Raw genomic sequence first — 1,100,405 nt, forward strand, 5'->3', positions numbered from 1 at the left:
ATATATTTTACACGTATTATATATATCAACATTTCTCTTGAAACATTCTATTTATTAAAAAAATACATCGAAATCCGTTGCGTAGTTTTAAAGATCTAAGGATACACAGGGACAGAGAGACATAGGGTAGGAATATATAGAAGCGACATTCTTTTATACTATGTAAAATAATAAATATGAATCTATGATTAAAGTATTTGCTCAAATAACTCATAAGAGTAAATTATATTCATATGTATTATTCGGTCTTTTGTGCATAAACATTAACATGACCTTTAGTTAAAACAATGGTCCAATTCCCATCACACACACAAAATATCTCAAAAGTCTTAAAATAAAATTCAAATCGAAATCTCCTTGTTGTAGGTAAATACATGATCAAAAATACACAGATAGTATATTGACATAATATCTTAAAGCGAATTAGTTATTTAGTAAGAGTTATAACAAAAACGAAAGGTAATAAAAATCACATCTTGAAAGATCCTTTTTTGAAAGCTCATAAGAAATATTGTGTTATAATAATTTGAACTTATACTTTTTTACAACATTCTATAAATGTATTTAAAAATCAGCTACATCTCTTAATTTGAATTTTAAAATGAACATATGTACATATCGACAGGACTATAACGATATTGTAAATAAACCGATTGGTCATACTCGTAGATAGATATTTTGCATGGCTTTCAAATCTATTGTACTGCAAATTTCTTTACTGTGTCGCTTTTCAGCAGTTGGATATCACAATTGTGAGCATATTTTATTTAGTTTTACTTTTATTTAACGTATTTACATGTGCAATTTATCTGTAAGCAGCGCTTTCACTGCACGTACAAGATTTTAGTAAAATAATATTTTATAATACTCTTTTAATGTTAATATAACAGTATTTGAATAGTACGTTTATATTATTTAGTAACATAGTAGTTACTGCTGAGGTTCTTGATGGGTTTTCTCGGTAAAATCTACACTATTATTTAAAATAATATATATATAATATTAATTTTAAGTTACAACACTCAATAAAATTCACTACTTAATGTATTACAAATTTTTATTTAAGTTCAGCCTTTTTGCTGTGTCAATATTGCAACTGAAATATAAAGGAGTTCTCGTCGATAGAGTTTAAATAACGCACACACTTGCTTGTGACATTACAACGTATATATATGTTGACACCATTATGTATATACATATACTACTATATACTACATTACTATATGTATAGCAAATTTTAATTAAATAAAAACGTTATATATTTTTCGTGTAAATATGTATATTTGTACAAATATATTGGAGCAACACCTATCGAAACCGGCCATATCTGATATTTTGCCAAATTTTCAGAAGCTCGTAACTTGGCAACTTGTACAAGAATATCATATTAAGGTAATGATTTGCTTTAATACATCTGTTTCTTATTATTTCGGGGAAGTAATAAATAAAGCTTTAATAATATAAATATATACATACAAATAATATTTTTAAAATATTAAAAAAGGCAATTAATATCGTGTAATTTTAAAATATTCATTCTTTTCAAATTTCGATTTTTTTATGCAATATTATATACTTATATAATATGCCAATAAAAATTTAAAAATATCAATTTGAACTAGATAACTAGGTAATTTTGCAACTAGATCTGGCTGGCTGGCACTTTTAGATCATAGCTTATAAGAAACATTAGTATATAAGTATTATAAACTTCAGATGTCCGTCTACGGCTGGAATATATAAGAATATAATTAATATTCGAAAGATTTAAAAAAAGTAACATTATAAATATAATTTTACTAGAAAAGATTTTGAGTTTCCATCAATTTTATTTTTCGCATAAATTACGCATGTTACATTCATTTATATACATATATTATTATATAAATTACTTTATGATAGGCCAAATATAAAAAAAACAGCTAACGTACAAATTAAAGATGAAAAAATCCATCTTCGCTTATCGCTAAAATCAAAATCAAAAATCTTTATTCAATATAGAAGTGTTTACACTTGCTTATTGATTGTCAAAAATCTACCACCGGTTCGGAATTTAGCACCTCGGACCTGAGAAGAACCGGCGAAAGAAACTCAGCGGGATATTTTTTTTTTTTTTTTTTCATTTTGCATGTACAATAATTATTATATTTTAGTTATTTGAAACAGCCTGGAGGCGATCATTTCATTCCCAAGGTGTGCAGTCAACTAAAAAGTCATTAGTGTTGTAATATCCTTTAGCACACAAACGCTCTTTAACGATTCTTTTGAATTTTATAATTGAATAATTTTGAACGTTTTCTGGGATCCTGTTGTAAAAACGTATACATTGCCCCAAAAAAGAGAAATTTTATATTATTTTATAGTCGCAACTATGTTAACTTAATGTCAATAAAACTGTGACATTTTTAAAACGATGTAGAAGAAAATATGATCTATTAAGAAACGTAATAGAATACTAAAATTTAATGTTACTGTTGAAACTCCTGTAATCATTTAATAAAAAACGCTACGAAACTATTATTAGAAAAACTTTATAAATTACTGTACCAAATTTAACTAATGTATTGGCCTTACTATAATAAAAATATCTCAATAAAAAAAAAGTTTTAATTAATCTCAATTTAATTCAGTTTGTCTATTTTAAAGACGAAATTTCAAATGTTATTGATAAAGTTATACAGCAAATTATAGATTTTATGTTTATTACCAGAATATGCTTTGCAAACTCGCAAACTTGTTTACATAGAATTCTGATCGGGTTTTAGTTAGAATTATACATTCGTGGAAGTTGCCAAACGAATACTGTAGCACGTTGTCTAGGAAGTATCGTAGTTTGGATCCTAATTTTTGTCCCGCTCCAACAAGTTAATAATACGTTTACACAAAAATATACAATAACGTTGTTTCGAGGAAATTCTTATATTTAATAGCAAAGTTCGGGAGCAATTTACATAATTTTATGCTTTTGTTTTTATGGTATAAAATTATGGTTTAATTATGGTATAAAATTGGAATACTTTTATCCGCTATAATAATGTATATCATATAAAAACTAAAATTTATAATTGTATTAGAATGTTTTATTGAAATAAACTTAGACCTGAATAAAAACATCGCAAGCAGGGTCGAGGGTCCGGGAGGGAAGTGTGGCCAAGCTGACCGTCCGCACTCGTAAATCTCCCCGGCAATATGAGACGCCGCAACATCACAATAATCCCTTCCCGCTGCGATGCCATCGCTTCACATTGCACTACGATTTATTGGAATTATTACGATAAATTACCGAAGCAATTCAAGATATATACAAGCTTTCGTTAGATATACACGCTATTGCTATATTCCAATCTTAAAATGAGTTGAATACTAAAATCATTGTAAATCTGGTTCTTTAAAAGAGCAATTTTGCGAGTTTCTTGCAGTTTTTTCTCGCTTTTCGAAACGGTAGTAGAGATATTGACGATTCAAAAATGCTTTATTGTTAAGTTGAATAAAATACATCTTATTTAATATGAAAAGTTACACTGATAAGTTCTAGAAGATTATTATACACATATTAGAAGATATTTTTGACCCTTTCGTCCGTTAATAGTTTCATTTGTTATAGCGATGTTTTACATTCGAGTAAGCTTCGTAGATTTGTTGACGGATGATAGTTATAGTTATGTGCTGAGGCTGCGTAGGGGAAGGGGCGAACACGTTCTCATTATTCAAATGCATCGAAGCAAATTATGTTAATCTGGGAAACCTGTTCTGTTTCAGTAATAATAATATACAAACTTCCATAATTCGATTCGGTGTAGTTTTGATCAATCAGTATTGTTGTCTATTATTTCATCTTTGTAATTTATAAAGATTTGGTGTTTTAAAAAAAATACTTGGATTTCCTTAAAATAAAAAGTTTTTTTTTTTCTATTTTATGATAAATGTATTTTTTTATGTTGTAATTATATTTTTTAATGGACTTATATTTTGCTACTATCCACTGTGACAATTTAAAAATCAGTTACATAAATATTCATGAAAGCGTATACTATTGATTTATATATAGGGTAAGAAGACAACTATTCTTGTACTACTCTTGTGTCTCTCAGCTAATGTTGTTAGTTATAAGAGATATAGTATATATTTTCATAAATACACGTAATAATAAATAGATAATCTTAAATTTTAATAATACCACGTTGAATAAATTTATGCGCAAAGGTGCAGCTGTCAGAAATAATATAAAGGAAATCTATTTCCTCATGTCACGTCAGTTCGTAGATATATTATTTATCAGAATGCGGTGCTTAAACGAATATTTGCCTTCGACTCGATTCGTCGAATTCAAAATACGTCGATATCAATTATAATATATATACTTGTGTATCTAGTTTTATTGATATTCAATAAATGTTATATTTGTATATACTTTTATTTATTATAATTAATTGGAAATTTCGTACAAAACAAATACATGAATGTACGTATAGGAAATTCTCATTAGAGTGCGTACTTGTGACGAAAGTTGAAGTCCACCCTTCGACAGCACTTCCATAGTGAAGGGTCGTAGTTTTATGGCAGATGTGTTCATTACTCTATTTAGAATATTCTGTATGTTTTACACATATTCCAGAAGAAAAATCCAATTCTTAATTTTATAATAGTAACATCATATGGAATAAGTTGCTAAAAAATCACAGTTTTAAACACGTCCTATTTTTATTCTATATCATTTCTACGCGACGGAAATTTAATGCGGCTAAAGTAATTTTCCGCGAGCACAGAGCGGAAATTACCACATAGTAAAATGACGTGTTCGACAAACGTCACGTAGCCGGATCCGAGCGCGCAGATCCTTATATCCAATTTCCGGGCGTTTTTGTTGGAAATGAGAATTAGCTGACGTGACGCGGCGGAAGGCTAAATATCAATGTTGATTCTATCAGGTGCCGACCACGATCGCCGCGGGGGGAGACACAGTCAGGCTGTGAGTGAAATGCATTACAACGATAGACACATTAATGACGCTTGCCAAACCCTTCAGAGATTTAGTATATTCTGCAAATTAAGTCAAATTACAACACTGTAGTCAGTACGCTTTTAAATCATTAATTTAATTGTTAAAAAAGCAAAATAAAATCTGAAATGTCGTTACCTCTCAAATGGCTCCAACGTTCCTGATGATAGGCACTACCTATCATTATAATGATATTCTGCCCTCTTGAACTCGTTGAGAAAAGTTGAAAAAGGTGTATTTTTTTTTATTTAATACATTTTGCGGGTGAGATTTGGTCGTTGAGAGATTCGCCGGTGTCACTCGCGAAATCAGCGGAGCGGACGTAACGAACTCGCTGTCTGCGCCTCCACGCTCCGCGCCGAGGGCCGCTCTTGGCTGATAGATTTTTTGCATTATTTTGTAAAAAAATATTCACTTTTAAATCAATAACGACCATATTATATATTTTATTTGATACTACCTAATAGCCGCCCGCTTCACTGAGCCTGAGTAATTAACGAGTATGTTTAACAGGAATTAAATCCGTGGACAGTGTCGAAGTTAACATAAAATTTGTTAAATTAATATATAGATTTCATTTGTTTTAAAAAAACAAATATTATTATATTAAACAACAGTGTTACTGTGTATATCAGGACTTAGTTAAACAATAGATTTTTTTTTACTTTTGACCACCATTTGGAAGTCAAATATAACTTGTTTTTGATAAATTACTACTGAAATAATTATGTCTGCCAACGTTTGAATTTATAGTACTTGTCTAGTGACTAGTTTCGGTCGTTTGCCTTATACCGGTCCCGAGGTTTTGTATCCCATGTCTGTATGAAATTAAATCAAATTAAATCAAATCAAATCAAAATATACGTTATTCAAGTAGGCTTTTACAAGCACTTTTGAAACGTCATTTAACAAACTATATTAAGGAAAGCTACCACCGGTTCGGAATTTAGATACTACCGAGAAGAACCGGCAATAAATTCAGTAGTTACTCTTTTTCAACATTTAAAAATACAGTCAGTTGTGTTAGTTAAATACAATTATATATGTATGTTATGTCTCCTGCCTGGAAGTCAACAAGCCATCAAGTCATTAAGTCCTCTCTTTTTTATCATCTATATAATCTTGTATCGAATAATATGCCTTCTTTACCAATATATTTTTTACAAATGACTTGAATCTATGAAACGGCAAAGTTAAAAATGTCTGCGGAGATAAAAAAATCTTAGTTGGAAAATTGTTAGTATTATGCTATCGTGTATCGAGAAGCCAGTGAACGTATTGGTTCTGTGCCTAATCCTTCAGGTCATTCCGGACTCGCCCATTAGTACACGGAATAGTTTACATTTGCGCATATATTTATGTACGAAAATATTTTCTGCGTAGTTGGCTAGTCATTGAAATCTCAATCGGTTAATTGACCGTACTCTAAATTCAGTCAGGCTAAACATATTTAATATTAAAAATTGTAATTCCTATATTTAAAGTAATAATAAACTTCAATTATACGATTTATGTGTCTATCCTCTCTCACATCTGACCTCTTCATTCCTTTAAGATCTGATCTTCATGGATTTACTCAAATTGACCCCCTTAGTACCTAGACTGATATCTCAAATTTTAAGTATATCTGACTTCGAAACATAAAAAAGTCTACAGTTTTGTCTCTATTTTGTTTCCTGCTTAACGAGCATCGATATCTAGTCTTGTCGTTGTTGGCGGACTGCACCTATTATTAATAAAAATAAATATTACGCTATGGCTAAAACAGTCTGAGTGTGGTTGCGTTTGTGTTGACGCTAGATTCACAGCTTGCGAATGTTTTGATGCACAAACATAGACTCGAAACGAAGGACAAGGCGCGGACATGAAAAACATCCGCATTTGCGTTCATGGTGTCTCACCCTTGGTATTGGCGCAAAAACTTAGAATATATATAATAGGTAACTTCCTAGTATAGTAAAAGTTTCCGTTAAACAAATTAAAATGTTTAATGCTTTGAAATACGGTTCCAGTATCTAATGAAACGAACTACATATGTGTAAGTAAATTTTTTAACCAATTTTTGAGCAGGTTGAGAGCATAAGATTTTAAATAATTACGATTTTTTTACCTGTATCAAGACTATAACCAGATTTACAATGTTTTTGAATATGTCTAAAATTAATTGTTTGGAAATAATAATTATTATACGTATTTTTTGTATAGTTATACATATTATCGGATAAAACAAAAGATTATAAAAATCTATATATTAATTAAAATTCAAGTAATTTTGTTTATTATTTGAAAGGTATTTAAGTTTCTATTGACATTTAATATACATGAATTTGTTGGTCATATAGTGCAGCCCAATCCTACATCATTTCGAATCGTATGACAACCATTGCAATCTGTAGAGGTATTCCGTAAGAAGAAATTCGAAACTTGCCGCCGAACAAGAGCGCGAAATGTTAGAATGTGATATGCGGCATTAACTTTAATTATTATAAAATTTATAGAATATCATCATCATAAGTCGGTTGTCAATATTTCACAAGTGAAATACGAAGTTAATTCTTACAGAATCGCACTGCTGTTGTTTAAGTAATTTTTTGATTATTTATATTATGGCTGTGATCAGAAGCGAAGAGATTTTAATGAATTCAAGTCTCTTTGCTTCATATAACCTATTTTTATCTTAATGTTACAGAGCAGTATTTCGATTTTATTTATTTGTATAGATTCGTACTAGTCAAAACAATTTATCATACGGAATGTGGTATTTCTTTAGACATATTATTGAATGTAAGGATTACATTCCGTTATCCATTATAAGCGTAAGTACTTTACTTCTGAGCGTACCTTCCTTAATATTATATCTGTCGAACGAAAAATGTTTATAATATTGACCCACATTAATGTTCATTATGATGATCCCGCCATTTTTGAATTTCTATTAAAAAAAAATGTGCTGAAATGTGCCCAGAATGTGCTATGATGTGCCGCTTGAAAAAAAAAATTTACTCAAAAAATATCATTTTTATGAGGAGGTCCTTTTTTTCAAGTCCGGTTAGCACTGCTACTTTACTTTATCGAATTTATTAAAATTATGCCGTAATGTGCTCGACATGTGCTGCCATGTGCAAATGTTGAATAAAAAACAGTTTTTACAATATCACAAAGAAAAAACAAAATTGACTGTTTTTTTTTAAGTCAACATTTTGTAATTTTTTTTTTTCAAGCGGCACATCATACATACCATATACTGAGCACATTTTAGCACATCTATTTTTTTTTTTTATTTTTTGATTTTATTTTCGAAATTTTGTTTTTTATTTGTAAAATTGCAAATTTTTTTTTTTTTACTTCTGCACATGACAGCACAAGTCGAGCACATTACGTCATAATTTTAATAAATTCGATAAAGTAAAGTAGCGGTGCTAACCGGACATGAAAAAAAGGACCTCCTCATAAAAATGATATTTTTTTTTTCAAGCGGCACATCATACCACATACTGGGCACATTTCAGCACATTTTTTTTTAATAGAAATTCAAAAATGGCGGTGTCATCATAATGGACATCCCACATTAATAGATCGCTTGCAATTTAAAAATAGAATTGATATAAAATATGATACGAAATGTATGTCGGATGTTTGAACTTAGCTTGCAATACTTTAAATATTACCAAATAGCTATTTATTAAAAAAGTATACCCCGACTTCCGAAGCTTAACAAATACCGCACATACACGTACAAGTTACCTTGTTTCTGTTATGGCTTAAGTAGTGCTCAGCGGTGCTGCTCTTAAAGATCTCACTCGTAAAACGTTGAAAAACGACTTACAGAGATACAATATTTTGATGCACGTATTCTTTAAACATTAGAATGATTATAGTCAACGTCACATATTATTTTGTAATATCACGATTTTCTTTGAATTTGAACTTATAGAATATTTCTACTGACCGACTATTTTTTTTCATTTATATGGACCCAAAGCTACTTGTCCCAGCTTCACACGAGTACAATAAAGGTTTATATACAATTTTTAGATTGAAGACCAATATAAGAAGAAAAATTCTTAATTGTTTTAAGAATTTTTCCGGCATAGAAAGTTGAAATCCTAGGCTTTTCTCTAATATAACATGCATGTATTCTACAACTTCCCCTTGAATTATTCTTATTGGTGAAAACAGTATTAGAATCCGTAGTTGCGTAGTTGAAAAGTAGATTTAAACTACACAACTACGTACAGTCAGGAAGGAGTTGATTTATACTAGGTACAGATTATACTCGATCTCAAATAATATAAACAAAAGGTATACCTTTTGTTTTTTATGTTCAGAAACTAAAGTAATTTGAAAAAACATTTCATTAGGTTTACTAATTTTTGAAAGCAAACAAATTTTATATACGTATATAGCAAGCTGAAGCGTGTGGGTATAAGGCTAGTTGACATTATGCGACGGCCCACAGGAAAAGAAGGAAGATTATGGGAATCATGGAAATCGCGCAGAGAAGCTAGTCTCTTTATAATATACATGTGAACTCGTATGATACACTTGTATACATAAAATAAAATATTTTTAATTTAAAAACTAATAAAAAACAAAATTAAACTCTTTTAAACATATGTAACCTTATTGTAGGAATTTTATTTATCAAAATGAGAAAATTCTTTAATAGTAGATTTCGTAAAGTTGAATCTCGTTGGTTAAATTCGGAATTGGTTGGTTAATGTGCTAAGGAGTAGGAAAAGTTTCAGGTAAGCGTCTTCTTTCGTGAGACGTGAGCCGCCTACTTATCGAAGTACTTCCTCCATCCTTCTGAAGCTTGGTTAGTTAGTCCACATTGCAGATAAAGATTCCTATTCGGTTGAACAAATTGTATAAAATACAAATATATAAAATGTACTTAAACTGACATACAACTTTCACACTGTACACAGACTTATAAAAAGTAATATAAACTCTTGTATTATATGTGTATTATGTTTTAAATAAACTAAATTGTACCATAACGACAAAAAGTCTATCTAAATTGTACCAAATTTTAAAATTACTTTAAAATAAATATAATAAAATTATTCAAATCAATGATCAAAATTAAATACGATGAAAAAAAAATCGAAGACGCATTTCGTTAGAATATTACCAACGCGCCACAACTCCCAGTCGTGGGACCGTCTGAAGATGAAAATATAATAATTGAGGCGCATCAAACGTGATGTTATTAAGGAGTTCCGTGACCGGAGTTAAGATCGCGAGCGAACGAGCGCGGCGCGCACGCACCACGCGTGGCGAATGTCTATTCACATGCAAAATCATCTGCTTACCGAATTCTGTGCGACATTTCGTAAAAACGTTGCCAATATTTCTCACGCTTTCGTCTCCTTTGTGTATATTAAACTTTTGCTATGGACTATAAATATATTTAACTAAACAGTTTGCATAAAATTCAAAACATACATTTGACGGCGTTAACATACTTGCAGAATAAATTAGTTAATAGTTTAATTTTAAATGTTCGTTTAGGAACCATCAATAAGATAGAACGATCTATATTTATCTATAACAGGCGAACTACAGTGTAACTAAAACTAAACGTGTAAAGTTTCCCGGAAAGTTACATTTCTTTTCAATCCACCATGATTTCTTCAGTTGCCCGTAAAGAGAAAAATACTTTTATTTGTTGTAGAGAAGAAGCAACGCCCGTCGGCGCCTAATCAAGGAGTTGGCCGGGAGTCGCGCCGCTAACGAACAGGTGTACCTATAAATACTTTCCGGGGCGATTGCTTCAGGCTTTAATCAGCGCCGCGGCACCACTTTACCGCTTTTCATTGACTCCCGACTGACCTGCCAGCTCCGATTGGAAACCTACACTCCAGGGAAATACCGAAGAAAAATCTACGCGTATTTCCGAAGCTTTGCGACTTTATGTAACAAGATAAATTAATTTTTATTAATCCCTAAACGTACTTGACGACCTATTGTTGAAAATGTTACAGTGGACTCTTAGAAATTTTCATTTAATAGTTAAAATATCGTTCTACGTCAAACAAAATAATTATTTTTTAATGCCCATTTAACTTCAATCATTATCATTCTGACGTTGTTACTAATCGGATCATTCTCACTAAATACAAATAAAAGTACTACGAGATTATGGAAAAATGTTTTCGGCCGTATTTTGTCATATAATCCAGCGTATTATTAAAAAACTGCAATGAAATATTATCGACATACATAGTTACTTTAAATATCACTTTCAATATTCGATTTATAAATAACGTACTTTCTTTCAATTATGAAATCTTCATAACTTGTTATTTTTAGTTCAAACAAGGCGGTACAGCGTATCGCGATACGATACGCTTATTCAAACCTCATTTAACATTTTCTTTATAACACATATTTAATATTTCTAAAATTTAAATTAATCATACTGTCTGGAAATAAAAATATGCAGACATAAAAAACGTAAAGCAAAACCATATAATTAATGCACGTGTGTGAAGGTATCGTTATTTAAGAAAAAAAAGGACGGTAATTGTGATACGCCGTGTTTTAATTTATATTTTGAGAAAATACAAAATTTTGAAGCGCATGTATGAATATGTGCAAAAAAGACAAACCTTATGCGATCGCAAGGTTATACTCAAACGTTACGATGTAAGCGTTGCAGTCAAATTTGATGACTTGGTGAATATTTGTATTAAGGGGTAACAATTAAATCAAAATAAACTATACAAAAAATATTTCATTTTCAAAATATTATATTTTAATTAAAAAAATATAGTCTGACTTCGTTATAAACTTCTATATATAATATTCAAATAATACGTATAGCACATAAAGTCTCACGTAGTGTTGCGCTTGCTTTTTTTTATTTGAAAACAGTTACTGTGAATTACGCATTCAGCTTAGTTGAGATCGCTCTAAAGAAAGCAGATACGATATACACTCGCAGAGTACATGTTATTCTACAAAATATTTTAATAATCTTTTCATTAACGGTAATTTGGATCGAAAACCAAGAAACGTGTATTAATGTAGTCGTTTAAAACTGATTTTCATTAAGAAACATTAATGCGCAACTGAGTAAGATTCGTCCCAAATAAAGTACTAATGCGACTATTCCCAGCACGTCGCAAGCGCACGCGTTTTGTGCCAAACTTTGACTGGATAGAATTAAAAATGAATGGTATGTGCGGCAAGCAAAAATAGGGCTGAAATCTTCGAAAAAAAAAACGCCGTAATTATTTTACACCGGTGCAGTGGCGCTGATTTGTATTTTTTTTTTATAATTTGACATCAATTCAAACATATATAATAAACATATGACTATTTACAAGTAATTCCACAGATTCAATGATCAGATTATATAACAATTATTCATAAAACCAAATTGTTCAGTATTTACATAATAATATCTATAATAATTATTATTATACAAATAGTTATGATATTGATTTGATATGTATTAAAAAATATACACAAAATAATACGAAGAAGAATTAAATAGACTGTATGTAACTCTATTTCTTAATTTTAATTTTCCAAACCACGTAGTAAATTGTCAACCCTGAAGATATATGGTGCTAGTGTGCCACGAACGAAGTGCACTTTGCGACATTTCAATACGTTGTAGACTCCGTTGCTTTTAATTGGGTTCGCACCGCTTCTCACAGTTTGTCTCGTGATTTCGTAACAAAAATGAACAACCCCACGATATAATACTATACCCCGACTATGCGAATGAATAAAATGATATGGATGCCTTTATTGGTATTGGAATAATTTACGACGTAAATCTTTATATGAAATAAACTCTATTCAGTTGTGTCAGTTACGCTATCATGACTAAACTACTGAACCGAATTTGATGAATATTGGTATAAGCAAGCTTGGACTCCAAGGAAGAAAGGTACTTTAAACCTACGACCACCAAGAACAAAAATTTAAACTCCTTAGGATCAAAGGTAGGAAACCATCTAACGAACATACTTATATATAACTTACAGTTAAATTATTATTTATTAAGTATTAATTTGAAAGCTTGTAAAACGTGTTATCCTAATATATCAAAAATATAACCCTATGTTTCAGAGTATAACTTATGCATATATTTGATACCGTAGCGTATGTTAAAGAACAGGCCGGCAACTTGAGGGTAATGTTAGTGTCAAGCTTATAAGCTGTACTAAAACGGGAACGACAGCAAGCAACAGCGGTTGTATAAAACGAACATAATATTTAAATACGTTATTTAAAAAAATGTTTATCTTTGATGAAAAAAATAACTCTAAAATATCGTAATTTATTCTAGATAGAAAAGCACACTGTAAATCATGTATATTTATGCAATACTGATGGAGAGTCTATCTATATGGAAAGCGAATCCCTATCGAATGACCGTAACCACAAAACTCGCTGAACGTATCGTCGAAATGAATACTAATAAATCAAAAGAAGCAATACTAAACTTTTGAAGTAAATTAATATAAAGTTGTGCAATCTTACGTGCATTGGTATTCAGAGACTACGTTCATATAACAGAGAAACGAAAGATTTTAATGAAAGCCTGCCATCTTGAGATTTTTATAGAGTTGATATTACCACTTCGTTGCTTTAAGTCAACTTTTTTTTTAAATACTAACCTCCATTTATAAAAAATTATAACTTCAATTTCTAAGTTTCAGTAAATATTAACGTTAAGAAGATCCCAGATTTAGAATTTATGATTTAATACTACGAACATACAGTCTATTCCAATCGAAGAAGCAATGTAGATAAACCAACTGTAGATTTACGTATTCCAAGCGATTTGCTAATAGCTCAGCTGTATTGTGCAATACTAAAAGTTCTTGATTAATGAATTGAATAACTTTTACTATTTGTCTACGCTTTACTGTTTATATCACCAAGTTCAGATAACTGTTTCATCGACGTTGAAATCGTAATTTTTTCACAAATCCATAGTTAATATCGTAGATTAATCAAGCTATCGACCAATGATATCGCGTCAATCCGATGTCAAATGTTTTTTATATGACTTTTGTTCTGTTGTGAAATAGACTATAAATATATATGTGTGGGTATAATAGTGTATAAGAATGACAATCGGACGCATTTTAGCATAATCTATACTGATATTATAAATGCGAAAGTAACTCTGTCAATTTTCTTTTCAGGTTTAAATCGGTTTAGATAACATTTGGTATGGAGATAGTTTGCGTCCCGCAGAAGATCATAGACTACTTTTTTTAATACAACGCTCGAGGGGGAAAGTTGGGTGTGACAGTTAGTGTGCTACAGGTAAAGTTTTATAAATTTCGCTTGGGTAAAGCAGTTTCAGCTAGTGAACAATAAAATCTAAGATGTCATGAAATTTGATTCAACATAATTAATATCTATAAAAAAATTACTTAAAAGTTTAGCTAAGCATTATTTTTAAAGTTATATATGTAATATTTAGGGGTTAAATTATGTAAATTATTAAAGTTAGAAAAGTAATGGTTGTAACAGCTCTATATAATCAGAATCTCGGAATATCATATCCTTGAACTCGCAGCAGTCGCAACAGCTGTTCCTTTAAGCGTTCCTCCCGCGGCTGACCACCTCCTCTTTCCATCTCCTAATTATTTGCTCTTTCATTATTTCATAACAAAACGCCTATCGTAGTTCGACAATAGAAACGTCATATAAATTTGTTTATATTTCGCATAGTGTGATATAATTTTTGTCCAAGTACAATAACAATTTCTCACAGCTGGGCTAAAGCTTTATTTACAAAGTTTTGGAATTTCTTCTACCACGTTGCTCTAATATGAGGGGATGGTGGATACACATGTGCTGGTTTTGGACATTTATACTGGTTTCCTAACGATCTTGTCCTGCAGCGCCGAGCACGAAATGAATTATAAACACGACATGAGCACCATCTCATTTCTAAGTAATTAATATAGAAGATGTTAATAATTTAACTTCCTCGTACGTGGTAGTGGCTGTCTAAGGCAGTGGATCTCGAAGTGTCGGTTTTGGATTCTGCATGTGCCCAATTAAAATATTAGGTTTTGTATAACTATTCAGTCATATGGGGTCGCTGTCTTATCGGAATTAGAGGAAATAAGGTGCACAGAAGTTTGCACACACACACTCGTGATTTATATATCACAGCAAGAAGGCTAGTTATTAAAATTAGCCGCTGTGGACGAAACTTGGTTAAAACTAAGAGCGTTTATCCTTTTTTTTTGTTTTCGCTTTCATTAAAAATGTGTTAAAAATGTAATATTATTTAAAAGTGAACTTTTATTTTGTTAATAACTTTCCTTAAATAAATATATGTATTTAATCATTACGAAGCTGTATAATAATGCTACAGTTTCATTTTTATAAAATAACTTCACCGAATGACCATAACATCGTTACAAATTATAAAATATAAGTTTAAATTTATAACATCAAACAACAGACAAAAAATCAAAACACTGTCTTCACCCCCTAACTGTTAACAAACACGACAATATTACAATTTTATTATATAATAACGAGCTAATAATAAATATTTATTAAACCGACTTATTTATAAAATATAGCAAAACAAAAATCCAACGAGCAAAGCTAATGTACACACACACGCACACACTCAGTATTTTGGTCTCATTAATTCTTGCTATTTGTTTAGGATCAAAACTTCAAACGCATCAGCTTTACAGCGGCGTCATAATAGATTATGCGTTTTAAATATTTAAGGTGTTTTGACCAGCTGTGATATTCACGAAAGTTGTTTGAATAAAACACATTCTTTTTTACTTTTCATTCAAATCGGTAAGAAAAACAGATATCAAACATTATTTCCCGCAAATACGACCTATTTTTTAAACCACCAATAAGTATTTTTAAAAGCATATTCAATTCCGTCCTCTTTGTAAGAAAAATAAGGAAAATAATTTGAAATTATAAACGCATTGATATGCCGCTCGTTAATATTAACCAATCAAAAGGCAGATGTCAGTTCACAGTTGCAATGCACGTTGACTAAGGAAATTTTCATTGCAAATTCTGTCATCGTGCTACATGCGGAGGAGCTGCTATACAAACAGCGCGTTATGGATGTCAAACTTAAACGAACCGAAATCGACCCCGTGCTTTAGAACTGAAGCCACTTTTAATACGACAGGGCTGCCTACGATATATGATTTTTCGGCACAAAGTGTAATAATTGCGAACGATAAATAAAAATGCCTTCAATTAAGCTTAGTATATACAAATAACAGCGTTAATACAAATAAGGATCAAATTGAACTTTAAATAAAATAAATACGACATATTTAATCGTAAAAATTCGCTAGGTAATTTTTGGCATTCAAGTCTGCTTCAAAGATTTGAATTAACGACAGAGAATTAATATATTTTTAACGACAGGGATGTTAAACGTTTCGACAGCCCTAAATTCGAATCCAGAGCGCCGTAACGAACCACACTGAACACGTGTGTTCTTAGTAAGGAACTGTTGATCCATGCTTAGCTTACGAAAACATACGACATGTCCACGTCGCTTAAAAAATTGATTTAATTCAAAGTTAGGTTTAGTTAGAGGTTAGCTTATTAACTAAAATAAACTATTTAATAAAATGTAGCGCTAATTTAGACAGTTTAAAAATTGATATTATATAACTAAATATATCAAAAATGTTTTAGTCTTTTTTGAATAAATTATAACATTTATGGCATTATGAATAAACAAAACAGTAAACGTTTTTAAGATTATTATGAATTAATTTAATGATTAATGTTACTCATATATTCAATGCCAATTGAAACGTAGCGACGTACGGTAATAATATAGACAGATAAAATATAAAGCATAATATCATAAGATAGATACGTCATATTGATCGAGTCATCGATGCGACAACAATTTGCCGGTCTGCTCGTTTCCAGTGGCGCTATGCAAATGGCCGCGCTCCATTTTCCGCTGGGCCGATGGCTGCGGCAAAGAGCTTTGCGGGGCTAGGGCGAGGGGCCTTGCATACCGAATGTTCCGCTGTCGTCGCAGGAAATTGAGAACGCTGCATAAATCCTCATCCTACAAACCAAATTTGATTCGCCCTAATCCGGATATTGATATGAAACCAACACCGCGGGCAAATATTTTAATCATTTAACCAGAGATTTCTTTGAAAGTTTTATAATCATAATATTAGAAAACATCCGTTCAATTTCCGTACATAAATGTATTTTTACAAATTCTTGTGGGGACCAAGTATAGCGCGTCGAATGTCAGTAGGGTGAAATATTGTCGGGAAAATTGAATACGTGCAGGTATTCACAGCCACTTCAGTGTCCTTTGGATATTTCACTACCAACACTTTCTATATACTGTACTACTACAGACACACGCGTGCGTATCGTCGCGTTAAAATCTAGTTTTATAGGGATGAGAATAGTAATATGTAGGTAGAGATCAAATTTTCTGTAACTTAGCAAGTAATTATCCCACGTCCTGGCTATAATAAGTTTATTTAAGCACGTTCCTCTAACGCGGATTGGTGGTTATACAAATTCAAGTTTTTACACCACCTCACACCAGAAGAATTATAAAATTATCTACTTACATGACGTAAATTCAGTGATGCTTGCCCGAGTTTGACCCTGTAATCTTCAGTTAACATTGAAGTGTTCAAAACAAATCACCGCATCAGCTCCTTAAAAAAATAAAATATTTACTCCATTATAATTTATTAAAAAAAAAAGGAGATAAAATGTGATTTATTTATACAAGAATCAGTATTTGATCATAAATTTAAACACGTAAATTGCTCAGTAGCATCTTTCACCTGTTCCTGTGATTAAACAGATTTACCCATAAACAGTCTTAAAGACGCGACGCGACGTAAAATGTAAATGTTGGTATAAGGAAACCTTTTGCGGCAGACCGAAAGAAAAATTTACACGTTCACGGTATTCGATGTTTACTTCCCACGGTAATGAATAAACACGGATCACTGTGATTCTAACATTAGTATTTTATACAATTTTTTTAATAATGTACATTCAATGGGAGTAAGTTAATTTCAAAAACAATTGTAATTTACACTTTAGGTTACATTTATTTCAAATAAAAAGAAAAAAAACAATCGGTATCCATATTTATTTTTTCATTACAGTCGTGTATAGACTAATTAATTTACATCACGTAAACTTTTCTCTGTATTTTTATAATCTATATTATTATTTTTATAAATTACAAGTCGATGAAATTACTATCGACACAAGATTAAAAAACAGTTCTTGTAAATATATACTATCTATGTAGGTATGGCAGCATCCTGCCGAATTAAACAGATTAAATTTTAATCAGTGTCGGTATGGTGATACCCTTATTCAATCAATTCAATAATAGTATACGTAGTAGGGTTATTGTCAAAGTCATGACATTATAATTATAACTAGTGCCACAATATTTGTGCAGAACTTTGTTTTTCTTTCAATTCAGTACACATTATGTGGAAATATAAATAAGCCTCGTTCAATTAATTGTGATGTCGTCCTGACCGATTTCGGCTACAACAGAGTAACTGCCATCGGTTTAAGGGAGACCAGCACAGGACATACATATACAGGGTTATTGGTAATTCGACGTATTCCCGTTAGGAGGTGATAGGGGTGACTATTTGCGATAATTTTAACCCCCATATGTATCATGCAAAAGTGAACCATTTTTGAGTTACCCCTTTTTTTAGATTTTTTAAAAATAAGTCAAAAATGCAACTTCAAAAATTTATTAAAAAAAAGTATCAATTAAAATCTATTTTTTTTCTTCTCATTTATGAAAACGATTAAACACTGGATATTTTTCAATATTTAAACAATAATTATCGGTCCAAATGTAAAAATGCGAGACGGAAAACGATATTATATCAATATTCTTCTTAATTTATCCGTCCATTATGCCTGAAAAACAAAAAAAAACATTATGAAACTTGTTCTGCAGATTATTTTAAAAACATAATTGTTTACTTAGCATTCCGAAAATGTATAAAAACTAGGAATTTATTTCAAAGCAACCGAAATAAAATGATCAGAAAGGACGCTGGTGGAAATTCGTATTCGAACATGACCGAATTCGTACTAAAGGTCGCTCTTTAAAATTCCCACAAAATTGATTTATAATAATAACCAATGTAAAAAAACTTACATATTTACTTAACTTACTTACTTAATACAAATTTAAAATAAAATTTAGATACATAAATAGTTCAGGAGCTAAGTTACAATAAAGATATTTTGTATTATCATTTTAATCCTGTGCACGTTATTTACGAAGAGGATGCTGAAAGAAGAGTTGCTTTCTGTAGATTCATGCTTAATGAGGATTTAGAAGATGCATCTTTTTTGAAAAAAAATGGTATTACTAACTACCACAATAAGTATTATTGGAGTGAAAAAGTGGACAAAAATCCTAATAAAAAGAGGCCAAAAGGGTCACAATACCGTTTTTCGGTCAATGTCTGGATGGCAATATTTGACGACAATTTAATCGGACCATATTTTTTACCAAGCAATCTAAATACTGCAGCTTACGAAGATTTTTTGGCAAATAAAATATTTGGGCTCCTCGAAGACGTACCTTTGGCAACTAGGCAAAATATGATATACCAGCAAGACGGATGTCCTGCATTTTGGTATCAATGCTAGGCGATGGCTTGATAGCCATTTTCCTAATCGTTGGATAGGCCGAAATCGACCCATCCCGTGGCCCACGAGGAGTCCGGACTTAACGCCGGTTGATTTCTATATTTGGGGTCACATGAAATCCCTAGTTTATGACGTCTCGCCTGTGTCATCCGCGGAAGAAATCAAAATAAGAATTATGAACGCTTCAAATACAATGCGGAATAATTTGACTAGTTCGGTAGTTAAGTCTAAACTTAAAAAAAGAATGCGACTTTGCGTTCGCAATAGGGGAAGTCACTTCGAGCAAGAACTAGGCTAAATTACAAAATATCTTAATTGTAACTTAGCTACTGAACTGTTTATGTATCTAAATTTTATTTTAAATTTGTATTAAGTAAGTAAGTTAAGTAAATATGTAAGTTTTTTTACATTGGTTATTATTTTAAATCAATTTTGTGGGAATTTTAAAGAGCGACCTTTAGTACGAATTCGATCATGTTCGAATACGAATTTCCACCAGCGTCCTTTCTGATCATTTTATTTCGGTTGCTTTGAAATAAATTCCTAGTTTTTATACATTTTCGGAAAGCTAAGTAAACAATTATGTTTTTAAAATAATCTGCAGAACAAGTTTCATAATGTTTTTTTTTGTTTTTCAGGCATATTTGAGGGAAAAAATAAGAAGAATTTTGAAATAATATCGTTTTCTGTCTCGCATTTTTAAATTTGGACCGATAATTATTGTTAAAATATTGAAAAATATCCAGTGTTTAATCTTTTTCATAAATGAAAAGAAAAAAATAGATTTTAATTGATACTTTTTTTTAAATATATTTTTGAAGTTGCATTTTTGACTTATTTTGAAAAAATCTAAAAACACGCGATAACTCAAAAATGGTTTACTTTTGTATAATGCATATGGGGGTTAAAATTATTGCAAATAGTCACTCCTATTACCTCCTAACGGGAATACGTCGAATTACCAATAACCCTGTATATACATTATAATACAATGTATAGTTATTGTTCATAACATTTAATACGTAGGTACGTAAATTCCTATAATTATTTTCCAGTGGCGGACGCTACAGAATTTTGTCCTGGATAGAAAAAAAAATTATACAGAAAAAAAATCAAATGAAATATTATTACTGTGCATCGGTAGTTTTTGTTTTATCTACCATGTTCCAAACACATTGCTGTGTTTCCCTTCAGCATGAAGCGCGAGATGCAAATACAAATTACACACGAATAGTAAGGTGTGCTTGGATTTGAACCCCGTAAAATTTTAACGCTCAATAATCAATCACATACTAAAATTTTTGTTAAGTCATTAGCACCGCCAAAGTGCAAGTGCGAGCGTGAGACGGAGCGAACGGTGCGGAGACACAGGTGCACTTAATATTTGTCTCTCTCTTATAATCTGATGGGACAGGAAATCCGACACGACCGGAAAGAGTTCAGGTGCAAGACCAACGGCTTTAAGTGCTATATGAGGCACGGTATTGTACACACACGACCTGGGGTTTGACCCAGGACCTCGGGAATTGCAGCCATATATCTACCAACTCCCTCAAGACCAACGAGGCAGTCCAGTTCTAGTTTAATGACCAATAGTAGTTCTCTCTTTCATTGTTACATTGAATTATGCATGAGAATAAATTTGCGAGATTAGTAAAATGTAAATATATTGAAGTAGTCCTCCAAATCGAATACTAGTCAATTTAAAAGCCGCCTGTGCAAATGATATTACAGTGCAGAAGTATGTGCGACGAAACAGAACCTCTCTCATAAACTAATTAGTAAGAATTAAAGCAATCCGACCCGACGAAAAAAAAAGCAGGTAGAGTACCAACACCAATTTTTGAAATTCGAATCGTTTTCGAGTCTTCGAATTTTTGGTCTGAGTCTGATCCGATAAAAGATCCCATGATCATGTACATGGTATTTATATAAACTGTGTTTATTAGTATAAACTATCATAATTCACTTAAGACAAAGTTATTTGTACACAAACAATTTATACTTCGAGAATGTTTATTACTTGCATTAGATATTAACGACTACAGCGAAGTCTAACTGCTCCAAGTGATTTTATCGACACGGAATAGAACTAGCTACGAGCTAGGGGTACATTAAATTCAATAACACGAGTTAGGGAGTTCGGCGCTCGCTCCGACCGTCCTCAAATAAGTAAAGAAGAAAACTTTCGAAAAACTCCGCTCAACTTGTACTGTTATATGTATAAATTTTTGCAAGGCAAACTAAAATAAGTATGTATTGTATCAATGGAACGACGAACCTATTTATAAAGTTCCTCGCCTGCTCCTCAGATGCATTCCAAAATTCCCAAACAATGTGATCTTTCTGTTCGATGTTTTATTTTGTTTATTACTGAGACAGGTTGTTTATTACAGGGACATGTCGCGAGACTTAAAGATAAGAGGTGGACCCAAAAGACGACATTCTGGAAAGGTCCCTGATATTGGGTTCCCGCAGATAATACTTAGTGTAAAATTGAGATAGTTAATTATATATAAAAAAAAATTAATAATAAACTAGTATAATCTAAAAAATAAAAATAAAATAATAATATTAAGTAAACAGTCAATTTAGCTAAGTATATTAATATAGTCAAACTGTAACTTGATATAATGTATGTATGGGAAATGAAGGGTTTTTTATTTTTTTTATTTTGTTTATTTGTTACTAAGAAATGATTAAATGTATCCGGTTTCAAACTTAAAAGTTTTCTATCTATTAACTTTCTCTTTAGTTTAATTACGATAAGTTTATAAATAAATCGTTTAAATCTCCATACTAATTGTTTTTTTTTATGTAATAGTTAGGTGGACGGGCAGATGATCCAGTAGATGTTGAAGATGTAAATGTAGACATTGTCGCCGTACAAGAAAAACCATTCCATACATCGCCAACGCGCCGTCGACCTTGAGAACTGAGATGTTATATCCGTTGTGCCAGCTACACGTGTTCACTCAACACATGAGGCTTGCTGCAACCTAGCTGCCTGGCGGTAGAATATATGAGTGGGTGGTCTAGTCGGACTTGCATAAAGCCCTACTATCAAAATTTTTCGGGATTATAAATGTTATAAAAAATATATAGGACTTTGAAAATATAAAGTTGGCTTTAACGTTGTATTGGAATTGGTAGATGGTAGATGTTGTGTGTTAGTTTCACCGTAGTAATAACAAGATCAACCGGAACTACGAAGTACATAAGTACCTAAGTGGTTTTTTGGATTGTGACTAGTCTTAAGTGTACAAGTATTCATTTTCATAGCATTATATTGAAATTGCTTAAGATACACGAAAGACGAATATATAAAATATATATGTATATATATATATCAAAATGAAGAACATTTAGCCTTTTCTATTACTTAAAATTACGGATTGTTAGTTTTAGATACAAGATACTTATATTACAAGATTTTTGATAAGAAAGCATGCATGATATTTTGTAAACTGTGTTGGGATGTAAATGGGGAAACACTAGGCGCTATATTTACTTCATTATATTAAATTTAATATAATATAATTCATATTATAATTAAATGTAATAAAATTTTATTATAATTAAAAAGAAATATAATAAAACCTTAACCTTATTTAAAGTCAGATCAAACAGTATAACATAACTTTCTTTAATAGAAAAGGTTGATGAAAGTCAAAGGAATGATCTTTTCGACTTCATTCATGGTTTAGCTGCACAGTAAACGGAGCGTTTATTGAGTAGAAAATTATATGCAAAATCACGACTGTAGTCACGGCATACCACAGAGGCGAGGGAGAAATAATTAATGTTGTAGCCGCGGAAACTCTCAGAAATTCAGTTTTTATAAAATGAGGCAAACTTTTTCGAAATAGAATATTCTAATTTTATGAAACAATATTGTAGTAGGGGATTAATTTGGATCGTGGGTCATGCGCTATGGAAAGCCGTTTTAAAAACATGGCGCCGCCATAATGATTGCTTGATGAGCGTCATGTTGCACCATCCAGCTCAACCGACTCGTACTATATTATAACATAGATAGGATTCCACTTTATATTAAGCTGTTATGCGTTGACTTTAATTAATTATCTAATTTATCGATTTTTTTATTCATGCTACTACAAAAATCTATATCTAAATAAGTAAGTAATAATACGAACTACTGATCGCCTCCGGGCCGTTTCAAAAATAAATTTTATGGTTGTAAATACGAATATTTGACCTAAAAAAAATATCCCGCTGAGTTTGTTCCCCGATTCGTCTCAGTTTTGAGGCATTACTCTCCGAATCAGTGGTAGAATTTTGACAATCAATAAGAAAGTGTAATATATTATATATTTAATAAATATATTTATTATATAATAAGTTGTCATTAAAATTATTTACATAATTTTATTCAAAAAGAAAATTACGTTACAATATTCACACAACAAAATAAACTAACAATATTAAAACGTCAAAATGATCTAACAGTATTCCAATGAATATTTTAATAACAAACACATGATCTAACTAACAACTTAAACTTTAGTTAATTCGATACTCGACGACTAACTCGGTTGTGTGTGCTAACGTGTGCGAGCGAAAATTAGAGAGTAAACTAACGAATACTTACTAGTTTAGTCATAGGCACTAGAGTGGAGACGAGTTGAGAATGTCCTAACAAGTAAACTGCCCGGACCCGCGGCGAATAATAATGCACAAAACGCGGCGACAGCGACGGCCTTTACTGCAAACCATAACGACTCTCGGAACTTCTACAGATATCTTTGAGTACTTTGTATGCTTGTAATACGATAGAATTTAAAGTGACTGCACTGCACAATACTGCAATTTATTCTATATTTGAATAAGTGTTATTTTTTTTTACTTTTAAGAGTTTTCATTGAGGCCAGTTGTTGTGGAAATATTGTGTTTTAACAAAATATCAAGAGATACGTACAAATGTTTGTTATTTTTTTTTTTCTTTAAAGTTTTAAAGATAGTTTTACTAGAATAAAATAAAGATATAGGTCAATATCTACGAAATACAGGTAAGATTTTTTAATGACGTCAAAATATACGTTATTAAATAATAATTTAGATGCTTCACTCACCAACTACGTTTTTTTTTAAACTCATAAGATTAAAATTCCTTAACAAACGTACTGCATATAATCTACGTTAATTTTAAAACTAGCCAAAAAGTAAAGCGACAAAAATTTAATTGTATGCTCTACATTATTTACTTCAAGGTGTTTGACCTATTTTCATTAATTCTATTTTTTCATACAAATCACTTGCAAAAACTGACTGGAATTATTCTCAAGGGCTAAACTTTTTTAACAGAGAAGTGTTTTTATAGACCTCAACTTAAGTAGTATTATTCTTTCAGCCAGTTTACTCAATTTCCATTTCGAATGCTCATTTGACGTCATTATAACGTCGTCGAATAAATCATATTGAAATATTTGGCAACATTTTAATAGAGCTGAATCGAATTTGGAAATATTTCAATCAGTTTATTATCTATCCATAAATAGTCTAGCAAGATTATATAAATCCACGAGACTCTCTCCATTTTTTATAAAGTTCTTTTAAACCGTAACTAATATCTTATAAACTACTGACCCAATTTAAGAGTTAAATTTAATCTGTGGTAAAAGTTTACTTATTTCCATTACTTAAAAGTTAAAAATAATTGGTATAAGTTATGCATCCTAACAGATGCTATAATTTTGTACAGAACTGTATGGGTGGGTACCATCTTGTCCATAGTTATTGAACCGTCATACAAAGCATTGCGTATTCGGTTTGAAAGGTGAGTGAGCTTGTGTAATTATAACTATCGAAGATTCTTAAGAAAGCCTGAGGCATATAATTCCTTGTGGTGTGCTGTGGAATTGGTTGAAAGAGGACAATGATTGTTAAAGGTTAACCAATAGAGTTATAAATAGTAGGAATTAAACGTTTTATGTTGTCCTTGTTCTAGCCGTGCGAATCCGGGACGGGTAGCTAGTACATTATGAAACAAAATTGTTATTAACCACATATTCAGCCTATAGGAATTCAAAAACTATAAACTATGATTTATTATCAATTGTACAAAAAAGTAAATAATTTCAATCAAATTGTTAGGTTAGGTTAGATGGATGTTGATATATTACCAACAAATATTAAACAACGAAAATAAAATAATATGATTATGAGTAAAGAAACAGTTAGGTGCCCCAGCTGAGCACAGAAGCTAAAAGAATATGCTGGAAATGCTGCTCTATGACAATTGGTGGATGTAAATGAATAAAAACACTCTTAAAACACAAGTCGTTGCTATCAGAGTCATTATATTAAATACATAACATCATATTATTTCGCGTTTCTATAACGATGCACGTTTTTTTTTTATAAAATGACGCGATACCACGAAGTTTCTATTTTAGGTCTATCTAATAAGCTTAGAAAAATATTTCTAACGAAAAAAAAAAAAAAACAAAACTCTCATTAAACAAAGATATTTATTATTAAATTATACAACTTTAATTTAAAATAATTATGAATGTTTTGTTTGTCTGTATACACAATGCCTTAAGTACAATGAAAAGCGAGAGAGGTAATATTCTCTTATCTCATTTAAAGTGCAGCGCCGCCTTACCCTCTCGTTGCGGGCTGTAATAAAACCGCAAATTTACTTGCAAGTCACGGACTAGATTACCGCGAGCGTCGCGGCCTCCCGATCGGTCCACAGAACAGATGCTCAATTGCTTATCTCCTTTTCATATCTTACTTTAAATCATAACTTGCATTTATAAAACGTGTAGTTTGTGAATTATACGTTTGTAAGCCTTAGTAGCACAGCAAGCCTGTCTAGTGATTTAAAAGTTTTCCGTGGACAAGAGTAATTTAAAAAATATAAATCATTTGTACCAAGCATGCGCCGCCGATTGGTATCTAAGAACCTATGTCACATTAACAGCCTGTAAATTTCCCACTGCTGGGCTAAAGCCTCCTCACCCTATGAGGAGAAGGTTTAGAGCATATTCCACCACGGGTAGGTGGATACATATGTGGCAGAATTTCGTTGAAATTAGATATATGCAGGTTTCCTCATGATGTTTTCCTACACCGCCGAGCACGAGATGAATTATAAACACAAATTAAGCACATGAAAATTCAGTGGTGCCTGGACTTAAACCCACAATCATCGGTTAAGATACACGTATTCTAACCACTGGTCCGTCTCGGCTCATAACCTATGTCATATGTGCTTGTAATCTACTAGCTTACTAATTGTTTAAACCTCTCTTTGGTAACACAAACTTTAAGATTAATAGAAGACATTTGTAATATTATTAATTTAATACATTTAATAAACAGATATAAATGCTATTGTTGTATTAAGAAATCATACAAAACCAAAATATACTTTATTCAAAAAGGTATTAAAGGTATTAAATGTAAAATCACCTCACCGGTTCGGTATGATGATTATGCCTAGAAGATCCGGCAAGAAACTCGGTAATATATATTATATATTTATATATATGCTCAAACATTTGCATATTTTTATAATTACTATTATTTTATAGACCTACATTTAATTAAAGCCCTTTATCTCAGAGAAAAGAAATTGGGCCAAAAAAGTAGGCTCCATCAATGAATAAGTGCTGGTGGAGTTAGCAAATTGAATTGAATAAAACACACAAGTCCGCTAAAGAGCCGGTGTTTACCCAAGTGGACACTAATTGGCTTAGCCGGTGGTCGCCATCGCATTCAAAACAAAACAATCTGAGCTCAGCGCTCGAATGGATATGGTATTTTCCCTATTTTTTTCACACTTCCGTTTGAAATATTTGCAAGCCGGCTTTGATCACCTTTATTGTGAGGATTCGTTGTCTACTTTCGAGTTTCGATAAACTTCGTTTTTGTAGACAAACCACATTAATAATTAATTGTTATTTATTTATATTAATTGTAAGACGTTTTTTATAAATTTTCGAAAGTAACTATTCTAAATATCAATGATATAACTAAAGCATATTATATTCATTGTCGATTTACGGCAAGAATTCGTTAAAAATTAAACTGCAGATTAATACATTTTGTTTTTATTTAATACATTTATTGCAATATTTTATTATATGTCAGTACAATATTCATAACATTGTTGTTATTATAGCATTATGGTTTATACTCTTTTCCACTCATTCTTACATAAGATATTTATATATAAAAATGTTGGTGTATTTTTGTGCGTTCAAAGTTTACAATTTAGTTTAAAGTTTGTACTGTTTTTCTGTCATAGGACTTTCAACGTACGATAGATGTCGCAGCGCATCGGAAAATTGTTTACAAACAAAAAATACAATGCTGAACAACGCGATTACATTGCTTTATATATGTAAAACTATAAATAATTCGCCTTTGTTATGAAGTAATACTTATTATACTTATTTTGCAGTTTACGAACACTTCACACATGAAAAAAAAACTACAATACAATTATTATATTACCTCATCTGCCATGAATTTGTGTGATTTAATTGTAAGAACAAAGTTTATATAAAATATTAAAGTAGGTTTTTTTATACTAATTAAGCCTTAATCATTAAGCATTATTATTAATAAATATGTAATACAATTACTATAAAACTGTCATTAATTTACGTTTAACGGTTTGCAATATGTACCCGTAGCTTACGGGATTATTTAACAATGTTTATAATAATGCAAACGGATAGACGCGTTATATTTATACATACGTATACATCTGCTAATTCTTTGCAAACTCATAAGCAAATGGCTATATAGTATAAATCAAAATAATATAATAATACCATATCCAATTAATTTAAAAACTAGTTTGATTTGTCATTTGGGGTGAATCTTGAACGAAAATACAATCACTGTAACAAGACGCTCAACTTATTTAAGACTTTAATTACTTTGCAATTATATGAATGACTTCAATCTATAACCACGGCTTTCGTATTTTTTTCGGGATAAAAAGTAACTTCCCTAATCTCACTCTCCGGCCGATAAACTATTTCGATGAAAAAACATACTACGTCGAATCGTTACTCCGTCACTGAGTGAAATGTTTAAAAGATCTTGCTTTCAGAAAATAGAGACACAGTATAGAACTAAATTATATATTTTACAAAAAATTAATGGTAAAACATTTTATAATTGATAAGCATAAAATGTGATCATTATTTTTTTTTAAACTATAAAACTGCTTGCAAGATGCAAATCTTATTTTTTATTTGTAAGCAAAGGAAGTCAGCAAGCAGCCATAACATGTGTAGCGGTACGCCTAACATTTTTTTTTAATTTTTTAGCACTGCAAAATTAAATTGTAAAAAATATGGGCTCAGCACATTTCAAAAGGATAGGTAACGAAATCCTTCATGTCTGCAAAATGCATCTACATCAATGATATAGCAACAATATACTTTATATTTATTGATATGTTTTTATATCTTATTAGGATTTGTTGGGTATCATAAGCAAAGTAACCAAAATATAACATTCTAATAAGAACCAGGTAATTTCGGAGATGCCGTGAGGCAGTCGCTAACTTAGGTACACACCTCAAGCGAAAACAGTAAAGGAAAATTTAAATAAACACACTTAAGTTTACTGCGGTGAAATGAGCTCGAAATAAAAGTAAACATTCCTCTTCGCATTCAAGTCTGCAAGTACGAAAGAAATATTAATTGTATTAGCCTAATTTATAATGTCTTCTAAACCAGAATGTTTTGAATAATTTGAATGTAATTATGCAATTATATAAAGCGGGCAAGGTATTTTGAGACTTGCAGGTTATCACGGGTAACGTTAGTAATATATATTATTATTTGAACTGTGAAGAAATGTTAACACTAATTGTACATTATGGGCATGGTATCCGTACAATAATAATAATACGCGCTGGTTTTTTTTAATAATGGTTAGGCTTAATATGTGGAAGTATGGGTGGAATATATGGATGCGTATGGTTTGGTCACCACCCATTAGTCGTGTCATTCGATCACTATGATCGAGAGTATTACCACGAGGAATTGACTAACCTACAAACATAAGCTTTGACGACCTCCGTGGTCGAGTAGTGTGTACACCGGTTTTCATGGGTACTCCACTCCGAGGTCCCGGGTTCGATTCCTGGCCGAGTCGATGTAGAAAAAGTTAATTTGTTTTCTATATTGTCTTGGGTCTGGGTGTTTGTGGTACCGTCGTTACTTCTGATTTACATAACACAAGTGCTTTAGCTACTTACATTAGGATCAGAGTAATGTATGTGATGTTGTCCAATATTTATTTATTTATAAGCTATTATATCACGAAAACAAAAAAAAATCAGAGACCCTTAAAGTGTATTTCTAAGAGCTATTTATAGACGATCGATTTAAGATTGAATCCTCTTCTCTCGTAGGAGTATAGTTCATATTCACGTGGAAGATTGAACCAGATCAACCGTCATTGACGATAGAAACATTATGAAATATATTCGATTGAGTTTTATATCTCTATGTGTTTAGAGATTTGTTGAATTTCATCGGACAAAAATCATCTTTCGGTCTTTTTAAAATACATGTCAAATGTCTGTCTTTTAATTTTTTCATTAAAATAAAGTCATTATTTATTGCAGTCATTGCGCTGTTTGTTGCAATCGGACGTCACCTGTACACACCGCTTCATAGAGCTTCGGTGATATCTATAAAATTCACCAAATTTATTCCTGAAATCTTGAATTAACGACAATAACATTAAATAGCAATAGTGATAAATCATCTCTGATTACTTTAAAGTAATCAAAATATACTATATTCTTTTTTTTATGGCATTGGTTGGCGAACGAGCACATGGGCCACCTGATGGTAAGTGGTCACCACCGCCCATAGACAAAGGCGCTGTAAGGAGTATTAACCATTCCTTACATCACCTATGCGCCACGAACCTTGGGAACTAAGATGTTATGTCCCTTGTGCCTGTGATTACACTGGCTCACTCGCCCTTCTAACCGGAACACAATAATAAAGAGTACTGTTATTTGGCGGTAGAATATCCGATGAGTGGATGGTACCTACCAAGTATTCAACCATCTTTTAATCTCTTTTTTACTAGATTAACTAAACGTAAAGCTTTTATCAATTCAAGTCAATTATTCCGACAAGGAATTCAGTTTATTAATCTTTTATATTTTATTTAGAGTTAAATTTTGTATAATCAAATTAAAACCTAGAAATATTAAGTCCACACCTTTTTGTCTTTTTGTTTTATTGTAGAATCAAATACCCTATATTTACCCCGGAATAGAATTAATGCAAAGTTGGTGAATTAAATCAACCGAATAGCTGAAAAGGTACTAAACCTTAAACTATCTTTTGTAATAGACGTTGAAATTCCATCAATTAGCATCATATTATTGGATATGCTACTCGAATTACAAGTTTTTACATAAAACTTTAAAAACTAAATAAACACTATTTACAACATTCATATGGACTCTAGCCGTATCTATCAAAACCTAAAACGTGTACAATCCGAGTTGGTGCAAATAGTATTCAGATCGCGAAAGTAATTTTAGAAGTGTTAATACAAGGCGGTGCGTCTCAGTGGGTTCTCATGCCGCGCTTACGTCACACCCGGCGCGCGCCTCGGCATATCACTGGCTTGTATCTTGTGTTCAATTTGCATATAAATTGTGTCTTGCGGTCAGACAGCCCCACAAGATGACACACGTCTATGATGTCCCCAACCAAAAGTTTATCATATCACCCAAATTGCATAGAAGATAGTATTATGTAATCCTGTAATTTAAACTCTCTCGACTTGAATTATGATATAATCATAATACATTTATATAGGTAGACAAATCAACTTGCTAATGTATAATTTTAATAGATATAATAATTTAATGGCGGTCATTAAATCATCTTTTATCGTTACTAAGTTAAATTAACGCCTGTATTAGTCTTCATCACCCTCGGCTTCTAACGCAGCAATAATACGATGAAAGAACGTAATTTTTCAGCAAATCATCTCCGGACGCCATGAAGTCATCAATATTCATTTTGCGGCGCGCCTCCAAAACAAACACCTTTCCGAAGTAGCATAACGCGGTTCCTTTGAAGGCAACTATGACGCGGGTGACGGCTCGCCGGCGCAGGGGGCTAACTCAATTTATTTGGATAATTGACTTGTTTCACAAGCGCGTTGTATACCAATAAATTGTTTCACTTTACTGAATAGATTATAACGATATCGTCATTACTTTAATGTGTGCTATATAGCGTACAATATATTTGTACTCTACTAAAGTTGCCTTAATTAGTATTTAATATTTATTAGATATAAAAGTAAAGTAAAACGATGTTCCTCTGTTGGGCTAAGACGGCCTCAGCTTTATAGGAGAATATGTTGGAGATTGAGGATAGATATGAGATATTATGGGTTGTTATCTATACTAATATTGTAAAGAAGTAAAATTTGTTTGTTTGTATGTAGCGGGTAATCTCGGGAAATAATGATCATATTCTAAAAAAAATTACTGGGGCATTATTCCTGAGTGCAATAATATTTGTGTTATATTATTTTCTTTTTTAATAAACTTCACCCTTACAGAGCAGAGACTAGTTTGACATATGCTTAAAAAATAATAATTTGTTTGTGTAAAAATTAAATGAGAGTTTAACAAATGTCACAAACGATTATATAACTACAGAGTGTGTATATATATCATCATATAAAAAACAATATATTTTATAAGTGGGTACAGACATAAGAAACCCTTTTTTATTTTATTTCCGGCATTTTAGACAGTTAGAGCAAATTGTTATTATTACTCTAAAAGATTATATTCCGATTTCCAAAATCTATATCCAATAAATTGAATCAGAGTATTATAGTGTATAATTTAAGGAAGGTCCAGTGGATAGGGCGATACCGGAGTACTCTCCGTCGCTTCCGCAACACCCCTTACATTTGCATATAAATTATGTCCCACATATTGAGAAAGGAAACTTTGAATGTCGTAAACTCATATTATGATGACGTATTATATGAATGACATTTATCGAAAAAATAAATATTCGTAATCTTTATACTTTTTTTTTTGATTATCGTAATAGGCTATTTGACAATGCGAAAAATAAAGTGTCAATTATTGTAATCAGTAGGTATATATTATGAGTTTAAAAATGGTTATTTATTAACGAAAGGTGAAAATAATAATTAATTTATTCAAAAATCCATAAATAAAAATGCATTTTTTTAAACGTTTGTCACGTGACACAAAACGCTCCTGATTGGTAGGGCTTATGATGACGTCATTTGCTTGTTAACCTCGTTTGCCTACTGTATGTGGATTATATGTGCCATAGATTACAATACAAGCAAGTGACGTCACCGACCCCATTGCAGCGCCATATTGTCAAAGTAGCGTTTTCGCGCGCTATTTAAATATGGAATTTTTAATTTGATATTTTTCAGCAAATATGTACTAGAATTAAAAAAAACAACTTTTATTGGGTTCCTTAACTTCTACAAAATAATTTAAAATGGATTTTAAAAACCAGTCAAATAGCATATTGTTATGATCTTCAACGTTTGGAATTAGATACATAGATAGACGTTACAATTTCTAAGCAATATTTATTGTCTCAATAAAAATCTGTACTAATTAATGAGTTGACGTTTTTTTTGTTATGTTTAATTGCAAAAAATAATAGTTAAACAATATGCATAAAACTTATACTAAAATATGCGGTGCGTTTCAGAGAAGGTTAATATATGAAAATATTACATATAACTAGCCACGCTTCGCGGGTTTACTCGGCTTAAATTTAGACTATCAACGTGACAACCGTGAATTTTATATTCTTGTGTATTTTACACCTTATGTAACTCAAAGTGTAAATTATATATAAAATAAAGCTAAAATAGAGCTCTTAAAAAGTATATACTAAATAAACGGAATCAAAAGAACGCTGGCACAGCTCTATTGATAAAATGATTATTGAAACGAAGGCACCGGTGGATTGGTTTAGCCGGCGCACGTACGGCCGCGGCGCTCGGCGTCCAGCCATCATTACGGCGGCTCCGCGCCAAATTGCGACATCCGCAGCCTTTAACCGTTGCACTGGCTGCACTGCCCTCACACTGACCGACCGACCAATTTGACCCATTTCATCATTATAATAAATATTATTTCTGGTACTGAATTTCAAAATATTTTACCTAATAGATTCTAATTCTCGAAGATACTCAGTTTTTTTAAAAATAACAATCTAATAACGCGCAGAATAAATTTACTTGGTTGTGTTATTATCAATAATATTATTTACTTTATTTTATTTTTTGGTTGGTATGACAATATGGAATATTCATATATTAAAATAAGCTAAATAATTATTTCATACATGACCGCGTAAAATTATGAAAATATTTCTTATTTACAGAAAATTAATTCTCTTAAACTGAAAAAATAAATGTCAAAAGCTTTCAAATTACGAAGAAAGGAGTCACTGCAGTCGCTGCTTATTACGGAAGAAATGTCTGATTCAGAATAATTTCTTTCATCATAATCTTCCAGAATTCAAAGGAAAGAGTTTTATGGTAGATATTTGTTGTGCCAACCGCCGTCAACCCTGGCCCGTCCCGCGGCGTACGCTACTCTGTCCACAGTAACAAGCTACTGCTGTTTATTTTACCGCAATGAATTTCCTAGAAATATTTTCTTCGTTTTTTAATTTTGAATACATTTGAGTACAATTCTCTGTGGCGGTGGCGCGCCCCCGGCAATCTCCAAATTGCCTCTTTATGTACAGACGTTCCGACCCTCGGTTTTTCCGTCTTTTGAATGTCGTTTTGCTGTTAAATAACGGTACTCTATTATTGTAATTTGGATCATGTAAGTTTTATATCTGTTTAGGTACTTATGACTGATTGCACGCATATTTTTTTTGAATTTTTATTTGCTTTGAATTTACGACTAAAACGAAATTGTACAAAGGAAAATACGTGAAAATTCTAATGGACACAATATTTTCATCAATTCTCGTCAAGTTTTGTAACTTTACAACCGTGAAAAAGATGAGAGAAATACAATTTACAATTAAAGAAAATTGTATAAAAATAAGCTTTCCTTTAAATCTATTTACAATTTAACATCATTTGCTTATGACTTAAGTACTTCTTTTTATGAAAAACTCCGTTTTCAAAATTAGCTTTTTGCGAAAGAATTCCTTTGAATTTCAATCCACTAAAGATCACAATTACACTTTTTACAAGATTCGAACTCATTTATTTTTCCTTAAAGAAATTATTTCTCGTGAAGCAAATTAATTCCTTGGCATTATACTTCTTTCAAAATCTGAATAAACTTGGAAAAGATTTCATAAAAAATAGACGAGACCGAGAGCCTGCGGCTAACGCCAAATTACGCCGTTATTTACAAGTATTTTCTTCTTACCGGAAACGACGGATAATATCAGCACGCGGAATCACACGGGATTCATTGAACGGTAAATACGAATGTTTACATCAATTTATTTAATTTACTAAATGAATATTGTTATTGAGATTTCTTCTTCAATAATATAGACGGTTGATTTTGATTTTACAAACAATTTCAATGATATAACTCATAGATCGTTATATTTTGAGTGACATATGTATACTTGTATGTTTATACTTTATTGCACAAAACACAAAGACAAGATCATACCAGGGTAACAGAAAATTAAGGCAGTCTGCTCCCTCATAGCGTTCTCTCACAGACAATATTTAGTAAAAGAAGTTTAGTATACGATTTACTCGAAATATAAGTAAATTCCAGCATCTCAAATCGACAGAATCATACCCTTATGATAACTTTTCTTAAAATATAATATTCTAGTATATTTTTTTTATAATATATAATGTTTTTAAATTAATTCTTATATCATTCTATTCTCTTCTCTTATAATAAATATCCTGGACATTGACGTAGGGCATTATAAATAAAAATAAAACATTTATTCATCTCTAATTTTATGTTATATATTAGTGTATTAAATTAATTGCTTCTCCAATAGTCAGCTAGCCTTAGGATTTAAAATAAGAAATAAAACTGAAACAGAAAAAATATATATTCATAATTTATCCTTAATAGCTGTTTCATATTAAAACATTATAAATGAAATGAAATTATTTAATACTTATTCATTTTTTATTTTTATCAAATGATAATTAAACTTACTTTAGGATCTTGGGAGTAAGAACATTTGTGGACATCGAATGCTCTCTGACATTTATCTTTATCAGGCGTATCTAAATAAAAGAAATCATTATTTTATATTAATATCCTGTTTATAATTTACCAAGCAAAATCTATGATGACTTTCCACCTAGTGGACCTTTTGCATCATTGCCTATCAAATAAAAATAAAAAAAAAAAAACAATAACACATAATTCTTTAGTAGTTGTTTTTTTTATAGTCCGATATAAGACGCACGTAGTTTCCCTTCACTGGAATCAAAAATAATTATAAACACAAATTAATCAAATGAAAATTCAGTGGTTCTTACGGGGGTTTGAGCTCACAATCTTCGACTAAGATACACGTGTTAAACCACTAGGCTATCGTATCTTAGCATTTATTTGAAGGGAGACGTTGAATCCCTATCATCTTCGACTGCATCCAATCGAACCGTTTAATGTGTTAATGTGCTTACCACACCAAGATAAATAAATATATGTAGTTACGACGTTTTCAAAATGTCGCGCTATAAATGGACTAAAACATATTTTTAACTTATCGCAGGCAAAGGTGCGTGGGGTAATGCCAGTAATATAATATAAAAATATATATTTTTTATACAATCATACTTTTTTTTTTTAATTTGAGAGAGACTAATTAAACTCACCGAGACCTTTACAGGCATTTATCATTTTCTCGACTCGATCCGTGTACTTATCAGGGATTAAACTGACCATCATGTCATAATCAACGTTACCATCGTCGTCGACCTAAGAATGAAAGCGATCGAAATGAAAATAATATTAATATAATTAAAAAATATAGTGTCAGTCTAATAAAACCGTAATGCTATGAATAAATGAACAAAAAAGGATAAGTAATAACTTACAAGACTCCCTTCCTCCAGTAAGCAGAACATGTAGCACTTCAATTTGACGTCTTCCTTAAATATGCCGTTTTCGCAATTCGCTATGTCCTCTGGGGCCAAGTAAAAATAAAGACTTTCGAAACATACATATATTGCATTTATATTCTCTGATTACGATAAAAGTTAAACATAGATGCACACTGTTATAACATTTACACATACATACACACAAACACGTCCACACTCGTATATTAAGTGGATCTTTTTTCCTAAGTTAAGAACTTTTATTTTTCACCACAACCACTATTTTTAGTAAAAACAATAATATTTAAGTAGTATAAATATAAACTTTACAGTTGTTTATTAAAAAAAATATATAATTTGTATGTGAAATAAATATGATAAGCTTTGACGATGGCCCAACGAAAATACGCTATATGCAAGCGCCTTTGGGTGGGTTGGTGACTTTCTAGTTATACTACCGCTAAAAAGATTTGAAGGTCGATTGACTAAGTGTTAATACAGGCACAAGGACATAACATCTTAGAACCTATGGTTGGCGGTGAATCTAAAGTCTATGGGCGAAGGAGATCGACCTTAGCATAAAATGTATGAACTCTATGGTTGAAGATAAAGGTATAATCTATACTAATATTCGACGACCTCCGTGGTCGAGTAGTGTGTACACCGGTTTTCATGGGTACGCCACTCCGAGGTCCCGGGTTCAATTCTCGGCCGAGTCGATGTAGAAAAAGTTCATTAGTTTTCTATATTGTCTTGGGTCTGGGTGTATGTGGTACCGTCGTTACTTCTGATTTTCCATAACACAAGTGCTTTTTACCTACTTACATTGGGATCAGAGTAATGTATATGATGTTCAATATTTAATATTAGGAATGCGAAAGTATGTTATATGTCCACGCATACACCGCTCAACCGATTTAGATGAAATTTGGTATGGAGGTAGATTTAGTCCCAGGGTAAAGGGTAGTCATATGTACTGTTACAACCCTCGAGGGGATAAAATGGTGGAGACAGTTTGTGTACTACAAGTAAAGTTTCTTTATCTAAAATATAAATTGAAAATTTCATAACACTATTTTCTCGTCGTTTACTTCAATTAAAAAATATATAATGTTTTTTAATTAGCTTAAAATTTATAGTTATTTCTGGTACACCTTAAAAATCATTCAAATAAAGTGGTAAAATATTTATAAAAATTAGATGCCAGTTCTGTTATTATATATGACGATGTGAAAAGCTTAGTTACGAATATATCACGTCATATACAAGCGAATCAAGAACAAAGTTAACGGAAATAACGTTTTCTTTCACTCACCCTCCGCCACCCCGGTCTTGCCGACGCACTCGTTATGAACATGTTGTATTATTTCTTTGATTTCCTCACTAAGTTCCTAAAAATACAATTTGTTTACGTGAAATCATTTTTCAATCGCTTTTCCGGATCTCTATTGGTTACAAAAATATTTCAAAGACAAACAAGGGATTTGTTATTGAGACGATAACAAGCTTCATATTGATGTAAATTTAATCTGTTATATCGTAGAATTGGAATATTTCAAAGGCAAAACGTTTTTAAATATTTGTCATAAAGTTATATCTGTGTATGCAATTAGGAAACTATGAATTGTTTGTTGGGTATCACTTACAACACTTAAAAATACTGGGCTGATTTTAATGAAACATTTTTTTTAAAACCCTACAATAGGCTATTTTATAATGCGAAAAATAATGTGTCAATTATTGTAATCAGTAGGTATATATTATGAGTTTAAAAATGGTTATTTATTAACGAAAGTTGAAAACAATAATTTATTTATTCAAAAATCCATAAATAAAAATGCATTTTTTTAAACGTTTGTCACGTGACACAAAACGCTCCTGATTGGTAGGGCTTATGATGACGTCACTTGCTTGTTAACCTCGTTTGCCTACTGTATGTGGATTATATGTGCCACAGATTACAATACAGCAAGTCACGTCACCGACCCCATTGCAGCGCCATATTGTCAAAGTAGCGTTTTCGCGCGCTATTTAAATATTGAATTTTTAATTTGATATTTTTCAGCAAATATGTTCTAGAATTAAAAAACACAACTTTTACTTCCTTAACCTCTACTAAATAATATAAAATGGATTTTAAAAACTAGTCAAATAGCCTATTAGTCATACAAACTGATATCGCTATAAAAATAGGAGCCGATCTAATAATAATAGAACCACTTATGCAAAGTCCTCGACGGATTTGTAATGAGGACTCCTTAATAAACTTAAATATACATAAATATTTTTTATAGCATGGTTAGTCGGACGGACAAATGGTCCACCTGATGGTAAGTGATTGTTGAACACCTACCATCAGGTGGCCTCGAAAGTCTACACATATTAACCATTCCTTAGATCGGTTGCACATGCACCGCCAACCAAGGATAGGAACTAAGATGTTATGTCCCTTGAGCCTGTAGTTAAACTGGCTCACTTACTCTTCAAACCAGAACAAAAACAAAATTAAGTATTACTGTGTGGCGGTTGAATCTGTGATGTATGGGTTGTTCCTACCCAGATGGGCCCTGTCTCGTCGGTATATGCCGCTGTAATTGTGGCGCGAAGTGGACTTAGATTACGTACGAATATACAACGTTCTTAAATTTAAAATGTATAAAACAATACACAACTGTCCGTATCCATACAAGTATATTTAGGTTATTTATGTGGTTGGAGAGAAATTCAGCTTGATGCTCAAGAGAAAGAAAATAAATTATAATACGAGATTATAAATCATAACTTTGAGTAGCAATTTTAAGGAAAATAATATTCAAATCAAGGCGACGGAATCATTACCGAAATTACATTTTATTACGTAGGTTTTTTTTCTACTTTTATATACTTTTAATTAGATAGTTATTTAAATTTTATTAAAATAGTTTTCAAATTAGGTTAAGATGTTGATTGTTTTCTTTTTATGCATGCTGTGTTCTTCTTTAAGTAATTGTGACACTTAGAATATAATTTTACTTTGTTATATTATATTATTATAATCAGTGTACACATTGTTGAAGAACCAAATAAAATAAAAAATAAAAAATAAATTGATATATTATATATAGTTGCATGCTTCGAATATTTTTTAAGCTCTTATTTCCAATTTTTTTATAGATAACATAACTAACTAGCAGAGGAAAAAAGATACTGAAATATTTTGCTTATTTGTGTATAGATATAAAAACGATTTTCATTAAGAAACTTTTTTATCGGTAAAGTCTTATAAAAAGTACTAATCCACGTTATAATACATACATTACATACATTAACAGCCTGTAAATTTCCTACTGCTGGGCTAAGGCCTCCTCTTGAGGAGAAGGTTTGGAGCATATTCCACTACGCTGCTCCAATGCGGGTTGGTGGATACACATGTGGCAGAATTTCGTTGAAATTAGACACATGCAGGTTTGCTCACGATGTTTTCCTTCACCGCCGAGCACGAGATGAATTATAAACACAAATTACATGAAAATTCAGCGGTGCTTGCCTGGATTTGAACCCGCAATCATCGGTTAAGATGAACGCGTTTTAACCACGGGCCCTCTCGGCTCCATTATAATAACACACACACAAATACATTTTATACATAGTATGTGCAATGCATATATTTTTTATAATAATCCTCAGTTTTATCATTTACATATATTTATTTGAATTTGTTACGCATATACGAGTACATAAACCAATAAACTTATATTTACGCATTTTTACTTAATGTAGTGTCATTATACAGTCCCTTAGTATATTTGTTCTACATAAGATCCCTTTGTGAACTCAGCGAGGCAAAGAAGTCACTACAATATTAAAAATGACATAACATTCTCAAAGAAAATTATTAAGCTGAGATTCCACAGGGACCAACCCTATGCACGTCAACTTGTATGATAACGTTAAATATTCATTTAGACAACTAAGGATCGTTTCCACTATATTTTCAAACATAATGTATCGTAAAAACAAATATAGTAACATATTCTATAGGTTAATTCACATATTTCTTTGAATACATGCTTATTTTTGTTTGTATTATATGAGTGGTCACGCATCGCTCATTTGATTGGCTTTGTACATTTATTGTTGTAACTTGCATAAGCGTTTCTGCATAGTACAATCACTGTACAGAAGATGGCGCGCGATTCGTACCGGATAATTGCTTACAAAAAAACTGAAGACGATTTAAAACGCAGGGCAGATATTAGATAGTAGTTTGTATGCGTTTTAAGAACAATTTTATTATTTAAACATACCACCTTTAAATAATAATTAAGGTGGTAGGGGCTGTGGTCTAGTCTTATACAAGATGACCGAGATCTCATTTAATTCCAAACAATAACACAACGATTCAAATGTGCGTGTATAAGCCTTCTTGAATAAAGAATATTTTGAATTTGGTTTAGGCTTCTGGCTAGCTACTAACCTAACCAAAAACCTAAACCAAATTCAACAGATATCCAATTTAAATAATGAGTTTTTAATGTTTACAGATATTCCCAATAACAGACCTGTGTAAGGAAGTTGATACTAGTACATTTATATACCTCGGAAAGCACGTAAATCTAAGTTTCCTGCGTCTGTTCTCTCTCCAGTCGAGTCGGAATTCCGTTCCACCGGACTATGAACGTGCATCTGTATACGCAACTCTGAGAATCTTATCTCTGAGGTTGATCGCCGTGGCGAAAAACATATTTAAGTGATCATTAATATTTTTGACTAGTTACATTTTTTTGCGCAAAGTATAAGTCTCAGGATACACAATGATCCACTGTTTGTTGAAGGCATAATGACGATTATTTGCCATAATCCAATGTGATCTCTAGCTTACTATTCAATGCAGGAATTTGCGGTCTACTCGCGGCCCCGGTGCGGCTGCAATGCGGTTTTATATATAACCTAATACTGCGGTCCAGTGCCGGTGCGACGGCGGCACCATGTAAACGGTTCCTCATTGTAAATGTACCACACAGATAAACAAAAATTTGATGTTACAAATAAAAATAATAATGAAATAAATAAATACTAAATAGTTCATATTCATAACATGGATACATACCATTTTTATCACTGGTGGTCGAGACTTGTTACCATTCTGTTGTCCTACGGGTACATTTCAATTCAAAGGCACAAGAGACATCTTATAGTATTTATATTTATTGCAGTGGTAGACAACACACTTATCATATAAAGTATGCCTAGCTCGACTGACTCCATAATTATTATTTTTAAATTATGAATAAATTGAAAAGTAATGGATGAAAGTTGTAAAGGAGTCTTTTTCGTATCAGCATAACATATTCGCAGACGACGCGAGACGTTGAGCAATAGTGTCGCGTGCATTCCCGCACCGTCACTCATCCATCAACTCCGATCTTCTCTACGTTTCATAAACTACAAGACACGTCACAGATAGTGAAAAATTGACTTTGTGAAACTACTCCGGAATACTCAGGGGACGCTTCGCAAGTATCATCTGTCTCTTGCAATTACTAAAAATGTTTTCGTTCTAATTTCCGAATTACGAGTCATCGTCCTTGTAATATTCATTGTCCAGAATTTAAGAAATTTGTACCACTTTTTTAAATAAAGTTTGGTAGCAAATAATTTAATTTTAGTATTACTTATTTCTGAATGCATAAATAATAATAAAAGTTTTAATTATCTATTATATTTAGTTAAATAAAACTTAGTATATACAAATTTTATTAGAATTTTCGTAATGTTAAACTTACCGGTTTGTCCTTTTCTCCGTGTCCAAACGTTATGAGAAGGATGACAAGCAGCGCCGGTAGCATGGCGTTTCGCTGTCTTTGCTCCAAAGATAGACTAACGGCTAGTCGTTTTTATACTGAATAAGATCGCCTTTCTAGACTTAAATTATAACGTGTAAAGCTGTAGTTATCTAGTCACTAATTAGCACGATACCAGCATTAAATTTTTATTGAAAGGTGTAATCTAAAGGCGTGAATTTTAGCTTTATGAATGAATAAGCAAGTAACTTTGCGATGCATAACTTGGAGTTAAAAATCTATGGTGATTTATTATGAATATAATTATTTCTATACTCTCATCATCAGCTTAAAATAAATAATAGTAGAAAAAATTGCATATCAAATAAGTATGAATAATTATGTCACCAGTACAAAATTCATTTATTAGAAGATATGCAGGAATAGATATACGAGTACATTACAGTACATAGCCTGCTGAAATCATAAACACACCATTTGACTTCCCGTCGCCGGAAAAAAGTTAATAAAACATATAAAATTTAATTTCACCCGCATCACCTAGATGTCTGAAAATCCACAACAGCGCGATTTTTAAGAATTTTTCCGCGGCGCCGGTTTTTCCGAATCGATGTGACTTGGGAACCTTCAAGAAAAGAGCGTATTCCTTCCTTAAAGGCCGGCAACGCACCTGCAAGCCCCCTGGTGTTGCAGATGGTCATGGGCGGTGGTACTTTCCATCAGATGAGACTCCTGCTCGTTTGCCACCTATCACATAAATATATATATATATATATATAGTAAAATGATAAAAGTAAATAAAAATGTAAGCTTTTTTATTTATTATTTATTAATTGAATGAATATAATTATTATTTTGACGGAAACCTAATGAGAAACTAATATATTTCGGTGAGAAAGGTCTCTATTGTGCTCTGAGCGATAATTATAAAATTAATGTCAAAATATACGGCGTTCAGCCCGTCGTCGACCACAATAAGCCGAAAGGATATCAGTCCTAATGATTATTAATGTTCTGAAGACAGCTTGTAAAATCACGCGGCGCTCACATTGAACTCTACTCCGCTATTTTGTGTTATAAAGTGTTAGCAAATTGCTTTCCTTGTTTTAAAACTCATATTACACTTATAAAGTTGCTGTTCTATAAATGTTTGTATTATTTTTTTTATTATTTTACTAAAATTTAGCAGCAGTACGACTGTGTGCAGCCAGCTTAGCAAGGTACAACTAATCGTTTTACCACTAATTATTATTATTTCACAATTTTGTACTGGATTCTGTACTCAGACTTGAAAGTTGAATGAGCCAGAATTATGTTCAATAGTTGATGGAAAATTAATAAAAAGGTATTTTCTAATCTGTCAAATAGCTATTTTATTTGAAGCCACTTTCGGCTAGGCTGGTTGTAAAAAAAACTTTATAAAATAATATTAATAGTTACGAAACTTGAATTCAGAAATAAAATACAATTTGAATTTCAAATGAACAATTTACTCGAAAGTTAATAGAAAGAATAAAAAGTTAACTCATAGTAGCCTTCAAAAATGGTTAGGAAAATATTTCTATAGGAGCCTTTTGATAATCTCGTACGCACACTTATGCAGAATGCAATCGACATGAAAAATCCATTAAGGCCGTTTGCGTCGGTACCGTCCCAGCATAGGCGGCGCCAGTGACCGTGCTAAGCGGATTTGTTGCGTCCCTGTCGGCTGCATCCGCATCCATTCTCTATGCAGATGAACACGCACATGCATCATCGCATGCTTTATGTACTGGCAACAATATTATAGCCATGAACCGATTAGACTCTGTGCTTGCCAATGATTGTTATTTTTCAAATATTCATGAATATGTTCGATTCACGCACACAAACACAAGCGACATAATAAGATTAACGAGTTTTTTAAACATTATCAGTGAAGTATTTTGTAAGAAGGAACTTATACGACATTCAATAATCATTATAAAATTTATTGGATACGATTATCAAAATTGAGTATCACAGTAAGTCAGGGGTCAAGGTTTCACGTGTGAGATACGAATATAATTCTTACTATGGTTAGGCCTGTGGCTCTATAATAATCATGAACAGAAATATTTTTGAGCGCTTGAGCTCGAACAGCGGGAAGTTTCAGATGGCCTCAGGGTCAACCAGTTTTCAATTTTTTATTCCTCTATAAGTATGCATGAATCTTTACATGTTATGAGGTAGCAACCTGTTACCTCATTACGCATTAATGCTTATTATTAACTAACTAATATACGCTAATTATGATTATTACCGCTGGACTGCGCAGGCTAGGGCCGAGCTGGTGAACGTCAGTCTGACACTGAACTCTATAATTTTCATATGCTGTGCATCTTTGATTTTGTTAGAAATTATATTATAATATGAAAACACACACACTATTTCATTTTTACAAATTATTATTTATACAGTGTGTTCAGTTCCCATTGATTTATATAAGAGAGTCAAGTGCGGCACATGTGTTATTTTGTTTCTCAATTATTGCTAATATCGTGAAATATTATGTTTCCCATAAAACATAGCTAAAAAATAATAACTTTTTTTTTAATGTTGTTAGGGCGGATATTTGCCCACCAAATGGTAATGGTGACGGCTAAGGCCTCTCCATAATGAGGAATCAATTTACAGCTTATTCCACCACGCTGCTGCAATTCTGGTGGATGAATCTGCCCAAGATTTCATTCTGATGTATTTTTTCACCGCCGAGCCCGAAATTAATTGTAAAAACAAAAAGTTAGTGGTTCTTATCTCGGTGTGAATCCGCAGTCATCGGTTAAGATTCACCTGTTCTATAGACTTGGCCATCTTACTACTATACTGAATTACTTGAGTATATCTCATAAAGTACAGACAACTTAAACATACTATACATATCCCATCTTATCTATCAACAAAATGAGTGTAGATTATTGCCAGTTTTTTATATTTTCCTTTCGTTGTGTGGTTAAGTTTGTGTCGGTTTTTATAACGACGGCTGGGCGTTGGAGTGATGGCGATATAAAATTACCTACTATTATTATTTTTTAACATTAGGCATAGTAGTTTGGCTCCATAAGCCATTCGCGTACTGCTGTGCTGGCCTCGTGGAAACAACATAGTCAGAAATAGTAACACATCAGCGTTCCAACCAACCACCAGCAACCACACATGTGACAGTACTGTGTATGTAGGAGAATGTACATTAGCTGAGTACTGGGTGGTCAGAACCTGGCCCCGTCAAAACCATGCTTTTCACGAGAATAATTATGATATAAATTGGCGCACTTTGGAGGTAAGACCGACTCGTATGCCGTGACGGCAACCGGTATGACGCTCTCTAATGCGTCATGCATCACCATCTTCACTCTCTACTCCCTTGTGTGTGTAACATGTGCGCTATGCGTGTATAGACTAACTTAGATTCATTTTATAAATTTAACAGTATATCCTTATAAGTTTTACATCATTTTTTATTGATTTTCTTTAAATAATAATTTCAATATTCGATGATTCACATCAACAGCGTCATGCGTTATTTAAATTGTTACGAGTTAAATTACGATCGATCTACGAATATTGAATTTGTTAATAATCTACCCTACGTCTAATCTAATATCTCTTAACAATGCAAAGAGATGTATAATAGGTATGCGAGCAGAATTATAATGCGGAATTTGTATTGATTTTAGAAGCTGTACGGAAAATAAAATATTCGACTTTTTCGTAAAACTTCATTTTGGGTGCGGGTAACAACGTAAATTAAGTAAGTAAATCTGATAGAGCCGATTATCTCGATGCTCAGTCGATCAGAATGAAGACAGTTGTCTTCAATTGTTGTCGTAAATAACGACAATTTTTATTTTGTGATTTGTAACAAAACGAACGTAAACTGTTTTATATATAAAAATCGGACTTCAATCGTCCACCCAAATATACACTTCAAATAAAACCTTAACAACGTCCAATACCAAAATGACCAAATGTCCCACCACTTTGGAGTTATACTGAACCCATCGCAGAAATCGGCCAAATCAGTTTACACGAATAAAAAAGTTCTACTTTTGGATATATTTGGAATTGGTATATATATGGAATTGGGCATATCCTTTTTTTAAAGTCGGTTAAAAAAATCTTTTCATCGTCGACTTTGGTTAATTAAAAGTAAATTCTCACCTGGCCTGATATACTTGTAGAGTAAAGAAAATCTTATTAAAATATTCTCGACACTGCAATTGTATGACAGGTATTCAGAAGCGTTGCACCGGCGATGTTATTAGACGTACTCACGGGTACGCAACGAGTGGGCTACAGTGCCATATGTTGCCGCTCTAGCAATTTCATGTTATAAATTTTTATTGACAAAAAGTCCCTTAATTAAAAAGATGCATCAATTTGTAAAGAAATAATTTAAAGATAGTGAAGAGAAGCGAGTCGAGTTGGAACGGGAGAGACGTCATTACCGCAATCAAAGCATGAACCCGCAGCATGCACCCCGTGCCCGCTAACGATGAGTGCTCTCGATAAAAATTAAAAACACGTGCAAGCCCAGTCTGAGGAAAGTTTTAATGAGACTACACGGTTTGCGCTCCACCAAAAGATACGAGTATTAAATATACATACTTGTATATCCGTGCCGTTTATTGTACGAATAGGTAACCGCAATTTAAAGTGGTCATTTAATGTTTTAGTTTGAGCAGTTTGTCTTACGTAACATTTATGTATGATTGAGTTTAAAGTACTTAACATATTATATGTTTAAAATATTTTAATAATATTCTGTTTTGTCTGGACACATTTTTACTCTCTGAGATGTTGAATGATATTGAAAATTAGTGAAAATTCTTATTCGTCGTTTGTTAATGTGGAAGTTTACTAATATAAGAATTTAAAAATTTACTGGATATTAGTTTTCTTTTAGCATAACAAATAAACACATAGGAATTGAGGGAAATTTAATATGTATGTCTTCTTACAACTACAACTACAAATTAAGCGCATGAAAATTCAGTGGTGCTTGCCTGGGTTTGAACCCGAAATCATCGGTTAAGATGCACACGTTCCAACCACTGGGCCATCTCGGCTCTCTATATATGCTTAGATTTTTATGCGTTTTTTTTTAATAGATCGAGTGATTCGAGAGTAAGGTTTGTGTATATAATACATGGACAATATAGTATAGAAACACTGATCATTTTAAAAGTTTGTATTGTCTAATAACTGAAAAACTGTGAAAGTTGTGAGACTTTCTGTAGTATTATATATTTAGTATCAGCATTGCTCCCGTGCGAAGCCTGGGCGGGTCGCTAGTCAGCAATAAATAATATAGGAAGGCAGATCAGCTAATGACCACGTGATAATAAACAAGAAATATAAATCATTTATTACACCAGCAATGCAATGTCAACCGCGATTAGATACCTTCAACCTGTTATTACTGCTCATCGAATGTGCATCGAGTGTAAATTTACAAGTTTTGATCATTCCAAAATCATATAATACGTTATACTCGACTGTTTATAAAGAAATGCTGTTAAAATAAGTTCTTCTTAATTAAGTACTCTTTATATACAATTAATAATTATAAGTATACCTTTTATTCTTATATAATTTAATGAAGATGTGGCGTTAATAAACTTTCCGAAGGTATATTTTATAGAAGTAAAAAGCACTACAGTTATCATCCGGACGAAATCCAGTAAGTGTTTTCGAAACACATGAAATCCATTAGAATTTTTGTAGTAGGTATTGCATTGTGCTACCGTTTCATTGCACAAACAGAGGTGGCGCGTAGAAGCGAGGTTTGTGCTCATTGACCGTGTATAAACGGATTTATAGCGGACTATAAGCAATCAACATCAACAAACTAGCCGTCATACGGCATAACATCTGGTATCAAGTTAAATGTTTAATATAAATGAAAAACTACTATATATATTTTTTTTTATTTTATTTTCAATTATATCAACAAAACAGATAAACTTAACTACTCAAATATGCTTTTTTTTTATTTACTCTGCCTGTACTATTTTTGAGGCTAAGGTAGATACTACATAACTATCTTATGTCATTCCTGTGAGTCGTAACCTATTTTAAATCGTATCAAGGTCAATATATAAATATAATCAGGTTCCCTTTTTAGTTTATAGCAAGTTTCATTATAAAACTTTAATTTTAATGTTAAAATCATTTAAACTTTAATGTTTAAACAGTAAATAAAAATGCGTAAGTACAAAATTGCTGGAAAATAAATAATTACATTTAGACATAAATCCTTAACATTTAATTTCACAGAACAAATAACACTAATTCATCCGGAGAGAACAAAGGCTTTTCATTTCAACCTAACCGAAAAGATGCTTTATTGTTCTCAATAGCTTTCTCCGCCGCGATGCAGTCTGAAAAAAATAGGAATAAATTGTGAGGATCTTTGCAAAACAATAGTTGGAAATGGTCTACGCGAGAAAAAGCCGGATGCAAATGCCATTCATATTAATTAGCAAAGCGAGACGGGGCTTTTACGAAATTAGACCGTGATTTCAGCGAAGATTTATTGTTGTGTTTCAAATAGTTTTCGGAGCAAAGGTAGCCATTTAGACACTGGGAAATTGATGTTGTCAGATTGTTATTTAGATTGAATTGACTAAAGTTTCTTGTTTACATATCAGCTGTAGGTAAATTTAATTAAAAAAATCAATTTGGCAGCAATTTTGCTAGAATTGTAAGGTCATATTTCAAATTAAAATACAAACTTATGGACTAGTAACCTATCATCAAAATTTTAAAGAAAGTTGTTGCTTTCTAACCGTGTTTGTTTGGAAACATATACGAATTAGTCAGTCAAAATAGTTTATAACTATAACATAACCATTTGCAATATTCGTACAGATTAAGCACGGTAAGTAGGTACACACATAAATATTTATCTTAGATATTTTTGTCATAGCAAATTTATTTATAGTTAATATATAAAAAAAAAACTTATTTATAAATAGAGAATGCTACTTTTCTATAACTCAGAAATTATGAAATATTTGAAAGTATCGCTATTTGATGAATGAAAATTTTCCCTATTGTTCATAGTATTCAGCATTAATATGGGTTGCCCGCCTGAATAAAGTGAAAGCAATTTATTTATCACGATAGTCAATTCAAATTTGTACTTGCTTGTAATCATTTCAATAAAACAATGAATTGCGTAGCACGCGGTCACTCTTTTATCGACTTGTCCGTTAGCTGGACTTTGCGGAAGTGCGCGTATTTGAAATTTGTTTCTGTATTAATATAATTTAAGTACAAAAAATGAATCGAGATGGCCCAGTGGTTAGAACGCGTGCATCTTAACCGATGATTTCGGGTTCAAACCCAGGCAAGCACCACTGAATTTTCATGTGCTTAATTTGTGTTTATAATTCATCTGGTGCTCGGCGGTGAAGGAAAACATCGTGAGAAAACCTGCATGTGTCTAATTTCAACGAAATTCTGCCACATGTGTATTCCACCAACCCGCATTGGAGCAGCGTGGTGGAATATGCTCCAAACCTTTTCCTCAAAGGGAGAGGAGGCCTTAGCCCAGCAGTGGGAAATTTACAGGCTGCTTATGTATGTATGTATGTACAAAAAATGATTTAACAAACAGATAACGCACATACAGACAAGATTTAGTATTTTTCTTTAGTATACATGCACTTGCTCCATCCCGTCAACATCACGAAATCATCCAATCATGTTTAATGTGTTCTAGCTCCCGAATAAAAAGACAATGATTATTTACGTTTTTTAAAAATGTGTGTGCGCCAATACACACTACTAACGTCATCATACTCATTTAATTGGCTCGTCAAGGTGTTGGATTGTCATGAAAGCTTGCCGATGTAGATAAATACATTTTGTCTACGGCGGACCAGCCACAAGCCACAATTAATCCATTTAGGACGTTGACGAAAATTATAACTAAGTAGAGCAAATACTAGTAGCGAACTGTGGGAACGTATCGTGTGGTTGCAAATAAAATTCGTCAAAAGCATAGCTAAACTACGAAGATAATGACTTTTGAAATGTCGAAAAATATATTCAATTTGAATAATTTTATCTCCAAAAACCAATTTACCTATATTATATAGTGTAGTACGATACGGAATGGCAACTAAAATAAAGAACACAAAGAAAATCATATCATGTAATTTAAAACAATTAAAGTATTTTACCACACACCACCACCACCAGAAGACCATAACCATTGAAGTTACACGCCACAAAATTGAAACAATGAAATAAATAATAATACATCATAATGTACCATTATGCTATTCATCAAAAATGATTTCATAATAATTATTGAATAAGTAATAATGATAAACATTGTATATGTCTAGTGAAAACAGAGAAAACAATTTATTCCATTATGAGAATGCCGGCACCCCGGCATTCATTCTTGAAATTGGTGATGACTTTGCCTTCAATTCACGAACGCACTATATATTTCTCCAACGCATATATGAATAGATCGAGTAAGTCACACCTACTACGACTTAATACTATATATAAAACGTTTTAGAATACCTGTCGTCTTAAATTCAAATTTATTTTTTATTTATGGACTTTTTTTTTCTGGCTTTTTTTTTAATGTGATAGGTGGCAAACGAGCAGTAGGCTCACCTGATGGAAAGTGACTACCACCGCCTGGACATTTACCCCAACACCTGGGGCAGGTGCGTTGCCGGCCTTTAAGGAAGGAGTACGCTCTTTGAAGGTTCCCAAGTCGTATCGGTTCGGTAAAAACGCCGACGAAAGCTGGTTCCACAGAGTGGTTGTGCGAGGCAGAAAATGTCTTGAAAACTGCGCTGCAGTGGATTTTCGGACATCTAGGTGGTACGGGGGAAACTTGAAATTTTGACGAGATGACCGAAGGTGAAATTCAGCAGCCGGGATTAATCTAAACAATTCCTCGGAATATTCTGAAAAAATCGGTAGAAGATGCAGAGTGATCTAACATCTCTACGCAAAGCCAAAGAATCAAGCAGATCGGAAAGGGCTTGATCGTCGATAATTCGAGCTGCTCTACGTTGGATACGGTCGAATGGCGTCTTTTATTAATTGCTGACATTAATATTACATATATTTTACCACAGATATATGAAATAAAACACTTAATAGGAAAAATTGTATATTTGTCAACACATTAACTTATGTGAACCTTTGTTAAAAATATATATAAAATGGAATTAAATATGAATCACGACTTTCAAGCCTTGGTCAACTTAATCTAACGACAGTTGTATCTTAAAAAAAAACATAATTAAAATTTAAAACAACATTCTGATTTAGTTTATTTAGAGTACAAGAAGTATTTTAAATTTATATTAGTACAAACATTAATTAAATAGTAGTGAATGAGGTCTATCGTTTCTGGAGGCATCAGTTGGCGAGTAAGCTTTCGTTGAAAAACTATTTGTTAATGTCTAAAAAATAATTTACTTTTAAATAATTGATTGTAAGCAAATAAATATAAGAGGATGCCTGTGTTTCGCAGGTCCGTTTTGACCCGAAAATAAGGACATACTTTTCTTAAAACTGTGGTTGCTAACGATTCGACACAACGATCATGAATAATTAGTGAATAACCGCGATGAAAAATGGCTAACAGTAAATGTTCATTCAGTGTTCATTCAATTCGTTCAGTGACATTTAACATTTCTAGAAACCTCACTCTGTGTTTTAGCCCTCATTGCATTAATCTCAAATAACTTGATAGAATTTAATTTATAAACTTTTGCTTAGTAATCAATATTGTTTATAATATAATAATTGTACCTCATATATATATTTATTATTATTATATTGAAAATCATATATATTATAAAGTTTAAAAACAGTATTTTTTTATCCCAGTTACTTTATGATATCCCTCTAAATCGCAATTCGCAATAACAAATAAATTGACACACTAAAAAATAAATGCAAAAGACACAACCAATGTAATAAAAACAACGAATTTTATAATTATTTTTAAATTAATTTTATCTTTGTATAAAGTAAAATCGTATAAAACATTAAAAATTAAAATTAAAAATTACTAAAATACTTTTAAAATTTAAGGAACATTTTCTTTATCAAATTAGGTAATCGAATAATACTTTTCAATATTTTAATAATCACTAACATTGCAAAATAAAACATTTTCTATATAGTATCTAATTTGTGACATTTAAATATAAATTTGTCTTTCATAATAATTGAGTTACTTTGTCATTTTAATAAAAATGGCATTGTTATAAAAAAAATTGGTAAACGCAATAAAATTATAAAAGCTATTAATAACTTATTCAAAAGTAAAGATAATGGCATATTTAATATTACGGTATAAAAACCAAGTACTTGTACCTGAAAAATTTAACAGGAAATACGAAGTGTGAAAATGTTGCTACATATTATTTGTGCTATACATACATATGATGTGCTTCATTTAAAAAATGTAAAGTTATCCACTAAAAAAGAAATTTTACTTTAATTTAAGATCAAAATTGATTCTTAAAAAAAAATATATCCAAACACATAAAGAAATATACATCATCCTCCTCCAATTTTGTTGTTTAATAAAAGGATATGTCTTAATTGACTTACAAAGACCCAAGTGAGTGTATATACTCTCAGGTTTACAAACTTTTACAAACTTTACTGTACTGTACTTCCACTCAAAAACAGTAAGAAAAAAAAATATATATTTATGTTTTGTGCATTAAATATATATATATATATATAAAAAGGTATTTTGTGATCACTACAGTATCTGGTTCTTATTTCGCAATATAATCTACAGCAATGAGCCAAAGTCTGAGCAAATTTAGTTAAGTATATTCTTCTAATTATTACATAATAGGTTTTGGTTTGAAGAGTAAAATATGTTTAATTTTCTGTTTTGAATGTCACAAGCATGGTGGAGGTAATGGCATATTAATCAATTTACACACTTCTAAAAGAAAATTCTTCAAGATAGGTATTTGATTATCTTTTGATCCGTTTAATGTAATTGTAGGAATAAATGTTGGTTTTAATATATTTGTGTCATCACCATGTTTCTTCAGCAAAGCTGATCCATGTGCGTGGACTGCACAGTTAGTAATCGGATCTGGATCAATTTTCATAACTTTTGCACACTGAAATAAAAGAAAAAAATATTATGATTTTTTTTATAATAACATGGCATTTTAAATGTTGACATTATTGTTATTGCAGCTTTGGATTAAATACTGAAATAATAAATAAAGATATATTAATAAAAAAATGTCAGAGGCATACAATCTAGTTAATCAGAGCTATTAGCAAATTGCATGGATTAAGTCAAGATAAGATTAATCTAAGGTTTGTTCATTTTTATTCCTTCTTCAAAATGATAGGCTATAAATTTAAATGTAACATTTTAGCTCAACCTGTGAGTTGAACTGGTTTGAAATTCAATATGAAAATGTGACTTATGCATACTAACAAGTGTAATTAAATAAAAACTCTTAATTAATGTTACAATAATTTATAATTTTAGAGTAAAAATATTGATTTAGTTTATGCAGAAAGCAATCTATGTAGATTTTGCAGAGAAATATTTATGGCCTAAAAAATAACATAAGCTACTAAATATCAAAAATATACAATAAGACAAAGTCCTATTTGAAATTAAGTTGCTTAGGAAAAAAATAATGTTTAATAAATTAATTGAAGTTGAAAATGAATAATGCTGACAGCTAAATCTTCTGTTCACAATGTCCTGACCAATTTGACAGGTATGAGCATATTGCTACCGTTTTTTCCCTTCTGGATTTAAAAAAATAATAACATATGTAGAATTATCAGCATCAAAATTCTAGAAAACAAACACTATGAGTTATTCAATACATATTATCTTATATTGTTCTGATTTGCATTTATAGACATTAAATCATTTTAGAAGGAAATAATAGTTACCCGTGATAGAGCCTCATCTGCATCCATATTGTCTAATATCATACACTCTGTCATCTGAACGGAGGTTGTCATGTTGTTCAAGGAATCAATAGTGCATGCATGTATTTTATTTGCGTAACATTCTTCCTCTCCATGTTGACACCTAAAATAGAATTGGCCATTTTCTTCTTTGGTCTGTGTTAAAAATAAAAATTATATAATTAATTTTGTTTTCTTACAATTTAGTTATATATGCATAAAAATATAGAAACATTTTAATGTAAAATATTATATACAGATACTCACACTAGCTTTCCCGTAAGGAACCAAAGTTACATCTATAAATTCAGATAGCTTCTCTGTGACAGGCAGTAGGTGCTTTTTAAAAAAATGCTTAGAATCAGGACAAAGTGCTTCATAGTAAACTCTTATTTTAACTTTATCTTGCTTATGTTTGTTGTACTTATCATCTTCTAGTTCTACTATACTACTCTGCAATTACAATAATTAATTTTCATTAGCCTATATGATTTTGTGTATAGGTATTATTAATACCTTCATATACCTATGAATATAAACTGATATAAACTAGATCTTACCTCTAATAACTGGTTGCTGGGTTTTTCTGATGGCAGTAAACGAAAGCACTGCCATATTATCAGCGCTAACATTATCAAAACTAACAATCTATATCGATTACACGAGTAAAAAGCCATCTTATGGGATCTATATAAAGATTTTGATTTGGAGTTGAAAACACAATTTATATTACCATAATAATATCAACACTAATTCTTTAATGAATAATGATTAATGCACCATCAACTCTTTTATTTACACTTCAAAAATAGTTTTATTTTAATTCTATTACTGATACAATTATTCCGAGAGTCATGTCAAATATGACATTGTCAATGTTGTCATATATTGTCATGACACATAACAATATCAAATTAAGCGCTCAAGAGTAAAGACAAATTCTATCCAATGCTTAATAGTCGTGTAAAATTATCATTTTATTAAATAGTCAGTCGGATAAAATATCTAATAATTCGAAATTTAGGGTTATATTTTGAACCAAGTCTATTTGTATTTTATGTAATATAAAACCCGCTGATAATAGTTAAAAAAAACCTACATAACTCATGACATACTTTGTTGTCACGCTAATTTCATATGCAAATAAATAGTTAAATAATATTTAGAATGGTAAACAAAATAAATTTAAGCCTAGTATGATCACAAACAAAAAAATAGCTTAACACAATATGGTGATTTCTCGTTTAGTCTTGATCAGAAAAAATAAATGTTAGAATCTATCTACATTTAATTATTCATCAGCATTTACATAATATCAAAGCCTGCAGAAATCCTTTAGCAACGGTTAATACTTATTGATTTTCTAATAAATGCAATAATTTTAATTTATTTAACTGGGGTCCAAAAAAGAATTGTCTCGAGTCCTGCATTTTATGTTGCTTTTTTCTTAAAAACAGTTCTTTAGTTTTTTTTTGTATTAGTTAATTTTGCTCTTTTATATTTTATTCACTTTTTTTTACTATTCTGTGAAGGTAAACGAGGATTTTTCTAGATTTATCTTTCTTTTATGCTACCGATTCTACTAAATAGCACCCTTGCTTGGTCTGGCATCAGCTGATAACTGTAGGGCGTAGGCATTTATGAACTATTTTGGAGCCTTTGTTAAAGTAATTTAAATATCAGGCAGGAGTAAAGCGCGAGAGAGCAGTGAAAGTCACTACTAGTGTTGGATTGTCAGGAAGTGTCCTGGATTTCGGCAGCCTATTGTTTTATTAACGGTATGGAAATTACTCTCCTGTATAAGTAATATAAGAAAAGCAATAATATAGTAAAGGCTGGCCCTGCGACCATTGTATCCACCCCTCATGAATGACTATACATATGTCTATATTCGTCTCGCTTTCGCTTGCCTACCGAGAATTTTAAGTACAAAACTGGTTTAGACAAATTGTGCCTGCTCTAGGTTGCCTTTAAAATGTGCGATTGTTACAATCCTTAATCGCACCACTTCTCAGGTTTATTTTGCAAATTTAATTTTTCACATCGCTACGTAATATCAATGCCGGACCGTAAGTTTAGGGGGCCCTGAGCTAATACTACCTAGGGGCCCATCTTAGAGGTATCTAAACGTAGACTTTAATTAAATTAATTGAATGGGTTTTATTAATTACAGGACGCGCAGAGCTGCAAACCATACGACCTATTTAATTTAATAAAGTTATGGATTCTTTCGCATTATCCTCTATTTTTGACTTTCGACTTGACTTAGCCGGGGGCTTGATGGGCTAGCCCTTGAACTCACAGGGCTCTGGGCTCTCTGATCTCTAAAAAGCCATATGGTAGATCCGGGCCTTCTGTGCGACATGCAAGGCAGTCGAGTCAAGTCAAGAGAGCGTTACATAATTCATACTGTTTTGAGTACAGTGTTTTGAGCCGTTGTGTTAAGGGTATATTTATATTCTGCTATTTCAGACTATTCAATATTCTATCTATTTTTGCGTTCATTAAACATTGTGGATTTCATATTTAAATGTTTTCAATTACAGTGATATATCTTCACAAACATATTATAATATTTATGTAAGACGACAAAACCGGGATAATAAATTTTATAATGGTCGAATTTTAGTATTCGATTTTTTTTCTTAATGTTTCGGTGTCTCTCTGAGTAGCGAAATTCGGCACTCAGTTTCATATATTCCTCCCTATTCCTTGCGAGATATAACTCCTCGGCGGCGCCGCAATTTCAGTCCACTCCCTAAGGTTGCGTAGCCAAGAATTTCTCGTAAGACCTACTTTTCCCATCATGGTGAATTGCAGGAGTTTTTATATCATGCCTAAACACGTATTCAAAGTATGCAACTTCTATCTTGATGGAATGCAAGTATCTGTTACTCGTTGATCGCTTTGTGAGCAATCGTGAATTCTAATAGTTCACGCCTCGCAACCATATAGAAGTATGAGACAGATGTAAAAACGTAGAAGTCGAGTGCTAAAAGAGTAGCTCTTCAGTTCTAATACAGGTTTCGGATGAAACGTGCTATAATTATTAGTCATGATATACTCGATCAAAATATTTCTCGTAGTCACTGACGTAGAGGAAAATATCTTGTTCCATATCTCTGCAATTTTGAACCAGGAAATCAAAGTATTCCAAAAACCCTTTTTTGGGCTTAGTCCTGTTCGGAAACCAAATTGGCTTTCTGCTATATACATATATATTTATTAAAAATGTATAAATAGTATAAAACAAAGTTCACCATCACCAACAACATCAACGTCGACATCTAAGAAATGTGTAAGAGACATATATCGGAAAATAAATAATACAGTAATATTTTTTTCTTAGTTATATATTGATTAATTATATTTTATTCGGTTAATTGTAATGTACCAAATTTTTCTATGTCATAAAAGCCAGCCTTCACTTGTCGCCCACCGAAAAATCTTCCATTTAAATCTACAACTGCTTTAATTGCACTTTCAATTCTTTTAAACTCAACGAAAATTCGAACAGCCTCATCATGTGGAACATTTGGCATCTCGAATATCAGTACCTTCACCACTTCACCATATTTTGTATTACACTCATCTTTTACTTCTGGCTCCAGTTCTTCGTCAACATCTCCTGGACCCACCATATTCTGAAAGAATGTATATAAAATGAGATTTACAATTTTTATTATAACTATCCATAATAAATTAAATAGCCAAATATTGCTCTCATTCTTATGTGAAGTTAGTAGCAGCTCTAGACATTACGGAAGAGCAAGATCGTGTATCGCTGCTTCTAGGTACCTATCATATGAGCTATATTATTAGAGCTTCGACTCCTGTGTTTTTGTGCATTAGCACGGGAGTTGACACTCTAAGAACGGGGAGAAGACGTCTGCGCGATGCGCATCTTTTTTTGTAAGCGTCGCAGGGACTATGGGGGGTTCTCTGTACTCCAAGACCCCTCTGGATTGGAGGCCCACATAGGCGGACCAACAGTCGGGGCGTCACAGTTGTATGCATAAATGATCCCATGGCACCCATCGAAGGAACAGCCAATCACTCGGTTGTCGGCGAGTCCAACATAAGCGTAAATGCGTTTTTCCAGCAAATTAAAAAAAAAGAAAAGAATAAAGGTGTTGATGCTCTAAAAAAAACTAAGTTGCACAACTTGATCATATTTTTTTTACACTTAATCTTGAAATAAACTTTTAAGATTCTGACTATTGGATTGGATCTTAAAAGATATTGACAGCACATTTTTTTTAGTTTGAGTAGTAATTAGCATTTTAGTGAATTTTATTGGGCTAGTTTATATAAAAATCATAATAAGTAGTGTTTCCAGCAACATATTTCACACAATTTATATTATAAATACTTACCCTCAACAGAACTACTTTGCTAGGTGACTTCATAATTTCTGTAATTGAAGGCTCTTGTTTAAGAAGTTGTGAACTTGAATTGGGTGAATCTGTGAATAAAAGATACGAATACTTTGAAGCACTTTTAACCAATATAACAATTTAACATTATATGACATTTTTTATAAAAGTAAATCATATTCGGTGTTTTAAAAAATACATATGTCATATGAAAATGATGAAACAATTAGGTATGTATAATTATATGCATCAGAATCACTGTGGCAGAAACATCTAGTTGGGTTTAAAGTAATAATTTGTTATAAATACAGCACACTAACCTGATCCAGGAAGTGATGTTAGAAGAAAACTAGGAGGTGGCATAGCGCTGTTGTCTCTTTCATGAATAATGCGACCACCTCTTTTAGAGGTCTTCTCCACTTGTAATGCTACAGACATGCCCTGTTCTTTTTTACCTAAACCTTGACCTTCCTGTATTAAAAAAAAATATGTAAAAAAATTATGGCAAAATCAAAGTGTTATAAATGTTAGGAGATTCTAATTCCATAGTATTAAGTTTTAAACATTACATGGTGCCTGTAAGTTTTGATATACCTTAAAACCATATTTTGCCATAATTTTTGCTGCAACTGAACTGGCGCCGTATCCACCAATTGAAAAACCTTGACTAGCGGCAGGAATAGGAACAATCGATGGGGGTGGTGAAAGAGATTCCATCGTAAGAGACGGTGGCGGTGCAATGGCAACCCCAGTAGCTCTCTTCGATATTTCCTCTGCCTCTTCTTCTTCAGGTTGCTACAATATTATTTATGAATTAATAATATGTTTAATAAATGACAAATAATTAATTATAAAATTTAATAATAAATGTTTTAATTTCATTAATATAAACAAAAGTTATCAACCTTGCAAGTAAAAATGTTATTTAAATTGATTTGTTTTTTTAAATATAATATCATTAAATAGTAAATTACCATAGGTACAAGAGTTTTTTCTGGAACAATATCTTCATCATCACCAAACCTTGATTTACGTTTCCTCTCTAATCTATCACTTCTTTCACTTCCATCAAGATTTAACCTTTTAGCTTGCATTTCTAAAATATAGAGAGCAATTAATTTAATGAAAAAGTTTTTAATCTTATCTTTTTTTAATCTTACCTTTGGCAACTTTTTCATAATCATTTGGCCACATAGGATCATACTCATTAGCAACATTCCAATCAAAGTCTCGAACATTTAACGAAGCTGATATTGTTTTTGAATGAGTTTTTGGGCTGTTTGAATTAATGTCATCATCATCTTTTTGTTTACTTTTCAAATCAATAACAGGTGTTAAAACCTTAAAAAAATATAGATAAATCAACTTTACCTTATTGACATTACATTAGATTCTTAATTATTTTACATATTTATAGCAAACAAATAAAATACCTGATTCGATCTACGCAATGCTTCCCTCTTTGGTTGAGTTACTGCAGCTTTCTTAAGTTGCAATTGAGACTGTAAAAGTTTAATTCCCGAAGACCATTCTGCTACTTTCTCAGTAGTTCGAGCTTTAATTGTATCAAGATCGTCATATAAAGACATCTTACTGATTTAAATATACCAAGGCATATAAAATATTGTCACTATAAGCTGCTATTTGAATTATTTTAAATTGGAAATTTAATAATATGAATATTCAGTTTCTGAAATTCTCTATACTCAATAGTTTTTTATTGAAACGATATTATAAAATAATAATTCAAAGATTTTCTTCGAAAGCTAAATAAAACACTTTAGTCTTTTATGACAATGACAGTTATAATATAATATTGCTAGCACACAAATCATTTTACCCATTTTTTTTAGAAAGATCTTGATTTAACGAACGATTTATTAACAAATATGTACATTATTGAATGTGAACGTATAATTATTAGGGTAGAGCACAAAAACATGAATTTTAAGTCAATAATTTCATCAATAATGTATCCTGACTTCCTCGTAAATGACACTACATAAAAACTTTATATACAATTAAAGAGTACATATTTATTTTATACTTTTTATATAGTTCTTAAGTTAAAAAAAAATATCCGAAATTTTTTGTCCGTAAAGTAAATTGTAATGTTTATGGTATATAGCCAGACAAAACTGAAGACCGATAGTTATAATATTCTTGGAATATAAAAGTATGTCAAGCTGCCTGTGCTTATATTATTTCTTTCGTAATAGGTATATTCTTATTACAAAAACGTAAAAAATCCTGAAAAGCGTTTTAATTTTTTTAATAGAGGTTACATTGATAAAATATATAGAGGTCGACAGGGAAACGGTCTTAAAAGAAAAGAAAGAAAAAGCTGAATCGAACATATAATGCAAATATTCGGCTCTTATTAAAAGTATAATACCTCGCCTTATTATCTCTGCTGGTGACAGTGATCAGAAATGCTACTAATATTATTGCCACCATCCGGTCATCATTTGTATAGTAACTGTTTTTAGATTTATTTGTGTATAATTAAGGCCTTCACGTAAATAATTCCTTTTTTAATATTTATTTTAATTAAAGCATTTTGCGACTGAAATAAAAAAACACTTAAATTTGTTTTACGATTTTAGATATAATGAGTGATTTTTAATTGACACAACAATATAAAAGCTTTTTGATAACTCAAATACAAAAGTAAATCTATTAAAACAAATTGAATGTAACACACGAAGCCTATTAGACCTACATTCTAAATTTAAAGTAAGGGTACAAAATAAAAATGATGTAAGAAGAAATTAAGCAGGTATTAGTAATTTTACAATTAAATCTCTATTATAAATAAAAATTTGACATTAGTGTCATTTTTAAAATAAATTTGACTTATTATGTGAAATATATTTAAAAGTTATATTAGACTCCGCATAATGCCAGAAACAAAAAATAGTTATTGATTTGAAAATGGGCACAATTATAAGCAAAGATACGAGACGTATTAGTTTTGATAATACTATATCTATGAACCCAGTACTGATACAATCTGTTAATGATAGCGATGACCTAATTTTTGATGGTTTTAATGAGGTTTGTGTTCATAATATTATTATGTGTATGTGTTTTAATTAAGTAAGTACCTACTAGCTAGCTGTAGTAGCTGTCCTGCCTTCGTAATATACTCTATGCTATTTTTCAATATTCAAACAAATTAAAAGTAAAAAAATGCTTTTAGATACAGCCTAGTGAATTAAATTTAAAAAAAAGGACTAATTGCATTAGAATGCATGACGAAGAACAAGATTACTGGGAACAGAGGATAGACCACTTGAAGAATGAACATCAATTGATCAATAAGATTATTGAAGATGAATATAAAACAGCAATCGAAAAAAATTACAAATTATTTAAAACACAAAATATGACACAAGATAAAATTCAGAAATTAAAACCATGTCTTGATTGGAGCTCTAAGGTAATGTTTACAGCTCTTTTACAATATTATTTATAAAAGTATATTTAAGCTTGGTATTATTGTGTAAGCAGAGTTTATATAATTATTTGCAGATTATGCGATGCTATGAAGATAATCTCCGTCAACCGTTATTATGTTCAGCTGTTGTCCAAGCATTCAACGATTGCGTTACTACAACTCGACTTGGAGATTAAATTATTTTATAATATTTAAACAATAATACACTCACAAGATTGTTTACAAAAGTAGTACATTTTTGTTTTGAAATGTTTAGTATAAAATTCGAGGAATTTACAAAAACAATAAATGAAATAATTAGTTAGTTTAGTTCGTTTAATTATACATTAAACAAATACCTATAATTTAACATAAATAAATTAAAAAATATATAGAGTCTAAGCAAAACTCGAAGCGGCAAAAAATCCGTTTTATGAACCTTTTAAAATTAATTTTTATAGAATTTACTAAAAGTAATATTAATTAATAGTAATTTCTTTACATTAAAATTGGAGCTAATTGCCTTTTTTTAAAAGGCCTTATATTCTCAGGCATGTTTACCTTAATTTGTGTGGGTGTGTAGAAAACTTATGAATATACTCTTAGTATTGCTGATTAATTGGCAGCACCATTGTTACGGTCAAATCACAAATGTCAAAGTGTTTTTAAATTCGCTAACTGTCTGTAGTGTTGTGCGAGATTAAACATTGTTGTCTGTGTATGTTGTAAGTCTTAAAATCTTCAATCTTTAGATTCGTTAAATTAAAAATGAATTTGGATACCTAAAACTACAAAATTCGACAACCTTCATCACATGATAAGATCGTGTAAAACAGTTCATCATGACTTCTAACGATTCAGAGTTAGATGATCAAATATCTCGCCATACCATCTTAGAGAAGATTAATGCCTGCAATCAAGATGTTACCGCGAATAAGGTTTAAAATATGTTATTACACATAGTATAATATAGTTGTTTAATTATTATCCTTAAGCATGTATCTTCAATTTGATTCATATTATAACTAATAAATTAAATTTATTTCAGGCTCCTGATATAAATGACTTTACCATCGTGAAACCGATTAGTCGCGGTGCTTTCGGAAAAGTTTTTCTCGCTCACAAGAAGAACAATAAAGAACAATTATATGCTATCAAAGTGATGAAGAAATCTGATATGATTAATAAAAATATGGTAACTCAAGTCGTCACCGAGAGAAACGCTTTGGCACTATCCAGAAGTCCATTCTGTGTTCATTTGTTTTATTCGCTTCAGTCAGCATCATCTGTATATTTGGTAAAATGTTCTATTATTCATATTATTTTTGATCTTATGTAATTCGTAAAAATTCATAGCAAATTAAATGGTTTATTATTTTTTTCTTCTGGTTAATAGAATGATTTACGATACTTTTAAGGTGATGGAGTACATGGTTGGGGGTGATATGAAGTCATTGCTTGGTGTTTATGGGTTTTTAGAAGAAGCCATGGCAGTATTCTATGTGGCAGAAGTAATATTGGCCTTGGAGTATTTGCACAAACACAATATTGTCCATAGAGACTTAAAGCCTGATAATATGTTAATATCCAGAAGTGGCCATGTCAAACTTACTGACTTTGGTTTATCAAAGATTGAAATACATCGAGGTATGTTTGTTTGTGCATACATATCAGGGTAAGCAGCACCCATTCATATATTCTACTGCCAAACAGCAATATTTAGTAGTTCTGGTGTAAAGGTTGAGAGATCCGGTTTAACTACAAGCGCAAGGATCATAAAATCTTAACTCCCAAGCTATATGACATGTTGGTAAAATGAGGATTACTTCAAATTTTGTATGGTGCTAATGTCTGGCTACTGATGACTCTTAGGTTCAGTTGCCTGTTTGCAAACCTATTTTTATTTTATTGTATTGTTGTATTTTTACCTAGACAGAAATTAGTTGAAATAACTGAATCTACAAAAAGAAATAACACAAAATTCTTGTCTGTTTCAGATTTGGAGATTTCAGATTTTATCAATTGTACACCAAGTTTGAACATGCGTACACCAGGGCAGCTTTTGTCTCTCACTTCTCATCTCTCTTTTGGCTCTGGAGGTGGAGACAGTACACATACCCCTGCCACTGAAACTTGTGAGAATCTTCTTGATGAACTTAAGGAGACTAGTATGACGTTACTATAAAATTAATTGTGACTAATAACTTGTATTTAATTTTCTGAATGTTTTTATATTTTTCAGCTAGAATAAAGAGTGTTTTTCAAGGTATTGATACACTTGAGAATTCACCTTTACTAGACCATTCACAACTATCAGGAATTCATCCTTTTATGAGTGCAGAAAGTATAAACTTGGATGATATTGCTGCAAGTATTTAATATAGTATTATTATTAAACTGTAGCTAAGTACAGGAAAATAAATATAAGTGCTCATTTCTTTTTTTAGAGTCAAGATTCAGGCTCCGAATCATTAAGTTCTTATCACACTTGTGAGAGTTCTAAAAACAGTACAAACTCGAAAAGCAATAAGTCAACGGATGTCAGCAGCACCAATGGCTCTTCCCTTGAGTCTAATATATTCACTGATTCTCAACATGATCAGTCCACCTCACCACTGTGTAGAGGTCAGTCTTTAAAGAGAATACCAAGGTCAGTTTATTTTATATTTAAGATTATTAAAAAGCTCCTTATTTGCGAAACGAATTATTAAATATTTAAAAAATAAAAATAATATATTATAACATTTTCCAAACTAATCTATACTAGCTTTCGTGCCAAGAAGAGGAAAAGAATTTTAGAATGTGACGGAGACACACCAACAGGTGTGACAAGTCTTGCAGAATCAAAGGAAAATCATAGTGGCCTAACTCAAGAAATAATGGCTTTAGAACTGGAAGTTAGTCAAAATACACCAAAGAGGATGTCAATACACCCTACGCCCGACAGACGTAAAAATCCACTCAAAGGAGTATTGAAAAAGAGGTTAGTAAAATGATTTCTGAACTGATAATTCAAAATGTTTAAATCAAACGAAGTTTGTTTTCAGGACCACACTTGATTATTTACAAAATTAATTAAATGTATAGTGACCATCATTTTAGAATCTAGATTCAATTCAACTACAAGAACAGAATGGAATCAATTTTTAAATACTGATTATCTTACATATATCTTATTTATTTACAAATGTTTTGTTTTTGTCTATCTTTAGATGGGTTTCGCAAAACGACAGTCACCATTTCAACGTAGGAGTAATATTCTCAACCCCAGTAGCTAACAAGTCACCAGAAACAAAGAAGAAAGCAACTAGATTCAATCTTCCTGTCAATGAAATAAATACAAGCATAAAAGAAAAATCATTCACATTTGGCAAACATATCTCGACAAGCTTAGAGATATTTCCAACGAGAAGACTGAGCAAGGTAACATTTGAAACTATTTAAGTTATTTATTCGAAATAATTACTACAAGTTTCAGAAACATTTATCTAGTACTGTCTTTTTAACATTATATCCTACATATATAATAGCCGAGAGATTTTATAAGGTTTTTTTCTAAGGTCTGTAAGCTTTTATAAAAATTAGAAAATATTAAGAATTTCCTAAATAAATATGGACATATCTTCGAAAAACCTAAATTAGTTTGCAGTGTGAATACATTAAATTATTGTTACTTACTTCTTAATTTGTATATTGTATATCTATTATATTTCAATCCATATAAAAATAGCTGAGTATGGAGTTTCTTCAAAAAGAAGAGCACAGCCGCGCTTTTAATTAGTTTTTAATGAATGTAATTCATATTTTTTAATAAAATTTCTTATTCAGGGCGAAGATAGTAAATCCCCTACGGACTTATGTAAAACACCAATAGCTGCCGCACATACGCCATACAGAACACCAAAAAGTGTGCGGCGAGGAAACCAAGTCTCAGATCAAAGGATTCTTGGTACGCCGGACTACCTCGCGCCAGAATTATTACTAAAGTAAATATACATGTTTTTTTTTTAACTTTATAAGCACTTAGCATCTAAATAAATGTTGAAGGAAAAAAATATTAAATATGAAAATTGTATGTAATACTAGATGTGCTCTGTGGTACTTTATTACAAGTTGAATATATATGCTTCTTTTAAATATGCGATGGAGACATAACTAGCTCTTACCTTCGTATCTTTTTAACTAAATATTCATTTCATTTTGCCAAGTTTATAGTCAGTTTACTACTTAGCCTACAAATGTCCTTAATAATGGGCTATCTAATGTACAAACATTTTTTGAATCCCGAGTAGTAGTTCTTAAGATAACAGTTAAAAAACAAATATATTTTAGTTAAAAAGTTTTTTTTTTTTTATTTCAGACAAGGGCACGGACCTCCCGTCGACTGGTGGGCACTAGGCGTTTGCCTTTACGAGTTCATGACCGGGGTGCCGCCTTTCAACGACGAAACTCCGCAAGCTGTCTTCAAAAACATACTTTCTAGAAGTGAGGAAATATTGTATAACAAAAATTAAACCTATAATGCGCATGTTGCATTAATTATATTAATTCCAATAGATACTTATCATAATGCCATGGCAAACTGACAAACTAAAATTAAAAACGTATAATTAAATAAGCCCGACCAATCAGGAGCGTTTTGTGTCACGTGACAAACGTTAAAAAAAATGCATTTTTATTTATGGATTTTTGAATAAATTAATTATTATTTTCAACTTTCGTTTTGTAAATAACCATTTTTAAACTCATTATATATACTGATTACAATAATTGACATTTTATCTGCCGCACTCTGCCCGCAGACATCGAGTGGCCGGAGGACGAGGAGGCGCTGTCGGCGGCGGCGGTGGGCGCGGTCGAGGCGCTGCTGACGGCGGACCCGGCGGCGCGGCCGGCCGCGCGCGCCGTGCGCCGCTTGCCGCTGTTCGCGCGCGTCGACTGGGACAACCAGCTGCACGCCGAGCCGCCCTTCGTGCCCACGCTCGACGACGTCTTCGATACGGGCTACTTCCAAGGTATACCTTGCGCTCCAATGTGTACGTTCAAGTGGAAAGCGTTTACTATACGCTCGTTGGTTAAGCTCGTTGCTTAAGGGAAGGTATTGTGACCAAAGTCGATCTGACAATGTGTATTGGGTTCATCGTACGTATGAAACTAGCATGTTAAATTCTAAATCAATTCAGGAGAGACCACGACGCATACTTATTAACTTATTAAGTTCAGACCGTAAATGTTTGTATAGTTGTATAGTTCAGTAAAGAACGTGCGCGAGATGAATAACATGCTAACAAATTAATTTTACTGCTTAAACCAGTATTCATGCACACTACACTGCATGACTGGTCATGAAGTCTTTTTTGTTGTAGTAATATTTATTTTATGTCTTTACATTCATTTTGCAAATAAAATGTTTCAACAGGTCAGTTTATTTCTAGAAGTTTTCAAAAGCAATCTTTAATTATTGTTGTTTTCTATTTCAGCTCGTAACATTTTGCAGCACCTCAATGTGTCCAACTTTGATATGTAAGTTTATATAAGTGTTAGTCAATCGCTAGACGTGTGATATTTTGTTATTAATATATTTAGCTTAAATTAAATAAATATTTTTAACACTATCCACATTATTACATTCCTATAACAGTCCGATGCATTCGATACCGCTCTCAATAACGAATTATATAATTAAAATGCTGTAAAAATATATTCGTAAAGACTAATTTATTGTAAGAATCGTTATTTGTAATTATTAATATAATAAAATTTTAGGATTAATTTCGGTTTCATTATTAATAAAATAAACAACATATCAAGGTATTCGTTTGTTTATTTATTTATAGTTCTTAAACTATATTGGCACAATTTAATGGCATTATATCCGCAATCATTGAAAATAAAAATAACAATTTATTAAGAAAGACAAGAATACATTTAAGTTGCCTTTCTCAAGATAATTGATTTATTGTCTGAGCCATAAAGAATATATATGTCATGGTGAAATTTAAAGTGACAATCTGGTGAGATTGCAATTTGTTTCTTTTTTTTTAACAATGTAAAAAATTTAATTTTCTAGCCAGTAACTATTTAAAAAGTTAAAAACTATTATATTACATAATAGTTGACATTACTAGACAGATGTAAGACGCCAGCAAAGATGTATTTTTTAATTGGTTCATCAACAATATTCTTCTATAGTGGCTTCAGCTTATACATAAAACCTACATATCGAAATCCTTGAATAGTTATCCTTATATGTTGCTTTTACTTGGAATTCTTCTGTATCCAAGGTAAGAAGGATGTGACGCGCGTGTAGACGCCAGGGTACTGCCCCTTGCCACAGCCGATACCCCAGGAAACGATACCCACTTGAGTCCAACGACCACCCTCATTCAACATGAGTGGTCCTCCACTGTCTCCCTGTAGAAAGTTATTAATTGATATTTATTTGTATGTATAAAAAATATCATTATGAAAACATAGCGAACAGATAGATGAAATAAAATAGATTGTTGTTATGAAGTTAATAAAGTAACAGGATTTTTTAAAATTATTTATAAAGTAGATGGACGTTCACCGTCACTCGTAGACATTTACGCCGTAAGAAGAATTAACAATTTCTTACAACACCAAGGCGTCGCCAACCTTGTATACCAAAATGTTATTTCCCTTGTCTGTAGTAAAATAGACTCCCTACCCACCAAAAGGGATCACAACAATGTGTATTGCTCTTTGGCGGTAGAATGTAATAAGATGAGTGGTTGGTGCCTACCCAGACGGGCTTGCACAAAGCAAAAACATGTTGAAAAATGATTACTACAGTACTTACGCTGCAGGAGTCCATGCTGGCTTTACCAGCGCATATCATGCTGTCGATAATACCGCCAGGTGCTGCAGAGCCGTACTTTAGTCGACATTCTGCATTAGTCCAGATTGGAATAGATACCTCTTGTAAAATGGAGGGTTGAGGGCCACCTACAGGAAAAATTGTAATAGGAGATTGTAGAAAATTGTCTAAGAAGTTTTACAGAATAAACCTCTAGAGGAGGGGCCTCTTGTCGTGACCCTTCTGACACCTATGTATTTTTACCTTTTGATTGCTGATTACAATTTACAGATAATAAACGTTACATATGGAAACGGTGTTATCGAATTCGACCTTTTTATTTAGGGCTAGGGTAATGAGGGTCGATAAGGGTGTATATACTACTTTTTAATTGGAGGACAGACATAAATAGAAAAATACTTGTTTTTTTATCTAGGAAATTATTAAATTGTCGCTTTTTCTCTTCTGTAAAATGAGTCACTCTATTTATTGATAAAAACCACAATAAAATTAGTTATGAACTTTAAAAGATCTAAGCGTACAGGCGGCGGGAAGCGACTTTTTAAACTATGTACAGATAACTTACTCTCTCGTAAACTTCCCCATCCAATAACAGTTGCGACCATCCCGGAGTACGCTCGGCTTCCGCCAGGCAAACATACCGGGCGGATATGCTTTGTAAATGTTACAGGTTGGTCCAAAGTCAGAATTGCAACGTCGTTGTACTGGAAAAGTATTTTAATAAAATATTAGATATTCATTTTTATTTCAGATAAATAGGCATTGCTGAATATGTCGCTACAATCTTATTAATTATCTAATTTATTGATATAGGTAACAACATCGGATTATTCGCAAAATAAACATTTAAATTTGTAGTAGAGATACCTATTCATTTATGTATATTATATAAGAAAAATAAAAGCTAATTCAGACGAGCCATAGACTAATATTTCTGGTGGAATAACATCGTCTTAACGATTAGACGGTCCATACCAAAGTACGCATGTCGAAACCTCGATGTCTGACCACCCGTTTGATTTTTCTTTCTACGTGCTGAGTTTCGGTGCTCGTGCGTATGTTGTGGTCACCGAGTCTTGCCGTCAGCCGTGCGACGTCCCATGATGTCATGCTGTATTGTATTTATAAAATTAAAATTAAAAACTACTGTTTCTTCTCAAACTAATTTATTGATCATATAACATGTGATACAACAATAACATTTTCATTGACATTTGACTAATGTTGACAAACGTACGAATTAGCTCGAAAACAAATGGAGAGAAGACCTTAACCCAGCAGTAGGACGTTTACAAACTGTTACTTGAATTTTACTTTATGAAAAATGTAGATGATAGGATTGATATGTGTGGTAACACCAAACGGGAGCCATTTTAAAATGAACGGTATTTTTTTTAGTCCTTCTATTACGGTAAAAACTCCGAATTTATTCGAACATTATTTAATATAAATATTAAATATTAATAAAGTACTAGTTATCACCCGCACGTTGTAGGGGTAAGTTATTAGGTGTTATGCGTAAGGAAGTTTGCTCCTTACCAAATTTCATTAAATTCGGTTCTGTGGTTTGGCGTGAAAGATCAACTGACAGACTGACAGAGTTACTTTTGTATAACAATATAGTTAGATACATACTGTGCAACGCAATGTGCAGCTGAAATCACGTGTGAGTCATCAATGAGCGACCCGCCACAGAACTGCCGACCGTTGTTGAACAGCGCCACAATCCATGGCCATTCATTCAGCTCCGCGTTGTGTCCGCCCACTATACGCTCCTCGTCTAGAGACTCGTAAGTGCTGCCATAAGTCTGCAGTAACAAATGAACATATCATTAATTTTACCGCTTCATCTGCGTCAATACTATTGGTATGCTCATCAGATTTAAAATAATAATGCGTTAAATTGTAAGGAGTATTTTAGGTTTTACAATCTTAAGACAGTTTAAAATTTCACGAGACAGGTTATAATCTAACGGTATTGACAATTTTATGGCGACATACCTGTGGTCCATTCTTTATGCCACATGATGAATCAGTGCTGGGCTGTAATGTAGGCTTGGTCGGATGAGTGGGATACGCTGGAGGCCAAGTCTAAAGAAAAAATAATCTATGAGATGAAATCAATTTCGATATAGGAGAAACTTAGGAAAATTTGGTGAGACAAAGAAATATGTTTCGTTATGTATTCATGGGTTATTAATATATAGTTGCCAGTACTAGATTTTATCGTTAAAAATATATTTAATATATTTTTATATAGATATGTACCTGTTTAGTTGTACTCGCTGGAGGTTTTGTGCCCCAAGTCGTTGTTGGAGGCGTATTGGATGGAACTGTTGGTTTTGTTGTAACTCCTGCAACTTTATTTTAATTTATTTTGTTTATTATTTATTTACACACAAGTTTTATTTACAATTTCAATACCAGCCCTGAATTCCAGACTAGCTTTCGCTGCGTTTTGGAAGTCAGTGGAACCTAAAGAAACAAAAGTGACTGGATACCCTCATCAACTGTTATTAGAAACATTAATAAAATGTTTCAAGATTGGAAGATAATATTTAAATCCCATTACAATTATTTTATTATTTCTAAAAATATTTACCAGTCGATGGAGGGTGCGTGGGCGCTGAGTGATCTGGCGGATGCGTCGGTAGCGGAGGTATTGTTGGCGGCCATTGTGAAATTTGACTGTAGTAATTAAACGGCCATTGTGCAGAAAGAGGCGCTGGCATGAGGCTACTATAATAAAAGACATCCGTAGGTCATTAACTTGTCCCATATAGTAGAACTTTAATCCCGTTGAGATTTTCAATCTAAACAAATTAGGCTTAATTTATCGTAATTATTCACAAACCCGCTTTATATCTCAATTGGGAAGTGTTGAAAATGGACTTATGATGCTACGCTATTTTGATGCATATATCCTTTAGTGTATATCGCAATACTCTCTTATATAAAACCGAAAAATTAAATCAACTAAAATTTGTTTATGTACGATTCTCATGAGACCAACTACGCAGGGTGTATAGCAGTGCAAACGTGTGTGCGCGACCGTACATTCTCGAATCCGATACGACCGGAAAGAGTTCCGAGGCGCGGGAGTGTACATACCTCTAACTTCCAGTCTCCATGCTATTACTGAGAAAACACAAGTTTTTATCGGCTCGACCTAGGGTTTAAGCCCAGGACCTCGGGATTTTTGGCCTTATATCGAGTCAGTACACCAACGAGGCAGTAAAAAATCGTTACTTAGAAACAGTAAGTACTATAACCTCGGTTATTTTTGTTGATATTATAGCTGGCATACTTTATCGTAAATAAAATAAAATGCAATAACATTTCATCAAAACATTCGTAATTGAGGCGTGCAATGAAATAAAATAATAATTTAATATTATTGATTGTCTATGGTAAATTATTTACATTTAATTCAGTTATAATATTCATACATAGATACCTATTGTTACTACGAATGGATCCTCTCTTGCCATTATTAGTAAGTTATAATTGCAAGTAATATATTTTACAAGAAGAATAAATGATTCAGCGTGCTATATAAAACTTATTGTGCTACTAACTTGGATAATGATGAAGAACGCGCTGGAGGCAATAACCCGAAGCGCTGTAAGTCTGGTTCCTGTTGCGGTGGTGTTCCTACGGGCTCCGTGCAACACACGCCGAACATCTATGATTATGTTAAAATAAAAAGGTTAACAAAATATTTTTTCTTATTAATAATGACGATTTTGAAATAAACTAACGAAAAGAAGTAAGGCCCGAGACACAGGTCACTACTTAGAGTTTATTTACCGAAAAACTCGAGAAAATTTTATTGCCATAATACGGGATTTGAGCGCATGACATCCCTAAGCTACTAAACAACGATGGAGTCAATTCAAAGAAAAAATATAACTATCATTACCCCTAGATATTTACGATTGTAATTTATATGTCGTGTATATAATTAGGTATGCTTTGGTATAAGAAAAAATGATTCATAATATCCAAACCAGTTCTCGTAGAACATTAAATGAATAATAACAAGTGCAATTTTAGTGGTGTGTACTCGTAGATCCCAAAAATAACAGGTATACAATTTAAGATGGGCGTTGCACGATTCAGAATCCTGGCAAGGCAAACGAGTTACGAGTCAAGAATACAATCAATACATACATTTTTATTACGACTACAAGTCATGTAAACCTTATACAGTTGTTAAAGATTCTTTAGAGTATTTTGCATATATGTTATATGCAAAACAAAATAATAAAGAATCTTTAAATTTGAAAAGACAATCGGAACTCTCCATGTGACGGAAGTGAAGCTTTTTTGTGTTAACACTAAAACGATATTAACGTTGTACTTTAAATTATTGTACTCGAACAAGCTTAACATAAACATTATAAGAAAATCAATACAATTATTATTGAACAAGAATATGAATTGAACGAAACTTAACTTTTCACATCAAAAAACATAATTGAAAGCGAATTAAACAGATAGAGAGAAAGCTCAACTTCTTTTGCAATAGTAGGTACTTGTTTATGTACTCTCCATCTTCTGTTATCAGGTGTTAGGTATATTGGTTAATTAGTATTCTTAATAGGTATACATTTTATGTAAGTATTTGTATTAAATAACTGCTTTTGTTGGAACCTTAGATAGTTGTAGATTCATAGTTAGGAACTTGCCTCTGTGTTGTCATTCGTTTTGTAACTGCAAGTATCGTAGTGGCCCATTATCCATCCGTTGTCGGAGATATCGGCCACTTTGAAAAGCGGGTAGCAATCACGGAAGCTCTTACATGCGCCCCTCTTCCCGAAAGTCGTCTCGCATGTAAAACCATACGCATCGTTTGATGTCTATTAAAAGAAGTGTTAAAATATTTATCGCTTAATTTAATATTTATATATTATTTTAATAATAAAATGATATAACAATACCGTTTATTATTGAACTATTAAAATTAATAATATAAAAAAGTAAGCATACAAATCGAATTATATCAAACGTGAAATGTGATTTATCAGCAATCACTAACGGGATTTTTATAAAATTTATTGTGTACAAAAAATAAGATCACTTGTTTTTAATAGATAGAATAATATCTAAAAATTATTATAATGGTATAATTATGTCCAGTGGGAAATTCGCCATTCACTTTATTGATTAAAAATGTATTTCTCGTTATTGAATAAAAATTCACATGGTTTAATTTTACTTATGCGAAAGACTAGCTCGATTCTTTAAAGTATAGGTCGGATAAGAAATATGACTGAACCTTTAGAGACAAAAATAAACTTACCTGTCTGGGTCGTAATAATAATAGTTGTTTTCCATCTCGCGTGTGGTTTGAATCGCGCTTCACTCTCTCGACAGCTACTGGAATTAAAGTGACATTTTGAAAAAGAGCCGACACGACCCATTTGTTAGAACAGTGAATCTTAATTAAAGTTTACGCGTTCAAAGCCGCGCAAGTCATTAAATTTGTAAAACTATAAATATTCTAATATTTATAGGCGTTTTGTGATTTTGATTTGTTTTACTTTGCTTCAATTTTGATGTGCCGGTAGTTTGTATTTCCAGATACATATATTACCTATATAGCTATAATTTTTTTTTATTATACTCTAATCTTATAACTTTTCTTTTTGTACTTTAATTTTATTAATGATGTTGCGCACGACGCAAAAACCTGTATGTGTCTAAAGAAAACCTGCCACATGTGAACGCATCAACCCTCCTTGGAGCAGCATGGTGGAATACGTTTGAAAGGTAATACGCAACCGCTATGTGTTTTCATACACATTATTGGTTTTAAGCTACGTCACACTTCACACACTCATTTGTTCTAGTTCATTCCTTATTTCTATGGTTTTTATCGTAGGTACTTGCTAGTATTAAGACTGGTAACTTCCAAACTTCGGGTTCCTACCGCGATTTGTTTGTCAGAAAAAAATATAATAGCAAAATAGGGTGACGATAAAGTCAAATGACACAAATCTTTTCTGATGATAGAAGAAAACATTTATCTATTAGGTCATGAAAAAAATACAATTCTTATTCTTTATATATTTAATATATATACTTAAGTTATGATAGTATTTATTTCACTAATAACATATATGGACATGTTAGGCATACGCCACACGCATGCCTAGCAACCTAGCCATCAAACGAAATAAAGGTCAAGTGCACTGGCTATCCTAGCTAGTCGTATTTAATAATCCATATTAAGAATAATCAGCCCTCTCCCCTAAGAGATAAGGCGTCGAAAGACACCAGAAATATTGTCTAAGTAAATATGAAATATTGTAAATAACATTTACATAAAGTTAGCCAAGCAATTTAAGAACTTACAATTAAATAGTGAAATGTTGTTCTGTGTATTTATGTGTGGTCGAATGCACTTGTGTGTGTGCGTGTGTCAATTGAGATAAGATAATTAACGATGTATTTTTTGCTGTTTCATCATTCATTTAGCAGGAATGCAAAAACTATAATAAAACTACCCGAACTAGTAAGACAATGTGAGCGTTGAAGGACAGGGTTTTAATAGTATTTTAATAATATTTATGCTCTTGTAATACGATATGACAAATTTTGAACTTGTAGTATTAAGACGTTGTTTATTACAAATTACGACACTATTACAATATATAACACGATATTAATATTGCGAGATAAAAAAAATTACTATCCCCGAAGGACGGTCTGGCAACACTGCTATAAAACTGTACTGAACTGGTATGAGGGCGTAGACAAAGACCACTTACTTTCAAAATGTAGTATTTTTTAATTAAAAGTAGTTTTAATGATTATTAGTAACCTTTAATTTAACTTGATAGGTATTATATGTTCATTCTGTGTAGTTCACATTTTAAATAGTTAATAAATATAGACTAATCCAACCACAGAAGAAGTAAAGACAAATAAAAATCTTTGACAGTTAATTGATGCGATATAATTGGTCGATATCTTGACTTATCATACTTGAACTTATTATACTTGACCCCAGGGGTCCACGGGAGACTTGCTGGGGTCTACGTAGGCGTGAATAAAAAATGGGGGTCCATAAGATGTTAATGGGGGTCCACGAAAATTTATCTGCTTTTGATAGTAAAGAGCAAAAATGTAAGCATAGTTTTTATAAGGGCCCACCTACATTGTTTTAAGTACCTACCTTTTTTTTGTTATAGTACTTAAGTATTTTGTTTATGTGTACTAGTCGGTTGATCATAACTGCTTGTATAGATAGGTAATTTAGTAACTTACAGATATTTTAATTGTCCTCTTTCGATTTGAAGACAAACACAGCACTCATATTCAATTGTTTTTTCACGAGAGAAGCACTACCTCTATAAAAAGGCCGAATAAGCAATATTGCAGAGCAATTAATTTTGTAATTTTTCTTGCAAATAACTGTTAATTTTATAAAACAGTAATTTCATAATCATTTTAAATTGATTTTGAAGTAACTATTTTATCAAAACTATTCCTTTTCGGAAAGAGCGAGCGGTGCGCGGGCGACGGGAAAAGAGCGGGGCTTGAGCTTGTTTGTCACGTTTTAACAATGAAGACGCATACAAAAAATACGCAAATACACGGAGCGCGTGAACTCATTGATTTGATGAAATGTTAGTTTTCGTTTTTATGGACAATTTTGGGATTTCGACTTTTATTTTTTCCTACACAAATATGATCAGTATTCGATACTGAGTACACCAATTTTTATTTGTACTATTAAATTTTAGTAGTAAATTAGGTACTTTAAAATTGATACCGTTTTGTGAAAACGTCTGTAATTGTCTTAGCGGTTTATTAGTTGGTCCCTTTACAAGCCGTAATTCTATTTCCGCGTGCTGACAAAGGCTGCGGTGTGATACCTATATTCAGAAAAATACTTGTTTACCAAAACATTTTTTTTACGAAAAATGGCTACAGCAAAAAATATCAACAATATAGATGAATATTAAAATAATAAAAATGGCTAAAGAAAAAATGTCGACAATATAGTGTCGATTATTTGAAATATGGTTTTGTTCCATCAGAGGCAGACAAACAATTGCCCATGTGCCTATTATGCAACAAAGTTTTGAACAATGACTCTATGAAACCATCAAAGCTCGAAGATCATCTAAAAAGGTGTCATACTGATAAAATAGGTAAAGATTTAAAATATTTTCAAACATTGAAGGAAAAATATGAAAAGAGACCCACCATGCATAGTATGTTCGCTTCAACATCTCAAAGTAACGATGATGGCTTGCGGGCATCTTACAATATCTCATTACTTTTAGCAAAATCTGGAAAACCGCACACTATCGGAGAACAATTAATTTTACCCGTTGTTGAAGAGGTTTTAAAAACTGTTTTGCACAAATCTCCATTTGACGTACTAAAAAGAATTCCATAAAGTAACAATACTGTACAAAGACGCATTGATGAAATGAGCTCTGATATCGAAAGTTTTTTGTGCATTCATCTGCAAAAAACTCATATTTCTATACAACTGGACGAGTCAACGTTACGCGGTAGTGAAGCATTATTATTGGCATATGTCCTATTTATTATGGCGGAAGAAATTCACGAAGAATTGCTATTTGCCAGAACTTTGGAGACTGACACTAAAGGCGAATCAATATTTAATGTCCCGAGTAATTTTTGTACGGAAAAATCGATTTCATTTACAAACATTATTTCAGTGGCAACAGACGGACTTCCTGCAATGGTCGGGCGATATCGTTGGTTTATAAGTCATCTCAAACGAATTATACCAGGACTTACAGCTATTCATTGCGTAATCCACCGACAACATCTTGTGGCAAAACATTTAAGTGACAGGTTGAACCAATCTCTTCATTTTGTAATAAAAGCTTTCAACAAAATCAGAAGCAATGCATTGAATACGCGTTTATTTGCTCAATTGTGCGACGAAAATGATGAAGACTTCCAACGACTGCTCTTACATACTGAAGTACGCTGGTTGTCGAAAGGTGCATGCTTAACGAGATTTTACTCTGTTTTCGTATCGTATTAGAGTTCCTAGAAAGTAGAGATCAAGATTTAAAAGAAAACTTGATCAAATTCAAAGCAGACATTGCGTATTTGACAGATTTTAGAATTTAATAAAAACAAAGGGGATAATTTCGGATTTTCTTGGGAAATTGAAATTAATGAAGCAAAACATTAGTCGGCGCGAATTCTCTCAATTTCCAAACTTGTCGCAGGTAAAATGTATTGATGAGGATATCCATATCTACAGTCAACATTTAGTGCCCTGCATGATGACTTCAAAACCAGGTTTGAAGATATGCTGACGATGGATATACCACCATGGATCATAAATCCATTTGATGAAACGGAAGTGGCCAATGTTGTATTACAAGAGGATCTGCTCGAGCTAAGCACCAATGAGGAGCTGAAGGTGAAATTTAGAAAAGGATACCAAACATTTTGGCTGCAAGCAGAAATACCCGAAAAATATCCTGGACTGTGGGAAATCGCAAGGAAATTTTTAATAGCTTTTCCCTCGTCACACCTTGTCGAAAGGAGTTTTAGTGCCGTTACAAACATCTTAACAAAAAAAAGGAGCAAATTAAACATCACAGAGGGGGGGATTTGCGGTTATTGCTCACAAAAATAAAGCCAAACATTGATCGTTTGCTGACACTCCATCAAATACATCCTTCCCATTAATTAAAATTATGACCTGAACCTATATTACCGTATTAATTTTATCTTGTAATTCTATTCTTTTAATGAATAGTGTTATAAAATGTACCATTTTTCGTTTTTATTTTACCTATCGGAATATAGGGACGGAACTCAGAAGCGACACAATTTTTATTTTTTGGCGACTTTAAGAATGTGGTAGAAATGTAGCAGCAGGGGGTCCACCGAAACCAGTAAAATTTTGAAAGTAGTCCACGAGAAAAATAAGTTTGGGAACTAGTGCTCTATATCAAAATATATATTAATCAAGTATGTACGAGTATATGCATAATATAGCACACTGCAGCTTACATATAAGGAAATCGCATGAAACGTTAATGTTAATCCAAAATTTGTTTATCTTTACTCGGTACTCGATTGGTATAGGCTCAGATTATAGAACAAAAGGCAGATGGAACACGCGGAACATTAGAAAGAACCAATAAAAGCGAATACCAATTCCCGGTTTGTGCATAATTTTCCGCGCGCTCCATCTGGAGGCTTTATCTAAGTACATGTTTATACAAATTATCCATAATCATTATCACAATTTATTGCTATATTTATAAAAATATTATTAATTAATAATTGTATTATTTTATTGTTTATTAATTAATAATTGCAAAATGTGACTTTGGAAAATGAAAATGTCAACACACAGAAAATAGGATAATTATTTACCAGTTTGAGGATCAGTCATTGGTATATTGATATGGTAGCCATCGTCACCTTTCCAATGCAATATTGGGCATTGTAATGCATCATAACTACGATGAAGTTCCGAAACACGTTGCAATTCCTCATTTCTGCGATGAAGTACAATATCACGGGATTGAAATTGATCACCAACAATTACAATTGCAACCTCATCAATTGTCGGTGCATTGAAACGCCTGGCATGCTCTCCAAAAGGTGTTCTATCAGCCCGTATTACGATTTTGTGATTATCAGATGGCATACGATCGAGAGCAATTTTAAACAATTGAACTAATGCGTTATGCTGATTTATGAAAATGAAATTACCTCTAATAATTTTAGTAGCACCAAAAGAAGTCATTTGAAATGCCGAATTGTATTGTTGAATATGACTCAAAAAATGCTTCGATGTTTGAGATGTCCCAAATAGTAATGAATATAATGGTTCGGGTGGAATTTCTAATGCTGGCAATCTAACTTTGCCATTAGGACAACACCTGCCGGGTGTTTCACCTGAAAATGTTGCCACATCACAATTACGTCCATCATTCCAATGTATCCGTACATACTATAATCAATCTGACTGTTGTAATTAAAAGCAGCACACATCGTTTCAGTCAAAGTAGCACGACGTATTCGTGATCGCCGTGGAAGATTCAGTACAGGCACAGGGTCAGCAGATCTATTTAATGCACTACGTTCACGTTGCGATGCATTAGCTTGTGTGCGTTCATCTGCAGTCTGTGATCGTCTTTGTGATGTCACATAATTTGTATTACGCGTTCGCCGACCTATATTTGCTCGTCTGGCTCGTGGTATTGATCCTTCATCCTTCATATACAAAAGAAAAAATGAAATTGAAAACAAATTGCTACATTAATAGTGGTGTATCAGTATTTATACATGTGTGTCGGGAAAATACAAAAGGAGTAGGTATTGACAACTAAATCAATTCTTTGCGGGAAAACAACCAACAAAATTTCATCCTGTACCTATATAACTGCATTTGTTGTCAATTTTAAAAAAAAAGTCAATAAAATAATCCATTACAAAATAATAAAATACACAGCAGTATGTTTTTTTTCAAATTAAGAAACATACATACATGTAATCACTTCAACAGTTCAAAATTTACCGTTTGTGTAAATGCGTTTGACAATTTAATTCAAATAAAGCCTGCTAACTACATGAAACACCGACAGCGCACTAAAAAACTGAGTAAAATTTAAAAATTAAAGATACACGCTACTTTTAAATCGACAAACGTAAATAAATATTTATATGGTTTTAGTTTTTAAATAATTAGCAATTAAGTAATATATTTTTTAAATAAATGAATCGATGTTCTAACTGATTTTTGTATTATTTCTAATGACAGCTCAATCATTTTTAAAATAAGAAATTGTGTTACATGCCAGTATTTAATGCTATGCCATGGGTTATTTGGAAATAATAAATTTAATTAAGACGTACTACCTATTGAAACTGGTGGATGAGTGTACTCATTTTTAATTGATACTTACTTTTAATTTGACAGACAATTCCCCGTCTAAAAAATCTCCATTATCAAAATGACCCACCATTTATTAAAATCATTTGTTACAAAAAATGTGATAAATGAAGAACCACTCGACCGATTTTGTGCAATCTTCACATAAACCATCTACTAAATAGTCCGAACAAACCCTGAAAATTTGGTTTGGATAAATGAGCCCGTTCTTGACAACGAAAAATGCCATTTATTTTTATTTTTTTTATTTAATTGAAATCGCATGTCAGCGACAAAAGTTTTGACGACCTCCGTGGTCGAGTAGTGTGTACACCGGTTTTCATGGGTACGCTACTCCGAGGTCGATTGCCGGCCGAGTCGATGTAGAAAAAGTTCATTAGTTTTCTACGTTGTCTTGGGTCTGGGTGTATGTGGTACCGTCGTTACTTCTGATTTTCCATAACACAAGTGCTTTAGCTACTTACATTGGGATCAGAGTAATGTATGTGATGTTGTCCAATATTCATATATTATTTGTATTTATAAGTTATCGTCATTTAAAGAAACAGGGGCGAGCACTATCTATCATAAATATAAGATAAGAAAAATAAGAAAATCAGTATACTTCGGCCGTAGCAAAAGATTTGAAAACGTCGTGTTAAATCTTATGGTTCACTTTGATAAAAACACTTACTATTTTTCATAATGAATTATTCGTCTTTTCTATGTTGCGGGAGAACTTTTGCTGAAATTACACTTTTTAGACATATATATAATGCAAAGGAGAATGCTATTGGTGTATTCTATGATTTATTTAAAGCATTTGATTGTGTAGATCAAGAAACGCTTTTGTACAAGTTAAAACTAAGGCATCAACGATGTAATTGCTTCATAATTACATATACTTCGTACAAGTCAAAGAATTCAACGAGAGTCTAATAAGTAAATAAAGTCTTCTTGATCTCTACTAAGACCGGGTGTTCCACGAGGATCAATTTTGGGTCCTTTTTTATTTTATTTCATATATATAAATGATATTCGTTTTTATGTTCAAGTGATCTATGTTTTTGATTAAAGTTGATAGAAAGAAAGTTAATTATGAATAGGAATCAATTTGAGTTTGAGTTTATTTTTATTCTGCAAAGAGCGGTCCTTTTTTTATAATCTAAGAGCTCGAGACTTCCTTCGGGTGATTTTTAATAAAGTGAGTGGTATCCTTACAGTTGCTTCACAATAATATTATGTATATTCTCAATAATAAACATATATTTGAAAGAAGGTAAACTTATAACATGTACTTTCCCACTTCACAAGCCAATACTTCCTTCCTGGGGCACGGTATTCGTTTCTATAATAAGTATCAACAGTTATTTTTAACTTGGCCTAGTAATAAATTTAAGTTTCACGAGGAAAAAGAAAACAAAGTAAAATAAGGGATATTACTCAAAACATTATTATATTGATGATAATAAATCCTCAACTTTGATTTAGTATTTGTTGATTTCTTAGCAGGACGTAAATAAATTTAATTGTAATATATCGACATACACTGTAATTAAAATGGTGGAAAAGAGAAACTACTGAATTTCTTGCCGGTTATTCTTGGTATCGACTAATCTACTTTCCCGATAGATGGTAGCATTATCTTTAATTCAATACTGTAACGTGACGATTCAAATGTGCTTTCTGAGCCTACTCGATAAACAAATATTTTAATTCATATTTGATAATAATGTTTATTTTTTTTAACGTTATAATATTTTTGAACTAATAATGCTACTGCATATTATAACTAATTTAAAGTACAATTTGAATAGCGTAAATAGTTTATTACGACTGTAAGCAGTTAGTATAAAGTACTTATGTTATAGATATAGAGCTATAAGGATATATTATAAAAAAGTTATGTTCGTGATAGAAATATATGCGAATGTAAATAACGTTACGTTTATTAACTTTATAAAAGTAACGTTAAAACATTAAACAATAACATAAAAAATAACGCAGTATGATTATCCACCATCAAGTTATTTACAATTTTAATTGATGTCGTATCGAGAGAGGTATTGTTCACAAAAAAATAACACATTAAGGTCGTAAAAAACAAAATAATATAAATGTATTTTGTATCTTGCCTCTTGGTCTCATATAAAATTTAAAGGAGCTTTCAAAACATAAACGTATTATTATTAGGTATTCAAATAGAATACATATGAAAAGATATAAAATTTAATTTTTGCCCGCGAATACTCCTCCGTTTGAAAAGGGAGAGGGGTGTGAGATGTCAGGTGTTTCAGGTACCCTTTGTCTATTTCCGGACCCCTGTTGAGTACTTAAGACGTGTCTTAACCAACAAAGAAACTTATTGTTACATTTATAATATTACATAGTATTCTGTTTTTAACGTATTATCCTCATTATATTTATATGCTGCGTCAGTTTCAGCTTCAATATACTTAATCTGATGCCAGGCTACCTTTATGTCGAATTTAATTAAGATCGGTTGAATGGTTTAGTCGTCATGAAGTAACAAACAAGCAGACATAATTATGTTTGCATTTATAATAAAAGTCTGATCACCTGATGCTTAAGCATTTGTAAATATATACCTTATGAGACAAGGTGATTAAGTAGTAGAAAGAATTTAGCCGAATAAATCCGGTTCAAATTCAGGCAAAATAAGCGAATTATCGCATGCTTAATTTGTGTTTATGTTAGACACACACACAACAACTAATCCACAGCATGTCAGAATAAGCGCCGCGTCTTCTCTAACTATAAAGATCTGTCGCAGCTGTTGTGTGGAACATTAACAGTTAAATACTGTAATAATAATATGTTAAAGAAATAATCAATAGTTTAATATTTTATTTCTATTTTCGGCTGGTGATGGGCGCAATGAGCAATAAGTGGTCACTAATTTGATATTCAGTGAGCGTCGAAAAAGCTTCGGTCCCAACGTGCAAACATGTTATTTTATGTCGACATAACGGTGTTCGATTACTATCAGCGTACTGGAATCCAATTTTAATTTAATAGCTTGAACATTGAACTTGAATATTAATATAAGTATACGTAATTATTTTATCAATTATGAATCTGTAACTGGTTGTTTCTAATGAAATGAATGATGATTAAGATGTACAGAATTTAACATAGTTGGTTGATATATAATAATATTATTGAACAATCATTCTAAAACTATTCATTGTTACTACTTATGTTATTTTTTTTTACTTTTATTATATTTATTTTGTTTTATTAGTTTTTTTCTTTTTGCACAGATGCAGAAGTTTTTTTTATTTCTATTTTCAATTATAATTATTTCGTATAAATTAATTGTATGTGAGCTATATTAATGAAAAAAAAAGTTTATTTATCGTTTATATAAATAAAAACACATTCCGACGTCTTGCGAATTGCGTACATTTCTTAGTAGCTTATTTTTAGTTGCCTTTTTGATTTTAATCCTGTAATTTAAAGTTCAAGAAAATCTTTAACGTTTCATTTTATGATAGTTATAACAAATAGCGAATGATTAATGAGTATTTATTTAAATGTTTACAATATCTTTTCACGCACACTATCGGCCATTAGTCATTATTGTAATTTGAGTGAGTTAGAATAATTTAATTACACGAAGGACTTGTAAGATCAGTATTGATATTGGCTCACATTTTTGTAGTGCCAATGCTCATGGGGAGTGATCTCCTTCTACCATATTAGGCAGCTGTTCATCTGCCTTTCTTATTAAGAATTAAGAAAAAAAACTTGGCACGTGAAACATTTCATCGAAGGTAATATCGTTACATTTTTATGTACATTTTAAGTTCTAGGAAGACAATAAAATTTCTGAACTTTTTATATTTCGGTTACCACATTTTTTTTGCTTAATTATTTTAATAAAAAACTACTATTAAGTAAATGTTTCAAGAAATGCGTGTTGCGATACTAATAATTCATTTGTCCGAATAAAAATAAATGGAAAAAATAAGTGAAGTTTATGAAAATGGTCCGAGTAACAACCGACCTTGGAGATGTCAACAGGCCTATAACAAAAACAACTTGCGACCGAAACATCTCGGTGATTAAGTCTGATTTTCTGCGACATTAATGGTTGTATACAAGCATTAAAGATTCCTTGAACTAGAAATATGTGGCATATTTATTTCTTACGCCTGGATAAAGTATGTTACAGAAGGAGATGCATTTTATTTCGGATAACAATAAGAGGAGTACCTATATAGTCATTTTAAATGTTAGTTAGTTACAACTAGTTACCCGACCCGACTTCACTCGGGTTGATTAAGAGTCTTTATAAAATATCTATATGGTAATACATATTAAAGCCTAATCGGCATGATTTTTCCAACGTCTAAACAATCATTGTCAGTCATATTTCATCCAATTTATACAAAACTATAATAAAATTTACACCTAAGCCTTCCTCATGCATTGCATCCCGTTTTTGAATGTATCGCGTTCATACAGACAGACAGGGGCGACAAAGACGATTTTGATTCATTACATTAAATGGTGTGAATATATATTATAAGAAAACATGTTTTTTTTTATAATATAGGTAGGCAAATGGGCCACCTGATGGTAAGTGGTCACCACCGCCCATAGATATTGGCACTGTAAGAAATATTAACCATTCCTTATTTCGCCAATGCGCCACCAACGGTGTGAGAGCTAAGATGTTGTATCCCTTGTGCCCGTAGTTACACTGGCTCACTCAAAATTCAAACCAGAACAGAACAATACTCAGCATTGCTGTTTGTCAGTATAATATCTAATGAGTTGGTGATCCCTATACCTATGACTTACCACCAATTAAACAAATATTCTCTTTACTTCTTTTAAAAATAGACATACATAGACGATCCTTACAATTGACCATACGCAAATATAGACTCTTACTATACATACATAAAATATTTAATATTATTAGTTAGCATTTTTATATAAATAGACTTTATTTAGTAATAATATATATGAAAATGAACAGCCGTGTCCTGCGGTTTCAGCAGCATTAAATTTGAATTAAACATGCCAGTTTTGTGCAGTTGACGTTTATGTTATTGCTTCGCTTCTTAGTGTCGTAGCGTGCAATTAAATATCCCTAAGTAAACGACCTACCTAACGCAAAAAATAATATTCACATCGAACTAAATCATGACACATTTATTTGTGATTATTTTGAGACAAATCTATCGTACTTATTTGATTCAATTTAATACTAATTATACCTACTGACCTTTGAAATAGGTTGTTTTTCGTTATTAAATGCAATGCGATTTGACAACTACTGGCAACGTTATTGTTGGCTTAGCATTTTTAAATGTCGTTGTTGAGCGTAATAAATAAGCAACAAGAACAATTTATTATCACAGGGATTCCGGGTTCAGCAGCCCAATACTAGAAAATGTCATCATCGTCACAAGGTTCTTTAATAGATTTAATTAATGCTCTCGCTGTGCGCCGCAAAAAATGTAACAAGCGGCCGTCCATAGAAGTTACGGACAGAGGACAATGAGTGATTGATGTTGTCTCGGAAGATGTGGGTGTGACAATTTGCATTGAATCGATACCACGGCATCTTTCGAATGACTCGCGTGTTTCGAGTCCAGTTACGATTTCAATTACCATTTTTATATACACGGAAAATCGTTAAATTATTCTTATACACGTTACTATAATTATATATATTACAATATGAAAAATTTAATTCGATTTAGAAAAGAAAAGTTTATATTAATAGTTTTTAATCGCACTGTCTCCATTCCACTCCATTGCCGGACTGCGGACATCGTTAAAGCAAATTTTAACTTTCTCTAGCCTCAAAACCTCATACAAATGTCATTGTTTTGAATCTACGTCATAAGAATACTGAATCAACTTACTCTCTTCATTTGAAATCGAAATGTAAACAAATAATTACTTCATTGATTATAAAATAAAAAACTTATTTAATTTAATTCGGAAAAGAAAAAACACTTTATTTTTAAAAACAAAAACTAAACAATAATAAACAAATAATTTATATTTTACATAAACGTGCAATTAAAATTACAATAATACATTTAAAACTCACCATTAATTAATACAGCATCATCGGTATAAAAAGCTCCTGTTTCTGCGGAAAATTCGCCCACATTTTCATCGAGAACGCTACTCCTTGAGACTACAGTTAATAAACTTAGAATAAAAAAATGGGCATTTAATCTTATCAACATTTTTATGTTATAAATGCATTCACTTGGTATCAATATACTTGATATGATAATTCGTGCGCGTCGCGAGGATGTGCGGCCCACAAGGAGTCACTTCGCAAAATGCTTTGGCTACGCGATCTCTCGCCTTTATAATATTTTTACACTGACGCTCTACATTAGGTTGAAAGATAACAGAGCTTTTTCTCCTTTTGTTATTGAGCTGACATTTGTCGGTCTCCAAGATGATCTTTAAGATGTCAAAACTTTTGATAAAATGTATCCAAAAGGCTTTATGTGACCGTATTAATCGGTACGTCGTTCCCACGCATCACATCAAAACACAGGATAATTTGAGTTCGAATATTAACCGATCGATGAACCATAATTTAATCACAATCATACGACGTTTAAAATTTACTGCGAGATATTAAATTGTGATCCTTAAGGAATTCGTTTAAGTTTTTCAATGTGTTACTTTGTTTAAAAATAAATATTGGTAATGAGAAAATAAAATATATAAATTGCATGATTTTAACGAACCGTGTGTTCATAACTTCATAGCTACGATATTAAATTAGTTCAACCTGTTTAAATATTCACAGATTGAAAATATTCAGAGAAAATAGATATTATTTATGGATTGTATATTTAAAAGTACAAAATGTCGGGACCTTTTTTGTAATTACTTATTTTAGGAACACAGACTAGCAAATTGGTGAGTCAAGTCGATAGGGATCGAGATTGACCATTTCTTACATAGGTAATGTGTTGCAGATCAGGAATATAGAATATTTTAATCACAAGCAAGTATCTCTTTTATAGATAAGAATAGTTGAAAGCGTATTTATTCTATTTTATTTCTTATAGGAAGCCCGACGGCTCGTTTTCCCACCCGCCTGCATATTTCATATAAAAAAGTCGAGGAAATAGTCTAACACATGTCAAGTGGTGGTTAGCACCCGTAGATATTATCAATGTAAAAAATAACATTTTGATTGATTAATAGATGTCCCATGAGTCTGTTTATACTGGCTCACTCATTCTTAGAAATTTTAGAACAGCTACGTAATAAAGCCTAGTATTCGAGTTTGGTAATACAATAGTGGATTGGAGCAACGGAATTGCCAACCAATATTTATGTTAAAAAAAACATTTTAATCACTTAATCATTAACATAGACACACATTTAAAGCGAAATGTTTAGTTAATCCATAAAAAGCGTACCGTTGTAAATTATAATGTCAACAAAGTCGCGGGTAAGAGTATAATTTGAAAATAATGTTTGTTTTTTGTCTCATGTTTGACGGTTCTTAGAATTACTCTAAGCTGCATTTACGTTTTGATATCAATCAAGCTTAAATCGATTTGGTGATTTTATGTTGGTATGACGGTCAGTTGAATGCGAATTGGTATCTCGATAAAATGTTTTTCCTTTTAAATTTGTTGTTGTTTTGTATTTTATGGAGATAAGATCTGTATCAAACGTAAAAGTCATTTTGAGCTTTTATGATTTCAGAGTTGTGTATAAATTGAAAGTATTATATGGATCGATACATCTTTCCTGAGACATGATATATAAGATTTCGCAGCTATTTTATTTAACTTAGATAAAGTTAAAACCTCGTACTCGGAGGAGCAGATCATGGTCCACGTGACCTCGCGCTGCCAGCAATCGTGTCGGTGAAGCTCCGCACGGAATCGGCCTGGACGGCTGTAGGCCCTTTCTGTGACACCGCTATGGTCTAGAAGGAGGCGGCAGAGCGGCAACGGGAAAAAGCCGAGCCCCTAGGCGGAGATGACGAAGGCGTCGTCTCGATCCAGCACTGGTCATGCCATATCTTTGAAACACCGGTCGGTGTCGATGACCCTGGGGGTATGGACGCGTGAGGTGGAGGTTTTGCGTGTTTTGTTTAGATGGCTCTGAGTACGGCAGGTAGGCTGGTCTCACGCTGCCCTACATACTAGCAAGGAGTGTGAGGCCCGAGATTACCCATGCTCCCTGCAGTAGATTTCGTCAAGACACGAGCGGAACACAACAAGGGGAAGATGGTCATCGAGTATAATAAAAAATAACAAAAATATTGATAAATAAAGCTTATTATATTCTTATAATTCTTGAATTAGTAATCGATGCTTTTTCCTGCAGGATAAATAATAATGCGATGTATTAAATTGACATGGTAAGTAGGTAGTTAACATAATTGGTAGAAAATTATTTACTACTGTGTTTTTTGTCGGTTCTTCTCGGTAGAAGCCACATTCCGAACCGTTGGTAGCTTTACTTAAAATAGTTTGTTGAATGACGATTCAAAAGTGCTTGTAAAAGCCTACTTGAATAAAGTACATTTTGATTTGATTTGATTTGATTTGAATTGTTTCAGTAATTTATTATGATTCGTATGTAATTTTATTTTCTATACAATGGTAAACAAAAAAGAAAATATAAAGGAATTTAATAATATAATAGCATCACGGTGCTTTACATCGATTGGCTTGATTATAGTAGTTGTGTTTATACATACGCAGTTACACGCACACAAGCTTAAAACTGTCAGAAAGCGGCAATTGAAATAAACGCTCTTAAGGTAAACATTTTACAGAGACTTATAAAAATATTTAATATAACAAGGTGAAATATTAAAAATTAATGTTGATTATATTGATTACATATAATGCAAATACTCGTCGTCGGTGACTCGTGTATGATTATACACAAGCCACCGATGAAGATTAAATATATAATACAGACTAAGATATATACGTCACGGGCTTTATTGCTAAGACTGCGATCTCTTCCTGACCTCCTTAAGGTATAGGATGAAGGAATGATAGGGATAAATGTCACATTAGAAAAATAAAAAATATTTAAAAAAAACAATTAATGTAATTAATTTAAACCTCAATGTATATATTGTTAGTTGCTGATTTGAGAATTTTATAATTTCAAGGACTCGTTAACCGCTAAACAAAAATCTTATATTAGTGGTATAATTTGAATTGTTTAATTTAAATCATTTGCTATTGATTTTAAATGAATGTCAACTATTCGACGCCATTAATCTTAGAGCTCGAGACTCTCTTCTGGATGTTTTTAATAAAATGTGTGTACTTGTACTACAGTTTCTTCACAATATGTTTAAGACAATATTATGTATATTCACAATTATATTATGGCCGGTTGTTCTCGGTAGAATCTACTTTCCGAAACGGTGGTAGTTTTACATTTAATCCAACACTGTAATATGACGATTCAAGAGTGATTTAATGAGCCTACTTGAATAAAGAATATTTTGATTTTGATTACAGTCCCGGTTATAAGATTTTTTAAGTTAAAACCTTAAATTAATAATTTAAAAAAATAGTCATAAATATTACGCAATAGCATATTATACCTATAGACAAAATGTTATATTTTAAACTGACTTAATAAAAGATTTTGTTTTTCACGACATAAATCTGTCATTTATGAAATGATTTAAAAAAAATGAGATTTTTTTATCTTATTTAAATTTGAAGAATAATAATGTAGCCTTTTTTTAAAAAAAAAATTGTTAATATTTTTAATTATTTTAAATAAAAATACGTCATATTACAAGAAGAGGTGAACATTCATATCAGTGAAATAGTACATTGGATTAAAGTCCATTACGCGTTATAGAAACAAAATAATCCCCCGGCCATTCATAGTCTCTAATCCCTAATGGAGACTTAATTTCAATGGAGTAAAGTGTAGAAATGATTTCCACAGCATTCGCTAGCGATGTTTGCTGATAAAGATACGGCTCGTCTGGTATAATTTAGTTTCGTCCATAGGATAAAGATAAACCGATATCAATACGATCTTTATTCCGCAGAAAATCTTGTATTTTCGCAATTTATAAACAAGGACGAGCGACTATTTAGATAATAACCTTCGGAAATAAACGAACAAATATATTGTTATCCATTTTATTCATACTAATATTATAAATGCGAAAGTAACTCTATCTGTCTGTTACGGAGAAAACTCAAACACAAAGAAAGGACATAGGTTATTTTTTATCACTCATCCTTTAAGGGGGAAAAATTTAAGGTTTGTATGGTTTTGTTGTTCTATAATTTTTTGCAAAGCAATAACGTGAAAAATAACGTATCATTATTTATTTATTTGTAAAAAAAAGAATAACGTGGAATGAGTATTAAAAATTTAGAAGTAACTGTATTTTATTCATCGTAATCTGAGATTCAAATGATTCCATAGATAATTAAACCTCACTCATCTGGCACTCTGTTATCCAGTCATTACAGTGGAGTAAGATTATTTCTCTAATGTTGCGAACAATGTAAGTTGAGGGAAATTATATATACATATCCAAGAGCTGAGATGGCCCAGTGGTAAGAACCAGTATATCTTAAGTAATTTGTTGTATTTAATTTGTGTTTACATTTTACATTTTTTCAGAAATAAATGTCACTTATATATTTCGTGACCTTTGTAATGTTTTTAATTTTATCTGAAAAGATTTTCAACTGTTATGTTAGTGTACGTAGATTAAACGTATTTTTAATAATATTCTTATACGATTATCAAGCTTATATGTATATGAGAAGGAAAAACGTTCAAAATCGATCCAAACATCCGTAACACACTTTGCCTAAAGTAAAAAAAAATCTATGTACTTATGTAGTGCACTGTGATAGCTAAAAAATATAAATTAAAAGGACTAATAAAAAAGTATTAGTTTTCAAGCTATTTAGATGCTTAACATCGTACCTTAACATAAAAACACATACAACACATTAAAAACAGTCCAAACAAAAATAAAACACCAAAGATCTGAGTCTGAAAATGAAAAAACCTACCAAATTCAATCAAATAATAGAAAAATACATCAAAATCACGGAAAACACGTCTGATTTGGAGATTAGAACAATTGAATAAATAAAAAACAAAAATAACCTAAAAATTGCTATATTATAAATATTGAGATATAAACGACGTTAATCTAGTTATAATTATTTTTATGTTACATAATAAAAAAGTGTATCAACCATGTAAGTACCTGTAAGTAAATATTTAAGAGCAAAATATAACATATTGACAAAGTACCGTAACGGCAGTCGCAAAACACCTATAGCATAACCACAAAAGCCATCGTATTTGATGTCAATGACCTGTTGAAATAACGACTCTCATTAATCTTACCTTAGTCTACTGACATGTGATTGATCCATATTTAAATTAGCGAACGTTTAGTACATAGTATTATTGACTAAAGTGACTTGCAGACCTACGTGGCTGTTAGGAGTATATCTAACTATCAATCTAGAATATATTTAATTGTCTATGGGATCATCTTTATGTCTTTCGTTCATAATAGTGTCCATATTATTAGACAGTAAACCAGGCTATGGGTAACATATATGCCGAGCCTAACAGTAATGAATAGGTACATAGTTTATTAAGAGGTAAACAAGAAAAAAGGTAAATACTAATATACATTGATATGTTAAGAAGCACTCGCTGCACTATTAACTAGTTACACTTTTAATATTGTCCTTAACATTTAAAACTTTAAAATGCTACATGATTTATTTAAGTGCATTCAACGCTCTGCGTTTTAATTAAAATGTACACTTTATTGTTTATGGAATTCGGTCTTAAAAATTAGAAGTAGTCGTGCTATTGACAGGACCTTGGAATGCTTTGTAATGTCAAACATTTGATTGACATTGACGTAAATATCTATATCATTTTTAATATGGCAAATTATCAGGAAGATTTGAAGAATTACTTATAGTGACCACACGTGTGCGGTCAAATACTTATGAAAAGCAAATCGATTAATACAATTAACGCTATGTGCTTTTCATTGAAAAGTACGTACGGTATCTCACGTATGTAATTTAAAGGATAATCAAAATATTTGACTCTGGAATAACTTATCCCAAATGCACACATTCGTGACAGTCTCAGGATCTATTTTAAAAGTTTCTGCCATCAAATTCTCTGATACATAACTAATAGAAACTTTTTTAAAATATATATAAGTATTTCTCTATAGCTGGATGACGAAATATTATTTCAGAGATTAACTATAAATACAATAAATAAATAAAATTATTTAATTATTAATAGTAGTGTTTCGATTGATCGAATAAAAATAATACCACCGTGCATCACTCAAATGGTACCAATGTAAAATTTGGGTATGAAAGTTCCCAAAAATCAGGAAGATAAACACAGAAAACTTTGTATTTGAAAAAAAAACAGTAAATATAACGGGAGTTCAAATATAGTGTCACACAAAATACATACTTATGCATATATTTATTACAAGCGTTTTTACTAAATTAATAATGTCTACGAGTATAATAAGATATTTAAATAAGTAGAAGAAAAAAGACAAGGTAGAAATCTGTATGTATCGCCAGAACACGGACTAATTGGTAGCTTGACTCTTTACTGTTCTGTTATATTATTTACATCTCATACAGGATGAGTGAACCGCTATTGTTATTCTGTGACGCTTTTAGACCACAAATTTTATTTATTTTATTAGAAATGTGCAATAAATCTAGATAAATCAAATTATCTAATCCGTGTGATTTGACGTATTTATCATTATCAGTAGTAATTGTTCGTTTCTATTTCCTTTATTTTTTATTTTTCCATACGAAAGCTATAGAGCTGAAAATTATCTTCCCGTTGTTCTTGATCGTCGAGGATTTTCTTCGTTTAGAGCAATTTTGGGTGTAGAATCAGATCACATTACCATAAAAATGCATTGTCACCGAAACTGGACCAACATGTTGAATAACATGGAAAGTCTGTGTATGACTCTCGGCTTGGCTACTTAAAGTATACGTACTGAATTTAGCAATTTTTATATTTTTTTTTCATAAAATTATAATAAACTAACTGAAGCTACGGCTATACTCGCAAGAAATTAATAAAACCTTACCACACAAACCGGTACACAAATTTTTCGAAAGGTGAATTAAAAAAAGTAGCCGATATCCTTCCCCGGGACTCAAACTCTCTCCATACCAACATTTTATCTAAATCGGTTCAGCAGTTGAAGAAGTAACAGACAAAGTAACTTTCGCATTTATAATATAAGCATAGATATAAGTTTAATAGTCCAAACAATTCGCGATTTTTTTAATATTTAATAAATTTTTTTTAAAAAACCCATCCTTTCTGTAACAGTAATGCATCAAGTACAAGCACTTTCAGTATTAACTTATTGATTTCACGTCTTATATGACCACATAAATGAAAACATTTCAATCCGTTATTTAAAAGAAATAATAATTAATATGAACGCGACAAAAAATGATTAGCATAGTTATTTTAATTGATATTTTTGTTATAACATATATTCAATATGTCGCTTCGGTCTATAAATTCTTAAATAAAATATTATTTAAGCTAATATTATGTTTCAATTGTTGCTTGTTTAGTAACGTTCCATACGTTTGCCAAAAATAGCGAACGTTTAAACATACTGGAAAAAAAACTATTATGGCTAAAGCATGTAATATTCTAAAGTCAAACCAAAAAATAAAGTGTACAAAATTTTTAATTATATTTTTAACTATCTACGAACTAATTTTTGGTAATGTACAATGGACATATTACATTAAGTACTAGGCAGAAACTAACATGTCATTACAACAGTATGTGGTTCCAAATCAGCTTGCAAGATTTCACCTAAATAAACTAACAAACATTGCAAGTTAAATAAAATAAATGCATGTATGTGAATATCGCGCTGCGGGGATAAGGCCTCTTCTCCCTTTTGATAAGACATTTTGAGCCTACTCCACCACGCTACTCCAGTGCGGGTTGGTGGATGCACATGTGGGAAAATTTCATTGAAATTAGACACATGCAGGCTTCCTCAAGATGTTTTCCTTCACCGAGCACGAGATGAACTATAAACACAAATTAAGCTTGCCTGGGTTTGAACCCGCACTGGGCCATCTCCGCTCTTAAATAAAAGTTTGGAATAATAAACTTTCTTGTTATTTTTATAATAAACATTAATAAAACCTTAATAAGTGTACTACAGCCAGCTAACAAATAATTAAAGTGACTATTGTAGTGCAAAGATTACACGAACTATGTACCTACTTGTATTGTGTTTATACAAGTAGGTACATACATAGTTCGATATACCCTTGGATACGAAATATCCAAATGTTCCATCATGATTATCTTGAAAATATATAAGAGCATTATTTATTTAAATAGTGTCTGAACTTTAAAGTGGACATACCACATTTTTTTTTATTTCGGAGCTCTACGTGCTAATGCAACTAGCAATCAGGAGTGTAGTTTAAATTAGTTTACATTTTACAAATAGATATACATTATAGCTGAACTCGTAGTCTGTCCGCATAAATGTCAGAAATATTTCGTCATATTAAATTTAGATATGGTTATTTATATACGATTTTTTACATAGACGCAGAATTTAGTTAGATAAGTCATTAGCTCTCTTCTATTTTCAAAAATTCGATCTGAAAAAAGAGGTGTTACCTATAGAGAGTTTCAGTAAATTTCTAATATAGGGTAGGCGTGTAATGGCCAACATCAGTCTGCCTAGCATGTTATCAATTAAATAACTACCTATATTTTCTTACTAGTAATTTACTTATATCTCTGAAACTACTTGACCGATTTTGATGAAACTTACACTGTTCCCTAAGTTAAAGTGTTCCTAACTTTAAAAATGATCATCTCGATACGACTTTTTGTTTTCGTGGATAAACATACAGACATACATACAAACATATACTTACGTGCTTGGAAGCCTAAATGGATCATCATACTCAAATATTATTCAATTTTACACAACAATTTACAAACAATTTTACAATGTTACATACATACATGTCGAACTGATAATCTCCTTTTTTGAAGTCGGTTAAAATAACATTTGCTTGTCATTATTTGGATTAGGTGGTCCCAACGGTTTTCTTATGTTACTCAGACATATTTTATTGGTTTAACAAGCGCCTGATTAACATGTTGTACTAAAAGCATAAAATATGACATTGCTAATAAATTACAGTAGAGACCTTATTATTTCACTTCAACAAAACACTTATTATTTAAAGAAAAACTGTATTTCATTATAATTTTATTACCATACGGAATCAAAATGAAACAATAGAAGTTTTGAAGATTTTATTGTTTAAGTAAATATTTACAATGGTCATAAGTAAATGATATCATTGAAACTCAGAAGGATTTTCCTGTAATGCTTAAATTTATTTAGCCAACACACGTACTGTGCTCCGAGTATTTTATTAGAAAATGATATACACACACATTGATATAAAAACAAATAAAGATATCCTCTAGTTTATTTTAAACAATCAATTGCATTTAATTAGCACCGTTAGTGGATTTTCAACATATTTATATTTTTAGTGTCTTGCTAATGAAGTCGTCTGTTTCTTATATTTATAGATACTCTAAAGTCTCTAAAATACTCTGTATACATCATATTTATTTTAAAATACCCTGGGTAGAAATAATACATATACCATACTTATATATAACCTTTTGATATCCCATAGACAAACATTACTTTTTAACTAGTTTGATATATTCCTAATAGAAAGAATTACGTTCTATTTTGCAGTATGGTTAGCATAACGTGAATAGGCATTTAATAGGTTTGCTTGCTCCATTGTCCTCATCTTGACCTGACAGCCCAAAACTAAACATATCTAAGGGAATAAATAAAAAATAATGTCCCCTAACAATAAACGATTGAAAAAGTTGTTCCTATTTACGTTCTTAAAGTTTACTTTTATGAGTAAGAGTTGGGAAATATTGGTTCAATTAAACGTGAGAGAAGACGTGCTCTGGTGTTGAGACCACGCCTTGGCAAACATAGCGTAGGACATATATAGGGTTATTCGAGTTAGAAAATTATCAGAATTTGATATGTATTATAGTCAAATTGACTATAATCATTATATATTTTTAGGATACATGTATCAAAATGGCGTATCAACGTTAGTCGGTTGTCAACATTACACGAATGAGACGCGAAGTGAATTCTTAAAGAATCGCACGGCAGATCTGTGAAGAATAAAAGACGCATTAAATAAAAATTATATTACCTTTTTATTATAATTTAATACAAACACTGTTGCCGATCTTGTGACGGACGATTAAATAGTTATTGGGTTTTTCTGACAAGAAATTCCTTGACCCCCAAGTTTATAAGTTAACAATAAGTGTTAAGTGTTAGCAATGCTGCTTTGGAGACTAAATAAAGCCGTTGATCCTGTTCCTGAACTTGCCATTTAATTTACAATTGAAATGTGTGTGGTACGAAGTTTTTTTGATGTTTTATTCGTCGAACTTGTCCATAATATATCACATAATACCTTTTTTTTTTATATCGGTAGGCGGGCGAGCAAATGGGCCACCTGATGGTGAGTGGTCACCACCGGCCATAGCATTGTAAGAAATATTAACCATTCCTTACATCACCAATGCGCCACCAACCTTGGGAACTAAGATGTTACGTCCCTTGTGCCTGTAGATAGTAGTAGGCTCACTCACCCTTCAAACCGGAACACAACAATACTGAGTACTGTTGTTTGGTGGTAGATTATCTGATGAGTGGGTGGTACCTTCCCAGACGGGCTTGCACCAAGCCCTACCACCAAGTACGTTTTGCAGATTCGATATTTAAACCCGCCTTTATGAAGATTTATTTTAGTGGAATTAAAACAAAAAGGTTTAATTTGATTTTTGAGTGAGCAACCTCACTTTTAATACTATTTCTTTTGTTGTTATGTTTTATTACGTCGTCGTATGTATGTTATATTTACGTATGATTTATTTACGATGCGATGCTCATGTTCGTGTGCTGTCCTTCAGACTCGACTCTAGACGTAAAACCTGTACCTATCGCAGCTTATAAAATATATTAAAATTATTTATACATCCTCCAAGGTTATTATTCTTTAGCATGAAAATAAATAAAAACAGTACAGTATCTTAAGCGGACATTTCAAATGTAATAATTCGTTGTTAAATTTAATTCATATCAATTAACTTCATATTAAATTCAAAAAAGTACAAATGGTCAATTTTTTTTTAAATAAATTTAAATTATCGGTAAATCTAAATGAAGGTATAAGTAAACATTTGTACATCCTTAAAACTTGACCTAAAATCATATTAAGATTACTTTATCTAGTATTCTACGTGATCCCGATGGACTGACGCTGGTTTCCCGGAAAAGGGAAAGAGTCCTTTCCAAATTAGTTTTATAAAATATATAGCCCCCGTCTTATCGCCCCCACCGGTAACGTGGTAACTGCTTGCTTAATGCTGTTACCAAGCGGCCATTAATTTTATAAATCATCCTACGTTTACCTATATTTAATTTCAATTTGTATACACATATTTAAGTCCTTAATGTAAATAATTCTTATGTAATTATAAAATGTAATATTGGTAAGGTTAGTTTAGAGCTTAAAAGTTGAGTTTAGTCTAAAGTGTTAAAAGACAAACTTTAAATTTCAAACCATTGCATCGATCTAAGTTAAACATTTGCGAATTGAATATTTGACAATCTTTATTTTCTGTGTTTGTCAATCACGTGTAAGTTAATGAACTATTTATCGGTATAACACTTGACGCGAAATCGTCAGTAAGTATTGTTATTGATTTTTGTAATTCCGTTGATCCATCCCCTCCTTTTTGACCAGCAAAGCGGGCGGGTAACAGCTAGTACCTACTCGTTATCTAAGTAAATAATAATTTATTTAAAAACAACAAATGTTTATCTAGGCGATAGATCTTTATTTCATCTCAAAAATCAAATTGAACATTAAAATATTTTTCAATCAATTAGGCACGAAATAATTTTGAATCGTAATTTTATAGTTTTGAGTTAAATATAAAGCTACCACCGGTTCGGAAAGTATATTCTACTGAGCAGAAACTCAATAGTTACTCTTAACCACTATTATTTTAATTACAGAGTTTATGTCTATAAAGTACAATTCAATTTATATGTATATGTCCTGCCCGGAAATCAACTAATTTTGTTGATTACCAGGCATAGTATTAATACTAAGTCTACGCTTTTTTATCAATAATAATAATATTATGTATTGAGTAATATACCTTATTTATCTATTTATTTTTTTGACATGACATATATGCAAATTATTGATCATCATTTTAATCATATTTATTATTAATTGCCAAGTCAAAAATAGCCCCAGGATGGGTGTATTGACTCTGCGAAGTCGGAAACTAGGTGTTATTACCTTTCCTCCTTTATATCTATACAATTTCTATCTCCGTTTCTTTCGGAATAGTCTATATTATTGGTAATATACATAATATTGTTGTTAACATACTGTGCAGCAACTATAAGCATACCCACTTTATTAAAAACATCCCGAAGGGAGTCTCGAGCTCCAAGATTATAATTACGGACAGCAATATCTTCTGAGTTAGCCCAAGGTAATATGCCGTAAGACGTAATACTGTGATAATAATCAAAGTATACTAAACGAGCTTTATCAACATCAGTTAGTTGTCCAAATTTTTTAACCGCGTATGCTGAAGAGCTGAGTCTTGAATGTTGCTTCCTTATGTTAAGTAAGGCAAACAGTATGATTTTGTCATTTAGCAATAAATAATTTGTTCGATCGATCTCTTTCGCCTCGCAAAGAACAAGAAGGATTATTCAAAGCTGACTGCCAACCTTCGCTAGTCGGAGTGGCACTCGAAGAAGAATTTGTTGTAAACCAACTTTACATCAGTGATAATACATTCCTTACATAGTCATAATAAACTTGTTTCCTGCCAACTATAAAAAGTAATGAGGTATCATCAGCAAAAAATACAATATCATGAATATCTTGAACAATATACATAGCTAAACACGGAAATCTATTTTAGTGATAGTGTTTGAGGTCAAGTTAATAATTACTAGATAATTAAACTGAAGGCCTAGGAAGAAGTAAGGTGAACTTCAATTCTTAGTATTGTTAAGGTTTGCTGTAAAGTAAGTGTATCTATAGTAAATTCCAACCTCAAGAGAAGGGCTTGAATATTCTATGATATTCGTTACGGATCCGGGGAAATATGGCGTTTCGAATGTCGGTGAACTTATTATCGGAACTTTAGAAGTGAAATTAAAGTTAAAGTCTAAATAAGTAGTAAAATGGAATAGTTATGTATTATATATTAATATCGCAGAACTGTATACAAGCAAATTGCATGGAATATGTAAATCAAAGTTTTATCTTTATTCTTTGGTGTATTAAATATATATAGTTCTCTGTTGTTTATCAATCGATTTTTTTTTCTCTTTTTGTTTGAAAACTGATGACGAGCTTTAGAATCAATGAGTAATTTAGCAATTGAAAATGTTTTAAAGATAAGAGTAATATGTTATGCTCAAATTTTCAATAATAATTATGGTCGGATTTAGAACAATGAACGACCACTTGTAATAATAATAACCCATAATCCTTTAATTTTTATCTACACAACATCGTGACGTCACAAATAAGAGCTCAGCTTATTTGGCAACTCAAAAGCCAAAAACAAACTCACAATCACATTCACACCGGCAATTAACTTAGAGGTTACTTTTTTGTCAATTATATCACATATTTTAATTATAACTAATTAAGTTTCTTATATCGTGCATGAAAATCAACAAAGTGTGACTCCAGGCGTTTTTATCATCAAAAATAAAAATAAAAAGTCTCGGATATTAGAGTAAAGAATTAAATTGACGTTTAGTTTTAATAATATAAAAAAATATATATAATCAATGCGTTTTAAATTTAAATGAAAATGCATTAATGCAGATGATATTTAAATAATAGGTTAAATATTTTTATGCGCTCTATTATTTGTAAGTATCTTTTTTTGATGACGACATTTTTTTATTTGTGCCGCTTTGGGTGGAAGTAATTGAACCTCGGTCACGAATACCTGTCGTTGTGTTGAAAGAGAAGATTAATATTTCGGAAATGGCTATTGAATCAACGATGAGTTTGAAAATTTTTAATACCTGGATCATTACATTTTTTTAACCTTACCTCACTTTGATTTGGTCAACATCAAAATGGCAGGACGGCCATCTTCTAAGTTAAGGTCTAATTATTTAAAATCAATTATAATTATTATGAATTTGTTGCGTTGGATCTATATCCACGTTTATGCTGTCGCCTATGCGACAGCATAAACGTTGTCTTGACCCAAACTGACCTGATTTATACTTAACAATTTTGCCAGTAATAAACGTGGAATTTAAAAAATGCTTGGTCGAGAATCTGTAACTACAAACCCAAACAACGCTTCAATTCCTACGTGATTATGTAAAATAATACTATTATAAGCTTTTACCTAATCGATGTTATGTTATTTATATGATAATTGTAATATTTAAATTGTTGTTGATATTAACTAATATATTCCGTGGTACAAGTGGATGACATTGAGAACACTGAGAAGCTGTTGCAATCTCAGTTGCCAGCAATATCATACGTAACTCTGACGAAGGTTGTGTTGTAGATCGCAAACCTCCTTTAACAGCGCAACGTGAAACACACGTTGCTTTATAATTTAATAATAAAACAAATTAAAAATGGTTTTGCGTTCGGTCGGTTTTTTATTTAGTATAGTCGTCGCTTGTTCTGGATCAATTGACATAGGTGAGTTATTAAAATTAAGAGTGTCTTCAAAACATAAAACAAAATTATTCCAAATTTAAATTTATAATTAAAAAACAATTTGTCTGTTTTTTTTATTTCAATCAGACAACTAAAATAATGCACTAATATATATAATATATTATAAAGTTTTAATGTTATTATTTTAATATGTCACGAATATGACTAAGTTATTCTGAGCGATTCAAATAATTTGGAATAAGGAACGTCTTGAATACATCGAAATCAACTTTTAGATGTTGCCATAAATCGCCATACTTTCAATAATGAAGACATTATGTACTGTGATATGATACGGAAAATGTAATGTATATTGTATTTGAATCCTAATTGTAAATCTCTGCACGAACACTTGTTTCGGAAACGTTTTAATATTTGTGTCGCGTAATACCTTAACCAAAAACTAAGGAATTTAATATTAAGATGTTTTTCAAATTTTGATCGTTCCTTAACACCTGTTTATAATTATAAATATCAACTTAATAATTGTATTAAGTTGATATTTAAACAAATATTAATTAATAATCAATATTAAAATTAACATATATTGATATGTTTCTATCCAAAAATATACATGTGAAACAAAATAGGCGATTTTTTAAAACAAATCAAAATATCTTGATCATCTTTATAAGTGCTTGAGGAACTCAGAATCACTGAACAGAATTTGATCAAATTTAGTAGGAAGTAAGCTTAAACCTGAGGGTAGGACATTCTTTGATGCCTTACACCTGACGAACAAACCCTGACTCGCGAGTTAAGCAGCAGGCGATAACTAACTTAATATAAGTGCAACCATTTTAAGTTATAAATATATTATTTCAAAATTGGAATCTGCCCCCAATAGTGTAATATCATACAAACATGCTTATTATGATCGGCGATTATGACTCTTATAATTGATGGTTTTGTTATATAGAACAAGAAGTAATCCGCCATTGCAAATACGTATTTAATATCATGTTTTTATAATATCACGTCACATTGATGTTCATCGGACCATATGTTATCCATACCATATGTTTATATCTATTATTCTAAAAACTTGTTTTTTTTTTGTTCCTAATATTGTACGTAGAAAAACATTCTGAATCATGGTTTCGGATAGTTCGCCGAAAGTTATAAATTGTCTCGCCATTTCGAATACGAACAGGATTCTGAACATGGCCCGATGTTCTCTCTTGTAAGACGATAGGTAGGACGGTAGGTATATTAGGTGGTAGTGCTGGCATCTGAATAATTACGGTGGTACTCGTTTGATATAAGGAATTAGTTAATATTTCTTACAGTGTCAATATTTATGGGCGATGTGACCACTTGCCATCAGGTGGCTCATTTGTCCGTGCACATACCTATATCATAAAAAAAACTCCAGCAATCAACTTTTTCGTGAAGAAATTGTTAAAAACATTATGTACTACATTATACCGTCGAGTGAAAAGATCCAGGCTAGTGACGTCTAGCCAACCGGACGTCACGAAGCTTTATCAATTATTAAAGAGCTTATATTGTTTATTTAAAAATAGCAGAAGACTTTACTGCGATCTTAGAAGCGATCTCACAGGATGGAATCCGATATGACCTTAATTTTAAGGCCGAGTCTAGTATTAGCCAGTATTATGTACATTGATCCATTTTAAACATGATCGAGTATATTTCTTGCTCGAAGAAAAAAAATACTAATATTAATAACATTTGTTTATAATGTATGCGATTCAAAAAAAAAACAAATCAAGTGAAAAATTGAGAAATTTTGGCAGTGTAATTTACGTACCTACGTACTACGTAGATGGTATTAAAACATTACTGTAAAAGCTATTTTATTTCCAGAAAAATACTTGAAAACATGTAACAGAAACTCTCCAGATGTGAACGATTGCCTCGTAGACGCTATTCAGAATGGTATCACTGCAATGGCTGGAGGTATTAAGGATATTGGAGTGCCGCCCGTCGACCCCTATCACCAGAAAGAACAAAAAATTGAATACAAAAATAATCAAGTAAGAAGTTTATTTAATCTTCTATGAATTTGCATCACAGTTTAATAAAAACAAAGCAATGGACTAAAGAAGAACTAATAATAATTGCCATATCATTTTGTTTCCTGTATCAAATGTATCGTAATTATAATGTATTATAAGATCCAAGTTAAGTCGTTATAAGTTTGGAATCATATCAATATTTATAAATACCATAATAATAAAAAGTTAAAAAACAGGTAATCATACCGGAGTCACGATACAAACGTGGTTTTATCAATGTATTAATGCGATGGTACATGAAATAGTTGTGTACTTATCATAAACATGTATTTGACAGTTTTGATAACATCATAGATTCGTAATCACAGCGATGGAAATGTTACAGAAAAATATTATAGCATAAAATGTACGTAACGCTTTTATCGTCTGCATAATACTGTAACTTCTAAACTATTAACTTATTGAAATCAAAGACTTATAACAAAGACTTATACGATAATTTTTTTCTAATTCTGACCTCTCAAGGTCTAGACCGTTACAGGCACTTCCTTATTGCTAGCATAGCATTCGGTCTTTGTTTTTTTCCTTATAACTCAGAGCCTTATTCTGCACCAAAATGTGAGCTTCAAAGGATATTTTCGGGCGATAAGTAATTTCCAATTAGCGTATTTATTCAGTCCAGACGGCTCGTATTGTTGTTTTGTTAAATATCATATTCGGTCATATTGTAGTTGTCCATTGAAAAGCATAGACTATGCATTAAGCAACGATCCAAGAAGGCAGAGTAACGTTAAACGCATTCAAAATCACGCAGATCAGAAAATAGTTAAAATTGTTACAAATGCAAGTTACCAAACATCGGACGGTCACAATAGTCTCCTTACTCTTGTGAAATATAGATTTTATTGAGCTACAATTTCCCTATTTCACAAAACGAATACTTGCACGACAATAGAAGAAATAATAATGTTCAGTTACTGTTTTTTAATTACTCTATACTATTTAAACGATTATTCATTAAAAATAAGTTATATTTGTATCTTAAATACATTACACTCACCAATAATGTCAAGATCTATAAATTCGCCTACGTTTATAGTTCATTTGTTGCGATTCATTGGAATCTGTCCTAGAGATAGTTATCGTGGTAGGTTGTATTGACATATGTATATGTATGTATGCTACTGTTGGGTAACATTATCAAAACTGTAATGAATACCCGTGCCAAATATTAGTCATTTTACATTTAGATAAAAATATATATAACATTTAAAAATATATATAATTTCTATTTTGTTGCTGTCTTTAGTCTGAGTCTCACGCACACACTAAGACATATTGTAAGCACATATTAATTCACGTTGATAAAGATTTAACGGGTGTGTCTTCGTTATCGAATATACTACAGTTTATTTGCTTATTTTGTGCAATTTTCCAGTTTGTGTCGGAGGATTTGTGCAGGCTCTATTCGTCAGCTATAGCTAAACATTTTGTACTGTTGTTTTTCGGTTTGTAGAAAACCTTTCAACCAGTTGACCTAAAAAAATAGAAATGGTAATAGATTCACATATAGTTAATTGTAGTCCATTAAATAAGAGAATAAGTAAGCGGATTTCCTCAAAATGGGCGTTCAGTAAAATGTTTTTCATTTTATTGTACAGCCTTAACGAGTTAAGGAAAATATATAATAGTTCCGCGCTCGGCTAGGACAACAAGATAGTCAGGTACAAATTTTTTAATTAGAATGATTATTGTGCAATAGCCGTGTACCTGATGGAACTTCATATTGACAGCATCTCGGGAATCATATAACTTTTCTAGAATATTCTAAAACGTACTTTGCCTATATTTTTACCTATTGTTCGCGGTGATAAGGCAGTTCTGTGTAAAACGCATAAAAACCACGGCACATTCACGTTTCTACTTAAGTAACTTATGAACTTCAATGATGCACAGACAAAAAATTGGGTAATAATGTTTTAAATTAATTCTTAATTAAATTGTTCTAGCCAAATATTTCTCATATTGGAGTAGGATTACAATATTACAGGATTACTATATCATATACAGTAAAATATTATAAAAACAAATAATATATGGTTGAAACAAAATAGAAAAATATTAGGAGGTAAACTGGTCCCGATAAAGTGTAGAAAACTCCGTAAAAGGAGTGACGTCATCAAGTGTCATAATCATTATGACATCATATGAGTGTTAGTCCAGTCATTACATATGTATGCAAATGAACCGAGAAAGCCAAATTTTGGATATTACTTATTATTGGGGGCCTAGAAAAGCATAGCTTTAAATTAAAAAAAAATGCATTTCTCACCCGTTTTTCCCGACGTAATGACTGGACTATGTTAGTATTTCATGTTGAATGCATCGAGTCATATCTTAAATTAATTTATTACGTAAAGGCATAATAGAAAAGATGACAATAAAAAAAATAATTTCAGAAGTTAAAAGGAAATCAGCTTACACAAAATATGTACAGCTTCACTTCACACTTTGTCGTACATACACAAACACTGAATAAACAAAACCAAATGAGAGGAACAAAGACTAAGAATGAAGCAACAATAACGACTTAAATAGTTTGTTAAATATGAGACTAGATACGAATAGAGGCGCCTATCCAAAACGACTATGCCCGCTCTAACCCCTTATCGCACACGTGTATACACGTTGAACTAATATTTACATAGTCAAATATTCATAATATAGAACACATAAAATGCTATAGTATACACTAAAACAAATATCAAACTATACATTTTGGCTGAAACAACAAAAATATGTATTTACGAGTTTTGACGTTAAAATTATGTTGTTTTTATGCTTTTCGTGATATAATCAAACTTTATACAACAAAGAAAATCCTTGATTTTTTTTTGTTTTAAATTAATCTTTAAGTCCATTAAAACATAAAAATACAACCGAGGAATAAAAATATAAAGGAAGTATAGTAATTATTATGTAGAATAAATTAAATTAAAATATATATTAATAAATATAATATATTTTAATTATTATAATATATATAATATATATATATATTAATATAATATATTTTAATTATATTTATTAATTGTAGCTGCGTACGCGTTGAAATATTTGCAAATGGTCTAGTAATATTTTTTAAATAGTGTAAAGCTTATTTGTCAATTTTACACATATTGACTTTGAGCAAGTCCAGTCATATATTCTACCGCCAAACAGCAATACTTATTTAGTATTTTTGTGTTCCGGTTTGAAGGGACATGGTATTCGCAATGTGAGGGATAGTTAAAATTTCTTACCACGTCTAGCGTCTTTGGGGTCGAAAAATTAGTCGAATTCGCCGAATACCAAATACTCCTTGCAACTGTACTTCTTAGGCTTATGAGATACTGTGACAGCAAATTTAAAAATATTCACGAATACTATAAGCAAATTATATAGGATAATCTTATATTTATATTATTTTAGATTCAAGCCAAGATGGTTACCAAAGACATACTAGTACTCGGCTTAAAAGAGTCCACCGTTCGAGATGCAAGGTATGCTTTCGATCCTATAATAATAATCATGGATTGTGAACAAGTGGATTAAAATATAATAAAACATTCCAGACTACGAGTAGATGATGACAGTTTTCATCTAGAAGTTGACATGTTCAGCCCTGCGGTGTCATTGAGCGGTCGATACGAAGGCAGCGGCAGTTACAATGATTTAAATGTCGTCGCTCACGGAACCTTTGTTACAAATATGAGTAAGTCCAAGAGAATACACTATGCTATCTGTAACGTTAATAGTGTCTCGTATTGTTCTATAGATTATAGTTATTAGTCGCCTTCATCCTTTTTGGTTTTGGGTAGGTGCAGTGTGTTTTATAATATTGTAAAAATTATAATTAAACACAGAGGCAATTAGCTTTTCCAACCCTCCTTGGCTTTTGGTTGTTTATTACTCTCCGTTAGGATTGTGGAGACGTATTTAATAATAAGAAAAATCAGTCTGCTCATTTCGAATCTCGCTCTAGTCAATGTAAAGATTGGTCAATTTTCGTAAAAAAAATAATAATAAATAGGATAGAAGAATTCGTCGGACAGACCTCAGACTATTTTTTTTCCTTACTTAAGTAATTATCAAGTTTGGTTCGGCACGTGAAAGGCCGTCAGACATTCCTAATTCCAGTCACAAGCTTCATTGATAGTCGTGACAAGGACAAAAATAATTTGAGAAACGAGCACTTTACGTTGCGACGTCCGTTTAGATTTTTTGCAATGGATTTTGAAACCATTAATCGATTATTAACCTTCAGTTTTTTGTACCGCGCTATTTCATTTGAGATATTTTTTTTCTTTAACAAAGCTAAAACGTTAACTCTAGTTTCTTGCATTAGTAAAAATTATAAATCAGTTTTTTTTTTAACTTTTATAGCTGACCTTGTATACACGTGGAAGCTAGATGGAAAACCTGAGACAATTAATAATGAAGTATATATGAAGATCAAGTCATTCTACATGAGACCAGATGTTAGTAACATGCAGGTTTATCTTACTAATGAATCGCCGGAAACCAAAGAATTGAGTAAGTACATCAATATAAAATATACGTCGTAACAAATTATGGATTCTTAACAAATGACATTTTGAATGTTGGCTATATAGTACTTATAATATATATAATATTAAAATGTGGCTATAAGTAGTTAAATGAAATAGTTCTGTCTTAAAAAAAATGTTATTAATCAAGAACGTATTTATTATTTTATGGAGGAGGTATTAGCAAATCGCAAGAAATACGTAAAAGTAAGGTTTGATTATCTTAACTCTTTCTGTCATTTGAATTGGTTGTGCTAATTCAAAAAGTGCCCCATATTTTGCCTCAAATATCAAAATAATAAGTATAATGAAATAAATATTTAAAATAATAATATATAAGGCTATTACTAATATTATTGTATAAATTATGACAATTATACCAATTAGTGTTGTCTTTTCAAACGATGTCGAAAACGGCAGCCAATCGCAATTGAAAGTAGTCTGTGCAGGAGATAATAATATCGACCAGTGTTCGACAACATACATACATCACGTGCACTCTGATTCTCGACTTTATAAAAGGATCAGAAACCATACTATTAATATTTAATGGTTAGTTAGTCATTCGCTCGCCCTCGATTCATTTATTTGGAGAAGGCGTAAAACATAAATTGTGTGAAAAAATTATGTGTTGCAGGTTATTATTTAAGAGCGCATTTGCTGTTAGATAGGTTATGTCGCCTAGGTACTCAAGGTGCAGCCGTTGAGGCGTCACGGTAGAAGAAAAGTTACTTTTGACGCTTTCATACGTCTTCAATAAATAAATGCACTAATCAGAGATATCTTTACCTATATATATGTATGTATTGTCTTCTCTGTAAGAAACACTCGGCAACAACACTAGCCTAGTAATTTTATTTGATTCATAATAGTAGACATAAGCTGAAATTGTAATGTATGTTAAAAGCAATTAATTTGCAAGGCCATGGTCGTATTTAATTTTTGCACAGTGTACGAGTGATTTGTAATTACTCATAAAACAACAGTAGAATTATCCAATTATATTTTAAGAAAAAAAAAAACGGACTTGTAAAGTTTTCCTGAAGATATCCTATGACTTAAATTCTTATTTTAAATGAATTTAGTTGTACATTGTATTTTATTTTCCAGTAATGATTAAATTATTTAGTTTTTCTATAGTTATTAACTGTAAACCATTAAAAAGTTGTTGCAAAGGAATTGAAGTTGTTAATTAATAAATAAACTTATAAAACGACTTAATAAACTTAAAAACGGTAACAATATATTTTTTTAAATTCATCTCCTTTGGGTGATGAAACTTTGTTTATAAATTCGACATTACAGATTACAGAGAGATAAAAATCTTTATTTAGGCTTACGTTATTGATTTATAAGTAGACAGACAGACAGTTATAGACATTTCTTGAAAATTCCTCACTTAAAGGGTGAAATTGGGCTTGCAAGTTTCTACATCAGTTTTCGATTTTTGAAGAAATTAGGTTTTCCCGTGGGAATCCCCGTGGGACGGATAAATGAATGGTTATAAATACTTTTTTTTAAAAGCGGTTTTTTTAAAAACGAATAAAGTTTATTTTAAGTAAATAAATAAATATTGGACAACATCACACACATTACTCTGATCCCAATGTAAGTAGCTAAAGCACTTGTGTTATGGAAATCAGAAGTAACGACGGTACCACAGTTAGTATGTTTACAAATGTATTACCTAAATAAAGTAAAGTCTGTGTAGTATAATAATAATTAGGGACATATTAAATACTATACATGAGTGATGTCGAGAACTTTAAAATAGGTCTAAGTATATTTATAATATGTGGTACTGAAATGTTTTAGTGAAATAAATGTATATTACCCGAAAATCGTAGCTTCAAAATCGCCTCAGCACTTCTGAAATTTATATATAATAAGAGTAATATATTAATTGTTCTTTTTCAGCCGCCCTTGGAGTGAAAATAGTCAATGAAAACTGGAGACTGTTGTATAAGGAACTGTTGCCAATAGTACAAGCTAACTGGGATAAAATTGGCGTTAGAGTAGCTAACAAGATCTTCCTGAAAACCCCATTTAATCGTTTGTTCCCTAACACGTCGTAAATATCCGATTAATACATTCAAGTAAAAGAGCATGATAAGTAGTTGTTATGTAATACTATTGTTTTTGAATAGGTTATATAAATTTTTATAGTAAAGAATATGAACATTGGTTCAATCTTGCAATATAAAATAAAATGGTGACATCGGGATTATATACTCGTACATATTATTGTATGCGCACATGTGATAAGATTATACATTCTTAATGCAAAGATTAAATATGTTAATATAATATAAATATTCGAATTAAATTAAGAAGAAAGTATCTGATATTGAAGTTTTTATTTTCAATTCAAATCTTAGACAAATAAATAAAATTAATTTACATTTAATTTAGAACCTAAATTCAAAATAAAATTATTACAATAAATTTGTCTGTCATTTTCTGTGAATGCTATCTACGCCGATTGTGTATTGTGCGTCCCGAGGCGCGGGTGTATAATACGCCCATAGCATAGCCAACTACTAAACTTCGGGTTGCTACTAATTCTTGATAAAAATCCAATGATATTGTCCTAATTGATTTAATTGATTTTTGACCATCCTCAAGCTAGACCAGCCATCCGCGCGGGGCATAACATATAGGACGGGAAATCGAACAGGTACGGAAAAATAGACACCAAACCAAAGGCTTAACGTGATTTCCGAGGCACGGGAGTGTCAATACTGCCAACTTCTAGACTCCGACGTGCTTCTCAGACTGTGAGCGTTTTATACGCAACTATTAAGCGCAAAATATTCTGGAACTGTAATAGGAGAGACAATTACTACACATGATATAAATATTTTTTAAAGATTCGAGTATATTTTATATTCATTATTGCACGACTTATGTATAATGCATATACATCAGAGAGTGCTTTCCAATCGAAGTAATACGTTTGCCTCATTACGACAACTATTTTTACTATTATACTCTTGTTAGTTCGGAATCAAGATAGTTTGCATACCGTTGTAAAGTTAAAAATTGATTAAAATTGATAGAAAAGTAAAAAACATAAAAACATTCCATTTCCTTAAATGCTTTTTTTTCTCGTGGAAAAACTTAAAAATATTCATTTGTTTGCTTAACTACAATTACGGTAATTGAGTGGCTGGACGACTTAATATCATTGCATTTTCACTATGAAACAAGTGTATAAGAAGAAACAATATTAGTTTATGTTATCGTCTACAACAATTTCAATGAAGTAATCAACTGTCCTTTGCACTTTGCAGAATTAGGATTATTTTCGTCACAAGAAGGCGGTGCAGTAATACTTTCATTATAATTGCTATGCACATTTAAGATATTACTATAATTAAGTATCATATAAAAAACAAAAATCACTGCAGAAAAAAATCCTTAGAATTTAAACAAATTAATGTTTTAATATCCTATACTATTTTGATATACAATTGGCTAGAAATATATATATATTTCATTTAGTTTTTTACTCTTTTCATTACCTCTATAACGGGAACAGCGCTATTTTTGAGAAGTGTACGACCTTTGTTTGATGAATATTTATCGGTAGTTTTGAAATGATTGCTACAAATTCTACTACTTTTTGAAGGCGTCCAACTGCATTCACTTCTTTGTTTACGAACAATTGCGATCCATTCTTGAAGCCGAATCTCAGAAGTTGGAAACCTACGAAGAAAAGACGGTAAATAGTCAAACTCGCTGTTGTCACACAGTAAGGTAATGTAAATGATTTATTTCTTTGTTTACGAACAATAGCGATCCACTCTTGAAGCCTGATTTCAGTGGCAGCTTTATTTTAACGTATTATGTTAATGATAAACTATTTATATTTTCTTTTCTTATATTCGACAAGTTTAATTTATAATTAAGTGTATCAAACAAAATTATAAAAAGGTTATTAAAAGAAAAAGAGAACTCTGGAGTAAAGATGACTTTACTGCCTAATATTCGCATCTGTACTTTTATTCTATGTCCGAAACGCACGCATCCTTGTCGTTCTTACAAAATATCAGAATATTAGAAAAATAAATGAAATATATTAATAAATCAAAGTATATTGCTTACTTACATGTGGTATGAGATCCCTTGTGTTTTATTAACTTTGGTATCGTAATTGGTACACTTTCTAAATACACACAATGGCATTTTGGATAGTTATTACGAGGAGCGCGAAACGTATTACTCGTTTTCGTGCGCGACACAGACTAAAGACAATACGTCCCAATTAGGACGTTTTCTAGTCTTCACCTTTCGCGCGTTTATAACATATCTGTTTACTAGAACATCATTGATTTAGGGTATTAATGCTGGGAGTTTTTTACAGAAACGGTTTTAAGAACTAGTTATTTTATAAAGAACGAACGAACTGTTTCTTGATTATAGGACATATAACTTTAAAACGAACGAGACGACACTCGGCACTGGCGGCCGTCATTTTGGTACTGCTTCGCGAAACGTTTTCGATCACGTGTAACTGACTAAACACTCTATTTTGATCGCCGTAAGGACTATTATTATATTTATATTAAACCAGTTATAAGAAACTACTTTGGATTTGAAGTAACGAATATGCTACAATGATTCTTATTCCTAAAGAAATACAATACAAATTTGCTTGTAGAAGAATCAATAAAAATTACGAGACAAAAAAAAAAGTTTTCGTAGGCTCCTTATACTCATGATTTTTTTATTACAGATTTACTATTGACTGCTTATTAATATTATTAATCGGGTAATCCTCAGCCGTAATAGTTGAAATTACAAATAATTTAAAAATATTTCTTAAATTTTTTTTTGTTAATGCAAATTTTTTAAAGCACGGAGCGTAACGGAGGATTAATCCAAATAAATTATAAAGTCGACCATTTTCAAAATTATATGACTCCAGCGTTGAATATACATTATTTCAGTAAAGTATCGTAAGTATAGTAAGTTCTAGAACCTATGAAAACAAACCGTTTTTTTTATAACCGTTTCAAAGAACTGTTTAGTAAATGTAAAAAACTGGTTCGTTTCGTTTTACGTAAAATCAGGAATGACCCAGCACTATAGGGTATGTCTTAACTACACTCGTAGTATTTTAAATTTTTAATCGATTAATCGTATGGCTTTGACGTTTACAGTATTTTATATTAACCGAACATGTGGCATTTAAATTTTTAGCAAATAGCGATAAATACTTTAAAAACCTAATGGGCTTAACTGCTTATTTTAAAATACTGTTATATTAAATGATCATCGTCCCCATCTCTAGTTGCTCTTATAAAATATGTTAACACCGAGCGATAGACATTTGAGCTTTGACACATTCGTTTTGTCATAACTCTGTCAGTTTCAATTTTACTGATGTATTTTTCAGTACACACAATTTGAAAACCATAAAATGGAGCTGCTTGATTGATCTGGAACTGTTATTTATCATAGAAATTATTTATATCCAATGGCTTTAATGCGGAAATATTTTGTAGCCGGCATAGTGAGATATTGGCTTATTCATACAGACTATTGGCAGACAATTGCTAATAGAGTTGAAATAGCAACGCCTCTGAACTCATGGAAGAGGTTAATTGAAGGAGTATATTTGTACGATCATGGGATAGATCCTTATGAAGGGGACTCGTTTCACGAGTCTCCTATAATGCTTCTGTTTTTTCATTTTATATTAAAAAAAGTACCTTATCTATTACCACTTATATTCACTTTTATGGACATTCTAACTGCACATATTCTATACAAAACTTCGAAGGCGTTTGTTCGACTTTTTGAAGAGACCCAAGAAAAGAACAAACAACATGTAGCTGAGGAATCCAAAACAATGCTTTTGAACAAATCTCAGTTAAATGAAGCACCAGACTATGTTTTGTCAGTTTATTTATTCAATCCTTATTCTGTATTGAACTGTGTCGGAATGACCAGTACTGTCACTCAAAATTTATTAATAAGCATGTCTTTGTGGGGAGCTGCAAGTGGACAAAAATTGCTTGCTTGTATATTTATTGCGTTGGCTACTCACCAAGCTCTGTACCCCATTCTTCTGGTTGTACCAATATCAATTTTATTAGCAGATGTGAATAAGGGATGTAATAAGTGTTCTTATATTAGAACACTTCTTGCCTTTGTTTTGTGTTGGGGTTTTTTGATTTACATCTCTGCATATATTATGGACGGCTCCTACAGATATGTTTATAATACTTATGGTTTTATGTAAGTAAATAATTTTTGTATTGTGTTTCTATATTAAGTGTTTTAGTTTTGCATTACAGATTAAAATCATAAAAAATTCAATCTTGTTTTTTCAGACTAACAGTACCGGATTTAAAACCTAATATTGGCCTATTCTGGTACTTCTTCACAGAGATGTTTGAACACTTTAGACTGTTGTTTGTCTGTGCATTCCAAATAAATGCACTGGCACTATATGTAGTTCCTTTAACACTAAGGTTTCATAAAGAACCAGTGTTATTAGCTACAGTGCTAATAGCTCTTTCTACAATATTCAGATCTTATCCTTGTGTGGGCGATGTTGGGTTTTATTTAGCCCTTTTGCCTCTGTGGAAACATCTCTTTACATGTATGTATTTTTGCAAATTGTTTTATATAAAGAATTTTTAAATATTAAATAATTTTGTATATGGTGTATTTTTTAAAACTAATATTGTCACTATTATTTCAGTTATGCAACAAAAATTCATTGTCGGATGCGCATTTATCATCACATCTGTACTTGGACCCACCGTTTGGCATCTATGGATCTACTCTGGTTCCGCCAATGCCAATTTCTTCTTTGGAGTTACACTATCATTTGCAACAGCCCAAATTTTTCTGATAACCGACCTTCTATTTGCCTATATCAAGAGAGAGTTTACACTTAAACATGGTTCATCTCGTAGAATTGACGATAAGCCAGCTAAATTAGTTCTTCAATAATTCCATTTTTTGATAAAATATTCAAAAATAATAATATTATTTAACATGCATTTAATTTACAAAGCAAATAGTTTACAAGCTATTTTATGTAGTTATAGGAATTTTCTTATTTTTATATTATTCAACATTCACTTCAAAATATTATTTGTCCATAAAGGATTGGTTGTGACGTCACAAATATGGAGTATTAGGAAGTCGTTTATTAAGTCAGTAGGATTAAAAAACGAATTACATGTTAATAACACTACAGATATATTCTATTTGATGTAATTATATTATGTTTGTATGTTATCAAATTTAATAGGCACAGCTAATAGTAGGCGGATATTTTGAGTGGATGAATTACATATTACAATAGACCTGTTAATGTTTCAACTAATTTAATTGTTAAAATATAGTTTAGTGCCTGAGAAAACAATAAATAATTGAATATGTTACAATATTAGAACACAAAAATGTAAAAATATTATTAGATTACAAATTTTAATAGTCACATATAGCATACCCGTAAATTTTACAACTATTGTATATAATTTCTTTAACTTTACATATGAGAGATTGACTGTTTGTTAATAAAGGCTAGTTTATACGATAATAAACTTATTCATGAACTAATATCAATAAAGTGGTTTATTTTTAAAATTCCCTTTCATTTCTATTCATGTGCATGTATATCTTTTTAATTAATCCGTTTTATAGCAACGCCCCACTTACCCAATGAACGATTATCTTATCTCTACCAATCTGTGCCTATATCACACACACACACCCTGACATTAAAGAACGAGTGATAGTGTCATTATGTTTATTTCTGTGTTAATGTAACCTAACATTTTGAAATATGAAAAAAGTATTGTTTGTGCTTTTTTGTGCTATATTTACATGTAAGTATAATTTTAGGTACATCAATCCTAATTCATTCATAAAAAATTGAAGAGAATTGAGGCATAAATGTCTTTCTTTTCTATTTGTTTTCAAGTACCTATGTTTATAATTAACAATATTTTATAAATTATTTTTCTGGGCTAATTGCTTACTGTATTTTTAGAAAAATATAGAAGTAAGTATAATATAAAGAACAAATATTGACAATTTAGTATATTGAGCATAAATTAATTGTTTATTTAATATTAATAGTAATAAACGTATGAAAGAATTTTATTAAAATATAGGTTCGGAAGAGGTTGTACAGTCAAGCATACCGTCACATTTGTTGGAATGCTATCGAGGCGAAACTCCTTTTCTTGGAGCTCCGAAGAGACTTGACGTGTTTCTTTCGCTCCTTAGGCGATTGGAACTGAATACAAAACTTGATATGAGATTGTTTAGTGCGGCATTGCTAAGAAGGTATTTTCAGGCACTTATATATTATAACCATTGACTTGATATGCATTATAAGGCTAAACAATGTATCGGTTTTGTTGTTGTTGAATTTAAATTGGTCAAATTAAAATCAATGGTGAATTTAAGTTTAATTTTGCTCTAGGCCTAAATAAATATGGCGCATATTTGATATTCTAAGTCGTAACAAAAGATGTTTTATTTATATAATTAAATTTAAAAAATTTCAGTCTTCGGCTTGACGGTATCGAATTGTTTCCTAACCTGATAGAGACAGAATTCGTCTTACCATACCGAGCATCTGCATTTCAATTTCATAGATACAAGTTACTGATGGAATTATTTTTACCGAGTCAAAGTGATCTTATAAATGTGGACGAAAGTCTTAATAGTATAGAGAAATGTCTCCTCCACAAAATGATCAGTTCAACGGTACAGCCATGGGAACGGGGTGACGAAAATGTTGTTTGCCCATTATCCGTGCAGCATCGACATATGCAACAAAGCGCAAACAGGTAACGAATAACGAAGGTCAATAAATGCCTATACCTATTATAGTTATTGAAGTTGAGTATGTTTATTAATTGGAATAAACATGAAATGACCTAATTTCGTAAGTAAAATTTGATACTTTAACATGTTTCGATTGCCATTATAGCATTTTATTGCGGTGCAGTTTGTAAGTTGATTAGCAAAAGGAAAAGTTCTGGCTGAATTTGACGGCATGACGCAAAAAAATAAGACAGATTAATTAGATATATGTCGACCTCCGTGGTCGAGTAGTGTGTACGCCGGTTTTCATGGGTACTCCACTCCGAGGTCCCGGGTTCGATTCCCGGCCGAGTCGATGTAGAAAAAGTTCATTAGTTTTCTATGTTGTCTTGGTGTTTGTGGTACCGTCGTTACTTCTGATTTCCATAACACAAGTGCTTTAGCTACTTAAATTGGGATCAGAGTAATGTATGTGATGTTGTCCAATATTTAAAAAAAAAATTTTAAAGATTACTGCCAGAGGTTAAAATAATATTGTTAAGATTCCATTTCACATATTTCCATGAATAACTACAATTAAAAGCCATATCATGAAGTTAGTAAAAAGTAGAAAAAAAATCTGTGTCTAAATCTCATTGTCTTTGATTACGTACGCCTGAAGGCTATATTAGAGTAAGGTCTATTCCGGAGAACTCTGTAACAGTAATTAGTAAATTGTAGTTAAACAAGACTTTATAGTCGAATCCCTTATCATCATCATTACATAGTATAAAACAAACTCGCTTACCGCTGTCTGTCCCTATGTATGCTTAGATCTTTAAAATTACACAACGGATATTGATGGGTTTTTTTTTTAATATATAGATTGATTTAAGAGAAAGGTTTATATGTACAATACATGCACAATATCTTAGAGAAATACTGATAATTTTAGAGGTTTCTGAAGTGATGTCGTAAATAAACACATTTTTTGCACTTACATTGCAAACGCTGGCTGAACCCTACGAGATAGATCAAAATAATGTACTACAGTATTGTACACCTTAAAACAGTCTTCAAAAGTGCGCAATGGTATATGACTATCTCTTAGGGATAGCCCACAGCAACCATTTTTTATCCTTTACTTTACGAGAAATATGGCTTATTTTCGAAGCGATTTTAAGCAATACATCATTAATCCTTATCTAATAAAGTACCTTAAATACATTGCGCATTTAATATAGATCAATATAACCCCATACAACATGTAATTTAAATGAATATTTTCGAAGATATTACAGATTTAAAACGCAGGGACATAGCGGTTTGTGTTGTCTAAGGACTGTAAAACTGTGAACGTTGTAATACATTCTGTAGTATATTTAGTATCAGCATTGCACCCGTGCGAAGCCGGGGCGGGTCGCTAGTACCAGTATAAAGTTGTCTTTATGCTAGTATTAAAATAAAAACCTGTCAAGTATACCGTACCTCACGTTAATTTCGTTTTCTTCATTTTCGTTTCATTTCCGTTAAAATGTGTAGTTATAATTAATTCGACTTACAATATGAATAAAATATGTTTATGCATAACATCAACTTTCGTATATTAACAGGTTGTATAGCAGATGCCCAATTGAGGATGGTGTAATCCAGACTGAATGGGGTACTGTATCCCCAGGTACCATAATAGCAGCGATTGCTTCCTCCTTACAAATACAACGTGTGTCAATTAAGGATATTTTAAACGCAAATATATTCCGAACAGAAATATCACAATCATTACTAGATTCAGCTATGGAAGATTGGAATACGAAAACTGAAGCATTTGAAGTAGATGATATGGACGCTGAAACAAATATCGATATTAGTAACATATGGGCCGCAACTCTGGCAGGTACCCAAAAATTCAGTAAATTAGAAACGTAAATTCCATTGGGTACGATTTTCTTTGGAATTAGATAGACACCTGGGGTGTGGTCACCACTGTCCACAGATGTTGGCACTGAAGATTACTAACCGTCCCTTACATCGCCAATGCATAACCAAACTAAGATGGTATGTCCTTCATACAAATTAGTTACATTACCTCGCTAACCCTTGAAACGGGAACACTAAGTATTTCTGTTTGACGGTAAAAATGATGGGTGCTAGCGACCCAGAAGGGCTTGTAAGGCGGCTAAGTTAAGAGTTTTCTTTTTTAAGGTGATTTAGCAGAGGTTGTTGTAAATCAAGGTCCGAGAGTCGGAGCATCATCACATAATATAATAATAGGTAGCAGTAATCGATGGAACGACACTATTCTCCCAAGGGACTATCACCTCTTCCCCCAGAATGGAACGTCACGTATTTGGCATTTCACAGATGCGGAAATTTTAGCTGGTATTGACGGTTGGTATGACAAAAAAAAAACTATTACTGCGATAAAATAATGCTTAAAGCAATGTTATACCCATCTTTGGCATCCTCTCCACTTCTGAAGAGAATGTTTAGAGCCTATTGTACCAGATTGCTCAAACCTTCCATTTCATCACGGTGTTTTCTATCACCACCGAACATTAGATGAATTATAAACTAAGTAAATACAAATATACAAAATAAATGCACAAAAATCTCTGGTTTAAATTCACGTATTCTAGGCACTACTCCATCTCGGCATTAAAAATACTGAAATAAAGACGAATTATGTCATAACTTCTTATTTTATTTATTTAAATTTATAAAATGAGTTAGATGATTGAAAAATTAAGAGCCGAGATGGCCCAGTGGTTAGAACGCGTGCATCTTAACCGATGATTTCGGGTTCAAACCCAGGCAGGCACCACTGAATTTACATGTGCTTAATTTGTTTATAATTCATCTCGTGCTCGGCGGTGAAGGAAAACATCGTGAGGAAACCTGCATGTGTCTAATTTCAACGAAATTCTGCCACATGTGTATTCCACCAACCCGCATTGGAGCAGCGTGGTGGAATATGCTCCATACCTTCTCCACAACGGGAGAGGAGGCCTTAGCCCAGCAGTGGGAAATTTACAGGCTGATTATGATTGAAAAATTTATGTTGTCTTAGATTTCGTTTAAAAATTATATAATTTCATATTTTTAATCATTTTTATTGTTTTACAAAAACAATAGAAATGATTAAGACTAGATATTCAAAGATTTTAAATAGATTCAAACTTAAATTTTCCAGGACTTATATTAGCCAATTATTTACCGACATGGGTCAGCCAACGACGAAGCTTGCGGTTATCGCAAGTAATAGAGATGTATTATTCAAATGAAGGAGTATCTTTTGAACCGTCTGTCCGCGCTTGTAACAGGCTAGCGTTGTTTTCGAAGATCAACAGCTCACAGTTGTTTACTGAAGCTTCTAGATTCGCACAGATTTTATCTCTGCAACAGATAACTGTCTATATTAATAAGGATGTAATGGAGAGAATAACGGAGGCAGCGGTCACGGCTTTCATGAGTTATGTTCGTAAGTATTTAATGCTATTTTTGTTAGTTATTTTAACTACTATAGAGGTATCCCGGTAATCCTACTCATACATACCCTGTTGCTAAAAAACTAATCAACGATATTAAGATGATCCTATAGACAATTACTTTTTTTAACTAATTAGAAATATTCCAAAAATACAAAAAACAAAGTAAGAGCATCTTAACTTACCTAGTATAGATTTTATTTAGATAAAGCAGTACCTAACTAAACGCAGTAAGAAATCATTTGTAGGATCTACTTACTTAAATAAATATAAGCAAACATATTAACGATTGAGATTTATTAAGTATTAGTATAATATATATATAATGACTTACACGAGGCAAGGTATCCGTTTCTATATTAAAATTCCGCAGATATTTTTAACTTTGCCGATTCATAAATTCAAATTATTTGTAAGAAATACATCGGTAAAGAAGGCATATTATTCAATACAATATTATATAGATGATAAAAAAGCGTGGAGCTAATACTAAATGTATTTTTTAAATGTTTGTAAATATAGTTGTAATTTCGCTTAATATAGTTTGTTAATTGACGATTCAAAAGTGCTCGTAAAAGCCTACTCGAATAAAGTATATTTTGATTTTGACTAACTTATTAGTACCTAACGTTACCAAATACCTCAAACATTTTAGGAAAACGGTAGGATATGTGATATAAAAAGCCTTCCCCTTTCACAGTAAATATGTGGGTTGTTTATTTAACTTTAAAAACTTTAATAGCAACAGTAGTGAGGCAGAATCACAAGGAATGTAAAAAGTCTTTCAGCGTTCCAACCATCGACCTGATCGTGGCGACCGACTCAAGTTGGAAGGGTTATGAAGTAGAGCAGTTTATGTCGTAAGTATTAGTAGCTAAATTTAAACATTGTAAAATGCAAGATTAACGTCTTGCTCCCGTGTCAGCAATCATTACTTATTGTTATAAGTAGGTATTGGTTAATTAGTCCAGAATAACGAGGCATAGCAAATTATGCTCATGCTGGGCAGGTTTGGCTACATGAAAATTTTGTCATCAACATATGTATTCTCAAGGAAGGTTGACTTTATTCAGGTTATTGGCCGTATACCAAATGCGCAGTGTATTAACTTTATGGAATACCATACAGTTTACACAGTGCGCCTGTGCGTTTATTTACAAATGAGATGGAGGGAATGGTGGTGACGATGTTTTGTTAAGGTGGATAGGAGGCGCTTTGGAATTGGAGTCACAGCGCAGTACAATAGCACTGGTGCACGGCAACACCGGCCAGTGGATCGTGCCGCCCGCCGACAACTTGACGTGCTTTTACAGTACTATCGCGAATAATACAATACAATGTAAGATTTATTTAATCCCATGCCTGATATATATATAACATAAGATAAATTCATGAACAAAATTAGTTTATAAATGTTATAAACAAAGCTAACTTAGTACAAATAACTTTACTCGTAAAATAAATCCCGGTAGGTAGTTATAGATTTTTCAAAATATTCTGACAACAGCTAAGAACAACCTTTTTTTATATTACTGTTTTGTTAACATTATAGAGTTATCGGTCTTGATTGACTACTAAATTTTTTATGGTATTATATGTAGGACTAAATATAGGAAGAAATATTAAACAATCCTTACATCGCCAATGCGCCATCAACCTTGAGAACTAAGATGATATGTCAATTGTGCCTGTAGTTACACTGACTGACTCATCCTTCGAACCGGAGCACGACAACACTGAGTACCGCAGTTTGGCGGTAGAATATCTGATGAGTGGGTGCCACCCAGACGGGCTTGTACTTGACTTACCAGGCTACCACTAAGTAGTAGTTACATACATATTGATTAATTATTATTATTATTAGTCCCTAACAATTTTTGTACTTATACTTACAAGCACATAACCAATAGCGTTCTGGAGTACTGTCAAACGTAGATACTTAAGACAATGAGATTTAGATATAGACAGTTACTACTTTTAACCAATTTAATTTAAGTATTTGTGTAGGGCCAAATCGTCTAAATCTACCGAATGTTATATCAAGAATCATCCAACACAGTCGGAACCAGACGTTACAAGGTATATCAGACAGGATAAGCGCTGGACGCAGCACCGTAGTTCTCGTCATAAGCCCTACGGATCGACAAGCGACTGACGAGATAGAACGTTCGAGAACACTGATGGCTTCCTTGCGAAGGAGCTTCTTTGACACCTACTTCGCTTATGTGGCGCAGGATATAAGAGATTTTCAAAATATTAACAATGAGTACCTTGATTATTCAGAATTGTTTTTGACGGTAGGTATTAAAATAACCTATTTATGGTACCTGCTACTAAAATCGAGCCATTAATACAGATTATTTAAAATGCAAATGCATTTTTCTTATTGATTTATTATCGGTAGGTAAACTCTAAAACGGACTCCATTGAATGTAAATGGTCACCACCTCCCAACGATATTGCCACTGTAAGAAATCATAGTCACCAACCTTGAAAACTAAGATGCTATGTCCACTGTGACTTGCTCAACATTGGTTTTTTGTTATTGATGATTGCTTTTGATTAAGTGAAAGAAAGTTTTGTGTGTGTTGTCAAATACCTAATTGTTTTTGTTGTGCTAATGCGTTGTTAATATGATAATAATAATAATTACATTCCTCAATTCAAAGTACTTACTCCAAATAACAGTTGATCCTTGTAATTGTGCCAATTATAATTTACAATCTAATTATCGACTATCTTTATAATACTTTTTTTTCGTAGGTTGATTCAATATCAATTCTGCACGTCATTAGCAAAGTGGATAGCGATCTTGTAAAAAGTAATATTCCATCTAAAATAGTCGGAGCTCAATGTCAAGTTAATGGCACCGAATTTTACCAAACTGCCTACGAAGATTACGTGTTGCCAGGCCGTGAACAGTCGTACCGTATTCATCCGTTTTACTTACAGAAACAATCCGACATTCATGTTCAGGTAAGTGAGACTTTGTGCCAATAGGGCAAAGATTATTTCGATAGATGTTAGGAATATGTGTGTTGTCTATGTAATCATTATATTATAATACCTCAAAGGATTTTTGTTTATAATAAACGTTGGCGGTCGGGAATATGGGTAAAGATGGCCCATAGACATTGGCGCTCTAAGAAATATTAACCATTTCTGACATTGTCAATGCGCCACCACTAAATATTGCTGTTTGGAAGTAAAATAACTGATGAGTGGGTGGTGCCTGCCAACCTGGGCTTCCACAAAGAACTGCCAGTCCGTACATTTACTGCATGAGTTTACATTCGAGATGTTAAAGCCAAAATACTATACTTATCAAACGTATCGAAAATTAATTTGCTAAATCAAATATAAATCCTGTACGAAATTTTTTAATTTAAAATAAATTAATTGTATTCAGAGGATTTAATTAAATTGTAATAAAAATAATAACTTATTAGAATTATTAATAGCAATTATATTGATTTAAATTTATTAAAATTAGAATTACATAATTTTTAATTATTAAACTAACAACGCCATCTATGTTTCGTTTTGAATACAAGTAATCATGTTATCTTTCTAACAGTGCCATCTGTATTTTCTTTTTAAAATATATTACCATAACAAATCCAAACTATTTTTTTTAAATTATATTTTTGTGTAATACTTTTTCTAAAATTACGATTATATACAGGTATTTTAAAGAATACTATTATGCAACTATCGAGTTCATCATTTTATTATCAAGTTAATTTAAATTGTTGTGGTATTTTCACCAGCACTAATTAATGTGTGTGCGCAGTTTAAACTCCACTGGTTGGGTCCAATACTGATTTGTTAACCTCAATACTGTTAGTAGGTACCACCCACTCATCAAATATTCTACCGCCAAATAACAGTACTCTGTATTGTTGTGTTCCGGTTAGAAGGGTGTGTGAGCCAGTGTAATCACAGGCACAAGGGACATAACATCTTAGTTGCCAAGATTGGTGGCGCATAGGTGATGCAAGGAATGGTTAATATTTCTTACAGCGCCTTTGTCTATAGACGGTGTTGACCACTTACCATCAGGTGGCCCATATGCTCGTCCACCAACCAACGCCATAAAAAAAACTTTTTTTTTTATTATACAAATTATTCCATTTATTATATTTAACTTGTATTTAATTATAACAGTTTTAATTTTACTTCTAAAATTCCGATAGTCACTTCGCCGACATTCAAAACATTACTTCACAAATCAAAATGATAGACTATTCAAGATCGTCAACAATTATATCAAGTCATTTCAATGTCAAAGTTGTTTATATTCTTCTTCGATTGGAATAGCCTATAAAATTATATCTACATTGTTTCTTTGTTTATTGAATGTGTCACGGTACACATCAAAGCTGCATTAAAAAGATTATAATGTAATTTGTAAAAATTTTCTACGTAGTTCCGAAACGATGGCCAAGGAAAGATATTGGTCTGCCAATGGCGCGGTGCTGATGATTCCCACTTGTGTCACACCATAAACGAGCGTGAAGTCTACACTTTTAACATAACAAACCCATGCCCTTCACCGGAGTTCTGTCTTCCGGCTCATTTCGCCGTCTCAGCGCTAACAACTCAAAATTTGTGTGCACGTAAGAACAGTATTAAAAATACATTTTTGATAATATAAAATATGTATCGTAAAAAAAAACAGAATTAAAAAAAATGTTTATCCACCAAGGCCCCGGGGGGATTCGAACCCCCGATCTCCTGTTTACTAGACAGGCGCTTTAACCAACTAAGCCACGGCGCCGATATGTGTAGTGTCGAAAATTGTTTACATATTCTTGCGATTCATACATATCTATATATTAAATTTTTGAATCTACATAATTTTACTTACTGTTGATCTGCTAAATTTTAATAAAATTTCTACTTTTTATTAAATTATCTCTTTTAATAAAAAAATATTTTATTACTCCTTATAGTTTACGAGGTTTTTTTTATTGTGTATTGATTATTGTATTTATTTAGTTTTTGATCATGTTCCAGATAACGAGTGCCGCCTGCCTCACCAAGTAGGTTACTACATACAACATTCTGGTTTCCGGTGCTTGTCTCTGCTGGGCTCCGCGAAAAAAATGTCGCCGCTTTGGAAAGTACATCTGGCACTTTCTCTTGTGATCTCATTATCATATTATGTTTAATAAAAATTTAAGAAATTTAAATATTTTGTTTTTTTACCGCAATATGCTCAGGTTTAATTTTAATATGTAACGGAGTATTGTACTCATGTTTTTTCTACTCATATACGGAGTATGCTACACAAATTCCGGAGTTGAATATACAACATTGTAAATAAAAAAAATGTGATTGGTTAAAAAAATACTTATCAAATTCAAAATTATAACTCGTTTATAATGTTTACCCCTGGTGGGACTCGAACCCACAATCCCCGGCTTAGGAGGCCGATGCCTTATCCATTAGGCCACAGGGGCTTGTGATGAGAGTATTCAATTTAGCTAACACAAATGAACATAATATAGTATTTTTAAAGTATAATTTTAATATATAAAAAGGGAAAAATACGAGAAAACATTTGTTTAAGGTAGTCGGAAAAAAAGACTAGGAACTTAATATCTTGCAAAATCTTTTAGTGTTAAAATAAATTCGTCAGTAAAGCATCAATTGTGTTTTTGATTATTATTATTATTTTTACAAATTTTCATGTAACTTTATAATAAGAAACAATTATGTAACCTAACACCTGGGAAGGAACTGACCTCTAAAACACAGCGAAAGCTAGTTTGGAATTCAGGGCTGATATTAAAAAAATGTAAAAAAAACTTGTGTGTAAAATGAATAAATAAATGCTTCGCATCATAAGGCCGAAGAGTATACAATAACATTTCTAATTATAATTATTCCTCAATTACTGCTTCCTTATATCTATGTTAATATTTACGATTCCTCAGTGCTTATAAACCGCCATCTAACCTCTAAATTTAATATTTTGTATCAAAAGCATGCTAGCTGTAAATACCTAGATAAGGAAATGAAAAGAGGCCGTGGAAAATCGAGTCATACCTACAATAATAGTATTGCGAAAAAGTTCTCAACTTCGACGATAGAGTGCGCTGTAATTAAAATTATTTATAAACTCATGATATTATTGAAGCGTATTTTAATATTTTTGAATATTTTTTTAATAACTAAGAAAACTTACAAAATAAATATAATTTAGAGAAAATACTATTACTATTTTGATTATAAAGCATATTTTTGCATCAACGTGTAACGACTCCGTGGCGCAACGGTAGCGCGTCTGACTCCAGATCAGAAGGTTGCGTGTTCAAATCACGTCGGGGTCAAACTGTTTTAATTTTTAACCGATTTTTTGTACTATGCGGACAATATAAAAAAAATATATATTTCAAAAAATTATATGAAATTGAAATAAGAATTAATGTACAAATCTTGCAAGCCCAAATCCCTTGGTCGTTTATATACCGTTTATTTGGATTCGACAAATACATTTTATTTTCTTATTTTACTTCCTTTAAAATCAATTTATGGATCCCTCTCACTATAAGCGGGAGGGCTTTGTAAAACTACTGGCCGAGTGCCAGTCGACAGACTACCCACTAAAATCACGCGGTACCCTCGCCGTCATTGAAGATCGTCACAGAATCGCTTACGCGCCACACGCGTGATTCATATATATTCCTAGTCATATTATGTTTTGATTAAATAAATATACTTAATAGATATAAAACTGCTGTCAGATTGCAGGATAGTGGTTTTAGTTTAGTCATAATTTAGGTTTACTTATAAATACAACTACTTCGCGGCCCAGATTAAAATAACAATTTAAAGTCATTTTTCAATTTTAAGTTCATTATTTTGTCATAAGCTAGTGCAGGGAGTGCAAAAGCCCGAAGACAGTGCGTTGGGGGCACATTGGCAAATAGCCCATAAAATGTTACAAGATGTCCAAGTATTTCAATTTACTAAAAACATAGTGACATATATGATTAATATTAATGGCGTTTATTGTTTTAACGGTGATACAAAATATCTTTATCGATATTATGTCAGCAATTGAGTTGTCATTCAGTGCACGTCAAAACTGTTGTTGTAACAGCAGTTTTAGAAAATTCATTTTTTAATTATCTAGGTAAAAATTTTTTTTTATACTCAGAAAAAAAATAAACATAAGAAATCGAATATCAAGTGTAAAACTTCATTTCAATTCGGAAATAAGATAGGAAATTATTTTTTGAAGCACTTGCTGCATCTTTGTGCACCATATTATTACCGCCAGAGTTGTCACCTCAACGTAAAATGCATAGATACTTATTGTATTTTTATCTTCAAGAAATACATTGATACATACATACGTTTTCTTGACTTGTATATTTACTTATAACTGGATAAAAATAGTTTTAATAATAACTTTTCAATAAGAGTCAGGTCTGTAGGACGGGCATTAAAGTTGTACTTACAGTAGTTCCGTTTATAATATTTAATTGCATAATACTTCATTGATCTTCAATAATTCTATGGATAAGCTATTGGGGAAAACGCCTATTTCATTTAGATACATTTAGAGCTACTGATATATTTTCGTATAATATTATTTTCTTTGTGTCTATTTGCTGTCAATTTCTTATGTAGCTCTCAAAGTAAGTAGAAATAACAGTATTCATCAAATTAATTGGTGTTTTCTTTGTAATGTGCTGTTAAATGTTTTAATTTCCCATATTTATCGTTTTTTTTTAAATAACAATCAAGATAAGAGGTACATAAGACGATGTTAACGAATAGAAAAAATCATATCAGTAAGAATTGATCATGACGAAATTCATGTTAGTGTGTGTGTATGTTTAATTCGTTACCAGCGCGTCAAAATCAATTGATGGTATCTATGGGTAAATCGAAACCCCTTTCATATTTCTAAACGTATGTCTGTTAAGATTATTTCTACTAAATTCTACTAAACTCCAACGATGTACCATAATATAGAAAGAAACAAACATTTTCGTCAGAGAATATCATTCTTTCAATCATAAAATATCATTGATCACAGGTTTTGATATTGTTGCTTTAAAATTGTGTGTAAGTTTATATTAAGATTACTATTATTTTATAAATAATGTCTGTCAAACTGAAATAAATATTTAATAATAATATTTTACTATATATACACATAAAGATATTGTGTTGAAAAAATGGTCTCAATTTTTCTTTTGATACTGATGCTCCTGGCCTCTTGTTGTTCATGCAGGGCTTTCATAACCAGTATACTTTTGATACAACTTTGGGACCAAAGATGTCTCATGTCCTTTGCTGTTACACCGGGTAACTGACCCTCCAAAGCGGAACGCAATAATAATAAGTATTGCTGTTAATGGAAGAATATCTGATAAATACATTTTGAACCGGTGGCAGCTTAACATTTCATTAAATATCGTAACCTGTTTAAATAAAGAATATTTTGATTGTCAAATGTTAGGTTCATATTTACTTTAGCTGCGCCCGCAGACCGCCGTTTCATCCATGTGGTTGTACCAACATAAAGACAGTTATATGAAAAAATATGATTGTCAAAATGAAAGACCTATAAATAACCTAACCATGATTACTTAGGGATATTATATCTTTTATTCTATAGGTAAATGATTTTTAGAATCGATTCATTATCTCCTTGCATATAAACCAAAAATCTACCGCATTAAAAGTCCATAAGGTGATGACTGTTGGTACATAGTTTATTTCATCATCCTCCTGCCCTTATCCCAATTTACTTGGCGCAGCATGTCTTCTTCTTCTTTCTTCCATACTTCCCTATCTGTCGTCATCTCACAAGTAACATTCTTTCCAGCCATATCATATTTTAATAGTTTATTTATATATTTATTGTTTATAGCTTTTCCGATAAATGGGCTATCTAACATTTTTTACAAAGAGAAATGATTTAGATCAGCCTGAGCGTTTTTAAATAAACCAACTCTACAACTGTATAATATGAATATAGACTTTAGTATTTAGTACGTACAGATAGGTGTCGATTGGCATTCCTCGGAACTAGTTTCAAATTTTTAAACATATATTTATATTGTCAATATTCTAGTTTATAATGACAAGGACATTTCATAACTACATTACTTGTTAATATTATAAATTACATTGGATTATAGATCTTATTTCCTCTGTAATAGGAATCATCTTTAATACGAGACAATTTTAGTATCATCACGTTTTTTCAGGGCCGGATTTAGGGGGCCCCGAATGCCCATTCGGGCCATATCCCTGAGGCCACCGCAAGAAACAATAAATATTCTAAAAGAGAATTATAATTGTGTAAAAATAAAAAAAAATACAGTCACATTGGTGTAGACTTAGAGAAATTCAACTATTTAATGCGATATTTTTAAAGTTTTTTGTGTTAAAAATTACAGATATGCAATGAAAAAAGGTACCATGTAAATAAATTGTTGTAATACCCAACTGCCTGAAATAAACGGCCACGTCTTTGTTGCAACAGGTCCTCCTCCCCTTTCTTGTCTCAGGGCATCCATATCTCTAAAACCGGCCCTGCGTTTTGTTACACAATATATACTAAATAATATGTAAACAGTTTATTAAAACTGGTGTGTCGTTAAATCATCACTGCTTCTAGCCGGATAACTTTAGTGACTTATACTAATACACAGGTATAATTTACATTTAAGTACCATACCACGAAATAATTACAACTGAAATTCTTACTCGATATTTTTCGGAATTTCAAATGATTATACTGGGTATTGTATTGTTGAATCTATTATTTTATTGTTTCTTTGAAATAATGCTTTAATTTTATCAAAGTAATCTTGTTTTTTTTTCAATATAATATACGTAATTAATAGTAGTTTGATTCTTAAATAAATTAAATATTTATCGTTTATGGCAACCTAATTAAAATTATTTCTCAAGTTAAACAATTTTGTACTTAAAGTATTTAATTTTCATTAACTCATTCGCAAGTTTATATTTAAGTACATCTAAGAATAGTTAGTAAGTATGTACAAGTAAAAATAATAAAAAGCATCATAAATAACTAACTTTAAAAATAACTTCTCACTTTAATGTGCTGTTGACGGTTATCTGTTTTTATAAAAACAACTTTTCAATTAAAATAATGTCGTGATCGCAAGACTACTTTACAAATCTTAAGTGGTAAATCATCATTTCTAACTAAGACCTAGTATACTAATGTGAGAAAAGCTGATTCAGTGACAATATCCATGCTATTTAGCCACATTAAAGCTCATTTTCGACTGAAGCATGTTTTAGTAAAGGCATTTTGGATCTAAGAAGCTTGGAGTCGAGACGATCAGGTGACTGGCATACGTGTCTGCTGGCGCCTTTGTAAACGAATCGCATTCTTGAGGCAATGTAATACATGCACAAAATACCTTTGTGTGGTTTTCTGCGTAATTACAAACAGTTACGTGCATGTATACGAACACGCCTCCGTATTTATATGTTTGCGTTAGACTCGTTTGTGTTCTCTCTGGTCTCTGGAGGTCGTACAGTGATCGAGACATAACTATAAACATTTTTTATGAAGTATTCGTGCATGTTCGTTTATTTAACACTTATTGAAACGGTTAGGGAGTTAGCACGTGATTGTTAAACATATTTTATTTCAAGAGATGTGGTCATGGCAAAGTCCACACTGTGGTCATCTCAAAATTTCCATATTCAGAAAACTTACGGAAATTTTACTCGAAATAAATGTTCAATAAATGATTCCACGTTTATCTAGCAACCGCAATTTTGTTCTAATACAAAATTTTTTGATAATTTAAATTAATCATGTTAGTTTAATTACACATTGTAATACAGACTGCATTTAACAGATATGTTACAATATACTTACTTAGTTTTGCAAATTAATGAAATAATTTATTTTAACCTTGATAAGCAATACTCCATCAATCATTTGTAAATCAATGACGTCAGGAACAGTTGACGCAGATCGTCTAATGTCCGCCAATAACTCTTTATTATTGTCAATTAAGTTTTTGTGAACTTTTCGGTCCACTTGACCCTCGTTCAGGATGGTGTGCGTGAGCGCGGTCACGCCCAACACGAAAACAACTTCATTTGTGTACTTAGTACAAATATATTTCCGCATACATATAGATAGATGAACCACACCTTCCAACGGCAGGAGGACTATGTATGAATAAACAACTTTAATCATGAATTGCCATGAAATTGTTCATGGCCTTGTGAAGAAATAGCGTTTTGAATGTCGTTGAAGTTGTTGTCGAAACTTAGAACCGTAAAATTATAGTGTATCGATATAGTTACGTGAAATATTGTTGTATTATAAATATAATATAGATTGTCATAATACCCTTTCCAGAAGATGGTCAATAAAATCTAGAGCGCACATACCCTATTAACAGATCACATAGGACTTTAATAGCCTTGGCTAAGCCTTTCTCAACTAATGATCCGAAATCCTAATGAAGATGAGTATAAGAGTTTATTATACAAGGCCACTTCCCGGTTACGCCTGGATGCATCGAAAGCAAATACTGGGTGTTACAGCGAAATATAGGTGGCGAGGAGCTGAGCAGGCAATAAAAATCACCAATAAAAGTGTAACAGCTGGTCGCTGTGAGTTGAATGACTCACAAAATAGAAGCTACAGCTGATCCATTGGGTGATGAGGCAAATGCTCTAATTTTTATGTACCTTCGACTCGCCGTCAGCATATGACTCAAGCCGAACATGAAAAGGGACTCCTATATGATTAACGAAATTTCAGCGACACTTTCACCATGAAATTAAATGAATTGATAAAACATTTCAAAATATCAAGTCAAGTCAAGATTAAAGAAATGATTCGAGTATTTTTGAAGAGCACGGTGTATAGCACAACTACCACGGGCGGATGAGATTAGATATATGACTAGTGACCACAAAAAAAGATATACATACAACCCTTTTTATTGCTTTGAGGGGGCAGGTTAAGCAAATTGCGTAAGAAAGGTAGTATACCTTTTTGGACAGTTAAAAAGATGTATTTTTTTTTTGTGATTTTAGGAAAAAAAAAATTTAGTATTTTTCGAAAAAATCTTTAAGATGAATTTGTAAAATATTTAACTTTCTGAAAGCGCATTATAGGGTCAAATATATGAGTACAATAACAACTTGAACAATAACGCACTTCATTGTCTAGGGTTTCTGTTTCTTTTACCTAAAACTAAATAATTACAACTATAATTTTTTTCTTTATTTGAGGAATATGTTAATCTATTCAGTACTACGATGTAATATTTCTTTTTTCTTAATTCTGTTTAGTCAATATTTAATGTACTTGGTGTGGTCTCCTTTATTTGAAGGAGCACTAATATACAAATTCTAAAATGTGTTTATCTTCGCTCCTCTGCCATTTGATTATAGTAGATATATGCGTGTATCTACAGAACCATATGCTTATTTAGCACTTAACTGAAGTGAGTGAAACTCGGCAAGATTTTAGAAATCAGTATAATGTGCTTATAACAACATTATAATGTATAGTCATCAAATTCAACTGTTAATTCCACTAAAAGCTTACATTGAATTATGTGTATACGTATACATTTAAACTAGCTGAACCTGCGGTTTTATCCACGTGAAATTTATAAAACTTTACCTATAGCACATAAACTGTGTTTTACACCCTCGAGGGGGTGAATAAAAGAAAAAAAATCCTATGTCCTCCGAAGTACAGGACAGGACCTATCGAAGCTTATGGACTCAAACTATTTCCACACCAAATTTCATCTAAATCGGTTCAGCGATTTAAGCGTGAAGAGGTAACAGACAGACTTACCTTCACATTTATAACATTAGTATAGATACCACACAGGTACAAAGATTCCGTTTATAGAATATAGAGTTATCGATGTTTCAAATTTTTACAGCATTTCGATCAATTTATTAACATTCGATTACAATTTATAACAATTTATGTATAAAAGTATGACTTTTTAATTTATTTATTTTTAAATAACAAGGTTTCATAGACATATTTTTTTATGTATTAAATCATTTAGAGTATATTCATGTAGGCACCAATGTATCTGTTTATAGTTTATATAATGTGCACCTGTTGCATATTTAAATTGGTTTAGGTATATACAAGATACAGGTGATGATGATGATTTCTTGACGGATTTCGCCCACGGCGGCTATTCTCAATGTATTATCGGGCGCCAATGTGGGTTTAAACACTGTATAACTTTCATTTACGTCCTTATACCTAGAGCTTTTCACGACAGTGCATCCTGCTACTTTTTTATCGGGATTTATTATTGAGAGTGAGGCTGTTCCTTACAAAATATCTCGGTGTGCGTGAGACGACTAAGGTTAAAGGCACCAAAAAAATACGAAGTATATTTGTTAAAATTATTCAATAAAAAAAAAAAAAATTAACATAGGGGGTACGGTGCTTTGTGACTGTATAGATCTATACTTTCATGTTTCATTCGATCGGATTACACGACAGAAGAAAGATCAGGCGGATATGGCGCAATACTAATACGTTTACGTCCTTGCCGAGGTATGGCAGTGTACACTGACAGCTTCCAAACGCTGAGGAGCTACTAAGTATTCTTGTCAAAAAACGTCAATAACATTTCATTACTAGCTATTAGACCAGTTGAAAAGACGACGTGATACTTTAGAATGTGATATTGATAATATAAATATAAAAAACATTATTCTCACAAGTGAAATACAAAGTGAAGTCTTGAAAAAAGTATACTGAATGGAACCATACGCGAACAACGGTTCCTTTATACTCAAATCATTGTTAGGTAATATTTTGTATTACTATAAAACGCCATACCTACGCAGATCCTCCGTAGATGCCACCTCGTACCTATTTCTTGAAGGCTAAATGCTCACGTGCTGTTATAGTACTCACTACTCTTATCTACAAACTATTTGCACATGACTTATCAATTGCTGCCATTTATCACTAACATTTATTAGCTATATTTGATTCATATTCATAATTTAAAAATATTTTTGTATTGAAAGATTTAAAATAATCGTTATGTTTATTAGTTATAATTAATAATTAAAAAATAAAATTAAATTATATTTGTATGTAAATATTATGTTTTATACTAATTTCTGTATGGAGACAATTTTCAATAATTTTATTTAAATTTAAATATAACCTATTTCTATCCGACGGTTTTTATAAAAAGTCACGTAATCATGAACTCATATATTTCAAGGCTATCGCTTGCAACGAAGTAATTAATCAAAAATGTTATTTGCAATTACAATATCATGTAGGTATTATTATTTTTAATAATAACAATAGTCAGCTGAATAAATAATTTATTTTTAAGTTTTTGTCACGAATTATTGTGGCAATAAATTGTAATAGCCAACTTGTACATGATATCGTATGACGTCTGGGGGCTTGGTGGTTCAAGCCAATCAGCGCCCACTACAACTCGAATGCGTCACGAACGGAAAATAGTGTAATTGTTATGTAACGTTAAACATATTCCATCCCAATAATATAATTAATATGATTATTGGGAATGCCAGAACAGATGGCACGCAATACTTGTTTGTGCGGTTTCAAAATAAGTAATTACCCAAAGAACTTATTAAATCTACGCAAATTACTAATTATTTTTCATGGTATATATTTAGTGTCTTAGATGTAAATAACATCTCAAAACACACGAATGGTTTTCGTCAGGCTGATGCAATATGTAGCATCAATGTCAGCTGTGTTTGAGCTAAGCCGTGCATATCGGAACGTCGTATTTTGATAGTAGCGCCTGCCGTGCCGCCTAGTATGCGTACATTACACAGCTGACAACGGCCACACCTCCAATCTACACACACATAGAACAAAACACTTTCTAAACGCTGACATCACTGACCTCCACATCTGGAGGGTATGATGCTTATAAAGATCTTATAGATAGATCGATATGTACTGTAATTTATAGCATGTTTTTTTTTTTAATTTCTTATTATCTGTGGTATGTACTCTAAACTCTTAAAAAAAACAGCTTAATTTTTGAAGGTGAACGAGTTTTGGTCTGTTGTCTTATTTCCTTTTTATTTTAATTTATAGCTGTGTGCGAAAATGAAATAACTTTGAATATATTTAAATTGACTTTGTATTATTTTAGAGCCCAAAGCTAATGCTACTATTGATTGACCTTTAGATTTTGTGAAAGTCGTCTTCCTGATTTAAGGCGAAACAAATATTTGTCCGAACCTTACAAACACGCACAGCGTTTAAGATTGACATAACATTGTTTAATTGCGGGTTGCTAACTTTACATCGTAAAACGATTTTCTAAGCAATTTATTGTCCAGATTACAGTTTTTATCACGTACAGAAAATAAACGGGCGGAAATAAATTAAATAATACCTTGCATATTATTTACTTTTATTACGACATTTATTGTATTGAATGTCTGAATATTATATTGAAACTTCTATTTGGAGAATGGTGGCTTTGTGCAAGCCAACCTGAATAAGAACCATCCACTCATTGTATATTTTGCCGCTAAACACCAATAGATAATATATTTGTGTTCCGGTTTGAAGGGTGAGCCAGTCTAACTTCAGGCACAAGAGGCGCATCATCTTAGTTATTTTTTCTTATTGTACCCAATGTCTATTATGGCCTATCTATTAAAAAAACCTTAGATAGCTTTAAAGTTTGGTAGTTTTTTATGATGTATGGTAGGCGGACGAGCAACTGGACTACCTGAAAGAAATATTAACCATTCCCTACATTGTGAATACGCCATCAACCTTGGGAACTAAGATGTTATGTCCCTTGTTGTAGTTATTGTAGTTACACCGGTTCTATCGCCCTTCAAACCGGAACACAACAATACTGAGTATTGCTGTTTTGCGGTAGAATATCTGACGAGTGGGTAGTACCTACCCAGACGGCCCTGCCACCAAGAAATCCTATTCTATAATAATATACATTGTTTCAGTATTTGTAATTAATTTATCAATTAAACGTATCTCTGTTTTTAAGCTTAGCGTTTAAGTACTTTCATTACCCACTTGATATTATCAGTTTAGTCATGAGACTATCATCTATATCCCTACAAAACTGTTATATAATTATTATAATAAACGGCCTGTTATTCTTTCCGTTATTACTCATTTTAGTTATTAATGTGTCAAACTAGTTAAATTGTATTAAATCATTATTATTATTATTAATACCTTTGTTATTTGGCAGAAGCCACTAGCCAATACGTCAGACTATGTTTGTGTAGGGTCTATGCCGGACACTTCTATATTGCATATAATATATATACGAATAAAGACTTATGGTGATGTTAGCACAATTGTTGTGTGTGTGTATACAATTTTTTAACCTAACATCTACCAAAGGCGCCAGTGCCTGGCGCATGTAACCAGCTGTATTGGTGTAATTGTCACTGATTAAAAGCGGAATTTTCCTATCGCTTTCAAACTGGAACGAATTAATGTTATGGATGTATTCAATGTACCGGTACATAAATTAATGTTACTATTATTCTTATTGTTTATTTGAAATGAATGTCAACTAGATTCCATGTTAATTAGACAGTGTAATACTAACAGGTACTACGTATAGGGTTTAATCTAAAGCTGTGTTTTGTTTACTAAAACATTTAATTTGTTTATTATTGTTGTATATCATCGTGGTAATAATAACATCAAATAATTATGTATCGACAGTGCGGAAGATTTCAATTTGTGTAATTCAATTGAAGCTTGTATAATTTATAATTAAGATCACGATTAAAAAAACTCTAATAAGCTAGTCAAGTAAAATATATGTTATAAATGTAATTTATGTAAATAATTTAATTTATTAAACAATTATATTTATTTGAAATAAATAATTATAGTAATTTATTTTTATATATAAATATATTGAATTTATTTTTGATTTAAAATTTAATGTTGATTTAAAATAAATAAATAATAATAATAAATAAATACCTATTTATATAAATATATATCCTTGACCCGAAACGAAATAGTCATTTATATATGAGAAATCTAGTGTTATCTCTGGATAACATGCTTGCTCTCAACCAAGATCATGACGCCATACACACATAGAGTTATTTTACTGCTATATTTTTTTTATAGAATGTGTGCAAACGTGCAAATGGGTCACTGGATAATAAGTGGTCACCACTTGCCATAGACACTGTCACGGCATATATATTTTTTATTTCTTACTTCGCCAATGCGCCACCGACCTTGTGAACTGAGATGTTATGTGTCAGTAGTTACTCTAGCACACCGTTCAAACCGGAAAACAACAATACTGAGTATTTCTGCTTCGCGATAGAATATATTATGAGTTTATATACCAAGTAAACCACCAATAACTGTTACTGTAAAAGCTCTTTATGTAATTTTAACTATAATTAATCGTTTCTATTAAAAAACATCCGTGGGATGTGATACGTACCTAATTCGCGATTGCGCAGATAAAATACCTACACATTATAAATTGTAATCCATAGCTTAATCATAGTGCATACAAATTAGCTAATCTGTATGACTAATGAACATTATTGACTTTTGTAATGTTATGAACATTTTAAACTCTATCATAATATCATCAAAGAATAAAACAGGGTATGGGATTCATAAAAAAAAAATGAGTCAAAATTCCAAATTCCAATCCAAACTTCTTCTCCGAGTGAGATCCCAAGTCAATGTTCGTTACATTTCAAACGCCCTTTTTACGTATTTAGAAGAAATTTTGCCACCTATTCCACAACGCTACTCCAACGTGCGGTTTGTGGATCTAAATTTGGCAGGTTTTCATTCGACACTAGTTTCCTTCGTGATACAATTCAAGCTAAAACAAAGCTTGTAACAGAATTACAGTTACATAACCATATTTTTTTGTCGTTGTTGTGTTGCTTGTGTTTATTTGTGTGTTTTGTGGTTTAAGAAGTGAGAGAGACTTTAACAACAGACACAAGGAACATCTTAGTATCCGAGGTTGGCGGTGCATTATTGGTGTCAGGATTTGTTAATATTTCTTACAGCGTCGATATTTACGGGCGGTGTTACTTACCATCAGGTGGCCCATTTTCTCTACCTATTATTAAAGAGGTGGTAAAATAAACAGCTTCCCCAGAGCTATACTCTCTATCATAGTTAAACAAAATGAACACGAACATTTTTGAAACATTGATCAAATAACAAAACATCAAAGTTTCCTTCCAACTGAAGATGTTTAATATATATAAACTAATAATTTTATGATATATTATAGTATCTGTCAATTAAGCATCTATCTATCTCTCTATCTCTCTAATGCATTTATCATGTTAACGATTACTAACAAATACTTATAAAATTAATCCTCCACAATAACGCTCCATTTAGTATGAAAGATGTATCAACATAATTATAATAAATTATAATACTTATAAGCAACGTGAATAATAAATAAGTTATTTATTATTTTTAATAAAATTGGTTATGTACAGTACAACTAACCTAGAAATCGGTTTACACATACGGTATACGCACAAACAAACAAACTTCTAAAATATATAATAACATAATTTAATAACAGATTGTCGTATTTTTTTAAATTAGAAAGAAGAATTTAAAAGATAGACAGTGTTAATATACATTAAGATCATTTCCTAGCTTTAACTACTTTTAATTTTGTTTCCAAACGATTATAAATAAAGGGAACGTTGTATCATTATAAAATGATAAATAAAAACTAGAGATATTCGTTTCGTGTAAATAAATTTATTTCATAAACATTAGATTTAAGATCATGATCTCAGTCTTGCTTTAGCAACACGCACCAGCTAGCGCTGATTGAGGTTACTGAATGATTGATATGAAGAAGAAATTAACAGCTTTAATTACGTGGTGGTCGCCATTTGTGCATGTGTGTGTCCCACCCAGTCATCAATTACTTTAGCGCCAACTACCATACTATAGTTTGGATGTGTGTGAGCATGTGATTGGGTGCACACAGCACGTAGAGTGATTCCAATCCTATGGTATGGTATGGTATGGGTATGATATGGTGTCATATTTCCATGGAATGTTTTCTCAAATAAAATAGTTGTATTTTCAGGTACGGTTTCAAAGGTATTTTATATCATGTAAGTATTTCTTCTATGACAAAGAGATTAATTTGCTTTTCTCTTCACGTAATACTGAAAATTAATGACTTCAAGATTAGACATTAGTATTAAAAATAACTTTTCCATGTATGTATGACACGATACACATATACTGCGAAAGATTTAAATGTTCCAAAAACAATTATATGTGTTGATACATACAATATAAAAGATATTTCTGTAATTATGAAGTAAATAGAAATGCTGAAAGAACTCGACTCAACACAACAACTCTTCTCAGATTGCATTCACGCATCCTGTGTGTACGCGAAGTGTACGGTTCCATAAACATTGGCTCATTGTGCAGCGATCGAGTGGAAAATTACCGCAGGCGAATAAGTGAAACCGACTCTGAAAATAAACACGAATTAATTATACGAAACAATTAAAACGTGCAAATTGAACTATTTTTTAAACTCTACTTATACAATTCATAATTAGTATTTTACTAAATAATTCGAATAAACGTTGAATGATGATACAGTTCCGAAGACAATACATTTTTATAGTAAGCATGACCTGATTGTCCACCAGCAATGATGAACGAACTCCTCTACGTTCACAGCATAGACAAAATATGTTGTATAATATGTAATTAAAATTGTTTTTCGACTCGTCTTTATAACAACGCAACAGATTTTAATTCAGTTTTCATCAACGAATAGAGTGATTCAAGAGGAAGGTAGGCATATAGTAGAGAAAAATCGTCTCTGAACTTTAATCTAAAAATTGTATATAGATCCGTATTTTACCTGAGACGGGTAGCATTAGTTCATATATAAAATAAATATTTTAGCATCCGTTTGACATTCATCGACTTCAATATTTATCAACATTGTTTCAACATGGTTTCAACAAAAATACATAATATCAACTTGTAGCAGATTGAACATATTATAATTAGGCATTTTTTCATGGATCCCATTTTTATTCTATTTTTGTAAGTCACTCATAGATGGTGCTGCAGTATTTTACACTATTCAACCAATCAAACAATGAGCATTGGTATTAGTAAGCATATTTGAACGCAGAGAATATATTCATGCAAGTCGTATCGGGTTACAGTTTACAAACAAAATAAAGAGGCCTTGCAACGCATATTTGCCATTCTAGAATAATATACATATTATTATGAAATAGTACAGAAGTCGATGTATAATGATCACTATTGAGTTATTAATCTTGTTTAGTTGCTATTTACACTATATATTCATTATAACTAAAGAATCCTCCGTCATAGATCCTACTCTAACATAGTCTATTGGCGTACTGTCGAATATATACGAAACCGGCCAAATGCGAGTCGGACTCGCGCACGAAGGGCTCCGTACCCTTATTTATAAAAACGGCAAAAAATCACGTCTATTGAATTAAATATTTATTTTATTATGTTTGAAACCTTAACAAGACAACGAAATTTAGTACAAAATTACTAATATGATATATTCCGAAGTATTTCCAACAGAAGATTAAGAAAAATTTGTGTACGTACTACGGTTGAAACTATTGACATTGCATAATTATTGCTCTATACTATATTGTTCAAATGCACGAAAAGAACCGAGTAATCGTATCGAGTAAAGTCATATCATAAACGTTTTACTATCGTTTAAGTATGCATTTAATACTTGAAATAAATATATTACACAATTTATATCCTGCAATATAAATAATATATTATGCAACGCAAATAGCGAATTATTAAACATAGTGCCTATGTATTCATTGCTGTATTCTAAAACATAGACTGATTGTGTTCGAATCGTTAAAAACAATGATTAACTAACCATGAAGGTTGAATACAAAGCCTTTCAAAACAGAAATATCTTCTAACAAAAAATTTACTAGATACATTTACAGTCTAGTTCAAACTCGAAACGAAAGTATGAAATAATTTGAAATTAATTTAAATGTTGTGTTGATTATAAATTATCATACATAATACAATAATAATAATAATATTTATGAAGGAATGTAAGCATAATATTTAATGTCTATATGCTGACGTAACACAATTTCATTCCAAGGCTGACCGAAGTCTAATGCATTGAAAGTACAGACTGATTACAGGTTGTTGTGTAGGCCTCTGATTGGTCGATCGAGGAGGCCTGGCCGGGTGTGGCGAAACGAGTCAACGTTCATATTGCTCGAAATACCACTTGTGTTTCAAGATATAAGGATACAAAAAGTATAAAACGAATACTAGGAAAACGAGCTCCGTTCAAATGCCAAACGTTTTAGAAGTCAAGTTTGTGTGTATTTAGGAATTTACCCTTCAGGGGTTATTCATAAATTAATATACCTGAGTGTTTTTAAATAAACGCTTTATTTAATGAAAATAATTAGAAGATAATATCGAATGAATCGCCAAGGCTGTTTGTTGAATTGCAGTTAATTAGCGACTTGTCCTTTTGTAAGTTAACTTGAAGAATAATTGTACAATTAAATTAATTATAAAGAGATTTACATAGTACAACTAATAAGATGAGTACTCATTCTCAATATTAATAATTAATTTCATTTTTGTTGAAGGTGTGTGTTTTTGTACAATAGCAATTTTAATCGTAATTTTATCAAGATATTCGCATCAAAAGCCATACGGTATCTCTTGGTGATCAAGATACTAAAGTAGTGTTTTATTATAGATAAACAAACATACAATGGATTTTTTGGGAGTAGTATCACGTGTACTAACTATATACTGCATACAAATAATTTATTTTATTATTATCTATTTGTTGTTTTAAATTAACAAATTCAGTACCATCATAGTTTACATCAACATTAAATAGGGAAATGTTGCTAGAATTCCTGCAGCTTGAAGCCTTGAACAGCAATACACTTTTTATTCCGTCTTATTTTTAGTAAATAATTATACCAGAATAGAATAAATATAATATACGTTGAAACAAAAAACAATATAACTCAGATATATAATTTAGGAAACTAATGTAATGTTACTAACACTAATGACTGGAAAATTATAATTTCGGCGAATAAATGATTAAATCATGAATTTATCTGAAACAAATAAGGATAATTGTATCTATAACAAGCAACTAATAATCTCAAACATTTATTTTCGTAAAAATGATTCACACAGATAAGATTGTAACTGTTTTATTGACTTACCTACTTATTAATCAACGATGTATGACACAATGATTTGTCTTCTTCTTTCGAATGTAAAATTACTCGTGACAGAAAGAGAGAATCGATGTGTCTATACCTTCGCCGTTTAGGCTTAATTAATTAGGCTCGTAGTTTATTTGAGTCATATATATATTTATTGTAAAATGATATCTGCGAAACAGAATGTTATCGCTTGGAGGTGTGAACTTACGTTACACAATATTGCGTCAGTTGAACAATGCATTATTGCGTTGAACTTATTACAGTATTAAAACTAAAAAGAATGTCTTATTGTTACATATTGGTATTTGAACTAAAAACTATCTTTCAGATTGTCTAAGTCTATATGTAATATAAGGTAAGATGTATGATTCTGATAAGATAGAAGTAGAGAAGCTTTCGTTACAAAGACTGGCACATTTATACGAGTTACATATTTTATGGTCTGATCTGAAATGATAAATAGTCACCATAAATACAAATATTAAAATATGTAAGAAATATTAAAATATTTTAAATTTAAAGTAAGTAAAGTCTAGTAATGTTTATTTTTTTAATAACTAGATAAAAAAAAACAATTGTCTCTGTTTAGCATGATTTAATCGAACACAATAATAAATAAAAAAGAAACAAATAGTAAGTCGTTACACAATTCAGTTATGACGTTCGGATAATTAGATCTATAACTGCTCTTATTTTATGCGCAGTATATTTACACTACAGTGTGCACTATTTAGGTAGTAACACATTGTAGTATCACGCTACTTTGTCGTTCTTGTAAATTAATGAAGTGAAAAATATGCAGGTCATTTTTGTGTGTCGTATAAAACAATATTTGTTATTAATTTAAAAATTATGTTGCTATTAATCAGAATTTATTTTATTTCAGGTATAACCTATCACTCTATGGCTTTTATTGAATGTATAATTATAATAATAACTAATTTATAAAATGTCTATTTAATTATACTTAGTGCTGGAATATGCGTAATAAACATAAGTTTTAAAATATTTTGTATTTCATTTTTGTTTTATAAATAAATGACATTAATTTCAAGAGGAAGTTGAATAAATAGTTTTCAAACTCTCTATAACAAATAGGTAGAAATATTTAATGGATAGAAAAATAAATAAATAATATTTCTTACAGCGTCATATAAGACATATTAATCATTCCTTAAATATCCAAATTTCCACCATTCCTGGAAACAAAGATTTTATCATCATCAGATCATCCTTCACATCGGAACGCATCAAAACTAAGTATTGCTGTTCGGCAGTACCCAGACGGTTTGCACAAAGCCCTGCAATGTAAAATTCTTCATTGATAGCCACCGTGACCGAAATTGATATTCTCGTCATTATAATTATATATAATAAGTATTGTTTTGAATATTTAAATGCACGATTAAAATAGAACTTTCTTTACCGATATTTATCGTCGCCACAAAATCACCGCTGTGTTTTATTAGCCTTGTCTCCTCACATCCTACGTGACTTGCTAATTACGTCAATGATTTAATTAGAATTATAATTCCTGTGTTAAACTTCCCTACGCAATTCACCATATCTGTTAATGTGTTTAAATTAACATCTAATACAGTAGTGACGACTTTGTATTTGTTATTTTATTGTGGTGACAAAGATCACGTTGAAATATTAGTTAAATGTGCATATTATATTAAGTTCTCTTATTAAATATGTTAATATTGTAAACCTACGCACTTGTTGCACAATAATTTGTTTTTAGTTTAACGTTCGTGTCAATTAATAAATTCCGAGAATATTTTTTTCTTTTATTTCAACTGCAATTATATTTTTTCTTTTATTCCCGCCGAATGTCGACGATTCTTCGAAACTCTGCAGCTGTTTTATTTTGGTTAATCGCATTGCGTTGTTATAACTCTATTTTAGGTATTCGAACACGAGGTTCGCTTACCTATTTACATACATTTGAATATTTAGAGAGATAACTTTTAGGCAAGTGTTACATACAGATGTCAGAACAGATGCCCGATATTCTAATATAATGTAAAAGTTTGAAGCTAGCTCCGTGGTGTTCTCTCAGTGATCGAAATTCGATCATCGGTAATAATTATTGAAATAGATTAATTATATGAATATAAATTATTCTTATTTAAATATACATATATATAAAAGTACCAACAAATTATCGGAAATGTCTAACAGCGGAGAAAATGCCACTGAACTGTTTTGCGCCTGTTTATTTTATTATTACATTTTCTATTTGGATATTATATTAACGTTAAAGCGAAGCCGTCAAAATCGATACGTGTCCGTGTTTACATTTCATAGTTTGTATGTTATCGTTTCCATCGCTCTGTATAAATTGTATTCATTCCAGTCGATTTTAGTCGATTAACTGAATATATAAGGTTTGGAATATGCTCCAAACTTTCTCCTCAAAGAGGAGGCCTTAGCCCAGCAGTAGGAAATTTCCAGGCTGCTAATGTAATGTAAAAAAACTGATAAATTGACAACGTTCTGAAAGTCAAAAGCTAACTTGAAAAAATTTACTCATTTCCAATTTTTGTTCACTTTCAATATTTTATGGATCAACAAATATTGCTGATTTGTGTTCGTTTGAGTAATAAATGTGTTTATCAAATTTCGTATACTCGTTATAGAAAATAATCTTTTCTTCGCTTCGAAATGAATTCATTTTTGACCTGATCTCATTTCATACTTTACATAAGGATGCAACTAGAGATGAGATCAGTTTGTAACTTACAGAAGTTACTTGACACACTTTAAATTAGAATTATTTGAATTAGAAACTTATTTCAGCGTTACCTTTTTAGTGATAATTAATTAAATATTAGTTGTTATTAATCGTATTTAAAAACATATGTATTCACGTGCCGTGTATGACGATGGCGCATGTTAGCTAGGATGTGCGTAGTTTGTCTAGAAAAGTAGAGCCATGATTGATGGCTATGTGTACAAATACGATCATGATAGATTCATGCACATTTCAAGTTTATAATTAATACATTGTGTGCTTTGTTGGGAACCTCAATAAATAAATAATGTGTTATTTACAATATACAAGAATGATACGGTCTTATTTTATTTTTAACAATTTTTTAGTTTTGTTACAATGTTCCACAAATAATACGTGAAAGACTTTATTGTTTGATATTTTATATATTCAATTTCATTTTAATGATAAATACATTTATTTAAGCCTTTTTAATAATGATGTTGTTACATGTAATGTTATCAAGACGTATAGTTCGTGCGCAAGTCGCGTGCACAAGGTAATAAAATGTACGTACACTTAAGATTTCTTCACGAATACAATGGGGCTTCAAATCCGGAACTGGACCGAACCGAATGAAAATAAACTAGCCACTAGACCACCAATTCCGGGTTTTGGACTGGCATAAAAAAAAAAACGAAATACGAATAATAAAGTAAGGTAATAAGAAGTATCAAAGAGTAACATGATTTAGTCGCGTTATTTCTGTCGATCAATATCTATATCACAACTGTCAATCAAAAAGTCAATGTCAAGTCAACATTCGATACAAGTATAGAAAAATATATTACACTTGCAAAACCACGCGGACTCGCTCTGACGTAGCACTTTTTTTTAATTTGACTTCTGAGATAAGCACTTTGAATCCAACGATCAAACTTTTAACCTTAACACAACCGTATAGATTAATATTATGTCATAATTCTATTATCAGAGGTGCAACGCACTGAATTTTGACAATCTTTGATTATTATCTGTTCATCTTATCAAATCGAATCAAAGTATACTTTATTCAAGTGGGGTTTTGCGTTTGCGTTGCGTTAAATTAAATTTAAAACTACCTCCGTATCGGATTATAGATCCTATCGAGAAGATCCGGTAATAAATCGCATGGAAATCAACGAATACTAACTCCACAGACTTTTTTAACATCTACTTAATCCTTTATCGAATAATACGTCTTATTAATCAAAGTGCTTTCGACATCCGATTGAAATGTATTAATTGACAAATCTAAATGTATTTGAGGAATTTTATTATAGAAGCGAGCACCTTGCCCAAGGAAAGATGAATTGACTTCGCGGAGACGGAAACCAGGTGTTACAAGTTTTTCTTGCGTTTATACCATTTTTGTCACCGCTTCTAACAAAATAATCAATATTATTGTGATTACATTGTTTGTGCTCTGTTTAAACCGCCTCGAACTTCGTTATTTATTTAGTATTCTCCCTATTCTTGCCACCTCACACATACCTATTGGTATGTACAATATATTATATCAATAATGTTAAAACCCAAGGATTATTATTAATGTATTGTTTGAAAACACGGCCTAATCTTGTATTAAGGAAAACAAATTAAATATTTCAACCATTTTGACGGTATATTGTAACTGTCAACGTTTTGATAAAAGTATTCTTATAATAAGTCTTCATTAGCTTGACCTGTATGTGTATAATGACCGATAGAGATACCGTAAATTAATAATTGTGTCCTAGCGTCTTGACCAGGATCGCAGGGAGAATAAAATAAAAATGACTTTTATTATAGATAGACTTTTGCGTGGTTTATAAACTACCTACTATAATAAATATTTACATTTTGATAGAATCAATTAAATAAAAGTATGCCATGAATATTTTATGTATAAAAAGGTGTGCGTGTTTTTGTAATTATTTTCTTATTGTACATAGTAAATAGTACATAGTACATAGTCACCGGCCGGGCCCGGTACGTGGCGCTGTATGCCTTATCCCGATTTTTATTTGATCCAAAATTTTCAACCTTCTATATTTATATTGATTTTTTAATCTCTCTGGTAAATAATCTGGGATAAAATCTTTATTTTACTCAAAAGAAGTTGGTGTTGTTTATATATATATAACATATTAAATGAAAAAAAAAATCCAAAACATTTGCTACTCGGGGAATATTATATAGATTAGTTTATGTCTAATACGGCATAGCCTATTCCGATAACAGAAGTAGAGGTAACTAAACAACGTTGAATTATAGGTCAGATTCTAGAAAAAACTGTAGTAATCAATATGAATTTGTGAAGAAATGGCTTTTTTAGAACTTTGGAAGTAAAATGTAATCAAATCACTATTTTTAAGCAAATCATATGGAATATGTGAATAGAAAACTTGTTTATACAAAATTAAAGAGACCTGGGCGAGTACATCATATTAATTTAAAAGATCATCAATTCAAACGACATACACCTAAGTCAAGTAAATCAGGTGAAAAGCAGCACTCAGATGTAAATAAATTAGCAGGACCCAGTAGAAGTTACTCTGTGTATAAACACACAACAATTTCTACATTACACAGATAACACAACTTATACTAATTGTCATGGCTGTAAAGTTTGTGTGTTGCATCTAACTATCGGCAAAACAATTTAAATGCGCCACGCTTCCAAGTAAATTGCCACACTAATTTAGGAGACAGAGGTTCCTTATCGGACTGAAGATCATAATCGGTAGTGTCGAAGCGTATTAAACTCAAAATTAATCACGCAAAATTCACAAGCAAACTTCTGAAATGAAATTGAGCTTCTCGACAATTTTTTTCATCAATATTTTTAACCTATACGTATCGTTTAATACTCCAACTTCAATAACTCTTTATTATGCAAAATCAAGAGAAACTCCGATCTCGCTGATTTTCCGCTCCTTTGTCGACACGTTTGCCATGTATTCAATTATGTGAATATAAACTTTGTAGACGAGCAATATTTATCCCACAGCAATCATGATGTATTGCTGTTTGTGAACTTCCATTATCAATAAGTCATAACTTATAAGCATAGTGCGACTTAATATAGTGAAACCTGCAGTACTGGTTTGACGCTCTTGTTAGTCCAGTGGCTAGCTTATTAGGCCACATATCTCAAGGTCCGAGGTTTTATCCATAAAGTTATAAGATTTTTACATCGGAGATTTATCAGTAACTGCTGGAAGTCTACAAGCTAACAGTGTTTACAATCTCGTAACTCGAAGAATACATTAGTGCATTGCAGTGTAGTCTCCATTGAGAAATGCCGCCACCTTCAAAATCTACAGGATCTCATCATTGATTTGCTAAAAAATGACTGACTTGACTTCAATTTTAAAACAGCTTACCACTTCCTATTCAGTTTCCGAACACACAGACATATAAAAGAAGTTGCCCCATTTAACAAATGATTTCACTAAGGTAATGTTCCATTGCTGGCCTAAGACCTCCTCTCTTTTTAAGAATATTTGGAAAACTCCAAACTACAGCGTGTAGACAGAAATATTCCACAACGCTGCTCCAATACGGAATGGAAGGTTTATTCACCAGAGTGGTCGAAATTCTTCATATTCATTTATGTAATTTTATTCTGATTATAAATTTAAAATTACATAACAACTTACCGTATAAAATCTGTTAATCTATTTCGTATTTTAATGTTACTTGCCATAAGGTTACTTTTTGAATATTGTAAATCTTATCAAATATTCTTGAATAACCAATATTTGACATTTCCAAATAGTCTTTCACCGCGTCACAATCTGTCGCTATTTTTAAAGAAATGGATAGCATGCAAAACAATGTTATCTTCAGATCATAACACTTTAAAAAATGACGAATTATTATTAATTGTCTTACATATTTTTAAAATAAACGACCGGTACATCCCGGTTAAACTAGCTAGCAGTCTTAGTTCTTAGATAAGGAGTATAATAAAATTAATCCAAATAGAAGAACTATTGGTGGTAGGGCTTTGTACAAGCTCGCTTGGGTAAGTCCACTAATCAGATTCTATCGCCAAACAGCAGTACTTAGTATTGTTGTGTTCCGGTTAAAGGGTGAGCTAGTGGAACTACAGGCACAAGGAACATTACATCTTACTTTCCAAGGTTGGTGGCGCATTGATAATTTAGGAATTGTTAATATATCTATCAGCGCCAATGTCTGGTGATCATTTACCATTAGATGGTGCACTTGTTCTTTCGCTTACCTTTATCATAAAAAAGATCCCCAAAATGAATCTGTTTGAAATTCAACACCATAAATGTAGGTAATAAAACAATATTTTTACGCAAAATATAGATGACCCGTAGCTCGACGTAGAAAGTTATTCAAAGACTACTTTAACTGGTGTATATATTTTTTATAATATTTCCATCCAATATGACTAGAAGTAACTTATATATACGCCTTACTCGTGTTTTTAGTAAATATTCATATAATCATATCATAAATAGATTTACGATCATAATTTTACGATCATAATTTGTTTAATTTATCGTGATCTAATAGGAATGTATGTCTTGTAGTCATTATATTGTTATCGAGTAACATAGTTTAACTAACCGTCGTCAGCAGATTGATGATGTACGTACCACGTGTAATGCAGAACCCTGCTATTTTTAGTACCACATAAGTGAGTAACCTCGGTCCTCATCTACAAGCAAGGTTTTTCTAGACTTCGCGAGTGTAAATACTTGTCTATTTTAAACATTAAGTCATTCTACTGCCTCAATAAAAAAACATTACTTTTAAATATAGTGGTTTATTGATCAGTTAATTTGTAATACAAAAAAAATATTTACAATGTACGAGACAAATTAATATGGAGCATGCTTATAATTGGAGATTATTTGTTTTGTCACAATGGACAATTTTTATTTGCCCATCCGTTGAATGGACCACTCCTGCTGACACAATGGACAACGGTTATTTTGCTTTACCCAGAGCGACATGCAGCAAAAGTGGAAGCTGTGGTTACACTCGCCCCAGACAACCACGCAATCTTGCTTGCCGTACGAGTCCTTTTTGCTCTCGCCCTGGCATCTTAGACAGGCGTCTGTGAACAAAATTATAAGAATAGTAATATTTATATTTAACGTCACAATGCGCTTTTTTTTAAGAGTTTATATGTAATATATGGGTATCATAAATATGAGACACTTTTTAAAATTTTGAGCAAATTGTTATAAAAAGTGGATCAAATCAATACTTATAAAATACTTGTAATATAATGATTGTGATCTGATTATTGCGTTATTTCACGAGAACTTCAGGTGAAATTTCAGATGAACAAATTTATTCAGGTATTGAAAATTACCAAATTGAAATTTAGAAGCAAGCCAAGACTAAGAAATTGTTCATTGGTCTTTCATATTACTTGTAATCCAACGAAAGGTTTGCCAAGGTTTGCGTCTTTATGTATTTTCTAAATCATAAATTAATTAAACGACCTCAAAAAGACAAGGGAAAAATCTTCAAAACGAAAATATTTGAAATTGATTACGTTTTATTCAAATTTTATATTATATATTTTACTACAAAGTCAGAGGATTCGATGTCTTTTTTTCTTAGTTTTAAAACGGACTCATAAGGACGCGCTACACTCACGATCTACCAGTCTAAATTGAGAAGAATATCTTGCATTCTATAAAACAATCCTGTGATCATATATTTAATATTAATATTATTTAATTATTAAACAGAAACATAGATTATGGAGCAAATATTCATACAGGCTTTATTTGTTTGCATTTAGAATACAATAATTGAAGCTACTATATATTTATTATATATAAATACATAAAATGCAAATATGACATTTGCGTCGAATTATTCTGAAATAGACAATGCGATATCAGTCACGAAAGACAAGACAGCGTTGCGTTATAAAATTTCCACTTTAATAGCTAAATTACGCGATAACTAACACTCATATTATATTCTATTGCGTATTATTTAAACGATAATTTAATTCCTAATTAAAAACTTTACTTAAGATTGCTGTAAACATCGTTAAGTTGTTTAAATGTGCATTATGCATTTCGTAAACAGTATTGTTAATGCAGAAATGCAATACGAACATGTCGATATGACAATTATGTGTATTCTACAATTATATGTGTATATATATTATACAGTGTTTAAATAGCCACATAATTATATATAATGCGAAACTTAATTGAAAATCATTTTTATTAAATATATTATTTGTCTTACAATAATGATAATCTAAGTAATTTTATTATTTATATTTTATATTTATTTTATCGATAAGTAACTTTCACATTAAAACAGGCTGTAAGAAAGGAAATTAAGCTTGCGTTATATTTATTGGTGTGCTGTTTATTTTTCGACTAAAACTGTAATATGGGGAAGACAGATTTGTACGGGTTTCTGATTAAAAAGTCCCTAGCTGACAACGTTGTGGAAATCTCCAGTGTGTCGAACAGGGTAGCGTACCGCATTGTAAAGCTCACGAGAGGTACAGCCTCAAGGTGGTGCAAGCGTACGCACCGACCTCGACACACTCGGACGATGAAGTGGAGGAAATGTTCGATGACATATCGAGGGTCCTCCACACCACGAAAACCCACTACAACGTTGTCATGGGGGACTTCAACGCTAAAGTGGGAGTACAGAATTGTAGCGAATCGGTAGTAGGACCCCATGGATTTGGAAGCAGAAATCATAGGGGGCAAATGCTTGTCAACTTCCTCGAACGGGAAGGGCTCTTTTTGATGAACTCCTTCTTCAAGAAGCAGCCCCAAAGGAAGTACAAAGCCCCGACACTATGACCAAAAATGAGATCGACTTCATCATGACGGACAAAAGGCACATATTCAGAGACGTCTCAGTGCTCAACAGGTTCAATACCGGTAGTGATCACCGACTTGTCCGAGGCTTTCTGAATATCAATTTTAAGGCCGAGCGCGTCCGTCTGATGAAGTCTACACTCCGACCAACCCTGCTCCAAACCATTACGGGATCTGAAACGTTCCAGTCAAATCTGGAAAACCGATTCGCTGCAGTGAAAACCACAACAGACGTTAACCAGAACCTCGATAATGTAGTTCGAATTCTCAGGGAAGAAGGCACGAGATTTTGTAGCCTGCAGCGTAAGGGCAGAAAGTCCAAACTTTCGGAAGAGACTTTAGGGCTAATGAAGAAACGACGTGAAAACCCACCTGTCACTTCGTCAGAGAAACGGCAACTAAATCAAGATTCATTGATCAGCAAGCGCGTACGACACGACCTCGAGTGCTCCAATAATCGTACGATTGAAAGAGCCATCGAGCAGAATCGGGAGTCTAAGGTGTTCGTACAATCTCTTGGAAGGAGCCACCTGACGAAGTTGACCACAGCAAGTGGAGAAGTCGTTTCTTCCAAGCCGGCAGTTCTTTCGGAAGTAGAGGACTTCTAGGGCCGGTTATACGCATCGCATGCATCTCAACCTGATCCCGAAAATGAAGATCCTAGAGCTACATTAACACGCCATTTCACCGAAGACCTGCCAGAAGTCAGTATTGGCGAAATCGAGACTGCTCTTAAACAGCTTAAAAATGGAAAAGCCCAGAAAAACAGAGTTATTGAAAGCAGGAAGTAAACCGGTACTGAGGGAGCTCCAGAAGCTTTTTAACTTTGTCCTCTTCGAAGGGAGAACTCCGGAGGCGTGGAGCAGAAGTGTGGTCGTCCTGTTCTTCAAAAAGGGAGACAAGACCCTGCTGAAGAACTATCGACCCATAACCCTACTGAGCCACGTCTATAAGCTGTTTTCAAGAGTGATCACGAACCGTCTTGCCCGAAGATTCGATGAATTCCAACCCCCAGAACAGTATATACACAACAATAATAATTAAGTATTCTATGCTGAATATCTATCTATTTTATATATATTATTATTATTTGGTTATAAGGGAACGAATAAGTAACGTTTCTTTAAGTTTATCTTAAGTCAGAAAGTAAAAACTAAAAACGGTAATAAGCGGTTTAATTTAACGCCCGTGACCCAGAGACAGTACTTGTGTACAACAACTAAGGGCGACGACCTTCAAAAGCCGCCGTAATTACTATCGCCTGCATCAATTCTACAATTATTTTTGTAATAGGGGTATGAATTAAAAATATCTTCGAGTCGAGGAAAAACAGGTGATTTAAATAACATTTTCATTTTATTTATAGATTCACAGCGATATTGAATTACTTATGAGATGTTCTATGCAAGTTTTCGAATTGTTACACAGCTAACGCTGAATTAACCTTAGGAGTCTTAAAAAATATATTCAAAACCATTATGTTATTTGCGAAGCATATTCTCCAATTAATAATTAATCCTTATTTAGGCAAACATGTTAGTTCTGCGACACGTTGTCTGATAACTGGCTGTATCAATAAAATGTTGACTTTGGCAGTTACAATTTTATCTATGTATCACAATAAAATTTCTATTCATATTTCTCATTTATAGCATATCTATTTAAAATAATAAATAAATAAATAAAACTTATAAAACAAATAAGTATTTTTTGCTAGTGATAGACCAATGATCGTGTGGAGCTGCCATTAAATATTTTCTTGCTAAGCGCAATTCTCATTTTCTTTATAAATAAATTATACTCGTGCGAAGCCGGGGCGGATCGCTTGTTTTGTATATTTTTCATCATAATATAATTATTCTTTGTTCAACTGGTATTATGTCTTTGCATAAATTGTGCAAGTAAATAATAATACATATAGCCTATTCCAATGGAAGGAAAAAAGATAAACAAACCATATATATATATATGTATTTCATGCGATTCGCTAATAACTAAGCTTTATTGTGCTAAGAGTTTATGATTAGTATATCTTTATTTTTAATACAACACTATTACACTTAACTGCTTATTTCCACTTAAATTTTACTTCCAAAATTCTGATAAAAGTTTCGTCGAAGTTTAAAACGCCATTTTTTTTTTGCAAATCCATAGTGAATATCATAGTTTAGTCAAGCTCCCGACCAATGATAATTGATATCGCGTCAATTTGCTGTCAAATGTTTATTTGGCTTTTATCCTGTTATGGTTGGAATAGAGTGTAAAGTTTACCAGTCCTTAGAGTATTTTTAGAAGTACTCTTTTTAGACACTGAGTTTATTGGAATATGTTCTTAAAAGTCCATTAAACCCCCCCCTTCCCCCATATCTTAAATTCAGCTACTGATATTATATATTTTTAAATAATAAAATTTAGAACTAGCTTAGTAAACTGAACGGACAAAATGTTATAATGTATTTGATTAAGCCAAATATAGAGTATATAATTGAAAAAAAAAATGAACTAAAACTACTACTGATTCTGAAAAAACTAAGTGAGTAATTTAATTTTTACAATTATTGTTCACTTACATTATTATTTGAAACGGTCTGAAAAAAGTCCCATTTTAAGGTGAAGAATCTAGAAATGTTCTTTAAGATTGTTTTGCCCATTTTAAACATTTTCAACGCTTATTGGAGTTCAGGTGCAGGAGTTGTATTATACCGCGTACAGTTAGTAAACATAAATAACACAAAAACAATTTTATGTTTTTTCCTGCTATAAATGCGTACGACACTTTGCTTGAATAATTTTAGATATAGCTATATAAAGTTGAGAAGCGACAATTCTAAATAATATTTCCTTAAATCGACCCCTTAGTAAAAGGTTAGGTCGAAGGTTATAAGCCCTTTTATGCAAAACAAAGATCGTATCGATATCTGTTGCATTATATTCAACTGTACAATACCATACGACATTTTACTGAGGAAGTAAATAAAATATATCAAGTGAGCCCGGTCTACGTCGGTTAATCTTCTTATTTTGTTAACCGCAAATGCTACTGTCTTATGACAAATAGATACTAAGGAAAATTAAGGAGTAGACTATATCATTTTAATAACCTAAAATATAAGCCAAGTCATTTATAAAAATGAGGAATAGAAATGGCCCAAGAATTAACCCTGAGCGACTCCTAATTTACAGGAGACTTGGAATATCTTACTTTATACATTAACATTCTGAATTGAGCTACTGATTCCTAATAACAAAGACAAAATATTTCAGAAACTTTACTTCCATACCTACTGTCGTTTCCTGACAAAATAAAACGAAATATCATTTCGACAATAAGATTTTTTTCTGTTTATTGTACGTTCGTTTGGTAAAAAAGACATTTTAAAAAAATATACGATAATTGTAAAAAATATCAATAAAATGTTTATAAAATTATATAGCAACAAAGAATATAGCATACGTGTCCCTTGTTCAACAACAGGTACAAGGGAGCGGTGGCATAAGAGAGCCTCATGGGATATGCCGTCACGGCATACGAGTCGAAATTATACCAATAAATGTTTAAATGTTTTACATCAACAATATTGAAAGCAGAAGATAAAAAAGACAGTTATTTAAGCATATTACTAACATTGAACACGTCGCTAAATGAACCTATGCATCGTCATACCGAATACGTTTATTTTGAGGTATCCGAAAACACCGTCCGGTGTTTTATGATTGGCGCAAAACATTCATCAAACATTTTTTGTTTGTTTTTGAACGCAGGAAATAGTCTAGATATATCATACATTAACTTTTTTATGGATCAAATATGTATTTATTTTAAATAAGCTATTGCAAGAGAAAATGCGAAAAATAACAGAGAATCAAATCAAAATATACTTTATTCAAGTAGGCTTTTACAAGCACTTTTGAATCGTCATTTAACAAACTATATTAAGTGAAGCTACCATCGGTTCGGAATGTAGATTCTACCGAGAAGAACCGGCATAAAACTCAGTAGTTACTCTTTTTCAACATTTAAAAATACAGTCACGTTAGTTAAATACAATTATATATGTATGTAATATATCCTGCCTGGAAGTCAACAAGCACTAACTCTACACTTTATAAAAAGGCACCTTCATAATTAAAAAAATATCGTATCAACTGCATTTGATATTTGTAAATCTATATCGAAAAATCTAAATAAACTCATCGAAAACCTTATAGACATATAATATGTCAATAGATATATTTACATATGTCAACAAAGTGCTTTTTACGCTTAGAAAGCGAAAGTAAACCACAAGATATGTTTTTGTAAATCTTGAAGATTACGTAGTTTTCTATTTCTAATGATTGTACATAATATGAACACCAGTAGCTTCAATATTCTACATTTAATGTACAGGTTTAACAAACACTAATATATATTTCATTGAAGTTACATATACTTCTTTCGGCGCGTTATTAAAAGGACACAAAAACTACACGATGAAGTTGAACTACCAAGTAATGTGTCGAGTCGCTCTACATACATAACTTCACAACTTTTACAATTTATATATATACAAATTTAAATTATAAATGTATGTACTTAATATTCATTATTATTTTAATGCAATTTATTATTTGCATTAAAACCTATTTTTATTACGCCGTAGATGTACACGCCTCTTTTTCGTTTATACAGAACACTTTAAAAAATACTATGAAATTATCTAAGCCAAGGAAAATTAAAAAAAGAAAGGCAGTAACAACAAATGCCTGCTTTCAAGCTTTTACTAATATTCTCTTCCATTGAGGTTTGTGTAGGAGTAGAGACAACAATCGCCCAAGGGGTCAGGAATCAGGACCGACATTACTTTCACATCGCTGTCTTTGAATTTCTGATTCTGAATATATATAGTAGCCGACGAGGATGCACGTTTTAACAAATATGTTGTCACAAAAAATTTGCCGTATCAGAGTTTTTTTCGTTTTGTTTTTACGAAATCTATTGAACCTTCTAAGTGTATTTTCAAATATTTACGCACAATACCAATAACGAGTATATTCTAAGTAATTGACGTCATTCTAAAACTACAATTTGCTCTTTAAACAACATTAGATTGTTTTATTATATTACTATTAATATACCGAGAAATGTAAGTGTGTATGTACGACGCTGTGTGTATGTGTGACGGTGAGTTTATGGCTGTGTGATTTTAACTATGTACTTAAATAATTTCCAGACTGTTAATACCATCAAAAAAATGATGTGGCCGTGACTAGACCCCGTCTGTTGTGTAATATCGAAATTTATGATTTTTGTAAGAATTACTTTATTCAATCTAATCAATAAATACGAATTAAAATAAATAGCAGAACAGATTTTTCGTAAATAGAATAAATATATAATACATGGAAAAGGCAGTGAGTGGCGAAGGTGGCGAAGGGAGGGGGGGCATAACAGCATAAGAGTGTCATGCCGTTTACCGTCAAGGCATACGAGTCATGCCCCCAATACCCAATAATAAAGGAAATTTCACATAAAAAAACACATTGTATTTTTATGGGTAAAAAGGGAATATAACAAACTAGTTATATTACAGTCAACCAATGCAGGCGATGATGAAAATAATTTCGTAAATGTGAAATATTTGAATTAGTTAAGCATTACAGTTTTGCTGAAGCATCCGTCGGCCGCACGTCGGCAAATATTTAACTAAATACGGACGGTAAAGTGCGAGGAAGACAGAACGATCCTGCGGTCAGTGATTGTCTATTTCTAGACTTATGATTTTATCCACGTGACAGGCTTTCGTCTTGGGTCACTATAGAACAGTAGCTTTGTCTCTTTCTAGAAAATGTTTGATTTTGTAAGGCCACGGCTGAGTCCAATCTTTATGTCTATGGCCCGTCTTGAATGCAAGCACAAGGTGATTGATCTAGAACGTTTATTAATAGAATAAAATATTATACCGGGCCGTCACCATGTATTTATTTTTATAGCGAGTGAATGCACCAGACTATTGTGTAGAATATGTCAAAAATGTTACTTGTATTTTATAGTTCTTTTTTTTTTTAATTTTCCATTTATAAATGGAATTTTATCATCTTGAGATAGGCCATTTTAGGCGTGTATCAAAATAATGTTCTACAAAAATTAATAAGCTGGTTGAATTGCTCTAGATTTAAACGAAGTCATTATGCAAATGTTAGTCATAGTAAGCTTGTTTGGATTAAATTATTAATGTCACAAATGAAATTGTTTTTGCCTTGTACACGCATTGAGACAATTTGATTCGAGTAAATTAAATATCGAAGGAACCACAATTTATACTTTCACACAAGAACATGCACCTAAATACATATACACGCAACATGTGTGTGTGCACTGTACACACTGTAAAATGTTGTAATTGTGTGAGGAATACATGTTTGTGTTTGAGAATTATTCAGGCTCGTCAGTTGTATCAAACCTTACTGAAAACATAAACAATGATACTCGATTATTTTTACAGATAACTATGATTACATCCACTCCTAAATTTGTATTCATCACACACTATTGTTAACACACGTTGAAATTATTTGAATAAATTTCAGCTAACAAAGAGAAGGAACAATATTTTTCAATAATACGTTATGTTTGGATTATTAATTTTCATGGAAATAATATTGAAACACAAAGATTATATTGGAAAAAAATGTTTTCAATCGGTTATACGTTTAATAATACCAGAAAATGTTGGTGACAGCTGCAGCTTCGCCACACCGTTGGTTTGTGCACATTTCAACCAGTACTTTTCCATTAAAACCTTGGCGCATCCATAATTCTAAGTTTATGAATCGAATTAAAGGGACAAGCATGTACGTCTCTTGCGTGTACACAAAAATGTTTTATGAACGTATGTAGCAGTTTCTTTTTTTTTAAATTGCTCTTAAATAAAAAAAAATGCCTTTGTTTGTATGCGTGTCTTCTCTGCATTGTGGTGTTTACAAATAAAGATCTATTCTAAATAATTTAAAGAAACGAACTCCTTAATCTATTTCCACGTTAAAAGTTTATAAGATATATAATTCGTTGTTGTATTAAATTGAAAAAACTATTTATTCTTGTAATTGCACGTCCCATATTGTGCATGATTGTGGGGCACGTTGTATGCGTGTGTGTGCGACAGAATTTTCAATAAGGTATTCCATGTCGCCCGTATATAGCATTTGTAATTTGAAGAATGCCATTAAGCTGATGTATTGAAAATTGATCATGTAATGTTTAATTTATATTAAAGATATATAATAGGATGAATGTAGAAACAAAACAAATAAAACTAACGACCTTACTTATAAATAATTATTTGGCTCATTCTGACATCATTGGTTTGACATTCGAAAGAAAAAGACAGCGTTGCTTGTGACTTAAACCGAATTTATAGGCGAACCGTATAGATATCAGATCACGAAAGCATCACTTTTAATTATCGATGTGCTTAAACAAATATAATATTAATCTCACGAACATTGATATATCTAATACATAAGAATAGCTGAAATTAAAAATATGACGAATATATGTATATTTTGGGTAATTAAGAATGCATTATATTACAGATGACGTAGGTTTGAATATAAATTATTTAAAAACGAACTACTTTACTTATAATACGTGATTAGTAAAGTAATGCTGTGTCCCACTTTCCAATGTCATATCAAATAATGTCAGAAAGAGATAAAAACAGTTTTTAACTTAACACCCGATATGCATCGATTATAAGTCAGACCGAAAGTTCTTAAGCAAAACGTAAAAAAAAAAGATGAAATAATTACTTATACATCCTGTTAATATAGTTGAATTATTTTAGTATTATGTATTACTAATATTATAAATGCGAATGTAACTCTGCCTGTTACCTCACTTCTCGCTTCACGCTTAAAGCGCTGAAATGATTTACATGAAATTTGGTATGAAGTAGAGTCCCGGGGAAAGACTTTTCTTTATTTTTATTTTATAGGTGCCAAGTGCAGGAGGTTCACCTGATGGAAAGTGACTACCGCCGCCCATGGACATCTGCAACACCAGGGAGCTTGCGGGTGGTACATAGGTTACTTTTTTAATTCATCCCACGAGGGGGTACAATGGGGGTGACGGTTTGTGTGCTATAGGTAAAGATTTATAAATTACGCGCGGACAAAGCCGCAGATCAGCTAGTTTAATACAAGTCTCAGATATAAAAACAGCGTCATAGTAGAATTACTAAATATAAAATGTTTCAGAAATAACTTAACCGCTTCCGTGTCATATTACCGTTTACAGCGAAGCGCATCGCGTCAATATCATTTGAAGGCTTTAAAATATTTCAATGAACATCAAATTTGTGTTTAATTATTAACTGATAATGATAACAGTTTGCATTTCATTGCGTCGAGCAATAACAAAATCGGTCAAAAAATATTTACGATCGTAAAAAACGCTATCACAAAAATAATTCGATAATATTGATTCAATTTATCGTGTTTTATCGATAATTTTAAAAAGAGTATTCAGACCTAATTTCATACGAGCGAATATGTAAAAAAGTTGAGAAAGAATTGAATGATAAACATAAATTTAACTATGCTTTCATTTCTTACTAGTTCTCCGCCGCGAATTTACCCGCGTGTAAAGGGGAGGGGACGCTTGTGACAGGTGTTAAGTACCCTATGTCTTTCTCCGCACCTAAGACATGCCCTGTGTGCAAAATTTAATGCTGATCGGTTGAGCATTTAAGACTTGAAACAAACTCATGTTCGCAATTGTAATATCAGTTAGGATTTATGAACGGATAATATAAAATGTACCGTTAAATAGTTAGCAAATAAACATTCGAAAGCTGGACTCCTCGTTTTAAGGAGATCGTTTGAAGCTTATAGATTATAGACACATGTGTCAGAATTTCATTTGAAACATGCAGGTTTTCTAACGACATTAACTTCGAGCACGATATTAATTGTAAACAAATTCATCGCTAATTTGTTATTGCGCGTTATTAAATCCGCGATATTCGTTTAGGATTCACGAATTGAAGCCACAGGCCACATCGTTTCTAGAGAATGAACATTTAAAAAACGCGTTATAATTTCATGGTCAAGCAGTGCAATACCAATTACGAGTTTTGTTAAATGATGCTGTTTGACCTTCCAGCTTATGTAAGCGTACCTAAGAATATGTAAGGACGGACATTGACACCTGAGAATCTACAGCCAACTCTACCTGGCGTCATATACCTACATTATGGACGTTACCGAAATATTTTATAACAAGAATACTTATTAAGCATTTCTTTTATTATACACTGGAGACGAACTATTTAAATCAAAGAAAATTATTCTGCTACTCAGTGGTTACTGTAAAAATCGATATTATTAGTCATGTCTGTCTTTGTCTTAGCCAGGAGAAGGGGATACAAAGAAGACTCGGGCAAAGCAACTCCGTAAATGCATTGGGCGCTTCACCGATAATGGTCAAATGGTGCTTTAGAAGGGCTCTTAGAAATCTCTTTTGCGGCGGCGCTTTAAATACATAAGACGGCCGATATTGCAGTTACCTATAAATGTTGTTCAGAATGGTTAATAAATAATGCTGTCCTCACATTCCGAACCACAAAACAGTGCTTAGAGATAAATCAGTATTCAAATAAACACCGCTTGAACACTTTTATAAGAAAGACCGTATGTAACTTGCTTTCCAGAAATGTTATGGTCGGGAATAAAATTTGGGATGTATATAATACAAGTTTCCGTCCGCGGCTTCGATCGTTAATCTCATTCAGATCAGCCTTTCAGCCGTTCTGGCGTGATTGAGTAACAAACATCCGGTTCATCCAAACTATCGCATATTTAATTTTATTAATAAGATGTTTAAAATACAACATTCTGCGGTGAACTTTGAAATGCAAATCAATATATACCTAATCTCACACATACTTCAATCGTCCTTTTAATAATTGCGGCACATTCAGCGCCGGCGAGCCCGACATACCCCTCCTGACCTTAATGACCTTTATTATACCTCACATTTAATTTTATTTGCTTAATTTCTCTGTTTTCCCTGCCCGTGTCCCAATCTATTTGGTGTCGGTGCGGCCTGCCTTTCCCTTCCAGTCTCCTCTAATATTCGTCATCTTATCTTTCACATCCATCCATCTGATATCCCTCCACACACACTCAGGTGTAAATATACATAATAAAATTACTAATGATATACTTTCCGGTTTTAAACGGATGATTTCGAATACAAAGTACTAGTTATATTTGAATGACTGTTTACATTTGTAACTATGTATAACTAAACATTTACCTAGGTGTTATTTATATACGAAATCAATTTCATACAAAAATACCTTGACCGACTCTCGGGCCATACATCGTCTTGGCTAGTTTGAGACGTACAAATTTACGTTCTATGTGTCATATATATGAAGACCATCGAGACGTTTTGATCCACTCGTTAGAACCTTAACAGAATATTGCAGGTTCAAACAAGGGCACTTACTTAATATTCATCGTGCATATATCAGATGAAAATCGGTCACATTTTTATAACAATACGCTGGAAAATCATTGTAGATTAAGCTCCTCAAAAAAAGCCTAGCAATAACATTTACTGGCCCTTATATATTTTTAAAGGGTCAAAATGTACGCATAATTTTCATGACAGACACTTAGAAAACTGTTAAGTGGTGTTCAGTGGAAGTATCATTTTAATTCGTTGTGAGTTGAGGTTCAGTCATAAAATTTGGTAGTTCTCCCTCAGGTGGCAATCGCTGTAAACAGTTTTTACAAAATTCAATACCCAATGGAGGTCGCCTTCTTTGGGTTTTGAATTTGAGTTTTGGATGGATTGAGGATAGTAAAATTATTCTCTATTAATCTTACAGAAACGATTCTACCGATGCAGGTGTACGCTTGCTGACACAAGAGATAAAGAATTCTAAAACTGGCAGACGGGATTTAGGTGAAAAATAAAAAAAAAACCCTATAACCTCGCAATATAAAAATAAAAAAAAATTAATACAATATTTTGATTTGGTTTTGATATTGAGTGTTCTTTTTAACTTAATTTTGAACGTTACACTGCAAAAATATTTGAATTTTTAAAATATAATATTTTTATTAAAGGAAAATAAACCTGAAAAAAACATGTTCTTTCAAAAATCAAAAACCCAAATAATTTTAAACAAATAATAACTTTTTACTTTACATTTTTTTACACAATCGGAGGTATATTTATTGTACGATTTCTCCAATAGCTTTGAATATTTTCAATAGCACTGTTTTGATTTTTTTCACCAGCTTTATATTTCATTTATACTTACGAATATTTTTGGTCTTTTTTTTTAAAGCTGTTATTAGAATAATCAAGCAAAAACCGTACTTATACATTGTTCATAGAGTACGTAACGGTAGTGTGGTGTGTTGTAATTTTTATTTCCTCTCAAGTGGAAATTTTTAATCAGTATTTTATCTGCATTCATTGATAAGATAAGACACTCCTGTTTAAGTGAGACGCGTGACACATAAGCATCTGCACATTAATATGATAATAAATTATCTTTTATCGCAGCGTCTCGGAAATAAACCAAAACTGTGACGTTATTATTTACGAAATTATAAATTATATGCAAAAATATTCCCCTATAAAAGAGCATCGAATGGTTTTAAAATTATCTATCTACCCGCGTGTGGGAGGGGGTGGGGAGCTCGTGTATGGTTATTTGCATTTTTCCGGGTTAAAGTTACCTACGTTCTATTACAAACTATAGTATATCCCTATGCCAAACTGAATTCAGATCCGTTTAGCTGTTCCAAACTTTCGCATTAATAATATTAAGTAAGATATAAATTAATGTGCCGTAAAAATAGCTAGTAACGTTGTACAGCTGGTGTTTAATTAAACAATTATTTATCTACTAACAGTAAAAAAAAAAAAGTATTTATCTCTTTCTATCTCATTGATTTAAAGTTATGATAGAAGAAGAAACAACATTGTTTAACCAATCACCCCCTTAACAACAATTAGAAAAGGCGTATTTGTCTCAAATAAACAAATACCTTACCAATCATTTTGCCGAAAACATATATGAAAAATTCTGTAAAAAAATTAACGTTTGTCAAAAACGATAATGAATCGTTAAGACAAATCTCAAGACAGATTAGTTGATGGATAACGTCGAAGATAATACAATAATAATGATTAATGTTACAGATATGATCATTTGACAATGCAGCGGCTTATTACGGCGGCGACACACGAGGAACTGCACATTTCGTCAAAGAACTTTCGAGAACTCCGTCGGGACTCGCCTACTGGCGATAGTAATATTCCACTGGTTTTTTACTTTTGGAGTTTACGCATGTGTGAGTCAGTGAATGTATGTTGTGTCGACGTCTTTACCAGCACCGAGCATTAATGACGTAACATAATTTTTGAAATAAAAACCATTGTCTTGGGAGATAAAATTAAATAACTGAATATGAAAATAGTCTACCTTCCATTTTCTCGTGTAGCTGAGCTAATTGTAGACCTGGCCGCTTCTTATCAGAATTTAAACCGTAATTATTCTCTTAATTGTGAAATTGATCCAAAACTTTGTTAAACGACGCTTATATGAGGATAGAAAATTATAATAAATAAAAGTGATGTAATTGTAACAGCTAAAGCATCCTCTTCTATAATTTAATGTTATATACAAATACAGGAACAGGACAATAGTACAGGAAAAACAGATTTATATTTTAAAGTTTAGAGTCGATTTGAGTCGTCTATGACGCACTAACGTTTGACGTGACCAACGCAATGTTCCTTGTTTGAATGTGTGCATTACGAGTTCGGAGGCGGGGCAGGCGAACGGAGCTTTTGGCATGGCACGTCTCTATTTCCAACGTGTCGTGCGCGCGTGACGATGAACACGCAGTACACGCGCATCAGCCTTGCACTCGACACGCTTAATCAAGATCAACAATGTGGTCAAAAATTTTTAATAAGTTCTAAACACACGACACAAAACGACATTGACACAAAGAATTTCATGATTTCCGTATTATTATACACGTCATGAGACGCAATCAAGATTTCATTTAGAGTAGGAAGATATCTGTACGCGTTTCGTCTTAAAGAATTGCATTTAATTATTACTATTACGTTTTCTTCCTGATCGTGACGTCAGAATTCCACTAAAGTTACCTAGTGACTGTTTATCAGTCGTTATCATGAAACAACGCTTATTCCTTATGTCGAGATGTGTCCTAATCAAACAGCGTCGACTGATTCGTTGAATGTAGTTTCGAAAATATAGGGTTGTAAATGAAATGTTGCTAGGTGCAAAAAAAAGCATAAATACAGTTTCATTTGGTCATATTAGCATAAATGTTTTTCAAAGTTAATTGATATAAGATCGAATATTTCTATTTTCGTTTCGTTTAATCAGACAACTATTAAATGCTTATTTTACGTTATTAATTTGATTTTTTTTTAAATTATTGTTTTTGTAATAATTATATTTATGACAGTATTCCCAACTATCAGCAGCAGCCCTAGGCAAGGACACACTTAAGGAGTGAACGCAGATTGTTTAACAGGTCTGGCGAGTGTCGCGGTCGTTGTGACGTAGGCCCGACCCGCCCACATTTTTATACTATCTTTATATCATAAAACCGCAGATAGAAATCACACAGATAGATATTTCCAGTAATTCAAATACTTAAAGGCTGATTAAAGTATTTAAAAAACTGCTAAACTAATTGATTTTACCTTTTAAGTACAAGTTAATCTTTACAAAACAAAATAACTATGATGACACTGTAAAATATGGGTCTGTCTTGTCTGAAAATTACAATATAAATAATAATAACATATAAACTTACAATTAAGACTAATTAGAATATCATTAACTCTATTAGAGTGTTTTTAAAGTCTAAATATTCAGAATATCTTAGTCAGAAATACAGCAAAACAACTTTGTAGTGTAATTGTACTTAAATTTAAAAATGTTGAGTTTTATAATTGCTTTCAATGTAACAAAATAAAGCAAAGCAAACAAAACTACGCGTAAATAAAATAAATATAATTCAGAGAACATTATGGAAATACTAACCATTTTTTTTAAATGGTGACCTAATCTGGCTATTTTAATAACTTTTAAATTGCATATAATTAAAATTAAAATATAATAAAAAGGGAAAGACCCAAGCTAATATCACTTTGAAATCTTTATATAGAGAAGAATCAAATAACACTAAAGAGTATTTAAAGAGACAGATTAAATAAAAAAACGGACGAATTTAAGAATCTCAAGACGTAAACGTATTTAGTCACTGGACCAATCGCACATATTCAAATCGAATGCAAATATTTTAAAAACGAATGTAAAAACTACGCTTTGACGAATCAGTTTTTTTATTATATATATTATATAAGTATTATAATTGCAAATTGGTTAACGTTTTCGATCCCTGCTTCGTTTTTAGATTCGAAACCTTGATAGGTATCCATTCATTTCATGAGTAAAATTATAGGTATCCTATAATTTTACTCATGAAACAACTAACGCTAAGTTTTATTCAATTCGTTTAAGTTTATCGTTCAAGAAAACTGTTCAAACTTATATGTTACATAAAACATAGTATGATCATATGTAAACGTACGAAAAAAATCTAGCTGAAACATATTCTTATCTAACAAAAAGGAACGATCTGCCGTATACTATACTGAAGGCCAGGCAAGGTTATCGAGTCAGGATAATACATTTTTATTAAAAGAATAAATAATAGGAAATAGTAATAACAAAAATGTTCTATCTATTTATATCTATTATATTATTTATGTAATATCGAATAGAAATTATCTGAGCTGTACTTTAAATAGTTCTTAATTTTAATACATAGCGCTAACATAACTATGTTGTTATTAAGACTACTTCAGTTAAACACGAGTTGCTTTTCCTTATGTAATGCACTTAAATATTATAACTAGTGTCCTGTTATTATTTATAATTCCCATTTATTACCTATGTATATAATTTGGATTAAATTATATGATAAAATAACAAATTGCGTGATAGTATTCAACGATAGAGTCAATTTATATTAATAAATTATTCATAAATATTAAATGCACAATCACGCGCTATATGAAAGATCCCCAAAACCGAACTATAGTTGAACTGTTAACAGAACTGAATATATAAAACATTCAATTCAGGTGCAGTCTTGATAGTTTTCGTGTGTGTGCACTCACACTGAAAAAGGTTCACCCACATGGAAAAGCAATATAACGATAAGGGGGGCGAAGGGGGCGCGAGCGGGACGGGGGAGGCGGCAGTCGCACCGAGCGTTGCCAACCTTCTATAAAACTCTGCGCTGCCATCTGCAAGTTTCAATAGATAACTTGAGTTCTAAAGAATACGGTACGCGCTGCCAACATTTACGTTTGTAGTTGTTCAACTTTGAAAAAAAAAACTGAATGTTGTTCAACCTTGCAAAATTGTGGCGCGAAATACATTTATTTTAAATGATTGCGATTACTTTATCGAATAAAGTGTACGAGCACAACAAACTCGCGTTATTTTCTGGTGGTTCGTTAACTGTGTCAAATCGAACCTAATAGACGTTCTCGTATGCTCGCAAGAAGCCAGTAACGAAACGACTTGAATCAAATTAATGAACTTAGTGGTATGTGTATGTGACTTTAATAAGTGAAGTTAACGGACTTGTGACGTAAAAAACGTTTATTTCACAAATTGACTTTAAAGTGTTTTGATATAAGCACTTGATCAAGATGAGCTTCAATAAGAATAACCCCAACCCAATGGGGAAAATAATGGGATATCTCAAGCAGCTCTCCACCGAAATGGTAAGTGTATATTTCTATAAAGCGTCCGATCGCAAATCATTCGCAGTATATTTTATATGAATAATTAAAAAAATATATTATGAAGTACATTTTATTTTTGAATCAATAACATCTGGTCTTATATGGAAAAATATTTTCAGAAGTATAATTATATGAAAAATTTGTAGTAGTTTCCAGAAAGCTCTGGAAATTAATGTGCGGTATTTACGGTGGTGTGCCGGTCAGAACTGCGGCGAACGTTTAAAGCCGTTGCCCGGCAACCATTATCATCAACAATATACATTAAATCAATACTGAATAAGGATGTTAAATTCGCTGTTAATGTTGCAATTCTATATCTCTGCATTAATAAAATAATATCGAAAATAGTTTTATTTTTTTTAGTTTTTGTTATGAATGGCGGGAAATAGAAAGAAAAATGTTTGTCAAATTTCGTCAAATCGCTTTTGACATTTATAATATTGAATTTTATATACTATTAAGAAGTATAATTAATTAGGAATAACTTTGCCGATTTATACGGATAATAGAATGTCATAGCTGTAACGACCTTGTAAGGTCGGCATTCATTAAAACTTAAGTCCAGTCACACACCGACTCTTTTTTTTGAGACCTGTTGCAATTTAATTTACAAAAAAAAGCGCTAAAATACTTGAAGTTATTATAATTAAATTTGATATAAGCACATTGTAATGAGGATCATCAAATTAAAAAAAAACATATTTTTAGGCTGATTGAATTAAATTACAAAGTACGCTTAATACTGAAATCTAAGTTATTTTAACTTAACATATAAAATTAAATAGTGGCGCTATCTTGCGGAAACACACACATTTAACAAAGACTCGATATATCGTAGTAAACCAACCAGAATCATTTGTTTCACAAGGATTTCGCTAGATGGCATTAGTTGTTGCTCTGCCAGACAGCCCTAAGTGTAATAAAGAATATATTATGTATATATCCTATTAGTAAATAAGTAATGTAATAAATTTTTCAAAATGCAAAAATTATTTATTTAACTTTATATCCAATTCTCAAATGCCTAGCATGCATTGCAAAATTTAATTCCATATGACTGGCGCGCCAACAGTTCTACGTTGTTGGTATATGAGAGAATTTTTCGTTCCAGAAATGCATACGGCACAGAGAAATAGCTATTTATGTATATTGGATTTTACAGACGCTAATTTGGAACTAAGTTAATTCCTTTTATATTATTACTGTCTCTATAAGAGTAAAATTTAAAGCAAAAAATGTTTATAATAAAATTGTATACGCCACTGAATAAATAATCAGCGATTTAAAAGATTATGTTTATGTTATGTTATGATATAAAAGAGATAATTAATATGTCGGACTTTCCTTATATAAGTGTGTTAAAAATAAACTTACTCCGTCTAATGGAACAAAACTAGACCATAAAACGGTCCCGCTGCACGGTTATGGTCAAGGCATGGCGTCCTCGGTCCTACCCTACGATACTGATATATAACAAGATCAAGGGCAGCCATTGATATTATTAGAAAAGCTATTTGAGAAAAAAAACGTAACATATGTATTGTATAAAACAAATTATGCATTGTGTAGCATTTATGTATAAAAAAGATTAATAAAATTAAATGCACAGTAAAAACTCCTTGAATCTCTTGAATGTAGGTATTTATTGTGTGATGCGGACTAGGCAGTACGCACGTGTTACTTTTCTTGACCCTTACAAGTGAAGGTTTAATATCGATAAGGAGACAATTATTCTTATTCCTCATAAACTATAATTACGTAAAAGATCTAGAAAAATGTAAAATAAATAAACAAATGAACCAGAGCGTTTAATGTGTTAAGTAAATAATGCACTAATTAAACAATCACTAATATTGTATGCATATTAAACAATTGTTTCCCAAATAAATAAATACATGATAGATATGTGACCTCTTTATTGAAATGACATTAGGCAAATACTCATTTGGCATCCTTTATTTTTTTTATCTGTGGCATATTATGTATTGAAAATTATGGTTGATTTTTTTAAGGTGAACTATTAAACGAATACGGAACAGTGGCCAATAATAATTATAACACTTTTGATCATGATTTACAGGTAATAAGATTGTTGATCTTTACATGTCAGTAGAGATCAACAACCTAAAAATAATACTGCGATTAAAAAATTTAAACATATCTCGTCTCATATGTACGGTATGGACATTTCATAAATTAAAAAACACTTTCTTGAACGTTGTTTATACGGACGTTAAAGGCGAACCTCATTATAATGGTACGACAACTATCCGATAACATCAACAATCGAACGAATAAAATATAACAATACGAACCACATCGAGAGAGTTTTATTTGAATTGACCATTGTCAGTTGAGCTAATATTATGAATGAAGTTATAGTTTTCGATGTCGTCGTGTCTATAACAAGGCGATGGAGTTAAATTTTTCTCGAAATGTATCATTAGGTTATCGAGAACATGCTTTAGTCATATGGACACTTTAAGTGGTCAATAAGCAATGTTTTCTCTATCTGACCCCAGACTCCTTAGGGTTACAATTCTTATCGTTATGACTGTCTTACGTACATAAGATAATGGGTTATAATAAATGGGACTTGTTTGCGGATGTTTTATTCAGTATCGAATGTTTAGTGAACTTATTTGACCATTTGTTATTGACCGAGTTGTATAAGTGAGTTCTAATAAATTTGCAGGCGATCCAATTATTATTTATATTATTAGACGAGTATCGTATGTTCTTAATATTAAAATTGGATTAATTGTTTTGTTACAGGGAGCCAGCGAACAAAGCCGTCGTGGGCAGCAGGACGAGGAACGATTGTATCGTTCCCGCGGCCCGAAATACGCAAGAGTTCCATCAAAGCCCACGCTTTCTGCATCTACGACTTGCACATCTCTAGCAACGTCCTGCGGCTCTCAAGGGACACTTGTTCCTAACTACGCCACTATTCCAGAGATTGTATCAACGGAAAGCAGTAGTGAGGACGAACAAGATTCTTTCGAAAAAACACGTCGTCATTTCCAACAGCTTCGCCAAATCAGTCTAGGGAACGAATTCAAATATAAAATGGAGATGGAAATTAAAAGCGCTAAGGAAGAAAATTTACGCAATTCTATACCTTTTGTGAAACAACTAAGTACAGAGAGTAATAGAGTTAAAACTGATTACACAATCAATGGAGACACCCAACCCTATGGACCAACAACGCAGCGACTCTACCTATGGACCCAGGTTAGTTTCTTTATTGAGACATTAATTTTGGTATAGTTTAACAAAACACAAATATCCACATTTCTAAAATAATAATTATTTCCATTTTGAAAAGACAAGTAATATAAAAAATGCTCAATGCATTTATTTACTACTTCAATAATCCTCATTTAGTTATCAAGCTTTTAATTTTCTAGTTAAAATATTTCCTAAAGGAATGTGGGCGGAGAAACTCTTGTAACTCGATGTAGGTACAATAATGTTTGTATAACTAGGGATAGGTTAAGCTACGGACATAAAAATACTTATGTACACGCCGTGTAAGCCTTTATAAAAGTTCGAATCGCCCACTGAACTTCAGAACTTTCCGGTTTAAGTTAACGTTGCTACGTTTTGTTCCGGAAAGAGAATTAAATATATAATAGTATCAAGTATATATAAATAATGTCGAAAAATGAAATATTTGAGGTGATGCGTTTGTTTAAAATAGTATTTATATTTTTTATGAAGATTAATTATTATTATTTTTACGTTATTGTTACAGATTTTCGCAGCATTTGCTGTATCAATGGGCTCTCTAATTGTGGGCTTCTCATCTGGCTACACTTCACCAGCACTTCCTAGTATGAACAGGACACTCACTATTACAAATGAAGAGGTAAATTAACAATTAAATATTAACGTTGATTTAATGATTTTTTCAATAAAAATACCTGTGAACTCTTTTAGATTAATGAAAATAATAATATTTAATTTTGTTTACAGAATAGTTGGATTGGAGGACTAATGCCGCTGGCTGCACTGGTGGGCGGCATTGCTGGCGGTCCCCTGATTGAATACATAGGAAGACGATTGACGATTATGTGTACGGCATTGCCATTCTTCTTGGGTTGGATGCTTATTGCGAATGCCATGAACGTTTATATGGTATTAGCTGGAAGAGCTCTTTGTGGTGTATGCGTTGGCATAGGAAGTCTTGCATTCCCTGTCTATCTCGGCGAAACAATTCAACCGGAAGTCCGCGGAGCTTTAGGACTTTTACCTACCGCTTTTGGTAATACAGGTATACTTCTAGCATTTTTTGCTGGAACATACTTAAATTGGTCACATCTAGCATTCCTTGGCGCTGCTTTACCAGTTCCATTCTTTTTATTGATGATTTTAACTCCTGAGACCCCGAGATGGTATGTCACAAAAGGGCGAGCGGAAGATGCAAGAAAAGCCCTGCAATGGTTGAGAGGAAAGAATATAAATATCGATAAGGAAATGAGAGATTTGACGCGTTCTCAAGCTGAATCTGATCTTACGTCCACTGGTAACGCTTTCGGACAGCTATTTTCAAGAAAATACCTTCCGGCCGTTTTAATTTCTCTTGGTTTGATGCTGTTTCAACAATTAAGTGGAATCAATGCAGTCATTTTCTACGCATCGACAATATTTCAAATGGCCGGTAGCAGTCTCGATGAAAACTTATGCAGTATCATTATAGGTATTGTAAACTTCATATCAACGTTCATCGCGACGGCCATTATCGATCGTCTCGGCAGAAAAATGCTACTCTACATTTCATCTGTATCAATGATCGTCACCTTAGTAGCTCTGGGATCATACTTTTATGTAAGAGAAGTTGGAACAGATGTCAGTAGCTACGGGTGGTTACCTCTGGCTTGTCTTGTAATCTATGTCTTGGGATTCTCCATCGGTTTCGGTCCCATTCCATGGTTGATGTTGGGAGAAATCTTACCATCAAGAATACGCGGTACAGCTGCTTCAATGGCAACTGGCTTCAACTGGACATGCACATTTATCGTGACTAAATCCTTCCACAACATTATAGCCGCAATCAACATGTACGGCACAGTCTGGTTATTTGCCGTATTGTGTGTGATTGGATTATTTTTCGTCATTTTCTTCGTACCCGAGACTCGGGGTAAGAGTTTGGAAGAGATCGAGAAGAAACTTACTGGTGGTTCAAGAAGAGTACGTAATTTGAACAGCAACAAGTCAAATCAAAATGGTTGTTAATTTATAAATTATTCATAGTAAAAAACAGCGTCTATAAACGCGTCATACATTCCTGAGTGCAGAGAGTGTCTGTGTTGTCCGCTATATAGATAATATTAGTAGATGCAAAAGGGGGGGTTGATTTGTGTGGCTGAATGAACTGGTAACGTGATATTTCGTTGACTGATTGAAATTGTTGTTCGAATCAATGTTGAAAGACTGATTTGGATTTTATTCAATACGTGTAGTTTGTAAATATGAGCATTGTGTAAGTAAGAGATAGTTCCTTTTATATTTACAAGTAAACTAGCGTTTAGAAGATAATAATTATAAAATAATATAATTATTTATATTCAATCGGCCCAGTACTTTTTAAGGTACATAATTATGTTTACTCATTAACGCAATAGGTTAGTCTAGTTATATAAATTATTTTTGTAGCAAATGATCTGTAGCTAATACATTAACGTTGATCATGACAAGATATATTTAAAACCAAATTATAAATAATACATATTTTTGTGATGTAGAAAGTAAACTACGATATTACTATGTAGTAAATTCTTAGCTTAAGAATTCACTTTAGTGCGTTTTCGTATATTACGGAGGCCATATTTATTTTAAAATAAAATACAAAACTAACTAATGTTTTTTAAAACATCTTTTTATTAAAATAGCCCTAACCTTTCTTATCCTTTACAACCAAAATATCTTGAGTAGTATTTTTGAAAACAGATTCTAATATTAACCAGTAATATCTTAAGTCTTAAGTTTATTTATGAATCATTTAAGTACAAGTATTTAACTAATATTAAAATAACGAGTAACGATACTATTTGTAGGCGATTTCATAAATCTATAATAATAAATGAGAAATCACTTTGTGTTCCCTAACTGCAAAATCGTCTAAACCTATCCAGAAAACTCAACGAGTTTCCGAGACGGTTTAAAATAAGTACATGAAACAAAATGTCTGCCGACGGTTTTTTTTTGTTAATTAATATTTTGAATCAGTTTTATTTGGACATAATGAAGATTAATTACTAGATCTTAATTAAAGTCAATGACAAAAAACCCCTATTTAATATAGAGAAGCATAAACATAGGTTCACGTGAACACAAACGAAACACTTCAGACTGCAGACTTAAGGTGAACCGGCAAAAGAAATATAATATGAAAAATGTTATACTAGAATAATTAATCACGTGGTTTTACTTCTTTATATATAGAACTAGAACAATTCAATGGAGCAAAAATTTTAATGTTTGGATCTCCTTGAACGGTCCCATACTGTATAAAATAAAAAAGTCGATGATGTCAATGGACGCACTTAGCGTACATTTTTAATTAATTATAATATTATGTATATTTTAGATCAACTTTATTTTGACATGACTTACTTCCTTGAAGTATGTCTGATAATATTTAATGATTATATTAGTAAGAAAAATGTTTATCAGTAAAACAATTAGCGAATAACATGTGATGTGTGTGTGTGTGTGGCTGATAAAGGTGTCGGATAGGTCGTTTTAATGGCTAAAGGCAGTAACACAAAAACTAACTACAGAAAAACATAACAAAAGTCTGCTACTAATTTGTCTCCTAGAAAAGCACAGAATCTATAGATTTAAAATTTAGCATATTTGTTAGTAGGTAATAGAAGACTAATTCGAAAAAAAAAAGGAATGAACTAGCATTTAAAATCTTTCGCAGATACAAATTACCTTATTACATTTTATCGGCCTATTAGGAGAAAGAAAGTTTTAAAAAAGCGCTTCAATCAGTCGGCAGCTGCAGTACGGCATACTAATGAAGCCGGGATCAATGCAATCGCCAATGCCGTTTCGTATATTAAAGTATTCTGTTCTAAATGGAGTTGAGCGCCATCTATCGAAAAATTGTATCACTAAGTCTCAGCGAGCACTATAGCGCTCCTAGCGCCATCTTTGACAGGAACTCAAAGCTTTTCTAAGTTTTCAGGAGTTTGGTTGACAACTTTTTTCATGACGAGACATTTAGAATAATAAATAATATACATATAATATCATATATTTGTTTATATGTATATATATTATTAATAACAGTATATTAATCAAATCATTAGACGACTTTAATAAATTTCCTTTATATAACATTTTAGTATCTTAAATATGTATTAGTGTATAATAGAGATATACAGGTGTCCCGGAATGCGACGTCAAGCCAGTACCGGGTGATAGGCCAGGTCATAACATTTATCAGAAAAATCCAAAAAAAAATGTCATGTATTTTAAAAATTATGACCTTTTAAAAAAAAACGAAAAATAAACAGCCTGTGATGCATATTCACTTCCCGTTTCTACAAATTTTCACTTTATTTTTATTTTTTTATTTTTTTGTAACCCTGAGTAATGCTCCTGTAGCTAGTAGTCTAAAATTTTAACCCAACTGTACCGGTTTGACGTCGCATTCCGGGACACCCTGTATATTATATATACATATGTATATATGTAGTAAGTATAAGTATTAGTGTGTAAATATTTGTATGTAAGTTTATGACTGCACCGCCTACGCCGATGGTTTTAAAAATTCTCTCTCAGATTGGGTTGTCTGGAAGAGATGGCTAATTAGCCATAAGTCCGCCCATTGTACAACACTCGTAATCAACATTAATTTTTTATTTTTTCGTTTTTGTATTTAATAATTTTGTTTTACTTTTTTTTTCTGTGTGTTTCGTGTTGTTTGTGGTGTACAATAAAGTATATTTCAAATCAAATAAGGTTTTTATGTGCGCTGTAAAAATAAGAAGCCGCCGTGTGAAGAAACTATTATAATCAGATGTGTCAATTGTTTATGTTAAAAACATTCATTGCGTCCATAAATTGTGTTTACCGGCAGCCCGTTACTCTATACAAACAACATATGCGTTAATTTCTGTAATGACCGTTACGATTACAACGTCATCCCGAGAATCAATTTTCTAAATACATATTTACTGCATCTTGTTCTCTATTACAAGTCAGAGTAGCCTGTTTTCTGTAGTGTTTAATTACAAAAGGGCATAATAATACAGTAGACTTGTATACAGTCCCGTCTTAAGCACAGCAGGCGCTCGGGTGCACAAAATCGAATGGTCTAAGACTTGATCACATCGGCCCCCAAAAACCAAGACTGTTTGTACAGATAACACATATTATTAAGTTAGCCAAAAAAATTAAACAATCTTGTCGGTTGTATTTCGAATATATGTTACAGGTAACTGTCTTTTAATGTCCCATTGCTGGGCTGGGAGTAAATTTGGAGTTTATTCCATCACGCTGCTTAAGTGCGGGTTGGTGGAAAATTTACCAAGCCAAACCAATAAATAATATTAAAATAATTAAAATTTCTTTTAACAATAACAATCCTATATTATTTTACAATTGTTATCCAAAGTTCAGCGAAACACTAGGATTGTAATTACGTGTCTTGTTTGATTGTTTTAAAATTATTAGTTATCGATTTAATATAATAGGGCCCAAGAACAGGAATGGCTAGAAATATAAAATAAAAAACCTTTTTTTTACATAAGACTATGTGAATTATTTTTGGTTTTGGTCACAAAATTTAGCAAAGATAGATAATAATATTACCAACGTTTCATAAGTTCTTAGTTGTAGGTTTATAAGGTGTTGCCATGATTGTCGCATTAAATATATTAAAAAAAAACATACACGAATTTGCATATTTTTCATTATTATAACCCGCCCGTTCCACTAGGCATTAAAAAAACGGGGGCGAAAGATCAACGGAAATCAAAAGAAAAGCTTACAATCTACAAACGACTCTGAGTTTATCAGTCATAGTCTTATACCGATACGTTCAGTAATTTTCATGTTAAAAACATTATTTTATACATAGACATAAGACATTCAATAATATCAATTATCAAATCAATATAAGATTTTATGTCTCAAGTGAATATTGTATGTACTGTAATTTTAGAGAACAAAAATTTCAGTAAGATTTTTTACGTACTATAAGTATATATGTATGTAATAAAATAATATAGCTAAATAATATGCGATGTTAAGGTGGAAACCTTTTGAGTAACGCAACCTCGAAAGCCAATCAGTTTTGTCAATCAATTTGTTCTCATATAAATCCCTAAGAACGCGCGAGCAGTGCTCATTTCTTCGATGCTCCATGCACGTTTAACATTAGAATTGATGTATACAAAAAGTATTTAGTCAATTTTTTTTTTCAACGATATATAATAACAAGAAACAACAATGAAAATGTTAATGAGAGCGGACACGCACTATAGTATAGTTGTGAGTGGTAGTGATTATGAAAAACCGAAATACACCTTTTCACAGGTACGTACAGTTCACATTTTATAATTTGAACAATATATCTTAAAATTATAAGACCAATAAAACATCGAAAAATCCTTTCGCAATTCGTAAACAAAAAAAATGTGTATCAAATTGTATCAATATTTCTTTTCAGATTGCATGTAGTTGACGAATTTTTAAAGATTATTTAATGAAATAAATTGCATGTAGATATATTGTATATGTAACGACCACGAGGCAATCAATTTGACATAATGCACAAATAACCTTTAAAATAAATGCATATGTTACTGTAAAAGCTCGAACTAAGGTAAATCTTAAGATTTTCCAGTAAAACCTAAGATTTACCGACATGAGTTGATAAATGTAAGTATTTATTATAAAGGGACGACTTTTTCGGACTTTTACCATTCCAACCTAACCTACTTACATGTAAATCCTAAGATTTACCAAGTGGATGATGGTAAAAGTTCGAATCCCAAAGTTTTATGGACATTTACCATTCATAATCGATCTTTTATAGTAACACATACACAAAATGATAATAATATCGATCACAAGATGTGATTAAATAATGGCTCTCGTGTAAGTGGAGACAATGATTGTTGATGATTGCTTAAATTGATCGTAGGCGGTTCGTACACACCTCCCAGCAATCACGTCATCCTGAATACACTCAGCGTAAACATAAATCATTACATTCCCATTTTTTCAGAATATGCAAATATACTGGCTGAACCTGCGGCTTTACTCGTTCAAAATTTATAAAACTTTACCTACATCCTAATTTTATCCCCTCGATGGGTAAAATAAATTAATGGAATATATAATATTATTTTGTAAAATAAAGGATAAAATTAACTATGATACTATATAAAAGAACATTTAGGTATATATTATATGCTAGTATACTATATGCTAGGTATATGGTATATGCTAATAATCAAATGTCACAAAAAGACGACTTGCGTTCTTACAATTTTTAGAGTGTTTTTGTGATTTTTTGTGCAGATATGTGATTTTTTCGACGTTGTTGCGCTCTGTTAGCACAGTCTAAAAAACCATACAGTCGTCCAACGAAGACGTTTAGACAGGGCAATCGTGCGTGGTGTGAGGGGCGAGAGGCGGGAATGCCGAGCCCGAACTGCAAACAAAACAATGTTAGTAGTTCGGGACACATCCTTCAGGGCTAACGCGTGTCTGTTTTTTTATTTTTTCACTTTGTATCAAAAATGTAGGGTGTATTCCGTAATGTACATGCTGATTTATATTACTATATTATATCAGTATATTAGCCAGTGATAATTACGTCATAAACCAGACGCCATATTGTACCGATGAGATGATACAAATCACATCGATTTTTTGATTCGAAATTGTTATCATTGTTATATTCAATTATAATATTGTTTTAATTATAATATTGCTGACGATGTTGATTTGCAATAATAAACATTTTATAAATATTGTTTACTTGTGACAACCCTGGCATCCTAACGCCGTCTAGAAGTTGTTAGCATTTTCCAAGAGAACAAAGGCGTCGTCCTACTGTATTATTTTTTATATTGTGCTGTTAGTTACAAATTTGAGAATATTATTTAAATAACTGTATTCCAATTCACATTATATGTATCTGCGTCTACGTTCTAAGTATAATAATTTGATCTGATATAGATTTTTTTTTTTATATTATATATGATTCTGTGATAAAGTCAAAATTTCCGCGCTGAAGTTACACTGCTGTTCACTCATAAATCAGTACTTATTCCTAGCTGTTTTAACGAGAATTGGATAAGCACTGGTTCAGAAAAAGAAAATCGAAATTAATCAGAAAAAAAAAATTAAAAAAACAAAAACCTATTTGTTTAGGGACTAATAATAAAGTAAAAATAATTATCAGCCACAACCTTCTTTATTAGAATAGGTTATTTGACTGGTTTTTAAAATCCATTTTTTATAAAATTTAGTAGAGCTTAAGGAACCCAGTAAACCCGACCAATCAGGAACGTTTTGTGTCACGTAACAAACGTTTAAAAAAATGTATTTTTATTTATGGATTTTTGAATAAATTAATAAATAACCATTTTTAAACTCATAATATATATTGATTACAATAATTGACACTTTATTTTTCGCATTGTCAAATAGCCTGTTCTGTGACTTAAAAGGATACATCTATGTACCAACACACCTATGTAGGCATGTATGTATAATTGTATATGTGTATTACATCAACAGCCTGTAAATTTCCCACTGCTGGGCTAAGGCCTCCTCTCCCTTTTGAGGAGAAGGTTTTGTGCATATTCCACCAAGCTGCTCCAATGCGGGCTGGTGGAATACACATGTGGTAGAATTTATATATATATGTGTATACAATTATTGATTATGTATGACAATAAAAATAAACGGAATATTAACATGTGTAATTATTGTAACTTCAAACTGAATGAACTTTGTAACAAGTATTACGATTTTATGTAAGCTAAATCGAGGAAGCGAATTTGTATATTACGGTGACTATGGAACCATAAGAAATTATTCGATTAATAAACGACTGCCGGGCGGTTAATAATTTTTGGCCTGTTTGAAAATAAGCACGTGACTAACGGATTGAAGATTATCGCTTGTATAAACTCGCGTACAACAAATAGTTAATCGCCATATATATATTGATGAATACTTTGCGAATATGATGTAATAATTAACGAAGTAAATTAATTTATTTATATTTGATTAGACAAATATTTTGTTCTTTATTTAAAAATAAAATATAAATAGCCTTTTCTTTACAGTGACCAAGCAATTAAGACTTTTATCAGTCGTTCATTAACATTACGGAATATTATTATTATTTATTAAAGTTTTGACGTCACTAAGTTAAAGGCGTAATTGCTAATAAAATATCGCCATTCTACGAATTCACTAACTGGGATCTAAACTATAAATCGTCGTTGCGCCTGCAAAAGTCGCTGTGTTTTTTTCTTATTTTTAGTTTTTTATGCCGTTTTAATCGTTATTTCAAATTATGTAGCTTTCGATGTATGAACGTCACATAGCTAAATTTTAAAACTTTTAAATTATTGAGGTTATCACAAAACTGTTTTCACAGTACGAGCGTATTGAAATAACGATTATAACGGCATAACAATCTAAAAATACGAAAAAAAACACATAGCCGCTTTTGCAGGCGCAACGACGAAATGTTAAATATAAGTAGTTATATTTAATAGATAAACATCAGGCCGGTTTCAATTCAGGGTGCAGGCCGGCAAATATCCCGAGCGCCTTGCTTTTTGGTTTAGCCAATGATGGTCAAGTCTTAGACCATCAGTGAGGAGTCATAGATTATATAGATAGTTTTCTTTTGAAAGGGGGGTCGATCGAAAGAACTCTGCATACACCTGGGCGCTTGTGATAGTTAAGACTGATAAAAAATTATGATAATACTTAATTAAGACCTCATACATAATATAGAAGAAACAGACATTAAATAATTCATAAGTTTTCAGATACTGGCTGCCGTTGCTGTTTCGATGGGATCAATGATTATTGGGTTTTCGTCAGCTTACACGTCACCAGCTTTAGTGAAAATGGAAAATAGTACAAGAATATCTATTTCTGAAGAAGAAGTATGTACTAAGAATTGTATTTTTTTTGTCTAAGATCCACGAATCACATTGAAATTTTAGTAACTGGTGTTACTAAAATTTCAAAACTATTACCAGTTGTTAAAACCTTCGGCTTCAGCATCAGCCAACTTCAGCATAACGTTCGACTCCTGAGTCGCGTCAAAACAAAACAAGTTCGTTTATGAACAAAATAAAATCAATAAAATTTTTGAGAACAAAATAGCATGTTGCAAGCTTCACTTAATGTGATCTAATGATAAGTAAAATAATCGTAACATGTAATAACAAGTTATATAGTAATTTAGTTTCACTTTTAAACCTTTAATAAATACGCGAAAAAAAAAAACAATTTGTGATTGTTAAATTAGTTTTAAAGAAACCAATACTATAACTGGCGATATTTAGAAAAAAGTTTAAAAGATACAAATAGATTTTAATTATTTGATGTTTATATAGTCAACCTAAACTTTTAGCCAAACTTGAACTAAAATTCAACTTCGGCTTCGGCCCGCCGAGGCTGTGGCAATAGTCAATTTCGGCAGAAATCGATTTTTGGTCGAACACTAATGTATAATAATGATCAAGGCGAACGATTAAACTTTATAGAAGTTGATGTACTGCACCGCTATCGATAAATTAAAACATAAACATATGTGCCTAACCTCTTCCTGATCAATCAACCGATGTTGAAGTCTATATATCCCAAAATGATATATCAATATCAATTTTGATATATTCTATACATCAGAACTGCTATTGCACGTTCAAGATCATTATTTTGCAACTTGCAACAATGTATCTAACATTAACATTCCGTATCACGTTGTTCTGTTTCAGGCAAGTTGGGTTGGAGGCCTCATGCCTTTAGCTGCATTAGCGGGAGGAATATTAGGAGGACCTTTGGTAGATTACATCGGTCGACGCAAAACAATACTCATGACAGCAATTCCTTTCTTCATTGGATGGATGTTAATAGCCACAGCTAAAATTGTTCACTTAGTATTAGCTGGTCGAGCTATATGCGGACTGTGTGTCGGTATCGGATCATTAGCTTTCCCAGTCTATCTCGGCGAAACAATCCAACCTGAGGTCCGTGGGACCTTAGGGCTGTTTCCGACTGCTATTGGAAATATTGGTATACTTATTTGTTACGTAGCTGGAAAATATCTTGATTGGTTTGAACTTGCATACTTAGGATCAGCTCTTCCCATTCCTTTCTTGTTACTTATGTTTATGATCCCTGAAACGCCTCGTTGGTACATATCTCGCGGTCGAACTGAAGAAGCGCGTAAAGCATTACAATGGCTTCGAGGTGCCAATACTAAAATTGACAATGAAATGCGTGATATAGCTTTATGCGATGCAGAAGTAAAAAATGACTCTTCATTTAAGGATATTTTGAGCATGAAGTATATGAAAGCAATATTTATATGCTTAGGACTTATGCTTTTTCAACAATTATCGGGTATAAACGCTGTAATATTTTATACGGCTAAAATATTTCAAATGTCTGGGAGTTCTGTTGATAAACATTTGTCTACAATCATTGTTGGATTGGTCAATTTCATTTCGACATTTCTCGCTACAGCTCTTATTGACAGAACTGGTCGTAAAATATTACTGTATATATCATCTGTAACCATGACTGTTACATTAATAATTTTAGGAACATTTCTTTACATCCGTGACAATTTACACGTAGACGTGTCTAAATTAGGTTGGCTGCCTTTAACTAGCATCATGGTCTATTTACTCGGTTTTTCTTTAGCTTTTGGACCAATACCATGGCTAATGATGGGTGAAATTTTACCCGCAAAAATAAGAGGAGGAGCTGCGTCAATATGCACCGCTTTTAATTGGCTATGCACATTTATAGTAACAAAGACATTCTATAATATTTTAGTGGCCATTGGCCCAGCAGGGACATTTTGGTTGTTTGGTTGTATTTGCTTTGTTGGTTTATTTTTTGTCGTGGTATGTGTTCCAGAAACTCGAGGAAAAAGTCTTGAGCAAATTGAAAATAAAATGACTGGAAGAAAAGCGAGATCTCGTCGGATGAGTTCTATTGTAAATATAAAGCCACTTCCAAGTGGCTGCTAAATATTATCTATATTTTATGTATGTGTACTAGTAAAAATTGCATAATTCATTCTTAAGAGAGTAATGTAACATGAGAATAGTTTACATTTTGAAAAGGTAACATGTAATTACCTACTTATCTACAATTTAATAAGTAACAGTTAAAAAGTGGGCCATATTAAATTAGCTTTAATCATAGCAGTTTTATTATATAGTACTGTTAATATGTTAATCAAAGAACATCGCATGGCCAGGATTTTATTCTTGGGTAAACCATGAAAACCCCCAGAAGGATATTAACTAAAAAGGTATTTTTTCTTAAAATATTATTTCAAATAAAAAAGACAAATAAATGGTCTACTACACATACAGAGTATCCATGTTGAGTTGTTGATATACCTAGGAAGAGTAATTTTTTTTACAATATTCACTTATTTTCGGTAAATGTCATTATTTTTCTATCTATTTATGTATATTAGAAAAATTGATTTCTTTATTAAAGTGTTAGTGTATTAAGTACTTAAAAGTAGTCAATCTGTGTTCATGATTTGGCACTGGCATTTCGTGGGGGACAGATTCTATCCACCTTACCTGGCTATAAATATCCTATCAATAAATATAATTTTCATGAATAAGAGTTTTCTATAATCACAGATTTTTTTGAGCGAAACTAATCATATTGCCAGCTCAATCCATCCTTGGGATCTAAATTGTTATTTTTTTTATACATCTGATCTCTCAACACTGGTTTTGTGACTGTATAAATGACTAACAGGTAGCATCTATCCAAATACATAAGTTTTGAATCTTACTAAAAGTAATATAAGTAGTTTTCGTGATAATATGCTTGTCTGTTTTCTAGGTTTAAAACTAGCTACAAAGTAACTACAAAGAGGGATCTTTGTATAAAATCTGCATAATCAAACAAATATTGTTAATTGGAAAAATATCTATCTGCTTAATACTTCATCAGAAAACATAGAACTAATTGTAACAAAATTCAACATAGAGGTAACCTGACAGAAATTGTGGAATCTGTGTATTACAGGAGATGTTGCAGGAAATTCTTATATTATTAATAATACTAAAGCTTGTCATAGAATATCGTAAACTTCTTAATAGTAAAAATATGGTGAATTACTGAATTTTGAAGAAAATATAGAACTATTAGCATATTACTATATAAATAATACAACAACTATTTTTGTCTCATTGTGAAGAAATTCTGTCTTGAAATAGTTTTGCATTAAGATATGATCTTATTTTCTTTAGATGTACTTACTGGTTAAATTTTTTAGAACTTGTTTATGTATATGATTCTCTTTTCACATGAAACTTAAGGAATAATAAACAAGGATCTGTTAGAATCTCTAAAATTATGAGGCCATAGGAGATTGAATACAAATAATTGTTTTGAATATACTCGATATATATCTATTATTATATTTATTTAGTATATATTATATTATATATATTTATTTAGTAGTCGTATATTTGGTTTTTAAAAATTTAACATGAGCAATAATTTCAAGATTTTTGAATGAACATGATTTATTTTGTTTTTGAGACATAAATAGTCCGTTTTATGCAAAAACTAGCAACCCACGAAAGCTCTAATACACACTATTAACATTTATTACCAGTGAGAAAACCAGTGTTATGAAATGCAAAATAATATAATTTAATGTCTTTCAAATAATATGCATAACATTATTGTTATTTATTTAACCATCACTATAGAATTCTTGTATTTTTAATCTGAACATATATTATCAGTGCTTCTATGGGTTGGTGTATTTCTGCATAATAAAGTCTAAAAATAATATTGTTAATTTTATTTTAACTACATAAAATAGTAAATTGTGTATATTATAGGAAATTGTAATTTAGCATTATTGGATTTAAATTTATTTTAGAACGTTTAATGTATTTAAGTAGTGTTTATAGAATAGAAAATTATAAATTTTATACATTACCATTGTATTATTTAAATAAATATGAAATGTTGACAGTGAGTTTTCTTCAGTGGATTTGTTATATTACTTGTTATTGAACGAGAATTTTACTGTAAGGAGTAAGATATACTAATAAAGGCAATAAAATTCAATAGTTATTGATAGTATTAATAGATCTTAGTATTGTAAACAAACTCACCCATGACTTGAACGCGGCAAATTGCACAAGTATCGCATTCGACATCCCAGCTCCACATTGCCACTGCGTTCCACTTTTTTAATGTAAACATTTTATCGGGCTTCTGCCCATCAGCATCCCCTCGATCGAAGGACTCGCAATCTTCTCCAGACATTTATTTTAATAATTATTTTCTCCTAAATCATGAAACTCTGAATGACTTGATAAATGTCAATTATACTTTGACTTTGACAGTGACATTTGAATTGATAGAAGTCATCTGTTTTGGGAGGCTATTAGAATAACTCAGAACGTTAGTATAGTTAGTTAAATTGCATTTGATTCGTACTCTAAGCACAATCGATTAAAATAAAATTATGATTGAATTTAAAACGAAGCATGTAGTTTGGATTTAATTTTGGATATGATATTTTACATCTAACAAAACACATTGTAAAATCATTGATTCTGGGTAAGTTATTATCAGCGTAGCTTATAATATTAATACAAGCATTTGTCATTTGAAAGAAAAATTTGAAATGTGTTTTAAATTATTCTAGGAAAGGCTAATACGTGCATTTTAGTTTCTTTATCTGAAGTCACTTTCAAAGTTTTTGTGTGTAAACTAACAACAAGCACCCAAGAAGGCATTCATTTAATGTTAAATAAATAAATTTAATAAATTTTGTTGTTAAGGTTTACAAGATAAATAATATTTTAACTTTTGTTATAGATTCTATCAACACCCGATTATGACGAAATGTTAGAAACAAGGCGTCATTTTATTTTAGTAATACAGATCCAACATATTTTGTTACCCACCTTGATAGTACCCTATTGAGTTTGGTCATATCGCCGTTAGAAAAGCCTAATGAGTGTCTACCCTCTTTAATTTTATTAGGTCTGAGCTAATACTGTTTGACTTGTTCAATAATTAGGCGATTTAAGCCTGCGTGCGTCCTACGTTTCCTAGTTCCTATAACAAATCTTTAAAATAGTCATTAGAGTCAGTACATTGATATATTAGACATAATCAATCGTTTTTGAGTTACAAGTAACAAATATGTAAAGACATTTCTGAAAGCTTTTACGTCACGATTATATTAAATGACTGAAACTAACAAAACAATTTTACTATCTGTAAGGAAAACAAATCGTTTGATAATATTCACTGGGCATTAATAAAATACTTATTGTACGAATTGTATTTTATTGTAAAAAATGTAAAATCATCTTCAACCTGTAAATTATACAAAATTGTAAAATAAAACAAATGAAAATAGACATTTACGGTATATTGATACTAAGACATGCTATGTATATTTGAAGCTTGATTTAAATTGTAACATTATTATAATTAAAAACCAAAGATTTAAACAATGAACAAACGATTATGATAAATGTTACCAGCTTAAAATAATTATTAATAAAACTAGATAAGTATTAATCAATTACTTTTGATTTGGTAACAGACTAGAAAACAATTAGTGTCAATTATTATTATTTCTCAATATTTTATGTGTCGGTTATAAAAACGGTGGGATGTTGGTAATATTTTTGCACTGGCTATACGATATATATATATATATATATATATAACTTATGGGTATCTTATGGTTATCATAATGTAATGTTTATATATCAAAATATTATGATACCCAATATTTACAATGCGTTTTTTTATGGCTGTGGTTGTTAAACTCCTAACTTATATGTTTTTTTATTTATATTTGTTTTGATATGATAAATCTCAAACAGACAACACTTTTTTTTTCTTATAAATTATGTGTAAACTTTTACAATAATATAAAACTCCACAGATACTTATTTTATAAAAATATGCAATTTTTAATAATTAGGTTCCTAACTAAATTATTAAGCCTACATTAATATTACGTAAATTTCAATAGAAATTGTGCAAAGTAGAATGTGTTCAAAAATTAATTACCCCTTGAACCAGTAAATAAGGTAATTTTGTCAAATAAATAAACTTGCTTTATAATAAGGTATTCTTAATTACATAACATCGTAACTGTGATATTTTTATAGCGGAAAATTTAAGAGCTCAGTGCTTTTTACTAATCAATAACACTTTTATCATTATCATTTTATAACATAATATAATTACAAATTAAAACAAAATTAAATTCGGTAGGAATGTTACGTAGAATAAATTTTATAGGTATACATCTTTAAAAATAATTTAGAAGATAAGTGAAAATTAAAAGGACAATACTAAATCCAACTCTGCCACAACCGCTGTAACATCCGAAGTCATTAATTTGAACTTGATACCTTATATTGTATGGGAATCTGCAAGCATTATCTGAAATAAACAATAAATATATTTATAAAACTTTACATTATTATTATCGATACAAAAAATTAAATCATAACGTGTGTCTGTACATGACGAAAATAAAAAATAATAAGTAACACCCGATGTTAGCGAAGATTTATAACTAATTTTAAATTAAATCGATGTTTTAACCATGAAAAGTATAAGAAATTATTAAGAAAAGAAAAAAGTGAGTTAATAAAGAGTGCATAAGTATGTGTCCACTATATCCTAGATGACTTATAGCTCATGAGATTGGCAGGCCGTTGCCGAAATCGGCAATTAAAAAAAAAAGATAATAAGTATTTAAACACCTGTACAAATTGAAGTAAAAGTTGTTGTTGTTGCAGGCACAAGTGACGATACAGATATGTAAAAGAATGGACAAGAGCCGACTGTCCAAAGACCGTCACAAGGATTCTGCAGATCGATCTCAACGTTTCCAGTGCTCGCCAACGTTTGACATATCACATCACTTTCACCTTGACCAGTAGTAGTTGAGTTTTGACTAGAAAATAAATTAGTTTCATTGACATCGTGTTATCATAAATCATATCGATACGTTTCAATATTATTATAATTTGATCGCGTAATAATTAAACACAACTGAAATTTCAAATATTATTGTCATGGCAAATCAAACTGATTGTTCAAACCAGTGAATTTCATCAGCAGTAGAAATAAAATCTTAAAATCAAGAACTCACCTCGGTTGCGTTACGAAACGTGAGTAACAAACTACGAGACTTCCCATTCCTGCATTAGTCCTTACAATCCGAACTCTCCTGTTACCGTTCCCTCCATAAAAATAATTGGGACTGATGGAATAATAATTTACGGAGCCCGGTTCTACATAATCATCGAACTGCCTTGTGCCCGATATCGATTCAGAATTATAAGTTGATCCACACAGGGGGTTCACTATTCTTCGTCCAACTACAAGATATCATTGTATTTTATATTATGTATTTATTGATTGGATTTCTATGTTCTTTAGGATTATACAGCAGGTAATAGTTTAAGCAAATTGCATTTCTCATGTGACTTATATTTTTCTAATAAACGAATTTCCATAGTTTATTATCATATTGTGTTCATTATTAATAATACGTTGCTGTTCAGCCGTAAACAATGATTGAAGGAGATAATGTTTTATAAACAAATGGTCTCGTGTTAACTCTTATTTTATCAGAGAAAAGAGAATGTAATGTAAAATAAAAAAAAAAATTACGTTCCAAATTATTTGGCCACGACTGGCATACTAATGTGAAAATCGTCGAGTAAAATTAAAGCGTATCTTTTCAAACTGTTTTTACCTTGTTCGATACTTGCAAGTACAGGATTCATCGCAGTCGCTGCATTATTGCCATCTGAATTTAAAGATATCGTCCGAATATCATTGTGTACATCTCGTACTAAAGTCCAGAGATTATCGTACTGGTTCGTTGCTGTAGCATACAACATCCTTAAATCTGAAAAAAGTAGTTATTTTTTTAAAAATAAAATTTAAAAGTGTAAAGTTAATTAATTATAAGCGGTTAATCAACATCTCAACAAGAGACTATGATTACATTACACAAAAACAGTAGAATTATTATTGATTCGACTTATACATAATAAATACAGTAAGTATTTAGGTATATTTTATGATAGCTACTTTTCTATACAGATCATAGATAATACATATTTTTTTCTCTAAGTCCTCGAGACAGATTATTATGATATTACCTGGTACAGTTTCATTTAAAATTCTCGCTTGTTCCCAAGTCAATTGAGTATTTTGAACACTGGAGCTGAGTAAAAACAGAATGACTGTAGAGTTCCCGCCAACATAGTTTGCTGTTCGTTCATTTTCTAGTTCACTTTGCATCATAATTCGAATATTTGTTAATGCTGTTTCCAGATTCACACCGCCGAGTACTAAAAAAAAATCATACTATATTTAATACTACTTAACTATAAGACCATGGTGATTGGTCAAGCCTTTTCGAAACAGTTTTGAAGTAATGAAATGAATCTGAAAATGCTATTATACCAATATCCAATTTAATATTGAATTTAATTTTAGAACCGGCGTAATGTTAAAAAAAAAAACACAATAACTCTTGTATCTCCGAATATGTTACTTGGTATGTAAATGTAGGGCTTTGTGCAAGCCCGTCAGGGTAGGTACCACCCACTCATCAGATATTCTACCTTCAAACAGTAACAATCAGTATTGCTGTGTTCCGGTTTGAAAGGTAAGTGAAAAATGATTTATTGTTTAAAAGAGTTTAAAAAAATATATGGACACCAGCTATTCACAATAAGATAAGTTTAACCATTCACTTCTAATGACTTCGTATAGAGAGAGAGAGAAAGAGAGAGAGAGAAAAATAGAAATAGAGAGAAAGAGAGACAGAGAAAGAGAAATAGAGAGAAAGAGAGAGAGAGAAAGAGAAATAGAGAGAAAGAAAGAGAGAGAGACTAGTCGAACTTCAAAGCTACACATTATTGGACACCTGGACCGTGGGACTAGGTAATCTATAATAAAATAATGCAAAATCTATACTAATTAATAAGTTTAAAGCTTGTTTCAAACAAATTATAATAAATAAACAAGACAAATTAGTAAAAGTATATAAGAATGCATACATTACAAAAATACTTCGTTTTTCCATGCAAGATGAATAAATGGATATATATTTGATGTATATAAATATTACGTTTTATAAATCATGTAAAATTACGATTAATAATTTTTTTAACAACCTAAATACTTTCATGAAGTATATTTACATTTAAAATTCAATTTCGGATTTATAGGTAATTTATTGATCATTAGTCTGATAGTTATTTATATGTTTAATGATGTGATAGATTGCATAGTATTGTGTTATCTTAAGTGTTTCCAAATACCTTGCAGTATTCCACTCAGAATGTCTTATCAAGTGGGTATTTGTGTTTTTCCTTGTAAACACATATTTTTATACATTTTTAAACATGATTTAAAAATTTGAACTAATGAGAAAAGTTCATTTTACGTAAGTGCGTAAATGAAATTTTTAAGAATGTAATCCAATTATTGGATTTGATTAAATGAGCTTAACTCCTACAGCAAGGGCCATCACATTCATCCACGAAGACCATTCTCAGTACTATGACTTCGAAGTGAAAGATCACAGCAAAAGGTCTGAAATCACTTTCAATCGACTAGACGATTGATCAAGAGAGAAAGACAAGTAGCCTCAGAAAAATTACTTCTTAGAACGAGCAGTACAAAAGCTTTACTATACACAGCGGGCACACCGACAAGCATCGCTCTATACGAACTCTAATGAAAGGTCTTATTTAATAGCTCAGGAGTTATAAATAAAACAATTGCATGACGATCAGCCATTCATTAGATGAAAATTGTTGATATGTGATATTATCGTGTAAAAAGATGAACATTCTCAAGAAGTATTTTGAATATCAAGAAAAAGTGTCACGTGTAAAAAAATAAGCGCCAGGGAATCCAATCAGCCTAATAAGATCCAAGTAGTTGCAAAAACATGTCCAGTCAAATAGAGTAGCACTCCAATTAATACAAAAAAAAAGAACAATTAAATACAATTACATTATCCATATATTATCCTCTGTTAATGTACACCAAAGAAAAAATAAAAACAGAAGTACTTGTAACATATCATAATAATATAATAAACGTTACAATAACTTATATTAGTCTTATCATTTAAAAGTGATCTGTGTCTTTATTCGAATATTTAAGAAGAAAAGAAGATTTCTTTCTACTTTACTTTGCTTTTCTGCACTTGATTTAATATTTAATTAGATTTTTGTGTAGTAGAATTTTAATACAGAAAATAAAACGAAATTCAATACGAAATTAGTCAATTCAAATTCAGTAGGGTGTTGCTCTGCTCTACTATGTAAACAACTTTACTTATAAGAATAAAACTCATAGTACGCTATTCACAAAATGCATTCAACATGTACCTACGTCAATAAATATAAACAGAAAGTGCACTTTTGTGTGATCACACACGTGAAATATAATATCTCTTGGGGTGTTTTGACTATTTTTTGGGGTAAAAACATATAAAAAAGAAAGTCAACTTACATGATTGATGTCTCGCCATTGTATATTCTATGTGAAAATCGGCCAGAGAAAAGGTTTTATTTATTATAACATTTCCGTCGAAAGCACTCAGTAAAGTAACACTTGATCCAAACTTTCCAACTTCTATGTTATCGAGAATGAAGGAGATGGCTGGATATATGGTCTGATACTGCCAGGACGAATCGACCACCAGGTAAAGATTTGTCTTGAGTCTGTAGTTATTTGAACTTATATCAGTAGAGAAACAGCTCAAATCGTTTAGATTGTTGCCTGAAAATATTGAAAATTGTTTATTTCGGTAATATTTTTACAATCAAAATTATACAATAGAATAGATTCATTCACATGTATTGTAATTTCATTTGCGTTATTTATCATATATATTTTCTATATAAAAGCTTAAGAACCCATCATCGTCGACGACTCTTTTCGTTGCGTCACATTGACGACTCTTTTCGTCGCGTTTGATTCCCGTCGACAACTCTTTTCCTCGATAAATAACCCAAGTGAATCATTTAATAATAATGAAAATATTAGTTTTCGTCATAACCTGATACTTACTTACGTAACTTTGGAAATTGGTAACAGCACTGTTAACTGGTTGTTCTAACCCTCCGATAATTGTTCCACGTAGGGGTATATTTGTGTCTAGAGCGGCAGCAAACGCGTAGGTTTCAGCAACTAAATTAGTATTTGTTACGAGTTCTTGAATTAAATTTCTTCGATTACAAGCTCTGCGAGTTGAATCGAACACTCCATTCTGTAAACACAACAAAGATCTATAAGCTAATAGATATTTTGAATAATTATAGTTAATTGGTTATATCGTATGCACTTATAATATTAAATCTGTATAAACTATTCATACATAGTCCAAACGAGAGATTTAGTGTGATAGTAATACATATTTTTATAATAAATAAAGTAACCTTATCATATGCTACAATTATAGTCTGTCCTTTTTCTAAAAAAAAAAACACTTGATTCTCAAACCTATTGATGCAGAGTATGTATTATTTTTATAAGTAAAATTGTTCACATAAGAAGTGACCAAAATTGCATTGATATTATAGACTATCTTTATCAGGACCGACTATTCTATTACTGTTTAATGATGAGTAAAAAACCTAAGAATATTTTACGAAAACTTTTTCAAAGATATCTGGTGCCAAAAAAATTTATAAAACTAACCCTTGCAGAGTAATACATATCAAGAAGCTGTGACAGTTTTAATGATGATCCCTGTAATGCAGAATTCACAAGGTTGCCTAATATGAATCCATCCATGCCACCACGTATTTCAGGATCAGAAATTTCAATATTAGTTCGACTGCTAAGCATATAGTATCTCTGCGCTTGCGTTGAGTTCCAATTACCAGCTGCACCGATCGATATAGAGGTACTACCTCTTTCTATATTTTGAATAAGAACAGCTTCAGCTAAATCTCCTGAAATACGAGAAATGTTAAGTCATTTTTTTTAATAATGAATAATAATATGTGTAACAGTAATGAAATAATAATAATTTTACCTGCTAACGTGGTTGGATAAGTAGATGTAACAAATTGTTGGATATTCGGATCGTCAATTATAGAACCCTTAGCTAGTTCCAAAATTGGTATCGTTTGGAATTGTGCTCCACCAGCTATACCCGCCAGGACATTACCAGCAGACACGGCACCCCATGGTGTGTTAACGACCCCACCAAGAATTGGACATTGACTCTCTCCTAGTAACTGACGTTCAGATTTTACCCCATTTAGATCTGTATATTCGATATCGTCTTTCGGATTAAATTGTCTCATTTGACCGTTTTTATCTGCGGAATTTCTAAAACAATAAATATGTTAGTCAACTTCTTTGATTTCTTACAATTTATGTTACTAATTTCTACATATCTAGTAGGTACTTACAATTTAGAGAGATCCAAAATTTCAACATCATCTTTCATAGCATGACGTGAAACATCACGAATAGTCCTTAAGTCGCGATACTGCGCTAATGTATTACAGGTATTTTCATTTCCACGAATGCGAGCATCGATTGTGGTTGATATCATATTATGTAGAGCGCACTACAAAGCAATATTCAATAATTATAATGTTTTAAATATCGCTAAATTATATTGAAATTAAATAGATCAATTACACTTGTGAAATTAAATATATTTACAAATTAACCAAAAAAAACAGTTATATTTCTAGTAAATTCAGGGATTTATAAAGGACTCTAAAATAATCCGGAAAAAACCGACCGGAAGGAATCAGGCACCATAATGTAAGATATAAATAAAACGACACCAAATTATTTACCACACATGCAGGTGTGGTAATTTCGGAAAAACAAATGTTTTTAAAAAATATATATATTATGTTTTACCTTTAAAGTAGAATTTATAGTATTATTGGACAAAACTTGCAAATTGCCTGGAATAATTTTCGTAAGAAGCAACTTGTTACGATAAAATGAATGGGAAGTAGGTGCGAATGGCAACACGGACGATGACACTATGTTGGCTCCTGGTTGATGGTATTCAATACCATCTTGTCTGTATCTGTAAAATTTAAATCTAAATTGAGAACCCATTCCTTTTTTAAAACATGGATACGTTATTTAACACATAATGTCTTCGAGCTTATTAAAGCTAGTTGAGGTACTTTGGTAGCAAAATTCTTAAGTCTACACGTCTAAACTGCAGGTAAAGAAAATAGATAAACACAGAGAAAATGGTAGAGAAGTACAAACGTTGCTTGTGTTACAACGGCCGGCTTTATCGCAATAGCAGCGGTCATTTAGGCACAATATAAATTATAAAATTTGTAGGAAATTCACAAAATCTTGAAATAACTTACGTTTGAAGTAATATAACAACCAATTGCCTCAAATCCATGTTAACATTGGGGTTGTCCTCAATTTTAGTGATTATATCTATTAAAACAGACATTGATGTTGGTGGTAGGTTGTTTCTGTTTATTAACATTGTGTCTGTGTAACATTCTCTGAGGTCGGGAGCTACACTCGTCTGAGCCGTCAACTGTGCATGCACACAGCTCGTGGCAGCTGACATTAACATCACCAACCAGAACATGGTGACGGTCTGCAACAAAAGAACGAAAATTAAATAAACTTGTTCTTCGCCGGCTCGAGTGAGTCTTGTTTTAGAATTCATAAAGAATTCATAATTATGGATTATCTCTGGTATCGAATTCGTTTCACTTGGATGTCGGCATATTACGCGTCAGATCGTTATCTCCAACAAACCGAGATGGCAAAGTAGATATCCTCGTAATACGTCAAGACGTCTAGAATACGTTGTTCTGTTAAGTCAAATACGCACTCAGCAATACTCAGTGGGGCAGCGTTGTGAAAAAAATATAAAGATTCTCCTTAAATTAAAAGAAGGCTTATACCCAACAGTGGGAGTTTTACATGCTGTTTCTATATAAGAAATAAACTAAAATATAAATAAATAATAATAGTCATTATTTGACTGAATTTGTATTACAATCTATGTTTGTTTAAAGCAAATCATACATACATCCGGTTCTCTACCCAGAAACAAGGACCCATAATAATTAAATTCAAAGTATCGTTATGGGATCTATTATAAGTATGCGAGAAAAAATAACTAAAAGAAAGTAATATTTCGCGCCATTTCACGCAAACGATCACAGAAAAGAATAACTTTTTTTTTTATTTTTTTTTTTTGTGGAACGGCATATGTAATCTGATTATCATTTGTCACTAATAGAATCACTAGTAGTCAGAAAATAATTATATCACTTACTTCAATTGTTTTACACTTTCTATAAACAAGAACTACATAATTTATTAAGGTTCGGTGGAAGAACACCTTATGCGTGTGCCTTTGCCAGGCCCTAAAACCAGCCTTTACTTTATAAATAAAAAATTGAAATTCAATTGAAAATGTATTTTAAAAAACAATCAAAAACTTTAATACCTTTATTCTAAAATGGAATTCAATTAAGGTTATGTACATATTTGAAATACATTTATTACAAATAACCAAATCTCCACCAAGAACCAAAAGGAAATAACTCAATATACATTTTCAATAAACTTTAGACCGTCTCCGAACTGTTTCAGGTATTTTATCTGATTGATAAAGATGGCTGGTGTTTTTCTACACACTATCTTGTCGATAGTGTTGATGCATCGTTATATTGTATTGTATTTTCACCAAGAATACGCATGCTATGATATAAATAATAATGACGAATGAGCTCAGGCATTCCGATTCTTTGTATATGTAACTTATCATACTTGAAGGTATTATGATTATCAAAAGAAAAATTAAGGAGCGACTAAAAATTAACGAATGATTGATTTAACTGTAAGCAATAATAAATCTAGTTATTACGTTTTTTTTATGACTTCGGTGAACAATTTAGCTACCTGATAGTGGTCAGTGCTGTTCATAGACATTGGCGCCGTATAAAATTTTAACCATTTCTTACATAACCTTTGGAATTGAGATATTATGTCGCGTATGCCACTAGTTACATTCACTCACTCACTCTTAAAACTGTAACACAAAAATACAAAGTATTATTACTTGGCGGTACAATACATGATGAGTGGGTAGGTATTAACGCAGACTTACTGACGAAGACAGGACAAGAGAAAGACCTTCATCAAGCTTAATACAATTATTTGCTATTATATTTGAAGATTTTTAGCAAATTTTCTTTACGTAGCTTTAATAATCTAAAATAAAAATACGCCTTATTTATTCTAATATAAACACTTTTGAACAAAAATATGAAAAGAAGTATTTTTCTGATGGGTATCGTAAAGGTACATACATTTTACATACATTAACAGCCTGGAAATTTCCCACTGCTGGGCCTTAGCCCAGACCTTAGCCTTCTCTCCTTTTTGAGAAGGTTTGGACTATATTCCACCACGTTGCTCCAATGCGGGTTGGTGGATACACATGTGGCAGAATTTCGTTGAAATTAGACACATGCAGGTTTCCTCACGATGTTTAACTTCACCGCCGAGCACGAGATGAATTATAAACACAAATTAAGCACATGAAAATTCAGTGGTGCCAGCCTGGGTTTAAATAATTTAAAATAATATTGCCTAATGACAATTTTAATGTAGGTACCAACTTGTTAGCATTATACGAATATATTGATTGCGTATGATGATTAAGACCCTATGAGGCTTATAATTATAACAGCATTCATAATTGGTTATAAATAAAAATATATTAGATTTTAACACGTGAACTTGAAAGCATTGTTAAATACACGTGTTACGTATAGTTCTCCTAAAACGGTTTGTGTACATATTTACAAGAATACACAATGTAACAGGCTATCTTCGTCCAGCAACTTCACCCACGTGGAAAAATATATCCTTTTCCTAACTAACCTCTTTATTATCATTGATAGTGTAAATTATTCATAGTGAACAAATAAATTAAAATGGATTCCGTATTTCCAGTGCAGGAAGAGGTTATCTACAAATAGCCATTTTTTCTTTACAATGTTGATTCCTGCCAAGATGATTCAGAAAGGTGTGCATATCTAGCCACTTTAACTTCTGCCACTAGGTAGGTACTACGTAATTAATTTCAATGAGTGAATCATCGTTAGTATCTATCTGTATCTACAGAGATTTCCTGTAATGAACTGTTTTTTTAAACCAAATCAAAAATAGGTCTTATTAAACTGAGAAGCATTAAACATTTGTTGGTAGAACTTTGTGCAAACTTGGTTGGTTCTGCCCACTCATTAGATATTCTACCGCGACATAATACTTAGTATTATTGTGTTTCGGTTTGAAGGGTGTGTGAGTCAGTGTTACCACAAACACAACGAGCATATTATCTCCCAAGGTTGGAGGCGCATGTGAGGATTTTTATTTCTTTCAGCGCTTATGTGTATGGACGGTATTGATCGCTAACCATCAGGATCATCTATCATTTGCCAGTCCACCTAGCTAATTAATAACCTTAATATTAAAAAGTTATGTTTGACTCATTACCATTTTAACTATTCATATAAATACTTTAGGTAAAATTATATGTGTATTATATGATGAACACCTTTGTTTTTTGTATATGCGTGATTTTTAATATACAAATAACACAATCTATGATGACCTTGAGATTTCATAGCTATTGTAAATATCGCGAGTCATTATCATAAAACACATAACCTAATTTAAGTACTAAGTATTTTAAGGTCGTACTTATTTAATGTTATACTCCTGAAATTCGTATTGCAACATGCATGACTACTGAAACGATAAATAAAAGCAATCACATTTGCATAATTATTATTGATAACATTAAAATTTAGCGCGTGATGTTGCTACATGTAAAAATCTTATATACAAAGCGCCTATTGAGAAAGTAGTCCTACCCTTTAATGCAAATAATCATAGCTAATTATGAAAAAAAAACTTCCATATATGCCATGTAATGTTCGTCTTTGCTTAGCTATAATTAAAAATGAAATATTCCTTTGTTTTCATTGATTACTTTAAAGAGTAAAGTATGGGCTAACAACACTATCAACGTTATAATAAGGACTAAATGATCATTGTAGAGATTATTATATACTTAATTAAATACTACCTTGAGTGAATATAGTCACAATTAAACAAATAAAAGTAATATACTTACAATGCACTTATTACAATGTAAACTTTATACAATGATTGTAGTTAGTCTTTCTTCTCTTTGCACAACACTATGACATAACACTCAATATAACATATTGGTCACTTATAGCTCAGGTTTATTAATTGTTCTTCCTTCTGGCACACCCAACGCATGCCTAACGTATGCTTATAAAATAAAGGGCAGTATTACACGATAAGATAATAAAAGCAGGTCTAGATAAATTCGTGATAGCCACATTGTGCGTCCTTATCGAGGTATATCTGTTTTTTGCTAGCGATTACGGCGATAACATTGATTATGGTGAAACCTGTTACTTCGTTACAATAAATATTTTTCGAAACGCACGTCGGATTCGTTTTTAAGTGTTTGATATCATTAATTAAATAAAATGTTACAAATAATACCTTTGACCGAATTTGAAATCTTTTTGACCGAATTTTGACAACGGTTACCTATCATTACCGTCTTTACATTAAGGGCACACGGGGCACGTGCCCAGGGCCCCCGCTCTAAGGGGACCCTGAAGAACGAACTCTTAAAAATGTACTCTCAAAAAATTCTCTCACACGTTGACTGCTACGTATATTTTTAAAATTGCCATATTTGTAAGAAACATTTTTTTTTGTAAACTTATTTATCAAAAGGCTAGTGACGATAGTCGACATTAAAAGTTGAAATCTATAGACGTGCTCTTCATGATAGAAATAGAAATGCTATGGCCATAAGATTGACCCACTAATAAGATTTCAAGAATTAACGAAAATTACCGCACCGTTTATTTGAAATTAAACAAAAATTATTAAAATTAAAAATAAATTGTTTCATTGTTATTTTGTTCAATATTTTGCTACATATTTTATTTTAGTATATATCTAGCAAAAGGGCCCTCCGACCAAACATAAGGAATAGGCCTATTGCTTAAGATAGATACACGTTACGTATTTGCCCTACCTCACAATCTAGAATACCACAAATTTGTGGGTCTGATTGAGATCCGACGCAGGACCGAAAGCTTTACCGATAGTTTTTTTATATGAAACTTTTATATGAAACTGTCTTTCTTAAAGAATAATATTTAATACAATAAACATAAGCAACATTTTTTTATAATTTTGTCTTGAAAGTGAAATTTGCGACAATTTTAATTATCATGTTCGTGCTCAGCGAGTCAAAATACGTACGTAATAAACGAAATTTGAAGGAAACTTCGTTACTTCATGCGCTTTCTCTAAACTTTTTTCAAACCTATTACACATTACAGTTGTATCATTACAGTCGTCTCGAAATAAGTCATATTATAATTATAAACAAGTAAATATATTTTGAATACAAATTAACAAAAACTTATCGACGAGGATGGGATTCGAACCCACGCGTGCAGAGCACATTGGATTAGCAGTCCAACGCCTTAACCACTCGGCCACCTCGTCGCTTGTGAGCAGACGCAAATATTATAATTACATATAAAGATATATTCAACGTTCAATGTATTTTTAATAATAACATAAAACTTTAAATGTTTTTAATTTATTATAAGACGTCTTCCCGTATTCATAACATTACAGCAGACAATAACATTAGCATTGAGCAGTATATATATTTATATTTGGAATATATATATTAAATTGATACTATAATTAGTTTTGCAAGTAATATATTTTTACTTACAGTTTTATTATTTAATAATCAAAATTAAAATACATATATATGAAAGAAAAGCACATGATTTATCGAAGTACGAAAATAACAGTATTATTGTTTGTTAAGGAACATTCATGGTGCCATCTATTGGAAGTTCTCAATACTACGTGCAGTAAATTAGGTTTTAACTTATTTGTCTTTTTTAAATTATTTTTTTAGATTTATTTAAAACGAATAGTTTTATAATAACATTTTTAAGCGTCATTCAATATAAATGCTTAGTTTAAAATCTTCTTCACTATTATTCGTACAGTGACATTTCTAAATGTAATATTAGAACAGCGACATCTATGTTAAATATTGAGAACCTGCTTGTTCCAATACTTAGTTCTTAAATTTCTCACCAGTTGTTGAATTAAAAGTTTCTTTTTATTTTTTTTTTGATCAGTAATCTATCTTTTCCACCCCATTTTCTATGCTAAAATATATTAAACAAACTGTGCTTTTTCGCATTTACCTATCGTTGTCAGTGTCTGATTATCCCAAAATATGAACCTGATATTTTTTTCCAACTTGCTACATACAATATTCATTTTTAAATAATACTAGTTAAAAAAATAGCGAAGGCGCCAAAGCAATAAAATATTATTTTATTTAGAATTTTATTTTATTTTAAATTTAGAGTATGAGCTAAGTAAAAAAATTGCATATAATATATAAAATAGGATAATATTTTTATTATATTTATAATTAGGTTATTTCCTATTGGCGACTGAGGTTTTTCTTTTTATAATGATGTGTATAATAGCACTCTACTTACTTAACTATTAATCTTAACATAAAAATAAAGTTAATGACAAGCTTCATTTTGTGGTAGCTACAGAACACTATTCAGAATTACACCAAGACATTGCCGCGGAACAAAAACAAATAGAAAAACGAACAAAGGAACTGGTTTACTTGGAAAAAAAAGGCGCGTTAATTAAAACATCAAGAAGTCTATTAAAGTTATAAAGCTACATAAGTTAATTGCAATCCATTTGATAATATTAATTAAACTGCTATCAGAAGCAGGCTGACTCGTCGGAGTCTAGACGAGGCTTCTCATTGGAATTGCTTTGGTACACATTACATTGATTTGTGCGACCGACCGTCTCGAGCTCAGCGCTGAGAACGTGGGTATGTGGAAACAAAGGATTTATAACCACGTTTATTTTCTTTGTAAAACCCACAAACGACTATATACGCTTGCAGTGAAACAATGTTAGAGCGTATACTGTGTTTTACTACCTTTAAAAAAAGCTTTGAATGATTAAGGTCCGTTAGCCAAGAAGCAATGTAATTAATAAGATTAATATTGTAAGAATTATGTTTTGTAATCCGATAGATGTGGAACTTTCTTAATTCCTTACTGAATTGTACTGTTATTTTATTGCATATTTTCAGAGGTCTAGTTTAATATACGAATTCGGAGAAAGTTTCGTTTTCAAAGCAAAGCAGCAAAAACGAATTTTTAATTTGATAGATCTTCTTTAAAAAAAATCTTTAGAAAATTCATCGAATGCATGTCATATCTGTTATACGTACGAAGTCGGGTCGGGTAGCTAGTGTCCCACAAGTCGGTACACGTTCAATAGGCATTAGTACCTAATTGTTTTAAAGAAAAGTAGAATCATATCTGTGTTACAGCGAAGCCTCAAAAGTGCACAGACTTAGCTTGCAAACAGTATTGGCGGGTAAAACATCGTCGGAAGGTCTTCGCACTCGGTAAATTTTACAGGATTAAGAAAACATCTCACATTACATTCGATTTACGGTTTCTTTGACTGACTGAATGGCATTCGGTTATCTTGTTCTTTTTTCAAGAATTATTTATTTTACGTTATTTTATTAGTGTTACATGCGTTTACATTTTAAAAAAAATACTGAATAATATTATTCTTCCCTAAATATTAAATGCTTAGAAGGATGTGTTGCATAATTTTGGTTTATATTTTAATCCAAAATTTACATAAAGTATTGAAATTCATCATCAAAATAAATATAGTTACGAAGAAATGGTCGTTTTAGAATTTTATAAAAGGCAAGTTTTATTTTATTAACACTTATCACGCAATTTTCTTAACTTCGAGAAAAATCCTGACAAAGGAGCAACTACATCTTATAATATCCTGTGGAATATCGATGAGGAAGTCTGCCTAAGAGATTATCCTCTCACGAGATTGAGTCCCCACTTCCGAGCTTCCAGACGTGAAATATAATAGTCTACAGCTTGTAGATTACCAGACCGACTAAAAATCTTTCATTTTTAAAGTCTACGTTCAAAATAATGTTTTGCATTATCAAATTCGTATTGAAATAATTTATCTACAATATTGACAACGTAATAATTATACTAAATACGCGTTGACACTTTATTAACTCCATATATTTCATACGATTAGAAATTTGACAAATGCGTTTATCTTGTTTTTGATAGTCAAATGTTTCATTTTATTTCGGAATTTCGACTAGGTTAATATCAACTAAAGTTGACATCCAAAAGGTCATATATACCTCTTTATTCGACGGCTATTGTTACATTTAACATTGAAACTATTTAATTACCATTTATTTCTCGTTACATAATATGTCATGGCAATATAAAATTATTATGCATATTGTTCATCTGTTTTAACGTTTCCATTCGTATTTGAAATGTTTAAAATTCTACACGCGAACATAGAGAAGCTATTGAGCCTTCAATAAATTCACATTGGCATTAGTGGTTCAATATGGATGCAGGAAAATCGTCTGCAGGACGGAAATGTGCGGCCAACCGCGGTATGGTAAGTGAAAACGGATTACTGCGACAACTACCTACATATTATATTATGAACTGTTTTAATGTGTTATGCTATATATATGAAATCAAATATATACAATTTTTCTAAGATTAAAAATAATTTCATAATCACTTTTGAATCAATCGATCATTTTTAAAACCGAAATGAATTTGGAAGGTCTACTCGATTAAAGTATATTTTAATTTGGACACTTGTATATCTAACATACGGTTCGGTACGGAGTTTAAAACTGCTAAGAAAAGCGGACAAAGCCTCTAAATTTACTATTATTTCTTAAATCGCTAATCGCTGTAGCCCAAAGTTGAACGAATAGATCGATGATTGAATGAAGCAGGAAAAGGAAATACGTACCAATAAGCTGTAATATCAATCATTAACCAGGTAAGTATTTCATTATCTCTGATTGCTGTATATGATATACCCAAGTTATAAACATCTAGCTGGCGTGATTCAGAAACGTAAATAATTTAATTAGCGCCATCTATTGGTACCAGATTGCACAATTATATAGTTATATACTCTTTGAATTCAAAATCATCGGCTTAAATTCGTGGCTTATACCACTTGCGCCATTGCGGCTTTTGACCCTGGCCTTTCAGGTTAAAAGGACTGTGGTGAGGAAATACCCGGTTACGGAGGTAGTCCTCGAGGACCCAGAGTGGCTTTTAGGTCAGTCAGGAAGAACCGTACTAGTAAAATTTTTTCTTTAGTATATGTTTAATATAATGAATACTTTTACTCGCAAGTTTCATCAACTGAGACTAGTCTAGTATGTATTACAGTTCAGTGGCTCGGCGCTGAGATTGAAAGCAGTGACATGAAATATTATATTTTGTCGTGAATTTAATAAAAATGTGAATCAACTGGTGCATTACCCGCCAGCTTCGCTAGGCCTCTATAAACATATAACAATTTGTCTTTTATTTTAATAAATAATAATCATTGTAACGATGTCCAATTCCAATGTACATTCGACTTATATTGCATTTTTATAATTAAGTTCAGACTTTCGAGCGGTATTAAGTAACAAACATCCAAACACTAATGAATGAGTAGGATAAACGAGAATTTTATTAAATAAAAATCTATTTTTTCCGGAATAGTGTTGCCACTGTCTAAAATTCAAAAATCTGAGTCAGCATTAAATTTATGCTGGACGCTATTTTGCCCACGGCTTTCAATTAGCTAGTACGCCTAAAAGTCCAGATTATTTAAAGCCAGACTTTTTAAAAGCTACATGCTCATTTTTTAAACTGAACATACGTTTTTTGAATATGGAATTGACTATTGCCAGGCTCATCTGTCGACTACGTCATACTCAGTGTATTATACTGACAAAAAGCCTAACAAAGCAAAGGCACACAGATCGGACACGGAAATATTTGTCTAGACACGGTTGACAGACGTTTACACACATCTCAAAGTTAAAAAAAGCCTTAGCATATAATTTCAAAATTTTAATTAATTAATTTCATTATCTGAACTGATGTTCCTTGTGCAAGTAACTCAAACGTGTTTTTTTTTTATCTAACAACGACTATGTTGTTTTTAAAAAGTTGAATATTGTTTTGTAATTCATTCAGCCAATAATGAATCACATTATTTATTTTAAGTTTATCGTGGTCCTAAAAATGACCGATGTTCCAGTCCTTACTACTTCAATTTCTTATTCATAATCACAGTAACGAGGATCATATAATTGCAAGCTAGGACGAAGGGGGCGGTGGCTCCGGCAAGGGCTGTAAGCCAGCATCACGCGGTCGATGTCCACGCTCATCCCATACTCTCCATTACCACGAGCCGCATTTCAACACGTACAATACACTGACATTTTTCAATTAAGCAGCTGGTCGACACGGTAGTTTCGAAATGTTTCATTAATTACATAAAATTAATATTTAAAAAATAATAATATTAACAATATTTTCCTTATAATAGCATCCGTACCCTTGTGCTATTTGATCAGTCATTTTTATTATAATCACGAAGATTCGTACGTTTTAGTGTTGCATACTCAAAAGGTGAAGATAATTGTCTTCTATTAAACCGAATTCAGAACAAAAAATCTTCCAAATTTAAAATTAAAAACAAATGCAATTAAAATAAACTATTTAGGAAATTGTACATGAGTATCGTTAAAAAGAGACGAACATGAAGAGTATGTTCACCTATGTGTTATGTAAAATATAACAAGAAATACGTGCAGTGCGATTTAGTTCATCAGACTAATTATTTCAGTTGAACAGGACGAGTGTATATCGATATTGTGCAGTCGGGATATCGATTGCACTTCAATCCCCGGCGGTCGGTCATTCTTTCACCCGTGTATTGCAGCGGTGACTATGAAATCAACAACGCGGGTTTTCCGGATATGTTTACCGAATACACAACGTAAATTAATTGGAGTATAGATCGCACACAATTACGGCTAGCAGATGGGTAACTGAGAATTTATTCCTGCGTGAACTAAACGGACGGGTAGTTTGTTTTACAAAAACTTATCACAAATGATCATATAAATTTTTACATGATAATTAATTGTGATAAGGTTTAATTGTATTATAAATAATAAACTAAGCAATATAAGCATTACATCAATTTCTTGTCAAATAGATTATTTATAGAACTAGTAGTTTATAAGCAAACGTAGTGTAGGACGCCCTGTGGCGAGGTGGACTGACGATTTAAATTTTAAAAGGTGCCAAATACGGGATGGATGCGGGCTGCCTAGGATCGGGTTGGCTTTCGTCTAGCAGTGGACGGCAAAATTAAAAAATAATATATTTAAAAATGAAAAAAATAGAATAATTTTTTTTAAAAACTGTTTGTAAAATTCTGGTTTATTATTTGTTTATTATTACGTGACAGGAGCTCGGATTCACGGTTCCTATGTTTTCCTCTTCCTCTTACTTGAAGTTTACTCGAGATCGAGTTAAGAAATCTCTTTGCAAAGTCTGTCTAAGTTGAAGTGGTTGTGACTTAAAGGCTAAGAGTTGTATTCTCAGTTCTTTTGCCCGAGACTCAAAGATCTATCGATTTAATGCAGGAAACTGAAATTCACGGAACGGAGCCATTTATTTGCAATTTTCTGTCGTTGATATGCTCGTTGGAAAGTTTGAATTGAAAAGCATATTACTGCATACAACTTTTACCGTCTACCGTATGTAAAATTGCTATGAATACGAACGTCTGTCGCACAAAATAACAAACGAGTTTATAGCGTTCGCTCTGAGGGTTTCGTAGCAAACAAAGAACCCTTTAGGCTTATTCTTTTGACTCGCGTTAAAACTATTCTTTAAAGCCATACTGTACATAAACATTTGAAATGCGTAATATATAAAGATTCAATAAATTTTCTTCCTTTATCTTACTCATTCAAGAATGTTTTCGTATATACTTGTGTCTTGTATATTGTGCCGCTCAGTAAATAAATAAATGTTATATACGATTCATTTCTAATAGGAATAAAATATCATAAATGTGCTTAAAAATATTATTCGCTCAGGATAAACTACAAACTTCTTTCATTTTCCCCCCTTAATGTGGAAATGTAGTGGCGCTGCTTATAATTCAGATTTCAGATCCTAGCGTTGCTGAACGGTGGGCATTCATTTAATCCACAGATTCGAATGTCACCCTTATCATCAATACATTAAGGTCTAAAAACTTTTAAAATAAATGTGTCGTTTTTCTTGTAAGAGCATAATCTTGTGAAATAATTACCACTGTTTTGAGAGGTTCGTCTATAACTAAATATACGCAACGAAATGAACGAGCTGAATATTCCGTCCTTTTTCCGTTACTATAAATTTTTATATTAACAACAACAAAAAAACTATAGCGAAAAAATCAATAACGTTATTCATTTTAATTTTTAATTGTAAATAATAATTTAATGATCAAAAATTAATACCTCGAAAAAACAATATGAAATGAATATACCTATTTATAAATAAAATAACCAAAATAAAAATAATATATTATACGATGTTAAATTTACTTGACCCTGAAAATAGTTATACATCGCAGTCTCAGCAAAAAAAACACGATAAAACTGGCCAAAAATAATTTGCTGCAGCGAAAATTAAAATGAGAGATTGTCGAGAATAGCGTTCCGGTTGTATTTAGCGGAAAATGAAATGCTGAAAGATAGTTAGGCGGAAGAGGCGAGGGGCGGCTTGGCGCAGTACGGTCTGCTAGACGGCTACATCTACACTGCTCGATATAGTGGCAATGCATTACAGGTTTTATGTTTCATATGATAAGATCTATAAACGCTTACCTCAAAATAAATATTGACTGTCGACAACAAAAGTACTTTTGATACAATTTTACTGTAACCAGAAATTGAACTATAACTAAATAAATTAAACACGACCATTTCTAGATTGATTACTACTAAAAATACAGAGAGTACCGTGATTCTTAAGAAAATATGACATCGATAGTACAAAAGCCGTTGGAATAATATACATTTAAAACCCGTTAATATATAAACTAAAGAATAAAGTCTTCTATGGAAGTTCGATAATTTCAAATAATTGTTGTTATCAAACTATTAACCAATACTATTGATATTGAGGAACTTAGTTATTCACTTATCTTTTTAACTATACCGTCTCAGTCAAGAATTGCACGGCAAGGTAAGGTCTATTGAGTACATAATATAAATTAAAATGTCATATAGCTCAAATATAAATGTTTTTAGGAAAAAGTAAAAACTTATTTTGCTGTCTGTATTCAATTAAAACGCATCATCAGGTTTAATTTATTTGTACACGCTTTATTAGTATTTGATTAACAAAATCTCTGTGGAAACAAATCTAACAAGTTCATTTTAGTTTCTCATATTTCTAATTATCGTATGAATTTGAAAGTTATATAAGTACCAAATTTCAAATGAAATAATAGATATTCAAATTTTGAATGAGAATACAATATTGAAGTACTAAAAGTCAAAGTCATAGGTCAATATTTTTACTTACTGATAAATAACTTATTGATTCTAAAGAAAAACGCTCACAATTTGATCTCAAACCTAGAAGAACCGGCGTAAGAAAATCAGCGGCTGTTTTTTTTATTTTTTTTATATATATTTTTTGAACAATTGTATTTACAATGCATTTTTTCATACTTATCTTTGAAACGTCTTTGAAACGGTCGTTTCATTTCCAAGGTGAGTTATAGAAAACTAATGTCAGCTTTATAAATGAATCAATAATGAATGGCTGTTTGAAAAGATATTTAAGATACAGACATTCCTTGTTCATTATATACGTACCTTCCTTATATATTCGTATACATTGCCCCACAAAAGAATTATATTCGGGTAACATTCATAACTAGCTTATCCTTGTTTTTAATATAAATGAGGCAGAGAAATGAACACAGAATAGATCCTTGAAGGAACCATACTTATCGGAACCCCAAGAAATTTCTTACAATTAACATCAAGCCTTGAATACGATTGCTGTAGGAAGCCTTTATGCCGTAGTGACGTACCTTCCTGGCCATTGTTTCACGTTGCGCATAGTCGAAGGCCTTAGATAAATTACGAAATATCCCTAAGGCCATCAGACCTAAAAAATGCTTTTTGATGAGTTCGACACCAGCGTCGGCTGTGGAGTGACACCTTATCAAACTAATTTGTTTATTGTACAGGTTTTTTTTTTAAATTGTACTAACATTTGATTTCAAATTTTTTAAAGTATCCAGTTAAGAGAGATAGAGCTAGGAGAGTATTGAGTTGGGTCTATAATTATAAGGATTAAAATGCGAGCGCGAATATTTAAAACAAAAAAAAAGTATTATTACTATTTCCAAGGTTTTTTTTATTCGTTATAATTGTTTATTTCAGGTCAGTGCCTTTACTCTTCAGTGAGACAATGGACCAATTTTTTTTTGTTATGATTTATTCGTTTTATTAATAAAAATGAAAGCCGGCCAAGTGCGAGCCAAACTCGCGCACGAAAGGTACCTATCGTACCATCATCTATAGAAACGGCAAAGAAATCATGTCTTTTTTATGGCAGCTGTTAAAAATATTTATTTTATTCCGTTTTTAGTGTTTGTTGTTATAGCGGCAACAGAAACACATCATCTGTGAAAATTTCAACTGTCTAACTATCACGGTTCATGAGATACAGCCTGGTGACAGAAGGACGGACGGCGGAGTCTTAGTAATAGGGTCCCGTTTACCCTTTAGGTACGGAACCCTAAAAATAGGAATTACTGAAGCAAATAAATGATCAAAACATGCAAATTCATAATTTTAATCTTAAATTTGAATTATTATTAAAATTTCAGAATTTCAACTCCTGGTACAATATATATAATAAATTGATATGATACATATAAAGTCATCATTAGTATTATTATAAACATTTACAAACAAACATTAATATAATATACTTCATAGAATGTCCCTCATCTGCCAGTGGTTCTTTGTGCAGGGCAGGTACCAAACCACTCAACAATGACTCTACCGCCAAACGGTTATATCGTATTACTGGGTTTCGTTTTTATGGTTTATGGTGATCTTCGCCCCACGATTCAGGGAACATAATTTAAGAAATCGAATATTCTTATCGGATTGTATATTTTTGGTGACTTATATTTGCATGCAAAAATATTCAGCTTACTAAATCAAAATAAATGGATTTTATGAAAGTGTGTGTTATGGCTTAAATAGAAAATAATATACGCGCCATTTGCGTGTCTCACGCACAACTGAGCAAGTACTTGTATATTAATTTATTTTATTTTCTAAATTATTCGTGCCTTAATAATGCTATTTAAATCTAAATTAAACATCGCACCTATTTTAAATCTTACGTTAAACGAATACTCCTTTAAGGCTCTAAATACATTTTATTTATTTTAAATTTTATTATTATTAAAAAGTTATGATCAATATTGTATGTAACCTAATTATTCTTTTAAAAGCATTGATCAGTTCATATTATAGATTTAACAAAGAATAACTGGCAAGAATATACTTATATATTAACTAGTATCATAATTCCTGGCCTTTTATTTTTTCTCAAGTCATTTCTTTGTTTGAATTATATGACGGCAACGAGGAACCAAAATGAGAGGCGACTGTTGGTGTCATACCATCTAGTGCTATTGGAAAAAACTGCAAAAAAAATCGAATTGTTTGGCCATCATTGTTCACTATTTGTTGCATTATGTATATCCAAAATACTGTGGACGACTTAGGACTATTTTATTAGCAAACAGCATGCACCAATCGAATCCAGCATGTAACCCGACCCAGCTGTATCGTCTGTACTTTGCTCGAGATATAATTAAAAAGGTTTTTTTATTCACGCAAAAATCTCCGATTCATATGTACATATATTTTAATATAATGTTGAAGCTATTTTGAACAGATCCTTCGTCTAAAATATTTAATTGCGATCACGTAATAAATTGAATAAGTACATAATAATGTGATTTACATATATTTTCGCTTTTCTTTAAGCAAATTCTACAATCGCTGTGACTGTGACTGTGTTCATAATTCAATGTTTTTTTTTTTTAAAAAAAAAAAGAATGGCAACAGTAACAAATATTAAAAATTTTATTTTTATTTTCACTTGATATTAATCCTCATTAACAATAATCAACGTCAAAATGTTGTCGCTTTCTGTAAATTAAAATTGTCGTTTACTTAGCGACATGGACGCGTTAAAAAAAAAAAAGATGTGTGGCGTGCGATAAGATGGATTAGCACAGTACGGCTGCTACTGATTTTATAATATTTGTTTATACATGCGACATTAGTCAATACATAATATTTTATTGGCTAAGACCTAAGCTTGTGCGAAATTCGGAGCTAAATAATTGTACATATACTGTGCGTGAGGTACTTAATAGTTAATTCTAGCTACTCTGCGTGGTTTCACACGTGTTAACTGTTCTTGCTCCTCCTCCTCAATCGTAATGTTAAATACTCCCTAAAGGGAATCAAACAGTCCAACTCTTCAAAAATATTTTCTAAAATTCGATTAGTGATTAGAATATCACGTTAAAGCAACAATATTCTGACTTTATGTTCCTCTAATCTCGCAACCAATGATGAAAAACCCCATAAATAGCCATAGTTTAGTCGAAATAAATCTGTAGTATGTTAAAAGAGGCAATTCATTATAAATTGCTAATGGAAAACGGACATTAGGAACCATCTATTTTTGTTGGATTATACTTCATAGCTTCAATACGTCAGTATCTTCGTACAGAATATATTTTCTAAATGACTACATCTTAACACGTGGCAGACACTGCATTAAAATTTCAAAGACGGCAAGCAGCACTTGACCCCGGTTTCAAAATAGCTTCAAGTCTTACATAGTGACGTCTTTCAATGCAAAATATTAAAACTTATTTAGTTGTGTTGATATATTTAATAGGAAGTACGTGTGTGTTGCGTTTTTATTTGAATATTATATAATAATATTTTATTTCACCAACACCGGCGACGTTTAAATCGTATATGTTAAGTTTCAAAGTTCATGTTATCCGTTTCTTTAAATATAATAAAATCATTAAATAGGTAATATAAATGGAAAAGAGAGAACTAATCTCTCGCGTTTGATTTATTATTATGTAGTAGTTATATTCCTAAGTATTTTTACCCTAAAGAAAAATTGTGTAACAAAGAAAAGATTGTCTCTATAAGAGATTTCTTCCAGCCACACTACATTTTGAGTGATATAAATACATTACAGTACTAGATAAATACAAGCAAAATAATAAACTATTAAATACTGGTTAAACATTCGGCTTTATCCACGCAAACTGTCACTTTACCAATTTACCCCCTCGAGGGGTGAATTAAAAAATTTAGTATTAAATGTACTTTCGTTACTCGTGGTACTTAAATTATCTCCGTACAAAATGTAATCTTAATCGGTTCAGCGTTTTAAGCGTGAAGGGGTAGCAGACAGTTACTTTCGCATTTATAATTACTATAGAAGCATTGCATTTAAATGAATTTTAAGCATAAGAATAAAATTAAACTAACTTAAACCCAATATACTTACAAATTCTATGATAATGAAATGATAACAACTTATGTATGTAAGTATATAACAAACTCATTTGTAATATCGAAAAATATTAAATGCAAGTAAATCGTAGACTTGAGATGAGAGTAACGCTCCAGACTAGAAAGGTCAGTTGCAAAGGTAAGCGACCTGGCGATAGCCCGAGCTCGTGACACTGTCTGATGCGAACTGGGGTAACCCTTTGTTCAACTACTCACGTCGGTTGCACTTTATTCGTGAAATTAGGAAAATAAAACGTTGAATAAAACCTCTTTTATTCGATACACCAAACATGTATATCTTATGACACAATATACAAACTACTGAACGTACAGCTCATTGGTCAAAATTCGACCATAATCGATTTTATATATATTAGTAAAATATATTAGTTTTATTATATTATTTACATTTATTTTTATTGATAACATTAAACCTTTTCAGTACCTACCAAACAAAGAAGTAGGTACTACAGAAAAAATAATCGGTTGACAAATCATACCAAGCCGTTTTGTGTTTATTACGCCAGTAAAGAAAAAAAAACCGGTTTTGTGTTCTCCTATTTACGTGTCCGTGTATATTTATAAAACATATATAGTATGTGCATTATAATTTTTGGTATTTTGTTTGTACAAGACCGGTATTAGTGAAACATGGTCGCCTTTGTAGACAAATTTAAAAAAACGTGTTGTTCGTCGTCAAAAAATATCATTTATTGTAATAATTATTATCGTGTTTTAATTTTATTCCTAGAGTTAAGATATTTATTTTTTTCATATATGTTAAACCTGTGATAGTGGTAATTGCAACGCGTCATATTATGTGCACGTGAAGTACGTGACAATTTTAATTGAAGGCAAGTACATTTTTCATATATTTACAAACATAAATGCGACATTTTTTATGCATAACGAAGTTACAAGCTAACTACTCTTTGCCATGAGATGGTCAATTACTTGTTTATTTATCAAAATTCATACAAAGCATACGAACTTTAAATTAAATTTATAATTCCGTTAATGACACCACAAATTTCTCCAATGTGTTCAAAAGTTTTCTGATAAAATATTATTTTAACACAAAATGATGATTAAATAAAAACGTTTTAATAAAATACAACAATTAAAAAAAATTGATGATGTTTTTAATTACCCTTTTCCCACTCAGAATGATTAATAATGATTCTAATTTAAATTATGTTAGTTTTGAAGGACGTCAAACCTGAAAATATATGTTTAGTTTCCTCATTTGTCAACTAACCTGTAGCTTAGATAAGCTTGCCAATTGACCTAAAAATATTTTCGGTTTATTTATCAAGAAACTCGTGCATTCTGGAGTTAGGAATTTGGCAGTACCTTTTGGACCTCTAAAGCACATAAAGGGCCTGCGCCCAATCTGTTTACATAAAAGCCTTTTCTTCTGCTTATAAGAGTCCAGAGAATAGAGACTGCATCTTTGTCTATCCTGTGCACTTCGCTACATTGACTACTGTGGGCGAAATTTACCCGGAAGAATATATATTAAAATCATATATGTATGTGTATGTGTTTGTTATTTGTAAATCACGTACCTAAATATAATACACACACTTTTATAGTACTTGTAACATTGAAATAGCTTATAACATTGTATTCGTTTTTTTTTTGTAAAAAGTAATTAAAAACATCTTTAATGTTCGTATATCTATAATATTTATATTGCATATAGTACATATACTTTCAAAAATAATAAAATACACAACACACCATGTAACCGGTGTACGCATATTTCGAGTCGAAAATACAAAATAAATTTTCCGCCTTATCATAGCGACACGTTCAAAAAAACGACGGTAGGTTTATGCCTCTGTCAGTTCATGAAAAATTCAAGTTATCTAGCGAGGCCCAAACACACCTTTGAATGTATAATGCATGATTTATTACAGTTCGAACTAAGAGTAACAGTTTTAACACGATTTATGAAGTTAAAGAGTCGCAACCCCATCATGTTTTATTCACTGAATTCGTTAAAATTCTCGCAAATCTCTTGTTTAACTTGTAACTCTTCTATTAATCCTACACTCCTGAATTTATGTATGTATTACTTAAAATTTAAATAAACCGATAAAATTTATTCAGTCTTGAATGACTCTAATGACTGTTAATCTTTACTTCTATGCTAATGTTATAAATACGAAAGTAACTGTCTGTCTGTCTGATGTTCATTCACGGCCAAACTGCACTGAATTTAAAATTTGGCATGAAGCAAGCTTAAACTGTAAGCGAGGAGTTATATCCTATGCCTTCTTTCTGGTTCGAAAATTTTTATTTCTCATTAAGAATAGTTATTCACTTACATGAGACATAACCACAACGTACATAAGTACGTACAAGTTACATTTAAATTTTTATTTATAACATGTCTCTTTGTCCCTAACATCTGAAGACAACGCGAGCGAATATATTTATTGACTTGATGATATTAAAAAGCTAGCAATCAATTTAGAATAACTTATTTGACAAGTAAAAAAAATATTATCTTCGGTGTAATAATGACAAAGGTATAAGATTTCTTATTAACAAAAGGGGGCTTAAAAGTAACAACTTGTTAATATCCAACAACTGGACTTAGGCCTCCTCTCTTTTAGAGGTTCAGTGCTTTTTCACCATGTTGCTCCAATACGGGTTAATGGATCTCTTATCCGTTAACTCGACCATGACCAATTATTTTCCTATGTCGAACGTTTGTAACTATTTTTAATATTATATTAGTAGCTAATTTATTTATTCTAAGGTTGACCAACATATCAAAGAGAGGACTCATATGGGAATAGAACGGTTTTTAATATGCAAAAGTATTTTTCTAAATTATTAAATACAATTAACCCAGGACACATTACAAGTCCCCCGGTGTTGCAAATGTCCGTGGGCGGTGGTAATCCCATTCTATTAGGTGAGCCTCATGCTCGTTCGCCACATATTCCGTAAGCTTCAAACTTGCATCTTAAGGGCCTTAACCAATACTGGGATCTTTAAATGTTGAGACCTTTTTATAATTTTATAGCTTGTCTACGTGACGCTTTCATATCAAACGCTCAGACGCCGCCAGACGCCTCGAACACGTGTAGACAAGCACCGCCAGGAGAAAACAATTCCGCCTAGATTGTCAGCCAGTACCAGTTCGTGTCTTGTCTCGTCTGCTTCGTTACGAGACGAACACGTTACAAGCTTGTAGATATCAATTGACCTTTGATCGCTCAGACGTTAATAATTATTTTCTGTCAGTTACCACAGACTACTTGACTAGCGTGAAATTTAACCGATTTAATATATTTAGAGATTAAAAGTACACACTTTTATTATTATTTTTTCAACCATTTTTTCAAAATAATTAATAAAGAGATAGAGATAGAGAGAGAGACTGAAGTTACACTCGGTTATTAGGAATAACATCGTGACTTCTTTGTGTGAATGTGAATTGTTATCTAATAAATAACAAATCCTAAAATGTATCGCCTGCCATCCACCCATGACCTCTCAAATTAAAGCCGAACTCCTAAACCTGACTTTGACCAGCGTTTCAGAAATTCGAAACGAGTCTTATAGTTTAAGCTTCGTTGATTGTCGTCAGCTATTGGCGTCTATACGATCATAATATATACAAATATATAAACGAGCATATGTTAAGATATTTCGGTGAAATCGTGTATTTAACGAAACAATTTTATTTTTAATATTATCAATTTATATTGAAAACGTACAACTGTCATTTTGTTTATAAATCAAATTGATATAGATGTATGATATTGCAATCTCAGAACCTTTCATAGATAGTGCAAAGTTATTGCCTTCATATATCCACCGAGCTCCGTAAATTGACGGGAAACGCTCGTGATCCCCGGCGCTGAATAAGGCAATACATATTTCATGAACTTTCACATAAACACTTATTTTTATACGATTATGTATTATACGTTGAGTTACATTTTGCTTACTTATCGACGACGTATTTTTATAGTATACCTATACTGTAACTATGTCTGTCGAATATAATAAACACATCGAACCTTATCAAATCAGCCATTAATCTGACATTGATGAAATATTTTCAATATTTACTCGTATGTCTTTCTGTAATCTTATATAACAAAAAATATGTTGAAATATATCTGTTTGAAATTAGTATACCATGATAGCTGGCATATATGTATGTTTACTTTTTGAAAAACATTTCATACTATTTACTTTGTTATAACTCACCAATAGATGGATCCGCAACACATCAACTGTTATTTAGGTATTTGATTGGTGCATTCATGCGTGATCACTTCCTGACTGATTTCGGTGACGTCGGTCTATCTCAAGAGAGACTACCCAACTCAGGGCATATTATAATACACAAGTGTGTCAACCAACACAGGTGCACTCTTTTAATCCGTTATCCTCATAGTTCAGACGCAGAACCTACTACATTACGTCCTATGTACGGGAGTGTGTACACTACACACTTCCAGACTCCAAGCTGTTACTGAGATTTTTTATGATAGAAAACCTCATGTTTTTTATAGGCCTGACCTGGGGTCTGAACAAAATTCCTCGAGCCAACGAGGCAGTCTTCAGGCCTGTAGACATATACACAAAGAGGACATTCGCCAGTTTTTGCTGGTATTTATATAAAATTAATATTTCTTTGTATTTCTCATGCGATCCTAAACCATTCATTCGTTTGAGATGAAACTTTCTACGGTTGTTGTTGACACTTGCGTGAAGATTTCTGAAAGAGGATCATCGACAGTAATTAGGAAACATTTCGAGTAACTGTTTATACAACATTTTAAAGAGATATAATTCATGTTGAGTTTGTTAGATAATGCGCGTAAATCTCGACGCAAAAACCCTGTTGCTTAATGATTGCGGAACGAGTTGTTATGATGAAAATAGCTGTGAACATTTTGATCCGCAAACACATGGCATAGGTGGTGTTAGGTCTGCGCGGGGCATATTTATTGCTAACGCACCATCGAACGAGTTTAACAGCGTATCTTCTATATCACTATCCCATTTGGCACAATTCGACATAAATTTACTCCACTTATTTTGATATTCCCTTCGAACGATTATACAGTAATGTGGTTTTAGGATTTTTTTAATGATGGTATTAATTCCTAATATCAAAGAATAAGTATTTTTTTATTACAATCCGATTTAATTGTGTTAGGAATGGAGACAACCATCCAAATCAGAACCTGCGTTTTTTCATCGCAATATGATGCAAATACCATTCCAGTAAAATTGATAGAATCGTTAACTTCATTGTAAATATCAAAATTTATTATTAAATTTTAATATTAACTGACGATGAACATAACGATGACGTAAATAAGACTTGATGTAAATTATGTAATTAAGGCTCAAGGATCGCAGCGACGATCGGAAGCGGGATCAAATTGAAATTAAATCGCATTACTGCGAAGAAGCTTCCAGATGCGGTTTACAAGGTCCGCTATACACTGCACTAAAGATCCTCTTCATTATATATAATTATATAATATATTTTCTGAAATACAAATATAATTATATATATATATGAGAAAATTCAGATTTTGATGCTGCCTAGCCATAAAATAAAGGCGCATTAAAATAACATAATTAAAATTATAAATAAAATGATATAACAACGGTCAGGATAACACATATGTGGAGAAATTATACTAAACACACACACACACACACACACTCACACACACTCACGCACATATAATTATATACGAGTATATTTTCAAATAAAAATTTGGAAATAATCAATCAGGAACAAGGTTTTGATTTGTTGTTATAAAATATAGTAATAGTATTTAGTATTCTTTACATACCTTTAAAGTTTATAAACATTATTTAGTGCTGATTTTCATAAATAGCATTTAAAAAAAAACATTCTTAACTAATAAGCATAATTCATAGATCGAGATACGCTGAAGAAGATCTAAACATCTAAATATTTATACATATATTGTTATAAAATTAGCTGGCGCTGGCGCCATAGTGGTTTCCCCCATTAGACAATGATGCCATAAGAAATTTTAACCATTCCTTAGATCGCCAACGTCAACCTTGGGAACTTAGAAGTCGTGTCCCTTGAGCCTATACTTACACTGATTCATTAACGCTTCAAACTGGAACCCGACATTACTAACTTTTTTTAAGCTGTTTGGCGGTAGAATATTTAAAGAATGGGTGTTACCTCCCACGGGCTCCCACGAAACCCTACCAACACGTAAAATTTGATATTTTTATAAAATACTAACTTAACTATACGAAGCCAATCAATTTAACAACTATCATTGTCTAGCGTGGTTGCAATTGGAGTGTTTTGAAACAATGAACAAACTGATTCGCTATCAGAATGTCGTAATATCCCGTATGCAATAGATAAGGGCTATAAATGAAGCTCGATCGATCTCGCTGAACAAAGCTGTGTATTTGACCCGCGTCTGACACGCCACGCGGTTGTAACTGTATCGGTTCATTTCCTATACCTCAAAATACTTATTAAGAAAAAAAAATCAACCACGAATTCTAGTGCATAAGTAAGTTATGACATTTTTGTTAATGATATTTGCCGATTTTTCGTTCCGATCCGATTCCGATGCCGATTCGTTCTCAAGGAAGACTAATCAATTACGCAGAATATATTTTAGTTTGGGCCCGAACAAGTGTTTGCGGAATCACAGGTACAGTCACTTTTCCCGCAGTCTTTTAATCCGATGTGTGAACATCGGATACGACCGGAAAGAGTTCAAGCGCTGCGTTGATCCAGCACGGAAGTGTCCACTTCCAACTTTCAGAGCTCATCAGAATTATTCGAGACAAAACTCCAATAGCCTATTCATGGACCCGACCAGGGCTTCAACCTAGGACCTCGGCATCCGCAGCTTTATAATATAGGCTTTATAACATCGTGAAGACACCTGCATGTGTTGGATGGAAATCTGACTGATGTGTTGGATACCAATCCAAAAAACAGCGTGGTGAAATAAACTCCTGAACTTCTCCTCGGAGGAAGACGAGCCTTAGTTCAGTATAGTTATTGGCTGTTAATACTTATTATTTTCAAGTAAGCTTTTACAAACATTTTGGATGGTAATCTTTCAAGACTATATTATATATAAAACTAGCTGAACCTGCGGCTTTACCCGTTTTATAGGGAGTTTTATATTTAGGATAGTTTTATTATTTTTTTAGGGGTGGTGTTTCGTAAAAACCGGATCCGGAAAATTCTTAGTAGACGTCTACACCCTATAAAAAACCTACCTGCCAAATTTCAAATTTGTAGGTAGTTTCTGGGATTTCGTGATTAATCAGTGAGTGGTATTTCGTTTTTATATATATAGATAAACAAGTATTTATTGATGGGGTGGAAAAGTGATGAGTAGCTTGAACCTGCAGAAGACGGGTTTTCACTAAGTACTTACATGAAAACTAACTAGTGCTTAGATTTTAATGCTCACATTTCGATAACAATCTACGTATTTAGTCCCTGGACATGTCGGTTTTATAAATATATTTTATCTTCAATCGATTAACTGATTAAAATAATAATACAATTAAAAATATTTTATATTAATTATATATAGGTATATACATATATTAGTGAAAATGTCATGTGATATTGTTTATTTTTACATATTAATAATTAATCTTATTAAAATTATTTTTGTTTAGTAATTACTTACTAAACGAAAATCTTCATATGTCCATAAACATTAGTAAAAAATGTTAAAAACATCGATACAAGCGGCAGCTGTCATCGAAAGCTGGTATCGACAATGCTTGAGCCCGTGAGCCGATATCAAATTAATATTTAACGGGAATTGGGCAACCCTCGCTACGAGGAATTAATACGTGGATAGCGTGAGAGTTTGCACCTGTTGTAAGAAACATGACCAGATAATACGAGGGTATTTTTAGTTCTCAACTTTGCCATGGCTAGTTGCTTGTTTGTTTTAATTTTGATGTCATTTTTAACCAATTATAAAAAGGTATTTGTATGTAGGGGTAATCTCTGGAACTATTGATCTAATTTTACCGTAGAGGCACGCGCCTTCCCATGAATAGAACTGTAAATGATAGGTGAATTTAATGAATTCTTACAACATTTTTGAAAGTCACTAATTGCGTTATTCGAGGCTACTTATTCCAATGCCTACTGATACATACGTATAAAAATACGACATCTACCGGAATTAGAATAGTCACCCCAACTCGCTGTAGGATGTCGTATAAGCGACTAAGGAATATATCCGAGGAGACAACACTATAATTGGAGCAGAACATCCAGCACTACAGGGTTCCTTCAAACAATAGCATTCCCGATGAGATTTGTTAAGGTAGACTAATTATAAAATGATGCCTTATATTTAAGAAGACTAATTAAAGAAGGGGAAGAAGATATACTGCACCGGGTCCGAGTAAATGAGTAAGTAAGAGCAAACGATGATGATACGAAAAAACGACGTACATACAACACACATATACCGACTTACTCAAACACATTTCCGATCGCATAATGGATATGAAAACTGAACGATTTTCCTCGTAATAACCAGCATCCGTGAAAACCAACAAAACGCGAAATCCGTAACTGAAAAAACCTGTAATCTGTGCACAGAATAAGGATTTACATAAAACACTACGCTTCGTGAAGCGGAATTGAGTTCAATTTTTCATTTTGCTTGTACAAATAGAGACCTTCCATCGTTCTATACGCAGACCACCTGACTGACGAGGTTTTACTCTTTTAAAGTTTTTAGCGAATCGATCCTGACAATTGGTTTGTATGTGATATGATATCGTTATCCAGATTTTTTTATGTATCAAAGAAAAATATGAAATTGATAAACTTATCAATCATAATATAAAAATACCACTTGTATACTTTTGTGGAAGTCGAAGTTACTTAAATCAAATACACCTTTACTTTCTCGTACTTCTCTTCAATTGACTTAACATAGCTTCTGCTAGTTACGCTAGTTAACTTAGCTGGCTAGCGCTAGCGTAACCTGTACCTGTAGCTGATAAAATATATGATAATAAATTAATCCACCTGCAAAGATCATAAGGAGGATTGGCATCAGACAAGCAATTGAACTTTTAATCTGCCAAATCATCTATCTTCCAATTTTATAAAATAATGTATTCAACCTCCAAAGGGTAGGGCTTTGAGTAAACCGTCTAACCTACCTACTCTTTATATATTTTCCCCCAAACGGTAATTCTTAGTACTGTTGTGTTCCCGCTTAAACGATGAGCGAGTAACTACAGACACAAAGAACATAACATCTTGGCACACGAAGTTTGTGGCGCATCGGCGATGTAAGAATGGTTAATGTTTCTTACAATGCCAACCTGTGGTCGTTGGTGACCCTCCCACTGACTTACCATCAAGTGGCCCATTTGCTCCCTTTTTTTTTCGCTGGAAAAACGCTTTACGCGTTTCCCCCACGTGGAAGTGGGGGGGTATGTGCGACTCGCCGTTGCCCAAGATGTGGGCGGCACATCGGAATACCCACTAAAGAACCAGCGGGGTACCCTCTCCGTCTCATCGGTGAGCGCCACGGTATCGCTTTCGCATGCTACCGTGACGCCCTGACGGTCAGCCCGCCTATGCGGGCCTCCAATCCTAGGGGGGATTCCCGGGGTACTGAGAACCCTCCTAGCCCCTAAAAAAACAATATTGATAATTAAAATTGTCTATTCTTAACACTCTACAACATAACAAATACGTCAAAATATAAATACATTATTATTTTATTATTTCTCGTTTCTGACACTTTAATTCGGCAAATTGGACTTAAGATAAAAGAAACGTTGCCGTGGGATGTAGTCATAGATGGCCTGATCAAATTAGACGATAGATCACGTTTCGAATTGAGTTTTCAGTTCAACTTGCTCATGAAATAACCGAGCACTATGAATAAGCCTCTGTCTGCATTTGACATCTACTTTCATTCTAGTACCATTCAATTTATTTCTTCATGAATTGATCTAAAAGCGTCTCTCGCAAACAAGAGTTATCAATGTCGTAAACCCGAATGTTTTTGTATAAATAATAACATATTCTTGGAAATATATTTCTATGTTACTTTAAATTTCCTACGCAGAGATTTTGTCTAAACAGGAAGTGTTTGATATGTAAATTGAAATGATAAAATGATAGTTTAAAAATATTATAAGGAACATGATGTGATGAAGGAAAAAAGTAGGTAAAAATGGATAAACTCTCGTTTTGTTCTACACATTTATAAACTACCGTTTGCTAACTTCTAAATAATGATAGATTACATTTTTACCGATATTCTTCCATTTCATGTTCGACACCGAAGATGTATCAGTTTATGAGTGATATATTTATTGTGAAAATAAATATGTGTGGATGAATGGTTAGAAACAGTAATTGACATAGAAGTTATAGATGTTTACGAATCTTCAATGTACTATCGCCAGCACTGACCAGTTTTTGACATTGAGCTTAAAGACACTCAGAGTATTATTCAGTCAGTTATCTGCAACAAGAAAGGAAAACATATTTCCCTTTGTCTGATAATGTCATGTTCCAAAGAACAAATGTCAATTACCCTACTTTTTTTATAATATTGATAGACAGACAAGCAAGTGGACATAGACAATGGCTATAATAAATATCAACCATTTCTTACATCTTCCGCCCGCTTTGCCTTGTGCCCGTAGTTACTCTGGTTCACTTACCTTTCAAACCGAAACACAACAATACTAAATACTGCTGTTTGGTGGTGAAATATCTGATCTGTGGGAGTTACCTACCCAGGTGGACTTGCATAAAGCACAACCAAGTAATAAACAAAAATAGCAGTAAATAAAACAATTCAAGTTTGATAAAAAATACTACCAAGTTTATCACCGAGTTTTTATAATAATAAATCAACAAACGAGCTTAAAATATAACACAACATCCTTTCAAAACGTTAGCGTTAAGTTTTTTTCATTGCTATATTACTGTATTCCCATTTCACATTTAAATCTTTCACACTATTCAAAAAGCAGATAAAAATATCCCTGAATTTTAAACGAAAAGTCGTTTTTAGTCAATAAAAGCGTCGAAGTATACACCTCTGTGTATGTCCGAACGGACACAAAAAAAACAGGCGGACAGATAAATTCACGCAGTAAAAATTTTAACTTTACTTTTTTCTGGAATATATATAAAAAAAATATATAAACTATTCGGTTTACATTGTCAATTAAAAGTTAGCCGTAAACTCTGAACGTTGAAGTTAGTTAGTGTTAAACTGTTTCTAGAAAATATTCCCATAAATCATTCCGTATCTTTGTAGTTGTAAAGTTATACAACTGCAAGTCTGGTAGACACGGTTGCTTACGATGCGACGTGTCTATTTCATCCATTCAAAAGCAGACGGTAGCATTGTAATACAATTTTCTTCAGAGATGAGGAAAGTAATATGGGGAGATACGTAACTCGACAATAAACGGAGACTCCATTGTGAGACCAGTCTGTGGCCACACTCGTGTTCAGTATACGTTGCGTGCTATATTACATTATATTTATAAACATTTAATATCCAAAAATGGCACTTCGCTTAGTTGAATATGTTCTTGTAGCAATATATTTTTATTTGACAAAAAATTTGATATATTCGCTAATACTATTTATAAGAAAAATATTTCTTTATTGTAAAAACAATGAGCGTAAAAACAGTGCAATGGTACTGAGAGCAAATATTTGTTTTGAATCCTTGATGTGTATCTTAAAACATACGTTTTATTTGTTATTCTTGTTCAAATTAGACAAATATAATCAAATAAATCCTCTACCCTGCCGTGTTAGGCCATTAGCCTAAATATGCAAACATACCATGTCTATTATAGTGCTGGTATCGGAATTTTACGAAAAATTACTTTATTTATCATCTCTACCCCTCTTTCTTTGTCTTTCTCTGTCTCTGAATTTGTTACTGAATAAAAAATACATAAAAATAATTAAATATTATTAAACGTTTAATTATTTTTATGTATATTTACCGATCAATTAACACACGCTGTGTAAATGTATTATATAACGTAATCTTCAAATATAACTTCTATAATATCCGTAAAATATATTTGATTTTTTATTTAATTATAATTTCAAGTCACCAATGTAGTAGTTACTTAGGCGAGATGTTCAAACCCAGGCAGGCACCACTGAATTTTCATGTGCTTAATTTGTGTTTATAATTCGTCTAGTGCTCGGCGGTGAAGGAAAACATTTTGAGGAAACCTGCATGTGTCTGATTTCAACGTAATTCTGCCACATGTGTATTCCACCAACCCGCATTGAAGCAGCGTGGTTGAATATGCTCCAAAATTTCTCCTCAAAGGGAGAGGAGGTCTTAGCCCAGCAGTGGAAAATTTACAGGCTGCTAATGTAATGTAGTAGTTGAAGCTATATGAGTGGCTTATTATAGTCTTCCAATTGAAACTTAGTCAATATATAAATTTTTATAGATCTAACTTAACATTTACTATGTTTTCCAGATACAAAAAAACTCTTTTCACGAACTAAAAACACTGCTATCCGTCCTTCATCAAGAGCCCTTGTGTAAAGTCCGCCTGACCTAGCTCTGCAAACTCCCAATTAATTGTGAAAAAAGGTTTTAGTTCCAACGTTATTCGTTTGTTGCGTTAGTACGTGAACAAAAAAATCATCAAGTCACAATTAAGACTTTTCTTTTGAAAACTAAGTGTTTGCGAGCATTTTTCTGTCGATGGTACATCTGTATGACGAGTTAACACTTGGTAATACACTGTATCTTATTTCGTAGCGTCAACAATGTAATTGTATTATAGAACTCTTTATTTGGTGGGCTTTGTGTGAGTCCAGTCATCAGATATTCTACTGCTTCAAAAATACTTAGTACTGTTGTGTTCTGCTTTTAAATGTGAGTGAGAGCTAATGTAACCACAGGTCCAGAGGACATAACATCTTAGCTCCCAAGATTGGTGCTGGGCAATATAATGAATGGTTAACATTTCTGGCAGCGCCTATGTGTAAGTATATATAAAAAAAAAACTATCTTATAACCCTATGGCTATATATTTAGCTCGATGTTACCATATGTAAATACTTTTTATTAAAAAAAAATATTTGCATACGAATAAAATAAAATACGAATAACGAAAAAAGATATGCATTTTATAGCTTCAATAAATAACAGGTATGTGAAAATGCGTCGACATTACTTTACGGTATTATCGGAATTATAAATATTTTTTTAAATAGCAATCCTTATTGTAAACAAGGGGACACACTCAAACGTATAAAAATAATCGTTTTAATGACGCGTTTGAAACGTGTAATCAACCGATTTAGCAATAGTCGAGGTATTTTATAAGAATAAATTCGAATCTCACCTCACAATACGAGCATAAAAAGTCAGAGTAATATGTGACCTTAACTATAACACTGATAAAATTTAAAGGATACGCGTATCAAAATGGCGTATGTAGTATGTCGTTTGACAACATATCACGAGTGAGATACAGAATGATATTTTTACAGAATCGCACTACAGAAGTCAGAATACATTATATAGGTACATATAGCATTACATAGTATAAAACAAAGTCGTTTACCGCTGTCTGTCTGTCACTGTGTATGCTTAGATCTTTTAAATTACACAACGGATTTTGATGCGGTTTTTGTAATAGATATATTGATTCCAGAAGAATTAGGATTAGAGGTTTATTTGTATAATACATGCACAATATAGTAGAGAAACACTTATAATTTTAGAGGTTTCTAAAGTGATGTCGTAAATAAACACATTTGTTTGCGCTAACATTACAAACGCTGGCTGATCCCTACGAGACAGATCAAAATAATGTACTACAGTATTATACACCTTAAAGAGGTCTTCAAAAAAGTCTGCAATGGTATTATCTCTTTATCTCTTAGGGATAACGCACAATAACCATTTTTTATCCTTTACTTTTTACAAGAAATAATGGCTTATTTTCGAAGCGATTTTAAGCAATACAGTAGAAGTAGTTAAAGTTTTGTTTAGTTAACATATATTATAACTAAATAAATATATGCATAATATTCTTTATCAAATGATTTTTAAGGATTTTGTAGGTAGCCCGAAAATTCCTCGCTCCCAGAAAAAGGACCTTCTTATGTCTTAAATAGGGTCTAAGCTTATCCGAGCAGGCTGTTCCACTTCTGGTTAGTGAATACTGTATATACTTGAGGCAGGATATCATCCAACATGTGTAAGCTTCCTCGAAAAGTTTTCTTTAACCGCGAAGCACAAAGTCAACACAAGTTGAGCAGATAAAAACTCAATAGTACTCTACTATTGAATTGAATCTACTATTTTCGACTAAGTCCTAAGTATTATATCCACTGATCCAGAGGCTCTTTATATAATATCATAATTACTAATAGTATTGTATGAAAAATTAATTGAAAATAACATTAAGTATGATTATTCTTAAACATTCATTTTACGTATAAGGAAGTACTATTTACTGTTATTATTTTAACATTGTTTGAATATTTATCTAAACAACAACATATAGGGATAAAAACCACCATATTGATTATGAATATTAATTAACCTATTTAAGTATACGACAAATAATTATTTTCGTCATATATATATTACATGGATTGTTTTTTAAATTTTTTTTTTACTTTACTTTGTACTTTGGAAATACTTATTAATATTTTAAATGCGAAAAAAATTATTGGTTGGTTCTCCTTCACAAGTAAAAGTGAAACATTCATGAAATTTACCAGAGGTGACTCTCTATTCAGTGGCGTAGCTAACGTAGAGCCAGGTGGTGCAGTGCACCAGGGCCCCGGAGCTCAGGAGGCAATCTATCCTAAGCTTTGAAAAAAACGGGTAGCCAACTCGCCAGCTCCTGAAGCTAAACAACCTCGACCCTGCTCACAAGAATTATTTTTTTCCTATTTATAATTTTGAAAGGCAATATAAGTTAAAGAGGGGGTGGAAATAGAGGGTGAGGACCCGATTCTTTTCTTTTCCTATGTACCGGGGCCCTTACGGGGATCTCAAACGTACGTAGTTAAAAATATAATAATATTAATCTATTAAATAAATGTCTATTATTACGGGCAGTGTGCACGGTTCTTTAAGGTTATTAACTGAAGCGGATATGTATAATAACAAGTACGAGCAGTCTTACAGTATCGGCGAAAACAATCGGTCACAAAATGGTTGTATTCAATTATATTTCATTCATCTTATTTATTTTATTTACATTGACAACAGCTCGATTTCAAATAGGTAAGTCTATTATGTTCAATTATTTTAGTATAAAATATATTAAATCCATTTTATTTATTTAAATAACGATACAATTTATTTCTCAGGTGACGAGTCTAACGCATTGGACGGAACCAACAATGCAGTACATTTGTCAAAAAATGACTTATATTTTTTGAATTATAAGGTAAGCTATTTAATTAGAACGTTTTTTTATGTGAAAAATGTTAGTTTAATTTGTATCAGTTTCAATAGAATTCTAAAACGCATGAGTCCTTCTTATAACTTGTATTTTTATATTTTTTTATTGTCTGTCTATTTCCACTTTCCTGGAAATTACTTCAATCGATATTTCGCAAACTCAACTTAGTAAATTAGCTGCGAAAGGTTAAGTAGATAGAAAGAGAGATGTAGTTTTTATTTAATAATAAAATCTAATATATCTAGGTTCTAAAACCGTCTAATAAGCCCATCCTAATTTTATAAAATAATTTACATTGTTTTATTGGTTCTGCATATCATTCTTTTTCGTAATTCGTTGATGGGATGGATTTTAAAAACATGAAATCAATTATATAAAGCATATCAGAAATTTATAGCTCACTGAAGCAGTTAACGTGACATATTTACCATAAAATATTATAACAATTAGAGAAGCAGAAGCAGAAATAATTAGCAGAAATAATTACGTATTATAATATTCAGCTGTAGATTTTTTTTTTGTAATTATCAATGTATAGTTGATACATAAAAAAAAAAAAAAATTAGCCGCGTCAATATTCAATATCTAGAGTAACTAATGAGTTTCCTAACGATTCCGCTCGATAAAATCTACATACCGAATTATAAATCAATTTATTATTATCACTCAACCGATATACTATTTCGGAGAAAGCATTATTTATTTTATAGTATCTTTAATTAGCGTCATGTTACCAATAACGATAATTAAGTGTCATTAGCAAACATCACTATCTAATATTTGTTTCCGACAAGATAAGATTGGTCATTAATACGAATAAGGAAGAGGAATGACCTAAGAATTGATCCTTGTGAGACCCCTATATTTATTGGAGCTCCGGCACAGATTTCGTTATTTACGTCGTTTCTCTGAATTCAGTTGTTAAATTGTATTTATTTTATATGAACCTATTTATTTGACTTATAAAATATGATCTCGAAACAATACAAGCCGAGTAAAATTAAATTAAATGTTCAATAGATTGTATTTTATAATAAAGTTAATCATTCGTTTTAGATTTTTAATTTAGATATGTTAATATTCTTTTGTTTTACGCCTCGCGTATAAATTAAATACAGAAGTACTTATCATATCAATAAATATGCTACAAATATTATATAACGCGACGGTATTATCGCTTAGCAAATATTTCTTCTAGACAAGCTTAGGATTAGAAGTTTGTTATAATAGAAATGGAAAAGTAGTGCATTAAAAATACTTAATGCTATATAAAATACTTATTTTTTCTTAAATAAATAATCCGTTTGAATATCTTTTGTAAATACATGCAAATAACTATTTTATACGTTTACATAATGGGTAGATAATTAACGAGCTACTCCTAAAATAAAGTTTATTTATTATTGAATTTTTAATATTTCATTATTCTGTTAAATACTTTTGTGAAATAATACACTTAATGAGTACTCTATTTTAATTTTTATTTTATTGTATTTATACGAGAAATACAGATTACGGGAATGTATTATAAACATTATTATTAAAAATTTAAGATTACTGCCTGTCATGCAACGGACATCTTCATCGGTGGATCTAGGGGACGTATTTTTGCATAGGAATTCCTTAATATATGTAGATGAGCACTAGGATTTTTCTACATTCATTTTGGAAGGGTGTTAAATGACGGACTAAAAAGTTTTTTATAACATTTATGAAAACGGACTTGCTAATAAACTCATAGACATTGGCACTGTAAGAAATTTTAACCATTCCTTACATTGCCAAAGCATCACCAACCCGGGGAGCTAATGTATTATGTGCCTTGTGCCTTTAGTAGCACTGGTTTACTCATAATTTAAGCCGAAACACAACAATACTATAATGGTGTTGGGTGGTAGAATGTGTGGTGGGTTGTACTGAACTGCTTGCACAAAGCCCTAAAGTGTATGAGAATTCCTCATTTCTGATGTTTGAAATATAAAAATTGGTATTTAGGATTATTTTATTTGTTGATAGACGGAAACGAAATATTTTTAAATATTCTAATCACCTAAGAAGATGAAACTTAAGGTGAAAGTTTGCATGGAAATTTGTTAAACAGGTTAAAGAGAACTGTAGGAGTAAAACACAGGTGTTAAAGCGTTTCCGATTCATCCTATAAGAGAGTTTGCATGGAAGTTCATCATTTTTAAATGCCAATTATGGTAATTCATTTATAGGCAACTTAGGTTACCAAAAAAATCTACTTAAGTTCTTCTCGGTGGGTTCGCGGCTAGTGATATATAATATATAGTAAAAACATATAAAATTCTTACTACAAAACAATTAAAAAAAATACACTAAAATCGCTACAACAGACAGCACACACGCGTACAATGTATCTGACGGTCCATTATTTGTATCCAATATTTATATCTTGTTCGAAACTTTGTTTTATTACAGTATGAAAATTATCAAGATGCTAAGGTGGACGTGAAGCTATATTACGAATGTCTTTGTCAAGGCTGTATACAGTTTGACAAGAATCAATTCAACCCCGTTGTACAGAAACTGAATCAGTACTTAAACATAAATTTATATCCATATGGAAACGCAAAGGTAAGATGTTTTAGGTTGCAGAGGGATAAAATAAAATTAAATAACTTTTAAATGAATGCCTAAACAATATCTGAAAAAATTAAAAACATATCAGCTATGTTTTTCATAATGTTATGAATACTTAAATCTTATTTTAAATTACTGCTTTTACTGAAAATCGTTTCATATCAGTTGCATCGGAACACAATTTTTTGTCTTCTTTCGATTAACAAATTGCTTATGACAGAAATAAAGATTTCGATGAGTGATGATATCATATTTATCGAATAAAATTCTGTTACATGAATAAGCTCCAAAACTTCCCCTTAAGAAGATTTGCCTGACAGTGTTAAACACAGCTGTTGCTGTAAGTTATAATTTTCTCGACATTTTAACAGACTATCGAACACGACGGACAATACGAGTTCAAGTGCCAGCACGGACCACCTGAATGTTACGGTAACAAGCTCCATGCGTGCGCCATCGATTATTTACAAAATATCACGAAGGCGGTGCAGTTTAACGCCTGTATGATGGATTATAAGTCAAACGACGACGCTGCTGATAGGGTAAAAATCTTTCTTGTTTATTTATCTCTCATAAAAACAATAACAGCCTTATTTGTAATCTAATAATAGTTAAACACAGATTTTTCTGTATGTTTAAACATTGATTTGACATTTGAAAGACGGAAACATAGCATTGTTTATGTAACACCTCTCCCTTAAGGAGTCTGTGCACTACACTATACCATACCATGATCGTGCTATGGACGTATCAGGCGGAAACAAACATGACACGGAATACTTTGGTCACTAGAACGCATCAAATCATCTCGGTGACATTTCATAAATAATATAAAAAATATCCTTTGTATTGAGAAGTTTGATACTATGGTCGTAACGACAGTGGCAAGAATATTTTGCACATAGGATATTTGGACGGTGTCGGTCGGTCTAGTGCATAATCTCATACTTCGTTTACGTTAACATTCCAAGCACGTTCATGGCATAAGACGTTACAGTTGACATACCCATTAAAGCTATTTTTTATAATATGTATTTTATTAACACATGTTCCATACATAAGTCCATGGATTTAGGTTTTATAAGGTAATTTTAAACGCAGTGTAAATAATTAAATAAATTTATTTTTATTTTTCAGTGTGCAAAATCAATGTCTCTGGACTCAAGTCCAATAAAGACGTGTGCTAAAAATGAACGGGGAACACAGCTCCTTAAATATTACGGTGATGAAAGTAAAAAAGCTAATTTCTCATTTGTTCCGTATATTCTTATTAACGGCAAGCTGAACAGCGGTGACAACTTCATGGAAGATGTTTGCGCAGAGTTCTCTGTGCCACCGCCCCCATGCGTGGATTTGTACAGCTCCCCCGAATACTTTCATGAAAATGAATAAGGCAATTTTATAAATCATTCCATTCCTAATAATATAAACATGTATCGATATCTCTATTTGTAGTTTTACTTTTTCACAAATTTATTTTATTGTTCAATAAAAACAACAGGAAGCTAATTAAATAAGAAATACATATAAAAACAGATTCTAGAATACTGTAACTTAAAGTAAAAGTCTCTGAAAGTAATAGCCAAGTACTAAGTAAAGTAAAATCTTGTAAATATCTTACTGGTAATTTTTTACTCGTACGGCGTTCGTACGAAAAGGTCGCGTACAACAGTTTCTTAGCACCGCGCGCCGTGCGAGTGTTTGGTTTATTTGTTTGAGTTATCGACGGCGGTCGAGCTACTCTCGGTCGCCTATTGCGTTGTTACTTTATCCCCATTTTAAATCGTTTATATTATGTCGAGTATTGCATCCATAAGTGATAACGAGATGGCGGAGGAACAACAAATTGAGACAGATGCACAGGAAAAGGCACAGAAAAGAAATAGAGAGGACAGCGAAGGTGAGTGGATAACAGTGCGACAGAGAAAGGATAAAAAACTGAAGGAGACCGAGAAAATAGAAATGTATATCTCAAGTAATGAAAAGTTACCGAAACAGTTTACTTTGGCGCGCATTTTTAAAGAAAAGAATATTTCAAATATAATTCGAGTAAAGTATTTAAATGCCTACAAAGTAAGAATAGATTTAATTAACGAGTTAAGTGCAGAGAAGTTAGAGACATGCATAGAATTTAAAAATAAGAACTGGCGTATTCAAGTCAAGAAGAAGAAAAAAAAGAAGAGATAAGTGACTTGGATATGCCTAGCGAGCCAGAAAACAGAGATACTTTAACTTACGCAGATATTACAAAAAATAAAACTATATCGGACAAAAAATCTAAATATTCGAAAAAACAACTAAAATCTCACTCACACACCCAGTATAAAGACGTACAATTAAAGGATATAAATATGGAGGGCATATATTCCAACATCAATAAGCATCCAGCAGAGAAGGAGAAAAAGGAAGATTCAGAGAAAGACTTAAATTTTAACGAATTATTGAGAAAACTGAAAGAAATAGTATTCCTAAAAGAAATTACATAACAGTCAAAAATTTTAGCAACGTTCACGTGCGCCATGGAATGGTTTATCCTGACGTGTATCGATATTAATAGATCCGACTGGCCGATTTTAAATGTATTGCTTGATTTCCTTAAAAACAGCAATGTCCAAAGATAAATTAATCAAAATTAACCTAATGCAATGGAATTGTCAGAGCCTTAAGCCTAAATTAATTTTATTAGAAAATCTTTTATATCAAGAAAAAATCCATGTTGCTTTGCTATGTGAAACCTGGTTAGAACCCGACAGTGAACTAAGACTTAACAACTACAAGATATACCGAAAGGACAGATATGAATCCTATAGGGGTGTTGCTATACTTACGCACAAGTTAATAAAATTACAGGTATTTAATTTTCCTACTCGTAATTCAAGTATAGAAGTTAAACTGTTAAATATTATATCTTTATATTGTGATTGGGAACATATATTCGCTTTCTCAAACAAAAAAACGTTGTTATGTGGCGACTTCAATGGCCACCACTCAAACTGGTCTAATAAAATTGACTCTAGAGGGAATCAAATTTTAAACGCATTAATGTCAGACAATAATTTCATTACACTCAATAATGGTCAGGCAACTAGGATTAAAATGGTGAATGACGTACTTCAACAATCCGCACCGGATATTTCGTTCGCATCTTCGGATATAGCTCTCAAATTTAATTGGAAAGTATTAAACGAAACGTTAGGTAGTGATCACTGTATTATTAAGATTGACGCAAACGTTAACATACAATCTAAAAATATAGTTCGTAGAAATTTTAAAAAAGCTGATTGGATTTCTTATACGAAACTACTAGACAACTTATACAACGATGTCAATTTATCTAATGATTTGCAATACGATTTTAATAAATTTATAGACTATATGAATATGGCTGCAGACATTCACATCCCATTCACTAAAATTTGCAAAAACCCTAGTAATAATTTTATACCACGACCCTATTGGAAACAAACGCTTTCCAAATGTGTAGCTGAGCGTCGCCTAGCACTTTCACAATTTCGCCGCAACCCAACGCCTGATAATCTAAATCTTTTACAGAAAAAAATAGGGATTTCCCAAAATTTAATACGGAAGGCACGTCACAGTCTTGGCAGAATCTATGCTCTTCCTTCGATCAATCGTCATCCCAAAGTGAGTTGTGGAACAAAATGAAATGGTTAAAAGGTTATAAGCCTTAAATAAATTATATTCACGAGAATACAGCTTGCGAATTGTTAAGAAACCTAACACCAGACTACGCACCAACTCAAAAGCAATATTTTACATCCAGAAATGATAAATTAGAATCAAAAATAACTTTACATGAATTACAAAAACGTATTAAGTCAAAGGACACCTCACCTGGAATGGATAATATGTCTTACACAATGATCAAAAATCTACCACAAAATGGCAAAGTTTTATTATCTGCACTCTTTAATAAGTTCTTATCAAATTCTTTCGTACCGCGGCAATGGCGAGATATTATTATTGTGCCAATTCCCAAACCTGGACGTGATCTTCAACACACTTCGACTCATCGACCAATTTCAATGATTTCGTGCTTGTGCAAGGTTTTCCATAACATTCTATTAAATAGAATAGAATGGTTTATTGAAAAAATCATATTCTGCCCGAGTTTGTTACAGGTTTTAGAAAAGGTCATTCCAGTCAGCACAACCTTTCAACTTTAGTTTCCAGGATTCAATTTGGGTTTGCCAATAAACGTAGCACAGTATGTTGCTTCGTTGACATAGATAATGCATATAATAACGTTGATATCAATTATCTACTACGCACGTTAGATGAATTAGGAGTTGGATCAAGAATTTGTAAATATTTAGAAAACTTTCTAACGGACAGGTTTTTAACAATACGTACGGAAACCTTTGAAATTGGTAGACGCACAAGTCGTGGACTAGCGCAAGGAGACCCGTTATCAGCATTGTTATTTAATATTTTAACAGCAAACATATATAAAAGCATAACTAATGTATATATTTCACAATACGCGGACGACTTCGTGCTTTATTCTACTTGCGACTTCATTAGCCAAACTGTCGATAAGCTACAAGTAGCGCTTAACCTCTTATCATTAATTCTGTCAAAAATATATCAAACCCTAAAAGTAAAGTTATGATTTTTAAAAATAATTTTAGGCAAGATTCTATTGATTTAAAACTTAATGGAGTACCTTTAGAAATAGTGGAACATTTCAAATATTTAGGATTGTGGTTAGATCGATCATTAAGATGGACCAAACATTTAAATGAATTAAAGAACAAAATTTTAATCTTTACAAATATTTTAAAAATAAAACGTTAAAACGTCTCTATATATCTATTGTCAGAAGTAAAATGGATTGGCTGGCAATTTAGCTGTTTTCTATAAGACAATAGCGCTCAGACTCATTTAACAAAAATTGATGTTATCCAAAATCAGTGTTTACGAATTATTGGCGATTTGATTAAAAGCACAGCAGTCCATTTGATGGAATCTGAGCTGCACATTGAGCCACTGTCAATGCGGAGGCATTATTTGGCAGGAAAGTTTTGGCTAAAATGTAAGTCGCATACTTTTTGTGAGATCACTTCTATAATAGAGGAGTTAAAATCGGCCTATCATAACGCTTTTTTAAGAAAAAAGAAAAAGTCTCTGCTAGTATTAGTTCACGAGTCGCTTAAGCAAATACCTATAAAAACTAGTGATAACCAAGCTATGTTCAATCTGGACACCTGGATAAGCAGTGTGGATTTATCCTCGACAATTAGAACTAATTTAGATACAGTATTGAAAGCTAAAAAATTGTACAAACCACAAACCCTCAATAAGATATGTAATGATTTTATAAAACTAAGATTTCCTAACGAGGATTATCTGTTTACGGATGGGTCAAAATGTCGGGAGAATGTTGGATCTGCATTCTTTGATCCACAAAATGCAAATTATGTTAAACTGAAAATAGAAGCCAAAATATCGATTTAATCGAATTAATAGCAATCTTAGAAGCTACATCTTATATAAATCATATAAATTATAGTAATTTTTACAGACTCAAGGAGTGCACTTCAACATCTATCCCGATGCACCAACCGTCAATAAATTAGCTAAAGAAGCGGCACGGGACGGTATTCCATTTAGCTGCCTTCCAATTTATTCAGAACTGTTATATATTGTTAAAGCTAATGTCATACGACTTTGGAGCGAGCACTTTGATGAAGGTCATTAACTAAAGGAATCTGGTACAAAACTATACAACCAAGTTTGTACCAAAAACCGTGGTTTGTCTTTACCAATATGAGCAAAAACGAAGTGATTACAGTGTTTAGGCTTCGTTCCGGACATATACCACTTAACAGTTTTGCAGCAATGATGGGCAAAGTCTCCTCACCTTCTTGCATTCAATGCAACGTAGTTGAGGATGTTACTCATATAATGGCGAAGTGCGCCCGGAATGAGGTTGAACGCCTTGATTTTTTTTTCAAAAAGGATTTATTGACTTTGTGGAGTCGGAAACTTGGCGTTATAAGCGCATCCTTACGTCTCGTGTACCTACAATATACAATAATTATCACTGATTCTATCAGAGTGATCAATTTTACTCTAAATATATTGTTACGCGACTGTATGTATTCCCACTTTGTTAAAAACATCTCAAGGGGAGTCTAGCTCCAAGAATACAAATAGACCAGACAGCTCTCTTTTCTAAAATAAAAACAGATTTGATAGATGAACCGAAACAAAGGTATGTATTATGTATTTGTAACCAACGACCAAGAATATTTAGCTAATACAAAGCTGTGGTACATTTTTGGTTGAATTTTACGAAAAATTGTAGTCTCGTCGCGACAGTCGGCTAGACGTCGGGTACTTGTATCATGTATGCTAGCTTCTAACCGGTCATGGTATTGTGCCAAAACAACTGTTCTGTCATCTGTGAGCAGATATTGTAAGTTTATATATTTATAAATATTAATAAATTATTTTTCCTTAGTAGTAAGAAACGGCCCCCCCCCTCATCGCATATTCTACCGCCAAAAAGCAACACTTATTATCTGAAGGTTGTTGGCGATGTCGAAATGGCAATGTTAGGGATACTTAATATTTTAATAATACTTATGGGCGGTCTGCCCACTTACTATCAGGTGGACAATTTGCTACTCGACCTACCCACTTAAAATAAAAATTATAACAGTGTCTAATTCGACAAAATGTTTCCGGTTGGAAGAATGAGAGGACCAGTGTAATTACAGGCATAAAAGGACCATAGACCCCATTCGTACTTTTGTTTAATTTTTTTTAAATACAAAACAATTAAGAAAGAGAACTAATTGAAAGAAGACATGCTTTCCCTTTCCCTTCAGAGATTTCTTCAATAAGAGTTTAATAACGTAACAAAATATAAAACCATATTATATTAATGGATTTTAATATTCTATTTATGAAATAATAAATTAAATAGTCGCAACCCACTCGGAGTTGCATGATTTGATTTGATGTTTCAAATTCTTCCTGAATAACAAAACGAAAAAATAATCAGCGAAATGTAAAAAAATATTTTTTATTAATAACAAGTGAAAGTAAATAAAGCTCATCCAAGTTGTCCATTTACTAAAATTAATAAAAAATAAATACATTTTATTTCCATTGTTTTTTTTTTTATTTCAATTGAAATTTTTAATTCAATAACCCGTTAAATGATAATAGAATTAAGACATTATTATTATCATTTGTACTATTTTAGTGTAAGGTAACTCCTGCAACAGCCCCACTGCTAGGGCTGTTAAACTTTTAAATAACTTCCTACTTTGTTGTCGAGATGTAGACATATTTTGTGATCCCTTTTATACGATATTCAAACAATTCTATATATTCCAGAATTTTAAAGATGTTTTGTAGTTCCTAAATAGATTTAAGCTTATTTTTGTTTACTTTTTTTTTATAAATTTTATTTTTACTAAATTTTATCTCTTTTGTTAAGTAATTAGTGTAGATAAAAGCGACTTGGTGTAATTACTGTAATGCTTTTATTTTTCAAATAAAGATTTATTATTATTATTAATTATTATTTATTTACACTCATGCATAATATATTTTTAAATATAAAATACAAAATATATAAAATATATTTAAAAATATAAAATACAGAGGCCAACCAGTGGCGGGAACAAGGTCCAAGCCACCAGTGGTCAGGGCCCCAGAGAGAGGAACTTCCTCACAATACGCGCCGTGCTGAGGAGTACTGCCTTCTGCATCAGGCCCTTGACCCAGCTGCCTAACGAGAGCCTCTTAAGGTGTTGGTCGAGGCTCTTGGCCATTAGGCCATTCGCTGAAACGACTATCGGCACAATAACTGCTGTATCCACATCCCACATGTCGACAACCTCGTGAGCTAAGTCAAGATATTTTATTTGTTTATCCTTCTCAGCCTTCACGAGATTCTCGTCATGAGGGATGGTGACGTCAACAATTATCGTGCGGCGCTCTGACCGATCTATCACCACTATATCAGGCTTGTTGGCGACAACAGTCCTGTCAGTGATTATAGATCGGTCCCAGTACAGTGTGATACAACCATTCTCGAGAACTGGGTCGGGCACATACCTGTAGTAGGGTACCTCTGATACCACAAGACCGTATCGAAGTGCAAGTTGTTGATGGATAATCTTGGCCACTTGATTATTTATTATTATTATTATTATTACAGAATAGCACTGCTGTTAGAGCAATGTTAATATCAAATAAGTGTTTTGCAGAAATTGCCCATAAAGTTTTAGCAGGCGTAAAATTATTTTTACATCACAACTGCAAAATTATATTGTATTAGATTACAAAAAATAATTAAATTAATTACGATAATTCTTTGTTAGATTACTATTCTTTAAAACTTTCATTGTCTACCGAATCCTTTACATAGAAACGATAACATATTTATAAAATGACTTCTACATATTCCAGCAATGAATCACACGAAAACCATTTCAGATATTCGTTTCTTATGAGTAACGCAGACCATTGTAGTGAGACTGCTGGCCGTAAAACATTATGCATGAACAATAAAAGTCTCGATGGAATATAGTACTGTATCATCATCATTAGACATTCCTTCATAAAATATTTTGAATGTCTTTAAATTTAAGGACTTTGCCATATTTAAAAATTGGGTATACATATATATATTTACTTAACATAATATAAAACTTGACTTACGTTTGTTTGATTGCGCTAATCTGCAGATCTAATTATCCGTTTTAAAATGTTTTTATTTTTATTTTAGGTTATCATTTGTCATCGTCATTTAACGCGGGTGAAGCAACCATTATTTTGTAAAAAGATACCCAACATATATAGGATTGATACTATCTGACTTGGTCATAAATGACTCGTCTTTTAAATTATAAAACAGTAAGTTGCCTTAAGTCCCGGGAAAGTTTGTAGCCGAGGTTTAATTATCCTCTATAAATTACGAAAATCTAGTTAAACAGTTTATTCTTTCATTTAATACGGGTGTCTGCAATCTTAATTATTATACAGCTAAGAGGATTTTATTGTCTCATTTCTGAGTTGTTGTTCCTTTGTTGTTTGTTTTTTTGTGTGTCACTATGCATGACAAGCTTTTATGAATGTGGAAAAATCAATATTTAAAATATACTTTTTAATATTGACGTAGACACGATACAAATGTAAACCGACAAAATAAAAAATATGCGTATACAGTTATATGTTATAGGAAGAGAGTAGATGAGAGTAGTCGGATAAACAATGGCTAATTTCGATTTTATAATATTCTTTCTAGTGACTACAGAAATGAGTGGCTTTTCCACGCCAATCTTTAAGCCGTTGTTTGAAAACGAAAAAAAAACCACCAAAATATGAATTACATACTTAATTACAAAATCAAACATCGCATATTATTATAGCTACTGTATAATTATTCGAAATAAAATAATATTCGTTACACGGCAAAGATAAATAGCTCGTAATGAATATTGTAATGATAAGATGGCGGCTCGTTATGAGCATACCACAAGATCAAGGTCTACATCAGTTGTCTAATTTACTCATGTATGTATACATATAAATAGAGTTAACCTTAATCAGTCAGTTAATATGACAGCGATCCGAGGTCGCTCCGATATTTCTAAATTAAACTAAAGCGTTGTCATATGTTTGCTAATATCACCAATCTTATATATCAATCTTATATATAAGTAGATTTATGAAATATTCTATTCTATCTAAATAACAAGGCTATGACATATATATGTATGTATATAATTTTATGATTTTTCCTTGATAAACAAATTATATATATTACTGGTATAATTATATTGCATTGTTTTACCTGCTGTAGGACTATGAGCGAGAGCATCTGGTTGGAAACGACCCACTCATCGTTTATTTAATATCCAAACTTTATATCATTGCATTTCAATTTAAGTGTGCATCATGTTCCAAAATTGAAATCAACGTATAACAATCGCCGATTCGAAATGTAGCTGATACCGAGAATAAACGACAAGAAACTTTGACACCTGAAAGTACTATTATTACATACTACAATTTTTATTCCATATTCATCATCTTTATTATAATATTGTAGTAAGTAATATACCTTCTCTATAATTTATATTTTTTTTATATATTTAAAAAAATAAAGACATATTCATCAAAGGCGAAATTTTTAGGACATAGAAGGAACCAATAGTAAAAACAAAATGAAACACGAGGTTCTAAAAAGTTATGATTTATTGGTAACAAAAAAACGAGTTGACTCTTATTGTATACTATTAAACTTCTTAAAATTATAACTATATTACAACTTATAAACTATAATACTTTAATACTTGAAAAGATTGTGTTTATATTATACGTAAATGAAAAATGAAAGTTAAATGAATCGAGATTTTTATTTCCTGGCAGTAATAGAAAACTAACTCGCCGCTCCGCGTTCGAAGTTTACAAAATACTTATAACTAAATCTAATATTTAGCGAATAATTGTATTTTTATGTACAAAACCAATTAACAGTCAATTTTATCCAATAATGTCAATGTGATTTACCTTACGAAATAAGGAAGAGTAGTATTAACATACATTTTGATAAGTTATAGGAGTTTGTTGTGGTGAAATGTAGATACGATTTTTCATTAAGGTCCTAATCAATTATATTGTTTTTAATACAGAGAAAGAAATAAGACAATTATCCATTTATATACTACATTTCGTTTAAATATAAATATCGATGTTGTTAAGTTGTTTGAAATTCATATACTTCGAGAGCGAAACTGTTTGACCGATAACCATGAACGTTTACAGAGATATAAATGTATTGTTTATGGAAAGGGGTTTTATAGTATTTGTTATTACACTTTGTTGTAACTCGTCGCTAGATTGCGCTGCAGCACATAAACTTCAATACCGTTCAACTGATCACTGTGACGATTGTTATACGTATAACATAACTACGTCTGCCAGGTTTCGCTAGTACTCTGACACTCAATGATACTAGAGTCGCAAACAAAACATTGCAAATATTTTAATTTTTGAGAGAACTAAAGTTGAACAAAGAAACGAGACTCTTACTTTCTTTTCTATATAACAGAGGGGGGGCTAGATGTGGGGGACGTACGACCCATTCCCGGTCAGTCGAAGCGTCGCCATTCATCCGAGGGATTATGCAGTCGCATATCAGCTATCCTTGTCTATTTTAATATATCTGAGAGTGACACTACAATCGACATTGAACGAAAACAAATCAGTTGGTACAGAATATGTAGTGGCGTTTTAGTCTCCCGTTGACTTGGCACATCGCCCAATGACGCGTGCCAACCGAAAGCCACGTGCAGCTGGGAAGTATCAGTCTGCGATAAAAAAAAATACTTTATTCAATCAATAATTTTATTCAGCGCGTGAAAAATAAAAAAATATCATCTTTAATTAATAAAATGTATATGACTCAACAACATCCGCGTAAAATGAACAAGAAAGAGTTATTCATTCGTGTAGCTGACATGTTTCTCGATATTAAATTCCTAATAAGGAATAACCGAATATTTTACCGATTATGATATATTTAATTTATTCGATTTTATGTGTAGGTTTTATACAAACCTACGCATTCGTTTCAACTTTCTTAACAGAAACGACGGACAGGTTGCAACTAGCCCGTAGATCCTGTCTTAACAGAATTACAGGGAGTAAACGAGAATTATAGAGCGAAAATAGCATTGATTATTATTTTAAAAGCATTCGAGTCGAAAACTCGTTTATCCGATAGGAGCGTTCGGTTTTGCACGTTTTTAAAATCACTGTTATTTTAAGAACGGATTGTTTTGTTTTGCATTTATGTTTATTCAGATTCTTAAGATATTTCGACCTTGATGTCTATGTAGTAGTAGCTCGTAAATATCCCATTGCTAGGCATTTGTTTCTTTTCAGAAGAATGCTTGGGGCTTATTCCATCACGCTGATATAGTACGGAGTAATAAATTCATTTGTGTCAGAACTTCATCCGACACGAGATTACCCATTAAGATCTACGTGTCTGATCCATCAAAATACAAAATGCCTGGCTCAGTCATCTTATATTTTATTAATATTTTGTTTCAATATTTAGCTACATCTATAATTTACAATTATTTCTGTTTTTTTCTCAAAATCGACTCTGACTTCCCATATTACAACAATATCTTAACTGCCACAAAACATTGAGGAAAACTATTTATCTAATTAACATCTAGGTCGGAAGCAGAGAGGTCAATGCTCATTAACACTATTACCATTCCTATGATTTCAATTCAAGGTTTTAAGAAATTCTGCTAATTCTTCCAAACTCGATCAATTAAACAGACATAGACATACTATACAATATAAAATATTCTACAACTATACTAAAAATTGCCTGGAATATACACTTAAAATAAATTAAGAAGGTATCTGTATCCTTACTGAATCTAACGCAAAAAAAAATCAAAATCATTCTATAAACAAAAAAAAAAAACTGAACATAAAAAATATATACATATCAGCGAAATGAGAGCTTAATTTTTAGAAGTCGATAAATAAAATATTATATTTCTTAGTACGCAAAATAAGTGAATAATACCGAGACAATGATGCAAGGAAAAACGGGCGCGCCAATTCGATGACGTTACAACGCATTGAATCATTGTAAAATCGGAACAGTGTGTCTGGTGACTGCGCAGACATACTCGGCAAATTAAAACTCAATCACTTAATACGAACAACTGTAAATAATAACTTATAGTAAAGTAATATTAAAGTAAAAAAAAGAAGTAAAATAACAGCATTTTAATGAGCTACAGCTGACCTAAGCCGACACAGCTAAGCTGATACCACGCTGCTCCAGTAAGGGCTAATGGATACACATATGGAAGATTTTCTTCCAATATATGCAGGTTTCTTAACGAGATTCTTCTTCACCGCGGACCATGAAATGTTATTATAAATGTTATAAATACAAACTAAGCACATGAAAATTCAGTGGTGCTTGTCCGGGATGAAGTTGAAGGAATGTTCGTGTAATATTCACCTATTTTACCCAATGACGTATCATGGCAATTAGTCAAATTATAATATTATAAATTTCGGGTTCAAACCCAGGCAGGCACCACTGAATTTTCATGTGCTTAATTTGTGTTTATAATTCATCTCGTGCTCGGCGGTGAAGGAAAACATCGTGAGGAAACCTGCATGTGTCTAATTTCAACGAAATTCTGCCACATGTGTATTCCACCAACTCGCATTGGAGCAGCGTGGTGGAATATGCTCCATACCTTCTCCTCAACGGGAGAGGAGGCCTTAGGCCAGCAGTGGGAAATTTACAGGCTGATTATGTATTTTTATATAATATTATAAATTTACAACGATATTATCTTTATTACTTCTTGATTTAAGTAATTTTAATACAACTATGGATATAAGTTCTGAGACGGCCTTCGTTACTTATAATATTAGACTCGCTAAGTCTCGAAGACTCTCGCTTCGGAATAACGAACAATAACATGATCAAATTAATGAACCGGTGCACGTCTGTGAAGGCGCGCGGAGCGGTAGCGGAATGACTATCCGGCGCGCATATTTCACGAGTTTCGTTATGTTATCTGCTCAACTACAAAAGTTTACTAAGTACTTGGTGGTACTTACTTACTTTGGTAAGTACTTACTTGGTGGTAGGGCTTTGTGCAAGCCCGTCTGGGTAGGTACCACCCACTCATCAGATATTCTACCGCCAAATAACAGTACTCTGTATTGTTGTGTTCCGGTTAGAAGGGTGAGTGAGCCAGTGTAATCACAGGCACAAGGGACATATCATCTTAGTTCCCAATGTTGGTGGCGCATAGGTGATGTAAGGAATGGTTAATATTTCTTACAGCGCCTTTGTCTATGGGCGGTGGTGACCACTTACCATCAGGTGGCCCATATGCTCGTCCGCCAATCAATGCCATAAAAAAAAGTACTTTATGCCAATTTATAATCGGTGCCAATATACCTGTAGGTTTGGATATATGTCTGTTAAAAATCAACGATCAAAGTGTTTGATTGTTTTTTTTTTGTATAATAGAAATGTGGACGAGCATTTGGGACGCATGATGGTCACCAACGCCTAAAGACATTTGTGCCAATACACCACTTTGGAAGCTAAGATGTTATGTCCCCTGTGCCTGTAATTACACTGTCTCAATCACCCTTCAAACTAATACTACGTACTGCTGTTTCGCGATAGAATATCTGATGAGTTGGTGGCACTTACCCAGACGAGCTTGAACAAAACTCTACTACCAAGTACATAATTTAAAGTGTATTTATAATAATTCATATACCGCTCAGCGATTACGAAAGACATTGTGAGAATACCTGCTTCGGATGAAACTCTGCCACATGTGTATCCCCTACCCAAAGTGGAGCTAAGTAGTGCAATAAGCTATTTTTGATTTTAAACATATATTAAGTTTACATTTATGATATTCATACAACTGTTTATAGTTCAAATATACAATACTAGCTGAACCTGCTGGTTCACCCGCTCGAAATTTATTAAATGTTACCTATAGCACACAAACCGTAACCGACAATTTTATCGAGGGTTGAATTAAAAAAAGCCTATGTGGAAAGGGACTCAAACTATCACCACAGCAAAATTTCATCTAAATCGGATCAGAGATTTAAATGCGAAGAGGTAACAAAGAGAGTTACTTTCGCATTTATAATATTAGTATTTATTCCCAAACGATACCTTTTCGTTACCATTTGAGGTATAATTACATTAATATACATTTCAAGTGATGTCATAATTGGGTCTTACATACAACAGAATAAAATAAAAATCCTTAACAAAATCTTTCCGTGTATTTCGACAAAGTTTCAAAAGCTTTTATATCCGCTGAAAGGCAATTTAAATAAACCCTAATGCATAATAATATATTACCTATTATTGACGTCTGCGAGCTGAGCAGTCCTCAACAAACCAAAATTATCCACTTCGAGGATCAATGAGCCTAACGTTACATTGTTCATTAAGCAAACGCTTTTAAGTTTGGTAAATATATAACTTTTCCGAAAGATATATTATATATCTTGATATTATATGTTTATTTTTTTTACTTTAATTTATCTTAATTATTTGAGTGTGCATGGAATAATTTGCGTATGGTTAACTTAAAATGTATGAGTACATATTTTTGTATTTTCATAATAAAGAAATCTGCACCGGCTTGCTTAAAGAGATATTTTTATTTTAATTGTGTTTTGTAGTTAGTTGTAGTTTTTAGTTCCATTAATTGTTAAAATGCTATCTAATACATTATAAAATGTTCCCCTCTAGTACTACAAATCAAATCAAATTATTATTCTTATATTTCGAATTTACTTCGCGTAGTTAAATTACAGGAGCAGATCCAGCACCGCAGTAAGATTAAATTAAGCAACGCAACTCTCGGCTCCAGTCAGCTGCTCGAAAACCACGACGTCTTGGTTAAAATGTATTTACACATATACATACATATATAATCATCATTCACCCTTATCTGACTCGTTTGGGGTCGGTGCAGTGAAGTTACTCCCTCCCTTCATCCCTAGTTAGTCTTACATATGTCACCCTGCACTATCCATTTAATTTTCGTACATTTCTCTTGGCTTACAGAGTTACAGCCCTCCACATTCGTGACGCTGCGATTATACTAAAATAGAAGGTGTCGTTGATTGAAATTTAAGAAGTTTTTTAGATAATTTGTGTTTATAATTCATCTCGTGCTCGGCGGTGAAGGAAAACATTTTGAGGAAACCTGTATGTATCTAATTTCAACGAAATTCTGCCACGTGTATATTCCACCAACCCGCATTGGAGCAGCGTGGTGGAATATGCTCCAAACCATCTCCTCAAAGGGAGAGGAGGCCTTAGCCCAGCAGTGGGAAATTTACAGGCTGCTAATGTTGACGGTACAAAAATTACCGATTTCTTTGTTGTCAATATTTCTTGTCTGGTCGCAACTTAACATTCTTCTTAGTCATCCGCGTTACTTATCCATACCGTGATGATCGGTGTTTCTTCAAGTTTCTACAACAGAAGCCAGTATTTCAAGTAGAGACAAACTTCCTGTAACACACTTATTTTTAGTTTCAGAAGTCAGACGAGAAATTGGCCCAGGTTGGCACCTGCGACGCTGCCATTATAAAGGATATACACAACTTTCTACGTCAATAAGCGTACTACCTGGGGAACTCATATTTCTTACATGAAGACGGTTAATTCAATGCTCATTTCAGGTTGTTTGAACACGCGTCCATCTTTATACCTAAATGAAACAATAAACGTCTTTAAAACATAAATCAAAAATTGATAAGCTCCTCAATGGTGCAAATGTTATTTACGTAAATCAGTACTTTGTTGTCATTACAATTGTGGACAATATATCAATCAGAATAGCTTTTATGTGCGTATGATAAATAAATCATTATTTTAATGAAATCAGTAACTCATTTTCAACTTTCAATCTTTATGTCACGATTATTGCAACAACCAACACACACACACAGGCGACACACATTCACGATTTATTTTTTAATTGCAATAAAATTAAAATTATGATTCGCTTACTTTTATAAAACAAGTACATTGCTATGACGTTTTAATTAATTACGTTTGAGTCATAAGTGTGTTAAATTTAAGAGTGTATGGGCACAATGTTTATGTTTATAACAATAAATAAATATACGAGATAAAAATCACAAACATACCGAGTGCGAAATGTCGTAATATAAGCGACGATATTTCATCGACGACTTTTTCTCATCTACAACATTTATTGCGATTTTCCAAGACGTTTCGATGTTCAGCGGAGTAATAAATTAAATTGCCATGAGTAAAAATTCGTCTCTCATTCTAGTACTAAAATAATTTTGTAATATAATGCCTTCCTTGTTGGACTTAGCGGGTGTTTATGCGGTTGGAGATCCCGAGTTTCTGGTTTTAAATTCTAGATTGGACTGATAAAAGTTTTTGGGTTATTCTATGCGGAAATTATCAATAGTAGCCCGCGATTAGGAAATCCGCAGATACTAGGTGGTAGGGCTTTATGCCATGCCGTCTATTTACCCAGATAAACCCAACCACTCATTATATATTCTACCACCAAGGTTGAAGTTTGAAGGGTGAGTGAGCCAGTTTAACTACAGACACGAGGGTTAATACATCTTAGTTTCCGAGGGTGGTGGCGCATTAGCGAAGTAGGGAATAGTTAATATTTCTTATAACGCCAATGTATATGAACGTGGGTGGTGAACAAAACAAAAAAAAAAGTAGGTTGATTGGCATTTGTTTTTTGGAACATGACATTATCATACAAAAGGAGATATGTTTTTCTTAGTTATTTCATAGAGCAATACATATAAATTGACTGTATAATGCTCAGAGTATCTTTTATAGCAATTGCATATTTGTCCGTGCATAAACTAACGGACTATAATATAATTGATGTTCTAGAACCTTATTATGAATACAAATATTATCATATTTAAAGTATGAGACGATTTTAAATAATCGATTTAAAGAATTCATACAACGGTAAAATCGGGCCACGTGTTGCGTACAGAGTAGGGGTGAAGAACCTATGGTCGGGACAGGCGATAAGCAGACGCCATGTTTACTGAATGATCATTATAAATCATAGACGTAAACGTTACAGCCTTTGACCCATTGATAAATAGAGTACAGACGGATGCTCCTGTCTCGTTCGCGTATATTTCGATCCGGTAAATAAAAATAAACTTCAGCGCCATTCAGTCAGCGATTTTTATAGCATGAAACGAATATAGTCTACAGTTACATAATACATTAAAATCAACTAGATTCATCTTAACGATACGAATATATCTGATAATAAAGGTACTAAAACGATCTAGAGTAACATCGTTGTGTATTATTTTGTATCTGTGTAACAATTGTTAGGCTATAGTATAAAATATACATCCTAAAATTAATTTATATCATCAAAAGAAAGACTATTGCTATTAATGTCATTCGTATATTATTATACGAATAAACGCTATAAACAATGATTTATCTTGTTTAAATGCAATAACATTGTTATCGCGTTGGAATGGTGTTTGTTAATATGTATAATAGCTGCGGGCCAGTGGCTTGACCACTATTTCCTGTGATACAGCAGCAGTCGCTCGCTTCACCGATAAACGTCCCGACCGACTTCCGTCACACGCAACCCATCTACATCTCACTACATCTATTTTTTTTACACTTTAAATAAATAGTAACAAGATATTAACACGCCTCATTTTTAGAGAATTCTTGTCTAATATTGATCTATATAAATAAAAATGACTGATTTGTATGTTTGTCCTACATGCGTTCCTAAACTATAGATCCGATTATAATGTCACATAAGGTAAGTTGCTCCGTGTACGATCGGAAAGGTTCCATCCAGGTCCAAAAATAATGAAGATGTTTTCTTTGTCTCTTTCCTACACTATAACTTGAACTTTTTCTACCCGTGCGAAGCCAGGACGGGTAGCTAGCATTCTTATATAGCAAACACATATGTATAGGAATGTTTGTTTTTGTTCTTAGTCTAGCGTCCAAGTATATTCAATATATTTAAAACTTTGTACTGTTATTGTTGGCAGTTGCGTGAAGGTTCTGGCATAGTGCCATTAATGTACAATAGATGGCGCGCGGATCGTATCAAATAGTCCTTTTCAATAAAATTACAGAACAAGATATGCCAGTTATTTACAAGTCGAACTACTGTAATTATCTAAATAAATTTGGATCGAAACGAATTTATGACGGTTTGTAGGCAACGAAAATAACGATCGATAATTCGATGTAATCAAATATTTTAAGGTCAATTGCCGACACGATGTTGAGTTACTGATAACAATATTGATATAACATATTAACGTATGTCGCTTAAATCAAATAAGCAAATCGAAAATACCAAACACGATCGATTTCACCGGTTCCTAAATCAAATCAGAATATACACTCTGTTTAATTTAATCGTAGCACAGATTAAATTAAACGTACCTGTACCGCAAAAATTTTGTTATTGTGTGTGTGTTTATATCAATACTAATGTCATAAATGCGAAAGTAATAATGTCCGTCAGTCTTTCACGGCCAAACTACCGAACCGAATTCGATGAATTTTCATATAAAGCAATCATGATGTCCACGGAAGGACATAGACTAGTTTTTGTGACTAACATCTAACGAACAACCCCTAAAAAGAGAGCCAAGCCGCAGATGACAACTAGTCTTAAATAAAACAGAACAAAAACAAAATTACTACGCATTAGTTACTAGTTAGCTTCTTTGTATACAAAGTGTCGTATGACAGGTTCTTTGTATTTCTATGATCCGGTTTCGATAGTGTTTGAGGCAGTGTAATTATGGGGAAAGGGGCATAACATCGTCGATCCCGACATTAGCGACGCATTGGTGTTGTTTAGACATCGAACTGTCTATGGACGAAGGTCACATCACCATCAAAAGGACCAAACTTCCTCGTATATAAGGGGATCCCTCTCCTGGTCATCTCATTATCATACTTAAACATTAATAGGTAATTGAAGGATCAACAATATATACTAAGCAAAATAATAATCCTTTACCATAACTTGTCTTATTATGATGTTAAAATATCATACAAATGGGACCCATATCGTGGACGTCGTAAAACGAATTCTTTATAATACGGTCTACTCTTAATCACGGCACCACATCGCACTTCCTGCTTGAAACTCACAAATCAAGGTGTCAAGCAACACGTTAGAGTCGAAATTGGGATTTTTGTCTCATTTATTGATAAATACTTTCTCTTTTTACTTTAAACGACGCAGTCGACTTGGATTTTTTATTTCTTTATTTCCTAATTTGTTATTTATAAAACGAGTATCATTTCAAGAGATATTTAATTATAAATTTATTTCTTTAGTTATTTACAACAACGTAATTATAGTAATATATGATACGATTAAATTCTTATCCTAGATAAGTACGTACAATTATTTTTCGAACCGTTTTTTATATAACGAGCTCATGGCCGTGGCTTCGCTTGCGTAGCAAATCTTGTTAACTACTACTTATTTACATAAGTCATTTTGTTGTTATATCACCGATTCCTGTCATCGTAACGAAATAAAATGCGCGTTAAAATCGATTTTGTACTTTTTGCATGGCGCTTGAACTAATATATTTTTATAGCAAATGCTGGCAAATGATTCACCTGATGATAAGTCGGCACCAATGTACAGACATTGGTGCCGTAATTTTTTTTAAACCATTACTTACTTACCAATGCTCCCCCCACCTTGGGAACTGAGAAGTTAAGTCCCTTGTGCCTGTAGTCATACGTGCTCACCATCGGATGACAACAATACTAAGTATAGGTTTTTGGCGGTAGAATAGATGATGAATATGTGTTACATACCCAAAAGGCCTGCACAAAGCATAACTACCAAGTACAAGTAAACCATACATAATAATATAAAACCAGTAAATAAAAGTAATTGAATAAAAATGTATATGTGCATTATTTTGTCGTTGGATAAGATTTTATTGACAGCGCATTTTTATAACGAAATGGAAAGGATTGCGAGGTAATCCATCATAGGTGTCGCGGATATGGCGCCAAGTGGAGCTGATGTCACGGTCACGCGTGGTTGCGTCACAGCATGGCCACCGGCTGCAACACTGAGCACGACCTTACGCCCGCGCTCGCTATTTCAATGACCACTGATCCATCTAACGAATGTAGGTTAACAGTTTTTCCACCAAGACTTCTTGTTCGATATTGAAAATGTAGAAACGTTAATGTTTAATCTGTAGTCTATAAAATTTGTTAATATTTCTAGTATTTGTAATTATATACATACAAAATTCTGTAGTTCATTAAAGATGATTTTTGTACGACAAAGGCAGATAAATTTATTTTGTACAGAACTGGGATTTTAGTATTGTCAATAGTTAAATTGAATTATTAATGTATTTATACTCGAACATACGTATTCAATATATTTATAGTATTTACCTTATTGGAAGTGTTCAAGTCGTTTAATGATCGAGTAAACACCACCCATAGACACTGTAGGAAATTTAAATGTACAATGTGGACTTACCGGGAGTTGTTTCCTCTAACAGCATATGTTCAAAAAAGGATATATTTATTCTGTATTTCCGATGATGATTAATTACATTCAACTCAATTATTACGCGGTTCATTGTTCGACCGGATACTTGTCATTTTACATTAACAGGTGAGCGTAGAGATTAAAGCGGCGCACGGCGGCTCTGCTTCGAGACCTATTATTTAAATCCCGTTGGACGCGAGTTCTATTATCGTCCACCAGTCGCCATGTAAGTGAACCCGACTAGCCTCCAAATCCTATTAGCGTCAGAGAAGAGACGTGCACATATATGCAAATTACAATGGTCATTCGTATCCTATTTAGTTATATTGTAGTTGTTATTTTATAATCTTACTAAATAATGCTATTTAACATCTGTACGTAACTACTCAACACGACAGCTGTTCCATTTTTTCTGTTGACGTTACATGGAACTACAAATCTCTTATACATTGTTTTACTTCTTCTGATGTTTTGGAAGAAAAATATGGGAGTGATAAACGAACTACATATATAGCCAATGTAGAAACTGATAAATAGGTGATTTTAACGGTAATTTACAATATGATGAAATAAACTTGGTGGTAGGGCTTTGTGCAAGCCTGTCTAGGTAGTTATCGGTACCCATTATATATTCTACCGACAAAAAACAATAATTATTATTGTTGTCTTTCGGTTTGAAGAGAGTGTGTGCCAGTGTAACTAAAGGCAGAAGGGATAAATCATCTTATTTCCTAAGATTGAGGACGCTTTGGTGATGTAAGGTTCATATTATATGTAAATGTTTTAAATTTATACTAGCGACCCGTTCCGACTTCGCACGGGTGCAATTCTGCCATTGCCATTTCAAGCCATTATTTCTCGTAAAAAATAAAGGATAAAAAATGGTTATTGTGGGTTACCTCTAAAAGATAGACACATACCATCGCGGACTTTTTTTGGTGTACATTATTTTGATCTATCTGTTAGAGTTCAGCCAGCTAGCACTTTAGAAACCTATAAAATTATCAGTGTTTCTCTACTATATTGTGTATTTATTATACATATAAACTTTGCTCTTGAATCAAACTATCTTTTAAAAAAAAATTGCATCAAAATCCGTTGCGTAATTTTAAAGATTTAAGCCTACACAGGGACAGTCAGAAAGCGGTAAGCGACTTTGTTTTATACTATGTAACGAAGCAGTAATGACCACTTACCATCAGGGTGGCTCTTTGCCGGTCTATCTATACTATTAAGATATAATATTTAATTAAAAAATTACTTTATTTCCCGTTTTATTTATGGTCGTATAAAACGAAATAACACAAATTACTAAAAGTTATTAAAAGCGACGTAATGGTATTATGAACAACAAGTTTTCTATTTAATATCGTATTGATATTTTCGTAATCTGGGGGATTTTGGAGAAAAGTTTGCTAAGCTCATTACAATTTCTTGAAGTTAGTTGGCTTCAAAAATAACAATGAAACAGTTCAGAGCGCAGATGACGTCCCCACAACTTAATTACAATTTCTGTTTCGAAGTTAGAAAACAAATTTCTAATAAACTTAACTTCAAAATTACTTCACAGATATTATCTATATTTACAAACGTTATAATACTAAGATAAACATAATTATTCCATAATGACTGTCCAGACGTCTTTGTTTTGTGTTATCACCTAAACTAAATTCCAAAGAATACATGGTGTTCTAAACAAAAGTCTACCTCTGAAACACCATGAAATCGCCCCCGAAGAACCTTATACATGTTCCTCCATACACAAACACTACCAGGGGTCATTTCTGTAAATATTTGATCTCGACCCTGAAAGGGATAGAAGCTTGTCACGACTTACACAACATCATTCTTTAAACTGCATAGACTTTGAAAAAAGTTAAACGAAAGCAGTGAAGTACTTTCATTTTACTCCTATAATGTTGCCAACTAATTTACATACTAGATAGGCAAAGGCATCATTTTAAAATATTTATAAATTAGTAGATATATTTTTATGCGATCGAACGGATATTGAAAATGATAAATAATATTCGAGTGATAAAAGTATCTTGGTTTTTATTTTATAAATAATTGTTTGAATAGACATATTAAGTACATTCGAGCACATGAAGACATGGAGCCAGCTGGTCGGTCGAAGGGCAGGCGAAGCGTAGGTAGATGTCGCAGCGAGCAGCGACAGTAATTATCGCCTGAGTCGACGACTCCGGACCGAACGTTCACCCCGAGGGTCGGGCACAATACGCAACTGTCAGGATTGCAGCCAGCCTATCACAAACCTAAAACAAATTATATGCAAACGCAATTATAACAATAATTTGTGACTAACTCATTTCAATGCTAAGATTTTAACGTCTCCAACAATTCACTTAAATTCAATTCTTATATTGTACATATTAATCTCTGTTATTAATGAATTATTGAATAAGCACGTAATATTTATACTTATAATATATAATTTTATATAATATAATTAATATTGCAATTGTTTTAACTTCGCAGACATATATTCATACTTTCTGCGGCTTTCTTATTCGAAGCGATGCAAGATATAAAACTGCTGTTAATTGAAAGCGAAAATAACGTACAGTCTGGTACGAATATAGTACTCGTAATTATTGAAGTGTAATGTGAAATTCATAATAGCTTATTATTTAGGTAGTGTCGCAATGGTGGGGCGAGGCCTAGCCAACCGGGCCAGTCGACGGCTCACGGTCGCCCGCCACCCACTCGCCGGTTAAGTCCATATAAAGCATATGGGCGCTCCACGCCTCAATAATAACCATATTTTATATGAGTTATTTAAAGAAGCAAACGCTGATTAACTAACAAATTAACTGCACTACAGCTGGTACCTGTAGTCTTTTGTTTATACCCTCGAGCGAAGTCTAGCAAACGCTCAAGATCTTTGAAAGTGCAGTTTGAAAGCGTCGACCGTCAAAGGATTATTGACACTTCGACAAGTGGCGCTATTGTTCTTTTTATGAAAGTGCAGACAGATACACGCACTATATATAAATATAAATACATATTCATGTAACAAAAATGACGTACCAATTTTATTTGAATCGTAACAATCGTTCGGCACAACAATATCAACAAAAAAGACAACATTTAAATATTCTACTGTTTCTTTTTTACTAAGCTAACTCTTTATTAAAAGACTTTAACTTTTAATATCGTAATAAAAATGACCATACATGGAGCCATTATAATTACAGGTACACGGGATGCAACACCTCAGATAACATTGACACCGCATTGATGGTGTAAGGAGAAATTGATTCAGGTTTATACGCTCGTTTGCCTGCACAAATTAAAAAAATAAGGTTATGATACTGAGTATATATTTGATAATAACACTCAACAACTTAAAACGACTACAACTATTAGATTATATTTGACAAATCCAGATCTTTTCAGAAACATGTTAAGCTGTATATCAAATATACTAAATTCAATGTTTTATATTTGCAAACATATTATCCTAATTTTGCGGTAAATATTATAACTTTGCCAGTTACTAATTACGTAGTACGTACCTATTATATTTAGTTGAAATTTCAGATAATAACCGACGAAAACACGAAGTTACATTACGAAATTAAAATATTTAATTAAAACAAGTGATCATTATTCAAAACAGAATACTATCAGCATTTGCCTTTTTTAAATGATAAGTCATTTGTCACAAAGTGTATAAAAAATGCTTTAATAGAAATATCAACAAAATGAAAGGCTGATTAAATGTCAGACGAGACTTCCGAGATGCGGTAGAAGCGATCCTTCTCATTAAAAGGCAGATTGTGTTGAACAACAATGCGTCATTACCTTTCCTAGTCTAGCGGATTCTCGCGATCCCCGCAAACTTTATACAAATAATTACCATCACTTGCTAGTGAAAGCTTCCTAGTACTTGGTAGCAACTGTTAATAATATTACCCGTGAAAATAAACACTATGTTCATATTCGAGAACAACTAGAACAAGTGTGCACTCGTCTTAATTAATTGTTGTTGTAATGTTATTTACGTTAACGCTCTCAGTTATACAGTGGATTTTAGTTTGAATATTCATCGAATAAAAATCATGTGAAAAATTTACCTTTTATAGAATATTAGGCTTAGCTAGTTATGTCGCCTACACACAAATCTCGTACGAACCGTTCTATATTATACGCACTCGTATGTTGTACTTCAATAAACTTTGCTAATTAACATATAGTTAAATTAGAATCAATTTATTACTGAAATGGTAAAGCAAACCTAAATATAATACATGTTTTTACGGCGATTGAAACGGACGACATATGCAGATATTCGCACACAACATGGGCTCCGCCGATTCCAAAAATAACGTATTATGTAGGGTAAATATACAATTATTATTTATGTTTTTTTTAGTTTAAATGCAAATTGCAAAAAATGCGGAAAAGTTTGTGAGTTTTTTTTTTTTTTTATAAATATGAGCTGGCCCTTCTTATCGCACTACCCAAATTAGATTGTGACATACTCGGTATATAAAAAAAACTATTTTAAACTAAACGTAGTGGATTTTTTCTTTATGAATTGTACCTTCAAGTAATTTAATAAAAAAGAATCATTAAAATCGGTTCACACTATGCCTAGTATCAAGTAATATAAACCGAACAAGTGAAAAATTCACATTCTCTACCTTTATTCCAAACTTAAAGGTAACTTTTTTGAAATTAAAATAAGTTTGAGATTACGCTAGAGGCGCATCGAATACAAAAATATCATAAAAAAATATTCAACAACAACAAAGCTCTCTAGGAGTAAAAAAAAATCCGAATTGATAATCTCCTTCTGTTTCAAGTTGGCTAAAAGGCACAGACGCAAATTATAAAGAGATACAAATAATTATTCCCTAAAGTTATTGCCGTTTTATTCATTTCTCTCTGTTATTATCGTTCCCTTTCGTTTACCATATTACTGTTAGACGTTCTTTGTTTTGGAGGTGATTGAACTTGTTATCAATGAGTGCTGTAATAGTCTAATAGACTACTTAAATTACGAAACGGAGAGTCTGTTGTCAATTTCAAAAATGAAGTTCATTACCTTTTATATTATTAGTAATGTCATACATTTCTTGAAGCTGCTGATAGGTAATTGTGTAAACAATTTATTTAGTTTAAATTATAAGGTGGAGTTTCACTTCCTTTTTTATGGGTAATATTTAAAATACACAAAAGCCGGTTAAAAAATATAGATTACATTCTATGATCTGAAGTCTATACTTAATATTATAAATTTAAAAGTAAACCTGTCTGCTACCTATTCACGCTTAAACGGCTGAACCGATATAGATGAAATTGGGTGTGGAGAGAGTTTCAGTTTCGGGGAAGGACATAGGCTACTTTTTTAATTCACCCCTTGAAGGTGTAAAAAGGGGGGGGACATGGTTTGTGGACGTAGTTTTATAAATTTTGCGGGTTCATCTAGTAGGGTGTATTATAAATTATATTTATGTGTTCTATATATAACTACAGTGGGCGATTAATTTATATTCCGTTAATTAATATACCTATAGCTTCTTTATAATATTTCATAATAAAAATTAGACTTAATTTGTAATAAAATGATATAAAAGATCTTTTTCTTTTAGGCATTGGTTGGGATCATTTATCTTTAATAATAATAAATAAGCAATGAATACTAACATGATTCCCATAACGAAACGCTGATAATTTCCACGCATATTCCTTTCTAAACTTTTGCTTAAATTATGACCTGGATAGGATCCTCGACTAAAACTAGATAACTGTTGAAATAAATATTATAATGCAAAAATGTTTTCTTAAACAATTATTCCCTCACTCTCATAATCTATAAATCCAAAACGAAAGAAAAAAATCGGATCAACAACTAAACTTTGTTTCTTAGTCACGGGAGTTACAACTTACATTGGGAATCTTGACAATAAATTACATGAACTTTTATAATCCAAACCTGAGATTAGAGTACCGATTATTATATGCCGCCTTATATACTAGCCACGATACCATTCGGGTGTGGTTACGTCCTGATCACCGTACCATCGTATATACTCGCTCGTTGATTCACGGACCTTATTTATACATTCATACAAATATATAATCGACAATTATAATTACATGGAACTCATACCAAAACAATAATGAAATAAATAGATAACCATTTCCATATTCACTTAGGAATAATTGTACAAGTCCTTATCAATAAGATAAAATAAAATGTAAAGTCATCTCTGTTAATCCTGTTAATGTTCCTCTGTTGGGCTTCAGCCTCCTCTTTCCCTTTTAGTTGGAGCTAACTCCACCACGCTGCTCCGTTGCTAGTTGGTGGATAAACATGTGGCCGAATTTCATTGAAATAAGACACACAACTTTCTATAAACATTTCAACCCGTTTAAACAAGTTTTGACCACTGTTCAAAAAACATTATTTTTGGTTAATAACTAATTTTGCACTAAACAAAATAGGTTGAAATTTTAATATAAGGTAAGTTATAATTATTTACACCTTCTGTTCAATTTTCAACCATCTAACAATTTTTTTCACAAAGTTATAAGCAAAAACGCTTTTCACCCTCTCAACCCCCTAGCGTTCACCTCAGAGGGTTAAAAATTTTAATTTGTTATTATTTTAACGTCCGAAACCATATCATATCATATCATATCATAATGATACTAATTACTTGACCTTCACGGGCTTTATTGACTGGCCTATTCATATTTGTCAGTTTAGTACGACGAGTTGTCAACTCGACACGTTAATAATTAAAACGTCGTAAATGAAATAATTAATCCCAGTTAACTATCCCCTTACACCAACACTATCAGCGACCTAGCAATTCAACGAGATAATTAGTTAGACTATTTGGGGGGCATATTTTAGTGTTCGAACATACGACTCGGCGCAATGCTTAAAATAACTTTGTCAATATTATGTGGATACAGAGTTTACGCTTGGAACGATTTGTTTTTCTGTTCCCATACATTTATGGTATCATCACATGTATTGAAATGCAACAATTCCTTGAACTGCTTTTACGTATAACAAATCAACAGATCTGTGACCAAATTAGTTGGTCTCGGGTAGTTGAACAAGGGAGGGCGGTGTTGAGAGCGGGTGGGGCAGGACGCAAATAGCGCCGTGACCCGGCCATTGACTCGGTTTATCCTAAACCGTCCCACTACTCTAGTTAAGCCGGCAAGACGCGAGAAGCCGAGCCAATCTGCCGTGGCTATCGACGAGTGTTCCACACATTTAGGGTATCGTCGTGACCCAATTTTGCCAAATGTAATTTTATTTGAATATATTATAAAAGCGTTTCGAACAGCAAAGTTTAATTTCAACGCTGTGATGAACTGTACATTTAATTCTACATAAAAAAAACTCGTTCATTAAATAAACAAGATACCCGTTAGTCATCTCGATATCTAATGTAATCATATATTTGTTTCTTTTTTAATTGCCTTACTATGACCCAAACCTAAAAATTCAATTCCAAGCATAATACAAATTAATTTGTTTTAATTACTTTAAAAATACATTCATTACTCTGAATCATTATTAAATGATAAAATATATCTATAAATAAATAATATAATTAATATAACCAAGTAAATAAGGTACAAAATATTTTATAAAACATTTACAAAAGATACATACGTTGAAAGTGACACGTTTTGTTTTGTAGAACAAAATATTGAGTTACAGGTTCATTAAAAAGATTTCACTCTTGAATACATTATATAACAAAAATAATTATTATTCAATAATACCAACAAATTGAGATGAAACAACGGATGAACATTTTCCCCAAAAACAAAAACAGATGCAAAAATATGTAAAGCGGTAGGGGGATGAAAATAAATATTTCAATATGGTTCTAGACAAACAAACTTCCTCGACCTTTATCATTTGGAATCATTTTACTCAGAACATATTAGAACAACTAAGGTCCTATCCATCGATTTATTATATCTTCATAAATGACTCAACATTTGTTAAGGAAAGATATTTAATGCATACGACATAATTAGACTCATCCTTTTTATAAGTCTTTCCTCATTAGTCAGTACAAAAGACGAGGAAGGAACTACGTAATAAGGCATGGCTCATGCGTGCAATCTTTTTCAATACAGGCATACCATAACTCCTGATTATGCTAATGTAGCCATGATTCTGTCGGTATCTTCCATAAATGAAGCTTGTGCTACCATTAAAAGTGGATTATGAATACGCGACTGCGGTACGGGCTTAAACATTTCGCTTTTGAATATGTCAGTAATGACGTAAGAAATTTTAAGTACATTAAAGTATGAGTATTTTTAACATTTCCAAGCTGTAAATTGTATACTTTTTTCAGTTCTTTTTTTTTTAACACTGTATGTAATTGCATACCTACATGCATACATGAGAAGTAATGATAGTCTTGTAACACCTAGTTTCCGTCTACACAAAATATTTTTGTAAAATAATCGATTCTATAAAATAATCACGCAAATAGTTTAACTTTTGCCTATGAATAAAAAAAAAAAAAAAAATCACAAACAACGCAGCGCTAGTGACAAAGCCATTGTTATTACTAACACGCACTAACATCGCTCGGATTCTCGACCTTCAGTTAGAAGCGATGAACGTAATGCAACAGCGAGAAACATTCAATCGCTCATGCATACAACGCTTTACATCGTTACACAATTTGCTTTTATATTTCATGAAATAGTAAAATGAAAAAATAACGCAACGATTTTTATTACATACACAAATTGTCATTCATTTTTAACGTAGCAATAATAGCTGATGGTAGGTACCAACAAGTTAAACAACAAGTTACCAAGGAGCATAACTTCTCAGTTGAAAGTTGTGAACGTGGTTAAGTTTGTTATATTAAATAAAAAAATATATAGCGGAAGCATTTGTAAATAAAATTTTCGATATCGATACATAAAAAATGTGAAAAAAACGTGTAATCAAAATAGATGTTAACCAACGATGTATTTTTAGCATTGTCCTGACTTACAATGATGATGTTATCCCAACTGATTTCGGCTACATATTATAAGGCACAAGTGTATACAAAAACAAGATCAATGTCTATTCCTTTAGTCTCATAATCCGATGAGACGGCAAATCAGAGTTCAGGCCGGAAAGAGGTGCAGGACCAACGGTTTTTCGTGTTTTATCAAGAATATTTTGTCATTAAAACTCTATTAATTTTGTACGGTCCTGTGGATCAGCGGCCTTATATCGGGATATTTTGTCTTGAATTGTTAACTTATCATCGTAATTTGCTCTATTTACTAGTACTGTGTCTATACAGAAAGAAAAGTACTAAGCAGATGTTACGGCTGACTATTGTAACATCAATTCTCATTAGGAATGATTTCACTGGTGGATTGGTGATGTTACCATACTGGTGGTTGAGAGTAACTTCAATTATTATATGTGATTAATAAAAAATATCATAGACGACGGGGCGCATAGACAGTGCAAAAAAAATAGTCTGGCTTAAATGATAAAAATAAATTTACAGCGTCTGCGAATACTATCGACATTATTGAATGAAATGAAATACGATCGTACATGAAAGTTAATTAGACGTAAACTGTTACAACTCATTGTGTATAATATGCAGTTATCTGACGCAGACTTTATTTTATCCTGTCACCAAACGCACACTTTCAGCTTTGGGTTCACATGCTTTGTTCAAATACAATGAATCTCTATGTTCTTTTTGTTTTCATTCAGACGACCTTTGTTGATAATAAGCAATATCGCCACTTATATAAAAGAAATCAAGCGCCGTGAGATTTTTAACATTTATCATCAGTAAACGCATTCTTACTCATTTATACATACTTGGAACTCGACGATGGTCTCGTGTTCTGAGCCTCTGTTGACTCAATACATGCGGTTTCTATTCATTGACTTCAGTTGACTTTGAATTTATTTTAATTGGCTCCGAAATTGTGTAATAGCTTCTTAATGCACCGTAAAACTATTTGCCGGCAGATACGAGAATTTTGTGGCGCTTCCCACGTCCGTTGAATTGGTTTACGTCAATGCGGCCATCAGTTCGAAAATATCCATCCAACACGCGAGCCCTAACCGCTTAAAAAGCATGTCAATCAATTTACATTAGGCTAGCTGGCTTCATAAAATACGAGCTACCCGGCGTGACTTTGCGTGGATAATATCGTAGTTTTACCCCTGTGTATTCATTTTATGAAAATGTATAAACAAATTTTGTGGTACCGTCGTTACTTCTGATTTTCCATAGCACAAGTGCTTTAGCTACTTACATTGGGATCAGAGTAATGTATGTGATGTTGTCCAATATTTACTTTACTTTACTTTATATTATAATAAAACCATTATCGAGATGAGCGATATATCCATCCGTATTGTGCTAATGCATCCGCAATATCTATAAAACCGACGCGACGAACGAAATTGCAAAATATAAATGGCAACTTAATTAAAAGAAAACGCTTAAAATAAATGTGTTATTTATTTGATTCAGATACATGTCGTTTAAGGATTCAAATTATTTACATAAACAGTTTAAAAAAAAAGAAACCGTCGCAGAATTTTCACTTTGAAGACTGTTGGAGGTCCACATGTATTTCATACCAAGTTTTTTTTAATCTGATCTGAACCATTCTGATGTTTATGGAGTTAAGGATTCTCACTGAATCCTCACGTAGATTCTTAATTTCTCGATTCAATGTTCTCAGCTGATTTACTGACTAAAGATCCGAAGCGGTGACGAAGTCAAGGCCAGTACAACAGCAATGCACAATTCGGAGAAAAAAAACTGTTATTGGCAATGATCACGTGAAAATCGCTCGAACAGATGTTTTTTTGTCGGTCAGCATAGATATGATATCACTTTAAAAATACTAAATTAAATAAATGTAATTTATTAGGCAAAGCATTTCGTCATTTTACATGGTACAGTTAAAAGGCTATGACACAAGAATATGTAACAAATGTATATTATAAACAAAATAATAAAAAGTTTTATTTAAAACTGGAAAATCATAGACAACTGCTCTTACTTTACATTACAAGTAGATCTAAGTACCTTTCTTTGAATTTTGGGTGTGATAAGGTTTTAAGTTTTAGTCATAAAAATTTATAAATAAAATTGGTAACCTTTTCCTCGTTAAAAAGCCACTTTTAGTGTGCCTTTGCCAATATATTGAAAACTATAAAAAAAAATATAAACATTGCTTATAATTATTTGCCATGAGCGAGATATTGAATATAAGTGTTCCCAATTTCATTATAACATTTAAAATGAGGGTATTTATTACTTCATTGTTGCGCCAGCATTATGTAACTGAACGTTATGGACACTGCGCTTGACATTTACAGTAGGGGAACGAATCGAGAACCATCTTTGACTGACACAAATTTACTTATAGTATCATTAAATGGAACTTCATTTTACATAAATCACTCAACAAATATGTAATCATTACAAAAAAAAAACTGTCAAGCAACATTATTATTAAACCGTTACTTATGCATAACAATGTATTTATTTAAAACATATTTACATACATATGTGTGCCTGATTGTTAGTGTTGGCTTTCAATCACTCCTTACATCATCAATGCGCCATCAACCACAGTATCTCAAAAATCCCTTATGCCTTTATATCAGCTCAGTCACACTTCAAACCGGAACACAACAATTCCAAATATGGATTTTTACCGGTTGAATAAATCACAAATCCCACTCACGAACATATCACTGGTAAAATATTTTTACATATGTATCATTTTGTAAAGCTTGTACAACTATACCTTCACGAGACCGTTGTCTCGGCCCCTGTTCCTGGTCGCCTAGAGGAGATCGCTCTTTAGCGATAAGGTTGAACCAGCATTCTTTTCACTATAACTGTTTCATCTCGGTGTACAATGAAGTGTATTATAATTAGCAATTTCGGCAATCGTTATGAAATACAATAAATCATTATTGCACCAACAATCCCGGCACACAAATAGACAACGTTAAGATTCGTTAGTAACAAGTACCGACACGATTCCTTTCCTAACCATTCCTCATTAGTATTGTAAACGTGTATGGGCTTACACTCTAGACAAACCACTCGGTAATACAGCCTATCATCATGTTATGAAAACCAAGACCGGTTACGAAAATATATCAATCGTAAGCACTCGTCGGCGCATATGTTTAATATTATTGTACAGATCAATGCGTCGCCTCGCTTACAACACCTTCTGACGATTTTAAATGCAAGAGCAAAAGATCATATCTACGTATTATAAAAAAATTATTAAGAAATTATTGTTAATTCACCAAAGTTAACCGCCTGACCTATAAACGTTTACTCGGTATTTTGTTGCGTGGTTGTGTAGCAAAATGTTCGTCGTACTTTTCCTTACGTCAGTTATTTACTGTATATACTATGTACAATCTCATCTTAGTATATAATATTGTAATGTTTAGAGTAATTTCAATAAATGATTTAAATAAAATTAAGTCTCCTGATCGATTTCGGTGACAGTGGCTTTTGTCATTGTAGATTAGCCAACTGCGCAGGATATGTTCTAGAAGGCATATGTGCATAAGATGCACTCTGTACTCCCTCATTCTGTCAAGAGCTTTCCGACAAATACACTTCCAAATTGTTAATATACTTTATTGCACACCACGAACGTAAACAACAGCTGTACAAATAAAAATACTAGTACGCCATCTGAGGTTTTCCTCTGAACCATCACCTGTTCACGCGCACATTCCGTGTAAAAATCGAATTACCGTTAGACATGTGTCATCGTGTCCTCGATACAACTGGCAATCGGCTGGCTCTACAACAACTTGTTTTTCACGTATAATAAATTCACAGAATACAACCTCATTTCATTAAAACTTAAGAACAATACGTCATATCCAATACTCGGCAACGTAGGATTTAATCCAACCTCAAGACGCCTAACGAAACTAGGATCAGAAAAATACTTACTAAAGTAACGTAATTATCAAAGTAGTATCTTGTAGATCTCCTCTTCATCCTGAGGAGACAGCTTGGAGCTCAATCCACCATGCTTCTCCATCTTCACCATTGCGGGTTACATGATTTTCATTCAAAACATGCAAGTTTCCTCAGAACGTTTTGTAAAATAAATTATAAACACATATTAAATTAAAATTCAGAATTTCTTGCCCCTGGTTTGAATCCTCAATCTTTGATTAAGATTTACATTTAAAAACGACTAACCCATCTCAGTTCAATTCAGAAGTACTATTTAATTTTAAAGGTTTAAAAATGGCGGCCCTCTATTCCTAGATAATTCCAAAAATATTTTGATAATTTTAACTATTACGTTTCGCGACAGATGTGTTTCTCATGTGTCTTATTAAAGAATGGCTGAACAGAAAGCAGATGTAGCCATTGCCAACAAAATAGCTGGCTATAGCGTTATTTATTATCACGAAAGTTGGACGTGTGAATTAGTCCACCGTTACCAAATAATATTATAAAGAAAAACTAAGATTGCTCATTCGTATTTTTTTTACTTCGTGTAATGGTGAATTGGCATAATTAATTATCAGTATTCTCTTATTTCTTTATTTATTTAATAAAATCTGACAGTAAGTTTTTTTTTCTTTTTTATGGTACTAGTAGTACGTTCAGGCAAATAGGTCACCCCCACCGATAGACATTTTCCGGTAAGAAATATTAACATTTCCTTCCATCGCCAATGTGCCATCAACCGTAAGAACTATGATGTTGTCGCTTATGCCTGTAGTTACACCGGCTCACTCACGCTTCAAACCGGAATACAGGTAGAATATCTGATGAGGTACCCAGACGGGCAAGCACAAAGCCTTACTACCACTGGGCAATAGCTTCCTCTTGAAAAGAAAGTTTTTCGAACTTATTCCACCACGCTGCTCCAATCCGAGTTACATAACTTCCTTAAGATGTTTTACTTCATCACCGAACACAAGATGACTTATAAACAACAATTAAGGACATGAAAATTTCTTTGATTGATGCTGCATTCTTTGGTTGAGCCAATCGCTCCGATATCATCTATATTAATATTATAGGTGCTAATGTAACTCTGTCTGTTACGCTTTCACGGTCAAAGCACTAAGCCGAATTCGATGAAATTTTGTATGAAACAATCTTAAACCCCAAGGAAGGATATAATTTGTACATAATACTTGACGACCAACCTCTACAACGCGAGAAAATCCGCCGACAACTAGTTACTTATAATTATTTTATTTATAGATTTTTAATTTTATAAACAAACAGATAAAAACCAGACGGAGTAACTTTATACTTACAATTTAAATAAATACCTACGTAAATATTTTTTTCTTTTTTTCCAAACTTGGCCTTTGATTTATGCTCGTGGATTTTATCATTTGTCTTGACAATATTTTTTTTTAAAAATAATTTTAATACAAATACCTATTAACGAATCTAACTGTAAACAAAATATTATTTTTATATCTCGAATTCTATTCGAAACGTATTTTTAATTCCTCAATAGTGACGTGAACTTCAGCAATTAACAAAATAAGCAATTTTAAATGCATATTGTGATTTTATAAGAAATAACTATAAAATCTTATCAAACAATTCCAGCGACATTTATATATATAGATTATTTATATTTTATTATATAGATTCAACATCACTTGTTTGTTCTAGAAAAATGCATATCAAGTCGTTATCGTGAAATATGAAGCGATAAGTTTTTATTTCTATATCTATCAGTCGCATCCGTTAATCTCTGTCAACAGTATGTTTTCCTAGTCTTATCAACAAATGACCAGACGACATAAATTGATAATATTGGGGCAAATACAACCCAAAAATGTATTCCTTCCTTATTTCACCCACACGTAGAACCTACGTAATCAAAACTAGAAATATATTCGACAAAAATCATCTCTTAAAAGCAATTAGAATCTACATTTTCACAGATTATGTACAAATAAATGTAAAAGTACACGTTCGTAATGTTCTACCGAGAAGGACAAGCGAGAAATTCATTAGAAATATAACGTATTTATATTTCTATCACACAATCCATTGTTTTAGATATGAATGTATGAACAACATTAGAGTATTTGAGATAACACTTGTATTATGAATATAAGCGTTATCAAATATTCAATTAGTCATATTTGTTAAACAATTGACTCGTTCAGAAATTCATACAACTCATTATAATCACGTATGATTTAACTCAGCAGGCATTATTTTCGTTTAGCGAGATCACATAGTGGTCGGAACACTGGAATCTAACCTAAGCAAGTAGCACTAAATTTATTCTTTTTTGTTTCTGCATGTGAAAATCTACCCAATCTAATGTACTTGTGAATCCACCAACTCGCATTTTACTAGCATGTTGGAATAAGCTCCAAATCTTCTTCTCAAGCAGAGAAGGCCTTAACCCAGCCGTGGGATATTTACGAGGTGTAACTTTACTTTGCGTAATTTTATGTTAATTTTTAAACTCACACGAACTCCTGGAGGAACTTGTTAATTGTCGTCATTATTACTTACGAATTAAACATCGAGGTCATATTATTAACGGCATTTCTTATAAACGTAGTAACGACTAAATGGTAACGCATCGATTCCTCTCTTTCTGTCATAAATAATTTGACATTTGAAAGCAGAAGACAAAGCACCGTGTAAGTGTACAACAGTTACATGAAGTTTATTAGTAAAGGGTTAATGTTTAAACAATTTCCTTCAGTACTGCTGTTTATTTTAAATATTTTACTAAGAATCATTTCTGAGAAATATGTCTGTTAAATGCAATGCATATCGTCAAACTAGCCGATGATTCAACATGGATGACGCTGGATACGTAATGTAGGCACTTCCAAGATAGGTAAACAGACAGTCATCAGTACGTATGTATATCAGTAGAATAAACATTATTTTTTCTCGGTATCTGTTGTGTAACTTAACAATTATAATATTGTATTGTATATCAAATAATTTCTACAATATTTATAATTTCTTCTTTTACGTCTTTGATTTAAGCAAACACATATAAAAATTATATTTCATTTGTTTTTGTTCGTTTAAATTAACTGTTTCTAAACTTAAATATACAAATATATTTATTATTTTAACTTACCTATATACTGATATTGATTAATTACCGAACAATTTGCTATTGTCTTAGTACTTAATGTTTATGACGTGATCTCCTGGCTGATCTCACGGAGACCATTCTCGCGAGAGAATTGTCAACTGCGCAATAAATATTACGAACTTAAGTACAAACAAACGTGTAATCCTTCATTTTCACTATCCAATGAGACCGCAAATCTGACTCGAGCATAAAGAATTGAAGCGCAGGCCGAGTTAATGTGAATTTTTTCGACCCAGGACCCCGTGATCAATAATTAACAGCTTTATGAGGGAGCCATTAGACCAACGAGGTAACCGTTACTTATATCTCATAAACACATTTCAATAGACTAAAGGCGTAAATTCCACTGCAATTAGCTTAAATAATCCAAATTACTCGCATGGTAACTCCTATTGTACTTTTAAACGATGACAGCGTTTAATATTTAAATAGAGATGGACTAAGCAGAATCAATAAATATGTATATTTGCACATGTGTGTGACGCGTTTAAGAAAGGAACTCTATTCTTGTACATTTATCATATATTTTTGTCCAGCAGGATAATGTGTATGTGTTGTTGTGTAACACATGATTTGTGTGATGTGATGTACGTTGTGTGAAGCGCTTATCGCTCGGCAGGAAGTGGTTTGGTTTATTATTCGTGTCGTGCATCACACGGCTGCGTGCGCGAGCGCAAGCGACCGAGCTTCAGGAGAATTTCTAAGCGCTATCCAGATATGACACTAACGGGACAATGATATTATCTTTAATTAACCACACTTGTACATATCAAACTCTGTACTCATCAGGAATGCTGTGACTAGCCATGCCGCCTATTTTCTTAATTGTTTAATAACATTGTAAAGGCCGCGCACGTAATAACTGTAAAATAACTACATTCGAAATAAATAAAACATACAATTACATTAACACACACAATTACATTGTAACATTTTCAAAATTAACAATATAATACTACAAGCTTTGTAGAATAAGTATATTATTATCATTGCTATTAATAAACTTCTTTCGATAAGAGCCCAAATAGCCCAGTGGCAAGACACGAATCTCAATTGAAATGCTTGAATTCAATTTCGAGCCAGCACAACAACTTTTCCTGTGATTTAGTTGTGATTAAGCATCATGTAGAAACCTCTATAATGTTCATGTATAGCCCCCAATTTCACCGGAACAGCGTCGTCGAATAAACTTCAAATCATCTCCTTAAGGGTAAGGGGAGGTATTTGTCCAACAGTGGGTAATTTACTGTTGTTACATTACTAACAATGAAATCATTAAAGTAATGGTTACTGATAAGTAGTAATTTGTGTGCCTAAGTTTTATCTCTAAGAATTTCTTGAAAGTCATTGCTAACGATAAAACTGTGATAATTTTTGGGCCTTTCTCTTTATGTAGAAAATATAACAATCATATATTTGTATTAGCAGGCTATTAGAAAAAGAAGGTTATCAATTCAGCCTTATTTTTTGTATGAAATAACGTCTATCGTCTCACCAATTGTGTATCGATTTTATTTTAATAATTTTAAAAAACTACGTCTAAGTATGCGTTATATAGGAAACTAATAGATTGTTACTTGGTCTGTGTTTGTTAGTCGATATCATCGTATCATTCAAATAAGAAGAAAATATCACCAAACTCAAATATATGTCTCTTGTCAGCGCGTTTAAATTGGCGTATTTCAAAATAAAATGCATTTTAATAAAAAATAAGAATCAACTCCAAAAATTTGACTGTATGTCGGTTCTAATCCAAAAAATAACTGTCTGGATATGAAAACTCAAAAAGAAATTGATTAGGTAGGGGTGTTTAAATATTTAAATAGACTATGTAAGTATACATGCAGACGATTTTTTTTATTTTTATTAATTTAAAATATTAATTTTCAAAGTGAAATATAAAAAAGTCATACGTAAAAGATTATCTTAACATTTCTGTTCCAGTGTAAACATTTTTCGTCCTTGTCGCTTCATAGAACAGGTTTGGCGACAGCCATTGCAGGTCACCTCGCATTACTGTGCCAAACACCCGCTGATCCGTGAAAATTCACCGCCTACATGCTTAACTCCTTGATTTTTATCAACAACACGCTCACTACCTGAAATTATGACTATGGCTCACCGTTCTCGCATGTAGGCAATAATACTGCCCACGGAGCACTCTCACGAACAGCTCATGCTGTTATTAAAACCTAGTTTTTATTTTAACTTATTGAAATATTACCTATTCCCCGCGCCTTCTGTGTCTTATTTATTTTTCCCGTATAGCCTGTAATTTATATTCATATGCCATTAACCAGGTCCAGGGTACTAATTTGTAACATTTCATTGCGATCACTTAAGTTGTTTAGTCATAATGAAGCCGAAGACCGACAGAGTTACTTTCGCTCCGACGTCCGAAGTCCGACATCATTATACGAACGACGATGTATAATTAATTAGATGTAAGTATCCGAATGATATTGTCAATGAGAATTCTGGTATACAACGAATTTTACCGTTTTCAAATCAAGCAGATACACGAATCATACGTTGGAACAAATGAAAAAAAATTAACATACATGCAAAGGTTGTCTTGATTAACGTGTGGAGCGAGAATGTGATGCAACGTTTAACTCTGTGGTTTAAACTCTTCCACTGATTTTATAGAAAAGATAAAAACTCGGTATAATGTAAAGTGCGCATTACTTCCTTTTGATACAGTCGACTTTTAAAAGCTTTGAGGCTTAAATGTAGTATATAATATAACCGCCTGTTACCGAGCCTTTATCATATTTTAATACTTGTATAGTTTTTAACTCAAAAAGGCTTTTTAACGTTAAAATGTAAAGCTTAATCTACTTCTATGGTTCAATAAAAACGGTTTCTGATTACTTCATCTCTGATTGTAATCATTAGTTCCTTTTAGACGCGGATCAATAGCAGATACTGAAATAAACAAGCAGTTGAGTGTATAAAACATCTCTGTAAACGAGACGAAAACCATTTGCATTTGCACTTAGCAGGGAAGCGAGCGGCAAAAAATAAAAATAAATAAAAAGCAGTTAGTCTGACCGTAACCCGAGAATTCACGATGTGCCGGCGCAAGTCTAACAATATTTTTATCATAAAAAAAGAAAAACATTCGTTTCATACACAGATACTACACAAAACCTTATTGTTGCATACTTTAAAGTATACATTTAAAAGATACATCATTTTATAGGAAATAAATAAAAAAAAAAATATGCGTAAACAAAAAACTCGACTTCACAAAAAATGTGGAATTTACAATAGTAATTTTGACTATAATAGGGCTAGTCAAAGAGTTAAAGATGTCTGTCTACAAGAGAACCGGATGAACCAATCAGCACTCGGTGACTCACAGCAAAGGACCACGCACGCGCTATCGTCCTATAATTGAGCCCCTATTCTTGAACGTGGATGTTTATCCGTAGTGGATGTGCTCTGATCTCTCATTCGCACTTCAGACCGAATGCACATAAAAGTGGCGACAGGATGAGATCAACAGCGCGATACGGAGTAAACCGATGTGGGCTACGTCATCGTTATAATATCTCGTTTCATTAGATATGCGTTAATATTATGATGCGTTGCAACTGACTATTATTATATTTCAACCTAAATTTACCTAAAATGAAACAACAATAAACGAAACTTGAAACTTGTTAAAACTTACATTTAATTCAAACAATTTGTATACGAATTTATTAATAATATCCCTTTGTTGCTTTGTATATTCGTTACAAAATATTTTATTCATTATTTTGAATTTACTAAATTCATTTATATTTAATGTAATTGTCATAAAATTGAAATAATAATGGACAAGTACATAATTAGATAATCATAATGTTCAGAGTAAAAAAAGTCTTAATACTAAGTAATTTATTTTCAATACGAACCGAAATGACCGAATTAAATTTACGAAATACTAATTAATAAAGTATAATTCGCTTCGTTTTGTTCTTAAACAAGAATCAATTTACGTATTACCTTGAATAATTTAAGCATCATACTAATTATTTTAAACCGTAAATTTAAATTATCAAAAGAATTGCAAGCGCGTATATTTAATTTTGTTAATCGTATTCAAGTTACTCCTCGAAGTGATATTGCGCAAATCGTTCTTTGAAGCGCTTTCTACGTTGGCGTCACGTCCCTGCCCTGATAAGCCGACTTATCTTACGTAAATCCCTCACTGCACATACCAGCTGTGCAATTTTTGAATTACCATCATTTTTACAAGTGTATAAACTTGGTAGTATGGATTATAGATTGCGATTATACGCATTTATAAAATACCAGCCGTTACCCGTCTACTTCACCCGACTTAGATTCATATTAAATAGTAGTTGTATACGTAATTAATGTACATATTTCAACTTATAAATACTAGATGGCGTTATGTCAAATTGTAGATAATTCTAAATCGCGATGGCAAGATTCGCTAATTGTTTGCATATAGCATTTGGGAATTTTTTGAATAAATATGGTTACCAGTGGCACCTAATAGTTTTATTAGTAAAACGTTAGTAAAGTGGAGCATCCTTGGGATTGACTGAGCTAGTTGTTCATGGTCCTTCGAGCCGGATAGTGTCTCATCAGACATAACCAGGAGGAAAGTGCAAGTCTTCGGTTACGGAGCAAGGTGGATCGCCGCTACAACCGCAAGTGTGACGGCTGAACCTTTGCTGCTGCTGGCGAGTACCTAGGAGCGGTACTGTCAAGAATACATCGACGTAGTTGCCCAGGACCTTACTGAGACCCAGTGAAGTCAACGCGCTACGAGCTACCGGGAGTGAGTGGTGGTCATCGGAGCCCTACTACTCCAAAGGGAAGCAGGAAGTTTGGAATTCACACCAATATATTGTGGATGAGTGAAGTAAATATAAAAAGTGAAACTGTGAGTACATTTAAAATTACATTAATTTGGAAAAAGAAGATATAAACTCAGAAATATTTTATGAATTTACTTAGTATTCTTAGTATTTAATAAATTTAGAAAAAATTGTATATTTTACTTAGAATAATTTTACAAAAATATATAGTACTAGGAATCCATGTTCGATTTCAGTTTGAGATATTGTAATACTAAAACACTTAGAAATAATTTATTTTTAGTTTATTAAAATGGAATCTCTAATCAACTTTCAATATGATTTATGTTCGCGTATGTGTAAATCAAGGTTGAATTTTAAGAAAAGCCCTAAAGACCGGTTAACAAAGGCTTATATAGAAGGAAAGTTAGAGGCTATTGATCAATTGTGGCTTGAATTCTTATGTGGTCATAAGGATTTAATGAGAAATTACGAACCTAAAATTTTAAATTCTTCAAATTATGTAACGTCTGATAAATATAATGAAACTGAGGAAATTTATTTGGAATACAAATGTGAATTAAAGTCTAAGTTGGTAGAATTTAATATGACACAATGTGGAAGTGGAGCTGACAATGTAAGCACAAGAGCTGCTCAGGTGAAATTACCCAAAATTAATATTCCTACCTTTTCAGGAGTTTACTCAGAATGGGCCTCTTTTAAAGATCTTTTCAAATCATTAATAACTCAAAATGTATCCTTAGATAATGTACAAAAGTTACATTATTTGAAGGGACATCTTGCGGGTGAAGCGGAGCAACTCTTGAGGCATATGCCAATTCAAGAGTCTAATTTTGAAAGGTGCTGGCAGTTACTAGAGGAAAGGTATAACAATAAAAAATATATCTGCCACCATGTTTTGAAACGACTCTTTAGCCAAAAGAATTTGTCATTCGAGTCGGCGAATGCATTAAAAGATTTAGTTAACACCACTAATGATTGCCTAGTTACTCTCAAAAATCTGGGCATAAATGTAAATAGCTGGGATGTTTTAATAATTCATATCCTTACTTTGAAATTGGACCCAGAGTCTCGACGTCAGTGGGAGTTTAGTGTATCATCAAATATTTCGTCAGACGAACTTCCCACTTATACCCAATTTAAAGAATTTTTAACAAATAGATTTCGCGCTATCGAGTTTTTGGGCCCGGTTTCAAAACCAGAAAACAAATTTCAAAATAATTGTAAAGTAAAAACACTTCATGTTGCAAGTTCTGTAACATGTCCGTTCTGTTCGGAAGGTCATAAATTAAGTAAATGTAAAATGTTCCATAAAGAAACTGTTGAATCTCGTCGAAAATTTGTTTATGACAATAATGTTTGCTTCAATTGTTTGGGAAGCAATCACTCTGCCAAGGAGTGTCGGACACCTGTTAGGTGTAGTATTTGCAAGCGGACTCATCATTCGCTATTGCATCCTAAGGGTGCTAATTCATCTGAGATAAACAGGACTGAGTGTGTTGTTAATTCTTCAGAAGGTACCACAACCTCATCTTCGAATGCCTCTCCATCATCCTTTATGGTGTCTTGTGTTGCAGCCGGTAAGAAACAACAACAAGTGCTACTTGCCACGGCTTTAGTCAAGGCTATTTGTAGGAATGGTAATGAGTACAGCATTCGGGCGCTCCTAGACCAGGGGTCGCAGGCTTCATTTGTAACCGAATCTACGGTACAATATTTGGGTTTAAAGAAAACTGTTTTCACCAGTCAGATAGCAGGGCTGGGAGGAAATAAGGCAATAGTTTCTAAGACTATGGTCACAATGGAAATAAAGTCTCGGTACAAACCAGATTTTAAAATTTTAATAAAAGCACACGTGTTAAAGAATATAACCTCTCTCTTGTCAACTAGAAGAGTGGAAGCCAAAGAATGGCAGGAACTTGAAGGTTTAATGCTAGCTGATCCGGAATACTTTAACTCAAATCATATCGATCTTCTCTTGGGTGCGGACGTATATGGGGTAATTCTGCAGGAGGGTATGAAGAAAAATCCTGAAGGAACGCTGATAGCACAAGCAACCAGTCTCGGCTGGATTCTGTCCGGTACTGTAAGCTGCAACATCAAGCCCTCATCTCGTATAAGTGTAATGCATTGCTGCGAAAGTGAGGATTTATTGAAGAAATTTTGGGAACTTGAATCAGATGTTCCGAAACAAAAATCCAGCATGTTTACAGAGGAAGAAAGGCTTTGCGAACAACTTTTCACTCAGACCACCAAAAGAGATCCCAATGGGCGGTATATAGTTCGGCTGCCTTTCAAAAATGGTTATCCCGAAGTCACAGGATCTAGAGACATAGCCGAAAAACGTCTTAAATCGCTAGAAGTCAAGTTCAGCAAGGACCCGATTCTGAAAACAAAATATCAGGAGGTAATAAGTGAATATCTTAAGCTGGATCACATGGAAGAAGTACCACCAGAAGATATAAATAATCCTAAGGCTATATACTTACCACATCACGCCGTTATCAGAAATGATAAAGAAACTACGAAGGTCAGAATTGTTTATGATGCCTCCTGCAAAGGAAAAAACAACCTATCACTCAATGATCAGTTGTTGGTTGGACCTACCTTACAGCCAGAGTTGCGGCATATAATCATGCAGTGGAGGTGTTCACCAATTTGTATGTCAGCTGACATCGTAAAGATGTATCGGCAGGTTAAAGTGGAAAGGCAAGATGCAGATTGTCAGAGAATACTGTGGAGAAATAATAAAAACGAGCCTATAAAATATTATAGGCATACTCGAGTTACTTTTGGCACATCTTCTGCTCCATATCTAGCAGTAAAGGCTCTTCAACAAGTTGCTCGTGATCATAGTACTGATTATCCATTGGCAGTTGAAAGAGTGTTCAACAATTTTTATGTAGATGATTTTATGACAGGAGTTCAAACCTGCGAAGAAGGTAAACAAGTATTTGTGGAAATGAACGAACTATTGGGAAAAGCAGGGTTTTCATTACAAAAGTGGAATAGCAATGATGATAGCCTAGTAATGGAGATGAATCAAAAGGAAAATAGGGAAAAGGATATAAAGGAAGAAATAAAAATAAAAGAAAATGAAATAACAAAAATTTTGGGACTTACTTGGAACCGCAGTGATGACATCTTCCGCTACGCAGTAAGCCTTCCTCATTTGCAGCAACCTGTAACGAAAAGAAAAATTATATCTGATATTTCACGACTCTACGATCCACTTGGGTGGGTAGGGCCAAGCATTATCATAGCAAAGGTAATGATACAAAAGCTGTGGTTGGCAGGATTGGATTGGGATGAGGAAATTCCAGAAAATTTATTACAAGAATGGTTAACTTACCGTGAAGAACAGATTTTATTAGGCAATATTCGCTTACCAAGATGGGTGGGGATAAAGTCAAATGATAATCTAGTTGAATTACACGGATTTTGCGACGCATCCAAAACAGCATATGCAGCAGCAGTGTATATCCGTGTAATTGACTCTGAAGGAAAGGTCAACACGTCTTTGGTTACTGCTAAAACAAAGGTGGCACCAGTAAAGCAGGTCTCAATACCTCGTTTAGAATTATGTGGAGCTGTTTTGCTTACAAGGTTGATAATCGAAGTTGCAAGAGTCATGAAAATTGAAAAACACAATCTTCATGCGTGGACTGACTCCACAATTGTACTTGCGTGGCTAAATAGTCACCCAAGCAGATGGAATGTTTTTGTAGCAAATCGAGTGTCGGAAATATTAAGTAGCTTAGATCCGCAGACGTGGTGTCATGTGACTTCGAAGGAAAATCCAGCTGATTATGCATCTCGAGGAATTAAACCATCTGATCTGGTGAATAATGAGTTATGGTTTCATGGGCCGAAATTCATTTCTTGTGAACCCATTATTTATCATAAACCAAAAGATTTTGAAACTGAATTAGAAACTGTAAAAGTGCATCATGCTACTGAAGAGAACTTGGGCTGGACTAAGTTTTCGTCCCTTACCAGAACAATCAGAGTAGTCGCTTATTGTAGGCGATTTATAAATAACTCCAAGGCATCAAATTATAAATTAAATACGTCATATCTGACAGCTAAAGAACTAAAAGAAGCTTTAAAAATATGCATTATAACATGTCAAATCAGCAATTTTAATAAAGAAATAAGCATTATAAGAGAGAAAAAGAACTTACCTAAGAACTGCAAAATCCGAATGTTGAACCCATTTCTGGACAACGAGGGCATATTAAGAGTGGGAGGAAGGCTGAAATTTTCGTCGTTAACTTTCGACAGGAAACACCCTATCTTAATTCCAAAGGAGTCTCATTTGGCGCAACTTATAATAGCAGACGCTCATAGACAGACGCTGCATGGTGGGCCACAAATAACATTAAGTTATATACAGTCAAAATACTGGATATTAGGAGTCAAACAGCTTGTAAAATCGTATTATCGCAAATGTGTAATATGTGTTAAAAACTCAGCCGTTACCAAACAGCCTTTAATGGGTCAGGTACCAGCAGCGCGAGTAACACCAACTCGACCTTTCAAAAATTGCGGCGTAGATTACGCAGGTCCGATCCTAATAAGAACGAACAAGGGTAGAGGTCATAAATCGCGCAAAGGATATATTTGTTTATTCGTTTGTATGGCAACACGGGCTATACATTTAGAGTTAGTAAGTGATCTTACATCCGAAGCGTTTCTACAAGCATTCAAGAGATTCGTGGCAAGACGTGGCCAGTGTACGCATCTATGGAGTGATAACGGAACGAACTTTACTGGAGCGTCAATCGAGTTAAAGAAATGTGGCATATTTGAGAAAAAACATATGGGAGAAGTCGCTGAATCATTAGCACACAATAACTGCGAATGGCATTTTATACCGCCTCACTCACCTAACTTTGGAGGACTGTGGGAGGCCGGTATTAAATCGGTAAAATATCACCTAAAACGAGTTATTGGGAACTCAACATTAACTTTTGAAGAAATGATAACAGTGTTAACACAAGTGGAGGCGTGTCTTAATTCTCGACCAATGTCAAGTATCAGCGACGATGTTAATGATTTTGAAGTGCTAACACCTGGACATTTTCTAATCGGAGAACCTTTATTGACTGCACCGGATTACAATTTCGAAGAACTATCTATAAGCAGTCTGAGAAGATGGCAACACACTCAAAGAATGTTGCAAACCTTTTGGCGAAAGTGGTCAAAAGAGTATTTAAATCGGTTCTTACAACGCTATAAATGGGCTGTTAATAACAATCCTCAAACTAATATCGGGGACATCGTTATAATAAAGGAGGATAATTTACCTCCATGTCGCTGGCTCTATGGTAGAGTCATAGCTACTCATTCTGGTGCAGACAATATTGTCAGAGTAGTTAGGCTTAAAACTAAAAATGGAATATTAAAAAGACCAATATCTAAGTTGTGTTTCTTGCCTGTAACAAAGAACTAAAATTCTAACATTATCATTTTTATTAGTTCTGTTTGTTTTATTATTAAATATTATTATTAATATATGTTATGTTAAAGGACAAAGTTGCACTTTGCCCTTGGGGGGCGATGTATGTATACGTAATTAATGTACATATTTCAACTTATAAATACTAGATGGCGTTATGTCAAATTGTAGATAATTCTAAATCGCGATGGCAAGATTCGCTAATTGTTTGCATATAGCATTTGGGAATTTTTTGAATAAATATGGTTACCAGTGGCACCTAATAGTTTTATTAGTAAAACGTTAGTAAAGTGGAGCATCCTTGGGATTGACTGAGCTAGTTGTTCAGTAGTAATCTTTGTAAGCAATTAGAAACGGTTTCTAATAAAGATTATAGAGCGACGTAGCCCTGCTTTGTATACTTTATTGTTATATATTCCAAGAAATAATATACTTTATGCCTCGTTAAAATATTTCAAGGCGTTAAAGCGTGATTGACTAAAAGCATCCACATACAAACTTTCGCATTAATAATTGGGGGGGGGGGGGGGGGGTTAATCTTGTCATGTATTAATTTTGTTTATGCATATATAGCCAAGCCAGGCGGTTCTACCCGCATTTAATTAGATAATACATGTTTAGGAAGTACAGCCGAGTTGCTAAAAGATTTGAGTCTTAAAGATTGCGCTGACAAACCTGAGCAAGCATCACTGAGTTATTCAGTGAATCTTGTTCTGTGTGGGCCGAAGATATCATAAGGAAACATGTACGTTTTGGCTGAAATTCTGCGACACGTGTATCGATAACTAATTTAATAAAATAACTCAACTAATCAACTAGATTTCCTTTTTTGACATCAAACCAATTATATACAAGTTTAAATTAATAAGTGTTGTTAAAATTGATTACATCTTCTATCGAAATCGGGCATAACTTAGAACTGTATTGTCAAAACAGACTTATTCTGCGAATCCAATCTTTTTTTTTTTTTTCGCCCTGAAAAAACGCATTACGCGCTTCCCCCACGTGATGGAAAGTGGGGGGTGTGTGGGACTCCCCGGAGCCCTGGACGCCGAATGCGCCCAGGTACGCCGGGTTTACCCACTAAAAAACCAGAGGTACCCACTCCGTCTCTCGGCGGGCGCCGCGGGATCGCTTGCGCATGCTACCGTGACGCTGCGAATCAAATCGGTCAACCCCGAAGATACACGATCATTGACAGATGTATCTTTATATAGGTACATAAAATATATAGAAGACCTATTCGTGCTAACAGTTTTATACTATACGTAATATTATATGAAATGTTTATAATATGCTTGACCCGACCTCGCACTTGACCTACATTACGAAAACGTAGTAAAAAAAAAACAAATCGAATACCATACATATTTAAATATGCTTATTATAACAATAATACGGCCTTACTCAACGAAAATTTTTCTATTCCTCGTAAATTAGTTTTAACTGCCTATTATTTTTTCAAATATTGACAAATATCTACGTTACGAGGTCATACCTAACTTGATTGTGTGCCTTTGAATTGTCTTAGTTTTAACGTATGTTTGCCCTTATCTTTAGCATTAACTTGAGAAGAAATTAGGATACCGACTCCAAAACAATTTATCCTACTGATAAGTCAATTAAATTTGCTTCACCGATGTTTTAGTCCTAGTCTGATGTCTTTATTGGTATTTAATAGAACCGCGTGACGAAATAATAACAAGGACAACTTTAATTTTGATATATAACTACATATATCGAAATGGCAATATTTGGCAATCGTCACGGTATCATGCGAAAGTGAACCGAGAGGGTACCGCTGGTTTTTTAGAAGGTATTCCGGTGTACCAGGGTACGTGAATCGTCCTGAGCACCGGTGAGTCCCACATAACTCTCATCTCATGTAAACGCGTAACGAAAAGGTTGGCAAAGCAAAGTATGTTTCTATTTCTTTAATAACGATTATTTGATGCGACTCGTGCGTCGTCAATTGCCCGTAAACTTTACCAGAAAACATCTCGCAAGTGCCAATAACACATGTTAAAGTTTTATCTCAATCAGTTGAACGCTGCGTAATCGCAATAAATACAAACAAATACATACAAACAAGCATTCATTTCATGCACAAGGTTCAGCTTGATGTTTTAACAAACTCCTGTTTAAATATTTATTTTAATACAATAATTGAGTTACTACATTAAGTAAAATAATAATTAATACATTTCAACTTTCAACCCCTTTAACATAACAACGATGTCCAGTTAAATGACGTCAAGACAGCAAAGTCTGTACAGGCTCCCACGTTCACTTTCTATGGGCGATCTCGGAGAACGTAATCAACCTGTAATACAAAATTCTTTGCTTTATTTTACTAGCAAACTAACACGAACTGCCACGACTTCGCTTAAGAAAGGAAAAAAATATAAATAGTTTTTCAGCACAACATGTTACTCTAATCACAAAACGTGTATGGAAATCTTTATTTGTCTGATTATGGTAAATGGAATGTTACTTTAAACTGCAAGAAATTAAATTTCCGTCAAGCCCCATCTTACCAGACCTCTACATTACTTCAATAAGACTTCTTTTTCCATATTTGAAATCACTGCCTTATATTTTAAGTTGTGCATAGTCAGACAAGATAGCCTTCCGTTTATATTAAGTTTGTACTTGTTACCTTTTGCATCTTTAAAAAAAAAAAGGAAAAATGTCAAAATGTTTGTGATAGCTATTCTATAGTTTGCACAAATAAATGTCGATATTTTATTTATCTTTAGTAAGTGTATTAAGTTATCAATCATTAATAGAATGCGAATTTAAGCGAGTACGTTTATCTATTTTTATCTTTATAATTTATAGATTAGGTTATTAAAATAATACTAGTAACAATAAAAACTTCAATATCTGTAGAAATAATGTCCAATAATTAGTTAATACGCAAACAATGAAAACGAAATAATAATTCTGCAGACTAAGTATACGAATTACAAACAAACACAATACTTCCTCTCTGACCTGATTTATTTCCCGTAATTGTATGTATATTCTTTCCAACAATTAGTCATTTACAACCGCTGGCAACATTGGCTATTTGCCACCATCACGATGAACGTGAGTCAGGCCTATAAGCACGTCTGATTCTTGTTCGATTTCAACTGGCTCGCAGCGCATATTTCAATACAATTAGCAACTTGTAGTAGAATATCGCTAGTTTTTGTGAGCCGCCTGTGAACACGCGATTTCACCGGGAAGCTCTGTATGATGATACCTTTCGCTTGATTCAACGCCGGATAAAGACAAGAAAAAAGTTGCTCTACTTCCCAATGACATTTGTTACAACGCTCCTAGGAAGCAGTCGTTTCTACAATTAAGGTTCTTCGATTCTATTGATTCTTATCAAATGAACACAGTTTTATTGTAATTCTATTATTAAATCTGTTTTCGTAATAAATCTGTTGTGGTGAGTCTCGCCATGGCATTCAATTAAAATAGGACATAATTTTGATTTTTGATAGTTTTATTGACTATTACTACTAATATACATTTACAAACATGGGTATAAAATAGATGTCTTATATATCTACACATATATTTAAAACAACCTCACAGCGATTATTATTTAAAGTTAATTTATTTAGTTATAATTGGTGTTGGTATTTTTTACCAGATAATGTGCTACTTTAAAACATTCTTATTACGCTTTAAGTCCGTAAAACGATATGAGAAGAGACTCTTGATTCATTCCTAACTCACCTAGTATTTTTTGTGCCCAGCCCTGACTCTGAATTATATTACATTTCAGAATTACATTGCAAAATATTGCTAGGGATAAAAACTATTATACCAGGCTAAGGAGTAATTTTAGAAACCTTTCTTCTAACAAATCAACTTACCCACTTTTAATTTAATACGTTTACAAATAACTTTTCAAGCGTAAACCTTTCGTAAACATGCATTATAATAAATAAAACAACATTAATATTTTTCCATTTATTTAAGCAAAACGTATGCTATCCTTCGAGTAAACTTTACAAAACATATTTACGTCGGCATTGAACTTTAGGCTAAACATTAAGGGGTAGAGATGACATACGTTTGGCACCGCACCAACCGCTGAACCTCAATAAACAGTAAACAAAGTTCATATTTAGACACATAAAGCACTAATATCGCCACAATATCCGTTTCAAATTAGATTATGCTTTGGAAATATATTTAATAGCAGCCAGTAATTCAAATAATGATCAGATTTTACGTAGGTATATTTACCGCGTGAACATTGAATTATGTCCTACAGTTTCTTAGTATTCATTATTAAAAATAGTGAAACTGTGAAATTAAACTTATATATCAAGCGCTTTGCCATAGATGTGTACCAAAATAGCATTTGCTAAAATGCGTACAAAAAAAATAATTCGAACACATTCAGTACTGTTACAATGGTGAATCTTATTTTTATATTATTTATTCAATGTATTGCGAAACACTCCTGTAATATATTTAGTGATTTGACTCTCTTGTTGTTCTAGTTGCTAGCTTACACAGATCACAGAACAGAACCCCAGGTCTGACCATCCAAATTTATTGGGATATTCTGATAAAAAATACTCAGTCGTAGACCAGTTTTGCAGTTGGTAGTTCTTAAAATTCTATGCCGCGGGAAGCATGTGAAGCCGTTGGTACTTTCCGGTCGTGTCCGATTTGCCATTCCATCGGTTTAAAAAAGTGAGGAAATAAAGAATACATTTGCTTGCACACTACATTGATAAATATACGTCTTACTTAACTGTTATTGACAATATACGTAATTATCATATATGTAGACCCCATGCATACATATTTTTCTGGAATACTATAAACTACAAAGAAGTCTAGTCAGAGACAATCAGATATAGACATAGTCAATTACAACTTTTTACTAATTTGACATATTTCTGACACCTTGTTTACTTTAACATGTGCCATGCTGTTGGCTATTCTCTCGGTAGCCGTAATCGGTCAAGACAATGTCCTCATCATTACCATTATCAGTATATAATATAGCAGATTCCTTCAGATAAAATCAATAACACGGTTAGTCGTGGACTTTGTAAATAATTAATTAACCTCGACTTTAGATGCGAAATGATTGCTAGTCGTTTACATCACTCTTTACCTAAAAGTTATTACGACGTACAAAATAATTTTATACCTATATCACGTAGTTTCAAATTCAAGAATATATTTTGAAAAACGTGTTATTCACATGTTCGAAAATTTAGGCAATTATAATGATTATTTACAACTTATCACGTTTTAAAGAACGGCATATAGATATTTATATCTTTTTAATTTATTAGTTTATAGAATTTAAATAAACCGTTTCGCAATACCTATTATATTACAACCATTCACTATTACGTATCACTCAAAGAATGTCATCGCGCTATTAGACATTTCAGTTTCTAGTAAAGTCACTTTAGTTAGAGTGTGTCCCACATGTCCTACAAAACTGGACAAAGACGAATTCTCTCGGGTAAAAGGTAATTCTATCACGCTGCTCCAATGGACGTCGTGGATGAATGTGCAGGTTTTCTCACAATGTTTTCCTTCACGACCGAACTCGAGATGAATAAATTCTAATTGAGAACATGAACATGAAGTGGTGCTTAATCCCGCATTCGCATTCAATTATGTGATCAGTGGCGTGGCTATCAAAGGGCACGATGCGATGCACCAGAGCCTCTAAGGTGAGGGGATGGGGGGCTCTAGGTAAAACATTTTAAAAATAATTAATAAAATTATCAAACTAGATTATATTTTGATACAAGCAATACAAAGTTTTTAGTTTTGTTTACAAATTGTTTTTTTTATAAATAAGTAATTATATATGCAGCGGCCTCTTTTTTTTCAATGAATGCCTCACTAGTATCTTCGTCCGTCTATTTACTACACAGTGGGCATATGATTTAATCACTGGGACATCTCGGCACAACGATAAAAATATAACAAAAAAGATGTCATAATTCTCTTAAGTTTGCATCAATGTAACAGATTCATTTCTCAAATACGATGTGGGACAGACCATTGGTAAAGTTAAGTCAAATGTTAATCAGCGATGGCTTATCTAATGTGAACATATGACTCAACCCAATTGTATTGAAAGAACAATAGATTATTATCTTGTAATATTACAATTTGACGTGCCGAAGAGTAGGTTCTGTGCCCGTAACGTATCATTTACGTACTTGACCAATTTTTATTGTATTTTTTTTTTTATAATTACCTCACTCGAAGATCCAAAAAGTAATATCCCACTGCTGGTCACGAGACACAACACTATCTTCGTACAGGTTAGTTAAAAAACACGTGGCAAAAGATCATTTGACACATGTAGGTTTCCTCGGGATATTTTTCTTCAATTCTGAGCACGAAATTAATTAAAAAAGCGAACGTAAAAATTAAGCAGGAACTACCCCAGGATCGCCGTGTTCGATACACAAAGCTAATTCGGCCTCTCGAAGAATCGTAATAAATCTTGCAGTTAACGAACATTCTTCCGTTCTTTCTCTTCATATCGAGTTATGTGTGCGAGTATAATACAACATTTTTTTTCATTCTCAGAATAAAATGTTACAATGCTGTGAGTCACAAACAAAACATTGTATTTTTATTCAAATCATGTGACCTCTAACATAAATAACGGAGTGGTATTATTGTAAATGACGATGAAGAACGTGATATCAGTATTTTCTGGGCAGAGCGACTTAGCAACCAAGTCTTTTCGCTTCGTTCACTTAAGCTACTAGTTTAGTAACTTGTTCGCTAAATCTGGTAGAGCTCTGTGCAATGATAAACTGTGCTGGTAAGCAAGCCCATCTAGGTAGGTACCACCAGCTCATCATATATTCTACTGCCGAACAGCAATATTTAGTATTGTTTTGTTCCGGTTTGAAAGGTAAGTGAGCCAGTGTTACTACAGGCATAAGCGACATAACGTCTTAGTTCCCAAGGTTGGTGGCGCATTGCCGACGTGAGGAATGGTTAATATTACTTACAGCATCATTGTCTATTTCCTCAGGTGGTTAGATGACTGAACCAGCGCATTAAAGATATGAGGAATGATTAATATTTGTTACAGTACCTATTTCTGTGACCAGTGGTGACGACTTGCCCCATCAAGTGGCTCAATTGCCAGTTGGATACTGATATGACAGAAAAAATTAAAATGATATAAATGAAAAATTAAACTAACAACTTGTAAATGTTTCAAAGCTGGATTAAAGCCTCCTCTTCAAAGAGCAGATTAGTTAACTAATTCCACCACGCAGCTCCAATGCGGATTGGATACACAGATTTACATATATCCCGCACGTGCAGCTTTCCTCTGAATATTTTTCGGGATGTTTTCCATAAGCATCACGTACAAGGTAAATTTTAATCACAAATTAAGAAAATCAAAATAAAATAATCAATAATACATTTACATTCGATTAAGAATCACGTGTTCCAACCGCTGAGCTATCTCAATTATCAACCCATATAGAGTTATTGCATTTATTAGAAGCGACGTATAATTGCACTTGTATAAATGTACTACTAACAAGTATCTCGCCAAGATATCTGACGTCATAATTTCATGATCACAAAATAATGTCACGTTAATTAATTGCGTAAATTATTAAGTCGCAAAACACAATAAACGTCAGCGAGCGAATTAGTGAAAATCGTATCGACCACATTCTTAATTTCACTTTCTGGCACGACTGCTACGTACATAGTTATTATTACCAGCTAACAATCGGTACCTACCGTACTCCGATTCGACATTGCATGTTACAAACGCTACCGAACACACGCACGTACAACTTATAATCACTAAATGTTAACAAAAGTTTCGTGATCGACTATTCGATATAGTTTCACTTCTAATGATCAGTAATACTGTTCTAGATAGTTACACAGATGTGTCACGGATCGTTGAACTTAAGTATGCGTACTTATTTAGAATTTCTAACGTGCATAATTAAATTCATACTATAGTTAAATAAAAATTTTTTATTCATTATTCGAAAATATATAAAATTATTTTACATACTCAATTCAAAAAAGTTACCGATTTCTTTTTATTAACAAGCTCATTGAATACCTAAATTAAAAGGAATAAAACGGGCGCGGTCAAAGAGCAATGCGAACGGAAGTTGACTCGATGCGTCTGTGACCATAAAGTTAACAAAAACGATTGTTGAATTGGTCTTAAATATTTATTTTGAACTACATGCATACCTTTGATTAGCATACGTGTTAAATATATTCAACTATAAATATACAATAATAGCATAAAGTATTACGTGATATTGATATGACACATACTAAATCTATTTTTTTGTTTCAAATCGTTTCTTTTAAATAATTTATTCTTCTAACCTAATTTAAATCATCTGTACGTGTCTTTTATCAGGAGAAAAAGATGTTATTAAATCATGTACTTAGTAAAGTGTAAAGTTATCCTAAATCGAAACCTGTTCACCACGTGGCTGCATTTTATGCGGAGAGCCATCTCACACAATGCACGTCTTTCATTTTGTTATTGTGTCGCTCCTCAGAAGGCGCACGTGTTCTGTTGCTCATCTCACCCGACCCCAAAAAGCCACTGATCAATAGTATGTCTTAACATCATGTACTTAGACACATTATGACGGCAACATTGATACGTATTGTCAGATTATGGAAATTAAAAAAAAATCTCGTCCGACAATGTCTTACTTTGAGGAATGTTTTATTGACATCTATATTCGAGGATAATACCAGGAATTATTTATATTATCTACTATAGGTAGTTACTTGGACTATAAATATAATTTACAGGAAGGAATAATTTGCTGTTTAATGCTTATGAGTTCGATTTTTTTTTTTGATAACTTAGCTCTAAAACTTTTCAAGAATAATAACTATCAATTTATGTTTGTGTGTTTAAGGTACAACTAATTTTTATAATGCATAGTATTATTAACAAACCTTGATACTCAAAATATCGTCGTTGGTTTAATTTTTAAAATAAAAAAAAGTTTACATCGCCGCTTCCGCTCAGTTCCGAGGCGTTTCTTTCCAAGCCGGTGGACTGGTGAGCCAGTGTAATTTAATGTTGAATTAGGATTTTCAATCACTGGTGGCAGGACGTAATGCGGTGTGCAAGCCCGTCTGGGTACCACCCACTCAACAATTATTCTACCGCCAAATATGAATACTTTATATTGCCATGTTCTTCTTTGTAGGTTCACTGAGTCACTGTCAATACAGGATATAACATTTTATATTCTATGTTAGGACTAGTTTAAAATCTTTTATCTGCCGTTATCTATAGTTAAAGCAAACCACTTGGATGTCCCATTTGCTGCATTGTCTGACATCCTATTGTCCTTCTGTCTGTCTCCCGTGTCGAAGACTAGCTAGCTCCTAGATCGATGAGGTATGTATAAACCATGTTAAACAAACCCAACCCAAATAATGATAAGAAAAATGTTTTATTATTAAACAAATAACCAATGGCATAATATCCAATCAAGACGCAAAAAAAGCAAAACGTGCCATCATATTAAGTAGATACAGGTATACGTAGTGCGTTATAATTATGTTTAAAATGAGCTTGCCAAGTTGGGTGCAAGTAATACAAGTCAAGGTAGGCGTTTGCGCAACTCGCCAAGGACTCGCTGCAGGAGTGTACCCGCAACCTACAGCTGACAACTGGATTCGGTCTTTAGAATTATGCCGACAAATATTCGCTAATGCAAGAACAATGTTATCAGAGTTTTGCTCTGATTTACTTTATCATATTCAGAGCTGAATATTTGTAGTTATTATCAGCTTATTAATTTGTTACTTCGACGAAGCGTTAGTTCCTTTAACTGCAATAGCATTATTTTAAACGTAAATAAAACTCGGATATTGACAATCATATATTACGCAACAAAAAATTTTAAGAATGATTAAACTTTACATGAAATATTTCTTTTAAAGATCAGTGTCGAAAAGTGTGTCAACCAATTGCTGGTATTCTTAAGTTATGTTGTTTATATTGTTTTAATAATTTAAGTTCTTTATTATTTTATATAGCAATAATAATTGCATATTGGGTCATATTCACTATACGAACGGAATAAAACTTATTATATCGTTCGTTTTAAAGTTGCTTATTGATTAATATTGTGAATAAACGTCTTATAAACTGTGGTTATCCTGCTAAATGTAATTGCAATTTTTTTGTAACGATTTTTCTTTGAACGGGTATATTACCGTTTGATAAATAATTAAATCATATACTTGCACAAATAAAAATTTAATTTGATCGTAATATATTCTATTCTTGTTGAATATAGAATTAAATTTGTTATATTTAAGTATTTTAAATGTACGCAGATACATATCGTTTTAGTAAAGTGTGTTTACGGAATTATAGTAGAAATATAGATAGTTAGTTATCGCCCGCGGCTTGTATTATAAGGGTTGGTCTTCGGCTGTTAAGTATAAAAAATATATGTCTATTTGGTGGGGGTGGTTTGGTAGTGAAAAAGCATTTATAAGATTAGTGTATAGAAAAATGTAGGTAGAGGAAAAAACAACGTCAGTGGACTGGCGCACGAAGCTTCCAATCAGCTCATAACCACTACAAAAGTAATAGCGATGACTGAAAATAGATAAAATAAACAAAGGTAAAATAAAAGTAAAATCATTATGGGTATTAAATATGTGTGTGGGAAGTAAAATTACAAATAGAGAATATTTAATCTGCACGTGAAATAAGTAACACACTCTTACATATCCATGATTTAAAATACCATAGCAACTATTATACAACTACGTAACAAATAAACCAAATCAAAAACAAAAATTGTACAACCAACAAATGAAAAACAGAAAAATGGTCGTTAGTTGTTTTCCTAGTTTACCTACGGGAAAAGTCTGGATTAACGAACAGAAATAATGTTTTCACGTCAAAAATAATGACTTCGTACGAAAACTCTAACTGCAAATCGAATTAAGTATTAGTTTTCACTTGTTTTTTTGGTATAGAATATATTATAACTGACTAGTTATCTGCCCCGGCTTCGGTGCTATTTATTAAAACAAAATGAGCAAAGCGGTTGACGTATTGAATACGGATTTTTAATTCATTTGGTCTACTTACATAATATTTTGATCAATAATAAAATTGTTCATTTTATATTCTATTTTATTATATATTATATTATATTTAATTCATAAACGAACACATTGCGGTACGTGGTTATGCTACGTATTTTACGTTTGAAACAATGAAAATTAATTAAAAACATAATATCAAATGTTTCTATTTTACATTTAAAACAGTTTGACAATATTTTAAAAGAAATTTCAAAGGCAAATTTTGACCTATCCTTTCATACTTTTTTAACGACTTCCCGTAAACTGAACATAAACTAAATACACCCATGGCCGTGGAAGTATTTAATAGAAACAAGACACCAGCACCCGCATTCATTGTTCCCTGAGAACATTCGAATCATGAGAACGGAGGGCTATCAAAAGCATTCGTGTTCATGCTAGCTGAATAAATAACAAATATTAGTTACTCACACGTGCATAATATTGACCAATGAGTTTAATTATTTTACTCGCTATAGAAAATAAAAATAAAAAATCCAATTAATTTAAAGTTATTGTTTTAACATTGCGTCAAAATAATATCTATTTTGTTATTGCTCGATGTTACAATATCATTACAACGCCAAAGGAGTGAGTATTTTTATTGTTATGAAAGCATTTAGAATAATATTACCTAACAGATAGGTGAAGTATGAAACGAATGCAGAGCGTACGTTATATTTATTAATAGCCGTCTACGCCCCACACGCAGCAGAGTGGCGAGTAGAGTAGCGCGGGAGATGCTGCTGTTCGCTGCTATCCTTGCCCAGCTGTACGACGTGTAATTATGCTTCCAACTCATTACTCACTCCGAATTAATAAACTACTCTATTACTTCGATGCAGCCATACTTACTTTTTAACCGGCTATAAAAATGGTGCTCTGTTGCAATCGTGTTTTTTTTATAGACAATTTGTATAGACTTTCATGGGTCATCTATATATAGTCAGAGGCGGGTTATAGTATATAAAATGTTAAGTTACCATTAACGTAATAAATTAAGAATTTTGAGACGAATTTAAAACTATTTATAATATGTTATATAATTATTTAAATATATACTGAGTATCAACTACTTAAAGCCTCGCCTTATAGTCTATTCTAATTACAGGAGTAAAGAAAATAACTTAAACATTGAATTAAGATGGTATCATTGGGCAATAAATCTTAAAAAATTTTTGATATTTATTATAAAATCGTGAAAAAATGGCGTCATGAAAGTCGACGAAGTTGTTATTGGGATTCTTAATTTGAAATAGTGTTGTATTATAAATAAAGATATATTAGTCAAGAACTGTTTGTCATGATACAGTAGAGCTATTAGCAGATCGCATGGAATATGTAAATCTAAGGTTTGTTTATCTCTACTACTTCTTAGATTGGAATAGGCTATAGACAGTTTACATCGAACAGTCCTGTAATCATCCTAATGATATTTTCGAATTTATTTCACTCAAATTACGCACATGAAATTGACAATTAATTATATTCTTGTTTATTGTAAACATCTAAAGTATAATTAAAACTTGTGTAAATAATTCAATTTGAAATCGATAAGATATCATTATGAAATAATGACGTCATAAGCCTATCGCGTAATACATTTTAGCTGGCGTCGGTTTCTCCGAATTGTAAATAAAAAGAAATATCCGTTGACTCATTATTATCTTTTTCAAAGACATTAGTGATATAAAAATGAAAATATAAACGTCATTTAACGTAACGTATTTGTATCCTATATTCAAGTAAAATCTATATGAATTTTAAATGTATTGTTGTAGTATTCTAAACACATCATTTTTTCTTGCATAAATCGTAATATATTCTCATTCAGATCTAATTTCGCCTACAGCAGAATATACTAAGAAATCACCATAACACACACGCAAGAAGGTACTATAATAAATCTCGAATCTCAAGATCCGCCATGATCTAGCCACCAGAACATCAAGTCAATTATAGATTTGATTAAAACAGCAACATTAAAAAAAACTCGACGGTTCAATGCAATCAAATAATTACAAAATATACAATTTAAATTTAATGTATATTCAAATAATCAGAAAAATAATTACATAAACAATTCAAATTTAATGGATATTTATTCGCAATGTAAAGCACCAAAATGAACTCATTGAAATTTCAAATGACCGGTTTTTGGCAAGCGATTTATTAACGTTGCAGTACCTTCGACATCTAGATTCTATAATAATCAATGAATATCTGCATTTAGCAATATGCCGATGTAATTAAATCGTATTAATAAAGTAATATTCCATTTCGTCATTTGTAAATTAATTAACAATAATTGATTGCTTGCGGAAACATATGACCTGTATAGATAATTTTTATTTTCTTCCTTGTATAAATAGGTATTAAATATATATGTAGTAGGTACATACAATAGTATATTAATATGATAAAAACATTTAAGGAAACACAATTTAATAAACTAATTTATTGTATATTTTAGAAGCATAGTTTTTATTATTTTCAAATAAAAAAAATATTGTTAAAAATTTCATATGAAAATGTTGTATTGTCATTGCGTCTACGCGTACAAAGTGAAGTAGGTGAAAATTTTATTACAAACATTTGTACTGATAAAATATTGATGACCACAGACTATCAAGCATCAACATTGACAGTTTTCTTTACCTTCATTATCCTTTATTAATGGTAGATTATTTTCCGGTCGTGACGAACATTCGCAAGTCACTGTTATACCTAATTTTCTGACTCTGCTTCTTCCAACGTCGACGGCGACCCGATGATTCTCGATTTGGAAAACATTATACGTAGTCATAAATTTTATATTTACCTAAGCTGCCAGCCACTTACGTAGGGATAAGGCTTTGTAAAATATGGCCTAGGTATCACACAGAGTACAGTATTTTCGATATTTCGAGTGCCATATAACAATACTATAAATTGCTGTATAACGGTTTGATACGTAACTGAGCCAGTGTAACAAGCCCGAGGAATGGAACATCTGACATCCCATGGCCGGCACTGCATTTCTAGTGCAAGTTAATAATAGTTGATGTTTTTATTTACTGTTACTGTTAATATATATTTGTCTGTCGTCCTATACAAATAATATAAAATCAAGAAGTTGCTAACAATGCTAGCTTAAGAGAAAAGATCTTTACCTATTTGAAACAATTTTAAGTGTAACTAGTTTATAGAAAATATACGTACATTCAATTTAAATTTGCAACTTGTAAACTGCAAAACTGAAACATCTTTCTAAATTCACAATATTACTTAACATCGAAATATTCGATTTTAACCCTATATAGGGCCTATTATTAATTGTTAATTTAGTTTACTTACAAAAAGCTTTAAGCTAGAATTTAATTTTTTTAGAACGTTTTATTTTTTTTTAAATGAGTCATCAATAAAATCACTGGTCTAAAAAAACATCTATTCATATTTACCTACCCACGTTACGCTTTCACATTTGAGTGTTACCAGTGTTAATATTACTTTATAATAATAATAATGTGGTTTGGTACGAACATATAATTAAAATAATAAAAACAGCCACTTATCGGCTTTAAACCGCTGAAAGGGTGGAAAGGACGAACAGCTGAATACTAATGTAAAGGTACAATGAAACTCGATTACATCTGAATGAATAACAAGTTACGAACTCAAGTGCATCTTATTATTATGCATATAAGAACGTCCTCTGTATATTCTCGCTAAGAAATAATTCGTGTTTTGATGTGTTATTCATATGAAAATAAAATTGCAATAGAATAATGTAAGCTGAATCACTCGGCGAACAGGACACGGCATTGATTATAACTACTTATCTTATCTCTAAGGTCGTTATTATTTCTTTTACAATTGTCAAGATAAAATATTGTTTTCTAACGAAGATATTACCAGATTTTCTTGTATTTTTCGCACTCAATAAAAATCAAGTTTTTTTTTTTAAATATACCTACAATATCAGTATTCATTACCTAAAAACTCGTTATTAAATCGACATTTAACCTAATTTTATTGAAGACAAAATTAACGTAATAGCTTCAAGCAATTTTAGCAAATCAAATATCGTTAGCTCCGCAGTCCGCTTCGTAAAAAGGCCTTGAAACTTCATAATAGAACTATATTTTCTCTTTCTCTGATAACAATTTTTTCTCCACGTATATGAAATATTTTAAAAGATCAAAGGTTTGAAATAAATATACAACGCGGTATTTGCTGTGAGCGCTGGTAAATTGGCTTTATCTGGGCCGGTAACGGAACCTAAACAGTAGTAGAGCTCAAAATGACTGAGTAACTAAACCATGACCTTCACTTTATGTGCTCTTTAACAAGTGATTCTGAAGCTTAACATAGACCAGTTAATAAGTGTGTTAAGTGCATTGCGTTTTCACATATCTATATGATATTTGCATTAAGTACAAAAATATATCAAACATAAGATAAAAAACACTACAAGAAATATTTTGAAATTTTCTACTAGGCAAAAAAAATATGTTTTAAAAAAGACACGTTACACGAACAATTCGTTCCACGCCTTATGCTGAAGGGAAAATCTAATAATACTTTATAATATGGTCTGTTAATTTACAGCAATAACGAACCAGTTAAGTATTGTATGGGCAAAGATGGTTGCGTACATCGTTACGGTCCAACAGACGCTTCACGCTACCATTTACGAGTATGCGTTTCCATCATTCGTACTAGCCCGCGTTAACTTTACACAGCGAATCCCGTTATAACCATGAAATCGTCAGCACATAACAACTAAATCGAAAAATCATATTTCTGTTGTTTTATTTGATAAATAGAAAGGCAACAGCTTCCCTGTCCCTCATAGTCAGACAAGAAATATTAATCAGAAAATTAATATGTTATATTCCTTGTGCCTGTAATGCTTAAACATTGCTATTTGGCGTTAGAATATTTTGTAATAGATACCTGTTTATATCCATGCAAGTTTGCATTACACAAAAAATAAGTCTATTGCTATATTTTTCGAAAAATCTAATTCACTCTTTGTTGTGGGTTTTTTATCAAGTAGAATGTTCCATCATCACTCATGATTGTGAAAACCAAATGGACATGTCAAACAGTAAAATACACATGACTCATTTAAGGAGGAAATGTTGTTTATAACTTGTATTTAGTAATTATACATAAATGGCCAAAAAGAGGATTGATACAAATTTAATTAATATAAAAAAAAATTAAAATACCTAATTCCTATTCAAAACAAATTATTAATTTGATTCTTTTCATATATTCTGCCATAAAGAATTAACTTATATTTGTATATATTTGTTTTTAATTATTTATTTAACAATGATCATTGTTAATATTTATTGCCATATGGCAGATCTACTTATCATTTTATAAATGATAAGTAGATCTGCCAATAAATAATTTTTTTAAACCTTGAAATCACTTGGTTATCACTTTAGATAATAAATATAAAATATTATTGCAAGGATTGTAGTTATATATATATTTCAAACTAGATATGTTTTAAAAAAACAATATTAACAGGCTGTAAGCAGTAATCTATTCACTGGGATTAAATTTGATATAAGTAATTATTGTCTACATTTAGCAAATTAAATATGTAATTGATATGTTCAGCAAAAGCAGTTATAGAACAGTAAAAAAATTTAAATATGGAACATATATGTAATGGAATTTTGCCTAATTTAATAATATTGTATGCATCTCGAAATACTTACACATACATACAAGATCATCACAAACTCTGTAGATATCATTTATAAAAAAGGATTATAATTTTATATATTATTTATAAATTTAAAAATCTGAACTACTTTGTATGAGTGTGAATTGTCCTTTCATTGTCTCAGCAATATCAAATGTATGACAAAATATCTTCCTGTTATGAAATGTGTGTACATTGTTGTGGCCAAATATAGTTTATGTGATGGAATATTTATGTTATTTGTAAAAGACAAATTCAAAACTAATTTACATATGATTTTAAAGGATGTAAGCTTTAAATAGTTTATAAAATTAATAAAATAAACAAAGATATCAAATACATAATGCAACTCAAAATGAAGCATTACGAGGCCACATATTGTAAATATATTACAATATTCGGTTGAAAGTAAACAAATTGGTTACCTTAAGTCTGAAGAATAAAACTTCACTAGTCAATCTCCCACTTAAAACTTTTATTATAGATACTTTGTTATATGTATTATCACAAATCCTGGTAGACTTTAAAACACAATCACGCAACTGACAAATCATTGTCTGCATTTTCTTGATTACTGATTTCTCATATAAACATAATTTACACAATACACAATTTGCAATATGACTTAGTGTAAAATCTTACTCAGCGCACTTCACTCTACACAATCATATAAGATTATTGCATATTTGGATGGCTTTTTTATTCTCTAAAACCGTCCTTGTCCTTCCACATCATTAATCTCATGAAATTATATACAAAGTTGACTAATATTACTTTACATTACAATTGTTACAGCTGCTTAGAAATTCAATACAGCTTTCGATTCCACCTTTGATTTTGAAGACCAATATAAAATTAACCATGATCTTTTAATGAAGCTAAAATACAATGTTCCAATCAGAACATAGAAATTAACATTTTGTTTATTTTGTATGATAATGGTTACCGCGGGAGTATCTACCAGTACTAAAGTATGAAAATATAAGATAAAGCACCTCGATTGGACAATGGTATGTATCAAAGATATTAACAACGTGATATGACGCGCATCGCGACCGCCGAGAGTCCAGCGATCAGGGCCGGCGCGCCGCCGCCCAGGCCCCGCTGGAGATTTGCGGCCGTCAGCCGAGGTGGGCTCACTCCCTCCTCGCCCTTGCAGTCTTACGAGAAATAAATGCCACATTACACACTAAATATTAAAGCACTGTACAACAACAATAAGTTTTCTTTTCCTTTTCAGGACTAACGTTCATTTCACGCACTATTTCGGCGAACATTTCGTTGACGTTGGTACGGCTTTTCGCCGATGCTTCCACGAATGGGCAGCCCCACATTTGCGCGAGGGCCGAGCCCTCTGCCTGCGATACTTCGCGTTGGTGTTCCAAATCGGCCTTGTTGCCCACTAGCAGTATGGGCACACGTTCCGATCCCTTAACGCGCGTTATCAATTCCTTCATTGGCTTGATATCTTGGAAAGTCTGATGATTTGTTAATGAATATACAACTACAAATCCTTGGCCATTCTTTATATACAAATCTCGCATAGACGCGAATTGTTCTGTGCCGGCGGTATCCAATATTTCTAAAACACATGGAGAGTTATCTACTTCGATTTCTTTCCTATAGAAATCTTCTATGGTGGGGTCGTATTTTTCCATGAAACATCCAGACACGAACTGTACGGTCAAAGCACTCTTCCCGACCCCACCCGAGCCTAGCACGACGACTTTGAATTCGCGCATTATTGTGTTGTATAAATCACACTTGCCAGTCTTCTACAAACGTTTCAGAAACGTATTCTCACTTTGTGCTATAAAAATGTCATTGCTATGTTGGTTAATGACTCACTCGGATGCGATCACTAAGAAACGAACACATAAAGAATGTTAACTAAATGATAAACAGGGACGCCATTTTAGTTAGATGAGTGGCAAAACAACTTTGATTGCATCGCGGTACTCTTCTATTCACTTTACACTCGATAGTACAAACACGGAAGCAACATCTAACCAACTGACTCGCTCTTTGCTAGAATTGGCACCAGCAGCAGGTTGGTCAATGCACTCTATTGCAATGAAACGGTTTGATTGGTGAATGGGAATATTGTCAACCGGATGCTAGTGTTGCCACTATTATGAAGTTTTTTATAATTGTAAGGAGAAATTTAACAGTAAGCATTATCTTAACAGAATAATATTTAAAATTTTATCGCGTTAATAAACGGTAATTATATAAAACATGGAACATTTAAAATAAAACTGTTGATTATTCAATTTATTGCAGAAAATTTATTGATTCATTATTTTTAAAATTTTCAATAATTTGTACAACAGTAACACTTCAATATCTTTTTAATTTATTTAGTTTATATTTGTTTTTATTCTGGTCTGAACTTTTATAAGCTTATTATTACAAATATTTATATTTTCCATCTGATAAGGAAAAATAAATGTTCAAGCAACACTTTACAGGAAGCTCATATATTATGTTGTCTATACTGAATTTCGTTTAGAAATAATTTTAATTCTTTTGAGAGTAATTAAGCTGTTATTATAAAATATTTTATGGATATAGTTTTTTGTATATAAATTAATTATTGCTTATTTTATGTTCAAAAACCACAACACATTTTGAAACAGATAATAAAACTTGTAAAGTTTAGATTACTACCGAATAGAATAAATTTAGACCAATAACTTTATTAATTGTATTCGGTGTATTGAGAATATAAATACAAATTGTTAATACATAAATATAAATTTAAAAAATACAAGAAATGTTATATAATAATAAAAAAGAGCATTGGAATTTAAATTGAAAAAATATTTGGTAGGTGTTTTGTCTTTGGTCCGGCATTTTTTATTTTGAGGTTTTTCTGTCCTAAGTTTTCTATTTATATTTACGTCATACGTAATGTTAGGTCATAATTCGTCGTTTCGCCGGTGGATAGTTGTAGATTCTAGATCTATTTTAGAAAAAAAGCTTAGACAATCTTAGTTTTAAAGACAGTCTTAGTTTGTATTCTTATTAAATTCATCAATATAGATCTCAATTTAATCTTATTTCAATAAGTGAGTGTTCTGCGGGATTGCAAATGTTCTTGGTCTATACTGTTTCAAATCGCTTTTTGTTGTACCAATTCTCCACCTAAACTGTAAGTATTAATACAACTTTTGATTTATGTGAATATAATATAAACGTCGTAATGTTATATACTTTACATAATTACTAGAGACCCAGTTTCGCTATTTAATATAGTTAATTTGCGTGAAGATAATTGTGTTGATAAAGTGGAATAATTATAATTATTAAAATATTCTAAACATTCTAAAATTTCTAAACATTTATAATGTGCACTATTTTTTTATTTAGAAAAAATATGACTATAAACAAATGTTTATACTAATTATTATTTAAATTTTCCAGTCGCCGAATAGTAGGTTTAATATTATATTGTAAGTTACAAATTAAATAAAGTTTAAAAAAACTTTACTTGGTTAATATTAAAATTCATACATATTTTTAGTTGATATAAAGTAACAATATACAATAGTTAAATGAACACTTAAGAAATCAGTTTTCTGCTTTAATATATATAGAAGGAATAAGAAAATAAACCAACGGTGTCAGTTTAAAAAATAATGTCAGTTTAATTTTAATTGAAATTTTCAAATTTATTATTATTTTAAACAAGCATAGCTTATAATAACTATTAAGCTAGACCTTTGCCTACTAGAGTTGACTAGAAGTACATTTAGAACTTTAATTTTTAACACAAATACTTTAATTTATCTTAATTTCATAATATTGTACATTGTACTGTAGCAGAGTTGTGTATCTATGTATAATGAAATTGGTGAATCAGGGTTTAATGTGACTAAGCATTACAATAAAAAACACATTGTAATATTCAAAAGCTTGAAATAATATATGTATATATAAATCACACTATATAATTATTCTTAAAAATGTTATGTAAACAAATAAAAAAAAAATGATAAGTACTAAGGTTTTTATTGTTAATCATGTAATGTGACCTAGTGTAATTACAAAGCACATAACTTAAAAAGTGGTCAGAATCAAATGGGTGACTTTCAATATCACTATAAACTGTGGTGAACTTGCAATTCGTCATTGTGACTGCAAAAGTCGCTATGTGTTTTTTTGTTATTTTTAGATTGTTATGCCATTTTAATCGATACTTCAATATGCACATTCTGTAAAAACAGTTTTGTGATAACTTCAATAATTTAAAAGTTTTAAAATTTAGTTAAGTGACGTTCATACATCGAAAGCTAGATAAATTGAAATAACGATTAAAATAGCATAAGAATCTAAAAATAAGAAAAAAACACATAGCGACTTATGCAGGCACAACAACGAATTGCAATCTGTAATTAGAACTGCAGAGAAGCAAAGTTATAATGTTTCTAAATCTATAATTCAATGTATAGATATAATTTATATCTTTTCTTGTAGAGCACATTACACATACTACTTAATATGGCCGAAGGAGCAATGATTTATTCTCATTTTCAATTGTTTTTACAAATATACATTGTACTTGACTTCATTTGTAATCTTTTCTACTTCTAATATTTGTATCTAGGAGATAACAATGAGTTTCTACGTTTATTAGTTATCAATTGTCTTACTGTTAATTGTAATTAAGATTGTAACCATATTATTAACTAAATATATTTTATGTTGCTTTTCAGAAATCATGTCACACAAGCCAACCCCGTACAGTCCAAACTTCCCTCAGAGTCAAGGCTATGGTCCTCCACCGGAGGTTGTAAAGAGCAATGAAAATTATCCAATGCAACCACAGGGAGGTTATCCCGGTCCTCCGCCTGGACCAATGCTCCCACCAGGAGCTCAGCCCCTACCTGGAATGCAGACAGGATTTCAACCTGGATTTCAGCCGGGGTTTCAGCCTGGATTTCAGCCCGGCTTTCAGTCTGGCTTCCAACCTGCATATGCGTCTGGCTATCCTCATCCTCAGCCTGGCTATCCACCACCAGTGATGCAACAGCCTGCTCCACAAGGCCCAGGTAATAACATGACTACAGACTACATTATATACATATATTAACTTTTTTCTTGTGTTAACTACTAATCAGCCAACACGAGGATATTGATATAGGTGCCTTATTTCTAATCCACCAAAAAGCTGCAAGCATTCACAGAGACTAATAAAAAATAGTATTCCTCACTTGAATAGTAAATCCAAGTCAGTTTCGTCACCAAATACAGTATTATAAGTAGGTTAATAGGAGTAATCAGGTTATAAAAAATTGAATATTCACACTGATATGAGCTGTTGACGGTTGAGTAGTCTTTTAAGTCAGTTTCATTAGTATGTCAACAGATTTATTAGTAAGGCAAAGCAAACAATAGTAATAATGTTATTGTGAATTAATGTACCTTCAAAGTTAGGAAGTGTTTAATAATTTTGAAGATACAATAATTAATTGTCCAATCAATCATGGACCTGCCACAATCTTATTTTCTCAGCGGCCAGACATTAACAGGGCCTCATAAATACATGCTAGTTTTGTACACAAGACAAGAATGTAACCAAGTGCATCTCATCCAAATATTATGTAACACTAGTCGGATTAGTCGACAGAGACAGAGACAGACAGAGAAAATAGGCTAGGTATCACATAAACAGTGTAGTTTAAAATCTATGTATATAAAAGCGAAGTACCACTCACTGATTTATCACGAAATCCCAGAAACTATAATACCTACAAACTTGAAACTTAGCATATAGGTTAGGTATAGGGTGTAGATATCCGCTAAGAACGGATTTTACGAAACTAAGGGGTAAAACGGGGTTGAAAGTGTGTTTATTAAATTTCGCGCGTGTAAAGCCGTAAGTTTAGCTAGTAACAGTATTAAAAATCACCAGCTCGTAATATATATTCAAGAAAAATTTATAGTAATACGAGTGATTTCGTGAAAAGGAACGGAAGTGTGTAACAGGAAGCCGGGTAAGCGCGCGCTATTTGATTTGACCAATGAGCGCGAGCGGTGCTAGAGTTGGCCGTTATATAGTACCAACCCACTTTCCGAGACGATATATATGTTAATATTTCATATTACGCTCACTTTTAAAAATATACATTATTTTTTTTTTTATAATCTTTGCTAAACTTCATAAGTGTTATAACTCTACCTACGATGAGTGTCGTGACGTCCATTCAAAATGATATGTCTACATAATAACCCCATTATTTATAGAATTTTAAGAAAATCTGATAACTGTACCAAAAGTACAGTCGGAGTAAGAAAAGGTTCGTCACCTTAAGATCTATTTTCGTGTGCTCAGTATGAGCGATAATCTGCTTTACCGATTGAGAATGACATATTGGTCGGTGACGTCACTTGACTGTATTGTAATCTGTGGTACATATAATCCACATACAGTAGGCATACGAGGTTAACAAGCAAGGGACGTCATCATAAGCCCGACCAATCAGGAGCGTTTTGTGTCACGTGACAAACTTTTAAAAAAACGCATTTTTATTTATGGATTTTTGAATAAATTAATTATTATTTTCGTTTCGTTAATAAATAACCATTTTTAAACTCATTATATATACTGATTACAATAATTGACACTTTAATTTTCGCATTGTCAAATAGCCTATTCTAATTATTTTAAAAAATAATTAGAATTATAACAAAACACTGCAGCCGCGTTCGATTTCTTGACATTCTTTTTCTTACCGGCCAGTATCAGACATTCGGCCAGTATTCATGAAAAATTAAAATATTATATTACAACATATTCTAAAAATAGTCAATCGACATATTATTAATTAAATTATTCTAATAAGTTATAGTTATACAATGTGTAAAAAATTACTAACAGTATGGACCTGGCTGATTTCTCTGAGGTGTGGATGGATGTTTGTTACTCTTTCACGTAAAAATACTGAACGGATTTGGATAAAATTTTGCAAACAGATAGAATATGTACTGGAATAACATATTGGACACTTTTTATCCCGGGAAAACATAAAATCTTTCGGGAACGCGTGTGAAACCGCAGGACGGAAGTAGTAAATAAAATAGTAAAAATAAATAGTAATTTTTAATTTGTTAAAAACAAGTATATCCGGCATTCGTATCAATCACAGCTTGTAGTCGCTGTCGCATTGATCCAACAAGGCGGGAGTATATGTCGATTCCTCTGAAGCCCTCCCAGACACTTCGGCAATGTTCTAAGACAGCTGCTTTGGTTCTATCGTTATTATTTATCGCAGGCCAAGGAATCACCACCACTTTCCGGTGCCGATGAAACCAGTCATCACACGTCACGTCATTACATTTATATAGACAATTTAAATCTTCTAATGACTAATTAGGCCATAAAAAAAGGTTTCATGTTGATACGACACTAGACGTAGTCCAAAGATGTTACACTATTTTGAACCAAGTTAACATACTATGTTAGTTTAATTTTATATGCAGTTGTCTGTTTAGTGCTTTAGATTCAAAAGGTACTAAGAGTTTACGACTTGATAAAGGAATGAATTTGAAAACTGACGAAGGTTTTCTTACTCTGCCTACATCATTTCAAATAAACATATTAACTATCGGTTAAAAAAAAAAACGCGTCGTATGTTATGTTTACTTCATAACGTATTTTCTTGGATTTGTCTCGATATTGTCTTTCGAATCATTTAATTGTAACGACTACGAGATAAAGATGTTTACTTTGAAAACACTTTAAGACCAGTATCGTCGATAGGTAAGGTAATTGCATTACTGTTGTCTTGTCAGTTTATCGTGTGTATTTATTCACTCCTTAATAAAAGTTTTATAATTGTATTTAAAAATCTATAATATATATATTTATATATATAATGCAAAATATAAAAAACAATGTCAATAATAATTTCGATATATTGAACGAAGAGATATCATCAAATGAAACAAAATTAACTTCTGACAAATCAAATAAAATTACAAGATATTTAAAAAAGAAGTGTTCGAAAATTTTCGTTTTGAAAAATAAGAGTGTTTATTTCGAAACGTTAACAGTGGCCAGCGCCAAAAGGACGGTTCATAGATTTTATAGAAAAATTTTTGAAAATCGTTCGGGACGATATGAAATATTATTGACGGACGAAGAAAGGAGGTTGAATAACGTTTTCGATTATATAAGTGTGGTGGAGGGAATCTAATTGTTGTTTTGTATCGGTAATGTTTACATTAACGCATAATATCTAGGTTAAGTCGCTTAATAACAAGTATGGTTGTTATGTACTATACATGTAATTAATATGTTTATTTATCACAAGGAAAATTAGATGTTTAATTTATGAAATGTATATCACAACAGTGTAATTCAAAACTATGATATCATTGAAACATAATGCCACAGACACTATTCAATGAATAATATAAATTAAAAAAAATAAATGCGTGCAATTAAAGACCTAAGTGAAACTTTTTGCATTGTGAGCTTGCGGGCATTTCCCCGGAACTTTGGGTCTCTTCACATGTGTAAACCTCTCATCCATAACGTTCCGTTCACGCCAAGGCGTATGATGTACTAAAGTACACTACGTCCCTCCCAATCACAACGGCGTCTTAAGTCGAGGTTCGGCCTCACAGGAGCAGCGCTTAGGATGCTCAAAAAGAAATCATATAACTCAAACGCAGTACCACCAACCGGGGTCAATTGTAGACCAGCCATACAAACAAATAAAATATTCAAAACAAAAATAAATTCGTTCCAGCCGTTTAATGACATACAAACGTTCAGAAGAATTATATTTTATAAATATAATGTAAATTCAATAAATTTTATACAGCTTTTTTATTTTCTATTAAAATAACTTTCAGGTGGATGGATGACTATTCCGCAAGGGCTCTCGAACTGTCCGCCAGGCTTGGAATACCTATCTATGATTGATCAACTCGTCGTTCACCAGAAGGTGGAGCTGCTGGAAGCTTTTGTCGGCTTCGAGACGAACAACAAGTATACGGTTAAAAACTCCATCGGCCAAAAAGTGTACTATGCCGTTGAAGACAACGATTGTTGTACCAGAAACTGTTGCGGACCAATGCGTCCCTTTGACATGAAGATTATGGATAATTTCCGTAACGAGGTATTTAATTTATCAATTTGATCTTAACAACAATTTGTTGTGTTTACAAAAAATCAGGTATTTTAAACAAGAAATGCACCGTACGAGTTGCGTATCCGTGAGTCCAAACGTCAGGCAAAAAATATTTGTTATCCCGGTAGTGCATAAATTAGAAAAACTCTCCGATCGTGTCGGATTATGAGAATGAGGAAATAGAGAGTGCATCTGTGTTAGCGCACACACTTGTGCACTATTATGTGTTCTGTGTAGTTGGCTTGTCTTCCTTGACGTTCAGTTGAGGACGATCTCAGCAGTAATTATTATTTAATCTGTCATTATTATATACATAATATTTTATATAAACCTGTAAATAGTAACATCTTTATAAAATATTATAAAAAATGGGTTTAGTATTAAAAAAAATGTCCTTGTGTCCTTGGCTTTTGTATTTACTAAGTGGAGTTTATTACAGGTGATCCACTTACACCGGCCACTGGCGTGCGACTCCTGCTGGTGCCCGTGCTGGCTGCAGAGCATGGAGGTGTCTTCGCCCCCGGGCTCCGTCATCGGATCCATAGAGCAGGAGTGGTCGATATGTAAGCCCTGCTATGCGATCAAGAACGCAGCCGGCGACGTAGTGTTGCGGATCAAGGGACCAGTTTGCACCTTCTCCATATGCGGCGATGTAGAATTTCATGTACGTACCGAACTATCATATATTTATTATATAATTTATTTATTGACTAACTAAAACCGTGACAATACCCATCTGAATCATAACTCAAGATTGTAGGTCCAAACCCGCAGCGTTAAGTTTTAATGTGCTTATTTTGGATAGTTAATCTCATGCTGGGGTGAATGGAAGCATTGTTATATTTTCATAAAACTATCGGATAAACATTGCCTGTATTTGGATTCACAGACTCGCATCGAAGCAGCATGATGAAACCCCAAACCTAAACGGTTTTGGGAGCCAATTACAGACGTAAATGCATGAATCGTACTCGTATCATAAAGGTTTTTTATAGCAAATAACTAATGCAATAACAATTATTTAAATCCGGACTTCTTTTTAAGATTTGCGCGTTCGACCGAACAAATTCTTAACTTTATTATATAAACCAAACAGGGTGCAAATTCTAGTAACAAATTGTCACTTTATCGCATTCGAAATGAATCGTAATCGTTGCCGTTCAGCTGTTCCTACTAACGCAAATATCCAGGTGCGGTTCGGTCGAAGGTAGATCGAAATGTAATAGGGATCGTATCGCAACCGATATAAATATGAGGAATTACTTCTCAATTACGAAGTTGAAGTTAATTTTGTGTCGAAGTTTCATTGGAATTGGATTATAATCGGGAACGTATCTAAACCGTTATATGTTAGTAGAATTAGTCCCCAGGTCACTTGCGAGAAACAGATAAAATAACACACTTCCATAAAATCAAAAATATGTTTAAATTAAACTTAATCAGGCTCCTGCTCGTTTGACATCTATCACATTAAAAAAAAAATCTTTGTTTATTGGTATTTAGAAAAACGGTAATTAAAAAAGTTTTTCGCTCGCCTTTGCAAGAAGAAATTACTGAAAATGAACGATATTTGTGTTGATCTTGAATTATTTATTAAGTTTATTAGCATGTGAATGACCCTTATTGTGTAGATGTTGCACATGTGACCATGTAACTAGTTCAGAGGTCGGTACAAGATAAGCGCGCCCAAATGTTATTTATATTCGATTACTAATTAAATTAAAATAATATTTTTCCTTTAATATAATTAGAATATCGAAATTATGTTATGTTTATATTGATTGTCACGTTATTCCTGCTGCATATATAATATATTAATAGCGTGAGCCGATTTTTGTCCCCGTGTTTATGGGACGATAGCTGCACATAAAAAATCGGTTATGGTCTCCTTTTGAAGAGCTCCAGCCGTAGATGTGCAGAAAACTAAAGAGGAATCTTGATTGCAATTTACTAAATAGTTACGATTTAACAAATCATCAATTTTAGAGAGCGGAAATTGTCACTGGCCGGGTGGAGGGCGGCGTTATGGCCGTATAACAAAATACAAATGTAAAACGTGCGTACTGTAAAACCTGTCATAGAGTTCGAAATTCTTAAAAAAGCTGTTGAATAAACGCAATGTTTCGCGGGCAACCCACTAGTATATTATTAATATACTTAAATATATAATACAAAAAAAAATATGGACTAAAAATTTGATTTATTGTACAATAGGCGGACTTATGGTGAATTTAGTGTCGTTCGCGTTTTAGGGGCCGGTCGGCAGGTGTAAAATAAGAAAGTAGTCTATGTCCATGGATGTCCTTGAAGTTCGAGCATGCTTCATAGCAAATTTCATCTTCCTAATTCATATATAAAAAATAATATACAGGAATTACACTTTTCAACTGGACGTGGATGGCCAAGTTCGAAACCAAGAGGAATAGTGAAATCAAACCAAAATATTTTTTATTCTTGTAGGCTCATAAGACCTTTTGAATCGTCATGTAACAGTGTTTAAATAAATGTAAAGCTACCACCGGTTCGGAAAGTAGATTCTACCGGGAAGAACCGGCAAGAAACTCACTAGTTACTCTTTTCTACCATTTTAATTACAAAGTATGTCAATAAATTATTATATATCATGCCTAGATTTAAAAAAAATCCTAATTCCACGCTTTTTTTTATCTTTATTATAATTCTATATTGAGCAATATGCATTATTTGTTGATGTTTTTTTCGACATGAACTTTAAATTTTTTAATAGGTCAAGGTTTAATAGAAGCGAATACCGCGCCCCAGGAAGGATGTATTAACTCTGAGAAGTCGGAAACTAGGTGTTATTAGTTTATCTTTCCTCCTTGTATCTATCTATACAAAGATTGACGCCGTTTCTTTAATATCTACATAAATATATCTCTATTGTTGTAAATATATATCACGGTTCGCATATGCTTTTACATTTAAAACTTACTAACTTCTTTTAAAGTAAGTACTGTGCATTTTAATAAATCAGGAAAAGAAGCCGTTTCCAAACACTTGTTAAAAATTAAGGCTATATAAGGAGCGATATCATAAATATTACTATTGATTATGTCCACGGAAAGACCCCTAGGTCATAAGTCCTTTTAATGTTAAGACTTTTAAACACTTTTATAATATCTAATGCTGTAACTCGTTCAAATGTAAATTCAAGATAATCTTTGCGACCATTATTCGTTAGCAATTTATTGGCGTCCAAGTATTTTATCGGTAAAAGTTTCATTAATGTCCATATCTATTTCCAAAGGTTAATTCAAAAAAATACAATTGTTACATTCTTCCTATAGCTTCGCTAATAAGCATCGAATTCTGGGAAGTAATGATATACGGAACATTTGAGGAAAATGTAGAATTTTAATGTATCATTGTCTTTGATTCATAAACTGCCCGTACCTCGCCCGAAATGATGCACAATTGTTCTAGAGTATTCTTCACTACATTATGTTTTAATTTCAAATTTTAATTTCTCTTCGAGTTTAAAGGCAACACGAAAAAAAGCTAAATGATCTCATCGGTCTTTGCCGACCATCATGTAAATAGTCATTGCTTTTGTAATGTCTTTAAGCACACAACGACTGTTTTTAATTTTACAATTTTGATGTTTTTCTGTTGTAATGTTCGCTCGTTCTTGTGACGTCTAACTGATAGGATGTTTTTTTTTTCAGGTTTATTCCAAAGATGGTGATACGAAGGTCGGTAAAATAACAAAGAACTGGTCCGGCTTGGCGCGCGAAGTGTTCACAGACAGTGACTATTTCGGCATCACCTTCCCGATGGATTTGGATGTCAGGATAAAAGCTGTTCTGCTCGGAGCGTGTTTCTTGATCGTAAGTACATTCATTGGAATAAACGTTTACGATTTTTTTCACTATGACACCTGTCGCTCAGTGTATTTGTGTTCCAGTGGGAGAATCATAATGTAATCACATATACAAGGGATATTATAGACCCAAAGTTAAGAATTTCTTACAGGGCCTATGTCATATATAGTTGCGACCACTTCTCACCAGTTGCCTCATTAGGAAAACTGCCTTCCTGAAAAAAAAAAATGTTATTGAGTCAAAAGTAATTTAATTGTCTCAGATTATTTAATGCTCTATTGTAAATAAATGTCTAGTCAATATTTTGAGTTGGAACACATTTCCTGTGCTAACAAATTATCTTTGTAAGTCAAATGCGGCTGGTTCGTAAAACGAAAACAGCACTGTTATATATTTATTTATTTATAAATTGCGTGTTCTTTATTTGAAGAAAAAGTAATGGTTTTGTTTATATTTTATTACGACGAAGGTACCGAAATATTCGAGGTTTCTTATATAGGAAAAAGGGTATGGTGGAAAGAGAGAAGAGAGGCATTTGGCCAACACTGGGCAAAGTCGGGCTGATGATAATCATTTGTATTTATTTTTTCAGGATTTTATGTTCTTCGAAAAGTCTGGAAACCAAGAGAGCGATCGTCCTGGAATGCTATAAGTTTGAAATATGTTAACCTACCTACTCACTTAATCTAAAGGTTATAAGTAATACTTGTTTATGAATCTCTAAAAGAATTACTGTAGTGTAAAGTCGCTCAACACTATATACATGAAGTGGACTTGTAATGAAGCATTAGATTAAGGCATATATACACAAATGGGGTTGTTTACTCTAAGCACAAAGTTTTTGATAAATATACTGTATAGCTTTAATCGTGCTATTGCCTTAATTATTATATTTTGCATTTTATTAGACGTAAGCCTCTACTATACGCGTGTAACTTTATAACTTATATTTAAGAAAAAATATCCTTGTAAACTTTCTATATAACAATATATTGACATGGTCGAAATTATTCTGTCTGTATATGTAATTGCCAATATATGTGCCAAGATGACGTTGAAAAATCACGAATTTATATAACAACGTCTCATCACATACTGCTAAATTCATATTGTTTCTGTTTTATCTTTTCCTTAATCGGAAATATATGGTATAGAACGTTTTTTGCTAACGGTACTTCGATCGAAGACCGTTATTTTCTATTTACTTTGACAAAGTTTAATTTAATTCTAAACATATTTGCGGATTATAACAAGTAATATCGTATATACATTATTTCGTTACATAGGAAGTTTAGAAGGTATTTCTTTCTGGTGCGTAGTTTTCTTATGATGCTTGAATGTGAAAAATATATTTAAACTTTTTTTGTTATTTAAATATGAAATAACAACTTTTCTTATTACAATAATTATGAATATTACCATAAATACTATATTTTTACGCTTTCATACAAAGGCTCTAAATTAAAAATATATATGTTACTGTAATTGTAAGTTGTAGTATTATACTCAAAAAAATAATTATAAGACATAAAGATATATGCAAAAAACCTTATAAACAATTAAACCACATACCGAAACATATGCAGCCTCACAAATAAACTTCGTTTAGCGTTGTGTAGTTAAAAACTAATTTCTCACAAACTATATAGGTAAAATTAGTGTTTAGCGATCGTTACGGCCAATCTATTTTATATATCGTAAATTAAATAAACGAAATATGCTTATTGAATATATAAATACGATAATTGTAAAGCGGGTGAAATTGCGACGCGACTATATATAATATTATGTACTGAAATCTTTTCCGAAACGTGCTGCATCTCCGTATAAGTTTTACGTATTCGTTTAATTACAGATTAAAAAAATATTTTAATACAAGTTTTTAGAATTGATTACTTGACTTAGTACAGTTCTGGTATATTATAATTGAATAGCATTTATTTCTAAATCTAAAATGTTCCTAAAACATTCATCTATTAAATTAAAATAATTATAATTTTAATTAATATTGTTTACTGTTTTTTTTCTTGGTTATCCATCCACTAGTCAGATGTATAATCTTTATATTTAAAGTTACAAATTTTACTTTTACTTATTTATCGATAAATCTAGCAAAATCATCTAGCTGAAGTATAATGTCCATAAAATAATTCTATTTTTCTTATGAGAGCACAAATATGTTCTAAAATAACTTTTTTTTTAATATTTAAATCAAAAGCATTTCAGCGTTGTGTTGAAATCGATGTTAATTTTCTTCTGTAGTATCTATTGTATTAGTGGTTATGATATTTGTATATTATTACTTTATTAAAACATATTCTGTCACGTTGTTTTGATACTAATATTATACTATGTAAAAAAATATAAAAGAAGTTCGTATAAATTATGTGCGTTTTATTTTTGTATTTCCTCAAGGCCTGTTTATATGTATTAATTTTATTAAAAAAATATATTTAAATTTACTGTTAATTGATTTTTATTCTTATCTTTATTTCACTGATTTCCGCTGAATTGCAACTGTTATAGTTCTTCCGAAACCGTAATGGTATCGATTTTTTTCCTCAACTTGTTATTTATAGAAACCTTACTTGGTAATAGGACTTCGTGAAATTCTGTCTGTGTGTCCCACAATATATCGTTTTCCGTCTCGCATTTTTAAATTTGGACCGATAATTATTGTTTAAATAATGAAAAATATCCAGTGTTTAATCATTTTTATAAATTAGAAGAAAAAAATAATTTTAAATGATACCTTTTTATAATAAGTTTTTGAAGTTGCATTTTTGACTTATTTTGAAAAAATCTAAAAAAACGCGATAACTAAAAATGGTTCACTTTTGCATCATGCATATGGGGGTTAAAATTATCGCAAATAGTCACCCCTATCACCTCCTAACGGGAATACGTCGAATTACCAATAACACTGTATATAATTGGGGGAACACGAAATAGCGATGCTGCAATGCAAAAAAATGGCAACGCCAGGAAAAAACAAAAATAATAATAAAAAAAACGATTTCTCGTATATGATATACATATAGATACTCCCAAGTTGTATTTGCTCCTCCAAACATGGGAGGGATAGGACTATACGATAATACAGTGCTGCAAGCTGCTACCACTGATTAGGCCAATAAGAGGGCCTTAATTATTGGCCTAAACAACAAAAAAACGGTTTTGTTTTTTTGTTGTTTCAATTTCTCCCGATAATTATGTGACTAATTATATATATCAACTATCATTGTTTAATAGTGTTTATGTATGGTAGTCTTATGTGGTAGGTTTAATGTTGTGGGCTCACTCGTATGTATGGATATTTGATATTTTATTAAGTATTAAACAATCATTCAGTCATGTTAACCGTTAAGTAAATGACATTTATTGAAGTATTTTTTTCTTGCAGTGACATGTCATATCATAGAGCAAAAAAAAATTAAATGGGCATTGCAATCCAATCAATTCCAGGCTTCAGCTAGGACAAAAATAAAAACATACAACTAGTTAATAATATATATAAACACATTTTTTTTATATATTTATATCCACCTTTATATTATTATATTATATGCCTTTCGGTTATATTGAAAATACATCATTTGAAATACTATTTTTATTAGTCAAAATTCAATATAATAAAGTCAGACTTATAAGGGCTTATTTACAGCAGATTTTTGAGTACACACAGACAAATCCGCTTGGTGTAGTGTTAGGTCGGCGAAGCTGTCTTCTTGATGTGATAACAGAGACTTTTTCACTGCATTCATTTCTCTATGATCATGTTTAATTATGACAGGTTTTGGTAACGAAGAAGCTACTCTTTTAGCCCATGGACTCTCTGGCAACTTCTCTTTGTCAGGTATTGTTATCTAAAACATCATAAAACACATAACTTTAAAGACTATGTATGATTTAATATTATGCAAATATGATTTACGTAAAACTACCAGCTATTATATCCAACTTATGTGCAACAAAATAACTTCTCCATATTTTAAGAAATTTTTAATGTAGAATTACTTATTTATTAAGACAAACCAATCTCCTAACGGGCTGCTTCTATTACATGCAATTTAAAAAAGTACTAATAACATAAGCAAAATTCTTCAGTCTGATTTTGAGCCAACCATTAAAAAATATATAATGAAAAGAAATTGTCTAGTGTGTCCTAGCTTTCAAACATCACTTGACTCCTAAATACTAATTTATCTGTGTAGATTATTAAAAAATATATTTACCACTTTCGTTTTTTTGGCACTTCTATAAGCAAGCGAGGGTAGCAAGACATTTTCTTTATTGCCTAATTTAATATCACTTGTGCTTTTTACAAACTTAGGAATAGATGATAAACCAGGTAAGGGTTTTTTTGGATGTACATCCCTCAACAGTGGAACTTGTGGACCATTCTTGATATATGATGCTACAGGACTAGTAATATGTTGATAGGCATTAATTTTACCAGGTGTTCTCTTTGTAGACGACAGTTGATACTTTTTCGATGATAAGGGATTCTTTGGTGTTTTAAATATTTCCTTAGAACATTTTGTTTCAACAAATGGTGTTGATATACCTTCAGTCTTTACACTTTGAACATGTTTCTGCGAGTTACAGGATTTTAAAGGTGTTTCATATAATTTTTCTACTTGTACATCAGTTATTGTTTTAGATTCAATATTTTTATTTCCATGTTCTTTTACATTCTTTTCACTTAAATTTTCTTTTTTTATTTCTATATCATTATTACCGTTTATTGTACTTGTAAATATTTCTGGAATGTTACTTTTAGTTTCTTTTTCTGTTTGACTAATATTGCCCTCAGCTTTTTTATTTTCGTTATCATTCAAATGAGCATTATTCAAAATATATTCGACGACTTCTAAAGTATTATCTAATACATTATTCACATTTGTCTTTGGGGATGTATACATTTCAGTTACCATTTCTTCTAGTTTTAAAAAACTATCATCTGTAGATTTAACATCCCAGTCTGAAGGAGCCCTTGGAATAGAGTTAGCATTTGAATAACGATCTAAGACCGCGTTGGCGTTTCTACCGGAATATATATCGGGCTCCGAATGCGTCTCGATGACACTAATACTTTCGTCGTTTACAAATTTATCGTTATCAGTAGAACACCTTAAATAAAGTTATAATTCGAATATATTAAACAGTTTTCATCCAATCAATATATATATTACTTTACATTTAGAACTACAAATGATATCGTGGTAAGAAAGTAATACTTACGAAAAAGTTTGCCGAAAATTATTGCATAAAATACGTTTCTTTACTTCTTTTAAAGATAACTTTCCAAAATATACTTCGTCATCACTAAGATTTTCATCTGCTGAGTACATGGCCATTGTTGTAATGATATTGTTACATTAATATACTAGGAACTACACTCAAGATCGTTTTAATTATTTTGTTGAATGTACAACGAACTTTATTTTCATAATTCAAAATTTGAAGTTCTTGTTATGTCAAATGTCAACGTTATTCTGTATTGTCTAATATCTTCCTTCTCGAATAAGACTAAAGCAAGACATTATACAGCTTATTCTAAAATTCTTAAAACCGCTATAGAATTATAATGCCTTTATAATCACGTGAAGGTTGATTTTAAGAACACTGCAGAATATGAGTTTTATTGTTGTTTTTTTTCTAAATAGTTTGACATTAAATCATTTAATATAATTTTTATAGCCATTAATAATTAATATTATCGTCTTCAGGTCATTATTATATTATATATTGAATAACATAATTGTCCTGTATAAGTTATATATCCGAAAAATTATATAAATTTTAATTCTGATCCAATGATGTTCTAGTAAACAGATATGTTATAAACGCGCAAAAGGTGAAGACTAGAAAACGTCCTAATTGGGACGTATTGTATTTAGTCTGTGTCGCGCACGACAACGAGTAATACGTTTCGCGCTCCTCGTAATAACTATCCAAAATGCCATCGTGTGTATTTAGAAAGTGTACCAATTACGATACCAAAGTTAATAAAACACAAGGGATCTCATACCACATGTAAGTAAGCAATATACTTTGATTTATTAATATATTTCATTTTTTTAATATTCTGATATTTGGAGGTTAGAAAAAAGAAAGAGATGGAAAATACATTTTTTGTCGTAAGAACGACAAGGATGCGTTCCGGACATAGAATAAAAGTACAGATGCGAATATTAGGCAGTAAAGTCATATTTATTCCACAGTTCTCTTTTTCTTTTAATAACCTTTTTATAATTTTGTTTGATACACTTAATTATAAATTAAACTTGTCGAATATAAGATAAGAAAATATAAATAGTTTGTCATTAACATAATATGTTAAAATAAAGCTACCACTGAAATCAGGCTTCAAGAGTGGATCGCTATTGTTCGTAAAAAAGAAATAAAACGTTTATATTACCTTACTGTGTGACAACAGCGAGTTTGACTATTTACCGTCTTTTCTTCGTAGGTTTCCAACTTCTGAGATTCGGCTTCAAGAATGGATCGCAATTGTTCGTAAACAAAGAAGTGAATGCAGTTGGACGCCTTCAAAAAGTAGTAGAATTTGTAGCAATCATTTCAAAACTACCGATAAATATTCATCAAACAAAGGTCGTACACTTCTCAAAAATAGCGCTGTTCCCGTTATAGAGGTAATAAAAAGAGTAAAAAACTAAATGAAATATTTATATAAGAAGAATATATATTTCTAGCCTACCTCAATAGTGACGAGATATATTTTACTTATATGTATTGTTTTATTTCCCAGGAAGACATTAATATAAATATTGAAAACTCCCCGACAAGTCTCGACAATGTCAGCATACTGGATATGGTAGATATTGTTGAAACACCCAGAAAAGCAGCACTTAAAAAACGCGTACGTGAATTAACATGCAAGACAAAACTGTTGCAGAAAAAAAACAAAGTACTCGTTCAACAAAATAAAAGACTGAAGAAACGTGTTGCCAACATAGCCATGATATTGAAAGATTTAAAGAAAAAAGATTACATTTCGAAAGAACAGCTTACTCAACTAAATTTATTCCGCTCATAAAAATTATCCCGAAATTAAAATGCTCTCTAAGAGACAGAAAAGAAATAAATTGAATCTTTTCGAAGGTGTATGATTGTTTTTATAATATGTATATTTCTTTCTTTTTAAAACGTCTTAAATTTTTCACCTACCTTTTGTACAATTTATTTGTTATACAGGCATAAATCCCGGCTACAAATTCTATACACATGGTTTGTACCTTCTGCCTAATGAATTTGTTAGTCTATGATGGCAACGTGCGGTGATTGGTGGCCCGAATAATATTTGTTTACATTCACACTAGTGTTGCATATCGATAGTCCACTATCGATAGACTATCGATATCCTGAATAGTTTTCGAGGTCAACTATCGATAGTTCTGCAATGCTGATTCACACGCAATTAAAACATCTTGTTGTCTCTTTTATTCTTATTGTTTTTATCAAGCATTCCTTTTTATTTGTAGCGAAATGTAAAATAAACGCCCCCCGGCGCGGTACACTTTTTTCTGTTGTTTAGTAAGTGTATAACATATTTATTTAGATATAGATATTAGAATGTCATTGTTCTGATCAGTATTATTATTGTACTCTGGTTCCATTTAAATTACTCATTTTTTTAAGTTTTATTTTTGTAGTTAATTTATAGTCAAGAAAGTATGTACTGAGTCATTGAATAGCTCTTAAATAAATTTAATTCGTTTTGGTGAAAAGATAAACCTATTTTTTTGTTACTTTTAAAATATTGTGTGATTTGCCCCATTTGTTATAATTACCTTGGTCTAGAAATAATTTATATATAAAAACCAGTTATTCAATAGAAACAATGCAATAAAGAAAGATTGAAATTAATATTATTTAAATTTCTTTAATAACTCTGCAGCTTCCTTATTAGCGCGATGATCATCATCAGACTTGGCAGGGTAACTTGCAGCTAACTTGAGATAATATTTAGCTTGATCTTCTTTTTTAAGTTTCAAATAACAACAACCAAGTCTAAGAAGATTAATACTGTAAAATCTTGGCTGCGCAGCCTCAGCTCTCAAATAGTACTCCAGAGCATCTTCATATGTAGAATAAGGTAATGGTGCAAAAACTGCATCAGCAGTTTTTCTTTGATGCCATGGTAGTTCACTTATTTGAAAACACCATTCACCTAGCATATGCAAGAGACTTGCATCATTTGGATTTAAAGTGACAGCAAGCTGTAACAATAATCATATATTGCTTTAAATGTATTATGAAAACATTACAGATTACAAAACAAAAATTACATATTAAAGAGAGGGGGACAATTTTACTAACAAAATATCATTTTATAGCAACTGCATCTATACATAATTGTTACTTATTCTACTAAATTAACTATACATTTGTGGTTCAGTTAAAGTTGGATCGAAAATAGAATCGCGAATGTAATATAACCCTGGTAAACTATTAGAATTGGTTACAATTCAACTCAGCTCCCTGGTGGTATTATTTTTTTATAGTATAGGTGGGCGTATGAGCATATGGGCCACCTGATGTTAAGTGGTAACTACCGTCCATAGACAATAGTGCTGTAAGAAATATTAACCATTCCTTACATCGCCCATGCACCACCAACCTTGGGAACTAAGATGTTATGTCTCTTGTGCCTGTAATTACACTGGCTCACTCACCCTTCAAACTGGAACACAACAATACTGACTACCATTGTTAAGCAGTAGAGTATCTGATGAGCAGGTGGTACCTACACAGACGTGCTTGCTTAAAACCATCAAGTAAAACCCAGAAAGTATATATCCAGTAAGGTCACACTACAGTGTGGCCACTGAATGTGCCAGTTCTTCTTAGTAGAATCTACTTTCCAAATTGTCGGTAGCTTTACATTTTGTTCAATATTGTATAATTCAAAGAGTTTTTATATTTATATATTTTATAGCCTACTTGAATCAAGAATATTATTTTGATTTCGTAGAAATAGAACTCACACTCTGGCAGTTGATATACCATTCTTCTACTGTAGTATTTGAAATAAGAATAACGCATGTCAGCAAGGATCAAACTATCTACAGTTATTAAATATTTGCTTATAACATCTACTTAAAACTCATGCCTTATAAATATATAGTAACTCACATCCATATGTTTTTTTACATTTTCAAGTTGTTCTATCTTTTTTTGGATACCTTCGTTTGAACTTTTGGCATCTAATATCAGAGCATACCATTTTTGAACAGCAAAATTGTCTGGATTTGTTTCTAATTCTTCGGCAACCACATTATAGGCTTGTAAAATTAATTCTTTTTTCATTTTTTTGTTGTATTTAGATTCTTTAGCCATATTGTATAATGCACGACAAACACGCCATTTGATTTCAACATCATTTTGAATCTGTAGCAGATGAAAACTAAAATATAATCTTTATATAATTCATACAATTAAAAAATACTTTCACTATAAGAACAAATGATTAAAACTATCTATACACAACTTAAATGCCTTGTTGTTCTAATAGCTATCTTACTAGGGAGCAAAAGGAATAAAATTTTAATTCCTGGGTTTGTACTTTAAGTCAGGCCTATAAGTAATTAGGATTTCTCTCAAGAAATTCTTAGCAGCTTGGAATTTGGCAGTGATTATGTTTTGGTTCTTAGAAAGCACTAAAATCTGTTGATCTTGGGCCTGTATGATTTCCGGATGTGTCAGTATTGGTGATCCTTCAGATTATGAGATTTAGCTACATCATATTTACAATTTATTATCATCAAAAATAATATACAATAATAATTATATATACATGATCCTCTTTTACTTGCAGAACACTAGTAAATGGAACAAACAAAATAACTTTATATTTTTAAGTAATAAGTTGAACATTGTACCTTATATTTTATAAGCATGTTGTAACATTCTTCATATTTCCCTGTTTCAAACATTTTGTCAGCTATTTCTGTTACCGATGGAACTAAGGTTACTTCTTTAATAGCATTTATATTGTTCTTGCTTACACTCGTAGGCCATAAGAACCAGAAACCAGAGAATATTTGAGTTGCTTTAACAGTCTTATCAAATAGTTTAATCTGAAATTGTATTAAAAATGAGTGTATATACAAAAAAATATAGTATTAACTAATTGATTTAATTTTAAAATAAATGTTTTTTTTTAAATTAATGCTTGTTAATAATAATTACCTGCGACAATTTGTTTATTTTCTTTTTAAACTCCCTGAAAATGTATACCCTGTGTTGGAAAACTTTATTGTAAATGTTATTACATGTATAGATATTCATCTGTGTAGTTGGAGCAAAAAGTAAATTATTAATATAACGTTCTATTGCAATTCACGTTCATTCACATGAAAATTTGAACAAAATTGTGATTTTTTGCTTTTAAGCTGGGGTCTTACGTTCTGAATATAAACTTTAAATTAATAGACAGATATTTACAAAATAATTAAAGATTTTGTTAACTTCCATCCACAGAAAGTGGATTTTGTTTTGAATCAAGGAGTTTTAAATATAAGATGATATACAACCTCTACATTTATTACTTTGTTTAATATTTTCATTTGAAGTTTGAAATGCACCGCTAAACATATGTTAAATAAACAGTATAGTTATTTTATTTAATGCACTATTCTTAATACATAATCTGTATTCTCATATTCAGTAAATTTTATCTGTGATGCCGGGAAAGAATTAACGATTGCCGCGTGATTCAAAATTATGTGTAGCGCATTATTTCAAGAATTTTTTTTGAGATGCTTAGATACTCGATATTATTTAATGTAGTATACACACAAACTGATAACATTTTTTTAAAATTGATGTAATGTATTTCAATTCCAGATTACAGATTATATTCCGATTTATAAATTGTATTATAATTATCTCAATAGCATATTTGTTGCATATCTCTTGTACTTATGTCAACGATCAATGATGTTGGAAGAAAATTATAGACCCAGTCATTTATCAATAAAACGCTGCTCAAACTTATAATCAAAACATTAAAACGTTTCAGAGATATTGCAGATCTTTCTATCATTTAGAGAAAAGTGCACAATAATAATTACATTACATTAGCAGCCTGTAAATTTCCCACTGCAGGGCTAAGGCACAATAATAATACATTACAATAACTATATTTTAAAGATATGTAATAAAATTTACTATTTCTTTATAACTCTTCACGTGGGATTTATATCTATTAAAATGAACAACAAATTGATTGGAAGCTATTTTGAAGGTAAGTATTCCGAAGACAATTCATAACAATTCTTAGAAATAAATATAGGTGTTTTTTAAGTACATTCTTAACTGTAAAATTGATAATGTATTTACACATATAATTAAATCGTTTTATTGTATTGTATATATATTTTATTTATATATATATATATTTTTAAAGCTCATACTTAGAGCATTAGATTTAAAACATAAAAACAAATAATCACTGGCATTGCAAGTCTACACGTGAATGGTATGTCGCTTTATTTTACATAATGGCAATAATATTCAAAAATCAATTTTTACCCGGTCCAAGGGCGGGTGTAACTGTTGACAGTTCAGTACAGTGAAGTGTAGTTGAATTTGGTGTAAGACATGTTTTTAATCTAAATAATATCTTCAGTATTGTTATCATTATGCAGAGATCAGGTAATTACGAATTCATAAATATAAATTATGTATCCGAAATCTATACATCTCTATAATGATTCGCGCCAATTACTTTTATGCATTTTAAGTTCAAATGTATAATTTCGTTATAGAAGTTTTTTTTTATTATCATAATGGGGAAATTAATTTTATCGAAAAGTGTTAATTTGTTATTACAAAATCAAAGATTATACTGAGTTTATAAGCTATCATATAAGATAAACTTCTTTAAATATAGAAATATGTACAAAACAAGAATTTGTTATGGGTAAAGTATAATTAAAATTTCTGTATTTTAATTAATTTATTAAATTGGTCTCTATCTTATGTTAGGAGTATAGTTTTGTATATGCTTATGTAATATTAATAATTCTGTTAATGTTAACATATTAGTTTCATAATATTTATAATGTTGGTCTTTTTTTGTAATTTAACTTAATGTATGTAAAAAAATATAAAAAGCTGACCTAAAATATGCTTATGAAAACCTTTATATGACTTTGCTTTATAACCTTAAGGCTATTAATTTCTTATAGCTCATTATTTTGTGTCTAATTTTGTCAAAATATAGATGTCTTAATAACCTAAACTTAATATAATTTATAGTATTTTGAAATATTGGACATCATATTCATAGTTTGACTTATAATATAAGTTTAAATATAAGGATTCATATAGATTTCCATTATTCACTATGGCCAAATTTATTTAACTTCAAGAAAATTAATTATTACTGATATGATTAGAGCTCATTTTATTACAGGTAAAATATTTATTGAATATCAATCAAAATAAAATCTATTTTACTCCCAATGTCAAGTCACAACACTGTTTGATTTAAACAAAATGTTTGATTCAATTAATATTGCAAATTGCACATGCAGCATTTGTATTAACCCTTCTAACACTAATTTGTTTCAATTGTTTTAAAGAACTGCATCCTTTAAATTACATTGTATTTTTTAATGACCTACATATAAAAATATGTGTACACTAAAAGACATTCATATGATCTAGAGAATAGATACTAAAATAGCCTCACTTCCTATAAAAACATACCCTGACTGTAATACTCTTTTCTTGGGTTCATATCACACATTCATCACAGATTCTATTCCCGAACAGCAATAGAATATGTGATGTACAGGCAGGCACCTTCAGGTACATGGGACATAATATCCTAGCTTCCTGGGTTGTTGGTGATGTAAGAGATGTTTAATATTTCTTACATTGCTAATGTGTAATGCACAGTGGTTATCAGATCGACGATTTGCCAAACATTTACCTAATTTAAGTATAATATTTAAAAAAAAACTTTTTTATACCACATAAATGATAATTAATTATTGGGAGAAATTTATTCAAATTATGCCAGATGCAGTTTTGGAATAAAGATCACACACTAAGCCATTAAACTAGGAAGTGAACAATCACAAAACAAAGAAACTAATTGATTTAAGTTTTTTAATTCATAGAGTGGTTCTTAATGTAGAAAACAATATTTAAAAAGAAACCTTGATATTACATAATACTATATAGGTAGTAAGAACCACGGTATGCTAATTGAACAAAACTGTACTTAAAACTTAATTATGAGAGCATAATATCCCATAAAGATTGTCATGTAATAATAATAGGTGTAAGAACTAAATATATAAATTTCATAGTGTCATTGGCAGTGTAAGAAATGTTTGCATCTCACAGTGCCAATGAGTGTGTGTGTATACAATTAACAGGTGCAATTTACAAGTCTCCTTTCATATTGTGAAATTAAGTTAATTTGTATTTTTGCAACATATACCCACAAACCAATTTAACTTAAATTGTTTTATATCATAATAAAAATGTATTTTTTTTAATCAAATATTGAACAACACTGATGTAGCACACTTCTCAGTGTATTTAAAAGACTACTGAGTCTTTGTGTAGAGCCTGTCTTCATATTATTTATTATTTACGAAAAAAAGAGGAGTTTTGTTTGAAGATAATTTAAACAACAAAAAGTATTTCTTAATTATAATCTCAAACAATTGGAAACAGAGTTGTATTGTCTTTAAATGTAATTGATTCAATGTGGAACTGATTAAAGCGGTATCCTCATAATACTTCGATTAAATCATTGTACATTTTTATATTCTTAACACTTTAAGTCGTAACTAATACTAATAACTATAGTATATCTTTACAAGAAATCGTTTTGCACGACAACTATCGCTTTAATAGAGATGAGAGATTACGTAAGATGAAATCTTACGTACGTTTGAAACAAAAAAGAACTTATTCTTAAATAAAAAAATGGAAAATGTGGACTTAAAGTAAGTAAACCTTTTGTTTAGGGTAAAGTTTGGTACTATGTATCATTGTTTTGTGATCATAGACCGTACAGCGTCGTACTCTACAACTAAAGCGGGTCTCTCTTGCGGAACCCGACAGTCATAACACGCCACAAACGTCCTGTCACTGTAATCGACACCTATCCTTACCGTTATAACTTCACGTTACATGAAGCGATGTTTTTAAGGGATTTAAGGTAATGTTTTTGATTTTTCCTCGACAGCGATGCACGTGAGCACGCTTACCTTTCGATACTTATCTCTGTTAAATAATTAACAATATATGTTTCGGAATTCGTCATGTTTATCATTAATTTTATCTTAAACCGTTTAAAAATACTAGCCCACAATATCGATCACGTTAATTATTCTGTTTGAAAGATAGAAAACACCTTAACTTTAACATATTTTTTAAAAACAAGCCTAACGTAGGGTTTTCGTTTATTGTATATCTACAGTTTTGTAAGAAATAACTATAAATATTGACATACTCGTATATGATTTTTTCTAGTGTTTTCTCTATCTATCTCGATTTTATTATTACTGTGACACTGAGACGGAGTGTAACTCCGGATTTTTCAATTTTAATCTCATATTATCCATATATTATATTATTTGATATATTTGTTTTGTATTTTTTCCTATCTAATTACATGTATAAACGTACATCTGATTAAAAACTCAATATCGCTAGCTCAACATTTAGAGGCAGCATAACAATCGAGAGGGTGTCTTCACCCCAAAATATGGGGATATGACCCTTCACGAGTATAACTTATTGAATGAAAAAGTGTTTGGTATGAGAAGTTTTGATACTAAATTTATTTGAAGTGTCGCGAGAATATCAACGTATTCTATATTAATATAGTCCTTGTTTACAAGTAGCAGTATGGGTTCGAAGTCCGCATTAAATTAATACATCAGTTTACGATCATGTTATCATGCATTTAAGGTACTTTAAGACAATTAACTTTTATTGCATTGTTTTGCAAAAAAGGATTGATATATGACTCAAAACATTAAAAAATTCAAGGAATATAAATCTAAAACACCGTATTACTTTTTTTTTATTTTTAAAAAGAGGTAATTTGGGCAGATTTATTATTAGGGATGTTATGGAGCTCCGTTCCCTGTAACCGAAACGATCGGATATCCGAAATAAATATCTATCCCTAAACGAAACCGATAATTTTCGTTTTTTGTGTTTATATAGTATTATACTTTAAGAGTAGGTAATTGTATTATAAAGAAATTAGCTACTTTTTTCTGTGATTATACCTAATTCTAAATAAATAGCTTACAAATAAAGTTAAATTAATATCTTGTAATTTTTTTCTTTAACAATTTCTAAATAATCTAATATCCGTAACCGAAACTTTCCGAAACAATCGGATAATCTGAAATCATTTCGTATCCGTAACCGTATCTAAAACCGGTAAAATATTATTCATATATGCGTATCCATATCCGAAATGACATATCCATAACATCCTTGTTTAATATCCACGTATATATGTAAATATTGTTTTCTTTTCTGAAAATAAATATATTGTCTTTAATTTCAATGAATTCGAATTCGGGTGGTCGGGTTGCTCTCCTGCCAATGCTACTGTGACGTTTCGGAATCTTTCAAGTTGCAAATTCTCTACGCGTATTGAAATAACTTTGAGTGCAAATGCATGTGCGGCCGGCGCGGGCGTCACTCATTGCTTAGTTCCTGTGGACGTGTGCGCATACGTGTGTCTCTCCGACGTACACCGTGTATTTGTCTTGCACACGTAAACACATTATAGTGATGGTTTAGCGCGGCTCATCCTAATATTCTAACACTCGCCTATAGTAAACAATCGACTGTTGTATTGAGGACGAGAGATAATTTGTTTACTAATCCGAAACGCCGAATGAGTTTTTAGTGACAGTTGTAGTCGTGTGTATGTGTATTGTATTATTGTAATATGATCAAATGGTTTGTTCTCAATGCTTGAATAATACTGGAAAATAACTGCAATTATGGAAACATTGGAAAACCATCTGTGCTCACGTAAGAAAAATACATTACAAATACTTTTACCACTTAATTTTATAGAAACAAACGAAAAAAAAATTAAAAAAATCTTTAATCTTTAACGCTGACTGCGTTACCAATGATTCGAATGGGTGTAAACAAATAATGGATATAAACAAATTATAGAGAAGAACCGGTGAGAAATTCATTAGTTAGTCTTGATAAATATAATCGCATGAATTTGTCAAATAACAGCAGTTATATTATTAAATAAAAGTTGAAGCGATATTAATTATGAAAGTTGGGAAGCAATTGAACGCCGATTCCAAATTTAAAAATATCTTTACCGAGCTCTCGTCATTTGTTTTGTTTTGGTATCAAATGTTTACAACATAATCAACAATGAAAGAATCTGAATTTGAAAACAATGGTAGCATAGACGTCTCATTGACTCACAGAACCTTGCCTGGACTTTCTGTGTCAAGTGTTCGCTGGTAATATGCTGCCATTCCATAATTTATAATGTAGGAGTAAGCTGTGTTAGTAATCAATCGTTAATGGAAGAAAGATATATGAGCACAGATAGTCTCGAAGACGTAGGTATTTGTTGTCTTCCCTGCATAGGTAGGTTCTAGTAGAATGGAATATCAAGTGCCAACGATCATATCATTGTGAAATATCTTATAGATTTTCGTTTTTGTTTCATGTGCTGTCTATCCAACGCGACAAATAGCGGTAAGTATTTTTTTTTAAATAACAGTACTATACACGTAGCTTACATTCAAAAAAAAAGGTTATGGTAACGGAATAGTTTGGCGGTGCAAGCAAAAAGTTTTTAATTTGAATATGCAATAAAATGATATCGAAAAGGAATTAATAGGTCGACGAGACCGTTTGTCCGTTCCACACGTATCGAGTGCCTTGCACGCGTCGTTTGAATTACGAGTAGGAATTCGCGACCGCTATTCGGCCGAATATGTTCGTCAGACGTCGGGCGCATCAGGCACCGTGACACAAATATCATTCCCCATGGTCATCCATTGCTGTAAGTTCGAACGATGCGTGTATATACAAAACCAATAGTGACGAATGTGTTGATATCAGCGACGCCTATTGTTCCAGTACGCGAAATTGTAATCGCTGAGTGGACGCTGTTTTGTAAAATTACTATTAAGAATTATATTTTATTAGTAAAATGCGTGGTTATTATTGTAATTTTTGATATTTAATCTATTTTCGTATGAGATGTTTAGTGTTTCTATTGTTCACATGAGTTCAGTGAAACAGCGATACGATTTTAGCCTGAAAAGGGGCAGTAAACGGTAAAGCGTTCAGAATGTTATATTCGTATCGAGTCCCTATTTAAGGTTCATAATTAGAACGTGGATTGCGATACGTGTGTGTATGTAGGTATATACTTAGCACGGTTCTATGCAATTAGTGAGTCAGATAGTTGTTTGTGTTAAAAACACCATTAAATTGTTATCAGTGCTTGCTTTAAGCCGAGTGGTACTTGGCGTTGATTCACCCGACTTCATTCGACTCTCCTCCGGATGTGATTTGTCGACGGAAAAATGTGGTATCATATTTGTTAGTAGCGCAGTGCTGTGGTCGTAACAGTTTGTTTCCTTCGTATGTAGTTAGCGGATGGGTTATGTAAATTGTTATTCGCATATATTCTCTTCGATAAAGGCAGAAGATTTTAAGTATTTTAGTGATAGTGATTACGATGGCATCTGTGTCGGAATCGCCTCTGACTAGGTCAAGAAATAGGCCAGTGCTGTCTCGATACAGGCCCGTCAATGAGAGTACAGATCAGGTAAGCGTTTGTTATTTATATTAATATAACTCCGATAAATTATAATAATTATTTAATAAATATGACGGCACTATTTCTATATATGACTTATCTTATCGCTAAGCTAATAACTGGGTACAGTGTATTTAACATATTTGTTATTACTAGCAATAACTAATGAGGTGTGCCCGATAGCCTTTAGAATTGTGGATTTTGGATTATCGTGTATATTTTTAAGCAGGTTTCTATGAACATAAAAAATACATTTATATTAGAATATTTTGTAACTAGAACAGTATGTTTAAAATTTCTGTCAGTATTGACTATTTATTCCTGGTTACTGTTATGTGTGTCAAGTTAAGAAATTATAATGATGACGTCGATGACGTCCTGGCCTGGATTTTAGTCACGGTGACCAGTCTCTAGGGAGCCCAACCAACTGCGCACAACAGAAGTGTTCTCTTCACTTCTTCACTTTATAAACTCGATGTAACGGCAATTCGGACACGATCGGAAAGATTTAGGCGCAATACCCATACGTGCTCTCCGAGCGACCGAAGTGTAAATACTGTCAACTTAAAAAAAACGATTAGATATTCTTCCGGAAGTACGTATATACCCAGCAGTACTTAGTATTTTTGTGTTCCAATTTGAAGGGTCAGTGAACCAGTAATTGCAGGCACAAGGGACGTAACATAATTGCTTCCAAGGTTGGTGGCGCACTAGCAAAGGTTGGTTAATATTTCTAAAAGTGCCAATCAATATGCTATATAATCGCAATCTCTATGGTAACCACTTAGCCCATTTCTCCATCCTCCTACTTATATTATTAAAACGTGACCTGGGTATTGAATCCAAAACCTCAATATCCACAACATAATAAACTTAGCCGCTAGACCAACGAAACCAATAATTACACAACATTGTATTGTTATTAGGACCAAAATTATGAGCTAAATCTTAGCTTAATGCATCTTACCTCACGTATTCTCGAGTGATTACACAAAAGTTTGTAATTGATTTGAATTTGTGACGTGTTAACGCCCACTATGATTTTATACAAAGCGTGGATGTTAAATATAATGAATGGTGGGTAACAGGTTACAACAATAGAGAACATTTTTTTCTAACAGCTGATTGAAAGATATAAATGATATGTAATTTTTTAATTGGCCCATTTAGGCAACATAAAAAACTACATGTATTTGAAATTTAAAAATTGTATTTTATAAATAATTTCATGTTGTAATTATGTTTGGTAAACGATCAAGAGTTTATTCATTTCCAACGTTGTTTTGTTTTGGTATCGAAGTCTGTTAGTTTGATGGCACGTGCCTTTTGCCCAAACAACGTCTGATGTATGAACGGGGATTTCGTGGTTTACAATTGATAAATCACGAACTATTCCTAAAATTCCGTGGAATGCGTTGCTAATTTTAAAAATATAATATAAATAACTATATTTAAATGCACTTAAAATATTTTTTCTTCTAATATTAATTATATAAGTTATTGAATAATAAAAAAGTTTTGTAATAAGTACCAAATGAACAAAAATGTAAATCAGTTGACATACGGAAGAGAAAAAAAAGGTACTGAACAGTTTGTTTTCTTTTTGCCTATTTATATGTTACTGGCTGCACCGGCGACTTCGCCCTTTTTTCCCTTCCAATTGTCGTAGGTTTGTAACGAAAATGCTTCAAGAACTTGTTAACAGTACATTATTTCCAACATTGGTGTAAAGGTTGAAAAAGTAACCTATGTTCGTCCTTGGGGTTCAAGCTTCCTTCGTACCAAATTCCATAAAAATCGTTTTAGTAGTTTAGTCGTGAAAACGTAACACACAGAAAGTGAGAGTTACTTTCCTATTTATAATTTTAGTTAACGTCTATAATGTATTGATTTGAATAAATACATATTTATTCAAATCAATACACACAATGAACGAAATTCTATAAATTTTATAATGAAACGTCTTATTTATGAAAATGGATGTTTGTTTATCTGTTCAACTCGCCGCTAGATAGCGTTTCAGTACATCGAAAGTCTATGCCGTTCAACCGATCGCAACGTCCATTGGTAGAAACATATACAGGACAAGACGAGAAGTTGTCTTGATTTTGCTATATAAGTATTTCGACGATCCCTATGTATAGGAAAAAAATATATTTTATAGATTTTGTTTTCGATATGCTGACAATAATTATTTGATAATTGTCAAAATTTATTGTTATTCGGGCATCTGGCGTTAATTTTGTTTCAATGCTTTTGCTGTTGGGTTATTTCCCGGTCACCATAAGGGTGGTTGAGGCGTTACGTGCTCTATTGGATGCGCCAACTAAAAATCCATTCCATTGATCGGGTCCTACCATACCCGCTGGTTGAGATGGGGTTGCTCTGCTACATATTATTTACATATATATTTTAAATAAAACCTTTTTTGTTGGATTTACGTGTTTAAGAAACGTTACGATAGTTGCTTTCAATATAAACTTAACTCAATTTATCATCTAGCTTTTCTAAAGAAATAAATACTAATGATGCGCTGTAACTTATATACCTAAACTCTCTAAATATTATATTTTATAACAAAAACTCTAATGTTACATAATTTTGAATAATTTATTTTTAATTAATTTGAATAAAGTAAGTCACGCTTTCCTGTAGATATTGTCTTCTTCTTGCAAATGTCAAATTACTGATGACAGAAAGAGAGATAGTAGTGTTTCAAGTCCTTTTATGTGTATTGATTGGATATGTCGCATTGCACGTCGATTTACCATTATCCTCTTCAGTTCATTTGTCGTCGGTATAACCAATTAATTGTATTGAGTTATAATGAAGCATGTAATACATAACTGCAACAGGCTTTTTTGACCTAACTATAATTGTTAATATCGTAAATAATTGTACTTTGGAGTTAAAAAAGGAATTAATATTTCAAATAAATATCTAAAATTGTGCAGCTATATCATATATTTTTTTCCTTATTTGATTTTGATTATTTGAACTTAAATTGTCGTTATTTGCCCATTATATGTTGAACTGAACAAAATGATAATTAGCAACTTTTATATCGTCAATATATATATTGGTAACATAAATGTATGTTTATTACTTCTATAAAATTAAGTAACGCAGTGAACTTGAATCATAAATGATTGATATTTTAGTTACGAAAAAATGAAATAGTATATCTATAGAGTATTCTTACTGTTGGTCGTCTCTGTGTGATTGATCAACTAGACTTTTGAATACGGCTTGGACAAAATGAAAAAAAAAGCGTTCGCAATTTCCTCTAGAATTTGCCAACCTTTTTATTGCTTCATTGCGTAATTCATAAAACTAATTTAAAACCCAAGTTGGATGCGTAAAAATTGTCTACTCATAACAAATAATAATACCAATAATCCATTGAATCCATTTTGTTTTGCTGGCGGAAAAAACTTTAACAAGCTTAATCGCTAGAATTTTTAAATCGTGCTTAAATTTTAAGTATGCACTTAGAGTTTGCTTAAACCAATATCGTAGAACAATTCCGATGGAAAAACTTCGAAGGTGAATTGTGTTTAGCATTTTACTCAAACGAGCTATTTTTTTAAATAGGAAAAGTTTATATTGTTTTTGTTCAGACTTTAGTCTTAAACTATTTACCCTACCTGTAAAAATAAAACTTATTTAATTAGAAAATGGTAAGTCGACAAGAGTAAGAAATTGGTCACCATACATTTAACTTAAAATTCTGCTAAACGTAAACCTCATAAAGCTACTATTTAAATCTTCAGCTGGGATATAACGTAGCACTGTTTGAGTTAACGTGCCGTTACGAACCATCACTAGGCACGTGCAGGTTCACATTTTTATACAATCTTTCAACGTGTTTACAGTTCAACAAACTCGAAGGTGATTAAAGATTTACTTGATGTAACAATTTTAAAATTGTAACATATCTAAATGATCCATTTAACATGGCTTCGTAACACGAGCATATACGTTTATGTCTAGTAGATAGGGATAGTGACTTTCAAGAGGGAGAATCTTGAAACTGTGTCACGAATCTCAGTAGATTGAAACAGCGTGCTCGTAGTATTTTTTCCCACCCTCCCAACCTGTACACCCCCAAAGGGAGCTATGTAGTATTTAGATTCTAGACATAGCATAAAAGACAGAGATTGGAACAGTCAAAATGGTTTTTAATTGTCCGTATTCTATGATTTTAATTTTCAAGCAGTTGTACATCAACATTGGTCTTAATAAAGTTTTTTATTTAAAGTAAAATCGGTTAATGTAGCTGATCAATAGAACAAAGACGCTTGGAACAATATTTTCTCATGATTATATTTCAATGTACGTTTAGAAAGTTGAGGTGCAAAAAGGTTGTATTATATTGCAGTTTGTGCAGTTAGTGGATGTCTTTAATATTACAATGCATTTATATTCCCTTTAATTAACCTGTACTAATTTTGCAATAAATTTTCGTTGTTATGATATCCAGCCATTATTAAGTGTATTCGCTCGTTTGATTTTATTTTTTAAATCTACCGAAGTATGACCTTAGGTCTCTGTCTATCTCTCTTTACTAAAAACATGCCAACAAAATCATTTAATAAAAACCTGAAGTTACTTAACGAAATTATTTCATCGCGTTTTTCGAATGTTGTTGTATTTCATAACGTTCAAACATGTCAGTTTTACTAGACGTTTGTTATGGAAGATGTTTTTTGAATCAGTTATGTATATTTTAGAACATTTTTCTTCATAAATTTCCTTTAATTGGCATTACATTTTTACAAAAAAGTCAAAGTATTGGGTAGGTTTTGCCAACTATTGAGGGGTAATTTAAAGTTAGCGAATAAGACGTTTCTAAAGCATACTCAACGCTTTTGTGATTAAGTGTGCAAAGCAGTTCGTTATTATATGCTTATTATTTTAAGTGTGGTTTAAATAGAAAACGTCCCTTGAGTTGAAAACTAACAAGAACATTTTAAACATATTTCTACATGGGTCGTGTTTATGTTACGTCGCAGTTTCATCTCATGTCTAATGAAGTATGTCACTTATTGTGATTTCGCTTTCGTCTGATGTAAATTGATAGGTTCGTCAATAAGGTATAGCATTACAGTCTCATATAACAGACGTTGGCACATTTGAATACATACTAGTTTCTAATTTGAGATGATATATCTTCATTTTAGATAATTTACGTTTTATTGCATTTAAAGTATGTTCTAAATAAACAGTCTTTTATTTGTAATAGACCGGCAGGCAAAGGGGATACCGCCCATAGACTCCACTGTAAGAAATATCAAACATTCCTAACGACGTCAATGCGACGGGAACCATAGGAACGAAGTTATAGCTCTTGTGACGAAATTACACTGACTTGCTCATCCTTTCTCACCCCTTTCAAATCGTGAGAACATAGCAATAAGTTTAAAGTTTTGCGTTTCGACATAATAGAATAGTTACCTTACTGATGTGTGGATGATGTGTTTGTAAGTATACACTTTAATACATATACAAGCGAAAAGTCAAGCAGGAAAAATCAATTGTAATAGCTGTGATTTACCAGTTAGTAGTTAATAGGTACACGTTATGAAAATGTTTACCGAGCGTAACACTAATTCTTTTTATAATATATTTAATGGATTCAATTCATTAATAGGTTTTAATACGAGCTCGAGGTAGCTTGCAGTTTTTATAGTAGATATCGATTTTATATCACTAAATACTAAAACCTCCAAAACGCGATGTATCTTTTGCTATAAGTTTTATGTATATTGGTTTAGTAGTTTTTATCAGATATTCATGCGAAAGTAACTTCTTGTCGTTTATTAGTATATATTAGTAATTTTTTTTATTACTTTAATTAATTATGTATACAAAAACAGCTTAATAACGCCATCTATCGTGCGATTCTCGAATCAAAATGACGTTTGTCACTTTATACTGTTCAGAGTGAATAGCATACATTAGAACTAGATGGCGCTGGATTCGTAGGAAGCCGTTTTTTAAATGTATTATAGTTTGTATGTAGGTCTACAAACTCTTATGGTAAAGTTTTTACGCCTATTCGTCTGTGACTTCCTAACCTAATAAATCTTGTGTTCTTCGTTTGTAAAGGTCAAATGTAGGTACTATAAAAAACAGCATACATTTTTTAAAAGCCTGTATTTATTACAAGCATCAGTGTTTGCAAGATCTATCATTATAATAAGAGATAATTATCTCTTCTCGGTAACTCTTTTATATATATAAATTTTATATGAATACTTGACAGTAATTGGTCGTGTACTTTTTGTATTCAACTATTTTTTTTACTGTACAATTATGGATTGAAAGAAAAGTGAAATTAACATACGGATATAACATATTTTTTTACCTCTAATTGAATTAATAAGATGGAATTTGTTAATTTTTGGAACTGACTCCTTCAATTTGACTTCGATTGGTTTTGACTGACTTATTTTCTATTTACTCAATTGCTGACTAATTGACTGCTTGACTGATAATCTCGATTCGCATTTGACTGATCTACCTTACTTTTTACAATAAAACAAGATTAGATAGAGAAAGGGCCTTTCTAAGATGGACGGCTATTTAGCGGTGTAACGTCGAACCCCAAAAAAATGCCATGTCGAAAATAAATTAGCAATGTAAGGCCAATTAAGACATCACTTGATTCAAAATACTAAGTCCTTCAAACTGTTGAAATTACAAGGGTAAAATAACTAAGTGCACTTGTGCAAGCTTTTGTTTAGGTTGGTACAATATGTAGACATGAGATAAATATGTTTATAGCTCATTGTAATGGTATTTTACTTGGTGGTAGGGCTTTGTGCAAGTCCGTTTGAGTAGGTACCACCCACTTATCATATATTGCCGCCAAATTTTGTTGTGTTCCAGTTTGAAGTGAGACAGTGTAATTACAAGCACAAGAGACGTGACATATTACTTTCCAAGCTAGGTAGCCCATTGACAATGTAATGGTTACAATTTCTTTCAGCTCTAATGTCTACGAGAAGTGGTGTCAACATATTAATATACCATTAGATGACCCACTTGTCCGGCCGCCTAAAACAGCCAAATAAACAACCTTGATCTTGAATTAACATGACGTCATCGGTTGGGAAAAAATAAATAATTTATGGCGTATTAAATGTCGACAACGGTTTGTCTGAACTTTGGAAGGAAATTTAAAGTGGATATATGTATTTAGTGTGGAATAGTGTTGTTATTATGCATAAAGGTATATTAATCAAGAACTGTTTGTAGTGTATAGTATGACATATTAATAAGCACTTCGTATCAAATATGTGACCAAGGTTTGTTTATACTCCTCCCTTTGGAATAGGCTATACGTTTTTAATCAACCAATGGTACTTAAAGCTACCTGTATACATTTTGACGTATATAATTAAACGATAGTCGCCTGTAATTGTTTACATTTTAAAAACTTTAGGTTAAGTAAATTAGTATATAATAATAAAAAAATTACAATGTTTCGATGAAAATTTCGATAAAAAACGAAACTGTTACTTTTTCAGCATTTACTCTCAGAATATTAAAGGAATAGCCTATAAATTTGAATGCCTATAGAATCAACCCACGCCTCATTACTGTAGATACATTCAAGTTTTTCAAGACGTTTGAGCACGAGTCTTACATCAGTATGGCTAAGCGGGAATTAATATTCATAAAATTCATGATCACTCACTGGAAGTTGTCCAGATTTGATCCCGGGTTCTTCAGTCAATAGTCGTGGACTACACTATCGGCTTCCCATACCTATATGAAATACTAGCCGTGTGCCCCATCGACTGTCACATCGGAAGCATAACATATAAACCAAACGATTTTCCTTGAGTGTTCCATAAAATAAAAATCAAAATTTCGTCATAAATAGTAGATCAATTATTTTATGAAATAGTTTTATGAAATAAAGGTAAATATTAATTTATTTCACTTTATTGTCTATTAACAATTGTTTAGTACATAAGGCCTTACGCCATCAAGGCGTTCTCTAACAGACAACCTAAGGCTATGTATGATATTGACATACTCGTACATAGCATTTTAAGAATATATTGGAGCTCAAGTTTGCTTTATACCAAATTTCGTCAAATTCGGTTCATTGGCTTGGCAGTGAAAGAGCGACAGACAGACAGACACAGTTACTTGCACATTTATAATAGTAGTATATAAGTATAGATTAGATTCAATAACAGTATTTTTTGTCATTTAAAAATGTTCCCACAAGCACAATCTTGCGAATTATTACTCTTAACTAAAATAAATAACACTTCATATATTTTGTTACTGTTTGTTGAAATGTCTCGATAGACATACGAGTTGATTAATTATGAAACAATGTTACATGTTGAAGTTTAATTAGACATTATTTATTAATGTTTATTATCCTTAAGACATTGAAATTTAAAATAATAAATCTCACCAGGTAACGTAAACAAACATAAATTTCGATCGTATAAGATCAAAGTGCAGTAGGGTTGTGCGGATGAAATATAGGCCTGGGGGGTCTGAACTCTGACGACGCGCATGCGCTATGGGGTACTCGGTCGATCAGGGTGACCGTGACCACACCACGCGAAGACCACGTGGTTCATGAATTGCATATAAATTCTACCGTCTAGACTTGTAGATCATATTATATTATATTACCTTCGTTTATAATTTAATATCATATTATATATGATTCGAGTCTGTATGTTTGTTACTGAACGTCGCTCAAATGATTGGATAATTTAAATACTTAAATTTAGTATAGAAGTTAGATATCGTGGCTCGAAACGTGAGATATATTTTTTAATTTATTTTAATTAATATATGTATAGCGAATAGGGAGGTAGGAACGTGTTTAGCTATGAAATGAGAGGTCGATGACATTTAAAAATACATTTTTTTATATGATAAATAATCTAGAGGTGACTGTATGTTATATTATATAAGAAAGAAAGTTGAGAATAATATCCAATTAACTTATTAGATAGTTCCTATGTATTTTAAACTTTTATAAATTTATAAGTTTTTAATAAATAATCACACGTATGTTTTGTTCGCATTTTGATATGAATGAATGTGGAAAATGTTCATTCTCTTGTAATAGTTGGCCTAATTGCAACTTTCAGTATCAATAATACCGTAGACGTCTTGAGTCTTGACTCAATCGGGCCGTTGAACCAAATAACGTCATTTCCTTCTTTCACCAATTGGAAACCATTCATGAAACGAATTTACGAATATTTAGCTAAAACTTGTCGTGTACTTATGATACTTAATTGTTATCATATTGTGTTTATTTTTTTTATGTTTGATAATTTACTAAACCTTTTAAAAAAAATTGCGTTCGTTGTTAAATTATCTTTGTAGTAGTAAATCCCATATAATTATGTAAGTTATCAGTGAGCTGAGGTTTCGATCGAATTTTTGAATGTATGTTAAAAATATACGGTTAATCTAATCCAGAAATAATTATTTCGAATGCAACTGGTAGCTTTTGAGATTAGCGCGTTCCACAAAAATACTCTCCAGCTGAATAAAATAGTAATAATACAAATAATCGTAATATTTGTTTCACTTAAAGTTATTCTCGTTATCGTAAAGTACTAAGAAAAATCTCTTAATTCAATATATAATGGACATGCATTAATTAGTTTTAAGAATCATATTTGCAAAATATATTCCTGAAATAAACTAATTAAATGCTTCACAAAGTCCTCGAACTCGATCTAAATACAGTCAAGCAATATGTAGAATTCGCGAAGAATTCATGTGCTGACCTTGGCAGAGATGCAGCAATGCATTTTCAACCCTCTAGTCGGGCAGTCGTGTGGCAATAATCCTGGGCTTCACTGGGGTCGGCGGCAGTGGCGAATGGCGACGGCGTCGAGTGCGGGGCGCCGCTGTGAGCGTCCGCCCGCGCGCCTCGTCTGCAACGCGCGAGCTGTCAAACCGCCTCCGACGGGCACCCGGCTCGAACGCTCCTACATATCGCACGATATCGCGACCGTTTGATTGTTCACGGCTAGTGACAGTGTGTGATTTGTTATACTCGCATGACGGACATCAATTTAAGGAGATGAACGGCAGCATGACGACGGTGAATGGTGGTGCCGTCAATGGTGGCAATGGAGCGCTCAATGGAATCGGAGCTGCACCACGTACCGCAACCCTTGGAACACCTAACAGTTATGCATATACGTCCAGTGGTTCGTTACTCGGTCGTGGTGGTTCCGCTAGACCAGTTCCGCCGCCGACACTCCCGAAATATAGCGGATCATTTAGTGCAGGGAGCAGTCTCAGTGCAACAGGGCTCCGAGAGCGGGACAGGGAAGGAGCAGGTGGATCTCATAGATTGGCTAGTCTCGAGAGACTGGCTCTCCGACAGCGTATTATTGAACAAAACGCAAACAATCAGGTGGCAAGTTTGACGGCTAACAATACCACTGGTCCCACCTCAGCTACCGTCACCCTTACCGACACAGCAACGGTAAGTCCCTGTGCTGCACATCTCGATCACCCTCTAACAGTTCCCCTAATCGAAATTAACGCACTAGGGGTGCGTTAAAGGGAGGTGCATTATTTTAGTTCAACTTACCCTCCTGTAGTGTACATCACGGGCTTTACCATTTTTATAGTTCTACCGATGTCAAGAAAGCAACAATAATTCGCCCTGTTAATTTTATTATGATAATTACTTTATTATTAGTATAAGTAATATATTGAAACAATAAATTAAATTAAAATTTGAAGCCATTACAAATATATTCGGTTTATCCACACTACGATTTGCTTTTATTTACGTTCGTATTAGAAATAAACGATAGATACACACATAGAAACATAAGCTCATTACAAAAACATGCAGAAGACTTGCATGTTAAACAACGCAATTTCTTTAAAAAAAAATGATGTTATGATTTCTAAATGGAAATTTCTAATAGCTTGTTTACATTGAATTACTTGTTACATTCTAATATGAAAAGCATGTCCTTATATCTAAAAACAATTATTTATAAAACGTTCTACGTTCACACGAAAACATTAATTAAAGTCACACGCTCTATAGAACCCTTTATTATTTCAAGTGATCTAGAACTCTATTTTTTTTTAATTAAGAAAGTTCTCGTTATATGGAATAATAGTTTAGTATATTGTGTAAAGCTTATTACTCAATTGATAATACTTTAGTTATGTATTGGTATTAGCGTCATCGTATACCACGTAAGGAACATCTGTTTTCCTTTATTTCCCTAAGGATGTGCCTTGTGTATTCCCACGTAAGTTCCTCATGTGATACGACTGGTCCGTGCCGCTGGAGGAGTAAGCGGGTGACTGACCCCATGTATACAGGGTTAAAAATAACCATGAAACGGCGGCCATTCTGCTCGCATGTGTCGAATTCACTAAACAGGCATTAACTGTTTCATGGTCGAACCCTGACCTGATAATTCGGGGTATCCTAATAAAAATACACCTTAAATTAACTTCTCGGTACTGTCAAGATATCCTGTAAGAATGAACTCGAAACTCACCTCAGAACATGATCGTGAAACGTCAGAAAGCGATATGAGATATTGATTATAATAATAATTAAAGGACATAAAGATAGCGTATAGGCGTAATATACGTAAGGCGTTTGAACATTTTTGAGCGAGATACGAAGTGAGTTCTTGCAATGCTGATCGAATACAATATTTTTGTCTTTGTAAGTAATGGATTATTAAATGTAAATATTCAATTGTTGACCTTTTTTTGATAAGTCGTTAACAAGATGTTTGTATACAAACGAATAAACGATTGTAAATATAACAAATGACTGAGTAGTCTGAAGGATTCTTATTGTGAACAGTTTTCTAGGAATTTATATTATCTGTTGCATTTTATCACATGTCATTTTGAGAATGTCTGGAAGATAACGCAGGAAGCGAGACTCGTTTCTGTATTCAAATTGTACATTGATTCTATAAATAATAATTTTGCAGATGATTCGTTTTCGGAAATGCGTTTTATATGCGAAATACTTTTCCAATAAACTTTGCGCAACTGAATCGACTTAAGTTTTAATTTTTTCACGAACCAGCAAAAGCGGTTAGGGCACGTTCTCCTTTTGCTTAATAACTTTAAAAAGTCTTAAAAATAAATACGTTGACGATCAATTATCAACTTTCATGCTTTTATATTAAGATTCAAATTGCTTATAACTTGATATGTATGTTATCTTCTTTTCACCAATCTGTCCTTGCTTTTGTGTTGCCTGCTGGGTATAAGTGTGACGGGCTCGGGATCCTTTTACGTCTATACGTAGTTATAGACATAATTAACTTGTACCTGAGTTAACACCAGTTTAAACACACGTGTCGATTTCTAAAATATGAAAACAGTACTGCCCTCTGCGTAAAATTAAAAAATATATTAGATATAATAGTACCTAGTAGTACCTACATTCGTCTTTGTGAAGTTATTTAAAAAGTTCATTCGAAAAAAAAAACATTCAATTCGAAATTGGAAACGTAAACAAATGAAGACAAGAATGATATGAGTGATTCGAATGAATAATATAAATAAGTGCTGTTGTTTATAAAACGTAAATGGTTAAGTTATTGTATGATTCCCTCTTGGCTTCAAAGTAAACGTGCATTAACATCTGTGGGCTTTTTTTTCGCCCCGTGTATCGGGACCTCGGTGGGGCGCTTGTGTGCCCAGCTAGCCAACAGCCGGTAGTGCCGGTAACTTAACCTCAAACTGATACAGACGTGAGTGTGCTTCACATTAATACAGTCTATTTGTTTGAAACACCGTACGTTTTATCGCTAAAAGAGCATTTTATTCGAAATGTGATCAAAGTAAACTAAGCAATCAAGTGTTAAATTTTCGTTATATTAAGTAGTACTACTTAAACATATATAAATCTATAGATTAACTTATTTATATGAAAAAAAGTAGCACGAACCGAAGATAATCAAGTTCAAATAATCGAGTAAATTATATGAATAAAAAAATATATCGTGAAAGTGATGTCGGTGCGAGACGTTAAAGTATATGTTTAAAGTTTAGCTCTTAGCGTCGTCTGTGTTTCGTCACAGTTTGAATGTGCTTAGAATGGCAAATCGAGCAGTCGCAAACAATACGACACAACAAACCAAACTAAATAGGTGTGCCAGCAGTGTCGGTGACAGTGGAATTGATAGAACGAAAGTTGGATGGACAAGTCCTCGAGAAATATGGAGGAACTTGTCGTTACGTAGAAAGGCAGAGGTAAATATAATTTATGATACGATTATAAATATAATAATGCTTAAGTTGTTGCCTTTGTGAAACGTATCGTTCGACATTTAGCTATCAACAGGGCGCGACGCGTTAGCGTCTGTCCGACTCCATCGGCGCCTAGATTCTCTGTAACTTTAAATCAATCCTTAAAAGGCGATAAATACGATACTGTATGCTCGCTCTCACTCGCTTGTGTAATTAAAATGATATATTTGAAATTATTATTTAGTTAAACATGTAATTGTACTAACATTGAATTTTAGTATAGACGTAAAACAAAAAATCTGAATTTATAATCTTTGAGATACAATTTTAGACGTTATAAGTTCAAAAGCTATATATTTCATTAAATTGAAATATGTTCTCGTAACTGTGATATTTCTGTGCGTAATTTACTTCTCTTACGTCCTTTAGTTTAATAAATCAATGCGTATCCATTTTCTATCCTCAGTGACTGGGTCGTTGACTTGTTCTTGTAATAAGTCACAAACGCATTTCGTGTCTCAGTTTGCGGCTTTATCTACAAGTAAATGTGTCTCACGATGTCATTTTATAGAATCTTACTTACGAGCAAATAATGAACAATAGTTAGTTCATCATAGCGTTTCTTTTTACGCTTTCGTAGGAAGTTTATTATCGTTATTGTCATTGATATACGAAAAGGTTTTGTGTAATATTCAGTTCCAATTTTAAATATGAAAAAATCTACCCTATCTCAGATTAATATATAATTTACTTTATCAATAAATAAATGCGATATAGGATTTACGTGATTTATTAAATAGATATGTGAAAAATAAAGAATATTGTCTGTTTTATGTTACATTCCGAGGTTTTGTATACACAATATGTGAAAGTTAAACTAATAAATGTCATGCATATTCCAAACGTATATTTAAAAAGGAATGCGGTAGACAATCTAAAATTTACTTTTACGGAGTGACGAAGACTTAAATAGTTCCATCTACAAATATAATCTGGCGTCGGATTGTCTGTAATATTTTCAACGTTCATTTGGTCCGCTAAGTAGTTTCTTTGATTTTATGTAACCATTGATGTCGCACATAATATGTAACATATCGAGGTAATTTGTACTAAACTTTGTGGTACCGGCAAAGGAGCAGACACTATCTCAACTAGTAGACGTCGTATGAGCTTAGGTGTTTTTTCAACCGCACCGTGGCGGTTAAGTAAACCCATCATCAAAAGCATTATCAAGTTTTGTTGGCGCCTAGGAGTCGAATAGCTGTAGATACGTGATAAGGGCAATCCAATTATGTTTTTAAAACGTCGTTTTATACTTTTAATTATTTCATTTTGCAATGACCTTACGTTTTGTCCATGCTGCAAGTTAGAACTACTGATGTGTCATAATTAATTTAACCCCAATTAAACAGTTCACGGTATATACGTCAGTTAATTACGTTGAATTTGTAGTAAACAATGAATTTACTAAACAAGCTTTTGCATAATAATTCTCCAAACTAGGTTACTAAAATCGACTTCAAAAGAGGAAGAGGTGTTTCTCCTGTATTTTCATATGTAGGTGATTTTTCAGAAACGTACAGGATGTACTTCTAACAGGTTGTTACTTTATCGCAATCGAAATGAAACGTAATCGTTGCCGTTCAACCGTTTATATATTCTTCAAACGCAACGATCTAGTTGCGGTAGTGTTTAATTTGAACATCAATAAGAAAGTGTAATGCTTCTATGTTGAATAAAGGAATTTGAGTTTGAGTTTGCGGTTCGGTCGAAGTTGGATCGTAATATAACCGGGGTGGTATCATAACTTAAATAAATCATTAAAATTGGCTCTCTGTTACATTCAAGCTGAGGTTGATTTTTGTTAGAAATAGTCGAAGTTGGATCGCAACAGTAGATTACCCATTATGACTTAGTAGAATTGAATATTACACGACCGATTTGTGTAGTTATAAGAAAGGTTCAAGCGTAAGAAATATTATGGTACCGTTCTTAATGCATCGTGTGTACGTCTGTATTAGGCAGGACGCTAAAACCGACTTTAAAAAATTATCCAATATTTTTTTTAAACCAAATAAATAATATTGACTCAACTGATCATGATGGAATTTTACGACTTACGGTACCTATCCCTTGCTCACATGCGGTAAAAGTTGCGGGCGGTAACAGTCTTGTTACAATTTCTCCACAATAAATGTCGTCAACATATGATAAGAAAAACACCTATCTAATGTAGTCTAGGGCAGACATTTATTTGCTACAAGTGTTTGTCAAGTCCCCCGACTATTGTTACTCTGTGATCGTTTCACATATCAACCGATTGGATGAATAATGCAATAGCAGTTGTGCATGTACCATATTGCATTGGAGAGCTATCTGATTGAGCGACATGAAATTTAAACCGAACGTTAAGAAATCGTAGCTTTAGTTTCAAATGCAAATACAAGTCTGCTTTCGTAGTATTCGTTTAGCTACCGATACGAGGTTCAATACGAGTACGAGGAAAATATTCTGCATCAAAAATATTTTACTTAAATGTTAAATTTAATTCGTTACTGTAATATGACGATTCAAACGTTTTTATGAGCCTATTTGAATAAAGAATTTTTTGATTTTCATATTGATATATTAATTTTGCACTCAAAATCTATTTAAATAATTTATTGCATATTTGCTTAATCACATAATAGTTTTAAGTTAATATCGCTTCAAGAAAATAAACGGTCTTATATTATACGCAAGGCTCAGTGCATTTATGTTATCAAAACATAATTTATTCGGAAATGTTAAATCCGACAATAGACTATTCACAATAAAAATGCTCAAATGTACTAATATTTCTTTAAAAGTAACATCTATCGACAAAGATGGAGACTATTGTCGCGTTTGGGCGTCATCGCGTTTATCTTCTGTGATCTTATTATTATCTTATTCTTACCCGTTTTATTCACTGAAACTCCGGTCTACCTACGCCGTAACATCTTTCACCCACACGATAAGTGCAATCAATGTAAACAGAGGTCGATCAGATATTACCTTTTGTCAATTCGTTCGTCATAATTGTAATCAAAGTATATAAAAACCAATTATGTACGTGTTAGGTTGATTACTCGACATAGTAAACAAAGACGCTATGTAATTTCGATTTTACAAACTCGATAAAAATAATATTATTGTAGATGTAAATGATGGCGTTTGTATTTGTTGTTTTTAATTTAAGCTAAACAATAAAGTCAAAATTCAAAAGTGTTATACTTGCTTATTGTTTGTCAAAGATCTACCACTGGTTCGGTAATAAACATCGGACCTGAGAAGTACCGGCGAAAGAAATTCAGCAGGATTTTTTTTTAAATTGTTTGTTACCTTTTACAATGATTGTTTTCATACAATACAATTCAATATATTTTCGATATTTGAAATAAAAATGTAATTTAATTGATGACTGAGTTTATTGTTGGTGCTTGCTAAAATAGTCTATTTAAATGAAAAAAAAAAAAAAAACAAAAGATTTTATGTGTTACCGGATAATTGTAAGCATCTTTAGTTTGTAATAAATCAGGTCATATAATAATTTATCAAATTTTATGCGTTTTTAAAATTAATGCTCCGTTTACAATTTATAGACAGCTTACAACCTGTCTAGACATATTGTAACGGTCTTTGGAAATTTACGGTGATATGTATGATTTAATTAATTAATAATTCGAAGCAATATTTCGTTATTACTTATCGGAAATTATAACAAAACGTAAGAAATTGAGTATATGAGAGAACGGTTACCAACAATCGTGCGGAGAAAGTAATGTTAAATGAACCGGCGTCGAACAAAATAACAGTTATCGTCTTTATACAAGCAGTGAAACTAATGTAGTAAAACGATTTCAACATTATTGTGTAATTAACTGTTTAAGGAACTTTGTATAATAGTTTTGTTCATTTTTGTGTAGGTTCTTCCGTATGCCCCTTTCAATCGGATATTCCATCACTATACATTCATACTAGTTTAAATGAGTATTATATAATACAACAAAATATACAATCTGGATCAATTTTGGCGCATCGATTGTATAAGATATAATTTACATTTATATAGTCCTTAAGTCTAGGTATCCTATCCTTAAGTATAGAAACCGCCCGCCTTCCCTATGAAGAATTGGAGAACAAAAATAAAATTTAACTCCGACCGCGCCTGTATTCACTTGTCTAAATAACATAAGTAAATTATTATGTGTTGCATGGTAACATACCAAAGGGATGCAATGTAATTTCAATCACACCACCAATTCACGTTGTAAGTCGGTCGGTATGATATATCTAAGCCACGAGCGGCTACGTAGTTAAGGTTTTTAGGAGCAAAAGCGGCAATAAATTAGCTTACTTACGCGAATGTGGTTACAGTTATGTAAATTTATTGTCGTTATTTTTATTGTATTACAACGTCTCGGAGCTCCGCTAACTTCATGTCAGTCAATTTATATTGATGATTTATGTTTTTAGACATCGGTTTGCTGCCGTTGTTAGTAAATAAAACCTAACGATTCCCTGAGTCTTTGAAAAAAAGTTTTTAAATCAAAATTAAATATGTATTTTTTATTATTACATCTATATAATTTGTGTTTCCGCGATTGAAGAAACCAACCAAACCAGCCAAATTTTCCTATGACTTATAATATAAGTTCTTCAATAACAAATACCTATAAAAGATAAAATGTCTAAATTGTTTTCTAGAAAATTCGAGAAAGGGAACAGTCATTATCTATTCTTACTTTATCTCTTTAAACAGAATGTCTTATTGTTTGTTATTTACTCAGATAATGTTATTACGAAGTCGTCTATATTTCTTTGTACATGCTAATCGCTTGTTTTGAATCGTTCGCGGTAATATTTTCTTTGTGATTCTCTTTATGAATTGATTTTAAATGAGGATTTTATAAACAAAGAATAGATTTCTTAAATATACATATGTAAATGTCTACGACTCAATCGTAGTAATCTCCTTTGAAATGATATATTATCTGTTATCAGTTGTTAGCAAATAATATCCCGCGCAGATTCATTACACTGCTCGTCATACGTAAATTTTTTAAAGTGTTCTTTTAAACAACACTATCTTCGAAATTGCTTCTGGCGGAGTTGATGCTTAAACGACATTCTTTATTTAAAATATCCCATTATGATAAAGTTAAACATTAGTTACGAATAAATCAAGCTTAATGTGGTTATGTGCCATGATAGCTCCCGGACGGACAATTTCTCTTCGACTTCGAGCACGCAATCGGCTGTATCATGTATCCTAGCACCCATTAACAAATCGTGTTTCATACTTAAATATTAATCGATTACGTCATTATGTCCGATAAAGATCTAAAATTATACCTTAATGCTTTTTCGGAGATGAACTATTATTCTTTACTTACGTAGATTGCCACTGTAACTAACAGCGTTTATTGCCCTATTTTGAACATGAATTTGGAGCAAAGAGGTTTTGAAGTTCATCCTAACCCTGTTCTAGTGCTATGGATACATATGTGAAAGATTGTCATGCAGGATAAATGCATGTCATTACTTTTACCACCACGTATACATACAAATAAAGCATATAAAACGAGTTCTATCTACATGACCATCTAAGGAGGTTGTAATTAAAAGGACGTTAAACTTTAATTTTATTTATATAATTAACCTACAACACGACAGTATAAAACACTAATGCACGTTCCTTTACCTGTTAAATTTACGTCACTCGACCACTGTCTTTATTTTCGACACTATCGTCGGTATTAGATATACACTTGACGGATATCCGTTCAATGAAATCACGATGTATAATATCATGTACCGTCGTAAGGAGAGGGTATGTAAAACAAGTAAGATCTACAGGATGTGTCAGAATGAAAAGTGAGGATGATTCAGAATGATGTAGTCGATCGCGTCTTACTCGCTAAGGACGGTAAGTCATGTTTCCGCCAGTGCCATTAATTCTATTTTTTTTTCAGACGACGTAGAAGACTATAAAAATGTTGCCAACTAGCGTTTCTATTTTAAACGGACTCGCCATTACCTTTTTAAGATTTAGCAAAACGCTCTGATCAAATAGATAATTGTTTAATGACTGTCTGAAAAACTAAACCCTGTTGTGGTTAGTTCTACTTTAAAATCTGGTTAGATCTACTTTAAAACAGTACATTTTTACAAGTCATAACTATAATTACATAGACACATATGCAAATATTAACCCGATAAGTAGGTTCAGTGAACAAACCACAATTCTAGGTTAGTACTTCATAACGCAATCGAAGCCAGTGATATTATTGCAAACATCATTTCTAATATTACTTTGATATTCAAACCGTAGCTTCTCCTATTGGATTCAAAGAGGATTGACAACCAACCGGAAGTTCGTGAAATGTTTCTTTATTCGTTATAAAGTTTATGGAAGCCATACGTATACAAAGAGCAGAGACTGGTTCAGTGGCTAGAACACGTTAAACGAAGATTGCGCAAATCCGAGCAAGTACTACTGAGTTTTATGTGCTTAATTTTTGTTTATTATTTTTCGTTTTTGATGATGAAGGGAAACATCGTGAGGAAATCTGCACGTATCAGATATGATTCTAACACGTGTATTCACCAACCCTGCTGGATTGCGGCATTGTGGAGGAGGCTTTACGCCCAGCCGTGGGACTTTTATGAGCTTATTATGTTCTTAACATTTTGTGGATACATTTTTGTCTTAAATTTTAACACGTAGTGTTATAGTATCGGAGAGGTCTCGGGGTTATTTATTATACAATGAGTGATTCATGTTGTTACGCAATATGTTCTGAACCGCTAATCGACAGGTGCACTGACACAATGAACTTAGGTGCCGTGAATGTTAAATATGTCTAAAATGTTATATTTATTTAATATGTATAATAAATATCTGGAAGGCCAAATGTATATCAATATATAAACAGACAGACAAAACAGTCCAATCGTCTTCGTATATTTGTTTGTATAGTATGTTTTTGTTGTAAAGATTTTGGTCTGTTTAAATATGTTTGTTAGTTACGGATTAATAGACTAACACTCTTGACCAATCGTCATATGAGTTGATATATGATAAAAAAACCATTGTAAACCAACTGTACGTAGACCATGCGATTTGCTTATAGTCCTGCTATTATACACTACAAACGGTTCTTATCAAAAATCTAAAATTTATATCATTTCATTTAAAACACATGACTATTCCACTTAACTACCTTCTTACTTAATACTTATATCCACTTTAATTTCACTTCTGATAACCGCGCCGATTACTTCCGATTTACGCCGATATATAAATACGTGAAAGGAATGTCATAAATGATTTAAAATTTCGAACGATGACATGACAACGATGACGTCATTTCAATGTCGAAGTTGCTTTTTTAGATTTGCTCCTTTTATGATCGGAATAGTTACCAAGTAAATATACTTTTATACTTTTAACCGATCGCTATGACAATTGGTGGCATATGTATGCTGAGTTCAGTTCCGTCTTGAGCACGATAAACAGTGTTCTGTAACATTGCTTGAACCTACACCCAGAATAGCTTTTTTTAAGAGACCTGGCGCATCTCACCGACTGAGTGAGTGAGTTTCGCCTGGGTGAGTTAGCCAGTGTATAGGTAAAATGGACGTAGTATCCCATTCTTGGTGTCGCACTGACTGTGTTTCAAGTAATTTGTATTTTTGTAGTAACATTGACTATAGGTGCAGTTTTTAAATTAAATAAAGGTTTATGTATATTTTTTAGAGAGATGACTTTAATAAGTAATTGTTATGTAGTTAATGTTAGTATTGTTTGTGATACCTTATAAAAGTTTTTTTTTAATACAGCTTGTTATTTATTTGTTGATTATAAAACATAAACAATAATTTAATTTACATTCTTGTCTTTGTCTTGCCAGTTTATAATCAGAAAGTTAAAATGAACACCGAAGTATAGACAGTATTTAACAACAAAGCGGTTGTAGTAATTCAACATCGAAGCCGTGTCCCCTGCAATATTGTTAATTCTTGCGTGAAGCAAACTAATGTTGCGCGTCGTACACTTCCATGCTCCAACACATTTTGACACTAGCGATGTTCATCCTGCTGAATAGAAATGTATACTTTAACATACGATATATTTTTTAATTTTTTATTTGCACATATCATGCAAAGGTAGGCCTCGATAATGTCGAAAGGATTTCCTTCTAGTCAACTCTTAAGTTAGACTGAGAACAGGTATATAGTTTTGAATAAAACGAATAATCTAACTAACGGTAGCAACAATAAGCAAATACTCTTACAATAAACTTGAAAGTAAAATTTAATAAGAGTGAACTCAAACCAACCAAGAGGAGAAAAAAAGTAAATGGACTCAAAGATCTATATATTTATTTACTTTTTACATTTCTCAACTATTCAATATTGCAAATATTTTATATATAAAACCAGTCTAATTAATAGACTTGTATTACGCGTTTAAATGATATATAAAAATGATTAGTTAATGAGTTTTACTTTTATCGATTACGATTTTAACGTTTTAAATTTAGTAAACACAGTAATGATTTAATGAAGTCATATTGCGTTAATTATTAAGCATCATAAGTCAAGGTCAGTCTAACAATGAGTTTACCTAGTTTCCTCTATAGGGCCATATCAACCACATTAGTGATTTATTTTTCCTCAACGGTTGACGTTTGACAGAGTTAATATATAAACTTATATCGACATGACGATTTAATTGACCGAATCGAAATGTTTAAGAACATTAAACATTTGTTTCGTATCAAGGATAAAGAAGTTAAACGAAGTCGTTCTGATCGTAGCAATGTAAGTTTTTTTTTGCTAAATTAAAAATAACCTTTATTTGTTGTTACGTAGAGTTCGTTTCTTTGTTTTCACTTAAGCATCTGTTTTGAGTCATTGTAGTATAAGAAAGTAGGCTGTTTATACATGCATACCATGAAAACAAACAAATGCCTTTCCGATGTTGAATGCCATTGAATTTATTTACGTTTTGCAGTCCGATGTTCTTGCTCTGGTAAACACCGGATGACGTTGAGAGCGGCAATAACGATCATTCATCAAATAGACCTCGTCTTGTCGTTTTAGAGACAGAATATTAAAGCGAGATTGTAAGAATAGTGATATCAATGAATCATACGCAAATGTTTAAAAATAACAAAAATTTAAAATGTGTTATCTGTGTAATGAGGCGTGTATCCATATTGCATATGCTTCGAGATCATAATCGTAGGCTGAGCGATAGTTCCTTTGCCTGTTCTACTTGGTTCGCTCTCGAAAAAGAAATGGTAATCTTATAATATTATTTTAAATTTAAACATTTTAATCATTACATGTTTTTCGCTCCTTTTTGTCTTTTTTTTTTTAATAAATGTAATTGGTAATTGGATTGTTATGATTTACTGATGTATGGAGATTAATTATCATATAAATATAAAGTTAGGACTTATAATTTACATGGCAATAAATGTGTGTAATATTTAATTTTTATTCTATATAAATATTATCTATGGTATTCTATTTTATGTAAATACTACATTTTTTGGGATGTTTTTGTATTTCATTTTTTATTAACATTATTAGATTTTTTAATTTAAGTGATTTTTCAAGCATACCAGATGTCATACCAGTTTCAATTTAGTGATTTCAAAAGTAAAAAAAAAAAACAAGGAATTCTGTATTTAAGTGCGTTGGGGTAAGATCGTTCCGTTCGAATTTTTGACTGTTTCGAGCTCCGTTATGTTTACAAACCGTCAACTTTGTTTTATCATGATTTTTTTTTAATTTATTTTAAAAATCGAATTAGAAATTATCATAAAATGTTCATACAGAGATATCGAGTCGACTTGAAACAATGAAGACCTATCGTCTCATATATATATAATGAAATATATGTAAAATAAACAATGGAATTAAAACAATGATTGAATAATGCACATTGCGACCACGTTGGAGATATGACGAATATTTTTAGAATAATGATCAACCGACGCAAACAGTCGCTTCGCTTTTCGCAATTTCTGTGATGACTATTCAACAAGACTTGTTATATAAAATATATAAACTTAAATAATTTAATACGTAAGTACAGTCAGCTCTCTAAATAATATTTTGTTGAGCTTCTGAATTTAAATATATTATTAAAGATAAAAGTTAACGATCTTTACACATATGTAAACTATTACATATGTATATTATTATTAAGAAAATTCGTTTTTATTTTTTTGATAATTATTTTACTTACTTACTTTATACTTTTATTGTACACCATACAGTGAAAATAAATAAATACAACATAGATCCAACCTTAATAAAAGACGCGTACAATTTTGGCGACCTTATCGCTACATAGCGATCTCTTCCAGGCAACTAATGCTGTAGGTTAGGGTAAGTCATATGAATATGAGTTGGGTGGTGCTGTAATTATTAATAAAATAACGTTAATCTAATTAATATGGGATTTATTAATTAATTTCCACCAACCCGCATTGGAGCAGCGTGGTGGAATATGCTCCAAACCTTCTCCTCAAAGAAAGAGGAGGCCTTAGCCCAGCAGTGGGAAATTTACAGGCTGCTAATGTATATATGTAATTAATATGTACTGTACCGCATAATTCGGGTAACTTTTAGAAAATCTTAAAAAACCGATAAATATGTAAAGTCTTCACCCTGGGAATGAGATCTATTACGTCGAGTCGGATGTAATTATGGGGGCTAGGAGTGCCGCCTTATTGTCACGTGTTTGCGTAGATTACACTTGAGTTATTATCTCATGCGAAGTTGATTATTCTCTGTTAGGATTGGCTGACGCGGTCGTTATCTGTCAGGCAATCAATGCATATCTTTCTGAAAGTGAGAATCTTAACATTGGTTGAGAGCTTCGACTCAAACGTATACTTTAATTATTAATTTTAAAAAATATTTCGTAGTCAGACTCCAAGCCTTATATTCTACATATTATATATATTATCTTTTACATATAATAAAATTGGAGTATCTGTTTGTAATATTCAAATAGCTTTTTACTAAATGCATATGTAACGACTGTACCGATTTTGACGGAACTTTCACTGGCAGATAAATTATGTAATAAGGAGTAACTTAGGCTACAACAATACCTTTTTTGTTTAATTCGAACGCGCACGAAGTCGCGGGCTCATCTAGTATTATAAAAGGTTTGGAGAATTAAAGTAATGGTTTGGTTCAGTTTGGTATAACTGAGTCCTTTAATCCATAACTTTATATTACTAGTGAAATAGGGCAAGTGATTTGGACTGCCTACGCTATAAATAAACTTACTATTTGGCCCTTTTATAGGGAATATTGAGCAAAATACGACAAGCATCTTAAAAAAAATACTCATTTGAATTCGCTTTTACACATAATCCGGTGTTAGTCATGCTTCAACGCGCCGAATGATTTGGAAACGATACTATAATTTGTTCCCATAATATGAATAGCTAAAGATTCGGTTACTAACGTATCACGTTATACGCGTACATACATATATCCGCTAGTATTTATCGTAACTTCGAGTTCTATTCCAGAATTTAAAAAACAGTAAAACACGAAACATTACTGCACTTTACTGTAAAACTTTGGAAGACGGTTTTCTACTTATATTGTAAGCTACTTTTATTGTAAGCGTAGAAGTGTTATGTTTAGTGGTGTGGGCTAAGGAAATTGCTTTACTTGTAATATAATCGAAGAGCAGTTTACTATCGTACTATTTTTTGTTAACTCGTTAGTTGAGTTTATTTCATGGCATATTATATCCAATCACCATTTAATAGAACGAAAATATTTAACAGGAGCATTTGATAATTATCAATCCGTCTGTAACGCCTGTGCTAATACGACTTACTTCTGTATATTAAAAATACCGACACGTATATAATTATATGGATATGTGTTTATTCAATATGAAATTTATAATGGCGTCTTTTTTTAAACTCGTTTTTAAAAGATCGTGTTCGATCGTGATCGAAAGCACTTGCCCAAATTATAAACTGAAAATGTAACGGAAAGTTTGCAGAAAACGTGTTAAATGAATGTTATGCTAATAATTTTTATATACACCTATTGGTTGTAAAATAATTTTAAAATAGAATCTAGTTACGAAACAAGTTTCGATAAAAAAATGAATTGGTCATATCTTTTTACTAGTCTACTACCAAGTTAAAGTTCAAAACATCCAAATCTAAGCTGTTATTGAGTAATCGATACAAATACGTAACATATAAAACAATATATTTTAGCCAAACCCATAACCTACAGTTTTTGAAAGTCTAAAGAAAGTGGACGAGTTGCGCTTTTGATATAATTTAAAATGTTTTATTAATTGATTGTCATTCGAAAAGGAAAGTTTAAAGGAAAAATAAACTTGTCTTAATAATTTACTTAATTCGGTGCAAACGGTACCTTGCGGTGGTGCCGTCGATCGATCGCTGGCACTGGTGTGGTGCATCGAGGCATTTAAACACTGACCGTTCAAAACGCTCAACTGTGAATCACAGTACAGTTACGGGTATAGCCTTTGCTTTCGTCGTATCACGTGAATCATCGTTATACGTTATATTTATAATGTCTTGCGCAAAGACAAGATTTTTTTTTTTTTATTATGCATTCGTCATAGATTCAGATTTTAGACTGTATTTTTTTTTTAATTACATAAGTGATTCTTATCTTCTATCTCGTTTTACTAGTATTAACAGTGTTATATTATTATTTGTATATAAGTAGATATTTATACAAATTACTTCTAGTATACATATTTGTAAGTGTGTATCTAAAGACTGTTGTTTAAATATATATATAACTGTATAAGTTCGTTTTCAACATTAAATAGCTGTGATAATTGTAAGTAGGTATTGTTACATACTTGCCTTGGGTTCGGTGAGTCATCAGACGCCGGGCTCGGAGCCGGCTGTGTACTTAACAAAGCACATGTATAGGTCGGCTAGCGCCGCTATATAACTCCCTCGTATTTTTGCAATGAATACGCCTGTTTATAGACCGTTGTTTATAGACTAAAAATTATTTCGACATTTATACGTACGTAGAAATTGTTAGGGATTCTATATCATATTAGGAATATGTAATGGTACGTGTGTTTATTTGAATGTTTAATTCGACGTTATGTTAATATGAAAGTCACGCCATAAGTTTTATATTTGCTTAACCTTAAACATGTAATTATGTATATTTGTTTTGTACACGTATATTTCGTTTTAGGAATATCTAAATGTTTTTAAGGTTATTGTAAAGGAATTCGTTTAATATTATTACAATGTCAGACAGTTAATTATTAATATTATCTGGGCCGGATGATTTTATCAAATTATTTTTAACTGAGTATGAAATGTTTATTTAGTAGTTAATTAATCGTTTTTAATTACAGTTGCAGAGTAAGCGCGAGCTGTTCTTCAAATCGGATACTGTCAGCGGCGGCGGGGTGAGCGCCACGGGTCTGCCAAATGCTGCGCCACCCGTGCCGCCGATGGCTCCTTCGGCGCTCAAAGACGCTCTCGCTAAGCGCTCCGCCACACTCCCAGATCCGACAGAGAGTAGTCACCACGAGCCTAACGGCACCGCTGCAGTGAAGCTCAGCAACAGCGTATCTGTGGACGTAGGGAAGACATCGTCAATGCCTCCACAAATGCAAGCGCCCCCAGTACCTACAACTGCACCGCCACCCGTCAATGCTCCGCTCAGGAGTACAGAGAATATAATGAAGGTAACTTGAGGAGCTGCTGTGTAATTACAGCTTTTTAATGGTTCATTAATAATAAAAAATCTTGATAAATTGTTGCAGAAATCTGATCACCCACCAGTTGCACCAAAACCAGATCTACCTAAGATAGAGAAACCAAAAACCAAAGAATTAGATGGATACGTTGGCTTCGCGAATCTACCAAACCAAGTGTACAGGAAAGCGGTCAAGAAAGGCTTTGAATTCACGTTAATGGTTGTAGGTGAGGTATTGTTTTGTGCTCTATACATTTTCACGTTTTAAACCGCCGGTATCTGTTCGCGTAGCTCATGAATGATAATAATTGTCCCCGTGGAACAATGGCTTGCGACTTATTATTTTACCGCGAATTCTTAACGTAACATTTGTACATAATACGTTGCACATGAATTTTAATGTTAAAAATCGTCAATATATTTCTTGAAGCATAATGTATAATATGTTAAAATATCATGTCTTATATTTTCAATTTCAGGTGAGACGGGCTTGGGCAAATCGACGTTAATAAACTCCTTGTTCCTGACGGACGTGTACGATAAAGACAAGCATCCAGGACCATCGCTACGCGTTAAAAAGACGGTGGGCGTGGAAACGAGCGTGGTCATTCTAAAAGAGAATGGAGTCAATCTCACTCTCACGATTGTCGACACGCCGGGCTTCGGTGATGCAGTCGACAATAGTAATTGGTATGTCATTTATTTCATTTCATTTCATTTCATAGTGATACTTTTAAACTGACAACTGAAGCGTGTCTCATATTAAGTAAAATTGCTTTTGTGAACTTACTAACCAATTTAGGTATTAAGATTAATTAATTTATTTTTATTAACACTATATGGATCTATGTAAATTATGGTCTGAAATAAATGATTATTATTATATTATTAAATATTAGACACTAGAGGTCGCCCGCGGCTTTGCTCGCGTTTTGAGAGATAGTTGTCAGGCGTTAGGCATAAAAAAATTAGCCCGTGTTCTTCCTTGCAGTTCAAGCTCGCTTCATACGAACAGACAGACAGACAGATACTTTCGCATGTATATTATTAGTATAGATAAGAATTTATTTTAAAAATAATAATTGGGCATGTAATTTTTGTTTGTGATCCCAAAAATACGTTTATTATTAAAAAAAAACTAATTTATAATATAAAGTTCTACAATTCTAGTTTATTTCACTCCTATCAATGTTAAATTCAACATAGTAACCTCATTTTTTGTGGTTAATGATATAAAACCAGTTTGCTAGATAAATATCCCAATTTGTGGTCATAAGTACGAAACTAGGTTTAAGTTGCTGTTTTTTAAGCCATTACTTAAATTTATTTGACTTTTCATAATAATCTAGTGCTTTTGTGTTTTTTTGTTAAATATAAACTCTTTGCATTAATTATATCTATCGGTCAAGGTCATTTTTTATTTAACAACCATGTATTTCGTTTGAAACATTAATGATATTTTTTTTATAGCTGGCAACCGATAATCGATTTCGTTGAATCGAAATATGAAGAATTCCTGAACGCAGAGTCACGGGTGACTCGTAAAGCCGCTCCGCCTGATACGCGAGTCCATTGCTGCCTGTACTTCATAGCTCCAAGCGGGCATGGACTCAAACCGCTCGATGTAGAGTTCATGCAGCGACTCGGCGATAAAGTCAACATCATACCCGTTATCGCCAAGGCCGATACGATGACGCCCGAGGAATGCAAGGATTTCAAGGAACAAGTAATTAATGCTGTTTTTACTTTTAAATACTAATAAAAATACTGCTAATGGAAGCAACCTTCGGTTCGGTACCATCGACGTAGACCGAGAGATAGGTTGCAGAAAATTACAAGTCATTTGTTACGAGTATGGCGACGCTTGAGAGATCGAATTACGTAATTAATGAAACGAAAATAATGGTTATAACGTTGCTCACCGGGGCGTAATCGGAATTGTTCTAGTCGGATAAACTATGAGCTTTTCACGAAAATCATACACTAGCATCGTAAAGATTTTTTAGTTTATTTATTTAAATGCAAAAATGTTCTTAATCTACTGCCATTTGTTTATTTTGAACTATTTGGAATAACTTCGGATGGATATAAATTTTATTAATCAGTCGGCGGCGTTCAGTGCTCACTAAAACTGATCACTTTTAATTCTGCTATATGTTATATTATCCTATAGTTTCCTTTTATTTCTGGTACCGATCGCTGTGATTTAGACAAGAATGTAAAAAAATAAATCAGTAGGTCGATGGTACGTCGCTCGTAAAGAAATAGTAATCAATGATCGGATGACGGTAGGGACCGATCGGCTACGGTAGGGAGTTAAAATCTATGATGTATTAAAAAGATGCATAAATAGAAATAAAAAATGATTCAGCGAGCAGTCGTCAGTAAGGTCGGCGTGGGTTTCAGATCCTGAAGGAGATCGCGCAGCACAAGATCAAGATCTACGAGTTCCCCGAGGGCGCGGCCGACGAGGGCGACGCGGCGCCGCGCGCGCTGCGGGCGCGCGTGCCCTTCGCCGTCGTCGGCGCCAACGCCGTCATCGAGCTCGACGGGCGCCGCGTGCGCGGCCGCAAGTACCCCTGGGGCGTCGCCGAAGGTAACGCCCCAACGGCGGGCTCTATTTAATGTTACATGAGCTCTGGGTACATCGAGGAGATCGTGGTGATCGGGTCGATTGGTCATGCCGGTCGCGTTATGATCACCCGATCTGTCTTACTCATTTGTGTCTCGTACTCATTCATTAATAAATTTACATTTATTTACTGTTAAATGCCTTGCTGAATTATTTATGATAATACTTTTGTTATTAAAACGAAAGACGCAAGTGATTGCATCAATTTATATGCTAACTTATCTAACTATTCCGATATCACTATTATCAGATGTCGATTATCGCATCGATTAAAAAAAACATGTAATCGTATTTCCATGGAATATGTCTATGCTAAATAAAAAATAATTTTATAAATGAAGTCTTAAACATTACTCGTTACAAACATAACTCAGCTTTATTGTGATGAAACATCGCTCAACTCGATAGAATCCTCTTCACGGCGCTGTTTTTGTTTCGCTGTAAGCAAACGATCTTCAGTTAATATTTGAGCACTTTGAGAAACGCTTACCATGACTTCCAGCCGGCGCGCTGCTTGTAATTCAATACAATTTTGTGGATTTTATTTACCGTTTCTGGTGCGGTCACCTCGTTTGTTCTCTGCCACCTAATATTTTATTGTTGTAAATGAAGGTGTAGATTACTCTAGTGTAGAATCTTGTTCGGCTTTGATTTAAGTTCGGCTGGACTAAGTCCTATCAAATGTAAGTATTATGTCATAAACTAAGAGTAAGATTTCAATTATAGTCGTCTCTATTTATAAAGCAAGCTTTATGCTTATTTGTTGGAAAAAAATAGTCATCCTAAAATAAACAGGCATTTGTTATATTCAATGAAGCATAAAAAATAAACATACGATATATAAAATTCCAGTTGAAAATTTGGAGCACTGCGACTTCTTGGCGCTCCGCAACATGGTGATCAGAACGCATCTTCAGGACCTGAAGGACGTGACCAGCTCCGTGCACTACGAGAACTACCGCTGCCGCAAGCTGGCCGGCCTCTCGCACGACGGGAAACCGCACAGGATCAACTCCAACAAGTACGTCGCCTCCGTAATGCCTTCGCTAGAAACATCTCTTCCTTCTCTACGAGGGTACTTGACGGTATCGGTCAAATACGCGTAGTCTGTGACGTCATATATAATATGCCCTAACTGGTATATATACCTTAATTGGTGCCAGCAATACGTCAACTACCCTACGTCAAAGTATCGTACGATACATCTATCCTTTGATTGTTCGTGATGATTTTAAAATCACTTTATAATTTTAATGATTTCTGTTAGTTAATTAACAGAATAGATGATTGATTTTATCATTCGAAGGCATGGACTAACAACCTGAGTAGACAGGGTTGGTATGATTCAGTAATAACTTTGATGTATTTATAAGACTGACGTCGCCGTTCAAAGGTGACCAGACTTCTTATTTATATATTGAATATTTTATCTTTCTAATATTAACATTAACGAAATTATAAAATTTGAAATAAAATTAAACTGTTCACTTTCATTGCTGCATGTCTGGTCATCTTGAAGTCGGTGTATTTTTTTAATTTTAAATATTCGCAGTTCTAAGCTAACGATATTTAATTATTTTTTTCCACACTTTTAGCGCAATAGTTGCATACTACATTCTACATTTTTTGAATGTTTTGTGCTTGGGCATGCAGAAATGAAGTACTTTATCTCTTCAACATGGATTATTTTAAATATATGTTAATATATAAATCACATCGTTTACGTTATGCTTAATATATTGGCGTCGTCAATGAATTTTTAGAATATCCATGACTGAATATCATTTATCATAATAACTGTGCGATCCATGCGCTTCTTCAGTGGCATTAATAACAATTTATCGACCATCATTTACATTATGTGTTGCGAGGATGCCAATTCGTGTTTCACAATGCAGTGGTATTATCGTTCGGACGGACAATTGATACAAAGAGTTACACTCATATCCGTCTCGAGTCGGTCCGATTGCAAACTGAGCCGTATTCCGTGGCCACAAGGCCGACAGTCGCTCGCGCAGATGGCCATTAGCGCCAGTCCGTGTGCCCGTTGCTAATGCCACTGTAGCGCGCGTGAGCCGCGTGTACGTTAACGAGCGTTGTGTTGGTGTTCAGTTTCTGCCCGCAAGGACTGATGAACAGTTTCATGACCGTGTGGTAAGTTCGACCGCACACAGTCGCGTCGTTGTGTGTATCATTTCATTACGGCACGTGGGTTTTCATAACTGTTTCAACGTAGCACAATTATTTACGAATATTTTGTGATTGGGTTTTTGAATGAAACATATTCGATATTTTATGATTTTCCATTTTAGTATTATGTCGTAAAAAAATATAAATTTAAATTAGTTATAATAAATAATATAATGTTTAAAAATATATAAAAGTTGCAATGCATGTTTATGACGTCATAATGTTAGTATACTTATGACGCAGAGAACGTCAGTAAATTAATATTCAACGAGCTCATCACTTGTCAATTACGTACAAGCTAATTCTATATTTTAATTAACTATTAAAATAATACATTTCGTACTTAAAATAGTTTTAATATAGAACTCTGCATGATCTTTGACTTATGATAGTTTTATTTTCAAAAACCCAGTTGTTATTTTTTTAATACCTCTCGGTGTAGTGTAGCGAGTGATTGTGGTTCATCGAGGTGTATTTATTTGGCACTGCTTGAATGATTTCCTTGCTATATTGCTTCCACGACGTACTTGATGTTAGTTGATGTCGGTGTATATTTTACACATTTTATATACTCTATTTCCTATTTGTAATATAATTAAAAAAAAAAAACAAACAATTTTTCTATAATGCAACGCACAAGAAAACAGGAAATATTATTATGTAACTCGTTAATGTAATGATTAATTCCCTTATATTTTTTACTAAAGTGAATTTATTTTAAAAGTAAATTAATGCTAATTTTGTAAAATATTGATTTCGTTTTTGTCTATCGATTGCATGTTTCGTTATTTTAATTTCAAATTAATTGAATAAAATAAAAATTGCAGTTTTAATGTTGTTCGTTATTGTAAAGAATATATTTGATACGTAAATAGCACCTATAGTATGTGATTAAACAGACATATATGTTGATTAAATATTGAAATTGTTCCCAGGAATCCATTGGCTCAGATGGAAGAAGAGAAGAGAGAACATGATCTTAAAATGAAGAAGATGGAAAGCGACATGGAACAGGTCACTACATATTACATTTATGTATTTCATTCTACTCGTTGCGCGTCGGCCGAACCTCAGAACTGATTTTTATCAGTCCGTCGGGCCCATTGATGCGGATATATACTGTTTTGCATTGTCTTTCTAGAAAAAAAATATAACATTTTAAAAATGCATCACCCGTCCTGCATCGCCGCCAGGTGTTCGAGCTGAAGGTGCGCGAGAAGCGCGCCAAGCTGAAGGAGTCGGAGACGGAGCTGGCGCGGCGGCACGAGGCCACGCGGCGCGCGCTGGAGGCGCAGGCGCGCGAGCTGGACGAGCGCCAGCGCGCGCTGCTGGCCGAGCAGGCCGCCTGGGAGCGCGACACCGGCCTCTCGCTCGACGACCTGCGCCGCCGCTCGCTCGAGGCCAACAGCAAGGAGTCAGTCCGACCGTGTTGCTTTCCTTTGCGTTACGTTCCTCCGCGAGATGTTAGCTCGGGATGATGGGAAATATGTAGCCCCCTCGATCGCCCAGTGTGATTACAGACCTGACTGGCGAATACCGATCGTTATAAATTAATTGCAACTAGTAGTAGTTGCTATAAAATTAAGTATTTGCAATATAATTTAAGGAGTAGTTGAATAATAAATAATAGTTAATTTTCTTTTAAAATTACAAATTAAACATCTGGGATAAATATTAGATAGGTATTTTTATATAAAACCCTGACATCTATGCACCGATGTCGATCGGTTTTCTGTTAACAAGCCAAAGAGACGACCCAGTATCTATCTCTTTCGTATAATAATATGTCCTTGGATGTAATGACTGAAAATGTAACATGTTGAGTATAACCATACATCAGACTGTTCATATATCCGACTCCCAGCGATTTGATCCAGCTATGTATATATGAATGTACTTTGTAATAAATATCAACGACCCCTGGCATCGTCAACGCGCCTACAACCTTTATAAATAACATATAAAACATACATAATCAGCCTGTAAATTTCCCACTGCTGGGCTAAGGCCTCCTCTCCCGTTTGAGGAGAAGGTATGGAGCATATTCCACCACGCTGCTCCAATGCGGGTTGGTGGAATACACATGTGGCAGAATTTCGTTGAAATTAGACACATGCAGGTTTCCTCACGATGTTTTCCTTCACCGCCGAGCACGAGATGAATTATAAACACAAATTAAGCACATGAAAATTCAGTGGTGCCTGCCTGGGTTTGAACCCGAAATCATCGGTTAAGATGCACGCGTTCTAACCACTGGGAAACACAGTTTCGACAAAAATGATATTATAAATGAATTGAAATTATTTTATCTAAATAAATACCCTTTGTTTCCAGGACGGTCGACGGCAAGGATAAAAAGGATAAGAAAAAGAAAGGTTTGTTTTAAACTCGCGTTTATTCGCGTCGGCTTCGCACCCACCGTAAATGTTGCGTGACTAACATCGAGTTCGACCGTGTTACCTACAGTACATGCTTCTCTCAGCGAACATTCGAGAGAGTTCTCCGACTAACTATTAGCCATCACTGTTATCATTCCATTGTCTCAAACTGTACAGTGTGACGACTGAAGCGGAGCATGTATAATGCTTCCACATTAAAATGGCTATAGCAATATTTGGTTAATATTTCTGTATATCGTACGGATTTTAATGAAATTATATTTATACTTTCAAGGTATTTACTCTACATATCGTAATGTTTTGAAGAAACGTACATTGTAAACATTCCGATGGACAATGGCCATACGGTTGAGATTTCACGAGATTTTATGTTAAATTAATTTTGTTTAAATTAGTGCCATTCCTGTATGATTATTAATTACGTCTGTCTCTCTCGTAACCTTCTAATTGTTATCTTTTTAATCTTCGAATCATATTAACATGGGCTTTGGTTTGTGTAATTGTTGTAAATTTTGGAATTGCTATTTTACAAAACATAATTATCGATTTTTGGTGTAAATAAATCAATGTAAAACTCAAATAGGATATAATAATGTATATTTATTATATTCTATTTGTGACGATTACCATTCGGTTCGATAGTATTAAAACTGCTTCAAGCTATCTATTCGTATGTCGGATAAATTTGCTAATAATTAAAATTTTGCACACTTCAATCCATCATTCCTGTAATTTTCTTAAAATAATAATATCGAACAATTATTTATTCATGCAATAAATATATGATTTTGTTTAATTTATTAAGCGTTTAAACCATGTGGTGAATGTTTGTTGTAAATTTCAGATTGGTCATTTAAGAATGTCACATCGGGAATGTATACGTAAAGTAAGAAGATCTAACTATTTATTAACATGTTAAACTATTTACTATAGACCTGTGGTTTGTAAACTCTGAAACAACGATACTAAAAGACTAATATAATATTATATCAAACATTCGGTACCAACTTATACATTACGTTATTTTATCTGTATTTACTATTTACATGAGAATATTTCCATGACAAAGCATTTATTTTTATAAGTGGGGCCTAATTTTTGTACGTTTTTTTTTTTTATTTCGAAATTTTTGACATATTTTGATTGACTTCGAAATTTGTGAAGTTTGACGTAAACAGCACAATCGATTCGGCTAGTGACGTGTCATATTCGTCCACGAAGTTGCCAAAGTAGCTTGTAATAACAATCTGCTTTAAACGTAAATCTCTTTAACGTTTCGTCTTTATAATCGCTAATTCTGACATCTCTGTCGTCGTACGTTTGTGACGAACGACGAACGACGAATAACGCTCAAAAACTGTGTGAATTAAGTATAGGCACTATTCTCATTATCGATAACCGTAGCATACTTTACTAATGCTAGCGAACAATATTCCGTTTAAATTTTTAATGATAGATGTTACGCATTGTAGTTTTACGAGATATTAGAAACACCACTACATTTAAACGACGATTAGATATTTTTTACTTCTTTATAACGTTATGGTGTTCGAGTTGGGCTTGCTCGCGTGGCCGCCCGAGCGCTTAGTGATATCCGTATGCTCATAGCGAGTGTGAGTTAGCTAGGCGTTAGCTAGGCGTTAGCTAGGCGTTAGCTAGGCGTTAGTCTTCTGATATCTAAGGGAGTGACGGTTGGACATCGCTGGCAGGGACGCTGCCTTTTCTACTCATTGATTATACGTAGTTTGTATGTAAATTAATTTAATCTGACTCCTATCCTGTTATGACTCGATTACGTTACTGAATATTAATCACTTGAAATATATATCCAGCACATATGTATGACCTGTAAATAATTTCGTTTTAGTCATTATCCTATATAAATATATTTGATGAAGTCACTGTACTAATCGATAGTTCGTTATACACGTTAAATGCATAATCTTATTTTTAATCAAGATGCCATGGTTAAATTTGTATTATTTCCTTACACCGCAGTATTGACTTTCGAGTTGAAATTAGGTATTTAGTGTTAAGTGTATGCTTAATTTTGTATTTTCTGTCGAACTGCGAGTCGCGACCGACATTACCGAGCGATCACCTGTCCCGCGAAGGATGGTGTCGGAGGGCAAGGTTGAAACGATGTAATATATTGTACCTTTGAATAAATATAAATAAATACGTAATATATAGGATATATTGTTTTTTTTTTTAATTTGAATTCCCTTTCAATGCTAATGTGTCGTCTCAGATATCAAATTGTTACAATGATTAACATTGACGAGCTTTTCTGCAATAAACTTGAAACTATCTAGGACTCGACGGTGGATTGTAAGTGATATGCGATAATTGCAACAATTATTATATAAGAATTAACAAAAGAAAACACAGCAATATACAGTATAACCGTAAGATGGTTTTCGAATTTTTTAGGTCTTGTCATCGAGCCAATATTGTTACTACAGAAAAGGGTGCTTGGGTATTAAAGCCACTGCAACAAAAAAAAAAAGAAATGTTCTTTAGATTAGGTTTTATTTTATTTATTTTAATTTTTTGATATATAATAAATAAAATCTAATCTAACTTGTATCGGCGCATTTGCAGTTTTTTTTTTAATTTTTAATATTCGATTTGGCAGTCTTAAAGTCATTAATATTTTAAGTTACTAGTTTATTTATTTATTTATTTAAATACTTTATTGACCACCACAAAGTAAATGGGACAAAAGGCGGACCTAATGACTGAAGGCATTCTCTGCCAGTCAACCTTAAGGTCAAACAGAAAACCACGAAGGCGGTAATAAAAATGAATTAACAATATATAACAATATATGCACATACTATTAGATTATATTATTATACACCCTGTCCCACGCCCAGTCTTGAACACAATAAGCGCCCGGGTGCAAGTAGAGTTCTGGCGTCTTCCTCTCCACCCAAAAATTTAAGAGAATTCTCGGTTTTTTCCACTCTCTGCACCCTGGACTAAGACGGGTCTGCATGAACTCTGATTAACAACTTGATGGATTAAGCTGCAAACCTGCATAAGATAATAGAAGGCCTCCAGTGCATATAACAATTTGTAGACAATAATATTATTAAAATGAATATATTGTGATATATTAATTTTAATCTTGCAGCAGATATGATTTTGATCATATTGTTTAAGAGGGAGATATGCTTTGAAATGAAACCAATGAAATCGTTTCATACAATATTTTTATTTGGTATTCGACCATGACCACGCCACATACTACAACATCATCTGTGTACAATCACTATAACTTTAATTTCTTTCATTGCATTTTAGAGGTACTTCCACAAATAGATTCGACAATCGCATAAAATTAATTTACATTCCATTCATTTTTTTATTCTAGACACGCTATCACAATTGTAAAACAATTGATACGTTTTGTATAGCTTATTTTTAAATAATTAAAAAATACTTTTAATTTATTTATCTGTTCCAAACAAAATAGTTTAAATATAAATATTGTGATAAATGATTGTGATTTAAGGTTCATTCAGTGATACCATGTCTAAAAATAAAATATAATTTCTACATTCACGTGACACATCGATATATTCCACAAATCCATTTACAACCTCAAAATATTTTTTTACGTAAACAACATGACTACATCTATTTATAAATCTTTGGCAGCTCTATGGAAAATATACCTCTAATTTACTTTAATGAAAATGCAACGTTGAATATATTTATTATAACAATCACAACAGTTTTTTGACGGTACTATCTTATATATTCGCCCTTATCATAGTAACATTAGGTTGATTCGATTTTATTATTACGTACGCGTAAATTAAGATCACTTATTTGATTTCATTAAAAATATGAATATTTACAACATTACTCTTCGGGGGTTTACTCCTTCATGCTTATAATAATTATACGTAGAAAGAGAAGAATAAAAATTTATTTTACATAACTAATATTTTCTTTAAGATTAAGCAATTGTTAAGGCTATTTTTTGTATTGGTACCTTTTAATTCCATCGCAATAATCCAGTGCCCTAATATGTTTTTGAAAAAATAAATTATAAGGATTTAAAAAATATATTCTTAGAATTAATGTGAAACGAAATATATTATTTGTTTGTTATTAAATTATTATTTATAAATGTATAAAATCAACAAATAATGACAGCTTGTAGATTCTGCAGGCATCCATCTTTGTCTCCAACCTCCCGAACTACGTATTGTTTATAAATATAAAACTATTTATTAATTATTAATAACTATTATTGGTGTTCTCTTTTGCCCTAATAAGATCTCTACGTTTAAAACTTTGAAATTATTGAGGACATTGTACTAATTCTCAAAAGTATTTTTTAATATCACAAATCTCTGTATATCTAGTCTCTATACTAATCAGTAAAATAATATTATCGTAAATGCGATGGATGTTGAATACGTTTTATAATGTTTTATATGTCTGATTAAGTGGTTTTACGTAAGTAGATTAGTAATATTAAAAGCCTTATAACAATAATATGATTATAGTTATTTTCTCATTAGGAATGACGTTTAACGTTATTAGACGATCTACGAGAAATTTAAAAAATATTCTTATCTTTAAAAACAGTGAACGTGTATGTGCGATTATTGCCTTTGGGATTCATCGATTTGCGAATATCGATTTATTTTAATTACTATGTAAAAGAGGCACGACGGCTGCTACTGCGTATTTGACAAAGTTATCGTTATAGTGGATTATAATATTAGTTCGATAATAATATTAAAAAAACGCAAACCTACTAATTCTATTCGATGCTATTCGACTCATTAAATTGAACAATTTTATAAAGCTCGCCGAATTACGATGAAGTAATAACGCGGTAAGAATACTAGGCATTATATATGTGACCTTTATTTAATAATTTGGTGTCAATTTCATTTATATATTTTTATTAACCTGTTTGATCTTTTGAAATTCTTTAATGTGAAATAATTTATAATAACCAAAATTTTTATTAATCAATCTTGTTTGTATAACAAGTTAATATTTCTAAAGATCTTTCACGATCACTTTGAATAAAACTATTTTAGCGTTAATTGCTTTTTCATCCGCCTAAAATAATTATATTGAAAAAAATTCCATTTAATAATTTGTTGTGTTTTTTGTTAAGATTAAAAAAGAAACGTAAACATACATATAGTTATACTAACAATGGTAACATAAGATTTTTTAGACAGATCAATAATATTTATGTTTACTTTTATGATTACTAACAGATTTAATATAATCTGTTACTAATACATAACAGTTTAATTTATAATAAATATAATGTGCATCAAAATTTTCACACGAATGTCAATCTATCTTTTTATCATTTGTATAACTATTAATTTATAATGAACATGATTTAAACATAGATTCTAATATTAAATAGCACATTTCATTATAAATCTAGGTTAATGATGAACTAAAATTACATTAAAAAAATAACAAAAACATATAACATTTCTTTCGATACATTTGTTGAAAATTATAAAGTAAATATAAATATAATAGAATCATACACTTAAAAATTTCAACATTGTTAAGCGGTAATCATAATTATAATAAAAAATAAAATCATTGAAAAGCCGCTTGCGAAAATGATTTACAAATATTTTTATAATACTTATTTATGTTCGTGAGCGGTATATTATAATATTTCGAGTCTAACGTTACGTGGCCACTAGTTCGATTCACAACTCTTATATAAAGCTTTATCAAGCTCTTTTAAAAAATCGAAATATTTTTAAATCGTAACTATGGTAAGCCTTATTTAATTATTTTTTATATAAATCGAAATTTAATTATTATTAATAACAAAATAATAAAAATTAGATTATCTTATCAATAATATAAAATTAGATTGTTATTAACATTATATAACAACGACACTTAGACCATAGTAGTGACTACAAAGTAATAAAGGTTACGGAAACAGAAAGTGTTATATAGACCATAGATAGCGGACATCGAGCACAAACTACAATACATAACACGTCAATATAATTAAATCTAATTAAACATGAACTGATGCTAGCGATTTACTCTAACTCATTATCCGATTATGAGGTAGCGTTAGCGCAGATACTTTGATCGAATTCATATATGTTTAATAAAATAAACGTTATAACAAAGTACGTAACACAAACAATTATCGAATCGATAGTTATCGATGCCCGAATCGATTTGAATCGATAACATCAAAACTCTTTTAGTTTTAACTCTACTATTATTCTAGTTATATATTTGACATCGTTCGTATTATTCAAAAAATAATCATGAATGTCGAAAAATATAATCCCGTTTTTTTTTTGTATAGCTAAATATGTACTTAAACTGGTGCAATTCATTCTAATAGGCACGTTCGTCGGTATATGTATAATATTTATATTTATTATCGAGTGATTTATTCTTAAATACTAAATAACGATTCGTCATTTCTGACAAACAGAAATGATATTATCTACAACGTTTGATATGTTTTTTATTGCCGTGACGATTTATCATTTGTTTTAAATTGCTGTTATAAATGGCTGTCATGCCTAGCGATGTTTTCGTAGCAGAGCGTTGCAGCCGCAGACACACAGTAGCATGCAAGTTATGAGTGCAATGTCGTGTCCATATACACAAGTCCATACCTTCATTCGATTCTTGCAAATGTCTAATGTCAAATCCATTTTAATTCACATTGACAAATCAGATAGAGAAGCATTGCAAGTGTTGCAAGTTGCAAGCCTGAGTAGTTGGACAGATATATAGCAGAAGTGAACTATTTTTGCGTCTGAAATGTTGCATGTAGTAATGGTGTACTCCAATTTGACCTTGAAATTTGACTACGAACGCGCTCAGACGCGCTTTCTTTTGGGGTCTGAACGCAGAAGCGTTTCATGTTGTAACGTTGTCAAATTTGATATTTACTCTCACCGCACCGAAACGAGTTTCATTTGAACAATTATTCCATTTGACATTCCACATTTCGCAATATTTTCCTTTTAGAGTCATCGTTTGCGCTTTGATTCCATCGGGTCTATATAACACTGAGCGTTTCATGGGCAAATTGGGAGCACAGTCAGCCACCAGAGTCAAATTCCCCCATCTTAATACTAAACATCCTCCCGTCGGAAAGATGAAGTACGACATCAAATACGATTATAACGTACACACATGCAACACACATCTACACATTTTTTTTTCATTTCACAATCATGCAATGACTGACCATCGCGCCACTGGCAATTAGAGCATTTTGATATTGTGTCTAAAATACACGTACAAATCTTTACAACATTGATAAGTATGCGAAAACATCAAATGAAGAGTTATTATGTATATAATATGTATGAAAGTATAAAGTTAGTGACGTAACATGTATGGTATATCTAAACACATAAATGCCAAACAAAAAACAAGGAAGCCGCGTGCGTTTAGCGAAAATATAGTGCGACAGGACCACGGAAAGTGCGGGGTGCATAAGAGATCTTATAGATAAATTATCATAGTATGGATATAACATATGTACATATATACATGTACTTGTTAACATTGGAAGTAATTTACAAGCTAGAAAAGGGATAACATAAAAATAGGCTCGACTGTGTGATGTTTACGTATTTATGTAAAAGGTGTAACGTTATTATAGTGTTAACAAATATTCGTAATTATTATTGTACGATTTCACTCTTTCATTACGTTTATTACAATATGTTTCAACGAGAATAAATCGAACATGAGTCTCGGTAGTTATTAGCGATTGTATTTATTTATTCTAAATATATTGAATAGCGAAAATGTACGACGCGTGTAACAAATTATTTTCTTATAAAACTATTACATGGCAATACAATGATTACGTTAGAACCACAGCCAAATGCGTCGTGTCCGCGCGATTGTGTTCCTTGTATACTATACATAATCTTATTTTAAATATTTCGCTTTTGTGTGTCGCAAGTGGTCTAATTAAATTATAACTATATCGTACTGTTCATCTTAAATTTAAATTAGTTGTAATACATTAAATAATCGCAAACGTTTGCGGGTTATTCAACACATTAACAACTCTATAAGTCGGTTTCGGCGCCACTCGAAAAGAAATACATCAAAAATAACACACTGTTCTTATTTCCATATCGACGTAACGATATGGGTTTTAATATATTTTCAGCGTATTTTTTATCACTTATTTTGTGAAACAATAAATATAAACTCGATATATGTGGCGCCTAGGACAAACACTGGACGTGGCAGATACTTACGTGTTTACGTTTTGATGGCATAAAATCATTTTTTTTATAGCAATCTATTATAATTCAATTTTATCAACGTAGTATACGTACCTATAATACGTAGACATTTCTTATTTGTTTGCGGCTCTGCTTCTTAAAATTTTCAACATCTTTGAAATTAAGTAATATATGTGTTAATAAAATATAATAAAATAAATAAATATAAAATGTTAATAAAATAAATAAATTGAACCCAAGAGCACGGTAAAAAGGTAACATAGAAAGCATCTATCACTCCACTGCTTGTCCAGCCGACAGAGGCGACGAGTTTGTTTTAAGACGTTGTTCTTAAAACAAGAGGAAGCTGACCCTGGTCCGGCGCGCATCGCCCTTGCCGCGCCGGCCCATGCCGTACTGTCACATGGCCGTGTCGGACGAGCTCCCTCCCGGCTTGGCGTCGCCGCCGCCGCCGCCCGCCGCCTCCTCGTCTCGGGAACTTCCCCGGCCGGCGCCGGCGGCCGAGAGGCCCGTGAAGTCCAGTTTGTACTGCATACAAAATTAAATTTGAGCACGTCGTCGTTATACGTTTAAGTTGGAGGCTTTACGGCTCGATAATAAAACGCTCGAATGCCCATGAAAAAGAATTTTGTAATATGTTCTTCACCTTTTATTTTACTAAATTAAAATGTGCCAGGAGATGCATAGATGTTTATATTATAGGTCTGATAGGTCGACGGGAGATCTCAGGTTGTTTACTTAATAATAAAGTATTATTCAATAAAATCCTTTTATGTATTGTTTGCGTTTTATTAAAGATACCGGAGCCGAAACCGATGCCTACGACACCGCTACGGCACCCATTGAAATGACAATAAACACCATGCACGCGTATATTTCTTTTTATTAACAACTATATTTTATAACCAATAAGACTGAAACACAATTTTCAATGGCAGCGCCCATTTAAGAGCTGGTATTACTAGCGGTTAACTTCATAAAATATATAGCGTATGACTTAAAGTTATAAAATGTCTTATTGGCACTTTATAAACTTTAAGATTAATGATTAGACACACAGATTCTAAACTAATATAGTAAGTTATTATTTGCAACATCACATAAACAACATCCAGTATTAACTATCATATACACCATCAAACATTTCTACACTAAACTCCAATAAATACCACGACTTTAATATACCTATTCATGTTAAAGTAAGTTGATTAAAAACTTTGTTAAACGCCAAAGCCAACAACTTCAATCCACACAAATACATACATTATCCATTTAAAACACTATTTTCACTCTTAAATGTGGATGTTTTTCGCAAATTTGGCTTCCAATGCATAGGAACTCTCTCGGGCATACAGAGGGAGTACTGAAATTACCAAAATAAAAATAAACATAAAAGGGACCAGAAATAAAAAGCAAAGCTTAATGTGGTAGCAGTCTGTGAAACGTGTCTCGTCGTCGTGGATATTATTTACCCTTTCTTTGGATATTATTCCATCATTATGAGATTTAAATTAATTTTGAAAATCGTTCTAGCTCTCTAGCGTACTTTTGTTCATGATTATAACCAGAAAAATTACAAAGAAACATTTTCTAAAAACAATATCTTTTACTATACGAAATTCTCAAGAATAATTACACAATGCATGCTTAAGTGACTACATACACAGGTACACACAGAGTTACATGAATATTGGTGTTTTTGATAGTGCAAGACTGAGACAGACCGAATCGCCCCCTGTAATTGTTGAGGTTTTGTTTATCGCTTTGTCCAACGGTATAAGACCCTGAGCGTTGGAAACCACCCAGAGTAAGGCGATAGGAAAACAGAAACAAAAAATCAATATAACATACAATTAAATAAAATGGGATTTCAATAAATTTCAAGAGTTCTATTACTATACCAATCTAAGTAAACTAATTGCTAAGAAGATTTATTCTTGTTTATAATTTTAATAAAATAGTTCATCAATAAATGAGAGACATTTTTGTATAGATTATCTTTTTATTTACGACAAGAATAAATCTGTGGTCGGTTAATACACTTTTGACCCCCGCAAGTCTAACAGTCACGAACGAAATATAATCTTTAAAGTACTTAACGGGTGCAACACTCTGGTGCCTTTTAATCACTCCCACACTCTTCTCCCACGGCAAAGGTACCTAAGGAACATTACGTTCCGATGCACTAAAATCTTTAAATTTCCTATATAATTGTCTATACTTATAATATGTGCCATGTGTTGTTCGAAAAGTTTGATTTTATTCACACAAGAACAAAGGGTATTATAGATCACCTTATTCGCACAGTCGAAGCACGTAGTGACGACTTTGCTTATAACATTCATAAGATGCTTGGTCTCTTGGATGACGTTGTCGACTTTGCTAAATGTAGCGGCTCTGCCTACCGTCGGCTCCTTCACCGTAAACTGAAGTTGCTGTACGTATGTTGGGACTTTATCTAAATGTTCTAGCAGCTCTTTTTTTATTGTCCCAGCGGGTACCTTCATAACAAAAATCATATAAGAATTAGAAGTAATGCTACTATTATAAATCAGAAGATTAAATTACCTGATAGGAAAATTGACGAATGATTTTGTACAATCTATTAGCTTCTTCCGCAAAGTATTCGGCTTGTGTGAAGAGGTCTTGTGTAGTGTTGAGACGACCTTCACCTTTAGTGAACTGGTACATAGCGAAGGCCATGGAAGACATATTCTTTGCCCTAAATAAAAACAATAACTTCGATAGAATAATAACGAAGTATAAAAAGTATAGTGATGCAATAGTAGGGTATGTGGATATTATGACATTATTAATGACAAATTAAAACGTTAGAAAATAAATAGTATTTAGTCAACCTCTTCACAATGTCGTTGTTTTCGTCAGCACCTTGCCATTTCTCAGTCTCGGCGTCCATTTCAGAAGACATCATTTTCATTTCTAAGCCTGATTTGGCAATCTTCGCTTGTTCGTCGGAATCTAATCGCACGGCTTTTAAAGGTTTACTTGTCGTTCCATGTTTCTGTGTAAATATATTAGAAAAATACTATATGTTTTCTTGTAATGTTTTTTTTTTTAAACCGTTTATAAAATCGAATCGTTTTTCGTTGAAAGTACCAGATTTAAATAGTTACTTACTCCAGGCCTCGGCAGGCTACTATACTGTTGTTTGTCGGGTCTTTCGTCTGTCAAGTCGAGCAGCTCCTTCGCGAGGCGCGCTGCGTCAGCGAGCAGCCACGCCCACATGTCTACAAACACATCAAGATTCTCGCGCGCCGCCGCACTGCTCGGGTGCGCCGCCAACGTCCGCGCCGCCGTCACTACTTGTGGCCCATATATCCGCAAATTTATTTCAGCAAACTTTGCGCTCACTTGTAACGTTTCCGACATCGCTATATGTCTGAGTAATTTGCAAACCTGTTGATGATTTCACTTTTAATACGACAATATATTCGAAGGCACTCTTAATAAAAGGTAACCTGCCTCAATTATGTGATCTAATTGCTCGTGCAACTGGCTCGCTATATTGTGCAGTCTCTCTGATTCTCTCTCACCACAGGAACTAGCTGAAATTCAACAGATATAACACATATTTTTTATATATGACTAAAAACTTTTCATAATTCCATAATAATATAAAAGTAATATTGAGGGTTACCTATATGTGCAAGGTCGGAGGCAAGTTTCCTCGCGTCGTCTGCGAGTGATGACAAGTCTCGGGCCTGTTCTCTTGCAGCAGACACCAAGGCACGCTCGAGTTCGGAAGCTGCACTCGTAGCTCCCGTACACGCGCTCTCTAGAGCAGCTCCACTACCACCTTGTTCTTCCTAATATTTTTGAAATTATTTAAAGCAGGATCAGATATATGATAGTAAATATCAGAAGCAAAACAAGAAAGCAGGTACAAGCATGTAGTTATTTGTAGATGCCTCCTTTGTCAAGTCGCGAGCTTATAAGACTGTAGATCCTGGGTTCAAGCCCCGGGTGGTACCAATAAAAAAATTATGTTCTTGGGCCGAGAAAGTCTCAGTAGCCGAGTCTAAACGTTGCCTTGGAAAGCGTATAAAGCCGTTGATCCTGCGATTGAACTATTTCTGTCGTTTGTAATTTGCGGTCCCACCGGATTATGAGGGTTGGGGACACAAGTGTACAGAAAATACACCGGTATTTGCGTACACGCTTGTGGCTAAAATCGATTAAGTCAAAATCATCATCGCCAACTTATATTAAGCCAAAAAACAAAATATCCTCACTAATGACACAGCGACAGCAACAAGTCTCTCGAGCTCATAGGCTATTCTTTCGGCGAGTGCGAGTATCCTTTGCCTGTGCTCGTGTGAGGTATATGCAGAGTCAGTGAAGTCGTGCGTCCGTTCGACGAGAGCTCTAAGTGTAGCTGCGAGCGCTCTCCTCCTTCCAGCGTCGGCGCCACCCCGGGCTCTTGCTGTCCGAACTTGCGTCGATAGACCACGTAGCGCGCCTAACGCCGTACCCGCCTCCCATTGCGCAGCCTGGCGATCGGTTCAAACATTTCTAATGCAACCATTATAATTTACCTTCTTGATAATTTCATAAGGTCTTAAAATAAATATAGAATATAGCATTGATTTAATAAAATACATGTGTTATTCTGAATGATCATACAAACCCTTAGTATTTGTGTAGCAGCCCTACAGAAAACGAGTTATTATTTTAAATATTAGTTTGTGAGTGATTTATATAAATAGTGATGTTTAAATATAAAAAAGTTTATAACGCTAATTATAAAGAACGTGTTAATTAGCTGCTGAATAAGCTCGTTACATACTCTGTCGTTACTCGACATTAGTTTATTTTTAACGCAAAACTAATTTTAAGCAAATCTACTTCGTCCTAGGCGATTTTAGCGTGATTCTTACCGTAATTGTTGCATTATGTAGAAATTGTTATAATTTTAATTCGTTGATGTTATGTAATGTTAAATATTTGTAAGCTTTATAAGTGCTGGAATTATGCTTTTATAGTTATCCTTTCTCATACTGTTTATTAAATATATTCTTTTGACAAATTCGTTGAATAAAATATACGAAATGTTTACTTGGAGCATGAGAAAGGATATTGAAAACAAAACTATAATGCTTAAGAAGTTATCTTTAAAGAAGCGTTACTCAAGAGCTATTAATTGCATTTTATGTACGTATGTAAGTATATGCTTTAAAAGGAAAAGGCACTCGTCTACCTACATTTAAATTATGTACCTGCTCGTGACTATCCGAAAAAGGTTGCAACTACAAGAGAAATAAAAATCGTGTTTAAGTTCAGAAAGTTTAAATAGAGAAGGGATGAGAGAAAAGCAAAGTTTAGGATTGGAGGAGAGGTCGTTACGAGAATTGAGAAATCTTTTATCGGCATACTTACGTTAAAAAATCCCTTCTTTCCTTATACATTGTTCGTAGAGTCGTTTATAAAAGAAATTGAAAATTTATACAAAGTTACGATAAGCAAGAAGTTTATGAGGGAAATATATTTTTTTAATGTTTTTTAATAAGATAATTTTGAATTAATTAAAAAAAGATGTTAGATTAAATTATAAGTTTGAAGAATAGTTGGTATAAATCTGTGATAGATTAAAATAATAATGATAAGCATCGGTCTAAGATCGCAGTAGGCTTGTCTGGGGCTGCCCATCGCGATAGTGGAGAGATTTTAATCATATCTCAGGAGCAGGAAATTATATCGACTTATTAGTTTTATAATTTAAAATATAAAATACGTTAGGCAAAGGTAATTTGTTTAAATCACTGCGTTACAATGACCGTTCAGAGAAAATAGAAAAGTGCGAAGTAAAAGATTATTGCAACATGAATATTTTTCTAATTATTAAATAATGTGTTGTATCTTGCGTAATTAAAACCGTATGAATTCTTATAAAAAAACTTATACGATATAATTTATTATAATATTATGGCAATACTATAAACTCTTCATCGTACGGTAATCTTACTTAAGTGAAATAACATACATATATAATTTTCTGTAATAAAGGCTATATTACAATGTTACACGAGTTACAAACTAATTTTGTCAAGATAAGGTACAAGAGCGCATCACATGCTCATCACTGCGTTTAATTTTTGCGGCTAATCTATACCGGCCTGAAACGCAATTATACGATTCTCTCGTATGAAGTGGGTATATGCGACGCATCGCTCTACGTCTCTACGGGGGCAACCAAGGGATCGCTTGCGCATGCTACCGCGCTCATTCTACGGACTAGCCCAGTAAGTCATGCCACAGATGTTTTTATAGTGAAAATTTTAAATTGCGAACGCGTCTACATACACACGACTAGTGTTACAGCAGTGAAAACCGCGCGGAATATTTTCGCATTGCAGGCTTTCCCTTAAGTTCGCAGCATGATATTAATTAGACGTACAAACCGCATAAATAAAAATAAATCAATGTGAGTTCGCAGTGCAGACTCAGTCTGAAACGCACGAATTTACCCTTAACATGAGAAAGAGACGTCTATTTAAAAAATATCTGTCTGTCTCACGCTATGTCCAGCTTATGGATGGTACGACAGAACAAACAGAATTAAATATTAACGCAATCTCAAGCTCGATGCTCGACCGCGGGCTTCCTACGTTTACACTATATCGGCGTTTCCGGCGATAGTCACGGAAGTTCATTGATGTAGCAAAGTAATATATAGAATTTATCCCACAATTGTTATATTAATATAAAATAAAAATAGAATATCTCCTACAATGACATAATTACGTTTTTGATTTAATTATTTTATACTGAAACTAAATTATACGAGAGGAACGTAAGAAGTCACTCAATAAGGTAACAATGCTTTTAATTATAAAATTAAATATAAAATAAAAGAACGAAATTTTCTAGTGGTGAGTACACGTGAATGTTGGTCTCAACCGAAGATTGCGGGTTCAAATCGGGTCAACCACCTCATGAGTTTTCATATTCTTAATTTATATTTTTTTTTTCTTTTACTCGGTGGTAGGTGGTGGTAGGGCTTTGTGCAAGCCCGTCTGGGTAGGTACCACCCACTCATCAGATATTCTACAACCAAACAGCAGTACTCAGTATTGTTTTGTTCCGGTTTGAAGGGTGAGTGAGCCAGTGTAACTACAGGCACAAGTACAGGCATTAGTTCCCAAGGTTGATGGCGTATTGGCGATGTAAGGAATGGTTAATATTTCTTACAGCGCCATGGCGATGCGACCATTGTCTATGGGCGATGGTGACCACTTACCAATCAGGTGGCCCATTTGCTCGTCTACCAACGTATATCAAAAAAATATATATATATATTTCGTGCTCTGCGGTGAAGGAACACATCGTGAAGAAATCTAATACCTACCACTAATATAGGTACCAACCCCGTATTGGATCATCATGTTGTAATTCTTCTTCTTTATATAAATTCATAAATTTAAGGCGATCGTTACTGTGAAGTGCAGCTTCTATTCTGTATTCTAAAACGTTCTCCGAAACGCGCTTAATTTTTCTATAAAATTTACATAAAAACTTTTTGGTTCATCCGTTTTTTTTTTCAGTCAGACTACAACATAAATATTATTAGTATAGATTATGTATAGCTATGTTTGTGTTTCTATGTGCTATACTTTTTTACATATAACGGTGTAATTAAGTTAGCGTGTACGTAATGTTGGCATAATCATTAAGCCAATGAACCTTATTGTTGGGGAATATTTAAAGCTATATTTAAGGGAGAATTTTTGTTTATTAATTTAAAAAATATATAAAGTAATAATTTCGTCAATATCTATCTACCTTCTGCTCATATCTTAAGAAAGTTTTGGAGTTCATATGAACCACATGTGTCAGAATTTCATGCTAAACCTAAATTCCCTATACTGCCGAGCATTATTTGAATTACGGATACAAATTAAACACTAGTATTAGTATTTTTTTTTTTTATTCTCTAGTTAATTCTAGTGTAGCTATAAGTCAATTGTATATGTATTCTAAGTACGAGATGCAAAGTCGTAATTCGGTTAAGATTCGTGTTTTGTCCATCGGATTACCATCGCCTTTGCTCATTGGGTAAAGTAAAAAAGATATACACCAATTTGTCTCATTCTAACTTCAGTTATTTGACATTCGAAAGGATAAAATAAAGCATTTTATAACACTTGGATCTTGGAGTAGTGCAAAAAGGTTCATTAACAGTATAACAACTCGCTTTATTGCATCCACTGGTGACAGGATAACTGGTTCGTGTTTTGCCCAACACTGCATGCATGCTGCTAGCAATCTCGCCCCCATTCCATGCGGTTAAGATTTATACAGTAACTATTTTTAATGAATATCTGTATTTATTTAAGGACTTAATGTTAACGACAAATGTAAATATAATATTTATAACTATATAATATCACAGCATTTATTATTTATACAAATTTTGTTACTAAGGGAATCAATTGGGTAAACAAATGTTATCCTTAAGACATATACTATTGTGGACTTTTTTTAAGACCTTTGTAACGTGTACAAAACTGAAGTGCATTATTTTGATCTATCTTGTAGGGTTCAGCCAGCGTTTGCAATGTAAGCGTTATGAAATCCGTTGTGTAATTTTAACACTCGCGGTAAGCGACTTTATTTTATACTATATAATGAACTGTATATTTTTTTCTTATGAATTTTGGAAATTCATTTCATTTATTAGTACGAATGTAGTTGAATTTTGTTTGTTATTAGTCATTAAATAACATATCATATATCCCTATAAGTTCGTTTCAAATTAAACAATAATTAAAGTCTTGACAGGTTTTTAAAAAGTACTTGTACAAAAACAAATCGTTCATTGATTTATTAATGGAATGGATATCATCGGATCTAAGAAGTGACGTCCCTTCTGGCTGTATTACACTGGTTCACTCAACATTCAAACCGCAAGAAAACTAAATATTTCTGTTTGAGTTTAGAGTGACTGATGAATGGTACCAACTAAGACGGTTCTCGATACTGTGTTTGTAAAAAGCAAGTACGAGAGTAAAGATACAATCATTATTGCGTACCAAACATTAATGCATGAGAATCCGTACCAATCACGGCTGTTGCTTAATTATAATCACTAATACAATAACATTACGTATATTTTAAAATATACCACTTATAAATATAAGGTATATATTAAAATACACGTAACATTGTTCGTATTCTGTGTCACGTATCGTTTATCCGATTCAGTTAAAACTTTGTTGTTAGCACGTGTGACATAGTAACTACTCGTACTTTCCATGTACAATACTCGTATCGGATAATAAATAAAAAAAAGTTTTAAAAGAGGCATTCAATACATGACGGTTACTAGGTTGTTTTAATACTTCGAGTTTATAAATATATATATATATATATATTTTGGACTGGTATCGTAAACAACATAAAAAAAACATGACAAAAACAAAAGCATTAGGTAGTCATTATTTAGCAAGAATTTTATTAAGTACACTTTAATGTTTATTTTAAAAACATTGTATTAAATCCTTTTTGAATAAAAATAAAGTTTGTATTATCTCTGACCGCATAAATTCAAGCTTCAAATGCTAGTCCTTTGTATCTGAGTACGACCCATTTGCATTTGTCGTGAATGCTACAATTGTATTAGTAAGGCTGCGGTTCGTTGATATCTTAAATCCACCTATGAGTAGTATAATCCGAAATATATTCCATAAATTATGGAAATAAATATAAATTTATTACATTGGCTTGCCGCCAATGCCAAATTTAAAGCCGATATTTAAAATAACGTATTACCAGAACACCTCGTGTAATTTATGTTGAGAGAAATTATTACGTTAGTTTATAAATTAAAATTATTGATACACAAAATCATTGCCATAAAAAATTAAACTGCAACTCAAAACGTAATTACAGATAATAATATACTTTTCAATAAAAAAAATTGTTATCGTGTGGGCATAATATATCTTCTGTTGTACTATATTATGTAGTATTGTTTAAATATGTAGAATAGAAGCTATTTTAATTTAAATAATAATTTAATATACAAAAAAATAACCTATAAATCTTAACTGTCATATATTTATAAGTGACATTGGCAGATTATTTTGTGCTTAACTACCGAAGATGCACGGCAGAAAAAGAAAAAAAAGTCATCCAATCCATTCATTCATTCGAGTCAGTCAATTCATCTTAATTATGATATGTTAAAATATACTTAAATGAATATATATATTGTTGTATAAAATCAAATTGAAGTCGGACCTCGTGGGAATGCTCCTCGTGACCCGGCAGCCCGTCTCGCACGACGTAATGAATGAGGTCCATCGCTCGCCTCATCTGACAGAAGACCGTGTCGCGGTTTTCCCGCGCGGATGCACTGCCCGGATGCCGCAAGCAAGTCTGAACCAACAATGTTCTATTTTAATGCCGTTTCTTTGTGTAATATGTATTATGGTGATTAATTACTTAAACATGCTACACTAGTGTTCATATTTTATACAAATTTTAATATAAAAATATGTTAAGATACGATTTAAATGTATATAATAATTCAAGGACGGAATTGATACGTAAAAAGGCAGTTTTTATTGTATCTTTCTTCATAGACGTGACGTGTCGATTTAATTATTTTTAAGTTCAAAATAGTACAATGTTATCTTGAAATGACATCGGTAATTTATACAATTTAAATACATGAATTAAAAGGCTTAATGACATTCGTGCAGTCTTTCCAAAATATGAAAACAAATTGTTTCGTGTTAGGTTATGTTAGTAAGGTTTTATTAATCTGTAACATGGTTAAAAAGGTAACGTTTCACTTGAAAGTTTGAAATAACATTGAACGAATAAAAAACGATTAAATATGCGGCAGTCGTAGAAAATCCCCACGCTACGGGAATAGCTTTATCGGTTTGCAATAGGAAAATACGTATTACGTAAGCTGGGGCTGTGACAAAGATACTTGTGGATACAATAAATTTGTTTTGTATATTTCATAACACGAATACAGACGAACTTAACACGAGGAGGCGAAAATACATAACACTGATATTTGTTAAACTATTTATGTATACAAGAAGTTTTGTGAAATTATATAATGATATATTTTATTTGCTTAAAAAGGGTATTCGTATTATTATTATTTTTTTAATTTCATGATTTGTTGTACAAAAACAATAAAAATCTTTGGCTGTGCTGCTGATTCCCTAGCCAGATTGTTGTGTAATCTGTATTAAGGAGAAGTTAAACACAGTGAGGCATGATGGTAGTGTTTCGTTGCGCTCATTCCTGGATTTAATATGACATAATAGCAGCCACATATGTATGCATAAAAAAAAACAATTATTTGAAATATTACAATTGAGTTATCACTTTATCTTTTAGATTTTTCCTCGTCAATTGGTCATCCAATATAGAAAAGCTAATTATTGTTTGTATAGTTATTGTAATAAAAGTTTAAATCAATAAGTATTTTGTATATAATCATGCTCAATATATAAAATTCTAGTAATGAAGCTCATAACGAAATGAGCGGTCTTCGTGTTTCGAATAAATATAAGGGAGGTATAAGATTTATTGCCTTTATATATACGGACCCATTAATGAGATTACTTTGTAAAATGTGACCTGATTTTATAATATTTTAAAATAATGCTTTCACGTTCAGAAATAATTCAATTCTTTTGTCTAAATCTGGCGTGGACACGTAAATAACTGATTGAAATAACATTAATTGTATTCTATTGACATAAACTCTGCAATTAAAAATGGCGTAATTCTTCTCGGTAGAATCTAATTTCCGAACCGATTGTAGATTTTAAATTTGATTTAATGCTGTGTCATGATTCAATAGTATTTTTATGAGTCTACTTGAATTTTAAATATTCTGATTTTATTTGATTTGATTTGAAATATTATTGTCATGTGCGTATGTTTTTTTATGTTTCTTCTATGCCCCATCCATACGTAGACAAAGCTGTGACGGAAACTATTTTATTTAAAAATTCGGTTATAGACAAACCCTGAGATGTTTAACGGTTTCATAGTCTAAATGTCAAGAAGTTCCACCAGTCAGTTAATAGTTCATTAGCGATCCTAAATGATAATCATTAAAGCAAAGTATAGTTTTGTAATAAAAGTATATACTAGTGTTGTAGATACTACTTTATTTAGTTCGGAACAATGATCTAATGTAATAGAATTTATCGTCTATTCCTTATTGTATTTATATGTATATAAATTTATCTATTTTGTGGTTATATAATGTTTACATATATGTTTGTTCGTGTATGTATTAGTAGGTACTATTAGATATTTTTTATATATATTTACGTAAATGAAAATCAAATTCCTTAAATCAATATAATTTACACATTGATTGTTAAATTAAACACTACTATCGGTTTGGAAAACATAAAACCTTGACCTGAGAAGAACCGGCGAAAGAAACTCAACGGTAATTTTTTCTACATAAATTCAATATCACAGAGAAATAGCCAGTACATACCCTAACTTATACACTGTTGAGGCTAGAGAATGCACTAGCTTTAAGTAAACTTTTGTACAACCCAATATGGTTGTGCAATAAAATAAATAAATAAATAAACATATAGTATTATTTATATTGAAACCGAAATATACAAACATCCACTGGTATGTAATCCAGTTTTGCCTATAAAACCGAATGAGTAATAGCGAGCTATAAACCGCGTCACAAACAAAGTGCTGTGCGGAATTGGCGCAAAACCTGCATAATAGATCGACAAGGCTAACCTAAGACGGGCCTAATTTTCTCTCACACTGATACAAAATTTATGTTTAGCCATTCGTGTAAATAACGGTCGCCGGATATTGATTAAGCGACGTAAGCCGTCGCCAGCCAATCGTACTTTAAACGAGGACCAAAGAGATTTTATTGATAAAATAATTCATATTTAAATACTGCATTTGTGGTTCTTTTTTGTTTTTTCGTTTTAAATAACGTAAATTTCATATATTAATAATAGTAAACGATATATAACATCTTCTTTATATCGTGCCTTTCATTAGTTAATAGATGTTTCAACGTTTGGGAAGGAACTGGTCGATATGGCCTATTTCAGTGGTTTATGTAATAGTACTTAGGTTTTAGAAATAAAATGTATATTTGTATATTTTAAATATAATATCTAAATTATTTCTCTATCATAAAAGTATGATATATGTTTAATACATACTATATATGCGGTTCAAGATATATATTTTTTTATTTACCACCAATACCTTAGACGAGGTGAGAAGCATGAGGGTTGACCTTTCTAGGACATTTCTCGCAGCGGCTACTTGAGCCTTTCTTCTTTCATCACGAAGGTCTGCTCTCCTTTCTGCTGTTAGTCTTGCCAGTTCCACCATCCCCCCTCCGAATTCCGTGAAAGCGCGCACGAACTCCGCAAAGTTAGATACGGACTCTAAGCGATCTAACGACCGCGCCACCTGCCCGCATAAAATACAATTTAATAAGTTAAAAGCAAAGTTTGATAGCTCGTTAGATTAAATTGCCTCCCCTCTACTTCGAAATGGAATGTGTGATTTATACAGCTATACATAATAATGAAATTACATCTACACTCGCTGCTTAGCGCGGTTTCACATCCGGTATACTTTATTGCTCCGCTTCCGTATTTCGTAGCGTCATGTTGTATAGAAATAACCTTTCTCACTAAATGGATTCCGTTACACGGAAAGATTTTCAATTCAAACTGGTATATTCTGCAGTTAGCGCGTTACAACAAACTCTATATATAATAAGTATATGTTCATGTATATTACATATTATAAAGATGGAAATGTTTAATAAATCGCCATTCTGCCTATGTTGTTTTCTTGCATGAAAATCTGTAAACATTTATTTTGACACGACAAGTAAATTTTATATAATATTGTTTTTTTTTTATATGATAATATTTTTAAACTATGCCACGCGTTTTCATTTGTTTTAAATTCGTTTGACGTTTGTGGTCACTGCTCCATTCCGCTAGGTTCGTAGCGTAAAGCTATGTCAATGCATATACAGTAGTTGTAGTTATAACTGCACGCTAGCAGCATTAGTAGAATTCTTGATTCCATTCGATGGACATATCGATATACGACGGGTTTGTATTGTTGAACGCACTAATTAAGAACTGCCAACGATTTAATACGATTTGTAATATTATTTTTACTTCAGAGAGATTATTTTAAGACGAAGGAAGATAAACTTTATCTATAAAAAAAGAAAACTAATATAATATTATCTAACTTGTTAGTCGTCTCCTATTTGACTAAACTGTTGAAATATTTAAATAAAATACATATACTATAAAACTAGGCCCTCTTTTAGATGCCACACTAATAAAATGTATGCAATCGAGAAATGAACAAGAGTAATAAAAGTTCATAAGTTTCACGGCCATCGTTCTGTTTACAACGAAAAGAGATTATGTCCATACCTTAAGGTATACACATAATCTCTTTTCGTTTGTATTCTATACGTTCACGGATCGTTCTCATTCGTATACATTTTAATAGAACACGTGTAAAGTTCTTGTTTGTCTTTCGTGTGAAGCATTTCCTGAAAGGCTGAATCTGTTCTGGCCCATTACCGACGTGAAGGCTTGCCCCTTTATCCGGGCACTTGGTGTTTCCTTATAAGTCATTAGTTTTTACCCCAAATATCTGGACTTAATATAAGGCTAAGAGGTCGTTTTAATCGGGTTGTAAATAAAATATAATAGGCAGTTCGTTGGAGATTTCTGGCTTAGTACAGTAACAGTCAATTAGGGAGATATAGGTAAGTTGGAATTTACGTTGTGTTCGGTTGTTTTACCTTATCCTTAGCGAGGAGGAGTTGTCGCACGACGACCATGTCTGCTAATAAGAGTACTCTTGTGACGGAAGCGAGCAAAGCGCGCGCCGCCGACACCATACCTGCGCCATCAGCACCTGCGCACACACGCTCTATGGCACGACCTGCAGAGCAAACATTATTTTAATTAAATAAAAGAAAAACTTGCCGCGTGGTTTTCGACTGTGAGCATAGAGTCCCATTTTTAAGATCATGGTTGTCGTAGGAAAAAAAAAATTTCTTTGTTTATAGCGATTGGTGGAAAACTAACCCGACAAATAAATTCCTAAATAGAATTTGCCAGGCAGACTTACTTGGCCCATAACCAATATTTTTATTAGTTATAATATGACGTAAACAATATATAGAAAACGGATACGCAGAATGAAATATTAAGAAAATATTTTTTAAACTTAAATTTAAAAAAATATATATTTAGCAACCAACGTAAGAAATCACTGTAGGGATGTTTCAGAATATTTAAATAGAAGTCGTCTGTTCAACAGAGATAAATTAATTTTGAAGCTTAATTAATATACATTTGCCCGGAGGATAGGTTCGCCAATTTAATTAATGAAATAATACCCTTGTAATTTATTGCAATGTCTTGGCAACAAAGACGGTGAAATACATTTTCGTTATTAAATTCCGGCGAATATCACGTGTGTTTGTAAATTAGGGTCGCCTTTGTAATTCTTGGGTTGAGTCTACAATGGTTCTACGACGCCAGTTAGTCGAAGTGACAATAAATCTTAATAATAACGACGCGAAACTTTTCCAATTTTTCTTGTTCCTTTAAAATGAAATAAAGAAATTGAATGAAGTTCGTTGAAGTTTATGCTCCTTACTTTCCGGGCATTTAGCCAGTCACCCAAAGTTCTGGAAATAAACTTTAAAATAAACGATTGGTTTTTATCTGTCTCAAGTCTGAAGTTTTTTTTTTTAAATTACAGTTGATTGAGAGATTTCAATGTAAGTTTTCTTAATGACATTTGTGTCAATAAAGTTTTAACAATTTAATAAAAACAACATTACGTCTTGCGAACAATTTTATTATGTGATTTGATGGCTACGTAATTGGACTGAACACCGCGCACGTATTAGTTGAAAGGATCTGTTTGTTTGTGGTGAGATATTACCCAATCAAATCCATATATGTATTAGTTCATCGTTTTGTGATTGTACGGGTTCATTTAGCCCCTCTTATCCATATTGTATGGCTAACAAGGCTATTGGCTTTGATAAGGATCTAAATAAGAGCGTCGTTTTGTTATATATTCTTTATGGTGAGTGTTTTGTATGTTAAAAATGGCGTTGATATGTATAAGTTTAGCTACTGTAGCGGCATTAGCCGTGTACCTATGTGTGCTAAGGTAGTTATCGTTGGAGCTGATATCACATTATTAATACAGTTTTAGAGACTTAAAATCATTGAAGTAAAAATCGTTTGCTTGTCGCTAAAACGTTTCCAGTTGATTGGAGCAGCAATCGCGCTTAAACGAGATTAATAAAGGAGCCCGAAATGTGGTTTCATAAGATTTACGTCGGTACCCCTATAAAATGAGGATGTCGACACTTGCCGTTTTGATCCGTGCTAAATCCAATTTAGCTTCGACTATTCGTTGAATGAATTCAAAGCTAGGGAAAAATGTAGCAAATAGCAATTTGCGGCTTAAACTGAAGTATTTTGTTTAAATATTTCATAAAATTATTTCAAACAAACATATTACTGAAATAATATTGTTGCTTGAATACATGTTTAAAAATAATGAAATAATCATACAAAAATAATAACACTGTTTTAGAAATAACAAAATTGGAATGTAAGTTATATTTTTAAATAGTATGGATTATTATTCATATAAATAAAATTATATGTCTTGTCTGATTGATATTTACCTAGGATATGCCTTGAAGACCTTAAAGCTCGAATTATTTACATTGCTCGAAAATTATGCAAAAACATTTTTACTGATAGTAACCACCGATTAAAGACATATCGTCAAAGCGCCGCCAACCTTGGGAGCTAAGATTCTATGTCCCTTGTGCCTCGCTCTCGCTCATTCAACCTTTAAATCGCAACAAAACAATACTAAATATTGAATTTTTAAAATGTAACAATCCTATTCGCCTTCATATCCACTCTGTTAGAAGTAGTAAGTGGAAGTCTGGTTAGGTTTTGCCTAAGAGAATCGGTATTACGATTCAACGGGGAAAACCTACTAACTTTCTTGCCATCCTGCGGTCATGATTTCTACAGGAGTTATTGATAACTATGATTTGTAATACATACATACATATTTAGTTCCTTATTTAAAATAATATTGCCAGTGACATTGTCTTTGACACTCATACGTCTAACAGAGCATCCAATTCAGGGGACTTCATAAATTGGCGACCTGTGAAAATTTTAACTTTTGTCCTTTTCATTTAGGGTTGCTCGTTTAATTACAAACCGTAATTTCAAAGTAAGATAACAAGCACGACTAGACATTAACCCCCTTACTAAATAATAACCATAGTTTATCATTAATATACAAACAAAGCTTTGTCTCTTTCTTTTGAATGTAAAATTACTGTTGCTAAAAAGAGATATATTGTGATGTATCTATTTACCCAATACACAATGTTTTATAAAGGCCGCTAGTAACTCAGGAATGTTGGCTTTGAAAGCGACACGTCATCGTTTGGTTTCAATTTGGTGTTTTACTGCAACGAAAATCGCTCAGCGTTTCGTTTAACCACTATTTAGTAAAACCGTCCGGGCTTAAACTGAACACTTTAATTTAAATGTACTCGTATCTTTTCCAACAGACTATTCTTAATATAAAATGTTAGAAGGATATATCACTTTATATTATAAAAATTAACATATTACTTGAGAGTAGTGTAATAAAGGTTTCAATAATTTATTTTAGAGTTAAAAATCATTTTTTGATTTTTCGTTAATTTGTTGGTGTTTATGTATGTGTATTGTGCATGAACGATTTTGTTTTGCATTTATGCTGTATGAGATAATTTTATTAAGTTATCAGTTACTACAAGAAAAATGCAGGGCTGCTTAAAACTTTTTGGACCGTTTGGGAATGGATTTTTTTTATTAACATACCAAGTAATTGTTCGCAAGTACCAAGCACGAAGCGATAATTCGAATTTCGAATTGATATGAATTTATTACCAGTAGGTTGAAATCGATTTCGCACTCTGTTTACGTATGGATATACAATTCAATTTATTAAATATATTTAAAAATCAGCAACAACAGCATTGCATTGCAGCATCAGCAGCAACAAATCAGCGACAGTTCAGAAATGTAAATATTGAAATCGTAGTAGTGGCTCTGTTTCAATATTTCGACTTGCTTTCAAATAATTTAACTTCTTAACAATGAGTCACAAAAAAAAATACAATATATCATTGGTACTAATTCTTCAGCCTTTGGGTATCACCAAATACTTTTTTTTATTTGCACTTTTTTAGATCGTTTTAATGTTGTTTTTATGTTACGATTTCAGTGTGTAATCTTAGCTTTGATCCAATTTTGTTAGTGTAATCTTAAAAATAGAATACTTTTACTCAATGAAAATAATTCTACTAATCTAACAAAAATCTGTCCATTGTAATATGAATATTGTCGGATAAATTGACCATACGTGTATCCAAACACTTCCATTGGAAAAACATTTTGGAATCAGTCCCAAGCCTGCATTTGCCCAACAGTAGGAAACTCACAAGATGTTACGATTAAATATTTATTATCCAGATCTATTATAAATGTAACCTATTGCTGAGATATAATAACAAAGTTATTTTATGATATATCGTTTAAACGACCTTGTTGTAATTCTAAGACGCGAGACTCTCTGACTTTTGCTAACGATAAGTTCATGAACTTCTGAAATGTTAACGACACTCGACTTCATTTAAGCTGAGATAAGCGTTGAGAAGATCTTATCATGCCGCTTTTGCGAATTTTTAACTCGAACTATTCGTATTGTTAAAACATTTCGATTATACAGTAGTTAGAATATTGATAGATATTTAAAAACCTAATAAATACGATGTTTATGGTTGACTATCGATAAGCAATGAAGCTGCAACTTCTATATTTAAAAAAAAGATTTCGAATTTGAATTTAGAATGTGTTCAATGATGTACAATATCTAAAGGTTATATATAAAAGTTATTCCTTGCTTTTGTTCGTGTTATATGAGTTCACGCTTCGTTTATCCGATTTGAGGTGAAACTTGTGAAAGTTATCGTTGGAACTTGGGTTAAGATGTCTGGCGTTGTACCATAAATTAAAGAAGCAAGGGAGAATATAATTGTTTAGAAAAAAGGATCTATATAAAAGGTACGTTGTAGTGGTACTCAGGTCAAAAAGGTTTAACAAAGTACTAGTACTCGATTGATTTCAATGATATTTAGAAAATTGATGATTACATTTCTGTTCCGACATTATGCTCTGCATTTTGGAAGTTTATGGACTTCGTGCTACTAAGCTTTGAAAACGTACTTAATGAATTGTCTATACTAATCTTTTAAAAGCGAAAGTAACCGTGTCTGTATGTTTGGCGGTCCTTATGTTTTCCGTTGCGTTTTTACGGCCAACAGACTCAACCGAATTTCATGAAATTTGATATGAAGAAAGGTTAAACCCGAAGTAAGGACTTTTTATGTCTAAAACCTGCCGACCAACTCCTGAAACGCGAGCTACGCCGCGGGCGACAATTAGCCGTTTATATATTTAATGATTAAGGCACTCTTTGTTTGGCTAATAAATGTAGGCCTTTACATGGCATTAGGGCATCGTGCCAACTCATCAGATATTCTAACGCCAAAAAGTAATATTTAGTATTGTTGTATTCCGTTTTGAAGGGTAGGTGAGCCATTGCAAGTACAGGCACAAGGGATATAACATCTTTGCTCCCAAGGTTGGTGGCGCATTGGTGATGTAAGAAATGATAAGTATTTCTTACAGCACTAATGTCTATGGGCAGTGGTGACCATTTACATCAGGTGGTCACCTGATGTAACCACCACCTTTGCTCTTCCGCCTTCCTATAATATAAAGAAAATATAAAGACTCCTTTTTAAGATTACGTTTGGAGCTAATTTCACTACGCTGCTTCAATCCTGGATCAGGAGGTGGGATATACCTGCATGTGGCATTTTTTTATACATGAAGTTTAACCACGAAGTTTGTATTCAAAATAAAAAATCAGTGTTACTCCTGTTAAACCGCATTCTAAGTATTGTGAGTTACGTGTTCCGACCTCTAGTCCCTATCAGTTCAATGCAGTCACATAATTCATAAACATTCCATGACCAAATATTCTTGAAAAAAAAAAAAAAATGTCATAGACAAATCTTTCGCCCCTTGATCAGTGGGTGGCACCGCCAGACAAATTTCAACTGGTAAAATAAAACCTTTTTTCAAAATATTACTTGAAAATGTCGTATCAAACAATTAAATCTATTTTTCGTGTTAAACGACAGTTCGCGTGCTCTTTTATCGGGCGATTTAAACGTTATTATTACATTAGTTTTCACATAATTTATTTAACAGTTAGTTCAATAGTACTTATCTAAAAAAATGTATTTTACAATAGTGTAACTATAATAATTATAATTAAAACCATTTATTTCAAGCTATCGAGCCTATATAATAAATTAAAATTATAGATTTAGTTTATGTGTGTACAATACTCTATGGTAAAGTGTTAGTTTATGGTGGGTTCCAAATTTAGATCAAATAACAAAAATATATTAATAGATTTTTTTTTAAATTATTTTAGATACTGTATAAATCAAGGTGGCAAGAATGCTAGCAGCATTTACCCGTTGAATCGCAATTTCGATCCTCTGGGCAAAAAACGAACCAGCCTGTCACCAGTGGAGGTAATAAGACCAGGTGTTATACTTTTAATGATGCTTTTTGCACCCGTACTCAAAGATCCAAAAGTTTCAACGCCATTGGGACAAAAAAATTTGGAAGAATTAAAAACAATCAATTAATAGAAACATTTAATATTTAATAAACTTGTATTTAATTAAAACACGGCGTTGGAAGAGTTAGGAATTAAATCTTGCATTCTCAGTCATCCAAATGTGTATGCGATAGAAATATGTTTTCTATCTATCTTTACTAAGATTGTAAATTTGAAAGTAACTCTGTCTGACTCTCTGTTTGTTACTCTTCCGCGGCCACGCCATTGGATCAAATTTGATTGAATTTGGTCTAAAACAAGCTTGAACCCAAGGACGGACGTAGGCTTTTTTATGACTTTTTTATGGGTGTCGACTAATCTCTAAAAAGCGAACAAATCCGCGGGCGATTAGCTATCGTTCTTGTTTGTGGTATCGTTAATCAAATAAGTTGTGTGTGTATATTATTCATTGATCGAATCAAGTTCGGATTTTATTAATTTAATCCTATAATACCACATTTTCATTATTTAAAAGGAGATACTTTTAATATTTTTAAAGTTATAAAATTGTTTACTTTACTGATTTTTTATCTATTTTAATAAAGTTGCCATATGAAAAATGAAATTTATATATCAACATGATTATTGAAGTAAAAATTAAATAAATAAGTTATAATCATGTCAAATCCTTATAAATGAAAAGGAAATAATTATTAAATAATAATAGTAATTCAAGTGTTAATTTAGCAATAAGTAGAAAACTAAGAAAATGTATATAATTTATCAATATATATATTAAAATAAAATACGGTAAACTGATAATTTATTACTTATTGACTTCAAGGCAAATATATTTACTAGTGTGCAGTTAGTTAAACGAAATAAAATAAAAACACACAAACAAACAAACAGAATAACTTTAAAATCGCTTAAATATTTCATATCTCAGAAAAAGACAAAACAATCATTACAATAGACTACTATTTCGATTCGTCCACGCTACTATTATTTTAATTACACTAAACGATTTAATATAATCGTTTGATTACATGGCATTTGAACCAATGAACATTTCGAGGTTAAATGGACCGAATACCAAACCATGATTGTGAAATGTATGCATTAATGAGATTTTCAATTTAAGCAACAAACATCACTGATTGATTGTTTGCGTAAACTATTCACGGCGAGGGTTCACGCTCAATTGCTTTGTATTTAACTAAGGTGTTCTATTGTGCCGCAGTCTACGTCACTGTTTACTGCTGCATTGCGCTGCAGATAGCCATTACAAAATGGGATACCGTTGATACAACTTTGTTTACTACAAGAAATAAACTTTCGATACTTATCTTTAAAATGTTTTATGTAAATCCTGAATCGTTTCAAAGAAATTTATTTAGATAATATTCAAGGATCCGCAGTGAATTTCGGATGTTGATATATTATATATTTGTGTATCATTGCACTAGTTAAGTGCTGAGGAGAACCTTAAACATATAATATACAACCAACTATAAGAGTTAAATACAAATTTATAATATATACCTTTTGGTATAGATATACATATTATTATTAACTATTTAATGTTTCCTTGAGTTTCTCTGTATAAAATATTCAAATAATTTTAATATTCGCACAAATATGAATTAGTTTATATCTATACTATATATATATATATATATGTGTATAATATACTATATATTCTATCTATATTATAAAAGCGAAAGTATCTTTGTCCTTCTGTCTGTTGCTTTTTCACGGTCGAATCACTGGGTTCAGAGACTCAATTCGGCTGAATTTGATGAATTTTGGTGTAAATTGGATATATATGTATATATATACAAGGTTATTGGTAATTCGACCTATTCCCGTTAGGAGGTAATGGGGGTCACTATTTGCTATAATTTTAACCCCCCATATGCATTATGCAAAAGTTAACCATTTTTGAGTTATCACGTTTTTTAGATTTTTTCAAAATAAGTCAAATACGCAACTTAAAAAAATATTTAAAAAAAGTATCAATTAAAATCTATTTTTTTCTTTTGATTTGTAAAAACGATTAAACACTGGTTATTTGTCAATATTAAAATAGTAATTATCCGTCCAAATTTAAAAATGCGAGACGGAAAAAGATATGATTACTTCAATGTTTTTTTTTCACAAAAATGCCTTAAAAACTAAAAAAATCGTTATGAAACTTGTCCTGCTGATTAATTTAAAAACATAACCGTTTTCTTAGCTTTCCAAAAATGTATAACAACTAGGATCTTATTTCAAAACAATCGAAATAAAATGACCACAAAGGACGCTGGTGGAAATGCAAACGCTGGTAGAAAAAATCTAAAAAACGTGATAACTCGAAAATGGTTAACTCGAAAAAGGTTAATTAATGCATATGGGGGTTAAAATTATAGCAAATAGTCACCCCTATCACCTCCTAACGGGAATACGTCGAATTACCAATAACCCTGTATATTCTATGTTTTAGCATCTAAGCTCTTTCAGCTCAATTTACTACCTCGGATATAAAATTTAAGTGTAATCTAGAGAGTGTTTCAGAAACTCGTAAATTACGCGATTTGAACGAATCGGATTACAAACTTTATTCATTGTTACATTATAAGTTCGTGACTAGAAATCTAAGCATCGTCTTCTATTAAATTAAAGCTTCATGTGTAGACACGTCACGCATACAAGTCAGCTTACCTTAAGTTAAGCACGTACCTTAATATAACACTGTACAGGAATATATGTATATATACTTTTATTTATGTGTACTTTTGTTACAGCAATTTCTGTTTCAATTTCTTAAATATGAGCAATGTATAAAAAATGATAGCTCATTTCTTTTTTGCGTATTACATTTTTTATATAATCTTGTAACAGCCTGAAGCGAGGTTAACGCTGCATCACTTTGATATTCATATGAAGTTAATTACGAAAAGTAAAATCATTTTAAGCGGCCTCCGTGATCGAGTAGTGTGTACACCGGTTTTCATGGGTACACCACTCCGAGGTCCGGGTTCGATTCCCGGCTGTCTATGTTGCCTTGGGTCTGGGTGTTTGTGGTACCGTCGTTACTTCTGATTTTCCATTACACAAGTGCTTTAGTTACTTACATTGGGATCAGAGTAATGTATGTGATGTTGTCCAATATTTATTTATTTCAAATAAATCGTCTTCGTTTGTACGTTTTGATCCAGTTCTGTACATTTCAAGTAGTGAATAGTGAATGGGCTGAAAATAATGAACTGTTTGCTTAGATTTTCATTACGCCTTGTATCATGCACTCTTGTATCATCGGCTCGGACACGACTCTCTCATCAACGGTGTAATCAATACGTTTCAACATTCATTAGTGTATATTTTGTACGAAATGAAATGCAATCCATGTTTATCACTTTAAATGATTCTTCGAAATTAATATTACATTGCTAAGTTAAATGAGGCTTGTATTCTATTCTTGAACCAACTTTATTACGTGGCTGGTTCGCAGGTATTTGAATGCAATCGGAATCTAAATCAAGTATTATATTATGAAAAAATTGTAGAACTTTGTTTGGTTATAACTAACCAAGTAATGTTCTACAATTACTAAATAATTTTTACATTACATATATTAACAGCCTGTAAATTTCCCACTGCTGGGCTAAGGCCTCTTCTCCCTTTGAAGAGAAGGTTTGCAGCATATTCCACCACGCTGCTCCAATGCGCGTTGGTGGAATATACATGCAGGTTTTCTCACGATGTTTTCCTTCACCGCCGATCACGAGATGAATTATAAGCACAAATTAAGCACATGAAAATTCAGTGGTGCTTGCTGGGTTTGAACCCACAATCATCGGTTAAGATGCACGCATTCTAACCACAGGGCTATCTCGGCTCTTAATACTAAATAATTTAGATGATAGTTATATCTTTTAATACGCTAGGGCTTTGTGCAAGTCCGTCTGGGTAGGCACCATACACTCATATTATACTCAACCGCCAAGCAGCAATACTCACTATTGATGAGCTCCAGTGAGTGAACGACTACAAGCATTTCTCTACCATACGATCATCGCTAATATATCGGTTTGTTTGTATGTGTGTGTGTTTGTGTGAGAGGAAGTTTTTGTGGGTGTATGTATGAGTGCGACTCTGTTGGAGTCAGTATATGCAGGAAGAAAACAATTTGGTGAATATTCCAGCACGGTGCTCCTCTTGAAATCGATACACGTGTTTTCAATTTCTTTCATCGATCAAAGGTTTTGTTACGACAGTATGAGATGAATGAAACAAAAACGAAGCACGTGAAATCTCAGTCTTCTTCGAGTATCAATTCGGCCATCAAAAATTTTCATCGACCTATCTCTTCACAAGAGCCGAGGCATAGCCAATCAACGGTATATTCACGGATAAACTTCACAAGGTAAATTATATATTCACTATGGTTTTAGTATAGTGATTGTTATCTTTAACAAAATATCAAGATTAAATTGCTCCGATATTTCATACAATGAGGATCAATTCAATACATTGCCAAACAATAATCTAAGCTGAATCACTAAATTGCGAATTTCATTGGAACATTTTCCGTATGTCACTTAAACAACATGTGTCTAATATGCCCAGTTAAATATAGAAATTATTGCAAATCAAATCAAATGTAAATGTACCTTATACTAACAGACACAAAGTATGTTTTAATTAAGCAACATTTTTACATCGTAATATTAAAAGATTAAACTATCACCATCGCAAGAAATTAAGTTATTATTTTCCGATTAAATTACTATGTATGTTAAATATATATAAATCAATTTGTCATTCATCAGAACTAACGAATGATAATTCGATTATTTTTATCATCTATATCAATATTTATCAAATATAATCATTTAAAAATTCGTCTTATCGATGTTTTTTTTAACGTGTGATTTAATATTTTTTATGGCAACACCAAAAAGAAACAGATATTATTGAATTGAATTGAATACGAAATCGTAATATATCAAGAAGTTCTACAGAAATAAAACAAGTAGTCACCAGTCGTGTATTTATAGTCTGGAGGGAAAAGCCATAATCGTAAATTTATTCATACATCATTAATATCTCATAACGTTAATATAACGTCACTGTGTTAGAGGCAAAGTGATAAATGAATATAATATTTTTACGTCGTCTAAAATTATACGAGTAAAAAATACCGTCTTACAAGTTTTCTTTTTTCTTTAATCTAATTACAGAACTTTTCGTATCTATAAATTGGCTCATAGTCTTGTGAAATAAAAAACACAACGTGCCATTTTCCAAGTGGGCGTGTAAAGTCAATTTCAAAATATCAAGGAAAATAGCTTAAGAGACTTTGGGGGCAATTTTGAGGAAAACCAAAAGTTATATATTCATGCACTAGTTAAGTGCTAACAAGGAGAAAACTTTAAAGATTTGATATACAACCAACTATGAGAGCTCATATTTAATGTTTCCTTTGAGAATTATGTCCCTTTAAAATATTTGTATAAAAATATTGAAATAATTTTTAGATTCTATACTAATACTATAAATGCGACTGTAAGTTCGTCCGTTTGTCTGTCTGTTGCTCTATCACGGTCCAACCACTGGACCGAATTTGATGAAATTTGGTCTAAATCAAATTGGAACTCCCAGTCGACCAATCACTAAAACTCGAGCAAAGCCATGGGCAAAAACTAGTATATATAAATATTCCTTATCCTAGTTGATTTCTAGCGTCACATAATACTCAGACGTACCTGCCATTGTTAAAAGGTTTTATCCCCAGCTATAAATAAGTTTTTTCTTAAACATTCTTTATATAAATACGAAGATTATATGTGTACATATATAATCTGTATTTGCTATAATAGTAGTCGAGCAGATTCCGTCGGAACTTAGACAACGGTTATCTCTTTAAATACTTTGATATTTAGATATACATGTATATAAACATATATACAATATAAATTATATTTATATATATAATAATATATTTCCGTGAATCTAAGACATCAATCGAATCATATATCTTTGTGAATATTGATATACGAGTAAAGTTACCCTTAAATGGTCCATCACTGGGCAAAGAGACGGTTTCTCTTAGGGCTTAGATTTTATTCCACTACGCTAGTTAAGTGCGAGGTTATTTATTATGTACGTATCAGTAATTATTGACACAAATTAAACATCAAAGCACAAATTATCCATTACGACATCTCGGTTAAGTATAAAAAAGCACATACAGTTAGTTCTTGTAATGATTATATAACATAATATTATCTGCACCTAAATATCTTCATATTATCGTAAAATAATTTTAAAATAATAGACATCTTAATAAACGGCAAACTTTTCGCAGTCATTAAGCATTTACTTTACGTACCCTAAAGCGGCTGCTCGTCGCACCTGTGGCCCGGTTGGCCTGGCGTAAATCCTCACATTTCATACATTTGTATAGAATTGAAGGTCGCTTGTTTCACGTAGGCAGAGAACTTTAAGAACATCTTGTTTCATTCGCTTTATTATCATTGAATACTCGGAAAGCGATTCAAAAGAATATTTTAAGAATAAAAAAAGGTCGAATCGCTCTCTGTTCTATGTTTTATACAAATATACGATAGATTACGATCTCACGGCCTCGTTGATCTTGGGACTAGCTCATAGAGCTGCAGTTCGATTACCAGATCAGATTAGTAAAATATCATTAATCTCGAATCGCTTTGTCATTGGATTATGCGAGTAAACGAATAAAAAGATGCTCATCATTATGCAACAGTGTGCAACCACACTTGTGAAATACAATATCTTTGGAAAGATAACTAAGTTCACCACCTCGGCAATTTAGTCAGTATGATCATTTACTTAGGCATAAATCACTCGATACATCTTTTTTTATTTCACGAAGGTAGAGCAACAGGTAGAGCAACAACTTAACATCAAACTCTATTACTTCAGATTAAATTTCTAAAGTTTCAATTAAGGTTAAATTGAAGCTACATTTCCGTTGCGGGTGAGGTTAAACACGAAGAGTGTAGCTTCTACACGGCAGACTGAGTGAACTTGATTTTTATTGGAATCGCGTGTAGATCCACATTGCTTCTTTGCTCATTACTCTTCTTAGAGAAGTATTTTTTCTCGTCGAAATGTTAAATTATGTTATCTAGATTTTATTGCTGTTTTTAAGGTTTATTTATATCATCTCAGTAGATTACTTTTAATGTTCTATATAACACGTCGTTAGGGCTGATTATGTCATCAAAATCTTAGAGGTTATGGACTATTATGGTTCGTCATACGACAAAGTTTTATTTTGTATCGTAACAAGTATATTATTGGATAGTATTATTTTCGAAATTTTTCATCTCAATCGGAGTGTTTGAATAGATTTTTCTTCAAAAGCTTTTAATCGTATAAAATAAAGTTATCAAGCAGTAATCCGTTAGTTATTTTTATACCTGGGAACTGAGCCTGACTGAACCAGTCAAGGGATAATTATTCAATATTTTGTTAACGCTAAGAGTCTAAAATAATTGTGATTGTTGTAAAATGCTTTTGTTTTTATTAGGTAAACACAATATACTTTATTTCATTAGTGTTCAAATCAAACCGTTCCTTTGATAACCAACTTCGTATTGGTGATAATATATCGTAAAATTTTTTATATTGTCAACAATAAAAATATTATTTTATAATCATTATTAAACAATATGATGTCACAACATATTTAACGTAAATATAATAAATAGAGAAGGACCTAAAATCAATCCCCGTAGCACGCCCATTTTTAGCATAGATTAAAAATATTTTATTCCATTAAGGGAATATTTATAGATTCTTTAACTTAATAACGAAGAAATCAGATTAAGAGATTTCCGTTTAACAGTGTTACTTTCAACCTAAAGTATGTGTTTCGTGTGCTACATTATCAAATGATTTAGATAAATCATAAACAGTATAGATAAAGTTATTTGATTTCTCCCACGTATTCTAATCTTTATTTTCTTATCAACAGCATTTTACCGACATAGAAAACAATTTAGATGCTGATCCTGTTCCAAAATAATGGTCCAGATACACCCATCCTTGAGTATTTTTTTTCAAATATTATTCTTAATACTACTTTAATTAAAAAAATCGTTTTCGCTTGTGGGTTTAAAAGGTGCTAAAATGCTAATACATCTTAATAAAAAAGGAAAAAGAGCGTTACTGGTAAATTAAAATGTTTTTTTTTATCTTTTTAAATGAGAGTTTTCGAGTTCAAAGGACAGAGGGTGAAGTAAAAGCTTTTAACAGTTTTTCAAAGCGAATCTCTTTTTAAAAACAGAACGTATTTTGTATCTGTGTATATGTCCATTCAATTTTGGGTCCAAGATTTATTTCATTGCTCAGAAGGAATTGGGACATCTGCGTCTCGGATTTCGACGATCTAGAGAATATACTTTAGTTATTATATATTGTAAATACTGCATTTCTGAAAGTTATAACTATTAACTCAGAAATATTTATGATATATGAAATATTCGTAAGGCAATCTTCTAAGTATTCCAACCGCAAGATGAACATAAACAAAAAAATGCCTTCGAATTGACGTGATATAATTAGCCGAGACTTTGAATAATCTATATTCGTTACGGATTCGCGAAATAAATGGCGTTGAATTTGAACGTCGACGAAGCTGTCGATACTTTGAAAGTCAAATTAAAGTGGATGTAAGTAGTTAAGTGGAGCAGCACTGTAATATAAATAAATATATATTAGTGAAGAAGAGTTTGTAATGCACAATATAGCAGAGTTATTAGAAAATCATCAAATTATCATCATCAGTCAATAATCGCATCGAATTCGTAAAATATGGTTAGTTTATCTCTATTCCTCGATCGGACCAGGCTAAGACACACACGAAGAAAAATATTTAAATTTCTAAACTAAATTTTATTTTTGTGAAAATAATATTAGATGAAAATAAACTTGTAATATATGGTCCTTGAGAGATCGGAAACGTTTATACCGAATTTTAAGACCCGCTGGCGCCAGAAGGTTGGCTCTAGCGAGGAGGAAAAATTATTTGCTTAGAGTTATAGACGGATCAATGGTCTCGGGTAAAATGTTATTCAATTTCTGATTTTGTATCTGCATAATTAGTTCGAAAGTTATTTTTTTCTGTATTTCTATTCGCTTTGAATTAATCTCAGTGTTCTTTTAATCTTTTTCAGTAACAATTGGTAATGAAAACAGAATAAACAGAAGCGTACAGAAATTGAAATGTTTGTTTCGGATTAAAATAGAGGACAGGCAATCATTTATGGAATTTCTAATTTACGTTTTATTAATTATACGTTTTATATTCGTTACCTTTGACGTTTTTAATCCATTTAATTGTTTTTATTTTTCATCTTCATTCTCTTATACCATTATTTGGCAGATTTTCAGAAGCTAGCAAGTCTGCTTGAAGTTGACTCACCTTAAGACATCAAGTGCTGATTGTTGATGATTGTATTGACACGAGTGTATATATACATTCATAGGCTCTGTTTGGGTCAGCCGAAAATTCAAAGCTTGTTAAAGTTTGTTTTTTTTTTAATCTCTGATAGCAAATTTCTGTCAACCTCATTTTTTATATGATAAAGGTGATATACTGAAAAAAGTTTACCACTACGATGATAAATTGTTTATTTACTTGAATTTATAGCACAAAATACTTGAGCATTATTAAAGGTATTATTTGTATAAGCTACATAAATAACACCTTCTGTAGTTGAAGTGACACAAGAAATTTGATGTTAGCTTTAAGGAGCTCAGATTCGACTTTGTTTAGAAGTATAGAGGTAATATTTAATGTAACAAGTCAGAAAATATATCATCAAAATTCACCTTTAAACTTTATCTTATTTTTAATTATAAAACATTTAATAACAGATTTTTATTTTCCAAATGCAGGTTTCGTAACGATGTCGATAGTTCGTTTCCTTTAACGTCGAGCATAAGATGAGCTATAATCACATGAAAATACAATAGTGCTAGGCCAGGTTTGAACCCACAATCTTCGTCGTTTAATAAGTCATTTATTAAATATATCTATAAGTTATATAAATTAAAATATTTAAAAAGTAAAATAAATTTGCCCGTGGTCTTACTCATGGTGATGATCGAGTTCGCTTAAAGTTTCAAACGAAGGCCGCTGGGATGCGGGGTTTGTAAATTTCCTTTAATTTTGAAACGTCCTTTCATCATGTTTCAATGGTGCTCAAGGCAATACACAAAAATATTCGCTTCTATTACGTAGCAACAGAGTACAAAATGCCTTAACTCAAAATACGTTTTTCTCGTTTATTACAATTTATTATTATAAAAATACGTAAGATACGTGAAAATGATATAATTAATAAGTTTATTTAATCTTATTTTAGTAGAAATTTTAAATGATTTTTACGACCTCAAATGCCTTAAAAGGGCTATTGAACATTTTTCCAATAAAGCATTTTTATTTCTATACGGTCGGACAGCTGTGGGATAATTATAGGCAATTTCGTTTTAAATAGCATCGTTGATCGGTGCGGGGCAGGTCAGGCTAAAAATAGATGACCGCCATTGGGGCAAGGCCGCCTAAATCCCCGGTGGGGTTTACTCGTTCGTCTCTTTGCGAATTCGCGGCTCCAGTGTCGGCTTACGAACCCTCGTGATTTGGTTTACGGTTATAAATTATAGTACTAGTGCCTCATTGTTATCCTTATGATATATATTTGTAATGATTGTGTGGAATCGAATTATAATATTATAGTTCGTGTAAACAATTAAAGTAGTAGTAGGAAGTTCTTGCGGTTTCTTCACGGTTGAGTTTGTATTCGGACGCCGTGTTCTGTTTAATTAGTCTTGTAAAATGGTGATTCAAAAGTTTCCGCTAAAACTGCCTTGAATAAAGTTTATTTTCATTTAATTAAATTTGCATAATGAAGTTTTTTAAAAAAAACTTTTTCGTTTCTCATTTTCATAATTTTGGAATTAATCGCACGAGCACTCGTCTAAAATATCTGACGAGAATTTGTCACAATATGATTACTATAGACGTATAGGTATAATACTCATCTGTTTTTTAATATTTAACAAATTTAATTGGAAATAAGATTAAAGCTCATCTTATTTAAAACTATGACTTAACTTAAACATATGACTTATAACTTATATAATAATAAAACTTAATTCAATTAATGTCTACTCAAACCCACAATGAAAATAAAGTTATTTACATTCTTTAAAATTTAATGAAATAAATAATTCAATAATATAACGTAAAAGATATTCGAACGAATGAAATTACGTTGAATGAACGATTTCTATAATATGATAAAAATTTGAAGTTATAGAAATTTTCCTTTCACACAAGTGCTAGGTTATTGAAAGTGATAGATGGCTAAGCGGCCACGTTCAGCTAATGACATCCCCATTTTGTTCTCCGTCAAGATTAATGTGAAGCTCAGCCCTTTTTTAATTATGCTGCCTTTATTCTACGGTGTGACAGTTTCAATTTTGCACTCTAACTTTAAATATCTCACTCATACTGAATAAAATTTCACTTTAGCCGTTGAGACTGGAATTGCATTGTTTGCGGATCTATTCGATTTTTAATAATGCCACAGAGTATGCTAATTTTAAATAAAAATAAACTATTAATTATGAATGATTCATTACTAAAATAGAATAAAGTGAAAATTATACACTAATCCCGTAACTAATAAATGCCGCTGAACGGTTGTATAGTGTATGTAGTTACACGATGCTTTGTCTCTTTCGTTCGAATGTCAAATTAACGAAGTCAGAGAGAGAGAAATCGGTGTGTAACTATTTACTCGCTATACAACGTAGCTGCGAAGGCTGTGAGAGTATAAATCAAGAAGAAAGTTTTAGTTAAGTTCTCACAACAGTTAACTCGAAATTTGTAAGCGATTTCATTAAATTACAATGTTCAGCCGGGACATGTTTGAAGACAATTCGAACTTTGTCGTAAAACTTACGTCGCAATGCGACATCAGCGAGGCGAAAATAAAAATTGCATTGAACGATGGAATTTTCGAGGACTTGGTTTTCGATGAAGGGTATCTAAAGCAAGAGACGCGTAGCGAGCGCCTGTACTTATTCATTCCTTTGTTTCATTGTGCGGTCGAGTGCACAGCGAGTGAGCTCCTACGTATGATATTACGAGTACGTAGACGCCTGTGGGTGTTGTGCTGAATAATGTAACGGAGACTCTTCAACTTGCGAACAGTCTTAGTAAATGAAATGAAAATAGTTTAGTTTAACACTTGCGGTGAATATTTTTTTTATTTATGTTGATGTTATTATGCTATTCAAGTCGGAGCGACCGTTAATGACTTTGTATTTACAGCTATGTAATAGAATATTTTCATTGATTATTTTGTAATTGTTAGTAAATGTTTTGGTGAGTTTACCCTGAATTAGTTGTCAATCTGCTTTGTAACTGTTTGAAGTTCTACACAATTATTTAATTACAAAAAATAATGTCTTCAATTGTAAATCCATTTTTTTTTTATGTTATAGGAGGCAAACGAGCAGGAGGCTCACCTGATGGAAAGTGATTACCACCGCCCATGGACATCTGCAACACCAGGAGGGTTGCAGGTGCGTTGCCGGCCTTTTAGGAAATATATTAATAATGTCGTCAATTGAAAATTGCCAGCTACGCAACAAATATTATAATGCACGTGTGTGTACAAACACAGGTGTTTCCCTATTTTCAAAAATAATCAAAGCTTATTTGAAACACAGAATATTATATTTAAAATCGAATATTCATCACGAAAACCTTAAATTACGCTGTTTGGCAGTGTTTAACGTTTTTAAATATACAGAGCTACCTGAAATGTTAAAACCATATTTAGATCTACGGTGCAAACGGCTAATTTATGGTTTATTTACTCGAATGGTTACGTAATCAAGTAATATCCAATATTTATGTAAATGGTTCGCGTCGTAAATTTAATATCGGCGTGGTTATTGGTTTGAATTTTGGTACCACAATTTTGCGAGATATCGAAAATTATGCTGATATCTTTATTGGATATTCAAAATGGATTAAATTTTGTACAAACTATATCGTTTAATTGGTCATGAATTTGTTTTTTTTTTCTTTTTAATTTAATTTTTTGTTACAATTTGTTTTGATTTAAATGAAAATCTTTTAAATATATTATATTATACATATTATTCACCTGTCTAAAACTGTTAAATTTATCTTGAAGTTTTATTTGTGATAAGGTAAATAAAATTATATTTTAATCCAAAACATAATGTAAAGAGCAAAAAAGCACTTTTTTATGGTTTTCTTGCAGTACACTCATTTAGTTTAGATTAGTTTGTAAGGTAAGACCTTTTGCCTGACGTTCTCGTTAATGAACGACATCTCGCATGGGTAATGAGGCAGCCTGACGTCACACTATGAATACAAGCTACATTAAGTTGGGGACTGACCTGTATTTTACCGTAATGTTACAATGGGAGCATTCGCTGCAGCCACGAGCTCCGATCGCTTGTTTTTTCGAGGAAGTTTTAGGGTTATGTTATATATTATTGTATGATACATTAATACCAGTCGTAATCGACAATGTTAGGCTATCTGTGGAAACTAGGCCTGGCACGTCATCGGGGCCTTGTATTGGCAGCGGCTGACTGAAGTGACTAGTAGATATTCTACTGACAAACAGTGATACTTTGTCCTATTTTGTTTCGGTTTGAAGAGTGAGTGAGCCAGTATAAATACAGGCACAAGAGATATAATATAAAGTCTTGACTCCCACGGTTGGTGGAGCATTGGCTATTGTATGATAAGAAATATTAACCATTACTTACAGCGCCATTGTCTTCGGGCGGTGGTGACAAAATACCGACTAAAATATGTGTATAAGATATGTTTATTTCCTTTGGATAGACTTTTTTAAGGTTAATGTAAATATTGTCACTATGATTTTTTTTATCTGTCAGTTTTTATTTATCTCATTGAATAACTGTATGAATCGTCGCTTAATGTATATACAATATAATAATTTAAAAAAAAACGTCTGACATCTTAACTGCGAATAAAAGTGAAGCACTGCCGAGCACTTTATTCACGGAGCACACGTTGTACACATTTAGCAGACGCCGTAACGAATAACGCTCGTTGCGTATAACTGATATGACGTTACTATAATATTTTATGTCAGACGTCACCTTTAACTTATAAAGATTAACCTTTTAAGGATTCTTGAAAGCAATTTCATAAGATTATACTTACTTATACAAATTGGTCGCGATTTTAAATGACGCCTTCGCTAACGAGTTACATTCTCGAATAATGAGGCCCATCGGCGATACACCCACGTTTTCCACTACACCGGAGTTACCTTTCAATTATTTTTCTTTTTATTATTGCGAAGAACGTTATGAAACTATGCTCACCTGTATAAAGCATTTAAATATTTTCAGTATCGTATAATATTGCTGCAGCTTCGGTTTTATTTGAATACTAGTCGTGTATATTTCATTAGCAAATGTATTCATATTTTTTTGTGTTTTTTTGGTAACTTGCTTTATCCATATCATTACTAATATTACCCTCTTAAGTATAGAACAACTGTCTACTCATAAAAGAAAGATTAAATACAGAATTCCGAATTCTTATTTAACACCTTAGAAGATGAATTTCTGTGCAAGATTTCATCCTTTTAGAACTACTGGTTTAGGCTATGCGTTATATGTCAGTCAGTCATTTTTAAATGTTTTAAATTTTATTCTGTGGATTTTATTAATTAGATACTTTAAGTCATCATTACTTCAAATTTAATAATATATAATATACTCTTTGTAATACACTTACCTCTATGAGAGATAGTGTACGACTGGTTTTTATTCTACATTTTATATCTTATCTATTTTAACTGTCAGCAAAAACTCATACGGTTGAAAGAATCGTGACTTAAAGCGAGCCTTATAATAGTAAGTATAGAAGCATCCAAAATTGATAGTGAGTAATTAGATAGGTCGCTCAAGCCCCTGCTCCTTGACCCATACAACACGACTACGAGACGAAATTTCATGTATGTCAGGGGCATTACGGGATCGTGTCTAACGTTACATAGTCATTTTCTTCCCGATTTGGTTACGTTGTATCATGTATGGTTAGTGTTCGCTCGCGTCTATCGTAGTTTAATATTTTGAAATGAATGGCCTTTTTTATAAAAATATATTTTAAATCGCACTTGTAGATCCTAAAATTAAAATAGATATTAAGTCAATTTTAAGTACTTCTCGTGTTGATAATGTATCAAAATAAATTAATGAATAATTATGACACAACTCTGACTTTGAAACTAGGTTACAACCTGTATCGTAGAAGTTAGTGCTCTTCACAAATAATTAAAACTTATTATGAATAAGATAAATTAACCTATCAAATATATATTCTGTAATACATAGTTGCAATTCACACAATTATACCAAAATGACATATATGTACATTAAGTCAAAATAAATCGATAAATCTGGTTATTAAAAAGAACAACTATGCGAGTTTCTTGTCGTTTTTATCACTGAAAGGTGAATTCCGAAAAGGTGGAAGAGTTGAAATGTTTACGATTCAAAAATGCGTTATTGTAAAGTTTACTTATGTTTATTTTTTATATGTGTGACTGTGTTGCGTAATTGTATGTTTAAATTCAATTATCAATGATACTTGATACTTCTATCTTTTGTTATCTTTATAAATTGAAGTTTTGATTGAATTATATTAATTTTTCTATTGTTCAAAGCGTTTCAAATTAGGTTCATAACTTAGTTAATCTCAAAGTAAATCTATCTAGAGAGTTAATTTAGAACAGCTATAAAAGTGAAGGATCGATATCCACAAAGTTCGCGTTTCAAACTAAAAGCAATATTATAAATTATTATAGTTCTACTAAAGTGGCAACACTTTTCCCTTTGAAAATAGCTTGAATTTTATTTTTATGCACTCTTATTAAAATTGTATCAACTTGATTATAGCTGTATCGGGTTTCATTTTTGGCAAGTGAGATAAACCATTGCATTTTATATTTCTTTAATTTAAAATAGGTTGGCAATTGGCAAATGGGCCATCAGATGGTGAGTGGTCACGCCCATAGACCTTGGCGATGTAAGTAATAATAACTAACTCATACATCGCCAATGCTCCGCCAACCTTGGTAACTAAGGTCATCACTCACCCTTCAAACCGGAACACAACAATATTGATGTTTGGCAATTTAATGAAACTCAATTTGACAAAAGAATTACAGGTTTGATTCCAGTAATAAAGTATACATATAATATATACTTTATTACTCTATACATTACGCGAGACGAGTTCAGAGATAATGCTCTGTTTTCAACGTGTGCAGCGATTTTGCAATTTGAACGTGCGTCGTTTTGTTACGTTAACATACTAATATTATTATTATTATAATATATGCGAAAGTAACTCTGTCTGTTACCTCATTTCGCTTAAATTATTGAACCGATTTAAATGAAATTTGGGTTTAATTTACCCCTCGAGAAGGTAACATTGGAGTAGACAATTTATGGTATTTTCGCGGGCAAATATCCAGATTCAGCTAGTATCAAATAAAGTACAGATGTATATAGATCTAGTCACTCACTAAGCGCGTCACTCAACGTTAAATGAATATATTTTTAATAAAAAAACTTAATATATACATATATAAATTTCCATTATTATTTATGTATACAATACAATCGAACATCAATTTTGTTAATCGACTTATGACCCAACTTACTTTTTTAATATCTGTACTAAAATGACAGGTAGTTTTGGCGAGTTTATAAAAAACATTACCTAAATTCGAGTTAAATAAATATATATAAACAAAAATATTATATAATTCTTAAATTAATAAAATAACGACTAAATGTTATGTTACCTTTTAATTTTTATAATAGTAACATAGCTTATAACTGAATTACCGTAAAACAGTTTTTCAACGCTTTCGATTAGAAATCTCATTTTCAAGGTATTACATTTAAAATTACCTTTACACGTTTCCTCTACAGAACCCATTAGCACGTTAATTGCACTTTTTATTCTGTATTCAACGTAATAAGTATCTCTTTTAAGCTATCATTTGTGGAAATTAAATTAAAATAAAATAAAGAAATAGCGCCTCGCATAATATTCAGCTTTTATTTTTTTCTCTGAATCTGAATTAGGTATTTCCCGAATTATATTAAGATATATTTTCGACCTAATTTAAATTTCAAAATATGCGCCATTAAAACCTGCATACTATAAACCTCATTATAAAGTACAACAGAATTAACAGAGGTTTTAGTGTAACTTAATTTTGCTTTACTCGGTGGTAGGGCTTTATGCTAGCACGTCTAGGTGCTCACCACCCACTCATCAAATATTCTACTGCCAACCGGAATTACTTAGTTCCAGTTTGAAGAGTGAGTGAGCCAGTGTGACTATAGGCACAAGGAACATATCATCTTAGTTCTCAAGGTTGGTGTCACGTTGGCGATTTAAGGACGGGTTAATATTTTTAACAAGGTCCGTGGTGACCATCTACCATCAGGAGGCCCATTTGCCTGTCCGCTTATCATGTACATAAAAGAGGTTAACATTGTGGTTTAGAAAAGTCTAGAATGGTATAAAATGTAGTCCGTTAACAAATTGCCGTATTTTTTTTATGTTGTTTTACTTTTTTTGCTGAACAAGCTTGACATGTTACGTATTAGTTCGGTATTGTTAAGAACAAAATGCAAGCAACATGTTTATTGTGGGACATGCGTTTCGCCTTATATTGTGTTCCTGTAGAATGGAATATCAGAAAAAAATACATAACATCTCTTTACGAACTAATATATCAGTATGTGTTTATTTTTAATCTATACTGATGGTAAAAAAAAGACGTCGAGTTTGTATCCGTTGATTACAATGCAGGATTAAATATCCTCAAAATAAGGAGTAAATTACCGCCTGTCATGGACAAAAAGTTAATGATGTTAAAAAATAACAATATAATTTTTAATAACATTACATTATAAATAAATATATTAAAATAATTAATTATTCATTTAATTTAAGTTTATTATTTGGCATTCGCAATATTCAGAATATATTGTATTTAATATTAATACTTATTATCTTTCAGCCAGGATATATTACCTATATATAATTTTATTTAATTAACATAACCAAATGTTGGAACCAAAGGTTGGAACATAATTCAAATGTTGGAAGCGAGTAACTGAGTTTCTTGTCATTTCTTCTCGGCAGAATCTACGGCGATAGCTTTTCTTTTAATATAATTCTGTAAAGTAACGATTCATAAGTGCTTGCAAAAGCCTATTTGGATAAAGTATTTTAATTTTGATTTTGATTGTTATATGCAATTATCAATAAACGTAAAGATAAATAATAACAGGATAAGGTTTTTTGACATAAAACGTTTAAACATAACATAATTTTCTTGTATGCTGGACTTCAATGACAAATCCATATTCACTTCCAGTGTTTCTATCGCTCAATCTTGAACTATCGTAAAAACGATACGACGTGGGAACACTAATAACTTAATAATAATATACATGATTTCTATGTCTATTCCAGGCCGAGATTCAACGGGCCGGTTGCATCATCATCTCCTTTAACTGTAATCTATACTAATATTGTATATGCGAAAGTAATCTATCTTTAAGTCTTTCTTTCTGTTATTCTTTCACGGCCAAACCATTGAAATTTGATAAAATTTGGTATGAAGCAAGCTTGAGCCCCACGGGACAAAGGCTACGTCTTTATAGTTGACATCTGACGACCATTCCCTATAATGTATTCCAAACAGTGGAAAAGTGTTAATCTTATACATATATTAATAACGTAAGCCGATTTTTGTCCCCGTGAGTATGGGACGATGGCTGCACATAGTTATCGATATAGAAATCGGTTATAGTCTTATTTTGAAGAGATGATAGATGTGCAGAAATTTAAAAAAGATTCTTGATTAAAATTAACATAATTACGATTTAACAAATAATTAATTTTGGAGAGCGGTAAAATGTATTGGCATGTTAGAGAGCGGTACTACGGCTGTATAAAAAAAAAATGAAAACGTAAACATTCTAATTGAAATAAATATACTATTTGATTTTAAAGAATTCATTTAAAAGAGGTTTCATCATTTTGGCGCCAAATATAGATGACTGACTTGCAGTTTATAATGAAATGAAATCAATACAAAACCTGTCATAGGTTTCGAACTTGCTAAAAAATATTTTGAATAAACGCGAAACGAGTTTCGCGGGAGCCCAACTAGTATTGACTTTATTGCCGGTAAAAGGTTGAGTAAATTTTGCTCAATTGAAATATTATTGTTAAATTAAATATATACTGAGATATAAAAGTATTTGGTATAGATATTTAAAGTCTAAGTTGAGCTATTTCAAGGCATTGTTTGTAACGGTGCCGCCGTAATGTCGTGGCAGAATGCCAAAGTCATCTTACCCACATTTCTTAGACTTCGATACTAAGATCCCCGAGGACCTGTTCACACATTATTCGGAATACAACATTTACAATATAGCTCATATATTAGTTGTGAGTTAAATTTTATTAATTGATTTTCAATAAATCTTGCACTTTATTGTATTTTACAAAGTATTCATGGCGTATTGTCTAAGATAATAGTTTGATAGACTTTTAAAAATAACAAAACGATTATTATGTTAATGCGTTAGCTATACGGTCTAAGAATGGATGACCCTTGTGCCTGTAATAATAACGGCTCAATCACAGACCAAACTAGGACAGAGATATGTCGAATATTTATGTTTAGCAGTTCATTAACTGAGGAGTAATACCTAAACAGCCGATATTGGCACCACTTTTAAGCACCACTGAATTTTCGTGTGCTTTATTTCCGTTTATCAGCTCATGCCGATGTGCGAAGTTGAAGGAAGCCATTATCAAGCTACCTTCATGTGTAGCATGAACATTATGCCACATTTATATTTACTAAGCCGCATTGGAGCAGGTTAGTGGGAAATCCTTAAAATGTTCTCGTCAAAGATATATTACAGGATACACTACTTCCCAAAATTGCTTTTGTTAAAATCAATCACGCAAAAGCTAAATTGAATCAGATGTTAGAGCGGCAAACCGAAACGTTTGAAAATATGTCACGCCGCGGTACGATATGTATCTGACTTTTGTAACCACAAACATATTTGTCACAGGAGGACAGTTGGAAAATAGTTTAAATATTATGGCTGAACATGAATCTGCAGTCAACAATATATTTTAACCATTAATAAGTGTACATGGAGCAATCGTTTCGTAATGTAATCGACGCTTTATATCTTTAAATCCCTTGTGTTTTACGTAATCGACAAAAAATTACAACAAATTGTGAATTTCTTCTTTTGGTAATACCAGGAGAGATAGACAGAACTAATTAATATTCTGCCCGTTATTTTTTAATGAAACTATATTCCAAGACGATAAATGGTCAACTCATTGTCAAAACAATGTAAGACTAAGAGAACTAACTCAGAATGCACCGTCAACATCATTTTGTTATTTATAACATAGCTAATATCATCTTTGCCATCTGAGCAGAGGGGCTCGTATGTGTTATATCGACATGATCCCGCAGCATCTCGGTAAGAGTGGTCTATGTGGGTAAGAATCTGACACACCTTGCTATCAGATTGCCGGGTACCTTTGTCAAGTATTTAATTTTGTTAAAAATAATGGCCTCCGCCGAAATATTACATGGGGACATTATTATGACTATTTTTGTTAGTTATAGATATAAGCGTTTTATATTTATTGCTACTTGAGCAGTAGTCTTCTTTCTTCTCTATCTTAAGCTACTTTACTCCACGCATTTCCAGCTGTAACAACTGAATCAGCGCTATTAATTTGGGCTGTCGTCTTTTCTAGTATCCGATATACTAGACTTTCTCATTTATTTTGGACAATTTGTTCACCGGTCTTCGTTAAAATTGACTCAGTAGATAATAAGCAGTCTTAGTCTAAGTCTCAGTTAAACTTTGATTTTCATAGAGAATATATAAAATTATTAATGAAAATCACTATAATTAACTTCAATACTAATTAGTAGGGAAAATAACTCCCGAGTTTTGTGCTAAATATTTTTAGTTTAATCTACATTCCTAACCGGTTGTAGCTTTACGTTTTATTTAATCTTTAAAAATGACGATTCAAAAGCGCTTTTACAAGCTTACTTGAATACAGTTTATTTTGTATTTTTTTTTTAATAAACATTTGGTAAAAATATTACTGGCTTAAAATATTAAATGAAAGATAGAGTAATAAGGTTTGAAGATTTTTATATTATTTAGGAGGTTAATTCTATATATAAATAGGCAAAGGTGAAATTGTTTTCTACTCTATTTGTCAACTCATTTTCTTGTCTTTTTTAGCTATTAACGGACTATAAATATGTTCAAAACATGGAAATTCATATATTTTTTCCCCGAATCTTCAATAATCGTTCCGGTCAAATTTCGATCATAAACTAGTTGATTAAATAGATTCATATGTGTATGTATTTATACGGAAAAAGAACAAAAAATTAATTCTGTGAATACAAGATTTTTTGAAGAATTTAAAACATAGAAATTGTCAAACTATTTCAATGTAAATGTATTTCTAGCGGTACGATAGTCTGACCCCTTGAGCTATTTTGACTAATTTGATGAAATACTTGAGTTAGGGAGCAAAATAGGAAGACAATTTAAAAATATATTAATTTATCTCTGTACTTTTGTGTATTTAAATATAAATGATTACATAACTGCAAAACTATTTAAATAATAGGAATATGTAGTCCGAACATTTAAAGACTTAAACATAATCGTGTACTTTTCATATAGTTATTCGACTACTTCCTTTATACGACTGAATAAATTTCATATAAAATTATCATTGAATACATAAAGATATCATCAGTAGAAAATAATTTGTCAAGAAGCTTATGAAACATGCATGATTGTCAGTGTAGAAAATGACACTAATTATTATCAAATTAAAAGTTATGTAACAGTGAAGCTTCATTGATCAGAAATAAAATTATACGATTTGATTGGACGAGTATTCGGTAAAGTATTATTTTCTTTTGATTGCTCCTTAAACCCAATAAAGCACTACACGTTGACCCAATGACAAAAAGAAAATGTTCCAAGTTTAAGAAATGAAAATGAAATCTTAATTGTTTATTGCCTTTTTCAAATTTTTTCATTAACTGAAATGTACAAAAAATATCATAGACAAAATCTTGGTTATGAATATTTTAATTTTGACGAAAACCTCGGCGGTCTAGTATGAACTGCACTCGACTGACTTTAATTTTTTAGTTCATCTTCCGTTCAAAAAAGGATTACTTAAACGACGAGGAGCCGGTAAGTAGAAAACTTAAGGTTTAAGTTTACTCGATATTCCGATGTTTCCTTTGTCTCGCAAACTTTTACCTTTCCGAGACAAATATACGACGGTCGGCACTTTGGATGTGTGTTGACATTTAAAGTTACGACGTCGTCCGTCGGTTACTGTTTGTAATATACTAAATGGGACCAACGTTCAAAATGTCTACTTCACTTTCCTTAGTAATATATACGAGTGCCAAGCAGTTTTAGTTACTAAAACTTAGTAAACACAATGCCGTCTGTGTTGCTTATCGCGAACTTCTTGTTCGTGGCCCAAATACTCGCCTTAATATCGCCTAATGTTCTGACATCTAGCAAAGTAATAGGTCTCTTAGTTTCTACTGCGGCTCGTGTGACCATAAGAATGATACTTCCGTTCTTACCTATTCGCATTATCGTTAATTTTCACGAACAAGAAATAATTCGTCACATTAACTAATTTCTTTTCAAAAACATTTATATTATTAATAATTAATTTGAAATCATTATATTATTAAGTTCAGGTTAAGTTTTGTTCCAGAAGTAATAATTAAAAATATTGATGGATAATTAATTTATAATATGTCATATGCATATCCGTTCTGCCATCGTTAATATTAACAGATTATCAAGTCTTCGCATTGGCTATTAATCAACCCAGTTCGGATGTCGAATCAAGATGACTGCGAGAATTAATTGCCCAATCAACGGCTTAAATCTCAAATACACACACAACGTCAATTATATTCTTTATTTAAAAATATTCTTTTTTCGTTCTATTCCTGCTGCAAAAAAGAAGCTAGACCAATAATGGATGTACGTGCTTTGTCCCGCAGTATGGCGTTCGACGCTGAATTCGACGTCTCTCGGGAAATTATTGACGTTTCTATTCCAATAAATTACAATACTGCTGGAAATCAAATCGATCTTTTGTGCTTGGAATATTCCTCACATATCTTTATTTTTTTATAGAAAAGTATTGGTGGAATAATAATTTGAATGTGCGTTTTTCTAATCATATACAGAATCTACATTTTTATATTGTTTTTAGAATAAATATTAACGTCTATTCTATAGTAATATATATATATTTTATGAGCAATGAAATTCAACAGCATAATTATTATTTTAATACACTAATTTAGAAAGACAAGCGTGTACTCGATGCTTTATATCCAGTAGTCACTTCTATTGTATATTAACACATGAATAAAAACATATAATTAATTAAATAAAAAAGTTCAACTGCGCAATGTTCTCTGATTAAATTCTCAAATTTTATATAAGGGACCTTTTTCAGCAAACCTCAGGGATATTGAGAGGAGTATTGAACCAGAAACATAGATTAAAAATATCGTAACATCTTGCACATACATAAAAATTAAAAAACGAAATGGTATCTTTAAAAAAAAATGTGTTTATTATTAGTCCGATTAAAAGAACTAATAAATCTAATAATTGTTTGTATTTTTTAATTTAGTAGTGTTATTATGGAAAGTTATTAAAAATAATTAAAGCCGGTAAATCACGATTATTCTGGCGATAATAGAACACTGCCACGCTAGTTTGCGTTCGACTTTAGCAAAACTTCAAAAATAAGAAACTATGTACAAAAGAAGGCGATAAAACAATTCAATAGTTTTTTTTTTAATAAACGCTATTAATATATGTTGCTAAATGATAGATAAAGACAAGTACGAACACATCAGTATCAGGAAAAATATATTATTTTAAATAATAATATATGTTTTCTATGAAATTATTAGAGGTCTTTTTAATTTCCTCTTAAATCAGCATACAAATATGTTTATCATCATATCATAGTTTACTTATTGGTTTTCAATATTTTCATAATTTATCAATAGCTGATTATTTCGAAATGTAAACCGACTTCAAAGTAAATATACGGCATATTGCTATATATTCTCTTGGAAATTTAAACTAGGTGGAGATAAAATTAAATATCTGCGCAGCTTAATTAAATTTAACATTTTTTTAACGGCAATACTATCGTAGTCTGCTGCATAAAAATAAAAAAATAAATTTAAAAAAAAAAAAAATAACTCCTTGCATAATAAGGTAATTGTTGTCTTGACTTTAAAAAAAATGTTCTAGGCTTAGTATATATATAAATTAAAAAAAAAATCTCTTTGGAAAAATATATCATCTATTTTTTATATAATCTAATTGGCAAAAACGTGCTTCGGTTTATTTTAACATTAACCTTAAACCAATTAAAAGAAATCATATTACATTTAAGTGTCATTTAAAATATCGGTGATTTTTTATCTGTGCTGATTACTTTTGGTATTAAATAAATAAATCATAATAGTCTAACGATTAGCAAGCGGTGTCTCAAATAAATGGATATGATTAAAAAATGTTTTCGGTCACAAACGGCCGGAGCGCCCGAACCACGTCACGATGTTACGACACTACATCAATTTCAACTGATAACCACAGTACGATTCTATTGTGCCGTCTGCTTTGTCACGGGACACTGATTAATATTATGGCGTGCGTTGGAACGTTTTATGGCAATTATCTGACGTGACAAAGAAGGAAATGTCGCGTGAAAGCATAATTTAAAACAAAATATTTGGTGTAGTGTTATAAAATTAAAAAAAATATGTAAACGTTTGAATAGAAACATGCTTATCTTTAATTTCATTTTATAAAAGAGCAGCGGCTATATCACTAATTATTTGTTCATAAAATTTATTTTCAAAAAACAATGTACATTACTAAAATAAGTAAGGGCTGTTTAATATGGATAAACATAGAAGCTATGGTGTTTATATTAAAAAATATTTTATTTAAAAAATATATATTATGAGACCTAATTTTTACTACGCCAGGTAATCTTAAGGAATAGTGTTTGCAAGATATATTATTAAGAGGGCACAGGTGTGTGTGTGTGCGCAAACAGGTCACTATTTTCTCAATCACATAGTCTGACTGGATGCCATCAGCCCAGGGTCATAAAGGTCGTGGTTCTTTTCACCCCGCGATAATCGTCGCCAAGGTTAGGAGCGTTTTCAGTATTCCGGTGATCGGGGCCCCTTAAGTATAGGTGGCCGCATTGGCAGGCCATCCGTCGGGTTGCCATCGTAGCATGCACAAGCGATCCTGTGACGCCCCCCCGCCTCGAAGAGACGAGAGAGGAGGTGGTATTACTGAACTTTTAGTGGTAATTCTGGCGCACCTGGTGCTTTTTGTGGGGAGAAAATGTAAATGCATTGTCAACGAAAAAAAGGAATTAAGGATCTACAATCTTAACGCTAGCCAAAATCCCAATGAGGCAATTGCCAAAAAAATTATACAGATCAGTTTAATGAGATATTTGTCAAAACGAAAGCTTATTCATTTCTCTTTCGAATTTTGTGTCATTACTAAAGTTTTGAGGCTGTTCGTATTTTGAAATGTTGGAAATATTCTCGTAACTTTTTGGTGCAACTCAATCAGTCAATGACAAGTTACAACTTCAATTACGACTTCAACTATAGTTTCCTGAAAATTTTCAAATGGTCCAACAAATTGTGAGCGCTTCCGACGAATTTCCTGTGACCGACTCTCTATTTCCGGTGGATGATGAAGCATTTGCGTAGCTACCCCTAAGAGATCATTTATTTTACCCGTATGATAGTCCAATAGACTGAGTTTGGTAATATTAATTTTAATTTTTTAATATTATGCAATAAAACTTTTAGTACATTAAATAATTAATAATTTATAATGTAATTGTTTTACTTTTTTTAACGCCCATTTGTCTGTCATAGTGTTATAAAATAAACAGAAATAGATTAAATCGTAAAGACAACATTTGACAGAAATGCAATACTCTTTTAAATCTTAAATAATAAGAATAAGGAAATGTTTATTTAAGACGCGTATATTTTATTAATAAAATAAATCAAGGCAATTTATTATTAGCATATACATTGAAGCATGTCTTATTATAATTTTTATTTTTTTATAAACACTTTAGACAAGGATTCAATTTATAAGAATGATTATATACATTTTTATGTTAGTAAATATATTATTTATTAAGAAAAAAAGATCAACATTGTAACGAATAACTTTAATGAACTAAATTTACACGTCAATTACTAATTTCCTAATCAGATTTTGTTCAGCTCAAATAGTAATACTTAGGACCATTGTGTTCCGATTTGAAAGGAGAATGAGCCATGAGCCAGTGTCACTACAGACACAAGGGTCATAACATCATAGCTCCCAAGGTACCAACCTTGGGAGCTATGATGGACGCACTGAGGAATACACGATATGAGGAATGATTAATACTTAAAGTACCAATGTCTATGGGTATGGTACATGTCATAAATAACGGGATTACGTTCCAATTACTGAACTGCAGTGAAGCTATTGCTTGAGCTGGGAGTGAATTCAAACAGGAAAGCTGATTGAGTAACAGCGCTGGATCCACACATGCAAACTTCAGACGATAACATAGTTTTTTATGGCTCCGTACCCAAAGGTTTGGGTATAAAAAACGGCGCCCTATTACTGATACTTCGCTGTCTGTCCGTCCGTCTGTCTCTCAAGAAAAATTCACAAATTATGTATTTCTGTTGTCGCTATAACAACAAATACTAAAAACATAATAAAATAAATATTTAAGGGGCTTCCATTTATAAAACGCCATTTTTAGCCTATTTTTGCTCGATATCAATAAATAGTAACAGGTAGGCACTTGAAATATTCACAAAATACTTAATTGTACATTTACTAACAATAAATAATGAAATTAAAATAAAATAAATAAAAAATAAACAATAATAATAATAATAGTACGGAACTCGCACTTGGCCGGTTTTATTCTTGTAATTTAATATACATTATTTTTACTTTTTTTTTTTAAATAATTGTGACTAAGTAATTGGCATGCTTAGTCTGTGGAGATTAATAAGAAATAAAATATTTCATAATTTAAAAAAACAAAACAAATTGAAATAATATTAACTATTTTAAGTTATGAATAATAATAATGATATAAGAATGCTGATAGGATTCTTGCCACCATTCCACGCGGTCAAGATTTATACAGTAACGTTCACATTTGTGTATATTTAAGCACTTAATGTCATCAATTCTTATGTTAATAAATTTAGTTTTAAGATTTTCTATAAGTCATGCTTTACGTGCTCTATCGCAAACGCTTATAGCAAAATATTTTGAAACATGTTCAAACATAATATCATTATAAAAATGTCTTATTACCTTTCAGCGGAAGCGTGACTTGACATAAATAATGCCTTCGAACGCAGCTCAACCGTTTTCGTCTTTGGGCGGTTTGGTTACTAAGAATTTTGAATATTGGCAAATATATTGGCATTAAAAAGAAATATATGAAAATCAACGCGATGAGTAAATTTCAAGGTCAAATCTGAATGCATCGTTTGTAGCCTAAGTTTCAATTTGTCAATTATATTTTTATAAAAGAAAGATTATTTAATTCTATGACATAATTTTGTACAGAGATGATCGCACATTTTTAAAAAAAAAATTTTAATTCAATTCAAAAAGGTTGTATATACTTTGTATGCCAAAGACATTAATGTTCCAGTAAAATGTCAACCCTCTTCTATCTTTTTAAATTGGACGATTTGTATACATTTATTCTAGAATAGAATCCCTTCCTTTGTTATACCTATATATTAGAATTCATCGACATTCTATCTTTATATTTGGTATCTATAGTCTATTTTTTGGGTATTCGAACTTTTTAAAAATCAAATAAACATGTTTATGGGTTCTCTGAGTTAGTTTCGGTATGTCTATGTGTACATGTATATACATTAGTGCTTGAATGCAATAAAAAACAATAGCAGATATATGTTATAAGTCAATGAGTTGTGTATATAAAGCATAAAGTCAGGGAAACGGTATAGCGACGTTATCGCTGAGACAGCGATACCTTTGAGACAACCTTAAGGCAGATAAAAGAAATTATGGTAGAATATTTTGACATATAAATGTAAAACTAGTTTCTTATTGTGTCAAGTCATATTTATTTACGAAATTAAGCGTTTTTTTAACCTTTTTATAAGTTTAATACTAAAATAAGATTTCGCTTATAGACATAATATGTGGAAAATAGACACCAAAAAGTTAATATACAAATAATGAACAGTTTATCCAATCAATTAAGTCGTAGTCGTTCGTTTCGTACTCGTAGATTTCGTAGTGTGTTTCATTAGCACGCTGTAGAATAGCTAGCACTAATTTAATTGTGAGTCATGCTCTTGCGATAGACGAGCGCAATTAATTATACCTACATGATATATTTGAAACATAAAAAGTAGCGTACGGCTTAAGTTGTTTTTCAAAAGAAATATTAGTAAATATTCCTTCACACAGCCTTGTAACTTTATGAAAGTTGTTTAATTAGAATTCATTTTATAAAGTTTTAAAATAACGTCCTGTTTAATATGGCAAATTTTTTATTGTTAGTATTTACGCTAATTCGGTTGTGTGTTTTATAAAGTTATTATAAAGCATGGTTTTATTGACTTAAATGTATTCAGAGAATTTAAAATGTAACAAAATACATGAAGTTCTGCGGATAGTAAATATACATTATTTTTTGTTTTAGCGACTGGAATCGTTCAGTCGAAAAGAATTTCTAAACTACTAGTTTATTCAATAGACAAATATTTATACAATGTTTTTATATTTTTATGTATACAATTTAAATCTCTCAATTCACATATTTATTTCGCTTTGATTTACGTATCTAAATTAATAGAACTATCCACTTGAGTGTTAAATACCTCCTTAAACTTTCCTATTCCGGACATTTGCCAAGTTGTGTGCCAAACAACCCAAATGGATTAGATAATTATTTTTTACACCAGTTACAAACTTTTAATTGAAAATAATTTCCTAAACTAAAGTTACCGATTGTTGGATGGACATGCTCTTTGAAGCACGCTACCGAGACCTTTGAGATTCTACTCAACTTGACATAATCATACTAACGTGCGGTTTATCGTCGCAACGGCTGAACCGTTAAAACTATAATCTGGGAGACCGGGGAGCCAATTGGTTAGATGGAATTTCAACGTAAAGTAAATGAGTGATAATCTAGTTAATTTCCCAAAATTGGGCAGAGGCATCTTGATACAAAAATAATTGACGCCCTGAATCGTCCGACACATGCAAGATATTTAGCAATGTTTCCTTTTAGTGCTGAAGACGAGACGATTTTCAACACTGTTTGAGTGATACTTGGAACTCCAATAATAACACCGTATGCATCTTAATTCACATCTATGATCCCCTTATGATTTACTACTTATATCAACTGTAATAATATATGTTATAACCTAAACCTTTTATACGAATCGAACTGAAACCGTAGGTGGTTTTGTATATATTCGAATATCACACGAGAATGTTATACTCTCTCAATAACAAGAAGCCCCTCTGCGGCGTAATCCCAGGCTTAGGTTTGCTGTGTCCTGCTTTTCTTTCATTGTTACACCGCGATCTATTTATTGTTCGTTACATTTAATCCATAGTTTATAAATTGCAATTTTATTATGTATGAAATAATATCGATACTGTTTTAGTAAGTCGAAATCGATTTGGTTTCTTCGCTATTTTAAATTAAATTGTCCTTTCTTGGAGATAACTACAAACGCTTATTGAATAAAATAAAAACTATCATAGGTTTGGCATTGTAGTCATCGTCTTATATGGTCATCTTCAACTATAGACACTGGAACTATAAGAAAATAAACCCTGCTTTACACTGTCAACCATCGATAAAATTTGTTATATTTCTTATGCCTGTTACACTGGTTAAGTTCTATTCGAATCACTATTGATGTTCGGTAGTGGAAATAGTAATGAGTGTTAATAAAAAAACAGAGGTGTTTTTGGATACCCGTTTGCTTTCGTCATATGATGTTCTAAAAAAAAGACACAATAAAATAAATCAACAATGCTTGAGAAATGACAGTCACATAATTGATATTAAATCTCGTGTGAAAAAAAATCTATATACATTTAATAAAATTGGAGTATCTGTTTGTAGTATCATTATCGCTTTTTACTTAATGCATTTTATAAACGGTACATATACCAAAATATTTTTTTTCAATGTTAGTGTGTCTGTCTGCTTGTTCCGGTTAATCTCTGAAAAGGCTCGACCGATTTTGACGGGACTTTCACTGGTAGAAAGCTGATGTAATAAGGAGTAACTTAGGCTACAACAATAATTTTATGTAAAATTCGAACGCGCACAAAGTCGCAGTTGGTTTTATATAAAACCGTGTACAATACAGAGACAGAGAGAATAAGAAAGAGACGGATAAATCGCCTGGCGATGTCTGCTAGTTCTCTCTACTGTAAGCCGCGTAAACTAACTACATACCAAAACAATATTTTCAAATATCATATTTATAAAAATTTAGTAGTGAACTACAAAAGTTATAAACCGTATGAAATTTTACATGCCGCATTTTTGTCGGGTCGTTCAAACCGTTTCTTTAACATAATATTACTATATACTAAAACTGTTTGATAAATAATTCTTCTTTTAGATCACTTTATTTTAAGTCTAATAAAAAGTAACATAAAAGATCACTTACATAAAGAGTGTCAACATTTTAAAAACATTCCCGTTTCCGCAAATTACACTAAAATAGTTACGTATTTTTATGGAGAGCTAAGCTAAGCTAAGTCTCGAGCATTATACTTACTTTTTAATTCCTGTAATAAAACACAGAAAGGTTTCAACGCGGCAAATTTTGATATTTATAGAGATAAGAAAACGTATTTCCGCTGTGGATCATACACTTAACGTCGCAATAATGAAACAAGCTTTTACGATACTTATGTACGTATATTATAATTAAGGTATTATTATCATTTTGTTTTTTAGTTTTTATGAGTAATATTTTAGTTGTTGCTAAACTATTAACAAATGGTTTCTCGTTAGTGGTCTATAACATCGTGACAGCCACCGACGGTAACGACGGGATAAGTTTCATTCTTACCAGAAGGATCGATGTAGTCTAATGTTACCAGTGTTAGCAATTTTATGAATAATTATTTATTCTCACGGACTTCGATATTTACAGTTCCCCACTACAAAGTTTTTCTGTTAGGTCATAAATTTGCCTGATTTTCGCCACGAAAATTTTGTTATAAATAACATCATATGTACTGTGTATAGGTCACTATAGAGAACTTGGGGTCAAATATTATTAATAGTATTTTAAACTACGTAAACATCGCGTGTCCATGCTTAATTACACTTTGATTCCAGTAGAGTTGTTCTGTAAGAACTAATTCGAATTTCACCGCAGTACGCTATTGTGAAATGTGAAAAATGTATAAGCGAAATTGAATAAAACAATTATAACGTCAGAGCGTTATTTGTCACGTAGTTAAATGATTGGGTTTTCCGAAATTTCGTTTTTTATACCGTGTTAAGTAATTTAAAACGATTATGAACTGCAACGAATCTGGATGATGTAAACTGATAGTAAGGGCAATAAACCATCTGATGGTATGGGGTTACCACCCAAAGACATAGACAAATAAACATTCCTCAGATCGCCAATGCGCCACCAACCTTGGGAACTAAGATGTTATGTCCCTCGTTAGACAAATAAAAATTCGTCAAATCGCCAATGTGCCTCCAACCTTCGTAATACAATGTACATACTCGCCCTTTAAATCGGAACATATCAATTCTCAGTATTTCTTCTTGGCGGTAGAATCTATGATGAGCTGCTTACCTACTCAGACGGGCTTGCACAAAGCCCTACCTAATAAACTACCGCAAAGTTGATTTGCAACGAATAATTTGGTTTTAAGCGCTAAAAAAACAATACGAATAGACCCCGCTTACCAGTACGTGATGAGAAAAGTTAGCTAACATTGACACTGTTCGTTTAGGATTTAGGATATTTCCATATCATGTCAAAATATTTTCAAGTCTTTCTTTTTTCTACAGATAATAACTGTTTCGATATGTAATTAGCACAGTACTTAGTGTTGTTCTATTATATTTAAATATTAATATCGTGTACATCCACATGAGTATTGTTTATCGTGACGGCAATGGCACGCACTGTATAAACGAAATAGAGCTGAACTTGTAAAACCAAGCATCCATCGTCGCCAACTCATTACGTCCTTAATTAGACAAGGTGTTCGCTTCAATGATAAAAAACATTTATATATTCTTTCTTATATCTACATTTAAATCTAACGTTAAAAAATATTATTAAATAAGGCATATTTCTCGATTCAAGATTAAATAGATGATAAAAAAAAAACTTAGAGTTAATGCTCGTTAATTTAATGATGCAATTAAATTTACATTATATAAGCCCTATTAACATAACTGTGTAATTTAATTGGAAAAGGGTAACTAATGAGTTTATTGTTGATTTTTCTTGATAAATTTTACAATTTGAACCTTTAATATAATATTTATAAGAACAATTGATATTGTAAAATAATGTTCCAAATGTACTTGTGAGAGAGAAATAGAAATTGAGGGTATTTTGTTTTTTTTTAAAGGTGAAATTTGACTTTAATATTGGTCATTTATTTCTCTAAAGTATGTTTCATAATACTCAATTAAATCAATATATTTTTATAAAAAAAGTCAGCCGACCGACTAATTATATTATAATTACCTTTTCAACATTTACCATCCTGAGAGTGCAACAGTCCTGTTGACCTTGCACCGCCTCGATGCTTCTAGCTCAAGTATATATTACTTTAATGAAACTCGGCAGACGATGTATATACCTATACCAATTGTTATGGCATTGAGGGTATCATATATGTGTTGATAGCTGCAGCGCAATTTAGCGGTACCACAAAATGGTCTAAAAATCCATGGAAAATAATGTGAACATCAATGTCAAAAGATAAAGCTAAACGGACCGATTAAGTCAAACGATGTTAAAGTCTGTTAATCTCAAATAAATATAAATTTTTTCCAATACAATATTAGTATAATAATTGAGGGCATGCGATTTTGTAAGAATTCATTTCGTATCAAACTCGTGATATGTAGACAATCGACTTACGGTGAGACGCCATTCTGATACGTGTATAATTACTAGTTGTCGCCCGCAGTTTCGCTCGCGTTTTAAGGGTTGTTGCATGTGTTGGGCAAATAAAGTAGCCTATGTCATTCCTTGGAGTTCAAGTTTCCTTCATACCGAATTTCGTCAAATTCGGTTCATTGGTTTGATAGTGAAAGAGCGACAGACAGACAGAGTTACTTTCACATTGATAATATTAGTATAGATTTTATAGTTATTGTCGCGTATGATATTCTGACATTTCAAGCTCGTTTTTTTTGCGGTGAGTTTCCAGCTTATACTTAGTGAATACTTCTACAGTTAGTTAATATAATAATTGACTGTATAAAACGAAATCGGAGTTATAAATAAAATATTACAAGAAAGAACGGCGAATTATAATGCTTTGTGTAACCTGTCGAGGTTTGTATACCGCTTTAACGTTGGACGAAATTCGTGCTTCCGACAATTTAGCGGCCTCAACTAAATAGGGTGAACTTGATAAATAACCGTTCGTGTTGAAGTTGGCTGGCGGTTAATTTTATGTTGGTAATATTCGTCATAAGCTACGGATATCCTTGGCAGCCTTACTAAAGTTATTCGTTGCCATTGAAATGAAAATATTACGGGGCCAGTTAAGAAATGCAGAGCCAAATGTGATAATAAATATTTAAGCGATCATTTTCGTGGATATTTTTGTTTGAACGAGGTCAGAACATGGGAGAGGCATTTTCTGTGCACAGAATTGTTTGAATTTTGTATAATCTTTAAAATATATGTTTTGCAATAATTATTTTATTGAATACTAAACGTTTTACAAACAAAATAAAAATAAAAAACCATATTCATTGAATATAAGAAAATGTTTCTTATTTTTTCATATCAAAACATGTTCGTATAATATTAGCAGTAATTGTGATTATTGTCTTTATTCTGTAAAAAATACCTTAATTTTTATTAAAAAATATTAAGCTATATAATGAATATATTTATTTTAATTCTAAATATATTTATTGGAAAATTTATAGTTTTATAATAAAAATAGGTGATATTTAAATTGCAAACCCAAATGTTTCTATAAAACCATGAAACTGTTTGGTAAATAGATTATATTCATACGAAATCAAAGCACGCCGTTCTGTCCACGCTGTTAAAATTATTCCATATAAAATATCGAACTCGTTAAGATGGTAATATTTTGTTACGAAAGGGATCCCAATATATTTAGAGGAGGGTCGGGATAAAGGCCTTATTTGCGAGTAGACCTTCGGCCATAATCCACAGAGCTCGACTCGAGCCCGCACTCAAGGAGAACATTATCAGAGTATTATGTTGATGCGTTTTGGAGATCACTGCTGTTACCACTCTTAGGCTAAAAATAATGTCGAACATTAAGTACGTTTAATATTTGCATATAACAAGGTAATTTACTAACATTTTTGCAAATAAAATACTTATGAAGATAATTTCTAATTATTAGTCGCCATTTTGTCTACTCTATTTTTTATCTGTATGTCTAGATATACTGTCAAAGCTGAGAACGCAAACTAATAAAGTGATATGACATTTGGCGAGTATCGAGCGTACCTGTCACGCACACCAAGACATTAAATTGATCTCGTTTGTTATAGTTTTTTTGTAGGGATATACTCTGTTTAGATATACAAATAGTCTAAAGTGCTCAATTGTAAGTCATAAATAATAATCAAATACGAAGAGATTCAATTAACTTTTTTTTTAATTTTCTTTATCGTCAAACATTTGTAAATGACTGAAAATAATTAATCTTTAATATATTATTAAGTTTGATAATTTTAAAATAACGCAGAAACCAAATTGCATCATCACAAAACAAAAAGCACATTCTCTATAAATAATTCAATTTTTACGTCGCCGTCGTGAAGAAATAGAAATCGATCGTTACCTATGGGTAACAGATACCTAAGAATTCCGTATTGCATTCAACTAAAACGCAATACGACTGCAATACTTCAATACTATGTTATTTCAGCTCATTAATAATAATAATAAATATAATAAATATTGGACAACATCACATACATTACTCTGACCCCAATGTAAGTAGCTAAAGCACTTGTGTTATGGAAAATCAGAAGTAACGACGGTACCACAAACACCCAGACCCAAGACAACATAGAAAACTAATGAACTTTTTCTACATCGACTCGGCCGGGAATCGAACCCGAGACCTCGGAGTGGCGTACCCATGAAAACCGGTGTACACACTACTCGACCACGGAGGTCGTCAAAAGAGCTCAAAGAAATTTAATTAATTTTACCAGACAAAAATTTAATTTGAAATCAAAGATCGATAGAATAATTAAGATCAGTGTAGTTTAGACGACGATCACAGATCACCACATTAAACAGGCACAATGGAAACGTATCGAATTGTCCCAGACGTTTAAGCTTCAACTACTCCCGAATCACATCCACAGACCCTAAAATATTCCCATAAAACTTAATGGACGCAGAGGAAATAAAACGTTGGCGAACATTTAAAATTTACGTCATTACTGGAGAGTTTATGTAATAGTAAATTTTGCTTTAGGATCTAGTTTTAAAAGTCACATAAGTTCAAATTTGATTGGTACTAGGGTTATGTGCGAAACCCAGACACTGTTTATTCTACGGCCAAATAGCAATATTGTCTTGCTGTGTATTATTTCGAATGGCGAATAAGCCAGTGTAATCAGAGACACAATTGACATAACCTTTTTTTAATAAGAGAAAAAGTTCGTAGTTGTAGATGAAGCCGTAAAACCACTCGTCCGATTAAAAAAAACAACACCAGCAATATTTGGAATGACGCTTCAGGAGGGACACATGCATTTCATTGTACCGTTTAAGGAAAAGGGAACGCATGGATTCGTGGATGGAGGATTTTGCAATGTAAGTCAACGAAAAAACGGACGAGCGAATGCGTTTCTTACGAACGCTGCCTTAAAGGTAAGAGTTATATGAAGGCATTCTATAGAAAACCGGTAGAACTTTGAAAGACCTAAAACAAAACGCGCTCATGTTTATATGTATGACTAAATGTTATTATTTTAAACTAATTTCAATATATTATACATAGAGAGCCACGTCTGCCGGGTTATGCCGGGAATATCATAAAATAATAATAAAATTATAAGTACTGGTTATTCGAAATATAGCACTAGTGGCTCTTTTTTCCACCTGCCAAAGAAATATATATATTACAGTATCAATGTGTAGTGAGGACATTCTCATCAGGTACGGGTTCCACTTTCTATATTTAAATAAAATGGATATTAAATTATTAACTAATTCATTTATTAAAAACCTCGTCTATGAAATTCTATCGTAACAACGTCGTAAGTACTACAGTAGCTCGCATAGAGCGAACAGACGAGCACCCACTTGACCGTCGGGCAAAGTAAACGTTGAAACTGCAATATATTCGATATAACATATAATTTTACCGGACTGCCTCCGAAGTAGGGTGATTAAGTATATGTAATTATGTATTCATTATAATTTTTTCGTTACGTTCTGTTATCAAAACGATAATATGTAATTTGATTTGTTTTGAGGCCGGTTTCATATTCGTAAAACGATTCGTTTTGCTCACGGTTATAAAAACTTTACAAAATGTTTGATTGAAACTAGTATATGTCTATTCGTATATTCGTTATTTATATCTGTGTAAGCATTCTGATTCGTAAGCCTTCTAATTGTAGCCTCGGATTCAATCCTCCTATTCCTAAGCATTATTAATGGCATTATTAAGGTATATTAAATGACGAAGAAAAGTTTATCTTATTTCTATGATTTAATTTTTTTAATAGATATACTTTTTTATTTGCATTATAATTAAAAAATAAATTAAGCTGGTCGAATTTCAATTAAGTTTTCACTTGAAAGTTGATTGTCGTGAAAAAAGACATTTCCAGTTGGTTTTTAATAACACATAAAAAAATCATTAGTAAAATATTATTTACGCCGAGCGTAATGGGAGGCAGTAAGTAAGGACTAAGACCACAAATAAGAGAGGCCACTTAATATTTATAAAATATTATAATGTCACTTGATCAAAATAAGTAAATAAATATTGGACAATATCACAAACAACACCCTGCTCCCAATGTAAGTAGCTAAAGCACTTGTGTTATGGAAAATCAGAAGTAACGACGGTACCACAAACATCCAGACCCAAGACAACGTAGAAAACTAATGAAAATTTTCTACATCGTCTCGGCCGGGAATCGAACCCGGGACCTCGGAGTGGCGTACCCGTGAAAACCGGTGTACACACTACTCGACCACGGAGGTCGTAAGCTACCTGACTTATCGTCGTTCAGTGGTTTAGTTATACGTTTCTCTATTTTTACCAACATTCATTCAACATTCGAAAGTAGAAGGTAGAGCATCAGAATCGGATTTGGAGGTCTGGAGGCCCTGGGGCAACGGAGAAGCGAAGGCCGCTAGTTTATTTTTTTATAAATTAATTTTAAGAATTTAATTTCTGTCAGTAAAGTTTAAATAATTTATTTACTTTGTATCAGTAACTTTTAATTTATAATACAATAAATTTTAACAGCAATACTATAATATTGCTATTAGTATAATTTGACTGTATAATAGATATCTAAGCATATGTTACATTAAAATTCTTAACTCGTCGCAACCTCTGTTGTGGGCCTCTCTCATGTGGGCGCCCCAGGGCCGTTGCCCCAGTAACCTCCCCTAAATCTGGCCCTGCAGACCATTGTTCTAATCACATCTAAACAACATTTCAAAGTCAAATCAAATCAAATCAAGTTTATTTAAGTAAACTTCACAACGAAGCGTTTTTGAATCTAATATTTGTAGGTAAAATCGCAAATCATCAAGAACTACAAAAAGGAAATCTCATCGTACCAACTTTTACTAATCACTGAGTCAATTTGTTTTAAAGCCATTAACGTTCAACGCTCCCTTGAGTCACGAAGACCAGAGATAATATATTGGGGTTCTAAGCAGTCTCTCCCAGGTCAGTATCTTTTGTTTTATAATCACTGTGATTAAAATAACTGCTAGCCCGTCCAATTAACTTCGACATAGTCCAGTAAGTATTACCATTTGCAAGTAAAATTTCCATTATGCTAGGCGTTTAAGCTTGCGACCCGCATGGGTATAAATCATTTTCTATTCTGTATGACGTATGCAACGTGACGTATGAATACCCCTGGCTTATCGCAGTAGCATTAGTGTCCCAACAATAAAAAATCGATCTAGCGCGAATAGAGTTCATATTTCAACGACGAAGTGTAATTTCAATATACACAGTTCAATTAATAATTCGAAATTCATTACACTTTCTCGGCCTAGCTACTAAACGGAATTTGATAAAATTTAGTATTGGCTAGTTTGAACTTCAAGACTAACCTAGGCCACTTTTTTATAACTAACACCTGACGATCAACCCCTAAAACGCGAAAGAAGCTGAGGGCGACAACTAGGATTCATTATATTTTTACAACTAGTATTATGATACATAAAATTAGATATTTTGAATTGTATATTCAATAATACAAAATAACAAAACAATATATAGTCTATACATAACATAACATAATAATAACATAATCAGCCTGTAAATTTCCCACTGCTGGGCTAAGGCCTCCTCTCCCGTTGAGGAGAAGGTATGGAGCATATTCCACCACGCTGCTCCAATGCGGGTTGGTGGAATAGTCTATACTCGAAGTTAATATTATAAATACGAAAGTAACTTTGTCTATCCTCTTCACGCTTTAACCACTGAACCAATTTAGACGAATTTTGGTATTTAGATAGTTTGAATCTCGGGGAAGGACTACTTCTTTAATTTACCCCCCCCCCCCCCCCCCGAGGCAGTATAATGGGCGTTGATGGTTTGTGTGCTACAGTATTGTGTGTCTGTGGTAAAAAACCCAGGTTCATCTATAATTAATAACGAGATATGATATTTTATTCAAAAAACATGCCTGCAAAGATATTATAAAGAAAATCAAATATGGTTATAGTTACATAAAAATATGTCAGGAAAATAAAATAATTAAAATTCAAGCTAGAGCGATTCTCAAACGTCTTGCTTCCCAAGGACGATTGACGTAACGTCAGGCGGCCAGCTGTCTGCCAAATCCCTCTTGCAGTGTCATGAAAACATAAAAAACACAACGCTGCCCTCGTTACAAGTAATAAGGGCAAGGACGATGTACGTTAATGTATCTACGATGAATTACTCGCGAGACGATTCAACGGTGACCGTATTTGAACGAATGATTACAAGTTCGAAACTCAGAAAGCGTCATTAAATTTTCATGTGCCTAATTTGTAATAATTCATCACGTGCTTGGTTAGTTCTAAGCTGTTTTCTAAAAGCCTCAAAAGAGGTTTTAGCCTCGCAGTGAGACATTTTACTTCATTATTTTTAATATTACAATATTATTAACTTTGTTTGTGATATCTTGCTTTATTTTAAAAAGCCGCCGTTCCCATGATTCATTCATATTGTACGAGTGAATACGATAGACATGCCGTTTTTTTTTTTATATAAAATTCTTCAATTTCCACGTGTAAATCAATCATCACTATGCAAGTGCTTATCGAAATCCATTCAGTAGTTTTAATTGATCCGTGGAAGTAGATTGTTAAAAAAACGTTCATACATTTATATTAAAAAGAATATTCAGCCTGTTGCGATCATATAGAGCATTTATTAACACAAGTTATTTTTTTCGTACCGTATTTTTTATTTAAGCATTCTTTTTTTGAATATGAATTACTGTTAAACCTATACTTGTTAAGATAATATTTATGTAGTTTTATATATTATTAAGTTACGATGCGTATACGCCGATTTAGTTTTACCTAATTTTACCTAAACGAGTATTAGTGTTTATATAAGAATATTTTCTACTATATTAATTGATAGGTTGTTCGTAATAATGAATACACTCTGTCAAGTATAGGGTTGAAGATTGTGCAAGAATAATTTGCAACTTGTTAAATATAACAAAAAAAAAACAGCTAATAAAAATGGTTCTACGAATTTTCGCACAGAACCCTAATAAGTAACATTTTTGTACTTGAAACTATGCTGTGTAACGTGAAACACCTTTCGTTATGGCTTCTTTGTGTATAAGAGTATTAAACACATGGTACTGGTTTCCTGATGCTAAGTTATCTTGATATACATAGACGTGAGTGTGCGTGTCTGTGTACTACTTGTACCTCCACAGACATATACAGTTGACATCTTCTGAGCTTTAGTGTTTTGTTTTGTTTCCTACTGTTAAATAATAACTAAATTCCAATTTAAACTAATCTATATTATATTCCACCATGCTGCTCCAATGCCTGTTGGTGGAATACACACGTGGCAGAATTTCGTTGAAATTAGACACATGCAGGTTTCCTCACGATGTTTTCGTTCACCGCTGAGCACGAGATGAATTATAAACACAAATTAAGCACATGAAGACTCAATGGTGCTTGCCTGGGTTTGAACCCGCAATCATCGGTTAAGATGCACGCGTTCTAACCACTGGGCCATCTCGGCTCTCTCTCGGGAGTCGATAACTATTATATACTTAATGAATTCGAAAAGTTGTATTACATAACGCGAACGATGCCTAGAAAAGCTAAGTCAACTGAATAAGTAAAGTAGCTTTAATAAGGTCACAGATAAAAATAATATAACAACAGGCATTCTGTTTACTTGTTCTGTTGAGAAATGTTTGTTGCGTGTAGTTTAAACCAGGACATGCCCGTTCGTAACAATACGACAAACACATTTTCTAGGTTCTCCGTTATAAATGTAGTTGAATTCAAGCATAAAGTTTATTAATTACTTAAGTTGGTTTTTAAAATGTTTAGCTTTATTATTTCTTAGCTACGAGTACCAGGTTTGTAGTTACTATTCTTTAAAAATGACTTCGTAACTCACTCGTGACATAAATGTCTAAAACTGACTTAAGGTGATATTTGTGTTTGTTTTCACAAAATAGTCTATATTGCAATTAATAATTAAGCAGAGATGGCCCAGTGGTTAGAACGCGTGCATCTTAACCGATGATTTCGGGTTCAAACCCAGGCAGGCACCACTGAATTTACATGTGCTTAATTTGTTTATAATTCATCTCGTGCTCGACGGTGAAGGAAAACATCGTGAGGAAACCTGCATGTGTCTAATTTCAACGAAATTCTGCCACATGTGTATTCCACCAACCCGCATTGGAGCAGCGTGGTGGAATATGCTCCATACCTTCTCCTCAACGGGAGAGGAGGCCTTAGCCCAGCAGTGGGAAATTTACAGGCTGATTATGTTATGTTTATGTTAGTCTATATTGTTGCTATTCTGTAAGAATAAACTCGAAACTCACAGCAGAAAACAATCGTGAATAACATTAAAAATTGATATGCGTCATCGAATATAATTACTGTTACATTTAAAAGACTGAGTTTCTTGTCGGTTGGGAACGTAGAATTTACATTCCGAACCAGTGGCAGCTTTATATTTAATTCAGCAGTGCGATTCTGTAAGAATTCACTTCGCATTTCACCCGTGAAATTTTGACAGTCATCTTACGGTGACATCTCATTTTGGTACGTGTATCCTGTCAATTTTATAATTATCAATATAACATGTCACATTCGCACATATCGCGATCGTGTTCTGCGATGAGTTTTGTTTTTCTCTTCACAGAATACTTCTACAGTACATAAAATTACATTTTATCATAAACTAACAAGACGATTTAAGTCTTTTATGAGGGTACTTGAATATTGAAGATTTTTACAGACGTATAAATGTATGTCGACTTTCAATATTTTCCGATTAAGATACGAAGGAAGAGAATGGCCCAGTGATTAGAAGACGTAAATCTCAATATCATATCATACCCGGGCAAGCTCTACTAAATTTTCAATTACTTAATTTGTGTTCATGATTCATCTAATACTCGGTGAAGAAGGAAAATATCGCGTGGAAACATTTATATGGTTATATTATATCCACCGACCCGCATTGGAGCAGCGCGGTGGAAACTCCAGTTCTCGTCAATAAGGAAAGGAGGCTTTAGCTCGGAAAAGGGACATTAATTCGGGCAATTTGAACTGTTACTTTACCTTTTTTCCTGCTGATTGTCCGTATATTGGCACTATATAAGGTATAAATAATTCATTACTTAATATGCAGCCAGTGGGTTAGCATTGCCAACTTCCGTTCTCTGAATTTCTCGATAAAACCTATTAACTTTCATCACATATATTCATTTCTATTAACTTTTATATAGCGTCGGTCCTATCAAAATATTTATTCCAGATTTTTTTATTATATAGGAAAAACAATAATGGAATTGTTTAATTGGTAAGAAATGGAACTATTTAAAAAAATACTTATGTCACTTTGGATTTGTAATTAGAACGTAGATCGAAGATTCATCTATGATGGTTGGATCTAAGACCAATTTTAATCTCGAATCGTAGGTATATTTCAAGACAATATAGGTGTATAATATACTTTAAATATATCTGCTATTTATGAAACATTGCATATAAAGGTGGTTTATCATTTTTGATAGTAACTTGTGTGTGTAAGATACACTTTAGAGTTGTACAATTTCATATTATTTCAAGCAAGTCATATTTTGTGTGGCATAATAAATTTTTGTATAAAACTATTTCGTGCGAACTCCAGATTATTTTTAAATTCAATTTTATTTCTCAACTTTCTCATATAAAAGGCGACTTTTTCCTTTAGAGACGACATTACATACAAATTTTTTAATCGTATTTATAATGCTATTTCTTTAAATTTATTGTCAAATTCAATCTACTTTTTAATGTAATTTTAAACCCTCTTATTACGGTTTACATTAAATATATTTGATTTTTATTTTTTTTTAATAACTAGTTGTTGCCCGCAGCTTTGCTCGAGTTTTAGGGTTTGGTTCCTTGGGGTTCAAGCTTCCTTCATATCAAATTTAATTGAATTCAATTCAGTGGTTTGGCTATCAACGATTAAGGGCAATACCTATAGACAGACAGGGAAAGTTACTTTCGCATTAATGATATTAGTATAGATAAAGTAGACGAGCAAACACTAATCATAAACACGGTAAGAAAAAGTTATGTCCCGTGGGCCTGTCATAACACTGGCTCACCCACACATCCCGAAATACGGCAATACAAAGTATTACTGCCAGAGTTTAAATATAGGAAAGGTACCAAGTCGAGTTTTTACATTCTACAACCAGTTACGTTAATAAAGTATTTTTGAATAATGAATATATTCGTAATGATTAAAGTTTCATATTATTTCAGCTCTGCGGTAGCTTAGTATATTGAATATTCAATGCTGTGATGTTCATGAATAAATAACCCAGTGAAATTTAGAAGATGCTTTTACGAGACTTGCGTGGTTACGAGAATGGTAAAAGATGAACTGCGGCGTGTTACCTCAGACGTTTTGACGGAAGTCGCAATTTACGCCCCGATCGTGTTTACATCAGAGTCCGCTGAATATTTAAAATCATTTCCCTATAAATTTTCAATGTTTTATTTTTTCAGTTGGTAAAAAAATAAAATCAAAGTATTCTTCATTAAACTAGGCTCATAAAAGCATCTTAGAATCGTCACGTTACAGTGTTGAATTAACTGTAAAACTACCACAGGTTTGGAAATTAGATTCTACCGGAAGAAGAACCGGCAAGAAACTCAGTAGTAACACTTTTTCACCGTTTTAATGACATAGTATGTTAGTAAAGTACAAATATTTTTTTACAGTATATTATATATTATTTATGTATTACATACAAATCAATAAATAATATGTCCATTTTTTAACTTTTTTATCTTTAATATAATCTTGTATTGAGTAATATACCTTATTTTAAAATGTTTTAATAGGCTAACTTAAAACTAACTGTGGACTCGTATTATACAAACGAATACCGAATATCGTATGTCATAGATTGTGATATTAATTTATATAACAATTTATTACTTACAAGCAACACAAAATTTAAATACACTGACCATTTTAGTTTTAGATATATTATTTTCTTACACTGTATATACACATATGTATGTATATAGGCGATGACGATTTGTGACGATTTGTTAGCACAAAAGAACAAAACAAAAAAAAAAGTGAAGAGCGTTTATCGTAATTTAATTTGTGATTGTTTTTTAAACTACAGTTAAAGAATAGGACCGTAGAATAGAATGGAATCATCGGCTGACACAGGAGTGGCGGCCGCGAAGTTCGACATTGACACCTGTAATTTATTAGATTTGTTTCAAAGGCGGCTAATCTATTTACTTGTGCCTGACTAAACACACCAAGAGTACTTTTAGTGACGTAAAAACGACGATACTTAAGATATTTCTTTATTTTTATAAATATATATTATACGTACGTATCCGTTACTTATAAACATTAATTAATCAATTGAATTTAAAAAGATTATAACAAAAAGAGTAAGTCTCTAAATCTCCCTGCTCTGCTAAGGCCTCTTCTGTTTGATGCGATTTGGTGGATACACATGTTGAAGATTTTAAACCACCACATGCAGATTTCTTTACAATTTTCCTTCACCGCTGAGCACAAGCATAAGCACGTGAAAATTCAGTTGTGCTTGCTCGAGTTTGAATCCGTATCCTTCCCTTAAGATTCACGCGTCCTATACAGCGCGATCTCACCTATTTTTTATAAAGTGACATTAATTAATGATAAATAACTTGTTAATATCCGTCATGTATTGCAACGATCTCGTAGAGTAATATATTATCTGTACGACCTAATTTGTACGTCAATGGCACTATACCAGAAACCTTCATGCAAGTGTCAACAACAAAACCAAACTTCCAATTCAATCAGATGAACAATACACGAACGCTTAATTTACGATTTAAAACAACCATTAATATTATACGACTCCGGAAAGTCAACAGGATGTAATGACTTTGCAAGGCAAGGCATTCATTTCTATAGGATATTTTTAACTTTAAATATTATCCTATAGATGTAAGGCTTAATAAACAATACATTAATGTATTTATCAAAGCGTCGAGTTCATGATTGTTTGTTTTCGTACACTAGACAGTTTACAGACAGACATTAAAATGATATATATTTTAATGCATATTCTATATAAAACTGTTCCGTAAATCTATAACGTCCTTAAGATCCGTTAAAGTCATTAAATCTACATTTTAACGCCATTAACTGGATGACACTTTTAAAAATGTCGATTTAATTTTATAGAACAGTACAAAACACTTGAAAAACTCAGACATTAAATATTCAACGGCGATGAATTTTCTATTTATTCCAAATAATAGTTCTGTCGTTCTTAACAGAAGGTAACCTTGGATTTAGCACTTATTGCAAGTTTCACTAAATCGTTCCTTAAAGCATTTAGTGGTAGGTTTTTGTGCAAGCCCCTCATATATTCAAACCGCCGAGCAGCAATACTTTGTAAGTGAGTCAGTCAGAGTCAGTCAGTCACTACAGCCACGAATCGCTTTTATCTTAGTAACCAAGGTCGGTGGTGTATTGATCTAAGGAGTGTTAATTTTTTTTACAGCGCCAATGTCTATGGGCAGCCTACTTATCATCCGGTGGACCTTTTGCCCGACTGCATCCCTGTACTATAAAAAAGCCGTTAAAAAAAAATCAGTTGAAAACAAGCGAAACAACTCAACAAGATATTTATTTAACATACAAATAAATTTAAATTAAAAGTTAAAAAGGAGTCGTAGATACAATTCTGTAGGTTTATTATGATTATATTAAAGAAATATTTTTAAAAATCGCATTATACGTACAAAAATACTTGTTTATACTTTTGACTAGCTGTAGTTTATAATTAAATATAGAATTCAGGAAAAATCAAGGAAAAATCTCTTAGTAATACTTACTAATAATTAAGATAAAATGTTAAAGTGTAAAATTTTAAGCGTGTTTACAATCTAACGAATGAGTGTGATATTTTTTCCGGACGTATTTCCGGTTATTACATAAAGCTTCGATGCGTGCGGGGATTTAAAAAACGAGATGACTTCGGATCCCGAGCGTGCCATATTACGTCACAACTTTTATGCAGCGGTATACAGATTTTTTAGCAACGAGAAATATCATGTTTATTTAAATAACATTTTGTTGGGCGTAAAAAAGTCACGTTGCGATGATTCAGTGGGAGTAAAGATCGCGGCTTAAATTCGGGAAAGAGTTATTGTGTTTGTTTTACTTCATTTGTGCTTATAATATTGCGCATCAGTCAAATGAAATTCTGCCACGCTTGTTTCCACAAATATAAGCCAGCGTGGTGCTCCAATCGTTCTGTTTAAAAAATTTGTATTATTTTTATTTACTTTAATAAAACAAGTATAAATGTATTCTTTAAAAATCCATAAATCCGTAAAGACCGAATACAGTTACACGATACAGTTTTACGATCTAATCACTCGCTAGTCGCACAAACACTTCGTAGACAAACACTTGCGAAACCCTTAGTCGTATAACTAATTTATTACACGTAAAATTCAATCGTAAAACAGTACGCCTGTGAATAAAAGTCTCCTCTCCTCTTCGAATTCAAATTCAAATATCGTTATTAAATTGATGACTACCGTTTTGGAAACTCAGCAGGTTTTCTAGTCTTATAAAGTAAAAGCTCGTAAATCTGCATCTGTTAGGGTTTTATCTAAACTTTTGAGGATAGGGATCCCAGCTTATATAGTATGATGCTCCAATATTAGTTGATGGTTATGCAAGTTATGCCATATGCAGGTTTCCTCACGATTATCCTTCACTACCAAGTTACGATAGGAATTATAAATTAAAAATTAACACATACTTGGCGGTAGGGCTTTGTGCAAGCATGGGTAAGTATAACGCACTCATCAAATATTCTATTGATATAATAACACAGAACACAGCTATATGTTGTTTTCCGGTTTGAAGGCTGTGTTAGTCAATGTAATAACAGGAACCAGAGACGTAACATCTTAGTTTCAAAAGTTGGTGGCGCATTGGTGATGTGGAAAATGTTTTATAAAAAAGAGGTCGGTTGCAAGGGCTTAAACTCGTAATCTTCGGTTAAAATTCACGTATCGAGTTATCTCGGCTCTCCCCTGTCTTGAAATGATTCTCAATACATTAAAGAAAAAGCTATTATTATTTTCTACCACGTTGCTCCCTTGTGAGTTGATATATCGCCTGACACGTGCAGGTGTGCTTACGATGTTTTACATAACCGTCTACGAGATGAATTATAAGCAAATTCAGTTCAAAAATATTTTCTGTGTCACCCAGTCTTGTATCGTATATATTCTTATCACTGTTTCACGTGACGTTCATTTAAGTCTAGATTTAGTTCAGTGATTTAAAAATATTAAATTTTAACCAATTTAATTAAATAATTTTATTTGATTTGCTTTTAAAACGTTATGTTTGGTAATTCAATACAAGCTTTGAGTTATAAAATAAGGTTTTCAAAGTGTTTTGTATATTTTTTATTTCACAATTTCATATAAAATACTGAAGTTGTTCTTTTTTTGTGGAGACCTCTACAGTAATCGCCGCGAGAGTTTTTCGATTTTCTCTTTTTAAACTTTACTTTCTGTTGCAAATAGAATTTTATTATACAACATTTTGTGCGATATAAAAATAATACTAGACTAAATTTTTTTTATTTTATTTAAAGTAAGAAAGATCATTCTTTTAAATAAGAATTTCAAGAAATTAAAATTAGGATTACATTTCTCCAACAGCAATATAAGAAATTGCTAAAGGTCTAAAACTGTAGGAAAAAACAATGAAAAATATAAAATATGTATTTAAAATGTTGTCTGTCAATACATTCAGCACGCGAGGTTCAAAGAACGGTCATTAAAAGCTTGGAATTGGATTGTTTTGTATTATGGACTATGTGTAGAATTTTATTTCTAGTAATAGATAGATAAACACTAGTCTCACCCTGGCTTTGCATGGGAAGATTAAGGTTTACATAAAACGTGTAAATTGAAGAACAAATAAACAAATATCTTATTTTTTGACTAGAAACGTTCTTAAGCGTACGCAGAACAGCTCACCAAAGTCTCATCATAATCGGATGAGTGTTTTAGAAACGCAAAATTTTTATTCTATTCATTCAAGTTCGCACAGTGTGTTAGCTTTAAGGGATTTGGCTGACCACTCGCCTGAAGATATAGATAGCCTACCGATATCCACGTAAAATTGCCATTCAGGTATTTGCACCTTAATTTTAAATTGCGAAAATAAAGAAAACATAATCTTAATTTCCACATTCTCAGAATTTTTGAAATATATGATGAACTTGTTTGTTAAATTGACATTTTAATGCTTTCAAGTATTTAAGAATTGATTGTCTTCAGAGCTTAATTCAAAACTATTTGTGATAAGGGAATATATGACACATGACTTGACGTTTCTTGATCCTTTAATTAATTTTGTGGAAACTTAATGTTGACTAATTATTTTTTAGTAATTTTTATATTTGATAATGCTTGGTTTAAAGCGCTCGAAAATATGTAGATTCATTTATCATTTTTGATATGCAATTTTTTTTATATATATTTTATATGTATCGTTTGAAATTGTTTTTTTATAGTTTTTAATGAATAAAATATTGTAATTATTTTGTATTCCTGGCTATAAAATAATATTTTATCAAAATACATAATATAATCAATTTTTAAAAAAAAGGTAATATAATTTTATTTCAATTATTGAAACGCGATATTTTTCAAATGGTATTCGATGTAGTTTTTAAAGTTGAAAAAATACACATAAATACACACGATCGGACGACGCCCTGTTAATAGTAAGAATGATACCACGTGGCGATTCGAAGTGACTTCGATTTTCAGAAGTTAAGGTCACAACAACAACGTACCAAAGATTTTCGTTAGAAGGAAAGTTAAAAAATAACTCTCTTGCGAAAGATTTTGCTGATGGATTCGCTCATCGCCATTATAATGATACTTATGTGCTCAATTGATAGGTAAGTTTCCCGAAAATTCCCTTAGACGGCTCTTAGAATACCTGCAGTGCTATTAAGTAACTCACTCCGGATATAATTTATGAAATCTTATGACTTACGGAGATACGTTTTTTTAATGTGTGTATTCTTTAATAGTTGTAAATATTGTAGCCAATATTGCATAATAATATGTGACATTTTACGATCGTGATTCATGGTGAGATTCGAGTTTTTTTTACAGAATATCTCTACTGCACTATGAGATGGAGTAACTCTATTTAGCCCTGCTGAATGCACATATTGATTCATTAATTGGTAGAAATTTTACCCAAGAAAAAGTATTTTCTTGTAGTCAAAATCAAAAATCAAAATATACTTTATTCAAGTAGGCTTTTTACAAGCACTTTTGAATCGTCATTTAACAGACTAAATTAAGTGAAGCTACCACTGTTTCGGAATGCAGATTCTACCGAGAAGAACCGGCAATAAACTCAGTAGATTTTTTTTTTATATAGTTGTTTCATGGCGAGGTTTAACGTATGATGTCCGTATAATGGTAATAGTAATCAACGCTTACAGCATTTCATTAAGACTTATTTAGATTGATAATGTCCATATATCCGTATATAAGGTATATAGATAGAGTAAGAGATATTAAATGTTATATAAACGGATGAAGGCGTCTCCTTCTGAGAGCTAGAAGGTTATAATATGTCTCATAAATTCGAATGTTAATACTTTTCAAACTTTATAACTGCTTCGTATTTCCGCTTTAAATCTCATACTTGAAAGTTTTTTGATTTTATAATATATACTAGAATTTATATCTTTGAAAACATTTAAATAGATTAAATGTGATCATTCGATATGATATACATTCATAAACTATCTAGATATAAGGCCGCATATCCCGAGGACCTGGGTTCTAACCCCAAGTCGGGTCGATAAAAGTTATTGGGTTCCTCTATCGAAAAATTCCCATTAACTGGCATCTGGAAGTCGGGAGTGTACACTCCCGTGCCTCGTAAAGCACGTGAGATGAGAGTGAGCATACATTTGTGCATAATATGTCCTGTTAGTTGGCTGGTCTCATCTGAGATTTGTTGTCGTGGCCGAAATCGGTCAGGAAGACATCACCATCTTAAATAAATAAATAAATATATATATAAATTAATTCCTGGTATATTTAAATAAAACCTAATATCTTTGTTTGCTAAACCCGAGCTTTTAAGTTTACTAACGATCTGCGGCCGTATAAAGACAAAGACAAAGGAGCCAGTTGCAATGGTAGTTTTGTTGCAAGTTTACGACTTCACGTCATAGTCAAATTCTTGACTATAACTATGATATCAGTCAATGGCAAGTTATTCAAATCCGGCAGATCATGTAAACGAATACACATATGTGTTTTTAACAAAAAAAATTTAAACTCAACTTCAAATAATACTCTGATTTATGTTCAAACAATACCCTGGAAATAAAATTCAGTCCCTCAAAAACGTCAACCGTACTTTTTTCACCCTCACAAAAAACATCACCTTTTTTATTCAAATATAAATGGGACCAAACGGGATACGCGTTTAAATTTCCCAAACAATTAATATATTTTTCCAAATCAGTTCATAAAGGAGTTCTGACACATAACAAAAACCGAGAACATAACAAGAACCTTCTTTTGCAGTCGGTTGAAAATAACTGCTGAGTTTCTGGCACGTTTTCGGTAGAAACTCAACCACAACTAGTACTCTTTAAATGTAATTTATCATGAAAAATTACAACTTAACGGTGCTTGTGGAAGACGGTTATTCATCTTCGGCTACGATATTATAGTTCTCGGAGTTTGTATCGAACGTGACTTTACATATTCGACTTAACATTGTTAGGCTATTAACGATTTTCTTCTTAAAATCTTTATAGATCAATATTATATTTATATATATTATATATTTAAACGTAAAAAATCACCGCGTGTAAAACACTTTTACACATGAGGGATTTATATATATATGTATTAGAGTTTTGATATTTTATCTCAAATTAGTTTCCGTCGTGGTTTTATCAGCGTGTGTCTTGAAGCCGTCGTATGTGGATGGCGCAAGATCAACCATCGTGGAAATCCTTCGGGAGAAGACTGTTCAGCAATAGATGTCTTTTGGCTGATACGATGATTACAATGATGAGGAGTCAGGGCATAGGTACCCTGTGTCATTTATCCCTAATAACGGGTAAGTAAAATTTCATGATTATCAAATGTACAGTGAAAAGGTAAAAAAAATCTAATTCACTATTGCATTTATAAGACCTGTTAAGGTTATTACTATGTTACCGGATTAAAGCAAAGTAGAAATGGAGTTGTGATTTTATTGTCTGTATGTATGTGTGTGTATGTGTGTATGCTCACCTGCGTAGCCCCAAAGCTACTTATCATATTATGACAAATGAGGTGTCGTTAACCGTCTGAGTCCCGCGTGTCTAAAAGTCTTATATAATTTGATTAATATACCGAGTTTGAAATATAATATAGGTATATTTTCTTGAGATTAATAGACTTCGTTATCGTCTGACCGATTACTATGAAAGTTACAATACGTATTTTAGTGGAGAAGTGTTTTATACTAACCACTTTGTTGTAACTCACCGCTAGATGGCGTTGTTTCAACTTCTATATTTATGCTCAACCGATTGCTACGACTATTAGTAGACATAATACACGGGACAGGACGTCTGTCCGGTTTTTCTCTTTTATAAATAATAATTCTCTTTCGTGATCTGCTCGTTTAAGCTAATGAAAGATTGCTTGCTATAATTAAATAAAAGGTAAAAATTATACATAAAATTTTCAGTTTACTGGTATTTTAGTTGAAATGAAGTTTACATTTGTTAAAAAGCTGAGTAGTCTACTCGGGCAGTCAGAGGCTCTTGAGAGGGAGCGGCCGCTGTATACAAATATAGCAGTTTTCTTCGAGTGCTTCAAGGGCGTCTTTTGAAATCTCTCCATTTCCCTTTTCACCTTTCTAAACCAGGTCAGGTGGATTTATTATAATCGCGAGGAAGGTTTTAGAACGTTTAATTTCCTGCTTTCTAAGTGTCGATTTAAAAGTAATAAAAATTTAAATACTGTATTCATCGCGATGCCGAGATGGTACAATGTATCAAAAACGTAATCTTTATGAGTGGTGGCTTTGTGGCCCGCCGCCACATAACACCAACCATTAATTTAAAATATTGATGCGTTCAGAGTGAAGAGTAAGCCAGTGTTTACAGGCACAAGGGTTACAACGACTTGGATTCTTTGATTTACGCCGCATTGTCTCCATAAAGAGTGATTTATACTTCATGTTGAGCCTCTGTTTATGGGCAAAGTTGACAAACTTTTTATCAGAAGGATCATGGCCCTGCCTGGCTCTCAAAATTTATTTTATTCAAACAGGCTCTTGTCATCGGTTATAAGCGTAGATTCTACCGATCAGAACCAGCAAGAAACTCAGTGTTTACTCTTTTCTGACATCAAATCATGATTGAATTCTTGTTTATCTCGCATGTAAATTAACGAATACTAACACCACGCTTTTTTATCATCTAAATAATCCTCTATCGAGTTATACGCATTATTAAATAAATGTTTTTTAACATGTGATTGAAATTTATTAATTGGGGAATTTTATAATAGAAGGCGAAAACCTTGCGTTTTATAGGAATAAGGGAGGAACGAGGGAATAGCCAAGGAAGGATGAATTAACTTTGCGAAGTGTTACGAGTTTTTACGTCTCGTGTTACATACAATATTTGTCACTGTTTCTATCAAAATAATCAATATTGTTATGATAAAATCGCCTATATAAATATTTATATTTATCTTAGTTAGTACCTAAACTTTCTACTCCACGCAATAAATTGTAATAGTAAATAAACATGCGTGTCTAGAAATATCGTGACGTGTCACATTAATACGCGGTGAAATAATTTAAGGCCTCTTACTCAAATACGTCTTTAACAAAAAGTTTTGTATCTTCAATGATATTTTCGAATAAAGAAGACTAAACTCTTTGATATATATTTACGTCGTATCTTTTTATACTGACAAGCAAATAACCCTTTCAAAGTATTTAATCATACTGATATTAGCTTTAAGGTCATTTTGATTAACATTTTTTTTAATTTTGTTGTTTCGATTTGATGTAAAGTACTTTACTTTGATTAAATATGACAATCAATTAATTTATAGTTAGAAATGGCAGTTATATGTATGAGCGAAACGGGTACATATCCGCCGTATTTTTCCATTTGCACGAGCCAGATCTCGATTTTCAGAATCTTTTCATGTGCAACTTTGTATATCGTTTAAATTCACACCCATTTATTTGGCTCGCTTTCCGCGTAATATCCTTCTTCAAAACTTTTCCATTTATTTCGAAGAAATATTTATCATCGGGTATATATATATATGTTGTCGTTTTATATAGTTTAATAGCTAGCTAGGTAGATAATATTCAATCTTGCCCATCTTTATCAAACATTAAAACATTACATTTATCGTTATAAAATTATAAACATTCATTTTCGTGACGGATGCAGACATTTAATCGTAAATATTTATTTCGTTTATAATTAATATTCTACGTCAAAGGAATATCTACTTTTTTAAGCTAAAACGTGAGCTCCCGTGAGCGACAATGGCCACAGTAGGTAAAATCCTACATAACTCTTTTCCACCATGAGCCATGACAACCAACGATTTCCACTAAGTCAAAATAAAATAATAGATAGCTTTTAAGGTTCAAGATAAAATGGTATGAGTTTGAATTAAAAAAAATAAAACATTTGTTATTTCTGATAACTCTCAGTAGTCAGGGAGCTAAGGTTAGAAGGTCAGCTTAAAAAATAAATTACTAACTTGTAAATTGAGGATTCAAAAGTGCCTGTGAGAATATACATACAGAAACTACATTGCCCCATTTTTTTTTCGTCTTTATAAGTCTGTCTATTTAAAATAAATGTATCAAACATTAAGAAATATGTAATTGAATTTATATTTCTGTATCAAGTAACAGGCAAATTAACTCAAACTTATTTCAAGAATACGTTTTAACAACAACTCATTTTGTGAAATATACCTGATATTTCGTTTCAAGTTTAGGGTAAAATATTTCCGTATTTTGCTACCGCTACTTATATTATAAATGTTAGAGTGAGTTTGTTGTTTAATCCTTCTTCCAAGCAGCAACGGAACAACGGATTAGCTTGATATTTTGCACAGATAAATTTGCGCCGACCCATAAAATTGAAGTCATAAGTTCAGATACAATTTATCTCGGGAAAAGCTAAAGCTAGTGATTGATTATAATATTTACAGCATTTCATGTGGGATATAAAAAAAAATAAAAAAAAAATTCTTTTTAAAGAACGTGATCGTATTAAAAGAGGTTTTATTTAACTACCGAAATATAAAGTCTTATTTAATATGTTACAGTCAGATCCCGTTTTCATTGAAAATTACTTTATATTACCAATGACAGTCAGTTAGGTTTTTTTTTTTAAACGACACTAGAAAATAATTTTTATGCGTCTGTATGCATTGAGGATGACGCACAGATAAACGAAAAAGTCCTAACTTGACTTTAGTAGGTAGTTCTGACATTAACATAAATATTTATATTTCCGTACTCAATTTAGAAACATTTATAATATATAACATTTTGTTAGTCAAAATTAGTTTTCACCGGCCACTATAGTTACATAAAAATAGAAGCAAAAGTGATACGTAGGATTTACAATGCAATGCATATTAAACAAACTAAAAGACTTAAATGTAAAATACAATTCCAATCTGACGTGTATTTAGTAGAATACGGTCCTTGTATATGGAGCACCGGAATTTATCTTCGTCTCAAACGGACTAAGAGCTAAGCATAGTAATTAAATATAACCTACCTACAGTACCGTACTTGCGAGGCTCCGCTTGCATAAACTTAGCCTACTTCCAGAATGTTTGAATGAAACATAGGCTGCTTTCAAATTCAACCGCACTCCTATAATTTACTAATAATAATATGTTACGCGAGACATTCATTGACCACAGACTAAAAATACTGTCATTGATCGTTCAATAACTGTTGTATTTTAATTTAATCGGTATATAATATTTTAACGATTATAAATTATTGTAATTTATAGTGAAAAGCGAAGTGAATTTAATGAATATGTTATTAAGAAATGAACTTTTTTTTAGAATTTTGCATTTATTTAACAATTTATTCGAATAGACTCTTACTAACAGCAGTACTTAGTATTGTTTTGTACCGGTTTGAAGGGTGAGTGTGCCAGTGTAACTACAGGCACAAGGGACGTAACATCTTGGTTCCCATGGTTGGTGGCGCATTGGTGATGTAAGGAATGGTTAATATTTCTTACAACGCCGTTGTCTATGGGCGGTGGTGACCACTTACCACCAGGTGGCCCATTTGCTCGTCCGCCTAACGATATCATAAAAAAAAATACGTATGAATATTAACAAAAACTGTCTGCCAGTTCTATTATAGTTTAAGAAATCTTGTACGGAATAGTATGTCTAATTAATAGTGTTTCTATGAGTTTTAAACGTAATTGTTGGTTTGTATGTTTTGCGGGATTTAATTAAATACTCTGTCAAGAAGGCGAGAAATAAGTGTTACAGATTTATCTTTATTTCTCGTGTTTATATGATGTTTGTAATTATATCTATCAAAAACCCTTATAATTAAACTGTAAGTAAAACTAGAGGTAATACACGCGAACATATGAGTATAAGTTGTTAACGCTTAATCAAATGTACAAACTTCGAAAGTGACAAAATTACGAACTACCCCGTCGCTCTGTCGATTTCCATGCAAATTTATGTGAACTCCAGCCTTAAACTATTATGATTAAAAACGGGAATTCAAGCTCAGTGTAAATTAGTCTTTCGACTATAAGCTGGCTTTAAGGTTTTTATTTTAAATAATTTACAAAATTTCTTCTAAAGCTGCCATCACAGTAAGTAAAATGATTGTGATTTATGTTTATTAAACTTTTATCAATTTGTAATAAAACATTGCAGAGTAATTAATACAATACAAATACAGTTTATCGTATATCAAAAAAGGAAAAAAAGAAACAGAAAAAAGAAATAAATATTACAAGAGGCGGTCTTGTTTCTAAAACAACAATCTTTTCCAGACAACTTTTGTGCGGAAGAAATTATATTATAATATAGTGTCTGCTTCGTTGATTTAGTGGCTAGACATAAGGCCGCAAATACCGAGGTCCGGGGTTCAAATACCTCGACAAAATTTTATTGGGTTATTATTAGTCGAAAAATTGTCGTTAGCAGCCAGGTCTGGGTCTTGGGGGTGTGTACACTCACGTGCCTGGAACTGCACAGGAAAGCACGTTAAGCCGTTCCTACATTGGTCCTACGACTTTACATTTTACCAGTTATATCGAATTTGACGTCCCTTTAGTTTATTAGTCAATTAAGGAGTACACGGATGTTAAAAGAATAATAAGTGAAAAATAACCGAAAGATTGAAAATAATTTATATCTCAAAACTCACAAATATTTGGCGTGAACAAATTATTCCGCGTTTTCTTGTGGATTGTAGACATAAATGGTACGTTACATACGTGTATTTTAATTTGAAATTACATTTAGTCGTAAGTACGGTTCGTATGTGAGAATTGTGTAAATTAATACGGCGTAAGAAACGCTTGCAACGCTTATTCCGAGATTCATAACATGGTATTTGCGGTCGGCTTTGTTAAGGCCTGGATTACTCCAATGCGAGCGGCCGTAAGCTAAACGGTTCCTGTATTACTGTTGTATGTGACATTTCTTTGTTTTATACGTAATTGTATCATTAAATTTCTAGCTAATCTAAAATACTTGAAAATTCTAGTTTGTCGCGTCTATCTTATAGTTCAAGTCTCTGTTCGGGTTATTGAGTGTTTCTGTTAACGAATTCTCAGTAGCCGTTCGATACTTGGAAATTGGCAGCGTAGTAGTTTACATTCTAGGAAGCATGTTAAGTTCGTACTGTGCCTGACCTCCTTCCGGTTTTGTGACATTTCATTGGACTATGGGAGTGAGGGTGTAAATTACGATTGTTTTTCGATTACACTTGACCATCGCAATTTGTCTCACACGTTTGGTTAGTCTCTGGTAACGTTTCGCTGTGACCGAAATCGGTCAGAAAATCCTCGAAAAACAATTAATCATTGAAATTCATTATTTTATTACAATTGATCGCTAAATTCCTAGCGGTTTAACTAAGTAAGGTCACTGTTTGACAGCGACGATTTATTTAAAATGATTAGATTACCTGCAGCCCGAGCTTCCTTGCACGCTAGCACCATGCTGTGACGTACATCTGGATTGTCATCTGCGATGGTCTCTCCGACGGCCACGAAGCGTTCCACGGCGCAGCAAACGGCGGCGCCTACACGCTGCACCGCCGCGCCGCCCGCCGCCGCTTCGCCCCGAGTCGCCACCAGGCTGCTAATCTACCCCAAAATTATAATTTTTATGATAGTATATCATTATACCATATCTAATCAGTGTCTGCTTTTTTTATAGCTTTGGTTCATTTTTAGTGATAAGGTTTGGGTGTTATTTTATCACATACTTTTTTCGTATTTTTTGGTTTCCTTTTTATAACAGGTATAACCATAACTATATTTACCTTTTACTTAGTTACATTTTTATTGTTAATGGATTAATTAATTTCCTTAGCAGTCAAATTCAAAGATATTTATTCAATATAGAAGTAGAACTTTCTGTTGATTGTTAAAATTTTAACACCGGATCGGAAAGAAAAACTTCAGACCCGAGATCCGGCGAAAGAAACACATTCGTATATAATAACTTTCATAGTATATATTTATGTGTATTATTAAATATTCTTATGATCGCTGTAATATAAATGCAACATTGTTTGGTTAAAAAAAATAAAATCAAGCTTTTTCAACCTTTATTAATGTCATATTTTCCAAACAAACACCGATATATTTTATCAGTCGTAATCTAACCTAGTTTAATTTACTAAATGAGTCATAGGAATCCAGTAGTAACACTTTCATATCTTTTAATATATATAAATCTTCCGTACGCGTGTATGTAACTAAACTCCCCTTAAACGGTTGGAATGATTTCGATAAAAAAAAAATGTGTGTATTTGAATTAGATGGATGTTTTAAATTAGACTCGGTAGGTGGCGTTGCGATCGGGAAGTAAATAAAATTCTTATTTCAAGTTACGTGTTGATATGTCGACTGAATTCGCTGGCATTATGTGACATTTATCATTGTCATTACCTGACAAGTATTTGTTTATAAAAAAAAAGTAAATATTCAATAAGTAGACAAGTTTACGGGAGCAAGACAGACTTTTTTAAAAAAATATAATATTTGAGTTTTAAAATATTTAATTATAATTAAAATTGACACGACCGAACAGAGGTTTATGCTCTAGTCGAATGTTGTTTCCTTTTTACAAAATCATTTCCCAAGACATATGATCCCAAAGCATAGAATGACACAATGACTTACATTCTGCTGATTAAGCATTTACTTCTATTGTCTTCATGCTTTGAGCTAACATAACTAAGTATTTTTCTTATGATGTTATTATTTTTGATGTTCAAACATTAATACTGTTTGTTATAGACAACTATGTAAGTTGATTTTTATGAGTTTTTTTTTCGTTTTATGGCGGTACAGATGTTGATACTAAATTGATGTACTTGTAACGTAGTATACAATTGGAGTCGAGTAATGAAGACATAAAATGTTCGATACTTTTTTACGTTCAATTAAATTTAATAATTATTATTAGCTGTCCTGTTTTCACATGGGTTCAATAAGGATCTGTATAAAAATTTAACTTTGAAGAACAACGTAAAAAGAAAAATTCTCGTTTTTATGCTGGTTAGGGAATGTCATATTCTCGGCTTTTCTTTACAATAATATGCATGTATTATATATGTATGTACATATAAACCTTCCTATTGATTCACTCTGTTTATTGATGAAACCGCATTAAAATCTTTGCGTTAACATATTTAAATATACCGACTGTGAAACGACATTATGTAGAGATTAAACGTATTTAATACTAATTTTATTGACTAAGCAACCGAGACGGCCGAGTAGTTAGAAAACTTACGTGTAAACCAATTATTGTGGGTTCAAATCTAGGCAAGCACCACTGAATTTTGATGTGGTTAATATGTGTTTATAATTCATCTCATGCTCGGTGATGAATGAAAACAGCGCGAGGAAACCTGCATGTGTCTAATTTCAATGAAATGAAAGTGAAGTTCGCTCCGAACCTTCTCCTCTAAGGGAGAGGAGGCCTTAGTGACGCTAAGGGACATTTACGGGATGCTACTGTACTGTACGTTACGAAAGGTTTTTGGTTAATTAATAATAATAATAAATAATAAAGCCCATTTATTTCCAACAACCTTAAAAAACATTTTCTTTTATAAGTAAAGAACTATAACCGCTCTATTATTGGAACCCCACGCTGGGTAAAGGCCTCTCTAGATTACTCCATAATTTTCTATCTTTTGCTTTTGCTCTCCAATCTTAAGCCTCCTCCCATCTACTCTAATTCCGTGTGTTGGCCAGTGCAAATTCTCAAAGATAAGTTGCAGTTCCGCTATAAAAAATTTTGGTGAAAGAGTATCTCCTTGTCGTAGTCCCCGACAGATTGGTACATTTGTTCCCCTTTTTTCCAGTTTTACCCTATTGGTACTTCCTTTGTAGATGTTCTTTACTACTTTTATGTATTTTTCTTGGATTTTGCAGTGATCGAGGGCTTCCCATTATAAATCAAAATCAGATCAGAATAGACTATGATTAATTATTTGTGTTCATATAGCACTCTAACCTCCAAAAGGAATTTCACGTAAATATGCACCTCTTAACAGATTCATAATTTCGCCCAATGACCTGTCGTCTAACGGCGATATTGGTATCTTTCATAACAAAACTAATTTTGTTAAACATTCCAAAGATCTCATAGTTCGGTCTCATAACTTATAAGTAATATACATATTTAAGATTTTTCTAATTTGCTTTTATTTTATTCAGTATAGTATTTTATCTTTGTAACGTTTACATTTCATATTTTATTAAACCAAACTAACCTGTAGTTCGGTTTATATTTTTTATTTTTTTTATTTTATTTATTTTTAGGGAAACAAACAATGATATGACACTTATGTCATAAAAATATACAATATTACATACATCAGCTAAGTTTCCACTGATACTAATTACACAGTTATTAAAAAAAAAAAAAAAAGACTAACATACATAAAATCAAATAGGTAACATTATCCAATTAATGAGATCTTTGAAGGTCAATGTTGTTTTCACCTTTTAATACGTATCACATTGAATGATATAATTAACGGAATGTTACTTATATCATATTTATAAATATAATTAAATAATAAAGATTAAAAAGACTTTATCTTTAGCTGTACGTAACTAAAAAGTCAGTACGTAAACAAATCTAGATGATTTTGACCTAGTTCTAGTTGTAGTATCGATTTGAAAATTGTAAACGTATATAACATTTCGAATTCAATACAATAATTAATACCGTCGAGCTGGCCTGAGCAAAAGGAGTGAATGGTAGAACTTAACAGAAATGATATTTTAAATAATAATATATACATATTATCGATTATTAAGGAATATATTACAACATGTTCGCCAGATACTCAGTGCAAATATATATCTAATATCTCATTGGTTTTATTAATTATTATTTATTATAATAATAGTTAAAAAAAATGTATTATAATTCTTATTTCTATGTTTAATTTATAGTTTTAATATATGGTGACGCTACCTGTAAATAATAGAACATTTACCATGGTTATTTTGAAATGTATTTTTTTTTTATTTTGATGTGATATCGTATGCACTGTTAGTTGTCCTATTGAAAATAAAATAAAATATATTAAGCCATACTATTCACATTTTCATATCAACTATATGAAACTAATTATATACTCCAGTGGTTATTGGCTTTAGTGCTTACGGTCGTGCGTTTGAACTCCTTTCATGACCTTTTGTAAAGGGCACATAACTTGTGTCTTTGTGAATGTCATTTGATGTTTATTCCATTTAATATTTTTATATAGGTAGTGAGTAAGGAGCAAATACGTCACCTGATGTTAAATGGTGTCTACGTTAAAAATATTAATAATTCCTTACATCGACAATACACCACCTAGGGAACAAGGATGTTATGTCCCTTGTGCTTGTTTCTTGGTGGTAGGGCTTTGAGCAAGCACGTCTGGCTAGGTACCACCCATTGATCATATATTCTACCGCCAAACAGCAGTACTCAGTATTGTTGTGTTCCGTTTTGACGGGTGAGTGAGCCAGTGTATCTACAAGCACAAGAAACATAACATCTTATTTATAAGGTTGGCGGCGCATTAGTGATGTAAGGAATGATTAATATTTCTTACAGCACCATTGTCTATGGCATCAAGTAGTATGTGCCTACCTATATAAAAAAATACTGGTACCATCCTATAAACCGGAACACAACGATACTGAGTACTGCTTTTTACTGCTTTTTGACGGTGGAAAGTGTGTTAAGTGGGTTTGTTCTGTGCGCCTATTCCCCAAAACAGAATATCAGAGAATGCTAGCCATTAATTTATTTAAAGAAGCAAAGTATACCCTTCTGCTGGAATAATGCCTCTTTGCTTTTTGCGGAGAAGTTTTATATTTATTCGTTCGTAACTAGTTGTCGCCTGCGGCTTCGCTCGCTTCGCATTATAGAGGTTGGCCACCTAGTGTCAGGTATAAAACTGTTGTCTTTGTCCTTCCTTGGAGTCCAAGTTTGCGTCATACCAAATTTCATTAAACTCAGTGAAACGTTTTTTTCTCCCTGACGAGTAACAGAGGGACAGACAGATGTAATTTCGCATTTTTTGTATTGCTCCAGATTAAAATAATGTTTCAATTGAACGAGGGTTGTATTTGTTTATGTTACCTATCTATGTACGTATAACATTTCCATGAACTGACAAACTAAAGCTCAAACCGTACATGGTGACTAGAAAATGAAAGACACCTCATTCATTTTCCCGATATTTGCGAACTTTTTGTTTTAAGGGTCGCGCTTCCCTTTACATCTACCACCTTATCCAACCAACCAGTTCAAGGTTTTATTTTTACCTCGCCGGGAAAGTTCTTTACTTTTTCTTAGGTTAATGGTCTGCTGACGTCATTGTTCTCTTTACGTCTTATAATATTTGAATCTACATTCATTTTTAACAGCTCAAAGTTTTTTGTTACTGAAGAGTGTAGAGATCGTATAGTGATACGATTATAGTATACGTTATTCTAACGTAGAAGCTCTTTTATTGTAATTTTTCATTAAAATTCAGTATTTTCGGCGTCAAGATTAACAAACATCCATATATACAAACTTTCGTCTCTATAGTATTAGTAAGGATGGTTATCTGAATTTTTTGGTGTTATAGGTAGGCCGATGGACAAATGGGCCACTTCATGATAAGTGGTCACTATCGCCCATATAAATTGGCGCTGTAAAATATATTTTCTTTTCCTTTGATGCGCTACCAAACTCGTGAGCTAAGATGTAATGTCCCTTGTGTTGTGCCTGCAGTGTGACATTCAAACAGGAACACAACAATACTAAGTCAGCTGTTGTACGGTAGAATATAAGGCGAATGGTACCTACCCTAAATACAAAGCCCCATTACAAAGAAGATTATAAATTATAAAAACAAATAATTTGAATTCTGCAATTCAGTGGTATACGCTCGGGTTTGCACTCGCAAACTTCAGTTAAGTGTTCTGGTAACTGAGCCACATCGGATCTTGGACTATTTACCTCTTGTAAATTAATTGAAGCTCCTTCATGCTCTACAACCCTAATTCCCTCGTGTCATTCTACCATGTGTTTCTATTTTTAAAATAATAAATTTTCACAAATTTTCATGTACTGAAAATGCGGCCTTTTCGGACCATTTTACCGCCGTAGGCGTAGTAATGAGTAGATGTTTTAAAATATGTATTTCAGCGAATGAACACAGAGTATGTTTATTTAGTTCAGGGCTTTTTTGAATAAATACCAACGAATATACATATTTGTATAAATTATAATAATTATTATTATTTGTGTTTTTATGCCGTAAATAGTGGTTTTCCAAAGCAATCTCTCTTAAAATACTTTTTTTAAAGTATACCAGTTGTTTTGCCTCTACGTTGTTAAATACCTGTGTCTTTTATAATTTAATTCATTGTTATAATGATTCCTTATGTCATAAAATTAAAATAAAATTTAACGAATTAGTTTTATACAAGAATTTTGAAAAGTAATACTTATAAAGTAAATAAATGCAAAGTAAAGCTACCACCGGTTCAGAATGTAGATTTTATCGAGAAAAACGGTCACGAAATAGTAGTCTCATTTTTATTAAATATTAAAATAATTTTAAATATTAAAATTCAACGAATACTCAAATATTTTTAACGCCTAATAATTTTACGTTTTTGTTTTTAACAAAATTTTTAGCGTATTTGAAAAATGTTAGAGTATCTGCGAAATTGCATATAGAATTGAATATCTACTGTATATTTCGTTTTACATTTCAACAGAAATCCTTGCTTCCGTTCAAATTTGCTATTTTATAAGAACTTTCTTCTCATATCACTCGTTATATAGTAAAGCGATTTACGGTGATATGCTATTTTGATCCATAAAAATATTATCTTTAAATGCCATATTGTTTACAATTCAAAGCACATAACACATTCTTATATTTCATAATTGTCACTTAGATTACCTACTGAGATTAAGTCAAACGAAAGGTGTTTTACACTGGCTGAACTTAACTTGCATTAAAAATAAATTACTAGGTATTGTAGGTATTTTTAAGTAAAGTAAGCATACACGCAGAAAAATATTTGTATTTTTATTAAAAGAAGGAAAATTGTCGTGATCATTCACCATAGAGTTTATATTTTCGTTCGAAATTCAAATTATTTCCCTAATGTGTTTTTTATACTTTATTTATTTTTTCAATAATTGAAACGTTTACAATATATTGCTATTACTCAAAAGTGTCACGAATACTTGTTTTGATTTTCATTTGATTTTCTAAGACACCAATTTCAAGGAAACTGGATCAGCAAACATAATACAATAGCGACGTCACCCAAACAAAGCCACCAATCGAAATTATCTTTATTTGAAGCAAGAATCTCGTTTCCATCATTTTATACTTTTATTATAGATTTTATAAGGATTATAAAATTATATTATTGTTATGACAAAGTAAACATAATTAATGTTTGCCACACCCGTTATTATTTTATTAAGTATAGGTACTTAATATAAATATTAATTATCTCAACATTAAACGGCTACCGCCAATATTCATATTTTATACTTAAGTTAAGCTATAAGAAACCTAAGTCGCAGAGGACGTCGCGTCTTTTGTAGTCAAGTATGGCTAAGAACATTTTTATTTGGAGTTTCGTTCAAGGTCGTACCTACACGCAACCTTATTATTCGACACTACTTGTTGCTTTGTAATTTAATGACTTTATTAAATGATCGAACACATAACCTTTTAAAATAAATAATATTACGCGCGACATGCCCCGTCACAAGTCACGTACCTGGGGCTCTCGGCACATATATTCGTCGTCATCGGAGAGTGCGTCCATGTCGTCGATGTGTGTGTAGAGGTAGAGCGCGCCCTCGGCGGCGCGCTAACGCGGGCGCGCGCACGTGCTCCGTGGCGCTGGCTTGTCTTTGCGGCACCGAGCCGCTCTGCCCGAGTCTGTCGCGGCACTGACGGACCGGGAGCATCGATCCGCGGCCTCAGTCACCCCGCACGCACCCTCCCTCTACGAGTCCACGTGGCCGCCCGCCCTTACATTTTATTTTAATTGGACGTAACATAACGTTTTGCCTTTTTAGTTCCAACCTTAACTTTCCTTTTAGCTAAACAAAGGTTACGCTTATAATCACACATATGACGTGAAGCGCCGCTCCTGCGTCATTGATAATACTACCCGCTCGTTTAAAATAGCCGCTTTTATACGTGTCAGTACTGCGACGGCGCAAAATTATATGCAACAGATGTCGTCTAGGCGGGAAAATCTGACGTAAAGCGCTGTCGGTAACGTCGCGAGCTGACGATTGTGCTGTCCGAAAATAGATTTACAGCTTCAGACAATACGTAAAAACAGAGAATATCGTCAGCATATTAATGCTACGTCAGAGGGTTACTCCAGTACATTACGGTATAATCGTAAAGCGTCACGGGCGAAGTGCATTACAATGACTTCGCGTTTGATTACGGTTTGGCTGATGTAGAAATGCATGCGTAGCATACCTGCTTGATGAGTGGGAGTAGAGTTTTTTCTATGGAGCGCGTTTTAATTTGATACATGTGGACATCGCCATCGGGCAGGCCGGCGGCCGCCATGGCTGGCGCGGGCGCGACTGCGCGGGCGCGGGCGCTCCATTGGCCGCCCTCGTCACGTGGCGCCGCTCGCCGCGCCACCGCTCGTACGCCGTAAGCGTGAGATTGTATGTTTACGCGTACTCTACTCTTGCGGGATTATAAAACTACTGCTTTACGTGTTCGATTTTGTTTTGATTTGAAACCCAATTATAAACGAAACTAAACGTGCGACCTCGAAACTATCGAAGTTATATTTTAACGATGTTTCGGTATTTAATGAAATTTAGTTATCCTCGTGATTTGAAATTGAAGTTTTTATTTATTTTAAATTAAGGTATGAATGAAACAATAATTCATGGAATATTTTATTCACTTAAACATTAACAAAACATAAAGTTACACTTACTGATAATCATTGGCACATTATCACACCATTTGTCAATGATTTATACTTACGTGTTGAAAATTAATCGTAAACATATTACGCATAATGAACATAGTAAGATGAAATTAATAAACATCAAATAAAATGTAATGAATTTTAAATATAATTTATTTTATTCTGTCCTGTAATAAAAAACAAAAGATAGATTTATTGTATGAAATATTATACAATGTTAATTTTGATATTTATTCTATTTAAATTTAAAAAAAAAATTTTAATAAGGCGACATACGAGTAGTATTTGAATTTAGAGCCTGTTCGGAAGCTTAAGATATAATAAAGTATATTTAGAACTTTGGCAATTGTTTCTATAACGTATAATATTATAATATCTAAAATAATTTCATGTACGTTTACATTAGGTGGTATTATAACGTGTAAATTAAATTAAAATACACTTCGATATTTTAGTACTTACGTGTGATACACAGTTAACAGAAAGAAAAGTAAAAATATTATACCATACAACTCAAACACGTGCATAAATTAAATTTATCATCGACTTTTTTTTTTAATTAACATAATCAATTATATTTTTGACGATAAAACTTTTAATATTACTTTTATATTATTACGTGAGTATATAACAGCTGATTTCTTGATCAGCTAATTGTAATAAACCCCCATACTAATCTGTGGACGTCGCTTGTTGTATAAGGCTTCCTTAGAGCTGTTACTGTCTTGTGAGCTGTCCGATAACCACGGGCTCTGTCCGGAGGAATTTCGTACTTTTCGCTTTCGAAGACTTTCCGTTGGTCCTAACGTCGGTCTTAATAACTGTTTGAATCTGAAGGGGCCGTCGTTGTAGTCGTCATCCGAGCTGAAGACAGGCGTTGCGAGGATTTGTGGCGAATTACGTAGTATCTTGCGAAGGTCAGACTCTGGATCGTAGGCTGTACTATAAACAGGTCGCGGCGGTGGATCAGCTTTTTGTGTTTGTTTTACAAGTTCTATTATTTTGTTACTGAAATAACAGAAACCATTCATTAAAAAATTAAATAAACTGTAATTAGAATTTTATATAATTATGATGATTATATGAGATTAACAAAGAATGAATCTACTTCAATTTAGCAACGTACAAATAACTAATATATTTAATGAAAATTACTGACTAAATGCAGAGATATTACGTAAAAGATATTAATCATATTAATTTAATTTAATGATTAAATCGGAATGAAATATCTTTAAAAGTAAACTATGATTTTTTTTAATGTGTTGCCAAGTCTAAAAAAAACTATATACTAACTAATCTACCTAATAAAAATAAGATAATATAAGCTTAATTTAAATATGCTTGCCGACTTCAAAAGCAGGGTGTGATTATGTGATATGTCTAGATAGACTACCAAAGCTGAGAACGCGTCGAAAAAACAGTGGCCAACAGTGGGCATTAAGTATACGAACTCAAGTGTCAAGCGTGGCCGTCACGCACACGAAGATAATAAAGTCCGTTTAGTTCTTTTATATTGCAACACTATTAAAATATATGTCACCGTACATGTTTGTGTTGTTTTTTTACCGATTATTCGATAACCGATATATCGATATGCATGGTTTAATTTGTATTCTATTAAGGTAGCTCCTTTGAAGATTTCATTTAAGGGCATATTAATATTTCAGTCATGAAACTGACCTTAGTTATTATTGTCGTACTATTTATAATCTATTGATATTATATACCTAATTGGGTCACCTTACAGTTTTCACAGTACTTTCTGTTGATTTTGAAGTCAGTTTAATTTTTTTAGAGATAAATTTAGCGAAAACTAAAAAAAAAATACTTTACCCTTTCAATTCTCGTCCACTTCGTAAAGCATGCGACACAATTTAAAGTATAAATTATTCTCAAGGCCAATAGGTCATTAGATTATTTTCTATATCATACCTGACTAGACCACCGCACTGCCTGCTGCACGGTAGATTCTGACGATTCTGACTCGAGTACAAAGGTTTTTCTTCATTGTAAGTTCTATCGTTACTGGGTTGTTGGTGTCTGAAAGAGTAATAGCTACATTATAATATTTTTTTATCATTAACTTTGGCAATTTCTATTTCGACAGACTTGCATCCGTATCGTTATAATAAAATTAATTGTGGATACAGTGTATACACTTATGTTATTGTATGATTGTAATAGAATCTATCTTAAAAATTAGTATACAATATCGATGCTAGTTGCGATACCGAAGATCATTGCAGTAGCGTTGGTTACTTCAACCAAATCTAGGATAGGTCGTATACCATATGTATGTATGTATGAACATACAAAAAAAATAATAAGTCATATGAAAATATGACAATAATATTTATTTCTACTAGTTGGTTAAGTTCTGAATAGTCTTCATGACAAAAACTATCTACGGCTGTAAATGCCACTGCTGCGCTGGACTCTTCTTTGGAAGAGAGAAGGGGAAAAGGCTTACACTTGTTGTCCTGCGTGACTCCAATGCGGATTTAATAAATATGTGGCACATTTTTATCGACACACGTACATTTCATCACAAAGTTTGCCTTCACTGCCGAAGACGAAGTGAATTATAAAAATGAAGCACGTGAAAATTTAACGTTTGCCCAGATTCCATTTCATGTGGCTAATTGTACGATAGGCGTAGTACAAACGGATAATGTTACGTTTGAAGTTCATACTAAAATTTTATCGTTCTATTTTCCGTTACTGTTACTGTATAGTAAACAAACCTCATATTTCTTATAGAGATATCCTTGATTTGAAATATTTGATCCCATGGCATGGTATCGCTTTCAAAAAACTCCGGCGACGGACTTGTAGTTTCCAGTGATAAGCAATAAATTAAAGAAATAATATCTAAATTAGTCTCTTATTAACGACAAATCAAATCAAATCTAAATTCTTTATAGAATCATAAACACTTACATATTAAATGTCAAACTGCACACTATAACCGGTTACAAAAAGAATGTACCTGATAAACTCAGCTGTTCTTTTTTATTAAGCTTTAAGCCGTATCTTTTGCCTAAGTTTATGCTTGTTTAGTATTATTATTATTATTAATTTAAGAGTGTATTACTTTTTATTGTAATTCAATGGTGCTGTAAATACCTTTAGTGGTGTATCACACTGCATTGGTCCGTGTATATTTGACAACAGAGGCATTTTGAACGCTTTCTCGAATAAACTACTTATATGCTTAATAAAAACAGTTAAATTATCTATTTTTAGCAAATGGATTTATTTTACCTTGAAAGTCTACTCGCTTCTTCTTCGGCTTGTGATGGTTGGCCTCTTATGATGGCTGGTACGACACGAAATCCTGGAGGGAGCTGGTATTCGTCTGGTGGTTTCTTTACGTCCTTCAGGCGTATTCCTGGCTTATTCCGGCGGATATTCTTATGGGCGTCTTGATTTTTGTTGTGTACCTGAAAATACATAAATATTGTGTTACTAAATATTGTAATGTTCTCGTAATGATTACTTACTGAAGAAAAAAAAAACTATGTTTCCTCAAAATTTGCGTACAATATTATAAAAGATGACAGAGTGTATCTAAATATCATATTTTGTAATTACAAAATTAAACGATCAAATAAGATCGTTTATTTTTTTTTTTGGCGGTAATTTTCTATATATCTGAATTATTGACTAACTTAATAAAATATATTTGGTAGGGCTTTGTGTCAGCCCGTCTGGGCAGGAACCAACCGCGCATCATTTATTATACTTCCGAAGAACAATACGAACAGTATTGTTCTGTGCCGGTTTAAAGGTTCATTAGACCAGTGAAACTTGAGGTACAAGGGTCATAACATCTTAGTTTATAAGGTGGTGAACTGGTGGTGCATTGGTAATATGACAAATGATTAATATTTTTTAAGTATCAATGTCTATGAGCGGTCCTTACTCAGTCCATCGTCATAAAGTATCTAATTTTTAATCTTACCTGCTCAGCGAAAGTTTGTAGTTGTGCAGCTCGTTCCTGCACGGAGTACTGCTGCATGATCTGGTGGTGCGTGGGCGGCGCGGGCGCGGGGTGCTGCGGCGGCGGCGGCGGCGCGCGACTCTTCAGCTTCCGCCGCGCTGTGTAACCACGGAAATCTGTCATACAACCTTAAGGAGCTGCTCTTTTTTCATTTTACTAGAATATTGTCCAATTATAATTCAATAAGATTTATGGCACAACAGTAATAAAAATTAAGAGAATAGTAAATATACAAATAAAATTCCATATTGTTGTTATAAATAAATCCGTATTCAACTAAGAGCTATAATTTATATTACTGTGCCAACTAGAAATTCTTGTATCATAATTCAAATTAAATCAATTTCATTCATATTATACAAGTAAACTTCACAATGAAGCTTTTTTGAATCGTCGATATTTAAACACCGTTTCGGAAAGCAGCCTCCAGCGAGAAGAAACGGCAAGAAACTCGCATAGTTGCTCTTTTCAAATAAACAGATTTACAATGCTGTTTTTTACAATAATTACTGTCCTGTGATGGAACCCGAGCCTATATCCAGGCATTTTTTTCCCTAACAAGTATTCTTTTAATGAATAATAAGATTTATTTATTAATTTAGTCTTAATAATTTTTTTTAATTTTCTAAATGGTAAATTGGTTACATTTCCCGGTATCTTATTATATATGCGTATACCATTGCCCAAAAACGTTCTCTGTACCGTATGTGACGTATTAGTCTAGCAGTACTTATGTCTGTGAGTTTTCTAATTGTTTTTATTGCATAAATGGCACTACTTAGTTTCCCTGCTAGGGCATACAAATGGGTGCCCTACTGAAGTTTGAAGTCAAGTGTTATCCCTAAAAAGACCGTCGACTTCACAAACTCAAGTCTTTCATTATTCAAAATAACCGCAGAAGAATTTGACTTGACATTTGGCAGGGAAAACAAAATACATTTAGTCATTTTTGCATTTAGTACCAAATTATTTATGTCAAAACAACCAAAAACCCGCGACAGAGCACTGCTTATAACGTCATAATTGTTTATTTTTCTGTCGAGTTTAAAAATTAGGGATGTATCATCTGCAATGTCGCAAGTATTATGACTGATGATTATGATATAAAACAAAATAAAGTCATTTACATATATTAAGAACAGGAGAGGTCCTAAAATTGAACCCCGGGGTACACCCATCTGTACCAGAGAGCCATTAGATTTTGCACCGTTAACAACCTTCAAAATTGTTTCATCAAGGTAGGAGGAAATGAATTTCAATGCAGGGACCTTGATTCCATAATATTTAAGTTTTTCTAGAAGAATATCATGCCTAACGCAATCGAAAGCTTTAGATAAGTCACAAAAAACTCCAATAGCATTTTGTGACTTTTCCCACGCATCAAAAATGTACTCAATAAATGCTATACCCCCGCATCAGTAGTCGAGCGACCTTTAGTGAAACCGAACTGTTGAGAATGCAATAGCTTATTCGAGTTAAAGTATAATAACAATTGATTAAGCATGATTTTTTCAAAAGTTTTACTTAATACTGGCAAAATAGAGATCGGTCTATAATTGTATAGGTAATTTTTATCACCGGCATTGAATAATGGGATTAATTTACTTAATTTTAATAGATCTGGAAAAATACCAGATTGTACACATTTATTAAAGATGATAGCTAAACAAGGAGCCAAGTCGACAATTACATTGTTAATAATTGTAACTGATAGATCCCATAGATCGCTGGTTTTTTTAAGATTTAATGTTTTAAAATGTTTAATACATCGTACGGAGTTATACTCTCAAAAGAAAATTCTAACTCATTCTGAGGAACGTAACACTTAAGTAAGTCTAAGGCGTCATTGGGTGACGTATTAAGTTCTTTAGTAGTATTTAAAGGAATATTAGAGAAATATTCTTCGAATTGATTGTCCATATCTAAATCTTCACCTACAATATTCTCTTTTATATTAAGGGATAATTGCCCTGCATAAAACTTCATTCTGCCTGTCTCCGAACTTATAATATCCCAAGTAGTTTTCAAGAAGTATGTCAATTGATTTTAAGACATCTTTTCTTCAATTGTCTCCATATAAAATTATAATATTAGAATTTTAGCCCATGTTATAGCTAGACTACACAGAGCTATTACAATATATTTTTTAAATAAAGCTAATATCAGAATGGCCAATATTTATCATGAGACCCTTTTGTTCGTTAGCATTCATAGTATTATTTATAAACCAGGTACTTACGACTTTGTAATACTATAGCAGCTTTAGCAGAATTGAAATTTTCTTTATTGCTTGAATTTGTATCATTACTGTCGCTGTCGTCTGTGCTCATTCGTCTTAATACTTTAGCCACTATGATATTATTCTTAACTGGAACACCTAAAAAAATCACGTTCGCATATTATTTAAAAGCGTACAGAGCTTGTTGCCTCCACTAGTGACAGGAGGGCTGGATCATTTTTTGCCTAAGTCAACTTGCCTCGCATTCTTACCATCATTCCAAGCAGTTTGGATTTGTACAGTAACTATTTTTAATTTTAATATATACATACTTACTTAAATAAAATGTAACTCTCTACACAATAATAAGAGCGACTCTCTACATAATAATGAGACTAATATGTTTTGTTTAAGAAATATAATATAATCAATACCTGCTCTTTGTTGTTTCCTTTGGTTTTCTTGTTCAATTTGTCCTTTCTTAAATTCCCTGGCTAATTGTTTTTGTCTCTCTTGAAGTCGCTTTCTTGTTAACCAACCGCGCACATGTCTTTGCAGCGTGAGAACAGAAATCGCCATTTGGGCCTTCAGTCTGATGTAGTTGCGTCTAGCCAACCAGCCGCGTACACACGCTTGTACCAGGACAATTTTTCTTATCTACACAAAAAAAAAAAACGAATTAATGGTAATTTCTGGATAATTCCCTCATCCATTTAAGATTATACCTTAAATATGTCAATTACCTGTTCTTCATATATTCGTGAGAGAACTTCGACGTGATAATATTTCAAAAATACTTTGGATTTGCCAAGTGCCCATCCGTCCATTTTCAAACGTAGCAATAGAAGACGGCAGGAGTCACGATTTGGCTTTATTTCTTCATCGTAACTGTATGCCAAGAAACCATACCTACAATTATAATAAAATTAGTAAAATATATGAAAAATGTCGTTATATTTTTAAGTATAGATAAATCATTTGAGCACCTTTTCAAAAACTCGTCATAGGTAAGACGATGGGAAAATCCGTTCTGCCTTATTCTTATAGTTTCAAGGACTCCAGTGTATCTCAGTTGTTTTAATATCTTTGTTGAATCGAAATGTTTTGGTGACCGTGAGTCATTTGGTTTAAGGCATCTCACAAACTGAGGAGTGCCACTAACCATCTTTTGGAGGAGTTCCATAAGAGAATATCGGAAATATGTTGATACGGTTTGTTGTGCTCGTGATTGAGATGCGAGACCTCGACTGTTGAAGCGATCCTATTGAATTAAAATAATATTAAATAATCGCATGTAAAAATAATAATAAGTACTATGTGTAAATTTCACTCGTAAATGTACAGTTACCCGAACATCACCCGATATTGGGCCTTCCAAGCTGCTGACGTCCATTTCTCCGTGCATAGCGGAGAATAAGTTACCAGTTTTTGTTATTGGGCATTGGAAGAGGAATCTTATTACATCATATTGACTTTGCCTCATCAGTTGGACAACTTCAGGAGGTAAAAAGTTGCGATTCTTTTCTAGGAAACCGTCAGCTTGGTAAACAACGCGTCCAGCGAAGTGGTGAATCGCAAAACAGACCGCGTCAGATTTGGGTCGTACATAATACTTGCTTTTAATATTTCGATGAAATTTTTCTGGAACAAATTAGACATAGTTATCTTTTTTTTCTTTTAAATATATATTTGTTATGAATTTTTGGTAATATATTATTTACTCACCAATGAGGGTTTTGTCCGTTGAACGTGGAAATCGGCTTTCCTCATCGAGTAATGCTAGTAATCCCATTGGTCTTGATAAGAGCATGTCTAGGACCGGTCTATTATCTGAAAACTCTACTAGGTCGACTGGTACACCCTCAGCCATGTATTCCTGCTGTTCCCAAGTAAAAATATGTTGATTAAAATAGTACTGGATCTGTTCATTGGCAATGTTTATGCAAAGCTGTTCAAATGAGTTTCTAGTAAAGTTCTCAAATCCAAAAATATCCAGAATTCCTATGGATAGCTGGTCACTACGGAAATAGAAAAAAATATATTTGTAAAGAATTGCGCAAAAAACCGAAAATGAGGAAATATACAAGTTTATTAATGCGTTCATTTTTTATGGTCTTAATTATGGTATTTACTTTGGATACACTAATTTACCTTTGCGGTTTATTTTGGCTTAGGAGAGCATTAATTCTTTCAACGATCCTATCAAATGCTCTTGCATAAATTCCTCTAGCGGTCGCATCTCTCGCTACGGCAGCTTCTGTTGGTGAACTATACCTTGCTATTGTTTCACCTTTTGTAACCACACTGCTGCTTGTTAGACATTCTCGGAGGTCACTTGTCTCAACACCCAAAAGACAAGAAGCTAGAAAAATACTTTAATTAAATATTGAAAAATTTCAAGATCTTATAATAATAAACTTTTATACTAATAAAAATAATATATACCAAAAACTAAAATAATACTTTTTATCTAAAATGTAGTATTTTTTAAAGAATCGCTTCATAATATACTTTCTTGAAAAAAAAATCAGAATATCTATAATACTTAATGTTCACAATTCTTATGTAAATAAATGTATACTTTGAGCAATGATTACCTCGATGCAACGGTGCCGTGTCAATGATGGTAGCTCGATTATCAGCATTGTGATCACCGGCCGTTTCTGCAAATTCTATATCGCCCAGATGTAAGATAGCAGCTAGCATTTTATAAATTATTTGTACCTCGTCTTCATGGAAACCCACCACCTATAATCATAAATTATTATAACATCATAAAATATATTTGTAATAACTATAAAGTCTATTTCTATCTGCTACCTACAATAGTACCTTAAAAGCTTGGTTAAGCTGACGCCACCGATGAACGTTATGTTCTCGATGAGTCACAGAAAGTGGCTGCAAATAACGATGCCTAGACTTTAACTGGTCATCGAGGTAATATTTTCTCCACCGGCCTTCGCTCTCTAGTCCATCGTAGAGATAGTAGAAGACATGGAAGTTACTTTCGCCTCTATGAATAAAAACAGGATCAGCTCAGAATGATTATTTAAAAAAAATCTTATCAAACTAATTTGATAAAATATATCTACTACTCACAATGCCTGATGAACCACCCTCGACTGTTCTAGCAGATATACAGATATTCGAGCTCCTGATATTCTTCCCACTCTCATTATAGATAGATCTAAATATTTTCCAAATCTCGAGCTGTTGGCGTTTATTCCAGTACGCGCATTTCCAAAAGCTTCCATGATTGGATTAACTTGTAGAATTTTATCTTCTAAATTACTATATTGTGTCTAAAAAATAGAAAGAGTTCAAAAATAAACATTGATCTTATAATGTGTTTTTTTTTTTATATAACAAATATTTTATATTGTAAACGTACTTTAGATAAATATACAAATTGTTTTAAAAGAAGATTGGCTGATTCCGTTTTTCCAGCTCCACTTTCACCCGATATAACAATAGCTTGATTTTGTTTTTGGTGCATTAACGCTTGGTGAGCAGCGTCTGCTACTGCGTAGATATGGGGAGGATTGTCCGAACGACAACGACCTTGGTATAAGTGTTGAGTCTGTGAAAGAAAAGTAATTTCTAATAAATTTTATGAAACTTTTTACTACTTACGTTCTTCTACTTTTTTTCATGTTCTATCTATAATAATAATCGTTTATGTGTTTTCACAAATTGTACATACAATACTTTTAATATGAGCCCCCCTTTTAAATTTGAAAAACACTTGTAGCAGAAGATTAAATTTTACTAGTTTTGTATATTAAATTCATATTTTATATAGCAACTACCTAACCTACATTTCCCGGATTCACGCGGATACAGTAATGATCTATAATATACAACTTATAGATTTGAAAAATAAATTAAAAAATTATGTTGATGTATCCGACCAGGAAAGTTGACATCCTCGGCTTTTCTCCACAATAATATATATAGAAACCTTCCTCCTGAAATACTTTGTTTATTGATGAAAACCGCATTAAAGTTCGTTGCGTGTTTAAATATATCTTAGCATACAGACGACGGGAAGCGACTTTGTTTTATAATACGTAGAAATATCAAGGGTTTTGTTTTCCTTTGCTAATGTGGTATTTTTATTAACAGTTATCGAAATTATAGTATTAAAAAAAATTAGGTAAATGGTTATTTTTTACCTTTGAAGTATATATCCCTATGTCAGTAAAAGGATTTACTGCGACTAGAATGTCCCCGATGTAAGTGTAAATTTGATTTTGTGTATATCTCTTTTGCAATTGTTCCACAATGGCGTCTTCTGTCAAAGTTTCCAAGGTAGCTAAATCATCGGTGTACATTTTCTCTGGTCTTGACTTTCTATGAGATTTTAATTTTCCTCGTTTGGTGGTAGCTTCTGGTGCTCGACTGCTTCGTCCTTCAGCTCTTTGCCTTTTAATTTCTGCCCGAAGTTCTCTTCGAATCTAAGAGATGTATAAGAATGTTATTAAAATCTTGCAAATACTAGTAGTATATATTTGAATTTAATATAACTCACTTTCTCTTCAAAATTGTTAACAGCTAACAATAATGGGTGTTCTAGAAGTTCTCTTGCGAAAGGTCTTTGGTTCATGTCTTTGACTAAACATTCAGATATAAAGTCTGCAAGCTGTGGCGTAAATAGTTCAGGGTGTGATAAAGTTGGTGGCGGATTTCGAGGTATTTGAAACAACGCTCGCATTGGATGTAAACCGGATAATGGCGGTTCTCCTTCTGCTAATTCAATAGCTGTTATACCAACAGACCACACATCACATCTACTATCATAGGATTGGTCTAACTGCTGTTCACATGCTATGACCTGAAAGGATTTTTTTTTAATTTTATTGTAATATCCATTTTAAACATTTTATATTTTTTCTATTAATTAGCAATTTCTAGATGCCAAAAAAAGTCTGGATAATATTTTTTATTAAATGTACCTCTGGTGCCATCCAATACGGTGTGCCAACCGATGTGTTCCGCCTTGCAACGGTTGCGGCTAAATGTGATGATACTCCGAAGTCCACAAGTTTTACTTCAGCATCTTCAGTCAAGAGAATATTATGGCCTTTCACATCACGATGCATACATCGATGCGAATGGAGATAAGTTAAAGCTCGGACTGTTCCACGTATGACATACGCTAGTTGTGGCTCTGTCAAATGGGTCCCTCGAGCTCGCATACCTGCACCTAGATCTGTCACCGAACCACCTGTACAAAGCTGCAATAAAGGCAAATCATAATCATTAAAAAAAATGGCAACTGCAGCACACCTAGTTGAAATGGTTAGTGATATTTTAGAAAATTGCAAACAGTCATTACCAAGATGGTGAACTATTCGTCTAAATTCATCTCGCCATGCAAATAAGATTGTATTTACCTCCATAACAAACCAAATTTGGTCATCTTCAGAAGATATACCTCGCTTCAAAAATAAGCCAAAAAATTCTGGGATATTTGGATGGCTTGAAAGATCACGAAATACGAGAAATTCTTCCTCTATTTCTTCTATGTTCTCCGCAATATTTTCTAAAATCTGAAATGTAAGAACATGGTATGATGTAAATGGAAATCAGGTCAATTCAAATAAACATTTGAATATCGAATATGTTTGCACATAAAGTTAAAATTTTGCGTAACATATGTATATATAGTATAATTATAATTATAATTTTATTATTCAATTCGATAATTTGAATAATCCACGTTCGGAGTACATTACTAAATAGAATATAAAATAATTTATATACTCCAATGTCTCATTAAGGTCCATTAATAAAATTCTCGAAACCAGATAGATACGTGTAGATACACTGCATAAAAAACAATCCCAACAATTGATATTAGTTTTAGTACAGACACCTCTGTTTTTTTAACGTATTGTTAGTGAGTTCGTAATGGATTGCGTAGATATTATCTCAGAAGTGTTTATTGATGTCAAGGGCCTTTTACCATTTGGATCACGATGAACGCAGCCTTTTATGTCAATGGTCATAGCTATTATTATGTTTAGAGTATTTGAAAACACAATTACGACTACTTTATGTATATTCATATAAGAGGCAAGCTGTAAATATCTACTTAGACTGAAAATAGAAGATCTACTTAGAAATTAAATCAATGAAATACCTAGTCAAAACCTAGTGGATCAAAAGCAGAGTTAGTACGTATAAGTAAAAGATTCTTCATGGTGCATATTGAAGCGCGCACATATCTATAAACTGAAACTGTTACGACCAGAATGCTAATTTTCCCGAATAAAGGCAACACGCCTTTAATAAAACATTGCTACTATATAAAAGCATAGATAAAATTTCCCACTGTAACTTTAAGTTACATCGTTGAATTATTTATTTTAACTAAGAATACAATTTGCATTTTATCATCAAGTAAATTAGTATTTCACCAATGGCTAGTAGACCGCAAAACAGTAATACATTTTTGTATTACTGTGGTCTGGTTGGTGATCTGAATACGATTAATAATTATATCTTGGTTCCTTTGTCTGTGTGCGTGAAGGTGATCTATTGGATCCATATGCCCGTCAGACTCCTCAATGTAAATTAAATTTCAATTAGTTACCTTAACAGCAACTCGTTTTCCAGACTTCTTGTCCTTTGCACAGAAAACTTCGCCATAAGTTCCTTCCCCTATGAGCTCTTGTAGAGTAAATCTGTCTTGAGGGTCCGCCGCCCGGTCCAGCTCCACGTGCTCCGAGAGCCCCCGATACGCCATGTCGCTGCGCATGGTTCACATCGATTGCATCTGCAAAATTATATTAAAACTGTCACTGAAAGAATCGATAGTTATGACTTAAAGTTTCCTACGTGACATTGGCGAAATAATCTGTGCCCTGTGGCACAACTAAAAGCCATTAAACTAAGAATGGAATTGAATGACTTAAAGTTATGGTCACAAAATATTTAAATCTGTACTTCGTCATATTCAAAATAAGAACTTTTATATTTTATATTAAATGCCTAATTGAAAACAGTACGTATTCTACTATAGTGAAGGAAATAGTAGTTTGAAACAAAAAATCTTAATGAAAGATAATGTCTTGAAACACGCGCAAACATCAATTGATTTCCTTATTCTAGATACATAATAGTACTATCCTGTACTATTTTATCTACAGTAAACAAAACAAAATGAATTATAACAAATAAACACAAACTGACGAATGCGTTTGATCTCAATGAATCGCAGAAAAACGAACACTTTTAAGGTAAGGGACTATAACAGCGCTAACAACCTATTCTCTGATAGGAAGTGTCTCCGGGCTGATAGAGATATTCTTTGTGTAAAAACTGAATTATGTTCATTGATTCAACTCCCGATTCAAACCCGACTCTTCACGAACCACAATCATCTAAACTACCCACTAAACCCTCGAGGTAATTAGATCGAAAACTATCTGAGATCTAAATAAAACGACTAACTGTTTATTTTTTGTACCGTATTGGTGAATGAAAAGAAATTCCGTTTTTTATTAAAGCGTTAAAGATAAAACAACTCCAAATAAGGTATAACTTGTTCCTATTTAATAAATGCATATTTAGATAAATAGTTAATTAGCATGTCCGTGCAACGTCCGGTACTTTTATATACATTAAGCGTGAGAGATTTATCGTATCGTAGTTTGTGTATCTATACTACGAGTGAGGAAAATATATTAAAAGTGAAAAGATCACAAACAATTCAAATATAACCTTAAAAAAAACTAGGACACCAAGTCTTTATTCCTTGCAACATTATTTGAGTAACTATTTATTGAAAACAATGGTTAGCTACTATCAATCAAGTAATTAAAAATATTTATCGTATACCTTACATATGTTTGGATGAACTTGAAAACTAATTTTTTTTTCAATTAAAAATATTTTTAAGCAACTATATCGTAACGTGACTTGAAATTAAGAGAAAAAATACATCGTTTAATATGAAGCTCACCGTTGTGTGTTAGCTACCTTACGTGACTTGCTTTAAGCGAAGACATTAAAGTCAGCATGTTTGCCATATCACAAACTTATTGATATGCATTTTTTTTTTAATATAGATAATTAAATATAGGTTTTGTCAAATAATTGCTCTTGCTATCGTACTATGAAAAACATCATTACTTTTTAACCTTCGATTTATTATAGTACGAGACTACCTCATTCATTGTTAGCCCAGTGGCTATAAGACAGCACATCTCGAGGTCTTGGGGTGATTCCGGGACGGGTCATTAGAAAGTGATTGAAAAAGAGTAACTACTGAGTTTCTTGCCGGTTCTTCTCGGTTAAATCTACATTCCGAACCGATGGTAGCTTTACTTTAAATAGTTTGTTAAATGACGATTCAAAAGTGCTTGTAGCCTACTTGAATATAGTATAATTTTGATTTTGATTTAAATTTTCTGTTACGCGATTCAAATTCAATTCATTTCAAAGCAATCCGAAGTTGGTGGATAGCTTGTAGGTTTGACTGCCTCGTTAGCCTAGTGGCTAGATAGAAGGCAGATCATAAAGTCCTGATTACAAATCCCAAGTCGTACAAAAACAAAATAGCCTGGAGTCTTGAAGCTTGTAAAGCCGTTGATCCTGCGCGTCAAGTTTACGATCGTGTTGGATTTACCGTCCGATCGGATATTATAAATACATTACTATCTAAAAATAATAAATGTACAGGTATATTTATTTGTATTACACAGAAGATCTTTATTATAATTATGATATTATGTTCGTAATCTGCAACAGATATTCACAACAAAGTTATGAAATGACTTATCTGGGATTGACGCGGCAATAAAAACGCGGTCAAGTGCTTGACAAATAAGCATTATAACGTTATCGTTCCAACATTTCTGTTTATAATATTTTTGTTAATAATAAAATAAATAGAAAGACTACATTTCTTTAGGAACACTGGCTGAACCTGCGGTTTTATTTACACGAAATAAATACGTTACTGATTTCCTATCAATGTCATTTTGGTTCCATCGATACTTGTTTGTGCACGCTGCTGCTGGTCAATTCTACTAACAAATTGCCGCTTCATCGCAGTCAAATGAAAAGTAACGGTTGACATTTATCCGTCGTCGTCATCCGTTTATCTAACACTCGCGAAATATCGACAACCGATTTACGATTTAGTTAATTACGATATAGCGATAAGCCATTTTGATACGTGTATCCTATAAATTTTATAATTATTATAGTCAATATCGCCTATCACATACTGACGTTTCAATATCGTGTTCTGCGGTGAGTTTTGAGTTTCTTGTTACAGAATAGCCTAACAGTTGCGGTTCGGTTGATGTTTGATCGGTTTAGAATCGGAAACGTATCGTTACCATTATAAATTAGTAGAATTCACCTCTAGTTACGATTCAGACGTGGATCAAGTTGGATCGGATTGAATGATAGAATCGCAAATGGCACCTTGAGGAGTTTTTAAGAAGAGATATCATTATACTCTTGATATATATGTATATATTCAAATTATAGAGGTGAGTTATGGATCTTTTTTGTTTTTCAGAGATTCTTGCGAAAACTACGCCCTAATCTGATCGGTATGAACTTTTTTTATAATGGTTTTGAAACGTAAATAGCGGAACGTTCCACAATAACGGTTACTATTGACAGCAGACTGTTGATTGCGTTCGCACCGTCTATCAATTCACCGATAAGTAGTGTTTGTGAATCATTGTTTTTATCGAAGAATTGTAACAGTATAAATCCCGTATTTAAACTAAGAAATGCATCAACATTAACATATCATTTGACATTTCCTATCAAACTATGGAACTTGGCTTCTTCAACTATTGTTATGAAATCGGTACCCCATTTATTTTAAATACTATTGCAGTAGATTAGTAGTAAATTTAGAAATACTAATATTAAGATACTACTACTATTTGGTGCTACTTGGTAGTAGGGCTTTGTGCAAGTTTCTGGGTAGATAACATCCACTCATCAGATATTCTACTGAGGTAGGTTTGGAGCATATTCCACCCCGCTGCTCCAAATGCGGGTTGGTGGAATACACATGTGGCAGAATTTCTTTGAAATTAGACACATGCAGGTTTTCTTCACGATGTTTACCTTCACCGCCGAGCACGAGATGAATTATAAACACAAATTAAGCACATGAAAATTCAGTGGTGCCTGCCTGGGTTTGAACCCGAAATCATCGGTTAATACATAGATAATAATCTACATATTAATTATGTGCAAGTATATTTTCTTATTTGTTCGAGTTATAAATTTTTACTACTTTATTTTAAATGGAATTCCATTTAAATGTAATTATTTTAGCGAAAATATGTTAATATAATTTAAATCTTAATGACTCGTTTAATTCTAAATAAAAATCTTTAGACGTTATTTCGTAAATAATATATACACGTTACGGTTATATTTAAATTACAATGACGTTTGTATTTATAAATAAGTTTCTGTAATTATAAGAATAATAATAATTTTATTCTTAATTTAAAGTAAACGAAACTTAATATAATTGAAATAACAAAGATCTCGTATATATAATAAAGGTAAACTAACAGACCCCCTTAAACATTGTCCTGATTCAATACATAGTCTATTTCAACCACAAGAGGTGTAAATTATAATAAACAAATTCCGAAACTTAAATCATAATATACTCGTATAATATTCAATGTGGATTCGCGAAAATATTACATTTTGTATGTCTATGATGGAACTTGGATTGGATTGGATTGGATTGGAACTTTGGAAGTAAAATTAAAGTGAATATAGGTAATTAATTTATTACGATTTATTCATCAGGAAAAATTATTTATTAGTGCATTATATAGCAGAGCTAAGGCGCACGGAATACGTAAATCTAAGGTTTATTTAAGTATCTTTATGCTTCCTTCGATTTTAATAGGCTATAAGTATATCATATATCAATTGGCGATCATCATTGCGATCGATTGAACGGTATAGAAGTTGATATATTCCAGCTCTATCTAGCGGAATTTTACATTAAAATCTACAGAAACCTTTTACAACTTAAACACAAGATAACACTATAATGTTGTTTTAAGCGTCAGTATCCTAACATAACACGAGTGATAAGCTTAAAAGGAGGGGTAAATAGGAATATTAGTAATTCCTTAATTAACTTGGAGCACTTCTAGAATTCTTAAAAAAAAAATATTATTTTGGAGTCACTTTTAAAACATCACATTCGGGAACAGAAAAGTAGAACTTAAATTCAACCTTGAAAATATTACCATAATCACGCACCGAACATGGATTATTCCAAAAAAATCCGTGATATATGTTTATTTTTTTTTATGGAAGTAGTCGTAAAATGGTACAAACATTTTTTTCCGTCATCTGACACACATTACACATACTGAAGTCGAGAACAAGTGAACGTATAACGTACGAGAATATTACACCTATTGGTAAATGGTATAGTTGCTCTGATGATGTAACTGTGACTCGTTTATTGACAATTTTTATACAACAAAAGTTATTCCGTAAGAAACAAATTTGCACTTAACGCTCGACACGATCGTAAAACATTAAAAATCGACTTACGTCGTGATGCGCTATTTTACGCGTATTATTTTTTATGAAGAAGTAGTTTGTTAATTTGAATATAGGAAGTGATGTTAGAAGCTGCTCATTTGATTTCAAGAATTCTTTCACCGATATTTGGAGTAAACCCTCAGGAAAATGGAGACCATTTATACAATGCAGGTCGACGAAAAAACGGTCGAGCGATTTCGTTTATTACGCAGTCCTAACGGTAAGTAAACATTATTGCTTTTTATAGAAAAGTTAAGAGCTTAAAAAAAGTATAAAAAAATCTGCAACAACGATATATATATATATATCTTTGATTAATTCACAAAATATAAATATATTTTCCGGTTAGTTGTATCAAATTACTTTTTTTTAATGATGAGAACGATTATCTAATATAATATAATAAGTATATTAATAATCCCATCAAATACATAAATTTAAAAATGAGAGCCAAGTCCAATATTATGATATATACCTTGATTGTTGACTTCAACGACAAAAGAAGTGAGATCTAAATGGGTGCCAAGTTCAATGGTCCTTCCTGAAAGGTATTTATAACTACAGAAAATATAATTTTTTCTTATAACTTAGGATAATATATTGTTGTCTAAGGTCTGACTTAGCTAGTTCTCGTATACGAATTATATTATAGCCTTCGCAAGTTCTAAGCCTGTTACAAATGAATTATAAACACAAATTAAGCACGCAAAAATTCAATGCTACTTGTCTGGATGTGAACTCGCAATATCTGGTTAAGTTAATTTGAGACGTTTATGTCAAATAGTTTTTGAGTTACGAGGTGGTCAAAAGTCGCTCCAAATGGTTCGTGTAGTATTACACACGGTGCTGCTCGCCACTTCTGTTACTTGAACTTGGCTGACACGCTGACGCGTGTCTAGATTTCGTGCAGGTCTACGATAGACCCGATCGAAACCAATCCATAATAATAGATCGTTAAAAAATAAAAAAAATTTAGTCGACAACATAGGAGTCATTCATTTATTATGTAAAACTATTTTTGCTTGTTTTTGGCCCTCTCCCCCTTATTATAAGAAAAAATAAGAATAGGCCGACCCCCTCCCCCCTGTTTAATATTTATTACGTAAGAATCTAAAGGAAAAAATGAATACACGTTTGGTTTATTTTAATGTTTATGTTTCAAAGAATAATTTTTTTGAAATATTTATTCTACTTTTTCAAATTCTCTAAATACTTTTTCAAATAATTTTAACTTTGCGTAAGAACTATCGAGACTCCTTCCCATCCCCTTGTAAGAAAACATAAGGCATGGTCGACCCACGCCCCCCTAAATCATCTTACGTAATAAATTAATGGCCCCAATTCTATCCGCAAATATCATATAATCGAGATATTTCTATATTAAATCCATACAATTAAATGTTATGAAGTTCAACGGCGGCCATGTTTGACGTTTACGCATGCGTTCAGTAAGTGTGTTCCAAATAATAATTTCGTCCCTGCACGAACGGTACGGTAAACTCAATGGAAACTTATCAAAAAATAAATTATTAATGAGCGGAAATTAATAACCGGGTTTTTATCTAGTAGTCAATATTGCTAATCCCTTTCTGACATATCAAAATCGAGTTCTATGTCGCGTTTCGAGTTTGTTGTCACAGAATAAACTCCACAGGTGTCAAATTGGTGTCAACTTTGTGGAACTGTATTTGTATGGCGTAATACGAACATGAATCGTATACAGTAAGTATACAAACGTCCAAATATATGTAATAATATGTATTCAATTATGTGATCATAAACGTATTTGTCTTATGTAACATAATTTTTTTACGGCTTAAACAACATAAGTTATGTTGTTTAAGCCGTAAAAAAATTTGTAATATTATTATAAGGTAATTAGAAAGTTGAACTAAAAGTTTTATTTAGTTAACATAAGTTTCTACAAATGATCAGTATTTAATTGACTTTTTTGTAATTTATTGTAGCCGTTAGTGATTGGATAAAAATTTAAATTTGAAAATGGAACACCTTATAATGTAATTTTTTTAGAATTGGATCATTACCTAATATGTAAAAAAAATGTTATGTCTTTAGAATGATATTAATATATAATATGCAGTATAGTTACTATTTCGTTTTATTTTGTAAAAACTATTAATGTGACTTTTCTATGTTCGCAATATGATAATTTAATACTCCATTGAATATGTATGAAAAAAATCATAAAACGACCATTAGTATACTTTGACAGCTGGTTGAATAATCTTTATTGATAAATTTTTAATAAGCATCATTTATGAGCACGTATCGATTTAATTAAAGATTTATTTTCAACAAATCAGCACTCTGTTTTATATAAATGTATAAATGCTAATCAAGCCGAGTTGACTCAGTGGCGAGAACGCGAGATTTGAACACGAAACCAATGATCGCGGGTTTAAAACCGGACAAACATTAACTAATATTCATGTGCTTAAATTGTGTTTATAATTATTCATCTCGTACTTGACGGTAAAAGCTGAAGCAAAAAAAAAAAGATCTAAATATTCGTGTCTTATGTCAAATTACTTTTTTGTCCCATTTGCTGTCGAAACAGTTGGTTCTTGGAGTAGTGGTGCAAAAAGCTTCATCAAAAGTATAACACCTCGCCTTATTGCCTCCGCTGGTGACAGGAGGGCGGGTACGGTTTTTGTCCAGAGGATCGGAATTGCGATTCAACGGGGAAATGCTGCTAGCATTCTTGCCACCATTCCACGCGGTCAAGATTTATACAGTAACTATTTTTAATTCATATTTGTATACATTTAAGCACTTGATGCTATTAATACTTGGCGGTGAAAATAATATTGTGACAGAAACATGTATATATACAGCCTTGGCCAAAAGTATTAGGCACCCCAGAAAAATGCACAAATCATGTTTAACCAATTGAACAATGAATAAATGCTTAACTTAGATGGCATGCCGGGGTCACAAATAACTTGTATATGACTGACTGACTGTTACTTAATTAATTTAGTAAATATGAAATACTTATTGATTTCAAACTAGCTACTCGTTCATATAGAACATTTATAATATTGTATGATATCTATACAAAGAACAAACTCTTGGCCAGGAATGGTTGTACGAGAACTACACACCAAGAGTCTTAAAAAAACAATCTCAATTTTTATTTACTAAGAAGAAGAATATATATAATACTTTATATAAGTTAAGCTATAGCGAAAGGTTATGTATTATATCAAAACACGACACCAGTCGTAATTAGCGAATATTACAACGTAATGATGGCATTAAAATATTTTCATGCGACACTCGCGGACGGATGGATGGACGGAGGCGACACTTTCACTAATGTTTTTAACACGAAGCTGCAACGACGCTGGCAAATTAGTCGAATTGCCTTTTAACATGACACATCTTGAGAATCGAGATCCTAGTGTTTTTGCTACATATATAGTTTTAGAAATGAATGTTTAATTTTTAGTATTTAAGCCGAGATGGCTAAGTGGTTCGAACATACGGTAAGGGTATCCAAAACCTTACACAGTTTTGGATACCCTCAGTTTTGGATAGATCAAAATTTTCAAAAGAATATCACAGATGTTGTTTATCCGTATTGTAAGTGCTAATGGTCCACCTGATGTTAAGTGGTCACCACCGCCCATAGACATTGGCGCTGTAAAAAATATTAATTATTCCTTAAATCACACCAATGCGCCACCAACCTTGGGAGATAAGATGTTACCTCGTGCCTGCAGCTGCACTGGCTCACTAATTCTTCAAACCGGAACTCAAAAATACTAAGTATTGCTGTTTGGCGGCAGAACATCGGATGAGTGAATCTAACCTACCCAGACACCTTGGAAGTTTTCAACATATAAAAGATCTTATGTAAAAATGACAGTATAAGCAAATTTAAAATATATATGTACCATCCAATGTTAGGTCGTTTCTCTAACTCAGCGTTCCTATTTAATTTGTACGTATAATCATAATTCTCTGTGTAACATGTCTACTGTTTGATAAAAACACGAACTATAAACTTTAAAGTGACCTTTTGTCTATCAATGTTCAATATTAAATGTCAATTTTGTGAATCACTTAACAAAGCGATTTTAAACGTTTAAAGTTCAAGCATTGCGCGTTTGGTATTTAGATCGTCGTCAGGGAGATCTCTTACGATGTATTTTTTTAAACGAGAAAGTAAATTCTAATTTGAGATACGTCCAATAAGGTACCTTTATTGGATTAAATAACAGCCGTACTTCGCTTCCTGGAGCAGCTATTTTGATCAAATCCACAAAAAATAACGAGAAGCGATTCCAAGTGTTAAAATTATTCCGCAACAATCGCATTTAAATAACACTTATAATTTAAAAAAAAAACCTCAAATATTTGTCCTATATTTTTATTGTAATTACGCAAATATTTATTTGTTATATATTGGGTTACAAATGTTGATTGTGTTTTTTCGTTTTACTTATCGTATTTACCGAAACCGACGTTAGTTCGTTTTAAATCGATCAAGACGTGTGAATTTTAATATTATATGCATGACATTAAGTTCGTCTTTGAAACATGAATGTGATGACCTTTGATTTTTTTGTTTTTATTTTTACATTTCATTAATTAAACACATATTATAAAATGCGCCGAGATGGCCCAGTGGTTAGAACACGTGCATCTTTACCGACGATTTCAGGTTCAAACCCAGGCAAGCACCACTGAATTTTCATGTGCTTAATTTATGTTTATAATTCATCTCTTGCTCGGCGGTGAAGGTAAACATCGTGAGGAAAACTGCATGTGTCTAACTTCAACGAAATTCTGCCACATGTGTATTCCACGGACCCGCATTGGAGCAGCGTGGTGGAATATGCTCCAAACCTTCTGCTCAAAGGGAGAGGAGGTCTTAGCCTGGAAGTGGGAAATTTACAGGCTGTTAATGTAATGTATTATAAAATATATGTTTCCGATTGTGATAAACGATTAAAATAAATTATTTAATAAACAACTATTAAATATTCAATGTTAAATGCTCAAGCAAGTTTCCACAAACAAATCAATTATAAATTCTTTTATTGAAGAACTTGAATCGATAATATTATTTATAATGTCTGACATGCACATTAATACTCATACGAGAAAAAAATAATTACTTTGTAACAATTTTTTTTGTAGGAAACAAAGGGGAAATATCGCGATAAGTGCGTGTTTCTGATACAGAATTCCGTACATTTTTAGCATCAAATTATATTAAAACTGTGTCAGATTTAATAGACATACATTTACCAGGTACGAATAAGATGTTTTAAAATATTTTCAGCATTAATCCATACAAATAATTTAAATTCGTTAACACTACTGTATACATCGATCTTTGCCTAAAATATATACTATAAAAAAAAAAAAAATAGACTAACTTATAAAAGAACAACTCGGTCACACTACAAATTCAACCTTCAACGAATTCAGGAACTTACAAAGCTTACTCGAGCGTTAATATTATTGAATTCGTTTCCTAGATATTAATAACATACATTTAAACGTGTACGATTCAATAATATTAAATTAGCAATATAATACTATACACCACGTATAGTATCTCATTGCGTTCCTAACTACGATTTAACCGACGACTTGACTCTATTGTTCAAACATAATAACACAATATTCTCAATCTCATCTAGATAGTAATGACGAACACGTGTGATTAATATAAAGGAATTCAGATTGCCTTTCATAGATATATATCATAGCTTAAGGGGTCAATGTATTTCACATGCGCGTAATTTTATGTTAATGATTTTAGAGTCCCACGATTGTGTACTTATTTGGTATAATTATAACATGTTTTCTATAGAAGTTTCCATGAAATTGTATAAGGTTTCAATTAAAAGATTATTCGTGTTTACTGTTAGAGTCGAGATGGAACAGTTGTTAGAACACGTTAATCTAAATAAAAGGCAGCGAGTTCAACCATCAGTGGCGGGCGAGCACACGTTTAATATAATACATTTGTTGTTCGGATGTAGAACATCACAATAAAACCTACATGTGTTGGATGAAAATATGCCACATGTACACTTTCAAACCCGCATTGGAGAATAAGGTCCGGACAGTATCCATGGAACATTGCGCTTTTTATAGTGTTTTGTTTTCCGGATTTTACCCTCAAATCTTCGGTTGAGATTCAGTCTTTCGCACACTAAGCTATCTCGTTTCGTTTTGAACACATGAATAAATACATAAAACGAAATCAATTTAAAAGATAATATAAATCAACATTCCTTATTGGTGATAACTTTATATTAAACTGTCACGATAGACATAAAACGAGGATTGAATGATGCTTGTAAAATACTACTTGAATAAGGTATATTTATGAATCGCGTGCTCAATTACTGTTGGAAACGGATATTCGTATTGGTATGAATGTCTATATTTGTTGGTATTATAACACTCTAACTCGGAAAACACACCATGGTTGAAGGAACACGCATCATCGGTCCTGATATAAAAAATAACACTTATGTATGTGTGTGTGTGTGTGTGTGTGTGTGTGTGTGTGTGTGTGTGTGTGTGAAAATTTGACGAAAACATATATGTATGTATTTCGATGTTTTTTCTTTCTACTTTTAACTCCAAAAAGACAAATAATCGATGGCCCAACTAAAATCTATTAAATTAAGAATAGAATTGTAAAACAAAGGAAAACTAGGTTAACTATTTAATATTTGCCTGTTCATATAAATATTACTAAGCAAAAGTATAGTATTCATTATTTTTAAATCTAATAAAGATAATATTAAGAAATAAACTCCGTCTGACCGATTTTTATCTGCCGATCTCAAAAACTAACCATTTGAAGATTCCGTGGTGATTGGTAAAATAGTGATAAAGTCAAGATCCGTTCTTACGAGTATATACAGGGTTATTGGTAATTCGACGTTTTCCCGTTAGGAGGTGATAGGGGTGACAATTTGCGATAATTTTAACCCCCATATGCATGATGCAAAAGTGAACCATTTTTGAGTCATCACGTTTTTTAGATTTTTTCAAAATAAGTCAAAATTGCAACCTCAAAAATTTATTTAAAAAAGTTTCGATTCAAATATACTTTTTTCTTCTGATTTATAAAAACGATTAAACACTGGATATTTTTCAATATTTAAACAATAATTATCGGTCCAAATTTAAAAATGCGAGACGGAAAACGATATTATTAAAATATATTTTTTTCCCTCAAATATGCCTGAAAAACAAAAAAACATATTATGAAACTTTTTCTGCATATTATTTTAAAAACATAATCGTTTAATTAGCTTTCCGAAAATGTATAAAAACTAGGAATTATTTTCAAAAGGGGACCCATCCCGTGGCCCGCGTGGAGTCCGGACTTAACGCCGGTTGATTTCTATATTTGGGGTCACATTAAATCCCTAGTTTATGACGTCTCGCCTGTGTCATCCGCGGAAGAAATCAAAATAAGAATTATGAACGCTTCAAATACAATACGGAATAATTTGACTAGTTCGGTAGTTAAGTCACAACTTAGAAAAAGAATGCGACTTTGCGTTCGCAATAGGGGAAGTCACTTCGAGCAAGAACTAGGCTAAATTACAAAATATCTTAATTGTAACTTAGCTACTGAACTGTTTATGAATCTAAAATTAATTTTAAATTTGTATTAAGTAAGTTAAGTAAATAAGTAAGTTTTTTTACATTGGTTATTATTTTAAATCAATTTTGTGGGAATTTTAAAGAGCGACCTTTAGTACGAATTCGGTCATGTTCGAATACGAATTTCCACCAGCGTCCTTTCTGATCATTTTATTTCGGTTGCATTGAAATAAATTCCTAGTTTTTATACATTTTCGGAAAGCTAATTAAACGATTATGTTTTTAAAATAATCTGCAGAACAAGTTTCATAATATTTTTTTTTTGTTTTTCAGGCATATTTGAGGAAAAAAATAAAAAAAAATATTTTAATAATATCGTTTTCCGTCTCGCATTTTTAAATTTAGACCGATAATTATTGTTTAAATATTGAAAAATATCCAGTGTTTAATCGTTTTTATAAATCAGAAGAAAAAAGTATATTTGAATCGAAACTTTTTTAAATAAATTTTTGAAGTTGCAATTGTGACTTATTTTGAAAAAATCTAAAAAACGTGATAACTCAAAAATGGTTCACTTTTGCATCATGCATATGGGGGTTAAAATTATCGCAAATAGTCACCCCTATCACCTCCTAACGGGAATACGTCGAATTACCAATAACCCTGTATAAGATTTGATTATTCATGTATCTTATCCACTTTTGTCCACTAAATACACGCACACTAGTAAATTAGAATTAAATTTAGTGAGTAGCTTTCACGCACACTTCGATATTAAAATTGACCCGTTTGTTTTTGTTCTTTTATAGTGCTTCACTCAACAATAATCTAAATATAGGAGATAGAATTTGAAATACATCTAAGATCACGAACTGAATGTAAACACGGCTTTCTTGAGAAATCGATGATGACATAAAATATTTACTTAACAAGTGAAGTTCATTAAATATTAGTTGTCTTTGTCTGAAATGCAAATGTTTAATCGTCCACACTCTTTACACTTGACAACCACTCGCTCGGCACTCACTAAGCAGACCGAATAATTGTTTAATTTTTGCAACAAAAACAAATATTCAAACAATATTTTGACGTCTGAAGAGTTCTAACAAATAAAACAATAAGTTGAATACATTTCAATTGTCTGCCTGTTGTGTTTTAAAAGAAAGTCAGTAACCATAGACAATGTAAAATAATAGAAGCGGTTTATACAATAATGTTTGTTTTTATTAAATATCTTACAGTCAAATTCAATTATTGTAAAAGCAATAATCTCAGCACATTTTTAGGTAATTCAAATGTTCTATACTATTACAATAGAGTTCGAAAAATATAAATTCGAAAATTGCTAATTACGTTAGAAGATTATAAAATTTATCGCTGTGTGAATGTAGCCTTAGTTGACATAAAATTGATCGGTGTTGGTGCTAATATGCACCAAGCGTTAACTTATAATTTAGAACGTCAAGTGATTATATGTTTTAGTTTTGTATACTACGGTTATATTTACAGCGAATGGCGGTTTTCTGCTTTCATTGATATAACCTATAATTTTTATTATATTTAAAAAAATATATAATGTATCTAAGTAAATGCTTCGGGTACTGTTATTTACTTATAAGCGAGTTAAAATATGTAATTTGTAAACTTTCTTTTTTATTTATTTACGAGAAGCTGTAAATGTTTAAAAATAAATACTTCTATTTTGAAAGTCATTTAAATTATGAATTTTAATTGATTATAATTATATGGGTAGGATACGTCGGTTGCCTGGAAGAGTTCGCTATGTAGCGATAAGGTCGCCAAAATTGTACGCGTCTTTTATTAAGGTTGGATCTACGTTGTATTTATTTATTTTCTCTGTGTGGTGTACTATTAGAATAGTATTAGAATTTTTCTACCAAACTAATAAGAATAAACTTGTAACCCTTACTTTCCGTTTGCATACGGTACAGAAAACGTTTTTGGGCAATGGTATACGCATATATAATAAGATACCGGGAAATATAATCAATTTACCATTTAGTAAATTTAAAAAGTGTATTAAGACTAAATTAATAAATAGATCTTATTATTCATTAAAAGAATACTTTTTAGAAAAAAACGCCTGGATTTAGGCTCGGGTTATATCACAGGACAGTTATTATTGTAAAAAACAGCATTGTAAATCTGTTTATTTGAAAAGACCAACTTTGCGAGTTTCTTGCCGTTTCTTCTCGCTGGAGGCTGCTTTCCGAAACGGTGGTAGTATTTAAATATCGACGATTCAAAAACGCTTCATTGTGAAGTTTACTTGAATAAATTGATTTTGATTTGATTTGATTTTGAAACGTTGGTTTAAATTTTATTTACCTTTTTATCTTCTAAACAATTTAAAATTTCAAAAATAAAGTATTACTTTCTTTAAAAACTTGTAACATTTAAATAAAACCTAGATTTAAGGCCTAAGAACTCCTTTGAACTGAATGCAGCCGGAACACCCGATTAGGGTCGATGTACGGTTTATGTATCAACTCGTACTAGCCTGAGGGCCATAGTCTTACAAAATAAACAAAAACTTCAAAACAAACAGAAAATCCGGCTGGGATTCAATAGCATATTATTACACACATTTATTTGAATACGTATTTAAAAATAACCTTTTTTATTTTTAGTAGCTTTAAAGCGCTGCCAAAATGTATTATTAATATTTTAATATAATAATATCCTCGTACTACAGCTGCTGAATATTCAGCTTTACAAATTAGGACAAAGAAATATAAATATATATAATAAATAAGTATATTAGATTGACGACAGAATAGCGTGAGCGGTATCTAATTACCCAAACTTACCTTAATATACAATTTTTAGTAGTTGTTAAAAAGTTGATATTCTATTTATAAATGCAAATTACAATTTTATTTTAATAATAGTACCCTCTTAGTGTTACAGACGAAATTATACTTAGTGTCCCAGTATTGGGTAAAGGCATCTTGTCCTCTTAAAATACAGTCTTATTTCTTATTTTGCCTTAGCCATAACAGAATAAAATCCGACAGATGCCGGTAACCAATACCGCTTAACATAACATGTCGGTACAGTTACTGCACAAGGCTGTATGTAAAAATTATCTTCTATATAGAATATAAGTGAATATGCCTTAATGCTCAATCAGTATGAATAAAATACACAGATTAAAAAATGACATGTCATTACGAAAATTGAATTTGGAACATACATAATATTATCCACACAATTTAACTATTGTTCTGTCAAAGAATAATTCCACATTCGAATTTAAAAACAAGTAATGGCCAAAAGGTCGCAAAACGAAACAAATAAAAAAAAAAACATCGGACATTCGAACCTGTTTCGGTCCTTTCAAGAATTTACTGCAGACGTGTTTGTATGCAAATGCAATTGAAGCCATAGCCTTGAAAGTTGTTATTCATACTGTTGGTCGAATACCAACGAACATTTTAAAAAAGAATAATATTTAGGAGAATCAAAATAAAATAATAGATTTTTTTTAAGATAATTAAAATAATATTTTCGACGATGTAGGTACCTACTACTTTTAGTGCGACAAAAAAAGGATCAAGTTGTTCGTTAAACCGCCCGTTAAGTTTTGAGTCGCTCGATATAAACTTTACATATTAAAATATTTTTCAATATTTATTTTATTAAATTGTGAATGTTTAAATTTGGGGGTGAGTGTTAAAGTAGTGATGAAAAAAGAAGAAATTACATTTATCATAATAATAATAATTTTATTATTGATAAGTATATTATTATTTTATCGTATTTTTTTTAAATTAATTTATATTTCTAAAGGTAAATAATTCTCTATGTGCCAAATATGCGTTCCTATACAATTGAAACCTCGTACATTGATTGTTGACACGTGCGTGAAGGTTTTGACATACTGGTGGTACCACCAACGTACAATAAGTGACGCGTGAGCGCTCTCAGATAATTGTTTACAAACACATTTATTCTCTAGAATATTCTAAAAACGAATCTAACATTTTATGTTAACAATATATATTAAAGTGAACGTTAGATTTATTTCTGAAATTAAATCGTCTTAATAATTTTACATATAACATACATAACATAAACAGCCTGTAAATTTGCCAACGCTGGGCTAAGGCCTCCTCTCCCTTTGAGGAGAAGGTATGGAGCATATTCCACCACGCTGATCCAATGCGGGTTGGTGGAATACATATGTGGCAGAATTTAGTTGAAATTAGACACATGCAGGTTTCCTCATGATGTCTACTGAGGACCAATTCCACTTATTTATATCGACTACGATACGATCCCCATTATATTCCGTCCCAACTTTGATCGAACCGTAACTGGATCGCTGCGTTTGTGGAATAGGAAAATGGCTGAACAGCAACGATTGGATTGCGACAAGCGGACAAATTAATTGTTAGTAGAATTGGATCCCAGGACTTAGTATAGTCTGTTCCAAACATACCAGGAAAAAAAGACACAGCAAATTGAAGCGATATCATTGGTTGAGAGCTTGATTAATCTATGATATTCACAATGGATTTTCGAAAAAATGGTATTTTGAACGCCGTTGAATATATAGATTAGTGCACAATATAGCCGAGTTGTTAGCAAATCGCATGAAATACGTAAATCTTAGGTTTGTTTATCCTTTTTCATATTTCCATTGGAATATATCTTATCCTCGCTATAATCCTTTTCTGTAACCTTCAGGGGTTACCCTTGATAACCAGTATGCATAATTTCATCAGAATCGGATGAATAGTTGTGACGTGTAAGCTTACCAAACAATCAAACAAAGAAATAAAAGAAATTTTATAATATTAGGATTGTATTCAAAATTCATAAAAAAAAAAATATTTCGCTTTTACATTAAATCAGATTCAATCGTGAAACATCGATTATAAATGCTCGATAACCGAAATCGATTACAAAACCGATGACAGATTTAAAACTGACTTCAAAATAGCATCGTCGTTCGAAACATCGATACCGTCAAGTCGAGAAAGCAACACTTTCTTTTTTACTATATAGGGTAAATAATAGTTTTCAATTATCAATAACTATGGTGTTAGAGCAGAAAAAATCGATTAGTTTTTTGTTAGGTATGATCTTTTATAGTCACGTAACGATTTTTATGTTTGAAGAAAATTTTAGTTTCCTGCAGTGTTCTGTGATAATTCACTTTGAATTTCATCCGCGAATGAAAACGTACAGCGATACGCTTACCTTGACGAGTATATACTTTAAATGTTATTATTATTGTATTCAATATCGCATTCAACTTTCTGATATTACAAAATCGTATTCTACGTTGAAATCGAGTTTGTTATAGAATAGATCTACAAAACATAAGGCGTTTCAATTTTTTTTTTGTTTAATTGAATTTACGAATTATTTTAAAAAATATTAGAAAGTTTATTCGTGAAGACTAATTGCACCGGTTAAATTATTCTTAAATTAAAAATATTAATTATACGCGAAGAAAACCAGCCTAGCCTAGATGTCAAGATATTTCTTCGATACCGATATAGGTAGGCCTATGACGTAACAAAAGTCGTACAGAAGTTACCCGATCACTAATAGACGCGTCATATATCATGTATATAATAATAAAGATCAAGCATTGGCTGTTAGTAAGGATATAACATATCGTTAAGGTAATAACATTAATAGCCGCGATCTTAATCGATGAGTCACGAGTTTAATTTCGGGTATTCGTAACAATTTTGTTATCTAAAAATCCTACTAGAGGTTACTCTTAGATAACGAATTATCAGGAATACATTATACGTAAATAAACAAATTACGGACAAAACTGTATCAAATATTTATTCTAACCCGCAGTGGAGTAACGTGCGATATTAGGCCAAAAACGTTGTACGAAAAACAAGAGAATTCTCAACTTTTATGTAATGTTGCATTATTTTATATTTTATCATTTGCTGACTACTTCGTGCACTTGCACTAAACGACACCTCTTCGCCCCCTTGATCATAGCATAATGTTAGATAGCCCTATAGTATTTCTTAATAAATGATATATCTATGTATCTAATGTAGATTTATTATTTCAAATTGGTCAGTTCCGAGATTCGCGCGTTTCAACAAACTGATAAACTACTCATTTTCGTATTATTAGTAGTTATTCAGGAGTTTTTACCCGCGGCGTCGCTCGCGTTTTGAGGGTTGGCTGTCCGGTATTAACACAATATCTTTATAAATTATAGCCTTTGTGTTTTTCTGATGTATAAAGCTATATAATTGTAAAGTTTCATCTATTAAGTCGTTTTTGTGTTAAAGTGTAACAAACATCCATACATACAAACTTTCACCATAATAATATTCGCAAGGATTTGCATTAAATAAATTTTTAGCATATTTTTACAGTAACCGAATAACATTATTTTGAAAATAAACGTACGTATTTTAATAGTTGGTACCTTCACATTTCAATGAATACATTAAAAAAAAACTCGGCTGTTTTTCATAAACAACATGACCGCGTGACTCAGTTCCATAATCCTTATCCCAACAGATAATACAGACAATTTCTTTTAATAACATGTTATTTAAAACATTATTTACATAATAAAAACATAACATAATCAGCCTGTAAATTTCCCACTGCTGGGCTAAGGCCTCCTCTCCCGTTGAGGAGAAGGTATGGAGCATATTCCACCACGCTGCTCCAATGCGGGTTGGTGGAATACACATGTGGCAGAATTTCGTTGAAATTAGACACATGCAGGTTTCCTCACGATGTTTTCCTTCACCGCCGAGCACGAGATGAATTATAAACACAAATTAAGCACATGAAAATTCAGTGGTGCCTGCCTGGGTTTGAACCCGAAATCATCGGTTAAGATGCACGCGTTCTAACCACTGGGCCATCTCGACTTGTTAAACATTATTATTTAGTATTATTTACAGAATATATATTTTTTAACTAATTAAATGTCCAAGATAACACGTAGTTTGAAGAATAATTAATTATATACTTATTTTGGCTTCGTAATATAATAATGGAGATACACGCGACGTAACATTAGCCTTATCATTTCCTGTTATCGAAAGTCACATTAGAAAAAAACGCCTGGATTATTTTGTTTATTTTTTTCAAGCGAAACATCGATTGTCGTGCCTTGGACCGACTCGTATTCCGAGACGGTGAACGGCATGACGCTCTCTTATAACGTCACGCCTCTCTCCCTGAGATCTCTATTCCCTTGTGTGAGCGTGGTATGTTTATATATTATGCACATTTCGTTAATATGTGTTAACTGTGATGGACCAGTGGTTAGAAGCAGTGAATCTTAACCGGTGAGTCCGAACTCGACGCTGGGCAAGCACAACTGTAATTTAATGTGCTTTGTGCTTATAATTTATGACGTGCTCGGTGGTGATGACACCTGTCTGTGGCTGATTAATAATCTGCCAAGTATATCCATCAACGCGCATTGGAGCAGTGTAAGTTCCAAAACTCAAAATCGAGAGGAGGCCTTAGCCCAGCGTAATGTAATTATCCCATAATTACAGATTACTTTAGTATATGTTATTGTAATAATAAGAATAGTAGATGTATTTTATTAAAAAACTCTCTGTTTTTATTTAATTAACTCCACATTTATTAATTGTTTTTTTTTAAATAATAAATTATTTCAATAACTATAAATTCGAAGTTTCACATGCTGCTGGGCGATCCGTGACAGACACATTATTTAAACCTGTATTCACAAGTAATTAGAAATCTTATATACGTGATTTTATGTAATAGATATTAACCTAGTAATAAAATATTTTTTTTAATGACGCGAGCGATTGATTTTAGACAATTAATGGTCTCTTTGATGACTCCAAGGTTGGATAACGCGGGTATCGTATGGCCTTACTTTCGTTCCACCGAAGCAAATGCAAACTTAGACTGCTTGTTGAACAGTATACGATATCTGTATTTATTGCGACAGCGGCACCGAACAATGCTATTGGTATTTATAAAGGAGTTTAAAAAGAAACCGATCTTATACACACACACAGATGCAATAAGAAATAATTGCTTAAAATTCTTGTTTATTATTTGGGTTCACGCTGACTCCGATTTCTGTTTAGACATTGCTTTAATTTATTAAATACAATTAGTTTAATAATTGTTATTTTATTATTAACAAATGAATGTTCAAAAGCAACTAAAATAAGCTAAAGTTCTATTGGTTTCCAAGAAGAAGAGTCCGCTATCCATCAACCAAAACATCGTTATATCAGCTGGACTAGCCTGTGTCTGAAGTAAAAAAAGCGGTCTGTATATGTTCTATTGCTGTACTAGATTCTGTACACAATTGATAAGAAGGGTAGATGCTTATTCTACTACGATAATCTAATACGGTTTAGTTAATACACGTGTGATTTTCATCGAACTCATACAGCTTTAAATATATTTTTTTGCCATCTGAAGGAATCTGAAGTTTCAAATCGATTCTAAAAATAGTCGATACAGAGAGAAGTAGGTTAAATCTACTTCCTAGGTTTTTTATACATACTGACATCGTTACGTGTTAATATTGGCTAAGCTAACACAGAGCGTGTAAAAATGGAACTTATTTGTTTTGATTTCACTTATGTATATCACGTATATTTAGTATGTTATGTCTACCAAATATTTATTTGTATGTCATCAGTAAAAAGGACTGGCAAATGGGCCACCTGATGGTACCTTTGCCCATAGACATCAGCACTGGATGAAATTTTACATAACCGCCAATCGTAGTTACACTGGCTTACTCACCCTTCAAGCCGGAACACAACAATACTAAGTATTGTTGCTTGGCATTAGAATATATGACGAATGCTTTGTTCCGATTTCGTGGGCGAGTGAGCCAGTCTAAATATCGGCATGATCACATCTCAGATTCCATTGGCGGTGTAAATATTGTCTTACGTTTCTTGCAATGCCAGTGTTCATTACAATTTGCTAGACTACCTACCTATTTTAAATTTAAAAAATAATACATATTAATATAAAGTAATATCGTAATATACGTTAAATATAATTTAAAGTACAAAGTATAAAAAAAAATATTAAAAAAATTGTCAATGTTTTACTATTGTAGCTTTTATCATCTATACTAATATTATAAATGATAAAATAACTCTGGCCGTCTGTCCTTTCACGGCCGTCTGCTCTTTCACGGCCAAATTACTGAATCGAATTTGATGAAATTTCCTATGAAGTAAACTTGAACTCCACGGAAGGACACAGGCAACTTTTTATGCTTAATACCTAACGACCAAGTTCTAAAACGAGCGAAGCCGCAGGCGACAACTAGTTATTAATAATTACAATAATAAATCAATAATATTAAACTTGCTACTACAATCAATGATCTATTCAGAGTTAAGTATTTCATTGCTTAATATATTTCAATGATAAAACGCGATAAAAGCGCAATGATCCGTCACACTTTATTATATCATAAACAATTGGACAAAAACATCCATTCGGCCATACTTCCTTTGCACACAATAGCAATTTATGGCTATACAAAACCTCGATTGCATAATGATCGGGAATTAATGGGTGCGTCAATATTTTTACCTACCTAATAAAATAGATAGCTATTGGTGAAAATGGAATTACAATACACTCAATACAGACAAAGAAAGGACCTTTGATAATATGATATTGATTTACAATCTGACGCAGGGTACTCACCAAGACCGTGCTATAATGCCATAACTTGACATTGTGATAGCATTATTCACGTCAAAGTCGCTATAGATTCGCAATGGAAACCTAATAGTTTAAAGCGATAAGGCTATTTTTAGCGCTCATGTGTCAGCGCACTAAAACGGTTTCTTAACTGCGTACGTACTTTCAAAGGATTCACGTGTACACCGTGGGCTTAAGCCGTGTCGCTTGCATCTGCCTTAATCCCTGGCCGTTACCTTGAAAACATGTGACTCGATGAGGAAACCTTGACTGTGCTATTGTTACGTTAATAAGATTATATTTCGCTAAACGAGCCTCGGATCGTATTTCTTAACTTTTGTCATGTTTATATGGTCTTGGAATAAGAATCAGGGGTTCTTCTGTAAATAATCAACATGTCATAAATGTCTCAATGAGTATTTCTTCTATTCTTAAATATAATGCTAGAATTAATATTCTACTACGCTGCGCTTTTGTGTGTGGGTTATAAATATAATACGTCATAAGTGCAACCGCCTAGTACGAGTAGAATAACCACATTAAAAATACTGCGTTTGAGCATATTTGAATCCGCGATCGTCGGTTAAAATCCATGTTTTCTTTCCACTGGTGAATATCGCCTCTTTCGGCGTACTTAATGAACTTGATGTTCGCACTAGTGGAAGTTCTTAATAAAATATCATGATGTAACCAACATCCATACATTACATAACATAAACAGCCTGTAAATTTCCCACTGCTGGGCTAAGGCCTCCTCTTCCTTTAAGGAGAAGGTGTGAAGCATATTCCACCACGCTGCTCCAATTCGGGTTGGTGGATACACAAGTGGCAGAATTTCGTTGAAATTAGACACATGCAGGTTTCCTCACGATGTTTTCCTTCACCGCTGAGCACGAGATGAATTATAAACACAATTTAAGCACATGAAAATTCAGTCATGCCTGACTGGGTTGAACCCGAAATCATCGGTTAAGATGCACGCGTTCTAACCACTGGGCCATCTCGGTTCTCTCTCCATACATTAATCTGATACAAATTACTAATACAAAAAAAAATATATTGTCAATTCTATTTTAATTGCTCTTGTTAGATTTTTTGCAACAAGTTTTGTACATTTTTTTAAGCACCAATTATATTTTACACAGAATTAATTAAATTCTGTCTAATATATAATAATTATATTAGTAATTGGCGGAAACTTGAGTGATTAATTTATGTTTCAATTAAGTGTATTAATAGAAGTGTTGTAGATAATTGTTTGTTTCCCAAATAAATATGTCTCGATGTCAAGCCACTGTTTATAATTTCATTTCCGTATCACGCTGCTAACAAAGCGTTACGTGTATAAAACTCGATCATTAGAATAATCGATTTGAATAAAAAACATATTAGGTAAATATTAAATTGTGAGCGCTCATTGGTTATTCAACAGTTGGCACTGATAGCCATGTGTGGATTAACAATCTTTCACTTCCCCATATTTCTGAATGATTTCGATATTTACAATGATTATTCGTCTTTAATCTTTCCAATATGTCTGTATGTTTTTCGAGTTTCAGATCAACGGTTTTTTCGAACCGGGGCAGAAATTGCATAATAACCTTTTAATATTATTATTTTTTATAAAAAAGTCCCATAATTATGGTTGGCAATTTTCGTGAACGGGATGATAAGAACCATTTAAAAATATATATAATCAGGCAATTTAATCACATAAACAATTCTTACTTGGTGGTAGGGCTATGTAGAAACACGTACCAGACCGACTAGCTCCAGAATTATCATCATTACTATGTGAAAATTAAATAATTCTATGATCACATTTGTGGACTACATCGCGCCTCTCTAGGGCTTCCAGTACAAGCCATGTATGTTCGACAAAGTTATATGAAAATGATCGTATGTTATTTTTTAAAGCGATATCTCTGTTTCTGTTTTCGTGTGAAGCCGTCGCGTATTGCTGTTAAGGATAATAATAAAAAGAGTTTTGACACAGATTGTAAGATTATTTGTTAATATTGTGCACTCGAAATAAATTATACAATAAAAATGTATCACGTACCAGTTAAAATATTAATGAAATGTTTTTTTTTATTTGCAATAATATTGCCACATAAAATAATAAAAAATTAATAAACTTATAAGAGTTGCTAATGAGTTAAAGCTAGTTTTATATTTGTACATACATCTGGTGTTTACAGATGCAAACACTAGATAGTAAAATAATCTTGAAACACTGGCTGAATAAAATAAAATTATGAATAGTTTTTTTTCGGTTTACCAACATGTACATAACAATATGTTGGGGCTTCTTTTTAGTTAATTTGGTCAGTATGTGATACACAAAAAAACAGTGATTTTATTTCATTGATATATAAGGTGATTTATATACACGACAATCCGAAATAAAACGATCTCGTAATTAAATATTCAGTTCTCGTGACCTTTTCCGTATTATTCAAACTTTACGTAGAAAGGTTTAAGTCAAATCCCTATCACAAGCATTCGTGGCAATAAAGTCGCCCGAATATCTCGTAATGTGTGACTGTGACAGTAAAATAATATTGTATTCGAAATTCAAAACCTTGAAGCGCCAAAAATAATTTATAACCAGTCCGCCATCTTTTATCATAAAAATTATACTAACAACAAATAAAACCAATTCGCAACAAACAACTTTCACTAACTTATTGATCCTTTAGGGCTTAAGTTCTGCTTTCTCTTGTATTCATGACGTTAGTATTCAATGTTACGAGCTATGCTTGATATAAAGAAAATCTTATCTTTATTTTGTAATAAAACTGTATTTATTGAAAAAAAATATCCGTAATATTACACATAACACTTATTTTTATTGTAAGTGAAAATTTGACAGCACCGTATTTTTTTAATTATCGAATGGAACAAGGTAATAGTATATTCTGCCAATATCTATAGTAGTTTTATTTTTTATTTTTAGGAACATTTTTACGGTTAAAATTATAGTGTATAGATACTTTAAATGGAACAATGTTAGTTCAGATTTATAAGTTTGTTGATGTTACGTCATACGTAATTATTTACGTCTTAAAACTTTAATGCACTGCACAAGCATTAATTAACCTTTTTGTCCTTGTCAAACAATGATAGTAGTCTCAATAACATTGCAATGTTACCACAAATCATATTCAAAATACAAGTTGACAGTTACAAGGTTTCTTGAGGAAATATAAGCTATCTGCCGCAAGTTGGGACAGTATTACAACTTGATACGGTAACCTTGATTGTTATAAATACATATTGTTTTTTTTTTTCTAATAAGCTCTGAAACTATTTCGTTCTCAAGACCTAATTAAAATGTTGAGATTTTTTAATCTTTATCGTGCTAGTATTGTATAATGTAACATAAAACAAATTATCTGTTCTTAACAATTGTCTTATAAAATGATTAATGTGTACTAATTTTTTTTTTTTTTTATTAATAACAAACTACTACAAACTGAAACCGAACATAAACGATTCCCGTTTAAAGGCTGAATAGGTATATATAATAGAGTTCATCGAGAAGAGTTTATACAAAGCCACTTCACAAGATATTTGAAAAAGCGTGTAAGGAAAATGAATCGTGAAAAATGAGGTGAGATATGTCAGCATCGGGGCTATACACGCATATTATTTACACGATAACCTATTCGTGATCAGTTGGTAAGCGTGGCACTTTTCGTTATAATCACAACTAACCGGCAAACTGCAACGTTACAATGTTTATATCACCTCGTTTAGGAACTCTTTTCAATTGACTTGTGCCAAATATCATCTCGAAATTATTACAAAATCTCAAGCAATTAAACATGTGTATAATTTTGTTGTTTCGATGAACATTAATCTCGTTTGCACAATTCGTCTAAATTAGTTAATTATGTTAATATATCTCTGCGAATTTCAATTGTATATAATTTAACATAATTTTAGTGTTTTGAATAAAAGTTAGGACATGGAATATACACTGAAATGATGCAAGTCTTTAGAAAAACGCTTAACAATGACTAACGTCTCCATTGTTCGGTCGCACTTCACACAAACGCGCGAAAACGCATCAATGACAATTCGCATTATTCGTATGTCTGTACGTACTCTTCATATACTTAGATATTGTTCGGTACAGGGTATTCAGTGCATGTATGCTACTCAACCATGCAGTGTTTCAAAACCCATAAACAATTATATCAGCACTTTGCTTTATCACGGATCTGTTTATGCAAATTTTGAAAAATTTTATATGTGTGTGTGTATGAATAATTAACACTATTACACACACATATTAATAAATATGATATATGTAAACGCTCAATATTGTATGGATGAATGAACTCTATGTTAACATTCTTTGATTTCATACAGGATAAATACATTTAATTGTATATGATAATGACATGTTTGTTAAAATACCGTAAGATTATAATCTATTTCGAGAGATTGTAAGCTGTCGAAATATTGTGAACCGTTATTCGATTTACAGTAAAACGTATAAAATTTCGAGTTTTTATAAATTAATAGAAATTCACTTTGTTAGATTGTGTTCTACAGAAAAATAATGCCTTAAATTGTAAGCACTATGTTACGGTGACATATATATTTGATGAGATAAAATAATTACCGGTTCTCTTAAGTATAATATACATATATTCAAAGTCGGTAGTAGCTTTACATTCGAAATCTCGTAAAATAACGATTCAACAACTTGTATTTCTACTAAATATAGCTTATTTTAATTTACTAATTAATAAAAATAAATTATGAAATACGATTTAGATGTACATATGTAGGTACTAAATATTAGCAACTACATTAAAACGATAACTTTGTAAATATATTTATATAGGTAATATTTTTATCGTTATAGGTTATCGTTAAAGTTAACGCTATATTTAAAATTATATATCTTAACAGGAAAGTATAATACGCGTACTATTATACAATAAATAAGTAGTTATATTATGCATGTAAATTTACTTTTCGAAGTAGCTCTTAAGACGTTACATAATAAACTGACTATTATAATGTAATTAAAACATTATTTAAATGTAGGCTTAACAAATGCTTTCTAACATTAAAAAAGGTTTTATTCTGTCAATAATATTAATTACAATGAAAAAAGTTGGGGATAAAATTGATGAACATCGAGCAAACAATATATATATAATGTGTGTAATTTTACTCCATTAATGTAAAATTTGTTTATAATTATATTTTTTTTGTATCGAATCCCAGCATGACTATAAACAACGGTCTCGATAGACTAGATTTGCTATTGTGTGAATATAACCTCAATCTGTTAAGCGTTTTCGAGCTACACGACTTCGAACAGACGCACCAAGGATTACACAATGTTGATATTCCTAACGAAGTCATTCTCATTACATTTATTTTCCTGTCGATCCTCTTTATTGTGTCTATCCATACCACACGCACACACACAATTATTTGTCGAATTTCGTTTCAATTTCTGAGCCGTCCTTTATTTAGTTGTTATAAAGTAATACATTACCAGCTGTAGAGGCAGGTTCGCCCGCGTTTTAAGGCCTAAAAAGCCTATGTCTTTCCGTGGGTGTCAAGCTTTCCTCATATTAAATTTTATTAACTACAGTTCAGTGGTTCGACCTTCAAAGACCAACAGTCACTTTTGCATTTATAATATTTGTATAGATTTCAAATTTTTCATTTTAGTCGTAAACAATTAAAACCTTTTAAATTTTTAATATTGTTATTTTACTTAACAATTTTATAATATCAAAACAAATAATTGTTGCAAAATTAAAAATTATCTGTGATAGTAATGCTAGTCCAAGTATAGACTTCAATCTTTATATAACAGAAGCATCATTAGTGATCGCTCGAATGCCTGAACTAGTTTCTACCAAAGAGGTTATAGGTTGTTTCCGTGAATTAGAAACGATGAAGTGTCTACGACTCTTATTGCGCCAATAACCGATTATATTAATAGATGATATCGATTAATGCTCCAATGAAGATTCTTTAGAGCCAGGACATTTAAAAAAAAAAGGAAAAGAAAACTTCAATTTTATAAAAAGAACACAATATCTCAATTTATTTTAAACTATCAATTAGACGCTAAAAATAATACGTGTATTTCGCAAGATATATTTACATAGAACATCACATCAATATTTTTTCTATTGCACTGCAAAAAACTAAATAAAATCATTTTAAATAAAATTGTGCTAATATATTGTGCGTGTATATACAAATGATAGGATTAGTTTGGAGAATTGGACTTGTTTTGACGTCAAATACAAATGTCAATTCAATTCCCCGCTAAAATTTAGACAGAGTATTTAAGTCTTATAGACGTACAACACCACGACCGTTACTGTTAAGCGTTAGTTCTTATTCCGAAATAAATAAAGTACCTTATCTTATTTATCTTGTAATATAATTAAGAAATACTCATTAGCGCTTCACTATTTTCATGCCACAGTAACTTTGTACTCATACGAAAAACCTTTAACGCAAAGGAATTCTAAAGTTATTCGTATTTATTTGCAATATGTACAATTTATTGAAATCTGTAAACATTTTGATTCATTATTCAATTTAATTCTATTCGTAATTCGAACGGTCAGCTTTTAAAACAGCACCAAGATTTTTAAACACTACGGTTCTCATATAACTGGGGACAAATTCTACTAAATTATCTAATGTAACTATATACATATATTTCTCTATTCTCTAATATATCTAATTTATAGCAGTTACGATACGACGATGTACTGTCGCCAATTATATTTAGATTCAACTTCGAATGAACCACAACAGGGGCCTAATTCTACGAATACAAAACGTATTCATAAATCCGTCAGCTGTCAAGTTATATTCTTGAAATAATTCATAAAAAAAACAACTTTTCTTTATAATATAAATATGGAATATTTTTACAGAACTGTTTGCAATTTAGATTCACCGCCGATCACGAGCATTGCAGTTCCGTTTTATAATATTACCAATTGATTTACGTGATGCGTGTAAAGACTTGGTTGTGGTATTTACTATTGCAGCGTCAATATCGACATTTATATTTACAATGATTGCTCTTTCAAAATAATGAACGGTTTTGTTGCAATCATATTTTATCATATATTAAGAGACTAAATTGTAGATTCAAAGATTTATATAATAAAAATTACGCAATTTTATAATTGGCTAAAAAAAAAACTTTTGCATTTGAATTAATAATATAATTGCATTATAATGCTAGCGTATTGCAAAAGAATTAATGCTAAACACGACCGTTAGTAAAAGTATTATACGACTACTTCTTATGCGTAAGGAAAACTTTTGATTTTAATCCATTATCACGACAAGCGACACCTTGCAATTCGCACAGAAATGAATAAAATGTCAAATTCGCGTCAAAATGAATAAAATGAGAGCATTTTTTAAAAGCTTTTATTTAACTTGCAATGTATGTATATAGGTATGTGCGGGTGGAATCTTGCTACTCAATTTCAAAGCAGATATCTTTAAACGATTTGGCTGAAATTTCGTATACACGTTAAGTTTGTTAGTTCTTCTAGATTTATATGTATTATGATATGTTTGTTTTCTCTTGGAATTATAAAATAAAGACACAATTCTGTGTGTTTTTCCGGTGAACTAAAAACATTTACTTATTTATATTTTACAATAAATACTTCTAATAATATTCAACAAATAGCATTGTGCTAACAAAATATTTACTCGCCTGTGAATTAAAAATTATATTTTAAATATTAATTATATTCGACAACTAAAGCGTTTATATATATAATGTATTGTTGTTTTTGTTTTTTTTTCATTCACGATACCCTCAAACTGTTTACTAATATTTAAAATGGACGATGAATTATCAAAACTTTAATTCTTTAACGAAAATGTGATATTTTTCTTGTTTACTCAGACATCATTGACAGTTGTTGTATTGACTAATTAATTTAAGTAAAATTAATTAGTCAATACAACAACTTAATTTGAAAACAAATAAATTCCTTCTAGTGTTGTGATAAAGTTTAGAAAATATAAGAAACTAATTTAAAAAAATCTAAAAAAAAAAATAACCGGTGAATAAAGAAATAAACGTAATTATTAGTAACCATGACATATGCATTTGTTATATCCACACGTAATGCAATTTATTGCAAAGCGAACGTTTAAATCGACTTTACGCTCATTTAAGTGTTTAAAATTCCACTGTGATTTATTTTAATAAGGATCGACAGTGACACGTAATCGGTCCGTTATTTTTTCCCATACTTTCAAGCATTTTTGTCTAAATATAACTGTTTGTAGCATTTGTGTGACAATTTTTGCATACACTTTTTTTGTGGCGGTGACAATACATTACTTGAATAAATTAAATAAAAAAAAAATAAACAAAAGTTACCAACTAGTAACATAAGTGTCATTGTAGAATACATATGACAATTCAAGAGAATCTGTCAACTGTAGTCGTAGAGAAAATAGGAATTGTTTTTTAACTTTTTGAATGAATTATTTACGTAAGAGAAAATACTAACCTCCTTTATCGTATTAAACTAGTAGATGAAATTAAAAAAAAAACTAAACTATTGGTGATTGGCGTGGCAAGAACGACGGATGTATCTGAACGTCTTCAATTTTATCTCATTTATATGGGATCCTTGTAGCGTGTAAGCTGCATCTTAATCATTCGGCAGACTTAGTCTTTATTACTTCCATACAATCCAATTGGTTCAAGCCATTACGTGTTTAATTGATGGATGGCCTGGATAAAAATATCTTAGCTATTTTGGTGGAAATCAAGCCAGTCTTAATCGAAGGTGCAGGGGTTCAAAAACCAGGCACCACGTGTTGGCGCCAAGCCGCTAACTCTCAGGTCATCGGTAAGGCGTCCTGGAAAGTTTCTTAAAAAGGTTTTTTAGAGGAGAGGAGATCGCCAAAAGACTGCACCCGCTTGTCTTCCTCAAGACGAGTTTGGTTGAAATTGATACTACTTTGTAATGCTCAAACCACATAAATACTTATCTGGTTATGATTATACGCAGGGGCACGATTTACGAGCTGTTACTTTACTACCATCTGTCAATTATATGGTGATTAGTGCGATCACAGCGCGATTGTGTTACTGCATCATAAACAATATAAAAACTCTTGTCGTGGATAGTTAATGCTATTTTAATCTGTACGAGCTATTCAAAAATACTGTTTCGTTGAAATTATTTGGAAAAACGAGACTGATTGTTCATGATGCTCTATTTTCTTCATGAATATGGCCTTGTGTTTGGAAGTTTTTCGCAAAATATTTATTATGAGGGTTTACACCATGAATTGAAATGTACGTTTGCATTAATTATTATGATTAAACAATAAAAACTATTTCATACAGTTAATTAGAATAATAAAGGCTTCAGTAATAGTCATTGTGTTTGTTTCGGTTTTATATTATAGATGAAGGGATTATATTCAGTTTTTTTTTTTTTTAAATAAAGATGAAATCAAAAAAACTAGTAAAAGTAAATTTACCTATTATTATTTTTTTATCAAAATACAAGAATCAACAAACCACGACATTATTAATCAAAAATCTTAGAACGAAATAGCGGCGTTTCGTACATTTTACAGAAAATTTATAACCAAATAAAGAAGATTTTTCTTTAATTCTATGTATGAATATTTAATAATATCTAATATTTTACAGAATCATCTGTGATCGAATCAAACGAACTAAACCAATTACTATAATTATTTGTATTTTTCTCATGTTGTTTCATAATTTGGATAAAATTTCAAAAAGAGGATTATGCAAAGCTGAACGATTGTCTCGGTTAAGAGAAATCTCTTCAGAATCGAGGTCGGTATCGTGCAATTGTATAGGCACATCAACATCGGTCTCTCGCTCTGATTGACAACTGCCGTGACGTATCGACGTATTGATGGGCCACTTCACGTGACCGCATCCAATGGAATTAAGGCAAACCCTGCGGGAATATGGAACGAAGTATCTCTAAGGGTTACGACATACTGAATCGAGACAAGCGGAGTATTATTATAATAAAATATTATAATTAAGTGTGACATTAACTTTATCACAATTATTATATAACAGATTGTAATAAAATTCGACATACAAGTGCCCTTGACCCTTAAGAAAAATAGTTTTTTGTTTTTCCATGCAAAACATAATGATAAAAAAAATTTGATTGGTTCGAGTCGAGTCGCTGTGGTCATCTAATACCGTGATTTTATCATTGAAAATATTTTTAACCAATGGTAGGACTTTATACAGGCTCGTCTCAAAGGGACACTCATATTACCGTTAACCATCAATGCTTTGTAATTATGTGTTCCGGTTTGAACGGTGAGTGAGCCAGTGTAATTACAGACTCCAGGGACGGTGCTATGTCTTAGATCCCATGGTTGGCGGCGCATTGTGAGTAACGATTTATACTTCCAGCAGTACCAGTACTCATGGATAAATTTGACCATAAGGTGGCGTTTGATCATTTGAATACCAAAAATTAAAAAGAAACTTGCAAAAATAATAATCTTAACATTAAATAATGTTCATTGATTTCATACCTTTAATGATCATGTATGTAAAAACGTAATTACGGCCATCCTATATAATTAATCGGCGTTTTTTCGCATTTCGTTGCGGTATACAATCGTCATGGACTTTTGTCGTTTAGTCACGCGGTATGATCACAGAACGCGGTTCTGTGACGTCGCACTTTGACAATTAGATCCGGAACACTCTTGCGCGCCGCTAACCGAATCCAACTTTTCCGCAGTGTTAAATGTTGTTTGTTTACAAAAACATACTAATATATAAAGAGGTATTGTTGGGTTATTTATTTCTCATTAAAGTTACAACTATTGTGTATTTGAACAACGCTTTATTAACACCGCAATTAGAGAGAATATTATCTTACCACTGCAATTGGAGAGAATATTATCGGATTGGACGATGTTTGTTGTTTCATGATCGTTTGTTTGTCCGGTCGTGGTTCACTTTTTTGTTTTTAGTTTCAGAACGAACGTTCGCTTTTTAGCATTTGAATATGTTGTATATTTTTTTATAATATATTTTTTAATATATGGCACAGTATGTGAGAAAATGTTCGGTATGGCCTGTATAAGCTAAGTCCGCCAAAAGTATTGCAGATATTGTATGTATATACGAAAACTTTGTTTGCAAGATATGCATAGATATCTTTAAATTGTCTTCAGAAATTTCTTCTTCCTTAGTTTTTGGACACCATTCATATCTCATAAAGATTAACACAAAAGTCTGCATAGGTTTTCTCCTTCTTCCCCATTAGGTCTTTATCCTAAAAATTTTATTCTTCAATATAATGAAATTATATATCCTTTCTAACCGTGCAAAGCCGGGATCGGTAGCTAGTTTAAATATAAAACAGAATTATATTTCAGTAAATTTCTTGATCTCTTACAATTGCTGACAAAGAAAACAATCTTTTAAGATTTGATTTCGCTTACATTTTTTTTATATTCTTCAAATACTTACATACAAAAAAGTATTTTCTTATAATTAATAGAAGTATAAGACGTATGTGATATTTGATATTAAAACTTGTTACACCTCACACTGCGTATATTTCATTTGATATTATTAGTTATTGGCTTTTTTGATATGACCTTTTATGGAACTGTTTTTAAAGTGATTCAATGAACAATGATGTGAACGTGTTAGAAAATTATTATGTGAAAAATTCGATACAATACTTGGTTTGTTCAATTCAAATCTTAGGTTAATGAGAACAAGATCTATGAAAAAAAACATAATGATCATTGAGATGTAACGGCTCATTCGAGACTAATCGCACACGTGACCACAGCCATGCGCGTGCGCCGGTATCAATGTACTATCGTCTATGGTTATTGACTATTGAGTTACCGATTGCATTCTATATATTTCAAAGCTATTTTACAGTTGGAATTTTTAATTAATCGAAACGGGACAGATGAAAGAAACTGTATATGATTTTGATAATTCTTACAGTTCGTAGTCGCTTATAAATTTAATTCGCTTAGATATCTATAAATAAGTATAGTATTTATAATATATGTTTATAAATTTAATAATAAATAATTGGAATAAGCTCTAAGCCATTATAATACACAGAGAAGCCCTTTGTCCAGTGGCGGGAACAAGCTATTACGTACTCAGTCACTCGGGCTTTAGACGTGATTATACTTCGTTTTTCGTGTATCACGGACTGACTATTTGTAAATAAAATACAATCTTAATATACCCAATCCAGTCTTATAAAATCATACCGGCACTTTTGAATCTTTCTAAAAAATCAAATTAAATTTATTACACAGATTGCTGCGAAAGTATTTCAACAATTAGATTACGTTTTATACTAATTAAAAAATATAATCATTGTAACTACTAATATTATTTACAACTAGTTGTCGACCGCGGCTTTGCCAGGAAGGACGGAGGTCCTTCATTTGAGTTCAAGCAAGCTTCAAACTAAATTTTATCAAATTAAGACATGAAAGAGCAACAGACATACAGAATTACCATATATTAATTAAACTTTGCAAAAAAATAAACAAACATTAAACAAAACGCTTATCTACATAATGCTTTTATTTAATAATTAATATATAATAATCAATCAAGCGACCACATGTACAGTATATACAGTATTAAATTATGTAAGTATATATTATATCTCAGTCTATTGCCCCATGCAGTTATGAATATTTATAAAATGATTTACAGATAGAAACTAAGTTGTAAAGGTATCAATTATAAGATACTTACAAGTATATTCATTAATAAATTAAATATTTAGTGGCACCGCACGACGGCGCGGTGTCTATAAGTATAACGGCAAATATATCTTAACGCAGTACGCGCCACGAAATGTGCACCATGACGACTTAATACATCTACTTATTTACATTATATTATACCAAATAACTTTGTTTTATTATGCAGTAGGTCTTAGTGTTGGTCGGTTTTTAATTGTTATTATTTTTATCACTAAAAATTCAAGTAAGCAAAATGATAAAACGTTGCATTTGTATAAATAAATAAATATCCTACTGGTGGGCTAAGACATATCCGCTTGAAGTGAATTTGAAGCTTATTCCAAAACGCTGTATTGTAGGTTGATTTGGCAGATTTTATCCGATACGTGCAGGTTTCCTCTTGTTTTTTGAAGTTGAGATGAATTATAATCTCATGGAAATTCGGTGGTGCTTGATTTGGTTAGAACTCGCAATCTTAGGTTAAGATTCACCTGTCATGTAAGTGGTTCGTCTCGGCTTAGTGTAAAACAAAGTACAGAGCATTAAGTGATAACAACTTTGATTACTTAGTTGTTACTGAATGGATATATGCTTTGCAATAGTAACGCCAAATGAACACCTGCGACTAGCTATGTTTTTAGGTATCTCATATAAAATTGTTTGTTTTAAAAATTATGACTTATAATATATTTCTTGCCCCCGAAAACCTCTAGACTGCACCAATCTTATAGGTAGCCACATAGCCTATTTATATAGATAACTAGGGGCAGCCAATCCAAACGATTAATTTAGGATGTCAAGTAACTACTGATAACATTACTACGGACAGATTTTTATTGAATCTTAAAGGTTGAAATAGAAAAACACCGCAACGGAAATATTATTTATGTCTATATTAGAAGTAAATGTTATACTTATTCTATAAAAAAGACTTCAACCATTTCAAAAACTATTTATATAATTTTCATTTATTTAGACCAATATTAATCTAGGTATTAGTTTTACGAGGCAAAATAAGTTATCACGATCGCTTTGAAATTTAAACAAAAATATTTACTTTCTCAATTTTGTTTCTTAAACGCACATTATAATATATATATTCTAATTTCTAATATACTGCGTTTTTTATAATCGCATTCATATCATATCGACTTAATTTTAGAAAAATATTTTATTTTATATAGGTACTTTGTGTTTTTTTTTTAACTAAGTAATTATTTTATAATACCTAGGATAAAGTTATTAAGGATAAGATAAAAAACTCTTCAACAGAAATGTCTATAAAATTATTTTATGAAATAAATTTATTATGAACATAAATATAATAACAATGAATAACTGTTAACAAATACAATAAATATTAAAAAAAAAAAACAATTATCCTTATTTAACGATGACGCGAGAAAAACAATTGAAAATATTAAATCGAATAAAGTATATAAAACCAGCACTTACCGATGACAAAATGTATAGTTTTTCGGCTTCCAACGGTTATATTACTTATTATCACAATAAATAAAATCACCATACACTATTAACAAGCAAATATTGCATTTACGAACTCCGCATATTCGCTCAGTGCACAGAGCGAGCGCGCGACAGAACGATCACAGACATGTGAAATCAGCTGTGGCTGCGGCTAACGGAACGTCACACCCCCCCCTTCCCCTCCACACGAGCCGGCCTGCCGCATAGCAGATAAGATAATTCTATTTTATTTACGGATAAACCTGTAATACAAAACACCAATATGCAATTCGTGGGAAATAGCCGCTTTAGAAAAATAATTCATTTTTGTTAAATATTCATATAGACTGTGAGGCATAATTATAACTTACTCAACGAGCCGACGATGAAATACAATCGTGACTTTGTTTTGAAATCATAAATCATATTACGAGAGAAGAAAATGTTCATATATGTATATCGATTGCATATCTCTCATTTCATAGCCATGATCGTATTTTATCAATTTATCAACGGTGAGTGGATTTTACAAGTTATTTTGGTAAAGTTATTTTTATTAGATTAATATGATACTTAATTTTACATGGCTTACAGTAAAAAGTAAAAATAAACTAGTGTTAATTTCAAGTTGATCTGAACCGAAAGTATAATTGAATCCATGGTTCAAATCCGTTCGGGATTTTCTTACTTACATCTTTCTTATTTTTTTTTTTGTAAATGGAATGTCTTTCAACAGCCGAGTGATATTAACATACTATTTATATTTTAATAAATTATTTTATGTAATTAGAAACAGAGCAACCCGCATACTAGGTATATATTTGTTAGATTTGTCAACACTATTTAATATATACAGACATTTGGTGCGCCGTCATATATATTCACTATTTAGGCGCAAAAATTGCAAATGTCACGTAAGAATGAGAAGGCACGTAGCAGATATATCAGAATCAATCTTATATGGTAATATCACTAGAAATAATTCACCACAACAAAACACGTATGAAATGACGCGATTAATGCAAAAATTATTAAAATCGTGGTTCAATCTAGTTGTTTAATAAAGCCACATTGTCTCTTAGAAACTTGTTTAATGATGCAATATCAATTGCCAATCATCATAACGCTGGTCATAGGGGTCGTCTTCGTTTCATTAAATACGTAATTGAACCCTTGAAGGGTCGCCATATTCGTAATAAATGACTTGGTAGTTTCTTCCACTGTTACATTTATTTCTTAAGCACTATTTGAATGGATTATATTGGAAGGTAAGGTCAGGCGAATGTATGCACGAACATTGTGGTCTTAGGTACTTTATTTTGTTGTATCATATCATGTGGCGGAATAAGATATGTTTTTCTTCACATGTGATTTGAATCCACGTTTTTTGTTAAAGATTCACGTATTGCAATTATGAATATTTTGGCTCTTGACCGGAAAAAACGGAGTCCGTTTCTATACATTTTCGATGCAACAGTTTTTTTTTTAATATGAATATATTATTTATCTTATACAATGTCTTGTGATTACTAGGATAGTAAAGTAAAAGTAGACAAAACCAAAGCCACCTTTTCTGTGTCACGCGCAAAAAATGCAAACAGCGTGACTCATCCGTCCGACTCCTTAAGTGGTTTAAGGGAACTTAATAATAAAAACTTTTATGTGTTGCGAATAAAACGCACTTAAATTTATCAGCCGTTACAGAAATAAACATTATTATTTTAATAATAACTAGAGGTTGCACAGTGGTAGAAAGTCGTTCAGAATTAATTATTTTATTTTACTTTAAGTCTTTAAATTTCCCTCTGCTGGGCTAAGAGGCGGTTTTAGCCTCCTCTCCATTTGAGGAGAAGGTTTGGAGCATATTCCACCATGCTACTCCTATGGTTGGTGGATACACATGTGGCAGAATTTCGATGAAATTAGACACATGCAGGTTTCCTTCAACGCCGAGCACGAGATGAATTATAAACATTAATTAAGCACATGAAAATTCAATAATGCTTGCCTGGGATTTCAACTCGCAATCATCGGTTATGATGCAAGCGTTCTAGCCGCTGGACCATCTCGGCTCTAATTAATGAAAATTTGAGGAAAAATCGTATGTTCGCATTTTTTTTATTGAACAATGAAGCAGAACATTGATCTGTTTTATTTTTGCCTATCGTGATTACTTTTTCTGTTATGAATACTATATTATCAAAATTCAATTTGGCAACTTTTTTTAAACCAAAGATAATTTTGTAACATTTTCTTTTCATACGATTTATTATACTATCACTGTGATGCTTATCTCTAATAAATCTATAAATCAATGGTCTGTAAATAAAGTTTTCAAGGACTATTGTTATTTTTATTTCATCACATTATATAGTCGAGATCGTGGATACGAATTCGTGTATATTTACCGAAAGGTCGAAGTTTAGATACGGGCAAGTAATTTTCACATGCCTTAATGTGTTCATGATTTGTGTTTATAATGCAGCTCGTGGTTCGCGGCAAAGGTAAACATCGGGTAGTCATTTATACCCAAATCCAATCTATGAAGAAGTACAGGCAACAAAAATTATAGTAACTGAATTATTATTCCAAGCGTTTTTTGTAATAACTCAGCTGTATCGTAATAAAACAGTTTTTGATTAATATCTATTTAATCATAACACAACACTTAACTACTTACATCCACTTTAATATCACTTGTCATTCTGATCACAGTTCGCCGACACGTTGAAATGCAATTTTTTAAATTCCTAATGATAACCATTTGTTTGACAAGATCTTGACCAATGATGTCGCGCCAATGCAAAGTACATATTTGATTGAGCAAAATATGGTACATATTCTTTATACTCTAAAAATCAATTTAAATTATGTAGTTAGAGTTATACTTATTACTGTATTTGTAAAGAAATCTAAGAACTTCCAAAAAATATCTTTAAAGACTAGAAAGTTAAATATTCAAAGTCTACATTTATAAGCAAAACTACCAATAAAATTGTGAGAGTTACAGTAATTAAGTTAAATGTTTTTTGTTTTTCAACTATCCATCTAAATATAATTTTATAGGTGAAACGCTTGGGTTTATAGAAATAACGAGAAAAAAAAAATACAACGGCCTGAATTTCTGATGCCTGAGGCCCGATGACGTAATTCGGATATTAATATAATACCTTAGAACCTACTATCGAGCTGATTTGATGACGGAGATCGGGAGGGTTCAATGGTTACAATGGTTTTCGATATTTTGTATATCTCTACACTTATTTGTTTGGGACACACAACTAATTACAGTCAGTAAATATTATTAAATAAATATAAAGCTAAACTATAATATTACACATTTATTAATTAAAAAACGAAATAAAAATTACGTTAGAAATTCAGAAAACAAGATAAAAATTTTCATTGTCTTTTTTTATTGTGTCTAATTCTCCTATATTGTAAGCTTCAACTTACTAGCATCGATATGGTCAGTCACCTTGATCTTTACGTGTAACAACGAACATGACCTTAGACGTCACCTTTAAGTCAAATAAAAGAATGTAAATAGACGTTTAAATAGAAATATGGCTACCACCATTTCTTATTTAATAAACCTTGTTTGTGATAAAATGATTTTACTTATTTTTATATATTGTATATGTTACTGTAAAAGCTCCAACTACGGTAAATCTTAAGATTTTCCAGTAAAAGTTAAGATTTACCGATTATAAATGGTAAATGTCCATTAAACTTTGGGATTCGAACTTTTACCATCATTCACTTGGTAAATCTTAGGATGTTAGGTTAGGTTGGAATGGTAAAAGTCCGAAAAAGTCGTCCTTTTATAATAAATACTTACATTTACCAACTCATGTCGGTAAATCTTAAGTTTTACTGGAAAATCTTAAGATTTACTTTAGTTCGAGCTTTTACAGTAACATATATATATTTACTTGGTGACAGGGCTTTGTGTAAGACCAGCGACTCGATAGATATATAGATACTTAGTATTGTTGAGTTCCGGTGTACAGAGTGAGTGAGCCAGTAATTACAGACATAGGGGATATAGTTAAGAAGTTCCTTAGTTCCCAAGGTTGATGGCGCATTAGCGATGTAAAAAATAAAGAAATAAATTTTTATTAAGGACACGTCACAATTGAAAAAATATTATATAAACAAATCTGACAAAACTAAATAAAGTATTATTAATTATTGATTTAAAAAAACACAAAAATTGGTTGAGATTGGTTAAGGTGACCCATTTGCCCGTTCACCTACCTATAATATTACAAAATATTATAGTTTCAGTCCGCTTGTGTCCAACTGTTCACGATTTCCTAAACGGCTAAGAAGATTTGAGGCATACCCCACAACGCTCTTCTAGAACGGATTGGTGAATATAAATGTGTCAAAATATCGTCTGATAAACGCAGAATCTCTCACGATGTTTTCCTTTCAACTATGAAGTGCGTTATAACTATAAATTATGCCTTTGAAACCTCAGATAGTCCAGATTTGAACCCGATATTCCAGCAGGGATCCGAACGTACTCTATCTACATGGTCATCTCGGTTAAATAGCACGAGGTTCACATGACAAATGAGTCAGTATTAACTACAACGAACTGTTTTTTTTGGTGACCTTTTATATCGCCTTGGTTTTACATCGCTATGAGATTTTTACTAATAAATTGTCAATGTCATAGTAACCTTATTTGATTTGATCGTTATAATATTTAACGGAAAGAAGATAACAATATCATCATCAAAAAAAACTGAACAATGAGCTTAACAAAAATGATTGAAAATACACTGAATTGATAATATCCCATCAAAAACATAAATATGAAAATGAGAGCAAAGCCCAATATTATGATATATACCTTCAACGACGAAAGAAGTGAGATCTAAATGGGTGCCACGTTCAATGGTCCTTCCTGAAATTTATTTATAACTACATAAAATATCATTTCTTCTTATAACTTAGGATAATATATTGTAGCCTAAGGTCTGTCTTGGCTCATATCATATAGTTTGACACGTTTATGTCAAATAGTTTTTGAGTTATGAGGAGGTCAAAAGTGGCTCCAAATGGTTCATGTAATATTACACACGGTGCTGCTCGCCAGTTCTGTTACTTGAACTTGGCTGACACGCTACCGCGTGTCTAGATCAGTTTTAATTCCTGACTTAATACGCGGATGAATATTAATTTGATTGAAATTCTTTTACTTTCATAATAAAGTTTTTTTAAACATAAAGATTCCTATTTTTTTATATAATCAATCTATACTGTTCTATTTTTATGTTCAGTTGATGTTTTTTAAATATTATAAATACTAGCAATCCCACATTAAAGGTAAGTATTATAGCGTGATCAGTATTGAGCAAAGCGATGTATCCGCCCGAATAGCGATTAATAACATCTTACTGCACGCTTCACCTTTTTTCTCAAATAAATTTTAATATATTACTGGTCCAAATTATAAAGTTTTTATGATGATGTTGTTCTTCTGCAAATTATCGGCCACGGTCGTATGTATGGGGATTAGCGAACCGCGCAAGGAATTAGGCTGCACTTCTCCAGTTCTCTGGTTCGTGTAATCCAATGGGACTGCAAATCCGGCATGATCAGAAAGAATTCAGGCTCAGGACCAACGGCTGCACCTACTTTCTGGGATAGGTTTTAAGCAAAGTTAACTAAAATTATAATATTTAATATCTAACCATTAGACCAACGAGTTTTAGAATAGATTGATATAATCGATCGCGTGTCGCGGAACTTTCAGCAGCCGGTGTTTAATTAACGAAGTCGAAGTGGATTTACTAAATATAGGAACACGTGTAAAGCTAAGGTCGCACTGTAAACCTCTAACGCGCGATTTTCATTTTTGCGGCTTCAATCCGCACTGCGTCACCTCAAAATTGTATTATTGTAATTGGCTATTTTTTTTCGCGAGTCAGTCTACGGAAATAATATTATGATTACAGACGTACAGAAATGCGAAAATCAAACTGGGTTATTTTGCGCAATGCAAGCTAGCCCTTATTGTTGCTAGTTGCATAGTGACTGGAGTAAAAGTAAAGTTCTTGCGGGGACAACTCTGTATAGATGCAAGTGCATGTATAGATTTGCTTACAATTTCAACATATTACGGTGTGTTTCCACTGAAATGATAGGGAATTTCTGTGCTATGCTACGAAAAATCGAGAATTTTCTTTTGTGAAGATGCAGCCTTACTTACATATAAAATATTAATATAGGTTAAATATTTAACATGAATATATCATATAACGTCTCTACTTCAATGAGTATTACCACAACTTAATTAAAACATAATTAGTGAGATTCAGTTGGAGAGACAAGTCATTTTTTATTTTCAAGAATCGACACTATTCTTGAAAATAAAAAATGTTTTAGTGGTAGTGGAAATAAAACAACACGTACCGTTTCGAAAATAAATTCTAATTTTTTTGTTGTAAATCAAGCGGTGAACCAAAACCAAACAATTCTATTTCTAAAATTTTGCTCGTGTCGAGAATATTTTAAATTCAATCATATATTTGTTTAGACCGGACCATGACATCCCTCGTAATTGTCATGATTTGATACATCTGCTAGTTTATATGGCAGTTAACAATTTCGGTCAAATCACAGTTTCAATGCCTTTTACGGGACAAAGATATCTAATTGAAAGACGGGACACAAATGAAAAAGAGAGCGTGAATCGACCTACATGGTTAGATTGACAAATAGAATTTAAATTTAGAAGTATTTATATGATCGAAAAAAAATACGACGACGACACGAATTCCCGACTGTGAAACCGCAAACGAAGTTATAAACTGTATTTTATTGTATATCACAACAAAATATAAAAAAATAAACACTCGATGGTAAGTAGTCACATTCACGCTGTACGAAAGATTAACCATCCTTCGCAACGTTGATGTGTCACCGACCTTGGGAATTAAGATTTTATGTCACTTGTACCTGTAGTTACATTGGCTCACTCACCCTTCAAACCGGAACACAACAATACAAAGTCTGATGATTGGGTGGACAACCTACGCAGATGGGTTTCAGTAGTTGTACAAAGAGCTACCACTAGACACCGTTGTGCTAACCAGAATGCCAGATAAACTAAAAAACACATTTCAAACATTAATTCGAAAATTTATTAATTTTTGTTTCACAATATAACAAAGCAGAGGTAGCCAAATCCGAAAGAGCTAGTTTGTTAATAATTTGGTTTGCAATTTTACACACAAACAGCGGTCACATTAGCGTGAGTTTATTGTTAGCGCATTATTGCAGCGCAGTAGTTTCTATTCCCATTGTCAACTGTTAAATACGTGAATGTTTACTAAGTTCATAAATACGACTTATGTAACAATTACGGATTGACATTAACAATTTCAACAACTTTAACGCAGGTGGAGCAGAAGCGTATAAATTTTTGTATAATTAGTGTCAAATGTCTTTAATCAAGAGTGATCGTTGATAATTGAATGTATAATGACGGGTGCGATGGCTTCGCGTGTTGAATGTTTTCTTTCAGAGTCAATAGAGCACGAAGGTGCTTAACATTCGAAGTTCTCATTTCTCTATTGCACAGAATGTTATTTCCTTCACAAATAAATGTTTATGGGACAAAATTAAACGAGATATTTAATTGACTCTATATTTAATATTATAAATTTATAGTGTTTTTTTCATAGTGGCGTTATATTAAAATTTAGCGTATAAATTTTAAATTATAATTAAATTACTGGTTCCTCTACCTTATACCGTTTTGATTTGAATCAGAAACGGATCTCTATTATTTGTCATGCACGTCTATCCCGATCATCAAAAGCCGTAAGCAAATTTCACAATAATAGCTGTACTTAGTTGCTCTACAAAGAAAATGTAGATTATTGCTGAGCAAAATTCTAAATTACCCGTACAGCGAAATAACAAAAGTTTTAACTAGTAACTCCTCATTTATCGCTGGATCTCTGTTAAATGACAGTTATTGTTAGCAGTCTGGTCATGTCTTAGGATAAGTTAAGATTTTGTTTTCATCTTTTTTGATCCAATTGTATTCTAATCACGTAAAGTTTTATAGAGAAAGAGTAAAGAGAATTCTTATGTTACTTTCACTTGTAAATCTTAGGAGTCTAGGTACAAATGTTATGTACGTCGTATGATTATTAAACCGAAGCGGATGTCGGCTAAGTACGGAGAAAAATTTTACTCATGTGTGTCACATTTATTTTCTTCGTCCTAAATAACGTTAAATGCTTATCAATAGATATATTGAGATCTTATCTTAGTGATAGGGTTCAAAAAGTTGCACAAAATGTGTGAAATCGTTCGTTACACTGTCAGATGAGACTTTTTGCAGGGTTTGTTTTTGTGTCCTTTTCAAATTTATTTTAGAGATTTAGGAGATCAAGCTATTTTTAAAGTGAGTTGCGTTTTCATTTTTCAATGTAATACATTAACTACCATATTAGTTAACAATTTATTGCTGTTAATTTAAAATGTTAAAATTTATAACTATGAATAATATAGTTCGTAATGCTAAAATTTATAATGTTTTATACAATTTACGTACAATTTACATAAAATTATTATAACATTCATTAACCGCCTGCTTAATAATTATAGTTTAAACCGTTTAAGTAACTTTATTATTTTCGTATTCAGGTGTTGTACTTGCAATCGCGTTTGCTTCAACGAGGTAAATGACTTATGAATATTAATAAAAGATTTTCCTAGCATTTACTGGTGTCGATTTTAAAAATAACCTAAATGTAATAATTTAGTAGTAGTAACGCGTTTAGTTTTAAGAACGATAACTTCAAATATTTTATTATATAGCATATTTTATTCTCAAAATCTGTTCTACCTATTTTATACATTAGGCGATTAATGATATCTGTTGATTATGTTTTTTTTTTTTGTAAAATAGTAAGCACGGACTACCATTGGCCGGTATCATTGTCAAACGTACTTTTGACTAATGACATATAAAGGTTTGTTTGACAACTTGAATCTTAATCTGTGCCCTCTCGACCCAAATAAAAGCCAAATATAAAAAAAAAAAAACTTTAATCTTGTCATCTGTGGTAGATTTATATTAATCACTTTCAGATATTTTTCACGAATTTTGCCTTCACCGCTGAGCACGAGATGAATTAAAAAGAAATTAATGATGAGTGATGAATTAAAGTGAATTATAACAAAGGTCCTCAACGATCACCGCGATAGACGAGTTGGATATAAAAGCTAGTTTGTAATGCATATTTTCGTACCAGCCGAACCCACGGCTTTGCTCGGGCGAATATTTATAAAACTTTATAGCACACAAACAAAAAAAATCTTTCATTTCCCATACAAACTTTCAGCTTCACACCTTAAAAGGATATTAAAAACTAATATTTGACCTGCCCCGGGACTCAAACTATCTCCATACCAAATTGCATGAAAATCGGTTCAGCGGTGTAAGCGTGAACAGATAACAGAGTTACTTTCACATTTGTAATATTAGTAGTACTATTGTATAGATATACGTAGAGAACACGGACTCCTCACATCCTGTCTGACCTTCCTAAATAACTAAAAGAAAAACACGTTTGTGTTTTGTTTGTGATCTTTGTTGATGATATTAGAAATGTAGGATAATAATATTGGGTATTAAATTGATTGAATTATGTATCTATGAATTATATAATATGTATATATATATATTAAAAAAAAAAACAGACAAAAAGCGATCCGTTTTATAGTTTTGTTGTTTTTACGGTTTTCTTCCAGATTCAGCACTCGGTTTGCGATAACTTCTTAAAAACATGTGCATATCATAAAAGGTCATGTGATGATATGAAAAGTACTCAGGATTTTGGTAAAAAGAACATTTTTCTGCTCCGCGACCAAGAGTCTGAAACAGGTTAACAAATAAAACGATTGCAAAGAATAAAAAAAAAAAAAAAAAACAAGATTTGCGATTAATATCCCTAATTATTAAAATTTTCGGCTCTTAAAGTTCAACTTACCTTATAATCTTTTTTACATTTTCTCTCGTTTTTCACTTAGCCTAATAGAGTACTATTAAGGTTAAAACACAGGTGTTATATCATTTTAAAATTGTTTGTCTAAAAAGTTCATATAAAACAATTTTTAGACTATTTCGATGAAGCATTACATACCTCACCATCGGTGCAGCGAAATATACCCTTTGGAAAGTGTGGGAGAGTTTCGAATTGAGGTGTTATGTTATCACAGGGTAAATTGTGTCCATATTTTCTTTTCTAAAGATAAACACACAAATTAATATCAATATTAATACGATTCGTACCGCGTGTTGTCGAAATTCGCGCAATTATTTTTTGCGCGTGCTTTTGTACGGTAACTTACATGGGGAGAAAATTATTGCTTAGTATGCTTAGTGCAACCCGTCTGGGTAGGTGCCACATACTCATCTTTAATTCGACCTAACAGCAATATTTTTTTGTATTGTCGGAGTTCGGTTTTAAGTTTGAGTAAGCATGTGTAAATAGAGGCACCAGGGACATAACATAATATTAGTTTCCAATGTTAGTTATGGTGGTAGTTTTATATTTAATTCAACGAAAAATATGATGACGATTCAAAAGTGCCTACTTGAATAAAGAATATCTTGAATTTTATGTTCAATATTTCTTCCAATGTCAATGTTGATCATCAGGTAGACATTTTTTTGAGTCTGTCCACCTATAAGGAATGAACAATGCGCCACCGATCTTGGCACCTGTCCAGATTGGCTTGCAAAAGCGCTACCACTAAATAAATTCAACTATCACGTCTTTATTTTATGAGAGAAAATTTAAATACATTAAAAATATATAAAACTGTTTTGAATAAAATGCGTTACACACGTAGATGATACTACAGTATTATCTCAAGATAACATAACGCGATAAAGTAAAATATTTTATACATATAAACACGGATAATATTGTAACGTAACTGTTAGCATATCTTTGTTAAAAATATCCGAAAAGGAGTCTCGAGATTCAAGATTATAAAAAGATGGAACAGTAAATACTCCTCCACTCCCTTATAACAATAAATATTACAGTTAATACATAATAAAAATACTTGAACGTCAAATTACAATACAAGATATTCGGGTGCAATTATTTAAATACAAAAGTCTTTAGTCGACATAGAAGTATTACACTATCTTATTGACTGTCAAAATTCTACCACCAGTACGGAAATAAACTCCTCAGACTTGAGAAGAACCGGTGAAAGAAACAGCGGTATATTTATTTCTTTGTCCGTTTTTTTTGTCCAATTTAATTCTCCTCTATAGTTTTGTTACTGAATTTATATGAATTTCGCGTAAGTTAGATATCTTACATCATACATCGTGGGTGCTGACGGGTTACACTCACAGGGGATTGCACGACACAGTTCGCACAGCGTATCTTCACTCTTTTTGGATTTAGTTAGATCACTTTCACAAATATCACTTTTGTATCGATTAATATATTTTGGAATACATCGGCAATCAGAAAAAACCGTTAAACGAAATTGGCTTGATAACATTTTTGGATGTTTTTATAAATGACTTTTTTAATAAAACTTAACGTAGGTAGAAAACGTTTTCATTTTTGATAGATCGTGACGAAAAAGTTTTTTGACTTATGCCATTAGTATTTATTTTTTAATTCCAATTAAAATCTTAGAGCATTCTTAGATATACTTTCTTAGAGTCAAAAAAATAAATAATACCATTATTTAAATAATCGTGTTATTTATTTGACATTTATGGCGTCAAGTAAATAGCGACTGATTCCGCAACCAGTAACAAAAATGTACCGTTATCTTGGAACGGAGGAAAAGCCGCCTAAGTTTTGAATGTGTAAGCAAATAGGTAGTTTTAATGGGTTTTCCATTTTTTATTCGTAACGATTTTCATCTGTACAAACTAATGCATCCGTGAATGTGTTTAGACTGGTGGTCTTCACACGGGTGGCATAATTATGTTTTGGCTCCACTGCAGTTTCACATTTTAGAATATTTGATACTACTTGATTTCTAGATATTTAGTAACATTTATTAAATATAGATAATGTTCTAAGAACCCTGGAGTAAAACTATGGATTAAAGCAACATACATATGTGTCTATGTATACGTTCATTATTTATCAACTTCCGTTTCGAATGTCTCGAGAACAGTAAAACTTTAACATAATTTACAATATTAAACACTTTATAATATTTAAGTTATTTATCATTATTAAAAGGGAGTTGTCAAGCGATGGCATAAAAAAAACTCTAGAATATAAAATGAATATTTATTATAGCTTTCGGGCATTTTTTAATTTACGCATTAGATTGTATCCAGTTCGTGTATCCTGAAACTCTTGCGTAAACACCTGGGAAACGACCGTCTCCGCAACCATTACCGAAGGAGACGATACCGACCACAATACCGTTATGAAGGAGAGGGCCGCCTGAGTCCTGAGTGCAACTGTCCCGTCCTCCCACGTTCAGATATCCAGCACACAACATATTGTCGGTGATTACGCTACCATAAATATTTCTGCAAGTATTTTGGTTGACTGTCCAGACCTGGACGTGGCGAAGTTGTTCAGACGCCGAACCATCGAACTAAAAAAATGGGATTTTTTTAACCTATCAATTAACACACATATTACATAATTGGTCCTTAACTGACTTGAAAAAAAAACAGTATTTTATTGATATTTTTATCTTATAACAAGTATAAATAATGATATCCTAACTATATTGGTGTTAGAATGTCCAGATATCGTAGTGTTTATACGAGTACTTACAGATGTCTTGCCCCATCCTATAACCCATACGGCTTGGTTATCAGCAAGCGCATAATTGCTACCAGGTATTTGTCCAACTTGCACAGTGTTTCCAAAAGTAAAGGCTTGGGAAACTCTCAATACGCTGACATCATTGTTATTCAATGTAAAGCTGGGATGATTGATGATGTTAGATACAGTATAGACGGAACCACCGCTGTTGGCAAAGGTGGAGCCGACTCGAATTTGGAATAAATTAGATGGTTCACGGCTGAAATTAAAGTAAAATCTTAATTACTGTTAATGTCAGAATATGCTCGCAGTTGTTTAAATTTTCCTTTGCTTTGTTTTTTTTTTATTTGTATCAATCATTTTATTTTTAGCATGTTTATCTTATCTTTTTAGCTTAATCTGTAAGCATGAATTTAATAAGATGCAAGCATGCAAAATAATTTAACAAAAATTAACATGTTCCCTGTTCAAATAGCCGACACAATGGTGAAACAATGACACAGACACAATGGTGAAACACAATGTACGAATCACATGTGGTGGTGTGAATAGAAAGATTAATTTGTTCAAAATTAAACAAAATTTTAAATGTGATGTGATCCAGAATATCATTGATGTAGTTATACAGTGTTGCCAATGATTCAATTCAGTCGATTGCTAAAGATAAATATGAGAAAAACGTGTAACTTTTAAACAAATTATTATAAAGATAACATTTTGAGATATATACCTATTTGTAAAAATACTTACGCGATAACTTTTCGTCATATGTCATTAATATTATATTTCTAACATGTAACACGTCTTCCATAGAACATACACTATTGAAAATTCGACAAGCCAGAAGCCTGATTTTAATACAAACAACTCATTTTTTGTTTATTAACTAAGTAGTCATTAAAATATTGTTAAGTTTTTTAATGTGTTATTATATGTTGACATAAACAACGTAGACATAAATTACAAAATATTTTTACTTACAAAAAGCAATGAGCAGCAGAAAGAACAGATCTGTTGTTGATGATTGTACCTCCACATTCTTGGCGGTAACTTGAACCGAATAACTTTAAAACTGCTGCCCCAAATGGATATTGGTTAATAGTAGTCAATGATCCACCTACTATTCTCTGCTGTGAGGGTAAAGCTACAAGAATACAAAAACATAATACATATTATTATAAAATGTCAATAGATAAATGTGGTGCAATTTAAGCTTATAAAAATTTTAATAATCAACTTTCGTCCACTCATGGAGTTAAGATAAAATGGAAAACTCATTGTCATGAGAGCGTCCACTATACAGTCATGAGCATTTAAATGTCATTGTCAAACAAAAAAATGACAAGGTTAATAATTCATATCATCGTAATCGTCAAATTGAATTTATGTATTATTGAATTAATAAATACATAATCGAATATTAGAGTACACGTTTCACTGGAAAGATAAAATCCTCTGTACTGTGTGCTTAAGCGCATATGACAGTAAATATTGCGCTAGTTTTCATTGCGTGCTAACAAAACATACCGGTTTGTTTGATTGAATAAAAGCTGCAATAGACGTTTTAAGTAGAATTGACTTATTTTCTTTATATTTAAAATATAATTTATTTTAAAATAAATCCAAGGATTATAACAACATGCCAAAAGAAAGCATTATCTCCGGTGCTGCAAGGACATTTTCGTGTTTATTGCGCCTATACGAGGAATATCTTTATAAGCGTATATTGCACATATATCAATATACGTGAACTCGAAGTTTAACTCTGTATATATTTCTGTATAAAATATATATTAACTATACCATGTGTAATGGTCCATTAATTTTATGACGAGCAATATTTTATCTTAAAATAAATATTTAAGCATCTTTATCGTGGGTGACGTGCATTAGTATTTTTTATATCTTACAGATTGGCTGTCTATGGACCGTCTTCCTTCCATTTAAAACAAATAATAAAACCTACTTCTATATAAAAATAATAGCTTCTTGACATTATACGTATCCTCTATATAAGAATTACTTACCCAGAACAGCAGTGAGGCACAAAGCCAAGAGATAGACAATTTTTATCATGATCGTCAAATGCCAACTACACGTGTTCACAAAAATTGGGCGTCTATTTATATTAAATCCTTAATCGTATAATTGATTGAAAAACATTTTATGTATTTTTTTATCATGTTAATAAAATAATACCTTATATCTTTGTAAATATTCAGTACATGCTCGTTTTAGAGATCCGTAGATAAAGTAAAAATAAAAACATTTTTTTTACATTTATTAGAAAAGTTTGAGATAATAACAAATCCGTGCAACTCCTCCACGTAGACTAGGAAGACGTAGGTAGATCCTCAATAAAACCAGATACACATAGTTTATCCTGAGTTACATATCTTGGTGAGATTGAGTGGATACTAAGAACAATACTTTCGAATACGAGTTTTATCTATCTCGAAGGGTTTAATAGGGGTTGATATTTCTTATATAGGTTAGTCTGGAAGTCCGACATTTTGAAGTTAGAAGCATGAAATTTTATTTTTGGGCTACTGATTAAAATGAGTTAATACGTATTTAAGCGTTCCTTGATATTTTTCGCCTAAGCGGAGAAATAGAGTTTGACATTTCGTATATAGGATAGTTTGGAAGACCGTCATTTTTGAAGTTAGAAGCATGAAACTTTATTTTTGGGCTACCGATTAAAAATGAGTTTATACGCATTTAAGCGTTTCTGAATATTCTACGCGGGCAAAGCCGCCGGTAACAGCTATTTTCTATATAAAAATAATAGCTTCTTGACATTATACGTATCCTCTATATACGAATTATTTACCCACAACAGCAGTGAGGCACAAAGCCAAGAGATAGACAATTTTTATCATGGTCGTCAAATGCGAACTACACGTGTTCACAAAAATTAGGCGTCTATTTATATTAAATCCTTAATCGTATGATTGATTGACAAACATTTTATTTATTTTTTTATCATGTTAATAAAATAATACCTTATATCTTTGTAAATATTCAGTACATGCTCGTTTTAGAGATCCGTAGATAAAGTAAAAATAAAAACTTTTTTTTACATTTATTAGAAAAGTTTGAGATAATAACAAATCCGTGCAACTCCTCCACGTAGACTAGGAAGACGTAGGTAGATCCTCAATAAAACCAGATACACATATTTTATCCTGAGTTACATATCTTGGTGAGATTGAGTGGATACTAAGCGTACAGATCGCAATACAAATTAAACCTCCAAACGACTCCCGGATACGTTACTCTGGAATTATCCCATGAGCCTATACAACAAAATATAGGTATAATCAATTTTATATGTACTGAAACGGAAGGCAATAACAGCTAGTAGGCTAGGCTCGGCTCGGCTTAGCATATAGGGTCGCGTTACAGTACATAATATTAAAGTAACTGACAGACATTCAATGCATCGCCGAAACCGGTGCGTCTATTTGGATGCAATTTTGCAAAGATTTTTTTTATGGAACATAGAAGGTGAGCAAATAAGGAGGATTATTCAAAATTCGTCTCTGTAACGCCACACTATATGTTAAGCCGAGCCGAGTCGAACCGAGCCCAGCCAAGCTAAAGCTAAAGCCAAGCCAAAGCTATTTCACTACTGTTATTGCTGGAACTGCCCGCCAAGCCCGCCTGTCACTATTATTGACGTCACATCCCATTATACAGTGAGAGGAATTGAATACCCGAACCATTCTTTTCGGAACGTCATTCTCTATTTATGCAAGTGAGACCGTTGCCGTGGCCGATGGCAACCGTAGTAACAAAAGAAAAGAGGGATGCCGCGATAGCTACGAAAGAATATAACAAGTTGTAAAAATATAAAAGATTAATAAAAACTATATACAGGGTTATTGGTAATTCGACGTATTCCCGTCAGGACGTGATAGGGGTGACTATTTGCGATAATTTTAACCCCCATATGCATGATGCAAAAGTTAACCATTTTTGAGTTATCGCGTTTTTTAGATTTTTTCAAAATAACTTAAAAATGCAATTTATTTTATTATTATTGCAATTTATTAATTTAAATAAAAAAAAAGTATCAATTAAAATCTATTTTTTTCTTCTGATTTTATAAAACGATTAAACACTGGATATTTTTCAATATTTAAACAATAATTATCGGTCCAAATTTAAAAATGCGAGACGGAAAACGATATTATTTCTATTTTTTTTCCCTCAAATATGCCTGAAAAACAAAAAAAAACATTATTGTATTTCAGGCGTAGTAAATGTGTATGTGTAATGTACAAGCGTAATTCAAGAAGAAGACGTCACGTCGCGTCGTTGGAGTGACAGCTGATTTTGTGGCTCTAATAGTTTTAAATTAAATAAAAGACAAAGATACTATTAAACAGTTTTATTATTGTAAATAATTGTGAGTGTGACAATATTCCGTGAGTAAACTATAGTCGGAAGATCTTATTAGTGTTTATTATCATAAATACCATTAAAATACTCTGAACGGTCTGCTACAATATACCCACGCAACTTTGAAGTGAAAGAAAAAAGTTATTTTTAATCTAAATTTTTTATCAGTGTTTTAAATAGTGATTGATATATATATATATATGTGATAATATATGTGATAATATACTTTGTTTTAATCATAAATTAAAAACATTTTACAACGCCATCTAGCGTCCATCATTAATACTACTTTGTACTTCATTCATATCGATCATGGGAAATAAGTGCAAGCACTGTGGCAAATTCCTTGCGACAACAGATGGCGTAAAATGCGCTAAATGCGCGTCACGATATCACCGGGTCTGTTTAAATATTGGTCCAGATACGAGGATTAACGGCAAATGAATGTGACGGGAGTGTCTAGGGAATCCAAAATTTATGGAATAAAGCAATCGTCAGACCGATTCTAAAAATTGATAACTCCATAAATATTAGTGATCTTCGGCCGATTAGTATTTTAACTTCATTCAAACTCAAACTCAAATTCCTTTATTCAACATAGAAGCATTACACTTTCTTATTGATGGTAAAATTAAACACTACCACCGGTTCGGAAAAAGGAACGCCCTGACCTGAGAAGAACCGGCGAAAGAAACTCAGCGGGTCTTTTTTTTTTTTTGTCCAATTAATTACATACATAATTGTATATGAATAGAAACAGCCAGGAGTAACAAGATTGTGTTTGTTCCTTGTACCAATGGTATGAGAATCACATTTTCTCATAAAAACATTAATATTTTTCCGTACATACAAAACATTACAGAATATATATTGAGAAGCAACAGTTAATATCTTAATTTCTTTAAATTTATACCTTATACCTTAAAATTATCATTAGTTCTAGAAAAAATAGTGTGTTGTCAACTTACACACTATTTAGAAACTAACGACATACTTTCTTCCGTCCAGTCTGGGTTTAGGAAGGGCAGAAGTACAACTACCGCACTAGCTAATGTAGTTAACGATATGCTAAGAGCTCAAGACGCCGGGGAAGGTACCATACTAGTGCTTCTCGATTTCTCACGTGCCTTCGAGACTATTAATTTGGCGTTGTTATTGTCTAAATTACAATACTACGGTTTCAGTGCAGATACTATTAGATGGTTCGATAGCTATCTCAACAATAGATTTCAAGTTGTAGAAGTTACTCGGGAGGATGGATCTAAATGTGTATCTAGAAGCAGTATAATTACCAGAGGGGTACCGCAAGGATCTATCCTTGGACCTGTTCTCTTTTCGCTTTATTGTGCTGACATAGTTAGTTCCATACAATTTTGCAAATATCATATTTACGCCGACGACATACAACTATATATATCTTTTAAACCCTCAGATTTAAATATAGCGGTTAATAAGCTTAACGATGACTTAAAGAGAATTTCTATATGGTCTAATTCTAATAGTTTAGTCTTAAACCCAAAGAAAACCAAATGCTTGATCTTGGGCACGCGAACTCAGATACGCAAAATAACAATATTATCCATCCCCAAATGTAAAATTGCATAACATTCAGATTGAGCGTGTCATTGAAGCTAGAAATCTGGGAGTGTTAATGGACGAAAATTTAAGATTTGATCAACACATTGTACATATTGTTCGAAATTGTTTCTATCAGTTAAAATTATTATATCAAATTCGTAAATACTTAAAACCTCATGTGAGAGTAAACTTATGCGAGGCACTTGTTCTTTCGAAATTAAATTATGCTGACATCGTAACGGGCCCGAGGTTACTAATGCGTACTAAAAATCTTATTCAAAAGGTTCAAAATGCCTGTGCTCGATATTGCTTCAACGTTCCACCACGCTCACACGTTACTTCACATTTGAACTCTGCTAAGATGTTAAAGATGGACTATCGCAGACAGATACATTTCGTGACATTATTGTTCAGCATAGTGAAGTGCAAAATGCCTCCATACCTCTATCACAAATTAAAATGGGCAAGCGAACAGAGACTACCCCACGAAACACAATAAACACACAATGAACACACACACAATGAATTACCTCCATTATTTTTAAAAAAATGTCCAAAAAATTTGTATAAGCCCTTAACAACTATTTATAATAAGTCGCTGGAGACGGGTAATTGTGGTAAGATATTTGAGTCCATTGTGCAATAAGGAAATATTAGGCCATACACGTAAATATATAGATTGTAATCAGCACAGATTTTTGGCTGGTAGATCAGCTGCATCAAATTTAGTGTCTTATGTATCTGTAATTGCCGATGCCTTAGATAAGAGAGAAGAGGTTCATTCGATATACACAGATTTCAGGAAAGCGTTTGATGTTGTGAACCACAGGATATTATTGAAAAAAATTGAACATATAGGAATTCATGGTTCTTTATTGAGATGGATTGAGTCTTATTTAGAAAACCGTTCACAATTAGTTAATATTCGTGGTTTCAAGTCAGCAGAAAATGAGGTAGCTAAAGGAGTATCTCAAGGGTCACACTTAGGACCTCTACTTTTTTTAATTTTTGTAAATGATTTATGCTTTAACATAAAATCAAATTTTTTGCTGATGACTTAAAAATTTATCGTGTAATAAAAAGTGATTTAGATAAGCTAATATTGCAAGCGGATATAAACTCTATTTGTGATTGGTGCCACATAAATCAAATGTACATCAACTCTGCAAAATGTTTTTACATAAATTTTTCTCGCAAGATTATTTCTGATTCGGTGACATACTATATTAATGGCAGTTCAACTATACAAGAAGTAAAGAGCATACGTGATCTTGGCGTTATACTTGATAGTTCGTTAAGTTATAGGCTACATGTTGATCATATAATAAAAAAAGCATCTAAACTATCTGGATTTATTACTAGACAGTTAAAAATATTTAAGCAGCCGTGTGTTGCTAATCTTTTATTCAATACCTTAGTTCGAAATATCCTGGAATATTGTAGTGTAGTATGGAGCCCTTGCTATCAGGTTCACATTAATAGACTTGAACGTGTTCAAAATAGATTTTTATATCACCTCACTTACATTGATATACCTATATCGATATATATCACGAACTTAAATCGTACATACAGAGGCTCAATTTTTACAGAGCAAGCTCACTTCATACTAGAAGAAAAATTAACGATATTATCTTTCTTTACAAGCTAATTCATGGGCTTACTGACTCGTCCGATATCCTGCAATGCATAAAATTTTCCATCCCACGTTCAAACAGTCGCCTGCCCAACTCTAGGACCTTTTGTCTTCCTATCTCTTGAACAAATGTTCTTAGCCACTCGCCTTTATACCGTATGTGTTCCTCTTACAATAGTATTAGTTATTATTACGATATGTTTGCCGACCGTTCTATGGCCTCATTAAAAATTGTTTTAAAAAAAATATTTCAATAGATTAAATGACTCAAATTAAACAAAAAAAAATGTATGCTATGTATCTAAATTTTATTTTAAATTTTGTATTAAGTAAGTAAGTCAAGTAAATAAGTAAGTTTTTTTACATTGGATATCATTTTAAATCAATTTTGTGGGAATTTTAAGGAGCGACCAATTGTACGAATTCGGTCATGTTCGAATACGAATTTCCACCAGCGTCCTTTCTGATCATTTTATTTCGGTTGCTTTGTAATAAATTCCTAAAATTAAGTTTTTATACATTTTCGGAAAGCTAAGTAAACGATTATGTTTTTAAAATAATCTGCAGAACAAGTTTCATAATGATCTTTTTTGTTTTTCAAGCATATTTGAGGGAAAAAAAAGTAATAGAAGTAATATCGTTTTCCGTCTCGCATTTTTAAATTTGGACCGATAATTATTGTTTAAATATTGAAAAATATCCAGTGTTTAATCGTTTTTATAAATCAGAAGAAAAAAATAGATTTTAATTGATACTTTTTTTTTAATAAATTTTTTAAGTTGCATTTTTGACTTATTTTGAAAAAATCTAAAAAACGCGATAACTCAAAAATGGTTCACTTTTGCATCATGCATATGGGGGTTCAATTTATTGCAAATAGTCACCTCTATCACCTCCTAACGGGAATACGTCGAATTATCAATAACCCTGTATATAATATTGTTATTGCCTTTCGTTTCATCTCCCAAGGGGATTAAATTTATGAAATTTTTTATTTAGGTTCGTATTAATGAGTTGAAAACATGTTAAACATTTTCAAAATTCAAAGGTGAAATTTAGGATTAAAGTTTGTTGTATGAAAGTTCGTTCGTTATACTTATTTAAAAACATCACTGACATTTATTTTTCCCTTTCAAGTTGATTTTAAATATCTTTTAATTAAACGAATATACATTGATTTCTAGTTTCAGAGAGCTTCTCAAGCTTCAAGTAGTAAGTGACATGAAAACTTCATAATAAAACAAAAGTTAAGATAGGTACATCAAAACATTTAATATATTGCAATTTTTATCTTAATTTGATCTAATTTTAGCAAAGTTTCATCACCAAAACTGGCAATCCTGCCGCCGGTGATCCAGCAGCATCAGCAGTATCAGCACCACCACTCTTTGCACAGGAACCTGTGTAAAATTCATTCTATAGGATTAAGTATTATCATGTGTTGACCGGGTTCTCGATGTAGCAAGCTTGGTATTCTGGAACCGCCGCTACCACTTAATAGATTACGCCCAGGTTGAATACCAGGTGGTGCCTCAAAACAGTCTGCTTTACAAGGTAAATCCCATAAACAAGGCGACGGCGGTTTCCAGTGTACACAGCCAGGTCTAGTACACACTTCTTTAACCGTATCTATTCGTTGTGATCGATCATTAGGTTTTTTAGTATCTGTAGTTAATATTTTTTTATTTTGTATATTGTTGATAATTGCATTCATTGTTTGTTCGTCCAGAACGAAAAGACTTTCAGGTGTATTCTTACTGTTTAAATCTCTAGTGAAATCTTTATTTACTCGATTAGGAAGGGGTGTAGGTAACTTACAACAACATTGTTCCTTTTTAGTCGATGAACCGTCAGGTACCACGCCTTTTAGTTCACAAACTATGAACCTTTTACCACCACTAGATCCGAAATTCGATTCTGCTAAATCTCCCGAAGTGCCCGCTTGAGCCCGAAGATGAGCTGCTAGCGGAGCCGGATCTGCAAGTCCACGCGCTCGCGCTAGTTGACTTGGAGCACATAAAGGGTCAGGTAAAACTAAACATGCCGCCTCTCCACCACAACCAGTACGCCGACAATCATGTTGAAGACCATTTCTTTTTATGCAATGACAGCTATAATACATAATTCCGCCACGGAGTTCACGGCTTTTTGTTCTCTTCAGCTGATTTTCCTTTGATCCTGTTTTTTCTGCATCGTTTTCTTCCGCGGTGGGAGCCCCCTTTTCGGCTGCTCTACCTATCTAAAAAATAAAAAGTAAATTAGTTTCAAAGTGTACATCATGTCCGCCGTGAAAATAGTTTTGTATTACCCGAATTTTTTTTGCCAATCAGTTGATTAACGATGCAGTTGCTACCATTGCGAAATAAGGTCGAAATCACTGAAGCGTGTCACGTAGGTCTTGCCAGGAGGTGGGCAGCGTACGCACGGCGGACAGGGCGGTGAACACGGCTTTGAACAGCAAGGGCCCGCCCGACATAAATATCGAATTGACCCCTGCTGAAAGAACTGACAGTCCTGCAGTCCATTACGCTTAAATGCAGACCGCGGCAAACACTGCAACTAATATTACAACGACTGTTATAGACGTAACCTTTTCTACTTATTGAAGTTCTTATATAAACTTACCGGCGGTCCGCAGTCTTCATACTTGTAACAAACCATGGGACCACATGGCGAACACCTGGAATAATTAAGAGCATTTTATTTAAACTAAAGCCTAGTGAAGCAATAACATATGAAATGGAAAGCACCCTTACATTTTATAATCCTTCTATACCGCGGTGATGTCGAAACGATGTAATTTATATATTTTTACTGATTTTTAATGATTTTAAATTAAATTACCAAAATATTATCCGAATATCACACTAGAAATTTTTAAAATTTATTTATTAATACTTGATAATTTTTCGTATGTTATTTATGTCTACTCATGACGATAACGATTTGTATTCTGCTCCTCTGTTCTCATTTTAAATCGGTACAAAACTTAATAATTATTCTACGAATATTATTTGTCAAAATAACGTGCCAGTAGTTTTTCAATGGCTTCCAATTTCAGTTTTATTTTATTTGTCGCCAGTCATTGAAATCTTTATAAAATAGTTAATATTTCTTTTTCATTTTACAAATGCTATACAACGCTTCAGCATGTGGATTACCGCAGTGTTTGATGCATGCCATGGTTGCTGGACCACACAATGGAGTTGGCAATACTTGGCATAGCGGCGAAGTTTGACAACCACTTCTTCGACAATCATACTGCAATCCATTTCGACGTAGACAATAGCAGTCTGTGTAAAGTACACCACCCCGTAACTCACGGCTTTGGCAATCCCTCAAAGGGGCGCAAGGATTGTTACGAACCATATTTTAATAAATAAAAAAACAATTCGACTATATAAAAAAAGCTGAAAATTATGCTATGAAATTGTTAATTTTTTTACTAATAATTTTATTATATTATTGTACAAAAATAAATTACATTTTCATTTTTAACACAGTTAATTTTATATAATACATTGTGACAAAAATAATATAAATCAAGAGGGTTATGCTACTTGGATTTTTTTTTTTATGAAATTAGTTTATTAGTTGCCCACAATATGGCTTACCATGCCTGTATTAATAAATTTAATTCTTGAATGTTGTACAAAGTTTTAGCATGTAATATAATATAACATACGGATTATAATATATGACATTTATTTACTAACAGCTGACACGCGCCTAATGGTAATTAGCCGCATTAATATTTTTATAACTTCTCGTAGAATGAGTTAGCACCATCTGACAGCCAACTGTGGCACCGCGCGCGCTCATTGGTCAATTCGAGCGCGCTTCCCGGCTCCTGTTACATACTTCCCTTTTCACAAAATCATTCCAACACATTGCAGGAAAAAGAGGAAAATTGTTACACATCAAAAAGTTTCATGATACTATCGTATATTATCTATTTATGAGTGAGTTTTTTAGGTATGGCTATTATAATGCAATTGTTAATTATTATAATTGAATATAATAAATTTACCTGCTTTGTGTAACGCCGCCCTTATTTTTGATAATACTGTCAGTAATTCTGTCAGTAGAAAATTTCCGTCTGGCTGAAAAAAAAAGGTAATAAAAAAACTTAAATTATATTTTCTCTAAAATTCTTCGTTTAAACTGATTTGTGCAGAAACAGAGGTGATGTGTAGAAGTAAAATTATTCAGTAGGTCAGTTCAATAAAATCATTCGAGTTGTATACACATATATAAAAAGCTCAAAAAAATTTAGAAAATTTAGATTCTGTACCCTTATCCAGCAAAATCAAAACTATTTATTTCTTTTTTTCTTCATAGTCCAGAATCAAGAATACCCTAAGCAAAAATGTAAGTCTGACCTCAGTTGGTCAAATAACTCAAATATTAAAATTAGCGGTGCATTGTTTGCTGATGCCAAATATCTTTTTTTTTTCTAGGTGTGGACCTTGTGGAGGTTGCTGCGGAGGCTGTGGCCCATGCTGTCCTTGCATCACTATTTACACGTGCTGTACGAAGATCTGTTAGTTTTTCGTCTCCAAGTCTGCTGCAGTTGTATAGGGTGTTAAGCATACCTGTTACGTGCATTATGTGAAAATAAAGTTTTTTTTTAAACTAAAGCTATCTTTTTCTTGTTCCAACACATTTTACGTTCACATTATATTATACTCCTGGCATGGCTCTTTTTTGGCAAATATATTTCTCAGATATTTACAGTTTTTTTTAATGATTGAAAACTGTTTATAATTAATAATTAGTGAATTCGGAGATGTTAAATTACTCAATATTACATAAATAGGTGTTATATTGAGTGAATAGTTCCCCCACCCAATTTTGTTAAGGTCGAACGCCCGCGAGGCTTGTTCGAGCCGTCGAAGCGATCGGACCTCCTCAGCTTGGAATAAATCAAAGAATATTTGCTGCGTTTAATTTCATACATTCGAGGATGGATAGAAATCCAAACCCTGACATTCGTGACGTCATGATAACAGCCGTACTTCACCTAATATTTAGCGCATACAAGTTGGATGTTCATATGCAAGCAGCGGAAGCTTTACTCATACTGTGGGCAGCTTGATTATCCATCCCGACTATACTGGTATGCTAGAAAATGATATTGGGTACATTTAGAGTACAGTCTGAGTAGAGAAACGTACAGCCTGGTAGATTTGCAGGTTCCAACTATAATGCAGCTGACAATCATGTTTTGTGGACTATTAGATGGGAAGCTATTTATGCATAATTTTTATCTATTATTTAAATACAATCCTTTAGAGAATGTATTTACTGTTGGTTTAATAGGTTTAAAAAGAGATGAAATAATTGATCATTTCTGTTTAATATAACGGAAGTAAATGAGGAACTCGTTATGAGATTCGTAATTAGATGGATGAGACATCGTAGCAAACTCAAATAATCTCTTTTAAAATTGTTTATTCTCTTTTCATATTTGATCATTTTTTTTATTTTTCGGTGAAGGCTGTCAACCCGTGACCGACGCCCATCCCGTCGCCGCCGCTCCATCTACTTCACCCAAGCGTACTAAATTAGACATTCTTTTAAGTGTCAGATAAAGCAATAGATGGCATCTGTGACACATATATATATATATATATAATCTATCATTCACAAAAATATTGAAAAAATATACATAAGTACTCATTAGTTAACAAAGTTATAATTATATTTTATAAAATGACAAAAACATTAAGGAACTCATTTAACATGCAACCGACTACTCAATTCTCTATATTAAGTCAACTAAAGATGGGCGGCGAGGCGCCCGCGCGTCATATATTTTCTTATGCCACGTCGTCTGTCCGGTGACGTCACTTCCCAAGCCACGTCACTCAGTCTTCGTTCAACAATAATATAGATTATAGAAATATATCTATTTACAAAATTTTGTTTAAGTGAAATCAAGTAAGTCGTGTTCACTTCATACAAAAAAAAACGAAATACTTATTTAAAAAATAATCTAGAAATATTTCGTATCAATTTTCTTATTTTCAGTACGAGGGTCCCAAGTCGAACCAGCTGAGATTTGTACAAGATGTGCTCCGGCATTCTCAAGGAGGGTCAGTGGTCATGACCCTTGTGAAGGTGATTTTGGTGGTTCTACTTCAGAACGGTGTTATCGTTGGTATTTCTACTTTTAGCACTCGGTGCGGCGTACGCGGCTAGCTAGGCCTTTATAGCCGTATATCTTTATTCATCAACTGGATTCAAAACAATTCTTATTTTTAATTGACTAATTGAAACTGACAAAAGCTGTATAAAATTGTGACTAATTTGACCTACATCTTAATATTAATACAGTGACGGACTCATAAGCTGTTTCAAAGTTCCGGATTACTTTCGATTTAATATTTTTGATAAGTATGCAAATATTTTATACTAATTTAAATTAAAATGTCGAGATTGTCGGACAAAAAAGGATACGAATACATGTTGGTTATAACTGATGCATTCTCGAAATTTGTAATCGCGGAGTCTATTCGAACAGTTAGTTCGGTAGAAACTATTAGAATGCTTGAAAGAATTTTTGCATTGTTTGGTTACCCAGGTAGGATAGTCATTGATCATGGTAAAGCTTTTACTAGCAGATTGCTACTACCAAATAATTTAAGCACACGTTAAATGCAATTGCGTGCCCGCGTGCCAACGGACAAGTTGAACGTACTAATCGCACGATACTAAATGCCCTACGAGCCATTGATCCTAGTGAAACAGCTAATAACTGGTCTAACTGTCTACCTGACGTAATTTGGGATATAAATAATACTTTAAATGACACTACTGGTTTTAAGCCATATTATTTGATGTTTGCACGTAATGGAAGGCCGGTATGCGATGTTACCATCCCGAACCGTGTGACGGAACCGACCGAGTTCAAGCGTAATAAGGCTAGTGCGCGTATTAATAAAGCCAGTGTTAAGATGAAAAATAATTTTGATAAACGTCGCAAAAGCTGTCATATTTATAAAAAGGGAGATTTAGTTTTGTGGAGGCAGGCACCTACAAGTAGTGCTGCTAAGGTTAACACAAAACTAGATGACTTATATTCGGGCCCTTATAGCCCTTAAGTTCTGCACAGGATATTTCAATCGTCTGCTTAATAGTAAGGCCCACAATATCCTTTCGTTCTTTATATTTAAGATTTTTGTTATTAAGTATCAAAGACTAGCCAACTGGTGACTACTAAAATTAAACATAAATGATTATTTAAAAAAAAATGTTCTGTTATCCATAAAATATCAATGTCATTGTTGCTTAAGAATAACTCTATTTTTTTATCTTTTCCTAACATTCCTTGAATATTTTGGTACGCCAGGTTTACAATTTAACAATTTGTTTCTTTTTTTGTTTATTGACTTTTTATTTTAAGTACGTAAAATAATATTTTAGCCAGAGACTATGTACCTCTATTGTCCTTAAATTTAATTTAAATTATTTGAGTCAGTTTCATAAATTCCATACAGAAACATTTCACAAGTACCTACATGCAATTGGACAAAAATCATTATTCACGAGAATACAGCTATTAAAAATCAATTGTTTACATATTACTTATTGGTATATAAATACATATAGTATTTCAAAACGGTATATATTAGCGCCCTTTATCTATATTAATAATTTCGTGCAGATCTACGATAGACTCGATCGAAGCCTTTCCAAAATTATAGATCGTTAAAAAATAAACATACATACAACATACCTATATCCGCAAATTTTCTGTAATCGAGATATTGCGATATTAAATCTATGAAATGAACAAGAACAGTTCTTACGTCAATTCGGAGGAAACCAAACTTTACCTTTTTATAATATTAGTCTGATGACCATTATATATGCTTCATATGTTGTATAAATTATCAAATCAAATCGAAGTTGAATCAATTATGTATTATCTATATACATTTTATGTAATTCCATTAAACGGTAATAAAATTTAAACTGAACAGAAGCTTATATGATTAGATTGGTGTGCCATATTTTACAATAATTTGAAACAACAAGAACTTGCTAGAGTTTATTATACATAAAAATGACTAACTTACGTACATCCGAAGTCACCCTTTTATAAATAACATATATGTGACATACATATGTATATTTTTCAGATGTTGCTTTAACTCATTAACTGATGAAACTCATACCAATTTTCCGATGTTGTTAGTCACTATCCATCAGATGAGCCTCCTGCTTGTTTGCCACATATAACATAAGCCTAAATACTGATGTCCATATCTCAAACTTGAGGAATTTTATTACAAATTTTCATCTCCATTTAACGATGTGGCTTTATTTTGTTAGTTACAAAAACTTGTAGATTTTTATTTTTACTTACCGAACTGGAGTACTTGCAAAACCCAAACAATTATGACATATAAAGAAATGATTTTACAAAAAAGGCATCTTTATATATCTAAATCTACGTGTGCCTCTGACTGAAAGCGTTCTTAACAGTTGGACCGAAGTAACTTATAATTTTTTTCAAACCGCTTCATTCGTTTTACTAAGATGTTTTCCAATTAGATCGACGCAACTCCTTAACGACGAAACGTAATCCTGTCTATTTTATGCTCAAATTTTAGTGAAAAATTACTATAAAAAAGATGTTTAATTTAATTCTAAATTTTTTTTAACCAATATCTTGCCCCCAAGGTGTTGTCCGTCTAGGGTCTGATGATGGAGTCGATATGTGACTAATCGAACTCCTTAACCTTATTCTTAACAAAATGTTTGGAATTAATTGTGGGCTCAGCGTTAGTTCATTGCAATTAATCGCTAAAATTATAAAAAGAACGAATTTGAAAACAGTCCTTAAAAAGAATTATTTTCAGCAAATTTCAAATTTAGCTATGGATTTTCCACTGAAATAAAGAAAGCAAGAACTAGTTTTATCAAAATAACCAAGACTTATCCTCTTATCTCTCGCCCTTCCAATCAAATCCCGTAATCTACTTCGGGTCAATGGCCATTGCGCATGGACACCACTTGATCCGCGGTCTCTAATTACTTCCACTCCTCCGTTCCAACAGCTATCCGTCCCTCGACATATATGACTATCAATTTTTAAATCCTTGGAAAATGGCATTTAAGCGTTTCCTTAACATTAAGTGGGTGGGTTTTTAGAACTTGTAGATGCTGGGTATGTTAGAATACCCATAAAAAACCAGTTGTACTTGTCTCTTGTGGCCTCTCTTGTTATATCGGAATTGTTTGCGCAAGCTACCATGAAACGCCCCTGGTTGGCTCATATATGCTTCTAAGCATTATTCTTCCAAGGTTTATCAGAATACAAAGAACCCTCTACTTCTAGCGACATTTACGGGGAAGGCGACGCGTCTATGTGCACTTCACATTACGTTGAAATTCTGTTCAAACTCTGCGAGCACTTCGTTGCGCATAAGCGTTGTCGCTTAAACATAACCAGCCTACTGCTACTTCAGTTGACTAATTTCATTATCGTTGCTGAATAAATATGGCAAAGATATTGTCGATGAACTCACCGACGAACTAAGCGATGTATATTGCGTTAAAAGCATGACTGGTATAAATATACAAACTGCTAAGCCAATATTACTTCCATAATACTATTATTGGGGTTATAAATTAAGTTACAGATAAGAGTCAATGTCTTAACGTCTATCAGATTATGCTGTATATTATTGATATTGATTGAGTATATATATGAACTACCTAAAATTGCTTTTATTACACGGTTTTAATAACTCGTAACAGCTATGCGTTCTTTAATATTTCTATTCGCCTTGGGCTTAACGGCTGTTGTGGGTAAGCATTTTTGAATAATATTATAATCATATATATAAATCTGATGAGTTTGTTGGGTTTTGTTTTGTTTGGTATCAATGATCTCAGAATTTAACTGTCCAATTTGAAAAAAAAACTTCTTGCATTTGATGACCTATTTATCACGAAGGGTTAAAGATATATTTATATGATCACCGTCATTTTACGGCGCACGGGGTTAAGACATTAACACTTGCTTGGTGGTAGGGTTTTGTGGTGGTAAGCCGTCTGGGTAAGTAACACTCATTCATCACATAGTAAAAACTTGCAGGAGCAATGTTTATAAGCAGCGTTGATCACTTACCATCAGGTGGCCCATTTCCTAGTCCATATAACAGGCAATATAAGAATAAACCTAATTAAACTAGGCTCTTACAAACACCCTTGAATTAATATTTAAAATGACCAAAATTAACAATATTCTTTTCTTAATTTTTAGGTGTATCCACTCAGCAAAGAATCCTTGGTGGCTCACTCACTACCATACAAAATTATCCGTTCGCCGCTGTGGTCTTGCAGAACACTAACCAAGGTTATGTACAAACCTGCGGTGGTGTTATTCTGAACAACAGATCTGTTCTTTCAGTTGCTCGCTGCTTTTTGTAAGTCAATCAAATTCATTGATATTCTATTTTTTTAGTAAGATATAACTTTTGTAAAATATCTTATAATGTGTTCCCGAAGTATAATAAACAAGAGTCGTTGGCGTATAGTGTTTTATGTCCATGCAGTCATATTATTGATATTATCGCTTTAAATAAAAAAAGGGATCACCAATATGGATGAATAGGGACGCCTCACGTTATGGCTTCAAGTTTTTTCCAAACTGTTCTATTTGTAAGATATGAATTTAGCATTTGCAAAATATCACCGCCAATACCTATAGCCTTTTTTAGTTTTTTCGTAATAATATTTTTTAAGTAAACAAATACTCCTTTCAATGGCAAAAAGTATTTAAACATCGTGATTTCATCAAAAATTTATAAAAACTTTTTATTTTATTTTACAGCGGTACTGCATCTAATATTTGGCGCATACGAATTGGATCTTCATATGCAAACAGCGGAGGCTCTACTCGCAATGTCGGCACACTGATCGTCCATCCCAACTACCAAGATTACCAGCTACATAGTAATGTTGGTATATTCAGAGTAACGTCATCTTTCGATTTTGGAGTAAACGTACAGCCAGGAACATTCGCAGGTTCCAGCTATAATATAGCTGACAATCAGATTGTTTGGACTATTGGATGGGGAGAAACATATGTAAGCATATTTGTAGTATATTATTTCAACGCTAACTGTATAGAGAATTTAATTTACTGGTTAATATTTCATCAAATTTTTCTTGTTTTTAGTTCAATGGTCCCAAATCAAATCAGCTGAGACATGTCCAAGTCTTTACAGTGAACCAAAACGTATGTAGAAATAACTACAATGTTATCGCCATGACTGTCACTGATAACATGATGTGCGCCGGCATTCTGGATCAGGGTGGTCGTGACCCTTGCGCTGGTGACTTTGGTGGTCCTCTACTTTACAACGGTGTTATCGTTGGTATTTCATCTTGGGGTAGCGGATGCGGCTACCGTGGATACCCAGCCGTTTATACCCGTGTACCAGTATACATCGACTGGATTCAAAGCAATGCTTAAATTAATTTATGAATATTGATAATAGATAAATAAAAAACCGTTTTATTTTTTTTATGTATTTTATTTTAATTATATTCGTATAATTTGAATTGAATTTGACTTATTTTTATTTCATTGACGAAAAATATTTAACCGCTAAACAACAGTACCCAGTTTTGTTGTATTCCTGTTTGAAGGGGAGGCAGCCAATGTTACTACAGGCAATATAATATCTCAGTTTCTTATGTTGGTGGCGCATTGGTGATGTAAGGAATGGATAATATTTTTTACAACGTTAACCTATATCATAAAAAAATCTTTCAATAGATTTTGAGGCGGTTTTTACAACCGCAAAAAGCAATAAAGGAGGAAGGATTGTACAAACATGGCGTTATATTACCCAAAAACCTGATTTTTTTACGCTTACATGGCTAACACTGATTGAAATTTAGGAGGTAGGTACATCAAAAATGTATTCGAACATACGAGGTTGTAAAAAACCACAGAAAAGTAATTATAATAATCCTTATTCATATAAATAGTCAGTTAACCTTGGGCATTAAATATAGATTAAAAATATCTTTCACTGTATTGGAGCTTCAAAATCGATTCGCTTGCCGCAAGTGTTTCAAATTACAGAAGAGAGGCAGCTCACAGGAACTTAAAGCTCACTCGAGCTCAGGAGGAAACGACGAGAAGTACCATCGTTTTTGTCAGATTGATCCTTAAACCGAACTATTAAAAGCTGACGCGATGAGATCTCCGATGTTCACTCAGTGTGAGGTATGGTCGGAGTGTATTTGAAGGATAAAATCAGAAATTAGGTTATCTGGAAAAGAACCGGAGTTACTGATATAACTCGCACGATAAGTAAACTGAAATGGCAGTGGGCTGGACATGTATGTCGGTGGACTGATCACCTTAGCTGATTTTAGCTGATTGAATCTCTCGCAGTGAAATGGGTGGTCAGTGAATAGCTGACTGTAACGATAAGATTTTAAACTTGGCAAAATCCGTGGCCAAATTTTGATACGTTTCTTCGTTTGATTCGTTTTTAATTATGTCAGAAGTATGCAGATCAATAAACTAGATTGTTCTGAAATTAACAGGAAATATTCTTTGCAGTAGTAAAGCGTTACCAGATATGGATAGGATGCGTGCCCATTCGCCGACATGCTCAAATCGATAGAAAAAAAAACACTAAGTTAAAAATAAAATATATTTTTTTTAACGAGAACTGTTACGATTGTAACTTTTCCCTTTTAGTGATACATCACATAAAAGCGTGTTTGCCTAAAGTTTTTTTAAACTATTGTTTTATTTACCTTGTGATATTGGATTCTATAAAACATTTTGCATCGATAAATATAAAAAAATATTCATAAATATATTCATATATGCTTTATTTTAAAATGCCTAAATATGAGTCTTAATCAGGACACAATAAGGATAAAAATGCATAAATATTTTAATAATGACAATAAGTATTATCTTTGAAATTACCGTTTTATGTAGACAAAAACATAATTCTTTTACAGTGTCATTAATTAAATCGAACTTTCAATTACATACACATAATATAGTTCTTTTTAAATGCCTAGAACGTAATTCTTATATATTTTTAAGACTAACTTTAACGCATAGAGCATTTTAATTTCAAAAGACTACAGTTGTGAAATTGCCTTGTAAATTCAGTAGGCGCTTTTGAATTTTCATTGATAAATATTTTTGGAAAGAACTTAAAAACTCGTTGTGAAACTATGCAACCATTCACTATTATATTCTACCTCCAAGCATCAATACTTAGTATTGTTGTGATGAAGGATGAGTGAGCCATTGCCACTACAGGCATAAGGAACATATTAACGTTATTCCCCAAGATCAGTGGCTCATTGACGATGTGAATAGTGAAATATGATGTGAAAATAAAATAGTTAAAATTTCTTACGGTGTCAATGTATATGGACAGTGGCGAGCACTTACCATCTGGCTTATTTGCCGTCCGCTTAATTACGCTTTAAAAATGTATGTAAGAAAAACATACAGTCATAATATATGTATAGTACATAGCAGAGTTATTAGCAAATAACACATAACTTTTAATTTTTTTCTAACTTCAATTGAAATATGCTATAGGCACTTTTTTATTGAATTTTTCGCCTATTAAAAAAAAGCATATTAAAAAATATTTGAAGATCTTAAAACAAAATTATTTGACAATGTAATTGTCTATCATATAAAAATCAAAAATACATGCTTGTTACCGTTTAATAAATTTTTTGTATTAATTATTAACATAAAAAAAGTTAAAAATTAAAATAAAAACATCATGAGTGCTCCATTTTATAGTTACGACCCTTGTGTGTGTACTGGCATGCCATGTGGAGCATGCTACCCTTACTCGACTAAACCTTGCGTTGCATCATGTAACGACATAAGGCCGTGCTCTGTTTGTCCTGGTGGTGGATGTTCTCCTTGCCCAGCACCCGTGCGCCCATGTCCTGCACCATGCTTGCCCCCACCTGTCCTACCTTGTTTGCCTCCATGCCCCCCATGTGATAAGGTTTGTTAACAAAATATACTTTTCTTTCATTATATTAACTACACGTCCCAACTTTGCACGAGTTTCTTGTCGGTTCTTCTCGGTAAAATCTGCATTCCGAACCGGTGGTAGCTTTACTTATATATAGTTTGTTAAATGACGATTCAAAAGTGCTTATAAAAGCCTACTTGAATAAAGTATATTTTGATTTTGATTTTGGTTGATTGTTTAATGCACTAAAATATATATATATCGGGGTGAAATCTTATTATCCTATAAAACAATCAATATTAATTTATATTGATAGGAGTGCTCTGCTTTAAAATAGACAAAAAGTATATAAATATTTTTTTTATTTAATAAGGTAAGGTTAATTAAAGGTTATTTTGAAGGCGAGGATATACCTGTCAGATATAAAAAATTGGTTCATATAACTAATTTATTGGGGTCGTTATTGGCTATAGCATTACAAGTTAGTACATTAAGTGACTAACTAATAAAATATGCATCTTTTTTTATGAACCAATTTTAATAATTTAACAAAGTTTTTTATTCAAAGCATATGTTCAGGTTTTTTATAGACGGTTATAATTTGTGATATTAAATATAAAATTATGAATATTTCAGCCTGGCAACCCCGTTCCCTTACCTACAAGACTCTGCGATTCGGTTGCTATTCCTTGCTGTAGACCGAACCGTTGCAAGCCTTGTCCCTGTTACTGCTGCACGGAACCAGCAGTTTGTTCGCCTAAACGGTGTAGTTATCCTGGAGTTCCCGTTTGTGGAGGGTGCTGCGGCCCATGCATGCCCGTTTGGTGATAAAAAATGGTCTTAAAAATAAAGGAATAATATTTATTTAGTATCTGTCAAATTGTAAAATTATCATTGTATAAAAATAAATTAATGTGAACGATATTAAAGTTTTAAGTCCGTAAAAAATAATTATTTTATTAATAATATTATAAATTAAATACAATTTAACTATCAGAATCTCTGAAACTATCTAATACTTTTTTTTCTACTTAGTTGTAAAGGAAGAATATGACCGGCCATTTATAACTTTCGTATAAGGGTTCTGCATTGTGTGTGTTCACGCCATCACATTTGTTACCTGAACTACCTTTTTACTAAATTAAAGGTCAAAGACATAATATTTTATTAGTAAAAAAAATATTACCTAATTTCTTATTCACAATTAGAACGTATTTTTTTTCATACAAAATGCAATGTGCATTTAAGCTACAATAATTTTGATGTACGTAATTGGACGTGGCATTGATTCTATAGTCCTTGTGTTGTGTATAAAACTGTTCCAAATGCCATTAGGATAGACCTTTTACAAAAGAACGCGGTATATATTTTTTACGCTATAGTAATTTCTCAACAAACGTGCTGTCCGTACCGTTGTTATATCATATTTAATTTTTTTATTGTTAATTGAAATATGTCTGTATCCCTGAGTATAGTATGTAGTAGGAGGCGCATAGCTTTGGACCCCTTAAAATAATATAAGATAGATAATTAGGTTAGGTTCTATTTTTTTTTATCTCGCTGGAAAAACCACTTTCGAGGTGGAGCCGTGATTCGACAAATTTAACTTTATATTTTTAATTTTAAGACATAAACTTATATATGTATAAACTAATAACTAAATAAACGTAATATTCATAATTTAATTTTTTTTATTAATAAATTTCACCCGTGCCAAGCCGGGGCGAATCGCTAGTAAAATATAAAATGTCGTATTTAATACTACCTTTTTAACATTAATTATTATTATAGAAATTCTTCTGTGTGTAATAGACCAGTTTCCTCGATAATTTTTTGTTTACAATCATTTCACATTTATAATTTTAATAGGATTAATAGATTATTTTAATACTCTTGATAAGGTGATTTATCGAGGTCATCCGCTGTTTTTAGTGTTCAATTGAATGTACTTATTTAAGCCTAGATAGAAATTTTGTCTTATTGGATGAGATTCTCTTAACAGGGAACAAGGTTGAATAAGATCGCCGTAAAAACAAACAAGAATACGAAATTCACGCTTTTCACGACAATAGCCTAAATTTACAACGGTTCACCCGTTTTAAATTTAGGTTATTGTCTAGTGCGAAACGTATCTTCTCCTATATCCGTAATCTGATAAATAGTATAAAACAAAGTCGCTTTTTGTTTCTTTCTCTGTTTACTTCTTCTAAACCGCTCAACGGATTTTGATACGTTTTAAACTAATAGAAAGAACAATAAACGAGGAAGGTTTTCATATAAAATTTATAAATATTTGTACAAAATGCGTGAACTGTGACGGTTTTTCTGTGATTACATGGCTTTTAAAACATGTTATGATTACATTATGATCAAAAGGGCCAGGTGAAAAAATATTTTGGAGGATTTGGATTATTGAATATTTTAGTTTCCTTCATTTCGTAACTCATGTCTATCTCGTCATACTGAATTGAGGAATGATTTCTTCCGAACATTGGTCCATTGCACGCTAATGGTGGACAAATGACATGCGGCGGTATAAAAGGGTACGCCATCTTTTGTGCAGACTACCAAGCCCTGGACTGTCGAAGATACGCGCACCCGGGCCTAGCCGGCTAAAGCAGGTCGTTCCAGCCGCACAACTGGTACCGAGTGGTGGTCTATCGATTCAACCGCATCAGTAACGAAACACCGTTCTCTGCCATAGTGCAGCTGTGGAAGTCGACGGGAATGTGAATGGTTGCCAGCACATTAGAGCTGATTGGCTACATATGCAGTGCTCTCAAATCATGGCCATGTCTTCCAAGACAGAAGCGTCTAGTAGGCTTTATATAGTACAGCTGAAACAATTTCAAGTAAGCGAATTAGCAAGCGAATATTTGATATTTTAAAGCTTAATGTAGTAATCAAAATTAAAGGTACAATCTAAATTATGATGAAATTTACGGGAGTTTTCCTATTTTGATAATTTGAATATGATTTAAATCTATATCTTTTTAATTATTTAATTACTATTATCAATATATTAGTATTTATCGTTTTTATAGTAATCTATCTTATTATCTATATTATATTATATTTAAAAAAATAGATAATATAAAAGGACAGGCTAGTAAATTTACAATCTAGTACAGTCATATTCCTTTAGTAGAATGGTCAAAATTATCTGCCTTTTGGCACTTAGTCTAAGTGTCGCTCTTGGTAAGTCGGAACGATAACATTTACCTAGTTAAAAATACTTAATAAATGAATAATAATATTATAAAAACATTTTAATTATGTACTTCAATTACTTTAACTTCATAAATGAATAATAAGATTACAGCGAAGAATTTGTCTAGCTTTTTTAAATAACAAAATCTTAATAGTTACGGCACTTTTTCAGGTTCACCAATCGAATCAAGAATAGTTGGCGGTTCAACGGTCGATATTAGCCGCTATCCGTTTTTGGTAGTAGTTTTATATAGTCAAGATGGCATAATTTTCCATCATATTTGCGGTGGATCAATAATCAACAATAGATCAGTTCTTACGGCTGCTCATTGCTTTTTGTGAGTAAATACCCATAATTACCACTAAATTGTTCTCAAAAATTACTGTTTTCGAAAATTACGCTTTATAATATTGCGCCATCGACCTTGGGAACTGAGATCGCATCACGTGTTTGTAATTACATTGATTTGCTCTTCCTTCAAACCGGAACATAACAATCCTAAGTATTGCTGCTTGGCGGTAGAAAATATGATGAGTGCGTGATACCTATCCAGACAGGCTTGCACCTACCAAGTAAATTAAATCCAGAATGACAACAGGCTTAACATGACACTAAGCTGTCAGTGTATCATAGGATAAAACAACACGCCAGCTTGAGTGTTTCATTATCATTAGGTTCAAAGAGAAAATAAATATACTGTTATTTGACAACCCACTAGCTTTAACAGTTACTGAGTTCATTTGAAGGTAAGACTTTGTGCAAGACTGTCCGGATAAGATCTTTATCCTTTATGGTATTCATCAGATATTCAACCGTCGAATACCCAGTACTGTTGTGTTTTGGTTCCGGAAAGGTAATTAAACTAGTGTTACAACAGGTAAAAAGGAAATAACATCTTATTTTCAAGGTTGGTGGTGTATTGGCGTTAGCATCAGGTGGACCGTTTGCTCGGCCACCCACGTTATTTAATTTAAACACAATTGAACTATTAAATCTAAATGTAACACGGATCATCATTTTAGAGGTTCACCTTCGAATTTACTCATTCGGGCTGGATCCAGTTTTGCAAACAGTGGCGGTACGATTTACAATGTGATGAATATGATTGGACATTTTAATTACGAAACACACACAGCAAAACATGATATCGGCGTGATAAGAATAAGAAATGAATTTATGTTTGGCGGTAATGTGCAAGTGGGACGTATCGGTGGATATCAGATCGGCGATGATCAAGTTGTCTGGGCTGCAGGATGGGGACATACTTCCGTGAGTATTTCTAGATTTAAACAATTAAGCGGTTTTACTTCTGTATTGTCAATCCCATCTAAATGCTTATTTCATATGTCGAAATATTAGACTACTAAATAATAAGCATAATTATTCAGAGGATTTATTATTGTGATGAAGTAAACTGGTTTCAGGAAATTCGTTGATGAATTTTGTCTTCTCAAGTGGAGAGGATTTTGGCAGTGAGACATATACGGGATGAGACATATACATATATTTTCGATAGTATAATAATAACTATCAACGAAATGTGTGACAGTAATTGGTCCTAATTATTTTTTGCGACCCAAGTTTCCTACACTCTTTGTAGAAAATTAAATTTAAAAACATTGAGATGATTTATATCAGAAACAAATGTTTTTTATTACAACTATTAATGGGACATTTATTTATATTACCAATAACTTATTTGAATTACTGTAGATCTATTCTATAAGAACAACTTCGTAACTCACATCAGAATACATTCGCGAAATATCAGAGAGTACGACATTGAGTAGAATAGTTGTACCGATGAAAGCGTGCATCAAAATGGTATATCACCTTAAGTCGACTTTCAACATTTAACGATTGAGTTACGAAATTAGTTTTTGTAGAATATCTTTATTATGCTATTATCCTGAAAGATTTATTTCAAAGCGTATGTATTTTTTTATTTTTAGTTCAATGGGCAACCATCAGAGGAACTCCGTCACGTTCAGATTTGGACAGTTAACCAAAATACTTGCCGACAAAACTATGGGACTATGAATGTAATAACAGAATATGTTTTATGTGCCGGACCAAGGGAGGCAAATAATGGTATCTGCAGTGGAGATTCTGGCGGGCCCCTTGTTCACGATAATGCGGTCGTAGGCGTCGTGTCGCTTGGCGCAGATTGTGGACAACCAGAATATCCTGGAGTATTCACACGAGTTTCAAAATATACGGACTGGATTCAAACTAATGCTTAAGATTTTTAAATCTTAAGCATTCATTTATAATATAAATGTCATCAAAGAAATACTATTTGTAATATGTTTAATGAAAATATCACTCTAAAAATATATTAGAACAAATTACTTGGTATTTAAAATTTATGTACCTTTTCTTCTATAAATGTAATGAATATTTATAATAATACTGTTAGGGTTTGAGGATTTCAGAAGACATAAAATTAGAAAACAATCTTTTTTTTAATGTAGCGTCGCACACTTGAGCCAATTCTGCTTACAAATTGTCACTTTATGTCATGTGGATTTTTTATGTAAAAGACACCAAAAAATCTTGTGATAGTTATATTATAAATTCACATACACTATTATGGGTAAGCCGCCATAAGCTTGCCCCTCCTGACAGAATTGCGGGGCGCGGGGTTGACGATGCACTCGGCTATAACGATACGACGTAATAACTCGAAATCTAAACACATAACTAGCCATAAGATTAAAAAAAATCGATCGGAAATCGTTAGAGTATTTGTTATGACACATTTATTTTACCGTATATTTAATTAATCAATTATTCCATAATTATTTATTTGATATAAATATGGATATAATTACTTTTTAATTTGGAGTATTTTTTTAATTATACTGGCCACACTAAACCTTTCCAAGTTTCAAAAACTTTCGTATTTCTTCTTTTTGCATTTTTATATCATCGGCTTAGCACTAAATTCAAACATCAAATTCAATATGCTGGATGTATTGGTGAGTTATCCTAATAGATGAGATTCTTAATTTGTGATTGAATAGTGTTTTAATAGCATATATCTCTTCAGAATATAATAATAATTAAGTTTTGAAGTTTGTTAAAACTTCTTACAATGTTATGTAATATATACCTACCTTTAAAAATTGTAAGTCTTTAATTCTTGGTTTTGCTTAAATGCGTCAGTTTGTAATTCAGAAAGTCCTATTCATGTTTAATTTGTGGTTTACAGTGATTTTTAACTTATTAGAATGATTTGAAATCGTCATTTATAGTAAGCAGGACTTTTAAACAATGGATCTGTAGCATAGAGAGTAAGCGGAGCGACAAGCTACATTCGAAACGCCGCCGCAGGTCATTTGACCGGAGTAACACTCTATGTATTACTCCGATCAGAAACACATCGAGTACTACCCGTGCGGTCACAGGTTATGGTAATACAGATATGAGTGCAGGCTATTAGCAGTCAGTGCTGAAACGAATCATATCAATCGATTGATATCGCACAGATGGTTGTAGGTCGTAGCAGACTGTACAAGATCTAATGCAAACACAGGCTATGAACAATCAGTGCCAAAAGTAAAAAGTATTACTGTCTGACCAAGGCATAGATAATTGTTGATCATAGCAAACTGTGAAACTTGAGGTAACGGTTTTAATAGTTATAATATCTATATAAATATTATTATTGATTTATTTTAATTGTATTCTAATTATTATTATAGTTTGGTATTATTATTATAGTTGTTTATCTTTATATAATTTGAGTGAGAGGACTCACTAATTTTTTTTTTTTTATGTTAGAGGTGGCAAACGAGCAGGAAGCTCACCTGATGGAAAGTGACTACCACCGCTCATGGATATCTGCAACACCGGGGGGCTTGCAGGTGCGGTGCCGGCCTTTCAGGAAAGAGTACGCTCTTTTCTTGAAGGTTCCCAAGTCGTATCGGTTCGGAAAAACCGCCGGCGAAAGCTGGTTCCACAGAATGGTTGTGCGAGGCAGAAAATGTCTTAAAAATCGCGCTGTTGTGGATTTTCGGACATCTAGGTGGTGTGGGTGATATTTTGAATTTTGGCGAGATGTCCGAAGGTGATATTCAGCAACCGGGATTAATCCGAACAATTCATCGGAACATTCCCCGTGATAAATTCTGTAGAAGATGCAGAGCGATCCAACATCTCTACGCCAAACCATAGGATCAAGCAGATCGGAAAGGGCTTGATCGTCGATAATTCGAACCGCTCTACGTTGGATACGGTCGAATGGAAGGAGCTGGTACTGGGGAGCACCCGCCCAGAGGTGAGAGCAGTAGTGAGCAGAGTGTGGCCGAATTTGTGCCTTGTAGAGTCTTAGACGATGGGCCGACGTGAAATACTGTCTTGCCTTGCTGAGCACACCGAGCTTTTTTGATGCCAATTTGGCTTTGCCTTCCAATTGACCGCGGAACTGAACGAGGCTCGAAATATCGACGCCAAGTATTCCTATACTAGCTGTGGCGGCTAATGGAATATTCTCAAATAGTGGAGATACGACAAATGGTGTTTTTTTAGCAGTTAACGCGCAAACTTGCGTCTTTTTGGAGTTGAAATGGACTAGGTTTAACCGGCCCCAGTTCGAGACTGTTTAACGAAGACTCGATTTCAGACACAAGTTTGTTCTGGTTTTCTTCGACGTTTTCCCGAGAAATATTAGCACGGCCGGTGTATGAGGTGTCTACGGTGCTATCGTCTGCATAGCAGTGAATGTTACTGATTTGCAACAAGTCATTGATATGCAGAAGAAACAGAGTGGGTGATAGAACGCAGCCTTGTGGAACACCAGCATTGACGAATTTTAAGTCAGAGCACGCACCGTCGACAACGACTTTGATGCTCCGATCTGCCAAAAAACTGGTAATCCAATTGCATAATTTCCCGGGAAGCCCATAGGAAGGAAGCTTCGAAAGAAGCGCTTTGTGCCATACGCGATCGAAGGCCTTCGCTATGTCCAGACTGGCTGCTAATGCCTCCCCCTTGCTCTCAACTGCTTCCGCCCATTTATGAGTCAGATAAACTAGAAGATCACCGGCTGAGCGACCCCGACGGAAACCGTACTGGCGGTCGCTGATCAGCTGGTACTCCTCTTGGTACCGCAGGAGCTGGCAGTTAATAATGCACTCTATTACCTTGGAGAACAAGGAGGTGATGGCTATAGGCCTATAATTGGACGGGTCTGAGCGGTTGCCCTTTTTAGAGATCGGATGCACCAAAGCAGTCTTCCAGGAGTTCGGGACGACGCCGAATGCATAGGATTGCCGGAAAAGACGCGTTAAGACCGGTGCCAACTCGAGAGCACAAGTCCGTAGCACGATTGGAGGAATGCCATCGGGTCCACTCGACTTATGAATATCCAAGGAAAGAAGTGCTTTACGAACTGCACTTTGCCGGAATGTAACCTCCGGCATCGTGGTATCATACCGCGGGATTGTTGGTGGTGACTTTCCTCTGTCATCTAGAGTCGAGTTCGCCGCGAAGAGAGAGCCTAAAAGATCAGCTTTCTCCTTCGCGGTATGGGCCAATGACTCACCGTCTCTGTGCAAAGATGGAAAAGAGGGCTGACAGAAATTCCCTAAGACCACCTTAGCGAGAGACCAGAACGCACGTGTTCCTGAAGGGAGGCGCACCAGTCTCTCGCCAATTCTGCCGATGTACTCCGTCTTCGCCTTAGCAATCACGTTTTTGAAGGACCTAGAGGCAGAGTTATATTCCTTTCTGAATGCGCTGGTATTTACATCACGAGACGCCGATGCGTTAGCCCAGTCTTGGTAGCGCTCCCATTTTCGGCGTGAAGCCGTTTTGCAGAAACGACCAAACCAGGGCTGGGACTTGCCACCGATAGGGACCGCAGAATACGGAATGAACAGTTCCATACCCTGAAGTACCACATCGGCGACAGAGTCTGCAACAACGCTCGGATCATCCGGCGAGAAACAAACCTGCCCCCATGGGTAGGATGCAAAGAAGGACCGCATCCCATCCCAATCTGCTGACTTGTAGTGCCACACTCGGTGGCAGCCCACAAAACGAGGTCGTGAGTACCGCGCCACCGGCACTGTACTCCGGACGAGACAGTGGTCCGACGAGCCCAGAGGGGGATCGACGATAACCTGGTAGCCATCCGGATGGGAAGTCAGCAGAAGATCCAACAGGGAAGATATATGATCCTCCACGTCCAGTATTCGCGTTGGCGAGGTGACCAGTTGTGTCAAATCGTATGCTAAAGCGAAGTCGAGAACAGATCTACCCGCATGATCGGTAGTGCGTGATCCAAGCCATTCGGCATGGTGGGCATTAAAATCGCCAAGAATTACGATCTCTGCGAATGGGATCTGCTGCAGCACGGAATCTGTAGCCACTTGGACGTGCTCAACCAGTCGGTCGGTTTCGGCATTACCGCTATGGGACCTATAAAGGCACGCGTAGATTCGTGGATGGTCGTCGCAGTCTACACGCAGCCAGATAATCGATAGGTCCTACCCTACAAGGCTGTCGAGGCGTCGAGAGCAGATATCATCTCTGACGTAAACGCACACCCCAGCTCGTGGTACAAAAGAATGTTCCAATTTGTACCCGGGGTAAGAAAGAAATGTCGTATTGGCAGGAGAGGATATCTGGGTTTCGGTAAGAAATAGCAAGGCCGGCTTCGCCGTCTCAAGGTGAAAGTGAACGGCGTTCAAGTTGGAGTTGAGTCCCCTTATGTTGCAGAAGTCCACAGTGTGGGTGGTAGGGGTTGCCTTATGATGCCTGCTCCGCTTGCCCCGAACAGTGGCGAGCGCAAAATTGTCCCCCCCAGAATTCGGAGGGCAGCCTGGGCATCCCTGCTCAGGTGGTGTACGTCCTGAGCATGGATGCCCAAAGAGGGATTCTCCACCGCAGTCCCTGATGGTACCCTCCTGGGGTAATGAAACCAAATTCTGCACAACCATTATGTTTAGGGGGAGAGGGATCGGGCCTCCGGGACTCTCACATACCGGACGAAACGCGGTAGCATAGCTACCACTTTACGCCGATTTTGAGTGAGAGAGTGGTACTACTACACTAGTTATAACACTAGTTATACAAATCTTTAATTTTGCCAATCCTGACTACTACAGGAAAGAAAACAGTTAAAACCTATTTTATTTATGCATATTGTGCTTGATGACATAAAGTAAAATCAAACTTAAATCAGTTTATTAATTCGTTTTTTTTTGTAATTTTTACTTTTAACTGTAATTATGAGTTACGGCATATGTTATATTAGACATGGCATGTGTAATGCTATATGCTAAACCAATAACAGTAAAGTAAAATGTACCACACATATAGCACAGATTGACATGCAAGATATTCACTTATTGATCGACCAACCAGTTATTAATGCTGATCGCATGTCACTTGTGGTGACTAATAAGATTGGAACTCGATCCATTAGTAGAATTTCAGGCGATTGAAGATGTCCAGAAATTTAGGGTGGTGACAACAAACAAAGAATCCTTACCACCTGGTACCTCTATCATCAAAGTTCGGGTTCCAGGCAATTCCCAAGGAAATAATGTCTGCACAACAACGCGTCATTTTGAGTTGCAAGAAGTATCCTTCTCATTACCAGCAACATTGCTTCGAGGCGATGAGGGTTACTTGAAGATTATTAACACTGGTATTAAGAACGAAAATTAAGAAGCAGGCGAGTTTCTTGCAAAAGCAGATAGCTGTGTTGAATCTGCCAATTAGCCAAACCGGATAAGAACAGCCAAGCCATTACTATCTAAATTGCGTAATGTTTTGCCCAACCATAAGCCAGACTATTTAATGACTAAAGTTTTAAATTCATATGGTTCTACACTTCCGTCTGCCTCCATCTTCCACACGAATGACATAGATAATAATAGTAAATAGTGGGTAGCTATAGTTGAAATCAGTATGGGGAAATCATCAAAGAATCCGAGTTGAAATATGCCTCTCCAGTTATTATAGTAAGGAAAAATAACGATGATAGTCGGTTATGTGTTCATTATCATGCTCTTAACGCTATCACTATAAAAGAAAGATATCTTTTGCCAAATATTGACGATCACATTTCAAAGTTAGCCGGTAAAATATATTTTACGAGCCTTTATATGACTCTAAGTTATCATCAATTGTTAATTGCGCCTGAAGACACTTATAAGACTGCTTTTATTACACCACAGTGTCACTATGAATATCTGCGTGTGCCGTTTGGTTTAGCGAATGCACCTTCAGTCTTTATGCGAACGGTCAATAAAATAGTTAGTTCAATACGCTGTACACAAATGTCACAATCTTTATAAAGTGACGTATCAGCAAATTTAATTTCAAAATTTAAAATTAAATATAAAAACTGCTTTTTTTTTGGAAAACTAAGTGACTTATTTAGGCCATGAAATTTCACATGACGGTTTGCAACCAGCAAAGCCAAAGTTAAAGGCAGTTTCAAAATTTCCTGAACCTAGAAATGTAAATGAAGTACGTCAGTTTATAGGTCTTTGTAGTTACTTCCGAAAATTTATATATAAATTTGCAGTTATAGCTCGCCCCTTAGCGGAATTAACTAAGAAAAATGTGCGTGGGCATGGAGTGATAAGCAGGTTGCTAGTTTTGATAAGTTAAAGAAACATTTGTGCTCCAAACCAGTTTTAGCTTTATATGATCCAAATTTAAATATAGAAATACATACCGATGCATGCAAATTAGGCGTAGCGGGTATATTGTTACAACACTAGTTCGATAGTACCTTGCGTTCCGTTATGTATATTAGCCGAGTGGCGTCTAAGGAAGAAGCTATGTATCATAGTTATGAGCTTGAAACCCTAGCCGTTGTGAAATCGTTGCGTAAGTTTCGGGTATATGTTGTAGGTAAACACGTAAAGGTGGTCACAGACTGTACCGCCGTCCGTGCCACTCTTACAAAACGCGACATGATTCCCCGCATTGCAAGATGGTGGTTGCTAATACAGGAGTATTATATTAGCGTAGAATATAGACCCGGCGAACGCATGAAACATGTAGACGCGTTAAGTAGGAATCCAATTGACACAGTTCTGATACTGCTCAATATCAGGATGATAAATTAAAAAATATAATCGATCAACTGAAAACCGGATCAGCAGGACCCGATATTGTTAATAATTTTGTGCTGTTAGACGATAGGTTGAATCGGAAGACGCTCACTGGTAACAGACTCGTAGTGCCTGGAACAGCTAGGTGGAAAATTGTACAAATGCATCATGATGAGATAGGACACATAGGGTTAAAACGTTGCACTGATTTGATTAAAAATGATTTTTGGTTACCGAAAATGTCACGGTTTATTCGAAAGTACGTTACATCTTGTTTAAATTGTGCTTATGGAAAGGGGGAGTATGGAAAAAAAGAAGGAAAGTTATATACAATTCCTAAACCCAATTAACCTTTTAGAATGATACATGTCGACCATTTGGGTCCGTTCTGTAGGACAAAAAAGGATACGAATTAAAAGAACTTTTGCATTGTTTGTTGCATTTGATTGAATTTTGCATTGATCCTAGTGAAGCAGCGAATAACTGGTCTAACTGTCTACCTGACGTAATTTCGGGTATAAATAATACTTTAAATGACACTACTGGTTTTAAGCCATATGATTTGATGTTTGCACGTAATGGAAGGCCGGTATGCGATGTTACCATCCCGAACCGTGTGACGGAACCGACCGAGTCCAAGCGTAATAAGGCTAGTGCGCGTATTAATAAAGCCAGTGCTAAGATGAAAATATAACATTACAACGGTTCACCCGTTTTAAATTTAGGTTATTATCTAGTGCGAAACGTATCTTCTCCTATATCCGTAATCTGATAAATAGTATAAAACAAAGTCGCTTTTTGTTTCTTTCTCTGTTTACTTCTTCTAAACCGCTCAACGGATTTTGATACGTTTTAAACTAATAGAAAGAACAATAAACGAGGAAGGTTTTCATATAAAATTTATAAATATTTGTACAAAATGCGTGAACTGTGACGGTTTTTCTGTGATTACATGGCTTTTAAAACATGTTATGATTACATTATGATCAAAAGGGCCAGGTGAAAAAATATTTTGGAGGATTTGGATTATTGAATATTTTAGTTTCCTTCATTTCGTAACTCATGTCTATCTCGTCATACTGAATTGAGGAATGATTTCTTCCGAACATTGGTCCATTGCACGCTAATGGTGGACAAATGACATGCGGCGGTATAAAAGGGTACGCCATCTTTTGTGCAGACTACCAAGCCCTGGACTGTCGAAGATACGCGCACCCGGGCCTAGCCGGCTAAAGCAGGTCGTTCCAGCCGCACAACTGGTACCGAGTGGTGGTCTATCGATTCAACCGCATCAGTAACGAAACACCGTTCTCTGCCATAGTGCAGCTGTGGAAGTCGACGGGAATGTGAATGGTTGCCAGCACATTAGAGCTGATTGGCTACATATGCAGTGCTCTCAAATCATGGCCATGTCTTCCAAGACAGAAGCGTCTAGTAGGCTTTAAATAGTACAGCTGAAACAATTTCAAGTAAGCGAATTAGCAAGCGAATATTTGAAATTTTAAAGCTTAATGTAGTAATCAAAATTAAAGGTACAATCTAAATTATGATGAAAATTACAGGGTATTTCCTATTTTGATAATTTGAATATGATTTATTTAATTACTATTATCAATATATTAGTATTTATCGTTTTTATAGTAATCTATCTTATTATCTATATTATATTATATTTAAAAAAATAGATAATATAAAAGGACAGGCTAGTAAATTTACAATCTAGTACAGTCATATTCCTTTAGTAGAATGGTCAAAATTATCTGCCTTTTGGCACTCAGTCTAAGTGTCGCTCTTGGTAAGTCGGAACGATAACATTTACCTAGTTAAAAATACTTAATAAATGAATAATAATATTATAAAAACATTTTAATTATGTACTTCAATTACTTTAACTTCATAAATGAATAATAAAATTACAGCGAAGAATTTGTCTAGCTTTTTTAAATAACAAAATCTTAATAGTTACGGCACTTTTTCAGGTTCACCAATCGAATCAAGAATAGTTGGCGGTTCAACGGTCGATATTAGCCGCTATCCGTTTTTGGTAGTAGTTTTATATAGTCAAGATGGCATAATTTTCCATCATATTTGCGGTGGATCAATAATCAACAATAGATCAGTTCTTACGGCTGCTCATTGCTTTTTGTGAGTAAATACCCATAATTACCACTAAATTGTTCTCAAAAATTACTGTTTTCGAAAATTACGCTTTATAATATTGCGCCATCGACCTTGGGAACTGAGATCACATCACGTGTTTGTAATTACATTGATTTGCTCTTCCTTCAAACCGGAACATAACAATCGTAAGTATTGCTGCTTGGCGGTAGAAAATATGATGAGTGCGTGATACCTATCCAGACAGGCTTGCACCTACCAAGTAAATCAAATCCAGAATGACAACAGGCTTAACATGACACTAAGCTGTCAGTGTATCATAGGATAAAACAACACGCCAGCTTGAGTGTTTCATTATCATTAGGTTCAAAGAGAAAATAAATATACTGTTATTTGACAACCCACTAGCTTTAACAGTTACTGAGTTCATTTGAAGGTAAGACTTTGTGCAAGACTGTCCGGATAAGATCTTTATCCTTTATGGTATTCATCAGATATTCAACCGTCGAATACCCAGTACTGTTGTGTTTTGGTTCCGGAAAGGTAATTAAACTAGTGTTACAACAGGTAAAAAGGAAATAACATCTTATTTTCAAGGTTGGTGGTGTATTGGCGTTAGCATCAGGTGGACCGTTTGCTCGGCCACCCACGTTATTTAATTTAAACACAATTGAACTATTAAATCTAAATGTAACACGGATCATCATTTTAGAGGTTCACCTTCGAATTTACTCATTCGGGCTGGATCCAGTTTTGCAAACAGTGGCGGTACGATTTACAATGTGATGAATATGATTGGACATTTTAATTACGAAACACACACAGCAAAACATGATATCGGCGTGATAAGAATAAGAAATGAATTTATGTTTGGCGGTAATGTGCAAGTGGGACGTATCGGTGGATATCAGATCGGCGATGATCAAGTTGTCTGGGCTGCAGGATGGGGACATACTTCCGTGAGTATTTCTAGATTTAAACAATTAAGCGGTTTTACTTCTGTATTGTCAATCCCATCTAAATGCTTATTTCATATGTCGAAATATTAGACTACTAAATAATAAGCATAATTATTCAGAGGATTTATTATTGTGATGAAGTAAACTGGTTTCAGGAAATTCGTTGATGAATTTTGTCTTCTCAAGTGGAGAGGATTTTGGCAGTGAGACATATACGGGATGAGACATATACATATATTTTCGATAGTATAATAATAACTATCAACGAAATGTGTGACAGTAATTGGTCCTAATTATTTTTTGCGACCCAAGTTTCCTACACTCTTTGTAGAAAATTAAATTTAAAAACATTGAGATGATTTATATCAGAAACAAATGTTTTTTATTACAACTATTAATGGGACATTTATTTATATTACCAATAACTTATTTGAATTACTGTAGATCTATTCTATAAGAACAACTTCGTAACTCACATCAGAATACATTCGCGAAATATCAGAGAGTACGACATTGAGTAGAATAGTTGTACCGATGAAAGCGTGCATCAAAATGGTATATCACCTTAAGTCGACTTTCAACATTTAACGATTGAGTTACGAAATTAGTTTTTGTAGAATATCTTTATTATGCTATTATCCTGAAAGATTTATTTCAAAGCGTATGTATTTTTTTATTTTTAGTTCAATGGGCAACCATCAGAGGAACTCCGTCACGTTCAGATTTGGACAGTTAACCAAAATACTTGCCGACAAAACTATGGGACTATGAATGTAATAACAGAATATGTTTTATGTGCCGGACCAAGGGAGGCAAATAATGGTATCTGCAGTGGAGATTCTGGCGGGCCCCTTGTTCACGATAATGCGGTCGTAGGCGTCGTGTCGCTTGGCGCAGATTGTGGACAACCAGAATATCCTGGAGTATTCACACGAGTTTCAAAATATACGGACTGGATTCAAACTAATGCTTAAGATTTTTAAATCTTAAGCATTCATTTATAATATAAATGTCATCAAAGAAATACTATTTGTAATATGTTTAATGAAAATATCACTCTAAAAATATATTAGAACAAATTACTTGGTATTTAAAATTTATGTACCTTTTCTTCTATAAATGTAATGAATATTTATAATAATACTGTTAGGGTTTGAGGATTTCAGAAGACATAAAATTAGAAAACAATCTTTTTTTTAATGTAGCGTCGCACACTTGAGCCAATTCTGCTTACAAATTGTCACTTTATGTCATGTGGATTTTTTATGTAAAAGACACCAAAAAATCTTGTGATAGTTATATTATAAATTCACATACACTATTATGGGTAAGCCGCCATAAGCTTGCCCCTCCTGACAGAATTGCGGGGCGCGGGGTTGACGATGCACTCGGCTATAACGATACGACGTAATAACTCGAAATCTAAACACATAACTAGCCATAAGATTAAAAAAAATCGATCGGAAATCGTTAGAGTATTTGTTATGACACATTTATTTTACCGTATATTTAATTAATCAATTATTCCATAATTATTTATTTGATATAAATATGGATATAATTACTTTTTAATTTGGAGTATTTTTTTAATTATACTGGCCACACTAAACCTTTCCAAGTTTCAAAAACTTTCGTATTTCTTCTTTTTGCATTTTTATATCATCGGCTTAGCACTAAATTCAAACATCAAATTCAATATGCTGGATGTATTGGTGAGTTATCCTAATAGATGAGATTCTTAATTTGTGATTGAATAGTGTTTTAATAGCATATATCTCTTCAGAATATAATAATAATTAAGTTTTGAAGTTTGTTAAAACTTCTTACAATGTTATGTAATATATACCTACCTTTAAAAATTGTAAGTCTTTAATTCTTGGTTTTGCTTAAATGCGTCAGTTTGTAATTCAGAAAGTCCTATTCATGTTTAATTTGTGGTTTACAGTGATTTTTAACTTATTAGAATGATTTGAAATCGTCATTTATAGTAAGCAGGACTTTTAAACAATGGATCTGTAGCATAGAGAGTAAGCGGAGCGACAAGCTACATTCGAAACGCCGCCGCAGGTCATTTGACCGGAGTAACACTCTATGTATTACTCCGATCAGAAACACATCGAGTACTACCCGTGCGGTCACAGGTTATGGTAATACAGATATGAGTGCAGGCTATTAGCAGTCAGTGCTGAAACGAATCATATCAATCGATTGATATCGCACAGATGGTTGTAGGTCGTAGCAGACTGTACAAGATCTAATGCAAACACAGGCTATGAACAATCAGTGCCAAAAGTAAAAAGTATTACTGTCTGACCAAGGCATAGATAATTGTTGATCATAGCAAACTGTGAAACTTGAGGTAACGGTTTTAATAGTTATAATATCTATATAAATATTATTATTGATTTATTTTAATTGTATTCTAATTATTATTATAGTTTGGTATTATTATTATAGTTGTTTATCTTTATATAATTTGAGTGAGAGGACTCACTAATTTTTTTTTTTTTATGTTAGAGGTGGCAAACGAGCAGGAAGCTCACCTGATGGAAAGTGACTACCACCGCTCATGGATATCTGCAACACCGGGGGGCTTGCAGGTGCGGTGCCGGCCTTTCAGGAAAGAGTACGCTCTTTTCTTGAAGGTTCCCAAGTCGTATCGGTTCGGAAAAACCGCCGGCGAAAGCTGGTTCCACAGAATGGTTGTGCGAGGCAGAAAATGTCTTAAAAATCGCGCTGTTGTGGATTTTCGGACATCTAGGTGGTGTGGGTGATATTTTGAATTTTGGCGAGATGTCCGAAGGTGATATTCAGCAACCGGGATTAATCCGAACAATTCATCGGAACATTCCCCGTGATAAATTCTGTAGAAGATGCAGAGCGATCCAACATCTCTACGCCAAACCATAGGATCAAGCAGATCGGAAAGGGCTTGATCGTCGATAATTCGAACCGCTCTACGTTGGATACGGTCGAATGGAAGGAGCTGGTACTGGGGAGCACCCGCCCAGAGGTGAGAGCAGTAGTGAGCAGAGTGTGGCCGAATTTGTGCCTTGTAGAGTCTTAGACGATGGGCCGACGTGAAATACTGTCTTGCCTTGCTGAGCACACCGAGCTTTTTTGATGCCAATTTGGCTTTGCCTTCCAATTGACCGCGGAACTGAACGAGGCTCGAAATATCGACGCCAAGTATTCCTATACTAGCTGTGGCGGCTAATGGAATATTCTCAAATAGTGGAGATACGACAAATGGTGTTTTTTTAGCAGTTAACGCGCAAACTTGCGTCTTTTTGGAGTTGAAATGGACTAGGTTTAACCGGCCCCAGTTCGAGACTGTTTAACGAAGACTCGATTTCAGACACAAGTTTGTTCTGGTTTTCTTCGACGTTTTCCCGAGAAATATTAGCACGGCCGGTGTATGAGGTGTCTACGGTGCTATCGTCTGCATAGCAGTGAATGTTACTGATTTGCAACAAGTCATTGATATGCAGAAGAAACAGAGTGGGTGATAGAACGCAGCCTTGTGGAACACCAGCATTGACGAATTTTAAGTCAGAGCACGCACCGTCGACAACGACTTTGATGCTCCGATCTGCCAAAAAACTGGTAATCCAATTGCATAATTTCCCGGGAAGCCCATAGGAAGGAAGCTTCGAAAGAAGCGCTTTGTGCCATACGCGATCGAAGGCCTTCGCTATGTCCAGACTGGCTGCTAATGCCTCCCCCTTGCTCTCAACTGCTTCCGCCCATTTATGAGTCAGATAAACTAGAAGATCACCGGCTGAGCGACCCCGACGGAAACCGTACTGGCGGTCGCTGATCAGCTGGTACTCCTCTTGGTACCGCAGGAGCTGGCAGTTAATAATGCACTCTATTACCTTGGAGAACAAGGAGGTGATGGCTATAGGCCTATAATTGGACGGGTCTGAGCGGTTGCCCTTTTTAGAGATCGGATGCACCAAAGCAGTCTTCCAGGAGTTCGGGACGACGCCGAATGCATAGGATTGCCGGAAAAGACGCGTTAAGACCGGTGCCAACTCGAGAGCACAAGTCCGTAGCACGATTGGAGGAATGCCATCGGGTCCACTCGACTTATGAATATCCAAGGAAAGAAGTGCTTTACGAACTGCACTTTGCCGGAATGTAACCTCCGGCATCGTGGTATCATACCGCGGGATTGTTGGTGGTGACTTTCCTCTGTCATCTAGAGTCGAGTTCGCCGCGAAGAGAGAGCCTAAAAGATCAGCTTTCTCCTTCGCGGTATGGGCCAATGACTCACCGTCTCTGTGCAAAGATGGAAAAGAGGGCTGACAGAAATTCCCTAAGACCACCTTAGCGAGAGACCAGAACGCACGTGTTCCTGAAGGGAGGCGCACCAGTCTCTCGCCAATTCTGCCGATGTACTCCGTCTTCGCCTTAGCAATCACGTTTTTGAAGGACCTAGAGGCAGAGTTATATTCCTTTCTGAATGCGCTGGTATTTACATCACGAGACGCCGATGCGTTAGCCCAGTCTTGGTAGCGCTCCCATTTTCGGCGTGAAGCCGTTTTGCAGAAACGACCAAACCAGGGCTGGGACTTGCCACCGATAGGGACCGCAGAATACGGAATGAACAGTTCCATACCCTGAAGTACCACATCGGCGACAGAGTCTGCAACAACGCTCGGATCATCCGGCGAGAAACAAACCTGCCCCCATGGGTAGGATGCAAAGAAGGACCGCATCCCATCCCAATCTGCTGACTTGTAGTGCCACACTCGGTGGCAGCCCACAAAACGAGGTCGTGAGTACCGCGCCACCGGCACTGTACTCCGGACGAGACAGTGGTCCGACGAGCCCAGAGGGGGATCGACGATAACCTGGTAGCCATCCGGATGGGAAGTCAGCAGAAGATCCAACAGGGAAGATATATGATCCTCCACGTCCAGTATTCGCGTTGGCGAGGTGACCAGTTGTGTCAAATCGTATGCTAAAGCGAAGTCGAGAACAGATCTACCCGCATGATCGGTAGTGCGTGATCCAAGCCATTCGGCATGGTGGGCATTAAAATCGCCAAGAATTACGATCTCTGCGAATGGGATCTGCTGCAGCACGGAATCTGTAGCCACTTGGACGTGCTCAACCAGTCGGTCGGTTTCGGCATTACCGCTATGGGACCTATAAAGGCACGCGTAGATTCGTGGATGGTCGTCGCAGTCTACACGCAGCCAGATAATCGATAGGTCCTACCCTACAAGGCTGTCGAGGCGTCGAGAGCAGATATCATCTCTGACGTAAACGCACACCCCAGCTCGTGGTACAAAAGAATGTTCCAATTTGTACCCGGGGTAAGAAAGAAATGTCGTATTGGCAGGAGAGGATATCTGGGTTTCGGTAAGAAATAGCAAGGCCGGCTTCGCCGTCTCAAGGTGAAAGTGAACGGCGTTCAAGTTGGAGTTGAGTCCCCTTATGTTGCAGAAGTCCACAGTGTGGGTGGTAGGGGTTGCCTTATGATGCCTGCTCCGCTTGCCCCGAACAGTGGCGAGCGCAAAATTGTCCCCCCCAGAATTCGGAGGGCAGCCTGGGCATCCCTGCTCAGGTGGTGTACGTCCTGAGCATGGATGCCCAAAGAGGGATTCTCCACCGCAGTCCCTGATGGTACCCTCCTGGGGTAATGAAACCAAATTCTGCACAACCATTATGTTTAGGGGGAGAGGGATCGGGCCTCCGGGACTCTCACATACCGGACGAAACGCGGTAGCATAGCTACCACTTTACGCCGATTTTGAGTGAGAGAGTGGTACTACTACACTAGTTATAACACTAGTTATACAAATCTTTAATTTTGCCAATCCTGACTACTACAGGAAAGAAAACAGTTAAAACCTATTTTATTTATGCATATTGTGCTTGATGACATAAAGTAAAATCAAACTTAAATCAGTTTATTAATTCGTTTTTTTTTGTAATTTTTACTTTTAACTGTAATTATGAGTTACGGCATATGTTATATTAGACATGGCATGTGTAATGCTATATGCTAAACCAATAACAGTAAAGTAAAATGTACCACACATATAGCACAGATTGACATGCAAGATATTCACTTATTGATCGACCAACCAGTTATTAATGCTGATCGCATGTCACTTGTGGTGACTAATAAGATTGGAACTCGATCCATTAGTAGAATTTCAGGCGATTGAAGATGTCCAGAAATTTAGGGTGGTGACAACAAACAAAGAATCCTTACCACCTGGTACCTCTATCATCAAAGTTCGGGTTCCAGGCAATTCCCAAGGAAATAATGTCTGCACAACAACGCGTCATTTTGAGTTGCAAGAAGTATCCTTCTCATTACCAGCAACATTGCTTCGAGGCGATGAGGGTTACTTGAAGATTATTAACACTGGTATTAAGAACGAAAATTAAGAAGCAGGCGAGTTTCTTGCAAAAGCAGATAGCTGTGTTGAATCTGCCAATTAGCCAAACCGGATAAGAACAGCCAAGCCATTACTATCTAAATTGCGTAATGTTTTGCCCAACCATAAGCCAGACTATTTAATGACTAAAGTTTTAAATTCATATGGTTCTACACTTCCGTCTGCCTCCATCTTCCACACGAATGACATAGATAATAATAGTAAATAGTGGGTAGCTATAGTTGAAATCAGTATGGGGAAATCATCAAAGAATCCGAGTTGAAATATGCCTCTCCAGTTATTATAGTAAGGAAAAATAACGATGATAGTCGGTTATGTGTTCATTATCATGCTCTTAACGCTATCACTATAAAAGAAAGATATCTTTTGCCAAATATTGACGATCACATTTCAAAGTTAGCCGGTAAAATATATTTTACGAGCCTTTATATGACTCTAAGTTATCATCAATTGTTAATTGCGCCTGAAGACACTTATAAGACTGCTTTTATTACACCACAGTGTCACTATGAATATCTGCGTGTGCCGTTTGGTTTAGCGAATGCACCTTCAGTCTTTATGCGAACGGTCAATAAAATAGTTAGTTCAATACGCTGTACACAAATGTCACAATCTTTATAAAGTGACGTATCAGCAAATTTAATTTCAAAATTTAAAATTAAATATAAAAACTGCTTTTTTTTTGGAAAACTAAGTGACTTATTTAGGCCATGAAATTTCACATGACGGTTTGCAACCAGCAAAGCCAAAGTTAAAGGCAGTTTCAAAATGTCCTGAACCTAGAAATGTAAATGAAGTACGTCAGTTTATAGGTCTTTGTAGTTACTTCCGAAAATTTATATATAAATTTGCAGTTATAGCTCGCCCCTTAGCGGAATTAACTAAGAAAAATGTGCGTGGGCATGGAGTGATAAGCAGGTTGCTAGTTTTGATAAGTTAAAGAAACATTTGTGCTCCAAACCAGTTTTAGCTTTATATGATCCAAATTTAAATATAGAAATACATACCGATGCATGCAAATTAGGCGTAGCGGGTATATTGTTACAACACTAGTTCGATAGTACCTTGCGTTCCGTTATGTATATTAGCCGAGTGGCGTCTAAGGAAGAAGCTATGTATCATAGTTATGAGCTTGAAACCCTAGCCGTTGTGAAATCGTTGCGTAAGTTTCGGGTATATGTTGTAGGTAAACACGTAAAGGTGGTCACAGACTGTACCGCCGTCCGTGCCACTCTTACAAAACGCGACATGATTCCCCGCATTGCAAGATGGTGGTTGCTAATACAGGAGTATTATATTAGCGTAGAATATAGACCCGGCGAACGCATGAAACATGTAGACGCGTTAAGTAGGAATCCAATTGACACAGTTCTGATACTGCTCAATATCAGGATGATAAATTAAAAAATATAATCGATCAACTGAAAACCGGATCAGCAGGACCCGATATTGTTAATAATTTTGTGCTGTTAGACGATAGGTTGAATCGGAAGACGCTCACTGGTAACAGACTCGTAGTGCCTGGAACAGCTAGGTGGAAAATTGTACAAATGCATCATGATGAGATAGGACACATAGGGTTAAAACGTTGCACTGATTTGATTAAAAATGATTTTTGGTTACCGAAAATGTCACGGTTTATTCGAAAGTACGTTACATCTTGTTTAAATTGTGCTTATGGAAAGGGGGAGTATGGAAAAAAAGAAGGAAAGTTATATACAATTCCTAAACCCAATTAACCTTTTAGAATGATACATGTCGACCATTTGGGTCCGTTCTGTAGGACAAAAAAGGATACGAATTAAAAGAACTTTTGCATTGTTTGTTGCATTTGATTGAATTTTGCATTGATCCTAGTGAAGCAGCGAATAACTGGTCTAACTGTCTACCTGACGTAATTTCGGGTATAAATAATACTTTAAATGACACTACTGGTTTTAAGCCATATGATTTGATGTTTGCACGTAATGGAAGGCCGGTATGCGATGTTACCATCCCGAACCGTGTGACGGAACCGACCGAGTCCAAGCGTAATAAGGCTAGTGCGCGTATTAATAAAGCCAGTGCTAAGATGAAAATATAACATTACAACGGTTCACCCGTTTTAAATTTAGGTTATTATCTAGTGCGAAACGTATCTTCTCCTATATCCGTAATCTGATAAATAGTATAAAACAAAGTCGCTTTTTGTTTCTTTCTCTGTTTACTTCTTCTAAACCGCTCAACGGATTTTGATACGTTTTAAACTAATAGAAAGAACAATGAACGAGGAAGGTTTTCATATAAAATTTATAAATATTTGTACAAAATGCGTGAACTGTGACGGTTTTTCTGTGATTACATGGCTTTTAAAACATGTTATGATTACATTATGATCAAAAGGGCCAGGTGAAAAAATATTTTGGAGGATTTGGATTATTGAATATTTTAGTTTCCTTCATTTCGTAACTCATGTCTATCTCGTCATACTGAATTGAGGAATGATTTCTTCCGAACATTGGTCCATTGCACGCTAATGGTGGACAAATGACATGCGGCGGTATAAAAGGGTACGCCATCTTTTGTGCAGACTACCAAGCCCTGGACTGTCGAAGATACGCGCACCCGGGCCTAGCCGGCTAAAGCAGGTCGTTCCAGCCGCACAACTGGTACCGAGTGGTGGTCTATCGATTCAACCGCATCAGTAACGAAACACCGTTCTCTGCCATAGTGCAGCTGTGGAAGTCGACGGGAATGTGAATGGTTGCCAGCACATTAGAGCTGATTGGCTACATATGCAGTGCTCTCAAATCATGGCCATGTCTTCCAAGACAGAAGCGTCTAGTAGGCTTTAAATAGTACAGCTGAAACAATTTCAAGTAAGCGAATTAGCAAGCGAATATTTGAAATTTTAAAGCTTAATGTAGTAATCAAAATTAAAGGTACAATCTAAATTATGATGAAAATTACAGGGTATTTCCTATTTTGATAATTTGAATATGATTTATTTAATTACTATTATCAATATATTAGTATTTATCGTTTTATAGTAATCTATCTTATTATCTATATTATATTATATTTAAAAAATTAGATAATATAAAAGGACAGGCTAGTAAATTTACAATCTAGTACAGTCATATTCCTTTAGTAAAATGGTCAAAATTATCTGCCTTTTGGCACTTGGTCTAAGTGTCGCTCTTGGTAAGTCGGAACGATAACATTTACCTAGTTAAAAATACTTAATAAATGAATAATAATATTATAAAAAACATTTTAATTATGTACTTCAATTACTTTAACTTAATAAATGAATAATAAGATTACAGCGAAGAATTTGTCTAGCTTTTTTAAATAACAAAATCTTAATAGTTACGGCACTTTTTCAGGTTCACCAATCGAATCAAGGATAGTTGGCGGTTCAACGGTCGATATTAGCCGCTATCCGTTTTTGGTAGGAGTTTTATATAGTCAAGATGGCATAATTTTCCAACATATTTGCGGTGGATCAATAATCAACAATAGATCAGTTCTTACGGCTGCTCATTGCTTTATGTGAGTAAATACCCATAATTACCACTAAATTGTTCTCAAAAATTACTGTTTTCGAAAATAACGCTTTATAATATTGCGCCATCGACCTTGGGAACTGAGATCACATCACGTGTTTGTAATTACATTGATTTGCTCTTCCTTCAAACCGGAACATAACAATCGTAAGTATTGCTGCTTGGCGGTAGAAAATATGATGAGTGCGTGATACCTATCCAGACAGGCTTGCACCTACCAAGTAAATCAAATCCAGAATGACAACAGGCTTAACATGACACTAAGCTGTCAGTGTATCATAGGATAAAACAACACGCCAGCTTGAGTGTTTCATTATCATTAGGTTCAAAGAGAAAATAAATATACTGTTATTTGACAACCCACTAGCTTTAACAGTTACTGAGTTCATTTGAAGGTAAGACTTTGTGCAAGACTGTCCGGATAAGATCTTTATCCTTTATGGTATTCATCAGATATTCAACCGTCGAATACCCAGTATTGTTGTATTTTGGTTCCGGAAAGGTAACTAAACTAGTGTTACAACGGGTAAAAAGGAAATAACATCTTATTTTCAAGGTTGGTGGTGTATTGGCGTTAGCATCAGGTGGACCGTTTGCTCGGCCACCCACGTTATTTAATTTAAACACAATTGAACTATTAAATCTAAATGTAACACGGATCATCATTTTAGAGGTTCACCTTCGAATTTCCTCATTCGGGCTGGATCCAGTTTTGGAAACAGTGGCGGTACGATTTACAATGTGATGGATTTGATTAAACACTTTAATTACAATACACTGACATCAAAAAATGATATCGGCGTGATAAGAATAAGAAATGAATTTATGTTTGGCGGTAATGTGCAAGTGGGACGTATCGGTGGATATCATATCGGCGATGATCAAGTTGTCTGGGCTGCAGGATGGGGAAAAACTTCCGTGAGTATTTCTAGATTTAAACAATTAAGCGGTTTTACTTCTGTATTGTCAATCCAATCTAAATGCTTATTTCATATGTCGAAATATTAGACTACTAAATATTCAGAGGATTTATTATTGCGATGAAGTAAACTGGTTTCAGGAAATTCGTTGATGAATTTCGTCTTCTCAAGTGGAGAGGATTTTGGCAGTGAGACATATACGGGTTATTACTTTTCGATAGGATAATAATAACTATCAACGAAATGTGTGGCAGTAATTGGTCCTAATTATTTTTTGCGACCCAAGTTTCCTACACTCTTTGTAGAAAATTAAATTTAAAAACATTGAGATGATTTATATCAGAAACAAATGATTTTTATTACAACTATTAATGGGACATTTATTTATATTACCAATAACTTATTTGAATTACTGTAGATCTATTCTATAAGAACAACTTCGTAACTCACATCAGAATACATTCGCGAAATATCAGAGAGTACGACATTGAGTAGAATAGTTGTACCGATGAAAGCGTGCATCAAAATGGTACATCACCTTAAGTCGATTTTCAACATTTAACGATTGAATTACGAAATTAGTTTTTATAGAATATCTTTACTAGGCTATTATCCTGAGAGATTTCTTTCAAAGTGTATGTATTTTTTTTATTTTTAGTTCAATGGGCAACCATCAGAGGAACTCCGTCACGTTCAGATTTGGACAGTTAACCATAATACTTGCCAACAAAACTATGGGAATATGAATCTAATAACAGAATATCTTTTATGTGCCGGACCAAGGGAGGCAAATAATGGTGTCTGCACTAGAGATTCTGGCGGGCCCCTTGTTCACAATAATGCGATCGTAGGCGTCGTGTCGTTTGGCAAAGATTGTGGACTACCACAATTTCCTGCAGTATTCACACGAGTTTCAAAATATACGGACTGGATTCAAACTAATGCTTAAGATTTTTAAATCTTAAGCATTCATTTATAATATAAATGTCATCAAAGAAATACTATTTGTAATATGTTTAATGAAAATATGACTCTAAAAATATATTAGAACAAATTACTTGGTATTTAAAATGTATGTACCTTTTCTTCTATAAATGTAATGAATATTTATAATAATACTGTTAGGGTTTGAGGATTTCAGAAGACATAAAATTAGAAATAATCTTTTTTTTAATGTAGCGTCGCACACTTGAGCCAATTCTGCTTACAAATTGTCACTTTATGTCATGTGGATTTTTTATGTAAAAGACACCAAAAAATCTTGTGATAGTTATATTATAAATTCACATACACTATTATGGGTAAGCCGCCATAAGCTTGCCCCTCCTGACAGAATTGCGGGGCGCGGGGTTGACGATGCACTCGGCTATAACGATACGACGTAATAACTCGAAATCTAAACACATAACTAGCCATAAGATTAAAAAAATCGATCGGAAATCGTTAGAGTAATTGTTATGACACATTTATTTTACCGTATATTTAATTAATCAATTATTCCATAATTATTTATTTGATTTAAATATGGATATAATTACTTTTTAATTTGGAGTATTTTTTTAATTATACTGGCCACACTATAAAAAAAGCCTTTCCAAGTTTCAAAAACTTTCGTATTTGTTCTTTTTGCATTTTTATATCATCGGCTTAGCACTAAATTCAAACATCAAATTCAATGTGCTGGATGTATTGGTGAGTTATCCTAATAGATGAGATTCTTAATTTGTGATTGAATAGTGTTTCAGTGTTTTAATAGCGTATATCTCTTCAGAATATAATAATAATTAAGTTTTGAAGTTTGTTAAAACTTCTTACAATGTTATATAATATATACCTACCTTTAAAAATTGTAAGTCTTTAATTCTTGGTTTTGCTTAAATACATCAGTTTGTAATTCAGAAAGTCCTATTAATGTTTAATTTGTGGTTTACAGTGATTTTTAACTTATTAGAATGATTTGAAATCGTCATTTATAGTAAGCAGGACTTTTAAACAATGGATCTGTAGCATAGAGAGTAAGCGGAGCGACAAGCTACATTCGAAACGCCGCCGCAGGTCATTTGACCGGAGTAACACTCTATGTATTACTCCGATCAGAAACACATCGAGTACTACCCGTGCGGTCACAGGTTATGGTAATACAGATATGAGTGCAGGCTATTAGCAGTCAGTGCTGAAACGAATCATATCAATCGATTGATATCGCACAGATGGTTGTAGGTCGTAGCAGACTGTACAAGATCTAATGCAAACACAGGCTATGAACAATCAGTGCCAAAAGTAAAAAGTATTACTGTATGACCAAGGCATAGATAATTGTTGGTCATAGCAAACTGTGAAACTTGAGGTAACGGTTTTAATAGTTAGATTTAATAGTTAGATGTTATTAACTGTGTAGATAATTTAATACCTTTTATGTCATATAAATATTATTATTGATTTATTTTAATTGTATTCTAATTATTATTATAGTTTGGTATTTTTATTATTATAGTTGTTTATCTTTATATAATTTGAGTGAGAGGACTCACTCTAGGGACTCAATTAGAATATAATACTATATCTTATATATGTCATGGCAAACCACACATTTAAGAAAAACACGTGCCAAGAAATGATTATTTTAATTATTTTAATAGTTGAAAACCGTTTGATTATTAAATTAATAATATTTAGTGAATTTTGAGATGTTAAATTAGTCTGAAATAATTTAGCGTCCATAAATAGGTGTTATATTGAGTGAATAGCTCCCCCACCCAATTTTGTTATAAAAGGCCGAGCGTCCGCCGGTATTGAGAGCATAGATAATACATATAAACTGAAAATTGAGAGGCTTGTTCGAGCCGTCGAAGCGATCGGACCTCCTCAGCTTAGAACAAATCAAAGAAGAACATTTCCTGTGTACTCATATTTTAATTTCATACCTTCGAGGCTGGATAGATATCCAAACACTGACATTCAAGCAATGCTGACGTCATGTTTATTAAAAACAACCTGGGGAAAGCCACTTCGTCATATATTATATTAATTATTATTATCTGTATATTAGAGCAGAGTATCTGTCACTTTGCCTATTAAACATTATATTTTTAATCTGGTAACATGAACATTGACCAAACAGATACCTTGATGGCGGGAAAACTTATCAGTCGAACGATTTTAATTCATTTATGAATGTGTAGGGGTACTGGTCCCTAGCTTACTTGTTGTAGATATTTCTTGAGTAAAAGAACACTTTCTTGCTGGTCGGATCGGAATGATTTTATTTCAAAAATGTGTCGATATATATACAAAAACTAGGAATAATATTATCCAATGAAATAATTACAGTGCATATTCATAAATTCTTTCGTCCAAAGAAAACGCTTACTTTTCTACCAATAGAAAGTTACACAATTTACAATGATAAAAATTATGATTCAGCCAATTAAAAGTTATACATTACAATTGAAAATATTTTAGAAATTAAACTACGAATTAAATGTTCGATTTTTCGACCAATGACGACGTCGCAATTTCGTATGTTCATTTCGTGTGTTGACACGAAAATCCGATAGAGCGCGCTGGGTAAGCGCCGTATGCGCTTGCCGATTTTCGCGTAGTATAAATAGCTCCCGAATTTGGTTTTTAATTTAGTCGGAGCGCGTCTCTGGACGTCGACGCATGTATGAACAATAATGTTGAATGCAATTCCTACATCACTCCCCTTCAAGAAAATCGTACCTTAGGTTTGATTTTTCTTCCAGATCTTGTTGTATATTCAGATGTCGTATTGGGTTGACGAGGTAGTTCTTCTGGTGATGGATTCGTATTGTAGTAGGCTGGTTTGAGTCTATCTAAACTAACGACTGATGTGCGTAAGGGCAATTGAATTTTGTAATATTTATCGTAGCGTTTTAAAACTTTATAAGGACCATCGTACGGCGGCGTAACCGGAGCTCGAACCATATCATTGCGCACAAACACATGCGTACACGTTGTTAGGTCTTTGTACACGAATGGTTTATGTTGAGAAGTGTGTTTGCGTGGCGCTGGTTGTAGCGTTGCCATGGTTTCCGTTAGGCGGCGTACGTACTCTGTGTCATTTATATTTGATTGTGTAGGCACGAAGAAATCGGCAGGTATTCGTAATGTTGTTCCGTAAGTCATTATTGCAGGACTAAAATTATCTTTTCTTAACGCCGTGCGTAAGCCCAATAGCACGGTGGGTAATTTATCCGTCCATTGTATTATGGCTTCTCGTGCTATCAGTGCCGCTTTTAATGTTCGATGCCATCGTTCGACTTGGCCATTCGATTGTGGATGATATGCAGTGGTTCGAATTCTTGTTATTCCGAATTTTTTCATTAAGGATTTGAATAGCTCGGATTCGAACTGGCGGCCTTGGTCCGTAGATATGCGTAGCGGGCAACCGAATCGTGCGATCCAGTTTTCATAAAAAACTTTAGCTACATTCTCGGCGGTAATTTCCTGCACCGGCACTGCTTCGGGCCACTTCGTACAGCGATCTATGATAGTGACGCAGTATCGATGGTCGTTTGACGGTGGTAGCGGTCCAATTATATCGATGTGTACATGTTCGAAGCGCTGCGACGGTGGAAATTGGCCTAAGGGTGTTACGACGTGTCGATGTATTTTTGCTCGTTGACAATTAATGCATGCTTTAGTCCATATTCCGACGTCTTTATTCATGTTGGGCCAGAAGTATTTCGTGGTTAGTTGTTTTCTTGTGGTCCGTACGCTCGGATGACATAGTTCGTGTTGCGCTTTGAATGCAGCATAGCGATATGTGTTCGGCAGGTACGGCCGCGGTGTGTCGGTAGACAGCTCGCACGTGATTGGTTGGCTTATTCCGGGCATCGCGATAGTTGTAAACCGTAAGTTCGGTTGATTTCGAATTGACATTAATTCTTCGTCATTACTCTGGTCGATTGCTAATTGAGTAAAATCAATTATAGTTGGACACTGGATGTCTTCTATGCGAGAAAGAGCGTCGGCGACTTTGTTTTCTTCGCCTTGTATGTAAGGGGTTTTCCAATAGGGACGCTTGAACTTTGACAGCTGATTGCGGCCATGTTGTTTGAGTGACAGCTGTCAAATGCAGTGTATTATATTCATTCCGTCCTCCCAAACCACCATGGCGTGTTACAGTGTCGAGCAGCGCGTGCAAATCATAAAATTGTTTTATGAAAATGGGTCTTCAGTTCGAGCAACGTTCCGCGCACTTCGCCCGTTTTACGGTCGCGATGATCGTCCTGCCGAGTCGACTATCCGTCGATTGGTGGACAAATTCGAGTCAACCGGGTCAGTTAACAATCAGCCGGTTCCCGTGCGTCAACGTAACGCGAGATCTGCCGAGAATATCGCCACTGTGCGCGACAGTGTCCTCGAAAACCCGCGGCAGTCAATTCCGCGTCGCGCACAGGAACTCGGCCTTTCGCAGACGACAACTTGGCGAATTTTGCGTTGTGACTTGAGCCTGCACCCGTACAAGATCCAGCTGACCCAAGAGCTCAAGGTTAATGACCATAGACAGCGCCGTGTGTTCGCTGACTGGGCATTAGAGCAGTTGGAAGTTGACGCCGATTTTGGCAAAAAAATCATCTTCAGCGACGAGGCGCATTTTTGGATGAATGGCTATGTCAACAAGCAAAATTGCTGTATTTGGGACGAGACCAATCCACACGAGGTTTACCAAGTGGCAATGCACCCGCAGAAAGTGACTGTTTGGTGCGGATTTTGGGCCGGAGGCGTGATTGGTCCGTATTTTTTCGAAAACGATCATGGTGTGGCCGTCACCGTCAATGGTGAGCGATACCGGTCGATGATAACCAACTTCTTTTGGCCTGAAATCGAGAATATGGATCTGGACAACATGTGGTTTCAACAGGACGGCGCTACGTGCCACACAGCACACGCTACGATGGAAGTTCTGCACGAGCAATTTCTGGACATGGTCATCTCGCGCGGAGGCGACGTGAACTGGCCACCGAGATCGTGCGATTTGACCCCGCTGGACTTTTTCTTGTGGGGTTTTCTTAAGTCGCAGGTCTATGCCAACAAGCCGCAAACCACCGATGCCCTCAAAGTCAACATACGCCACGCCATCGATCAAATACAGCCCGATTTGTGCGCCAGAGTCATCGAAAATTGGACCTTTCGTGTGCGCGCCACCAACCGAAGCCGTGGCGGTCATTTGAATGATGTCATATTCCATACATAACGGGGTCGATAGACCTTCCAAATAAAAAAAAAAATTCGCAAATATCTCTCCTACATGTATTTTTTTTTGCATTTCAAAGATCAAGCGCCCTTAATGGAAAACCCTTTAGTTAATACTTGAACAAAATTGACTGATGAAATGTAGTTGTCGTTCTCTACGTGGTGTGTCGGTACTCTTAGCTTGGCAATGTAATGCGTAGGCGAGCGGCTTGTGATCTGTGTACACGTTTACTTCGCATCCCTCGATGAGTCGTCGGAAGTGTTTTACAGCTGTATATATTGCTAATAATTCGCGATCATATACACTGTAGCGGCGTTGTGTAGCGCTCATTGCTTTTGAGAAGTAGGCGAGTGGTTTCCATTTATTATTAACTTTTTGTTGTATTACGGCGCCGAGACTATGATCAGAAGCGTCCGTCATGATACTGAGAACACTACCGGGGACTGGATGAGTCAGGGTTGTAGCTTCTAAAATGCTTTGGCGGCAATTTTCAAATGCTGCATCGGCTTCCGGCGTCGAGTCGATCGGTGTTTTATCGTTCTTTTTGCGGTTGTGTAAGTACTTATTGAGATGGTGTTGAAGTTCAGCTTGATGTGGTAGACAGTCTCGGTAGAAGTTAAGCATGCCGAGAAATCGGCGTAATTCGACTATGGTTTTAGGTTTCGGATATTTTGAAATAGCTTCGATGCGATCTTGAGTAGGTTTTATTCCTTCTGCCGAGACTTCGTAACCGAGAAAATTAATTTTGTTTTTTCCAAACTCACATTTTTCGATTTTCAATGTAACTCCGAATTTTTGTAATCGTTTTAATACTTCATGTAATAATTGAATATGTTTTTCTTCATTTTCTGAATATAGTAGAATATCATCGACGAAACAGAAGCAATTTTCCACGCCTCTGAGAACTTCGTGCATGAATCGTTGAAATGTTTGACTCGCGTTGCGTAGTCCGAAAGTCATGCAGTTGAATTCGAAGAGGCCGAACGGGGTTATAATTGCGGTTTTCTGTGCATCTTCTTCAGCGATTGGTATCCAATAGTACGCCATTTTTAAATCAAGCTTTGAAAATACTTTTTTGTTATGCAGTTGATAGGTAAAATCTTGTATGCGTGGTATTGGATAGCGGTCGGGTTGAGTGACCGCGTTTAATCTCCTATAGTCACCACAGACTCTTAAACCGCCGTCCTTTTTCATTACAACATGTAACGGGCTAGCCCACGGACTATTAGATGGTTTACAAATGCCCATTTCCAACATATTCTCGAATTCAGTCTTCGCAGCTTTGTATTTATCCGGCGGAAGCGGACGTGGTCGGGCGAAGAGAGGTGGGCCAGTTGTTTCTATATGGTGGACGACGTTGTGTTTTGAAGGTTGATTGAGAGACATCGGTCGAATTACGTCTGGATATTGCTTCAATATATGATAGTAGGCTTGGTTAGTCCCGATAACGTGTAATGTTCTTGTTTCAATTTCAGCGCCTGTTGATATTTCAATAGCATCAACTGAGAGATCAGTGACTTTATCTATGAGTTTCTTTTTGTGCAAGTCTATTAGCAACTTGAAATTACGTAGAAAGTCTGCTCCCAGAATCGATGTTTTAACGTCGGCAATGATGAAGGTCCATAGAAAATTACGTCGCAAGCCTAAGTCGAGTTTGACAGTCTTTACACCGTATGTGTTGATTGGTGTATTGTTTGCGGCAAATAATTTGCAGGCGCTTTGAATTTGTGATTTGTTCCGATCTGTTGCTTTTAAAACAGATATGTCTGCGCCAGTATCCACAAGGAAACGTTCATTTGAGTTGCGATCGTAGACACATAGGCGGTTGCTTGTGAAGGGGACATCGAGATCCGCCGTCGTCCATGTCGGAGCTAGTTTAAATGATTTGTAGTATCTTTTTTCATTCGCCTGCAACAAGGTGATTCGCAACGTTTTGCTTTGTCGCCGAATCGGTAGTGATATTTGCATTCCCATGTTGCGTCGCCGGGCTTCACAGCTGATTTATTGCGATATGACGAGCCAGGACGAGATCGTGATTGTGAGCGGTAATGTTGTCTTGATTGATGTCTATATTTTGAGCGACCGCGTATCTCGTTTATTTCAAGTGATAGTTTTTCTAATTGTTTTGTTAATATTGCAAACTGAGTAGACACGGCATCGTTTGTCGGTGTTGATGTTGAGATTGCAGCTATAGTCGTAGGCTCGGAGTATTCGACCATCTTGTCAGCCATGGCCGCGAGTGTGTCTAGTGACGATTCCGTGTTGACGTACAGTACGTCGCGTACCTGAGTGGGTAAATGATTGAGCCACTCGATCCGGAGACCGTCGTTGGTGATCATTCCGGAGCTGAGCTCTCTCATTTTGCGCAGTAGCTGCGAAGGTTTTTGATCACCTAACTGTAGACCGCTGATGAGCTTCTGGAAGTTTTTAACATCAGATTTTTCATATACCGCGAGTAGGCGGTTCTTTAATGTATTATATTTTTCTGTAGCGGGCGTTTCATACAGTATGTCAGTGACGTGCTGTAGGTCTGTTGTTTGCAGCTGCTGCAGGACGTATCTGAACCTCTGGAGAAATTAAACTACGAATTAAATGTTCGATTTTTCGACCAATGACGACGTCGCAATTTCGTATGTTCATTTCGAGTGTGGACACGAAAATCGGATAGAGCGCGGTGGGTAAGCGCCGTATGTGCTTGCCGATTTTCGCGTAGTATAAATAGCTCCCGAATTTGGTTTTTAATTTAGTCGGAGCGCGTCTCTGGACGTCGACGCATGTATGAACAATAATGTTGAATGCAATTCCTACAAATGTTAATCTAATCATCACTCAGGCAGCCAGGGCAATTTGTATTTGGTGGTGCGGATGAAACTTGGAATTGTGATGCGATGGCAGAAGGTGAAAATCTTTTCATTTCAATTAATTAATCTGGTAATTGATATGTTGGTACTCTAAAAACACAAGACGTATATGTAATATACTATTCCTTCGATAGAATGGCTAAAATTATTTACCTCTTGGCTCTTTGTATCACCGCCGTTGTAGGTAAGATGCTTAATGATTTGAATAAGCGCTGGAATGATGTATGGAACTGTACCCGTCATGTAAAAGGTAAATTTTATGGCAGTTTGCAACCTGATATTCCATTAGAACACTGGTTTTTTGAGTTTCGTAACTGCTCTAAATTTTCTACTTCGACAATAATTCGGTTGCGTCTTGGCCATAACTGCAGCCCTCATTTTTTTATCAAAGATCAGGGTTCGGGACCACTCTTTATGTGAATGTGGCCTTGATGAGGGTACCGTTGAGCATATTTTCTTTGATTGCACCAGATTTCCTGTTTCACTGTATTATGTTCTTCCTCCTACTTCCCTCGCCCTTTCAACGTGTCCTGTATTTTGTCTTCTTCAGAAATATCTAATTATTTAAAAATAACAAGCATTATAACAAAACACTGCCGCCGCGTTCGATTTCTTGACATTCTTTTTCTTACTTGCCAGTATTAGCCATTCGGCCAGTATTAATCGTGAAAAATTAAAATATTACATTACAACATATTCTAAAAATAGTCAATCGACATATTACTCATTAATTTATTCTAATAAATTATAGTTATACAATGTGTAAAAGAATAACTCTAACAATACAAACTTAGTGATGGCATCAATAAGTACAAATACGTGTTCCTTTCGATCGTTCTAACCACTTCTTTTCTTAGTAGCGTCGACGTGTATCGTATGCCATTATATTGCTACTTTTGGGATAGGATGCACTTATGTTTGTATTTTTCCAGAATGAGGTTTAGATATTACACACGTCACGCAATCGTCCACAAATTTTCTAACAAACTTCGTCATAATAATATGCCAATAAAGTTTATAAACTTTTTCTAGGGTTTTCTCCCATCCCAAACTCTCATGATCTCCTACGAGATCCTTCAGAGCATCTACTTACTTACCTTTTGTCGAAAGATTTGCTCATTCACGTTATGGTCGCCTATCCCCAATGAATAGATTAATTAGTAACTGCAATAGCATAGGTAAAATTACAAATTCCTTACATTATAATAATAAGGACAAAAATAATTCAACGGTTTATCCCGATATTGACATTTTTAATGACAATATACGTAATTTTAAGAAAAAAACAATAATGTATATAAATAATAATTCAGAGCCATTCAGCATCATTCAGCCATTTCCATTATGACATTTTACAAATTCTAACAATGTATTTAAATTCACAATCTTTTATTTAATTTAGGTAACTTATTTTTAATATTTTTTACTAAATAAAACTGTGCTTATTTAGATTTAATTTTGATTTAGTATTTTTTTTAATTTTATAAATTTTTATTTAATCAATTAATTTTTTATAATTTTTACAATGTTGACGTATATTTCAATTTTTAAGCAATTTTAGAATACCTGTAACAAAGTATAGTATAGTAGCAATTACCTAATTACTTATGATGACTTTCGGTCCATTGTGTATTTTTGTTGTACTACTTGTGTGGGTTATAAATCCCTATCCATACTTCCATACTAAGATTATAAATGCGAAAGCAACTCTGTCTGTCTGTATGTCTGTCTGTCTCGCTTTCACGCCAAAACTACTGGATCGATTTAAATGAAATTTGGTACACAAATAGTCTAGAGCCTGAGAAAGGACATAGGCTACTTTTTATTTGGAAAAAAGGGCTGTAAAGGGTTGGAAAGGAGGATGAAAGGTTGTAAGTTGTTGAAAGTATTGTCAGTTTTAGAACTAGTAGCATAAAATTTATATTTTAAGCTGCACACTTATAAACTAACATATCATGACACCAACTAAGGAGCGAATTTTGGAAATTCTACCCCTAAAGGGATGAAATAGGGGTTGAACGTTTGTATGGGTGTCCGTAATTTTTTAAGTTTACAAACATGAAACTTTATTTTTGGGGTACTGATTAAAAAGGAGTAGATACTTATTTAAGTGTTTCTGCATACCCCTATGGGGGTGAAATAAGTGTTGAAGTTTGTATAGAAGTCCATCATTTTTTAAGATAGAAACATGAAACTTTATTTTTGAGATTTTGATCAAAATTGAGTAGATACGTATTTAAGCGTTTCTAGATATTCTACCACTAAGGGGGTGAAATATGGGTTGAAAGTTTTAATGGAAGTCGTCATTTTTTAAGCTAAAAATATGAAATTTTATTTTCGAGCTACCGATTAAAAATGAGCACATACTATTTTAAGCGTTTCTTGATATTTTACGCCTAAAGGGAAAAAGTAGGGGTTGACATTTTGTGTACAGGTTAGTCTGGAAGTCCGTCATTTTGAAGTTAGAAGCTCGAAATTTTATTTTTGGGCTACCGATTAAAAATGAGCTGATTCGCATTTAAGCGTTTCTGGATATTCTATCCTAAGGGATAAAATACACACCACTGTGGTATACAAAGAGGTCTAACATTAACGTATCTAATATTTTAAATTAATTTGTAAATATGTTCATATTCTACGCGAGCAAAGCCGCGGGTAACAGCTAGTAAATAAATAAATAATATTATATATATATATATATATTAATTATAATATATAATGATTATAAGATATATAAAAATTATAATATATAATATATGATTTACCTTCTATTATCTGAATTAAAATCGCGCTGTATCCCACAACTACACTAACACTACAAATGTAGCTCCGTTTCAAGAGTCGAATCGTAGATCGTAAGTATTGGCTCAATATTCTTTATTGAAATAGTCTCGTAATACATGCACTATTATTTTTATCAAGTTTAAGTATTAAGTGGTAGCATTGCTACCAAAACAGGAAAAGTTATCTATATCAGTAGAACGATTTAAAAATAATAATAATAATATTAATCCATTCATTAATCAAGCAAACAACACATTAATATTTTTATCATCATTATTTACAAAATTTATTTCTGTTACACTTACAAATTGATAGCGTATAATAAAAGATAAAACAATAACATTAAACGTTGTTATAGATTCATTTGTGAAAACATTTTGAATATTGTACAATTAGGTAACCATCAATATTATTTACTTAATCTTCACTTTAGCTACTTTTGCATGACAAATGTTAAAATTATATAAACACAATCATTTACATAATCACATTTCTTTTTCTTCAAAGTTAAGCCAGTAAGATTAATTTTCCATATCGTTATGCTCAAAAACAATTAATTCACGATAAAGATTGAAATAAATACTATAATTTCTTAAAATATTCAGAATATCAGAAATTTTGTACACAAGTAACATCGTGATGTCCCAATGCTATTGTTGCTTTGTCGAACGCCGCTATCGGTCGCGGAGGCTGGCCTACAGCGAGGATTGCATCTGTATAGATAAGAAAAATACATTATAAAATAAGTTTCATGAATATACTTAACTATTAAATTAAAGTAGTAAATGTCTATCTTGTTTTACAGACGGACAAAGCTTATTCCTAAACGCTGATTCCTAAAAATTGAGCTGGATACGGCACGATTGCATCCGAATCATACCGGTTTCCTCGCAACTAATTCCACTACCGTGATCACAAAATGAGATATAAATATAATTTTAATACAAACAAAATGGACACAGTAAACCAAAATTTAATGCATTTTGACTCGGGAATTAAAGCTGGCTTAGTACGGAAACTGTCTATAAAGTTTTGTTTTCCATAATCTATTCCAACCATAAAAGGAAAAAAGCCAAAAAAACAACATTTTACAGCAAATGGACGCGATATAATTCGATTCGGTCGAGAGCTTGATTAATCTATTGACGTGTAATTTATGAAGAAATTATAGTATTCGATTATCTTGTCAAATGTAATGTCACTTTATTATGTACAATTCTTAAACTTAATTAAAGCCAAGTTCTCTTATGGTTTTGTCATTTATGTATCATCTATGATATTCATTATGGATTTGCGAAAAAATGGCGTTTTTAATGTCAACGAAACTTATCGGAATTTTGGAAGTAAAATTAAAGTGAAAATAAGTAGTTAAGTGCAATAGTGTTGTATTATAAATAAATATATTTTGCACAATATCGCTGTGTTATTAACAAATCGCATGAAATACGTAAAACTAAGTTTTGTTTATCTTTTTTCCTGTTTTCATTGGAATAGTAGGCTATACAACTATTATATGCCCATACAAACGTGTATGAATCTATTGTCACTGGATATGTGCTACTTGACTGTAAACTGTGACTAATGATCCGCTTCCGTTGCAGCACGAGGGTGCACATTTGGGGGCACAGCAAGGGGCAGAATAGCCGCTGCAATTACATCTGAAAATAATATAACTATTAGGATAAATTCGGAACATTCCTTACAATTTAAATAGCTAAGTCCTAAAAATATTAACCATTCCTTAAATGGTTATTGTACCAAAAACCTTAGGAGCCAAGATATTATTGTCAACACTGGCTCACTTGCTCTTCCAAAACTCAAAAAAAATAAGTATTGCTGTTTGGCGATGAGTAAGTAACACATACCTATGTTTGCACAAAGCCCTATTGTCAAGTAAGTAATAATGAAAGACATCCGTCAATATGATAAATTGAATGAAAAAGCATGAAACGACCATTGACGAAACCGTGAGGCAAGTCTTAAAAATGTGCTAATACTGAGTGAACTGATAACTCTTTAAAATTATATCCTCTGGTAAATATTTTTTTAAATGAAATACTAGTTATAACGAAATGAATTTTACATTTTATACGAAAAACGCAACTTACTGTATCGATGACATAATAGATTGTAATTGATTGATTATTCCCATTCGGTTACACATTGTGAAATTTATTTGAAGTTGGTCGGTGGGTAAAAATTACTTGCCACAATTTTGATTACGATGCCTGGTAATGATTTGTGTCATCATGCCATGTCATCATGTTTCATATTTGAAGTATTCTTTATTTGAAAACGATTTGACGTAAGTATGGTACTTATTAAAAACTCTTTGTTAAATTTGTAATATCCTGTTATATCATCAGTAATAACTATTTTGTAATCGAGTTTAAGCGTTACAAGAGTGCCTCGTACAAGTTTTACAACATTTTTGTAGCCATTTTTTTCCGAATTTCGGTACCAGTAAAATAAATTAATTTTCTTAAAATAAAATTATTCTCTATAAAAATATTCTAATGTCTAAAGATATAAACAAATCTTTAATTTTGCCTATCCTGACTACTACAGGAAAGAAAAAAGTTAAAACCAATTTTATTTATTCATATTGTGCTTGATGATATAAAGTAAAATCAAACTTAAATCAGTTTATTAATTCGTTTTTTTTTGTAATTATTACTTTTAACTGTAATTATGAGTTACGGCATATGTTATATTAGACATGGCATGTGTAACGCTATATGCTAAACCAAGCCAATTGAATAGCCAACCCAGTCTTTTCCGAACGTTACTCATTATCAATTATGCAAAAGGAATTGTCGCCCATGGCAACCGATAACAGAAAAGAAAAGAAAAGACGGGGTCGCTATAGCAACAAGGCGGTAAAATATAACGGAGTGAAAAAAATATAAACGATTAATAATAAAAAATATACATAACATAGTTGTTGTCATTGCCTCTCGTTTCACTCAGAAGTGGGATATGAAACGTAATCGCCCTAACGAGTTTGTTAGGCATAGGCAAGAACGACATGATTCTAGTGAAGATGAAGAACCGCCACCGCTCCCTAGAAAACTACTGAAATATTTACTAGAAAACGAAGTTGATAGGGCGATCCGAGAACTCAATCAAGATTTCTTATCACTCAGTCATTTCGAAGGTCATCGTGCAGCGTCTCTTATTCCGGAATTTCATCCCGAAGGAGAAGATTGTACATTAACGGCTTGGATAAAAAAATTGACCAGTCAGGAGATATTCACGGTTGGAGTGACGAAGTAAACGAGATAAACTTCGTGGTCAAGCCCGTAAGTGGTATAATCGTCTTGATGAATTATACCTACCTGGGACGAATGAAAGCGTATGTTGATTAGAGCTTTTCCCAAACAACGTGACTTCAGTGCATTATTTGATGAAATGATTACTAGGAAGAAACTGCCGAACGAAACAATGACTAAATATTACCAAGATGCAATCGCAATGTGCTTTCGTTGTAACTTATCTGACACCGCTAGCGTTTCATGCATAATCAGAGGCGGCTTAACATCTTCATTGCAATCTAACGCACGTGCATTTCAGTGCCAGCGTCCGGATGAATTGTACGAGGGTTTCCTTTGTGCTCTCGTCGATTACCGTTCACCTATATTCGAAGCAAAGGACAAACCGAATAAGGATGCTAAGCAGTTGCCAAACCTGGACAAGAAGATAAACTCTGAATTTGATCCCTGTCGGCGTTGGAAGAAGACTTCGACACATCTTACGAAATTGCTCATTACCTGATCAACGGTTTTGTTTTAAGTTTGGTTTACAAGGTCATATCGCTGCCATACCTATTTAACTACCCAAAATAAATCATATGTAGATTCGAACAGCAACATTAAAGAAATCAAAATAGTGCAAAATTATAACGAGATTTACAAAAAGGTTGTGAGAGTAAACGGATTTTTTTGAAATCATATATGGATACGGGAAACCAATATAAATACTCAAATTGTTAATATACTGACGCTTAACGTTATACCATCAAGTATTTTTCTAAAAGGTTTTTCTGGAGGCTTACTAAGAATCCGCGCTGTCGTAGAATTTACCTGGCAATCGATAACAGTAAAATAAAATGTACCACACCTATAGCACAGATTGACATGCAAGATATTCACTTATTGATCGACCAACCAGTTATTAATGCTGATCGCATATCACTTGTGGTGACTAATAAGATTGGAACTCGATCCATTAGTAGAGTTTCAGGCGATTGAAGATGTCCAGAAATTTAGGGTGGTGACAACAAACAAAGAATCCTTACCACCTGGTACCTCTATCATCAAAGTTCGGGTTCCAGGCAATTCCCAAGGAAATAATGTCTGCACAACAACGCGTCATTTTGAGTTGCAAGAAGTATCCTTCTCATTACCAGCAACATTGCTTCGAGGCGATGAGGGTTACTTGAAGATTGTTAACACTGGTATTAAGAACGAAAATTAAGAAGCAGGCGAGTTTCTTACAAAAGCAGATAGCTGTGTTGAATCTGCCAATTAGCCAAACCGGGTAAGAACAGCCAAGCCATTACTATCTAAATTGCGTAATGTTTTGCCCAACCATAAGCCAAACTGTTTAATGACTAAAGTTTTAAATTCTACTTTATTCTTTGGTTTACTTTTATTCTATGGTTCTACACTTCCGTCTGCCTCCATCTTCCTCACGAATGACATAGATAATAATAGTAAATAGTGGGTAGCTATAGTTGAAATCAGTATGGGGAAATCATCAAAGAATCCGAGTTGAAATATGCCTCTCCAGTTATTATAGTAAGGAAAAATAACGATGATAGTCGGTTATGTGTTCATTATCATGCTCTTAACGCTATCACTATAAAAGAAAGATATCTTTTGCCAAATATTGACGATCACATTTCAAAGTTAGCCGGTAAAATATATTTTACGAGCCTTTATATGACTCTAAGTTATCATCAATTGTTAATTGCGCCTGAAGACACTCATAAGACTGCTTTTATTACACCACAGTGTCACTATGAATATCTGCGTGTGCCGTTTGGTTTAGCGAATGCACCTTCAGTCTTTATGCGAACGGTCAATAAAATAGTTAGTTCAATACGCTGTACACAAATGTCACAATCTTTATAAAGTGACGTATCAGCAAATTTAATTTCAAAATTTAAAATTAAATATAAAAACTGCTTTTTTTGCAAAACTAAGTGACTTATTTAGGCCATGAAATTTCACATGACGGTTTGCAACCAGCAAAGCTAAAGTTAAAGGCAGTTTCAAAATTTCCTGAACCTAGAAATGTACATGAAGTACGTCAGTTTATAGGTCTTTGTAGTTACTTCCGAAAATTTATATATAAATTTGCAGTTATAGCTCGCCCCTTAGCAGAATTAACTAAGAAAAATGTGCCGTGAGCATGGAGTGATAAGCAGGTTGCTAGTTTTGATAAGTTAAAGAAACATTTGTGCTCCAAGCCAATTTTAGCTTTATATGATCCAAATTTAAATATAGAAATACATATCGATGCATGCAAATTAGGAGTAGCGGGTATATTGTTACAACACTAGTTCGATAGTACCTTGCGTTCCGTTATGTATATTAGCCGAGTGGCGTCTAAGGAAGAAGCTATGTATCATAGTTATGAGCTTGAAACCCTAGCCGTTGTGGAATCGTTGCGTAAGATTCGGGTATATGTTGTGGGTAAACACGTAAAGGTGGTCATAGACTGTACCGCCGTCCGTGCCACTCTTAGAAAACGCGACATGATTCCCCGCATTGCAAGATGGTGGTTGCTAATACAGAAGTATTATATTAGCGTAGAATATAGACCCGGCGAACGCATGAAACATGTAGACGCGTTAAGTAGGAATCCAATTGACACAGTTCTGATACTGCTCAATATCAGGATGATAAATTAAAAAATATAATCGATCAACTGAAAACCGGATCAGCAGGACCCGATATTGTTAATAATTTTGTGCTGTTAGACGATAGGTTGTATCGGAAGACGCTCACTGGTAACAGACTCGTAGTGCCTGGAACAGCTAGGTGGAAAATTGTACAAATGCATCATGATGAGATAGGACACGTAGGGTTAAAACGTTCCACTGATTTGATTAAAAACGATTTTTGGTTACCGAAAATGTCACGGTTTATTCGAAAGTACGTTACATCTTGTTTAAATTGTGCTTATGGAAAGGGGGAGTATGGAAAAAAAGAAGGAAAGTTATATCCAATTCCTAAACCCAATGAACCTTTTAGAATGATACACCAGATACGACCATTTGGGTCCGTTCTGTAGGACAAAAAAGGATACGAATTAAAAGAACTTTTGCATTGATTGGTTACCCAGATAGGATAGTCACTGATCATGGTAAAGCTTTTACTAGCAGATATTTTAGAAAATTTGCTACTACCAAATAATTTAAGCACACGTTAAATGCAATTGCGTGCCCGCGTGCCACGACAAGTTGAACGTACTAATCGCACGATACTAAATGCCCTACGAGCCATTGATCCTAGTGAAGCAGCTAATAACTGGTCTAACTGTCTACCTGACGTAATTTCGGGTATAAATAATACTTTAAATGACACTACTGGTTTTAAGCCATATGATTTGATGTTTGCACGTAATGGAAGGCCGGTATGCGATGTTACCATCCCGAACCGTGTGACGGAACCGACCAAGTCCAAGCGTAATAAGGCTAGTGCGCGTATTAATAAAGCCAGTGCTAAGACGAAAATATAACATTACAACGGTTCACCCGTTTTAAATTTAGGTTATTGTCTAGTGCGAAACGTATCTTCTAATATATCCGTAATCTGATAAATAGTATAAAACAAAGTCGCTTTTTGTTTCTTTCTCTGTTTACTTCTTCTAAACCGCTCAACGGATGTTGATACGTTTTAAACTAATAGAAAGAACAATAAACGAGGAAGGTTTTCATATAAAATTTATAAATATTTGTACAAAATGCGTGAACTGTGACGGTTTTTCTGTGATTACATGGCTTTTAAAACATGTTATGATTACATTATGATCAAAAGGGCCAGGTGAAAAAATATTTTGGAGGATTTGGATTATTGAATATTTTAGTTTCCTTCATTTCGTAACTCATGTCTATCTCGTCATACTGAATTGAGGAATGATTTCTTCCGAACATTGGTCCATTGCACGCTAATGGTGGACAAATGACATGCGGCGGTATAAAAGGGTACGCCATCTTTTGTGCAGACTACCAAGCCCTGGACTGTCGAAGATACGCGCACCCGGGCCTAGCCGGCTAAAGCAGGTCGTTCCAGCCGCACAACTGGTACCGAGTGGTGGCCTATCGATTCAACCGCATCAGTAACGAAACACCGTTCTCTGCCATAGTGCAGCTGTGGAAGTCGACGGGAATGTGAATGGTTGCCAGCACATTAGAGCTGATTGGCTACATATGCAGTGCTCTCAAATCATGGCCATGTCTTCCAAGACAGAAGCGTCTAGTAGGCTCTAAATAGTACAGCTGAAACAATTTCAAGTAAGCTAATTAGCAAGCGAATATTTGATATTTTAAAGCTTAATGTAGTAATCAAAATTAAAGGTACAATATAAATTATGATGAAAATTACGGGAGTTTTCCTATTTTTTAATTATTTAATTACTATTATCAATATATTAGTATTTATCGTTTTTATAGTAATCTATCTTATTATCTATATTATATTATAATTAAAAAAATTAGATAATATAAAAGGACAGACTAGTAAATTTACAATCTAGTACAGTCATATTCCTTTAGTAGAATGGTCAAAATTATCTGCCTTTTGGCACTTAGTCTAAGTGTCGCTCTTGGTAAGTCGGAACGATAACATTTACCTAGTTAAAAATACTTAATAAATGAATAATAATATTATAAAAAACATTTTAATTATGTACTTCAATTACTCTAACTTAATAAATGAATAATAAGATTACAGCGAAGAATTTGTCTAGCTTTTTTAAATAACAAAATTTTAATAGTTACGGCACTTTTTCAGGTTCACCAATCGAATCAAGGATAGTTGGCGGTTCAACGGTCGATATTAGCCGCTATCCGTTTTTGGTAGGAGTTTTATATAGTCAAGATGGCATAATTTTCCATCATATTTGCGGTGGATCAATAATCAACAATAGATCAGTTCTTACGGCTGCTCATTGCTTTTTGTAAGTAAATACCCATAATTACCACTAAATTGTTCTCAAAAATTACTGTTTTCGAAAATTACGCTTTATAATATTGCGCCATCGACCTTGGGAACTGAGATCACATCACGTGTTTGTAATTACATTGATTTGCTCTTCCTTCAAACCGGAACATAACAATCGTAAGTATTGCTGCTTGGCGGTAGAAAATATGATGAGTGCGTGATACCTATCCAGACAGGCTTGCACCTACCAAGTAAATCAAATCCAGAATGACAACAGGCTTAACATGACACTAAGCTGTCAGTGTATCATAGGATAAAACAACACGCCAGCTTGAGTGTTTCATTAGCATTAGGCTCAAAGAGAAAATAAATATACTGTTATTTGACAACCCACTAGCTTTAACAGTTACTGAGTTCATTTGAAGGTAGGACTTTGTGCAAGACTGTCCGGGTAAGAACTTTATCCTTTATAGTATTCATCAGATATTCAACCGTCGAATACCCAGTATTGTTGTGTTTTGGTTCCGGAAAGGTAACTAAACTAGTGTTACAACAGGTAAAAAGGAAATAACATCTTATTTTCAAGGTTGGTGATGTATTGGCGTTAGCATCAGGTGGACCGTTTGCTCGGCCACCCACGTTATTTAATTTAAACACAATTGAACTATTAAATCTAAATGTAACACGGATCATCATTTTAGAGGTTCACCTTCAAATTTAATCATTCGGGCTGGATCCAGTTTTGGAAGCAGTGGCGGTACGATTTACAATGTGATGAATATGATTGAACATTTTAATTACGAAACAATGACAGCAGACAATGATATCGGCGTGATAAGAATAAGAAATGAATTTATGTTTGGCGGTAATGTGCAAGTGGGACGTATCGGTGGATATCAGATCGGCGATGATCAAGTTGTCTGGGCTGCAGGATGGGGACTTACTTCCGTGAGTATTTCCAGATTTAAACAATTAAGCGGTTTTACTTCTGTATTGTCAATCCAATCTAAATGCTTATTTCATATGTCGAAATATTAGACTACTAAATAATAAGCATAAGTATATTTATTCAGAGGATTTATTATTGCGATGAAGTAAACTGGTTTCAAGAAATTCGTTGATGAATTTCGTCTTCTCAAGTGGAGAGGATTTTGGCAGTGAGACATATACGGGTTATTACTTTTCGATAGGATAATAATAACTATCAACGAAATGTGTGGCAGTAATTGGTCCTAATTATTTTTTGCGACCCAAGTTTCCTACACTCTTTGTAGAAAATTAAATTTAAAGACATTGATATGATTTATATCAGAAACAAATGATTTTTATTACAACTATTAATGGGACATTTATTTATATTACCAATAACTTATTTGAATTACTGTAGATCTATTCTATAAGAACAACTTCGTAACTCACATCAGAATACATTCGCGAAATATCCGAGAGTACGACATTGAGTAGAATAGTTGTACCGATGAAAGCGTGCATCAAAATGGTATATCACCTTAAGTCGACTTTCAACATTTAACGATTGAGTTACGAAATTAGTTTTTGTAGAATATCTTTACTATGCTATTATCCTGGAAGATTTATTTCAAAGTGTATGTATTTTTTTTATTTTTAGTTCAATGGGCAACCATCAGAGGAACTCCGTCACGTTCAGATTTGGACAGTTAACCAAAATACTTGCCGACAAAACTATGCGAATCTGATACCAATTACAGAATATGTTTTATGTGCCGGACCAAGGGAGGCATATAATGGTATCTGCAGAGGAGATTCTGGCGGGCCCCTTGTTCACGATAATGCGGTCGTAGGCATCGTGTCTCTTGGCGCAAATTGTGGACTGCCACAATTTCCTGGAGTATTCACACGAGTTTCAAAATATACGGACTGGATTCAAACTAATGCTTAAGATTTAAAAATCTTAAGCATTCATTTATAATATAAATGTCATCAAAGAAATGCTATTTGTAATATGTTTAATGAAAATATGACTGTAAAAATATATTAGAACAAATTACTTGGTATTTAAAATTTATGTACCTTTTCTTCTATAAATGTAATGAATATTTATAATAATACTGTTAGGATTTGAGGATTTCAGAAGACATAAAATTATAAAACAATCTTTTTTTTAATGTAGCGTCGCACACTTGAGCCAATTCTGCTTACAAATTGTCACTTTATGTCACTTTATCACAATCGAATCTAAACGTTATCGTTGCCGTTCAGACGTTTTCTATTCTACTAAAACAACGATCCAGATACGGTCAAAGTTAGACAACTAGAATTGGGAACGACTCATAAACCCTTTTGTGTTAGTGGAATTTTCCCCTGTTCAACACGTAACCAATGAATTTGCCCTCGCAGAACTCACACCTGTGCCCTATTTTTGCGGGGAAAATGTCACTGCCCTTTGCAACGCAACGTCATGCCTCGTACTAATTTGTTAGACGATGTTGGATTTTTTATGTAAAAGACACCAAAAAATCTTGTGATAGTTATATTATACATTAACATACACTATTATGGGTAAACCGCCATAAGCTTGCCCCTCCTGACAGAATTGCGGGGCGCGGAGCTGACGATGCACTCGGCTATAACGATACGACGTAATAACTCGAAATCTAAACACATAACTAGCCATAAGATTAAAAAAAGTCGATCGGAAATCTTTAGAGTATTTGTAATGACACATTTATTTTACCGTATATTTAATTAATCAATTATTCCATAATTATTTATTTGATTTAAATATGGATATAATTACTTTTTAATTTGGAGTATTTTTTTAATTATACTGGCCACACTAAACCTTTCCAAGTTTCAAAAACTTTCGTATTTGTTCTTTTTGCATTTTTATATCATCGGCTTAGCACTAAATTCAAACATCAAATTCAATGTGCTGGATGTATTGGTGAGTTATCCTAATAGATGAGATTCTTAATTTGTGATTGAATAGTGTTTCAGTGTTTTAATAGCGTATATCTCTTCAGAATATAATAATAATGAAGTTTTGAAGTTTGTTAAAACTTCTTACAATGTTATGTAATATATACCTACCTTTAAAAATTGTAAGTCTTTAATTCTTGGTTTTGCTTAAATGCGTCAGTTTGTAATTCAGAAAGTCCTATTCATGTTTAATCTGTGGTTTACAGTGATTTTTAACTTATTAGAATGATTTGAAATTGTCATTTATAGTAAGCAGGACTTTTAAACAATGGATCTGTAGCATAGAGAGTAAGCGGAGCGACAAGCTACATTCGAAACGCCGCCGCAAGTCATCTGATCGGAGTAACACTCTATGTATTACTCCGATCAGAAACACATCGAGTACTACCCGTGCGGTCACAGGTTATGGTAATACAGATATGAGTGCAGGCTATTAGCAGTCAGTGCTGAAACGAATCATATCAATCGATTAATATCGCACAGATGGTTGTAGGTCGTAGCAGACTGTACAAGATCTAATGCAAACACAGGCTATGAACAATCTGTGCCAAAAGTAAAAAGTATTGCTGTATGACCAAGGCATAGATAATTGTTGGTCATAGCAAACTGTGAAACTTGAGGTAACGGTTTTAATAGTTAGATTTAATAGTTAGATGTTATTAACTGTGTAGATAATTTAATACCTTTTATGTCATATAAATATTATTATTGATTTATTTTAATTGTATTCTAATTATTATTATAGTTTGGTATTTTTATTATTATAGTTGTTTATCTTTATATAATTTGAGTGAGAGGACTCACTCTAGGGACTCAATTAGAATATAATACTATATCTTATATATGTCATGGCAAACCACACATTTAAGAAAAACACGTGCCAAGAAATGATTATTTTAATAGTTGAAAACCGTTTGATTATTAAATTAATAATATTTAGTGAATTTTGAGATGTTAAATTAGTCTGAAATAATTTAGCGTCCATAAATAGGTGTTATATTGAGTGAATAGCTCCCCCACCCAATTTTGTTATAAAAGGCCGAGCGTCCGCCGGTATTGAGAGCATAGATAATACATATAAACTGAAAATTGAGAGGCTTGTTCGAGCCGTCGAAGCGATCGGACCTCCTCAGCTTAGAACAAATCAAAGAAGAACATTTCCTGTGTACTCATATTTTAATTTCATACCTTCGAGGCTGGATAGATATCCAAACACTGACATTCAAGCAATGCTGACGTCATGTTTATTAAAAACAACCTGGGGAAAGCCACTCCGTCATATATTATATTAATTATTATTATCTGTATATTAGAGCAGACTATCTGTCACTTTGCCTATTAAACATTATATTTTTAATCTGGTAACATGAACATTGACCAAACAGATACCTTAATGGCGGGAAAAGTTATCTATATCAGTCGAACGATTTTAATTCATTTATGAATGTTAATCTAATCATCACTCAGGCAGTCAGGGCAGGAAGGATTAATATTTTTTAGAACTCAATTACAAATTATTGTACAACTTGAGTCATATATAATATTATTTATGAATAAAACAGTAAAATAATAATTTGTTGAAAAAGTACAGTTTTACTTTCTATTATAGTTAAATTTTGTTACAATAAAATGTTATGTACATTGACTCTTTTCTATGATATAGGTGGCTAACGAGCAGGAATGCATGCTCACCTGATGTAATCTGCAACTCCGAGGGGCTTGCAGGTGCGTTTCTGACCTTTAAGAAATGTGTACGCTCAAAAGGCTAACTTAAAGGCTCCCAAGTCGTATCGGTTCGGAAACCCCCGGCGAAAGGTCCCACTGAGTGATTATCGCGCTGTTGTGGATTTTCGGATATCTAGGTGGTGCGGATGAAACTTGGAATTGTGATGCGATGGCAGAAGGTGAAAATCTTTTCATTTCAATTAATTAATCTGGTAATTGATATGTTGGTACTCTAAAAACACAAGACGTATATGTAATATGCTATTCCTTCGATAGAATGGCTAAAATTATTTACCTCTTGGCTCTTTGTATCACCGCCGTTGTAGGTAAGTTGCTTAATGATTAGAATAAGCGCTGGAATGATGTATGGAACTGTACCCGTCATGTAAAAGGTAAATTTTATGGCAGTTTGCAACCTGATATTCCATTAGAACCCTGGTTTTTTGAGTTTCGTAACTGCTCTAAATTTTCTACTTCGACAATAATTCGGTTGCGTCTTGGCCATAACTGCAGCCCTCATTTTTTTATCAAAGATCAGGGTTCGGGACCACTCTTTATGTGAATGTGGCCTTGATGAGGGTACCGTTGAACATGTTTTCTTTGATTGCACCAGATTTCCTGTTTCACTGTATAATGTTCTTCCTCCTACTTCCCTCGCCCTTTCAACATGTCCTGTATTTTGTCTTCTTCAGAAATATCTAATTATTTAAAAATAACAATCATTATAACAAAACACTGCCGCCGCGTTCGATTTCTTGACATTATTTTTCTTACTTGCCAGTATTAGCCATTCGGCCAGTATTCATCGTGAAAAATTAAAATATTACATTACAACATATTCTAAAAATAGTCAATCGACATATTACTCATTAATTTATTCTAATAAATTATAGTTATACAATGTGTAAAAAAATAACTCTAACAATACAAACTTAGTGATGGCATCAATAAGTACAAATACGTGTTCCTTTCGATCGTTCTAACCACTTCTTTTCTTAGTAGCGTCGACGTGTATCGTATGCCATTATATTGCTACTTTTGGGATAGGATGCACTTATGTTTGTATTTTCCAGAATGAGATTTAGATATTACACACGTCACGCAATCGTCCACAAATTTTCTAACAAACTTCGTCATAATAATATGCCAATAAAGTTTATAAACTTTTTCTAGGGTTTTCTCCCATCCCAAACTCTCATGATCTCCTACGAGATCCTTCAGAGCATCTACTTACTTTCCTTTTGTCGAAAGATTTGCTCATTCACGTTATGGTCGCCTATCCCCAATTAATAGATTAATTAGTAACTACAATAGCATAGGTAAAATTACAAATTCCTTACATTATAATAATAAGGACAAAAATAATTCAACGGTTTATCCTGATATTGACATTTTTAATGACAATATACGTAATTTTAAGAAAAAAACAATAATGTATATATAATAATAATTCAGAGCCATTCAGCATCATTCAGCCATTTCCATTATGACATTTTACAAATTCTAACAATGTATTTAAATTCACAATCTTTTATTTAATTTAGGTAACTTATTTTTAATATTTTTTACTAAATAAAACTGTGCTTATTTAGATTTAATTTTGATTTAGTATTTTTTTTAAATTTTTATTTAATCAATTAACTTTTTATAATTTTTACAATCTTGACGTATATTTCAATTTTTAAGCAATTTTAGAATACCCGTAACAAAGTAGGCAATTACCCAATTACTTATGATGACTTTCGGTCTATTGCGTATTTTTGTTGTACTACTTGTGTGGGTTATAAATCCATATCCATACTTCCATACTAATATTATAAATGCGAAAGCAACTCTGTCTGTCTGTATGTCTGTCTGTCTCGCTTTCACGCCAAAACTACTGGACCGATTTAAATGAAATTTGGTACACAAATAGTCTAGAGCCTGAGAAAGGACATAGGCTACTTTTTATTTGGAAAAAAGAGCTGTAAAGGGTTGGAAAGGAGGATGAAAGGTTGTAAGTTGTTGAAAGTATTGTTAGTTTTAGAACTAGTAGCATAAAACTTATATTTTAAGCTGCACACTTATAAACTAACATATCATGACACCAACTAAGGAGCGAATTTTGGAAATTCTACCCCTAAAGGGATGAAATAGGGGTTGAACGTTTGTATGGATGTCCGTAATTTTTTAAGTTTACAAACATGAAACTTTATTTTTGGGGTACTGATTAAAAAGGAGTAGATACTTATTTAAGTGTTTCTGCATACCCTTATGGAGGTGAAATAAGTGTTGAAGTTTGTATAGAAGTCCATCATTTTTTAAGATAGAAACATGAAACTTTATTTTTGAGATATTGATCAAAATTGAGTAGATACGTATTTAAGCGTTTCTAGATAATCTACCACTAAGGGGGTGAAATAAGGGTTGAAAGTTTTTATGGGAGTCAGTCATTTTTTAAGTTAAAAACATGAAACTTTATTTTTGGGATACTGATTAAAAATTATTAAATACCTATTTAAGTGTTTTTTGATATTCTACCACTAAGGGGGTGAAATATGGGTTGAAAGTTTTAATGGAAGTCGTCATTTTTTAAGCTAAAAATATGAAATTTTATTTTCGAGCTAAATGTCATATACATTGACTCTTGATACTTGGAGCGTTGTTAGTTCTATTACACGTTAAGCGACCTTGAAATTTGAGATGCATTGCGGTCCAAGCGACGAAAAGGCTCGGCGAAAGTGGCCAAAGGTTGGCCAGCCCAAACTAAGACGCACGTTGGGTTTTCTTCGCTCCTTTCTCATGTCACTGCACTGTTGAATCGCCTTCGCCTAACGATCACCGATTTTTGACAGTCATTGTAGCCGCGTTATAGTGACATCTTTCTATTCATTACTCATCTCGGTATTGAGTATTTGACATTACTTGCGCTTAAATATTCTCTGTGCTGAAATTAATGTTTACTAATAGTCTCTCTAATTTTTTGAAAATAGAAATTGATTTCTGGTGTTATTTACGCTGTTTTCGAACTTATTAACTGGCTTGTACGACTCCTCAGATGAAGATAATATTTATTTTGTTTAGTTTGGTATCTCACTCGTTTAAGACATTTTCTGCCTCGCACAACCACTCTGTCGAACCAGCTTTTGCAGGCGGTTTTTCCGAACCGATACGACTTGGGAACCTCCAAGAAAAAAGCGTACTTCTTCCTTAAAAGTCGGCAACGCATCTGCTAGCCCCCCGGTGTTGCAGATGTCCATGGGCGGTGGTAGTCACCTTCCATCAGGTAATCCTTCTGCTCGTTTACCATCTATTATGTATAAAAAAATGTAAGTATAACCGATTGACGGATATAGGTATCACCGTCAATCGTAATACGTGTTAAATACTATTAGTACAGTCTATGTAATAAATCAATTTATTTTATTTACGAGCGTGTTCTGTAGTGAGTTTCAAGTCTGTTGGTAAGTATATCTTTTGTTTTTAAAAATGCTTTCAAACTTCATCTTAATTTTACGTATTTGAATAGTGCGTCAAATTGCACGTTTCTTCACATTTACTTTACAATTATAGTGTCTACACATTTTTCTGTTGTAAAGTTTCTTATTGAGGATTATAATATTAATTATTTTCCTTTTCATTTTCTACGGTAATAATAAAAAACCCTCTCCATGCGTGTCAAACTCGCACTTGACTCATTCTTTTATTTAACGCTAAGCACCGGAATAATATATATTTAATTCAATCAGTTATCAATTAAATATTTATCAGAGTTTAAATGAATTAATCTATTTATTGATATGTAAATACCATAGATACACATAACATAAATATTTGTAAAATCCTATTCCTCCGATAGAATGGCTAAAATTATTTATCTTTTGGCTCTTTGCGTCACCGCCGTTGTAGGTAAGTTGCTCAACACGAGTTTCAAAGTATTTTTATCTAAGCGTTTTGTTGTTAAATAATAAAAGCGTATATTTTATATCGTGGTGATGTGATGTGATGAATAGTTTATTAAAAGTTCAAAATTAATTCTTACCATAAATATCTCATTTGTTCTACAATTAACAACAAATCCTTCACTAACGAATCACTGGCTTACTTGGTAAGATATAAATCGTACAAATTTACCTTGCGTTTGTGCAAAAAAAATGTAGTTTAATTAATTTGCCCATTAAGCAAATAAAAAAAATGCGTTTTGGATCATTATTATGAAAAGATCGCTCGATGCTCACATGAAAGCGATTTATTTAATAATGATTCAACCTTTTATTTCAGCGCTGCCGAGCCAACAAAGAATTGCTGGCGGCTCAACGGTAAATATAAGTAGTTACCCGTTTCTAGTTGCGCTTTTAGCAGCACGAGATGGTGTGAATTATCGTCAATCATGTGGAGCGTCAATCCTCAACAATAGATCAGTTCTTACTGCTGCCCATTGTCTCAGGTAAGTCATAGCTGTTGCTTATAAGAGCTATAAATTCAAGTTTGAAGCGTATTGATGGGATACATCTATTGCCGTACCTTGGGGATAAGGCTCGTCGTAACGGTAAACGGCTTGGCTTTTCCCTATACCCTCATGCCCTCTGTCGCTGCACTCTACTTGTTCACCGAACGCGTGCCACATATATTATGTAAATTTTTATACCAATAGATTTGTCATATCAATATCTAATAATAATATATCAAAATTGACAAGTATACATATATCATAGAATCTGTTTGTCTTCCAAAATAAATATATTATATAGGTGATTGTCGAGGAGATGTGATATAAACCATAAAAATGCTTTGTTTTATTTGTTAGAGGTTCAGTTAATCAATTTTGAGTTCGTGCTGGGTCGAGTACTGCAAGCAGCGGTGTTACAGTTCACAACGCTAATAGGATAATCATTCATCCTAATTACAACGAATTCACGCTAAACAATGACATCGCTGTTTTGAGACTGTCGATACAATTTTCTTTTGGAAGCAACGTGCGGGTTGGAAGTATTGCTGGCGCAAATTACAATCTTGGCGATAACCAAAGTGTTTGGGTTGCAGGATGGGGTCTCACATCAGCAAGTTGCTATTTTTTCTTCTAATTTTTGCTGATATTGATGAAAAATGCAATTTTAGAAGATACATACACATTAAACGGACGAATTATTAACAAATGCATATGTGTATAATTGAGTATTCTTTAAAGAAAATCGTGAATTTGCTGGAAAAGATATGCGACTGCTTATATTTTTTTAACATCTCATTGGTGCGATACTTACAACGCTGTTGCCATTGTCTATTTCCATCGCGTTTTAATTCCTTAGATTCTTGGATTATTTTCCTAATATATGTAAAGTATAACTACGTGTTCTTGCCCTTTAAAATGTAAAATAATTAACATTCATTAATAAAATAAATCGAAATTTTCTGTATTAGGTTTTCTGGCCGCTTTTTATGACAGCTATTCTGAGACTTCTCAACTGCACAGAACACAATATTAAAGGACAAAAGTGTGTGCGCCAACACGAGCTCTATTCCCTCTCTTTTCGAGACAGCAAATCCAAAATAAATGGAAGGTTTTAGATACAGTGCCAATGGCTTTTCGCGTTACCTGAGGCACGGAAATGTAACTTCCAATTTACAGATTTCGGGGTACTAATGATAATTTTATATGATATATATTATGTTTCATATGAAGTAACATTTATGGTTTTAACCACTTTATATAAGAAGCTCACACCATAAACACAACAATGACAAAACACATATAGAATATTTTAAGGCATCTTCATTATTTTTTAGTTCAATGGAAGTCCATCTGATAACCTTCATCACATTCAGCTTTGGACAATGAACCAGAAAACTTGTCAAAATATTTATGGTTTAATAACTAAATATGTTATGTGCAATAACAAAATATGTTATGTGCGGCACCAAGAGTGGCAGGTGGCATATGCACCCAGGACTCAGGAGGGCCACTTCACAATAACGTCATCGTTGGTGTTGTCTCGTTTGGCGGCAGGTGTGGACAAGCACAATACCCTGGGGGATTTGCAAGAATTTCAAGATACACCAGTTGGATCCAGTCTAATGCATAAACTTCGAAAATAATATCTCCAAAAACCATGCTCTGATACCTTTTCTCGTTATATGTAATAAATACTGAATTATAATTTTTTTTTTTTAATTCAATGCCTTTTAATATTTGAAGTTATGGAAAAATTAGTTTAGACACGAAAAATAGCACGCAATCATTATTTACAAAATTTATTTCTGTTACACTTACAAATTGATAGCGTATAATAAAAGATAAAACAATAACATTAAACGTTGTTATATATTCATTTGTGAAAACATTTTGAATATTGTACAATTATATATTAAATAATATTGATGGTTACCTAACCATCAATATTATTTACTTCATCTTCACTTTAGCTACTTTTGCATGACAAATGTTAAAATTATATAAACACAATCATTTACATAATCACATTTCTTTTTCTTCAAAGTTAAGCCAGTAAGATTAATTTTCCATATCGTTATGCTCAAAAACAATTAATTCACGATAAAGATTGAAATAAATACTATAATTTCTTAAAATATTCAGAATATCAGAAATTTTGTACACAAGTAACATCGTGATGTCCCAATGCTATTGTTGCTTTGTCGAAGGCCGCTATCGGTCGCGGAGGCTGGCCTACAGCGAGGATTGCATCTGTATAGATAAGAAAAATACGTTATAAAATAAGTTTCATGAATATATTTAACTATTAAATGAAAGTAGTAAATGTCTGTGTCAGTGCAATAGTCTTGTTTTAAAGACGGACAAAGCTTATTCCTAAACGCTGATTTCTAAAAATTGAGCTGGATACGGCACGATTGCATCCGAATCATACCGGTTTCCTCGCAACTAATTCCACTACCGTGATCACAAAATGAGATATAAATATAATTTTAATACAAACAAAATTTTATAATATATATGTCGAAGTCAGCCGTCACATCAACGTAATGATAAAAGTACCCACCTTGATTGATTTGTTGTTTACTCGATGATAATTACAATTAGCTAGATTTTTAATGCAAATCTTTTACAACAATTCCTAATTATATCTGGTATGATTTACTAGCTATCTGCGATTGACTTATGACGACTAGTTCCGATTTCGGTAATTGTTAATAGCGTTATGAAACATTATAAACGATTGTTTAATTCGTGTCACCTAGAAATAACTTCAAATTGTCTGTTCTTGATTAACGATAATTCATATTGGAATATTTTGTGACTTTTACCTTGCTAGCAGATTTAATGTCAACGAAACTTATCGGAATTTTGGGAGTAAAATTAAAGTGAAAATAACTAGTTAAGTGCAATAGTGTTGTATTATAAATAAATATATTTTGCACAATATCGCTGTGTTATTAACAAATCGCATGAAATACGTAAAATTAATTTTTGTTTATCTTTTTTCCTGTTTTCATTGGAATAGTAGGCTATACAACTATTATATGCCCATACAAACGTGTATGAATCTATTGTCACTGGATATGTGCTACTTGACTGTAAACTGTGACTAATGATCCGCTTCCGTTGCAGCACGAGGGTGCACATTTGGGGGCACAGCAAGGGGCAGAATAGCCGCTGCAATTACATCTGAAAATAATATAACTATTAGGATAAATTCGGAACATTCCTTACAATTTAAATAGCTAAGTCCTAAAAATATTAACCATTCCTTAAATGGTTATTGTACCAAAAACCTTAGGAGCCAAGATATTCCTGTCAACACTGGCTCACTTGCTCTTTCAAAACTCAAAAAACCTACCTATGTTTGCACAAAGCCCTATTATCAAGTAAGTAATAATGAAAGACATCCGTCAATATGATAAATTGAATGAAAAAGCATGAAACGACCATTGACGAAACCGTGGGGCAAGTCTTAAATTTTTTTTATTTTTTTTTATTTTTTATTTATTAGGGAAACATACAGCATATCGTATATTACAACTTAATATAATAATCATATTTTAACACTTATGCCAGTATGAAATGTGCTAATACTGAGTGAACTGATAACTCTTTAAAATTATATCCTCTGGTAAATATTTTTTAAATGAAATACTAGTTATAACGAAATGAATTTTACATTTTATACGAAAAACGCAACTTACTGTATCGATGACATAATAGATTGTAATTGATTGATTATTCCCATTCGGTTACACATTGTGAAATTTATTTGAAGTTGGTCTGTGGGTAAAAATTACTTGCCACAATTTTGATTACGATGCCTGGTAATGATTTGTGTCATCATGCCATGTCATCATGTTTCATATTTGAAGTATTCTTTATTTGAAAACGATTTGACGTAAGTATGGTACTTATTAAAACCTCTTTGTTAAATTTGTAATATCCTGTTATATCATCAGTAATAACTATTTTGTAATCGAGTTTAAGCGTTACAAGAGTGCCTCGTACAAGTTTTACAGCATTTTTGTAGCCATCTTTTTCCGAATATCGGTACCAGTAAAATAAATTAATTTTCTTAAAATAAAATTATTCTCTATAATAATGTTCTAATGTCTAAAGATTTCATAACATATTTTATTTGAAAACTACTGAAATATTTACTAGAAAACGAAGTTGATAGGGCAATACGGGAACTCAATCAAGATTTCTTATCACTCAGTCATTTCGAAGGTCATCGTGCAGCGTCTCTTATTCCGGAATTACATCCCGAAGGAGAAGATTGTACATTAACGGCTTGGATAAAAAAATTGACCAGTCAGGAGATATTCACGGTTGGAGTGACGAAGTAAACGAGATAAACTTCGTGGTCAAGCCCGTAAGTGGTATAATCGTCTTGATGAATTATACCTACCTGGGACGAATGAAAGCGTATGTTGATTAGAGCTTTTCCCAAACAACGTGACTTCAGTGCATTATTTGATGAAATGATTACTAGGAAGAAACTGCCGAACGAAACAATGACTAAATATTACCAAGATGCAATCGCAATGTGCTTTCGTTGTAACTTATCTGACACCGCTAGCGTTTCATGCATAATCAGAGGCGGCTTAACATCTTCATTGCAATCTAACGCACGTGCATTTCAGTGCCAGCGTCCGGATGAATTGTACGAGGGTTTCCTTTGTGCTCTCGTCGGTTACCGTTCACCTATATTCGAAGCAAAGGACAAGCCGAATAAGGATGCTAAGCAGTTGCCAAACCTGGACAAGAAGATAAACTCTGAATTTGATCCCTGTCGGCATTGGAAGAAGACTCCGACACATCTTACGAAATTGCTCATTACCTGATCAATGGTTTTGTTTTAGGTGTGGTTTACAAGGTCATATCGCTGCCCTACCTCTTTAACTACCCAAAATAAATCATATGCCGATTCGAACAGCAACATTAAAGAAATCAAACTAGTGCAAAATTATAACGAGATTTACAAAAAGGTTGTGAGAGTAAACGGATTTTTTTGAAATCATATATGGATACGGAAACCAATATAAATACTCAAATTGTTAATATACTGACGCTTAACATTATACCATCAAGTATTTTTCTAAAAGGTTTTTCTGGAGGCTTACTAAGAAGCCGCGGTGTCGTAGAATTTACCCGGCAATGGATAACAGTAAAATAAAATGTACCACACATATAGCACAGATTGACATGCAAGATATTCACTTATTGATCGACCATCCAGTTATTAATGCTGATCGCATGTCACTTGTGGTGACTAATAAGATTGGAACTCGATCCATTAGTAGAATTTCAGGCGATTGAAGATGTCCAAAAATTTAGGGTGGTGACAACAAACAAAGAATCCTTACCACCTGGTACCTCTATCATCAAAGTTCGGGTTCCAGGCAATTCCCAAGGAAATAATGTCTGCACAACAACGCGTCATTTTGTTATAATATAGACCGTAAGCGTAATATAGACCCGGCGAACGCATGAAACATGTAGACGCGTTAAGTAGGAATTCAATTGACACAGTAAATATTAATCGCTTACAAGTTACTGATTGGTTTTATACTGTTCAACATCAGGATGATAAATTAAAAAATATAATCGATCAACTGAAAACCGGATCAGCAGGACCCGATATTGTTAATAATTTTGTGCTGTTAGACGATAGGTTGTATCGGAAGATGCTCCCTGGTAACAGACTCGTAGTGCCTGGAACAGCTAGGTGGAAAATTGTACAAATGCATCATGATGAGATAGGACACGTAGGGTTAAAACGTTGCACTGATTTGATTAAAAACGATTTTTGGTTACCGAAAATGTCACGATGTTCCGAAGTTGTATGGAAAGGGGGAGTATGGAAAAAAAGAAGGAAAGTTATATCCAATTCCTAAACCCAATGAACCTTTTAGAATGATACATGTCGACCATTTGGGTCCATTCTGTAGGACAAAAAAGGATACGAATTAAAAGAACTTTTGCATTGTTTGGTTACCCAGATATGATAGTCACTGATCATGGTAAAGCTTTTACTAGCAGATATTTTAGAAAATTTGCTACTACCAAATAATTTAAGCACACGTTAAATGCAATTGCGTGCCCGCGTGCCAACGGACAAGTTGAACGTACTAATCGCACGATACTAAATGCCCTACGAGCCATTGATCCTAGTGAAGCAGCTAATAACTGGTCTAACTGTCTACCTGACGTAATTTCGGGTATAAATAATACTTTAAATGACACTACTGGTTTTAAGCCATATGATTTGATGTTTGCACGTAATGGAAGGCCGGTATGCGATGTTACCATCCCGAACCATGTGACGGAACCGACCAAGTCCAAGCGTAATAAGGCTAGTGCGCGTATTAATAAAGCCAGTGCTAAGATGAAAATACAACATTCACCCGTTTTAAATTTAGGTTATTATCTAGTGCGAAACGTATCTTCTCCTATATCCGTAATCTGATAAATAGTATAAAACAAAGTCGCTTTTTGTTTCTTTCTCTGTTTACTTCTTCTAAACCGCTCAACGGATTTTGATACGTTTTAAACTAATAGAAAGAACAATAAACGAGGAAGGTTTTCATATAAAATTTATAAATATTTGTACAAAATGCGTGAACTGTGACGGTTTTTTATCGTATAAACGGTTTTTTATCGTATAAACGGTTTTTACACATAAACGGTGGATTACATTATGATTAAAAGGGCCAGGGGAAAAAATATTTTGGAGGATTTCATTTTAGTTTCCTTCATTTCGTAACTCATATCTATCTCGTCATACTGAATTGAGGAATGATTTCTTCCGAACATTGGTCCATTGCACGCTAATGGTGGACAAATGACATGCGGCGGTATAAAAGGGTACGCCATCTTTTGTGCAGACTACCAAGCCCTGGACTGTCGAAGATACGCGCACCCGGGCCTAGCCGGCTAAAGCAGGTCGTTCCAGCCGCACAACTGGTACCTATTCCTATACTATATACTGGTGAGTTTTCCTATTTTTTAATTATTTAATTACTATTATCAATATATTAGTATTTATCGTTTTTATAGTAATCTATCTTATTATCTATATTATATTATATTTAAAAAAATTAGATAATATAAAAGGACAGGCTAGTAAATTTACAATCCAGTACAGTCATATTCCTTTAGTAGAATGGTCAAAATTATCTGCCTTTTGGCACTTAGTCTAAGTGTCGCTCTTGGTAAGTCGGAACGATAACATTTACCTAGTTAAAAATACTTAATAAATGAATAATAATATTATAAAAAACATTTTAATTATGTACTTCAATTACTTTAACTTAATAAATGAATAATAAGATTTCAGCGAAGAATTTGTCTAGCTTTTTTAAATAACAAAATCTTAATAGTTACGGCACTTTTTCAGGTTCACCAATCGAATCAAGGATAGTTGGCGGTTCAACGGTCGATATTAGCCGCTATCCGTTTTTGGTAGTAGTTTTATATAGTCAAGATGGCATAATTTTCCGTCATATTTGCGGTGGATCAATAATCAACAATAGATCAGTTCTTACGGCTGCTCATTGCTTTTTGTGAGTAAATACCCATAATTACCACTAAATTGTTCTCAAAAATTACTGTTTTTGAAAATTACGCTTTATAATATTGCGCCATCGACCTTGGGAACTGAGATGTGATGTGTTTTGGGCCTGTAATTACATTGATTTGCTCTTCCTTCAAACCGGAACATTACAATCTTAAGTATTGCTGCTTGGCGGTAGAAAATATGATGAGTGCGTGATACCTATCCAGACAGGCTTGCACCTACCAAGTAAATCAAATCCAGAATGACAACAGGCTTAACATGACACTAAGCTGTCAGTGTATCATAGGATAAAACAACACGCCAGCTTGAGTGTTTCATTATCATTAGGTTCAAAGAGAAAATAAATATACTGTTATTTGACAACCCACTAGCTTTAACAGTTACTGAGTTCATTTGAAGGTAAGACTTTGTGCAAGACTGTCCGGATAAGATCTTTATCCTTTATGGTATTCATCAGATATTCAACCGTCGAATACCCAGTATTGTTGTGTTTTGGTTCCGGAAAGGTAACTAAACTAGTGTTACAACGGGTAAAAAGGAAATAACATCTTATTTTCAAGGTAGGTGGTGTATTGGCGTTAGCATCAGGTGGACCGTTTGCTCGGCCACCCACGTTATTTAATTTAAACACAATTGAACTATTAAATCTAAATGTAACACGGATCATCATTTTAGAGGTTCACCTTCGAATTTACTCATTCGGGCTGGATCCAGTTTTGGAAGCAGTGGCGGTACGATTTACAATGTGATGAATATGATTGAACATTTTAATTACGAAACAATGACAGCAAAAAATGATATCGGCGTGATAAGAATAAGAAATGAATTTATGTTTGGCGGTAATGTGCAAGTGGGACGTATCGGTGGATATCATATCGGCGATGATCAAGTTGTCTGGGCTGCAGGATGGGGACATACTTCCGTGAGTATTTCTAGATTTAAACAATTAAGCGGTTTTACTTCTGTATTGCGAAATATCAGAGAGTACGACATTGAGTAGAATAGTTGTACCGATGAAAGCGTGCATCAAAATGGTATATCTCCTTAAGTCGATTTTCAACATTTAACGATTGAGTTACGAAATTAGTTTTTATATAATATCTTTACTAGGCTATTATCCTGAAAGATTTCTTTCAAAGTGTATGTATTTTTTTTATTTTTAGTTCAATGGGCAATCATCAGAGGAACTCCGTCACGTTCAGATTTGGACAGTTAACCAAAATACTTGCCGACAAAACTATGGGAATATAAATCTAATAACAGAATATGTTTTATGTGCCGGACCAAGGGAGGCAAATAATGGTATCTGCAGTGGAGATTCTGGCGGGCCCCTTGTTCACGCTAATGCGGTCGTAGGCGTCGTATCGTTTGGCGCAAATTGTGGACTGCCACAATTTCCTGGAGTATTCACACGAGTTTCAAAATATACGGACTGGATTCAAACTAATGCTTAAGATTTAAAAATCTTAAGCATTCATTTATAATATAAATGTCATCAAAGAAATACTATTTGTAATATGTTTCATGAAAATATGACTCTAAAAATATATTAGAATAAATTACTTGGTATTTAAAATGTATATACCTTTTCTTCTATAAATGTAATGAATATTTATAATAATACTGTTAGGATTTGAGGATTTCAGAAGACATAAAATTAGAAAACAATCTTTTTTTAATGTAGCGTCGCACACTTGAGCCAATTCTGTTTATAAATTGTCACTTTATGTCACTTTATCACAATCGAATCTAAACGTTATCGTTGCCGTTCAGACGTTTTCTATTCTACTAAAACAACGATCCAGATGCGGTCAAAGTTAGACGACTAGAATTGGGAACGACTCATAACCCTTTTGTGTTAGTGGAATTTTCCCCTGTTCAACACGTAACCAATTAATTTGCCCTCGCAGAACTCACACCTGTGCCCTATTTTTGCGGGGAAAAGTGTCACTGCCCTTTGCAACGCAATGTCATGTCTCGTACTAATTTGTTAGACGATGTTGGATTTTTTATGTAAAAGACACCAAAAAATCTTGTGATAGTTATATTATAAATTAACATACACTATTATGGGTAAACCGCCTTGTTTGTTATATATTCATTTGTGAAAACCTTGACGAAACCGTGAGGCAAGTCTTAAAAATGTGCTAATACTGAGTGAACTGATAACTCTTTAAAATTATATCCTCTGGTAAATATTTTTTTAAATGAAATACTAGTTATAACGAAATGAATTTTACATTTTATACGAAAAACGTAACTTACTGTATCGATGACATAATAGATTGTAATTGATTGATTATTCCCATTCGGTTACACATTGTGAAATTTATTTGAAGTTGGTCGGTGGGTAAAAATTACTTGCCACAATTTTGATTACGATGCCTGGTAATGATTTGTGTCATCATGCCATGTCATCATGTTTCATATTTGAAGTATTCTTTATTTGAAAACGATTTGACGTAAGTATGGTACTTATTAAAACCTCTTTGTTAAATTTGTAATATCCTGTTATATCATACTACTTTTTAATTGGAAAAAAGTGCTGTAAAGGGGTTGTATTGGTTATATAGGTTAGTCTGGAAGTCCGTCATTTTATTTTTGTACCACTGATTAAAAATGAGAAGATACGAATTAAGCGTTTCTGAATATTCTACCCTAAGGGCTGAAATACACATCCATGTGGTATACAAAGAGCCGCGGGTAACAGCTAGTTTAAATATATTTTTACAACCCTTCAAAGCCCTGCTCCTTTCTTCTCTTCGTCTCAACTGACCTCACCTCATCATAATATATTCATTACAATTAATTTTATAAAAACCTTATAAACTTTTTACCCACTTATTCAAAGTATTATTTTTAAATAATTACCTATACAGTTAAAGTAGTAAAGTGAAAATAATTTTATTATTAACAAAAATTGGATTATTGGAAAAATATGTACATTTATGTCTAGTGTAATTTCAGTAGTTCGGGATGGCAAAATAAAATTATTTTTTACAATGATGCTCCAATCTCTCTATATTTCTTTACCTCACAATCATCCAATTGTTTTCCTTATGACAGCTCAATCATTTTTAAAAAAAGTAGTATGTATATGTATTTGTGCCAGTATTAAATAGTGTGCCAAATTAAATAGTATTAATTAAAGTTTAACAAATTATTAAACAATTAATTATAACAATAATTGTACAAGTACATAATAATGTAAAATAAATAGCTTCGATTATGATCATTATATATAATAATGTGATATAACTAATTATGACATCCAATGACGTAACACCGTACTGTTAGAGACTAGTCCTAGGACTAGATAAAGACTGCCAAAGCAGAGAACACATCGAAAAAAAATGGTGGCCCTCTGAGTACAGGCGCGCTGGTAAAGTAGTATGACGTTTGAGGACTGTCAAGCGTAGCTGTCACGCACGCCTAAATGATAAAGTCGGTCCGTTTGTTTTAGTTCTTGTGTAGCCCGACACTATCTAGCTAATCTAAGCGACATGTTTTAGGACTTGTATTAGTAGTAGAAAAAATAAATCAATATACAGTATTATTGCTCAATCAACACATAACGATATCGAATATTAAGTACGAAAGGTCGATTTATTAACTTTTGTACATTTACATTTACAGACGACAATATAAAAAAATATATATATAATGTTTCGTTTAGATAATGTATATTCATTTAGTTAGCAGACGGCGCACATGATGGATAGTGAGGTCGAACCTGTTGACAAAATACAAACAGTTAGGTTATAAAACAGGAGTTAGTTAATTTACAGGAAATGCTTTAACTACTCATACTATAAAAAAGGAGTGTAAAATTCCAGCACAAACGTTTTTTTTTTCGAGTCATTTGTTCAATACAAATTTATGTGTTTTAAAAGATTAATCTTTATATACAGTCACGAGTGCATTATCGCGTTTTTATGTTAAATTGTCGAAATATTTAATCGTATCGATTTATTTTGTACTAACCGGACGCTCGTAATTAATTACTTGGTATCTGACTTTTTTATCTTGATTGTTGAGGACCATCCCGGGCCAACTTGTAGGTCGATAGTCGAAAGTGCTGTCACCAACTATCAACGGCCTCCTCAGAGTCACAGAGTCCATTCCACAAGGGAGACACGGAGGTCCCTATTAAAATAAAGTTTGAAAGGGGTCACGAAATGAATATTCGTTGGTTAACGGCTTCATTGCGCTAGTGGCTAGTTAAAAAAACAGCTGATTCCGAGGACCTGTGAAGTTTTATTGTCTACAAAATAACTGACAGTGATTATTTCTTGCGCTTTTGCCTAGACCATACCATGGTCGAAATTCGACCGTATATAATTTTAACTTTTGACTTTTGGTAATAGAAAATTTACCTGTACAGGGTAGCATGGAATATATTCTGGAGGTTCTTTGTAACTCGGCAAATGAAGTACAGGACTGCACATTTTTAAATATTTTCCAACGAATGTAAATTATATTTTAATACAATTAACTTGATAATTTTGGAAAGGAAATTTTAAAGAGGCCTAAAGACGTACTATTTATATATTGACATTTAAATTTTTTTCATAATAATTAATATAAAAACTTTTCGCTTATTTTCGGCCAGGATTTTTGCTTTTTCTTTACTAGGTTTGCTCAGGCAATGAAAAGCAACGAAAACGACTAGAAAATCAAAAGCGTTTTCTATTGCACTGACTCTGAAGTGATACTTTAATTATTTAAATAATCAAGGATTCGTAAAATTATTTGTACGTGACCGTAGCACGCGTATTCAGTCAGTACAAATGCAAAACAACCGGGTGATTGCTAACAAAACCAAGTTACCTTCAATCGCTGGGGCAACCACTTTTTCTGATATTTGGAAATGGTTTACAGTATTATACAGCAGTGGTTTTTCTTAGACAGAAATCACAGATTTTTTCATGCTTTTTTATGTAATAGGTGGCAAACGAGCAGGAGGCTCTCCCGATTGAAAGTGACTACCACTGCCCATGGACATCTGCAACGCCGGGGGGCTTGCAAGTGCGTTGCAGGCCTTTAAGTAAGGAGTATGCTTTTTTCTTGAAGGTTCCCAAGTCGTATCGGAAAACCGCCGGCAAAAGCTGGTTCCACAGAGTGGTTGTGCGAGGCAGAAAATGTCATAAAATAAATAAATAAATGCTGCTGCCACTGATTAGGTCAATCCCCCGATTACCTAACCAGTGCAGCAAGCCGGGGGGCTTTATCATTTAGACCCATCTCTCACCTATATCGATGAATAAACAAAACTTGGGTGTCTTATCATACATGAAACCATACCTTTTTATGGCGTTTAGGTTTAATGTCGTGAGAAGTAAGAATATAATAATAAAAATAGTTTCCGAAAGGAGCCAAAAACATTTTTTCTTACTGTCATGAGTCGTTTAGTATCATTATACAGTATAAAAATGTAGAATACTGCTATAATTTATCAAAAACCTTTAAATTATAATAAAATAATCATAGCCTTATAGAATCAATTTTTTAAATTACTAATAAGTAGGTATGCGAAAGTCAAAATCGAGTAGGCGTATCCATATCTATAAAAAGGCTCGACCTACGTTTGGTCTACCATTTGTTAACCATTATTACATATCAAAATTTTAAACAAAAGTGAAAACAAAAGACTGCAATATGTCTGGATGTGTACCTAATTCCATCTGCCCTCCTCCAATTTGTGCATCTTTTCCCAGCTCTTGCAGCTCCGGTTCTAGTAAGTGTCAAAACAATATACCGCCGGCGATGCGATGTTATCCTGTGAATCCCTGCATCAATATTTACAGCTGTTACACTCAAATAATGTAATGCAAGAAAAACAAGTGAACCAGAAATATCAAGTGTACGAAAATTCGTTAAAGTGGAATTTTATACAATATGGTACCTAACTGATGGATAGACACAATTAAAACGGTAGCAAAAACTGTGGTCAAATGCTCGCGACTTGCGAACAGTCGACAAAAATACAGAAGCGTGGCATTACATGGGACGCGGTTAGATACACATAGCATCAGACTTTGTATACTAATTCATGTATCACCTAAGCATCGACGTGTGTGACAATATTAAAGATAGCCAATGAATAGATGATATTTTACAATCGGAAAATCTGACGAAGATATTTCACCCAGTCATGGAAAACGATCATAGTCTTTCATCGTCTTCTCAGTTTATTAAAAAAAGGTTTATATTGAACAATGTAACATTTGTTGTTTTATTTTTACTACTAATTACAGTTTTTACACGCGTACAGTGAAATAAAAATAACACACATAAAAACCTTCTCGAAAATATTCTACATCGTCTGCTTTGAGTTAGTAGTTTTATTCAGTTAGGCATTAAGAAAAATAAACAAGTATGAATATGACATTATATAAATTTTTACTACCTCATTTGTTTATTATCTAGCTTTTAGATCACAGATCTACTTCCGAGATTCTGAGAATCTCTGTTATGATCGGAGCAATACAGCATTTGTTCGGTCACAAAAGTTTCAGCGGCAGTTTACGGGAGGCCTATGTAATTTTTTATTTATGCAGTCGGTATCCGATTTTAAAATATAATCTGATTTTTAATTACGTAATTTAAACGTCTAAATTAACAGCAAATTTTAATTAACAATATTTTTAAAAATATTTACTTTCAAAGTATATGCCCATAATTCTACCATGTTAATAATTCCATTTTCCTTATCATCTACTAAAACTGTTACTGTTATTCGGTTACGTGATTCATTACATTTTTACAAAGCTAAAACAATTTTATATTATTTTTATATTTAATAAAAAAACTAATTAATTACATAAAAAATTAGTTGCTTAGTTTGGTTGTGTTTACATCGGTTATTTTGTCCAAGCATGCACGCGTTCGAACCACTCTACCAACTCAGCTCGTTTTTTATTTAATGTTGCTTAATTGTACTCATAAGAAACAGCTGTAGATAGTGAAACACAATATACTTAATAAAAACGGTTTAATTCCATTTTAATCGAATAAATAACAAGACTTAACATGACACACGATAAATCTGTTCACGACACCGATCTGTTAAATAAGAGGCACATCGACATGATAGTAGCAACCGGATTGAGGACCCTGAAAATAAAACCATATTATTTTTGCAATTGTGTAAACAAGAATTACATAGGTAGTTTGAACTTTAATAAAATGTTTGTTTCTGTTAACTGTATTTAGTAGAAGAGCAGAGTAATCAGTTTTTATACTTTATCTGTATCTGTATTCTTAGGCATTGTAAGAATATTTCAAAACCGTCGAATATTTAGGCGCCCTCCGTACCTTGTATGGTTGCGAACAACCATGTTTTAGAAGAGTTGGTGTTAAGATTTGACATCCTTTTACATATAAAAAGATAAATGATAAAAGACACTGATTCGATTTTATATCTAGAAATAGTTTTTACCTGTTTAACGTAATTCGAAGTGTAATATCGTACGTTGGGATTTCGTCTTGTGAATGATTCCGCGGGATAACCTGAAGGCCTATTTGCAAAAACACTATCATGTACTATTAAAGGTCGCCTTCGGGTTACAGGATCCAATTCGCAATATGGGCAGCAACTACGGGATAAAGGTAGACAAGTGTCCGAGCAAGGCGGTGCTCTTGGACAAATCGGACGTTGTTTTGGAAGAGTGGGTGGGGGACATTGAGGGTTATAACACGGAAGGACTGGTTGGTAACAAGGAGTTGGTTCTGGACACGGACATACCTGAAACATAGATTTGGTTACATTTTTATCATTCTTTAATTTTATTATACAAAAAATACAATAATAAAAAAATACACACAAATTATTTTTATAATTGTATATTTTAGTGATCCTAAAATAAATAAAATAATGACTTACCGGCGGTGGATCACAAGGCTCTGGAGGAGGACAGCAAGGTAATACTGGTGGGCAACAAACTGGTAGTGGTGGCGGTGGAGGACAAGGCTCGCATGGTGGTTGCCTACGAGGTCTACAAGGTGGTAACAAAGGAACTATGGGTGGTACAAGATCTGGTATGACTGGTGCAGGGCATGGTCTAAACACTGGTATACAGCTGCAGGTGGGACATGGAGTGCAAGGAACTGGTGGAGGACAGCACGGTTGACAACAAGGCGGTGGTGGCGAACAAGAAAACGAACATGGTCCAGTTCCACATGGAATGATTGCTGGACAGGTTGGCCAAAAATCCATAGAACACATCAAGATTTATATCATATGCTTACAATGTCAATATATATATATTAAAAAATATTTAATTTTTAATTAAAATACTTAATTACTAAAAATTTATATTTTTATATTTGCCGACTTTTTTTTGTATCTTTAATATTATGTCAAAAACTGTCAATGTCTCGATTTAATTTTTAATTTCTTAATTGAGATTCTGCCTTTCGTAAATCAATCAAAAGAGATCGTAATGAAAAGAAAAAAAAAACAGGAATGTATATAACTATTTATAACAAAATATTACATATATATATTTAAATTACTCCTAGTTTACTATATCTCATATAGTTAGTTTAGATAGCTAATTCCAAATACGTGTAGTACTCGTTTGTCCATAGTTATGGAACTATGGAGCTATGTAGCAAATTTTTTCCGGATTAGGAGGTTGTACGTAAATCTGGAAAACCAAAAGAACAAAAAAACGTCTTTACACCATTAGTATAATAATTAAATCGAAGAAAAAATAATTTAAAATGTAAACGAACAATTGCCTTATGTACTTAAACGAAAAACTTAAAAAGGATTTATTTAATACTAATTGTCGCCCGCGGCTTCGCTCGCTTCTTAGGGGGTTGGTTGTCACATGTTAGGCAAACAAGCCTATGTCCTTCCTTGGAGTTCAAGTTTGCTTCATACCAAATTTCATCAAATTCGGTTCATTGGTTTGGCGGTGAAAGAGCGACAGACAGCCAGACAGAGTTACTTTCAAATTTATTATATTTGTATAGTATAGAAGTAAAGATTAATCACCAATTTTAGGAGTAGCTAGCATACCTTAAGATATGCCTTATTTTGCTTAGACTGACATCGATTTACGTAACATAATAAAAATGGAGCATTTTATCATTATTAACAGTTCTGTAACGTAATTAAAAATTTTATCTTTGGGTTTTTTTTTAAAGCATAATAAACAGGCAAATTCTCAGTGACAACAGTTTTAAGAAGTGGATAGGAGATTATAAAGCTGCGCTTCTTCGATTGTAATCATTTTTTTGCAATAAGTTGTCTTTGGGAGAACAATGAAACTTGCTCGACGTAAGTAACCCGACTAGACAGTTGTCTTATTTTAAAATTCGCAAGAGATATTTTTTATTTTTGCCTTTGAAAATAAAATAATATGATGTTGAAATATTTATGGAGAGAAGAATATACAAGAACCATGACAATAGATAATGTAAGTCTTCTTGAACTTTTGAGATTATGTCATGTATCGAAAATCCGAATTAAAATACATAGGTGTCGTTATTAATATAAATCAGAAAGAGTAGTGGCCCTAATATAGATATTGTGGTACACCACGTGCAATAGGTAAAGCATCACTTTGAGAGTTTTCTATTCGGACTAATTCCATTATATTTATTAGATAGGATTTAAATATTTTAGGGCATTACCAGTGATACCTAAACATTCCTGTTTTATAGTTATAACTTATGACTCACAATATCAAAAGCTTTCTTTAAGTCAATGATAACAATAATTATTTCCAAACAAAATTATTTTTAATTCTTACTTACAACTTCAGATTCCCCGAAAACGGCTTGTAACGTAGTAAACAAATTCTTCGTTAATATTGCCAATTGAAATTGAAATGGCATCTAAAATTTAATTACATTTTTCTGCAAAGACACAGCCTTCGCCGACCACTTCAACTAAAAATCTCTCATCATTCGTATTAGCGCCTACAGATACATAGGAAATTGTAACAACTATTCGGTCCTTTAAATCAGCTGCGGCTGTGGGTTGGGATGGCATCTCTTCTATCATTCTTAAGAGGTATTTTAGCCAGTATTTTGTCCCATATATTTAATAAATGTTTTAAAACTGGCCATTTTCCGATCTTATTGAAAAGGGCTATAAAACTTTTTTTATTAATAGTTTTTTATGTTGTCTTGGCCCTGGGTGTCTGTGGTATCGTCGTTACGTCTGATTTTCCATGACACAAGTGCCTTTTTTTTATGTTATAGGTGGCAAACTGTTCTGATGATGATCTGATGGAAAGTGACTACCACCGCCCATGGACATCTGCAACACCGGGGGGCTTGCAGGTGCGTTGCCGGCCTTTCAGGAAAGAGTACGCTCTTAGCTACTTACATTGGGATCAGAGTAATGTACCGCCTGTTGCACCTCATGCAACTTTGTGTTGCAATATTGTAATTTTTAGTTTTAAGTTTGGGTGCAATACAGTATAAATAAATAAATGTATGTGATGTTGTCCAATATTTATAAAAAAAATGTTCTATCATTATCACACAATTGGATGATACTTTAATGTTGATACATAAATGACAAAACCATAAGAGAACTTGGCTTTAATTAACTTTAAGAATTGTACATAATAAAGTGACATTACATTTGACAAGATAATCGAATACTATAATTTCTTCATAAATTACACGTCATTCACCCCCTCTAACATTTTCTAACACGCAGCTATAATCTTTTAAATAATATGGAGTTCGTCTTGTCCTTTCGGATCTCCTAAGATGTTGATCCTCAGACGTACTCGGCGTCACAGATTGCATCTCCTGAACATCAATATGCTCCGCATTTATATTTCGGTCTTCTGAGTCATAAAAAACATCTACGATATCTTCTTGTTCTTGCTGTCTTTTTGTAGTCGAATTATTTAATTGTTCTTCTAAATTTTGATCTATGTATTGTTCTATTGGAGTGGGGAGTGGAGCTAAGTTCCGATTTGAAACTGTTGATTCCCGCCCATTTTTATGTTTCACAAAAGAGTAATAGGGGTTACTTTGTAATAGTTCAACTTCTTCAACATATGGATCGTTTTTATTGCGTATATTTTTTTTCATTAGCACAGGTCCAGGAATTAACCAAGAGGGTAACGATTCTCCATGAGGTGATCTACGAGGATGATTAAACAGTCGTTCGTGTGGAGTTGTATTAATTGGTATACAAAGAAGTGAACGAATTGCATGTAAGGACATTGGTAGAAATTGCTCCCAGCTTTCAATTGGCATTTCTCTTGTGCGAAGAGCAAGTTGTAATGTCTTCCACAAAGTACCATTGAGACGCTCGACTTGACCATTTCCACGTGGATTATAAGGCGTTGTTCTGCTACATGCAATCCCCAAGGAACTTAGAAATTCTGTAAACTCTTTAGAAATAAAAGCAGATCCTCTATCACTATGAATATAAAGCGGTGTTCCAAAAGTGTAAAATAAATCTTTTAAACATCTTATAACAGTTGCAGTTGTTATTTCCTTACAGGCATATGCAAAAGGAAATCTACTGAATTCGTCGATTATTGTTAATAAATACTTATTTGGAGTATTCGATGGTAAAGGTCCTTTAAAGTCAATGTTTAATCGCTCAAAAGGTGCTGTTGCTTTTATTAATTGACCTTTAGATTTCATAAACCGAGGTTTAATTTCTGCACATATTTGGCAAGACTGTATAAGAGATTTTATATCATTCACCGAATACGGTAAGTTTTTCATGCGAACCCAATGCATCATTCTTACAATGCCAGGGTGACAGAGGGAATTATGCAGTTCACGTAATTTATCGACATTCATATGAGCACACACTCTTGATAAAGCATCAGCAACTGTGTTTTCTTTACCCGGACGATAAATTATGTCATATTTAAAACAAGATAATTCGAGACGCCATCGTTCAAGCTTCTCATTTTTTATTTTACTGAAATGATTTTGGTTAAACATAAATGCAACAGAGCGTTGATCTGTTAAAAGTAAAAAATGTTTACCAATTAAATAATGACGCCATTTGCGAAGACTCTCTACAATAGCGCATGCTTCTTTTTCGATTGAAGATTGGCGTTGCTCTGAATCTGAAAGTGTTCTAGAAAAAAAAGCTATAGGTCGCCCCTTTTGAGATAGCGACGCAGCAATCGCAAATTCTGATGCATCAGTCTCAACAGTAAGAATATCATTATCATCAATAACGGCTAAAGTTGATTTTTCTATTTCTGATTTTAATGATACAAAGCAAGTTTTTGCAGTATCATCAATTGGAAAAGATTTAATGCCAATCAATGGTTTTATTTTTTTTGAAAAATTATTGATCCATTTTGCATAGTGAGCGAATAAACCAAGTGTTCGTTTTAATTCACTGTTATTCGTTGGGGGTGGCAGGTCTAATAATGGTTTTAATCTATTAGAGTCAGGCTTGACAGTATTATCTTTAATATTGTATCCAAGCAGATTAATAGAATTGACACCAAATGTAGATTTTTGTTCATTTAAGGTTAAATTATACTTTTTCACAGCAGCCATAAAACAATTTAAGTTTTGATCATGATCACCTTTATCCATTCCACAAACTGTAACATCATCTAAATAGCAAAATGTACCTTTCAAATGTTCTGTTTTAATTATAAAATGTAAAGCTCGCTGGAATGCTGCTACTCCATTTGTAACTCCAAACGGTATTCTAGTAAATTGATATAGATTGCCAGAAGCTTCAAAAGCAGTAAACAATTTTTCTTTTTCTAATATTGGGATTTGATGATAGGCACTTTTTAAATCTATTTGACTGAAATAATTATATTTTGCAACTTCAGATATTACATTTTCTATATTTGGTAAAGGGTATGCATCTAACAATGTAAATCTGTTAATAGTCTGCGAATAGTCTACTACCAAGCGTTTTCTGTGAATTCCTCCTCCAGCAACAAGGACTTGGGCACGCCAAGGTGAAACGCTGGGTTCAATAACTCCGTCTGCTAAAAGCTTCGAAATTTCAGTATTAATAAAATCGCTATCTTCTTTACTATATCGTCTAGATTTTACCGCCACAGGCTTAATATCAGATGATAAGTTAGTAAATAAAGACACTGGTGGCACAGATGCATTCATAACGTTACATATTTTTAAAGGCTCTCTGTTACCTCCAAATTTAAATTCCAATTTCGAATGATCTTTTAGTATGTCATGGCCAATAATGATATCTGCACAAAGATTGTTAACTATTAGAAGTTGACGTTGTTGATAAATATGATGTTGTAACTTAACTGTAGCATGGCACATTCCTTCTACGAAGGATACATGAGTCAACGATGCTAAAGTAATTGTCTGTTTACAAGGTTTTATTTTTAAATTCATTTTTTGTACTAATTTCTTATTGATAAAACTGACGGAGCTTCCTGTATCTATCAAGGCATCAGCGCGTATATTATTTATAAAAATAGGTACGGTAGCATTTTGTAAGCTACTAGGCGATGCAGCTAAGAAACTTTCATGTGAATAATGTAAGGATGTGTCTGTAGTAAGAACATTTACAGTTTGTTGATTACCGCTTCGACAAACCTTAGCAAAATGGCCTTGTTTAGAACACAGTTGACATGTGACTTTAAAAGCAGGACATTTTATTCTTTGATGTATGTTGCCACCGCAAAAGAAACAGCGTCTCCGTTGTGTAGTAGATACAGCCACATTTTGATTAAAATCATTTATATTATTAGAAAATGCATTTAGTTGCGAAGAATTTGTGTTACCAGCAATTATTTCTGAATTTTTTTCTGCCGTTTCTAATGATATAGCTTGATTTAAAGCTTCATCCATAGTAATTGTAATATTTTCTAAAAGACGCTCTCGAATTTTCTGAGAACTTATACCTGCAATAAATGCTCCTCTAATCGTTTGTTGTTCGTGTTCTTCGGCAGTAACATTTCGGAAGATACAGTCATGAGCCAAGAGTTTCAAAGCTCGTGAATATTCGCAAATTGTTTCTTCCGGTCGCTGTTTTCTTGTAATTAGTATGTGCCGTGCTAGAACTTCGTTTCTAGGTTTTATGTAGATACTATCAAGTAATTTAATAGCATCTTCGTAAAATTTACAATCACGAATATATGAAAAAATTGTTGGAGCTAAATGATTTACCAACAACATCAGTTTCATAGAGTCAGGAGTATTAGTGGAGATTTCTTCTGATAAAAAATTGTAAATGTAAATCGCCAATGAGTCCATTTTAAGTCCGAATTGCTAGAATTCGGTTCTATGTCAAATCTGTCTGGTCGGAGATAGCGAGACATTGTGCCTTGTGAAAATGAATGTGTAGTATCGACAGAATCCTCTTGAGACATGTTAAAGTTAATTAAATTGATACATAAATGACAAAACCATAAGAGAACTTGGCTTTAATTAACTTTAAGAATTGTACATAATAAAGTGACATTACATTTGACAAGATAATCGAATACTATAATTTCTTCATAAATTACACGTCAAATGTTTATGATTTATTTTCATTCTACAATCTTTATTTAATTTGTAGATTATTTTTATTCAGTATTTTTAGCTATATGTTTTAATCAAAAATAAACAACAGCAACAACAGTACTTGTGGATATATAGCTTTTTAAGAAACATTGGCCAGTTATAAATGGTGTATAAACATTAAAATAATTAAAAAAAAATCATTTATCAAAATTTTATGTTAAAAAACGTACGATAAGTTTTAAAAATATAAAAAAACCATATAAATTATAAAAATTGCAAAATACACTAGAAAAGGATTAAGGGTAATTAATTTGTGTTAATATTATATATGTTTTATTATAGCGTAACGTATTCAAAAGGAATCATTAGCTGTCATCCATTTTGATTAACAAAATCTGATCTGATTTACAAAATGAAAATCCAATTAAAATAAACTCTATCTACATTAGCTTAAGATGTACTTTTCAATCCACAATAACTTAATTTTATGCGTATAACGATCTTTCGAAGCTGCAGACTATTTTATTTCTTCGAAGGATTATCATTTCCTTAAAACTAGTTCTTCCCGTCGACGTAGACGTCAAAATCTACGGCTAACATCATGGACGCCTTTAGGACGTGCGTAATCAGAACCTCATTGGACTCTCAAAATCTAGCTCGAAACTTAAAAGGTTACCTATCCAAAAAACTGACACTATAATTAAACAATAAGCATGAATCATAAAAGAGAAAGGTTTAATACTCCCACTCTCAAACCCATGTTGCTGAAAAACCATATAGGACCCTCATTTACACTTAATATATATAAATATTTGTGTGTGTATATGTTATGTCATAATCAAAGTCCTGTTCTATTTTTTTAGGCTGACCATGTCTGTATTACCTCGTGGTTACGAATGTCATCGACCAGCACCAAGATATGGATACGTGAAAGGAGAATATAGCATCTATTACAAGAGACCACGTTACGGGCAACCTCGGCCACAGCCGTTTCAAAGAGAAACCGCGCCGTACTGTGGAGGGCCTAGTAATGCACCTAGAGAAAGGTAAATCAAAATTCATATAATTTTAAACATTTCCTTATTTTCTACTATAAAATAGTACATATGTTCTTCTGACCAACAATACCCTCTGCGACCACTGTTGTCAATCTCAACAGTAACTAGTCACCTACCCAATATACAGCACACACTTGTAAACACAAGTCTCTCTTATTCCGATGATGATGGATGGCAATCAGAATAACAGAGAATAAGGGAGCATGGAGAGTGTTCAGGCAAAGACTAACCACTTTACGTGATTGCCGCGAGTGATACTGCGAACTTCCTAACTTCGGACTGGTACTAAAATTTCTAGATAGAATAGAATAAATTCAGAACCTCTAGATTTGTAGCCTGACAAGCTAGACCAATTATTCTTTAATACATTAATTTATAATTTAGTAAAAATTTTATACATATTCAATCAAAATGTCTCGGAATACATTTTAATAGAAAAAATAGCACACATACATACTTACAATAATTCTTTAATACTAGATAGTATTGAGAGATCAGTTAGTAAATATGGTACATTTTTGTGCATACAGACCCTGTTGCTACGATTACCCATGCAAAGCGGATTGTTTTAATCACGGAGCAGTCACCAGGCCAAGCGGCAGATACGCGAGGACTGTCTGGTATCCAGGCGAGTGTTGTCCGGTGGTGCCACCTTGCCAAGCTTTCACCTGCCCTAATCCACCATATCACCCTTGTTGTGTGTCCACGGTCAATAAGTTTGTTTAAAATTGGAACGTTATTTAAGTGCTAAGATGTTAACCGTTTGTTTAACGACTACAAACATCGTCCATATAAGTTTTAAGTCGCATGTGATTTGTATACAGTGTCGTAATAAATGTCGCCAATTGATTTAAGATATTTTTTGTTTGATTAATGCCTTGATGTGACAAGGTCCTATTCATAATAAAATATTTATTAAATGGGTCATACAAATTGACTTGTCTTAAATACAATTACAATAAAAAATACTGTTTAACATTATGTAATAAACAATATTTATTATATTTAACGTTAATAAAAGCTTATATCTATCGAGTACATTCTGAGGTTGGAAATTAGACACATGGGACCATGTTATAACACATTCCATTTGAAGAACTTTTCCTGAAACTATCGGAGGGAAGAATTGTTGAACTTCAAATTCATAATTATGCGCAGTTTGTACAATAAACCAAATCGGTACTGTACATATCACAACAATTAATCAATTTACAGGTCTGGATGTTCTGTTGCAACAAAGCATTATATATACATACATATATAAATATCTAATTATTATCCAAATAAAATAAAATAAAATAAAAATCTATAATTTAATCCGTGGGACAAATTAAATTCTAAGGAATTGTAAAAAATTAAATTACGTAGCGTTGATGAATGGAAACTTCGACCACGTCCGCATCAAATCGGATATTATCGCCTTCTTCAAATACTATTACAGTATAAACAATCTACATGTTATGACTGACTCTACCACAGAGCCTCATCACACTGGGGTAAGGTGCTGACACTCGAAATCAAGCAAGTATAAATCATGATCAAGACTATTTTTTTTTTATTTATTAAATAGAAACAAATAGGTTTTATGATGGACTTATTAATTATTTTATTCATTTTACTAATTACTTTGGTGTACCCTAGTTTTGCTATAAATAATTTTATATACAAGTGCATCATAATAAATTCGTATTTTTTTTTAAAAAAAGAGATTTTTATCGTAATTAAATTTTGGCTAGACATTAGCTTTATCCTATTATTACATTATTAAGTGAATAAATTTTGTAGTAATAAATTAAAAATATGTTCAAAATTTAATGTAATACATTTCTGACATTTAAACAAGGTAGACGTTTGATGCGACTGTTTTGCAATAACGTTTCGTCGATGCCACTTGGCTAGGCAATGGTTATTGCTCCATCTTATTCCAGCTCACTTGTAGAAGGATTGGTACATGTTCCAACACGTATTTCATCTGATTGACATTTTTTTTCTTTTATAATAGGTAGGAAACGGGCCACCTGATCTTTAGTGGTTACCACCGCCCATTGCCAATGCGCCACCGATCTTGAGAACTAAGATATTATGTCCCTCGTGCCTGGAGTTACACTGGCTCTTTCAACCTTCAAACCGGAACACAACATTATTCGGTACTGCTGTTTAGCGGTAGAATATCTGATGAGTGGGTGGTACCCAAAGCTAATACATGTTGACTTTCAGGCATGATTACTTATACATATATAATTGTTTTTAACTGACGTATTTCAAATATTGTAAAAGAGTAACTACCGAGTGTCTTGCCGGTTCTTCTCGGTAGAATCTAAATTCCGAACCAGTGGCTTTACGTTTAATACAGTTCTGTAAAATGACGATTCAAAGGCCTACTTAAATAAAGTATGTTTTTATTTTAAAACAAAAAATAGGCCTATAAATATGAATGATTATGATGGCATATTTGAAGGGCATGAATTTTCATGTGCTTATTTTGTGTTTATAATTCATCTCATGCTCGGCGATGAAGGAAATCAACCTGAGGAATGTAGGTATCCTCATCGTATGTATTATTTAAATAAAATTCTGCCGCATGCACCCGCATTGGAGCAGCGAGCTGGAAAACGCTATCCTCAAAGGGAGAGGAGACCTCAGGCTTTAGACGTAGCAGTGAATCATTTACAAGCTGTTATTTTACTATAAACTAACCATATCAACCTTTTTCATAGAAATTAAAACAAAATGGTTATTGAAAAATTTTGGGGATTTAACCTTAAATTCCTCAGTCGAAGTCGGGTCGGGTATTGTGTAGTAAGTAATGTTATTGCTATTCTGCTAGCACTTCCCGCCTACATACTGTTCCCCCGAGCGGTGAGCAGTTGTTTAAGAGCGCTTTTTGAGATCAGTTGGCTTTATCCGTTTTGGCTGCGTTCGTATTTGTGCAATCAGTTGCGCGTATTGTGTATTAAAATAAACATTACCGATCAAACAGTTATCGCTTTCGAATTAAATCGCGAATGTCTGGTGCGGCATAATGCTTTGTTGTTTTTTATTAATATCATTTTGTTTTTCTGGTAAGACATTAATATTATTTTTTTAATACAACTTAATAAAAATATAAATCGACGACCAAGTTCATAATTATAATAATCAGTAATTATTATTTATGTAAATATTCATCGAAAATCATAAAATATTTTTTCTTCAATTATTAACCTTCGTCTAGATACGTTACTGTCTATCTTTAAGTTGTTATCATTGTATAATATGTGACTTATTATCTTTAGTTCCGTGGTTTTAAGATCTAATTAAAATATTGTTTAGGTCTGAAACGCGAGAGAGACCACCCACTTCTGTAGTTTTTGTAGTGTCTGTACTTTATTAAATCAAATACATTTTATGAATAAAATTATTCAAGTCCTTTACAAATTATCTCCTTGTATACCCGTCCATGTTACAGAAGCATTTATGTATTATTTATGTACAGTAAATATAGGTAAATATTTTTTTATTTATATAACGTTATTTTGTATACAAAAACAAAACAACTTCAATGAACAATGATAAATTGGAACGAGTAGAAAAGGCACGCTCATCCCTTAAAGAGGTTTATTTCAAAATAACCAAGAAAAATTTTCTACTTAACCTTCTTAACCAAGACAGAGTTTGAAGATGAGCTACCCAGGGTAATTGCAGGTACAAGGGACAAAATATCTTAGTCCCTAAGGTTGGTGGCGCATTGGCGATGTAAGAAAGGGTTAATATTTCTAAAGTAAATAAAAAATAATATTTAACTGTAAAATTGCACATCTGTACAATAATTTCAAATTATAGTGTAATTCAAATGAGTTATTTTTTTATTAAATTAATTGACTATAGTTTTTAATCACTGCGAATTTGTTTAAAACAAAACAATAAACAAAATCCTTTGAGTGACCTTTTTCCAGGTTAATAAATACTAGATAATAGGCAGCACGTATCTACATCACTTTTAGCGTTTTACGCAAACAAAAAATATATTAATAAATAATTATAATAATATTATAATCCCTCCCCAGTCGTCAAAAATTCATTTTAGGGAATTATATTACGTCCTCGGACTATCGCTGTATATATTTTTATAGCTTTTGGGGTCGTAGGTTTTAGGTATAAAAAGTAGCCTATGTCTTTTCTCAGAATTCAAGTTTGTTTCATACTCATTTTCATCAAATCCAGTTCAGGGGTTAGGCCCTGAAAGCGAAACAGACAGACGGACACAAGGAAATTGTAAATTTATGAGTGACAAGCAAGGCGCCACGCACCCTTTAAAAATAAAATAAAGTATGTACAATATTAAAAATAAGTAAAATAATAAAATAAAGTTTATTTTAAAAGGATGAACAATTTACGTATAACAACTATTTTACATTACCTAGTTACCTAAATTAGTGCCGAGACATTCAAATTTGTTGTTGACATAATCATTAAATGTTATCTTCTTGCGTTCCACCTGCGTATCCAAGAGAAGCGGACTCTGCCACTTACATTGTTTAGAACCTCTACACACTTTGTTTCGGTCGTGGTCGCAAACTTTATTCGCTAAAAAAACTATTTTACACAAAGAAATGACTCATACGTACTTCACAAAGTCCTTAGGCAAGTTTTTTTAATTAAATTATTTATCAATGTTATTTCAAACACGATGATATCATAATTACGCATCACTAAAACAGGTTCTGCATTAAGATTATACATATTTTATGAACATTATTTGCAAATGTACATGGAAGAGTATTTTTTAATAATCATTCGCTACAAACTGTAGAATCACTACAAGTTTGTAGGTAATTATATCATCCGTTATAAATGTTTGTGATGTAATAAAATATTTAATACATATGTATATATACTCGTACAGAAATGCAGGAACTGCGTGTCACAAACCGTGCTTCAATCGCATACTGCAAACTTTGGTATGTGACACAGTTATTAAGAGATTTCTACTTGGTGGTAGGGTCTTGTGCAAGCCCGTCTGGGTAGGTACCACCCACTCATCAGATATTCTACCGCCAAATAACAGTACTCTGTTTTGTTGTGTTCCGGTTAGAAGGGTGATTGAGCCAGTGTAATCACAGGCACAAGGGACATAACATCTTAGTTCCCAAGGTTGGTGGCGCATAGGTGATGTAAGGAATGGTTAATATTTCTTACAGGACCTTTGGCTATGGGCGGTGGTGACCACTTACCATCAGGTGGCCTATATGCTCGTCCGCCAACCAATGCCATAAAAAAGTGGATATTATTATTAATAAAAAAAAAAACTATACAAAGAAGAGAATGGCAATATTGGGTGCACCCAAGGGGAAAGGAGGGGCTGAATAGTGGTTGCACCCAGTATACGTCTTAAGCATAACAAGCGCTCGAGTGCAAGCAGTATTCTGGTAATTCAGTAATACCCCTTCCCTCAAAAATGAGTTTTAATTGACCTGTGCCACACAGATGGTCCAAAACAAGGTCCGGGTTTTTGCACCTCCTACCCTCTGAATAAAAACGCTTTCCACTATTAGATCGTAAATTATCGTTTATTTTTTTTAAATTAACATATCAAAGAACATCTCTATCATGATTTATTTATAACAGTTTCAGTGGCGATAATTATACCCATTTAAACAGAGAACCCTGCCAAATTTACGCTATTCTGTAAATGCACTCATTTTGAGATTATAGCTAAACTTTATTTTGACTTTTCAAAACGTATCGTATTATAATAGGCCCTTTATATAACTTCAGTCTTTTGTAAACTTTTAACGCGTCAACTGCCTAAAGATACCACGGAAGTTTGGCTCTAACATTGTCGTCGTATCTTACGCACGAACTTGAGCTTCTATGAAATAGTTCAGCTTGTCGTTTGTACATGATTAGTAAGATTCTAAACTGATACCATACATTGTTTATTGCCATTTGTTATTGGCAGGCGATTTCGTGGACAATCATTATTAGGAGTTTAATTTTTAATGTGTTTACACTTTCACAAAAATATTATTATTATTAGCCGTTCGCAGCCCACTAACCTACTGAAATAAATACCATACATCTGTTCTTCATAATATATTTCAATAGCAAATGTATTTGATATGGGAACTATCAGAACACAGAGTAAGATTATCAGTAGGTATGTGGGAAGCGTCATTGCTTGAAAGTGTGCCATTATATTTGCATCAGGCGTTTTGTGAATGTATATATTTCTCAACAGTTACAAAAAAGCTTACTAATATGAAACTATAACTATCTGATGTGTTTTATGCAAACATTTGTGTGAATATTTGTTACTCATATTTAACGGATTTGGAACTTGATTAATACATACATGTAGTAGGTATTTATTTAACAAAAGGGAGACAACAAAAAATTCGCGACACAACGTTTCGATTTAGAAATTTTGTAGGCAAATATTCGACTTGCAAAAGCTTAGATTTCCTACCAAATTATGCGTACAGGCGTGAAATAAATTAAAAAAAAATTCAACCTTCCTAGAAACGTTACTCGTTTTTTATTGTACAGAAAGTAATATTTAATCTAAAACCGATTGCTTCCTCATCATATATCAGCTACCGAGGTTATTTGTTTAAAATTAAAATGTAGAGATAATGTAATCAAACTATTATATGTTCGAGATACAGATGTTTGATTTTTTTCGAGTGTTTTATATTATGATTTAAGTAGGCAGACGGGCAAATGGGCCAGCCGCCACTGGCCTAAGGCATTGACACTGAAAGAAATCTTAACCATTCCTGACGTCGCCAATGCGCCATAACCTTGGAAACGAAGATTATGTCCATTGTGCCCGTAGTTACACTGGCTCACTCATCCTTCAAACTGGAACACAGTAATACTAAGTATTGTTGTAAAGTGGTAGAGTGAATGATACGTACCCAGACTGGAATATACCAAGTAACTTAGTAATAGAGAAAAAATAAATACTGATTATTTCCACTTGTCGAGGGCTCAGATTTCGAATAATGTATGTTGAAGGAGGTTGTGGAGTGGATTCAAGTGTGCAGGTGTTAAGTAAATTTATCGGGATAAAAAGTAATCTATAGGTACACCTTTGCCAGACTATAATTAACAAATTTGATTCATATCCGTTGAGCCTTATGAACGTGATCAAATAACAAACATCCATCCAAAATATCGAATTTATAATATTAGTAAGATAAACCACATTACAGGCTCTTTCATATTGCACTAAGCATAATATAACTGATAATACGACTTCCAATAATAGGGTATTGATATTCTGTAAGTACTCACTTCGCATCTAATTCGATATATTGAAAACATTCTTACGGTGATACGCTGTTCTATGCGAATCATTTAAATGCTTATATGATAAAAGTCAATAACGCATATTACATTGAAATTTCAAAATTGATGATTCTCGAATTAGTTCTTACAGAATAGTCCTACGAAGGAGTTTGAAATAAAGTCACAAATACATTTCGTTATTGTTAATCGAGATTTTTTTTTTACATTAATTAGTGTTGAATCGAAATATCGATAGTTTTATGTTATTGTTCTTTTTTAATCTATTTTGTTAGTAGTGTTACTATTATTTATATATTTCATAAGGTCAGCTCTAGCAATAAACGTATCCTATATTAATTTCCCTCTGCTCCGTCTCTAGTTACTCTTCTGATTATAAATATATTAACATCAGCTAAAATATAATAATTTGAATTTAAAAATTGTTTTAGGAAGCATCGCTGCGCCAAGCCATGCGGACATAGACATCGGCAGGTTAGCGATGACGCACGACATTTTATGTTTATACATTTTATAAGAATTATTAACACCATTTTAAACTGGAATAGCGACGTTAACATTATTTTAATCCAATAAAACTCATTATTTTATTGTTTTAACAAACATGTTTAACGTAGTAAAAAATTTTATTCTAGAATTTCATTTATGCTCTATCATAATTTCCGCATATTTTTGCGTTTACGTTACAGTTGTTAGGTTTACTGGCATGCACTGGAATAGGCATTTATAAATACAATCACAAATACCCTCGAAAATAGCAGTGTCTGCGTCATTGTACATCATAAAACACTTTATACAAAGCGTACGAAATCGAACATTATTATTACGACTTACAAACTTTGGAATTTTCGAAAATATACAATTACGAAAGTTTAATACACTTTTTCTTCATTCGAGCGCTATCATTTCTTCATTTACATGTGCTTTTGAATTATTTATCATCATTATAAAATATCTATCAAAATCCGAGTATACAATACAAGAACAAGGCGAATGAGGTACCTACGTATGCCTCATTGGTGGATTTTAAAAAACATGTTAGCTCGTTTTCAGCGCGACACTTTTTTATGACGTTTGTCTTTTGATCACTAATAAATGCGTTCGTCTTATCCCAAACGTCTTTCCTGAAAATAATGACACTTAGAAATATGCGTAACTAGTTAATAAAAGTAGTAATTGTCTTTGTTATTAACTTAGTGTTTTGGTTAATGTTAGACACCGTCACAGTAAATAATATTTATATAAAGTATTAAGTGACTTGCGAGACTAGAGTCATATATGGCAATAATACAACTAACTTGTCGATATAAATGAAATCTAAATTTTACTTTTCGGTTAATGCAGCGTCCAGACATGCCCATTAACTGTGAGCATCTAAATTATGTGCTCGAAATCGACAGTTTTATGTCTCTGTGTATATAGTTTCGTGTTTATTTTGATAATAAATAAATGCTTTATGAAAAAATAATGAAACTAAAGTAATCGTTAATTGGTTCTATAATAATAATAATAATGTTTATTTCATCAATAACCAACAAAGTACAATGACATCACAAAGGTTGACTTCTTCTAAACTTCTTCTATTCTTTAGTACTTCGTATCGGAATGTATGAATTTCATTGATCAATCTTTTTATATATTATTACTAATTATTATATTATGTTATAAATCTTAACCTTAACCTTTGTCCTTAAAGCATTTTTAAATTCTTAACCCATTATTGCGGATGTTAACCCGGACAAGACCGACTGAATTTTCATTAACTTATTTAGTATTTATGATCGTAACTCATTTCGTGCACGGCTGATAACGTTACTATTGTGATGTTAACATGCGTCTGGTGAATTAATACACAATATCAACCAGCAGCATGGTAGAATAAGCTCCAAAACATCCACCGAATAGAAGATTTGCCCATGAGTTGATGCTTTTACTTAAATTAAAATATAAGCAAATCAAAAACCAAATTTGCTATTACCAAGTTAGCTATCTTAAGTCGTAATTTTACAACATAAAATAAATTTAAATTGACCACTGTTGCAGAATATGCTTTATTTATTTTAATATACATTGTATTATTAAATGATTATATATGCGGCATTAAATCAAAGAATATACTAACTTATTACCTGTAGCATTTTTTGTGTAGTACGTTTTATTTGTTATTGTCTTTTTGTAACGAGAGAATTAAAGTTTTAACTGAAAAAACTAAAACTGTTTTCCTGACTTCTCGTTTTGTGCAAAGCTTTATTTTCATTATAATGTATTTTTTACATATTTGAAAGAAAATCTTTCCACAAAATTACAATTGCTACTTTTTTACAGTATTCCAACAACATACACGTTCCGTGGACATCACCCATATTTTTCGCATAACAGCCGGTCTCTGGAAACCAATCAGATTTACCAAACAAATGATTACAATGATAAAAGCATCGGATTCGCCAAACGACAATCACCGTTGCAAATTTCATATGCACCGAAGACCATTACCCAATATGACGAAAAAATCCCGCTCAAAGTGCACGAACCACGGGAAGATCCGAAACTTTTCTATCAATCCGATATATATCTTAAAGACATTAATGGCCGCAATATAAATCAAGAAGTAGCATCCATATACCCTGGAAGACAATACATTCCAGCTGATGAGAAATATCGCGTGCCGAAACATTTGCTAAGAAGTTATTATGAAAATCATTCTTACGCTCCACGTACGTAACAATCTATTTCTTTTTATTTATGTGAACACATAAGCACTATCCATATAGTGCTTCTATTGTATTGATGATTCTCAGTAATCTTCGTGTTTCGGGTGTCGTCGTGTCTCTATCAAATGCAGTTTGATTTCGGAGTAGGTATATAGAGTTGTCCCTTTTTTATATATGCAACTGAAATTACTTTTAAAAATAACAACTACATAGACACGTCGTAGCTTAATTTTTTACCTACTTTTATTAAATTTCACAATTTTCTTAAGCTGCTAAAGTCGCAGGCACAATAGCTAATTTACAACGATAACTTATATTTTCAAAGTAATTAAAATGAATCATAATACCTAATTAATAATTATATATTAAAGTATCAAATAAAATTTATATGAATATTTGCATGCCATATGCATAAATATGCCATACCAATATTTCTAAGATTAATTCATAAAACACAAGCACTAAGTTGGTAAATTGTTATCTAAAATTATAGACATCTAATATTATAAAAATATATCATCATCTATAGATAAATAATTCTATAAAAAATAAAAAAAAATCCTATCACACTTAATAGAATTGATAATACTTAATCACAATCTATAATCCGTATATTGTTAACCGACGAAAAAAATAATGAATTAAGAATTATATTTTTTCAAATATTATTACAACGATAAACAATTATTTAAGTTGGTACCTTCATAAGCTATTTTGTTACATTTCAGCACAAAAAATTTGCATACAGTGTCCCCGCGATAGAACATTAGTAGCCAAAGTAGGAGCCGACCGAGTATTCTTTCAAAGTCCTACACTAAAGACATGTTCAGGACGTAAAGCACCTACAAATGTTCGCTTTGTCCACATGTACGGAGCTAAATTTGGAACATTACTTGAACGGGGTTCCCACGTGGTACTCGGCAGACTCATGTACAAGAATCAAGTGAGTAACACGTTACAAGTTTGTATTGATTAATTTCACCTTCATCTATAATAATATTTGTGAGAGTATAATCTTCCTACTGAACTTTATATCAGTTCAACCAGATTAGGCTGAATCTTTGAACATACATTTGATGCGAAGATTCAGATCAATGGTAGAACTGTTTATTATTACATTAGGTTTAAATACAGGTTTGGTTTGATTTGAAACATCTATTGGCACGCCTTTGTGATAAGACTGAACCATATGCCGTGACGGCAAAACGCATAACGCTGTCCTCTGCCGTCATGGTTCCTAGTGTCTACGTAGGGCGTTTACTATATGTTGCTTTAATTTATTATAATAATAAAATATTTATTTTTATTAAGAAGCTATTATGTTTTATTTATTTTTGAAATAAAGAGCACAATATTTATTTATTGTTTCATTTAATATATGTACTTAAATATACACATCATATTTTGAAAGCAATGTAAAATCAACTGGCTCTCTTCGGGATGTTTTTAACAAAGTAGGAATACTGACTGTTGCGTCACAGTATATTTACAACAATATTATGTATATTCACAGTAGCATTGATCACTTTGATAAAATCAGTGATAATCATTGTATGTGCACAAGAAGTAAGGATAAGCTTAGAACGCTAAGTTTCCGACTCCGCAAAGTCAATAAATCATTCTTGGGGCAAGATATCCGCTTCTATAATAAAATTCCGCAGACATTTTTAACTTGGCCGTTTCATAGATTCAAGGCAATTGTAAAAAATACATTGGTAAAGAAGGCATTCGATACAAGAGTATATTGATGATAAAAAAGCGTGGAGTTAATGCTTGTTGACTTCCAGGCAGGACATAACATACATATATAATTGTATTTAACTAACATGACTGTATTTTTAGATATTGAAAAAGAATAACTACTGAGTTTCTTGCCGGTTCTTCTCGGTAGAATCTACATTCCGAACCGGTGGTAGCTTTACTTTAAATAGTTTGTTAAACGACGATTCAAAAGTGCTTGTAAAAGTCTACTTGAATAAAGTATATTTTGATTTTGATTGAAAAAATATAAATTTATTTAATTTTAGAGTGTCCAGCATTGCAAGATTCAGGTGCATGTTATCGTTCAAACTTGTCCAACACCGAAGTATTTGATATCGCATTGCGAAGACGAATACAAGCCATGCAATTTCACATGTCGTGACAAAACATTAGAATTACAAGGAGAGTCCGCTTTATTTTGCGGTGAAGATATGAAATGGGAAGGCTTTCTACCGCATTGTAGAGGTAAAATAAATAATTACTTTTAGGTACATAACGAACATTCCTTAGTTCTCCATTCTTAGTTCACCTCTATGTTACAAAATGTCTATAATAATTAAAAAATGATTAATTGCTAGAGGCGGTACTTTTATTATCTAGATATTATTTTATAGACCAATTAAACATATTTAAAAATTATGATGTCTCCAAAATCGACTCGAAAGCAATTAATTAATTAACTGCGCAGAACATTTTATTGTGCATAAGTTTATTTGTAAACAAAAATGCTCTCTCATAAATCATCAATCTAATGCATCCGAAAAGAGTAATGGCGCAAAACCAGTGACTTTATTATTATTAGAGAATTTCGTGGTAGAGATTGCAGTGCTAAAGTATAATTTTACTTAACTCGTGCGCTATAAAATCACCTTCATTTAATTTACCTTGAGAATCGACGCCATGTCCGAAGTCGGTTACAAGGGTGTCACCTAATAGATTAATATCCTATTAACAAAAACGATGTTTTTGATATGTATTTATAATATTATTAAACAAAAAAAAAATGCTTTAATTCTTATTATGTCATATTTTAGCTCGTAACTGGTGTAAGCCTCTGCCGCCACCAGATAACGGACAAATTAGTTGTAAAGGTGATACAGCAGAACCATATTCGGGTCTTGTGGAGGGAGCCCGGTGTCGAATACGCTGTCCATTAGGCTGGCGATGGAACGACAAAGCTGTTTCTGTCTGTCGACGAGGAACTTGGACAAATATATTAAAGTGCATACCTAAAAAAGAAAAGCAAAAATAGATCTGTATTAAAAAATATTTCTTATCTTTAATTCTTATACTTTTTTATTTTATAAAATATTACAGTTTTTAATAAATAAAAATACCAAAACGAGATTTTTTGTTTTCTTTTCCTGCTAATTAGATTATTCAATACATTTATATATTTGTAATTAGGATCAATTGTAAAATACATTATTAATGCCCCCTAAACTTTCATTTAAAGACTAAGGCTTAATCTTCCCTTAGAACTTCATAAGGTTTTAAAATAAAAAACTTTGAATAAATTTTTGTTTATAAAATAGGTAACGCTTATTTTTTTATATACAAAAGTATATAGAACCTTTTATTTGATGACGTGCACACTCTCTATTTCAGTTACCTAAAAAAGTGCCACTGTAAAATAAAATTTCAAGCTTGCAACACCGTTGCGTTTAAATTTAGAAACGAAATCTGACAGTTGTAGCCGTTAAATGTTTTGAGTTTGGTGCATCAATATATTATAATATTTTTAAACTCAGTAAAGTGTTTCATAATTATTATTGAGGTAGAATATGGAACTTTAATTCTATTTAATTGTTACAAAACTACTGGATTTGTTGTACGATACAATATGGGAGGGAACATAAGTAAATCAAGCACTGCGACGGCTGCACTCACGCAAAAAAACGACTTGGACAAGGACACTAGTAATAACTCCGATCCTCGATCTCCAACGCCTGAAATAACTCGGACTCCTCTACAGGTTTGAAATTATACGTATGCATACAACAGGAAGCTCTCAAAATAACTGCCAAGAAACCATTTTACATTGAACATTTCTTTAAATAAATAAATATTACGTCTATTTTAATTTTAGACAACTAAAAAATGTTAAACTAATATAAATGAAAATCTACGGTCTAATAACCAAATTCCTAGACATGTGTACTTCCTTTCAATATTCGTTTTTTTTACACCATGATTATCGGTTTTGCCGCTCATTTAAACAGACTAATAAATGTTGTATTATAAATAACTATGTACCTATTTATAAAAAAGTATTTGTTTAATTTTTACCGTTGGTGTAATATTTTAAACTCATATGTTTCAGAATAAGAATGGAGCCAAGCATAACATAACGAAGAATGTTGATTTGCGGAAGACTTTTGAAAATGGTAAAACAGAAGAAAAACTTATACACAACAATCCCATTTTATCAGCTGTTATTAAAAACCACTTGCAATCTTATGATCCTCGTTCTCCAACTCAAGATTTCGAAAGAACACCTATAGTCCTTTCATCTAAAATTGAAGACAATCAAAAACTAATTAAAGAAAATAACAACTTTGGGAGTCCGTGCCTCAATAATGATACTATGGAAAATAATAATTATGATTCTTCCTTTGAGATTAATGATGCTAAACCAAGCTTAGCAGTGCCCAAAAACTTGTGTGATGGTTTTTATGACATGACATTAAATGGAACACTAAATGAGACTGAAGAGCCTTTAGGGTCTTCTACTGCTTCCAATGAAGTTATTCAGAATAATATATCCAAGGAATGTGCAGAGCCATCACAACTTTTAGAAACAGACTTTGAATACATAGAAACTGGAACCGAAACATTTGAAGATATTGAAGAGCATATTGAGATTAACAACAAAGATTATGAAACACCAGACTATGATGTTAAAAATGTTCCACTCTTTAAGATTCTACAAGAAGATCCTAGGTCCCCAAGTATTGGTATAGAGCGAACTCCAATAGTAGTCTCCAAAATTGAAGATGTAAGCGAAGAAAATGTTGAAGAAATGTCAGATGACTCTCTCCTAAAAGTATTGCAGACCACAAAATCAGAGCCTCAACAGAAAGAGGATCAAGACGGAATTTTAATATATGAGGATGAATCCATCACTCTTGACAAGACACCAAAAAAATCAAAGTCAGCTAGCAACAGTGGATCCAGAACTCCTTTATCTTGCATGAAAAATAAAGCTGACTCAACACATGCTAGATCCAAATCTACTAACACACTTTATGACTCTATAAACCAAAAAGTGACTAAGTCACAGAAAAGAATTTCACACATTCCAAGACTCAAATCCTTGACGAAACAGTCTTCTTACATTGGTTCAGAGAGTAGCCTTTCATTGAAAAATATCTCAAAGACAATGGCTATTAGTGGTGATTGTGAAAACACACCACCCCACTCGCATCGTGATAGATGGGACAAAGACAATAGTATTGTTCTGTGAGTTTTTGATATGCTTCGCCATATTATAATATTTAATAGTTCATCTAGCAATGGTGCGTCTGCTAGATACCTAAACCAGCATTTTATTTTTCTTTATTGAATTGTTTTAATGTTAATTATTATCCATATAATTCATGATAATTTGTGATTGTATGATATGTTAGATAAATTCTATGTAAGTGATGTGTAATATCAAAATCGTGACATTGAACATTGTTTTAGTTATAATTGTATTGACAATAAATATTTCCAACAATTATTTATTTTTATCTCCCACCCATTAATTATATTAGCACAGTTGCAATTTATTTTTATTAAATAATATCATAAGCCTATACTTATTTATTTTTTATCTTGCTACTGTATTCAACACGAAGATAAAAAAATGCATGAATATTAACATGAACCAAACTAACTCATAGGCCTTATCTTGCTAAAGTAAAACTTAATCATACCAACAAAATCAAACTATCAAACATATATGTATTTTGTGTATTATTACTTTAAAAATTAAATAATATAAGCGTTATTCTGAGATCTGTTTTGCCAGTCATCTTACACCTTGAAAGATATACCAAAAATAAAACATGATAATTCTTGAAACTATTTAAAAATATTGTGTTGCCAGTGTTAATAATAATGTATATTATTTGAAATGGTCAACGGTTAGTTTAAAATGTGTACTTTTGTGTTTCACAGCATGAAAAAAAGTGAAGATTAAAGTTACATTATATTGTGGTTCAGTTTTGTACAACAAGACCAAGATAAAATACATTATTTTCGTTTGTGTGTTAAAATATATAAATAGAATTTCTCTTAATAGTGATTTAGGGAATCGATATACAATGAAATAAAAGTCAACTTTTCTACAACATATATTTCACACAGATTAAGTAAATAAATACATTAATCAATTATTATATTTTCAATTCTATTTAGCAGTTAATAACAAATAAAGCAAATAATCACAATTTTGCAATAATTGATGGAATGGTTTAGAATTAACAAAGAAAATATTTATAAAAAGAAATTTCATATTGTAAAATCACAAATATTATACGCGAAGACAATGACAACGAGTTAAATTATAAGTACTATTTTGAAACAAAGTGTTCTTTCGTTGGTGAAATATTATAAAAAAAAAGTCAGTTATATTTAGGAATCAATAATCTTCCTTTTTTATTTTCATCGGCGCAGTAATACCAAGCTCCTTCGATCTAAACAATGGATCAAATTATTTTTTAAATACAATATTAGTAGTTTTATTATAAAATGATATTACTTGTACACGACTACATACATTATATATAAAATAAAACTATTGTCCACTAGTAACGCATATGTAAGTGACCTTCGTGTAAAAATAATAACCACATTTGTTTTATGAGCTAATTTCACGTTGCCTAGCGTGTTCGCGTCCTACGCTTAGCGTACGCGCCCGAATAATGCACCAATGCAACTAACACGGTTATAAGTTTTCGTTAGTTTAGGGAGTCAAACGACAAATATATATATATATATATATAATATGTATTGACCGTCCTGGCACCATGACGTCTTTTTACTGATTATGTGAATGCGAATACTGCACTCAGCCTTCGAAATTGTGTCGAATCGGGCCTTAGCCCGTGACTCCGTCGCTCGCGAGACGACTCAACATAGACTAGTATTATACTGCTCTTGCATTCATTATTTTGAAAAGATGAAAATATATATTTATGTAATGTGTAAGCGTGGATAGTGTAAAGCTTGTAAATACGACGACTACTGTGTCAAACATCGCGAACACGCCAAGCCAAGCAAATTACCGCCATCATATTAATAAATACTATAAACACTACATAAATATTACGATTTTAAAAATTCATAATTTTATCAAAACTTTTTGAAACTATTTGGTCATAAACGCTAATTTCAAAATAAAATGTTACTAGAACTATATATTTTTTTTAGTTATAAATTATTATGTAATAGAAACAGGTTTAATTTTCTACCTTAATATCTAACAGTATATAATTTGGCACTGATTTAACAAATGAAAATAGTTTTGTAAAGGAATGTTATTTAGTTTGTTTATTTCAATTATTGAATAAGTATAATATAATGTTACCTTAACAAAACAATTACATGGATGTGTAATAAAATAACATATGAACAAAAATATAGTACAAATCTTATACTCCATAATATTGTGACAACTTTACAATATTTAAAAAGCTAAATAAATTTTATTAATTACGAGAAATGCATCGCTTTTTGAAATAAAAAATGCATAAGAAAATTACTTAATATTATTATTAAAATAAATCTACAATTAAAATAGTTTTAAACCATTTTAAATTAAAATTTAATAAGTATGGTGCCTCTAAATATGATGTACATACACATACGACAAGCATTTTACAACATTTACTAGTGATTCATTTAATGAATTGATTAATTATATTGGACACCAATCTACACTAAATCTACTCGAACATTATATGAATACTAGATAATTCAATCAAAATACAATATCAATTTAATTGTTAGTTTTTAAATGTTATTTCAATGTATGACTATGTGATGTTAATCTGTAGAATTATCACTGTGTGACTTCAAGAGGCAGTATTCGGTTGTGACAAGAATTCACACAACCATATATTAAAAATATTATAATGAATTGTTAAACGCAAATGTCTAGCAAAGACAACATGAAATGGTAACTTATAATTCATAAAATAATTTAAAGATTATTATGCTGAAAATATTGCAGTTTTCATATTCTCGAAATAAATTTTAAAAAAAAGGTGAGACATCACTATATAAATATTTTTCACAAATGTATACATTAAAAATGGAGACCAAAAAGTATATAGTTATGCTTTATTTTTATTTTTTTTTATAAAGTAGAGCTATTAGTTAGACCAACTGAGAGACATGTTATCCTTTACTATAACCGATCTTGGTTATAAATTTTGATAAAACTTTATATCTTCCCTGTAATTTTTAAGGTATTTTAAATACTGTAGTTAGACTGTTATGTAACAATTTATATTATCACTGACAAAATCACTGTATTGAATAATTTAATCTATGTTACAGTATAAGGCATATGTCACTCTTTTGTACTATGAAATAATTTTTCTATGTCATAAAATTGGGGCTTTTAATTATAGGAATACGCATATCCGAATATACTTCAATAGTCTCGAGTCAGTATTTATATACATGTCATTTATTAAATATCTGTTTCGGTAAACATTAAAAATGGATACCTGTCAAAATTTAAAGTAATTACAAGAGAAATTGGCTACATACTTCTTAGAAGTATTATAATTATTATGCTAAGATATATCTTGGAAAATAATTTCCATTATAATTCACTATTTTCAGTAATACTTACACATTTAATGTGCATAATTCAAAGCCATAATTGTGAACCATTTAATCTTTGTTTTCATAAAAATGGGTCATATGTAATAAGTACTAACAATCTTCTAGATTTTTTATATCCCGTGTCAATAAAGAATAAATTTATAAATGGCAAATTTCATTACAAATTAAAAAAAGAAAACAAAATGTTCAAATTGTAATAAATATTAATTTGTATAATTTTCAATTATTAATTGAGTCAAATGTTGCCAATAACATTATTAAAATCATAAAAATGGCGCTGTAATTCATTCAACTCACTTTAGATAATTTGAGAAGAATTTAATTAGAAAAATGTATTTGCTGACCTTATACCTGATATTTATGTATTTTTCGCCATTTGTAAATATTTTCTTCAAGGTCACGCGTTATACATTATATAATTCAGATAAATAATGGATGCAATGTCATGCACTATTTATGCAAGATACAACTTTGAACCATTCACGTACAAAACATAAGACCCATTTATAGCATTGTGTTATATTAATGAGGCAGTGTGTTCATAAGTTAGATAAATAGAATTCATATAGTTTCCTATGTTAAGAAAAAATATTCAAACCACACATATGTCAACATAGAATAAACTCTTAGTAATGGCAAGGTAACAAACAAATCTTTGTTATTTTTTTTGTTGTTTTCAAGCATGCTCGCTCACTCCTGTGATGGATTGGATTCTGAAATAGAAGGGTCAGATTATGATATTAATTACTAAAGAAAATCCTTGCAATAAAACTCAAACAATTATTTCTAAATTTCAACAAGCTTTTATTTAAGTTCATGTCTCTTAGTAAGTAGTAATGTCTCAAGTAGTGTGTTGTGACTAAAGTTTTGACTAACTGCTCCTGTACTATTAGCAGGGCCGCCTGTTTCAAATGTATGACGAGAAACTACAATTTACACATTTTTTATACATACTTTCGATATTCATTTAAAAATACTTTACAAAAATGTCATTCCAAGACAATTCCGGAATTTCAATAATGGTAAGAGAGCCTACGACACTAAACCTAGTTCGATAAGACTACCAGATGATATATGTATGTGTATATGTTTTATTAGTCACGTCATTAATGGGGAAACACAAAACGGTGAAGCTTCAATGCAAAAAAATCATAAAAATATTTTTTTTTAATATATATATATATATATATATATATATATATATATATATATATATATAGGTAGGTAGATAGATATATAGGTAGGTAGGTAGATTATATATATATATATATATATATTATATACATACATATATATATAATCTACCTACCTCTACCTATATATCTATATAATCTGGTTATTAGTATGATAAGACTACCAAGTTTTGATTTTATATATATATCACAGTAGTCTTATTGAATAGGAATAGGTTTAGTGTTGTGTTTTCTTAGACTATAATATGTATAGAGTCACCTAATGCATTATAAAAATATTTATAAGGACAAACAGCATCCAAGTGATTTGGCAGATATTTTGCATATGTTTTGATGCTGATAATAATAAATTACTCAATACAAGATAGTATTAGGTATTTTATTAACAGTTTTTATTCAAATAGAAACTTGTTTTTAAAAGGTTTTATTTGGTGTTAATTATATATACAAACATCTAAATGACAAAAAATAAGTTATATTATTATAAATAAATCATAGTATTTTTATCATAAAATGTTCAACAAAGAACTTATCAAAAATATATTTTTTTTTTTTTAATTTTGTGAGAGAATAATATTTTTATAATCAGACTAAAAACATGTTACAAAAGAAAATTTCAATCAACAATTATATTTAATTTCAGCAGATTCTGACAGATTATGCTGTTTCGACATTTTCCTAACCCCTTAAAATGATGTGATATGATATTATACAAAAAAAATAACAAAAAGTAAATTTAGTACTGCATTAAAAACTTAAATCAAAAATTTTTCTCAATCGCCGGTTAGTTTGTTTATTTGAAGAAAGTTTATCTTTTGCATCAACAACTCTTATTCATTATAAACACAACCCATTGTAGTTCAAATTATTACGATATATTCTCTTTTTTTATTACATGGGTTTACGTTGTCCATGACTTTATATAACTTCATCTTTAATTTGAGATTATTATTATAATGTGTCTGCATTTTTTTATTATAATAATAATAAATCATTTATTTCAGATTATGTGTTAATTTTTTTAGTATCTATTTTCTTATACTTATCGAGTAGCATGACATATTTTCAATATTAGTGTGGAATTGCTACAATATATAGTATTCATGTGTGACTGCATTCACATGCCAGTATATTATTTATTGCAACATTTATTAAACAGATTTTTTATATGATTTTACAAACATTGGGATCAACTTTAAAAAAAATATAAACAAAATTGAACAAGCTCTTAAACAAACCTGGTTTGTCATCCTTCACATTCTTCACAACGAATTCCCGCAGTTCAGCATAAGCTTTAATCAGATTGTCATTAACAATAATAATATGGCAGTTTCTCGGGTCTTGACCTGAAATTGAAAAGTAATTTAAATTAGTAAACAATAACTACGATTCTAATAAAATAAAGTTTTTATAATATTAATATTTATTAATTATAGAGGGACTGATAAAATAATAGGACGACTTGATTGTAAGTTATCATATATTAATAATTCCTAACATCATCATCAAACTTAGGCACTAAGAAATAAGGTCCCTGTGCATGTCATTACACTGGCTCATTCACCCTAAGAACCGAAACAAGACGATACTTAGTAATGTTGTTTTGAGAAAAAATAAGTATCTACTCAGATGGGTTTGTATCATGCCCACTCATCAATCATTTTAAATATCCTAATCTAAGACATTCTTCCTAATAAACCTATGTATAGTATACATTTTTATTTTGATATTTAATTAAATTTTAAGCAATAGCCTTTATTCAAACATTTATGTATATCTATAACAATAATTTATTGTATTGCTTGTCAAATATTTGAATTGTTACTTAATATTTGAATTATACATTATACTTATAATATAGCATAAATAAATTGATTATAATCAATAACTATTTTTTCAGAATACATTTTATGCTCTTTGCTCCATTACACATATCAATTCAATAATGCAGTCTCATTTCACTCAGATTTTAATCTTGTCATAAACCAATAATAATTTTCTATGGCTTTTTTTATATAAGAAATCTACATGTACTGTTACATTTTACTGATTCTTCAGACTAATAAATACTCAATATTGTATACTCCATCATAACAATTTAAAAATTCATGTTGCTTAATACTTTATTTGTGTATTTATTTTGTTATATGATTAACTTAAAATGAAATAGTTTAAATTATATGATCAAATATAAAATTTGTATTAATATAATAGTCTTGCAGTAACAATTCAATATAAATACTCTATTTACATGAATGATATTTAAAAATAGAATAAGTGAAGGAAGATGTATCTTATGGCAGAGGAAAGAATAACGAAAAAAGTTAGGAGAGTTTAAAGAGATTGGGTCAAATGTAGCTAAAACACTGTTTTTGTATGCTTACATAATTATACTATAAACTCTTAAATAAGTTATAGTTTACAAAAACATTCTACACATGAAATCACTTACAATTATATTAATAAATTAAAAAAATGTATATTGCTATAGTTTTCAGATAAGAGTCCAGATTATTTTTAATCTTTGACCTACTTAAATAAGATGATGTCTGATAGATACTTTATTTTTATTTTATTATAGTAACAGATTATATGTAACTGAATATTATAGCATTTATTCTTCTAGTATAATTGTATTTTTTTCCTTGCCCTCATCATCTGATAGTTGCCAATCCCACACAATCAGTGGTTTTGCTGACTATGTTAACAAATTGGCAGTGCTGCACTACCACTAATACTGTGACTGCAAATTAATCAGGAGAATTACCCTTATATTAAAGTACTTTATAATCTGCAGTCGTACAAGCTAAATAAATTTGATATAATATTTTAAAACGCACCAAATTCAATCTCTTTACGGGCAACTTCCAATCGCTTCTTTAAAGCATCCTCTTGTTCAGTGTTACGAGCTCGTAAACGCCGTTCGAGTTCTTCAATAGAGGGTGGCATCACGAAAACCAGCAATGGCTCCAAGTCAGTGGTTTTTATTTGTTTCACACCTTCAATATCAATATCAAGTATGCAAGTTTTCCCAGTGCGGTGTACATCTTCTATAGCTCGTTTGCTAGAATTTAAAATATTAGATATTTATAAATATACCATGATTTTCAACTTTACAAAAGGATTGTTTCATAAAGGAAGGAGGAGGAAGATAATAGGATTTCAATATTGTATATTGTTTCAACTATATTCATGATAATATATGGTAACTTGTAACATCTGTTATCTGTATATGCAATATTTATAGAAGAAACGTAAGATTATAAACATTATTATTATTTGAAACTAAACAACAAACTAATTATTATTACATATGAATTGTGCAATGCAAATGTAAATTTATAGTAAGAATTGACACTAATTATACTCTATCCCTATATATTTGTTCCATGCTTCTTATAATTAAATTAAACGCGAATATTAACTTCTAATACGTAGTTGCTATAGTTTTTATATATTGAAATACAGTATGGTAAATAAATTTATAATGTAAACAAAATTACCATAAACAATGACTTGTCTTGATTTTAGGGAATTACATTGTTGGCCTTTTGCCTAAATTTTACACAACAAGCACATGGCTTATAGTTGTGAATTAAAAACAACTGATTTGCTCACCTTGTTCCATACATATTGCCACTGAATGTAGTCGTTTCTATAAATTCTCCCCTTTCAACAGCAGCAACCATCTCATCTTTAACTGTGAAATGATAATGAACACCGTCTTTTTCACCAGGTCGAGGTTTTCTCGTTGTATGCGACACGCTGAATCCAAATTTATCGGGAAATTCTTTGAGAAGGCGTTTCAGCAATGTACTTTTTCCTGATCCCGATGGTCCGCAAAAAACTAAAGGACGAATGCCTTTATGCACCATTATGTTAAATACTGTAATAACAATAAAATTTCTTTAGTGCATGCCGATTACAGGTTAACTATATTATTTATTTAAAAATATTGGTACATTTAATGAAGTACGTGGTTATATGCGTGGCAACTACTCTGTTTTATTTGATTTTTTTCAGTAATTGTAGTGCAAGAATCTTGATTCTATCGGGTATTTGTTACATTAAGAATAATGATAATTACACTTATAAGTTACACGCAAAATTTCGCGCACTCGGCACTGCAGATTTTTTGTATTTTTCAATATTTGACCATAGAGAAAAGATTCTATTATATCTATTCCAATTTCCATAAGTGTTTACACATTATTTATAATCTGAAATATCATGGTCAAATGTTTCAGGCTTATTTTCTAGTATTGTAATATTCGTAGATATGAAAATATGTTATATTTGTTTAAATGTGAGTTTATAATTAGTAGTTAATGATTTAACTATATATAATAATATGTATAGTTGTTATGTATAGTGTCACATCATTATGTGAATGTAAATTGATGCTATTAATGATTTCAATGATCAAGATTCTAAATCAGTATGCCAGTCAACCATTATGGATTTTTTTTTGAGTACATGTTAGTTATGTGAAAGATATTTAATAGAGAAAAATGCTAAATATTTTAAACATCTAAATAGAAAAACCAAAGTTATAAATTGAATCCAATGAAATATTTACTTTAATATTGAACGTTCGGTAATTTAATAAATAAATTTTAATATCTGTTGCTGGCTTTTCATTTATATCTTTTAGTCTCTTATTATAGAATCATAAAATATACATAACTTTAATTATTTTTCTAGTATTATATTAAATACATTTTTAATACTATAAAATATCTATGGTATATTTTCAGCTGTTTAACAGGAAAAACAGTAAGATAACTATTTATTAATATTACTTCCTGGTTCTTTTTACTTAATAAAATAAATATAAAATTAGAATATGTTTAATATAGAAATATTTATTTTATAAATACATTTCAATAGTTCGTTTTATATTTTTATCTTATCTTAATAAATTTTATGTTGACTCCGGTTACACCGTGGGAACCAATCACAGGCACAATAGTGTAGACTTCCTTTGACATAGTAAGAATTCGTCCGTTATTTTCAATCTGAACAAGCCAGAAGCAACTGAGGAGCCAGCAACCATCAATCTTGTAACTCTTAGCAAGTTTTGAAGATTTTTATAAGAGTCAGATAGTTAAAGAGTTGCAATTGCGTTTTTATTATTGTTTGATACGTGCTAATCCCAAATCGTAAATTGACTGTGGCTTTTCAGCCGCTTAGAAAAAATTGTGAAATGGAGATCCAGGTCAGAAGGCAACGTATGGTAAGTTTAAATTTCTTGATTCTTATAATAGTTTTTACTTTATGCAAGTGGTTGGCTTAATTATGTTTATCAAATAGGTGCAGATTCAGGACCAAGAAAATGTATATTCCAAAAAAATTAATGTTGTTATACCAACGAAACGGCAAGGTTTGGCTGTTCGGGGTGCTCTGGGAGAACTGAACACTAATGTACAAGTACAACGCGATGTAAATGTTGGCAAAGTAGCCGTAGCTGCAGCCGAATTTGAGAAGAAAGCTGTCCGTGGTATTGTAAGAAGGTAAGTGATAGATTCTTGATTATTAAAAATCTACCCACAACTTGTCTATCAATAATTTAAAATTTAATGAATACCACAGTTTTCAAGAGAATAATATTAAGGAACTACTAATCGAATATACATGTATTCTTTAAATTTTCTTAATAAAAACTGCTAGGTAGAATTTTATTATTTTTCTTATAGTTGCGTGTTATTTTAATTATACCTTTACAGTAACTACAGTCATGTGCAATCGAAAGTGAATACTGGGTTGGCTGTTAAAACAGTTATTCAGCCTTCTTCAAGACCCCCATTAAGACGCGAAGAAAGCACTGCGGGATTGGCTGCCCGTGCTGTTGTGAGGACCAGGGTGAGGATTATAAAATAAAACTTCATTAGGGATTTAAAACTTAAGTTACATTCATGTCATTATAAATATTTAAAACTCACTTGATGCTAGGCTATCTGGGTAGCCTTTGTGCAAGCCTATCTGGGTAGTTACCCATCACATATTCTACTGCCATACAGCAATAATCAGTAGTTCCAGATTGAATGTTGAGTGAGCTAGCGTAAGGCACAAGGGAGATAACTTCTTAGTTCCCCATATTGATATTTTAATTAATGGTTAATTGTTCTTAGGGTGCCAATGCTTATGGGTAATGATAACTATAATCAGGTGGTTCATTGACGGCCTGTTTAACAATTGGTTGGGGTTGGCTGTTTGGCATAAAAAAGTAGCCTTTGTAACAAAGAGTTGAAATTTGCTTCATAACAAAATCTGTTCGGTAGTTGAGCAAAGACAGGGTGAAAGAGCATCGGACAGTTACAGATCTACATTTGCATTTATAAAATTAGTATAGACTAATATAGACTAGTATAGACAATAAATAGCTTGATAATAATTTGTTTGTTGTCTTATATTTTGGCTAGAGAATTGGTATAAATAACTGAAAAATGGTTTGTGCCTGAAGCAGGGATTTATTGCCACATCTTTTATAAGTGATCAGTCCCAGATACATCACCATACATCTAAACTGTTGGTTTATATTTAAATTTTTACTTATAGTAGGTTTTTTTCTTTAAGCTTATTAATCTTCTCAGACATGTCTCGGCCTTTGGTTTATTTCGATTGAGTTTAGTAGTTAGACATTGTCTTGCTGAAATTTTAGATATTTTATGTTACTCGAAAATATAAATATAATTTTTTTTGATATTTAAAAGCTTGATAATTATTGTGTAACTAGTTTTGTATAATTCTGAAATTTTTGTGAACTAATTATAAGTTTTCTTTGATATTAACAGGCTGCCCTGAAAGATGTTCAAAATAAACCTCACTATGTAAAGGAATCAAACCCACTACAAGTTAAGAAAGTCACTCAGGATATCAAAAAGCCTTCTAAGTTGATTTCTCTTAAAGATAATGTTAAGGAAAGTAAAGGCTTGCTAAGATCAATCCCCAAAGAGCCTACAGAGTCTCTGGGTAAGCTTAAATTAGGTGAAAATGATGACAATGTATCATTGGGAAAGCAAGAAAATGTTGAAGTTAAAATACTTTCTCCACCGAAACTACCGGAGGACATTGAAGACATTGATGCCAGCGACAAAAACAGCCCCTTACTCATGTCAATTTATATCAAAGATATTTATAAATACTTAACACATCTGGAGGAAAAATATCCAATTGAAGAAGATCACTTAAGAAAGCAGGTTTGTATAATTTAAATTAAAATTAATTTCAATTTTATAGTATCCATATGGTACCTTCTCATCTTATCCCATATTGTACAGACAAACAGCAATTGAATACTGTTTGTTTGAAGTGTAATTAAGCTAGTGTTACAACAGACACGTGGTACAAATGTATGTAATGTGATGTAAGGAATGGTTAATCTTACCAACAGGTGGCTCATCAGCTGGCTCATCGGCTGGTTCATCAGCTTGTTTGTTTACTTTTAATGAGTTTGTCAATAATATTATTTTTCTTTTTATTTTAGTCTGTGATCACCGGTAAAATGAGGGCTACTTTGATAGACTGGCTGGCAGAGGTTCAGAGACAATTTTCGTTTGTGTTAGAAACATTCCATTTGACTGTTGGAATAATTGATCGTTATTTACAGGTAATCATTTACTTTTATATCTAATTTTTTTCTTTAGCAGTTTAGTAATAGTCTGGTTGTATAGTGTATATTAAAAAACGAATAATTTTGTCCATCTCATTATAACATTGATAATGATTTTTTTTTAATGTAAGTAATATTTTGATCTATAAATAACTAGTAAGTGAATATACAATAATAGTAACAAAATACAGAACATTTAGTCCTAAGAAATGTAACTTGTGGTTTTTGAATATTTGATTAATATAAAGTAAAAATTTGTTTTTCAATTCTAATGCCAAAATGCTACTTTTTTCATTTAAAGGTGGTGCCGAATGTGCAAAGGAACCAGTTGCAACTTGTAGGTGTAACAGCAATGTTTATTGCTAGTAAATATGAAGAGATCCATGTTCCGGATGTGAGTGATTTTGTCTATGTGACGGACAATGCATACTCAAAGTCTGATGTCTTCCAGTGTGAGAGGGAAATCATGTCGAAGCTTGGCTTCTGTCTTGCAAGACCTATACCTTTGAGCTTTTTGAGAAGGTAAGTAAATTTTTATTGATGTTAGATTTGTAAATTATATATTAATAATTTAAAGGGAACATGATAGAGATATTTATCAAGGAAAAGCAAATGTTATGTTTAAGCTGCATAATATAGTTAATTTTTCCTTGTTATTATGGTTGGTGCAGTCACATACCTGGTGCTAACGGTCGCATATACGGTTCTATTCTTTGAATATATTATTGTGATAAACGAGAGGTGTCATGGGACATCCGGTTGGAACGAAGTTGCTATTTATTGTGTATTAAATACATAACATGCTATTTATTCTCAAATTTTGTTAATTTATTATTAACAAAATTTGAGTATAAATAGTCATTTAAGAAATAAAATTGTTTAAATCTATACTAATATATAAAGCGGAAGAGTTTGTTTGTTTGTTTGTTTAAACGCGCTAATCTCAGGAACTACTGGTCCGATTTGAAAAATTCTTTTTTTGTTGAATAGTCCATTTATAGAGGAAGGCTTTAGGCTATATAACATTACGCTGCGACCAATAGGAGCGCAGCGACAGTGAGAAATGTTGCAAAAACGGGGAAAATTATTCATATTTATGGACTTTCGATGCGTGCGCAGCATAAACGTTTTAAGTTACTCAAAAAATGTGTATAAAAGATATATTCCTCTTTTAATAATAAAAAAAAAGTCCGTGACACTATATGTCTATTTGTTAAGAGTGTGCTAGCAGGCGGGGCGCGGCGGCGGATGAGGGGGAGGCGGGTCAGCCCCGCCGCCGCGCTCGCCACTCTCACCCGCGGTGTAGTTCTGCGAAGTAGCAATGCACATAACGACTTAAAAAAATTAACATTCTTAATAGTTAAATTATTTATCAAAATTAGGTTTTGTTATCAGCTTATTTGCTCATTATTTTTTATCGTTTAAAATCGATTACATTTAAATCATAATCTGCTGTAGTTTTAACTTACGATATAAGATAAATTTTCTATGAACATTCCTTCGTACTTTCCAAGTAAACAATTCAAACGTTTCACGGTATAAATAAGGTATAAAAATTACATTACACACGTAAAAAAGTTCAAAATGGCGAGCGATACTTTCACCGATGCAGATTAATCATCACTGAGAAAATAAATTATATAATAAACAAATAAGCAAATAGGTGAATATCGTTTAAAATGACTACACAAATAAATTAGTGGTTCAATATTTCAAGTAATTTCTATTACGTTCAAGCATATTCAACACGGTTGTACTATAATCACCTTATGAAATAATAACACCAAAGGAGAAACAATCTAAACTTCTTATTGTTCGGTTTGTTTATCTTATTACGTTTAAGTTAATATTGTTTGTTTTCAACCGACTTCAAAAAGGAGGAGGTTATCAATTCGTCTGTATTTTTTTTTTATATGTCTGTTACCTCATAACTTTTCACTGGATTTTGATAAATTTTTTTTGTTTGAAAGGTAGTGCTTCCCGTGGGGCCCCATTTTAATTTTATCCTGTTACGATGATGGTATCCTTATGAAAACGATATAAGTCTTAAATGTGCATTATGTATGTGCGCGATAAATAGGTGAATAACTCAAAATTGTGCCAGCCAATTTTAATGATTCTTTTTTTATTATAAAGGATATACTTCAAGGGTACTATGGTGAATGTTTGGTAAGGTTCTGAGCATAGGATCCATGACAAAGTAACGGTACGGAAGGGAACGGAACAATTCTAAGGAGCACGTTAGCGATACTCGGCCGAATCTTTTAGAAACAAAAATTTTGACAAAAAAAAACCAACTTCAAAAGAGAAAAAAAATAATATGCTCTAAAAAGTAAAAAATAATTGCTTATTATTCTACAACTTAATAATCAAGTAACTTATTCTACTTACCAATATGTAGGTACGTTCTGTGTTTCCACGCAAGGAGATAAGTATGTACCTACCCACTTTAAATCTAACTTAACACAAACCTATGAATAACAAACAATGATCACAATATTTTTTAGATTTATACTATGTAAAATGAAATTAAAAATATTTAGACAATTTAAAAGTCAGCAAAGTTATTACGATAATATATTATAGTTAAAATTATTGTTATTTATGGAGGCGGTGTCAGCCAAGGTAGGTTTGTAAATATATGATATACTCCAAATTTGTAAATCTGGTCTATCGATAAATACACTTCTTCTTGATGTTTTTTTAAACCCTATACGTACATAGTGGTCCTATATAATGACAGAAAATTGGAATCAAAATTGAGTGTTTAAGCAAACATGTCTACCGTCAGGTATTACAATTCATGAACTTTTCTCCTAATCCAAGACAAAGAAAAGTCATTCAGATTTACTATTACATTTCCTGTTGAACGTTTTGTTTGTTTTGGCAGAGTATGAATTTTGTTTGTGATTTATTTATTTACAATTGACTTTTTCTTTTGTCTTACATCCAGATGTCGATACACCTGCATCGAATTGTTAACAAAAAAAATATTCCCAATCGTACACTATTGTACAATATTTCTTTTATGTTTAAGAAAAGGGTTGTCATAATTGACCGTATAACAATAAGCAATAAAAACACAGATGTTGGTAATTTATTTAGACAAACTTTACCGGTAATTTTAAGAGGAACTAGAGCAGACATTGTAAGGTCTTGCCTTAAAAGTTCACCGTTATGGAAATTTGTCCATACCTTAAAACTATCTACGAATATGAGAGCACATTTGGGGGGAGGAAGTACAAATTTTCCTTCAAAGTTACTTTTAATAGGAGATGGAAAAGTACCTCATTCTGAAAATAAAATTGAAATTGATCGCGATTTAGGAGAAAAAGTGACTAGCATAGAGGATTTAATATCAAAAGTTTACCCTAATATCGTCGAAATAGAAAATAAAGATTACCAATGGATGTGTCAAAGGGCAATATTGGCGGCGAGAAATAGTAGCGTTGACGAAATTAACGACCTAATTTTAACCAAACTTCCAGGCGATATAACTACCTACACATCTATTGATAATGTAATGGATCAAGAAGATGCTGACCATTACCCACAAGAGTTTCTCAATTCTTTAAACCCGAGCGGCCTTCCACCACATTCCCTGAAGTTAAAAATAGGTGCTGCGATAATTTTACTCAGAAATCTTAAACCACCAAATTTATGTAACGGGACTCGCCTTCAAGTAAAATTCCTTCGCAATAACGTGATCGTTGCAACAGTTTTGACTGGTCCGGCAGTTGGTCAAACAGTGCTTATACCTCTCATCCCAATGATTCCAAATGATTTACCTTTTAATTTTAAAAGAATTCAATTTCCCATTAAGTTATCTTTTGCCGTAACCATTAATAAATCACAGGGCCAAACATTTAAACACGTAGGAATCGATTTACGTCAAGACTGCTTTTCACACGGCCAACTATATGTCGCGTTGTCAAGATCGGGTTGCGGGCAAAATCAGTATGTTCTTCTACCACAAGAAAATAAAACTAAAAATATAATCTACGCTGAAGTACTGTAAAACATATTATTAAATCTTATTGACGATTATAATAACAAAAACCAACGTGAGCAATCAAAATCGTTTGAATCATGATAGTGTTTCCGACAACTACGCGAACGAAGTCGCGGGCACAGCTAGTTTGTATTAAAACAATACCAAAAAATAAGTTGAAATAAGAACAAAGAGAAAGATATGTTGCCCGGACGAGGCATAACGCCTTTGCCTTGCCTTTTTGAAATGAAAATTTCTCTTGTTCACTTTACTGTAAGCCGTGCAAAAGAACTTTGTTCAAAAAATAATTGGTTTGTTTTAGTTACGAGTGATTGATTTTGTGGAGTTCACTTTACTCATAGAAGATGTTCAGTGTGTTATATTTCGATTTCATTTCAGATTCGTGAAAGCCGCGCACGGTACATCCAAAAATCACCACTTGGCCAAGTACTTCGTTGATCTCAGTCTCGTGGAGTACTCCATGGCTCATTACAGGCCGTCAGAATTAGCCGCTTCCGCGATTTGCCTCTCGTTGTACCTGCTTTCTAGTAAAAAACTATCCGAAGTCTGGACACCTACATTATCGTATTACTCTGGTTATAGTTTAGAGCACATTGTTCCCATTATGGTAAAGATAGCTAAAATTGTAATAAGTGTTGAGAATTCGAAACATAAAGCAGTGTACAACATGTATTCAGACACGACGGTTGCGAAGGTGTCCAGCCTGCCTCAGTTGAAAGGAGACGCGATATACGAGTTAACTAAGATCACTTCATGTTAACGTTGGAAGTTTTGTACACGGTTATGAGTTGTGTGTCTTGAATGTGGTATTAATAATTATTTATAATCAATAATTATGGACTGAGTTTTTGATGTAAGGTTTCTTATAGGTACCTGTTTGTTTGATTAGGATTAATTTTAACTTTTAGACGTAGTTGTATGACTGTGAGATTTCTTTGAATGTTATTGACAATTTTTATTTATATATGTATTATGAACATACAACGTTTGAGACATATTTTTTAGAGTTTGAAAATTATCTGGCATTTTAGTGGGCTTACACGAACTTGCAGGAAAAATCCACTATATATATATTTTTAAAGTTATATACCTGTTTTCTTTATCGACATCAATGATCTGTATGTATTATATATTATTTGTGTAGTTTGCGTCTGTGGGCCCAATATATTATTTTAGATTAATTTATTTGTAATATAAAACTGTTGTATTGCTTATTTCGGACGAGATTTTATAAATCTCAGTTTCAAATTAAAACGTGAATAAGTTATATTCAAAGTTGTCTTGATTTTAATGTTAATATAATGATTGTATTAAAAGCTTCGATGCCGTATATTATTTTGAAGTTCATTGCTTGAATATTTGGAACAGCTTAGAATAAAAATATTCTATTAATACTATTTAGTGACAATGGACCAAAACATTTGACTATATTTGACTCGGAATAATGTAAGCCAAGTTTTAATTGTTTAGATAGATATTTTTAATAATGTAATTTGATAAACCTGTGATTAGATTTATTATCCTGTAATTTGTTGAAAATAAAATGTTTGTAATAATAAAAGTATTTAATTCAAAGACTTATCGATTATTAATTTACATAAATTAAATATTCATCTTAATGCTTATATTATTCATAAATTATTCCTACGATATTATTTTCTTTAAAGTACCAAACGGTCTGCCTTATAAATAATAGCGTTGGATGTCGGCATCTTCGATTTCTGTATCCGAATCCAAAATAACTACTCTTAAACGATATGAATTCGACGCCGCCGATCCGCAGGTTCAGTCAGCACTAAAGAAAATACGAGATAATATGTATTTACGTAATAATGCAATGCAAATACACTGACTCTTAAACCGCATCTATGTTCAAGACGCATTTGAAATAAGCATATCCTTAAGTGTATGTAAACTATAAAGGATCATTCACTTTTTGAACGAAAACGATGTAACAAAAACTGGTTTTAATTGGTTTATTTAAAAAATATATATAGGTATATAAATACTTTTAAAACACTAAAATGACGATTCAAAAGTACTTTTATGAGCCTACTTGAATAAAGAATATTTTCATTTTTTAAATCTCAAACGACTGTTTGTGAGCTGTAGATAGCTTTGGATAATTTACTGCTTTAAAAGGGGTGATTGCCGTTTCCTTAAGACTCCATCGTGTTCGGGCACTCACGCTTACTCCACGCACTTCATTCTGCATTGTTTTGATGTTTACTGACTTAGGAAACGATTTCGTAGCGTTGTTAGTCGAAACAATATCGGTCGTCACGACGGGTGGTTGCTCGAGTTGCCGGTACCGGGTCGCCTCTCCTGTAAGAACCTGTGTCAACAAACCTTAGGTATACTCTAGAAAGCGTAGATTGGTTTTAATTAAAATTTCTAGCAATCGTCGAAACTTTTGTTAGGTTTAAAATACTGATCAATACTATTGGTAACAATAATTTATATAGTAAAAGAAAAATCAATTTTATTTTTTATTTCAGTTCTATTATTTTTTAATGATAATAGTCAGTTTTGACATTCCTTTAGTTTTGCATACTTATCAAAAATATTAATTCGAAAATAAATCTGAAGTTTGATGGAGTTTATGAGTCCGTCAGTATAGATATAATATCGTAGGTGTTGTTGATATAGGTAGGCGGACGAGCAAATTGACCACCTGATAGTAAGTAGTCACTACCATCCACAGACAATGTGCTATAAAATTGGGAGCTAAGATGTTATGTCCTGAAGGTACACTGGATCATTCACCCTTCAAACCGGAACACAAAAATATTGAGTACTGCTGTTTGGCGGTAGAATGTCTGATGAGTGGATGGTACTTCCCGACGGGCTTACACAAAGACTTACCACCAAGTAAACTGACTGATACACAAAGATTGTTTTACGGATGGATGTGCTATGATGATTTAAAACTTACATTAAACAGAAGATTGTCGACAATTAGTGTCACCAGAATAGTAGTCCCTATTTTGATAGCCCCTTCGAAGTGTCTCCTGAAGGTAGCTACTGCACTCTAGGTTGGCTCGTAACTAGCGAACTCATCAAAAATTAACAGCACAGCCTGTTATCTACATTGTGTAAGTAGTCATAACCTAGCCAAGTATGTGAACTGAAAATAATTATATTATTTGATCTTTAAAATTCACAAGATTCTAGTGTTCTCTCTTGAAATGTCTTTTAGTCTTATTTTATTCTTTCCTGGTTCTTCTCAGGTCGGAGGCGTTTCTTTCCGAATCGGTGGTGGTAGTTTTTTCTTTTGTTGACTAACCTGTATACGGAATGTTAACCCTATTTCTTCCCTTAGGCGTAAAATATCCAGAAACACTCAAATAAGTAACTACTCCTTTTAAATCAGTATCCCAAAAATAAAGTTTCATGTTTCTAACTTAAAAAATTCCATACGAACGTTCAACCCCTATTTCACCCATTTAGGGGTAGAATATCCGTAATTTCGTCCTGAGTGGGTGTCATAATATGTTAGTTTATAGGTGTACAGCCTAAAATATAAGTTTTATGCTTCTAGTTTTAAAAATTCTAAACATGACAATACTTTCGACAACTTACACCTTTCATCCCCCTTTTCAACCCTTTACAGATTTTTTTTCCAAATAAAAAGTAGCCTATGTCCTTTCCCAGGCTCTAGACTATTTGTGTACCAAATTTCATTTAAATCGGTCCAGTAGTTTTGGCGTGAAAGCGAGACAGACAGTCAGACAGACAAAATTACTTTCGCATTTATAATATTAGTATGGAAGTATGGATTGTTATTTCAATCGCTATAGAGCTCCGATAATAACCGCGTCCGATCGCTGCTAAATTCAAAGTGCTATAAGGAGAAACGCGGTTTTTTTTTGTATCTTGTTTGAAGTAGTGTTGTTGGCCCTACTGGCCTTTACAGCGTCACCGAACGTTGGGGCGAGTGTTAAAACTCTGCCTTAAGGTGAACCCTTTTGGGCTCGAGAGTGACGTTCGTCCTGAGGGTGTCTCCTATGAGATCGCACCTCGGTTCAGAACGTAGTTGGTGGGGAACGGAGAATTGCGGCCTCCGACTCGTACGCTACTCCGTCCGACGGCTACGTTCCGCAATTTTTAAATCTGTAATATCTTCGAATTTATTCATTTAAATCATATGCTGTAAAGTGCCATTTAGATCAATATTAAATCAACAATATATTTAAGGTATTTCATTGGATAAGGATTAAGGCTGTATAGGTTAAAATCGCTTCGAAAAGTAAAAAATAAATAACAAAAAAATGTTATTGTGGGTTATCACTTACAGATAGACACGTACCATCGCGGACTTTTATGTAGACATTTTTGAGATGAACAATTCTGTAGTACATTATTTTGATCTATCTCATAGTGTTCAGCCAGCGTTTGCAATATATGCGCAAAAAATGTGTCTTTTAACGACATCACATTAAAAACCTCTAAAATTACCAGCGTTTATCTACTATATTGTCCACGTATTATACATACAAAATCATTCTCTTTAAATCACTCTATCTATTAAAAAACGTCATCAAAATCCGTTGCATAATTTTAAAGATTTAAGCATAGACAGGAAAAAACAGTCGGCGGGAAGCAATTTTGTTTTATACCTACTATGTAGTGATAACAAATTGGTACAACGTACACAGTTCTCACTCATTAGGAAATACAAACCGCTATATCCCTGCGTTTTAAAACTGTAATATCTTCGAAAATATTCATTTAAATTACATGCTGTAAAGGGCCATATTGATCTATATTGAATGCACAATTTATTTAAGGTACCTAATTGGATAAGGATTAATTTTATATTGCTTAAAATCGCTTCGAAAATAAGCCATTATTTCTCGGAAAAAGTCGGCGATAAAAAATGTTTATTGTGGTTTATCTTTAACAGATAGACATATACCATCACGGACTTTGTAGACATTTTTGAGGTGTACAATTCTGTACTACATTATTTTGATCTATCTAGTAGGGTTCAGCCAGCGTTTACAATGTAAGCGCAAAAAGTGTATAAATTTACGACATCACATTAGAAACTTTTAAAATTATCACTGTTACTTAACTATATTGTCTATGTATTATATACAAAAACATTCCTCTCGAATCACTCTATCTATTAAAAAAAACCGCATCAAAATCCGTTGCGTAGTTTTAAAGTTTTAAGCATACAAAGGGACATAGAGACAGAGAAAGCGACGTTGTTTTATATTATGTAAAGATATTACATTTGTTTTTATAAATTAATTCTCTGGAGATGAAAGTGGGTTAACAATTTATTAATATAAATGTAAAAAATCGAATAAAAACATTTCCCAACCAATCAAACCGATATTACAAATAAAATTGTTTATTTATTCGATTAATTTTGACGTTTCAACTACTGTAACTATTTTCGTTAAAGTCATAGTGTCGTCAGCCATTAATAACGTATGGAGCTTGAATATTTTTTTATCACGATAAATGAATACATTCCCACGGGATGCATAACCAATTAATTGGATTTGTTCATATCCATCCAACAAATCAGAGATTTGGCGACTGTGTATAATTTTTGTTATATATCACATGTACAAACAGTGAATTGCTTACTTTGTTATTAACCAGTTTTCCACCTCGTATAGACTAAATAAAAAAGGTTTTGTCCATACAATTTTTTTGAAACAATGGAATATTAACTTATATTATTACAAAATGCCTGTGGAGCAAAGTCATTTGACCGATAATTTTGACAGATTTTTTATGTTATCTTTGTTTATATCTTTGCCCACTATGGATCTGAAAAAGTCGTCTATTTTTTATTTATTTTGTGTATATAACATGATGTGTTAGCGGATTATTAATTATTTTCTTATCGAATATAATATAATAGGTTGATGTAAATTAAATGAAAAAAATAAATCAAATAATATAAGGCTCTAAACCAGTATAGTCACTTGTTTCTCTAAATAACACAATTACATTTAAGCAGTCTATTCAAATCGGCGTTTGGATAGTTAATATAAAAACTACAACACTTATTTACGACTCTAAGCTAAACAATAACATATTATTTAAAACGAAACAACAAAAACTCGACTCTATACATTTTCATAGTTTTGTTTTTTGGGTGGCCAATCGGAAAAGTAATACATAAACAAACCTTATATTTACTTATTCCATGCGATCTGCTAATAGCTCAGCTATACTGTGCACTACTAACAGTTTTTAATTAATATACCTTTTATCTTGACTTATAATACAACACTATTTCATTTAACTGCTTATATCCATTTAAATTTATCTTCCAAAGTTCCGATAACTGCTTCTTCGACAGTAAAAACTCTATTTCTTAGAATTTCCATAATGATTATCATATATAATTCAAGTGCTCGAATTATATTAATATCGCTTGGTGGACTCAACTGAGGAGTTTTGCTGAGTTGAAGTTGCTGTTTTGTGGAGGAATTGCTGCCTGTCCAGTGCTGCTGCCGCCGCTTCTGCTGCTGCTGCTGTCGTTGACTGCCGCTTTGCACTGCTTTTGTTCTTGCATTGAAACAACAGTTTCATTTCATTTCTGGACGCTGCGTTCAGGGTTTGCACTATCCTGCTCATTCTTTTTAATTCGAAATGTTAAACGAACGTCAACTCATACTAAGTAGTACTCATCTCGTTTTGTTTGTCTTCTTAATCCCTAATTATTTAAATGCTTAATTAAAATAGTACATTCAGCTAAGCAATAATGGTTGATATAAATTACATTGTGTATTGATGCTTTACTTAGTTATAGTACCTTACCTTTCATGACCAGATACCGTCAACGGCCCACCCCCTGATTTTTGTTTAATTTAAAATGTATTTTCATTGAATTTTTTCATAAAAAAATTTATTTTAATAAGGTCTTTTACAATCAACAATTTTTTTTTGTCCCCGTGACACTGGTTAAAAAGAAACACAATATTTGTCTTCATTATGATTGAACAATTCGTTGACGACTGGTTCTAGCTATAGTTTAAATATACTATTAAAGCTCATGTATTGTTATAATATGTATATATATGTATACATTAATTTGAAAATTGGTCCGACTCTGATACAAAAGCTTTGTCAAAAAACGGAGCCTGTCGGTCAAACTGCAAATTGCAGTATTTTAGAATTCATGTGTAATATTAAAACAAGTTTTTTTCTAATTAAAAGTCTTTTTCATTTAAATTATAACCTAATAAAAATAAACTAGTATGAAACGTCGAAAATATTATAAATAAAAATATTTTTTGAAGTGAAAATGTACCCTGTATTTGTTTTTAATTATTATTATATACCTATTAACCGTGTGATCGATACTTACATTTCTCATGGACATCAATCAGACCGATAATGTTCTCTCCGACATATTATGGAACATAATATAAGGATCATGTATCCGATCTAAAAATACAAAGTAAAACCACATCAAAGTTTTATAAGAATCCGATTAGCAGGTTTTGGAGAAGATTTTCCAAGAGAAAAATTAACTAATGGAATTATTGAATCTATACTTGAAAGTCAAGTCAGAAATGTTTCTCCATTCACGTTAAATCGAACTCATTTTATTGCAATCAAAGTGAAAAAAAGATAGCAATGAGGAAGGAAGGAAGCCTTGGAGGTTTGGAAACTTAAATTTTATTTGCAGATTCCTTAATGAAATAAAAGAATGAAATCGATTTATAGTGAACTTTAATTTAAAGAGTAGATTTTTTCCTTCTTATGGAAGGGTAATAAATACTAATTAATAACTATAATTATATATATTTCCATTTATGATAGTAACAGCTTGTTAGTGATTCTTATATTCTTTAGAACTTATCCCACCACTTGGTCCGGACCGTTAAAAAACAATCATAACTACGGAGGATTTTGTTAAAATATTTTGAGACTCATTCACCTGGTTGTCGTGCTTTGTATAAACCCGCCTGGGTAGATATCATCCACTTATCATATATTCAATCACAAAGCAGTAATATTCTATGACTATTGCTGTGTACCAGTTTAAAGTTTGTTAAATGACGATTCAAAAGTGCTTGTAAAAGCCTACTTGAATAAAGTATATTTTGATTTTGATTTTTTTGAAAATGTTTAGTGAGTTAGTGTAACTATAGGCTCAAGGGACATAACAACTTAGTTCTTATGCATTGATTATGTAAGAAATAGTTAAAATTTTCCAAATGCGATAATGTCAATAACACTGTCCCATATGCTCGTTCTACCTACCGATGCCATAAAAAATACATTACAATTGATACTATAAATAAAAGTATACATTTTGTTTTCACATTTCACGTTTCCAAAAATAATATTAGACACACTTTTGTTTATTTCTACTTATTATTAGTATTTATTATTTGTAAGACCGACAGTATTTGGTATATGTAGTCGGTCCAGTGTTCAATTCCTGGTTCTTAGATCAGGTAGAAGATAAAAAAAATTGTATTGTCATCCAAATTACAAATATTTTTAAAGCTTCAAATACAGCAATTAGAAGTTTAAATAGACTTCCTAGATCTAGTTACTTATGGACTTTGTCAGTTATGTAAAACGAAGTTACAATAAAGTGTGTAAAATAAGGATTAAATAATTTTAGTAGCTTAAACATAAATCGTAAGTCAAGCATATCTTTCGTCCCATCACTGCCAAGACGAGCTAAGTAGTTAGGTAAATTCTGTCGTAAATCACATCTTAAAACACTAAATTGACAGGTCTCATTAAAGTTTCACTGCGCTAAACTTTAAGCTCGGAATAGACAGACGTCTGGTTTTTATCCGTTTATGGAAATCAGATAGGTAGTTCAAACGATTTCTCGATATTAGTCATTATTCACTTCTTTGTCTGCTTTCTGAATTGCACGAGGTACAAATAAAACAACTTCTATCCGATCGGATGGCAATTTTTTTCTCGTGTTAAGTTAAACATAATGATGTTCCATATTTTTTATTATAAAGTTATTATAAATATTTCATAAATCTGAAAAATATAGGCACTTAATATATTTCATATATTCATGTGGTCTTTTTCAAGATGGTTTCCAGAATGCTCTAAAAAAAAATTATCGGTTGATCTGCATCAGAAATTTCGAGAGGAATTTTAGGGCTATAATTAAATAATAATTTTAATAAGAAAAAATAATAATAATTTAAATTATAGCCCTAGAAATATTTAGAAGTGACTACTGATAGATGTGATATTTATGTGATAATTGTCGTAGCAGACATAATCAAACGAAGCGAGGTTGTGTTAGCGAAAGAATAGTTATTTGTTAAGGAGTATAAAAAGAAGGAAGAACAAAACTTCAAGGTAACCAGGATTGTGACATGTGAGCTTAAGCTGAGATAAAATAGTTTATTTTAGATAAAAAGAGAGCTAACCAATTTTCAGAAGAAAACCATCAGAATATAACAAAATGATTAACGAATGAATAACGATTACAAATTGGTCGATAAAAGAGGTTGTTTGAGTTGGTCATAACTTTTTTAAATGTTGGCCTAGCGTTGGACAGTATGACTGAGATTTCCATGGTTTTCCTACGCCACAAATTCGAACAATTTATTCTCGTTTGGTGGTCGGCCCAGTTTTCCTTTTGTTTTGTATAAAAATGAACTTAATTTTTTATTATAATCAGATCATGATCAACCGATGTCCATGAATCGATGAATTAGTCAATCAAATAATATAATTTATTCAAGTTAGCAATAGCTTTGTAAGAACTCTTTTGAATCGTCATATTACAAGATTAGAATAAATTGGAAGCTACCATTGGTCCGGAATTCGATTGACAAGAAACTCAGTTTCTTTTTTGTTTTTAAAAGGTATAAGGACACCTATAAAATAATTATGCTAGATTAATCGCATTAAAATATACGAGAAATGCTAACCTTTTTCTGTTTAGAAGTAATATGCCTTATTTAATAAAACATTTTTGAAAGATGATCTAATTTTTTAATAGTCGAAGCTAATTTGCGGTATTCTATTATGGAAACGAACACCTTGTTCGAGGAAGAATGACTGAAGTTTGCGGAGACGTAAACTCGGCTTTACAAATTCTCGTCTTTATGCAATGTTTGTCATTGTTTCTATTAAAATAATCAATATTGTTTTAGATAAACATGATATTTTAGTATATTTAGGTACTGTGATCAAAGTTAAGGCTTTTGTGAGCATATTGTCTGTACTAATATTATAAATACGAATGTACTTATTAATCTGTCTGTCTGTTGATGTTTCACGACTAGTTACTAGTACTACTACTAGTAAGAAGTAATTTTGAACCCTAAGAAAGGATATATGCAACTTTTTAGGCCTAACACATGTCGATCAACCCCTATACTAGTAATTCATATGTATATAGCAAATAGTATATTTTTTTAAATTTAAGTTAAAATGTAAATAATTTTAGGGTTTTTTCTATTTCTACTACTGAATAGAAAATCAAATGACGTGAAGTTTTACAAGTGTGTGTAGTCCGGATACTAATACAATAAATTGGTACAATCGATGATCTGATAATGTAGCCAAAAGGTAGAAAGCTAAACAACGGCTTCATAAGCCCGTAATCCCGTTGAATTTGGTATATTTTCAATAGTCACACAAATTTCCGTGTAGGAACCCTTCTAACTTCGTCGTTCTAGTGACAGGCAGACAAATAGTTTTGTCTGCCTGTCTTGACGTTTTTTCTCAGAAACGCGTATGGTATAAAGTTGAAATCAGTACCAAATGAAGTCTGCAGTCCCTTGGAGCTGTGAAAAAAATCAAACCTCTAAGTTTACACAATCAAAAGATACATCGTTTATCTTTGCATGTGGAAAGGTAATTAAAATGAAATCTGCCAAGCAGCAATTTTGTAGCACAAACATAGGAAAAAACTGTAAATTTCTTGTTACATTAGCGTCTGTTTCTCTATCTGTTTTTTTTTATGTTATCGGTGGGCGGACGAGCAAATGGGCCACCTGATGGTAAGTGGTCACCACTGCCCATAGACAAAGGCGCTGTAAGAAATATTAACCAATCCTTACATCACCAATGCGCCACCAACCTTGGGAACTAAGATGTTTTGTCTCTTATGCCTGTAGTTACATTGGCTCACTCATCCTTCAAACCGGAACACAGCAATACTGAGTACTGCTGTTTGGCGGTAGAATATCTGATGAGTGGGTGGTACTTACCCAGGCGGGCTTGCACAAAGCCCTGCCACCAAGCCAGTACGGAATCCTCAGTACGCGAGTCCAAATTGCACCTGCCCGGTTTTTCTTAACTTTTTGCTCACTAACACAATACACCATCATAGCAGAAAGTTAAAAGCGAGGCGGACGCTCAATCACTTTAGCTAACATTCCAAGCAAACATTGTGACCGAAAAAATTCTATAAGAATTACAATTTAAAGAAATAATGAACTGCAAGTTGAGATAGAATAAAAAATAGTGACATAAATGAGATTTAAATAATCGTTAAATACAATAATATTGTTAAGTCATTGTTATTTACGTCGTTTTTGTTTTTTACAGAACGGTATACGGTTTCACAAATGTACATGTGTGTACCTAATATTTTAATAGATAGTTATTATTTGTACTGTTGTAAGCGTATGCAAGGGTCCAGAGTCGGTTTGAATTTTTTCAACAATCGCGCAGCACAATATATGCACATAGTCGTTGTAATGCTGCGAACGCTTGTCTCGTAAATATTTCGCGCACGCAATTTACAGCTTCGGGAATCCTCTTAACGGAATACTGGGGCAGTTAGCGAGGCCCCGGATATTTATAATTTTTTCGCCTCCTCCACTAAACCGCTATTGTTCTCTGAATACATTTTCTTTTTGTATTATTTAATTAAAATAAGCTTTATTATAATGAATGTAAAGTTATTTTATTTACATTTATACTTTTTTTTAAATTATATATACTAATATATGTATTTTACTTGGACGGTCTAGGTGGGTACCACTTAATTAATTATTCAATTTGTTTGGGTGGCGAGTGAGCTACTGTAATTACAGGCACAACGATATAGCTAGCGCGTTGACTTTCAGTTTTACTCATTTACTCTGTCAATGTTTATGGCAAAATATTGGCCAATTTTCCCAAATGTATATATGTGTATAACATTAACAGCCTGAAAATTTCCCATTACTGGGCTTAGGCCTCCTCTCCCTTTGGGGAGAAGATTTGGAGCATATTCCACTACACTGCTCCAATGCGGGTTGGCAGAATTTCGTTGAAATTAGACCTATGCAGGTTTCCTCACGATGTTTACCTTCACCGCCGAGGACGAGATGAATTATAAACACAAATTAAACACATGCAAACATTAAGATGCACGCGTTCTAACCATTGGGCCACTTCGGCTGTTAATAACATTCTTTATGAAATCTGTACGATATTAACCATTCTTTACATTGCCTATGCGCCACCAACCTTGTGAGCTAAAATGTAATGTGCATGTAGTTACACTGGCTCATTAATCCTTCAAACCGAAACACAACAATACTAAAGTTACTCATCAGAACAAAATAAGCCAACTTGAGAGAAATACTCTTGTCAAGGCTCGTCCATGTTTCTCATTATAATAATATACTAAATCCATATTTTCAACGACGAATATTGAAAACTTGAAGTTTATGAGTCGTACGTACGAACCCAGCTTAAATATCAAGAAGTTAGTTTTTGTCTGGCAACAAAATGTTCCATATTATTGTCATGTTATACTTTTCTACTTAACGTCTGGAGTCGCAAGTGTCTCCAAGTAACGGTGCTCCCGTTGTTTCGCCAACTTTTAACGAGTTTGTTGGACACGGGTTGAAGTGAGGCCCGAAGTGCCGACGTCCGACGTCGTCGTCTTTTGCTGCACATGTGTTACACACATTCGTATGATCTTGTAGAAATATGAGAGCTCTACGTTAACTTTATTAGTACTTAATGTTGCTTTTGTTTTCCGTCCTATGTTTTCGTTTTAATATAATTTGTTTAGTCTTTGGAGACATCTTATTTAATGATTTACTGATAGTTAAATGTTTACTGATTAGTTGTTAGTAATAAACTTAGTATTAGTTTAAGTTTTTATGTTAAAGGTAGGCAAACGAGCAAATGGGCGATTACTGCCTATGGACATGGGCGCTGTAAGAAATATTAACTAATCCTTACATCACATCGAAGAGCCACTAACCTTGATAGCTAAGATGTTATGTCCCTTGTGCCTGCTGTTACATTAGTTCACTCAGCGTTCAAAACAGAAGATAACAATACTGAGTACTGCCTTGGTTGGCCGTTCAATATATGATGAGGTACCTACGCAGACGGCTTGGCACCTAGATGGCGAGTCTTAACCGAAATAAGTTCAAAACCGGAAAGACCGTTGAGGTTTAATATCCTTGGTTTGTTTTTATAAAACTTTTCATTCTCGTGGTGGAGGAAACCAGTATGTATCCTCCAATACGCATTAGAAAAGGATGGTGAAATGGCTGCTATCGTTATCCAACTGAATAACGGCTCCGTTTTTGTTAAGCAATTCGTTAACAAGTAAGATTTAGCGCTTAAGAGTGCTCGCTGATATAGATATTTGATTTTTTTTTCCACACGGACCACTACGTGAATTTTAAATTTAATTTAAATGCACACGAATACATTTAAATTCACACTACTCTACGCTCGCATTGTTTTTTAATTATTTACTGATACTCGACTGTTTGATTAGTTAGTAATATTTAATTTAATTTTTTACTTACAGCACTTACCTTGTGCGCTAAGATGTTATGTATCTTGTTCCTTTAAATACCTATAGCCTGTAATGTGTGGTCTCGGTCACGCCATCTGATGGGCAGATGATAAACATTGAAATTGATAGTTATTGAAATAATTAATAATTAAGGAATGACAATAAATAAATATGGAATAAAATATACGAAAACATCGAGATTCGTTGTTGAAAAAAAAAATTCTCTTATTATTTTAATTATATTGAATATCATATATGCGCCACGCATAAGGGGGAAGAGTGTGGCGGTGGAGGGAGCACGACGGCATAAGGGAGCGTCAATCTGTTTGTCGTCACAGCATACGAGTTCGTCATACCCCCCAAAGCGCGCCAATAGATGCTTTTCATAAAAATATTAACCTATTTATAATTTTTTACTAAGTTTAAAACTAATTGTTTTAAATGTAATCAGTTTTTATATAACTAAGCAACTGCACTTATAATCATTTGTTTTTTTACTGAAAAATTAAACGTGCGAAAATTCCCATACTCGTAAATGAAAGTTAAGCGACTAAATAAGGAAGTTATTTTTGTGTTCTTTTATAAGAAGAATAAGTAAAATTACGTTGTATTTACAGCTTGATGCGACTATTAATTAAAATTTAATAAGAAAAATCCAAATGTCAATATTTAAAATCTTTTAAACGATAATATTAAATACCTTATCTTTTATGCAAAATTATTTACCTCCTAGCTACTCCGCGCGGTTTAACTCACGTAACGCAACGTCACGGTACTGACTAGACTGACGAGACTAGATTTAGTCTATAAATTTTCTCACATAATAACTTATAGTCTATAGCCTGAATATGAATATGAATTCAATTCATTAATTGAATAAGGCTATAAACTAGCTCACAGAAAGTAGATTTTTAATCGGGTTTGATTAGCATGCATAACAAATAAAGAACTGATTTCTTTATAATTTTATATAGATATATAGACAGACTAACTTATGTACTTCATGTGTCGCATTGGTTTAGTATTAAGTTTTTTGTAAACAATAATCCAATAGGAGTCTTATGCTACCTATTGTACATCTTATGTATTAAATAGCGGCCCGGTACGTGCTTCGCTATGTATAAAGTGATATAATACAAAAATGGGTTAGAACATCGATTCATTTCTTAAAAAAATATATTTACTTAATTGCTAGCTATTTAAAAAAATCATTTAAAACATTTGGATAAACAATATTTTTGGTTTTTCCATTTTGAGTGTGAATAAACAAACGGCTGGGGGTACAGACTCTGGAACAGGCAACATAAAGTTGGCCGTATGAAAATCATGATTCTTCCAAATTCACACCACAAACGTGAAGTGTTTGCCCTTGGGCATAGTTGATGGACATCGCATATGATAAAGGAACAGGATATTGTAATCGTTTGAACTCGAATGGCATATCAGTTTGAATCATAGGGATACGCGGTATCAAACAAACTTCACCTTTAGATTTACCAGTTAAGATCGTAGCTTCGATCAAATTTGGCAATAACTTTTTCACTGTCAATCTGGTGCCATTACACAGTTTTGGTGGATTAATATTTCGCAATAATATAATTAAAGAACTAACTTTCAGATTTAAGCAGTGCGGTGGCATACCAGCCGGTTCCAATGAATTTAAAAATTCAACTGGAAAGTTCAATGGCTCATCTTGATTCATAGCACTGTCAATTGATTTATATGTCGTGAATACAACTGGCAGTTTCTCTTGAATTTGAAAATTGATAGCATTGATATGAATGTTCTAAATGTGCTAAAATGGCGCATTCTCTCAACCAATCATGATTTATATAATTCTGAAGAATATTTGGAAAAACACATTCAATCAATTCATCTATCGATTGCACAATAGTACAAAAATTGTTCGGTATAGCAATCAATCCATTGGTTCTGTCGATTTGTATTTTGCCATCACCAATTTCTAACAATTGTTTTGAAAACTAATGGGCAGCTGGATCATTTTGTAGGTTAATACGCATATTAATGTTTAGTGTAAATTTTTGTACATATCTCCAAAGAACTGATGACTTCAAACAGGCATTTATTTCATCAACAGGAGTTGATCGAGTTTCGTACATAAGACATTGCGTCTTGTGCGTATTCGTTCATATGCCGTGGGCTACCAGTAAACGAAGATGGCAATATAGTCAATCGCCCGCTGTCATTTACATTAGCATCATTCGCTATCGCATCTTGCAAATGAATATATTCTTCGAATCTTAATTTTGCTTGGTTGAAACGAATAAAATTAAGACGTTCAGTTTCTATTTTGGCATACATATCAACGATGTACCGATCGTAACGATGTACAGCACACATCGTTTCAGTCAAAGTAGCACGACGTATTCGTGATCGCCGTGGAAGATTCAGTACAGGCACAGGGTCAGCAGATCTATTTCGTGCACTACGTTCACGCTGCGATGCATTGGCTTGTGTGCGTTCATCTGCAGTCTGTGATCGTCTTTGTGATGTCACATAATTTGTATTACACGTTCGCCGATCTACATTTGCTCGTCTGGCTCGTGGCATTGATCCTTCATCCTTCATATACAAAAGAAAAAATGAAATTGAAAACAAATTGCTACATTAATAGTGGTGGTGTCTGGAAATATACGGGATGAAATATTGGTGGTTATTTTCCCGCAAGATATCGATTCAGTTTCGCGTAAAAATAAAAATACAAAAGGAGTAGGTATTGACTACTAAATCAATTCTTTGCGGGAAAACAACCAACAAAATTTCACCTGTACCTATATAACTGCATTCGTTGTCAATGTATAAAAAATGTCAATAAAATAATCCATTACAAAATAATAAAATACACAGCAATATGTTTTTTTTCAAATTAAGAAACACACATACATGTAATCACTTCAACAGTACAAAACTTACCGTTTGTGTAAATGCGTTTGACAATTTAATTCAAATAAAGCCTGCTAACTATGAAACACCGACAGCGCACTAAAAAACTGAGTAAAATTTAAAAATTGAAAGTACACGCTACTTTTAAATCGACAAACGTAAATAAATATTTATATGATTTTAGTTTTTAAATAGCTAGCAATTAAGTAATATATTTTTAATAAATGAATCGATGTTCTAACTGATTTTTGTATTGTTTCTAATGACTGAGCTGTCATCATTTTTAAAATAAGAAATTGTGTTACATGCCAGTATTTAATGCTATGCCATGGGTTATTTGGAAATAATAAATTGAATTAAGACGTATTACCTATTGAAACTGGTGGATGAGTGTACTCATTTTTAATTGATACTTACTTTTAATTTGACAGACAATTCCCCGTCTAAAAAATCTCCATTAACAAAATGACCCGCCATTTATTGAAATCATTTGTTACAAAAAATGTGATAAATGAAGAACCACTCGACCGATTTTGTGCAAACTTCACGTAAACCATCTACTAAATAGTCCGATCAAACCTTAAAAATTTGGTTTGGATAGATGAGCCCGTTCTTCAGTTATAAAGTGACAACGAAAAATGCCACTTATTTTTATATATAAGAATAGTGTAAGCCGATTTTTGTCCCCGTGTTTATGGGACAATGGCTGCACATACAAAATCGGTGAGTCTCATTTTGAAGAGCTCCAGACGTAGATGGAGATGTGCATAAAATAAAAGACAAATAAAGAGGACTCTTGATTGCAATTTACTAAATTGTGACGATTTAACAAAGGATTAATTTTAGAGAGCCAAAAAAGTTACTGGCCGGTTTGAGAGCGGTAGGTACTACGGCTGTATAAGAAAAAAAACAAACGTAAATATTCTAACTGAACTAATGTATACTGAACTAATGTTTATTAAAAAAAACATTTAAAGGAGATTTCATAATTTTGGCGCCAAATGTAAATGAGGGACTTGCAGTTTACAATTAAATGAATTGAAAAGAAAACCTGTACTAGGTTTCGAAATTCGTAAAAAATCTGTTGAATAGACGCGAAGTTTCGCGGGAGTCCCACTAGTTAAAAGTATAATACCAACTCAACCGAATCAACGTTACGGGAATGTATAGACTATGAAAGAACACGACTATGATTTTTTTATAAAATATGAGATGCTAGTTGTCGCCTGCGGTTTCGCTTTTTATTTAGGGCTTGGTAGTCATAAAAGCCTAAGTCCTTCCATGAAGTTCAAGCTTGCTTCAAATTTCAACAAATTCAGTTTAGTTAAAATAGTGATAAATAGACAGAAATACATTTATAATAGTATAGATTTGTATTGATTTTGTAGATTAGATGAAAATTGATTAGGTAACGTAAAGTGACAGAATATAAATTTTCCGCTTCTCTACTCTAAAGGAGAAAGAACGAAGCTAATTCCACCATACTAATCCAATGTAGATAGGTGAATGGTGATATCCCAATTACAAAAAGTAAGCGCTCCTTATTCATATATCTAGGTTTTCTGACAATGTTTTACTTAACGGTCGAGCAAGAAATTCAGAACAAGATCAAAATTGAATTATAAAACGAATTAAGATTGATCTGGGCCATCTCGGCTAAGTTTGTTATGAATTTTCATTAATTTTGTTTCACTTGACCCGTATTACGTCTAGACAAAGTAACACCTAATTCGGGACCCTTGTAGTTAATCCAGTCGAATTTACAGACGGAAAATAGTTAATAGATAAAAATCGCTATCAGCTCATAAATGAGAACGTGTGTTACGATCAACAATCCTGGCCGGCCACGGGTAGCACTTAAAAGTGCCGTTAAAAGCGGCGCCGTTTCAAAAGCGCCGTATAAATAACGTAGCAACGACGGCATTTACCGGAGCGACGATATTTTACGATATTCTTTCGTTTCCATTTGCTGATTCAGATACAAATTACAATATAATTTAAAGAACATTTTCGTGTTTACAAATTGTACTTACTGTTTATCTTGCATTTATAATAATGATGTAAGATTTATGAAAACGGGTCTCGGTATGTACTCGTATGTCTGAGATAAATCGATTGTGAAGCCGTTTGACCGATCATGTTGAATGTTGGTACACATATGTACTTTTTTTATAGGGACATTTTTTATAGTATCCACATTGTTAAGACTCGCCGCTAGATGGCGTTATAACATACCGAATTCGATAGCGTATTCCAAACACAGAGAAAGACGACAGACAAATTTGTCATTGAATTGGCGTAATGTCATTGGTTAAAATCTTGAATAGTCGTTAGTATTCATTATGATTTTGTGAAAAAATAACGTTTACAATGGTGGTGAAGTTGTAATCGAAAATTTGGGAGTAAAATTAAAGTACTCATGTGAAGAGAGCCGAGATGGCCCAGTGGTTAGAACGCGTGCATCTTAACCGATGATTTCGGGTTCAAACCCAGGCAGGCACCACTGAATTTTCATGTTCATTTCATGAACTGTGAGTAGTGCACAATATAAATAAGCAAATCGCTTGGAATACGTAAATCTAATCTTTGTTTATCTTAATTCCTTCTTAGATTGGACGGGACTTTACGGATGTTTTTTTTTTAATTGAGTTTATTTTTTATTCGTATTCGTATGTATGTATATCATTTATTAGTTGTCGCCCATTGCTTTGCTCGCTTTAGGGTTGTATTGTAAGGGGTTATGTATAAAAAGTAGCCTTTGTTCTTCCTTGGGGCTTAATCTTACAAAAAAATCATCAAATTTTGTTCAGAGTTACTTTAGCATTTATAATATTAGCATAAATATGATTATAGATTAATCAAGAACTATTTTTAGTTCATACCATAGCAGATCTACTAGTATGACATATGTAAATTTAAGATTTGTTTATTTTAATTCCTTCAATTGCAAAAAGCTTTAAGCCGTTACAGTGATCGCCATTATAATTGGTTTACATTTGAGCCCAAACAAATTTAATTTTATAACACGTCTTTTCATAGTATCACGGATTTGGTAATTTGTAGGCTAGAACTTGTTGAATGGTTGTTAAAATAATATGTATATTTGATAATTTAAAAAAATATAACGGCATATTAATGTATAAAAAATTATAGCATTTCCGAAATCACTATCACCAGATAGGTATATCGGTATGGCGGATGTTTAAACAAGCGAAATCGCTGTGAAACTCAACACGCCAGCGAGCATGTTTTAGCCAACCTAATGTTTGTTGTCGTTGAAGGGTCGAGCGAATGAGTGGATCCCATAAAAAAGCACCCCAAACGGGGTGAAAACTGTCGACGCGCTTGATCTCGGGTCCGGGAATAGTGAAGTGAATTAGTGGATTATGTCGATGTTTTATTGGTTTAGGTTGAACTGTATTCATTTATTTTATCCATAGCATATCTATTGCTATACTTGCATACCTATAAACGTGACAGATCGTATTTTAAAATATTTCTTTATAATTATTTTGCCAAGAAAAATCTTAAATGAATACTTTGTACTTTGAGCTCTTACAAACCTAATATTATTAAAAAAAAAATAGAATAAAATATATAAAATGATTGCATATTATATATTGGAATCAAAGTACGGTACAATTAAAACACATTTTTTATTATTTATTTTAAATTTTATTATTCTCTCAATAAAATAATTCATTATCGATCGCCAAACATCTCTACAGATCGGTACTCTGGGCCTCTTATTAGGGAGCTTATTTTATTATCAGCATGGCTTTAAATTAGCTTCACAGAGACAGGTGAGGCAATCGTCATCCCCTTCACGTTCAACATTAATCCTCCTTTCATTTGCCTCCTTCGTATATTAACCTTGCCTTATTGAGCCTGTCAATGTTTTTGTTTTACATTACAAAGATTATTTCCCTTCATAAATTTTACCGCAGTACAGCAGTACTTTCTATTGTTGTATTGGTTTAAAGTAAGCTGGGCACACACAGGCACACGGGACAGAATTAATTAGTTCCTAAGATTGGTGGTGCGTTGTAACGGATAGTTAAACTGTATTAATATTATACATAGCTTTTTTCATAGTGAACGTGACCAGTGGACAACTACAAAACCGGGCGGCTTGCAGGTGCGACTTGTCACCTTTGAGAAATGCGTAGGCTCTTTTCTTGGATAATCTCCGGCACTAACGACCCAAATAAAAAAAAAAAAAATCTTTAACTGGTAGAAAGTTATTTCAAATTATACTAATATCATAACATTTTCTTTATTAATTTGTTGTACCTGTGCGAAGATGGGGCGGGCCACTAGTATTTATTATAGTAGCAATGTCTATAGGCGGTGGACACCACTTATCATTTGCCAGACTACCGACATATTTCAAATAAAAAAAAAATGTAATGAAATAAATCAGTTAAGCTAATATCACGCATTATCAAGACATATTTCGTAAACAGAGCGAGTAGATTTACAGCGTGTGATCTATAAATTGTCTTCGAAGGGACTCTGCGAAATCTACGTCAGCATGGGTCCCGACAGGGTCCAACTGATTGCTCCATCTATCTGCAGGGTCGAGGGATCGCGTATAAAATAACACGCTATAATCGCTATGGATTATCTTGTAAAGGTGTTTAAGAGCTATTTTTATTAAAATAACCCTCACTTTTCAACCAAATAAAATATATATTTGAATATTCTAAACTATTATAATTATATTAAGTAAATATAAGTATAAACTTGATGATTTGTATAATATATATGTAATTTAATGTTTTTGTGTTTGTGCACTGTGCAGTTGTATAAAATAAAACGTGTTTATACTTTAATGCTTTTTTTATTTGATCGATTAATCTATTATAAATATTCATTATTTAAAATGTCTTTGTAATGTAGGTCATCTTTAATTTATCAGTCTTCATATTAATTCAAATAAACAAATGTCGATCTACGAAATTATTAACATATATACATTGAGGTGTCTTAAAATGTAATTATAATTTTTTTATTTTTTTTAGAAACAATGAACTTAAACCGTAATTTTTTTTAAACGTTTTCTGTTTTCCTTTCTATTATTATTGTCAATATTACAAAATATAAAATAGAAGTTTGTTTTCTCATACAAAATTAAACCTTTACAATATTCTAGTAGTGTTCTTGAAGTGATGTTTGTATAAATAATATTTTAAATAAGTTCCATTCAAGCAAAATTAATTAATTATAGCTGCATCGTTTTACGTATTATTCCACTAATAGGTTCCAGAAAAAAACAGACTAACTTTATATAGCTTTGAAAATTTTGTAATTATAAATTCATTTTATCTTTTAAGAATTAATTTTAAAAACTAATATATTAATTAAAATGTCTAGAAATAAGAAATATTTAAATTAGAAACGAATATTTAATGTTTTCTATAATTACGGTAAGTATTTTCTTTATTAAAACATTTCTACGTAGTTTAAATTTTATCAAATAAGCTCGTACGGTACAATTTTGTTGTAGATTTAAGACTGCAAAGGGGCGATCATCGTCTTTTCTCAACAAAAAAAAGGGATTGTTTGTAAGGACTTAACATTTCGGTATTGCCAGCTACATAAAAAATGGATTATTTAGCGTTGAAGTTTACACTATTTCCTTAATAAATATGATTTCATCAGGATAAAAGTATAATAGTTAGTAGTATTTCGTAAAAAGCCACAGATCTTCTCGTTTCAATGCCAGACGGTGGTTTTAAACACAAGTATTTATAGGCGGGCATGAATGCGAGCATAAATCTGAACGAGGGGTAGGTTTCTATTGCGATACCACTTACGTCGCTTGGGCTTTTGAAAATCGCTTTCAGTTTAATGTCTGCTTTACGTGTGAGTGCAACGACAATGGGTAATTTTATAGCTCCCGCGTGCATAGAGAAGTATTGTTCGAGCAAAGATTGATTGTTTTTTTAACGCCTTGTACATTCGTATGCTAGTTATTCTAAATTCCAAATATAATATGATGATTCAACTATTATATTTTTCTTTAAACGAATTCAATTTTATGTTCTATATAGTTTATAATTTCTATTTAGAGTTTACTTGGTGGTAGGGCTTTGGACAAGCCCGTCTGGGCAGGTACCACCCACTCATCAGATATTCTACCGCCAAACAGCAGTACTTAGTATTGTTGTGTTTCAATTTGAAGGGTGAGTGAGCCAGTGTAACTACAGGTACAACGGACGTAACATCTTAGTTTTCAAGGTTGGTGGCGCATTGGTGATGTAAGAAATGGTTAATATTCCTTACAACGCCATTGTCTATGGGCGATGGTCACCACTTACCATCAGGTGGTCCATTTACTCATCCGCCTACCGATATCATAAAAAAAATTGATTATTTTTTAGAATTAAAACGTAAACGATATGCAAACGTTTCTGAGTTTAAGTAGCGAGCGAATACGGATTTAACTGAACATTTAGTTGGCAGTTAAATCAATCATCGCGAGGAAAGGTGCACGTTTATTGAATATGTTTGTTGAACGGCTGATTTAATTGCAAAATCTTTAAATATGAATGCAAAAACATGTCAATATTTATTATTCTAATGTGATTTAAATTTATACCAAATTCGTTCTCGAACACGGCTCGCACGCATGTTAGGGTAGGTTTTAGGTATAAAAAGAGTCAATGTCCTTCCTTGGGGTCCAAGTTTGCTTTATATCTAAATTTTGAAAGCGTAACAGACAGACGGATTTACTTTCGAATTTTTTACTTTATAGTATTAGCATAGCCGTTTTTGTATGCATAACAGTTACTCTTAGTAATTTATAAAGTATAACATGTTTGTATGTGTGACGTTTCATTAGTTATCTTGCGTATCGAATTTGTTACTTTTTGCAATTCGTTCTTTCTGCAACTGACCTCTTTCGGGTCATGTCGGATTGTTGTCCCATCGGAAAGATAGACTGTACTAATGTTTGCGCAATCATTTGTGCACGAAATCTCTTGCGTATTGTTTTTTCATTAGCTCTTCTACGTTCAGAACGGCATAAGTTTAACATCATTACAATGTTAACTTTCAAAATCAATCGTGATTCAAAAATCTGAGTTTGAAACGTCTTGTATGTTTCCAAAATACTCGCGTTAACATAGTTATATATGTATAATATTAGCTTAGCGTTTCAAAGTATTATCAGTAGCAATAATAATGTAAACTTGAATGGAGTCTGCATTATATATTGAATATTAAACTAGGTGGAATGTAGAGCTCTAACTCGAATGGATTTTGCAAACTTGGTCGAAACTTAGTGAAATAGTAAAGATAAGAAGCTAAGCATTGTAATGGCTTTGGTAAGTTATAGTTTAATGCATAAAAGTCATGTTTAATAATGCAAGAGGGACGTAACAGTCTGTTAATAAGTCACTGCCGGGATAAAACTTAGCATCTTTTGAAACGACTCCTCAAAAAAGGAGTGTATCGTTTTATGCATGTATGTGCGTTTCTATATTGCATCGTAACTTTTAAAGGACTGAATAGTTGTATTGGTAGAATATTTATACCGTCCCGAGTATTGCTAGCTATAAATTAATTATTCAGAGCAGTTGTGATTTTTAATTTTTAAAGTGAAATATGTTTATGAGTATTTTTCGAAACTTACCAAGTTCCTTGTGGGGCGGTTGTACAATTGACTTTCATTCCACATAAGTACATACGTATCCGTAAAATGTTTTCCTTTATGTTCTTGTATAGGATGAGCTTAGAAAAATTATGCTGATGATTATGCTGATGGTAAGTAATGATGTATTTTATATATATTTAACAATTAATAGGGGTTAGTGAATTGTACATTTCTAAATCTCTACTATTACAATGACTGAAACAGATGCCTTTGTAACTCCTCTCTTCCGTATGTATACAATTGTTTTAAATATAATGTACAATATGTATTTGATTTGATTACGAATGTATAAGCCAGCAAAATCAAAATAGTATTCAAATGCGTCCTCCAGCCCTCTCGTTACATAGTAAGGGAAAATCTATTCGTATCTTTTTATGCTCGATAGGTAGCATTTTTAATGTTTTCCGTTCTTAAAACAGCAGGCGTTAGATGATCCTCGTCAGTACATCCGCATCTATTGCAGAGTTCTTTCCGTTTCCGTTAACAATTTATTGTCTGTTCTCTCGACTTGACAAGAAATTTTATATTAGGAATTTAATTTAATATACAATATTTTATAACGTTTGCTATTGGCTATGATAATATGTATACAAAATTATATTTTAATAGTGTTCACCCATTGGTCGAAATTTTATACTATAACCATAATTAATATTGAATATTTTAAGAAAACCCGTATTTTGCTCTTATTTATAAATTTATTTTATTGATAACTAAAGCTATCAAGTAAATTTAAAATGGAGAATCGCAAAACAAAGGAAAAGGCAGTGTTGAGGTATTCTATAAGAATGAACTCGAAACTCACCGCAGACCACGAGCGTGAAATGTCAAAATGTGATACACGACATTGATATACTTAGTCAATAATTATAAAATGTATAGGATACACGTATCAATATGGCGTATCACCGCATGTCGGTTATCAACATAACACTAATGAGATACGAAATTAATTCTTACAGAATCGCACGCTGAACCGTTTTGTATCTTTGAATATTTTTTTTAGGTATAAATTTAATAGAATACTGTATTTGTTATTAAAGATAAGTCAATCGATTTTCGATTGGAAGACTAAGAAAAAATTCACGTTAAGCTTATTTAAATACTTAGCAACATTAACAGCCTGTAAATTTCCCACTACTGGGCTAAGGTCTCCTCTCCTTTTGAGGAGAAGGTTTGGAGCATATTACACCACGCTGTTCCAATGCGGGTTGGTGGATTAAATAAATATTTAACGATTAGATGGAATGATACATACAGGTTAATATTCAAAATTATTCTTAATATTAAGTTATTGTACGTTAAACGGTCTACATGATTTATTACTGTAATTATGTACAATGAGTAACCTAAGGCAGTTTGTTGTGTATTATTTTACCGAATTCCAGTCACTGTTTGCTTAATAATATTTAAAGTAACGCTAATTAAACGTTAATTAGCGTTACTTACACTATATATTAATTTTAATTTTATATGACTGGAAGTATTAATCATTATCAACATTAATTAGTATTCATTTTAAATGTTTTAACAAATAAAAATTACATTTTACTTACTATACCCTGTTCTAGTTTTGCCCTGATCTTATCTGCCCAGTGATGAGAAACGGAAAATATAACATATGTAACAGTCGATGGAACGATGGAATGCGTAATTCAAATTAGATTTTTTTTTTTTTCTTAAAAGACCCCAACCACAAGCTAAAGAGACCTCGACCAAAAGGACCCCCGTTCGTAACAATAACTTAACAATGATATTTAATAAGGATTTTTGTAATCGATATTTGTAGCAGTTACTGTCTGTTATTCGCGTCCCTACCGTCCGACTGATTTTACATTGTACAAGCGTCTATTATTTTCAGTATTTCTATTTAAATTTTACTTTGAAGCAATAATATATAATAGAAAAAGTCTTAAAATTTTCGGTAAACGCTTGACTCTTTAGGGACTATTGTATTATATGTATATTTTAAAATATTTTTACAATTTTTAAAATCATTAAATTAAGAAAATAATATGTTCCTCATTGCAAAGTTATATCGATCAGAAAAATTTACTTCTGACAAAAAGATCAAGTTATCCTGTAGAGGGTATAGTACTGTTCGATGTATTACACGACGTTTGAAAAAAAAAATGACGAGAGATACGATACGATGTTGGGTTATTTTAAATTTTATTAATTCGAATGATACATCATGTTTGTATTTAACGTTTCCATACAACAAAAATTAAACCACGAACTTCAGACGTAAGTACAAACGAATAAAGTTATTTAATAAATATACGGTTTAGTTATTTCTAACGTTAAAAACTGTGATCATGTACTGGGCCCTGATTCTGTATGCCACAATTCGTAACGAGCCTAAACGAGTGACGTAATAACAAGCTAAGAAACACAAACGTGTTTCCGTAACACGCCGAGTTATGTTTTCTTAAAATGGTTGTCTATGCTTTTTTGAGAGATTTCACGATGTACAATCGGATTCATTTCCTATATTTTAACATTAACACCGGTTTTTTATTCTACGTAAATTTATTTAATTTTCTTTGACTAAAACCAAATATTTTAACATAAAATATTACTTAAACTTGTATATTTATAAACGCTAACTATAACAACAAAATGTACTCGAATTGATACAAATATTTTAAAAAATTAAAACAATTATATTTTTTTTAAGTTGTTCGGAACGTATTGCAATGAAGACAGACGTCATCATTAACAATAATTGACAAATTAAACGTAAACATGTCATAATAATAATATTTATTAACTTGAAGATTTTTTATTTAAAACCTTCATTATATTCGCCTTAGCAAACGATCGAATTGCCCAGAGCAATAAGATATATTCAAATGAAATGGATGCGCAGTCTTTTCGTCAACGTATTGGATATTATTAATTTCTTCTTCGTACATTATACTGCAGTGCGAACTTAAAATATTTCAGTATATTGTTTAAAAGCAGCACTATACCAACCGAAACATAGTTCTGTATAAAGGTAAGTGATATTTTAACTAGAATTTAATTTATGAAGTACCTGTCTTAAATCTAACCTTAATATATCGCTCATTTCTTTTAAATACTATACACCATTTTTTCTGGATAAGGACAGTTATCAAAGGATCGGGCGCTGATGGTTAGCTTCCCTTGGCCAAACTAGCATTAAATAATATGTTGAAGAAGGGAAGGACAAATACCTAACTTTAAGTGTTCCATGCTCATACAACCTTACTCATACCTTAGTATGGAATCAACTGAGGATGAGAATAAAATGGAATCAGTTTATTTATTTATTTATTTATTAAGTTTAGTTATATTTATGTGAAAATTGTTTGAACAAATAAATATACTTTGAGTCAAATATTTTTTTTCTGTGTTTCATTATTTTAAATATTTATATTATACCTAAGTAAAATAAAAGTAACAGCTTTTTGGAATTATTTTATTACCTCTCATGTTAATAAATAGGTAAATAGATAAATTGCAATGAATAAATGCAGTTACATAATTTAAAACAGAAACTTAATTAGTATTTTATTAAGTAAAGAAAATCATAACACATCTGCCACATATTTATTGAAATTTATAAAATGACATAGTGTAACATAAAGGAATGCTTTGTTTTAACATTTTGCATAATTCTATTTTGTCAAAATATTATTTATCTGATAGTACATGATAGAAATTAATTTTTTTTTAGTAATGCAGAATTATAAAATATATTACTAACAAACATGTCTAACTAAAATACTATATTACAAATGTATCTGTTAATTCAGAATATTTGCACGGGCTGATTTTACATTAATTTAAATTGACTGTATTATTTAGAATATTTTTATACAGTAACTTAAAATAATAAGTAGTATTTCTATTTATATATTAAAATTATTTCTACATAACATACATTTAAAATATTATTCTCATTTTAAACATATAAAAAGGCAATTATAATTGTTTGATTGCAAAAGATCAAAACTTTATCAATTTATTTAGTTTCATTATGATAGAACTTTTGTGGCTAAGTAAATACAGATATATTTTTTTGTAAAACTAGTAACGTTTTTATGGGTTTAATGTTAAATTATTTATTCACATTAACACAGTTATTTCAAAGTTACTGGCATTATTTTTTTCTCTGGATCACCATTATTTCTTATAAAAACAGTGTAAGTTTAACACGCAGCCCATTGCTTGTCCAATCACTCAATTTAGATAATAAAACAATTAGCAAGTATTGTTATATCTCGCATATTAATGCACACTTCATTTTTAGAGTGAATATGGGATTTTTAAGACTTTTAATCGCATATACGTGTACTAAATTTTTTTTAAGCATCTTAAAATTTTTATAACAATATGAACCCGAACACTTTTTTAATTAAATATAACTCTAAAAACCATCAAAATAATTTATAAATCACATTAAAAACACTATATTTATTTAAATTTTTATGTTAAATTGCATCCACGTTTTCAAAACACGAGGAATGAAAGCGTGGAATTTTGACATTTAAAAACGAGTTAAAAACGCGATTTAAACGACCCTAGGTATGGTTTTCGATTTGACAGTGGAATTCGGAATACCGTTTTTAGGCAAAAATCAGGGCCCTGAGCATTCGCTGTCAATTTGATAACGATGTTATTATTATATTGCATTTAAAAAAAACGCAATAAAGAAAAGTAAAGTATTTTCTTGTATTTTGATACAGATACCTGATGATATCTAGGGTGAGGGCGTTTTTTTTATCATTTTTGTAGTTTTTAAGTTATACAGTAAGTATTATACAAACTACTTGTGTACATAACTACTTCGCTCTCAGTTAACGGTTTGGCCGTCAGGCATCAAAAAATAGCATACGTCTGTCTTTCCTTGGAGTTCAAGCTTGCTTCATTAGAAAGAGCAATATAAAGAAAGACAGACAGATACTTAATTTCGCATATATAATATTGTTATAGGTTATATTTATCTGTAAGTATTCTTATAATTAAACGAAACTTTTGCAAAAATAAAAATTCTAATATTATTTATGAAAGTTATATTTAAACCTGTAACAGAAATGATAAATGATTTTACAAAAACTAAAGAAATAAATGGTACCTAATAAGAAATAGAGTTTCAAAAACAATCCGACAGTATTTTTGAAACTTTGAACAGGGTCTGCTTACTAAGTATTCGTTTTGAGGAAATTCCAACTTGGAGCGTTGCTTGAACAAGTTAAAAGTTCTGTTGCAAATGAAGCGTTACAAAAATGAACGCTCCCTGACTTCTATTTAGAGCTGCCCTACTGTATAATAGCTTCGTTCGTTAAATTATCGAGTGACAACTTCTTATAACATATTACGACTTGATAAAAAAAAACCTTTTTTATTAACATTTTAATAATACCCACCCGCCTCATAAACATGATGAAAACTTGGTTTACATCTATCGAAACAGTTGTGCTTTTAAGAGTTTTGTTTACGTAGTGTAAACGCACTATTTATCGCAGAAAAATATTCTAGTTCGTAGTCGAACTGGTATTTCCTGAGATCAGTGCCAGTTAACCATAAGTTCTCTACTTCATTATACATGCGAGGTCGTGGCTTTACCCGCGTTAAATTTAGATCATATATTCCTATTTCATATAACTTCATAAAATTAATTTATTTAGACTTTGTTTGTTTGTTTCATTATTTTTTTATTTTATATGGGCAAACGAGCGGGTGGCTCACCTGATGAAAAGTGAAGCATGGACATCTGCAAAATCGGGGGCTTGCAGATGCGTTGCCGTTTGCCTTTAAGGAATGAGTACGCTCTTTTCTCGAAGGTTCCCAAGTCGTATCGGTTCGCAAAAACTTGACTACTAAATAGTATATAACACTAACGCTTCGTCGCATTTAAATAAATTTGTTTTGTATTTTTAATGTTATGTAATATCATAACTTTTCCAGAAGCAATTATTTTTTAAGCTCATATCTGTCAAGAAGTATATTCGAGTGAATAAAGTGAAATGAGAAAACTTTATTCTTAATCGAATGCGTCCTTAGTAGTTCGCCTCGCGACAACTTCTCGGGTTCTCGGCTGATCCCTGAAATCACTTTTAAGCCATTCCTTTCTCGCTTGTTTTCGATTTGTTTTTTTTTTTCGGAACGGAAAAAGACAGCACGAAAAACAAGTGCGACTAACTTTCTGGCAATCAGCATGCTTAACTTTTGGGAGAGTTAAATCAAAGGGTTCCGGTTTTATGAAGACTTATTTCAGACTTACCTTCAAGTTGAAATTAGATTTAATCTGGCTCGTAGCTTTAGGATTGAATTTTGTAAACAATTTCGAATACCTCTACAACTTCAGGCTTTGTTGAAATGCCAATGGGAACTCGGGATACCGTTGTTTAGAATTTCCGCTAAAATTAATTCATAAGTACTTGTATGAGGTTGAGTTTTGCGGATTCGTTGGCTCGTTCGGCTCGATACCTATTTAATTTTAATTATTTCTATTTTGTTGTTGGTTAGTTAATATTGGGTTTGATTCTCCTCTATACGTATTTTATCTTTTAGTAGTATGTATATATGTATGGGTTTTTTAACTTCTAGATAAACATGGTAAAAAAAAGGTTTTATACGATGATGTTTTTTGTATTTTGATTTATTATATCATATATATGACTGAGAAGGTTAATGGACGTTAATAGAAAATCGTGGCTTCGAACACTCATTTTGATTTTTTTCATTAAAGCAGGCACAAACATAAGATACACCAAAGGCATGAACAATTTGATTGGCTTGGTGGAATAAACTCTGAACCTGTTTAAGGGCTTCTCCCTTACCATTTGATGCGAAACATCTATTGGGGCGCTTTGGGGGTAAAACGCTCTTTTGCGCCGTTTGCGTCTATCCGCCGTGGCTTAATTTTTTTATTTTATTATAATATTAAGAAAAATATATTTATTATTAGTAACGAGACTATGTTTTTATTTATTTAAATCAATTATTAATTTTCCACCATCGATTTTTTTTTAAATATGAAATAGATAATTTTTTTTTAATGGGTCACAATCGAAACATATCCACAATTATAGATCGCAAAATTCGTATAATCGAGATATTTCGATATTAAATCTATGAAATTCAATGACAGTTCAAGGGGCGGCCATGTTTGACGTTTACGGGTGCGTTCGGAAAGTTTGATTCAAATAATAATTTCATGCAGGAAATACGGTTAGTTATTTATTATATATTATATTTATTTAATTTTATTTATTACCCGAGCGAACCCGGGTTTCCATCTAGCAATTAAATAATTTCGTGAAATATTCAACATTATTAAGAATTCTTCAAAGCGTGCATTGTAATATAAAAACAAAAGTCGCTTTGGATCAATTTTTCTATTTCATTTGTTATTTTACTTTCTTTTTAAAATATAGTTTTCGATAACATAAGAGTTATTTTCATCGAAATAAATACTTCCATATCAAAATATATGATCACGTTGACTCAAGTCTTTTTAAGGTAGCTTTGTGTAGCATCCATCCAATTTTTTTTCTTTCATTGTTAAGATTGCTTGGGGTAGGAAATCGATGACGTGTGTTGAATTTACAATTGCTGATGAAATTTAAGATTTATATCTTCGATATTTATTTGTTCTCCAATAATAAAAATATATATAATAAGCTGTTGAAACTTGACATTTAACAACGAATTTCGAAAGAAATCTTACCAAAAAACACTTAGTAATTTTTAATAATCGAATAATTGCTATAGCTATCAGTCATTTGAATTTAATTGTTGTCTTCTTTGAAATTAGCTATAGCGTAACTTACTAATCGTAATCATTTAATTAGTACGACATCTATTTAGGGAATGGTGGTATTAATTCAGATATCTTTGTGGGCGTACCTTACACCGACCGATTATTATTTTTATTTTTATTTGATATAGACGGGTATAATGGTAACAACTTACCAACAAGAACCCCTTTCTTGTTGGTAAGTGGTTCCCATCGCCCATTAGACATTATCTCTGTAAGATATATTAACCATTCCTTACATTGCCAATGCGCCACCAACCTTGGTAACTAAGATTTGATGTCCCTTGTGCCTATAGTTACACTTTTTCACTCACCACTCAAACCGGAGCACACCAATACTAAGTGTTAACGGTAAAATATATGATGATTGGATGGTACCCAGACTTGTAAAAGGCCCTACCCACCACGTAATTTCCCTTGATCATAATCGTACGACTGGTATACATCTCGTTTATACAAATTCAATTTAATGTGATGAAGCCAGAAAAATTCAAGCATTAAAGTTTTATTTAAAATAAATACTAAGATAAAATGGCTAATTACAACATAAGCACCGTAATCTTTATTTTGCTGAGTATCCTGCGAGAAAAACCGCATGAATCGCTCGCTTATATTTATGAGGATAGGAGGGTAACGACGTGCTGAATTAAGCCAACATTTTTTCTAAGTGGGCATAAACGGGCTGCTTTCACCCATATATATTGGAGTGTCGTATATTTTACGATCCATCCCGCTCGAGGGCACTTCCAGAGGGCGAGCATCAACATCGAGTGGACAAAATTACCTTGCTCGTGTTTTACAAACTGGATTATATTTGTTTTAAACCGCTCCACAATTCTCTCTTTATGAAGTTAAGGTTATAGCATATTTTTAAATTTTTATCTTAAGAAAAAGTTTGTATTCGATTGACATAGTATGCCAATATATAAACATACGTTTTCCATTACATTAAATGAGGAAATTTCGCTTTATGGCCAAAACTTCGAAAACAGGCATTTCAGGCAAAACGCTGAATTAATTTAATGTAGCTTAAAGAAATAAGCGCTAACGCGTATTTTTGCACGTGAAATATAACCAAAACTTTCTTTAGTTTTACCGCATTTAAATGTGTAAGAACAAAAGAATTCCTTAAAACCAAATTGAAGCTATTAAAGCATTCCTGGTCGAATGCATGGAATGTTGTTGGTTCGTTAATTTATTTTAAAGTGGGATATTTCCGACGGCAGATCTTTCGCGGACATGCAAACAATTAATTACGAGGGATATTAATGTGAGGCATTAGTCAGAGCGGGCTGTGTCAGCGGCTCGGACCGCTTAGGGTGTTTAAATTTTATACTCAAAATATCGATAATGCAACCGCGATGATAATATTTTTTAACGAAAAACTAATATTTTATGTAATATTACCGAACACAACTCGAGCGCTTCTACTAATGTTTGACGTTAATTTAACTTGTTTATAGGAAATACAGCATCTACAAAGCGTTGCTGCAGGCACTTTTATAACATCCGAAGACGTGCAACGAGAGAAAAATGCATTTATATTAAAAAAGGGAATGAGTTTGTGTCTATAAAAAAATACATAACGCGATGTTGGTGTTATACAAAGTCACACACGAATTCCTAATATAACTATATGTATGTCGTCTATGTACGCATAAATCATTTTAATGTATGCATAGTACCTTTATTTAACGAATCGTAAGGAACCGTTAAATAAGTTATTATACTTTACAAACACTTATACTTTTTTTGCTGTTAGGGTTTTGTGCAAGCCCATCTGGGTAGGTACTATCAATCATCAGATTTGCTCCAAAAATAGTCTCCTTCTGAAAATATTATCTTTTTTCAGTGAAAATATCAGCTAGGCTTCAACCTACTAGATAAAGGTTCCATCTCCAAACCCCTCATATTCTGCATTGATGATGATTATATGGTCCTGATCTGACCTGATTTCATCTGCCTTGGCATCTGCTGCCTTATAGCCAATAGACTATTTCGCTGCTGGATGCTTTTCTGGCGATGTTAGACATAACTTAGTTATCGTCTTAGTACAGCTATCTAGGATAAGGATCCATGTTTCGGCACCGCAAAGCTTTCACTTTAGCTTTATCTGTTTCCGATCCTAAACTCTGTGGATTATGAAAGATATTCCCCGAAAGTGTTTTTTCTCCTATTTGGCAGTTTAGCAGTAATCTAGCTCATTTTTTATGTATTTAAGAAACAATCTGATAATTTCCTATTGTTGGGTCAAAGCATCCTTTACCATTGAGGAATATAATTGGACTTTATTTCATTTCGCTCTTCTAATGCGAGTTGTGAAATAGCCCAGTTCATATTTTTGAGGTTTATCCTCCATTTAAGCCATTTAGGAGATGAATTTTCACAAACCCCTTTGTAAGCAAAGAAGGCACTCCTTTGCAAAGTCGCAAGCTAGACCGACAGGCTTAGGCCTGAAGTTATAAGACAAAGGCAGATGGAGTACGCGTAATTATTTTAGTTAAGCAACAAAAGGGAATACAGAATCGTGCATAATTAATGTGCCAACACTTTTGACGTATTAACAAAATGATATTACCGGTAATTTGTATTCGGTTTTGTTACTTCACTATCAAGTTCCGTGTGCTTGCCTTTTGTATTAAAATCTGAGACTTATTGAGGATAGTTAGTGCATGTTTACAAGATGATAATCAATAGTTACGAGGGACTATGAAAAAATACGCCCCATAAATAACAAGGGTAAACATTCTCGAAGGCTTTTTTTTATATAGTAAATAAATAGACCTTCGCTTATTATGATAAAATTATTTCGCTAGCTTTATGTTACTAGTTAATTAACCATCGACAAGCTCGGGTCCGAACGTGTACGGCTCGCGTTGATAACGTTCGTGTAATCCGATAAAATATACGCACCTATTGCCTCCCGTGCTGCTCGTTATTTGTAATTACTTCTCGTTTTTAGAGATCCGCTTCGGATGCCACAATAAAAGTGAAAATATACAGGAACAATGCGTCGACGTTTTCAAATTATGTTTTTTTTTTTTTTTTAAATATATGTATTTAATAAAGGTGATTGCTTTATGTGTTCGCTTTATGTTAAAAAATAACGCATATGGCGATGAAGGTGAATATTCAGAAGAACATGCATGTATTAACATTTTAGTAACAGCTTATCCGTTTTCTACCGCAAAGGGCAAAGACGTCCTAACATATCGAAGAATCGGGGAGAAGTTTTTTCACTAGGCTGTTTTAGCGCTTCTTACATTACAATATGTTGCAAAATTTTAGTCAACATAATCGTATTCTTTTGTTTTTCTAAACTGACGGAGCATTAGAGGAGTTATTTAAATAGACATTATACATGTTAAATTTTACTACATTCAAAACCACAATCATCATTCCATTAGATTTACTATTCTCTAAGCCTCCGCTATCCCTGACCCTCTTCCCCTCTTTAAGAGAACAAGTAACCTAGGAGTGGGCCAATGTATTTTAGTCGACTTCAAATAAAAGGAGGTTTTACGTTATCTTTAATATCTTTGCCGATTGTGAAAAATTAATCGATTTTGTCAAATATTTATTATTCGCTTTAAATCGAGTTAAATCTCACTTATCCTAAAATATTTTTATTTTATAAGATAGATTATATAGACACATTGGTTAAGACTGGTGTCATGTTTGATTGATTTCATCAGTCACTGATAATATTAATGATGATAATACACTCGCGAGGACGTTTACTTGGCACTTTGAACTCGATTGGGGACACTAGTGGAAAGTTGAGGATTCGTCACTTGTTATGTTCATAGAATCTGTTATCCTTGTGTTTTAATTCTCTCTATTTTAATACATGGGTTGCTTTGATTGTTTATACTAAGGGTGGAAAAATAAAGAAGGGTGTATATTTAGTAACATCTTAAAAGGACGTACCCATATTCAATATGAAAAACGGCTATTTTTGGACTCTGTGTCAAAGCAAGGCAAAAATATACGGACAGTGAACACTGACTCCAATAGTCGCTGTTTAAATATTTTGAATAAGTAAATATACTTTGTTGCTGGTGAATATTTAAAAGGGAATTTAACTTTTTACAGTAATATATATAAAAATTAAGCATAAAATGTTTTATAAATAGATTAGTACACACTAAAAAAAATGCAGTATTATTAAGTGTCTTCAAAAACATGAATTTCTGAACTTTGTTATTAGATGAACTCGAATAACTTGCTACGATCAACATCGCTTAGCGTGTCGGAACTCAGCTTTTCAAACATCCGTACTGAACAGTGTAGATATTAAAAAGAAACAAAAGTATTCATTCAACAAAGAGGAAAAAACATACAATAAGACCGGCATAATTCTTTTATATTCTTGTGACCGAAAAGACAATGCATTGAATAAAACATTAAAATATATTCTTAGACAATACGAAACAACCTATATTTGACTTATTGATCAATCGTTGATTGTAAGCTGGTGTATGTAGTCATCATTGGAAGACTGGCAGATGTCAAACATGGAAATTCATAGTCATTGAAATAATTTATAACTAAGGAAAACTAAGGTAACCGATATTACTATATTCAAATAAATAAATTATAAATTCGAAAAAAAATGTCTTATTATTATTTATAATGAAGTACATAATATGTATATGTGTTACTGTAAAAGCTCGAACTAAGGTAAATCTTAAGATTTTCCAGTAAAACCTAAGATTTACCGACATGAGGTGGTAAATGTAAGTATTTATTATAAAGGGACGACTTTTTCGGACTTTTACCATTCCAACCTAACCTAACCTAACATGTAAATCCTAAGATTTACCAAGTGAATGATGGTAAAAGTTCGAATCCCAAAGTTTTATGGACATTTACCATTCATAATCGGTAAATCTTAGGTTTTTGTGGAAAATCTTAAGATTTACCGTAGTTCGGGCTTTTACAGTAACATATGCATATGTGTGTGGTGGTGGAGATGATGGCTTGGCGGCAAAACGGAGCGTGTTGATTAGACTCCCAAGACGCGCCAATAGTCATATGTGAATGCAATTAAATGTCTTAATATCGAATAAATAAAGTGTGATATAAAATTTGTATCTTTTTAGGTTATTCCGTCACTCATATGAACCTCTCTTGAAATGGTTGTCCTTATCTTCGATATGACGGTATGAGATCGTTGGAGATATTTTATAGCGGAAGCAAATAAAATGAAATTGAGTGTTTGCGACCCCTAACTCACTTCACAGCAAAGGTTTGATATTTTATCACGATTGCCTTCATGAATTTTTTAGTAGGTTCAACCGAATTTCGCTACGACGGCATAAATATAATACATACTGTTTAATTTTAAGTTTTATTTTGTGTTAAGAAAATAACTTTTTTTTTTTTTTGTCAATATATACAGGGTTATTGGTAATTCGACGTATTCCCGTTAAGAGGTGATATGGGTGATTATTTGCAATAATTTTAACCCCCATATGCATGATGCAAAAGTGCACCATTTCTGAGTTATCACGTTTTTTAGATTTTTTTCAAAATAAGTCAAAAATGCAACTTCAAAAATTTATTAAAAAAAAAGTATCAATTAAGTATTAATTATTTTTTTTCTTCTGATTTATAAAAACGAATAAACACTGGTTATAGGAGTAGAGTAGGACCCATTCCGTGGCGTTCGGACTAAACGCCGGTTGAGTTCTTTGTCTGGGGTCACATGAAATCCCTAGATTACACCGTCTCGCCTGTATCATCCGCGGAACACCCCAAAATAAGAATAAAAAAGCGCTCATCACTTTCACTTTTGCATAATGCACATAATAATTTTAACCCCCATAGGGTTAAAATTATTGCAAATAATCACCCCTATCACCTCCTAACGGGAATACGTCGAATTACCAATAACCCTATATAAATAAAAGTATTATGTATACCATAAATAATTTTATGAGCAATGATTATCTGCAAAGCGGTTTGAGTCGTGTCGTACAGACTTCAAACGCTTGAGACTTTGAATCGCTGCTTCAATTTCGCCCGTTTGATGTGTTTAATTACTTTGTTTGTTCTTGTTCACCGTGATGCTTGCTGTGGTCACTCCAAGTCGAAAACGCTTCCAAAACTGTTAGTATTCCATTAAATGTAACCCACGTCAAACTCAGCGCATAGTTTTATACTGAAAACGAAATAATTAAACCAGTATTGAAGAGGTTAAATGAAATGCTCGCTGTGTTGTTAGTTCCGAATTAATATGTTTCGAGTTGTCTTCAACTGTTTTAGTGTATTGTTCTGAAATAACATTATCTAGCTTAAGGGGCTAAGGTCTTTTTAAGGCCATTTAATAAGAGGACTCTACCCATAGATATTCGTGCTGTAAGAAATATTAACCAATCCTTACATCAACAGTTCGTCATCAACCTTTGGAGCACTTATCATCAGGTGGCCCATTTTCCCGTCTAACTATGTATATTATAAAAAAAGAGAAATATTATGTTTTTTGTCAACAATTTCCCATATATAGGAATTTTCAATGTGACTGTGACTCTCGTGATTCAGTTAACTTTCCGGTCGTATCGGATTACCTTTCGGATTATCGGATTATGATACTGATGAAATAGTGACTAGTACACACTTATGCTTTGTGATATAGATGGTATTATTAACTAGTTTTTGTGATTAATCGCTGGAAACGAAAGTTAAGCTTATCCATTTGCATTGAATTTTACAATAGCACGGTGCTCATAAAGTCAACATAAAAATATTTTCATATTTTCAAAATGATTAAAATGTCCTTGTATTGGTGACCAAACACGAATTATAATTACGAATCCACTACAAGCAATTTTGAACCATAATTTGACATGATTAAATTCAATTTTAACTGACCACTTGTTCGGTATGTCGGTTATTCCGAAAAGAGCCGGCCAGTGATATAGAAGTTAATTAGTAAAATACATTTTATATATATAGCTATATAAACAATATTGATGTTTATATCCTATTGATACATACAAGCGATCCCGGCTTCATACGGGTGTATTTTATTAATGAAAATGTTATGAAATAAATATTATAATTTATAAGCTATAGCACAGAGACATCGAGTAGATTTCTACCAGTGAAAAAAATTGGTATTAAATCAATAGTTTTGGAGATTATGCCCTATTAATCTCCTTTTGTAAGAATTACTTTAGGTTCAAAGGTACGATTCGATTATTATTGGACCATCTCAGTTATTCTCTTTCGAACAAGTTGTTTCATATGAGTGTCTATTTTGTAGCATCTAAGCTCACGGGCAAGTAAAGATGCAACAGGCTGTCCTGTTGCGCCTTTAATCATACTTGCAATACTGTCTCAGCTTTGAATATTGTTTAAACAAATACAATAAAAACAAAACGTCTGTGTACTACTTAAATTGTAGCTATTATATTATAAATGTTACGATACAATTCATGATTACAATATAAATTGGGCATAAATACAAAAACTTGAGTAGTATTTTGTATAAAGTAATATAATAAATAAAATTAATAGGTGAAATTATTAAAAAAATATATTTAATTTGAAGTTAATGTTTAACAAATGAAACGTAGCCGCGCTGGACATTAAGCGGTTAATTTTAAAGTAATTCGGGCGAGGGGTTTCGCAAGGACGAGTCTGGGGTCCACTATATATCTTGTGGGCAGGCAACCGCGATTTGACTGACGGCGCACTCTGAAAGGACATTTATCAGACTCACTAGCGGGTTACACTAAACCAAACAACAATGAATCCTCATTGACAAATTATCTCTACATTTCTCATTCGCCATCTTTTGACTAATTATACAATATTAAATTATCTTTTTTTTTAATTACAATGTTATGTATATTGTTGTTTGTCCAAATACGTAGTTCGTTTGAATCGTTACAGTGAACGAGTATATTATATGGAATTGTTCTTGTGTGACTGTTTTACTAACGAAATCAAATGTGATTGTAATAGTATAATTGAGTAAAGTATATTTTAATTTGATTTGATTTGCTACCTACACATAGTAGATGACTGTAGGAATACTTTAATAAATCATACTTTTTATATATAGCAACTTTGTCCAACTGTGTATAAATGGGAAATGCAATGCAGTGTATTTCATAAATTCTATTACTGAATCGACTGATTGATAAGAAGATGATTACGCGACCGTCGAAAATTGTTTTTTTTTTTTTTTTGTTTTTGTAATAAAAACTAGATCCATCAATAACGTCTTAGAAAAAAGGTTGACATTGAAAAAATAAATTTTACGAAATTATGTCATCGGTTCTTATAAGAGGAAAACAAAGGGATTCATCACTCGTTTCCTTACTAATGTTTATTATATAAACTACTACATGAACCATAAAACACAAACTTCCAACCCCATTTAATAACTAAGCAATTTGCTATGACTGATTCATATACTATATTATTTATTTAATATAAAGTAGTAAACTATTAATCTATTTTGTACGACTGCAGATCAACGATACTGATGTAGAAAAAAAGAGTTAGAAATCCGGAAATTAGGATATTGCAGTGATACACTCGCATGCCTCAAGAAACACATAAAGCCATTGATCTTGCGCCTGATCCCTATTCGGGCGTGTTGGATTGCTGTTCAGCAGACCAAGAGCATGAGGGAATTGAGAGTGCGCCTTTGTTTACAAGTCTCTATTGAGACAGGCCGACGCATCTGAAATCAGTGAAGAGGGCATCCACATCAATATACTTGATTAATTTGAATTTACTAAATGTAAATCCAAAATGATTATTTTAAATGAATATTTAACAAAAGTAAAATGTATTTCGCAATATTAACAGTTTTATCGTTGAATTCTATACTAATATGTATATAAATATGTCGCAAAAGTACCTCACTTGTGTGTTTTACCACGGAACCTTAATTTTTTTAATTTCATGAAATTTGGCAATGAAGCAAGGCCAAGGAAGGACATATGCATTTTTTTATATCTATCACTCATCTGTAGCTGTGGGCGACAACTATTCATGACTAAAATAAGAGCAGGTCGAGCATAATAACCATATATATAATTTATCTTACCAAAATGAATTTCAATTTAAAAATCAAAATAAAAAGATGAACGAAGATGAAGAATATATCAGGTCGATTGCACAAAGTTATTATATTGTCATTCGAGATATATAGTATGTATTCTTGAACAGTATCAAATCATCACACCAGTCAGAAGCAGGTTAAAGGCTTCCAAGATGGGATACTGACATTATTAGTCACGTAGAAACGACGATACCAAACACAAGGCGTTTAAAATCGTGCCTTTTAGTTCAAAATGCTACCAAGCTATTGTTACTCTGTCAAATAGTTGTTTAGTAGAAATACATGTGAGCAAAAAAATTTATTTTTTTTCAAATAAATTCCATAAGGTTGTGTAAAGATCGTTACGAGACACCGAAGTCAAAGTAAAAGTATTTGCATATATATCTACCCCATTCCACTAGAAGTTATAGAATCCTAATGGTTGTTATAAAGGTTTTTTACGATTTCTTTTCCATTGGCATTCTTTCGGTTTACACTGCTCTCCTAAGAGAGTTGTATATCTATTTTATACTGATTTTGTTAATTGAATTAATCATTGCACATCAATTGTTCGAATGTAGAATATTTTGCATCGAATCGTATTAAGTTAGTGATTAATGCTTCTATTTCACACGCTTAATTGTGTATAACGTGATGTCGGATGAAATGTTGACCCACGTATATGCGTTAACTCTATGTAAAGTATTGTTACGGATTCTTCAAACGTTCTCCTCAAGAGATAAGGTCAGTAGGACATTCACTGGTCGTCACTTACTTTAGGATATTTTATTACAGGACGTTGCAATCCAGTTAAACGATACCCCGAAAGTTTGCCCGATCATGTCCCGGCCTGTGACAATGTTGTATGTAAGCCACTTATGAAAATGAGTGTAAAGCGTGGATAAACCAAAGCCTATTTTCCGCGTGAAGTAGAACGGGCGGTTACAAATTGCTTTGGGCATAGCGTAAATTTTAATTTTATCTCTAATACCCAAATGAGTACCGTGACTCGACATAATAAATGTGCTCTTCCCACGTTAGCGTTGCGGTCGATTCAATAAGTTTGGAATTTCTAAAAGCGAGCAATGGGCCTTTTGATATAACTATTTAAAATATCACACCCTATTTAAGTTATTTGTTATGCTTACTATAGTATAGTACATATGTAAATACTTTTTTTAATCAGTTCCTTTGAGTAGATGAAAAGGTGTATTAAAATCCGTGCGAGATTCTTATACTAGTATTATGATCATTTTGTATTTTAGTTTCATATGATAATTTACTATAATATATATAATAGGTAGGATGGGCAAATGGAGCTTGATGGTAAGTAGTAACCACATTGGCACTGTAAGAAATATTAACCATTCCTTACATCACACCACTACACAACTTTGGGAGCCAAGATGTTATCCTTGTGCCTGCAGTTGAATTGATTCACTCACCCTTCAAAAACGAATAAAACAATACTAAGTATTACTGTTAGGCGGTAGAATATCTGATTAGGGAATGGTGGGAACCTATATAGACGGGCTTCCACAAATCCCTACCTAGTATATACATATATTACTAATTTCTTACAATAAAATTTTTGATGCGTTCTATTAATATAAATACAACGTATGTATATTAATAGAACGTGTTTAACAAACAGAGTTAGGATAAAAATTGTAATTCAAAAATATTATCGAATAAAGTTCGTAAAATGTTCATTCACGCATGTAAACCACATCCAGCCTCCGTTCACTTATTAGTGTGTTAGTCACGGCACGCCAGTTTATTTCAGCTTCTCAACTTCGACAACACGGGGTATAATTTTCATAAGAGCGCTGCTGCTTTCCGACGCAAAAATTAGATTCATCAGCCTCGCTGGCACATTTGTTCGAAACATTCGCGTATCTAATTCGATTCGAATCCATAACGAGTACGTGAACAATATGCTACCAACTCCTACGTAGCTGTTACGTTAAATATTTTCCATCTACGTTTAAATAATATAATATTTTCTGAGTTTGAAAATACTATTTAAAAATAAACTTTATTAAATACTTATAATGAGGTGAACAAAATTAATAATATAACTATAATTACTTTTTGTTGTTTATTTGTGTCACTATGAAAAAAATCACACATTCTTACATAGATCTAAAATCAAATAATTATTTATTGAACTAGTCTCTTGAATTTTTGAATAGTCATTGTACAAGGTAACATTAAAACCATCGATGGTTCGTAATGTAAATTCTACTGAGAAGAACTGGGAAGAAATTTAGTAAGTACTTTTTTTGGAAATTATATAAAGGGTTGTTCGGGAAGGATATCACAATTCATCATTGTCTATATAGAATGAAATTTATATTGTCCTTTATGTAAATAATTTTTTGCTTTAAAAAGCAAGGAGTTCGTATTAGTTCTAAAGTAAATCTTAATAAGTCTTATCTATTATAATAATCTTTATTAATGTAACAATTTAATGAAATTAACTATTAACCCTCACTCATGTAGCATTTTTTACTCTAAAAACATATTCCGAATTGAAAACGATCAATTGCTATCAGGGTAGTTTGAGGTCTTTAACAAGAAGTATTTATTAGTGAAAAGTATTAAAGTCGGTTCCAAAAATCATTGCATAATTCTTTCGGCAATATTATAAGAAATATGTAATCATAAAAGTTCTCGTTCTTGTGTCGGATATTTTTTCAAGCTTCACTTTATATTACGTGAACGTCTTGCTTAACTTTTTTGTTGGCCACAGATCGTCTTCGCCGAGGTCTTGGGATCAAACCGAGAACCGTTTTTTCGGTCGATAATTTCTGAGTGGCAGCATGGAGTCCGTAATATGACTGTGTTTACACTCCCGAATCTATAATATCATATAATCTTTAACTATTTCCAGTTGGATTGGATGTCTGCACTGGTCAAAATCAATTGGATTATTTTATCCCACGTGACGGTTTTGTATGAGAAAAATAACGGAATATGAAAAATTGTTTTGTATTATTTGTTAAGAATAAATAATTAAGAAAGAAATAGTAGGCCATCACAGAATATCTGGTTGAGGTTTATCATTCAAATCAATATAAGTACTTTTAATTAATAAGTATTAGTATATGCAGCCACACACATAAAAGGGAGTCTAGAGCGGCAGCGTAGAGAGGATGATGGCGTCAGAGCATCATACCGTGTGCCGTGACGGCAAACCAGCCTATTGATGCCAAGGGCATTGATGTTTCACACGAAAACTATATCGACTAAATTGAAAACGTCACGTATCACTTTCTAGTAAACTACTTTTACTACTGTACTGGACTACTATGTTACTGTAACATTGAATTGAAGATGGCGTTCGGGTCACAAAACATAATTTACTTATCTCACGCGAGACCAGAAAGTTTCGTTCAAACAAATAATGTAGGTATCCATCGTGCGGGGAGCACCTGGGCGGCACTACGATCGGTGTATCCCTTGGGAAATAAAAACTTTGTCGCACGTCGCTTGTCCTAAAGCCTTCTTGCAGTCTCCCGCTTCGCTACACGTTCGTCGATTTGCTACCGATCTACACTTTATTCTCAAGCTTTGATTCTCAAGTACACGAAGCGTTTACGACATCGATTCCTATTACACGAAGGACGCCGGAGCGTAAATTAAGCGTTCTTAACACACAAGACGTTCGAAGTTCAAATTGAATAAAAATAATATTAAAATGAAAATATTTTTTCTATTAAATTAACATCTACGTAGTGTCAGAATTCCTTGAAATGTCTTCGCTAATATTACTACGGCACTAAAAGTTTTCGACGTTCCGAGTTCGATAACTGCCCGGATCTGAGCAGGAATTTTTAAATTAATTCAAAGGAAAAATAAAATTACTGGAGTTGGTGAGGATTAAATTACTACGACGTAATCAGTTTTATGAAACTTGGGATATGGATCACGATATTAAATTGAGTTCTATCAGTCGTTAAAGATATGTTAATGGAATAAATATTCTCGTATTTTAAACGGTTAGAAAATTTGCAATGATATTATACATTGTAACCCATGGATTTCCGTATTATTATTCAGCTAAGAACCGAAATGAATGCAAAGTAGGCGATAAATTTTATTAACATATACGTACTGTTCTGAAAGCTCAGTGGTACGTGGAAGTTTAGCGATGTGATGTCTTAGATTCAATTCTGGTTTCTAGTCTATTTTTGTTACCAAATAAAAAAAACAATTAAAATTTATTTAAAAAAAATATCGCATTTTTATTACAAAACAGTAAATACATTGTTGATTACTATAATCTTTAATACAGTGTAATCGAGGTACAAAAACTAACCGATCGTGATATTTACACTCGGAGCACCGTAGTCACACCTTTATTCCCTAGTGACTACGTAGATACTAAATTAGTATGGACGTAGTTTATGCCATATAATAATGCAAAACTTACATGTAAAATATATATAAATTTTATTTTCGAAAAGATAATAATAAATCAAAAAATTATCGTGAATATATAAATATACATTAACACAGTCAAAAGAGGCTCTGTATTTACGCACACTTAGAGACTGGAGAACCCATATTTTTGGGTATTTGTTATGATATACTTGTATCTTGTTATGATATATTATAATAGATACTTTTCCAAAGAAAAAAATATATTGTTTCGTTAAATTATAAAAACTTTTTAAATAAGTTGTTGCATTTATTTGAAGAGAGAGGATGGAATGTATTGCTTTTTTAAAATAATAAAGTCAAGTTAACTTTTCCTCAATACAAAGTCAGTATAAAATCTATGAACCTTTTGAATAAACATTTGTTTCTTAGCCCTTTAGCAATCGTAAAGGGGATCGGAAACTTTGCCCTAACTCTGTTTAAACTTTTATCCTAAAAGTCCTTTTTGAGAGGAGTTCTGAAGCATGAGACACAGTATAGTAAATCTGATTTCATTATAAAGATCGTTTAAGTTTAAGTGTAATATGATTAAGTTTTCTGAATTATGCCTAAATTGCTTAATTTTATTGTTTCACGGTTTAATTTATTTCTAATTATATATCCACATAATTTAACAACAACTGGTTTATTACAGGTACAGAATAGAGTATTTTTTTACGGCATCGGTTGGCGGATAAGCATATGGGCCAACTGATGGTAAGTGATTACAATAGACAATGGCGCTGTAAGAAATATTAACCATTCCTTACATCGCCAATGTGCCACCAATTTGGGAACTAAGATGTTATGTTCCTTGTGCCTGTAGTTACACTGTCTCACTCACCATTAAATCCGTAACACAACAATATTGAGTACTGTTGTTTGGCGGTAGAATATCTGATGAGGGGATGGTACCTACCCTCATCTAATTCTAGATGGAGGTAGGGCTTTATGCAAGCCGACTGGGTAGGTATAACGCACTCATTAAATATTCTATCACCTAACAGCAATACTTCGTATGTGTTCTCAGTGTTCCAGTTTGAAGGTGAGTAAGCCAGTGTATCTACAGGCACATGGGATACAGCACCTTAGTTGCCAACGTTGGTAACATTGCCAATGTTTATGGGCGCTGGATCATTAACAATCAGGTGACCCAATTGACAGACTGCCTACCTATTTTAAATGAAAATAAAATTTTATAATTCAATGAAATATGAGGTAAATTATTATGAAATGTTCGCTGCTCAATGGATTTTTTTTTTTTTATTTAATTCATAATAAAATCTCCATGTTGTTATTTTAATAATATTAAATTAATATAAATAATTTGTTCTGCCTAAAGGCAAATAAAATAATTTTAAAGCTAACCAAGGAATGTTGGTAGAAATTAAAATAAAATTACAAGTATAATTCAATTAAAACATTCTAAAAAACTTTTTAACCTGTATGTGACAGGCTTAAATAAATATTTACTTTTTAAAATTATAAAACGAGTGTCATTCAACACAATGCCTAAGCCTATAGGATACGATTTTGTACAGGAATTCATTATGAAACTTAGATGTGTACTAAGAAATAATTTTTCATAATTCGTCTCCCAAGGGAGTTAAAAGGGGGATGAAAGTTTGTATGGAAATTCGTCGCTTCTCATGTTAGAAATATGAAAATCGGTAGTTAGGTTAATGAGTTAAAGACGATGCTAAAGTTTTTCAGAAAATTCATCACAAAAAGGGATGAATGTTTGTACCGAAGTTTGTCATTTTTTAAGTTAGTAATATGGAAATCGTGTTTTGACTTCTGTTTGTAATTAAATGAATAACGTTGGTGTATTTTCCGATGGGATATCCCATCGGGTAAATGGCGTTTAGTATTTCTAACATGACTTAGATTTTGTTTTATGTCATAATTTCACCTGATGGGAAGTGACTCCTACTATACATCTGCACCGGGGCTTGCAGGTGCGTTGAAGGAAGGAATGAATAGGCGAAAGATTCCACAGAGTGGTTGCGAGAGGTAGAAAATAGTATTGAACTTGTAGTGTTATTAGACGCTCCGATTTACAAACATTGTTTATGAGGAACACGAGGAATGCTTGAAATGTTTCGGGAAGGCTATTTTATCTCATTAACATAATTCACTTAAGTCAAATATTTTATTTTAAGGAATTTATTGCGTGATAATAGTGAAAAATGACATATTTTTCTAAGTTAAATAGTTTTTTTTTAATGAGATTATCATCTTAACCTACACAAAGTTATAAGATCGTCTACGTTAGTTAAGCTTAGTTACTGATATCAAGGGTAAACATAAACAGAGGCGGCAACCTACGAGATCAGCTTTTCAGTTTTCAAAGGCAAGTTGAAATAAGCCTCGAGGTATGTCTTAGAACGTCAATCTATAGTCCAATTTTAACTTTTCTAGGTGACGCTGGCAATTTTAGAGCAGTTTTTGCTTTGATGAATTCGCAAAATTTCGTTGATCTTTCAAAGGCCTTTTGAATTTCACTGAAGTCGATCAGATGTTATATTTAAAGATTTAAGAAAGGTTTATAAGAATTAATTTGTTTATTAATTTTTCATGTTGTCGGTTTATTTTCTAATTAAAAATATGGCTTATTAATCTGACAATATAATATAAAAGTATGAAATATTTTTGCGTGATGAAGCGTGAAGTTGAGCTATTCTGTAGGGATCAATTCGAAACTCATCTCAGGATACGATCGTGCAATATCAGAAAGTGATATGTAAAACGGATTAAAGGAATCATTATAACATGTAAAGTTTACACGCATCAAAATAGCGTAAGTCTGTTTTCTTTCGATATTTCGAATGAGATACGAGGTGTGTTATTCCAGAATAGCAACTTAGTAACCGAAAACGGTTTAGTATAGTTATGTCTTACTATTTTTGTAACGCTAATGATTTTATAGAAAAAATACTTAATGGGTCGATTGAAATCAACTATAAATATTGCTCGTAATTAAAATTAAATACTTATTATTATGTTAGTTAAAAAATCTATTTAGAAGTGTAATTTGCAATGTCAACAAGCTATGCAGGGAAATCTAAATTTGGTGCAGGGAACTCGTGTCTGTGTGTCATTGTTTAGAGATCTGGGGAACGTCGCTGGAGTCAATATGCGGAACATTTCCTATTTCACGCCCACTTCTTCTCCTGAACCGATGGATACACAAAGAGCGGTTATAACACTATTTTATGACGTCATTTTTTGATGTATTTAATTCGTTATTATATTTTGTATGTTCGTTGATGACCTTTAGCCTTTATTATCTGTTAAATATTTATTTATATATATTATAATAATATATTGTATCAGATTGACCGTGTAATTTTTTTTATTAGTATATCTTTTGTTATCAGTAAAGATAAATTATTAATTATTTGTAAAACTAACAATGAAATGTTTTTTTTCGTCTAGTAGCGTTTTGAAGTTTAGTTCTGTTATAGGTTCTATATTCCCCGTCTTGAGTTCCAGGTCGTGCAAATTAATGGGTTTTTCTGCCAATTAACTCTCAGTAATAGCTCGAAGATATGATTTGGCAATATTACACTCCAGGGAGCCGGACAGCTTAATCCCTGTGAAGTCGTATCGGATTGTTGTTACAAGTGTTTATACTCAGATTTGTGAATTATTAACTTCTTGGTAGAACTAACCCTAAGTAGTCTCGGGTAGTCGGTGGGGATAGTTAAACTAACAATATTTGCTACCCAAGGATTATAAACTTTTCGATAAAATAAAAAAATAGCTTCATTCAACTTTTTCTTTGTTGCAAGTCTATTTAAAATTTAAAAGTTCCGTGAAGAAGCGCAGCTATAATAAATCTGCATTAGCAACTCCATGCAGTTCGGAGCATATTTTTATTCCAACACAATTTGTAATGGAAGCGACACGCGGAGACAAGAGAGCAAGGGGGGGGAGGGTAGGTCGGAGGCGGCAAAATTACTTGCAAATTCCATTTACGAACTCGGCTAGGCGACGTCAAAAGAAACTGGTGACTTCGCTGCTCGTTACTCTATGATTCGAGCTAATTCCCCAAATTTCTCCCTGTAGAATATTATTTTATAATTAATTTTAATTAGAAAATCTAAATAAATAAAACGATAAATAAAATTACCTGACCGACTAATGACGCGCAGCTTAAACTATAAGTTATGCTTGAAATTTGGAATAAGACTTTTGTTTCAAAATCTAAAGGAATACTGTGAAAAAAACTTTTGGAAATTTTGTATTCAAGATGATACCCTCCTTTATTAACTTAACCCAAAGTTGTTTGTTCAAATTACAATTTTTTAGTGCACCAAGTTTACTAACAAACATGGTCAAATAAATTTTTGTGGTTAGAGACTCCAGAATATTCCGAGTGGAAAAATCACAAGGCATTTAATATAAATAATAATAGCAACTGAACGCATTAACTGGGTTAATATCTAAATAAATTATATAGTTAGTAGAGCTCCGGCACATTCATTGGCGTATATGACTTTCACTTGTTGGAAGTCGTTACATGTCAAATTATTCACCTGGTTATAAGAGTTTTCTTACTTACTTGGTTCAGTTCAAACCTGTCTGGTAATGTACCACTCACACATCAGTTAAACTATTCTCAACGGTGTGTGTGTGTGTTCTGGTTTAAAAATAGAATTAGTCAATGTTATTCACAGGTACAAGGAAAATTTGCCTTGTAACACAAGTGTCTCAGAGCAAAGGGGACATTAAGGAAATGTTTGGCAAATGGCAATGCACAGGCAAAGCAGCAGTTTTAATTTTGATTGCCAATAGATTGTCAAATTTCGGGGCAATATTAAAATAATATTATATTTATATTAATTAATGATGAATTTAAATCTAAACATTTATATTCATCATTAATTCATTTATTTTAATTTATAGGCTATGACACCAAAACGGTTATATATTTCTATTTTAATTAAAAAACCAAAACTAAATTTCGACTAAACAAAAATTTATGTTATCAAGATTTTACTTAAATTGAATATCAGAAACGATAATGGTCATAAAATATTTTATGTTACATAATAATAACATAATTTTATGTTATATTTAGAAAACATTTAGACAATTTTTTAAGACAAATATTTATTGATCGTCGTGAACAAGACATTCGTAGATAATGTCGAAATATCGAGCTCCACCAAATAAAAAATTAAAAACATGGTTAATACCCCGTTTTAAATACTTGTAGTAATAAAAATAACCGTGTTAATTTAAAATCTTAAATATTTATTGAATTATATTGTCAAAAAATTGTTACTGTTTCGGATAAAATCACCTAAGACCTAAAGTAAACTGATAAAAGAAACTCAGTAAGATTTTTTTATCACAGTTATTGCATACAATATATATTTGCACCAGGATATATATATGTATAAAAGTATCAGCCTATAAATGTCCCATTGCTGGGCTAAGGCGGCCTCTCTCTAAGAAGAGAAGGTGTGGAGCAAATTCATCCACGATGTTCCAATATGCATTGGTGGTATATTCATCAGTGTGGCAGAATTGCATTGAAATTAGAAAACGCATGCGAGGTTTCCTCAAGATGGTATTCTTCACCACCAGTCGTTAAGATGCAATCGTTTTAACCACTGGGCCATCTCAGTTCAAAGTATATACATATATATACATCTATGTAAATATATAATATGTATGTTTTAATAAGTATGTTGACAATTTATAAGCAGGAACGACTTATTGTATACTGTCTCGAGGAATGAAAGGCTCCCATGAGATCGTCAAAAATGTTTATCCACAGGGACCAACTCTACGGCTTCTATCCCTCATTCGTTATATTTTGAAACTGTGAGTAGATTTTCTTGAAACATTTAGGAATACATCATTTCAAATAGCTTACACTCATATTAAGAAATCGTTGTTTTGTAGGCTTTGAGCAAGTTTTAGTACGTTCATTTATCTTGTCTTTTACTCATCCCTCTAATACGCTGCGATCCCATTTAATGGGTAAAAAAATATACTAGATAAAAAACAAAATAAATTGATGTAATTTTTTTTTAAATAAAGGTAATGAAGTTTTTCGTATTATAAAGTTACCGTGAAGTTTTAAATATTTAATATTTTAAAAGTTATGTTCGTTAAATTTAAATGTCGTGTACAAATTCAATGAACAGTCCATAAATGTTTCACATATGGCTAGAAGCTTTCTGGCCTCTCGAGAAGAGCGAATGGAGCTTGCACCACATTGCTATAAAGCAGGATGGTGGATACTCGTGTGGTAGGATGTCATCGAACGTGCGTTTTTTCTTTATTAAAAAAAAAATCAATGTGGCAGGAGTCTTATCTGATGGAAATCGACTACCATCGCCCATGAACATCTGCAACAGGTCTTTCAGTATGCTCAATTTAAATTTACTTAACAACCGAGCTTGTACTCTACAAGCAAATGAAAACTTAGCGTTGCTTGAAGTTTGAGTTTGAAGCCGCAATCTTGGATCAAGATTCCATGTCGACTTATTGGACCATCTCTTCGTTTAGTGTTAAAAATAAACGTAGAGAATAGATCAATTAATTCACGAAGACCTCTTCCGAGTTGATTTATCGGTGTTGAATAAAAAAAACAAATATAATCTAATTTGCATTTTTTTGCTGTCCTTACTCTTAGTCGTCTCACGCACACTAAGACATCTTATATGCACTAGCGTCACTTACACATGCAATCCGTTAGTTAATTAAAGTGGAGGGGCGGGCCATCGTGAGTGAACAAATCTATATTACATTTATATTGTTTTGTTTTATTGTATAAGATTGAACAAATAACAATTTCCGTTCGTAAAAATACTTATATTTCTTATATTTTATAGTAGAATCGTACACTCTATTATTATTGAAAGCTAAAAATCGTTAAAGAACAAAGAGCTAGACATTTCGTGAAGTCGGAAAATTCAATACGAAAATAACAAACCGCTTTCAAGTCTTGCTTCTACACGTCCGACACCAGCTAATAAGTGTAGACGCGAATGAAGTAAAAATTTCTTCCATTGTCATTCGGGGAGCGTAGCGGTGGTAATGAGCTAAGTTCGCCGTTACGTCCCGTAACTTACATACCAATCGGAGTTCAGTTCTTTCTCATCGCTATTGGTAATCATGCCGCAAACATTGAAAACAAAAAAGTTCTAATTATGTTAGTCTTATGCGCAACATATTACTTATCAAAATTGAGCCTGTCTGGAATAACAATGAATGATATATATTTTTTAATTTTTGCGTGATATTGATAGTTTTTAAAGACCGATGTGTTATGACAATTCGATAGAAATTGGATATTTGAACGGTTATGAAGATTTTTGAAGATGCCATTAATGTATATAACAGCTATATTGTTTCATGAAGCAATCATTAGACGAACCTTATTATTGAAAACAGACTAAACTAAATAAAAATTACAGACTATATAACATCACGGTATGACGATTCCAGGGGATGACACCGCATGGCGCTGCTAATATCGTATAAAAGTCTTAAAAATAGTAAATTTATCTTTATTAATAATGAGGTGAACCAGTAGCATGACCTGCGTGAAATTTTTGTTACAAAAATCCTTCAAGAATTGCATACAAGCCCTAAATAATTTTACCGCGTTTTGAAAGTAAAAAATTCATAAAACACTCAACAGAGAAAGTCGAAAGCCACTCTGTCTATCTGTCTGTTACGCTTTAACGGATAAACCACTGAGCTAAATTTGATAAAATATAAATCTTATATATGTATATAAAAATAAGCTTAAGCCCAATATTATTTTTGTTATACCTAAGGGCTAACCTGCGATCTACGATCACATATAGTTATTAGTATATCTCTGTAGACCATAAACTAGTGGCTGTTGAGAAAGGTTGGTCTTTAAAATTTTAGGTAATTTTCTAGATATTTAAAAAAAATGGATGGATGTAAAAAAAGGGTTCTTTATTGTGGAAATTATTTTCGTAATGTGTTAACGAGTCTTCGAATCGTTTTAATAAATCTTAAAATTCAATCCTCTTTTATGACACACAATTAAAAGGGTTAATTGTTAAAGGACTGTCGTGAGTAAAATTTTTATGTCAAACGCTTACAATGTTAACCTAGAATTTTTATAACATGGAATATAATAATGTCAGTTGAGTCCTACATACAGGTGATTCTAAATTCAAATTTCATTTTTAAATATCGAAGCTATACGTTATTCTCTCGGCAAAATAGCTCAGCATTTTTTTTCTTTGGACGCTGTTTATTAGCTTTAACATTATATGAAATAGCTGATAGTTTAGACTCAAATTAAAAACTGATCTAGTTGTATATCGGGTAGGAAGCGGTCACGATCCCTAAAGTCACTGTAATTCACAATTATTTTACTTATTATCTAACGTTTTAAAATATTTTGGTTAGTAAAATGTACACAACCAAAATTCGTAAAAAAACTTAATTAAAAGTAAAACAATGCATCTATAATTTTTGCCCCCACTGGTGACAGGACTATTTTGAAATGCATTCTCGCCACCATTCCACGCCGTCATGATTTGTACAGTAACTATTTTTAGTTCTTATTTATATATAGTTAAGGCCTTAATAGTTTTTATGTAAATAAAAAAAAAACAAATATAGTATAAACAGTATGGAACCAAGCGACCTCCCCGCACGTACTAAGCTAATACAATCTATCTTCACACACGTTCCACGTCTTTTTATCTCATGCGTTTATTCGAATATCTTATAATATCTCAGTGAAAAAAGAAATTTGAAGTATCCCGAAAATGCTAGAATGTAATGTGGTATTCATTCTTGCGCTAGAAGTCTCCGTCGTGTTGGATTCCTGTACAGTCCAGTCGTATAACTAATCAAATCTTAACTGCTTCGTTGGCCTGGTGGCTAGATATATGGCTGTGGAACCCGAGGTCCAGAGTTCAATCGAAAAATTATCAAAATTATTAATTAGTCTGGAAGTTGGAAGTGTGTACATTCTCGTGCCTACGCACAAAAAACACGTTAAGCTGTTGCTTCTGCGCCTGAACTCTTTCCTTGATTATGAAAGAGCATCTGTGTCTTGTGTAGTTGGTTGCCCTCCCTTGAGATAAGACAACGTGGCCTAAATCGGTCAGGACGACATCATCGCCATAACTAATCCAAGATTGATCTTGTTAAGGCTATTCCCTAAAAAAGCACCTATGTTTGTGTGGACCCTGCACTATAATATATCTAGTGAGTTTAGCTCGTCTCCATTGAGAATAGCTGCTAATTTTGTAAAGAGCAATTGGACTTATTCTTTGATTCCGTTGTAAAATCGTATTTAATGCCACACAAAAGATTTACTCGGACTGAATATGTATCTATGAAGTCGAGTATCTTATAATCAGTTTTAGATAAAACAATAAATGTTGTTATGATATTTGCTTGTCTATGCTTTTATTAGTCTGTAAATTATCTGTTTGTTTGAGCATCAAGAAAAATATACTAAACCCATTATGATTAAAATTTCTGTTTTTTAAGCGGATGATTAGAATAAAAAAAACTTATGGTTTATGTTTTATCTAGACAAGATGACGTAAAATGATGACAACGATCAAATGGACTCAATATAACGATTCTGTCATAATCCAAACGAAAAACTACAAGGGTGAGTCCAGTATAAGCAAGACTATATATTTAAGTTATTTGTTTAAAAAAACGTGTTGTATTTTCGTTCCCAGTTGCCTATTTAAATTCTTGAGTATTTTTCACTGTTTTATAAATGCTGGATAGAGTCATAAGCGTTTATTGTCATAGCAGGCTTCATTTAACATCACAACCGCCTGTTCATATGAAATAAAACACCTAGATTTTTCTTCTCAATCTCCCGAGTTACGTTCAGTCAATTATATCCATTAAAACGTCATAATTGTTTACTTCCATCGTACAAAATTGAATCATATACTCGTCTTCATACATTTCATGTCTTGTGGTTTCTCAAAGCTACTTCAGTTGTGCGCTTTGAACGTGACTTTTAGGATGTAAGAAGCTACAACAACTAAATATTTTATAGTATTTTGAACCTTAAGTGACATTGATAAGGTTTACAATTAGTTGTAGGGGTCGCTTTGTTGGCTAGTAAGAGTCGGAATTGAGGGAAGGTGGCAGTAAATAACAAGAAAGATCGGATTATTTCGATAAGATCGTAAAATGAAACAAGGCGTGCCTCCACGGGACGTTTTCTTGAATACGTTACAGAGTAAGTTAAGCAAGTAGGTAAACTCGAAATATAATATTTTTTTGCGGTGTTTAATAGGTTTGGCAATATATTCGTTTGGATTAATATTTATTGGTATTATTTTTTGAGACCTATAATTTATAATCTGTAATATGTATGTAAATTACAATAAATTGATTATATGGCTTCGAATGAAACCTTTGAAGGGGTTCTTCTTTGATTTTATCACGTAAACTGGTTTTTCCGTTTAAATGAACAAACTGTTCAATATAAAATAACTTAAGACTTATCCTCGTTAGCCTTTATAAAAATGCAATTATCAGAAAGCTACATAATTAATTTACTTAGTACAATATCATAAAAAAAGCCGCTTAATAATTACAATCTCATGAAATCCAAGCTCACATCAATAGTCTAAATAAAAAGCTGCTGAAACTGTGGAATGAGTCCTTTTCTAAAACGTACTGCATGTTATAGTATAAGTTTTTTGTATATTGGTATAGTAGTTTATTAGTTAGGCATTACAAAAAAATATATAACGTTACGTCGCCTCATTTGCTAATAGAAATGTAAACAAAATTCAACTATATATTTCTATAATTACTAATGTTAATATAGTATATACGCTCTGAGCAGTCCAGTGAGTACGAGAGCACGCGCGGTTCCAAGTGCAATCTTATTTTTCAGGGCGGCTCGCTGGCTCGCTGCCGGCGGCTTATTGCCTACGTGCCGGCCCGGTCGCGCTCCCGTCATATTATTCTATCGAACGGCTATCGGCTGCGCCCACACGACTGATATTGGTATACCCGAAGCTGCTTTCTTCAGATATTGGACCGGATCGTAAATAAAACTGCCACCGTGCGGTTGAGCAAAACGCTAGAACTCATTCCGCTTATCACCTTTAAGTATTCGCTACGAAATATCGCTTTGCCAAGTTGCATTTTCTTACTGACTGAACAATGTTTTAAATATATTTTTCACATTGGGCGAATGTTCGTTTTATAAAATAAGCATAGTTCATTGTTTTTAGTACTTTTAGTATTTAGTACTATTTGGTTTTGAAATTAATGCACGATTTATACGTACAAATAGAAGTGCGTATTAAAATACATACTTGATATTCTGATACTAATTTTTTTTTGCCAATTTCTCTTGATAGAGTGTACATTCCGAACCGGCTTAGCTTTACATTCAATTCAATCGAATAACTTATATTTTGATATGATTTGATGTACTTAATAATAAACTTTATTTACCTGATTAAGAATTACAACACAATTTATCTCTTTCTTACATCAGTAATTTAACAATCGAGTGAAGAGACAAAACTCTGTGTAACTTTACAACGTTTATTAAAAAGGGGCGTTGTTTCAGAGAAAGAAAAGATTAATTTAAAGTTTCAGGTGTATAATTTAGGTAAATAATAACATAATAAGAAAAATCGGAACTTATTGCTGAGGCGAACGACGCCGCGGAGAGTTGGCAGGAAAAGCGAAAGTTTTATCTGCAGTACTCGGGGCGTTCTCATTTCCACGGAGTCGTTTTTGATCATAATCGCGGTAGGGTTGAACCGCTGGATAATTGCTGATCTTGCGATACACCTGCCGGTTATCGCTTCACCGAGATGGGTAAATCGATTCTGCGATGATAGTAAATTTCTATTACTTGCTTTCAATTTTGGTACATCTTAATTTAATACATTTTAAATGCGAGATATGGTCGAACACTTTTTACAATTTCGATAACAATGGTATTTAATTGATGGCCTTGCTTTTAAAGTCGGTGTTTTATTGGATGCTGTCTCTTTCTTTCTTAATTGATTTGACATTTGAAAGAAGAAGACGAAATTCATTGGTAAACGATGTATTTAAATATGAAATGCACTATTGTTTATTCAACCATAAAATGAAGGTTTTAGAAACACGTATTAACTCGAGGGAAATATACGTCAAAATTATAAAGCATTCCGAGATAAATTTAAAACAGCCACACGAGGGAATTATAAACGGTGACAGTTTTGACAAAACGACTTTTCAATTTGTTCTTATTATATCGAAAAATTATATTATTTAGTTCACCTCCTATAGTTTGCTAATATACTAAATATTTGTTACATGTAATAGAATTGAATAAACAGTTGTAATAATAAAAGTACTTGGTGGTAGGGCTTTGTATAAGCCCGTCTGGGTAGGTACCACCATTATAGTATACCGCCAAGCAGCAATATTTAGTATTTTGTGTGTATGTCCATTTTGAAGGGTGAGTCAGCCATTGTAAATGTGGGCACAATGGACATAACATCATAACTTCCAAGGTTAGTGATACATTAATATTTCTTACAGCACTATCGTCCATGAGCGGTGGTGACTACGAACCATCAGCTTGCTCATCCGCATCACCATATAGTAAGAGATGGTCACGAGTTCAAACTTGTATAATTGATTCTTTAGTGCTTACATTACATTAATTTACATATATTCTTCTTCTTAGTCGTTTCCTCATTACTGTGGGTCGTGACCACCATGCGTGTGGCTCTCCTGTACACTTCGCACCACCTTCCTCCAGGCATTCCTATTCTGTGCCATTCGTAGGCAAGCCTGGGCACTGGATCCTGTAGACGTCTTTACTGTGTCTATCCACCGGGATGGCGCTCTTCCTATACCCCTCCCATCCACGTGGCCAACCATTATAAGTTTTTCCAGGCTGTCCTCCTGCCTAGCCACATGGCCAAAGAAACGAAGTACGCGTTGAGTAGTAATGGTGGAGAGACGTGTCTTAATATTTAGCTGGTTCAGGATTGATCCGTTTGTGCGGCGAGCTGTCCACTTGATATCCAGCATTTTCCGCCAGCACCACATTTCGAACGCGTCAATCCTTTCCCTTATTCTTGCCTTCAGGGTCCACGTTTCAGAAGCATATAAAAAGATGGAAAAGATTAGAGTCCGCATCAAGTTAACATTGGTCTTCAAACTAATCCCGCGGTTGTTCCATATCGTCTCCAGCCTTTTGACCGCCGCTTTTGCCACCTGACCTCGTCGCACGACTTCTTTCTCGCAGTCACCGTTGGAGCGTATCAAAGAGCCCAAGTAATTGAAATCCTCGACTGTATCCAAATCTCGGAGTTCATACGTGCGAGGATTGGTGTTGTACCTGTCCACGAATATCAATTTAGTCTTGCCTCTGTTAATCTTCAGGCGGTATTCTGAGCTGATTTTCTCCAAGGCTTTCGACATTCCTCCTCCTTGTTACTCTTACTCGTTACATAACTCCTCCTCGTTCGACCCCCCCAGTGTAGTATCGTCGGCGAAGCGTAGGTTACTTATGCGATTACCTCCTATCTTTACCCGGCCTTTCCAGTTCTCAAGTACTCTACGCATAATATGTTCCGCAATAAAATTAAAAAGTACCGGGGAGAGTATACAACCCTGGCGGACTCAAATTTTTACATAAAAATTTTACATAAAAGCTTATGAAAGGCGCCTTGGCTGTCAACCTGGACACGATCGCTCTCGGTCATGGCTGAATACTCCAATAGGTATAGTAATATTCATAAAGTCATGCTATTTTTAAATAATATAAAGATTTAACCTGTTTCATGAAATCATATCTAACCAATTGACGCGGATTAGGTTATAAGCTTTTTTTATTTCCGTAATTTTTTTCCCTTTTTTTACGATATTATTGTAACAGCTAATTTATATACAAATTATTAAGTAACGAAGAGGACTCAATGATAAACAAAAGTTACAAAGTTATTATGATAGGTTAAAATTTAATTTAACTTCTAATAAATTCTATAGAATTTGTATTTTAATGTTACCGAACTATATGTAGTTCACAAAACTTATTAATACACGTTAAGCCCTTAGAGAGAATCCTGATTCCATTTTATTAGCATATCGTGTTAGTGGTTACAGTGGACCCCTAATAAAACGCGTCGCGGTAACGCCGTGTTTGCCGTGACGGTCCAGAGATGACAGATAGAGCACGCCCGCCGGCCCCTTTCGTTCTTATAAACTATCACCAGCGAAACTAGACAACCAGAAATGTTTTAAATGCGAAATTTAACTGAATATTTGCATGCTGCTTTTAGAAATTATATATACGTCGATGTTTCTCATGGTTCTTTTTTTAAATTGTTGTATAGTGACGCTTTTTTTTAAATTAATTAGTAAGGTAACGAACTCACGCTTTAGAAATTTGTTAAGAGTGAACGCCGTGCACGAATTTATTGTATGTTTTTATAAGTAAAACTATTACTTTTTTTAATGTAAAGAATATCATATATATTTTTTTATAAAAGATTTTTTTTTCATTTTGCCTTTATTACAGAAAATCTTATTACATGATACTATGGGTAACATGGAAGTAGCATGGTGGAGTAAGCTCTTAACCTTCTCCTAAAAAGGAAAGGAGGCTTCAGCCCAGCAGTGGGTCATTTACAGGATGTTGTTGCACTTTTTTTTTTATTGCATTGCATGTATATCAAGGTATTGTAATATGTTAGTTATGTCATAACAATTTCAAGTATGTAGTTTCAATGCGAGTATATATACTCGTATACTCGTATTGAAACTGTTATTATAATCTTGAAATAATTCGTTTTGATTACAGTTGGTAGAACTGTGTACATAGCGTAATTCTAAAGCGTCCTTATAAAAATCATTTCATCAGTTTCGAATGTATGTAACTTATAGAACCTTAAATTTACGATTCGATAAATATAGGAACTTTTCCGCTAAAACAATAATAACAATAATGTTCATATATATACATAAAGTAATTAATAAAAAACTCACCAAAAAAATGTTTCAAATAAAAAAAAACTGTATTGAGTATTTTTTAATATTCCGATTCGTAACTTTTGATTACTACAATATCTTGGTTATAATTCAAATAAACTGCATTGAGAACTAACGAATTTCACTCCTCGGAACCTTTCTGTACATAAATCAACAGTTTAATATCATTAAGCGGCTGCGCCTAAAGTACGCTTTAAAACTTCTCGGTTTTAATTCGCCTGTGAGAGATTTTAATTTAGCGCGAAACTGTTTCCTTGAACGTATTATTATACATTCATATATTAACAGAGAACTGACATTTAACGCTAGGCACGTATTGTTTGCTATAATTTATTTATGAAAAAAAAATGTACGTTCCAGTTCTCGCTGTTTAAGTTTGTGTATTAATTAAATTTAATTTCAATTCTAGGAATGCTACTGTTTTATTGGGGATCGTTGGATTAAATTGCATGCGATTCGGTACACATGATACGAGTAAAAAACTATTTGTCAGGAATGTTACTTAAGCAAAAACGTAGTTTGTTAGTTTCACATCAAACATAACTTTCATTCAAGGAAAGCATGGGTTTAGAGGTAACGTTTTAATATTTGTTTATGATATATAGAACAAGGAGTACTCTCAAAATTAACACACAGTAAATTTTGTACGTGATTTTTATAACGTGCGAATTTCGGTCATAGCATGTAGTTTCAAGGATTAACTGAGGAGGAGATAGGATAATTAACTAACTATTTCTTCACTTTTATACATCGATAGGACAGCAATTTAATACGGAGAGATCAGATCAGACATAGGATGCAGAAATAACGGCTTTAAGTGTTTTTTAAGGCCATGGAGTCTATGTCTGCTAAACTTTTCACTCCGGTCTATTACAGAGAACTTCTTAAACGAAGAAACTTAGTATTTATGTAAAGAAGTCCTTTTACGCGGCTAACAATAGAGTGAACTGGCAGAAATGGTCGCGTAAACAAGAGCAAGGGGGTCCCCTCCAGGCGACCTTTCCATCACCCTCTCTTTTTTTCTCTCTCTTTCTATTATAAAAGGTTTTATAGGATATTGTTTAAACTTATTTGTTGTTATTGTGTTAATTCACATAGGATTATTTATATATATATATATATGGATGTTTGGTTTCTTGTCATTTACTGATTCTCGAATATTGTTAATTTATTTTATTTTATTGTCTGTTATTTAATCTATGTATAACGAATGCAACTTCGTTTCAACCGAGTTTCGCACAAAGTCTCTCTTGTTTTTTTTTTAATAGTTCCGTCTGAGTTTTTCGCCCTAAGACATACAAAACTCCAGCCATTATGAGCTCGTAGAACACTAAGATGCCAAAATATAATATTATTGGTTTATTTTCAATTAAGTTTTATAATATTAACCTCTAACATATACATAATCGATTCAAATTGTACTTCAAACCATTTTCTTACTAACATCATTATCTAACCCGGTATATTAACAAACAATCTAATATAATTGATCTAAACCTTACCAAGATAATAATTAAATTGCTAAAAGATTCGAGTAATGGAAATTGAAATTTCGGAAAGAGCAAGTAATGAAGTCCTTATTTCAGTCTGTTTTTAACATTATATTAGTTCATAAAAACTTGCGGTGCCGGCGACCTGTTTCCAGAACAAGAAAGCATTACTTTACATTGCAGTGACATTTTTCTTTATGAACTTCCTCGCCTTGTTTTTTATTAATTCCTTTTCCCCAGAAATAAAAGCGGGGAGCAATGTTTACACATTTCAAACGACTTTGAAGACGAATATGTGCTCGCTCCCCGAGGATTTCTATAAAAGCGGTGTTTGTGTTTAATTGTCTTTAATAATTATTTTACTTAATAATAAAATAAATCGTTACGTGCAACGTTATACAAGTGGCTTGTGATATACAATATGAGACCTTGTTTAAATGTTTATTTTCATCAATCCAATTAAAATAACTCTTTTTGGATCAGCCAGCATATTTGTTGAGAAAGTTAAACGACTATTTAACATCACGCTATTGCGCATCAGTAACATTTAACACGAGAGAAACCACGCGGAGCAGCTAGTTTAAATAATAAAGCTGTAAAGTTTCTAACTATGAACGCGATCATTACGGAAACTACTAGTCTGATATGAAAAAATACAATTTTTGGTTAAGATAGCCAGCGCAGCAGTACCTGCAAAGTTCAAACAATATTTTGAATATAAAATACGTATCTACAATCTTTTCATTTTTATCTCGCTGGAAGAACTATAAGCGATTACTCTATATGATGTGGGGGAGTATGAGGGACTCACTATTTCACAACAGATGCTAAGTTCACCGGAATACCCTTTGAAAACCAGTGGTCCTCTCTCTCTTTGGGTCTTTCGGGGCAACGCTTGCGCATGTTACTGTGACGACCAACGGTTATTTTACAGCCCACGGCGGCCCACCTATGTCCTCCAAGGTTTCCTAGAGCCTCCAATCTAGAGACGATCTCAGGGAATTCTTCTAGAACGGAGAGAGAAGGTGCGCATAGCGCTGACGGCTAATCCCCAGTCTTCTTCGGCGGAGCGTGTCAACCGAGGTACTTTCCTCACGCTTTTGCGGCCTCCTTCTGTGACATGACACTTTCGCAGGGAATGCCTCTGGGGCCCCATCGCGATACTTTTCGCCAAGGTATGGTGGTATCACACATCCCGCCTTGGTATCCCGTGCAGGTATTAACCGAAACAGCCATGCCCAGTAAGAACTTCCGTCGTTTAGTATATGTATGACCTAAATAACTCGAGTAAAACCGCAGTGGATAGCTTGTATGTAATAAAAGTCTAATCCGTTATCCGAAATTTAATCGGAATTTTCGTGTTTTCAAAAAACTAAACCTAAATTTGGTTGATTGAAAAACTCTACCCGTTTTATTTGATTCTATATACGGATTGTCAAGCTCTGATTAGTTTTTTCTGTATTTCAAAAACACAACGTCCAGTCTATTTATGTGACGTATGAAAGTTGTAGCTTCTATTTATTTGGCTTTATTTCTATTGGACTAAGGCATTTTATTTAAGGATATTGCAACAATTATTTAATTCAATACGAGGATGTAACTTTAAAAAATATATATATTTCACTAAAAAGAACAATGGAAGAAGATCCATATCGGTTCCTAATTTTAGAATTCATGCAATAGAAACCGGTTTTGGAGTGTAGTTTGTGTTGTGTGTAGTTGTGGAGTTTGTGAGTATGTGTATTGCTTTTTTAAACCACTCATATGATTGCATTCAAAATGTGTGCAGTTCTAGTTTTTAGAAAGATTTTTTTTTTTTAGAAAATTATAAATAAATAAATATTGGACAACATCACATACTAAATAGCTAATGCACTTGTTTTATGGAAAATCAGGAGTAACGACGGTACCACAAACACCCAGACTTAAGACAACATAGAAAATTAATGAACTATTTCTACATCGACTCGGCCAGTAATCGATCCCGGGACCTCAGAGTAGCGTACCCATAAAAACCGGGTACACGCTACCCAACCACGGAGGTAGTTCAAAATTGCGTGATGTTTTTAGCTTAATAATATCAATGTTCAATAGGTGGCATGCAAAAAATACTAGACAATTAAATAATTATCGTAAAATATGCCAGAAATTTGCCAGTTGACTTAAATGATGTCGATTTATACTCAAAATTATATTTAATTGTATAATTTAATTAAATCATATTTTAAACAAACAATAAACATTTTATTGCATCGAATTCATTTATTTTCACAACGGCATATAATAAGTGATATTATTATTCTCCGCGACACAATTTCATTCGAGTTATTTCGGGGCTCAAGATGAATCGATTCGACAACTTAAGGATTCATTCGAGAAGTCGTAAACTCGGAGTGTCTCGCTGTTTAATATACCCCGCGTTGCAAGAAACAATTAGACACGGGAATACTCATACAGTTTTATTTGAATGTCGGAATAAAGTTACGGGTAGGATGTGGCATTAAGTGTTGAACTGCAACTTGCAAATAAAATAAACGCTTAATGTGATGAAATATTATTTTTAGGTAATGTTCTTTGTCTTTTACGAAATGTATATTTAATATATTTGTTAGTAAGTAGTTCCTTAGACCGGTTACTATCGTTTTCGACCTTCCTATTCATAATATTCGATCATTCTGTAATTTTATAGAGTTCTTTTGCTAATTCGTCGACCGTAATAATTTAGTAACTTTACATATATGCAATACTTACTCTTCTCTTCGTCTACTTTACTAGTTTTACTAGTTTCTTTACTAGCTTATTAACAATGCCTGTTCTTTTTTTAAAATACTAATATTCGTTTTTAAAAAAGGAGGAGCTTAAGCTAGGAGTGCAATAGTCCACAAGGGTTAAAATTGAACCTACGACTTTCACGCTAGACAGATCGCTTATCGTTGAGATATTCAAGCTTGGAGCTCTTATTATGAGTCGAAAGCCGATAGATTTTGGATCAATAACAAAACACGTTCTATTAAAGGTCACGGTCTTTAAACACTGACTTAATATAACTCCTAATAAACCTTTTCTCTCTCTAAACCTTCTAATAAACTTTAAACGATTAATTATTCGTATATTTCGCACATCGTTGTAAGGAACACGGTAACGTGTCGAATGACGTGTAATACTCGGATATAAATCCTGGAGACACGGTGACGGGAGGAGGCGCCTACACACAGAATGAGAGATATCTGCTCTCAATGTAAGTCGTCTCTGCTAAATTTGCTTTTAATTGTTCCCTCGAATATACGACACCGCCGTACACTCTAATATAGTCTCTATTTGTATCGTTATTTCCAATATCAATTAACGCTATTCGCACGCTAATGTTGCTGAAGATAGTACTTTTATGAGCACTTTGTATTTAAAGTGCTTCAGTTGGGGCGATAACGCGGGATAACAGTCGACTTGCACAATATTCAAATGAAATTGCATCTTTGCCAAAACTAGCGGGAAAATGGCGTCGCTAACATTACATTAATATAAAATAGCATATCTGACCCTTATGTCGCGGCCGTGTCTTTGTTTTTATAGGTCGTTGAATAACAAAGTGTTCGCTAAGTAATTCGTGGGCAGGTATAAGTGTTGTGTAGCTTTGAACACATTTTATTTCTAAATGTCTTGTTGGTTTAGTGGCTGGTTTATAAGGTTGTAAATACCGAAGTTTCGGGATCAAATTCCGAGTCGGGCTACTAATTAGAAATTCTTAGTAGTAGTTCGGAGTTTGAAGTTGCCAGTATTTATACTCCCGTTCCACGGAAAAAACGTAAATCAGCTTTACGTTCATGTGCCCAATTTTTTTCTGGTAGTGTTTGATTATTGGAGTAAGGGAAAAGAAAATTTCACAATTTAATACATTTACTAGATGGTGGGACAGCTCCCAAAGTTTGTGGTACATTGTTGATGTAAGGATTGTGTAATATGTCCTACAGCGTCAATATCTTTGGGGGGTGGTGACCACTTAACATAAAGTGGCCTATTTGCTCGTCGAATATAGATAATATTATTAAATCATTGAATAGTCTTTGTTGATGGTTGCCAAAATTGATCAGGAAGTCATTAAATTAAAATGTTATGTTCAAGTTTATACGATTGTTAACTACGTGAGTTTGGTAGTCGTGGGCATCGGGGAGTCCCGGCGGGGAAAAACCGTTATGCAATTTTCTAGCGAAAAGAAAGGTGTTACTGAGAGTCTTAGTCTTAAATTATGCAACTATTATTATTTAAGCGCATGTTACTAATTGTCTCACGATAATCATTATTTCTTATAAAATCTTCGAGACATGAAATTGCTTTACTTGGTAAATTTTCCATTAATGCAATTCCTTTCCTCTGATGAAGAAGATTTGAAGCTTCCCTTTCCGCTCCAGTGCATTTTGGCTGATATTGATAAGACAGAATAATTTAATCAAATACATGCAGGTTTACTAAGCAGGTGATATGTTTTTTCAACACTGACCATGAGATAAGTTGTAAACACAAAATAAGGCCATATAAACTAGACTTTAGAGTTTTTTAGGAATTTCGAAACCTATGACAGGTTTTGTTTTGATTTCATTTCATTGTAAACTGCAAGTCACTCGTCTACATTTGGCACGAATGTGATGAAATCTCTTTTAAATGAAATTTCTAATATTAAATAGTATAAAATAGTTCAGTTATAATTGCAAATTCTTGAAAAGAAGTTACTTTAATTTTGTTTAAATTTTTCACTTTTTCTTATACAGCCATAGCGCCGCTCTCTAAACGATCAGTAAGAATTTCTTTTGAAAAAAATAAAAATATTCTTTGTTACTCCGTAACAATTTAGTAAAATGCCATTAATAATCCTCTTTAATTTTCTGCATACCTACAGTTGGAGCTCTTCAAAATGAGACCATAACCGATTTTTTTATGTGCAGCTATCCCATAATCACTTATTGTTAAGATTTTATTAAAAATGTATTTTGTTGTCAATTCAGCCAATCTGAATCTCAGTTAAAGCAGAATTAGTTCAGTTTAGCAGAATTAGTTTAAGCGTGTAAAATACAAAGCTTCGAAGCGACCGTATCAGTTAGCAACGTTCGATCGAGATTGTACGTACTATTTATATCAGGAACTATGTAGTGCTTTAGGCTAAAACTCTTATTACGCTAATAATTTACTAATGTAGGCATTTCTCGGGTCTGGCTTTCATTGCAGTCGGCTATAGGTCGGCATCAATACTAAACGCAATTAGCTGGAGTGCACCGTTTTTGATATAGTACTGAGTGCCGACAGCAAAGGCTCGTGTTCGAATTGAAACCGAATCTTTTACATAATAAATATTTTATTTACATGTTTACTTTGGTAATCATTTAATCAGAAACGATTGATTAAAGAATTTCCGTAAACGCATTAAACGATTGATTATTGTGTTATTATTTTTATCAAATAAAAAATATAATCAGGTAGGTCAGACTGAATAGTCCAATAGGTCTTCTGATAATATTGTCACAACCGACCAAATACATTGGCACTCTTCCGCCATGAACTAAGTATATTAACCAGCATATTATATTTCTTCTACTTATACACTGGCAACGGGGTTGTATAAAATATTGCTGTTTTTTCAAATAGTAGTACGCCAACTGGCATGGTCCACAACCGCCCTGAGACATTGGCACTGTAAAAAATATTAATCATCACTTAACCGCTAATGCGCCATCAAATTTGGGAGCTAAGTCGTTATGATCCTTGTGCCTATTTAAAGTTATACTGGCTCAAACTAGAATACAACAATTTTGAGTATTGCTCTTTAGTTGGTAGAGTATATGATCAGTGGGGACCCTACCAACAAATAAAGCACTGCACCTTCTGGTATACGTTTTTGTATTGATTTAGTAGGTTTTCAGTTGGGTATTAAAAAACTTCCTTCTTTTGTTCGTATGAAGTTGTTCGTATATTGAAAATACTATACTTCTTTGATACAATACTACGTTACTTCTGCAAAACATAAAAGTTAATTACTGTTACTGTTGCTCTTGCTGGGCTGAGGTTTCCTCTCCCTTTTGATGAGAAGGTCTGTGAAGTCTCACCACGAAGGATAGTGGATACACGTGTGGCTGATGTTTCATTGAAATTAGACGTTTCTTCACGATGTTTGCCTAGTTTGCCGAGCAGCAGATGAATTACACAAATTAAGCACAAGACAATTCAGTGGTGGTGCCTTGGTTTGAACCCGCAGTCACCGGTTAAGATGCACGCGTTCTAACCACTGGGCCATCTCGTCTGCAAAATATACGTAATAATAAAACCAACATTAGCTATGTAATATCGTCTTTTGTGCTAAAGAATACTAAGAAGATAATAATTATGGTATTCAAGTTAATATTCTAGTCACTGTAATCGTATTGTCTTTCACAATACAATATATGATTATTTTTTAGAAAAGATATAAACATTTCCATTCATAAAACTGTGCTCCGTAACTTAGAACCACATTTTTTTAAATTAATATACACTGATAGTATAAATGGTAAAGTAACTCTGTTTGTCTGTTGCTCTTTCACGGCCAAACCACTGAATTTGATGAAATTTTAAATTTAGCAAGCTTGAACCCCAGGAAGGACAGAATACTTTTTATTCCTAGTACCTGACGACCAACCTCTAAGACGCGAGCGAAGCCAACGGCGACATCTAGTTTTGTATTAGGCAAAGTTTTTTTTTTAAATTTACCAATAAATGATTTGAATTACCAAGCGTTTTTATTTTATAAATGCTAATGTGAGTTCCTTTGTTACGCTTTTTCGTCTAAACTAAAATGCTGATTTTAAATATTTTTTGTAAACACGAAATCTAGGGTACAGACAAAAACATATGGTCAATAAATCATTCTTGGGGCAAGGTATCCGTTTCTATAATAAAATTCCACAGACATTTTTAACTTTGCCGTTTCATAAATTCAAATCTTTTGTAAAAAATACATTGGTAAAGAAGGCATTGATAAAAAATGGAGTCAATGGTTGTTGACTTCCAGGCAGGAGTCATGACATACGTATGTAATTGTATTTACCTAACATGACTGTAATTTGCCGGTTCTACTCGGTAGAATCTACATTCCGAACCGGTGGTAGCGTAGCGTATCGTCATTTAACAAACTATTTTAAGTAATAGTTTGTTAAATGACGATTCAAAAGTGCTTGTAAAAGCCTACTTGAATAAAGTATATTTTGGTTTTGATTTTGATTTTGGTAGGTTTCGATAACCTGACTCTCCCTAGAGGCCGAAGCCGCTGATGAATATTAGCAGTACAATTAGCATTTTAAATGAATACACATTATAAACGAAGGTTATTCGCTTTTTTTTCTGCATTGAATAATCAAACATTTTTATGAATAGTTCCGATAAGCTGAGAGAATTGTTCGAAAGCGAAATATTTCCCCGTTGAAAATCTGTCGATATATGTTCTGGGCTGTTGATTTACGATTTCATTAGTTGCGTGAAACTCGACGAGACAGAAACAATACGAACTAACATCTATTGAATGCATATGTACGTATGACGTATGTATTTTACGGGTAAACAAAACTTTTTTTTCTTAAAAATGTAATTAAAATTAAACGGCCTGTATGTCATTGCAGTCACAGAGACCTTGTAACAGCCAGTCACAGTGGATTGTAGACTATGGAGGATATAGTACTTGAGTTTTTACAACTTTACAATTTAAGTAACGTATAACGGTACGATACGTTTCAAATTATTTTCCGATCGAACTTCGACTACTCCTCAAAAAATAACCTCAGTTTAATAGTAACTGGGGATTAATTCTACTTATTTATGTCGATATTCCGACCCAACTTTGACCAAACCGCAACTGGATCGTTGCGTTTGTAGAATGGGTAGTCGGCTGAACGGCATTCGATTCGATTGCGACTATCAATTTGTTAGGAAAATTGGGACCAAATTCTTACACCGTTATAGTCCGGTAGCAATCCGTCATGATTGGAGACAGTTCAAACGAAAGAATCTACAGCATTGCCTGCTTTGTGAGTCACGAGACTTATCATTACTGCCTTCTTAACTTCGGACTACTATTGAGTATTTCTTAATAAAAAAATAACTCTTTATTGGCCCTACCTGGCTTAAATCAGCCTTGGACTTAAAGATTGATGGCTTTATCAGCTAGCCACTAGTGTTCTAATACTTTTAAAAATAATTAAATGAAAACAAGCGACATCACATAAATATGTCTGCACTTTCATACGTTTCATTCCCTTCTTTTTATATAAATAAAACTCTACGTGTATATAAAATTTTCTTTTTATTTATTTACATACATACGTGAAGTAATTACTTTATACCCCTTCTTTACATATATATGAAATTTGACACTATTAAAGTTTATGTGGAGAAGTAGTGAAAAAAAAAATACGAAAAAATAATAAATAAAACTTTACACACACACACACACAAAATAGTATCTATTTAATTGTGTAACTTAATCTGCTAGGTTTATTTTTTTTTTAATTTAAATTTAATTAAATACTTATAGGTACTTACGCAAACCTCGCGACAAGCTTTTATGATCATATAAATTGTGTATAAGTTGATAGTTAACATTTCAAAGGAAACATGTATTTTCTTCTTTATAGAGCATTTAAATAAAAGCTTTTTTTGCTTGTAATTTATTTCCTACGTATCTTTCGAATAAACGCATCTAATATTATATTAGCAATGAATTACAGTCGAAATTCGACCAATATGCGACCACTATATATAAATAAAAATAAATTCTGAATAGAATACGACTTTTTTTGTCTATGTATTAACACAATTACTATGAGACGACATGTTAATTACTGCAAAGCGCAGCTACTTATAATATAATATAAATACTAATATAATATATTAAGACCTTCTCCGAAACACACTGCATCATCCGGTATATGTTTTATGTACATATATTGATTCTGTAGTTGTTTCAGTTACTCATTATATAAAAACATCTCCCCATTTTATATAATACTGACAAAATATTAACGCAGATGTCGATGACTTCGAGTTAAAATCTCCGACGAGAATCAAAGTGATAGCGGCCCAGAGGAAGAGTTTGAACAATTTCCTGAGCCAGGTTCTCTGTCAGAACAATCAATTTGAACAAGCCCTATTTAAAGCTAAATATTGTACAACCCGGTTCTGAGATATATAAAGTACTTCGTTTACACAATATTCTTATTTTATTAATTGATTTTTTTATTATGATAGTGATAGATATATGTTCGTTTTTTTTTTTTGTATAAGAATGTGTTCCTACCTACATATAATTGAGGAAGAGAGTTCGTGGTAGCGTTTTTGTTGTAACATGACGAAAAAAAAAATGGTTGCAAAAAGATAATTTCTATTTCATTTCATTTTGTATATTGAAGTTAGAATAAGCTTGAAGTGCCGCGTAACAGGCGTTTTAAGCAATATCCGCATGACGTATGGTTAATCACGAGTCATGAAAATAAACTTTATTGTATAGTAATAAATTGATTGTTTTACAATAATGTTTACTACGTAATTATAATTCGTCTGTGCGCGTGTCATTGAACTCCTCCTTAATCGTTGAACCTAATTTAATTTTAATTTTTTGTGTGTATTTAACATAATGCTTTATATAAGATTCAGTGATTGGTATTGTCAACAGATATTGTTTTTTTTAACAATAATCATATAAATTTAACAAAATTCTCATTTTATCCGTTCGAAGTCAAAATTGCAATATTTATTTCTACGCCACGTCATAAAACCTGATCTAGACTATGAAAATGGATGTTAATTTTAAAACCAACAGAAATATAGTCATAACTTAAAGATTGAGTTTTGTTGTCTATCTTATTTTGGATCGTCTCCAAGACAATAACAGCATTAGTCTTGGCAACTTGTAAGATTGCTTCTTTTTATACGGTCTTTTGATTTCTATTGTATTATAAGTGTTAACAATTGTAAAATAAGTCAAGCTGTACATACTAAGACGGTAAATAATACCCGCGTCTGTTAATTATGTTTCACAGATATTTAATACTGAGTAAAAGATTAAAGATAAGATTGATTTTATTTAAATAATAATGGTTTTGTGCGTCCGAGTTCCCCACCCGGTTCAGATATCACCGATAATAATCCACCCAGTGACCCGTCTGTAGTTGCAGACGGCGTTGCCACCACTGTAGGGGCCATCGCCCCGACCAGTTACCACGGGACCCATGCCTGCGTGGATATCTCTTACATTATTATTTTGAGTTTAAATATACGAGTTTAGTAAACGTGTGAGTTTTTAATTTTTAACAAATACTTTAAAGGTTTAAAAGATACAAAACTTTTTTGTTTAATAATAACCAATCTACATTTAATAATTATTTCGTTCACGTATACAATTAACTAAGTTTAAGCCAAGTTAATGTGTACCAATTTGTTAAGCATAAGCATAATTAAGCAATATAATATGTTCATAATTAAGGTAAGTAAGCAATATCTCAGATTTGGATATTTCGAAATCAGTAATCGAATAAGGTTTTATATATTTAATAGAATACCTCGAATTTGTTTTTTTTTTTTTACGTTTAATATAAAATCGTGATAAATTATAGGCAAAGGTTTATTAAAAACTAGCTGTGCCAGCGACTTCGTGCGCGTTTGAAATTAAGTTATTTGGACATTGCAGTGTGATTTTATTTATATTTTATATGTAAAAAAAAGTAGTCAAGTTACTCCTTATTTCATCAGCTATGCCAGTGTAAGTCCTGTCAAATCGGTCCAGCCGTTCCAGAGATTAGCCGGAACACACACAGGCAGACAGACAAACAGGTAACAATTGTAAAAAAAAATTTTCGTATATGTACCGTGCATACATATGCATTTAGTAAAAAGCGGTTATTTTGATATTACAAACAGACACTCCAATTTTATTATATGTATAGATAGGAGTGAGTATTTTATTAATATTACTCTACCGCCAAAAAGTAATACTTAGTGTTGTAGTGTTCCAGTTGGAAGGGTGAGAGACAGTGAAAGTACAGGTAGAAAAGAACTAACAATTTAGCTCCCAAGGTTGGTGGTGCACTGGTGATGTAGGAAAAAGTTAAAATTTCTTACGACGCTAATATCCACAAACAGCGGCGACCGCTCACCATCAGGTTCAGTCAGGCTCGTCCGCCTAAATATGTTTTAAAAATACATTAGTTACGAATTTTATTAATAATTTTATTATTATTATTTTATGCATATGCGTTTAGAATTATTATTTTTATTGTTTTATTTAATTTAAATATTTTGTTTTATAGATCGTGACACCAGACGATGTTGGCTTTACTACTAGTACATTTCAAACTTTAACGTTCTCACAAACTCGCGCCTCGGTCGTTATTTGTAAAACCGGAAAACAGAAGAACCGGAAGATTTTTTTTGGGTTTTAGAATGAAATATACCCAAAAGTCGAGATGGCCCAGTGGTTAGAAGGCTTGTATCTTAACCGATGATTGCGGGTTCAAACTCAGGCAAGCACTATTGAATTTTCTAGTGTTTAACTTGTGTTTAAAATTCATCTCGTGCTCGGCGGTGAAAGAAAACATCGTGAGGAAATCTGCATTTGTCTAGTTTCAACGAAATTCAGCCACATGTGTCTCCACCAACCCGCAAATGGTGGTGGTGGTGGAATATGCTCCAAAACCTTCTTCTCAACGGGAGAGGAGGCCTTAGCCCAGCAGTGGGAAATTTACAGGCTGTTAACGTATGTAATGTGTTAAGAAAAAACGCTGCCTAGCTTTGGTTCCCTGAGACGACTAATTCTTAGGTAGATTGTTTCAATTTTTAAAAATATGTGTTATCTGTCTGTAGAATTTTAAATTGAGAAATATTAAAAATATATATAAATACTAGTTTTTTCGCGCGGCTTCGATCGCGTGTTTTTTCCGTCGTAAGTTTTAGTTTCCCTATGTGGTTCCTTGGGCTTCATACCAAATTACATCACAGGCAGACCGACACGAGTTTCTTCAGAATTTATAATATTAGTATGCATGTAAACTTTCAAATAAGAAATTCTGACAAATATTAACAATTTTTACAATGCGTCAGTACTTCATGTTTTTTATAAGGATATCTATGCGTGTTGAGTGTAATATACCTCTACCTTTGTTCATGAAAGTACACAACCAATTTCGTTTACATACTTTTGTTTTCGTAAAAAATGTTTCAATTTTATTTTTACAAAATCAGCATAAAAAGTAGGCGGTGAAGGTATGTCTGTACATAATATTATACATGCGAAAGTAATTCTGTCTGTTTGTGTATTATTTTATATTTAATTAATTGTGACTAAACAAGCTTAACCTCCAGGTCTTTTCACCCTGCCATAATACTGTATTAATGTATCCCCAATATAAAGGGGGTAATATTGGGCATTAAGGCTTGTATACAAGTTCTTTCCTAGCGGAGGAAGTCGCGGTTTCACCTAGTTGTCAATAAAGGAATTATTACAGTGGCAGCTCAAAGATCATCAAAACTATTATTTTTAGTGTATCATTTTTATTTGTATAAACAGATCCCAGTCTATGTACTGAACGAAAATGCAAATTACTTGGTGGTAAAATTTCAAGCCCATTTGGGTATATTGGTACCTCATCATATATTCTACCGCCAAACACCTATATTTATAGTATAATTGTGTACCGGTTTGAAGGGTGAGTGAGCCAGTATGCCTACAGGCACAAGGGATATAACATCTTAGCTCCTAAAGTTGGTGGCGCATGTGGTAATATAAGGTATGTTTAATATTTCCTAATGTCTATGGGCAATGGTGACTGCTTACCATCATGTGGCTCTTTTGCTTCTTTTTTTTTACTATATCTAAAAAAACCCGCCAAAACTACTCTATAAGAAACTTCGAGCATTTTAATATTAAAAAAACAGGGCATTGTCGAAATTCAATTCCCCTTTTTTATCTTTCGAGGAGGAATAAAGTTGAACAAAATTTTATTTGATACAAGTTATTGCCGGTTTACGCACGTGTTTTGTATATTTACGTTTACAAAAGATGAAGCTTGCTTCATTATTTTTGAATTGATTTCACATCCATAATATTAGTATAGATAATTTGTCAAAAATTAACAGATTATTTGATGAGCGTGATATTAAATAAATGCACAAACATATACACCAATAATTGTCGCGTCTTGTAACGTGAAGCCTCATACTTTTTATCGCTAGTTGGGGAGCCGTTATGTCCAAGGCAGAGTAAATAGGTGCTTACTTGAAATGGTGCGATTCATAAGGACCCACGTTGTTCCGACTTAAGAGGATGGCTATGGTGATAAATGGGCTAAGTAGGTTGTAGTGCGGAACAGGAAAATACGAGTCGGGCCTTTTTCTATTTAAAATAATATCCCTTTTTTAACCAACTACAAAAATGGAGGTGACTTAATTCGACTCAATTCAAATCGATTTGGGTGATTTTTATTACATTGGAATTAGGAAGATTAGTTGTCGCTCGCCGCTTCGCTCGCTTTGAGGGAGTGGTCGTCAGGTATTATGCATAAAAAAGTAGCTTATGTCCTTCTCGAGTTCGAGCTTGCTTTATATCAAATTTCATAATATTCGGTTCAGCGGTTAAGCCGTGGAAGAGAAACACACTAACTTTTTTTAAAATGATATCGGTAGGCGGACGAGCAAATGGGCCACCTGATGATAAGTGGTCACATCCGCCCATAGACAATGGCGTTGTAAGAAATATTAACCATTCCTTACATCACCAATGCGCCACCAACCTTGGGAACCAAGATGTTACGTCCCTTGTGCCTGTAGTTACACTGGCTCACTCACCCTTCAAATTGAAACACAACAATACTAAGTACTGCTGTTTGGCGGTAGAATATCTGATGAGTGGGTGGTACCGACCCAGGCGGACTTGCACAGAGCCCTACCACCAAGTACTGACAGACGGAGTTACTGTCGGATTTATAATATTAGTATAAATAGATATCAATCGAATATGTCCAAGGCTCTGTGGAGTTTTTGAATTGTACATGAAACGAAAATGTCACGAGTCTTGGCAAATTAATAAATTTTATTTTATAGTTATTAAACGTTGTTAAGTTTCCATTAGATTCACATTCAGTAGATTTACGAAGTCGGTTTTAATATTTTAGACACATTTTCTTTTTTTCTTAACAAAGTTATTTATAGAGTTTAATAACTTCAGTTCAACAAACTGGTAAGTTGAATGCCTTCGTAGTGAAGGCTATTATGATGTACTGTTTCATAATAGCTTTTATATTGCTTCAGTTTGCTACAGTTTTCAGTTTCCAGTAGGTTGCTTATTGTGCAGTGTCTATTATCATTTAAAATTGAACGGATGTGCACCGGCATCAAAAGCCCTGAAGGCAGCTACCTCAAAGGTGCTAATGATCTGTTCAAGAACCTGAGTATTATAAAGCTAATACTTTCTTTGTTACTTTGATACTTTATAGCAATAATGCTGTGAATGATTAATATATATTTTATGTTACGTCCCTCCGTTAAAAAAAATATTGAGTCAATATTAAACGGTTTAATGATTTGCTTTCGTAAATATTATCCGTCGAAATATAAGCGTACTTCAAATGAAATTGCAGTCAAGCCAATAGGTGTAAGTATTCATCATTCGTCATATTATTTGTCAACGGCCCGTCATCGGCAGGCGCCGCCGGCCGTCGAGTGCGAGGGACGCATAGCGTATCCAATTACGCATTCGCAATATTTTCTATACCGTGACGTTTGTGGAAATGCAATCAATCTGTGCATGTGTGTGTTATGGCTGACAAAATAATTTAGTAAAATCAAAATATACTTTATTCGAGTATACTCAAAGAAGAATGTTGAATCGTAATTTTACAGGATCACATTAATCCTTTCCATGTTATATGAATCACAAATTGTTCATGTTTGTTGTTTGTATTGCGTCGGCTATTAGGACATCTTAAATATAAGGCTAGAACGGTTACTGAATTTTAAATTTAATTGTAATATCAGAAGGCTTTTAGCTTAGGCTAATTATTCAGTAAACGAATATACAGATAATAAAAAATCATGAAATTTGTATTCGTTGATATTCACGCAGGATAAATAACATATTGTGGGCAAAGTTTGGCTGTGGATCATTGAGTTCTGAAAATCGGGTTATTAAAAATCATTGAAAATTTCCCGAGGCCCTGAAAGCACGTTTAGCCGTTGATCATGCATTTGGCTCGACAACTTTTGGTGTCTTTAGTCGTGTCGGCTTGCCACCTCATCACACGCTTGTGAATTGAAATAAGTCCTATGCAGTTGTCTGGGCTTCATTTAGACCCATTTGAATCTATGTTGACTGTTTTAGCTTCTTTTCCTTATTAAATAAAAATGAACGTTTATATATTTCGCTTTTATGCGTTCCTAAATTATTCATCAGATTGTTTGACTTGGTGGTAGGGCTTTGCGCTAGCCCGTCTGGATAGGTACCACCCACTTATCAGATACACTACCAAACAGCAGTACCCAGTATTGTTATGTTCCGGTTTGAAGAATGAGAGTGAGTAAGTCTAACTACAGACACAAAGGCCATAACATCTTAGTTTTGAGCTGGTGGCGCATTGGCGATGTAAGGAATGGTTAATATTTCCTACAGCGCCATTACCTATGAGCGGTGGTGACCACTTACAATCACGTGGCCCATCTGCTCGTCCACCTACCGATATCATAAAAAAAAAGTCTGTGTGTTGCTTTTTCACGGCTTAAGCGGTTAACCGCTGAACCGAATATTATGAAATTTGATATAAAGCCTAACCTATATCATAAAAACATGTGATGTGATTGTGATGAAACCTTGGTGAGGTGTTCTCGCCGGAGATGGCTTTTGCCTAAATTTCCTTCAATATAAATGCTACATAGATCTTTACCCATGTGACGCTGAGACGGGTAGCTAGATTATAACACGATGCGTGCGGTTTCACCTGCGTTAGATCTCACTGCTACGCTCTAGTGAGTCAAAGCGCGATGTTATATAGTTTCTAATTCTCAATAATATACAGGTAATATTTTTTTTTATAGTCCGTACGGTTCATTTATCCCTTGCAACAATTGCGTCGACACGAGGCTTATTAAAAGTAGAATCAATTATTTATTCAAAATTAGCTTTAATAGTTAGGTTAATAACTACTACCTACCACCAGAGACAGAAGAACTTAATTATTTTTCGTATATATACTAGAAGAAAACCAGTTTGAAAAATATTGATAACATACAAATCGCAAGTAGAAAAGTCACCAGTGGCCAATTTAGTTTTGTCACATTGTACATAATTATCACATAAGGAGCCGAGGTGACCCAGAGGTTAGAACGAGTGCATATTAACAGATGATTGCGGGTTCTAACCCAGGCAAGCACCGCTGTATTTTTCATGTGCTTAATTTTTTTGTGTTTGTAATTCATCTCGTGCTCGGCGGTGAAGGAAAACATCGTGAGAAAACTTGAACGGAGCAGCATGGTGGAATATGCTCCAAATCTTCTCCTAAAAGGGAGAGGAGGCCTTAGTCCAGCAGTGGAAAATTTACAGGCTGTTATTGTTGTACTGTTGACTATTGTAATTTGTATTATTATTAAAAAATATATCGTTGCGTTGTTATTTACGATAAAAATTGATTGTAAAATTGATTGATGAGAATAAAAAAAGTATTTTATTTTACTGATTAAAGGAACTATTTAACGTCAATTCATTTTAATAAATTAATTCCATTAAAATTAGTAACATAAGACCTTAATTATGTTCAAACGCAATAAAAAAAAAAAAATTAAAATTAAAAATAGTCTTATGTGGGATTCTAAAATTCGCTTCGTCAATTGTTTCCATTCCAACATTATCGGACGACCTGTGTGTCCCGAGTGAACAATAACAAAAATAGCTCTCTCGCACTTAAAGCAAGGTGAGGTCGAACTCGAATTGAATCGAAAATTCGCAACTTGTTTTATCCATGATCGCAGACTTACACTGGCTCGTTTCTTAAATAGGTAAATTCGATGATACTATTTATGTAGTTTCTAGTCAACTATTTGAAAAGAAAATGTTTTATATATTATATATAATATTATTGTGTTATCGTTTGTTTAGATATCATAATCTACTTAATCATCTGTTTAAAACAAGAAGTCTTGTTAACTTTAAATACAGATATTTATTTATTTTTTCGACACAGATGGCTAATTCGTTTTTATTAGATTACGTTTTATGTTGTAATTCATGATTAATTGCTTAAATTTTTTCACCTTCGTCAACTAAAATGGTTATTAGTATTCGTGGCTACATATCGAATCACAGTGGAGTTATTCGTTTAGATCAAATTCGAAATTCGATTTCGACCGTGTAATGTCTACCCTTAGTACGAGTTTGACAGTTAACTTCAAGTAATTTACTTTCGGTTTTCTTTTCATACAAATCCTATCAGCGCCCCAAGCGTAAACGCAGAGGAACTAAAATCAATAGTACGAGTTTTATAATTAACGTTATCGAGTTTGAAGTCGAAATAACGGGCGGTTTTCGACATTTTGGTAGTACGAGTAACACTTTTGACAGATTAACGCATATAAATTGACGTTTTCGTTAATTTCTTATCGAGTTTGATTTTGCGGTGAATTGAGTTTGCGGTGAAATTTATCTTTAATTAGCCGTATTTTAAACGAACATATTTTCTTGAGAATTGCCTTAGAAAAAAGTTAATAAATATTTGTGTTAACATGTGATAAAAAATGAATAATAAATATTAATTTATTTTAAATATATTTATAAATATGATACAAACGCAAGGTGAGTCTCAATTTAAAATTTATTTTCAAATGGCATCCTAACACGATATTCAATTAGATTGAAAATAAATGATAAATGTATAAAATAATTTAATTTAACTATCATAATGCCATTAAATTGCTTAAAGTAGAAAACAAAATATTAAAATAAAAGATAAAATTGTGATATGTATATTGTTTAAATGAGTATTTTCAAAAACAATAAAAATACTTTTTTTTATATTCATTGGTTTATGGCAGTTGAGAATGCTTTGAAGATATGATGGGGATCATGCATAGTATTATTAATTAACTATTATTCTTCAGTGTAATCATTTTAAAATAAAATAAATATATTTTTCAGGCTATCGGTGTATCAATCCTTTATTTGGAGCAGATACGATATTAATGATGATTTGGTTCAGACAACATCCAAAAAACAAGTGACCATGCATTGAACTGCAATCTACATAATTTCCTATTTATTTAATTCAAACAATAAATATACTAAAAGTGGATTTGTCTCTTTATTGAATATCTATTATTTCCTGTGATTTTATAAAATGAAATTGAATTAAGAATGAATTAAAAATTTTGCATCATTATATAAGAAACATCTATGCATATATATGAATACTCTTCACTATTGTTATTTGTTATGAATATTGTAATAAATACTCAACTTCAAAAACACTCTTATTGTTTAGTAAAATACTATGTTGTTGTTATTTATACTTTTTCAATAATTGGGTATATTTAAACAGACAATTAAAACTATTAACTCTTTATTGTTTAATTGAAATAAAAAGTTTATGTATGTAGTACATATAATTATATTTTAGGAAAAATAAAACACAAGTTATGAAAGTAATTATTATTTGTTTTAAATATATTAAACTATATTTTTACAAAGGTTCTTGAAGTTATAGATGTAGCTTCAGACTGGAAAATGCAGCATGGATGTATTTGTAGCAGTATCTAGGTTTGTATTTCTTCTTTGGAACTGTAATACAAACAATATTTTTTTATTAAAACTTTCACAAACATATAAAATAATCACGATCATAGAATAATTATAATCTAATAATAGAAATATTAGGTATATATATTTAATGATAATTAGATATGCTTATTATTATAATATCCTGAAACGCAAACATCATTTGGGTATTATCAATATAAAACAGTCATTTAAACATAAGTTTGAAGTGGTTGAGTTTGATTTATTATGGAATTTTTCACACAAAAAAAGAGCATATTATCTATAAAATGAATCTATGTGTGTTTGTTTAAATTAACACACAAGATACATCGCAATTAAACGCGAAGTAAGCCACTTAGTTTCAAATTAAACTTTATAAACAAATTAGAACAACAATTTAAATATGTATAAGTATATCAACGTAAAATTGTAAGGAAATTAAATTGACAATACTTGTAGGTTAGGTTAATTACAGTTTAACTCAAATTTCTCTATATTAAAAACAATATACACTGTTTATAAGTTTTTAAAACGTTTCTAATCTCGCTTATAAATTTACGGTCCTTACAATTATTACGGATCGTATTGTATATTAAGCGTAATAATAAATTTATGTTTACATACCTCTTGATGAATTTTATAATAATTTCAAACTTCGATAAATTAATCTTTAAGCCAATCACTTACAAATTAATACATTCACAGTTTTTATTTCTTTTAATAAAATAAATATTGTAAAATAAGAGACAATACTTTGCAACAAATGTCAAATACAATCTGGCCTTTTTTAGCGCGTGTAAGTGAGATGGAAATATAAATTGCGGTGTAGTCTATTTCGAGTAGCTCGACGGTTATCATGGTTTTATCGCAAACGAGTAATGTCAAACTCATACTACCGAATACAAATACTTCGTAAACGTTTTCGAGAAGTCGATACGTTATTAACGCATGAAGTATTGAAACTCGTACTAGGGGACTACTGAACGACGATGACGTGTGACGTATGACTACTCAAAGGCGTAATAATAAGTTGGTTTTCAATGATTTACACTCGATTCGAATATCGAATTAAATTTTTTTTTCTAATAGAACAGTTACTGATCGAGGTTGAGCCAGATTATGACGTGGACAATTTTGGGTGATAATTTTTATTTCCGATTGTATAGTCGAATGTTTTCAAAGAACCGATTCTGCTTTACGTCCCCGGTCCCCCCGCCCGCATGTCTCGGCGCCGACTCCTATTGTGGAAGCAACTACAATCGCACATTATTGTTTCGACGTTGCTGTACGTATTCCTTTTTATCCCGGCTTCTATGCAGAACCGTATCTTTATACGCTCGAGTAATGGAAATGAAATTAAAACGGGCTTTTAGTCAGGGGTATTGTTTCTTTCATCGCGATGACTTACAAGTAAACAGTACTAAAATTTATTTTATATTTTAGTGTTATTACATAGTTTTTTTTTTGGTACGGGTTACTTCATTCTTCATTCATAAATTAAAATGATGTTTTGTATAACAAAAAATAATTATACGTTTTATTTTATTTAAAAAAAAAAATATTTCAATTTGCGTTGAATCGTTATAAATATAAGAATGATTTGTTTAAAGTCGCGCCTCGTGATTTAATATATCTTATTGATATTAAAAAGGAACGTTTAATATTACATTTTATAATTGACTTATACCACGCATATATTAGTTTAGTTTAGGATATTTCTGTCCGCAGGTTTGTATAGCTGCACTGCAAATCATTAGCTGGATAGAGACGGCTGCGGCCGACCACACTCGCTGTTTGCATTTGTAATTAATACACTGTTTGCACTCCTGATTTACGATACCGTCCATTCTACACTCCTAATGTGTTAATAGCCTTGATAATTAACTCTCGAATTCTAAAATTAATTCTTAGAAACATGTACCAGTGAAATAAGTAAAAGACCGTCCAGAGTTATTTTATATTAAATTATTAGGCACTTAAGCTTATTTATGAACAATTTATAATATTATGTTAATAAAAAATTAACATAAATAAACGTGAGGTATAGTGCTGCTGTAGGATAAATCGATTGAAACGAATAATTATTATTTAGAAAAAAGGTACGACTCATTCGGACTAGCTCATAATATTCATGAAATCATTCTGAGTACCTACGTACGATAAGGAACATTTCCTTGTTTCTATAAAATGATGTTAAAGACATGACCTTTGGGGGCGTCTGTTGTTCATTTGCTTCGGTGAAAAATTGTCCTTTCTTCCAAGTCTTCTGTCAACTGTTGGCGTAGCGTCGTATCGTCGAGGGCGTGGTGGCAGTTCGAGAAATTTGCATTTTTAGCGCAAGTACCAAGACGCACGTCGCCAGCAGACAGATTGTGCTCGAGACGAATGATGCTAGGAACATCGACGACATTGCTTTACATTTTTTTCAAGTGAAACGATTTGTTTTGAGTGCGAGAGATATTCTTTAACTTAACATAATATTGATGGAATATCCATCGATTACAATAAAGACCGAGTTGTTTTTAGCAGTTTATTAAATCCTTTTTATCGGTGAAATTAAAAGAGTATTTAATAGGAAAAAATATTTGAAAATAATTTAACTGGTACGTGGTCGTGGTTTTGAACGCGGAAAGTTAAGCTCAAATACTTATAATTATAATATTGATTTATCTTTATAAGTGGTTTGATTGGATATAGTAAAATAATGCGACGTCTACTTTAGAATTGATTTTAGAATATTTTCTCAATACTTGATATAATGTCTCTTCCAGAAGTATTTATGTCGCAAAGTTTGACAACATCATAGATATGTTTTTACCAATAAGATATTTATGACGTTGCTTTAAGAAATATATATAAATTTTAATTTAATATAAAAGTAAAGCTTGTATTCCTATTATTACTTTAAACCTTCGTTGTAATATTCATGCACATACTCAGTAAAATATTAATATTATTGCATCTCACGTACTCTAAAAGCAATAAAAATCTAAAACTTTGTTTTGCTTGGAAAGTTTTGCTTTGCTTTCAGCTTACGCGGGTCGGGTGGAGAGGAAGGGAACCCGAAGCCTTACAAGGAGTAGGCGTGTATGGAATGCATAATAAGAAGATTAAAAACTACAAAAAAATGTCAAAGCCATCTCCGCTCGCGCTGGCAGTTTGAGATTGATGGATATATTATTTTAAATTTAGAATTTGAAATGAAAAATTTACTTTACGGGTTAATTTTTAATATTATTGTATATGGTAAGATGGCTCATTTAGAATACGTGAATCATAATCGATAATTGAGACTTAAAGCCCGCGAAAGTATCACATATTTTCCTATTTTCAATGTTGGTTGAAATCATTTTGATTCATGTTTGGCCAACCCGTATTGGGGTAATATTAGGCTCCAAGGCTTCTCCTTAAGGGGTTAGAGGTTTTTGCCAAGCTTTGGGATATTGACAGGATGATACTTACGGAAATGTTTAATATTATGTGCAATGCTCATACTGATATGTTAGGTTAGCAATACTTATTTCGCCTCTGCTACAGGTTCGTAGTATAGGTAAATTTTTTGTTTATGCTTGCTATTTTTGAGTTTACGTTCTGTGTGTAATATTAAAATAAAATACGTCTTGATAAATATAAAACTTTGTGGTTCATTAAGTATCATATCAGTAAAGCTTGTTACTATATATCAGAACAAAACATTAACTCTTCTCTTCTCTTCTTCTCTGTGTTTTCTCCTCGAAATTAACTATAATAGGCACAAACGACATCACATTTTAGGCCTCATAGTTGTTGGCGTATTGGCGATGTAAGGAATGATTAATATTTCTTACAACGCCAATGTATTGGTAATAATTTTCCATCAGGTGGACCATCTGCCAGTACAACTACCAATAGTAAACTAGCTGTAAAGCTATGTACAGTATTTTATAGTTTTCATAAAAGCGTAATTACTGAGTCTCTTATCGGTCTTAGCGGTGGAATCTATATTCCGAATCAGTGGAAGGTTTTAAAGACTCAAAAGAGGCGGCTTTAGCCCAGCAGTGGGATTCTGGTACAGGAAACAGACTGTTACTTTTTACTTTATTTACTTAATACAGGTTAGACGTGTGTCACTTGGGCGATAAGCCACGTTTAAATCAATATAATCACAGCACGTTAATAGGCAAATGGTAAACAAACAGACACTTTCAGCGATGTTAGTGTTAAATTTAAATCGAATACAGCAAAGTTCAAGAATAACATTATATCAGGCTACACGTCGAATGGCACACGGAACTCTTCCTGGACATTTGATCACATGAATTTTTAATCTTTCCTCCGAAAATTGGAGCAAAGTAACCGTTCCCTTTCTAGAAACCATTACTCTGAGTGCATGTTTCGTATTTCGATATAGCCACACCTTTGTCCTTTTAGCCTTTAGAGTACAACTATTTATATCGTTCACCACATTTCGAAGATAAAACAACCACTTTGTCTGACTTCGTATCGCTTATTTATATATTGCCAAGTAATACTAAAGTTACAATTATAAGTCTACTCGGTGGCAGTGCGTATATATTTTTGATTTTTTATATTGTCCAGGTACATTATGACTCCACTCCACCTGACGGTAAGTAGTGGTGGAGTCTAAACTGGAAGACGGCCTGTACAGTCAGGAAGAATGAAGTCGCCCTCGTCTTGCTGACCCACACAATGCTTCTTCACGCCTCGTTTGAAGGAGCATATTTTGTATGTACCGGACCATCATACATTCTAGCGCCAAACAGCAATAATTAGTACTGTTGTATTCCATTTAGAAGGAAGAGTGAGCCACAAGTACAGTGGACACGATATCTTAGTTCCCAAGGTTGCGGTCGCATTGGTGATTGGAGAAATGGTTTATAATTCTTACAGCACCAATGTCTATGGACAATGCTCTAAGCGTCAATAGTGCTGTGGTTTTGTAGTGGTGGAATACGGGCCGCCTAGCGATGTGAAAAATCGCAGGATCGATCCTGACCTCTTGAGTTATTGTCGTCACAATAGCCAACTTTAAGCTTAATTGGATGAGTAAATATAAATATTAGTAATTCATTGAAATGAGTCATTTATACTATATTGATACAAAAAAAAATACAATGCTTATTTATTTATTTATTATTGGATATAATAGTACAACCAATACTTATGTTAAATACGTATTACCCTTTTATTCGGTACATCTTCACGTCTTTTAATATTTCTTAATACTAAATAATATTATAGTTATAGATATCGCAGCCAACTAGGTTAATTAGCCTTTAATTAACAACCTAGCCTTTTAACTAAGCGATGCCTTTCAACTAGCGGCTTGAGTGATTTTAGGCAATACATCTTCCTTTCATAGAGTAGTGTAAATTTGCTTTAGACTCTACCGGAAATACAAATATTTGTATTGGTTAGCTTAGAATTATTTATTAAAATAAAATTTTATTAATGAATTTTGAACATTTTTAGTATGTATATATTTATTGTATAAATGTCATTCGGAGCGCCGATTGAACGGCGCCGCTTAATAAAAAATATTGTTTGTACAGGTTGTTAATTGAATGGCTTAAAAACATTATTGATAAGAATACATTGTAATAACAAAATGAGTAATACGTTGTTTTATTTTAACTAATAATAATAAAAAAAAAAATTGAAGCGCGAGAAAATAAATCTCAGGTAACACTTTTTTGTTTATATCCAATATACTATTTAAAAAACTAAAACTAAACTTAAAACTGAATTGAATTCGAATTTCGATTGCCAGTAAAAAGCGATGTTGACATTAATTTATCAAAGCGATTTTATAAAATGTTCAATATTGGATTTCTTGTTTCGCCAAAGCGCGTAATATTAGTAAACTACTTTGAGTAGTAAAATAAAATAAGAAATTTAATACAAATTAAAAAGTCTGTAGAAATATACTTAAACATTCCGAATTTGAATCATAAAAACACATTATTGTTTTATCATATTAAAATTAAAAGTCGTAAATTTTAATGTTTATATCACGTGACCTAAAACATTCGCCATGGTGTGACGTCATATAGGCAAAAACTGTCTGTTCAGTGTAAACAGCTTTCTAATACATATCTATCAACTTTCATAGTAATTGTAGGTCATCTTACCATCAACTTATTTTTACATATACAAGAAAAACGGCAAAGTATTATTAGATTTTAATAAGGGTGTTTTATTTATATTTAAATGATCCTCACATAAATACAATTGACTTTTTGTTGATAAGGACATTCCAATATCATTTGGCACTTTGATAGAAACTTTTCTGCAATTATACTGCTAGTATTTGTACAACTAGACGCTACACACCAACGACAGCGATTATAATTATTATTTTACAAAAACACCAAATATTTATAGCTGCTCATGTTGAATGAGTGCGGGTCGTATAAACACGACTGTTGTTTCTGCCAATATGACGTCACCAAAATGACTAACAGCGTTTTTGTGGAAATAAAAAAGGGAATTTAAAATTCAATTTAATTTTATGTCAAGGAAGCGTGTTTATTTTGCCAAAATATATTTTTTATGGCTTTTTATTGAAAGTACATTTTCAAACATAGTAGAATACCCTATTACATTAAGAGTTAGTTAATTTATATCAACAGTTCTGATGATGTTATCAGATAACCCGATACCGATCTACGGTTCAGCGTAAGTCAATTGTTATTATTATTTTGTTTTAAAAAGTCATGTTTCATAAATTATATAAAGTAAAGATAAAATCACATTATATAATGTGGAACATCATTATTCAACTAAGAACAATTTAAATATATTTTGAATAAAGAATGAATTATTTTTAATTGTCCTATATCGGGGACCATTATTTTCGTTATAAATTGATAGAGTCGTTACGTTTTGTTTATATAGAAATAAAATTGTTCTTCATTTACGAGAAAGCAATATAATAAGCATTTTTCAAACTGAAGTGCGATGTCTCAGGTGTTGGCCCGCATTTGAATATCGAAACGAGTGTGATCAGAATCGAGATGCAGTTTATTGTCATTCCGCTTCGGTAAAGTTATGAAATTTTACTGCTTTTCTTAAATTTTCAACGTACTCCGTTCCATGTATCTTTAACTTACTTTACAAAACATTTTTCTCTCTGTAGTAGAGGTTATTTTTATGTAACTTATATGTATGGCAAAGCTGTTTTACAATAAACAAAAGATAATTTATAAGTATTCCTTGTGGACTCACAGCGTGCCACAACGCATGGGATCCGCAATTTCAATTCATAAACAATTTGAGTGATGGGAAATAAAATATGCGCTCATTAAAAAGAGGTTTATGTAAAGTAACTCGACAGTTATATTTGCAACGTATATCCACCGGCAAGGTGGATGTCGTCGAAGTGAGAGTTGATGTTAGTTGCCGCTTACGTAGTATGTTAGATTATTTTTATAACAAGATGAATTGCAGCAGTAAAGCAGAATTCCATGATTAATTTAACGATATTTCAGTTTGTCCGTTTAAATATTTTTTTATTATGACATCAAAGCTTAAGCTTAGGATCATTGACCTTAAATTCGATAAAATATAAGTGCAATTAAATATCAATAGATTTATTTGGTATTTTCTTCGCCACCGTAAAAAATGTTATTCGATTTTTTAATGTTGTCGTTTATAAAACTGTTCGAAATTCAAAATCTAAATATTATTTATGTAGGTATGTTTTTAAAAAAAATGTTTAGCCATCCTGATACAGGTTTAAATTGAAGGTGTACCGTTATTTTTATATCAACTTTGCAAATCACAAGTTTTCTATAGCTGGATGGCTGGAATTCAACTGTAAAAATTAATACTTCTGTTACAAATATTTAAATCATTATAGTATAATTAATTGTAACTGTAATCAAATTAGTGTAAATTAAAATGACCGACAAATAACACATACCTTTTTGTTTAATGCCTTAAAGCACGCAGTCTCGTGGAGGGAGCTATTGTTAACTTAAATTACATAGAATAGCTTATTTTCTGTTTAAATACTGTCAGACGAGTAAAACATAATAATGGTAAGTGGCTATCTTCGTCCACATTGCAAGAACTAGAGATATAGTACTCACATGCAAACCGTGGTGTCTGAGATATTACGCGTCACCGTACGTATCCGTTGGGTAACAGAAGTCTAAAGGACTTGCCATCCTATAATGGATTTAAAAAAATATATATTCTATAAGTATTTTTTATATTGTCAAATTAATATTTGATAGATGTATTTTATTACACAAGTAATAGTTTATACTCACATACAGGTAAAAGTGTTGTTTGGCAGTAGAATAATTAATGAGCGTGCGGTACCTTTATGATTAGCTTGCATAGTGCACAGGTCTTACCAGATAGAATAAATACATTTCATAACGTCTAAAAATGTTCCAAATAAATTAAGAAGACAAAAAAGTTTATTATGTAAAATGCAACATAAACAAATTGTTTACAGTACACGCACCGATGTGCTCGTATGTATTGTATGATGAGACGAAAATGTGATTTGGATTTATTTAAAAAATATTCAATTGTACCATATGTAACAACTATCTAACAACCCAGTGGCTCACTGGATAGCCCGTGAATGTTAACCGAAGATAGAGCTGTTTCGAAACCGATTCAAACCCGCGTAAGCATAGCTGAATTTTCATATGTTTTGTTTGTTTTTTATTTCATTCGTCGTCCGCTTTGAAGAGAAAAAACGTCAAGAAACCCGTATTTGTTACATATAATATGTATTTATTGAAACCGCTCTAGCCAAACCTTTTCCAGCTGTGAGATATATACTTTACGTTACGTATAAAAATATTTCGTATATATTGTATCGCTTGAACGATATTATTGCAAGCTAAGTTTATTAGAAGGTTAATATTAAACTATTAACTCGGATTGAGGAAATGAACCGCTGTATCTTCGGATTCACACGCCACTGAATCACCTTGCAGATTGTTACGAAATGTGCCGTTACTAACGTACTTAATGTCGTATGAAAGGGGATGTTTTATCGACATCGCGACTTTTCATGTATCATGATCTATGGACTAGTGTAACATCTGCGTAGATTTATAAGCTCATTTGTAATTTATCATTAGGATAACGAAGGTTCATTAGTTAAATATAGTAAGGAATATTGCCGCAATTTATTAAATTGGGTGATTTTAAAATGACTTATTTTTAACCGATTTAAATTATTCTTCAAAATTTATCAAAGTCAAAAGTCAAGTACCTTTGTCGTTGTTTTGATTGTGGTTGTATTTTTATTTAATTGATATATCCGTGTAATTTAAACGCAAAAGAGTAAACGTTGATTTATTTACCGCTTCTTTCGGTAGAATTTCAAGTTTTATTTAATTTTGTAAATTGACTATTAAAAAGCGTTAGAAAGATGTGTTTTGATCTTGAATTACAAAGTAATCTTTGGTGGTTTGACTTTGTATAAGTCCATATAGGTAGATACAACCCACACAGATATTCTACCGCCAAAGAGCAGTACTCAGTATTGTTGTATAGAGTGAGTAAGCCAGTGTAACTATAGACATAAGGGACATATCATCTCAATTCCCAAGGTTGGTATTACATTCACAATGTAAGGAACGATTAATATTTATTACAGCGCCATTGATTATAGGCTGTGGTGACTATTTACCACCAGGGGGCCAATTTGCTCGTCCACCTACCTAAAAAAAGAGTATTGAATATAAAATTAATTATAATCATTGTTATTAAATTTATCAAAAATTAAATTGTTTCTAGTCGAAGATTGACTGGGGGCTTTAATATGATTCGATGCTTTCAATATTACATGAACGCGAAAATTGTATTAAACTTAACAAAATATTCATGGTGTGTATCCATTTCTGTACATTAATTGCCGCCATCTTTGACAACGGGTAGCGCGACGGCAATACATCAATCAGCCTGTTGTCGTGACGGGCTCGCAATCAAATAAAATTTAACTCAAACCCGACCGTCGAGCGCTTGCAAAAGCTGTTTAATGCAGGTGGTTCCATCCATTTTTAATATAGATATTAATATAAATATTGATGCTTATCAGTAACTACTCGAATGAAAATTTTCGAGATTAATTATATTATAATGAAGACAAAAAAGAATATGAAATTATATAAATAATATATATTTTTAAATGAAGGCAAGCGCAAGCCCGCCTGGCTATGTACCACCACCCGATCGTCACATACGGTACCGTCAAGTAGCAAACATGGAATCGTTGTGTTCAGGTTTGAAGGTTAAGTAATGCAATGTATCTGGGATCTAGGCACAAGGGACATAACATCTTAGTTCCAAAGCTTGGATTCGCATTGGTCTTGTAAGGGGTGGTTGATATTTCTTGCAGCGTCAATATCTGGGCGGTGGTGAAGACTTACCATCAGGTGACCCTTTTGCAGTCTGATTTTTGTTTAATATATAGTAAATTATTAAGCCCTTATAAATCTTAACCGAAGATGGCTCGGCCAAACCTCGTCAAGCAACTCCGAGTCATGTAATTTTTGGATGAAAATCCGTCACGTGAACCGACCACATTCGAGCGTGGTAGAATAAACTCTAAACCTTCTTTAAACCTAAAAGTAATATAAGGTACTCGATAGTATATATACATTTGTAAATATTGCGCGAATATGTACACATTTTTACGAAACAAATAAAGATTTTTACACCCATATTTGTAAAAATTGTTTTGTCAGTCACATCGTTCGGATCCGGGTAGTTACTTATTACACGACTATCCCGCGGGAGCCTCTTTCAATTTCGAGAACAAAAATAATCCTGTATAGTATACGTATGTTTAAAGTAACGTCACGTTTCCTTCTGCCCGCGGACGGCAAAAGTATGTTAGTAGACTAAGGAATAATAAACAAAATCGTTAATATTAATGGCTGTGTAAATAAATTAAACAGAAAAGGTCGTGTTACAATTTTATTATAGCTATAAATCTTTTGAAATGAAATCAGAGTCGCGCGATGCATTTGCTAATTATTAATATTTCCGTAAGCCAATACGATAGTAGTTCATTCATCACCCGGAGGGATCGAGGCCTAATGGCACTTGCATTTGAATAACGAATAATTTCGTTAGTGCGCAACATCGATAACAGTGTGCCATTACTTTATGTTTACAATTGACTTTTAATTACCCTTACATGTACTATGTGATAATGTACTTTTTATTTAAATGTACAATTTCATTATATAATATATGACATTTATCTTGGTGGTAGGGCTTTGTGCAAGTCCGTCTGTGTAGGTACCACCGGATATTCTGCCGCCGAGCAGCAATACTTGGTATTGTTGTGTTCCGGTTTGAAGGGTTAGTAAGCCAGTGAAACTACAGGCACAAGGGTTGGTGGCACATTTGCGATGGTAAGGGGTGGTTAATGTTTCTAACAGCGTCAATGTCTATGGGCGGTGGTGACCACTTAAAATCGATGCCTATTTGCCGGTCCGCTTACCTATTACATAAAAAAAAAGAAAAGTATTTTTTGACAGAGAAGAAAATAAATGTTAACTAGTCTGACCTGGGATCGCCGGATTGCGATCTACAGTTTTATAGACTAGGCAGGCCATAGTTGTATTTAGCACAAGTGTTTTAGAAGCGTAACTAGCTACATAGGTATATTGATAAATCAAAACAGATTTGTTTGAAACAATGTTCAAAATTCTGTTATGTATGTATCCTGCTTCGACAGTCGCCGCGAGCAAGGATAACGGACATCCTTCTAATCATGAACTACCTCGTTCAAACTAACTTAATTGTTCAAGTTCACATGTAAACTTTTCGGCTCCGAATATTTAAGTTACGTGCGAACGGTGTAATTTGTTTTTGCTTTGATATTGTAATTTTAATAACGAATATCAATTGTTGAATTTGAGACTAGAGACGCGACGAAGGCTTAGGGAGTAGATTGGTTGAATTATGAGGTTAAGTATTTCGTTGTGTTGTTTGTAATTCATTTCCTTTGTTGAGTCAACGAAATAAAACGATATTGGACTTTTGTGTCTTGTGCGACAAATATCGACAAGAATTGACTGCAAATTTTTGTACATACATCACTTTAGATTAGAAAAGATAAAACTGTTAACAAAAACCATGTGATTATCGCGGGACAAAGGTCAACATCGAAATCGATGATTATTAAGAAAACATATATTAAATAAGTATTTATATAAATAAAAACAAAGACTTGCGTTAGTTAGATAAAAGTAAAACGATACTTGCCTACCAGATTTCATACGGCCCTCACTATGACATATGACACGTCATTGACGTCATTAAGGGCAAAGCTAATAAGCATTAATTTTCTATAACTAATAAGACATAATATAATAGTATATATATATATATATAGGTAGCTCACTACCTACTCATATTGCATCATATATAATAGTTTAGGAACTATCCTTATTCAAAGTTTCAAGTAAATAAGAACAAAAATATATGTATAAAAGATTTTTTTACACTCATATATTTTTCTTCATGCCATTTGAAATCATGACACACGTGTTCTTATCTCCAAATCACGTCAATAGATGTCACAGATCAATAAACATTAATAATTGGTTTTATAAATTAAACGCAAAAACAAACAATAAGAGTATTTCACGCTTATTAAATCCTTTCAATCCGTGGTTGTAATCCACAAAGTCGCAATTCATCGAGTCGCGCGCATCACTGCTTTTAAATGTATATTGCAGGCATATTATCGTCAAACGTCAGTGCCTGTCGGGTACACTGAATCCGATGAGAGGTCATGACGAGTGACATTAACTGCCACTAACGTGGGCTCTTATGTCACAGCGTCCATATCAATTTATGACATAATTACATAAATGGATTTGTCCTTATTAAACAAACTAACATACGTATACGTAAGCCTGTAAACGGAGACGCACACAAATATACTTTAATCCTAATTCAGAGATACTAACTTTTCTTTATTTTAAATGGGATTTTATTTTTTGCTCATTGATTGACCTTTTGCAAATATCATTTTTTTTTAAATTTATATTTGTTAAACGTACTGACAAATGGGGCTCCTGATGATTCAACTTCTGATGGTCATACCCACACATCACGCATCACATCTGATTTTGGCGCTGTAAGCAATGTTAACCATTCCTTACATCATGTACTAACCTTGAGAATTAAAGAGGTATGTTTCTCGTACCTTTAATGACACGTGGTCAATCACACTTTAACGCGGAACATATATATTTTAAGCAGTGATGCTAAGCTTAGTACATACTCCATGCTAGCCTCTTTATAGGTACAATAGTTTTAGTCTTAGCTATATTTTAATTGTTAGTTATTTTGGTGTGTCTTTTATTCTGATATTTTGTTTTATTTCCAAAGTAAACTAATCAAGACGTGTCAATAAGTTTTGGAGCTGAGTAATTTTAAATGGAATCGAAATTCTGCTAGAATTTGTACTACCTTTCTCAGCGGTCAGGATTTGTAACTATATTTAATTTTTTTTTGTATATAATTGAGGTCATAATATTAAAAAATCTTCAAAAGTATATGATTATTATAACCTACAATTGCAATTGTTTTTATCGCCACGCGTAGATTTTGGTTCTATAATGAATTCACAGTTCCGTTAAGGATTTTTTCACAGAGGAACATTGCCGGTCGATCACAATATGTAATTTTAAGGAAACCAGTTCTAGAAATCGCTCCACAACGTTTTACTTTTATTTCCTTGTTGCCCTCTTTCATAGGACTCCACGATGCGTAGCCGGCGTCGTCAAGGGTTTGACCTACAATGTAACGTTAGAAAAATAAGGCGTATTGTATGAGAAAAGAACAAAAATAATCTTTAGATTTACGATATTTCCGAGCCGTGACAATAACTTAACATTTTCATTAATTCTGTAATATGATGATAAATTTTGATACTTTTTGCCGTAGCTTATGAATATAATTTAAGAAACTTTTAAGCGGAAGGATAACTATTATTTACATTTATTTATTGAAGGCAAAACGGAATACGGGCTACTTGACGATGTAAAGGGTGCTCCTTAAGCTATTGTCATCTCCCCTCCTAACACAAGCATTGCACGCATCTCTCTTTTCTTTGGTCTTTGCAAAGAGAATTGCTATACACACGATATATAAAAATAAATTATCCGCATTATTGTGAATATCTTTGATCTCGCCTTATAACAGCAAAACGTGATATTGACTCTACGACAATTTCATTCGACACATTTATTTTGCATAACAGATATTTACTTTGAATTCGTTTCTGTCATTTCTGAATTAATTAAAGATTTGCATAAAAATATTATAAAAGAGTCGAATTAGAAGTTCGGTTTTATAAGATTATGCGTTAGAGTTTAGTTATGAAATATATATGAAATAATTTTACCTACAATAGTTCTATATTGATATGGGAACATCAGGTCACTGAAGCCGATGTACAAAATATTTGGATCTGGAATGTTACTATTTAAATGTTCGCCGAGAAAGCCGACGATTATACTCGCTTCCTTGGGTGAGTTGATTATAGCTAGACGTCCTTCTTCCAATTTACAAGCCAAGTAGGCGTCATGCCAAGACAACGGTTCCGAGTGAAACTTGTAACATTTACCATGTATCGCTTGATGGGGAGCGTATCCTGTGAAAAGAGTTTTTGTTGAACGTGATTAGCTAAACAATGCTGCGTCTCCTTCTTTCAAAGGTCAAATTAATTATGACAGAAAGAGAGAAATAATTTTTTTACTAAATACCCGCTAAGCAAAATTTTTAAGTGAGGTTGTAAATATAAGAGAGGATGTTTAGCTTCTTAACAGGTAAGTTCATAATTGAGACTGTACTTAAGTTTAGACCTATTGCTTGTATGAATTTGGGTAATTTGCATATTTTTATATTTTTTATGTCATATCGGAGGACTGGATGGCTGATGCTATATCCCCTGTGCTTGTAGTTACACTGGCTCATCCACAAATACTCAAATCGTAACACAACAGAAATAAGTATTGCAGTCCACGGTAGAACATAAGATGAGTGGGTGGTACCTACCGGGTAGGCTTGCACAAAGCTACCACCACCAAGCTACTACCAATTACCTACTTCATTCAAGAATTCAAAAATTTGACAAAACATAGCAACAACAACTTTTCGAATCTCACCATAGAACACGACTGTGAAATGTCAGAAAGTGATATGCGACATTGATTGTAATCATTATAACATTTAAAGGACACACATAAAATAAAGGTGACCCTAAGTCGCCATTCATCAGAATATCATTGTTGTTTATTGACATATATATGACTTGACAATACCAACATAGAAGTATGTACAGACAATCTTTAATTATATAAATCAATGTTCCTTAATTTATCCCGTATACGATTGTGATCACATTTTGTTGTGCTGGTGTGTACTCATAATCAGCCTGTAAATTTCCCACTGCTGGGCTAAGGTCTCCTCGCCCGTTGAGGAGAAGGTATGGAGCATATTCCACCACGCTGCTCCAATGCGGGTTGGTGGAAAACACATGTGGCAGAATTTCGTTGAAATTAGACACATGCAGGTTTCCTCACGATGTTTTCCTTCACCGCCGAGCACGAGATGAATTATAAACACAAATTAAGCACATGAAAATTCAGTGGTGCTTGGCTGGGTTTGAACCCGAAATCATCGGTTAAGATGCACGCGTTCTAACCACTGAGCCATCTCGGCGCGGTTGTGTACTCGCCTCTTAAAAATTCCGACATAATATCATACATAGCACAGAGGACATGGGAGTCGCTTCGCATAATTGTATATAAAAAAGGTGTGTATCGGTCAAAACGAGGCCTGGTTTCGTTAAAAAATGTGTACTAGCATACACTCGCGGGTACGCTCGCGCTTTAGGGGTTGGTCGTCAAGTGTAGGCTATGTTCTTCCCTGCCGTTGAAGCTTGTTTCACCAAATTTTTTTTAACCAAATTTCATCAAATTTGCTTCAGTGGTTTGGACGTGAATAAGTTACTTTCGTATTTATAATATTAGTATAGATTAAATAACAGACAACGTTTGAGAATAATTAAATAACATGAAACAAAATTGTTATTAAAATCTCTCGTGAATTAAAAAAATAATGATGACCGTATACAATTGAAAGAGTCACAGAGAAGGAAAAAAGGGAAAGGTCGCCTGGCCATAACGCTTTATCCTTACGTGACGAGTTCTGACAGTTTCCTCTACCGTAAGCCGCGTAAAAGAACTTCGTTCCAAAAATTTAAGAGGTTGCTATGTATTTGTCATCCTGCTGCCCTTATCCCAATTTTACTTGGGGTCGGCGCAGTATGTCTTCTTCCTCCGTACTACCCTGTCTGATGTCATCTCACAAGTAACATTCTAACCATATCGTCTTTCACACAATCCATTCATCCATCGTTTCTTTGGTCGGAGGTTGTTACGTATTTAAAAGTAATATAGTTATTAGTTACCTAGATCAAAGTTATCGCATAGCTCATTATATTTCGTCTCGTTTCCTAGTATTTTGCACACAAAAGGATATATATCAGAGCATGGGCGATCATCAAACAAACCTTCTCTTGTCATAACAACGCAATGTTCTGTACCGTTGAGGTTATCAGGTCGACCTTCAGCCCAGAGTAATTCCAAGATGGTGCCAGTTATTGGTTCTCCTTTAAAATTCAATACAGAAAAAAATTAAGTCTAAAACATAATAAGTAGCACACATGACTTTGATAATGTTTATAATTACCTTTAACGGTGACATAATAGCCAACAGAAAATTTATCGTGAATTCCAACAAAAATGGCCGTGTAGTGTGCCTTCATGTTGCTCATCAGTAGTTTTAAGTTTTCCATTTCGTCCAGTGTATCGGGTATGAGTAATGTTGTGCCTTCCGCTTCGCACATTTGTCGGGCTTCCTGCCAATTGGTAGCCAAGTCATGAAGTCTATAGAAGGTCTTATATGAGTGCGCCCACATATAATCCAATCGAAATTTCTGTGCTGGGAAAAATATCAATAAAGTATTTTCGACGTCGGAAATTTTTAGATCGGTGGCAAACATTTACGAGTAAAAGGGAAAATTCTTGTCTTACCGCCTATATGATGTATGTATATTACATAAAAAAACAAAAATGAAAATATTAACATGGCGAAATGTACAGAAGTTAATATGAAATTTACAGAACGATAATTCTTCACCATAAAAATAGCTCATTATAAATTCTATTTATTTGATTGTTGATTGCTTTTAGAGTTACTGTTTTATGTAAGAGTGCATAAATAATTAATTAATATGTCTGAAGCTATACGTTTGTAATAGCTAAGAATTCTAGAATAATATGGCGGTGTCGGTTATTTTAGTGAAAGGCCGCGCGAGCTAGTCGCCTCAGTTGGTCCTTCGACCACGCTTATTTGAATCTCCTTTAAAAGGCTTCCTTTTCTGTGAGTGTCAGGTAATTATCTGTGTGGCATTCCAATTTTCCGATCGAACGGTTAATTCAGTTTAAATCTCTTCGTGTAATACGTAGTCGGCTGTAGGAATTGCCTAATCCGAGTCCCTCGGAGTCAGTTCGAGAGTTTGCAAGCTACAGTGAGCCTAATATGGAGACGGGTTTTATTCAATGTACGTAAATTGTTTTTTTCGATTTTTATCAAATTTTTCTTAAACATTTATTTTGTTCGTATCGGTGCTAGGTGCGTGCAATATAATTTGTCAATGTCAAGTCTGAAGAAGATATTATGAGAAATAATAAATAATATTTTAACGGAATATATTTGAATATTTTTTTCGCTTACATTTTTTTTTTATTTATAAGGCGTATTTTTTTTATTTGTGAGTTATATTAAACATGGAATACTTTGTTAGTAATTCTAATATTATAAATATTACATTTTACTGTTGATTGTTAAATTGTTTTAATGTATTGAATAAAACTTATCTTCACTTAAAGTCGTAATGTTTTGTGTAGAAATATTAAGGAATTGAAATACAATTGATGGTTAACTATAAAATTAATATAGAATCATTTCACTTACTGATAGAATGTCACATTAAAAACTACAACTACCTAAAATACAAAGTACAAAAAAAAATTAGTGTAAAAAAAGCATGAGGAATATCTTTAAAAATCCTCTAGTCAATACGTAGGTGATTTATAATCAATAAAGTTACTTATTTCAAGTCATGTTGTGATAAAGATAATATCGAGTATTAAGTTGTAAATTTAAATAGTAATTTATTCAATTAGGGTATTAAATCAATTAATAATCATCCTTACAGATTTTATAATCATCATATACTTTTATAAAACGTTATCGATTTTCGAGATTACAAATACGGTAAGTTTGTCTGGCTTCATAACAAAGGATGGAAATTTGAAACCTCCCAGTAAGAACTCCGACAAAATTTAACTTAAAGGGTTATTTAAACTCCCCGAGAAGAAATGAATAACTCCATTCTAATCAAAATGTAATTGACTGTATAGCAATATTTAATTTCGATATTATCAAAAATAATAAACAATCAACGAGTTCTCTCTCCATGAGTTCCGATCATCGTTTAGGGTCGGTTGATAAAGTTTTGTACTCATCAACCGCAATGGGAGGATCTGATAAAAGTTGTCGAAAACTCTCTTTTGCGATATCGCCACCTTCGTCATGTAAATTGGACAAGTTGTGGTCTCCCTGATGCTTGTTTCATTGGCTAATACAGATTAGCTCCTAATCTCAGCACTTTTCCCACCAAATTGTTTTCAGATGAGCGATGAAGTTTTAATCAGACGGGGATTCGTTTGTTTAAGTGGATTCGCCTTATTTTAACTGAATAGTTATATGTTTTTGATTATTTTGGTGTAGCCAATATTCTACTAAATAAGAAACAAATGATTTCGTTGTTCACTTTTAAATGTCACGCTGTAGATTTATTTACAATTGGTGTATGAGGACTACGCTGAAATAGGTGTAGGATTTCGATCGTCACGAGACTTTTATAGCACAGTATACCTATGTGTGTTTATGTTTCATTAATAGATTTTTCATTTAATCACTCTCACATTTGTTTATTTATTTAATTGTACTTGTTATTTATTACATGATATATAGTGTAAGGAACTTCGTTCCAATTGAGTTGCTACGGCACTTTTCGCTTTATCTTGTGAATATCAAGATACTAGGTACTATATACAGGGTTATTGGTAATTCGACGTATTCCCGTTAGGAGGTGATAGGGGTGATTATTTGCGATAATTTTAACCCCCATATGCATGTGTGCAAAAGTTAACCATTTTTGAGTTATAACGTTTTTTAGATTTTTTCAAAATAAGTCAAAAATGCAACTTCAAAAAATTATTTAAAAAAAAATATCAATTAAAATCTATTTTTTTCTTCTGATTTATAAAAACGAATAAACACTGGTTTTTTTGTCAATATTAAAACAATAATTATCGGTCCAAATTTAAAAATGCGAGACTGAAAAATATATTATTTTTTAATTTTTTTTCCACAAAAATGCCTTAAAAATATAAAAAATCGTTATGAAACTTGTCCTGCAGATTATTTTAAAAACATAACCGTTTTATCAGCTCTCCAAAAATGTATAAAAACTAGGAACTTATTTCAAAACAACCGAAATAAAATGACCACAAAGGACGCTGGTGGAAATTTGTATTTTTTTTGTTTTTAAGGTATTTTTGTGGATTTTGATTTTGATTGAGATCATTTTTGACTTATTTTGAAAAAAATCTAAAAAACGTTATAACTCAAAAATTTACATCATGCACATGGGGGTTAAAATTATCGCAAATAATCACCCCTATCACCTCCTAACGGGAATACGTCGAATTACCAATAACCCTGTATATGCACAAGATCAAACAGTTATTTCTTAATTGGCTTTTTATCCTGTCAGTGATTTTTATCTAAAATAAAGTTTTAGATAAAATGATCTCTTAATGTTAAAATGCCTACTGAAAAAGTTTATTCATCTCGATGTCTAATGGCGCGAGTGTCTTCAAAGGATTTAAAGTTTATATTGAACGGATCCAAAAAGTAAATAACTGCTGATACTTTCAACCTTTTCAGCCGGGTTAACCCGTAAACCATCTCAGTTTAAGGAGGCATTAAATCGCAACTCAAACAAGAACCGTTACAGTGAACTTAACTCACATATTGCTTTGTGTCACGAAACGTTAAAGCGAACAAAGTAGAGTGGTGGAGATGCGTTGTCGGAGAGAGATGGTGAATACTGATGCGAGAATGGGTGTGGAGGGTGTAAAAGGAGAAAAACTACATCGCTAAAAGTGAATGCGGTCGAAAGGCGCGCTTATTTCAGCACTAAGTGCATGGATTTTTTTCAAGTGATGCTATGAGTGTAAAACGTTGTGACTTCCGTGAACGATCTTCAAGTCCAGGTGTATGCTTGTAATAACAACCATTTCAAATTTAAATTTAGAATTGTTTCTTTAATTGTTATTGTTTTTTATTTGATTATAATTAACTTAATGTCCTATTTGAAATAAGAAGTCTTGTAAAGTTTAATATGCGAATACTAAACTTTACAAGATACTTGTATAGTTCAGACACAATGCATTTTTGATTTGTTAGATTCGGATTTATATTGTATTTGTTTTTTTCTTAATTGTGATTTGGAAAAATATGATAAATAATTATCAACATTAAATCGAATAATATTAATATACTAAATTATGTTATTACAATTCTGAAAAGATCAACGACTAAGTTTCTTGCTGTTCTCGATAGAACCTATAATAATCCGAACGGGTGGTGTCTTTGCATTTAATTTAATTCTGTGTAATGTCGATTCAAAACAGCTCATTAGTGAAATACGCAACTTGAGTGAGTATTTTATTTAATATTTATATTAATACTAGCGATCCGCCCCGGCTTCGCATGAATGTAATGCTGATACTAAATATACTACAGAATGTTTAACAACGTTCAGAGTTTTTCAGTCATTAGATTAATACAAACCGTGTCCCTGCGTTTTAAATCTGTAATATCTTCGAAAATATTAATTTAAATTACATACCGCAAAGGGCCATATTGATCTATATTAAATTCACAATGTATTTAAGGTACTTAATTGGATAAGGATTAATGCTGTATTGCTTAAAATTGCTTCGAAAATAAGCCATTATTTCTCGTAAAAAGTAAAGGTTAAAAAATGGTCATTGTGGGTTATGCCTAAGAGATAAACATATACGATTGCGGAATTTTTTGAAGACCTTTTTAAGGTATACAATACTGTAATATATTATTTTGTTTCTCGTATTATACATATAAACCTTCCTCTTGAGTCAATCTATCTATTAAAAGAAATCGCATCAAAATCCGTTGTGTACTTTTAAAGATCTACGCATACATAAGAACAGACAGCGGCAAGCGACTTTGTTTTATACTATGTAATAATGATGATAAAAACAAATACGATATTTTTATTTCAGATCAGATCAGATCATATCTTATATAAACTTAGACTATATATATAGAGGATATAAGTATTTAAGTGAAACCAGTATTAGTAACAGATTAAATCTACAAAAAATCTGAAATAAAAAAATTAAAAAGAATTCGGTATGTTATTGATAACAAAGGAGTATTTACTCATTAATTTCTGATGATAGAATCATTTTTTATTATCACACAAATGACGTCACTGCGCCAGTAATTTTATAAAGGCATATATTTAAATGTTAACGTACAACATAACTAAGTTGCACAGGAAGCGCGAATACGTCACCAGAAAATTCAACGTGACGGGATGTTAATAACTTTAAAGCAATTATATAATAATTATAATAAGCATGAATTATATTTATATGTTCCGAAACGCAATCGGTACAGAATAAAACTGTATACATTGTCTATATATAGAATACTCTCAAATACGTTTAATATATAGAAAAGAAAAAAAAAATGTTTCTACCACGCACAACCACTCTGCGGAACCAGCTTTCGCAGGCGGTTTTTCCGAACTGATACGACTTGGAAACCTTCAAGAAAAGAGCTTACACATTTCTTAAAGGCCGGCAACGCCACTGCAAGCTCCTCTGTGTTCCGGATGTCCATGGGCGGTGGTAGTCACTTTCCATCAGAAGAACCTCCAGCTCGTTTGCCACCTAGAGCATAAAAAAGCCCTTTTTGTTATGATTTTTTTTTAATATACTTTATTCAAGTAGGCTTTTACAAGCACTTTTGAATCGTCATTTAACAAAGTATTTAAAGTAAAGCTACCACCGGTTCGGAATGTAGATTCTACCGAGAAGAACCGGTAAGAAACTCAGTAGTTACTCTTTTTCAACATCTAAAAATACAGTCATGTTAGTTAAATACAATTATATATTTAAGTTATGTCTCCTGCCTGGAAGTCGACAAGCATTAACTCCACGCTTTTTTATCATCAATATAATCTTGAATAGTAGAAGTATTTAATTGATGTTTACAGTTTTTTAAGAAGCGTAAGACGGCTATCGAAATTTGTATATGCAGCTAACTGTGCATTTGCAATAAACAACCGAGTATCTTGATACACTAAAGTACGGTTCTATCATAACATGGCTATAAATATATTAACCTTATAACAAGTTAATTATATCTAGTTAATTACGTACAATGTAGGCTGCGGTCAATCGGCTGTGACGTCGGTAATTATGCTTTTAAACTTTCATCAGATACCTAATTGATCAGTCATTAAAATGCGCGCGTTCATACGTGCACGAGAGTGCCACTCAATTACATCAGACGGTCATCCATTGCCAATCTATATGAAAGGCTAGAGTAAAAATGGCTACTTGTAACACGAGATAACGATTTAGCCTTTATTGAAAAACTATCATAATCTGAACTGACATTTGGCGTCAACAGCGAGCTAAATTACTGCAGCTATATTCGACTGGAAATATCTGACGTTATTGTCAAAGTATTTTGAGCACGTTTTTTTTTTTTTTAATAATTAACCTCTGTAGCATTACTGGTGTTGAATTTATTGCTTCGCTGTGTCTAGTGGCGAGTATATATGGCAGATGATGTCTCTGGTTCGAATAATAAGTCAGTTTAATTATAGTTATTGGATTTTCTTAATAAAAATATTGACGTGTGACGATGCTTATAAATTCTCATGCGAACTTGGCAAGTCCTCGTTGAGAACAACCTCATAGTCGAAATTGCCTAGCCTTCATTTTTGTCTGATAATAATTAATATTCTAAACTATAATTATATTACATATGAACATTAATATGTATCATAATAATTTACAAATAGTATTAAAAACTAAAAACTCATCTTAATACATTTGAATTACTTGAATCAATAATTAAAGTTAAAAGATAGCAACACTCTTTTATGAAATCGATTTTCATTGCCTCAATTCGAATTCAAATATGTTGTAATATTTAGCTAATAACTCTTATGAACGAATAATAAGGAAAATAAAAAATTAAAACTGCTAATATTTAATAGGGGAAATTACTAAGAGAAAGACTCTTACAGTAACACCAGAAACGTAATCGTAAATGTTATTTTAATGCTTTATTTCAATTTTGACAACGAAGCTATAAAAACGTAAATAAAGGTGAGTATTTTTGACATTCATAGGGTTATTTTAGGTGAATGGGTAAGGGCCGCACCTGGGGCCGAGTCGCTCACAATAGCGCTATTCAATGTGCCCACAAAGTGAACTGAATAACTTTGTTTAGGAACACAATAAACCACTTTTCCAATGAAAAGTATACATTCAGCTAAAAAATAATAAACAATTGAATCATCTTCCATAAGATAAAACGATTAACTATGAGAAATATTTATGTTAGTTTAATTTCGTCGTTATAATATACATCACACAGTCGTATAATGATGATTTATTTTATATCATGTTATATAAAAATGATGCTCCACCTTCAGAATGGAGTTATTTTATTATTCTCTGAAGTACTATTTTAATACATTCATGAAAATCACCGATGGTCACTAGAGATTGTCCTGTGAATAGAACATGTAACCGGAAACACTACTGAACCGCAACGTTTTCCTGTGCTTTTATGTGGCCGGCGATCATTAATATTTTTGAAAGAATTTCTAAATAAGAATATTTCGAAGACAATATTTAATTTAATCTACCTTAAATCATAAAAACGACTAAGAAATTTATTTTAAATAAGAAACTTTAATATTAAACAATACAAAACATAACTTCTGGTATCCGTATGTTTTATTAGTTAGGTTACAGAAAATAAACGTTCTCATTGATTAATATGATATTTATAATAACAAGAAAAAAAAACTTTAATCAATGATGTGTGAAATGGTCCCGTACATTGCATACAGTATATAAAATACACAACTGAGAATTAATAAAATATAAAAAAAAAACAATGGTATACATTCAATTATACGTTTAAAATAAAAGCTATTTAAATATGAACGTTCAGCAAATATTTAACGATAAAATTTAAATATAAGTAGGTTAGTACAAGAATCGAACTATTGTTCTAAGAACTCAAACTGTCTAAATGTCGATTGAATTTTTTAATATAATATTGATTTCCTTTCCACCAAAGGAAACAAGAAAACACCAGGTTATGAAAATATGAACTATTTACTTCTCTTTACGACTTATTTTTTGTTAAAAATAACAACGTGCAACGTGCAAAATAACAACTTTGTTAAAAATAATAATGTGCAGCCATCATCCCATAATCACAAATACAAAAACAGGGTTAAGCTATTAAGATACTGTTGTATCTTAATAGCTTAACCCTGTTTTTGTACCAGTGATTATGGGATGATGGCTGCACATAGAAAATCGGTTATAGTCTAATTTTGAAGAGCTCCAGCCGTACATGTGCAGAAAATTAAAGAGTACTCTTGATTGCAATTTACTAAATTCAATGCATACTCGATATTTATGATGCATTCGGAAAAAGTGAATGTTGCCCGTCTATGAAATTAAAATGCTAATCGGTCCTGTGGTCATTTTTAAAAGCGATATGATTTTACTTGTGTAATATTTATAATATAAAATACTTAAACTATTGTTATATGCCTATAAAGATTAACATAAAGATAATAATAATAATAACTGATTTGAATATTGAATTATCGTTCGTTGTCATCAAATAGTTGACAAGATTTTGCATCTGTCATGTAATGAGCGTGTCACTCACTGTGACTCGACGTAGATTATTTCTATATCTAGATAGAGTATGGCATTACCAAATAATATAATACAAGCACCACTGAATTTTCATGTGCTTAATTGTGTTTATAATTCATATCGTGCTCGGCGGTGAAGGAAAACATCGTGAGGATATCTACATGTGTCGAATTTCAACGAAATTTTGCAACGAAACCCGCATTGGAGCAGCGTGGTGGAATATGCTCCAAACCTTCTCCTCAAAGGAGAGGAGGCCTTAGCTCAGCAGTGGGAAATTTACAGGCTGTTAATGTATATAATTACCAAATAACTAAAACAAACTTCCAACTTGATTACGTTAGTGTGCGTGACAGCTACTTTTGACGTTTACGTCATAATAATTTACTAGTGTACTTAGTGATCAACCGTTGGTCACAATATTTTTTGACGAGTTCTCGGCCATAGGATCTTGGTATTAGAATTTGCCTTGACTTTTCGCACCTGGAGTCAACGATTATACTTGTACCGCCTTCGATGTTATATTAATTTTATTTAACTAGTAATATGTTTTTACTAAATAAATAATAATTCGTAATTTCATACCATGCATTTTTTTTAATACATTTTAATGACATAACAATAATTGCGTTGCTAAGGAACTACATTATAAGAAAGTATATGACAACTAGTCGAAGGTTTTAGGTATAAAAGCCTATAGCGTCCTTCCTTTGGGTTCAATCTTCGTTCATGCTAAATTTCATTTCGGTTCAATGGTTTAGCTATGCAAGCGTAACAGACAAACAGGAGTTACTTTCTCATTTATAATATTAGTAAAGAGGAATTTAATGTTGTTGAAATGAAACAATTCAAATAGAATTGAAGTAGTTTCTGTTTTAATTTTGTTTGTATTGTATAAGTAAACAAATAGAACGGATATTCACAGCTCCTGTATAACAGCATACATCGTAGATCACATTTACACATTTGTTATTTAAAAAGATTATAATGATCTAAAAACTAGTACATCTATATATTTAAAAGCTAAATACCACTCATTGATTAATCACGAAATCTCAGAAATGATAACAACTACAAACTTGAAATTTGTCAGGTACGATTTAAACGTAAACGGATTTTACGAAACTCAACACCCAAGGGGGTAAAATGGGGGGTTAGAATTTCGCGCGGGTAAAGTTGTAGGCTCAGCTAGTTTGTTATGAACCATCTTGAACATTTCCCGTATGCTGTACTTCAATGACAATCATATTCACTTACAATGTTTCATAACTCAGAATCCCGGACATCAAGCGTGAAAAAAAAAAATATACAGAGCATAGTAGCACTAATACTATGGGAAAAAAACTGGCAACGCCGTTATGAACGGTGCATTATCACAGACACACGATTGGATTACAGAAAATAATTTAGTTTTGAATGGTCAAAAAACAAAATGTGTAGTTTTTATCCTACCCAACGTTAGAAAGCGAAGTTATAATATATCTTTAAACGGCCGTCTTGATGTAGCCGATGCTACGTTTTTTTTAGGAATAGCATTGGATTCCAAACTTCATTGGAGTCCTCATTTATCGTCCCTGACAGGAAGACTCAGCTCCGCAGCATACGCGGTTAGAAAATTTAGACAACTAACTGATATTAATATCGCTCGTTTAGTATATTTTGGTTATTTTTTACAGTATTATGTGATATGGCATATTACTTTGGAGTAACGCTGCAGATCAATATCTGCATCTGTTTTTATTTTACAAAAGAGAGCAATCCGGTCTATTTATAATCTTGGAACTAGAGACTATCTTCGGGATGTTTTTAACGAAGTAGGAGTACTCACTGTTGCGTCACAATTTATTTACAAAAATATTATGTGTATTCACAGTAACATTGATCTCTTTGATAAAATTAGTGATAATCATTGTATGTGCACAAGAAGTAAGCATAAGCTTATAACGCCAAGTTTCCGACTCCGCAATAAATCCTTGTTGGGGCAAGGTATCCGTTTCTATAAAAAAAATCCGCAGACATTTTTGACTTTGCTGTGTCATAAATTCAAAACATTTGTGAAAAATGTAATGGTAAAGAAGGCATATTATTCAATACAAGATTATAGAGATGATAAAAAAGCGTGGAGTTAATGCTTGTTGACTTCTAGGCAGGATATATAACATAAATATATAATTGTATTTAACTAACATGACTGTATTTTTAAATATTGAAAAAGAGTAACTACTGAGTTTCATGCCGGTTCTTCTCGGTAGAATCTACAATCCGAATCGGTAGGTGGTGGTAGCTTCACTAAATATAGTTTGTTAAATGACGATTCAAAAGTGCTTGTAAAAGCCTACTTGAATAGATTTAATTTTGATTTCGATTTTGATTTTGACCTTGATAATAAACGAAAATCCACAACAGCGCGATTTTTAAGACATTTTCTGCCTCGCACAACCACTCTATGGAACCAGCTTTCGCCGGCGGTTTTTCCGAACCGATACGACTTGGGAACCTTCAAGAAAAGAGCGTACTCCTTCCTGAAAGGCCGGCAATGCAACTTCATGCCCCCCGGTGTTGCAGATGTCCATGGGCGGTGGTAGTCACTTTCCATCAGGTGAGCCTCCTGCTCGTTTGCCACCTCTAACATAAAAAAAAACGAGTTGTTTTTGTGTGACTATTCCAGGCCGCCTTTGTTTGGGCCAGTTATACCTACATTTCCTTTCAACTCCTCTAGATCGTGGTTCTATTCAGATTGTAAGATCTGACCTAAACAAAGATAACGTGTTAAATAAAAGCTTGATAAATAGTTAATTTGAATATTGTATTTAGTAATTTTAATTATTGTGTTAATGTATTCTATATATTGTTACCTTGTTATTTTGGCTGGCACTTTTATATCACTTCTTGATATGGTTATGTGCAAGCCTGTTTAGATAGGTACCACTCACAAATCTCTTAGTGTACTATACAGCAGTAGTTTGTTAAGGTTCGAAGGATAAGTGAACGAGTGTAATTACAGATGAAATGTATATTTGATGGTTCCTTTTTAGTCCAATATCGATTATATTAAAATAATAAGTATTACTAAGCTTCCCACTCTGCATTTATTGAACAATTTTGGTTTAAAGTAACGAAAGATTTTAACATGATCGCAAATGTTTTAATCGTTGGTTCAATATCAACATAACCACAGAGCCATTTCTACATCCCACTTACACAGGATATGAATTACGACTAGAACATTACTATCCATCTGGAGGGCGGGTAACTACAGGCGATATTATTATGCAGATTGTAGCCGGACGTCCCGGTAAGGGTATTCCCGGGACGACGCGCTTGTAAACAAATATACGTCAATGGCGATCACTATGTCCTCTGAATATTGTAATAGGAAATACAATTGTCAATGCATTGGATAGGAGCTGAACTAAATTATGCATCGGTAGCGATTTGTTTTTACAAAGCAACGACGTGTTAGTCATCGATGAGAATGCTTGCTCTTCTTGATTGTGAGAGTTAAGAGTTCATTTCATCCTTAATTTTGTGCCTCGCAATGTTTTCGTTCATCACTTGTAACGAGATGAATTAAAATTGCAATGATGAATGTACTCTACTTAGTACAGTACGTCACCTTACCTATTTTATCGAAATTTATTTGTGCAAATCTATTATGTAATAATGAGTTACGTGTATTTTATTATTAAATATATATTATGTCTATGGTGCTTGTCTGGACTTTATTTCGCTACAGGGCGAGTTTTTATTTGAATTCATTTATTATAATGTATTATTATATTATGTAATATAACGTGCAACTAAGTTTTATAGTGTTATAAATTTAATTAATTTAGTACATGGATTAAGTAATACATATTTTTAATAATTAATTTCTTCTTTTTATATAACGCAAGCCTTTGATATTAAGAATTTTTAAATAAATTCAGAGTTACAAAATTACGTTATATTTAATAATACATATTTCAATCACATTCCAAACAACGTTAAAATAAATACAATATTCAATAAAATAAAATTAATACTATCTAAGTAAATACAATACGTATTACTTAGAACTGAACACTCCAACTATAACTGGAATTTCCGTCTATTCGGCTATCAATACGCTTTGAGAAAATTACCTCCCGTCTAATTCACCGCTCGGCGATCCTTTGAGTATTTGTATAGTACAGTGAGCCGGTGAGTCGGATGCAAACTGCGGCTGGCAAGCCGTACTCCGGGGACATTCGGAAGTGTACGCCTATATTGAGTTATCGTGACTCTGGTCCCAGAGATGACGATAATTGTATACGTCTTCCTCAGTTGTTTCTCATTGTATCGCTTTGGTGACACTTTAGGTAAATGTAATGCATATTATAATCTACTACCGTCTAGCTATCCGTCCCGCCATACACGGGAACAATCTACATACAACTTTTACGTTGAAGAACAAACATGAGAGGATTTTTTTTATTTTTTCCGACTAGGAAAGTTGAAATCATCGGCTTTTCTAAAATATAATATGCGGGCATATACACATAAACCTTTCTCTTGAATTCTATTCATAAAATTCGCATTAAAATCAAAGCGTAGGCACAGAGGGAGAGAGGCGACTTTGTTTTGTACTGTGGGGTGTTATATTAATTTAGGTAAGTTGTAACGAATATAAATAATCTCTACTAGTATGATAAATCTGAAGACGAACAAACCGTTTGTTTCTTTGAGCGCGTCTCGACGATCCCATCAGTTTACTAGTCCGATTTCAAAATACTTTTTATTGCCTTAGCAATTAATGAGCTATCATTAATTGAGATTATCATAAAACTGAAAATGTTTACTAAGTAGTAACATTAAATGTACCGACGATTGTAGTAAAATTTTATATAGAAATAGGGTGTGACCTTAAAAAGGAAAGCATAAAAATTAATAAAGAAAATCATTGATACAGTGTACCGTGAAATAGGTAGTGTTTAACATTAATAAGTCAAATTAAGAGGTTAATTACTTTGAAAGCGTTAACCTTTATCTTAAGAATATTATAAATGCGAATGTTTGGGTGGATGGACGTTTGTGATTAAACCGCGCCAGAACGGCTGAACGGATCTAAGAGAAATTTGGCGAAGAGTCTGCAATATAGCACAATGATTACTATTTATAACCTAATTTTTGCACAACATAATACCTAAAACTCCCTCCCCCTTCTAACTCGCCGGTATAAACTAGTTAATTATAAAGAAAACAAACATTGCCTCATTATATCCGTCTGTATGTGTCCGCAGTGGTATATGTCATCTCTTAGGGATAACCCACAATAACGATGTTTATCCTTTACTTTTTACGAGAAATAATGGCTTATTTTCGAAGTGATTTTGAGCAACACAGCATTAATCCTTATCCAATTAAGCACCTTAAATACATTGTGAATTTAATATAGATCATATGGCCCTTTGCGGTATGTAATTTAAATGAATATTTTCGAAGATATTACAGATTTAAAACGCAGGGGCATAGCGGTTTGTATTATCTAATGACTGAAAAACTGTGAACGTTGTTAAACATTCTGTAGTATATTTAGTATCAGCATTGCACCCGTGCGAAGCCCGGGAAATTAAATCGATATAAATTAATTGACGTTTTTTTATAATAATTCTTTAAAAAAAATTATATATATGTTTCTCATTTAATTACATAAATAATTACTTAGATTTAATAACTATATTAAACGAATAATAAAACACACGAACTTAAATGATATAGCTAGAATTATTTAGTTTCCTACACCCCTTTATTGCCCGAAACTCTTAGCTAGGGATGTCGCAATGAAAATAATAAAGCCTCGAGTAATTTCGCTAATGCAAGCGGTTTCGCCCTATCTAGATCACAGTTACATACACCTCTCTACTCGAAGGTACAATTACGAGGGGCGCTTAGTGATATTTATTATGAAATCTTTGACGTAAGTGCTGTACGCAAGGTCACGTCAAATCGATTTAAATATTTATTTAGATAAATATTTACTACATTTAAAAATATTTTAGTTTAACTTATATTAATAGGTAAAGCCGACTGTGAGTGGTCACCACCATTTTCGATTCACAATGATCATCGAAATTTAATTTGTAAGTAAATGTTTTACGTAATCACGACAAATCGGTGTAAATATTTATCGATAAAAATATTTTCTTTTATTTTATTGATCATTTTTGTTTTTTTTTTTTTAATTTACTGTAACATCGATTTACATTCAACATAGATATTACATTTTACATAGCGAAAGTGCTACCAACTATTGAAACTAAGAACCGCCCCTTGTGTCTCTAATTTGACTAGCGCACACACTCTTCAAATCTAAACACAACAATACTAAGCAGTGCTGTTTATCATTAAAATAATTGATGAGTAGGTGGATTCTAGGAAGAGCCGAGATGGCCCAGTGATTAGAACGCGTGCTGTGCTGTTGCTGTGGCGCTGAATTTTAATGTGCTTAATTTGTGTTTATAATTCATCTCGTGCTCGGCGGTGAAGGAAAACATCGTGAGGAAACCTGCATGTGTCAACCAACCCGCAACCCTATCCACATTGGAGCAGCGTGGTGGAATATGCTCCAAACAAAAATGCTGCTAATGTAATGTAACTTACGTGGATTCTTATGGGTTTGCACAAAGTCCCTACGAAACAACATAATCTTATTCATTACAATATATGTAATTGTTATGTGCAAGTAAGAAAAATAATAAATACAAAAATGTTATACTGGTTTTATATAATTTATGTTTGTGTGTTTGTTTTTAAGATTACATTTATTTGAATTAATTTTACGTGGAAACTTGATTAATTTGTTTTTTTTTTTTATTTAAAGGAGTTGTTATAATTGTTTGCTTCTCGAATAAATGCATAAATAATTCTGAATGCTTTGATTGATTGACTTTGAATAAGGATTTTTAATATATTTACGTCCTTACGTCTCTTGAGTTGGTGACATTGTGGTATTCATTCTGCTATTATTAATTTATATAAGGTACGGTCTACTCGATATTCGATAACAAATTTATAGGTTTTGTAATAGGGTTACATGAGATATACCTTCCTGATAAAGGGGCAATCTCATTCAATTATAAGGGCGAGGCTACATACTACGAATTTCATATATTTTGGCCTGAGATGCACATCTTATTTTAATTTTAATTTTAATGACATATTTTCTTTGGACGAACTAAAAAAATAATTTGTAATATATATAAGAAGGCCTACCCATTTATAAGAGCGAAATAGTTATTAGTTTTGTTAAGTGCCTTAATCAATATCTATGAGCTTTTATTAAACGGCCTCGACGAACTAAAAATAGACATGGTCTTGAACTGTAGATAATAAATGTTTAACCAAACAATTATATTCTAACTTAACGAATATGAAAAAGGAAATTAAACTAATCAATTAATGAACGATAGTATTGGCTGAATATTATTAAGGATCTTTGTTGAACCGTGCCGTTTAGTTAAATGCCTAGGCTGTTAGTTAAAAGACGTATATAAAACGATGAACCAACGTTAACTTGATTAAGAAACATGTTGATATATTAAAAAAAAACTGTGGGGATTTGAAGATTATAGCCCGTCTGGGTAGGTACCACTCACTCATCAGATATTCTACCGCTAAACAGCAGTACCTAGAATTGTTGTGTTCCGGTTTGAAGGGCGATTGAGCCAGTGTAACTACAGGCACAAGGGACATAACGTCTTAATTCCCAAGGTTGGTGGCGCATTGGCGGTGTGAAGAATGGTTAATATTTCTTATAGCGTCATTGTCTATGTGCGGTGGTGACCACTTAACATCAGGTGGCCTATTTGCTCGTCCGCCTACGTATATCATAAAAAAAGAAGAGGAAGAAAACATTTTTGTATATATAACTGTTTATTACAAGTTGCAAGTTTCTAAATATATTGATGCACATAGTTATTACAAACACATACCTTAATATAGTTACACAGTTATTTAATTTGGTTACAGTTTTTGAATTATTCTATAACTAAAAATTATGCCAGCTACACTCAGCGTGGGTCACTTGATATAAAAGAACGTTTGAAAAATCAATGTATGTAAACTTGAATAATTTATATTATTTAAAATTAATATTTAAGCGCCACTGACGATTAAATGATTTTATGTTTAATAGTTAGAGTACCGTTCGTCAGACCGGTGTAAGCTATGTTTGTATAAAAATAAAAGAAGGTAAAAGTCAAAGTCAAAAGTCAAAAATCTTTATTCAATATAGAAGTGTTTACACTTGCTTATTGATTGTCAAAAATCTACCACCGGTTCGGAATTTAGCACCTCGGACCTGAGAAGAACCGGCGAAAGAAACTCAGCGAAATATATATATATATATATTTTTTTTTAACCATTTTCCATTTACACCAAATTCCCAGTTACACGTGGATAGTGCTAATATTTAAGGGAACAGGCATGTAATCCCTGGAGTAGCACCAACAGGAATCTGGACACACTCAACCAGGAAAATGCAACCGTCCACACTTAATATTTCAACTTTAAATTTCTAATCCATGTGGTGGGTATAAAAAAACTCCCCTGCAATACGGAATATACAGGTTCAATAATTATGTAAATAACCAAAACATAAATACCTTTATCGAGAGACGTAAGCAGTAATTTACCTTCTGGAGGTTCAAAGTCCATTTATAGTGTATGTTTATGCTTGTGTCTGAATATAAATAAATAACTCAATAATTATATTATATTATTGTCAAGAGCCGAGATGGCCCAGTGGTTAGAACGCGTGCATCTTAACCGATGATTTCGGGTTCAAACCCAGGCAGGCACCCCTGAATTTTCATGTGCTTAATTTGTGTTTATAATTCATCTCGTGCTCGGCGGTGTAGGAAAACACCGTGAGGAAACCTGCATGTGTCTAATTTCAATGAAATTCTGCCACATGTGTATTCCGCCAACCCGCATTGGAGCAGCATGGTGGAATATGCTCCAAACCTTCTCCTCAAAGGGAGAGGAGGCCTTTAGCCCAGCAGTGGGAAATTTACAGGCTGCTAATGCTAATGCTAAAAAAAATATTGTCAATGTTTATTCAATTAATATCACAAAAAAGGCTTTAACCTAAATCATACGGCAATTTGGATGTTGTACTTTTTGTAAAGGAAAACATCGAAGTCTATAGTCGGATGACAGTTTGATTGACATTTCCAGGTGACCGGAGAGAAAACAAACGCAGGATTCTCAATTGTACGCAAAAACAATCTTTTTTCAACCAAAAAAGGCCAGATCGTCAGCTTGTTCGTGTAGCTTACGAAGCACTTGCGTATTTAAAATACTAATGGGGGATATGTTTGTATTTGCTTGATTATAATGAATAAATCTTTACGGCATATTAAATCACTTCCGGCAGTTCATATTGAACTAGAGGTCAGTAGTTATATTGTACGATAGACAAAGTATTATAAAAAACGTATGTCCTTGTATTTCTAATAAATTAATTTTTAATGTTAACTTGAATACTAGTAAAAAATGAACTATTAAATAGTTATTTATTATTTTTTTAATTCAATATTATACGTTGTATTCCACCAACCCGCATTGGAGCAGCGTGGTGGAATATGCTCCATACCTTCTCCTCAACGGGAGAGGAGGCCTTAGCCCAGCAGTGGGAAATTTACAGGCTGATTATGTTTTATGTATATTATACGTTCATAACAAAATCAATAAGCGTCGAATCAATTCTAAGCTCAAGTCACCAACTCCATTTATCGTGACGTAGTGGGTACCACCTATATCAATACAATTATTGTACCGTAACATCAATATGCATTGCTTAGTTCCGCATTGAAGGGCGTCTGAGCAGTGTGATTACACTAGGGACATAACATCTTTAGTCTCATGGTTAGCGGCGAATTACTGACGTATCGGCTCAACTTCTCGTTGTCCCTGCTTGTCTTTGTTAAGAACTGATATGAAGCCAAATGTTACTCTACTCATTGACTACATTTTGCAGCTTAATGTTAATGTTAACAAAATAAATATCAAATGTAAATATTACTAAAAGTACATTCTAATTTAAAAGGTTAACATTTATATATGTATATAAAATAATAAAAATTGTATGTACTTGTATTTATATTATTTATATGGGTTGCGATTCCTGTATCGACGGGTTGCGGGTAAAAGAAAAGATCTTCAGTTCACAACATTGACCACTTCCTAAAGCAAGTTTACGTCAAGGTAAACTCTTGGCTGTCAAAACTTGCGAATCATCGATACAGCTCTTAACAGAAAGACAATTAAATACAGCTTTTACAACACTCATATAGTTTTATTGAAATAGTAAGTGTACTGCTTCCATATTGAGTAACAATTTTGACTTTGATTTTGACAATGGCTTCAGGGTTCGCCAGAATTTTTAAAGGTGTCGCGTGTTCGATAATGTTGATAAAGACTTATAGCTTATGGATACAAACGAAGTAATTAATTAAATTAACACAACCTAGGGCTGACATGATAGGTAATAAGAAAAAAAATATTAAAACACAATATTGCTGATCGGTTAAAAACGCCAGTCACACAATACACAGATTCAGCACAGAAATAACACAGACGAACAGTGCGGGTAAGGGGCGCGAGGGTGAAATATAAACCATTAGTGGTAACCATATCATCTATATAATTATACTGTATACCATCTATGACTGCCTTGTTGATCTAGTGGCTTGATATAAGACCGCAGACCCCGAGGTTCAGGTCACTAACCCCAAGGCCGATCCGATAAAAGGTTATTGAAATTTTCAGTCGAAAATTTCTCAGCAGCAGCCCGGAGTCTTGAAGGTGGAATTGTGTACATTCCCGAGTCTCGAGTAGTACGTAAAGCCTGGCCTCTTTCCGGTCATGTTGGAATTGACATTCCATCGGATTTTGAGAGATTGCACCTCTGTTTACAAACTTGTGTCCCTGTAATGTGGCCTATGTCCTACGTTGGCTACCTATTGGCTTATTATTATAGATACCTTTCTAAAATAAGAAATTAGTAATAAATTAAATATCTTTATTATTAGTAATAAGGAAGTTTTTTATACTATTTGGTAAATAAAACAACCTTTTTAGGTATGTATGTTTATAATGGTTTGCAGGCAATATTACACATTCATTATAAGACTGTACGTAGACACTGGCAGCAAAGGTACATGTTATTTACGTTAACTGAACGGAACAATAATTTATTAATCAACAAAAAAAAAAAACATTCGTTCTTCTGAAATTTAAACAATTTTCTAAGCTTAACTAATGGCTATATTTAATTACATTTACTATAGCATATAAATGGTGGTTCATAAATTCAACAATATTATGTTTAACAATTATTATTGTATATCTTATATTTTATAGCTTTTCAATATACATTAATACTATAAGTATGATAATCTGAGTACTATATATATATTTTATAAATATACATTTTACAAAAAAAAAGCTTTATATAGTTCCATAGAAAGCTACTCATTTATAACTATAACATAGCTTATATACAAATATATTTGGTAATTTTTTTTATGTAATTTTAAATCAATGTATTTTTTTTTCCTGTTAAATAGCATTATGATTAGTTCTAGCTTCGATACACTCAATTTAAAATTTCAAATAAATCTATTAGAACGGCTAAATTAAGATAAAATATCGAATTGCATATTCTTTAAATATGAAGTAGTATAAAATCGATATACTATGACGGCGAAGTAGTAAGTATATTGAGGAGCTAAGTGGTATACTTTTTATATATTTTACATGGGGTGATTTAATTGTTACTATCGCTTGACAATATCACATGTATCTGTTTCCGGGAATTATAAACACAGCTGACTTATAATAAAACTAGCGAGAGTGTAAACTTCCTAAATATTGTTATTGCTTGTAATGTATATGTTATTTTTATTATGAAATAGTTGTGAATTATAAAAATAAATATATATGTTTGTAACGACTAAGTCAATCAAAATCAAAATTAAAATTAAGTATCTAAAACAATTGTTAAATTGAACGTTCTGTTATAAGTTTTTTGGCTGTTCATAATCTCGCTAGGTTAATTAGAATCCAACGGTATTTATAGTTATCCGGTGCCATATCTATGCATATACAACGATTATTATTGAGCTGGGATCACTATACACGGTCACATCACATATCCACAGTTTAATTGTCACTATAAGTTCATATAAAACATAGCAACACTGACGTACATCTGTGAGGTAATCTCCAACTATCTGGTCCTTGTTTTCAATATGTTATACAATTAAATCCTAACAAGTTTGCTCACATTAAATATGAAATCGGACAAATATAAATAACAGTTTACAAAGGCGATTTCATATTCAACCGTATAGAGTGGGAAGACGCGGTAATGAGAAAATCATGTTTAAAACTTGGAAGAACAATAGATTCGTGATATACCGCGAGGTACTCTTACATATGATTTCTTGGTAGTCTTGCCATGTTTTCTCTTTTTACCGGGATAGTGTTATTGAAATTTTGTGGTGATGTATTTGTTAAATCAAAACGATTTTCAGGATCGATGTAAATTTATATAACCTGTATTTATTACAATAATTCTAATTCGTCGCTACCTGTACGTTGTACGTTATCCGTTTTAATTTTTCGTGGTTACCCTACTAAGGAGAAAGTTTAGCCCATGGCGTAGACTAAGGCTGATATTAAAAATATTGCGTACGGCGTGGTTCGGGTCGCGGCGGCGGAGGGCGGCCCTCCTCCTCCAAGGAAGCCTGCGTCCTCCGCACGCCCGCCCTCTCGGAGTGATCCTTGAAGACTGGATCGGACGTCATTCGTCTCTTCAAGATCTGAATCGCGATCATCGTCTGGTCGGTTCTTGCTGTAGGGCAACTCCATTTCTGTTGCGAATAAGTTTCTAATTAAATGTTTGGTCATAAATACATATCAGAGTTAACTCGTTATTTAATTAATTAAATTATTTTTTTCTAAAATCATCATATCGTCTATGCTCCACCAATATTCGGGACTAAGATGGTGTCTCTTATGTCCGTCGTAGTACACCAGCTCATTTGCTCTTTGAATACAAAACAATACTAAACATTGCGGTAGATTATATGACGAGAGTGTGTTACCTACCCAGTTGATCTTACACAATTTTAAATGTACCAGTCCATATTAATATATCATTAAACGTGGTTAGTAATTCCAGATATAAATGTTACAATGTACGGTAGGTATAGTATGCTATACTTTATTTGATTTTGGAAATCATATTTATAGTCTTATATAGCTTGTAAACCAAAATTTCAATAGTAATTTTGATATTCGGATTAACACAATTCATTAGTTTGCGGTATTTAATTTATAGTAACATATTCCTGATTTATTAGTTAGCCTAATATTTAGTCCGTGTACACATAATATGATATATTTAAAACAAGCAAATCCACCAGCAAATGTCTGTAATGCATTATATATTAAAACCTTTTCCAAAAAACGGTGCATCTTCCGGTATAAGTTTTTTTGATATTGGTCAAGTAGATAATCAGAATCAAATCTAGAAAGTCATTTTATCGTAATTCTAAATGTCGTATCGATGAAAAACTTTGCAATTATATTTTGTACGGATTACACAAATAATCACAGGCACAAGGGACATAACATCTTAGTTCCCAATGTTGGTGGCGCATAGGTGATGTAAGGAATGGTTAATATTTCTTACAGCGCCTTTGTCTATGGGCGGTGGTGACCACTTACCATCAGGTGGCCCATATGCTAGTCCGCCAATCAATGCCATAAAAAAAAAAAACAATATAATCTTTAATAGCTTCTGGTAGCTTATAAAATAGAGCCATTTTATGGTAAGTCTTACGTTGCCAATGTCCAAGGACAAGATGACTACCATATGCCTATATGATATGACCATATGATGACTATCCATAAAATAAATAAAACAAAATAATAAACTATTCGTTACAACACCAATGCGCCACCATCCGTGAGAACTAAGTAATCCATTGTGCAAGTAGTTACACTGGCTTACTCACTTTAAACCGGAACGTAACAATACTGAGTACTGTTGTTTGCCGGTAGAATATAATTATATGAGTGATGATACAGATACCCATACACGCTTCAATTAAATAATCTGTCAAAATATACTAAGATTCTAATTAAATGTTTGGTCATAAATACATATCAGAGTTAACTTGTTATTTAATTAATTAAATTATTTTTTTCTAAAATCATCATATCGTCTATGCTCCACCAATACTCGGGACTAAGATGTCGTCTCTTATGTCCGTCGTAGTACACCAGCTCATTTGCTCTTTGAATACAAAACAATACTAAACATTGCCGTAGATTATATGACGAGAGTGTGTTACCTACCCAGTTGATCTTACACAATTTTAAATGTACCAGTCCATATTAATATATTATTATTTATTTATTTCTAGAAATATATTTTAGTCTCAAATGAAATGTTAGGATTGTGTTCAGAAGAGCAGCGACAATGGTATGAGTCCGAGGACAAAAATCAAAATCAAAATATAAAAGCACCTTTGATTCGTAATTTTAAAAGTTATTTTAAGTGAAGCTACCATATCAGGATCTCAGAATCAGGAGCAATTAATATTGATTTAGCTTTGAATGAAATAACTTACCATACATTCTAATATTTCCCTCGGCATCTCCAATAGAGTTCTTCGAGATGCACTTGTATCCACCGAGATCCGTGCCCTGTATGTTCCTTATCACAAGCCGCATTTGGACGCTGTACGCAGAACTGTTGATCTCACTCATGTGGTACTTGTCGTTTGATATGATCATTTCACCTGTGTTAAACATTCAAACAAAACAGTTAAGTTATTATTTATTCAATGATTGTTTCAATACAATAATATTTATGATACATTATTTTGTCGTAATGATGTCAATATAAGGTGAGATTATCTCCATTACGGAATATGATTATGTATAAGGATATCTATACTTCTATATTAATATTATAATTGCGTGTTTCCGTCTGTTTGTCTGTATGTCTGTTACATTTTCACGACTGAACCAATGTATCAAGTTTGATTAAATTCGTTACGCAGCGAGCTTGATATAGGCTATTATCAATTAAACCTTCAAGGGGCTAAATTTGGGGATAAAAGATTGTATGTAAATTATTCAATTTTGAAGTTGAAAATGTACAAATGGAAACCTGAAGATGAATAATACAGTCACATTGTCAAGAACACAATGAACACTATAATATATAAGTATTAAAAAAACATTCATTTAGGACAGAAAAACATTGCAGTCATAAAATTAATATAATTGTACGAAAAAAAAAAACGATAAAAAAGTATATATACCAATTCAAACAAAAATTTAAAAAAAAAACCACAAGTATAGTGTTGTTCTTTCGAAATAAATAAAAGGCTTGATGATAGTGAGTGATATGAATTATTTTTGGAATTAGGCCTGTATTAAATGGGAGGGGGATGAAACTGAACAAATTAAGTGATCTTAATTTTACCCTCGTTACAGCGTCACTTATTGGTTGCAGATTGAATGATTCTCTAAAAAGGCACAGAATAAAAATATATCGTATATATATGCCATTCTTCATAAAATCTGCAAATTCTTTAAGAATTCATTTCGCATCTCACTCGTGAAATTTTTCCAACGATATACGATGATACGCCATTTCGATAGGTGTATCCTATAAATTTATAATTACAGTCAATGTCGCATATAACATTCTGACAATTCACGCTCGTGTTCTGTGGTGAGTTTCGAGTTTCTTCATACAGAATACCTCTACAGTTCTTAAAAATAGAATATATCAATAACTTAACTGTACAACGTCATGTATCAAACCCGGATTACCTACTCAACAATATATTATATAAACACAACATTTACATAATATATTGTGGGATAATTAACCCGATCGGCCAATACAGTTCCGCTTCCAGTTTTCGATTCTAAAATAACATAATAACTAACAGGCGATCACTAAAATTAGCACGTGATATTCAATTTAATTCTATGGAAGATTTTCTTACAATTCGATTATAATATTTCTTCTTAAAATATAGTTATTATTTATGTAGTCTAATTTTAAAAATCTTTTGCATTAATATTATAAGACTCTAATAATTAATAATTTTATATTAATTTTGTTTTCAGTTTGCGGAAAGTTTGTATTGTAGTTTCAGGATAAAGGCTAATGTTAATATGTATTACATTTATTGTTACTCGGAGAAGAAAATTTTTAGTCAAGTTAACGTTTCCGAGAGCGCATTGACAATAAACGGTATGCCTTATCATATTAAAGCTTATACAGTCAGAGTATAAAAAAACCAGTAGATAATGAAATCTGTACATTCAAAACTTGTGTCTAATGTGTTCAACGTATTAAATAAATTTCGTTGACGCTATTATTGGTTCTCCCTTTATTCGATAGGCACGAGCGTTTCCGATCATTTATATTCTGGCACTTCCGACCATTGTCCGCCCGATACCGAAGTGAAATATGTTGTTTCGACATGTTATTCGAGCAATATTACATGTGATCATACATTTTGTATGTATAACAACTTGTAAATCGAGACTTTGTCAACTGTGGGACGTAAAAGTATATCCTTTTTTTATGATTTATATTTACTGCACATACATCTGAGTAACAACATTCGTTTGGTAATGGAAGTAGTTATATATATTTCTTATATATATTTAAAATCTTATATAATATTTAACCGAATTTATTCGATGGTATCCCATCGGAAACCCGCCAAAATTATTTATGGATTAGATCATTTTGGTAACCTGTTTTGCCCATTCCTTATTCTCCGTCAACATACTGTGAAACTCTGTTAAAAATATCTATTATGAACAACTCTAAGATTCCACATACGTGATTTTGTGTCGATATTTTGGAGTCATTGTTTTTGGTATACGGAAATTGCCATGAACTGTGTGAAACACAATGTTTATCATCTGGTTTTTATTTAACAAATAAAAATTGGAGTGTCTGTTTTTAATATTAAAATAACCGCTTTTTACTAAATGCTTATCTATGTTTACACGGTACATATACCAAAATTTTTTTTTTCTGTTTGTCTGTTTGTTCCGGCTCATCTCTGGAACGGCTGAACTGATTTAGACGGGATTTTTACCAACAGATAACTGATGTAATAAGTAGTAACTTAGGCTACAACAATAGCTTCTTAATTCTCTAATAAAATTATCTCAGGAACAATTTTTTAAACGATTTATTAAAAGTATTTACATTTAAAAGGCTAAACCATTAACGCCTATTTCCATATCTGACTACGTCGGCCAATCTCAAGGGAGACCAGCTAATTACACAGAACATAATTATTATAGTGCACGAGTGTGTGCTCAAACACAGGGTACTTTTCCCTCACTCTCATAATCCGATGGGACGGCAAATCCGACACCACCTGAAAGAGTTCAGGCGCAGCACCAACGGTTTTACGTGTTTTCTAAGTTACGGGAGTGTCCACACTTCCAATTTCGATACAAAAAACCAATAACTTTTTATCATCCCGCCTTCGGGTTTGAATCAAGGGTTTCGGTATCTACGGCTTTATAGCCAGTCAAATCAGTTAACACATGAGATGATTTTCGAAATTGAAAAAATATTTCTAAGTGCTCAACTACGTTCCATAAAAAAAACCGTGCAAAATTTGATTCTGTTGCACCAGTTGGTTGAAGCTGTGAGTTGTATACCAGTCAGATATTTTAAAATTAAGTAGATTGAATTCGACATTAATCAAATAAGGTTGAAAGGTGTTCAACTTTTATTTAATAGATTTTGCGTTGCTGCGATTTAAATAAAAGTCTGATCAAATTGTTTTTAATTTAGCAGCATATGTACATGTTTATAGAGTTTTGTTGTTACATAGCCTGTTTCCATTGTTGAGGAAATTTACCTTCATTGAGAGAACGATTGATGATTGCCACTAACGGTCTAAATAAAAAGGCTGCTCAATGCTTCACGAACAAAGAAGGAATATTGAACGGTCCAGCATCCTTAGAAGAATCTATATTTTTCAAAACTTAGTAAACGTCGGTTTCAGTGTATTGAAGGTAAACTTTGTACATATTTTGAAATACGAGATGGTTCTGGTTGTCAATTATTTGATTGGAATATACACAAGAAAAATGTTTTTCGATAAGGTTGACAATATAAAAACCATTTTCAGCTATTACATTGTCAAGATGAAGAACCGACGGAATGGAATTATTTTTAGATTTTTTGTCGAAAATCGTCGAAAGGTTTTATTTACTATTTCTCATAAGAGCTTCCTGAACATTATTTTTATAATTTATAAAGCATTCATCATCCGATTTGTTACAGCGACCTTTAATTAGTTCTAATTCTAATATATTCTGCGTTTTTTTTTATATTTTCGAAGCCTTAAACTTACATATATTTTTCCATTAGTAATTTAATCAGGGATGTGGTGTACCATATTGGATAACCTTTGGAATCATTCTTAGTTGTCCTCGGAGCATACTTTTATATGAGGGAATCGAGTACTTTATACAATATAGAAATCATATGTTCAGCATGTAGTACGTTGCATAAACTCATGAACTCCTACAGAGCATGTAAAGTATAGATGTAAAGTTTTAATCGATGGCAGAACTTTGTACAATCTCGTCTGGCTTGGTACCTCATCATATATTCAATCATCAACATATATATATGTGTTAAGATATATATAACGGGGCGCGGTTACTTTGGTTGTTGATTTGGATAATTAATTAATCGAGTAGTTGGCAATAATGTTTGATGGCTGATTTACTTTTAAGAGCGGGTCACCCCGAATGGAGTTGTAAGTGTCATGGCAACGCGAGTCGTTATGTTTTGACAAGCTACTCGAGTGCGATGGTTGCTTGCAAACCCATTTGCTCCTAATCCAATTGTCGGATCAATCCCCGAACCCAACTGTTCGGCATCCTGCTCCTCCGACATATATATATCTTAACACAGGCATGACGCACTAGGTGGTAAGGCCTTGTCCGTCCGTACGTTGATATATATATATATATATAGTTCTCGAGATCCTGGGTTCAAACTTCAGGTCGCGTCGATATAAAGTTGTTTGGTTTTTCTAAAGATAAATTCCCAATAGCAGCTTGGAGCCTGGATCTTGGCAGTGCTTACCAAAGCACCTAAAACTGTTGGTCTTGGGCCTGAACTCTGTACGGTCGTATTTCGCGTTCCATTGGATTACGAGAGCGCAATAATCTGTAGCGCTCACCGCTATTAATATATAGGAACACAATATAAAACATGGACCCACTCGGACTGCTTGCAGATAGCACTCAAGAAAAATCATCCTGTTCATAGTCTAATAGATTGCATTATACAAGAATTCATATTTTTAATAAAACATTATAAAACAGATTACACGCTATTATTATTCTCATAAATATCATAACGGGGAAGCTTCAGTAGATCATCTTTACCCGAGATATTGTAAGTACCTCGTTACTTTATCCGTTGAGAACGTTTAAAATGTGTAAAGACCGAGTCGGTCCACCGATTCCGCTGGATTTTCGTTGTTAGCTACATTATTACTGCGGTCGAGGGTCAGGGTGCTTTCCACTTGTCCTATATTAAAAATAGCTTGAATTCTTTATATATTGCTTATTTTTCGTGTTTTTTTTTTTTTATTATATTTTCTTCATTTCCATCTTGACGTTTTGTTTTTATTACGAAGTTTTTGCATTCTTTATCACTTTTATTACGTTTCAAATTGATGTATTCATGTGTCGAATACGAAAACGATGGTAGTAAAACAATTGTAAATAAATAAATAAATCGTTGGAAAATAAGCCTAATGGATATCGTATTTAGAATCTAAAGTTTATTTTTATTATTTGTAATTATGTGGTTTCGTTTATATTGACATATGTATATATATGCCAGTCGTTCATTTCATAAGTCAATATCAGACAAATATCAATAGTTGGGGTATTATATATTTCTAATTGAAAGGTTATTTATAAGGCAAGAACGTTGACTGGACAGCCGGCTGTGGGCTTGAGTCCGTATGAATTGACCACAAATCTGCGGCCCACTCGTTGCAACTGACACCTTGCTTGACGTTGGTCTGCGAAGGACACACCCCCTTTTGTTTATAACACAACAAGTTTATTAATTAACGATTAGTGTCGACAGACAAGCTAATAATTTCATGTTAATTATACATAGCAAAATAAAAATTAAATTATTTAAAGAATCAATAAATAATAATTACGTCATTGTATTTTGATTATGAGATAATTATATTTCGTATGGTTTTGTGAAAGCAAAGAAGGTTGATGTGATAAATTCTCATATTAATATTCGGTGTTTGAGCGAAAATCGATAAGTCTGGAATTTTAATTAGGTTTGACAACAAAATTATGGCAAAAACTGCAGAGGCTGTTTCGGTCGCTTGCGACATCGGACACACCCATTCCATGTCAGCTGCGGCCGCCCTGCCGCTTGTCCCTGCTCGTCACGCCTGTGTATTACCTAATTTAATTTGTACTCCTCGCAATTTATGGCCTACAGAGCCGTCTGACCGTCCATCACCTATATTTGTGACTATTGTAAACAGGCCATAAACAAATCAGCGTGCTCAAATAAATTATCAACAAAATGCAACATATTATAACAGTGTTTTCAGATATCGAAAGGTGAATATAAAATTGAATTTTATTTGTGTGGACATTGTGATATGTGTGAGTAAATATCGCGACTGTAGCCTAAAGCAATTTGAAGCGGGCGGCCAGCGGTCTTTGTTGCATATCGGGCGGTAATAGAATTTGGTTCGCTTTTTGCGCGGTCAGTCGCTCCGGCCGCGTAATGGCGGGCTCGGTTGCCTTTGTAACTGCATCTAAATCTGCCCCCACTACAGTTCTAGTCGCGAAATACGATTATGATGTGTTTTATTTGTTGTCTATAGAGCATTTGAACAAAAAAATACCGGACGAAACTGTGTGGGCACGAATATCACTGACAGAGAAAATAAAAGAAGCATATAGCGTTGTTTTAAATATATATTTCGATAGAGAAATAAACAAATACAATTTACGTTAAAATAGCCCATTAAGAGTTGAAAAACAGAGGGTAATAAAATTTAACAAATCTTGGGAAGCACTTATGCAAACGGCCCGAAAGTCATCGGTTTAAAAACAATTTAAGGACCGCATTGCGAACAACTTTTGTACGTTTTGTCGGTTAGGGGCAGCTGCTTTTCAGCCACACATGCCGTGGGTGCACTAGCGAGCAACGTAAATCCATTCCTAACTCGACTTTAGTGGCCGGTCGTTGTCGCGTGCTGCAAAACGCACTATCCGGGGATATTGGCGCCTCTGGAATGTTCCCCTGTTTGCATTAGCCGTATCCGAAAATTGTTTCACTTTCGAATTCGGAATGCATCTTTTTGTCCTATTTACATAGAGTGGCGCATTTCGTTAAAAGTTTATACAGACTGAGCAAAAAAGATAAAAAATATATACATATAAATTAGTTTACTGATGATATTTGTTATGAAAAAAAACGAAATAAAATTTAGTTTTCCATACACAACTTTATGCAATTAGATGTTACAACTTATTTAGAATACTGTATGATATATTTTTCAATTATATATTGAATTAGAAATTACAAATAAAAATGTATTTTACGTCCATATATCTGATAGAAGTATCAGTTCTGTCGTCTTAGTTTAACGAAAGTAATTATAAGCATAACAAATAATTACACAGTAAAGTTAATTCTATCTACATCGTTTGTTTAATCCTTCAAAGAAAACCTCTCATTTAAATACTTCGTACATAATCATTTCAGCCAGTGGTATTTTTGACCATCTGTCACCTGGGTACTAAATAAGCAACTTTCATTCGCAGGGTGTCGTTGTAATGAGAAGTAATGAAGTTGCCTACCCGTCTACGTTTTCTTAGGCTAAGAGCCTTATTTATATTAGTTAGAACGTGTTTTTATACAATTTCCTTTTGTTCATTATAAATAAAGTACTCTGTATATTATTTTTGGGCTTAACCTTAATTCATAGTCAAAATGATATACGTTTCTGACGTAATGTCACATAGATTTTTTATCTGTATTTTACATCATTAATAAAAATATGTACATGTGAAAAAGTAACCGTACGAAATGCTTCTAAAAATGTAATAAAGTTAATTTAATATTAGAATTCATTTCAGGTTATTAATTTTTCCCGCTCCGGCAATATTTTACGTTGTCATCCCTTCGTAAAATTACGGGGCCGTTAATAAGTTATAACATTGACGCTATGTAATCAACGTCAAAATAAATCGTTACGTAATAAAAAATCTTGATCTCTTATATATTGATCAATTAGTAATAAACATATTAGCTCTTATAATTAAAACAAATACAAAAATGAGCACCGAGCCGAGTTGGTGCAGTGACACGTGTTTGAAAAATCCAGCCAAGTGCAAGTCGTACACGTTCACGAAGGGTTTCGTACCATTATTTTTAAAAACGGCAAAAATATCATATCTGGTGTGTATTGGCTTAAATATATGTTTTATATTAATTTAATTATTTATGTTTAAAGTGAATATATAACTATATATTCTGTAAATATCTCAAGTGGTAGACACTTGTTGCCGTTATCAATGTCGAGAAGAAACGAGCGAAAAAATCATTTTGTTGTATCGGAGCCCCTTAAATATATATTTTATTCTGTTTTTTTTATTTGTTGTTATAGCTGTAACAGAAATACATCATCTGTGAATATTTCAACTGTCTAATTATCACGGTTCATGAGATATAGCCTGGTGACAGATGGACAATCAGACGGACGGACAGCGGAGTCTTAGTAATAGGGTTTTCTTAATAATAGGGTCTTAGGTTTTAACCTTTGGGTACGGAACCCAAAAACTGATCACGATTCGCGTTCAAATCTAATAAAAATATAACTGTGTGTATTCACTTGCTATTTTTATTTATAATTATTAATTTATTTAAACCTTTTATAATTTTTTCCGCTTTCTAAAATTAATTCTTTGTTAAATCATAACAATTTAATAAATTGCAGTCAAGAATCCTCTTTATTTTTCTGCACATCTACGGCTGGAGCTTTTCAATATAAGACTATAGCCGATTTTTTATATGCAGCTATCGTCCCATAATCACTGAGACAAAATTCGGCTTACGCTATTAATATATAAGAGAGATATATATATATATATATATATATACACATACATACATATATATGTCAATGTAGGAAAACATCGTGAGGAAATCTAAAACCTATTAATTTATCTTATGATGAGGAGCCCTGCCTTGCCTTTGAACATTTACAAGACGTTACTCTTTTTTTTTTTAATAAAACGTATTATAGTAAGCAAGGTACTAGCCCACGAGGCCTGTCAGGATAGATAGTAGAAATATAAATAACGACCTCTTTAATGACTACTTTAACGCTTTCAATGTTCTTTATGAATAATTAAATTAGTTGCTTATTCCGTTCTTGAGTTTCGTGCCTGAGACTTAATAAGCTTTATGAATTACGAGTAGCTCGTTAAATATCGGACTTGTCTTTATATTTGCCTTTATCAAAGTATATTAAATGTTTACCCTGCGTTTCCGTGTTTGCTTGTACGCGCTTGTGATGTCCGTTCAGAAAATAAAATTCGCTTTCCGTTTCCTAGCGCTGTAGTGTTTGTTAAGGACGATGAGAAATTCATTAGTAATCGTTTGATGGTATTATCAATGTGGTATATTTGAATGGCGTATTTCGAAGTTGCAATTATTGCATTACTTTTTACTGTGTACACGTTCCGGTTAGACGCGGGTACAATAAGGGCCTACACAACTTTTATATTGAAGAACTAACATACAAAAAGAAAGTTGATATTCTCGGGTTTTCACTAATATAATATACATGTATCATATACATATATACCTTCCTCTTGAATCGCTCGGTTTATTGATAAAAACCCAATTAAGATCCATTGCGTAATTTAAAAGATCTAAGCATAAAAGCGGAAACGACTTTGTTTTATACTGTGTAAATGTTAATATTTTATTCAATAATAAGTAAGTAATCATAAAACTATGAACCCGAAAACAGTTGAATTTGAGCGTCACATAATTTTACTGCTTTTAAAATCGGTTTGTTTATGGGGAAATTGATTAGTTTTTTATATATTTAAGTCTTTAATTAAGAGCCGAGATGCCCCACTGGTTAGAACGCGTGCATCTTAACCGATGATTACGGGTTGAAACCCAGGCAAGCACCACTGAATATTAATTGCAACAATAGTGCTTAATTTGTATTTATATATAATTCATCTCGTGCTCGGCGGTGAAGGAAAACATTGTGAGGAAACCGGCATGTGTGCCTAATTTCAACGAAATTCTGCCACATGTGTATCCACCAACCCGCATTGGAGCAGCGTGGTGGAATATGCTCCAAACTTTCTCCTCAAAGGGAGGCCTTAGCCCAGCAGTGGGAAATTTACAGGCTGTTACTGAAGTCCTTAATATGAATAGTTCTGATGCTCATTCTAGATGAATATGCCGCTGTGAATAAATAATATAAAAATATTTTTCTCAACATATTTATGATATTTAATTGGATGAAAATAGTACTGAGACTCTTGCGTGTACTTCTCAAGATAATCTAAATTCTGATCTGGTGATAAATTTACATTTAATCTACACTTGTATGTGTTATGTGTGTATACTTGTATGTCTATGTGTGTGTAGATATATTATTTGACTTACCATTCTCTCTCGTCCAGTAATTGATGGCTTTAGGTGAAGCCTCCACGTGGCACTGCAAAGTGACATCGGTGCCGGTTGGCGCGCCTACCAGCTGATTCGGCACTTGGACCAGAGGGTGGACTGCAAATAATAATTCTAATTACTTTTTTTATAGTACGTGGCTAAGATGTTAACCATTCTTACTTGGTCAATGTACAATGATTCTGATATGCATCGTGTCTGTACACTGGCTTACTCACACATCAAACCGGAACACTTACATACAAAAAATTATCATGACGATGATTGGCAAAAATTATAAATATATAAATGTATGTCTTATGCGTATTTTACAGAATAACCCTGTCAGAATAAAAACACAATCAAATGAATGTACGGTATAGAATGCAAGTAACATTTTGCGTGTGTTACATAGTTTTCTATTTAAATAAATATTCCACGTGACTTTATTGACTATTTCAAACGCGTTGAATATAATTTATCTACACATAAACCAGGCTGTGTGCTTTTATAAAGCGCACATAATTTAATATTAAAAGAGTTTGAAAACATCTCACAGTAGGGAAAATTCCTCTTTTGATAAGGTAGTGGGGTTCGTATCACTACCACTGAATTTAATGAAGGTAATCAACAATTATTATCCGTGTAAAGAAAATGTTATAAATTATAGAATTATAATATTTATGTTATATCGGATTATAATTATCCGATTAAATGAAGTGTGTATATAAACGCTAAACTGATATCACTCGTAGAATCGATAGCCTCTGGGGAAGGAAGTTTTCGAGTGGCGGTCATGAACCAAAACACGCACTGTGGGCGGAAGAGCGACGTGCCATGCGAGAATATCCTTTGAGGAGGCCTTTGTCCAGCGGTGGACGTATTCCGACTCAGATGGTGATGATGATTATATAAGATCTCCTTGTTTTAAGATATAGGAGGAAGCGCAAATGGGCCCCCAGATGGTAAGTTTTCACTACCGCCCATAAATTCGTAGCCGCTCATAATCTCATAATTGTTAAAGCGAAAATGAAAAACAGCTTTATTATTGTTTTTATTGAGAAATACTCGTGTAAATAAAAATCAAAATATACTTTATTCAAGTAGACTTTTATAAGAATTTTTGAATCGAAATTTTACAGAATTATTTTGTAGTGCTAAACGTAAAACTACCAGCAATTCGGAATGTTGATTCTACCGAGAAGAATCGGCAAGAAATTCAGTAGTTACTCTTTTCCAACATTTGAAATAGAAAGTTAAACAAAATTTAATATAATATATATTTCTTCCTGAAAGTCAACAAGTTTTAGCTCCACGATTTTTTATCATCTTTATGATCATGTGTTGAATAATATATCTTATTTATAAATGTTTATAACAAACGATTTGAATTTATAAATTTTATTATAGAAACAAATACCTTGTCCCAAGTAGAATTTATTGACTGTGGAGTCGGAAACATGACGTTATAAGCTTATCCTTACTTCTCGTGTAAATGATTATCACTGATTCTACTAAACTGATCAATGGTACTGTAAATTTACATAACATTATTGTAAATATATTGTGACGAAACTTGATGCATTCCTACTTTAACTAGACTATTGAGTGCGACTTATGTGTGTGTGATTATCACTTATGAATTATGCACAAGTGTGTGTGCAAATACAAAAATACTCTATAGGTTCAGTCACATAATTAGATGGGATGGCAACTTTGTACGACCGAAAAGAGTTACGGCGCATTATACCTATGTCAAGAATATCCAGCAACATTTTATACTGACTCAGACTAGACAAAAATAGATAAGATGTTATCGGCTATATTTTGAGTTTTTCCACGATCTGCATATGCTGTCATTGAAATTCCCTAGATAGTTACTTGAAATACAAGTAAATGGCGGGAGAAAAACTTGTTTATTGTACCGAACTGTACAGAAAGTATGCAACGAATTTTTAATGCGATAAATCGATTAAAATAAAAATTGGATTTTTTTAACAAACGAAATAAAAAATGTTTTTGTTAAAGTATAAAATAATTATAAATATATATATATAACAACATAAAGTTATTATATTATTAGTTGCCCTTTTGGATAAAATTGACATGTATAATGCGCGACGGCAGACGGCGTGACGCTCTCTTATGACGTCATTTTCTACTCCCTTATATAATAAGGACCTCCGTGGTCGAGTAGTGTGTACACCGGTTTTCATACGCCACTCCGAGATCCCAGGTTCGATTCCCGGCCGAGTCGCTGTAGAAAAAGTTCATTAGTTTTCTATGTTGTCTTGGGTCTGGGTGTTTGTGGTACCGTCGTTACTTCTGATTTCCATAACACAAGTGCTTTAGCTACTTACATTGGGATCAGAGTAATGTATGTGATGTTCTCCAATATTTATTTATTTATTTATTTATTTATAATAGAAAAAAAATGTAGTATTGTAACAGTAATGTTTTATTTATTGATGTTCTTAAGTTTGTTCATTGTTTTTTTTAATATATATTCTTTGAATAACCATGAAGTATGTTTCATATACTATAATAGGTTATACTCCTTTTGGCGCGTTATAAAAAGTGATGAAAGTGATTTTTTATGATGCGCGCGCACAGAGGACATGAAAACTACATGAATTAAATTGCTCGCAAAACCGCGAATTAAGTGTCAAATCATTCGAAACTGACAACTTCAAAGCTTACCTTATTGAACAACGTTTATTTTGCTAAAAAATATAATTTGAATTGAGTGTTATATAATAGTAGAGGTGAAAAACAATAAATTTCATTTTTCATAATAATCATTATTATTTTATTATTAATAAATAAATTATTATTATTTTATTATAAATAAATACATTATTATTATTTTATTATTAATAAATACATTATTATTATTTTATTATTAATACATAAATTATTATTATTTTATTATTTGTATTCAATTCAAAACACACATAAATAGAACTTCACACGCGTACAAGTACACGCAGTTTTTTGTTCAAATAATTTAATACAATTGCGTAACAATTCACTAAAATATAATAAGGGATATAAATTAAAAAACTTTGAAACCACAAAGGTTTTCTGCCATTTCAATTTTGAGTATATGAAATAGCTATTTTACAGTAGCAGGCCAGCGGTTTGCGATGATGTATACTAACCGCAGCATACATTCAACGTTTGTTGTGCGTACGGTTTTCATATTTAAATACTACATATTAAGGTTCGTTATGCTCTGGACAGTATTGACAGATTGCATGCGTAGTGCAGTGTTGTAAATACATATATATGTATATTGCAGTTTAACCCACATTTATGTTTACACAACTTTTCATTTATTTGCAGCAGTGTTTGCGTTGCTAGATAGATACGGCCTTTTGCGATTCACAGTTAAAATCATCCGTGTTTATACGCTTAGTATTATTTAATTTCGCATAATATATGATATAAATTTAGTATCTAGTATCATCTGGTTGGAATTTGTGCAATCACGTCTGGGTAGATACCACCCGCTCATCGTATTCTACCTCCAAACAGCAATGCTCAGTATTGTTGTGAGCCAGTGAAACTACAGGCACAAGCGATATAACATTTTAGTTCCCAAGGTTGATGTTATGTGAAATGATTCGTGATAGGCGAAATTATGAATAATATATATTAAATTGTGACGAATGATGATGAATTGTTACTAATGAAATGTTCTTCGTATCCAAGGTTGGTGGCGCATTGGTGTTTTAAGGAATGGTTAATATTGCTTACGGCGCCAATGTCTGTGAACAATGGTGACCAATTACCATCCGCTCGTCCAATTGACCATCCGTCTACATGAATTTAATCAAATAAAATATATCTTTTATGTTTTTTTCAACAATATTTAAATTTGTATAAAATATTTTTTGAAAAGTTGGACCATTGTACTTTACATTTATGTAAATAATTTCATTTGCATATATTTTATATGCATGTGCCTCACTAACGTTCAAGGGGAGAAGAAGGAACTGGAAGAAAGAAGACAAAACAATAGAAAAAGGAAATTATAGTTCTCAAATTAAACTTATAACTTTAAATCGAATGTAAATCTTTTTTTCTCAACAAAATAAAACCTCATGTATAATTATTGAAAAAATACTTAGAAGGTCATTTACATTTAATCGTGTAATCGAAGCTGGTGTCTATTATTTTAACAATAAATCTGTATTACAATACTTTGCTCATTGCCTATAGCTTTTAATTTTATTTGTAATCCGATTCCAGTGTACTAAAATGTTTATACGATTCAACATTAAAAAATAGGATGAATACGAGTATTTTATTTGTTTATTAAAAGTTAAAATGCGATAGTGCATTCCGGTATCCAGAATATTTGCTCAGCACGACTCGCTTCGCCACTTCGCGGCGAAATTCTGCACTTGTCAGGTGTTTATTCCAGAACCTTACTAGTATCGGTATTTTTTTTTTATTTAAAATTACTTCATTGTAAAAATACTTTACACGCTTAAAACAAATTTAAAACGGAGGTCATTTAAATGAAATCCGATGCATTCCATCCGACCAATGCACTCATTGTTTGATCCTTCATTTTTCATAAAAATATTTATTCATACTATTCGATAGCTAATTTACAAATTTAAGTGTAATGGATATTATTATTTTGTGACGTACCGCTTATGTTAGTTCAAAAGGTCATATGTTTTTAAGTCGGGAACATTTTTGAAACTTGTTAAATTTATACTTGGTGATAGAGCTTTGTGCAAATCCGCCTGGGAAGGTACTATAAACCTCTCATATATTCTTTTCTTTTACTTTATACTTTGGCGGACAGGCAAATAGGCCATCTGGTGGTAAGTAGCCATCACTGTCCGTAGACATCAGTGCTATAAAATATATTAACCTACCACCACCTAGATGTCCGAAAATCCACAACAGCGCGATTTTTAAGACATTTTCTGCCTCGCACAACCACTCTGTGGAACCAGCTTTCGCCGGCGGTTTTTCCGAACCGATACGACTTGGGAACCTTCAAGAAAAGAGCGTACTCTTTCCTGAAAGGCCGGCAACGCACCTGCAAGCCCCCCGGTGTTGCAGATGTCCATGGGCGGTGGTAGTCACTTTCCATCAGGTGAGCCTCCTGCTCGTTTGCCACCTCTAATATAAAAAAATATATATTTATTAAACTAACTACCAATCTTGGGACCTAAGATGTTATGTCTCTTATGCCTGTTTACACTGACTTACTTACTCTTCAAACCGGAACACATCGATGCTAAGTATGGCTGCTTGGCGGTAGAATATATTATTGCTTCTCAGCGGTATACCGACCGATTACAAGCAGTGTAACTACCATTGAAAATCAGGGTTGGGCTATTGGAACAAAACTTGGATTGAATGGTACATGTGTTTAGGATACGATTACTATTATTGCTTACCAAATTACTTTTTTTTTTTATTTTCTTTCCTTTTTTGTTGTGTTTTGTAGATTGAATTACTACTTATTTTTTATACTTTTTTATAATTGTGCCGTGTCCTTAATAAACGTTTCTTTCTTTCTAACAGTAACATAACTCAGTTCTCTCATCTCAGTTCCCAAGTTTGATTGTGCATCGGCTGTGTAAAGATTTATTTTTCTATGATGTCAATGTCTATGGCAAGGGTTGAGGACTAACCATAACGTGCCCAATTTGCCCGTCCGCCTACCCATGCCATAAAAAAGTATAAAAGTTAATATTTAGGTTATTGAAGAGGCTATTCCAAGTTACCAAATCGTCTTTGTTAAATAAAAATCAATCATTAGTATCAAAAGTTATATAAACTTAAAGTTTGTGTGCATATTTCTTTACCGCTCGCTATATAAGCCATATAAATGTAATTATAATCACTTAAAATTATTTATACGATTATTTATAATAAACGAGTTGTTTTGCTTCCAGTGATATTTATTTATTTTTAATAAATTATATCTAGACTTTATTGATCACCACAAAGTAAATGGAACAGAAGGCTGACTCGACTTGACAAAGGTCATAGACAACAATATAAATACTTATACAATAAAACTATAGAATAAAAAAACATATATATACACATATAGTATCTACAAAATAAAGATCGATCTATACTATCTATGGTAAAAACACATTAGTGCATTGTGTCATGAGAATCCTGTGAGAGATATTCTGAGGCTTAAGACTTTTTTAATTCCACGCGTAATACAAATTTTAAATTAATGCGGGTCAAACCGCATGACATAGCCATTCTTGTATATAAAAACGGATATCATTTTGAGATTAATGAATTTCGGTATCGTTTTGTTGATAACCAAGACAGTTGCTATAGATATGTATTTTTTATTTACTTTGTCGTATTCGCAGATACGTGGCTCTGCAGCACATCGATTTCTATACCGTTCAACCGAACGGCATAACTATTGGTATACACACAGACAGGGCAAATTCAACCTTAGCATATCATACGTATACCATAATAACTAAAAACTCTTTTCAGGAGATCTGTGTTCCATTTTCAAAATGAATTAAACGCGGGTAAAGGCAGGTTTAGTGTTAAATATGACAATGGAAATTTTAATTAGAGTAATACAGTTTTCATAGGCATAACTATTGGTATATACACAGACAGGACAACTTCAACCTTAGCATAAAATACGTAGGTTGCTATAATCACTAAAAACTCTTTTCAGGAGATCTGTGTTCCATTTTCAAAATGAATTATACGCGGGTAAAGGCAGGTTTAGTGTTAAATATGATAATGGAAATTTTAATTAGAGTAATACAGTTTTCATAGGCATAACTATTGGTATACACACAGACAGGACAACTTCAACCTTAGCATAAGATACGTAGGTTGCTATAATCACTAAAAACTCTTTTCAGGAGATCTGTGTTCCATTTTCAAAACGAATTAAACTCGGGTAAAGCCGCGAGGTAGGTTTAGTGTTAAATATGACAATGAAAATTTTAATTAGAGTAATATAGTTTTCAAATGTTACTCGGTCTGTTTTCCATCGTCGCTTCGCCAGTTCGTGGTAAATTTTCATTGCGTTTGTCAGCTGTTTGCTAAGAGCATTATCCCAGGACCGGCTTCCTGGATTGTGTTTTCGTCGGACTAACCGTTTGTTCGCAAATTAAACTCGTATTCTCGTTGTTTTTACATCTTATGAATTACTTCGAATATAATATTATGGAGTGATAATGTAATGAGAAAATTTATATAAGTTATATATTTTGTGAAATCGCGATATAAATAAGAAATAATTTTATCCAAAATAACAGATTTATCATCAATACGATAATAGCCTGGATATATTCGGAACATCTCCAGCAAACTGATTTGGTCTGGACTTACGCGTATTTCATCTGAAACTTGTAGGTTTCCTCACGATGTTTATTTTTCATCGATTAAAACGAGACTAATTACTAACCTGAATCGAGCACATTGAAACTTACCTGATCCCTCGACGTATTAATCTAAAAGCCGATCTCGGGGCGACAATTTCATATCATCTATTTCTGCATAGGTACTACCCAAAGGAACAGATAACTAAGAAGAAATATCTTTGTACCGAAACCAATATATTCTTTATTCAGATACGCCCAATGAGGCAATTTTTAAACGGCTATTCGACTTGTAGTTTCTATCAAGAAACTGCTTTTCAATTATTGATATAAGTATTGAACGAATTTACTCTATTTTAGTATTATAATAATAAAAATGTACATAAACTTTTCGATATTTCTTTAAGTCTGTTAAGAGAGAATTAAGGAAAGAATTTTCCCTATTCGCCTTAGATTGCAGCTTATTTGCGGTTATTCTCTTTGACCGTCGTTATGATCCTTTAGACGGCTTTTACGACTTCAAGTGGCCAATTTAGCGAACAAAATCTGAACAATTATTTTTGTTCTAATTAATAACTCGAAGGGCCAATAAGGATCGCCATTTGCTTGTAAATAAATCGAAATAATGAATCGAGGAATATAACTTCAGCGAATATTGATTCGAATTTTCGATAAATGTTTTATATAAAATTTCAAAACAAATTTTAACAGAGTTGATTAAGAAATTTTCGAAGGTATAAGTAGCTTAGGATTCTCCGCAGCAATCAAAAGTTACGGGAGTTTTCTCGAGAAGGATTCCGCGCGGAATTCTTGAAGTGACAGTTTGATTAACAGAGCGGCGCACACGCTGCGCCATTTTCGGATCTCGGTGTTTTGTAGTCAGCACTAGGTTGAGATTTTATCGAGATTTCTTACTAGCTTAACGAAAACGTATTTGTTGGTTAGAGCACATTTCCTTACTGAAATTTACAGTTACCCAGCGCATTGTTCTTATTTTATCTAAAACTTAAAACGTTTGCGGTTTTGCAAGTTTAAAACGAAAAATGTTTGTGATGTATTATTATGAAAAAACTTGAGGACAATATTGTCGTCTGTAAACATCGTTATAAATCCACATAAATAACGGCACTGCAGAGCTTATAATCTCCAAGAAAACGTTTGTTTTAGATTAAACCAAGAGACTCGGGGTAATTGATTACGATTTGTTCACTTCGCTGAAGCGTTTCTTTTCTCTAAACTCATTTACCTGCCGTCTTGAGGCTCCAGTGAATCAACTAAAAGAAACTCACCGCGTTACGAGGCACTTACTGTTACAAATGAATTGCTTTACTCGTACCGGTCCAAAAAGTGTTTTTATGTTCCCGTAGGGCGGCCGCAGGTCCGCGATAGGCCGTTATCATTCGTTTTCGGCGAAGGAAATTTAAATTAAATATTTGAGAGCGTTAATTTTGTCTCCTCATCGAGCGAACACGACGCATTCTTTGCGAAGTAATTAAACTGAGTGAAAGGGTTCCTGGCTGTAGTTTGTTTGTTCGCCTGAAATTGCGTTTCCTATGAAGTGAATTTCTCTTAGTTGTCACTAAGAGAAGCGCGCTTTTATTATTTGTTTTATAGATCCGAGTTTAAAGTGCCAAACCACTAAACGATGTTTTGATAATGAGGCTTACATTGTCTTTGTGCGAGTTTCGTTCGTATTATTTTAAGATTTCATTTACTAATTATGTTTTAATGACGCTTTCGTATTCAGTTAAAACGTTTTGTAGTTTGTTGAAAATAAATTTTAGTAAAAAATAATATTGCTACTGACAATATTGTACAGAATTGTATTTATATAATATGTAGTTACTAGAATTATATTTTGTTAAGTTAGTTTTACTGGCGAACTGGTATTCTTAAGACTACGAATTTACTTTACCTGGTGGAAGGGCTTTGTGCAAAGCCGTGGGTATGTAATACCCACACGTACATTCGACCATCAAGCATCTATTCTTAGGCACCAGGAACATAACATCTCAGTAAGAAATGTGTATTCTTTTTTCTTGAAGGTTCCGTCCGTATCGTTCCGAAGTCGTATCGGATCGGAAAAATCTGCGGCGAAAGATGATTTCACAAACTGGTTGTGCGAAGCAGAAAATGTCTTAGAAATCGCGTTGTTTTAGATTTGCGGACATCTAGGTGGTGCGGGTGAAATTTAGAATTTGGGCACGATGTCCGAAGGTGAAATTCAGTAGCCAGGTTTAATCCAAGAAAATCCTCGAAACATTCCTTGTGAAAATACGGTAGATGATGACAAAATGACAAAGTTAGATAGTCCATATATTTTTATATTCGTATATAAATACGATATACTTTTAACATATGTAGGTTAATAAACAACTATGTACACACGGCAGTCCAATCAGTCGAGTGTTTACATCGGTACTGCCAATAACTGAATGCAAATACCTACCGGACAACGCTCGAATCGGCAGTGGCTAAAGCCTCGAAAAACTTTTACACATATTGAACTAAAACCGAAAGTGGACCGATCCAATTCATGAATTTAGAACAGTTAATTAACGTTGAAAAGTATGCCAGCGGTTAATTGAATTAAATGAATGACCAAAGTTTAGATTTTGGTTTCAATTACAAGTTCAGGATGTGAGTTCGAATTTTATATAATGGATTTGAAAATGGAATATTTTTTTTTACATGTACATTTGTTTATTTTGTGAAACGAACAATCCAAAACAATTAATCTCAACATTTGGTGTGTGTTTGTGAATTATAAGTCAGTTGATTTAGAATACGTATTACGTTTATAATTTCCATCAAAATATAATTCGATATGTAGATATGCTATTTAAACGTTTAAGGTCAAACAGACATGGTATAAATTCAAGCTTTTGATAAATCTTAGTCTCAAAACTGATTCGATATAGTTATAAGTCAAATTGTCTCGCTGTTGACGCACTCGTGAGAGCTCAATGCAAGTAATATGATCGAAAGCTTTGTCGAAATTAATTTAAAATTTCATGAATTTTATAAACATTGATGGATCACTGTCCTGGATGCTTCCGATAATATTTTTGGAATTCGGGCATCATTCGATTGTATTATATAAATATACTAGCGCCCGACCCGGCATCACATGGCTGCTATTTATTAATAAAGAAAATGAAAAGTGCGAAAATTATAAGCATGTCATAAATACGTTTTATGAAAATATAAGTAATTTTGACTACCAAGGTCAAAATGTAATTGTTACAAGCATCTGACCACCCGTCTCGTAGCGTTTTCTTTTCGTAGCACATAATTTGGAAACGGTGATATGTTCAAATTATTCATTCGAATATTTAAAAAAAAAAGGCAATTTTAATCTATGTCAAATACCTAGGAAAACTAACATATTTATCTGAATGAGGATTAATAGTTTATTTTAGAAATTGGTGCACAAATAATCTTTAGTTTTTTATAATATATTATCAATGTACTATAGTAGACAAACATGTATTATAGCAGACCGTTATGTGAAAATTTTGAGGACTTACCATTGATAGTTCGTTTTAATGTATCTCCGGTGTTTAGTCAGCGTTAACCATGTAAACTTACGAAAAAAAAAAAACGTTCTTAGGTAAAACACACCGTCACAGGTAAAAGATTTTTTAATAAAATATTATTAAATTGTACATAAAGACCTAACTCGTTTATCACTCTTTCTATTAGTGAAAACCGCATCAAAATATGTCGAGTGCTTTAGAATAAGTCCGTATGACTTAATTTGGTACTATTTTCCGATTTTAACACTACACGAACTTTTGAATTAGTTAAAAATAGTTTAACAACACAATGACATCAATTTAATTTTATACCAATCCATACGGAAATTATAATATCATATACCATTCAAACGTATGTTTAATTATATTTCATTATATCTATTGAATATATGCAATTACAAAAAGTAATCGTTTTCATGTATGCTTAAGCAAATACATTTTATAAAACGCTTGGAATTAATAATACTAAGCAGTCTATTTTTTTAAACTCTCTGCGAGAATATTAAAACCTACTGAACGCATTTCATTATGAAATATTTGAGTAGCTTAAGATTAGTTTTTATTAAAAATTGTTTTAAACTAGATATAAGTACTAGTTTCTGTCCGTGGCTTTGACTGCTTTTGACGGGAGGGGGTCAGGTTTTAGGTATCCTATATCCTTGACAACGCGTATGGAAAATTTCACGATGGTCGATTGATTGGTCAAGAGCTAAAGCCGTAACAAATAAACAAACTCATTTTCGCATTTACAATCTTTGTTGGGATGATCGTAGCCTTGAATCTGTAATTTAAAAAAAAAAAGAAAGTTTTGCATTGTTTCTAATGCACGGCGAAAATCAGTCTATCCGTCCCTTAGTTAAAACTTGCCTTTGTTTTTAAAGTTCACTAACCCAGTCGTGGTTTCATAGCCAAAATATATTCCGATTTAGAAGGTTGCTCTCGGGACGTAATTTAATAATATTTATTTTTTACTTTAGATTTAGATTTATATTTGAGGCTCGTTGTGAGAAAAAGGTTTTTATAATCTTAATATGCAATTCTTCAAATATTATTAAATTACTACTTGTTTAATAATATTATATATAAAACCTTCTCCGAAATACGCTGAATCTTCTCGTATAAGTTTTATGTATATTGGTTTAGATAAAGTTTATTCTAACACTATTGATTCGGGCGAAGACTGGAAATAAACTATTTGCTTAGTTTGGAAATAGTCTATACGAAAGTACAAATATATAATAAAACGTATAATAAAAATATTTTTAACTTTATAACAAAATAAAAACTAAAATGTGTTTTGAAATTTATATTTCAAAGGACACAGACGAGTGTAGGACGTGCTAATTAATTGTTGTTTAATTGTATTGTTGGTTTGAATTATTAATGAGAAACTAGGGTAAGGTCACACTGTCCGATATATTTTTTTTTTTACGTTCTGGCCTTATCGTTGTGTCGATCTCACCCATTTTAGGTAAGACGAGTGTTAGTAGTAAGAAGAAGAGAGTACGAGGTGTTTCATGTTTAATTGATAGCTGCACTTGGAAAACGAATTCTTCGCTATGATGAATGAATGCTTCTACGATAGTTGCCAACTATTCTCTGTGACTCTATCACACGGTACTGGAACTACGTAAATATTTGAATACATGTATATTTATTAAGTTTTTATTTTTTATTTTTATTGTCGTATATTCCACCGGCAAGTAGCAACGCTTAGTAATGTCGTGTTTCGGTATGAGGGGTGAATTAGCCAGTGTGGTTGAGGTCATTAAATCTAGCAGATCTAAGGGACATAAAATCTAAGCTTCCAAGATTGGTAGCGCATTGGCTATGGTTAATGTAATAGTATTCTTACAGCGTCAATATCTATGGGCGGTGGTAGCCACTATTATCAGGTGGCAAAAAAAAATTGACTTGCACACAGCCGTATCACCAAGTGCTACCAAGGCGGTTATATTTATATATGACGGCCAAGATGGCCTACAGAAATAAATATAATTGTTAAAACGCATGTTTAGGTTCGACACCCAGGCAAGCTCCAATGAATTTCTATGTGGTTAATTTGTTAATAATTCAACTCGTACTCGATGGTGAACGACGTGGTCGAATTAGTTCCAAGCCTTGTTCTCAAAGGGACATAAGGCCTTAGGCCAGATGTGGGAGATTTACAGGCAAACTTTGGGTTTATTTTATTTATTTGTTTTGACGACCTCCGTGGTCGAGTAGTGTGTACATTTTCATGGGTACACCACTCCGAGGTCCCGGGTTCGATTCCCGGCCGAGTCGATGTAGAAAAAGTTCATTAGTTTTCTATGTTGTCTTGGGTCTGGGTGTTTGTGGTACCGTCGTTACTTCTGATTTTCCATAACACAAGAGCTTCAGCTACTTACATTGGGATCAGAGTAATGTATGTGATGTTGTCCAATATTTATTATATTTATTTATTATTATTTATTTGCATTTCAATATTCTCTATTTAATATTTTAGTTTTTTTTAAGTAAAAAGGAAGGGAGTAATTTTTTTTTTGATTCTCGATAAATTTACGGTTTTACCATATGACAATAAAAACATTTGTTATTCAAAGATAAGTTAAATGGAACGAGTTTCGTGTGTGTTTGTGGGTGTGAGTACGTTTATATTTGTATATATATTTGAATACTTTGAAAATAGAGAGAGAGATTAAACCTCAATGGTGTCCGTGTGAAGTAAAGTTGAGTTGTTACTCGTTGAAATTAACGAAGTTTCTCATCGCGAAATGTGCATTTGATTAACTTTTTAACTGCAAATTAAAAGCGTACAATTGTATATTATTTCATTTTCACAATCGTCCGATGAATGAGAAGTTATGTAGGGACGAAATATTAATTTATTTTAGTGCTCAACTACCCGAAAAGAATGCATTTATCATTTGTTTTCATGCGACTGAAATTTTCGTAACTGTATGAGAGGCTTAATGACAGGGATGAAAATAATTATTTAAGTAGTTATCGAAATCATTGTTTATGGTTTTTATTGGATTTAAACTATAAACAAGTACGGTTTGAACTACTTTCATGACTTGGTATTTTAGATATATTATAAATTTATTATTTGTTTGTATTAGGGGGTAATCCGCGGAACTAATGATTCAATTTAAAAAAAAACCTCTGGTAGAAAATTACGTTATTGTGTAGGATATAAATTATATTTATATCATATATTTTTCTTTATTATTGAATTACAAACGTGCGAAGCCGGTACGAGTTGCTAGTGTGATCTATTAAATTGTTTATAATATTGTTTATGACACTGAATGATATTTATATTTATTTAACGCACTACCAATATATGTCAGAATATGTATGTAGTCCATTTCAATGACAGGAGGAGTTAAAATAAATAAACTCACCGTGACCTTGAACTGGTTTGACATAATTGATCGAGATCTAGATAATATACGGTATTTATAATTAATTCGTGGAAAAATTACGTTTAGAAATTGATAAACCTGGTATCGGAACTTTAAAAGTAAAATTGAAGATGATATAAGTGTTCAAATATATATAAGCTATATTAATCAAGAAGATTGTAGTGCATTACAGCAGAACTATTAGCAAATCGCGTCGAATAACCGAACGTTTGTTTAGTTTTGTACTTCTTCTACCATAGAAATACTAAATAGTTTAACTATAGAATGTTGCCAACCAATACATGTGAACTTTCTCCAATGTCTGTAACCACCAATCTGCATTGAAGCATAATGCAATAAGATCTAAACCTCAAGGAGAGGGAAGTAGAAGTTTGCGAACCCAGGAGTTTATTAGCAGGATGTTATTTTATACATATCTTCCATATTAAATGAGTGATAATTTTGTAATTATTTATTCTTAATTAAACACAAGATTTGCTAATTTCGTGTCTTTAATGTTCAGTTTTCAATTTCAATCCAAATTTAATACGATATTTGGCTGCTAGTGAATTATTAATATAAATAAATAAAAATGTCTCCGGGCAGTTTTACCAGCTTATACACATATGAAGGATAAGTCTTGAGCTAAAAAAAATCTCACACGGAATTTGTAATATTTTATGCAATTCCAAATTTAAAACAAAGAAATATACGGAGTCTACGTCAGCTTGGTGAAAGCGTCACACAAGTTAGGGCTGTCTCAAAATAGATGATCAGTTCAGATGAGATAGACCTCGAAGTCAGGTTCATTGTCCGGGATGCGGCACTAAAAAGGTTTTTGGGTTTTTCCATCAGTAAATTCTCATTAGCAACACGGAGACTGGACAGTTTTTACATTCCCGTGCTTCGGAACTGCAATTCCATTCAAACCCTTGTCTACTACAATATATAACTACGTTATTGGTTAGTTTCCTCAAGAAAGCCTGCTGTGATCGAAATCACATCACATAATCACAGTGAGGAGCATCTACGTCGTCATCATTATCAGTTTACTAAAATAAAAAAAAAATATATAATATAATTAGTTTGAACGAACTAATCAAAGGACAGAAAAGTTCGAAATGAAAAAAACTTTTTGTTTTAGATAGATTATTTTTTGAGAAATATTTTATACTACATATAATAACAAACTACGAATCACGCGGAGCGGAATACTTAAGCCCGTGTGAATACTACTCTAGTTAGACATATTCATTTCTGTAAGGGTTGCAGTTAGGTTAGTTATTTCTAAAACGAATGAAATAACAACTTATTGGTTTATTTAAATTGAACATTTTAACGCCAAATATGAAGAAATCCTAGCTTCTCTAACGCCGATACGAATTTTATTACAATTTATGTAAACTGTATTCAATCCTGCTTTATCTCTTGTCATAAAGAATATTCAACAAAGTGATATTCAATAGCAGTACTAAACACGTCGACTAGGAACGAGCCTGATCCGTTTCAGATGCGAGGCACGCATCGAAGATGTTACGTGATAACACGAAAATCACCCAAGCGCTTACGTGTTTGAGACGTCGGGCCCAGCAGTTCCCGACATCCCGACCAACCGAGCATTGAATAACTCTGTTATAAATTAGCCTTCGAGATAGTCTGATAAGTAAGTTCACGACGTAGCTTTTTGCTCATTGGTACTGCACGCAGGTGAGTGGATTTTATCGTTGGATGAATTGATTCATGTTTTGAATTCTTAATGCGATTTGATTCGCTTTTTCTTACAAATATTATACGAGAAATAGAATTGTGCTTATGAGGAACACGATTGAATAAATGATTGTTACTAAATAATCAAAAAATCGCTTCAATGGATGGTTTGTTTATATTAATGTTTTTTTTTTATATTGAATAAACTATATATTGTGTTTCGGTTTGAATGGTGTGTGTTTCACTGTTACAAGAACAAGAGACCCGTTTAAAGTGAAAGAATTATTTTAAGACTGGAAAAGAGGTTTTCTGATGACAAATGGTCATCACCATCCACTACTGTCCAGTCCAAACATGGGCACTGTTGGTAATAATATTCATCCCTTATATCCCATCCCTCAATGCGCTACCAACCTTGATAGCTAAGATGTTATGTCCCTCGTTCCTGAAGTTACACTGGCTCACTAACCTTCAAAGCGGTAGATAGAAATACTAATGTCTTTAGACGTAGGTGACCGTTAACCTTCGGATGATTTATTTACTCGTCTGCCTTTATAAATTGAAGGAGATAGCTTTTATATGTAATAGCTAGGACAGGCGAATGTATCACCTGATGGTAAGTGGTCACCACCTCAAGTCAATATATCCTTCTAGGGGCAAGGTATCCGTTTCTATAATAAAATTCCGCAGATATTTTTAACTTTGCCGTCTCTTTCATCATTCATATGTATTTATTTATTTGTAAAAACTACATCAGTAAAGAAGGCATATTATTCAATACAAGATTATATAGATGATAAAAAAACTATGAGCTAATACTTGTTGACTTCCAGGAAGGATATATTATATACATATATTTAAACTAACATGACTTTGTAATTGCAAATGTTGAAAAAGAGTAACTAATGAGCTTCTTATCAGTTCTTCTTGGTAAAATCTGCATTCCGAATAGGTTGTAGCTTCATAAAATTTGTTAAATGACGATTCAAAAGTGCTTGTAAAGGCCTACTTGAATAAAGTATATTTTGATTTTGATAGACATGAGCGCTGGAAGATCTGAGATGGCCCAGTGTTTAGAACGCGTGCATCTTAACCGATGATTTCGGGTTCAAACCCAGGCAAGCACCACTGAATTTCATGTGCTAAATTTGTGTTTATAATTCATCTCGTGCTCGGCGGTGAAGATAAACATCGTGAGGAAACCTGCATGTGTCTAATTTCAACGAAATTCTGCCACATGTGTATTCCACCAACCCGCATTGGAGCAGCGTGGAGGAATATGCTCCTCAAAGGGAGAGGAGGCCTTAGCCCAGCAGTGGGAAATTTACAGGCTGCTAATGTAATGTATGTAAAAAATGTAATGAGCTCTGGAAGAAATATTAATCGTTCCTTACATAAAATCTATGCGCAACCAACCTCGGGAAACGTTGTTTTGTCCCTTGTGCTAAATTATTTATCTCCACAACACAATAATGCTAAGTATTGCTGTTTAGCGGAAGAATATCTGTATAAGAATAAATGAGTGGGTGATATAAATAAATAATAAATAAATATTGGACATCATCACATACATTACTCTGATCCCAATTTAAGTAGCTGAAGCACTTGTGTTATGGAAAATCAGAAGTAACGACGGTACCGCAAACACCCAGACCCAAGACAACATAGAAAACTAATGAACTTTTTCTACATCGACTCGACCGGGAATCGAACCCGGGACCTCGGAGTGGCGTACCCATGAAAACCGGTGTACACACTACTCGACCACGGCGGTCGTCACATCACTCTTACATGTTTCCATCTCACCTTATATTATAATACTTACAGTGTACGTGTAGCATGATTCTCTTGCTGACTGAGGGCGGGACGCCGTTGGCTGCGATGCATAGATAAGCTCCCATTTCTGACCTCGTCACCTTAGTCAGATTTACTATCTCACCTTCGAGTGACATCACTGTTGGAAGAAATGAATCTTATTAATTAAAACCATTTCATCAAATTTATATTCACTTGCAAAGGGAAATAAATACAAAGTGAATAGGACGGATAGGAATTTGATTTGACAAATTGATTTCCATTTAAAACAGGTAAACTGCATTTTTTTTTTTAATTTGAAGTTATTTTTTTATGCTATTGTTATACGTGCTTCAGCTAACATTTTAGTTAGAATTGTTTTAGCAGTTTTTGTATTATGTTTTCTACTTTGCATTTATTTTATATCACGTTTGTGTGTTTCGGTGTAATCTTGCAACTGAACTTTAAAATTCCACTCAACTAATTGGGCTAAAATTTTATACACACTTCTGTGTTGGTGACGATAGAATCTAAAATAGTAAAAAAAAAAAAAATTGAACGAAATGGCCGTCACGTAAGCTTGTTTTTAAAAATCGTACACTACATTACAATCCTTTGGTTATGTTGCGAAAATTATACGGTCGAATTTTACTCGTTTAGCCTGTCAATCAATGATGACAGAAAGACACATCCGTCTCTTTTTGCCATCATTGATTTGACATTTGGAAAAAGGAGACAGCATTATTTAAGTAATCAGCCACTATATAGGTTAAGCCTTATATGTCATGTGATGTTTGATTGATTTTGAACTAAAACTTATAATTTTCACCTTAAAATTATAATAATTCACAAAAAATCATATCATCAATATTAAGTATAGTGGTCGAACGCATAACAACACCTTCAGAGATAAAAATATTTTTATTTTTAAAACGAATTTCGAATGTTTTCAAAGACCGACTCTTTTTCTCTCTATCTGTCTCTTTCTACGAATAGGTATTTTCTTTTGAGAATAATGATCACAATGATGACGATGACGTATCGATTCACCCCGTTGACTCATCATATAATGTTTTAAAAAAGCAAAACTCAAACGAAAGGCTTAATTAACTATCTATTAATTAACAGTTTTTACCTATAAACTCTCTCTAGGAGATATATATTTCTCTCCAATTATGTATGTCGACATATCAAGTCGTTTCAAACAAAAAGTGTAGTACGGTACTAATAGTTTCCGGCTGCGGCTTTGCTCGTATGTTCAAACATGGTATCTTTTCTGTACCCCTAACAAAATGTATGCAAAATACCATGATGCGCAGTTGTGTAGTTAATGAAATCATAACAATCAAACAAATTAACTTTTGAATTTATAATATGATTTAGAATACAGCCTGTTTGTTAAAAAAGTTGTACACTAAAATAAAATGAAGTCCATATCAATCAGAGTAATTGTTTTTGCGTGAATTCGGAAAAAATAAACAAATAAACGTAACATAACTCTTTATGACATACCTATAAATATTTTGTAGAGAAAATATTCTTATATATTTAATACAGAGCGACGTAAATGTTCGTTATATACATAATCAGTCACATGAATAAGCACGTTAATTCAAAAATACAAAACAAATATTTGTATACCGTCGTATAGTGCTTACTTTACATTTCACCAAAAAGTCCCTGAAAACACTTCCAAACGCCAAAGTAGACAGGCTTTGATAAACAAGTGCGGTTAGTGGTTTGTACTCAAGCTGTTTTCCTGACACCTTGCTCAAATGGCAACGAAGTACGTTTACAGGCATTATTCAAACAAGAGGATAAAAAGAGGGGCAATATTTTTCGAAGGAGCTGAAGGGAGTGATGGTTTAAAGTGTAGAGCTCTCGGTCGACCGGCGTGCCATGCTTCGTTAGCAAACAATAGCAGGCCAACGCTCACGTGGAGTCGTTAATGATTAGACTATTTTTTCAATGGTTTAATATTGTCATTTAAATATTTATATAAGACAATTACTATGGACGTATGTTTACTTGATACGTTTTTATACAGATAAATCGTATTTTATTTAGGCATTAAAAATATTTTGTACATGTTAATAATTATTAACAGATACACAATTGAAAAACACACTAATAAAGTTTCTTTCAACAGATATATATGTATATATAAATAATGATTAGAAAATAATTCATGTTTATTCTTTGTAGTTATTCATTTAATATGTAACAATTTTGTTATTATTCCTTGAGCTGTTCCAATAACATATTAATAGTAACATAAAATGTCTGTAGTAAGTAGGGAATAAAAATGTTATTATATTTTTGCTACTCCATGAAATTCCTGTTCCCGTCTTCGAGACGGGTCGTTAAATAAACTTGGCCTGTCGATGTGTCACAAGTCAAGTGACGCTCAAACCCTTCGGACACGAAGTGCGGAGTGTTTCCTCAGACAACACGAATTTTACGACATTGTCATCTTATTGAATAAAACTTTTTACTTAATATTAAACGATGTTTACAACCATAATATTATATTTACAAATTTATAAATTTGTTCTATTCTGTTAGGAATTTTTCTTATATCAAACTTTCCTGTCTCTAAATTAATTATTAATTATACGCCAGTGGAATCAATAATTTAAAGTCGCTACAAGGAAAATGAAAAAGCAACATTTACCTTTGAAGTTTGAATTAAAATTTGGAATATTTTGTTGAATTCGATAATTCTAAAGATGTATAAATTATATTTATACACACCAAGGGGTTAGAGAATGTTAATCTCAACTGAAGATTCCAACTTGGGGAGTATTAATCTATTAATCTATAAAAAATATATGCTCTACGGTAAAGGAAAATATTGTGAGGATACATGTATGTTAAACAAATACGTAGTTGAGTAACTTGGAGAAATATGCTCCAAAACTTCTCGTCGTGTAGAATGGAGGCCTGTGCCCAACAGTTGTATATCATTTTCCATTTATATTTGAAAAAAATTAAATATGTAAGTAATGCTGAATGTAATATATGTAAAATCATATATCAGTTCTCGGGGTGCCGGGTTGAAATTCCGAGTCTGGAAAATAAAGAGTTAAGGGGGCTTCTTAGTCAAGAATTTCTTGAAGTATTAAGAAGTTACCTTGCCTCAGATATGACGAAAGACAGTTAGCGGGTTGCCGTCTTACGATAGAGTGAAGGCTTAGACAGTGTATCCGTATTTGCGCACAAGTAAACTATAATGTGTCCTGCGCAGTTGGTAAAAGCAACCGTGGCAGAAATAATTTAATAAAAACATATACCAACCATAGGGCAGCAAGTATGAGTTCAGTAATGTTTATTGAATTTAGTGCAACATTATATATTTTACACAGAAGTGTTAAATATAATATTTCACTTGATCCAAGATTGCGCCCTTCCATGTCATACTTGGTTGTAGGGCTTTGCGCAAATCCGTCTGGGTAGGTACCACCCACTCATCAGATTTTCTGGCGCCAAGCAGCAACACTTGGTATTCTTGTGTTCTGGTTTGAAGGGTGAGTGAGCCAGTGTAACCACAGGCACAAATGACATAACAGTTCTCAAGGTCGGTGGCGCATTGGCGAAGGAAGATAGTTAATATTTTTAATTTCGCCAATGTCTATGGTCTGTAGTGACCATTTAATATCAGGTGGTCCCTTTGTCGGTCAGCCTACAGATACAGATTTAAATTTCAATTTAGCAAAATCAAAATATCACATATAACATTCATAACTTTTAGACGTAGACGCGTTGAATAAAGATGAAGGAGTTAATTCGAATGTCTCAGACTAAGTTTGCACCATTAATTCGATTATCTGCATAATTTGTTGTAGAACATTAAATGAATAGGCACGCGACACGCCGTTGTCACCAGAACATGTTACATTTTAAACAATAAGAGACACATTATGAAATATTATTATTAATTATATTTATGGCTTCTGTCAATAGGTTGACAATTATGCCAGTGTCAGGGTTGAAAAATACACGTGGTTGCTTGAAACAGCACTTTTTCGTTCTGCCAAATGACAAGCAACACGATCTAAACCAAATAGGCCATCACAATATAATATACCAACACCAACACCCACTAAGATACAAAATAATAAAACTACCTACATAAATATACTTATTATATAAATAATATATACTTAAACTTACTCAAAGTTTAATGTTATATCTTTCAATATACTTAAATAAAATAGTTATAATAGAGATTTTTGAACAAGACAAAATACAGGACATTTTAAAAGGGCGAGGGAAAATAGGAGGAAGAACATCATACAGTGAAACAGGAAATCTGGTGGTGAAAAGTTGGATGATATCGGATAATTCAGGATTTTGTCTAGGATGATTATCTGAAGTTATAAGAGCACAGCCATTAGGCTGGGAAGATTTTGGAGAACTAACTAGGGCAGAGTGAGCTTCTTTGTAGAATCCCTTACTAAGGGGCGGGCGAGGTCGTTGGTTGAGAAGTACAGTTTTCCGTTGGGATGAAACAGGAGGGATTAAAGGGCTGGAGATTTCGTAAATTGGAGTAAGAGGGCTCATCGTAGGGCGAGTGGGAGTGGACATAGAGTTGGGAGAAGAGCGTCCGGAGTCAGCAAAAGAGCGACGGATAGGGCGAAAACGGAGAGCAGCTTCAGAGTATGGGATATTTTCCTCTGACATCACAATTTTAATTTGTTTCTGTCTCATGTGTTCTGGGCTATTGGGGTCAATAGCCAGATGTGGATCTGAGCAGGACAGACATGTAGCCTCACTACGGGGTACTTGACAGGAGCGTCCATGATGAGGTTGAGCACACATAAAGCACCTTGGTTTGGACCTGCATTTATCTTGAGTGTGCCCAAAGCGACAGCAATTATTGCATTGGATAGTGGGAAGGGAGTAAAGGGTTACTGGAAGTGAAGTGTAGCAACAAAAGATTCTCTCAGGCAAGGTTTGATCTAAAAATGTCACAACAACTGTTTGAGTAGGTAACCACTCAGTTTTACCATCAGTGACAGATTTACGGTTCAGCCTTCTTGCTTTTATAGCCCGGCATCCAGGGGTGTAGCATTCGATACTACTAAGGAACTCCTCCATAGACAAGTCGATGGGGATTTGCTTCACAATACCCATTCGGGTAATGTGAAAAGCTGGGATAATTATTTTATAATTAAGGTCCTGGAACAATGGACTGTCAATGAAATTATTGGCAGAAGAAACATTCTCAAATTCAACAACAACACGGTTGCGTCCTGCTGATTTAATTTCTCCCCTGAGAACACCAGATACCTTGCTTCTGTAAATAATTTGAGCAAATTTAAGTAAGCTAATTGTATAACCAGCTGATGGGTCGGGTTCCACTCGTGAGGCGTGAACAATAAAAGGGCCTTGATCTGAGTCGTTATACTTCAATTTAGTACCACTAAATTCGGGGAGTGTGAATGTATGCTGAATTGAAGCGCTAGGAGGAGAGGAATCATCCCGTTTGTTTAGAATACTCTCTGCAACGGTTTGAGAGCGTTTGGCAGCCTTCAAGACTTTTTTGGAGTCTTCTCTAATTATAGTATCAGTAGACATCACAAAATCATGATTTATGGAGTCACCTCCGCCCCCATCCAGGGGCTCCTCAGATTCCATCACCAACTACTAAATTATTAAAGAAACACTTACCTCACAACAAGTAATACACAAGAAACAACGCAGGACAACACAAATATTAGTGAAACTAAGCGATATTAGCACTAAAAAACCTAAGTTAGAAATCGCGCACGTGTAGTAAACAATACCACCGACCAATTCTCTTTCAATATCATCAACATGACATTAAATTTTGACAGCAATTAGAGTACCTTTTAAATTATTGCCCATTGTTGTAAACCAAGAAGGAAAATATGCCAGGCCAGGCTTTGTATCGTAACTTCAAAGTCAAAATAATGTATTTTAAATCTATAACAAGTTATAAGTGATTTATACAGCCATACTTCCTCGTAACTTTCGCATAACAAATTCGAAAGTGCCGCTCGGTATCTTTGAAAAACTATATTTGTCGTGTCGGACACCCCTCGAAGTTTCCTCATTGTTGAATATTCTGTAAAGTAACGTTGGCCCACGTAATGGATAGCTAGTATTGTTTCCTGCTCAGATTTATGGAGGTAACTTGTAACGGCTTCTTTAATTAGACTTCTTCACTCAAATTGATGATTGTTGCTGACGTTAGTTAATTTAAAACCATTCAAGAAAGTTAGTACTGATGTTCAATTATGAAGTATCTTCGAGATATTCTAATTACAATAAGTTTGAAAGCGACCTTAAAGTGTAGTGAGTTGAAATTTCATCTTAATGCATCACTTTGATTTAGAAACGGTTCTTATAGGAACGAATTAGAATTCTCTAATCTAAGCAGTTGTATAGCTGTGCTCATTCCTCTGTAGAAGTCATTACCGATGGTACTTTGTTAGCTTAATGAATTGACTGATGGCAGAAGGAGGTCTGAACAGTGGTGGGGTTAAGTAGGAGCTGGCGATTAATCACCCTGTCGGTACAGTTTCCAATTGCCACTCGTCACGAATTCCCCTCAGTAGTAAGGTATAATTAGTTTCTTGTATAGATAATATTAAGTTCAACGTGATTTATTCAACAAATTCTATCATCTGGGAAAGAGGTTGATATAAACAGGTGTCTGAAATATAATAACGTAATATTTTTAGGTTATTTTCGTAATTGAGTTAATTTTACTTCAAATAATGATACAATTTTCTAAGAGATTTGGTATTTCGGTTTATTGTTATCTTTGGAAATATATCACAAAATTTTAAATTAAATTGTTTGCTTACTGTTAAATTTATAGAAAATCAAAATAGTAAAATTAGTAAAAAATATATTTAATAAATTAATTCATTTAATTTTTATTTATTAGTTTTAAAATGAAACTTATTGTTATTCATCCCATCAATATGTATTGTACGAGAATGATATTTATACCATAAGTATTTATACCATACAAAATGCTAAATTCTGTTTTATTGACTAACTTTATCGTAACATTTCTCCAAATTATGGAGGCTTTTAATTTAGAGATAATTTTCGTTTTGTAACGTAAGATCGTAACGTTTTGAAATCGACACCAGTTACTGAGTGTGAGCTAATCCTGAAGCCAGAATTTAGATGTTTACTGAAGTACTCAAACCGTATTGTGTATTGTGTCTCTTGCGAAGCTGACTTTAGGTTTACAACGTCGAGGCTACAGATATCAAACGTCTTGGTTTGTTTGTCGTTATGAATAAAATCCACAGTGTCCACCTAAATGTCAATAATATTTGATCCATGTTAAGTGATTCAAGTTAATTATAGTAAATTTGATTTTTTTTTATCTAATTTAAAGTTGTTTGTTATGAGTTTGGGATTGATTTTAATGGCTGACTAAAAGTCATCGTCATATTTAGACTTTTAATTTCTGGTTCTTTAATAACTAGTAAATTAAGATTATATCCAATAATTATACTACGACTATTAATACTAAGTGCTACTTTCTGCATTTCATTGCGTATTGCTTTATGGTTGATGGTAAGTACTTTATACCAAATCATTATTTTCACTTTCTAAACAAATATTCCCAATTCTGATGAGCAAAGAAAACTTGTTCAGGGTTATATATAATTCTGAATTCTATCAATTCTAATTTATCCTTAGATCGTGGATATTATTTCCACAAATATCCAATATCAATTTGACTTAAGTGTGTTAAGACTCCTAATAGACTGCATAATGGAGTATGTATACAAGGAAATACCATCGCTTTAAGATTCAGTAGCTAATCAAGCAGTTATTTAATTGCCGACCAAATCTATATGAGATGGGATCCATTCGAGAGCTATTTGAGTTCATCAATAGATCCTATGCAAACTTTTAAGAGCACTCTGTATTTGCTCTCTTAAGTAACGGTTTTGTCTAAGCATTTTGAAAATATGTAATATTACATATAGTAAAATATTAAGATTTCCCAAAAAAATACGTAGTTGAGTAACTTGGAGCAATTTGCTCCAAAACTTCTCGTCGTGTAGTATGGAGGCCTGTGCCCAACAGTTGTATATCATTTTCCATTTATATTTGAAAAAAGTTAAATATGTAAGTAATGCTGAATGTAATATATGTAAAATCATATGTGGCGTCCCGCCACATTCATTGTTTTAATAAATATAAAAAATATAGACGTATAAAAATTTTTATATATATATCATTTTTATAATTGCATAAAATTATTATATTCAACAAACAAACAAAGTTCCAGCCGTGCGACGATAATTTTTTATATTAGTTAGATACGTAAGCGATCGTACGATCGCGCGCCTCGCTCATTCGCCCCCGCTGCCATCCTACCCCGGCAGCTAGCGGTCAACGGCAATGACGCGCGCGCAGACTCAGTGGGATCTCGATCTCGATGCGCACTGCTTTGCTCCATTTTATGCTTTGCACTCACTTACGCCTTAGTTACGTTCGTTGCTTGTTTTTTCTTGTTTGTTTGCTCGTGCTGTTATCCTATTGACTATATCTTCTGTGTATGTAGACTTATTGTGCTGTGCTATATTTATAAGTGTGAACAATAATCTGTTGACTGTTCATTGTCTTTTTTTGATATACTCAAGACTACTAACCACGCACCTACAACTACACATATATCAGTTCTCAGGGTCCCGGGTTGAAATTCTGAGTCTGGCAAAGAAAAAGTTAAGGGGGTTTCTGAGTCAAGAATTTCTTGAAGTATTAAGAAGTTACCTTGCCTCAGATATGACGAAAGATAGTTTGCGGGTTGCCGTCTTACGATAGAGTGAAGGCTTAGACAGTGTATCCGTATTTGCGCACAAGTAAACTATAATGTGTCCTGCGCAGTTGGTAAAAGCAACCGTGGCAGAAATAATTTAATAAAAAACATATACCAATCATAGGGCAGCAAGTATGAGTTCAGTAATGTTTATTGAATTTAGTGCAACATTATATATTTTACACAGAAGTGTTAAATATAATATTTCACTTGATCCAAGATTGCGCCCTTCCATGTCATACTTGGTTGTAGGGCTTTGTGCAAATCCGTCTGGGTAGTCACTCATCACTCATCAGATTTTCTGGCGCCAAGCAGCAACACTTGGTATTCTTGTGTTCTGGTTTGAAGGGTGAGTGAGCCAGTGTAACCACAGGCACAAATGACATAACAGTTCCCAAGGTCGGTGGCGCATTGGCGAAGGAAGATAGTTAATATTTTTAATAGCGCCAATGTCTATGGTGGGTAGTGACCATTTAATATCAGGTGGTTCATTTGTCGGTCAACCTACAGATACAGATTTAAATTTCAATTTAGCAAAATCAAAATATCACATATAACATTTATAACTTTTAGACGTAGACGCGTTGCATATAAAGATGAAGGAGTTAATTCGAATGTCTCAGACTAAGTTTGCACCATTCATTCGCTTATCAGCATGATTTGTTGTAGAACATTAAATGAATAGGCACGCGATACGCCGTTGTCATTAGAACATGTTACATTTTAAACAATAAGGGACAAATTTTGAATTATTGCCCATTGTTGGAAACCAAAGTCATTGTCATTACAATTATTACCTACCGCCTAATGTTTGTAAATTTAAATAAAGCGGTACATCGTAATAAATAAAGACCTTAAATATGCCAGGCCAGGCTTTGTATCGTAACTTCAAAGTCAAAATAATGTATTTTAAATCTATATCAAGTTATAAGTGATTTATACAGCCATACTTCCTCGTAACTTTCGCATAACAAATTCGAAAGTGCCGCTCGGCATCGTTGAAAAACTATATTTGTTGTGTCGGACATCTCTCGAAGTTTCCTCATTGGAATATTCTGTTACGTTGGCCCACGTAATGGATAGCCAGTATTGTTTCCTGCTCAGATTCATGGAGGTAACTTGTAACGGCTTCTTTAATTAGACTTCTTTACCCAAATTGATGATTGTTGCTGACGTTAGTTAATTTAAAACCATTCAAGAAAGTTAGTACTGATGTTCAATTATGAAGTATCTTCGAGATATTCTAAATACAATAAGTTTGAAAGCGACCTTAAAGTGTAGTGAGTTGAAATTTCATCGTAATGCATCACTTTGATTTAGAAACGGTTCTTATAGGAACGAATTAGAATTCTCTAATCTAAGCAGTTGTATAGCTGTGCTCATTCCTCTGTAGAAGTCATTACCGATGGTACTTTGTTAGCTTAATGAATTGACTGATGGCAGAAGGAGGTCTGAACAGTGGTGGGGTTAAGTAGGAGCTGGCGATTAATCACCCTGTCGGTACAGTTTCCAATTGCCACTCGTCACGAATTCCCCTCAGTAGTAAGGTATAATTAGTTTCTTGTATAGATAATATTAAGTTCAACGTGATTTATTCAACAAATTCTATCATCTGGGAAAGAGGTTGATATAAACAGGTGTCTGAAATATAATAACGTAATATTTATAGGTTATTTTCGTAATTGAGTTAATTTTACTTCAAATAATGATACAATTTTCTAAGAGATTTGGTATTTAGGTTTATTGTTATCTTTGTAAATATAGCACAAAATTTAAAATTAAATTGTTTGCTTACTGTTAAATTTATAGAAAATCAAAATAGTAAAATTAGTAAAAAATATACTTTTATTATATTAGTTTTAAAATAAAACTTATTGTTATTCATCCCATCAATATGTATTGTACGAGAATGATATTTATACCATAAGTATTTATACAATACAAAATGCTAAATTCTGATTTATTGACTAACTTTATCGTAACATTTCTCCAAATTATGGAGGCTTTTAATTTACAGATAATTTTCGTTTTGTAACGTAAGAGCGCATTAAGGAAATGATTTTAAGCATTTTACATATTCCTATGTCTTTAAGTCCATTGATCAGGCATTCAATTTTATCGATCTGTCATAGAATCGTCTTGAAATCGACACCAGTTGCTGAGTGATAGCTAATCCTGAAGGCAGAATTTAGATGTTTACTGAAGTACTCAAACCGTACGGCCTGTATTGTGTCTCTTACGAAGCTGGCTTTAGGTTTACAACGTCGAAGCTACAGATATCAAATGTCTTGGTCTGTCTGTCGTTATGAATAAAATCCACAGTGTCCACCTAAATGTCAATAATATTTGATCCATTTTAAGTGATTCAAGTTTATTATAGTAAATTTGATTTTTTTTTAATCTAAATTAAAGTTGTTTGTTATGAGTTTGGGATTGATTTTAATGGCTGACTAAAAGTCATCGCCTTTTTTAGACTTTTAATTTCTGGTTCTTTAATAACTAGTAAATTAAGATTATATCCAAAATTATACTACGACTATTAATACTAAGTGATACTTTCTGCATTTCATTGCGTATTGCTTTATGGTTGATGGTAAGTACTTTATAACAAATCATTATTTTCACTTTCTAAACAAATATTCCCAATTCTGATGAGCAAAGAAAATTTGTTCAGGGTTATATATAATTCTGAATTCTATCAATACTAATTTATCTTTTTATCGTTAGATCGTGGATATTATTTCCGCAAATATCCAATATCGATTTGACTTAAGTGTGTTAAGACTCCTAATAGACTGTGTAATAGAGTATGTATACAAGGAAATACCATCGCTTTAAGCTTCAGTAGCTAACCAATCAGTTATTTAATTGCCGACCAAAACTATATGAGATGGGATCCATTCGAGAGCTATTTGAGTTCATCAATAGAACCTATGCAAACTTTTAAGAGCACTCTGTATTTTCTCTCTTAAGTAACGGTTTTGTCTAAACCTTTTGAAAATATGAAATACTACAATATAGCAAAATTTTAAGATTTCCCAAAAAAATCATCAGAAGGACATCATCACTTCCAAATTTAAATTTTGTTACATAATATTTTCTCGTTCAAGCTATTCTAACATCGCCATTATAATATCTATAAAAAAAACAATCTAAATATATTTTATGTTGTCAAATTAAAGAGGTAGGTATATATTTCTAATCGTTTCGTTGGTTCTTTATTTAGCCAAGTGCTGAGATGAGTAGGTGAGTAATTATTCCCGGGCGGTATGAGATTGTAATCCAACGGGATTAGAAAGGGCGGCGTGAATGGTAATAGGAGCTCCCCGAGGTGCTGTGGTCTGATTTACTGTGCTGTGGTAAGATTCAATAGTGAATATTTTAAGAGTTGATTTATTCCTGCCTCATTTCTTAAACTTCTTCACTGTTACATTATAAGTTATCTATTTTATATACGTTAGTGGTTTTAAGATCTTGACTTTCATAATTTTTAAGATTCCCAAGTCAAGGTCAGACAAAATATAAGAGTAAGTTCTATATTAAATGTATAATACAAAATAAATGTATAACTACCAATTGTTCGTTTACAAGATTCTATCAAGAAGACGCGTTGAGTGAATAAATGAGTTGGGTAAATCTTTGCGGACACGAAATATTGCTATTACAAATGTATTAATAAATGGTTATTAGTTTAACTTGAATTATCAAAAGTATATATTTAATAAATGTTAGTATATAACATTTTTAGTATAACCTGTATGCAACTTTTTATATCTATCTTTTGAATATTCTAGAAACTTATACATGTAAGCTTGATATTTTAACAAAGGGAATCTAACATAGTACAACAGAATTCCTTATCCGGATTAACCTAGTTAATATATGCATAGTGAGGCTCTCATGTGTTGAGGGTCAAGCTCTCTCATGTAGTTATATGAGCGTACAGACTTTGTACTGTAAAGTCCACGTTTTCAAGTTTTTAATTAAACACAACTTATGGATCATTGATCAATGTGACATTTTGTTCTATTCATTTATTTCTTAAGTGCCTTAATCAATGATTGGGAAAAGTATGGTTTGTTAAATCATACTTATTTGTCAAACAATACTATACTAGCGGCAAGATACGATGGCCGTTTTGACACATTAAAAAAGTGATGTGAAATGTAAATTTATTATCGATATAATATATTCAAATCTTTGTTTTTTTGCAAGTAATTTATTTCAAGTTTTTGTTAATGAACTTTCTTTCCCATGTAATGATGTAGGTACGTTCTGTTGCCTGTTCTGAATACTAATATTATTTCTATTATCATTTTCTACAATAAACATATATAAATAAAATAAATAATTTATAAAATAGATAAAATATTTACTGTCAACACAAATATAACACCGACTACGAGGTCGAGTGTGAGAGTGTGACGTACACGTTTACGCAAAAAAATAAATAAAAAAGTTATCTTCGCGGTACCCTAATATTCGTAGTTTAGAAATCACATTCGATAAATTTTATGACTAACTGCACGTCACTATTGACAATAAAGAATAACAATTTGCTCCTTTGATGTAATTATTTATTAAATACGAAACTTCATGAGCGGGCAAACGTCAAAACGGCCATCATAGCGTGCCGCTACTATAAGTGTACTAGCTTGACGGGTGAGTGAGTATCAAGCCTCAATCGACATAACATCTTAGTTCCCAAGGTTGGTGACATATTGGATATGTTATGAAAGGTTAATATTTCTTTCACTGTCCATGGGGGTGACCACTTACCATCAGGAGGTCCATTTGCTCGACCGACTACTTATATTACAAAAATAAATATAAATCTTCTGTATTTATTATTAACAAGCTCGTTAGTTATATTTAGTTAGTAATATTTTAAGTGTTAGTTAGTATAGATTTATTATCAGTGATTTTTCCTCCAGATTCACTTAAAAAGTATTTGAACAATTGATACTCAACTATATCATGATGGTTTATACTTTCAGTAGTAGGTGTATTTATTTTTTATAATTTTTGAGATATAGGTAGCTTCTTATATCAATATAGTCGAAGAGAGAATTGTTGACCTATGCGGTTTGTAGATATTTTAAATGTATTGTATTTTAAGAAGAAAATTTTATAAATATTTCACCGCATGAGCGTAAAATATCAAAATGCGACACTGAATATAATAATTATAAACGTGATAGGATACACGTATCAAAATGGCGTATTTAATAATGAACCTACCAATAAAACATAGATATGTCATTTATAAAAAAGTACGTATCCAATGTACTATTTTTTTACTTTACTATTTGGGTATAAAATAATTGATGACGTCGTGCACTATAACAATTCAATGATAAATACAGTACAGTAAAATATGAAAAAATATTATTCCAAAAATTATATTGACTTTTGTTTAATAAAGATTCTAAAACGTAAATAGCTGTATCAAGTGACGGTGTTTGGTTTCTATTTGGCTTTTTTGTACCTATTAATAACTTAATTGTGGATTTGAGGGGCACATGACATAATTATATGAATATAAAACATTATAACATAAACAAATACATCTACTAAACTATTGATAACGATCTTCATAAACATATATTTCCTTTGGGTACCTTATTAATAATGGCGAAGCACGCAAACTGTTAGCCATAAAATTTGCATGATATTCTAGACCCATAAATTTTATGTTATTTTATGATTTATTTTAAATAAACCGTTTTTGTTTCTTGTTTTCATAATTTTTTTTCTATTGGAAATTATTTACGATAACTTGTAACAGATGGCAATTAAAATTTTTATTTATAATCATTATACGCCTGTCCTGTTTAATTGGAATGCAATGTAATAATATCAGTGCTTTATTTTTTTGGACAGGATGTGTCGAACTTTTGGTGCCCTTTACATTTTTAGCGATCATTTGAAAAAAAATTGTCAGTAGTTTGAACCCCCGCTACTACGGGGGTTGGGGTAATTGGAGAACTTACGTTATCGAATCGATGAGCTTAACAAAATAACCTATACGGCTTTTAAAATAACCACTTGAGATTTGTTGAAGATGGAATGCAATTTGTAGAAGATGCCTTTTAACATGAGATTTGAAGATATTCCGATTATAATGGAATAACATACCTGAAGTTGTGGAAATAGTGATCACATTTTGGCTATTCGTGTGAGAATCAAAACATTAAGTGCGCATGAGTGAAACGTTGATAACGAAGATCTGTAAGTTCGCAGGGCACCTAGTTCTCTGACGGTAGAACGGTCGAGGCAGTAATAAGTCACGTAACTCCCGTGCACATTTTCCGAAGAATAACCAGTAGAAGAAAGACAGATACAATACATATAAAGTTAATATTAATGCAAATCATACGTTACCTTTGGTTTTGCCTTGAGGTCCACCTCTGGATATTAAATCTCCACCATCTTCACGCCTCCAGACTATTTTAGGGGGTGGATATCCTCGTGCTTTACACACAAGTTTAGCTGACCCCCCTTCTGGCACCATCATATCTCCAGAAGTCTCTTCGTAAATGATGTCTGGTGGAATTACCACTTCTAAAAATGCTGTCTGTAAAAAAAATATAGTTAATAGTGTATATGTTCAGTAGCCGCGATTATGAGCTCCTGGTATACTCAGACAAATAGTGCGGTCAAAACTATGGACATTACTCGTCCGGATGCCGATTCGTGTCTTCATAGCATTTTGTGTTTCGGCTAGGGAATTGTTAACGCTTACAGTATTATATGTTTTCGTGGTCTTGAAAGTTTTGATTGGTTTAGTAAGATGAGTTTTTAGATTATTATTTTTGAGTAAGTCTTAATTAAATAATTTGTCACTAGATTTTCCTACAACACTGTTCACTTCAAATAGATTTTTTATCTCGTAGTAATTATGCTATTCTTATCCTAGTTCAGTCACAGTTACTACTACACATCTAGAATGCTAGTAAAGTAAATATAAGCAAAAAAATGAATTGTTAAGTGAAATGAAATAAGCGATGTCAAGTTTAAGTTTTTTTTTTTTTAATTTATCGATTTATATCGCAGCGGCTACTTTAATTGATTGTGTTTTGGACGGAGGTCCTTTTAGTTGACATTGATTGTCAGCCCTCTTATATAATTTTTATTTATATTTAAATAATATAATCGATAATAAAACTGGTCGGGACGCAAATCTTTGATTATATTATTATTTTTTTTTAAATGGTATATTTTTATATTACACAAGACACAAATTCAGTTTACAAAAAATAAATAACGTCATTTACAATTCTCATCCTTTTAATTAAAAATAATAATTTACATATCTTAATGTCATTACGATAAATTCTCTTACATTTAAATCTTGTATAAATAATAAAACAATACTCTGTATTATATAATATTTTTTTTAAAAAAAAGGATATGCTATTAATCAGCATGTTATAAATATGTCAAAATTTTTACAAACTATAAATTATACGGTACTAATGAAAGTTGTTAAAATAATTAATGAATCTTATAATGTTACCTGCATTTTCATAGGGTCTGTATTTACTTGGCACATGTATTGTCCTCTGTCCTCTCTCTTCACACCGCGGATGATCAACGTCCACGTGTTGTAGTCGTTGTGTGTTACACTCAGACGTGCGTTGTTCGTGATCACATGTTCGTGTATTGCCAGAATCGCCTTTGTATCCGCTTTGATCCATGCAACCTGTCTCGAGGAATTACACAGAATATTCTTCAGATATGCATGACTAAAATACTTCCGCAGTAATTTTATCTAACCGTCGTTTCAGGGATAGAGAAAAAATATATATAACCAGTCCCGATTATCTCTGATGAAGAACGATAGCGGTTGTAAAAAACGTAAGCGATGAAGACTTTTATAGCGAACAAGTCTAATTACAAGCGAATACTTCCCAAGAGGCAGTCATGACAACGATCCTCGAGCGCCGGCAACACTATCTTGTTGCGAGCGCCTCGCAAAATGCTCTCGGAATTTTTAATTACATTTTCGTCTGGTCGCCGCTATGAGCCGTACTGCGGGCGTACTGTGAAAACGCCCTCGTTTCGCCCGCTTTACCAAAAGCGTCGACATCGCAATAGAAGCTAATTTCCTGTATAGCGCGTAACAAAAAAGAAATAAATGTCCACGAAAATATGGCGTTACAGATACATTTTGTTGGACGCGGAGCTCAATTTTATTTTAAGAAATGTTAGTCATAGAACTATTTTGTTTGATATAGAAACTCTTTGAGAGGACTGGTTAAAATTTAATGAGAGTCGTATTTAATTGATATTCTATGATATTTTATATATTAGAGTGCAGAAAGAGTGCTCTACAATAGGTGCTATAAGGAAAGTTGACTACACAATCTTAAAACACTGAGTGCATGTCATCAATCACTAATCTGTGCACTTCACTAAGGTTGTGGCTACATCTTAACCTATCAATAGTGCCAAAAGGAACAGGTATAATATAAAAACAACTTATGCTGAATAAAATGAAAATTAACGTGAATTCTTCCAACCCTTTCTCAAGAATTATTAAATTATAACAACTGCCATAATTTAACTTTGGTTAAATTGGTTAGAAGAGAATCTTTTGATGCAATTTTTAAAAAACATTGAAATTAAAATTAATTCGTCATCTGCGCGTTATGTTTAAAAAACACGTTAAACAATAATAAAAAAAGCAAAATACTACGATACATCATATAATGTTTACCTTTTATTGGGTAATGGTTTAATTTATAAAATCTACAAGTTAATATTTGTTTTGTAAAATTGCATCAAACATTTAACAAAATAAATAAAAGTTTTAAAAACATTGAATATATATTTTAGTATTTACCGGCTTCCAAACTCATCCATACCAGCGGTGCATATCGAAGTAATGTTATTTGTTTTTTATTATGGAATGTGTGTTATTGTATGGAATGATACCATTTACGAACGGTAACATCTTGTATGTTCATCATACCTTACCTATAGCTTAACTATATTTATTATAAAAAATAGTTGTATAAAGATTATGTGCATATTTCTGAACAATCATCTGAACAATCATAGATGTAGTCTATTTCTTAATTCTGTAGACCATCTTGTTCCATATCCAATACCGATATATATTAATGTTTGATTATCAGTTCAGTCCTTGTCTTTGGGGAATCCCTCGTATTACTGTGATTGTAATTACAGAATACGATCAGTATTGGTGAGCAAACGAATGTATCGATGTCTATAAGACTTCGGATATCTGACCTGTTTCTTAGCGATATACTTGCTCGGTCACGAGAAGTCGCTTGGGAGTCGATCGAAATGATTGTTTCGAAACTGAGAATTTGAAGGATTTTGCAGATTCATTCTCATATTTGGATTAGATTTACATCGATGTGATATGTTTTCACTGTAGAAATTGTTAATAAGCTTCCGTCGGAGACAGTTGTGTTTTTTAGTTAGTTGTTTTTTTTTTTAATATAATTAAATACACTTTCTTAAGAAAAGTGTCCGCTACGATGCAGCAGCTTTATCGGGGAAATAATTTGCGTAATTGAAAACAATTCGTTTTTTTACCAATTCGTTTAGCTTTTTACCTTTGGAAATGTCTCGTTCAATATTATTTCGAATAACTCAACAATAAGATACCAACTGTAGATTAACTGTGGGGACAGTCGAGAGCACTGCCTCTCGAAATGATTGAACGGGGACTAAGGGGGTTTGTCCTGGCTTTATTTTAATTTCGTAAAGTGACTGTTTTGCAAGGTCTCCTTGCCTAAATGGAATAGCCTCGTAGTGGATTAGCGGTTTCGCTTTGCAAATTAATTGATACCCGAATGCATACTACATTTCCGCTTGTTTGATGGCTTTCGAAGCGTATTTCATTTAAAGTTTATTCATTTATAGTTCGCTCGATGTTTGGTAACCTTTTTTATATTTTATAATTTTATATTTATATGAATATTATCCAATTATTTAAAGAATAATAATTAATTGGATTTATGTAGGGGTCTATTCAAATGAAATGTCTTACGAGGAAGGGGACGGTGCTATTGATTTTCAATAAACATGCTTCATAACTCGCATATTATCGACATAGCAAAGTTAGTGCATAATTATATTCAAACCCAAGAATACGATTACGTCATTCGTTTCAATTTTATATTCTTGAGTTTTTATTCTATGTGCAGGTGTAGGTGTCTGTGCAAAATGTGCTTTGTATTACTAGCTATGCTACAGTGAAATAACTGTGCAATTCAGTTCAAGTGTTACTCTATGCTAGATAGAGATAGTTTCTATTAGGTGAGTTTAGAGGTGCATTGAAGATTGTGTACTAAGAAGTGTGGAAGTAGGTGCAGAGACTATTCTGTTGAGGTCTATAATTAAAAGAGCCTTCATTGATTTACCGCGAATGTCAATCACTTTTAAATATGCCAATTAATAAATTTAATTCTTATTTTAAAAAGTCATTGATCAATAATAAATTTTAAAAAAATATATATATAGATATATTGAGTTGAGACGTCAAAAAGAGTTTTTATTTCGTTTGTATATTCCGAACCTGTAGTCATTTTATCTTAAACTTCATACTTAATTTGAATTAAAATCTATATGAAAATTGTTCAAGGAACGTCATATTTATTTTATGACATAATTTTCATACATATAAAATATAAGTTCAATAAGTTCAAGACTGTTTTTGTAAAATTAAATGTATATATTTAATTATGAACTTTAATCGCTAAATTTTTAGTGAAAACAACCAATTTATTAAATTTTACATTCTTTTCAGGTTTTACGGAAGAGACGGAAGAGATAATTCTTGGGAAGTAAAATTATAAAAAATAAACTATACTGTAAATAGTTTTTGATGTGCAATAAAACTTGTTTAATATTTTATATTGTAATGAATGATTTTACTAATCACTAATAATATCAGCCCTGGCAGAACCTTTGATTTACTGCTTGGCTATAGCCCTCAGACCTTCATTACTATTCAGTTCATTCTATGCAATCGAGACCCCGCTGAAAATCAATTTGGCTTCTGAATAAATCATGTTAAGAGACTACCAGGCGTACAACTATAGACCTCAATATCAAGTGCTGAGTGAGGGTGCTCGTCTATTCGATCTAGCTGTATTGAGTAGGTTTGATACACACCCTGGCGGTGGCGGAGTCGCCACTCACCCTATAACCACCCAGGTTATTGACCACGCAGGTGAAGGTTGCGTCCCTCCCCTGCGCTATCGTCACGTTCTCCAGGGGATACAGGAAATCCGGTTCCAGACCTAGAGCTGAAAACATAAAAATAAAACATTTTTTTATTTTATTAAAAATATTTATTGGTATTTAAAATCGAATTGCTATAAAGTACGTATATAACTGTATATATTATTAATAAGAGCATTATCATTAAGCTACGTTCACATCTTTGCAATAAAACGCAAATGAAAAACAATGTTTTTAATCGACGTAATCTGTACGTGTCTGTTTTTAAACAGGTGTATCTCCGCATTAAAGTAAATCGAAATGAACGCAATCGCTTCCGTTTCGCACTGTCCATCTGTTAATTTATTGTTATTGCTTTATATCTTTAAAATCAGCCTCTATGAAATAAAAATGATTATCATAGTGTTAATAATATTGTTTTAATACGGGTTCGTTTCCCATTATTAAAATAATGGACCGTTTTTAATTAAAATATTCACTATTCTTCAAGGTATAGGTTTTGATTAAATGTATTGTAAAATAATAGTTTCGAATTATATTAATTTAAGATGACTCAGTGTTAGAGCTCATGAACCTTAACCGGAGATCGTGACCAAGTCCGAACAAGCACTGACTTTTGATGTGCTTAAGTTGTATTTTTTTCATGTCATTTAGATTGGCGGACTGGCAAAGAGCCCACCCGATGGTTAAGAACAGCCAAGTTAGCTCACTTAACTTTGAAACCAGAAAACAACAATACTGAGTACTGCTGTTTGGCGGTAGAATATCTGATGAGTGGATGGTACCTACCCAGACGTGCATGCACAAAGCCCTACCATCAAGTAAAAAAAAAGTGTTGCAGTTTAACGGTAGAATAAGATGAGCGGGTGGTACCCAGGGTTGGGATGATGCAAAAAAGCCTACCTACAAGCACGGTAGATAAAGTTAGGACATGTACTGTACATGTAGTTATGCTTTAAGTAGAGCCTTACCCCAGCATTGGAATATCTACAGGCTGCTGTTTACTACATATATAATTTAACAAATTTATATCATGAATAAATAAAAGGGCTCCTTAGCAAATGGTACTAGCAGAAATTATGATCAATGCAAATCCGTTTCAATACTATAATATTCAAATCAATTTCAATTCCTCACAAAGACGATTAATGTATATGATTAATTAAATTATATTTATAGTATGTTAATGTTACCGGATAATTTTAAGTATATATCTATAGTTTGTAATAAATCTATCCGGATTGTAAGCTGAAAAATATTGTAAGCTGAACATTCAATTTTAGTAGTATTATAAAATTAAAGTTCGTATGTATGTATTACTCAATCAGGTATTGAACGTACGTACGAACGAACGTATGAGGTGAAATTGAGACTAGAGATAGCTTATTTCTACATTAGAGGCTAAACACTCGTGTAACCTATAAATAATATTATATATTTATTTATAAGACACTCCAATTACAAATCCATAAGTATTTACTATGTGTGAAAACTATAAACATTGCATATAACATGAATCATTTTATATACACAACTTTTATAGGAAGACGTTTTCAAACCTTGCTAAAATTTTTAACTCAATATAGCACTCATTGGAATATTCTATTAATTTAGTTTTTAACAATTATTCCAAAATTTTAGTATTAGAAAAAGCCATAAAATAAAAATTAAAAAAGTCACTTACTACCTCTTTTTGTAACTTATTATAAACCACTTAACGGATTTCGATGCGATTTTCAATAATAGAACGAGATAAACGAGGATGGCTTGTATATATAATTAGTAAATATGTTTGTAAGTGTCAATTCAAAATGTCTGAACTATGATGGTATTTTGTCGATAAATAAATCTATTTTAGTACGCTCACATGGCTAACACTGGCTAAACCTTAGGAGATACATCAAAGCAATGTACTAAAAAACCTTTAAGTCTTAAAATGTCCTACAAAAAAGTCAGGAATACTAGGTCTTTATTATCTCAGGTACACTTGATAAAACACTATAGAAGTTGGAAAGCGTGTTTACGTATATTTTCGTATATAATTATTATAATACAGATGAAAATTATTCCGATCGATGATTCGAATAAAGACTTTATAATCGATTCCAAATGACGTGCAACCGAATCATTCGTTGAAATGGGTATTGGGAAAACTGGCTGTAACAATACACCTTAAACCTTATGATCTTGGCAGTTATACTACTCGAATTCGAATCCACAAGAAAAACTTACTAAATATAAATCCAAATATATAAAACATGCATATGTAATAATTTTAAAAATAATTATGATTCAATTGTATCAACAAATTAAATATCATAAAAAATTTATTTGCATAACTTTTATAAATGATAGTATACTTAAAAGTCGATACTTATAAAATAAAATACTAGAAGAAAACTAGAAGAATATTACAGCAGTGCGATAAATACGGACAATAATATAAAACAATATTAAAAAAAAAAACTGTGAACGAAAAATATATTCTTAAAGATAAAATCGAAAATCACCGCAAAACATAGTCGTGTATTGCGGGTTAACGTCAGAATCTGAAGTAACATTTATAAGATACAACATTCGTCAACATTCCACGAGTGAGATACGAAGTGAGTTCTTATAGAATGACAGTGCTGATACAATTGATGCGGACAGTGTGTATGGTCTTAGCACTAACATGCGTGAATGATTAACGACTGACGTATTATAAATCATGTCATACACGGTCAGTGCGAATAGATCAGAGAGTATTTGTATGAATATAAATTTAGGGAATAATTCGTGAATGCTAACACAATAAATTCAAATTAAAAACGAACCTTCTAAAATATTGTATACGATTACAAACAAATAATTCGAAATATAATCCTCATTTTTTTATTATTATGTTGTACTTGGAATACAAATATCAACCGAACACTTCTCTTTTTAAAACCTAAAAATAATATATCTTGGCTGGGATACCGTATTTTGCCCGGCAAATGGATGGCTCGAGGCGTCAATATTCTACGTGACCAGTGCCTCGTGTCCTGTCCGAGGAAACATGTGTCGGAAGTGAGGACTATCTATTTGCTCACAGAATAGCGATGGTTGAATTATTTGTACACACATCTAGCGGAAGATTGGCTCTACATTCATTGAGTTGGATGCTGCGCTGACTTGCATTGCTCTTTGTAATCAATAATAGCTTTAATTTTAAAATAACTTCATGTTTTATCATCGTAAAGTCTAATAAACTATTTAAACTTTATTATTTGTTGAATTTCGATTTAATTTCAACAAATAACACAACAGTGTGGTTTGTTTAATAAATTGAATAAAACATCATGATATTAATTATTTATATTTGAAGACAGAAAAAAAAAATCAAATAATATAAAACATAAAAATAATATTTTTTTTTAGTTTATCTATTTATATATTCAAAACATATTAGGAACATATAACACCACAGAAATAAAAATAAGTTCAATTAAAGATAGACAGATAGACAGACTAGAAGATATTAATAAATAAATCATTTGCTAAAACGTTGCACACTCGAGTAAGACAAAAAATAATAATGTGTACTTCATTCAAGTAGAGTCGAAACACTATTGAATGATCATTTTACAAGATTAATTATACATACAACTATACTTGGAATGTTGATTCTACTAAATCTAATCGAACAAAAAATTTTTAATTATTCTTTTTTATAAATTATACATTAATATATATAAAAATGTCGGATCAGTAAATGGGCCAACGGATGGCACTCACCACCGCCCATAAATAATGCTCTAAGAAATATTAACCATTCCGTACATAGTCATTGTCCCTTGTGCCTCTAGTTACTGGCACACTCACCTTTCAAACTGGAACATAACAATACTAAGTATTTTTATTTGGCGGAAAAAGCTTCTTAGAAAGTTCTGTAACAATTACACGGTCAAATGTATACGATCGAACTACATATAGACCGGTCAAATATACCATAAACTTTGATGACATTTCGACAGCGTGCTATAAAAATATTTTTAGAACTCCTACAAAGGTTCTGTCTTATTTTCATTGACAGTAAAATCACGATGTAAGTTATTGAAGTAAGCACACATGCAAGCATTATAGAATAATAATTTTACAAGAATTACATAAAGAAAACGGAGATTGGAATCTAGATTCAACTAAGAAGAACCAGCGAGACGTCTGTGTCGCAGTTAATCTTTTTGATGTATTAAATAACAAATTCCACGCTTTTTATAATCTATACAGTCAATTCCATAGATTAAGAAAGTTTTTTTTTTTTTAATTTCTAGTATAAATTTATTAGTACGAAGTCGGTACAGAACAGTTTGTGTATTGAAACCTTAACCTTAACCTTATAACGATTGAGAGTATAAGCAAAATAAAAAATATTTGTTTTTATTTATATTGTGTTTATACAAAAAGAAACTCAAAAGCAACTCGATATATCGCCGTTGTAAGCACGTGGTGAGCCCAAATGGGTCAATTGAGGCTTCAGTGCAAATGTTGCCACATTCAAATGCCAGCGCATACCTACGAATATGTAAGCCGTTTCTATATTGCGTTCGGACAAATTCTCATTTGGGCCTTATGAATATTGTTATCTTTAATGAGTTTTTGTATAATTGTTTTAATGGAACGTTTCGTTAATTTTTAAATTAAGAATATATGTACCAAATATTTGTTATTTTTATTTACTTTATGTATACCTACTCTTCACACACATATGTACATATATATATATATTCTTTTCATATATTGTCGGTAGAATCTTCGCTTCCAATAAAAATTCATTATTTGAAATCACTTGAATTTGAAATGAAGTTCGTTATAATTTATATTTTTGGATTCCTTATTGATGCTTCGTTATATATTAAAAGATATTCCATTTTTGAAATTTCTGTATACATTAAAGCGAAACACACACAGACGTGATGTCCTGCTTGACCACGTATTAAATAGTCTTCTCGGAAATAAGCTCCTTCTTCTATTATTTTTACGTAAAATTATTTAGAAGTTTTACTAGTTAACAATAAAACGTCTCTTTGTATATTAATATATATATGTATATATGGCTTCAAATGTAATTGTTTCATAGTCAAACGATCTGTTTCGGACACACTATCTATACATGTATAAAACAAAATCGCTACGCAACGGTTTTAATACGGTTTCCATCGGTAGTCAGATTCACGTGAAAGGTTAAAAGATATGTATGTCAATTGTTTTGACATTTGAAATGCGTTGATATTAATTAATCAATATTTTACGGGCGTTTCTTGCACGTGGAATATTTGCTGTATATACAATAAAGGCTAATGGAGTATAATAATTTATAAGAGTTACTTCTGATTTCCATGACACAAGTGCTTTTTTTTTTTTGATATATATGTAGATTAATTATGACAATTGTATGTAACTCAATCCGGTTGTTTTAAATCCAGATAAACAGAATGTTTATGAATTATTTTTTAACACAGATAATGGTATAAAATAGTTTATATATATTTTAGATTCTAATTTCAAAATCCATGCAAACAGAAAGTTATGCATTACAGCATAAACTAGGCTTAGAGCACCTTTCTTTTTGAGGAAACGGTCACAGATCTTCACACACCATCCTATGCAGGCGTGCTCACGATAATAACCTTCACCTAGCACGAGATGAATTATAAACACCAATTAACCTCGTGATAATTCAGAGGCGCCTATCCGGGTTGAACCCGCAACCTTCAGTTAAAATTGTTCGAACCACTAATATAAATAAGTCGACTTATGTAACGGTTTCTTTATATAAAATTTGAATACCGAGAACAGATTCAAGAATAGTGACTTAACGTTTATCAGGGTCATGTGTAACACGGAAAAGTCGAACATGCTGGTGAAAATAGAGGATAAAAATAAGTCTATTTGAGTCGGATCGTTATTGCAAGTGTTGCTTTACATTCCCTGAACACATTTCTATCGAACGAAATGATTCCGGACTCCAGGGTGAATAGTAAGTGTCCGAGCCTTGGCGACGGTCTTTGTAAATAGAGGATCAGGGCGTTAGATTTCAACGTAGAATGTTTTGATTGAAAAGTTTGATTTTTCGTTTTTTTTTTTTATGTATGACACGGCAATAGTCATGACAAAGGCATTAATTTTAACAAACCGTGATTAATACGTGTTAGAAAATGTTAAACGTATTGTATAAAAATTAACGTTCCAATTTTAAATTATTATTCAAGTTTGCAATATCAATTAACTATTTAAAATTGGAACGTCATCTTTTTATAACACATACGAAAATATAATTCTAAATTTGACCTGGTACATATTTTTCTTAAAAAGATAATTCTTTAATTAAGATATTAATAGCTGATTAAAAAAGTATTCATTTATTTATTTTAATGAAGTAAAATACATGCAGACTTGAAGATCCGATACGGGGCTGAATACTGTTTCATTTGCAATTTGGTTCAGTGATTCCGTTCAGTCTCTCGACGGGAGCATAGTGAATTATGTCCTATTGTTGTTACCAGTAAACGATGGCCTACTGTATATCATGAAGTTACGACTAGGAAAACGTTTTACTAGAGAAAATATTTTGTTAGACTTTTAATTTAAGTCACATTTTACGTTACAGGATTTAAATTTGAAATCTTCAGTACTTCGTACTCGGAATTAAAGATGGTAAATTGATTCAAACATTATTAATATAGTATTAGCGAAAATATAAATCCTTGAAATTGTCTGTATCAATTGTCATTAAAAATACATACATTACAAAATGTAAAAACTCTCTGAATGTACGACAGTATAAAAAAATACAGGACATTTTATTTACAATCATTTGAAAGATAAAAAAGAATGTTGTTTTGAAATCTGTCAATTGCACAACAAGTATAAGTTTAAATATAATATGACATCATACGGTTCCGAACGAACTTGCATATACATATTAGAATAGCCTAAAAAGTTGAGCTACAATAGTTTTCGATACTCATGTTTCGATTACTCCCAGTCTATAAATCGTCTAACGGAAATTAAGCAACATTATTCTGAAAACTCTGCTAGGAATTTATTTTCAGTTCTCTTGTTTGCCTAAATATAACTTCTTGACTATTTCCGTGAATATTAATATGTAAATAAAGATATCTCAAGTTTGGATAGGATATATATATGGCGGTAGATACAGATATTCTACCACCAAACAGCATTGCCAACTTACTATCGCTGTGTTCCGGTTTAAGGGAGCCAGTTTAACTACAGGCACAGGGGACATAACATATTGACTCCCAGGGATAGCCGAACATTGGCTAAATAAGAAATGGTTAATGTTTTTTACAGCGCCACCGACGCGCTAGTGACTACTTATCATATTAAGTTGACCCATAATCTGCTTAATAAACTTTGATATTTACACTATCATAGACAATGTTCCATTTATAATATAAACATGTTGTAGCTCACCACTAGAGGGCGCTGCAGCATTTCATAAAGAAAAATATAATAGTACTTGTTTTTGTCGTAATATTTATACGAATGAGTTTGTATATCTATTGGATTTTGCGTGAATTTTTCGAATATTTTAACGTAGATTTTTTTTTATCTGCGTGTTGTATCGGGTAATCGTTTAGAATTAAATAAAATCAAAGATCTGTTGAAACAAATTCAAGGCTAACATGAAACAACAATCTTATTGGAATACATACTACACTGTTTCAAAGAATCACTTTGTATTCGAAAGTTCAGTGAAAGCATCGTTTATCGTCCCTAACAGACTTAGCTCCGCAGCATACGCTGTTAGAAAAGTAAGTTTTGTATATTTTGTTTATAGTCATGGTTGATTTTTTTTATAGTCCTATCTCTACAGACATGTTGTCCTTGCCTTTGGTAAATCTATCTTTAATTTGTATTTTTTTGTATGTATCTGTTTCTGGTTTGCCTGAATATTTTATTAACGTATAGGTACATAAAAAAAGTGTTGCTTCAAATCTCGAAGCTTAAGACACCAGTTAAGAATACTGGCAGTTGCGTCACTATTTATTTGTAATAATATTATGTACTTATATTTATAATTATATATTACAATTTATATAGCTGCGGCAATTATTGTATGAACACTAGAAATAAAGGTAAATTTATTATACTAAGTTTTCGATTCGGCAAAGTCAATACGAACATCCTTCCCGAGGCAAGGTATCCGTTTCTATAATTGAGTACTGCAAATTTTACATTTATACAGTTTTCAATTTAAATTTCATATCAAAATAATATAGATAGGACTTATTATACAATACAAGAATACATAAATGTTAAAAATATTTATTGCATACGATTCATTATATACGCTTAGTACAGTCATAATTCGACTGGAGAGAATTCAGACACAACACCAAGGACTCAGCAAAGCACGCCTGGATATAATTTAGATGTTGTGATATATTTTACGTGATTTCTGAGGCTTGGAAGTGTAACACATCCTGTCTAATTCGAATTCGGGTGGTTTCTGAGAATTTCTCGAAAAAAAATGGTAATTACTGTTACAATCGCACTTGCAATTCTCAGTCCGTAGTCTTATCAGTATTTAATTAAGTTAATCAGCCTTTTTAGTAAAGTACAGTAATAGCATGTAAATTTCCCACTGCTGGCCTAAGCTGCTCCGATGCGAGCTGCTTGGTAGATACACATGCGGCAGAAATTCATTGAAATTAGGCTTATATTATTCCTCGTGATGTTTTCCTTTATCACCGAGTTCGAGTTAATATTTAAACATAAATTAAACAAATGAAAATTCAGTGTTGCTTGACCGATTATTATGAACCCGAAATCATCGGTTAAGATGCAAGCATTCTAACCGCTGGGCCACCTCAGGTTATTCAAAATTTTCAAAAGCTGGTTGGGCTTGAAATTCGGTTATTCTGTGCATTTATACGTATTCTTCGTGTAACAAAAGTAAGAAAATATAAGTATTTAACTTAGCTGAAAGTTGACTTTTTAGGATCACACAAAGTTGAACTTTCAAACGACATGAATTTATAAAAACTTTTTGAAGTCGTTACGCTGTTTGAAGGAGGGCAAGGCTGCAGTTTGTGCCACTAGAGTCACACTTGGATTTGTTTGCCACAACTAGTTAAATGTTCGCTGAAACTTTATTTAGGATACCGAAATATAAGAGATGTCGTAGTCTAGTTATTGTTGTGAAGTCCATTTTGAGAGGCTGTAGGGAGAAGTTTATTTATCGCCTATTGTTATGACATTCTGCCCATATTCTATGTTAGATATATGACATATCTTGAAATTAAAGTGATGTACTGAATCATTTCTTTGCACGATTAATTTAAAAGTTTAAAAAAAATGTTAATGTGTTCAAAACTTTATTCTATATATAAGAGGCATTAAATTATACGTATTGATTGGTCTTCGACTCCTCGGACCTGAGAAGTACCGGCGAAAGAAACTCAGGGCGATTTTCTTGCTTCTTATTTTCTCACTAAATATGACCGTGGAATGCGAATAGAAAAGGTACATAAATTGATTAATTCATATAAGAACATAATATAAAAAAAATATTGAATTTGGAATTATTATATATATTAAAATGATAGATAAATGAAATTTATCAAATTCAGTTAAAGAAAAAAATATTATAAATATTATCGTATAAAAAAACCCTAAACACGTTTACTGAATTCGTAAACAACAAAACATCCGAGTTACGTTATTTACTGAAAAAAGCAAACCACATTCGAGTTTACAAACATGATCGCGTTAAAGACTCCCGCGGGGGAGCGCTGCGCAAAAATAAATTGTAAGATCAGAAGGCAGGCAATAAACCTAAAACAATGTAATACAAAACCAAGAATTTTGGTTCTGGTTTGCAGAGCGCAGTCGAAGTAGGGAAATTCTTCAACAACATTGTTTCTAAATTAAAACAATCTCATAATTGCACATTCTCCAACTTCTTTGATGCAGCATATTGTCCGAGGGTGGGTGGGGTGCGGGGCAGCGAGGGGGGAGGAGGGGTCGCTTGGGGTAAGTTTTGAGGCAAAGTTAAGCCGATTAAGTGTCATTTCCGCCGCGGAACTAGCACTGTTCATTAAATATTTCGAGCGACTTAATTGCTGAGGCCTTAGTCTACTCGATTTTGAAATGTGGACAGATCCGATTGATCAATTACTTATTTCGCTTTTCAATTTCAACGACAGAAGAGATTTAATCAACACCATAGTACAGCAACTCAAACTTTTTTGTTTTGTTATATGTAGTTTTTTAATAATATGAAAAATTGATAAACTTATGATATAGTACGCTCATCAATATGTATTTAATTTAAAAAAAAAAAAAACTAAATAAAAAAGTTAATAATCTGTAAAACACAAATTATTATCTGTTACCGTCAGGGACTTCACTAACCTACCTATTCCTTTAATAAATTAATCTATACTAATATTATACGTGACTACATGGAAAAGTAACCATACGATGTTGATAAAATTTGCTATGAAGCTCGAGCCTCGAGGACGGATATAGGCTAATTTTTAACCTAAAGTTAAAGTTCTATATTAAGGGCTGTATGCAATTTAAAGGACTCTTCTAACAAATTGAATTCATCACGTTTAATGCCGCAGGTTCAGCTAGTAATATATAAATACAAAACTTTCATTGAGGAAGCGTTAACAATCAATAGATTATGTAATACGCATGTTATTTTATAATTCATGATTATTAAAAAGAATAATTCTTCACTTTCTTTACCAGTTCTCTTCGGTGAGAATCCACATTGCGAACGAGTAGTAGATTCGCGTTTAGACTTTTTTTTTTAATAATACAGATTTGGTGGACGGGCAAATGTGCCATCTGATGGAAGCAGTGAACACTGCCCATACACATTAGTGCTGTTAGAATTATTAACCATACCTTACATCACTAATGCACCACGAACCTCGGGAACTAAGATGTTATGACCCTTGTGCCTGTACACTGGCTTACTCACCCTTCAAGCCGGAACACACCAAGACTAAGTATTGCTGTATGGTAGTAGAATGTCCGATGAATTGGTGGTTACCCAGACAGGCTTGCACAAAGCCCGTACTAAGTAAGAAAAAAATTAACTTTAAAAAGATCCAAATATAAAAGTGCCTTATAGAGCTTACTTTATTGTTATATATTTCGACTTGATTTTATGCTTACAAGCGTCGCGAATTCGTGAGGATTAAATAAGGACTTTAGCCCGTGCTGTTGTTTAAGTAACGAGATATAAAAATTCAACTACGCTCATGCACGATAAAACACGTCACGCGTATTTTTAAAAACATTTCCAAAACCAGCAGCGTTTCCTTCAAAAGTAACTAGACCGATATTTTTTCTCCGACTTCGCTGCCATATTATGCTATATCTCAAAAAATATGTTATATATTAACATACTTAATAGCCTTTATAAGTCATAATATTATAAACTAAAATAATATAAAAGCTGTATATCAATCATCATTTACGTGAAAACGAAAAAAAAAAACAATATTAACTTTTTAATAATATTAATTAATTTTCCTATACTAAGTGTGTGTATAAAAGTACTTTATAAATCTGATTGGTCGTTTTTTCTTTTTCATATATAGAATATAATATAGCAACGTTATAATGAAATATCCGAACAATTATAGTAAAACTGACTTCCCTTAGTAAATAAATCGAAAAAGCCCAGAAAGTCCATTACAGTCAAATTGGTCTAGACAAGGCACGTGTTGAAACTATTCTCACGGGAAAACGAATTACTCGTGTAAGATAAATAAAAGAACTACACTACGGATAAACCGAATACCAATTAAAAGGTAAAATAATTTAGTTTGACTCCCGTTTCCTTTATTTACTTCAAGGTATTGAAATGTACGAGAAATAGCGAGTAAGATTCGGAATGAATCATTTATAAGCTAACTTTGACTACTTTAGATTTATTAATTTAATTTTTTTTTTAATAGAAATATAGGCAAAGGTACACGTATTATATTTGATTAAATGCGATGGATATCTGCAACATACATTTCGTAAAATTTGTTATTTATATTTTACGTTAACACGAAATTCAGGTTCTCACGTCAATTGTCAAAATTTAAACTGCAAAGCCCAGCTATTTATGTATCAAAACGCGCTACATCTTCTAGTATAAGTTTAATAAAACATATATTGATTTCAGAGTATTTTTCAGATAGGCATTTCAAAAAAACTTCTCATTAATATCTCAATATCGTATAGATGTATTAATTCACTCTCTATTTCATTTATGTGAAATTTTATAAGGATAATTTAAATTGATAAGTCTAGTTGAGATAAAAGACTAGAACACTTCCGTTCCTATTTACAATATAAGGATATACGATAAATGATCTGGGAATAGTTTGGTTTGTAAAAAAAATAACCGAGCTCAGTTTTCTGCATGCGTGTGCACCCTAAGCGTGTTTGGCGTATCACTTTTTCAATATCCCGATCCCGGACCTAATGGCCAACAGATGGCAAGTTTCGAAAGTGATGCTATCAAAAAGCGATAGGCCGCGGTTTTGCCGGTTATCGAAGCACTTTGCGCTTCTGACGGGGGTCAACTTACACCATGTTCTACGCGTGTAAAGGTTCACATAAATCTATTAGGTTCAACTGTGAGCATTGTATTTTTGTTCGATGTTCATTTTTTATGTTATCTTTTAACGGTTATAAACATTAACATTCTTACAAGAATTTATGAAAATCACTTATAAATTAAATACCGCATTATATAGACTTCAGAAATTTGCGCTTAATCGTATTAGTGTAATAGTTAGATATTAATAATATTTTGTTTAATACGTGTGAATAGATCATAATTTGTGTTCATGAAGGCCCATGCTTTATAATTAACATTTTCATTTTAATATTGACAAGAAATATGTTTTTCTTTTAAAATAGCTTAAATAACTGTTTGTTTTAGACACAATTTAATTTATAATAGTACACACTAACTTCCAGGACATGTACATACGTTGTTGAACCTGGGATGTTTTTTTAAATCAACGCAAGCTTGCTGGGCAAAACGGACTTCATTGCTTTTGACGAGATGGTTTGACATTAAAACCACATTATTTTCCGACTTAAATTTCGATTGAAATAAATAATAATACAATATCGCTTTAGATATTAGAGACGTACTCTCAATTAGGAAGCAAATTACATTTACAGCTCGGCAGCTTAAGCTTATCTTATCTTCTGTATTTTATTCCCTGTAAAATAGAAGAGAATTTTCTTGTAAGTGAATTCTTTTAACTTAATTTTGTTACGCGTCAAGCGTCAAAGTATTGCGAGTCGATTTACTTAAAGTGTATAAAATGTTGCGACTAAAGAGAAATGTATAAAGTGTCTTTTAGAGTTGTATGAATAATTTTCTTAAATAATGGTAACATTTTAGCTACCCATGCATTGTTATTCAGTCGACGGAGTCTAAGGCGCACACGCCCCTCAGCTTATCGTCGGCATCCAGCCGTTGTAAATTAAATAAATATACATCTAATGAACGGAAATATAATGCATGACTAAGCTAAATAATTGCTGCATTCAATGAAGATTTTTTTGTTCGTCGAGTGCTTGGAACTTGCGTTTTGTAATATGAAATGGTTTTTCGTCTTTGAAAAGCGATCCGTTTTGCATTTTAATTAACTTGTATTACATTAAGTTCTCGTACTGAAAATCTCCCTTTGATTATGTAAATTCCAACAACAATATTACTTACTTATTTTAAAATTAATATACGATTATGTATTAAAATAAAAAGAAGTACGAAGCGGAAAATTGCTGCGAGAAATTATTTCTAAGTAAAAAGTTACAGAAAGTGATTGTGATTTTATTTTTGTTTATGAAGATTAACGAAGTACCAACGTTTCCAATCTTAACAATATACAGCTCTCCGAAACAAAGTTAGGAAATTTTGTATATTATGGCACGTAAAGCTTTGGTTACTTGGCCGTTTGGGTAGGTACCACCCATCATATATTTTATCCAAACAGCCAGTCTGAGACAGTCTATCTAAAGGTAAAAGGAACATAGTGTCTTAGTTGGAATGGTTATAACCACAAATACATATGCATTCGCGTATGCGTTGTGATAACCACTTACCATCAGGTGGCAAAATTGCCCGTCCGTCCACATTTATAAAAAAAGGAAATTTACGCTTTGATTATAAAGTCCGCAATTTAATTTGATTCATTGCTTATGGTGCCTATGCCTATGGTTAACGTAAACAGACCAACATACATTACAAATATATTTTTTTAACGTATTAGTATAACCACTCATTGCGAAATTTTACCATCGTTTCAGCAATTCCGGCAATCTTTATAATTCATTTAATTTATGAATTCGTTTATTACCGTTCATCAAAATTAATTCATGTTTTCAATATCAGCAACATATTATATCAATTAAAAAATACTCGTAACAGAATTTTTATTGATTGTATACTCTCGTATTTAAAGTTGAGTAACATTCTGTCAATAATCAATAAAATCTGTTGAACAAAGTCATACAAAAAAGACGATATAGACTACTCAAACAGAATGTATTAAGGTTGTTCTTGGTTTGTTTTCTCTAGACAATTTTTTTTCTGTCATATCTCTGACCAACGACTTATAACATTTGCATCACATCTATGACAGTTTCAAACTTATAAAATACTAAAACAAAACGATAAGCTAAGTATAGGTAAACACCGATTGCAATAAACAATTAAAATAGTAGAAATTAATTATAATACAAATCATAAAACATATATCGTGAAACGAAACACTAATGTATTATTCGTATTTGAGTTTCTATCTCAGTACAGATAAGATTTAAAATGAAAGTGGGAACCCCCACGTCCAGCATTAATCTGAGAACGTAACGTAAGGGTTGGTTCGTACGAAGGCTTTTGAAGCGGTCGGGCGGCCGGCCTTTGACTAGTGCAGGCGCATTTTGATAGTGCTATCGATTTCAAATATTCTGCATAGACTTTATTTTCTTCCTTTGTCAGTTATGTTGTTTTGTTAAGAAATTCTAGTGCCTTGGGATCAATGCGTATTTGAGTTTTGTTTAGTCTGTATTATTTACAGTTATAGCTAATAAATTTAAAGTTATTATTAATACTTATAAAATGTTGTTACTTAAAAATTAAAGCGCAAAGCTGCATCAATGTAAATCTAACCTTATATATACATTCTTTGTTTTAAAATGAAATCAACAGCCGAAGTTCGTATATGGGTAGCCTAGTTGACATGCTATCATTGATTTTTTTTTTATTAAAGCATCTAGTATTCTTTACTCCAATGGGGCACACCGACCCAATAAGTCTTAAAGCTTGTGCTAGGAGTGGGGACGACAATAACTCAAGGGGTCAGGATCGAACCTGCGACTTTTTACATCGCTAGACGGCCTCTAAGCCATAACGCTATAAACGCTTTACCTAGTAAATATCCGCCTGGTCAAGTACCATCCACAAGACATAACATTTTGGTGGGAACTACATTTGCAGGTGCTTTCACGTAATGTTTTATATTTCATAAAGTAATATTTTTTATGTCCGGTGTATTTGTTCGTTTGCTTACAAATAATGAAAAAAAAAAAGATTACGGTATTTTCATTATACTAAGGAGGCGCAGTGTTTACTAATCGTTACATAGAAACAGACAACACGCACTTCTGTGAACATCCCTGAAATGCTAGAGCACTTAGTTTTATGACAATTATGAACTATAGGTCATTTGTTGAATTAGACCAAAGAAATACTCAATTACTTGGTGGTGGCTTTGTGCAAGCCCGTCTGGGTAGGTACCAGCCACTCATCACATATTCTACCGCCAAACAGCATTACTCAGTATTGTGGTGTTCCGGTTTGAAGGGTGAATGAGCCAGTGTAACTACAGGCACAAGAGACATAACATCTTAGTTACCTAGGTTGGTGGCGCATTGGTGATGTAAGGAATGGTTAATATTTCTTACAGCGCCATTGTCTACGGGCGATAGTGACCACTTACCATCAGGAGACCTATTCGCTCGTCCGTCTACCGATATCATAAAAAAAAAGAAAGTCTGTCGTTACCTAATTCTCTTCGATGTAACTGATTCGAATAAGCATTGTTGTATTTTAAGCAGTTCAGCGAAAGAGAAAAATAACTGAAAATAAAGTTGAAAGCGAGATGTTTGCTATTTTAAATAAACATTTTTCTTACGGATTACATATATTAGTATTAATTTTTTATTAGAATAACAGTGTAACGGTGTAAACTGAACAATAAAAATAAATACTGTCAACATAAAAAAATATATCATGCAATTTTTAAATATTTTTTGGAATCGGTTCGATTAGGCATTTGCTTATTCATAAATTAAATAATATAAAACATTCCTAAATAATATATGATTATCATAAAGAAAACTAGAGTTAGTTCGACGAGTTTCATGAAGGATTTAAAATTTATATTGTATATAATCATTATTTAATTAAATAAATAATAAGTGTTATTATTGAATTTCTATCTGGTTATACTCGGTATAGTGTTTCTTTGCTACGTAGTGGTAGTTTTCGTTTAAAGTACTTTTCAGAGCCAAGCAAAAAAGATCTTTGTCCGATTTCAGTTAATACCAAATAGATTATCTGATATATTAAAAAATGATACAAAGAATCAGAGTTCAATGTACTAAAGACCATAAAACGTGCGATTTTCAAAAAAATAAAACCCATTGTAATAACATTGAAATGAAAAAAAAGAATTAACGAACTTTAATTATTGTAAAATTCCAAACAACGAAAAGTACATTTTTGTTTTTTTTTTTTTAAATAATAATAAAATAAATTCCTGTTTACTTATCCAGTTGGTATTAAGCTCGTGTTAAGTGACGACAAAATACTAAGGAGTATCGAATCCGCGACGTTCACGATATAATCGCTCCGTTTACTATTGCACAATTGATGTTTATTTTTTGAAGAAATTTATGAGGATCATGTTTTAATCGTCATTATAAGTTTCACGTGTTACACAAGAGTAATGTAAATTGCAACGTAATGTCGCGTCACGGAACCACAACAGGTGTAAAATAACCACAATGGCTACGTTTGATTAAATTAAAACATAATAATAATTGTAATATGCATAACAAAGGCCCATAACCTCGTTTGTGTAGTGGCTGGTTTATAGGGCTGATTCTAAGGTGTCGGGTTTAAATACCGAAACAAGAATAAATACTGTTTTAAAAATATTCACGATAACTATAAATCTTACATTAAATATCGTATATCAATTATTGCTTTGGAAATAATTGCATTGATTGAAGACGATCGAAACTTTTCTCCGACTGTGATGAGTAATAAAATTTTTAATAATTTTTTTTTTCCCCTTTTTGTATAACATAGTAGAAAAAAAAAGTTGTGTTAGGTTAATAGATAAAACTGTCCTTTTCCATGCCGTGATATCTTTTAATTGAAACAACACTCAGCTAAAAATGTAATTACCTTTATTTTTAACCTATAAATGGTGTATGTTTAGTAAGTTGTCCTTAATAAAAAAAAAAAAAATGTTATTGAAAAACTTGATATATTTTGTAATTTACGACATCATAGTGCTTTTTTATCCTGTTTCGATTCACGACCTCCGTTCATATTCTGTGTCTTTCGGACGTGGAGGACACCGAATCGTACGTTACAACGTACATTAAACTGTTTATTATGTCAGATAGCTCGCACGTTGAATAATACTTCAAATGTATGGTAGTTTTCTAGATCTTAATCCTATTCATTTAAAATTATCCGAATCATATTATTAATTTATAGTTATACAAATGTAGGTACAATTCGATGTAGTTTATACAAATGCCTCCCCTAGTCCAGTGTTCAGAACACGTCAATCTTAACCGAAGATAGTGAATTTTGAATTTATATATGCTTAATTTGTGTTATATCGGAAAGAACATTATCGCGAGCGAAATGTACATATATATCGGATGAAAATCATCGGAGCAGCGTGGTGGAATACTCTCCAAGCTTTCTCCTCAAAAGGAAAGCAGATCTAAGCCGAGTAAACATATAATACTAACACAGTGTAACTTGTTAAATAATATGTCAAATATATTTCTCCTTAAGTTTGAATAAAATATAATATTTAATAGTATTAATCGAACATTCTATTTGTCTTTTGGCTCATGACCCCGTCCCGTTTACGAAGGCAGAGCGTTCGAGAATTTCAATTTAGGAGAAGAATGCGCCGACATAACGTGTGGCCCGAGATATTTTGATAGGACATGTTCTCCGTGAATAAATCTCTTTTAACATATTAAAAGTTTTAAACGGTTTTGTTTAATACGAGTTAAGGGCGAACCTTAATAACTATAAGTAGGTAATACTCGTAAATGTTCCGCATCAAATGCTAACACTGATTAATTTATATTTATAGCACGTTTTGATTTATTACAGCGATTACGAAATATTCGGTAAGACTGAAAGAAATCTTCGCCGGGCGGATATTTATAATTTGATTTAGCTATTTAATATATAAATATTATATAAAATACATTCTTATTGTCTTACTTGTTCGAGTGTGACTCTCTTGGGGATATTTTTATCAAAGTAGGAATACTCACTGTTGCGTCACAATATATTTACAACAATATTATGTATATTCACAGTAGCATTGATCACTTTGATAAAATTAGTGATAATCATTGTATGTGCACAAGAAGTAAGGATAAGCTTATAACGCTAAGTTTCCGACTCCGCAAAGTCAATAAATCATTCTTGGGGCAAGGTATCCGTTTCTATAATAAAATTCCGCAGTCATTTTTAACTTTGCCTTTTCATAATTTCAAATAATTTGTAAAAAAATACATTGGTAAAGAAGGCATATTATTCGATACAAGATTATATAGATGCTAAAAAAGCGTGGAGTTAATGCTTGTTGACTTCCAGACAGGATATATAACATACATATATAATTGTATTTAAATAACATGACTGTATTTTTGGATGTCGAAAAAGAGTAACTACTGAGTTTCTTGCCGGTTCTTCTTGGTAGAATCTACATTCCGAACCGTTGGTAGCTTTACTTAATATAGTTTGTTAAATGTAATTTCAAAAGTGTTTGTAAAAGCCTACATGAATAAAGTATATTTTGATTTGATTTGTGATTCATAAATTCTATTGAGGTAAATTTTGTAAATTTATTTGTTTTGTTCGATAAGCGGTATACTCTGACACAAAGGTTGAAATCTAGAATATTACAATTGACAACTAGTTTGAAATATATTCATTTTTATTCATAAAAAATATTTCCTTTGTATTTGGTTATTGTAACAAAAAATATAAGTTAAATTTTCTTGGGGTGCAAAATTAAGTATATTTATTTGTATTGAAACATTTATTAATTAATTTAAATTGTTTAAATGGTAATTTTCAATCTGAATTAAAACAAATATTAACAAAGGAATCATATTAATCAAAACAAGATTATGTTAGACACTTAAATTCGCAAATAAATTACATTTTATATTGTTGATGTTCTTGAAAAACTAATTACCTACTCAAGCTAATTTTACGATAGTACGCGAAACGGCGATTAGTCGTAGATCGTAGTTTAGTTTACATTACAAGCATGTTCAAATAATTTAAAGTAGTCTTGAAAGCGATTAACACAATGTAAGGATATCGTTGGAATATACAATCATTTTCAATTTTAATTTACATAAATAAATATAAACAATTTAATTTCGTCTCCCACGAAAATAATTATGGAAAAGACCCTCTATTATTGATAATGCTAACAATTTCAGAATTCTTTAAAGCTAAGACGAGGGAAGCATTCTTGAATTTTAATATATTGACTTCGTATCGAGTATATACAGTTATGTCTTTAAGGATAGTCTCGTGGAATTTTCAATTTGATCACGGTATGCGACCACACTGAAGGAAAGGCTGAGATCTGCATTTGGGAACGAACCACAAAATGGGTAAGAATTCAATTTAGAACAGCTATTTTGTGTAAAGATCAAGTTTAATAGCTAAACCGTTTTCACACGAAGGCAGGGTCATTTAGTACACACAGTCATAATATTATGTGAAGTATCTTAGCTTACATATATATTAATCTTGTAAATGATTTAACATTTGCAGAACTTGTCTGAGCCGAGGTGGCCCTGCGGTTAGAACGCGTGCCTCTTGACCGACGATTGTGGGTTCAAAACCAGGCAAGCACCACTGAATTTTCATGTGCTTAATTTGTGTTTATAATTCATCGTGCTCGGCGGTGAAGGACAACAACGTCAGGAAACCTGCATGTGCTTTCAAAGAAATTCTGAAATTATGAAAACCAATCTAGCATCGTGGTGGAAATAGCTCCACACCTTCTCCTCAAAGGGAGAGCAAACCCAGCCCAGCAGTGGGAAATTTACAAGCTGTAGAACTTGTCTACTTGTATAAAATACATTATTAAAAATATAAGATTTTATTTTTCTCAAGTACGAGTGATATGGATGGACGGACACAAATCATATTTTTACCAATTATTATGTTTTGAAATAGAATATCATGTAGTATTTGTTAATAAAATTAAATGTGAAAGAAAAGCCTTATTATAAGTCCAAGAGAGAAAGAGAAAAACAGAGAGAGAGAGACAGAGAGATGGTATTGTCATTAGCGCTTATGCGTGCAAAATTTCGCAATCGGTTTGACCAGCTTATAATTCAATTGGAAGATTTGACCTAAACATACCAATCGTTATGGATAAACGAAAACTTGTTCAAATTAAACACATATAAACATAATGTCTCCTTACACACACATTGTAATAAAATTAATACCGACTCAGAAATTCGACATCGGTGTATACTCATATACTCGGTTATTATATTCCAGGAACCAATCGTTTTATTAACCCACACAGTTATATAATTGACTCTTACGTTTAAATATTGATAGTGTGAAACAGTACTATTCAATCATATTCATGCATACTTATCCATTTCTAGCCTACGGATCTGTAAGTGCCAATAATATATTCCGAATTACGGCAGAAAATTCTACTATGCAACTGAGACCAAGGAGAATATAGCCACCGAGTATTAAACGTTTCGTTTCGTGAATAGAAAACAATGTATAAAAATATAAATTAGCTACCGACATGTTAAGATAAGCCTGTTTTCATAAGCCATATCATTCATCCATCGCGTTCATTACGACAATAAACTCCCGAATGTATTTACAAGGGATCACTCCATGAATAAATTTCGTCAACGAAAAGTTCGGTGCGTGAAATAGCGGTGGCAACTTAGGCAAAGCTTAAATAAACATTTATGAGTTCCTCTTCGTTTTGAATATTCACCCATAATTGCATTTTTTATTACATAATTGTTTTGGAAGAAAATTAATTTTCAAACATAAACTGTGGTCACTGTCGCGCAGTAGTGAAACATTTAAATTTTTGGAAATTGTAATGATTTATAATTAAGGAAAAAAAATTATTAATAAGTTGTTAATTAAAATAAAAATATAGAGTTTTTTTTTATAAATAATTATATAATATTATGCGATAGAGTATAAACGTCTAGAGTTAAATATTAATATTAATGATATAATGAAGGCTAGAAGGGATCACATCGATAGTATTCTATAGGAAACGTAAATAACAAATTTAGCCAATCGCATAAAATGTTAACAAGAAATTTATAGCTTCGGAAATCATTTTCAAAAAAATATATTGTGAGAATTATTATGTTTTCTTAGAATACAAACTTTCGCTTTACATTTAATAGTATTAAAGTGTTTGTTGTGACGCTAGTAAAGTTGACAAAAAAATGTTTGATGTGTTTTACGACTTACCAAATTTTTTCCATCAACCGTACGTTTGTTTTCTTTAAATTTTACTAACGTTTGTCAATCCTGTAACGGATTTTACATCACATAAAACCGGTTGTCACAGTTCGAATTTTATTAAGGCTATAAACTTAAGTGAACAGATAAGACAAAAAGGTTACGATGTAGTTTATTGTGGTTTTGTGTTATTCGTATATAACACAATGTTAAATCTGATATGATTGTTTTATTTATTTTAAAAATTCCCGTTTTAGGAGACATGGTATGTTTAACTGTAATACAGTACATAATATGATCTGCATATTTTCAGGAATACGTATTTATAATTTTAGATGTGATAACTTGGGTGGGTAAACCGCTTCGTTACGTAACGCGTTACGGCCCCAGTTTATCTGGCTTCCCTTTCTCTTACGCATACGACAGCGGTAGGCAGGCTCTTCCTCTCTCAGTCTAACCCACAACGCTAGCCGTATTTCGGACAGTTCAAGCTATCACTTCTTCCGAGAAGCACTAGTATTTTTTTATGAGATAGGTGATCACCACCTTTTATAGACATTGGTGCTATAAGATTTTTTAACCATTCCTTACATCGCAAATGCACCACCAACTTTGTGAAATAAGTTGTTAGGTCCATTATGCCTGTAGTTACACTGACTCACTCAACCTTCAAACCAGAATACATCTATACAAAATATTGCTAAGTGGCGATGAAATATATGATGAGTGGCTGGTACCTACAACAACTGAAGAGTATTTTTACCGCGCTTGTTTCAATGTCTATGTGTCCGTTGAGGTCCCAATATCCGAAGCGAAACATTTAGTAAATTATATGTTTAATAATGAACACATAGCTAAAATATGTATGGGGAAATATGTAATGTTCCCCAAATAGGATGCTCTAATAAATGTCTCTAAATGCTCTCTCGGTAATAATTTTGCGCCACTCAATTTCACCAAAAATATGTATGTCCTAACTGAAATTGAAATGTATAATTTCCATATCTAGACATTTTCATATCTAAATTGTACAATTTTTAAAAATACATTGATTCATTTTCTTTACTAAATACTTAAGAATACGGTATAATTATTTTGTTTTCTGAATAACTAACCAAATATTTAGTTTTGATGAACATTATTAATTATTATTCGTTAGAAAAGTGACTACTATCTAATTATGCTGTCTGTTCACGCATTGCATATATATAATTTATCATTATTCGAATTGTAATTAGTTATCTGTGCCAAAAAAATAAACAGTACGAAAACAATGAAAGTCATAACAACAACTATTAAATACATACAATTTATTTATGTAGTAGCTCCTCTAAATCTGTCTTAGTTTTATCCACGTACAGACAAAATAGTCTAGTGACACGTTACGGATAGAACGGAGGTAATTAAAAACGTGACCGTCGTCACTTGTCGTAGACAACTCTAGGGTTTTATCTTCTTTGCACACCACTCGTTTCATGGCATGTTTAAAAACAAACTTTTACGCTCGGTTTAGAATTTCGAATTTCGAAGGGATTATTATATTTCAACGATATAATAAATAAAATGTCATTTTATTCATGAATTCTCGACGCGTTTCAATGCAAGCTAGTGATAACAAAACAATAATAATAATAGTAGTTTTATATCGATCAGCGTGCTAAGCAATGATTGTAAACGTCACTGTCCTGTACTATGATAAACATGTTCGATCTGAAAAACATACGTTGATTTAACGATCATTGTTCTTTTCACGGCTATTAGATAATAACTTTTTTTTAATGTAATAGGTAGGGAGGCAAATGGGCCACCCGATGTTAAATGGTCACCACTGCCTATAGACATCGGCGCTGTTCGAAATATTAACCAACCCTTACTTCCCCAGTGCACCACCAACCTTGGGAACTAAGATATTATGTTCCTATTGCCTGTAGTTACACTGGCTCACTTACCCTTCAAACCGGAACACAACAATGCCATGTATTGCTGCTTGGCGACAGAATATCTGATGAGTGGGTGGTACCTACCCAGGCGGGCTTGCACGAAGCCCAACCACCAAGCAAAACCAACCAACACTCTCGCAGAATGTTGGTTGGTTTTGCATTTTGTATCTAACAAAATACAGAGTTGGTAGAGACGGCAGTTATAGTAAAGAGAACTCAGTCTGTAATCTTGATAGATGATAATATTTTCTTATATTTGATGTTATTATCCGTTTTATGTTACAACGTCGAGACATCCGAGTATTTAGAGCACGTAATTTTAGGAACAAGATTGCGCGTTCAAACCTGTCTAAGCATTGAGTTTTCATGTTGCGACCGTGAAGGAAAAAATCGTGAGGAGACCTGCATGCGGCGAACGAAATTCTGATAGATGTGTATCTTATCAATATCAAGCAGTGGAATTTTTACTTCATCTTACATATTGTCACTTGTGATTTCGCTCGCGTTATAGGGATTAGTATAAATTAGCCTATGTCATGTTCATTGGGGCTCCAGCTCGGTTCATATTAAATTTAATCAGATTCGGTTTAATGGTTTGGCGTTGAAAGACTAGACAGTTATTCACTTTATAATATTAGTCCCTATGGATATACAATTACATACTCGTATACATAATTTCAATTGTAAGAATTGAAGAAGCGAAATGAAAGATTAAAATAATAATAACGTTTTAATTAGATTTATATGCGAGGATCTAAATTTTATGTCGTTAAATAAATATTATTTTATGATTTTATTGTAACAAAATCGAGATTTATATTTTCATTTGATTCAAGAGCTATTGTCATGCAAAAATATCGTGTCATTAAAAATTATGTCTTTAACACATTTATTAATTTATTTAACATTAATTATTAAGTACTAATTAATAATCGCTGTCTCGAAAATTATGATATACTTAAAATATAAATGGAATAAAATTTAACAGCATTTTTTACATTAATATTAACAGCCTGTAAATTTTCTGCCACGCTGCTCCAATGCGGGTTGGTGGAATACACATATGGCAAAATTTTGAAATTAGACATGTACAGGTTTTCTCACGATGTCTTCCTTCACCGCCGAGCACCAGATGAATTATAAACACAAATTAGGGACATGAAAATTCAGTGGTGCCTGGGCTTGAACCCGAAATCATCGGTTAAGATGCACGCGTTCTAACCATTGGGCCATCTCGGCTCGGCTTTAACAGCACTTACTTGAAAAACTAAAATTGTTCAATTAAAATTTATTAATTTCAATAAATAATATTATGCTAAAGTAACTCCGTTTGTCTGTCTATTGCTCTTTCACCGTAAAACTGTTTGTCCTAACTATGAACCCACAGTCAAAACCACCAAGTCTAGAAAGCTGATATTTGGAAAATAGGTTTAGTTTATAACTACAGTTACTAGGCTACATTGGCTAAGTAAAAATTTTGCAAATTTATAATTTAAATAATATTTAACAAGCAAATACTATGGCGTTTTACCCTTTATAGAATCCTGAAATGTTATCAATACAGATTAATCAAAGATATTTTTTTTAGATTAGTACGAGATTGGCAGTTTATTAGCATCGCCAGTGTCAAGCGACATTGACATTGACAAGGAGGAAGACTCAGGGAAGTCAGTCAGCGGTGATTATCGACTCGGTGAATGAATCGGTGGAAAGAGAATTCAGGAATCTCTCGAGACTATCCACGAAATTAGCCGTACATTGTTTGGTCATCCAATGTACACAGGGTATTTTTTTTAAAAAAATCTAAATTTATTTTTGTTACGTTGTAGCATTGCTAATGTATTGCGCTATATCATAAATGAAATTAACATTAGCAGCCTGTAAATTTCCCACTGCTGGGCTAAGGCCTCATCTCCCTTTGAGGAGAAGGTTTGGAGCATATTCCACCACGCTGCTCCAATGCGGGTTAATGGAATATACATGTGGTAGAATTTCGTTTAAATTAGACACATGCTAATTTCCTCATGATGTTTTCCTTCACCGCCGAGCACGAGATGAATTATAAATACAAATTAAGCACATGAAAATTCAGTGGTGCTTGCCTGGGCTTGAACCCGAAATCATCGGTTAAGATGCACGTGTCAGATTAAGTAAGAAATAAATAAATAATTAGACAATTACAAACAAGGCTTACACTATGTATTGTATGTTTTAATCAATTCTGTAATAATAATAATTTAATTTAAGTTATTTTTGAATTGTGTTGATAACATTGATATTAAATAAGAGGGTACTTTGACTTTTCTGTTCATTATTGTGAGTCACGTGATTTGTAGTGAGACTTGTATAAGTGATGGAAGCTCGGTACAGAATACTTTACGTTTACTTTTCACTTGATCCTGGACCAGCAAGCTGCTGCTAACATTTAAGGTACGATATAATTTTGTGATATAATATAATTGTTATTGCTTGTTAAATTATTGATGAATATATGAATTGTCTTTTTGCAATTATCAATATACAAAGTTAGTATTATATATATACAAAGTTAGTACAATTGTATTTAACTAAAATGACTTTTTTTTTGGATATTGAAAAAGAGTTGAAAAAAACTACTGAGTTTCTTGCCGGTTCTTCTCGGTAGAATCTACATTCCGAACCGGTGGTAGCTTTACTTTAAATAGTTGGTTAAATGACGATTCAAAAGTGCTTGTAAAAGCCTACTTGAATAAAGTATATTTTGATTAAGGTAATTGGTTTTATTGCAATTATTATTTGATACAATATTACGTTTACTACAGCTATTATAATGACTAAATAAATATTTGTGTTTCATATATAATCTTTTATTGTTTTATAACCTTAAATATAATAAAATAATAAAGAAATAGAAATTATTCTTAAAATATCCTGACATAATGTATTGACTCTCTATAAAAAAATCTAACACACGCGTTCTAACCACTGGGCTATCTCGGTTCGATAATCAATGACATGGGTAATAAATGACATTATATCTTTTATTATTAAATTAAATTCACGCTCGACAATCAATAGTCTTTTAAAGCGGCTGAAACTGCGACACACAGCTACATATATGTCTTCTACGAAACACGCTATGTTTTGTGCTATATTTTTGTATATTGTTGTAGTAGTTTTGTTCAGTTTGGCATTACAAAAATTTTCTTCGTCTCATTTATTACTTACTATATTAAAAAAAAAAAGTAACAATATTGTCTTCATAAAAATAATGGTTCGAGAATAGCTTTTACTAACATAAATCTTATTGTTTTAGTAACTACTATCCTTCTATAAAATAGCTTATAGCTCGAGGGGAGAGCTTTAAATAGACCTCTCACTTTAAAGGCAGACTTTAGCGGGAATAAGGCATTAAAGCAACAGACTAACGCAAAATATGTTGTTATGAGGCGTCGAGGCGCAAAACTATTTTCCGGATTATTTGTGTAACTCCGAGGCTTCCCTCGAAGTTGTTAAGAAATTAAAAAAAAATATATAATCGCGCTTGAAATTTTAAAAGGCGCTCATTCCACTCTGAAGGTAAATCTTAAATACTTTGCTCCTTAAGTAAACATGCAGTATCTGTTCTATCATTAAGGTATTCATATTTTTATGAATAGTTTTTAAGTTCTATATTAACTAACTTAATATATTCGTTCTTGTTATTGACGTTGCGTAATACTTATAACAACTCAGTTAAAGTATTTAATATGTACTTTAACTCTCATAAAATTGAAATCGTTCATTAATATACTGTATACTACGATATTACTTTTACAGCGTAATATTTAGCTGGACAGACAGATGGACCACTTGATAAGCGCCAATATACATTTGCATCGTAAGAATACTTTGACTTTATTTAAATTGAGCTTACAATCATGGGAACTAAGATAACTATGATGTTATGGTTCTTGTGTTTGTAGCTACACTAGGTAACGCTCCCTTCCAACCTTAACAGAACTTATACTTAGCATTGCTGTTTATCAGAATATTTGATGTGGTGGGACCTTACCGGATGGATTTACACAAAGCCCTACCACCGAGTAAACTTAACTGACAACCAGTAAGTTTCGAATTGCTGGGCAAAATTCTCCTTGGCCGCGCGGATTAATACTTTGTATGGGAGAGTATCATTTAATACAGGCATAATATCCTCATGATGTTCTCAAATGACGACCTCCGTGGTCGAGTAGTGTGTACACCGGTTTTCATGGGTACGCCACTCCGAGGTCCCGGGTTCGATTCCCAACCGAGTCGATGTAGAAAAAGTTCATTAGTTTTCTATGCTGTCTTGGGTCTGGGTGTATGTGGTACCGTCGTTACTTCTGATTTCCATAACACAAGTGCTTTAGCTACTGACATTGGGATCAGAGTAATGTATGTGATGTTGTCCAATATTTATTTATTTATTTATTATTTAAATGTCACACGAGATAATACATATAAATTGAACACACAAAAACTGGAGAACTAATATTTAGGCGCTATAGTCACTAAGCATTCACGGTTCGTCTACAAGATTTAATCAAGCGAGAAAATAAAAATACACATAGCTTATTTATATAGAGTCAGAGAAGTAAATTTGTGTTGTGAATTTATTTAAAAATAACTAATTAATTTATCGCTCTCACTATTGATAAAACAGATTTAGATTGCAATTTATCATTTAATATTTCAATAATGTTAGTTGAATGTTTTATTATAATTATTACATTTTAATATACAGATACTGAATTTTTTTTATTCACGCAAAGCACAAATATTAGTTAAAAAAAATATTAAATATAATTGAGAGAATTAATTGTTACTATATTAGTAATTCACCAGACACGATGGATGTTAGTTAATAAATTTAAAAAGATAAATGGATATCGTATAAGTTCTCTGACAACTTGCTTACGATGTCCGAATCAAACAATAAAAAAAAAATCCAAGCAAAAGTGCAGAATACTGTATGACATTTGAATATAAAATTTTTACTTCTTCATTCTTTATTAAACCATCGAATCTCGAAATGCGCTCTGCAAATATTTTCAAAAACATTTATGTCTCCGAGTATAAAAATATCATTTACAATTCCAGCAGAAGCAGACTTATATCCTTTGTTTTTGAAATGAATCACGAACTCGAAATCGATTCTTATTTTATTTATTTACGTTCTCGATAATCAAACTTGTACGATCTTTCGACTAGAAATAGGAAAGAATTGTAAAGTGTTATTTTTATGAAAAGTTACGTAATTATATTAAACTCGCGATGCGCCGTGACTTTCATTTCATTTGAAATCAAAATTTTTTGCACTGACAAATTCTTGACTTCTTTTTAGTAATATGAAATTATTTTCACATCCAAACATTTTGACTTATAAAAATCTAATACGGTTTGGCTTCAAAACTGTGGATCAACTATTTAATGAAGATTTTCCATTCAATGTGTTCTTTAAACGTCCACTAAACATTCAGCGTTGTATGTAATTTCATATCAAACTATCATTGGTAATTATTTGATTAATTCATATTGTAAAACGTCAAACGCTAAAAATAAAATGTAGGTATATCGACCTGACTCACATGCGTGTTTCAAGCTATTATATACCGTAAAACGTTTTCAATAAAGTTTTAAAAACTTTATTGGCATTGGAAAACATGTCAAACATATTTCGATTTCTTTTTCAGGGACACCAAAATGCTGGATGATAACAATTTGATTACAAAATAAGTGAAAACATTATAGCTAATAATAATAGTGTTGCGAACTCATGTATGTATAGAAAGTATATTAAATAAATAGTAGATATATGAGGGAAAGCCAATATTATAAATAATTTTACAAAAGAATATATGAAATTAACTTGTACATACATCCCTTACGGAAGGCATTCCTTGGTGTTTAAAAAAATGAACAATTGGACTCCATTTCACCAAGCTGCTTAAATCTGTCGAAATAGTCCAATACAATTAGATTTAATATTCTATGTACACAAACCTCCATGTGTATATAAAATTTTCACAAATATAAAATAACATACGTCTTCATTTTAATAAAATATAAGCCCTTATTTGATAAAATTATGCGTTGACACTTTTGCCACTAGACGCTGATTGCCTAAAGAGATTTAATTCTGAAATGCACTCGTAGAAATCTCTCATTCTGTCGCCGCACCATGTCAAGAGGGCAATAAATAAAATAGCTCCCCTTTCCCTCTTTTACATAAAAACGCGTCCCACCAGCAATCTGCATGTTTATGAGTAAATATTCTATAAACAAGTCGGGAGGCAATACGGCTCATGGTATATGGAGGAGTAATATTTTGAATTGCATGCAAATAAGATAACAACTATAAATATTCGCATTGTTTCTACATTTTCCTTATTTCAGTTTCCCTTCATGAGGTCATTGAACTGACTATTTTTACAATACAGCGTTTTATGTTAAAATTCTGAAATATTTTATAGCAAGTATAACTTTAATTCAACGCAATGTTCCTGCGTTATCCGCTAGGGAAGGATGGTTCATCAGATATGTCCAAACAAAACGGCTCATTGACTTTCTGATTAATTGCGAGTAAAGCCGCAGTGACATTCTGACGAAGAAAAATATGCAGGAATTTTCTAATTGGTTCCGTCAAAGAATAAAGAAGTATTTTGAATTTTCGTTACGGATTTTCATAAAAATGAAATACGCCAAAGGCACGTACTAATTACAACATTTGCATAGGAAATCTGTACACTGTATCATGGACGGTATTATCAGTGGCATCACGTAGATACTTGCTTGGTTATTTATTTAAATAACCCGAGTGTGTCGTGTTTCACATAGGCGTAAGTAGGGATTTTGTAAAAAGGTGGTAATAAGGTATGCAAGCCCTTTTTCCTTTGTCGGCCACTTGCTTACAACGTGAGCGGAATCTTCACGAGTCCACGCGAGATTTCTAGACTCGCAATACCAGGAATTCCTTCGCAGCCATATTAAACGAATTCGCAAGAATATAAATGCGTACGTTCTAAAAGCATTTGCCTTATACCTTTGTTTATGATGGCACTTCGCTCGTAATTCAAATTGAGTGAGGGTGATGTACGAATTCTCGAAATTATACGAGGCTTATTATAGACAGTCAAATTTGTATCATAGCGTAAAGGTAAGGGCGGGCGTACACGGGCGGGGTCGAATGGCCGCATCATTGTGCGGACCAGCCGCGGGCGCGCGATTACAATGCCAGCGCTGTGACATTTTCGCTAATGGTTTCAGGGGTAGGCACAATAAAACGACAATACGACGCGAGATAAGGTGGCAAGTGAAAATTTTACAACGAGATTAATTTAATTCCGTCAGTCGCGGTGTACGCTCGGCCGAGCTAGTGTAACGGACTATACTATACTATTTACATATATACGTGAAAATGAATTATTGATATTTTAATACATTTTCTTTTCTTTAAAACATAACATCGGTCGCAGCGCCATCTACCGGATTCAATATAAGCCGTCCGTAGACCCAATTAAGCACATATTAAAATTTAATCAAAATTGGTCGAGTTGTATATATATATAGAAACATATAAACATACATACAAATAAATTCATGAGATTGTATAATAAATGTATAATATATAACATACAATATACATGGAATAGTAAAGAATATTAAAAGGAATGATATTAAACACGCTTTTTTTTCATACGTTTTTGGTGAAATCGTTCGTGTATTAGCGAAGAAAATGACGTGCAGCTTTTTGAGGAAAAATCTCGGCGCCAGCTTTTTTCCATACAAAATTCTATAGATTTCAGGTTGACCCGCGCCGAATGTCATACTCGTTGCGGCGCATATATAGGGGCATGATGTTTGACAGCTCGGTTCAATTTAGACGCGTGGAGTGATGCACTCGCCGCATCGGCCGCGTGCAATAATGCATATCAAATTACATAATTAGAAATGATACTAGGCGGTGCAGCTGTGCGGGTTATACTGCGAGGCTGCTAGCTGTGGTTGATTATTCTGAAATATGGGAGTGGCGCAGATCCGTGTGTCGGTGTAGTGCCTACTCATATAACAATGGTGGATCCATGGCAAAATATAATTATAATACAAATGATTATTACAAATGACATACAAATTATTATTTCATATGAATGAGTGTTCTCAATGAGACATCATATTTATTATATAAAAGCTATATAAAGAAGGTCGCGGTTTACCTCGAATAAAATATAATAATGAAATTTATATGATATAGAAACGGTTTGATGGTAGCCGTCTTGCGAAAATATCTAATTACAAATAAGTATGTACGGGGTGATACATACTGATAATAGAGGGTTACCTCGACGACTATTAATTATGAAATTTAGATCAAGTATATTAACAAATAGCAATAAGGCTATAAATAATGATTGAACTTCCTTCAATAATAATTAATTTGTTTAAAATAACTAAACTTATTGCTTGTCAACTTTGTCTTCCATGTTGCAGATTCTTGTGAACCGTAAGCGAAGCAAGTTGTAGCTATATTATATTGTAAAACTGTGACGATCGACGGACACAAGTTCGTATAGCGGTCGAAATCAACACTCTTCATCTAAAACTGTCGATCGACGTACGTAAGTTCGTAAAGCGGTCGTTATAAAACTCTTTAAATTTTATCAGTAAACAGATTCAAGTTTGGTATAACTGTTTGGTACGATCACGACGACAACGATCTAATGATGTTGATGTTTTAAGTTTTTTATTGTTAAATAACAAAACCTTTATAATATATTTGTAGTATGGACATGCAAAATGATTGCGCACGAGTACTGTACTGAATATACTGATTCCTACGCGGTAATCTATGAGTTTCATTGAATATTATTGCGTCCCGTGCCCCTCAAATGTTTTTCTTTTTCTTTTTTTCAAGTTGATACTGTCATTGCGTGGCTACAAGGGAGACAGCTGAAAATCAGCAGAGGGATAAAAATCTCTCATAGCCTGAGCTGTCTCCTTTTGACTGCACACAAGTGTCATATTAATTATATTTAATTATTTTTTCTTTATTATTATATTGTTTTTATATCCATTTTTGTATATATATATTTTTTTTCTTTATATGTGTGTATGTCAATAAATGTTTTTTCTTTCTTCTTTCTTTCTTTCTATTATTCCACTATGTTTGGAATCATTACTTATTATCTTACGATAAAACGACACTCTGCGACAGTGGATATAGCAACGAATAACGTTTTGCTTGCATTAGGCCGCCTGATGGTCGTGCACTTGAACTGGTATGAGAAACAGTGATTTAATGCAATGATAATCCAGGGTTTAACCCATTTACTACAGATTTCCTCAGCTATGACTGATTGACTATTTATGGGACTTTGATCCTTATTATTATTATTGTGGCATTGGCTACTTTATAAACACCGCAGTTATGACTGTGAAACCCACTGGACCACGGTTAAGTTTATTAATCGTCGATTTAAATAACGTAGTTATTACTGTACTATTCACTGGACTAGGGTCTAGTTTATTTATAAGACTATTAGTCTTTATACACCTCAGTTACGGCTGTGATACTTGCTGGACTTTAGTTCTAGTTCATATATTATTTAACAAAGTGTTGGCACACTATAAAATTGCACTTCTCATGTTCGAGGAAGGTTCGCCGATCTATGGTTGGAATCTACAGTTGATGGCGGGCGCGGGGCCATTTCAACCTCCTCCCCCTCTTATATTTTTCAAAACAGTTAAATATATAAAGATGGGTAGGAGCGACATCCTTCAGCTACTCGTAAGAGGTGTTAAAGGAAATGGGACCGATATCTCATACATTCGGTTATTATTATTCAAATTAATTAAACAAAATATTTATATTAAAATCACATTTAAAAGATAAACCTGGTTTTATTTGACTCCTCTATAGTCGATTGAACTTATAATCTCTGACGCTCTAAAAGAACACGAGTATACACAAAATCAACGTTATATGGATCCTAACTAACTAGACGAAATCACGAGCCAAACCGATATTTAAATATAAACGTAAAATTATATTTTAACTAAGATAGGCAGGGAATAGTTACACTAGGCAGAAGCTTTTCAATCCTTATATATGTATATACTTTAAATATATTTTGTTTCGAAATCAATATAAAAAATATTATAAATCAAATATTCAAATCAGTAAAAGTAATAAATTTCCTGTCTTATGGTAATCCATAAGGGACTTTTGATGAGTAGAATAAAAAACGATTTTTGTAAGGACGAAGCTATCATGCGTGTTTTAAGCGATCTGATGTTTTGACCGTATACCGTTTTTCAATGAGGACTTCAAGCAGCCAGCGCTTTGAGTTCTGAAAGGGTTCATCCATGTTACTCTGCCGCTTTTATATTTTTATCAACGTCGAATGAATCGCTTTAAAAATGGCTAAATATTCATTTGCAAATGTCTCGTTCAACGTATTGTATTTATTCAGATTTTTTTATTTTTTTACTTAAAGTAAGCAATACAAATGTTTTCATAATATCTATCTACACAAGTTTTTTACGTTTACTAAAGTTGTTCTTTATTTTACTTTTAAATTTAGTTATCTAGGATATAAGCCCCTAGTAATGAGTCACTCGGTGGTAGGGCTTTGTGCAAGCCCGTCTGGGTAGTTACCATCCACTCATATATTCTACCACCAAACAGTAGTCCTCAGTATTATTGTAACTACAGGCACAAAGGACATAACATATTCGTTCCCAAGATTAGTGGCGCTGGCGCATTGGCGATATAAGAAATGGTAATATATTTTACAGTGTCATTGTCTATGGGCGATGGTGACCACTTACCATCAGGTGTCTCATACACTTAATATACACATATCGACAAATGTTAATGTTGCGTAACTACAACTATAATATAGTTATTCATTGTGTAACAAATAGTGAAATGAAAAACATGTGTCAAGGCACCCCTGATTGGAACGATATTGTTCCTTATGATATATTTAAAAGATGAAATAAATAACCAGTTTTTGAAAGAGATAAAAAGACCAGAAATATATTGTTACTAAAAATCCTTTGTGAATCAAATAAATAACAAAATATTAATTTAAACAAAACCGTATATGAAAGAAAGAGACGGAAAACGACGATTTGTGCCAGTTCGCTCTACTGTGAGCCGCGTAAAAGAATTTCGTTCCAAAAACATAATATTGCTTAGATAGTATTCTTGAAGGTTCAGACAAGGCACCTTTAATGTTATTTTTCTGAATGTATTTGTTCTTTTAAATATTAACATTTTTTGTTTTTGGATTTCTCAAATCTGATGGAAAAAAAGAACCTTTATAAGATCACTTTCATGTCTGTCCGTCAGTAACAGTTTGCTTGCTCGGAATCTATTCGGAAAGGTGTTCAAATTTATACAGACTATGTTTAGCCAATCAACAACGTGTAACGAAAATAAACGATTTATGATTTTAAATGTTAATTTACTTTATAATTTTTTTACTTTATTAATTTTTTATTTACGAGAGCCGATATGGACCAGTGGTTAGAAAGCGTGCGTCTTAACCGATCAAGGCAGGCAAGCACCACTGAATTTTCATGTGCTTAATCTGTGTTGCACATGGTGGATGAGAATCTGCCTAGTGTATTCACTAACCCAGATTGAAGCAGCGTGGTGATACAAGCTCATCTACCATTTCAAAAGGTAGAGGTGGCCTTAGCCCTGTAGTGGGATGTTAACAGTCTGTTACTTTTAATAATCTACATGTACTTAACTTTAAAATTAACCAGATTTAGGAAAATTCTTGTCCCTTATCATAACAAGAGTGATCTCTAACATGCAATCTCGAGTGTAGTGAGATTACACTTACGTAGAAGTGTAGTTGCAAATGTATATCAGATGCGATAGTAATTATCGTTACTAGTGATACTTATGAATAATTGAAATAATTAGCGTATGTATAATGCCAATCCTTAATGAATGCCAATGGCTTTATAATGATAAAATTGAGAGACGAATGACAAACTTTTTTATATATATTAATAGTAAAAAGTAAAAGTAGAACCAGTGAAGGTCCCGCTGTTTGGCAAAAGTCTTTTCTCCTCATAAGAAAAAAAAAAGATTACTTTTCTTATGTATGAATAAGATGTAAAATATGGCCCTATTTTTTATAAATATATGTATTTCAAATTATATAATTCAGTGCTATACTGAACTGTTACTATTTGTGTTTCAATCGCAAAAAGTAAAGTTTTTCTTTCCGGCTTATTATTAAAGAAAATAATTACATTTATTAATTAATTTTCTTTGCCTTGCTTTTCCGGACTCCGACTCAAATACGGAGTAATTAGTTGATTTAAGTATTTAAATAATAAAAATAATGTATTGTATTGTTTTTTAAAATATTTTCTTCGACGTAATTGAAAATCTTCTTTTTGAAGCTTAATAAGTTTTTAATTTAGACGTAGGCGTATTTTCGAAAGTTACTTTTATCGGAACAAAGATCTTTGACGCGGCTTATAATAGAGTGAACTGGTAGAATTCGTCACGTAAGGAAAAAGTTTTATGTTCCTCCAAGTAACATTTCGCTCTCTTTCTTTTTTTTTCTGTCTCTTTCTTATAAGCGGTGTTATATTTATTGAAACATATTTTTGTTTGTGTTTTATTTTACATTTTTATTTATTTTTTAATAACAATTATGTTACCTGTATTTGAATTATTCTCAAATGTTGTCAAGTTAATTAATTGCGTCTATCATTTAATGTATACAGACGACCTATGTGGTCGAGTAGTGTGTACACCGGTTTCCATGGTACGCCACTCCGAGGTCCCGGGTTCGATTCCCGGCCGAGTGTAGAAAAAGTTCATTAGTTTTATATGTTGTCTTGGGTCTGGGTGTTTGTGGTACGTTTACGTCTAATTTTCGATAACACAAGTGCTTTAGCTACTTACATTGGGATCAGAGTAATGTATGTGATGTTGTCCAATATTTATTTATTATTATTTAATGTATATGTTACTGTAAAAAAATCTTAGGTTTTACTGGAAAATCTTAAGATTTACCTTAGTTCGAGCTTTTACAGTAACATATATAGTGAACGAAACTTCGTTCCAACCGGATACCCACGACGCTTATGTTATAGTTATTTTAAAATAAAATAAATTAATAATAAGGCAGCAATAGTGACGAATAAAATAGTATTCAAAAGTTTTTTATTTTTTTTTTATTTTAATCATATATCTGATATGTTATCCGTTTCATTGTTGTAATATATTGATAATCTGTATGATGTTAATTCAAAGTTCCTGCATGTTAAATCAGCTAAAGGAAGTAGAGATTAATTTTTTTGAGTCTCATCTCCATCATGAGGTTTAAAAATCTGGTTTGAGTCGATAACTGTTAACATTCTTTTTTCAAATTTAAATAATAACAAAAACAAATCAACTGAATTATTCTCGTCCTTGTTTGTAATCAGGTAACACTAATTCACATTGAATCCAGAATACAAGTGAAGTTGGAAGTGAATAAGTTAAAAACTCACAATATGACTTAGTTGCAAAACAAGCACGCGTCCATTAAAGTAAATATTTTTAATTTAACTTGACAACTGACGGTTTGCCGCCTCATATCATATAAACCGTTGCCGCTATAATCTTTTGTGTGAATGTTTTTATAACCGCGCAAACGAGCCGTGTATTGTCATAAAGTAGAAATTCACGCAAACGCTGTGAAAGCTTGCACTTTGTTAGATGAAAACTGCAAAACTCTGGATGGACTACACAAATGTCGTAAATGTACGGTACTGTATTATTTGGCAATCTCGCTGTTGCATTTACATTTAGTGTGGGCAAAACGCTATCTGCAAAAACGTGGTGCGTCGCTTTATAAAGCGTTAAAAGTTTTTAATTTTTTTTTTTTATATATATTTTCTCGTATAATTATATCAAGCGAACGACATTTTTATATACGTGACAGCTGTAATGACACCGTGACAGCCCAAAAGAATGTTTGATTATAAAACAAATATGTGTCAAATTCTATTTTGATCGGTCAAATAGTATCGAAGTCCTTTAGCATAACAATATCCGTTTTTATATCATATAAAACTTAGTAAACAAAATAACGCTCATATTTTAATTATTCTTTATGAAAGAAAATATTTTTTTCATTGTCGTTATAACAGTTCTAGTTGGCTAAATTGATTGGAAATGGAATTTGTCCCAATCTTATAAAATATTTGTATTTCAGTAGAAGTTGGCATTTGGCCATTTGTCTTGGCAGATGGACAGACAGATGGCCACGGTGAATGAATTTATACGAATACTGGAACGCTCACTGGTGGAATACCAAAATTTTAAAGCCAGTCAATTCATAAGCAAATTCAAATGCCTAAATTTACTTCTTACGATTCTTAGGATGTTTTTGAGGGAAAAAAAAATGGAGAAAGTTATTTGAAACTTAGGAAATTTTACAATATTGCGATAAATATTTTACCTATAAAATTGACTTGTAGAACAGCCAGCACCAGTAAACGCGCGAGAGGTCCTCCGCCTCGCGCACACGCGCCCGCTGCCATATTGCTTCAGCGGGCTACCGTCCTTCGCTGCCATCTACCACCGACCTTCAGTTCTTTGCATCTTACATTTTCCATTATACTGCATAAACTAAAGCTTCTATTCAAGTCCATTGTTCACGTACTTCTGCAAAAATGAATTTCAATATAATATTACTGTTTAAATTATATAGTGTTCCTAAGCATTTTTATTATAAAATCTCTTATATAAAGGAATTCCAACATTTTTGTCATTTTTCTTGAGTTTTTTGTTTCTGTTTTGTTTAATAGTATTTGTAGGTGCACGGGCAAATGGGTCACCTGATAGTAAGTGGAGTACCATTTCCCATAGACATTGGTACCGTAATAAATTTTGAGCATTATTTACATCGCCAATGCGCCTTGAGAACAGAAATGGTACGTCTTTTGCCTGCAGTTACACTGGCCCTTTCAAAACAGAACACAATAATACTAAATATTGCCGCTTAACGGTAGAATATAAAATCTTTCAATTAAAATTATAACCTTACAAAAATACAGTTTTGTTTGATAGAATAATCTTATCCGAATATCGTGAGTTCAAATGCGAATAAATGCCATTGAGTTCTCATATTCTTTTTCGAATGAATCTTCGAAAAACATCGCAAGGTAACCTACGTTCGTAAATAATTTCCAAAACTTCTTGGTAGGAGAGGGCTTTTGCTGAGCAAATTTAGGTGCACGAGCAAATAGGTCACCTGATAGTAAGTGCTGACCACTGCCCATCAGGCAGTGGATCATTTAACGGACATAACTTTTCAGAATAAACCACGAGCAAAGTCCATTCATTAGGACCTCTTTACCAAAGAATTATATTATTTAGCATACCCTTAATAAATACTATGCGTTGTATTTGTGAATATTATAAACGCCATGAATTATAACTAAAATATTCTTACGATATAGTTATGTTAATGTATTTTATTCATATACTGACTGCGAGAAAACAGTCGAACGTTATCTAATATATGAGTAAATGTGGCATGGGGGCAACGTGTACGTGAGGTCTGTTCTAAAGGAATTTGATATCAAAGATTCGCTCGCGGCCTCGTAACGTAGAGAGATAAAATTAAATCATATTTTGCCCAAAGTTACGTTTATTACAATTCACTTAATATATTTTGGTAAAATATAAAGTTTTTCGTGTCTGTAGTCTGTTCTCTTGTTGACGTTTACTGACTATACATGAATATTTGAAAATCGAATGGAGTTTCGAACACAGCGTTCAAGAACTAGGTTAACATTTAGGAGATATAATGATGCACTAGTGAGCGAATACAGGTGCATTTCTTATACCTTCACTTTCACTATCAGGACCAATGGTTTGCTGAGGCACTAATACCAACTTCTTTACTCCAGGCTGTTACCGAAAATTTCTTCATAGAATAATTAGTTTTGGCCAGCATAACTATCACTAACTAAATCCATTGGTTTGAGCTGGTCATGTACATTGGTATTGAAATACATCTGAATTATGATTATAAAGTTAATCACGGGATCACAAATATTATGCCCTTTTTATGCATTATTGAACTAGCTCACTACTTCAAGCTAGAAGCAGGAAGATCATCAAATTAACGGTTTAGCTAGAAAATTATAAAACTAATTGTTTCATAGTTTCTCGAGAGTAGGCAAATATATTAAATTCCATTTCTTAAGAAAATTCCTGTAAAGTATTTAAAAATATAACGAAACTTGAGATAGTTTTCAATAAAATACTCACTACCAGCGCTATTCGAGCAACTTCTACGTGTGAGCTTTTAAAGCCACTAGTATTGGTCGACCGTATTTTTACAATGATTCGAAATTTAGCGGAGTTTTGAGAATCGATATTTATTTTTAAATAACGGGCAAACATATTTTGTGATGAAATTTAAATTAAATATTATTTTTAGATCGGTTGGTGCAGTTATCCTGTCGTTTGCAGCGCTAACAATCCTTCGTGAGAAATATTGTTGCATTTTTAATTTTCTTGGTTAGGTGATTAAAAGTATTTTCGTATCATTGATATATTGTTTCTCTTGGGAAGTTAAATTTTAAAGTGTTAATAATGCAGGACAAGTAACCTCACCGTTCAATGTTGTAGTTAGGTCAATGTTAGATTTTAACCCCAATATTATTTGAAAAAAGAACAAAAAAAAGCAACAACAATACTGCAATAGTGACAGTCTAAGTATTTACAACATTTGTTGTTCTATCACACAAAACTGCATCTCCACGAAAGGAAAATTAGTAACAATTGTTTTGTCAATCTCGCGACAGAAGTTTCTGTAATTATCTTAAAACGTTGATAAACATTTATACAATGTCGTGTAGTTGTTGGCGACTTTACAATTGCGAGCAGTTGCATAATAGATAAAAAATTCATTATTTATATTCTTTGTGATAGGGCTTTGTGCAAACCCACCTGGGTAGATTCATCAGATATTCTACCGCCAGACAGCAGTGCTCATTTTTGACAGACAACCACTTATTAAACCAGTGAAAAGATAGTTGGGTTTATTTAATATTTTTATTACTTATTTCATAGAGTTTTATGTTCTATACATCTTAAGTAATATTTTATGATTGCGTTATTTTTTTATTATTTTTTTAATATCGATTTGCACGTATATAATATGGATCTAAATAAAATATTTTAAACCGGCTACTTGATGGTAAGTGGTCACCATCGTCCATACTAGTTAAGCATTCCTTACAACAGCAATGCGCCACGAACCTTGAGAACTGAGATGTTATGTCTCTGGCTAAATCATCCTTCGAACCAGATAACAATAATCCGAAGTATTTCTGCTTAGTGGTATAATATATGATGACTGAGTGGTACCTACCCAGACGGGCTTACGCAAAGCCCGACCGACAAGTAATTATGAAGTATTACATTTAATATTTATCGTAACAACTGATATATGCTTGCGTACTTGTAATGAAGCCGTGAATTCTAAACGATTCTTACACTAATTGAGTTATATATATTTGTGTTTATAATGTATTAAACTTAGTGGCAACGAGTAACATAGGTCACATTATGCAGGTTGTATATTATATGGGAACTTGAAACGGATTATTCAAGCAGTATGGTTGAAAAAGATTCGAATCATTCAATCTTTTAAAGGCATAACATCTTAGTTCCTCATTCATCCCGAGGTTGGTGGTGCATTGGTAATGTTTAAGCGACCATTTCTTACAACGCCAATGTCTATGGGCGGTGGTGATCACACACCATCGGCTTTATCCACGCGAAATTTATTAAACTTTGCCTAAAGCACACAAACCGTCTCCTCCCAATTTTACCCCTTCAGGGGTGAATTAAAAAAAGTAGCCTATATCCATCCTCGGAACTCAATATGTCTACACACCAAATTATATTTAAATCGTTTAGCGGTTTTAGCGTGAGGAGTTAGTTTTGCATTTATAATATTAGTCTAGGTACACATATGCGAAAGGTCTCATACGAAAAAATAAAAATAAAAACTTAACTTCAAAAACTGCCTTTGTAAAAAAGAGAGAAAAACTGAACGGCCAGAAAGAAGGAAAATTTTGTTTGATTGAGAGAACGAATTTCAAAAATTCGAAGCTTGTGTTCGAACTTTAAAAAAGTAAGAATTTATGTCTGATTAATACATGAAATGATTCGTTTTGCGTATGGGTTGTCGAATTGTCTACGAGGCGTAATCCAATATCAGACCTATCAAAACGTTTCGTAAGTTTCATAGTTGCGTGTCGCATTTGACGTAAAAACTTATAGGATTAATTTAAACTGTCTATTACTAGTAATTCAAAGACGATCGATTACTAATATAGAAATGTGAAAGTTAAATGGAAACCTGGCATTAGAAAATTAGTTGTGTTTGTCGAAAGTAATTTCAAACGCTCGAATAGGATAGTTGTCTAGATAGATATTTTAGATCAATATAATGTCACTGGCTCATTAACCGGATCATGATACTAAGCATTGCTGTTTGGCGGTAAAATAGCTGATGAGAATTATTTTTATTTTAATAAGAACCTTCGAAATCCACAGCGTAACATATCGAGTGCAAGTCAAACAAAGTCTCAGCATGCACAAAAAAACATCAAAATCGGTCCAGTTGTATAAGAGGCGTTCATTTACTAAAACACATACAGATGCTTTTAAATACAAAAGATTGAGATTGTTTCTTAGTAAGGTATCTTTAAAATATTGTACACTTTCAAAAACTTCGGTGTGTTATAAAAAGCGTGAAGAGGATTTAATAAATGACTACCGTGAAGTGTCTGAGAAACAAATTTAACGCTGTCTAAGGGTGTGGAATTTTATGTGTGCCTCTTGTAATTTGCGTGCGCTACAAAGCCTTTACTTATTCTGAACTTAATTGGATTAAAATATACGATTGACAAGGATAAGGCTAAATAATTTCCTCCTGGCCTAATTTCGGTCGTGGTGGTTAATCTTAACTAATATTAGAAATCCGTTTGTTGTTTATTGATGACGTTTTCTCGTCTTGACTATTCAACTGATGATCTTGAAATTTTGCATACACGGTATCAGGGGAACAGAAAAGGACAACGGATACTTCCCTTTCACACACATGGGTAATTTAAAACTGCGGGCAAAAACTAATCTTTTATTCCATTTGTAAAGAACGTGTTATAGTGGCCAAATGTGCGTAAACATAAATGTACTTTCTTTGCCATATTCATTTTAATTTATGGATTAGAATTTACATGACCAGTGAGAAATCAAGCGAAGGATTTCGAAAAGCATTCGAGGGATGGGAGTGTTCCACCTACTTCAAAACCCAGTTTTGTTTCCGAGAATTCCATAACAGAATAACTAAATATATTTATGGGCACGATCCGATACAAAACCCTGGGATCCCGAGTTGCCGTCCTTACACTCGAGTCCGTGAAGCAACGAGACAGGTCGATAAGACTTAATAGGTTTACAAAAACATTATAATTAAGATTACGTTTTAATACTCCACGTTAATTATATTAAATTTTCCGAGTTGTGAACTTGATTATAACAAATACAAAGGCTGAATGTCGATAAACTTTTTCTTCGAACAAAAATATTTACGAATTAAAGGCAAAAGTCTTGAGAAACAAGGAGTGCAAACTTTGCAAAAACTTTTCATGAATTAAATGAAAATAAGATGTTATATTAAAAAATAAAATATACAATGATCGGAACATATACTAAGCGGAAATGAATTCCTTGTGATTATTTAATTTGTACATATAGTATCAGCCGAGATAACTCAGTGGTTGATACATGGGAATTTTAGGGGTTACAGGCTGGTAACAAGCATTGTATTAACACGAGGAGTAAAGAAAAACTTGTAACACCTGGTTTCCGTGTCCACAAATTCAATACATCCTTCCTTGGGCAAAGTGTTCGCATCTATATTAAAATTCCTTAAATACTATATAATATACAATTTAATGGGTGAACTGATGATAAATGGTCACCACCAGGTAACAAATTTTAGCCATCATTTGCATCGTCGATGTGCCATCAAGTTTGGCTAATAAAATATTATGTCTCATGAGTATGCTGGCTTACTTACTATTTAAACCGAAACAAAACCCTGCTAAGTATTGTTATTTGGCGGCAAAATGTGTAATGAACTTTGATTAATAGCGTGTATTAATCAAAAAAGGATGTAATCCTGTATCTTAGTGATTAAAAAGTGTGGAGTTAGTAGTCGTAGATTTCCAATCAGGATAAACTAAATACCGACGATTTAGATTAACTAAATCGTCGGTATTTAGTTTATCCTTGTGTGTAAAGAGTAACTACTGAGTTTCTTGGCGGTTCTTTTCGGTAGAATTTATATTTCAAACAGGTGGTAGCCTTAGGTTTAGTTTAATCTTGTAAAATGACAAATTCAAAAGTGCTTGCTAGAGCCTATTTGAATATTTTGTTTGGATATATTCTGGCTAATTTCCTTTTTAGTAACTAATTATTAATTAAATTCAAATAATATAATTATTAATTGTTATTTAGTCCCTGCTGTATGTAGTCATATGTTTTGTTTCTAAATAAATAAATAAATATACACGCTATTTTTTAAATATAATTTATATAAATAACCACAGTAACATAGCCAGCCTTTACTAAGAGTGAACGCAGTAACGTTTAAGTTGAGAGTAAAAAAACTTAAGTTTTCATTTATTTCATCATGACAAGAACATACATTCTATACAGTATTTATGTATTTACATAAAAATAATGAATGAATTTGTTGAAATAATTAACCTTCAAAATCTGTTATTTTGCCCTATACCAAAACAAATTATTCAAATTGTAGAATAACTGGATAAGAATATCTCAAAGAGATAAACTTTCTTTTATATATATATATATATATATATTTTTATATTATTATTATTTATATTCTATGTAACATGAATTATTAAAATATTATATAATAATATTCATGATGTAACAACTATAAAAATCGGGATACTTATTTTATTATTATGTAAATGTTACTCAAACGTTACTGACTAATAAATTTTAGATTCCTATCAATGTTATTCGATATTTGAAAAGTAATGATATCGTTAGACGTTACCTAAGAGAATAATAAACATTAAATCAATGTGTTCTTGCCGTAGACTATAACCATAGGAAGTCGTAATTAATGAGAATGCCATAACGCGTTTCCCTTCCGTGCTGCGTGCATCGCACGACATTATCGTATTGTGTAAAGGCTCTCTATGCTCGTTCATAAGTTACTTTAAAGTTATGCGCTCGGACTGGGTGAATTATTTCAATTTGCGAGGAATAGTTTGAAAGTAATAAAGTTTTTAGGGTTGTTTCGCATGACTCGTTTTTGTTGGCGCATAAAGATGATTAAGATTTCAAATCTTATCTCAACTTAGGTCGTCTTTAAAGCTACCTACCGCTTTAAAAACATTACACGATAGCTCGACTGGTTTATTATTAATCTTTGCTACCACATATCGATTGTGACCAAAATAAATTGGTCTCACTTGTAGCTAATTCAATCAGTCTGTACATGTTGTTCGTGTTATGTCCTGATCTGATAATTAAGTCAAGATGAAGATAGTGGAACTCTTTAATGGCTTTTAGTAAATCATGTAGGCAAGACTAAACACAGACTAAATTGAGATATGTAGTTTATAAATCATGAATTCATGTAGAATTGAGTTAATATTTGGTAGCGTAACGAATCGTATTGTAATATCGTTTAACAATTCAAAGGAAAATTTATGAAAAATAACAAATATTATTTCAGAAGTTTAATCAGCCACATTTCCCTCCAAATACGCATCAAAAAGTTATATTCTAAATAACAATACAAAATCAGTCACAAAGCTTACCGCATTGATCAGACAAATGTTAAAACTGACACAATATACACAAATTAATGAACGATCAACTGAAAACATTACAGTATCGGCGTTGGCAATTTCAACTCATTTGTAAGAGCAATTATAAAGCAGTGTAATCAGGCCGGGCATGTGGTCGCGATCCCTGATGCTTTGGCGCAATAAAGTGATTAGTATGAATACGGAAAATAGCTCTCGTGCGTCTAAATATTGAATGTCAACAAAATGACTATTTGATTTAAATCGAATCATTAATTTAATTTTACCTAATAACTATGAATACTACTGATGATGATGCTATTAAGTAGCATGCTAGTAATAAGCTTATATATAGTGTAGAAGATGTTTGCGTAAAGGGCACGTTATTTAATCGCACGTCAATACATGTTTTAGGTTAGCTTCAATGTATGCAATTCTACAACTCTGAATATTTAACGATTAAGAGATGATTTATAAGAACTAAGTGCTACATTGATCTGACCTTGCGACTCTCATTTAAAATTCATGTTTATTATATAATCTGTTCTTGAAGGTATCGCTTAGATGGATGATTGTAACTCTTTTGTAAGTATAGTTTATTGATTATCATTTAAAAAAAAAAGCCTAAGTAAATTTTAAGAATTTAAGTGCTTAAGAAATGATTTACTCATGGAAATTCTACCATAATGGAGCTGACTAGTGTTATTATCAATAATATTTAAGTCAAACTGTATTCGTTTTTCGAATTTTATTGTTTACAATCTTTTGAACAATTGTAAATATTGTACAATATGTGCAAGTTTTCGTATCCCAGCTCAAGTATCTGGTATAAATACTTAAGGATTGTTCGCTTATAGGTGATTATTAAACTATCGATTACAACAAATATTACGTGTCTTACTTAGTACGTACCAAATTTTATTGAAAATTTCTAACCAATTTCTTATTGAATACATCAAAAATTATTACCGTAGAGTTCGATTTCGTTTAAATTCTAATGTCGTTTACGATAAATACCAAATTCAGTAGCTTTTAAGTAGGTCTGTACACATGAATATATTCTCACAACTCTTTGAAGGGATTAGTTCCATAGAGTTCAGACCAGTATCAGTTGCTATGCATTCAGATAAAGTATTGTATGTTCAAAGAAATGTTTATATAAGTCTTAGATCTTTATAGATAAAACTTGGCGAGGTCTTTGTGCCAGTCTGTCTGGGTATCATTTACTCATAATATATTTTACCAATAGCACTTTGTATTTTTGTGTTCCGTCTTGAAGGGCGAGTGAGCCTGTGTAACTACAGATAACAAGGGGCATAACAACTAGATTCTTAAGGTTGGTGGTCCATTGGTGAAGTAAGGAGTCATTAATTTTTTTTACGGCGTCAGTATCAATGGCTTCCCCTCATAGAGAGTACTTAAAGAAATCAAGGTATTAACTATTGTTTCTCAATATTTATTCTGTAATGTTATCGTATCAGTATCGATAAATAGTCTTATTTTTTAACCGGAAATGCCACAGCTAAGTCTACCCATGAATCCGTTTCATTCGACGCTATAATCGTGCTACATTACTACACGAATATAAAACAAATTAGCAAGATGGCTGACATGTCATCCGCTTTGGCGCCAAAATATATAATGTAGCAGAGTACGTGTACGTGGTCAGTATGCGGTTTTTATTCATAAAACTGGAAATGTGGTCCAGTGCAATAAATATGAAGCCTAAAACTTTCTTTCAAGTTTATCATTTAAAACCATTTTACAGTCTTTGTATAAAAGTAAATATTATGCTTGTATAATGTTTTGATATTCACTATTCAAAAGCTATAAGGTTTTCTTGAAACATATTTTATCACATTGTGTGAAAATTATTCGCTTGACCTTACGAATGGATAAATGTATGGTCATTGGGTATTTATACTGCATGGAACTGTAATCCTATGCTGATGGAATGATTTTGCTGCTAGGTTGGTTCTCCGAAATGCTCGTTGACGAGCTGTGTTGTTATAATTCGTAAATCTTAACTGAAAATTGCGAGCCTTAACTCGTCTAGCACAACTAAATTTTCATGTGCTTTTTTTATAATTAAAATTCAAATGATATTCGACGGAAGAAAACATCGTTTACTCAAACCAAAATTGGAGTAACTTGGTGGAATTAGCACTTCTCTTCTAGGAAACAGTTAAGTGAATTATTTAGTTTTATCTACCACCAATTAGGGTCTAAAATAAAAGTCGATATATGTACTTGAAATTACATAAGCAATGCACATATCACTTAAAATGTTATTAATAATTTCTTAATGTAAATAACTTTTATTAAAAGTTCATAGTCGTATAAGTGAATACATTCTAAGTTACAATAAAAATACTATAAGAATCTATAATAATTATTTTTAATTTACTTAATTTTTTTTTAAATGAGTTAACGGCTTTATCTATATATATAGTATTAAGGGGGATGTTCTCTTCTTTCGAATGGTAAATCAACGATGACAGAAAGAGATAAATCTATGTTTAATTACAAGCCGTAAACAATGTTTATCTCACTCTTACTAATATTATAAATGCAAAAGTTTGGTTAGATGGATGATTGTTACTCAATGACGTCAGGACATCCAAGCGGATCTAAAAGAAATTTAGCACTGAGATAGATTATAGTCTAGAATAATATGTTATTTTTTATCTTGGAGATATTTACTAAACATATGCTTAGTACGTTGTTATTGTCCGTAAGTGATTATATCTATTTACTTATCGTTGCACACGAGGCTTTCGCCGAAGGCATCCCTTAATTAATATCATAGTCAGCGAGGCCTAATGAATGGTCGGTGTAACGTGTCGGACAAAAAGTGGCCCGTCATACAACATGCACGAATATCAACGCGCGGCTTACAGCTCTGTTGCTATAAGCCGCGTACGAAACGCTAGATGTCTAAATGATAGGCACATATTGGTCGGGCTATTGATTTTCGCCGGACGTTGTCTGATGCTGCGATTTTATTTTAGTTATCACATTTGACGAGAGAGATATTTTATTGCTTCTATGAATTTATTGTTTTATCATTTAAATTAAATTATCATACACGTTTATACAATTGTTCATAATTATACGAAGCTAGTTAGATATACTTGATAGAGATAAATTAAGATATTTTTTTTCACAAGTTAGACTGAATAAAATTGCTTTATTAAATAAATTGTAGATTCCGTTTGTCGTTCGTTTTTTTTTTTTTTGAGTCGTATTGTATAATTAACTTTTATGCTTATTACTCGTATGACATGACCGCTGGGAAGGCAGCGAAATAATTGAAAATAACCTACTCGAAAGAACTATTAACAATTTCATACAACTTCTATAGTCCAAGGTAATTGTACAAAGTGTTATGAAAGTTAATTGTATTTAACTTTACTTTGTGCGAGTGTGTTGAAATTGGCACTATACCAAGAAAAATATTAACCAATTAGACGGAATACATTTAGAGGTTATCTAATTTATGAAGATTACGATTGAAATAGATTTTCGAAAGCTTCGTTCTGAATTAATCGAATTAAATGAAAGTAAAAATATGATTTATTTTATAACAATACTTAAGTATAACATTTCAATTTATAAACTTTTAACCGCAGAAATTATTAACTTTGCCGTTTGATAAATTCAAAACATTTGTAAAAAATACATTGGTAAAGAAGGCATATTATTCTATACAAGATTATATAGATGATAAAAAAGCGTGGAGTTAATGCTTGTTGACTTCCAGGCGGGATATATAAAATACATATATAATTTGTATTTAACTAACATGACTGTATTTTAAGCTGTTGAAAAAGAGTAACTACTGAGTTTCATGCCGGTTCTTCTCGGTAGAATCTACACTCCGAACCGGTGGTAGCTTAATATATTTTGCTAAATGACGATTCAAAAGTGCTTGTAAAAGCCTACTCGAATAAAGTATATTTTGATTTGATTTGAAATAATGTAATTAATAATTAATGGCCCACTGTTGGAGAAATATTTTCGTAAAGGTTTGTTCTACTACGTTTTATATGGTAGAATTTCATTCGACTCAAACACGTTGTCTAGTAACAATCACAAAAACTCGTTCGTGCTTGTCGATCCGTATATATAAATATATTTATTTTATATTTTATGAATATTTGATCGCGTAAGTCTGTCTGAAAATCTGAAAGTAACTGTTGGATACAAGAAATATTTTTGGAATTGCAAAATACTTGATTATTCTTCCTTGCGTTTCAAGTGGATGAAACTGCCAATGACAGCTTATTTATAAATATATTAATAAAAACGTACAATTATAATATTAATTTAATAAACCCTCTAATAAATGATAAATATCGAAAAGTTTCATTTAATCACCGACAAAACAGACATTTAATCGGTCCATATAAATTAACGAATAAGTATACCTCTTTATAATTTATAACACACCTCTACGTTATTGTTGGGCTAATGGATGTCTGTTCCTTTAGATATCAGTGGTTGCCGTCTTTAAATTACTCACCGTTCAGGAAATGTAGCGTTACTCGTGACTGCAAATCTACTAAAATGTATTTCACACACTATTAAGATAAGGGACTAAAAACCTCGATCGCGTAAGACGTAATAGATATTTATTACATCCTGTTCGTTTCAAAGATATCTTTTGTTATATATAAAGTGGTCCCATGGATTTTTTTATGATATATGTTTTGAATGTAAATTTATAATTTTAGGTTAAGTTTATATCATAGTGTAACTTTGTCTGTCCGCTTGTGATAAATACAATTATGCCTTTTGTAAGTAATGTCACATCCTAAGCACATTAGCGGTCGAATTAAATTTTATTTGAATACTGATATATTCAATTTATTTTTAAAATTATCTCTTAGGAGTGTTTTTGAATCTTCAAGCGATACAAGCTATTTAGAAGTGTTACTTAGTTAAATAATATATTAGAAACTCTTAGTAAATAAAATATTTAAGAAATCAATAAAATTATATGTATATAATAATAGAGAGCCGAGATGGCCCAGTGGTTAGAACGCGTGCATCTTAACCGATGATTTCGGGTTCAAACCCAGGCAGGCACCACTGAATTTACATGTGCTTAATTTGTTTATAATTCATCTCGTGCTCGGCGGTGAAGGAAAACATCGTGAGGAAACCTGCATGTGTCTAATTTGAACGAAATTCTGCCACATGTGTATTCCACCAACCCGCATTGGAGCAGCGTGGTGGAATATGCTCCATACCTTCTCCTCAACGGGAAAGGAGGCCTTAGCCCAGCAGTGGGAAATTTACAGGCTGATTATGTATGTTATGTATATAATAATAGTAGCTTATATAAGAATTTATTTTGGCACGTACATAAGAGCTTATGCTTCGATTACTTTAATAATCTTTATTAAAGTAATTATTAAAGTAATTATTGTTGTGTTCCGGTTAGAAGGGTGAGTGAGCCAGTGTAATCACAGGCACAAGGGACATAACATCTTAGTTCCTAAGGTTGGTGGCGCATAGGTGATGTAAGGAATGGTTAATATTTGTTACAGCGCCTTTGTCTGTGGGCGGTGTTGAACACTTACCATCAGGTGGCCCATATGCTCGTCCGCCAACCAATGCCATAAAAAAAAATAAGATTTCGAATCTGCATAGAAAACAATTTAGTGCTCAAATAATAGACTATCCATGCTCTCATAGCCTGATATGTCGGCAATCTACACAATGAGAAATTACCCGCTAAATTTACATAATTTTAGAGTTTTAAGATTAACTACCTGAGAAGGTTTTGATAAAAAACACAAAAATTTAGATCATGGCATGGGAGATTTGAATCCAGAACTCAAAGGTCCGCAGCCTTAACAGCCAGTCATACTAATTAATGATGCATTCCCACACGTACCTACGATATAAATTAAAAAACAAAAACATGAAATATTTTCAAACTACACGCGAGCAGATAAATGTTACATCGTATTTGGTTTCAGATTAAATTAATGATCACATTAAACTATCTCGCTTACCCTCGTCGGAAAACATCGATACGACCGTTGTTCTCTGATAAAATAATAATAATCAATTAAACCTACCGTACGATACATTAATTATCAATTATATTCTAAATCACGCTAACAAATATTTGCCCCGTGAATATATAAAGCGGCGCGTTAATAGCAATTATTTCAATATGAATAACCATATGTTATTTTCAATATTGCAAAGTGACTCCGTGTCTACGACGTGTTACGGGCTTAACACGCTTTTATCAACTTGACCCTATGTGTAATGGAATCTTATAATTCAATTTTCACACGTTTCCTCGGACTTACAAATGTAATGAAATCGTAGTACTTTTTATTTAACATTTTACTCATAGTGATATATAATTTAAATGATCTCTGTGTGTTCAGTGCATACAATTTCATAACTTTTACGTATAGCTGGCGACATAAACTACATCAATTTTTTACATCAAGCATACAAAGGTATTTTGCAATAATTTAAAAAAAAATCACACTCTATGTACTATTATTAATTAATTTTATTTGAACTTATAAAATGAAAAACATACATATATTACTAACAAAAATGAAAACATTATTCTTAAATCATTGCCGTAAATATTTGTAGTTAACAAATACATATGTTAATGTATAATATGAAAATTAAATACTACATTTAATAAAGTTATTTTTTATGAATGGTATAAAATAGAAAAACAAAAACCAATTGATGTTTTGAACGTCAATACAACACGCGATACAAGTAAGTATTAATTTGCGTGGAGTTGAGATGTTTGGATTAAAGCTAGAGGCATTGAACTGGCTTTTTCGAAAGCTCTTAAATTTTTTCGTACACAGATATTCATACAGAAAATGAATGGAATATTAAATTATGTTGATCCTCATTTTGTATAAAACTGGCGAAGCTTCTTGTTCGGCTTTCAAGATGCTTTTAAGTTAATGAATAAGTAAAAATCTATTGAATCTATGATATACACAGATGTTTTATGAAAATTAACTTAAGATGTCTTCAAGAATAATATATACTATAAATAATACATATTTAGCACAAAAACGTAAAAAAAAAAAAAAATTATATCAATCTTCAAAATAAAAAATAGAGTAATAAATAATAAAATAAATTTGCGTATCATACAATAGATAATTATTATATACAAATTAATTATTTACTTAAGATTATGAATATATTTATAACACAAGAACATTATTTATTTTTGAAGGACGTTAGGAGTAAAAGTTTTAGGCATCAACGTTTAGGCCTTTGTGTTACTTCATATCGTATAAAAAGTTAAATAAGTAATTCAAGTGATTTAAAAATAATTTAAGCAATTAAAGCAACAAAAAAAAAATAGAATCAAATAATATTCATTTTGTCCGAAATTGACAATAATCATATATTTAACATACGACAATTCGTAACTAAATATTCAGTTATAATTTTTACAAAGAAGTATTTACGGATGCCAATTCGAAGTCGAACGTATCTTTTTTTTTAATTCTTAGCTTCGCCTTGGAAGGGGCTATATGGGATAATAAAGTTCCATTACACATCCAATTAAATCTCGAAAACTGTTGTCAGAATAACATAAGGTAAATACGTGATTTTATATATTATTTTAAAATACATAACAGGGTTCAATAAATTTGCACTATATATGATTATGTAAATTTATAAGCATAAAGAAATAATATATGTTATTATATAAAATGTATAATTGGAGAGCATATTATAAATAAACTCGATTTGATACCTAGCGAAGCGAAATACCGGATACCTTCTTTGTCGCCTGATACATATTTGACATTAATATTTTTATACTGCAAAGGTTCCACGTTCGGCTATAATTATATTAGTATAATACGAAGAAAAATATTTTGAATGATAATTAAAATATTTAATATTACTTTTTGTTTTTAGCTGAAAACTCTAAAATAGTTTTCACATCAATATGTAATCGTATTAATGTTTTTTGTATTAAACAATCGACTATTTTGAGGAGATGTTCGATTTATTATTAAAACTTTGAAATGACATACATTTTAAATTTGACACGTTTACAAGCAAGTAGTTTTTCAAAGAACGATATATTCGTTTGCAGGGATGTTTATATGGGAAAGATTAAAAATTAAATTCGTGATCTATTTTGCGGCGAAGAAAAAAAAACTTTATTTACAAAAGTATTTTCGGAATGGAATTTATTTATTTTAAAAATATATTTAAGTACTATTTATTTTATTCAGTTATTTGTCACTAACGTATGTGAGTAGAGTTGCTTGTTGGAATCGGTCGTGTTTTTTATTGAGCTCAAACAAGGATGGATACTGACGTTCGATGTCAAAGCAGGAAAATAATAATTAAGATTTACTTTTATATATTTGGTATTTACAAGGAAACGCTAATGGAAGATGTCGATTAGCAAATGACAGCAGGCTTAAGTGTCACTTTGACATGTTCCATTTTTAAATTAATTTGGTATTTTTGATACAACAATATAAGACGATAAGTATTTTATACACAAACATGGTAAGTATTATTATAAGATTAGGTAAGTGTCAAAAAAATTAGGGTTACTCCACACTGTGAAGAAAAACCACGCGGTTTTATTTTTGCATTTTTGAAACACTTGCGTAATAGCGTGTGTGCACGCGTTCACGATTTAAAATTCGCGCGGTAAGAAGGTTGTGCTTTACTACAAAGGAGACAAGAGAATATTTGTAGAATATTGAGCGTTACAGAAATTATTTCTATTTTATTATACAGAGACATTATTTCATTTTGACACTAGAGACCATATTATAGTCGGGATTAATTTCAAAGGTCATAAATACTCGAAATAGATTATTTACTTTAAAAGACCCTATACTTTTTAAACAATTTTCTATTTTCTGGGAAAATTTTATTAGTATGAAGTAGGAACAGTAGACAAGGCTCAGTAGCAGAGTGGTATTCGAGGCATGGAGCTATACCACTACATCTTCTTAACTCATTATCTTTTTTTTTTCGATGGATCAAAATAAAGCGATGAGATAAATAAGAAAATGCGTTGCTTTTGTTGAAAGATCATTTTGAATTATAATGATTACAAACAAAACAATTATTCTATACACATAGCAGCTGCTTATAACACACCATCGGTCAGTGCTGTTATGATTTTGTATGATAATAGTTTCATGACTTTGAGGATAGATAAGTGAATAATGAGTATATATATATGAATAATTCATTATTATGTAATGTTTGTCTCTCTGAGCTGCAAAGGAGATTATAATAGTTCATAAGTCTGAACACAAACCAAGGGTCACTCTCTCTTCTGTCACTTACACATTTACATGACCGGAAATAATCACGCGCGCGTTTTACATTCTTTCCCAGAAATGTGTACACGCCTGGTATACATTTTTCCCATCTCTTATTTGCTACTTAGATTTTTTGATAGAAAACCACAAACAATAATTTTACTCAAATTCACTATACGGCTATAAACCGCGTGAAAAAAATCGCACGTTGTAATTTCGCAGTGCAACCTAAGCCTTATGACGATTTAATATTTTAACCAGTATAATTTACGGAGTACGTAAATTTAAAGTTTTACTATTTGAAACCGAGCGAAAGTTCAATGTTGAACGAAGTCCTTAATACTTCTTTGCTTAGAATAATTATATGACGAAGTTTTATTGTAGTTTACTAATTAATCTGGAAAATATAAAATGTTTCTTTTACGTAATGTTATAAGATATTTCAAGACACATTTTAACAAACATATTATTATTATTGTTTGTGTTTACATCAAATAATTTAAATCTATATTGAATTAAATACTTTTACAAAAACGTTTACATAGCTTAGGATAGGTGTGTTTTATGACGTTTCAAAAATGCTCTTGAAAAGAAAGTTTATGTTTTAAAGGAATGTCACAAAGGTATTTTAAAAATATTATTTATGTAAAACCAGTGCTCGATGCCTCATTCGTATGGATTTGTATTTTTTTTTATTAAATATAGTCAAAGCGGCAATGAATTTTCTTTCCGTCAGTTGGTATTTTGTTTTCGTTACTTATAATATTTATTTAAGTAAATATAGATTAGGTTTACGTGTAGCGTTAGGATGTTCAAGCTAATAAAAAACATTTTATAAATAGATCTATACTAATATTATAAATGCGAAAGCAACTCTATCTGTTAGCTCTACACGCTTAAACCCCTAAACTGATTTAGATAAAATTTGGTATGAAGACATATTGAGTTCCGGGGAAGGATATAGGCCACTTATAATTCACTCCTCAAAGAGGTAAAATGGGGGTGACTGTGTCTGTGCAAAGCTTAATAAATTTCGCAGGAGTAAAGCCACAAGTTAAGCTTGTTAAAAATAAATAATGAAATTGAAAATATTCGCGTATTAGGTATACTAAGCCCTCTAATAATTCTACCGCTAAACAGTGTCAATACATCTATAATTCGGTTTAATCATACGAACTAGTGTCAAATCAAATTATTTGATATTCCACTTTTTGACGGAATTAAGGAATGTCTTCGCCTGGATGTGAAAATGTTCACACATTTTCTTACTTGTGGTATTAAAAAAATGTGTACGAAATATACTCATCAATATATTGTTAATATTTAAAAAGCTTAAAATTGAGCCAGTGACGTAAAGGAAACTAGAAACTACGCTTAAAAATGTTAAAGTAATATTCGTACTATTTACCTTGCTCATATAAAATTTATACTTCAAAATCGACAGTATTTAATTAAAATTTATTTCGACGATTATAAATTAAATTAAATATTTTCTAGTTTCTCAACGCCTTTGACTACGCGTTTCATTAATTTAATCCTAGACTAACGTAATTTCCATTTAAAGTAATCTCCTGACTTAAGAATTTATCTTGAACTGAACTAAACAAACATTTCGACGAATTCAATTAATTATACTTAACAAAGTTAAATTGAATTTTATTTAAATTATTTCAAAATATTTATTTTTAATAAAATACAAAATAATAATTCAAACTGCGACTACTATGCTTTATAATATAACATTTTGTTATTATATAATAATAATAACAATATATATAATGATGAGTTTTAATGTAATAAATTTATATGAAAGGTACCTACCCAGATTTTATATATTTGATAAATATCATTTTAGAATCAGTTTATAATGATTATTTTTTAATTATACAACACATGCGTTCTTAACACTGCACTCATTGTTTCACAATAAAACTCAAACTTATTTACATTTTAAACATCCAATGCTGTCTATAGACACATTAAGAATATATTTTTTTTTTTTTAAATGTAAACACAAAAAGTTACGTCGCGTAAAATGTGTCACGAGAAGAGTTCTAAAGTAGCGTGCGGATGCGACACAGACCCGGTGCGTTTCTCAACTCGCACTGGCCATCGTCTGTGACACGCGGCACGCTAGCGATTCTCAAGCGATGCAGCCGCGATTCATGCGCGGATGACTGAGTAGGAGGAGCCTTGAACAAAACCACGCCTACCAAGGAGCTCTACATTTCTTTTTCAATATGTGTAATTCAATTTCGCTTATGTCTTGGCTGGGAAAGTTGATGCCCCGTTGTCGTTCAACACAATGTTTTTATGTAAAGTGTAATGTAGTTCGAGAACCGAGTCGGCCCGCGTTACTACGCCGTGTGATTTCCCCTTTCGTTTTTTTTTTTTTTTGCCAATTTCACGTGCGGTTGCTCATATCCAGTATGGTAATTCGAAAGTACTTGGAAGTTGAAACTCAGAATAAATATTTTTTTTTGTATAACATTTTTTTTATACTTTAAATTGATTTCAATAAATACTAATATTGATGAAACATTATGTTATTTTATTTTATGTTTTTGTTGGTCGTTGTTTAATTCATTATTTCAGTCATAAGTTATGTATCGCGTACATAACGAAGCACCAATAAATCCTACCCAAAAACCCACAACCCGTAGCCACAGTGGCAACGGTGTAGGTACACGGCGAGTGTTGTAAAGGAATTCACTAAATTATAACAGTAAATTAAGCGCTAGTTTCATTTGCGTAACAAAGTGAATTATGTGTCGGTGTCTTAGTTCTGTCACCGCCAAAGTTACTACGGTTCAAAATTAATACAGTGCCATAAGCTAGCGTAATACCCTTACGCCCTCAAGACACCTATTTTACCGTATCAAATTTTGTATTTTTGTTCAATGAATTTTGAACCTTATTTACATCTGTTAGAAGAATTATAGTCAACTAAAAATAGCTTGGCGTGTTAGACATTACACAAATTTTTAATGATTATTATTAAATGTTCGCCTATTTGTTTAGTGTCGTATTTAACAAGGTCCTAATGGCAGTTGACGTCCATGAATTATCTAACGTAAGATCATGTTAACACTAAAACGTTTCGTCATAGATGTTGTCGAGAATATCAAATTATACGACACCTTTGAAATGGAGGTCTTTTAAATTCTCGACGACGAGGCGGATAAGAGGTTCTTCTAAAGTAGATCGCCTCTTTACACTAACGTTTTAAATAACAAAAAAAGAAACACTGGAGCACTTTAACGGGTAAAGTTTTTCTTATGGCTATAAGATCGTAAGTCCACTGTAATCCGGGTAAGTTGGCAACAGTAGATCGAGTTGAAGGTAAAGAAAGCAAAAGGAGGCCGATCGCGACTCCTCCCAAGGGGCTCGTTTCACTCGAAGCGATTTTCGCGTCCCGTTCTTATGATTAAGTCAACTCTTGCGGGATTCGAAGGCAGTGGCGACGTTAACTCGCTCGTGATTTTAGCAGAGTCCGGAGAAATTGATTGCACAATAAATATAAATCAAATATAAAAGGAAACGTCCAGAAGAATAAAAACGCAATTAAGACTTAAAAAAAAAAAGATTATTTAACTCTTTGATCATTTTAATTTGTTTTTTATATTATAAAATGAACTAAATCCAAGCCAATCGGCTTGGTACCAATTAAGGTTGAAATTTCCAAAAATCCTTCCTTAGTGAGCGTTTACGTCACCAAAAGAGTATCTAAGCTGTATTTCAAATCAATCGGACCAATAGTTTCAAAGATCTCGCTATGAATTCTCTTTTAATATACATAATTCGATTGGGTATCAATGAAACGTAATAACTTTTTATGAAATATGTATCAATCAATCAATCAACATGTATAATCAAAATTACTAAGACTTTTTTAATTTATATAGTATTTTTTTTTAATTTTATTTATTAAGTTGCAAAGATTTTACTATATTATTTGTCTTCCCAGAGCTTAGCTGGAAGAGCTGCTGTTTTATCAATATCACCACTGCTTGTGGCAGTTATCTCAGTTTTTTTTTAATCATACAAAAAATATTACTGAACTTTCTAGATTTGATAAATATAGCAAATAGTAAAGTTTAGAAACAAAATTAAAATATTTTTTAATGAAATTCTCACAAGTACTTTGAATTGTCAATTATAAAAGCCTTCGCTTCTGTCGAGCTTCTGTCGAGTAAGACCACTGAAAGCTTAGAAAGTATTTTTGCACATCAAATAATATAATATATCAACTATAATATATACAATTAACTCAATTTATCCCGTATGAAAGTAAGTTTTACTTTAAATCATATAAATTAAATAAACATATTAAAATTTTAATAGAATCGAATGGGCTGCTCTAGAAAGGATGTATTGACTTTCTTTTCTGTCGGAAACTTGGTTATAAATTTAAATATAGAATCATTATGATTCATTCATTCAGATTCATGTGCCTATTTTAAGATAATTGTTTTTAATGTAGTAATTGTGGTAATTTAATAATATATAACAATGTTATTTAATAACGAACATACAAGATTCAACTCGACTCAACTTAAAAGATTACTCTTATTAAAAAGCATGCTACTTAACCGCTTCCTTGTCTATGGACAAAGATATGCTCAAACGCAAGTTTGAACGTTTCGCGAGTATGCTACTTAAAGTATTGTTTTCGTTGAAAAGCGTTTCAGGCAATTCATTATGATGAAATGAAAGTATGCATATTAGCTTCTATAATATAGTGGAAGTTGCTGCTAGTTCAAACGAGGAGAATAATTTTGTGAACGTGCAGGGGAATTTGGGTAATAACGATGAAAGTTTACCTCGACTCCAGACATTTGAGCATCGTGGATTCATTTAAACTATTTACATAAATGTTCAAATTTCTAGTGGTTATTGAAAACAATTGCCTATTGAATTTTATTTCTCTTTTTTCAGTAAATTTTTTTTGTGTATCATTGCAAACCAAGGTCAAGACAAGTTTAACTTCTTACACATGAGTTACGTTTTTAGTTTTATGGTGTATTATATACGTTTGGTTAATACATTTTTTATGCATTTATTTAAGATCAATGAAAATAATTGGACATTTGTTCAATTCTATAAAATAAGATATGTATAGATATTTTCTTCTAATCCGCATGTTTCGAATGAAAATCTGCCACATGTGGCTAACCCTGCATTAAAGCTGCTCGATAAAATAATCACCAAACCATTTGCTCAAAAATTTCAAGAGTCCTAATGGATCTTTGGAAATTTAAAGGCTGCTACGTTTTTTTTTAATTTTAACATTTTTTTAAATGAGAAAACAAAAACACAAAGTAAATTTTCCAAAACCTCGAAAATGTGTAAATTCAACAGCCACGAGATTGTTCCCGCTTAATTTGGTGGTTTCCATGCCGGTAGGTAATTAAACAATTGTTTGCCGTTTTGCGATAATTAATGTTGGTGAGTTTGATTTGCACTAATTATCTTGCATGAATTAAAATATTAATGCAGTCCTATTGCTAGAATCAAATGATAATTTAATTTTTTGGATTAGCTGTTTGTTCACTGGCAAATTAGTTTCGGAGCGATGTTAAATGCGACAAGTTCATATTAATACGTTTATTTACTTGTTTGTATTAAAATTATTTTATGTTAAATAATTAGACTTTGTACGAAATTAGTGTATGCATTTATTATTATTATATAAGTATATTTACTGTTTGGCTCTGTGGTTTCACTCGCGATATTTCACGTTTTTTGGTTATATTGGTCATTCGCCTTATTTTGGTTGATGTGCGGCAAATGTGCAACATTAAAATTGATGGTTGTTAAAATAATTTGTCGTCAAATAAACAAATATGGACAAAAAAAAAATTAAAAACACCCTGAAAAAATAATGTTTTATTATTAAATAAATAGATGACGTTTAACCTTAAGGAAAATAGCCCTTTTAGTGCACTCCGTCAATTTTCCGTTAACAAAAAGGGCGTTTTAACTGCTTCTACAAAAATATACGTAAGCGCTTCTTGGTATATTGATAATAACAGCATTATTTTTTTGTTTTAAGTGCTAAATTGACCCACTTAATAGTAAGTGGGCACTACCTATAAGTGCATAAGTGCTGTAAGAATATTAACCATGTCCTACAAAGCTGCAAATTGATGCAAAATAACTGACTTACTCACTCATCAAATCGAAACATAGCAATACAAAGTTACACTTTATCGTACATACCCCCAAAACGCATTGTACGTTTTTTGGCGTTTTTTATTTTATCTTCCAGGAACTCTTTCATAATATAAAAATGTTGTATTCGTACTGAATCCCCCGGCTTATAAAATAAATGAACCAGAACATAAATTATATTTCAGTTCAGCCTTTACTCACTCAAATCTACCTAAAAGTTATTACCATTAAAAACGTACTGTGACAGTTAGCTTGTTTACAAATCAGAAATCATTACAATTTAAATCATAATTTGAATATTTTAAAATCTGACCAATAAATATCAACATTTGTGTTAACCGAATAATCCCGTTTATTAACACGGTATGCGCACAGCAATTTAAATAAACGTCGTGTTGGGTTTTTAGTTAAACTAATTTCTCTCTTTCTTACTTCATTGATTTGTTATTAGAAAGAAGAAGATACAACATTGTTTAACGAATCCCCATTTAAAAAACATTTATATTGGTATAGTTGTAAGTAAGAAAAGTTATATTGGTGCGAAATGCCCGTCGTGACTTTGTACGAATGAAATAAGAATTTTATTTATTTTGTTTGTTTGCTTAAAATACCTTGTAATTCAATCACAGCGCCACTTATCAAATTCCATCTTAAACACTCATAATCAAACAAATTCATACAAAAAAACATCAAAAATCATCCAGTCGTTTAGAAGGATTCCAGTGAAAAATTATGCAAGTAAAGATATTGATTTTTTTTAACCAAAATATAGAAAAGAAAGTTTCATAATATAGAATAGAAAAAATTAAAAAATAAACTGTACAAATCACGACCGCGTGAAATGGAGGCTGGAATGCTTGCAGCATTTCCCCGTTGGATCGCAATTTCGATTCCCTGGGCGAAAAGTGACCTAGCCTCCCCTGTCAGCAGTAGAGGCGATAAAACATGTTTTTAAATCTTTGAATTTCGTAAAAGTCTTAACTGTTATTGTACTTACAGTCTTACTTTTAAACGTCGTATATTTAAATAATGTTTTCTCTGTTTTTCTCATCATTGATTTGATAAGTGAAAGAAAGAGACAGAGTATCGTTTAAATTACCATTCCATATTTAAATGTAAAGATGTTAATCTCCAAGGTCAACGTCGAAACCAAAAATATATCTTAGTATCCTTCGATATCAAAATTAATTTAACATTTTCGTAACTAATCGCGGAGTGAATAATGTTCTTAGCTACTTATATTTTGGGCGAGGTTCAAGTTCTAACACTTTCCTCATCTCACGCCATTATTCTTTTGTCGGTACTTAATTTTAAGCAAATCACGTCTTACCTTGCTTTGGTTCAAGGTGACTTAACAAATAACTGATTAGATTCATACTTTTTAGCGTTTATCTTAATTTAAGTTCACTTTTTTAAGACGAGTTTTTTTTTATTTTTTTTTTGTGGTTACTAGCTATTATAGTTAATTTCAAATAGAGTGAATCGGTTTTTACTTTTAATCCCATGGGAATATTTGTAATAACAAACACAGATCAAATGATTTCATTCTTAGTTTTGACAAATTTAAATACCCTTAGGAAAATCAATAAAATCTTATAAAATCAATAAAAAGTAAATAACATGAAAGCTGTGAAGGAACATTCACAAAAAAGGTTTAATTTATGATTTTCTATATCTCTAATTTGACTGATTTTATTGTAATCTAAAAAATGATTATGATTTTATTGTGTTCTAAAGTATTTTTTATTAAATTATAAAAAAGTGTTTTTTTTTTTAATATAATTTATTTATTTAATAATTTAATCAAAAATAATACTCTTAAAGCGGTTTCTCTTCAGTGAATCTACTGAAATATTAAAAAATATATATATAAAAATAAACGATGCACCAAGAAAATTTAAATATCACTTTAGTATTGAATTTCTTGAAGTTCCACAGATAACGAAGTAAGTTGCATGGCTGTAACGCCTGTTCAACTTAATAACACCGCAGACAACGCGACGTTGCTGATAATATTGCTACATCTCAAATGCTTACTATGCGACATCTTAAATGTTTTATTCATATCAACTATTTTATTTAAGCTGCCGTTTTACACATGAAAATATTCCGCATTCAATGAATAAGTATCATAGTTTTGCCATACGTTTATGTTTATTTACAATAAAAAAACTATATTTTTTTTTAGATTATATTTTGTTTGGTTGTAAATAGTAACTATGAATACGGACAACATAAACGACGAATTTTTTACTTAATTTCAGTCGATATATTTTCTTTTAAATAGTACATTATTATTTGTGCATACAGTTCAATAATGTTTGAATACACTATATTTGAGTCACCGATAAAATAGTCCCATGGGTTCATCGCTAACTTATGTTCGGCTCGTGTTAATTTCAGGACGTCTGACAAATTCGCCAGGGGCTACAAGTGCAAGCGTTCATACGGTTTTAATGGCTCTATAAGAACCACTCACTTGGCTTTTCCTTTTCTGAATTACGTTATAATAGTCATCGCTCACCAGTCAACTTTATAGCAGACTGTTTCTAGACGGAATAAAATAACCGTTAATTTTACTGCTCCATATTCGCATTTCATTTCCCATTATATACTTCATCTAGCTGAATTGAATTTAAATTGCTTGGGAGCTCAGTTGATTCTGATAGTAACAATACATTTTTAGTATCGCAAAAATATCGTGGCAATAAACAAAATCCCTAGTGTAAAATATATGTATCAAGCTTCATCCACGTTTGATTTATTTCCTTTGTGGTGCCGCCAAAGCATTTTGAAAGCTTTTGTTAAATAAAGAAAGATGAACATACTAGATGGGAAATATGTTGTGAAACTTAATTGCTTTATTACTCGAGGTGTAGAAACTAGTTCTGACTCCGAAGTAATCTCGATCAGGTAGGTCCAATACGAGAAATTAGCACATTCATACTTGTTGTGTAATTTTGAAGTCAGTCTATAAAGCAGTAGAGCCTTGTTGCAATGGAAGTAAATATAGCAAAATGTTCCTAAACGTAAAGATGCACTGTGGGTTATCTACCGAATTTCTTACTTATATGATGTAAAAAACAATTTTCTCATATTTTATAACAAGCTCTATATCGAACAATTTAAAGTTTAAAATTGCTAAATTGTATCGTAAACTTAGAGTAGATATTTTTAAAGAGAAAAGGCATTGCGTGTTCGCGGCGTAGTAACCGTAGAACTGAATAAGTAAATGCCTGGTATAAATCAAGTTAATTGCGTCGGAGCACCTCCTTGTATGAACCAGCAGCCTTCCACTACAGTTTTCGATAGACTACATTTACTGTTCCTTTCCGGAACCGATCTATCCTAAAGATGTATTGGTATGTCTATAAATTTGAGTATCTTTATTTATTTTACGGTACATTTAAAATTTGTAAAATAATTGAATGTTTCTCGGGTTTGGAGGGTGATTAAATCAGTGAACGACAGGCACAAGGGTATGAGGAATGACTTATATTTATAACAGTACTAATATCTATGGGACGGTGACTTACCACCATTTAACAGGCAAAAGACAGCCTAAAACACAGCAAAAAACAGCTGAAAGATGACATAAAAAAAATCTTGGCACCAAGTGTACTGCTAAATAGTAATACTTACTGTTGGTGTTTCGGTTTTGAGGGTGTTATCATAGGCACAAGGGACTTAACGTACATACATTTAAAATTTGTAAAATAATTTAATAATGTTTCTCCACGTGGTGACCACGATTTTCAGTACAATGACGGAAAATAATTATAGTACAGTATATGTAAGAATAACATAAGATGTAATTATATAATATGTTAATGTTTATATAAAGTATAACGAATGTATTTTTGTAAAATATAATATCTTAATATTTTATAATTCAGATAAACCATAACTTTTATAATAATCTCATGCTCAGTTTTAATTTTTTTTTTATGATGTAGGTAGGCGAACGGGCAAGATGGTCATCCTGATGGTAAGTGGTTACCACCATACAGAGACATTGCCCATGTGCCACTAACCTTGGGAACTAAGACGTTAAGTCACTCTGGTTCACTTACCCTTCAAACCGGTATACATTATTGCTAAATGTAGCTGTTTAGTGGTAGGTAGGGTATATCTGATGAGTGGGTAGTACCAACCCAGGCAACAATGCTGATAACGACAAAGCCCTACCGCCAATTAGGTAATTTTATTTATAAAAACTATCTAAGTTACTAACTATTAAGCTTTTAGTATTAACTTTAACTGCAAAACAAGATAAGTTTCACAAAAATGGTAACAAATATCTAATTTGAACGTGCCAAACTCAGCTGAAATCCTAACTTGTAAAGTTGAAAACTAATAATGTAACTAGCGCGGGACTCAGAACAAAAACTGGGTCCTCCTTGAACTAGTTCACATCTCTCAAAACTTAGATACAATCTATGTTCAGTCCGCGGAGTGACTTTACACAAAAACAGAATCCTGAACATGAATTGCATTGTACAAATCGACGAATAAATCATATCGTAACATTTGTAAAACAATACTTTATAATTTTGTATATTATATACTATATAATATAGTTAAAAAAAAATGTAACTGTCACGGAACGGAACGAATGACTCCATATTAAAATGAATAAAACACAGTTCCATTAATAAAATAAATATTTTGTTTTTTATTTATTATTATTATTATAATAAATATTTATCAAGGAAGTATATACTCACTCCACTCATCAGATATTCTGTCGCCAAGCCGCAATACTTTTTATTGTTGTAGGTTTGAAGGGTGACTGAGCCAGTATAACCACAGGCACAAGGGAGCACACTCCTATTCAGTTCGCAAAGTTGGTGGCGCGTTGGCGAAGTAAGGGATGGTTAATATTTCTAACAGCGCCGATATCTATGAGCGGTGGTGACCACTTAACATCAGGTGGCCCATTTGCTGGTCCGCCTATGTATTACATTAAAAAAAACCGTATATATGTAACGCATGTTTACAATCACGGCATACGAGTCGCTGTTCAATGAAAAAAAAAAGGGTTTCGTGTCAAAACTATTTATTTTATATAAACTGATAAAATCCTAGTACAAAAATATTTCAAAAAGGAAGGAAAATTTAAAAAATATACTCTTACAATGAATATAAAATCAATTGTTTATAAATTATATTACTTATATATTTTTCACAATCCAAACAAAAAACCAATACCTATAACAAAAAATCAACGTACAGTACGTTACTATTATATTAATTAGTAAATAAATAAATAAATATTAGACAACATCACATACATTACTCTGATCCCAATGTAAGGAGCTAAAGCACTTGTATCATGGAAATCAGAAGTAACGACTGTACCACATACACCCAGATCCAAGACAACATAGAAAACTAATTAACTTTTTCTACATCGACTCGGCGGGAAATCGAACCCGGGACCTCGGAGTGGCGTACCCATGAATTTACAGTTAAGTTAGCAAAGTTACTATTTAATCGATCTGTCTTCGCTGTTACGTATCTATCAGATAATTATCAACTTCTACGTGAGTTCTTAATATTCAGTATGTGTGTACGAATTTAGTAACCGTATCATGTTTAAATATTCCATATCCGACGAGTATTTCTTTGGTGAACTTAATACGTGTAACAAAGCGCAATTTTACTCGCAAACAGAATTACGAGACGAATGAGCACGGAATGGGACTTGATTCTTATATAAAATACATACTTCATAAATACTTTCGAAGAACAAATTAGATATAAAACGAAATAAGAGTATACGAGCCGGTTTCATCCATCAACAGATCCTCAGTATGTGGATGCGAGAATGTAATTTTCATTTACAAACTCTAAAACAAGCCTAGAATTTATGGTAATCACGTGACTCTTAAGAGAAGATCACGACTGCAACTGTGTAAGTATCATTCAGTATTTCGAAAGCTGAATAAAATTTGCGTATATTTTTTTGATTATTATTAATTAAGGAAAAATTAGTTCAGTTTCATTTGCTCCTATTTACTTTCTTTATTTTTTGTTAAGTCGTCAGGATCGTAGGTTTAGTATTATTAATAAAAAAATGAAAAAAAAAAATAGGTTTATAAATCTTTGAAAGACGCAAATTCTATGTATGTTTATATGTTTATATTCTACTGACAACCTGTAATAGTCAGTTTGTGTTCCGGTTTGAAGTGTGATTGAGTCAGTGAACGACAGGCACAAGGGTATGAGGAATGACTTATATTTATAACAGTACTAATATCTATGGGACGGTGGTGACTTACCACCATTTAACAGGCCAAAAGACAGCCTAAATGACAGCAAAAAACAGCTCAAGATAACATAAAAAAAAATCTTGGCACCAAGTGTACTGCTAAATAGCAATACTTAGTGTTCTGTTTCGGTTTTCAGGGTGTTATTATAGGCACAAGGGACTTAACGTCTTAGTTCAATAAGTTTGTGACGCATCTACGATGTGGATGATGGATATTTCTTACAACGCCAATGTCTGCTGGCGGTTGTGACCACTTATCATCGCCCATTTCCTAGTTTCATCCGCCAATTTATAGCAAATAGTTCCGTATTCTTTGAAAGGCAATACTTTAACCTTTATCAAAAAGAGAGACGTTTAAAAGTGTCAGATGTATGTTTGAAATTGTATGTATGAATACAAAAATATCAAATTGTATTTAAAATCAGACGCAAAGCCTGATTTAAAATAGGTATGGTCATTCATGTACAAATTGTTAGCGTTATTTATTACAACATACGACAACCTTTGATATATCGGCTCCATTTATTTGTTCTAAACGTTGTGGACAGTTTCAATTATCAATATAAGCATGTTTTACGATATAACATGTTGGAAACGATCGGTGGATTGTATGAAAGTTTTATTAACAGAATTTTAGCAGAGGTCAAATTTATGATGTATTTTAAAATAAGAGCTTTAAAATTCTCAATTCAAATACATATTTCAGTAATATATATCTATCTCTCTCTCTTAGATTGCTATTGTGTGTGTGTGTGTATTTGTTTTGTTAGATTGTGTGGGTAACTTGTTCAAATACAACAAGCACATTTATTCGTCGTTTATAAAATGAGAAGATGTCTTTTATCGAGTAGTATCAATATTCAATAACTAAGTATTTTTTTAAAATTAATAAATAAAACTAAATAACAAGAATCGTCATACAGAAATTTAAACACGGTTCCATAAAAAAATATTGATGGTCTTGTAAATAAATAATAATGTTAGATATTTTTAAAAACATCACGAACGTCCGTAGTAGCCATCTTAACGAGCGGTTTAAAAAAAAAACGGGATGTCACCAGCGCACTTCGTCAGGTACAATCGCTATCCAGTATTGAACGGTTAAAAGAGTTCTTATTGTAAATTATAGTTATTGGAAGATAATATTACTTTGTATTCGAAGAGTTAGTTTTATTTATTGCTCAGATGTCAACGGGAGCCAATTTGAGTCAAAATAAAGCCAAAGTAAGCAAATGGCTCAAAGTTAGAACGCTTGCATTTTAACCGATGTATTTTATTGAAATTCTGCCATATGTATATCCACCACACACATCGAAGCAGCGTGGTGGAATATGCTCCAAAAATTCTCCTCAAAAGAAAGAGGATGCCTTAGCCGAGCAGTGGGAAGATTTATAGGCAAATAAAGTCTGGCGCCTTTTAAAATAATTAAGTTTGCAGTTTAGCTTTCTAATTTCTCATTTTGTTTAAATCGTTTTGATGGTATATACCTACTCGTATTTTTAGGTATATTCGTAAATCATGTATTCCGTTTATTTCAGGCATTATTGTTGTGTATCATACATAATAAGTATCGTAATATATAAATAGCGGTTCATAAATGTTCCACGTGTAAGTTTTCTTTTTTAATTTCCAGGTCAATGGCTTCTCTATCTATATAAGAATTTTTCTATTTTTATTTATAGAATTTCAACTAATCAATGAATTAGTGTCGACACATATACGACAGCTATACTTTGTTTTTCTTCAACAAACACGGATTGGAAGTATTTCTAAAAATAAGTACTCGCATGAGTTCAATATTTAATTTATTAAAAACGTTAAAATCAATTGAACCAAAATGATTGATTGTTTTTTGTTGGATTTAAAAAAAAAAATCTCGTATATTAATTTGTAAATGATAATTGATTCTTAATAGCACCTGTTATAGTACTGGCTGGAAAGGACTTCCTTATTAGTTACTGAAATCAGTTATTAAAAAAAAACTATTAAAATAAGTACATGCACACAGACACAGACAGACAAAACAACGTACATGACCTTTAAACTCTTATTAATTCTCCTTTCTCTCCATTATAATCCTCTATTGATTTTCTTTGATGTAATGTTAAACACCCTGATGATGGTGTCGTCAAGACCGATTTCAGCCATGATTGCAAATATCAAGGGAGACTAACCAACTACGCGGGATATACTATAGTGCATAAGTACCCGCAAACTCAGGTGGACTCACTTCTCACATCCGATTGGACTAACGGTTTCACGTGCTTCACAAGGCACGAGAGTGTACAAACTTAAATTTTCCAAACTCCGGGCTCCGGTCTGGTACTGAGAATTTTTCCGATAGAAAAACCAGAGAACTTTTTATCGACTTGACTTGGAGTTTGAATCCAAGACTTCGAGAGCCTATTTCCATCCATTTCTAGATCTATTTACATACTTGTCCGAAAATCCACAACAGTGCGATTTTTAAGACATTCTCTGCCTCGCACAACCACTCTGTGGAACCAGCTTTCGCCGGCGGTTTTTCCGAGCCGTTAAGATTTCGGAACCTTCAAGAAAAGACGCTACTCATTCCTTAAAGGCCGGCAACGCACCTGCAAGACCCCGGTGTTGCGGATGTCCATGGGCGGTGGTAATCACTCCATCAGGTGAGCATCCTGCTCGTTTACCCCCTATAACATAAAAAAAAGATCCGTGGCCGTATATCTAGCCACTAGACCAACAAGGCAGTCAAATAACAGCCTAACGTTAAGCTGGTGCTAGGTGTAAGGATGAAAATAGCTTCAAGTGGCAGACTCGAACCTGTGACTTTTACATTACTAGCCTGTAGGCTGATGCGCAATAAACGCTGTAAAACTATTCTATCTGTTTGGTAATTTCGGCTTACGTATAAAAATAGTAATATACAGCAATCTAAATGTCAGAGTTTTAAAGGCAGACAAAGTGGTTTACATCAAAGGTTTCGCTCTCAGACCATATTTTGTATTCGACTTGTCAAATGCTCTTAGAAAAAAGTGTACGTTTTAAAAGGCACGAGAAGTCGTGTGTAGCTAAAGTGGTACGTGAATTACGTCTTGCTTTTGACCTTCGAAATTTAAATATTTATAGACATAGTATTTTATATTATGAAATGTAAATCAAAACAATGTGTTGTCATTTTTTTATCAGGTACAGAAAACGTGTAATATTATATTGTATCTGTGTTACGTTAAAATTTTAAAATATTATTTTTAATTAAAGTAAACCAATAAATAAATAAATATGGTATAAAACAAATATAAACATAAAGTTTCATTAAAACAATAAATACTTTTTTTATGTTATTTGCTGTCAAACATATGCGGAGAAGTAATGAAGTATATCGTAACCGTATCGTACCGTTTATCGTCACGGCATACGAGTCGGTCTTACCGACCCAAGGCACGCCAAGAAATGTTTCACTATCAAATAACACATTTAACTGATAACATTGTGCCTTGATATACATAATATTTATACAAGTAGCCGGTCTAGGTTCAGGTGCGTCTGAATGAATATTACCCATCAATGATTACATGCAGGTGCATGTAATTCCAGGAGTAAATATATCCGTTGTACCCGGGACACCTCTAGCTAGAAGGTCAAAGGCGAAGAGGGTAAACCGTCGGGGCAACACGGTACGGTAGACGGAGTGGGTACCGCTGTTATTTTAGTTGGTATACCAGTCTGCTTGGGTGCACCGATTGGCAAATTTGACACCGGCGAGTCTTAAATATGGGGGAAATGCGTAGGAGCATTTTTACAGCGTAAAAAAGTGGTTTCATTTGCTTTAAAACAAAAAAAATTAATATCCCATATATAGACAAACAATTTAAATCTCATTAAAATAAATTCATTCAAATCCCACTCACATTGAAAGAGCATCGAGTAAGCTTGATACTTTTCCTGAAGGGAAAAGAACGCCTTTGCCCATTGGGGAACATATTGCAGGCTATGAACATTTAACATTACAATTTATTCAAAATACAAATTCAATAGCAATAATTCCCTCTCCCCGTTCTACCCGTTGCTCGAATGCGAGTTGATGGATACACATATAGCATATTTTTTTAAATTAGACACATGCAGGTTTTCTCAGGATGTTTTTCGTCACCACCGAGCACGAGATGAATTAACAACACAAACTAAGCACATGGAAATTCTATGGTGCTTGCTTTTGTGGTTTCCCGCAATTATTGCTTCAAGCTACTAATCTGATTAATATTGTTTGAAAGGGTAAAAAAAAAATTATAAGTTAAATATTTCACAGCCAAACATAATGTCATTTTTTTTAATGAATATAAAAGTGTTACACTTACGTATTGATAGTAAAAAATCTACCACCGGTTCAGAAATAAACACAGCCAAAATAATGCAGTGTTTTTTTTTAAATTTCATATTTTACAATTATTTTTTAAACAAATAATATATTTTCGTGGTTCGAACCAAAACATATCTGGATAGTACATTCGAGTCGCAGCTATAAATCTTGCTCATGATTACATTATTAAATTTGTGAGTTTTATTACATTATAGCACTGTGTCTCAGCGTGAATCTTATTGAGATTCGTCCGGCATACCGTGGTAATATTTTTACAATATCATTCTTTATAAAGTAAGTCTTGTTTTTAAATCCATTTCAATTGAGAAGTACGAATTATTTGCATTCATAAATTGCTTTTATTAAATTAAAAATTGTATTTAAAATATATTTTATTTGTAGGAATTGGAATGGAATGCGCTGCCAATTTTAAGATCTAAGATCTTTATTATATTTCGTCTTTAAAACGGAACACAGATTTTTTAATGTTTTGCTGTCGAATAACCGATGGCTTACCATGTACCGGTGTCTCTGACTTAAAAACCATAGCCGTGGTTAAAGAGATCATTGGCAAGGTATCCGCTTCTATAATAAAATTCTGCAGACATTTCTAACTTTGCCGTTTCATAGATCCAAGTCAATTGTAAAAAATACATTGGTAAAGAGGGCAAGGTAGGGTAAGTACATTGGTAAATATTATTCGATTCAAGATTATATTGATGATCAAAAATCGTGGAGTCAATGCTTGTTGACTTCCAGGCAGGAGACATAACATACATATATAATTGTATTTAACTAACATGACTGTATTTTTAGATGTAGAAAAAGAGAAGAAACTACTGAGTTTCTTGCCGGTTCTTCTCGATAGAATCTACATTCCGAACCGGTGGTAGCTCTACTTTAAATAGTTTGTTAAATGACGATTCAAAAGTTCTTGTAAAAGCCTATGCTCCAAATCTTCTCCTCACATGGAGAGGAGACTTTTAGCCCAGCAGTGGGAAATTTACAGGCTGCTAATTTAAATGTAATGTAATAACAAACACAGAAAAAGAGAGGGGCGTAATATTTATTCCTTACGTGACGATTTCTACCAGTTCACTCTACTGTAAGCAGCGAAAAAACTTTGTCCCAAAACCTGCTTCAATATTTCATAATTTGGCAACGACCCATCGACGATGATGACGAAGGTTATGGGACTAGGAACACTAGATGATAATAGAAAGATGTACTACGCTATATATCAATTTAGTAACGGAATATCTCATTTAAAACTAAATTAATCAAAAACATAATCTAAGTATCGTCACCGAACCGAAGTTTTTCAATACCATAAAACTCTTACGTCTTTACATTCAATATATACCTAGTTACTCTTTCGTCTCATTGGTAGGGTCAGATGATGTAGAAATAATTATAATTATATTTACATTTTCCATGGAAAGTGGTATCTTTTTCAATACTAGAAAAAACATAGTTTGTAAAATTTCAACATTATGTTTTAGTCTATTTATAACGTGTATTTAGAAGAAACAAAGCATTCTAATTTTAAATATACATAAATGAAAAATAAAAAACAATTGAACACATCTAAAAGGGAAAACGAATTCAATGAGGATTAGGTCAGTCGACCAAATATCATTAGAATATTTGTGAAGACTATGAATATATATATAATGAACCGATCAAAGTCCCTATCGTGCTTTTTATAATTTGCTAAAATTATAAAGAGAGTTATTCCATTTATTTTCAGTCGTAAGCTACAATAAAGGACAATTAAAGAAAAATACGTTTATTTCATTTTTTACAGTCGCACTATAAATAAATCCAATGACTTCAGGCCACGCTCTTGCGCCGCGCGTGATCGTCACATAATTAATCTGACGATTAAGGCGTGTGTAACGGAGTGCTTTGAATAATTTATTTTCAATGTTTAAATCGTTGTTTGTATTAAAAAAAAAAAGAAGTAAAACATTGAACAATGACGTGTAAGAATTGTTTCTCGATTGTTCATTAATAGGGTTATTCTACCATGTTTCAAAAAGTACTTCGAAATGTTGATTTTCCCAAAAAAAGGCAAAAAAAAAATGTTTTAAAATAAACTCGTTTTCTTGCTATATAATTAAATTTAATTTTAAACCATTTTTTTACCCGCGAAAACGCTATCAGTTATTTTCGTGACGTCACACTGATAAAAACAACGGTTGTGTATGTCGACTGGCGTACATTCAACGTTAACAGCTGTGAATATTTGGTGTTTTTTGGGAAAATAATGAATTACAATCGTTATCGTTGGTGTGTTACGTACAAATACTAGAATTAAAACTCAAGAAATGTTGTTTATCAAAATGTCAGATGGTATTGAAATAACAGTTTTTGCCTATCTGACGCCACACCATGGCGGCTCGTGTTTTAGGTCACGTCATATACAGAATGCGCTTTTATGACTCCAAATCAAAATATTTTAGTATATTTCTACATATATTTTAACTTTTATCAAATTTCATAATTAATTTTTTACTACCGGAAATACCCTATTGATTGTGGTTAATGATGCTATTTTAAGATAAATACAGGTAATTTTTATACTAATATTATGAATGAGAAAGTAACTATCTTTTACGCTTTCACGACTAAACGATTGTACCGAATTTAATAATTTGGTTTGAGCAAGCTTGAAACCTAAGGGAGTCCCTATAGGGCTATTTTTTATACCTAAAACCTATGCCTGCACGAGACCTTGATAAATAGTAAATTCAATAATATTAACCGTCTTTCATCTATCTATTATTATACAACATCTTCAAAACTGATACTACATATGTACTTATATTCATTTAATAAACGGAGAACAATAATTCTAAGAAACCAACATATCACTGTATACAAAAGCCTTGACTTATGAAAGTAACTGAAATTCTGGTGCCTGTAAGTGTTTGTGCATACAAATCTAGATGCTACACTTACTCATACGGGGACACTATCTACGACATCATTATAAGTGGCTACAGTGGTGCTATTACGGTTATAGCAACCGTAATATTCCTGAAGGTCTTGTGAGCTTCATCAGAATTGAATGCGAGTTTCATAATGTTTCATAATATTTAATCACTTCTTAGTTACTAATATAAAATGTCAATCAAACAGTTACAAACAAGTACGCGTTCATGACACCGATTTAACTATATTCAACAACATTATTTTTTTTAAATATTAACTTCCAATGATCCACCTCAATCAAACTTCCCGCCATCTTGTATATTTCGTATTACCCAAATTCCCGTCACAGACTACATAATCTCTACGTATTTCCCGCCAAAACGTCAAGATGGCGCATAGCGCTACGACTCCGCTCAGGGACTATCTAGTAGCTATCTAGTAACTATCTAGTAGCTGTGGCGGCCAACGGAATGTTCTCAAATCGTGGAGATACGACAAATGGTGTTTTTTTAGCAGTTAACGCGCAAACTTGCGTCTTTTTGGGCTTGAAATGGATTAGGTTTAGCCGGCCCCAGTTTGAGACTTTGTTTAACGAAAACTCGATTTCAGACACAAGTTTGTTCCGGTTTTCTTCGACGTTTTCTCGAGAAATATTAGCACGGCCAGTGTATGAGGCGTCTACGGTGCTGTCGTCTGCATAGCAGTGAATGTTACTGATTTGCAACAAGTCATTGATATGCAGAAGAAACAGAGTGGGTAATAGAATGCAGCCTTGTGGAACACCAGCATTGACGAATTTTAAGTCGGAGCATGCACCGTCGACAACGACTTTGATGCTCCAATCTGCCAAAAAGCTGGTAATCCAATTGCATAATTTCCCGGAAAGCCCATAGGAAGGACGCTTCGAAAGAAGCGCTTTATGCCACACGAGATCGAAGGCCTTCGCTATGTCCAGACTGGCTGCTAATGCCTCCCCCATGCTCTCAACTGCTTCTGCCCATTTATGAGTAAGGTAAACTAGAAGATAACCGGCTCCTCGGGATTCCAGTATCATTATTGGCGCGCCAATAATGATACTGGGGAATTTAAGGCCTCAAAAATTATACAACGGCACCAGACGTAAGTAAGGGTAAGGGTAAAAGTAAGGGTTCTCTATCGTAATGTCATAGGTTACAGTTATCACTGAATGTACTAAAAGAGAAATAGTATATATTCCACGAATATATTTAATACCATACCCCTCAAATTTCAAGAGAGTACAGTTCACGCTTAAAGTATGCTTCACCATGACAATTAATAAAGTACAAGGTCAAATTTCTAAAATGGCAGGAGTAGATATAAGAGAAGACTGTTTAAATACATAGACAGTTCTAAACAGTTCTAAATACATAGACTGTTCGAGAGTGAGCTTTGTAAGCAGTCTGGCGTATCTAGCCCACGAAAGTCGAACAACAAATGAGGTCTTAAATTAACGTAATATTTTAAATTATTCGGTAATATAATCAATTTCCACGCGAGCAAAGCCGCAGGCAACCGCTAGTTATATATATAATGTAAGGATTTTTTTTTTTTTAAATTGTATGTGGCACTCTTTAGTGTTTATGCATTTTGAGAGTGTATGCCGTATTAGCACATTACAGAGGCTTTTTAGGGACCGCAAGCCAATAAAATTGCAGCCAATACTCATTTTTTTATATATATAAATAAGGCCATATATAACAAAATGCCTTGAAAGCAAAAGAAGCACCATCTTACTGGATTAAATGAAACAGTTATGCACAACGATACAATACGAAGTAAACTGAAAAGTTAAGAAAGCTTTATACATTGAAGTACAGAAAATATACACTAGATGTCGTTGATGGTACGGTGCTGACAATGACTACACGATGGAACTAATGCGAACTGAACATTAGACAAATTATAGGTCGTGTCTCAAAGATGGCAGTATTCTATTAAAATATTTTTTGTCATTTTATATAAATTTAATGTATAAACTACTGGGTCACCCGCAAGCCTTCGTGTTTATTCAAAATATTTTTCATGAATTTCGAATCCTATGGCAGGTTTTATTTTGATTTAATTTCATTGTAAACTGCAAGTCACTCGTCTACATTTGTACCTTAATAATGAAACTTTATTTAAAATATTTTTTTAATGTCAAATAGTATACATTAGTCAAGTAAGAATTAGAGTCTGTCGATAACAATTTACATTAATTTTGATTACGTTTTTATTTATTTCCGCTCTCTAAAATTAATTATTTCTTGAATTATAATAATTTAGTAAATAAATAGCAATCAAGACTCCTCTTTTTTTTCTGCACATCTAGGGCTGGAGCTCTTAAAAATTAGACCACAACCGATTTTTTATGTGCAGCTATCGTCCCATAATCACTGGGATAAAAATCAGCTTACGCTATCAATATACATACTTATAAGATATTCTGAGTATCTCATACATTTATATGTCAAGCTTATTTAGAATATATAGGTTTTGTGTATTAACTAATTTCGTTTTATATATCAAATAATCAAAATAAATAAAAAAGTCTTATAAACACATTTTATTGATAGGTACAGATACTCTGAATTAAAATTAAAGGATAATAATACATTTTAATGACAATTAAGACTACTTCGTGAAAAGAAACAACTATAAATATTGTATTGAACTATTTACTAAAGACATAAATAACTAAGAAAATAAGGGACAAAAACTACCTGCGGAAAGATTAGTAAAAGTAACGCCTGTACGCTTTAAAAGGTTTTAGTGTTTTTATTTCACAATGCTGCTTACTGGGGCTTAGTGTATCAGTTCATCGAAGCACATTCTGTCTTGAGACTACTAAGATTATCAATCTATGCAGGAAATATATTGTAATAATCTGTGTGCAAAACATACATTTTCAATTCAACCAATCTCATTTGTGGGTGGGGAAACAGTCTTATGTGCTTTTAGGGGATTGTATAATATTATACTTCTTATAATCTGTATATAATCTTTAATAATTTACTTGATTCACGTTTTTTTAATTAATATATTATTCTTAGTGTTGTTACACTTCTTACAAAATATACCAAGGAGGTGTATTTTGTTTTACTTTTATATTTGTATAGAAAATATAAATAATCGTAAATAATATCTAGGTAAGACTGATGACGTTGTCCTGACTGATTTCGGTCACGATAGCCGAACTCAAGCGAGACCACTTATCTACGCAGGACATATTATACCATTGTCCAAGTGTGTACGCAAACACAGAATGATGGAATTTTTTTTTAAGCAATATCGGAAGACCAACTTCTTCACGTGCTTTGCGAGACACGGGAGTGCACATACTTCAGGACTTCAGGCTGATATGGAATTTTTTTTTAAAGGAAATTCCAACAAATTTTCACCGGTTTGACCTGAATCAGATCCTCGGCATAAGCGGCATTAAATCCAGCCACTAGACCATCGAGGCAGTCGGTAATACTAGTACGTAATTAAATACATCGTGACGCAAACTAATTTAACTTAAAGCGCTTCATAGACGACTATGCTCAGTGATATTTGAACAAATAAATTGATTAGCCAACAACTGCATCGACGTTGCATTGCTTCGCGTAAGTGATTCATGTTTGCACAGAATAGAAATAGTTAAGCGTTGTACTGTCTCGTGTGAAACCAGCTTTGTTTTGCAAAAAAGTAAGCAATAATGACATCTATTAATGAGGAATAAGGTTCAAGGGTTCGTATTGAAATGTTTGCTATTTATATCATACACTTTCGAATTTCGTATATATGTACGTGACAACTCTCGTAAAGTTTTCGTGTCTTGTTACCATAGCATGTTTGGTAGATTGAATTTGTTCCCCGCATGCTAATAACGTAGATACGTGTGGCTGTGATGCCGCAGGATTAGAGGTATTAGAGAAAAATGGCCTTCTGTTTGTATGCGAATGGACGACAAGTGAAAATTTATTTGACTTTGTTTTAAGGCATATATTTGTATGATAAAAGCCAACGATAAATTTGTCTGTGCGTACAATAAATTCTACTAATTTATGTTCGTAATATAAAGAAACAATGTTAAAAATATATATGTTGTTTAGAAATTTGGATCAATTATACCGTTTGTAGGAATTTGTCAAGGACCGCATGGGTAGGTTGATTTGTAATATAACAATAAACATACATACATAATAAATCTAAAAATCAATTCAATGAGTATATATAAGATTCGATTAATATGCTTTTGGTTGGTTAAAAATAAAAATAATGGGTGAATGTTGAAAATAGGCGTATTCGCGTGATACCTTTGGTACATTTCGGTGACGAAATTTGACGTTATCATAATGTCATTTATCACATAGACATCGAGTTTGGACCAACTCTTTAAAAGATAAGCCATTTTTTTTATGAACAGTAAAATCAACAAAATAGGTGACAAGGCAATCAAAATTAAAAACAAATTAGATCATACTTCAATATTTTATTATTAATAATATACTAAATCGAAGATATTATTATTTGAATGTTTATGACATACTCAACGTACATAATCTTAAACTTTACATCTCGTAAAATTATTACACGAGCATTTAGTTGCACGTATTGCCATATTTATTAATTATTAATCACTTATAAACTACTGAAATAAAAACAGTTAAAAAAACCTTCAATTTTATTACTTTCTTCCTTTAAAAGTTATGTAATTTGTAGTAACTCAATTATAAAAAAAGATTATAATTTAATTGCAAGTCGTTTGACAGCTGAAGACACAGCTATTGATTATAGAAGTCGAACCTATCAAGTAACGTTTTATTGTAGGAACTTCATACCATATGGAATTCAGATTCATTGGCTTGGCAGTCCATTGGCATCACATAAATTTCCCATAGTTTGTTCTGTACTAAATTCCTATCAAGCTCATTTCATAGTAACTGCAATTCGTTCATCCTATAGATGAAAGAATACTTAATGTTTTGAGATTATTATCGGGCCATCAAAGAAAAGTGATTGAAAATAATATTATTAAAGTAATATATATATCAGTACAGTATATATATTACTTTAACATATACATATATATACAGTAATAATATGATCGTTCATATCAAACGACAATAAACCAGTTCTAAAAGACCTAGGTCGTTTAGTACTCATCAGTCTGTGATTGTCCTGGTTTTCATCACTAGTAATACAATACTAGGACGATCATATACTTACCTTCATCTTCACTCATTTGCTTTGTAACGGAGCACTTTAAACTTCCATACATAGTATTATAAAAATTTTTATTCAAACAAATTCTTCATCTATTTCGATGGGATCACATCAATTAGTTAGCCCTTTGCCAGTAGTTTTTACAGAAAACACACAAGAGGTAACGGCTTGTAACGGACTATACTATACTATTTACGTTTATACGTGAGAATGAATTATTGATATTTACTTTTCTTTAAAACATAACATCAGTCGCAGCGCCACCTACCGGGTTCAACATAAGCCGTCCGTAGACGCAATTAAGCACATATTAAAATTTAATCAAAATTGGTCGAGTTGTTTTTGGAGAGTTTACATACATATATAGAATCACAAAAACATGCATACATATTTATATAGAAACATAAAACATACATACAAATAAATTCATGAGATTGCATAGTAAATGTATACATATACATGGAATTATAAAGGATATTAAAAGGAATTACATTATATTAAACATATTTTTTTCCATGTTTTTGGTGAAAGTGACGACGACCGCGATCTAATGATGTTGATGTTTTAAGATTTTTATTGTTAAATAACAAAACCTTTATAATATATTTGTAGTATGGACATGCAAAATGATGGCGCACGAGTACTGTACTGAATATACTCTGGTGGATTCTTGATGATTCGACGCGTGGTCTGAGACTGTGTGGCTTGACCGAGAGTCGCTGCATTAGTGGCCCTTGTGGCGATGTCGTCTTGAATTTGCTTAGGTGATGCAGTTCCGAGGTTTGAGGTTACTGTATAACGTCTTCGCCGATACGGTAGTGTCCCTCCTTCTGTTACCAATGAGGCTGCCTACGTGAGATAGTTTCGGGGTTTGAGGTTACTGTATAACGTCTTTGGCGATACGGTAGTGTCCCTCCTTCTGTTACCAATGAGGCTGCCTTCGTGAGATAGTTTCGGGGTTTGAGGTTACTGTATAACGTCTTTGGCGATACGGTAGTGTCCCTCCTTCTGTTACCAATGAGGCTGCCTTCGTGAGATAGTTTCGGGGTTAGAGGTTACTGTATAACGTCTTTGGCGATATGGTAATGTCCCTCACTCTGTCTTATCGGGTTGCTAGAGTAGTGTATGTACTATGTGGTACTGAGCTATGGCGTATTGACGTTACGATGTCGTTATTGATTTCTCTCATCAATCGGTACCAGAATCACGACCGAATGTTGCAGGGCGTTGCGGAGGCTGAAATAATGCTGAAGTGATACGTTCATGCAGTAAAGGACCCAAATAATGGATTTCATCCAGGCTGGCAACTATATATGGCGCACTAATCGCTTTATACGAGAAATGTCGTTTGTAGCAAAATGTTCGTCCTTTTAGGGACGCCATCTTAGCTCAGTGTTAAGGATATTATAAGAGGCATTGTAGTAGGGCACCTAGTTTAGTAATAAGGCTGCGTATATCTCTTTGAATATGATTATCACGTGCAAATAATGATCTGAGTTCTAAGCTGGTTTAGGTAATCGACTATCGGGTGTGTGCCTGTTGTATGCTAGAGTTAAGCATATCCACTGTATATTTATAGATTTAAGTAAAACGTAATACGCGAAGCGTTTATAAGGTTTATAAGCTAGTTAAGAAAACGTTCGATTTAGTTATAAGTCTTTGTTATAAGAAGAATACGATTATACGTTTATAATATATATTCATACTTTATAACCTACTACGGTAGAAAATATAACAAATTATGTTAAATCCACTTAAATGATTCCTACGCGGTAATCTATGAGTTTCATTGAATATTATTCCACTATGTTTGGAATTATTACTTATTATCTTACGATAAAACGACACTCTGCGACAGTGGATATAGCAACAGATAACGTTTTGCGTGCATTAGGCCGCCTGACAGTCGTGCACTTGAACTGGTATAAGAAACAGTGATTTAATACAATGATAATCCAGGGTTTAACCTATTGACTACAGATTTCCTCAGCTATGACTGATTGACTATTTATGGGACATTGATCCTTATTTTTATTATTATTTTTGTAGCTTTGGCTACTTTATAAACACCGCAGTTATGACTGTGAAAACCACCGAACCACGGCCTAGTTTGTTGATTTATTTATAAGTCTAATCGTCGATTTGAATAACGTAGTTATTACTGTGCTATCCGCTGGACTACGGTCTAGTTTATTAAGAAGACTATTAGTCTTTTATACACCTTAGCTACGGCTGTGATACCTGCTGGACTTTAGTTCTATATTATTTAACAAAGTGTTGGCACACTATAAAATTGCACTTCCCATGTTCGAGGAAGGTTCACCGATCTATGGTTGGAATCTACAGTTGATGGCGGGCGCGGGGCCAATTCAACCTCCTCCCCCTTTTATATTTTTCAAAACAGTTAAATATATAAAGATGGGTAGGAGCGACATCCTTCAGCTACTCGTAAGAGTATTCAAATTAATTAAACAAAATATTTATATTAAAAACGCATTTAAAAGATAAACCTGGTTTTATTTGACTCCTCTATAGTCGATTGAACTTATAATCTCTGACGCTCTAAAAGAACACGAGTATTACACAAAATCAACGTTATATGGATCCTAACTAACTAACTAACTTATATAAGAAATATAAACGTAAAATTATATTTTAACTAAGATAGGCAGGGAATAGTCACAGGCTACAAATAATATCACGCTATAGATTCAACTAATAGGAAAAAAAAATGTGAGCTTCAGTTCTAATCTCAATGTTCACATTTCAAAACACCCATATACATAAACTTAAGATAACATTACGTAGATCTCTAAACAGCCAAAAAATATATCCCGTAATCTTATGAAATGATTCGTCCATAGGAGATTGTGTGAATAATGGCTGCAAAAGTAGGCGACGATTCGGCGAGACGGCGTAAATTGGTAAAGTTCGAAATGCGGTTGCAATTTTCGCAGCTGTATAAAATATTGTCAGCGCAGACTTAGGGCGCAGCGATGGATGCGCTCAGTTTGGCTTTTTGTCACGTTCCGACATGGCAGACGCCGATTGTGTTTCAGTATTGCTTTTACTTTGGAATATCGTCCATGTTACTTGAACGAAAGGTTATATTGAAGAGCTTTAATGCTTCAATAGCTTAATATTTATATATTATATATTTGTTTTAGTACAATACAGTTACAAGTTGAATATCGTCGGTATGTGTACAATCTGTCACTTCTTGATTCTATGATAGATTTAATTTAATGTTCTACGCCTATACTTTATCTTATTATGGGGGTGACGATATAAGATAGTCCATAAAGTATTGATTTTTTTAATAGACTTATTTTAAGCCAATATTATAATATTTGCAAAATTACTAAACGTTCTTTTAGAAATTTTCATTTTAAATTATTCACAAAGTATGAACGTATACCATTTTCAAAATTCAATTTACTTGCGGAAATTTAAAATGTACGTTAATTCGAACAGCATCATATCACTGTTAATTCGAAACTATTCGAATTGTATTATTTCAAGCAAAACTACTTAAACGTAGGAGCCGAAGTACTAGATTTAGTTGCATTAGGTATGCCGAGCGTTAATGCCTATTCGTAGGATTGAACCGGAGTATTTAGATCGTTTCGAATTAGGTACAGCTGTCAGATTTAGGCAAACAGTCGTGGTGCTCGTTTGGGACGGAACTAGAACCGCTGTGTTTCTCACATTAGTTCAAATCCGATGAATTGGTGCATTCGCCTTGAGAACGGTTGAATTTCGTTACACTGGATTGTATTGTACTAACTGCGTCGTTGTTAACTTGCTGGATCAATTTCGAAAATTTAAACGCTTGAATAATTGTTACTCGGTTATTATGCTAATGTTATTTCAAATTCATATAAATTTAAGATGATAATATTAATAAAAAAAAGTACATTTCCCATTGGTCGGCTCAGGCTTCCTCTCGAATTTGAGTTGAAATCTTAGAACTTATCTCACCACGCTTCTTTAATGCTGGTTACTGATTGGATATATTAGTTATTTTAACACTCAAATCGGTGGTAGTTTGTTTTTACTCTCAATAGGTAACTATATCCCTTTTTATCTCATCTTTTGAAAATCTTAATTAAGTTTATACTTAATTAAGATTACCAAAATATATAAAGATATAAGATATATGGATTATTATATTTAATTTTTTATATATTATATTATATTACAAATGAAAAACATATAATGTCTTATGTCTTCCTCTGGGGATAGAAAAACTGGTGATTGAAAAACGTGGCGTAGTAGTTAAATCGGTTCATTTGCTTTGAGAATATGCTATCAGAACCGGTTTCCATTGAATGCGATACTGTAAAACGACGTTTCAAAAGTGCTTTTATAAGCCTTCTTGAATAATTATTAATATTATAAATGTGGAAGTAACTCTAACTAAGACAGCTACTTCTTCACGCTTAAACTGCTGAACCGATTCTGTATGAAGATAGTTTGGGTGCCGAGGACATTGGTTACTATTTTTAATTCACCCCTCTAGGGGGTAAAATGAAGGCGACGATTTGTGTACGGTATACGTTAAAACATTGTTTCAAATGAGACTGAAGTTCATATTAGCACAGTAAAACTATCTTCAATACTAGTATAGATAAATACTAAAAGTAATTCAGGAAAGATAAATATTTACAATAACGTTATACGTAGAAGATTCGTAATAGCATCAATTTGATAAGGATGGAGGGCGAATGAGATGAATTAGTTACACAATGTAAGATGAGATTCGTACCGATCCATCCTACATTAAGATAATAAATTATCGCTAATGTTCAGTTAATATTCTTACACAAAGACTCATAAAAATCGTGTGAAACAAATTACCTAATTTCTTGTAATACACGAGAATCGGGTACAACCTATTCATGTCGTCCGTTACGTACTAAAACAATTTATTAAAGCGTGAACCGTATTAAAAGGTTAGTCTGGAAAGGGAGAAAATAGGTACTTACGACGTTTAATTTTTGAATAAATCTTATTAACTTTCCAATTTTCTCGACATTGAAAGCGGTTATTATGTACGTATGTAGGTACTATCGCGTAACGTTTACCCGTCTTTTATGAATTACGGTATGCGATAATATAAAGGGGAGATTCATCAAGATAGAACATTCTCCTCATGAATTTGAATGCTTTATAGATTTCTAAAAATCGTTGTTGCTAAGGTTAAAGTGAACCGAAACGAGAAATAGCAACTGGTGAGATTTGTAGTGATATTCATTATATTATAACTGAAATTTAATTGTTCGGCAGGGCTTTGTGCAATCCCTTCTATGTAGGTACTATCTACCCATCGTATATACTACGTGCAAATAGAATATGTATTGTTGTTCTGATCTAAAGGGTGAATGAGCCTACGCGTACTTCGGGATGGGATCTTAGTTTCCAAGGTTGGTGGTCCAATGGTCGCATTTATGTTGTGAGGGATGGTCAATATGTTTTCAGGGCAAAATATCTATGAGGCTACCATTTACTATTTGCCAGTCAACCTCATAGCATGTCATAAATAATAATAATACTACCATGAAGTACGTATCGTTAGAGGAAAGGTAAAGACGATAAAGAGCCAAAATGGGTCTTTCAAAAGTACGATTTTGGTGTAATTAAAAACTTGACATACCTTGTAATTTACCTACCTATAGTATAAAATATAAAAACAAATACAAAAATAATTTAAAAAAATACTTTATACAATTTAAATTAAGAACATTGATATATTCGTTAGTAATATTGTATCTTAATTTTTTGCTTATTATCCCAAGATAAAATCTAAATTGATTACTAGGGGAAATTAATTATAACAAAGTTAAAATAAACAAATTATGAAATTGTGGCGAAATCTTAGCAGCATTTTCCTGTTGTAGCAAAATTTTCATTAATGTACAAATCCAGCGGAGGCAGCACGATTAGCTAGGCCTGTTGAATTTACCATTGTAACTAGAATGCATACAGTTCTTAAGATTTCTTACGAAGGAATCTATTCCTTTTATCAATTTTATTAGTATTAGCTTGATTAAAATCATTAAAGTTAGCTTAGTTATGTCTTCATACGCTATTATTTTGTTATGATTTTTTTTTGTATATTATAGCTTTGTGTACACTTAAATCTTTACATTAGCATACATTACATTAGCAGCCTGTAAATTTTCTGCTGGGCTAAGGCCTCCTCTCCCTTTGAGGAAAAGGTTTGGAACATATTCCACCACGCTTCTCCAATGCGGGTCGGTGGAATACACATGTGGCAGAATTTCATTGGAATTAGACACGTGCAGGTTTCCTCACGATCTTTTCCTTCACCGCCGAGCACGAGATGAATTATAAACACAAATTAAGCACATGAAAATTCAGTGGTGCTTGCCTGAGTTTGAACCCGAAATCATCGGTTAAGATGCACGCTTTCTAACCACTGGGCCATCTCGGCTTCAAAGCTTTAAATCTATATCTATACTAATATAATAAATGTGAAAGTATACTGTTACCTCTTCATGCTTAAACTGATGCGATTCAGATGAAATTTTGTGTGGAGAGCGTTTGAGTCCCCGGGAAGGACTTAGTCTACATTTTTAATTCAATTCTTGAGTGGGTAGAATGTGGATGACGGTTTGTTTGGTATAGGTAGTTTTATAAAATAAGCGCGGTACAGCCGCAGATTGAGCTAGTTGTGGATAAGGTTCGATGTTTTATTTATTATGATGATTTTGTTAGAATTGTTACGCTAAAGTTTGTAATACTGAAAGAGTTATTTACATATATACCTAATACGCATACAATGATCGCATCCAGTTGTCATAATTGTAGGGCAATTTAAGGTATCGCGCTTAGATTTATTTAGATTAAGCCAGATTATGCCAGATTTGCGAACTAGAACGAGAAGTTAGAACTTATTTGGCGTAAATAAAATGCGTTTTAAATCCATGCAAATAATTAATTACAATTTAATAATAATCTGCTTATTAATAATAAAATAATGATTATGCAATTACTTATTTTGCGCGCATCATAAATGATAACTTCTTATGGGAGGGTAAACCGCTTCGTTACGTAACGCGTTACGGCAGTCTGTCTAGATTCCCTTTCTCTTACGCATACGGCAGCGGTAGGTAGGCAACAATAATACTAATAATGTACATAAACAAAATTCTAATCTACATATTCAAGAATTGTAACTAAGAATCACAAATTTTTAATAATAAATGATTTGATATATGAAAATACCTACAATATGAATAATAAATCTATGCTTTTCTCAAGATAAATTTCAATATAAAATAGATCAACTTAGATTAGTTTCAGTTATCACTTCTGTCGGGCGTACCGAGAAACACATTTAGTTTTTTTTTTTCATTACGTAGAAAAATAAGTATAAATTTAATATATTTAATTTAGATAGAAATGAACTATGTGATTTTTAAATTTTAACTTGACTCTATAACGTGTAGTCTCGATCATATCCCGTTGTCGCCGGAATGTTGTTGACATGAACATCATTTGTGTCGTGGGCCTGCACACGCTATGTTCATTTTCGATTACTGTGTCTAAAAGATAGCACATTCGTAGTAATTGAACCGCGGACGTCTTTGATATATCGGCCCTTTTATCGGATTGAACGGACGCAATAACAGAACGTTGATTGCTTCGAAGTGGACTTGGGAGATTGATTATTTTCTCGTTACTGCCTCTATGTCTGGGAGCATTGTTTTCTTATACATTGTCGCTTATTCTATTTAAGAATATGATTAAAATATATATGTTGATAGATTTATAACCACATTTAAGTGATTTTATATTCACTGATACGATTGTAATAATTTCACATCAAGCAAGTCGTTATATTTAAATTCTGAATCTGTTTATCGTGAAGTGTTAAAACGTTCATTTTACATAAATAAAATTTAAAACAAGATAAGCAAAGGACGCGTATTTACATATTTATTCTATGCCTCAAAAGCGTTATTGCAAAAAAAGCAAACATTAATGTGGAAATATTGTCGGTTAAGCGGACCGTCCGTCCGCCGCTAGCAAAAGCTCGTAAATAAACAGAAAACTGGTTGCTCTGTCGAAAAGTTTCGTAAAAAAAACTCGCGAACGTTAAATTTACAGCTCTGAATTCAGACGTGTTTTAATTAACCAAAACGTGGACCGATAGCGTTGTGAAATGTACCGGGTATAATTGCGTTACTATGATTAAGTAAGGCTTTTTCCAATATTTTTAATACTTTTTATTTTATTATGAATTTAAATGTAACTTTTTATTTATATTTCGTACGCTATAGGAGAATCGTGTTTTTGTAAACGAGATAAGTCTTAACTGAGGATTGCAAACAATATGCTTAGGCTATGTGCTTAACATGAAAAAAAATAATTTGAGTTACCCCCCCCCCTAAATACCTCAAATTTAACCTCCCAAGATTCACGATTATAAATAAAATTTAATTAATAATGTATTGATAATGATATGACGAATGATTTTTTAATAATAAAAGCTAAAATTTTCATTGCCTGTGAAAGTTTATACAAAGGAATTTTGTTGAGTACATAGCGCTGTTTTGTCCAATGCATTGTCTACAGACATTTTTCCCCTGGTTTGGTAGTTTACTTTTCACTTAGGTGATTGTGACTCGGAGTGTTCTAATGGCCATATGATATTTTTTTTTGAATATTTTAAAGATAAATGTGTATAAAATGAACTCAGATGTAATATGCATGTATAAATATTTACACTAAGATTACGAGTATGATGAGGAGAAATAATTATTGTTATTTTTTAATGTTATAATAAACCTACCCGGGTACAGTTAGGCTCTATATACAACTTTTATACTGGAGAACATATGTAATTCTACTTTTTTTCTGGCTAGGAAAGATAAAATTCTCGACTTTTCTCCACTAGAAAAGCTAGTATTATACAAATAAACTCTCATATTGAATCATTCTATTTATTGATAAAGACCGTATTTAAATCCGTTTTTAAAAGATCTAAGCACACATACCGTGGGAAGTGACTATATTTTGTTTTTATTTTTCATAATAACGTAAAAGATTATAATCTTAATGTGATAGCTAATAATATCAAGACAAATTATCTAATTTCTATTTACATTTTACATTACATTAGGAGCCTGTAAATTTCCCACTGCTGGGCTAAAGGCCTCCTCTCCCTTTGAGGAGAAGGTTTGGAGCATATTCCACCACGCTGCTCCAATGCGGGTCGGTGGAATACACATGTGGCAGAATTTCGTTGAAATTAGACACATGCAGGTTTCCCCACGATGTTTTCCTTCACCGCCGAGCACGAGATGAATTATAAACACAAATTAAGCAAATGAAAATTCAGTGGTTTCAGCCTGCCTGGGTTTGAACCCGAAATCATCGGTTAAGATGCAAGCGTTCTAATCACTGGGCCATCTCGGCTATATATAACGAGGTATGAAAGAAAATCGTCAAAGCGGACACTTTTCAGATGAATCCTGGCGAATATAACGAATGCAGCAGAACTTTATGGGAGATATTTGTAGCTCTATAAAAAGTGTACACGAAAATGCACCCATCTTTTTCAGGTAACAAAAAATACTTCCATAATTAAAATATACGAATAAGTAACGGTAACATTAACTTAATTATTTTAAGCGGTATTAAACTTTATCAAACGAAATCATAGACATAATTATATATATGTTTTTTGTTTTTTTTAATGTATTTTCATTTTTGCTTGACACACTTAATAATATGAAATATCAATGAAATAAATAACTTAATGAGTTAAATAAAACAGTTTCTAAAAACAATAACTAATCAAAATTATATCTGAATTGCAAATGGTCATCAGCAGCTGATGACACGAAGCGGACCAATGAGCGTTCAGCATTAAGTCAGATTAGTTAATCTGTCATTTGTCAGTGTTTCAGAAACTGGAGGTAAGTTTTGCATTTAGACTAATACTCTTAAGATGTTAAAATATGATTGTATTAAAATACTCCTCAAAAAGGAGTATTGTCCCAAACAATTGCGAAGTAATCCCTTAACATGATACTGATTTTAATATATTTGTATTATAATGCGTAACGTATTACGTTGCATAACGTATTACGTTGCGTAACGTGTTACGCATTGTTTAAAATATAATTACATCTATGCATATAAATTTATAACAATAATTGAAGTAAATTGATAAATTTTTCGTCAAGAAAGAAATCAATCAAATTTTGTTTACTGTAGTAGTCTTGTACAAACTTATCTAGGTAGGTTACCACCGACTGATCATATTTTCTACCGTCAAACAGCAATAGTTAATTGTTGTGTACCAGTTTGAAGATTAAGTGAGTCAGTATAACTGCAAACACAAGGGACAATATTTCTTGTGATGTTTAATATTTCTTACGACGGCAATAGCTATCGGCAGTAATGACCACTTATCTACCACTTAACATTAAAAAAACATAAAACGTAGATGCACTTTCTATTCCTTGGAATGCGAATTCGATAAGACCGGAGAAAGTACAGGCGCAAGAACAGCTTAGGATTTTGTTTCCATATAATGTCCTCCTGACCATTTTCGAGTGCACTCTCTATTCAGCACTCATAATATTTTTAATTTCATAATTCTCTGGTTGAGAATTTCTCCACGGTAAAACATACTTCCTTATTATTGGGCTTTGCGTTCTTAAAGATATCGAACAAATTGAGCTTTTAGTAAAATAAACCTTATTGCTTAGGATTTCAAAACATTTAAATCAGTGTTAATAAGCTAGGTCAAATTTCGTAAGATGAAAGGTTTACCTAAGTAAAAAATTGGTCAGAAAAAGCTAGAAATACGGAAATTACGGAAATTCAGCATATATTTTTTTTATAGAAATATCTGTTTTAGACTTTCGTGGAATTAATTTATCGTCGTGAAAAAAGGGTAAAAATGCCCAGAGCAGAATTCATGAAAACTCTTTTATGGTATAAAATAAAATAATTCTAAAATATCTTTGGAGTAATATTGCATAAAGCTTCATTAAAAGTATACCATCTCGCCTTATTGCCTCTATAGCTTGCTAATATCGTGTATCGGAATAAAACTCTCAACAAACTATATAATTATTACATATTCTTCAAGTTTAACAATATTAATTGAAAAAGAAAGTCGCGAATAAGAAATAAGAACAGTAAGCTGGTACACGAGAAAAATAGAAGAGAAGATATTGAAAGCGTAAGAAAGTTTAAAGAAATACTATAATGCGAAATAAAAGCGTATTAAGCGGGCACGATAAAAGCGGACACAGGCTCGAAGGTTCGCAGGGAAGCAATAGCGGTCTACTGTGGCAGCCGTAGGTCGACTGGTGCTCCGCGGTCCATTGGCACCGCCCACTTTCGCGCGTCACAAACTGGATATAACAGTGGGATCGAGACGGCCAGTTTGCATCGCTCGCAGCCCGTCGATGGTGGTCACCACACCTCCATTGGTAACAGGAGGGCTGGTTAATTTTTAGGATCCCAGAGGATCGGAATTGCAATTTAACGGGGAAATGCTGCTAGCATTCTTGCCACCATTCCACGCGGTCAAGATCTATAGAGTAACTATTTTTAATTTTTAGTTCATACAGTTAAGGCGTTAATATTAATTATTATGTAAATATATAATGTATATAACAAAATTAGCAAGCAGAAGTGGTAGTGGTCGGGTTACATGGGCCGCAGATTTTCGCACCACCTAGATGTCCGAAAATCCACAACAGCGCGATTTTTAAGACATTTCTGCCTCGCACCACCACTCTGAGGAACCAGTTTTCGCCGGCGGTTTTTCCGACCCGATACGACTTGGGAACCTTCAAGAAAAGAGCGTACTCCTTTCTTAAAGGCCGGCAACGCACCTGCAAGCCTCCCGGTGTTGCAGATGTCCAGGGGAGGTGGTAGTCACTTTCCACTAGGTGAGCCTCCTGCTAGTTTGCCAACTATGACAAAAAAAAATGGGCCGCAGATCTGATAACCTTTGGAGCAGGCTGGTTCTTGAGCGGAGCGCTTGTTGGCAAACGTATTGTAGGGTGCCTTTACCTAGGGGAGTGATGATATTTGGAAGAGGAGCGGGCAGGATTCGAATGGCGAGAGCTCAGTAGAGTACTGTGGGAGAACTATGCCCAGCAGTGGGCTGACATGGGCTGATGAGAATGATAAAATAAATTGAAATTAGTTTTAATTGATTTATGTATGTATGGATATGTATAATATATTCTACATGAAAATCAATTAAATTGTACAGAAATGTATGTACCAAGCAATCGGATGCCTGGTGCCGACATCTCTGGAGCAAAACATCGAGCACCATGCCCTTTTATATTTAATCGTATATAAACCTTTATAGGTATGTAAGTACTGCACGCGCGTATATGCGTGCGTTTGTGTTTAATTTAACGAAGAATAAGTAAGTGTAATGCTTACATTTTTACGTTTTTACGTGCTATATTGTAGCAAGTCATTAGTTAGAAAAATAAAAAAAATAGAATATGCAACAATATGTAATTATTGTTAAAATTTAATATAAAATAACTTCTCAGTATCGTCATAATTAAGGTCTTAGCCAACCATTTATTCTGAACTTGAAAGTTAACATTAAAGTCGTGATGCTATTGAGTTATAATTTCTACTAACTTTAGTATTCCACCACGCCGTTCCAATGCGGCTAGATGTAAAAGATGAAGAGTACTAAATAATGGCTTAGTAGCCGGCTACGTATTATCTACGTGTCCATTCCATAATATTCAGAATCTCGGCCTTTTCGAAATGAATCAACTCATAAATTAAGTGCAATCCGAATAGGTTATTAATTTCTTTTTTTGAAAAATATATTTATACGGACGAGCTAATGGGCCACCTGATGGTATGTGGTCACCATCGCCTATAGACAACGGCACTGTAAGAAATATTAATCATTACGAACATCGCCAATGCGCCACCAATCTTGGGAACTAAGATGCTTTGTCCCTTGTGCCTGTATTTGCACTGGCTCACTGACCCGTCAAATCGGAACACAACAATTCTGAGCACTGTTGTTCGGTAGCATATCTGATGAGTGGCTGGTACCTACCCAGACGAGCAGCCACAAAGCCCTACTACCAAGTGAAGTAATACATTTTTATTGTATTATAAATGTGAATGAATATGTGCTAATCATTTCAACAAGTTCATGAAATGCGCTCGACTTAATTTAATAATATTTTTTTAATAACATATATATAATATATAAAAATATTTATATAAAATATATATTTATTAATTACGTAGTTGTTCTGTTAGGTATTACACAAAAAAATCCGCTCATTTATTAATAAAGATATACATACATATATAACAAATTAGATTATTTCTCATCGTCATCGATACAAACCACATTTCAAAATGTTACTCATTTTTAATCATGTAAAATGTTTGCAGAGAATCAATTTGAATAAAATATATTTTGATAAAGTACACAGTCAAGTTCGAAAAGCTAAGTCCCGGCTGCGGCGTGTTCAAGTTTACCGAATGTGGCGGATCAAGTGACATTACTCCGTCTTCATTATACGAGCAACTTCGCCGTTTCACACAAGTCTACATTTGCACGTGTTTGTAAATTTACACATAACTTTCATTTTCACTCATACTGTTTGTTTGTTTAATTCTCAATTATTTTATGTATTGCGAACGTCTTCAATTTATATGTTGCTAACGTCGCGTTCTACGTTCGCAGGGATACATTTTGTCAGTAATTAATTATTATTCGCAAGGTATGTACGTCGGAATGTTATAGCTATCCGACGATGCGTCTAGCAGTGAAATTTTTCATTACATATAATTTGGAAACGATGATTCAAAGTATTAATTCGAATTTTATAGTGTTATATACAATTGTAATCTATTAAATGTTTTAGGTAATGAAAGTATTTATCTGATTGAGGAGGTTTCGCAGACAATAATCGTTTTTTTTTTTTTTGTAAAAGATAATAATGGCTATGAATTAAACTTAAAAGACACACGCTAACGTTATTATTTGTGTAGGATTTAAGACCTATGTTTGTTTAGTACATCGTTTGCTATGAAAAAAAAAAGTTTTTTTTCTTAAAGCACCGTCATAGCTCCATCGACTAATACATATGTATACCACAGCTCAGACCTTTTGTATTATTTTTTAAAAATTATATATAAAAGTCATCCTAGTTTATCACTCTTTCTATTAGTGATATCCATATCAAATACCGTTGAGTGATTTAGAGGAAGAGAGCGGATACAGACAGAAAGCGACTTTGTCTTATACTATTTATAAACATAGGTTGATTATATATTGTATTAATATTAATAAAGCAAATATTATATAAACAATATCAACACATAATTTATTTATTTATTTAAAAGCATTTTAATAGATAAAATTTTCCGGATACTAATATCTACCGACAACTTTGGTATATAATTTCTCCCAAGAATACCATGGTAAGGAACTCTTTTTCGTCAATCATATTGTAACGAATTGATATTATACTTATTACTATTATGATATATATATATATATATATATATATATATATATTTTGTTGTTGTTTCTTATCTAAACTACGTTGGTGACTACGCGTTTTGGGAATTAACTCCCGACATACAGGGGTAGTTTGGGATTCAGGGCTAACTTATAACACAATAGTGATTGCTGTCACATTTATTGATATAACCATCAATAAATGTGACTTTTAAATGTTATTGTTCTTAGTTGTAAAATTGATTAAGCGCGGAAATAAAACGATTAGAAGCGATTTTGATATGAGATATATTTTAAAATATAACAATTCTTTGTTTCTATAACAGTAACGTACTTAAAAGATACACCTACATTTATATATTGTCTTATTATCGATAAAAAAAAATAAAGTAATTATATAGACAACACTCCTTGTAAGAAACTTTCATTGAATTCTATGTGAATCAAATTTGTACTTCAAATATTCAAATTGTGTATTAAACAGACACGACGGAATAAATTAAAAACATTTGCGCAGAATTAAATGATAAGAAATAAAATTGAAAGTAATCTAATATATTACGTATATAATATAAAGAGCCAGGGAATAAAAAAGGACAGAGGGAAAGTACGCGTGGTGGGTTATAGCAGTCAATTGTAAATCGCTTAAAAGAATTTCGTTCAAAAAATAGGGAACGTTTGAAACATAAAAACTAGTAATTATTGTGCACAGATCTAAACTATTTAAATTCTTAAGCATAAAATTAAATACAGTTACAATAATTCGATCTGAAATTTCGTTGTCATGTCATAGTTCAATCTGCATAGCTGATCCTGTCTGATGTAAACCACGTTAGAATTTTACCAAGGAGACTTGTCAGCTGCAAAGGAAATATAATAGTGCAAACTGCACAAGTGTGTGTGCAAATACAAGTGCATTTTATATTTTCTTACTTTCATATTTAGATGGATTAACAAATCGCAAGACTATCGGATTCACGCTCTTTCAGAGGCAAAGGAATGTAATCACTGCCAAGCACCAACTTTAAAACGGAAGGCTTCGTATTTGAACCAAGAACCTCGGATTCTACAGCCTTATTAGCTCACTTCTAGATCGACGAGGAAGTCATGAAGAAGTAAATAAGTGCCTAATTAAATAATTAATTCAACTTTTATTTTAAAATTAAATGACGTATAAAAATCTATTTACACTAAAACATTATAAAAACATAATGAAAAATGTAACTTTATGTGAAACAGAATAAATATAAACATTATTATATGAATAAATAATACTGAAAAAGTTAAAGGAAACCAAAACCTTAGACATAGTGTAATACACATATCCTTTGATTAGTTTGATAATGTATTATAATTAAAATGTACGAATAAAAATTATGTAGTAAAATAAATAAAAACATAGTTTCTTTAATTAAATAAATATGTTATTATATACAGCGATGAAGTATATAGTATAATCTTTGATTATTCATATGTCTAGATAGAAAATATTTGGAAAATATTAGTGGCTAGCTCTTGAGAGTCCAGTTATTATATAAAAAAAAAACTTTCGAGAAATTGCAAATAGATCGAGAATGGACTGATTTTTGGATATATTGTAAAATAACAAAAAGTGTCGTATCATAATTTTATCGTATCACAACGTACAGACGAGTACCGTTATCGTATTACACGTATCACAAGAAAACGAAATACAACACTTTTATCAAGATGGCGGCGAACACACATTGGAAATCGAGGTCGACAATTTCAAGTTAAGCTTTTCCAAGCCCTCCCTACTCCAAAAATCAGTTTCGGTTCATTTACATTTTTAAATGCATATAATGACTGGACCATGCCACCCTATCGAGTGGTTTGGCGAGTGTCAAGCGTAGGAGTTACGCACACCAAGATGAAGTTGGCCCATTTGTTTTAGTTCTTTTGTGTGATACTCTATTTAGATGTATAAATAATCTCAGAGTATTATATAAGCTATTCGCAGCAGCACAGAGTACAGAGAGGCACCGGATTGGCTAAAATGGCTTAAATAGAACGTCACGCGTCACGGCAAACGAGTCGGCCTTACCCGTAATAGATGTTTTACATCAGAAACTTACTAAACATACACACCTACATGAAAATCTATCTACAGCTACAATATCTGTACTTATATCTGCATATTTTTAAAGCGTTATTATTACCTTTAAGTTTATTCGAATGTTTAAAATAAACAGAAAATATTAGCATTTAATTATTTTAAGGGCCAACGTACAGCGGTATTTATGTACTTAAATAAGGCTTTTGCGTTTGTTATTTTACAAATAGCACGGATAGATCGAGAGGATATTAAAACAGCGGAATATTCGCATCAATATCAATTTTCGAGCCACTTCAAAAACATTCAATTAATAATATCCGCGCTGTACGTCCAGTGGAGATATAGCGCTATGTTATGCGAATCGTAGAGCTTAAACGTGTTAAACAAATATTGTATATTGAAAGTTGATAGCGTAGAAATGGTTTTATTGATGGTCACATTCTCATTATATATTGTGAATATGTATATAAGAAAACATAGCACATCGGTATCTGCTATTAGTAAACCTCTCAAATTTAACAAGTTACTGTGAGGAGATATGTCTTTGTAAAAAAAATTTAAAATAAAATTTTTGAACTCTAGATTTTTTTATGATACACTAAAAGATTATTTAAAATAAAAATACAAAATACCTTCCTGTATATTTCAGCGAAGATTAAAAATACTGCAAGTCACAGCGCTACTCATCCATTATATGATGTGCCTTGTTATAATTCATTTTATATGTTATATGTAATCAAATTAAGCTCGTAATATATTTAACTTAAAATTAAAATATAGTTTAATCATATCAGTATATTGTTAGGGATTATTAATATAGATTACAACTATGTAACAATATTATAATTGCTATATGTATGTTGCTGAAATTATATATAAATAGATTTAAGCAGGTTACATTACGGTAAGATTATTTATATTGCTACTAATTGAGATAAAAAATTAAGGTAAAAAATATGAAAATAATTTTGTAATTCGGTCTCGAATTGAGAAAACTTGCATTGGAAACGATATCTCTCGCTTCGATTTCAAGCTTGTCAATAATTTTACGTATTTTATTACTTATATTTTGTTTTGCAATCGAATTTGTCGTATTTGAAAACGTTTTGTTTTTGCTCTCGTTGTCAAGGGAATTGTTTTGGATTCTTAGCACATCTGTGATTGGTTCTCTGTCGTCTTCGTCGTCGGATCTTTCGGCTGATCCGAATTGGTTGTCGGGACCTTCGAGAGGCGTTGAATATTTATAATCTTCTTTTCTGGTTGACGCAATCGCTATTTCATCGGATGGGCCTGGGATTTCTGTTAAATATAATAAATAAGTTAATTAATATAATGATTAATAATAGTAAGTTATTTTTATATTTATTTAAATCGGATAATTTATGCGAAAATTTTACAATTTATACAGAAAATTATGAATATAATATTAAAGATTAAGGTGTTAGAAGAGGCAGGTAAATCTACCACAGATAACTACAACTGCATGGATAAACAATGTTTACGGAAAAGTTTTTATTCTACTTTTATCAAAATCAATTTATGTTATCGCTTTAAACATAATATAATAATAATAGTTTAAAATAAAAACGATAATGCAAGCGAGAGAATAACATTTAACAACACTATAGTATAGGTACTAGAGCAAATTAAATTATTGTATTGTAATCAGTCATTTTTAGTTTTCGTCTTGAAAGTGGGCGAAGTTACTTTCAAAGATTCGGTTACATATATAATATATACGTACAAATCAAGCCGACAAAAGCATGTTATTACAATATATGAAAATTTAAATCGATTTTTAATCTGGTCCACGAGTTTTGGAGATATTGGTAGATGAAAAAGTGTTCATATTTCATTTTTTTTAGATATGCTTATTGTAAACTACATGTAATTGGAAGATTGGATTTGGCAGATCTTACGGCTTGACGTCTAAGCTGTTTGACGCTAACCCTCTTTGAAAATACTGACGTGTTAGTTCTCTGCCACCATACGAGTTGTTAAGGCGAATGTGATTAAGATTGAAGTCTAAACTTTTATGTCAAATCTGTCGCTCATTATGATGTTTTCATGACCAGTTCCTGCCACTGTGACCATATTTTTAGTGTAAGATCAGGGACAGGAGCAATGACTTGAGATGGTTTTTTAAGCACGAGATTGTAACATAGCCTACATCGTTGTACAGTCCCGATTTCAACGAAAAATTGTTATTTTTGGCTCGACATGTATTAGAATATCATTATCTACATCCATACAAGCTAGTCAGCGAGATAATCATTAAATAAATATCGAATTTGCATAAATTGTTGCAATGGAAATTCATGTTCTTGATCACTACTAGATCTTAAGCTAAGCTCGCTTATGCACTGTTGCACATTTGGGTCAGTTAATGTAGGTATATCCATTAGTGTTCAGCTTTGAGTCTACTAATTCTCTGCGAATGTAAATAAGCATTAAATTATATTAGTGTTGGATTTATTAATTGTATTTCATATGATTATAATCAATTTTAACAAAATAACATTAATTTGAAAGCTAAAAGGTGTGTAAAGGTATTTGAGTTGTTTGTGTATTAAACACATTGTGTGTGAATTATATAAGTTAAACACGTGAAATAAGCTATTAAGATATTTACGAGTAAGTACATACGCACGTTGACTGTCGATATTCGCCATTTTTTTATAGAGTTTTTGTGTGAATCTATCGATTGATTTAACTTTAATTTTTACTCTTTAATAACAACTGACTAAGCTTTATGTTTGATCTTTGCACGGGTTAAATCAAGAAGATATATAACCTCGTTTTTTATTATTTAAAATAAAAAAAGAATGTATATATTGTTATAGAATTTTTATTTAACTTTTTTTTTATTTAGTCAAATATTCGGATACAATTACCGTTAAACCTAAGTATCCTCTTCTCCTGAACTATGCTCGTACGTCTTGCCATATAAGCCACGTCCTCTTATTGAAATATTTTGTTTACCCTAAATATCTAAACCTAATATTCCAAATTTCAAAATGTAAAGTTAAAGCCGAAAATGTTTGAAATTAATATGGTAACGTTTTATTGTATAACAAATTAATCTGCTTACAGGTTCTTTTTTTTATTTTTGTAATAATAATGGTCATTCATAACATTCAACACAATATTATGTTAACAAAAAATGAATTGCTATCAGTTTTCTTTGCTTAATAATAATAATAAAAAAAAAAACAAATATATTTTAAATGTGGAATGGAATATAAAAAGCTGTCTTATTTATAATATGAATATGACACTACAAGCAAAATATATAGATGCTCAAATTTTCCATTTATAAAATATGCTTTTTATTTGTAGCGAGAGAACACATTATTTCGCCAAAGTCACGTGCGAATAAAATATGATAATATTGTTATTAACAAACCGTAAAGTCTAATGACGCTGTCAACTTCACCGAGTGAGTTTTTTGCAACGCATCTGTATCCTCCAACGTCAGCGACCGCCAGCTTGCGCACTGTCAACGCCATGCGACTTTCGAACGAACTGACCATAGTATTTATTACTTCGTACTTGCTTGAAGAAATCACCATTTCACCTGGGAAAAATACATCCGTTGTCATTTAGTTACAACACAGCCACAGATAAGGTTATGGGTAATTTATTTCTTAAAAGATTTGACTACAGTTTAACTAGTTTGTACATTGCAAATTGACAGGTAGGACAATTGCCAAGCAGAGGGTAACTTTTAAAAAACTATGCTTGTATGGCTTAACGGAATAAGCGCTACTAAATTTTTTTCGATATATTATATTGTATTCGTTTTAGCAAATTTATAATTATTATATATCTGAGGAAGTGACGGAATTGTTTATTGTTTACATTTTAAATAGTTTCTTGAATTGTATTGGTATTGTTACGTTTATAATCGTGTTAAACTTTACCAATACATTCACAGTTACTGTTATAATATTTCATTATACGTCATGACCAATCAGAGTCCTGGATAGTCCTTGAGCAGGGTCGAGGCACCATCTTAACATTTTGGCGGGAAATACGTAGAGGTTATGTAGTCTGTGACGGGAGTTTGAGTAATACGAAATAAGAATGGCGGGAAGCTGGATCGAGGTTAATTGTAGCTGTTTGATTGATGCTTTATAATAACAACTGGGAAATAATAATTATGAAGTGATTAAACATTGTGAAACTTTTATTAAATTGTACGAAACAGTTTATACTTTGCCTTATTTTTTGCTCGCATTTATTAAGAATGTTAGGCATCCGGATTCACTCAACACACAAAAAAAATCAAATCGCCCCTATTGTTAAGGATAAGTTCAATGATATAAACACATATAGAATAATTATTTATATTAATATAATGTTAAATTATATTTATTCGTACACATAAAATAACCATATTTTTCCAAGATTATATTTTAACATTATTTCTCGTTTAGCCAGAGCGAGTTATATAATTATTCTTAATAAAATTTTCAGTTATAAAGGAAATATTTCAAAAAGCTACAAATTTTTACAATTTCCAAACTTTTAAACAACAGTTTATAGACCAGCTCAGGTAGACGTAAGCCTCGCCTGTTGTCCGCTAGTGATAAAGCGAGTTGCCGTCTTCGTACATGTCTCGCTGAGCAATGTAAAAACTCTCTTTTTATTAAACTTCTTACTGTTATTATATCAAAACTATTTTATTTTAAAACAATGATAAATTGACATCGTTGATTTTCTCTTATATTTCTGAAACAGAAGTACGTTGGGTTGTTGATTTGATTAATGTAATTAGTTTGACTTTTTTTATCTCGTTTCGTCTCTGAGGAAGTAACTACCACCGAACATGGTTAACTGCTATACAAAAACGCTTGCAGGTACGTTGGTGGCTTGAGTATGAAGATTTTATACGTTGAATACCTCGTAATAGGTTATTATCGGTCGAGGGTTCGATCACGTGAATTTTAGCCAATAGTTACGGGTTCAAACTCGTGCCGACACGTAAGAAGCGCGGTAGAATAAACTCAAAGCGTCTCTTTAAAGTAAATAATTAGTAAACGTATTTATAATTTGAGATTAATTTGTAACGGCTTATTTTCATTATATTTTCATAGATTTTTTTATGTTCGGGTTTCATGTTAATTATAGACCTTCTAGCAGTGATGTGTGATGTGAGTGATATTGATAATATATTTTTCATTTTCCTTTTGGTCTTGTTTTAATATGAATTTATTATTTTAATTTTGCAATACAAGAAACTTATTATCTCCGATAATTTAAGTAGATAATCTACATAATGCTATAATATTCGAACAGAAAACGTATCTGAAAAGGAACTTTATAGGGACCGATAAGGACAGGAATGTCTTGTATAATCTTAATTCCGATCGAAACTTTGGTTTGTTTACTCTCGGTGTTCGGCTTTACGACGTGCGGCAAAAGATGGCCTTCGCACAAAATTACTTAACAAAACCGTTGCCTCGCACCCGTTACATTATAACAAGAAATTTCATCTCAATTAATGTTCGAAATAACATTGTAACACTCTTAATTACGCTCGAGTGAGGTCTGCTTAATTAACATTTACATGTCAGCGGTCCTAACATAGATTGATGACAAACAAAAATGACAACCCCTGTAGCTCGCTCTGCGCTTGGTTTCGGAGTCGTGTAAAAGCGCCAGTCACTGCACGAGCTTTCGAGTCAACAAAGGTTTTGATCGACGTGCTACTATTATAACCATGTAATATTAAGTTCGCAACTCGGAAACAGGGTAATGCTTTAATGTGTTTTATTAATTAATAGAAGTTTGAATAGGACCGGTCGGAGCTGGATTTAGGTTGTTCACATATTTATAATGACAGCTATGTATTGAGTACATTTTCGTTGTTAATTAGTAGTTTTGAATACACAACAAATTATGCTTTTTTAATTAAAAAACCAAAATCTGTTTTCATTTAAAGTCGAATGTTTAAACGACATTATTATTTTAAGGAATTTTATTTTATAATCGGTTCTAATTATATTTAGTATCTTTATTTATTTATCATAATATTCGTTGTCGTAATTATATTTAGTGATTAATACGATGCATGTTAGTACGAACATAGAGCCTTTGATCCCACACCTGAACCTTTTGTCGGATTTCCCCCTAAAGGATTTTGAGATTGAGGGAATTGATCGTGCACCTGTGTTTTCACAAAAAACTTCATATCTACGTCACATTTTGGTAGTCTCGTGAAAATTAGTCTGAAGAACATAAATGCACCATCATAGAATTATACAAAATCAAAAACAAAATGTCTTCGATTAAAGTAGGCGTTTACAAGTACTTTTGAATCGTCATTTTACAAAATTCTGTTAACACAAAGCCACCGGTTCGGATTTTAGATTCTACTCAAATCTACTAATATAAAAGTTGTTTTGGAGAAATGGCTATTTAGCAAATATTTTCCTATTGTAATAATTCCATTTATTCTTTATTTTTATTGTAAATAAATAATAGTGACCAATTTTTTTTTTAAATAAATCTTATTTAAATATTAAATTTGATAATCGAATCTCGAATAGACAAATTATATAAATAATGTTTACACTAATAGGCCTGGTAAATGTGCGGTTAGAGCGTTAAAAATTGGTATTAACTGTTCCTTATATAAAATTGAAACAATACTAAGTAGTGCTGTTTAGCGGTAGAAAATATTATAGGTAGGTGGTACCTACCTAGACGGGTACGACCAAGTAATTATTTATACATCATTAGATCAACATGGTGAAATAATCTCTAACCCCACTCCATCTACACTAACATGGTAAAGAAGTCATATTTGTTTGTTTGTATGTAGGGGGTAATCTCCGGAACTAATAATCTGTATAAGATTTTAAATTAACATGGTTTTTTTTATTATTACAGGTATTTAGAACGGGATATTTACCATGCTTTTTATTTTCAAATGGCATGGTAGATATCCCGTTCTAAATACCCGTAGTAACTAATAATGTACTTCTAAAAAAATGTTTACTTAGAGAACGCTACATCACTCCTAAGTACTTTAGGTTATAAATGACATTTAAATAAAATTAATATATTTTTTACTTAATTGCACACGTGCAATGCCATCGTTGGGCAGGCCATGGCTATGGAACCATTAGTTTTATTTTCTTTTTTTGTAGTTGATTATTAAAAAATAATAAGTAATTATGTACTGAACATAAAAACAATATTTCCGCAACTAAATATAAGAAAATACGTTCCATAAGTGAGAACGACATCAGGCAGTGAATTGATATTATAGGTGAGGTAAGTACCGGTCATTTAGGTTCCTAAGGATGTAACGTACGATGTTTCGCGATACTATGAAACGTATCACTTTATAATATTCGCAGCAAATGAAACGAGTTTTAAATATATCATTTAGATATATTCAAAAGTGTTGCCAGGGAAGTATTTATACTTGGAGTACTTAGACATTGTGCCCAGGGCGGCAAAAATAATAGGAAATTAAAAAATCATCCCGTTACAGAAAGCGCTTTGTGCAAGCCCGTCTGGTAGGTAACATCCACTCATCGATATTCTCACGATTTTGGTAGTGTGTTGATGTGATGTAAAGAATGGTTAACATTCCTTACATTGCCAATTTGGATAGGTGGTGGTGCCACTTACCATCAAGTGGCTCATTTGCCGGTCCACCTATATCATAAAAAATATATATAATAAACAAAACTTCGATAATCGCGGCATTTTTACAGCGCCCAGATTGAATTCGGCACTTAGTGATGCCTGTATGAAATAGTGTAAGTGTCATTACCGATATAATTAAATAAATATATATATAATGTTTGGTAGATATTTAAATAAATAATAAGTAATGTATTCGAAACAATTCTAAATTAAAATATTTTTTTAAATTTTTTTTTTTATTATCTGAGTTATCAATAATCACTTATTTAAAAATATTATTAACGAATTTAGTTTTTTAAATCGACATTTATATTTTTGTGTCTGCTTCGATTAACTAATGCAATCAAGGCAATAATTATATTTTATTAAAAACTATAAACACCTACACATATGATAGAAATACATTTTATAAATATAATTCAATCTTCCTTGACATTAGAGTTACTCTTTTAAGTGTTAAATAGAATACCTGAGAGATGTTTTAGAAGTTAATCTGAACAGAAAGCAAACAAACTTATTCCCTAACCAGCCATATCTAATTATTCGCTCCTAAAAAATGCGTTACACTTGACCGCAAAACTCACCCCCAGAGACATCGATTCGACTTTACCATTTAAAATTAAAGTACCATCATTTTTATTCAAAGCAAAGTTTAAAATATCCTTAAAAACGCTAAAGACGAAGATAAGAGTTATACATCATGGAAACTTAAAAACACTAGGAGCTCTAAGCGCGGTCTACATTGAAAATTAACCCGTAAATTTCAGGCGACAACTGTTGAGAACTTTCCAAAACCGCCGACGGCTATAGGGGGAAGAAATACGAAGTAGCAGCTCGAATCCCACTAGCTCATTACAGCTGCTTTTCTCACTAAGTGAATTGAACAGTTTCCACGTGATTTATTATAGAAGTGAATTTGTCTACCTTTGGCGTACCTATTGTCGATAAGTCATTGAAGACCACGATGTCTGAACTTATTACTATACGCGACCAGATTTAGGGGACTGTTCCTCTACATGAGAAGTTTCTAAAAATACTATAGTCTATATCTTGTAATTTACTATATCGACATAAGTCTGTTACAATAATTCGTTCCACGTTCATTTTCTTTTATAATCTGTATTGATTATATACAGTATTTATTTTAATTTAATTAATTAATTTTTTAATTACAAAATAATTAAAAAAATATAATTTATTTTCTGATGAGTCATTGAATCGAAATGTCTAGATGAATGAAGATATATAAATGAAAATATTCTGATGTATGTTATAATTTTAAGTCTATTAATGATGTTGATCAATATTTATTTAGAAACAAATCTGAGTCTCAGATCTTCGTGTAATTCGTTACCCCATAGCCTTCAGACTACAAAATTCGTTCCTGATACTGTAACAAATATATAGTATATTTCTTTCCCAAATGCAATATGTACAATCGTAGTCGCTGCTACCGTGAATACGTAATGATGTGATTTAGGACGTCTACGTTACGTTATTTTTTTGACATATTCGTTGATACGAGACCAGGGAACGAGAGCGAAATGTATTATTTTATTACGTAACTTTAGCTGGTTTATTTTACGCTCGAATAGGTGCTAATGGATGTTTCACTGGATATCACGAGCGGTTTTATTATGATTCCTGAGTAGTAAATTTTTCCATTTTTCAATGTTATTCGAAGATATTTGCTTTTATACGTCCCGGGATATGAGCTTAAGTTTTCGTGACAGTATTATTAAAGTAACTGATATGAAGTTAACGTGACTAAAGGTGATAACTATTAATGTATTATTTTTTTCTTTTCTTCACTGATGTTAAAAAGAGCTATCTGTCGTACATTTTGTTTTGTAATACCATTAGTTGGAGGTCTTGCTATGGTAAGTGAGCACCACTGTCCATAGACATCGACGCCGAAATTTCTTCTTTCATTACCAGTAAACCAGTTTGAACATAGAGGGCATAACATGTAAACCATGGTCGACCGTGTAAGTAAATATACATATTACACTATAGCTATGAGTGGCCGTATCTACTTTCTATTAAGTTGCCCATTTACCTTCATATATACAATACATTAGTTCTTAATATATACTAATAAAGATTAATGTGTTTGTAATCGATTTCTGAAACCACTGAATCCAATTTATTAATTCTTTTACGATTATAAACCTACTTGATCGAGAAGTAAAATTGTTTATATTTTATTTCAGTAATAAAGGTATATTGAAGCAAGTCAGAAGAAAAATCACGCAGATTAAGCAAGTACGTATTTTTATAGTTATAATTAAATCTGCAAAACCCGCGAGCGAAGTCGCACATCGATTGTTTTATTTATTGAGATGGGAATGCCATTCAAATATCATTGAACACTTATTATACGTCTCTGTATATCTGTATATTATTCGTCTAAAGTATCGCATGATAGATATTTGCTACAATGCTCCGTAACATAGTGTAATGTCATGTTAATCATAGTAAAATTTATGAAAACGTCGTTGTTCTCAAACATATCGGATATGGTTAAAATTGAAATACATTTTGTTTAGAACTCGACTTTAATTCCACGTTCAAAAATCACTTTTTTATTAAAAAAATCCTTAGTAAGTAATTAATTGTACATTGAAAATATATAATCTTACGACAAGACATCGATTACACTACATACATATATTTGCGGACAAGAATGATCTTCGTTATGAAATGGATTCTAAGGAAGGCGCTGCACTCTCCCACTCTTAAACATCTGAGTCATTCGCAGTTTTATTCCTTTGCTCGATTGTCATGTTTAACGGATCTTTATTGTCGTTTTTGAGTTATGAATAATGACTCTTTAAATTCGTTTCAGAAAGTTTCGAATCCACATATATGCGACTTGGAAACTTACGGATCGTTTTTTTTTATGGTACGACTCCTAGACCTTTAGCCACCCGTAAGATTAATATACTTAACGGGTGTAAGAAAATTAAATTGTTATATTTAATTCATGATTCGTGTCGTAACGATTTATGTATTTATATACTATATATACTCCAATAGTAACTACATCGTCATCATCCATGAGAAATAAAAAAAATATATTAGAGTGCATCTTCAGAGCATCATATATAAAATATATATACATTTACGTGTTAGTTATATAATTATATCGACAAAAATATTAATATTAAATTTAAATCTTCATTTAGTCACTTATAGTTTTGCTAAAGGCTTAATGCCATGGTCTAAATTATCAATATTGCAAGTTTTTGATAAAATTATTTGATAATAAGTGACTTAAATTAACGTTTATATATATAATTTATTTTACTTATTTCAAATAATTTCAAAATAATTTAAAAAATATAATTTATTTTCTGAAAAGTAATTGATTCGAAAAGTCTAGAATGAAGATCTATGAATGAAAAAAGGTATTCGGATGTGTGTTATATTTTTAAGTCTATTAACCAGTTTCCCAGACCGTTTTTGGCCAGAAAGGCTATTCGTAGACATTTTCACGGAAAATATTATACTGTACAAGCGTGTGCACGAATACAGGCGTTTTCTAAAATCCTTTAAAATCCGATGGAATGGATATCCAGACAATATAAAAGAGAGATAAATCACAAAACAACGGTTTTTAATTGTTTTCTGGGCACGGGATTATAAACAGTGTCAAAGTCCAAAATACAGGATACTAATTAGAATTTATTGGCGTAAAAACTCAATAAATTTATATTGAATTTCCCGAGGTTCAACTACAGGACTTCGAGGTCTAATAATCTAGCCACTGGACCACTAAGGGCTTATAGTCTAAACTCTGAATCGTTAAAATAAGTAACTAAACATTGATTTAAACAAGCCTACAAATGCTTTAAGCGCGGACGAGTGACGGGAATAAACAGTAAACTATATAAACGTTCCCGATAGAATCGCGATAGCGTGTTGGTCGGTCCGGTTACTTAGGCGGAAACTTCGCAAATCAAAAGCCTGACTCAAGTTCTCAAGTCTGGTTGAATGTTTGATTTGCCAACTAAACTTGCTTGCTCTCCGACTGTGTCATTTAACGGACTTGATATGTTTGAATAGTAGATTATCCGAGTGATTCAGACTATATTTACTCTAGGTGATTATAACTTGGTATTGGAATAGACGGAGAATTACTTATTTAAAATTTTTTAGATGGCAGTTTATCTAGTCTATACCTATTTAAAAATATTCTTTTATCGAATTTATTTGGTGATGGGCTTTGTGTAAACCCGCCTAGTGGTAGATACCACCCACTCATCAGATATTCTACCGCCAAAAAGCAGTATTCAGTATTGTTGTGTTCCGGTTTGAAGGATGAGTGAGCCAGTGTAACAAAAGGCACAAGGGACATAACATCTTAATTCCCAAGGTTGGTGAAGCATAAGTGATGTAAAAAATGGTTAATATTTCTCACAGCGCTATAGTCTATGGGCGGTGGTGACCACTTACCAACAGGTGGTCCATTTGCTCGTCCGCCTACCTATATTATTAAAAAAAAACTCTTTTGTTGGTTTTGTGTGAACCAAAATAATTGTATGATTTTTCGTTGTAACAATCAACCACTGCAGCGTCAAGGCACTACCAATTTTTGAAGTGATAACTTCTTATGGGAGGGTTACGCTTCGTTACGTAACGCGTTACGGCACCCGACTGTCTGCCGTCCCTTTCTCTTACGCATACGGCAGCGGTAGGCAGGCTTCTCCTCTCTTACTCTAACCCAGAGCGCTAGTCGCATTTCAGATGTTTATCAAGTGAAAAACCAAAAAATAACGTATAAACAAATTAAAGATAGAGTATTCTTTCCCCTCATATCATGTAAGCCTATACGAATTTTTAAAATTAAGCAATCATTGGAAACTCTAATTGATAATTTGTTATTTGTGACATTTATTAAATACCAAAAGTAATAACGTCGCTAGTCTTATCTCATATCTACTTTAAAAAAATGCGTTAGATTTACACCTAACAGATTTACGTAAATATATATTTTTTTAAATCAATTCAATTATAGTGGCGGGTTTTCATAATAGAGTACATTCCCCAGATATAAATTACAAAAGCATTGTTGGTAAGTCGTAAACGCCTTGTCCACTCAAGTGGAACTAATGAGCATTGTCTTATTTTACCACAATGGGTCACTTTTCTTAAGAATTAAACCCGAACGTACTCGTAAATTCAATCTTAATATCTCATTACTTGCAAGAATTCCGCCTACCGTTTTATTCTTGCCAAAAAACTGCACCAATATTAAGCAGGCTCGATTCCGAATTAATTAAAGACACGGATTTTTTACTTGCTTTTGTCTGGTTTCGACTATTTTCATCCTTATAATTGGTTAATATTATGACATTACATTTTCATTTGGTGCCTATGAAATTATTTTATAAAAAAAAATCCAGAAGGATTTCGTATGGTTTAAAGTTTAAATTTCAAGAATCGCTTGTGTAATAATATAATATTTTTTTCTTAGTACATCGTGCTACACGACTATTGATTGAACATCAAATGATATCAAAATAATATTATTTCTTCATAAATAAACAGCAGAAGACTAGTTTATTATTCTCTTCATTGAAAATAAATCGGTTTTTTAAACGTGAAATTATGAAACTAACAATTATTCTTCATTTTAATGTTAGGCACTCCAGCACTACACGTAACCTTAATTATTCTCTTAAAAATGTCACCTAGAATGGTGGCAATGGGCTCGTTGTCATGGTAACCGAGCGTGAGGGTCCTAAGGGAATATATTCTTAACTTAACGGGAGTGGACGAGCTTCTTAGAAGACTCGAGTCCGAAAACGTCTTATCATTTTTTTCGCAATAAACTCGAGTTCGATAGGGAAGTTAATAAAATGTGAATTCAGCCTTAATATTGGTATTGGTTAAATATAAGCGTAAGTATACTTTAACAGGTCTTCGGAATGTTAACGCTGGTTTTTGATAGCGACGAAAGGAACTAGACTTTCGTTTTATTTAAAAAACCGAACAGGCAAAGGGCCACCTGATGGTAAGTGGTTACGACAGTCCATAGTCATTGGTGCCATAAATAAATGTAACCAATCCTTACATCTTCAATGAGCCATCGATCTTAGGGACTAAAACGTCAAGTTCCTTGTGCCTGTGGCACCACTGGCTCACTCACCCTTCAAACCGTAATACAACAATACAAGTATTGCTGTTCAGTGGTAGAATATATGTTCAGGGGTACCCTACCCAAATGGGCTTTGACGAAATATAATATACATGCACATCGGCCACTTCAAATAAAATTATAATTTTATTAAAGTAGAGCAACATTGCTATATTTAAAAGAATATAAAGATTTCCTGTTTCCGATTAAGTCGAAGATATTTCTTTCCAAACCGGTGCTACATTTTTGACAATCTATTCCCAGGTGTAGATAATGCTATCCGTTATGTAAATAGGTACCTAATAAAATATTAAAAATTTATAATTCGTATATTTTTACCATCTTAATGCCTTGTTGGAGTTACTAGTTAATACGGAATTGAATATATTATATTATTTTTTCTTGTTTTTTCTTTTAAACTACACCTATCATATAGCAAAAGCTTTGGTGCCTAAATACCTACTATGTTCGATGCTAAACGTTGACATCTTCAACTATTTTCACTTCTACTTCGATTGAATAAACAATATTTAGTAACCTTTCAAAATTATGTAAAAAATTTTATACTCACTGGAGTCTCTAACCCAGTAGTTGATGGATTTTGGCGAAGATTCCACGTAGCACTCGAGAGTGACGTCAGTTCCTAAAGGAGCTCCCACTAGTTGGTTAGGAACTTGAATTTCCGGATAAACTACACAAAAGAAAGGTTATAATTAAATATCTATGTATAAAAAAAACTTAAATCACGTGACAGAAGCTATTTTTTTTGCGATTTTTTTATAATTTTGACCTTGAAAATGTAATCATCAAGATGCAATAGTCACATGTAAGGAGATCACTTAAAAGCATAGTTTTTCTTGTCCCCTTATATAATTGTTTAGTATAAGTTACTCCCTTAGTCTTGTAGGCGTCGATTCAGAAGCAGTCCAATTGCGAAAAATAATTAAAAGGTACTACACAGGCTGACATTAAATAACACCATTAATAACAAGAATCCTCTGAAACTTGTCGAGATAAACAACAATTATACAACGAATTTCCGAGGACCATTTCAGCACACTAAATGAGTTTCTTTTGAAGTACTTCTACAAATTTTCATACATTTTAAATACAATTAATTAAGTAATTGTTAGAAGACGATTTTGTTTGAATTAAATATTAGAAAAAGGAAATAATAAAAAAGGTTTTATATTAGGTTTAAAACCTTTTTCAATTTTAAACATAACTTTATTTCATAATCACGTCCTGACGGATTAAGACCATTTATAGACTATAAGTAAGGTAGTACCTCATACTTTTATTGCATATGTAGTCATTTTTCGAACCGGTTGTAGTATAAAGTCAATATTTTTTATGACTTTACAAAATCAATAGTTTAGCGATAGAATGAACAATCTGAAAAAGTAGTTATTACTCCGATATTTGGTTGACTGGCAGAGAATACCTTCAGGCATTAAATCCGCCTTTTGTTCTATTTACTTTGTAGTGGTCAATAAAGTCTTTAAATAAATTAAATAAATATTTGCGATAAAATTGTTTTTGAAACTATCTCCAGCATCTATACGCCAATGGCATTAATATGTACTCATATTATAATGTACTATGTAAAAATATCTTGACTGCGCGATTCAAAATGTGACACCAAAATAAAGAAAGATCGGAAACATTTCTTTTTTTTAAGATAATTTTAGTTTTGAAAATTGAAATAATTCATTAATTAAATAATAATCGTATTTGTTCCGTTCTGGATATGTAGTACTATTTCAAAATGTACACTGTTCATGATTTTTTGTCGACTAAAACTTATTTATATATATTTATTAAATTTACAAATTATGAACGCTAATACACAAATTAAGCAATGAAAACTCAGTGATACTTGTCCAGGGTTGAACCGGCAGTCATTGATTAAGTTACACGCGAACTAACCTCTGGGTCATCTCAGCTCATATTTGTCTTTATAACACATTTCGTGCTCGACGTTGAAAAGGAAAACATCGTGAGGAAACCGGAATTTGTCTGATTTTCAAGGAAATTCACGCATACATGTATATCTGCCAAGCCGCATTGGAGTATCGTGATAAAATTAGCTCCTAATTTTCTCCTATCTTCACTTCTCAAAGGGACACTTATATGCTGTTATACTATTGTTATTATTTTTTACTTCATTATAAGTTAATACTTACAATGAACTTTGATGATAATCCTCTTGCTTATTGTGGGTGGGACGCCGTTACTCGCGATGCACAAATACGCACCCATATCAGAGCGTGAAATCTTGCTCAGCGTCAAAATCTCCTCTTCAAGAACGCTCACTTTTAAAATAATAATTATTTATAAATTTTATCATCATAATTATATTTTGATAAATCTAAAATATCACTACAGTTCTAGAAAAAAATAATATTTAATATACTAAAATATAGTATCGAATTATCACTATACGAATAAGTTGTTTGTTTGTTGTGTTTCCGTAAGAACAAATTTTGGCACGGACTTTTTATATTGTAATATTTTTAGCCTTTTTTCAATCGTAGGCTCTGAATACCTATTATTATCTATATGCTGGATATTTAAAAAAATAATGACAGAATATTTTTTACTACCGTGACCAAAAGAATCTGATAAAGTTTTGACAAAACAAACACGACATATAAATATACAATTTACCCTTTATATCTTATATCAATTATTTATTATAATATAAAAAATCATATAATCGAATATAATCAATTAGAAGTTTTCGTGCGAATCTCGACAAAATATTAACTCAATGCAGCTTGAATAGATTTTTAGCCATGTTATTGGGTAAAAAGTCACGTGTTCCATCCACTGGGCCATAAGTAGATAAATAAAATTATTATAATTACATCGCCTAACTTTGATGTACCTTTATTTTTAGACCCATTTGCGTTCCTTATAACAATATCCGAGCCATCTTCTCTTTTCCACATCACTCTCGGCGGTGGCTGTCCCCGCGCCCGACAAGACAAGCGGACTGTTCCACCTTCATGTACCATTACGTCACCCGATGTCTCCTCAGCTACGAAGTCCGGAGGGATTACTACGTCTAAGTAGCCCATCTACAAGATTGCAGTTTATTTAATGTTACCTTAATTTGAAATTCACTGAATAGGATTGAATAAAATATCATTAAAAAATATATCATCGATTCAGTTTGATCGTTGTAATATTTACGAGGTTCATTACTTTATTATATATATGAGTGTTCTATTGAACATTTTATAAATTAAAAATACGGTTGAAATTCGATCTTTGTTAAATGGAACTAAGAAATGGATACAGGAAATATTCTTTTAATTAAGAACGAGAAGTATCAGTTTAATTTATATCTGAGAAATTAAAAAAAAAAAAAGAAAATTTTACCACAAATATTCGTCGCGACATGAAAACAACGTATTTTTATTATTTCGTTCATTTATGTTCCCGAAATAATAACGAGAACTGATAAAAGAGGGAAAGCGTTAATTGGTAAAGGCTGGCAGTGTACCGTGAAATAATTTTTGATACACATTATGTGAAGGGCGTCATGCCGCGTCGACGTCGCCGTCGAAGCCTGCAGCTGCACTGTCGCCGCCGGGGATTTATGCCGTTATCAGACCCGGGTATAAATTACAGCGCCGAGTAATAATTTAGGGGAACCATACACGAATCATTACCCGCTGCCTCGCTCGCTCGCTTCCCGCCAGCGTGTAGTTTAATTCACTTTATCTCTTCAACGTTTATTGTAATCGGAATTTAATTTTCGAATACGTTCGAGTAATTTAACGGACAATTAAACTTTTTTTCGTTTAAGTAATACGCATGTGATATGTTTTATTTATCAGTAAATTATTATTATTAAACATGGAATCACAATATGTTTGTACCAAGATTGCTTTGGCTAATAGCATTTGTAAATAAATGACGTTATACATTATAATCGAGTGGGTCTTGAAATATAATAATTGTGAATATAAAATAAATTTAACAATGAAGAAAAACACAAAATATTGCCCGGAAATTAAAAGTCGATGGAACAATTATAACACCTATCGATTCATGGTGTGGGCTTGGACGATGAATGAAATAGCTATTGTGTCTGCTCCCGTGGACATATCGCATACTGGATTTTATGCGCATTCGGTTATATATGTTATTGTTTCAATTTTTGTTGGAATACCGTTAGTTTATTCAGAGATCTGCATAGCGCAATACACGAACTGTGACATGGTATCTACGTGGAATTTCTGTCCGATTTTACGCGGCGTCGGATTCGGTACATTTTTCCTGATAATATTGAAAATAGCTTATTTGTTAGTGCTATCGTCGTGGTACTTGGAATATACATTCGCGGCCGCATTTGATCCACCGCCATGGTTCTCGTGCGCAGAATATGATGACCCAAAATGTATGGTTAAGCGTGTTAATGTATCAATATTTCAGAACTGCATTGAAGCCCAAACCTTATTTAATGAAGACTGCGGCATGAAAACAGCGAGCAGTTGTTATTTCGAAAAGAAAATCGGCAATAATAATACAAAGTTAACGAATTGCATACACGTATGGAAGACAATTCTAATTAGTTTAATTTTCACCTCGACATTGTTTGTCATATTGATTAAGAAGGAGAAAGTCCTTAAAGTAATTGTTAGAATATTGGCAGTTTATGTCGTTATCGTTTTGGTTACACTGTTTTGCGTTGCACTGTCCACGAGTGGTACTTGGTATGCAACGAAAATTGGTATCAAATGGGAAGATTTGGATTTTAAATATTCTATTTATATTTCAACACAGAGCGCTCACGCTTGCGGTGTTGGCTGCGGCATAATTGGCTTTCTATCTCGCGATGTTCCGTTCCGCAGTCCAGCTACGATGACTGCGGTGACCACCCCACTTTTTTCCCTATTCATTACTCTTATGTTCGCCCTGATCATATTCAGTGGTATCAAAAGTGTGTCATACTATCACGGGGAAGAGCAAAATATTTTAGAAATCGGCGACAGTATATTTTTTAATTCATTCGCTTCTATAGCGGAGGTCCTCAGTTATTTTAACGGTTTGCCTCTGTGGGCTTTCATTTGGTTTTCGACAATATTCATTTGTCTGTTAGTTAATATTGTTATATTGTGTTTATTTCTGTTCGAATCGTTGACGATTAATTCAAAAATTGCAAGGAAATATAAGAATATATGCTGTATTGGAATGTTATCTTTATTATGTGTTTTATCTTGTCCATTTTACTGTTCTGATCTTACGGTTGTTCTCGCAGATGTTACTGAAATTATTCAACTCACGACTAGTTTCTTCTTTTCCGCGGCAATATATTGGGTATACGGTTATCAGAAGCACAATGTGGACATTATATTTATGATTGGAGTGAAAGCAAGCTACTTTTGGAAAATTGCTTGGATCACGAATCCTATTTGGACAATGTTTCTTGTTTATATGCGATGGACTCGGCTTCTAGTGAGGGAACATAATAACTCGTACTTTATTGCATCATTAGCGATAAACTTGGATGAATTATTAGTATACGTCTACGTTGGTTTTTACTTTTTCATTGTGTTGTTTGGGATGTTCATTGAAGTGAGATTTTTCCACAAGCACGATAAAATCAGTAATGTTTTTTCGCCTATGCCTAATTGGGGACCTAGGGATGATATTTTATTTAGAAGCAGGAATATGTTCGTCCCGGAAATTATGACTCGTGAATTTTTGTATAGACAAGTAAGAATTCACGGGTACAGCCAGAGAAGGAATGTCATAAACAAGAAGAGCATTCCTAATTTAAAAATGGACCACGAATTGTTACCTGAACACACTGAATGGAGTGCTTTGACTTCGAATTAGTGTGTATGCACGATTCTATTTTTGGTTACTTTCAAAAATGGGAATAAAGATTGCAATATCTAAATTTTACTTATGGAAGTATTGATGATTTTAAATTTGCAAATGATATAAAATGGTTGATTTATATATTATATGAACTTAACCAAATGCTGATTATTTTTAGGCTTGGGTCAAATAACCGAATAGAGGTGTTTGAATATATACTGATAGTATAAGGAGGCAAAATGTAGTTATGTGTATAAAATGTCAATGACACATTTAAAAAAAAAATACAACTGCTAGAAAGATACGTTATTTCCAAGTGGTATATATTATATTTATGTATTAATATTTTTTATTAACAAACTGCACCTGTGCGAAGGCGGAGCGGGTTTCACGTTCAATATATTTTGAAAGACGAATAAATATCAAATCGAAAAATCGTTGCAATTGCCTGCTAAATAAATATAACATACAAATTTATCTCCAAGGACATTTCAAGATTCATTTGTTTCTATCTGTTAATAAATCTTTCTTATTTTTTAATACTATTATCATTATTTTGTATATTTGTATGTGGTTTCGATCTGCGCAATAACATTAAAATAAGTGTTATGAAATGGTAATATGTACCTCTTTCATCTATTAAATCAAATAAATATCATAATCATTAGTTTCAACTGTCGCCAACTGTAAATATTATCGTGTAAAATTAAATGAATTTGTAAATACCTGACTTTTCATTGGATCCGTATTGATTTGACACATATATTGTCCCCGATCCTCCTCTCGCACGTTCTTAATGTGTAGATTCCAAACGGTCTGACCATTATGGGATACTCCCACCCTGTGATTATTAGTTATAACATGGACGTGTATCGCTTGGATAGCCTTAGTGTCCGCTTTAACCCACCCGACCTGCAAAATTGTCGATATTCATTTATACAGATAATAAAAACTTTAGTTGTTCAATTTTCGAACATGATTAAATTAATGTTTAGGTTCATATGCTATATTTACGAAGCTGATACTATCGACGATTTATATAAAATTATTTTATAAATATAACATCGTGTTTCCAACTGAACGAACCGTCGACATATTTAACAAAAAGCATATTAATTTAAATTTTATAATTTTATTATTAAGTGTTACTAAAATAAATACATTACGTTGAATAGCAACATATAAAACGTTTAACATTCAATGTTTACCTTGATTTAAATAATAACATTAAGTTATTATCAAAAATAAGTTGTAATTATAAATTAAAAGAAAAGTCATCATGATATTTTGTCTCGTTCAATAGAATCACCTTAACAAAAGACGAGAGAGCCACGACAGCCAAACCTTACAGTTTTAAGTCAATAAATCGATTCTCGATATATATTTTAGGTACCTAGATTTGTTATTTTTATAATTCTATTTTAGTACAAAAACTTTTTAGACTTTAGAATAAACACATAATTAATTCGAACAAACATAATCTTACATTCATCAACACTAGAATGATTTTAAATTAAAGACGTTTAAAAGAAACAAATAAAAAATTTGGTTACATTTATTTTAAAGCCGGAATAGATTCGAAGTTTAATTTTTTTATAAATTACAAAAAAAAAAACAATTGTAAATCTAATATGGCGGCTTATATTCGCATTTATAATTTAATCAATACTTCATCCCCCACAATTAAAACGTATCGAACTATAGTCATTAGGCTATAGAACGTAACAAAGTTTATATATTAGTATATTTATTTAGAGTAGTCTCTACATTCTAACCAGTTTACATTCTTCCCCGATTGCCCTGTATACCGTCTATTGCGTTGTAACAATTTCTATTTAAAATAGTTGGCACAGTGTTTGTAATAAGCTCACCCTATATCCACCAAGGTTATGTACTAGGCATCTGAATGTGGCATCTCGGCCTATCGAGACGGTCAGATTGCTTATGGGCTCAGCGAACTCGGGCTGGAACGCTTGACCTGCGATTAACGTTAGAGTTAATTGTGTATAGTGGAATTATTAAAATTAATAATCTCAAATCAATATTTAAATAAAACAATAACATTTTCTGGTACACTATGGTATATCGATAATATAAAACAAAAATTAAATATGTAGTAATTGTCCCATTGCTGGGATAATTATGCTCGCCTTGAGAATAATTCTTAAATTATAGTTGGCAGATAACCATGTGGTATTTTAATCGACAGATGCAGGTTCCCTCATAGTGCTTTCTCTTAACGTCCAGTAATAAAATATAAACAAAAAGCAATAAAAACTTAACGGTAACTCTAGTCCGACTAAGATTCAATTGTTTTAATCACTGGACTATGTTAGTTAATGTTAAAATAATAAAATGATTATGTATTAAAAAATCGAATCGATTCAATAAATAATTAAATCGTGATATATGTCTATCCAATGATACATATATTACAAATAAAATAAATTATTTCCGAACGAAGGATGTATGTTATTAGATAACTGTTTCCTGTGTGTCATTTCTATGTCGATATTGTTAATGCATAATCATATAGTTGCAATTTAAAACTGCAAAAAATATGACTGTTATTTATGTATTTTTACACATGAAAAGATTTTCAAAGTTATGCTTAGTTACGTGGGAAGGGTATTAATAAAACAAAAAAAAAACATCTCCTTTAATAAACATACGACCTTTTTCATTAAATAACATTCACGATAAATTTATTAGTACGTTTTTGGGATTAATGACTTACCGACAAGCTTCGAATCGAGGCCTAACATAAAAATTCCGATTAAGTACAATGACCAGCGCGGCTCCTGCATAATTTCTGTCACTCTGAGCCACCGTCAGCTACTAAGCCGGTGATATCCATATGTCACTGAAAACGATTATCATTTTAGACTTACGAAATTACACTCGAATTAATTTCATTGGTCGAATCAATTTTTATTTGAAATATTTTTGTTTCGTTTTTATTTTCGAAAGGTGATGAGTAAATATACCACTGGATGGTCAGCCGTCGTATTCACTAACAATGTAATAATACCACTTCTTAGACTGACAAGCTTCACATCATGTAAGATAGGATACCACTATCAGAACGGTAATATATTCGACCGTTATAGAACGCGCTTATTGGAGCAAACACGAGCGAATTTAAACAGTGAAAATCTTTGTAAAACTGATTTACATCCTTATATGTAATCTTTATTAAAAGTTTTTTTTTATTTATTAAAGAAATTAATATAAATAAAGATATTTAATAATCAAAGTATAGTATTAAAACTATATATACGTAGTTATAGCATAGTTCTTGCCAAAAATGCACATGTTACTCTGATATAGTTCTGTGAAATCAAAGCTAGATACAACTGGAACTAGTCTGGTAATTGAGTTAAACAAGAGCAAAGACTTTAAGTGTGTGGAGATTAAAAAAAAACGGTCATTTTCGAGTAAGACTTGCACACAGGATTCCGTACCGTTATGTATAAAAAATATTATTATTTTTTTATTTTTTTTTATTTTTATTTGTTGCTATAGCGGCATAAGAAATACATCATCTGTGTAAATTTCAAGTGTATAACTATCATGAGATAAAGCCTGGTGAAGACGGACAGACGATCAGAGGGACATTGGAGCCTTAGTAATAGGGTCCGTTTTACTATTTGTGTACGGATCCCTAAAAAGTATACGAAACTATTGATGTTTGGCGATAGAATAATTGATGTGTGGGTCGTACCTCTTCAGACGGGCAATAGTTTAATATAATGTATGTTATTTATTAATCAACAAGTTACAACAGTTACAATATGTAGAATAACTAAATTCTATTTTTAAAATTGAAGCCGATTGCTACCTGCAGATATTTAGCAGGCAACTCCTGCATACCCCAAGATCCTTCCTGGGTGTAAATTACCCGAAGAAATCAAATCAATTCAAGAAGTCATGACATTGTCATTTAATAAACATATGTAAGTAGCATCAAGCATAAATACTCACCGCGCAGTTGGCTAATCTTTGTGATTGGTCATCAATTAAATTCAATGAAGAAATTATTATTATTATATTAAAATAAACCAACAATGATTAGTATTTACACATTATAAGGTATCTTTGTAATCATTGAAATTACGAGAAATGTTTAATTAATTTTTTAAGATTGAATTAATTCCCTCTTTTTTTAATATTGGAAGTAAAATTTCCTAAAATTAAAGTTGTATACATTTTAATATATATTAGAATTATATAGGTATAATTCAAAAATGGAACGCCTAAAAACACAAAATGTCTAAATATTCGATTTAATATTCTTAATTTGGCAATAGCGTTAATACCAACCAAATAACATAAGTGATGCGAAGCGGATAATACATAACTTCTGTTTGGATCTGTCTTGTATATACAGTATAAATTCTGATAGAATTAAGGTTATTTAACAACAAACAGCAATTACAGCGCTTACGATAACATGATACGTTGAATAGACAAGCTATTTATGCTTCTATCTCACGACACTTGCGATTTTATCAGCTCATACAGTGAATCATTCACTGTTATGAGAACCTACACATGACATAACAGAAGCGAACACGATTGTCGATTCAAGCTGTGGCAGGATACGATCAAAGACCGGTAACTACATTTCCGCGAAAGAACGATAATGTTGGTGAAAAATTCGAGAGTCGCTTTAGTTATCAATAGAACGTCTACATATTGAAACTGCTAAACAGGTTTTTCGGCCGCTTAGTCTTGTATAGAATTTTCGAGATACCTTATATGTTATCTAATACAGATAAGTAGTATCTAAGAGTTTTGGGAGATATACAGGGTTATTGGTAATTCGACGTATTCCCGTTAGGAGGTGATAGGGGTGACTATTTGCGATAATTTTAACTCCCATATACATGATGCAAAGGTGAACCATTTTTGAGTTATCGCGTCTTTTAGATTTTTTCAAAATAAGTCAAAAATGCAATTTCAAAAATTTATTAAAAAAAAAGTATCAATTAAAATCTATTTTTTTCTACTGATTTATAAAAACGATTAAACACTGGATATTTTTCAATATTTAAACAATAATTATCGGTCCAAATTTAAAAATGCGAGACGGAAAACGATATTATTTCAATATTTTTTTCCCTCAACAATGCCTGAAAAACAAAAAAAAAACATTATGAAACTTATTCTGCAGATAATTTTAAAAACATAATCGTTTAATTAGCTTTCTGGAAATGTATAAAAACTAGGAATTTATTTCAAAGCAACCGAAATAAAATGATCAGAAAGGACGCTGGTGGAAATTCGTATTCGAGCATAACCGAATTCGTACTAAAGGTCGCTCTTTAAAATTCCCACAAAATTGATTTAAAATAATAATCAATGTAAAAAAACTTACATATTTACTTAACTTACTTAATACAAATTTAAAATTAAATTTAGATCCATGAACAGTTCAGTAGCTAAGTTACTATATGTTAATTAAATCTTATAAATTAAATTTTCTTGGTAGTAGGGCTTTATAAGCTCGTCTGGGTAGGTAACACCCACTCATCAGATTCTACCGTCAAACAACAGGATTGTTGTGTTCCGGTTTGAAGGGTGAGTGAGTCGGTACTAATTATCTACCAATTTTTAAATTATTATCTCAAGATTTTATTAATTTATGATATTTACTGATAACAAAATTTTGTCTGTCTCGTCTAGGTAAGCTACTTGTACCTCTTAAACATCACTACGTTGTATTATTTGGATTGTTCCGGTTTACAGATTAAAAGTTACAGGCACGAGTACAATAATAATTGATTGTACTTGATGGTAGTTCCACCAACCCGCATTGGAGCAGCGTGGTGGAATATGCTCCATACCTTCTCCTCAACGGGAGAGGAGGCCTTAGCCCAGCAGTGGGAAATTTACAGGCTGATTATGTTTATATGATGGTAGAGTTTTGTGCAAGCCCGTCTGGGGTTACTACCCACTCATCAGATATTCTACCGCCAAACAGCAGTACTCAAATTATTCAGCCAGCATCACAATAAGAATTTTTGGATTAAGTATATTTGTAGTTTAATGACTACCACTAGGTAGAGCTTTGTTTGCACTCGTCAGGATAGGTACCACCGAATTGTCATACTTTACCGCCAAACAGTAGTACTCAGAATTATTGTGTTCCGGTTTGAACGGTGTAACTACAGGCACAAGGACATATTAACATCTTAGTTTCCAAGGTTTTTGGCGCATTGGCGACGTAAAAAATCATTAATATTTCTTACAATGCTATTGTTGGGTTATGATCCATTAACTCATACGCCTACCTATATCATGTAAAAATTGAACTCTCATAATCGATGCATTGACTGCACAAACGTGTCTATATTTCTTACAATATATTTAAAGCAAAGCAGAGTTGACAGCCTGTTAGTATCTTACCAATGGGCATAATTCTCCTCTTAATAAGAAAATTTGAAGCTTATTTACTACGCAACGTAGTGTCGGTTTATGGGAATTTATGTGGCAGAGTTCCATGAAGTATAGAAAAAATCTTTAGTTTGTTTTAGTTCAAAGCTCGAAATAAATAATGACATGCTTAGAAGATACTACGCCTTTGGTATATGCACAAGTTTTAACTCGAGTGAACGTCAAAATTCTAATACGTATAGACGTAGAACCAAAAGATGTGCCGTTTAGTTGCGGGACAAAAAAACAAAAACATAATTTAATTCATATTTTACAACTGCCGAATTCCAATGAAGCAAGTTTCATTGTTTACACAAAATATATTTCATAATTGCCATTATTTCATCGTGATAATGACATTACACGTGCGAAAGGCTCATGTTATGTTATTGCATCGGTTCATAACCGCAAATGAACGCGAAATGTTAAAATCAATGATATATATGGGCGAATATTAATTATCCAATATTTGAGAGCAAAATTTAGGTCGCAACTGTGAATAATTTTTGTAATGTATTTTTTAATTATATTATTTTGGACTTTTGTCGAGGAAGCCATGTCGTAAATTTCATTTCGACTATTTTTATGCTCGTCGTTATTCGTACGTCCAATGGGATTTGAATCGGCAACATCTCGTAACGATCCAACTTCTCTAAAATGTTAGAATTTTTGGTTATCTGGTCTGCCTCTGTCTTTATCTTTATTACCTTTTGGCAGCGATCATGTATTAGTTCGGCGTAAACAAAATATACTGAACAGAGCATTGTACTTCCGAATATAATGAAAATACATTAAATAATATTAAAACGTTCACTTTCTATAAAAAAGTAATGGTTTCTTACTTTGGTCCCCAATTCAAAAAGCTGAGCAAAATTATTTTCATGGACAGAAGCCTAAATAACAATGTTCATATTAATCTTTATTTTAACCCATTTATGAAGTCTTTGATTTCTAAAATTTTAATTTCTATAGTGATCACTGATGTGTTAAACAAAAAAAGCCCCTGTATAAGCTTTAAAGCTTCTTGAATAACTGACTTAGGATATGCGTTATTATATTCAATCAGTATTGATAATTGAATAGGTACTCGTAAAACAATAATAAAAGCCACATTTTCCAATCCTAATCAAATGAAAAAGAACTTTATTATTGTAGGCTCGAAGAATTACTTCATTGAATCATCATTTTAAAAGATATAATTTCTTTTAAAGTTACTACCAGTAAAGTTATTTAAAATTCGAAGTGTAGATTATACTGCAACTAACTGGCTCAGTGTTTACTTTTCTCAAGTGAAATAAATAATCCCAATTAACGATACATTATATAAAATTTACATACAATAAAATTTTTAGGTCCTTTACGGAAATCAACAAATAGGTACGTAACCCGTTTCGCGTTTGTTTTATTTTGTCTAAAGTACTTAAAAAGAAGTTTTCGACTCAACTGAAGTCAGAGGATATTTGAATAAGAAAGTTAAATGGAATTCAACAGGTTCGATGCTAATTACTTAAGACGCACGTAGCGGTCTATTTCGTCTGTATGTATTGTTTCGGCTTAAACCGAAAATTAGTCCCTCAAACAATCATTAGTACAGTATTTAACCTGAATCAATGGGTTTGTTCTTTTATAACTGTCTTAAGGTTTAATGTAACATTGAACTTTTTACGTGGTTTTTGTTTTTATTTCGAAAAAAAAAAAACAATAAGTTTCAATAGTACAAAGTAAATGTTATAAATATTTTGTTTGAAAAATAGCAAAAATTTTTGATTTTTATTACTATTTCATTTACATTTTTTCAACTGATTTTTCAAATAATATGGATATTTAACCTCCAAACATCACCAGCCTTTATGAACGAATGAATCAATGAAGGAAATTGATTTATTTCTTATACGTCCCGCTATTAACAATGAATTAAAGAAAAAGCCTGTAAATGTTCCACTGTTGGGCTAATGCCTCCTCTCTTTCCTTGCGGGTTCTTCCAATGCGGGTTGATTGTCATACCCAGTTTTTCTTACGATGTTTTCTTTCGCCACCGTGCAAGAAAATTCAGACGTGTTTGAATTCAGAATCATCCTGACGACCTCCTTGGTCAAGTAGTGTGTACACCGGTTTTCATGGGTACGCTACTCTGAGGTCCCGGGTTCGATTCTCGGCCGAGTTGATGTAGAAAAATTTCATTAGTTTTCTATGTTGCCTTGTGTCTGGGTGTTTGTGGTACCGTCGTTACTTCTGATTTTCCATAACACAAGTGCTTTAGCTGCTTACATTGGGATCAGAGTAATGTATGTGATGTTGTCCAATATTTATATTTATATATTTATTTATATTTAGGTATCGGCTGAGATTAACGACGCCAGCGTTCAAACCAAATTATAAAACTGATGAGTATGGTTCTTTGACAGTAAAATAAAAATGGATTAGATATTGGGAAGATGTAACCGCAATATGAAGTCGAACACAGCAGTTTTTAAATCAATATAAAAATTAAAACTGAAGCGTTAGCAAGTAAATGCTTCATTCTTGGGCTTATTCTTTCTGTCCCCTTGAAGAGAGCGAATTCAATGAGACAGAATTCGTCCGACGTGGAAGTCTCACTGTGAAATTTTCCTTCACCGAAGCGCCGCACTGCGTACCGAATACGAAATGAATTAAAAAAAAACAAATTAAGCAAACGAAAACTCAGTGGTCCTCACACGACTTTGAACCTGCGAGCTTAGGTGAAGGCTAGCTTGTTCTGATCGCTAGATCATTTCGGTTCTCTCAAAAATCAAAACATATTAAATAATTTGAATTTATGCACATTTCGGACACATGGATGATTGTGATAGATTTTAATCTTGACGAATATTATAGATGCAAAAATAGCTCTGTCTGTTCGTCTGTCTGTTGCCCTTTCACGGCCAAATCACTGAACCGAATAAGATGAAATTTGTTATGAGCTTGAATTCAAAGGAAGGACAAAGGCTACTTTTTTACCTGATACCTGATGATAAATCCCTAAAACGCAAGCGAAGCCACGAATTAGAACCGTTATTTACGTAAGTTATATATTATTTTTTGAATTTAAATATATGAAATAATATTTTCTTACTATAATTATTAACAAAAACTATTTGTAAGATATTGTAGTTTTATTAATATTCGTTATATTATAATATCAATTATATTTGTCTTTATTTTCAAAGAAGTTTGTAAAATAATTGTCAAACCTTTACATTTGGGTAACCCGGACTTCGGTTCAGGTTTTTTTTTTTTTTTAATATTTTTCATTGCACTGACTACTTTTTTTTTATGAAATTGATATGCCATCTGTCAAATGGGTCCTGATAGTAAGTGATTAACATCGCCCATAGACATTAGCGCCGTAAGAAATTTTAAACATTTCTTACATCTCCAATGTGCGATCAACCTTGGCTAAGTTATGTCCCTTATGGCTATGGTTACACTGGCTAACACACACATTAAGCACAGTAAACAACAATACAAAGTATTGCTGCTTGGCGATAGAATATCTGATGAATGGGTAGCTACTCAGATGGGATTGCACAAAGTCGTACCACCAAGTTAAATACCCATATTGTACGCAAAATAAATTTTAAAACAGTTACATATATAAAGATAATTTGTTTTAAAAGTATTTCTTGATTATTTAATATCAAATTACTACTGGAATGTGAAATTTCCTGAGACGGATTGACAAAAAACTAAACAGTTAGTTCTGTAGATATACGAAATTTTAATATATACTGTCTATAAATTAACGAAAAAGAATTCCACGCCCTTATTTACCTTATATTTAATTTTGTATCGAATAATCCTTGCCCATTATTTACTTAAACAAGAACAAATGTTTAAGCGCAAATAATTTATTAATATAATTGTTTCAAAATCATATATATATATTTCATAATTTAATAAATCAAGTTCATTATTTATAATTATTTAAAAATAGTTAATATATTTTTAATTTTCCAAACTGTTTTATTGTTATATTTTAAATTAGGAAGTTATAAATCTAGACTGAAATTCTTTATTCATTATTGGTAAAGCAAGTAATAAAATCGTTAATAATATTTTATTTTAAATATTCAGAGCAAATTAAATATATATATATATTTCTCAATGTTATATAAATATAAAATATTATTAGTAAAATACAATCCACGAGTAACTTTGAAAAAAGAAAAAAGAATAAACAAAACCCCAAAAGAGGAAACCGAAGACAGCTGAACACAAATTCATAACTTAAAAACTTTTACAGCATGAAAAATAAACGAACACATTACTCGAAACGAAACACACGAAAGCGCTTAAGAACCGGTCAGAAACTTACCTAAATAAGACTAGAAACTTCAGATATGTTTATTGTTACTATTTTATTTCAATCTTAACACTCGGTTGCGTATAAAGTTTATCACGTGGCGTAACCGGTCCGGGTGGCGTGCGATCGGTACAGACGAGTGCGCGCCACACACTGGCGGTTTGCTCATTGAAATCTCGGCTCTCCCGTTATTCTTACGCAGATGTCCGCGTGATGTAAGATATGAACCGATAGATTTCGACTTGCCTTTAACGTTACATTGGCCACTTTGCTTGGCAAATGAAAATGTGTCGACATTTTTCACATCCCCAACAGCTTGTAGTAATGTATGACTTATTCGGATGTTTTTAGCAATCGTGTTATTTAAAAGTGCTGTCGTTATTATTTTATTGTGTTTGGAAATAAATATATAAAAACGAATATAAGTTATTAAATTCGAAGACGTCAAAATTAAATTGCAATTACGGTAAATATTGTTTAAACTTTATGTTTGTTTTTTGTTTGTTAAATCAATTTATTTTATTTATTTATATTACGTACACGTTAAACCTGTAAATTCAAGTTGACAAAATGGATCAGATAAGACTACTTAAATTTATACTTAATTAATTGACTTAAATAACATTTTTTTTTAATTTGACAATCATTGTACAAACATGAGGAGTTAAGTATATTATAGCATGTCAAATATATGGGCGTTTTATAAAAAAAAACCCCTTTAATATATAGCTTAGCTTAGCTTAGCCAATTCGTTTGGTATGTCAACTAACATTCAAAGAAAATAATTATACCACAATACAAAACGAAGATAAAAACGAAGAGTTCGTTACAGTATGATAAAATGTAATTATATTTTTTTTTTTTCAAAATTAATTTGAGATGAAGAGCGACTATTGAGTTTCTTTTAGTACTTAAAGTAGAATACTTACGCAAATTGTGTTATCTTAACAATAAAACAAATCATTTAAAATGATAAATCGTTTCATAGACTTTGAAAGGGGTGTATTATTCAAGATGCGAGACTAATTGTATGTCCGGAGGTAGAGATTAAAGGAAGAGTATAATATGCCCTTTTGTTTTTTTTTTTTATTATTTTACAGTCACTTATAAAATGCAAGACTTTTGGTCGAGTGTCGGAATACATATTCACAATCATACCTTTTCAGTCATTCTGGAACGTGATGGAAGCTCTTGCTACGTCTATAGACTGTGTCTTTTAAATACACCGTCCTTTACATGGGTTACGGTGAAGTGAAAGACAAATGATGACATTTTGTATAAAAGGATATATCAATGAAGTTAATTAGTTTGGGATGTAACATCCTAAATTGTTAAAAAATAGTACTTTTTGATACTGATACTTCCGAATACAATGCCTTGAATATTTAACTATAAAGTTAATTATTTGTAGCTAGTGGCTAGCTGACTAATAAAAATCATATAATCAGTAAAAAAAAATATCATGTACGAAATAAAAAAATAATTGAAAATGTCACTAAACATGACAGAAGTGTTGTATTGCAGTTTTAATTGGCAAATAGGTCACAGTTTGATCAGTACTCAATTCCGCCTAAAATTTACACTGTAAGAAATAAAATACATTAAATGTTGAAAGTGCTGCAAATCACCCAAGAGGTTAAATCTCTTTTATCCACACTGGCTCACTTACCCCAAAATTGGAACACAATAACAGACAAGTTTTTTGTATATTTATTTCTTTATACATATTATATTGATAATTTAGAACTCCGATAGATTCTTATTATTAATAAAATTAACATACATAGTATGGTCTATTAGTATGCCAGCCTAAGTATCTACTACGTAATATATAAAAAATATTAATAATTGAACCAAAATAATTTAGATTTTTTGATGTGTAACATCTTTCCTCTAGGTTTCCTAATCAGTGGGAGTAATTTCGTGAAAAGGGACGGAAGTGTGTAACGGGAAGTCGGTGACGCGCTTGTTATTAGATTTGACCAATGAGCGCGCGCGGTGCTTAAGCTGACCGTCAATATTAAATGATTTTCTGAGTACATTTTATGTTGTTGTTGCTTATTTACTTTGTGTTACGTTTATGATACAAATCGCGTTGCAGTTTCAAAATAATCAAAAAACAAAATCAGATTTATTTTTTTGGGAAAAAAATGAAAAAAATAATAAATACATAAAAAAATAATAAATTATCCTATAGTAATACTTTCGGGAAAAATATATATTAACAATATTAGCTTTAAAAAAGATTAACACTAATTCAATGTTATACTTTATTTATTGATATGTTATTAAATATTTAGTTTAGATTTTTGCAAAGAAAAATATAATGTAATTTTCATTAAATTATTTCGGAGAAAGAAAATATAAACAAAAAAATATAAAATCTTTATATGTTTTAAAAAATCAATCCCTTTTTTACTTTTAACCCGAATCCGATTTACTTTAAAGCTTTCTATCTCGAAATGAAGATGGAATAATTAGCACTTCCCGCTAATTTCCAAAGTTATTAATTGAGAGACGTTTGAAAGGAGCGTCATCTGGTCAGCCATGTTGAAAATGGAGGTTATCTAATTGTATGTGTAATACGCCTAACAAAAGATTTTAGTCCATTGTTGTAATGTCGTATTTTATTCCTTTCAATTCAACGACTAATTGTTTAATTACTATAAATATGAATTTCTTGGTGGTAGGGATTAGTGCAAGCTCATCTGGGTAGGTACCACCCTCTCATTATATAATGCACCGCCATGCACCAATACTTAGCATTGTTGTGTTCCGGTTTGAAGGGTGAGTGAGCCAGTGTAACTACAGGTACAAGAGACATAACATCGCAACCAACCTTCGGAGCTAAGATGATGGGTCACTCAATATCTGATGAGTGGGTGGTACCCACCCAGATTTGCTTGCACAAAGCCCTACCACCAAGAAATCTAATCTATTTTTAAATGTATTCCTACTTGTAATTAAGCCGACTGTCCATTGACATAATTTAATTTTTTAGAATATTCATTTTTTTAAAATTGAATGCTTTCAAAAAATGTATATCCGGAATATCCTGAAACTAATATTATTTAATATTTGTATGAAAACATTTTTAAATTGATTTGATTTGATGCAATGACATAGGATAATTTAATTGTTGTTTTTCTTATTAAACAGAGTAAGCCTGTTGTCGCAGAGTTCTGAGTCTAAAATATTTACTATGAACTATTTGTAACTCACGACTTTATACACGTTGGTGGTACCTTATCACGTTAGGCGTAAAAAAGTAGCTTATGTCCATTCTTAGGGTTGAGAAGGAAACCCCCAAAGAGACTGAGTAGGTACCGCTGGATTTTTATTTTTGAATATTCTCCATGACATTTTTATATTAACAAACTTCAATAGTTTTAATACGATAAAAAAGACGGCCATCACGACACGTCCAACAGATATGAAACACTAAAAATGAATGAAATAAAAAAAATACAGTAACACGTTTTTCATATTATTATAATCGTACATAATATGTTTATACTATAAATATACGCCACACGAACATAAGGGAGTAGAAAGCAGAAGCGAAGGATGACGGGATGAGAGAGCGTATCCCGTTAACCGTCACGGCAAGTTGATATTACCCGAGCAAGCGCAATCGATCATACACATAAAAATTAATCATTACAAAAATAAAATATTTATGTATTGGTATATTATACTTTACATGTTCGATAATAATTAAAAAAAACATAAAATTTTACAATAACACGAACATACGAAGCATTTAAACTCTTAAACACTGGGGTATTAACAGTATTGTAAATACGCGTACTTTAGGTTGAACCAAAAACAAAATACAACTTTGTGTTTGCGCAAGCAAAATGTTTAAGCAAGCGATTTTGTTTGTGCAAAAGTTTAATGAATGTAAATTGAAATCCATAAAATAAATTTGTTATTAAGTCGTTTATGTTATTGCATTAAATATAAAATGAGCACTTTGCATGTGTGAATATGATTTTTAAATGAGTAGTTATTTTAGTCAAGAGACGATTCGTTTTAATTATCGCCGTCAGACGTACGTACTTGGTCTGGGTAGGTACCACCCACTTATCAGATATCATTTTTTTTACCTACCCAGACGGGCTTGCACAAACCTCTCCCACCAATTCTACCGCTAAAAAGCAGTACCCAGTATTTTTGTGTTCTGATTTGAAGGGTGAGTGAGCCAGTGTAAATACAGGCATAAGGGACATAACATCTTAGTTCCCAAGGTCGGTAGTGCATTGGCAATGTAAGGAATGGTTAATATTTCTTATAGCGCCATTGTCTATGGGCGGCGAGAACCGCTAAGATCAGGTGGCCCATTGGTTCGGCCGCATAGTGAAATTGTTACTCAACTCTTCCGATGTGTTCAATTATCAAAAAACATGTTGAACTTCATTCATTTATTTTTTGTAAAAAATCTAGCCTCGATGGCTGGCCATTGGTTGCAACACGATTGTTAACTGACTATAACCTACCACTGAATTTAAATATAATTAATTAATTTTTAGAAATTATCCGCAAAACATCGTGAGGTAACTTTGGTTCCACGCTTTTTTATTACGAATATTTATATATTCTTCTATTAAATGATGTCATATTTATTTATTATTATTGTAATTAAGGATTAAATTTTGTACTGCGTAAAGCTACCAGTATCAAAAGGGTTCGAATTTTTGTAATGACGTTGGGGTAAAAATTTGTTGAAACATTTGACCAAAACAGCAACTAGCGATGTTAATAAAAATTAATAATTAATAAAAGTTCGTACATTGCAAATTAATCTAACCGATGGATCGATCTATTACGTTTTCATATATATATTTTCATTAAGGCGCTTTACATTCTAAGAAATCAATTAAAGTTACGTTGCTTTAACAGGTTTCTTACGTATAAATTATATAAAATTCAATCGTATTTGATAATTGAACGACGAATACCTAAAAGTCATATTCTAGGAATAATTCGTTCTCGAATAATAAGAACTTGAATTCAATAAATTATAAAACGAATAAATTAAATATACAGAATCTATACAGAGAACTCCTTAAGTTGCTTGCATATTTAGTTGTGTAGTACAGTTACCCAAACCAATGTCATTACTTCCAGTTCGTAACAGTTGGGTATAAACCTAGAGCAGGTTACAAGGAACAAGGCTTTACTCTTCGTTCGGATGGAGTTTTCAAGAGGAAGTTTCGACACATGCCTTACAAGACTAGTGCTCCACATATAAATTGTATAGTTTCGGTACATTTTTATTTTGTTATGTTCTATTTTGAAACTATGCGTAATTTACAATACTATTTTGCTTAAAATATTAGTAATATTATATAAAACACGTGATAAATTATTTTATCTTTTGAAAAAAAAAAGGCAATTAAATAAATAATTTTTAAAGTGATAAGGTCATTGGATTTTAAATGGTTATCACATAACAAAGACATTTTTATGAATTATGAGTTATTATTTTAATGCCGAACAAAAAGTCGAAAGAAATAGTGACCATTTTTGTACACAGAAAATTTTGAATTTTATATCAAATTAAAGCAAAGTAAAGAGTTAGAATTCTTGGCAAAGACTTCTTCTCTTTTGGAGAAGATTTGGATCTTCTCCAAATAAATAATATGGTGGACTTGTCGCTCGATGTCGGGCAGTTACACAAGTGACAGCAAACCTGGGCCTGGTATTTAGGAACTCGATGAATTGCTGCGCTTAAGAAAAATTATATTACTATTAGAAGACGATCGTATTACACGAAATAATAAGACGAGATATAATAAGACGGATAAGGTCTGATGTAAAGAGATATCTCAGATACTTAATTGATTATTATATTCAAAATTAAATATTAATAGAATAATATATTCTTTGTTATTTATTTCCAAGTATTTTTTTTTTTATTAATAGCCAAGAATCTCGGGGTGTGCACGCTTACAAGTCTTAACCCCTTTTTAACAAATTATATTATACTGCTAATGTAAACATTTCATATATATTTATTTTTTTTGAGTTTCCATTTTTCGTTTCAATTAGTATATATTTAATTAATCTGTACGGTGTTAAAAATTAGAATACTATCTACCATTTCCTTTCGAAAAGTTTACATCTAAAATAATTGTTTGAAACATTTCACAATCCCTGTTCCGGGCCGGCATGACTCCTAGTATCAATATTAAATTGCATAATGCGAGCGAGATCCCCCAGACCGTAGACAACATCCCACTAACACGTACATTAAGGATTAGCTCTGGCAACCACAACGGCAAAGGATGCTAAACGAAAACGTACCCATTTATCTTTTACAGTGCCATTCATAAAACAGAGAAAGCTCAGCCTGCACTTGATTCACTGTTTCCCGCCGTCCAACTCCAGATTGTGCTACACCGCAACGTCCGGCTTCCGGCTTCCCTGCGCCTGCGCCCCGCGTGCGGATGTGACGTCATGTTGCGTCACGCTCGACTTAACAAAACTTTATTTAAAATTAGAATAATTAAAATGTTAACGTGTAAGCGTGAAATAATTATATCTCACTGGAATATTTTAAGTTGAGATAAAATGGTAGTGAATAATTCCGTAGTCTGTGTAATTTACAATAAAACTCATAAAATTTCAATATTGTATTGTGTAGTTACATAAGTTTACCGCACCACCTAGATATCCGAAAATCCACAACAGCGCGATTTTTAAGACATTTTCTGCCTCGCACAACCATTCTGTGGAACCAGCTTTCGCCGGCGGGTTTCAAGAAAAGAGCGTACTCCTTCCTGAAAGGCCGGCAACGCACCTGCAAGCCCCCCGGTGTTGCAGAAGTCCATGGGCGGTGGTAGTCACTTTCCATCAGGTGAGTCACCTGCTCGTTTGCCACCTTTAACATAAAAAAAAAAAGTTTAATTTATATTTCAATGGAATTGGTCTGTTATATTTAAGATTAAACGCTCTGTTTAGGAATTTCCGTTAATTGCAAACTCGTTACATTTAACGGCACTTACTTTATGCGATGGTAAATTATGCTCTTTTAAGATTGCTCACAAATAATCTCAACAAAAAGGTGGTGCGGGTGGTATTTGCAATTTTGACGAGATGGCCGAAGGTGTAATTCAATTCCAAATGAATAGGTAGGTCAGGTCAGGTTAGGAAATATGATGGGGTGCATGTCAGTCACCTCCCCTGGGCAAAGGGGGCGGCTTGAGCTCGCTCGTCGGCCACGGCTAAGACTGGCGTACGTCTCTGAGGAGCAGAGTGGACCGTGTGAGTGGCCTCGTTGGCTAGAAGGGGGGAGGGCTCGCTGCTCAAGCCTCATAAGTGTTTTACACCGGAATCTGATTTAATTGAATATTAATGAGCAGTTACCAAAAAATGATCTCACTCATAATATTTTTGGTATCAAAATATTTATTTAACTACTATTCAAGAACGATTGGCTTTCGATAATGTCGAAGTTGTTTACTTAAAAACGTTTGAATCGTTTTAGATAAAATACGAAAGTCGGAACGCTTTGCTTGTGATAAATAAAGCGAAACATACGTTACATATAATATGTTGTATATGTAACTGCATTCGACTGCAGAGAATACGCCGTAATAGTGTCGTATAATAAAATACACGCAAAAATAGTCAACGACATCTAAGGCGTAAAATTGACTATTTTTGCTACTATTAAATAAATAAATAAATTGTATATATTTAAATTATTAAATAATAACTAATAATAGCTGGATAAAAGCTTTATATCTTGTTTAGTAGAAGGTTTTGGAGCTTATTCCGATGTGCTATTACACTGCTGGTTTGTGGACATATGAGGCATCATAAGATATTATGTTTGACCTTCAAACACGCAATTCATTGTAAGCATAAATTAAGCGCATTAAAGGATTAAGCCCGGTATGCACCACTGAATTAATTTCAATGAAATAAATGTAATGTGTTTAATTTGGACTTATAATAATTATTCACATCTTCCTGAATGAAACTGTATTAATAAATAAATAAATATTGGACAACATCACATACATTACTCTGATCCCAATGTAAGTAGCTAAAGCACTTGTGTTATGGAAAATCAGACGTAACGACGGTACCACAAACACCCAGACCCAAGACAACATAGAAAACTAATGAACTTTTTCTACATCGACTCGGCCGGGAATCGAACCCGGGACCTCGGAGCGTACCCATGAAAACCGGTGTATACACAACTCGACTACAGAGGTCGTCATTGGTGTTCGTATTGGTATTGGTGGAAAACATCTTGAGGAAGCTTGCGTGTGCCACATAAGTACGTATATCCTAACACGAATTAGAGCAGCGTGTGTCCTAAAAAGGATAAGAGGGCCTAGCCCAACAGTTACATATTTACATTACCTTATATAATTATATAAATAATACTGCTTAAATATAATATGCCAGCGACCCATCCCGGCTTCGCGCGGGCGTAACTTATTAATTAAAAAAATATATTAAGTGATTTATACGCTATATTACTTAGGAGTAATGTAGCTTTCTCTCATTGCATAATTAGTTCAACATATTACCTTTTTATAAATATATTAATTGGTAATTAACTATTAATGTATTAAAGTCAGTAATAGCACGGTCTGTTACTTCGCATAAGTTTGACTTCAATGGGTAAGAACACCTACCTAGGTGTAGGGTGTAGGTCAGATATATTATACGATTGTTAGATATACTGAAATCATACTATAAATGCTTTTATTTTTGTTATTATATAGAGAAAAATCACGAGCACACGAAGTTTTAGGACACACTAATACTTCGTATATAGTATATAGTTTTTGATAATTTTGTATAGCTTCTTTATATTATTTAAACCTTGTATTTATTTATTTTTTAAATGAGACAAACACTCAGATCAGCCCCGCGTGCTATTTATTTCTTTAAAGTTACATTAAAATATTTCGCAATATTGCTAAGTTGCGAAATGAAATAAATGTGCGTGTGTAGAAAATGCAAAAAGTAATATTTTATTTATTTAGATAAGATTTTAAATTATAATTATGCCAAAAATAGTAAAGTAAGAGCCGAGATGGCCCAGTGGTTAGAGCGCGTGCATCTTAACCGATGATTTCGGGTTCAAACCCAGGCAGGCACCACTGAATTTACATGTGCTTAATTTGTTTATAATTCATCTCGTGCTCGGCGGTGAAGGAAAACATCGTGAGGAAACCTGCATGTGTCTAATTTCAACGAAATTCTGCCACATGTGTATTCCACCAACCCGCATTGGAGCAGCGTGGTGGAATATGCTCCATACCTTCCCCTCAACGGGTGAGGAGGCCTTAGCCCAGCAGTGGGAAATTTACAGGCTGATTATGTTTATTATGTAGTAGAGTAAAGTTGTCGGTTAGGTTTTGATGTAGATATCACAAACGTAATCACGATATTTTCTGTTGAAATTCTAGAGACCTAACAATGTTTGATCCCTTTTTTTATGTAACTGTAACATTTTGTATTATTTCAGTACATTGATAGTTATTGAGGATAACTTTTTTTTTTTTTTTTATTAATCGTATATTATTTATTAAAAATAAAATATAAACGCTACTAAAATAATAAATTTTATATTATTAGATAAATAAATCATTGCATTTTTTATTAACTAATACTAAACAAATAACGTATAAATATCTTACTAGTATTCTTAAATGTAAAAAAGCAGTTTCAGAATATATTCTCAACATAATATTATATATAGACTTTTTGCTAACGCGGCTTCAAATTCGAACCCTGCTTTAACTTAATGCTCTGCTTTTTCGACAGATGTCGCTACTGGCATTCGAAATTTAAACAATATACAATTGTGAAATTGAAATACGAAAATAATAACAAATAATTTATGAAAATGTGTAAAATTGACACAGTCAATAAATATACATTTTCGTTAGAAATAAAGGAGGTAATTTGTTAATGGAGTAGCCGCAAATCTACCGTTATCTGATTCCACAAGGACCCGCCTTTTTGAAACAAGCCAAGTTTCCGTGATTTCCTTTTTTAAAATAATGTTCACGGCGGGACTTGTTTAGTACCCCTTTTACGATAAGGACTCTAAAAGACATGAAGGGCTTTTAAAGAAAATGTTTCTTTCGTTTTTGTTACTGTAACTTTAATATTAACTTACAAGACGTGTTATTTGTTTGAATTCATTAGAAGTAATTTTAATTGTTTTTATTAAGTTTTAGTGCTTCATCGAATTAGGTTATTTAGTAATAGATAATTACATTGAAATAATTTGAATCATTATACTTTGTATAGATAAATAGTTTAAATATTAATAATGTTTTAAAGAAAAAAAATTAAAGAAAATTAAATTTGACAACTTTAATAAATAAAAATAATAATATTTATTCCTATTTAAATACTTTCTTGCTCAATACATACACAGATAATATAAGAGCAACAAGAAACAATAAACTTACTGGTGCTCAACAATCAGTATTTTATCAAGAATTTTCTATAAGGGAATAGATTAAATATAACAGAGGAGATAATAACTATTAAATAAGAACATTTATATTAAATTAACAATAACCATATTAAATATCATCATATTTATAATATTATATTTTTCGTGGAATTGACGGTTACGAGGTGTTCCCATAATCTGTCATCGTTTATACAATCAGAGCAAAATGTGTTCGAATAATTTGTTTACATAAACATTCCTTAATTATTATTAATAAAAACATTCTGTATTCACACACAGACAACAGACATCTGTTTTATATCCATAGATTTTATACAGTTTTAGACATTTTATATATATATATATTTTAATTACTTAGCTTTATATTTAAATCATATGTACAAAAATATAACTAAAGGTCTTAATATATTATAGTCTTCTTGCCTCTTTATTTTTAGAATCCACTTTCAGAAACTGTGGTACCATTACGTATAGTATTCCAGTCGAATAAAGTTTTGATTTTGATATTATAACATACAGTATATAATTTTATATATCTTATTATTTAAATAACTTTCCTCTTTATTTCTTTATTAATATTCTTTTGTAATATAGTAAAGTCATCATGGTTTAATCATTTATTACATTACCAATGCGACACCAAACTTGGGAACAGTAGTTACACTGACTAAATCTACCTTCTAAATGGAATACAGTAGTACTAAGTATTGCTGATTGTCGGTAGAATATATGATGAGTGAGTGATACCTGGGTAGGGTAGACAGAGTTGCATAAAGCCCTAACATCAAGTTAAAAAGCAAAAATAGAATTTACAACAACAATAACTATTACGTTTCTGTACATCCATAGTTGACTGGTAGAGATTAATTTTAGAATTTACATATTATATTTTGCAAATCTACTCTGATATTATAAATGCGAAAGGAATTTTGTCTATCCGTCTGTTGATCTTTCACGGCTGACCACTGAAGAAAATTTGATTAATTTTGGTTTTAAGCAAGATTGAAATCCAAATAAGGACGATAGTTATAGGCTTCTTTTTATGCTTGATACCTTAAGACCTGAATCGCGAGCGAAGCCAGGGGCGACAACTAATATGATATTAATAACATTTATCATTTTTTTTTAAAAAGCCAGATAATTAAAGATTTAAATTTATAATATTCATTAAAATAAATAAAAAAAAATCTGTGACAAATAGTTTTATTAAACATATACAAAACGTATCGCGGTTCTTGATGAATAATAATAAAATAAAAATATCAGAAATCAAGTTTGCGCCGACCCTATTTCGGACGTTTGTTTATTTTACCCACTTGTTGAACGGCAACGAAATAGCGTAGATAAATAAACACTAACAAAATTTGTTTGTTTGTTCTGAGTTAAATTGATATATAAAGATATCTTCCCATAATAGTCACGTTTTTTTTTGTTTTAAGTTTTATAAAAATGTTATTTTAGATAGAGGAAGTTGTGTGTTACAATTATTTATATTACAGATATGGTTCAGCACGAGCACGGGATTGCAACTGAAGATTGGAATTGGATTGTAAAATTGTTAGTACTTATATCATTAGGTAATATGATTGGTTGAAAAATTACAGTTCTTTTTTTAATTATTGTTGGGACTTGCTATTGGCTATTGGTTTAGTAATTGGTCATTATCGTCGATCGCGGTCAAATTTATATGATGAACGTCCTTAGGGTGGTTAATATTTCTTACGGTGTGAATGTGTATAAGCAGAGTTAATCAGTCATTTGAAATTTAAAAAATATATAAAGTATATTACGTTCGAATTAATGGAATTGTTTATTTTATCTTAATACATAATGAAATCAAGTAGGTTATTTAGGTCAGATTCTGAGTTTAGATAGTTATGTTATTCATCGTATCGGCATTAATCTTTTATATTCAAATTATAATTCTTTCAATATAAATCCAATACAGTTTTTAAATATAATACATAATAATCAAAAATAATACACTCTAATAAATTGGTTTAACTTTTTTATGGTCGATATTTCTCAACAAAATATCTATAAAGTACTAATGAACAAGAGCAAATCGTAAAAAATAATATAGACTAAATAGGATCTAATTACTGTTAAGATTCTCGCAGCTTATCGGTAATTATAATTGTCTCAAATATACGTCAAGTCAAAATAACGAAACAAAGGTACTTGCAGGAGTTTAAATGAAGCAATGTATTTTAATTAAAATTTATTCTGTATAATTTTGATGAGGTATTCACAAATGTTATGTTTTGAACATGCTTAGGAAACACACTGGTTGTATATATATTTGGAATTAAGTTATTTTAGAGTGAATCGTTACGCAAGGAAAAGACAGGAAAGGGAAAAGTCCTTCTATCTCTGTCTCTTTTTGTTTTGTATTGTCAAAATTGGGTTATCTGAAAGAGATGGCTAATGAGTCATAAGTCCTTTGTACAACGCATCAAATATTTGTTTATATTTTTAGTATTTTATTTCTATACTATGTACAAGGTATATTAACAAAAATACATATACATATTAAATATTAGTAAATTGTGCATTATATGAGAATGTTTTTGAAAGTTTTGTTGATTTATCGATTTATTTTTAATTGATCTTAGTTAATTATTGATTCAATAGTTGGTTTTATGAAATTAACTGTGTTTATTCTTCATGCTTTTTTTTTAAACATATAATTTCACTGTGTCTATTTTTTCGGATATTGTCTGTAGAGATAGATGAAAGATTTATTTTGAAAGAAATAAACTTTTTTACTGCCACATAACTACTAAACAAATATGGTCAATTTAAAGTTCCCGTATAATGCTGTGAGACAAAAAGGAGCTAGCTCTGTGTAGCTGAGTTAAATAACTGTTTTTTATTTGAAAGCCAACGGCTACGTAGTATGTACTAAATCTAATTTTCTTTTTTGTTGTAATAAAAATAAATATCTATATATTTTTACAATATTAAAAATACTTAAATATTATAACATAAACATTTTATATACTGTTTATAAATCAAAACAAAAAATAAACATAGTCAAAGTCAAAAATCTTTATTTAATATAGAAGTGTTTACACTTGCTTATTGATACTCAAAAATCTAGCACAGGTTCGGAATTTAATACCTCGGACCTGAGAAAAACCGGCGCAAGAAACTCAGTTGGATATTTTTATTTTTTGCCATTTTGCATGTACAACAATAATATTTTAGTTATTTGAAACTGTGATTGAATTACGTACAATGATTCATAATTTTGCGTTTAAATGACTAGTCGGAATTTTGGAAAATATGTTAGCTAGAATTTGGGACAGCCTATTTTCCAAATTTAAGTAAATATAAGCTTGTGCATTATTACGTCTCAATTGCTATAATGACAGTCTGTACGCAGCCTTTTACACTATTCAAACAACAACCATTATATTTAGGGCTTATACACATTAGCGTGATGCGACGTGACAACGCCACGCCGACAGTCGCTTTGTGGGAATTTCGTTGAAGCGTCACGCCGACAGTCGCAGCCCAGAACCTTGCTTCGTACACTGTGCCGCTCACTCCAAAAATGTAACGTCACACTTGCTGTCCATTATCTTAGTTTTTAATTAAGAAAGCAATAAGTGACTATTTGAAATGGCAGATACAGCCTCAAGACATCTATACATAAACGCGACATCAGAGTCGCCGAGGCTGTACTCTCTCTGATCGAGCACGGAGCGGGGCCCGCTGGATTGCAGTAATTAGGATTTAAAAAAAAAAACTACTATATACAGTATTTTTATATATTATCATATATTACTTATTATGGATTATTTATATATTATTTTAAATATAAAAAAAATAAATGTCAGTGTGGGCCACGTATTCCAAGAAGACAAGCTCGAAGTCCAGCGAAGATCTGCTGATGTTCAGTAAAAATATAAAATAACGCCAAAATTTATAAAAATAAAATGTAAAATAAGGCATGGGCAACTGTGAGCCAGTGGATGTTGTAAATTAAATAAATAAAAAAAAATGGCAGACATAAACGTATATTCACGAGCATTTTTAGATAGCTAACGTACATCCTTCCTTTATGATAATTCATAGTCTACGTAAGGTATTATCAAATTTATATAATAAAGAAAAAATATCTTAATAAATATATATTGTATTTGTATGACTTTTATTTTCGCGAAAGTAAGTTGTCGTCAGGGTTTAAAATCTTACTGATTTCATGCAACCACATCCTGTCTTATTATACTTAATGTTAAAACGTCTTATTAACAATAATGAAAGAGCAATCCTCATCGCAATCCACATCAGATATGCCATTACTATATCCAGCAACGCGTATGAAATACGCTTCGCAACGCAACGGTTTTATATGTACATATGTGTATCCCCTTAGATTTTGATTCGTCAGTTTATCACGTTGAGCGCGCCGATTGCGTTTGGCTGTTCGCGGTCTTTACTTAACAGCTCGTTTGCTCTATCATCCAGCGCTTCAATCTACTGTCGCTTGCATTAGAATTGGCAAGCTTTATGGGTTTTGTTTAATTTCCTAATTTTTAATTAGGTAGTCAACGTAAATAAAAGTAATATTGCTACTATTATACTGATTAAATAAATAAAAATAAACTCTACAGCAGTAAATTATAACAAGCATTTTGAATTGTACTTACGTCATAGTATTTTTTTTTTAATACATATTTATTTTTTACTTGGTGGTAGGGCTTTGTGTAAGCCCATCTGGGGAGTTACCATCCATTCATCAGATATTCTACCGCCAAACAGCAATAGTCAATATTGTTGTGTTCCGGTTTGAAAGGTGAGTGAGCCAGTGTAACTACGCAAAGGACTTAACATCTTAGTTCCCAAGGTTGATGGCGCATTGGTGATGTAAGGATTGGTTAATATTTCTTAGAGCGCAATTGTCTATGGGCAGTGGTGAACACTTATCATTAGGCGGTCCATTTGCTCGTCCGCTTACCTTAATCATAAAAAAAGCATTGTATATAAATTAATATTATACTATTTAGTTTACGAAAACAGGAGTGTCAAATGCTGCGACATCGGATCAATATGCACACAATATTAAAAGAAACGTAATTACAATTCTAGTATTTAGGACAACATGTTACTTTTGGTCTAAAATAAAAATTTTATTATAATTAAAGTTGTTAGTATAAACATACCTTTAGAATTTTATTATAGAATCCCATTAGAATGTTTCGAATTCTTAGGGCTTATATACGACACGAGGCAGTATATTTTTGCGCAGTTTTCAAACGCTCGTACGTTCGAGCCTGAGTGGTAGGGGCTTCACTTTTCACTTTTATGCCCGTGACAACAACGTCGCGTCGTCCACTTTATATATTTCAGATTTTGTTTGAATAGTCGCCACGTAACTAATTGATTGGCAGTTAAAAAAAACCTGCGCTACATTTTAATAGTAATACCGTAAAATCTAAATATTATTTTAAAATTATTTTGTACTAGTCATCGCTCGCGGCAACAGACAGACAAACAGACAGAGTTACTTTTGCATTTATGTATAATATTAGTACGGATGTCCTAAATTATTGTGTAAAAAAAAACTTTTAAAATTCTTCGTTTTGTCGTCCGTCATACTTGGAACTTATTTAAACTTGACATGATAACATAAATAAAATCATCTTACAATAACATTAGTAAGCAACATCACTCTTAAAATCCATATAATCTCATAAAAAATTATACGCATCGTCAACTGTGTCTAAGACAATTATGAATATTATCATCATTTTTATGTTTCCATGGATTGATGCGAGATTTTCTTTAAGTGGCCACTTTTCGACACGAACGAAGAAAGAGCTTCCGTCGAGCCTTTTACAGTTGCAGAGGCGAAATAAGTGTGCCTTTCTTGAACCATCTGTTCCTCAAAATTGCTACGTTATGCACATGAAAGATTAAAGGAGCGATAAATTATCTATGTACGGTTCGATACAATATATCTGCACATCGTTTTAGAACGTTTTCAAACAATGTTTATTCATTGCGGATAAACTGTCTTTTGTATAGATATTGTTCTATAGAGACTAATTGGACTTTGACAAATTGTTGTAAATATTAGTAATGACTATTTGAGCTGAGATATTCCAGTAGTAGAACATGTCTCTTATATAATTATTAAATGAAGATTTCGGGTTCTGATTTGAACCAGCATCACTTAATATTTATGTTTTGTTTTTGTATATATACTGAAGTATTTATAGTTCATTTGAATGGTCATTAATCTTTGCCATTAGGTTAGCTCCAATATTTCTTCTGAAGAAGAAAGGCCTAAGCCCACAAGTGGGATATTCACACACAAGCTATTGCTTTTGATAAAACTTAATTATAGTCACATAGCATTAGATATTGTCACAGATCTCTATTCGAGCTTATATGTATAACTGGTCCGATGTATAATTTATCTTTATAAATTTTTATAAGCAATGTAAAATCATTTAAAAATCTTAATTGTGGCGATTGCAACTAACATTATGAGGCAGTTCAGTCCCAAAGGCAGCTTATGCATTTAATTTAGCGCCTGTAATGAAGGCGAGAAGTGCATATTTCACGGCCGGCGGCCCTCGTAGGCGTTAAGTGGGGTATTTTATTGGCTTATTATACAATATTCTAAGCTAAAAATCGTGGAAAGAGTAGGTTTTTAATTGGGCACCGAGTTCGCATGGTTCTGACGGGAGTATTATTCATAGCCGCTTCAGAGCCAGCGTTCCGTCGTTCCCTTATATTCTATTTTTTATATATATATATAAAATTAATCTATCTATTTACGTACGTTCATTTGTATTCGTTCTGAATGTAACTATTTGCTGTTGAATTTAAAAAAGAGCGTTTGTTTTTTTGTATTCTTATTATTTTGAAATAAATTTTATAACAGTTTAAAATTTCTGTTTTGATTATAAGGTTTTACTTGACTGAACTATATCTACGTAAACCTCTCTTTGTTTATTATTATTCTTTCACGTAGTACCGATAATTTGTATTGCATGTACTGGTTTCATAAGAGATGTAATATCTAAGTTGCCATGGTTGGCGGCTTATTGGCATGTCCTAATTAAAATTAAACGAATAAAATGAAATAAAATGTTTCGGATTATGAATGGTAAATGTCCATAAAACTTTGGGATTCGAACTTTTACCATCATTCACTTGGTAAATCTTAGGAATTACAAGTTAGTTTAGGTTGGGTTGGAATGGTCAAAGTCCGAAAAAGTCGTCCCTTTATAATAAATACTTACATTTACCAACTCATGTCGGTAAATCTTAGGTTTTACTGGAAAATCTTAAGATTTACCTTAGTTTCAGCTTTTACAGTAACATATACATTGCTAATTATATTATGTACTCAATACTTTACTAATCACGTTAAAAATTAATTGAATTAAAATCTGATTCCGAAAGTAAGCGTAGTCAAACTGAGTTTAGTTATCAGCTTTATACATTCGTATTAAATACTCATTCGGGCCTTATGTTATTCAAAATTTCCTATTGGAGCAAAGACGAAGTACTGAATGTATTTCACGCACATTACGCCGACGCCTTTTGAATTATTACTGCAGTAAAATTCGGCACAAATCACTCCATTAACCACGTTTTAAATAATTTAACGCCAGAAATATATATATGGGATGGCAAAAAAAATCTATATTTACTTTTCGTGTGTGTTGGATATAATGTATTAAGGTATTCTTCAGAACATTATACTCATATATACAATAAGGGGTATTATCCTTAAAATACCCCTTTTCATTGATAGTGTGTAGGCGGTTTAGCACATGGATAACCCGATGGCAAGACGTCTATAGACCTTGACCTTAACTAAAGTTTCATTAACCATTCGTTTCATAGCCTACCTACCAACTTCCTACCAAGTTTGGGAGCTCAGAAGTTTGGTCCTTGTGTTTCCACTATCTTACTTATTCTTCGAACCTGAATACAACAAAACTAAGATGCGCTGTTTGGAGATAGATTAATTAATGGGTGGTACTTGATCAAATGAGTACCTGGTGGGTAGATGACTATAAAATACAAAAGACTTTTATGTAATGATATAAATTAAAAGCATTAGTGGAGTAGCGAATTAAAATACTATCAAATAAATTGATAAAAATCGTGATTAATTTAAGACATCATTATTAGTTGACGTTTAAAACGAGACAAAATGGCGCCGAACAGAAGAACGACCAGTGCTACCGCTCGTTCTATTGGGAGCAACGTGATCACACGGGGTCATTATGCATACATGTTTATACAAAGATATTTAATAACAACGAAAAAAAATACGATTATATAAGATGGGTTTCCAAAAAAGATTATAGATGGATAAAAATTGTTTGGTTCGATTTTTAAAGGTCCCTAATAGCTCGTAAAGCTACTATTAATTGTATTAGTTCGCTATAAATTATCTTAAAAAAAAGGCTTGGAAGTTATTGGACCGAAGTTTTGGAAGGAAGTTCTTTTATGCGTTTTATACCAGTGAACTTGCAGAAATCTTCATGTTAGGAAAAAGCGTTTTGCAAACTTATCCCCCCCCCCAAGCGACGTTTCCCTCTCTCTCATCTCTGTCTTTTTCTAAAATTAATAACTTTATATAACATTATTTAAACTTATTTTTTGTTGTTGTAGTAATTCACATGGTATTTTTAATTACAAATGTATTAACTGTCATTTAATACATTCTCAAACGTTGTTAACATATATTTATTTTATCTATTATATATAGCGAAAACATATCGTTGCAACTGGGTGTCTCACGACAGACCTCTTTACTAGCTAGGTTATTCTAATGCGAGTCGGATGCCAAACAAAAGTATATCGGACAGGAACCACCATATGTCAGACATGGGTCCAACGATGTATACGTTTTTTGGGAATTGGGAATGTAACATTGCCTAAGAAACTTTTCAAAAAAGTTGATTGCCCCCCTATTTTGGATCTTAAACTACTAGCGACTAAATCGATGCGGTTGATAAAAATGTTACTGGCAAATTAAAATTATCAAACAAATGACTATGATTATTTGACGATTTTGGATTGGTCACACGAGGGAAAATAATTTCAAGATGATGATATATAAAATGAAAAAAACACAATATCATGTTAAATAAAATAACAAGTAGTGTGTTTCAATATGAACATCTATTGAACCTTAACTAACAAGTGAGGGTGGAACGAAGAGTACTCCAACAGACATGAATATCGAATATTCCGACCAAATATACGAATCGACAGTGACTAATTCGAAGCCGAATGACTTAGTACCACATACTTTAAGATTTTATTTATTACGACGTTTTCCTCCACGATTACATTACTACTAGCAGTTAAAGAAGTATCTTAAATATTTTACGTTCCTTTGTATTTCAATCTTAACCTATGATTGTTTTTATTGGTTGATGCGCATGGAAATCTATCACGTGTGTATTCCGGATCTGAATTGGAGCAGCATCGTGGATTGAGTGCCAAAACTTATTCCCTAAGGGGGAGATGATTTAGACTAACATATACATCAACTAGTAACTCTTACGTATCTATAAATAATATTTGTCATTTGAGTATATGTACATATATTTACAAATCGAATCGCTGGCAGTTGATGGACATACTTTGAATGATTAAATATAACCCTATACAAAAGATAGTTACAATAGAAATGACATTTGCGGATAATTAATGTTCTCGAGGAAGAAAGGCGAATGGAGAGAAAATATAGAATACTTTATATAAGGCTTCTCTATCGTATAATGGTACTCCATTATAACTAGTGTCTCATATCGGCCTGAGTGTTCATACTCAATGTTCCAATAAAGTTTTGTCAGGGGATCTTTGCCGGCACATAATAAAGTATTACAAAAGCCAAAGACCGTCATTGTTGCGGGTACTTCAATCCCTCTTGATGGAGCGTTTAATACGGCGAGTTTACTGGAATGCATTTAATTGGTGTGGGATTCGCAACGAGAGTAGTTTGAAATGTTGGAACCATAAACAACATTTTTGATGTGTAACTTTTGTCCAATCACTTTCCTGCAATCTGTGGATGTGATTTTGTAAAATTTGACGGAAGTGGACAGGAAGCCAAAGGAAGCGCACTATTTGATTTCACCAATGAGCGCGCGTGTCAGTCAGGAGGTATTAACCCATTAACCAATAGGGTATGATGAAAATGTTGCTTATTAAGTGAGATGTCAGGTTACGCATTTTATGCGACTATTGTAAGCATACTGTAATTTATTGGTATTATGATAGTTTTTAAAATAATGAAATAAAATTCGCTCTACAGCATATAACGCCAAGTTTCCGACTCTGCAAAGTTAATAAATCCTTCTTGGTGCAAGGTATCCGTTTCTACAAAAAAAATCCGCAGATGTTTTTAACTTTGCCGATTCATAACGTAATTTGTAACAAATACATTAATAAAAAGAACATATTATTCAATACAAGACTATATAGCTGATAAAAGAGCTAACACTTGTTGACTTTCAGGCAAGATAAATTATATACATACATATATAATTGTATTTAACTAACATAACTTTGTATTTTAAATATTGAAAGAGTGCCTGTTTTGGCCGGTTATTCTCGGTAGAATCTTGATTCCGAAGTAGAGGTAGCTTCACTTAATACAGTTGCTTGCAAAAACCTACTGGAATAAAGTATATTTTGATTTTGATTTTGACTAAATATGAGCGAATGTGTCTTTTTCTGATTTGTTCATATAGTGATGTAATAGTTTAACAATCGTTTATAAACGTATATAAAAGCGTTAGCTACAGTTAAATGTATTAGGGATGAGTAGAATATTTAGATGTTGGGTAGGTAGGTACTACGTGAGTAGTCAGGCTATGTATAATCACATCGGGTTGGTACCATATATCACCAAATAGCAACATTATTGATTGGTTGGAGTGGTAATTTATAATACATAAATATAAAAATATAGATCAATAGAAATATAGTGGAGTTATTATTTATCATACTAAATTATTTCTACATTATTTGTTAAACTAAATTGCAGTTGTATTTTATTATATACACCTATATTCATTTATTACTAATTTTACTGAGAAAAAAATATTGTAATAACGTAGTATATAGTATAACTTTGAATACATTCATTCGAATCGAGCTGTCGGTGGGTAGTTACTACAAAATATAGGGAAACTAGTCTAATTAAAGCATTTGAATTAAATTCGCTTTAAACACTGATAACGCATAGAAGTCAAGCTTTAGTGGAAGTTAAATATTCATTGAGAAATCTGAATATAACAAGATTATAATCATCCAACTTTAATGCCCAAACTAAAAGATTGTTCACAATACTATATATATTATTTATAAATGTTATAAAAATCTAGTCATATTTTTCTTAATAAAATGAATAAAAATATTGTATCTATAATCTATGTATATATGGTATGTGCGTACTGACTTGTTATATATTATAATACTAATATATATATATATATATATTTATATATATGTATATCTGATGTTTTTATCTGTATCCTCTCTTGTTCTTGAACTTAAATAAATAAAAGCGGTTGTATGCTTAATAAATTTAATATGCTTATAATAATTACATTAAAAAAATATTAAAACTACAATTCTAGCTACTGGGGCAAGTATTTAATCCGATACAAACGCAGCACGAAGGAGACAGATAAGGTTTTATGAGTTCACCACGTCGTCTCTGTTCGACGAACAGTGAATGCGCATTGCATAGGTTTATACGGAAAAGCAATTACTTTTGTAGTTAATAATGTATCGTAAATAAACAAAGAGAACGTGCTAATAAAACAGTTTGTTATTGCTTACTTATTATTATTAAAATGATTGTGCTAATTGGAATCACGCATAGTATCTAATACAAACCTATTGTATTTTTTGGTATCATATCAAACAGTCACCTTGGGAATTAAATATTATTTTATTTAAAAAAATAATTTAAGGAAACGCTTGAAAACGGGCTAAGGGCTTCTTTTATGACAACGGTTTTTGAGCTATTTTTTTTTTGTAAATCGAACTAGCGATAACAATAAATATATATCCGGCAAAGTTTTTTTCGCAGTTTTCTCAGATTTGAGGAATTACTTACCGAACTAGTAGTAGATTATTATTGTAATCAAAATGCAAGCGTAGACACGTGTATATTGAATAAATATTTTGATTTTGTTCACACAAATGTTGTTTAAATTCTATTAATAATCAAATAATATTTTAATGTTTAGTATGGCTCATAACTGTTTAAGGGTTGGTTAGGCTTTTAAGTTTAATATAACAATGTTTGATGTACGTTACCAGAGACGACAATTTAACATCAGGTTATTTTAATTTATTAATTTATCGAAAACAAAAAGGTAATAAGATATATTTAACGCCTTTTAGGTGAAATTAACTTAAATTCCCCCTCTTATTTCAGCCTCTGGCCTTAAATTATTACAATATACAAGCTGGTGAGTAAATATTCAATAAACACATCCATTTTCAAGTACCTTGATAAAGGCAAGTTTGCAAATAAACTTATTTCTTATAAAATATTATATATAGGCTTACTTGGTAGTTCTTTGTGCAAGCCCGTCTGGGTAGGAACCGCCCACTCATCAGATATTTTACCGCCAAACAACAGTACTCGTCATTGTTGTGTTTCGGCTTGAAGGGTGAGTGAGCCAGTGTACGCGCACAAAGGACATCTTAGTTCCCAAGATTGGTGGCACATTGGCGATGTAAGGAATGGTTAATATTTCTTACAGCGCCATTATCTATGGACGGTAGTGACCACTTACCATTATATGGCCCATATCATGTTCAGCCGCTAACCTATACCATAAAAGAAATAGGCATATACATATATTCACTCATGAAGACGTGTCCCGCCACATTGAATTGATTAATTATTTTTAATCTATCTCAATTCTTTTGTTAAACGCACTCATGCAAATCACGCACACTAAGACATATTGTAAGCGCAAGCGATACTAGGACTAAAGCACACCGATAATTTAGTAATTAAACAAATATATAACTTTTTTAATATTCGTTCTTAGTGTCCGGTAATAACGTTCAATTTCTGTCACTCAATTTTTTATATATCGTACGTTAATAAGCCAATTGATTAATTGTTCAATAAATTATGCTCATTGCTCTCAATATAAAGCTTCACTCGGATTCACATATTACATTATTTGCTTCATGACATCCATTTAAAACTGAATTAATCGTAAGTATTTATATTTTCTTACTTATATTATAAATGCAAAATATTGGATGGGAAGATGGATGTTTGTTACTCAATAACGCCAGAACGTCTGAACTGATCTTAATACATTTATTCCTAACACCTGCAAAACTCCCCTCCCCCCTCACTTTCCCTTTGCACACGCGAACGAATTATATTCTTAGAAGGAAATAGTATTCTTCGAAATGTTTCGGCTGTTTATGTTTTTTTTATCAAGGAATGCTCGACATGCGTATAGAGATTTCAATTGTGTCCACGCTGATCGTGATAAGGACGCAGCAGTTTCATGATATGATGATGGGTCATGATAAATTAATTTTCCGAAATCATTTCTTTGGTAAATATAATTTCGTCTCATATTCCATGTAAGATTTATACATTTCATTGTTTACGTGACACCGCGTATTTATATTTTAAATTGCATTGATTAAGAATTTGATCGTAAAGTTTTACAACCAATAATTCCACCACAATCATTGAAAACATAGATCTGTATAATTTACTATATAAAACCTTTTTGTTACAATAAAGCTAGTAATAAAAAAAAAACTATTATTTTTTAAATACTTTAATTCTAGAAAATTCCAGAACGATTTTTTCTCATCATTCTTAATCACATAAGACTTTAACATAAGGCTTTAAGACGCTTGATAGTAGAGGAATATCTTTCTGATAAATTAGTTACATTCATTTTTCTTTTAATGGCTTCGTAATACCTTCCCGTAAAGAAGTATTTAATTGAACATTATGCTGGTATTTTTTCGAAGAAGCACTGATTGCAATATACTCTTTGAACGTAACCGTATTATATACCAGATGGGTTATATATAACCCATTGTAACTTTGATCTAAAGATCAAATGATGTGATGAATCATGACGTTGCGTTAAAATTCATAATCGCCGCCTTAACACCGCTTTCAAATTTAAAAATATCGAAAATCCATACAAACTCTCATACCCAATTTCACAATATCGAGTGATGAATTAAAAAAAAAAACTTTAACAGCTCTCTTTTACACGTAAACAGAAGAATTTTTAAAAATCCTCTCTTAATGCTTACCAATATTTGTTTAGGTTACAACGCATAAGCGTTGTATTGTATTTAAATCATCTTTTTAGCAGAAAACTAATATTTTAATGTTTATGATCAAACTCATCATCATATATGTAGTATTACATATATATATATATATTTATTGTCTCTTATAGAATTTATATTATTTCAATAGTGAAACTTACGATGTTTCAAATTTGACAAGCGTCTTGTGCAGGACGATTTATTTTTTTTTGTTATATTGTATAATTATTTCGATAGTTTTTATTACAGGCCTGATATTAAATTGTCCTGTAACAATGGAAAAATAATTGTCATTCTATCGCAAAGAAATATTCGACGCTTCCAAATTAATGGCTCAAACAGTTGAAATAAAAGGAAGAGGTAAACGAACTGCATTTATTAAATACTTAGCGTGTGTTCACACTTGCTTCACATTGATGTATACAACTCCAAAATTACTTATTTTCTTAACCTTTATAACCTAAAATCGTGTTATAAGTTATTGTTATAAGCGTATGGTGTCATTTTTGATTTGAATTTGGAACGCTTGTCCTGGAAGTTTGGAAATTATATTCTTAGCATTTAAGCTTCATTAGTCAAATTACGAATAAAACCTTTTTTTTTTAAATAACGACTATTACCCAAGGTACACGATAGCGCAAAGGCAAGTGTAATCCTTTTTCTAGCGTGATGGGAGCAATATTTATCGATATCAGGTTCTGGGGTCTGTAGCTTTATGAGTTAGTCAACATTATATGCAACCTATTTTGATCTATGAATATTTGATTTATGATCAACGTACTGAAAACAAAATACAAACCCAGCGTTCATTGGTCAAACCAAACAGCACGCGCTTTCCCGGCTTCCTGTTACACACCTTCGTCCCTTTTCACGAAATAATTTCCACAGATTACAGGAAAGAGGAAAGATGTTAATATATTAATATATTAATCAATATATTAATTTGTATAAATTACGTAATAATTTAATTAATATGTCGGACTTAATCAGATATGTACATCTCTTATACAAATATATATCCGGATGTGTAATGAGCCTACGACCCTTAGGAAAATATTTGAGAACAGTCCGAGTTGGGTCATATAAATGTTGGGGGGTTAGTATAGCAAATTAATTATGCCCTTATTAGGAATACTAATAATACTTTGAACAATTTGAAAGTGTAAATGCATCTTAATAATCGACGGTTAACCGTGGAATTTTACTGAAAACGAGCATCCTATAGGAAGTCTGAGCTTCGAAAACCAAACAAATCCAATCAACCGCAAACACAAAAACAAAAAGAGGTCAGAGTAGAATTTAAATTGCGTTTTCTTAACAACTTTCCGAGAACTACGTTTCTATTGAAAACGTATTGAAATCTGTTTAATTGTACTTATTGTAAAACTAGTAAAGTAAAATATTGTAAATGCCTACGGCAATACCACAGACGGGCAAAGGATTCTTCTTCTCTAGAGAAGGTTTTGAGCTAACTAAACTACGTTGCTCGTGGTAGATGGATGTACATTGTACATGTTACAGAAATCTATTCATCACAATCGGTTTCCTCAAGATTTTTTTAAAATATGGCAGCACTACGATGATAAGTTTTATATTAAGACCATGAAAACACGGTATTTTTGACGCAGATTTGACAACACAAAGACCACGTTCAACTCGGTCATCTCTTTATATGTTATAGAAACATAAACTTCGAACGATTTAAGAATACAAATAAATTACATACATAACAGATTTAAGGCCTTATTTTTGAATTATTTAACTTACAAGTTTACTCGAACAAAAATTAAATCATAAAGTACACAAGTATTTACGATGCTAAAAAGAAAACTTGGCTGTTATTTTTATAGGCTGTTAAAGTTGAAAAAATAAAGACCCATTTAAATCCCTTTAAAGCTCGCAAAAAGTTTCTTGTTGAAGTGCTCGCGGGCGTAACCGGTGCATATTTAAAGTATGTACTCATACTACTAACGCCGCAGAACCGTCAACGGGTGAGCATGAAATTTCCATTACTGCTGGAGATAGATTTTCAGATCCCTCACTATATAAGATGCTGGATAACAGGACGATTTCGGTATTATCTGGATAGAGGAGCATGTCAAAAATGAAAATAAAAGATGGTTTAAATTTGTTTGTGAAGATATTGTCCATTTATGTCCACTTCCTGCATACAATTTTTCCGATGCAATGTTTTTTTTGGCGAACGAGCCAATGGTGCTGTGAGAGATATTAACCATTCCCGACAACGCCAATGCGCCACCAACCTTGGGAACTAAGATGTTAAGTCCGTTGTGCCTGAAGTTACACTTGTTCACTCACCCTTCAAACCAAAACACAACAGTACTGAGTACTGCTGTTTGGCGGTAGAACATCTGATGAGTGCTTCGTACTTACCCAGACGGGCTTTCACAAAAGCCCTACCACCAAGGAGCAATGTGTTTCAGATTTATTGGTAAGTGAGGTGATGTGAGGTAATTGCGCAATAATGTAGCCTAATTAAAAGCACAAGGAACAATATATCTTAGATCAAATGGATGGGTACGTTAGAAGTGCCTTATATTTCTTACTGTTCCAATGTATATAATTTAAGATAATCAATTCTCTACAGATGGTTTTGCCTTTCTGTCCTCTTAAATAAACATAACAATACGTCGTAATTTGAACCGAAAAACATTATTTTCAAATTCCGATTTATGTATTAAGCATTTGGTACTAAGCCGTTCTTATCTTTAATAATTAAAAAAAAAAAACAATTTTCCTTGTTGTGGGCTTGAATTTTTTAAATTGTTCACGGAAAATAACTTGATCAAGTAATATTCGTTTAAGACTGTATATGTGATAAAAGAGCGTGGAAAATGTTATTATTGCTTTTTTATACAGGATAAAAATCATAATTCAATTTCATTTATTGATCATAGGCGGTCGCACAACCATGTCATTTAAATGTAGTTAAATGGAAAGCTACTACCGGTTCTGAACAAGATTCAACTGAAAAGAACTGACAAGAAACGTACTTGGTAGGACTTTGTGCCCGTCTATGTACCACCCTCTCTCCATATATTCTACCACCAAATAGCACCACGAGAGGCATGACATTATAGTTCCTGAGATAGGTTGTTCATTGAAGATATAAGAGTATACATAATAAAGCCTATGTCTAAGGGCGATGGTGACCACTTACAAATGGCCAATTTCAACTACCTCAATGAAATAAAAGGCAAGGAAGGGCACGCGGATGTCAAAACGATCCTGTTGCCATTCCGATCCGTGTTAAGAATATCCAACGCTGATTATTTAGTGGGTAAGAATCCCATATAAAATAGTATAAAAAAAAAAACTTATAAACTTATATACGTCTATTTTTGCGTCGAAGGTCTAAAAGTTTGTTAATAAGCTAAAAAATGATTACACCAAATAACTTACACTAATTAATGTTCAAGATAATTTTATTTTATACTTATTTAGCGTAGGAAATTATTACGAAAATAACTTAACTAACTCCGAAGAGGAATTTTACAAACATATAAAATAAAAGAGTAGCGGTCAGCTACTCGACCATGGGTCGATCGCTAGAACACGTGAGTGGTTGCCATGAATTACGGGTTAAAATCTGGGAAAGTACACAACCTTTTAATGTGCTTAATTCTTGTTTATATTTTATATTGTTCATTAGCATTAGCAGCCTGTAAATTTCCCACTGCTGGGCTAAAGGCCTCCTCTCCCTTTGAGGAGAAGGTTTGGAGCATATTCCACCACGCTGCTCCAATGCGGGTTGGCGGAATACACATGTGGCAGAATTTCGTTGAAATTAGACACATGCAGGTTTCCTCACGATGTTTTCCTTCACCGCCGAGCACGAGATGAATTATAAACACAAATTAAGCACATGAAAATTCAGTGGTGCCTGCCTGGGTTTGAACCCGAAATCATCGGTTAAGATGCACGCATTCTAACCACTGGGCCATCTCGGCTCATTATATTGTTCATTGGAAAAATACATCATGAGTAAACCCGCATTGAAGAGATTAATATCTGCCATATCATGTCACCACCAAACCGGATCGGAGCAGTGTGGTGGAGAAAGATTAACCATCTTCTCAAGAATAGATTTTTTTTTATCTTTAGATATTAAACTGTATAATGAACCCCATTACGAACAATCCTTATTTCTCGTGTATTTTTTGGCCGATATCCAGTTCTTTTCAAGGCAGGGTATTTTCTTTAGGAAGATTTAAGTTTTTAATTTTACAATCTATAATTACTTAGAATGCTATACATATATAATGCATATCGAATAAAATATTTTGATTTTATTTGATTTGTGGTTCAGATAAGCAATTTTTTTCCTTTTCTTTTATTGTATGTTTCTATGAAAGTATAAATGAAAATATTCTTTATTCAAGTAGGCTCACAAGAAATATTTTGAATCGTCAATTTCAATGTTTTAATTTGAATTAAATGCAAAGTCGCCACCGGTTCGAAAAGTAGATTCTACCGGAGTAAAGAAAGTACATAATATCCGACTATCCATTAGATATTTATTAATTGCTAGAAATAGAGAGAACAAATTAAATTTTCATATACTACGCAATATAAGCCTTCCACAAGCTTCCGGCGTGCTCATTAATTGTCATCAGCAGACCGGCTTCATACGTCAATCGATAGTGTATTCTCACGATAATGTATTTTAATATTTAAAATATAAGCATTTGCTACGTGACCAATATAAATTTATTTTGCGATAGCTGCATATAAAAAATCGGTTATGGTATCATTTTGAAGAGCTCCAGCCACAGATTTGCAGAAAATAAAAAGGATTCTTGATGGTATTTTACTAAATTGTTACCAAAAAAATATTTTTTTGAATAAAAATAAGGCTGGTTAGAGAGCGGTGCTATGGATGTATAAGAAATAAATGAAAAACTTAAATAAAATTAAAGTAAATTGTACTATTTGATATTAAAAATTTAATTTAAAAGAGGTTTCATCATTTTGGCGCTAAATATAGATGAGTTACTTACAGTTTACAATGAGATAAATTCAAAACAAAACTTGTCATATGTTTCGGAATTCCTAATGTTTTTTAGAATAAACGCGAAGTTTCGCGGGAGACTCACTAGTAATTTATAAAAGATAGAAATAACCTATTAAATATTGAACATGACATTTTCTTTATCTGTAATGTACCGGTAAACCATATTTCGCATCCCCATATCTCCTGTCACTGTGTCATTTTTCACTTATCCCATCTGTCTTGGTAAAGTTTATTGCATTCCCTCGAAATGGTCTAACCTTTTCCGTGCACCCATATTATTGTTTCGGGGTTCCGTGTAAACGTTTACGAGGTTTACTTACGAATGATGTTTGATTTTTTTATAGGTGCAACACTTTTAGTAGCATATGAAAACTTTTGTTAATAATTTTTCTCGTAATTGTCATTGTTATATATTAAGTATTTATTGTGCTCGTGGAAAAAGAAGATCGTCAAATGAGCCACCTGGTTGAGTAATTGTAACATTCATAGAAATTTGTACATGATGCTCGCTAATATTAATTTAAAATGAAGGGGCGTGTCTTAGTGAGATTAAGACCAAGACAGATTTTTCATTTTAATATTTAGTATATTTATTATTGTTCATAATATGAAGACTCATTATAATATTTATCTAGAAACAAATTCTAGCATCCAAAAAATACAGTATAGGATACCTAATATTAATCTTACACTATGAGATGATTCAGTTATTAGAACTCATGCCTCTTAACCGATTATTACGGATCCAAAGCTGGCAAGCACAACTAAATTTTCGTGTCCTTGATTTGTGTTTATAATTAATCTCGTGCTCGGCCATGAAGGAAACATCCTGAGAGAACTTGTATGTGTATTTCGAAACATGTTAAATGTGTATCTACCAAACGGCATTGGAGTAGAATGGTGAAATAAGCACCAAAAATCTTCACCTCAAAGGAAAAGGAGACCTTAGCCCAGGAGTAAAACATTTACAAGGTAGTACAATTACTTGGTAGGACTTATTCGAATAAAATACATTTAGAGTTATATTATTTTTTTACCTGAATTTTATAAGAAATTTAAATTATCATTTCATTTTATCTTCAAAGAATTGCCATAGACGTTTTATGCTTCAGTTGAGGGAAAAAGGACCGTATAAAAATTGTTCTTGTAATCTGACTTGAATGAGTTAATGGAAGGTCAAACGTGCAATAATTTCAACGTTATTCCGAGAGAGTTCGAACGAACTGTTTTCTTTTGTTCCGTTTGTTCTTTTATGTTTAAGAGTTATAATCTTGGTAATTATAGAAGTATAAAAAATTGATGAAATCATGGAATATTATATCATAGGATTATCCTTTAATCTTTATATCAGGATATTTTTACACATTTAATCCAATTCACGCTAATCAAGGGGGTAGCTTGATTGCACTAGTTATGTACCCATGCCCCAGAGGGATCGCTGATATATTCATTCCCACGATTCAAATAATATATGGGCATTGTCGTCACTGGGACGGAAACGATGAATTGCAAATTAGAAATATCGTCATTTTATATAATTTTCCCGTCATTCTAATAAATCACATTGAGTAGGTTAAATAATTTAAATTTATAAAACACAAACTTCTGAACCCCGTTTTACTTACGGGCGGGGGTTTGTAAAATCTGTTCTTAGCGGATGTCTAATGCCTATAAGGAACTTATTTGATAAATTTCAAGTTTGTAGGAGTTATAGTTTCGGAGATTTCGTGTTATATATATGTATGTATATAGATTAATTTAAATTAGTTCCCGTTTTTTTTCAACCTTTCAACTGTAACTAACGTAAATTAATAATATCTAAGCATAGACAAGCCTTCACAATTAAATCTCACAAAAAAACGGATGAAATTATTGTCATTTATAAAGTGATGGATTTAAAATGTTAGTAAAATGTTTTAGGGGTTTCTGTTAACAAATTTTAATTAGCCACTCAGAGTCTTTATTGTCCACGTCGTGTGCTATTACAATACCTGTGCAGCTATTTGGAGACAGAGTCTTGAGAACGACCATCTTGAATATTCAATGCAAACGAAATGGGATAAGATCAATCATTAAAAAATGAATTGGCATTTTTAACCACCTCTGAGATGAGCCAGTTATTAGAACACGTGGAACTTTAGGGTAAGCATCTGACATGGGCATCTACCATCCCGTAATGAAGCTGCATGGTATAAGCTTCAAACCTTCAAATCAAAAGGATAGGAGGCCTTAGCGCAATGAGCCATTTCCTTGTTAATGTACTTTTTTTTCGAGAACTAATAAAAGTAATTTGATCAACCAATAAAATCTTAAACATTTCCAAGTCTCTATACCAAAAGACTTGCAGTTGAAAATTAAAATTGACAGTTCGAAAGCCCGGGCGTCCGAGAATTCCATTTTCCTGGAATGCATGAATGAAGTGTATCTATGTTTTAGCATTCTAAGAAATGGAATGAATCTCCGATTCAAATGCAATTTTTAAAATGTTGTCTATCTGTTTTGGCTAATCCCCGAAACTGCTGAACTTTCGCCTTACGCTGATAACAAATATTTTAAGTAGTACCTTAAGCTTATTTTATTAACAAATAAAGGTTCCACAGATAAAAATAAGATTAAATAAATGTACGGACAGAACTAAGCCTGCTGTAAAATAAATGAATAACATGAAAAAATATTAATACGAAGTTATTGTGTTACGTTTTTCTTGTATGAGGTTTTAGTTGAATAAGTTGTTTATTAACACGAGAAATACTAAGATGCAAACATTGAAACAGTCGTAAGCGTATAACGCGTGGCATAAAAATTATATAACTCGAAAGGTACTATTGCATAGAAAAACGCGAAATGCGAAATTAAATAATTGATTATTAAATTTGTTTCAATGGAACTATCCAATGCGACTTAAAATATTCTCCGTGCTCAAGAAGCTCAAATGTATACCAATCGATCATGATGATCGGTGGAACGGGAGATAACGTTCTTATTTTTTTATGACATGTATCGGTGGACGGACAAATGGGTCACCTGATACTAAGTTGTCGCCACCGCTCATGGATATTGGCGTTGTAAGAAATATTAAGCATTATTTTCATCGCCAATGCGCCAACGTTGGGAATCAAGATGTTATCCCCCTTATGCCTGTAGTTGCACTGGCTCACTCACCTTTAAAATTGGATCACAATAATAAAAGAATTGCTGTTTTGTCGCATGATATATGATCAGCGATACCTACCCAGGCTAGCACAAAGCCCTATCAACAATTTAAAAGAATAGGATAACATACTGCAGCGCCATCTAGTGACACGTAACAACACTCTGGATTGGTTGAAGTGATCGGTACAAAGTTGTCGAAGTCTAATTAATCTGAAACAAACATACCAACATCAATTTTTATATTGTGAGATATAGTTCTTTGTTGTTAATGACAAAATGTGTGATGTGTGAAATTTTCCACTGTCTATCCAAAATGATAGTCACATAATATTATATACATTTCGAACGAAATAAAATGAAATATACATAGGTATATCTCATACCAAAATTCTGCTCTATTTACATAGTATTTACAAATAAAACACAAAATAAAAGACATCGAATAGAGCACTACCCACGTAATTTAAAACCTAAATTAAAATACTATTATCGTTTAGATATTATACAGAACTATTGATTAATAAATTATTCGGACTCAATAAAATATATAGTTTTAGATCACATATTAAGCGAGCAGTAATTTTGTGATTTTTTTTTTGTTAATCTGATATTTATATATAAACTTTTTTGGTAAGTGATTGACCAGTACATAAGAATGTATTGTACTGTGACAATATGACTATTATTGTTAGAAAGATAATGTTGTATAATTACTATGATGTCAATTAGAACCGAACTACTTTTAACTTTCGTCGTATTATTCAATATTTTAATTGTTAGGTTTATTCTTAATAATAATCACATTATATAAGATTATTTTGTTATTGTTTTGTACGACGCTAATCAGCTAGAGCTATCAGATATAATTCGGTCATTGTCCAACTATTTTACGCATAGAAACATGACCGTAATTATCTTGAATGTAATCACAAAAACATTTTTATCATAAGATCAAAGTGCAAAGCGACGGTTGCCTTAATATATTTTTTTACATGTGTATTCTATTGTTTTTCTACTTTTAAATTATAATAATACTATTTGTTTTTTTTTTTTGAAATGTTACTTTTTGCTTTAAATAAGTTTATTTTTATTTGGAGGTTTGGTATGGTGGAATTTTATACATTGATACTACAACAGTCAAAGTGACCAAATCTGACATTGTACGGTTACATCATTATAATAATTATTAATTATTATAGTATACTTTAAATTTACTTTATACTTATGAACGTAAAATGTATTATCATTCTACATGTTTAAGATTATTTTTTATTACATAATTAGGTCTACATATTTTTAAAATTCCAATAGTTAAAATTATACTAACAATCTTGTAAGCTTTTGACTAATTATATATCCGATTCTATGATGATATATTGTGTCTGTGTGCATTAAAGTTTATAAATAAATTTGTCTATCATATTAATAGCAATACAAAGTCCATTATAATTTGTTATTTTCCTTGGAGATTAATGAAACAGATGACTTAACAGTATAACATATTTTATTATCTATCTATCAAATACTAGTACATTTTAACAATAACAAGTTGCTACACAAGAAACAATTTGGATTTACAAGGGGTCGCTCGACAACTGACGCTGGTGTTGAGCTCGTTAAAAATATTTACAAGGCCTGGGAGGAGTCACAGGATGCCTTAGGGATATTTTGTGATTTATCTAAGGCCTTTGATTGTGTGCAACACGAAACTTTGGTCAGGAAGCTACGTCATTATGGAATTAGGGACACTGCACTCAGTCTTCCTATTTCGTATCTGAGCAATCGGATTCAGAGGGTTGATGTAAATGGAAAGACATCTCCCGGGTGTCCAGTTACTGTGGGGATCCCTCAAGGATCAATTCTTGGACCATTTCTCTTCCTTGTTTATATAAATGACCTGCCACATCTCCTATGTGTTAAACTCGAGATAGTATTGTTTGCTGATGATACTTCTTTAATTTTTAAAATAAAAATACTTTCAATATATGACGATGTGAACAATGCTCTCTCTGAAATAGTAAATTGGTTTAGTGTTAAAAATTTAATGTTAAATAGTAAAAAGACAAAATGTATTAAATTCACTACTCCCAATGTAAGATGTGTCAAAACGAGTGTACTTTTAAACGGGGAAGCATTAGATGTTTTAGAATCAACAGAGTTGCTTGGTATGACAATAGACTCTAAGCCCCAATGGGGCCCCCATATAAATAAATTGGCGAATAGACTCAGCTCTGCATCCTATGCGGTAAAAAAAATTAGACTTTTGACTGATGTGAATACGCCTCGCCTTGTGTATTTCAGTTATTTCAACAGTATAATGTCGTTACGCATCCTACTCTGGGATAATGCAGCTGACATTAATACCATTTTTGTACTGCAGAAGAGGGCTATTCGACTATTCGTGCAATTTTTAACCTGGGCCCAAAAGGTTCGTTAAGAGGTCAATTTAAAGAAATTAAAATAATGACTGTCGCTTCTTAATTTGTTTTTGATAACGTTATGTATGTATGCAAAAAGATAAATGATTTTCCCAGAAATTGTGACGTAGATTCTATTAACACGAGCAACAAAAATAAACTTGTTACTCTAAGTACCCGATTACACATGGTTAGTAACTCTTTTTTGGGGTAAGGTATACGTTTTTACAACAGGATCTCAGAAAACGTTCAAATTTATTTAATTATAAAATTCAAAAGAATCGTTAAAGAGTGTTTGTGTGCTAAAGGATATTATAACACTAATGACTTTTTAGTTGACTGCACACCTTGGGAATGAAATGATCGCCTCCAGGCTGTTTCAAATAACTAAAATATAATTATTATTGTACATGCAAAATGGAAAAAAAATATATCCCGCTGAGTTTCTTTCGCCGGTTCTTCTCAGGTCCGAGTTATTAAATACCGAATCTGTGGTAGATTTTTGACTATCAATAAGCAAGTGTAAACATTTCTATATTGAATAAAGATTTTTGACTTTGACATTTTGACTTTGATATATATTTATATACAATTGATGGATAATGTGCTCACAGTTATCAGCTAACTAGTGTAATGAAATATAGTGTAACCAGTAAAATAACAATAAATTTCGCTTCAATTAGCTGACCATCATAACATAAAAGAGTTTTATTTGATAACTAATGTTATATAATAATTAAATTACGGTATAAAATTTTTATGAATAAAGTAAAGTAAAAAACAATGGATAAACAATAAATAAGATTATCTTCAACAAAATCACAATAACATTAGCATGTCTCAAATAGATAGATAGCTGCATATATAGAAGCATGTATCATCCAAGATAGAATTTTAATGGTATAATGTAGTTGCAGCATAATGAAAAGTTATAAACACAATTAGAAAAACAAAATTCTGTACCTGTTTTAAGCAGCTTACAAGTCCATTTATATATATTTAGGTCTTATCCATAATGGCGTTATGTATACAGAGCAAAACAGGTGCTGCTATCGAGCGTTATCATTCAAAATCAAAATGATTTAGAATATTAGTATATTTTTAATAAATACTCGAAAAAAAAAAGAAAACTACACCACAGAACCAATATATTTTTGTTTAATTATTCCATTAATTTAGTTATATACACGTTTTTTTTTAATAAGGCAATGATAAATGTGGATAAAACGAAACATATTTACATTTTTTTTACATGGATTTTACTACGGCGTTTGACTTCGTGGGCCATCAAATATTAATCGTAAACTATATGTGATTGATTGTGAGTGTGAGGTGTTTTTTTTTAGGTAGGAAATGGAATAGAATTAACAAATATAACGAAGGATGATAAAACTGTAATAGTATGTATTGGAGTCAAATATCGTAACAAGTGGAGTACAGCAGGGTAGTACAGTTGGTCCAATACTGTATATTATATATATAAATGACTATCTCAGTATTTTTACTGGCCAAAATCTGCAATCAATAAGAAAATTGAAAATACATATATTATTAATCGATTATCATATAAAAATATAATAATAATTTATAAATATTTCCTAAAATAAAATTATGAAATATTAATTATAAACGTAATAAATCATTATAATTACTAGAAATTAATTATTTACGTACAAAATTTGTCGAAACCACACACCATTAATCTTTAAGCCAATATATTAACGATTGTTTCATTGAAAAAAATCACATTAAGAATTTATGTTTACAATTACACAATTTTTCTTTCGTTTGTTCGAAAGCATATAATATAAAACTATATGTTTTCGAAAGTTGTTATTCAGGCTGTTATAATCGCATACAATGCACAAGTGACTGCAGCGGTAGGAATGGGGATAATATTTTGAGGAAATTCTTCTTATAGAAAAAATATTTGTGTTTTTTTAAACGATTAGTGCAAGTGTTATTTTGATTAATTGAAAACATTTACCGGTTTTTGCCAATATATTTACAAAGCGGCTAGTATTTATTAATAGTATTAATCGCTTATTCTTAGTAGATATTTAAATAGCGAACGAAGAAAGGATAAAATATGTTACATAACGTGTTATAGTCATACGTTATAATGCCGTCACTACGTTATTTGACAACAGCATATTCAATATGGCATATTAAATCTACAACAAAATACCCGACACGACGGACGGAACTTTAAATGTTGCAGCGCTGAAAAATAAAATATATGTATTTTATTAACGAATATCATTACCGATAAAAAAAAAAGTGGGACCGTTAATTATTATTACATGAATTATTTTTAATTAATCTGAAGATATTAAATTGGATTATTAATGCCTTTATCAATGGTTTGTTTATTTGATAATTGTATTTATCAATGTTATTTTATTGTAATTAATTTGTTATCTTATTATTGTTAATTAATTTGTATTCTATAATTAATTAATTATTATCATACACCTTAAGGAATTCATTTTGTATAAAATTCTTGCCTTGTTATGCTAAGCATATTAAACCTGCCACGGTTACAAACGTTAATCTGAAATAAATGATTCCAATAGAATTGAATTGGAATTATACATTCACCTAGTTCAGAGCAACAATTCCTTGTAATGTTTGAGTGTAAAGGACGGCTGAACTATACCTTACATTTGGCTTTGTTTCATATGGCAACAAGAAAAAGAATTTCAAACAATTTTCTACGAGCATGTTCCACTTCGAGACCTTTTAAACAAGTAAATGGATGAAACAGAGATGTTATAAAAAGCAATACGACATTTCTCGTCCCTGTTTATTACTGTACATTAGTTATACAGCTTCCGTAGTGTCGTTTCGGCATGAAATGGGAACTAATGAGATTTTGATGTTTTTTTGACTGAGCTTTTATTTTTCCTCGGTAACATAACGATGTTGAAACCTTTGAGTAAAGGGAAGTTGGTGTCTAGTTATTCTTTCACTTATAATGTAAGTTATGTGGACTACATTTGAAACATTAACAATATAAGAACCACTACTAAAGATAAATCAAGTTTTCTGATTTATCGAAGTAAGTATCGACAACGTTAAATATCACTTTGTGTTTTTCCATCACACTTCATAGTAAAATATTGATGATATTTTCTTGAAAACTCAATGGTTTTTCAACCATATTTGAACCCACAATATTCGGTTAAGATACGCTCCTTCTACCCAGTAGGTCCAGTTTGTTACATTTTTATTCTATTATTATAGAGCTTAAAGGTTAATATTTAACCCTGTACCTATACAAAATTATTTTGTGAAATTTAAAAATTTTCAAATAAATTTTGGATTGGATTTTATCATATTTGATTATCTTCATAGTAGTAGACTAAATAATTCTCTAATCCTAGATAGAAGATACAGTCTTTCACAATGCTGTTTCGTTGATATTAATTTTTTTCAACATAGAGCATTTCAACACTGTGTGAAGCAACCAAAATGCATAACAAAACTGATTAAACGAAAAATATTACAAGTAATTCATAAGTAAGTGAAATTTTATGAATAAAATTGAGTACTATTATTTAAAAGAGTTTAAATTTCATTATAAATTAAATTCAGCTTATTAAAAACATTATCAGACAAGCAAGTACAGCGTGGGCGACATACGTTAAGTAATTAATTTCGAGAAAACAGTTGCATTTAATATAGCAATTTGTATTCCGTAGCACTTACTGTCCTGCCTGGGTTTTGTTTCGACTTAAATATAGAAAATGTACTGGAAGTGCAATCAAGCTCAATTTTTATGTTCGTAAAATTAAAAAGCTATTGCTTTTTAAAATGTTCCTCTTTCTGGAAGTTTCTCAAAGGAAAAAAATATTTACGAGTCTTTTAAAAAGTTTACTTGATTTTAATTTTCAAATTATCATTCTTCGAAGTTATGATACATGTAATCTACTAGACATTTATAATCTCGAAGGTAATTTTGTGATCTATTAAATTGGAAAACATTGGGCTATTATATTATAGACAGTAACATTTTTTGAGTTATCTAAAAATTACTCAAAAAATGAATATAGAAATATTTGTTATTTATAAATATAGAACCTACGTCATTTGTTAATCAGTGCTACCATTTTTTTAACTCCAGACTAACACTTAGAATTCAAAAAGAGAATTCTTCTAGATTTCTTTTTACCCGACTTAGAATAAAAATCCGGTATTTTGGAATCTGCAGCTGTATAAGCTAGTCACTACAACGAAGTAATTATGGTAGATATTATAAGATTGAAAAACCACTTCTAAATTCTTTGTTCTACGCGTGTAAAAGTGAACATTCGCTTATGTGCAAGTTTAAAATTATGAAACGTTCCATGAGAATTTCAACAACTACTACATTTTTTGGCTTAATATTCATGCATAAGGTGTCTGTAAATTTCACCAGCTGACTAATATATATATTTATTATTTAAATAAATTTTAAAAAACATATCGCAATAATAACGTTGGTCGAAATTTTATTCTGCAAAATATAACAATAAATAATATCTGCAATTACTCGCTTGAAACGTTAGAAAGAGTTTCGGTAAAATTTAATCCGTCAGCAAAAATCTTTGAATAATCCAGGGCAATGCAGCAGCAGGGCACGACCCTCCATGTTAATTTATCGGTGTTTTAACAAAATAAACTTAAAAAATATAATCTAATTTTTATATATATATTTTTTGCTGACTTTATTCGTAGTCTGAAGAGTAGTAAACACTAGCCTCAATCACATACATCATATAAAACAATAACAATGTAATAAGTTTAATTCTAAGCTCAAGATTTGATGTCCTTCTGAAGAATTTAAGTCATAGTAGCCATTTTCAATTGACACTTCACAACTTCGGAGGGTACGCGTACAAGCGTACTAAGCATACAACTTTGGGGGTAAACATAGGTGCTTTTTGCACAAGTATATCCAAGCTTGCATATTGCTATAGAATGGCAACCGCATGAGCGGAGAGAACACTTTCCGATACATAGGAGAATAACACTGCGAACTTTCCAACACCGGATATCTTTGAGAATTTCTTGACAAAAATACCACTAACTGTTAATGTGTCCGACAGAAGTGATAACATAAAAAAAGTCTGTCCAAAATATGCCTAGCGCTATGGTTTAGAGTGAGAAAGGAGGAGTCTGCCTACCGCTACCGTATGTGTAAGAGAAAGGGAAGCCAGACAGACTGTTGCAGTAACGCGTTACGTAACGAAGCGGCTTACCCTCCCATAAAATCACTTCAAAACCTAGTAATTTTTTTTGACATCTAGTAAACGTGGATTGAGAAATAATAAGATATATTAGACCAACACAGTCGCAGGCCATGCATGCAGCCTCAAAAATAGTCGGTGAGTCTCTTTTGACAATGCAGATACACTGCTAAATGATTCCTTCCAGAACTGTGTCGAACAGAAATAGCCGTATCGTTTTATTGTCCTCTTGACTGATTTCGTCCATGGCGCCCGTTTCAAAGGAGAGCAGCCAATTGCGCAGAGCATATAGTGTTCAAGTGTGTGTCGAAACACGTTTATTCCCTTACTATCATAATTCAGTAGGATCGGAAAGGAGTCAGGCGCAGGATCATGCTTACATTACATGCTTTACGAGGCACGGCAGTATAAGGTCTGCTGTGTGTTTAATTACTAGACTTCGGGCTTCTACTGAAAATTTATCGATAGAAAAAGTCAATTATTTGACGTTTAAAATCAAGTTTACTGCAACTTTACGAGGTGTTGTTGAGATATATATGTATCTACATTTACAAAAAACTGTTACGTTTGTATATATATATATATATTTTATGTTATAGGGGGCAAACGAGCAGGAGGCTCATCTGATGGAAAGTGATTACCACCGCCCATGGAAATCTGCAACATCAGGGGGGTTGCAGGTGCGTTGCCGGCCTTTTAGGAAGAAGTATGCTCGTTTTTTGAAGGTTCTCAAGTCTTATCGGTTCGGAAAAACCGCCGGCGAGAGCTGGTTCCACAGAGTGGTTGTGCGAGGCAGAAAATGTCTTAAAAATCGCGCTGTTGTGGATTCTCGGACATCTAGGTGATGCGGGTGAAATTTAGAATTTTGACGAGATGTCCGAAGGTGAAATTCAGCTGCCGAGATTAATCCAAACAATTCCTCGGAACATTCCCTATGGATGATTCGGTATAAGAAATAGAGTGATCCAACATCTCTACGCAGAGCCAAAGGATCGAGCAGATCAGAAAGGGCTTGATCGTCGATAATTCGACCTGCTCTACGTTGGATACGGTCAAATGTAAGGAGCTGGGGAGCAACCGCCCAGAGGTGAGAGCAGTACTCCATGTGAGGCTGAATTTGCGCCTTGTATAATCTTAGGCGATGGGCCGACGTGAAATACTGTCTTGCTCTGCTGAGTACACCGAGTTTTATTTATGCCAATTTGGCTTTGCCTTCCAATTGACCGCGGAACTGAACGAGGCTCGAAATATCAACGCCAAGTATTCCGATACTAGCTGTGGCGGCTAACGGAATGTTCTCAAATCGTGGAGATACGACGAATGGTGTTGTTTGGCGGTTAACGCGCAAACTTGCGTCTTTTTGGGGTTGAAGTGGACTAGGTTTAGCCGGCCCCAGTTCGAGACTTTGTTTAACGATTTCAGACACAAGTTTATTCCGGTTTTCTTCGACGTTTTCCCGAGAAATATTAGCACGGCCGGTGTATGAGGTGCCTACGGTACTGTCGTCTGCATAGCAGTGAATGTTACTGATTTGCAACAAGTCATTGCATATGCAGAAGAAACAGAGTGGGTGATAGAACACAGCCTTGTGGAACACCAGCATTGACGAATTTTTGGTCGGAGCATGCACCGTCGACAACGACCTTGATGCTCCGATCTGCCAAAAAGCTGGTAATCCAATTGCATAATTTCCCGGGAAGCCAATAGGAGCTTCGAAAGAAGCGCTTTGTGCCACACGCGATCGAAGGCCTTCGCTATGTCCAGACTGGCTGCTAATGCCTCCCCCGTGCTCTCAACTACTTCCGCCCATTTATGAGTCAGGTAAACTAGAAGATCACCGGCTGAGCGACCCCGACGGAAACAGTACTAGCGGTCACTAATCAGCTGGTACTCCTCTAGATACCGCAGGAACTGGCAGCTTACAATGGACTCCATTACCTTAGAGAACAAGGAGGTGATGGCTATAGGCCTATAATTGAACGGGTCTGAGCGGTTACCCTTTTTAGGATTCGGATGCACCAAAGCAGTCTTCCAGGAGATCGGGACGACGCCTAATGCGTAGGATTGCCGGAAAAGACGCGTTAAGACCGGTGCCAACTCGGGAGCACATGTCCTTAGCACTATTGGAGGGATGCCATCGGGTCCACTCGAGTTATGAATGTCCAAGGAAAGAAGTGCTTTACGAACTGCACTTTGCCGGAATTTAACCTCCGGCATCGTGGTATCACATCGCGGGATTGTTGGTGACTTTCCTTGGTCACCCAGAGTCGAATTCGACGCGAAGAGAGAGCCTAAAAGATCAGATTTCTCCTTCGCGGTATGGGCCAACGACTCACCGTCCTTGCGCAGAGATGGAAAGGAAGGCTGACAGAAATTCCCTAAAACAGCCTTAGCAAGACACCAGAACGCACGTGTTCCTGAAGGGAGACGCACCAGTCTCTCGCCAATTCTGCCTATGTACTCCGTCTTCGCCTTTGCAATCACGTTTTTGAAGGACCTAGAGGCAGAGTTATATTCCTTTCTGAATGCGCTGGTCTTTACATCACAAGAAGTAGATGCGTTAGCCCAGTTTTGGTAACGTTCCCATTTTCGGCGTGAGGCCGTTTTGCAGAAACGACCAAACCAGGGCTAGGACTTGCCACCGATGGGCACTTCAGAATATGGAATGAACACTTCCATATCCTGAAGCACCACATCGGCAACAGAGTCAGCAATAACGCTCGGATCATCCGGCGAGAAACAAACCTGCCCCCATGGGTAGGATGCAAAGAAGGACCGCATCCCATCCCAATCTGCTGACTTGTAGTGCCACATGAGGCGGCAGCCCACGAAACGAGGTCGTGAGTTCCGTGCAACCGGTACTGTACTCCGAACGAGACAGTGGTCCGACGAGCCCAGAGGGGGATCGACGATAACCTGATAACAATCCGGATGGGAAGTGAGCAGAAGGTCCAACAGGGAAGGTGTATGATCCTCCACGTCTGGTATTCGCGTTGGCGAGGTGACCAGTTGTGTCAAATCATATGCTAAAGCGAAATTGAGAACAGATCTACCCACATGATCGGTATGCGTGATCCAAGCCATTCGGCATGGTGGGCATTAAAATCGCCAAGAATTACGATCTCTGCGGATGGGATCTGCTGAGCATGGAATCTGTAGCCATCTGGACGTGCTCGACCAGTCGATCGGTTTCGGCATTACCGCTATGGGACCTATAAAGGCACGCGTAGATTCGCGGATGGTCGTCGCAATCTACACGCAGCCAGATAATCGATAGGTCCTGCCCTTCAAGGCTGCCGAGGCGTCGAAAGCAGATATCATCTCTGACGTAAACACACACCCTAGCACGTGGTACAAAGGAATGTTCCAATTTATACCCGGGGTAGGAAAGAAAAGTCATATCGGCAGAAGAGGATATCTGGGTCTCGGTAAGAAAGAGCAAGGCCGGCTTCGCCGTCTTAAGGTGATAGTGAACGGCGTTCAAGTTGGAGTTGAGTCCCCTCATGTTGCAGAAGTCCACAGCCTGGGCATCCCTGCTCAGGTGGTGTACGTCCTGAGCATGGATGCCCAGAGAGGAATTCTCTACCGCAGTCGCTGATGGTATCCTCCTGGGGTAATGTAACCAAATTCTGCACAACCATCATGTTGGGGGGGGGGGGGTGTCGGGCCTCCTGGACTCTGACATACCAAACGAAACGCGGTAGCATAGCTACCACTTTACGCCGGTTTTAAGTGAGAGAGAGTATGCCGGCCCATTCGGTTGCCGCCGATGAAAGTTAGATTAACTAATCTGACGAAAATCTGAATGGTCATTGATCAATAGCAACCGATGACGCAATCAGTAACCAATGAGCATTCAGTATCATTTCAGAAACTGGCTGTAAGATTCAGCTAATTTATGTCAATATTTTTGCTTTACTTCGGAATAATTTGTAAATGAATAAAACAAAAATATTTTCCTGAAGTATATATAAAATTCGAAATAGTGAACTATGCAATATTTTAAAGTATTTTTGAAAATATGTTTAAAATATGAGCGTATAAGAAAAAATAGCGACCTACATACGATAGAACTTAAATCCCTTGGTAATTTTATATGGAATGTATTATATACATAGTATAGATAATTATATATTTTGATTTAACATAAGAGTAACCCCAAATCCCTTGCGAAATCTTATATATTTCATGTCCAAAGATTTATTTACTATGAATAAATGGATACCTAATAAATTAATATGCTTACGATTTCAGACATAGTATTTACTCAATTAAAAGACTTTTTTCTTAACTGGATATTTTTATTACTGTTTAATAATTTATTAAAGTTAAACTATGAAATAAAATAAACAGTATATTTAGATAAAATTTATTACAATCATTTGGATGTTATTTTTTTATTATAGCGGACTTAAATTTATATATTTAATAAATTTATATATTTTGAAATCTTTAATTTTAATATTTAGTAACGAACGTAAAACTTAAGACTTTCGCTAATAAACTAAAACTGAAACGTACAATATAAATTTTATATATTGCAAAAATTTTACATACGTTGCACAAAGTTTCAAATGAATCAGATGGTAAGGGACGCATTGAATTTAAACAACAAAATATTATCTCATGTAATATATTATACAAGCGGCTTTCAACCGTGATCATAATTTTATTTATTTTCCTTGAAATTTTTACAATATAACGGTCGTCGTGACGAAATAAATGAGCGTGACCACGATTAAAACCGGAATACCTAAGATATATTATAAATTGGTAAATGTTATTACAAACAAATATAAAACTGTATTTAATAATTTTATTTTCTTTATGTTACAAATAAATATTTGAAACTATTTACAATTAGTAATAATCAAGTAAATAGAATACTTTGTCAAAATTAGAAAAAAAACATAATGAATTGACTACTATACTTTGAATTTAACGACCGTTCTAATTACGTTCTGAATAATGTAAAAAATCTGTATACAATGGCTCAGTCCACAATTTTTCTAGACTACAAAGAGCTAAATATATAAACATTTTGCGCAGAGAATAATGTGCTAGTCGTCTCGAATACATGAAAAGGGCTCTTTAAATTTACGGGTCGTGCTCACTAACTACGGGCTTGTTAAACAAAATTCAAATTTATTAAATTATTTAACTTATAATGAAGATAGAAGCATGTCTCCTTTAATATTTTTTGTCAATGCTTTTCTAACTAACATTTTAATCATAATAATAAATTTTTAATCATTATGAGTACATTTTAACATTGAGATTTAAACATATATACATATAAATCAATTAAAAAAAATTAACAATGAAAATATTTATTTAATTCAAATATATAATCGTTTATATGATCCAAACATTATTTAAATATAAAATTTATCACCAATTCATTGGATATTTAGATAGAGTGCTTACATCCGTATGCTAGTCGACGGACGTCTGCCGGTGACGCCCGATCCTTGCGACTCTTGGGCGTCCATTTCTGAATTAAACATGAGAATTCTGAACCGATCGTTCGGTAAACTTTCATAAACTGTAATACGTTGCTTTTATTTTTATGAGATTTTACTACTTAATAAATTTATAAGAATGTGATTTTTATATACATAGCACTTCGTAAACCGGAATAAATGTATATTTAAATAAACATCATGTCATACAAATGTATAATTTATTGAGTAAAGTATTAATGGGGGGTTTATTCATTTATTAGACTAGAGATTATATATTGCACTGTCGAACAAACGATTAGTAGGTGTACAAATATAATATCGCAACATAACACTTCCACGGTCAGTCTCAAATACTTATAAATGCTAAACTGGTGACATACGTAAAATTGTTCATACACTTTCGAAATCTCACAGCCGTTGTAAATATACAAATATCACAGACAAACCTGTGCGAACTAACGAGTAGGTACATGATCCGTAATCACTAAATCACTGTGATAATGACTGTTCCGCACTTTTTCTCTTCTCTCTTCTTTCATTGAAATATATCACTATCATGTCAGGTATCCACATAACTAAAAATAATACCATCAGTAGATTTTGCGATGTTATGCAAAGAGCATAGCTGCCAGTGTAATCTCTGATCCAGCCTAGGAAATAGCCCACAGGGGGTACTATTATGCCCATTGTTAACATGCCCAATCCAACAGCTGAAGGGACTTGATCCATTCTACAATTTTCGGATATAGCGATGTTTCTTGCAACAATAATCATACTTCTTCCGAAACCATATAATGCAGACAGTGTCAGAATTACGTATAAATCGGTTTGATATGCCAATACTGAAAAAGAAAACTTTTTAATTATTATTATAAATTAAAGGCTCTTATAAAACCTTGTTAGTCCCCTGAATTTTATTAAAAGAAAAAATGTAAATTACTAAAATTATAAAAGGTTCTGCTTCAGTTTATAGGAAATATTTTACGAACTTACAAAAATTCAATTTAAGGAGACTCATTGTTAAAAATACGGTAAGATTTTTTTATATTTTGTTTCACAGGTCGTTTACTCACTTTGTCTTACTATGATTAACCACGTGCTCGTCAGAATTAGCATCATCCTCGCCTTAATTTTGTATTTGTCTTGTAACGCTGGTAACGTAAGTCTTCCAATAATATCAGCGAAAGCAACTGCAGACATACAGTAAGCTGTTTTCTGTTTATCCATTGATGCAACTTTCTGTAAAATTTAAAATAAAAGAAAATTGTCAGTCATATGTTTACTACATGTTTCTTCCTTGCGTAATTTTTATAAATATTTTTACAGTAAAAGTAAATACATTACTGAACTGTAATGTACTTTGTTATACGATTTCCATTTGTTTACGAAAAATAATTTAACTTACTTGCAAGAAAAATGGATATAACATACTGAAGTTTTGAATGGAAACAACAGTAAGAGCTGTTCCGATAATGACATTTAGAAACCGAGGGCTTGATAATAAAGAAATATCAAATAATTCATAAATTTTTCTTATCAAAGTCTTCTTCGGTTTTGGGATATCCTGGGTTCCTGAAATAATAGGTAACTGAGTGTTTGTCGACTTAATCTTAATATTACCTAATAGAGTATTGACCTTTAGGATAGCTTGTAGTTTCAGAAGCTAGTAGTTAGTAGTATATACACACATGTCTTATCTTAATGAAGGTTAGATTAAGATCTTACCGTTAAGTTTTTCTTTTGATGCGGCGTTTTTGTTCGTCTCTTTTGGACTTTGTGATATATTCTTATCAACTCCATTCTCAGAAGCAACAGCTAGTGCGGTGACTTGACCTTTGTGGTTAACGTCACCATTGCCATTGTACTCTTTATTTTTATTCATATCTTTGTTATTTTCTTCGAGTAGATGCATTTTTTCATCAACTACTACCTCTTCTTCAACTTTCTTCATATGCCATTCAACTGGCTGAATTAACATGGTTCCGCATATCTACAAATAATTTTCATTTATAATTATTTTTATTAATTTAATTGTTATTGTAATAGTAAGTTAAATATTCAATAATTACCCCGTGTAAGCTAAGAGACGCCAGCAACAAACACGCGCCCTTAAAGCCGAAATGCTCCAAAAAATATCGGACAACATGAGGCATGAGTGTCTGGCCCACACCTGTCCCAGCCATAGCAAGTCCAACGGCAAGGCTCTTCCGTACTTTGAAGTAGCTATTAATGGCTACAAATGAGGCGTTTTGAATGAATCCTAGACCCAATCCTGAAAAAAAAATAGGCATTTTGTTTTGTATTTTTAACAGCGTCACAGGGTTTTACTCTCCCTTCTGGGTAGGTACCATAACTCAATATGTATTCTTTTATATTGCTGTGTTTTGACAGTAAACGAGCCAGTGTAATAACCGTCATAATGGGATAAATCTTAGTTCCCTTGGTTGATGTCATTTCTTATGTTGTAATTATCAATTACAGTGCCTGTCTATGTAAGGTAGTCAATAGCCAACTGGTGGTCCATTTGGTTGTTCTGCATCCCACGCATTATGTTCAAACCATTCCAAAATACTATAGTATTATTATAAAATAGTTTGCAAAAAACTGAACGTACCAAGGAAAACACCGTAGGTTAAGACCAAATGCCAAATATTTGTCGAGAATCCACTGAGCAAAATGCCTATTGTACAAAAAACAGCACCGGATACTGCAACGAATCTAGGTGTCGTTAGTTTGATGATCGCTCCGGCTATCGGACCTCCGAAATTTGTGACAAATAACATAGTACTCAAAACAATGGCTGCTCCCTGGGTATTGTGCCCCATCGCTTCTAATGCGTCTCCGTACAATAAACTGAACAGAGACAGCATTGATTGATTGAAAATCTGAAACGTTACAATAAAATAAGCATAACAATCATAAATAAATTCTAAAAATATCTTATATGCACATTTATTGGAAATAAAGAAGGCTTATTGAACTGTTGTAGTAAAAACCTTTCTTGTTCTGTAATAAGCTCTAGTTTATTTTAACAAAGTACATACTTATTGTTCAAGAAATAATGAGGTACAGTAAAATAGTTCAATAGATTTTTTAAAAATAAGACTTTATGTAATAAATAATTAATGATTTATACCTTAGTACATTTTCGGAAGAAGTTTATTAAAATTAATAAAAATAAAAACTCACATTCGAAAGAGCTGTTCCAATTAAAACCATCCATCCCCATCCACCATCAGGCGGCACCAATTTTATCCTCTTCTCAGTCTTCGGTAACATCGCAAAAGAGTTTCTCTTTGACATTTTTCTTATTTAAATATTCGATATTATAAACTAATTTTCTATATTTATTAAAACTTTTTTATTATATTCCTATATTAATACCTAAAACAAAAAAAAAAGTTTTTTTAATTTTTCCCACTCACGTCTTTTTCTCTAATATTTGTTGGCTGTTCTTTTTTCAAATTCTATCGAATGCCTCGTCGTTATAAAGATTAGCTCATAAATGTACAGGTTTTAAATGTAATACCTGAGTCAGCCCATTAAACAGCTATTGGGTTTTTCTGTCACAGTTCGAAATTTGGAAGTTGGCAATGTTTACATACCCCTCGGAAAGCACGCAAAACCATTTCGAAAGTCCAGCATCCGAACATTTTCTGGTCATGTCAGAATTTCTATTCCATCTGATTATAAGAGTGAAGAAATAAAGAGTCCCCTTTTAAATGCACTACAATATTTTCCTGGTGGTTGGTTAATCTCCCTTGCCACATGGCTGATATCAGCTAGGATGTCACTTTCGAATCTGCAGCCACTAGACTAACCAGACACTGACCACCTCAAAGTATTTTTCAATAGGTCGTTGTCCACAAAACCCAAATTAAAGTTAAAATTAATCCCTATTTTATTATTAACATATTTACTGTGTGAAAGTTTTATGCATTGATTGATTTGGTAGCCTTAATTAAAATTTGAAAATGATATGAAAAAAAGAGTGCGTTAAACTAAGCAATAATATATTTTACTCAAACCTTACATGATGAAAAGTTGCATTCAAAATCGACCATGTAATTTATCTCTTGCCGCAACGAAAAAAGATTCTCATCATATAAGTTCTAAGTTATCCATAGATTAAAATAAGAAGTACATTATTTTGACGTATAACTTTAAATTCATATCGCAATGACTTTTAATTTCAACATGATAAAATATACACAAAAATGTGCCTCCTTGGTCTAGTGGCTAGCTAGCTTAATAAGGCTGTAAATCTCAAGTCGGGTAAATAAAAACTTTTTTGTAAATAAATTCTCAGTAGTAACTTCGAGTTTGGAATTTGGCAGTACTCACACTTCCTTGGCTCGAAAAGTTTGGGTGTAATTGTTTTGTCAATGTTTGAACTCAACAGAAAAATGTTATAGTTTTTTTTGTTAACCATAGTTTATATAAATTAGGCACTAAACAACGAAGTAGAACCTTGCGACTGTCACACCAGCTCACTCACACTTCAAGCCGGAATACAACAATACCAACTATTGCTGTTCGGCGATAGAATATGTGGTGATTGCGTACCTATCAGAAAACCCTACAATCAATATATATGTAACTATGATTCTAAGGATTAGTAATAGCCATAATCGTCACCCAAAATGACTAACTATGAAATCGAGAGATACGGGAAGTATTAAATGAAATTAACAAGTTGTTTGATTATGTAGCTTTAACGAGTATACGCTCTCTACACATCTAACTACCTACTCCTATCTTTCGCGGAAGTGATATGCTATTTACTGATGGTTATACAACTAGAATTTTATCGAATTGTATGTCGTATCACAACGTAGATCTACTAAATGCAAGGCGAGATTAAAAATCTTTTAAAATATGACTACAATATATATATCTATCTATACTTATAAGATAACATGTCCTGACTGACTGATTCATCATCGCCGAGCGTAAGCTATTAAAGTTAGGGCGATGAAATTTGGTGATTAGGATCGTTTTATTGTGTTACACCCACTAAGAAAGGAATTTTGGAAATTCTACCCCTAAGGGGTAAATAGGTGTTGATAGTTTGTATAGAAGACCGTTATTTTTTTCAATTGGAATTGAAGAAACATGGTATACTGAATAAAAATTAGTAGATACGTATTTAAGAGTTTCTAGATATTTTGCCTCTAAGGCGATGAATTAAGAGTTGAAAGTTTGTATGGAAGTTTTAAGTTAGAAACATGGAACTATATTTTTGGGATATTGATAAAAAGGAATAGATACTAATTTAGGCGTTTCTGGATATTCTACCCAAAGGGGTGTAAGGGGTTGGTGGCGCATTGCCGATGTTGGAAATTATAAATAGACTTTTAAGTGATGACCACTTACCATAAGATGACCATCTAATGGTTAGTAGTCACCAGTCCATCCACCTACATCATAAAAAAAGAAGATTTTTTTGTATTCACAAGTGCAAGTCATTTGTTTCCATGCGAATTAGACAATCCTGTTACCAATAGTGTTAATATAATTCACATAACTATGTAATTCACAGTCAGAATAGAGTAACTACTGAGTTTATTTCCAGCTCTTCTCGGTAAAATCCACGGTCCAAATATATAATATATATATTACTTTTAATTCGAATCTATTTTGTAAAATTACTATTCGGAACCGCTTGTAAGAATCTCCTTGATTAAAATTATAATTTGAATTTGAGTTAGATAGAATATTGAAGTCTACTATTTTGGTAACCTGCGTTGCCTACAGAATGATATTTATATTTGGAATTTCAAAAATGACGAACCTTCACACAAAATTTCATCCCCAATTTTACTTACTTATAAAAATAATTTTAAAAGTCACGACTTTCCATACAAACTTATTATACAACCAAATTTCCAAACAATCCTTACATCCCCCGATTAGGGGATGTATTTTGAAAAACCCTTGCCTAGTTCCATAGCCTTACCGGCTTATGTTATGCGTTGGATTTTAGTCAGTCATTTCAAAATTTTATTAAATCCAAGACCAAATTATTTGAACTGCTGTATTACAGGATGTAAAATTATAACACAATGTGTACGAGAAATAATGATACGAGTAAACTAAACTTGAGGTCATCTCGTCTACTAATGTGATTTAAATCTACAGTATTTAGAATGAACGGATAACGGATTCAATAATGTACAGATAAAAATAATGATTTGTTTATAATGAATGAAGATCAACTCAAGATTTAATGCAATAAGATGAGATCTACAATCATGAAAAGAAATGGGATTGGAAAAAAATTAAAATTGAAATTAATTGCATGAATTTATAATAAAAAAAAAAATTATAAAACCATATGGACTAAAAGTGATGAGTTTATTACATAGTCGACACGACCACGAGGTTTATCGTTCACCGTCCGGCATACGAATATGTCCAATTCGGTCTTATCCCTAAAACGTTCCAATTAAATAGATTTTTCACACAAAAATCTTTCACACTTTTACTAAGCTTTACAGATGTAAATGACGCTTTGACATTAAACTAAGAATCGATAAATTTCATCAAAATATGAAACATTAGCTTCCAATGTTAAACGTGTTTCATTTGAATAACAAACCTTGGAAAATTCACGAGTCGTGTGTACTATTAATTGTATACACGCCTGTAGTGAATTCAATAATTAGAAACGTGATACTTCATCGTCATCCGGAACGCAAATTTTCACGTTGTGAGCCGCAAATTGTATTTGTTGTTTATTGTATTATTATGAAGTGTAATCATTTAGTTTAATTTAGTAGTTGCTTAGCGATTTTCAATTCAACGCATATTTGACATTCGATAGAAGGATTCGGGTTTATTTAATCTAATGAATCCCTTAACAACATTTATATATGAACCCTGTAGTTATTAATTTATTTGATTAGTATTTTTTTGGGATTAAATAGAGTCTCAATCATTTTTTACGATTAATGTAAAGGTTAGTGGTAGCAATCATAACTACGCCTGCTAATAAAATAAAATTGTATGTTAAAGAAAAGATAAGGCTTATTGCACAGTAAAAGTTCACACTATTCCTTGTGCCTCATAACATAAGGGGACGGCTATTCTGATATGGTCGGAAAGAGTTCAGGAGCAATACCTACGGCTTTGTTTGCTTTCTTGAGCACGAGAGTGTGAGATCTGCTAATTTTCAGACTTCAGGCTGATACTGAGAATATGTCATCAGAAAAACCTTATAACTTTTAATGAGCTGATCTTAAGTTAAACCAACGCCTTTTTTAACCACTATATCAACAAAAAGGACAGATATGGAATACTTATATATAATATATAATTAAATATATACGTAGTGTTTTATAAGTATGAATGCGAAATCAACCATTGATTTTTACAGTATATAATGCAGTTGTACCAATATTGAAAAGATAAATTTGTATTTTTTTTTAATTTAATATTCCAAAGTTTTTAAAGTTTGTGTTTATTTCTTATTAAATATTAGAGGTACATTCTTATTCCATTATTATTGAAGTAACGAAAATATTGAGTTATTGTTATGTCATTGAAATGTCCAATTATAGACTGGCGAGCTCAACAATGCTTACTGCATTGTTAGACTCTTACACAGGTATCTCTTTGATGTTGTAGCTAGCATATAGGGCTCTAGATCCGGATGTTTCAGGTTCGAATTCAAATAGAATTATTTCGATTGTCATTTGAAGTCTTACACATGTGGTAGAATTTCGTCACGCGTTCTAACCACTACGTTATTATTAACACGTTGACTGTCCAGGCCAAATCCAACAACCTTCACGTGGCGTCCTGCGGTTTTTTTATTAAAGGTAGTTGGAAATACTTCACATTTAATAAATTTATACTTGAAATCTCCGTCACTGTAATATTACAGTTATTTTCAGCATGTATCACATGTGATACAAGGACGTCTCGTCCTTAATTTTAGTGTATCACATATGATGCAGGGAACGTCGAAGCAAAAAATGTGGGTATTCATATAACTAATTGTTTTAGTTTTCTTGCGGTAGTTGCATAAAAATAATTATAAACGTTAATCATAATTAATCGAGCATCGCAGATCTATTGTTGCACAAAATAGTTAGCAAAAATGAGTTCCCGACCGTTAAGTGATGCTAATTATTATACCAGTGTACCTTTAGCTAGATTTCTTAAAAACCAGAAAACTGATTTTTGTGGAACTGTCAGAAAAATAAGGCGAGGGCTTCCTTATGAGGTGGTACACCAACCATTGAAAAAGGGTGAAGTCGCCGCTCAACAAAATGACTGCATGACGTGCCTCAAATGGCACGACAAACGTGATATTTTCATGTTATCTACATGCCACAATCATAAAATGCAGCTATCTGGAGGTTTTCGACCTATTATGAAACCAAAGATGGTGCTTATGTACAATAATGGAAAAAAAGGAATTGATCTAGCGGATCAATTAGCAAGCTACAATTCTCCTGTGCGAAAGACATGTATTTGGTACAAAAAGATAGCAGCAGATATTTTGTCTATTGGAGTTGTGAACGCCATCATCCTTCACAATGAATTAAATCCAACCAAAAAATTTAGATTATTAGCTGGCCATGAATACATAATAAAAAAAATATTGACAATTGGAGCATTAGCTGTACCCGCTACAGGGCCATCAAGATCTCTAATGGCTTCATCGCATAAAATTACCAATATACCTAGAATAGCTAATGGTAAAATTGCAAGAAAACGTTGTCTTAGTTGCTACAAGAAATTGAAGGATGCTGGCAGCACCACAAAAGAAGCTCAGAAGAAATCACCTCAGGTACACACAGAGTGTAAGCAATGTAATAAGCCATTTTGTATTCCATGCTTTAACGAATTTCATTGATTTTTTGTCTTAGCAATATTTTCATTCAGTAAAAAAAATGTGTTGGTTCATTGGTGTTTTACTTTTCTTAATATCTATTCTAGACGTCCTAATAATATTTATTTCCCTAACTCAGACGTCCTCGCCAATAAACGGTGTAGAGTCTGTACGCCTACTTGCATCAGATGTGATGCAAGGACGTATGGTGAAAGATAAATTTGTATCATATGTGATGCAGGGACTGTCAACGTGTTAACATTGATTGTAGAGTTTAAGCAAACAAACATTTGATAAAAATGTATAAACATTTTTTTTAAGATACAAACGTACAAAGGTCGCTTAAGGATGTCAATAACGTAAATATAGTAAAAACATGTTTTTAATAACACAACTGTTATCTGTTACACTTCGTTTATCAATATCTTGCCGGTTAGATTATATTCTATCAACCTGTTTTAACATATTAATGAAAATATTAAAACTAAAACATTACTATACTTGAAGTTTGTTTCAGCATTTTATTTTAAAAATGTGATAAGGCGAATGACTACACCCGTCACTTGTTATGTAAAGTTTATTGACCTACTTATTCAAACCTTCTACTCAAAAGGGAGAAGAGATCTTTGCCCAGCAATGGGTCATCAATAGGATGTTACTTATTATCATTTTAAAATGACATACTACGTACAGTCTAAACCGCGTCTGAACGTAGGAAATTTTGCACAAATTCATCACCTATCATGATAAAACTTAGGATGAAAGTTTGTATGGAAGTTCATCATTTGAAAAGTTAGAATTATGGGTGATTCCCATGTGTTTAAGCTACTGCTTATGAGTGGGTTTCTGAATAATGTTTGGGATATCCCATCAGGTACACGGCTAGTAAAAGATAGTCTAATGAATAAAATCACACCACACGTAAAATATTTAGAAGTAAATTTTTATTTATTAATAACTTTAATTGATAGAAAAGGCGTATTATCGTTTAGAATAGAAATAAAGATTATGCGCCACTGGTCTTGGTAACAAAAATATATATTTAAAGTTGATAAGAATTGTTTAATCTTTTTGTAACATTCCAATGAATAAATAAAACTAGATATATTTTATTATTTGACTACGGAATTGAATTTTCTTCATCGTTTTCTCAATGTAAATTATTTTATTTAAATATATGATTTGATTACATTTCCTAAAGGAGTTGATAGAGCTTCGATTACATAATTACATATTATAAACTTTTAAAATACATTTTACCTTGATTGAAGGGTTGTGCAAGCCCGTCTGGATAAATACAATCCATTCATTAGATATTTTACTGCTAAACAGCAATTTCTAAATTTAATACAGCTGTGTTCCAGTTTGACGCACTTTGAACGAGCCAGTGTAACTACAAGGATAAGGGACGCATCTTAGCTTGATGGCATTGGTTTCGGATGGAATGGTTAATATTTCTTACAACGTCAATGTCTATGGATGATGGTGACCACCTACCATCAGATAGCCCATTTGGCCGCCTACTAAACTATACTACAAAAAAGTTAGTATAGTATCAAGGGACAAGAGGCGCGCCAGTCGCAGTGCATTGTGCACAACTTCGAAAGTTAGATTAGGAAGTATCTGACGAGGCCGAGCACATATAACTATTATAATATATAAATAAAATGAACCGCGGAAAAAGCTCAAACGCGATCCATATATTTCGTCTCTTATTAAATTATACGAGCCGAGATGCTAGAGCGCGTGCATCTTAACCGATGATTTCGAGTTCAAACCCAGGCAGGCACCACTGAATTTTCATGTTTATGAATTTGTGTTTATAATTCGGTGGTGAAGGAAAACATCGTGAGGAAACCTGCATGTGTCTAATTTCAATGAAATTCTGCCACACGTGTATTCCACCAACCCGCATTGGAGCAGCGTGGTGAAATATGCTCCAAACAGTGGGAAATTTACAGCCTGCTAATGTAATGTAATGTAATGTTACAAATTATGTTTCTTTTCCATTTTCACTTGAATCACTTGGAGTTAGTGTGCAAAATCTTTTTTTAAAAGCATAACGCTCGTCTTGTTCAGACTGATTCGTTTATTGTCCAGTGAAATAGATTTGCGATTCAACGCGAAAATGACACAATATCACGGTCACGATTTGTATAGTAACTATTTTTTTTTTAATAATAAATCTTATCTTAATAAAAAAATATTATGTTCATCGGTTCGCATATATAATATCCTTAATCAGTTGTTGACAAACTCTATCATGAATTAATTATTTATTATTGGCGGCTTGTATTCGTTTCCTGTGCAATATAGCACAGTAAAACGGTTTTCGATTTATCGTAAATATGAATTATTATATTATATGAATTATTATATTACATTATCTTCTTGATTCCTTTACATTTAATTACTCATGCAATCAAAAGTCGTTCCGTATTATGCAATGATATAATTAAATCAAATAATTTATATCGTTGTTATTCATGACATAGTCACTTACGACTTTATTAAATATATATATGAATACTATAAAGGGTAATGCCTTAAATAATGACGTCGAATGATGACTCATGACCAAAGAAGTTAAACATACATTCTAAATGTATTTTTTTTGGGAACAATCTTAGTTTGTAATGAGAAATTTAAAATTTTCTAAATCAAAATATATTTATACAGTATTCAATTCATTCTAAAGCTATCATCGGTTCGGAAAGTAGATTCTATGGCAAAAACTTTATCTATACTCCTTATAAAGTACGATAAAATTGAAATAATATATGCTGCCTATAAATCAACAAATAATAAGTATACGATTTTTAACATTAACATAATTTCGTACTGAGACTTATTTAGCAATGATTTTTTGACATGAAATTTTAATTTATTAATATACCTAGTAAGTTAAAGTACATTTAAAGAATGATATCATATATAATATTTAAATTAGTATCTGTTAAAAATCTGCTTGTTTTTCCTATACGAGAAGAAGTGGTCACTATCGCTCAAAGACACTGGTACTGTAACAAATACTAATCACTCTTACGCCATCAATGTACCAATTGAGGAAGCTGTATTCAATTTGGAACGACTCATTGACACGAAATCAAAACACCGGAATACAAACGTACAAAACATTGTGGTGTGGTTGCAGATTATCTGATAAGCTACCTGTTGCATTTACAGCATCCTACTGGCAGATATTAATTTAGAAAATATTCATATGATTAAACGCGACACAATCAAATCATTACATTGATATAATTTCGAATATTGTTAAAAAAATATTGAATTTGTATTTTCCTTATTATTCAATACAACAAAATTATTATAATTATCATAAAGGTTTTAGGAGTTGGTCAAATCAAATCAAATCAATTTTATTCAAGTAAACTTCACAATGAAGCGTTTTTGAATCGTCGATATTAAAATACGACCGTTAGGTTTTAAGCATAAAAGTAGCCTTCCTATTGTTATATGTTCTTCCTTGGAGTTCTAGCTTGCTCCATAGCAATCTACATCGAACTCGATTCAGTGCTTTGGAAGTGAAAAAGCAAATGTCAAACAGAGTTTAGTTTACTTTGTTATTTCGTGTGTCTGCAAGTTTTTATCACTAGACCGCAGCACAATTCAAATTTTTGAATATTCATATAAGTTTTCCTTATTATCCTTAGACAAATATGTAATAAATAATGTTCAATTCAATTAATATTTCATAAATGATCACATCATTTTTTATATTTCGTGTAATTATTTTGGTATATTCATGAGAAGTAAATCCCCTCATTGCATTTGTCATACTATAACGCGGTGTTACCCTTAACCCATATACACTGACATTGACTCACTGTGGAACATTGCACAAGAACAGTAGGATTCATTTATAAATTAACTAACTGATCCTGCAGCTTTACCCGCGCCTAAATTATAAAACTTCACCTATAACACACTCATTCATTCAATCATTAACCCCTTCAAGGGGTGAATTAATGAATTGTCCTTTCCTAGAATTCAAACTATCTCCATAGCAAATTCCATCTAAATCAGTTTAGCGTTTTAAGTGTAAATAGGTTACACAGCGTTACTTTCGCGTTTATAATATTAGTATCTATTCAATGTATTTAATATATTTTAAAACTATAATATTGCGTTATTAACAATGCAGTCTACGTATAGAGTTGCAATATGTCAACAATTTTATAGTACATAAAACAGAAATATAATGCGTATAATTATGTTGCACGAACAATAAATATAGTAAACTTTGAACTGAATTTCTTAATGTAAAATCAAGTCACAGATAGAATTTAAACTTTATACCCGCTCTTAAACAAACTGTTAATGTTACTTATCATTTAAAAATTTGTAATTCACTCATCGTATATCATTCATTCATCTTTGAATGACTGATCTAATTCTAATCTGATCACATCTTGGTACTAATTTATTTATACAAATAAATATATATTCATTTTCATTTCAAACGATGTTTACGGTAACAACTAACTTATTATAAATTCTTATTGAATTTAAACAAAGCAACTGTCATGTAATACTTATAAATGATTTAATCAGGCTTCTTATCATATGACGAAATGACTAACAACAGTTTCTCAACATTATGTCAATTTTATAACGATATAATGACGAAACACGAGGTCAAGTAACAAGAAGTACTAGTTATTATTTCTGCCGTGAAACAAAAGATTATCAGTATTTGAATAATGTTGGAAATTTTAAAATTGGAAACGAAAATTTTATGACGTAAATTTTTTTCACATTGAGATTAATATTTTTTTTTTTATAAACGGATTGTAAAAAATGTAATCAGCCATTAATCAATGTAGGTTAATCCAGTGCAAATGTAAGCTTGCTTTCATATTTTGTAAAAAGGCTGCTCTGTGGCATTATAACCTTAAGCTTTTGCCCAAATAGGCTCAAAATATTAAAATCACGCACATCAAAAGTATTGACAAAATCTTTAAAACTTTATTTTTTTTAATCTAACTAATTTTATTACTATCAAACTATTTAATATTAATTGACGATTGATCATGATTTTAAGATTGTTAATTTTTTTTCTAATGTTTCATCCGCATTGATTTCTGTGGTTGAAAATCAATATCAAGAATAAGAATTTATATTTTTTTGCGGTTATTGCTATAGCTCATCCTAACAAAAATAGCATACGGAAAAATGAACATCTACTCGTTACAGATTTTCTTATTACGTTTATTTTATGAAGATAAAGTGGTCACCACCGCTTATAAACATTGGCAGCGTGAGAAATATTAATCATTTCTTACAACGCCAATGCACCACCAACCACTTGCGTCTGTAGTTACCGCCAACTCTGGCACTAAACTGGCTGTCAATCGCCAAACAGCAATATTCGGTATACCACTGTATATTACTCAGTCATCCGATATTTTAATATCTGATGAGTGAGTGGTATCTCGGTCTGGGTTCTATGTATTAAGTTTTTATTCCATCCGTTATCTTGTCACCAGTACCAGAAGTTTGAGCGGAATTTCATCTCGATCGACGGATTGAACTGGTTTAAAAACAGTTGCAACATTTTACCTACATATAATGACACGTGAACTTAAATAAATGCATGTTAAAAATAAAAAAATACTATTCTTATTTGACTTAGCATAACTGACCATGGATACATATCCTATATCCACCTTCTGCTATACAGTAATATTTTCTATTAGTTCCCGCCCGCGGCCTCACTTGCCTGTGCGAGGCGGTGCAGATTGCCAGATGCGTGTCTGAACTTTTAAATTTATAATATTACTAATTAAACCTCCGGATTTACCCGCGCAATTTATAAAACTTTACCAATAGCATACAAACCGTCACACGTCCTTTACTCCCTCGTGGGGGTCAGTTAAAAAAATAGTTTCTGTCTTAAATCGAAACCAAACCAAACTCCATACCGAATGGAATTTGATGTAGATTGAGATTTGTGCATTATATTTAAGAAGGTAACTCGTTAATAGTAAAAGCGTACGAAACATATTATTTCCATGGCAACGCATTATTGGTGCAAGCAACGTATTAACAGTGCCAAGGTTTCAATGGCGAACGTTTACCATCGTTGTCTTTATATCAGTGATAAAAATATGTTTTTGTATTCTTGATATCTATTTGAATCCGGTTTAATGTAACACTACTGATGGATTTGAGGATATAAAAACATAATTAGAACTATTATTTATTTTTTCCGATTAGAAGTATTTGTCTGAGTATAAAAACTGTCGTTGGAACAAATGAAGGTAACATTACTTGAAAATAAGGTACTAGCGATCAGGCAAAGTCGAACTAATTAGGTACTTTCACACCGTCAAAAGTTTATGTATGTATTTAGTTTATGAATAAGTCTTTTGTTACAGGTACGACAGCTTAGGGCATTAAAGTTTTTGGGTATACGCTCAGAAAGGTCTTTGTAACAGCTGCTAGTAATGAAGTTGAAGAGTCGAAGTGTTTGTCTCACGTAACCACGTAAAGTTGTCAGCGTTGGATCTCAATTCAGACTAGAGAATCATTTTTAAAAATATTTATGAAAAAAAAAATAATTGTAACTTTCTCTTCTTATAAGAAACAAGTGAAATGTCATTAAATTAATCCGCAAATATAATTCGTTACGTGTTATTTATAAAAAGATTATTCCGATAAAAAACATGTCCGAATGCCTTTTAAATTGCTTATCAGATAATCTAAATAGATATATTCTTTAAAAGAATTCGTAATAGTTGTAGGAATATTATCGTTAGTAAGTAGTTCTTTAACTTAATAACATGTTTGAATTTAGAAATTGTCGATTTTTATATGTAATGTATATAATTTATTACATATACTATTGTGTATACTATGTAATATATACATATATAGTTGCTACCCTCCCCACGCAAGTAAACAAAAACATACACTTTTCCTTACGAGCATAATTAACTTTATCGAAATTTCAAAATTTTATGATGAGTCAAATCATTTAAGCATATTGTGTAACATACATTGAAACATATTATATTTCAAATTTATAATATTAGTCAGATATATTTTGATAAGCCAAGTTATTATTAAGTTATTGCACTTTTATAAAATAAATATTATCCCTTACCTATTTCTAACCGTTCATAACAATATGCATGGTAAATAAACGTCCAATGAAATAGTGTTAAGCAATATTGTTTCACAGTCCAATACGCGTAACGTCGTATATCGTGCACATTATTTATTATTAATAAAAACGACCGCCCACTGCAAATACACTAACATCAATGAATTGTCGCGGTATCGGAGTCATCGAGTTTGACCTGTCGCGATAAGATCACTTTATACAATGTTTCATACTAGCAAACCATGGCTTCGTCCGGAAAAATAACAATAATAAAACGAATTAATAAATTGACAACGGAGCCTACCACCAAAATTTTATTTTTAACGCAAACGAAACCGACAACGTCATATGAAGCATTTTATCTAATTTCCATTCTAGTATCTCTGCGTAAGGAATTAGTTATCGTTTTGATAACGCAATTTCCTAATATATTGTGTGAATTTGTATCGCGATCGATTAAGTCACGATCTTTTAATCACGCAACTACAATGAGCATGCATCTTATAGGTAATTCTATCGTAAACTGCATCAGTACTTATCATCAGGTGTGAGTGTGATCAAGCGTAAGCCGATTAAATATAGATACACAAAGGTTTAGATATAATATTACAAATCATTACACGAACGAAACGATGCTAAACTTATTTCCCTTAAAGCGGTTCATTGTAAGTAAGTCAGTGACGTAAGAACCAAAATAACAGGACCGGAGTCCCGTTATTGCTATAATAATGTCAACAGCGCGAGAAATTTCGTCAGATTCATTTCTACAGAGGTTATTTTGACTCATCCGTGGTTCAACCTATAATTTAGGTTAGATAGATAAGTCTAAAGATTAGAATTTTAAGATGATTTTGAGACACCGCTTCCTCTTTATTAAATAAAATAATAAGAAATATTAATAAAAAAAAAAAAAAGCTTTATACTCTACATTACCTACCATGTACGATCTTATATTTCGATATTCATTAAGTATTAATTTTTAATAAACATTATTCAGTGATTTATCACGTTAAGTCTAAAGAAAGCATTTTTTTCCTTCAAAGCTATATCAGTTTTGCTTGTGATTTAGGATTTGTTATTCCTTAAACTATTTAAACATACTGTAAAAATCGAATGTTTCGAGATCTTTAGAGAAAGTTTATGCGCAGGAGTGTGACTAATACATACTTTATATCGAATAATGGTAAAAAACAAAAACTTGGTCAAAACATATTTTTAAATATTAATGAGGATTGATCGAGAATGTTCCGTGACGTACCGGGGGGAGTACCCCTAATGGCAAATCCATTCCAAAATAAATAATATTGTAGGCCGAACTGGCCTGTATCAGTATGTACTACCTGTACTATCATGTACTAGATATTATCGCTTTGGTTTCAAGTATATTTTATTTTAAAGCTTCAATAACTCAATAGTTCGACTAGCGATGTAAAAGACGTAAGCTTGATCCTGACCCCTTGGGCTATCGTCGTCCGTACTCTTAAGACATAAGTTTCAAGCTAAGCTTTAGAAGCAAATAGCAGTAAAAGAAATTGCTTGAAAAAAGGAATCCCAAGATTCTTTTAGAAAAATAGGTACTACCTTTAAATGAAATTCTTTAAATTTTATTATCTCAACTCTTTGACAGCATTATAGTATTGAAAAGAAATCCATCTTAAGCACTCCTTAAAATTCGTTCGTTTCAGTTCGTTACTCAGAGGAAAGTAATAGATTTACTTCAGAATATCTTATGTCGGGCTTTGTGCCAGTCCGTCTGGGTAGGTACCACCCACTCATCAGATATTCTACCGTCAAACAGCAGTACTTAGTATTTTTGTATTCCGTTGTGCCCATTGGCTCGCCCGCCTACCGATATCATAAAAAAAATAGATTATGTTGTATGAGTTTCATAAATGCCCACTGAATTTAAGTAACTCATACATAAAGCAGCGCGGTGGATTAGACTTCAAGCCTACTCATTATCTAAATCCGAGATGGTCTAGTATAGAACACTTCAATTAAAACTGAAGACTGAGGATACAGGACCAGGCAAGCCCTGTGCCAAGTCTTTAATACTTATCTGGTGTTTGGCGGTGACGGAAAATATCGGCAAGAAGCATGTTGGATGAAGTTCAGCCACATCTGTATCTACCAACCTGCATTGGAGCAAGTGGTGGAAGAAATTGCTCCATAAGAGGAAGGTGAGGTCTGGCCCAGACGCGGAACATTTACAAGCTCTTATTAATCGTGAACAACAGATTGTTGATTTGGATTACTCTTGAACTTTTTTATTACTGTACTGCTTATTTATACGTACTTATATTGTTGTACTGTATTACTGTTATACTTATATATATTCATATATTATTGTTTTTGTTTTTGATATCTGAAGACATTAACTTGAAATATAGAGAGACGCATTCTTCTGATTCTGATAAAATATTATCGACTACTGTGATAATGTTACAAAAAGTATTCGTTTTACCAGTAAACATAACCACGGACATTATTAGTTACAAAATTTATTTTTGTTGTAAAGTAATTAATTATGTATATTTACATTATCAATTTTAATCAATCAACAGTTTTATTACATTGAAATTATTTGATCGCATATAAAGTACATTGCTTTACACCAAATTCATATTTTAGTATACGGACGCCACATATATTACGTTCAAACACTTTTAGTACTGGTTTTGTAAAGAGTCAATCATTGATTTTGGTATTATAAGTAGTATCTATAACTAATTAAGGTCAGCGATAAATTGATTGAAGCACGACCATTATTAACGATTTCGGAAAAATCTTGCCGGCTCGGAGCTTAGCCTTATACCAATAGAGTTTAATGCATATATTTGTCGGCGGGAAACCAGGTTTTTAAGAAAAACACGCGTCTGGAAATGATTTTAAATTAATCATCAATTATTTTAATGATTGAAAACTGTTTGATTTTTAAATTAATAATATCTAGTGAATTCTACCGTCTATAAAAATTGAGTGAATGGTTCCCCCATCCAATTTTTTTTTGTTTTTGAAAAACAAGCTGGCCCAAGCTACTTCATCATATATATATTTATGATATATGGCAAACGAGCAGTTCACCTGATGCAAAGTGACTACCACCGTCCATGAACATCTGTAACAAAAGGGCGTGTGCGTTACCGGCCTTTAAGAAATGTGCACGCCTTTTTCTTAATCACCCCCAAGTCATATCCGTATATTTCAGATTGTATTACGATTTGTTTCAGATGTCCAGCGCCGATCACATTTTTTAAATTGTGAAATTCGAATCATAATATCATTTGTAGATTCTAATATTTTTAAAATCTCTTACAAAGACATTCGTAGTACGTATTTTCCCAGAAATGTCTTTAGATTTGAAACTTCGATAAAATTATCATTTATTATCCCTAATTAGATGACTCAGCTCCTTAGCTGAAATGCTTAGGAAAGTACTAACTAACCTTGGAATTAATATAATCTTGTAAAATTACGTTTTATAAGTGCTTGCAACTGCCGCTTGAATAAAGTGTATTTTAATTTTGATAGGGTGACTCGATAAGAATACTAATTTTACTTTTAATTATTTGAAGAATACTCTTAAAAATAAAACAAAATTATTAGCTAGTGAATATCTCACTGAGCAAGAGCCTTCTCTTTTCTCGTAGAGAAGACTTGAAGCCAAACCCATTTGTATTTACACAACTTGCTATCATATTTATGGACATTTTTGTTGTAAAAATGTAGGTTACATTATTATTGTAATACTAGCTGTTACCCGCGGCTTTGCTCGCGTAGAATATGAATAAATATACAAATTAACTTAAAATATTACGTTAATGTAATACCGCTTTGTATACCTCATTGGTGTGTATTTCAGCCCTTAGGGTAGCATATTCAGAAACGCTTAAATGCGAATCAACTCATTTTCAATCGGTAGCCTAAAAATAAAATTTCATGCTTCTAACTTCAAAAATGACGGACTTCCAGATTATGCTATATACGAAATGACTACCCAATTTCTCTCCTTAGGCGTATAATATCCAAAAACGCTCAAATGCGAATCAACTCATATTTAATCAGTAGCCCAAATAAAAAAAGTTTCATGCTTGTAATTTAAAAAATGACGGACATCCATAAAAACTTGCATCCCTTATTTCACCCCCTCAGAGGTAGAATATCTAGAAACACTTAAATACGTATTTAATCATTTTTAATCAGTATCCCAAAAATAAAGTTTCATGTTTCTAACTTAAAAAAATACGGACTTCCATACAAACGTTCAACCCCTATTCCACCCCTTTTGGGGTAGAATTTCCAAAATTCGCTCCTTAGTGGGTGTCATGATATGTTAGTATATAAGTATACAGCCTAAAATATACGTTTTAGTTCTAAAAATGACAACACTTTCAACAACTTACAACCTTTCATCCCCCTTTTCAACCCTTTACAGTACTTTTCTCCAAATAAAAAATGAAAAAAAAATGTCTTTTCTCAGGCTATTTGTGTAACAAATTTCATTGAAATCGGATCAGTAGTTTTGGCGTGAAAGCGAGACAGACAGACAGACAGAGTTACTTTCGCATTTATAATATTAAGTATGGATTTATATAGTTCGTTTATATGTACACAATATACACACAAACTATGTACTTGTAATACACGCAAATTTGAACTGACTTTTTATCATATATAAAAAGTCAGTGCAAATGATTCTATAAAAAAAGGAACCATTTTTATTCGATTACTTTAAAAAAGTTTAATTACCTTTCGAGTATTAAGTGAAAAGAGCTCAATTTTAATCTCTAAAAATGTCATGTCGGCTGTCATAACCGTAAATATTCCAATCAATAATATTTCTATGAAGTGATGACAAATGTATTATATATTATTTAATAATAGCTTCAAACTTGACTGACACCTCAATGTTATATTTCGTAGTAATCATCTTATTGCAGCGGTTACAAAAGGTCGAATGTTAAAATTACGTATTTAAAAAACTGTTTATTTTATTGTATTAGACTAATATTCTTACTCATCTGCCCCCTATTTATATAGTAAATAATATATAACTTCTAAAATCAATATCAAAATAAATTGCATCCAATAAGAACTTACAAGCGCTTGAATCGTCATGTTACAGGATTGAATTGAATCTTGTACGATTACGTTTAAAGCGTTGAAGCGGCGGGACCAATTGAAGGTTCTAGTGAAGTGCCACGACCGTCTCTGCGACGGAGGGTACGTGAGATATCGTGACGTCGAAGATGCCGTTTGCGATGACTAGATAACACTAAAGCGACAAGTCACCTATGAAGTTTGTCAATTGAAAAATGGATAGTGATATAAGTAAAAGTAAGTAAGTAACACAATGTAAATGTCCCCCTGCTGGGCTAAAGCCTCCTCTCGCATTGAGGAGTAATTTTGGAGCCTATACCATCACGCTGCTTCAATGCCAGTTTGGATACGCCTGTGGCAGAACTTCATTGAAATTGAATACATGCAAGATTCCTCATGTTGTTTTCCTTCATCGTCGAGCACGAGATTAATTACAAGTGCAAATATAGGACATGAGAATTCATCGGTTAATGTTCATGCGTTCTAACCACTGTGCCATCACGGCTCTATATAGTAGTATAAGAAATTTTGCGGTATTTAAAATCTATTTAAAACTACTCAATGTAATCCTTTACTATCAAAAAGTTTTCACCAGTTTTGAAGAATAAATTTCAGATTCAAAAAACTGACGAATTAAGCTCAACCGGATTCTTGCCAACAATTATGTTTACCGTAATAACTAATTATCTGCAACCTCTTATGCATTAATTATTTTGGTATATTATAAACTATAATACGAAACATACAAATGAAAAAAAATAGCATACAATTACAAGCATTATACAATACAAGCATACATTTTGGTATATATAAACTATAATACGAAACATACATATGAAAAAAAAATAGCATACAATTACAAGCATTATACAATACAAGCATACATTTTGGTATATATAAACTATAATAAGAAACATACAAATGAAAAAAAAATAGCATACAATTACAAGCATTATACAATACAAGCATACATTTTGGTATATATAAACTATAATACGAAACATACATATGAAAAAAAAATAGCATACAATTACAAGCATTATACAATACAAGCATACATTTTGGTATATTATAAACTATAATACGAAACATACAAGTGAAAAAAAATAGCATACAACCTTCCTGAAGAATTTTATTAACTTTTATAGAATATACATGGCACCCAAAACAATTACAAGCCTTATGTGGACGGTGATAAAGGATTATTTGCTCACCAGTGATGTGGTGGTTTGAACTTTCCATCATGTAAGCCTATATACCTATCTGCCTACCTATTTTAAATTTAAAAAAAAAAACTATAAATACTATAAAAATCAACCGCGAATAACAAACTTAAAAATATATACTTCCACATTTTCGCCAGCCATATTTTTACAAATGCTTCTGAAACACATCGTAAATTGTAAAGCGTTTAATCAACAGTGACGTTGCCAAAAATAGTTGTGGACTTGAAACTGTATATTTTTACGATTGTTTGCATTTTGTAATATATTATTTACTAGCTATTCTGCGTGGTTTCACCCGCGTTAAACACAATAGACACCGTGGATTGTATTGTCATGTTATACAAAATCGAAATATACTTTATCAGGATTATAGAGTAAAGCTACCACCGATTCGGAAAAATGGTCGAAATTATAAGCCTACCAAGTAAAATTAGCAAGAAACTCAGTAGTTACTCTTTACCATCATTTAAATTACGAAATTATGTTAATATCTGTCTATAAACTTTCTCGGTAAATGGGTTAGCTAACGCAAAAATAAATATATCGACTAATAACGCAAAAATAAAAATAAATGGTCGACCCTGAGATATTTTTTCCTAACCACAAAAATAAACTTCAGCTTTATATAATTTTATTATAGATCTTATAACAGTTTATAAATAAATTTATTATCTTGCTTAAAATTGACGACAGCAATTTAAATGTTTACAATATTGAATACAGTATTAATAACAAAACTATTTGCCTCCTTGTCTATTACAAGGCAAGACTCTAAATTCTAAGTTTAAATCCCAGATCTTGCCGATAAAACTATTGGGTTAACTTGTCAAGAAATTCCCAGTGACTTGGAATCGACAGAAGACCGGTAATTCTGCGCCTGGTTTTTCTTCGACCGAAAAGAGTGAGGAATAGAGATTTCTTCTGTGTTTGTGTATATAGTTGTGCACTAATATTGACCCAATGCAGTGCATCTCCATTGAAACCAGCTGCCGTGACCAAAATGTTTAGATGAATCGTTAAAAATAACAATATTTTTTATAAATAAGCAGTACTAACTAACCATAAACTAAACTACAGCTGATTGATTGGGAAAGTCCACCCGTAAAAGTCTGTCAAATCAGTTTTCTTACAGTGTCATAAAACAGACGGTTCCGACTTCAAATACTACAATTCTATGGATATAATAAAATTGGAGTGTCTGTTTGTAATATTAAAATAACCGCTTTTTACTAAATGCATATGTACATAGGTACATATACCAAAATTACATTTTTTTTTCAATTTATGTGTCTGACAGTTTGTTCCGGCTAATCTGTGGAGCGGATGGATCGATTTGACGGGAGTTTCACTGACAGATAGCTGATGTAATAAGGAGTAACTTAGGCTACAACAATAACTACTACTTAACTACTAAACTTTTGTTAAATTCAAACGCACACGAAGCCGCGGGTACAGCTAGTTGTCCAATATAAAGGATATCTAATGACAGATAATTGATTTAAAATTGGAATGATTAATAAAATTGAAAATAAATACCTATTGTTTTCATATTTTTGGATTCGAATGTAAATGAACTCTTAAAAATAAATTTGCAAATGTCATTCACACTGCTTTAAGCTAAAATGAACTTTAATTATAATATCAGAAAGTTCAAAATCAATAACATATTGTAATGTAATGCTTCTTATGCTGACTTCGTTATCCCCACTGTCATGATAAGGATCGGTAATCCATACTTATGTTGCATTTTTGTTTGTCTAAATATATCAATATGATTCATCAATAATTCTTAAAAGAACTCGCATATAACAGTCGTAAAAATATTATAAATGTGAAAGGTTTTCTGTTTGGATGTTCTTAACCATAGCCTAATGTAACATCTGACCCATGACGAATGATTACTACTTGGAATTTCAAGTAATTAAATTCCTTAGACTAAACAAAAAAAAAATCGAAAATTTTTATATGAGCGTTAAACGTTTTCGCTAGTAAATATACCTAAGCGTTTTTGTCTAGTTACCAAGAAGGGGACGTGCTCTGTGACAAGAATCGAATTAACGAGAGGGCCGACCCACTGGAATTTGCATGAACATGCATGTTGCGCTTTGAGATGGTATTGTACGGCTAGATTTACAACCTCGAATAGTTTCTCAAGTCTAGGACACGCCCTCGCTCCCACTCAGCTCAAGTAACAGTAATTAAAAGACTGAATGAACTGTGACTAGGTCGGGACATAGTTAATTCGAGAGTTTCCGCTCCAAACAATCGTTAAACTTGTCGAGTGAATTAATTGCAGGTATAACACAATTAACCGGGCTTATTTAATTTAATTTATTCCTAAATCCTAGAGCCCTTTTCACAGTATTTAGGTTTATTATCATAATGAATATTTTAACAGGAAACAAGAAATGTACGAGTCGTTTACTCAAAAAAGTTTCGATGTAACGTCAATAACAAATCGAATATTATTGAATTTAACTTTCAATATATATATTGGATATAACTTCCAATATATAGGAAATAATTTAAATAATTAAAAAAGGCTGTTTATTCTGTAAGTCTTGAAGGTTAACAGAATATTCCTCAGCTTTAAGTATTGCAGGTAGTAAGTGCCCTATGTCCTTTTCTGTAATTCTAAAAAAATGTCATAAGGATCGGATGATTCATAATAACATAACAAGCATAACAAACACTTTGGAGCTTATAATATTAAAAAGGAAATGATTATTGTTAAATAGCTCGGTAGTACCTGTGTATACATATATTTTTAGGTATATACCAGTCTCAGGTCAGTGGAACGATCTCGAAGTTTATTAATCTATACTAATATTATAGATATGAAAATAACTATGTCTGTCTGTCGGTTTATCTGTGTTTTGGTCATTTATGGCCAAACTACTAAGCCGATTTTGATGAAATTTTGTTATAAGCTGACTTGATCTCCAAGGAAAGACAGGCTATTTATGCCTAACAGGTGCCAACCCTCCAAAAGCGAGTGCAGCCGCGTCTAACAACTTACATCCATATAAATATATATAAAATAAATGAATATATACACTATCAAAACTCGTTGAGGTTTCGCTAATGAATATATAAGGATAATATTTGCTATACTAAATACTTGATTTGGTGTTTTTCTATTTTGGGCTCTAAGCTAATACACAGTACACAGATAAATATGTTCTGCTTAGATATATAGATATTTTTCATAACTTAACTGCAGCGCCATCTAACGGATCCGAGCTATCATTATAGTGAGAAATGAGATATATTGTGTAATAATGACTCCAATCATTCAAAAGTTAAATAATTATTCTTTGATAAACTATGAATTGTTTCTCGATTAAGCGGGAAGTTTTATAAGTTTTGCAAACAATGTATTCAAGTGAATGTAAAATACGCTTTAATTATTATCTCTTATCTTTTATCTGAGTTATTTCTTATCATTTAAATCGTATCATGTAGGTATATATTTATATGAGATAATCTAATCAAGTCATATACTATCAATCACAATATGAAATAAAATGTTTATATATTATTATTGCATATTTCACACACAATATATCGTAACTTAATAACAACCTGTCAAATAAATATTGAAAATGAACACTGTAACTATAATAAAACTCAATTGAAACTGACCAAGAAAATTTTTACTTCGCCAGTTTTACATATTAAAGACATAAATCCACCTATGCTATTGGGAACCTTATTAAGCCGTTCATTTTTTCCCATTTTCCCCGACAGCGAACTTGGAAAATAATCATGAAGGAAGTTATTTATTGCGTACAATGATACTTGAGCTGCAACGCGAGCGACCGCGACGAGAAACCAATGAAATAAGTTGAATTTATCAACTAGCTCGAACGAGAGACTTTACCGAATCCCTAACCAAATTTAAGAGGAAGCGTGAATTGGTAAACTTAAATTGAAACAAAATTAATTTCGATTTCGCTCCTCACTTAAATGATTAAATAATTTATTTGTACGTTAAATGTTTCCGTGCGGGCAATTCGAGTGCTTTATACGGAAAGCTGGAGGCGCAATTCGGAGTAACACATTGCTCCGCAGAGCGCTTAGCACGGAATTCGATTCAACTAATGCAGCCTAATCCTGACCGGTGGCACACATATAGCTGGCGTGCGTTGTAAAAGGCCTTGCGCAATTCGCAGTTGGTGATTGATGATAATCCCTATACATCTGCGCGGCAAAACAATGCACTTGCAACGTGCTCACTGTGATGGGAATTTTCTAAAAACATCAATTGTTCGTTTGTTTTTATGTCGTTTGATTTATTTTATTTCGACGTTTTGTTTAGTGTATGTAGTGGAATAACGATGTTTTCGGCAGCGTAGAATAGACCGACCCCGTTTCGTTTCCCCACGAGTTGAAAAGGTTGGTTATTTTACGTCCGTCCTAAGAGGCGACGGTAAAAATTTCCAGTTAAGCGTCTCTTTTTTATTTCAATCAATAGAATCAGTTAACGATCTATACTTTACAGATGCATTTAATATATTTCAGATGAAATTTTACCAAATCCATCTTGCAGTGTTTAAACTGAAGATCGTTAATAAATAATCTTTTTTTTTATACAATCCGGGTAGGCATATGACTCCACTCCACCTGATGGTAAGTGGTAGTGGTAGCGGGCAGTTAAGTCACCGAGAATGAACTGCACTAGTCGCCCTCGCCATGCCGGCCCGCAAGAGGCCCCTTCACGCCTCGTTTGAAGGCACCGAGGTTACAAGAGGGGGGGAACACGTATGCTGGTAGGGAGTTTTTTGGCGATGTTGCAAAATTTCTTCATGCGCGGTGGTATCGATGATATATATTCTTGATATATTTAATAAACCGAAATTAAAATACACAGTGAAACTAAAAGTTTATTCGAATATTAAAGCTACTAAATATCATTTTATTTTATTTTTCGAACGAGTCATTAACTGACAATTTAGCTTCGCAATACACAGTAATCCAAAAAATACATATTCGAAAATAATATACATAAATTCCGGTGTGTAGTGCGGCCGGGCGGAACGCGGAGCGGAAGGTGCGCCTTCGGAAACAGGATGGGGTGAGATAAAGAGAACATTTCCTATAGCACGTCTTGGGAGATTTAGCAACATTCCGAGACGGCCGCGTTCTTTTAATGTGCCGCCGGCTACGTGTAATTCGCAGCTTTTTCCTTGCTTACTTTAACTTGTACTTTATTGGGAAACGAACGAGTTTTTAAATACGATTTTATATTTAGTTCGTTGTTGATGCTGAATCAACTGGAGAGTGCTCGTCATTCCGGAATTAATCCAATTTTCGAATCTTTATCGCTCTCAGCTGGTGTAGCTCTGCGGCACGGCTGGTTTAACGGCGTAAAACTTGAAGTCATAAGTTCTTTATGCGTTGCTATAGAACTAAGAACTAAGAAGCTTTTTAATTTTATTACTAACTAACATTTCCTTAAAATCTTGTTTGTGCTGTTAGCCATGATAAAAGTTTTCTGTTTAATTTCACTTTTTGCTTCTGTGAATTCTGTATACAATAAAAAAAAAAAAAAAATCGATAAACTCCAGTCAACCCACTCAGGTATTATTCAATAATTATTCTATATGAAATATATTATTACAAAAGAAATCAGATACTTGAAAAATTAATTATAGTAATACACTTAAGAAAATCTTAGTCCCCGTTATCTTTTGTTAGAAAACGTTATACTCCTTTAGAGGGTTCGAAACTCCGAACATTTTCAACTAGAACACAAATCGCTATACAGTTTAAGAGAAATAAAGAAAACTAAGTGTAAAAAAAACAATAAATTGTATATAAACTATTTAACTGTACCGTCGTATTGCCTCCATTGGAGACTGTGAAGCTGGTTCATTTTCCGCTCACGGAATCAGAATTGCGATTCAACAGAAAAATGTTGGTAGCCACGATTGGACGCGATCACGATTTGTATACTTATTTAAGTTATAAATAATTAAAATTCAAAAATAGAATTCTGACTTATTTAACAGCAAAAATATCCAGGTTCATCATTACAATGAGTATGTTAATTATGTATGATTTTCGCAGACTAATTGCTCTTTGTTTGCACCGTATCATCCCTTTTGTTAATAGTCTCTAATACTCGATACAAATCTCGCCCGAATCCCTTAAGACCAGAGCATATGAGGCTTATTAACAGTTCCATTGGCTTACACAACTGTATATCATCTGGGTTAGAACGCTACCTAAGACTTTAATCATATTAAATGGGCTAATTGCCGGGATTAAGCTAAGTGCCTAATGTTATTGTATTTGTTCAACATTATGAATTATCGTTTTGTTATGATTGCATATCTTTAAGAAAACTATACAATTTAAGATTTTTTTAGTACTTATTATTTCTCAATAATATTCTAAGTCCAATAATATATCTATACTAATATTCTAAATGAAAATGTAACTCTGTCTATTACCTCTTCGCGCTTAAATAGTAAATATGTAAGACACAATTAAGATTTTTTTCTAAAATTTACAATTATTTCTCTTTTCTTTCAAATGCCCTTAATTTATTAAATGAGTCCGCTGGACACTACTGGTTACGTAAGATACAAAAGCATACTGGGTAGTTAAGGGTTAAACCGCTGGACCGATTTAGATGAAAATTGTAATGGATATAGTTTGAGTCCCCGGCAAGGAAGCCGTCCTTCTAGGGGATACATGGAGCTGACACTTTTTGTGTACTATGAGTAAAGTATTATAAATTTCGTGCGTTTAAAGACGTAGTTGATTAGTACATATTAATAATTGATGAGATATTTTGTTTCTAACGCCTAAATGAAAAAAACAAATACTAAAACTATTTACGTCAAACTTATACAACTGTATAAGAGCGTATATCGGAGATTATTTTAAAGTATAAATGAATTTGATTCGCAATTTCACTTTCTTTAAATTCATACCATTGACATGATAAGCGTGAATTTCATGTACTTATATTTTAAAAAGGGTATTTATGACAAATGACAGGTTCGTGACAACAACTGACTGACTTCGTAGCATTAACTGATATGTATATGAAATATGTACTCAATATTATGTACTAATTTTAAAATTAACTAATTTCAATTGTACAATATAGGAAAAGAGAAAGAAACCACTCATATATACAAGGTTTGTTTAAAGCTCGTTTAAGTATGTTATAATTTTTGGAATTTATTTTTATTTTATTTGACTCGGTTAATATATTTTATACAAAACACTGTTAAAAATAAATGGCAGATTGTTTATTAATTATTTTTACATTTAATAAATTCCGCTTTAAATAAATGAAAATAGTATAATAACAAAATGGTAATTACATATAGGTACACACTAACAATTATATATATAATCAGAAAAACTATTAGCCGATGAAATTTCTTCATAATTATTAAAATGTTTTATTTCATATTTAGAATTTAAGGTTCATTCAAAACGCTCGTTGGCACAAAATTCAGAATTTCCGAATTCAACGTAGCGAATTCAGAGAGCCTTTTGAAATGAGCAGTTTCAATCTTTAAGATACAATACTGTAGTTTCGAAGTTTGTCTCATTCTTCGTTTAAGAACAATAAAATTCTCATTGCGTCAGTATCGCTTCCGTTGTTTGTAGCTGCCTAAAAGACACGCGGCTCTTTTGAGCGTCCCCTGTTGTTGACGTGCAGACAGGTACGTTGTTGGTTAAACTTTTTCAAAGCGAACTCGGCAGACGGTCGTAGAATACCCATGCGTAGATATGCCCTTTTTAAAAATTCGTATTTTATTTTTATAGTCCGTCTACTGGTGGAAAGTTGTGATGTCTCTTTATGTTGGAATTATAATTTGAAACTTCGCTGGACCCGCCCTGTATTTAGTTAAACTGAGAGTAATTAATACGTCGTATTCGATTCGTTTTCGATTCCATTCGTTCATAAAAGTCGAATATGGAAAAATTGCATTTATTATAATATTTCAGTTATTGTAGCCAAAGAAAAGTTTTGCGAGCATTATTTAAAAATATAACGTTTGACTTTACAAACTTCAAGTAATATTATATTTCTTAGTATTCATATAATTATATATATATATTGTACAGAACAGTGAAGCCTATATTTAAAAGAATTCAGAATATCTTCATTAACTCGCAACCAAATCGATTACATATTCTACTCATATGTTACGTCCATTTTAATTACACTGGCTCACTCACACTTCGAATCAGATTTCAACAACACAAAGTTATATATTAAGGGTACAAAAACAATATAAAACTAGAAGTTACGCTTACTTTATATTTTTTTTAGTAAATATGAAACGTGCAAGTTAATATTAATTTGATGATAATATCATCAAACTTAAAAATTATTTTAGTTATGTTGGTATGTGGTTAAGCGCTGTTAAGTGGTACATTTTTTCACATAAGCTTATGATAGTATAATACGTATGTTAGAAAATCGAAGTCAAAATCATTACTCAATATAAAACTATTACAATTGCATCTCCCGAGAGAGCTCCTGTAGAGAGCTGAGATGGCACAGTGGTTAGAACGCGTGCATCTTAAACTGAGTTTTCATGTGCCTAATTTGTGTTTATAATTCATCTCGTGCTGGGCGGTGAAGGAAAACATCGTGAGGAATGTTATAAATTAAGAAATTAGACACATGTAGGTTTCCTCACGATGTTTTCCTTCACCGCCAAGAACGAGATGAATTATAAACACAAATTAAGCACATGAAAATTCAGTGGTGCCTGCCTGGATTTGAACCCGAAATCATCGGTTAAGATGCACGCGTTCTAACCACTGGGCCATCTCGACTCAGTGGTAAATTGACAGGCTTTTAATGTAATGTAATGCAATTGCATCTCACCCAGTCTCTCTTCTCATATTTAACCCGAAAAAAAAAAAAAAGAGGTAGCAACTCCCGATTTGGTTAACGCCGCCAGCTGGGTCCAATCTAAGCCACCACCAAAAGAAAATCATCGAAATCGTTCGAGTCCGTTTTTTTTAATTTAATTTAAAAACATCCATGGGCTCACAGTCGCCCGTGCCTTTTTTTACATTCTACTTTAATACATTTTTGCGTTTTATATATATATATATATATATATATATATTTATTGTTTTTTTATTATGTCCGGACAGACATATGACTCCACTCCACCTGATGGTAAGTGAAAGTGAAAGCTAGTCGTCCTCTTGGAAGACGTGGCCAACACTGACTTTTTTCTTTTTTTTTTCATTAATTTTAATTATAATATAATCGGTCCAATCGTTTAGGATTTACGGAATATTTATTATATATAAAAGTTCTAGTTGTAGCCCGCGGTTTTACTCAGCGTTGGTCATCAGGTGTTAGGTCATTTATAATATTAGATCAGGTCAGGTCAGGTCAGATACAATATATATTTTAATTTTATTACAATTAAATGTTTTTTTTATGGTATAGTTAGGCCGACGAGCAAATGGGCCACATGATAGTGAATGGTCACCACCGCCCATAGACAATGGCGCTGTAGGAAACGTGAACCATTCCTTACATCACCAATGCGCCACCAACCTTGGGAACTAAGATGTTATGTCCCTTGTCCTATATATTTTTACTTCAAAGGAACGGAAATAATATAAGCATTTGCTATAGAATCTCTTGGATGTATTGATATTATATAATAGTAATTTATTTGAAAATGAAAATAAACAAATTTCAAATTACAAAAACTTTGTATACAAAAAATAAATAATGTTCTTTATTTAAAAACCAATATTAATTTAAATTAGAATTGCTAAAAAAAAGATCTCGATACCATGATTTTGTTTTTAAAACCTTTGACCTTAGTCTCAGAGTTTCCTTATCAAAATATTTACGTCGAAGTTATTTTTCCATTAATATCGGAGTCTCAACGTGGCCCTATGATAATATTTATCAGGTTTTTATAATTTGGAATTAAAACTTTGCTATTTCAGATTCAGTGGAATCAATTTAACAATGCTAACTGATATGAAATATTAGGAATATTATATTATGGGGATGTGGCGTGCTTCTCAAATTATATTCGCTAATATAAGTTCGTATAAAAAAATGTATTGTGGAACACCTGATTGGGACGAAGGTGCTTTTGCAATACTTTATTGATTATTGGTATTATTTCAATAAAACCCTTTGTTGACTTCTTTATCGAAATGAACACTTTAATATTTGTTTCCACTGGTTTTTAATTTTAAACATCGTTCACAAATTATAAAAAGATACTACATGTCCACAGACTAAGTGTGCTGTGTCTCAGAAGAACAATAGCGCCATAGTGGCAGAAAACTTAAACGAATACATACATTTTCAAAGATACATATGATCTTCTTTATAAATTTCAACATACGTATTAAATTAAATACACAATAAATAAATAAATAAATATTGGACAACGTCACATACATTACTCTGATCCCAATGTAATTAGCTAGAGCACTTGTGTTATGGAAAAGCAGAAATAACGACGGTACCACAAACACCCAGACCCAAGACAACATAGATAACTAATGAACTTTTTGTACCTCGACTCGGCCGGGAATCCAACCTGGGACATCGGAGTGGCGTACCCATGAAAACCGGTGTTCGCACTACTCGACTACGGAGGTCGTCTATAGATAAAGCAACAACGTTTCAGAACGATTAAACGACACGAAATAAAATTGTTATTAAAAATCTCGTTAGAATTAAAACAATACAAAAATAAGTTAGAAGTCAGTCAGTAGTAATAAGTACAGGGCACTTAAATGTTGACTGTAGGTATGGATATCCTCATCAATACATTCTACCTGCGACAAGTTTGGAAATTGAGAGAATTCGCGCCGACTAATGTTTTGCTTCATAAATTTCAATTTCCCAAGAAAAGCCGAAATTATCCCCTTTGTTTTTATTAAATTTATGCTGTCACCTTGTAACTGCAAGTTAATATCATTAATTTTTTTAAACAAATCTTTCAAATACGCAATGTCTGCTTTGAATTTGATCAAGTTTTCTTTTAAATCTGGATCTCTACTTTCTAGGAACTCTAATACGGAATCGAAAACAGAGTAAAATCTCGTTAAGCATGCACCTTTCGACAACCAGCGTACTTCAGTATGTAAGAGCAGTCGTTGGAAGTCTTCATCATTTTCGTCGCACAATTGAGCAAATAAACGCTTATTCAATGCATTGCTTCTGATTTTGTTGACAGCTTTTATTACAAAATTAAGATCACAAAATTAATTCCACAAGATGTTGTCGGTGGATTACGCAATGAATAGCTGTAAGTCCTGGTATAATTCTTTTGAGATGACTTATAAACCCACGATATCGCCCGACCATTGCAGGAGCTCCGCCTGTTGCCACTGAAATAATGTTTGTAAATGAAATCGATTTTTCCGTAAAAAAATTACTCACGACAATAAATATTGATTCGCCTTTAGTGTCAGTCTCCAAAGTTCTGGCAAATAGCAATTCTTCGTGAATTTCTTCCTCCATAATAAATCGGACATATGCCAATAATAATGCTTCATTACCGGGTAACGCTGACTCGTCCAGTTGTATAGAAAAATGAGTTTTTTGCAGATGATTGCACAAAAAACTTTCAATATCAGAGCTCATTTCATCAATGCGTCTTTGTACAGTATTGTTACTTAATGGAATTCTTTTTAGTACGTCAAATGGAGATTTGTGCAAAACAGTTTTTAAAACCTCTTCAACAGCGGATAATATTAATTGTTCTCCGATAGTGTGCGGTTTTCCAGATTTTGCTATAAGTAATCAGATATTGTAAGATGCCCGCAAGCCATCATCGTTACTTTGAGATGTTGAAGCGAACATACTGTGCATGGTGGTTCTCTTTTCATATTTTGCCTTCAATGTTTGAAAATATTTTAAATCTTTACTTATTTTATCAGTATGACACCTCTTTAGATGATCTTCGAGCTTTGATGGTTTCATAGAGTCATTGCTCAAAACTTTGTTGCATAATAGGCACATGGGCAATTGTCTGTCTGCCTCTGATTGGACAAAACCATATTTCAAATAATCGACACTATATTGTCGACATTTTTTCTTTGCTGTAGCCATGTTTCGTGTTAGTTACTTTACCAGTAAAAAAAAAAAATTTTAGTAACCAAGTTTTTTTCTGAATATAGGTATCACACCGCAGCCTTTGTCAGCACGCGGAAATAGAATTACGGCTTGTAAAGGGACCAACTAATAAACCGCTAAGACAAATACAGACGTTTTCACAAAACGGTATCAATTTTAAAGTACCTAATTTACCACTAATTTTTAATAGTACAAATAAAAATTGGTGTACTCAGTATCGAATACTGATCATATTTGTGTAGGAAAAAATAAAAGTCGAAATCCCAAAATTGTCCATAAAAACGATAACTAACATTTCATCAGATCAATGAGTTCGCGCGCACCGCGTATTTTTTGTCTGCGGCTTCATTGTTAAAACATGACAAACTGACATCGAAACTCAAGCCCCGCCCTTTTCCCGTCGCCCGCGCATCGCTCGCTCTTTTCGAAAAGGAATAGTTTTGATAAAATATTTACTTCAAAATCAATTTAAAATGATTGTGAAATTATTGTTTTATAAAATTAGTAGTTATTTGCAAGAAAAATTACAAAATGAATTGCTTATTCGGCCTTTTTAGAGAGGTAGTGCTTCTCTCGTGAAAAAACAATTGAATATAACGTGCTGTGTTTGTCTTCAAATCGAAAGAGGACAATTAAAATATTTGTAAGTTACTAAGTTACCTATCTATACAAGCAGTTGTGATCAACCGACTAGTACACGTAAACAAAATACTTAAGTAATATAACAAAAAAAAAGGTAGGTACTTACTTTTCTCCGGCACTAGCCAACACTGATATAAATTTTCTCACACCTTTTTTTCGAAAATCCGGAAACAAATAAATGAGTTTGCCTTTGGTATCAAGTATTTATAGTGGTGATCAAGTTCATGTCTGAACAAGCATTTAGCATTGTCGGGCGGATAGCGCTTTGCAAGTCTGTACACGAAATTGTACGTAATATCGAATACGCAAGTTTGGACAAGTAACTGTCGCTTGCCTTATTAAAATATTATCTGCTTAGTTAGGTACTTAAAACCACCTCTAACATAAAAAAAAAAACATACAATGGAATCAAATATTTTATTGACAAGTTCTAAAAAGCTATAAGGTGCTTGTTCTTATAAGAGGAGGCTGATCCACACTATAAATATCATTAGGACTAAACTTCAAACTTTCTCGTTAAGAAGGCGGTAATAATCGGTTGGGAAAAATGGTTTTGTTTTGTTTATGAATTTAAAACAACTATGCTAAGAGGATTCTCTTCGTATTTAATTTAATTTTCTTGAAATGAAAGTCAGTTTACGGTGATACGCTATTTTGATTCGTATATCATTAAAACGTTATAATGATTGTAGTCAATGTCGCATATCAATTTCTGAGATTTCATAATTGTTTTCTGCAGTGAGTTTCGAGTTCGTTCTTACAGAATAGCATTACAAATTATATTCCAAATCAACGCAGACTAGCGACTTAAGATATGTATATTAAATTAAGTCGGATACCGCCAACTGTATGCCCGACAGTAGTCGAAGAATCGATACTCGCTGCCGACTGAGTGTCTGTTAGGTCGTCCATTTCTCCTATGTTATTCTAAAATTTTCCTATATTCGCTTTTATTTTATTTACAACAGACAATAACACCAAATATTATGCTTGTAATGAGGTCAAGTATTATAGTGGATTTATTTTTATGAACGATTCCGTCTAATATTTTATCATAATGTTACGACAAAATAAAATAAAAATACAATTCAGTATCTATTTTATAAAATAAAATATAACGAACATGACAAAAAAAAAAGAAAAACCGTAAATTCTAAATTCAAAGATTTTAATATAAATATTTACAATAGCGGTTATACTTGGAGTCAGCGTTAACAAATGAACACCGAAATACCAATTGCACGCAAATACAAATACAATGCGAAAGGGCGTAAATGCGAAGTTATTTATAATTAAATTGTAGATTATTTATGTTACAAGTCATGGAACATTTAATCGTCCATAGTTATGAATATATTATGTATAAACAAAATAAATTACACAACTAGCCCGACTGTCTGAAGTCCACGTTGCTTCGGTACGATTTCATCACGATGCACCAGATGGATAAAGTTGTCAACACAATTTGCACTAACAAAATCAGATATTTGCTGGGGTTTGAACTCGCGACCGTAAATACCGCAATCCACGTGCTGTATACACTCGAACATCTCGAGCAAATAGTTACTTCAATATTATTTACTTTAGGTATTGTACAGTATATGAGAGATCGTTGTATAGGGATCTAGGTTTTCGTAGTTTTCGAATGGCCGGTAATATTTACGGCATAAGTTGCGGTTTTACGTTACTACGAACAAAGCAGTCGGTAATAACTCCGCGGAACTCCGCGGGACAACAGAAACAACAGCCTCAACAAGAAATGGAAAAGTCCATTGATGTCCAAAGTAGTGTATAGTTTTTCTCTTTAAAAGGAAAACTTTATTGAAGGCTTTATGAAGAACTTTTAAAGACTGGTCATTAGTAAAATTTCAATAATTGAAATACTTAATTTTAATTAATAAATTTAATTATTTACTAAGTACGATAATTCACCCACAGCTTCGGTCGTGTTTTAGGGGATGATTATATATCAATAGGCATACAAAATAGCCTAAGTTCTTCTTTGGAATTAAAGACAAATGCCTTCAAATTCGGTTCCGCGGTCGTGAAAGGGCAACAGATAGACAGAAAAAAAACACAGACAGACAGAATTACTTTCGAATTTATAGTATTAGTATAACTTTGAGAGCACTCAACTGATCTTTATGCTAATATTAATATAGATTATATATTGAAATAAATATACTGTATATTCAAAAACTGCAATGTTATTATGTAAGAAATAATTTCGGTGACTTACAGTTATAGTTTTGATGAATTATAATAAACAATGTAATATTTCATTTCGGACTTTCACGATCGAGTTATGTGTTGAGTGTTAAGCACGTTCGTCCATAATAATACTGATTTATTAAAAGTAAGATATATTTGGGTCTCTTTATGCGTTTCCAAATAAATGAGACTGAATTATTAGTATTTTATAAGAATATTGTGTAAATAAAACTGCAATTATTATTATTATTAATCTACACTTTGGTTTGATGATAATATGAAATGTCTTACGAGCCAATTATAATAAAAAATATATATTTTAAGTTCAGATTCTAAAACAGGTACATGGAGCGCATGGGACATTAAAATTAAGCAACAAAAGCGAATACAAAATCCATGGCAAACACCGTCCCAGTAGTACGAAACGACATGCCATTTCCTTAACACGTCCACTAAGTGCAGCCACTTTAATTATTTGTTTTTTTTTTTTTTTTAAATAGTCTACCATCTCCTTACGTTAACGCAAGTAAGTCCCCCGGTGTTGCCAGATACCAATCAAGTCACTCGTTTGTCGCCTATGTCATAATATATAATTATAATTTTATTTGTGACGTAGGTATTAACAAATTGTTAATAACAGCACATACTATTGGGAATTTGCTCCACTATAATGTGCGGCGCGCTAAATTTGACTATGTTTTAAAATTTCAGTATTTACATAACTCCATAAACATATAATACTGTGTATATCATATTGACGTTACAAAAGATGTTTCGGAATTCAAGCCAAATGTATGAAATCCATTTTGCCAATGCAACGTAACTTTATTTATTACTTACAAAGACGGAAGTTTAGGTACTATTGCAAAAGTTTTCAAAGCAAGGGTAATATCATGTTGGAGACGTTACTTAGGTTATAAAAGTATAAGAGCCTGGAACTATAGTTGGAATAGTTCGGATTAACTTGCGAACAATCCACAAATATAATCTGGTCTCCACAATAGTGTATTGTCTGACGGAACTTCTTACAATACTAGAACGAAGTGGGGTGTTTTATGAGATATCTTGTACATTTTTCATGATACAGTTTGAGTTTAGAAATTTGGTGTCGAGTTTTTCATTTGACTGTATTCTTTGAGAACTTTTACAACTATTTTATTTAAGTGGTGGTAGAGCTTTGTGTTGAGGTACCACCCACTCATCAGATATTCTACCGCCAAATAGTAATACTCAGTATTGTTGTGTTCCAGTTTGATGGGTGAGTGAACCAGTGTAAGTATGCAGTAGGTGATGTAGGGAACGGTTAATGTTTCTTACAGCACCATTGTCTATAGGCAGTGGTGACCACTTACCATCAGGTTACTCTTTAAAAAAATAATTATTAGTAATATAACTTAAATATAATAATATTCATTTGTCTTACTTTAAGAATATTTTGTCCTTAACATTTTAACGAAACTAATTTTGAAACTAAAATTGAAACTATTAAATAAACATGTACATATTAGTATCACAAACAAATAAATGTCCAACACATGCACGTTATATACACTTCAAACTAATATTGTATGTGCCAAAGTAACTCGGTCTGCCTGTAATCTCATCACGACTAAGCCCTTAAGCCGATCGTGATGAACTTTGATATAGAGGGTCTTGGACTCGACCTGAAAAGCAGTATAGACACATATTGATTCAGGACCTTGGTGGTAGGACTTAATACCTACCACCTACTTTTCACATAATCTTCCGCCAAACAGCTCTACTTAGCATTATTGTATTCCAGTTTATATGGTCATTGAGCCAGTTTAAATATATGCACAAGGTACATAACATCTTAGTTTCTAAGGTTGGAAGTGCATTGTTGGTGTACTTTTTACAGCGCTACTGTCTATAGGCGAAGGAATAACCATCAGGTACCATCAAGTGTCTAATTTAACCGTCCGCCAACCCACTTTACGAGATTTACGAAATATTCAATAAAACATAAATGATAGCTCGTAGAACAACTACAATATAAACATAATGACGACCTCCGTGGTCGAGTAGTGTGTACACCGGTTTTTATGGATACGCCACTCCGGGGTTCCGGGTTCGATTCCCGGCCGAGACAACGTAGGAAAAGTTCATTAGTTTTCTATGTTGTCTTGGGTATGGGTGTATGCGGTACCGTCGTTTCTTCTGATTTTGCATAACACAAGTGCTTTACCTACTTACTTTGGGATCAGAGTAATGTATGTGATGTTGTCCAATATTTATTATATATTTATTTATAATACATTATATATTTAGCTAGAGCGATAACGGCCACTTTATTACTTTTTTTAGTTTTAGCTTATTGGATTTCCTGTGATATTTATTATAAATATATACTTACATAAAGTATTGATTGTGTGCAATAAAGTTAATTTATATACTATATATATATTTTTCTTAATCATATTAAGAATCTTAGGTGATTATAACGCGCGTTAAGTTAGCATCTTGTTGACTTCCAAGCAATGCTTGTTGACTTCCAGGTAGGAGACATGACATACATAATTATATAATTTTATTTAACTAACATGCCGTACCGAGTACATACTGAGTTTCTTGCCGGTTCTTCTCGGTAGAATCTACATTCCGAACCGGTGGTAGCTTTACTTAAAATAGTTTGTTAAATGACGATTCAAAAATGTTTGTAAAAGCCTACTCGAATAAAGTATATTTTCACATTGATTTTGATCTCAAGACCGTGAAAAATATCTGCAGGTATCTCACCAGGCGTCTGACCAACTTTAGAACTATGCTAGATGTGGATGGAAGTTTATTTGTAAGATGCTACCAGTTGAGATACTAACTTCACACACGTGTGATAATACTTCGAATTCTCATGCAAACTTTCATCGCCCTTTCAACCCCCTCAGGAGATGAATTTTAAACATCTGTGCAAACCTTCAGTCGTTTTAAAACTATATAAAGTAGATTGTTTTTTTTTTTTTTATTTTGTTGTATTCCTAATAGTATTAAATAAATAAGAAATATAATTAAAAATTAAAGCTTGAAATATACCGCAGTAGGGCAAAGATCTCCTCTTTTTTTTGGAGAAGGTTAGCACCTTCTTTCAATGCTACCAAGCCGGGTATCCACCAATCACAGAATTTCTTTTAGCATATGCAGGTTTCTTCACGATGTTTTCTTTCATCGACAATTATAAAGACAAATTAAGCATTAAAAAAATAATATTCAGTGCTGCTTGCCCGAGTTTTAACTCAAGCTCTTCCGTTTAGATGCAGTTGTTCTAACCACTGAACTATTTCGACTCACTATATAGTAAGATAGATAAATAGATATGCTTACATATTTTCTCTTCAAATATACGGATAATCATCAAACCTGTTTCATCGAATATTTGCAATAATTCTTTTTTTATATAATAAAGTATCAGTTCAATTCGAATATAGCCGTCTAATTTTGGAATAGCCTCCGTCTGGAGCCTATTATAAAATTCTTTCTTACTGCCTGCAGTAAGATATTTGTGGAATAATTCTTGAGTTTTAATAATCTCTGATAATAGATGCTCGTTAATATTTTTAGAGCGGAACTTTAAACAAGAGAACGATGGCTATAATGCAATAACGCTACACACCTCGCGTGTTAAGGTTAGAGAATATCGTCGTAATTTACAATATGTCACGCTCAACGATGCAGAATATATTGCTATGTAACAAAATTCTTGTAAACTTGATAACACGAACACAATCAACTGTAAAATATTATAAGCTTAACGCCGAAGATACGGAAACAACGATGGTTCATTAACGCCTCTACGTAAACTAGCTGACGCGACTGACGTCTTGTCTTATCTTTAAATATTCAATTCTAATTGACACAGTTAAAAATGATATCAAAAACATAGTGTTTATTGTTATTATTTTTGAAGTGAAAACTTCTTTAGCCGCGTTGGACACTTTTTGGTATGGGAAAATCTTATAGGTTCGCGTTACAGACATGTTCATAACAGATATATACGCAGCGGCCGTGTTCTGTGCGCGCTAGACGCTTTTGGGTGAAATCTCAACATTAGTGCTGTATATATATTGTGTTTTCGTTTGATTGTTATTTGAAGTTTTAATTTAAACAGTCCCTATAACTGCCATTATTTTTGATACTAAACATACTGCTGCCATAACATATCAAAGTCAAAGTCAAAGTCAAAAATCTTTATTCAATATAGAAGTGTTTACACTTGCTTATTGATTGTCAAAAATCTACCACCGGTTCGGAATTTAGCACCTCGGACCTGAGAAGAACCGGCGAAAGAAACTCAGCGGGATATATATATATATATATATATTTTAACCATTATTTACATTATTATACAATGATAATTATATTTTAGTTATTTGAAGCAACCTGGAGGCGTATGTATGCATTTTTCTTAATTTCTCATCTTCTATAAGAAAACTTTAAATAAATGTTAATTAAAATCAGTAAAGTTCTTCTCAAGATTTGGCGTGATCAAAGAAATATATATGAGCAATACATAGTAAGTAAAGTGGCCCGCTGCTGGGCTATTAGCTCTACATTTGAGAAGCACATTCTACCGAACTGATCCAATGTGTATCGGTAGATTGAGTCCGTAACGTATATACATATATATGTCAATACAATTTATCTAGAGCCGAGATGGTCCAGTTTTAACACAAGAAAACCTCGACAAAAGGACTCAATAACTCTGTACAGGCGTGACCTGGACCTTAGAACCTAGACCATTTAAACCTGGTCACTAAATCATGTGACTCTACAAATTTTATTTGCACAATATTTTAATTTTAAATATCATTTAGAATTTATTGGTATATCGATTCACTAATAAAACTTTGATTGCTTATTTCTTATATAGTTAATTCTAAATTTACTAGCAATCTACCCCGGCTTCATACGGGTACAATGCTGATACTAAATATAATAAAGAATGTCTTACAAAGTACAAAGTTTTTCAGACATTAGACAACACAAACCGCTATGTCCCTGCGTTTTTATCTGTAATATCTTCGAAAATATTCATTTAAATGACATTCTGTATATTAAATGCACAATGTATTTAAGGTACTAAATCGGATAAAGGTTAATGCATCTATTTAATGTATTTTGTTTGCATAAAATCGCTTCATAAATAAGCCATTATTTCTCGTAAAAAGTGAAGGATAAAAAATGGTTATTGTGGGTTATCCTTAAGAGATAGAAATATAGCAGCGTGGTCTTTTTTGAAGAACTTTTTAAGGTATACAATACTGTAGTACATTATTTTGATATCTCTCGTAGGGTTCAGCCAGCGTTTGCAATGTAAGCTCAGTAAAATGTTTATTTACGACATCACTTTAGAAACCTCTAAAATTATCAGTGTATCTCTACTACATAACGCATGTACTATACATATAAACATTCCGCTTGAATCAATCTATCTATTAAAAAAAAACGCATCAAAATCCCTTGCGTAATACTTTGTAATGATTAAATCTCTACTAAGTATAATGTTTGATATACATCGTGCTATGATTGATGCTATATTTATATTCTTACATGACCAGAAAACATTAACGGCCTATCTCCTGATTTTTGTTAATTATGAAATAGTATATTATAGAGTTATAAAGTTAATAATATAAATTTATTAACTATATAACAGTATGTTTTTTTAATATGACTTGGTTAAGCAAATAGTCTTGTCTTTCCAGTAACAAATGACAAACGAACATAACTAACAATTAAATATATTTATATTAATGTAAATTCATTCAACAGTAGGTCATCACGTCACAATCACTTGATTCGTCAATTATATTCAACAACGAAAATAAATTTAACCTTTATTAGGGGTTTAACGCGTAGTATAAACTTATCACAATTTATTGCTGAGAAAATCCCTCGTCTGATAAAGTTTATGAGTAAGATTTGACACAACGTTGTATGTGCGGAGTGTTTATGGTAGCCAACCTTATCTGGCCTCCGAAACTTTGTCTCTTGTCCGTAACGACGATACTAAGTTCGTCACGAATGGTGTTTATGGACGATTGTAAACCGCGATATAATTATTCCTTGCATCATTACTGTTCTATGTATTGTAAAGATTTTTTGATAATATATTTTAAGAAGAATTTAACTAATGCTGTTTTATTTTATATCATATTGTATTGTTGTATAGGTATATTGTTTTTTGTTTCGCTTAAAATAAATATGAGTAAAATATATAGTATGACTTCATGATGATGATTTCTTCCTGACTGATTGCAGTCATGGCAGATATTCTTAATAGCTATCAGTGCAGGCTATATTGTAGGTTACTTATAATCATCCTCCTCCCTTATGCCAATCGCGGTCGGCGCAGCGTGTTTTCTTCTTCCATACTTCTCTGTCGGACGTCATCTCACAAGTGACATTCTTTCTAACCATATCGTCATTCACATAAGGTGGTTCTTCGTTCTTTGTAGGTTACTTATAATATTAATAAAATGCAAAGATACAAATAATAAATAATAACACTATAGTCCAAGAAATAAACTAACTTTAGATTTACGTATTCCATGCGATGCGCTATAATATTGTGTTTTAATAAATGTTCTTCATTAATATTTCTTTATTTATAATACATCACTATTTCAGTTTACAACTTATATGCGCTTTGATATTACTTCCAAAGTATCGATAACAGCTTGTTTCGCAAATCCATAATAAACATTATTAAAGCTGCCTGACCAATGATAGGCACCGATTATTCTCCATATCATTTGTGTCAATAATTCGACTCGTACAATGCAGGATTTAACCTTCATGCTTCATAAATCTGCATCCATCAGAAGTATTTCAACCACAGGTGTGTCCTGTGGTAGAATATCTTACAATAGAGCAGCTTATTGCTTAGTTCATAAATTAACCTCGAAACCCTAGCGCCAAGAAAATTTTCTCTAATAATATTCAATTAATAATAATCATCTTTGAATCTATATACAATCATGAATCAAGCGTTTCCATCAAATTAACCATTGAACTTCTCGTGCCACAAATAGTTGCTCTTAATTAAGTGCATAATATTATGGTCTCAGATGTTCCGTACTGACCATTTATTACAGTAAAGCTAAGGATAACTATAATATTGCGACAGAGCAATAATATACTGCAAATGACTTGTCATTAAGTCTTAAGCCAGATAAGCTCGTTATTAACTAGATAATTTATTAATTGTAGTAACGAGACCACTCAAAATATTTTGTATTTGTTACAAATCATCATACTTATCATAAAGGTAACTGTATGTTTGTCTATCTGTTACCGTTACAGTCACGAGACTGTGAACATGTTTATATTGTACATAAAGACACGGCTTCTATGTATATGTGATGCAGTTGTAGAAGGAGAAAAGAGATAGCAGATACAAAATATTAAAGGAAAGTTTAAGTATATGAATGTAAAAATCACTAAGTAATGATATCCAGATAAAGCTATATAAATACGCTTGAGAAACAACGTACTGTAGGAAAAAAATGCCTGTAAACGCCCTACTCGTTGTGAGGATAATGTAAAACAAGACAATAATTATTAAAATTAAGTGTTTGAACCCGAAATTATCGGTTGATGCATGTATTCCAACCAAGGATTATCTTTGCCTAGTTTGTCACGGCTATTTATTTTTTTGCAATACCTTTAATATTTCACGTATTGTGAATGTATATGTATGTATGTATTATGCATGTTCATAAATTTGTGACGAATTTTATAATAAGTCACTCAGCTCACTCTCATGAGCCGAGATGGCCCAGTGGTTAGAACCCGTGCATCTTAACCGATGATTTCGGGTTCAAACCCAGGCAGGCACCACTGAATTTACATGTGCTTAATCTGTTTATAATTCATCTTGTGCTCGGCGGTGAAGGAAAACATCGTGAGGAAACCTGCATGTGTCTAATTTCAACGAAATTCTGCCACATGTGTATTCCACCAACCCGCATTGGAGCAGCGTGGTGGAATATGCTCCATACCTTCTCCTCAACGGGAGAGGAGGCCTTAGCCCAGCAGTGGGAAATTTACAGGCTGATTATGTTACTCAGCTTAAGCAGTATGATTAAGATCGTCCACCTCCCCATCTGATGTATCATCAGAAATCTTCTATCAGCTCTATCATAGAATCGGCTCGATAGTACACAATATTATTGAAATATAATTTTATTATATTAAATTATAAGATTATCATTGTTATATAATATCACCATCAGTATTAAAGTAAAACATTTAGACATATGTCACGATAGTCGCCCTCAATTCAATCGAAAAATAAAGAATTTTATTTGTGCTCAATTCTAATCATATGGTTTATCTTATTGGTTTTATTAATTATTATTTATTATATAATAGTTTAAAAAATGTATTATATTTCTTATTTTTAATTATTATGATTATGTTTAATTCATATTTTCAATAATTACATTGTGTAATATGATCATGCATGGTGAGACTACCTGTAAGTAGTAGAACTTTTGCCTGGATAATTTTGTAATGTAATTTATTTATTTTTATTTTGGATGTGATATTTTATCTACTGTTGGTTGTCCTAATGAAATTAAAAATAAAAATAAAATTAGATAAGCAATTACTAGCAAAGTAATTCAAATATTTAATTCCTTAATCAAAATAGCGTATAAAAAGTAATACAGGTAATATCCCATATCTTATACTTACGAAGAAAGACGTGAAGCCTAATTAGCCACGCTGCTTCGTTACAGACTAGATAATACAGTTTTAGAATTTTATCCAAGTTTCTAACTCTACGGAAGTCAATACTCACTTTTACCGAGGAAATTCGTTTCCATAATAAGATCCCGCTGATATTTTTAGCTTTGTCAATGATAAAGTTCAAATCTTATGTTAAAAAATACATTATCAGATAAGACGTATTTCACAAAACAAGAATATATGAACGAAAATTATGCGTGGAATATTCGATGATTTTTTTGTTAAAAGATGTTAATTTGATTTCCGGAAACGGTTGATGAAATTGTATATTTTATCTAAGAATAAGTGTAAATGCTTTTACTTGCCGTTTTTATAGGTAGAATTAAAAGTTCGAACGACGAATAAAAGTGCTTACGTAAACTTATTAATGAAATATATTAACATTTTGAATTTGAATTATATTTAATATTATTATAAGAACGGTATAAGTCTTCAGAACTATTTCCGTAGATTAAATCCGTGACTTACCGGTTCTTCTCGGTAGAATCTACTCTCGAAATACAAATCACTTGACGGTAGAGCTTTGCAAGTCTAATGGTTAAGTCCAACCACTCAACTTATTATTGATATATTTTATCTGGAAGGTCAAATAACCCAGTACAACTACATGCACAGAAATCTCATCTGTGTATACAGTAACTTTTATGTACGTTGTAGGTACGAATCCAATTCCTTTATAAAAAAAAAATTATTAATTTGATGTAATAAAATCGACTAGGAAAATTTATATACACAAAGAGATTCGGTTTGTTTTAACGTTTTAATTATATTTTGATTATATTAAAAAGTAGGTAAGGAAGGGTCTTTTCACCGGAAGCCTGAGCGGCATCAGTATTCCGCACAGCATTCGACGGGAGGAAACAAATTCCCAAAATTGAATTTAAGGAAACGAGTTGAATACGACACGGGTACACAAACTCGAAAAAAGAAACAAGTTTTATATAATTTTCACAATAGAGTATGTATATATTCGTCTTTCATACCTTTTATGTTATTTATTAACAATCATACATTATACTAGTTGATTGTTCTGACTTCGTTTGGGTAAAGTTTAAAGAGGTCCATTTCTCTCTGAAAATTTAAAATACCAAATATATTTTAGTAGCGGATGCTTATCTTGGTAGAATTTTATGCATTGGTGATGTAAAATGGTTAATATTTCTTATAGCGCCAATGTCTGAGGTGGTCCGTTTGCTCCACTAACTAATGACGTAAAAAATTGGTTTAAATCTTAAATTGGGTAGTATTGGCGGCAAAGATATCATTCAATTGACTCGTTTGGGCATCTGTTTGTCTTCGTACTATAAATTTTCGAGTAAAGATTGCTTAATGCGACTTTTTCAATTACATTTTAATATCTTTCAATTATTTTGAAATGCTCATTTTGATAGAAATAATGAATACATTTGAATTAATCATTTTTTTTATTCAGCTTATATATTTTTTTATATATTCGTATTTTTGAACCGCATAAAAAATCGTTTCACGTGTACAAATTCTATCTTTTTAATATTTTATTATATATTTATTGTGTATATATAACTTTGGACAATTTATGAAACATTGTTTGACTTTATGATATGATGAATTTGATGTAATTATTTATATTAGTTTAATTTTTTTTTATTTTAATAAATTTTATTGCATGCCATATTATTGATGACTAAATATGTACATGTACTAACGAATTTATATAAATATATACCATATTTAATAAGCAATTATTTTAAATTAACTTCATTTTAATTTTATGAAAGAGATTTTTTTTGGCCCACAAACGAGAGCTTAAGATATACTGACGTCAATAAAGCTCAGCTAGACGCTTCATATCTTCCGAATGCAAAGATTTGCCCACTCGGCGGTTTCTGGTTAGTAATATTGGCATATGGATTCCACTTCGTCGATCACTAGTCGTTTTTAAAAGAAAAATTCTTATAAAAAAAAGAAAACAAGTCTATTGTATTTCTAGGTCTTTTATACAGTAGATAAAAGCCTTCAAACGTTTATCTCATAAAAGTTCCTCTCAATTGTAATACTATTTATACTAATAAACAATTGCTTAGAAATATGTTTTCTTAATTCAAAAAAGGTAGGCAGTCTGGCTCACTTGCCAATAATTATAAGTGGTCACTCCCGACCTGGTGACTGAGGCAGTGTAACTACAAACTGAACAGAGATATAAACATTAGTTCCTAAGTTTGGTGGCGTATTAGTGTTGTACAGAATGGTTATATATTATTAGTAATTATTCTATTATTTATGGTATTGTTGATGGTTAAATATTTCCTATAGTGGTAATGTCATCGGGCGGTAATGATCATATATCATCAGATGGGTCGTCTTACTGCTATTCAAAAAATAAATATCCTGAATTATCTTAAACTTTAAATGTAAATTTAGTATATAATATGTTTTTAACATGAGTACTTTTAATTTTAATTTACTGGTAAATATAAAATGATACTACTATAGACAGGCGGGGATACTCACCACTATACTACCGAGGATATATAAGATATAAGAGCCGAGATGGCCCAGTGGTTAGAACGCCTGCATCTTAACCGATGATTTCGGGTTCAAACCCAGGCACTGAAATTTCATGTGCTTAATTTGTGTTTATAATTCATCTCGTGCTCGGCGCTGAAGGAAAACATCGTGAGGAAACCTGCATGTGTCTAATTTCAACGAAATTCTGCCACACGTGTATTCCACCAACCCGCATTGGAGCAGCGTGGTGGAATATGCTCCAAACCTTCTCCTCAAAGGAAGAGGAGGCCTTAGCCCAGCAGTGGGAAATTTACAGGCTGCTAATGCTAAAAAAGAAACTATATAGATGGATTATATTTTGGTATAGAATCGAATACCCTGCAGGAAGGATGTATTGGCTTTACGAAGTCGAAAACTTGATGTTACAAGTTTAGCTTTACTCGTGTTTATTCAATGTTTGTCACTGTTTCTATCAAAGACGTTATTCTATTGTAGATTCACTTGATATTGTTACTCTACTTACTTCGTTAATAATATCTAGGAGTCTCAAGACGCAAGTTTGCAAATAACCCGAATAGTTTTAAGAAGGAATACATTTTTTATCTAACCTAACTATTATTAAATAAATTCTCTCAGTCCTACAACTGTCCTAAATTATATACTCAAAACTATTTTTTTAATTAATAAACGGAGTGATTCAAGATGAAGAAATAGATGTACAATTTATTATGGTTCGTGTAAATTGGAATATGATGAAGACTGTTAAGGATGTCGGAAAAAAAATCACGCTGACTTGGAGCTCTACCGTGCGCCACGTGAACTAATTTAAAAAGTAGAGTAATATACATGAACGATTATTGTACCAGTGCGAAACCGTAACTACTAAGAGCAGACATAAGGCTGCATATAAATTGACATTTTATATTTTCTTTAAACCGTGTGTACAATGTCTAAGCATATTGTGATGCAACTATAAGTTTACACGCATTTAAAAAAAAAAACCTCCAGTGCCAATATCGATAGGCCGCGTTGACCGCTTATCATCAGGTAGCCCACCTTCCTACCTATATTGTAAATAAAAATAATATGTGAAGTAAAGCAAAACATTCATTGAGTAAGCGATCCACGTTTAGGAGTAAGATCAGCTTCCATCAAAATGCTTCAATGTAGTTGTGTTTGTCTAGGCTTGTATTCGCAATCTTCGGAAATGATTTACTTAAGCTCTGGGGCAACTCGACTCTGAAGATAGAGATTTTTACTTCTTTGGTTGTAATTCTCATTAATATATAAAACAGATTTTGTTGTTGTAAAGTTGTTGTCCGCGCTTTAAGGGTTGGTCGTCATGCATAAAAAAGCAGCCTGTGTACCTGCTTAGAGTTCAAGTTTGCTTCATAATTATGTAGCAATTCGTCTCGGCTTCGTTTACCAATCCAACAAATTTAGTGTAAAATTTCAACCATACACTGACTATATATTGGAAAAAAAATGGAAATCCCCTTAGTTGTTTCTGATATTAATGCGGCTATGTACATGAATGTAGATATAAATAAATATAAATAAAACTATTTAAAAAAAATGTATAAATGCAAATCATTTTGCGTTTATTAAATTCGAAGTTAAAACAATACAGGCCTGCCCCACGTTTCAACTAGTATTACAATTCAAGTGGTGTTTGTAAGCACAGTGTATTTGATATTCAGCCGATGGTTACGTACTGAATCTGTAAACCGACCATTAACATTTATGCTTAATCGAATCGAATTTTAAATATATTTTCGGTGATATTTAACAACCAGTAATCGAGTCGTTGCGTATGTAACAACATTATATTCTACTCATAGCTACATATATATTTTATAAATATATTTGAATATAAAAAAATAAATATGTTTTAGTCACTTTGAAATATACAAAACAGACAAATCTATTTATTTGTCGTAGGAAGATAAAATTAAACGAAGTAGATTTATTTAAATATAATATTTATACGAAAATATATACCAGTTGTTTTTTTTTTTTATATTTTACGATGTAAATTGTATTTCAGTCTATAAATAAAAGAATTACGAAAAAAAACATCAGACTCGTAACACGTCAACACGACATTTAAGCTTTTATCAAGAATTGCGGTTTTATCTGTTATATGATTTCAAATTATATAGAAAATATAAGACTATATCAATCTTGTTACGCAACGATGCTAATTACATAAGGCAATTATGTACGAAACTCGGCTTAAGATTTATACATCAAAATTTACTTCATTATTGCAATATATTCTTACAGTTAATCAGCGATGGGGAATTAATTAATTGCTCTCACAGCGCGTTTAATTAGTGTATTATTTATTGTTTTAATATTCTTAACCATCTAGAGAAAAACTGCCCTTTTATTAATTTTTAATTTAAAGATTTTTGTGTAATTTAAGACAGTTAACATACCAATTGAAAAAAAAATTAGTAGAGTCAATTTAAACTTATAGAAGTTTCACGGGTTCTGTATATGTTGCTCGAAATTAAAAAAAAAAAGTTAAAAATATATTAACAGCTGGCTTAAAGGTTTACTGTTCTTGAGATTAGCACGAACATACAAACATTTGTTTGGTAATTATCAGGCGGAATATATGTATTATAAGGAGAATTAGTGTGACTTTCCGAACGTCATACGTCAAGTTGTCAGATGGCTTTTAGATTCATTCACTTTTTAGCGGGAGGCAGCGCGAAATACGGTCAGGCGTATCATTGTTAAACTGTTTTTGTAATAATATTAGCAAACCAGAAATTGATTAAAGTATTTTGTTATTAATAATTTAATATTTTATATTCATGTAATAAATTTATTAAAAGTAAATTTGTTTTGTTAATAGTATATAAATTTAATTGTACTTTATTGACTCTGTAATTAAAATGGTGAAAAACAGTAACTACCGCGTTTCTTGTTGGTTCTTCTCGGTAGAACCTACTTTCCGAATACAGAAATAAGAATGTTATGATTTTGATTTTTTAAAGACACAGACGTCGAAAAATTTCTATTTATAAATCTAATGCCTAATTGCTTTAACACTGACGCTAGTAATTAACAAAATTACTGCACGTAAGGCTTATGAACTTAAAAGTTATAAAAGCACTTTGTCATGTCAAGCTTTTAACAGGCTCTTTAATTTCTCTTTGTGAAGTAAATTAAGACGTTAAATCGTCCTAACGAAGGTGTACATAATGAGATAGAGAGAAATTAAATTAAAATTTATATGCGTTATAAATCTTATTTTTATTATAATTTATCACACGTAGACTTCGAATTTAATTCTGTGCATATGTTATGATTTGAAAATAGAACGAGTTCCTTTTTTTTTTATTTTTTTGTATATAAAAACTGTATTAATATGCCTGACATTTGAAACAAAACATTTGTATTTTTAAAAACATCAAAATAGTGACCGATTTGAGTTTTCACAGTTTTTCAATAAAAGTATATAAACGATTTTTTTTTATATTAGTGGCGGAGGCGCTCGTTTAAATAATGCAAGATAGGTTTACATACCAACTAAGAATATTTACACCAGAAATAATCCTGGGACCAAAATGTGAATGATTTCACTACTATATTTTGATCTTTAACGATATACATAACATTAATATAGGTACAACTATATATTTTACAGCATTTAAAAAAAATATAGACTTAAGATTTAGAACCTCCAAAAATATATCAGCGCCATCTAGTGCCATTCCTTAGAAACTCTTAATGTCATAGAATAATTTTATAACCTGCATTTTCAGTTAGCCTAAATAGGTGTGTACAATCACAGATTGTAAATTACTGACAGAATATATACTTGATAGTAGGACTTTGTGCAAGCCCGCCTGGATATGTTAGGACCATCCACTCATCAGATATTCTACCGCTAAATAGCAGTACTCATTATTGTGGTGTTCCAGTTTGAAGTGTAAGTGAGCAAGTGTAACTACAGGCACAAGGGGGATAACATCTTAGTTTCCAAGGTTGGTGCATTTTCGATGTAAGGAATAGTTCACATTTCTTACAGTGCCATTGTCTATGGGCTGTTTATGGGATGGTGACCGTTTAACATCGGATGTTCCATTAGCTAGTCTTATTTCATAAAAAAAAAAATAATTAAAAGATAATTATGTTCACTGTGTAACGACAGATTACTAATGAATAGAAATATAATTAATTAACTTCGACTACATTATTCTCCTTAATTAAATTTCCTTCTTTTTATAATTTATACTTATTAAATCGTTCAGCAATTTACTCTATGGGTTTGGTTGTGCGTTAACAGTTAATCTGTTCTGACAGCCAAATGTACCGATTCGAGAAATTTGATGCGGCATGTGTACCCAGCAATCAGTATTGGAGCAGCATGGTGCAATAATTCCGAACTTCCTCCTGTAGGAGAGAAGTTCGGAATTATCAGTGTTATTCAACTTTAACAGTGGATTATGGAATTGAAACGTAGAACATTTGCTTCGATTAAAATTATATGTAGTATTAATAATTTCGATAAAATAAATATATCAATATATATCCCATGATATATAAATTTGCTATCATTAATGAACTCTAACTGCAAGTTTTAGATGTAGATCATCATCGTACAGAAAAAGCACTCATTTTAGTTTCAAATGAGAGACTTCAAAACTTACGTTTTCATTTCCACAGTAAAAAAAAAAACTTAAATAAATAATTCGTATAATATTTGATAATCCGTATTTTATTTTTTATTACTTACTTTATATTTTATTTTTTAATTTATTCAATCTACTTAAGTGGTATTATTATTGTATTAATACAATGGATAGGACGGGCAAATGAGAACCTGATAACACTGGCACTGTAAGAATCTTTACATCGTCACCAACCTTGGGAGTTTAGGTGCTATGCCACTTGTACACAAGTTCATCCTTTAAGTCAAAAAATAACACTATTAAGTATTGCCAGGTTTCGGTCAAGTTTCGGGAGCTTTAAATAGATATAAAATTTAATTTTACTAAAATTACAACGTAATGCTTAAATGGTAACTTGTGGCAGAATTGGCTGCTAATCATATAATGAATGATTAAACTTAAAAATTATGCAATATTCATTTTGAAGGAATCAGCGAGTTTACTGGGAACTCAAGGGAGGTCTGGTTCCCAGAGATTCCTTAGTTCACAGAAACTGTCTACTGCGCAACATAATTAAGTAGTGCCAAGAGAAATAGTAAAAAAATAATAAATGATTTAATAAATTATGTAACTAAGTAAGACCGAGCTAAGAGTACCTACATTTACCTTAATAGTTAGTTATTTAACTGCGCGTCCCGACTTCGTACGGGTGAAATTAATACGAGATTACACTTCTCATTTTCACCCTTAAAGTTGAAAGTTTTTAAATTCCTTTCTTAGCGGCTTATTTTATAGAATACAATTATATTCCTTTTTTTGAGGAATATATATTATTAAACATTTAAAAAGGGCGCATACGTCTTTTCGTAATTATAAGAAACGTATCTAAATATGACTAATAAATAATATTTACATTCATATTTATACTTTATTATTATTTTGTTCTATCGATTGCACCTTTTCATAAGCAACATCGACAATACTTGTTTTTTTTTATCGATTATTTGACGCTAGTTAAGTATTTTTTAATATTATTATTTATATGAATTTTTGTTTTGCGACTTACGTTTATAAAACATTCGATTAATTTATTTTAAAGAGTTGTTCACTATTCTAGCCATAATATATTCCTTTATGCTATTTCCGCTTTCCAATTGTAAAATATGATATAAAAATCATTTCCCGTTAGCTTTTGTTCCATCTATTTAATATAATTTTAAAATGACTGACTGACGTATAACGCACAGCCTGAGCTGGTGAATCTAACAGGATTAAATTTTTCAGAGAAATTTCAGAGAGAAAATATTTTCTAAAATTCAAGGGGGTTCAATATAGGATGAATGTTTGTGTGGAAATTCGTCATTTTTAGAAATCTGTATTAAGGCTTCTTGTCATGAGTTAAAGAGAGTTATTAAGGTAAATTATCATCAGTTAAGTATGGAAATTCGTCCATTTTTTCAAGTTATAAATATGGAATTCGGTATACGTTAAATGCTTTGTTTTACTAATTTTTTCAAAGTTCATGTGTTGTGCATAGGGGCCCCAGCGGCATTCCCTGGCGGCAACTATGGGCGGACACCTCTCGCTGTCGAGTATCTTCAATGAAATGCTCGGTAGGATACCGCTACAGATCTACTCTGCCGAAGACAGAGGAGGAAAAGGCGCTATGCGCAGCTTCTCCCCCCGCCTCAATAGGCGCTGCAGGTATTACGGGGATTCTCAGTACCCCGGGAATTCCCCCTAGGAATTAGAGGCCTGCATAGCCGTGGCGACCGTCAGGGCGTCATGGTAGCTTGCCATAGCGATCCCGGGCCGCCCACCGACGAGACAGAGAGGATACCGCTGGATTTTTTGTGGGTATTCCGGTGTGCCGGGTCGCACTCGGCATCCTGGGCACCGGTGAGTCCCACATACCATCACCCACTTCCACGTGGGGGAAACGCGTAAGGCGTTTTTCCAGCGAGAACAAAAAAAAGGAATTTAATAAATAAACAAATAAAAGCATAAAAATCTGATATAGAACCTTTTTTTATACTGAAAGATATTACTCATCCATAATTGTGTAATACTCTACACAAAAATAACAAAATTAATTTTGATTATAGACATTATAATATTATGTTTTACTAAGGATTTCATACAAATCATCTTAGTCGTAAGTAGCCTTTATTTTACTTTTTTAAGGAGAATTTAATTGTATAATAAAATATATGTGTTTGTTCGCTTTGAAGAAAATAAATTATTTTTATTTTCTAAATAAACATCTACAGCAGACATGGTTATTCTAAAAGGCTTGTTTCAGTAGTGGCTGTATCACAGACGGCTCGTTCTCCGAGATTCAATTTTAAAAATTTGTTCCTCTCACCGAAACTCACCCTGAATACAAATCGGGTTGAGTTATGACTAGTGTTGCCCGCATTATCAGATAAAACTTAGATGTATTTCTTCAGAAGCAATATCAGGTTAAGTTTGTTACAATCTAAGCAATAATATTGTAGTAGATCGTTATGTTATTCCAGAATAAGTGAGTTATATAATGATTTCAAATAATTCATTTAATATTTTAAAAAAAAGTTATTAATAGCTATTATTATTTTCATACGCTCCTCACTAATTTCAGGTATAGCCATTCTTTACTACACATGAGAAATTATTGTACAATTTGATATTATTTGTGGGAAATAAAGTGCAGAAATCAGCATTGCATTAAACCCGCCCGCTGAATTACACCTTTAGACATCAGGTCAAAACTTCAGGTCAGGTCAGAAGTTTCATCCGCACCACCCAGACGTCCAAAAATCCTCAATAGTCCTCAATAGCGCGATTTTTAAGGCATTATCTGCCTCGCACAACCACTCTGTGGAACTAGATTTTACTGGCGTTTTTTTCCGAACCGATACTACTTGGAAACCTTCAAGAAAAGAGTCTACACATTCCTTAAAGACATGCAAGCCCCCTGTTATTGCAGATCTCTATGGGCAGTGGTAGTCATTTTCTATGAGATGAGCCTCAAGCTCGTTTGCTACCTATTTCGTAAAATAAAAACAACAGTTCTCTCAATTACATGAGTATAACTCAATTAAATTCGATTCCCTGGGCTGCATTTGAGAAAAATCCATTACACTTGTCCACTAAGCCTAGGCGGATCAGTGTAGTTACTAAAATAATCTTCTATGAGAAAATATAATATTCCTCTATCTTCGTGTTAGGTAAAGTGATAGTTAATGTTTTCCTTGAGGAAATGTGATGCAAGGCATCATGGCTGACAAACATTTTTATTCGGTGTGGAGCACATGTGCCCGTCTAGCGCAATATGGTGTTGCTTCCAACACTTTTTATGATAAACCATTAGACTTCATAAGTGAAACCACATTTATGTTGTTACCTTTTTCTGCGGATATGGATTTGAAGAAAACAGTTTTGTTATATAACTATTTAATTGTAGAAACCAAAATTTATAATTCTTACAATAAGTTTAGTTACTCAATTTAGTTACAGTTTTTTTAGTATAGATAATTAGAAAATATGCCAGCTAGACTCAGCGTGGGTCACTTGGGATAAAAGGAATGTTTGAAAATTTAATGCATTGTAATTTCTCTTATTAAATATTAAAATTTAGGCGCCACTGACGATTTAAATATTGTATATTTAATTATTTAATACACCGTTCGCCAGGCCGGTGTAACTAAGTTTGTATAAAAAAATAAAGTGGGTACATCACCAAATTTCCAGCTACATGTGGATATTGTTTATATCTAAGGGAACAGGCATACCATCCTTGGAGTTGCACCAGCAGCTATCTGGACACACTCAATCAGGAAACTGTAGCCGTCCACACTTAATATTTCAAATCCATGTGGTGGGTAAAAAAAAACCTCCTGCAATACGAAATATACAGGTTCAAAAAACAAGTAAATAACCAAGAGATAAATACCTTTAACGAGGGATGTAAGCAGTAATTTACCTTTTGGAGGTTCAAAGTCCTGCTTACTTTAAATGACGATTTCAACTCCGGAGAATCATTCCAATGGGTTAAAAATCACTGTAAATCACAAATTAAACATGACTACGACTTTCTAAATTGCAAACCAACGCATTTAAGCAAAAACAAGAATTAAAGACTTACAATTTTTTAAGGTCGGTAGAAATATGTTGTATGAAGTTTTTATCAAACTTCAAAACTCCATTATAAATATATTCTGAAAAGATATATGCTGTTAAAGCACTGAAGTAATAATCAATCACAAATTAAGAAACTCAACTATTAAGGTAACTCACCGATATATTCAGTATATCGAATTTGAAGTTTGAATTCGGTGTTAAACCGAAGATGTAAAAATGCAAAAAGAACGAAATCGAAAGTTCTTTAAACTTTGAAAGCTGCGGGAGTGTGGCCAGCATCACCACCAACATTAAATAGGAATTATATCCATATTTAAATTATTCCATAATTATTTTATTTAATAAAAACCAATTATAAGGCAAAATAAATCTGTCATAATAAATTTCCGACATTTCCATACAAATACTAACCGTTCATTGGATGACAGCTACTAAATTAATCTGAAACGATGCGAAATGACTTCTAGACAAATATAGCAAACGAATTAGATAATAAAATCCAATTTTACTAAATATGTCACTGCAACGATAAAATAAATATAATTTATTTTATTATTTAAATTCAAAGAAAATGCCAAAATTATGTATTGGGCTAGCAATACCGATACATGGGAAGTGGGAAATGGGTTAACGGCACGGATTTTAGCGAATTGACACTTTTGTGACGTTTTATATAATTTTAAAAAAGGTTAAAATTATAAACATAACATAAAACATAATCAGCCTGTAAATTTCCCACTGCTGGGCTAAGGCCTCCGCTCCCGTTGAGGAGAAGGTATGGAGCATATTCCACCACGCTGCTCCGATGCGGGTTGGTGGAATACACAAGTGGCAGAATTTCGTTGAAATTAGACACATGCAGGTTTCCTCACGATGTTTTCCTTCACCGCCGAGCTCGAGATGAATTATAAACACAAATTAAGCACATGAAAATTCAGTGGTGCCTGCCTGGGTTTGAACCCGAAATCATCGGTTAAGATGCACGCGTTCTAACCACTGGGCCATCTCGGCTCTGAATATTACATAATACACGTAAGCTTATTCCACCACGCTGTTACCATAGTTTGTTGGTACAAATGCGGGGAATTTTCATTCAACACATGCATCTTCATGACGTGTTCCGTCATCAGTTTTGAAATGAATTATAAACACATATTGAAACCTGTTATCTTTTGAAGGCCTCACTTTCATCCACTGGACCATTAATTATGTAAATGATTATTTACTCATGGACCATGGAGCTTATGAGATATACGATTGGTTTGATATAGGTAGCGATAGAGCACTAATTGAATTAAATTCACGTAGGTCGCGAGAGTTATGTTATATCGCTGAGATCATTGGTTCATATTGCTCCCCCATAATTGGGATGCGTAAATGCATTATCCAACGTCAACAAAATAAAATAACAGTCCGGGTAAAATATTAGCTGGTCATTACACACTGCAATAAACGCTAAACGCTTACAGAATTTTTATTTCCTTTTTTTAAAACCCCTACTATCATTACTCATTCTCTAAATAGGAAATGGTTTATAGAGTCATGGTTCCATTAATAGCCATTTTGATTTTAAGAGGATGTTGCTTTTGATGAATAATGCAACCTTATTGAATTGAAAGTTTGGTGTTTATATCAATCAGTTTTATCTCTTCCATTTTTTTATTTTTCCTTACAGAATATGGAATAAATTAAAGTTGATAAATGTATGAAATTTCGAGGGTAATCTTAATAAAATAATCATATGTTTAAAAATGGCTTAATAGATTACTATATCGTTCAACCGATCGCCTCGACTAATTTATGCTAATATTATAAATGTGAAAGTAACTCTGTCTGTCTATCAGTTGCTCTTTTACGGCCAAACTACTAGACTGAATTTGATGATATTTGATATGAAGTAAAATTGAACCCACAAGGATTACATGACTTCCGAGGCATAAGATTGCTAGGTGACACTTTTTACTAAAACGATAATGACAATAAAAGTAAATAACTCTTTATTAGGATCATCGAACAGCGGAGTACATATTCTGCAGATATATAAGCTATAAGCCTTTTAACCGGCGAGGCTGTCACGTGTGAAGTGTATATATATAAGTTATGTATGTATGTATATATGTAAATATAAAAGGGAAACTTTGAATTTACGTAAATACAAATACGGCTGTAGATTGAATATAGCCCGCTAGCCGCCGGATACACAAAAACCCACCGTTAAATATGAACACAGTTTATCAGGAATTTTCATTTCAGCCAATAATACATTTCGCGTGTGGTGCGCGTACATAGTCCCAACGGAAATTGAATACGAACTACTATCGGCCATGGACAGCGCATGACAGGATGGACATGTACATTGTACATTGACTGACAGACTATCTGCCTATCAGTCGCAAGCACAAAGACATCCATCTAGCGTTGTAACAACATCCGTTGACACGTTTCAATTACAATCAAAGCTATCGCTACGCTACATTCGTTTTGATTTCACGGTGATGGACTCAGAGGTGAATGACACAGACAAGAAACATTTGTTAACAGAACTTACTCCTTTCAAATTTGTATCGTTCCAATCATTTTATTAGATTTTCTCAGTGATAAAAGACAAGTCCTAGCTTCCGACGCTACAAAGTCAATAAGAATGAATCCTTCCTGTGGCAATCAATGTATTCGTTTAAAATTCTACAGATATTTTTCAAATTTTAATATTTGTATAACTAAGCTAAGCTTCATTTTAAAATATATAAATGATTACAAAACCCCGGAGATATATTTGTTGATTTATAAAAAACAAGATCAATGACTGTGTTTCTTGTCCATTGATAGGTTCGAAAGTATTCCTAAGAGCTTACTCAAATAAAGTATGTTTTAATGTATTGATAAATCTTCAGTAAAAAACATCTTAAATAAAAACCGTGTAAATAGTAAATCTATAAAGTTGACGATAATATTTTGGAGAATGATTTATTCTAAGATTGTGACGGATTTTCTACTTTAGAAAGTTACAAAGGAACTGATCTATTCGCTAATAAGCACCATGAAAAACTTTCTTACGTGAACACAAAACTTATTCGGAAGCCACGTATCAAACTGAGGAAAGATTCCCAAACTATCAACAACTTACAATAATCCCGCCGAGTTCATTGTAACAAACATTATTTTGGGTCGTTAATTGAAGCCATTTCAGCCGGTGCCCTAATAAAGAAAGGGACATACATATTTTTACATTTTCTCATACTGTTAAAATGAATTAATGATAAATTTGCTGGTAGGGCTTTGTGCAAGCCAGACTGGGTAGGTATAAGCCTTCATCATATTATATTCTAACGTGTGAGATATTAGATTTAAGTTCCCTGCTTAATATTTCTTAGACAGCCAATGTCTATGGGTGTGGTGACCTTACCATGAAGGGACATTTGCCTGTCCGCACTTCTGCCAAAAAAGGTTCAAAGTTTCTTATAGAAAATTTCCTGTTGGTCCGCAAACTCCGCAGACTCTTCATGTGTAATTATTTTTTTTAATTTTCCTTTTTTAGGTTAATCTTTGACGGCCTTGTTAAATTCTTATTCGAAATTACTTATTAAATACTCCCTAATGGGCCTCTCTGTAAGTAGGTTATTCCACCACTCTGCTCCAATTCCGATTGGTTAGTGCCACGATTTGGCAGATTTTCATCCAACACATGAAAGTTTTCTTGAGATGTGTTCCTTGACCGCCGAGAATAGTAGCTTCTGATTACGTCATCACCGCGCCAGCCACGGCTGCCTCATGATTGAAATCATACTCAAATATATATAAAATGATCTATAAAATAAAGCCAATACTGTGGAGACTAAAATAATTTTACTCTGTTTTATTTAAATTCAAAGTTCTCCTCTAAAATAACATTATAATAGTACCTGTTGTTAGTTCTTCTCAGTAGAATTTACTTATTAACCGGAAGTTTATTTAAATGATTCGAAAGTGCCTGTGAGGGCCTGCTTAAATAAAAATTATCGAATAAAAATAATCACAAATCATGTAATAAAAATTTATACATAAATTGTTTATTTTGTTAGATTGTCTTAAAACGTCGAATAAAGTCAGAATTTCAGAGCCAATTCGGTTTTATACGCTGTGGTGTTTGATCAAAACTTTGAAGACTGACGTTAAAGTAATTAATTAAGTCGGAGCCTCTTTGATGCCATAATAGATTGGCTTCGAATTTGCTCGAGAATTACAAGGATGATTAGTAATAACAAACGTAAAAATTATTCTAATTCGTATCGTCTTTTGTCTTCAAATTAATTCACAACTTAAACTTAAGGTTCAGCCTTTGATAGCGTTAGGTTTCGTTAGTACCGTCACGGCTGTGCGAGCAATCCCGAGGCGCCACCCGAAGAGACGGAGACGGGTTTCAGTGCATTCGGCGCCAGTGAGTTCTACATACACACAAGCCCGAGCGAATCATAAAAACGGTTTGCTTAGTATACGTTATGTATATTTTATATTCCATTTTAATTTTAAGTCGTTATCGTTTAACTTACTGGCGAAATATTATTATAGAATAATCATTGAAAATCGAAGGATCTCTATAAAGGAAGAAAGGATATATATATATATTTTAATCAATTTGTATTAAACAATTGGTAAGAGCATATAAGAAAATATATTTTATTCAATATATAATTTCTACAAATAATAAATAACATAATATATGGTATTCGGCGGCAGTATAAATGTCTGTCTGTAAATAAATCGTAGATTTGTTAAGCAATGTATTTATTATGATTAAAGTAACAATTCTGTTCAACAGAGGTCATATGTAACTTTAATTATACTTACATGATATAGACTAAATTAGTTTACGTGTAAACTACAAACTATTGCAATAACAATACAATAAATGCGTAATTTCTAAATTTCGAGCCACAGTTCCTTTTAAGCTTAAATTAGTGAAATAGTAAAATAGTGGTATACGAAATTAAGGCAAGTTCATAATGAATATTTATGGGTTTAATACCTTCCAGCTGGGCAGTCCCGTGCGGAGTTAGCCGAATAACAATCGCCACTGCGCACAGAAATTGCCACAATAATTGCCATTTTTATTGCCAAAGCTTTCAAAGAAGCGAAATGAATGCTATTGTGAAATTATACGTTTCCCGATATATCTGATAATGAAAAAATATAAAAATTTGAATTTAGTTTCTAGTATGCACAAAATAGTGATATATTTATATTTACTTTTTGGTAAGGCTTTGTGCATGCCCTTCTGGGTAGGTACCTATTCATCAAATATTTTACAGGCAAACAGCAATACATATAATAGTATGGTTGTGTTCCGGTTTGAAGAGTTCCCTATAATTCACTCAGCTCAGAGAAACGCGTCAACGGATTCCCCCAAATGAAGTTACTCGTATGTGGGACTCGCCGGTGCTGCCGGAATACCCACAAAAAAGTCAAAAGTCCGTCTCGTCAATAGAGTTCACAAGATAGCTTGCGCGTGATACCCCGTCTGCTGCGCCGCCTATGCAAGCCTCCAATACCTAGGGGATACCTGGGATATAGATAACCCATTAGCCCCAGCGTGGTGTGGAAAAGAAGCACATAGCGCCGACGGTTTCACTCGGTCTTCTTAGGAAGGGCGGGTGAGAGAAGGCATTTTCCCGTTCCTACATTACCCTAAAATATTAATAATATAGTTCAAGTCTCCAGGGCGAGATATCAATACTTTTACAGGAGAAAAAAAGCCGAATTATTTACCTGATACCTTCAGACAAAATTACGTTGAATTACAGTGTTGTAACATAATACATAAGCGAGAGCGCCTACTAAAATAATGATTTTTTTTATTAAAGTATAATAATTATTAAGTTCCAGAATATTAGCAATAATCTTCTAGTACATTCTTCTTCTTAATAAATAGTATCAAAAACTTCGTTAGTAAGTAAAAATACATTTAATATTATTTTTAGTACGGTCGATATTTGCAGTAGTCAGTACACATTCAACATTGTTTGATCGCTAGAGCAAACGCAACTACTATTAAACCATTGAAAACAACGAACAATGTCATTTAGGAAAAATGTTTTCTATAAAAAATGTTAACGAGTCTTTTTATTGTAAATTGTCTAAAATATAGCGATGACGAAATTGATTGTGCTGTGAAATTGCGACCGACGTGGTGCAGTGGTTAAAATGCCTAAGTCTTAAGTGAATATTACGGGTTCAAACCCGGGCTAGCATGCGTATTTTGTGTATATAATTGATCTCATGCAACCTGCATAGTCGCATGAAAATCTCCCACATACATACTGTACTGGACCGGTCTAATGCAATAAGATTCAAAACTTCTCCTCAATACGAGAGGAGGCTTTAGACTAGCTGTGGAATACCTACAAATTAGTACAATTAATTATAACAGTGTTAATACCCATTTCAGTGCAGGAATAGAACAAACTAATTCTTACTAAATTTTTAATAAATATATTTATCAATTCATTCTTTACTATAAAAAAAAAATCGTTGAAATATTAACAAGAGATTTAAGTATTTCAGCACAGTTCTTAAAAATATATATGTATATCAAAACCAATTTCGAATAAATGCTTACACGGGATCATTTATTATCTGTATATATCCGCAATGTATCAACATCCAATGTACACAAGTCGTATTTTCTTGGGGGATGCTGCAATACGTTTGTTTGTTCCAGACCGTATCTCCCTTTTTATAAGATGTCCTCAGGACTCAAGAGTTACGGGTCGATTCACCCTGTAAAATTCTGAACTCCTTGAAAGTTAATACACTGGTCTTGAGATGCATGCTCCCTACGAAGTTACTCGTACGTTCCAGTTCTCATCTTTGTTAGTTTAATTAAAAGTTTATCATTATTATTTTTATAACAATCTATGTATATGTATATATAATAAAATTGGAGTGTCTGTTTGTAATATTAAAATAAGCGCTTTTTACTAAATGCATATGTATGTACACGGTACATATACCAAAACAACATTTTTTTTATCTATTTTTGTCTGTTTGTCTCTCTGTCTGTTTGTTCTGGCTAATCTCTGGAAAGGCTCGACCCATTTTGATGGGGCTTTCACTGGAAGATAGCTGATGTAATAAGGAGTAACTTAGGCTACAACAATAACTTTTTGTTAAAATCAAACGCGCATGAAGTCGCGGGCACAGCTAGTTATAAATAATTTCTAATTAATTAATGAGTATTTTTTATATAATTATAAATAAAAATCATTTTATTATATCACTATATTATAAAAATAAAAAAATCTCCAAACATCGCCATCTGTATACTATGTTTGAAAATATATATTCCTACAGTATTGGAGTTTATTGCACCACGCAGATTCACAGCGGACTAATGAATAAACGAGTGACGGAATGTCATTGGATACATGCGTTTTGCTAACGCTTTTTTCCAGATTTGAACCGACATATTTTTTAAATCTATTAATTCGATCTATTGAGAAATACTACCTAACTTACCTCTACCTCAACAAGATATCAAAAATGTCTTAACAAAGTCCCAAGTTCGTACTTAAACCGAATCATAATCTAATGACGAATGCATACAATTTTCGGTTTTAGTAGCCAATATTAAAAAATATAGGTAATGAAAAAACGGCACTGGTATTACAATTTTTTAAATTGCTTTGAATGGGTTAAATTTATTGTGCAGTTCATGTACGTAATTTCCTAGTCCTGTTATGCATCCGCGATTCCTGTCATTGCACGGACGATTACCTCGTAGTGGATGCGAATTGCAATGTAAACCTTCCTATGGAAACAATATAAATATATTGAATTATTCGTGTTTTATTTGTAACTATTATAACTTGAAAAAATTAGAATATTATCATTTTAATATATTTTATTGTATTCAATTTTCCAAATCACCGTTTTGTTTTATCAATTTGTTTTTTATTTATTTTGGTTTGCTATTTTTTACGTTGATAAAAACACTTAATTTAAACAAATATTAAACGATTTCAAGTCCAAATTACATAAAAATACTTGTTTTAAATTAAGTTATACAAACAATACAGAAAATTCAATCAATATAAATTAATAAAATTTAATAATTATTTAAATTAAAAAAATACATATATTTAAAAACGAATCAAACGTATTTGTGATTTATAAATATAAAGATAATATTACACCAACGCTCAGGATATTTTATATCAATTATAACTAACTCAATTATCGGCCTCTAACTAAAGAGCTATGACGTGCCTATAAAAGACTAATTTGGCGGTCGTATGTCATTCTCTTGATGGCATCGGTCTCCCTGATGAGCCGGTGATCTCAGTGACACGATAAATAGCCAGTAATACACTTAGGCGAGCGGACGAGGAGACCCTAATAGCTTGGGGCGTAACGTGATTTACTATTTCTCTATTACCTTAATGTACCACAAGTATTCCGCTAACAAAGGACGGATCTTAATATAATATCGACGGTAACGCGTCACGTACGCGTGTTTAACGGTGTGTTGAGAATTCGAATGAAATACGGCAGATCGTGGGCATATTTTGTATATTTATAAAAGCTTTTAAGGCATTACAAAAGTAAACTAACTCTTAGCCAAGATTATCCCTTAACGTGCCATACACGTGAGTGACGTTTAATGTTCCTGTGGGAGGCGTATTTAATGGAGAACTAAATGGCTTTTATCCTTATAGATAGTAATCCTGTACAAGGGCAACACCGTAGGATACATATTATATGATTCGAGCCGTCGTGCCCGTCTTAAACTTAAGTGCACTTCACGTGGTCGTCAGTCATCAGCCAGTGTACGTCTGATATTGACACTAACATGCTAGTATGAGTATATTACGTGATAAATTTCAGAATAATTATCATATACAGTACGCTCTGTGCAAGACAACATGAATTTATTCGAGATTTAAATGTACTTTCTTGATTTACGAGGGTTTTCAAGTAGTGATTTGACTATATAGATAATAAATCTTTTAACCTTGGATGTTATTATTCATAATTTTGATTGGAATAACTAAATATGACTGTATGTATTTATTTAGAATATTATTAATTACCTTAAAGGAAATAATGACTACATATATGTATAGAATTTATATCGGAAATAATCTAATATTATAGAATACTAGCTACTCGTCCCGACTTCGCACGGGTAGAATGAGTATCTAGAAGGTCGGCTACAACTCGTAGCCAACAGGATTTTTATCAAATTCAAAAAAAAAATTATGAATCGTATACCTAACCTAAACCTTCCTCATGAATCCCTCTGATCATTCGTTAAAATCATATAAGAGTACGTTCGATATTCGAATTCAGATAGACATACATTTTTTTTAATTTTTTTTTTATATTAGAGGTGGCAAACGAGCAGGAGGCTCACCTGATGGAAAGTAACTACCACCGCCCATAGAAACGTATGTATCAGAACGGAATCCTCGTCACGCGAATTCGACTCGCACATCGCTAGTTACTTAACTACTGTTTCCTTTCATATAACCGTAAAATCTTTCAATATTCACGATGTACGTACATTAAAAAATATATTTTCATTTCTTCTTAATATTAACTGGAAGATTCTAAATGGCTAAAATAATAACATAAAGAGGCAACGTTCTAGTAGCGTCGGCTGCCGTTGTTAAACACGTACAGTATCTGGAGTAAGGATAACTTAGTGTGCTGAAAGTAACAATTCGTGTCTTGGGACTAGATAAGACTGTACCTTAACAGGAGAATCTCTCGTGCTTAAATTTGCCTGTTCGATAAAATCGGATGTTTATTTTGTTTCATAATTAACTATTTGAATTTTATAAATGATCACGATTAAAAATTATCGGGCTAAATCTACTTGGAGTAAAATGAACTTTGATTTAATTTGAATATTTTAAGTGTGAATTTTTTTTTTCTTGATTTTGAATGGGCTTTAAGCTTACGAAATAATTGCATCAAAAACACAGATGTACTTTGATTAAGTTCTTCCAAACACATAACTCAATCGAATAAATAAATAAACTTGCTGAAAAATATAAGTAAAAAAATAACAAATAGACAAGCGATCTTTTCCCGCCATTGCACACATATATTATATTGGCTCGGCTCAACGCTTCAGAGTAACGTGATTTTCCAAATCGGACAGCGCTCGGCTTTGAGTGCTCTCTAAAGCTGAGTCAATAAAAGGCATCGCACTCTGCCCCTTGATAATGTGATATCAACATCTTAAATTCAAGAAATCATAACTATAAAGGACGTACAGTTGAATGGATAAATGTTTATCATTTTGGCAATAATAGTTTGTTTTGCTTTGAAATATTGGGTACAATCGTCACACTCAATAGAACTCGAGTTCGATATGAACGGAAAGTATTTGTTATTTATATTGAACGTTATAATATGAAGCATTGAGTTAAAAGGTTAAATTATATTTTGTAAATCATCATTTAATATTTATTTTTTTATTGTTCGTAATTTGAATTTATGAATTTCGTAAAACTACGACCAATAAATTGTGAATGAAATGAATACACATGCATATTATTATTATTATTTTATTAATTTATTTACTAATAATAGCGCTTAAGATAAAATAAGCTATATCAAAGAGGCTTCTCGCTTCGTATACCGAGTGTTGACTTCAAGAACTATTTAGGTTGTAACGCACAAGGAAATGGGTTAATGAAGGGCAAAATGACGTCATCCATCTTAGTTGGATTCCTCTTAACTCCACGCGCCGTTCCTTACCGGCCTTAATTCCCTTCATTATTGTTTTTTTCATTTCGCGCGGAAAACAAGACCACCATTGTGATTTACGTTGTTGTTGCTTCTACATTTCTTATTTAAATGTTGTCAATTTATTTCGTTATTAACGTAAAGTAACGGCCCGTAATTGTCCCACTTCTGGGAAAGGTGATTATTACAAGCTTGCTGCATTTTCCACTACACTAGTCCGACATAGAAAATACATATGCAACAGATGCATATGTGATAGAATTACAACTTACACATGCATATTTACTCAGGGTAAATTCCTAAAAGTCCGAATATGAAATTAGGTATTAAGCCCAAGTAGGGCTTTATGCAACCCGCATGGATAGGTACCACCCGCTCATCATACATCCTATACTAGTTGTCGTGTTCCAGTGAGCCAGTGTAACTACAGGCCCAGGCGATATAATATGTTAGTTCCCAAGGTATCGCATGGGCTGCGTAAGAAATGGTTAATATTTGGTCCATGAGCGGTGGTGACCACTAGCCATCAGCTACCGTATATGTCAATTCATCTCCAAATATTAAAAAATAAAAGCATATGATAAATTCTTAATATAAAAAAGTGGTGCTTTTTTGGATTGTTATCCGTATTTTTGGATCAATAGCCGCGTGTTCTGACCACTAAGACATACCGAATACGAATCAATAATTTCAATCATTCATGTCTTTATACAATATTCTAAGACTCAATAAGCCTGTAAAACTAATTAAATTTAAAAAAGTCTTACGTTAAGTTCTATAAAAATACATTTCATTTACTAAGGAACTCCTACATTACTCTCTTAAGAACAAGATTTTCATGTCAGTACTTGTAAATTCATAACAATTTTACTGATTTTATAATTAAGAGTATTACTATTGAACAAAGGGTAACTTGTTAGGAGCTTAGTATAAAATGTACGTACGCTGAGTAAACTTATGTTCCAAAGTTACGCACGCTTCCCCCACTAACTAATAGTAACATTAATTCAATTCCACTTCTTTCTTATCACACGTATTAGTGTCCGTTTTATCACAATTATTCTGTATACCCGATGCTTGTAACGTTTTTAAAAGAATATAAAGATCAATAAACAGTAGTGATGTGAATCTAGAGTATTTGATATGATTTTACCTCGGAACTAATTTTGTCTGAAGCGATATTGCGTAATGCTTTTAGATCACTATATAAAAAAACTCCAATTATGTACTTTTACGAGGAGGAAATGCTTTTACGCATGCCACCCGGTCGGAGCATACCGGGGCACCGGGTATGTGGAACTTACCGGGGCCTAGTGCCCCGTTCTACCCACTAAAACCTCCTCGAGTTTCCACCACACTGCCTAGTGGTGGGGCAGCGGGAACGCTCGTGGCTTACAAACGCGGCCCCACCAGCGGCAGCCGCCATAAGGCGACTAAATACGTGGAAGCGCGCCTAGGGCGCGCCTTCCTCCTCGGACTCCGTGTCGAAATGTGACGAACTCCCCCGAATCCGCCACCGGACGTCAAGGGCTGACGTCCCGCGGCGGATAAGATGACTGGCAAGCAAACCTGACTAACATGCATCCCGGGTAGTCACCAACCCACTCATCATATTATATTGTTTTATTTTGGTTTGAAGGATGAGTGACCCAGTGTTACTACAGACATAATAACTTCGTTGCCAAGGCTGGGTAAATGAATGGTTTAATTTTTTTTTATTTTTTTGTGTGTGAGTGGTCTTCCCGCTTGGCCTTATGGTCGGTACGGGCCTCGAAGCCCTCCTCCCTGGTAGCCTCGGCTACCGCGTCATATTCTTTTGACCCGTAGTGTCAGGGCCGGTTTGCCCAAAGGTGTCTTATCCTGTTTGGTCGTCTAGTCTGATGGTTGGTTCGTCAAATCCGCTGGTTATCGTCGTTCTAGTCGTCGCTGTCGTCGATACATTCTATGGGGCATATATCAGGCGTCAGTGGGAGTTATATAATATCTATGGGCGTTGGTGATTACTTAACCAGGGGCGCATTTGACAACTAATACAAAAAAGCTTGTAATACTATAATATGTCCATATAAAAAGCGATCACTATTGTGGCGCCAGTTATAACGATTACAAAGTCAATTGTTAGTCAATATAAAATGGTAATAAATATACAGAGGCTGAAATAATAGACCGCAAAACTACGTCGAACAATTTATATCTTAATTACAATCCAGAATATTAAGACCGCTTTGAATTATTCAAGAATTCTTACTGTAATTGAAAGACATAAATATTGTTGATATTTTATCACATTTATTAAATTCATGAATATTATACTTCTATATTTCAAATAACATATTATAATAAAATATAAATTAAATATCACAAATTATCCAAAAATAAGAGGTATTATTGAATTTGTTTTGTATTATTGTCAAAAATATTTAAATATGGAACTACATTATTATACACAATCAAAACCGTAGACAAAGGATTGTATGCTTGCACCTTCTGGTTTGAGTTTTATTTATATTCGTTCAATAGTTTTCTTTCAGTTAGGTAAAACAAAAAGAAAACATCTCTCGTTTATTAATATAGTAATAATTATTAATTTCCATTTTTTAATATACAAAGTTTAACAATTATAATTTTTACTTTTTTAATCGCAATTCATTTAAGCCGTATATGTAGTTCCGAATTGAGATTTAGGGATACGTTTACGAAAGACACGTTTCAAGATAATTATTTATTAATTAAGATAATCAATCGATACAATTTTAAGCAAACATTTGAATAATTATCAATATAAAAAAACGGCCAACGCACCTAAATTCAGATGGAAGTAGAATTTTACTGTACTTCAGCTTTGACAAAGTGCTCGTTCTACATAGTGTCGTGTTTAAGGGCGTTATTTTACATAAAGAATATTAAGCAGATACTTTACCTAGAGTGCACTGCGGTAATGACGTATGATGTTGCTTACAGTGACGTAATGATAAACGTCACTATCTACTAGAGCATGAAAATGAAAAACATTGACGATGTTTAGCGTCTAAATTACATGTCAAAAAATTGTATGAACCTGATACGGTACAAGCTATTATCAATTGCGCAATTAACTCCCTTGAGAATATTATTTGTTGAATTTTATATGAATCTAGTTGTCGTTCGCGGCTACGCTCGTGTTTTAAGATTTGGTCGTCTGGTATTAGACATAACGAAGTATATTCCATATCTTTCCTCGGAGTTCAAGCTTGTTTTATAAAATCCATCAATTTCAGTTCAGTGGTTGGACCGTGAAAGACAACAGACAGACACAAGTTTAGCATTTATAATATTAGTATAGATTTTATCAGAATTAGCGATAACTTGCCGAGATGGCCCAGTGGTTAGAACGGTTCAAACCCAGGCAAGCACCAATTCGCCACCAACCTGGGGAACTGAGATGTTCTGTCCTGGGTCTGTAGTTACACTGGCTCATTCAGCCTTCAAAACGGAACACAACAATACTGAGTACTGCTGTTTGGCGGTAAAATATCTGTTGAGTGGGTGGTACCTACCCAGACGGATTTGAACAAAGCCCTACCGCCAAGTAAACATTTTTTTGATAAAATAAACTAAACAAATGTTTTTTGTTATTACCAGACGGTGTTTCACGGGAGCAGTATATTATTAAATAAAATGATATGATATAAAGAAAATGTTATGATATAAATATCATTCAAGAATAAAGTAGGTTTATACAAGCGACTTTCTTTTTGATTGGATCATTTGTTCCTGACCTTACCCCATTTACATGCACATAAACTAATTTTACTTTTTTAAATATTATTATAGATGTCACAAGAATATTTAAAGAAAAAATCGGATAAACTAATATTAAGATGATTTAAGAAATGATAAAATATAACTGAATTCCAAATTATTCACTTCGGGTTTATAAATGTATACTTTATACTACAATCCAATCATCAGAATCTATGTCGTAACACCAAAATTATACTGGTATAAAAAAAACATTGAAGCAGCATTTTTTATTTTTTTTATTTCATTAGTTGTATCCCGTGACTTCGCCCGCGTTTTATGGAATATTTATGGTGTTAGCCATAACCAAGTAGCCTATGTCCTTTCTTGCTGAGTTCAAACTTGCTTTCATCAATTTCGGTACAGTGGTTTGGCTGTAAAAGAGCAACAGACAGACAGAGTTACTTTTATTTATAATATTAGTATTAAAATAATAATTATAATATAATATTTTTATTTTATACTCGTATGAGTATAAAATATTTTTAATTTAGTCTAACTAGTATTACTTACTTACGTAATATTATAGTTTAACTTTATTTTTTTTATTTTTACATTGATTTTAATGTGTGTTATTGTATGTGCATGTGGGTAATAAATAAATGAATACATTTTCATATTGTGGTATCGTTTTCGTTAGAAATGTATTCAATTTCAAGACATTTTTCAGAGGCATTCTTAAAGAGCTTAATTTGTCACGTTATTCCCCTGTCGGTTTGCGGAATCGTGGACATGTAACAGAATCTCTTTCGTTTCCTTGCAAATAAATAAATTCTTCGCAATAGTAAATTTGATTTTGGAAATTTTCTCTGGTTTTCTATTATTTAAGGCACTCGTTCCAAATTGAGCACGTGACCGCTTAACATTTACAATATATATTAAGGATTATAACTGGATTTTACCGGAATTTATACTAGTTTCTTAAACTTAATAAATAGGTATATTCAATTTTAGAATATTTTTTCATTAAATTACATTTCTGATCATTATAAAACTTTATGGTATAGATGGCAAACGGTCAGGAACACCTGAAGGAAAAACGTGAATCGACGTTTATGTGGAATACTGTCTACAGATATATTACTAACAATTATATATTTATTAACAAGTAGATTATTTCATTCTAAAGAATGAATTAAATACAAAATAACACTAATCGCTATAAAATAGCGGAGACGAGTTGGTTCGTGCTGAAGAAAAGATAGGAAATCGTATGCGGTGGCAGTCTCGTTCGTCTGGAACGCTCGATTAGATTTAAAGAGCCTTTTCAGGTGCTGCTATCTCTGCGTATTGTAATATATCAAGTAACAAACCAAAATCCCATTAAGTAGAATAATAATATTCTCTATTAGACGACATGTTATTTAAACGACATGACTTATATAATTTTGTCATTGATCGAGATGAATTTAAAATTAAATAAAAAATAAGTATTTTATTTGTTTATTAATTAACGCTCATTTGGATCAAATGAGAAAATTTGACAAAAATACTTATCATTATATTGTACTACCAAGCAATACTTAGTATTTTTGTGTGCCGTTTTGGAGGGCGAGTGAGCCAGTACTTCAGGTACAAGGAGCATGACATCTTAGCTCCTAACGTCGACGGCGCATTGGTGACGTAAGAAATGTTTAATACTTCTTACGGCGATGACTATACCATCAGGTGGCCTATATGCCTGTTCGCCTATCTATATGATAAAAAATATATTCAAATAAATAAAAACGAGAAACATAACTAAGAACATTTTAATATCGATAAAACTATGAAAAGCAAATCCTAAAAATGTCTAGAGGGTTAAGAAAACGCTAAAAAGTATTATAGTAAAAGTATTACGGGCGATTTCCTCACGCTCCGCGCTCAACGTCACTAAACCGATTTCAAGTCGCACCGTCCGTCCGCTTGGAACATTGTACAAAGAAATTCCATTAACTGACAAAAACGCTCAAATATTTTACCTTAACACCTTTCGATTTTAATATTATACCTTACACGTTAGTGTTTACATTTCTATATTTATAACAATACTTTACTTTTTATAATTCATATATATCTAAAAAATTTAATTTGCTAATATATACATTAACAGCCTGTAAATTTCCCACTGCTGGGCTAAGGCCTCCACTCCCTTCGAGGAGAAGTTTTGGAGCATATTTCACCACGCTGCTCCAATGCGGGTTGATGAAATACAAATGTGGCAGAATTTTGTTGAAATTAGATACATGCAGGTTTCCTCACGATGTTTTCCTCCACCGCCGAGCACGAGATGAATTATAAACACAAATTAAGCACATGAAAATTCAGTGGTGCTTGTCTGGGCTTGAACCCGAAATCATCGGTAAAGATGCACGTGTTCTAACCTAAATTTTATAATACTTATTTTAATTTGTTCAGGCTTCAAACGGGTAAAATAAGGGTTTATATAACAGATATATTCAAGTCCATACAAACAAAGATTTTTTTTTTAACAAGGCACATTTGATGTTAATTTTCATTTATATATTAAAAATTATATTTATAAACAGAGATTGTAGAATCTAGTTGATTGATAGATCTTAAACGAATATTGCGATTTAAATCCCATAACAAGTACCAATGTGGGCTTATAAAACCCTCCTACAGTTACAATGTAAGTCCATAATCCAAAGAACGATTTGAAATGTTGAATTACGTATTAATTAATAACCGTAACCTCAATTTACAATGGAGGTACTGATTTTGAATATCACGAAACTAATTAGTTATATAATAAGTTCAAGTTACCGCCCAATTAATTATTATTATTATTTGTGCTAAAATTATATACACAAATAGAAAAAAATAGTTTTTAAAAGACTTAATATAGATTTAATAATATTTTCAATAAATAATCATTTTCTATAAATAAATATTTTAATATAGTTTTTATTTTTGGATGACTTTTTTCTCCAGCTCTCCATAAATTGCTGAAAATGGCTCTATGTATGTATGTCGTTCTGACTTATTGTGTCGTTTTATATTTTTAGCTCAGTATTCATACGTTCGTATGGCCTCCATAATATACCAGTACAATTTTGATATAAATATCAAGTAATTTACAAAATCTTATTTTTGTACAACATTACTAATTTGACGTAGATCGTGAAAATTATCGGTCTTGGTACTACTATTCTAGTAAACATTGACGAATATTTTTAGTCAAAGAATATATTATTCAAAACATACATTATTATGAATTTTGGTTTGATTCGTTTGTAAATTGTTATTTTTATTACTTCAACTATAATCATGCTCATTGCATGATATTTTTGGGACCAATTTTTTCGGAGCTATTTAAATAAGCTCAGAAGAAATAATGAGACTGACTGTTTATTTTAATGACTGTTTGCGGCTTATGCAACGACGGTGACTTGCAAATGGGTAACCTGATGATAAGTGGTCACCACCACCCATAAAGAGTGGCACCTTAAGAAATATTAATCATTCCTAACATCGCCAATGCACCGCCAACCTTGGGAAAAGAACTGAAGGGAATAACAACAATTGTAAAAGGTTAAATATCATAAATTATGATTCACAAAAACCAATGAATTTTTATGTTTGCTATAAACGAATAAATGCAAAAACTTCCTAACAAGAGATTCATTCGTCCAGAGGGTCCGAATTAAAAATTGGAAGTTTTGCCAGTCTTTGCCATTCTACGCAGCCAGAAGCTATTATTATTTTTAATTTGTACATGAAAAAAACCTAACGCCAACCCTCACTGAGCCTACCTGACCCTCCTTAGGATTAGTTTTGCATGTCCGTTGATTTAAATTGGTTACATTGCATTAATTCTCAAATGAATTGATTATACTTTAGTTCGCTTTATAAATTTCGATACTTGTCTTGTGGTTGATAGGGTAGCATTTCATATTACAAAAAAAAAAAATTGATGGGAGGTGTTTGTGCAAGCCTGTCTGGGTAGTTTCCACCCGCTCCGCCAAACAGTAATACCTACACTATTACAACAGGCACAAGTGATATAACATATTAGCCCCTAGGCTGATGACGCATTGGCTCTCTAAGGAATCTAAGTATCTCTAAAAGAAATTTAATATTTTTTATGCGCCAGTGTCTATGACGAGTGGGAGTACTCACCATCAGATGGCCCATTTGCTCGTCCGTTTAATATAACTATATTATAAAAAAGAACCACAAATTACAATAGATTTGACACATACTATGTTTATGGAATTATAATAGACATTATGTATATATGAATTTATAGCTACGAACGCAATGTTATTTTGTTGTGATATGAAAATTCCTTCCTAAGCTAGTATAAACTCTTCTATTATGTATACCCGGACTTTAGATTATTTTAAAGCTACGTTCGACTGTAACATATTATACACAGTGTAGCTTAAAGACAAATAAAGAACGTTTCGAAACATTTAACTTCTTTGTATAATAATTTAATATATATATTTTTTATTAACAACCGATTGAATAAAAAAGCATCTCTAATGTTTTTATAAATGTATGTTGAATTGAATATTTCTACAATTTCGATCATTTTTTTTATAATCAAAAATTAAGTTAGACTAATAAATTTTGTTGAATTTTTTATTTACGATTTTTTAGGAGCATTACCAGCTTTGAGAAACCGTTTATTCTGTGCTTGATCTCTCTACACTCATATTGGATTCTTCTACCTCAGTAAGAGAATACCGTTAACTTCAACAGAAAATACTTTCCACTGCCGTGAGATGACATTATCATCGTATTAGTATCGTAGTAGTAAGTCGTATTATATATTCAAATACGTGGCAAGGACAACGACCGATCCTGCTGAAACGTCTAATATTTATAATACACTTACTAAGTTGTCACTTTAAACTGCAAGTTATAAAAGTAAAAAAATATAAAATCCGCAGAGTTCGTCTGTGATAGTTCACGAGACGCAATATTGAACTTCCAAGTACCGATTCACAATATCTACTTATTATATTCCTTTTTATTCTTATCTTCGGATCTGAACATTTATTACTGTCTTATTGCTTGTGGAGTGCTCGGGGCCGGGGCAGCGTCAACAACGGGTTATTATGTTGAGACTTGCGAAAATTGAACAAGAAAAGACTGCGCGGTGATGCCAACGAACGAGAGAATACTAACGCTTGAGTTATATAAATCAACGATTATTCAAAACTATTACGTTCTTTGCTATTAAGTTCGTACTTTAACAGATATTCTTAAAAATTGTATTGTATATCAAAATATTATAACCGGTTTAAACTAGAACGGAATTTCGAGTCACTAATCGTAATATTAATGCAATCTTCTGTTGGTTTTTGTTAATATACAATAGGAGCAAATAAAAATTTATATCATTAAGTTACATATGTAAAACTCATTGGTTATATCATATTCTACTGCTAATCAGTAATATTTAGTATTGTTGTGTTGCGCTTTGAATGGTGAGTGAGCCAGTGTAACTGGCTAACAGGCACATAACAGCGTAGTTATCAAGGTTGGTAGTGCATTAGCGATGTAAGAAATAGTTAATATATCTTACATTATCGATGCCTTTAGAAGATGGTGACCACTCACCATCAAGGCCTAAATGCAAGTCCGCGTACAAATTTGAAAAAAAATATACATAAAATTCACAATTTTTTGTCTTTGCATTCGAAACGTTTTACGCAATCGTTACATACAAAACGTTGCTATTAAATTCCATCTTCAAATCAGACTCTCATTACGCTCAAAGAAGTTTCACTTCATCGGAATGAAAAAATATTTCTATACGTGCAAGCAATATTGCACTGATTTAAACAGACTTGTACTCGTGTTATCAAAATTTTACGCGCGTGTGACCGAGGGACATTACCAGTTATATTGTAAAACAGAATATATAAACGATAAATCATCACAACTACAATTAACAGATTAATGTAATTATGTTTGTAATATTTGGTACGAAATTTTACATTTAAATAGTTGAGCCGCGGTTCACTCGACAATTTATTATAACGACCGGTCGTTTTAAACTATGAAGTTGTGTCGCACGAACATGATATATTGAAAACGTAATGAGACGAACAAATATAAATAAACGGATAGCGATACGACTTATTTGTCGCTTTTAAAAGTATTGTGTTCGAAGAAAGAATTCCCGATGTTATGGTATAATGCGTATAAAGGTACATTTGGAGGGGATTTATGAAGGAGGCCTCGTTTGGTTTATGATGACAACGCCGCCGCCGACCGCCGCGAGCGCCACCTCATTTCCTCACTGAAAGTTATAAAAACATATTGAAAATGGGATTCCCGCAGAGGAGGTCCTAGCGAATGTTATCTTGTTTGTGATTTGCCTGTTTTTATGCATGTGCGCGGAAAATAATCGTATTTCAAAAAGAAAAACCTTTGAAACAAATGTTGGAGTGAAAATACGAACTCTTTGATTTTTTTTTTTGTTTCTGTTCTACTTCCAATGTACTTAGGTAATTTCGTTTGGTTCGGTATTCGATTTTGTTATTATATAAATAATACGTATTTCGCTGAGAGCTACGATTTCTGATGTAAATTTATTTTGGAAGGAAATGTAAACAAAATATTGAAGTAAACTTGTAAAATATTTTTTTAAATAATCATCACCAGAATATACGTCATTCGTATTCAAACATCAATGGCGCAATGGATTATGGGTCGCTTAGAAACGTAAAAAGTCCCAGGTTCGATCCTGACCCCTTTGGCTGCTATCATCCCCATTTTTTGGACAAGCTTTAAGCTTTACTCGAGTAAAGTTTTAGAGGGTTATTACTACTATTTAAATAAAAACCTAAAATATAGTTTATTCTGCTTTAGAATCTAGCAATGATAAAAAAAAATCTATTGACATATTATTTATATCTTTATACAATAATCTTACAAACGTACGTACGTAGCGTATTTAACAGATAAAAGATACATTAATTCTCCTTTATCCTTTAGTTAAAAAAAAAAGTAATTGTTAGTAATACCACATTAATTTGTACAAATAAAACTATGTATCTTACTACACGTACATAACTCTACAGCAGACAAGAAATCCATTAATTACCTTCCTAATGATCAGTAAAACTTAACTGACATTTGTAAGAGCTTACTCGTCCAATTTATGTAGGGGACAATAAGTAGCCGTTTAAAAAGCGGGAAAACAAAGGTCCCGTTAGCGTTACTCGTGTGAAAGCTCACAAGTTGCTGTTATCTGTTGAGGGCTACTGTACAGGGAAAGATTGTCTTGTCAAGAGGCTCTGAGCTCAGTTCGATGCGCCCCGCGGATCCGGGCGGACGCTCTACGCCGTAACAGTTTGCTCGTAACCGTGCTGTAGCACTCGTAGCCGATACGAAAAGTTTGAGACGTCGCTTGAACGAAATTAAGTAAACTTCGAAAAATGATATTTGATATGGACAATAAAATTATATTTGTTTTGAGAAAGTTATAAGTAAAAAGTATTTTTTGTTGTGTTTATGAAATGGATTACAGAAATATGTGGTATTTTTTTTAGTGAAAAATTCGTAAGTAATTTTCTCTTTTTTATTCACTTATATCAAAACTTGGCTGGAAAAATCTAAATCAGTTAAAGGAAAAAAATATTAAAGGCTTTAAACGTGACAAACATTTTTAAAGGATTATATTACTTTTATAATGTCTCTGTTTTTTGGTGTCACTAAAAAACCTGTTACAATAATTTAAAAGCGATGAGAACGATACGTACAATTCGAAGTACAAAGAAAATCAAATGAACTAAGGCTTCGTTTTGACCTCCCAATTCTCTTTCAAAGTGCTTTGTTTCCAGCTCATACCTACGGCTTTTGTATAAATCACTTTGTTGCCAGTTTGTCGATGATAAAAGGAAAAATAATTAGTCTTATTGCAAGTTAGCTTTGTCTGTGTGTGTTTTTGTGAGTGTGTGAGTAAAAGTTATGTCTGATCTGATTAATGAGCATCGGCAGTTCCAAAGCAATTATTATTGTAACAATATTCATACGAACTTAAGTAATAAATATATGGTACGTTACTATCTTTGGATATCAAATCTTAAGGAACCACAAATTGGTTTTACATCGCTTTAAACTATTACAAGTAAATTTAAGGCAACGTTTTATTTCTGCATTCACAAATACTTATATAAATACGTTTACGGGGATGAAACTAATCGTTCATGTTTCAATTGTGTGGTATAATTATTCACTCTACAACATACGAAAACATGCAAACGTGAATCACACATCACCCAGTAGTTATTATAATTTAATTTAATTTAAACATGAAATCAGTCGAAATCATTTTATGTTTTCAATTATGAATTATTAAGTCACAATAGGTTTGTTTCGGCTAGTGATGTAACCGTCGTCATGTAACCGTCGTCATGCTTAATCTCTTGAATCATTGAATCTAACGCAGTTTTAAAACTTTCATGGAAGGAATACTGGAAAAGTAATGTTTTCTTGACGTTGTTATTTGTTATTTAGAGATAAATTAAAATCAAAATATTCTTAATTTTCATAAGTTCTTAGAGGCAATTTTGAATCATACTACATCTTTGAACGTCAGTCTTCCGCTGTTAAATAGATTTTACCAAAAAATCTAGCAAGGAATTCGAAAATAATTGTTTTTCTTAAATTAAATGCATAGTGAATTATTACCTTATGAGTTTATATGTCGTGTATGGAAATCAAAAAATTAAAAATATTAAATATATTAGTTTTTTGATCAATTTTGACACAAAAGTAACCCATACTAGACGTATTGCTTGGCGTGCGTACCTTGAGTTTTAAAAATATATTCTTTTGTTTCTTTCTGAAGATTATAAGCCAGTTTATATATAACCTAAGTATGTATACAGAATATACATCTAGAATTATGTATATGTATACAAATTACGTGATAATTTATATCAATTAGGGATACGTAAAGACGTAACTCCGTATACTAAGACTCTACGAAAATTAAAATATGTAATTCGTGTATTATTTACTTAAGAAACAATTTTCATTTTAACAGAAAATTTTAATAATTTATATATTTATCATAAGCATTTATTTTTAAATTTATTAAAAAATATAAAAAAAACAACAATATATGATTTACGACTATTAACGTAATTGTTATAAAAAATCAACGCGTATTGAAAAGATGAATTTGTAAAATTCCTCAGTTCACATACCTTTATTTACCTTTATTTAATACAATATGTACAAAAAACTTATAGCAGAAGATGCAGTGCGTTATAGAGAATGTTGTTGTATTAAATATATATTTTCAATGCAAACAAATAAATAGTAATGATTAATTATCGAGATTCATAAATTAATCACTTACGTCAGATCTCCATACATAGTCAAACGAAAACCAGTCAAATCAAACACTTTATCAATCGAATATGGAACCAAATAAAATCTTCATTCCTTATCTGTTGTAAGCTGTCATTCGGCATGACTTTATATATTCAGATCTTTAATTGTTAATTACGATTAATAGGTAAATCTTTACCTTTACCTAATGATAGTTTTTAAATCTATTATTATTTAAGGTAATAAACTTAATTAAAAAAAAAATTTTCTCGCTATGCTACCAAGCTTGTCAATAATTTCAAGTGCTACGAGTACGATTTAAAATAATAATATTGCGATATATTTATAGAAAAAGGTTGTAATATACTTTAAAATATCTTTTAATATATTTATTATATAATTATATAGGTATCTTTCAAATATTTACACTGACGTATCGTGTAAATATAGACGATACGAAACAGAAAAGTGAAAAGTCAATTAAAAACATCCTGCGAATAAGAAAACGTCCCTTTGAATTTTTTCAACTTCAGTCATTTCCTTTCTCTTGGGATTAGTTACTTGTAATAAGGTTCGGCTTTCACGGATTCTATAAAAGTTTCTGCAGCACGAAAACTCTTTAAGTGATTGCTTTCCAGTGAAGTGTGAATATTATTAAACAAGATAACTATGTTGAACAACTATTTAAGTAATGTTGCTGATAAATTACGTTACTTGAATTAAAACAAGTTATTTAAAAGTAAAAAAGTAAAAGTGCTGCTACAGCTTTTAAGTGTCACATCGCGTTACTATGGCCTCCTCTCGCTTTGAAGAGATTTGGAGCTTATTTCACCACGCTGCTCCAATGCGGGTTGGTGTATACAGACGCCGCAGAATTTCATTGAAATTAGACACAGATTGGCTTCCATACGATGTTTTTCTTCACCGCCGAGCACGAGATGAATTATTAACGTAGAGTAAGCCCACGGATATTCAGTAATACTTGATTAGATTTTAACTCATAATCGTAGGTTATGCAGGCGTTGTGACCATTGGATCATCTACACTCTTTATTTTTATTTAAAAGTTAAGCAAAAGATTAATCCACCACGTTGCTCGAAAGCGGGTCGGTGGATACACGTATGCCATGATTTTATCCGACACATATGTAGGTTTAATAATGATGTTTTCCAACACGGCTGCTGTAGTAGCTTTACCAGAGATATTTTTTTATATTAACTCAATTTAAGCATGTCACTGTGGTGGTGCTTAACCGGATTTAAACCCGCAATCTTCGGTTATGACTCTTGTGTTCTTTCCACGGATTTAATTGAGGAAATCCTCAATTTAAAAATAATCTTAATAATCAAGCTGTACAAAAAATATCAAATTTACTTGAAAAATTTTACCCCTACAAAATGCCAGGTTAAGTAAAATGAAAGTCTGTAAAAATACTATCTCCATCGCGTAAATACTACAAAAGGGTGTTTTTTTTACCATTATAAAATTATCATAAAACTTAACTCTCGTTATCACATAAAATTCACAATTTATCACTAGAAAAAGGTGATTGGATGAAAGGTGATGACGTCATGTACACTCTTTGAATACTATAATAATAATTAATTGAGGTCGAGGACAGTTGTCACTTCGATAGCCCGCTGTCAGTTCTCTTTCTATTTCCGATCCGTCGTCCATTGAATGATAGATTTCCGATTGCCCATTTATTTGTCTACACATTTGTAATCCATAAAAAGGTAAAATTTTATGAATTAATATTATACCAACGAATTCCAATCTCAAATATTTGATTAAATATACTTTCAGAATAAAAATTCCAAAAATAACTTATACGGTTAAAATTAAGCTGGAATCATATTTGAGCAATGCTGAATCGAATTTAAAAATAAGCTCCGAAATCCGGTCATAAACAAAAAAGTAATACCCCATTACACATAAATATATCTTTTATATAGAACCTCGTCGTATTTGGAAGTCGGATTGAAATAATAATTAATGAACTCTACCTTTATTTGTAATGCACGTATTGTATATTATACTGACAAGATGATCGCTTAAATAACCAGGTTTCTTTTGATTCATAGTATTGTTGTACACTACTGTCTGCGTAGCACGAATACACCGAAATTATTGTCAACTGGTTCTGTAGTATCAGTCATCGAGGTATTGTATTAAGATGATACGACATACGAAACAATGGACTGATATGTCGACGATTTCATTCATTTCCAGGGATATAAAATCCGTTTGTTGACCCAGGTTATCATGGATATTTCATTGTAAGGCTTTATGAGCCTATATAGACAAAATTATCCAAAAAAAATAACCCTCATTTGTTCTGACCATTAAATATACCCGATAAAATAATCAAATATCTCCTTAACGGTTTATTTTCGATCATAAATACATATCTATTCCGTATGAATATTACGTTTTTATTTTGAACTTTATTCAACGTATTTAGTACCCTAAAGGCGCCTTTATTTCAATATTCTAGGAGTCGTTAATGGCATCGTTGTTGTCTGGACTTATTATCGTTTAATTTATGATCACACATTACCGCTTGAGGCGCTATTAAGCCATGCGGGGAAGGCCGGATACTAAATAAGTCCACCAAAACTTGAAACGATGAAATTCTATGAGTTATACGTCCCGCGGCGCTCGCCATGTGCTCTTGTTATAACATTAACTTTATATTACTCCGTATCAAGTCTGGTAACAGCTAAGTTAATTGACGAATAAAACATGCTCGTACGATCTGTGGCCTGGTGGATTTATATAGTCATCATAATTTGATGTTACGTGAACGCTTAATTGCATGATTTATTGGGCTAATTTGATTAAAGTATTTGATTCTAAACTAGTAACTCGATGATTAAATATTACACTAATAAATTATTTTAAGGTTTATTAATGTGGGTTTATATCGGTCAGTAGATATTTAATTAGTTTTGTATAAGTGCCCTGTTGAGTTAGCTTATAAATTTACAAATCTTCAAGGCTTCAAATCCTTGTTCGGGGCAGTGGCAAGTGTTTGAAATATAAGCCTGTATTATCAACTTTTGATGCTGCAACTGGTCTCTCTATCTCTTGTTCTCTCTCTAGCTGTTTCATTCTCTAATTATGAGAGTAAGTAACTTGCTCAGTAATGTCTACTTGTGTTAGGGCGTAATATACTCCTGTTTAGATAGTCATCTAAAAATTTCGTTGTGTTTTTTTTAATTAATCAATTCTCAAAATATTTCAAAACAATATAAAATATTTCCATTTTATTAGTAAACTCCGACCAAGCTAACATAAAAATATTCCATCGCTCAATTGTGATTTTGAATATATTATAATTATGAAACAATTGAAATTTAATCATTTTAAGTAATCCAGTCATGCAAAAATAAACCGTATGACTTAAACCGATATTATTTTCAAGAAATATCAACTCAGCTGCACAGATTTTAAGGTCTAGTTTACGTCGAAAGAATAATCACAGATTACCTAGACATTCAGACGATAAGCTGTGTCGTTATAGAGGTTGTCGTAGACCCTCAAAATATAAACATCGTCCAGATGTCGCAGATAAGCGAAGAGAGCTTTTTGCCTTAATGGCAGATTACTTTAGTCGAATATACCCCTATCTGTCCTCTGCGATCCCATAGAGTATTGAAAAGCTATCTTAGTTCAATAAGGCCAAGGAATATTTCTTAAAGAATATAAATATTATTAATTAATAAAATAATAAAAAATAAAAAATCTTTGATTGATAAGTCGTATTATTCGATAAAGAATTTAAGTATCGGATTACAATATCACTGAGTTTCTTGCCGCTTAATTTCGGTAGAATTTATATACATTCCGAATCGGTGGTAACTTTACATTTAAAATAATCTCAGTAAGCGTATTTTTAGAATCATCAAGAATACTTTAATAAAGTATATTTGATTACACAAACATTTATTACTATTAAGAAACTGTAATAGTTCAATGGACGTTCACGTGCTCGGCGGTAAAGGAAAATATCGCGAGAGAACTAGTATACATCGGATAGCGTTCTGGAACATTTATGTGGACGTATACATGAGAATGAAAAATCACCTGCAGATCATTTAAAATATTACGCAATTATTGTAAACAAATCGTTGATAAATATAAAACATTTTGAGTCCGGTTCCTCTAAAAGCTTAACCTTTCCCTCAATAGAGATTAAGCCTCTAATCATTTAAATGTGTGATATTTACGGGATAATTTAATTGTTAATATTAGTATTATTTACGATATTTACCAGGTATATTTGAAATATCCGTGTTATTTATATCCGTTATTCTGTCATTGTGACCTTTGTTTATCATCGTACCCGGATCAACACAAATCTAATGTCACGTCGTTTGTGTAAATCTAACGACACGCTGAGGCTGTAGGCCGTAAAATACCTACACACGCGTACACACGTACAAATACAAAACCTTAAACTTCCATGAGTAATATCTGAGCAACAAGATTATATGAGCAGAACATTTTAAGTTGGCCTATAAATAAATTTAAAATTCATGTTAAATAAAATTAATAAATAAGGCATATTATACTGTGCAGATGATATACGTTATACATGATATATATATATATATATATATATATATATATTTTGCTTTTCATATAGGATTTCATATTCTTTCATTTTCATACAGGACATGTAAATATAATTCAAATTTAACAATTGTTTTTTTTGCCGATTTTCCTCGATAAAATCAAAATTCCAAACCGGAGATAGATTAACATTCAATTAAAATTAGCCTTCTATAATGACGTTATAAAAGTTCTTTTAAAGAACCGTCTTATCATATACTTGACTGTCTCGTTGGTAAAGTGGTTAGAAATATGGCCGCAGATTTCGAGGTTCAGGGTTCAGACCCCAGGTCGCACAGATGTAAATTTATTGAATCTTTTATTGGAAAATTCTCAGTAGCAGCCTGGAGTCTGAAAGATACAAAAATAAGGAAGTGTGTACACTCCCGTGCCTCGGAAAGCACGTAAAGCCGTTATTCCTGCGCCTGAACTCTTTCTGGTCGTATTGGATATGCCGTTCCATCGGATTACGAGAGTGAGAAAATATCGATAAATTCTCAATAACAGCTCGAATTCTGAAAGTTGGAAATGTATACACTACCGTGCACATAAAGCCGGTAGTACTGTAGCTGAACTCTTTCCAGTCGTGCTGGATTTGCCATTCCATCCAGACCATGCCATGCCATTCATGCCAGGGAATAGAGAGTGCATCTGTGTTTGCACACAAGCTTGTGCTCTATGATATGTCCTATATAGTTGGTTAGTCACCCTTGAGATTTGTTGCCGTGACCGGAATCGGTCAGGATGACATCATCATCATTACGTACTTGAATAAAGTAATTTTGACATTGATTTATTTTTACATTTCAGCCTTAGTAAAAGAGTCATTGTCAGGTGATTTATATTCAATTGATCCAATTGATATGCATATATGGAAAAATTGTATCGAAATCACAATATATTTTAGTCAAATAGGCTCTTATAAGTAATTAAGAATTGTATTTATTTAAGATTGTAATAAATTTAAAGTTACCGCCATTAAGTACTGAAAAAAATTGAAGAGAAAATGATTGCGTTCTGTGCGTATGAATAAGTTTTGGTGGTTTCACGCGAGCGTAAATCACTTGACCCGGTACTTTTTGTAACAGTCTGTAAATTACCCACTACTGGCTTAAAGCCTCCTCTCCTTTTAAGGAGAATTCTGGTGGATACACACAGAATTACATTAAAATAAACACACGTAGGTCGCTTCGTGAGGTTTTCCTTCACCGCCGAGCACGAAATGAATTATAAAAACAAAATAAGCACATGAAAATTCATTGATGCTTGTCTGGGTTTGAACCCGCATCCGTTAAGATGCACATGTTCTAACCACAAGGCCATCTCGGTTATAGAACCGTTATGATCATTTAAAATAAATAGTTGTATTAAATTAATTTATCCGGTTAAGGGTGTACGTAAAATATAGATTATACCAAAAATTATCGGCAAGAAACTCAATTAAATGCAATAAAATTTATATAATATATCCTGCCTGAAACAATTACAATTAACATTCATATAATCTTGTAATCTTCAATAATATGCGAAGTTTATTAATGTATTTTAACGAACAATTTGAATTTTTGAATCGGTAAAGTTTACCGGTCGGCAATTTGATATAAACAGATTTAATCCTACCCGATCAAGCGAAGGGTAGCATTACATTGTTGCCAAGGCATGGGAAGAGTAGCATAGTCAACTCCAAACCTTAACTCTGAAATATTTTACTTGATGATAGGGTTTTATGTAAGCCCGTCTGAGTAGGTATCACCCACTCACATTCTACCGCCAAACAGCAATAATTAGTACAGTTGTGCATCGGTTTGAAGGGTGCCAGTGTAACTACAGCTACAAGTAACATATTTTAGGTCCCAGGGTTCAAACTCGCAAACATTGGATAAGATGCACGCGTTCTAACCACAGGGCTATCTCGGTTATAGAACCGAGATGTTTTGTTGATTTAATAAAAATTATTAGAATTAAATTCATAATATTAATTATTAAGAGTGTACATTAATAAATTTAAAAATATTTATCAAAGTACAAATTATTTTTATTATTTTTATTTGGTGGTGACCACTTACCATCACGTGGCCTATTCGCTAGTCGCCTGTATACATATAAGAAAAAAATATAATTATTGATCTTTATTCGAACCTGGGATCTCAGGATCCAGAGCCTTATAACTAACTAACTATTGAAACAATGAGTTAGATATCCATAGCTGAATATATTTATAAGCTGAATCTAATCAACAAAACAAAAACCACACAAGAATAGTCACTGGTTCTTGTCAAAGAATACACCGCAAGTCACCCGGGTTTGTCTGCGCTAATAAGGTTTGGCCTAATGAATACAGGGCGGAGTTCATCCTTAGTTGTCTGGGTAATTAACAGCTGAGATAGGAAATATTAATATTTATAAGGCTCGGGGTCGAGAGCAAATTTTCGTTATACGTTTTAACGAGACCGAACTGGCGATGAATTTTACACGTTGATAAACAAGCAATATTTGTGTTTTAACTGTTATTATTTCTTGTTCGAAGTTATTATATTAATTTTGACGTATTATTACAGAATAATTTTTATTGATAACGTCTAAGAATTTTTTCAACTTATAATTTATTTATTTGTAAATAATATAATTATTTATTAAGGCTAACAATTTAATTGAAAGTGAAATTTGAAGTGTTACTGATAAATGTAATTGTAAATTTAATAAAAATAAATGTATATATTAATGTATAAAATTTAACGATTTTGTAAGTTTCAATCTAAGATTTAGTCTCCGAAATTGCTCGTTTCCAAAAATTATATTGGCAATATTTAGAATTAACTGAATGATACTGGACTCAGTAATAACGACGGATGTTACTGCTATTATACAAATTAAAAGAATATCGTTGAAATATATATTTTACATCAGTAGTAATATATTATGTAAGCAAGATCGCGTCTATCAGGTTTGCTAGAAGAAAAAGTAAAGAACACATAATCAATTCATTGAACAAAGATCTGTACCTCGCGTAGGTATTATCTAGGTATATCCACGCCAGTTTTAGTCAACGTCAAAAGGTCGGATAGTCTGTTATATTATTATAAATTTTCGAAGAAATAGTATTTTAATTTATTTTTAAATGCCTATATTGGTAATACGTCTATGTGATTTGACATTTTATTTACTTAAGTAAATTGTAGTTCATATTTCTTGGAACTCAATATTCAGAAGCATTATATATACCCAAATATTTTATGTCTCCATCACTCACTTCGTTATTGTGAATTAAATATTTTTTATTGAACAATAATAAAACAATTCATAGTAATAATATTCATATTATGTATACTGGCTTGTAATTGATGTTTTACTCTGTGTAGACGAGGGCTATCAAAGTCAGCGATCGCATTATACATAAAGGTTCACGTCGTTAAACTCGATCTTATTTTCATTGTTCCGACAAAAACAAATCGTTTTATGTTAGAATTTAAATTTCAGTGTTCCTGAGGGGTCGGACGTCCCGCGTGTAATAAGGCGATGTTTTTTTTACTTGGGGCCCATCTAATAAGCGGACACTGGCTGTTTGCGTACAAACAATCTCATACCATTTCGTAATTTTACACCTATATCCGCTAGCTTGCTAACAAAATTAGACAACTGAATAAGCCGAAAAAATAAGAAATTACTATGCTATGACTACTGTATTGTAGGTACTGTTATTAATTTCAGTGTTAAGTGCTTATTTAAATACTGGGTTCTCTCTGTCTGTCATCAATTATTATATTTGAATGAAGAAGACGCAACATTGATAAACTCATATCACAAAAAATATTATTATAAGCCGTAAGGCGCCATGACATCATTTAAATTAAATAAAATAAAATATAATCCTAATAATTCGAGAAACATATCCTTATAAAGATTAAAAATAACATATATTTTACGTATAAATATATGTAGATAGTTTGTATTTAAAATCACCTCAATTTCAACTTAAAAATACATCAAAGTATTTGATTACTTGGTGGCAAGGCTTTGTGCTAGTCCGTCTGGGTTGGTACCATCCTCTGTTCAGATATTTTACTGCCAAACCCAAAAGCCAGTGTTGTTGTGTTCCGGTTTGAAGAGTGAGCGAGCCAGTGTAACTACAGGCACAAGGGACATAAAATCTTAGTTCCCAAGACTGGTGGCACATTGGCAATGTAAGGAATAGTTAATATTTCTTCCAGCGCCATTGTCTATGGGCGGTGGTGACTACTCACCATAAGGTGGCCTATTTGCTCGGCCTACACATATCATAAAAAAAGATAAAATCGACAATAAATCTGGAGCTATATCTCAAGATTGTCGAGAATTGAAATAAAATGGGATTAAGCCCCTTCGTTAAATTTAAATTTTGTTACAAAATTTCATTATTAAAATGTGATGGCATTTAGACAGACGCTATGAGACAACCTCGTAGGGATGTCACAATTGAGGATTTTGTAGTCGAGATCTTTCCCGTGTAACCGTTTTACATTTCTTTATTCGGTGATTTTGTTTATAAAATATATGCTTCTCTATTTTTTCGTTATTCTGTATACATAGTCGCCTAGGTACAACGAGTTAAGTTCTTTATTTTGGAAATATAGGTGTGACACTTGACAAACGTGTACAACAAAAATATCAGTTGTGTTCAATGTAACTTCTAAATGGTTTTATTTGTTTATAAAATTCAAATTGGTTAGATCAAATATTCTGACCCATTCTGGATCAGATCCATACGCTTCCCACAGTCACTTTAGCAATTTTCCTAGAATAATAGAGAAATGCTAGGGTCGAACGGAGGCTTCTGCAATTTTGTCTGTCATCGGCTCCTCATCGCAAAAAACAGAGGAGTGTGGGTAGTGAGCTATAAAACCTCCATGAATTCCCCAAGAAATCCCAACATCCTACATTGCTGAGAGCCTGATTATACCCGGATAGCCCGCGTAAAACCAACGCAACCAGCGAAAAACAACGTAAAAAATGTTTAGATATGAATATGGTGAAGCTTCGTTTCCATAAAATATATCCAAGGTCTTTGATACTTTTTTTCTAATAAATCATATACACAATTGTCATCATACATAATCAAACATATAAAATATCACAAAAGCAAGTTAGTAGACCGAGACGCGTTCACGTTGACGACTAGTCGAGCAACCAAGCGATTAATGAGTGCCATCATTCATGCGAGCAATCATGATTCATGACACATCTACGAGTACATGACGCGCGTGTATACGAGTACAATATTATCTATACAGTAAACTAAGACACGAATTAATTCAGTGCAATTGATATTAAAATGTAAATCCCTCGCCGAGTGAACGCCGCTTGACAGTAAAGATCCGAGGAATAACTAGGCACGTATAATTAAAGTCGACATCAACATCAAGCTCGGCGTATTATAACTGCATTATCTACTTAATATTCATGAGTGGGTAACTTCTCTCAAGTGAGACTGTGACGAATTCAGCGACTTATCCGCCGCATCGAGTTCGTCCCATGAATATGTAGCCACATGAGACGGTCTAAGATAAGCTTTCTTACATGCAGTGGTGTGGATTGGAAAATTTATGCCGAGCCGTTTTAATTCAGTTTGTCTTTAGTCTTTCCATGTGCTATGGATTCACATTTGTAATAAGGTAATGATACTAAAATATTTGTGTGTGTTTATGTTGAATGTAAAGGTTCTATTTTCAAACTTATTTGATATGGAATTCATAATCATTTTTTTATAGCTTTGGTTTGTTTTCGATAAATGCAAAATTATTTTAGTATATAAAGAAAAATAAATTATTTAACTTAAATATTACACAATTACACATGGGACTTACTTTATGTACAATCCTTAAATTTATCTACTACAATAGAATTATTAACATGCATTGAAGTACCCTTGAATAGAACAATTTAATTATTTATGAAATCTCAGACAAAATCTTTTCTTTACAGCAAATTTCTAATATTTTGTACTCTATATTATTTGCATTTATTTAAAACAGTATTTACATCTATCTAATATTAGTTTATTTTCATATTTATGAACAAATATAAATATATGTTATAGCCAGAATTAGACTACGCCCTAGATTTAATTTTTTAAATCTCTCAACTCAAGTGATTGGAAAGAAATTGCTATTAAGCGATAAGACCGTCCTTTGTTCTTAAAACTTTACTGTCTATTTATTTATTTTTTATTATATATATATAACTTGTATTATATAGTATACAATAAAGAGTATATAATATAAGTACAATATAAGTGCAAGTGGATCAAACACGATATGCTTTTATAAGTTACAAAGGAATTGAGATTAACCTCGGCCTAAGGAGTCATTGGTATCTAAATAAAAATCAATATCAGAATTGGTTTCGAGTTTCTTTACAATCCATTTGCTCCGAGAACGTAGTGCTTTCAGTGGGAGTTCTTTGAGACCCTTATTCTAAGATCCTGTAGGACTATACTGGAGAATATAAGCGGGGCCTTTAGGGTTCTGCTTCCGCCCCTCTGAGAAATACCCGAGATAAGAGAGACGTTTTGGCTCCATTCATGTTTATAGCAGGCCAAATGGCCCTAGAATACGGCCTTATTATAAACAAGGACCCACACTCACACGATACGTGTATTTAAAAGGGATCAGCCACACATTGAAATGTCATACCCGCATGAGTGCAGCCGCTTAAACTTTTGTGTGGAATGTGAAAACTTAAGCAATAATAACTTTACTTCTTTAATGTTAAAGCTTCACAAAAGTCTGTGAATTTCAAGTTTTCAAACTCGTGTCGTAATGAATACTGATTGTGGATTGACAATTGTCAAATTTCGAAATATTTTCCATTAATTTGTTGATAAATAAATAAAATGATGACTTGAAACGGGGTTTTTTTTTATTCAAAAATTTTCCCTTATACCTTTCTTGGGAAAACGTTGCAATACGCTCAAAATATTAAATACTTGAAATTTTATTGTTTTTGAACCAATAAATAAATCAATAATACACTAAAACTATGTTAATATAATAGATTATTTTCAATTTTCTATAATAATTCGTAGTTCTTTCACCCTAATACCATTTATTCAGTGTCAGTGCAGCGTAGAAGCTTCATGGAAATGATTAAGTAGTCTTGTCTACTGTCATTACTACTGTTATACTTACGTATTGAGACGGAGGCCATTAATTTGGACACTATCAGAAATACACGGCTAAACTTCTAAGAAAATTGTATTATATTCAACATAAAACTATGTAATTTTTTATTAAAGTATATATAAGTATAATTTATTTTTTAAAGTTTTTATTGTTGTTTATGCACTCAAGAAACATTTATCTCTACAATTCTTTGCAAGAGCCCTGAGGACAGAGTCTTAGAGTGCAATAATTTTTATATTTATTACAATTATATTAAAATTAACTGGATATGATAGTTACGTATATAAGTAACGCGTATATATAATGTAGTATTTTAATTTATAGTATTTCTATGTCACCTTCTAGTCGGTGGACTGGGAAATAGGCCATCTATTGGCAAGTTGTGACCACCACTGCCCGGACCACAACAATACTAAGTATTGCTGTTTGGCAGTAGAATACCTCTCTTATAAATGGCTGGTACCCACCTAGGCCCTACTATCAAGTAAATCTATATTAATATACGATGCATAGTATATATTTAACTTTAATTTTGCACCAAATGATCTTCCGTATACGTCTTATTGGGTGTAGAGCATGGAACGTTAAGTCTGCCTATTAATTAAAGCAAACCATTTAACTAATAACAATAATAATTATTAGTACAATTTGGCGTAGTTTCAGCGAGATCAAATGCTTTCAACGCCCAGGATTAGGGATCCAATTGGCTTGTTATTTATATTGAACCGATACATTTTGATCTATATATTATGAGTGTTAAATATTTAGTAGTAAGTATTAGTTAGATAATTAAAGAATATTATAACCTTTGAGTTGATTCGTAATGACATTACTTTTTGACAAAAAAATATATTAATAATTATTTTGGTAAAGTCACTTGACTTTTTTGTAAATTTTAAAATACACAATTCATGATTAATTTAAGTGTATTGTTATATATTATTTAAAAAAAATGAATTTCTATAGAAATCACTAAAAAGATAATTTGATAACAATCAAATAGTACTATTACTATCTGATTTAAAGTAGAATTACTATTGGTTCTACTTTAAATATTCAAATAAGATAAAAATTACGATAAAAATAAAGCGTGTATGTCTGTTTGCTATGCCTTCCTCATTCATCTGATTATGACGAACTTTATTGAGTCATGTACGTCTGAGAAATCTTAGTCAAAACAAAAATATTCTACCCGTGTGAAGCCGAGAATTTTAAAGTTATTTGATTGTCTGTTATTACCACAGATTGAGAATACTGAGACTAGATACCTGAATCAATCCGAACAAGCGTGGCCAAATTTGTACTTGTGAATTTGTGCCGTTATAAACTGTAAAAACAATTACTATACCTACCATCGGAAAACAATTTTGTTGCTCAAATAGATGTAATTAATTTTAAAATAATTTATTATGATGTTCGAGTATAGTTGGGTCATAAAAAAGGTGATACGCACGGTTTGAATACTATCTAACATGCAGTGTCTAGCCTACTTATAGTTTAGTCGAGGTTTCGCTCACGTATGAGGAGGCATGTGATAGGTAACCTACCTCCTTATCTATACACCTGACAACATATATTCAAATAATCACGGTAATTGGTCGAATAATTAAGTCGTGGACGAGTACCGGACAAACAAACTCGTTTTTGCTTCAGTGAAGTTAGGATTTTAAAAATGAGATGCATTTGAAAATTCATCTCCAGCTTATTATCATTTGTATAAAGAATGTTTCATTTTCTCTATGAATTTTTGCGGTCAGTTACACAGCGATAGGGCTTTAATTTCTAGACGTTCCTTTGTACTCTAGTGAAAACTGATACAAACAGGGCCATACTGAAAATGTCCAAAACAAAAACGGGCACAGAGGCGCACCGAGGCCTCGGTTTAGGCGGCTGTCCTCGAGGGAACTTACCAAACAAACTTTTTGTTCTATCAAACTGGTAATACTCATTTTTTGTTTTATTGCACGAAAACACCCGAGATTTACGACCGGCCACTTTACATTAATTTCGCATTCATTACAGATTCGACCCGTGACGTTTTGCGTTAAGTGTGTTACAATGATAAATATTAATCTTTTATCGTATAATATACGTTAAATATGTTAATGTTAGATTAATTATCATATAGATATTACAATAACGACAATGATATTTTAAACTGATTTTTGATTTGTGCCGTTTGCTGTTAGAATCGTCAATTTTAATAATACTTTTAAATTATATGTAATGAATGTAAATAATAACAGCCTATGTAATTGTCCAAGTGCTGGGCTAAGATATTTCTTATTTTGAGAAGAAGGATTAATGCTTACTACCTCGGTTATGTTGGATCACCCGTATCATATATGTAGGTATAATAGAGAATTTAGTCGTGTTTACGCACATACCGCATTGGAGCAGCGTGGTGGAATATGATCCATACCTTCTCCTCAAACGGAGAGGAGGCCTTAGCCCAGCAGTAGGAAATTTACAGGCTGCTAATGTACGCACATACCTGTGTACTAGTATGTCCTACGCAGAATATGGCTAAGAAAAGTCGCTATGACTAAATTAGTCAGGACTACATCACGTTATTATTTAAAAAACGCAGTTTATACAATATCAATTATATGTTAATACTCAACAGGAGCAGATATAGATTTACACATGCAAAAACGGTTTATACGCTAACTTATCACATACAGTAATACATATTTGTATATACATTTATACCTAGCGTTAAATATAATTTTACTATTAACCAATTTTGACGGATATCTATTCAATGACATAAAGACTTGGTGATATGGCTTTTTGCGAAATATTCTACCACCAAAGAGCAGTAGTGTTGTGTTCCGGTTTGAAGGGTGAGTGTAACTACAGGCAAGGGACATAACATCTTAGTTCTAAAGGTTGGCGTATTTGCAATGTAAGGATTGATTAATAATTCTAACAGCACCATTGTCTATGGGTGGTGGTGACCACTAACCATCAGGTGGTCTGTTTACCCGTCCGCTCGGCTCGGCCGTATATCTTTGAAAAAAAATACTACAAATAATACACCCTACAACCTTGTATTTACTCTAAATTAACACCAAATACGATTATCAATTATAATTAAACTTAAAACAAACATGTTTGATGTTAATTAATGGTGTCAAAAGCAAACAGTCACTTCGTAATTTAAAACACACTTTTGAGAGCCTCATTGCTCTCGTGGTTCGATATAAGGCCGGTGTTCCCGAGGTCTGAGGGAATACAGAGTGCACCTGTATTTGCGCACAAACTTTTACATTATAATATATCCTGCTTTGTTGGGTAGTCTTCTTCATTAGCTTAAAGTCACTCCTTTAAGTTAATGAATTGTTTTGAATATGAAATGAATAGTTTATTGTTACACCTCATCAGTCTAACATAGCTTATTATAAAGATAAACTCCGAGTCAATGAAGAAGTCATTGTCTCAGAGTTCACTGCAAACTCTTTTCAATTTGCGATACAAAAATTCAGATTGTGATGGTGCCTGGTAATAAAATGAACTTACATTAAAATAACATAATTTGGTATAAATAATATGACACATAACGGCATGGACAGCACGCATGTGAAGAAATTAAAATAAGTAGTTTTTTTGTTTTCAAATCATAATGTTAAAGATTTGAATACCATTACAGTTTTTGAGGATAGTCCAAAAGTTCTAGGTATCAGTTGTCCAGCATTTGATCTCATTGCTGACAGAAACAAGATATATTATATTATTACATAATTAACTCTATATAGTTTTGAAATTCCGTTCTCTTGGAAACATTTTCTTCAGAAGCACATAATTTTTTTGTAAATATATGCATAAATTCTCACGGTTTTTAAGTTGAAACAGTTAGTTATCTTGAAATTAAGGCTCATCCAGCATCGGACAAAGTAAACCGCATACCGCGTACATTGATGAAGATTAATTGTTGACGACAAAATGCTATGCATACAATACTACGCGAATAAACGACGGCTAATGAAGTCATATTAGTGTATTTAGACATGCGACAGAGTCAACATAATATGTATATTAATGTTCATTCGTATAATTATCTCATATAATATAATTATATTTATTTAGTTCGTGTGTTTTGTTTAAGTAGATTTAATCTTATAATTGTAAATGCGTACTATTCCTGATCATGTCCTTCGCTTGTTACTGACCAAATACATTGTTGATGTATTGGCTTGCTTATATTATATGGGGTGAATTTGGAGATTCTAGGTTCAAATCTCTGGTCAGGCCTATAAAAAAGCATAATTGAGATTTACTAGCTGCCTTGTTGGACAAATAGGCCGCTGATCCCGAGGTCTTGGGTTCGCCAGGAAGGGCCGATTAAAAAGATGGGTTTTTGTGTTAAAAAAATATTTATATTAGCCCGAACTCTGAAGAGCTCGAAGGAGCACACTCACATGCCTCGAAAAGCACGTAAATCATCGTCATCGCCATCGCCATCGCCATCGCCATCGCCATCGCCATCGCCATCGCCATCGCCATCGCCATCGTCATCGCCATCGCCATCGCCATCGTCATCGCCATCGTCATCGCCATCGCCATCGCCATCGCCATCGCCATCGCCATCGCCATCGCCATCGCCATCGCCATCGTCATCGCCATCGCCATCGCCATCGTCATCGTCATCGCCATCGTCATCGCCATCGCCATCGCCATCGCCATCGTCATCGTCATCGCCATCGTCATCGCCATCGCCATCGTCATCGCCATCGTCATCGCCATCGTCATCGTCATCGCCATCGTCATCGCCATCGTCATCGTCATCGCCATCGTCATCGCCATCGCCATCGTCATCGCCATCGTCATCGCCATCGTCATCGTCATCGCCATCGTCATCGCCATCGCCATCGTCATCGCCATCGTCATCGCCATCGTCATCGTCATCGCCATCGTCATCGCCATCGTCATCGTCATCGCCATCGTCATAATTATCAAGTGGTAAACTCTTAGTACCTTTTGAATCTAAACCACTAAACATACAACTGCATATAAAAATAAACTAACATACTATGATAATTTGGTTCAAAATAGTGTAACATCTTTGGACTACGTCTAGTGTCATATCAACATAAACACGTTTTTATGGCCTAATTAGTCATTACAAGATTTAAATTAGATATAATATCTTCTACTGAATTGTCAAAGTCTGTCAGTGTCATATTTTTTCTTGCAATATTTTGCAATCTTAGAATAAAAACGCTTGTAATATTATTCGGCCGTTATTTTAAATGACGGTTAATATAATGACGTGACGTGTGATGAGTGGTTCCATCGGTACCGGGAAGTGGTGGTGATTCCTTACGGATAGGGGGATATACCTAAAATCTATGGGGTTTGATGGTGCAGCGGTGGGTAAATAATAACGATAGAACCAAAGCAGCTGTCGTAAAGCATTGCCGAAGTGTCAAAGTCTGGGAGGGCTTCAGAGGAACCGACATACGCTCTCGCCTTGTTGGATCAATGCGACAGCGACTACAAGCTGTGATTAATACGAATGACGGATATACTCGTTTTTAATAAAATAAATAAGATTTATTTAAATAAATAAATTTTACCATAATTACTATTTTATTTACTACTACCGTCCTGCGGTTTCACCCGCGTTCCCGAAGATTCTATGTTTTCCCGGCATAAAAAGTATCCAATATGTTATTCCAGTAGGTACATATTCTATTTGTGTGCAAAATGTTATCCAAATCCGTTTAGTAAATTTCACGTGAAAGAGTAACAAACATCCATCCACACCTCAGAGAAATCAGACAGATCCATACACACAAACTTTCGCGTTTATAATATTAGTAGGAAGTAGGATTACTACTATGCACTCTCTTTTATAAGAGACAAGACAATGTCCTAATCTCCGATGTTACACGAGCATTCACGAAGGACTATGAGGTTTCGTGAAAAGTTGGTAATTATCATACCGATTGACGGCTTCTTATTATTATTATAGCGTTTAAACGCTATTATACTCTTTACTAGATGCGAATTATTATGACATTGCGACGCAATATGTCATACCGAATCGGTAAAGCAGGTTATCGCTCATACTGAGCACACGAAAATAGATCTTAAGGTGACGAACCTTTTCTTACCCCGACTGTACATTCTATGTACTTGGAGATGTATAAAATATTATGAAGCAAAATAGTTGAAATTGTATTTATTAACTTTGTATTTGTTTTTCGACTCTGTACATTTTGGTTGGTAATTCTGATATTGTAAGTAATACTTTCGAAAATAACCCAAACATACTATTCCAGGAAAGTGATATTTACCAAACTTTGTTGTTTATGCACGACGATACAATAAATCAGCTGCATTTAGACGAGATGGATAATTTGAAGAACCGAACTATCCCAGTGTTAGGATCACGTGAATTTTAACAGAATATTGCGTATTTAAATCTCGGTAAGCTCCACTGAGTTTTCGTGAGCCTAATTTATTTTTATATCTCATCTCATGCTCGCGGTATGGAAATCTATACGTATTAAATGAAACTCTGTCACACGTATCCGCGACCACACCGCATTGGAACAGCGTATACGTTGCAAAGCTTCTGCTCAACAGGAATGATAATGTTTGCCCAACTCATTGGAGACTGTTTTCAATATATCATGTAACAGAAATTGGCTATGTTTTGAAATATCTTATATTAAAAAGTGTTTCATATGTAATAAATATATTTCATGTTGGAAACTTTGTTCGAGTTACGTAATAAGGCAACGATTCACGTCATAAAACTCACTTATGTCTTATCGTCAAGCAGCACAACATTGTTACGGTTTGAATGGTGCAAACACCATCATTGCTTGGATTTCATTGTCTCTTGTCATAGTTGAGCCAGTATAATTGGTCACAAGGGAAACTAGCATCTTAAATGCTTTTGTCTAAAGATTTAAAATTGCCTGTAAGAATACTGATTTGTTAAATATTTTATTCTTTACTGATAAAGGTTGTGCAGCAGACGAATTGTTACAGCAGTTTTTCTCCTTCTTCTCCATTAGAAATCCGACATTTGAAAGACGAAGACAAACCATTATATTACTATACAACCGCTCAACAATATTTATTAGTGAGGGAGTAAATGGATAATATACATCGCGGAAGCTTAAAGGATTTGTCTTTGTTTTTAATAAGTGTTTGTCTTTGAACTACAACTTAACATTAAGCGACGTAGGTGCTCGTGTACCTTAACAATATAAATTTTATTAAACAATCATTAATATTTTAAAAACAGAATAAAAATTTACTTTTAAAAATTTCCTGCATGTACGCTTTAAATATGACTTTAGGTCTATACTGAGCTCAGTGCAAAAATTAACATTAAAATTGATTCATAAACAAAATAGTTAAAATCCATACATCGCGTATTTTTTTAAGTACGTTAAAAATATTTGTTTCTGAACCCATTATTCTGATAAATAATGTATTATTTTATAACTAGTCCAAAAAGCAACGCTATTTAAATTAATCGGACACATTTCATATCAAAGGCTTGACGCAAACATGTTAGTTGAATCAGCCAGAACAATTCCTAGCTGTGTTGACAATTATTACAGAATAACAGTTTGTGCAATGTGCCCATTCTGTAGGCTGTTATCACGGAAGTATCACATAGTTTCTATTGTACCAGTTACGGCTTCAATCGACTGCGTCCGCGCCTAACGACTCTGATTATAACTTAGGATTAACTCGTTATAATTCAAATAATATTCCATTGGTTCCGTACTCGATAATATTTGTCTCTCTAACCATAATTAGCGTTTATATACGACCTATTTCGTATATTTAACGTCTCATTTATTAACGCAGATACAAAAAGTTCACCTTTTGAATTCTAATTGTAATTTTGAATACCGTTCATTGTCGGTTTTATGTTTTCGATATAAATAAAAATTGAATCATTTATTTTTATTTAAACAGTTGTTAAATTTATTACAACGTTATTTATTTGAGATAGAATAAATGTAATGAATATTATCGGGGTGCACTTTAAAATATTAAAACTATACAATCGTTTGATGCTTAAAATATTCAAATACGAATCGATAGCTCCTATTCAGAACATCTAATCAACTAAAGTGTCCTAACGAAATTTATTTCATCACAACCCTTATAATAGCCAATGAAACCTCTGGGTGTCGTTCTAAAACATTGTCGAAGGACCAATACACGAAGTCAGTTTCAGCTTCGACAGTGTGGAATCATTTATCTAAAAGCCGCTCCCATCCGCTATCAAAACTAAATCAAGTAGGGCGAGAGACATAAACTCGACCGCCCTTGTAGTAAGATAAAATACAAAGGGGAGTTTGATTCACTTGTGTGACAGCTCACGTACTAGCGTACCGCTCAACCAGCCCTCGTTACACATCTCTATACAGGAATAGCTCTCTTTTATATTCTGTTATATGTAGATATTGTGCTCTTAAAATATTTGAATAAAATAACATCGTTTACTTGTGAAATGCTCTTTACATAATTCGTTAAATTATTATTACATATACAGGATTATGTATATTGAACGAAGAGTTACGCGAGCCGTTTAAGTCGTTCCTATAAGTTTTGCCGACGCATATTACGTGCAAAACATTTTTGTTTTTTCGTGTGAAGAGGCTTTTAAAAACGCCTAGTAGACAATTATCTCCATATTCAAATGAAATTATTGTAACTATAGTTAATGTATATGGTTTAAAACAACGTGCGATTTTATTGAAATAATAAAGGAGGTTCTTATTAAGAAGTTGTTTCATAAATACAATTTTATGTGAGTTAGCAAGCAAATGTGTCTACTTAGCTGTTTATCGTAAGTGATCAGGAACTATAAGGATTATAAGCCATTTCTTACCCTATGTTGCGCAAATACCGGCATCTAATAATATACAGGTTGATAACAATGTATATATTTTTTTATTATATAGGTAGATAAAGGAGCCAACTTATTTCATCTCAAATAAGTCACAAACGCCTATACATTTTGGCGCTGTAAGAAATATTGACCATTCCTTACATCACCAATGCCCTTCAACCTCGGGAACTAAGATGTTACATGTCTTGTGTCTGAATCTTAATATATTTTAATTAAATTCAAATAAAAAACAATCAGTATCGAAATGGTTTATTAATAGGCTTAATTTCTTCCGGAAGGGTTACACTGTAATTTGCTTCGATCGAGATATTTTATTTTTAAATAATTTTAATAAATCATTAAAAGTATATTTTATTAACTTTAACATTAGACTTTTCAGTTCTAAACCACTAGCAAAGCTTGTCAAATTTACTAACGTCCCTTGGACAATGTCCTATCAAGTAATATTAATATTTAAATGAAGGTAATTTTGTATGACGTATTTCATTCATGAGTTTAATTCACATTAATTAAATGGTTGCATCAAAAATATTTACGACCAGCATCGCACGATAAGCACATCACAAGCGCGATGTCAATATTAATTACGCCTTTATATCAGACTTTATACAATGTTATTCGTAATATATATATATATATATGTATACATATATATTTTTAATGCTACGGTAAGACGTTAAGGTTTTAACTAAACGATATCGTTTCAACAAGCGGGTTCATCTCAAGATGAGCGAGCATAGCATCTGGCTTGGTAATTAAGAACATCTGCCTACATTCAATTTTGAAACCCGGTGGATGAGACTTGGCCCGTACCCCGTCGGGTCCATTTGGGAGGGTAGAGCAAATTGCTAAACTTTCAATTAAAGAGTTGTTATTCAAACCGCTCCCGGTTCCTCGACGGAATTATGTTTTATTTCGAAGCGAAAACTCTGATGGATACTTATTTCCCATTCTACTTAGCACCAGTTTAATCTTAAAAGAGAACAGTCGGAGTAATTTATGTTAATAATTGCTCCTTTTCTGTATTTAAATTGAAATATGAAATCTTACATATTTTAAAGGTTCAAAATAAATATAGTAATAATAATAAAATAATGTTTCATTTTATAAAAGTAATTAATTCTTTTTTTGGCACATTTCTGTGGCAATATTCTGAGACAAGCACGTCATGAACACCGACCAATACTGATGCACCTTTTTTATGTCAAAGTATTTTTTTTAATCTTCTTGATATTACATGATTTTTTTTTTTATAGCATATGTCGGTAGACAGGAAGACGGGCCTAATGGTAAGTGGTCACCACTGCATACTGACACTGGTGCCGTAAGAAATTTCAACTATTCTTTATAACATTAATGCACCGCCAAACTAGTGATATTATTATTTATGGCTGTTGTTACACTGCCTCACTAACTCTTCGAACTAGAAAACAACAAAACCAAATACATGACCTGTAGGTGTTACCTACAAAGACAGGCTTGATCAAAACCTAATTAGAATACTTTAAATTATCTACCAAATATATATGCTCAACCTCGCACGATGGTATTTGTAATATTGGACATATCTTCTTACTTTAAATAAATATTTATTCAGATCAACGTCTGATAGTTTTAACATAAAATAGTAGTGTGTATTGGCGTCTAGTCGATCGTCTACGCTGAACACTGATATTGACATTATGATAATTTGATCAACTGTCGGAGCGGATCAACTCGCGAACGACAAAGTCATACACTTCGACCTCTACAAATTATAATAGAAAAAAAAAAAACAAATCTGATATGACGTAAAACGAGTTGCAATTTAATTGAAAAAATACATTTGTATTTAAAATTATGCTAATTCGTAAGGTCAAAACTCGTTTCGAACACATTGGTTTTGCTTTATAAGTTGCTAACAAACACGGACGTACGATGCCACAAACAAAAACTAGTGCATGAAACCACACACACAAAAGTAATGCTAAACAAAACTTCAGTAAGCGTCCTGATTCTGAAAGTGGTAACAAATCCAAAATAGCGCTAACAAATGCAGAACTGCATTCGTAGAAAGTGTAAATGGATAGTTTGCGGCAACATTCGTGTCCGAGTTAACAGTTGCATAGCTGGCGACTGAATACGACGAGAATGTAAATAGGGACGAAGGTTCTGTTCGCAATCATGTGAGAAATGTGAGCCTGTTTGCTCACGACGTTTACTCATCCATCGTATAAACGTAGTGCACTGCACCGCGTCGGGTAATATTACTATTTATGTAACACTGCTTTTGAATTTGGAATTCGCATCATTTTAATGCATTCGTTATTCGTTTTCGTTAAAATCATAATTGATGACATCTTGATTATCCCGTCTGCGTATCTGGGTAGGTATCTACTTAAAGTGTTCTGGTTTGGAGGTCTTAGTTTTAAAGATCGGTGATGCATTAACGATATATAAGATATTTAATACATTGACAATGTCTATGAACAGTTGTGACCATTCATCGTCAAGTGGCCAAATGCCAGTTCGTCTACTTTTACAAAAAAAAAGAAAAGATTTTATGAATAATTTCTTATGGCACCAATGTTAATGAATGGACATGATTACCATTAGGTGACCTGAATATTTTAATTTAATCCAACTCACTCATCAGCAGATCAACAAAACAATCCAACTCCAATATCTGACAGGTAACTTTATGCTTCGTGAATAACCACTAAGAACGGATTTTACGGAAATTGACTCGCTGAGAGGTGAACGGGGACGGATTATGGAGTCGAGTGAATGACACTTTCTCTGAAAATTATAAGCAAATATTATTATTAAGTAATGAGATTTTTATATCTATTAGCATCTTGCTTTTAACTTTAGACTCGTAAAATTTTAACTTAACCATGAGATATTACAAAATTTCTTTTTATTTAGGTTTAGATAATAGTATATTAAACTGCGTCATAAGTTTATTAGCAATCAAGAAACGAATGTCTTGAACAATACACAGTCAGCCATTTCTCTCTACGTTTATCTGCACAAGTCTTTATCCTATGCTTGTATCACCGGAAATATTTTAATTTTGACATAAGATATATATAATTACATAATATAAGCATATATTTATAAAGTATATGACGAGATAGATATAACGACAAAAGACAGCTATTAAAGCGTGTTTGAAAATTCATTACTAAATGGGTGAAATTGGCAATGGTAGTTCGTATCGTAGTTTGCCTATTTTTTCAATGTTTGGGATGTGAAAATCGGTATTTAGGCTTCTGTTTGTAAGGAAAATTCCAACGTCACAGGACTTTTAAGCATATATATTATTAAATTGATTATAGATTATATATACGATAATGTCATCCTGTCTGATTGGGCCAGGACTTCCAATATCAAGGACAGAGAGGGATATTATACAGCAGTGTGTGCACAAATTCAGGTGCACACTTTATTTCCTCACTCTCCTGACCCGATGCAACGGCAAATCTGACAAGAGCTCAGATTTACCAACGGATTTACGTGCTTTCCTAGGAACGGGATTGTAACTTCCAGACAAATTTTTCGATAGAAAAACCCAATAGTTTTTGTTATCGTTTCATTTAATGAATTAAAACGGTTTCAATATTTATTAATTTTACGCTTGGTTGATATAGCTATTTTAATGAATGTTTTCAAAGCCTCACAACTTTGTTCTTCGCTACATTGTATAAAACAAAGTCACTTCCCGCTGTCTGTCTGTTCCTATATAAGCTGAGATCTTTAAATCTATACAACTGATTTTCGCGGGTTTTCGAATCTATACAGCGATACAATATACATTTAATATAGATTAATATGGCTCTTTACAGCATGTCATTTAAATGAATGTTTTCGAAGATATTACAGATTTAAAATGCCAGGACATAGCGGTTTGTATTGACAAATGACAAAAAAAAAACTGTGAACGTTGTATATAAAGATATTCTGTATTATATTTAGTATCAGCATTGCACCCGTGCGAAACCAGGGCGGGTCGCTAGTGTATCAATAAATGATTAGTGATGTTTATTCGTTAATTATTAAAGAAGTGCTTTAGGAACTGCACTTTGCCGGAATTTAACCTCCGGCATCGTGGTATCACATCGCGGGATTGTTGGTGGTGACTTTCCTCGGTCATCCAGAGTCGAGTTCGCCGCGAAGAGGGAGTCTAAAAGATCAGCTTTTTCTTCGCTGTATGGGCCAATGACTCACCGCCTCTGTGCAAAGATGGAAAAGGGGGCTGACAGAAATTCCCTAAGGCAGCCTTAGCGAGAGACCAGAACGCACGTGTTCCTGAAGGGAGGCGCACCAGTCTCTCGCCAATTCTGCCAATGTACTCCGTTTTCGCCTTAGCAATCACGATTTTGAAGGACCTAGAGGCAGAGTTATATTCCTTTCTGAATGCGCTGGTATTTACATCTCGAGACGCTGATGCGTTAGCCCAGTCATGGTAACGTTCCCATTTTCAGCGTGAAGCCGTTTTGCAGAAACGACCAAACCAGGGCTGTGACTTGCCACTGATGGGGCCTGTGCCACTGCAGAATACGGAATGAACAATTACATTCCCTGAAGTACCACATCGGCGACAGAGTCAGCAACAACGCTCGGATCATCCGGCGAGAAACAAACCTGCCCCCATGGGTAGGATGCTGACTTGTAGCGCCACGCTCTGCGGCAGCTCACGAGGTCATGAGTACCGCGCAATTGGCACTGTACTCCGGACGAGACAGAGGTCCGACGAGCCCAGAGAGGGATCGACGATAACCTGGTAACCATCCAGATGAGAAGTCAGCAGAAGGTCCAACAGGGAAGGTGTATGATCCTCCACGTCTGGTATTCGCGTTGGCGAGGTGACCAGTTGTGTCAAATCATATGCTAAAGCGAAGTTGTGAACAGATTTACCCGCATGATCGGTAGTGCGTGATCCAAGCCATTCGGCATGGTGGGCATTAAAATCGCCAAGAATTACTTTCTCTGCGGATGGGATCTGCTGAATCTGTAGCCATTTGGACGTGCTCAACCAGTCGGTCGGTTTCGGCATTACCGCTATGGGACCTATAAAGGCACGCGTAGATTCACGGATGATCGTCGCAGTCTACACGCAGCCAGATAATCGATAGGTCCTGCCCTTCAAGACTGCCGAGCCGTCGAGTGCAGATATCATCTCTGACGTAAAAGCACACCCCAGCTCGTGGTACAAAGGAATGTTCTAATTTGTACCCGGGGTAAGAGAGAAAAGTCGTATCGGCAGGAGAGGATATCTGGGTCTCGGTAAGAAAGAGCAAGGCCGGCTTCGCCGTCTCAAGGTAAAAGTGAACGGCGTTCAAGTTGGAGTTGAGTCGCCTTATGTTGCAGAAGTCCACAGTAAGGGTGGTAGGGGTTGCCTTATGATGCCTGCTCCGCTTGCCCCGAACAGTGGCGAGTGCAAAATTCCCCCCCCTCAGATCTCGGAGGGCAGCCTGGGCCTCTGGGACTCTCACATACCGGACGAAACGCGGTAGCTTAGCTACCACTTTACGCCATTTTTAAGTGAGAGAGTGGTACTTCCCCGGTCGTGCCGGCCCATTCGGCTGCAACCCGAAGGTATGCAATGTGGCACTACCACTATATTATTTTATATTACTATATTATTATGTTATACTATTGTACGATGTACTAACCTTGAAACCTATGCCTATTAAACCTGTTGTCAGCTCTTTCGTATGTTAATTTTTGTTTAAATGGAATAATTCATGTAAATTATTTGAGACACTAGCGGTATATATATTTCAAATGTTGGAATAGAGTAACTGCTGAGTTTCTTGCCGATTACGAACCGGATGTTTCTCTACGTCTAAAACTGTTCTTTAAAATAACGGTTCAAAATTCCTTACAAAAGTCTACTTGAAGTATATTTTGATTTTAGATTTGATAAAATATTCAGTAACAGCCTACTAATATTATCTTGCTCTTTATAAAATTATATTGATAATATTTTTTTGGAAAAATTACATCTTCTACTACTATGAGAAAATTAAATTATCCTACTACGTTAAATGATATCAACGTATAAAACTAAAATTAATTTCAGTGACTGTTACTGAAATAACATTACTAATATTATAATCGGGAAAGTTTCCATGTATGGATGTTTGTAACTCAAATTTGGCAAAGATACAGATACAGTCTGGAATAGAATATAAGTTACTTTTTATCCCGGAAAAATGTATCTAACACTCACACCTTTTTGGGAGATGACACGGGCACTATTAAATAAAATGAAAATCCTACTAGACTTGTAAATAATCGACTATACAAATAAAATAAAAATTAAAATAGCTTATTTGAACCATCTTGTGCGGAACTGTTCCAACACACAGAACTTCTAATAAAAGGTATTAAAAGAGAAAATGAATGTTATGAAAGAAATACATGATAAGTAATATATTTATATAATATATACTAGATGAAAACCCGGCTTCGCTCAGGTGAAATAAATAAAACTAAACATTTTTTTTTTTATTTTCATTAATGTGATATACGAGTAATTATCAAATATCTATATTTTCTATTTAGATGGTGTAAAATTAACAATAACCATTCTTTACACAGCTTTCTGAATTCACCCGTAAACGTCAAAAATGGCCGCCCGTTGAATTGTCGTGTCATTGAATCTCATGGATTTAATATATTATTGACGACCTCCGTGGTCGAGTAGTGTGTACACCGGTTTTCATGGGTACGCCACTCCGAGGTCCTGGGTTCGATTCCCGGCCGAGTCGATGTAGAAAAAAGTTCATTAGTTTTCTATGTTGTCTTGGGTCTGGGTGTATGTGGTACCGTCGTTACTTCTGATTTTCCATAACACAAGTGCTTTAGCTACTTACATTGGGATCAGAGTAATGTATGTGATGTTGTCCAATATTTATTTATATTATTATTATTATTATATAGAAAAATCTCAATTTTAAGAATTTTGCGGATATATTCTGTCGACTAAAAATTATTATTTTTAACGATCTACAATTGTCGATAAGTTTCAATCGGATCTATCACAGACCTGCATCACAATATAGATAATATGATAGCTAGGCATACTTTATCACTGTCTCATAGTTATGCATTATTAAATTTAATAACTTTTGCTGCATAATACGGTCCTTATTATCTAGGTGATAAGTACTACATTAATACAAATTTCCAGTACGCTTGATTTTGAAGTAGTCTTATCTGCGCAGCATCTGATGTGTGCGTATTAATAAAATCGTTTTATATTTATTTTTATTTTATTCAAATAACGAATACGTTTTTATTATATCGGTTCGTAGCAACGAATTGTC

General features: G+C 32.5%; 39 protein-coding genes, 5 long non-coding RNA genes, 4 other non-coding genes and 2 pseudogenes across 70 annotated transcripts; 25 read left to right on the forward strand and 25 right to left on the reverse strand.

Annotated features, from left to right (window-relative positions):
• Positions 1-35,693: 35,693 nt before the first annotated feature.
• LOC113398228 (pheromone-binding protein-related protein 6) lies at positions 35,694-42,651 on the reverse strand. Its single transcript, XM_026636860.2, has 6 exons — positions 42,559-42,651; positions 38,109-38,184; positions 36,791-36,879; positions 36,569-36,671; positions 35,901-35,971; positions 35,694-35,771 (listed from the first exon to the last, which is right to left on the reverse strand). Exons 1-6 carry the CDS (start codon positions 42,619-42,621, stop codon positions 35,754-35,756), a joined length of 420 nt encoding a protein of 139 aa, XP_026492645.2. The 5' UTR covers positions 42,622-42,651; the 3' UTR covers positions 35,694-35,753.
• A 10,660-nt stretch (positions 42,652-53,311) lies between these two features.
• Positions 53,312-55,406, reverse strand: LOC113398227 (gamma-interferon-inducible lysosomal thiol reductase-like). Its single transcript, XM_026636858.2, has 4 exons — positions 55,116-55,406; positions 54,823-55,008; positions 54,538-54,711; positions 53,312-53,735 (listed from the first exon to the last, which is right to left on the reverse strand). Exons 1-4 carry the CDS (start codon positions 55,230-55,232, stop codon positions 53,505-53,507), a joined length of 708 nt encoding a protein of 235 aa, XP_026492643.1. The 5' UTR covers positions 55,233-55,406; the 3' UTR covers positions 53,312-53,504.
• A 2,486-nt stretch (positions 55,407-57,892) lies between these two features.
• LOC113398226 (splicing factor 45) lies at positions 57,893-60,669 on the reverse strand. The gene is made up of 7 exons (XM_026636857.2): positions 60,365-60,669; positions 60,092-60,272; positions 59,906-60,027; positions 59,526-59,726; positions 59,252-59,402; positions 58,932-59,020; positions 57,893-58,199 (listed from the first exon to the last, which is right to left on the reverse strand). Exons 1-7 carry the CDS (start codon positions 60,518-60,520, stop codon positions 57,927-57,929), a joined length of 1,173 nt encoding a protein of 390 aa, XP_026492642.1. The 5' UTR covers positions 60,521-60,669; the 3' UTR covers positions 57,893-57,926.
• A 1,054-nt stretch (positions 60,670-61,723) lies between these two features.
• On the forward strand, positions 61,724-62,612 carry LOC113398177 (MICOS complex subunit Mic25-like). The gene is made up of 3 exons (XM_026636785.2): positions 61,724-61,988; positions 62,134-62,373; positions 62,466-62,612. The coding sequence occupies exons 1-3, from the start codon at positions 61,866-61,868 to the stop codon at positions 62,565-62,567; spliced, it is 465 nt and encodes a 154-aa protein (XP_026492570.2). The 5' UTR covers positions 61,724-61,865; the 3' UTR covers positions 62,568-62,612.
• Positions 62,613-63,029: 417 nt separating this feature from the next.
• On the forward strand, positions 63,030-68,134 carry Gwl (greatwall). Of its 2 annotated transcripts, none has more exons than XM_026636873.2 (12): positions 63,030-63,308; positions 63,419-63,667; positions 63,789-64,017; positions 64,368-64,538; positions 64,613-64,737; positions 64,818-65,020; positions 65,138-65,353; positions 65,583-65,793; positions 66,199-66,356; positions 66,731-66,855; positions 67,173-67,385; positions 67,851-68,134. In XM_026636873.2, the coding sequence occupies exons 1-12, from the start codon at positions 63,213-63,215 to the stop codon at positions 67,895-67,897; spliced, it is 2,043 nt and encodes a 680-aa protein (XP_026492658.2). In that variant the 5' UTR covers positions 63,030-63,212; the 3' UTR covers positions 67,898-68,134. The 2 variants fall into 2 exon arrangements, with proteins under 2 accessions (XP_026492658.2, XP_026492659.2); XM_026636874.2 differs by having other exon boundaries at positions 63,031-63,308; positions 64,368-64,505; positions 67,851-68,133.
• Positions 68,135-68,176: 42 nt separating this feature from the next.
• Positions 68,177-87,458, reverse strand: LOC113398234 (proclotting enzyme-like). Of its 4 annotated transcripts, none has more exons than XM_064215496.1 (12): positions 87,208-87,458; positions 74,517-74,593; positions 73,903-74,073; positions 72,790-72,896; positions 71,814-71,950; positions 71,480-71,565; positions 71,213-71,302; positions 70,847-71,019; positions 70,187-70,322; positions 69,777-69,915; positions 69,194-69,339; positions 68,177-68,784 (listed from the first exon to the last, which is right to left on the reverse strand). In XM_064215496.1, the coding sequence occupies exons 1-12, from the start codon at positions 87,347-87,349 to the stop codon at positions 68,629-68,631; spliced, it is 1,560 nt and encodes a 519-aa protein (XP_064071566.1). In that variant the 5' UTR covers positions 87,350-87,458; the 3' UTR covers positions 68,177-68,628. The 4 variants fall into 4 exon arrangements, with proteins under 4 accessions (XP_064071566.1, XP_064071562.1, XP_026492652.2 ...); XM_064215492.1 differs by having other exon boundaries at positions 71,480-71,571; positions 74,517-74,590; positions 87,208-87,457; XM_026636867.2 differs by having other exon boundaries at positions 71,480-71,571; positions 71,814-71,947; positions 87,208-87,457.
• A 14,386-nt stretch (positions 87,459-101,844) lies between these two features.
• LOC113398207 (uncharacterized) lies at positions 101,845-110,936 on the forward strand. The gene is made up of 6 exons (XM_026636829.2): positions 101,845-102,034; positions 103,883-104,052; positions 107,506-107,576; positions 107,649-107,788; positions 108,460-108,609; positions 110,541-110,936. Exons 1-6 carry the CDS (start codon positions 101,968-101,970, stop codon positions 110,696-110,698), a joined length of 756 nt encoding a protein of 251 aa, XP_026492614.2. The 5' UTR covers positions 101,845-101,967; the 3' UTR covers positions 110,699-110,936.
• Positions 110,937-113,995: 3,059 nt separating this feature from the next.
• On the forward strand, positions 113,996-115,629 carry LOC113398206 (phosphatidylinositol glycan anchor biosynthesis class U protein). Its single transcript, XM_026636828.2, has 3 exons — positions 113,996-114,869; positions 114,965-115,236; positions 115,339-115,629. Exons 1-3 carry the CDS (start codon positions 114,106-114,108, stop codon positions 115,590-115,592), a joined length of 1,290 nt encoding a protein of 429 aa, XP_026492613.1. The 5' UTR covers positions 113,996-114,105; the 3' UTR covers positions 115,593-115,629.
• A 717-nt stretch (positions 115,630-116,346) lies between these two features.
• LOC113398205 (uncharacterized) lies at positions 116,347-126,084 on the forward strand. Its single transcript, XM_026636826.2, has 12 exons — positions 116,347-116,476; positions 116,765-116,939; positions 117,164-117,448; positions 119,018-119,298; positions 119,607-119,792; positions 120,595-120,882; positions 121,632-121,749; positions 122,089-122,228; positions 122,897-123,186; positions 123,653-123,865; positions 125,319-125,508; positions 125,909-126,084. Exons 1-12 carry the CDS (start codon positions 116,434-116,436, stop codon positions 126,061-126,063), a joined length of 2,364 nt encoding a protein of 787 aa, XP_026492611.2. The 5' UTR covers positions 116,347-116,433; the 3' UTR covers positions 126,064-126,084.
• On the reverse strand, positions 125,596-125,669 carry Trnat-agu (transfer RNA threonine (anticodon AGU)). The gene has a single exon. It is a non-coding gene; the product is annotated as a tRNA-Thr (tRNA).
• Positions 126,085-126,281: 197 nt separating the features above from the next.
• Positions 126,282-126,354, reverse strand: Trnar-ccu (transfer RNA arginine (anticodon CCU)). Its single transcript has one exon. It is a non-coding gene; the product is annotated as a tRNA-Arg (tRNA).
• An 801-nt stretch (positions 126,355-127,155) lies between these two features.
• Positions 127,156-127,227, forward strand: Trnaw-cca (transfer RNA tryptophan (anticodon CCA)). The gene has a single exon. It is a non-coding gene; the product is annotated as a tRNA-Trp (tRNA).
• Positions 127,228-150,743: 23,516 nt separating this feature from the next.
• Positions 150,744-186,299, reverse strand: LOC113398288 (RING-box protein 2-like). Its single transcript, XM_026636954.2, has 2 exons — positions 186,080-186,299; positions 150,744-151,053 (listed from the first exon to the last, which is right to left on the reverse strand). The coding sequence occupies exons 1-2, from the start codon at positions 186,231-186,233 to the stop codon at positions 150,872-150,874; spliced, it is 336 nt and encodes a 111-aa protein (XP_026492739.1). The 5' UTR covers positions 186,234-186,299; the 3' UTR covers positions 150,744-150,871.
• Positions 168,181-173,932, forward strand: LOC113398285 (facilitated trehalose transporter Tret1-like). 2 transcript variants are annotated; one of them, XM_026636951.2, is made up of 4 exons: positions 168,181-168,662; positions 171,459-171,917; positions 172,441-172,554; positions 172,662-173,932. In XM_026636951.2, the coding sequence occupies exons 1-4, from the start codon at positions 168,588-168,590 to the stop codon at positions 173,919-173,921; spliced, it is 1,908 nt and encodes a 635-aa protein (XP_026492736.2). In that variant the 5' UTR covers positions 168,181-168,587; the 3' UTR covers positions 173,922-173,932. The 2 variants fall into 2 exon arrangements, with proteins under 2 accessions (XP_026492736.2, XP_026492737.2); XM_026636952.2 differs by lacking the exon at positions 168,181-168,662 and adding an exon at positions 171,244-171,356.
• LOC113398287 (facilitated trehalose transporter Tret1-like) lies at positions 178,057-184,588 on the forward strand. Its single transcript, XM_026636953.2, has 3 exons — positions 178,057-178,238; positions 181,727-181,846; positions 182,684-184,588. Exons 1-3 carry the CDS (start codon positions 178,152-178,154, stop codon positions 183,944-183,946), a joined length of 1,470 nt encoding a protein of 489 aa, XP_026492738.1. The 5' UTR covers positions 178,057-178,151; the 3' UTR covers positions 183,947-184,588.
• Positions 186,300-188,161: 1,862 nt separating the features above from the next.
• Positions 188,162-199,320, reverse strand: LOC113398284 (uncharacterized). Its single transcript, XM_026636949.2, has 13 exons — positions 199,159-199,320; positions 195,350-195,594; positions 194,877-195,051; positions 194,411-194,571; positions 194,029-194,327; positions 193,689-193,945; positions 193,059-193,257; positions 192,498-192,767; positions 190,124-190,315; positions 189,712-189,867; positions 189,103-189,331; positions 188,711-188,904; positions 188,162-188,384 (listed from the first exon to the last, which is right to left on the reverse strand). The coding sequence occupies exons 2-13, from the start codon at positions 195,583-195,585 to the stop codon at positions 188,251-188,253; spliced, it is 2,502 nt and encodes an 833-aa protein (XP_026492734.2). The 5' UTR covers positions 195,586-195,594; positions 199,159-199,320; the 3' UTR covers positions 188,162-188,250.
• Positions 199,321-200,506: 1,186 nt separating this feature from the next.
• Positions 200,507-200,588, reverse strand: Trnas-gcu (transfer RNA serine (anticodon GCU)). The gene has a single exon. It is a non-coding gene; the product is annotated as a tRNA-Ser (tRNA).
• A 27,283-nt stretch (positions 200,589-227,871) lies between these two features.
• LOC113398236 (GILT-like protein 2) lies at positions 227,872-232,248 on the forward strand. The gene is made up of 5 exons (XM_026636871.2): positions 227,872-228,017; positions 228,104-228,183; positions 230,641-230,796; positions 231,174-231,344; positions 231,940-232,248. The coding sequence occupies exons 1-5, from the start codon at positions 227,945-227,947 to the stop codon at positions 232,192-232,194; spliced, it is 735 nt and encodes a 244-aa protein (XP_026492656.2). The 5' UTR covers positions 227,872-227,944; the 3' UTR covers positions 232,195-232,248.
• A 42,287-nt stretch (positions 232,249-274,535) lies between these two features.
• On the forward strand, positions 274,536-278,432 carry LOC135193463 (uncharacterized). The gene is made up of 2 exons (XM_064216021.1): positions 274,536-277,341; positions 277,669-278,432. The coding sequence occupies exons 1-2, from the start codon at positions 274,536-274,538 to the stop codon at positions 278,430-278,432; spliced, it is 3,570 nt and encodes a 1,189-aa protein (XP_064072091.1).
• Positions 278,433-295,741: 17,309 nt separating this feature from the next.
• Rap2l (Ras-associated protein 2-like) lies at positions 295,742-297,378 on the reverse strand. The gene has a single exon (XM_026636831.2). It carries the CDS (start codon positions 297,027-297,029, stop codon positions 296,484-296,486), a length of 546 nt encoding a protein of 181 aa, XP_026492616.1. The 5' UTR covers positions 297,030-297,378; the 3' UTR covers positions 295,742-296,483.
• An 827-nt stretch (positions 297,379-298,205) lies between these two features.
• LOC113398278 (phospholipid scramblase 1) lies at positions 298,206-309,660 on the forward strand. 2 transcript variants are annotated; one of them, XM_064215661.1, is made up of 6 exons: positions 298,206-298,441; positions 300,006-300,341; positions 304,153-304,418; positions 304,870-305,094; positions 308,117-308,278; positions 308,865-309,660. In XM_064215661.1, exons 2-6 carry the CDS (start codon positions 300,011-300,013, stop codon positions 308,922-308,924), a joined length of 1,044 nt encoding a protein of 347 aa, XP_064071731.1. In that variant the 5' UTR covers positions 298,206-298,441; positions 300,006-300,010; the 3' UTR covers positions 308,925-309,660. The 2 variants fall into 2 exon arrangements, with proteins under 2 accessions (XP_064071731.1, XP_026492725.2); XM_026636940.2 differs by lacking the exons at positions 298,206-298,441; positions 300,006-300,341 and adding an exon at positions 303,196-303,504.
• Positions 309,661-311,827: 2,167 nt separating this feature from the next.
• On the reverse strand, positions 311,828-313,761 carry LOC113398276 (uncharacterized). The gene is made up of 3 exons (XM_026636939.2): positions 313,517-313,761; positions 312,508-313,405; positions 311,828-312,138 (listed from the first exon to the last, which is right to left on the reverse strand). The coding sequence occupies exons 1-3, from the start codon at positions 313,630-313,632 to the stop codon at positions 311,917-311,919; spliced, it is 1,236 nt and encodes a 411-aa protein (XP_026492724.2). The 5' UTR covers positions 313,633-313,761; the 3' UTR covers positions 311,828-311,916.
• Positions 313,762-316,150: 2,389 nt separating this feature from the next.
• Positions 316,151-318,839, reverse strand: LOC113398279 (regulator of microtubule dynamics protein 1-like). Its single transcript, XM_064220852.1, has 4 exons — positions 318,491-318,839; positions 318,181-318,378; positions 317,435-317,689; positions 316,151-316,518 (listed from the first exon to the last, which is right to left on the reverse strand). The coding sequence occupies exons 1-4, from the start codon at positions 318,587-318,589 to the stop codon at positions 316,168-316,170; spliced, it is 903 nt and encodes a 300-aa protein (XP_064076922.1). The 5' UTR covers positions 318,590-318,839; the 3' UTR covers positions 316,151-316,167.
• Positions 318,840-325,469: 6,630 nt separating this feature from the next.
• On the forward strand, positions 325,470-802,862 carry LOC113398275 (septin-7). Of its 6 annotated transcripts, XR_010309221.1 has the most exons (13): positions 336,038-336,603; positions 352,813-353,148; positions 353,227-353,386; positions 353,639-353,849; positions 354,630-354,885; positions 355,566-355,755; positions 356,644-356,812; positions 357,904-357,945; positions 358,917-358,995; positions 359,175-359,395; positions 360,316-360,356; positions 361,225-361,948; positions 802,851-802,862. XR_010309221.1 is itself a non-coding variant. In XM_026636932.2 (12 exons), exons 1-12 carry the CDS (start codon positions 326,025-326,027, stop codon positions 361,263-361,265), a joined length of 1,836 nt encoding a protein of 611 aa, XP_026492717.1. In that variant the 5' UTR covers positions 325,470-326,024; the 3' UTR covers positions 361,266-362,575. The 6 variants fall into 6 exon arrangements, 5 of the variants coding, with proteins under 5 accessions (XP_026492717.1, XP_026492713.1, XP_026492714.1 ...); XM_026636932.2 differs by lacking the exons at positions 336,038-336,603; positions 802,851-802,862 and adding an exon at positions 325,470-326,114 and having other exon boundaries at positions 361,225-362,575; XM_026636928.2 differs by lacking the exon at positions 802,851-802,862 and having other exon boundaries at positions 361,225-362,575.
• LOC113398241 (alpha-catulin) lies at positions 368,914-455,494 on the reverse strand. Of its 3 annotated transcripts, XM_064216291.1 has the most exons (14): positions 455,402-455,494; positions 447,317-447,497; positions 383,487-383,629; positions 381,905-382,114; positions 378,905-379,042; positions 373,882-373,911; positions 372,898-373,155; positions 372,303-372,471; positions 372,128-372,210; positions 371,783-372,061; positions 371,503-371,666; positions 371,213-371,366; positions 370,939-371,145; positions 368,914-369,172 (listed from the first exon to the last, which is right to left on the reverse strand). In XM_064216291.1, exons 1-14 carry the CDS (start codon positions 455,492-455,494, stop codon positions 369,044-369,046), a joined length of 2,238 nt encoding a protein of 745 aa, XP_064072361.1. In that variant the 3' UTR covers positions 368,914-369,043. The 3 variants fall into 3 exon arrangements, with proteins under 3 accessions (XP_064072361.1, XP_064072355.1, XP_064072358.1); XM_064216285.1 differs by lacking the exons at positions 373,882-373,911; positions 455,402-455,494 and adding an exon at positions 454,680-455,164; XM_064216288.1 differs by lacking the exons at positions 368,914-369,172; positions 373,882-373,911; positions 455,402-455,494 and adding an exon at positions 454,680-455,254 and having other exon boundaries at positions 370,662-371,145.
• LOC113393624 (myosin-IIIb-like) lies at positions 456,499-505,415 on the reverse strand. Of its 7 annotated transcripts, none has more exons than XM_026630611.2 (23): positions 505,238-505,414; positions 468,696-468,878; positions 467,494-467,649; positions 467,053-467,334; positions 466,629-466,931; positions 466,273-466,554; positions 465,489-465,677; positions 465,197-465,399; positions 464,930-465,110; positions 464,695-464,845; positions 464,249-464,459; positions 463,823-464,115; positions 463,446-463,738; positions 463,084-463,358; positions 462,841-463,006; positions 462,532-462,754; positions 462,119-462,256; positions 459,841-459,977; positions 459,141-459,319; positions 458,621-458,704; positions 457,809-457,916; positions 457,710-457,727; positions 456,499-456,881 (listed from the first exon to the last, which is right to left on the reverse strand). In XM_026630611.2, exons 2-23 carry the CDS (start codon positions 468,858-468,860, stop codon positions 456,524-456,526), a joined length of 4,395 nt encoding a protein of 1,464 aa, XP_026486396.2. In that variant the 5' UTR covers positions 468,861-468,878; positions 505,238-505,414; the 3' UTR covers positions 456,499-456,523. The 7 variants fall into 7 exon arrangements, with proteins under 7 accessions (XP_026486396.2, XP_026486394.2, XP_026486397.2 ...); XM_026630609.2 differs by having other exon boundaries at positions 459,841-459,995; XM_026630612.2 differs by lacking the exon at positions 458,621-458,704 and having other exon boundaries at positions 459,841-459,995; positions 505,238-505,415.
• On the reverse strand, positions 517,557-520,169 carry LOC113393629 (trypsin CFT-1-like). The gene is made up of 4 exons (XM_026630618.2): positions 520,083-520,169; positions 519,037-519,199; positions 518,065-518,314; positions 517,557-517,879 (listed from the first exon to the last, which is right to left on the reverse strand). The coding sequence occupies exons 1-4, from the start codon at positions 520,129-520,131 to the stop codon at positions 517,592-517,594; spliced, it is 750 nt and encodes a 249-aa protein (XP_026486403.2). The 5' UTR covers positions 520,132-520,169; the 3' UTR covers positions 517,557-517,591.
• LOC113393625 (uncharacterized) lies at positions 526,930-529,149 on the reverse strand. Of its 2 annotated transcripts, XM_064216254.1 has the most exons (4): positions 528,433-529,143; positions 528,302-528,356; positions 527,495-527,915; positions 526,930-527,076 (listed from the first exon to the last, which is right to left on the reverse strand). In XM_064216254.1, coding segments are annotated over exons 1-4 (570 nt in total). In that variant the 5' UTR covers positions 528,435-529,143; the 3' UTR covers positions 526,930-526,984. The 2 variants fall into 2 exon arrangements, with proteins under 2 accessions (XP_064072324.1, XP_026486399.2); XM_026630614.2 differs by lacking the exon at positions 526,930-527,076 and having other exon boundaries at positions 527,084-527,911; positions 528,298-528,356; positions 528,433-529,149.
• On the forward strand, positions 529,818-530,310 carry LOC113393626 (uncharacterized). Its single transcript, XR_003368506.2, has 2 exons — positions 529,818-530,047; positions 530,137-530,310. It is a non-coding gene; the product is annotated as an uncharacterized LOC113393626 (long non-coding RNA).
• LOC113393631 (trypsin, alkaline B-like) lies at positions 531,750-537,183 on the forward strand. The gene is made up of 4 exons (XM_064216023.1): positions 531,750-531,774; positions 535,956-536,118; positions 536,526-536,781; positions 536,874-537,183. The coding sequence occupies exons 1-4, from the start codon at positions 531,750-531,752 to the stop codon at positions 537,168-537,170; spliced, it is 741 nt and encodes a 246-aa protein (XP_064072093.1). The 3' UTR covers positions 537,171-537,183.
• Positions 542,786-545,219, forward strand: LOC135193413 (trypsin, alkaline B-like). The gene is made up of 4 exons (XM_064215818.1): positions 542,786-542,880; positions 543,065-543,230; positions 543,916-544,162; positions 544,846-545,219. Exons 1-4 carry the CDS (start codon positions 542,832-542,834, stop codon positions 545,134-545,136), a joined length of 753 nt encoding a protein of 250 aa, XP_064071888.1. The 5' UTR covers positions 542,786-542,831; the 3' UTR covers positions 545,137-545,219.
• On the forward strand, positions 547,139-556,107 carry LOC135193467 (trypsin, alkaline B-like). The gene is made up of 4 exons (XM_064216040.1): positions 547,139-547,175; positions 553,953-554,118; positions 554,804-555,050; positions 555,734-556,107. The coding sequence occupies exons 1-4, from the start codon at positions 547,139-547,141 to the stop codon at positions 556,022-556,024; spliced, it is 741 nt and encodes a 246-aa protein (XP_064072110.1). The 3' UTR covers positions 556,025-556,107.
• LOC135193416 (trypsin, alkaline B-like) lies at positions 564,588-566,972 on the forward strand. The gene is made up of 4 exons (XM_064215819.1): positions 564,588-564,655; positions 564,841-565,006; positions 565,692-565,938; positions 566,599-566,972. Exons 1-4 carry the CDS (start codon positions 564,607-564,609, stop codon positions 566,887-566,889), a joined length of 753 nt encoding a protein of 250 aa, XP_064071889.1. The 5' UTR covers positions 564,588-564,606; the 3' UTR covers positions 566,890-566,972.
• On the reverse strand, positions 578,191-580,050 carry LOC135193418 (uncharacterized). 2 transcript variants are annotated; one of them, XR_010309226.1, is made up of 3 exons: positions 579,917-580,050; positions 579,332-579,466; positions 578,191-578,521 (listed from the first exon to the last, which is right to left on the reverse strand). It is a non-coding gene; the product is annotated as an uncharacterized LOC135193418 (long non-coding RNA). The 2 variants fall into 2 exon arrangements; XR_010309225.1 differs by having other exon boundaries at positions 578,192-578,521; positions 579,336-579,466.
• On the forward strand, positions 580,610-587,927 carry LOC113404392 (trypsin, alkaline B-like; annotated as a pseudogene).
• On the forward strand, positions 594,502-596,748 carry LOC135193471 (trypsin, alkaline B-like; annotated as a pseudogene).
• On the reverse strand, positions 597,074-598,903 carry LOC135193419 (uncharacterized). The gene is made up of 3 exons (XR_010309227.1): positions 598,799-598,903; positions 598,150-598,280; positions 597,074-597,341 (listed from the first exon to the last, which is right to left on the reverse strand). It is a non-coding gene; the product is annotated as an uncharacterized LOC135193419 (long non-coding RNA).
• On the forward strand, positions 601,250-604,228 carry LOC135193473 (trypsin, alkaline C-like). The gene is made up of 5 exons (XM_064216084.1): positions 601,250-601,311; positions 601,988-602,091; positions 602,500-602,665; positions 603,355-603,601; positions 603,843-604,228. The coding sequence occupies exons 1-5, from the start codon at positions 601,250-601,252 to the stop codon at positions 604,131-604,133; spliced, it is 870 nt and encodes a 289-aa protein (XP_064072154.1). The 3' UTR covers positions 604,134-604,228.
• On the reverse strand, positions 606,278-607,213 carry LOC135193539 (uncharacterized). The gene is made up of 3 exons (XR_010309290.1): positions 607,056-607,213; positions 606,664-606,825; positions 606,278-606,412 (listed from the first exon to the last, which is right to left on the reverse strand). It is a non-coding gene; the product is annotated as an uncharacterized LOC135193539 (long non-coding RNA).
• LOC113404393 (unconventional myosin-XVI-like) lies at positions 609,658-610,929 on the reverse strand. The gene is made up of 3 exons (XM_026645265.2): positions 610,565-610,929; positions 610,121-610,426; positions 609,658-609,795 (listed from the first exon to the last, which is right to left on the reverse strand). Exons 1-3 carry the CDS (start codon positions 610,904-610,906, stop codon positions 609,748-609,750), a joined length of 696 nt encoding a protein of 231 aa, XP_026501050.2. The 5' UTR covers positions 610,907-610,929; the 3' UTR covers positions 609,658-609,747.
• Positions 617,327-619,052, forward strand: LOC135193479 (uncharacterized). Its single transcript, XR_010309260.1, has 3 exons — positions 617,327-617,438; positions 618,000-618,182; positions 618,725-619,052. It is a non-coding gene; the product is annotated as an uncharacterized LOC135193479 (long non-coding RNA).
• LOC113404389 (uncharacterized) lies at positions 623,074-631,298 on the forward strand (the record flags this gene model as incomplete). The annotated part of the gene is made up of 6 exons (XM_064217586.1): positions 623,074-623,134; positions 625,916-625,958; positions 627,810-628,198; positions 628,924-629,138; positions 630,223-630,421; positions 630,991-631,298. Coding segments are annotated over 6 exons (1,125 nt in total), but the record flags the coding sequence as incomplete, so codon positions are not given.
• On the forward strand, positions 631,624-633,671 carry LOC113404388 (uncharacterized). Its single transcript, XM_026645261.2, has 2 exons — positions 631,624-631,931; positions 632,280-633,671. Exons 1-2 carry the CDS (start codon positions 631,800-631,802, stop codon positions 633,420-633,422), a joined length of 1,275 nt encoding a protein of 424 aa, XP_026501046.2. The 5' UTR covers positions 631,624-631,799; the 3' UTR covers positions 633,423-633,671.
• LOC113404390 (guanylate kinase) lies at positions 637,305-642,172 on the reverse strand. Its single transcript, XM_026645263.2, has 5 exons — positions 641,955-642,172; positions 641,611-641,878; positions 640,833-641,056; positions 639,231-639,338; positions 637,305-637,512 (listed from the first exon to the last, which is right to left on the reverse strand). Exons 2-5 carry the CDS (start codon positions 641,865-641,867, stop codon positions 637,490-637,492), a joined length of 612 nt encoding a protein of 203 aa, XP_026501048.1. The 5' UTR covers positions 641,868-641,878; positions 641,955-642,172; the 3' UTR covers positions 637,305-637,489.
• On the forward strand, positions 642,993-651,193 carry LOC113404387 (G2/mitotic-specific cyclin-B). Its single transcript, XM_026645260.2, has 7 exons — positions 642,993-643,228; positions 643,306-643,505; positions 643,719-643,854; positions 644,787-645,191; positions 645,479-645,601; positions 645,906-646,126; positions 649,995-651,193. Exons 1-7 carry the CDS (start codon positions 643,199-643,201, stop codon positions 650,374-650,376), a joined length of 1,497 nt encoding a protein of 498 aa, XP_026501045.2. The 5' UTR covers positions 642,993-643,198; the 3' UTR covers positions 650,377-651,193.
• On the reverse strand, positions 744,103-747,491 carry LOC113404395 (C-type mannose receptor 2-like). The gene is made up of 4 exons (XM_064216501.1): positions 747,250-747,491; positions 746,969-747,169; positions 744,899-745,147; positions 744,103-744,287 (listed from the first exon to the last, which is right to left on the reverse strand). Exons 1-4 carry the CDS (start codon positions 747,476-747,478, stop codon positions 744,106-744,108), a joined length of 861 nt encoding a protein of 286 aa, XP_064072571.1. The 5' UTR covers positions 747,479-747,491; the 3' UTR covers positions 744,103-744,105.
• On the reverse strand, positions 766,763-875,399 carry LOC113398923 (lachesin-like). Of its 2 annotated transcripts, none has more exons than XM_064215814.1 (9): positions 875,122-875,399; positions 856,558-856,763; positions 818,252-818,358; positions 814,590-814,775; positions 813,455-813,647; positions 798,281-798,409; positions 780,472-780,591; positions 770,333-770,503; positions 766,763-768,565 (listed from the first exon to the last, which is right to left on the reverse strand). In XM_064215814.1, exons 2-9 carry the CDS (start codon positions 856,637-856,639, stop codon positions 768,342-768,344), a joined length of 1,212 nt encoding a protein of 403 aa, XP_064071884.1. In that variant the 5' UTR covers positions 856,640-856,763; positions 875,122-875,399; the 3' UTR covers positions 766,763-768,341. The 2 variants fall into 2 exon arrangements, with proteins under 2 accessions (XP_064071884.1, XP_064071879.1); XM_064215809.1 differs by having other exon boundaries at positions 818,225-818,358; positions 875,122-875,398.
• A 40,006-nt stretch (positions 875,400-915,405) lies between these two features.
• Positions 915,406-945,385, reverse strand: LOC113398917 (protein amalgam-like). Its single transcript, XM_026637862.2, has 9 exons — positions 945,253-945,385; positions 937,216-937,341; positions 936,350-936,456; positions 935,205-935,390; positions 931,531-931,723; positions 930,827-930,955; positions 929,212-929,331; positions 918,240-918,410; positions 915,406-916,132 (listed from the first exon to the last, which is right to left on the reverse strand). The coding sequence occupies exons 2-9, from the start codon at positions 937,283-937,285 to the stop codon at positions 915,759-915,761; spliced, it is 1,350 nt and encodes a 449-aa protein (XP_026493647.2). The 5' UTR covers positions 937,286-937,341; positions 945,253-945,385; the 3' UTR covers positions 915,406-915,758.
• On the forward strand, positions 932,625-934,493 carry LOC135193437 (sodium-dependent noradrenaline transporter-like). Its single transcript, XM_064215891.1, has 2 exons — positions 932,625-933,847; positions 934,367-934,493. The coding sequence occupies exons 1-2, from the start codon at positions 932,634-932,636 to the stop codon at positions 934,491-934,493; spliced, it is 1,341 nt and encodes a 446-aa protein (XP_064071961.1). The 5' UTR covers positions 932,625-932,633.
• A 45,849-nt stretch (positions 945,386-991,234) lies between the features above and the next one.
• Positions 991,235-1,007,475, reverse strand: LOC113398919 (monocarboxylate transporter 12-B-like). Its single transcript, XM_026637863.2, has 8 exons — positions 1,007,312-1,007,475; positions 994,530-994,724; positions 993,955-994,225; positions 993,410-993,612; positions 993,066-993,330; positions 992,746-992,912; positions 992,414-992,579; positions 991,235-992,182 (listed from the first exon to the last, which is right to left on the reverse strand). The coding sequence occupies exons 2-8, from the start codon at positions 994,641-994,643 to the stop codon at positions 991,830-991,832; spliced, it is 1,539 nt and encodes a 512-aa protein (XP_026493648.1). The 5' UTR covers positions 994,644-994,724; positions 1,007,312-1,007,475; the 3' UTR covers positions 991,235-991,829.
• Between the last annotated feature and the right edge of the window lie 92,930 nt (positions 1,007,476-1,100,405).

This window comes from Vanessa tameamea, chromosome 2, assembly GCF_037043105.1.
Source record: "Vanessa tameamea isolate UH-Manoa-2023 chromosome 2, ilVanTame1 primary haplotype, whole genome shotgun sequence".
In the NCBI taxonomy this organism is placed as follows: domain Eukaryota; kingdom Metazoa; phylum Arthropoda; class Insecta; order Lepidoptera; family Nymphalidae; genus Vanessa; species Vanessa tameamea.

Excerpts from the sequence above, each read along its gene's own strand:
- LOC113398278 (XM_064215661.1), top strand. The coding sequence starts at position 300,011 with ATGTCACACAAGCCAACCCCGTACAGTCCAAACTTCCCTCAGAGTCAA. Across the intron at positions 304,419-304,869 it reads TGGATAATTTCCGTAACGAG|GTGATCCACTTACACCGGCC; the intron begins GTATTTAATTTA and ends AGTTTATTACAG. Across the intron at positions 305,095-308,116 it reads GCGGCGATGTAGAATTTCAT|GTTTATTCCAAAGATGGTGA; the intron begins GTACGTACCGAA and ends TTTTTTTTTCAG.
- LOC113398275 (XM_026636928.2), top strand. The coding sequence starts at position 336,193 with ATGAACGGCAGCATGACGACGGTGAATGGTGGTGCCGTCAATGGTGGC. Across the intron at positions 354,886-355,565 it reads GCAAGGATTTCAAGGAACAA|ATCCTGAAGGAGATCGCGCA; the intron begins GTAATTAATGCT and ends CGTGGGTTTCAG. Across the intron at positions 355,756-356,643 it reads CCCCTGGGGCGTCGCCGAAG|TTGAAAATTTGGAGCACTGC; the intron begins GTAACGCCCCAA and ends ATAAAATTCCAG.
- LOC113404387 (XM_026645260.2), top strand. The coding sequence starts at position 643,199 with ATGGAGATCCAGGTCAGAAGGCAACGTATG. Across the intron at positions 645,602-645,905 it reads TAATTGATCGTTATTTACAG|GTGGTGCCGAATGTGCAAAG; the intron begins GTAATCATTTAC and ends TTTCATTTAAAG. Across the intron at positions 646,127-649,994 it reads CCTTTGAGCTTTTTGAGAAG|ATTCGTGAAAGCCGCGCACG; the intron begins GTAAGTAAATTT and ends ATTTCATTTCAG.
- LOC113404395 (XM_064216501.1), bottom strand. The coding sequence starts at position 747,478 with ATGTGGGCGCACTCATATAAGACCTTCTATAGACTTCATGACTTGGCT. Across the intron at positions 745,148-746,968 it reads ATGCGATAACTTTGATCTAG|GATACGCTCCCCATCAAGCG; the intron begins GTAACTAATAAC and ends CTCTTTTCACAG. Across the intron at positions 744,288-744,898 it reads TCAATATAGAACTATTGTAG|GTCAAACCCTTGACGACGCC; the intron begins GTAAAATTATTT and ends GTTACATTGTAG.
- LOC113393631 (XM_064216023.1), top strand. The coding sequence starts at position 531,750 with ATGTGCTCCGGCATTCTCAAGGAGG. Across the intron at positions 531,775-535,955 it reads CTCCGGCATTCTCAAGGAGG|GTGTATCCACTCAGCAAAGA; the intron begins GTCAGTGGTCAT and ends CTTAATTTTTAG. Across the intron at positions 536,782-536,873 it reads TTGGATGGGGAGAAACATAT|TTCAATGGTCCCAAATCAAA; the intron begins GTAAGCATATTT and ends TCTTGTTTTTAG.
- LOC113398287 (XM_026636953.2), top strand. The coding sequence starts at position 178,152 with ATGAAAATGTTAATGAGAGCGGACACGCACTATAGTATAGTTGTGAGT. Across the intron at positions 178,239-181,726 it reads CGAAATACACCTTTTCACAG|ATACTGGCTGCCGTTGCTGT; the intron begins GTACGTACAGTT and ends ATAAGTTTTCAG. Across the intron at positions 181,847-182,683 it reads TATCTATTTCTGAAGAAGAA|GCAAGTTGGGTTGGAGGCCT; the intron begins GTATGTACTAAG and ends GTTCTGTTTCAG.
- LOC113398241 (XM_064216291.1), bottom strand. The coding sequence starts at position 455,494 with ATGGCGGCCGCCGGCCTGCCCGATGGCGATGTCCACATGTATCAAATT. Across the intron at positions 383,630-447,316 it reads CAAGGAAGCTCGGGCTGCAG|GTCGTGCCATAGAGCGTGTG; the intron begins GTAATCTAATCA and ends TTTGCTCTGCAG. Across the intron at positions 379,043-381,904 it reads TGCTTCTCACCTCGTCTAAG|ACTTGCTTGCGGCATCCGGG; the intron begins GTATTGGTGGTA and ends TTGTTGGTTCAG.
- LOC113404388 (XM_026645261.2), top strand. The coding sequence starts at position 631,800 with ATGGGAGGGAACATAAGTAAATCAAGCACTGCGACGGCTGCACTCACG. Across the intron at positions 631,932-632,279 it reads TAACTCGGACTCCTCTACAG|AATAAGAATGGAGCCAAGCA; the intron begins GTTTGAAATTAT and ends CATATGTTTCAG.
- LOC113398226 (XM_026636857.2), bottom strand. The coding sequence starts at position 60,520 with ATGTCTTTATATGACGATCTTGATACAATTAAAGCTCGAACTACTGAG. Across the intron at positions 60,273-60,364 it reads CATTGCGTAGATCGAATCAG|GTTTTAACACCTGTTATTGA; the intron begins GTATTTTATTTG and ends TATTTTTTTAAG. Across the intron at positions 58,200-58,931 it reads GCAAAGTAGTTCTGTTGAGG|AATATGGTGGGTCCAGGAGA; the intron begins GTAAGTATTTAT and ends ACATTCTTTCAG.
- LOC113393625 (XM_026630614.2), bottom strand. Across the intron at positions 527,912-528,297 it reads AGACTGCGGACCGCCGGTAA|GTAGAGCAGCCGAAAAGGGG; the intron begins GTTTATATAAGA and ends TTTTTTAGATAG.
- LOC113393629 (XM_026630618.2), bottom strand. The coding sequence starts at position 520,131 with ATGATAAAAATTGTCTATCTCTTGGCTTTGTGCCTCACTGCTGTTCTG. Across the intron at positions 519,200-520,082 it reads GTGCCTCACTGCTGTTCTGG|CTTTACCCTCACAGCAGAGA; the intron begins GTAAGTAATTCT and ends GTATTCTTGTAG. Across the intron at positions 518,315-519,036 it reads TCTGCTGCTCATTGCTTTTT|CCGTGAACCATCTAATTTAT; the intron begins GTAAGTAAAAAT and ends CTTTAATTTCAG.
- LOC113398288 (XM_026636954.2), bottom strand. The coding sequence starts at position 186,233 with ATGTCTGGAGAAGATTGCGAGTCCTTCGATCGAGGGGATGCTGATGGG. Across the intron at positions 151,054-186,079 it reads TTGCCGCGTTCAAGTCATGG|ACGCCTGTCTAAGATGCCAG; the intron begins GTGAGTTTGTTT and ends TTTTGTTCACAG.
- LOC113398228 (XM_026636860.2), bottom strand. The coding sequence starts at position 42,621 with ATGCTACCGGCGCTGCTTGTCATCCTTCTCATAACGTTTGGACACGGA. Across the intron at positions 36,880-38,108 it reads CAAGACCGGGGTGGCGGAGG|AGGACATAGCGAATTGCGAA; the intron begins GTGAGTGAAAGA and ends ACTTGGCCCCAG. Across the intron at positions 35,972-36,568 it reads AAATGCCTGTAAAGGTCTCG|ATACGCCTGATAAAGATAAA; the intron begins GTGAGTTTAATT and ends TCTTTTATTTAG.
- LOC135193413 (XM_064215818.1), top strand. The coding sequence starts at position 542,832 with ATGGTCAAAATTATCTGCCTTTTGGCACTTAGTCTAAGTGTCGCTCTT. Across the intron at positions 543,231-543,915 it reads ACGGCTGCTCATTGCTTTTT|AGGTTCACCTTCGAATTTAC; the intron begins GTGAGTAAATAC and ends TCATCATTTTAG. Across the intron at positions 544,163-544,845 it reads CAGGATGGGGACATACTTCC|TTCAATGGGCAACCATCAGA; the intron begins GTGAGTATTTCT and ends TTTTATTTTTAG.
- LOC113393624 (XM_026630609.2), bottom strand. The coding sequence starts at position 468,860 with ATGCGCAGCGACATGGCGTATCGGGGGCTCTCGGAGCACGTGGAGCTG. Across the intron at positions 467,335-467,493 it reads AAATTTGGTTTGTTATGGAG|CTTTGTACAGGTGGTTCGGT; the intron begins GTAAATACAATC and ends CCTTTATTGCAG. Across the intron at positions 464,846-464,929 it reads AGCTTAACCAAGCTTTTAAG|GTGGTGGGTTTCCATGAAGA; the intron begins GTACTATTGTAG and ends TTATGATTATAG.
- LOC113398923 (XM_064215809.1), bottom strand. The coding sequence starts at position 856,639 with ATGGCAGCGGGCGCGTGTGCGCGAGGCGGAGGACCTCTCGCGCGTTTA. Across the intron at positions 814,776-818,224 it reads GCGACTCCGCCACCGCCAGG|GTTGCATGGATCAAAGCGGA; the intron begins GTGTGTATCAAA and ends TCCTCGAGACAG. Across the intron at positions 768,566-770,332 it reads GGGAAATATTAGAATGTATG|AAATGGAGTTGCCCTACAGC; the intron begins GTAAGTTATTTC and ends TATTCGCAACAG.
- LOC135193437 (XM_064215891.1), top strand. The coding sequence starts at position 932,634 with ATGAAGAAAAACACAAAATATTGCCCGGAAATTAAAAGTCGATGGAAC. Across the intron at positions 933,848-934,366 it reads AATATATGCTGTATTGGAAT|ACAAGTAAGAATTCACGGGT; the intron begins GTTATCTTTATT and ends ATTTTTGTATAG.
- LOC113398205 (XM_026636826.2), top strand. The coding sequence starts at position 116,434 with ATGAAAAAAGTATTGTTTGTGCTTTTTTGTGCTATATTTACAT. Across the intron at positions 122,229-122,896 it reads CGCGAATAATACAATACAAT|GGCCAAATCGTCTAAATCTA; the intron begins GTAAGATTTATT and ends GTATTTGTGTAG. Across the intron at positions 123,866-125,318 it reads AATCCGACATTCATGTTCAG|TTCCGAAACGATGGCCAAGG; the intron begins GTAAGTGAGACT and ends TTTTCTACGTAG.
- LOC135193416 (XM_064215819.1), top strand. The coding sequence starts at position 564,607 with ATGGTCAAAATTATCTGCCTTTTGGCACTTGGTCTAAGTGTCGCTCTT. Across the intron at positions 564,656-564,840 it reads TGGTCTAAGTGTCGCTCTTG|GTTCACCAATCGAATCAAGG; the intron begins GTAAGTCGGAAC and ends GCACTTTTTCAG. Across the intron at positions 565,939-566,598 it reads CAGGATGGGGAAAAACTTCC|TTCAATGGGCAACCATCAGA; the intron begins GTGAGTATTTCT and ends TTTTATTTTTAG.
- LOC113398285 (XM_026636951.2), top strand. The coding sequence starts at position 168,588 with ATGAGCTTCAATAAGAATAACCCCAACCCAATGGGGAAAATAATGGGA. Across the intron at positions 168,663-171,458 it reads AGCAGCTCTCCACCGAAATG|GGAGCCAGCGAACAAAGCCG; the intron begins GTAAGTGTATAT and ends GTTTTGTTACAG. Across the intron at positions 172,555-172,661 it reads TCACTATTACAAATGAAGAG|AATAGTTGGATTGGAGGACT; the intron begins GTAAATTAACAA and ends TTTTGTTTACAG.
- LOC135193463 (XM_064216021.1), top strand. The coding sequence starts at position 274,536 with ATGGTGTCTTGTGTTGCAGCCGGTAAGAAACAACAACAAGTGCTACTT. Across the intron at positions 277,342-277,668 it reads TCATAGACAGACGCTGCATG|CGTTTCTACAAGCATTCAAG; the intron begins GTGGGCCACAAA and ends TTACATCCGAAG.
- LOC113398177 (XM_026636785.2), top strand. The coding sequence starts at position 61,866 with ATGGGCACAATTATAAGCAAAGATACGAGACGTATTAGTTTTGATAAT. Across the intron at positions 61,989-62,133 it reads TTTTTGATGGTTTTAATGAG|ATACAGCCTAGTGAATTAAA; the intron begins GTTTGTGTTCAT and ends AAATGCTTTTAG. Across the intron at positions 62,374-62,465 it reads GTCTTGATTGGAGCTCTAAG|ATTATGCGATGCTATGAAGA; the intron begins GTAATGTTTACA and ends AATTATTTGCAG.
- LOC135193467 (XM_064216040.1), top strand. The coding sequence starts at position 547,139 with ATGGAAGGAGCTGGTACTGGGGAGCACCCGCCCAGAG. Across the intron at positions 547,176-553,952 it reads TGGGGAGCACCCGCCCAGAG|GTTCACCAATCGAATCAAGA; the intron begins GTGAGAGCAGTA and ends GCACTTTTTCAG. Across the intron at positions 555,051-555,733 it reads CAGGATGGGGACATACTTCC|TTCAATGGGCAACCATCAGA; the intron begins GTGAGTATTTCT and ends TTTTATTTTTAG.
- LOC113398206 (XM_026636828.2), top strand. The coding sequence starts at position 114,106 with ATGGCTTTAATGCGGAAATATTTTGTAGCCGGCATAGTGAGATATTGG. Across the intron at positions 114,870-114,964 it reads TATAATACTTATGGTTTTAT|ACTAACAGTACCGGATTTAA; the intron begins GTAAGTAAATAA and ends TTGTTTTTTCAG. Across the intron at positions 115,237-115,338 it reads GTGGAAACATCTCTTTACAT|TTATGCAACAAAAATTCATT; the intron begins GTATGTATTTTT and ends CTATTATTTCAG.
- LOC113398919 (XM_026637863.2), bottom strand. The coding sequence starts at position 994,643 with ATGTCAAAGAGAAACTCTTTTGCGATGTTACCGAAGACTGAGAAGAGG. Across the intron at positions 993,331-993,409 it reads CGTCTCTTAGCTTACACGGG|ATATGCGGAACCATGTTAAT; the intron begins GTAATTATTGAA and ends AATTATTTGTAG. Across the intron at positions 992,183-992,413 it reads GTTAATCATAGTAAGACAAA|TATTGGCATATCAAACCGAT; the intron begins GTGAGTAAACGA and ends TTTCTTTTTCAG.
- LOC113404390 (XM_026645263.2), bottom strand. The coding sequence starts at position 641,867 with ATGGTGCATAAAGGCATTCGTCCTTTAGTTTTTTGCGGACCATCGGGA. Across the intron at positions 639,339-640,832 it reads CCGTAAAGAGATTGAATTTG|GTCAAGACCCGAGAAACTGC; the intron begins GTGCGTTTTAAA and ends TTTCAATTTCAG. Across the intron at positions 637,513-639,230 it reads TGTGAAGGATGACAAACCAG|AATCCAATCCATCACAGGAG; the intron begins GTTTGTTTAAGA and ends CTTCTATTTCAG.
- LOC113398284 (XM_026636949.2), bottom strand. The coding sequence starts at position 195,585 with ATGTTCTGGTTGGTGATGTTAATGTCAGCTGCCACGAGCTGTGTGCAT. Across the intron at positions 193,946-194,028 it reads TTATCCAACCACGTTAGCAG|GAGATTTAGCTGAAGCTGTT; the intron begins GTAAAATTATTA and ends CTCGTATTTCAG. Across the intron at positions 188,905-189,102 it reads CGTTTCGTAACGCAACCGAG|TCAAAACTCAACTACTACTG; the intron begins GTGAGTTCTTGA and ends TTTATTTTCTAG.
- LOC113404393 (XM_026645265.2), bottom strand. The coding sequence starts at position 610,906 with ATGTGTTCTATGGATTTTTGGCCAACCTGTCCAGCAATCATTCCATGT. Across the intron at positions 610,427-610,564 it reads AGCCTTGTGATCCACCGCCG|GTATGTCCGTGTCCAGAACC; the intron begins GTAAGTCATTAT and ends TCTATGTTTCAG. Across the intron at positions 609,796-610,120 it reads CTTCGAATTACGTTAAACAG|GGTCCTCAATCCGGTTGCTA; the intron begins GTAAAAACTATT and ends TTTTATTTTCAG.
- Rap2l (XM_026636831.2), bottom strand. The coding sequence starts at position 297,029 with ATGCGCGAATTCAAAGTCGTCGTGCTAGGCTCGGGTGGGGTCGGGAAG.
- LOC135193473 (XM_064216084.1), top strand. The coding sequence starts at position 601,250 with ATGCCCTACGAGCCATTGATCCTAGTGAAGCAGCTAATAACTGGTCTA. Across the intron at positions 602,092-602,499 it reads TATTCCTATACTATATACTG|GTTCACCAATCGAATCAAGG; the intron begins GTGAGTTTTCCT and ends GCACTTTTTCAG. Across the intron at positions 602,666-603,354 it reads ACGGCTGCTCATTGCTTTTT|AGGTTCACCTTCGAATTTAC; the intron begins GTGAGTAAATAC and ends TCATCATTTTAG.
- LOC113398234 (XM_064215489.1), bottom strand. The coding sequence starts at position 87,349 with ATGTTGATAAGATTAAATGCCCATTTTTTTATTCTAAGTTTATTAACT. Across the intron at positions 74,594-87,207 it reads TGATGCTGTATTAATTAATG|TAGCTGTCGAGAGAGTGAAG; the intron begins GTGAGTTTTAAA and ends CTTTAATTCCAG. Across the intron at positions 71,303-71,479 it reads CAGCGAGTACAACTAAACAG|ACTTGGCCTCCAGCGTATCC; the intron begins GTACATATCTAT and ends TTTTTTCTTTAG.
- LOC113398276 (XM_026636939.2), bottom strand. The coding sequence starts at position 313,632 with ATGGCCATGTACTCAGCAGATGAAAATCTTAGTGATGACGAAGTATAT. Across the intron at positions 313,406-313,516 it reads AATTTTCGGCAAACTTTTTC|GTGTTCTACTGATAACGATA; the intron begins GTAAGTATTACT and ends ACTTTATTTAAG. Across the intron at positions 312,139-312,507 it reads GTGCCAAAAAAACGAAAGTG|ATAACAATACCTGACAAAGA; the intron begins GTAAATATATTT and ends ATGATGTTTTAG.
- Gwl (XM_026636873.2), top strand. The coding sequence starts at position 63,213 with ATGACTTCTAACGATTCAGAGTTAGATGATCAAATATCTCGCCATACC. Across the intron at positions 63,309-63,418 it reads AAGATGTTACCGCGAATAAG|GCTCCTGATATAAATGACTT; the intron begins GTTTAAAATATG and ends AATTTATTTCAG. Across the intron at positions 64,018-64,367 it reads AAAGATTGAAATACATCGAG|ATTTGGAGATTTCAGATTTT; the intron begins GTATGTTTGTTT and ends TGTCTGTTTCAG.
- LOC113398227 (XM_026636858.2), bottom strand. The coding sequence starts at position 55,232 with ATGGCTTTTTACTCGTGTAATCGATATAGATTGTTAGTTTTGATAATG. Across the intron at positions 55,009-55,115 it reads CCAGCAACCAGTTATTAGAG|AGTAGTATAGTAGAACTAGA; the intron begins GTAAGATCTAGT and ends TTGTAATTGCAG. Across the intron at positions 53,736-54,537 it reads CAGATGAGGCTCTATCACGG|TGTGCAAAAGTTATGAAAAT; the intron begins GTAACTATTATT and ends CTTTTATTTCAG.
- LOC113398236 (XM_026636871.2), top strand. The coding sequence starts at position 227,945 with ATGGTTGTATTCAATTATATTTCATTCATCTTATTTATTTTATTTACA. Across the intron at positions 228,018-228,103 it reads AACAGCTCGATTTCAAATAG|GTGACGAGTCTAACGCATTG; the intron begins GTAAGTCTATTA and ends TTTATTTCTCAG. Across the intron at positions 228,184-230,640 it reads TATATTTTTTGAATTATAAG|TATGAAAATTATCAAGATGC; the intron begins GTAAGCTATTTA and ends GTTTTATTACAG.
- LOC113398279 (XM_064220852.1), bottom strand. The coding sequence starts at position 318,589 with ATGAATATCTATACATGTAATAACATTTACAATAAAGTTTTCCAACAC. Across the intron at positions 318,379-318,490 it reads AAATAAACAAATTGTCGCAG|ATTAAACTATTTGATAAGAC; the intron begins GTAATTATTATT and ends ATACAATTTCAG. Across the intron at positions 317,690-318,180 it reads ACATGCTTATAAAATATAAG|ATTCAAAATGATGTTGAAAT; the intron begins GTACAATGTTCA and ends CATCTGCTACAG.
- LOC113398917 (XM_026637862.2), bottom strand. The coding sequence starts at position 937,285 with ATGCAGGAGCCGCGCTGGTCATTGTACTTAATCGGAATTTTTATGTTA. Across the intron at positions 918,411-929,211 it reads CTACTGGGTTAGAGACTCCA|GTGAAATGGTGATTTCTTCA; the intron begins GTGAGTATAAAA and ends TATTTTTCCCAG. Across the intron at positions 916,133-918,239 it reads CAGCGTCATTAGACTTTACG|AAATCCCAGGCCCATCCGAT; the intron begins GTTTGTTAATAA and ends TATATTTAACAG.
- LOC113398207 (XM_026636829.2), top strand. The coding sequence starts at position 101,968 with ATGGTTTTGCGTTCGGTCGGTTTTTTATTTAGTATAGTCGTCGCTTGT. Across the intron at positions 102,035-103,882 it reads TTCTGGATCAATTGACATAG|AAAAATACTTGAAAACATGT; the intron begins GTGAGTTATTAA and ends TTTTATTTCCAG. Across the intron at positions 104,053-107,505 it reads TTGAATACAAAAATAATCAA|ATTCAAGCCAAGATGGTTAC; the intron begins GTAAGAAGTTTA and ends ATATTATTTTAG.